General features: G+C 32.8%; 2 protein-coding genes and 1 pseudogene across 2 annotated transcripts in view; 2 read left to right on the top strand and 1 right to left on the bottom strand.

The window, feature by feature from the left end:
* Positions 1-257,142: 257,142 nt before the first annotated feature.
* Positions 257,143-1,054,939, top strand: LOC106639005 (matrix metalloproteinase-14-like). The gene is made up of 9 exons (XM_089589223.1): positions 257,143-257,588; positions 298,125-298,248; positions 358,927-359,034; positions 575,477-575,628; positions 713,570-713,872; positions 713,942-714,104; positions 820,630-820,766; positions 1,001,808-1,002,128; positions 1,054,650-1,054,939. Exons 1-9 carry the CDS (start codon positions 257,454-257,456, stop codon positions 1,054,857-1,054,859), a joined length of 1,653 nt encoding a protein of 550 aa, XP_089445349.1. The 5' UTR covers positions 257,143-257,453; the 3' UTR covers positions 1,054,860-1,054,939.
* On the top strand, positions 516,211-525,851 carry LOC149375274 (uncharacterized; annotated as a pseudogene).
* Positions 1,054,940-1,060,659: 5,720 nt separating the features above from the next.
* LOC149375273 (uncharacterized) overlaps positions 1,060,660-1,062,063 on the bottom strand; it is a 2,853-nt gene continuing 1,449 nt past the window's right edge. The window contains exons 1-2 of the mRNA XM_089589282.1: positions 1,061,406-1,062,063; positions 1,060,660-1,061,363 (exon numbers count right to left, since the gene is read on the bottom strand). The exon at positions 1,061,406-1,062,063 is cut by the window's right edge and continues 1,449 nt beyond it. Of these exons, the coding sequence (XP_089445408.1) occupies positions 1,060,660-1,061,363; positions 1,061,406-1,062,063 (1,362 nt within the window). The remainder of the gene's footprint in view (positions 1,061,364-1,061,405) is intronic.

The following is a 1,062,063-nucleotide window of genomic DNA, read 5'->3' as shown; positions in this document are numbered from 1 at the left end:
CCACCCCTACTTTAGAAAAACGCTTATATTTACAACAGATGCTTCGGAATATGCCATAGAAGGCGTGCTCTCACAAGGAGAAATTGGGAAAGATAAGCCCATTACTTTCATATCCCGCACCTTATCCAAAAATGAAAGCAACTACTGTCCATTTTCCAAAAGAGCCCTAGCTCCAAAATATTGCATAGAGTAATTTATAGTAAACCTGTACGAAAGAAAATTTATATTAGTGACTGATCATCAACCCCTTGTGTGGCTCAATTCAATGAAAGACCCATTCTCCGGAGTCACATGCTGGTGACTTAAGCTCGCTGATTTTCAATTTAATATAATATACAAACCAGGCTTCCAGAGCGTTAACGCAGACGCATTATCTAGAAACTCAATCGACGCTCACATATTTTCACTCACCTGCACAAAAGAAGAGCCGCAACAGCTGCTCAATACCGTATCAAAAGAAACCCAGCGAAACGGCATAACGACACGCCAAAGGGCAGCTAAAATCATCAGCTTCCACTACAAGGAAGCCCTAACAGTTTTAACTCCCTAAAAATGAAAACTCGACAACAATAACAGTAAAGACAATGCACCCGGCTCAGCTGTTTTTAAGCAAGAGTAGGCGGTCTCTTTTATATAAGTAAGGCAAACTGAGTGAAACTCACCAAGCGCCCATCACAAAACTAATAAAAACCAGCAGTAAGACCCTTATAATTTTTTAATTTCTCCGAAGAAGGCGAAGAAATTTTTTTTCAAGCCCTACTCTTATGCGAAGTATTCATTCTAGTAAAACATAAAGAAAACAATACGCAGAATAAGAATAGTAACAATATTAGCTCATCTACCCTAATTGGACAAGCAAATAAAACAATTGTAGGCATGTAACTCTAATGCTTGTTAGTAATTTAGAATTCAATACGTCCAATAGGTATATAAGTAAACGTCGATACACTTTAATCATTGTATCAATAGGCGCATATGTATAGATGGCGGTACTCTTCATACAAGCACTTTCTATGACCATTCATACATGCCCTTTCTCAATATATAAGATATAGAAAATACTTGATAATACAAATCCACATAATTTCTTTTTCAAGAAATTTTCCTTTGGAGAAATAATTAAGAACTAGAAAAAATCATCCCCGGGTGCGGATCGAACACACAACCTCCCGTTTACTAGATAGTTGCTCTGCCACTTGAGCTACCGAGGAGCCGTGCATTCACTCGCACTGTAAGTTTAGATAAGTTCTCGTTCTCAATTCTTAAGCTGTCTTTCACCTAAGCTCGATATTGTAGGCATGTGACTCTAATGCTTGTTGGTAAATTAGAATTTAATACGTCCAATAGGAAAACAAGCAAACGTCGATACACTTTAATCATTGTATCAATAGGCGCATATGTATAGATGGCGGTACTCTTCATACAAGCACTCTCTATTACCATCCATACATTTTTTCTCGTTCTTAATTATTTCTCCAAAGGAAAATTTCTTGAAAAAAAATCATGTAGATTTGTATTATCAAGTATTTTCTATATCTTATATATTAAGAAAGGGCATGTATGGATGGTAATAGAGAGTGCTTGTATGAAGAGTACCGCCATCTATACATATGCCCCTATTGATACAATGATTAAAGTGTATCGACGTTCGCTTGTATACCTATTGAACGTATTAAATTCTAAATAAAACAATTTTTACTAGGGAAAACATCAATATGAGAAAAGACAATTCAGACGTTTTCTACAAACCGGACAGATTTGGACAAGAATTGACTGACACGATTTAGATTTAACTGAAACGTTTTTTACGGGTTCTATGTATGAAAAAAAAGATATGTGTAAGAGGATCTTCTTATTTTTGATATCTTGAAAAATAAGCAAGTTCGAAAATTCGTGAATTTGATGATTTATCGATAATAGCCTATTGTTTAAAAATTTATCACTCTGGTTCTATTTAAGCCAAAAAATTCATTTTTTTTTGTAGGTAGAAGACAAGTTTCAAGAAAAAAGTACTTACAAAACAAATTGTCCAAAAATTCAAATTGTTATTAACAACTCAAATGTTTAAATCGATTTTTAAAAGCGGCGCCACCCATGAATCAACTTTTTACTATTTTTATCGTAATCTGGGTCAAATGTTCTATCTATAACGCTTTTAAAAACAATGGAGAAGTAATTTTTTCTGTAAGAAGAAAATTAATCAATTTAGCACGGTACGTCACATCAACACGTGGGTCACATTTTGTGGCTAATAATCTTGTTTTATACCGTTTATCTTTTAAATACGAGTAATTGTTTGATTTTTTTAATTAAAACACATTCTTTTTTTTCCCATCTTCTTGACTGATAAAATATGTTTTTTAATTAAAAAAATCAAACAATTACTCGTATTTAAAAGATAATAAATTTAAAAGAATAAATTTAAAAGATTGTAAATTTTCCACGTGTTTGGTGAACACTGTTGGTAGCTTTGGCAGCACTGACAGAGACTCAATTTTGAAGAGTAGGGACAGTAGAAGGAAGAAACAGTGAACTACTATTATATAAATCAGCTGTGCAGTAACCGTTTGTCGCTTACGCATTTAGTCTTCGTGCGTCCGCGTGCTTCTTCATAGCTTCTTTCTAACATTTCGAATTTTACTGCTTTCAACAGTTAGCACCATCTTGTTTTTTCTCCGTTAGTGAAAGTGGCCTTTCGTTGTTTGAGTACAGCAAGAAATTAAAGGCAAGTTGTAGATAAAAACATACAACAATGCCTAAAACAGTGTTTAAAAAATTATCATCTATAAACGTTTGTACTAATGTATATTTTAATTCATTTTAAAAAGTTAGTCATCAAAAAAAAGTAAGTCGAATTTGCGAAAAGTAAACTAAAGCTAGCTTCAAACCTTAAATTTCTCAATTACTGCTGAGACACAGCAACAAAGGATTTGCGATTCGTATCGTCTACGTATCAAAAGTATCAAAGAAAAACAAAATGGCGATATTGGAAATTATAAGGTCGAAATGGTATGTATTAGTGTATGAATGTTGAATTTAACTGTATTATAATATTTAAAATTGTTACTGGAATCTAACTTCTACGTACAGCTTCAAACAGTAAAGTATGCTCTTAATTCTTTTAGGCCGTCAACTTCTTCAAGTCGATCAAATCAATTTCTTGAAAAATCATAATGTTTTAACTTAAATGTTAAAATTAAATTACTAAAATTCATTTTATTGTATTTTAATTTAACGGAAATTATTATCCTTCCAGTTTTTTCAATGATATAAATAGAAAGTTTTTATTTAATTAAAAACAACGTCCAATGGTGGTACTGTCAAATTATTTGACAGTACCACCATTGGACGTTGTTTTTAATTATTTACCAACTGTCATTGGACGTTTTATTTGAAGAAAGTTTTTATATTATTTATAGCAGGAAAACAAGGAAGCATTAAGCAGTGAAAAATCTGACAGTAAAAATGGAAGTGGATCTACCTCTGGGGCGACTCAAAAAAATACAGCATTACTTAACGATCGTATTTAATACTGATATAGAGAATTAACTGACTTAGGATCCTCACCGATAAAAAAAAAAAAATTGACGCAAAAAAGGTACTCCAAAGAAAGAAATTAAAAAATTATAGAAGTAATTAAGAAAAAAGTGTTTCACGTGACAGACGATGGATGAACGAGGATGATAACATTACAATGTTAAGAACTTCACAAAAAAGTTTTAATACTTTGCAAGACCAAGTTCCCAAGTTAAAGATTTTAACCATTTTCAGACATTGGTCTTACAACAAAATATTAATTATTTTTTCAACAGCAACTCGTCACATTATATCCGTTGCAAAAACAATTGTTAAAGAAAAAGGTGTTTTAAGTGATCCAAAACCTAAATATTATCTATATTTAGAAGCAGATGTTGTTAGTACTGTAGTCACGTTTAATCAGTCTGATGATTATACTTAACTGATGCCAGGCCAGAAGGATTACGTTTCTGTTAAAGTCACTGAAACGTGAATTTCTACGAAAAAGGACTAATCCTTAATAACTAAAAAAAATTATATGATCGTTTTAAAATTAAACATCCAACAATTAAATGTAGTTTTTTAAAGTTTGCTAGTTTGCGTCCCAAACGTTGCATGTTAGCTGGAGCTTCTGGTACACATTCTGTGTGTGTGTGTGCAATCCATGAAAATGTTCAATTATTAATTGACGGAGCAAATTTAAAATCAATCACTGTTGATTTGCGACAACCTATAAAAAATTACCATGATTGATTGGATCGCATGATTTGTCCTAGTGAATCTACTAATTGCTTTTTAGGAGAATGTGATAACTGTCCTGGCCTAACTTATATTATTGATCAACTCGAACAAACTTTTCAAGACAAAATAATTGAAAATATTACATACAGACAGTGGATTACAACTGAAAGCGCAACTTTACAAACACTTATATCATCTGTTGAAAAATTTTTACAAAACTTAACTAACGGTTTGTCCAAATTATTGACACATTCATTTTTAGTAAATAAACCAAGAGATTTTTTAAATGTCAAAAATTAAATTACTGAAAAATAAACATTTTGTCATTTGTAATTTTTCTAAGAATTATTCTTGTATAATTCAAAATTCTGTACAAGGTATTTACTGAAATAACGATCAAATGACGATACATCCATCTTTTATTTATTACAAAGATGATAAAAGCGAATCACAGCTAGAAAGCTTAGTAAGTATATCTGATTGTTTACGACATAACACAATAGCAGTCCATACTTTTCAAAAACAATTAGTACAATTTATAAAATTAAATTTAAAGGGGGTTAACAAAATAACATATTCTTAGGACGGTGCCAGTGGGCAATACAAAAATAAGAAAAATTTTATTGACCTTTCACACCACAAAAAAGATTTTAAATTATTAGCTGAGTGGCACTTTTTTCCAACTTCACATGGAGAAGGGCCATGTGATGGACTTGGGGGTACTTTCAAAAGACTTGCAGCTAGAGCTAGCCTGCAAAGGGTTAACAACCCTATCCGAACAACGAAAGAGTTATTCGACTGGGCAACAGAAGCATTGCTTAATATAACGTGTTGTTATTCGACAGTTCATGAATACAAATTGGAAGAAAAACAATTGTCCGAAAGTTTCCAAAAAGCTTTAATAATAAAAGGAATTTTTAAATATCATTGTAATAATCCGATTTCTTTACAGCAATTGGAAGCAAAACGGTTTTCATCTTGCGAAAAAAAGGATATTGTAAAAATTTTTAAACAGAAAATGTAAACATTGTTTTACTTTTAAATATTGTACTTATTATTATATTCCAAATATTGTTCTTATTAACTAATGCATTACCCAAATTTTAATAAAAAATTTTTATTTTTAACAATGTTTTTTATTTATTTTTATTTATGTATTATTTCTATTTTTTACCATCTTTTTGGCTCAAATAATATGTTTTTAATTAAAAAAATTAAACAATTATTTGTATTTAAGAGATGAATCGTGTAAAAGAAGAATATTAGCCGTAAAATGTGACCCTCATGTCGATGTGACGTACCGTGCTAAGTAATTTTACTTTCTTCTCCCAGTAAAAATAACTTCTCCATCATTTTTAAAAGCTTTTTCGATAGAAAAATTTGACGCAGATTACGATAATAATAGTAGAAAATTTATTCATAGGTGGCGCTACTGTTAAAAATCGATTTAAACATTTAAATTGTTAATAACAGTTTGAGTTTTTTGACAATTTGTCTTGTAAGTACTTTTTTTTTAAAGCTTGTCTTCTTACCTTCGAAATAAAAAAAAGAGATTTTTAGTTTAATTAGAACTGGAGTTATAAATTTTTTTAAAAATAGGCTAGAATCAATTATTTATCAAAATCACGAATTTTCGATCTTGTTTATTTTTCAAAATATCAAAAATAAAAAAATCCTCTTACACGTATCTTTTTTTTTTCTAATTTCGATATAGAACCAGTAAAAAAAGTTTCAGTTGAATCTAAAATGTGCCGGTCAGATAGGTCTTTGGTTTGTAAAAAAACGTCCCAATTATGTTTACTCTACTGACAACTTTGGCCAACAATTAGATGACGGGCACAAGATATCCGTACAATAAACAAATTACCCCACTTGGAAAAATTGACAATCGGCAAACCTAAATAAATTAAACACAACACTCATTTTCACATAGTTTTACCCATAAGAGGCCAAGACAAAGAAAGAATAACAAACATAACAGTGCTAAATAAGTCACTTTTACAAAAATTACATTGACAGTCAGTATCGCTACAACCGCTCAATTAGAAAATGTCCAGTACAAAAAAATATTACAGATGTTACAGAAACTTATTACACGAACAAAAATAATAATTAACCTGGGAATAGTACAGCATCCATCGCTGCAGGAAAGATATAACATTATTAAGGAAAGGCATAACTCTGCCACAGAAGGTCCTAAAGGTGTAAATAAAACTTACATCAAACTAAAACACAAATATTTTTGGGAGCATCAGAAGAAGGACATCCAATCGTACATACAAACATTTTTCGAATGTCAACTAAAAAAACTAGTACGTGTTAAATCCAAACAAAAATTTATTATCAGCAATACACCTACCAAACCTTTTGCCAAATTCACTCTAGACATAGTGGGTCTATAACCAGTAAGTCAACAAAATAACAAGTATATCCTAACAACGCAGTGCTTATTCTCAAAATACGCTATGGCAGTCTCATTAAAAAATTAAACTGCTGTATGAATGGCAGACGCTTTCATTAGGAAATTCGTTCGTATTTATGGAGCTCCAGCAGCTATACTAATAGATCAAGGCACTAACTTTCTAAGTTAATTAATTAAAAGGGTAGCTCTTCTATTCAAAGTCAAACAATTTAAAACAATAGCGTTCCACCCCTAGTCAAACGATTCCCTTGACAGATCACATCACACCCTTACTGAATATCTTAAAATACTTATTAAAACAGAACAACAGTGAGATAAATGGGTAGAATTAGCGATATTTAATTTCAATACTAATAAACACAAAAGCAATTAGCACGTACCTTCAAAACTAGTTTTTAGAAAAATAGCACGGCTACCTAGTAGCAAACCTCTCGAAGCAGATGATTTATTACCCACATACTTACAATACATGACAGATCTTGTTACTCAACTGATCACCCTACATAAGATCGCTTAAGAAAAATTAATCATGGCTAAAAACAGAGCAAAAAAATAAACGATGAAAAATCAAATTCTAAATTAATTAAAAAAAAAGACAATGTATGGCTTCTACAGGGCCCAAAAGATCATAAATTTAACAATCAGTATTCAGGACCTTACTTAGTGCTTGATACATGGGAAAACGGAAACGTAAAAATCAATATTAACAAAACATACAGCAAAATATTACACAGCAATTGCTTACACCACTCATACGTCTCTTAGAACCCCCCCCCCCCCAAAATACCCATGCACACAAACTTACACACGCATGCGCCATTTGCAGGTAAGTATATAAATGTATCTTTTGCTTGCTAAACGCTTGTGTGTATTGTCGTTGTCATTTTTGTTTGATCTGCCGTAAAGACCACGCTAAGGCATGAGTCAATAATATTAATTACGAAAAACAAATTAAAAATTAGTCATTTTACATATAAAAATAATTCTCTGGCTATTCATCTTATCTTTTACTAAATCGTCAACCAAGCCACAGCAATCATTAAACATGACTGCAACCAATCTTTCCGTGAATCTACAACTTTCTCCCCAGTCAATATAGGAGAATGCGACATTCTTGAACCGGTCATAAATTCGACTAGAGTACACGTGTCACTTATCAAATTAAATGACTGTGCTTTTACATGTACCGTTGATTGCAAAATTAAGCTTAAGAGAACAATACAACATTGTGGCATGTGGTTTCATAATTCATCAATAAAAACGGGAAGATAAAATACCTCAGAGAAATAGTACAAGATAAATGCAATAAAATGCATTTACACAAAAGTATAACTATGGATGATGCCATAATACAAGACATCCTAATAAACATTACGAAGACCTTTTTCGTAAAGTTAGCAGGCTTTGTAGGTGCTCATGGCGCCTGTGAAAATGCAGCATCATATGCAGACGCATACGGGGAATATGAAAAAGTATTCGTACAGAGTAATGCCACTATCACTTTAGAAGAGCGTTAAAATGCTAGATTTTAACAATAATTAAATAAGACTTGAACTGGGAACTTCATGTTTCTTTGTGGACGATCACTGCTTTAACAGCATTTACGGATACGCATTTTAAAACGTAATCCCTATTGACCCATGCAAACGTAATCGCTACATAAATCTGCTAACAGAATACAAAAACAGGGTACTGGAAAGATAAAATGAGTTCAAATCGCTCTATGTACTCGAATCAGACCATGTGTTGTACGCATTCTAACACATGAGCACTTTTAACACATGCTTTTTCACGCTAATTAAAACGGAACGTCCAAAAATATTTTTACTGACTGACCCCGAGAAGCAGGATTTCCCAGCAGAACGAGACGTCGATATTAACAACATAGATATGTTAACATGCCTAAATTCTAAATTTATCTTTATAGAAAAACACTTCAGAAAACAAATAAAGGAACTTTACAGAGACGTACTTTTTTTTTTTTTTTATATCGGGTTAACACGACAGCCTATTGGCCCAATCGCCAGGGCCACCCACTCACCACCTATGTGTGGGGGTGTATTGCCACACCCATTAAATCCTCTCTTTTTAATTGATACCATACAAATCATACCATGGGCACAGTGGAAGTATCTCCGGTGTAACACACCTTGTCAGTTGAGCTGACACTCTCTGCACCGGGAGGAAGTGCATCGGGTCAACTCGCCACTGTGTAGCCTGGGTCCGAAGCATTGGATCCAGGCTAATTAGCATCCCCGGAGAAGCCCCATGTTTCAGGGGCCACTCCTTGCCGGTAAGGCCGGCGATCCCTGCCTGGCATCGGGCCGGCTAATCCCTACCTATTAGGCCCTAACACTGTTTCGCATTCATCCAGGCCCGAAGACCTGTGGAGCAAGGAAAAAACCCTGGAATTACTCTGAAGGAAAATTCCACTAAAAAATCCGCCCCGAAACAGCCGGGGTTACATAGGAACTTTTTTCGGTGAAAACAGTTTTTGAAAAAAATCTGCACTCACCGGGAATTGAACCCACGACCCCTAGAACAGCGTTGTATTAGTAGCAAGCACGCTTACCACTGAGCCAACACCGCTTTTTACAGAGACGCACTATTAAAACGATGCAAATTAGAAAGAAAAGTAATCGAAAACGCACTTAATCATGCCACCATTTTACCAGATAATTTTGCTCATCAACTTATGTCTGGCCCAGGTTACATCTGCTTTTTAGCCCGGGAAGTAGCGCATATTATTGAGTGTGTACAAGTAGAAGTGCCCTTAAAAGAAACTTACGTAAGTTACTAAGAGGTGGCAGTGTTTCGGAATAAAAAACCGTATTTTTTTACACCACACACACGTACTTAAAGCATATGGTACAAAAAAAGGATGCGATACAATACTCCACGTAATGTTTAAGTTTGGATCACGATGGTACAAAATGTTACCACAAGTTACAACTCAAGATGATCTACAGTTAGTAAGACTAGACATCAAATAAACTTGGAAATACTCCATTTCCCTAGACTTAGCAAATAGAGATATTAACTCTTACAACGACATAGAAAAATTAAAAACTTACATCATGTTTTCTTCCTATCGCGCAGTGGTCCTTAATCAAGTAGCAGCAAGTATAACAGGAACGATAAGACTTGCACACTAATTTTCACTTTTACACATCTTTGACGAAAACACTTTACAAACACTCGCGAAAAATACTTGGAATAAAATGTGGCAAAAATTGATTTCTTTCCACGCTTTTTATACTATAATATTAATTTTGTGGACCATTAAATTTATTCTAGACACAATTATTCAAGGTTACGCTCTACGTAGCATTTATGGATGATCAGTTTAAATTCTAGAAGCAATCTCAAATTCACTTATGAACCTGTTGCTACATCTGGCCAGATCGCCGCCCGACAGCAAAACAGTATTCATGGACTCTATTGCAACCACCGCACCTCCAAAAACCGATACACACTTAAACCCCATATTACATGAATCCCGAATTTCATCTTTAGCCATTTATACTTAAAACGCAGAAACATAAATTTAAAAGAAAAAAAAAAAAAAAAAATGAAATAACAAATAAAAAGATCTCTTTATTTAGTCTAAAAACTAAATTTTCTTAACCAGTTAATCGATAACAATGATGCAATCATTTGGACAAAACAACATAGAAATGAATTAACGACTAATTACTTTTGCGAAAATGACCGTGTCTTACAGTTATATATTATAGCAGGTAAAATAGCGCAACACGACTTTCCAGAGATAACACAAACACTCTAATAACACTACGAATAAAAAAGTAGTAATAGCTTGTCTTATAGAAGGGCTTAAAGACTCAATAGGTCGCTACATGTGACCACTGGCGTACTACGCAACTCTCAAAGAGTGCCGCCAATACGCCAAACGAGTTGACAATTACTTACAAGATCCTAAGCACCTAAAAATGCAAAAATACTCAGATATAACTATGTCATACAAAAAATAAAGAAAAAAATAATTTTGTTTTTTCACTTATAATATCTTTGTTATGTTTTCAGATATCAAAAATGTTCTTCAGTTATATTATAATTACAATCATGACAACGACAAGTGCCAAGGTAATACCTGTGTACCATTAATTTTTAACTCAGGAATTGCTTTTAAACAAATACAAGATATGAAGATAAAAAGCGAATTTTGGTCCATAGTGTCTCACATAAGCACTAAACATCTTTAAAAAACTCATTACGACCTCACCGACATTTTAACCAATCTTAACATCACCCTTCTAGAAGAAAACATTCAAAATGAGACCTTGTCTTACACATGGGAAAAATTATCAATCAAAATTTAAGAACTAGATAACCTCAATTCTACATTATATAGATAATTAACATCGTACAGAGTTAGCAATGCCACAACTTATTCCGAAGGTATCAGAATCTTCAAACATATGTATAGCACTTTGTTAAGTTACAGCAAACCATCGCGAAACACAAAAAATGCACCTATTATATATACAATTAAATGCACCAAAAAGAGAAAGCAGCCACAAAGTGACTAAAAAACTAACAAGCCAACCTCACTGAATTTAAAAAGAGCGCCAGCACACCCACTAAGGCACTAGCGCAAGCAGACGTCTTATTACTTTAAACCTATCACATTTTCATCAACTCTAAGAATCTTATAGAAAAAAATTACCAGATTAATGCAACAAAATAAGTTTATGTTTTTCGTTAGACTAATACAGTATTTTAGTTATTCCATAAACACCATTTTTCAACAGGAAATGCCGATCCCAGTCGAAGGAATAAGTACCCAATCTTTTTATAAATACAGTCAACTTCGATTTCAGATAATCGACAGCGAAATCATAATACAATACTGTTTCCACTCGTACAAATGATGACTTTCGAACTATTCAAATGCATATCATGGCCAGTACTTAAAAAACAAATAGCCGCAATAGCACGATCGCAGCTCGCATAGTAGCCACAGCAGATTTTTTAGCGCTAATACATAGTCACCGTAAGTACTATTTTATTAACCAATTAGAACTAAGCAAATGTCTTTTTATCGACGTGTACTTATGCCAATCACTATTACGTGACATAAAACCGAACTCTTGCGAAATAGAAATATTCCGTAATCCTAAAAATATCGATCTCTATAGGTGTAATATACAAGTATTTAATGCCAAGCTGTCTTATATTATTAAAACATTAAACCTGTCTCAGTGGCTCTTTTCAACAGAAAAAAATACAATATCGCCGTTCTCTGCAGAGAAAATAAATATCATCCACCAGAAGTTGGATATGGCATCATAAAAGCAGGCTTCGGATGCACTATAAAAGACGTAGAAAAACGCTTTGCCTTTGAAACGAACGGATACGTAAACAGCAATATAATCATCCCGCTCCTCACTCTTATGATATACGAACCTGAAAAAACTTTAAACTATACTTGTACATATTTGCCAGAACAACAAGTGTACCTTGCAGATAATGCTAAAGCCTGTCGAACGTCGTTATAGCCATGGTGATACTCCTGATGAGCTTAACGCTATTCCTATTGCTCCTCATTATATGTTAAATAATTTTCACAAAGAGAGCTTTCGAAAAGCTAATAAGCAAGCTAGACCAAACCAGCATCAGCTATTAACCTATCGATAGCATTGACCCCGATTTTTGTTGCAACTTCAAAGGCCCGACATACACTTCAGAAAATAATACGAATCCTACAGCCAAAACGACAAAAGAAATTAACGATATCCCCAACTTTTCACCTATACGAGTTGCGCACAGCATAGGATCCCTATATAGTGATGGTAAACGAGTCACAGTCATAGAAGCAGGCACAGGAAAGGCAGTGCACTATTCAAACGTTCGCAAAGATAATCAAATGACTCTATGGCGATAACATCAACACCTCCTGCCGTGATAGCCACCCGAGATTTCAAAGTTCACAAGAAAAATTTCAAGAAAATGGGAGTGGCCAAAATGTACAACCGATACCCTCGTCATCTCATAAAATTTTCCCGAAGCCAAACCATTGGCCCTAAGTTTCCCTGATGTCAAGACCATCTTTTCGCAGATCCAATTAATATAAAAAAAGCAAAGTTTTGCTATGCCTGCTTCTTTTGCACAACATGCAAACAAGGGAATCCCAAACAGTATTTTAACGCAAACACAACATATTTTTCTCATTATTTCTTTGAATCTCTTAAACTTGTAAAACCCATTAGTCCTCAACTCCATTCTCTGTTACTCGTAAAGATAGATTCAATTACGATCGTGACCGAAGGTACGCAGACGTCTGAAATCTTGGTAATAGTTGTGCTAACGATTTTAGCATTCTGGATTTTGACACGAATAGCTGCATCGGGGTACGGTCAAAAAAAAGGACAAAGGCCAAAGCAGTCAACAGGAAGAAGAATCCAACATCTGCGAAAACCAACACTACAAATACACCCACAGATAAATATTGGGGCCAGGAGCTTCTTTGGGCTCTTAAGTACGGTTTAAGATGACTTAACCGCAAGGAAAAAAATTTGCTGATGGAGACATTTGAAAACAGGATTAATTTCATGATGAACGAACTCCTGTGGGAACACGAGTTTTTCAGTAAAGTGGTCCACGATACCAGGTACAGCTTTGCTCTAAGCAAGGCAATGGAACGAGGGTATAAGAGCAAGTTCATGCATTAAAGGATAAACGCGCTATCCAAAAATCTACGAACCGATGCTTACGAGCTTTGTTGTCAGCAAGAAGCAGCTGCGGATGATTGTGGAATAACCTATGCAGGTTTCCTAGAAACAACAAACCTCAGAGGTAAAGACAGCCTTCCAAACTCACCTTACTTTGGCACTTGCCAAGATTGTGGTGACAGATTACCAGTCTAGAGGTCGTGCAGACAGTGTTACCACCGGTACAACACTGACAGACTGAAGGACCTTCAAACCAGGTGCACCTTTGAGGGCACTGTAGAAGACCACTTCAGGGAATTGACGAACCAAAAATATTGTTGTAGCTGTGGAGAACCCCCGAGACTCAGTGCAATTACAATTATTCCCCAAGAGCTAGATGCCGATAATTAAAATAAATGTTTTCTTTTCTTTTTTACACAAAACCAAAACAAACGTAGTTATATATTTATATGACGTTCCATGTAAACTGAAACACTGCTCTAGACATTTTTTATAGCATTAAAAAAAACGGCTAAGGGCTTAAACTTTTTACTTTAACAAGAGCTTTTGAATGCTGTGACGCAGATTACAAAATTTCAAAATGGCGACCCCAAAATGGCCGCTGTTTCTATGGAAATAGTAGAACAAACTATGCAATGGATCTGCAAACACAAATTTGAGAACTAAAATTATGATATCTTGGGCTAAAAATGTTGGTCATAATATGTTGTTTGAAATCCCGCGTGGTGCTTAATTTTTTTTCAAAATGGTTGCTTGGAAATATGCAAAATGGCGCTTTTTTCTGCAATCTTGCGATATTTTGGGCTTGTTTTCGCAGCCAACACAAATTTGGGATCTGAAAATATGCATTCATAGGTGTTTAATGTCAATTATGATACGTTGTTTAAAATGCCGTGTGGTGCTTAATTTTCTCTCAAAATGGTGGCTTGGAAATATGGAAAATAGTGTTCTCTCTGCAATATCGCCATATTTTGGGCTTGTTTTTGCAGCCAACACAAAGTTAAGATCTGAAAATATGCATTTATGGGCATTAAATGTTTTTCATGATATGTTCCTTAAAATGCCGTAAAGTGCTAAATTTTTTTTCAAAATGGCGGCTAGAAAATATGAAAAATGGTGCTTTACTTCTGCAATTTCGAGATATTGTGCGCTTGTTTTTGCAGCCACCACAAATTCAAGATCTGAAAATGTGCATTTATAGGCATAAAATGTTGGTAATAATATGGTGCTTAAAATGCCGTAAAGTACTCAATTTTTTTTTTCAAAATGGCAGCTTAGAAATACGGAAAATGGCGCTCTATTTCTGCAACTTCGAGATATTTTGGGCTTGTTTTTGCAGCTAATCTTACGGTATACTTTATATGCTTCGAAATGTTTTGTTGATACAACAATTGAATCCTAATTAGATACTTTCGTATAACATTTTTTCACAAAATTCAATGTCTCAAGTACATGAATAATATAGTAATGTAAAAAATACTTGATGAGTATACCACATTAAATAGCTGTACAAACTCCTTTAAGGGGATCCAAAAGTAGATTTTAAATTTAAATTTCGCGCCATGGGCCTCTGTCGGTAACTATACAGTTTTCATTTTTTATTGAAACACGGATCTAAAATCAGCAAAACCCAAGATTACATGCCCTAGATATCATTATTATTTATTACTATAAAAAATTTATAGTGAATTCGTGATTGACAACTGGAAAAATTTTTGCACTGAAGAAAAAGAGGTCAGTGCAAATATTTTTCAAGTTGTTGTTCATGTATTAATTTAAAATTTTGTACAGCAATAAATAATGATGGTATCTTAGGCATGTGATCTTGAGTTTTGCTGATTTTGCATCGGTGTTTCAATAAAAAATAATAAACTGTATAGTTACGGACAGAGGCCAACGGCGCGAAATTAAAATTTAAAATCTACTTTTGGATTCCCTTAGAGGAGGCTGTGCAACTGTTAGATGTAGTGCACTAATGAAGTATTTTTTATATTACTATATTATTCACACTGATATTGATATTTATGTATATATGACATTGAATTTTGTAAATAAATGTTAAAACGAAAGTATCCAATTAGGATTCAATTGTTTAATCAACCAAACATTTTAAAACATATAAAGTAAACCGTATAGTTAGCTGAAAAAACAAGCACGAAATATCTCGAAATTGCAGAAGTAAAGCGCCATTTTTCATATTTTCAAGCTGCCATTTTAAAAAGAAATTGAGCACTACGCGGCATTTCAAACAACATATCATGAACAACATTTTAAGCCCAAGAAAGCATAATTTTAGTTCTCAAATTTGTGTTTGCAGATACATTGCATAGTTTGTTCTACTATTTTAATGAAAACAGCGGCCATTTTGAGGTCACCATTTTAAAACATTGTTATCTGCCACATGGCATTCAAAAGCTTTTGTTTAAACAAAAAGTTTAAGCCCTTAGCCGTTTTTTTTCAATACTATAAAAAATGTCTAGAGCAGTGTTTCAGTTGACATGGAACGTTATATATATATATATATATATATATATATATATATATATATATTCATTTATATTTAAAAAAACAACACAAATAAAAAATACACACTCACACAAAAAATAAAAATCATCACACACAAAAAAATCGAAACCAGCACATAAAGTGAAGAAAAAAAAAAAAAAAAAAAAACTAAAAGACCACAAAACAAACAATACAAATAAACAATACATACATAAAAGTCTAAATCATTAGAAAAAAAAAATTAATAAAACAAGAAATAAGAAAAAAGAAGCAAATTAACAGAAACAAACCAGGGGGTAGAAGTGGGTCATGGGACCCACAGTAAGAACGAAGTTCTTTTAACATAAAACGAATATAAAGACACCTAATTTTTTAGGTAACAAGGATGTCGCTAGACCCATAGGAAGAACAAATAAAAAAATTAAAAAATAAATATGCAAATTGAGTTCAGTACTCACGATAGTTAAACTTCTTAAGTACGTTATGCATAAGTACAGTACTCACGAAGTTCAACTATCGTGAGTACAAAATTGAATTTACTTATTTCTTTTTTTATTCGGTTTTAAAGTTTTTGTTTTAATGAACAACTTAAATGCAGTACCTATTTTTACAGAGCTTCGTTCTTCCTATGAGTCTAGCGACCCCCTTGTTACCTGAGAAATCGTGTGTCATTATACTTATCTGACGTTTAAAGAACTCCGTTCTTACCGTGTATATCATGACCCATTTATACCCCTTGGTTTGTTTCTTTTGATTTGTTTCATTTTTTTTTCATTTCTCGCTTTTTTTTTTTTGTTTCATTTTTTCTTTATATCTTGTTTTTTTATTATTTTATACATCTTTCTTATTTTTATTTCCTTTTATACTTAATTTTTTTTTATTCCATTGTATTTATTTATGTCCGTTTTAATTTAATTCCATTTTATTTCTATATTTCATTTTATTATTTTTTTTTTCTTACTTATTTTTTTTGCAATTGTACAGCCAATTATTACAATTTTTGTTTAATTTTTATATAATTACTTAGTGACATTTTACCATTATTTGCTTATCAAATTAAAAATAAGAGCTCTTAAAAACCATTAAAATGATATGTAACTCGAAATGAACGTATATTATGATCTTGCAAAATTTATTTATTATTGATTAAATAATTTACTATATTTACACACTTATGTGACATTGTAACATAATTTGATAGTCAAATTCAAAATAAGCGCCCTTAAAAACTATTGATACGTTCTTTAACACTATTTTATATGTTCATTGTAATAATTTATTTATTCATGAAATAATTTATTTATAACAGTAATTATTAGCATTATTTTAACCCCAAAATAACATCAGGTTTTAAAAAAAATTGGTTGGTATTTTATTAATCAAATGCATAAAATGCATAAAATACTCATATCTAATACGTAATAGCGAGCCTTATTTGATTTTATCTACATAATCATTTTGATGCTAATTAAATCTTTTGTTTTTTTAAATTTATTAGTTAGAAAAATAATTTTTTTTCAGAAGCAATAGACTTCTAGTAAGCGACTTCTGTTTTATGGAAATCTGTCGTTTTTAAAATTTCAGACCCCCAAGCACACGACATCAAGAACTTAGTTTTAAAAAATAATTAAATCAACAATTGATCATTAGTTAAATGTGTTAGCAATGCATGCATATAAAAACTAAAAATAAGTTACGAACCACACAATAAGTACAAAAAACCGCATTTCTACAATCGGCAGCGCTCGTAGCAGAGTGGGTAAGGTACTCAACCTTATATGCAGGAGGTCGAGGGTTCAAATCTCTTTATTGGAAAGTGTTTTTTTTTTTTTTTTGGAGTTGTAAAAGAAAAAAATTTAAAGTCAAACAAAAATTATTGTGGGAAAATGAATTTAAAATTCGTTTAAAAATTAATTGCTTCAGAGTATGACGGGTAATGGTGGGCTAAGGTGTGCAGGAAAGTATTGCGGCACAGTTAGAAGATATAGGGTGGGGTGATAGGAAGTGTGTAGGGGACTGATGGTGAGGGCGACGGGGTAAGGGGGGAAACTTTGAAGGAAGAGACTTCCAGTAAGCCACTTCCGTTTCATGAAATCCGTCGTTCTTAGAATTTCAGCCCCCCGAGTACGCGACGTAAAGAACTTCTTTCTAAAAAAAAAAAAAAAATAAAAAAATAAAATGACATTCACAAAAGAAGAGATACGCAGAATACTACTAACAAAAAAGACATGTATGATGTAGCGCTATTATACTCTCTGACAACGATTCGCACACACATATTAAGAGCGCTAGGATATCAATGTATGCATAATACAGTATGTAGCCCATTTCTCTATTACTTAAACATTCCCCCCTATGTAGTTATATGTACGCCACTTTCAAATCCCACCATCCACACATCGACCCCTAACTTTTTTTTTCTTTAATCCACTTAGCATCGAATTAATGGACCCATGGACTATAATACTAATACTAAGTGCTTGATATTTGTTGGGAAGATAAGCGAAAACCATCTTAAAAAAAAACGAAAAGTTGGGACGACTTTTTCAACTAGACGGGGTTTATGCTTATGGCATTCCAACCCATACGCAGCCAGCCTCACATTCATGCAAGCAGAAATCCAACTATTGCATAAAGGCTGGAAGCGGGAAAAATCTCATTTAAAACAGCTCTCTAAATCTATGGCGTGAGGCAAATGCGTCCATTTGACAACACATGTAAACGATACTCGGATAGCTTTATCGAAGATATGCAGCCTTCAGCATCGTGAAGTAAGAAAATTCGTAGAACACCCCGAATAGGATCGAGCCAAAACCCATGAACGAGAGAAAGCCGGTACAGTCGGTCAGTACAGCTGGTATAATATACGCTGGTCTTTTAGAGCAGTCTCCATCGGGAGGAAAAGATCACGAAAATTATGTAACTCCCCAGCGATGCAAACTTTGTCTACTTGACATTAAACCCTGGAAAGACTGCTGCGCATATACTATGAATCCTTTAGAAGGTAATGAGATGACACTCTTGCGAGATGCCAGTTTGACTGCCCTAACCAAGGACACCGCTGGAACTTATATAATGTTTGCCGTTACTGTGAGTCCAGTTTAAACAAATTTGACTTTAACATCGTAGTCCAGCGATAACCACCTTTCTTTTTTCCTACCATCCCGTCTGCATATAATTATTACTGCCTCTTTACTCCATTAAACTAATATCATCGTAATCTACTGTGAAAATATTTTTAAGAAATCGTACCAACAACAGAACTTAAGTGCAATCCCAATAGCAAAAAAAAATACAATAATAATAATAATAAATAAAAAAATGATAATATAAGAAACACCGCACCTTACTTCTTATGTTATTAGAAAATAAGATCGTTATTTGTATTAATTCACATTGTAGTATGAAATACTAATACGTAGAGACGATGTGTTAAACGAATGTAACCCTCGATTTATTAAAATTACATAAACCATGTATCTGTAAAACGCAAAGTGATTGTACCCACCACGAACTCGCCTGGCGAGTAAAAACTTAGGAAGGACGTTTCACGTCTAGTAACGTCTACCCACTGTCAGTGACAAATACCATATGGTATTCGTCACCTAGCTACCGTACCCATAAATCAATACTTACGCACGCTCGGTCAATCGCATGCTCAGCAGCCATTCCTGCTTCCTAACCTCACCCCTGCCTAATGAAACAATCGGCTTACGCCTGCAGCTACACCTTTTCTCTAAGAATGTGTTAATAAAATTCACCTCCAATTCTTAACTCACCACCGGTCCTACCCCCAACGATCGATCCGATGAAGGGTTTCAATAGAACAGCACCCTGTAAGCTCATCCTCTTTCCTGGAGAATCCGTCGACCAACAAACAAATAGCTGGCTTTAACTACAGCAAGTTATATTATTAATCTCACGACTGTCTAAATTATCCTTATAATATTTGTGATTTAATAAAGCAAGTTTTGCTAATAATTTAATTGAGCTTTTCCTTTCTTATAATATATTACCGGCTTAACCAGCAATTCACTTCACTGGCTAACCCGGGAGACCTGTCAGCTGCTAATGGTACTAGTAAATTACTTTGAATACTTTAACTTCACTCCAAACACTGCTAATTCGCAAATGAATTTACTGTCCACACCCTGCACGCTGGATTTCAATTCTCGTGCGCTAGAGTTACGTCGAAGAGTCACGAGGTAACAATACAAAACGTACCATAAGGCTTCATTAACTTTGAGTTTCGATTCATCTGTCTGAATTTTTGGGCAAGATCAATTATTATCGTGCTATTTGTACTTTATTTGGTTCGTACGTTAAGTATGTTTCGGTGGATTTCAGAGTTTATTAATCAAAACAAAGATACATTTATACCTTTTTCAATGTGCAAGAAAGAGATACCTATGTTTGATGTTGTGTCTCCTCTTACTTGTGCTTAAGCATCAAATATGAAAACAAGCAGTCTATATTTCCTATATGTCTATGGTTAGGGAAACGGCCCCAGAAGATATCAAATATATCAAGCTATCGATTTTTCTCGTTGTATCACTACACATGTAACGCATATTTGTACCCGTAGGTTATTATGGAGATATAGAATTTGCTTCTTATGGGATACTGACAAGCGTGCTCATTAAACATTTTGTTTAAAAATTTTTACAGATGTCTCCCGAGCAAGGAATATCCACCTGAAAGACGTCTTTTGGATTAACGACATCAAAGACGTCTTGCAGGTGGACATTTGCTATCTAGAAAGCATCTAGAAGAAATCATCAAACAAAATGTTAAGTATATTTTAAAATGCGGTTTCTGGGGGCACCCGAAAGGAATGGTTTTGATACGTTTCAAAATGCTGAAGTCAGGCGCCCGTTTTTACATTATCAACTATGTGTAGCATAGCAAATGAACACATATACAGATGGCTGAACAGATCTATATTTGTAAGTACAGACAGTATGAATTTTTCATTCGGAACGTTCTGAATGAAAAATCAGTTGCGCATCCAGCAACGATCGTCAGTACACCATTCGGATCGAGTCCCTTATATTAGGCGATTAAATAATTGGGGTATTATTATCAAAGACAGAAAAACTGAAGGAGGAAGGTTTAAGGCATACGAGCAACAGCTCAAAATCCTTGCTTTGTTATTTGAGACAACCTAGTGCACCACAAAGATCCAGACACTTCAACGATTTGTGCATTTGATCATCGACGAGACAAAGAATTATCTACTTCAGCAGATCAGAATTCTTAACAACTATACTGGGCCCACTGGCTGAGGCACTAAGATTTGTTTGTTACACTAAGGCCAAAATCTTTTTTTTATAAATATAAGATTTGGTTAAGTAAACTACTAAATGCTGGATTGCTACTAAGCGTCTCTCGTTCTAATAAAATAAGATTTCGTTACAAAACTCGATGGTTTATTTATTTTTAGGCTGTTACCAAAAAAATTTATAACAACTACAAATAGCAATGAAAAAAAAATAACGGTCTTAAATTCAAATTTTTGAATGCTGCAGTATTTGTTATTTAATAGCAGTACTGTATTGTGTCACAACAAAATGTATTATATTTTAGCAGACAATTACTACTATAAATAACAAGCATACAATAACGTTCTAAACTTCTTAAGCTTACTACAATGTTATGTTGACAGAGCAGGTGCATTTTGAGTTATGTCAAAGTATATACCCTTTATTTTTAGATACATATTGAAAACTCCATTTGAAAGAACTTTAGTGTAAGATAAAGACTTGTCTTGCTATTGATCTGTGCAATATTTAAAAGTTGTCTAAGTTCAATAGGTTTGTGGTAGGCAGATAACATTTAAAATCTGTAGTATTTAGTGACAGTACAAATAACATTGTCTTGTGCGATAGGCTCGTTTCGACACTTGTCATCATTTTAATTTAATTTGTCAGATACTCAAATGTAGAACTCAGACTTGCAAACTTCTATACTTCTTTCTACTATAATTGAATTTTCTAAAGTTTGAGACAAGTCTAAGAGAACTTTTGCACTTATTTTTGGTCAGTCATTAGATTTTGCATAGGGATATAGTTTGAAGAAATTCAAATTCTTGCTTAACAAAATATTATCAGTCAGTGTCAGTTATAAAAAGCTTTGTGCAACCCTATTAAATATGGGGAATATTGTAAACATAACAGGTATAAATGTAGTAGTGTACTTGTCTATTGCTTTTAACATTGGGGCTTATCTGATACTTTAAATTTAAGCAAGTTTAATAGTTATACATAAATCCTCACGCTTCTTGACCGTGTTTGTTATGTTTACCATCTAATAGGGTTGATTTAATTATTTTTCACCGCATATCCACTGATATTTTTTTGAGAAAAATCATTGATTTTTTTGAAACCATAACCTTGTATTAGAACTATGCATAAACCACCAACAGCTTTAAAACATCTTCTACACTTTTCTCAGACTTGAATAAATTTAAGACTTAGCAGAAAAATATTTTATAGTGGAAAAGTGTATGTTTTGTGTTTGGATTCACCTAATAAATAAAAGCGGGGTGAATTTCTTCTGTCATATGTGGACTTTCTCATTTGCTGGAAGGTAGTTAATACGTTGAAATTGAATTTTACTCCAGACATAAATTAATTATAATTTTGTGAGCAGAGTTCTGACGTTTCTTCTGATGTATATTTTGTGCACATTTTATTGACCTCCATCAGCTTCAAAACTTTAAATAGACTTTTCTCTGACTTCGATTAAAATTTAAACATAAATAAGAAAAAAGTTGTAGTGTGCCAGTATGTTTTATTACAGGTGGACCTACCCAATAAGTGGCATTTGACAGTATATAGAAGTCAAACACAGACTTTCGCATTCTTTTAAGAGTCCTTGGCATAAACTAGAAATAAATTTTGTACAGTGTAAGATTATTTGGTTATAAGAATACTTTAAAAGCGTAAGCAAAATGTTTTGAAAAACGTTTCACAAGAAGACATTCAACCATTTCGTGGTATTATTGTTATGGTATACAAGTATGCAATAGTTATGCATACCTTATATACAATACCCGTAAGTTGCTATGCAGTTACGATTTATTTGCTTATCACAACTAAACGCGCAAAACCATTTGTGTGAGTGCGTGAGTAACTCGACCCAGATAAAAATATGTAGCTGTAAATATAGCTATTACAATCCACTGTTTTTAAAATTGAACATATATCTTCAACTACCTATATTATAGCTATAATCGGGTGTATAAAAAAGGTGTACGTTAACATTTATTTACAGGTATAAATAGATGTATGATACTCCGCCAAAAATGTATAGATATTTATAACTACACCTATGATTTATGACTTTAATTATAGTTTTGAATACCTATAAAATAGCTATAAATATAACTATAAGCGCGTGGTGGCTCAGTCGGCTAGGTCATGGTTTGGCACGCAGGAGACCGCGGTTCGATTCCTGGCCAGTGTGACTTTTTTGGTCAAGTACCTCTGTAAATTTTTATAAGTGCTTTTTCACCACGCAATGCTCCTCGAGGAGGGTTAGGTGCCCTACTCGCAGCAAAATTGCCCAACTAGTACCCTGCCCCCTCCCAGTAATTTGAGGTCTTTCATCCCTCTTCCCTTTCTTCTTCCAAGTCCTAAGTGCCCAGAGTAGTAACCCTTATAGGATCTGGACGTAAAACACTATGATATGTATAAAGTACATATGTAGCTAACAATTTTTTAAAGATTTAACATAAAAGTTGATTTTAAATATTAATTTTCTAAGGTTTATCAGACAGTACTAGTGCTACGACCCGTATGATAACGGTAAAACTGGGGGCCTGAAGTGATTCTGAATCAGTAGAAAAAAAGAACAGCAATCTTAAACAATATTTTAGGTTTCTGAATAATTATTCAAAAATACCTCAGGTCCTCGGTTTTATTGTTATCATACAGATGATAGCACTAGTATTGTCTGATAAACATTTAGAAAATTTGATTTTCAACCAGCTTTTATGTAAGATCCGAGCAAAATTTATAGCTTTATTCCATGACTATAATTATATCTGTAAATGAAAGTTTACGTACACCTCATTCATACACCTAATTAAAGCTTAAATATAAGTAGTTACAGCTGTATCTGCAGCTTTCCGAACAGCTGTTTGTAAAAGCTATATTTACAGCTGTATATTTTTTCTAGGTAAGTCTATACAAAGCCACAACAGATGACTAATTCTTAATCTCCACGCCCAATGTGCCGAATAATTATATGCACCACGTGTTAATCCTATGCACCACCTTGCATTAGTGCTCCTGCGGGTACTAACATGTGTGTGTCAATTGCGTTTCTCACGCACTAGTATCCTAATGTACTATGTCTCAATATGTACGAAACATTATTTGACTTTATTTGTTTGATCAAATATGAAGAAAAAAGAATCATTTGTTGCTAAAGCTTGATAAACTCATACTATTGGCTGGGTGCAAGTCGTTGAACAAGAAGGCTGGTGCCACTGGTTATTTTAATACGCAGTTTTATGGAACGGGGGGCCCAAGTTTGCCAGTGGCGACCACCAAACTGATTTTTACTTCATACAAATTAACATGAGTTTGGGGACCCAAGTAAGGGTACTTCCTCACGAGCAGCTTGTCAAGCTGCTGCATCTGTCTCTTTTTAGCTTTTCATTGCTTATTAGCTCTTTTTTATTTGCATATATGTATATATAAATAATATTTTAATTAAAAGGTGTTATTAATTCTTAATTTTTTTTGTTTTTTAGGTCTCTTGAAAAAGAATAGAAACCAGTTCCAATAGATAACTATCATTTTTAACACATGCAGTGAAATTCTTATTGTACGTAATCAGCTGATTTCTTATTAATATTTTGATAATTTTAATAAATTAAAAATAATGTATTATTGAATCTTATAAACATTAAATATTGACTTATATTTAGTTTGATTATTATTTAATAACTAACAAAGACGAAACCTGAATAATTTTCTTTATGAAATTCTCATTTAAAAGTAGTGCTTACTTAACAGAACTTACTGCCTAGCCACTATAACATTATAGCACAAACTACAGCTAAATATAAGAAACAGTAAAAAAAGCAATATCCATGACTATAACTATGTCCATACAGCCACAGCCACAGTTATAAGCGTAGCCAAACAGCCACAGTCACAGTCATTATCATATTTAAACAGCCACAGCCATTAGCACAGCCATTAGCACAGCCATTAGCACAGCCATTAGCACAGCCATTAGCACAGCCACAGCCATTATTACAGCTTAATAGCCCTTACAGCTTTAACTATTACCAATCAGTTATAAATACAATACAAATATCTAATCTTATAACTATACAACCATTATATAGCCAAAAACTACAGTCCAAAACCCGTATGTATACAAATATTGTATAAATTATAATAGTCATCATTAAAGGTGCGTTGTAGATTGTAATAAGCTTACAAAACAGAGTAATTTATATATACAATAATGTATACAAGTTAAAATAAAGTCATAAAACCAAATTATTTTAATGCATAATATATAGTATATATGACATTTGTTTCTTACATTACCAGTATTTTTATTTTTGTTGTTTACTTAAAAAGTTTTTCTTAAAAATTTTAGTTAACTTTATAAAACTGATAAGTGTTGACAGATTCGCGCTGTCAAATACTGAGAAAAATGAGATCCTCCAAGGGTCTCTTCTTAAAAATACTCATGTTGATGAATTTCACGACATTTTACGTAAGACAACTATCTTTGATTCACGTTCTACATTACTACCTCAGAATGTTCTAGGTAATCCAATTTCTAAAAAAATTACTTCAATTTATCCAAATGCGGAACACTTGCAATTACTGCATAGCTGTGAGGATTTGTGTGTTAACTTTATAGGTCATTGGGTTTGTTGTTACTATGGTACTAAAGCAATATGTATTTACGATTCATTGAATCATAAAAAAAACACAAATGTCATGAAATATTTTAGACAAAATTATTTCCATTTTTTGATAAGGTTAATATTTACAATCCAAAAGTGCAAAATCAAATTAATACCGTTGATTGTGCTGTTTTTGCTATGGCATTTGCTACATCTGTATGTTTTAATAATAACCCAAGTAACGTCGTTTATGATCATCTATTTTTACGAAAACATCTATATAAAATAATGAAAACCAACAGTCTTACTCATTTCCTCATAATTCATGACAAGAGTATACCTAGAAATTATAATATGAATTGCTCTATACCATTGAATAACAACAATAAGTATTTGCCAGTTCAAGATATCGGTGTTGGAGAATTGCCTATAACTTTAATAGTGTATGTGATTATGCAAATGCATCCCTTTGAAGTATAGTACATTGTGTATCTATTAAAGAAAAATTTATATCATTTCCAGAAAAAAATTTTTTAAATAGACAACAAGGTAATGCTGAATTTATAAAACATCTCAGTAGTGAGTCGAAAAACTTACATTCTTCTCTAATAAACGAATTTTTTCTTGTACAAGAATGTTTGTCTAGCAATAATGCTTACATAACAGAGTTTTATCTATATTATTTATTCAATTTTTTAGTACCAGATTCAGTAACACGGTTACCAAAAATACTTTCATGACAAAATATTGTTGATTACAATTAAAAAGAGTGCAAAAATACTGACGTACAATGTAAAAATAACTGCTCAGGTATAATTTAAAAAAAATTAACAATATTAACTGAAGGTTCAATAATACTTTTACAACTACCTTTGCAGAGTACTGTAAATAGTATACCGTTTAAGCGTAATGATTTTGAAATTAGTAGTTTAATCAGCGATACAATTACTGTAAGAAATTTCTCGAATCAGGTCGTGTCTTACAATATAGTTAGTATTATTTTTTACCACGGTAGCAGCAATCAATGTGGTCATTATACAAACATACTGCAAAGTAATGGTAAATGGTATCTAGTAAATGATGAAGTCTAGCTGTTAAATGCACCGTGCACTTTAAGATACGCATGTTTGATATTTATGGATACAATCGATAAAAATATTACAGATGCAATTCCTTTGAATCATAATAAAGTGATAACAAGTCAAATCAATTTAACAGGCAATAATTTGAACCGTGGTAACAAAAGGAAACTTGAAGAAAATCATCAGTTTTCAAATCCTTGTACATTTGTAGGTAATATAGAAATTAGGTATTTTTCAACGAATCATTTAAAAAGTGATAATATGTTGGTTGATACATCACATCTTTCCTTATATCAAACAACCATTCAAAGAAGTAGTACAATAATTAACAATTTTACGAAGGGTAGGACTAGCATGAATGCTGCAGCTATACCGAACAAATAAATTCGCTTATTACAATGAATTCGAAAAAACATTTCAGCATTTAATAATACACATGAAATTAGTGGCTTATCAAACTCAGATAATGTATCGTGTTATACAAATGTTTCTCGTCAGAGTATATTGCATTGTAGAACTATGAAATATAAATTTTTCAAAGATCTTCTGAATGACATTTTACACGACATTTATCGGAAAAATTTTTCAAATAAGAATTTTGATATTAAATCTCTAAGACAGTCTGTTAATCAGCAATACATTATTTGTAGACAACAAGATGCTAATTTATTCTTTATGCCTCTTTGTTGCAAATCAGATACTCTAAGTTCTTAATTAAATTATAAAATGGGTATAATTACCACATATTCCGTCTGCAATAATGGCAACGTTACCAAGCGTTTTCCTAATCTTATATTTGCTCTATCAATTTCAGATTCAATTCAAGAATATTTAATACAATAACTTATAGATTGATAATAAACTTGGGTAATAGTAATCAAGTTTGTTAAGATAAAGCATGCTCTGGTATAATTCAAGAAAATTTTAAATTTATAATGGTAAACTTCATAGTCGTCTTACAGTTACTATTTTGAAAGATTATTAATAAAGACAATGATTTTATAATTATTAATATTAATAATAATACAATAATAAACAATATGTGTTATACAGTCGTTTCCATTACATTACATCGTATCGTTACTCTACAGTCCAGACATTACATTAATATGATAAAAAAATAGTGTATGGTATCGTATTGATGATAAAACTGTTAAGTCATTAAATTCACTAGATTATTTGAAAGATACATGCATCATATTTTCAGAAAATGTCTGTCAGCAAACAGTTGTAATATCTAATACTTTCATTAAACATTTAATCATATATACCTCTTGAAACAATTATAGTATTATTGATGACAATATACAATCGAAAAATATTGTAACATCAGGTACAACAGACGAACAAAGTGATAGAAAAAGTCCTTTTAAAGGAACAAAGATTAACGTAAATAAAAAGTCAATTTTAAAAAAAATTAAAAATCTTACAATTCACGCAAAGCTTTAATTAGAAATCGACAAAGAATATATTACAGTATAAATAGGGGAAAAATCGGGAGGGCACAAGAACAAGTTTATTTGAATAAACATAAATCCTTCCGTGAAAATAATAAGCTTCACGCAACTGTAAAGATCGTCACTGAGTGCAAAAACGAAGTTGCAGTGAAAAAAAAAAACAAAAATATAACTAATTAAACTACAAAAAAATACTAGTTCTCTGTTCTATCATACATAAATATTTATCAAAGGTGTGATAAAACATTTAAATAATTTTTTATTGGTATGATTTTAGAATAGAAGCTACCAGACTAGTTACAACAGCAATACATGCTCGAGATGATTACTATGGCTAGTTAAAACAATCTTTAAGATACCTTCGAAAACTGATTATTGTATCCTTGACTAGATAAGGCGATGAATTAATTAGTGACAAGAGCATAGAATATGCTACTTATGCTTTATGTAGAATATTGAAACATACATTCTGTTCTAGAGCTTATTTCAGTGAATCAGCTTATGATTTTCATTTTAAAAATAATTCATGTCATTAGATCATTATAAACACACAAGGACAATCAACCAATATTTTACCAGTTATTGAAACAAAAACGAAAAACAAGGTATGGCAAAAAACGGTTGTTGCAAAACTACTGATCCAAATATATTTCTAGATTTCAAAAATTTGTTTGGCAATTTAATTGCTGTAAACGTATGCAATGCTTACAATTTCCTAAAAAGTATTGATAACTGTTCAGTTACAATAGATTATGAGAAAAAACTTGGTGACCCTTGGATTTGTTACGTTCAACCGCTATTGTGTTATTCTAAGTTCTTAAAATTAGAAATTTTATCAACTTATTATTCAAAACTAAGAACTGTCATACGACATTTATATAGGGTAAAAGATTCACATGACAAAATTATTGAAGTTGATGAAGCTTTGGAAACTAGTAATGTTACCTCGTTACAAAATATAGCTTCAAATACAAAAAAAAGTTATGACAACTTTTCAACGGAATGATTTTGTATCATTGAATGAAAATGAGTTGAAAGCAAAGTTTGCTTTTGGAATTGAACAATATTTGAAAATAGTCACTGATCCACCTGCAACACCGTGCGCTTCTTTAGGACCACTACTTTGCAAACGCAGTATGACATCTGTTAGTAAATATCATAACTTAGATTAAATTCAAGAATTATTAGGTATAAGATTAACTTTAATAAATAATTGAGATAAGCTAAGAAATTTGTATGAACCAGAAGAATTTAAAAGTGGTTTGATTTGTCACCATTAGATAGACGTATTGAAAAACCAATTTCTCCCATCAATGTGCATACTATATAATTTTTTTGTCAAAGATGCAAGAGATAAAATATAAGTCTTGAACTCTTACGTAAAGGTGTTATTGCAACAAGTAAAATTATTCCAAACTATTGTGAAAATGAAAACAGTAATAAACAAGAACATACCTCATCGAGCTAAATTGGATCAAGTAAAAGGCGGAACTGTTTATTTACTTTTGAAAGAAAGGTTAAAAAAAATTTGTCCAACAACTGATCCCATTATTAATAATCACAAATTATTTATTTTGGTTGAAAGTCATCCGTGAAAGGACAGAGTAATTTGGGAAGATTTAGTTAATATTAGAAAAGTTGAAAAGCATTTAAATGGCTTAAGTGTTGGAATTCGCTTCATTCAGAAATTATTATTCCACCCCATCTAAAAAACTTACAAAAACTTTGTGTTGAATACCAATACACTATGACCATGAATCTGAAGATACAACAGACGATAAAATTTGCAAGAAAGGTGAAAGTTTGCTCAATGAACATAATAAGAAGTTCGCTTTTCTGGCATAAAGATCCTTATCTGATTTTTATTATAAACAGTATTCAATATATCCATTATGTGATAAGACAACTAATGAGCCTGACTCAAAATTGTATTAGATGTTACAAATATATTATAACTCTTTGGATGTCTATAGTAAAGAATAAGACTTAAAGTGTTTTCCAGACCTTTATTATTTTGGAATTAATGATGATTGACAAAGTGGAGGGATTTTGATTCCATAAAATGTCGTTTAACTTTAAAGCATCTAAAATATAGACTAAATATTAAGTATTTATTTTATTTACTATACAATGATGATATTTGACCAATTAAAGCAAGAATTTTTCACGAGTTGAAAAACATTAATCTACGTTTTAAGTATACTGCTGGTCTGTTATTGCAACAATTGGAAAAAAATCAATTAGAGTATAACTTAAATACCATTTCTTCTCGTTTACGAGAAATTGAAGCTTTACGGAGGACACCTCGTAGTAACTTGGAATGTATAATCAATGAAAATGGCCCTGCTACTTTTCCGTAACTCTCAGTTCAGGCGAGTGGAACTGGTCTGACTTAGGTGAATACATTAAAAAAGTTAGTGGTTGGGACAATAATAAATATTCTACATCTAAACTTACAGTGAAAGATCCCGTGTCTACTGCCAGATTTCTTGATAATAAATTTAAAGCTTTTCTAGCTTACCTATGTTCTCCATTAAATCTGATTGGGAAAATTAAACATTATTTCTGGAGATTAGAATATCAAGAAAAAGAAATTTCTCATTATAATTGCATGTTTTAGATCAAAGATGCACCAATTTTTGGAAAAGCATTGGATGAAGAAATACAATATTTTATTCAGAAGAATATTATATCCAAACTATCTGATAAACGCATTTCACCAGAACTGCATTGACGCGTTATGGCATATCAACAACACAAACACAATAGTTATTGCATGCGAAAAAAAGCAGTTGTAAAAGTGTTTACTGTTTGGGATTTCCTCGTGCTGTGATATCTCACTTAATTTTTAAGAAAAGTTTGAACTTTAACTGCTAATCGAAGGAAATCAAGAAACAAAAGCAGATCTTATGTTTTACCAAGAAATTTCAATAAATTATTCACAAATAATTACATGCCCTCTATTTTAATGATTTGTGAAGAAAACATACATGTCCAGTTTATTGGTAAATCATCTTATCTTTCGAATCGAGATAGAAAATGCAATGAAAGATTTTAACGATGGGGCTTTAAATTTAAATATCAATAAGAACAATCTAAAAAACTTTATAACACAATTTAATAAAGATCAATCGAGATTTTTTCAAATAATTACATCCGTTACGCAACGTGATGATGAAATTTCGAGGATTTCCATAAGTGGGCCTGGTGGTACTAAAAACAGTTTTGCAACTGAAGCACTTGTTTTATGGAATAGAATTAATTATAATAAAGAAACATCTGTCAAAGCACCAACTGGGGTAGCTGCTTACAACATTAATAGATTAACTATTCATAGATTATTACAGCTACCATTAGGACATGGATATACGGCCAGGTACAAATAATCTCTGGCAACTTTGAAACAAATAAGAATATGTCAAAGCAATGTTGACCTAACAGTTATTGATGAAGTATCTATGATTTCTGATGTTACACTTATGTATATTCATTTAAGGCTAACAGAAATTTTTAATACATCTGATTGTAAAAATAGTTGGTTTCGAAAAAAACACATTATATTGATTGGTGATTTACTTCAACTTTGACCTGTACATAAAGGATTTGCCTTTTTAAAGGTAAAAAAACAAAAATTTAATTAATATGTAGGTGCTTTAAATACTTTCGATTTCTAAAGCTTATTTAATTATAATGAGTTAATGACAAACATACGAAAAAAGATGATAAACCATAATGCAAATTAAAGTGGTTTTTTTAACGGAAACAGATATCAATATTTTGCAAAAAAAAAAAAAAAAAAAAAAATATAATTAAATGGTCATAGTTGCAATGCAGTTATTAAAAAATTATGCACTTATTTAGAGAGTTCGCTGTCAGATGCCGTATGCCGTAGAACTGGTAAATACTTTTCAGGTACTTGAGTTAGAAAGTCCGTGGTCATAGTCATTCCAATGAATTTATGTGCAATATTTAAAGAAGGGCAATTGTGTCTATATAGTATAGTCATTACACGTTTCTTTACAAGATATTGTAAAACGTAACATCGATTTTTACAAGTTCTCCGAAAAATTTTGTTAATCACGTATTTAACACTAGAGAAATTGATATATTTTAGTATCGATATTTGTTTATTAATGGACATCACTACAATTTTATAAGACGATTTTATGCTTCCTACTTTTACACATGATGATATTATTACGTGAATAGATGCTGGACCCATTGTATACTTTTATTATGTAGAGCAACAGAAATGCCATATTTTTAATGAAAGTGTTGATATCAATTTGAAAATAAACTGACACAGCAAATTAAGTATTGTATAATAAATATATAATATTGTCAAGTTACAGAAATGGTATGCATGAAGATAGACATATATGACAATAAAAAATTTTTATTATTAAAAAAAATATTTAATCTTAAATAATACATCAAGTAGTAGATGATAAACTTAAGAATATAATACATGAAATAACGCATAACTCAATTATTGCCTTACAACGTATCATTACTGCGTACATAATTTTTTATGTTTTACATTTAGTTTATCTTCTATTAGGAAAAGTTTTTTTTTATGACATCATACTATGTACAATAGTAAGTGAAGATCAAAGTGGAATACTATTTTATGATAATAATATACAATGGGGCTAGCAAGTATCCACGTAATAATATTATCGTGTGTAAAAGTAGGAAATATAAAATAGTTAGTAAATTGTAGTGATCTCCATTTATAAACAAACCAAATTCTGTTATCGATAGTAAAATGTGTCAATTTCTCCAGTGTATATCACGCAATTAACACAATTTTTTGGAGAACTTGTAAAAATGGATGTTACGTTGTATAATATCGTGTAAAGAAACATGTAATAACTATAAGATATAGACACAATTGTCCTTCTTTAAATTTTGCACATAAATTCACTGGAATAACTATGGACACAGACTTTCTAACTCAACTACCTGAAAAAGTAGTTACCAGTTTATTAAGAGATTTCAGAACTTTTTTATTTACAATTTTTTTATATTTATAACTGCGTTGTTAAAATAAATGTTGAATACAGCTGTAGAATAAAATAAATAAACGACTAGAATAAAAATTAGTAATGCAATAGTATATTTAGAAAATGAAATTGGGTCAGCAAATTACATACATCAAAATACAAATTAGTTGATAATCTGTTTGTATAATAAATAAATGAGCCATTAGTATGATACCAAAATTACATAATGTAATGAGATAGTTAAAAATAGTTGTAAGCAAACTTGGTGCAGGTAACAATAAAATTTTTCCATAAAAACTGTACTTGCTATGTTTTTACTTTTGCAAGAGTGTTTTTTTGTGGTTTGATAAAACTACTTCTTGAGATTTATTTGCTCAGATATAATGTGCTACATAGTCTATGTTTTTGATCGGAACCAGTGGCATACGTTGTTTTGATTGCAATTTCACAGGCTTAGAAATTTTTTGTCGTTTGAGTTTCGAAGCAATTAATTTGGCCCTATACACAAATGTTTTAATATTGTTGTTCTAAGCCTGCTGTTGTTAACAATTGTTGCACAAAAAGGCCTGTACTAAGTTGGCTCTCGAGTCTCTGCTGAAAGAGGGGAAAATGTGACAGCTTGCGTTGCTTTTTCTGCTTCTGGGCGATACATGCTTTTTTTATTTATCCATCGGAGAAAAAGAAAGAATAAAACTTTTGTAGACTGGCTGAAAAATTTACAAAAAAAACCAGTTTTATTACTAGTTGACAGGCATGCAACTCGTTTTCAATATCTAGGACCTATGCATTCAGCTCAAGAAAGTAGGGTGATGATTCTGTATTGTCCACCACATTGCAGCCATAAAATGCAACCCTTAGATGTCTTGTTTATGAAACAAGTTAGCAGTTATCATTCTCTAGCAGTAAACCGATAGATGCGAGATCATTCATACAGAACTATGGCGTAAAAAGATACTTCTTCTGTCCTTGGAACAGCTTTTCAGAAAATTGCAACCATAGAAATAGCTGTTAATAGTTTTTGGAAAGCTGCAGTTTATCCACTGGATCAAACTATTTTTGAAGATTCAGAGTTTGCAGCATTAAAACATTTGTAATTTAACATTTTAAAATCTTATACTTTTTAATTAAGAATCACCTAACAAAGCTGCAGCAATTACCTTAGGGTCTGCCTTAAAAAGATTAGGAATCTCATCACCTCCATCTGAAGTAATGATAGAACCTAAAGAGTCACTTAAAAATGTTTAAAGTATTTTTTTGACTGGTGAAAACTTAAAATTAACTCCAGAGAAAATATTTATAGTACCTGAAAAAAATCTCTTTGTATTACCTCAAAATCCAAAAATATCTACTGAAGTAACCACGACATCATCAGGACTAAACGAGGTGTCGATGACTACGATAAGGGCTGATAGTGATTCTGAAAAAGAGAAACTCAAAACGGATGTAATAAAAACATTTTCAAACTGCTTGGATATTCTATTCAAAAAATTAAATTTTCATACTAATGATTAAAGTACTATTGGGAATATAACAGATTCGTGGACATTGATTTTCAAAAATTAAATTATTTTAAATTTAATTACATAATTCATTTCTACTTCTCAAGACATTGTAGTTTGGTAATTGCAAAGATATTGACGTATGTACAAAAAAGTGACTGACGATGTTTTCCTTTAATTGTAATTAAACAACTGATAAGCTTCAGCTTCACGATATATCCCAACAACTGATAAAAATGCTTAAGTTTTTTTTTACAATGTATACGCACGTAAGTTCTAAGAATGCGTTAATGCAAATTATTCGAAAAAATGTTATTAGTAATAAAAATCTATAAATTAAACTAAGTGCTTATAACTTCAACTAAATAGAATGCAAATTATAAGTATATACGGACTGATGAAATTTAGAATTATGTACATAATTAATGACCACAAACAAAATAAATAATGTTTTCTATTTGCACTTAAAAGTGATTTGTTTTTGCTAATTAAGAAAAAAATGAAAACCAGTTTTTTCCAATAATTTTCAGTTAAATAAAGTTAAAATATTTGATGTTATTACTCAGCCAGAGTTTTCTTTGTTTTCTCCGTGACTCTTGTTTGTTACTTATACATGAAAAATATACAATGTTTACAGACAATGACACCTAAGCAGCAGATCTCTTAAAAGTGGCTTCCAGTACCTGGGAACTCTTAAATTGTTTTTAACCTCAAGCCCTTTAATCCTTTAATCCTATGTTCTCAGAGCCCTTACCCCATAACCTGGTAATCGCAAAGTTTGTGTGATCATACAACATAGAAAAAATTCATGTATCACTAGAAACAGCATTTATAAACCATAAGGTTACCAGGTTACAGCGTTAAAGGCTTTGAGATTTATTGAGTAATGGAGTTAAAAACTATAGGATTGTATGGTTGTGGGCCTTAAAGCATTGATAACTAAAACATGGGAAATAATAAGTCACTGCAGATCAATATTCTTGTAGAGGCTGGGGCTCTAGGAGAACTTACTATAATTACTTTCAGGTATATCCATCGAATATAATTTACTCACAATCTATTAGTCATAAAAAATTTCTTATGGGCGCAAATTTAAGCTTAGTAAGTAGGCTTTCGTTTGCTGTCTAGCTTTTTTCCGAAATCAGAAATGGTAGACCTGTATGACAGCTACAAGTAGTAAAAATCACTATAAGGCAGCTATTTCACATAATTGAAAATAATTTTGGGCCCCGAAATTTGTAATTCAGGCTAACCTTCATGCACTTTTTAACGCTGATTACAAATCTATTTTTATTTCTTACCTAGTACGTCTAAGATCTTTTCTAACCTCAAAAACTTTAAAATAAAGCAGATTTTCGTAGTTATTCTACGTCAAAAATTAAAAAAAAAATTCGATAAGTCTCTTTCATACGTGCATACAAGTACTTTTTTTTGTCGTTCTAATCACTAATTTTTTTTAACCTCATAAAATTCTGGAACGAATCAGTTACTCTTGGTTTTTACTCGTTTTGAACGTAAAATAATTCAGAAAATATTTTAAAGCCTTACTTAAAACTCAAAGATACTATACCTATCATTTTACTTGTTTCATGATAGGTTTTGTTGCTGTTAGTCCCTAACCTTGAAACACTTATTAACAAATTTTTTTCGTGGCTAACAGTTATTCTCATTATAGAAGAACTTAAGAAAAAAAAATTTATTGATACGTAGCATAAAAATTTATCACTTTTTTAAAATTATGTATAAATACTTTTTAATCGCTTTCTTATAAATATCTTTTTTTACTTAACTAATAATTTTGTTCCTGATCTAACACCTTATCAAGTCCTAATTATATTTAGTATCATTTTTGATGTATAACGTTGTGTCGTCAATAAATCTGTCGCAATAGAATATCTTAACACTGTAAAATTTTTATTTGAGGAAAGCACAAATGCGTATCCTTCTAAAATTTTTGGAACCTGTGGCACCGCTGTAAATCTTTTTTTAAGTTTTCTCGTTGTTCGTTTATGATTCTGTTTAGTATATTGGAAAAATTGTATTCTTTTAAATGTATTTCTTGCCCTGGAAAAAGATCATTATGATTCAAAATTGCCTTGTTGGTTTTAGCTTGCAAGCTAGCTCTTGTCACTTCTTTTTTCAACACAGGTCCAACTCCGTCACAAGATCCTTTTCCATGTGCAGTGGCGGCAAAGTGCCACTCTGCCTTTATCTAAATATCTAACTCATGATTCACAAAGTTCATGATTTGATATTTATTTTTATAGTTATTTTTTGGTTTTTTTGGATTTTTATTTCAGGTATGATTGTTTATTGTGAAAAATAAACTGCACACGTATCATAAGCTGTACATTCAGATAAGAATACAAAACTGCAATGATTTATTTCATGCCCTTGTACAGTACACTGAGTGTTGTTATAATAAAATAGTTGAGCAGCGTCCTGAATAACATAAGCATAATTTTTGGAAAAATCCATCTCCAACATTCCTTCATTTTTTCACAAATTTTGGTTCCAATGTTCAACATATTGTCATTGACTTTTTGCGACAAAATGATGTGGTTATAGTTTTTCCTAGAAGCTAGAAGACAATTCTAAAACATAATTATCTATCGATAAACACGACTTTTTAAGAGTACATCTATTTGTTAACTGCCAAATACTAAAAATAACTTCTTCAATTTCATTTTCCTCTAGTACAAAACTTACACACTCTTCAAATCTTGAAAAGTTGGGACACTTTTTGCAATTGCCTCAATAACACTCACGTGTTGGATTTCTACACAAAACAAACGAAAAACACTCACTGTAGCCATTTAAGGGCTCACGCAATTCTTGTGTACGTGTTGTTAAATTAGAAGCTTTAAATATAGCCTAAAAATTTTACTATACTACGTACACACACTCATTGTGTGTACCTCTTGCTTGTGCCAAACCACCCCAATTAGGCCTTATTTCTGCAAATTGCTAGAACTTGTTGATAGTTCAGGATTTTGGTCCTAAAATTGTCTATACAAAACTTACCTGGTATTATAAACTTCAAATTGCCTCACGAGTTTTCTTGTACTTTTTGGAGTTAGCGTTTGTCCTTGGCTTAGTCGTGTTTGCAATTATCCAGTAAGCTAACAGCGCCAGACTAATGAATACCATAACGTCTGAAGCTGAGCTGACTTTTTCATGGAAGATTGGTGCCATTTTCACAGCTTATATTTCTGGCAGGTAGTTAAGATAAGAATACTAGTTTGAGAGGTTCAAGAATAATGCAAAAAATGTGCTGTATTTGAGCTCAAATATTGTTTCTAATCCCCTTTTTGGAATAAAGTACAAAGGAACCGGGCGTGACTATCTATGCTTTTTTTATTTCAATTGGAGCCGAGAAAAAAAATAGTCTTGAGATTATAAAATTAGGGACCAATTGCTAGGTCACCGTAGGAAATTATTAAGTGTGTATGTTATCAAGTTTATGTTGTCTGATTTTTTGGGATGTTTTCAGCCACTTTGGTAAATCAGATAGCTATTATAACGGGATAAGTTGGTGTTATTATTATCTCACATAATTATCCTCGTAAATATCGTAAATTTGCTTTGCCTTTTGGGCTGCAGGGTTTACAATATTTTCTTGAGTACACGTGGGGCCTTTTAAGTCACAGTGAAAGTTGAGGCCAATGCTACTGATAGGTGTATAGGTAATGCTGGTATGGTTTAGTTTTGTTATTAACTACTCAAAAGCTTTTTAGTGTATACGATATAACATACGATGAGTATTGATAGGGATCGATAGCATTATTCTTATTAGGAGTATTGCTGTGGCTCTAATGATATTCGTTTGGATTTTTAAACTAATTGTAAGATACATATGTTGTTGTAGTGAATACGTACAAGTACAGCTTAAAATTTTTTCAGATTCGTACATTGTAGGAGTAAGAGGCGGGACAATTACATTGCTATTTACGTATCTATTGGTTCCAAAGTCTAACCATTTTTCTGCGTCCTTTATGGTGCATCAAAAATTCACTTTTATGATGACATCCATCGGATAATGGGTGATATTTACTTCCTCTGCAGAGGACTGTTATGTTGGGTCTGTTTTTTTTTAAAAAAAAGGGAATAAAAGGGATTGAACGTTTTAATAATGTAAGATGGCTTAGCGTTAAGAACTCGTTTGTTACGTTTGTAGACATCGACATTTTTAGTGTTACAGAATATTTCTACTTCGCAAAAATTTGGTTTTATGACACGTGGTAGTAACTATCATAATGTCAATAAAAAGACATTGATTAGGTTGTGATTGGATAATGAAATAGTATTTGAGGTCTCCATCTGTTCGTGCTTAATAATCTGCTATGGGTGTTATGCAAGCTGCGATAGTGCTATTACGGCTTTTTTGTTTTTTGAAAGACTGGCCATGATATGCACTTTTATAGTTTGAAATTTATTATTTGTACGAGCAGAAGTACAACCAATATTATGATTTTACTATCAATTACATGAAATTACAGTTAACTGTATTTATATCAAGATTAAGTATTAATTGCATCAACTAGAATTTGCATTTCTTGTCAAGAAATGCTGTTTCTGAAATAACTAAATGACTAAATTAGTCTTACTAAAAATACAAACTTGTGAAGGCATCAGCTTGTGCTCGCATCTTGGTTGGTGTCTTTGTGCTCCTTTTAAACTCAGTGAGGTTGCCTTGAAAGTTCTTTAGTCGCTTTGTGGCTGTCTTTTTGATTAGCTTGTTTTATTGTCTATGTAATTAGTGCATTTTTTGCATTTAGAAATTGTTTGTTGTTTTGTGCTATACATAAGTTTAAAAATTCTGTTACTTCAGAATGTGTTGTTGAGTTGTTAACTTTGTACGGTGTTGATAACCTGTAGAATATAGAATTGAGGCTGCCTGGTTTTTAAATTTTGATCACTTGTTCCTCTATTGTGTAAACAAGGTGTTATTAAAGATATTTTTTCCTTAAAGGGTTTTGTTAAGATTGGTTAATATGTTGGTGAGATCGTAGTGAGTTTCTTTCAGATGCTTAGTGCTGCTGTAAGATACTATGGACCAACATTCGCTTATAATTTTCATATCTTGCATCAGTTCAAAAGCGATTCCTAGGTTACAATTTGGTCAATGTAATTCAGGCTTTACCTCGCACATGTCATAATCTCGATTGTTAACATAATTTAGCTGAAGAACATTTATGATACTAGATAAGAAAATAAAGATATTTTGAGTAAAAGAAGAAGAATCATTTCTCTTTCGGTTTTTTTCTATTACATAGATATATCAAAATATCGCTATCATTTTAAGTTTTGACGATCTCATAAGTGATTATCGACTCGTTTGGCCTGTTAATGGCACTCTTTAAGAGTTGCGTAGGATGAGGGTGTGCACATGTAGCTATCTACTGGGGTTTAAAGCCCTGTTATAGAATAAACTATTGATAGTTTTTTGTGCTCCAGTAGTGTTTGTGTTATTTATATTTTACCAGGTCTAGTACATAATTGTAGTACGCGTCTGCAAATCATTTCAATGAGAGCAACTTAATGTTGACTTATTCTTATGTTGTTTGGTCCAAATAATTGCGTCATTGATATAAATTAAATGGTTCAGGAAATTCCTTCCTTTAACTAAGGTTAAAAATTTATTAATTTTTCATTCCATGTTGAAAAGAAATTTCGTTTTTACACTTGTGTCTTTGTGTCTTATTATGGATGGCTGAAGATAGAACTCAATGTTTGTTTATTACAGGTTATAAGTAGATGTCGATTTTTAGAGGTTCGGTGGCTGTAATAGAGTATATATTTATTATTTCTGTAAGCTGCTTCACTAATATTTCCTAGAAACTGAATGAGTTTGTTGCAGTGGCGTTCTCTTCATTGCTTGAGTTTTTCCTGTTAGTTGGCGATCGGGCCAGATGCAGTAGTAGTTTCATGAGTATATTCCAGATTGCTCCTAAAATATGAATCAACTATCCGTAAATTCTGAGTAGAGCACTTATTTGGATAATTAAGTCTAGGATAAATTAAATGTTTCCAACCATTATTATTATCATGATAAAATTAGCGCTTGCTAAGCTAATGGACGTAAACTTTTGCCTTATATTGTTCCAAGTATTTCCAGCTAGTGTTAGTAAAGTGTTTTCATCGAACATGTGTAAGAGTGACTATTGCCGTGCATGTTTTGTTCTTCCTGTCATACTGGCTTCTAGTTCATTTAATACTGCTATGCATTTGGAAGGAAACTGAATAAAAGTTTTTGATTTTTATGTGTCGTTATATAAATGAATACCACGCTTGCTTAATCAAGGAGACTGGAGTACTTCCAAGTTTGTTTAGAGTCTAGTTTTAGAAGCTGTAGGTCATTTTGGGTTGTAACTTGTGGCAAGATTTTGTATCATTGTGATCCCAAATTAAACATCACGGAAAGTGTGGTATCGCATCTTGTTTTAGTGCCGTATTCTTTAAGTAAGGTAAACACCCCTATTCATGGAACATGCCCCTATAATGAGATCATGAATAAATTTTAGTTATTGCAATCCCAAGTAAACGATATTCTTTTATGCAAAAATTTCAGTGTAAACTACTTATAATTTCCTAAACACTGAATGCCATACAAGTATTGTCAGTGTTATTAGAAGCATGTAAAAAAATTATTTTTAGCAAATGCTCTGACAAGGCGTTGGAATTAGTAGTTTTCATACGAGGTCGCACTCCCTTGGAGCACTTTCTTTTACTATATCGAATGCTCTAAGTCTTCTAATTTTTAGTAAATGTCTTAGAATGTACCCTAGAGGGTGTGAAATGATTTTGTAACTGTTTAGATATTTAACAAAATGTATTTTGTTTGAAAAGTGATAATTTCATAGGTTGGACGTATTTATGAAACGTCGTGACCAACGTCTCATAAATAGGGCAACTCCCTTTGTTGTCATTGTACCTATTTATGAAACGGGATGAATTGTCGGTGCTTGCCAGCAGATCGTATTACTGTTATGTTTTTTCATTCTAGTTAGCAAAAAAAAAACCGTTGTACCCAAAAAAAAATACAAGTGACTGACCAATCTATTTGTTGGTAAGTAATTTTAATTCAGTTTAATCTTAGTTTTTAGTGTTTATCAAATCTCAATCTCAAAAAATGATTCACTGATGTGCTTTTTTTGTTTACAACTGACTTATTTGTAATGTTTTTAGTTGGAACTTATGGATTGAAATTTAACAAAGAATGAAAAAAAATAAAAAGAAAAAAGATGATTTAAGAAAGGTGAACAAGATCAAAGAGCAAATGAAGATAAAAAAACTGTAAGCAAAAAAAAAGTTAACTTAACGCTAAAGTGAAGAGGAAAAGGTATTCTCAAGAAGCTTTACAAAAAGCCTTGAATTAAGTTAAGAAAGGTAAATCAATAAGATAATTTTTAAAGGAATTGAGATTACCCGTAACAACTATATTTAGAAAGAATAGAAATCCTGCACTAATGGCTGTCAAAAGTAGACCACCTCTTGCATTGTCAGCCAGTGATGAGAAAGAGATCACAGAATGGATAGTCTAGAGAGCTCAAATGCGTATGCTGGTGATGAGCTGTGAGAAGCTGTTGAACAATACGTGAAATCAGCAGGTTTAAAAACATCATTTGTAAATGACAAGCCAAGAAGACGCTGGTACGGAGGCTTTCTTCGTTGAAACCCTGGGATTGCTGTACGAACTCTCCAATAGTTAAGCACAGCTAGAAATTCTGTAAGTGAGAGCGATCTCAGAAAGTGGTTCACAGAAGAAGGTAGTTACTTGAATAGTAAAAAATTGCTTGGCATTGAGGGCTCACCAACTTTTAACTGTGATGAAAATTCCGTACAGCTATGCCCCCAACCAAACAAAGTTTTGACAGAGAGGGGAGCTCGTGCTGTTTACAAAGTTGTTGATTGTGGCTAAAAAGAATGTTTGACCGTACTTTTTATGTACAGCACTGTTGGAGTTCCTGCTTCTCTTATGATCATGTACAAGAAGAATTGCCTGTTAAAATTTTAGCATCTCTTCCTAGTGGTTGGGGAGCTGGCATCTCCGATTCTGGATAGTTGATGACATATAGCTTTTATAAATATATTACTAATATTTTCTATCCTTGGTTGTTCAATAAAGAGATTGAGTTTCCAGTTTTTCTTTATTTCGATGGGCATTCTTCCCATATTACTTTGCCTTTGGTCTCTTTTTGCAGAGAGAACGCAATAGAGTTAATCAATTTTACCCTAATTCTACTCACATAACTCAGCCTTTGGATATTGCTTGTATGCGCCATTTCAAAATATATTTCAGGAAAACCATTGCAAATTGGTTCAATAAAAATGATTTGATAAAATTTCTAATGCTGTTAATAGAGTGATCATTTGCAACAGTACAGCATGTTCCAGATTTAAATCTTATTCTAGTATTTTCAAATCTATAGTATTGAAAAACTCTTATAAAGAAAAAGTGGCGTAGCCCTGTTCCAGAACACTTTTATGTTCATCGTATGCGTCTGAATATGATCCTGTGTTTTGACAAGAGCCTTTAGAGCCTACGGAGTGAGCTAACTTTACAAAAAAGATTTTCGTATTATTGATGGGGACGTTCTTTACTATGATGACGTATAGTGTTATGCTTCTTTGTTAATGCTTTCTATTGTGTTTATCTCACAATATTTCTTAGAAGTATTCCATTTTTCTATTCTCAATTGCTACACCATGGCCCCTAATCATATCCAATGATTGATGTAGCTTGCCTGAAAATTTTGGCAAAGATGATCTACCAAAGAATCGTTTTCATATGTAAAATAAGCAATTTTTAGTTTTTTTTCCGTAACTAATATTACTTATTTATGTTTTATCGTAATCTTCTATAACACATCAAATAAAGTGACAACGATAATACACACAAGCGTTAAGCAAGCAAAAGGGTTATACTTGTTTGCAGGTATTGCATGCGTCTTTATGTACATGTAGATCTTTGTTTTTTTTTTCTATTGTTATTACAATGATTTGATTTGTTTATTTATTAAGGTAATATAAGAAATTCACGAGCAGCGTAAGCGGTTGCTGTTAACTATTTCGCTTGGTGTTTCGTAAATATTGATTTTTACGTTACCGTTTTTCCATGTGTTAAGCACTAAGTAAGGTCTTGAATACTGGCAGTTAAATAATTGACTTTTGGGACTCTGTTGGAACCATACACTGTCTCGTATTTCAATTAATTTAGAATTTGACCTTTTGTCGTAAGTTTTTTTTGCTCTGTTTTAAGCCGTTATTAATCTTTCTTGAGCGATCTAATGCAGGTTATTTAGTTGAGTAACTAGATCTGTTATGTATTGTGTGTATGTAGGTAAAAAATCATTTATTTCAAGAGGTTTGCTTCAAAGTTGCCATGCTATTTTTTCAAAAACTAATTTAAAAAGTGTGTGTTGTATGCTTTCGTGTTAATTGGTATTGAAATTGAATGTAGCTTACTCTACCTATTTGTCCCACTGTTGTTATTTTGTAATCAAAATTTTACGGCATTTAGCAAAATTATAACGTGATCTTTTGAGAAAACCGTTTTGTTGGGAGTGTAGGGTTGATGCTCTAAATTGCTTGATTTTGAATCGACTAGTTAGTCTCTTAATAAATTTACTTTGGAAGTTAATGCCTTGGTCTGCCAGTATAACTGCTGCAGATCCATGAATACAAACAAATTTTTCAACAAAAGTGTCTGTTATTGATATAATCGTTGAATTCTATAGTAGTACTACTATGGCGTCTTTTGAAAATAAGCATTGCATTGTTCCAATATACTTTTTTTTTTCGTTGCTGTTAACTGACCCAGTATGTCTAGAGTGAGTTTTGTAAAAAGTTTGGTACGTTTGTCAGTGATAATTAAGTTTTGTTGAGTTTTTACACGCACTTATTTTCTAAGTTACCATTTAACATATTTTGGTATGTATGGTTAGATGTCGTCTTTCTTATTTTCCTAAAACTATTTGTGCTTTAGTTAATTATCAGTTTTATTTACTTCTTCATATCTTCCTATAGTAGAATTATGCATTACTCTATTAATGTTGTACTTTTCTAGTAGAGGTGCATGTTGTATTATTCCCAGACAAATAACTATTTTTGTTTGTGTAAAATGCTTTGGTAATATCTGTAATATCTTTTGGAACTCGATATTTTCTATTTGGTTGTTCTAGTAATGCTAAGTGTTGAGATATTTTCTTCTATTATTATTTTGTTTACGATAATAAGTGACTTATTGAGTGCCGTTGTAGTGTTTGTTTTGCTTTCACAATCCTAATCTTTTATGGGTGAGACTATTTGAAAATTAATGTTGAGTTTCATCAGTTAAGGTGTGCCGACAATTAATTTTCCAAGCAGGGTAATTCATTTACGGTATGGATAATTATCTTGTGCTCTGTCATCTAATGGTTGACCGGGGTTGTTGGTAAAGTAAACGTAATTGTCTTTTCTTATATAGATCTTGTCTGTATAAGAAATGATTGCATTTTTTTGCGTAATTTATGTAGGGGGCTATTCTGTATATTATTTTTTTGTGCACTTCTAGAGAGAATGCTTTGCATAAGGAAAAAAAATGAAAAAAATTTCTTTACTGTAATAAGGGTCATCCTGTTAACTTTCATTAGTTAAATGATAGGTTGTTGGAAGTTTCCGTTGGTTTGCTCATCTCATTTGAAGAAAACCGCCTGCTCTTTTTCATTGCACTTAACATTAGATAAGCTGGGTGCCTGGTATTCATTTTTATTGTTGTTGAGCTTTCGTATTTTCGGAACTAAGGCTAATAGGGCTTTCTTGTAGCAGAAGCTGATGTTTTTACCTGCCCCTTGGCGTGTTGTTATGCCGTATTCCCGGTTTTCTCCTGATATTGTATTTGGCAGCTGCTGACACTCTTCGTTTGTGGAGGTGAGGAAAATTATGTCAACGTCGATTGGATTTCTAGATAACGCATCTGTGTTAACGTTCTAGAAGCCTGGCTTATACATTATATCAAATTGGAAATTAGCAAGTCCAATTGACCAGCATCTTACTTGAGAGCTGAGTCTTTTATTGAATTGAGCCATACAGGGGACCAATGATTGGTCACTAATATGAATTTTCTTCTCTACAAGTGTACTCTAAATTCTTCTATGTAAGATATTAAAGCTAGAGCTTCCTTCGAGAAGGTACAGTAGCTGCTTTTACTTTTGGTTGAGGTGTGGGATATAAAAGTGAAGGGTCTATATTTTCCACTTTCTCCTTGTAAGAGCACTTCTTCTGTAGCGTCGCCTGATGCATCTGTTGTAAGTATAAACATTTTTTGGAAGTCAGGGTTGATTAAAATTGGAGGTAACCATATTTTATCTCTCAAGTTTTTAAATTCTGTTTGAGTTTGTTGGTTCCACGAAAATTTCTAATTCCTTTTTGATAGTGTATTTAGAGGATTGGCTATTTTTGCAAAATTTTTCATAAATCTGTGGAAGAAGCCTTCTAGTTCTAGAAATTTCTGAACGTTTTTTTGATTTTTTTAATAATAAAATTTTTTTCCTGACTAAATCCTTTGGGATTGGGAGTCAGTCTTTTTCTACTATGTGACCAAGATAATTTATTTCTTGTTTCAAAAATTAGCATTTTTTTGGGTGTAAGACTAAATTTTTTCCTCTTTGTTGTTCTAAAAATTTAATGATGATTTTATAGTGTTATTGAATTTTTGGAAGTAAACGCATACATCGGTAAGAAGAGAAACTGCTCCCTTAATATTTAGAATTAAGGCATCTATGACTGCTTTAAATATTAGTGCTCTTGTTTTTCATTTAAAGAGTACCTTTTAAAATAAAAAATCTCTAGATTGCACATAAGGACAGTTTTATGTTGGTCTTTTTTTTTTATTTTGATTTGGTGATAACCGGCTTCCAAATAGACGACTGTAAATTATTTCTATTTGCTAACTTTGTCTGGAATATCTGCTATGTTGGGTACGAGATAACTGTGGTTAGGTATTTTGTCATTGAGTTTTTCAAAGTCCATTACAACTCTCTATCTTTTAAGTCGATCTGGTTGCGGTTTTTATAGCGTGCAAAAAGCAGGCACCATGTAAGCGCTCATGGAAGGCTCTATAACTTTATTGTTAAGTATTTCTTCGATTTGTTTATTTATTTTTTTCCGTAAGGTGGGTGGTTCTCGGAAAGGCTTAATTTTAATGGGGATACTGGTTATTGTTGAGATGTTTTGCTCCATGAGGTCAGTAGTGGGAAAACTTTCACCTTAAGGTTGGCATAATCTACTATTGTTTTTTATGGTTGTTGGTTTATTATGCTCAATATGTTTAAGACGATAAAAATTTAGAATCTTTTGTTCACGCGGGGTTACGTTCGAGTGAGCTAATGTGTTTAAGATTTTTTTATTTTTTATGTTGATAGTACATTTTCCTTTAATTTGTTATGTAAAATTTCTAATGCAATTATCGTCGCGTTTTCTTACTTGTATGATTATTTAGGGATTTGGTTCTTTTCAATATGTTTCTATCTGTTTTCGCAATATTAAGAGTCCTTCTTGGCACTTAGTCTTGAAATATATTTAAGGTAGGTTTGAAAATTGCATGAAATCGTAGTCTTTATTTTCATATATAAGTGATTTTTCTAAGCTTTTGAGACTTATAAAGAGTTAGTCATCCGTGTTACTTCTACCTGTATTAGAATAATGCACATACAGATTATAGTTATTTTTTCTTACTTTAGTGATCTTACAATTATCAACCATTTTGCAAGATTTTTTTTTTAAGCATTGAATTTTGTTGATTTTTGAATATGAATACTTGATTATTGCTACGATTTAAGTTCTAAGTTTTTGTCTCATAATTGTTTGTGTATCAATTTTTTAGATTTAAGATTTTGGAGTTTGTTACAAAAGTTTTTGTATCTTCATGTCAGATTTTGGCGTTTGTAAAATAAATTTTTGTTTCTTGAGTTTTGATCTCGGCATTTGTAACATTAGTTTTTATTTTATAATCTCGGATCTTGGCTTTTGGAATATTATCTTTTTTTTCATGATTACAGATTTTGGATATTTTGAATTATTTGTGATTTTTGTTATTAATTTACTACTGAGTTAAAATTGTGCAAAAATAGTTTTCATTACAATAAATTTGTACTTTATTAAATAAACAAAGTTAGATTTAAACTGCTGCCCCTTCTATTAAGTTGTCTCTTGAAATTATGTTACACCATTGTAAACTGATTTTGATTCTTTAACTAAGTAACTTTTCTTTGTTCTCTTCTTCCATTATTTTTAGTTCTAAGATGTTCTAGCTTTAATTGCACCACTCTAGTGTACAGGCACATTTAGTACCTCTTTGCTGGAATGCATTTAGTCTACAGTTATAGTTTTGATTCTCATTAGATAAGAATAAAGTACTTCCTATATAATAGAAAAATTGATGTGAAATTGTAAGTTGTAAACATGTAATTAACTACTACTATGTTATGTATATTATGTGGTCAATATATAACTACTAATACAAAAGTGCAAAATATCTCGTTTTGTATTAGGAGATATTTTTATGTAGGAAAATCATCCGTTATGATGTGAAGTTCAAAGAAGCAACTATGAAAGCTTTAAAAGATGTGCCCTTGAATCTCAATTTTTCCATCCGTTATGCCTTTGAGGTGCAGAATGGTACCTTGAAAAAGTATGAGATAAAGTGGCATGACGGACTCTTTAATGAGTGATGCCTTTGCACCCATGTTGAGAACAAATGACAAAGGTTAATTAATTTCACTAAATTTAATTGTTATGGAATGTGCATGTGTTCTAATATTTAGTTACATGGTTTTGTTAACTTTTGTCTATTTTGAGAAGATGTTAGTGTTTCATTGCTGATTTTTCCCAAGCTTTCCCTCTGGAAAAAACCTGAGTCACTTATCAATGCCTCTTGTTAAGTTTTATTAATGTAGGCCTTTTTTTACAGTCACTTTTCTAGTGACCTAATTTCTTGCAATAGTTGCATGCTTTTTAATTTTTTTGATTATTATTAATAAAGTTTAAAGTTTTTTGTTATGCGTATTGGTTTAGTGTATAACTGTTAGGTTGATATGATGCAAGATTATTATGTAATGGTTGACACCATGATATGCCTTTTTTTTGGAAACTGTGGTTATTATGGTACACGCGATAGACTTGGAAGATGTTTAGTTGTTGATGGTGTAGCGTTGTATATGGGCATGGGTTAGGGGGGTTCAGCTCTACTAGTATTATGGCAATACTAGTGATTGCTAGCTGAGTGGCCTCATCTCTCACAAGTTTTAAGTTTTTCTGGAGTTTGTTTAAGTTTGTTTGTGCATCTTGACCTTATTTATTTGTTATAATTTTTACTATTTTTTGTAAATGTTCAGGTTCATAACACGCGAAGTCTCTTTCAATTTTTATAGCTTGCAATATGACAGTTTTAAGTTTGTTAGCGTGGCCTGTACGTGCTTTGATTACCAAGTGTAGCCCCCTGAAGAAATATTTAACTTTGTTCTGTTTGACTGTCGTAGAGGGTTACTGTAATTAATTCTTGAGTATTGCCTCTAACTATATTAGAATATGAAATACTGCTTTTTTCTTTGTTTTAGTGCCACTAGTTTGCCTATCATTTGATGCCATTCTTTTGCGGATCCAAAAATGTTAATGAAAAATATTGCTATTTCTACGATTGTGTCAAAGAATTTGTTTTTGGTGGAAAGTTATGCTTTTCCTCAGAGTCGCATTTTTATTAATTTTGCTAAATTTGGTTCATTTATTTTTAGAATTACTTGGTCTGCTTCTCTGAAGCCATCAAAAAAGGTTGAGAGTAAAATGTGTTTGATCCGTTGTGTGTAGGTACCATTTTAAATGCGTCTTTTTAAAAAAGATTGCGAATGGGTGCAAAAGTTTAATTACTTATGTTATACAAGCTTTTTATCGTTCGGAAAAAGGTGCTGGAAGTAGGTTTTTTATAAAAACTAGTGGGATTGTTGTAAGTAAAGTGCTGGAGTTGTGATTTTTGGTGTATCTATAATTTGAGGTATTGTGCCAGTGCTTGAAGTGTTAGTGATTTTGTTTTCAGTTGGTTTCGTTGCATTCTTATCTGGTCGAAACTGAGATTCGTAATTTTTGCTGTAATTTTTGCTGTTCGAAGATTTTTTTGCTGTAAAAGTACGTGTAATTCTGCTAATGTGAGTCGGGAGAATTTCGAGTGCGGTAGCGTTGTGGTTTTGCATTTTAAGTATGTAAAAGGTAGCGCTTTTTTTTAGGACAAGCTCCAAATTCTTTTATCGTGGCTCTTTAACATAACTTTATTTTACGAGTATTTAAAAGTAGTGTGTGGCGCACAGACAGCAAATGTATTTGTGTATAGCAGTGTTGTGATACAATTTGATTGTTAAAAGTAATTTACCAGTAAATTTTAAAACAATGGACAATTTGAGTCGACATCTCTCCTGCGATGACTGGTAGAGTAGATTGCATATTAGGTCGGTAATATAAGACAAGAAATAAAAAGCTCAATTAAATAGTTAGCAAAACTTGTTTTATTTGGTCACAAGTATTATAACAATAATTTTAGTAATTAGATGACATTTAATCACGTAACTCGCTTTTGTTATAATTAGTTACTTATTTATCGGCTGGCTGCTTCCCAAGGAAAGAGAACGAGTCCACACGGCATGATTTCATTTAAATCCTAAATCAAATCAGTAATCAGGGGTCGAATCTGTGGTGAGTCAAGGAGCGGAGAAAAATTTGATTAACATGTTCTTGGAAAAAAGGTGCAGCAGCAGGCCAAGGCCAGCTGTTTAATTTGGTGGGGATAAAATTAGGAAGCGGGAATTGCTGGTAAGCAGGTGACCGATTGATCATGCGTTTATATTTATCTGTGGGGTATCTCTAGGTATATCTAGGCAAGAGACGCCATATGGCATTAGTTATTAACTGAAGGTAGACGTTACTAGACGTGACATAAGAAATCCTATGTCTCTCTGAGAAATACCAAGTAAAATAATTTAAATTAACTGATGATAAATCATAGTTAGTAAACAAACTTATGTTACTTTAAATCTGCTCTGATTTTCTGATCCAGTTAACAACATCTATTTACTACCTTGTATCACTTCATAAAATTTGTTAAGCTTTCGATACTAGATACATAACTGAAGAAGAAACCACCTACACTGAATTGGTCAACAAAATTTCTATTAAGAAGTAAAAGACAGTTTAAGGTAAAGAAATGAATGATCAAACAATAATAAATGAGCAACCTACAAATAGCTTTGCTAATGATTGTGTAAATTTCCTAGTTACAATGAAAACTATTTAAAAGACAATTGAATAAGACCATTAAATAAATATACAGAAGAACATGTACTAATAAATAAATTTGTAATAACGTTTTTTCAAGAAAATTGTTGCCTACCTTTGTAGTACAAACCTACTTGTGATAGTCCAGTATTCTATTGGAGGTGAGAACTGAAACAGTACCTGTTTTAGTATGGTATCAGTTGCAATACTTTCTAAGCAACCACTTGTTAATAAGCACAAGAAGATAATGCAGAAAGTAAATAAATTTAGCGTTATATATCTTAAAGGACTTTTATGCCAACTTGGACATAAAGAGTATAAAGTCACTGCAGACCAGTATTTTCATGCAGACTTAGATTGAAGAAAACCTTATTATAAATGTGTTCAGTTTTATCTATAGAAATGATTAGACTACCCATGGATATATATTGTTGGACGAAATAATTTCTTTATTAAAAGAAATAAGTAAACAAACAACAAAAAGAAATTCCGTCGTACTTTAAACTTTAAACGTACGTTAACTGAAAGCTTGATTTTTCTTACAACAGTCAGTTACAATAAAAATTACATGTGCAATAAATTTTGTTTTATTCAACATCAGTTGTCACTCTTTTCTAGAATAGGTTGTTTAAAAATTCCTATGCATAATGTACAATATTGAAAACTGACAATGGTCATAGCAATTGCCTTTAGGTGCAGGCTTATTTTCTTGCATTTTTAAACCGCATACAATAACAAAATGAGGCTATTTTAACTCATTTGATGTTTGAACCGTCTACACATGCCCTTGAACTTTTCAACAGAAAATACTTGTACATCAATACATCATAATTTCCAGACCTCATAGAATAAGTCTTTTATTCAGTTATAATCTTAAGTTAACGAGTTATTTAATTTATCTTATACATTTATACAAGGCCCAAACCACTAAATTTTAATTAATGTAAGCTTAAACTTTCTAAAATTTTGAATGTAAGCTACTTTAATACAGGCGCTGATATGATTTTTGGATCTGAAGAGAATTATTTCCTATTTTGCATTGACTACAACTTTGCGATATTCCTCAGTGAAGCTAAATATCACATTTTAAGGTATTGACATTGAAAAATTAAAATGATTATTGATGACAGATCTGCTCTTTCGAATTTTTGTCTGACCTGTATTTTCAAACATTTAACTTTGACTAAGGGAGAACGATATTTATCCTTTTATGAAAGTTGTCAATTCAACACTTTTACACTTGTTAGTACCCACATCATTTCGTTTAAATACTGCTTTTTTCAACAAATGGAAGATGTCATTACTAATAACTTTTGTTTTTTAACAAAGACCTTCATTTCAAGATAATTTACGCTTAACAATCAGTAGGGTACTTCAAGAAGGTAAGAAACATTAATTTTGATGTTAAATTCAGGTTCCAATCTCATCACTGTTTTAGAACGATCATGCTATGTTAAATTGATGTGTATTATAATTCATTATTAGCAATGTCTGACAAACACTCTAATATTTTTTCTAGCCCTCTGCAGACAGTTCTTATGACGCCTTCAACAACTATCTTATTAATATCATTTGCTAGCATATTTATTACTCAACAATTAAGTTAAAATACGTTGTAACGTCAGTAAACTAGAATTACTAATAATTCTTTTCCCATTTATTCCTTAAAAATTTTTGGTGTTAATTTGAAAGTATTTTGAGTACGGATTAACATGCAGCTAAAAAGAGGTGAATCACCTGCTAGTTATTCGTACCTGCAGTACCATAATGATTCATGTACACGCACGCTGGTCTATGCTGACTGGAAATAAAAAACAAACAAAATATTTTTCGATGCATAGAAATCAAATAACCGTAGATGCAAAAGCTTAGCTGGAAACAGTTAAACTTAGAGGTAATATTAAATGTTAATATAATTTAAGATTAGGATTCCATAGCATAAGGCACAATATTTAAATAACTTAGAATTAATGCATGTCAATAGGCGGAAATAATAGAGACTGCCAAAATTGTCATGCATAGCCAACAACAACCAGTTCACTCTACACCATTAGTGAACAATAACATAAGGTATTAACTACGGGAAACTTAGTGGAGAAATTTTAGTAATTTTTGAAGAATTATCTGATTTTTACTATTCATATTCGCAGGCTCATGATTTAGCAATTCACCTTTTTGTATTACGTCAACAACCTTATGAACATATTGTAATGGACTGATGGGTAATTTAATTAGATTCTACTACTTTTTTAAGTGCAAAAGAAAACAAAAAAGTCAATCCTTCCCCTTTTTCTGATTCAGAGATGTCTAGAGAGAGAGTCTGCACTCCTGCCTCCGATAGGGGTAACGCAATTTCCAATTCCTTAGGTTACCACAAGTCAACTCCCTCTCCAACGACTAGCAGCAAAAAGCATCTTAACTAAGATTCTACCAAAATTCTGAATCATTTTCACAACTTAATAAACAGTAAAAACTATCTGTAAATGCAATTATGTTAACTCACGATAGGCACATTGTGATTATTTACATCATTGTTCTTACTTTTAAAAATATTATTTCCATTATTATTATGGTTTTTTATTTCCTGGTAACTGCAACAGCTCTTAGGCCTAGTCGCTGGGGCCATTCACTCATCTGCTATGGGTGGGGGTGTGATACCGCATCCATTTACTGATGTCATACCTACTCCATGGGCATAATCCATGCAAATATCTCTGGTGAAACTCCTTACCAGTTAAGCTGCCACTTTCTGCACCAATGATGCATTGGGTCCACTTGTCACTGTATAGCCTTTCCATGGAGAGGACTTTATATTTCAGGACGTCTACTTCACACTATTTGAGCTGGCACTCCCTGCCAAAGCATCCAACCCAGTCTAATTAGTCACCCCAGAAAAGCCCCATGTTCCAGAGATCATTTGTCACCGGTAAGACAGTTGATCTCTGCCTGGTGCATTGGATCCTCTAATCCCTACCTATAGTCCTAACACTGCTTCGCATTCACCCAGGCCTGAAGATCTATCAAGGCAAGGAAAAATTCTGGAATTTTTCGGAAGGATAATTCCATCGAAAACCCTGCCCTGAAACAGTCGGACATACGTAGAAAATTGTTATTATTATTATCAGTTTTATAAATAAGAATAATAATATCATTACTATTATTGTTATTATTACTATTATTATTATAATTATTCTTATTATTATTATAAATAAAAATAATGATAATATTAGTGCTACTATTGTTATTATTATTATTATTATTATTATTGTTATTATTATTATTAGTATAATTCATATGACTATTATGACTACTACCACTAATGTTATAGTTCTAATGGCAACAGCAACCGTTACTGCTGTTTAAGTATTGGTGTTAATTAATGTATCTTAACACACCAATCATTTATTTACCCGAGCATTAGTTAAAATATAAAGCGATTTTCACCTGTTTTTATGCAACAAGTTTAGTTAAATAATCAGACATCGTTTAGCATAGGTAAAATGGATATTATTCTATCCTGTGAATTCCATTCCTGGCCAGTGCAACACTCCCAAACAAGTACCTTCGTGAATTCTCACATATGCTTTTTTACTACACAATGCTCCTTATAAAAGGATGGGCAAAATTCTCGCAGTCAAAATGGCCTACCACTTAGATCCTTTGCTCTCGAAGTGGTCTAAGTGACATTATCACGGTACCAACGAAACCATAACTGTAATTTTGAACAATGTGAAAATGTAACCGGTAATTATAACATGTAATCAATACTGTATATATACCAGTATAATGTAACAATGCACCTTACTGTACCAAGGCTATTTGTTTTCGTTTAAAATTAAGCCTAAAAATAAATACACTGCAAAAGTAGCTATTCATTTTAAAAAGAACCTTTCCATCTCTTGATGCATGTAGGAAAGCAAGCCAGTTATGGGAGGTGCCAACTGCTGAATGATTGAACTAGAGCAGCTGTAGCTAATTAGATTTTTAGCTTTTGTATGTTCTTGAAGATTTTCCCCTGGTAAGTTTTCCTGCGTTGTTCTCGAACCAGCACACTACCGAGGTCTGCTACTTCCTCTAAAAAGGCCCGGATGCTCTGAAACTGCAGACTCTCCGTATTTCTACCCCTCGAACAGTATACTGAGTGGTAAAAGTCCACCTCTGCTACCTCCCAGTCTACCACAAGGTGAGGACACGGTTCTTGTTTTACCTTTAAACGATCGACTGTTTGGCTTCTGCTTCTTGGTCTTCCAAGAGCATGGTTGCAATTTCGGATACGGACACCTTGCGCTGATTCGTCACGTGCATCCATTTTTGGGTTCAAATAAAATTAAGTGTTCAAAGTCTATCACATTTTCAATGTACTTTTTCTTCTCCTCTTTCTTGCATGGGCATAAACTTTGAAATGTACACCATTACTCACTACAGTAGTATGACCCGAGGATCACTGGAAAATAGTAAACTCTAACGTACACACTATTACTCACTACAGTAATGATACCACATGTGGAATACCGCATAACAACAAAATAAATACGGACATCATTACTCGTTACAGTAGTGGTATTATATAGGTATACCTATATAAGACCAAGTATTAAATAATCTGTGGAAGTGTGCATAAAAACTAGAACAAATACCATAACTCGTAGCGGTATTAGTAGATTCTAGACGGGTCATGAGTTAAAATACCATTGGCCTCTCCTACGTAACCTATAGAAATGATACCTTTACTCGTAATTTACTATTTGTTTTTCAATCACGAATACGACACCATTTGGTACGCCACTTCAAGTAAAATCGATAGGCTTAACAAAAACTTAAGGCGCATCACAAGTAAGTGCATCAGAATACTGCACAGTAGTTACTCCACGTCGTGTTGAAACAGTTGTAGCCCCTTGACAAATACTCCATCTCTTTCAAATATTCTATTCTGCAGTCTTGCGTCTCACCTACGCACCCAGTGCAAGTCCTGAGTTATGAAGTGCAAGCTTATACTCGAATTAGTTGTCCCGCCAACGTAACAATGTATAAAAGCATGACATATGATTTTCATGACTAATTGAAAAATAGCAATTAATCTTACGAATTTTTTTCAACCACTGACCTCGCTAGTAGCCCTATTTACTAGAAAGTAGAAAGAATTGTCTGTTTGTTTTTATGGAAATATGTTATTTATTTTAATAAAGTTAACCTTTCTGTCTCTAACCTAGAGAATACGCAACATTTGAAAGAAAAAACTTTTATGCAATCTAAAGCTTATAGTACTAAAAACTTAGTGTACATCGTATACTAATCCATTTTTATTTATTTTCTAACTAAAATTTTCAATGTGATGAACTTATTTTTAGAATTTATCACTTATTTTCAAGTAATTTTTCTTTGATTTGAGACGTTTAAGAAAACTAAATGATATGCGAAAAAAATAATATTTTCGTATAATAGTACAGTATCATTTTTTTTTTTTTTTTTTAAGTATACTGTTCATAGCTATTCCTTAAATTTACTACAATATTTCATATAGAAGTGTTGAAATAATAATTTTACAAATTTTATACATTAATTTATTATTTAACAGATTTGTGCAATAGTGTAACGTACAATTTGATACTTCTGCAAATGAGTTAAAATTAAATTTTTCTATCTGTTTTATATTTGTGAACATTAAAAATTTAATTCCCAACAATACTGTTCATTTTCAAATTATTGTCTTGTTCTATTTAAATACAAAGTGTTTTCTAATTCTTGCATCTGGATATCGTGACGTATAATTGACAGTAGAATTGGAAGGGTTACTTGATAAATCGTGAGCTTTTGAACTTGAAGGGTAAGAATTGGATGACCACTTGAAAGTTAATGAAGTTGTTTACCAGGCTTGTCGTAGTTAATATGTAATGTAGTTGCTTAATAGTGGTGTAGTGTGTACTGATTGTTTCTAACTATGTGTGATGATTCTGGGTTTTTCTATTATTTTCGCTTATTTAATTTTTAGCTATTCTAAAATTCAACTTTATATTACTTAATCCTAACCTATAATTAAGTTTGCATTTAATATTACTCTTCAGATTAACTGTTCTTCGTTAAGCTTTTGCATCTACAGTAGTCAAAAAATATTTTGTTCCTTTTTTTCGTATTTTTGGTCAGCACAGGCCAGCGTTCATGTACATAAATCATTATTATGCTGCAGGTACGAGTAACTTGCAGTAGGTTCACCTCTTTTCAGATCCACGCTGGTCCAATACAACATTCCTAAGAAATGAGAGCTGGTGCCAGGGCTTTTGAGAAGAAAAAAGAATTCTTGGAACAGTTTCCTGAGTATTAACAACTTATTTACCTAGATAACTGTATGATGAATTTCATTTACGTATTAAGATTAGTCGCTACTTATTTATCTATGGTTATTCATTGGTTCAGCATTTGCCCAGAGTGCCTCAAGGTACGGATGAAACGATGAGGGATCCTGTGGTGGGGGAGAAACAGTAATTTAAACCTTTAGCAGGACCAATAATATTATTTGGGTTAGTAACGATTATATATGTCATCGTAAAATAAATTATAATTTTTGTGTATATATGGTGCTGTACCTCCTCCTCCTATCACCCCTCTGCTAAAACTGGTACTTGGGCTTTTGGTTTGGGAAGTGGTTACGTTCTTTTCTGTATGTTTTCTGATACGGAAATTTGGTACTGTATTTTAGCTTCATCTTGCAGTTCCCGGTTTTTATTTATTTGGCGATTTGGTTGATATTGTCCCACAAAAAACAACAGCTTAGTAAGTGTATTTCAGACTGCGCCAAGCATACGTTTTGACCATCCGTTAGTTTAGTACAGTAAATAGCTATTGATCAGTTTTTCTGCTATAGTTTTGATTATGTAGATAATTATATAGATAGCTACAAATCCTGCGCTAGCGTGGCCAAAAGCAGTCAGTTTTCCTCATACACGCTTCCAGGTATTATCAGCTAGTTTCTCCAGTGATGCTTCGTTAAGGAGCCTAAAAATGGAGCTTCGATAATCAATTGCTGGTTGCCCGTGCATATGTCAGACGGTATCATTAAGAAGATATTATTTGATCTCTTAGCCTCTCAAAATCACTGAAGATGTATATGCCACTTTTCGCCAGGTTTGATGGTTCAGCATATTGCCAAGTGGTCTTTGTCATCGGCTTTAAAGCTTTGGGGATCTCTACTTTTGTTAGCATGTCTAATACTTAATATCATCTGCTGTTTATCTTGTACAGTTGAGGGAATATAGGGTTGGATGCGATTTTTGTTCCATACTTCTTGAGTACTCGCATTTTAGGTTTCAAAAACATAGTGGTACCGTTGCTTTTTACTGGTAGCTCAGCGTACCAGTTTTTTTTTTCGCTAGAGTCACTTCGATGGGTATACACGCGATAATTTGACTGGCTTCTTCAGTGACAGTAGCCATGCATCCAGGCCCTTTTATAATGGTATAAGCGAACTGGTCAGGGGAATTATCAGCTAAAATGAGAGCGTTCTTTTATGACGTGCGTTCAAATCTATAGCGCTATACTCTAATATTATGGTGCAACGATTTCACCTGTGATTTGATTGGTCTCTCAGCATACACGAATTGTGAGTTCATGTATACGAAGAGATTCATATTTTTGGAGTTTCCAGATCCTTTAGCGACAAAATTCTGTTCTTTTCGCGTCGCAAAGATGAGGATCTTAGGGTGTTTGGTCCGAATCACGCTGTAACTGCAGATCTGGTGCATCTTTTTCTTTGCTAAAGTGAACGTTGTATCCTCCGATTCAAAAGAGTAGATGACTTCTCCTTGGGGATCGGTAGGATTTTTAGTATGATCAGGCTAGTCCTTTAAAGAAAACGTCGTACATCTAAAAGTTGAAGTTAGTTTGAGGAAGGACATTCCAATAGGTACTACTACCGTCTTGCTCAGTACATTGGCCTGTGATAAATGACCAGCGTGTACCAGAATTCAACATAATTTTATCTTCAAGCAGGTAAACTCTATCATAATACTCTTGGACCTTTACTTGAAGTATGCCTTGTATTGTTACGTTGGTCCAAGAGCAGTAGCGATTTGCATAATAAGCTACTTTGCAACTTCCATCGGACGTAAGTGATCCTGCAAAGTTGACGGGAGTACTAGTAGTTTTGTTAATCCTGACTCCTTGAAGGACGAGCAAATCCATCCTGTATAGCCCTGAGTATCATATTCTCATGCACTTCTCTTGGTTTACCTTGTCAATGAAGTTTGCATCTTCACTATGCACTGCAGAGCTATAAGAATGCATACCACAGTGAAGAACGTGATGTTGAATGGCCACTTTACATTGTACGATGTGCGTCTGCTTATAATGGTTGACTTGTAACAGCTGCATGTAATTCTTCGTAGACTTAACTGTATCCATCGTGATATCACAAGGATCAACTTCTAGAAATTGTAAAGCTATGAAGAATATTAACACGCAGAATAGCTTTATCTTTTTGGCTGTTATCAACGAAGGGTATCGTTACGTGGTATAAGGGTTCATTGGATAAAGAGAGAGAAAGAAAGAAGAGAAGAAAAAGGTGGGAATTTAAAAGACGAGCCTTGCCATGTTCACTAACCCGCGGGCTCAGAGCTTTTGCTATCGGATTTGCTAGGTTTATTTTGCTTAGAGTCTATTTTTAACAGTCATAACCTATTTGCATACACAACTCTATGTTAACTACCTACGAAGATATTTACATTTTGTTGACTTAATATTTCTTAAATCTTATCGGGTCCTGAAAAGTGTTCTCTGAATTTACCCTTTTCGTCCTCTTTTAACAAAAAGACATAGTCGTCTATCTTAAATATTTCTTTATTTACATTTCTATCACAATACTCCTTAGATTTAAGTTTTGAGTTTACTCAATTTGCATATACAACTTTCTTTATACTAAATAGTTTACCATATTTTTAATATAATCGTTATAAGTAGGTAAACGATTCTATTATATCCGTGGCATGGACGATGATAGTCTGGCTAATGTTCCAAGTACGGCTTTATAAGGAGTGTGCTTGGTAGATTTTTGTATACAAGTATTGTTATTAAGGACGCTTAACTCTACCAATTAGTCTTAATTATTGTTGGTATCGGCATATTGCTTGAGAAATTTACCAAGTGTGTAATGCAATCTTTCCAGAGACTCATTGGATTGCAAGTGAAACTCTGTAGTCTTAAGCTTTTTAATTTTAAAGCGCTTAGAGGCTTTTTGTATTAGATTACTTAAAAAGTTTCTCCCCTGGTCCGTGAGAATGACCTTCGGTGCTTTAAAAGTGCAGATAAATCGTTTCTTAAAAGCATCGGTGCTTGTTGCTGAAATAACGTCTGTTAACAGTACTGCTAGGCAAAACTTGGAAAGTTGGTCCTGCATTCTCAGTATTTATTCGTTTTCATTTTTGGTTTTGGGTCACCAGCCAACAATCTTCAGAGCTACTTTAGCACTACTTATTCCTTGAGTTGATTTTATAAGCACTGTTGGATGCACCTTTGAATGTCATCTTTTAGTCCTTCCTAGTAATATTCCTGCCGTATATGCCCTTCCTCTGATAGGGGACCTATGGGCTTCATAAAATATTTTGTCTCCATCATTGTTGTCAGCATATACTAGGATTTTTTAACAATTAATAAACTTAACATTGGTGTCTGAGAACTTGTCCTCCAATAAGTTGATCACAACCGACCAATCAAAGTTGCATATGGTCTGGCTCTTGGCTATACTGACCGCGCTCATGTGTTTTTTAGTCAGTTTTGTCTTAAGCATTTAATATAGCGTTTTAAGTCTGTTTTTAATTATTAAATGCGATTCCTCTCCCTTTTTCGTGAGGCATAGCATGATTTAATACCTCTTGTTAGTCATTTTTCTCATACTGATGCTTCCTAAATCTGTGAGACTAAGTGGGGTTATTTTATAAGCCTGCGAGCACTTTTATTAAGAGGTTTACCAGCTGCACCTGAGAAGCACACCTCATAGTTATGTCAACATTCTAATAGTTCTTTTGTTCCGATGAAATGGCAAGGTTGTAGGCTAACGCTTGGTTTGTGATTTACGTCAGTGTTTCTGTTCTGCAAAAATGTCTTATTTCTGTTGAGTGAGGAATCGTAAGCTTCATTTTTTGACTGAGTTTCATCGCTACATGAAGGATCATTCAAATCAGGCTGCGAAAGAGTTGGGACCTTTTTGGGGCGCCCTCGCTATTTTCACCTCACCTTGCTCTATTGTTTATTGGTCTAAAGTTTTTATTTGCTTGGTAGTGGGTTTTTTAGTGATTGTGATTTTCTTAGGGTGCCCTCTTTTAGGAATTCATCTGCAGACTTCTTCCTTATCGGGTGATATAATTAGTTGATAAAGGTAATTAACTATCACGTGACTGCTATTACCGTCTTGTTAAGCCGCTTGTCACCTAGTTACCGCGTCAACTTGAGTGAGAGGCACTGGGTTCCTTGATAACGCATCTGCAGGTACATTTAACTGACCAGAATGATGGATTGTTTTATGGACCTACTCAGAGAGTATAAACCTCCTCTTTTACACTTTTGTATTAAGACCCGTGGTTTAAAACCATACTAAGGCTTGATGATCTGTTACTTTCATGGATCTGCGGTAATATACATAGGAATGGAAAGTCTGCGCCTAATGAAATATCGCAAGAGCTGCTTTTTCGTTAGTGTCATACTGGAGTTCCGGGCCTCGTAAGACACGCGAAGTGTAGGTGATGAGTCGATCGCTGCTGAGTTTTCCTTCAGAAAGCATACCACCTATAACGTAACCAGACGCATCGCATGTTATTAATGGCTGATTTGAGTCTGGAAATTGCAAAAAGGGGGCAGTGCTCAATTCGTCCTTGAGTCTTTGGAAAGCGTTTTCTTCTTCATTATCTTAATGAAACCTTGAATTGCTTTTAAGAAGCTTGCATAATGGCTTAGGTTTTCTCGCAAAATCTTGAATAAAACATCTCTAATATCTGGCGAATCCTAAAAATTGTCTAACGTTCTTGAGATTTTTTTAAGTAGGGTATGATTTCTCTGCTTTTATTTTCTTGGGGTCAGGGTTTAATCCTTTTTCGCATAACATGTGGCCTAAGTATTCTTCTTCCTTCAGCATTAGTTTTGCATTGGCTAAGTCTCAAATTCCAGTTGGCTTCGCTAAGTTTTTCCATTACTAGGTCGAAGAAACGTTCGTGGTCTTCAAAGGTTTTTAAGTAAATGACTATGTCGTCCATATATACAAATACACCCTTGCTAATTAATCCGTCAAGAGTTCTTGTCATAGCAGCTTGATACTCCACTGCTACAGTATGTGAGCTGAAGGGTATCTGGACAAACTCGTAATGTCCATTGGGAGTCAAGAACGTGGTTTTGTAGGCATCTTCTGGGTGCATCAGAATTTGGTGAAAGCCTGACTTACAATCAATAGCTGTATAATATTTAGAGTCTCCGAGTTGGTCAAATATATCTGTTATCTTGGGAAGTGAGGAATTCATCGGTATAGTTTTTTGTTAAGTGGTCTAAAATCGAGTACTACTCTCCGTTTAGAGGTGCCATCAGTGCCTTTTTTTTGGACGATCCATGAAGCTTTTCCATAACCTGATCGAGATCGTGACACTTTCCAATAGTTCTTGCACTTGACGCTCTACTTTTGCCTTTAATGCGTAGGTTAGCCTATATTCCTTGGTAAGCAACAGTATGTCGTCAATTGTAGGTATGCGATGAGTTGCTATGTTGGTGGCCGTTAGCATGCTTCCTTCAAGATGAAAATTTCAGTAGTGTCGCTACATCAATTATCTAGCTGGGACCATTTCGTCGGCCTCAAGCGATTTGAAATCTTTTAGACTTTCTAGCTGTTCAACCTTGGACTGATGGTTATTGGTATTGCTGTCAGTGGTTTCTTAAAAAAGGTAGATACCGACTTCACTATCATCTACGTTCGGGATATCTAATTCGTCATTCAGTTAGTTTGTTGACTTGAGGAATGTATCTCGTTCTCCAAAGCTGCAAAACTCATTTTCTAGGGTTTTGCAATTAAGTAAGCTGTTAGTTTTTCCACCAGGCGTCGCATCGTCTGTCATTGTTTCACTGTCAGTGGGTTATTGAATTTTTTCGTATCTTACACTAAGGAGGACCCATTTACCTTGTTAAATCAATAGTTCATTACTAAAATTCATCTTAACCTTATTGTGATTAAAGAACTCGACTTTTAAGACTACGTCAAAGGCTAATTTTGGGTCGTTGGGAATCACTTAGAATATAGTTTCTAAAGCTTCTAAGCTGATGATGGTGCCTACGAGTGTTTCCATTCTTTTTGCATTAAAGCCACTAGTTACCCTGTTGTCGTTTGCGTTTATTTGGTACCCTTCAACAGCTTAACTGTTCTCAATTATACTTCCTTCTGAGGCCAGTGTCTATCAGAAGCTGCCTAGTTGGCTTAATTATATTAAAATGCATAAGGTTTTCGAGTGACTCATTGGTGTTAAAGCAATATGTTTCGGATGGGCCTATCAGTGACCTTGAACTTATCAGTGGTGTGACCTTCCTGCTAACATAACTGGCAAATTGTTCAAGATTCGCAATCAGCATCCACATGATTCTTGGATTGGCATAATCGGCAGTATAGGGCGTAGTGCCGTTTTTCTGGTTGTAAATTGACCTTTACCTGGCCTCTTAATGCCTGCCTCGTTTGTGTTGCTTTTTCTACCTTAATGGCTCTTTTAATGAGATTGTAAAGGGTTTCATTGTCTAGTGTGTTTTATTTGACTTTGATTTTTTAGTTGAGTCCATTCTTAAAACACTCTATCCCCCCGTACTATAAGAACATGACGTATGCAGGCTGATCATTCTTCAGGTTTTTTACTTCTAGTATTTGCTGTTATAAATCACATATTCTGTTGGCGTAGTAAGACACTGTTTCTTCAGATTTTTAAAACTCGTTACATCTGACACCAAGGAGTTAATGTATTGCTTTGGTGGGAGCTTAAATAGCCTTGATGTGATTTTTAATTCTACGATGTTTCCGAAGGTTACTATCCTTATGGCAATTGGTGCTTCTCATATTAATTAACATCTAATTAGTTTTGTAAGAACAGCCCCCACAACTCCCCACAACAGCTCCCTCACTGCCCCTTCACATAAAAGCTAAAATTCAACCATACTCAATGTTAATTTGACACTTTTACCTTTTTCCAACCCCCCCCCCCCACAGCCACCAATGATATTTTTCTTGTCTGCCCATGGCCCCCACACTGTTTTTTTGGTAAAGGTAAAAAAAAATTTCCATCTATTTTTCCACACCACCAAGAAGGCAAATAAATGGTCTTTATATATATTAATGATCTAAAGAACAGAATGGTTAACTATATATTAATTTACATAAATAATATACTGTAATATAATTATCATAGATTTGTTTTAATTCATTATTAAGTATAAAGTTCTTGGTGCATTCAACTTTTTGTGTGTTACTATTATTTGAGAGCAACGTAACATTTATTATTTCTTACATGTATATGTATGACATAATACAAATACATATACAAATTAAAACGTTACATTATCATTAAATAATAACTGTGGAAGTATCACCTTATTAAGAGAGGTTGAGTAAATAACCTATTAAATTCAGCAATGTCATAACCGAGAAAAAGCAGAACTCCTAGTCCCCAATTTCAAATTAGAAACATAACTGACAATATTTATAAGTATGATCAATGCTTAAATTATTATATAAATCATAATTGTAATGAATAGTAATTATTTTATAACATGTCCACTAAGCTATAGTATTACAATAAATTTTGTTATAAAAATTATAGATTCTTTATTAAAAAAATTAAAAATTAAATTTTTTCAACAAAAATGTATCATTATAGAAAAAGAATACGATATGTCATGTATTATTGCTCAACAATGCAATATTCATATACATAAAAACTTTTTTTTATTGCCATAAATTTTGTCGATTCATTAAAAACTATTATTTGTCTTTGAAAATTATCAAGTAAAGTCAAATGATAATGTAAAATTTCTTTCGAAACAATTTTTTTTATTTCTGTACTTTTTTTCTATTTCTACTAAAATAAAAAAATGAATTTTTATTTTGACATCTTGATAAAACGACATATATTTCACCATGAGAAAATAAGGGGTTTTATTAAGTACAAAAGTGCATTATGGAAACTTTGATCTTGAAATTTGTTTATTGTCATAGCAAATATCACAACGATTGGAAATTGTTAACGATACAAAATAAAAGGTAATGTTGAGCTGTTTCCTGTGTCTAAGGTTACTGTTGGAATAAGGGCTCTATTGCTTATTTCTTCTCGAGTCATTATTTCTCCTTCTATTTTACACAAAGTTGAAATTAGTCTTACGCGATATAACTTAACACAACATTTTTGGGAAAGTTATTGCTTATGTTTAAGATTGAATTCAAAAAAAAAAATTACCTCATTTTTTGTATTATTGTAACATTTCACCTAAGCAATGGATTATTTACTACTACAGCCGTAGACAATAACAACGATTAGTAATTAAAAACACACTTTACGGACCTTATAGTAAAGATAGTCTATGTCGTACCAGTCATCAAAAACTTTGTAAAAAAAAGTTTTCGAAAATGTTCACTAATCATACTTTTTTTTACAAAAAATTTATACCTAAATTACTAAAGAAGTGACAATAGATATAATATACACATACATAGAATCAAAAATAATAATTAAAAAATTTCAGTTGATAATTCAATGGTCGTACCATAAAATCCATTTTTACTAACGAAACGTAACTACCACATTTATGTTGAGTATTATGCATCTATTTAAAGTATTAGGGAAATTCTTAATTACATTCATGGAAAAGAAGATAAAGCATTACGTAAAATAACAAAAATAGATACGAGTGATAAAAAAGATGGTGTCAAAATTTTTGATGAAATATCAGAGTATGTAGATGGCCACTATTTTAGTCCCATGAAAGCAGAAATTGCAATAGTTCCCTTTGTGTAGACGTAGTTATTCTGTATTTTCTATGTTAGTTCATACTGAAAAGTAACAAAAAGAAGTTCTTGAAGGAGATAACATGTTTAAAGCAACATAAACCTCTGAAACGACATTAACGGCTTGATTCAAATTGAATAACATAAATAGTTCCTCAAAAAAGAATAGATACGTCAATATTTCGGAATATAACTGTTTTGATTTGACAGAAAAAACTTAAGTTAAAAAAAAAGTGAGTTGTAACTTCACAATAGGTTGACTAAGTATAGTGTCACCTAAGGACTTTAAGCAATTTTTTTTTTTTTTTTTTTTTAATTTTAAATTAAATGAGTGAAGCTTAATCTATTTATAATTTGAAAAAAGTTAATGACATATATTACAGTAGAAGCTAAATCTTTTAAAAGTTCGAAAACAGTTGATAACATGCATAACAGAACATTTAGGTATACTGCTGTTGCTTAAGGTTAAGCTCAATATAACTCTGAAATGTATAGAATATTAAAAGACCCTTGTAATCTTATGCTGCCATATTCACTGAGAAAACGTTTTGCATGGATTTTAATATCTAAAGACATTTGTGGTAAGTCTATTTATAATTTATTCTAAAAATTTTTTATTAAAAATTCAAAAGATGATAAATAAGATAATGCTTTATACCATTCGGATGAAATCTTTAAACTTAAATAAATTTGTATTAAAATTATGGATTATCAGAACCAAATAAAACAGTAAAATCTTAAAACATGGAGGACAATAAAACTGTACTTGATTTAGCAACAAATTTCAAGAAGTTATTTGGTAACCTAAATAGTAAGCAAAAAATAATTTCCAATAAAAATATTAATAATGATACGAATACATACTTAATTGATGGTACAGATGGATTGGGAAAAACTCTTTTATACATAACGTTAGTTTTGTTTTTTTTTCTATTTTTTTATTATTTTTTTTTTTATAAAGAGTTTATATCTATTGCTTAAATAGAAATGGCTTTTATTTTATCATCTAAAAAAATAACACGTCATAGAACATTCTAATTACTACTTGATGTCATTGACATTGTAACTTTGTTCTTAGAATACAAAGCTGATTAAAAAAAATTACGAGAAGTAAATGTCATTATTTAGGACGAAACTTTCATGATCCCTTATAAGCTTTAAGAATAGTTTTATAATTAGTGAAACTATAAGGTATTTATTAATATAAAAAAACTGTTAGATCATGAAATTAAAAAGTAATATGCAGTAGACAGATTCAAAATTTCTAGTATCGTTAATGGAGTATTTGCAAATAAAACAATAAAGTCTTTTGAGAACCCACGGAAATGAGAAATTAATGATGTTTCTAAAAAAATGTATAGAGATGGCATAAATAGCTGCCTATACGAAGTAATTCTTACAACTTATAACGAAGTTCCGTACATTTTACATAGTAAAATTTTTAGTTTTATTAAAGGAAAAGAACATACTTATTACAGCATAGATTATGCAAAATAAAAAGGTACTGATCGCACTGATAAAAATATAAACATAAATTTCTTTATAGAAACTGTAAGTAATAAACATAAAGTATTACAGTCGTATGTTTAAAATTTCAAAGTTGATGCTGTTCTTATGTTAATAAGGAACTCAAGTATATTTTATGGATTGTACAATGGCACTAGATAACGTATAACAAAATTATTTAAATATTGACTAGAAGCAGAAATAATAACTTATAATAAATCTGGTGATAAAGTTTTCATTCCGAAAATGGCGGTCAATACCGATTTTTTTCACGCTGGCAAGTGTTCTTCTATTAGCTTGCGAGGGTAAGACTGGTTATCTTGTTTCATTCAGTTTTCTCTGTTTACTGAATTTTGCCAGACCTTGCGGTAATATTCCTCTAACTTTCTCTTGCTAGTCTTGGACATCGCTTGGGAGATTTGCCTGTGCCCGACTTTTCGTAAATTACAAAAATTCACTACAAAAAATAAAATAATGGGTGAGATTTTTATTCCTAAGTTGAGAAAAGGCAGAAAAAAGTAAGATTATTAGCTACTTTGCTCAGTTCCTTAAATAAAAAGCTACGAGTTCCCTAAGGGCGAGGCTTAAGCTCTCAAATGCTCTCTGGCAACTGGTGAGCTCGTTTGTGAGGGTGGTGGCTCCATCCCTAAAACAATATTTAAAGACTCTGGATTACCCGTGAGGTCTCTTAACGGAAGCTAATTGACAATTACCACTGATCTTCATGTGGGTAAGACTGCTTGGGTAGGTCGTTCAAGAATGTTAAGATTATTTAATCTTTTTCAAATAGCTCCTACCTTGTTGCGTTTCTAAACCTTCCCAGATCAATGCCCTGCTTCTGAGAAAAGTGAGTGAAGTTAAAAACGTGAGAAGTTATCTTCGGTTATGTGACTACTTGGTCAAACTTTAACAAGCTGTACCCTAACAGAATGTAAGAACCAGCCTTAAACTATATTTTTCTAATTTTAGGTTGGTAGAACATTTTTTTACATATATATACTAGTGGGGCTCCGTCCCCCTGCGCGCTCCGCGCGCCAACCCCCCCTTTTATTGTGTTATAAGTGTAATATTTTTAAAATAAGGTTTGTGTTTATATTTTTTTAAGCCTTAAAAAATCATAAAATTAATTGTTAGTATGAAAATAATATGTTGAAGTATATTTTACAGAATTTGGAAGACTATGGAATTTTTCAAACATACTCGAGAATAAATTTTCTACGCTGGAAAATTATTACTGGTCTGCTATTAAGGAAATATAAAGAACAAGCTGCTAATTTCAAGTAAAAGTGGTATATTTTGTATAGATAGAGAGATGTGTCCTTGACTTTTTGTTGGTGAGCTTTATTATTTCTTCTAGAGGCTCCCTTTTTTAAATAAGATGTCGATCCTGTATGTGTCAATAAATATTTCTGAGTTCTTTTAACTATGTATGCCACGTGCAAACTCTGCGCACCAACCCCCGTAATTGCAAATTAGATTTACGAAGTATGGAAAAAAACCCAAATTATATTTTTTGTTACTGAAAATTCATATGTGTAATAAATGTATATTGATCATAATTAATTAAATAAATATTAAACAATAACTTTTTATTTTTCCTGATTCATAACAGCTAATTCTATGGGATTAGTAGAACACGATTTTTGAAACGATATAATTTTTGAAGGAGCATGTAACGTTATGCTGCCTTTTTAACTACGAAAATTTTTCGCATAGTTTGTTATGTCTGAAAATTTTTTTAGTGATATAATTAGGAACAAATCCAAAAAATTTTTCATTGAAGATTGTAAAGATGATCAAAATAAGGCTCTTTTACATTTAAACGAAATTTTCAATTCTGAAAATATGTCTTAAAAAGATTTATGTTTACCAGAACCAACAGAAACGACAAAAAAAATTATTGATACTGACAATGATAAAAGAATTTATTTTAAACATAAATTCCATAAAATGTTTTTACAACTCAGACACGATCAACGTTGAATTTTTTAAGAAATAATAAAATTGGAAAAAAATCTTTTTTCATCGATGGTTCTGGTGGATCTGGAAAAACTTTTCCATACAAAACAATAATTTATTATTTTCTATCAATTAAAAAAAAAATTCTTACAATGGCTTGGACAGGTATTGCTTCTATTCTGCTCCCAAAGGAAATAAACACTCACAGAACTTTTAGATTACGTTTAGACTTAAGCACTATAGAAAGTGCATTCTTCAAGTTTGAGCCAGATAAACAAAAATAACGCAATGTTGAAGTAATTATTTGAGATGAAGATTCTATGATACCAAAAAAAGCGTTAGAAATCTTTGATAGGACCGTAAAAGATTTATCTAGTAGTAATAAACCTTTCGGAAGTGAAATAATAATTTTAGGTGGAGACTTTCGTCAAATTCTCTCAGTAGTAAAAAACGGAAGCAAAATGACTATTGTTCAAGAAATCATAAAATTTTTCAATTTTTGGATTTTATTCAATATTTTTTATTTAAAAAATTATATACGTTCGATTGATAAAAAATTTTCTTCATTGCTACTGGATATAGAAGAAGGCAAAATTAAAACTTTTATAATTCCTCAGACATGGAAAACAAATAATGTATGTTCTAAACATTTTTAATAATGATAATAATAAGTAAAGCTACATTAACTTCTCACAATGGATACACTCATTTTTTAAACAAAAAAATTTTAAATAATATGGTAGGAACATTAGTAACGTACTATAGTATTGATAAAGCAACTCACAAAGGAGTAGATAAATCAGACGATAAGATTTGTATTAATTTCCCTACAGAATATTTAAATTGTATTAAAGAAGGTCTTCCTCCACATGAATTGAATTTAAAAATAAACGCTATTGTTATGTTAATACGAAACTTAAACATATCCAAAGGACTTTGTAACGGTACAAGATGACGAATTACAAAATTATTTAAATACAACATCAAAGCTGAAATAATCACAGGTGAAAAAAAAAGGAAAAAAAGTCTTTATTTTAAGAATAACACTACAAACAAACAATTCTTCTTCGCTACCATTCATATTGTACAGAAAACAATTTCCATTTACCTCAGCTTTTCCTATGACTATCAATAAATCTCAAGGTCAAAGTTTTGATGCCTTAGGATTCTACCCTAAAAAACCATTATTTTTTCATGGGCAATTATATGTTGCATTGTCTAGATGTAGAAACCTAAAAAACATTATTATCCAAATTGAATCAGAAAACAAATTTAAAATTAAAAATATTGTTTGGAATAAAATTTTAGAGTAACAAAAACACTATTCTATAGTTAATTACTATTTTTATACTTTCTTGCAAATTTTCTCTTTCATCAAAAAAGCAAATTTTAGTACCATCTAGTACCCAGATTTATGTAATCATAAACAATCCGTTTTTTGTAATATGTTTTTAGATACACCATTATGGATGCAAAATTTTATCAGTGTGACAAATGTAACTCAAGATTTTTAAATCAAGAGTGTCTATCATCTTTGATTTAACACGAAAAAATTCACAAAGAAAAATTTTGTGTATGTGATCTGTGTAGCATTATAATATTAGACAAGAAAAATCATTTGCGTCACACAAAGAAATGCCAAAACACTGAAAAAAATTTTAAGTGTATTAAATTCGAAAAAAGTTTCAAAAGAAATTATCACTTACAGAGAAATTTGAAAAGTCATAAAAAAAACGTTCTTAGAAATACTTGTCAAAATTGTGGAAAAGGTTATGTAAGAGCAGAGCACCTTAAAGGACATTTTAGAGTATGTAATCAAAATTAACATCATCAGTAAGATAATTGTAACAAAATTTTTTGTTATGGTCAAATAAAATTATATGTGAAAATTAGACCACTTGTAACAGTTAATAGATAAGGCTTTACGAATATATTTACATTATATATGGGGAAGCTGGGAGGGAGCTGGGGGGAAGTAGGGAGAGGAGCTGGGGGGAGTGGGTTGGAGTCGGGGGGAGCGGGGAAGAGCTAGCCAAAAAGTAGGATTACTCGAAAAATCCAAGAAAATGAAAGAATAACTACTTTATTTGGGGGGAGCTGAGTGGGAGCGGGGGGGGGGGGGGGGAAGTGGAGGGGGCTAAACCTCGCTTTAACTCTTACGACTATATAATGTAGGAAGATATATATATCTATCGATCATTGAATCATAACGTTATCGTTAATCATGAGGTATGATGGCGCTCTTACTAAGCATCTTAATGATTAATAAAGCATTAGTTGATAACGGATGCACTCACAACCTACTAACATGGGGTACATCCTGGCCACCACAGTTATATTAGTCAGTAAGTGGTCTATGGTACCTGGTATTTCACGCTTGGGTTATTAGTGAATGCTTGGTTAATTCAACCGTTGGCCAATGAGAACCCCATGATATTTAGAGATTGACGATAATGTTGTAAACTAATGCATCGGTAATTAATCTATTAAAATATACACATTACCACCTTTACATAGAAGTAAAACAATTGGTTTGAAAGGCGTTTATGTTTTTTCGTTGAACTTCTCGTTTTGCTCTCCAGTATAAAATGAATGTGTGGATTTGTACAGAGGTATATGACAAATCAAGAGCTGAGTGAGGAGCAAATGAGAACTTCAAAATGTTGGTGAATTATCTTAAGTGACGTTTCGTTTGGCTTAATTTTACTAATTGACGCCAGCTTAATACACCTTAGTGCGAGTGTACCTCTGTATGAAAAGGTTTTATCTTTTAGTTTAAGAAGACTTTCTTCTGCCCAATAATCTAAAAAGGCTTTTTCTTGACTTTAACTCTGAAAAGACTTTCTTGCACTCGTCCAATGGTATTATTGTTAAAAAAATTTCGATGTTTTGTCTGCATTTAATACAAATTATGAGACTTTCTTAATAATCTACAGCCTAAATAAAGTATTATTATGATTATCACCTTAAAAGGTAATTTATTTTTTTTTTATACTGCGGTATTTTGAAAAATATTTTTTCTCAGAATCTTGCTAAATATTTTTAATTACTTATTTATCAAACTGTTATATTCATTATTATCCTTCTGGCAGTCTAAAAATAAATAAAAGTAGCACATCTTATTAAAGATTAGTAATCAATTTTAAAGTTTTTACAGAACTATTTTGTATTGTTTTTATCAAATTTATTTACTTATTGAAATTTCAACATTAAGTAATAGCAGTAGATGGGCACTGATAAATGTACTTTAATTTTAAGTTCTAATTTTGGATTTTTTGTCACAAATTGGATGTTAATAATCTCGTAGGAGTTTGAAAATGCACAAATATGTTAAAATCCTTAAAAGTTATTTTAGTGTCATAAAATTATGGAATGGCCTTGCTAACAAGAAGTATCAAAGTACTAATATTTATTTTGACATATTCAAAAAAAAATGTTTACGACATATATATTTTTTAACAAAACATAAATGAAAGAAATGAAAACGGAATGATAAGTTTAATTTAATTAAAAAAAAAAAATAATAATAATACTACCAAGATGTGGATTTAAACCCTAAAGTGCAAAACAATTCAAGAAGCAGCATAAGTCTTATCCATCTCAGCTATCCGAATGACATACAAACTTTCTCTCGAAGTCACATATGTTCATGGATATCCTCCGAAGCTTGACCTACAGTTCACAGCAGTTAGGATGTGTAAAGTTAATGAATTAGTGGTTAACGCTGTACTGAAAGCCTTAAAAAAAGTTGAATTTATACATTTTTCAAAAACATAAATGGATATTGGAATGTTCAAAGTATGAGAGGATTAAAAAAAATATATTTTAATCAAAAGTCTGTGCATATAATTAATAAGCATTTAGTTCCACAATTTAATTAAATAGAATTTGTAAAAAACATTGAAGACAGAGCGAGATTAATGATACTCGCATTTCTTTTTTTTTTCACTCGGTATTCCATGTGTATCACTACAGTAATAAGTAATGGTGATCGTGTTTGTTTATTATGGACCAGGCCAAAAAAGATTAAAAATGGGATAAGGGGGGATAAGAAAAATTTGTGATATAAGCTCTAACACTTACTTTTATTAAGGTATAGAATAAGAGTACACGGCGAACCAGTGCAAAAGAGGTTAGGGAAATCTGATATAGAATATACCACGCTTGTAGAAGACTAAATGATGGTAGAGGTGGACTCCAACCATTCAGTCAACTGTTCGAGGGTGAAAACAAAATTAACTGATTTTTCTGGGGCCTCTAGGCCTTTTTATAAGGAGTAGCAGCTCTTGGTTACGTGCTGGTTCGATAACAATACAGAAAAGCTTGCTGGGGGACAATCTTGCAAAAATAACAATAGTCGAAAATCCAATGGGCTAGAACTGCTCTAGCTCAGCCATTCAGAAATTAGCAGTTTCCACATTTGGTTCATTCCCCTTTTTGCGCCAAGAGAAGGGAAAGTGATTTACTCGCTAATGCCCTGATTTTCTTTTTTACATTTAAATTTGACAGGATCTTAATAAGTCTTACTATTCACATTAAGACAGAATATTATTATTATTATTTATTAATGCTAAACACTATTTGTTTGGTCAACTGAACTTGTTGTGAAAAGAGCGTTGAAAATCGCTTAACAATTAAATCAATACTTGGACGAAAAAAAGATCGGTGTATTATTATTTATTAATTGATACTACTACTTAAATGCAAAAACGGTGGCCGCTACAATAATAACTTATAATTGTAATACTAGTGGTGGTCGTTATAGTAACCATACTTATAATAATAATAATAATAATAATAATAATAATAATAATAATAATAATAATAATAATAATAATTATCATTATTATTATTATAACTGAGAATAATAATACGAATTGCAGTTGTTAGAATGATGATAAAAGTAATATTATTTTATTCATCGCAAGTCAATATAATTAGATTTACCAGTGGTTTTAAATGTTTTTAATGTTGCAAAAATTATACGTAATTTTGGGAGAGTTTTAGTCAACAATTTGTTTGATGCTCCTCTGGAAAAGAAGTTGTCTCGTGGTTCTGGGGAATCAGAAATTACGTTACCCTTATTAGAGGCAGGCATTTAGACTCTCTCTCTCTCTCTCTCTCTCTCTCTCTTTCTCTCTCTCGACATATCCAAGTCAAGAAAAGGGGAAGGGTTAACTTTCCGTTTTCCTTTACATTTGGAGAAAGTGTTAGCAACTAACTTAATTACAAATGAGACTATTGCAGTATGTTTAGAAAATTATTATAGCGATGCAAAAGGGTTATTTGGTAAATCATGAGCCTGCGAACTTGAACGGTAAAAATCGGGTAATCCCTTGAAAGTTAATAAAGTGGTTCACCAGAGTTGTCGTAGTTAATATGTCATGTAGTTTCTTGCTAGGGGTGTAGTGTGTAGTGGTTGTTTTTTACCCTGTGTGAGTATTCTGGCTTTTACTATTATTTTTGCTTATTTATTTGTATTAATTAGGAGCTATCCTAAAATTAAGCTTAATGTTACTTCATCCTAGCCTAAAATTAAGTTTGCATTTAATATTACCATAAAGTTTAACTAATCTTAGTTAAGCTTTTGCATCTACGGTAGTCAAAAAATGGTTTGTTTTTTATTTTCGGTCAGCATAAGCCAGCGTTTATAAACATGAATCATCATTGTGCTGCAGGTACGAGAAACTTGCAGGTGATCCACTTTTTTGTGATTGACGCTGGTCCTATCACAAAATACTTTAAAAAAAACATTATTTAGAAGTGAGCAGGGAAAAAAAGAATTTTTTGGTAATTTTAGTCTACCAACATTACATGGGAATACTTCACCAACAAAATTATGTCACAATTACGTAACGTTTTAATTTGCATGTGTTATTGTAAAATGTCATGAATAAGAAACAATACGTTATTTCATAAAAATAGTTACATAAAAAGTTACATAAGAAAAGGTCAATGTACTGAAACCCTCATGCTTTCCAGTTTTAGTGTTATTGTTTAAATGATAAAAAGTATTACTGATTAACCTTTAATAAATTAGATCTGTACACATCTTTGTCCTTGGAATTTTTCAACAATATACATAATGGAAGGTCTGCAGACTGTTTGCAGGAAAAAAATTAAGCTTAGTGTACAGGTAAGACGACAAAATAATAAGGTATGGGAGTTTTATTTGAAAAAGCTCTTATCTCTAGCATCCTCTAGGTTAAGCTTGATAAGTTGTCTTAGTTCCAAACTAGCTTGCATCATTGTATATCATGTAAACTTACTTATAAATATTTGAAGAATGATAAATATTCCAGTCACTGTAAGTTACATACATTTTTTAATTTGCAAAGATAATACCAAAACCGTAGCTTTTTACTCAATGCAATACAACAATAAATATTGATCACTGCATATAACATGCATTTTTCTACTAAAAACATCAATGTTGAAATAAGTCGTAGATTATATCTGTAATTCAGTGGTAATTCTACGTTTAATGTGTATTCATTCAGTGTTTATTCAGTGTTAAATCAGTGTAAGTAGTTTATTTTATAATAATACTTTTTTCAACTGACTACTACAGTTAAAATTATAATAAATTTTTTTTTAAGTTTGTAACTTTATTACGGTAAAGTTAATCACAATTCAGCGCTGATGGAACACCTTATCAGCATTGATTAAATATGGAATAAACACAGGAACAACAATATTATTTAAGACTGATTTTAGAGTTGACTCAGCATTGATATTTTTGATAGATTTTCTAATGATAAAAGTGTGCACGTAAATAGAAAGTAACATAATTTTCATGACAATTTAAGTTTAGCTTCTCTATCTGATACTTGTTCTGCCGTACAAGATGCGAATTATGTGAGATATACGTGCCTAATAAAGTTATGTTCTAAGTTACTAAGAAAAGCAATGAGTTTTGTAGTATTGTTTTATAGGAACACTTATATAAATAAAATCAACAAGAACATTGCTACAGTACTTGCTCAAGTGAGGAACAATATAAATTTGCATAGATAGAAACGAATATTGTGATAATTCTTGTTGTGATCGTGTGTTACTCCTTGAGTATTTAAGCACGTTATCACTACCATTAGTCCCACCCATCTTGTACATTAAACAAAGTAGGTATTGTATAGTTACATGTTTATTCAAAATTGGGTTGTGATATTATAGAACCAGATAATTAGAAGTACATTGTGATGTATTAAAATATGAGATTCCAACTAACAACCAAACAGGGGAATTGTATTTCTTAATCAAATCCCATAATGCTTCTTAAAAATTAATTATTATTTTGTATTTAAAAGAAGATCATTCACAAATAACTTGACTTTTGTAATGGCAACAAATGAAGTGCAAGGACAAACTTTAATCAAGTAAATCAAAAAAAGTTTCGACCTTGGTAGCAGTATTATTTTACGCAAAATTATGAAGAAAAGCTGAAAGCAAGTACTTCAAGAAATATCATTAAAACTTAAATGTTATGTCAAAGCACAATCAATAGCTTAAATCAGTCAAGACACCTTCTGTTATAGACGCTTACAGTTTTCATGTTAATCGTATAGCAACGCCAGATATATAGGCTTAACAAAGTTTCATATACAGTTCTATCACTTAATCAAGCCCTTAAAAGAAACATCTCATTTTTTAAGACGTTGTAAATAAGGTTTTAAGTGTACAAATAATGCATGCATACGGTCACCACGTAGAGAGAGAGAGAGAGAAAGAGAGAGAGACAAGTGGAGGCGCAAACCAACGCAAAAAAAAGAACACTCAGTTAAATAACGCGTATGTTGCACTGTGCAAAGAGAGTTTATCTAAATGCTATGAAAATAAAGAAAAAGATCTTCATGTGTATAAGGTTTTGTTATAGAAATAAAGTGTACCTTTAATCTGGTGTTGCTTGTGCTGATTAACGAAGTCAATCCCTGCTTTCTCTCCTCCATACAAGTTACATTTTATAGGTAATATACCTTACTTGCAGTAAAGGATATTGGTGATCGGAGTCAAAAAAGAATGTTGTTGTGGTAAGCACAGTGCATACTTGTGAGGACAATAGTTTGTGTTGTGATGGGTCGTGCCTTGCTCACCTTGCAGTCAGCAGCAAGACACGGCACATATAAAATTATTCTTTATTATGACTTACTATAAGGCTTAGTGGATAAGAGAGATAGCTGACAATCAGTATACATACACGGGTGAGATTAACATTTAAGCATTTATTTGAATCCATTAATAACTCAAAACTTATTATTATTTCTATACAATGTTTACTCTGCCCGACTATCCGACTTGGCCTGACTCTATACAACCTTAGCCCTGCAGGTGCAGGTCTGGCAGTTGATGCTCGGCACAATGCTTGTCTGCGGTAGGGACGGGATAAATAGGAAATAGGCATACCGTTCTTTTGCTACAACAGGGGTCTCTCTGTAGCACTATCCTCGGGCACCGGGAGGTCCAACGAGCAGGGATTGGCACTTGAACCCAGTAGTCCTTGACAACGTGTGTGTGAAGGTCGTTGTGGCAGTCTGGGTAGCCAACAGGTAGCCATTGTTGTGCACCTCCGGTGGCCGCTTGGTACAGCACACAGTCGTATCTAGCACACACATCCGTAGAACTATATAATGCTGCGAAGCCTTTAGATAAAACGTCCTGGTAGGGAGCAGACAAGACAGAGAGTACATTTTTTATCGCTCTGCCGATTCGTGCTCCCTCATACTGTAGCTACATGCCTGTGTATGCGTCGGTGCGTACACACACCCGCTGCTGCACACAGTCAAGGGCTGGCAGTGCTGCCTATAGTAGGGATAAGTGAAGGGATAGGTCAGTACAAAGACCGTGGGTAAGGTAGTGTTGGTGTGCATAGTGCCACCTCTCCTTTTGTTTATTACTACGACATACCTTCCTACCGTGACGTCGGTTTTCCACGTCACAGTGTATAGTGCGATAAGTGATAGAACTTAGATAAGAGTAGGATAATTATGAGACACGAGAAATAGCTTATCGTACATGTTGTATCCATAGTGTGGTGTACGATTGCGTACACACATACTCACACACACACACAAACTCACGTACGCACCTGAAGCCTTATTTACAACATATTTAAAAAATGAAACATTTCTTTTAAGGGCCAGATTAAACGATACAACTGTATATAAAGCTTTGTTAAGCTTATATATCTACCGTTACTACACGATTATAATTAAAATTGTAAGCATGTGTAACAAGAAGGGTCTTGACTAATTTTAGCTGTTAATTGCTCTTTGATACAACATTAAGGTTTCAATGGTATTCCTCAAAGTACTTGTTTCCTGCATTTCTTCCTACTTACACACATTCGCGTGCGCGTGCGCGCACGTGTGTGTGTGTGTATATGAAAAGCTGTATTTTATTTTCGTGATGATACGGATGGCGTCAATGCTTATATGTATAATACCGATGTATATTTTTTTTTTCTCATTATATATGGTCTTTTGGAATAAATGTTCAAAGTCGTAGCTAATAAAAAAAAAAGGCTATTCTTTAACGCAAGACTATAAGTTTAAAAAAAAAAGTCAAGAAAAAAAATCAAGAAAATTTCTTTGAAAGCACAACACATCGTATCAATATAAATCCTGTTATACAGGTGCAGCAGCTTCTTGGTGTTGAAGATATTTTTCAGCAAGCATCTGATGTGTGTATCATGTGCACATACTCCTCTTCCCAAAAGGTTTATTTGTTTGCGGTGCTCTCAGACAAAGCGTGGGAGAGGGTACGTGTTGCATGTACTGGTGTGCGTAAGGAGTACAAGAAATTATTAACGTGATAACTTTAAATTAGAGAAGCGATTTTAAACTGTTAAATGTATTTTGATTTAATTGCCTCATTAATGAAAAAATTTAATTTCCCTGTTTTAACAGATTGAAACAAACGAGTGACAGCCTAAAAAACAAGAGAAAAGACAAGAGGCAAGCCAAGATACTGAGGCAATAGAGGTATAGTGTAATTTAAAAGCAACATTTGATATTAGCAAGAGTAATATAAATAATTTTGTCATAACAAGAAGCTGAGACAGACACTGGGAGAAAAAAAACAGAGGAAGCCAAAAAGTTGAAAAAAGACGCAAAAAAGGATGAAACAAATAATCTGAAGTTCTGAAAAGTAAAAAGAGACAAAAAGGAGAGAAAGAGAGCTACTACCAAAATTTATTAGCCATAGCCAAACAATGGAACGAAGCCTTAATCTAGAGAGCCACACAAGATATATCAACGCTATTGAAATTTAGGTAAAACCCTTACATAACTGTTCTACCATGATTGATAATTTGTGACCACCAGGTATAAAATTTTTTCATAGAAGCTCCTTTAATAATTGAACTTTAAATGATGAAATTAAAAATAAATTAATCAAAACCTTGAGTAGTTTGAAAAATTCAACTGAAATAAACAAGAGAAGTTATGTTCAAAGAAGCTAAAATTTCTATCATAAGCCTAATTTCAACATTTGATATGATGAATTGAAAACAGAATGAAGTTCTAAAGAATTAATCAATGTCAATGATCAAATGATTAAAGAACCTTTGAACATTGATAAAGTTAAAAAAAAAGTAGTAAAAAAACAGTTGCAAGGGAGATAACTTTTAGCCACATTAATGATACTTGTCACAAACTCATAAGAAATATTGCAGAACAGAAACAAATTTTTGAAAAGATGAAAGAAGCAATAAGGATTAAAGGTAACGTGACTCACATGTCAGCCAAAAAAAGACTTTACGAATAACAGATGATCAAAACGAGAGTATAGCATAATTTTGTCACAAGAGTGATAATATAACGAGAGAATAAGAATTTAGTAGTACAGCAATCACTATGACAGACGTGCACAAACGTTTTATACTTCTTTAAGCAGTTATTAATGCAACGCCACAGATAACTGCTAAATAAAATTAAGGAGAAATAAAAGTAAGAGCAATAAGAGACTTTTTTTGACAGTTGAAAGCACAGAAGAGAGTCAATTATGTAATGAGTCAAGAGGGAAGAGCCTATACGGCCACCCTGAAGCAATCACATAGACAAAGGGGGGACACTTTAAATGACCCAAACAACTGATGCAACTGGTGTAGTAAGTTTGGTCATTGGTAATAAAAATGCCACATCAAAGAGGGAAAGAGAAAGTGCTTTACTTGCAACGAGGTCCATAAGCAAGAGTACATTTGTAAAGCTTTGAAGTGTACGAGGTATGAAAAAAACAGATCTATCAATTTTGATGGTTATAAAGGGGATGGTAGAGTAATGTAAGATGATAATAATGTGGTGTATTACCCAGAAAATTCGATTTATACACCAATTGAGACTGGCAAAAGCATCTAGGGTACTAGCCTTCCACCTACCGTGCAGCAGTAACGTGATTTCATAACTGCACAAATAATTACACTGGATGCCTCCACTAGCAAGCCTAGGACAATTGACGCTGTTGATATGAAGACTAAATCTTATGAGTCCCTAGTTGTGCATTAAACCTTAACTTGTCCTGGGACAAATGGTTTCAATTGTTTTAACTGCTTTGGCAAACATGATAAATGTTATTTAAAATTGATTTTTTCAAAGTGTCATAAGAAGTATTATTTATTGATGCATGAAGATTAGTCTGATGCCTATACAAACAAGGATGAAAAATTTAATAATTGTTCTGATAATTCTATTAAAACCAGTCCTAGACATACTATATATCTTTCCGTTGTTGTTTTTTATAGTCTCAATTTTTCTAGGATACGTGGTGTTCTTCTTGCTACTTTTGCAGTTGAGGTTGTGGATTCTCACGGTACAGGCATCAGAGTAAGAGCGTTGGTTGGTCAGGATTCACAGTCTTTGCTTATTTTGAAGTCACTTTGTGACGTGTTATTCTTAGAACAGCGTAGTGCTAACTTGAGACCAGACAGTATATGTCAAAAGGTTCGTGTGATTAAAGCTACAACCTCATTTTGAATCAAAGTTTAAATTGGAAGTTAACGCTCTAGTTGTACGTTGTATAACTACGTATAGGCCTGCGATATGCCAGGACTTATTAAAATTAGATAATATTAATGTTTAAAAATGGCAAATCTGGGATTTTTTGGTTTTGGTTCAATAGATTTGTTTCTCAACACATTGGCTTATGCAGCAATAATAACTAGCTTGATTAAAAAAGACAAAATTGGTTAGCCCATAGCTTCGTCTTCTAAACTAGGTTGGCTTTTGTCAAGCCTGGTCTCGTCATCGTCGTCATCAAGTTTAAAAAATTCCGTAACTTGATATACTACTGGAACCTCTGGTTTATTTAAACTTGTTTCAAAATCTTAGTCTGTTAAAGAGCCTCCCGTTTATATCTATTAAGAGTGAGCTTATACTGTATAGAGAAAAACAAAGAGAACGGGGTAGTTTAAACAACAGTAAAAATAAAGTCAAACGGTGGCACGGGGTGCTAACAAAGTAATGTAAGAGGTAGGGTTACTGGAGAAAAAAGGGGAGCATACGAAAGTAAAATATTACAAGAAGCCTTAGCAGCAGCACAAGGAGGGCTGGCAGCACAACAAAAAAAGATTTAAATAGCAGTTTATGATACTTAAGTTTCCAATAATAAAAATAATATAATGTTTTTAGCAGATTTGAAAGCAACAGAATTTTTTGTAAATGACAGTTTAATTTGAGCGCTAATAAAAATCAATTTGCAGATATTAAAAGAGATGGTAAAGGAGGTTTTTATCTTTAGAGTAAGAATATAAAACTAAATCAACAGAAGCAGTGGTGGTGGAAAATATATCAGCAAATTTAATTTTCTTAAGAAAACTCGCAAACGTAAGGTGAAGTATATGCTTCAACGATAAGGAATTACAAATTTTTGATTAGGTAACAAAAGAGATTCACTTATTGAGACATTATGAGAAATTTTTGAGTGAAAAATTTGTTTACAAAAAATCTGTGCAAAACAAATAGCTTAAACAATGATAGTAGTTCAGAACTACAATCAAATGAAAGAGAGTTAGAACAAAATGTACAAGAGACATAAGAGAACATGGTTTGAAAAATCTAGTACTAAATAGTTCTAGAAAGTGAGAATCAAGAGAAGAGAAACACCAAACTGAATATGAAAAAAAAAAGAATCAAAACATCCTCAAGACCACGCTAACTCGAAAAAGATGATATATTTGTTTATACTGCAAAGATAAATACCAAAGAGACATGCAAAATCAGTACTAAAGAGAGACATATTATGCTAGCGAAAGTGAGTGAAGATCCGAACAGTTACAAACAGGCTATACAAAGCAAAAACAAGAGTCTTTGAAAAAGAACAATAGAAAAAGAGAAACTGTCATTACAAAAAAACAAAGTTTTCGAAGTGGTAAATACACCGTGTGATACTGATATACTGGATTCTAGATGGACATTTTTCAAAAAAATGTCGATAGAGAAAAAATGTATTAACAAAGCTAGACTTGTAATAAGTATATACTAATATATTAACAAATATGAGATTGGAGATATGAATGTTCTAGTATCGAGTCTGCCACTAATAAAATCGTGTCTATCTGTAATAAACAAAGAGAACCCTGAATCTAGACAATTAGATGTAAAAAGTTATAAAAAGCATTGTATGGCTTACCAGTTGATCTCAAGAGGTTATACAAATTTATAGAAGAGATCCTAAAATTAGACTTGCAAAATGATATCAATGATCGAAGCTTATTTACCTAAAGACAAAAGGGCAAAATCGTATTTATTAAATCATACGCAGATATTTCATTAACCACTGGAATCATAATGAGAAAATGGATCAGGTTAAAAATCACTCAAAAAATGCTTTTAAAAAAAGGAGCTGGGGGGACCAGAAAATTTTTTAGGCATGAAAATTAGAAGAGATAAAATTAAGAGAATAATGCTTATCTTACAACAAGAGTATATAGAAAATATGTTGGAAAGATTTAACATTAAAAAGTCTTAATTTACAAGAGACACGTATGGTTACAAGACAAGTAGAAAAGAGAATACTAAAGGAAATACATGATATACAAAAGTAACGAAGACCTAATACTCTGACGACAACACCGTACAAAGAAGCAATAGGTTGTCTTATGTACCTTTTAAGCTCCACGAGATCAGATATTTATTCTGTTTTGTTAATTATCTGGCTGGACAAAATCAGACACTAACAGAAGAAGATTGACAAGGTGTAAAGAAAATCTTTTGTTAGTTAAGAAGAACAAAAGAGTTGGATCTCACTCATACAGCTAAAGAAGAAAAAATGAAAAGCTGGATTTATTCATGCTTCAGAGAATTTAAGGATTCATTTTTTACAGGCTATGTGATAAAACTTTTCGGAAACACAGTCACATGGAGAAGTGAAAATCAGTCCTACCCATATCTGTCAACTTGTCAAGTGGAGTATCTCGCTCTGATTAGAGCCAGTAGCGATATTATAACCATAGACAAGCCTGTTGGAGATATTTAAGGCAGATCTATGTACCCAGTAAAACTGTGGCGTGACAATAAGGCTGCTAGAAAATTTACACAAATGGAAGGTAGCCATAAATTCGAAGATTTTGACAACGAGGTGTGGGAGATGAAAGAGTGACTAAATGAAAGGGAGAAAACTGGTAAAAAACCACATATAGCTCATTCTCATGGGAATTCCATTAAATATTGCGTATCTACAGGTAAGGTAAGAGTTGGGTTTTAACAATAAAAAGTATTGCAGATATTATAATAGAACAATAACCGACCCCTTCTCATATAAAGTTCAAAGTTAAACTTTTTAATGAACAAAGAGAAAAGAGTAAGTGAAAGAGAAGCACAAGAATTTAAATTAATGATATATGTTTGTTCTCTGTACTATTGTGTATACAGACACCAACACTGATAAGTGTGTAAGAGATGTACAAGCAGAGCAGCACAGAGAGAGATAAGGATCAATCGAAAGTCAAAGAGATTTCGTGGTTATCATCTAGCTTTGTCTATACGCTTCAAAGTTAACTACGTTGTCTGTTCATTATGATGTATTTTTTTTTAGTGTATTTATTTAAGTCATTTAGTTCTTCTATAACGCTAGAGCGTGTAATGTTCCTTTGCTAAAAGAACGCATAAGCTTAGTCTGTAAGTACACTAAAGCAAAGGGAGTGTTGTAAATAATGCTTTAGGTGTACAGATGGTGCAAGCGTACGGTCACCGCGTTAAGAGAGAGAGAGAGAGAGAGAGAGAGTCGAGCGGACCCGATGTTAGATGAAGAAAGAGGACATCATCTGGTCATATACCGTATATTATACACTGTACAAAAAAAGTTTAGCTAAGTTATAAGAAAATCAAAAGAACGACTCTTGTGTACACGAGGTTTAATTATTAAAATAAAGTCTAGATATACTCTGGTGTTGTTCCCACTGATTAACTAAGCCAACCACTGCTTTCGATCCCCCATACAAGTAACATTTTACAGAAGATAAGCCGATCATATCAAATATTGCTTGAATTCGTGGCAGATTTCTCATTGAAACTCTATTGGTTGGACTTAATTGAATAAGTTATATAGTTATGCTAAACAATAAATAAGAAGCAAGATAACTTTCACATGAATATTTATATTTTTTTTACTTTACCTTTTTTAAACATTTTGCAAGCCCTTTTACATTGTTGAAGCCAATTAATGTATATAAATAATTAAACAACACGTAATCCAAATATATATAGAAGTTAAGAAGCTTGCTGTAATCGGCCATCATTTTATTAGTCTTATAATTAAAAACACACTTATTCTCATGTACTCCTTAAACATTTGTACGATATTCTTGTACAGACCAATTAGGATCGCCTAACCCACTGACCAACAATTGACTAATAAGAGAATATATATAATTGGAAAACCGATACGATGGCTCAGCAATAGAGTTGCAGTCCCGTCAATCACCAAAGTCAAGCAGCATTTGGCGTGGTTAGTACTTGGATAGATGACCGTTCAAGTCTCGCTATTTTGCCTCTGATGTTTGCTTTGTGGGTTTATTGACTGTTTTCTGTCTCTTCGACATCGTGAGCTAGAGGCGTGTCAAATTTTAACCCTGTTGTCTAAGTCTGCAGCTTCGACACCAAGTCAGAAATAAGGCAGATACATCGGGCTGTTCTGGATCAGATTTTTTCTACGGGAGATGTTCCGTGGTTTTACTGATCCACATGACAATTGTCACGGGAGAATGTGGAGCAGTTGTTAAAGCCCTCCCCACTTCCAATCCCATCCCGATTATTTCCCAACGCTGAATGCTAAGTGTCCTAAGTAGTGCCTCTACAAGAAAGCCAAATGTGAAGCACTGTAATAAAAAAAAGTTTTTATATCAGGGTGGACGTTCGTTTTTTAATTTTTTTTTTCGTTGGACCTAGTGAAAATCAGTTTTTAGTACCTAAAAACAGATGTAAAGTCAATAAGTTTTGTCATCTAAACTCTTTATAACGTGCCTTAAAGCCCCTGAAGCTTCTTATGAGTTTCACTTGTAAAAAATCAGTAAAATTTTTTTACCATATAGAACAAATATAGAAATAGTTCAATCTTTTTACTAAAAGTATGTATTTTCATGTTTTTTTTTTCGTCCTGAATTCGATGGAGTCATTAATTTTGGTTTTTTTTATGCATTCGAAATTATAACAGATAATTGCGATAAAAGCCAACATAATAAAAAAAAAAATAAGGACAAAAGATTTCTTAATAGTGATGGGCTAGGCTTTGACGAGAAGCGTAAGTACCATTATTCAATAGTAGAGTTGAAAACCTGCAATTTTACGTCTAGTTAAAGTTTAAAAATATTTGTAAGCCAGAGTTACGATCGCTTGAGTAACAGTTAATATTGATATAAAAATTATACTTTGATGATCTGACAAAAAGTAGCTTGTACTCAATTTGTAAAACATTTTTTATCCAACTTTTTCTTTACATTTTAGAGTGAGATAAATAATAGAAGATTTTGAAGTTATGAAAAGTAATCATTGATTTCATTTAAAAAAATGTATTGCATTTTACCATTAGAAATAATTTTTCGAGTATAATGTTTTAAAGTCTGAAAAAAAGTTCTATATACATTTTAGTAACTTATTACAGAAGATTTGTTAGAGCTTAGAAACAGATTATAATATACCCCAATTATTAGCGTTGGGTACTATCCTTACTGCTTATTTTTTGTCAATCTTGCATTTCAATCGACATTAATTGGACTTCTTTCTCTACAAAATTGTTTACAACTTTTGAAATTTTAATAACTTTCAAGCCTTAATTGCAATTTCTTTTTTACTCCATTTCGATGCATCTTTAAATAAAAAAGCAAAATCGATGTCAAACCGATTGAACAAGTGTAACGAATCATTACATAAACAGTCACAAATAGTTGACTGAACCATATTTTTCACAGCTTAGTCAATTGCAAGAATGCATTCATCATGTACAAATTAACTTAGGTTTAAATTAAAAGCGTCAATTTTTTCTCGCTTCTCTTCTATTAAGGTACTCGTATTAAAAAATCATAGAGCTACTGACTCTAGTCTTTAGTATCACAGATGCCGAATAAATTTTTGTACAATATAACTAGAAATGTTTTTATCAATAGATTAAAGACAATATAAATTAAAAAAAAAAAAATAGGGACCAGCAGCTTCAGCCACAATTGGCGTTTCAAACCAAGCTTTAAAGTAAGCTCTTAGAATAAATCTACAAACAACTCTGGATTTTATAAACTGATTCTTTGGATTCTCTAAAAATATTATTCAAAACATGAAAAACTTTTAAGCAATAAATAACTTTTGCCGTCCACCCAGTACAAAGTACTGGGCCAGGTGGATTATATAGGTAATTTTTTGATAAATTTCTGTCAAGAAGAACAACCACAAGCTCTAAGAGCTCTTAGTTACTGTTTCTGAATTAATTTTTTCTTAATAGCTTTACACAAAAACTTAAAATCTTTTTTTTTACATCCTGTACAGATTTTTCTACAAAACTATCCAAAATTCCTGTATCATACTCTTTTTTAATAGTGCTTTTTCAAAAATTTGGAACTTTTTAAAATTATCAATATCAGGCTCTGAAGTCTTACCAAATTTTCCTTTAAAAGCACGTATCAAGATGAGCTTGAAAATATGGTGTCGGTGTATTAAATTAAGAAGATCTATATTTTGAAAATGCTACAGTAAAATACAAGCACCATTAAATCAACCAGTGTTACTGGCGGTTTCGTCACAGCATAGAGCTTGAATGTTATTTAGCAGAAGCCAGCCCATAAGAGTTTCGAAAACAGCTTGAGCTTGATTTCTTTCCAAATTTCACTTAAATACTAGTACCTCCAAGAGCTGCTTTTCATCATAACTGGTAATTATGATGGTAAATCTATCCATGCTTTCTGTATGAGTAAGACCTGAGAGTAATATACCACCTCAGTGAATGGTACTTGCTGTATTTGAGAAGAATTGTGGAATTTCTTTTGTAATCTTTTTTTTATCAAATTTTCGATATTTTGTTGAACTACATGGATTGATGCTACTTTATAAGTTATAATTCGAGTGTCAACTTCCAGAGTTTCTGCAGAAGCTATTTAGAAGTGCGTTGCGTCTTGTTAACTTACTTTACGTGTATCTGATACGGTTGCAAGCTTCTCAGTGATAACTAACTCTGTACCTCTCCGTTTCTTTAGAGGTGTGTGTTAAGATGGCTGAGACTCTGAATCTGGTCTCAACAAATTGTCAAGTTTTTGTTTTTTGAAAATAAATAAATACAATTCTTATAATAACATGCTTTAAAAATATAGATAAGTAATATGACTATACAAAGCATTTTAAGAGAAACAAGTTGAAACATCTATTAAGATCATCAACTGCAATGGACTGGAAGTATGGAAGCCTTTTTTAGCTGGTACATATTTTTTTTTTAATGCTTGTAGAATTTTACGGTACACATATTGAACACTAGTTACAGGATATTCCTTTTATCAGTGGTGTTATTAAAACTCTATATTCTGTTTTAGTGGATGATTTCAACCCTGTTCTATTTATAACATCTAATGACAATAATTAAAATGATAGTTAGAAATGAATAATTTATTTATTAATAATTTTTTTTATAAAAGTAGTAATACCATACTACAAATTTACAAAAAACTTAATCTAATGATTCACTGCTACCACTAGTCTAAATTAATTATAAAAATTAAGTTTTAAACTTCATTTCTAATTTGATGATTATAATTTTTAATTAGAAGAAACAATTTCAAATACATCTAAATGATACTTAATTGTATGAGAAAACCATTTAGAATAAACATAAGTTTAAATATTTTATTTTGTCTTAGAAAGAATTCAAGAGTAATTATGTTCATATCACTTTCTACCCTGTTGTTGCGGTCCAATAAAAACCAATAAAATTTTACAATGAGATTTTTCTATGAGTTACTTATCGGTATTTGCACCCGTAAATCTAAATAAAATCCGAAATGGTCAAAAATAGATATTCTATATCATTTATTATAACTAGGACATGATTAAACAAAAATAAATTGACAAATTAATGTCATACCATTTGGATGGTAACATCAAAACGGGGGGATTAGAGTATTTCATATGTAAATTGAAAGAAAAGGTAGTTATTAATTTAAATTAGAATTTTGTAAAAAATACTTAAGTCTCCCCGTTTTGGTGTTGCCATCTGGGTGGTAGGACATAAATTTGTCAATTTATTTTTGATCAATCATGTCCTAGTTATGATAAATGATATAAAAAATCTATTTTTGACCATTTTGGATTTTATTTGGATTTACGGGTGTAAATACCGATAAGAAACTAATAGAAAAATCCCATTGTAAAATCAATAAATTTTTTATCGGTTTTTATTGAACCGCAACAACAGGGTAGTCACTCATAAAACATATTTTAATATACTTTTACGGAAATGAGGTCACTAAAGCTTTAAATAGTCAGGTTTAGGACATCTCTGGTTGTATCATGACTGAAAAAAAAAATTTTCAACAGTTAATGTAACATAACAAAAATTTAAGTGCAAATCTATTCTTAGTTTCCTAATCATTATTTAAGATGAGATCTGGAATATTTTCAAAAATCACTAAATAGGATGTCGATGAGATTATTTTTATCCTGTAAAATTACTTCTAAAAGAAGTATAGTGAATTGACATTCTTTGCTCAGTTTTTTTACGATTATTTTCCAATTACAAAAAAAAAAAAAAATCTCGAATGTTTGATCCTAAAAAAATAATTTGATGTCATTAGCGAAGTAAATTTATCTAATTTTTTGCACTTTTTTATTCAAAGTTATTTAATTTTATCGAAGGCTTAAAAATTACCTGTGAATTTTACTTAAGATGACAACAGTTATTTATTTATTTTAGATAATCATTGATTAAATACAAATACTTTTAGTTAAATGTGAATCAAGTTGTATAAAAAAAAAAATTTGAAAAAATAGTTAATTTGCAAGTTGAATATCCCTTTTTACTATATGGAGACAATAGTTAATCTGTACTTTTTATTTATCAAAGTTTTTTGCACAGTTTTAAAAACATAAGTAGAAATAATGTTAACTGCCTGTTGAAATTAAAAACATAATGTACAATTGTCTTTTCTGTTGTAATAAAAACTGTTTATCAGATTTATCTACACCATAACTGTAAGAGCGTCTGCTCCGGCAATGTGAAACAATTTGTTTAAGCTTGGTTTACATTCTTTTTTTTTTTGTTCATCAGACTTACGTAAACGGTTCTTATAGATATTCTGCCAATTTTCATATTAAGTTTTAATCTTAACAACACATTCCTTAGTTTCTTGAATTGGAATGGGAGCCTCCTTTTAAAAAAATTATACATTCGTTGACTAATAGTCATGCACTTTCGTGTACTTTTTTTTTTAGTCTCCAAATATTATAAAGTGAAACTCCTGGTACTCGTTTTATTGATAGTAAACCATTTTTTACTACTATTTAGTTATATATATATCTTATGTGATTCATTTCCTTTCGTAGATTCTATGCTATGATTAATTCTCTATATTACTCCTGGAAAATAAAAAAAAATCAAAATTTTTAAAACATAACAGATTATCATAAGTTTTAGAGAAATAATATCATACATAGCCGTCGAACCCTTTTTTGTGTAAGCAAAACAGCAGAAAAATAAATTATCCATCAATAATCTTACTAGCATCCTCTTGATTAGTATACAAGCACAGCTACCTAAACCTTCCAGATGGCTTCTTTGCATAAAGTACGAGACTATAGACTATGGTCAAAAATTGAGTGTCAGTAAAATGTCACAACACATATAGATGCTATTACTCAGTTATAGACTTATTTCGTAGTTCACGCATGCTAAAAGCATCTATCCTCCGTTTTGGAGCATTCCTTAATCTGAAATCATACGCACACACACCTAATAGTAACTGTACAACTGTATCGATAATTGATATTCTTGTCTATTGTAAATTTTATCTGTTTTTTTATCTGTAAATTTTACCATTTGATCTCTCCATCACGTGCTGCAAAGACTCTTAAGTTTCTTATTAGATTGACTTGTAAGAAATCACTGAAATTTTGAAGTATACCGAAAAAAAATTTTAAAAATCGAATCTGAATGAAAGTATGTCTTTCAATGTAATTCTTTTGAATTCAAGGGAGTCATTAAAATTGACACACATATATATTTCTTTAGTGTTTATGCACAGTTTACCAGCTATGTATTATTTTTTAATTTTGTAATATCAGTTAACTCAATTATAGTGTCTTTATGTTTTTTAAAGTTTTTGAACGTTTATTTCTTATATTAACTTAATTTTTGTTACTATTAGTTGAATAAAAAGTGTTCTGTTAATTGTGCAATTTTAAATTTTGCTTTAACTTAAACTATGTTATAAAATTAAGTTTATGATAACTTGAGGGTCAGTAAATTAGTATTCAATTGGTAAGAGATAATTTAGAAGTACAAATGAGAATCTTAAAAAAGACATGTTTTGGTTTAAGCAATCAGTTTTTAATTGAATTAAATTCGTACACGTAGTGCTTGCATTCGAACTTTTTTGTCCATAATCCTAAATACTTACTCAAAAAAGACTTCCCTACGTTGGTTGACAGCACCACGGTACAAATTGTATGACATATACCAGAACTTACACGTGCCACGTGCGCTTGTTATGGCGCAGAAAAGAATGCCTTGAATGCTGCTGCTACAAAATATAAAAAAAAATTTTTTTGGACAGACACCTCCAATTAAAATTGTACTGACATCTTTTTTGACAAAAATTTTAGCTGACACTGTCTTTATTCGAAATTTAACTTGATACTATCTTTGGACAAAATCTGACTCTTATGCTTAATTATCGATATAGTTGTACAGTTACTATTAGGTGTGTGTGCGTATGACTTCAGATTAAGGAACGCTCCAAAACTGAGGATAAATGCTTTTAGCGTGCGTGAACTACGAAATAAGTCTATAACTGAGTAATAGCATCTATATGTGTTGTGACATTTTACTGACACTCAATTTTTGACAATAGTCTATAGTCTCGTACTTTATGCGAAGAAGCCATCTGGAAGGTTTGGGTAGCTGTGCTTGTATACTAATCAAGAGGATGCTAGTAAGGGTATCAACGGATAATTTATTTTTCTGCTGTTTTACTTACACAAAAAAGGGTTCGACGGCTATGTATGACATTATTTCTCTAAAACTTATGATAATCTGTTATGTTTTAAAAATTTTAAATTTTTTTTATTTTCCAGGAGTAATATAGAAAATTAATCACAGCATAGAATCTGCGAAAGGAAATGAGTCACATAATATATATATGTAACTAAATAATTGTAAAAAATGGTTTACTGTCAATAAAACAAGTACCAGGAGCTTAACTTTATAATATTCGGAGACTAAAAAAAAAAGTACACGAAAGTGCATGACTATTAGTCAACGAATGTATAATTTTTTTTAAAGGAGGCTCCCATTCCAATTCAAGAAACTAAGGAATGTGCTGCTGAGATTGAAACTTAATATGAAAATTGGCAGAATATCTAAAAGAACCGTTTATGAAAGTCTGATGAACAAAAAAAAAAAAAATGTTAACCAAGCTTAAACAAATTGTTTGACATTGCCGGAGCAGACGCTCTTACAGTTATAATAGATGAATCTGATAAACAGTTTTTATTACAACAGAAAAGACAATTGTACATTATGTTTTGAATTTCAACAGGCAGTTAACATTATTTCTACTTATATTTTTAAAACTGTGCAAAAAACTTTGATGAATAAAAAGTACAGATTAACTATCGTTTTCATATAGTAAAAAGGGATATTCAACTTGCAAATTAACTATTTTTTAAATTTCTTTTTTTATACAACTTGATTCACATTTAACTAAAAGTATTTGTATTTAATCAATGATTATCTAAAATAAATAAATAACTGTTGTCATTTTAAGTTAAATAACCAGGTAATTTTTAATCCTTCGATAAAATTAAATAACTTTGAATGAAAAAGTGCAAAAAATGAGATAAATTTACTTCGCTAATGACATCAAATTATTTTTCCAGGATCAAACATTCTAGATTTTTTTTTTTTTGTAGTTGGAAAATAATCGTAAAAAAACTGAGCAAAGAATGTCAATTCACTATACTTCTTTTAGAAGTAATTTTACAGGATAAAAATAATCTCATCGACATCCTATTTAGTGATTTTAGAAAATATTTTAGATCTCATCTTAAATAATCATTAGGAAACTGAGAATGGATTTACACTTAAATTTTTGTTATGTTACATAAACTGTTAAAAATTCATTTTTTTAGTCACGATACAACCAGAGATGTCCTAAACCTGACTATTTAAAGCTTCAGTGACCTCATTTCCGTAAAATTATATTAAAATATGTGTTATGAGTGACTATAGTCACTTTCTATAGAAAGTGATATGAACATAATTACTCTTGAATTCTTTCCAAGACAAAATAAAGTATTTAAACTTATGTTTATTTGGAATGTTTTTCTTATACAATTGAGTATCATTTAGATGTATTTAAAATTGTTTTTTCTAATTAAAAATTATAATCATCAAATTAGAAATGAAGTTTAAAACTTAATTTTTATAATTAATTTAGACTAGTGGCAGCAGTGAATCATTAAATTAAGTTTTTTGTAAATTTGTAGTATGGTATTACTACTTTTATAAAAAAATTATTAATAAATGAATTATTCATTTCTAACTATTATTTTTATTATTGTCATTAGATGTTATAAATAGAACAGGGTTGAGATCATCCACGAAAACAGAATATAGAGTTTTAATAACACCACTGATAAAAATACCATAAATTTAAATTGTATAAAGGAATATCCTGTAACTAGTGTTCAATATGTGTACCCTTAAAATTCTACAAGCATTAAAAAAAAATATGTACCAGCTAAAAAAGGCTTCCATACTTCCAGTCCATTGCAGTTGATGATCTTAATAGATGTTTAACTTGTTTCTCTCAAAATGCTTTGTATAGTCATATTACTTATCTATATTTTAAAAGCATGTTATTATAAGAATTGTATTTATTTATTTTTAAAAACAAAAACTTGACAATTTGTTGGGTACAGAGTTATTTACCACTGAGAAGCTTGCAACTGTATCAGATACACGTAAAGTAAGTTAACAAGACGCAACGCACTCCTAAATGGCTTCTGCAGAAGCTCTCGAAGTTGACACTCGAATTATAACTTATAAAGTAGCATCAATCCATGTAGTTCAATAAAATATCGTACCCTAGTGAAAACATTAATCATGTTCTGTGGCAATGTGACCTTTACAATGACAATCGTAAGGAATTTGTTAAGAATCTAAGTAGAATCAACATTTTTCTGCCTTGCACGGCAGATATATTATTGTCTTCACCTAACAGCGAAGCGTGTTTTTACATGCATACATTTTTGCTTAAATGTAATCTAAATGTATAAATGCGATATATTTAATTAGTTTTAGACTTATTGAATTGTGTTATCTAATGTACATTTATTATTTTTTTGTAATTATTTAAATCTCATGTAAAGCTGAAATGGGCCTTCAGGCCTCAAATGCTCAATAAAAAAAAAAAAAAAAAAAAAAAATAAAATATCGAAAATTTGATAAAAAAAGATTACAAAAGAAATTCCACAATTCTTCTCAAATACAGCAAGTACCATTCATTGAGGTGGTATATTACTCTCAGGTCTCACTCGTACAGAAAGCATGGATAGATTTACCATCATAATTACGAGTTATGATGAAAAGCAGCTCTTGGAGGTACTAGTATTTAAGTGAAATTTTGAAAGAAATCAAGCTCAAGCTGTTTTCGAAACTCTTATGGGCTGCTAAATAACATTCAAGTTCTATGCTGTGACTAAACCGCCAGTAATACTGGTTGATTTAATGGTGCTTGTATTTTACTATAGCATTTTCAAAATATAGATCTTCTTTATTTAATATACAGACACCATATTTTCAAGCTCATCTTGATACGTGCTTTTAAAGGAAAATTTGGTAAGACTTTAGAGCCTGATATTGATAATTTTAAAAAGTTCCAAATTTTTGACAATGCACTATTAAAAAAGAGTATGATACAGGAATTTTGGATAGTTTTGTAGAAAAATCTGTACAGGATGTCAAAAAAAAGATTTTAAGTTTTTGTATAAAGCTATTAAGAAAAAATTAATTCAGAAACAGTAACTAAGAGCTCTTAGAGCTTGTGGTTGTTTTTTTTGACAGGAATTTATCAAAAAATTACCTATATAATCCACCTAGCCCAGATTAGTGCTTAAATAGCAAAACTAAAATTCGATTTTTCCCTTAAATTTGTGATTCTTTCGTAAAAAAGTATTGTTATATAAGGTCTGTCATATTATAAAAATAAACTTATATATATTTAAAGCGTATTATAACTTTGTAAGATGAATATTGTTTGTAATTTTTCGTAAAAGCTAGAAGTTTTTTTTTTTAACTTTTTTTACATCTCTGCTGTAAGACAAGTAAGGAATATGAAATAATTATTTATTAGTATCTTTTTGTTTGTTTTCTAACATGATTCTTGTTGCTTTCCAGTTCTACATTACTTCATCTTGTACTGAATGAAAACTATTTCATTTTTTGGTATTTCTGAAAAAATATTTCGCAGGACTTGTAGACATTTCTTAAACCAAAGGATTATAGCACGTGATCATCGCTCTTAAATTGTAGTCAATATGTTAGCTGACTGTCATAACTACGAAAGAAGCAGTGTTCGGTGGGGAATGGGGTATTCAAGTATGGAGTTACTTTAGTGTGGCAGACATCATATGAATAGAACTGTACATTTTATGAAACAATACTGTGATAACTCTTTGTGATGTACCACAGGTAGTGCAATAACCGTTTAAATTAGAAAATCTTGTAATTATATGTGGATTTGATAAACGTTTAGTTATCGAATGAATAAGCAGATATAAAAAATTTATTTAATAAATTAGAAATTGTCAAAGGAATGCCATGGCACAATGTACTAATGGGCTGACTAATATTAGATTGTGTTTTTTCACCAAACTTTCTGATTATTTGATAACGACTGTTTACCGTCAACGAGCATTACATTTATAAAGCCCTGGTACTATTACATATATCCTATTGTACTTATTTATTTTATATAGGTTCGTACTATATGCCACTGAATTTAGCTTAGTTAAAAAGTTCCGTTCTTCACGAATCAAAGAATTTGTAAGTGTAAGGTGCAACAAAAATTATGTAATTTGTCTATAGAGCCTCAAGTACATAAACTAATGATACAAAAAAATAATAACTTTGAAAAAACCTTAGAAAAATGAAAGCAAAAGTTATTGAGTTTTGAATTAGAGTAAAAAAAAACTGAAGTAAGTATTATTTAACATATAGAGAAGCAGCTACTAAAATGAACGTCTAAAATGTTTCACAAAAATTATTTAACTAAACAGATAATTTATAGATAGATGTGATTTATAAATAAAACAAGTTAACTGATGATTTGTTTATAAATATTTAAATTGAAAATAGCGACCGAATCACAGTGGTCAAGGAAGTAAGAGGTTTTTTTATACAGTAATAGATTGTGCGGCAGTATAGATACGACTACTAGACTGGCGTACAGAAGCTTCGATTGTAATAAGAAGTGTTTTTTTTTTATTTTAAGAGAACTAGTTAAAGAATAAGATGTAAAATTCAAAGTTAACTTTTAGCACACATGTGTTTCAGTATCAGGGCAAAAGGTGGCGTGAGGTGATGGAGAAAGTAAAAATGTAGAATGAAGAATTTTTCAAGAGAAAATTCTGAAATCTTTGATTTACTTAAGCGTAAAGTCAGCTTATAGCAGTTTAACTGGAGAAATGTTTAGGAGATTGTGGTTATTAATAGCGTAATAAGCATTGTAAATGTAACCTTTACTAAAAATTTAAAAACCAACCTCATAAATGATATATCTGTCATCCACATCTGAATGCTTCATAAAGTCAAAGACTCACTTACAAAAACAGATCAAATGGAAATAGTAATTTATAACATACATCAAGTAAAGATTATCTGACAAGTATTAATAATTTTGTGTACTACTGCTTACAAACAGTCAATTTATTATGCAGCAGACAGAATCGTTTACATTCTATACGCTGCATCGTTGCAGCACTCGTGCTTGGACAGTTGAGTAGAATCTTTACAAATACGGTAGGCGTCAACACAATGAGTAGTTGCATAGCATTGATACAGTCATTGTTAACAAGATTGAATGATAAAAGAATGCAAAAAATCTGTAAATCTTATGTGTAAAACAACAGAATAATATAATGAATTCTGAAAAAAAGTATAATTTCTATCAAAAAACTAATTTACATTCGAAGTAAATAAAGGTTGATTGTATTTATATTATCATAAAAGATATAACTAGGATACATTACATGAAAACAACATTACTTTTTCTGTCTAGCACAGAATCGTAACAAAAAAATAAAGAATGGAGTACAGTGCCAGTTATTTAAGATTTTTACTTATTCATTTCTTAACGTAGTGAAATCTAGTTTTTCTATGCCTTTACTGTACGTACAATATGAAATATCGGTTAATCCAAAATATTACACGATAAAATAAAGGATTTAAAAAGTGCCGTTTTGAATTAATTAAACTTATAACTGTTTTACCAAACAGATATTATTTACAACAAATATTGCAATAAAAATAACTTTATTTTTAATAATGTAAATTTCTTCCAAACAAAGAACTTTTGTATGAAAACAGTTTTGTTTAGAATTAAAAGATCTGTGTTACATAGATTTGGGCCTACTATGTATAAGATGTTGGTGGTACAAGTAAAAAGTTTTAGATCATGTCTCGTTGTTGCAACCTGCAGCCTAGTTGAGGAAGCATATAATGCCACGGCAGTTGCATACACTCAGAAGTTTTACATTTGATTATATATTTTCACATTATATATTTTTTTTTTTTTACTATAGTATTATTAGTTTCAGATATACTTCAAATCCTGCAGTGGTTCTCAATTCATTGTTTAATAAAATAAGCATTATTAACATTCTTAACATTATTAAGTATTATGTTGATTAAAGACTTTCAATATTTGAAGTTCTTGTGTTAATATTATTAGATTCTTATTAAAACACGTAGACTGTGAATGTTGTATTGTTACAAGAACATTTAACTACTTACTATCTGAATTAATTGTTTTAAAAAAAGAAACGGACATGGCTAGGCAAGTTATGCATTCCAGATTTTTAAATTCTGGACAAAATTATTGCTATGTCAAACTTTTTTCACTTGTAAAATATTCACATTTTTTTAAATATAAAAATTTTGGTTCCTATATCATTTGTAACAAAAAAATACTGTTTAATAACATAGTAACATTTTTCACTGATATTTACCTAATCACTTATATAATGTTCTATTTTGTACTAGGATGTTTTTGTTTAACAAACATTTTATACTTAACGTATCGTATAGACACTAATAGAATATTTATAATTTTTTTCCACTTATAAAAACTTGTTGGTTCAAATTGTAAATAACTCCTACTGTGTTACGTTTTTTGTTTTGCAGTTACGATTCTGTGTAGAAAAGAGAAAAGTATTGTAGTTCAAGTGTACACTTCTGAGTATGCATAATCTTTCCCAATAATACGGAAAATATCACACACATCCACACTTTTAGTCTGGATTAAAGTTAAGTTTTTAATGGATAATTAAACATATGTAAATTCTTAAGACATGTCACTTAGTTTTTTTACTATAAATTTATCGTTGTCTATAATTCATAAATCCTATCATTAGTTAGCTAATGATCTTGTATCTCCTGTATCCCTTGGGAAGCTTTTTTCTCTATTACGTAAGTTTTATACCAAAAACTTGAATGAATACGATATCATCCTTATGTTAAGTCACTGAAAGTGAGTTAATGGTAACAATGGCCGTTACTTGACAGTTCTTTTTTGTATGGTAAAAAACACGTTTATTAGTAACAATACATTTGTTTCAGTGTTCAATGATTACACAAGCTGAGTTTTTACATAATCAATAAAAAAAAATTAAATATTCGGGAAAAACTCAAATATTTGCATTAGATTTTTGTGGCTTTAATTTTATAGTAAATATCTGTTTACTGCAGAGCACATTTTTTTATTGAATTATGTGATGCTCTGCTGCAAGAGCTAAGTCTTAGAAATTGAATCTTATTGATTATTGAATTTTTAATTAGAAGGTGAATGGTCATCATATATCTTTTAAATAATCATACGAAGAAGAATATATCGATCTATTTACTAACAACAAGAAAACTGAGTGCTCATAGAATTTAAAGAAATACTATGATCTTCTTAATCAGAAAAAGTTCTCATAATAGTATGACATATACCAGAAAAAATATAATAATATAATCTTGACTAAAACCAAAGCATACCGACTTAAAAGAAAACTAAAAGCAGTTAGTACTAACCAAGCGAAGAGAAGGAGTGGCGTTGGCTCAGTGGTAAGCGTGCTTGCTACTAATACAACGCTGTTCTAGCGGTCGTGGGTTCGATTCCCGGTGAGTGCAGATTTTTTCAAAAACTGTTTTCACCGGAAAAAGTTCCTATGTAACTCTTGGCTGTGTTGGGGCGGGTTTTTCCGTGGAATTTTCCTTCAGAGTAATTCCAGGGTTTTTTCCTTGCTCCACAGGTCTTCGGGCCTGGGTGAATGCGAAACAGTATTAGGTCCTCTAAATAGGTAGGGATTAGCGGGCCCGATGCCAGGCAGGGATCGCCGGCCTTACCGGCGAGGAGTGGCCCCTGAAACATGGGGCTTCTCCGGGGATGCTAATTAGCCTGGATCCAATGCTTCGGACCTAGGCTACACAGTGGCGAGTTGACCCGATGCACTTCCCCCCGGTGCAGAGAGTGTCAGCTCAACTGGCAAGGTGTGTTACACTGGAGATACTTCCACTGTGGCCATGGTATGATTTGTATGGTATCAATTAAAGAGAAGATTTAATGGGTGTGGCAATACACCCCCACACATAGGTGGTGAGTGGGTGGCCCTGGCGATTGGGCCAATACGCTGTCGCGGAAACCCAATATAAAAAAAAAAACAAACTAACCAAGCGAAGAGAGAGCATTGTTAAAATAAAATTTTAGGTTTGGAAAAGAAGGATGCTTAATAGCAGTAAGTTTTTTTGCTTCAGAAAATAACTAGAACGATAGGTAAATAATTTCTACCCGCCACAAATACAGAAGCGATGATTATAGTACTTTTATGTATTCATAAGGATACTTAACTTTGGTGATGACAAAAGACTCAAAAACTAAAAAAGTTAAACAATATTTATTGTACAATATATGTGAATAAATTTCTAATTTTTTTCACTCTTGTGTACTTTTTGTGAAGTCGAGTAGTCTTTTAACTTGTGTACTTCAATGGTTTCATAGATTTATACACGATTAAAACTTAATATTTTGAAAGATATGAATTATAATATTTTAATAAAATGATTAAACAAATAAAAAATGACACAAATAACTATCAAGACATGATCTAAACATCTTAGTGTCAGTATTCCAAATATTTGCGACAATTACTATTGTTTTAATTGGTTCAAAGACATTATTAATAAATGATGTATTAAAATGAAATCTGTCAAACGTTGTAAATAATAAAATTTGCATTATAGCCAAGAACTGTAGTCACTAATAGTGACTCTGTACCTAAAAATAAAGTAGGTACCAACGCAGCACTGACAACAGTCTTGGGTCCCTCGTCCACGTCTGGCTTCTTCTAGAAAAAAAAAGCATGCGCATGAGAGTCCTCTTGTCCTGCTAGGAGAACTAATAACTTAACAGCAGCAGGTGTCTTCCACTATATCTTTACTTTACTATTCAATACCTACACACAGTACTTTATACATTATACACAGTACTTTGTACAATTCTTTTCACTCCATATCTTTCAAAACTGTTAGTACTTAACTTCAAACCACACAAGCCATGAGTTCGCACCTACTTTACCCTGATCGTTCTGAAATAGAAGGGGCTTCTTCTTTATTAAATCGGAGTCGTCGTAACCCGCAACAATATATGCTTACACAGTTCGTCCCTCTCATAATATACCACGTTTTTTTGCTATACCTTCACAAAACTACTGAAAGGTATTCGCTCTCTCCCTCTCTTTTTCTTATTCTCCACGTAACTGTTATAGGTCTCCCCCTCTACTTCGTTCGATGTAGTGGGTTCGATGGCATTCTAAGCTCTCTTAATGGTGGTTCATCTAACGGTTTTCCTCTCTTACACTTTTTTTTATTCCTAGCTTATTCTGTCATCCTCATCCTATGACAATTATTGTTCTAGAATGAAACAGCATACCTACCCACACGCCCATACACACCCACATATACACACACCTCCACACTCGTCACCTGCTCTGTCTCTCTATCTCTCTGACTGTCTTGCTCTAGTTTAACACCTTACACCCCTTCTCAAGAACTGTCTTATACTCTCTCTCTCTCTCTATTTTCTCTCCTCTATGCTCCACAAAACTATTTCTACAAAACTGTAACTCTTGCTGTTCACACAAAAAAGAGCTCTCGCTTGAAGCCATATCCACTGCCGCTGCTGTTATCTACTGATACGTCTCTGTAACCTAGTTTGTCATCTAATAATATCCTCTCCTCCTCCTCACAGCATTGAAAGTACATTTATTACATGTGTTTAACGGCTCAAGAAATAAAAGATAATGATAAAATGATCCTCAACGCAGATAATTGAACTGTTAGATTTTTTATTAACTGAATTAATAATCAATCGCTCTTCAATTTAAAACAGATTAAACAAAAAATTATAATACTTACTTCTCCTATCAACTTATATAAGAGATATAATAGACTGTCTCTCTACTTGTCAACTCTTTGCAGATCTCTGAAGTCTTTATAGTATTAGTGGATCAGACGTGTTTTTCAATTGAAGATCAACTAAATATGCGAAAAAATGGCCCAAATGACTGATGATAATGAAAAATTTATTGTAGACAAAGCAGATAATGTTATAAGAACTTTATAGTTTCCTATAAAAGTGAAATATAATTTTATAAAATATGATTAATGAGATTTTCTTAGTTCAAGCAACGTTTTAACTTTTTAATAAAAAGGTTTAAAATCCTTATTAGGGTTGATTCCTTAGTTAATCTATAATTTATCATCAAATCCATAAAACTGTAAGATCGACTCTTTGTTGCTGCATAGTGAAAACATTATACACATTCACTGTGCTCGTCAATATTTGCGAATTTTTGAATTACTTCCAACGTTGGTGGATAAGGCCTGTTTTTTAATTCAGCTTCAACTTAATACGAGTTTAATGCCTTTAATTACAGCATGTGATGATTAATTTATTGTTGGCATAGTGGATTATATTGTCAAATATTAATACCTATAGAAAAAGATTTCAGCTCCTCAAAACGAAGATTTAAGACCCTTATCAGGTTCAATTTTCAAACCAATCTGCTATTTACCAAAGTATAAAAAAAGGTACGATATACTCTTCATTGCCCCATACTAAGAAGATCAAGAACAGCTGCTGTGCTCGTCGATACTTAATCAATTTTTTTTATATCTCAAACTATATTTCGTTGCGTACAGAACAAAGGTTTAAAGATATTATGAGGTTTGATCTTAAAATGGTTTTGCGATTTATCGCAATATAAAAAAAATAGTAAAATCCTTTCTTTGTTGCCACGTAGTAATGGTATCAAAGACAGCCACTGTACTAGTCATAACTTTTGCGGACCTTTGAATTACTTCCAGTGCTAAATCTCCAGTGGTAGCTGTAAATTTTACTATGTGTAAACAAAGAAAAGATCGTACTATTTCTTGTATACTGTGATAAATTGCAAAGATATTTTAAGATTAAAACAAAGCGGGGCCTTAAATCTTTTCTTTGTAGGAGCTAAAACGTTGTTTAAGAAATCCAAAGTTTTGACAGCATACTTATCTTCATCTATAATAATCTTACATTAATTATGTGCTATGTTTATACAAGATCATCTAAGATGTACTGTTTTTTTTATTGACAGACCATTTTTTTATCGTTGCAAATAAACATAAAAATTTGGTTGTTTGGATGAGCCTAAGGTGTTTATTTCCATTAAAAAATAAATAGTACATGAAAAGATGATATTACATGCTAGTTAGATCAAATTTAAATTTACTACTCTTTCATTTGAAAGAAGGAGATAAAGATCTTTAACTGGAGTTAAATTTCTGAAAAAAAAAATTCGAAAAAATTTTATAAGCATTATATACTTATTTAATAACTATTGCGTTAAACTAAGATTAGAAGGTTTTTTTTGCTGTTATATAAAAAAGACACTTTAAAAATTATGAAATAACACGACTCATAAAACCGATCCATATTATTATAAAAATATTGTAATATGGCTAAAAATATTCTTATTACTAAGTTCACACAGAAAAAGAGTAACATAATAATAAAGAATGAATTGGTTATGATAAAATTTTTTTTTACAGATAGTTTTAATACTAAAAAATTTATAAAAATCTTAAATAAAGATAAAAATCAGCAACTAAAAACCAAATCTAAAAAACTGTAGGAACCACTCAACTAATGCTATATGTTCAATTTTTTTTATTTATTGTGTTTTCCTGTACATTTTTTTTTATTTTTATCGATGATAAATTTTTTTTTGTACAGTAAAATGTCTAACTTTTGTCTAAATGTGCTCATTTATGTTGCGTTACACATTTCAAAAGTATTGTTTGTAGCACTGAGTCAGAATTACGGCACAATCTCACATTAATGTAGTTAGTGTAGCAAATTTTAGTCTTTATGTCTTAACATATCGAAAAAAGCGGATTATTGTGACGTGCGAAAAAATTCCCGTGTTTATTTTGTGGTTGTCATAATGTGTATTTAATATTTTGATTAAATCTATGAAGTTTCAAAACTTATGATAAAATAATTAAATAGTCATTGGCAATAAGTTCTTATAAGCATAGTAATGAAAAATTAATTAATACATATATGCTTTTGATCAAAACAATTTTGTGACCATAACTCAGTCTTACAATTAAAAAAAATTTAATAAACAATCTGAATCCTGTTTAAAATATTTTGTTATTAAATTTTTCTGTTAGAAAATGTTCTATTTCATCTTGGTTGTCTTATGACAATGTAATTAAAAGACACATTTTTCCGTACGGCAAGGACCTTACACAACTACGACCGGACTTCGATTACGACAAGGTACCTATAATATGCTCTTAAACTAAAGAAGTTATTTTTCGTTTTTTTTGTCAGGATATAATAGAGTGAGAAATCACATTCAAGTAGATGTCCTGGTTGATTTAATGAATACATAAATCTTTATTCACTTTAACGCAGCAGTTGTAAGACTGTAAAATATATTTATAAGTGCTTTAGATTTTTTTTATTTATAATATATTACTTATAATAAAAATACAAAGTTCATGATAAATAAAAAAATCGAGACAAACAAGTGTCAAAACTTTAAATTTACTTACCCCCGAATTATTCTTATTATTGCTAGTAACATTATTTTTGAAAAAATTATCAAACAGTGGTAACTCATGGGCGTTGTCATGGTAAGGTAATACAGTTACGGTAAATTTATCGAAAAATTGTTTTTCTTTTTCCATCCAAGCGTTAGCAGGCCTTGTCCATTTACTTAAACTAGAGTTTATTTTCTGTTCTTTTCTTGGTTCACTTGGTAAACCTTGATAAGTAATTAAATATAATAACTTTCGTATAAGTAATGAAAAGAAAAAGTTGCTTACCTATAAGTTTATTTGGTAAAAGAAGAAAACAGTAAATTGATATGCTAAGATTCCAAAATAAGAATCGGAATACCATGCTTTAAGCCAATTTATAGTTAAGTATCTGAAAATAAAACCATTATACAAGTAGAGACTTTAAAAATCAGAAGTCAGGATACCTAATTTATTAAAAAATTAAATCTTAGTGCAATAATAGGGTACGCCATTTACAATTACGATTGCAATTACTTATACTATCATTCAAATAGCTTTTAACTAATTAAATAAACTAAACACAACTTTGTATTTTTTTTTTTTTTTAAGACCAATATGTTAAATGTTGAGTGATGACTTGCGTAACCAAATAAACTTTTTATTTTATACTATTGTATGGCATATTTACTTTTTTTTTAATAATGAAACTTGAAGACACTCAAAAAAGTCATATTTAACGAAAGTCATCACCTAACCAAGCTAACTGTGTACTTCATGGCTCTCGAAAGTGTTAAGTAACAACCGAAGCTAGCCGCTAAGCCTAAGCATCGACTTAGCAAGTATCAGGCACATAGCATGCAAGAGAAATAAGTATGAACTAAAGATCCTTGCTAGGTGCATTTCTTCGCGTGGGCTTTTCGTTAAAAGCCTTTCACCGCTCATCCACAGTAATAATTATTTTTTTAAGTTTTTTTGTCAAAAGTGCCACCAACCAGTTTATTATACCTAGCCTAACAGTATTTGCAGTAGAATCTGAATAAAGATATGTGGAAAAATAAAAATTTATATCGATTTATTACAGAAGTACATGATCTACAAGCCAGGAAAAAATAAGGTACATCGATTTAACATCTTCTTATACTTAAATTTATACACATTGTCTGTCTCTTTCTCTTTCTGATATCTTTATTGAATACCAAGCAATCAAGTAGTTTAACTGTTTTTTGGCCCCACAGTTTATACGAAAGCGAGAGGATATTCTCCACAACCTTCAGTTCGAAACTAGAAGTGTGATTACATAACAGTAATAGTTATTAAACAAAAATGGTAACGGAGTATGGTTAAGTCTCCAACTTTATGTTTATTATATGTTCTCTTAGTACTATTAAAAAAATTAGCATTCGGAGAAGCATGTTAAGTTATGACGTGTATTACCCCATATAGTGTAGTGTGTGCAGACGTGTTTATGCTATGCTTTTGTATATGTGCAATAATTCGTTATAATAAAAATAGAAAGTCAGTAAATGGAAAAATAATAATACAGTTATAAATGAACGATGAATCAACAGGAAAAGTTATCTGTCGTACAAATAAAGAAATGTATAATACGATAACATCGTGTAATAAATAACAGTGGGAAAAAAGTGATCTCTTATACTACACATACAGGAACACAACTTAACATCAGACTTACCAACTAAAGCAGTCTGTCTATTTCTGTCCTGAATCTGCTGGTCAGAACGATTAATTTTCTGAGTCCTGCTTTTATAGCAGATATTCTATACCCAGGATCTGCCTATCAAAGCGATCTTTTTTTAATCCACAAAAACACAATAACACAGTAAATAAATAAGAAAATTTGTAAATAAGTACATAGAGTACAAATAATACATGGCCATGCATTCTAGTACGTAAACAAGTAACAAAAAAAAAACAAAAGAAGTAGCAAAAAACTTTACTTACAAAAACATGTATCTGAGAAAATTTTTGTACAAAAAACTGGATTTTATTATTTACCAATAACGACAATACCATAATCCTCATAAACCAAACACTAACAAAACAAAACCCAACAAACATAAGACTCAAAAAGTATGTATGCTTCAAAGAAATAGTTTTAACAAATCCGAAACCAATGCTAAGAACAAATGCGGTAGTTTTAAAATTTAACTAAATACTAGATTTAATAAATTGGTTGTCTTCGCAAAAAAATTTTTTTTTAAGGCCCTAAAGAATGTATGGACTTAAAGGCATTCACAGCGAACAAGACAATGTTTGCATAGCAACTTAGTTATGTAGCCACGCATGCTGTCATCAAAAATCCCGCACCTCTATCAACACACTCTTTATACATACTCTCTTTCCAGCTTAAAGCAAAGATTACCACACATTCAAGCTTGATTGTACTTCCTCCCTTTAGTTTCTGTACATCACACACAGTATATTTATCGTTTTATTGGCAGTCGTACAGCTATAAAATAAACTGCAATTTTATCATACGTGCATGCGATGAACAAACATTTACACTAAGTATGGGTACATTTAAATTCTTATATGAAAACTATAGTTAAGAAGTTAGTAGCCGAGAAAGATAAGTGAGGAACGATAAAAAAGATATGAATAAATAAAGCACAATGTTACAAAATTTGCAAGTAGGTGCCACAAGTATAAGCATAAGCTGCCAAAATTCCTAAATCCTAAGCATTTATAATATTTAAAAAAAAAAGAATATGCAACAGACGAAACCGTTGCTTTCTTTGAAACTTAGCTACGGAAAGTGCGTCAACGACTGGGCCGATCGGTTGGCAAATATTATGATTATATAAATCTACTGCTAAGCTGTGCTTAAAAAGCTTTGATGGAAAATAAGGGCAACACATACGGCACACACATGATGAAGAACATGGTATGAGACATGTTTATAAAAGGGCTAGCGCCTATAAAGAGCCGGCAGGTAGATGTAACAGAACCTGCTTCTCTAGCTGACGCCTCAATTATGCGTAGAGATAAGAAAGTTTTATAAGAGCTGGTATAATCTCGAATACACGATACAAAGCTCTACCTAGCAGTGGCTTTCAGCTGGTTCTCCCTAATCATCGTTTGGAGGTGAGGCACCAAAGACATAAATTAACCCCTAAACTACATGCTTTAGCGCAACTAATTAACATAGAAACAGAATTGTAACTGTCCACATCGGTACGTGCCTGGGACTTGGCATAGACAACGAGCCTATAAGCATAAGATTGTCCGTCCCAGAAAAAAAAAGTTGCTTTATTACACACATGCTTAATGGCGCTGCCAAGAACCTGATTAAATTAGACTACTTACTACCATATTCACGTAAAGAGACTAGTAAAATTATTAATCTCATCAAAATTATACCCCACCCAGTTCTAGCTAAAGAAACAACATATATAACTGTACAAGAGAAGCTTACAATTTTTCATGTGATCCCTAACTATTTTCCTATAAAAAATAGCAGTCTATTAGTTCGAAACTTTTAAAAAGAATAACAAGCCTTAATATCGTACTATTATGATGCTATAGTATTAGATGATATTGTAAGTAATCGCATTCCTTTTTTAAAACTCTTAAAAAACATAAGGCAATTGAAAAGTGATGGGAAAGAAGAGAAGGCAGTAAGACTTAAGAAACAAGTGCAGGACGATCTAGTTTAAGCTACCATCCTTAAAACTAACGGAAAAACAAAGAGTCTTAGGATTAAAATTGACCAATAAAATACTTATAATAAATACACCGTAGGCTGGTTTGAACATTCAAATATGCTTAAATCCAAAAATGTGGTGATATAAAAGCTGACAAGCATTTTTAAGATAAATTTGACAAATTGACTTTTTCAGACAAAGGTGATAATATTATCAAGCCCACTAACATTAAAACTCATAAAAGTGAAATACACAGTAAAAACAATTAATTAAATAGCCTTAGTACACTCCAAAATTATGCCATCAAACAAAGTAAAAATACTCCTAGTGTAGAACAACATTGCCTTAATGAGAAACAAAGAGACACGTATAAATTCACTTAATATGCTACTAAGGCTCAAAAAACGTCAATCAGTGATAGTTAATTAAATCAATACAAATTTGACTAAAGTCAACGTACCGCAAGTAGATGTAGGACATCATGATATGTATGTAGAAGAAGGGATAATAAAAAACGAAAACAGTCAATGTTGTATTATGGCAATGAACATTAATGAGTATAATGTTTCAATTGAAACAGATCTAAGAGAAACTCGACCCTTTGAATACATTACACCTGAATTTGACCCTAATACTAGTAGCAAGTCTCAGAGGAATTATCAAAACAAACGTCATATAATACGATACCTTAAAGGACTTGTGCGTACCAGTCACTTAAGCCTGGAAAAACGAGACCAAAGTTATCGACTGGTTTCTGAAATCCCAAAAATTTTTTTGTTACCAGCAGATCTTGTATCATCTACTTATCTTGTTCCATATTAAATTCTGACAAAAAATTACATTCCTGTTAACATCAAACAATATTGTCACCTACTGAGACATAGAGAAGTTTTAAAAGAACACGAAGCAAAAAAACTTAACGATGAATTAATTGAGCCTTCGTCATCACCGTACAATTAACCTTTCTAAATTGTTCTAAAAAAATCTAATAGTCATGGAAATCTAAGTTGGACGGTAGTAATTAATTTCTGAAAATTTGTTCAAAAAATTATCGGTGAGGTATATTCATTGACTATTATAGCAGATGATATGTACCAGTTGGAAAGATCTATGTGTTTTTTAAATTTTTGATTTGGCAAGTGGATTCCAACAAATTTATATTGCGAAACATGATAAGTATAAGACAGCATTTACGAAACGTCATGGACATTACCAATACAGACGAATGCCCGAGGGCTTAAAATAACGCACCTGCCCTGTTCCACCAACTAATAGATCTTTTATTAAGAGGCTTATTAAATGTTGAAATGTTAGTGTATTAAGATGATATTGCTTTCATCGCAAAAAGCTAGGTTACTTTTTGACCAGTTGAGATTAGCAAATATCGCTCTTCAACCAGATAAAGTTAGTTTCTTAAAGAAAGAAGTGATATTTCTTGGGCATTTAGTAAGTCAAAGAGTAATAAAACCAGAACTTTAAAACATTCAAGCCATCAGAGGATTTCCCGAACCAAGAACTACAAAAAATATAGGACAACTTTTAGGACAAGCAAAGTACTATAAACGTTTTATTTAAGATTTTATTAAAATAGCAGAGCCACTTTCAGATTTATTGAATAAAGTATAAAAATTTCAATTGATTGAGGTGTTAGAAAAAAACAATTTTTTCAAAACTTCATAAAATAAATTAATAAATAAAATAAATTTGTAAAATAAATTACACGTAATATACTTTTAATATAGAGCATGACTTGATTTTGTACATATTGTCAATATTTCGTTTTCATTCTGAAAATCTCTTCAGGACACTATAAAAAAATGTATAATCAAAACAAGAGTGGTTTAAATGTTACAATAAGCAATAAAGGTTACATGTGCAGCTGACAAAATAACATGTAAAATAGACCAAAGAGCGCTACTTAGTATTTACATAACCTTAAAAATAAATGAACAGCAATCAAGAAAATAAACTATTGCATAATATCAATAAAACAAGAATGCGCATATGAAAATCAAAATTCACTACTTCAAATGTTTAACACTTTTTTTATTTTATGATGACTTACGTATTTTGTTTTATCAGTAACTGAAAAGATTTTTTTTTTCCAATATTGGTACACGATCCAAGAAAGTTGTTTTTAAGTGCAGTTAATTATTTAAATTTCATATTTTAGTTTGCATTACAACTAATGACGTTAACGAATTCTTGAATTGCTCGAAGGTATTCCAAAAAGTAATCTTAAACTTTTTTTTTTAATTATAAACAAAATACTTTTTTATTATCTTTTGTACATTAATAATGATTGATAAATATGTCTGAGACAGTCATGTAGAAAAAATTACTTGTTTCATTGCCAATGAATAAAGACTTTTCTTGTGTTGTCTCAGAAATTTACTAGACATTATTATTATTATTATTATTATTATTATAATTATTATTACGACTATTATTATGATTAATATTATTATTAGAAGTAATCAATTAAAATAATTTCTCGCTCTAAATGGGATGCAAACGAGATAGGATGTGCTACTGTGAGTGATAGGAGTCATGAATTTAAATTTCTGTAAAAATATTATTTACTACACGATATCTATTATTCTATTATTATGTACATAATGTATGCGTCACTGAGAATTGTATTATACTTTTTAATTCGAGTTGTAAAATAATCGCTTAACGAAATAATTATAGTGCTTTTGAAAAACAACTCACCTTACAAATCAGTACTTTAAGTAATAACAGTTACGAAAAATTCGCAGTACTTATTAATTCGTTGTAGTACTTAATCATAAGTTTTAATTATTAAATTTGTCTGAAAGTAGTATTTTCAATGAATTCGTCGAGCACTCGAGAAATTAAAAAAAAAAAAAAAAAATCGCGCGCGTAATGTGGCCACATTTAGTGGGCCGGTCTCCAGCCCAAAAAAACTACTGATAGAACGTGCATTTTTTCATAATAACCTTCAACAGGTATTACCACAAACAAAGCTGTAATGACTTTCTTTTTTGATAATTACTTTTTCATAAAAAGTAATTAAAAAAAATGTTTTTGGTCACTGGTAAAACAAAATACGTAAGTAATCATAAAAAAAAGTGTAAAACATTTAAAGTAGTGTTGTAATCATAAAAAAATAAAAAATTTGCTCCAAGTGAGATTAGAACCCGGAGCCGTAAAACTCAAATTCACCCTCCTGCTCTAGCCATCTGAGCTATTAACGCTTAGGGTATGATGAGACTAAAAGTTACATATGTTTATTGTAAAGTTTCGAAGCTTGAGATTTAATTTAAGTTTCATCGTATTATTGCCGTCAAGCTATGTATTAATGGTGAAAAAATATATATTAACAAATAAAGATATCAGTGCAATGGAGCGTTTGGGTACAGATGTTCAGTATATTGGTAAATAATATTACTTAGTACAAAAAATATTTGAGCGTACTGTGTCATTGTGGTGAATGCCTTAATTTATTATTCAATAATTCCACTTATCGTAAAAGTGAAGAACAATTAAGCGCACCAAATTATTGGGATTAAGGCACTCGTTTATTAATAAAGCATAATAATATGTTAATTGCGTTGAGCTTGTCATTTTTTGAAAAATGAAAAAAAGAATTGCTAATAACCTGACAATTATGTTTTTGTTTATTATAGTTGAACAAATGATCAACTGCATTTAAAAATCTTATCTTTCTTTCAGGGAGGAAAAGCGAGAAAAGTAATACGCGCAGCTCTTTTCCGTATGAGCAGGGTACAACTATAGCTATAGATATATAGCCCATTGTATGCATATACATATAGGTTTAGCTTCTCCTCTCTCCCTCACCAATGCACACATTTAGATTCTCATGTCTCCCTCACTCATCTCCCCTCACCTCTCCCCACGAGCCGAGCCAACAAGCCACCAGCCAATAGAAAACATGTGCACGGTTCCTTTGCTGGCCACGATGGATTGGCACTCAAATCAGTGCCGAAACATCGGCACACTCTTTAACATAGGCACTTTCAATCTCCCTACTCATCTCTGCAAAAATACAATTATTAGAGTTGAACACATAAATGCAAAAGGCTACATGTCTTCCGGCATAGATCAACGAGACCATGTAGATTGGAAAGCAACAGTTACAAGCATGGGATATAAATACATATAAGTGCCGAATGTGTAAGATCTATTTGTTTGTAACCAGAGCAGATAAAGGAGGTGCAACTGTTGTGATCAATAAGTGTGAATATACATGTAAAGTCAATACCATTCTCAATAATAATCTATACAATACGAATTTACACCATAATAATGGGAAGAAGGTCCTTTAACATTTGACAAATTCTATTAAAAATTTTGTAAGTAAATGGAAGGAAAGTGGTGTTTTTGCGGCTTTTGAGTTTCCCGAATCTAATATTGCAGATTTAAATACTTGTAAGTTATCTAAAGCTTATGGTCTTATCAAGGCTCATAAAAAAGACTTTTCTGCTAGACTAATAGTTTCCACTCTTGGCTCACCCATATATCAATTGGATAAGTGGTTTTCGTCCTTTTTCGACAAATTTTTAAATAAATCTATTTACTCCATTAAAAATTTGTTTATAGCAAAGGATAAAATTAAAAGCTTAATAGTCCCAGAGGACTTCTCAATTGTTTCTTTTGATGTAGTGTCCTTATACACTAATCTATCTTTTTCCTTAATAAAAAAGTGTATCTCGCACAAACTTGACAATTTAACTAATATTTTGGGCATCTGCAAAATTAAATTTCTCAATGGCATAGACTTGTTAATCAACTCAAACTATTTTGTTTTTAATAACCAAATTTACTAACAGTCTTGTAGGATTCCGATGGGAGGTTGCAGTTCACCATGAATTGCTGAGATTGTATTGGAGTCTATTGAGAAATCTGTTATCAATAGATCCAAAGATGACATTTTGTTATACATGAGATATGTTAATGATTATTTGTTGGTTTTGAGAACTGATCGCATAAGTAGTACCCTTGATCTTTTTAACAGTTATAATACTTTTGTCCAATTTACACTTGAAACAGAGATAAATAACTCTATTCCCTTTTTAGAATTACTTTTTACTAAAATTCCCAATTTGATATGTAATATTGATTTGTATAAAAAACCTTTAGCTTCTGGTAGACTACTAAACTATTTTTGACATAACCCGGTATCTCAAAAAATAGCTATAATTTTTTCTTTGATTGACAACACCTTTAAATTGTCTGATCTTACTTTTAGATATAAAAACATTCACAATGTCCGAAAACATCTCATAATGAATTTTTACCCTCTCTCTTTCATAAACAAGTATATAAAGGCAAGAATACGTTATCACAATCGACTTAATAAATCTCATTTCCATAATTCTCATCTTATTTCACAACCTAGTAATCTTAATACGACAGTAAGAATACCATATACTAAGGATAAAAAAAATAGTATACTTATGGTACTTCCCTTTTTTCATCCTATGGAACGTCCAATGCGTAAGATACTAGCATGTTTCAACATTAGAGTAATTTTTACTAATACAAATAAATTAACATATATTGTCAAGTTAGAAAAGGACCAAACCAAAATTTTGGATAGGAGTGGTATTGTCTATATGATAAGTTGTGGGTATGGTTCCAAATATATTGATTAGATTAAGTGTACACGAAAGGTATATCAGAAAGAAGGACACTAAGTCAGCTTTGTTTATGCACTCCTCTGAGTGTTCACAGAGCTTTGATTTTAAAGGTATGGTGGCTTTGGATCAGGAGGCTAACAGGTATGAGCAAGAATTTGCTGAAATGTTGTTTATTACTTTACATAAGAACACCATCAATAGACAATTAGAAACCAACAAGTTAAACTATTTCTATAAAAAGTTTTTGTTAGACATGAGACACAAAATTTTTAAAAAACCTTAACTTTAATATGTTTTTACAAAATCTTTACACGTTTCATATGTTTTTATAATGTATAATAGATCTTACACATTCGGCACTCATATATATTCATATCCCATGCTTGTAGTTGTTGCTTTCCAATCTACATGGTCTCGTTGATCTATGCTGGAAGACATGTAGTCTGTAGTCTTTTGCATTTATGTGTTCAACTCTTATAATTGTATTTTCGTATGCGCACTCATGTTTTATTGATATTATGCAATAGTTTGTTTTCTTGATTGCTGTTCATTTATTGTTTAAGTTATGTAAATATTAAGTAGCACTCTTTTGTCGATTTGCCATGTTATTTTGTCAGCTGCACATGTAACCTTTATTGCTTGTTGTAACATTGAAACCATTCTTGTTTTGATTATACATTTTTTTATAGTGTCCTGAAGAGGTTTTCAGAATGAAAACAAAATATTGACAATATGTACAAAATAAAGTCATGCTCTATATCACAAATATATTACGTGTAATTTAATTTATTGATCATGACAAAGGAGCAAAATGTTAGAATTTGATATGATTTTCAAAACTTTTTTGTACTTGCTAGGGTCATAGCTTGTGAGAGCTTAGTAAAGTAGTTTTATATACTAAAAAAAAATTTTTTTATCTTTTATCAATTTTTTTGTCTTTCACTCTCTTGTAGCGGTCTCTAACAAGTTTTTGCATTACTGATAGCTTCAACAACAGTTACACCATTAGCGGTAGTATCCATAGTATTGAATCCAGCAAATGCAATATAAATGTATGGTGAAAATCTTTTGGTTTTCTGCAGAATAGGCATTAGTCAGGATATTAAGTACAATTTTCTTTTTTACCAGTTTTTAAACAGCAACTTGCGCTCACCTAAACAACAAACTAGTTAATTTTTGAGCACAACTACTTAGAACCATAGACTTCGAGGCACTTTGAATCAAACTTTCTAAAGTAATGGCTTTCTTTCATTCTAGTCTACTTTTACTTAATTTACTGAAACTCTTAGTAGGAAATGATCCGATGCTAAATTTGGGCAGCAAATTTTTTCCCTAAACTAGCAACTTTGCATATAAATTTTTGCCACGCCTCTACAGTGAAAACTTTGACAGTAATGTTTTTTGCCTTAAAATTTTCTCGGTTTTAAGAATAGGTTATATTAACTTGCTTGCAAGCCTGATATAATAGGTTGATAACTAGATCTTGTAAGCTTATCTCTCGGCTTATTCAGTGCGTAGTCCATAAGACTAATATTTTAGTACGTTTAGTTCTACATACAGCTTGTTGATAGGTGCGCTTATGGTCTTACAGCCATTACAATGTAAAATAATTTTTAATTTTCAAGTTAAAAATTATCAATCAACCTTAAAATATCAAAGGAGCACTATTCATAGTTTTATATTTAGTCTTTGTCAGCATACAGTCAACACAAGTTCCTAACAGCAGGATATAAAACTTTTTGTAAATAGCTCAAGCTTACTGATACGCAAGGTTAGGAGATACGATAATTAATAAGCTTAAAAGTACAAAGACATATTATCTATAACATAATAATAAGTTGAGTCAGCATATAAAAAACATCAGCCTCATGGAACAAAATGGAAAAATTCTCGCCATGATTGTTGACGAAATCATTAAGCAAGATACGGAAATAAAACACCATGGTGATTCCCTATCCGATTCTATAAAGGTCAATTGTTGTGTTTCATTAAACTGTGGAAAAAAACAACTTGCTTGCCTTAATAACTCACCCCAACAGATTGAAATTCATGAATGCTTATTTATACTTTAAGTTGCTGAATCAGTAAAATTTTGAGTTGCTGTTTTAGCTCACAGATGGTGTAAAGTATTTTTTAGTCTGCGGTCATGAATCAGTTGAATGTCAGGATAAGGCACGCCCCAACTCTATAATGATATTTAATGACATTTCCTGTCGTAAACATGATACTGTGAAAGTTTTATTCTGCATAAAATGTGACAAAAGAAGTGGCTATTTCTATGTTTTTTAATCATATGCTCAAGTTTAAAAGCATTTAGTCAGAGATATCTTCAATTTATTAAATATAGTTTGGAATATAAGGATATATACAGTGATTTGTCGTAATACACAAGAAAAAAAACGTAAATATTTTATCTATAAATATTACTAATGCTCATTAGGTGCGTGTTAGTATATTTTTGATCATTAAGTGGTCAACGTCGACATTTTTAGTAATGAAAAACGCGTTCTTTGGCAAGTTAAAAGAGTAAAAGACTCTGTTAGATGTCAGCACTGATGCCTTACGTCAGTTGGAAACAATTTTAAAAACAGGTTGAGAATACTTTTAGGCCTCTAACTAATTCACTATACAAAACCATCTATGACACGCTAAAGGGAAAAAAACGTGCCACTTAGCTTTAAAATGACGTATTGAGAACCATATTAGCCCTTTAAGCTAAAAATTAATAGTACTGATACATCAATACTCCGATATGTTAATGGTGGTAGTATAGAATGATAAAGAAGATTAGAGAATACTTGTAGAGGCTATAATATTGTTGTTAAAAAAAGGGATGGCGATGATTAAGTGCACGATTGCTACATGAATTCAGTAATAAATTTGCACTTACGAATGTTTTGTAATGAAAAGCTAGAACTAGATTAAATTTCTAAGATAAGAAAAGCAAAAAACGGACAATTTATACTTGTTTACTAGCCCATACCTATTTAAAAAAGTGAAGTAATGTATGTATATATAACAAAAAATTTGTAATATCCAATGACTGATAGATCAACGGAGGTGCTTCTAAGAAAAAAATTCTTATAAAACGCTCTAGACATCATATAATTAGGCTGAATATAGACAAATTCTAAAAGTTTTAAGTGTATACATAAGAAAATTTGATAAAAGTGAGCCAATTTGGCTATATAATAGTGATAAATAATATAATGTTGTAGTCTTAAGCTTCATTGCATATAAGTGAAAAAAGGTGGATCAAAAATTTTACTAAAAGTTTCTAAGCTTAACACGCAAATGGACGACGTTGACTAGTATGAACCTAACAAACTAGTTAGTTGACTTGGTTTAATGGCAGAAAAGCATTTAAAAATTTGTAAGTCCATACACTATGTCATCTATTTACTTTGTTAAAGTTCTAATTCTTGATAAATTATTTTCAAGCCAAGACCATGCTAATTAATGCTTATTTTTGTACCTGACAGTGTATTTTATAGTGTCTTTTGTCGTATAAACTAGTTATGGATTGTCCCTGCTTATTATACATCCTAGGGTTATTTTATATTTAGCGCATAGTAATTAGTTCTTATATAGATTATGTGGCGTTTTTGAGTTCTTAAGATCTACTTTAGGAGTATAATCCATTTAAGTATCGTATTTCACGTTCGTAAAAACCTACTCGATTGATATATTATGTTAACCCAATACAAATTTTTTAAGGTTACAAGTGAGTCCTAATCCACATATGTTAAGAATTGGTGTCATAATAGATACGGTATTACTCATCTTTATTAGGTCGATCGTCTTTGTTTACATATTGGTTATCAGCTTTGTCATAACGATTGCTACATCGAATCATTACTAATTCTATACCACGTTTAGTTTACCTGAGCCTATTAATATCTTCTAATAGCTTAAATTTAATCAGGACATTCTTTAATGTATAAGGTCCATCCTTAAAAATTTATGTTTTTTCAGGCTTAATAACTGCCTTTGTATATTTTAACATTCTATCCCGCGTAAACTGATGTCAAGTACAAAAATAAGCTGAGTTTAATATTTGTATTTAACGACAATAGTCCCAAAAATTTTATAATAATACAAGTAGCAAAACATCTGTCTTTAAATACAAATCAAAATTTTGTTGAAATGTCTTAACTTTTAATGTATTCTATAAATTTATGGCATATTCATATGCTTGGTCAGAAATGTAAATGTTATACAAGCCGATGTAAGAATTATTTTTTAAAATAAATATAGTTTTGTTAAAGCATTTAAATAAAGAATCGTAACTATCAAAATATAAGCATTTTACATAATTTAATGGGTTATATACTATATTTATTATAATAAGTACTATATTTATCATATTGTTTCTAAGATTTAAGCTTATCCAGGTATAAAGATTATTCATCTAGGGAAGGATTCGTGAGTTTACGAAAGTCCATAAAACGATAACTTATGTTGGTCATGTTGGTCTCTTTAACATACTTTATGAAAGATATCTATTATTTTCGATTTGTGGGACAAGTTGCACGTAGCCTGAAAAGCTGATTACATTTCTTTTTTATTAGCAAACGTTTATTACAACTACAATTGCCATGAAAGACTTATCTTATTTTTCTTACATCTTTCTAATTAAAGTTACACTTACTGCTTACAGGACCTTGAAACCTTAATATTTTTTATATATGATAACTTGTCTGGACATAATAAACAGTACCAAGCTGTAATATTTAACTTTTGAATATTTACGTTCTAGTAAAGTGACAATAATCTTGAACATTCTGGTCTTTTGAACTGAAAGACACATGCGCAAGAGCAACGCATTACTTAACTAATTTTGATCTGAAGGCGTTAAATTTGTCATTTTGCATAGATTATCATATGAGTACTTTAACTAAAATGCTAAAGTGTGTGAGCTCTCTACAAATAACATAGCACCTGCTACACGTGCTTTACAAGTTTATGTGTAACTCTTGCATTATAATCAACGGTTTTTAAAACTTTACTCAATTCAATCCAGTGTTAAATGCATTGTACTCCTGAAAAGCATGATCACGCTTACAGATTGCAACAAACGTTAAAAATCTGTTCACAGGGCAATCGGTACACAATTTTGATTAGTAACGTTTTGAAACTAAGATACATTTCAGTTTTATATTATAGTAACTTTTGCACTGTCTAAAAATAATGAAGACAAGGATCTCAAGTAAATAATGAACATTTTAATGGGCAGATTTTGCATACGAGACGAAAAAGATTTTTTTACGTAGTCATAGTAAAATTTATCTAATACATGTACATCAAATGTTAGTTATGGTTATTCTATTTTTCCATTTTTAGCAACATGAAAACATTCAAGTATAAAAGATTTAAAAGTTCATATTTTTCTGAGAAATAACACCAAAAAGGAAAACAATATTGGTATATAATATTACTTTATCTTTTTAAAAAGTATTAACTCGTCTTAAAAGAAAACGTCAGTGTCTTTTTAATTTTCAAACTAGCTTTAGATGTAACTAGACCTTTGAAATCGTTATATTTAAAATCATTTTCATACCAAGTATAGTTTAAGATCCCCTATGCGAGATTCTGCACTGAATGCAATGCTGTTAAAATAAAATAATTAAAGCGTAAATCATTAATATTTATCACATTAATGCAAGACTAATATAAGTTGGCCATTCAATATTGGAACTTTACCTCATAAGATCTCGTTTATTCATGTTCATGACTAAATCTAGTATAGAACGCGTAAAAATATCAGCATTCTAAAGAATTCTATAGCAATGAATTAACACTAGATTTTTGTATATAGTATTATCCTCATTTTTCTAACTTGTTAATATGATTCATGGTTGGTGATTGCCTCATTTTTCAAATACAAAGCAGTAAAAATAATTAACTTTTTTAGTAGATAAGTTTGTTTCGCTTTAATAATTTTAAAGCAACAAAGTAGTTTAGGCTGTCATGTGTCTCTTACATTTATTCAAAAGAAGCTAGTTTATTGGCCAACTCAGCAGAAGGTGGAAAAGAGAGAAGAGCCTACAGTTAATAAAAGTTATCATAGTTATTAGATCTATATACATGCACAAAAGTTATACTGTCTACGGCATCTGTCTGAAATCCGTATATATTTACATTCATACGTTATTTGATTAGCTCTGATTAATTAAAACTTTTTTTATCTTTTGCCTTCTTATCTGAGATTGCCAGCTGAACTGAACATAAGAAGCCTAAGTCATAACAAAACATTTTTAGTAGTGGGATATCGTATCAGTTTTTAAATATTCCCTTCTCTGCTAATCATGTTACAACAGTATGTAAGTACCCTGCAAATTATTCGTTTGAAGAAAAAGTTTAACTACATTTTAATCTGATTTTATTTGTTATAAGTAATAAAACAGTAACAGCTAACTACTTTAAATAATTTAAAAAATGACTAATAAAGTACCGTTCTCTACGGGGCCAGTGAGTTGGAAAGTTCAGCTCAGAGGGTGCTAGAGAGAAAAGTCTCTAACCAATGTGATTTGAAAATTTTAGGTGATAAAGTACACTTGTATACACAGTGCTATGTTTGTAAAAAATAAATGTTAATAAAGTCTCTGTGCAAGCCACAAGCTTTTCCCTAGCATCCATAAATACAGGATCTTAGTCAGTAACGTGATGTCCACTTTCAGCGACATGTTACCTCATACCGGCATGAACTTCTTGCATCTGCACATGTCGCAAAGGTAACTGCTTCTTAAATTTTTTGGCAACTAAATTATATAAATGAAGCTTGAAATCAAACTATAAACTGTGACTCTGATATAAAAGCGCATTGAAATTGTAATGAGCATAGTTATAAGGGGAGAGTGACTCCAAATGAATTTACAACAACGAAAAAATTTTCCAATGTGTAACCAACAATGACTCGAGATTCTATTACAAAAGAAAATTTATAGTAGATGTTAAAGATTATTAGACTATGAAAAATAACTTGAATTTCAAAGAGGTAATAATTTAGGACATAAAATCCAATGTAAAGCTGTAAATAATTTTTTTCACCTACTTACCAATAAGTACTTTTATCAAAGACACGTATATATTAAGTAAAATGGTTGAAAACTAATTTTTATGGAATACTTTAAAGATAAAAAAAATTATCGAATAATAAATTGTAGCATACAATACAATATAGGTAGATCAATGATGCGTCATTATAGCATCAGCAAAATAACCGGATGACACTTGGTAACGTTGCAGAAGAAGCGATTTCTAATCTTTCTTCCATTTTTTCATCGCCCCATGTCTCAGTTTTTGATGAATGAGGAGCAATAATACCAAGTGTCATCCTGTTATTTTTCTGATGCTATAACTACGCATCATTGCTCTAACTAATACATAATTTACATGAATGTTAATGCATATATTACAGGGTTAGAAAAAACTAAGTATCAATCTAGAATTCTGTACAAATAGTGAGGTCTTAAATTCTTATGATCTCAAATATTTTTAGTGGCTATCGTTACACAGATTGCATTATGAATCAACATTTTGTGCTTATTATAAAACACGCGACTATATGATGTCTTAGTGCGCCTGACATGATACGTACGAACTTAAATAATAAATACAAAGTTTAACGATTGAATTTTTTTGATGAATGTTATGGATAGTAAATAAATGTTATTTATTTTGATAAATCACTCGCTATTCTAATTGTAAGCCATTTTTCGTTAATAGAAAAAAATGTAAACTTTGCAGAAAAATATTTTTCATTATTCATTGAACATAAAAATAGAACATTTTTTTTCACTTCAAAGTTTAAATACGAAGATTAAAATATAACGTGATGAATGATTTTTTACCATTGTAACGTCAGCGCGACGATTTATTTGAGTCAAAGCTTTCGCATAACAACTTGGGACTCATACTGGTTGCGTAGGTGGAACGCGGGGCTGAAGGATAATTCAATTTAACGACACGGTAGTTGCAAAGGGCTACGACTGTTTTAACACAATTTAAAGCAACTCCTGTGCAATATCCTGATGCACTTGTTTGCGTTGATCCGTTTTTTTCTGGATGTTTTGGTAGTACCACTACTGCAGCGAGTAATAATGTGCACGTATAAAATTATAATTTCCCAATGATCCATGGGTACCACTACCGTAGCGAGTAATAATGTGCACGTATAAAATTATGATTTCCCAGTGATCCATGGGTACCACTACTGCAGTGAGTAATGGTGTGCGCGTATAAAATTGTTATTTTCTGGTGATTCACAGATACAACTATCGTTTCGAGAAACCACGAGCACGTTAGGAAAGAAAAGAAAAAGGAAATCAAAGTGTTGATTTAACCTTGATCACCTACTTTTGTTTGAACAAGACCTTAATACATAGCGAACCAGCGCAAATTAAAGTAGGAACCGCACTCATGGAGGACTGGGTGACATGCGATAACAAACGTGGACTCTAGCTATCCATTTGACCGTTCGAAGGTGACAGCAAAAAATTGACTCTCTTCGGAGCCTCTAGACCCTTTTTATAAAGAGTAACGGACCTTCACCACGCGCTGGCTCTAAATTGACGCAGGAAATCTTGCCACGGGAAAATCTTGAGGGAGTGATAAGCAGCCTCAAATTCAATAGGCTAGAGCTGTGTTGAAAATTTCCATGCCCAGCTTTTCTCCTGTGCGCATCAATAGAAGGGAAGACGATCCGCTGATTCAAGGTCTTTCTTTCTCCTTTACATCAAGATGCTACAAAATTTTACAATGACTTAATATTAACCTTAAGATAGAATATTATCAATGTTTGCTAATGATAAATGTTATTCGTTCATTCAGTCAAGGTCATCGAAAAAGGAACGGTAGAAGTCATGATACTTAATCATAGTAATAATTGCAAACATAAGAGGAATTAATAATAGTGCTGCGTTTTTTATGAGTTAATATAACTATGTTTATGGATACTTTTGACCGATTATAATGTTGAAAAGAAAAAAAAATTAATCAGAGTTTTGGTAGAATTTTAATATAAATGTTTTTGCAACTGGTCGTTAGAGGGGAAGTTATCACGCATGCCTCTGGAAGTAGCAAGCCCCACTGCTCACATTGAAGATGAGTGTGTGGACTTTCTTACTCCTTGTCTGAGTCAGGGCGAGATTTTCTTGTTTTCTTTTACATTTGATACAAGTGATAAAAACTAAACCATTTTACAAATTAGGCTACGACAGTTGGTTAATAAAATCATCAGTGTAATAAAAGGATTATAGATACGCCGTAGTTAACACTTCTATGGCTGCTACTCGCTACACGTATAGCATGTATCAGTTGTTTTATTTTATACGTAATAACTGTGACATTTATTATTTTCTCTTTTTGATTTTAACCTATGTACATTAATTCAAAATTATTCTAGCACTATGTCTCCGTGCAGCTGCTTCCAGTTAGATTTTTACCATAATTAGTTTTTTCTGAGGTTGTTTTTGTTTGTTTTAGTATGAAATAGTACTATTTTTTATTTTAAAGTAGCATGAGCGAGCAAAAAACTACTAGTTATTGTAGTCTGCCGACGTTACACCATGTAAGTAAGAAAGATATTTACAAAGCATTGAAATCCTTATAAAGTATGCATACCAACTATGGGTCTCAACGTTCTAAGGTTTTATCTACTTTTAATATTAACAAAATATATACGAGTCAATATTGTTTAGTCAAAATATTATCAAAATATGTCTTTTTACATGTATTTTTTATAATTTTTGCATACAAAATATAAAGAAAATTTGTTTTAAACATAATTAAAATAATTCATCAACACATGAATTTTTCTAAAATATTGAACTAATCTCGCTGACAACCATATATGACAATAATTATGTTGACGTTTAAGAATGAGGTTGAAATACACTTATTTAAATACATTAACATTGTCAGCATAGATACGTATCCAGTAATTTAAAGCATTATATCACTATATTTGTACTTTTTTTTATGTATTTATTTTAACAATTAAGCTGACACAGCAAAAATTTATAACTACGCAAGATTTTTTTGTTTTATGAGTCTTATCATCATGAGTTTTATCATTGTTTTTAATAAGAATCCATGGACAGTAGGTATTTAGGATTGGAACAATAATGTTTTAGTCTTAGGACATTTTATTACAGATAATATAGTATTGGTTGCAACACTTTCCTGCTTTGATAGGGACGCAAGGATCAAAAAAGCAGACTGACTCATCAACTTACCTGTGTCTTTGTACTAGCTCATCAAAAACATGGAGACTTTACTGCAGATGCTCACTTTTAATATCTGAGTAATTTGTGTCCGTATATACCTCAAAGCGTCAAAAGGACTATTTCATCTTTAGCGCCAGCATTGATGAATCTATACATGTTTTCCTCATTTCTTACTAAATAGTTTCAGAAGGTATTCAAACAAACGCTATGAAATGATTGGTTTTCATAGTAGTCCTCAAGTTAATGTCAGAAATATGCATACATTTAATAGTATTCCAGTCAAAAAAAGTTAGTACTGGAGATTTACTTGATTAAAAGTGTTAGTCAACCTGCTGCCAACCACCGCCCAACGTTTCTTACCTTCGTTTTCCTGATACAATGAAATCCTTTATCTGGTAACTTGCAATGTAATCATTCTATTAATCTTAAGAGTATTAAAAATATTAGACAACTATCATGTTTGCATAAGGTACAAAGGTACATACAGCAATAAATCTTTTTACAACCATTTTGTACAATTATGAGCCAAGAAAACAAGTCCATACTTTTGCTAAAAAATTGAAGGATAATGTAAACAAAAAACCTCAAAATTATTAGTGCACTTTAAATTTATTGCAAGGATAAGCCTACAGGTGTAATAATGTTCGATAGTCGATCTATTTTTTTATGAAACTCACTGATTAAGAGTACAGTTTGTCACTTACGGATATTCTTCTGAGTATTTTATGGTAATGTGTAGTTTAGATTACTCAAGGAAAAGTTTCTTATAATATTAGTACATATCTGTTTCGGCAAATTTGGTTTTTAAAAGAATCCTGACAATATTTGTGTCAGAAAGAGTCATTTATTTATTCGGGAATGTATATAAGATATATGTTTACCGACAATAGTCACAACAAAATATTTTTCTTTCCTCGTTTTGGTACAATTTGGCTAAAAAAAATAATTTAATCAAGCTCAATAATTTTGACTGATAGACGTATGTTATTTGTAAGTATAGTGGTTCAAAAAGAGATTTTTAATTTAATGTTACTCAAATATACTTTCTTACTTTGAGCTGGAACAGAATCATGTGAACCGGTCTATGGTAAAAACTATTTTGACCCTATAATCATGAGTGATTCGTATGGTTTCGAACTTCATACCACAGAAAAAAAAACAATACTGAAAGTAGAGGAAAATACTCTTTCAGTAGGTGTATGAAAAAGTTATTGGTTTGATCATTTTCCTTACCATGGCTGGAGCATCAACAAGTGAGCGACAAGATAGGTACAAAATATATTAGATCAAATGCTACATCTACTTGCTCTAGGCATGACGATAAAGTTGATGATGAATGTCAGAATTTACTTTTTTTCAAATTATATAAGAAAAAAAGAATATGCTTTCGTAAAGAGTTGCCTTAATCCAGAAAAACAGATGTAAGATCATCAAAAATAATTCATCGAAATTAAAAAATTAATACTTCTCAGAACCAACACACTGCTTATTCATACTTGTGAAAAGTGTCATTTTTTATTTTTTTATTTACTTTGAACTCGTGTCCGTATTGTGATGAATGCTTAATGATATACGATACGTATTCAAAGAAAGATAACAATTGTACACTCTTTACCATGAACCTCGAACGATTAAATAAAGCATCCTTTATGTTGTGATAAATGTACTTGATTACTTTGTTCCAGCGCCAACACATTCATAAAGGTATTGCAACGAATGTTCAATGAAACTCAAAAAATCTTTCAAAAACTATATTATCAATACGCTCTAAACCAAGACATATTATCCTTTATAATAAAAAACATCTCAACATCACTTTCTCGTATAAGTGCTAACTTACGACTGCCACAGATGAAGAGAAAACTTTCTTGTCAGGTAATCCCAACTACACACTGAAAAAAAAATTTACTTGATCCAAGAAGATCCATTGACTTTAATTCCATTTACTATAATCAAGAAATTATTTACTTAATTCAGGAAAATTCTTTTAATTTGGAGTGAGTTTTTTATCTTGTTACAAAATCATAAGGTTACTAAAAAATTGCATAGAAACAAGTAAAATATACCAGAAACAAGAAAATATTTTCTAGAAAGAAAAAAAACTCTTAAATACAGAAAAACTAATTTTCTTGATTCTTAACAACCATGTTGAATCGACATTTACTTAAAATGAGAATTTGATGTACCACATTTTGGTTAATTCTTACTTGATCATAGATTATGAGTTTTTATGGAAAATTTAAATATAAAAATTCTAGATTTAAGTAAATTTCATGGTTAAACAGTTCTAAAAAAATATTTTCCAGGAACAAAAAAAAATTTAACTTATGTAAAGTCATATAGTATGAAGTATATAATTTATACTAAGAGAAAAAAAAAATTTTTTACTTGATTTAAAAAAGTGTGCAACTGTTTGAAATAAAAAAAAATGCACGCAAATCAATAATATATTTCTTTACTTGAAATTAATGCAGGTAAAATATTACTTAATGCTTACGAATTTCATGCTTGAATAGTTCCCAGTAAATATTATCTAGAAACATGAGCGTATCCAACTTGTTCAAGATAATATAATATGGAATTTGCAATGTATACTCAGGGACATAAGAAAAAGTTCACTTTATTAAAGAAAAGTATTTAACTGCTTGGAATATAAGATAGACGCCATACTTTACTATTTAAAACAAGTAAGATACGCTTTTTTTTCTTGATAATATTTACTTTGAACTAGTTGAACATGAAATTTATCAGCAATAAGTGAGATTGTACTTAACACTCGTCTGTATTAGTTTACCAGTTTTAATTCAGAAGCTAGTAAATGTTTTCTTGATGTAAATGAATATTACATTGAATTGCGTGAGTTTTTTTTAAGTACAGTCTGTTAACTATATTATATACGCACAGATTAAAAAATAGGTTTCATTGATTTAGGAAAATGTTTAACTATTTGGAATAAAAAGATAATACTTTCAAACCAATCAAACTTTATCTAATATCAAAGAAATATAAACTAGCTCTAGTTCTAGCTGTAGGAAAATATAATTTCCCAAAAATTTGATTGTGAAAAACTAAAAAAATTGAAAAAAATAAAAACAGAAAATTCATAAAATAAAAAATTTTTTTCTACAAAATCTAAGCATTTAACAAAAAAGTACAAGATGCTTTTTTGCTTAAAATAAACGAAGCACCCCGAAAAACTGTTTTTTACTTAAAGTCGTAATTTATTTGCTTTGATTATGTAAATTGCTTATAACAGTTTCCCTGGAACTATTACGATCCCGCACCCTATACATTAGTGTTAAGAACGTTGAAACACTTAAATTATAATTTTAAAACAATGGCACATGGTGTATATTCAGAGATTTGTGCGGTATGAATAACGCGTCACGAGAATTCGTGAAATTTCATGATTTTCTATCTTTTCTTTTTTTTTGCGAAATCCAAGCAATACAACAAAAATGCTAGATTTACTTTTTGTTGTAAAGTAATAAAGTAATCTAAATGAAATATTTTTTGATAAAAAAAGTTAAAATTTTCCTCTTTTTTTATGTACGTTAGTAACAATTAACTCAGAACTTTTGCAGGCTCGCATCTATAAACATAATCTGTAGAAAGGAAAAATACGTAGAATAAGCTTTAGTGCGGCCGTGGACATATAAGAGGCTACGTATACTTATGTACTGGCAGCTCCACTGTATAACAACTATTTGGTTTTGAAAAATTAGTTTTTTTCTATTTTATAAGAGTTTAAAACTCCCAACTCTATTCACTACCTAACACCTATACTAATCTGATAAGGCATCAAGAAACCTTCATTTTTTCATTGTTTCGTGTTTTATAAAAAAAATATTAGGGTTTTATTAAAAAATGAGACTCAGATAGAGTTTTAATATGTTTTTGAATATTTATGTTAAAAAGGCTCACGTTGAACAATTATTCTTGTCCAGAAAACTATGACATAAGGACTCTGTTTCAATTATTTACCTTAGAAGACGCTTTTTTAAGATTCTTCTGAGTATAACATTAACAGTTTGCTAGTGTCATCATTGACTTGTACCTTGATTTCATTATAAAGTGCCTTTTTTAAGAAATTAAAAAGTTTTTTTTATACCCTGATGACTTACTGCAATATTTCCATTATAATTCTCAGCCGTCATTAAATAATAAAGAATTATTTACCTTACAAATAAGGTCGCACAGTTTTACGATTTACATTGTCGACTAATTTTCAGTTCAAGTGCTTTAGCTTATCTTCATGACCTGTTTGTAGCATCACTTACTGGCAGTTACTCCTGATGAGTAGTATTATGAAAATATATTTTCATAAGAGGTCCTTTATCCATTCTTTATTAATGTTTTTGTATTAATCTTTTGCTATTTACTCTTGTTCAGGAGGTTCAACTTCAATTATTTATGAACACTTTTTTTTGTGAACTCAACTAGGTAAGCCATTATATCTCTTATTGGCTCCTCGCTTATTTTCACAGTCGAAGTTTGGATCTTTGTATGTATGATGCAGCTATTACCGATGAGACAGTGATTTTAGGTGTGACTTAAGTCTCCTAATTTTGAATTCAATACATGAACCTTTATTCAGACAAGATTGAATTTTATTTTAGACCCAAGAATACCATTTAAGAAAGTTTTTATATTTTTTACCATTTAACTATGGCTACAGGTAGAACTACTAGAATTCAAGGTTGTATTTGTATTTGTTTTACAACTGGGGACTTTCAAGACATCTATGATATCACCATGGATCATGTTTTATTTGGATCGCTGAATGTTATAATTCAACATATTCTTCTGTTATCTAGTTACTTCTTACCGTGTACAAAATTTATTAATTTAAGTACTACCAAGCCAATCTTCAGTGTATCTTAAGTGTACATCCTAAAGACTGAATGAGTGAAATTCTGTCATGACTACAGTTTATAATTATTACCATAGGTTTTATTTAACAGAAAATCCTTATAAAATAACTGTCTTTTTACCTATAAAAATTTCTATAAGTTTATTTTTTATCTGGAGTTTTTTTACAACTTAATATTAGAAACCTTTTATATTAAAAAAAAAACTCATAAATTATTACTAAATATAATGTTATCCTGTTTTTTTTTTGAATTCAGACTTACCTAAAATCATTTGTCATCTCAGATAATTTTCCGATTCTTATCAGTAATGTTTTTCTTATTGATCTTTTTAATACTGATCCTCACTATTACATGGGCCTTACATCAGTATAATTAACAATTTATTAGTATACTTCAGTAACTTAAGTAATATAACATCAAGGCTCACACATTTTCTTACTTTAAATGAATTGTAACAGTTACTCATTTTTAATGGTTTTAAATCTTATACTATGTTATTACCATAGCTTATTAAGTAACAATTAATTTAAGCAACTTCTTTTTTCTATCAATAAAAAGCATATTTTGAATATATATTTGCAATACTACGGTAGGGTTTAAACTACTGTTATAATGATTTATAAGTAACTTATAAATTATTTTCATATCTCTTGTGTCCACATATTTTATTACGTCTTAGTTATTTTGCTAAGTATTTCAAGGAATGAGTGAAATTCTAAAAACATTTTAAAATTTGATTTCTTTTTTCTTAAGGGAGTATCCCTCTTATATGTATAATAAAGTCAAGATTCCTATGGTATTTAAAATGTAGGTAAATAACGGCCAGACAAAGCACCAGATAGAATTTCAAGACTTTTCACAGCTTTGGAACGTCAAGGTTAAGATCATATTAGTTCATTAGAAGAATATATACAAGGACTACATTACTGTTCTTTGAATAACCATTTAGTAAATGTAAAATTACTGATAAAGGAAAAAACAAGCAAAAAACAGGGTTCAAACTTATATGTACATGTTAACAACGCATTAAAACCTTTGCCCATACTATAGTTTGCTACAGCCAATCTAGTCAATTGAGGGAATAGTCTCTTAACAAAAGTTACTTTTTAAATAACTCAGTTCAGTTTTTTTACATTAGTACATGGTTGAATTAAATAACATGATCTAAACAGTAATATACATGGTGAATAAGAAAACCTCTAGATAGATGTCTGGCTATCATTTTAACGAGTAAAGCTATATATTGTTATCTCAAAAAGTTACTATTAAAATTTTAGTCCATTTTCAGTGTCATAAGAACTGTTGCATAATGATTGGCTATTATATCTACTAGAATTTATTTGTAAAAAAGCTTAAGATTATTATGAATAGCAAGAAGCTTGTAACAAAGTTATTGCCTACAAAAATTAAAAAGAAAAACAGCTATAATTAAATCATAATATACAAAGTAATTCTTGAAAGTTCTTATGATTCATTTCACTTAAATTTTTTCGTATATTAGTTAAAAGTTTTAAGGCACCTTAAAACGTACTTTTAAAAATCTATTCATAGGATGTTTATATATGTATAACACGAGCGCAAATAGAAAAAAACAGTCAAATATGATGTCTTGAAAAAGAATGATTAAGATATTGATTGAAATTGATGTTGAAGAAACAAAAAATGTAAGTTGTTTAACTTATAAACCTTAAGTTCAAACCGTATCCAAAAAGAACAAATAGAAGTTATTTTGACTACTGATTCATTCGTTAAAAGAGAAAAACTTATCTTAACATTCAAACAATTAAAGCCGTAAAAGAACGTCAAGAAGTATTCAACTATAACAAAGCCGAGATATTTACTCTTATGTACAAGATAAATTATTTTTGAAGTTAACATGGACATTGCAATATATAGTAAGAATTGTAAGTTAAATTAAAGCAAATTGTTTTTTTTTTTTTTTCCTTCATATTAGAAGATTTTCAAAGAAGCTACCATAAAAAAAAAATACTGTTGTTTAGCATAAAAAGGATATGATAAAGTGCAAAATTTATGAAAAGGATATTCATTTTATCACCTACTCAAGGCCAAAACTTTTAATTTAAAGGAAACATTTTTATTCTGATTCATGTAGCTCAATATAAGAAATCTTTGGCCTAAACGTTTTGTACTTCTTTACATTTTTTTTATTTACTTACGTAATACTGTAGAAGATACATTTCTTGTAGTTAGTGGCAAAATAAAATACGAAATCAAGTCTTCCCAAAGAAATCCATGCTTTGTTTTAAAGCAAAAACATAAAATGTCGGTAAATATATAAGATTATTTGATTTTATTAAAGCAGCGAGAATCCAACTTTTATCTTTTTGTATTTTCTTACTAACAATAATATTTATGCTTAGATTAAATGCTTTGTGTTAAAATTTTATTAGGTTCCAAAAAAAACCATATTCTTTTTTTGGCATACACTTTTCTGTACAATATTCACACGTTTTGCGAATAACACAACGGTGGTACTAGAAAAATATTTATGTTTAACACACACACACACACACACACGTGTACAAGAACGCACACATTGACACACATATTATCACACGAACGTGCGCACGTGTGTGAGTGTATAAATATCCTTAATATCTTGGTTTACTTTATTGACTATTAATTTGAAAGTTAAAAGACCTTTTTTTATTTGAATGACATTTATAGGTGAACATTTAAAAGAGAAGATAGACGTTTCAATGCTCAAAGAAAGATACATGACAGACAGGAGGTATTCAAAGTTCTTAAGTTTAAAATTTTACTGAGTACTTTTTGAAAATTAAATTATATATTTAACATTTATTTTGTAAAGTAGTATACGTATTTATTTGCATATTTACACAGTTGACTAAAGTTGTTAATTTACAACAATAGTAAGCATTCAAAAACCTCCCGCGCTTGTGAAAAACATGTGCTTACCATAACTGGATATTATATATACTTAAGAGGCTATAATAAAGTTATGTCTAGTTCTTCTGTAACTTATGTTATCTATGATACTACCTTATCAACTGTACAAGCAACAATTAGAGTTTGCCTTCAAATTAAAGTTTTTTTTCCGCCCAATTTTTTTCTTCACCCGTAATCTCGTCCTTTAGTCACGATATTCACCTTTGGAAGGCACAGTGAATACTGAATAACGTATATTTATGCTTACTCGATGTTACTCATGGTCTCTGCTGATTGTTACAGCAGTAAGGTGGTCATTGCTCCTCCTTCTTCATTACTTAGCAGTTTCTTCGCATTCACAGTCAATTTTGTATTTTCAATCACCTGAAAGATAGTTCCATATAAGTCACTTTTTTAATTCATACTGAATTATTGACTGAAAGTTTTTTTTTAACAACTTTTTTAGAAGGTTTATGAGTAGTCTTATATACTTTAGACGCTTTACCACAAAAATGTAAGCTGATATTATGTTTAGTTTCAATGTAATATGGAAAAAGTACGAAAGTAACAACATTTACCTAAATTACCCAATTTCTAGAAGTAAAAATAGTTTCTTACGATTCTGTGATTAATACATATATCTGCACTATATGTTATCTTAATTGTTTGAAGATACTTTGTTTACATAATTTTCATTTTTCTTCAGACTAACATAGTTATATTTACACAATAGTTAGTAATTTTAACAATGTTAACAAAGATTCTACTGTCATTTTGGTGCAGATTTTTTTGTTTTATTTGTGAACCATATTAAAGGATCAAAACTATGAGCTGCAATGCTGGTAGGATTCCTCTGATTCTTTGTTAATTCTCAGATTTTTTGTTACTCGTGTTTTATGATTTTTTTCGGTTCTTGTGGGCGACAAACAATTTATATGTATTTTGAGATAAGTGCATTAACAACAAAATGTTTAAATATCTAAGAAGTTACAAGATGATAGTAAACATGACTTTTTTGTAGTGTCGTAAAAGAGATGGTTTTGAACTCTTAAAGTACTTGTATGCAAGTGCGGACAAAGTGCAGTTTCAATAATAAAATTTGTTAACTTGAATCTAATAAGTATATCATTTTACCAAAAAATAAGTAATGTCATATGACTTGTTAGACTCAGCTTCTAAGAATAAACAAAGTTAACAAATTTTTCAAACCTAAGAGATGTAAGCTTCACGAATTAAATGATCCAAATTCAGTGATAATTTTAGGTTATAATTTATCTTATTAATAAATAAACGATTTTTTTCTCATTTTTTTAAGCTGTACTAAACGATAAAATTCACTTCAATTTTTAAGAAGTAAGATGCTTATAGAAATTCTAGGTTGTAAAATAGAATTCAACCATAAGAATAACTATCTTAAGCATAAGTTATATTTATAAAACATGTTAGAATTAAATGAATAGATTAAGAGAAAAAAACGAAAAAAAGCCAATTTTAGAGCTCCTGTACATGAAATGGCCACCTTAAAATAAAACATGAAACAGTAACGAAGGTGGAAAAAAGAATGTCCATCGCTTTTTTTGTAAGAAAAAAACTTGAAATTGATTCTGTGAAATCTTTACACAATAATGTTTCTTTGCAAGCTTTTAAAAACAAGAATAAGATTGACATAAAATTATATTTTACCATAAAACGTAGTAATTACAGTTTTTACGAACATATGCTTGTGCATTTACATATGTTTAATGAATACATATGGGAATAATAGTCACATTCTCTCTAAATTAATCTTTTTTTTTGTTAATTATTAACAATCAGTGCAGTAGAAGACATACATATTCGTAAATGTAACTGCATCTGTACTAGAACTAAAGTGTTTAATCGCAATAAATCATAGAGATTTAAATTGATTTTTAAAGAAATTAAGAAATATTTTGATCTTTGTGCAAGGTGTTAGAAAACAATCTGATCATAAAATGTAAGAAGATTTTTGAGATGCAAACACTTTAAAGTCATTAAATAGTATAGAAGTTATTCATAATAACGTAAGACTTATGTAGAAGTGCCACGTTAAAATTTATTATTATGGACGCTCGCACTAAAAAAAGTGTTCCGAAATACTGAAAATCCCAGAAGTAAATGGACATACTAAATAGACCTTAAAGAAAGCACATATGTGGAAGAAAGCTTATGATTAGTCGCATAGACTAGTTTTTAAGTCACGTTCCTAGAAAAAAATACAATTTATTAAGCTTTCAAATAAAAAAATGGAAAAATAAAGAAGAACATTTTTAGTTTATTTAAAACTCACGTTAACCTGAAATAAAAGGTTAGGTAAGCTTAATGTGCTTTGTATCTGTCTAACAAGAAATAATAATGACAAGACTCACAATGAAATCCAGTTACACCTATCATAATTAAAGTTATGACTAAAAAACTAGTAATGTAGTTTAATGGTGTATAATACAGTAAGGTTACTTTTATAACGATACCTCAATAATTCCCAATGTCTTATTAACTACGTTCTATACATTGAATCTAACTTGTTCAAGACTATTAGATTATTAATGAGAATTGAAAACATTGACAGATAATTTAAATTAGTTAAGTTTGTTGCCACAACAAAGAATCAATATTTATAAAGAATAATTAATTAATAATAATTATTTTAGTTAAATTATTTAGAAAAATAAAAAATGTGTTTTCAAATCAATGAAATACTCCAAAGATGATGTAATAAGCAAAAAAGATTCTAGTCTATAACTATTACCCTAAATCTGTACAACAATTTAAGCAATTCTTGAATGAGCTATACATTTTATCAGAGAATAATGAAGTCTCTTTTTATTAGTATCATTACGATATACAAGAACCCTATGATAGATAACTAAGCTTCGTAATACTTTATTTTTATTATCTCAACGAAACTTGTTAATATTTTGAAAACTTCAACTCAATTGTAACTATTCACCAAAAAAAGAGATTCTAGCTGGCCCAATAAGTTGTACAAACTTAATAGTTTTGGAAGTTATTGACATCTCTTGCTGTTATATCTTAGGTTGTATATTATAAAGCTAAATTACCTATTATAATGTACTTTAAAATCATGATAGTACTCACAAGTTCACTATTTTATTTTATGTATTAGAATATGCAACGTATCAGAGTATTACAATAATTCTGATAAGGGTTGAAGGTAGTAGTTGAAAACTTGATCTTTGTTCATCGATCTCATTACCTTTTTAATATTTAATTTGGTATTTCAAATTTCTTTACTCTGTAGAATATTTTAACTTACATAGTTGCTATTGTCTGATATTTTTTGAAAATAAAAATTCTTTAAAGTTGCAACTAGCTTGACTGGTATCAATTAATTTTATTGGGTTTAAAACTTTTTAGTTCGTCACACAATTTCAAACAGGTAACATTCAAAATATTATACATGTCAACTTATAGTAACTATGAAACGATAATTTTTCTGGTTTTGTTAAATACAAAAATTACCTATACATTAGTATGCAATGTACACTTTTGTAAGATATAAAAAGGACTAGCAATTTTGTGGTGAGTATTGTACTTTCGCAATACATCAATGTCTTCGTGAGAAGATTTTTAATAAGAAAATAAATTTTGATCCTCAATCAAAAAGAACTTCTCCGTGACATTATTTCATTATTCATTCGTTAATAAATGATAAAGCTAATGAATACTATTGACCACGTGGTATTTTTCAAATACCAATTAAACTCTGTACCGTGATAAAGTATGACAAAGATATTTCGCATCTACAGAAATCTTGAGATTCCTCGGTTTTTCTAAAAGTTGTTCCTAGTATTATTCTTTGTTCATCCTCAGGCCGTAATCTACAAGTTATTCTAGCTGTATAAAAAATAATTTTATTTCATCCATTTCTATATTTTACCTCTTTAGTTGTGGAAATCAAAATTTTTAAGTACATCTGACTTTTTTATGTACGGTATAGCCGTATTCAGTGACAACGAAATATTTTAAGACCAGACTGCCTGCCAAATCAAGCTACTATTTTTAATTATTTTTTTCCATCAAAAAATTAGTGCTGCATTGACACTGTAATCTTTTGTAAATAACATAATTAATTCTGCATTAATTGCAAGTTCAATTATTGCTGATTTAGCGTTAGATCTATGTTAACTTATTATTAAATTGACAAAATCGTGGTTGTAAGCTCTAAAACAATTTATTGTAATTGCAACTGCAAGGTTGACACAAGAAAATATTGTTTTTAGGTTAATTTCTATTATTGTCCTAAATAAACGTTGATTCAGCATTAATTCAGCAGAAAGCGTAGTTGTTTAGCATGCAAGCATGGTACTGCCAGGCTACTTGGTATATATTCCATCCACATCCCTGACTAAATAAGGTTAGATCTCATCAACACAACTTTTGTTTAGAAAAAGTGAGACAAACTTAGATAATATTAGGCTAAAGTTACCTCTACGGCCGTTGCTGACTACAAAATCGTATTCAGTGACCCTTAAAATCTCTGAGAAAGAACATTCGCTTAATATTTTATAATAAGAAGCAAAACTCTAAGATGAGACGTTTTTTACAGCCATCCTGAGCCCTAGGTGCTTTCGAGGCCATTACCAACTGCATAATTGTGCTCAATGATCCTCTAAGCCCCCGGATGAGTATCGAAGTTACGTTTCTTACACTGGGCTTAGATGAACCTAACATGAAAGAATCAACCTTATGTAAAACCGTTAGAACCCCACGGTGCACATTTTCGATAGGGTGTTGATCCTAGTGTTAATGGAGTTGTGCGTAAGAGAGCTAAGAAGAACGTATTGAGATCAAGTGAGGAGAGCTAGAAAAACAAAGTGAGCAATTGAATGAACGTGTCTGTGATAGCATGTGTATATAAATCTAAGCCACCGTATATGGTACACTGCAGTGTATACGTGTGTATATTCATCTGTATGTATATGGATGACGACGTGTATTACTGTGTATACATATTCACAATGATCTATACGTGTATAAATAACGGTAAGTACTATAGTGTATGAGTGTGTATAGTAATCTCCACGTATATATATATATATATATATATATATATATATATATACAAGTGGGGCTTAAACCCAATGCACGCAACGCACGCCAACCCCTCACTAACAGATTATGTGATAGCTCTAATATTTTCGGAATGTGTTTCGTTTTTTTATGTTACAAAGTCTTAACAAGTGATATTAATAATCGGTTATTAATAATAATGAATGAGTAAGAATAAATTAACTTTTTTTCTCAATTCTTACTTGTAATTTCAATTTATGTAGTTGAAAATGAGACGAGCAGTGTGATTTTTAGTTAATAGTGCTATTGTCACCACTCACTGATTGTCGCTGAGTTCTACTAATGTCCATAAACATACAAAAATAACAAAATTACTCGTGTAGTTATAAATGCAGGCTAAGAATGAGTTCACATTAGCAAAATTGAGCAACAATTGAAAGGTACACAGCACCCCTTACCTAAGTAATTCACTACTTGTAGCGTTTTTATATACCAACAAAACTCATTATGAGAATAAATTACAATGAAATATTAGTATAAAAATTAGCGCTCCACGCGCCAACTCCACACCCGATGGGGATGAAACGCATGCATATTAACCGGCGCCCACGGTGTCAATCGTTCGAAACTAGGGAGAAGAACTTAAAAAAGATTAGAACTTATACTTTCTTAAGTGTTGAAAGATATCTAAAAACGACGTGGATTGGATCGCACTGACATTCCTTTGAGTTTCCAAGCTTTGCCACTGACTAGGGTGCCACACCATTCTTGATCCTAGTACAAACAAAAAGTTTTAACTATTCTGACGAACCTTGCATTTAATGGCTCTGCATTGCCGTGATACTCTGCATGTATACGCTATGGGTTATACAGCATACACATTGACAATATAAAATTGTAAGGTGTTTTAATTTATACTGTTCATTTTTTTACCAAACGTATCTCCGAAAAAATTTATGTGAATTATATTTTCATCAACCTCCTTAGAAAAAGTTTGTTTGGATTTTTAATTAACAATTTTTAATAATACAGTTTCTTACAAAATGTCCAAAAAAAAAATTAAAGTAGTGCAGAAAATTCTGAATTGAAAAAGGAAAAACTGTCCCATTTACTACTACAGAATTTCTAAAATCTAAGTTAAAAATAAGAGATAAATATTAGTAAGGAATCTGTAACATTGGTTATACTTTTATTATTTATAGTTTTTAGGTATTATATTAAAATTTTTTTCCAGTCATTTGTTAGAATAAGAAGTTGTATAGTTTTTATTAATGATGATTTATACCCTTGCAATTTTTGTTTTTTTACAAAATTTTTTTGTGAATTTTTCAGGATTGTTTGTACGAAAGAAAAAATTTAGTAAGGCATGAAAAAGAGCATAGTAATGAAAGATTAATTAACTATACAGAATGTGAATAAGCGTTTATAAGATTGTCACATCCAAACAGATATATATAAGTTTATAAGAATCATGACAAAAAAGTATGTAAAAAGTGTGGAAAGGATTTCAAAATAACAAATGGGTTAAAACGATACATGAAACGTCACAAGATTTAATTAACAAAATTAATTATTTCCTTTAAAGCTTGATTGTGTTTCTCCATCTAATTACACCTTTTTTTTAATTCTGTGTTTTTGTAAATTAAGTTCTTAGTAAACCAAATATTGTTTTTGGAAAAATTAGACATGGATCACAAAAAGATCAGAAAGATCCAAGCGTAAAAGTTGAATAATTTCAAATAAACTGCATCATTTGAAATATATATAGTGAGTCATTTGGAAAAAATAGACGGAAGTGGATCTATGACCTGCGACTCGAAAAACCATAGGAGCGAAGTGTAACTTGGATTCTAAATTACATAAATTTTTGAATACGAAGTGCAAGTTGGGTACTTAATTAATTTTGTAACATTTCAGAGGGTTAAATACTTTACATATGTGTATATATATATATATATATATATATATATATATATATATATATATATATTATTATTATGCGGGAAAAGAAGGTGAAGGGGGAGCAAAGAGGATCCAAGAGGTTGCATGGAAGAGCAGGGGGAAGCTTTCTTGGAGATAATTAGATCGAAAACCACGCAAAAACAAGCATGTAACTGTGTTAATTGAGGGGGAGCTGGGTGGTAACTGAGGGAAAAAGGGAGCAGTGAGGGGAGCTAAGACTTGCTGTCGTTAATACAACTGTGTACAGTCCATTCCGCTAAATAGGGACACCGTTGAAAGGGGTCAACCACTTCATTGGGACAGTTTAAGTAAGTTACAAAGTGAATGTATTCTTTCAATGTAGTTAAACGCCGTTTAAATGGGTTAAAACATCGGTTTTAAGGGACAAAAATTATAAAACTATTTGGTTTGAAGACTTTGTATAATAAGTATTGTTAAATCTGATATTTCCTTCATGTTGATATTTTTATGGATATCTACAATGTAAATAATCAACAATACTGTATGATGTCATTCCGGTTTGAGTTCTAATCAATCCTTATCGTTCAGCATGGTTTTGCTATTCACGTCTCTACACACATAACGTCAACAATCAATAATAAATCAAGTATTCTTAGGTTTTTGTTATTTCGCTGTTGAGTAAGTATCTAGTTTTTATGCCATGACTCAGAAAGACTTGTCTTTAAACGAGAAAATATGTGTTCTTGATAAAATAAAAATTTTCCCTCACGGTGCAAGTCTTCGAGAGTTAGAAAAAACAATTAGTGTATCAAAATCAGTAATAAGATGGTTAAAACAAAGTAAAAATAAGATTTGAAAGCAGTGAAAGCAGCGTAATATAGAAAAAAAAGAGCTACAAACAGAAAAAAAGTGAGAGAAAAAAGATCCTAAAATTGATGAAGCCATGGATTAATGGTCTTCTACAGTTACAGAGCGTGGAGTTTAAATTTCAGGGCCAATGTTACAAGAAAAAGCTGAAGTTTTTGCTGCCAGATATAATCTTAGTGAGTATAAAGCTATGGACGGTTGAGTAAGTCCATGGAAAAATCAACATAGTATAAGATTTAAGCGATTTTATGGTAAAGAAGCAAGTACCAATGAAATCGGAGTGGATGTGTGAATTTCATTAAAGTTGCCAGAAATTCTTGAAAAATTTTCTTCTTAGGACATTTACTATGCAGACGAATCTAGCTTATTCTACAGAGGGACTCAAGGTGGCTCTCTCTGTTACAATTAAAAGAATCTAGTAGGATCAAAAAAAGCCATAAACCGATTTACAATCTTTTGTTGTTGTAGTATGTCAGGCTCCAATAAAAAAAGAGCTTAATTATCAAAAAATCTGCAAAACCTAAATGTTTTAGGAATATTGAAATCAAAAGTTTTCCTGTCACTTATCGAGCCAACGAAAGTGCTTGTATGACAGCAACTATTTTTATATAATGGATAGAAGATTGGGATGAAAAGCTTCAAAATAATTCGAGAAAAATTTTACTGATGGTAGATAATGCTGGACCCTATTCTCAGTTGAATGATTTAAGCACGTGGAAAATGAGGAAACCTTTCTACAAATAATAAAGGTACAATGTGTTTTGATAAAAGTATGACTGAAGATAGCATTTTCGACGAAATTGTTAAAAAAAGTTCGCAAGTAGACGAATCAGATACAAATAATGATGGCGATGAGAAAGATAATTCTCAACTTTGTTTTCGATCGAAAGATCGAATTCGATTCGAAAGAAAATTCATCAAAATTTCGACAAGAGAAGCAGAAAAATGCATAGAAAAATTAAGACTGTCTTTCTTGCGAAATAGCGGTTCTCCAACGAATTCATTTGACGTTTGTGCAGACTATTATAATGAGCAAAGTCTCAAAAATTTAAAAGAAAAAAAAAATTGTTAATTTTTTGTATCTTTTTAGTGATTAAGAGAGTAAAAACTTACATATCTATAAATTAAACTTTTGACACGTATGGATACGAGTCTAAAACCTGACAATATATAACAGAAAAAAGCGTGTTAATTATTATTACACACAAGAGTGTATATTACTATATAAAAAAGTTTACGTAGTTTCCATGGAGTAATTGGAAGAGTCGGATAATAAGGATAAATAAACAACTGTCCAAGGTGTCCCCATTAAGTGGATTTAACTATATATATAAAGCTGTAGAGATTTGCCCTCCCCTGCGTGCTTGGCGAACTAACCCGCTATTAACAGAGTAATAGTAAAGTATCAACAGTAAATCGCTTAGTTAGAGGTTCTTGTCTTGTGACTTATGTATTTCAAGGGTAATCGACCTATTTCAATTTAGTTCAATTTAACTGGTTAAAAAAAACTCATTTAGGGTGATCAAAGCAGATTTAAAATTATACAACTATACTTTTTTGAGCCTTCTACATGCTTCGTGCACTAAATCTTTGTTGCCAGATTATAGTTAAGTTTTAAAACATTAAATTTCATGCACTAACCTCTTCTTAGCTTAAATTTTAGAGCAATACGTGACTGTTAAGAACTGAATATATTCGCTTATTCATGTAAACAATAATTTGGGATTTAAAATGTTAATTCTTTTGGGGAAAGTTATAGCCTATGCTTATACTATAAAATTGCGATAACATGGTTTACCACATGCACATTTTCTTGTTACACTAGATCCAAACAATAAAGTAATTTTACCTGAACATATTAATGAAATTATATAAGTTGAAATCCCTTTAAATAATAAGAAACTTGCAAAAATTGTTTTTAAACGCACGCTGCAGGGTCTTCTCACTAAAAAAAGCCCGTGTTTGAATATATCAAATAACAAATTCATCAAAAAATATCCTAAACCATTTAAAGCATGGAATACAAATACGACTAAATTCATAAAAGTAGTGATAGAGCTTTTATTGAAATGTAAAAATGAAGCAATTCTGATGATAAAATTCTATTCTAAAAAATTCAGGTAAAAAGAAAAAAAGAAATAAAAAATACTGTAATAGGTAAATTCAATACAATACCATCAAAAATCATAAAAAAATACTTTTTAATTTAATATTGAATGATAAAATTAAGCAACTGTATTCCAAGATTTGGAAACATAGAAAGATATGAAATATAAAACAATGGAAGACACTGCAATTGTCATAGGTTTAATCAAATACGATTTCCAGATTGATGATGTTTTCTAAGAAGCTAGTACTGTTATGATTCCTCATCAATTAAAAACATTTTTTGCATGGTTTTTAATATCAGAGAATATACAAGGTAATAAAACTCGGAATAAGTATAAAAACTACTTTTTGAAGATTTCATTCGTAATAAAGAAAATTGTGCTCTTCTGCGCATTAACGAAATTTTTGAACTTAAAAATAAATCATGTAAATCTTTTAATTTACCTGTACTGATTGAAGTTAACCTACAAAACAATGTATGCTCATCTAAATAATAAACATAAGAATATGTTTAAAATTTAATCTAAAGACGTTACTAAGAATTGTTTTATAAATGGTCCTAGAGGATCAGGAAAAATGTTGTTATCCAGACCATTCATTCATTTCTTCATAGTACACAGAAAAAACATTTTGTCAATGGCATGGACTGGCATTTCATCAGTACTACTACCGAAAGGTATGACCGATCATAAATCTTTTTGCATACTTTTGGATTTAAACAATATTGAGATTGCATTTGTTGAATCAAAATTAAAAAAAAAAGTTACTTGAAATCAATTTGATTATTTTGGATGAGGCTTACATGATTCCGAAAGGAGTTTTAAGGATAGTAGATAGAACTTTTCGTGATCTATGCAATACACTTATACATTTCAGAAATGAATTAGTAATTTCTGGAGGAGATCTCTGTCTAACACGTCCTGTTATAGAAAATGGGAATAGAAGTATGGTTGTACCAAAAACTATTTAGTCATTACTTCTTTAGAATTCTTTTTATATTTTATAATTAAATACAAACATTTGCTAAATTTATTCGAAGTTCCTCAAATTTTTTCTAAGAATTGGAGAGGAAAAAATTAAATCACTAGTTATTTCTGAAAAATGGAGAGTCGATGATGTATATTTGAAAATTTTTAGTAAAAATAACTCATCTTCATTAAAAAGTGTTTTCTGACTTTTTATAATTATTGCCCTTTTTTTAATATCAAATTTTTTAATCTTATGAAAGGAAATACGACATATTATTAAAACATAGATCATGCCACGAACAAAGGTGTCAATAAATCAGATAATATTATTGACATAAATTTTTCTATTGAAATATTAAATAGTACTCGTGAAGGTTTGCCACCACATGAACTAAATTAAAAAGTTAGCGTAATAGTTGTGTTAATATGAAATTTGTGTATATAAGACGGTTTTACAACGGCACACAATTCAAGATTAAAAAATTATTTAAGAAAAATATTAAAGCTAAAACTATAACAGAAGAAGAACTTCGAAATAGAGTATTTTTACCCAAAATGACTTTAAATACAGATAATATCTCGTCATTACCTCTCATACTTTACAGAAACCTACTTTCTTTAGGCTTGGCAATTGCTATGACTATTAACAAATCTCAAAGGAAAAATTTCAATAAAGTTGGTATATATTTAAAAAAGCTTGTATTTTCTCATGGACATTTTTACGTATCGTTATTGAGATGCAAAACTAAAAAGGGATGTTTGTACAAATTGTACGTAAAAATAATTTGGAGTTCAAAAATATTGTTCAGGAAGAAATTATAAATTAAGAGAAAGTACACTTCTTCAAAAGACAAAAAAATTAACAAATTGAAATTTACTACATAAATTAAAACAACATTATTAAGGAGTAGCATATGACATGTCAATTTCATTTTCTTACAAGTTTGCTAAAAATCATTCAAGTTAAAATTTGTTCTTCAAAATTTTTTAGCAAAAGTGGCTTATTCTTGCGATTACTTTATATACGTATTAAAAAACAATAATTTCAAAGAATCAAATTTTAAAATTCTATACTGAAAATCTTATTGTATAACAACTAGAATTATGTATAAAATAATAATTTTTACGTACTATACAGTTATTGTTAAGATGTGTACATAAAAAGTAGTAGGTTTAAGACAGACGGGTTTTTATAGGAAAGAAACATTATAAGCAAATGCATAGAAGTATGAATGAACTATTATCTAATTTACTATATCTATTAATTATATTTTCTTTTATTTAAATGCAACATCAGGGAGTTCTGTCTCTTCGTGGTTTTTTAAGGTTTCTGGCAATGACTACCACAGTTTCTATTATTTCTTTACTACTTGAATTTCAATAAATAAGTGTGATCATATTATGTCACGGTTACACGTATTTATTGAAATCTAAATGTAAGAGAGAAATAACACAAACATTAAAAAAGTAAATACGCTTCAGATTTTACGTTCATTAATATTTATATAAGGTAATATCTATATTAGATGCTTTTTGTACTCATTTTTAATAAATGTAAATGGATCTAAATACATTTTAGGCAGTGTGAAAAAATTAAATAACTAAATATAGCTTCAATATCGTTAACCGTAAGTTGTAGGAGTTGCCGCTTGCAATTTTTGGCTACAGCTAGTTTTAGCTCATGTACAGTTGATGTATACAACAGCCTATCGATGTACTGTGAGCTCTTAAGAATCTGTCGAATTATCCCTTACATTGCAAGGGGAGCTGGATCAGTGACAAATAAGGGAGGTTCCAGGGAATGGTGGAGGGGCAGTGGGGGGCCTAAGTAATTGGTGGGAGGCGTGGAGGAGCTTACAAAAAATAAGGAAAACTTTGAATGGACCCAAATAACGATGAAATTAACGGAACTTTACTTTATTTTGTGGAAGGGTTACGGGGTGGTTGCAGAGGAGTCGTAGGGGGGCTCTAAAAGTTGTCTGGAGGGGCTGCAAGGGGCCAGGGGGAGTTTAGTGGGTCTTCGGTAATCATTTTATTGGGTTAAAATATCAATGGAAGTAATAAAGTTTTCTCTTATTCTGCAGGGGGGGGAGGGGTGGGATAGTGTTAGAGGAGTTACTGATATAAAATGGACCTCCAGCACTTTTTTTCGTGCAAGTATTAACAGCTTGTATCACGTTAATAAATAATAAAACTTTTGCACCTATTTGAAAACTTTCTATAAACGTTCCAATTAAAATGAAACCTACTTACAACAGTTTTAACATCTTACATTTAGATTTTTTAGACGGCTGCAGAGAAGCATGGCACGTTTTTAAAAAAAAAAAAAAACTCAGCTAACCTAGCAAAATGTATTAAAATGCAACTTTTAAAAGAAAAATTACTTTAAAATCTTTGACACTAATAAAAAAATAGCAATATTCTTTCAAAACATAAGTCTGCAAAAACATGGCATTAAATTAAGGGTGGAGTAGAAGCTATAAGAAAAAAAAAAAGAAAAAAAGCGTTACATTCATTTCCAATTATGTTGGCATAGACGCATACCTCAAAGGCCTACGGTAGGTAATAAGAACCATGCGAAAAACCTTGAAACAGAGACAAATCAAGCTATAGAAATCAGAATTGAAAGCAGGTTACTGCTAGTATTGCTACAATACTAGGGAAATCAAAACATGACAAACCACGCCCATGTAGAACGTTATACTGTCTATAACTGAACGTCGTCTGAGTCACTCCCCAACACTATTATGCACAGAGTTAACAAAAAAAAGTGTGTCATAAAGTCAACCACAACGTAATAATACTTTATTCTATGTAACAACTTAAAAATTATGTACACAATCCCATACACTTAGCAAGGAACTGACAGTGAGTCAAATGAGTAGAATTGTTAAGGGGTCATTTAAATACTAATCAACACGAAACCACACAACACAAACCTTTTAAATTCGTTTTTAGAAAAATAGCACGGTTAAATTGTAGTAAGCCCTATAAGAAGATAATTTATTACTTATGTTTGAAAAATACATAACTGTTGTAATCACTCATCTAAATATTATGCATGAGATCCCTCAAGAAATTCTACTAGCTTAAAGTTAAAACCTCCCACACAATTGCTTCTTTGTTGAAAGTAAATAAGGACTGCTCGAAATTTAGATGAATAGCAAAACTGTTTTTAAAAATAAAAGTGAGATTACCAATGTTTTGATATTCTTTAAATATTCGTTTCAGGGCAATACATGCGGTAGAATAAGAGGCAATTACGTAGCATAAAAAAAGCAAACAAAACTTTGTTTGATATAATCCATAGTATAGTATAATTGACAAGCTATGATAACAAAGTTTTTTTTCCACTTGTACTTCCCTGAAGAATACTTATAAAGGATGTCAAAATATAAGCTGATTTTTATTAAAAACACCTTGCTTTTTATCCTAATTTAAAGCACTATTTATTTTAAAATTGATAGTGGCTTTTAAGGCAATTATCAGCAGTGTTCAGCAACTGACTCAGCTACGTATCACCTCATTACTCGGTATCTATTATCTCTACTCCTTACTTCACTATATAGATCTGATTTAGAAGTCAAGTCGTAGTTACGTCAAGGATACTTATATCTCACCCTCACTAATACTTTTAGGAGTGAAGATAAGAGGTCAGCATAATAGTTTAGGAGAAAATGCAGAAAGGCTCAGTCCTTGCGAAAAAATAAGTTAAAGTAAAACTTGTGACGTGGCAAAATTTGCTTCACAATTTTTGCACGTCACTGTCAACGCCCCTATTCTGAAACCAATTAGTGTTCTTGATGGGATCCTCGCATAACCGAAATCTTCGTGTGTTTTAGAAACGACCAACTGTAAGCCAGAGAAGGAGGCACACAACTAGACCAGAAATTTAGCGTGCGTACGAGTGAATGTGAGGATGTAAGTGTCCAAGCATCGGCACGTAAGAATGATCCGGAAGGTAAGGTAGGATCCAGATAAACCATTTGCGCACAAGTAAGTGATTGGACGAGGGACGAGGGAACACCGACCCAAGGGTCAGGGAGCAGAGCGCGAGACGGAAAGGGCGGAGGGAAAGGGCAGTAGAGTTTCGACCATCGAGAGAGAGAGAGCTGTCGAGCGCGAAGAGAGTGTCTGCGCCATTTTTGCTGTCTCGTTTTCGTGGACGGTACTCGAGACAAGCATCTCGTTGGCGATTCCTTTTCCTAGGGCGTACGTGGAGATCGGGAAAGGGGTCGAGCTGTACGACGGGAGAACGCGACAAGTGTGTGCAGGAGAGAAAGTGACGGCACCTGTGGTACCGTGAGAGCGAGCGAGAAGAGAGGAGAAATAGGGCTGATCCAAGCCTGCTTGGCCCTGAGCGCTGGTCGCCCCGCCGAGGAGACGTCCTCCTCTGACAACCCTAGCCAAGCCGAGAAGGAGGGAGCTTTACGCAGCCAGGGAGCAGGATCAAGGGACTCCGGAGCATCAACTTCCCGGACTACCATCCGCGACGACACCGCCATCTCGCTCGCCTGCGAGAGACGAGTAACATCACCAAGGTACCGTGAATAGGCTAGCGGGGACTCCACAGGGGGGGGGGAACATCGAGAGTATATAGCGAGGGCGAGAGCCACGAGACTGGGATAGTGAACTCGTCGAGCGCGCCCCGGTCGGGCCTCCACCAAGACGCGGAGACGGGCACGCCGTGCCAGTGAGTGTTTGAGAGAGAGAGAGAGAGAGAGGAAGAAAAGAGCGCATGAGACCAAGAGCGAGTGAGTAGTCGCATAGCCGTGGTGTAAGGGCGGGACAGATCGAGAGCCGGCGTCGGGACGCTGTGAGTGGTAAGGCGTGTTTGTGACCATCTCCGGTCGTGATGGCAATCCACGCCCGGGATCTATAGGTTACGCCAAGTGTGAGTGTGGGGGTGTGTAGGTACGGACAGGCTACCACGCCGAGGGGACCTGATTCCAGACCGAGAGTAGTGGGAGAGGGAAATTGGGTGTAAAGGCGCGTGAGTGTGTGTGCATGTGAGCGGACTAGCGTGGTTCTCTGAGCGCACCACTGGCGTTGTGGTGGCGATCGAGGGCCTGCACCATAGCATCGGGACCAAGAGGAGGTACGTGAAGTGATTGTAGATAGCGGTTGTGGTTATTTTCAATAAATCTGTCAAATAAAGTCAACATCGCCTTAGTGTTCATTTGCCCAGACGCGAATCCTCTTTTGAGACAGGTCCAGTGAAGGGGCGAAGAGGGAGAGTGTTGTCGAGCAGAGACGTACGAGAGATAATAATAACGATATTTTCTCTCTAACATTAGGTCACCTTGGGGAATGTAAAATCTACGTTATAAGCTACAAGCACTTTCTAACGATCATTACTGCACTTGAACATTTTAAGTACGAAAGTGGAAGTCAGAGCCTTACATAGATCTACAATCATTTCTTCTAGAGCTTAGTATATATCATATGGTAAGGAGACTTTTTATAATAGTCGTCTGCTCTAGTTGTATATAATTTAAACAATAAATAGTTAATTTACACTGTAGATCTGTTGTGAAATCTTTCAGGCAAATTGCTGATGTCGAGAATGGTGATTTTTCAAGATAGTTGGAGTTGACCAATCAAATGCTTAAAGCATTAAGAAAGTTTGTTTTAATATTCTGATCAAGGGAGAAAATGCAATTTCGTAAGTTATTAGATAAATCTGTATCAGATGAGAAAATTAAAAGTGAAAAATTCTGGTTAAACATTTCAAAAACAAAGAAAGTATATTTCAGTTTTCAAGCGCAGTACCATAAATTTTTGATTCATCCAATCGTTTCAATTCATGCCCCTCTCCTTAAAGAAATTGGCCTCACATTTGGATAGAGGTAAAATTACAAGCAGTAAATTTCAAAGTTTATATAGTTGAGCAGATAAATTTGTTGCTAAGAAATGGCATGTATCATCCAAACCTTAAATATTTTTAACGTAGAGAGTTGCAAGCTGATTTGTAAGTCACTTCCACAGAACTCTCTTCTAACAATCCATGTTTTTTTACGGCTGATAAGCAAACAAGACTTAAATCTTATATTTAGAAATTATCTCCTGCTTCAAGTTCTTAATTTTTATAACAGGCACTACTGTAACTGCTTAGCTATTAATATGCTCGCCTATAATTATTTAAACTTCTTTCTAGAAAAAATTACAATATAGCATATAACTTTTATAAATATCTGCCCCAATATTGTACAGTCTTTTATGAAACATATTAAACTAAGCATTCAAAATGAGTTTATAGCCACGCTAAGAAACAAGTAAGACATCGGCTATCACCTTTGCTATTACATCTGATTACGTAAATTCTTTTTTCCACATATATTGATACTCATGAGCATTCATACATACCATTGCTTCATATTACGCTTTAAGAATTATTATAATCTATTATAGCTAAGATTTTATGCCAATATTTCTTCTTTAAGTAATCAAAGATAATTGTTCGATAAAATGAGATAAAAAGTAATGTCAATTGTAATAACGATAATACCAAAATTAATAATAACGATGATGACAATAATTATAATTATAATAAGCATGACAATAATAATAATAATAATAAAAACAATACTGATACCGAAAAAAAATAACAAACATAATGTAAATGATAGTGATAGCAAGTCAATCAACAAAATTACGAACGAAATGAATCATCACGAACGTATTAATTGCAGTCAAATTAAAAACAAGTAGAATAATTAAAATGACAATAATAGAAAAGATAACTATAATAACAACAATTATATTGATAAAAATAATGCCACTAACAATACTAATAACGGTAATGATAACAATAACGAAGACAATATAATAATAAACATAATGACAAGGATAATAATGACAATACTAATGCTCATTATAATCATAATTATGATTAGAAGTATTATAACACTAAACATAATGATTACAATAATAATGTAAATATTATCTATAGCGATAATAATGATGATGATAATTATTATGATGTTAATAGTAATATTTATAATAATGATCATGATAATGATGAAAGCTATCTTTAAAGTCATAATAAAAGTAATAATTATTATAATGAATGTAATACTGTCGTAAATAATACTGTTAATGTAAATAAACAAACGATTATAATCATAATTATTGTAACTATAAGAACATAGTAGAGAAAAAAATGTGGATTTTAATCATAATAAAGATATTGATGACAATTATAATGATAACATCTACAATAACAATAGTGGTAATAATAATGATAATACTAGAAATGGTTATAACAAATAAAATAATAACGACTATAAGAACAGTGATACTCATGATAATAATGATGATGATCATAAAAACAATAATTAAAATAGCAATACTAATAATAATAATAACAATGTTGAAGATGATTATGATGTTACATGTGACGATGACAGTAATTAACATGATCATGACAATGATAATGATGAAGAGGATGATAATAATAATGATGATGATTATAAGGTTAATGATAATAGTGGCGATAACAATCAAGATAATTGTGATAATAGAAATCATAACAATAATAATAAAGATGATGATAATTAAAGCGAAAATGATGATTATAGTAATCCTAATGATCTTAATAATAGTAATAATAATAATAATTGTGGTAACTTAAGTAACAATAGTAAAAATTATAATTCTTAAATTAATGATGACCGTTATGATGACAATATGAATGATATTAGTAACAATCATTGAGATAATGTTTACTTAGATAACTATGATATTCTTAATTATAATGATAATGATAAAAACGATGACTTTGATAATAATAATGATGACTATGGACCTGGGGCTGAGGCAGTCCGGCTGAAAAGGCGTTCTCTGAGTGGCATATAGAGGCAAGATTTATGCGGGTATATGGTCTCAAGGTGCTGCAGCGACCGGAACTTATACCCGTGGGTGGTATGAAGAAAATAAAAAAGTTTCCGTAGACCCAAACGATGAGGACAAAACCTTGTAAAAAAATTTAAGCAGTTTTTGAATGAACCCTTAAATAAGTTGTGCTAATGTAAACATCATACCTCTGGCAGTAACTTCTTAGAGCGAATATGCTGCCAGTTACGACCTGATAAAAGCCCGTATGACTGGTGTTGGCCTCACAGATTCTGGGGAAGGCCTTACAGGTGCCTAGCATAGAAGTGCTTTGCTTTTCAACACTTAAAAGTAAGACTCAACTGGAAATTGTCCTATCGGTTGGACTAATAAATCCCAGTACATAGACTTAAATAGCTAGAATTAATATTAGCTAGCACTGGCTAAATCAACATTAGTCACTCACCTACGGAAAACCCTAAGTTAAACAAAAAAAAAGAGAAGAAAGTACAAGTAGGATAACAAAGATCCTAAAAAGTATTGAAAAAGCAAATGACAGACAGCCTACTGTCAGAAAGGACGTCAATAATGTGAGAACCTACCTCGAAGAAATCTGTGGATTTTTAAAGAACCTTGAAGGTCGCTGTCAGAAGGATTTGGAGAATACGTTAAATATAAAGACGGGTGTATCATCTAATGTTATTAGACAGCCTCCAAAACGGAAGTGTAGAGACAATGGTGCTACCGAAGGTTGGAGTGCAACAAAGAAAAGCAAGAGTGCCAACGACGACATTGACGAAGTATGAAAACAAGTCGTAAACAAAAGAGAGAAAGTACTTGCAAACCACAAGGTGCAAGGGACTTTTATAAAAGAGCTAGTTAACAGCACACTGCCTTTAATAAACAAATAAATTAAAATACGACAAAGAAAAACGGAAAGATAAAAAAAAGAAGTGAGGCCATATGCGAGAATCCATATTCAGATGTGCTAGAAGCTTTTGACAACGTGATTAACGTGGGAGACTGTGGTGTGGAAGAGTCTTGAATACGCAGTCCAAAGACTGGTTGCATACTAGTGGAGTTCGTCAAAAGCACCGAAGATATCAAGAAGGTGACGCAGACCATCTCACTGGCTTTTGTAACCACAGAAAAGGTACAATTGAGAATACCTAGAAAGATCCTGGAGGTACTGGATTTAGAAGTAGAAGGAAATAATAAGAAAGTTGTAACAACTCTCTTAGAGTCTGCTTATACCATGGAAGAAAAAACAGATAAAATCAAAGTGGCTATGGTACCGCCAAACTGATGGCAATAGGTAATAGTGCTAGTCAAAATGGAGGAGGCTGGCACTCTGTCACATTAAAGAAAAGGAACAATGTTAGTAGGATGAACCAGCTGCTAAGACACAGAATCATTGTCAAACAGTGCTACAGATGCCTTAAATTCGGGCACACAAAACATGACTTTAGAAGCCTGAATCAATCAGGTTTCTGCTAGAGATGTGGAAAGGACAAACACAGGGCTAAAGACTGCAAGACCAAACAAAAATATGTCTTATACAGTAAATTTGTACATAAAGGAGCAGGTACTAATTATATACCTAGATTTAAAGCATGCAGGCTCATTGGACAGATCCGGAATAGAAGTAAAAACCAGAATTAATGCCAAGAGTTCTCGAAGGAAACATAAACGAAGCAACTGACACCGATGACCTTTTGTCACTAAAATTATGCAAGGAAAAAGGTAGACATAGTGCTCATGAGCAAGTGATATAGAAGCTATAAGCCTCTTAAGTGGCTTAAAGACGTGACAAATATGTCAGCCATCTCAATTTCTAGACACAACAAAATCCAATTAGACGCAAGCAACATCGAAAGGATATTTTTTCTAGTTAAGAAGTAGGGACATAATTTATGCTAGCTTTTACTTCTTACCAAGATCAGGAACAGGAACAAAATTGATAAACTAGAAGATATCATCAAAAATATCATGAAAGGTAACCTTATATTTGCTGGAAATTTTAGTGCAAAAGCAGTAGAATGGGGAATGCCTACAACAAATTCTAAAGGCCGGGCAGTCATAGGCATGGCAGCAAGGCTTAAACTAAACTTTGTAAATGGAGGAACGATCAGGACTTTCCAAAGGCTGGAATTTGGTAAGTCAATACCAGATATCACACTGGCTTTGAAAAGCCTCGCGTCAAGAGTGAAGAAATGGCAGGTGATTAAAGATAGAAATAGTAGCAACCACCAATAAATCGTCTTTAAAAGCACAAAGACAATAGACAGAAGAGATAATACACGAAAGTAGGATGGAATGTAAAGAAGCTGGAGACAGAACAACTACCGAAAAGAGACAGGAATGGCTTTGCTGCTATTCAAAGCAATAAACCAAACTTAAATATGGTAGAAAGAGTGCAAAAGCTTGCTCAGGCAATCGTGCAACTCCTAAAAAACAAATGCAAGGTTTTTATGCCTAGAAAGAAAAGTGGAACCCCAAACCCCTTAGTGGCGGAAGGAACGAACAAATTACTGGACTGAAGCACCAATAGTTCAAATATAGACGTATCAATCAAAGAGCTGGTAATAAATCAGAGGCCAGATAAAGGCACTTGGAGTAGCAGTTTACAAAAAAAATGATGCTCTCTGCTATCAAGAACAGTAAAAAGCAGTGGGGCTAATTCTGTGCCAAGAAGTAAATAAGAACCCTTGGGGCAAAGCATACCAGACAGTGATGGTAAGATTGGAAAGACTGGCACCAACTGTAAACAACGACACAGACTTTATGATGTATAATGTGGTTACGCTAATTTCAACGCATCTAGAACTCAATGATCTTGTAGATTTAGAGCTAATAGAATGTTGAAAGTGGCCGTTGGGGTTGGATGACCTTGAGTAGGAAAGTGTGGTTGTAAGAGATCGAAGTAATTTGAGCCGTCCCTTTAAGTTAAACAACGATGGTGGCACTGCTTCCGAGGTTGCTGGCGTTGTGGCTCCGTTTTATTTATTGGAATCCAGCTCCTCGGAAAGGTGCGGTCATTGAGCAGTGATTCGTAGAGGCCTCAACGAGTTGGTCGCCAGGTTAACCAGTGGGTGTTTGTTTTTGTTTGTTTTGCTTTGTTTTTTTTTTTTTTTTTTTTTTTTTTTTTCACTTCATTTATTATATTACAAATTTACAATATTGCAAGACACCATCTCTCCTACCCTGGCCAGGGTCTCTTGGTCTTGCCTCGGTGGTCTTCTCTATGTCGAGAGATCTTGGGGTCTTGAAGTGGGGGTAATACATGGACTACACTCCGAATGAGTGGCTTGGGAGCCTCCACCACCTCTGGGCTCATAGCAGGAGAGGGTGTACTGGGTGAAGGTGGCCGTCGGGGAACAGAGGTGTTTGGCTTTAAAGGGGTGGTCCGTACCCTCTGAGTGGAATCCCTTCTTATGTCACCGGTGGAAGGTAGGGTTATACCTTTGAAAAAGTCTTCAGGGAATTGGATAGCCACGTTCCGTGTAGCCTTCCTTGGTCGGAATTCTATGGAGGTGACTACTGCATATCCCTGGACGATACAATCGTCTATTTGTTGGCCTGGAGTCAACTATCTCTACTCCTGAGTTACAGGGGGGAGGTCATGAGCACCCAGAACCAAAGATAGGACTTAGGAAAAGGCTTGAGGGAAAAGAAGGTATAGATAAGTGTCGTATATTGGTATAGTGATGCTTAGTGAATGTGTACTTAATCAATTGAGAGGCTTAGGAGGTATGCATTACACTTATTTGCATATCTCGGATCGATACAATCAGTCGTCACACAGCCCGTCTTATATACTTTACGTCGCTTTCTTATTTGCGATTTTTCCTAAAGACTAGTGGTCGTCACTTGGCGAGAGATATGTGGTACTATCCAATACTTAGTTGAAAGTTGGAGCTGCGCGCAAAATTTTAAAATTCAAATTTATGTAGAAACAATCTTATTTAAGAAAAATGATCATTTTAATATACAATAAAAAATAAAATAATGCCCTGGATGGCAACAAACCCCTTCGTTTTAAAGAGTTAATAATTAATTTGAGAAAGCAGTAGTAGAGCTACAGGAGTCGGAGAAGTTATAATATCACTCTCGATATAAATTTTTGCCGTTATTCAGTCACCCATTCTCGATTGACAAAGGTCCGGGGTTTTATGCATACTCACACTCTCACTACTTTCTTTAGTGTCTTTTCATTATATATATATATTTTCACTCCACTTCACTTATATTTTCTCGCTCGCAAGTTGTAACGTTGGTTCGGACCATCAGGACCTCCGGGTGGTGGTACTGAGACGTCACCTAATTCTTCTGAATTGCTTTGAAATGGTCTAGTGGATTATCCGCTTTGCTAGCATTGGTTGTCGTTATCTCCTGATCAGACCTTAAAGAAGACTGTGGGTCGGCAGTGTGCTGAGGAGTTGTCGATGCTGGCAGGTCGAAGTGTGTATTTGGACGTTGGCAGCGATCGATGGCCTCCGTCTGGGCGAGTTTGAGTTGAGAAACGTGAAGTTTCGTGGTAGCTCGACCCGTAGAAATTAGGTAGATATCCCCTGCTATATAAGCCGTGATAGAATAGGAAGCTTTCCATTTTTGCGCGAATCCGGCGCAAAACTGTTCTGGAGCCCTTGAGAGTGGATGGTTACGTATGTACACCAAGGTACCTGGTGGGTAGATAGGACTGGGTTGACCAGTCGGGTAGTGTTGCTTCTGGTACTGCTCTTGATGCTCTGTGGCATCAATGTACCCCTTTTGTAGGAGTTGTTCTGCTAATTAACGGGTTCTCCCTTTTCCTGGTCCAGAGGTATGATGACCCAACAGCAGTTGAGCTGGAGATGCCCCGGTGGCGGCGTTGCGGCGATTTCTTAATTGGAATAATACTCTCGGTAAGTGTACGTCCCATTTATTGTGGGATTACCCATGCAAATGTAGACTAAGGCCCTTCTTAATCTCCTGGTTTCGGCGCTCCGTAGGATTGGCTCGAGGATGATAAATGGGAGTAGTCCAATGTTGAATTTCCCAACGCACACAAGCGTCTTGCCAGTATTGTCCAATGAATTGTCGTCCATTGTCCGTTTGGATGACTCAAGGATATCCCCACTGGCCGAAAACTTCATCCTCCAGGAGCTGGGTAAGCCGGGGTGCCTCCGATGAACCTAAAGGAAAGGCCTTGACCCATCGACTAAAGAGATCCATGACAACCAGTATGAAACGTCGTCCCCTAGAGCTCTTTGGATTGTTTGAATATGGAACCATTAGATCAATGGCTATGATTTCCCATGGATGTTTGGGCTGATGTGGTCGCATGGTACCTGGAGCCGTGATTGCTCTGTTATAGTATGCGCACAGCCTACAGTTCCGGACATATTGATTTCAGCGTTCATCCCAGGCCAATAGTGGTAACCTTTGATACTGCTAGCCGTTTCCTTTATTCCTGGATGTCCCGCGTGGTGAGTGTCGCGGAACTCATAGAGCACTCGGGGTATCATGCTTTGGGGCACATAGACCTTCCAACTTAAGTTCTCCGTTACCATATCAAGTCGTCGACGAGCCCATGACAAGACAAAAACTGGGTATCTGATGGTGAAAGAGTCGGGCTCTCTGCTGCCTGGATGATCTTGTGACCAAGTTCGAGACAATACGAGTCCTGGAACTGTGCATCTTTAATTCTATTCAGTAACGTAGGTGTTTCAACCGCGCAACAGACAGGTACAGTTGGTGTTTCCCGAGAATTTGTTGGAGGCAGTATCTAGTCCACATCGTCTAGGTTATCCGGCTCCTCTTCCACTGGATTTCGTGAGAGGAAGTCCGCTAGCTGGTTTTCTTGACCCATACAGTGTTCGATAATGGGATTGTGCTCCTAGAGTAGGATAGACCATCGCTTCAATTTATCTCAAGTTTCCTTAGCCGTGCATAGCCAAGTGAGGCCCTTGTAACCCGTTCGCAAGGTGAATGGTCGATCCTCCAGAAAGGGTCGATATTTCTTAATAGCCCAAACCATCGCTTAGCACTCTTGCTCATTGCTATGATATTTTGCTTCACATGGATTGAACTTGGCGCTAGTATAACTGATGATACTACGCTGTCCATTGGGTCTGATCTGATATAAGACGGCTTCCATTCCACGAGCGCTAGCGTCCGTCTGCAAGACATATGGCCAACCCTCATGTGATCGGGCCAAATGTATAGGTGTTGAGAGTTCTTTTTTGAGCCGCTCCATGGCTTCTTGAGCTTCTGGTGTCCATTTGTATGGCCGTTATTTGCTAATGAGGTCCGAGAGCGGTGCTGTTATTTCGAAATAACGAGGCACGTACTCCCGGAGCCATCCACTTGTGCCAAGGAAGGACTGCAGCTGTTTTTGAGTTTTTGGTACTAGTAAACTGCATAGCTTCTTGACATGCTCGGGTAAGGCTTTGTTCCCCTCGGTGGTGACTTGATGTCCTAGGTATGTTAACTCCGACACCCCGAAGACACATTTTCCGATGGCTACTGCGAGTCCATGGATTTGCAACCTCTCCAAGACAAGAGCAATATGTCCAAGGTGTTCTTCCTGTGTGTTGGAATAGACGATGATATCGTCCAGGTAGACAAGACAGAACTTCTCCAGGTATCCAGTAAGGACTTTCTGACTCATTAGCCTTTGAAAGGTTCCAGGTGCTCCTTTCAGCCTGAATGGCATAACTCGGAATTGGAAGCAACCACTGGTATGTGTGGAGAAAGCTGTGTATTGCATAGACTTGGGTGCCATCGCTATTTGCCAGTAGCCGCTTTTCAGATCCAACTTTGAGAACCAGATAGCTCCACCTATATTCTTTATGGCGTAATGTATCTGGGGTACCCATTGAGAGGTGTCTTCGGTAGTTGAATTCAGCCGACTATAATCCACACAGAATCGCATGGTGCCATCTTTTTTAGGTGTCAAGACGATAGGGGAGCTATATAATGAGAAGAATGGCTCAATGATGCCACCAGCTAGCATCTCTTGAACTTGCTCCTCGATGAGTTCCCTGCGCTTGTCTGAGCAAGGATATGGTGCTTACCAGAAAGGTTAGTGTGGTCTGATCCGGATCTCGTGTTGTATGGTGCGAGTTTGACGTAACTTTCCCGTCAAAAGTCCAAAGACTTCTGCGTGTCCCTGCAGCAGTTTGAAGAGGCCAGTACGTTCTTCTTCAGTGAATCCATGTTGAACCTGATCTAAGTTTAGAGCTGTTTTCTGATTCTCCCGAGATGGGAGTGACACAAATGGGATAGTTATTTGTTGGCTACTTTCGAAGTATAGCACTCCCCTCGTCAAATCCACAATAGATTTCTCCGCGTACAGTGTTGTTAGACTCAGGACCATTTGATGTCGTAGGTCTGGTGCTACGAGGAAGCTAAATTTGAATGACTTTCCCTGAATCCGTAGGTCAAGACAAACACTGCCGGAGATCGTGAGAGTTGCATTACCACAGGCCAAGTCACACTGTTAAGTATAGGGTGTGATCTTCTCCTGTCCCGAAAGAAGTGAGGGATGTACAAAATTGTCGGTAGATGCTTGGTCGACCAGAGCAGCTATTTCTCGCTGACCCAGTCCAACCATAATTTTTTGTAGTGGTTGGCGGGGCATGCTGGTGACATTTATTGCCAGCGTCCCTCCGGAGCGCTTGTTGCCAGCTCTTCTGACCCTTCAATTTTGTTTCCCGGGATAGTTGAGGCTCGAGCAATTAGAATCGGACAGTCCTTGTGGAGGTGGTAATCAGGACAGAAGTGGCATTTGGAAGGCCAAGGGTTTGGGTTGACTCCCATAGTCACTGAGGCTTGCTTGGCGTCTGTACCAGACTTCTTGCCCCGTGTTTTCGTGAGGTCTTCTTCGTCTTTTTCCAATTAGAATGCCATAGTGAGAAGATGCACGTAGGTCTTAAATGTGTGGCTTCGGAGAAACTGACAAATAAATGGACGAATGAGTTTGACGACCGTGGTGATTATTACTTTTTCCTCGGCTGCAGGGTTGATTCTTTTAAACACAAGGTAGTTTTCCTGCAGAAGTGCTGCTACTGGTTCCTTCTTGGTTTGATGTTTGGAATATAGCTCGGAATGTAGTTCTCCCTGAATCGCTGGACTGTCAAAACGTGCCCGAAGAAGCTCCCCAAATTGTTTGAAGGTGAAAGACAGATATTTATAAACCTGCCACCATATTTCGCCACGAAGCCTCTTTGTTGCTACCAAAGTCTGTTGGGTATCCAGGGTTCGATGAGCCTTAAAATAGAGTTCACATTGGGCAAGAAAGACCTCCGGATCTTTATGTTTGCAAGATCCGTATGTAGGTAGCTCAGGTAACTGCTCCTGAGCCCTTTGTAGAAGTTAAGCTAGTAGCTCCTTGAGGTCAGTGATGTCTGTGGCAGGCATTGTATAGTGTGTTTTTTTCTTGTTTATTTTTTTATTTTCGAGTGCCACTAGGTGCTTCTTCCCACCTAGAAGGAGTTTTGCGTGATGGCGAGTTAGGCGTTTATCAGTCGGCGGTGCTGTTGAAATTGGTGACTCGTGGGCACTCTGCTCACGGGTACCCCCCAGCAGCAGCTGAGAGTTCTTGAAAGAAGGCCCCACGTCAAGCGCCAAATTGTTAAAATTGGCCGTTGGGGTTGGACGACCTTGAGTAGGAAAGTGTGGTTGGAAGAGATCGGGGTCACTCTCGAGTGACTCGAGCCGTCTCTTTAAGTTAAACAACGATAGTGACACTGCTTCCGAGGTTGTTAGAGTCGTGGCCCCGTTTGATTCCTCGGAATAATAATTATATTACAAATGTACAATATTACAAGACACCATCTCTCCTACCCTCGCCAAGGTCTCTTGGTCTTGCCTCGGTGATCTTCTCTATGTCGAGAGGTCTCGGGGTCCTGAAGTGGGGGTAATACTTAGACTACACTCCGGATGAGTGGCTTGAGTGCCTCCATCACCTCTGGGCTCATAGCAGAAGAGGGTGTACTGGGTGAAGGTGGCAGTCAGGGAACAAAGGTGTTTGGCTTCAAAGGGGTGGTCCGTGCCCTCTGAGTAGGATCTCTTCTAGTGTCACCGGTGAAAGGTAGGGTTATACCTTTGAAAAAGTCTTTAGGTAATTGGATAGCCACATCCCGAGTAGCCCTCCTTGGTCGGAATTCTATGGAGGTGACTACTGCATATCCCTGGGTGATACAATTGTCTATCGGTTAGCCTGGGTTCAACTGTCTCCACTCCTGAGTTACAGGGGGGGGGGATCATGAGCACTTACAACCAAAGATAGGACTTAGGAAAAGGCTTAAGGGAAAAGAAGGTATAGACAAGTGTCGTATATAGGTACAGTGATGTTCATTGAATATGTACTTAATCAATTAAGAGGCTTAGGAGGTATGCATTACACTTATTTGCATATCTCGGATCGATGCAATTAGTCATCACACAGTCCGTCTTATATACCTTACGTCGTTTTCTTATTTGCGATTTTTGCTAAAAACTAGTGGTCGCCACTTAGCGAACGATAAGTGGTATTATCAAATACTAAGTTGGAAGTCGGAGCTGCGCGCGAAATTTCAAAATTTAAATTTATGTAGAAACGATTCAATTTAAGTAAAATAATTATTTTAGTATATAATAATTAATAAAATAATGCCCCGGATGGTAACAAGAAGATGTACCTTTATTTATTAAAAAAAAACGAGAGCTAGCATCAGGGTTGCCTCAAGATGAAAAAGCTTCCCGACAAGATGGTTTACCAGCAAAAGTCATCAAGATAGTTGTTGCAAAACACGCACAACTGCTCTTTAATCTATACAATGCATGTTTGTGGGAGGGGTTTTTTCCAACTCACTGTAAAAACGCACAGATGATACTCATTGATAAAGACAAGGGTGAGCAAAACTCTCCGTCCTTACTCAAACCATTATGCATGTTGGATACGTCTAAAAAATTATTTCAAAAGCTGCTGCTGGGAGATAAAGCACCTTTTGCATTAATATAATAACGCTTTTTACCAAATAGATTTAAACAAATTTTTTTTTTCAATAAAGGTAAGAGCATGCGAATCACTGAAGAACGAATCTGAACTGTACATGGTGGTAGGTGACGACATGCGTAAATTAATAAATTTTCATTTTTATTATATTTTATCCTATTATATTTCATTCCTAATTATAAAATTTTAAGACTCTTTACAGAGTCATACTCAACGAGAGTCGTCGCCTAACAAAGCTGACTGTAAACTTCGTGGCTCTTGGAAGTGTCAAGTGACAACCGAAGCGAGCCATTAAGCCTAAACACATGAAGTCAGAAAGTAATGGCCCCATAGCAAGTGAGACGAAGAAGTTTAACTAAAACTTCGTGCAAGGTGCATTTCTTTGCACGGTGTTTTAGTTAGTAGCCCGCTGCCGCTCATCAAGTGCAGACATAATAATTAATTTTTTAAGATTAACCAGACGTTCCGTCTATTTTTTCCTTTTCTGTTTTATTTAATATGTATACTAGTCATTTAAAATAAAGTGATATAAAACTAATTGGAAAAGAAATCTTAATTATTATAAAATAATAAATAACAAATAAATAAATAAAAAAATAAATAATTATAAATCGACGGAAAGAGGAAGTGCAGGCCATCAGAATCAATAATTAGTGGAAATAAAATTAAGTTAATCTGGATATTATGTTGAACACTCTACTTCTTCCTTCCTTTAAATTTCTCTTAAACAAACAAACAGTTGGACTATCTGCTGTCCCGCAACCTGTGAAGGAGCGTGAGACTGTAGTCCACAGTTTTTAGTTTTTGATTTGAAGCTGAAAACAAACCTAAATGACATTAAACATTATTTAACAAAATTGGTAGCAGAGCGTGGTTTATGGTCTCTAGCTATTTGTTTGTTTATTATATATTCTCTTACTCCTATCTTTCTCTTAAGAAACATTAAACACCATTCAATGAACCATGTTAATGGATGACGCGTAATACACCATATAGTACACTGTTCGTGGAATCGTATATGCTGTGCTTTTGCGGATAGCATGGTATATACGAAATTTCGTTATAACTGAAAAAAAAAGAAAAAGTAGAAAAATAAAGTAAAAAAAGAAAATAAAAAATATTATACTACATTAATAAATAAACAGAAAAATAAACAAGAGTTAACGGTCGTTAAAATAACAAAAAAAAAATAATTTATTATTTAATAATGTGTTTTAAATGATAATAGAAAAATAAGAAAATAGTGACCTCTTATACTACACGCTTACAAAACAGGACAAATACACTGTTTCTACCCTGAATCTGCTAACCAGAGCGATTCATCCCTCTTGTCCCGCTGAAATAGTGGACATTTTATACCCAAGATCTGCTAACCAGAGCGGTCTTTCTCTTCCTACCCTGAATCTGCTAACCAGAGCGGTTCATTCCCGTTAGTCCTGCTGAAATAGCGGACACTCTTTATCCTAAATCTGCTACTTAAAGCGGTCTATCAAAATAACAAATACATACACACAGACATATTTGCACGTAATAGTGTAAGAAGAAGAAAAATTTAAAAAAAAAAAACGGAGTAACGATTTAATGTAATTAATGATTTTACTTATATACCCACGATTGTTTATAAAATAATATTTCATGAAACCTCCAACGAATAATTTTGCGAGTAATAAAAAAGGTTAGAGAAGTGGTAGAAAATTGTTTATGCAGGAGCTTGTAAGAGAGAAAAAGGTTCAAAAAAAAAATTAGATTTTATTAATAATCAGTTACGAAATTACTATAACTGTAATACATTAAGCAGTTATTTATCAAAAAACAAAAAAATCGAAAAACAAGTAGTAAGTACGTTTTGGAAAAATAATTTTTATAATTCAGAAATGAATGTTTAGCGGAAATGTGATAATTTTAAAATTCGATTAAATACACAATTTGATGAATTAATTGCTTTCGCGAAAAAAAAATTTCTTAAAGGCACTCAAGAACATATAAGCGCATAGGCAGTAGATCACTTATATACATACGAATATATAAAAAAGTTATCAATACGGTATATAAACCGTGACCGTAAAGCCTATTCTTGCTTAAAGAGGAAAAAGTGTTAAGTTAAGTCGGATACTCTCGTACAGAGAGAGCCCTTCAATATTACACCGCGCACTAGCTGATGCTCGCGTGGCAATTTGTATGTATAGCTACACATGCCACATTAGACATCCCTGCGCCGTATACTCCCTTGCTTAAAGCAGATGATGTCATTTAAGCGTGCTCGATTACACTCTCTCATTTTAGTTTTTGGGCATACACATAGTACACTTATCGTATACCTATAAAAATTAAAGCAAACTTATTGCACTTGCATGCATTAAGCAAACGCTCACATTATTAAACACATACACATCCACACACGAATAAATACACAGATATATATATATATATATATATATATATATATATAAACATACAATTATTTCTTTATTTCTTATGTCTTCTGTGATAAATGTCAAGGATTCGATAGAATATTTTTCCAAAATAAAGAAACAAAACAAAATAGTAGTAAAATTTTTTTTTTGTTAGTATTACACACATAAAGAATTTAAAAAAAAAATTAAAATAAAAAAGGTTTAAAAAAGAAAAAAAAAAAAAAAAAGGAGAAGAAAAAAACCGCAAGTAAGGTATTATACAACTAAAAAAATGGTCAATGGAAACAATGATGCCAATATCACAGTAGCCGAAGCGCTGATGGAGTCTCTCCATGCCAACTTCTCATTTCAGCATGAGATTTAATCTATCCCTATATTCGATGGGAAAAATATTTAACTAAAGAATTATATAAAAGATGTTAGAAATGGAGAAAGCTGGGTCAGAGATGATCAAAAAGATTTATATAAAAGAGCAGTATTGCAAAATCTACGAGGTGCCGCACGCATAAGCGTAAGTGGCCAAGATTTCGATAACCTTGAAGCATTTATAACCCATTTAAAAAAAAGATATGCAACAGGAAAAACCGTTGCATACTATCAAACTCAGCTACAGAAAGGGCGCCAACGACAAGGCCAATCGGTTGGTGAATATTATGATTATGTAAACCTACTGCTAAGCAGTGATGAAAAAGCCTTAATGGAAGATAAAAACAATACATACAACGCACATATGATGACCTCTATAAAATACATGGCGTTAGACATGTTCATAAAAGGACTAGCACCTATGATAAGCCAGAAGGTAGATGCGAAAGAACCTGCTTCTCTAGCCGATGCCTTCGATTACGCGTTGAGATTGGAGAGCCGAATGAGAGTGGGTATAATGCCGGATACGTGATATCAAGGACTACCTCGTAGTGACTTAAGAAATAATTTAAACAACTCATATCAACAGCAGAATAGGTATCTCGATCAGCCTATCTCATCACATCAAATGGCACAAGTTAATGAACAACAGATCGACAATGAGAATAATCATGCTGATAGGCAGTATAATGATTATCAAAATTATAATAGACAATATCAACAACTAAATAATGGGCAGAATTACTGTAAAAATTACCAGAATCAGGAAAGAAATTTGAATTTTAAAAATCAATCAAGAAACTCTTATTATTATCAGAATACTTTCGGACGATATAATAATGAAAATTCTAATGATTGTTACACTCAAAGGAATACTAATTTTAATCCTGGTAATAATCAAGGATACCGAGGCAGAGGTCAGAATAACAATCGGTATTCCCGAAATAAAAATTATAATAGTTATAATCAACAAAGTTTAAATCCCAACTATCAGAATCAGAACTTTCAAAATCAATACCAACCAGGAGGCGACCATTTGCCGCATCATTTAAACTCTCAGGCGGCTCACCCCAATCGTCGTTCGAAGGTGAGCCCCCATAGACAGAATTCAACTCCTACACCGTATGTTTCAGCGCAGGTAATGAAAATAGCAACAGAATTAAAACCGTCCACATTAGTACCTACCAGGGACTTGGCGTAGACGACAAGCCTACAAGCATAAGGTTATCAATCCCAGAAGGGAAAAATCACTTTATAACACTCATGCTCGATAATGGCGCCACCACAAATCTGATTAAATGAGATCAGTTGCACCCATATTCACGAGTAGAGACTAGTAAAATTATTAACCTTACTGGAATCACACCTCACCCAGTTTTAACTAATAGAACAATGTATATGACCATACAAGGAAAACCTACAATTTTTCATGCGATCCCTAACGATTTTCCGATCAAAGATGGCGGTTTATTGGGTCGAAACTTTTGTAAGGAACGACAAGCTACATTATCATATTATAATGATGCTATAGTACTATATGATGACGTTATGAACCCCATCCCTTTTTTAAGAACTCTTGAGGAAATAGAGCAATTGGAAAAAGATCAAAAAGAACAAAAACTATAAAACTCAAAAAACAAGCACAGGAAAATCAAATTTTAGCTACAACCCTTGATACTAACAAAGAGACCGAGTGCCTTAAGGATAAAGTTAACCAACAGAAATTTTATGACAAGTACATCGTAGGCCCACCCGAAAGGTCAAATATACCTAAGTACAAAAAATTTGGAGACATAATAGCTGATAAGATTTTATTCTTAAGATGAGTTTGATAAATTGATTTTATCAGAAAGAGGTGAAAATCTGATGAAGGCCACTGATAATAAAACTGATAAAAGTAAAATATACCGTGAAAATAATAAATTAGTTGACCAACCCCATGCCATTAAACAGAATAAAAATACTCCTAGTGTAGAACATTGCCCTAATGAGGAATAAAAAAACGACAGTAAAGCGACTAAATATACGATTAAGGCTCGAACACGTCAAATAGTAAGAATTAATTTATCTAGTACTAATTTAACTGAAGGATACTTACCGCAAATAGATGTAGGGTGTGATAACATATATTTAAGAAGATAAATAGTAAAAAATGAGAACGGTCAATTTAATATTATGGCAATAAATACTAATAAGGATTATATATATAATAAATATTACGATTGAAATAGACCCAAAAATAATCCTACCTTTCGAATGCATTGCACCTGAATTTGATCCCGATACTAGCAGTAAACATAAAAGACCAATTGTTAAAAATAAACGAGATAGAATAAACGACCTGAAAGAACTCGTGCGCACCGGTCATTTAAACTTCGAAGAACAAGACCAAATATATCAATTGATTTCTGAATTCTCAGAAATCTTCTTGTTACCAGGAGACATTTTACCGTGTACTAACCTCGTCGCACACGAAATCCCGACGGAAAATAACATCCCTATCAACACTAAACAATATCGTCACCCACCAGTACATAGAAAAGTTTTAGAGGAACACGTAGCAAAGAAACTTAACGATGGAATAATTGAACCTTCGTCATCACCGTATAATTCACCCCTTTGGATTGTCCCAAAAAAACCTGATCGCTAGGGAAGCCCAAAATAGAGGGTAGTAATTGATTTCTGAGAACTTGATAAAAAGACCATTGGTGATGCATTTCCATTGCCTAATATCGCAGATATTATGGACCAGTTGGGACGAGCCGTACATTTTTCAGTTTTTGATTTGGCAAGTATATTCCAACAAATTCCCATGGATTAACATGATAAGTATAAACCAGCATTCACGACACCCCATGGACATTACCAATATAAACGAATGCCCAAAGGCCTGAAAAACGCACCTGCCACGTTACAACGACTAATGGATCTCATATTGAGAGGATTATTGAATGTTGAAATGCTAGTGTATTTAGATGATATTATTATTTACGCAAAAGATCTAGTCGATCACGAGCGTAAAGTTAGGTTACTCTTCGATCGGTTAAGATCAGCGAACATGGTACTCCAACCAGATAAAGTTTAATTTTTGCGAAAAGAAGTAATATTTCTTAGGCATATAGTTAGTCAACGAGGGATTGAACCAGACCCTAAAAAGATACAAGCCGTTAGAGAATTTCCCCAACTAAAAACTATGAAAAATATGAGACAATTTTTAGGACTAGCAGGATACTATAGACGCTTTATTAAAGATTTTTCAAAAATAGCTAAACCATCATCAGATTTATTAAAAAAGGGAGGGAAATTTGAATGGACTGAAGTGCAGAAAAAGAGTTTTCAAATACTAAAGGATCACCTATGCCAAGAGCCTGTTTTACAATTCCCCGACTTTAGTTAATCATTTAAGTTAACAACAGATGCATCTGACTATGCAATTGGAGCGGTATTGAGTCAAGAAATAGATGTGTTTGAACATCCTGTCGCTTACCTTTCAAGAACTTTAAATAAAGCCGAAATAAATTATTTCACGACTGAAAAAGAATGTCTAGCCGCACTATATGCAATGCATCACTTTCGTTCGTATTTATTAGGAAATAAATTCGTTCTCGTAGCCGATCATGAGCCTTTGAATTGGATGCATCCAAGAAAAGACCTAGGTCAGCGTTTGATGCGCTGGATGTTTAAATTCACTAATTATGAATACACTTTTAAATACAAACCAGGAAGACTCAATACCAACGCTGATGCATTATCTAGAAACCCAGTAGGACCATTATTTTATGCAGAAAATAATATAAACAAGGGATTACCATTCCTAAGAGTTATGATGATAGGTCGAAAGAAAATAGAGAAAAAGAAGAAAACAGAATTACAAAGTCAGAGAAAAGGAATAGTAAGAGCACCCAAATTAACGACGATCAAACCTAAAGCATTGCCAACAACCTCGAAGGAAATAACAGGAGTAACAAAACCAAGAAGCATAACCAAATCAGTACCAGATGAACCTAAGTTGATCAAGGGTCCTGGACGACCCCTTGGTTAAAAAACAAACAAAGAACGGCCGAAATTAGATCATAGTGTAATTGCTGAAAGAATCCAAACAAAAACATTTCCACAGCCACAGAAATCATCTACATCTCAACCGAATACATTAAGAAATGTCACTAAAAATACATTAAAAGATTCTAGCTCATTAAAAGTGAATTTTTTAGAATCAGTAGTCTCAACATCACACGCTAGCGATACGAATTTGAAAACTACAGAAATAAAACATAATAGTTCTAAAAATGAGGAAATGCCACAATTACCAGTTAGAGGTATAATTAACCTTGGTGCATCATCAAGAACAAGTACGTATGTTCTTCGAAAATGACCCAAGCGATACTGAAGAATCGTCAAGAGAAGATACTCAAATACCAATATATGACCCTAGACGAAGTGGATTACGGCAAGAACTGACTGAAATAGAAATATACTTAAATACGGATACTGATTCAGACTCAGACATGACAAATACTGGAATTTCCGTTACACCAATTTCAATTAGCAAAAGTTCAAATGATGACGTTTTTGAAGACCAACCTTAAACTACGACAAATAATACTGATGAAGTTACTTATAAAGAAGTAGAAGAGTTAACAAAGAGATTTAACCAAAGCCTTCAAGAATGTTTGGACAAGTCTAATAACAATGATGAGCCCAAACAGGCCGATTTTTTATCAGTAACTAGATTTTCTGATGGAGATAAACCGGACCCTGAAATTCAAGACAGATTAACCGAAGTGGACACCTACGATCCTGATAATTTTGATGATTCTGTATTAGATGAAAGGATTGTGGATATATCAAGACGTAAAACAGGTCTTAAACCCCTATTTGATGAAGAAGATATTTCAAAAAAACATAGGACAAGTGGAAAATTATTAATTACCCCACGTATTCAGGAAAATACACCCTTAAGTTCTAGCACACCGACACAAACGAGTACTTTTGCTACTGCAAAAAACAGACGATCTAAAGCGCCGGACTTGCAAGAAATAACAGAAGAAACCCCGGATAACTTTAATGAAAACAACAAATAAATAAACTGCAATGAAAATAAATTAAGGAATCGAACTATTGCACCTGATTTCATGTTACTATCGGACTTATACTCTTTTCAACCCATCAATCGATACAAACAACAGCACGGAAAAGTGTATGTAAGTCTTAGTGATAATAGCAGTAGTACTGATAATTATAAGAACGAAAATGAAGCTAAGCTAGTAAACAATGTCATTAACACCAGATATAGCCTTACATACAAAAGAGACAATATAGTTCATTTTATTAGCAAGGATTGTCAACCAGTCACATCTGTCTCAAGGCTGTCAAGATCGATAGGTGCACTGGACTTTAGCTATTTGAAATTGAAGAAACCAAGAGTTGGCCAAATTTTAACAACACCTTATGGAAAACATAATGTACTATCAATCGTAATTAATGAAACGTCGACTGATTTAGTATCTTCAGAAAGTCTTACAGAAGCTTTTAAGTCGCTTAAAAAAATATTATTAAGACGAAATCTTAAAACCTTTCGAATTTCAAGAAGGGAAGATCTTACAGACAAATTGGAACCTGAATTAATAACAGAAACGTTATTACCAATTTTTGATAAAACACCCATACAAATTACTGTCTGTTTACGGTAAGGTTGATTTTCTGAAAATCCAAGAACGTAATGAAATAATACAAACATTACATGACAGCCCTGTTGGAGCACATAAGGAAATAAACCAAACTTACCGGAAAATAAGAGAACGGTTTTATTGGCCCGGGATGAGAAATGATATTCTTAATTATGTACGTAAATGCAGCAAGTATCAGGAGAAAAAAATTGAACGACTAAAAACAAGAGAACCCTTGGTACTTACTGATACACCTATTGAAGCTTTCAATAAGGTTTCCATCGATACCGTTGGTAAATTAAGAATAACACCAAATGGTAATTGCTATTTGCAGACCATACAGTGTAATTTGACTAAATATATTATATTAATTCCTGTACTAGACTTAAGATCAAGCACTCTTGCCGATGCACTCGTACAAAATGTAATATTAGTTTATGGTGTGCCTAGAGCAATTCTATCAGATAGACATGCTACATTTATGTCTAATTTATTGGAACAACTTATGAGAACCCTCAAAACCAATTATCTAACTACATCAGCATACCACCCTTGAACAAACGGATCACTAGAGCGAAGTCATGCTGCCCTAGCTGACTTTATACAAACTTACCCTAAAACATATGATGACTGGGACAACTTAGCAAAATTTGCAGCTTTCACGTATAACACGAGTGTACATGCAGCAACAAATTTTACGCCATATGAACTAGTATTTGGAAGAGTAGCGAGGTTGCCCTTAAAGATACCTAAAGATTAAAGATTACGAATATACCCACTATATTTACAAGATCTTATTAGGCGACTTCAAGAAATGCAAATTGCGGCAGGAAATCAACAAATAAAGATGAAAGTACAAGCAAAAACAAGATATGATTAAAAAATTAAGGCCTCTAAATGTTAAACCAGGAGATTACGTTTGGGTAATAAAAGAAGTGCGTTCCCATAAATTTGATCGCTTTTATAATGAACCCCTAAAGGTTAGAACAGTTTTAGAGGGAAATAATGTGTTACTTGAAAAAACCAATGGTGAAACCATACGCAAACATACAGATAAATTAAAGCTAGTTCCCCGATAATAATATCTTGTAAGAAACATATTCTACATGTCTTCCAGAGAAAAAACACAACGATGCAGATTATATTGGCCATCTTACTGACAATAGCGTTCGAAGGCCGCGCAGATTTAAACTATGCTAATCATGGAAACTATAGCATAGAACAATTTGAAATGAACCCTGGAATATACTACGAACGAATTGGTACAACAAAAATTAAGAGAGCCGATTGAAAAATTGTGATATGGCTGGATGTTAATAAATTCATATTGGAACAAACACCTTCTCAAGGATTAAACGAAACTTTTCGATATGGTATTGTACAGTTTGGTTATTCTAATTGCACTTGCTATATGGAAATGGACCTTTTAAATTTAAAAATAAAGCGATTGACAAACCTCAAAGCAACACTATTGAACATAATAAATACTGTGAAAATCCATGCAGGAGATAACATTATTCCACCCCCCAGCAAACGAGAAAAAAGACTGATACCTTTTGGAATTATTTGGAGTATTGCTAAAGGACTCTACGGCTAAGTCACAGAAGATGATATTAACGTAATTAACACTAACATTGACTATTTGGATACCAATCAAAAAGAATATATTAAATTGTACGAACAAAATAGCCACATTTTTGCAGCCACATTCAAAGAACTATACAATACCACGAAATGCCATGAGCATATTCTAAAACAAGTTGCTGATATATTGACTTCAGGACAGGATTTTACTCTTGACAGATATCTGATTTATTTGTCAGCATACCTTAGAAGAACTGAGGCTACCCTAGATCACATTGTTCGTTCCCATGAAGATCTGATTGACATCTTGCATGATTTACAAAGAGGTCAAGCACATCCAAAGCTATTTTCTCCAAATATATTTAGAACAGTAGCCCGGGATGTAAAGAACCTTCCGGGAAATCTAGAATTTGTAGCACCAATAGAAAACCTTTATGCTGGCGAAATAAGTACCCTTAGAAAACTAGATGTTGTACATCAAGAAAATAGAACCATGGTAATGCCACTTGTAGATCGAACCCCTTACAATCTTTATAGACTACATTCAGTCATGATACCCCAATCTAGACAAAATGGATCTGCCTAAATAAAACCGTCGTACCCTTACCTAGCAGTAGCAGCAGATCATAATTCGTACTTACGACTAAATGAAGTTACATTTAACCAATGCGATAAGACGGTATATTGTTATGTATGCTCGGCTATGAAATTGCTGAAGGAACCCTATTCTATGAACGAATGTGAAATTCTTATATTATTACGACCTGGACCAGAAGTATTTAAATACTGTGGAATTATCTTTACGCTGAAAACCGAAAGCCAATAGATTTATTTACCAGCTGATAGTTCATGGTTATTCTCGACACCCAATGAAGAACAATTAAACATTATCTGTCCTAATAAAATGGATCAACAAGAAAGAGTTAAAGGTATAGGTCTTCTACGAATGAATGATGGATGTGCGGGAAAAAATCACAGATTAACCTTAACCAGTAAGCATAAGATTATCACTCAAATACAATATATCTATCAGGTAAAAGTGAACTTAAACTTACCAGTACTACATGAACCCTTAAAAGACACTGATGACTTCCATGACGCTATAAAATTGATTTGAGAAGTAAACTTTAATGAACAAGCATGGACAGATTAAAATTTCAATGTTTAAAATATAATAAATCAAATGGAGAAAATACGGACCCGAAAGTTGGAGGAAAAACAAACTTCTCTTTTTTCTTTAATACGAAATGTCATTGAAGCTATTATTATTATGATTATAATAGCAACACTCATCAGCAAAGCAAGAGGCTGTTTCAAGAATATTATGAAACGTAGTGTCTCGGAAAAATTTATAAAACGTATCATCAACCCACTGAAGGCAGAACCCTGAGTAACCATAAAACAAGAACCAAATAAACACGAACCAACTGAACTGTATGTTGAAATTAAAGAAAAACAAAAAATACCTAAATCATCTAAAGCTAGACCTATAATGAAGACACGGAGTTTGATACTCCTACGCCATACACCCCAAAAACTGTAAATGGACTCATAAATCAATAGTAATTTGATACTATTATCCTTCCAGGTAGAACAATGAACCCCGAATATGAAATAACCATAAAGACTAAAGTCAACATAAACCAACCTTTACATGAAGTTATCGAACAATAAGAAAATAAAGGAAATAATAAGGAAATGCACATACTTACGGATTCACATAGTTATGAACATCGAACTATAATCGCCAAATACAATAGTGATTCATTTACTAAAGTAACTGATGAAGCACTAAATACAGGAGTAAAAGTTTAACCACTTTCTCCTTTTAAGATGAAATCCACTATTTGTCAAGCAGAAAAGATCTCTTCACCAACACCATCAAGAAACGACAATGATACACCAAACATTGATCCAAAAAGACTTATATGTCTTCTGCCATGAGATATAGAAGAAAAGAAAAGGGAAAGAGATTTCTTTAATTATTTCTCTCAATTTGACACCTTAGAATATTTTAATGCCGTTAGAGATTGGCGGAAAAGATTATCCCAAGGATATGTAAAATACATGGATCCTAAAAGCGCTATTTTAGCATTGCAGAACGATGAACCCGAATATCGCACGAAATATGCTGGACCAATTAAAAGGAGTACAAAATACAAATGAACCGAAAATTGACTCACCAATTATGTCAACAACAAGTTGAGTTAATGACCTACCACAGACATGTGATTACATGCAGAAGACAACGCTGTACATAAACTACAGAAACGAAGTCAATCCTTACCAAAACCGTTGATCTACGAGAAAAGATCACAAGTAGCAGAAAATGAACCCAATACTTGAACCCTACTATTCAACTAGCCACCTTCTACGTCGAACACACATCACTAAGTTCTAAGATTTAAACTTTAAGCTTTGTAAAATCAATTTTTTTTCTTTCACGTATTCCTTTTTCTTAACTTCACTTTATTTTTTAATTTTATCTGTAGGATTTATATGAAGTACGTTTATTATTAGTAAAACTAAAGAAAAAAAAATATATATGTATGTATATAAATATATGTATATAAATGAATATATATATATGTATATATAAATGTTTATATATATATATAAACATAAATAAATAAATATAATGATTATAAAAATAATTATAACTAGGCTTTAAATTTAAAAGCGCATGTTGTATTCTATTTCAGCTGCATGTTACTCTATTGTCAAAATTTTTTTTCTCTCCTCTTTTGTAATATTAAGCTTTAGCATGTATTAAAACGACCTATTTAATTGTATTTCAAATACGCAAATATTTCGGCATAGCATAATAAGTAATAATCGTATTTATCCATGTATCCCCTACCCATTATCCAATAGTTTCATAAACCTAATTTTATTCTTATATCTGCATTCCATACATCACTTACGAACAATAACGACACGAAATACACTACAAGAACACTTATACATGTACAGTATCAAGTGATGATCCTCACAACATCCATCATATTTACGCTTGCAGAATTACACACACAATGGACAAACAAAACGCTAATATCATAGAAGCAATGGCTGATAGATCCCAGCTTAGCAAACTGCTGCAGGGCGATTATAGTAGGCTAATTCTAAAAAAAATTCTGAAAAACTTCGGGATAGTGAGGTCCATCGAACGGGAGCCCTGTGCTATGGGGTACTCAAGTTACGAAGTGGCATTCCTTTCACCACGGGAGGCAGCGTTAGCAGCTGATAACCTAAATGCAGCGCCAACGCTACAGGAGCTATTCGACTCATTGTCGAATGTATCGGACGAGAGAAATTGGGCAAAGTCAACGGCACCTGTCCCCTTGCCAAATAAAAGACAAGTCAAGGTCCACAATATATCGGAAAATGGACGTTGGTTAAACATAATGACCGAAGAACTAATTGACGAGCGCCAATTGGAAGCATCGCTTAACAAATTTGGTCCGATGTTATCATTAGAAGAACAGCCATGTTCGGCCCCATACACCAGCTACGAGGTCGAATATTATCAACTATGTGATGCAGCAGTTGCTGCAGCAACCTTAAATGATACAACAACCAAAGTAATAGAAGACAAATCATCTTCACATATCATCGAAGCACCAGCTAAGAATGTAGAATCAACGACGGAAGTCAAAACCTTAAAAAAAATCAATGAAGAAGAGCATAGTCCAAGATTACGATTTGTAAGAGTAAATCCTACCGGGACTCAAATAAGCGTCATTATAAAAAAACCTATTAACACAAATTATATTATTGAATTTTTCGAAAACAAATATCCATGAGAAGATATTCATTTTTCAACCAAAAAACAAACACGGGAAGATATTGTTCCCGTTCATATAACGTATGGATCCGCTGAGTGGGCAAAAAACATGCGCCAAATAGTAGTGTATTGCATAACTCAGCAGCCTAAAAATGTAATCACAAAAAACCCAGAAACAGAAAACACGATCAAAGTAAATAACGATCCAAAAGACAATGACTCACTTCCACGAAAAGTAGTATCTAAGGTACCGGCCATTACAAATCCGGATGAATACACCTGGTTGTTAATGACCTTTGGCCCTTTGAGCCATTTAAACTACTACCCATTAGATGTCAAACGCAACGATGGAAGACAGTTATACCTAAGCTTCGCTACATACTGTAACGAAGAATCGACGGAAAGGGCCCTCAAAGGACTCAAAATGTATGGGGCGATATACTCCTAAGAAGACTTGCCAAAAAACCGTAAAATAATAACACATTCATCGTGTGGAACTTTAATATCCAAATGCCACCTTAAGGTGCACAGTCTTCTGTGCAAAACACAAATGAAATTAAAAAAGATCTGCCCATCATGCCAGGAAAATATCAACTTAGTAAAATACGACTGGCACTATAAACTATGCCTTGAGATAGGAGTGTCAGCAAATCTTGATGCAATTAATAGACTAGTAATTAACAACACAAAATCAAGGGCCAAGGAGAAGAAGAAGACGTAACATTCACGAGTCCATTCCTTCCCTTACTCTTAGTCCCGAATAAACAAATGTAATAATTCTGTAAATTAATACTTTATTACATTACTATAAAAATTATTGTAAAATGTTAGTGTTATGTAACTCATAAATGTTTACTTATAAGATGAAAATATATATATATAAAAAAAAAAAAAAAAAAAAAATAAAAATAACCAATAAAATAATACAATAAAATAAATTCTACTGCAAGATGAGCAGACAAATGCACGGTACATGACATTCAAAAGCTAAGCACTGCATAGCACACAAATCTGGTCACAGTGGCTCAAGCCTACAAAATGTTCTTTACAGATGACCTATGTATATTAACGGAAACCTTTTTTAGAACGAAGTTCTTTATGTCGCGTTACTCGGGGGGCTGGAATTTTAAAACCGACAGATTTTTTTTTTTTGAATCGGAAATCTCTTCCTCTCCAGTTTCCCTGCTTGCTCCGTCCCCCTTACCAACTGTTCTCTACACACTTCCCCTCTCCTCACTATATATGTATATCTGTCAACCGTGCTGTGTTACTCTTCTGCACACCTTTACCCACCATTCCCTTTTCACACTCCCAAGCAATTAATTTTCTAACCAATTAAAATTTTATTTTTCCACAATCACTTTGATTTTACTTAGAATTTTTTTCTTTTACAATTCTTAAAAAAAAAAAAAAAAAAAAAAAAAACATTTTCCAATAAAGAGATTTGAACGAACGACCTCTTGCACGTGAGTCCAGTACCTTACCCACTTTGTTACAAGCGCTGCCGACTATAGAAGATCGGTTTCTTGTACTTATCGTGCGGTTCGTAACTATAATATTCCATTTTTACATGCATTCACTAATACTACATTTAATTCATAATAAATTGTGTATTTGTGTTCAAAAAAAAAAAAAATGCATTTGATGCATAAAATACCGACCGATTTTTATTAAACCTGAGGTTTTTTTTGGCATTACAGTTATACTAATAGTTACTGTTATAAATAAATAATTTTATAAATAAATTATTAAAATAAACATATACGATAGAGTTGCACAACGTATCAATGGTTTTTAAGATTTTGAATTCGACTAACTAATTGTGTTACAATGTCACATAATTATATAAATTGAAAAAAAAAAAAAAAGGGAATGAAAAAAAAAGATTAAATAAAAAAATAAGAAAGAAATTAAATAAAGGAAATACAAAAAAATTAAAAAAAATGTAATAAAATGAAATATAAAAAAAAATTAAACAAGAAATGAAAAAAAAAAAATAATAAAACAAGAAATAAAGAAATAAATGAAAAAAAAAGTAATAAAATAAAATATGAAAAAAAAACAAAAAAAAAAAAAAAAAGAAATAAAGAAAAAAAAAAAATAAATTAAAAATAAAACAACAAACCAGGGGGGATAAATGGGTCATGGGACCCACGGTAAGAACGAAGTTCTTTAAACATGAGATGAGTATAGATACAATTTCTCAGGTAACAAGGGGGTCGCCAGACCCACAGGAAGAACGAAGCTCTGTAAACGTAATTACTGCATTCGTGTTGTTTACTAAAACAAACACTTGAAAAACGAATAAAAAAAAAAAAAAAAAAAATAGTTTACTACTCACGATGGTTAAACTTCGTGAGAACGTCGTGCATAAATACATTACTCACGAAGTTCAACCATCGTGAGTAGTAAACTAATTTTTTTTTTTTTTTTTTTTATTCGTTTTTCAAGTGTTTGTTTTAGTAAACAACATGAATGCAGTACTAACGTTTACAGAGCTTCGTTCTTCCTGTGGGTCTGGCGACCCCTTTGTTACCTGAGAAATTGTATCTATACTCATCTCATGTTTAAAGAACTTCGTTCTTACCGTGGGTCCCATGACCCATTTATCCCCCCTGGTTTGTTGTTTTTTTTTTATTTTATTTTTTTTTTTTTTCTTTATTTCTTGTTTTTTTTTTTTTGTTTCTTAAAATGAAGGTGAGAGCATACAGATTACAAGAAAATTAGTCCTAACTGTAGGTAGTGCTGCGAGAATTCGTGAAAAATGGCTGAATTGAAAGAAATTAAAAAAACTTGCGTGATGATTGAAGTGTCAACACTTTTGATGGACTTATTCATACCCAAATAGATAAAAAATCATTCACTTAATTGCTAGTGATCATTACAAGTATTGTCAGTCCATGTAATATTTGTTAATTTAATATGGCAGCCAAGAAGACTAAAAAAGTTTATAAAAAGGAACTTTTTTTTATATATAAAATAACTCTATTTCTACCCAACCAATTCGGACAAATTTTTTTTTTAAATTAAGGTAAGAGCATGCGAATCATTCAAAAAAGGCCAAACTGTAGATGGCACTGCTAGAATTTATGAAAAATGGCTGAATCGACCAAAATTAGAAAAACTTTAATAACAATTGAAGTGTGAAAACTTTGGTCACAGTTATTCTCACCAAAATAAATAAGAAACTATTAACTACATTGCCACGTAGGAATACAATGCCTTGTGAGTCTACATGATATTAGTAAATTCAATATGGCCACCAATGAATGGCAAAAATGTAATTAGAAGATCCTTTTTTTTAATAAGTAAAACAACTCCAGTTCTACCCAACCGATTTCGACAACTTTTTTTTAATAAAGGTAAGAGCATACGGATCACTAAAAAATTAGTTCGAACTGTAGATGGCACTGCTAGAATTCATAAAAATGGCTGATTTGACAAAAATTTACAAATATTGCACAACATTTAAGATTATCCTTTCAATAATGTTATTATCAGTATGTATTATAAATTTCAATAAGTGTCAAAATGTAGCTGCATGCGATCTTTAGATGCGTTTGATATTACTTAACTAATAAGATAGTACAGTAACCTATGCTTTCATGGGCAACTAATTTAAACTTTTATTTAATCTGATACAACGATATCATTAAATAATTGTGTTAATAAAAATAAGATTTATATTAAACTACAATTGTTTACAGAATAATAGTTCTGAGTGAAATGATAATGAATTGACGACTCCGACATGTATACAAAGCTAACTTGTGATGAAGCTAGTATTAATTTTTCAATTCTTTAGTTTTTCATGGAGAAGTAAATAGTTGCTTAAAAAATCCTGAGTAAAACATATAGTCTTGTGAAATAAAACCTAGTCATTATAAAACAGAAGTAACAATGTTTAACTACGGATTTTTATCATACATTACTTTATATTACATACTTCCAAAGATTAACTAACAACAATATTTACCATTATCACTATCATTGTTTTCATAACTATTATTGCCTAATAAATTAAATCTCTCTTCTGTTTCGAAATCATCTGTATTATTAATATTATAAATTTTGTCATCTGTTATATCTTGTTTATCTTCATTGAATATTCCAGCTTCCCTGAAAGAAAATGATTATGCTGTGATAAGTTCTACTGATTATATTAAATATGTTTTGTTTTGTAAGAAAAAAAATTTTGACGATCAAAAATAGCGGTACAAAAAAGTGGATCAAGTACATTCTGTACAAACATAAAGCAAACCATCTTCTTTTTTTTTTATTTAACTGCCTTGTGATTTGAATGAGTGAAACCGATTAACATAAGTAACATAAAGTATCTGTTATGCTTTCAGCCAATAACTAAGATACTTAAAGGGGAAAAATATAAGTAGAGTGATGCAAGCTTTCACAGATATCTTTTGCAATAAGCTGAATACAGAAGCGTAGGATAACTTTTGAAAGTATCTCAAGAAATTTCATTAACGATAACTGTACTATTAACGAAGTAGTTTAAGATTTATTTAAGCATTACAAAATAAAATGTAAGACTGCCCCCCTATTATTTGTTTTTCTATATAATTAATTTAATGTGTGGTGAAATGAATTTGGTTGATATATAGTTATAACTTTGTGTATATTATTACTCTGTCATCGTAATCTGACTTCAAAAAACCATTTAAATAATAAATAAAGAATCTAATTAAAAATTTAACGTAACCGCTTCTCATTAGCAAATTAATATTCATAATGGTAATCGACTAACCCCAGTTTTAGATATTTTTTTGCCTCTTCCAAGAGATCCATACACTTGTGCTGCTGTAGCCACTTTTCTAGGAATATCATCGAAAACTTTGGATCACTCATGTATATAGCTCGCTTAAACATATCTTCTAGCCTGGCTTTTTTCAGACTTTTTGGCGGACGTATTAAATTTACAATCGTTACATAGACTTACGATGCTCTTTATGATTGCGGAGCAATTTAATAAATATTTGTTTATCCATTTGTGTCAGAATCAGTCCGTCAAAAGTGTTTACACTTTAATTATTATGCAAGTATTTGAAATTTTGGTCAATTTTGCCATTTTTGTAAATTCTAGCAGCGTCATCTACAGTTCGGACTAATTTTTCAGTGATTTGTATGCTCTTACCTTTAATAAAAAGAAAAGTTTGTTCAAATTGGTTGGGTAAAAGCAGAGTTATTTTATTCATGGAAAAAAAGTGCTTTATCTCCCACTGTGGGACGTAGATTTCTATCCCAACCAGTTTCTCCCAAATCAAGAGCTTTTACGCTTTTACTTTAGTAAGATGCAAGTACGGCAAACACTACAAGGATGATGTAAAACATTTATTATTTGCCTGTGCCGAGTGTTAAGCCGAACAAAATGATTTGCAAGAAACGTTTTAATCCTAACAACGTAAAAGATACAATGCTACCTAATGAAGAAATATAGACTGCAGTAGAACAATACATACATACACATCTTCATGTAAAAAATGGGGGTAATTTTTTCTGGATAACTGAGAAGATCTGGTGGATAGTCTGTAGTGTACGCATAGGGCTAATGCCCTTGTCTGGGTGTGGAAAGGTGTCCCAGCTGCAGTGATCGTATGATTTGGGGCCACAAAGTGGTTGGTGTGTAGGATTAGAGCTTGCGTGGGTGCTTAAACAGGGTCAGGCTTAGACAAGCTGGTCGCTTTACCATCTTCTTGCCAATGGGTGGCTGTGGCTTAGCGGCTCTATCTTTTGCTGCTTTGCTTCCGTGGCCCCTTTTTTTGTAAGGTCTCAACTCCCATTGTGAGACTGCAAAGCAGTTGGTGTGCAAAATAGGGTTATTTGTGGGTCCTCTAATGCGGAAAGGCTCCTGCGTATCGCTTTGCTCTATTACCTTTCTACCGATGACCTGCAGTGCCTTGGTATCCTTTACTCTTTCTCCGCTGGCTCTTCAGTGAGTGTGCTTCTTGCCCCTTAAGTAGGGGAGTTTGGGTCTGTGCTTTTAGTAAAAAGCAGCTTTTTTTTTTCAGCAAAGGGATGATGATATACATTGCAATAACAAAAATAACAATAAAAGAAATTATAACGATAATTGTAGTATTTATATTAATAAAGATGACGCTAATGTCAACAAAAATTATGATAAACTGTTAAAATTAAGATTATAATAATGGTAATGATTATGCTAAGTATGACGATTAAAATAATAACAATGTTGATAATCATAATAATAACAATAAAAATAAAAATAAAAAAAGTAAAATAAGCATGAAAGTGATAATGATAGTGAGAAAACAACAACTGTACTCACGAGAAAAATAATCACAATAGTGATGATAATGATAAAAATAAAGATTATATAATAATTACAAAACTAATGGTACTTAGAATAATGACAATAATCACAATTATCATATTAATGCTAAAAAAAGTGCTAATCATCAAAACGACAATACTGATAAAAATGACAGTAATAACTATAATGATAAGGATAATAAAAAATATAATGACAATAATGATCAAAAAAATGATGATAAATATATAAATAATAGTTTTTGAAGGGCCACCTAAGTGTAAACTAACTTGCTAACAAATACATTTTTACTACCATTTATGTCTGCAAAACGGAAGGTGCTTTAGACACCAACGAGGAAAAGTTGGAGAAGAGATTAACAACTAGCTTCAAAGCTTTAACTGTTGTAGTTTTTCTCCTGATCAGTCTGGCACAACAATAACAGACCAGAGAAAACTATCCTTAGGTGCAAAGGATATCACGTTTGCTAAGAACTTTAGTCAAGAAAGAGTTTACTTAAAAAGCTCACCGATTATTTTCAGGGTCATCAGACGTCGAAGTACCTTGCTAACAAATACATTACAACCTTATAAGGTTGAAAAAAACATTCAGGGCTCACAAAAGTCGCAACAAGTCAAATTGGAAGGGAGACTTCAAATGCATCTATTGAATAAAGTCTCAGGCGTCAAGAAAATGACGCTGATTTTTAATGAAGATTAAAACAGCATAAAAATCAGCAAAAAAAAAATTTATTAAATGAAAAATAAGATTTTTACTATCACCCTTATAGTTATCTCTTAAATTTTCCAGATTTTTAAATAGGTAAAGTATGTATTTGTATTTTTGTGGCGATAAAAAATGTAAAAATTAATCTTCAGGACTTTGTTGCTGTGGTGATAAAGTTGGGAGATATAAGAAAAAATTATACTTAGTTACATTTTTTTTGTGAGCTCTAAATCCTTACACCTTTAACAAATAGCCTGTTTATAGATTATGGAGAAGAAACTGCAAATCAACGGCATTTAAAGGCCATCGATTATTTTATGGCACAAAGAGTTTACGGTACTTTTCAGCATTATTATATTTTCTTACTTCTTACAGCTTCTTACATGACCAAATAAACTCTTTGGATTCCGAACAAATGTGTTTTTAAAACGAGTGCACGGTACTTTTTAGCATTATTATATTTTCTCACTTTTTACAGCTTCTTACATGACTAAATAAACTCTTTGGATTCCGAACAGATATGTTTTTAAAAAGTTACTATTTGTTCTAAGAAGTGACAGAAATAGATGTGGAATTTTTAACTAAAAACGTTTCACATCACATGTTAACACACTACAGTGCTCCATTACGTGAGTCTTGGGCGAAGCCGTGATGAAAGGGCCGCTAGTTATCAATAAAGATAATAATAATGATTATAATAGTTATTAGAATAGCAATAATGGTAATGATGATGATAATAAGAAAAACAAAAGTGATAATTACAACAATCATAAAAATAATATAAGTTATGGTAAGACTAACAATAATGACAAAAATAATAACAAGGAAAGCCAAATGTATTGAGAAACAAAAATAAAGATTATGGTCATAAGTATGATGTAAATATGAATAATGATTATCATTATGTTAATAATGTTTAAGATGTCTTAAGTACAACAATTATCATAACGAAAATACAAATATTGTTGACATCGTATATATATAACAGTTTTTATGATAATGATAGTCAAACTAATAATGATAACGATGATGAGTGTTTGATAGTCAAAATAATAATGATAACAATAATGAGTGTAGCAATGACAACAAGAATGCCTATAATCGCGGAAAAAAATATCAAATTTTTAATGATAATTAGGAATTATAATTTAAATCATAGTTATAATGATGGTTATCTTCATGATAATATTATAAATGTTTATGCTAATAACTCACATAATTTTAATAAAGATTCGATCAATTTGGTGATTATAGTGATATAAATAACAATTGCTCTAATAGTGTAAGTAATTATTATGACAATAAAAAAAAAATTGTTATAGTTATGTCAATACTCACAAAAATAGTACTTATAAGAAAAAATATTGTTAGTATTTATAATAAGGACAATGAATATTATTACAATTGTTATAACTATAATAACAATAAAACGAAAAAAAAAGTAACAATTTTAAAAAATAACAACGAAAATAATAATAAGGAAAGTAACGATGATAATTATAATCAAAATACGTATAATAATAATCACATTTATAACAATAATGATGGTAAAGACAATAATAATAATAATATTATTAATAATTATTGAAAAAACGGTAAAAATGCTATAAGCAATAACCATAATATCGATACTTATATTTATTATCACAACAATAATAAAAAAAAAAAAACAATACCGATAAAAAAAAACATATTAACTATATTACGAACCAGAATTGTAGTAATATAGCAATAATAATTAGAAAAAGATCAATAATAATGACAATAAACAATAATCACAAAAGTCATAACGATTAGAAAATTTATTGTTAGTGATAATGGTAAAGACAACAATAACAATAATTATGTCAATAATAGTAACAATGAAAAAAATTTGTTATCATTATGTAACATAAATTTAAAAAAAATCAATTTCAATAATACCATAAATAATCATAGTAACAGCAATAGTTATAATACTAATGATAAATATGGTGATGATAATGATGTTGATGATGGCCATGTTAATGATGATAATGATAATGATGATGATGATGATGATGACAATGATGAGGATAATAATAATGATTATTATTAGGAAATAATTTAACTCATTCTAATAGAATTAATGGTTTAAATAAAAGGAAGAATAACAAAACGTAAGCTGTATGATAATTTAAAAAAAAACGTACATAATGTTAATGATACTGATGATAAAGAAAATAATGATGATTATACTGATAATAATAATAATAATTTTAATAGTAATAATAACGATATTGATGAGAATGGTTATAATGATGATAATGCTAGAAAAAATAATGATAATGCCAAGAGTTATAAACATGATGATAATCATTATGAGATTAATGATGATGATAAGGATAAAAATGATAATAATGATAATGCTTATAGTAATTGAGAAAAATTTTGATGATAATAGTGATGATAAAAATAATGATAACCATAATGATGACAATAATTATGACGCAGACAATAATAATGATAATGATCAGGAAAATAATAATAATGATAATAATAATGATAACAATGACAATGATGATGATAATAATGATAATAATAAAAGTTATAGTGATAATGCTGATAGGAAAGTAATAAATAATTGACATAATGACGGAAATAACGATAATGACGATGACAAGAGTGGCAATAATGATGATTATACTAAGAATGATACTAATAAAGATGATGATGATGATGATAATAATAATAATAATAATGATATTAATAATAATAATGATAATGAAAAAAATGTCAATATTAATTATAATAACAATAATTTTGGAAATGATAATAGTTCTTAATTATGATGATTATTATTTTGATAATAAAGTCGATAATGATAATAGTGATGATAATAACAATTATCTTACTAATATATAAAGCAGAAGCGCTAAAACCGTTGTAATCGCTAACCGCCAAAACTACTGAAAACATTTTGTTGAAATTTTGCACACTGATTCATGATACTTCCTAAATGGTTTTAGTATAGTTTTTATCTTGAAAAATTTATTAACAATAGCAATAAATGAGCTAAAAGTTTTGCAAAAATATGCCAGCTTTTCACTTTAGTTCAGTAAAATCCGCTAGGTGGCGTCGACATAAAATCGAAGCTACCTGCAACATAATTAAATAAGTGTGGTTATATAAGGCTGGAGCGTCTCTATAGTGTTGAAGTCAACCTTTGGCAACTTAACGAGCTGTATTGAGAATGCTGATAATAATCTTGCAGCTGGATATCCCGGTTACGGACGACACTCTTCTCTAAGGGGGAAGGGACGTAAGTGTCCATTTACCCTGAATCTCGACGAGTGCTATCAAAAAAAAAAAAAACAATTCCAACCGATGCCATCTCTGCCACAATACCAGGAGACATATCTAGCTAGAGCACAATCTGGTTCAACTTATCAGAGTTGTGAGGGAATAGTCCCACCATTCCACCTGGTGCAGTTAGAAAATTTGTGGCTACAAATGTAAGCAAGGGAAGAAAACAGCTCAGAGCTCTGAGGGGCATGGGCAGCCACAACGGCTACTTTCTTGGGCGTCGCGTCCCCAATGCGCTTACCCATATGTTCCCGTCTAACGATGAGCGGTTGGTTATCCAGGGAACGACCCGAGACGAGATATTCTTTGGTCAGCAGCGTACCTCCCTCTATCACAGTCTCCGTATATCGAGACTCCCAGGGTAAGAATCAAGCAACCGTAGCCAGCTTTTCATCATCGGGAATAAGAATAGCCTGGAAGTTTCACCACTGGCACTTTTTAGCGCCATTATAAGTAGTTACGTTCTCTACTTAACCATCAATTTCATCGGTTCTTTTTAGCATCCACCTAAGGGTAAACTACCTTGCCAACAAAAACATTTTTATTACCATTTCTGAAAGCGATTCATCGACTACAAGACTATATTAACTAAAGACAGGCACTATTAAACCAAGTCAGCCATTCACTAGCAGACGTCACCTGCGGAGTTGTTCTTCGCAAGGCTGGAAAACCCGATGACCGATGACCCTATATTACCCTCTCGACTCTAAGAATTCAACCAGGAATCACTAATCCTCTCTAAAGTCTGCGTTGGTCAAACCTATAACAGCTATGTAGGAAAAAAAACTTGAGCCAACGGGACAGCCTCCACTGGACAAGTATCACTAACCAATCTCCCCATCTAAGATCACCATACTAACTGAATCTGCAAATAAAAAAGGTTTTTTAGATACCAACGTCTTCGACTGTTATACCGGAAGACGTTGGGAAAGAGCACTACAATAAGCCCCAAAGCTTCAGACTTTGTAATTTTTCTCCCAATCAGTCTGTATCTTCAACAGCAAGCCAGAAAAGATCACCCTGAGGTATTCAGGTCACAATTTCTGTTAACTGCAGTCAAGAAAGAGTTAACTTAAGAAGCTCACCGGTATTTCTTAGGGCCATCGGACGTCAAACTACCTTGCCAACAAATATATTAGAACTTAACAAAGTTGACAGAAAACACACTTTAGGGGTCACACAAATTTTAAGCATGCCAAAAGTCGCAAGAGGGTGAATCGGAAGAAAGCTCCAAGTGTTTCTAATAAATAAAATTTTACTTAGGCGACAAGAAACTGACGCAGAAAATTTATTGAGATTGAAACAGCAGCGTCAAAATTAACAACTAAAGAGTCCATTACGTAAAAGATCAGCTTTTCATTGTACCCTAACAGCAATCTCTAAAATCTTTAAAGATCCTACTTCAGATTTTTAAATCAGTAGAAAATGTTTTTGTGTTGTTGTGGCAATAAAAATGTAGGGTTCAAGGTCCAGGACTTTGTTGCTCTGGTAATAAAGTTGTGAGATATTAGAAAAAAAATTCTTTTACTATAAATTTTTTGGGGGTTTAAAATCTTAACAGCTTTAAAAAATAGCCGTTTTTGTGAATTACACATGAGAAACTGTAAATCAACGGCTTCTTACGGCCACCGATTATTTTATGGCATAAAGAACGCACGGTACTTTTCAGCATAATAATTTGTTTTAATTTTTACACCTCATTATTTAACTAAATAAACTATATGGATTCCGAAAAAATATGTTTTTAATAAGAAGATTTTTGTTTTTAGATGTATCAGGAATATGTGTAAAATTTCTAACTAAAAATGTTTCACATTACATGTCAACAAACTACGGTGTTTTATTTAGTAAGTCTCGGGCGAAGCCGAGACGAAGGGCTGTTAGTAATAATAATAATTATAACATTAATAATAATAATAATAATAATAATGATAATAGTAATCATAATGATGATAATAATATTGTTGATTATCAAAGTTATAGTTATGAAGATAATAATAAAGTTGATATAGATGATTATAAAAGTAATAATAATCATGATAATGTCGATAAAAATTTTGATAATATTGACAATAGTGACAAAAATAACAATGATGACGATGATAAAGATGAAAATAATAATGATTATACTGATAATGATACAAGTGATTATAAGAATGATAATTATGATCATAAGAATAATAATTACAAGGATAATAATGTTGACGTTTATGATAATAATAATAAAGATTTTAATAATTTCCAATGATAATGGTAATTTTTATATTGATAATGTCAATGATAATAATAATGGTGATAATGAAAATAATAAGAATAACCATAGTTATGATGATGATTATGATAATCATGGTAATAATTACGATGATAATAATAAAAACAATCGTAATAATAATAATATTGTCGATGATAATGATGATAATGATAATAATGACAATAATGACAATAACAATAACGATGACGATGATGAAAATGACAATTATCATGATAATAACGATGATGATAAAAGTAACAATGATAGTTATGATAATGATGATGATAATGATAATGGTGATAGTAAAAATGATAATGATATTAATAATAATAATAATAATAATAATGATACAGATTTTAATAACTTCCGATAATAATGATGATAATCATAATAATAATGTCAATGATGATAATGATAATTATAATGATGATATTAATGATGATAGTAATGAAAATGATAATAATAACGATAATTAAGATGATGATTATAAAAATAATAATCTTGATGATAATAATAGTGATAATAATGATAATAATTACAATAATAAAGATAAGGAACATAATAATAATAATAGTGACGATGATGATAATGATAATGTAGACGATAATAATAATAATGATGATAAAAATATTAATGATAATAATGATGTTACATATAATAATAACGATAATGATGGTTATAATAACAATAATGATAATGATCATAGTAAAAATGGTGATAATGATGATGATAACAATAATAATAATAATAATGATAGTAATAATATTAATAATAACAAGGATAATGAGATTTTATATTAATTATAAGGTAATTGTAATAATTATAATGATAATAGTAATAATAATAATGATATTGATCATAACAATAACAAAAATAATGATTATAACGATAATAATAATAACAACGATGATGATGAAAATAGTAATGATGATGATGATGAGAAAAGTAATAGTAATAATGCTGAGAGGAATAACTTTTATGGTTATGATTATGAAAATAAGATCAATGATATAGATACGAATGATAATGATGATGATGATAATGATAATAATGATAATTATAATGATTATGAATTTTAATAATAATAATAATAATAAAAATAATGATGATTATAATAATGACAATAATTACGACAAAGACGATGATAATGATGATGATTATGATAAAAATCATAACAATGACGGTGATGATAATGAAATAGATAATGATAATAATAGTCATAATAAAAGTTATACTCAAGATAAAGATAATTTAGTTATTAATGATCATAATAATTACGAAAATCACGATGATGACGATAGTAAAAATGACAATACTGATGATAATACTGATAATAATACTAACGATGATGATGATGATCATGATAATAATATCTCAAATAATGACAATTATAATAATAATGCTGACGATAATAAAAAAAATGTCAATGTTAATAATGTCGATGATAATTTTAACGATGATAATTATTTTTGATGATAGTGATGATTATTTTAATAATAACGTTGATAATATTATAGATAATAATAATGACAATAATGATGATAATGATAATGATTCAATGATGATCATAATAATGATAATAATGTTAATAATATGAGTTAAAGAGATGATATTGATAATAAAGTTGATTATAGTTATAATAATGGTAATAAAAATGATGAAAATGTCGATGATGAAGATAACAATAATTACGATTTTAGTAATTATAATGATAACAACAAAATTTATGATGATAGTGATGATAAAAACACTGATGATAAAAATAAAAACGATGATAATAATAATATTAACGTTGATAGTAAGAATGATAGAGATTTTAATAATTTATAATAATGATGATAATAATTTTGATGATAATTTCAATCGTAATATTGATAAAAATAATAATAATGATGATACGATCGATGATTAAGAAAATAGTAATGATGATTACATTAATGATGATGATGATGATATTGATAATGATGGTGATGATAATGATAATAATGATAACTATGTTGATTATGATTATGACTCTAGTGATTATAATGATAATAACGATGATCATAATTAGAATGACGATGGAAATGACAATAAAAGAGATAATGATGATCAGAATAAGAGTGATAATAATGATAATAATGTTAAACTTGTCAATGATGATAATAATGATAATAATGATTTGCTAGTATATATCGGTGCCCTCCGGTGAATTTGGAAATTCAAAGTGATCAGTGATCCGTTGGGGGCGAAATGTAAGAAAATAAATAAATACAAGTAAAGTGTATTTAAATTTTCTGCGTTGATTTATTGATGCGCAACGTTTCGCTGACAATATGCGTCAGCCTCATCAGGCTACAAAATTAAAATTAAAAACACACAATGAGTGATCTGGAAGGCTCAAACACAAAAATACAATAAATTTATTGTAAATTGTTACCGCAGATACGCGAGAATTCGTAAGTTTGGTTGACTTACTCGTCACCTGTCGTGCTGTCGACTGACAATCAATTACAACCACAAGCCAGCGCTTATATAGGCGGAGCCGCAAAGGTAGACGGTAAAGGGCGATGAACTCGATCGGGACATTTAAACTTTCGTAGTAAAGGAAGGTATGCTCTATTAAAGGAAAGCACATCCTCCTTTCTATTGATGTTGTGTTTATCGAGTTTTATATAAAGCATTTCGGAAATAATTCTTTTTTTATAATTGGATTCTTTGTCAAGGATTTTAAAGTTATCCCAATCGAATTCATGGTCAAAATTGATTTGGTGTGCACAAACAACGGAATCGGAGTTTTTACTTTTCATATGTTCACTGATGCGGACCTCCGCGGACAACAAAGCGAGCGGCGGAGGTCCGCATCAGTGAACATATGAAAAGTAAAAACTCCGATTCCGTTGTTTGTGCACACCAAATCAATTTTGACCATGAATTCGATTGGGATAACTTTAAAATCCTTGACAAAGAATCCAATTATAAAAAAAGAATTATTTCCGAAATGCTTTATATAAAACTCGATAAACACAACATCAATAGAAAGGAGGATGTGCTTTCCTTTAATAGAGCATACCTTCCTTTACTACGAAAGTTTAAATGTCCCGATCGAGTTCATCGCCCTTTACCGTCTACCTTTGCGGCTCCGCCTATATAAGCGCTGGCTTGTGGTTGTAATTGATTGTCAGTCGACAGCACGACAGGTGACGAGTAAGTCAACCAAACTTACGAATTCTCGCGTATCTGCGGTAACAATTTACAATAAATTTATTGTATTTTTGTGTTTGAGCCTTCCAGATCACTCATTGTGTGTTTTTAATTTTAATTTTGTAGCCTGATGAGGCTGACGCATATTGTCAGCGAAACGTTGCGCATCAATAAATCAACGCAGAAAATTTAAATACACTTTACTTGTATTTATTTATTTTCTTACATTTCGCCCCCAACGGATCACTGATCACTTTGAATTTCCGATAATAATGATTGTTTACGAGGAAAGGGGTTTTATGCTGCTCCCAATCCTGTTTAGTCGTGTAGAGGTGAAAGTGGTTTATGGCGGAAAATAAATGTTACGCAAATGTGCTATAAAAATTTATGAAATATATTTACAGTGCTTAAATTATGAAAATGTGCTCAAGTGAAGGCAAGCGGAGAGTAGCTTTCTCTGCCGCTGCGGTGCGCTAACTAACTTACTATGCTCGCAGAGCAATAATTATAGAGACAAAAGTTAAAGTAGAAGCTTCTCGTACATTGATAAATAAAGGTACAAGAGTAAAGGTCAAACGGTCTCTTGGGCATTGCAAATGTACGCGATGCGAAATGCGTATGATCGAAAAATTACTTTAACTTTAATATAAGAATAACGAACGTGACGCAATTTAAATTTAGAAAAGGTTTGTCGGCAAATATTCAGGTACAAAACAGAACAATGATGATGATGATGATGACAATAATGATGATGATAATAATAACAAAATAAATAATAAAATTTTAAGTCATAATTATGAATATAGTTATGATAATAATAATAATACTGGTAATCATAATAGTAACGATGATAATGACAACGATAATAAAGATTAAAATAATAAGGACAATGTTGATAATTATAACAATGATAATAATAATCATTTTGATAGTAATATTTTAATAAATAATGACACTTGAAGAGATAGTAATAGAATTTCTAATAGAAAAGATATTATTAAAAACAATAATGACAATATTAACAATAAAATTAATGATTATGATAGATACTTGGATGATAATGATAATAATCATTATTTTTATTATTATTACTATTATCATAATTATTATGAGTATCATTAATAAAAAGAATAATTAATACTTTGATTATGATGAAAAATAAAACAATAGTGATATAAGTAATGATGATAATAATGATGAAAATGATACTACTTATTATTATAATAACGATAATAATGATAATGACAATAATCGAAATAACAATAATAGTGAATATAATAATGATTTTAGTAACAATAGAAAGAATGATAATAATGATTATGATAATGATGACGATACTTGAAATGATAATGACGTTAGTAATAATTTTGATGATGATAATAATAATGATGATAATATTGATAATAATGATAATGATGATAATGATGATAATGATTATATTAATGATAATCACAACGATTATTATGATGAAAATGATAACGATAATGATAATAATAATGATAACAATGAGGATGATGATAATCAAAATGATGATAATTATGATAATGATAATGATAATAAAGTTGTTAAGAATTTTAATAATAATAATAATAATAATAAGGATGATGATGATGATAAAAATAATAAATATGATAAAAGATAATAATTATAATAATGATAAAATAAGAATAAAAATAATCATAATGACAATTATAATGATAATTATGATGATAATTATAGTAATGATAATATTAATCAGGTTAATAATGATGATAATAATGATAAAAATAATAGTCATTATGATGATGATGATGATGATGATGATAATCATGATAATGATGATAATTATAATATTCATAATAATAGTGATGTTAATGATAATAATTATAATTATAAAGATTTTGTAACTTTTTTAGGACACGAAATAAAAAGTTAGGAAGTCCAACAAGATTCTAAAAAATTAAAGGCTGTTTAAAATTTTTGAAACCAAAATATCAAACGAATGTTAGACAATTTCTAGAACTAGTAAACTATTTGTTTTATCAAGAATTTTTAAGAAATTTTAGAGCCTTTAAAGTCTTTGTTATGAAAAGGAAAGAAATTTAAGTGGATGGATACTTAACAAAAAAGATTTAAAGATTTAGAAAGAATATTATGCAAAGCACGTATGTTAGGTTGCATTTATTTAAATAAACCAAATATATTGACAGCAGACGCATCTTATATAGCTATTAGGGACGTATAAGGCCAAGAATAACCATGAAAAGGCTGCCTAATTGCGTAGATGTCACAAACTTTTAATGGAGCTGAAAGAAATTATCCTACAACGGAAAAAGAATGCTTAGCAGTAAACGAAGCAGTACGATACTTTTGACATTACTTATACGGCAGAAACTGTATGGTTAATGATGATCATGAGCTACTATCTTTGACTGAACCTATCCAAGATCCTATGAGTAGGCTAAACAGATGAAAAGCAAGACTTCAAGGTTATAGCACTACTTATATATACAAACCTGGTATATTTAATACAAACCCAAGCGCCTTATCAAGAAAATCAATAGAATGTAAAGAAGACGAAAGTATGAAGATAATTCTTTGGACGAAGAAATATGATAAAAAGTCTTTTGTTACCTATAAAACCTAAGCAAACTAATACATCCATCAAAATATAAATCATTATAAATAAATTCGTCAAAATTTATTAAAAACCAATCGACATCATTCCAATACGATGAAAAGCATACAGTAAGCACTTAGAGTAAGAAAAAATTAACCTATAAATACGCTATTAAAAGTACCTAGGGGTATGGAAGGTAAACAATGTGAATTAAATGCACATACAATAGCGGAAAGATTGAGAGCGAGACGGAGAAAAGAAACACCAAGAGCTCAAATAAAAGATTCGTTATCTGAACCCAACATCGTGTTTTCTTTACAGCTTAGTAACCAACTGTTCAACGCACCAATACTATAACAAGAACGTTCATTTATACCAAGCTCAATAAATGCATATGCAGAAAACATCGGCAATAGTTATTGCCTGTATATGAGGAACATAGATGGTAATAAAAAATTTTGTAGGTAAGCATTGCATTGTTAAAATGTGCTTATTTCCAGAAGTTCTTTGTGGAAAGAGGCTTAGTGAATCAATAGCGACTTTGTAAATTACTTATGATAGTGTGTCTTGAAATAACATCACTGCTAAAAATAATCAGCGGATTTGTCAGCTGATAAATCAGCTGATTCCTCATGCTAAATCGTCAGCTGATTTTTTGACTACGTGAAAAAATACAAATTCCATCAGTGCAAAAAAATACAAGTCCTGAGAAAAAAATTTTTTTTGGTCATCAAAAAAACTATGCATTCTGGGACTTATACAGTAGAATGAGATAGGTGACGATTGTAAATTAAAAAAATTTTTGATAGCCAAAATTACAAGATCCGTGTGCTAAAAAAGTATCCATCAATGTGACGAAATACAACTCCCAATGGAAATTTTTTTTCTTTTGCCATCATCCAAACAATGCGTTTTAGGACATTCACAGTAAAATGAGATGGGTAAAAATTAAGAGGTTTAAAAAATTTTACCCTGTTACATTCTACTGTAAATGTCCGAAAATTCAGACTTTTAGTGTTCCTAAATCTATTTTTTTTTTCTTGAGAACTCGTATTTTTTGGCACTTAAGAGACTTAAACTTTTCATAGTGCACAAAACTTTTAATTTTTGCTATGGAAAATTTTCAAACCTCTCAATTTTCACCTATTTTATTTGACTGTTAATTTCCCAAAACGCATTATTTTTATGAACAAAAAAAACGTTTCCGTTGGGACTTGTATTTCGTCACACTGATGGGACTTAAGATAATTGTATCCCACGATATTGTCAATACAGCACATTTTACAGTTTGGTATGTAATCCACGCCTCTTATCCTTATGCTAAAACATAACCGTCAGCAGCTTTTTCTGCACTTATTTATTTATTTCTTATCTCACAGACACCCTCGAGATGTTTTATAAAATTAAATAAGATCATTAGCCGTTTTTAAACACACAAAAAAAATATCGTCAAAAGTTTACCATTAGTTTGTGGGATATACGCAATTAAAGCCCAGAAAAATACATTTCTCCGTAAGGATCCATGTTCAAGTATGAAAACAGTGAATATCAAAATTTTGCTTCTGAGGAACCCGAGCCTTACCAAAATTTAACCAAGTTCTTGATAGGCAATTAATTAGCTGTGTGGTGAGTTTTATGATGATCTCATCATTATTTTTGTTTGAGATATAACTACCTTAAATTTTTTTCAGCGCACGAAACTTGTAATTTTACCAAAAATTTTTTAAACTTCTTAATTTTTATCTATCTCATTATACTGTAAGTGTCCCAGAACGCATAGTTTTGATAATGGCAAATAAAAGATTTTCGCCTGCACTTGTTTTTTTTTTGCGATGATGGAAGCTCATTTTTTTTAGCGCACGGAACTTAAAATTTTTGCTATAAAAATTTTTTTAATCTTTTCGTTATTACATGTCTTTAACCCTGTAATTTTTGCTACCGAAAATTTTCCGAATCTCTTAGTTGTTACCTGTCTTATTCTACTGTAAATGTCATAAGATGCATATTTTTGATGTTCTTACATGTTTTTTTTTTTTTTTTTTTTACTTGTATTTTTCGCAGTGACAGGACTCCAACTTTTTTCAGTGAACGAAGCTTGTAATTTGTGCTATCGAAAATTTTCCAAACCTCTTAATTTTCACCTTTCTCATTTTACTGTAGATATCCCCAAAACGTATTGTTTGGATGATGGCATAAGAAAAATTTTTTTCGTCGGAACGTGTATTTTGTCGCACTGATGGGACTTTTTCAGCGAACGAAACTTGTAATTGTGGCTATCGAAAAATTTTAAATACTTTTTTAGGGCACGGAACTTGTAATTTTTGCCATCAAAAAATTTTTAAAACTCACAAGTGTCACCTGTCTCATTTTACTGTATGAGTCCCAGAATTCATAGTTTTGATGATGGCCAAAAAAAAAGTTTCCCCTCAGGACTTGTGTTTTTTCACATTGATGGAACTTGTATTTTTTTGCACACTCAAAAAATCAGCTCATGGTTTGGCATTGGAAATTAGCCGATTAAATGGATTTCTTCACAATGCATGAGCACAACACTTGAGTACATTCAACAACAGGATTTAAACATTTCGAACTTGTCTTTGGTAGACAAGCATGTTCTCTAAATCCACTTCCAGATGAATTCCAAGTAAAAAACCTACAGCTCATATGCTAGTGACTTTGCCTGCTGTTTACGTACAATCCAAGAAATAGCTCGTGATAGACTTAAAATATGAAAACAAAATACAAAATTACGTTATGACAATAAGTCTTATAAAATTAGTATGATAATAATAACGTCATATTAAAATTAGGAAATGAATGAATAATCAACCAACATGTTGACCAAATGAGACGCTGGGACCTATTTCAAAAAAAACTTTACAAATAGTTGGTTTGTTGTTGTAGATTGATCTAATCTATATGTTCACTAAAAACATCACCCATCTGCTTCTGCTAACGCTAACGCCTAGTATTATAAAAAGTGAGAGACAAATACCTGCAAAATCTTACGACAATACGCATTTAGTAAAAAATGTAGGTATATAGGCTGATATGTTACGGTGGCATTTCCCGAGATCAGCTTGCAGAGCCATGTTTTTTAATCGGACCCCGTTGAAATTCTATTTTTAGGGCAAATACCTTTTAAATTAGAGGCAACTAAGAATATTTTGGGCACTTGGAAGGCTATTGGTGGACAAACTTTTTTTTAGATTTTTTACAATTTATATTTTTATTAAGTATTTTTGTATTTAAACTTAATAATAATAGGTTTTTGAATTCATAAAACTCATGTTTTTTTTTGCAGATAATAAGGAGTATTTTTCTTTAATGAATTGTTTGTAAAAGGTTAGTGTTTATAAGGTTACACTGATCTAGTCATTTTAGAATAACTATGTCAATTGTTATTGTAGGTTCTATGTTTCTTACAGAACTGACACAAGATAAATATACTCACAGTAATAACTTCTTATTTCTTATTTACCTTTATAAAAAATGGTACGTGTCTTATTTATCAATACTTTACGATTACGAATTTAAAGTTCTATTTTCTAAATTTCTCTTGTTTCGTTACTAATAAAATTCTATGGCTATCGTATACTCTGGTATTCTCTTTAAAAATTATAACAGTATTCATTAATTTGTAAGTCTAAGTGAATTTTTAAATGGCTTTCTTATGAGTTAATGACTTTGTATTTGAAATGTGGCCTCAGCAAATCAGGATCTTTCTTATTTTGCTGATTTTTTTAAAATCGAGAATATCGTATCTATGAACGATACATTTTGCGGCTTATTTTTCTGCAGTTACTGTTTTCAGTTATAAAGGGCCACAATTTTTTATTTTTTTTGTTACATTGTATCAGGAGCGTACTTGCAATCTTAAATACTCATCGTTCACATACCTTACTGTTTTCGTGCTATTTTTTTTTAATACTGTTACAGTTGTAATATTTTTATTATTTACTCAGTGTTATAAGAGTAGATTATTTTGTATTACTTTTTTTATTATTGGTAGAGTATTAAACTGATAATGCGGAAGCAAACATTGAAGCACAGCTCTATGACGAAAAGACCTCACAAAGTCGTAATAAGAACGGTACTCAATTTGTTCGTAACAATCAATATATTATTTCGAAAAGTAATTGTCTTAATTTATAGCAATTTAGCCTAAAAAAAAGAAGACAGAGTTCAGAGTTATTAAGTCTCTATACCAGAGAGATAGAAAATATTATTTGAACTAGTACATGTATGATAACCGTAGTATTTAAATCGTGAACTAAAATGTTCAAGAAAGACCAATTTTAAGCTTTGTTTAGTAAGACATACGTATTAAGAATTTATATTGTATCAAACTGCTAAAAAAAAAAACTCAAAATAAATTGTGTACGAATAATACACAATTTTCAATACAGAGTTTGGAAATACTACTAGTATCTATCTAGATATTCATTAAACAAAATTTTATGGTAACGCAGATTTTAATGAGAAATTATTGAAAATTTTTCGATCAAATTGGTACAAATACCTAATATCTAAGAATAACAATCAATCATCAACATTAATCATGACTTAAGAATTTTTTTCTCTTTCGAATTTCGTATATTATATATTTCTAAAAATGTCTAAAATTCATCAAAAAAACTAGTTACTTTTAATTTATAATATATGCAGGCTACTGTGAAGCCTACCATTATAACTACATTAAACTTGATAGTAAGCTTTTATATTAATCCCTGCACTCAACGATGTTAACTTCATGCCAGCAGTTTTAAATGTCACCGTCTGCGTAGGAAAAAGACAGTGATCTTAATAACAAGAATCCAGTCCTATATATTTTTCCAAGACTGTGAACTTTATCTGTTGTTTAACAAAAACACAAATTTAAAAAAAATCATCAATTTTTTCTTGGTTAATTACTCATTTAAAATAAATGGTATAATTCTTGCTATTTTAATTAAAAAAAAAAAAAAAAATTGCTTGTATTAAGTCCACGTATTTTGTTTGCGAATGTAAAAATTTTTTCATTGTTTTGTTTTCATTTGTCGACGATGTTATCAAAAGTATTAAATTTTTTAAATTATATTTAATAAAATAAAAATGTTAGACATACAATTAATAGCCGATAATTATACTAATGAACAATGAAATACTGAAAATGTAAAATGTACTAAAAATGCATCGAATTTACGGATAAAAACAAATGGCCCATTTATTTACCATAGATTACCCTTAAGGTACCCAAAGTTATTCGAAAAACTACTTAAATAAAGTTAATGTCAGAAAATCAAACAAAAAGTTAATACTCAGATATTTAACACCATAAGCTAAATAAAGTAATTACATCTCGATTAATGGATGAAGATAACTTTGAGATCGACATTTGTTTTCAATAATTATTAAAGTTTAACTGTGGCTATTTATTAATTGTATCGAAAATTTACCATCATAAATGTTTCTTCATAATTTAAATTATAGATCATACCTTACTGTTACTATAATATTTATATGCCCAAAAGAAAACTTAAAAAATTATGAAAGGAGTGGCGTTGGCTCAGTGGTAATCATGTTTGTTACTGATACAACGAGGTTCTAGGGGTCATGGGTTCGATTACCGGTAAATGCAGATTTTTTCAAAAACTGTTTTCGTCGAGAAAAGTTCCTATGTAACCCTGGCTGTTTTGGGGCGAGTTTTTCCGTGGAAGTATCCTTAAGAGTAATTTTAGGGTTTTTTCCTTGCCCCACAGGTCTTCGGGCCTGGGTGAATGCAAAACAGTGTCAGAACTAATGGTAGGGATTAGCGGATCCGATGCCAGGCGTCGGCGTCGAGCAGGGATTGTCGCCTTAACTGGCAAGGAGTGGACGTCCTGGAATATGAAGTCATCTCCAGGCAAAGGCTATACAGTGGCGGGTAGACCCGATGCACCATTGGTGCAGAGAATGTCAGCTTAACTGGCAAGGTGTTCCACGGAAGATACTCACATTGTGCCCATGGATTCTGGTATAATATCAGTAAAAAAGTGTTGGAAATGGGTGTGGCAATACACCCCCATACATAGGTGGTGAGTGGGTGGCCCCAGTGACTAGGCCAGTAGGCTGTCGTGGTAAGCTGGTACAAAAAAAACTTTAAAAAATTAACGAACTAATCTAATGACAGTACTTAGTTCAGTCGATGACGACTAAAAATAATTTTGGAAATCAAAGAATGAAAAAAAATGACATCAACTAAGAAAGGCAGTTTCAAGGAAATTTTTTGTAACATTCATAACTGTGTATTTAGAATGAAGCTCATTATTAATCTAATACTGTTGATTGTTACAAATAGTTAGTTTATTTAATATTTATACTATTGATTTAAGAGTTTCACGAATAATTTTATTGTTACTTTTATTACAATCATTTGTTAGTTATACAAACATACGTTGTTATAACACCGTTCGTACTTTTGATATTTATTAACTATAAATTTTTCTATGCAACATTTTTATACAAAGATAAGTGGTCAGCTGTAAAGCATAAGAAAATTTTATGGCAAAAGTATTAATAACTGGTGTATTAATTTTACGAATATTTTTTCTTATAAAATTTGTGTGCTCATACACTCCAATCACAGTCACACAATAATGCTCTTAGATATTTCAACTATTCCTTGTTGTATAGCTTATCCCTATCTTATAAAGAATGGAAAAGAGTCTTGAAAATCAGCAACTTTCTTTGATTTTTAACTGTTAATTATCTAGGATTTTTTTATAGGTTTTTGGTTAAATGTAGTCTTAACTTATTTTACTCCCATTATCTTTGCCTATTAAATCTTTTTTTTATAAATTTTACTTTCAGTAGCGACTCTTCAGCCTCTTTTTTATCCTTATGTACAATGTTTCCATCATACTACCTCTCACATATATTATCTCAGTTCAATAGATAACAAGAAGTTCTCATTTGTTATGTTATAGTTTCTGATGACACTTCAGCATTAAGTAACATTTTTTTTCTATTACAATTGTTCATTTTATTTCACATCTTTATTACTAAACTAATTACCTTTTTATCACTACGTTGTTTTTTTTTTTTTTTTTCTTTGTCCAATTTGAGTTCACTCATAATATTTTTAACTTACATTAGCAGAAGTAGATAAATAGCAGAAGTTCACTTAGATTGCCACTCCTGGTAATATAGTACAATTGTTTCGAGTTAATTATGAAAAGTTTTTTTTTCTTACTTAGAAAAAAATTAATGTATTCATCTTAATTTTTTTCAGTTTTTGTAAATAATAAAACAGAGTCCGATGACCAATTCTTGCGCAGTGAATGTAGGCAAACTCTTACTAAAATGTGCAATAGATTAAGGAACCTTTAATACATAATATGAATACTATTTTCATAACTGATTGTTAAAACTAATGAATTAATAAATTAATAATACTCTGAAACATGTCAAAATTTTTGATTGAAAAAATTTATTAAACAACGTTTTATTAATGATTGTTACAAGTGAAATTTTTCATTTTTTTTAAAGGAGTTGTTCGAACAGTCTGGACAATCACTTATCCTCATTGCTCTCCAAGTAGAATTAGGTAGTTTCACTAAATGCTAAAATTAATTAGATAATATGCCTGCATGTGTGAAAGATAAAGATGAAAAATTAAAAAGACCAACATTAAAGCTAATGAAATAATTTTCTAAGTTTTAGGACAGCGCCAGACTAAGCGAGTACTTATGTTACACAAAGATCATAAAACATTTGCAAACCACTGAGGGAGAACATAAAGGTGCACGTTACCTCTGGGCATGCGTTGTGTGTGGAGAAGATGGAAAAATTATCAAGCACGTGAATTACAAGCATTCCAAGAAAGACAATTTTATAAGTTGTTAAGTTTTGACTTAATAGCAGACATAAGAATATACAATGTACAAGATGAACAGCTGTACTATCAGTGCAACGTTTGATCCCTTATGTCCATCACTCTTATCCCTAATCTCTCTCTAATATTATACTGCAAGCCAATTAGCATATCCAAATACATGTGTGCTACTTTATAACATATGCATATGTTAAAAGATGGCAAGAATCATCGAGTGAGAGATGGATGGATGAAACAGTTTAAAGACGCCTTGACATACATATTAAAGCATTGTTACCTGTCATGTTATCCCTTCGCTGTTTATATTTACCATGTTCTGTTCCGACAAAATAGTAGTTGAATGAACTTTATAAAGTCCAATACTATAAGCAGTGTGTATACTGAAAGCTATAATTGGCTCACTATAAAGATGTTATTCGAGGTAAGGTCTGGCATCCTTTTTTATTTTAACACTTACTCTTATAGAAAAGACTCATCAAAATGACAATGGCAGCCACTGTAATTATTTCTGCCGTATAAAAGTGAAAAGAGAATACACTACATGAATAAGGATACTACCATCGATTCTCATAACAAATATAATTTTAATGAACAGATAGCCAGGTATTAGGATAATAATAACAATAAGATAGGTTTTAAACTTTATTATTTTGATATTTTTTACCAACATCCAAGCGAGAACTCACTTAATCTAACAGTAGTTTTTGTAATGTTTACTATTCTGGTCAAGACAGCATTAAGGTCTACAATCAAAATTATCCATTGCTCTATTCACCATTTCTGGTGCAACATTTTTAAACTCATCTCTTATACGGTCTTTTGAATCTTCCACATTGTTGACTGGATGGCTGTAGACAGCATCTTTTATCATGCCCCAAAGGAAGTAATCCAGAGGATTGAAATCAGAAGAGCAGAAAGTCCAAGTTATAGGACCAGGGGATGTACGGTTACAAGGAACAGGACAGGAGTGGTCATTTGGAAAAGATGTAGCACTTATGTCCTGCATAAGATTTAAAAAAATGGAAAAAGACAAAAGAAAAACAGAAAAAGAGCACATAATCAGATAACTATAGTATTAAAATGATGGAAATTGTTAGAAGTTGATATCTTACTGAGTTTTGATAGGTTAAGGTATATTACTGCTCATCAAATGTAACATTATATATTCAATCGTTACAGTGACATGAGAGCTCTGCTTCCATGACACTCATTTATGACAAAATCTAATTTGTTGTAAGTATTGTTAGTTAAGAAAATGATACGCCAATAATTTAAAGCTTCTTATTTCTTTGCGGTTTCGATGCTATGCCCTGTATTGTTAACTCCATAGACATTTACTAATGAACTGATTATTTTAATAATCTCACTGACATCAGGACATAAACGAGAAAAAATGAGTTGCTGTTAGAGAAAAAAGTGCACCATCCAATTATATTGTCTGTATCTTCTATATCTTGGTGCCAGCAAGCCCGTTGGAATGCTGAGTTAGTTATTATATTTCTGCGGTTAATATTGTGGGCTACTGTGGATCAGTAACTGGCATCTTGAGAACTGAGTGAGATATCGATTTTAACTACTTTCAAAATGCTTATTGTCATCGAATTGTCCTAACTGAAAATAATAATTGATTCTTACCTTGTCTACTTTGACGTAACAAAGAGCCCACAAATGAGGTGCATTCGTGACCTTAGTAGTTTAAAGTCAACCGTATAAATCATTGTATTGCAAGGTACTGATTTTAAGTTGAAAAATGACAAATAAAATAATAATAATACTTTAAATTATATGGGTAAACATACGTTTTGGAAATTTAGGAAAAGCAATATTGATTAAATAAGATGAATAAATTAATGAATTACTTTCTTTGCTGATCTAACTGCTAGGAAATATCTCATTAAGGGTGTTAATCATGGATTTAACTGCATGCGCCAGAACCCCGTCATGCTGGTACCAAATTTACTCTCTCACGTCCTGCGGTAAATTTTTCAGCATTCCAGGAAGGTAGTATATTAAGAAATTCGGGTAGCCCGTAGCAGTCAGACAGTCTTCAAGTTGATCGGACCTAATCTATTATTTGTTTTAATAATATAATTATTAGTAACCAAAAAATCCGTAGGAAATTACTTTTTTATGTGAGCACTCATTGTTTGATTAGTTGTGTGAAGTCCTAAATAACATAGTTATGGCCATAGGAACTCACACAAGTATCAACTGTATCTAGTTAAGTCTAAAAGTTTAAAGAAAATTATCAAAACTAAACAAAAGTTATTAAAGAGGAGCTAAAAGCACGGATCATGAAATTGATGTCAACTTATAACTGTGTCCTGTTTCATGTAATATGGGACTTAAATATTTCAAAATAACGGATAATCAAAGTTAGATAGTAGTAATTAGAAGAGTATGACTTCACATTTAAGAGACAAAATCACAAATTATGTCTTATTTCTTGTCATCTTTCTTCAGATCACCATGAAAAACAATGATGAGTATCAGAATAAAGTTAATCGATACATTATCTTTAAGAAAAAGATGACTTAAAAGACGCATTATGAATTACGTAAGCTGTTAATATACTATTCTAAGGGTCCTGTAAATAAAGATGACCTTTTGAATGGAAACGGTAAGGCTAAATTGTTAAGGCTGCATTAGAAAGACAACTTAAAAACAGCGTTATCTATCTTACCGTTATTTAAAAATGTCTTAAACAGAATAAAAATTAACTTTTTCATAAAGAAAGCTAAGAAATTGGTATTAGGGACTACATATCCTTTACAGTATGCTAATGAATAATAAAGATAAAATTAAAGTTAACCGAAAAAAAAGGTTAAAAAATACTGTTAGCCATTTTATTGATAAGATCAATCCATACCTATTATAAATTTGTTTTTGATAGTAATTTATATTGGTAATACTAATTGTTTTTCAATTTTTATTAACTTCATTAATATTGTATTACTAGCGTAATTATAAACATAATTATTTAAGCTATTGCTTTGAATTTCAAAACAACAATTAATAATGACGTATCAAAATAAGAAGTTAAACTATCAGTACTATAAATTTTTTGTTTTTGTTTGTTAGAGTATCTTATCTTTGATCACTCGTAAATTGTTGTTATTTTTTTTTGGATAATAATTTTATTGTTATCATTATTGTTCTTATTTATTTTTCTATCATTGCTACTATAATTTTTGTGATTATCATCATAGGCCCCGGTATGTGTTTGATTGTTACTCAAAAAGACACTAAGAGGACTATTCATATTATTACCAGCATTTTATTATTGCTATTTTTATCACTTTTATTATTACCATGATGTTTATGGATAAAAGACAACTATTAGTATGATAACAATTATTTGTATCATTATTATTATTATTATTATAGTCATCTTACAGATAATTTCCAATATTACGATTATTCTAACAATTGTCATTATTAATTTTTATTTAAGATTAACTGAAATGCTGTCATTATGGTCGTAAATGTCATAAGCGTTGTCTTTAACAAATAGTTTTTATTATTTCTATGTTTTTCTAAATTATTGTAATAATTGTGATGAGCATGATTTTCTTTATGATTACTAGCGTCTGTATTGTTGTTGTTGCTGTCGTCATTGTCACTGTCGTTGCGATTGTAATTGTTGTTATCAAAATTTTCATTATTTATATTCAGTCTTTAACTATCTTTATTTTCGTCTTAAAAATTGTTTCTATATCTATTATTATTAACATCATTGTCACTAACAGTTTTATATGTATTATTAGTATTTTTAAACTATCTTAAGCGTTTTTATTATTTTTATCATTTATATTACTATTTTTATAATTATAATGACTAATTTTTTTATGATTTTAATTACTTTTGTTATTGTTATTATTATTAATTGTTGGAAATGAGAGCGACCGACAGTAGGCCCGGCTTCTGTGTACATTGTGTACATTTGTAGTCTCTGTCGGCTCAACGCTCTGTGCATGTGCGCTTGGTTGACTTGGCGCGCTGCAGGTGTGTGTGTGCGTATTCACGCGGCAAGCTTTGTATACTGTAAGCGCCAGATTATACTCAGCTCTCGTCGAAGAAAGACTTTCTTTATTTACGTTGCCAAACTCTAGCATTCAGAGGTGCATACATCACCTTAAACGCTAGTGTAAATCTTCTGATTAACTCTCACAATACAGTGGACAAAACTCAGTTGTGCAGTGCAGTGCATTTAGGGCTTTGTTTAAGTTGCTCATTACATAATTTGCAGACCAGCTCAAATAGTTAATCTCATCGAACTACCAGTGATTAATAACAGCAAGACTCAGTGAAACTCTTGTGTACTTCCACCGACAGTAACCGTGCATTTTTTAACAGACAGTGGCTTATAGTTAATTAATATTTCAATCAGTTATACTCTATCAGTGCTTTTATTTTCACATTTATTTCGTGTAACTTTTAAACTCTCTTGCGAGCTCAAGGCCAGTGCGTGTTTACATATTGTGTTATTCAACTTGACTCTTTTCTTTCTACATTCTTCGCCTTTATAGATTTTCAATAGTTCATTGCTTTAAGACTATAGACAGTATTTATTTTCTTCTGTATAATTTTGACCTTTACAACTTTTGTGAACATTAACTGTCTTTTCTTGGCCTTTGAGTGACATTAAAAGTTGTTATTTTTATGCTGTTTAATTTTATTGTGTTTCATTGTGTCTTTCCAATGACCTTATCCAAGCCTAGTATGTGCTAACGCATACGCCTTGTACAATTTTGGTCCTTCGAGCCGGATCGGGTTAATTGGGGAGTGATCCGGTGGCAGTGGGCAATGAAAAAGGCCGATGCAGCAGCCGATGCAGCAGCCGCGGCTGCGAGTGACGATGTCACTGCGACTACCATCATCGATGGCCAGCGGGTTTCTGTGACTGACGGCTTGCCGAAGCACGGCACGCACTCGGCGGGAAATGTGATTTCGGCCGGGTTCCTCGCGAAAATCGAGTCACAGAGATCGCGCATAATTGGTCTGAGCCAGTGTGGCAAAGCTGCTGAGGAGGCGACTGCGGAGTGCAGTCACGCTGAGGCCATGCAGCTTAGAGAGGACTGGGTTGCGCTCCATGAGGAGTTCAAGCGTGAGCATGTTCTCATTGAAAATGCGTGCCCGGCGGTGTTGCTCAGAAATGAGTATTTCAGTCAGAGTGCGTCGGGAGCCGCGCAGCAGGCATACTCGAGGTCAATATGATTCATAACCCAGCTGCTCGCAGCCCATCCGGATCCACAGGCAAACTCATCAGCGGCAGCAACTACTGTCAGTCACACTCAACGAGGCAAGCTCCCGGAGATTAAGGTTCCGCAATTCTCTGGCAACTACACAGAATGGGTGAGTTTCCGAGATCTTTTTTCAAGTATTATGGAAGACGAGAGGCTCACTTATTTGGAGCGCCTTTTCTACCTGCGAGCGTTGCTCTTGGGCCAGCCAGCAAAGCTCATCAAGGGACTTCCTCTCACTGCTGAATCCTTCAAGATCGCTTGGCATGCTCTGCTCGAGAGATATGAAAATTAGCGGTTTGTGCTCGCACAGCTGCTGCAGGCCAAGAGCCGCATTACACCGATGCGTGTTGGCAGCATTGGGTCGATGATGGATTTGGCAACGGAGAGTCGAAAGCTCCGCAGGCTTATTTCTGGCCTCGGCTCTGCTCAAGAGGTGCTGGATGCCTTGTTCGTGGATGAGCTGCTCCGAGCGTTGAATCGACCCACCAAAGAGGCGTGGGAAACATCGACACCTGCAAGAGCCAACTTCCCGGCGTGCGAAGCCTTGGAGGAGTTCTTGATCGAGTGGGTCCAAGCCTTGGAGATGGTTGATGCTCAGTCAACCAAGAGACAAGATAACTCATCCACATCTGGTAAGACTCAATTCAAACCGAGCAAAGCTCAGCACGCTCATACAGGTCAAACTCATCCGCTCGGCAACACTCAACCGGGCAGCAACGCTCAGCAGATTCGGGTTGGGAGTTCGGCTCGGTCACAGGATGATAGACCGGCTCCTCCAGTGTTCCCATGCCCGTACTGCAACCAGCAACACTTTATTGCTCGCTGTCCGGCATTCGCGGCCCTCTCCATTAACCAACGATACCGGTTTATGGATGACAAGTCTTTGTGCTTCAACTGCTTGGGCTACCATGCTGCTGCTAAGTGTATAAACACGAAGAGGTGCCAAACCTGTGGTAAGGCTCACCATACCATGATTCACGGCGCTTGGTTAATGCAACCGATCAGCAGGTTGGCGTCTCAGCCGACTCAACATCAAGAATAGGGAATCAGCGCAATCATCAGACACACTTATTGTCGAAACTCCACATCTAGTAATACTCATCCCAGAGTCAACATCAAGTCAAACTCAACAAGGATCACATCGTCCAACCAAATATCTAGTCACTTATCTATTTGGTTGCCAACAGCAGTAGCCCAGGTACATGCTCCAGCTGTACATCATCATTTCAGGCTTCTGATCGATCAAGGTTCAGAATTATCATATATTTTAGAAGATGCTGTGAAGCGTCTGCAGCTGACGCGCACGAAGTCTAACATCTGTATCCTGGGTATTGGAGGCAATGTAGTCAGTAAAGCACTTGGTAAAGTAGAACTCAGATTGTTTTGATTACATTCTGACTCCAGCGTCGATGTGGTGCTCCACGTCTTGCCTAGAATAACATCTCCACTACCATCTTTTCAATGTAAGACAAGATCGTGGCTGCATACGGAGTTTCTGGAGTTAGCTGACCCCCATTTCTATCTGCCACGAGACATAGACTTGCTACTTGGTACTGACTACTATTCAGCTATAATCACCTCAGATCTGCTCAGAGGTTCTTTATCAGAAGCTATCGCTCAACGTACACTGTTTGGTTGGATTTTATCGGGTTGCGTTAACCAGCCTGTTACAAAGATTACTCGTCACACTCACCATATTGTTTCAAAAATAGAAGATAAAATTCAGGAATTACTCATCAACTTCTCGATTTAAGAAGAGATCCCTCCAAAGTCAAGCTCGCAGCGTACACCAGAGAAACAGGAGTGTGAGGAACACTTCGTGCAAACTCACTCTTGGGATAGCACAGGAAGATACGTGGTAAAACTTCCTCTGAAGCAATCTTCATCTTTGCTGGGCAACTCAGTCAACCGTGCTCGTAAATGCTTCGATTACACGGTGGCCAGGCTCAGAACAGACGACAAGTATGACAAGCTCTATACAAATTTCATGAATGAATATTTGAGTCTTGGCCATATGCGACCGGTGCCTGCAGATGAGCTCAACATCAAGCCTCATTTTTATCTGCCTCATCACGGCGTATTCAAGAAAGATGGAGACAACGCCAAAATCAGGGTGGTTTTCAATAGATCAGCCCTCACTTCCTCTGGACATTCACTCAACAGCATAACTCACATGGGACCTAATCTACTGCCCAACATAACAGATATACTTTTCTGGTTACGCACATTCAAATGGCCTTTCTCTGCGGACATCTCCAAGATGTATCGTCAGATCAAGGTTCATCCAGACGATTGGGATCTTCAGCGAATCATCTGGCATAGCAAAACTCACGAGGAAGCTCAATTCCAGCTTACCACAGTGACCTATGGGACGAGGCCTGCTCCATTACTGGCCACACGCTCACTGCTGCAGCTGGTAAAGGATAAAGGGCACCGTTACCCCCAGGCGGCCCGGATTTTCACCAGTGGCAGATTTGTAGTCGAAATTTTTGGTGGAGCGGAGACTCCAGATGAGTTGAACGAGCAGGCCCTCTAACTCAAGGAGCTGTGCATGGCGGGCGGATTGCCCCTGGCTAAGTGGCACTCAAACTGGCCAGGATTCAGTTACTCAAACTCCAGTGAAGAATCAGCACTCTCTCTCGATGGCTGTGATGCTAAAGTACTCGGAATGGTTAGGAAACTCCTTTCAGACAATCTAACCTTTCCGTGCACACTCAAGCCTCTCAGTCAAACTCCGATGAAGAGAACAATTCTTTCAGAAATATCTCAAATCTTCGATCCTCTTGAAATAGTTGCTCCAGTGATTGTTGCAGCCAAACTCATCATTCAGGAATAGTGGCTACTCAAAATTACATGGGATACACCCATACTAGATGCTCTCGCTTAGAGGTGGCTACAAACACGAGGTGATCTAGCCAAACTCTCCGGAGTGACGGTTCCGAGATGGCTTGGAGCACATCCTTCTTCTGCAGTGGACCTCCATGGCTTTGCTGATGCGTCTCAGGATGCTATGGGTGCTGTGATTTACCTGGTGATAAAATCAGACTCAGCCACTTCAAGCTCATTCGTTTGCTCCAAGACGAAAGTATCACCACTGAAGAGGATGTCAATACCAAGGTTGAAGTTGACAGTAGCTTTCATCCTGGCTAAAATCACTAAGTATGTCACCAATCAACTCACACTCAATATCAGCAACATTCATTCACTTATGGACAGATTTGTTAGTCACACTCTATTGGATTTCTCCTCATCCAAATAAGTGGAAGGATTTCGTCAGGAATCGAGTTGCAGCAATTTAGGATCTGGTCCCTGCAGCACATTGGAGACATGTCCCTGGAAAGAAGAATCCTGCTGACTGTGCGTCTAGAGAGATTCTCACTTCACAATTGATTGGCCACAAGAATGTTGGCCTCTGCAGCCGAGTAACGTCGAGGTGGAGGATGAAACAGAGGTGCATCAGGTGTCAGCATTGGTGTCATCAGTCTCGGACTTGGAGTTCCTACTCAGGCTCACTCAGTCCAGCTCCACATTGCACAAACTCTATCGTATCACAGCCACCCTCTGACTTGCTTATGCCAAGTTCAAAGCCTTACTCACACACCAGGAATCATCCGTAGCTGTCACTGAAGAACTCATCACTCAAGCTAAGCTCTTACTCATCAGATTACCTCAACAGGAATGTTTCAAATAGGAAATCAAGATGCTCAAATTAGGTTCTCTCCCAAAGGGCCATCTTTTCCACCGGTTGATGGCATATACTGATGATGCTGGCATACTGCGTGTGGGAGGCAGACTCATTAATGCCAATCTCAGACCTGATGAAGAACATCCTGCCCTACTTCCTCGTCAAGCTCAATTCACCAGTTTGGTTATCGATCAGGCTCATCGACAAACTCTACACGGAGAAACTCAGCTCACTCTTAGAAAAACTCGTCAAGAGTTTTGGATAATCGGTGGAAGGGCCCCTATCCAATCCAGAATCCTCTACTGTGTCAAATATGCCAGGTACCGGGCACAAAGAGCACAACAACTCATGGGACAGTTACCTGAGGCCAGGGTGACTCCCTCCAGACCGTTTGCTCTTACAGGTATCGACTATGCAGGTCCGATACATCTCAAATCTTGGCGCGGCAGAGGGTCAAAAACATACAAGGGTTGAATGTGTGTGTTCGTGTGTTTTTCGACCTCTGCTGTGCATCTCGAAGCAGTGACAGATTACTCTACCAAAGGATTCTTGTCAGCGTATTGGTGATTTGTCTCACGTCGGGGACATCCATTTGAGTTGTATTCTGATTGTGGGACGAACTTCGTTGGTGCAGACAGGGCTCTTCAACAGTTATTTTCAGAAGCAATCAGTCAAAATTCTCATCTATCAGCCATGCTCGCCCAAGATGGAACGTCATGGCCATTCAACCCTCCAGCTGATCCTCACATGGAAGGAAAATGGGAGGCAGTAGTAAAGTCGATGAAACACCATCTCCATCGGACTATGGGAGAGACTCTTTACACGCTTGAAGAGATCATGACGTAACTCACTCAAATTGAAGCAATACTTAACTCTAGACCACTAGCACCACTCACCAATGATCCAGAGGATTTAGACACGCTTACTCCAGGACACTTCTTAGTCGGATCAGCGCTAAACTCACCACCAGAGCCGTGCTTGTTGGATTTACCTCCAGCAAGGCTCACTCGCTGGCAGCTAATCCAAGTTTAAAAACGAAGGTTTTGAAAGCAGTGGTCTACACAGTACTTGCTTAGATTAAACTCAATCTCCAAGTGGCATACTCCAGCTCATGACATCAAGACAGGCTCATTGGTGCTTATAACTCGTGAGACTCTACCACCAGGAAAGTGGCCGCTGGCCAGAGTCGTCGACGTTTACCCAGGGAAGAATGGCCTGGTTAGAGTGGTGACTCTCAAGACCTTAGTGGGCGCGCTCAGGAGACCAATTCACAAGTTCGTGCCACTGCTGGTTTGCGGCTGTTGTCAGCCATTGACTGACGGCGGGCGGAATGTTGAAAATGAGAGCGACCGATAGTAGGCCCGGCTTTTGTGTACATTGTGTACATTTGTAGTCTCTGTCGGCTCAACGCTCTGTGCATGTGTGCTTGGTCGACTTGGCGCGCTGCAGGTGTGTGTGTGCGTATTCACGCGGCAAGCTTTGTATACTGTAAGCGCCAGATTATACTCAGCTCTCGTCGAAGAAAGACTTTCTTTATTTACGTTGCCAAACTCTAGCATTCAGAGGTGCATACATCACCTTAAATGCTAGTGTAAATCTTCTGATTAACTCTCACAATACAGTGGACAAAACTCAGTTGTGCAGTGCAGTGCATTTAGGGCTTTGTTTAAGTTGCTCATTACATAATTTGCAGACCAGCTCAAATAGTTAATCTCATCGAACTACCAGTGATTAATAACAGCAAGACTCAGTAAAACTCTTGTGTACTTCCACCGACAGTAACCGTGCATTTTTTAACAGACAGTGGCTTATAGTTAATCAATATTTCAATCAGTTATACTCTATCAGTGCTTTTATTTTCACATTTATTTCGTGTAACTTTCAAACTTTCTTGCGAGCTCAAGGCCAGTGCGTGTTTACATATTGTGTTATTCAACTTGACTCTTTTCTTTCTACATTCTTCACCTTTATAGATTTTCAATAGTTCATTGCTTTAAGACTATAGACAGTATTTATTTTCTTCTGTATAATTTTGACCTTTACAACTTTCGTGAACATCAACTGTCTTTTCTTGGCCTTTGAGTGACATTAAAAGTTGTTATTTTTATGCTGTTTAATTTAATTGTATTTTATTGTGTCTACCCAATCACCTTATCCAAGCCTAGTATGTGCTAACGCACACGCTTCGTATATTTATAGTTTCATTATTATTTATATATTAAAACCAATTTTATTTTTAATACTCTTATTCTTGCAATTACTGTCCACATTATTTGCACAATTCTTACTAGCTTCCACATAGTGAGCTTCGAAAGAGTGAGGAGACAATGTCCACCATTTAAGGCCTATGGGAAAAAGCGTTAGCTTAGAAACGCTGTATTTACCATGCATATATGTCACAATGTAGATATATCTGTATAGACATTTACATATATACACGTATATGACTAAAGTTTCTAGGAGCCTCAAATGGCGGATGACTTTTTAGCAGCGGTCCCATCGGTGTCTTTCCACTCCCTCGAAGCTTACTACTTCATCATGGTTATTATTGTTTCTTATAGAAACACAGTTTAAATATTATTAGTATGGTTCCTGTCATAATTACTGTCATTACTGTTATTATTCCTGTCCATTTTGTCATTATGATATTTATTGTTTTTTAAATCTTGCTTGATTTTTTTTAAGTCATTATTTTCCATAGATGTACTGTTATAATTAGGGTTATTTTTTATAAATGGTGAGCATTTATAATATTCTTATTATCGTATTTCCTTGGGCTCTTGTTTTTACTGGTCATTTTTTTATACTTATCATTACTTTCAATATTATAACTGTCCTTATCCCTCTTACTGTTCCCAGTAATATTTTAACAAACAGGATTGTCGTGATTGATGTTTTTTTTTCATGTCAACTCTTTTCTTTTGTTATATTTAACCTTTTTTCAAAGATGTGTTGGATGGCTTCTTTGATTTAATTGGGCATGCATTTGTTATAAAATACTGACACAACTGTAAAGTATGCTGTTATATGTAAAAAAAAATATGTTCCAGCAACAAAAATTCTTTATTTAAAATAACTTTGTAGCGTTAATTCGTTAAATTTTTTAAATTTAGTGCACATAGCATTTTATTGGGCAAAGAAGAATTTTTTGTAGTTAAGCACTATTAAGCCTTTGTTTGTCAACAAATCTGGTAATTACACCCAAGAACTCTTGTAAATTTAGATCTACAAAAAAATTAAATTATTTTTGTGGAAAGTTGTTAACTGTCATTAATCTAAGTTTAATAATTATGTCATTGTTTGGAGTTAAAATTAGTTATTATTATTGTTATAATTTTAATGATAATGGGCTTGATATTATTGATAATATAATGAAAAAATTGTGTATGTAAAATAAATGGTGATGGTTGTTAAATCAATAGTTACTAAGACAATTATAATTGTGATACCAATCATGCCAAATATGTCATAAGAATTTTTTAACAATTACAAGAATGATGATACTAATACTGTGAATAAATTTTGAATCATTGATTTTTTAGTATTTATAATGACCACGAGGATTATTGTTTATTTAGTGCTACTATGAATGATACTCAAGAGTTAAGTTAAATGCAGTTCTAAACTACTGACGTTAGCAAGAAAATATGAATTTGTTTTATTTTTTGTTAGATACGCGACAAAAATGGACTTTTTTTTAAATTTATTTTCTGAATGTGGCATTTTTTAGTCACTGTGTTTATCAAGAGACTGCCAGTAGAATTCGTATTTCTTAATGTTAGAAATATTAGTACTTCGGGCTTCCTCGCATATGCTGTGTATGTTGCCTGTATGTATAGCTATATACAGTCGCAGCATCTCACTGTGTTTAGCGCTGCCTCTCTCTCGTTCTCTCTGTCGACCACTCGAGTTGGACAGACGCGCTCTCGCTATCGAAAGCCGACAGCTGTTTGTACTAGTCGATGCCTCTGAATGAAGTAGTATTTTGTATTCCTGCCTATTTTTACTTTCCGTGTGCCTCACCCAAAGCTCTGCCCACCTACGGAATAATCAACAGGTTTTGGGCCCCAGTCAGCTCCCACCTGCGTGAGGCTAACTTTTGAAATAATGCGAATGCGACTAGTGAAAAGTTTGTGTGCACAACAGTTTTTGTTGAGGTATCGTGCCTGGTGTGGGTGGCAATGAATTCTGACAAAAAGACGCCTTTGGACGCTGATAAGGTCCCGGAGGATAGTTAGACCAAAATCAGCCTTGAGTTAGCAGAAAGTACGAGGAGAGCGACGGCAGCGAACAGACCAAGGTGAAGATCTCCGAAAAGGAGCTATTGTCAGGAGACACTAAGCCCCTGGCAAACTTCACCAGCACCACGTCACCTCTATCATTAGAGGCAGGTGTCTGTAGTTGTGACAGGAACTTGACTCCTGCTGAGTGGAATACCCTCACAGGGAAAGTTTCTCAAGGTACGTAATAATTCCCATAAAGTTGCATGGTTTGATTCGAGTGAGACGCGATGCAGGGTATGGGAGTGCGGTGTCTGTGTTTGAGGGAGAAATTTGAGCTCGTTGTTTGTTGAATTTGAGTTTATCATCTGTATTTACTTCCAAGTCAATCCCTGCGAAGAAAAATTGGAATCGAGTTAGTGTTTTATTTGTCAATGTGCCGGTGTTACGCGGGTGACGACCTAAAGCACAGGCTGGGACAAATGAGAGGGAGAGATGGTGGGGGAGCATGGCAAGCATGGTCTGACCTCGCCTTAACTTTCTCTGTAGATGAACACATGGCGCGCTATTGCACGTCTGTGTCCGACTACCTGTGTGTGTGTAAACGTGTGCAAGCCGTAGCTGCGCGTCGCCTAGCCAGTGACTACGTGTGGCGAAACGGAGGGAGAGGGGAGAAGTCGTTGCCATGCTTGCCATCCGTTCCTAAGCTCTATCAATAGAGTATACTGCCTTAAGCACACCAAGTTAAATCTATTAGTTTAAATTTCAATATTTGATATGTACATAATTCCCTGAATTCCGAATCGAATTTAAACCAAATAGCTATAGTGACTTACATTTCCAGATGAAGGTACTTTGAACGCGTTTCTAAAATGGACAAATGCGATTTTTAAGTAGGATAAAACTCATGGAGACGAAATCTTGGGCATAAAATTAAACGGCAACATTATCGTTCTAACTACCAAGACCAGATTCAAATATTAGCTTGGTGCGTATTGGAAATTTAACTCGCTTAACTTGAACTCAATCGACTGGTTGTTAAACTACTCAGAACATAAAATTTATAGAGTTCGCTCTTGATTTTCCGTAATCGATATGGCTCATAGGCGTGCGTGATCTTTGTACGTAGTCACGGGGATGAGAATGCGTGCCTAGCCTTTTGAAACAGTATTAGTTGTCCAATCTGTTGATTGAGGTACTTTCTTTGTCTGACATTTCTTCATGTTTTGAATCGAGTTAAATCGAATTCGAATCGAGTAAATTTTACGAAATTTATTGGAAAAGAAACTGATGTGTCGGACGAGGAACTTTGAGTTTAATCAAATATTGTTGGCATAACTGGTGCCTCCATGCCTGTCAATTTCAACGAAATTGCTAAGCACGAATCCTTTATCACTTTCAATGAGATCCTGCCCAGGCCGTTCGATTATGAAAATTAACGAAAATTTGATGATATATTAAAGAAAAACTCGAGATTCGAGAAAATTGATTCAGAATTCTAAAATTCAAAATCAAATGGTAAAAAGGAGATCTCGAAAAATGAGAGTGCTTAAATTTTAAAGACCAGAATTTTGAGTATTCAGGATATAGGAACTGGACGAGCCAACAAATGTGATTCGAACCGCGTCGTTGAAAGGCAAAATTCGAATTCGACATTTTCAGAAGTTAACACTGATCCACCACCAAACACAGGAGATCCCACAAAAATTTAACGAAGTCCTTGTAATGTCGTCACAAACAAACCTGCTGTTGCTCGATGAATTGAAGGAAACCAAGCAGGATCGCATGAGAGCAGAGAGAAACGCCAGGAACTCTGACAACACAAATCGGCTGTTGGTGACTCCGTCGTCGTCTGCTAGGCCCCGAGCCAACGGTGACCCTCAATGGCTGATGGAGCTGGAAATAACGAGAGCCAAGGAAAATTAATCTTTGCTCAATAAATCCTTGACTGATGATCATATTCGAAGTTTTATCCAATCTGAAATTCGAAACAACACCTCGATAAGACAGCTCCTGCTCGATTAGACTTGATTGAAAAAGATACAATAAAGAGAGATAATAAACACTGTCAGTACAAAATTATATTTCTTTATGATTAATTCGCACCTGAACTTCACTGTATGGGTCTACTGCATGTGATACACCAAAATTTCCAGACTGTGGTAAGATTGGACAAAGGGGTGATCGAAAAACAAAAATTTCGTGTTCACGATATTCTGATCAACTGAATTGATTAAAATTATTATCCGAAAACGGTTTACATAAAAGATCCCGTAGGATTATTAAACAAACTGTAAGAAATCAAGAAGTACGAATCTTGCCTAAACTCCTCTGATATTCGAGGCAAACTTGCAAATTTGAAGTACGACCCTAGAAAACAAAAGGCTTCGGAGCACTGGAACTTATTGGAGGAACTCGTAAAAACCTACGATAGTTTACCAAATACTAATTCACTAGGAGAAAAAGAAGAAAGAGATCTATTCAACTGTCTGTCTCTCATGTGCAAACCGTAGATTTTGTTCATCGATCATTGAATTTATCTGGCCTGTTTTATAAAAGATTTAAGACCTTTCTTCTTAAACAGGAAATTATTCAACAACAAAAGATCGAAACGTCCTCTAGAGCCTTGGCAAATTAGAGCCATATTCAGTCGGCCGGTCGTACTCATTCTATGAGTCGTGGTTGATACTTCAATCCCTGGCACCTGTTCATAACACAGTGTCCATGTAGGCAACACGGTCATATGGGAGCTAACTGTCCGGCCCCAGGAAAAATCTTTTGTTTCTACCACAAAGGACACGGCGACCATGAAGGGAGAAACTACCCCAAGCGAAAGGAGGATGAAAGGTATCGTACCACAAATAAATATGATAAAGGAAAACCTTAACTATCTCGTCATTCGAAGGACTTGCGCAAAAAAAAGGTTAGCTATTTAAACGACAATAATTAAGATTCTAAGCGTAACAGATTCGACAACAGAAAAAAAAGGCCCAAGTTCAACAAAAATCAGGGCAGTAATCAGAAAAATAAAAACAAAACCACTGACAAAGAATGAACTCATGGCTTGCATCGACGGAAATTCAAGTTATTAACAACCCAAATACTTAACTCAAAGGGCTGCTGCTGAACTTACCAAAAATTAAACTAAAATTACCAACAACGAGCATATAAAAGTGGATCTGTTAACCGGTGAATCTTCCACTCCTCACGTAAATAAATCACTGACAATAAAAACAAGTAAAGATTTGAAGGATAACGAGTTAAGTGAAAATCTTTCAGAGGAAAACTTATTTAACTTAAAAATAGGAAACTTTGAACATACAAATTGTGAAAGGAGAATTTGTAATCCTGCGAAACTAAGACTGAAAGTACAGTAATCAACGACTCCTCTGGTGAAATAAATAACAACTGATTCTTCAAAACAACAAGGCCATGATGTGGCACGCTTATTTTGGTCACACGTCAGTAGATTATCTAAAGGCCTTGTAAAAGCATTTTCCTAGTGACAAATCCCTAAATGACGCTGTCTTTGACGATTAAATCTTGGACTGTGAAGTTTGTGAAATATCCAAGGCTACCAAACTACCCATCAAGAATACTCGAACCAGAGCATTGAAACCTTTCTAGATTGTTCATGCTGACACCATAAGTGCTATCAACCCACCATATTATCCGAAGAGATATAGGTTTGTATCTGTATTCCTTGAGAATTATTCAAGACTTGCAATGGTATACCCCATGACGGTGAAAAGCGAAACTGGAAAGTATTTCGAATCATTTGCAAAATCAACTAGAAATATTTTAGGATTTGTCGCGAAAGTGTGCTATTTAAGGTCAGATCAAGGCACTGAATTAACTGGTGTTTACACCCGTGAAGTGCTGGATAGACTAAATGCAGAATTACAACTTGCGTGGTCAGACATACCAGAACATGACGGTGAAGCATAATGGCTTAATCGAACTATCCAAGTTAAGACAATAGGCCTCCCATACGACTCAGGACTTCTGGTAAACATGCGGGATCTCCCTCTAGCAGTATCTGTCTGTGCATATAAGACACCGCACACGTCAAATGGCATGCAGGCTCCGTTAAAGAAAATCGAAAAAAATACAGTTTTGCTATACATCAAATTTTAAATTTAGTTGTGCAGCCTACATGCTTGTGCAAAGGAGAACTTGCTTCAAGTTCGGATACGTTGAGAAATTGGATACACCAGAATTGGAAATATATTGTTGAAGCCTGAAGAAGGAAAATACTATAAGAGAAGAGATGTTCGTTTACATGAAAAGCTGGTATACAATAACTTGTACAAGAAAAATAGTATTTTAAATTGGGAAAATCTATCTGAAACCGTGGACAAACAGAATTTCTTAAAAATATTCGAACATGAAGAAGAAACTTTAAATACCAATTGTGAAAACAACACTACTCAAACTGTAAAAAAGAAACGAGGAAGACCTCGCAAAATTGCAAATTTGACTCATTACCATGTAAATAACTCCAGTTTAACTGAAGTATTAACCAATAGTGACAACAGAAAGAATGTTCATTTTGTTTTTTGCAGAGTAGACGAGAACTTTCTAAACTCTAATATTGAAGTCTTTTGAACCTTGTTGGCAAAATTAGATTCAAATATTGCAATAAACAACAATAATCTGATTTGAATATATCTTTAACAGATAAACTGCTTCATGTATTTATGGCTAAGATCAGTAAAGATTCTTCCACTTCGGAAGCTATGGTTTCCGAAGACAGAAAGTTGTGGAAACAAACTGTTGAAAGTGAGTTCAATTTCATGAAGAAGAATCAAGTTTGGAAAATAGTAGATCATCCTATGAGAATAAAATACAGTAAAAGACCTAATATTATCGACTTTAGATGTGTATGAAAAAAGAAAAAAGATCAGGACGGTAAAGTCAAGTACAAAGCTTAACTAGTGATTAGTGATTCGAGGTTTTAAAGACACAAGCCAATATGATCTGCAAAAAACTTACGCTCTGGTCTCGAGACTTTCCCTTAGTGAGAGCAGTATTTGCTCTCATCAACAAATTTGACTTGGAAACCTGTCAGTTGGATGTCAAAACTGCGTTCCTAAACGGTGAAATTGAAGAGAACACATTATGGAAATCCCTGAAGGCATGAAAATTTCAAGTAACGATCGAAAAACGAAAGTGTGCAAAATACAGCGCTCACTGTAAGGACTGAACATAAGTCCAAAACTCTGGAATGAGCATTTTATACAAGCGGCAGTCAAAATTGGGTTAACTACCCATGCCACTGAATCTTGTCTGTTTACTTGGCGAGAGAAAGGAAAATTCGTTATCTTGCTATTGTATGTGGATGATACGATTATCACAGAAAATGACAATTGTAAATTAAATAAAAATCAAATATCAACTGCAATAATAATTGCAAATGACCAACCTAGGTAAAACTAAAAGCTTCCTAAGAATCTCCATCCATAGAAATTGCCGAGACAAAATCTTGACCTTGTCGCAACCAGACTACATAGATAAATTGTTATCCAGATTCAGATTTGAAAATCTTAACCCTTAAAGATCTCCTATGGTAACAAACCAAGTGCTGATCTAAGAATTAAGAGACATAGAAGAAACTGTGACGTCAAAAGAGCCAGAAAATTTGAAAATAAAACTCAACGTACCATACAGAAAAGCTGTCGGCAGTTTGCTTTATTTAGCTAACGCTACTGGTCCTGACATTGCTTTTGTAGTCAACGTTTAAAGCAGACACCAGCTGAACCCTACGAAACAAGATTGGAAAACGGTCAGAAGAGTTTTTCAGTATTTAATAGGGACAAAGAATCTTGGACTTGCTTATCGAGAAAAAAAAGATAAATTTAAAGCATATACAGACGCTAGTTATGCAGATTGCAAAGGCTCTTCAATAACTAGTGGCTATGTAATTCGATGATTCGGTGATTCGATGGCCTGGAAAATACATAAACAAAGTTGTACGTCTTTATCAACCTGTCAGGCAGAATATGTCTCAATGAGTGAGGTTTTCCAAGAGTTGGTAGCACTGAACAACTCGATTAGATTAATACTTAACTATTCGCTTGTTTCGATGAAATTATGGTGTGATAGTAGTATGGCTATCATCGTCACAAAAACTGGGAGGAGTGGCAAGCTCAGACATATAACTGAAGTGCGTGAGCACTATGTAAAGGAATGTCTCACTAGGTCACTTGTGAAAATAGCTTGGATTAGTTCTGAAGCTAATCGAACAGTTATCATTTGAAGTCCATCGTAACCTGACAAATATATTGTTGAATTTATTCAAAAAATAATTTTCTACTAGTATTATTTATATGTACAACATGACATTTATATATTTTTTGCCTGTGCAGGCTCGCAGACTTGAAAAAACAAAGGGATTAGTCAACAAGGCATTCAAGGGTCCTTTTGTCCTGCCAGAAGCTGTGAATATGCATTTGATGACCAACGTTTAAAAATTTCAGTTTATAAGACTAAATATCTAGTTTTTTAACTCTAAAATCAGTGAGATATGAAGATTTATTAGTTTCAAGATTTTAAAGTCACTTTGATAAAATCTTGCGTAATGTTTAATTGCTGTGATCTAAGTACGTTAGATTGTGATTATATTCGACGCTAATATTTGACTGATTATTTTCAACTGATAAGAATTATTTTGTAAGATAACACATCTTACTGCGAATCATCAAGGAAAAATTTACCCGGGATGTGTTCATTGATATAATGTAATTTTTTATTACTGAAAGTTGTGCTTTTGTAGTAAATTGACATGTACTCATAAGAAGTATTAGTAGTTCAGGCTTCCTCGCACATGCTGTGTATGTTGCCTGTATGTATAGCTATATACAGTCGTAGCGCCTCACTGTGTTTAGCACTGCCTCTCTCTCTCTCTCTCTCTCTCTCTGTAGACCACTTGAACTGGACAGATGCGCTCTCGCTATCGAAAGCCGACAGCTGTTTGTACTACTCGATGCCTCTGAATAAAGTTGTATTTTGTATTCGTACCTATTCTTACTTCGCGTGTGCCTCACCCAAAACTCTGCCCACTTACGTAATAGTCAACACTTAATAAATTTTTTTTAACAGATAAGACAACAGATAAATAGCATTTTAAAAAGAAATACGTGTCATCTTGTTAGTCAGTTTCTTATGAATCCGTTTAAATTGACGTTAAATCAATATTTACGAATAGTCTACAAGGTTACTTAGATGGTAGTTAGGACGTACTGTACTTCTATGATAAGATAAGTAAGAAATTATCCTGTTAAGTCCTATTACTATTTTACTAACTATGTTGTTATGGTTCCCCAGCTAAAAACTTTCATGCAGATTTTGGCAAAGGTTATTCTAACGACTATTGATAAACATGAATTTTTCGTACGTAACAAGTTTAGCATACGTTATAAGCATAATTTATGATTTACACATTTCATGAATTTACTTCAGTTTAGTATGACATAATTGGATTTTATTTGTTCATAATAGGTTTGAAGCTGATTATGCTTCTGCATAAGAATTTGCTTTCTTAAGGGTGAGAATGTATTTAAAATTAAATCTTTCTTACGTTTTTGATTTAAAATGAAGTATAAAAGAACATTTAAATTTTTTTTTTTTAAATAATTAAAAATAAAATAAAAATAAAACAAAGAAACAATTTTTAAGGTTAGGAAAACAAGATTATAATATTACTAATAAATTCGTAAAATATATGATTTAGTAATTCAAATCAAAGACATAAGCATGATCCCATTATTATTTACCAATACAAATTGAAAGAATGTGATATTTTTGTGAGACTATAAAATAGGGTGCAAATTATTCCCTACTGTAACATACACAAAACCTTTAGAATTATAAACTTATTTTTAATAATCGCTTATAATCTTGTTAGAATAACATTAGTTTCTTTCTAGCTTCCTAAGTAAAACGTTATGTGATATTAGTACTGAAGAAATGATAGGACCGTATATTATTGATACAATTATAAGAGTAATGGTAGCCTACTTGTTAGGATTTAGAAATTCAAGACAAACGATTTTATTGTTTAAATATAACAATATACACAAAATGGTTTTTTTTTTTTTTAATTAATATTTAATTTAATTTTTATGGAAAAATGTTACTTCATCACAATTTTCTCTATCTGAGTTAAGAATTATATAATTATAATAAAAAATTCTAAACCAAATAATTTTTTATACACTTTTGTCAATGACAAGATTCAATAAAAGGTCTTAAATTGATTCTTTTTATCTTGTTTTATTTTCTCCTATCCCTGACTAAGGGAACATATTTCTCTTGATCAACGCAACGTGAATCATACTTGTAGTTTACAGGTGAAGGTCAAAAAGTTTGCAAAAATATGTTCTCATGTGTTCGTACTTGTTCGATTGATACTGTCTTACAAAACCAATTGACTTAAAACTATCATGTGAATGGATATATTTTCATAAATTGGGTAAGATTAATTAGAATATTATAATATTAAATAAATTAACAAATTTAAAAACTTTGTTACGTCAATATAATACACAAACCAATAACCCTTATGTCAAATTTTTCGATGGTTTCAAAACAACTTTCTTTAATCATTGCCCATTACAATTCTAACGTCACGCTAACGTCTGTCACATATGCTCACACAGTTTTTCCTTGTCCATATTAATACCCAAAATATAATTGTATCCAGAAGGTTAAGAAAAATAATCTCGTAGTGCTACTTAATAGTATCATTGGTTGTATTAAATGCTAGTGAATATTTTTTAAGTTTTTTCATCACACACAAGTTTTTTTAGTAAATATTATTGAAACATTAAACGTCTATTTAAAATTGCATTAAACAAAACCAAAAAAAATTGCAGATCGTTTAACTGGATCTTTTTTTTTACGTGCTAACCTTAACAAAATCGTTAATATAATGGCTTTGAAATACCATGTTATTTCCAAATAAAAATTTGTACGATATATAGAAATTGCCTAGTTTTTTTCTGCTTAATACGATAACCACCCTTAAGAAAAAAATAACCCTCAGCACGAATAAAAAAGTTGCAAAACAATGAATCGCAATAAAAATTAACTGACGTATTGATAGAATACAATAAAAAACTTTCACCATTGAAAAAATGAGACAACTGAATGAACAGTTATTCATTAACTATCAAAGTACAAAGTTAATGATAAATCAGTAAATATTTATTATTAGATTACAAAGCTACTGTGCTAAGATAATCTAGTTTTAAGAATTATATACAAATTATTTGATTAAAAAAAAAAGTTTATCACGTGAAAAACTGATTTATAAGTCAAATAAAATTTATTAAAAAAACAGTCAGTGAAAATTTATATTAAAAGTAAGTTACAAACCATACCTTACTAAAAAGATAAGTAATTAAGTCTCTTATATTGAGATCGCTCATAGAAAATTAAGTAAGGGCCTCGATCGGTGTAAAGAACATTGTAGGTTCAACTCGTTAAGACAGTCTTTTTTTTGTGAGAGACTGGCATGGACAATATTGTAACGAATGTGAGAATAATGTATCAAGGCAAATTAGTTCTATTATTTTATTTTCTGTCTTTTCTTAGGTCCATATCTCTGAAGCTTACTTCGTAAAGTCCATGTGTATAAAAATTTTGAACAATATTTGTCTTTACTCACTTGTCTATTCAGATACTGTCTTAATGCACAATCTTATTCAATGTACTGTTAAGTGTAGATACGGGCACAGTCTTGTTAAATATAAAGACATCAAAAGTTTTTCAAAGTTTGTCTGTATAGAGCGTTGTGAATAATTTATTTGTATGCTTACATCAATAACTAATATTTTAATTTTAACTCCATTGCAACAGCCTTGCAAAAAAATCAGCTGGTCAATTGTTTTATTACACAGATCTTATAAGATATCTACAAAATTGTGCCTTCACATCTTTATTTCCGTCCTACTTCTTATTTTTCTCTCACTTTTACTAAGAAGGGTGACATTTTGAAATCTAAAATTTTAACTGAGAACTGTTATTTCTGTTAGTTAAGAAATTAAACATAAGTGATTGATTACGAACAAAAACATGCGAAAAACTCTCTAGACGTGTACTTCGTTTGGTAAATACATGACATACTGTAACGCAGTAACAGAGGCAATATTCTAGAATCCAAAAATGTTTTGTTATTATTTATTAAAAATTCATATCTATTTTAATCTTTACAAAAAAAATCAAAATGAATACTTGCATTAGGCATATATTCATGCTAAGAAACTGTAAGATCTCAAAAATAAAGCACACAAATTTATCAAATCCCAAAAAAACGTCTTTTTTTGGCTACAAAAAATCAAGAAAGTCTTCTTTTCAAACAAATTCAGCAGTAAAACCCTAATATTGACTGACGCTGAAGAAACCAAGTTCGAAATTCTGCTAAAAACTAGTAAAGACAATGTTTTTGTATGACCTATTGTACATCCTATTGATAGTTAAACATATCTCTTACTAATAATGTTTTAGGTTTAATTTAATTATTTGGTCTAATCTCCTTCGTAAAAATAGTTTTTAATTAACTAGAAAAGTTGAGAAATTGATAAATTTTAAAAGACACTGAGTTTATTTTACTTAATGTTACTTTAGTATTTACAAATGTTTTACTGATACTTATTCTAAATGTTATAACCACGAAACACTACATGTATATCTAGACTAAAACACCATCACACTTTACGTAAATCTGAATTAAATTTTTTTTTGCAAAACACTGCTTTCACATTTTACAACTGTTCATACTAAAACCTGCTCCAAACTTCTGAAAAATGAGAAATCCTTATTCTATTTGCAAATTTAGTTGGTATTAGAAGTGAATTAATCTTCATACTTATTAACATAAGCGTTGACATACTTTCTCATAACAAATCAATATCGCTATTAAAATACAGGCTAGTTTTAAAAGTTCTTTAGGCCAATTATGCACACAATTCACTTTTAAGTTAACGTTTTAATTTGGAAATCAATAAAAATTTACATTTAACATGGTAATTTATAAAGGCTTTTTCGATGACGTAATAGTTTTTGCGTATAGTTATGTTCTTCAGTAAAAAAATTCACGTCAAAACACTTTTAATATAATAAACTAGCGGCCCCCCGTCTCGGCTTTGTCAGAGACTTACTAAATTTAACACCGTGTGTGTAGACATGTGATGTGAAACGTTTTCAGATAAAAGTTTTACATCTTTTCCTGACACTTCTCAGAACAAAAATCTGCTTGTTAAGAACATATTTGTTCAGAATCCATACTGATTATTGAGTCAAATAACAAGCTACAAAAATTAAAAAAAATATAATTATGCTGAAAAGTACTGTGCGTTTCTTACGCTATAAAATAATCGTTGGCTATAAGGAGCCATTGATTTTCAGTTTTCCCCGTATTATTGACAAAGAGAGCTATTTCAAGGCTGTTGAAATTTGAAACTTTCAAAAAATATATATTAAAAAAATAATTTTTTTCTTTTATCTGACAACTTTATAAAAAGAGCAAAAAAGTCCTGTATTTTTGTCTTTACATTTTTTATTGCCACAAAAATACAAATACATTTTCTACTTATTTAAAAATCTGAAAGACTTAAAAGATTACGGTGAGGGTACAATAAAAAGCTGATCTATCACGAAATGGATTCTCTATTTGGCGATTTTACCTTTTTTTTTTTTATTTAATAATTTAATTTATTATTCATCAATTAAACGCTGCTGTTCCAATATTGATAAATTTTCTGCGTCAGTTTTTTGACGCCTAAAATTGTATTCATTGGATACATTTAAAGTTTTCCTCCCAATTCACCCTCTAGGGACTATTAGCATGTTCACAACTTTTGTGACCCCTAAAAGCTGTTTACTGTCAACTTTGTTGAGTTTTTATATATGTATTGGCAATGTAGTTTGACGTCCGATGACCCTAAAAAAGACCGGTGAGTTTCTTAAGTAAACTCTTTCTTGACTGAAGTTTACAGTAATCATGACTTCTTGGATACCTGAAGGTGATTTTTTCTAGCTTGCTGTTGAAACTCTAGACAGATCGGGAGAAAAATAACAAAATTCAAAGGCTTACAGCTAGCTGTAGAGATCTTTCTCAACGTCTCCTGGTATAACTTCGAAGACGTTGGTATCTATAGCACCTGTTTTTTGGCAGACTCAGTTGTTTTGATAATCTAAGATTGGTTAGTGATGCTTGTTTGTTGGGGACTGTACTGTTTGGTGAACTTTATCATTCTTTCATAGCTGTTAGGTTCATCTAGCGCAGACCTTGCAGAGGATTAGTAATTCCTGGTTGAATGCTTAGAGTCGAGGGAGTGTTATAAGTCGTCGGTGGCCAGGGTTCCCAGCCTTGTGACGAACAACTCCGCTCGTCATGTGTACCAGTGAATGACTGACTTTGTGTCATAGTGGCTAGCTTTACATAGTTTTTTACTTGATGAATAACATTTCCAGAAATTGTAGTAAGAATTTATTTGTTGGCAACGTAGTTTAAACTTAGGTGCCTCTTTAAAGAATCGATGAGATTGATGGTTAAATAGAGAACGTATATACTTATATTGGCCCTGAAAAGGGCCAGTGGTGAAAATTCCAGCTATTCCTTATTATTATCCATCGATGATGAAGAGCTGGCTGCAGGGAGCTCGACTCTTACCCTTGAAGTCTCTGTGTACGGAAACCGTGATGAAGGAAGATACGCCACTGACCAAAGAATATCTCGTCTTTAGGTCGTTCTCCGGGTAAACCACCGCTCATCATTAGTCGGAAAATTTGGCCAAGAGAGTACCTTCTCTATGGGTATGCCGTTGGGACGATCACTGAGAAGGAAGCCGTTGTGACTGCCCATGCTCCTCAGGGCTGTTCTCCTTGGCTTACGTTTGTAGTAAGAAATTCTCTGACGGCACCAGGCTAGATGGTGGAATGGCCACATAATTCTGAAGTGTTGGAGCAGGTTGAGCTCTGGCTGGATATGTCTCCTGGTATTTCGCCAAAGACGTTGTTGGTTCGAATAATTATTTATTTGTATCACTCGTGAATTCTAGATGATCAGGGTGTATTTTTACAAAACTCTGAGCTTATTTGTTGCTACTGTTATTAAATTTTTTAAGATAAAAACTATACTAAAACCACATAGAAGTTGTCAGGAATCAGTATGCAGAATTTGAGCAAAATTGGTTCAGTAGTTTCTGTGGTTAGTGATTACAACGGCTTAAGCAACTTTGCTTTGCTTATAAGTAAGACAAAATGAAAAGAATACAGAAAATTTCATGTAGCCTTTTCTTTTATTTTTTTTAGCGTAGGTAGCTGAATTATAAATAGAGCTACATACGAATGAGTTACTTAAGTACTTTTAATTTGTATCTGTCCTTCCTTCATTATTCGTTTGTCATTTTGTTGCTGTTATAAGTGTGTCCATAATTGATATGCTTATGCATGTACGTTTAAATCACAGTGGCAATTTTAGATTCCATGCCATTAAATTTTTAATTATTTTGTAATTATGCTTTAATTAAAAAAAAAATTTTAGTGCATGTTTACAAAAATTAACACACACGCGCATGCTCATGCGCATGTGATTATGTGTGTTATTTTTAGAGATTTGTTTATAATTAGTACTGATTCTAGAAGTTACAAATATGCATCTTTAGTGTCCAAGACCATAGATAAATAGCTGTACACAACCTTATAATCTGATAAGGTACACTTAAAATTTTAGGAGTCCTTCTGCATCTTTCTTGGTAGAATCTTTATCCACAATATTTTAAGTTATGACTACTGGCGTATCTTTATAACGTTGTGATGCTTTGTGAACATTAAAATATTAGTCATTTACCTGTATGAGTAGAGCAAGGTGGCCTAAAGTGGGTAGGCTCTTTTGTGCCAGTGCAAAGTACTTAGGAAGCAAAGTGTGTGTATGTAGAGGTTACCCAAATATCCTTGAGTTTTTCTTAGTCTCAAACAAGCTTTAGCACAGTGGTTACAGATAGCATTGTTACACTTAATTTTGTTAACATTATTAGTTTGATAAAAAGATGTCAGGTATGTTAATATTGGTTAGTCAACAACGAATGCACTTACTGTATCGTTAATAAATTTCTACTAATTAAGGCCTATTAATGTTCTTCTTTAGCCAAAAGTATTAACATTTTATTTAAATATTCTTGAGGTAGGCATCACTCGCACGAAAACTGTGTGCTTATGCAAAACAAGGAGGGTAGCAGATTGCTGAGCGAAAACATGATCCATTACTTATTTTTAAAGTTTTTTTAGATGGTACGTAAATCTGCGTAAAAAATTAAGTAATTTATGGTACAAATAAAAAATTTGCTTAAAAAAACTGTTTGAAATATTGTTTACTATTTTCAAATATTTTGGTTACTGATTTAATAGTTATTTAGATTTTTATGTCCTTATATTTTTCTAAGTGAATCTCTTGAGCTGTTTTATACTGATTGAATTAGACTACTTATAATAATTAAATAACTGAGCAAGGCATTTATTTTTCATTTTAGTGCTAGCACACTTTGCCTAAGTAGATTAACCACTGAAAGTCAGGGTAAAGCTGTTTTTTTTTTTTTTTTTTTTTTTTTAATTTAAATAATTAATTAATATTTAGGCAGATACAAAAAAATATTGCTTATGTATGTATAAGACCTACGTATAGTCCATTGTAAGAAAGTTATCATTATAACTATATGAATACTGAATTTTCAAAGCTCTAAACTTTCACATACCCACTTTAGGCCTCCTTCCTGTATGTACACATATCTTACAAATGTATAAAGCTAAGTCTTAAAAACCGTTATAATAGCTAACTGCAAAAGCTACTTCACCGATCTTGCTGAATTTTTGCATACTAATTCTTGACACTTCCTCAACCGTTCCAATATGATTTTTATCACCAAAAATTATCAACAATAGCAATTAATAAGCTTAAAATTAAAAAAAAATATACTAGCTCTTTACTTCAGTTCACTAGCAACGACATTTTTCTCTAATGGACTAGCGGCTTATGTTGAGCTCCATTCTGATCCCCCAAGATTAGCACGTGCCTCCATAAAAAGAGGTTCCAATCGCTAACGTCTCCAGCGTTATACCAGGAGATTACAATCTGCTCTAGTTACTTGGGGTTTTACGGCCATCAGAGCAGATTTCGATGCAACAGCAAGTCAGGAAAAACAATACTCCAAGAGCTCTGGCAGCCATAACAATCTCCTCTTCAGTGGTTCTTTCCAATAGCATACTTGTTGGTATATTAAAGTGGTTTTCACTTGATGTTTACTGTGGTGTGCGAGTGTGGGTGCGAGTGAGTGTGTACGCGAGAGAGGCCTGCCTCACTAGATGGTCGGATAGAAAAGTTAGTCTGTATAAAGACCTCGACTTACTCTGTAGTACTGTGTTCAATTACGCTCTGCACGGCTTATATTAGCTAGCCAGTCAAAATATATACCTGTTTTTATATTTCTGTTAATTAATCGAATAAACATTTTTTCTATAAGTTCTTATCTACTTAATTTGGCTTTTATTACCACAACAATAAAAGGTTATGGGCCCAGACCCTCGAAAAGCTAAAAAGTAGACAATCGTGGAAAGTGTCCGAATGAAAATGGCCGAACTCTCAACGCGCTGCGTCGACAAACTCGGCGGCTCCAACTACCAGGGCTGGAAGCTGCAGTTGAAGAATCTGTTTGTCGCAAACAGCATATTCGACGTAGTGGATGGCACAAGAGCAAGACCAACGGACCTGACAACAGTCGACGGCAAGGCCTGGGTCAAGGACGACGCCAAGGCGCAATTGTATATCGCGCCCGCGGTCGACACGAAGCAACAAGGACACCTACCGTCGTGCGATAGTGCTAAACAGATGTGGGATCGACTATGTGCAATCCACGAGCAGAAAACAACAACGGATAAGCTGCTACTCATGCAGCGTTTCCACGAGTACCACATGGAGTCAACGAACTTAATAGCAGCACACATCTCCAAGATCACCAATATGGCACGGCAAGTAATGGATCTAGGCAAAAATCTGCCAGACATTGTGATCGTGGCGAAAATTCTAGCAAGTTTGCCATCAAAGTACAAAAATTTTCGCAGTGCCTGAAATAGTGTAAGTACCTATAAACAAACAGTGGAATACCTCGAGCAAAGACTACTCGAAGAAGAAGAAAATCAAGAAAGCGACGAGTCTCACGATACAGCACTGGCAGCTATGTGAAAGAGTGTCCACAGCGCAAACAGTTGTCCGACAGCAAGCAGACACGGGCAAGTTGAAGTGTTGCGCTGGTTTTAACTTCAAGCCCCGCAGAAGCAGAAAAACAAGCTTTGTTTTCTGCCAGCGAGTTAAGAGGCCTCGAGGCGACAGACCAGCGAGACGCCTGGTTTACCGACAGCGGGTGTTCCATACATATGGTAAGTCGTCGAGAGTGGTTTGCTACTTATAAACTGGAGAGAGACGGAAGAAAAGTCTCACTAGGCGACGACAGTGAGTGTGTGGTAGTCGGAGAAGGCACTGTAAACATCAAGAGATTTGTCAATGGTAAATGGCTGGACGGCTGCATCAAGAAAGTGTTGCACGTTCCAAGCATAAAGAAAAATCTCCTGTCGGTCGGCGTCTGGGCTAAGAAAGGCTATAAAGTGGACTTTCTCGGAAACGAAGTCAAAGTCTGCGATGGATTCGACCTGCTGGAAACTGGATTCCTGCAAGAGAATAATATCTACGAAATGATGATCAAGACAGTCACACACGTCGAGCAGACCGCAAGTGTAACAACGAGTCTCAAATGTTGGCACGAGAAGCTGGGGCACGTTCATGTAAGGGCGTTAAAGATGCTTGTAGACATGGGACTTGTGTCTGACATCAAGCTGAAGGAAGGGACGAATCTCCTTTTCTGCGACGCTTGCCAGCTTGGCAAAGCACATAGGCTACAGTTCAAGAAAAACAAGGAAAGAAGAAGGACCGTGCCTGGAGAGCTGATTTACAGTGACGTCTGTGGTCCAATGTCGGTCGAGTCGCTTGGTGGAGCTCGCTATTTCGTCATGTTCATGGATGATGCCACAAGCTACAGATATGTATACTTTCTACGAAGCAAATCTAATGTATACGAGAGATTTTGAAATGTACGAGCGCGCTATGGCAAACAAGTTTGGCACTTCCATTAAGGCTCTACGGTCTGATCAAGGAAAGGAGTTTGTAAACGAGAATATGCTGGAGTACATGAAGAAACATGCAATAGCATTTGAGCCATCTGCACCGTACACTCCACAGCAAAATGGAAAGGCCGAGCGGAGCAACAGAACCGCAGTCGAATTTGCACGGACAATGCTGCTGGCCTCTGGTCTTCCAAGATTTTTATGGGTGGAGGCCGTCAATACGGCTGCATACTTATTGAATCGTATCACAGTTGTAGAAGATAACAAAAATACCACAGCATATGAGGCTTGGACTGGGAGGAAGCCAGATCTGAGTCACGTCAAGGCATTTGGAGCTCAGGCATATGTGCACATCCCAAAGATCTTCACCATCAAGTTTGAGCCTCGGGCTTAGGCAGTCAGTCTTGTGGGCTTCGACGGAGAATCAACGAACTACAGACTGTACGATGCAGCTGCAAAGAATATAAGTGTCTATAGGAATGTGATCTTTACCAAACAGCTAGGAGTACGAGAAATGGCCGATGGCAAAACTGTCATGCTGCCCGAGTTTACAACACTGGTTGAAGAGCCCAAGTCCAAAGATGTTTCACAGGATCTGCCCAAGGAAGAAGAATTTCCTGGAGAGGTGGCACAATGTACCAACCAGTCTGAAGAAAACAAACAATTGGCCGTGGAGATCAACAAGGACACACCGTCACGTATAGGGTTGAGAGAGCGAAGCTCTTTAAAAGCCTCAGTGAGATACCAGGCAAATATTACTTGTAAGTAATGTAACTTTCAGTGAGTCACTAGCAAGTGAACAGTCGGAGGACTGGCTCAACGCAATACACGAGGAGTTCAAGGCCCATCAGCGCAATGGTACCTGGTCCGTAGCACCCAGGGATCCAGGTCGACCAACTATCAAGTCAAAATGGGTCTTCAAGACAGTCAAGAAGAACGCCAACAAACCAGCTTACAAGGCACGACTATGCGCCAAGGGATTCATGCAGAGGGAAGGCGTCGACTACACCGAGACATTCTCTCCAGTGGTGAGATACGATTCTCTTCGGCTGCTGCTGGCGTTGGCCGCTCAAGAAGATCTGGAGTTGGCGTCATTTGACGTCAAAACAGCGTTCCTCTATAGTGATCTCTCTGAGGATGTGTTTATGGAAGTTCCTGAAGGTGTTTGTGTAAGTGACAAAGGTGAAGAGTCTGTAAGTGATAGTGGTGGTGTGTCAAAGAATGATATGTATGTGTGTGAATTGAACAAAGCGCTGTATGGACTGAAGCAGGCCCCGAGATGCTCGAATTTGCGTTTTAAGCAGTTCTTAAGTAAATTCAATTTTATAGAGTGTAAGTCAGACCAATGTGTATTTATTGGTAAATTCCAAGAAATTCCAGTGTTTTTGGGTCTGTTCGTGGATGATGGTATGTTGTTTAGTCAGTCGTGTGTAGCCATCGATTTTATTATTTTAATGAGTTTGAAGTTACTGTAAGAAGTGCTGATTTTTTTGTAGGTTTGGAGATTAAGTGAAAGAAAGACTTGAAAGAGATTTATTTAACTCAAACTATGTACACTCAGCAAGTTTTAAAGAAATTCAATATGAGCAAGGCAAAGGCATCGTCAGTCCCGTTCAATCCAAACGTTATTTTGTATCCAGTCGAAAACGAGAATGAATGTATTAGTAACGTGCCATATTGAGAGGCAGTGGGATCGCTTATGTATTCGGCGGTCATGACAAGGCCAGACATTGCATTTGCCGTTAACACAGTGAGTAGATTTTTGAGCAGGCATGATCGGTCTCACTGGCAGGCGGTCAAGCGAATTATTGCTTATCTCGTTGGTACCACAGGCTTCGGAATCAGTTTTAAAGGTTGTGAGAATGATGTCTTAAGCGGTTTTTCTGACGCTGATTTCGCAAATGATATTGAAACGAGAAAGTCAGTAACTGGTTTTGTTTTTATGCTGTCAGGTGGGGCGATAACATGGTCTGCACAGAGACAAAAGATTGTGACCTTGAGCACTACAGAGGCGGAGTACGTGGCAGCGGCCACAGCTGCGGTTGAATTAATATGGTTGCGAAATTTGCTAAATGATGTACAGCATCAGTGTGCTCTTCCTACGATACTGTTTGTTGATAATCAAAGTGCAATCAAAATTGTTAAAAATACCAGTGCACATAAAAGGACAAAGCACATTGACGTTTGACATCATTTCTTGCGTGAGAAGCATGAGAGTGGTGAGCTGCAGGTGTGTTATGTTCCTTCAGAGTTGCAGAAGGCGGATTTGTTCACCAAAGCATTGCCTAAGTATAAATTTTAATCTATGTGAGAGCTTATAGGTGTATGCAAGTGTAAATCGATCGAGAAGTTAAGCATCAAGGAAAAGGAGGAAGTGTTGGTATATTAAAGTGGTTTTCACTTGATGTTTACTGTGGTGTGCGAGTGTGGGTGCGAGTGAGTGTGCACGCGAGAGAGGCCTGCCTCACTAGATGGTCGGATAGGAAAGTTAGTCTGTATAAAGACCTCGACTCACTCTGTAGTACTGTGTTCGATTACGCTCTGCACTGTTTATATTAGCTAGCCAGTCAAAATATATACCTGCTTTTATATTTCTGTTACCTAATCGAATAAACACTTTTTCTTTAAGTTCTTATCTACTTAATTTGGCTTTCATTACCACAACAATAAAAATACTCACAGAGGAGGTATTCTTTAGGCCCACTTGCTCCACTAACAATGATTTGTTGGTTATCTGCGGAATGATGTGAAGACAAGATATACTTTGGCCCGTGGTGTACCTTCCTCAAGCACAGTCCACGTACGCTGATACTCGAAGGGTAAGAGTCAAGCTACCAGCAGCCAGCTCTCTTTGATTAAAGATGATAGTAAGGGACAGCTAAAAGTATCACCATTGCCATTTTTGAGGGCCATTATAAGTATTGACGTTCCCTTATTAATCATTAATCACGTTGCTTTTTTTAAGGGCCATCTAACTTAAAACTACTTTGCCCAAAAATATGTTTTGACTAAAAATTTTGGCAACGATTCGTTGACTAAAAGACTACATAAATCAAGCTACTATTAAATCAAATCAGTAATTTTCCAGCAGACGTCACGAGTAGAGTTTCAAGGCTGGGAACGCTGGTCACGGACGACCCTGCATTACCCTCTTGACTGTTAACATTCAACAAAAAATCTCTGATTCTCTCTGAGGTCTGCTCTGGGTTAACCTAACATCTATAAAGAGATAATAAAATTGAGCAAACGGTACAGTCTCCTGTGGATGAGAGTCATGAACCCATCTCCTTACCTTAGATTACTAAAATGACTAAGCTCTGTTAAAACAGAAAGTGCATTGGACACTAGCATCTCTAGTGCAATACCTGGAGACGTTAAGAAAGAGCTCTACAACTAGCTCTTATGCTTCAGACGTTGTAGTTTTTTTCTTTGTTTGTCTGGTGCTGCAACAGCAAGTCAGAGAAGATCAACTCGAGGTATTCAGGCAGTTGTGTTTGCTGAAAATTTCAGTCAAGGAAGAGTTAAGTTCACTAGTCCTTTTTATGGCCATCGACCGTCAAACTACCTAGCCAAAAAATATATTAGAACTTAACAAATCTCACAAAAAATAGCATTTAAGGGTCACAAAAATTTTAACCATTCCTATAGTTGCAAGAGAGAAGACTTCAAATGCTCTAAATATAATCAATTGTAGGCATTAGGAAAGTGACGCAGAACATCCATCGAGATTGAAACAGTAGCATGAAAATTGAGAAATAAAGAGTTTATTACGTGAGAGATCAGCTTTTCATTATAATTTTCTAGCAATTACTTAAATTTTCCAGATTTTTTACTGGAAGTAATAATATGTATTTGCACTTATTGTAGCGACAAAAAAATATGGAGCTCAAGCTCCAGGACTTGTTGCTTTGGTAAGAAAGTTGTAAGACTAGAAAAAAATAATTTTTTTATTACATATTTTTGTCTGTTTTTAATGTTAGGAGCTTAAACCAAAAGCTCTTTCCAATAATTTTAACATAGGAAAGTGCAAATTAACGGCTCTTAAGGGCCAACAACCATTTTATGACGTAAAGAACACACGTCCTTTTTAGCATGACTTTTTAAGCTGCATGAATTTCAAACAAAAGTTTTTTTAGTAAAAAATTTTTTGTTTTAAGAACTGTCAAAAGTACGTCAAATTTTAATCAAAAACATTTTATATAACGTTATAACACACTGTCGTGATCCATTCAAGAAGTCTTGGACGGAGCGAAGATGGGTGGACCGCTAGTATATAAATATATATGTATATGAATATAGGTATATACATTTTTTTTAAGTAATACTCTTTTAGGTGTAATTTGTTTCACATAGTAAACTAACGATTCAAGACTCGTAACCTAAAAAATATATGTAATGGATGTAAATTTGTTATGTTTTTTTCCCCTGACCTTCTCATGCCACACTATACTCTACCCTTTTCACTTACAGTACTACACCTATAAGATCACTTTGCAAAATCTCCTTTTGTCCCGCCATCTGAGCACAGATCGCAAAAAAGTCAATCTATTTTAAAATAGAATTGAATAAAACACTTTTTTAAAGATTTCAACGGGCTATCTTCTATATGCCAGCAAAGTACCCTATCGACTCTGTTACGAGCATTGCTAATGTAAGATACTTTTTACTTTCCATACTGTTATTTGTACCTTTCTTTTATAAGTTATTATATTTAATTGCGTTTTATTCTTTCAAAACTTTATTATTCGTGGAAAAAGTGACTTTAAGGCTTTATTTTCTGGCATGCAACACTATCATGTTCAAAATAAAGGGCTACTGCCAAATTTCATGAATGTAAGACAAACGGTTTCAAAACATCAGAGGTTTTTATTTTGTTCTTTTAGTATCATAAATAAATTGCGTCATTTTAAGTCCGTAATGAACATAACTCTTGTGACCTTCGTGGACCTGCCCTTATGACATAATGTAAGGATATATCTTCCTGTACAATTAAGTTGTTGTTAGGTCCATGCTGACAAGCCACCCCACCCCTTTTCTCACCACCCTACTAACTCATCAACAAAAATCACTGTTCACTTAAGAGTGAATCTATTAGGCTGGCTTCTTGGTGTCAAGCTATCCCTTTAGTGTGGAAAGGACGTATTGTTTCTGATTTAAGGTAGGGACACCTGCGTACGAACAGAAAGAGTAACTGACTTTCGGTGCGCGGGTTTCCCACCCTTACATATAATGACATAGTTAGGCGGAGATGCCCAGCACTAGCACTTCTTTAAAGCTCTCTCTGTTCTGCCAAACATCTTTCCATTAAGTATAATTGCTCGTTTTCTTTTAGCGATAAGTGTCCTCAGCAATCAAAGCGCGTTGCATTGCAGCATTTTTTGACCGAGCGACTCACAAATGGTCGTCTCGGTGAAGACATCGCTAATTCTATTAGATGTAAGTTGTTGTTTCTTTTGAATTGTATCTTTTGACCAGTTTTTCCTGGAATCTCTAATTGTATAAAAAACAAAATGCAGAGTTTCTTTGGTTAATAAACGTTTGTATTAAATAGAAATTCATTCAGCATTTTGACGAGTCTTTTTACTTATTGTCGTTGAGTGCAAAGTTACATCCGTTTTTTGACGTGAATGAATCCTTGACGCAAGGTTTTCAAGAATTTCACGTAGCGGTTTTCTTTCTTACTTCGATCGGCAAAAACAGATTTTTCATCTGGGCTTTTCAATTCAAGGCCTTTGAATTTTCTCGAATCACGAGAAAAGCCCAGCTAACACAAACAATCACGTAACATTTTTTTAATATAATGTAATTAAAAAAAATATTAAAATTAATTAATAGTTGAGATACTTGATGTTTTTCATAAAGCAATACAAAACGTCAGTTTGAAAGCCAGGTTTTTTAATTCCTGTGAGAGATTAATATCAACCTTGTGCGATATTGCAGTGTGTATATTAAAAATTAATAGCTAAACGCATAATCCAGTGGCTCAAGATCAGAAAAGTTAGTGGACACAATGGAGAATAAATACGTTTACCTTATTAAGTTATACTAGCAAAATTGCTTACGTTAGCACAACCACTTGACGCTAATGAAAGTTTAATCACAGCACAAAGCATCAGTAGGTAGCAAAATGTCATATGATAGTCGAGAATTTTTCATTCATTTTAAGTAGTGTAGCTCATTAAAAGGAAGTTTGATAAAACTTTTAACTGCTGTGAGTAAATGACGTAGACTGACCGTAGGAGTAAGCTTAAAAAGCAACACGACGGGATTAAAAAAGTAAAGCTATTGGATATTATAAGAGTTAAGGAGAGCAGTTTGAACTTTAAAGCACAGACTTATACATGAAGTTGTTGAAGCTACGTGCTAACAAAATAACTAGCTAATTTTCAACAAACTCCTACAATTGATCAGTCGTATATAAGTGCAAGCAGATCCATTGGATCAAAAAATAAAGGTCATCATAAAAAATAAAATAAAGTAATAAGACCTTATGCCTCTTTAGTTAATGGAAAACAGTTTGAACAGATAATGCATGTTAACTCAATGAAGAATTTGTTTTAAATAGTTAATGCATAGCATTAATTTAATTTAAGCATCAAGAAAAAACTTATAACTTAAGTTTTATAGTATCGTTTGGATTTCTATGACATACAGTCCCCAAAAATGTGAAAATTATAAACTGCAAAAAGTGGAAAGTCCTATAATTAATGTTCAACGTCAATAATTGTATGCTTTAACAACTTGTTATTTTCTTTAGCATGTTAACAAGGGCTTCAGTAAAAATTTTATTTTCGAATATACAGTATTTTCTTTTAATTTTAAAAAACCACTAGTTTACTTAAAAAGTCTGAATGTAGCTTAGTTTTTCAACTCAGATCGATTTGATCTGAGGTCAGCCATAGTACGTAATAAGAATAACTTACGTCTTCGTCTGTCAAACTTCTAGGTACCCATTTTAGTTTTGGCAACACTGACCAGAAAGTCAAAATCCTTAAGGATCTCAACTACTAACCTCAAATGTAAGATAATAGGTGGAGTTGTCTCATTTTTTATGAGGACTAGATCACCGATTTCAATGGATCTTTTTCGGCTTAACTACTTGGACCTTTACTAAAGAGAAGTCTAATACTCTGACGCCCACATTTTTCAAAACCCTATCCTACTTTGAAAATTAAGTTTCTAACGTCCTAAAAAAAACTCATTTACTGCCGTGTTATCAGGTTCTAAAACAAAATACAAAAGTTTCATAATTGAAAAATGGGCTGGAGTAAAAGGATTAGGATCATCAGAATCGTATGATATACGCACTAGAGATTGGAGCTTAGATAAGCTCCAGTCTCGCACAACAGATTTTAAATTTCCCAATTCATCACCTATGACCCACTTTGAATAATATTTAGTAAAGTTGGCTGCAGACTTCCGAGTCCTGCCAGCATAAAGCGCTGAGGAGAGATTAAAATGACACGCAATACGAGCATCGATCATACTTTATGCTAAGGAAGCCTGAAGTTTTAAGCTGTGGCAAATTTCTCAAAGTTTGCCATGAGCAACGACAAGTTTAGTATCTTGATCGCTGAATAAGTCTGTACAATGACCAGGCCTTGAAATAAACCGGTGGAAGGTAGCTTAAAAGATTTTATAAAAATAATTTTTCACAGGTTCTTAATAGATCGCATAAGTACAAAAACAGATTATTAAGGAAAAGTACACTTTTATTGTGCCCTTGTCTTGATTATTGGTCATTTTTACTGAAAAGAGACCCACCATATCGTCACTACTAGAACTGAATTTACAATAGAAGTTACAGTTTGGTCGATGATTTCAACAATAAAACTTTTAGTACTCCGGATCTATCTCTGACAGTATCTTTGCTCTATAGAACTGCTTGTTTAATAGTTGACTAGTAAAAATAACTCTTGAGGCAATGTCTGCAGGATTTTGTTTGAATGATGTATAACTCCACTTGGAAAACGGAGTATTGTCATGAATGTTAGAGCATCTGTTTTCAACAAAAATTAACCACCTAGAGGGCACCCTACTAAAGCAGTTCCACATGCTTCTGGAATTAGATCAAAGATTAACTTTAATGTCTCTAAATAAAATAGTTTCAACGCAATGCTTAACAGTCGTAGACAGAAGCTCTGCAATACATTACTCTCGTTGAGGTATACTTGGAAGCCTAAGAGGAGCAACTCTTATCTGAGCTCATTAAAGAGTGACATAAACCTTTTTACCGTGGAACATACGCAAATAGACGACTGATGCAAAGGCATTTTTAGATGAGTTGGTGAATCCATAAACTTCAATCAACTGATAATCTGGTTAGTATCGATTTTACCTGGGAACGCTGATTAATTGTAATAAACAGGCTTTATAAAGCCAGTGACCTGAAATAAATATAACAGGCAAGGAAAGATTATCGTTCCATGAGATCAGGATCAATTAGAAGGATTAAAAGAGTATCCTACCAAAAATGATAACGAGGGCTATCCAACGTAAAGGAACGAAAAACCTAGCCAACTTAGCCAAAATATTCAGTTTTGTCCAGATATAAGTAATATTATAAACGTCTACTTAAAATTGAATCTCATTAAGTCAAAGATTTTATTGTAATTTAGAGTAGATATCTTCTCGTTTTTATTTCCATGAATTTAGAAGCAAAGGCTGGTAGCTCAGTAGTAATTTCATTGAATATCTCAGTAGAATTAGACGCATATTTTCAAAGAGGAAACACCCTAAATCTACACAGTTAAATCAACTAACCACTCTTAATCCTAGCATCCTGAATGGTATGCCCACTTAAAAGTCACCAAAGTACAAATCCTCACTGAAAATCTAAGAACCAATAGGATAAGTGTCAGAATAATCTAAAGTCAGTTGCTTGAGGACTTTATTAGCGTAATAAAGAGAGTTAGTCAAACCCTAAGTAACAGTAATCAGAACTTATCTTCTTTAATATGATGATGGAGCCTTACACCACAGTATTGTTTGGTTAATTTTATTTTTAATTTTCCCTTGAATCTGTATAAACATCTCCTCTATGTCAGTGGTCAATACGAAATAGCAGAATTTCTATCTAAGGACAATATCAAACACGTTTTCTAGCAGACTTTTATAAGAGAGGAGTCATGCATTTAAAGAGACACCCGAGTAACATTGAGAAAAATTGTTAAATACAATTCTCAATTTTCCGTTCTTTAAAACTTTATGGTGTGTCAAAATAACGGAGTCCTGCTCTTCCTCAAGAGAAAGCTCCCTCATACTCTCACTGTGGCAATGAAAAGTTGTTTATCATCTAAATATTGTTATGAGGATATTATAAAATTTAAGAAACAAACTATCTCTCTGAAAATGCATTTGATTTGAAGACATCAGTTAGCTTTTATCACTTAACAATTAAGAATAGCCAAAGTTTACGAGTAAACTGGACGGCATTTTATATCGTAATATCCTGTAGAAGTCTCCCAGACCAGTTTAGAGAGTTCTCCAGAACGCCAAATGTTCTTCATAAGATCTTTTGAATGAGCCCTTGAGTACTGGTATTCAGAAATGGGGGAATTCTTTTCTGTTTTCTATGAACAACGGCCCCATACATATCATGAAAACCCTCTCACGCCACAAGGCCAACAGGAAAATAAGGAGGACCTATAGGTGTGAGTGAAGCAAAGTTATTTGGGTTTGGTTGAGGTGTAGGACTAAGTTTATTGGGGTCACCTATCACCACAAAAACGGGATAAAATCTTCTTATGCTTCTTGCACCGAATAAAAACATTTTTCAATTTAATTTGTTAAATCATATTTAAGATAATCATGATCTTTTGGTTAGAAAGTTAACCTATGAGCACTATTATGATTTGTTTTGAATACATCAAACGTTACCTAAAGCTGATTAAACCTTAAAAAAGCCTGACCTGTAGCCATTTTAGCTTGACAGTTTTTGTTTGAGTGAGCAAAGGCATTTTTGACTTTGTGAAACAACTTAAACTGTTCTTTACAAAGTACTACTACATTGATAAATCAACTTTCAATAATTTAAACAAGGAAGAACAGATCACGTATGTTAAAATATCTACTCTGTCTAAAGGTGAATGTTTTTGAATTCAAGCAACTCACTGTAAGTACTAAAATACTTTTTTACGGATACATATATCCATTAGGTAAAAATACTTTTTTGGGGTCAAAAATATTTACTAAACCTTAATAATAAGGCGATGAAAATAATGCAGGTACTCGGTTAGCCAAACCATCGACTGCAAGTCATTTAAGTTGGGGGCACGACGTACAAAGTCTGCAGAGCAGGCAGCAGCAGTGTTGTCGAGAAGCAATTAGAGCTAGTGGCACGATGTGCAAGGCCTGTAGAGCAAATGGCAGTAGCGTTGTAAAGAGACCAGCAGAGCTGTGGCACGATGAACATGGCCTGTAGAGCAGGCAGCACAACATCCATTAGCGCAATATTCTCTGAGACCTGCAGCAACCAGATTAGTGTAAGGCACTCCTTAATGGTGGCCAAAAATAGCAATGATCAAAGACGAATAACAGCATGCACATGCACACTTGCAAAAACAAAGCTATGAGAACTTGAGCTACATACTAATGTAAGTAAAAGTAGGAACACTTAGGTAGAAAGCTTAATCAAGTGGTTTAAACCATGGCTCAAATTTATGTGTTCAAAAGGCCCAGAGAGAAACAATAAAAACACCTGGTTGCTAGTAAGCCATGTGCTGTACTCGTGTAGAAAGGCATACAAGATGGTTTAAGAAAGCCCTTTTTAAAATCAAGCCATGTGCTACAAGAATGATTATACCTACATAGCATACACCATCAAGCTGATTAGATCTACCTCGTTGTCCAATTGGGTTAAAGGTGTCAAGATGGTTGAACTTTCCTTGCCACGTGCTTAACTATAACTTGCTCCACTAAATTTGGCTCGAAATACTGTGAGGAGTTCATGTTTACCTAGCGCTATAGTGGATTGCAGATTAAGAATGAATAGCCAAACGCATGATCCAGTGACTCACAATCAGAGAGTTAGTGGAGAGAAATGAAAAGTTAATACATTTACTTTACTAAGATATACTAGCACAATCACTTATACGAGTACAAATACTGTAAGATACCGCAAATTAGATGATAGCACAAAGTATTAATAAGTTGTATAATGTCTGATAGTTGTCAAGAAAGTTCTTCTTATTTTTATCAGCACAGCTAACAGAAAGATAGTTTTATGAAACTTCCTACTTTCTACCTGTAAGCAAATATAAACATTAAGAAAAGTTCAAAAAAATAAGAAAATAACATTCTAACAGTATAAAAATACTTTTAATATAAGGTATTTCTAGTGTTGTTAAAAAGTAATTTAGTATGAGTTATTAGATTTTGTACCTCAACACGTCTTAAGACTTATCTTTTATTTGATTTTGCACTATAGAAATCTAAATTTAACGATAGATTATTCAAATGGCTGCATTCTGTTGCTAGCTCAAAGTTTAATCTCTTAAGTATCGAATTTTTAGCGGAGGCATTCCCACTTTTGACACAGTACAGTTTACCTACCACCAGACTGTTGTATTAACATTTTAAGTTTTAGCGCTGCAACTGTCTCACATTATGCATGCTGCTGTTTGTTTTGACTCTTAAAGTATGGAATTTGACCTGCAGCAAGTAAGAATCAGTAGTATACAGGCTTAAAGGACTTGAAGCTCTAATATTCCAAATAAATACGAGCTCTTATTAGTTGACATCTTTTTCTTTGTGTGAGTTTCTGACGCAAATGACGGAGCCTAAGATAATCAAACATGAGCTATAACTTTACATAAATGAGTTTCCTACTATAACACTTACAAGATATTTACCTTAGTTTACCTAAATAAATTAATTCTGAACGTAAAAATATGAGAAAAAAGTAGATGCTCACTCCTACATCTACAAGGAATAAATTTAGCTTGATTTTGGTGATTTTCTAAAAAAAAAGAAAAAAATTAATAGTCAGATAACACCTTATCAGTACAACACATAATTGTTTACTTCTTGGCTTAAATACTTGAATAATCTTGCTAAGTAAGGGCTTAGTTCATTTTTCTATTGAATCAATGTCTTAAAAGGTAGTGGGCCAAAAATATAACACTTGGTTGCACTTAAGTTTATACATCTGACAATAGAAATATAGAATAATTAAGATAGCAAGATCTCCTCTCATAATACTAAGAGACTCTAAATAAGCGTGTGTGTTTGGCAATGGCTATGTTTTGTCTCTATAACCAAACAAAGTACATGTACATGTTATCTTATACTAATAGTGTTTATGACGCCTAATATATATTCCACCTTGCATATTTAATACAAATTTACTTATATTCTAAGATGCCATTTTAAATTTATACAACAATCTTAGTTTTAGTATCTTAAACTACTTCACATTTAACATGTTTCTCAATCTTTCGAACTTACTTCTGCCTAGAGCTTTGGTAAAAATATGTGCTTTATTTTTTTTTTTTTTAAATAACTTTTACAATATTGTATTCGTATTACGCATAACTTTCATTTACCTTGAGATGATAAGTTTCAATGTAGTTCGACTTTTAAGTGGACTTTCCAAACCTAGCTATACTTATCGCACCAAAATTATCCTTATACATTCGAATTGGATTATTAAAATCAATATCAAAATAAAGCAAGAAGCCTTTTTAAACTTTGAATTCTTTCACACACTCAGACAACGCTACCAACTTAGTATTTGTCGATGATTTTGTAACACTTTTCTGTTTTCTGGATTTTCAATAAGTGACATTTCCATAGATTCTTATTACATACTCTAGCGTTGGTTTTCTATCAATTATATCACCAGCCCAATTACCATTGACAACTCAATCAATAATATCAGTTTTACTTCTTCATTTGTAAGCTAATTTTTAATCACTTATTAAAAATAAATATTTTCAAATTGTGAAAGATATAAAAAATTTGTTTGATCCTAACGTTTTCGAGATCTTTTTAAATAATTCACACTGAAGCTGATGTCAAGTCTACTTTCCGCACTCACTTACAAAAGTGCTTCAATTGAGTTTGTGAATTTAAAATTATTACACACTGATTGTGCTGCTTCTAATTTTAAATTTTGGTTCACGGAAGTCTCATACAATTTAAAATATTTAATATTATACTTTTTTACTTATGTTTTAATACAGTTTTTCTGATAAACGGTCATTTTTTATTCTAACAGTTATAATTTGTGCTTATACCCTAATAAGTACTTACTCCATCAAATTTTTTTAATTTAAAGCTCTTGCACATCATTCTTTTAGAAAAATTTAATTTTTTTTCTATTTTTACCGCAAATCATAAGTTACCCACAAAAAAAATTAAATATACAGCATTATTTTTGTCATTTAAGATATAAAAGCATTAATAACATTCTCTTCTTTTAAAATTTAAACTTCTTAAATTAGTATTAAAACACTGACACCAAGCTCTTGGACCTTTTCTTAATCCATACAATGCTTTATCTAATTTGTATACCTTATTAGAGCCTTCATTAGAGCCTTGTGGATGTTTTACTTATACTACAGACTTTAATTTTTCATTTAAAAACGCTATTTCTACATTTGCCTGTTCGATAATAAAATGACTTTGACAACAATAAGAAAGTTACAGTTTAAAAGCTTGCATTCTTAAAACTGGTGAATACATATTTTCAATTAAATCATTGTGTTAGTATCCTCTTACTACTAACCTAGCTTTAAAAGCATTCTTAGCGTTTTCAGTATAAACCCACTTTAGAAATAAAGTTTCTTCAAACATTTGGTTTGCTTACAGAAATCCTAGTTTAACTTTTGTTTTGACAATTCATTTCTCTGTTTATCGATTTTTTTAACTTTCAGACTCATTATTATTTATCACATTATAATGAGAAACAGGTGTCTCAGCATTTGTAAGAATTTTATAGATAATGTTATCTTATACACAAAACTTCTATCCCTACATCTATTAGGCTTTTTCTTTTTTTAGTTAACTGTTTTAAATTAAATTTATTATTTAATCATTGTCGTTTGTATTAAAATCGCCATTTTTATTTTTTTTATTCTCTTTGTCAACTTTATTTTTATTGAATCTTATTCTAACAATGTCATTTTCTGTTTTCAAACCAATACAATCTGTGCTATCTTTAACGATATTAACATGTCTATTTACTACTATCTTATTATTTATCAGAACTCTATAACCAATATTTATGTAACCTAACAAAATTTTTTTAACTGCTTTTTTTTAACATTTAAATTTTCTTTTTTCCTTTGGTTATTCTTACATACAATCTACTTTTATAAGTTTAAAAATGATTGATTGTAGATTTTCCCTAAACATAACTTTAAAGGTTTTTTTATTGTGTTTAAGGCTATAAGTAATAATTATTTTTTTTATACAAGTAGTTGTTTTTAAGCTTTTTCTGACTCAAATCGATTACATTCTCCTTGTTTTGTAATGAACATCTAGAAATATCTGTAATATCCCTCTTATATTTTTTTGTCGTTCTATTTACGTTATGTACATAAGTTAAACGCAGTGGAATAAATATCTTTCTTGTTTACAAAATTACTTCTATCCTGATTTATACATTCATTTCCACTTTTAGATATTCATCTTTTTATCTTTTTTTCTGTCTTACTTTTCATTAGATTTACACAGGTAACAAAACAATTCTATACTTAATATTTTGGCTTAACACAATACACTTTAGCTACTTTACTGTAATCACCGATAGAACTCAAAAAATATTTTTTGCCATTTCAACTAGTAGTTTTATAAAGACTATTTAAATTAGTATGTACAATTTCTATAATTTATGCGGCCCTCAATCTGTCATTATTTAACTGTAAAGTATGCATTTTATTTTCCAAACAAATTTCGCATTTTTAGTAATCAGTTTATAATTTTTTATGTGAACCATCAAGCATTGGTTTATAACACATTATTTTCAAATAATTTAAATAACCTTAACCTAGTACCTTATGCAATTTTTCTTTTTCATTTTGTGCAATTTTTCTTTTTTATTAACTTGTTCTATGTAATTAAATTCGACTTAGTGTAAATAATTTTTCTTGTTATATGACAAATATTTTTATTTTTAAATGCCAACGCAATTTAATGCTCAGTTTTATTTAGAATCTTTGGCATGTTCTTTATGAATACAATTTTATTTGTTTTTGTTACTTCATTAAAACTTTTCAAATTTCTATCCTTATCTTTAACCAAAAAAAATTTTTTTAGTACATTTATTTGACTTATGCCTAATATTACTAACTTTCGTTGCTTTTAGAGAATGACCATCACTTTTGTTTAAATGAATAGGTTCTTTTAATTCAATGAATTTTTTTTTTTTGTTTCATTTAATTATTTACGAATATAGGGTATGATCGTTTATTTAGAGAAACATACAAAAAATCCTTGCTTAGTACTCAAGGGATCTCTTCGCTTCAGAAATTCAAACAGTATAGAATAATGGTTCCACATACTTTAATTTTAAGCTTTGTTAAGGATTTAGAACTCTGGTCCTACATAAAACATTGATTGACATCAAAAGTTTGAGGTCAGAAACGTTCAATTTCGATAGTCAGATATCTTTAAAATCTTAACGCTGCAAGGTCCCTGGATAAGGCGCTTAAGTTAAAGACAATCAACATGGATAGTCTTACTGAGGCAACAAAATTCCTACAGACTTTAATTATTCGAATTTAAGAGGCTTCAAATTTTATTAACTTTATTAGTAATTATCAGAGCAATCATTTTTAATATTAATTGAAAAAAATAGACCATCATTTATAACAAGATGTGAGCAACCGCTATTACGTTACCATTAAACCTTACTAGTACAGTTGTTTATTTTAAAACGTGACTCATTCAGTATTTTCCTCAATTCTACATTGAAACTACTGAAGTAAAATTTATTTTCATGCCATCGATTATTTTGTTGCCAACCATTTCTTTAACGACGTTGACTAGAACCTCTACCGGCTCCATGACCTCAGTCTTAGCCTCCACGATGTTGACGCACGAGGCAGTATGTTCATTATGTAGCTTAATTTGTAATTCTTAAGTCACATTTGCTCCAGCCTTTTATTTTTTATTAATGAATACTTTAGACTCATTAGGAAATAAACTAAAATTGTCAAAATGTTTGAACTTTAAATATTTAAATTTGTTTCTCACACAAATTTTCAGTCCAGTAGACTTCTTTATATATATGGGTAATTCTTTTACAAATCTAACGGATTTTGACCTTCACCTCCCTCATTGAGCTGAAAATTTTTTCAAGTTTCTGTAATAAAAAATAAGAGATACGTGTCCGATAAATTTTTTTTCTATCGCCTGTTTTCGATTTAATACGTAATAACAAATTTTATAATAGTTGCTGGAGACTTATTCTAAACAATATATGGCTTCAAATCCTTAAGAGCTACACAATTTTTACCAACTGCACTTTTTTAACGAAAGAGTTGAACTTCAAGAAAAAAAATTGAAAAAAAAAAATTATTAACAAATTAATAATGTTATTAACGTATTAATTGTTTGAATCAATTTTTAACAGTTGCCCCTGAAGTGAATCAAGTTTTTATTATTACCATCGTCTTCTGAGTTAAATTTTACGTAAAAATCATGTTTTTAGAATATGGAGACGTTTTATTTATTATTGTAAAAATACTAACTTATGTAGCACGTAACGGTAAAAAAACTAGTTTTCGTGTATGAAATGATATCTGTACCTCATATCAAAAAATATTAAACGTAAAAAATGTAAATTATTAAAAGATCTACAACTTTTGCATTTACCATTTATCAGTATAACCTCAAAATCTTGTATTATCATGCAAAAAAGCGAGAAATCACCATTTTATTATTTATTAAGGGTAATTTTTTACTTTTAAAACGAAGATAAGCAATAATAAGTAAATAAATTATATTTTATTGAATTTATAAAAAATGTGTTATAAAACACAAAACCAATATTATAATTGTTTAATATTTATTTACAGATGTGATAAAACTTTCATATGCAAGTGAATTTTTTTACAGTTTCATAACAAAATTATGTCACTCGAAAATTGTCACGATATTTTTTTTTCGTTTAAAGAAACCAGCCTCGCTTCTAGTTCTTGACGAGATAGTGGAACCATGCTATGATATTTAAGCGTTCCATTAATCGTTGTTGCTTTTAAAAATCTCTCTGACACTAATTTTCTTTCTTCTTCGTAATCATCATCTGTAGAATAAAGACAAGTAACATTCGGCAGTGATTCTGTGGCCCCATCAAAAAGTTCTCGCAGCGTTCGAATGGGATTATTTATTCTCTGAAGACTTGGTCTGACAGCTAGTGGTTTTACAGTATCGCCTATATCGTTGCATGGCCCCTTTTCATGTGAAATGGGAAAAAAATGCCACCCTGCTGCTATTTTACAGTCTTCAAAGTGATGAGTGAGATTAAAGAAGTTCTTTTTGTTTTTATAGTGTCCACTCGCACTTCAGACATGTATGTTATTTTATTAACACACGGTAAATTTATTGTAATAAATTCAATCAACTGCTTTCGATATATATGAACGGCAATAGTGTCGTGATATAGGCATTTAGAAATGCAAACAAATCTTGAAATTATTAATTCATCCTAGTCATTCCTATAATTAATTAAAAATGGGTGTATGGTTGCCTAATCGTTTTTCCAATGTATACCCTGAACCAAATTTTAAATTATGAAAGCATGATTTTTTGAATAGTTGCAAATGATGATACACTTATTTTCTCTCAGTTTGTTTTTCATCTGATTTAAAAAACCAGTTTGTTTGTTAACCAAAAATAAATAAATCATCAATTTTGGTAAACCTTCCCTTAACTTTTGTAAAAATTCATCTACTGGAGAAATCAGGGTCTGCAATGAGGTTCTCTCAACCGTAACCCATCGTTTGTAGGTAAAAATTTAAATACATTTTTCTTTCATCATTAAAAATTTTCTCCAGTTGCTCACTAACATTCGTCACACCTGGGCACTTTTTACAAGAATTTAACTAACAATCAGTCGTTTTGTTTTGCATACCATACGATCCAAACAATTTTTATAACTGATCAAAGGTGGCTCAAAACCAGAAGTAAGTGATTTAAAATTAGCACCACTTCCTTATAAACTAACATTTTTATGTATAGGACATGCACAAACAGAGTGAGTACCAGAAACACCTGCCAAAATGCAAAATATCGGCTTTAAGCTAACAAACTTTGAGAAACTACGTTTCATAGTTGGATACGTACTAGTAAAAATTCAATACAATTCTTTTAAATTATTTAATACGCGTCTTTTTTTAATAGGTACCGATTCGCCGTCTACTTTTATCGAAACATTATCTGTTTTTCGGGCATATATTGAATGAAGTCGTCAGACTGTTACAAGCTAACAATGGTATCTAGAACATTATCATCTAAAGATGGACTTTGTTTTGGGTTTGGATCCCTAATTAATCCCTTATCTCGAGCAACATTTTTTGCTATGCCTATTATAAGACGAGTTGCGGAAGGAAATGTAACCTTAATTTTTTTATAAGACCACGATCGAAAAATAGTCAAAACTTTAATTTTATTAACGTGGTCGGCCAAAGTGTTGAAACTTTTTTGCAAAGCGCTTTTTATCAAGGACTTGACGTCATCTACTTCAAGATCATCTGGATTATCTCGGCTCAGATTGAACATTTTTTTATTAATTACGGACGATGTTTGTTTTGATTTTTCTTCAAAATACCTTTTCGATGATAGTTTTGTTTTTTGATGGGCTAAAATCCTAAGAAGCTTAATCCTTTCTTTAAAAAATCCACTCATTCTTTTTGCAAAGATGGATTATCTCTCAAAAATCCAGATGTATTGTCACTGCTCCCAACTTTTATATCAGATTCTTCATTTGAAGAATTCTCCTTTTGTAGCTTAAACAAAAAAATTAGACTAAAACATCGACATAAAATTCTATGAGAGGTTAAGTATGTCTGAACTTAATATAATAATCAAAATATTGTACATTCCAATTCAGTTCGATCATTTTTATTCTCTTTTGTGTCTTCTGTTTTTAACTTTGATAACTTTAAGCGGCAAAAAGAACAAATTTTTTATTGTAATGCACCTGACAAAATTGAAAAGTCCAGTTTGAAAAGTTGGTTTTTATTTGCTGTCCTGAAATCAGAAGTGTTTGTTGTAAGATGTTTTAGATTAAAAGGATTAAAACATCGGTCTGATCGATAACTAGTATTTTGCATTCAAAGTGCCTCTTGCCGTGGCATTGTTACAAAGTAAAAATTATTCAACTTTAAATTACAACGAGTGGAAATATGTTTTGGTAGTAGACCAAAATAAACGCACAGCTCATCCAAAAGCCAACGAACGCGTAGTACAAGAAATGTACGCGAGTAGCGTGGGTAATACTTTGAACCATAGATCGTACTGTAGGCAGGCTTTCCCATGAAATTTTAAAATTCACAAAAAGATAAAATTTCGTGGGAAAGCCTGCCTACAGTACCTACAGTAAAAATTTATCAAAAAGATAAAACATCTGTTTTTTATATAAAAACAGACAATTGATAAGACAATTAAGAACAAAAAAGCAGTAAAGAAATTTGAAGAACAAAAAACAGCTTACGTGTTGATGTCATCTCGAGCATTTTTATTATAATTATTTTGTCCAGTGGTTAATATTTTTTTTTTGTCTTTAATGAAAATTCGTTTTTCACTATTTAGAAGATAAGATTGGAAAACAAATCACTTATGATTTAATTTTAATAAAAATTTATATGAAATAAATAATAAAATGGTGATTTCTTGCTTTTTTGTATGATAATACAAAATTTTAAGGTTATACTGATAAATAGTAAATACAAATGTTGTAAATTTTTTAATTATCTACAATTTTTACGTGTTTTTTTGATACGAGGTACAGATATTATTTTATACTTAAAAAACAGTTTTTTAACCACTACGCACTACATAAATTAGTCTCTATATTTTAAAAACATGTTTTTACGTTCAATTTGACGCACAATTCGATGGTTATAATAAAAATTTGATTTATTTCTGAGGCTGTTGTTAAAAATCGATTAAAACAATTTAAAAAATTATATTGTTGATAACCATATTAATTTGCTTATAATTTTTATTTTTAATTTTTTTCCTGTAAGTTTAACTCTTTAGCTACAAAAGTGCAAGTGGTAAAAATTTTGTAGCTCTTAAGGATTCGGAGCCATGTATTGTTTAAAATGAGTCTCTAACCACTGTTATGAAATTTGTCATAACTTATGAAATCGAAAACAGGTGATAAAAAAAACATTTCTCGGACACGTATCTCTCATTTTCAATATAGAAACTGGAAAAAAATTTTCAGCTGAGTCGGAAAGGTGACCATTAATTTTTGCAAAATTAGTGTGGTTTGTTAAAGAATTACTTAAATATTACATTGAATTTCTTATTATTTTATATACCCTCACTTTGTCTCATAACTGTAACTTATCATTTTAATTCTCACTATACGTAAGATTCACTGCCTTTAAATCCTTTTCAATCCACTCTTTTTCTTTATCCATCTTTGTCACGGCCCTCGTTAATACTAAGTCGCTTTTTTTAGTTCTAGAATTATTGCAGTTCTTCTTTTTCAACACTCAAAATATTTTTTATCGAACACCGGAATTTTTACTTTATTCCAAGTTATCGTTATTTCTGTTTTGTTCGAATCTTCTAGAATTCTTTTTACTCTAAGTACTTTTTTGTTATTTTCACGAAAACTTTTTTCAAATTCTGAACTAGTGTTAAATTGATACTATATTTTAATTTCGTAAGTGTTGGATCACCCCTTACACTTGAACTCTAGTAGTTAATTGTTATGAGCCACTAAAGCAAAACGTTAAAATTAAAAAAAAACATTATTAACTACGAACTTGGCTACCATGTTAAAAGTACTTGGAGGCAGTAAATTAGTAATATAACACTTGTGAATACCTAAATTATTATATTTTACAATAGAAATAAATATTAATCAAGATTACAAGATCTTCTGTCTCATTGTACCAAGAGACTCTACGAGAGCGTGCGTGGGCGTTAACGGCTATGTTTTGTTTGCCTTTCGTGTATAATTGTACAAAGTCCATATATATATAAATCATCTTGCACTTATAGTATTTATGATGCATAAAAGACGTCCGTACTCACATATTTAGTTTAAATTTACTAATATTCTAACACTAATAAGTGTGAAAAATGCGTGTCTAGTCTTATTTTTATAATAAAATATCCAATTTAAAAAGAAATTATGCTATAAAGCAACACAATCAAAGTTTTTTTATCGATAACGTACGAAGTAATTACTATTTAAAGACTGCCCTTTAGTCACAAAAAATGGCTGCAAAAGTATTAGAGGCTTGTGTTTCCCTTGAAAATTTACAGTTTTGACGAGCGACACCTTGAAGAAGAATAAAAAGTTTTTAAATTTTTTATGTATTCTTAATGATTGCAACATCAACAAAAGTTACAAGTATTTTTAAGAACAAACAAACATTTTATCTAAGGCTTCAATGGTATTTAAGTTGAGGTACTAGAATACGACAAAATTAATATTTTCTTTTTAATAATGCTGTTAGAAACGCATTCGATTGAATGTGACATTCTGATTCTAACGTTTTGTACTTTACGAAGGTTGAGAAAATTGTAGCAATCTTGTTAGATTCTTTTGTTACGACAAGCTAGTACAGTACTACAGTTTGGAAAATATATAAGTCAGTCCCTCCCAAAGTCAAAACTCTTACAGTACATAATTTGATATGACACAATCGTGGAGATCAGCGCTTGCAAGTGCTGAAAAATTCAGAATTCTTATGAGTCGGAACTTTTTTGTGCGTACATGTTTCTTACCAAACTAAAGAGTGGACACATTTTTGATCTACAACAAATTAACATGGCTTCATATTAAAGAAACTAATTTTAATATATCGAGAAAAATTGTAAGAATTTAAATAACACCTTATAAATCTAGCATCTGACATATTACTTCTCTCTCTAAATTCTGAGTTCATCTTGCCTTATTTAAGCTTAGCAATTTCTTTGAAGTGTTAAGAATATGAAACAACCTCAGTTTTTGGGTTAAATAGCTCTCTGTTTAATACATTATATTATAAAGCTAAGCCACCTAAGCAACTTGATCGATTTAGTAGAAAATTTAACTATCTTTGGAATGCCCTAAAAGTGAGACGCTCCTTAATGATGAAAACTTGGCCATTCGGCCTTTAGCAAATAATGTTTCTTAATTAGTTAAAGAAGTTTTGAGATAGACATCTCCTTAGTTCACGCTGAAATTAGCTTGGACATAAAAAAGTTCGCTGTTGATGGAATAAACCAGATTTATTTAAATACATGGTAACAATCCCAAAAATTATAGCACAATAATAACAATTTTTTGTATTTATCATCGTTCTTAGGCTCAGATATGGCTTTTCCTATACAAGCACAGTGTTTTTGCAGCCATCAGTGCAATCCCAACTCATAACCAGTGTAGGCACGTTTGAATAACACCACTTATTGAATAACAATTTCAATTTCATGGACAAAGCATAAAAGAAACAATTAATCGACCCTTTAAAACAGCACAGGCACAGTGAGACTGAAGTAGTTACCCATCCAAGTACTTATCGCACCAAATGGTGCTTTACTTTGGAGATCGACGAAAACTTAGCTACACCACTGAACCACCGTTACTACTAAAAAAACAATAACAATTTTATTGAGTAACACTCACAATCGCCACAGTTATCCAGACGATGCAGCTTTTTTCATGTATGTTGATGGTAAATATGCATATATTAGTGACCAATTTATATACGGCTATATTTATGGTATAGCCACTCACACTAAATTAATAATAGAAAAAGGTCACATCATCACTTTTGTGGACTAATAATCTTGTTTATTGTATCGTTACTATTTTTATTGATTAAATTTTAAAAAAATCTCTAAAGTTTACTCATCATTTATTATCACTCCTGTAAATGTACTATGAATGTTATGTAGGAAACTTATAGAGATATTATGAAAATGATTAACCTTCAACAAGATGCCAAACGTACATGTAAAGTAAATATAAATAATTCAAAGTATCATATTTTGAATAGTGTTATATCACGGTAGTAACTTGAAAAATTGTTATACAAATATATCACATCATCTAAATTAACTATTTTACGTCATTGATAAATATATTGTCAAAAAATATAAGCTACAAGGTGCTAAAGATCCTGGTATTTTGTTTTTAGAGCCAATTTGAAGTATTTTGAGGGCTTCAATGAAAAAAATGAAAAAAAAAATTCAAACACAAAATTTACGTGAACGAACTAAAAAGCAACTTAAAATAAAGAAATAAAAGTTTTCTTATTTTGTAAGCCATTCTCTTTTATTTTTAGGATAACAGGATGACTTAAGAAGTCTATAAAAAAAAAAAAAAAAAAAAAATCTATAAAACAAACTAACTTCAGTGTTAACCAAAAAAGGATTATAACCATCTTTAATAAATGATAACAAAAAAAATAATCTCCTCATACGATAGTATGTACTACAGAAGTTATTTTAATACTGAAAACAACAATATTCAGAGGCCTTTTCCAAACTAAGTACTATATATCTTATGCTATTTATTTATAAGTCTTTAACAAAATAAAAAATTTTCAAATTGATATGATCACGAAAATAAATCATGTTTGTTGCCTTCAGACATTTTGAAATAAGAAAATAACTATCTTTATTCTAATATGAGTGTGGAAAAAACTTTTACAACAATACAAAATTACAGATTTACAAAATAATAAAATTAATTACTTTATAACATTAAGTTTAATGATATGTTCAAGAGCTTTTATTTATATTTTAAGCAATTACGTGAATTGATAATATTTGCTTATTATGATTTAATTAGGTCATGAGCTTTCACACTTACCATTACATATTATAAATAAGACACTTAAGACTAAAACGCTTCTTATTTATGTATAATATTAAATAGTTCCTTACGTTCTAACTATTTAGGCTATATTTTGTTTTCTCAATAAAAAAAAAACTTCAAATATTAAAGTTTATATAACGAAATTTAATAGAATTCTTTTGAAAAGCCGTAAGAAATTTTTAAAACTTGCTATACACGTCAAAATTAGTGTAACGCTGCCCTGACAAGTTTAACATATTAAATTTTGTAATATCACAAAATAATACTAAATTTTGCTCGGTAAAAAGAAAGTTACCTTATTAAAGAATTAAATTGATTATAAAGTAGATACACGATGGTTTATAAAATTAAATCAATTTATGTTGAACTCATTACTTTGTCAGTCCTTAATTTCGTTTCGTCTATTGTTTTATTTGCTCGGGTTATTTGATAAAGACATTTATTAAATTATTTTCCTAGTTTTAGTAAAAAAAAGTCTTTTAAATGTCAAAAAACTGAACCAAACCTTATACCTAATTTTATTACTTAATAGTTTTTTATTGTAAAATTTTGTTCTGCTTGAAAATTGTCATACAAATTTGTGTTGAATTATTCAATAATTTTTGGACATTAACAGCATCGTCATGTAGCAAGAAACTAGACTTTATTTCTTGATCTTGTTTCTTTTAAAACATTTTATTTCGTTAAATACTTTAGAATAAGAAGCATTTGAAATATTTTACATTTTAGAAAATAGGGGTTTGGAGTAATTGTTGGGATTATGATCAAAATTTCTACTGTTATACGTACCAGCGTATTAGAATACGAGTTTTAAAGTTATAAGTGTTCGTGGATGGATATCCAGAACACATGAAATGCACCTAACCTTATACTTAAGATATAATTTCGATTTTATTTATAGAGTCCTTATTATGATATTGTTTTAGTTAAAAGTCTTATTTGTGTTATTTTTCTTATTAATTTACGAAACTATTGCGATTATAACTATTATTTTTTTCCTTCATGATGTTAAAGTTGTAATTTTTCTGCATATAACAACTTTTTTATGTGAAAACTCTTTTTTTTTCCATTAACTTTGCAATAAAGAACTACTGCTTGTACAACAATTGAATTTGACGAATTTTTAATTTCTGTTACTTAAATTTCTCTCTTAAGTTGTTGAAACACAGAAAACTAAAAAAATGTTTTTCAGATAAATATGGTTATCATTCTACTTTTAATGTGATTTCATGAGTAACATAAGTTAAAATTCTAAAAATTAAAAATTTGCCATGCTTCTGTTTTAACAAAGTTTTTTTGGTTTGTGTAACAACCGATAAGTGTCCAACAGCTGTAAAATACAAAGTTGATATTTTAAAATAAGGTTATTCCTAAAAACTACTATTTTTATAAATGTGATACCTGTTTGTACTTCTTCGTTAAAATAAATAGTTGTACTTTGTAAGCAAAAGTTATAATAAAAATAACACTTACAACAGTAACACTTATAGCATCAATGATGTTAAAAGATATAATAAAATTTATAACAGCTGTTGTAATAATTAAAAAAGCAGTAACAAAAATGATTACAAAAACAAAAACAATATCAACAATTAAAATAATAATAATAGTAATAACATTAACAATAATAATAATAATAATAAAAATTCTAGTACCATTAATCATAATAATATGCTGATCTCTAGTCTTCTATGTCCATGCCAAATCTCATCCTGTTGTATCAGATCTTTCAGTTTTGTATGAATAAAATAGTTGCTAACTTATGGAGTCAAATTAGTTAAGGAAACTGCTTTTTGCTCACAATTTTTCTCAATTATTAATTATCATTTGTATCAAACTGTCATAAGTTAATTTGATTATGTCACTCTAAGAACTCCTTATGACATACTTTTTGTTAAGAAAGTAATAGGATCAGATGAATTAAAATATTTTTGAGTATTATTTATAATAATGTTTCTTAAAGGACAAGAAAATAATTAGTAAGTTTAAAATTTGATGTAAATAAAATTGTTAACACTTATAAAAATTTAAGCTAAGATTTGTGTACGATCGTCCAGGCGTATGTATCTACATACACACACATATCTACAACCAACTGAGTTGGTGACTCTGTGATGGTGGGAGGTTGTACGTGATGTGAATAGTGTTCTGACATCACGTTAAGTAAGAGTGTCTTTAGAAATAAGCGTAAAATTAAATTTTATTTCTTAGTTTGATTTTCAATAAGATATTACAAGAAATAGTTTAAAATCTCATGACAAGTTTAACTTACTAGATCATACATGTTCCTATTCTATTAAAGAGAATTATTTTTAACGTTTCTTTACTTTACATACATAAAAAAGTGAAGACAAGGTAAATAAGGAACAAAATATATAATAGTTGATTTAAATATTCGTCATATAAAGATGATGTTCAGAAACTAGAATGTAATAAGTTAAAAATAAGCATTAAAACAATTATTAATAAGACTATTTAAAATGTTAAGAGTGATTGGGCAGTTCCTAGTTAATTCGTGGTTTTTTTCACACAAACTTTCAGTTTATTTCCATGTATTTATGTTCATAAAAGTGATTGATACAGTTTCATGGAATCTTTCGTCTACTACAGCTATGGTACAGCCGTTACTTTAATAATTACTGTCTTACTGCTCTTGTATTATTCTTAAAAAAATAATTTTTTTCTTATTTAAACTGTTTTAAGTTTATTATCTCCTATCGAATGTTCAATGGATAATATTAACATAACAATATTGAATTTTTTTAAGAATTATGTTTATTTTTTGCTGAAGTTTTATTCAATTTTTCACAAAAAATATGAGGCGTCAAAAATATATTAAATTTTTGAACATATTTATTTTGCATGCTTGTATTACTATGCATGTATATCCGTGAACAAATATATCTATTTGGTTTTTTAGATGTAGTGAGATTTTTATGAATATAGTAAAATCTTATAACAATCACATTGAAGAATATGTACATTTTTGGGCACACTATGACTTTACATATTTAAAGATAAATAAGTAAAATGCAACTACTAAGTTGTATTAACGTGGCTTTAAAAAAATAATTTGGATTCTTAATGTTGTATCAATCTTCGCATTGCATTATTCAATAAGGTAACAATAGTGAGCTTAATATTTAAACATATTTAAAATATTGGTTGTATTGTAAATAATATTAACTCTGAAAAACAATAAAATCATTTTTTTAATATTAACAAATAAGGACTTACAGTTTTGGAATTTAAAATTTTTGAATTTTAAATAAAAGAATTTCTCTAGTTTCTTCAAACATTTTGTATTAAGAATATAACTCTACACGATCCCATTTTTACTTGTATTTTGTACACATCCAGTTATATACTCTTTTCCACACATACGCACACACACATGCACGCATAAATATATTATCTATAGGACTGTATGAACATTGTACTTCAACACTTATAAAAACACACCCATATGTGTAAGATAATGTATATATAAGTAAGATTTTATGTGTTCTAAGCAATTTGAAAACAAACTTTAAGCACGACTGCATAAAAAAATAAAAATTAATTTAAATAATACTCTAAATTTTTCTTAACGTCTCTAAAATTTTTGGTTAATTTTTAGTAATTGCAGCAGAAATATATAAACACACACCTTCAGATTTCTTACATAACGATTTTTTAACCATAAGTTGCAACATTTAACTTTCAACGTTCAAAAATTTATTTCCACAATGAATATGTAATACATATTTTTTCTGAACTTTTGACAAACTCTAGTCTCGGCCAGGTTATTGTTATAAGTATTGCTTGTTAGACACCTTTACTATTAGTAAAATTTATGAGTTTTGAAATAAATTAACAAAGCTCTTTTACACACAAATCTCTGCACTATATTGGTTTTTATTAAGGAATTTACTTAGAAACTACTGATTTGGTCTTAGTCAAAACTTTTGAGTCTTATAATACACTAAGTTTTCATACTGGCCTATTGCAAAAATGTAAATAAAATATTAGCTTGCTATTTTTGCCTTTGAGCTTTCTTCATAGAGAACAAAGGTAGTTACGTCAACATAACATGCAAGACCATATTCTTTTAGGCCAGAAATTTCAATATCATACTTATGTATTTTAGGGTCGAACATTCTATTGTTTTTTTTCTCAATACTTTTTGATGAGTTATTATTACTAACAAAAATAAAAAAAAGGCCAAAAATACAAACGGGGACCTGACGTGTAAGAATTGTATCATTTAAAATGTTGATTCTTTAATCAGAACTACGAAAATTCTTAGTCGTATATAGATTATTATTTTAAAGGTCTGCTTGTAATTTAATCGAAACTTATCTTTTTCTTACTTAAAATTATTTTGTAGTATAGGAATTACTTGTTTTCAGCAATAAAGTTTATCAGTTAGTGATCCAATGGAAAAAATATTGTGCATCTAAAATAAATTTCGTTTACTTTAGAAATGCACTCATTTAATTTTTTTTTATTGTAAATTAACGCTTTTCTGTATCATATGATTATTTGGATAAGCGTACAAGATACTCTGAGATTCGAAAGAAAATTACAAATAAAAAGTCTTCTTATTCTTCCTTACCGTAGTTTAAAGATTTAGACTATATTCTTTGTCAACAAATTTTCTCCAGTTTACTAATGAAAACTTTATTATTTAATTTTTTTAACTCTTTACTGCTTTTTGTTAGTCATGATAATAACAAGTATGCAGACTATCAATTATTTAAATAATTTGTATGGAAATACTTAAGTTATCTGACATAATTCATAGAGTTTAAAAGCCCTTAAACTAGTGTGATGGTTGTTATTACAGTTGGTGATGTACTTTTTACACTCTCTATTCCTTACTTGTGTAAAGTAATTGATCTAAACTTAAAAAGAGCTTGTGTCTTTTGAAACATTCTAACATAAACCAAAAATTTTACGTGAAGTAAAAATAATTTTTTGGTACTATGTGGCGACGTAAATAAAACACCTTAGTTATCACAAATTCAAGTTTTTGTATTCTTAATCAAAACTCACAAATACTAACCCATACAGTTTTCTATTTTCATTCAAATACGTTATTTTAGCAGACAACTAATTATCTAGTTACTTACAAATACACTGATGTTTATCCACACCTATTGTAATAGGTTTTTAACACAGCAAAGTAATCTATTGAAACTTTGTTTTCTTTGTGTTGTTAAGCGTTAAGAACTGAAACATTAAAATATTGAAAGTAGAAGAGCAGACAAAATTATTCTTTCAACAAACTACTTTTTCAATTATTTATTATTTCAATTATTTACGTACAGAAAAAAAAACAGAAATCCAATAGAATTTCAATATTTTTCAGCAAAAATCAGTATTTTTATATGATAACACAAGTTGAGGTTCAATCAAATCAGTCAAGAACATGTGTTTTTCATTTATCAGAAAAATTTGTCAATACAGAAGCAAAATACATATAATACTGGTATTAAATACGTGTGTTATGTAGGTAAAGGCATGATTTACAATTTAATAATTAGTTCTTGCTGTATGTAAAATGAGTTATTATTTTACAATTTTTATTGATATAAACTTGTTAATATAGTTAAAAAATCAACTAATTCGAATGTTTTTATGTGCAATACAACCGAAAAATAAGAACATTGATAAAAGTAACAAGAATTATGTATGATCCCTAGATAGTTACTTACTCCTGACTTTAAGGGTCATTGAATACGCGGACCATGATAACTTAATTCTAACGCTGTAGCAACTAAAAGATGACGCTTCTCAAATTGAATCTTTAACAATGTAGACGTATCATGTTATTAGCAAAAATATGACAAGAACATATTATACCTCAAAATGATATTTATAACAAGTTCCAATCGTAACGGCTTCTTGTAAGAGAGCTATTTAACACATGTTTTTGGTCCATCCTACATACACATAAGTGTGTGTCATGTACATATTTTTAATGACATACTTCAGACATCAAAATCAAAGTCACAACCTTCAGTAGACAAATTTTAAGCCTCATATAGAGGTGATCCTAAGGTATTCTTGGTACAATGAATTGTAAAGAAAAAAAACAACAATAAATGACGAGACAGCCAATTACTGTTTAAGTTTCACTTTTATTATGACACAACTTTGATGACTCAGTTGTAAGCTTTCGTAAGACAAATCTAGAACACTGTGCAAGCGTTATATAGTTAATATAATATATTGCTCTTTTATATTGTATTACAGAATGGTATGTACAACTACTCTTAATCACAACAGTTTCTTGTTGAATAGTTATTTAATAGTTGTTTGTGGTCCATTTTATATGCATACAAATTTGTGCTATGTACGTGTTCTATGTCATTTCTATAAGGCATTCAACCTAGAGTCCTCATGTACAATAGGCTTTGGAATCTTTGACACATTTAACAATTGTAGAAAATAAAAAATTATACGGTGAGTTACTGTTTTAGTCTTAGCTTAGTAATGACAAGGATTTTGTCACTTTATATTTGGTCTCCTTAATTAAAATTTGAAACAATGTACACATACATAACAATGATTTAATTTTTTTCATTCAGTATGCAGCTGATTGAGGTAGGTGTTTTTTTGAATCAAGATCTTTCAGTGGGCAAGTAGTAAGAATCCTTACACTGGTATTATGTGCCTATCATAGTTACATTATCTTAAGATAATAAATTAACAATCTGTTGAAGGTAAAAATGCTTAACAAATACATGAAAAAGTTTGATTTTTTTTAAAGAACCACACTAGGACAAAAGACTCATCGTAAGAATGATTTATGTGAAACAAGATTATCACAGTATTTTTGAAATCATGATGTATATCTATTCAGCAATACAAATTTTCCTTTAGTATAAACGTTAAAGAGCCTTCAAAAATTAGCTCTACTACCTTATTTCTTTTCCCTGTCATTTACCTTACAAAATTTAATAAAGTTTTTTCTTGACAACCGTCAGCAATTTTTTTTTTTTTCTTACTCAAACTCTTAAATATCATTTAGATAAAAACAAACTATTCAAAATAAATAAAAGTTATTAGGAACCAGAGTTATGGCTATATTTACCAATCAATTTATATTCCAATATTTCAATGTCTGTTTGACATCCTACTCAGTGATCTATGCAAACAAGACAATGTACGAAATGGAAGCAACATGATTTATTGAAACATCAGTAAGTTAGAGCAATGAAAATGGCTGTTTATGTTTTAACCGACTAACAGAAAAGTTTTCCAGCTTTTTACTTATCGCTTGTCTTTCATAAATCTATACATTGTCTAGCCTGCAAGTCAAAAAATAAATCGTCACTGTCATACTGTTTTTGAAAAACGTCAACAAATTCTTACTTAAATGAGTAAAAGTAACGCATGTATTATTATTTTAGTTGCTTACAACATGAAAAATCGAGATGCTTACATGGCTTCAGCTTACTCACTTTGGACTTGGTCATGCAGCGCACATTTCTTGCATCGTCAAATTGACATAGTTACTTGAAGAAGATGCTGTCACGAAGACATCAAAGTATTGGATTGTGAATGGTTTTATAAATGTAGCCATACTGTCTCCGGCATCTTTTACTTTATTTAAAATACGATGGCGAGAAAGCTAGTAACAAAAGTTCTTTAATTATGATTATTATCACTTAGTGTTAAATCTGCAACTACTGAAAGTCAAATAAGAACATAATGCTATTATTTTCTGAGTATTTGATGAGTTTTTGTTTGGATTTTTTATTGTACTGCTGTTAATCTAATAGTATAACGGAGCTGGTAAAAGTTACACAGTAAAACGTTCTTAAAAAAGCTTTTGTTATATTGAATCGACATACGTTGTGTAATTGTTTCTAAAACCTGCCTCTACGTATTGATAATTCTTTGTCTTCAATTCATTACACACAGTGCTTATTCAGCAAATTAAATATTTATGGAAGTATCCAGTCGTTAACTAAAAAATATTTATCTTATAGCAATGTGGCTATAAATTAAAATTATTCCTTACCTAACTTATGTATGTCAAAATTTGTAAGAAATAATCACATCTGGAGTGCACAGACAGTTGGAAAATGAAGCTTTAGAAAATCTTATATACGTACTATACCATATGTCTCTTTAAATCGTACTGTATAGTATTTTAAAAAAGGTTACGTTAATGTTGGAAAATGGTTTAAAATAATCTGAGAAAACTACTGCTCGCAAAGATTGGTTTTGTAGTCGTTGCAATTTAAAAAAGTGAAAAAAAACTAAATATATCTTTGTTTACCGTAATAAGAAAGTCTTCCTTAAAAATTTTAAAATATTACTAATAAATTTCATTATATAATAGAGAATTTCAATTAAAAACTGTTAACTTTGTTTTATAAAATTACCAAAGACTAAAATTTTCATTGATTCTAGAAGGACTTTCTAAGATATACACTTTTAAATAGTTAGGCATTCTAGCTCAAAGTCATATAAGAGTTTTGTTATCTATCAATACGTTAAATTGACAATTGGTTACATAAGTTTATGTATTTTTCGGGGAAAGTCAGATATTTTTTCGCCAAACATGGTAATATTGGTTGTTAAGATAAAGAAAATTAAGTGTAACAAGAACTCCTATAGCTCGTAGCTACTTTAACGGGCACTCCCAAGTGCGTAACATGGTTTTTTTTTAAAATTAATATGTAGCTTTTAGCTTGTAAGCTGCGATGAAGGTTAAAAAGTAAGGTATGATGGGTTTTGGACTGTAGTTTAATTAACAAAGTTCGATGTAATGTCTAAATTATACGTGATAAAATCCGTTGTAATAATGTTTATTATAAGTATAATTCTAGAAATACAGAGAAAAAGTTATGCTTTAATATGGCGTTACGTTGATAAATAACCATTTTTTTCATAACAGTATTCAATCACTTAATCGATCACGGACGACAAGTTTACTAGTTGTAGCTAAGTTTAACAACAGTTACTTATTCAACTATGTATCCTAACCATGTCTTAGCTCTCCCAGAAGATGACTACAGGGGCATTAACATAAGGTTGAGACTCTTTTCGTTCTCACAATGCTAGTGCTTACATTCAGCCCATCTCGGAAAAGTTAAAAAATGACAAATCATTTAAAAAACTTACCTTAGTATCTCCGTTAATGAGCTCTTCCTATAAGGTATTAACTCTGCTCGTGTAAATTCTTTTTCATGATGTCAAAGTGCTGCTAGATTTATAATGAGTCATCAATGTTATATTTTTTTGGAATTAAGTTCCTTTTTTCCCGTTGTAAATCTTAAGCTAATGGGCGCTAGAACGGAACAAGTGTAACAAGACTTTTTTCTAACCCCACTATAGTTTAACAGTAGTGTAAAAAGCTGTACACATGGGCACACGCAGATTTCTCCTTCCACGTGCACACGGCAGTATTCGGTGGCCTCCTTCTTTTCAGTCTTCTTTGGTCATGATCGGCTAGTAGCTTCTATCCACACTGTGTACCATCAGTACTACATTTTCAGCAGCTGCTGTAAGTATATTTGCATAGAAATTTTCTTGCCTGACTGCCTGTACAGGAACTGGGCTGACAGATTTGATGGCTGTATAGGGCCTGTCCTGTACGTGAAACTTTCTTGTACCTTGTCCTATATATAAAATACGACATAGAAGTGTATTTTTATTTACCACGCAGGTTATCCACACTATTGCATTAACATTCGTACATCTTTAAATTTTTTTTAATAAAAAACAAAGTGTACATGATTGAGTACAAATTAAAGATAGTGATAAAATTGTAAAATAAGTTGTTACTGTCAATAATTATTATAAACCTTTTTGAAATAATGCCATTTGTACAACAACATTAAAAGTTGTTGCTTCCAGTGATTAATAGTCTTAAAGAGAGAAGCACTTGTTTGTTATTTTCTTTTATTTGTATTTTGATAGTAAATATCAACTGTTTATTTTTTTTAATTGAAAAAGCATTAAAAATAAAGTAAATTTTTATACCTTCGGCGTTTTGGCATTTTTTAATGGCTGGTGTACCCTTGTTAAGAAAAATAAGACTCTCAACATGAGCACCATCACTTCGTTGCTCCCTCGGACCCTGATTTGCCGGTTGTGACGTGGCAAAATTTGCTTCACAATTTTTGCACGTCATGTCGACGCCCCTATTCTGAAACCAATTCGTGTTCTTAATGGGATCCTCGTATAACTTAAATTTTTATGTGTTTTAGAAACGACCAATGGTAAGCAGGAAAAGGAGACACACACACAGACAAGAAAATGTAGCGTGCGTATGAGTGAATGCGATTATGTAAGTGTCGAGGCGTCGGCACGTAAGAGTCATACCGGAAGGTAAAGTAGGGGCCGGATAAACAGTTTGAGCACAAGAAGGTAATCGAATGAGGGACGAGGGGATACCGACATAATGGTCAGGGAGTAGAGCGCAAGAAGGAGAGGGCGAAGGGAAAAAGCCAGTAGAGTTTTGACTGTCGAGAGAGAGAGAGAGAGCTGTCGAGCGTAAAGAGAGTGTCCACGCCATTTTACTTTTCGTTTTGTTTTTTCTCTCCGTGGCTAGTACTCGAGACGAGCATCTCTTCTATTATTCCCTTTTCTCTAGTGTGTACGCGGAGATCAGAAAAGGGGTCGAGCTCCACGACGGGAAAACGCGACGAGAGTGTGTGAAAGAGAGAGAGCGTCGGCACCTGAGGTACCGTGAGAGCAAGCGAGAAAGAGAGGAGAAATAGGGCTGATCCAAGCCTGCTCGGCCCTGAGCGCTGGTCGCCCCGTCAATCAAATGTCCTCCTCTGTGACAACAACCCTAGCCAAGCCGAGAAGGAGGGGGCCCTACGCAGCCGGGGAGGAGGATCAAGGGACTCCGGATCATCAACTTTCCGGACCACCACCCTCGACGACACAGCAGGCTCACTTATCTGTGAGAGTCAAGTAGCATACGTCAAGGTACGGTGAATAGGCTAGAGGGCACACAAAGGGGGGAACATCGACTGTCACTACCAGTGCGAGGGCAAGAGTCGCGAGACTGGGATTGAACGCGTGGTGAGTGTGCCCCACTCGGACCTCCACTGAGACGCAAAGACTGATCCATCGGACAAGTATGTGAGAAAGAGACAAGGACTGAGTGAAAGAGAGAGAGAGAGAGAGAGGAAGGGGAAGAAAAGGGCACGCACGACTGCGAGAGCAAGTGGAGTGGCATAGCACTGGTGCAAGTGCGGGCCGGATCGAGGGCTGGCGCTGGAACATGAAATTATAAGACGTGTTTGCGACCTTCTCTGGCCGTGACGGCAATCCATGCCTAGGTCCTACAGGTTGCACCGAACGTGTGTGTGTATGTACGGACAGTCAACCGCGCCAAGGAGACCTGGTCCCAGAACAAGAGTCGCGCGAGAGAGAAAGTGGGGCTGAGGGTGCGTGAGTGTGTGTGCATAAGCGGACAAGCGTGGCTCTGTCAGCGCACCACTGGCGTCTTGGTTGCGATCAAGGGCTTGCGCCGTGGCATCGGGACCGAAAGGAGTGTATTTGAAGTGATTTTAGATGGTTTTAATTTTTGTTCTAATAAATATCTAAATTAAAATCAACGCAAATCCCCCGAGACAGGTTCAGTGGAGGGCAAGTAGGGAGAGCGTCGTTGAGCAGAGACGTACGAGAGAGAATAATTTTGGTGTCTTCTCTTCAACGGTAAGTCACCTTGCGGGATCAAAATACTCGTTATAAGGTAATTTGGGTTGCAAAATAGCCCTGGGGACAATGGCACTAATCTGACGAAAACTACCGTTATACATCTATAAAATATTAATCTTTCGTTCACTTAATTACCCAAGGTTATTTGGCTCTCAAGTAATTACTAATTATGTTATACATAATAAACATATTTTATTATTAATTTTTTAGTTTGATTATACTAACTTGATATTTTATCCTACTCATTATGGCTGCATACAGCTAGCGTTTTCTAAAAAGCGAGAAAAATTTCGATGTTACAGAGGGTCTAAAGACTCCTCACAGCTGGTTTTTCCTCATTGTTGTGCTTTATCTTCACTGGTATACACTTTAATCCAACAAATGTCATTAATACTAAAAACTTTTATATTCAATTATCCAGTATTTATTTAATTTAAATAAATGTGATATAGAATAAAAAAAATGTAATTGCTTAAGAAGGACCACTTTTACAACTAATCTTATTCATTCTTTTTCCATATTAAATTATGAAAAATTAGGCGAGCTTAAGATGATTAAATGTGATTTTATTTTTATGATAATGTGTTTATTTGACTTCTTTTGCACGTAAACATATAATGGTAAATAATTACTACATTTGACTGAGCTTTTGGCAGAATTGCAAAAGGGCAAAAAAAAAAGAAGGTACGAGCTTCACTACTGCCTACCAACCATCCACTGGCACTGCTCTAAATTGCCCATGTTGGATTGCCTCGTAACTTTACTCTTGTATGCCACTTTATTCATAAGATCAAGTTATACTTAACACTGTGTGTAAGTACTTGAAGATTTCTTTATACTGCAGACAATAAGTTGTGTTGACTATACATAAGAGGCTAAAAGGATAAAACGATAAAAGATTGATACTGAGAAGAAAAAGGCAAAGCAAAGAGGAAGTTAGTAAAAAAGCAAGAATAAGTTGTTTGTCTGTACAATAGTGAGATAAGTGTAAAAAAAGTATGGCAAATAAGAAAATGACGAAATATGACTAAAATTGTATACTAAGACAGTGGAAGTACGTCAAAAGTAAGTGCCGTTCAAAGCACTAAGTAAAAATCAATAAAGCACGAAAAGAAAATGTAATAGAACTAAATGCTTACGTTAAGATATCAATCAAAAAATTATAAGAAGGTAAAAGAGAGCAGAATGGTTTAAAAATAACCTTAGACAAGAAAAATTTGTAAATTATTAAAAACTTTACGCTGAATTAGTTATTTAATCAAAAGATAAATCATAATAATACATACAAGCTTACAATGCTCGTTAAGCTGTAAGCAAGTTTTAAAAAAAAAAGTGAAAAGATAAGAAGTAGTGTAGTTATATTTGATCAGACAAATGCAACGAATAATATACAAAAGTAGTTAAAGCGTTTACGCTACTATCAGTGTTTAGGAAACAGTTAAGATACATAATAAAAATGATTTAGTATCAAAAAAAAGCTAAAAAACAATAAAAATTTGTAATGAAAGGCTTTACGAACTTAAAGGAAAAAAACAACAAGACTTTTAATTCCATAGATAAATAGAAAAATTTTGATGTCAAAAACATGTTATTAAAAAAAAAATTTACTAGTATTGTGATTTTTATGAGCACTTGCTGTAAGTTTGTCTAGTAAAAAAAAACTCCGAAAAGCAGTTGGTAAAAAGGTGTCCAAAGTAGTACGTGTACACTAAAGCAATACGTAAGCAAAAAATAAGCTTACGTGTCATAGATAGGACCAACGTCAGCCATAATGCAAGAGGTTAAAAGTATTTAACTCTAGTCGTTCCCAAGAAATCTTTTACGTTACTTTCTCTGACATGGGACTGTAAGCCAGTAAAGTAAGCAAAAAAAACCATTGTCATAAGATAATTTAAATGTCCTACTTGTCCAGTTATAACAAGTATCACAAAAGCAAGGGCCTATTTACTTTCAAGAAACAAACAAAGTATTGTACAAGAGTTTTATTTGTAGCATAAAACCAAATGAAACAGTAACCAGATGCTAAATCTAAAAAATGTTATTGAACTCATTAAAGTTGTATTCAACGTTCAAATCCCCATATGTATATTTATACTATATCATACGATTTCTTGTGTGGGGCATTCGACACTAATGCCTTTATGACCCTTACAGCCCCATCGCACTTCTTACATTTCCCCAACTATCACCCATTGCCTCTTACTGCCTTCCACAAAGCAAGGTAAAATTCCGTCATTTTCTTACTTATTTTGGCTTAGTAAATTTTTTTCAGACACCACCACCCCCCCCCTAGAGCTCACTAACCCCTCATATACCCCCTAGTATTCACCATAATTTTTGTTGACCCCAATAGCACTCTTTATATTCTAATTAATTTTATTAGCAAAGTATGATGACACATACACTTCAAAAATAAACTAATACGTATATGCATACATGTTTGTTAACATCAGTCACTGGTAACACTGATATATAAATAATATAGTTTTTTTTTTTTATATTATAGTGCTCTACGTCCGGCTCCTATAAAGGGCACTACTGAGGGTACTTAGCACTTGGGAGAGGGACAAGGAAAGGGATGGGAGGCCTTCCATTACTAGGAGGGGGTAGGAGGAAATTAAGCAATTGTGCTGCGAGGAATGCCTAAACCTTCCTCAAGGAGGATTGCGTGGTGAAAAAGCAAATGTGAAAAATTACAGAGGTACTTGCCCGAAAGTCGCACTGGTCAGGAATTGAACCACGGTCTCCCACGTGCCAATCCCCTCAACCTAGCTGACTGAGCCACCGCGCGCTCGATTAAATAATATAGTTAATGAAGGTGGATGGTGGTTGGCCATTCTTACTTATACTACTCGTCATTAAAATACCTTGCTGCCCTTTACCAACCTCATACATACTTAAATGAATACTTTTCAGTTAGTAACTCAAGATATTTTTTAACACCGTACGAGATGCAAGTAGGTGGACTTCGAATATACTAATAACCAATAAATTATTTATTTATTTAGTTGATTTAACTAACAGTAAGACTATAAGAAAGTTTATGTCAGTGTTATTTTATTTTTACATACATATAATCTTTTTTGTGTGCTTAATTTTTTTTAGGAACGTTGGTAAAAATCTATGTAAGAACTTTCAATTTCTTTTTTTTTAACTGTATTACCTGATACTAATACACACATAAATTTAAATAACATTAAGTTACACAATAACACATGCAACGGAACTAATGGCCTATTAAGATGGCTCATTGTTATCAGTCAATATACAGAAATATTCAAGCAAGTCAGATAACATTTAGGGTGATGTTAGATGTAAACATGTTTATTCGTATTGTTAAGCAACGAGTAGCGCTGCCCTGATGGCTGGAAGCTAATCCAATTCTACTGCTAATTATGTAGTTCAAGCTGTAGACGCGTGAATAGAATAAAACCATGAGTTAGATATTTCATAAATAAGTTTATTGGAGTCATTTGATTATGATAGAGAAGAGTCACGTCAATACGTTGGGGAAAAAAATGTCGCTTATGCAAAGCATATCTTTTATTGCATCATCAAATCGGAAACGTCATAACAAATAAATGTGATCTGTTTATGTTTGAAATTGAATGATTTGTTTGGGAAACCACATGAGCTGAAGATTAAAAAAAGCCCTCTAGGCTATGAGAGAAAATAATTACAATATTGTAGCTGTTCTTACCCAACTGGCTTTGGAGAAAGCTGTAAGCATATACATTGTAAGTGTCTTACTACGTTTGTTAAAATACAAAGGTTATAAAATCTAAACAATATCTGTCAATCAAGAACATTATTTTTCGTCATTCCCAACAGTAAAGTTTCTTGTTTACATCCACATAGTAAAACGTAAAGTGACAAATTTACGGCCATTGGATTTATTTACGTCCGTTGAGCGGAGCGCTTCTACGAGGTCCGTACTCTTACATGCACACTGATTATCTTATCTATATATATATGAGATCTATTTCGAACATTGGTATCTATGTATATGTGGTGGCTAAGTGTTGTGTTGTGGTTCTATTGTTTTTTGACGGTCAGACGCATATGCATGTGCGCATTGTCTCTTCACCTTTTTAGTGCCTTCTGCTATTCAGCTTTGTCATTGTGTTGAGTTGATTCACGCCTATATAAACTGCAGCATTAAGCGGTTTCTTATCTTCCCTTACTTATTGTTTATATATGATCTGTTTCTCGTCTCTTGTGTAAGTGTAATCAAAATTTCCACTACGTGTTTATTTTACAAACTTTATTTCAAGTTTAAAGTTACTTGTAGGTAATAGTGAATACGTTTTCATGGTTATTGGACTACTACCTTGAAAGTTTTGTTATGATCGATCGGTCAGTCCAATTACTGGGCACGTTCGATTATTCATCGTTCGTTCGTTTTCTTTTCATTAGGATTTCGGTGTATAGGACCAATGCTTATAAGGAACGTACGGTTTACCAAGCGATTGATTTTTTCCTGCGTTAACCAAATCAACGTATTAAACAAATTTTGCTGTACGAAATGACGAAAAATCATAAATACTATTTCACATGTAATATATCATACAGTATAATCAAATAACATTGATAGTAATTTTCTTCGAAATCGGTATCCTACGAAAAATAATTTAGTTTACTCTTGAATTCTTATCGTAGCCTAGGCAGGAGTTCCAGCTGGCACACTACAAGGAAAGGATTAGAGTTTTTACTAACTCATTTTAAGATAAAAAAAATTAGTGCTTTTGTTTACTAATGTTCGCTGCTAATACTGTTTAAACTACATATTTTGTAGTTTAATTGGTTCAGCTTTTAACCATCAGGGTGGCACTACTTCTCGCTTAACAATGCGCAAAAGAAAATTTTGTAATAACTAACAATTTAAGGAAAGTATAGTGGCATTAGAATTGTCTTAAAGATATTTGTAGAACACCCTAAGGCAGTAGGTTTATTTAATTAACGTATGCTATCCTCATCTTAATTTTATCCAGGGGGAGAAGATTCTTTATGTGAAGTGAATCATTGAGTTTCAGAGAAAAATGGGCCAACAAATGCTTTTTATACTATTGTGGAAGAAATATCAGAGTTAAAAGAAGTCATAAGAATAAGAAGATGCATGAAAACAGTTTTTTTTTTTACCGTGCTACTTCAAAAAAAAACTAACTTCATTGCTTGAATAAATTCCTACTATTAATTAATTTAATATTATTAAAAAATGTATTAAATAATATTTGGTTGTATGGGCTTAGGTGAAAAGCTCTTAAGGCATAGAGCCTCTCTCGTATGTCGACATGTATATTTACCTATAGTATCAGTTTTTTGTAACCACTTACTGACCCTTGCACGATCTTTGTTGTTACGATGTGGGTAGGTATGAGTAGAAAGTTATGAAAGATCCCTTATAGAAGAGTCACGATACCTTTAATACCGTATGAGATAACGTTTTATAAGCATCTGACTGTACATTTATACAAAAAATGAGGGGTACAGTTCTTGCAATCACGATAACCGTTAGTAAACACACGATGTGTTAGGCACAGGCTACTTGCAGAGCTCTGACTCACTGCATCTAATTAAATCATCTGCCTGTAATGTTCCTTCCCTCTCACCTGGTCTTTCTGTTGTATTTACTAAAGCACACAGTCCTGAAGATAGTTTTTGACATTCTTATTTAAGTAAGTCAATTCCTCCTTGTTGCATAACACTCTTATAATGGTCTACTTTTCAAAGTTCTAGGTATTCTTAACGTCAATGGTAACCACGATTATTCTTTACAGTATGGGGACCTTGCTATATCTATTCCATGTACTTCCAGAATCTAAGACAGCGTATAACATATTAATTTATAAACTTCCAAACTGTACTGGTTGTTGGCTAAACTCACAACCCCACGTAAAGAAATTTGAGGATATCTGTCCAATAACTCAACTCACCTTACTTTTCCAGCATATACAGTATCCAAAATAATACTGGAGTTACAGGCAGAACCTTGTTTAAGACGGTCGTCTTATATTACTATACTACTGGTCTGCTAGATGTAGTGAGAAAAGAACTTTGTCGATGCCCTGCATAAATGAAGATTCTATCAGTCTCACAGATACTGAGCCGCTAAATCAGTTAATAACTATGCGGTGGCCCATACTTCAGTCGTCTCTGTTGAACTTAGCTTCCACTTCTTCTGAAATTCTTGAGAATGTACAATTTTCTGGGGCAGCTCTTTCACCACAACTTTATCAAGATCTTATCAGTTGGGTAGTGCAGGATTGAATGTAGTGGCCTGGGCCTGAACTTCTGTAAATCCGAGAATATAAAAAGCTTGTAGAAAAAGTGCCACCATCTATACATATGCATCTCTTGATATTACAATAGAGATTCATCAATATTTGCTTGTATACTTATTGGTCGTATTAAATTTCTGGCTTACCTACAAATATTAGAAATATTGACCTACTATATCGAATTTGTGATGGTACTTTGATGACTTTTTTACCTGCTGGTACAGCTGGAAAAAACTTCTGAACGGTATACTTTTCTTACATTTGTGTAGGCTCCAGTAGTAATACTACACTTAATTCTTTGTGCGTTTCTTTTACGAATAGCTGCAGTAAAACACAAGTAGAACTGAGATGTAGGTAGTGCTTTCTCCAAGAACACTGTCAGTTTAACCTATGAGACAGCCTATAGGATCTTTTGGTCTTCAATTATCTGTGTAACTACAAGTAATTAAGCGATAAAGTGTGTTATTGTTGAGTCTGATATTAATAGGTTTATTGTTGGACTGTAATACATCCTCTAAAAATTACTTTATATTTTAATTTGCACAACCAACTGTTAAAAAAATGACTACTTAATAAACCACATAAAACAAATTACTTAATTGTTACGTTTGTTAAAATTCAGGAACTAATCAAATGTTCAAAGTTCTCCTGGGGCAAGAACGTAATCATGTTTTGGTGATCACTCGATAAGTTAAAAAAACTGACCTTCTGATACAGAGAAATTTCCAGACAAACTCAGTGTTAATGTTGCTTTTGTGATTGCTCTAAGCTAAATGAATTGTACAAGGCTGTAATATTACCTTATATTTCAAGATTTTTTAAGAAAAATTACTACTACTAACGACAACATTTACGAAAATTACAATCTCAACATTTTACATGGATATACTTTATATTGTCAACTTCTAAGTACATTATATAATCGATGAGGGGTCGTAGATCGCCTAAAGGCGTTATTAAGACGCCACCGAGTGTATACCAGGACTATTTTTATCATCGAAATTAACTCTAGCAGTCTTAGGATAACGAGGTACTTTTACTGGTAAATTATTATACATAAGTGTACAAAAATGAGAGATCGTCTACTTTTTAGTATACTTTAATACATCGACATTCGTTCGAGTTCTCTTAGGTAGCTGTCTTCTAAACTTTCTTTATTTTCCAAACCTTTTTTAGCACATAGCTTTAGTAGACACCTAATTCAGTTCTAAGTGGTTGAAGTCTTATACCTCTCCCACGTGTGATAACCTTCATGGTATATATGTCTTAGGCTTACTTGTAGTTGCTTTTCAGCGGACTTACCCTCACTCATAGTCTTAAAACTGGCGAGAATTTACGATAAAAGCAAAACGAGCATCGACGTGTTCGGACAAAAAGGTATATTAATATCAGCCTTTGAGGAAAGGAAATTTCGAGCAGTTGGAGAGACTAAAGAGCCTTTTTTGTAAATTATGGCGATTATGTAAGCCAAACAACGATGGTGGTACTGTACCCGATGTTGTGGGAGGTGTATAGGTGTTATTTTTTCTGAGGTTCAAATTATCCGTAAGAGATGTAAATGGTCATGCAATAATACTCAAAGACTAAGGAGGTCTTACCACTAGAGTAACTGATATTTGTGTATATTTTCACTACTTTATTCGATTTTTTATTATTTTTTTTTTTTTTACAACGTAATTGCATATATACGATTTTTCCATAACATTATTTCCAGGATCATTCAGTACCTTTTTGGTCGAGACTCCTCTGAAATACTGCAGGAAAAACACCTGAACAATACCCTGGATGAGGGGCTTAGGTGCCTCTGAAGGGTCTGGTCTAGTACCTGGATAGGAAAGGGGAGGTTGGCCTTCGTGAAGCGAAAACGCTAGGTTTTATTCAGGAGGTGGTGACACGTTGGGCGGGAACACCTTCAGTCGTTTCTACAGGGTGTCGAGTGTCTGCATCCTAAATGAAGTTTTAAGGTAGGTGTTCCATTCAAAGCTAGCAATAAGTAGTAAAGAGGGACAGTGAATTTGCTATGGCACAACAGATTTTTTGGCACTGCAATCCACCACTCATGCCTGGGAGATGTTGTTACGTACTAGCAGTTGCTATATTACTTGTAGTGTTTCCAGAAAACTAGTGGTCGTCACCAAGTGAGCACTAGACGGTATTTTCAAGCTCAAAGTCTTAACGTTGGGACTACAATTTACGTTTTAAACAAATTTTTATAAAACTATAACTCTCAATAGTTAATACTTACTTTAAAAATATAAATAGTAATAAAAGTTATGTCCAGGAAGTTAACAGGTGATGGTAATGGCCAAGATCTCTTCCTGGTGTTGGATATGGACTTACTAAGAATGTCCAATATGATATTGAATTTTAAAGACTGTGCAGTGTTGCAGCAGCTATCTACCATACTGATGTGGTAAATTTTAAGACTTTTGTGAAAGAATATATATTATTCAGAATGATTGAGATAAAAAGCTAAATAATGACAGTAAAGAGTTTGCTCAAAAAATTGTAAGCTTAAAGAAGAAAATAAATACCATGCAAGAAGTGTTATCTGAGATTCCTAATAATCCTCCAGAGAATAATATTAAACTGGATACAAAACTAATGATTTGAAGATTTAAATCTCATTTGCTTATTAGCCATCAATTAGGATGGATCGTAAAAAGATAGTGGTAGTAAAAGAGCTCCACAATTTAGCTTGTCATTAAAAGTTTGAGACTTAAGGTACGAACGAGAGGTGTCAGTCTTCCCTTGTAGAACTAATAAAATATGCTCGTAAAAACAAAGGTCATAGGTACATGCTAACTAAAATAAATGTATTTTCAAAGTATGCATGGTTCGCATAAAGAGAAATAGAATAATACAGTAGCAGCAAAGTTTGTAATACGAGATGGTGACGTACCAAAAATTTTGTACATTAAATAAAGAAAACAATTTTATAATAAACGCTCTATACGCCTTATGTGACAATATAACATAAAGATCTCTTCAACATGTAGTAATGCCAAAGTATTGATATGTGAACAATTCAATTGTATTTTAAAAAAAGTATAGTCAAAAATCATTCTTTATGAGAATTACAAGTGTCTTAATATCTTACAAGATCTAACTATGGCAATACTCGCAATCGTTCAGCTATTGATATGAAGCTTGCTAATGTCACAGGCTCCAATCAAGCTCAAGTTTCACAAGAATTTACAATTGATGATAAAATTAATAATAAAAAAATGCTAAAAGCGACTGTAGTTATAAATTATTTAAAAGTTAGTAAGAATTAGTTAGTCTCTGGTGGTTTTTACAAAAAAAAAGCTTCTAAAATCTCAATATCTAGACATGTATCTGTATGAAAAAGTCATAAAAAAAGTGGTAATATAATTTATAATAAATTATTAAAATTTGATAAATCACATAGTTAGTTTAATACGTTAGATATTTGAGAAAGGGATAATTAAGAGGGTGCTCTGCCCAGTGCCTCATTCTGTGATGAGCAGCCTATGGTGCACTTTAATCTGCGTTAACTTTTTCTTTTATTAACTTACAAGTTCATAAATTTAAACTTATTGTTACTATCATACACAGTCAATAAACTATATTCTTACTTTTTTCCTTTTCCTCATTGTATGAAGTTTCATCAAATTTTACTGCTTCTGAATATGTCTTAAACAAACATAAGAAATAGCTGCAGATCTATATTATCTCGTATGATATAGACCCATGGTAGCATGTCCTTGGTATATGAGAGTAACGTTTTTTATTTTGTGGATTGAAAGTTTTTTTTTGTACAGATGATACATAGTCTAAAGTAATCATTTTCAAATTTATTTTCACTCTTTTATCTCCTCTCCGTATTAGGACCAACGTAAGGTTTGATCCATAGTTTTTCTTCAAAGCTTGAGACGTTATGAGTTTTCTGTAGTACAAGTCTATGTGTAAGAGCCTGTTCCTAGGCCTTGTAATGAACAACGTTGTACTTATTATTATATAAAGTTGTCACAAGCTTCTTGTGTATTAATCAAGATAAAGTTATATGGTATGGACATAGCGAATAGTAAATAATATTATAACAGATGAAACTTGATGATCCACTCCCAGCAGTAAAGTTGCCTTTCTACACAGAGCTGATAGAATAAATTACTAGAACAGATTATCAACTGATTTCCAATGTAATCTATACTGTTTTTTTACAGCTCTAGCCAAAAATTCGTGGTTCATTAGCCACCAGAAGACAAATAGGTTTACTGGTAAGTATGGTAATAGGTTATGTTTAGGGCAAAAGTAAAGGGCCTGTGTTATCCGCTTACACTTACCACCTGAGAGAAGCGAGAGTTGTTGGTTAGTGGATGTTAACAAGACCCGAATAGCATAAGAAGTCAGTCAGAACAACATTATTTCAATTTAAACTCTTTAAATTTATTTAGGTATGATTTGACATCTTATAAATTTTATCATTCAATAAATATTTTTACATATTAACAGTTTCTCAACATTTATATGCTAATATTATAATTTATTAGACTCCTGGGCATCGGTAGCTGCAATAGTCAAATAATTAGTTTTCATGAAATTCTCCGACACTTACTTAATCGTTTGTCACGTGGGTTTTCTTGGTGTGGGAGTAAATGAAAGCGTGACTTATAGTTAACTTATACTTTATTACCACTACTTGTATTTAAGAGAAACTGCGCTTGTCTTCCAGTCTTGCAGGCCAGGTCCTTTCACTCTTGCACCTCTAGCTTATTTCCTCTTTACTCTCTAGCATTGCTCTTTCTTTCCTTTAATGTTTCTTCTCTTTTCCTCTACCTTTTAAGCCCACGCCAGCGGGGCGCACATACGAATAGCTATATGCTATCGTTCGTTATATGTACGAGGCCGTAACGTTGACGTCTTTGGCAGCGATTTCCTTCTTTACTTGTATAGTTGATATAGAGAAAAGTTTATGTTATATTGTTTGTGATGTATATTACTTTCAGTTAGAGAGAAGGAAGTGGTTTTAAGCGCCATGTCCCTGCTTTTCCTATTGGTTTATTTAGCTGTATCTTATGTGTTCACATGTTTGTTTGTGTTTGTGCACTTCCCTCATACAAAAAAATTTTGTTTTTAAATTCTCTTTGTTACTTATGGTACATAATTTCTTACATATATTTTTCTTATTTTCATTTCTTAGATTCATTTATTATGAGCTATACAATGAATAATAAGAACAAGTTTTTTTACATGGAGTAATAAGTAATCACAGCATACAAGTATAATTGTTTTTCTTATCCTTTTTTTTTTGTTATGTGGTCAAGGATATTAAGGGTAAAAGGCTTACTGCTTTAAGTTCTTCAAAGTATTATAACAAGTGTCTGTCTTGTTGCTAATCCTACTATAAATTCTCAGCATCGCCATAGCAATTCTGATTGTTATTTTTATTACATACAGAATTTTTCACTCTTTTTTTGTATAATTTCTCTTATCATAATTTACCTATATTCTACTTTACATGCTGCTTCAAAAGAATTTAGATAATAAGATTACACTTATTACTTTATTAAGTTTACTAGAAATTCGCAATGTTGCTTACGTTCTGCTTATTTATTCTATAATCGTTATAATAGTACCGATAATTATAACCAGTGTTTTTGTAATTGGTAATCTGACTATAGACGTAATAATTATTAAAGCTATTTTTTTTCTTACTTTTATTATACAAAAAAATTTCTAAATACATATATGTATATAAATATATAAGTAGGGCTAACGCCCCCTGCGCGCTCCGCGCACTAACCCCCCACTAAGAGATTAAGAAGACAAATTAACAACATTACTCGTGTATTTATCAATGCAGGCTGAAAATAAGTTCACAACAGCAGAATACGTGACTTACAAAGGAAACGATAAAACACATGATTACCTTAACATAATTCAATTAACATAAATAATAATGTTCCAATAGTATTTTAAAATAATTTTGAAGAGAGTCTTCCATCACACGAATTAAAATTAAAAATAAATGCTATAGTAGTGTTAATAAGAACTTTAAGTATATTGGACGGTCTCTGGAGAGACACAAGATTAGGAATAACGTAATTATTTAAGTATAATACAAAAGCAGAAATAATCATGGAAGAAGAAAAAGCAAAGTGTATATTCCTAGAATAACATTAAAAACTGTCACCATATTATCATTACCTTTTGTCTGCTATATAGAACAGTTTCCCTTTGTATTAGCATGTTCTATATTTATTAAAAAATCAGAAAAACAGAGCTTTGATTCTTTAGGATTGTATATTACAAATTCTTTATTATCTTACAGACAGTTATACGTTGCTTTATTAAAATGTAAGAATCCAAAAAGAATTTTTATTCAAATTGCATCCAAGAATAAATCAGAAATTAAAAATATTGTTTAGCTAGAAATTTTTCAGTAATTCAAAAATATGTAACTTTGAAGATCGTCACATTAAAAAAGACGTATGTTAGTTCATAAAAAGCATGAAAAACAAATATGTGAAAAATGTGGAAAGGGTTTTAAAAGAACAGATGGGTTAGAATGACACATAAGATGTCAAAACATTAATCTAACAGAATGAATTATTGTTTTAAAGGCCTAATTGTGTTCGTCCATTCAATTATACCTCATTCTGAATTCTGTCTTTTACTTAATAAAGTCCTGAAGTAATCAAAAATCTTATATTTGGGTAAAGTAGACATGGACCAGAAAAAAATTTGAAGCATCAAAACAAAAGTGCAATCAAGTTAAACAAATAATGGTACTTCAGAGACACATAGTAAGTAAGGGGAAACGAATAGACAGAGGGAGACCTATGATCAGTGACTTAAAAAAACCGTAAAAACGAGGTACGACTTAGGTACTAAATTGCGTATATTTTTTAACATTTATGATGGTAAAACATTAGATAAATAAGTATTTTATGAGGGTGGTGGTTGAGGGGGTGGCGGAGGGAGGGGGCCCTGAGGGGGAGCAGGGGGGGGAGCTCACTCAAATATAATTCAATTAAAAATGACTTTAAAACAAGCAAACAACTACGTAAATCGTGGGGGAGCTGAGGGGGGGCAGGGGGGAGCAGGGGGGCTTAGACTTACTTTCGTCAATATAACTATATAATATAGAGAGATATATGATTTTTTTGTAAAGTTTTTTAAAGCCACAGATGTAATTGCTTTAGGGGATCACAGTGTCCAGCAATAACGACAGTAAGCTTACGCTACCTTTAATCTGTCTGATTTTCTTTTCAGACTTCTCTCTGCCTTTAGATTTTTTTTGTTTGTCTGTTCAACCCTGTATATTTTATGCTTACAGGTAATTTTTTGTCATCCTTATAAGTGTTGTATGAATTTTCGTTGACTGTAGCACCTCACTTTCGTTTCGGATATGCCACCTATTAATTATCTTATTTCTATTTTTATAAATATTGCTGGAATTATTGTTATTACAAACATTATTCTGATTTTTATTATTCTTACTACAAGTTTTTTTTTGTCACATTTTTCTTAAAGAATACTACGCACACATCTTGTTTGTTTTATGTTTTGTTTCCATATCGTTCTTATGTTATTCTTATGATTCCTCACTATAACTAGTGTGCACGTATGTCTTTACATTTGTGTTTTTTTGCCCTTAATATAATCGTTTGTTTACCTGCTTCTGTCAATGTATGTTTCTTTGTGGTGCGCACAAAGGCCACGAAAAAAAAAATTTTGTGTACGTACTTTATCAATACTGTTTCTTTAGAAGGACGTGAGTTAACTGTCTAAATGTTTGTAGGTTACGCAGTTATCAGTTTTTTAAAATTTTATTTCTGTCAAATTCGTTGCTTTCTCGCTAGTCGTTAAAAGGCCATGAGAAAAAAGACAGAAAATATACGTACACACATGGACGCATGCACACACATACACACACGTATGTTTATAGAAAGTGACTTATGCGGACGTCCACATAATTCCACTGTTGTCCTTATAATTATCCGTACATAAATATGATTGTCCACATAAGTTATCTCTGCATACATATATATATATATATATATATATATATATATATATATATATGTATATATATATATGTTGTTTCAGTTTTTATCATGGTTATAATTATAAGAACTATTTCTGGCAAATCTATTGTTACTTCCGTTAGAACCTTGGTAGTTTTCGTTGTTATTATTGTTGTTATAATTATCACAGTTATTTTTTCCAAATCTGTTATCGTTATGGTTGTAGCCTTGGCTGTTCTAATTGTCTTTGAATAAGTTTTGCTTATCGAAAAAATTCTCTTTTTTTTTATAGTTATTGTATTCTTTCCGTAGATTTTTCTATATTATTTTCCCTTTTCTGGCATTTCTCACCAACGTGCAGCTCTTGTTCATGATGCGTTCCTTTCGTCTACAGTATGCACAACTTGTGGTCAAATTTTCGTACTTATTTGTTGCAGTCAAACTTTTATAAGTATTGTTTCTGGCCACCGTTTTGTGTTCCCTTTCATCTCAATTTTCTGTCTTTCTGGCATCCACATAGAGTTAGAATATTTCGCACTATTCCATCGAATGGTCAAGTCCACTGCAAAATAAGCAGAGGCCATAGTTTATCGCACTCGGGTTACATTTTAGCGATTTCTTTATATCCGTTGGATTTTACATGTATGCACTTTTCTCTATTTATTCTACCTCTACTTGTGCCATCCTTATGTACGCATTACGCTACGTTAGTATATTGTCGTGTAAGCTAATTTTGCTACCTATTTTCAGTACAATTACTACTGCTTCGTCTAATGTTTGTGGGTTTTGGTAAGTTACTTAATGGTTATTTGGAGCCTGTAGCCAATAAAAAAATTTTATTTTTAACTCTTCTTCTACGTCTTTTTTAGCAACGTTTTTTATGTTGTAGAGTACATTGAGCTAGTATTATATAAGATTATTATTCGGCTTTCTAATGTCTGGATTTAGTCACAATACAACTTCACTAGCTTATTTCTTAGTTGCGACATGATTCTTAGTTTTACTAATAAAGTGGTGGCATTTCCGGTGCAAGTATACATATTTTATGTTTCTGTCAAAATTTAATCTATTATTAAAAACTGTGCCAATAGGAGATTGAACTTGCCAGCCCGACTCCGTAATCTGCTTGCAAGGGTTCTAATTAGAAATTTTTTACACATTGGTCCTACTGTGAAAGCTACCGTTCTGATCATTTGCTTGAACAATGGGAGTTTTACTGGATCGCCATCAAATATAGATATATCTTTGGCGAGATGGCTCAATGTAGCTACGGAGCTTTGTAACCCACGTGTGTGAGTCTTGTGAAATACATATCACGGCGGGTTCTAGGACGTGATTTTCCATATCCTCGTGCCATCGCCAATTTGCCGTAAATGATGCATATCTACGACTTTTCGTGCGTCTGTTCTATTACTAATGTTACGATTTTTAATAAAATTGTCTTCCTTATTTAATGTATTATTGTTTTCAATAAACAGGAGTCGCTTCCAAGTGTTAGATCCAGCCTGTGTTTGTTCGGGGATTCTCGTCATTCTCAAGTCCTTTATCATGCTACTTTTGTAATTTCAGATCAATGGAGCTAATGTACAGTTTTTTTGACGATTGCTCCATGTTGCACTGTCAGAAAAATTTCCCACTGTACTGTGCACACAAGAGCTTCCTGACTTCCTAGATTCATTTTCTGTCCTACTATGTTGGGTGTTAGTTTTTTTATCATCTTCATCATGAACACTTTTTTTTTCTTACTGGCCTTCTGCCACTCTGCCCATAATTTCAAGTCATGTTATAAATCCATTAGTATGACATCGTTGTCTATGTCATTCCGTGTTATTTCGTGTACATATGTGTGCCTTTCGTCTTCTTGTCCTTTTTCCTCAGATATATCGCTTACTTCCATGGTTCTCATTATGTTGACCTCCATCCTTTTTTTATATAGTTAGTCTCGTCACTTCATTAATTTTTTTGTTAGTCATGAGACACTTTTGTTGTTGTGTATTTTTGGTTCACTTAATAGATATGTGCACTCCTAATTAGTGTTAATTAGTAGACGCTTCTTGTTTTTCCTTCCGGTTAACTACTTCTTTTATTTATTATTAGTTACGAAAATTTTGTTTTGTATGAAGTGTTCATTGCTTTTATATCAAGTTTGTTTGGGAATTCAATTAGATATTTCAACCAATGTCCTTGAACTTTTTTATTATATTAACGCATAGGAACTATCTCTCTGGGCTCATATTTCCCTCGAGGGTTATGAGTATAGTATATAAGAACAATGAAAATTTACTTACCAGATTTCTGTCACTATGTTTATTATTATAATAATCATGTGTGTATCCATAAGTTAGCCTATGATCCTTCCGAGAGTTTACCTGCCTTTGTTTTTCCTCGTTGTTTGCAAACATCACCAACGCCTAATACATCAATAAACTTGAACTCTGGGATATGATTAACCCAGTAGAAGTTTCATCATGATAGCACGTGCGTCATTGCACATAGAAAAAAATTATTGGCTTTAAATTACATGGGGTTTTTGTCTTTCATCTCTGAATTATAATTTTCTTTCTCGTACTTGCTGTTTGTCTCAACATAACGATTAAAGATTTGGCTCATAACTCCTCTAAAGCTTTTTTTACCAACAAAAGCATATCTATGTATGTGAGCAGCTCTTATTCAACTTGGGGAAGCTTCAAACTTAAATGCTGCCAAATATGTGGATCAGACGTTTTTAAAGATACCTGCAAAGAGCAAGACATCAGTCTTTCAGCATAGATTAGAGTACTCTGTCCATCTTTCTGCGCATGCTTATAGTCTGCATCAGAAATTATACTATTATTTAACTTGCTGTGAAATTTTATTGCAAATGAAAGCCCTCTCTTGCTTAGTTTCTCTACGAAACTTTTATAGTCGTAAGGGAATACATCCTTTCTTAGAAAAGGTATCTTGTCTGCTCTTCACTATAAACTCGTTGGAATTTATGGCTAGTAATACCACTCTAATCCATTATTATTTTGTTAATTAAGTATTATGTTAATTTTTCCAAGAAGAAGGATACGAATAAGAACGAATCAATAAATTAAAAATTAATGTCACAACTTTTTTTGAGTTTCACGGATGAAATGTACTTCTACTTTTTTTGGACAATAAGGTTGATTTTTTCCTTGAAATCTTCACTTGTGGTCAACTCTTTAATGATTAAATATTAGTCGTAGCCTGTCACATTGTAAAATATTACTATAATAAATTTGGTATTCTGGTAGTTGATTTTGCAACATTTATGAGCAGCACCTCTGAATCTTCCAGTCAGATGACATTGATTTCGTACTTTCTTAAAATTTTTTTATTAAGTCACCGCAAGCATGCGTAGAATTCATTGGTTAAGGACTAACATTTATTGTTTTTAACAGTTCAGTATAATTAACGCATTCTATTTCTATTTTCCCTTACTTGTCTGGTACACCATCAGTTATTTTGTTTTTAGCTAATTGATTGATATATCGACAGTTTGTTTGACCTTAGGCTGTGTGTCATTTTCCTTTGTTAGTTAATTTATCATTGTATAGTTCATTATTGTCATTTTTATAGGCACAGTTAAACTATTCTTTATTTAAACTATTGACAAAAGTTTTAATAAAAAACAAACCATTTTTAAAATCAGCAATCACTGTAAGACAAGTGTTGGATTTCATATATAACCCTAGCGTACTATCAGGAGCTACAGCTTTTTAAATTTTTCTAATCTTTCGTTTCAGATAAGCTTTTTTGTTGTTGTAAACATTGGATCCTCGTTGTATTTCTGTCCCCACTTTCTCTGTTATTTTATCTGCTTGTACCTGTATTACTGCTGTTGTCTCTATATCTCCCTCTCCCAAGCTGTACAATTTAAATTAGGGTACCTTCTTAATGGTTGGATTGGCCTTAATTATATTCTGTTGCAATAGATCTAAGGTGTCCAAATTTATAACACTGTCACTTTAATTTGTACGAAATGTACTAGGTTTATTTTTCATCATTCTTTTGATAGATTGTATTTTTAATTCACCTTCGTACAAATTCCTTGATCATTTGATCTTTGGGTATCAGATCTATATAATCTGTGATAAAGCTATAGCTTACTGGCAATGCTTTCAGCAAACATCTTATTTTTTTAACTTTTGTTGCTTGTCCTACATTAGATTTAAATTTTTGTACTGATCCCTAAAACTGAGCTTAACATTTTTTCTATTTCTTAAAGTTATTAAACTCAATATGCTTTTTTTCCTTGACTAATCATCTGCAACAATGTGAATTTAGTTCTGTACATTTTTCAAAAGTTTAAATAATTTTATTAACCGCTTTGCTTTGTCTTATGTGGCCAACTTCTTAATCCAAAACTGTAATTATGATAATCACTCTGAATTTAAGGCAACCTCTGGTTTTTTTTTTTTTTTTTTATTGCTTATATTATGGTGACATTATCCAGCTAAATTTGTAATCACTGGACCATCATAGAATCTTTCTTGTTATGAGTACTTATTCAATTTCTTTACCAAACATCTAAAAATGTTAGATGACTTTTTCTACATTCAGTTCTTGTTGTACACTTGCCATTCACATATTTTAGCTTTTGTACTTAATTTTTGCCTCTGCTTTTTTAGTGACTCAATAATAGTCTTTGTTCTTGCCTCTTAACGAGACTTTTATCATCTGTGATCGCTTCTACAAATTTTTTAAATTTCTTCATTTTGGACTGGTAGTTTTACCTGGACCATGTATTCGGCTAATTTTTACAGACATTCGAAGCAGAGCGTAAACAATTAAAGAAACAAGACACAACGTTTTGCTACCATGTGATGAAAAAAATTAAACGTAGACTTTAAAGTATCATACTTTATATTCAAAATGGTCTTATTTTTTAATACACATTTATATTTTAACGACTAAAAAGTGACTGCTTACGACAAAACCTACAAATTAGTTGACTCTATCACTTTATGCTACTTGTGGAATTAGTAGTTATAATTTCCGTGAGTTTGTGCGCTTCAAATAAGCTTTAACATTTTACTCACATTGCAACAAGTGTATTTAATAAAGCAAGTGCACATCGTTTGATTCACTTTACTTTATAATTGATAACAAGTAATAATAAGACAGTAAAGAACCTTTTATCATTTGCAGTTTCCTGTCAGTAGATACATTAATTATATATTTATTATATTCAGACCTCTAAGGTTAATAGTTCAGAGATCTTGTTAAAACTTTGATGATATTTACAAAACAGATACTATTTGATTTTTTAAAGACCAGTTAGTTTACTTGTTTTTACTCGTGAAATTTTTAGTTAACTTAATAATATTTCTGATACCATGAAAATCACTATTTTCAAGATGTAGTTTCCATTCGTTTTGGAAGATATACGCGCAGAAAAAAACAACACACATTAAAATTCAAAAACATAAAGTTATATCTTATTCTTACTTAAAATATAGAGGCAGAAATAGCACTTTATTAATCACTATTAATAAAAATAAATTTCTGTCGTTCCTTATTTCAACATCGTACATTTGCCAAACCTTTTACTCTTCTTAAGACAAATTTTCATAAAGTCATCACAGCTTCAACAGCAAGAAAGTGACTAGAAAAACGTACTGTTTTTAAGCTAGCTCGCTACTCTCATACGATATGATAAATAAACTTTTATAGTATACTATTATTGAAGTCTTTCCATAACCCATAAGTAAAGTAGCATTATAAACCGCAATTGTTTTAAAGAACTTGGTAGTTTTGACCATTAACTATAATTATGAATATAATATACAAGCTAGCCTACTCTCATTTAGGTATTTGTCAAATTTTTTACTGTGTTAATAGTGCCAAAAGGTGCGTTGGATTGCTGTTGCAACAAACATCAAAGTATTTAAAAAAATTTACATTACTGTAAAAGTTCTCTGATATAATAAACTTTGTTTTCAAAATGCTTTTGCCTGTGATCGCATCTCTGCTGTTGGATGAGTTTCCGATTATTTTTATTAAGCACCTGTTTTAGTTTCCTATCTTCGTAGCACTTCTGGAGCTAGCCTAGCAAGGACCTCATTAATTTCAAATGATGAAAATCAACTTATCTCAATGCTCATGTATAGTACAGACGCAGCTACGTCCAAGTGTACACTGTACACATACGCATGAGTATTGGTACTCTCCTGTGACTTATAAGAGTCGTGAGTGCTGGTGCGCACATTTTTCTCCCTACTTTACTGCTCGATGACTGCTGTCTTATTGTCATTGTTGCTGCCAGAATTATCATTATCGTAGCAGATATACCTTCTGTATATTGGTGCTTAGGGTAGCTACCTATAAGTGTACACGCATGCTGTCTCCTTATTTGCGTGTCGTTACTCCTCATTTGCTAATTGTCACTGTTACCGTGGGATCGCTCATATCATTCCGCATGTATAGGTGCTGGACACAGTTGCGTACCTGTACGTAAACAAAACAATGATGGAGAAAGAGGCATCAGCAATGACTGATAAGAGACAGTCTGTCGATATGGTGCCAAATTTTCCTGATCCTACTGCTCTTGGCCTTGGAAAAGATAAATTAAAGCTGACATCCTTATTATCATCATCCCACTCCTGATGAGAAATGCAGCAGTGTCAAGAAACAAGTGCTGTTGCATTGCCATCATTAAATGATAAATTTTTTACATCCACTGAAACAAAGGAATACAGACAAATTTAAACATCAAATAATTTGGACTTTTTTAATTTCATCATATTTAATGAATCTTTTTTTAAATGGTATATTATAAATGATTAGTGGGCTGTGAATAAATCTTTATACAAAAATATAATAGGCAGGCACTTAGCGGGTACTTGGGGGTACTTGGCCAGTACTTACCGGGTACTTGCTGGGCATATGGTGTACTCTTGGCAGGCTTGTTTGGAGCTCTTTTAGGATTTTATATGCCTGCTTAGTGCTCGCTTAGTACCCATCAAGTGCCTTTTATGTGCCGGGTGAGAATTCTCAAAGTGCCAGGCAAATACCCGCCAAATGCTAATCAAGTGCCTGGCAAGTACCCACCAGGTATAAGCATTTGGCAGGTACTAGATTACCCTATATACAAAGAAAGGACTGAGCGCAACATAGAATTAAAGTAACCAGCACACCAGCAGTCAAAAAGAAGGAGTTCGTGCCAAAGGGACGAAAAACTTGTAAGTGTCAGTAGAATACATTAACCAGAAACCAAGTAGCATTTTCTATTACAGAACGCAACGAGGCCTTTCAAAGAAAATTAATATTATTGCTGATTGTGGAACACTATTGATAAAAAATAGTGAATTAAAAAGTCACAGTCAAGAATTTGATATTCAGGGTTAGCAGCTGGTATAAGTAAGTGTAGCGACCAAACTGGACAAAAAAGAGAGGAATAGGGAAGAAATTAAGAAAATCTGAGAGCTAACGAAAGCAAATGAAGTATTGAGGGTTATCAAGAACCCTGAAAAAAGTATTTTCGATATGAAGGTCATCGAAGTATTGGAGAAAGTCAATGAAGAACCAAACAAATTAAAGAATAAAGAGGGGAAAGGAGAACCACTACAGAATAAGCATACAACATAGCAGCTCACCAAAGCTCATAATTTGTAGTGACCGTAAATTTTTACTGGATTAAATACGATGTAAGCAGTTGATTTACAAATACTACGGCCACTAGTTCTTTATCGTAGGTGGGATATCATAGTTTTTTTCTTTAAAAGCAATGTAAGGCGTTTGTTTATGGTTCATTTTTTATAATTTTTTCCTTGGCTTTGTGTAGCCCCTTTTGCGTAATCAGAGGCGTCTGTTGTTACTGTAAACGGTTTTTTGAAATCAGGTGCTGCGAGTGCGGGTTCTTCTCATAGTGCGTTAACAAGTTTATTAAACGCGAGATTGTGCTACTCTTTACATTCAAGCTCTGCTTTTTTTCTTCAAAGTTTGAATGATAGCTGCGTAATTTCTACATAATTCTGGATAAATCGCTTATGATATTCAACAAATCTAAGAAATTGTTTTATTCTCTTTGTATCTGTAGGTCTCAATTTATTCCTTGTTGCTTAAATTTTCTTTGGTTTTGTTCTTATTGGCAAACCTATGACAAAATGCTCCCGAACCTTTGCTTCTTTCTTCAGAATTCAGAATTTTTTTGGCTTTATCATTAAGTTGACTTTTGCCAGAGGGTTTAAGAGTCATAAAAAACGCCTTTTATGCTTTTCAAAGTTTTGTGAAAATACCACAACATCATATTAATACACTTTAATTTTGTGTCCTTGCAGATCTCTAAAGGCAAGGATTATTTTGTTCAAGTATGTGATTAGAGAGTTTGTGCATCCCATCGGCATTTTTTTATACTGATAGTGACCGTCAGTCATAGGAATTGTTATATCACGTTTTTTGGCCTCATACATTTTTATCTAAAAAAATTGTGTTTTAAATCTACTATTGTAATACAAAGAGCAGTGGCTAAGTGCTCCAGTGTATCGCATTAAATCGGTAGAGACTAACAACTTTTAACGGTGATTTTGTTGATTTGTTTTTAATCAGTAACTACTTACGATTGCTTTTCTCCGTTTAGCCCTGCATTTTCTGGCACTGTTCACATATTAGAGTTGTACGGCGACTTAAACAATTTGACTTTACCTTACGGTTTGCTCAATCAGCTTTAATTGCTTAATTTTTATCTCTTTTTTTAATGCAGGTGTTTACTTTTACTGTTACAGGCTTATTTGTTGTCGTTTATATGTGATGTTCTTATATTCTCGTAGCCTTTAGCGGTTTATCATCTAGGGCGAATAAAAATGGGTTATGCTCTTTAAGCTTCTCAACGTGTGATTTTTCTCCATCATTACAGTTTGAAGTTTCAATGGGTTGAGTTTTTTTTTTTATCTGTCACTAATTTTTTTCGACACAACGAACTATCAACACGATCAGCCTGCATGAAGTTACAATTTTTTTTGTTTTCTCTGTGACCATCTGTGGCACTATGTGTGACCTCACTGAGTTTTTTATTCTCTTGATTACTTGTCACAAAAAGTCTAATCATTGCCTGTTTATGCTCAGCTTCTTACATAATCTTGTATTCTCATGAATTTATTTTTGGCACAGGTCTTCTTATTGTTTTATCACTTATAATAATGCTGTCTGCAACAACTTCTTCTTTATTATTTATAACTATAAAATTCCTGAATAATACCCCCTTTTTTATTTTTAGGAGGTTAACCCACCCTCCATCTTGACTTTTGTAATCATTTTATACCTACGCGGATATTACTTGTTTTGATCGGGCAAATCTTGAATATCTTATGTTTAATTAAATATATTTAAATTTCACCCATTCCAAAATATTTTTTAAAGCACATGTGTGGCCCTTATATAATTTGGAAATATCTCATTCTACGATGCCTTCCACGTCAATTAGGACATCATTCAGGACTATGCGAAGTTAGCCTATAAGGTTACTTAACGGTATTTCGACGATACCTAGAGTTCTTTGCTCTCCATGTGTTACGACTTTCATTTTTACTTGGTTCCTTCTATTGATAGATATATTAAAGAAAATATTGTCCCTTTCATCAGTTGAAATTTGCACTTCTGTATTAACATTAAATCTCACTTCTTTATTTATCAACTAAGGACTGTTTATAACAACTGATGAAGGTGCCCTACTTATGCACCTGCAACAATAACCCACTTATTTCTAGCTTTTTTACTTGGGTACTAGCTTTATCTGTCTTATCAACAAATGTTCTAGCAGCCCATGCAACGTTTACAGTGTCACTGTCAACATCCACTACTTCTTTCTGTCGTGTATTTATATTTGCGAGTGTTACTTCAGCTGCATTGTTGTTTTTCCTACCATTGAGCGTGCTTACGATTTTGTTGCTTGTTGGGAGATGCTTCATGCTTGGGGAGCGCATCAGGCATTGTTGAATTTTAAATTCTCCGCAAAGGGTTGACTTATCCTTACGTTTTGCGACTCATTTTTCAAGTGCGTGGTGTCGTTTTATTGCTGTTGACCCTGGTTATTATAACCCGTATTATATTAATACTGCCGCTTACAATTATAACCCACATATATACAATTGCTTTTATATCTATTGTTAAAATTTCAGCTCTTCTTCTTTGGCGTAGTATCATTACCTACATAAGCATTTTTTGGCCGCTAGCTGATGTAAGGATTGTTGTAATGGTTATTGTCTTAATAGTTATTATTATAATAGATTTTGTGATTAATAATATAGTTATCAGTAGGGCCTCTGTTTTTACCATGCTTATATTTCTTGTGCTGTCAAAAATAATTGTAATAACTATTGAAATGTCGACCTCTTTTCTGCGTAACATAAGATGAGTTATTGTACGCAGTTTTGTTCTTGTTCTCCTCTCCTCTTCGCACGATTCGTCAGGTGGCTTATCAAGATCAGTTAGTTGTCTGGTTAGTGCATTTTTATACAGCTTTTTGCATTTCCCAGAACTGTGTTTGTAGTGTTTTCTATAATATGAACACCGTACTTTTTTTTCGTCAAACCCATTTATTTTGAGTTTTGTGTCTGCGCTCTCCACTGGTACATCATGGGCTGCTACTCTGATCATCTTTTGCCCCTGTTTCAAGAATAATTTTTCTTCATAGTGAATTTCCCGTATGTTTGCTGTGTTACTTAGCGTAAATTCAGCTCGTCATTCATGTTTAAATCCACCTCAATCGCTTTTTCCAACATTCTAGTTGTAAAACTCGCTACGCTCCAGATATTTGGCACTTTGAGGTGGAAAACAAACTGTTTTTCTACTGGCAGCTTTTTTTAACGCAACTTTTCAATCTTGATATACGTGCAGGTAAGCGTTGTGCGACATCATTATCCTACTATGTAATCGTTGCACCCGTCCACAGTACTGAATAATTGTCTCGTTGCTTTGCTACGTTGCAAGCTTCAGTTGTCCAAGTAGTGTATCAGTGCCTTTTTCTGAATCGTCGTGATAGTGTGAGCAAAAATTCGTCCACTGTATTGAAGCAAGAGTGAAATGCTCGCAAAATTAATCGGTTTCTATACCCTTTAATACATTTACCAACGTTTCTATAAAATTTTTTTATTTTGTGGAGCTACTGCCTATGTCTTCGTCATTACCATCTGTTTTAATAGTAGTAATTGCTTAGGATCCCCATAAAATATTCGTATTCTGCTCGATGTGCTAATAAGATGGTTGAGCACGTTAAAATTAGACCCCTGAGATGATTGTAGCTCATACCTTCGTTGGTGTGAGCGCAGATCAGAATGTGTTCCAGGCTTTTTACCAACATTGTAATAATTAGTTCCCAAGCCTTAAAGTGGGCTTGTTTGCTCATGCTCCTGCTTATCAAAAGGCTTTTTAAATGGATTTAAGGGATTGTCGTAATTTTTATTGGGTAACTTTTGGGTTTAACTATTTTCTGTCATATCTAGACCATATTTGGTATCTTGATTATAGTAGAAAAGCTCGAAAAATCTGTCTCGTACTAAGTTATTTATTTGTTTAAAATTCTAACTTCCTTCTTCAAACTTTCTTTCGTAAATCTTAGACAGGTCCTTGTGGTTCGCGCTCACAGGCCCTCTGGTACCAGTCCATTTTGATCTGGTATTAACAAGCGTGTTTTGTAATATTAATTTCTGTTTGACTTCTGTTGCATTTCTTCTCCTGAAAGTATTTGTTCCCACTTGCTGTTCTGACGCATATCTTGCTCGTTACCTAACGTTAGACTCACTATGCCCTGCCGCTCCAGTTGTTTTGTCACTGTTATTTTTGGTCTGCTAACTGAGAATATTCCCGATGGCTATTAAGTTTTTCAATAACTATTCTTCCATTGGCATAAATTTTAATTCGGCTCTAAAATTTTTTCTTTTTGTAGCTTCATCAACTCTCATTGTATTTTGTAGCAGCTTTTTCTGTTTTTCAAAAATTTTGGCTTTTACAAAACATATGACTTTAAATCATGCTTAAGTATAATCACTATTGTTTTCACCTCCTCTTGGGCAGACATAAAAATTTTGTTTATACTTATTTTCCCACTTATTACTTTCTTTATCAAATTTTCCATGATACGCATATGATTTTTCGTTCTTTCTTTTTGCTCTACTATTTATCGCAAACATGATCGTTCAAGAGTTTATTAAAAAATAAGTCTTATCCCTTTTTACCTTGTTTCTAAGTTACTGTGCTTTGGTCGTACCTTGTCTTGTTGTTACTTAATATGTCTCAATTACATTCCACAAGGTTTAAAATTATGTTGCAAGAAACAATTTAGTTATCATCCTGCCCACAAAATAATACAGAAATCTAACACAACGAAAGGAGAAAACTTTGCAACACGACAAACTAACATCGATTTCTTAATACATACATACACTTAACCCCAGGGACCGTATAAGTGTAATCAATGGTAAATGACAAGTAGTTACCCAGTAGTACAATGACCATCACTGTACCCCATTTTAGTTTATCTTTGCTGCTGCTCGATCAGACCGTCCTTTCCTGATAACGTCAATCCCCTGGTGATTTTCCTTTTTTTTTATTCTTCCTTCGTAAAGGCAAGTTTCTTTCTTTCATGATTATGCTGCAATGATAATGGCAGTCACTTTCTCTTTGTTTAATCCTTTATGTCTCGTAGCACAACACTATGTATTTTTACAAAAAATCGTGAGCGTGATTGCCTGATAGAAAAAGAAGACAAAAAAAAATTTTTATTTATTACACGAAAACCATCCTACATATAATACCAATCTATCACACTAGTCTGTAAATCATGTAAATATTATTGAATTCGTAGAATATGAGATATTAAAGTTTTCTACAAAAGTTTATATGCTGAATAAGATCCTTTGACTGCAATGATCAATACTGACGTGGATTATTATTCACCCCGCTTTAAACCTTTCAACAAAACTGTAAGCACTTCATATAACAAACATACATGCATAAAACGTTAACTCTATATATAACTAAAGACTTATGTAAATAAATCTTTTCCAAAAAGTTTTTGTAGTTTACGGATGAGAAAAGACATTGATGTTATAAATTAATCAATATCCGTAAACAAAAAGTAGAGATACATTAAGGGAAATTTTGATGATTTCAAAATGGTTTCGTTTCTTATGAGACCTACCAAATGCTTTTTCAACAACTTTCTTAAGGTATGAAATAACAGATAGGGACTCATGTCAATGATATGGTAATATTTGCCTTCAGAGCGTAAGAGTGAGCGAGAAAGATAAATTATATTTTTATGGTAACGCAGGAGAAAATTGTACTTGAAAAATCACTTTTCAAGAGATTTTTTGAGGTTAGAAAAACATAAGAGAACTTTTGTAAAGAATAGATTCACGTCAGTATTGAGCAAGTAAAACTGCAACAAAATGGTATATTTCTATAAATTGACGATAACTGGAGTGATCACAAAACTCGAAAATCTCATTTTTTAGAGGTTTTTCGAGGTTAGGGAGGACAAAAATTATCTTTCGTAAAGGAGTAGGTCTATATTAATACTAAGCAAGTGAAGATAGATCAAAAGCTTATGTTTTCATAAATTTTCGATAATATACGTGATCGTAACACTTGAAAATCGTCTTTTTTAGAGATTTTTTGAGGTTAGAAACGACAGAGACACTTTTAGATGATAAAGAGAAATTTATTTGTTTTATCTTGGTACAAATGTGTAGCAAAAATATTTGTAGTTGATTTTTCATTCAGTTATTTACTTACAGTATCGCAAAAAAGAGCTAACGGTGAGGTAGCTCATTTTTGGTGGCCATATTTATCCACCACATTTAAAAAAAAAGACCATTGCTTGAAAGGATCTACAATTTAGTAGCTGTAAAATAAGCCCAAATAAAACTATCAATGCTGCTCCAATTTTAGGACAGCGAGGGTGGCCAAGTTAAGAGAGAACTCCCCAAATATGTAAACACATATGTGTGTGTGTGGGGGGGAGGTGTGTGTATGTGTCATTAGTCGTATCTTGCTTTTTGATATTAATAAAACTTATGCATTCTCCTAGTTATAATGTTGCATTTAATTACTCATGTTGCTGCTCAATAGTAATTGGATGAATGGAATAGTAGGAGGCAAGACAGGAAAGTAGACGAGTTGAATTTGTCTTTTAATTGGCTTCTTGAACGTTGCGCTGTATTTTTGTTTGATGGTTAATGAAGAGAAATATTCTTTTAGGAATATCTGTTGTCTTCTTTCGTTAAAAAAAAATGACAAGTCTAAAGATAGTAATAAATTCTTTAACCGATATAAGTGTCAGTTCTTTTATCTGAATGCTTTCTGTGTCTACTTAAATCTCTCTGCTTCACCTTCGTGCAGAAATATCTTTCTAGTCCACTACGTATTCAAGTCTATTACCAAGTTTAATTTTTGTTTCGGATTTTAAAAGAAAAAATACTTTAAAAAGAGAGGGCCGACAAACTTATAAACATTCATCTAAAAGAAAACTTTACCAGGGTTTTATATTGATCTTATAAGTGCCTTCCCTACCTTACTTTGAAAGTGAGGTATAAAATAAATTTTTTTACATATGTACTTACGTGCTAGTTGATATGCACAACAGTAAAAATTAAACTTTTAAAACCATCTGTCTTCATCTCTCGCCTTTTGTCTCCTTAATCTTGTGATAATCTGCAATTGGTATCCTTTTCTTGTTGGCTTTTGGCCTGTCGTCACCACTGCTTGTAGAATATGAACGGAACTGTTGTCTCTAATCCGATCTTCGGCCTTCCAATTTTTTTATCTTCGTTCTCTTGTCAGACTGCACTATTTGTGCTTTCTGGTGAAATTTTTGAAACGAGTAAAATAAATTTTTAAAAGTTCTGTTTATTACCAGACCCCACACTTAGCCTTAAATCTGTGACGTGAAAGAATTTTGGTAAGGAGGTGCGTCGTGAGAATGACCAATAGCAATGGAAAGAATGCTAATAATTAAAATAATAATAATAATAATAAAAATAATAATAAAAATAGTGATAAAAAGAGTAATCTGCTTGTTCCGTTTTATCATGTGTCTTTTTGAGCAATGAATAGGAGAAGGGTATCTTAATACACAAGATCTTGGTGTGTTTTAGTATTTTTTATTAGCATTTCTGGAAAAGACTTGTTGAAAATTTCTGATAACAAATTAAAAGTAACAGAACTCTGATTACTAGGAAATATCTAATAATGGCTTATATTGAGTGCAAGCCGGGATGACTCTCACAAGCCTAACAGATCTTACACAGACCACATGGACTTGAAGGTTAAGTTGTGGAGTGTTCCTTATAACTGTTAGACTCTACCTTATTAGAACTAAGATACAGCTGTACTAACTTGGACAGTAAGGCAAGTTTTGAACGGTTTTCTTGTAGCCCGACGCTTGAAGAACCTTACAACATTGGTTGTTTCAGACAGAGAGCTATAGAACAGTAAAACAAAGAGGTGTTACAACTTAATTTAGCAGAAGAAAAAGTCAAAAATCTTAATAATGACGTGATTCTAAAGTGATCTTTTACAATTAAACGTATTGCAGACAAAATTAAAACAGATTTGTTGCATATAAGTAGCGCTATAGTAGTATTAAATTTTATTTTGAGAGAAGATTAATTTTCTTAGTATACAAACAAAACTGTCAGATATTTACATCAGTTAATGAAGTACAGGCGAGATTTAGAATTAAAAATCTAAATATCACAACTCTTATATGCACAGTTAAAAAATGCGGTCACTGAAATAAAGAGTGACTGTAAAAGCTGCCCAAAAGGTTTTAAAAACCAGAGTATAGTTAATTTAGAACTAACGAAGTTAAAAGACTGATCTTAATTTCTCATAGAATAAATAAGAATCTCAATTCAAACAGCATACCAAGGACAAAAGTGTTTGTAGAAGTCGCTGAAGGACACTTTCTCGGTGGATCACTTTAGTTGATAACAGTTTATTTTAAATAGAATTTGCTAGATGCAAATAATGCAACAAAATTCTTTCTACATGAGGAATCAGTTACTCTTTAATACAAGGTGATAATGACTTTCAGAAAAGTGACTCTTCAGATCTACGGTTTTTATGGTGCCATCAAAGAAAAATATAAATATAAAAATCTTAATTTTTCAGTATAAAAATTTTAGTAAATTATTTTTTTTTATTTCTATTACAATTCTAAAACTTTTTCGTGATTTACTCATACAATTTTATAATAACCGTTGCTGTCTTAGAGATATTAAAAAATACAATACATGTCATCTACATATCCATACAAATACAAAAAATTGACAATTAACGGAATCGATATAACTTTATTTTCCAAATAACTTATAAAAATCTTGGCGAGTAAAAGGCTAAGTGGTTTACCTATTATCAGCCCCTTCTGAACAATATATAAAACTAAGATGCGATCCCTTATAGCTTCGATCGAAGCAATACTTTAAAGGCTTCTTAAAAATAATTAAAAAAACATTGTTTGTTTTATTTTGTAAGGTTTCATTTCCTATAAACTTTCATACTTAGTTTACCAGTACACTCGAAAAAACAATTTTGATATTACATTCTACCATCTTGTGTCTTTCGTGAACCTTCAAATAATTAATTTCATTCATCAGTTCTGATAAATTCTTAACCCTTTATTTGAAACTACGCTTTGTATTAAATAATATACTGTATATTAATTTCTGTTAAGTTCTACACAATGGCATGTTAATAAGTAAAACTATTCGTCAATTAAAGCAAATTTTTCTTATGTAGTTCTAAGACCAAATATAATTTAGGTGGTAGAGTGTCACAAGACAACTAGTGAATATTATAGACTGTTACCGAACACTGAGCTGTCCTTAAATGTATTTTTTTTTCTTTGATACTTTGTGGTTATGTCTCTTGGTAACACTAGAAACTTATGCGTATTGCAAAACCCTAAAGTATTTAATGTTTAAAATTATTGTTACTAGTTATAATTATTCACTCCTAATCAAGAATAAAGTTTCTCTTGCTTCTTACATACTTCGCTTTCCAGGTACAAAAAAAAAACGTTTAATGTAATGATTAGTTGTAGCGTTATAACACTGTTTGGCAACTCAAAAATATTCGTGAGGAAGAACATATTTTGCTTACAAATGTTAACATCCCTCATTAATAGTTATTTAAACGCTTTTATTCTAAGTAATATGTACACTGGCGTAAAATCAAGTAATTTTTGTAATTATTTCAGAAATACTTATCAAGCTATGGATATCTCCCACAGACAACTGTTGTGAGTGGTGGCATCATTTCCGAACAAGCAATGTATCAAGCTGTGGCAGCATTTCAATCATTTTCTGGTCTTAACGTCACAGGTAGTACTCCAACCATTAAGTATAAGAATCGAGCAGCTTAGAAAAAATGTTTGAATAAAACTTAATGGACAAACAAAAATGAAAAAATTTTCATAAATGATGTTCTGATCTGTTTACACATTTTTTGTATACAAAGGTGCTTATACTTTAATTATAAATTAGGAAAAAAGTTCATTGGTATCGTATGAAATTAGACTTGAAGAACTTCACTATCGTTGAATCAGATTCAGTAACATCGATAAATTTAACCTAATTTTAAATTCAACCTAATTTTAATTTTAAAATTACGTAACTACATTGGCAAACTTCCATACTACATTTCTAACTCCTAGGTATTTTTGCTTAGTAAGTCAGTAAATTTGTTATTTAGCATACTGTTTTATAAAAGTTCATAGGATAAGTTTAAAATTTAACGGTAATAAAAGAAAATTAATTTTTTTTAATTAATAGTCTTAGTTCTAAGAAAAAGGAAACAACAACCTTTGGAGGTTACCTTTTCTAGTCAAAAAATGGACTTAACTACAACTTTAGTACTTATTGAATACAACTTTACTAGCACTTCTTTTTTAAATAAGAATCCCTAACAACCCCTTAGTTAGGCTGAGATAAAAGTTAAATAAATAAACACAGTTAACAAGACATCCTGTTAAATTGTAACATACCTATGCAACTCTAAGAGGTTAATAGCTATAGCATATTTTCTATCTCTTCTGTTGCTGATTATTCTTTGAATACTTTTAACGTTAATGACATTCTTACAATTACAGGATATTGCACGAAAAATATAGACTTCAGTCAGTAAAAAATTATACTGTTCCTATAAAAAAAACAAAAAGTCTACTTTATTATCTGAACTAGCTCTTGCCTTGATTTTCTTACTCTTTAATACATTATACGAAAAAAACTTAAAAAAGGTATATTAACTTTTTTCAAAAATAAGTAAAGTGTTGTTGTGTAGTTACCATCAAGTTAAATCCCCTAGACCTTTCACAATATTTGTTAAATTTTTATAGCTAACTTGAACATCTCTTAACTTATTTTTTAAATACATAAGAACAATAAAGTAAATTCTTTTATTAAATAACCCTACCAATTTGAAAAGTAGAGCTGTCTGGCAAAAAAAAGACAGTTTCAGATTTTTCGGTAAGGTAAGTGTTGCTTACAAACCTTTTTTGTCAGCAGTCTTTGGTTTACAATAAAAAAATGGTTATCAAGAATTCAATTCACTTATACGTGACTTATTTATAGAAATTGGAAGGGAATAAAACAAAACAGTTCTCTAATTAATTTTAAATAAAATTCGTCTATGGTATTTCTAATATTTGTTTAGTTTCAAAATCGGCTAGTTCTAGGTTTTTACATCTAACTTATATGTAATTCGTTACAATTTCCAGAAATATTGCTTTCTAACTTACAACAAGTCTCTTAATTAACAATTACTATTAGAACGATATTACACTCTATCTTTGTGTACATGCTACACTATTAGTAAAACTTTCTGTGAAAGCTCCTTAAGCTTAGTATTTTTTGGTTTTAAGAACACTTTGTGTCTTAACAGTAAGTAAATTCTCATATTCTTAGCACTATTATATAATCTTTAATAGTACGGTTTAGGCTATTTATTTTATACTTAGAGATTTATTATGTCATTCAATTAACTTTGTAATTTTAACTTTAGATATTGTTTTTCTTAGATCTATTTTTTAAGTTCCATATGAAAAACTGTCATACAACTGCCATTTTCACTATTGACTAACTCTGACTAACTTAAAACAATAATGTATATTTACTTTCAAACAATCTGTCACGTTTTTTACTTAATAATCCCATACCAAAAAACAAAAAAAGATTGAGATGTACACTTTTGCATTTTAAGTATTTTGCACACACATACCTGGGTCGTCCGTTTGATTACACAGCTCCACAAGAAGAAAAAAAAAATTGAACTTCTGACCAGACCATGTAAGTCTTATGTTTTTTGGGTCGCAAAATTTGAATCCGAGGTCTATTTTATTTCTGCACCCTATGATTTTTCATAAACTAAAAAAATTAACTTAAAAATCCGGTAATTTCTTCTAAATTTAATCTATTTATTTTTTAATACAAAAACCATGTGTACTTAATGCCTAATCCCCTCGATCAAAGAAAACTCTAACCATATAACACTTTAACCCAAAAACTTCATAACTATGCTACCCTATAACCCCATAGCTACTTAACCCCATGACCCCACCTCCCGAAAAATAAACAAAATATTTTTTTGACTATGCCATGGTATTCTAATGTTTTTTGGGTCGCTGAATTTGAATCCAAGGTCTGTTCTACTCCACCATCTTAGGGTCTTTGTATTTAATATTTAACCTACTCTTAGCCTTACCCAGGAACAATGACGTGGACGTAGTAGGCTTATGTTCCCTTTGGGGTGCTTGATCAGCGTGAGTCCCTTTGCCTCTCACGTCTCGGGGTGCTTGATTAGCGTGAGTCCCCTTGCCTTTCACCTCTCAGGGTGCTTGATTAGCGAGAGTCCCATTGCATCTTACGTTAGTAGAATCACATCAACTTTTTTCTTTATACTGTCTCTTACTATACCCTTGTCTTTTGTCTTTTAAGCTTCTGCGTAATGGTTTTCTCTTGCGCTTGTTTTCGGGAACCTCTACTTCTCGCTTTAAATTCCAGCAGGAATCTGCCAACATATTTTCATCCCATCTTCCTTGATAGAGGCGGTCTATTTCTTTCAAATCCTGGTAGAAGCGTTCACTTTGTTCCTTACTATAGTCACCTCAATTTTCCGGGAACTTATTAAGGTGTGAATTTAAAAAATGCAGCTGTAAATTCATATAACAACCAAAATTACTGAAGTTTTTGACCATTTCATTTACTATTCTCTTGTTATTATCACTTTTATGGGTCCCTAAGAGATTTGTAGCAACATTTTTGAAACTAACCCACGCTAATTTTTCTGTGGCACTCATAATACTTATGAATTCACTGTTACGAAACATTTTGTGGATTTGAAGTCCATCAAAGATTTCTTCATTTAATTTGGCATCTGATACATTTGGAAATTTTCTTTTTAAATATACAAAACAATGTCCATTTTTATCCAAAGCCTTAACAAACTCTTTCATAAGGCCCAGCTTTATATGTAGTGGAGGAAGAAGAATCTTAAATGAATCAACGAGAGGTGCGCTCATGACATTTGCAGATCCAGGATTAAAAGCTGTTCTTCTCGGCCATTCTTTTTTTTAAAACGATTTTTCTATCTCTACTGTCCCGCAAACACAAGTAGCAGAGATATTGAGTAAATCCACTTTGTTGGCCAAGAATCATGGATAACATCTTCAGATCACCACATGTTTGCCACCTGTGCTTGGAGTATTGTAATTTTTCTAAGATAATGCTAATGTTAGAGTATTCCTCTTTCATAACAGTTGAATGGGCTACTGAGACTGCGGCAAATTCGTTCGTGTTATGAAGTAAAACTGCTTTTAGACTTTTCTTGGAAGAATCAATAAATAGTCTTCATTCTTGAACTCTATATACGTTTTCTTTTATTTCATTTATGAATTCATTAAGATCACAACAGTAAAATAATGATGAATCCGCATTATGGGAAAAATATTTTCTAAAATTTTGTTCTCTGTTTTGATATGTTGTCACTTTCATGTGTACTGTAAGATTTCTTTGTTTTAAATCAGAAGCTTAAAACTCCGCAGCTTTTTTTGACAAACCTAAATTTCTGACAAGATTGTTTAATTCAGCTTGTGTATATTTCTGTGTAACTATGTTGTCTTTCTTTTTTTCTTTTATAAAATCATCATCAAAATTACCATCTTCTACTTCTCTTTCTTCTTCTTCGTCCTCTTCGTCTTCGCTGGTGTAATTCATGTTTTCGTCATTATTGTCTTTATATTCTCTATTAACACTATCAGTTGTTAAATCTTTATTTTTAAAAAGTTGTTTCAAGTATTCAGGTTTCAACATGCTACTAACGTTTGGATACACAATTTTACATCGTGTTGATTGGTTGATACCCTCAACGCTTATTTGACAGAAGTAACAATCTTTTTTAGATTTGGGCTTGCTTCATCTTGATAAAACTAAAATAAGTACCTAGTTTGCTTTTGTCCTAATTGGCATGCCAGTGATTACACATCGCGTAACAAGCTGAACAAGTAAAGCTTGGTGTCCCTTTTGTAATATTATCGGATATTTAAGTCTCAAAACATTCCACGTACATGCTTTTTACTTTGTCGTTTATTTTCCTACGATTTTTTTTTACTACAAAATCAGCACAAACATAACATAAAAATGTTTAAATCATTTTTCCATTTAACACCATGAAAGTTTCTTGTAGTTTTACACTCAAAGCTAGCCAATCCACTATCGTTGAGCTGCAGTTGCATGATGACGACGCCTGCGGGCCCGCTTTCCCACCCTGACCAGCCGCCAATACTGGGGTTCTGACTCCCTGCATTGTAACGCACTTTCTCCATGTGCCTGCCATGACGGCGTAGAATCCGTTACCCAGGGACTCTGCCGGATCATGGATTTACTCCGTTGCCCACCGTCACCACGTGGAGATGCCCTGGGCGCATACACATGAAGAGAGTGAGCGAATAATAAAACAATTTACTTTGCATTTAAAAACAAATGCGAACAATTATGCTACGACAATAACATCAGAAGAGCATTGAAATATTTCTGATTCTCTTGAAATTTATTTTTAAAGGTTAGGCAGTTTTGTTGAGACAGTGAGCTGTAGGTGTTATCGAATCAAGGGGTTTGAGGATTGGATGTTTTATTGTTTTTTTGTATTAAACAATCAGATTTTAGCTAGAAAAAGTTATTAGATGTTTAAGTTTATTTTTAAAGTTACAAAAAACGCTAAAGCTATGGAGTTGAACAGACCTCGGATTCAAATTCAGTGACCCAAAAAAGATAAGAATACCATGGCATGGTCAAAAAAATGTTTTGTTCATTTTTCGGGGGGTAGGGTCATGGGGTTAAGTAGTTATGGGGTTATAGGATTGCGTAGTTATAAAGTTTTTGGGTGAAAGTGTTACATGGTAAGAGTTTTCTTTGATCAAGGGGATGAGGGATTAAGTTCACATATTGTTTTTTGAATTAAAAAGTAAATAGATTGAATTTAGAAAAAATTACCAGATTTTTAGGCTAATTTTTTTAAGTTATGAAAAATTCTAGGGTGTTAAAATAAAATAGACCTTGGATTCGAACTCAGCGGCCCAAAAAAACATAAGACTTACATGGTCTGGTCAGAAGTTCAATTTTTTTTTTTGTGGAGCTGTGTTATTAGACATGTTTGTACCTTGGATTTTTTAAATTTAAGTGTACAATTTCAAATTAAGTTTTTACAAAAAATTAGACAGTAAACTCCTCCTAATATGTCATGAATCTTAATCTCATACCAACGGAGGCCAGTTAAAATTAATTAATCCACTCAAATTTGTTTCACGATCATTATTATTTTTTTTTTTGCAAAAGACTTTTGTTGTTAAAGTTTGGTCAATATCTATTTGTGCATAAAATTGTTGTAACTGCTCTAGAAAAACAAATTGTGGAAGCCAAAAATGCTTCAAACTAACCTAAGAACACATTATTTTGAGAGACACAGATTTTTTACTTTAGTCCTCAACTTGTATTGCAAAACGGAAATTGGTATTTTATTTCACATTTTTAAGAACGTTGAAGTTTTTTTTAATATGTATTATTACAAAAAAGCCTAATTTTTTAAAAAATTCAATGAAAAATTGGGCATTCCAATTTTACGTTATATAAAGGTAATTCTTTTAGAAATCGAACACCTGTCTGATCGACACCTCTTCGATTTGGCTGAAACTTTTTTTACGGATTCTATGTCGAAAAAAAAGAGATGCGTGTCACAGGAATTTTGTTTTCTTTGCATATTTTCGATAATAGAAGTGATCGAACATTTGAGAATGGCAAGTTTTTTGGCTCGGAGACTTATTTTCTAAAATTCATAGTTCCGAATCTTTCAGAGCTACAAAATTATCACCAATTGCACTTTTGTAGCTGACGGATTAAACTTTAAGAAAAAAATTTTTTATACAAAAAATACTAACAAATTTAAATTGTTATTAACAATTTAATTGTTAAAACCGATTTTTAACAAACGCCCCCAAAAAGAATCAAGTTTTTAGTAGTTTCATCGCATTCTCTGTCAAATTTTACGTCAAAAACATGTTTTTAAAATATGGCACCATTCCAATTATTGTTGTTAAAATATTAATTTATGTAGCGCGTAACGGCCAAAAAACGGTTTTTTGCTAATAAATTGAAATCTGTTCATCGTATAAAAAAAAGTTAAATGTAAAAGTTGTAGATAATTGACAGATCTACAACTTTTGTGAAAAATTTTTTTTGACATAACCTCAAAATTTCAAATTAAATTGCAAAAAATGTAAAAAATCAGCTTTGTAACACATATTTCTTAGCAATTTGCACAGACAATAATTTATGGGTAATTTATTTTGAATCAAATCTCCTGACATGTTAGAAAACCAATCTTGATTGAAAACAAAATTATTATCTAGCGTTGAAAAAAAATCTATCGAGTGCGTAACTTTGACATGTGGGATTTACTTCATATTTTAAAATTATTTTTGTTTTCGGAACTTCGTTTTTTATCATTCATAATTGTTTCTTGCATGGTTTTTTGGTTTAATATTGGTTTTTAAATTTTAGCATATTTTTAAAATTTCGCGGGGAAGTCCGCCTAAAGTGAGATCCGTAATCCATAGTGATCTACACGCCACACCCGTAGATTCACTAAACTAAAAGTTCGTTGGCTGTCGGATCAGCTTTGCGCTGGTTTTCGTCTGCTGCCAAAGCATTTCCTTTCTCACGTTAAAGTTTAAAGTAATAGAATTCTTTATTCATAAGTGTCCGCTTCGTTTTGTATGTCAGTGTACAAATGTCACGTAAAGAAGCACGATCATTGCAAGGTACTATTATTAGATCTGACCGATGTTTTAATCCCTTTCAATTGAGAGATCGTGCTGCAAGTGCTTCTGAACTGAGAAAAGTGAACGAAAATCAACTCCGAGCGTTAAATTTAAGAATTTCTTCAGAGACATTGGAACAAAAAATTTGTACTTCGTGCCGCGTACGAATTGGAAAGATAAAAAATGCAGAAGAACGAAAGAATGAAAATGAACAATTCGAATTGGTAAGTTTAATGCTTGGCATGTTTTATTGTGTTCAGAGATACCTAACCTTTCGTTTCCATAAATCAGCTGAGTAACCCATTTTTTTCCCACTTCACATGGTAAAGGACCCTGTGACGGGATAGGTGGAACTTTAAAACGACTAGCCTCCAGAGCGAGTCTTCAGAGGATAAACAATCCCATTCGAATGCCACGAGAACTATTCAATTGGGCGACAGAATCACTGCCAAACATTACTTGTCGCTATTCTACAAACGATGAGCACGAAGAAGAAAGAAAATTACTATCAGAACGATTTACAATAGCTAAAACAATAAAGGGAACCCTAAAATATCATTGCATGATTCCAATATCTTGTCAAGAATTAGAAGCTAAGATATTTTCATTGCATGAAAAAAAAAATGTTGTGAAAATTTTCAAGTAAAATATACTATTAAACTATCAAGGAGAGTGCTAATTTTACTATATAAATGTCGTTATTTTAATAAAGTACATATTATATATTAAGAAGTATTACATTATTTTTTATTACGTGATTTTTTTAATTTACTAAAATATTTATTTATCATTGATTATTATTTATCAAAGTCTTTCATGGCAGTGGTGGCTAATACAACAAACAGGGCGATATTACTTGACGCGCTGGATATATTATTTGTTTCAAACGCACTGGATAGATTTTTTTTTCAAAGCTTAATAATAATTTTGTTTTCAATCAAGATAGGTTTTCTAACATGTCAGGAGATTTGATTCAAAATAAATTACACATAAATTATTTTCTATACAAATTGCCAAAAAATAATTATTACAAAGCTGATTTTTTACATTTTTTGCAATTTAATTTGAAATTTTGAGGTTATGTCAAAAAAAATTTCTTACAAAAGTTGTAGATCTGTCAATTATCTACAACTTTTACTTTTAACTTTTTTTTATACGATGAACAGATTTTAATTTATTAACAAAAAATCGTTTTTTTGGCCGTTACGCGCTACATAAATTAATATTTTAACAATAATAATTGGAATGGTACCATATTTTAAAAACATGTTTTTGACGTAAAATTTGACAGAGAATGCGATGAAACTACTAAAAACTTGATTCTTTTTGGGGGCGTTTGTTAAAAATCGGTTTTAACAATTAAATTGTTAATAACAATTTAAATTTGTTAGTATTTTTTGTAAAAAAAATTTTTTTCTTAAAGTTTCATCCGTCAGCTACAAAAGTGCAATTGGTGATAATTTTGTAGCTCTTAAAGATTCGTAACTATGAATTTCAGAAAATAAGTCTCCGAGCCAAAAAACTTGCCATTCTCAAATGTTCGATCACTTCTATTATCAAAAATATGCAAAGAAAACAAAATTCCTCTGACACGTATCTCTTTTTTTTCGACATAGAATCCGTAAAAAAAGTTTCAGCCAAATGAAAGAGGTGCCGACTAATTATCATCAAAATCCGTTCGATTTGTAAAAGAATTACCCTATAATAAACATATTTAATCTGTCAGCAATGTATATATTTGCACCAATCAACAGATTATATGGTTAGGATTATTAATATAATAATAAAAATATGAATATCATGATCTTCTGTTTGCTGAAGAAAAATAAAGCAGGAGAATAACAATGTGTATAACTATAAATTTGTTTGTCTTGAATTAAAGAAATAACTCTTTTATTGAAAATAAGTTTTTATGGTTACTGTTCACGAGGGAAGGGGTTTTATGCTGCTCCCAATCCAGTTCAGTCGTGTGGAGGTGGAAGTGGTTTACGGCGGAAAATGAATGTAACGCAAATGTGCAATAAAAATTTATACAATATATTTACAGTGCTTAAATTAGGAAAATGTGCTCAAGTAAAGGCAAGCGGAGAGAAGCTTTCTCTGCCGCCGCGGCGCGCTAACTAACATACTATGCTCGCAGAGCAATATTTATAGAGACAAAAGTTAAAGTAGAAATTCTAGTACATTGATAAATAAAGGTACAAGAGTAAAGGTAAAACGGTCTCTTGGGCATTGCAAATGTACGCGATGATAAAGGCGTATGATCGGAAAATTACTTCAACTTTAATACAAGAATAACAAACGTGACGCAATTTGAATTTAGAAAAGGTTTGTCGGCAAATATTCAGGTACAAAACTGAACATACCGCCCGCCATACTACGGTTCGGGGTAAACGGAGTATTAACAATTAGCACTGCACTTATGTAAAACAAACTTAGAGTCTGTATTTTAAAAATGTCAATAATTTAATGGACCGGAAAGCGTCCAGCCGAATATGGTGCGCTGGGCTATGGGGTGTCCCAGGTAGTCCGATGCGTAAGCCCTCTTGAAGAACTCGTGGAAGCACATCAGCTCCTAGCAGCAACTCGATTTCCGTCAGATCGGCTCCAAAGTCGTCTGCAAGCTCCAAACCCTGTATATAATTCCAGTCGCCTGGAAGCTTAAAGTTTCCTGACCTGTAGCTGGATATAAGCGAGAGCACTAGAGCTTCGCACGTGAGCTTCCCGTCGCTAACCATGGAGGCGAGAGTTAGGTAAGTTTTTCCATGAACTCGCGGAGTCTTGATGCCACCGATGCCAATGACCTCCATGCTGGCCTCTTCATATTCCTGGCGAAGTTTACTTAGCAGGCTCTTTGCAACAAAGGATCGCTGAGAGCAGTTGTCGAGCATGGTACGAGCGATGAGTGGGCGTCCGTCCGGGCCTTGAATTCGGACAAGCGCAGTAGGCAACAGCGTAGTGTTTGAAGAGTCTGGCGATGCCATCCAATGACAGGATACGCGACTCCCTTTCGTGAGTGTAGCAGGCCATGCAGAAGATGCAAGATGCACTGTAGTGGCAGAATTCTCGTGCAGCAGCGTATGGTGATGCCCGTTGCAAGTTAGGCATCGTTTGCTTGATTTGCAGCTTGCGAGTTTGTGAGCACCAAGGCAATTATAGCACATGTTCTTGGCCTCAACAAACTGTTTGCGTTCATGTGGCGATTTTGCTTTAAAATCGGCACAGCGTAGTATGAAATGCTCACCTTGGCAAAAGCGGCATTTGTCCGTAAAGGCGGCATATGCGTGCGAAGTAAAAGACGCCGTCTTGTCCTTCTTCCGTGTTGCCTTCTCTGTAGAAGATGCGACGATCTCGAGCATCGAGATGCGTTGTTCAATGAAACGCACGAGCGTTTCAAGTGCAGGAGGCTCGTGGGTACTGCTGAGCGATGACTCCCATTCTCGGAAAGTTCGAGCGTCGAGTTTCCGAGCTGTAACAGCGACCACCAAGTCATCCCACTGGTCCGTCGGACGCTTAAGCTGTTTAAGTGCAGCCAAGGCATTTACAGTGCCAATGAGCAATGCCTTGAGTTCGAGCGGCGATTCGTTGCTTACAGCCGGCGCGGCTAGCAAATCGCGAGTTAGCGCGGCAACCAAGCGCCGCTTGTTTGCATAATGATCCTCCAACCTTTTCCATGCAGCCTCGAAGTTGGCGTCGATTACCTGGATCGTCCTCAACAATTCAGCCGCCTCGCCTTGCACATGCGTCTTGAGGTGCTGAAGCTTCTCGACGTTGGAAAGTCGAGAATCGTTGACTATGATCGCAGAGAACAGATCCTTAAACTCGAGCCAGTCGTTGAAATGTCTGGAAAATGTGGGCACAGCAATGGACGGCAGGTTGCGAGAGTTAGCTGGTGGAACAGGAGCTGGTTCTGATGCGGGCGATGCAGGAAGTTTTCCGAGCTGTTCAGCCAAATTAGCTGCCGAATCGAGGTAAGCTTCTTCGGCGATTTCGTCGCTGTTTTCATCGAAATAGCCGATGTCCTTAGTATCGTCTGGAGCAATGTTGAGAATCCTGAGATGAGTGTCCTTGAAGTCATCCCAGTTTATTCGTAGTTGCTGTATACGGCTCTCGATGATTGCACGAGTGAACTTATCCTTGCCGCGCTTCTTGAGGTTTTCGTAAGCATTGCTAATGCTTTTGTACAACTCCTGTTGACGCTTAAGTAAAATTTTGAGTTTCTTGACGTCTGCCATGACGCAGTCGATGTCGCGATGAAGCGCTTGATAATAGGGCTGAGTGTTGGCAGCTAACGACCGCCCGCCTTGGCAAATTCAAGCACGGAGAGCATGCACACACTCTGATTCCTTGAATGACTCACTACTGCAGCTTCGCGAGAGCGCGTTCACCTACACGGCATTAAATGGTCAAGGCAAAATTCAAGGCTTCACTGAGCACTAGCACAAATCCACTCCTGCACTGACCGTCGGTCCCTGGAACCACGCTCTGCTACCAAAAATGTTCACGAGGGAAGGGGTTTTATGCTGCTCCCAATCCAGTTCAGTCGTGTGGAGGTGGAAGTGGTTTACGGCGGAAAATGAATGTAACGCAAATGTGCAATAAAAATTTATACAATATATTTACAGTGCTTAAATTAGGAAAATGTGCTCAAGTAAAGGCAAGCGGAGAGAAGCTTTCTCTGCCGCCGCGGCGCGCTAACTAACATACTATGCTCGCAAAGCAATATTTATAGAGACAAAAGTTAAAGTAGAAATTCTAGTACATTGATAAATAAAGGTACAAGAGTAAAGGTAAAACGGTCTCTTGGGCATTGCAAATGTACGCGATGATAAAGGCGTATAATCGAAAAATAACTTTAATTTTAATACAAGAATAACAAACGTGACGCAATTTGAATTTAGAAAAGGTTTGTCGGCAAATATTCAGGTATAAAACTGAACAGTTACGTTGAAGGTTTATACTATATTCTAAGCGCTTTATTCTGCCCAACATCCTGTCTCATAGACGTTTGCCATGTGATATAAAAAAATATGTCATTTAGCTTCTGTAGCTAAGTCAGAGAGACAAGTACACACATTAACAAAAATTTTCTTACTTCTTAATTGCTGAGAAGCTCTAGCAGACATATAATAGATCTACATAATTCAGATTTATTTTCTTAATATGTAATAAAAAGTTTTTTAAATATATGTACTGCAGTTAAGTGGTGCTCTAAGCAATCGAATATAAGAAGAAGTAACCATGTTTTTTATAATTATTTAAGTAGAAAAAAAGGCTGCAAGAAATAATGATGTCTGCAAATGATCCCAACGAAAAGCTTGAACAGCGTCTTGCACTTTATAAGCATAGTTTCCACTAATTTCAAAAGAAACGCTATGCCCCTTTGCTTTGAACTCTCTTTCGGATGAAATTGAAGTTAAAACTATTTAAATGCAACCCCATTATTTCTCTAATGCACAACGCAAAATTCTAAAAACTGTAATAAAACGTAACCACGAAAACTACTTAACCAATGCCGCTGAAATATTTCATACTGATTTTTGACCCTTTCAAGATGATTTTCTTATACTTTTTTAAGAAAAATTGGTACCAAAAATAATTGAAAAGCTCTTCGAAGATACATTCAAGCCACCTTTAATTAATGTTAGAAAGCCTGATTATAAAATCTTGGAGCAAATTGTCAATTTTCACAGTGGTTCACTACCAGTATATCAAAATTTTCTGGCAGCAGGAACGGAGTTGTTGGTTATGGAGCTAGGTATCATGATTACCGAGGGTACCAACGACACTAATAGTTAACGTAAAAGCCACGTACGTCAAAGTCCACCCCAAACCATTAAGATTTTAAGTGGAACGAAAAAATATTTGTTGTGAACGCTAACGTCCTCTGCATAATATCAGAAAATATCTAGCCAGATCATGATTTTCTTTAACTCTCTAGGGTATTATAGCTGTTCTTGTAACTGACCTGTTGCTATTATGGCACTTTTTGCTACCACAGCAAGCCATGGACTATAACCCTAAAAAGTTCGGACAACAATATTTAAATGAACACTATATGAACATCTTTTAAAGTGGTTTGTTCTAAATACCAACTGAGGAGGTATCATCCAAGCTCATTTTCCTAAATAATGGTAAGCAGTGGGTTACATGGGAAATGAATAGTCTTTTGTAGAACAATCATGGGATCAACAAGGACTTACGTTAACTAAATCACCATTCATCTCATAAGCTCTTTTTAGGGACATCTGACTATGAAATACTTTGCCAACACATATATTCTTACAACTATTTCTGGAAACAATTTATCTACCAAAAAATGATATAAAGCCAGCCACTATTAAATCAAGTCAGTAATTCACGGGTAGACGTTACGAGTGGACTTGTTTTTCACAAGACCGGGTACCTCGGCTGCTGACAACTCTGCTATACCTTCTTTAAATATGAGATTTAACTGTTAGCATTCAACCAGAAATCATTACCACTAATTGATTATTTTACTAAAAGCGCTACAGGTAAAGCTGACAGGCTTCAGTGACACGGGACGTGATATTAACCAGATTAAATAGGGTTAGTACGTAGCACCATATATTGGCAAGCACTAGCTCCTAGATGTGGATGACGTAGTTTTTGACCAAGACATTTTCGATGAGGTTTCATGGACTAAAGCCACCACAGGACAATTTGATAGTCAGTCCTCACGTGGCAATTTTTAATGGAAATTCCAAGCTCTGTAAATGTAAATTCGAGTGCCTAGGTCACGAGCAGCGTGGCTTGAAGTTCGAGACAGGGTATTGTTATCCAAGCTTAATGTAGTGAACCCAAATTGACAGTTAAGATTAGCACAATCTTGGTCTTAGCCAGTGGTATATGGCAGCAAATTAAGTTGATAGATTCAGTAAGCTAATAGAAAATTTTATCTTGCATGGCGCAGCAATTTGCATTGGTAAAAGCGTGGAGCTGTAGTTCAGACCCAGGAAAAAAGCTAATTTAGTGCGAAATAGAGAACCCTTGGGTTACTCAAAGCTTGGCAGGAAAGGCTCACCACCAGTATATCACCACCGATTGGTGGCTGAACACCAATCTTGCCAACAAACCCTCCTCGTGCCAAGTAAACTTGCCACTTTTAAAAAAAAAATTCTCCTGAGTGAGGGAGAGAGATGAGTTGGTCACAAAACTCGCTTATGGCATCAAAGTTCTCAGTGCCAGGAAGAGTATCGTCTACATTGCGGTTGCACATGGCAGCAGCCACAGTCTGGAGCTAATGGTGTCCCTCATCCTTGCAGAACAGCCAGATGACCCATAGCGACAAGTAAGGCGAGAAAAAGACACGAAGGTTGTATGCTGGGGTCTAGGCTTGACAAAATGCGTGGCAAGTCGACGTTTTACGGGTGAATTCAAATCTGGTGAAACATCATTCTGAATGATGAAAGATCGTCAGAAAGGAGGTTTTAATCCTTGGCCTGGTGTGCAGAACATTGTTGAGGCTGCGTCCACTCCAGATCGCGTACAAGACATTGAAAATGACACGTAGCTTTGACTTGTGCGTGGCCAAATACCGTAGTAAGAAATGTAATATACAAAATCAAGTAGTGTGGTGATAAGTGCATGAGGGAGTGGCTTAATGTGGCCTAGCGCGATGTATTCTTCAATTAACCGAGAGTACTCGTCAGCCATTTCCGGATTCCGATAAAGATAAGCTCACAATGACTTCAAAGACGCCAGATCAATCTATATAATATTTGCCAATCAATGGTATCCTGTTTTAAGGGAAGCCGTATGATGTAACAATGATCCTTATCTCGCTGGCGCTCGAAGAATGTCTGCTCACACTCAAGGTTGGCGGGCACCTTATGGAATGCCTGAGAAACTTCCTGTAGCTTGCACCTGCTGATGTGCAGGCACCTGGCTGGTGAGAAACTAGCCAATAACTGTGTTTTGAACCACGATCTCATCTGGGTAACGTTGATGCGTGGTACGGGATTAAACAGCGCCCTTACTGTTGACTGAACAGCATGACAGCTTCTTAGTCCAGAGAGAAGGACGGTGGATGCCGTCATTTTGGCCTTGAGTTAGCATGATACATCTTTTGATAAAACAATGACTTCCAAGCATGGGTCAAGGAGCGCTCTGACAATAACTGAGAGACCTATGCTTCCATTAAGTTGGACAAGAGCAGCCAGGAGCATAGCTTGTCATAGTTGGGTCTTGGAGTTGCTGACACTGACTTCCAAGCTAGTGTGGTCTTCGTGCATGGCCTGCTTTGGTGGGACAGCCTTGTTTTGGTCATCCATGCAATGCTTTCACCCATCGTACAGAAGACTGTGGTCGTAAAGCTTGGCAATGTTGATAGAACTTGCTCTAGTAGCCCAAATAATAAGCACTATGACAGATGAGGGAGACTTATAGGCTTTCTTGAGTTGTGAGAATGCAGAAGCATTGGGCCATGGACGAAGGTACTGTCATTCGTGAGTTAGTGGGTAGAGCATTGCGCACTAGACAAAAAGCTTTAATGGAGAAAAGAGCGTGGTACTAGTGACAAAGGAACGTTGCTAAGATTGCAAAGTTGGCTACGTTGAGCTGCAGCTCTGGGTAATACGCCTCAAGCATTTCCAGCTTATCTTCCCAGGCATAGCTGGTTGATAGATCTAAGCTTATGGTGGCCGTTGAAACAAACATGTAATTTGAGTAGTCCACGGGACGATCTATATTGGTCAGTTGTGGCTCCTTATGGACTAGAGCATTGAACAAATCACGAAAAGACTTAAAATCTTCTCGTTGGCTAGAATACGAAGACAATGGACGACAGTTTTGGTCTACGGCGATGCATGCCAATAGTTATAATAGCTAAGCCATTATCAAACGATTTTGGCTAAAGACTACTGCGATGGTCGTAGATGCGAGACCATGTGGTGATGTAGTGAGTCTCAGCTAAGGCGTATGCATCACTCACACCAGCCGCCATAGTGATCGTAGCTGCTTTCAGCAGGGCCGTATGGTATGCCTGATAGACGTACCAATGCTTGTTGAGAAGCTCGAGTTGGGCTTCAATTAGGCCCAGGCTAAAACGATCATCCTAGATGTCAAGGACCATCTGTGAGAATGGAGCGATGACCTCACTAAGTGCTTACTGCGTCCTTAGCAAATTTTTTGGGTGGTTATCTTCCCTGCAAACGACAAAGAGAGTGTGATGCTCTGTAGCCCACATAAATACAAGTGGCACGCAGTGTGGGTACTCGATGGCCGCGAGAGTAAATAACCTTAGCAACTTACTCTGACAAAACGATGGCATGCAACACGGGCTCAAGGTAACCGTAGCAGCTCTAATCTCTTTAGCAAGTTCTGACACAAGGATTGCCAACGGTGAGAGTTTATGATGACCATGTTAGCCTTGTAGTCTTTTTAGCATACTGTGATGCAATAGTGGAATGCAACATAGGATCATGGCCACTGCGACAGCCTTACCCTGTACAACTGTCTATAGCATGAGACGTAGGCACATGATAGCTAAAGTCACTGACTGGGGACGGCTCTCCTAATTAACTAAAAAATATGGTTTCTAAGAGAAAATAGAAGAATTTGCAAACCTTTTTACTTACGTGGTGATGATCAGCGTCACGCCCAGCTAGTAAGAGGATTACGATGCAACTTGAAAAATCAATGTTTACAGAACGTTTAGACCAACGTTTCCCAATAAACAAAAATGTTGTTAAGGCTATGCAAGACACAACACAACCAATCAATAAGCACAGAGAACAAAAACAAGAGAGCCACATTAAGTTGCAGAGAAGGCTCGTTAAATAAAAGAGAATCAAAAACAAAACACGCAAAAAGCGATCACCATCAAAAAAGTTGGCTCTAGCAGAAGTATAGTATATGCCTGCTTTAAGTACCCATTGAAGCTTGAATACTAATACTTAAACAATAAATTAACTTTTGTAACAAAGTTCAAAGTTATAACTACTACACTTGCAATATATTAGTTCTACAAAGTTGTCCGAAGTTTCTGAATTATTAGATTTGCTTAACATGTTGTACTAGCGAGTAAACCCAGCTATAAGATGGATAATTAATTTAAAACGTTCTGAATAAAAAGTTCATGGCTTACGAAAGTATTGACTTTAAAATATATCCATAAACATAAAAAGCAAAATACAGACTATGCGTACACAGAAGCCTTTTCTTTTATTTCTTTATGCAGAAGTGGCAGCACTGTTAATAAAGCCTTTGATAATTAGTGAACTCACATTATTAGAAAATATATATGATTAACAGCAGCTCCATCTCTAGGGTGCTCTGTACGCAAGCCAACTAATTTTTAAATATTTTTTAAGTACTTCATTTTTTCGTTAGCCATTGGTGTTGAATGAACCTAAAAATCTTGCACTTTTATATTTAAATAAAGTTTTACAATTTTACAGCTTAATATTTAATTTAAAGCATTATACAGAAAATAAAAATTACATCACGATTTTTTAAATAAAACGTAATTGAATAGATGAAATCATTTTCTTTGATGGACGAAAAGATTCAGAAAAAACATGTCTACATTAAACGTTGTTTCATGTTTTTATTACTCGTGGAAAAAAAGTTTTGCCTACGGCATGGCCTGGTAGACCACAAAAATTATTAACAAAGGGAATGACCAGTTACAAAAGATCTTACTTACAATTAGACTTGAACGTTGTAGATGGTTTGTTCTTAGAGTTTAAATTTTAAAAAAAAAACATTGAAAGAGAAAGATTTTATCATATAGAACAAGGCCTCTGTAATCCAAAAAAAAGGTTTTAAAATAATTTTAAAAAATAGTTGAAATAATATTATACAAATATTCGTTTCGTTAACAAATAAATTTTTTGAGGAGGAGATTCTGGACAGATTCGTCCAGTTTTAACAAATAGTAATAAAAGCGTAATTATTCAAAAAAAGTATTGCATTATTAGATCTTTGAATATTGTTTTGTATTCGAAACCGTGATATTAGGATTCGTTTTATTAACAAAACATTCTTTAATTCATCATCATTACCTTTTATTCAGTACACAAAAAATTTTCTTCAATTTTAGCGTTTTTCACAACTATGAATGAAATGTAAGGTCAAACTCTCAATAAGTCTTGATTTTATTTGAGAAAACCACTGTTTTTGCATGATTGAATATACGTCGCGTGATAGTGAAAATTTGCATTTGAATACAACAATTTATTAATTCAATTTAAAAAGTTTTGCTTGTCAAGAAATTTTTGACGTTCACTTATCTGAATTATATTATTATTCAAATATTTATTTGCAACATAATAAGGTAAATTTCAATAAAAATTCTGTACTGCTTAATTTTATTTTAAAAAAAGGAGTGTACTGTGTTACAGGAGCAAAAGTCATTTTTACGTATACTTTTTAGTTTTAGTAAAGATCTTCAATTGAACAAAAACATGTTTTGAATAGTATTAAAACATTTAATTTAATACATAAAAACATTTTATTAAAACATAAAATGTTCTGTATTAAAACAATAAGCAGAACAAGTTTTTAATTAATATAACGTTTTTATTGCATATCAGACCTTTTTTTTAACGTTAGGCGTTATTAGGGTTGGAAACAAAATAGTTATCATTATTATTATGTTTAACATATTTTGATACACAGGAACAGATGATCTCGCCTTTTTTGTGGGAGATAGAGCTAGTGTACCCTACTTAGTCCACAGTTTAGATATTCTAAAAGATTTTTTGTTGTTTTCTTAATAAATCCCGTAATATTATGTAATGCTTTCATATACATTCAATAATGCAACAGTTAAACGTTAGAACATTTTAAAAGAGAAAAAACAGCGCGCTTTATCACTACCTAAAGAGTGTTGTCAAAATGTATTAGCAAACTATGTGGATAAAATAATTATAAATAAATAAAGAAAGAAAAGAAAAGTATCAAAAGAGTATTAGAATAGTTGTTAGTGTCCACGGTATTATGTTATTAATTATTAACTAATAAATTTGTTTTTATTCTTTAAATTCAATCATTTTACATACATTTGACTTTTAAATTTCGCGCACAGCTCTGATTTCAAAATTTTTCGCTTGATAGTACTGCCTACTGCCAACTAGGTGGCAGCTACTTGTTTCTGGTGTGGGGTGCGTGCTAGGAGGTTGGTAGAGCAGTGCTAGATGTATCTCCAGCCTGCCGATAGAAAGCCCCAACTTTGCCGTATTTAAGAACTTTCCAGGAGTTAGAATAAACCAGGACAATGAAATGCTTCTTTATAATTATAATAACAATGACTGGTTCATTTAGTATCAAACAGTAACATGTGACTAGTGGAACGAGCTATAAGTATAGCCTAGAGCAATAGCGCTTGAGAAATGACTGAGCGCAAACTGGACTGCTTAGTAGCGCAGCTCGACAAAGACAATACGAGAGAGACGCGCGGAAAGAAGGGAACGCCCTTGCTCTTACCCGATCAGACAGAGTCTTTATACACCCCCCCCCCCAGCAATGCAGTACGATGTATCATAAAACATGGAGTATTATAAGAATTAAGTTATTAAGGTGGTTTAAAACACATTCTGACTTTGGCCAAAACGCAAAGGCATTGTTACATAAAATGCATAGTGTTTATTTACGATAAAAAATTAAATTCTAGGATGCATCACTTTAAGCTTACAATTACTAACATGTGTAATCTTTGATCATAAAATTACAAGCTAGGTTTACAAAAAAAAAGTCATAAGACGTGGCAATTAACAATATCCCTAAAAAATGCCAGGAAAGGGATGCTTCTTTTGCTACGAATGTCTTCCTTAGTCCTTAAACTTTTGGTACAAACTTTTTTTTACGTCGAGAAGCATTTTAATCTATTAATTAATGTGATTTATTCTCTAAAATCACCTTTTTCATTAGAGGCTAGCATAAATTCTTACATTTTAATAATTTTTTTCTCGAAAAAATGCATGGGAAAAGAAATTTTTTAATTCATGAAGGTTTCTAATGTGTTAACAAATTCTATAAATTTTTTTTAGAGAGTAAACAGAATTTTTAAAAAATGCCCAAACCTCTTTAAAAACACGATACTTACTATTTTGTATGATTTTAACTTTTTAACAAGATAGTGGTTTTTCATTTGAGTAGATGGAAGAGTATTCCGAGTAACATTGTAATTTTTGTAATGGTAGATATTTTATTAATCGATGTTTCTGTATGATAAAAGCTAAAAGTTTTTTTAAAATCTAAAAATAAACTTAATACTTTTAATCATTAGAAATCAAAACACGTTTATTACACTTAAAATTTTTACAAGTATTTCTAGTCCTACCCAAATATCACAAAAAAAACACTTAAAGATATACTATAGAGACTATAAATTATAATAAATTATTGAAGCATGCATAATTTAGAATATTCCTCGGCTTATCTTTTGATTAATAACAAGTACTAAATTTTTACGTCAGCTAAGATTTAGATATCTTTGTTGTACTTTTATTACTCACACATACTTTTTTGTTTCTATATTTCATGTAGAAAATACATTTTTTGTTTTGTTCCTCTAAGTATTTTTGTAATTTATAATACACACATTTTGATAAATTTCAATTAAGACTAATTACAGCTCTGCAGGCTTCTGAAACATGATTAGAGACAACTATTGATGCACATTTTGCAACACTTTCAGATAACATTACATCGATAGTATACGCATCATATTTTAGTTATCATAAGTAACCTATATTTTGATTTTTTGAATTAGATGATCGTACAAATACACATGAGTGTTTAACTATAATTAGAACCAGTCAAAATGCATATCAAGAAAAAGCCAAAGTACTCTACACAGTGCCAAACGTTCACTGCAGTTGTTTTTACAATACTAACAAAAAAATTTTATTACTCTTTAGTTGATGTTAGAATATATATTCATACCTATTGTGTCTATACTTTGTATATATTGCTATACTCTGCCCAAATAAGTACTGCTTCTTTATCTTTATTTGTTTTACTCGTTTTTTCAATTTTATTAATTTTTTATTTTATTATCATTTATTTTCTTTCAGTAAACAATGTATACTTACATATTTGACATTAATTTGTTGGATCTTTGTCCCAAAAATATATGTGTGTAGGAGTGTGTGGGTAGGTTAGTGTGATGGCACTCACCCGCTTACGTATACTTGGGCATGTGTATGTATGTATGTATCGACAGACATTATTGGTAGAGTTAATGTCGGATAATGTTTCACTGCCACATATATGAGACAACCTCGCTTCTGTCAGGGGTCCCAAGACCCCTCACGTTTGGTTCTGTTTGGACATACATTTTTTATTCTATAGTACTTAATACATATAACTTCAGATTCATTGTTGGTTTTTTAAACATAAGTGTATTTTTCTTTATGTTTCTGAAGCATAAATTTAAGTTTCTTATTTTAGGTCGTCCCTGTTATATATTTGTATATCATCTTCAATAGTGTATTACGTGCCTAGGCCAGTAAAGTAAAAAAGTCATAAGATTGCATAAATATTGCCACCTGAAGCAAAGCCAAGGGCAGTAATCAAATGATCTGAGGCTTTTTCACTTAGATTGTCGTAACGCGTGTACAATGTTACAGGTTTGTACTCAAAAAGTGACCTTTTCTGTCTACGTAGTGGACAGAAAGTAGTCACTTTCTGGTTACTATTAGGTAACGTTTTTTGTTATTTCTTGTTTTTGTTCAGTATCAAATTTATTTCACAAACAGTATTTTGGTGATCATCTTTGTAGTGATCCTTTTACATGGTAAGAAAAGTGTAGAAATTTAGTGTTAATTATTTTTCATTTGCTTATTTGCCAAGCAATAACTAAAGTGAAATCACAATATTTGTTGCACCACCTAAGAGTGTTGACAGACTCTTACGTTGGTCAAAAAAACTTCTAAAACGATTTGCAGGCTTGGTGAGTTATCAAAGAGCAGAACTTTTACTTTTAGGGTTTTTGATTGTAATCGTATGCTTTGTGGGTTTTGAATTGTTAAGTCATACTTTATAGTTTATTGATCACAGCCCAGTTTCTCGTTTATTTTTTAGCTCTTTAAATAAACTTAGAGGTTTTCTACATTGTTGTTAAGAAATAATTGAGTTTATTTATCGTCAGTAGGTGCTTACTGAATTATTCGCTGTTGAAAAGGTTTTTAATGATTTCTGATCTTCTGACAAGACTTTGCCACTTAGTACTGCACGACACACGGTAATACTAATGACTACCACAGTAGTTTAAACTTTTTCAGGTTTTTTACCATTTTCTTAGTCATTAATACATTACTATTTGGGTGAGCCAAAATTATGGTGCAGTACAACTATTAGAAAAAGCATGTATATTTTCATTAATTCCAATGTTTGGTATTTTTTCTTGAATTGGCCTACGAACCTCTATTTCTTTCTTTTTTTGACATTTCACTTGATTATTAAATCTAAGTTTTCCTATTTTCATTGTCAATAAATCAAGTAGACTTTTAGTTATATCAACTTTTCCAGCTTAATCTGTTAAACACTTTTGCGTTGGTAGAATGCTTTGTAATTCCTAATAATTCAAATTCTTAAACATTATGCCACCCCTATCTTTAGAACCAATACAAGTACTTTTAGTGCGTTGAATCATATACTTTTATAACCGTTGTCTACGTTCTTGTAGGCACTTGGCACTATGGACTCCTTTTATTAACTTAAGGTCTCTTTAACTAATCTAGAATCTGAAATATTATTACTATTTGTCAGTATCACAGTCACAATTTCACTTAGCCATGGCGTAGCTCACTTTCATTAATATCTACAAGCTCAATAATCACGGAATCACTTGAACTTCCTATAGATTCTCATTGTCCTACAAATTTGTATTATTTCCATAAAATAAATCATAAAACTATTGTACGCACATTTACACTATCAAACATTTTCATTATTTTTTTAGAGTGACTCACGTTATTACAAATATTTTGGTTTCTTCCTACATAACTTGAATTTTAAGCACATATTTTAAGTTAAGTAGATACGGAATGTACTAATAAATACTTATTTTTGCATTAATTCAAATAAGATCGAAGTAAGCATTACTTTTAATCAATTATCTAAACATAAATTCTGATTAATAAAATATTTATTTCAGGTTTTCAATGAATTGTTATACAACATTGTCTGATAATTTAAAATGTCTTTAGATACGTAAGTAATTAGTACAAGTGTTAGAAAAAATAATATTCTGTAATATGTACTTATATTATAATAATCATGTTACTTGTTCACTATTAAAATAAATTTCAGAATTATTAAATTAATACAGCACTTTTAATAGTCTAAGAAATTCTTTCACTCCAGTTTAGATTAGTATTTTATTTGCTTCTAAAGATGCTAGTTGCTTTTTGGCTTACAGTTTTTAATGTAGCTCTTGGCAACCAAATTATAAGACTCATACAATTCTGAAGTGTTGACATTAAAAGTTGTCACATGTTTTAAAAAAAGTTTGCGAAAATCGATAACATTAGAATTAAAAGAAAACAGTCCACATTCCTTGAAACTATAATTTAATAATATTTTATGTCTTAATAATTTGAGAATTTTGTTAAAAAAACGTTAAATTCATACTTGTAAGGTGCAACAAAAATATAGCTTTTATAATATAATCCCAAGATACCAATAATAATATCATGATACAGTTTCTGCCATTATTCATTTGATGGCCTTAAGAAATCAAACGTCCAATGGTTAATGAAATGTGTGGAATCGGATGGCAATACAATCACAATAATTTGTTTCTCAGAATTTAATTTGCTAAAATGTAGTGTCATGTGAGACATGAGCCCATCTAAAAATAACATCACAGGTTTCTTAATCTTTTCAGCCTGATGCCATGGTTAAAGTTTGTTACATTAAAACTTTTAAAAAGCTTTACTGTCATCTAATCTGTCTCTGGAAATTCGAATGAAAACTTTGGTGAAGCCACAACAGCTGCGTTGTCTGGCAACGATAATCCTTTAAATGCAACAACAAAGAACCTCACTAAAGTAATTATAGCTTCTCTTCCATTGCTAATAATAATTCTATACGTATTTGTATATACTTTTAAAACCTGTACATGATATGTTTGAGGATTCAGGAGTAGACCTGCATACCCAAAGTGATAGTAAAAGGATTGTTTCAATTACTTACAAAAACAATTCACCAGTTTCATCGCAATTTTTAATCAGGGAAGCATCCATTTCCCATAAATTTCTTAGAGTTTCGTAATCATGATTTTCTAGAACAAATTCACGTATGGCCAGTTCAGAAACTTCAGCTAAATTCAGAGAAATTTTTTCTGTTATTATTTAGAGAGTTCAGGATGTCTTTTCATAAAACCTTTAAGCCAGTGACGCCCTGGCTTTTTTTTATAAAAGAACTCACTCTTTGCATCTCTTCACATATAACCTTGACACTCCTAAACAGCTGGTTCTTTGTGACTAGAAGACCGCTTTTACAGCTTTTGAATATCCATTCAGCAAACTTTTTTTCTTTTGTGTCTGTTTAAATTATCTTAGGTTCAGGCTTGTCACTTACAAATTTCTTACAAACATTAACAAACGTTTTGTTCTCTAATCTTGTTAGGTGAATTTGGGTGTCTTATAGACTTTTGACCCCTCAGCAAAAGTTTTTCTAGAATAAGTCATTTTCAAAGCAAATTTAAATGTCTCTAGAGAACAACATATTTTTTTTGGCTTTATTTTGGTAAATTTCTTGCCTTTCTTGACTTTTTCCTTTTCTTTATCTTTGTCACGTAGGGTACTGGTAGTCAATTAACGTGTTTACAAATTGTTCGAGTATCAACTGCCACGCGGTCCATTAGCAAAGGGTTCTATTTACGTATATTCACCACAAAAGTAGGTAGTCAATCTGTTAATGAGCGCATTGTACCAAATACTGTAGAAAATATTTATTTACTCAAGAAATACACAAATAATAAAGTTTGAATTGCATTCATATCAATATCTTTTTCAATTGTTAAAATTAAAAAGATATTTTCTTAAGAGAATTCCTTATTATTAGCAAGTTGTTGTCAGTTTTTAAAAATTCACGATCATATGACAGATCCTGATTAAACCAGCGCAGTCCAAGACATATGCACATAGCAGCGCGCTAACTAAAGCAGCGTTGGAGGTCAGTATGTGGTCCACTCAAACTCCAGTAGCACTGGAGGCAGCTCATGTAGATTGCAGTGCACATTAACTTAAACAGCAATTTGAAGCTGCAAACGTAGACAGATTCTAACAATTGTAATTGTAAGATTGCCATAGGTCTAACGTGCCTATTTGCTGCAAGAGGGGCTATATTACCTAAGAAAGAGAGCAACTTACTGGGGAAATAGAGTACGCCAAAATCGCTTGGTGACATCAGCCCACCTTTGCTAGAATTGAAATTGCTTTTCTCTTGAGATCTTTGCTATTGTTCAACAGGAGTAATCAGAGCAGTAGGAAAAAAAATAAAAAAAATATTAAGAATATCCAGAAAGAGCCAACAGTTTTTTCTTGTGTTAATCAAGAGTCATAATGTTAAAATTTAGCCAGTCGTTTGAATTCCTCACTTGACGTCTCCTTCTGTAATGCAAGAGTATAAAAACTCCTTGCATACACAATTATTTTTCTTTCTTACTTTTTAAGGTGGTCTAAGATATCTATAAAGGTTAGAGAGTAAGTTCTGATGCATTTTTTCTCTCTGTGTAAGGAGGCTATGTTAGTTTTGAAAAAAGCTTGATGCAAAAATAATCACAATGGTAGAAGTTAAATTTTTTTGATAACATTCATAAATACATTTTACTTAAGTAACTTTATCACACTGCGTCTAGTCAGTATGTGGCTGCAGATCTTAGAAACAGCCAAAGTATACTACATTACTATCGCATTTGCGATTAGTCATTCAGTAAGTTCCAGATCCACTCTTACTATTTAGCCTTACTAAGACTATTTTGAAAACCCGTATATAGATAGCAGATTAATCGTTTTTGATGAGAATTCTACAAAATTAAAAAATTTCGAAGATTTAAGAGTATTTCATTAAATCTACGTTGATCACAGCTTAGTGAGGTTATTTTATACTTTTGAATTTTTTTTTATTTTTTCTTATTGTATTAAACTTTTTGTGACGAACGGCGTTTAATAGGCTCCTTAATCAATGATAATACAGTTTAAGATAAAGAATTTTCTGAAGGTAATAACTTCAAGGCTTTAACTATGTTTCTGACTGTCTGCTAGCTGCTGTTTTGCTGAATAACCAGCATCAATGCTATATTTAGTTACAACTATTCCTTTGGCTATAGAATTGATTACATTCAAACAAGCAAATAAGGGTATCATAAATAAAGCTTTATCAATTTCAATAAGTAGGGGTAAGATGCTAACAATCGTAACGTACGTCTAACAACCATATTTTTTAACTACCCTACAAAAACTGCAAATAACATCTCAAGCAATTCTTCTTTAGGGATTCATGTCTTACTAGGCAGTTTTTATTACTGCACTTAAAAACTACCTTATTCTTTGTTGAAGCTACTAATCTATCTTTTCCTTTTGTTAATACCCTATTTTTTCTCCTGCTTTAATCCCATGCCTAATTATCGTTTAATCTTGATAGCAGCAGTCACCAGAGCAGCTGCTGGTTTTTCACCAATACTTTAACCTGTCGCTCAAACTCTTTGCTAAGCCTTCTTAGCTAAGATTCTATCTGCTTTGGGTCTGGTTTATAAATTATGTCATTTTTTTGAGTACAATACATTATACTGTTTGACCACTGCGTCTAGTGGATGACTTTCCGAGTTTCCTCTAGCTAGACGCTTAGCAACTACCTAAATCATGATATTAATAATCTGACAAACAAAGGTCTACGAGCAAAGGATTAATAATCTTATAACCAACGCCTTGCTCTCTTTTACGATGTATGATAATAAATGATAATTATTTGCCTTTAGAAGTTGAACCGTGCCAAAGCATTTGACAAACTAAATAACGAAATTACAGTAGCAGTGAGCATTGTATTTTAAAATTAAAAGATTAACTCCAACTCATTCCTTATACAGGATAGACATACAGTATATAGTCCACACGATTATAAGTTCCGAATTTTGACGCTACTACAACACAAGGGAAACATTCGAATCGACATGATAAACTACCTTCTGACAGTACTTCTATATTTTGTGATTTATCTGATTTTGGATCAAACTATAAGCTTTAATCATGTTTAAAATATAGTTTAGTTTTAACATGTTAACTTGTATTTAAGGACATTTATTACACATAGCGTGTTGAATAGAATCTTTCTGACATTTTAAAAGAATATTCTTCATAATGGCACAAGGTCACGTAAGAAATTCAAACCCGTTTTATAACACTGTTTTTTAGATATTAAATATTGATTAAAAATTAATTTAACACGTTACCTTACAGCAAAGTCACATAAAATAAAATTCATAAGAAAATAGCTCAAAGAATTTGTCTTGATTTTTTTCCATTGTGCAATACCGTAGCATTGGTATTATGTTTAATTTTTGGAGGGATCAACAAGTTATTTTTGCAATTAAATAAAAAAACCAGTGTCAGGCGCCTATGTATAGGTAAATAAATGCATGAAAAATAGTTACCGGTCCTACCGCATGCTTGCTTTCTTCTCACTGCACCATCTGCATTTCCCCCTTACTGTAATGAACGTTCTTAAAATCTCTACATTCACCAAAGTACAAGTTTTTCTAAGATTTTTTAGATCATGTGTGAGATACCTACATTTTAGCAAACACGAAAGTATAGTTCCACGAAATTGTGTTTTACCACGTTCTGTAACGATTTGCGATGAAATAACTTATGTAAAACAAAATCATGTAAAGGCTTCTTCTCCGTTGTCAGGAAGAAGAGTGCAGAGTGCTTCTATTTTTATCAGTCAGTTTTTTTGTACTTTCTCATGTTGAAACTTTTATTGCATGAATTTAAAAAAAAAATATAATTGGTTTGTCTATTTTCTTATCAGCTGACATTGTTACAATTAACTACAAATTAATTGAAAAATAACAAGTTATTATTAAAAATAATCTATAAATATAGAAATATGGTATGCATTTTTCAATGATTTAATTAGCAAAATGATGAGCCATACAGTTTGTATCCTTAAAAGGCGTACGTTAGTGTGCAATTTGAATACTTAAATGAAAATAGTTCAGAGTGTACTTATGAAAAAAGCCACGGAAATTGTTAAGTTATGTGAAGCACATCTGACATCCCTGTTAAAACAAGTGTGAAATGAATGAAACTAAAAAAAAAGTGTAAGAGATTTTTGTTTAGTTAATTGGTATAGGTATAAGGACCTTACAATCAAAATTTAATAAAATTTCTTTTTTATTTATTATTAATATTTATTCAGACAACTCTCACGCAAATACTACCTTGACTATCTTGAGGTTCCAATGTAATGTAAGTAAATATAAAGCAAAACAAAGACGTGTAACTAAGCAAAAGGACGCAAATGCAAGAGAGTGAATTGACAGACTAACTGAAGGCGCAGCATGGAGAGAGCAGAAACGTATAAATGTTGTGCTTCAGTGCAGCACCACCCCATCCTAACTCCACACTACCTGCATTTATATAAATTCAGTTACGAGCGCCAAATGCATATCTCATAATGTTACATTAGAACGATTTGGTTTCTTTAAATTTTGCTCAAAGTTAACTATATTACAAAGTTAACTACGTTACTTTCTAGTATATACCTTAGAATAACAGAAATTGCTGCGAAAAAATTCAGTCCAATATAATTGTCTTTCGTATACGTTATCTTTATTGAATGTTTAATAATAAGTTTATTATTAATACATAACAAGTAGATCAAAGAAAGAACTTTTTTCTAATATTTAACTATTTGTTTAATTCAGAGAACACTTAATTATTTCTTCAAGAAATTAGTTAAGAGGACATAAGTGGTTAAGCTAAGATACGTTATTTATAGTGAATTTGTATTTTGTTTTTAATATGAAGCTTCAATAAATTTATTTAATTTACCTGACTAATCAATCAATTTATTTTTAGTACTTTCCACCACTTAGGTATTCATTTTAACAGTAATGTGACGTACAATTTCTTACACATATTCAAAGGTTACACAGCCAACATTAGTCTCTGATTCAAGCATGATGAAATCCTACAAATGTTTTTAAATTTAACTAAAACTATGATTTAGTTCTATTCGTAATTAAAGATTTATGCTAACTGGGCACATAACTTCAAAAAGGGGTTAATATAGTTACACAGTGGTTCTTGATTTTAAAGATAATAGGATGATGATAATTAGGTCTAAAGTAAAATTTAATTCCTCTTCAAATACAAAATAGTTTTAATGACACCACGTGATATTTTTTTAACTTTGTAAATCATTTAGTATTTACAGCGCTTACGAAATAATTTTTTGCCAACTTTTGCACCCTAAACCTATTAAATATTATTTATCTTACACTAGTTTTAACATAAATCTTAGAAGCGCTTTACATAGTCTTACAATTTGTGTGGCTTTGTTTAATAGTGCACTTATAACTTTTCTGTTTTAATTATTTTATTTACACACGTTTGTATGACCTTCAAAAAAAGATAATCTGTATAGTTTATCCCTTCATTAATTCAATCTTTGAAAAACGTCCATATTCTTCTGTATATGTATGGGGCATTCTGTCAATTCGCCCCCTCCCTTCCCCTCCTTCTCCAGCCAAACACAATTCTTAAGATAAATAATAGATCTCAGGCTTTTAATTCTTGCTTTGATAACTACTTTTTGATGCCATACAAAGATTTTTTATGACCTAACTTCTTCCCTCTTTACCTCATAGAAACCACCCCAATCATCGAAAGCAAGTTTACGATAAGCAAGCTAACACTGAAAACAGCAACTTTAGGCACTCATTTTCCCTTAAATAAGTAAATTGACTCCAGAATCCAACCATACTATCTAATTACCCAAGCTTTAATCAACTTAACCTCTAAAAACGACCCCTACAAAACTACAAACAGGCTAAGCCTGGGTAGAGCTAGCTTATTCAATTATTGTTCTTCATATAGTCAAATATAATATCGCAAGAAAGCAAAAGCACCCATTCTTAAATTATTTAACCTTTAACTCTGAGAAACAATTCCTCCTAAACGGCTAGCTACATAATCTTAAGGACCGTGCGTAAAGCAAGTTAACCAGCTCATTTTTCATCAAATAATTAAATCTTACATAACAATCTATGCAAACCACTTATTTACTACTATTTAAATATGGTGTTCAAATTAGTATTAACTAGTTTCTTGTTGATAAAGATTTATGGAAGCGGGTTTAACGAGATAATGAATGCAAGATAAGAAGTTTAAAAATTTTAATAGTGTATTGCATGCTGTTACCATAATTTTAAAATGGACTTTTAAATAAAAAAGAGTAATGCTTACTCTTATTACGGTTAGACTATTAGTTTTTTTATCGTTTTCTGGTCATTTCAGAGTTTTTGGACAAAGCTCTCTTTTGGTGTTGGATTTGTTTCTGTCAAATAAATAAGCAACTAAACTATTTGTAACCAGGCCAGGTAGATTTGCCTGCTTGTGGTTTGCTAGAAAAACTTCAAAAGAACTATTATTAGGTTAATAAGTAGACAAATATTATATAAGATGGTTTTGATGCTTATGAGCTGAGATTTGTTTATTCAAAGCAATGAGTAAATGAGCCAGCTATGCCCAGGGATAGGTGAGATATCCTGCTTTAAATCGGGTTGGGATAGTTTTTAGGGGTTAGGTGTGGGCTAACTAGAAGGTGGGGGTTTGGGCAGCTTGATTAGGGAATAAGTGGTTTAGCTGGCTTGCGATGTTAGATAAAAAACTATAAAGTAAAAAATGAGCTGTTTAATTTTCGTTAAGCACGGCCAGGTCGGTAAACCTGATAGCGATTGAGAATTATTGAACTAGTTGGTATGGCAAGGTTCTGAAACGGAATATAGTTATTTACAAAAAACAAGTTACTAAAATTGATGTTTTCAGTGTTTGCCTGTTAGCTAGCATGAGTTAATAGGGGTTGTTGCTAAGGGTTGAAGGGGTTAGCAGTTTCGTAGATCAAAATCGCCACACGGCATCAAAATTTGTCTAACTAAGAATTTAAAGCCAAAAATCTATTACTTATCTTTAGAACTCAGTTTGGATGGGAAGATTGTATCTGGGTCAGCAGAGAATGTCTTATATATATTGTTATCAGTGACATGCTATTTTTTAAAAATTTTAATTAAATCTCAACAATTTGAACTAGTAAAAAAAATGAATAAAGATGTCATCTCTTTTTCTAAAACCTACGCTACACACATTCTAATATGAGAAAGTTTAAGAAAACTAGACATTAAAAAGCATGATGGTGATTGACGTGTCCTTTGTGGCGAATCCTATAACAATTTATACTTGATTATAAAGTTTAGTAGAAAACTACAATACCTGCGCATAGTTATATTTTACAGCTGTGGAGGCAAGTTGATTGCCATGCTTTCTTCTGACAAGTAATTATGCGATACTTTAAAAGTTCGTTATTTATTTGATATTTATTTAAAACTATGTTGATTTTTTTAGTTTTATTATTATGGGTGCGGTATGCGTGAGGGTAAATCAATGAATTCAGATTATGGCCTTGAGAAAAAGTGTGACAGAAGTAGATTTTGCTTGATTTTTCCCTCTTTTTCTGTCACGTACTTTCGGTTTCCTCTACACCACATAAAGTCACCACCACACCATGCTACACATTTTTGAATTTTTTTTTTAAATTTACTTTTTTTTCTTTAAATTAATTCTTAGAAAAAAAAAGAAAAACAATTTTTAAAGTTTCGAAAGAGATTTGACCCCCAACCTTTCGTTGTCCAACCAAGATTCTTATCCACTCTGCTCTGAGAAGTCCTGACATTCGATTCCTTCATGTTGTGTTGTAGATCGTATCGATACCCCTTCTTCAAACTTTTATCTACTGTCTATAAGATTATTTAGTTTTATTATAAATTAAATTAATAAATAATTCATAAAACAAACTGTTTTTTTTTATGACATGTCTTCTTAGAACACTTAGAAATCAGTACATTTAGGCAGAGCAGCATATCTTTATACTTATAGATATTTATTTCGTTTTAATCAATTATCTGGAAATAGATCAATAATTATACCATTTTTAAATACTTTTTTAAAATTTTCAAAAACTATCAAAAGTTTCTTGCACTGTACAAATACAACTGTTGATTTTAATTGTGTTTTACTATTTAACAATTTTTGCATTTCTGATAAGGACGTTATCTACATGTTTCCCTAAGGAAAAAATTAGAGAAGTGATAGGAGCGCAAATATCCACAGCTGAGCTGGCACTGTTTTCCTTATGTGGATGTATTCATGCTCTTATATGTGGATATATACATGCTCTTACGCATACTTAATCGTCTCTCACTATGTTTATTTAAGAACCAACTTGTAGATCTATTTAGAAAGTTAATAGGTTTATACAAAAGCAATTCTTTGTACAAAAAAATTTGGAAGATTTATGCAGATTGTATAAATGCAATTTTAAGTTGATTTTGTATGAGGTTACATGTTACTTGTAATTTTTTGGAATTGAACATAGAAAAAAGGATGGAGTTAAGAAATTAGAAATTTTTGTTGTATTACTAATTATTATTACAAACTATTAATGTATACAGACAAGAGCTCTGCAATACTTAAAAAACATTATAATATTTGTATACTAGTAAGTGGAGATATTAATGTTAACTTTTCTCCCGAAGCTGCTGTACCATTGACTAAATTTTTAGAATAAAAATTGAACTTATGTATAAATAATAACTTATTGTGGCTACTAAATGTGAAACAGTCATTAATGGCATCCTTGCTTGTCTTTTCAACAAATTCAAATCAATGACTAATATTTTATATGTTTTAGACCACAAGCCCATAGTTACTACTGTTAAGGGCCAAAATAGTGTCAAAAACAATAACCAACTGTAATTATTAATAAGCTTTAAGAAATTTTAACTTGTTTTAGTAAAATAATGTTACAAAGCTAATACCGACAAATTTTATAATTTAAAAAACAAGTTTCTTAATAAAAAATCTCTATAAAGCTTTGGTTTTTCCATGGGTCCCGTACATAGAGGTATAACAATAGAGCACGAAAGCGGTACGTCAGCCTGTGAGTGGCAGTAAGATCAGCGTAAAGAGAGATAGCTGTACCTAAGAGAAGTCGTGTCCTTGTCTAGCTGAGCGCTGTGAATGGTCGACTCTCTCTCCTGCCCTCCCGATCAGGCAAGGTAGAGCAGACGGTCAGAGAGAGATAGAACTCCCCTTATGCAGTCTTTTTTCTCTTAACTGATCACGCGCAAATCTCCCACTTGTGAGCTTTATTCTTATACCTCTATGGTCCCGTAATCCATTGTTTTTTTTTTTTTATTTTCCTTAAAAAAGGCTTATACGCGATTTCATATTCAAATAATTTATTAGAAGGTCTTAGATAAAACACAGAGATAGAGTATAGTACACTACACTGCAACTTTAAGTTGCTTTTTATTAACATGACTACTAACTTATAACATAATTCGATGATCTGTGAGTTCGGGGCCATTGTACAGTCTGTAATTTAAAAAGTTCTTATGTTTCCTCTAAAAAATAGGGCTCCACGGTTCTTCTTTTTAGACAGTTCGAAAACAATGTACGTAAAAGATGCAATACTAGATGGAAAAAAAAAACGTAAATAGTGTTTTTCTTCAGTTTTTTTTTTTAACAAGTTACTTTTCTTGCGTTATGAGTTTTAGGCAAATGGGTGCTGGACCGAAATAGTGTTACAAAACTTTTTTCTAACCCCGCTATAGTAGTGCTTATAGTAGCCCGACGGCTCTTTTTTGTTCAGCCTTCTTCAGTTATACTCGGCCAGTAGCTCTTCCTTCCAACACCAAATACCGTCAGCACTACCTACACATTTGCAGCAGCCACTGTAAGTATGTTCGTATAGCTCAAATCGACATATAATGTATTAGTCTCTTCCCACTTCCCATACCCCGCACTATTGCACAGATCGCACTGACTCTATAAATAGTGGCTGTTTAGTATATTGCCCAAAAACAAAAAATACGATACAATCTTACCTGTTTTAGAAAAGAAAAAATTGGTCATTTTCCTACAGAGGTTCCCCAAGAGTAAAAGAAAAATAGTTTTGTCGCAATCCGAAGTTAATTTTGTGTATTTATTTAAAAATGTATGTTTAGTATCCAACTTTTCAATTAGTTTTTCGCTTTTATCTCCACTTCTATAACTTGTAGAGTAACTCTAGGACCGTCAATTTTTTTTGTCGTCAAATTTTCTACATAATATGCATCTTTGAAAATTTATAATATAGTTACTTAAACTACCTTGTCAATTTAAAAGTAATTGTTAAAAAACATAGATATGACATTGCACGATAAAAAGCTATTTTTAAAATTTAAAGATAATTATTAGTTTCTTTTTAAATAATTTTTCAAGGAGATAGTTAAAAGTATCATTACAATCTTAATTGTTAACGAACAAAAACAATAGTGGAAACACCAAACAAAATTTACTACTGTACTGAAATATAATGCATACCTAAATCACTCATTTACTTGGACAATGCACTCTTAGTAATGCGTTTTTTTATGTTTCTGTAAGTTATCATTATTTATCATACCTATGATAAATGGATTTTATCATTAAATTTTTTTAGTTTTCTTAACTTAATATTTTATCGTAAATATTATAACTGTATACAGTCTGCATCTACAGAAAAGCTAGTAGAATGTTGTCCCCACCGTGGGTCCGTAGACCCCTCATGACTGTTATTTGTTTTTTTTTTTTTTTTTTTTATACGTACATACTGAGCATTAGCTTCAAGCTATGTTGTAAATTCAAATTTATTTTTATGGTTTTGTTTTTTCTTCCTCTTATTCCATGTATATAACTTCAATAAAAAAAAAAAAAAAGAAAGCCATGTGTAGAGTAAATGTCTTTATTTCAATAAAAGTTTGTCGACGTGTCACCCCTCAAGGAGCCCTTTTCAGGATACATCAACTCATACACTATAAATAAAATATTGACAAAACATTCTTTTATGATCTTTATTAAAAAAGACAACTTTAAAATATTGTAATCTTTGACACATATAGCCTCGTCTTCTAAAACTTTGACTTAAAACTACAGTGTATTATTTTTCATACTATTTTAAAAATTTATTTAACAGCTCAAGAGTTTCTTGAATTTATTTTAATAAAGAACGTTTCCATGTATTTGAAGTTTGCAAAAAAAGAATTCTTTAAGCAACTATGAAAGCATCTTATTTTTCTACAAATTTAACAGTATCTACATCATTGTCAGATAATAATATATCAGGGTCTTGCAAAGCTGTATGAACTACAGCTGCCATCGACATCTTCAAAGTTGAATCGTTATTTTTACATGTATTATTATTAAATAATTTCATGTGAAGTAACTTTGACTTAAATAACCTTATACGTTCAAAGTGCTACTGCAAAAGTCAAGTTCCTAAGTTTCCAGTGGATAAGAATAATTTATTATAATCTCATTATTGATATAAATGTATCTGTGGGATCTCATTCAGACAAGTGAATGGCTAATACGATTTGTTTATTCAGATACTTCGTGAGTTTTCTGATTTTCATGAAAAAAGTAACGCTGATAAGCATTTACATCAAACAATTACTATATAAGTGTCTGATTGCTCGGACTTTGATCACAAATTATTTCTTTTATGTTTTTTCCAATTTAAAAAAAAATACTTAGGGCTTTTACGATGATTTTAAACAGCATTTTAGGCGATACGCAGTATTTATTCTCAGCAAACAAAAGCACCTGGTACCAAAAATTTTTTACATCTATACTATCTAAACAGAGATACAAAGTATAAAGAGCTAATATGTCTTTCCTACGTTTATTATCCACATCTAAAAACCTTACACAATATCTTAGACCTTTGAATATTATTCACCTTATTTTGTTGACATTACATCAAATTTAAAAGCACACAAGTATTCCTTTAGTAGTAATGATATAACCTTTTATTTCCATCAAGTGCAAAACTACAAGATTCAAATCCAGGAAGATATTGTACTTAACAACCCACCCTCTGACTTTTTATTAACTTGCTAATTGTACCTTTAAGTCTTACAACTGACTAGCAAGATACAGAATAAAAATACATTATTCTACAGCAATTTTTTTATTACCATTCTACTTGCTCTTTCTACATTTGAAGTGCAACACTAGCAAAGTAGTAGCAGTCTCAGAAACACCCTTTCTTTTTAAAATGTCATATATGGTAAAAATCTTTGTTTAAATTGTGTTTTAAATGGTTTAGTTTCTCGTTGTAATTTTTGTCTTATTGTTTTTATTTTCTTTAAACCTGGGTACAGCACGTCTTATGATGGTAATACTGCTCGACAATAATTTCGAGTAGCAAAGTTTCTGCAATTATAACTGGACTTGACATAAACTTGATTAACTAATTTTATGTGGTATTACAAGTTTCATTATCAGGCTACGATATAATACTGAAAAAATTCAGCAGTATATCTAAGATATTGCTTAAAAATCTGTAGTGCTATACAAGTGGTACCATATGCCTATGGCTGTTCTTAAGCTTTTAGTACATGGATTTGATTCATATACTCACTTCCTGTTACTATTTGAAAAAATCTCTGAAGATGCCTAAAAATTTGGTAACAAAAGATATTGCTTAAAAATCTGTAGTGCTATACAAGTGGTACCATATGCCTATGGCTGTTCTTAAGCTTTTAATACATGGATTTGATTTATATACTCACTCCCTGTTACTATTTGGAAAAATCTCTGAAGATGCCTAGAAATTTGGTAACAAATAATTTAAAGCAGTCGCAGAAAATTTTCCACAAATAATGTTCATGACCAAAGCAATGCCAAAAATTTTTTTTCGATTTTTGGTTACATCAAATCCACACATATCAAGTTGTTGACAATTAAAAGCAAGAAGCTGAAATTGTTATCAAGCAAGGTTGTGTATTTGCTGTTTCGCGGAGATGTGACAGAGAAAAATAGCCTGATAGACTTGCACAGCTATATTTCCAGTTCAGACTTTTCATTAGTAGAAGACACCAATACGTCATTGACTTTATCGTCTACTTAATATTTTATGCCAAGGAGTAACCAATAAGTGGTGAACGGGGTATGTTTTTGTAAATTTGACAGTGTATTTTTAGTGAGTCATCCCAAAAACTCCCTAGTTTATGATTTGTAAGACATTACTCAAATTATCAAGTTTTTACGAGCTTTTTCGAAATCAGCCGCAATCTGCATGTTTCTGCCCTTACGGAACCGCTTACCGAGACGCATCACTACAGACGAGCGCATTATAAGAGTAAAAGGTGTAAATTAGAAAGATTGAAAGGATTTATTTCACATTATCAAACTTTCACGATTTCATAATTAACGAACGAAAGGCTTAAAAAATATCGTAGTTACGGATTTGGAAAGTCTAAACGACGTTTTGGCTGACGTGCTGGTTTCACAAACCTTCATGAACTGGCTATTGGGAAAGAGTTTGATGCCTAATGATACGCTTGGTTGGAATTTTTTTGTTAAGGATGAAGGGTGTACGTGGAGTTGGACCAACCACTGTTTTAGACAATCCAAGATATAACTGCCGCTACACCACCAGATTCTGATCTACAAAATGTTATAGTATGGTGGTTCTTACAGGGCAATATCGTTCCTTGGCATCGGATTTATTATCGACAGTTCTGGTTTCAAAGAATTATTTTTTGAAGTATACGTACCAAACACAGTAATCATAATACTAGAGAGACACCGATACGTTCACACCCTTTGTGCGCACCAACTGGCTTTTGCAGCAATGTCGTGAATCATTGTTTTACGATTTCGTCTCAGTGTCAATCAATTAAATTATTTTAACAGTTAACTCTTTCTTTTTTAAAGTTGTTTTGCAAAAAGTGGCAATCGAATACATAAAAATAACGATTTCTTACGTCTACTAAAGAGGGTCAATAGATTCACGTCACAACTGCGTAGCATAAAACTAATAATAGCCCCACAGCAGCTCTGTAGAATAAATATTACGAAACTGTCACGCTTTTGTTGTCGCATAAAGGCTGACATGACGATAAAGCAGACATTATTGAACGCTATGCATAAGCCTTATCCTTAGTCTACAGAACTTATAAGTATAGCAATAGGTTTAGTTGAAAGCAGTACTGGAAACTGTCAAAAATCTGTACAAATAAATTTAGAATCATAGTGCAGCATAACAGGGAAAAATATGAAAGATGTTAAGTTGAAATAGAAGAACAGACTAGATACACTTGGTGTATCAAACGTCCAAAAAGTCTGCGATATGCTTACTTCTGTGGATCCAAAGATTATCTTCCAGTGACTGTGGCTACTAAAACAAACTGATAGGTAACTAGAAAATAATTTTTCATTTAAATTAGCAACATACGCTATTTGACGAATCAGAAAGGAAAAAAACAGAAAAGTTGAATCTTTTCGAGTACTTTATTTCCATCACAGCATCAGATGTGCCTGATCTAACATAAAACACGATGTATTTAATTGACAGTAGACACTTATTGCACCACATTATTTGGAGAGATACAACTACGTAGAGTACTGCATTATAGTATTCGATAATTATCCTCAAAATGCCGCAGACAAGAGCACGAAGATTTGACATTTAACAAAGTAGCAACATCTGAGAAACAAGCAATTCAGGACGCAAATGTCTTGACAGTACTAATGGCCGTTCATTATTGTGATGTATACAAAATATTCTATTAGTTGGTGAGGATACTGATTCATTCGTTCTGATCTCTCTCTTAGCGCATAAAAAAATATCTACTTTCTAAAAGTAAGAAAAAAGAAAAGACAATAATTTTATTTATCTCACATTGTTAAGCATCCAAAGTTACAAAATCGATTGACATTTCTGTATTGTATGTTAGGCATTTCACGCTGAACGTCTCAGGCCTGCCACGTGAGTACTGAGAATCACTGTTTTTAGCTCAATTTCTTGCCATTTTTTTCTATCCTAAGAAAGTGTAACAAATAGCATTGTGAAAGTATTTTTCAGTTAGTTTTCTGATAGTGCAGTGATAATTTTTCAAAAATATGTTATTGTATTTCAAAAAATACACAAACCATGTTATGTCTTGACAAAAACATATTTTTAGTACGCTAGATGGAATTTAAAGGTTCTTTTACAGTGAAAAAACCTTTTTCCACGGTGTGTTCTCACGAGAAAATTGGGATAAAACGATAGCAATGGATAGACGCTCGGACATTCAAACAGGAGCTAACGGCTGCCATACAGTGGGTTAAAAAGCACTTTTTTGGTTCAAAAGTTTCTGGAGACTACAATGTTGGAGGGATTTAAAGAATTTTTTCTATATTTTAAAGGTGAGATTATTTGTAAGACATCTGTCAAGGCTGATTCTAAATTTTTATTAATTATTAAGGTGAATAACCTAATAGTCGATCAAATACCGTAACCTAAGTCGTAAATTACTCCTTATAAATAAAACTATTTTTGTATTCAATGAAATTTTATTTGCAAAATGTAGCCGAGGTTTTCTAAAGTGTGCAGAAAAAAAAATTATTGTAATATTTAATAAATATTGCAAAACTTTAAATTAAATATAGAGTTAAAGAGACGTAGTAGTAGACCTATTAGTTTCAACCATCTGGTGTAGAGGACCGCCCAAGGAACAAATAGTAGACCTATATAAATCTATTGCAAATTTAAATCGATTTATTATAAGATGTGTGTAATTTTTCATAATAAATCCATACCGTCACCTATAATGTTGAAAAGTAAGGAATAATGTACACCTCAGGGTAATAAAATACATGTTTTATTCTGTTATTTTGGAAGGCAAAGTTACAAGAGAATATATCTATAATGTGTAATATCAGGTTATGATTGGTTATGTAGAAATAAAAACTTAATTGCCTTTCTGCAAGAGAAGTATTTTATAACATAACTCTAAAATACACAACACTGTAGTTTAATAAGTGTAATTATTATAAATGTTACAAACCTGTAAAAGAAGCAACATTTAGAGCTATTTACTTACTCCTACTTTTCTATTATTTAATATTGTTAAAAACGAAAGAACTAAAGTTACAACGTGTTCTTGGAAATTATATTAATGGCAGAACTGACACTCACGACATCTAAGCGTGCGTTAAAAAAATTATTTTATCACGAACTAAATTACGCGGCAGATACAAACATTAAATGAATCACACATGAACTTCATTTACATCTCCCCACCCAGGAGTACAAAACTGTACACAGTTAGTACGGTACTAACACCTTAACTATTTTCTGACACTGGTACAAGTTTTGCACTGTGGAAAAGATTGGACTCTGGCTTTTTGTGTCCTGTATTTATTTTATATATTGAATTCGATAACTTCTATGTTTTGAAAAGGATCTATTTTTAATTCATCAAGTTTTTTTCTATTTTATCTGTTCCCATTTTCAACATACACCAAATCTCCAACTTTGAATTCAAATTGTTTTCTTTTTTTATCAAATTGCTGTTTATCATAATTACGTGATTTCATAATTTTTTCCAATGCCATTTTTCTATCTTTTAATAAATTATTTTCTGTAGCCTTTTCACACTGTTTTAATTCTTTTGGTAAAATATCAACGTTGTTTCTTCTAATAAACATTTTGGGGAATATCCTGTTACTGTATGTTCCGTTTCATTACATTTTTCGGTACATTAATGAGCAATCGTTGTCCAGCTTAATTTTTTATTTTGTTGTTCATTTAGTTTGCATCGAATTTTACCATCTATTGTTTGGTTTAAGCGTTTATTTAAACTATTAGAAAATGGCCCACTTACAGCAGTAAATATTATAGGGATATTTTCGTCTGTTACAAACTTTTTAAAATCCTGAGAATTTATTCCTGGGTATTGACCAGCTAAAATCATTCCAATCTTATTATTGTCTAGTAGTGCCTTACTAACTAGCTTTATAAAATCGGGTGTACTTTGAGTTTTTGACGTCAAAATGTAGGCAAATCTTGAGTAATGGTCCACTAAAAGATGCAAATAAGTTTTAGTTTAACGTTAATCACCAAACCCTCCTATAGTGTCTATTGATGCTATTTTAAATGGGTAAGCAGCTGGTCCTAAGTAAGACATTAAACCAAATTGAAATTTAATTCTTCATTTGTTTTTAAAGTGAAACTTCTTATGGCACGTTGTGAATTTTTTTGAGTGACACGAAATTTCTGAGCCCCCTACCACTCCAGTCGTTCTCTCTCTCTCTCTCTCTGCCTCGTCCCCCTTGCCATCAGAGCAGTGCATATACGCGTAGAGTTGGACGTAGGACGGCCTTTCTGTATGCCTCACTCCCCTTGCTACTACATGCTTAAATTTTTACGTATATATATATACATATATATATATATATATATATATATATATATATATATATATGTGTGTGTGTGTGTGTGTGTGTGTGTACTGAGGTATTATTTGTTATTAAATAACCTCAAATTCGTATGTTAGTTGTACTTTTCTGGCACATGAGTTCTAAATTGTGAAAAAATTATAGTATACCTTGAAAATTAATAGAAATGTCCACAAATTTATTTAAAGTGTTTTTATAACAATATAAATTCATGAAATAAGAAAAATTGTCATATCTCGACGAAGAAGCAAAATAGGCCAAAAATGTCAATTTTTACGGGTATCCTAAAGGGGAAATGAAATATCGAGACGCACAAATAGAGGTGTCATTTGTTGTGATTACATAACCTCAAATTCGTATTCTCGCTCTATCTTTGTGAAATTAGAGTTATAAATTGCGAATAAATCACACTATACTTTAAACATTAATAATACAGATGTGCGCGAAAAAACTTACAGTGTTTTTATGACACCATAACCTCATAAAATGAGAAAAATCGTCATATCTCGACGTAGAAGCAAAATAGGCCAAAAATACCGATTTCTTACGGGTATCTGAAAGGGGAAATAAAATATCGAGACGCAGAAATTAAGGTGTCATTTGTTATGATTACATAACCTCAAATTCGTGTGTGCGGTCTATCTTTATAAAATTGGAGGTATAAATTACGAAAAAATTGCAATATACTTTGAACATTAATGCAGATGTGCGCGAATAAATTAAAAGTGTTTTTATGACAACATAACTTCAAAAATTAGAAAAAACACCATATCTCAAAAGAGAAGCAACATAAGTCGAAAATACCAATTTTCATGGGTTTACTAAAGGGGAAAAAACAATCGAAGCGTACAATTTGGTTTGATGACAACATGACTTTCAGCCATTTCAAATACGAAATTTTTTTTACTTGTTTAATGTTATTGGAAGAAATTTACTTATCTAACTCGTAGCAATAACACATATGATTGCTTCTTATGTAATTTTATGTATACAATTAGTTTAATATTTGATACTTGAAGTTCCACTTCCATCGTGGGTCCCACGAACCATTTCTTTCATACAAGTTTTACAGTTGTTACAGATTTTTTGAGTATAATTATTTAAATTTTTTGCATAATGAAAAGGCATAATTTTTTTTTTTTCATTTGTTGTATTTCCAAATGACAATAACCGTTATGTATTTTCACTATAAACTTTTTGCTAAAGTCTTCAGATAGAAAGATTTCTTTCTTTTTTCCAATTTTCTTATAGTACATTTTTTTTTATGTATGAGACTATTTTTGTCTTGTTTTAAATCTTGGTTATCTTCTTGATCATTTCTTATATCTTCATGTTCAATAAAACTCACAATTTTCAATATATCTTTTTGATTATCTGGTTGCAATACAGGATTTCTGCTCAAACTATCTACTTCTAAATCATTTTTTCCTGGGGAGTATATCACTTTGAAATCAAATTGAGACAAATAATATGCAAGATCTCCAAACTCTTCATCAGTCCTAGCCTTTATGTTCATTTTCTCTAAAGGTTTATGGTCTAAGTAAATTGTAAACTTTTTCCCTATAAGCCAATGTTGCCAATATTTGACTGCCTCTTTTATTGCTAGGCACTCCAGATAGATAGCCTTTTTTTGTTTTTGTGGATCATTCAATTTTTTAGAAAAATATGCACATGGCTTTTCCTCACTATTCTGTTGTAACTGTTTCAATACTGCTCCTACACCTTGTTTACTGGCATCTGTATAAATTCTGATTGGGAGGTCTGGATCAAATATGGTCAAGATTGGTTCCTTGCAAAGTAGTTCTTTTATTGCTTCAAATGATTTTTGACAGCTATCTGACCAATAAAAAGTATGACCTTCTCTTAACAAATTATGTAATGGATCTAATATAATTAAAATATTTGGCACATATTTACCATAAAAATTAGTTTTACCAAGAAATTGTCCTACGTTTTTTCGTGTCTTAGGGATTGGAAACTCTTTTATTGCAATTAATTAATTTTTTTGAGGGGATATAGTGTTATTTTTTATTATATGACCTAAATATTCAACGGAGTCTTGTGCAAAATTACATTTGAAAAATTTTAATTTGAATCCTTCTATTAATATTGCTTTTAACAACGATTTTAAATGTTTAATATGATCTGAAAATGTCTCCAAGAAAACCAATATATCATCTATGTAATTAACAGTGGAGTCAGTAAATTTATGTTTTCGTATGATACTACTCAATATCCTCTGAAATATAGCAGGGGAATTCTTCAGTCCAAAATGTAAACAGGTCCACTGATAGTGTCGTTGTTGGGTAAACAATGCTTTTTTTTCGATCTTCTATTTTTAATTGAATGGACCAAAATGCTGAATTTATATCTAGCGTTGTGAAAAATCTGCATTTTCTTGTTTTTACCATTAAATCTTTAATAAGTCATTAAAAATTTCGATTTTCTTTACATCTTCCGTAATCTCAAAATCCGTACATTCTGCCTTAAAATTATTTATTCACTGTAACATATTGGATGTTTTAGCACTGAATTTATCTAAAACAAATTCTTCTGTTAAGTTAGTTAGGTTTTGAGGTTTAGATACACCTATCTTATTTTGAGCAAAACTATTCAATATTTTAGACAAAGCCTCTTCGGTGATTCCATAAGAAGGACCTAGTTTATGATCTTCTACTATAGATTCTTCCAGTAAATATCCTCTGAATTGCATATTGCCATCCTGATCCATATATGTATCCTTTATCTCCGGTGACGTAGAAATCCATACTTGTCTTTTTTCATGTTTTTTTTGTAATGTTATCTTCACTTTCTGATATGCCTGAGATTAAAATGTTGTCTCATGCAAATTTTCCGGTCGAAACTTCTTCGGAATTGGAAGAATATGTTTGTCATCATTTGTGATTGAGGTTATACAAATTATATTGCTTCTCGGATCTTCAGCAGGCTTCACATTGAATTCAAACTTCAATTTCTCCATAGTTTTAATAGCTATGCAAGTAACGTTTTATAATGTGTAATATAACGTTATTAATGGTTATGTAAAAATAAAAACCTTATTGCGTTTCTGTAAAAGAAGTATTTTATTACATAACTATAAAATACACATCACTGTAGTTCCATGAGTGTAATTATTATAAATGTTACGAACCTGTAAAAGAAGCAACATTTAGAGCTATTTATTTACTCCTACTTTTCTATTAATTAATATTGTTAAAAACGTAAGAACTAAAGTCACAACGGGTTCTTGGAAATTATATTAATGGCAGAACTGACACTCACGACATCTAAGCGTGCGTTAAAAAAATTATTTTATCACGAACTAAATTACGCAGCAAATACAAACAACAAATTAACCATGCATAAACTTCATTTGCATATGTATTATTAAATTTCCTGTTTAATCTTAGTTTTTTCTTGCAAAAGATCCAATTCTAAGGTTCTTCTCGTCAATTCTATTATATTACGTTCCTCTTCTATTAAATCTTGTTCTTGTAAAAGAGGTGATTTGTTTTCGAGATTTTCGGAATTTTTTAAAATATTCGAAATTTCTTTTTTTCTGCAAATAATATTTTTTTTTCAAGCCATCAAATCCTTTATTTTATTTGTGAAATTTTTTGTAATGGTATTCTCTTTTTTACAGATTTTATTTTCTCTTTTTTTTTCTCTTTTTTTTTTAACAAATGATTAGTGCTGCTTCATTATTTTTTCAATCTCTTTATTTTGCAATGCATTTAGAACGTCATTAACCACAGAAACTTGAACCTCATGCTTTCCTTTTTTCTTTTTGTTAAATGTTGTTGATGACAGCGAGCAGACGGTACGGTCCATTGATCTCGCTGACATTGGAAAACTAGCCAAAGAAGATGAGGTAGCGGGTACAGTCGTGATACATATAGGTTAGCCTGCTGTATTTGGCGATAAATTACTAAATAAAAGGTTTGGCAAAATGCCTTTTCCTAATGCGTACCTCCATTATTGTCGATAATATTTGACTGTTTTCTACACTAAAATTTATGTCATGAAGTAATCCGTGTCACTTTGTATCACCGAAGCCCTAATTAATTCTCCATTTATTTCTAAAAAAGTTCTTCCTATACAATCACAGCTGGTTTCCTTCAAGGTGCCGTTAATCTCTTCAATAGTATTGATGATTTCAACATTTTTATGTTCATTAGGAACATGAAAACTTGTATCAAAATCTATGGCATTATCATAAATCGCAGTAGTCGATGGATCAGTCTATCTGATGCTATCATCATGGTTATTACATCTTCTGTTGTGACGTTTAACTAAAACCAAGAATTACACAAAAATTTGTTTTATGGACAATTTTATATAAACTTTTATCAATTTTTACTTTTATAAAAAAAAAAAACTACCACAGTTTTTTTTCAACTTTTTCCAAAATTAGAATAATCCTTTTTGCACAACATCACCTATCCATTGAGTACATTCTTCATTGTTTTTAAAAGACACCAAAATGTCAAGAGATGATAAATTACTCTCCAAAGTTTGAAGTAAGTATTTTTATTTATTTAATAGGACTAAATAGTTTTGAGGCTTGACTAAAACAATTTTCAGTACTGAATTTTTGTCTTTTCTTTTTGTTGAGACAGTCAAAGTTTACAGCTGTTGGGTCAAATGGATGTAGACCAGAGGTATTAAATCCATTTATTACTGTAGAACTAAAACCATTTTTATTGAGAGTCAGTTTCATTATGGGAGCCAACATTTCCTTTTTTAAATTGACAATATCATTCTCAATCCTCCACTTCCTGGCTTCTATTTTATACGTATCTTTCAATGGGTAAAAAAATGCAATATCTAACGACTGAATTAAATTAGTTGCAATGGGATACAGTTTAATTACTTCTATCTCATTGTCTTTACAAAATCGAAGTAAGGGCAAACAAAAATAAGAGAAATTTTTATCTACGTACAATATTACCGGAGAAGTGTAGTAGTTAGTTTTCAAATATTTAAAAAGTACTCCTTTAATAAACTTGTAAAAGCTCTCCACTGTTATACACCCTCATTCATTGTTTCCAATCAACTAATTTCTTGGAATTTACTTGACAATACTTTTCTTTGGTGTGGTCTTGACATCGTAATGAAATAATGAGGGGAGAACCTTTCCAGAAGCACTTGTAGTGAATAACACTGTCAAACAAGCTTTTCAATACTGCCTACAATCTTGTACACTGACCTAGTTTCCTTCTTTGTGATAACAATGTTGTCTGGGAGAGTGAGTAAGAATTACGATTCATCTAAGTTGAACACTCTATCTGGGTCCAAGTTTAGCAGATTTTTTTTTCTAAATAATTGTGTACATTTACGAGCCAGTTCTTTAAACCTTCTGTTGTTACAGAAACCCGTGTTGACGTTAGATTTTGTGCAATACACATACTTAGATGAGAATGACGTGACATAAATGCCGAATACCAATGTTTACCAAGTCGACTGTCTTTGAACGGACTTTCTCTTTTTTCCGAGATCAAAAATTTCTTGACAGCATTTAAGAGACAACCCTTGGTGATTGAGAAACGTTTTTCAACACGATAAAGGATCCATTTTACTAGGTCATCCTCTTCTTTCGTATTTGATACAGTAAGTGGACCTTTCCTGACGCATAGCGGTGTCTTGTTGTTTTTTTTCCTGATAAATGTTGTTTTTAAAATGTTGAGCTGTTTTGCTACTTATCGTAAACTTGTACCACTGCCAACAGCACTCAAAGTATGTGTTAGCTCCTCCACGGTGTATTTACATTCATTTGTTTTGTCTTGTTTTATAGACTTCTTCTTTGACAGCTTTTTGCGTTTGGTCTGCGACAAACCTTCAGTTTTACTCAATTTCAGCTTTTTTTCTTAGCCCTTACAAAAAAAAATAGAAAAGTAAGTCACCCGTGGTAAACAAGTTAAGAAAAGTTTAAATTGAGGTTAGAATACTAACATACTAATGGGCTAGTTGTGAAAGATTTTTATAACAAAAAAACACTTTGAAAATATACAACTAGGCAATTAATATATACTTGTAAAAAATACTATACAATTGTAAAAAAGCAACACATCACTTGTGCATATTACAATAATTACTGCACTGTATTACTTGACACAATCGAGTGTCAGATAAGGCAGGTCTGGTTTATCCGGCATGCAACAATACCATGAAACTGGTATCATAATTAATTTTCAGAGAGATCGACAAACCACTTTTGCAATTTAATAAAAAAAATAGTGTCAGACACCTATATACAGAGATACAAATGCATGTGAAACAGTTACCGGTGCTGCCACATGCTTGTTTCCCCCTCACTGCACCCCTCCAACTGAGAGCTTCTAGTACAGAATTTTATTGCCTCATTGATTTAAATGTTAAAGTTATGTAGTTTTTTCATGCATAATGTTATGTTAGAGATTACATTTAAAACTCAGAGAAGAAATCTAAAGTAAAAATTAAATGTAAGAATTAAAGTTGGAATTTCAACGCATGAAATGTACAAAGATCTTACGTGCACTTTACATAAACTTCACTAAATGTTGACCTTAAAATCTACAAGAAATTTTGGAATAATGTAAAGGCATTGTCAACTATTCTTTGATGTCAAGGTGTACTTAAGCGTATTTTTCAATTTTATCTTAAAGGTGTAGGTATAATTCACTATTATCTAATGTAGTTTATTGGCATGTACAGGAGTATGAGAAACACAATAAGCCTTTTCTATTTTTTTTTATAGTTCTGTGTTAAACCATATAACCAGTGTATTTTCTTAGTCGGCATTAGTTCCCATAGTTATTTCTGTAGTGTACTAGACTCCAGAATCGAACAACGACTACAATTTTTGAAAACATTAGTTCTTCTTTACATCCCTCCACCTTGTATCTACTAAAAGAACAGCACAAAATAATTTAATTGACTTTCAGATAATGTAACTAGATTAAATAAGCAAGCGAATTAGCATACTAATAGATTTATACAACAGAACATTTCTGTTTAAGAATCATATATTCTTTTAATCCAATTTCTTTTTTATTTCTGTTTTTTATTAAATCGTAAAAAGCAAATTAAGGCATAAATTGTCATCACTATCACTATAGTAACATTTTTTCGTAGTTCTCCGTAACATACATGTTTCCTGGGCGTCACGTAACTCTCAGATAAAACTAATTCTAAAATTTGTAATAAGTTTTGAGTAGCAGTTTTTGTGTGATTTTCAGGATATCTTATCTAAAAATCAGGTGGTTCTATATTTCTAATAAAAAAACTCAGCGCAACTTAGTAAGAAATTGATTAAGAATTGGTTATTTTCGTACATGATTTATTACATAATTATTATATTACAAGATTTTCCAAAATATTCTTAATATAAAAAGTATTGTAAATTATGTTTTTTGCAATTGACTGCTGTACCTACAAACTTTAAACTTACTATACATTGGATATTGTGCAGGTATGTTTGAAGAAACAAAGTTCCTAATTCATAATATTGTTTGATTTAACAGATTTTGCTATTTTTGGACAATTGAAGTAAGGCAGAATGAATTTAAGGATGAAAATTAAAAATCAGCCTTGACAGATATTTTACAAATAATCTCAGCTTAAAAATAGACAAAAATCATCTAAATTAGTTTAAAGTTGTTGTCTTAAGGAACTTTTAAACCAAAAAAGTGCTTTTTTACCCACTGTGGGCCACGTCACGCTCCACTAAAGTTATTTATGAATATCACTAATTCAGAAATACTTTTTAAATAAATATTATGTTTTATTCTTTAGTTTAAGATAAGGTTTAAGATTTTGGCTGTTTGGTTTTCTTGTTTTATTTAGAAAAAAGTTAATACTTGGACAGGTATTTTTTCACTTTCAATGTCTTATTATCGATAAGAACCACAGCATATAATTGCAAAGAACCTAATATCAATTTTGCTTTCTGAAATCAAGATTAGAGTTTAATCTTAACTTTTTCATATGCCTCTTTACTCAAAAAAAACTTTTTCTTACTTGCAACTATTCTTTGCCCACTCGTATCAGTCTTCTGCTTTTAAAATTAAGTTATTAAATAAAACTTGAAGACTTGCACCCCACTTCAAGGTGGCTTTAATACCGTCACAGGCTCCTTTTCCATGAACAGTAGCAAAAAAGTGGCATTTACAATTAGTTTTAAATTTTTTTTACCGAAAAGTATGTTTTTAAAATTGCTCTCATTTTCAAACTGTTGGCTGGCCCCATTAGTTATTGAAGAAATTTTTTTTACAACAAACTTGGATTTCAAATAATTGATTATGACTTTTTGTTACTCATAAAAAAAAATTGTATCATCATTGAAGTTACTGAAAATAACAGCAATGCTTGTGTGTTGGATCTTATCTTCTTCTTTCTAACAAGTTACAACTGTAAAAATAGAAGCTTGGTTATTGTTTCGATGGAAAGTTTTGGTTAAATTCTGTATAACAAACGCATAATTTTTCGAAAAATGACAAGGGACACTGAATTCTCTACCTTTAAGAATTTTTTTCAGCTTTTAAATAAAAAGTGATTGTTTTGTAACGAAACAATCATGAGTTTTAAGTTGTTATAGTTTTCCTTCTAGTAAGTCAATGAAATAACGAGAATTCAAAGTTTAAATAACTATGGTACATCTATCTATTTTAATCAGTAAGTCATATTTGACTTCAAAAATGTTATGTTTCGTAAAACATTAAAGATATCATCATAACGTTGACATATTCGAACAATCCAGATATTCTGCTCTTAAGGGGGCTCCTACGACTACTGCTGAGGTCAAAGACAAACAAAAAACCAAGTTTTGTTTTTCAATGAACAAATGGGTCTGAAAATCATTATGATATTTTTTAATAACGTATGAAGTGGGAAAATGATATTTATGTGTGTAGTTTAACTTTGTACGAAAATTTAATTATTGTTTTGACCAGTCTAGTGCATACGAGGGTACAGTGGTACACTACCTGTGTTGGTGTAGTATAGCGATGTTATATATAGGTAAATGGGATATATATGTCGTGTTTGCAAGCCTTTCTGCTATTACTCTACCTCTATAGTGCTTAGTATCTGTAAGTCATTAACATCATTTAATTGATAAACAATGGATGACGGTCCTTTTAATCCACCTAAAAAAAAAGCATACCACGCACATAGAGTCTCAAGAGGATGGAGGAAAGGCAAGTTCATGAAAAAAAAGTTTGTAACAAAATATGAGAAAAAAAAGGCACTCAAGAGGTTATACCAGGTAGTCATTGCAAATATATATTTTCCAGGATGGTTAAAATAATATATAAAAATATTCAGAAGCGTTAAAATATACAAAAAGTTTATATAAATTTAATTGCATACTCCTTATTCGATGAAAATAATGCTAGGTACATACAAATTTCAAGCTATACGAATCTCAACTTTTTGAAAACTCGTGCGATTAGGTGAACAAGTACGTCTGCTACCCACGTGACCTCCTGACCTCCCGGACACTATTTATTTATTTCCATCACAAATATCTCGCTAAAATGGTCCTTTATCCACAATTTTTTATACAGCATATTACAGTGGAAGACTTCATCTACAAAACGTATGTATTCAGTCTGCTGGGACATTTAATTTAAGTTTATAATAAACGAAAACAAATTGTTTTTCACGCTGCCCCATAGGAACACGTGCTCATAGTTACAACTTTGAGCTCGAATTTCTCAAAATTTTGACCCATTCGAAATATAATTTAGACCACCATTAAATTCAGTAGACTTTTGTTTACAAGAAATAGTATATCTCTGTTTGGGGACTTTCGTGAAGGAGCCCCCTTAAGAGACATTTTTCAGTAGAGTTATTGCACTCTACTGCTTTCATATAATCATTGTTGTTTTTAAGAGGCAGTTTTGTACTCTACGTTTAATGTTCCAGATAGTTTTCTTCAAAAATTAGTTTTAAAATTTTATGATATACACTCACGCATACATTATGTGTACCGCTAGTTCCAGCAAAAACGTAGTGTGGTGGTCTTAACTGTAAAAATTTAGTATTATTTTATATAAAAATTATAGAAAAAAATCAGAGATTCTATATTCATGACACGAAGATATATTGAGTAATAAAGTACAAGCATACTTCATAGTTTAATAAATAGTTAAATGTTATAAAACTTTTTGGTATCACTTTCCACAAATTTTTTAGTGAGAGCACACTGTGCCAAAAGACGTTTTAAATGTTAAAAACCCTCAGCTTCCCTTCTAGCCTATCAAAAAAAACATTAAGAGTGCCTTTTTTGAGATATAGCATGTTTTGAATTTTTTTTCCAGTAAAAACGTAATTTGCTTAGAAAACTAACCACACTATCGGATAGCTTACTGAAAAATTCATTAATAATTTCAGTTGCTTATTTGTCTTGCTTGCTGGATATGTCTCATCTTATGATAACTTAATCAAGTAAAGCCGAAAAGAGGCAATCTTACAAATAATAATAATTATAAGGTTTTAAATTCACATCAACAATGTCTTAACAATTATCAGTTTTTCTTAACGTATCTAACTTCTGTGATAGTTGGTTAGTCACTGCTTGCGCGCATGCAGTCGCAATATCTTATAAGGTTTACCGCAACGATTCTAATTCTAGACCAGAGTACTCATGGTGAAGACAATAGTTAGGCTACTGCTCTTAATGTTGGAATCCACTGAAATGGTCTTTTCTTTCTTGCTTCTCTTTGATTCACTTTTTAGGCAAGTGTATAGTGGCCTGGTTTTCTTGAGCTTTTCTCACACAGCTTAGTCACTGAACTAAGTCTTAAATTTGCTTGACATACAGCATCATCACTGAAGTCTTTTGTACGCTTGAAAGACGCACCAGAACTGAATTTCCAACCTTTATAGTTATTTTAGAGCATTTGATACAAGGTTAAAGGTAAATATTGGTGTGGTAAGTTTTTATACTCTTATATTTCAGAAGGACACGCTGGGTTGCGAATTCAATTGACCAATTGAATCTTGACCTTATTATTCTTGATTGACAGTAACTGATTGTTGAAACTGTTGATCTCTTAGATTTCACATTAAGTTCACCTTTCTGTCAAAATTGTGTCCAATATTTCTTGTGGATGGACTCAGTAAAGAATGTTTAAATTAGTAATTATTCACATTTTTTTATGTACTAGTGCGAATAGATGTTGTCAGATGATCACTTTATCAAATTTTACAAGGGTTGCATGGAAAGTTCGAGTTTTGCGATGGCAGCTTGTTCCAAAAAAAGTAAGTTATGTATCACGCAGAAGTAGGTATACAGCTGAATATTTGAAGATAGCTAAGCATTTACTTTTTATAGTATTGGAGCAAAACTCTGTGTTTTGTGGTCATGAAAATTTATTTATTATATTTAATATTTCAGGATACAGTGTAAACAAGAAGCGCTACATTGACATTTGAGATAAAAAGTACAAAATTGCAGGTTATTAGGTTATTTAATTAAAACGAAAGTGATACCATCAAAAATTTAAGGAAACGACAAATAAATTAGAAAAAAAATGCATCATTGTAGGTGCTTTTCTCACCGAGCTATCACTTTTGTAACTTACTTTTCTACAAGTGGCTTAGTGAGTGCAGAAAGACTGTACGAGTGCTACTGCTCATGCGCACTGCTCCACTTAAGCGTCAGTGCGTATCGGCCGTATGGGTGAATGGTCGTGAATAATAGGTAAAAACTTCAAGAAAAAATGTGTAATTGTAACTGATTTAGTCTTAAGTGCGTACGTTAATCAGAATAGCCACTACAGTTAAAAAAATAGAACTCTTGTGTCTTGGCTACTGTTGGTCATAGAATAAATTTTTTTTAATCTATAGAAAAATCAGAGAAATCAAACGCACTTTATTGTGAATCTAAAGCTGCGCATATTACAAGATACGGCCAATACCTGCTGATTCCATTTAGTTGCATTAAAATGTTCGTAAGATGTCATTAACTGCAGTACTCTACAGTTCTAAATTCACAATTTTGCAATTAGATACTATTTTGTTTATGGGCAACTAGACCTGGCCAATTTTGTTAACAGTATGTACATTTATGTTGTATCTAAATTTTGTTAAAAATTAAATTTACGCACATTTATCTATACTTATATTTTTTCCCTTTTTTAACCTTGTAGTATATTTTAAGCTGAAAAAATAGTCATTCAATTTTTTTTTTTAACTGGTCTTTAAGTAAAATCTTCTGCAGAACAACTTTTGTATTTAAACATTTTTTTTTAAAACTCCTGTTTTTCAAGTTATTGCGAGATGCCTGACAAAAGGGTTTTTTGAAGGTATTCTGTAACAATTACTATTATCGTGGTGCTTACTCATTGTAACCTGTTGAACAGCTTATTATATGTTTTATAGTTTCTTACTTGAACTGAGGTTCGTCGTGTTCTATCTAAGAACAGCATTAGAAATCTCTGACCCCCAGGTTACTTGAACGTAACTGTACACCTTACACAGAGCTTGCAGTCACTCTAGTTCTGTTTTTAAGTGATAATGAATTACAATCTGAAACAAAGGTACTGCTTAAATCAATAAGCATTTGTTGATTTGACATAATGAATCAGCTAAGAAAATCAAAATTCAATTTAAATAAGAAGCACAATTATTATTCTTAGAGCTTCATTTTACTTTGGATCACTTATCATGAAAAAAAGTACATCGATCAATTTTTTTAAAATTTTTATTCATACTGGATTCTTGAATTTTGTAGTACTTTTTGTAAAATTAAAAAATAGTTCATATGAATTTGAGTAGGACTTCTGTTTTGAATCGTAATTTATAATTACCAGAAATCAGAGTTTGGGTATATGCTACCTGGGTTGATGATACAAGGTCAGTGAAAAGGGACTCGCCATCTGTATTTTTACTGGTTAATTTTCCTTTAATTTACTGTTTATGTAACGTAAAAAAAATTTATTTATTCCAACGGGGCCTTCAGTTTGGACCGTGATTTAATTTTATCAAAAATTAGAGCTAGGGTGATTGCGAACTGTGTGGTCGTTGTACAATTACGTACAAGATTATTTAGTAATTTTAATTTGTATGTATTTGGCAACGTATTACGTAATAATATTAATTAACGAATTTCGTTTTTGGATCGTTCTAAGCTCCAAGATTATCAATACCTTACAAATCTGTAAAGTGTTTGTTTGAAAATGATTCAAGAGTTATTAATTCTTCATTTGAAATCTCAGTGCATTTATTTTATTGTTGTTTGATTAAAAAAAATTTTCTCATATTTTTTGTAATGTTAGTATAAAAAAAATCAATAATAGATTATTAAAAAAAAGCGATGACGAAAAAATTGGTAATTGTTAATTGCCTTTAGTGGTAATACGAGTGAATATATAAAGTAAGACTAAAACAAACCACTGAACAGTCATGGGACTGCCGACCAAAGTGAAAACTCAAAACTATGAATTAAATTTTTACCAAAGTTCTAAAATGAATCAGTAGCTATCTGAATTATTTACTGTTTTTTAAATGAGTAGTCTAAAATTATGGGATTTATATAATTAAGTGGATCGTGAGACTTTTATTTTCTACTTTGCAAATTTCTTGCACTTCTCCAAATCTAAGATTATTTTCTCCGATACACGCTATGCCTCTATCCGGAAACGTATACATACGTATGATATTCTCAGTGAAGGTTAGACACTCTCACAGCCCATCTAGTGTCTTCACTCAGATTTGTAAGTGAACGAAATTTGTTTCTCTAAAAGCTGAGTGAGCGCTTGGCACTTACTCAGCTAGCTGGATGCCAACATGCCACCGCGTGGCTGAACACTGAACGTACACTGTGCATGGAAATGAAAAGTATCTCTAAGTGTAGGAACGGGTCAAATATCAGGTAAGGTGGGCTGAGAAGTGGGGTCGTGGAGAGCACTACCTTAAGAACCATATAATATATTATGTTGTTGAATTGGTGGTGTATTTCACATATTTTCCTACTGCATCTCCACCACCTCTCCCAAATAAAAATTAAGTTTGTCTTATTTCAACGTTATTTCAACTCAATAAATATTGGATCAAGCACCTTACTGCCCTTACCTTCTCTTCCATGTCCCTTTATCGCTCCTTCCCTGTCTCTTCACACAAATATTCTTGCCACCCCCGCTGCATCCCACGCACCCCTAAAAAATTTTTCTACTGCTTTAATGCACTTTCATTGTCAGGGTATAATGAATAAAGAAAAAAAATAATAGACAAACCTGTAATAAGTATATATACTAAGGATAGTCTTAGTAACAATATAGGGGCGCTTTCTGTGAACAGATTAATTAGTGAAAATGATTTCTTATAATTTCAAGTATTAATTAAATAAAACTCAAAGTTTTAGCTACTCATTTTATAATTTTAAGTCAATGAGCTTACATAAGTGTTAATATTATCTATATGTTATTGGAACTACAGAAAAAATTTTAATTCTTTAACAAAAACATAACTACAGACTTTTTACTTACTACATCAAAATTTGTTAATATTGCAGAAGAAAACTTCTAACACAATGCGTTAAAATGGCATTGTAATAAAGTTTATAAAAGAAATAAAGGTTTGTAAAAGCATGTTAATGATTATAAACTATTATAGTAATATTTTATACATAATTTCTCTCCTTTTCTTAGAATACATATTGAACTATTTCAAACAGAAGATTAAAATTGAATGTGTACGTGTTTATATATTAAAATACTTATTTTAATTTAAACGGAAATGAATTAAGAATAAAGCTGATTCACAATTTAAAACTTATTGTTAAAATATCTCAAGTACATTGCAGGAATTTTTATTAAGCTAAGGTAAATAATTTTATTTCATTTACTTTTGTTATTAACCATTCTTTATTGTTAACCACAGACCAACTGAAGCTAATTCATTTTATAACAACCATATTTAACTTATATCAAAGATAATTATTATTTTTTTCACGTAACAATAATTATAACTCTTAAAATTTATGTTTTTCAATTGGATTTAATTTTTTTAATTTAAGATCTTTGGCCTTCTACCTGAAGGCCTATGTCAAGGATTTTTCTCACCATGGGCTTGAAGTACAACTGCCACTTTGCATCCTCGGGTCATACTTTGCGCCCTTAAAATCACTTTGAGCCCAAGGGCAAAAAAGTTTTTTGCACCCTCCAGGCCCAAAGTACTTTTCTGCTCTAGGACTCAAAGTGACTTACTGGGAGCAAAGTATGCCCACGGGCACAAAATCTCACTTTTCGCCTCCGATAAGAAAAACATTATACGCTACTCAGGTATCAATATACAACAATCGCCCCCTTAGTGCACTCATATTTGTACTTTGTGCCCTAGTGACGTAACGTACCAATAATGCATTAAGGAGTCATTTATGTATATATATCTACAAATGTAAGCGTGCGGTGGCTCAGTTGGCTAGGTCGTGGATTGGTTCTTAGGAGACCGTGGCTCGATTCCCGGCCAGTACTACATTTTTGGCAAGTACTCCGTAATTTTTCTTATGTACTTTTTCACCAAGCAATGATCCTCGTAAAGGAATGAGCGACCTTTACGCAGCCAACATTACCTCAATTAATGGAAGGCCTCCCATCTCTTTTCTTGTTCCTTTACTAAGTGCTAAGTGCCCATAGTAGTGCCCTTATTAAAGGAGCCGGACGTAGAGTACTATCATATAAAAAAGTATATATGTATTAATATATTTACTTGTCTGGCTTCGCCTTCCTGCGTGCTTTGCACGCCAATCCTTTTTTAATGCATTATAACCCTGTACATAGGCTTTTAAGTAGGAGACAAAAAGGTCTTAGATGAAAATATCCTCTTCATGGGCTCTGAAGAACAGAAGATAAAGGGTCTTAAATAAGAAAAACTTTCTTTGAATCCAAGAACATGAATTAAATAACTTTTAATAATAATTACATAGAAAAAATGAATATCTCTAATATAAGTTAAGTGAAAATGTTTTAAAATAAGTAATCTGTAGTTTGTCTGTAGTCAACAATTTGAAACGGCTATCAATAGAAATCAATAATATATTGTTATTATATCTAATAAAAAAGATATTCTAGCATAGTACTTGAAATGTTAGAATTTACATAATTATTTACTAGTATTATCTTTCATTTACATTCTTATTAATGAACATAAATATTCTGCTATACTAATAGGTACACACTGACATTTAATTTTCGTTAAAAATAGTTTAATCTGTGTTCTAAAAAAAGTAAGAAAATTATGTATCAAACGTAACTGTAACAGTTGATTTTCAAGTTAAGTTTCATCGGCAATGGTAATACATTTTATTGTGCTCTAGGTTACAAAAAAATGAGTTACGCCGTAAATATATTTCGCTTTTAAATTTTTATTTACACATCAGCCACCGTATAACTTTACCATATATTTGCTTTTTTATGCAATATACGTAATGTTTTTTTATAATTATATTGCATACACTGCAGTCAAAATTTGTTATTATCTTATTATTTTTATAATCTATCCATTTTTCTGTAATCCAAAAACGTATTAGCAAAATTCACACCTAATTGATCTGACTGGCCTGGAATTATAAAGAAATAGCTGAAATTTTAAATTCTTTTCATCTTATATTCTACATTATAAGAAAACATATTAACCAATTTATCTTATTACAGAAAGCGCCTATGTATTGCTACTATAACTGTCATTAGTATATGTAACTAGTACAGGCTTATTCATCATCCATCCTTTTTATTTATTCTACGTCAATAATAAAGGTGCATGGAAACAGTAGAAAAATTACGACGGGTGGCAGTAAGGAGTAGTGGGGGGCAAGAAATATCGTGTCAAGAGACAGTAAAGGGGTGATTGGAGGCATTGGTGACGTGGTGGGGGCATCTAGGGACCTAATACAATATTTATTGGGTTAAAATAACGTAGGGAGAAGACAAAATTGATTTTTGAGGGGTGGGAGGTCTTTTGGAGGAGGTGCAGGTGGAGGGCAGTGGAGGGGCAGTAGGCGGTTCTGTAAAATGCCCCACACATTTAACTATGTATTATAGGAGTATATGTAGAATTATGTGTGTGGGTGGGTGTGCGTGTGTGTGTAAATATATTGTCTGTCAGAAAGTTCTTATCTGTTTCTGAAGTGGCTAGTTAGTGTGATAAGTCAAACTCATTATGAAGGCTCGTGTTAACAATGAATGCTTTATTAAGGTAGTTGTTTCCTAATTCAAAAGTATCTAAAAAGGTACCAAATTTTTAGCAAAACTTATACAAGCGTTAGGAAATATGTGTAAAAAATTTTAGACTGGTTTACCTCGTCGTTATTGAAATATTCTCGTTAAAAAAATCACTCTTTTAACATTGAAGCAATAGTGCAATCACTACAATAGCCCCATTATTTTAAAAAGTGTAACTTACCGCATATTCATAAATTATTAAAAAACTACTGAACACTACCTTAGATAGTAAAGAAACATATACGTTTTTTTAAAAATTTTTTACTACATAGTTTTATCGTAATAGTAATCAAAAAAGTTGTATTCGTTTAATTTTGAAAGATTACTAAGTAAGTATCGCGTATGGGGCAACGTCACATTGTCACATGAGTACTATTGGATAGATGTATATGTTTATGTACGTATGAGTGTACGTAAAGGCATTAACATTTCTCTCTGGCTTTTTAAATACGGAATGATGTATTAACATAACCCTAATATTGTATATCTATATGTACGATTGACCTCTGTATATCGGGAAACAACTACCTTTATTTTTTTTAGGGTAGTTAGCTCCCTTAGTTGCGTACTAAATGATTTTTTTTTATTCATCAAGAAAAAATGCAAGAAATTGTAAAGAATTATTGGCTTAAAGGCACTTTCGTCAATGGACCTCATTTAAACTTCAGATGCTATATAAGGTGTTGCTTAAAATATCGCTGTCTTTGTATCTACATCATTTGAACAATAGTTATGATATACTTATCGTGGAAGCAATGAATGAAATAAACATAACTGTTTTGTTACTTACTCTGAGAGATTAGTTTGAACTAAATTTATCTACGAGACAAATTACAAGCCAGTTAGCTGGGCACAGACAAATAATATTTAAGACCACAAAGATGTTTTGTTTAAAGCGTATTAAATAGGTCAACAGAGGCAGAGAACTTAAAATACTGCAGTATACTGTAAGTTTTCATTTATCAGGTACTATCTAACAAATATAAGATGTTAGTTTTATTTTATGAACCAGTCAGAATTTTTAAAAAAGTAGAAAAATTGTCAGTTAAGATTTAATACACTTAACTCATCTGGCTAAGTAAAAACTTTTTACAAAGCCTAAGGTTAATAAACACGATTTTTTCCTTGTTATTGAGGGTACATAGAATAAGGAAAAATTAATTTTAAAGGGGTCGCTTGAAAAAAAATTCAATTTTTTTTGGGACGCGTAAAGGCAAATTTGGATTGCATTTCCTCGTATACAAATTTACTACTTTTGGGGTTATATTTATTTTTTTTAGCTTTTATATGTTCATAATAGTATAAAAAATGTAATAACTTTTGTACGTGCAATGAAATAGAGCATTGTTATTGTTTTTATGTTTTATACATTTTTTAAATGTATGTTATGATTTTCAAATAAACTTTTCTAATGTCTGTTGAAATTAAGGTTATTATTATAGCTGCGCTGTAAGTATAAAAAGTATCTCCAATGTCAGAGATTAGAATAAAAGTTATTAATAAATGTGTCTTAAACATAGTTTGTTCATACTTTCACAACTCATACATTTGAAATTAATACTGCTTCGTACACCTAAATTTTTAACTTATATTAATTTAAATGTAAAAAACTATTGTATATAAATGGATAATGTTGTTGTTGAAGTTGCATTACCTTCTAAGCCATTTAAATTGAGTACCGTCTTGAATTATAAAATGTTTTGTAAGCGCTTTTTTTTCTACATCTGTTGAAACACAAATTTTGAACGATCCTTGCAATAAAAACGAAGCAATTTTATAAAAAAGTGTAAAGAGAATTTGAAGTACTAGTTCAATTAAAAATAATATTAACTAATGGCAAATGTAATTTGAACAATGATAGTAATGAAAAAAAGTGATTAAGGTAAAAATATTTGTATAAAGAATATATCTTTGTTAAAAAAGCTTATGCTCTTATTAAATAAAAGTGTATACTTAAGAAACATTTTACTTTTGTAGGTTTAATTAATAACGAAACAGCTTCACTGATGCTGATGCCAAGATGTGGTGTAAAAGATAAATACAATACTGGTTTAGAAAATCGGTTGAAACGATATGCTCTTCAAGGTAAATATAATGTTTGTCTAATAAAAGCTAATTTACATCGTTATTGGTATAAGAAATTGATTTCTAAAAATTTTATACTTCAAGTAGATACATCTATTTAGACCTATGTGATGACCCTCTTATGGACTTTTTAAAACAGAATTAATTTGTTAATATGTGTACAGTGCCTAGGGCCAGTCCCATCCCTACAACACCACGGCACATATTTAACATTTCATTAAATCTTCTTTCTCATTCTTCAACTAATTTTGCTAAAAATTAAAAAAGACAGTTTCAGCTAATTTGTAACTGGCAATCTCCTGCACGTAAGACCAATGACCTTATTGACCCTGTTATGAAAGGTTCCATTACGGTTATTTTTGTTATGGTATAGTTTGTCACTTTATTTTAACTGAAATATCAGGTAACTGTTAAACATTTTTTCTACATTGTTTCAATAAGATCAATGAATATACTATTTATTCTATGAAATAACTTTTTTATTTTTTAAGCAACTATTTGAAGATCCTTATAAAATGGTAGATTAAAGCAGCAGCTTTCTTATGCATTAAAAAATAGTGATTTCTTAATGTTGATTTTTAAGTTTACCAATAAATCAATAATTGCTTGTATGATTTTCTACTTATGATAAAAGTTTTAGTGAATTCTTTTAGCTTTTTTACATTTTTTTGTGATATTTTATTCATAACCTATTTTCACAAGGTTTTTTAAAAATATAAATTAACTTTCTTTTAGTTTCATTCTTTTACAATTTCTTGATTCATCACTAACGTGATTTTTTGACTTAAAGATGTTCATCATAGTAAGTTGAGTAAAAGTTGAGAACGGTAAATAAAACTTATGTATGCAGTAACGCTAGCAATTACTTTTTACATGTAAATATTTTTTCTTTCACGCTTTTACGCATACTCGACCCTTTTTTTCTCGTTTCATAAAAAATAAAAAAACTCATAAATTGATTAAAAATTTCAGTAATCTTTTCTTAAAGTGATGATTCATGCCACAAATATAAGAGGATTACCACAGATTATTTTCTTGTCAATATAATTTTATGTGGTACTTCCATAAGCCTACGTTCTTAACCCAACGTTTTTTTTTGAATGTAACATATTGAAAGGTACCATTCAACGATCTGCATTTCTTTGTAGATGTGTTTGTATGCTATTAAACATATATTCTTAATGTTTAAATAATATTTATCGAAAAAATCTATGTATAATAAACGTCCAGCAACGACATTCACTGGCATATACTTTACTGAAGATAGAGTAGTACAAGAGGGTAGTTTTTTAGCCTTTGGGATCCAAATATTCCCTGGGTATTAGTAATGGACTAGAAATAAGTAAGTGAGCGTATATCACAGATGTGAGCAAGCCACTAGAAATGTTATCAACATGTCTTGCCATGCATTTAATTTAACCTTCTTCTGTGTACTTAATATGTTGTTTATAATTGTTTATTTATTGTATATAAAAGTATCTATCAAAACTACACGCAGTCAACGTACATACAATTATTTATACCAGAACTCCTTCTAAATTGAACTGTATCTAAATCCATTCTACCCAAATCTCATTTTCACAACTTGTTGTGATTTGGTATCTACTATAATATTTATTACTATAGTATTTATACTCATTTAACTCTTTTTTTGTACTTATAGTATTATAACTCATTTGATTTATCAACAAGTAATTTACACTTCTTATTATTAGCATACAATATGTAGAAGTACTTGTTCATTCAAAATTTTGGAAGCTGTCTGTATCCGCTTCATAAGATGCGGAAAGGCTATCATGAAGCTTTAGTCCCTATTCTAATTCAACTTTTTTACTTTATTTTTCTCTACTCCAGTGATCGTTGCACCACCGTTGTAAACAACGTCTTTCCATAAGAGGTATATGTATATCTATATATTGTCTACTATAAGATTCTATAAATTTGTAACTTAATACTTTAGTACTTAGGCACCTACTGTTCAAGACTGCTATCTTCTGAATAGTAAAAAAATTATTTTGAAAACTGCTTGAAATGTGTGGGCAAGACATACTGTTGAAGTTTTAGTTTAAAAGTCTTGTTATAAATGAGAGCAAATCAACGGTTTTGTATTGTTTACCTTTGGAAAATTTGTAACTAAAATGAACTTTTTATATTATTTGTCCTTTACTCACTTCTCTTGCCAGACTGCTCCGCAACTTTTTCCTTCCTCACCACCACAGCTCAGCACACATTCAAATTTTATTTAATTTTATTTTTTTTTCTTTAACCAATTCTAAAGAAAAAAACAAAAAAAAACCAGATGTCTTGGGACCCCAACAGAAGTAAAACATTAAAGAATATGTTATTAAACTTGGTGGTATTTGACTGTCTATACTAATATAAAGCTATTTTCGTCGGATAAATGCCATAGTCTTCAGGGCTATTATGCGGCCCAACAGACCTGCGAAGACCGTACGAACTTATAAACACGTATTTTTATCAATGAATACTATGGGTTAGGAAAGAGCAAGTATTAAATTACGTGTAAATTAGTTTGTTCATTATTATATGAACAACGAGAACAAAAAAGTACAATAATACGTGGTGAAGAGTATTCATACTACCTGTCTACACATAGGTACATGCATGTTTAATAATACGTTTGTATGTATTAGTTTCTGTCTTCTTATCTCTTTTCGGTCACCTGTGTGTAGTTGCGCACGTGTGCAAATTTTGTTGGCGTTTTACTAAAGATTAGTTAAAATGGGGTTCAAAAAAACTCAATTGGAAGATCCCAGGAAAACTTTGCGTTATGATCAAATATTTATATTTGAAATAAATCCTGTTTATAAAGGACAAATTAATAAAAAATAACGAAAAATTAGTACTTATTCTAATATAAACTTGTTATTTTCTACAAGCGCAGAGTATTGAGAAAAGCAACGAAAAAGGCTTACCTGTATGAGTACAAAAAAAAAACAGCGAGTCCGACAGCAGACGATCAATGGCTCTTTCTATATCACTTACTCTTACAGGTACTGTCAAAATGCCTTTTTCATTTTAGAAGGTATTTTTCTCAACATTTTGTGCTTGTCAGAACCAAATTAAAAGTACTTATTGATAGAACATTTTTTACCCCATACGCTAGTATTTTTATATATTCTGTATCTTAAACCGTTACATGATATAAGCAAAACAAACTTTAAAGCACGATTCTTACATTATCAGACTACTTATAAATAATCATAACTATTTTATTCTAAATCAGCTAGCTAAACTACAAATAATATAAAAAACGCTTAATTATCGCTCAATTTTTTAATTCAGAAGTCTCTCAGTTGGTGTCCATAAGTACAGAGAACAGATCAGCAGGCTGCGTATTACAATCGATATGGTCTGTGACAACCAATCCGAAGAATGTGGGTTCGATTCTCGAAGTCAGTAAGGTTTGGGAATTTCATATACACATATATTATCCACAATATATATATATATTGAAACGGTCCACTTTGTGAAGGGTAATTCGTGAAGGAAAGTGGATCGTGGTATAACGGCAGACAGAGGAGCTAAGGAGACCCGCAACCAGAAAGAAACGGACTCAAAAATTAATCTTACTTAATTCTTGGTATTTATTTAAATTTCTAAATTGACAGAAAAAATGGCCTTTAATATCAATCAAATAAAATCATAAGAAATTAAAGAACTAAAATTGATAAACTTACACAATGAATCAATTTTTATCATTCAAAACAAACAAAAAAAAATTGAATTTTATAAATGATTATTTTTGTTTCTGCGAAATCTGACTTAATTACAAAACGAGAATTTTTACAAAATTAAGAGAAATTAAATAACAAAATATCGACGAGATTCTATCATAAAAAAAATTACATCATCGCAGAAGACTCGTTTTTGTAGAATCCCCCTTATATCTCCCCGTCACAAATATTTCACCTTTGTACATCAGATTTGTTTACCTCAAGTCTAGGCGTGAAAACTATGTTATGATAACTCAAAATACGACTCTTCAACGAGAAAGTTTCAAAGTTCGAACAATAATAGTAAGACGCATATGTATAAAATCACTATATATTAGAAGAAAAGCATCGCGAGTAAGATCAAAACGTACCACGGTTGAATACCTCAAATTCTTTATGAATGTAATTTGCAAAAATCAAAAATTAACAATTAACCAAGAGAAAGGCACAGAATTTGAGCACACATACAGTTAATACTACTGTGCAGATCGTTACACGAGAGCGTCGCCGATTTAATTAAAAACTTATAATAAAAAATAAGTAAAAATCCTTAAGGATGACACAAAAAGCGATCAGGAGGTCACCTCTCAGTTGACTAAACAACCGGAGATTTCTACCAACTAACTAAATGATCCCACGAAGTGAGATCAACGCTTGTCATCAAGCTTAAAAGAAAAAAAACCAATCGGATTCTTGCCCAAACACTATAAACACTCCGTTAAAGGAAAACTATGGCTTCCAAGGCAAAGGAAACACGGGAGAATACTCCTTCAAAGTAAATCACGCTCACCGGGAGACTCAACATGCACAAAAAAAAAATCTCCTTCGTATCTGATCGCTGACCTAAGGCCACCACTTGGTTGATCAATTAAGCAATTAGAAATTTCCGCCTTGTTTGGTCTGAACTCATCAACTAGAGTTGGTAAGAAAACGATATCGGAAATCAAAGGGAACACTTACTCCTTATATTGTGCAGCAATCTGTCATAACGTTGGAGTAGCTAAACGATTCCCAGCGATAACTAGACGCTCAACCGGATTCCACAGGTCCTCCTGGTACTGTTGCCAACGTCGTCCCCTCGGAGGCGAGCCGATTTAACTGCCCTTACGAGCTCTCTTTTTCGAACTCCTCTCCAGCGAAACCCTACTCTCGAACTTCGTCAAGCGCCGCCGTCTCGGTGCGCGTCCCTTACAAATCCCATTCTCGCGCAGTCCCATTCTAATTTTACCCCCCAACGCTCTAGTGCACACACACACACAAGGTGCCCCTATATGTGAAGTCTCATCTGCCCCCCCAAATTTTTACAAAAAGAATAAATGGAAAAATTTTCAAATCAACACTGAGTCAACCGGATAATCAAAACAAATAATTAATGATAATAATAACGCCAATTAATACTATCGAGCTCATTGACATAAACCGCTTGCCCATCAGAGAAATGAGCGTAATCATCGCCACTTGAGCTGAACCTTCCAGTTATCTTGCTATGCGGTGAGTCATTCCTCGACCAAAAGTTCGGAATAGAGACGCCTGAACCCGCACTTGATCTTGTGTACATTGTCCTTGGTGGGGTAAACATTGGATGAGAGGCGCTTAATCGAGACTCAAGCGTCTTTACTCTAGATTCCTGGGCTTGGCCTTCGTCACAGCAACCCATAAGGTTGCTTGGTGGTTGCTCTAAAGAAACTTTATGGATAGCGACTCTGGAAGTTGATTCTTCGCTAGCTGACGATGGACGACTGTTAGACTCTTGGCAGTGATGCGTTTTCTGTTGTTTCAGACCACGCCGTTTCTCTCGCCGCAGGGCACGTTGTTCGGCTCGAATTATTTCGTCTGCAATGGATTGAATTCTTTCGAGGATTTAAAGATTTTTTTTGGTTTCTGATCCATTGGGACCTGAACAGAAGAAATCAATTTTGTGAATATTTGACTATAATGGTATTACATCGAACGCAGGAAACAAAAACAACAAAAGCAAAAAAACAAATATAGACGGATAAAGTGGATGGTATTCTAGGAGGAGATAAATGAATCGGTATTCTACTACGGAGATTCCTTATAATTCGAACTCGTCCAAATTCTTCAACCCGCTGATCCAGAGACATGCGTCGTAGTCGCTCTTTTCGACATCTTTCCTGCTCTCTAGTCCGACGTGCATGATACGCATCTCGAAGCGCTGATCGGTCTGTTTGTGTCCCGACTTTATTATAATCCGGCTGATCAGTCTTCATACGAGATGGCCCATGATAGAGTTCGTATAGTCGACGTTCTCGTTCTTCACGCTGTGTTTCACGTCGAGCTGCCTTATACAAAGACCGTCTGACCTTCTTAGCGTGGCGCCTTGCCTCATGTTTCAGAAGGCGTTCGACCGTTTGACTGGCATGCTCCATTCTTCGCTGGATTTGGCTGAATAAAGTCTTCATTTTTTACTTAAGACTGTAGAAAAATGAGGACGAGAACAAAGAACAACGAAGATCGAATTATGAGGGTGAAATTTAGACAGCACGAAAAAAAAATACGATGTAATGATGAAACCAAGCAAAGATTTATAAATCGAATTTTTTTTCATCGATCTCATCCCAGGGCTCATCAAATTTGATCAACAGGACATCATCGTCATGTTCTGGCCTGCCTCCACTGGATTGTTGAGTAGGCTGGTCAATAGCAACCTGCGTTTGGAGTGCGAGGAGCCTCTCCTGGATACGCGTGATCTGCATTTGCATGTGTTTAAGCTTTTTGTAGAGTCTCTGGCGCTTCCTTTGGTTGCCCCCCATTTTTTGTGATAAACGGTCGCAAATTAGTCCCGTGATAAATACCTCTTATCTTTAGAGTAATCGAATCTGTAAGTTCATAAGTGGCATTGTTTATAATCCTTGTGATGACAAACGGACCTTCATACAGAGCTTTAGCTGTTATTTCTGTGTCCGCTACGAAAAAATTGCAAGCTTTGGCAAGGACAAGACTATTCAGATTATAAGCTTGAAGACTGCGACTTTGATTAAATTTATCTGCACGTGCCAACCCTTTTTTTCGAATCTTTTCTTTAGTAAATATAAGTTTTTGATCGTAAGGGATGTTGACGCTCTCCTGTGGGTTAAAATATTTCGCCCAAAAGTGAATCGGTTTCTTCTTCAAATGAATTTCACCCAGAGTGCATTCTATAGTCTCGTGGTATGTTTCGTTCATAATATCCTGAATTATGGGAAAATATTTTACCCACCCACTGTGCTTACCGATAACGAGAGTCTTAAAAAAACGACTGAGCTCTTTTATAACCCGTTCCGCGGTATTGCTTTGGGGGTGCCGAATGGAGGAAAAAACCGGTTTAATCCCGAGTTCGATAAGTCCCATCTCCCATTTTTTTGACATGAATTGCGTTCCTTGATTACTCTGAATGCGTTTAGGCTTGCCATAATTTGGGACGTAATGGTTTTTAAGTCGGCTTAACGTGATGGCTGTCGTAGCTCGCTTGATTGGGTACAATACGACAAATTTAGAAAAAACATCTACAGTAGCTTATATATAACGAAAGCCTCAACAACCCGCTAGCAGCGGTCCATAAAAATCTATCGAAAGGAGATCATTAGGTCCGTCGGGGAAAATTGGACGTGTTTCGAAATTACATGGTCCCGTATACACCTTAACTTTTTGACAACTTTCGCATGATCGAATAATTCTTGCTACATGACGCCTGATATTCGGAGAAACAAAGCTTTTTTGAATCATCTAATAGTATTTTCTAACCCCAATATGCCCGTAAATTTTATGAATTTCATTAATTAGATTTTTCAAGAAATTAGTTGGGATTACCACTTTATCTTTAGACTGCACGAATTTGGATAAGACATAATCTTTCATTAAATAAGACATTATTGTGTCTCCCATAGTGCTCCTATCTTTAATAGTTTTTATCTTTGTATAATTGTCTTGAATTGCACCCAGATTATCAAAATCCTTCAACAGATGTTGATTCAGATTTCTGCTTAAAAGTGTAAAAATGGGTAACTCTTTATTTACATTTCCGTCAGGCAAACAAAAATGGTGGCTCAAAGCATCCACGGCCTTATTATTCGACCCGCTTATATGCATGATTTCAATGTCATAAGTTTGGATTGCCAACATCCACCGTTCAAGGCTTGACACAAAAAAAGATAGGACAAAGCGCGATGATCACTTTTTACAACGACCTTCGTACCCAATATAAACAATCGAAATTTTTGCAAGGCCCACACAATGGCGAGTAGTTCTAATTCTGTCGTAAAATGATTGGATTCTCCCCCTTTTAAAGTACAGCTTGCGATATGAACCACACGCTCATATCCAAAGTCATCTTCTTGACAGAGAAGGGCACCCAGTCCAATGCCGCTAGCATCCGTATACAAAACGAAAGGCTGATTAGGTTTCGGGTGAGCCAACATCATCTGATCAATAAATAATTCTTTAACTTTTGTGATCGCGTGGTTTTGTTCCTCCTCCCAATACCATTTGATACCTGTTCGGAGAAGAGATGCAAAGGCCGGATGGTTTCCGTGAGTTTAACAGAGTATTTTGAACAAAAATTGATCAAGCCCAGAAAGCCCTGCAGCTGTTTTATATAAGCAGGTCGTGGAAATTCACGAATGGCACAGATCTTGTCCAGATCAATCCGCAGCCCGTCTTTTGTCAAAATGTGCCCAAGAAAACCAATTTCCTGACGACAAAGAATAATTTTTCGGAAGCTGATCGTGACTTCTTCCTTATATAAAAGCTGAAAAAGTTTCTCTAAATGTTTGAGATGTTCGGTAAAAGTGTCCGATAAGCAAATCCAATCATCAACGAAATCATGGACATATCCCATGACTTAATTAAGTATTGTTTCGGCTGCACGCGCCAATGCCGCTCCGCTAATCTTTAGTCAAAAAGGAACTCGACAATGTTGATAGGTACGACCGCGATGTAAAAAACCAGTGTATCTTCGCCATTCGCGTTCGAGAGGCACCTGCCAAAAACTCGCGGTTAAATCAATACTTGACATAACTCCAAAGTCTCCGCAACACCAAAACAGATCATCAACGTCCAAGATGAGAGTACACATATAGGGGCATCTTGTGTGAGTGTGTGCACTAGAGCGTTGGGGGGTAAAATTAGAATGGGACCGTGCGAGAATGGGATTTGTGAGGGACGCGCACCGGGGCGGCGGCGCTTGACCAGGTCCAAGAGTAGGGTTTCGCTGGTAAGGAGTTCGAAAAAGAGAGCTCGTAAGGGCAGTTAGATCGGCTCACCTCCGAGGGAACGACGTTGGCAACAGTACCAGGGGGACCTGTGGAATGCAGTCTAGTGTCTAGTTATCGCTGGGAATCGTTTTGCTACTTTAGCATTATTACAGATTGCTGCAAAATAAAAGGAGTAAGTGTTCCCTTGGATTTCCGATATCGTTTTCTTATCAACTTTAGTTAATAAGTTCAGACCACACAAGGTGGAAGTTCCTGGTTACTTAATTAATCAACCAAGTGGTGGCCTTAGGTCAGCGATCGGATACGAAGGAGATTTTATTTTTGTGCATGTTGAGTCTCCTGGTGAGCGTGATTTAGTTTGGAGGAGTTTTCTCCGGTGTTTCCTTTGCCTTGAAAGCCATAGTTTTCCTTTAACGGAGTGTTTATTGTGTTTAGGGAAGAATCTGATTGGTTTTTTTTCTTTTAAGCTTGATGACAAGCGTTGATCTCACTTCGTGGGATCATTTAGTTAGTTGGTAGAAATCTCCGGTTGTTTAGTCAACTGAGAGGTGACCTCCTGATCGCTTTTTGTGTTATCCTTAAGGATTTTTATTTATTTTTTATTATAAGTTTTTGATTAAATCAGCGACGCTCTCGTGTAACGATCCGCACAATAGTAATAACTGTATGTGTGCTCGAATTCTGTGCCTTTTTCTTGATTAATTGTTACTTTTTTGATTTTTGCATATTACATTCATAAATAATTTGAGGTATTCAACCGTGGTACGTTTTGATCTTACTCGCGATGCTTTTCTTCTAATATATAGCGATTTTATACAAATGCGTCTTACTATTATTGTTCGAACTATAAAACTCTCCCGTTGAAGAGTCGTATTTTGAGTTATCATAACATAGTTTTTACGCCTAAACTTGAGATAAACAAATCTGATGTACAAAGGTGAAATATTTGTGACGGGGAGATATAAGGGGGATTCTACAAAAACGAGTCTTCTGCGATGATGTCTTTTTTTTATGATAGAATCTCGTCGATATTTTGTTATTTAATTTTTCTTAATTTTGTAAAAAATCACGTTCTGTAATTAAGTCAGATTTCGCAGAAACAAAAATAATCATATATAAAATTCCTTGTTTTTGGTTGGTTTCCAATGATAAAAAATGATTTATTATGTAAGATAATCGATTTCAGTTCTTTAAATTCTTATGATTTTAGTTGATTAATATTAGAGGCCCTTTTTTCTGTTAATTGAGAAATTTGAATAAATACCAAAAATTAAATAACATTAATTTTTAAGTTCGTTTCTTTTTGGTTGCGTGTCTTCTCAGCTCCTCTGTCTGCCGTTATACCACGATCCACTTTTCTTCACGAATTACCCTTCACAATGTGGACCGTTTTATCTGTTTCCCCTGTTGGGACAGAGGAGTTTGGAAGTTCCCGCAGATAGATACGTGATTAGTAATTCTTAAATATACCGTGATTTTTCTAGTATGACTTTACAGTCACCACCCGCCGGGAATGGCGATCTCAACACAAATGTTTCACCAATGGACAATTTCAATTTTTCCTATCGAAGCTGGGGAGGGCGCGGCGTAAAAACAACACAAAGAAAAATACTAACAAACGTAATCCACCGTTGACGCGCATCCTTTATTCATCGGAGGAAAATGTAGACAAGGCTAGTGGGGGCGCGATTGAACCCGACGGTAGTAACACTGAACAACTTTGGCATACTATTACGGGTCGCACTTGTTTGAGGGAGGAATTAAGTACGAATACGATTTTTCCGCATATTATTAATGCACCCCTAACACAAATTTTGCTTGGGAAAAACTTTCAGCCTCTTGATAACGCACCGTTAAATACACAAGTTCGCATTCACGAATTAGAGGATATGTGTCGCTAATTAACAAGTGTAAATTTTAACCTTGACCGGACGGTAAAAGAGCAGCGGGAAGTGTTAGAACAAATGAGGGAGGAACTTAGACGTAGTCGTCACGAACAGGAAACTCGTTTCGAAGCCCTCGAGAGAGGATCTTAAAACGTGCGACAACCTAACGAAGGGGGATTTCAACCTAGGACAATTCGAGCTTCTGCCGTGGAAGAGAGAGCCATCCCAACTTTAAAATTAGAATTACCTTTGTTTGGGGGAGCACCTTTTGACCACCCAACCCGGTTTATACGAGATCTCACCAATTACGTTGAGGGCATACGTGTTTACCCCAACGAGCTTAGGTATGTTTTGGAACAGGCTTTAAAAGGGTCAGCCCACGATTGGTGGTTGTATATTTCGGGAACGATTAGGGATTTTCTACATTTTATCAACTGTTTTAATGAAAAGTATTGGAGTACAGAGACGCAAAATAAAATACGTAGGGAAATCGAATTTGGCTATTACCAAGCAGAGGGAAACATGTCACGGAGTGAGTACGTCATGTATTTTATATAATAAAGTCAGCCAATGAACTCATGGACCAACTGAGCGGAAAGCTGTAGGCTGATTCGCGTACCACTTCGATGCTCAAGTCCAGCAGTTAATCTTGATGCGTGAGGTTAGCACAATTAGAGAATTGACAAAAATGTTAGATTCACTTGACATGATGGGAGGGTTAAATTCTCCTTACGAGAATGAGTCCCTTTTGCAGATTCGTTTTCAGGCGCGTGATACCTCCACGCCAAGTAGGAATGTACCTAACGTTTTAAATACACAAAATAATCGAACAGACTCCCACCGTTATAATAATAGTAGCTTTAATAATTCAGGTGGTCAATTTTCACGTTCGAACAATCACTCCAGTTTTTCCAGTTCATCCAGGAAGGATTATTCTCACCCTCCTCTACACAGTAATACAGGGGGTGCCCGTTAAAATTGGAGGGCTAGGGCTCAAGTTAATGAGGTTGATGTTGACGTTTAGGAAAACTAGAGGAGGTTGTGAATGATATTGTCCCGACATTCGCAACGCAGTGTGAGGAAAATTGCGGGGATTTTAGTAAAGCTGATCAATCAACAATTTGTTATTCCGTTAGTTCTTTTAACGTGTCCCCAGCAGAGGAATTGCTTGACGAAAGCCATTTCACGAATCATAGCCGCTATAAAAACCGTAAATTTGCTTGTTGTCCAGAAATTCAGGCTATGATCAACGGCATTCCGGTACGGGCATTGGTTGACACTGGTAGCAGAGTGACTTGCATATCGGAAGAGTTTTTCGAGAAGAATAAGGAGGGTTTCGAGGGATGCTCATCATTTCTGACCGTTGGGATGCGAGCTACGGGGTTCGTCAGAGAGCAATCCACGTGTATAAAAAAACAATTACGTTGCCTGACTCAGATCAACGAATCCGAATTCTTTTTCGATTTTTTTGTTATTCCCCGTTTAATGCACGACTGTATTTTCGGTATGGACAGCCAAAAAATCATGGGACTAATGATCGATATCGGGAAGGAAACGATACGTCTTTCCACAGGTGAAAGGGTGATAAGTATTGAATCTGAAGATAATGACACCAACAGTAAGATTGAGGCAGCCGATAAAATTCAATTTACGAATTCGGAACCAGAGAAGGTGTGTCATGTTGGGATTGAGATATTAGATTTATCGGATCTAGAGATTGACGAAAAAGTTAACAGTCTCCAGGAAGCTTCTACCAAGGAGAAAAGTTTATTACGCTCGTTAATCTGTCGATTCAGGCCAATCTTCTGTGAGACACCTGAGTGTTTAAGACGATATGAACATAAGTTAATTTGAAAAGACAATGAGTCTTATTTTCACAAAAATTACCCAGTTCCCATGAATTTACGTGACCAAGTTGACGCTGAAATTGAACGGATGCTTGCTTTAAACATCATTAAAAAATCTAATACTCCATATATAAATCCGTAAAGACCGGTCATTAACGGTAATAAGAACGTAAGGCTTTGCTTGGACGCACGTGAATTAAACATAAGGCTCGAAAATGATCATAAGGGTGCATTGGACGTTGATAATCTGTTTCGGTGTTGCGGAGACTTTGGAGTTATGTCAAGTATTGATTAAACTGCGAGTTTTCGGCAGGTGCCTCTCGAACGCGAATCGCGGAAATACACTGGTTTTTTACATCGCGGTCGTACCTATCAACATTGTCGAGTTCCTTTTGGACTAAAAATGAGCGGAGTGGCATTGGCGCGTGCAGCCGAAACAATACTTAATCAAGTCATGAGATATGTCCATGATTTTGTTTATGATTGGAATTGTTTATCGGACACTTTTACCAAACATCTCAAACATTTAGAGAAACTTTTTCAGCTTTCATATGAGGAAGGAGTCACGGTCAACTTCCGAAAATTTATTTTTTGTCGTCAGGAAATTCGTTTTCTTGGGCACATTTTAACAAAAGACGGGCTGCGGATTGATAAGGACAAGGTCCGTGCCATCCGTAAATTTCCACGACCTGCTAATATAAAACAGCTGCAGGGCTTTCTGGGCTTGATCAATTTTTGAAACGGTCCACTTTGTAAAGGGTAATTCGTGAAGAAAAGTGGATCGTGGCATAACGGCAGACGGAGGAGCTGAGGAGACACGCAACCAAAAAGAAACGAACTCAAGAATTAATCTTATTTAATTCTTGGTATTTATTAAAATTTCTCAATTGACAGAAAAAAGGGCCTCTAATATAAATCAAATAAGATCATAAGAAATTAAAGAACTGAAATCGATTATCTTACACAATAAATCAATTTTTATTATTCAAAACAAACAAAAAAAAAAGAATTTTATAAATGATTATTTTTGTTTCTGCAAAATCTGACTTAATTACAGAACGTGACTTTTTACAAAATTAAGAGAAATTAAATAACAAAATATTGACGAAATTCTATCATAAAAAAAATTACATCATCGCAGAAGACTCGTTTTTGTAGAATCCCCCTTATATCTCCCCGTCACAGATATTTCACCTTTCTACATCAGATTTGTTGACCTCAAGTCTAGGCGTGAAAACTATGCTATGATAACTCAAAATACGACTCTCCAATGGGAGAGTTTTAAAGTTCGAACAATAAGGGTAAGACGCATATGTATGAAATCGCTATATATTAGAAGAAAAGCATCGCGAGTAAGATCAAAACGTACCACGGTTGAATACCTCAAATTTTTTATGAATGTAATATGCAAAAATCAAAAATTAACAATTAACCAAGAGAAAGGCACAGAATTAGAGCACACAGACAGTCAATACGACTGTGCAGATCGTTACACGAGAGCGTCACCGATTTAATCAAAAACTTATAATAAAAAATAAATAAAAATCCTTAAGGATGACACAAAAAGCGGTCAGAAGGTCACCTCTCACTTGACTAAACAACCAGCGATTTCTACCGACTAACTAAATGATCCCACGAAGTGAGATCAACGCTTGTCATCAAGCTTAAAAGAAAAAAAACCAAATGGATTCTTCCCCAAACACAATTAACACTTCGTTAAAGGAAAACTATGGCTTCCAAGGCAAAGAAAACACCGGAGAAAACTTCTTCAAACTAAATCACGCTCACCGAGAGACTCAACATGCACAAAAAAAAAAATCTCCTTCGTATCCGATCGCTGACCTAAGGCCACCACTTGGTTGATCAATTAAGCAACCAGAGATTTCCGCCTTGTTTGGTCTGAACTCATCAACTAGAGTTAATGAGTAAACGATATCGGAAATCAAAGGGAACATCTACTCCTTTCATTGTGCAGCAATCTGTCATAATGTTAAAGTAGCTAAACGATTCCCAGCGATAACTAGACGCTCGACTGGATTATACAGGTCTCCCTGGTACTGTTTTCAACGTTGTCCCCTCGGAGGCGAGCTGATCTAGCTGCCCTGACGAGCTCCCTTTTTTGAACTCCTCTCCAGCGAAACCCTACTCTCGGACTTTGTCAAGCGCCGCCGTCCCGGTGCGCGTCCCTTACAAATTCCATTCTCGCGCAGTCCCATCCTAATTTAACCCCCCAACGCTCTAGTGCACACACACACACAAGGTGCCCCTATATGTGTACGCTCAATACATAATATATATTATATATATATAATGCAGAGTATATACACGTACATTATATGTAATGAATACACGCATCAATGGGTGGGTCATATTTATCCGAAATAATGTTTGCAGATGTATGATTTTACCGAAAAGCAGTTTTTCCGAAAGTTAAATAGCAAATAGTTAATATTGTGTATTATGTTTATGAAGAAACTTTACAGAGCCTATAAATTATATGACGAATCGACAATAAGGAGACTTGTAGTTTACCGACAAAAAAATTCGCCGACAAATAGTGAAATTATGTCGGCATTTTTTTTTTTCGGCAAATTTTATTTCTGGTAATTTTTATGTCGGTTTATTATATTTTATTGGATTCTTTATTTGTTTTGACTGTAAATAGTTGCACCACATTCTGCTTTGCCTCGCATTATCCATGAGATTATTTCCAGGGAAATCAATCAGAATCAGTCAGGTTTTTTATACGTACCATAAATCTATGGTGTGCAAAACTGTTGGCAGATTGTAAAGACATTATTAATGAACAAGATTATCGTTAAAAAATAGACATCAGTGCGTATCAAACATTTTTGCAAACAATTTCAATTTTTTCATAACACATAGTACAAATACATGAAAAAAAGTTACGATTTGTAGGACTACAAATTAGATCATTGTTGTTGGTTAATATTTAGCAAAAGAACTATATTCTTTCCATACTACTTGTACTAAACGAAATTACTAATAAGGTTAATATTATTTATATTTCTTTAATTGTACTATTGCAATCCGCATTTTCAGTGACTTTTACGGGTACTTTCGACCATTTCTGTACAGAAGGTGTTGATGCTCTAAGCTGAGTAGTAAAAAACAATCTTTACCTAATCTTAGAGTGCCCAACTATCATCAATTGAGCCCTGTTTCAACTTTCCTGAACTGTTTTTTCTACCTTCACTCAAGTTTCATAAACTGGCTCTGGCCCTTTCTCTAACCTAATGTGCCTACGAAGTCTAACTCTAGGGTTGAGAAACAACCACAATACTCAAGAATAAATTACAACCATATTCATCTTTTAAAAAGTGAAACTGACCAGGATTGTGACCCCTGACCCCACTAAAAGAGTCGTACCCCAGATTCGTTCCAACCAACCGAGGTATTACCTCTTTCAGTCGCAAGGCCAATACTTTATCTACATTCAATTCAGTAGTTTTTCAGTAAAAATAATGTATTTGCCAAGAAATAATTGGTACATACTGGTGTATGTGCCAGTTATTAAATTTTTTCCCTTTTTTATCATAGTATGTACTATTTTACTTCAACATTTTCAGACAAATTTGTTGTATAAAAACTATTATATGAACCTGTTTGGCAATATATCATTATTAAAAAATCAAAACCAAGAAATCTGAGGATTTTTTATACGTGATAAGGAAAATAATTATGCAAGTAGAAAACAATAGAATTGTATGTAAAACACGTCTTATAATTCATATTTTCTATTTACAGTATATTTTTTTCACAACTGCAAAACAATAATGTACGTATAGCATTTTTAGTTTGGATACGATCTCGGTGACTTCTAATGTTTTGTTTCTCTCATTATCGGGTGGTATATCGTCTAAAGTATTGTAGAATGGATCATCTGAAACAAACTAATAAATAAAGTAGTACGAAACTTTACACATTCTTATGCCATAGTATTTACATTTTGTTAAAATAAATGTAGTTGGTACTAACAATCCAATACATATGACTTATAATGTCCTTGATATTTATTTTCATATTTTTCATGTTAATTTTAATTGTTAATTAATTCAGGAAAGACAAAATATTACAAAATTATATTAAATTTTTATTCAATAAATTCATGAAAGACTTTCCTTGCAACAATTCTACAACATGAGTACCATCGAATCAAGAAAATGTACAAATTATCTTTTATTTCGTGGTAGGCTGTGGGAAGGAATTGTAAAAAGACTACTTAAGTCAGTATATACTGAAGTAATATATCTATTATCTATTACATTAAATTATTATACCTTAAAAAGTAAATTTATTTTATTTAATATATTTTATAAGTAAGGTTTATTTGACTGTACTTTATCACATCCTTGTATATACTAACGATTATATCAAACAATGTTTAATCATTCCTACCCAGAAACCTGTAAATGGTTATACCAAGCTTTGCTTTAGCCCAAGCTTCCGTTAGGATACTGGTCTGTAGCAGCTTAGTATGTTTGCTACACAAGCTTACATTAAAGTGATTGCAGCAAATATGAAGCGTCTGTTCTTTTGTTTTTATCTAACTATGATGAACTTCATGTCATGCAATTGGTGAGCAAATATTTTAATTAATGACAAACAGAACCAAGAATTGTTTTAGCCCAAGCCTTCCATATGATACTGGACTGCCACAAGTTAGTTTTTGCTACATAGATAAGCAATAAATTACGTTTAATATAACGATTGAACACTTATATTTATTTACATATTTTATTTTCCTTTTTTTAGGGGGTAGGGTTGTATTTGATTGTTACCAAAGTTAATTTAAACTTCGTTAAAATAATTTTAGTCTTAAAATATTTTGGAAAAAGCACGATCATTACAGAAACAATAAAATATTTATCATGTCAATATTTAGTTGAATGATACTATATATTTCATATTTCCAAATTACAAGTGTGTATTGGTCTGGAAAATGTTGCTAACATTGAGAGTCCCTGAAAACAGGAAAACTGACGATGTCTGCGTGAAAATTCTAATCAATAACAATTTTTTAGTCAACATTATAATACTCACTTTTAATAATACACGTAATCATAATTTGAATAATAAGATGTAGGACAATACTTCTGGAAGCATATAAAGGTTAATGGCCAAATTTTTGCTCAGGTCCCAATTACCGCCCAACTGGACATTTTGGGAATACAAATATTAAGAATTAGATCACGGATAAGACAAAAATATGTTAGTTTACTTCATAACTTTAAAAATATCATGTTTATTATGTAATTTTATAAGTGTTTTTTTAAATTGTACTACTTAACAAACACAATTTTTATAAAAAGAAACGACAACTTAATGAGCGGTATGTAGGACATTTCGTTTGCTTAGCTAAGTGGTTATTGGGACATTATACAAAAACTACATTACAACAACAAAAATGATACTTTTCTCTTGTGGTCAGTTGCACTCGTCACTATCTAGATGCCATATGAAACAAAATTTATCATTTAAATCTATTGTGTCAATGATACGAAGACAAACAGTTTTAATTAAAAAATTTTAGGAAAAATGTACTATACAGAAATTATGTGTTAAAAGGTTAAGAAGACATTTTAGAGAAAAACTTTCTCAACAAACGCGTTTCTTAATGAGCTCTACAAATTTTCCATTTAACATTTGATGATAAAATTTTCATTTCTGTGATGGATAAAAAAACTCGGTTTTTCGCTGTTGTTGTATCCATTTTGCATTACCGAATGTCTGAATTGCGATCTAAAGCAAAAAGTAAAAAAACAGAAAGTTATATTTTAAAGAGATTTACAACTCTGTCTTTGATCGTGGACGTGTACAATGTATCTAAATAATATCGCGAAAAAACTAGTGTTTTTCTCTAAGTCAAAATTTTTGTTTTCGATGTCATTTTATAACCATCAGCTAAGACATCCAATCCACAACTACATACAAGATCTCGGCCGATTCGGATCATAATTACTTAACTACAAAGAAAAAATTGATAATGTACATAAATCGTATACCACGTAATCAACTGAAATTATCCTCATAATAGGTTCACAATGAGTTTTACATTGAAAATATTCGATTTATAAGTGGTTACACTTTTTGCTCTGACGAACTTACGAGACACTCGCATACATTGGCCGTGTCAAAAAATAACCAGTGTTCATTATTTTACACTTTCGAAAAAACTTTTATCATAATAAGAAATAAAAACTATACAATAACTGGAAACTAAATGTCTCATTTTTTAACTTTTTAATATCAAGCAGATAATATCACCTTGTAGGAGGCATGCTAATATATATACTTAATTCTATAACATAGAGCAGAGCTCTGGGAGGAAATACGATCTTATAAATTGTATGGGATATGGAGGTATTCTGAGGGTAGTACACAGCTAAACAAGTCGTTTAATAGGTTACGATAATTAGAAAAATAATATATTTAAACTAATTAAACACAACGTCCAATGGTGGTACTGTCAAATTTTGTATTTATTAAAAAACAAAACGACGTTTTGGCCGTTTGGACAACGTTCCAGCCCTCATCGGGTACAAAAATCTATGAGTAACAAAATTCTTTACAATACAAATTTCAGAAAAATATAATAAACGCAAATTGAGTTAAATGTATAACGTCGTTTTGTTTCTTAATAAATACAAAATTTGACAGTACCACCATTGGACTTTGATTTCAATTATTTACCAACTGTCATTATACGTCTTATTTGAATAATATATTTTAACTGTCATTTATAGCACGGGCTATGGGAGATATTCTGGGGATGTTGGGGTTTTCATGATTACATGAACATATATCGCCTAGTGTGCATACGATTTTTTTGTCGTATTAAACTTCTTTAACACATGGTAGCTGCCAACCACAGGGTATTTAAATCATATTAACTATTACATCCTACATTACATGATATGTTTGACATAATTTGCTCCCAGATTTCGTATGGAAGGAATAATTTGATTATTTATACAGACGTCTTAAATGCTACGAAAAACTACACTGTTATAAAACATACAAACGCGTTTTCCAAAACCTCTGTAAGTGACGAATGACATGTAATTTATAAGGTTACACATTAACTTTATAGGCAGTACGTAGTCCAATCGTTTCTCTATATACACCTGAACACATTTTTACTAAGTTCTTCTTTAGCCCAAGTCTCCATCAGAAAACTGGTCTGCAGTAACTTAGCCCTTCTTACGTTCAAGTTTTCACGAAAGTTATTTCGACAAAATATGCTAATATACATGTTTTATTCCCAAGTAACCACGGTAAACTTTATGCCAAGCGATCGGTAAGCAAATATTGCAATTAACTACTATGAAGCTAAACCAGAGATCGTTTTAGCCCAAGCCTTCAATAGAATACTGGACTTCCACAAGTCGGTTTGTACTACACGGTAGGCTATAATTTGCTTTAACGAATGCTATTACACATTTAAACATCAGTGCATGATTTACTACATCTTCATATTGGAATTATATCTAATTGTCTTTTAAATAGTCTTAACTGCGGTAGGGTAAAATACACAATTGCATGCATAGTCTGTTCGTGTTGCATAATAGATAATTTTCCTTTTGGAAAGAAACTATTGTACATTAAAGTTAAATGACATGCCCTTTATGTACATCAGTTTTATGGATTTACTTAATTTTTTTGTAAATGATGCTGATCTAGGTCAGGCGAGTTAAAAAAAACATATACCTCGATATATGTTGATTCCTTAGTGATAATTTAGCATTTGATAGTTGATCGAACTAATGTCTTCGGCTTACGCGATTTCTCATCCGTTAAAGAAAGTTTTTTAAACTGTTGTAGTTTATGTACATACATAAGAACTGGTACACAATAAAACACTAACTCATTTCTGAACTATACGATTGATACAACATACAAGCAGTATTGGATTAAAATTGTTTAAAGTAATCAAATACATACACCTATCTAGAGCTTTGCTGCAGCCCTAGCCTCCGTTAGGATACTGGACTACAGCTATTTAGTTCTTCTCATGTAACAGTTCATGCCAAAATAGTTTAAATAAATATGCCACTTCTGTCTGTTTTATTCTAAGTAAAGACATATTAAGTAAATACTAAGCAATTTATACAGAAGAATCTCGTAATAAATTAATATTTTATAGATAAACCGGAACGCATTTTTACTAAGTTCTTCTTTAGCCCAAGTCTCCATCAGAAAACTGGTCTGCAGTAACTTAGCCCTTTTTACGTTCAAGTTTTCACGAAAGTTATTTCGACAAAATATGCTAATATACATGTTTTATTCCCAAGTAACCACGGTAAACTTTATGCCAAGCGATCGGTAAGCAAATATTGCAATTAACTACTATGAAGCTAAACCAGAGATCGTTTTAGCCCAAGCCTTCAATAGAATACTGGACTTCCACAAGTCGGTTTGTACTACACGGTAGGCTATAATTTGCTTTAACGAATGCTATTACACATTTAAACATCAGTGCATGATTTACCTCATCTTCATTATGGAATTATATCTAATTGTCTTTTAAATAGTTTTAACTGCGGTAGGGAAAAATACACAATTGCATGCATAGTCTGTTCGTGTTGCATAATAGATAATCTTCGTTTTGGAAAGTAACTATTGTACATTAAAGTTAAATGACATGCCCTTTATGTACATCAGTTTTATGGATTTACTTAATTTTTTTGTAAATGATGCTGATCTAGGTCAGGCGAGTTAAAAAAAACATATACCTCGATATATGTTGATTCCTTAGTGATAATTTAGCATTTGATAGTTGATCGAACTAACGTCTTCGGCTTACGCGATTTCTCATCCGTTAAAGAAAGTTTTTTAAACTGTTGTAGTTTATGTACATACATAAGAACTGGTACACAATAAAACACTCACTCATTTCTGAACTATACGATTGATACAACATACAAGCAGTATTGGATTAAAATTGTTTAAAGTAATCAAATACATACACCTATCTAGAGCTTTGCTGCAGCCCTAGCCTCCGTTAGGATACTGGACTACAGCTATTTAGTTCTTCTTATGTAACAGTTCATGCCAAAATAGTTTAAATAAATATGCCACTTCTGTCTGTTTTATTCTAAGTAAAGACATATTAAGTAAATACTAAGCAACTTATACAAAAGAATCTCGTAATAAATTAATATTTTATAGATAAACCGGAACACATTTTTACTAAGTTCTTCTTTAGCCCAAGTCTCCATCAGAAAACTGGTCTGCAGTAACTTAGCCCTTCTTACGTTCAAGTTTTCACGAAAGTTATTTCGACAAAATATGCTAATATACAAGTTTTATTCCCAAGTAACCACGGTAAACTTTATGCCAAGCGATCGGTAAGCAAATATTGCAATTAACTACTATGAAGCTAAACCAGAGATCGTTTTAGCCCAAGCCTTCAATAGAATACTGGACTTTCACAAGTTGGTTTGTAAGGTTAAGTGATGTTGTCTGGAAATATTGTATATTTTACATGCATTTGTAATAAATAAGAGTCACTATTGAAAACAAAGAAAACTCTAGCCAAGTACTAACTTAAAAGGTTCATAACTTGATTTGACTTTTAATTATACTAAAACAATTGTATTATTATTTTTTCCTCAGCAAAAGCAATTCGCTGTATAGGACCTTTTAAAAAACATCATCTTCGTACTTCACCGTTATTACTTATGTACCTGATTTTATATTTGATCAGTTTGTAAATACTTTTTATTTTATAAGATATGATTAAATGGTTTTTCGGATGATTATGGCCAATGTATTTTCTCAAATGCCAATAATGAAGTCTGGGTATATATGTATAGGCTTTGGCACGGTGTTTTATTACTACTTGAATGTACATTAATATTAGAATTTACTGTTGCGACTACATTCAATTTAAATTACAATTATTAGCCAGTTAAATTTTTAATAACATTTTTTCGAATACCACAATCTATATTTACGAATGTTTGAAGTGGTTTGATACAGGATGATGTTTACACTGCTATGTAACATTAATGAGTTAAAATATAATGATATAGGTAAATAAATGTCGAAGAAAATAGTTTGGAGCAGTATTAGTTTAAGAAACTTACATGCGTATACAATGTTCAAAGAAATTTAATATTTTCGTAAATTTTTGGGATATAATGTCAGGCTGATCAGTTATTTCATCACCATTTAAGAAGAATATCGCTACTGACTTTTACGTACGTACATAAATATCTTTGGATTTACTAAACCACAATGTGTTTTGTTCTGAAAACACTGAACAATACCAAAAAATTTTCGGGACAAAAGTGATTAAATGTTGACAGTTTAACACGGTTTCTTATAAGAGAACATGGTTAGGCTATGTTTACAGTGGAATTAGGGTATATTATAAATGTGTTGAAACAAAAAAAAGTTTTTATACATATCGTTGTGTGAAATGAAGATGCTAGACAAAAAAAATCAATCCTTGCCAGGCATTTCTCAAAAATATAATTAATTATGGTCGTATCCTTTCGAGTTTGTTGAGTGCAAGAGGAGGTGTGTGATAAAGGGGGTACATCTACGCAGGCCGGGAGGATTTTCCGTTCCTTGCCTTTCTAAATGACACTCCTAAATCTCCTTAATCTACTTACACACACATACATACACACACACACACACACACACACAAACACACGCGCGCGCGCGCTACAAAATAAAAATTAGTTGATAATTTGTAAAGAAGAAATACCGTTGATTAGGGTATTTTCTATAATAGAAATAATAGGTAAGGGTAAATAGCTACTAATCCATCTTCTTCCTATTCCATTAAAAAGCTTAATTTTATTACTATATGCCTGTCAATAGTTGAACACTTACTGGAATGTTACCTATCTACGTTCAGAAGGAAAGTCTTTCAATTGTTGAACAGACTAACATTATACTGGTACAACTTATTTAAAATTGAATGTACTAAAAATTAAAAACAATTAGAAACAAAAATCCTTTTTTTTTCTATCATTTTTAAATATTCTGTAATATTTGTAAATAATAAAAATCATATCCAAATGATGAAATATAATTGTTAAATATTTTGACACATTTCTTAATACTCATGTGAATGAATGTTGCAAAATTTGTGGTCGTTGCTGCTGTGGTCGAAGATAAAGATTACGAAAAAATAATTTTAATGCCAAAACATCTCTTGGAAACGTTTACATCGAATAGTTATAAAAATGTATTTAAGCAACATAAAACAGTCATAAAATTTGAGTTTGCTTATTTACCAAACGAAGCTCTACACTTTTGTTTTATTTTATTCTACTCTGTTTAAGCATATGTGACAATACAACGTAAGTATGTTTTCTTAATAATTAAAACATTCATACTTAGGTCAAAATTACATAATTTACAAGAAATATGCACGTTAATTTATATTTTTATATAATAAACTAAACCCCAACGATCTTACCGATAATTTCACGGAACAAATTTTTTTTTAAATACTTAATATTTGAGTTATTACTATACTTTTATTAGTTATAAAATGTGCCAGCACCAGCCACTTTTTTTTACAAATTTCATTAATTTCGGTAAAGTTTCGTACTAGTAGTAGCTTTTTCATACATTATTAGCATAAAAGATTAACGCACGTCTAATTATAACAAGACAAACTTTTTTATAGATACTTTAGATAACACTAAATAAGTTATTTTTATTATATCTTCAAGTGGCTTGGGTATTGTGTGCCATAACGAGAAAGGGGCCACATATAAATACATTTTTAAAAAGAATTATTCTTTTAAAAATTATTTATCTTACGCTTATCTTCGATTATACGTATTGTAATTACTTGAAATTTTACAATATATTGCTAAAAACGAAATTAGAATTTTTTATCGATATCTGCGCATGTGCAGAAGACCATAGATCACTTTTTTCTCAATTTTTTCAAAATTTTAGTCGTCAAAATATTAATTTCATAATCTTTATACTCTTATACAAAATATTGTGTATTATAAATTTTACTGTTTGAGATACATCTCAAAATATCGGAGAAATAGTCAACTTCTTGACGATTTTCATAAGCCTACGTATTAAATTCGCAATTTTTCAAAGGAAATTTAAAAAAAAAAATTGATGATCTCAGCATATCTTGATTTTAAATGAATTCAGCATATCAACATTATCTCATAAACTTCATTTTCATAAAATTTTTTTGGATATTTTTGAAGTGCCTAAGCCACCTTAAGATTGTTTGTGATTTATACTTCATCGTTCTTTGATAAATTACACTCAAAATTGCAAAATGTGTACGTAAGCCTTTTATGCTAATTATGTACGTATTTATAAAAAACTACTCACCATGGTTTACTTTTCTAAAAAATGTTTCCCGAGTTACTGTGTGCATCCTGTTGAAAGACTTAACTGTTGCTGGTATAAACGACGACGTTTAGCATTTCCTGGCCTCTTCTGTTTCTTTCTCTTTTTCTTTTTTTTTCTTTCACCATCATTTGAATGTGTGACAGCTTGATTTTCTAAACATAAAATTTAGTTCGACTCACTCCACTATTATTGGTATGTATGTATATATATATATATATATATATATATATATATATATATATATATTACATAAAATGTTGCTAAAACATTTCAACTGTACAAAAAAAGGTGCATGTAAAAGAGAATTAAAATAATGTTTAGCAGAGGTTATCATCCAAACTTCTTTTATCACTTGGTTAACATTAAGGCAATGAATGTTAAAAACCAAAGGATGTGCATTATCACATTATGAAAGTTTGTATGTAATTTCATTCTATTATAATTTAGTTTAGGAATATAATATTATAATTGTTTTCTCTATACGTTTGCTGATTAACATGATATAAATTACAAAAGTGACTGAAAACAAGTTTTTTAAACAACTTTTTATACTTTTACATACCTTTACACGTGACTTTGAGGACATTATGATGTGATAAACTATCATCAGACTCATTTGGATCGGACTCAGGCACAATTGTTGATTTCCTCACAATATTCTGCGTTCTCAAAACATATGTATCATCATTGTCTGAATCGGGAACATCAACATTAGATTCTAGAATAAAAATATTCAATTACTTAAAAAAATAGTAAAGCACATTAAATAATTAGTAAAAAATTTCATGACTTTGGTTTTACTATACACTTTCCTTATACACAGGGTATTCAGTACGTCAGAGATAGTTTCTACATTACCAACAGCCTTACCTCAATACAACTTTTCTGATTCATTCTCAATGGATTATGATAAATTTAGGCTTAAATGATTCCTCAAAGTACTAGCTTTGTGTCTTTTCTCATCAATATTTGTAAAATCAGCTTTAAAATTTGTAATAAATAAAAATGTATTTAGAAAAGACTGTTGACAAGGTAGAAACTCCCGATGATATACTGAATGCCTTGAAGGTTGTATAAAATATAGTTTTATTATTATTGTTATATTTACTGCTAATTTACATTAAAGAATGCAGTTATACAATTCATTGTTATTATTTATAAACATTATAATCACCCTGCTATTGCGATCAATTACTCAAATTATAATTCTCTATGAATAAAAATAGCAGTTTTATGACAATTTCATGTATACCAAACCCATTTTATTAAATTAAAAAATGTGCTTGAGACTAAGCGTAGCAACTTTTCACCGATGGATTTGCGAAATTAATTCATAGTTCAATTGGGATCTTACATGAAAAATTCTGTTTTGTCCGTCTTGTATAGTTTTGAAAAATAATGGGCACGTATTTTTTCTTTTTTCTTAAAAATAAAAATCGGAAGAGATATAGTTTATACATAGTACCTTAAAATTATGGTATTTCAAAATTAACAGAAAACACTATACATATGTGACCTTGTAAATCATACATTACACATGGATATTCTACAATTAAGTACGAAAAAAATCAGCCCAAAAACATAAAAAACGGTATAAAACTTTCAGTGATACAGCGTTTTTAAAAAAGTATCAAACGTACACATAACCTCAAGTAATGCAGAAACGGTAACATAAAATTTGCTCAAAATTAAATATTGTCAACATAATATCAAAACCAAGTGTTTCTGAAAGTTTCAAGAAAAAAAATTTATTTTTACTCGAGTTACAGTGAAAAGTAAAAATGACTGTTTTTCTCATATGTCACATACATACGGAGTATATCTATAGCTATGAAGAATAGATAATCTTTATGGGGCTACATCTTTTAGAGTTGTTGATTTAAAAAAAAAAAAAAATACGTGCCGAGTATTTTTCAAAGCTCTACAACACGGACCAAATAGAATTTTTGATGCAAGATCCCAATACTCCGATTAAAACTACTCACCGTCGTCATTACTACCAACTCTACAGTTTATAGCATTACTTTGCTGAGTAACATCCAAGTTTTGGCCTTTCAAATTAGGCGAATCACTTCTGTCAGGTTCATTTTTTTTATTATAATTATCAGTTTTGCCATACATTTTTTCTTTATAATATGTGTTAGCTGCAAAAGATAAAATAAATTTTAAGTTATTTAGCAATAACAACCCAACTATATCAGTTTATTATTATTATAACTGCAGTTAATATTACTTGACGGACAGAATTTTAGTTTTGGATAATTACATGTCATAGTCTTACGGTGATCATAACTGCCGATACGTCCGTACTCCGTCAACATAATATCTTCTAGTACACTGCAGTTGTTGAACTGGGTAAAATTACAAGAAAAGTTTGGACTACAATTGATACTAGAATGATTATAGTTCCAGCTACAATTTCTATTATAATTAATGGTACAGTTGCTTAACTCTTCGTGTTCATCGTTTTGCTTGTCTTCACGAGCATTTTTACTGTGATCTGAAAGAATATATAAAAATGTAATTATATGTCATTAAATGTAAATCCTTTAATTTATTACTATTGTCAAGTATTATTATGATTGATTGTTTTTCAATATTTAAGCGTTACATGTAACACTGTGTTCTTACAGCATAAAAAAAAAAGGAACAGTAATGTAGCAGAATTTATATGGGTTTATGAACAGTTAAAATTTTTTTAAACTATAGCAACATTTTTATGGCTATACTCACGTCCACGTTCAATGAAACAGTTATTAACTGACGTATTATCGGGATGTGGATTAACAAAATTTAGATGAGTTCGATTATATTGTCTCTGAAAACGTCTCTCCTTATTTTCAAAATTTGGTGAGATCCTTGATTCATCTGTTTTGTCATTTATAATACAGAATACATGATATATAAGCTATAATGCATTAACGATTTCTACGGGCAAAAGTGACATAAAGAATAACTAACGACTAACCATTCGAGATTTTCACCGGAGAAAAGTTGAACATATCTTCGTCTGATTCATGTGTATGATCATTAAGATTGTTGATTTTTGGTTTTTTTCCATTATGATCGCTGTTTTCTAGTGGGGCACATGTGTTAGCATTGCTCGCTTCATGATCATCATCACTACCTCCAGGAATACTCAATCGATCAGGAAGTAGTGATTGTAACGTTTTGTTTAGTTCTGTATTTTCTTTGGGAAAAAAAAACCATCTCCCTCGTTAATTTCACCACTCATGTTTGCGTCTTCTTCTGTTCCTTATAAATAAATAAAGAATTATATTTCAGTACCATGTAACAGTAATAGTTATAGTACAATGCCTTAGGAAGGTTCATTGGGTTTCGTAGGAACGTTGCGGGAGATATACAACGTCCATAACATTTTAATACGTAGAAAGTTTATCATATAAGCAACAACAATTGTACTCCATACATAACTGAATATCTATTTATGTTTAACTTGCAAATACCAAATAAAATATTACTTACATGATTTTTAATAAATTAAAAAATAAACATCTTAATTGTTTTCATTATTAAACCATGTAAGTACTTGCACTTTCAGAGAAAAAATAGTTTTTAAAAGTCAACAATTTTTTTGCTCCAGACTCTATATTAATTCAGTTCTCCCAATATTTTACCGAACCCATTGGACCTCCTTGAACCCTAGTAACAGAGACTTACGACTGTTAAATTCGTTGTTGTTGTTTAATGGAGGCATCTGCTCCTCATCATTAGGTGTGCGTTGAGGTTCATCATTACGTGCTAGTAGAGGTGCGTCATTAAGTTCATAATCATTAAGTGCGCTTTGAGATTCATCATCTAGTTCCCCGTCGTTATGAGCGCGTTGAAGTTCATTATCTAGTTGATCATCATTTCGTGCGCATTGAGGTTCATCATCTAATTCAGAGTCATTAGGTGTGCGTCGAGGTTCATCATCTAGTTCTTCATCTGAGCAATTGTTTTCAAGTACCGGAATTTCAGAAATAAGTAAGTCTATATCTTCTATACTAACTAATGGAAGGTCTTCGTCACGGTGGCTTATATCGTTCATTTGCATTAGCAGCGTTCTTAAATTTTCATCGAATTCGGGATCTAAAAATATACTTGTCGAATTTTAGGAATATACAGGCTAATGTATAAACTGGTGGTTAGAGTTAGTGGTTTACTGGGACTAACATATATCTAGTATGAGTATAGAGATAGGTTATGGGACATGACTAAGATTATCACTCTAAATTTGATTGAAATTGACTTGCTTGAGAGACTTCAAATAGGTAGTTAAACGTTATTCAAATTTAATATTAGTTCTACTCCATTATATTCTATTCTAAATGTTTGAATCATTTTCTGTACAAAATTATAATGTAATAATTTTTTATTTTTTTCTTTAATGATGGATATGTGCTTTTCAGAGCCACTTCCTCTAACAGCCAGCTTGAAATCTTACGCAACTACAAATTAAAATTTACCATTGCGGTATTCCAAAATATTACTATTTTGCAATAGAACATTTTCACTGCATGTTATCTGACAATCTAACTGATCTTGTGTATTTGCCATGTTATTTGCCGAACAGTTATTGCAGCTACAATCATCATTTTCTTTCTCGATTCTAGCACATATTTTACCTTTGCAAGGCAATAACAGTTCCAAAATTTCAGAGGCACTTATTTCCTGTCTTGCGTACCGACTCCATACTGACGTAATAATTGTGAGGATTTGTAGTAATATTTTATATGCAATACATAAATTAAATAAATACACACACACACACATATGTATTAATCAATGAATGCACAATACTGTGTACTATAAATTGTTCCAAGGGCTTTTTCAATCCTTCTTTTGGCCCATACTTATATATAATTGTAATAACACTAGCAGTAAACATTGCTTGCTCCTCTTAGGGGCTAAAGAAGGCTTAATTAACATAGCGGAGGATTGAAAAAGCCCTTGAAAGAATCTATAGTAAAGAATATTGTGTATTCATAGAATATCGTTAAGGGGCTTTTTTGCATTAAGGTTTATTTCACGATTGAATCCAATGTCAAAAAGTGAGGTCAAATATTAAACAAAAATTATTCTATAGGGATAAAATCATTTAAAGAAATAGACTGGTAATTTGACATCTGCTCGTAGGTGTGCGAAAATTGTATTAGGCATTTTTATAAAATTTTTTTTTCCCTCTCCTGTTAATGAAATCTTGCGAAACCCCTGTCTGTTCCAATAACTTCGGATTTAGAAAATTATTCTCAAGATTTATGTAGTACATAATGGAATAATAAATACTTGTACGAATTTATAGTAACCACATATAAAACTATTATAGTGACCAAATATAAAACTATTTTGCGATATTATTTTAACAAAAATTACTATGAGACAACTATAACGTCTGTAACCACGAAGTAATAAATCATTATTGATAAAACAAAAATTAAATAAAAATACGTTTATGTTAGTTGTTCACAATTATCAGACAGTGCTATTGTTACAATAAAACATCTTACTGTGGTATCTTCCATTACACTGTATCGTGGTAGTTTTTGTCACAAAAGTGCCATTGCCTTTGGGGCTATTTTGCGGCAGCCGTAATGCAGCTGTGGATGGATGTCACTTTTGTGACGAAAATTACCATTACGTTGTGTGAAATTTGTAACTCCCATTATTCTGATATATGATTTGGCAAAACCTTCTTATAGAATTTATGTACGTCCTCTTCCCATGAGAGAAAAATAGTTCAAGCAGATCTGACTACACTTTTACTCTAACTATCTAAAATAGTTGTTGTAATTCTATTATACGTTGCGTGATTTTAGCAGTGTGAATAATTTTTTCTTTAATATTTTTTGGATAGCAAGAATATCATTTTCAAAATAATTCAATGATGTTCAACAATTTACCATTGATAATTTTTTGTTGCTGGCGTGTTGTGGAATATCTAGGGTTTCTTGAAATTTTTCTTCCATTTCTTAACAGTTTTAGGTCAGTATATACATTATCTGTCAATTTTACTAGTCCACCTAGAATCAAAGTTTTCGTACTGTACCGTTTTTTGAATTCATGGAATTGGAAATAAATTTGTGAACAGTGCGTTAAAGCAACTTACTTATGTTCTTTTATTATATTAAATTATCACTCATGATTTTGTACTTACGCAAGAATGACCAAGGTTTCGAATGAACTGTTAATATATGTACGAGTTCGCTATGGAAAGCCTCAATAGCATTTGTTGTGCGTATTATTAAGCCAAATACTGTAAATCCCTGGGGACTAATCTGTTTAATCCAAAAATCAGTGAAATACTTTAAAAAAATTTTTAGTTTCGATTTGTGCTTTCCTTGCAATTGCTCCAGAAGTTGTGCGTATTCGCTTACCACACACTCGGGTGGTACAAATGCCAATAACAAGAGTTTCTTAACAAATATCTTTGCTTCTTTATTTTTTTGGAGATAACTGCGCAACTTTAAACTATGTAATTTTCTATGGATTGCCTGAATAAAATATATACGGGTATTACTTATACTGTAACTGCTTGAGGCTTCAACGTTATTAATAGTAGTAATAAGATTTCAAGAAAAATTCGCCATTCTATAATTATGTCCTTGTATGGCAAAATTTTTACACCGTGAAACCTTGTGTTAGCTGTTTGAACGCGAACACGAATGGTCGATATGCATGCAAGCACGAAATACAGATTCTCAGCTTGTGCACTGGTATTATCAGTGCACATACGGTCAAACTTCGATGCCTACGCACCTTACACCTCAGTATTCAAACAGCTTGCACAATGTTTCATGCAGGTTTCATGCAGATACATATTCATGCTGAAAATATGTCAAGATAATAGTAAGCACTTGTATTATAGCATAAAATTCAGCTTTAAGTACGCAACTATTACAAAATAGTCTATCTTTTTTGAAAAACCAAAAAGATTATAAAAAAAAGTTGGGCTTATAAATTATATCACATGTAATTGTAGTTTTTGGGATACAAAAAACTTACTCTGTCCAAATGGACGTTGCATCCCACACGACGTGCCAATGGAAAATATTTTTGCGCAGAGTTGCGCAAGGCAGTTTCAAAGTCTGATAAAAAGATCTCAATTTTTTGAGGGTTGATCAAATTGTTTTCAATAACGACCTTAAACAATGCGTCATAAGCATTCTCGGTTTTTCTTACCAACAGAGAATATATCATGGGAAAAGTCTGGTAATCATAAAAAACATATTATATACAATTTTTTGAATACGGAAATATAGCTTCAAATAATAATGACGTTAGAATACAATTTTGATATAATAATTTGTACACGTTATATGTATGTAAAAAAAAAGAATATGCGATTTATGAGGATATTCGTCGTGGGTGGGGTAGCGCCAGCGCCGCGCGTAGCCACTATTGAAATTGCTATAATGCATTTAAACAAAGAAAATTAGCATGGACGAAATAGGCAAGAGATCATTTTTTATTGATTTGAGCAATGTTTTAAGGTATGTTAGTGATGGTACGCGTCCAATTGTTGAAGGAAAACGTATTTGCAATACAAATCATGTTATATTTTATGGTATCACTGGCCAAAGCGACAAGGATATTGACTTTCTTGCGCTCGTACTTCGAACGTCAGCTCTAAATGACAAGCGTCAGCTCCGAAAATGCGCTCCGCATACAACCATGTTTGAGGTTACACGCTTCCCAATTTTACAAGCGATGGTCCACGCATCACGGATACCTTTTTTGGGGGGGAAATAATGCACTGACGCTTCCGCATTGACTTTATACTGTAGCACAGCACACCAGTGACTTAGTATTTTCTTAAAATTATCTTTAATTGTCTTTCACATTAGTAACCACTGTGTTTTGGCTTTGTTTAATTGCGTTATAGCAGTTTCATTGGTGGCTACGCGCGGTGCTTGCGCTACCTTACCCAAGGCGATTAGGTATCTCGACTTAAAAATTTGGCATCCATCATTTTATTCCGTAAATAGTAGTAAGATATATATAGTTAACAACTTTTTTAAATTTCAGTGTAAAAAGTTAAGATTGTCCCCTACATATATAGAATAAGAATGTACTAATCCTGGACTACGTATTTGTATTAAAAAATTAGACCATCTTTAAACTTTCAATCTACAAAAATATTATTTGAAAAATGGCTATACTTTATTTTTAAATTTCTGCATATAGGGCGTAATCGATATCTGATAGTCTTCGAATTTTCCACGTGAATTTCAAAAGTAAAAAATCCGCAGTTACAATATATGTACATTAGTAACGAGTCCATTTAATGATTATTGTAAAAACCCTTTTACTCAGAATCAAAAATATCATTATAACGGCAACTAACAAATAAAAACTTACATGACCACATTTGATTCCCACAATAGTTACTAATTGTTGAAATTTGGTTCCCCTCAGTTCAGGTGTTGTCTGAAAAGTTCCATCAACTAAAACCTTTGTGACAGAATTAAACTCTGTTGCTAAGAGTCGACTGTCATAAAACGCTACGTGTTCTTCATTATCTTCGTCAATAATACTTAAGATCTGTAATTGAGCCTCATCGCCTTGCAAAAGTGTTGTGTTGTCTGGATGTCCTAGCTGTTCCACAAATTTTTTCATGTTTTCAGGATTAGACGGAAAAACATGTTTACGCCATTGAACCATTTTGGATTTTACGTCAAGATACGAAATTTTTGTTTTCACTTCTGGATACCTGTACGAAAATTACTCAACAGTACATGAATATTTGTTTACCTATTACCTCATGAGTAAGAGTATCTGTTTATAGCTAATCGCTGGTTCTACCAATACTCAAGGATGGAAAACTCTAAAGAGTGTTTTAATTACAGAAAGTCATTTTTAGATTGTGTACCAACTTGAATTATTCAACACTTATTTAAGTAGAAAACTTAAATAGCAAAATTAAATAAAGACTACCATCGCAGGATATTCAAATTTATATAAATGTATACTACGATGCTGGTATTATTGAATAAAAAGTTTATTTTATTAACTTAATTTTTTTGAGTTTTAATGGTGGTTATTATTACTATAATAATAGTCACTATTAATTGTTAATGATAGTTATTAGAGTATATTGTTATCGTACAATTTGTATTCAAGGTTAAAACTATAAAAATATCTTTATTTAAAATTGTAATATAATGTAATTAATGCATAAATGTCTGATTTCTCAAAGAAAATGCATAAAAAATTGTATTGCCAAGCCTCCAGATTGTACTTTAATTGAGGTAAGTATTTTAATTGTACGTTTCTTTGTAGTAAAATAATGGTTAATACAATTAGTAGTACATAATATTCAATTTAAACGTAAGAAACAAAATGCAAAGTACTAAAAAAAACTGTTATAAAATTTTCTTGTCGAGTAATCATAAATTTTTCTATTTCTGCCGTAAAATTTGCAACACTTTCTTAATGATTTTCATCATAATTTTTGTTGTAACAGTATTTGAAAATTTTGTAAAACATACATTCACTATTGTTGTTTGTTTGTTATAATGTGTATGTTCGTAAAACTAACATTACGTTTTCGTGGGATGGCAGAATAAATAAGCACATTGAACTGCCACTATTTATAAGTAGAAAAAAGTTGCTGCAGTTTCGCTGGGAAAATTATATTATTAATAATTAATATATCTAACTGGTTTAATTGTACTTACAAAAGTATCGTCGATTCATATAGTTTCTTTAGGTCATAATAATTGTTATGCAACGAATCCTTTAGTGCCTTCTCGAATTCAGCTTTTATGATCTTAAACTTCGAACTGAGGCAGCTCTTAGCATGTTTAGAATTTGGACGAGCTGTCGCCACCCATACACCATGTACCAAATTCTGTTCCCCTTTGGCATAACAATGAGGTGTACTGCAGATCAAGAAACTATCCAAAAAGTTGAGCCATAGAGTGTTTTCAAAGCAACACCCGAGGCAGGAAAATTAATTTTAATCCAATATTTAAATGCACGTTAATTTACAAACGTTGTCATGCATTGAAGACAACATATATTTGTTGTGTCTATGTAATCGTATTCTTATATATCATGAATAAAGAAATAATTCAATAAAACACTAACCGCTTCGTTTTAGAGTAAGTCTTGCTTATTCGAAAAATACGACCATCAATTATACGGTCTCGTTCATCTGTTTTACGTTTTGGACCTTCATAATCTTTTTTTTTCCGAGGACTCATTTTGCTTTTGGAAAATTAGAACTGATAAATTACTGTAAATGGATGTCTGCGTGATAGGGTAGAAAATTAAAATCGTATAAGAACAATTTAAAGCAATAAAATATAAAGCTAATAAACAGTGCGTAGTAAGGATAATTTTAAACAAATAAGCATATTCAAATACTGCTTCACGGTGAAAGTTGTGACGAAAATTGAAGACTAAAATGTATCTTGCAACATTTTTTTTTCTTTCGTTTTGAGGTGGTATAATCTTTCAGATATTCTTATTAGTAATAGCTTACTACTACATACGAATGAATTATTTTCTGGAAGTTAAAGAACAATGAACATTGGTTACAATGTTTTTGTAGGAACAGACTGTTTTTCTAATTGCTGAAAATGTTGAAAAGGGTATTTTGTAGAAGCATGCCTTATCATAGCAGAGATGAGTAGAGAGATTGCTAACGCCAATGCTACGATGCGAGACGACTTTTTGGCACTGATCGGAGCGCCCCGCTGCGGCCAGCCGTCGAACCAGGCGCACATCTTACTACTCGTATCAAACCGCGTGCGCCTACGAAAAGAGGAGTGTATTCGCGTGGAAATGATCATATAGGCTCACGTTTTGGAGACACGTAGAAGGGGTATATACCGAATGTGCCTACGAGGAGAGGAGTAGACATGTCGACAATAGCTATACAGATAAGCGCACAGCCAAAGCAAGCGACGGCACGAGTTTTTCTCTTTTTTGACTTTTGACTGAACCAAGTATATGCTCTATATATACAACTGACTCTTGCTCTCGCTTTTGCTTTAATGTTATCTATCATTGAAATTTTTGTGCCTATAACTTTGGTGATACAGACGTATCACAAATATTACTTGTTATAGCAGTGATAAAGTCACATCAATACTTGTAATATCTAAATTTATCTACAAGCAGAAAAATCATTTTCCAAACATACCTTATTAAGATTGAAGTGTTTGTATTGCTGAAGAATTCTGAAAAGGTGTGGTCAATAATACTAAATTTATAAATAATGAAAAATGATTGTCGAAGCATAGTATGTAAGATCGGTTATTAAAATACACTAAATTGAAGATGAGTACAATATAAAACATTGGTAATGAGCTGTGTATTATGAAATACTGTTATTTTCAGAATTTAAGAATATATATGCAGATAATAAACGAAGTAGATAAAATATAAAAATACGTAAATCGAGTAATAATACTTGTGTAACGAGGGCGCAAGAGTATAAACTGGAGTTGTGTATAGTGGTTGTCTTACGAGGGCATGAACTGCGATTTTGAGCACTGTAGGGCCGAATGTACTTTTCCAAAATGTTCTGAATACTTTAAAATACAGATAATGCCATGAACTGAATGTAACAAAATAATACCCTGCCAATAAAAAAATACCGCAATAACCGATCATGAAAATATAAAGAGCAATACAAAAAGATCCACTTACTTTTCAAAATAAAACCATGATAAAAATAAAGCAATGGTTACTTAACATAATTGAATAAAGGTGTATTGTGTAAAAACTGACTAATTGATAACAATGATTGAGGTACTTAAAATTTCTTAGAGCCTACAGCCAATGAAAAAAATAATAATAAGCCCTGAATTTTATCAAGATCGAGAATTGGATTTCTATGAAATATTTATAATTACGCACGTATGTATGCCCATATACACACGTATCCTTCGTATCGCGAACACCATAAAAAAACATCTCTTGTAACTGATATTTTTTTTATTTCTTATGTGGGTTAATTACCTTAGATTGTATTTTTAAAAGTATATCGTACATTGAACTTATATTGTACACTATAGTAGCTACTGACACTGACTTGTTGTGCACATGCATTTTGTAATAAGAATAATAAATATGTGCAAATTACAATGCTTATTCGGGGAAAAAAATTTTTTAATTTTTAATTTACTACATATAAAACAATAAATATTTAGTTTTTACGAAGTATGTGACATTTTTTTAACCAAAATACTTTCGTTACCGTTTGTCATGTGAAGCAGTATATTGTAGTAGTGCTTCAAAAAAGTTTTTTAATAAATATTTTGGTTTTTGTTTTATAGTTACTTAAGTATGTAAGAGATATTTATGAAATGTTATTGATTTTTAAGCTTTTTTAAAGCAATGGCTTTTCCCAGAAACTATATCATTTCCGTTATAAAAATTGAAAGGAGTATTTTATTAGCAACACACGTTATTACAAATTGTTTATTATTACGTGTTTACACTTTTACAGACATACTAAGTAAAAATAAAAAATAATTGCCCCGACCGATAATTATCAAAGTATACTTTGTATACTTTACACATAATGAGATTTCCGAGGAAGTAATTTGTTACATAATTTTTGTTATTATTATTACTATTATAAAACTAAAACATTGAAGCAAAGGTTGAAAAAAAAAATTTTGTATGGTATTTTAAAGTACTATTTTATTAAATACGTTTTCTATTCTTTGAATACTTAGAGAGTCTTTTGTCATGGGAGTATTGCAAATCCTAACTAAAGTGGCTTATATATATATGTAATACAGTATATTTTTTAAGGGCCTCATAGAGATAGTACAATTTTGAGAATAGACAGAGATCCTAAAAAAAAAGACTATGTGATATTAGGAAGCACCGCAGCTTTGTTTGTGATTGCGATCATTTGTTAGGTCACGTAGCCATATTAATTAGTGAGGGTGTATTCGGTTTTTATCATTCGTTGATCATTTGATAGTAATTCGTCTGTAAATGTACGGTATTAAGTGTACATACCCTACACGTCAGTATACTTTAATATGAAAAAAGATATACTGTACATCGGAGACACTGATCGATCAGCGAACTAACAATACAAATCGAATGCACCCTTAATGAAAGTCCAGCTTCAAGCAATTCCAAAAATACCTCTGTCTCACTCCTTACTCTAAAGATATCGGTTACAAATGCTACATAATCTTTCCTGCCTATAAATGCGTGGTGGTGTAGCTGTCGTACATAAGTATATATACATATGCACACACATACACACGTACACATGTCGCCTGCAACTATTTCTTTTCATGCTTTCTAACAAAATATAACTTGGTGCATGCATATATAATATACTCTCGGCTCGGCACCGGCAGTCTTGACCCTCGGCACTCTCGGCTGACTTGGCCTTGTCTTCTATAGCTTCTATAGTCTGCTTATATATATAGCCAAACAGCTTTTGCTTACTGGCCCGCAGAGCCCGCACATGCAAGTATACCTAAATTTTGCATTTACCATGCATTGAGGTGGTGGTAGCAAGAGCCAGGCCAGCCAGTATGGCCCTTGTCTCGGCGGTGTAACGTGCATCTCTCTCTGGAGTACTGAATAACTTGGAGGTGACTGAACCATAGAGGTATAAGAATAGAGGGGAAAAGTGCTATACTAACCCATTAGCGGCAGCGACAGCATAACTAAGTGAAACGGGGCATCTGTCCTTGTTGCCAAAGCCACGTTATTGGCTACTTCTTCGTTCTGAATCCTACAGTTGATTCAATCTCATGTATGACTCGACCAATAACACAACTGCCAGACAAAGACAGATGCTCCGTTACGTAGTGAATTCTGCTGTCGCATATCACGCCCCCTTTTCTCCTCTATTCTTTTACCTCTATGGACTGAACAATTAGGTGTGATCGATAGAAAATGACGCACGCCATCACGCGAGTGTACTATACTAATGCTGAGAGGTGCGTTAGCTTGGTTGTGTTATGCAACGAAGTAACCAGTGTGTTAGTGTATTTTGTGTGTGCGGAATACAAGCATAAATTGTGTAGGGCCAAACTACTTGTAGCCCCCAGAGGGTATTTATTCTACTTTACAACTTTTTCGATACAACGCTATACCACGAGCTGACGGTTTTTTAACATCATAGTATCATTGATGAAATTGGTTATAGTTTTTACATTGATACGTGTTTATATATATATGGAGTGGCATTTAGTGCTCTTGGCGCGAGAAAAGATGCGAGAGAGAGCATGCGAGCGGAATAATTGTAGCTATGGACAATCATCGAGCAGCTGTAGCTATAAGCTAACTTTGCAGACTTAGGCCGCAAACACATGGAGCAGGAATCGGCGCGGCACGGCAAAATGACGACCAATCAGAGTGAAGCAACGTGTGCAGCCGCGACAAATACTGCGCCGATTCCTCCTCCATGTGTCCGCAGCCTTACGTGCAGCTAGAGAGAGAGAGAGAGACATTCTTTTCCGTGTGGATGCTATCTTTCGCACCTTGTCTCACGCTACGAGCACTGAGTGATATCTTAGCACATGTACGTATGCTCTAATAGTGTACCGTACCCGAACCCTGTAAAAAAACTTAAACTGAAAACATAACTATAAATACGTTGGTTTACATGAGCTGTGCTGGCATCCTACATATATATGAAATACACAAACACGAACAACACACAGGCTATTTTAGTGCGTTACACACTAAGGCTATTTCGCTTTCAAGCAAGAGCAGCACGATAACGTGGTGGCGTGCAATCCCTCCTATAGTCGTTCGGTCGCCTCCTAGTTATTTCATGCACTGGAGGCCTACGCACTTGTCAGCATCACGACGTTCATAATACGCTGCTTTGCACCGCACTGATGGATTTAGCCGGCACGACACAGTAAATATTTTTGGATAAGGGTCAGCGAGCAGAAAGCAAAAAGACATTGCAGAGTGTACACATTCCGATAATGCTATTCACTGATGCTTAGAGCTTGTTTTGAATGTACTTAAAAACTTACCCAGGTACGCAAGCAACAAACACTTAGAGTGAGCTGTACTTAGTTTAGATACTGTGAAAATTATTGATGCACTGTATACATACTATCGTCAGAAGTATTATAGATCTGGTGAAAATGTTGTGCATAAAGTATACGTACAGTAGAAGTCATTTTTTTATAGCACGTGTTCAAGCCGACGCACGACAACCAATACATATGTAAATATACAAAAACTAGAGCGTGCAGATGAGTTGCCGCGTGAGGCTTGCGCCCTTGCCCACCCAAAGCACGTGTAATTTAGCATTCTACTCGTACGTAGTACACTTCAATGTAATCGGTAAAATATCTTTTGTCCTAAATGGGAGGGGCGGGCAACGTTGCTATCATCTACGGAAACAAGTACTTGTATATACTTTTCTTGTATGCCTATAAAGCATAGTAATATACCAAGAAAGACAAAGGGGCAAACTTGGAAGTGTAAAAAAAAATCGCGGCGTTGTGTTTGTTAACGCTTGCATGCACTTGTCACGTACGATATACCTTGGTACTGATTTCGCGACGCACCTCCTTGCCACCTAATCCCACGTTACACACTGTTTTATTTGTATTTTCGAAAATGTTAATGATCACGATCTATCAAAACAAAATAATCACCTCAAAGAGAACAAAATGGTGGACAGGCAAGAAAAAACACAAATGCAAAAATCTTTTTCATTTGTCGCGAGAAAAAAGTGATGTGCACCGACCCATCTCCCTTCGTAATACTATTGTAATCAATAGAAATTTCCGTTTGGATTTGCAATATCAGAGTTTAACTACAAAATAACCGCCAGTACAAAATGTCTGTCAGAAAATGGACATAAAGATTGACACCGTACTGAAAAATCAAGGCAACCGAAAATATGATGGAATACTGAACCTACCCACGCACTGTTTATTGACGCATTCGAACCAAATAAAACGATACATCAAACATTTTAACTCTGTACTTACTTGCAGATAGAAGAGACTACGTAAAGTGTGTGATGTTACTGCAAAAAGCTATGAAGTTATTTGGTGATCTCGCTCATCACGTTGCTTCCGTACCTCGTACTCGCTTTGACACCTTCGGCGCCGTGGATACACGATCACTACTTCGTCCTCTTGAATAGGTAATCCAGAATAAACTCTTAGATACGGTTGCCACGTTGCAAGTTTTGCTACTGCAGCGTACACGTGAGGGTCTCACGTGTGATTATGCCATGCAAATATAGTGGCTCACAATGCGATCTTCCGTTTGCGGGCAAAGATAAGTAGGGAGATTGCCAGTGCCTATGTTAAAGAGTGTGCCGATGTTTCGGCGCTGATTTGAGCGCCAATCCATCGTGGCCAGCAGAGGAACCATGCACACGTTTTCTATTGGCTGGCGGCTTGTGGGCTCGGCTCGCGGGGAGAGGTAAGGAGAGATGAGTGAGGGAGACATGAGAATGCAACTGTGTGCATCGGTGGTGGAGAGAGGAGAAGCTAAACCTATATGTATATGCATACAACGGGCTATATATCTATAGCTATAGTTGTACACTGCTCATACAGAAAAGAGCTGCGCGTAATACTTTTCTCGCTTTTTCTCCCTGAAAGAAAGATAAGCTTCTTAAATGCAGTTGACCATTAGTTCAACTATAAAAACAAAAACATAATTGTCAGGTTATTAACATTTTTTTTTCATTTTTCAAAAAATGACAAGCTCAACGCAATTAGTACATTATTTTGCTTTATTAATAAACGAGCGCCTTTATCCCAATAATCCAGTGCGCTCAATTGCTCTTCACTTTTATGATAAGTGAAATTATTGAATAATAAATAAAGGCATTCACCACAACGACAAGGTACGCTCAAATATTTTTTGAACTAAGTAATATTACTTACTAATATACTGAACACCTTTACCCGAACGCCCCATTGCACTGATATCTTTATTTGTTAATTTATATTTTTTCACCACTAATACATAGCTTAACGGCAATAATACGATAAAGCTTAAATGAAATCTCAGGCTTCGAAACTTTACGATAAACCTGTGTAACCTTTAGTCTCTCTGAATCCTAAGCGTTAATAGCTCAGATGGTTAGTGCAGGAGGGTGTATTTCAGTTTTGCGGCTCCGGGTTCTAATCTCACTTGGAGCAAATTTTTTTTTTTTTTTTTTTTTTTATTACAACATTACTTTAAATGTTTTATACTTTTTTTTTATGATTACTTACGTATTTTGTTTTACCAGTAACTAAAAAGTTTTTTTTTTTCCAATATTGGTACACGACCCAAGAAAATTTTTTTTCCATTTATGGCTAAAAAAATTATTTGACGCATCAAGTAAAAACTTTTCAAGTGCAGTTGATCATTCATTCAACAAAAAAAAAAAAAACATAATAGTCAAGTTATTAAAATTTTTTTTTTCACTTTTCAAAAAATGACAAGCTCAACGCAATTAACATATTATTATGCTTTATTAATGAAAGAGCGCCTTTATCCTAATAATCCAGTGCGCTCAATTGTTCTTCACTTTTATGGTAAGTGAAATTATTAAATAATAAATGAAGGCATTCACCACAACGACAAGGTACGCTCAAATATTTTTTGTACTAAGTAATATTACTTACTAATATACTGAATAGTTTTCCTTTGAACTTTGTAACTGTTAGTAAAGTATTTAAAGATTTAAGCTTAACGGAACGTTCCGAATGATATATTTGTGGCACACCAGAGTCTATATTTATAATTATACCTATATACATGGGTTGAATTATATAAACACCTTCTGTATATAGGTATATTGTGTACATATAGACTCTGGCGTACCACGAAATTTTCATTAGAAATTCTTGAAATGAAAAATTGCCGTTGTACCCGGGTAAGCTCGTTAGTATACCTTCTGGAACGAGTCCTGAATCACAGCTTTGTAAAGAAACATATATAGACAAATAAAATAATTGAATAAATTAACTGGAAAATGTATTGAGTATTTACAGTACACAGGTCCGTATCGTAAATGTTTGATTGACAGTTGACTTGAGATCGAAATTTAATTTTATTTAAAAATTAATTGCAAAGCGTACGTAAATGTTGATAACATAACCTTTTAAAAATGAATGGCATAAGTGTATGCAAAAATAGATAGCACATTACGTATTGAGTTTATAATGGCTGAATTTACAAACCGAGAGTTTTACGTAACAAGGTTCGTAATAAAACCTTTTCGAACAAGTTACGTATATATTTCCACCTGAGAACCCAAAATCAAGCGGCAAAGGTACTATTTTGAGGTTAGAAGGCGGAAAAATTGTTTCAACCTCTATTTTTCCGTGATTCTTTACTAATTAATTCTATATTTATTACATATAACGTGAATTTATATTTTCACCATACTGACGCTTCGCGGAACGAAAACTCCTTCTCCTGGCGCAGGCTTGGTGAAAAATCGTATACGCACCACGTTCGGAGGTTAAGAAATGTCCTAGATTTCACGTTAACCGCCCTCGGCTTCGCCTCAGGTTTTTCGCCTTTGTTCATTCACACGAAATCTGCGACATTCGTAACCTCACTCACTAGGTGCGTAATATACTAATACTGTAGTACATTATGTACGTAGGGATCACCTAAAAGTGGTGAAGCGGCACCACTAGTCGTTTGGAGCCACTATAGCTTGGTTTCGGTGGCTTGGCACTCACGCCTGGGAGCAAATAGCCCCTAGGCCAGCGAGGATTTTGCCCTGTACTACAAAAGAGCAGTGCTACTGATTTTCGCAGTGTGGCATCTCCGATCGGGAGAGTCTTTCCACCAATTCCCTGTCAGTGTACGTACTGTTGTGTCAAATCAGCTAATTTCTGGCTTTGATAGGTAGCTTCTCGCTACATGGTCGTTAGAGGTACGTGATGTGAATTTGGTACAAAAAACGCTGACAGTGCCAAACATTCAACGTTAGTTTAATATCTGTAGTAGTAATATAGGTTTGTTGGTTTCAAAAGAATTGTTACATAGTCAAATACATATATTATGTAGTGATCGAGACACGTATGCCACCTAGTGTTGATTATGCGAAGCGCTACATAATTTTCTCAGGATGTAAGGCTTCTTGGGATCACCTGTACACAATCCATGAATAGGCCTATCGTATATACGAATAGATGATGTTCTTAAGATGGTCAGCTTCAATATGTAATTTTTTTTACGAAAATCTATAAAAAATTTAACGAGTTATATGACAATACGTATCTTTGGCAGCGAGCTCGCAACGGACTCTCTATAAAATCCCGTACATACAGAAAAACTTTGAGATCTTTTTTCTCGAAAACTACAAAGCTAGTTTCTCTACAATTTCTATATGTTATTTGTAATGATAAAATGAATTATTTTTTTTAATTTCATAGAAAATGAAATATCACCATAACCCCCTTGAGTTGTTGGCTGCAGCGCGCGGCACAGCAGTACAACACTACAACAGACGCCCGACGTCTGCTTTAGTGCTGTACCGCGCACTGATGCCAATTTAATCGCTTCATCTATAGTCCACATATTGTAATATCACTGCTATGGTACCAATAAGGCAAAAAATAACTTGTGCCAATTTCACAAAAGTTAAAAAAATATTGTATATGATCCATGGGGATGGGAAGTGTTTTTTCGCAATAGTGTGCGGAAAATAGGTGTTTTTCGCACTATTTTTAGAGTGGAAAATTGATTTTTCCGCATAGTGTGTGGCAAAGGTTTGTCCGCACATTGAAAGAGATTTTGCTACACACCGTAAATCTCGCGGGGAACAAATTAAAATACTGTGTATGTACAACTATCATCACCTGGTCTAAGTTTCAACTCGTGACTGAAATTCCTTCTTAATGACTTTTTTTTGGTGAATTTTTTTTTAAACTATAACATATTAATATTTCAAAACATTTTATTGGGAACCACGACCCCATTCAGTCCGTACAGGGTCCTTAAAAAAGTAACAACAGCATCCCCCCCCCCCAAATTAAAAAAAAAACTAGACTATTGCAGATAGTGCTTATGCAGTACATTGTATACGTCAGAAATAACAAACACTCGCTTTATACTTAATGATTTTCTTCTTATTAATACTCTACTAGAAAAAGTGCTTTGAAGAGTCATACATTTACAATATTATCTATCCATATACTGCAATACTAGCATACCAATATTGCTAAAATGCTGACGTGTTATTTTTTCTCAAAATTTAAGCACGCGCAGCATATTAGAGTCGTGGCATTCATATGCTTCCGCAGTGTGTTCACACGGGCATGAAGAATGTCGTTCGCATCTGGGCACAAATGTACCATCAATCGCAGCCTTCAGGCACGTCAGTTATACTTTGCGCGCATGAAACAAAGTATACTATGTGTCCTACTACTATTTGTGAATATTTTTAATACTTTTTCATTCCTTGGGTACAAGATTTTGCATTATTCATTATATGCCCTAGGAAGAAGAACTAAAATTTCCATCTCTAGTAATAAATAGTATATTACGCACGTACTGGGTTTTCTTCAAGGGTGATAATATGGCTGATTTTAGAATTTCTTAACTTCCGATCGTGATACATACACGATTTCATGACACCTTATGGCTACGAAACGCTACGCTAATAGAAGGAACCACTATTTGATCACAAACAACAAGTATGATATTTAATACCTTCTTAGTATCTTGAGCCGGTTTGAATTTGATGTATACCATGTGTTACAAAAAAATTGAAATTGTTTGCAAAAATGTTTGATACGCACTGATGTCTATTTTTTAACGATTATCTTGTTCATTAATAATGTCTTTACAATCTGCCAACAGTTTTGCACACCATAGATTTATGGTACGTATAAAAAACCTGACTGATTCTGATTGATTTCCCTGGAAATAATCTCATGGATAATGCGAGGCAAAGCAGAATGTGGTGCAACTATTTACAGTCAAAACAAATAAAGAATCCAATAAAATATAATAAACCGACATAAAAATTACCAGAAATAAAATTTGCCGAAAAAAAAAAATGCCGACATAATTTCACTATTTGTCGGCGAATTTTTTTGTCGGTAAACTACAAGTCTCCTTATTGTCGATTCGTCATATAATTTGTAGGCTCTGTAAAGTTTCTTCATAAACATAATACACAATATTAACTATTTGCTATTTAACTTTCGGAAAAATTGCTTTTCGGTAAAATCATACATCTGCAAACATTATTTCGGATAAATATGACCCACCCGCATCAATAATATATGTGAACATATGTAATATATATGCTATGTATACGGTACATACATAATGTTCAGTTATATATGTACACGTACGCTTCTATAGACCAATATAGACGAATAATACACGTACTTTACAAAATAGCTATTTGTACACAACAATAAGTCATAGGTACCATATACGTATGTATAGATGTACAAGTTCCATTGCGTGTATATATATAAAGAGAGAGAGAAAACAAAGCCCTTGTGGTGGGGTAAACAGCAATTTTCGTTGCATATTTCCCCTCACGCAGCTCTTCACTGCTTACCATAAGATGTTTCACAAAAAAAAACAAAGCACTTTTTAACAAGGATCTAAGCCTCCAACCCCTTGCACTTAAGCTAAGTCCCTTATCTACTCTACTGTGAGCAGTCCTGACATAGAGATTCGATAACCTCATGTTATGGTGTTGTTTTTAACTCATTTTTAATTGGAATATTTATTTAGTGGTTATTTATCAATTGGATTCAATTATAAATTGCAATAACGAATATATTGTTTATCAGTATTTATTATTATCAATTACTATACATTATTATTTAATTAATTAATCATATACAAAATTAGCTTTCTTAAACGTAGTAAATCGGAGCAGAGTAGTTTTTCTAAATTATAAGTATTTCTTTACTTATGATTCATTTGTTTAACTTACAATAAGCAATTCAACGTTTGTACAGTTTCCTCATCTTTATTCAAAATTTTCCTTAATTTTTCAATATTTATTTTGTATTCTAGGAATAAATTCGTTAACTCTTTTGCGCTTAATCCCTTTGTGATTTTTTTTATTCGTACCTAAGGTGATTCTTCAACTTGACGACGTTCTTAATAGTAAGTGGGTTAAGGTTTCGAGATGTTAGAAGAGTGTATATTCATGCAACAACGGTGGTAATTATCTTTCTTATACAGATATACTCATATACACGGTCTTACTCATGATTTACCTTTTTTTTGTTATCAAAAAAATAAACTTGTCAATGTATTGGAATATTTGATAGGTTTAACTATTAAAATTAGTTCTCTAAACCAAAAAACTTGTGACATTTCTACACATCATGCAATTGCAATGTTTACGTGATTCTTTCGTAATGTGATACGTAAAATTGAGATTTTTAAAAAAGAAAGATCTTGAAAAACGTATGAAAAAAGTACAGTTAAATCAGCTGCAATTTTTATTGTACTCTTTATGCTATTTTAAATATACGATTATTGTTTCACTATTATTTGTCAAAGAAGCCTGGGTGTGATTAATGTTCTGAAAGAAAAACTAGCAATACTACACTGTTAGAGAAACTGGTACTACACGATAGTTTATTTGAAACTTTTCTGTACAGTTATATTTTTGATATAAAATATATACTAGGAATAGGGGTGTAAAAGTATGTGACAGATATAAGCGTGGCGTTAATAATATAATCAGCGTAGATGGTGGGAAATTCTTTTGAAATAATCAGAAGATTCGACAAAAGTGCATTATCCTATATTTACTAGCCTATGAACTTATAATGTAATACTATGCCGTTATATAGTGTTTATAATTGTTTGTTCATTTAATATTTAAAAATAAAGTACAAACCCACCCATACAATTTAGGTTTACTCATTTTTATGATTGTTGCACCACTTTCATACACTATATCGTTTTAAAGAAGGTAAATTTATATTTATAATTATTTTTGACCACCACAAAATTTCGAAGAAATATAACATCATACTCAAGTATCGAAGCACCCACTGTCTACTAGTTTTTTAAATAAATCCATTTTTTCTTATTTTGGAGATGCAGGCTTAAGTTATTTTCACCTTTTAAACAAATGTCACTCATATAATTCTAAAATAAGTTAACAGATTGTAATCCAACTTTATATATAAAAAAATATTTTCTGTACTACATTCTGAATCAAAAGGCTAAATTTGGGTGGTTAAAAAAGTCAATTTTAGTGTTAAAAAGGTAAAATGTGATAGCTATACTTTCTTGAAAGAAAAAATTCTATTTTTTAACTTTTCCAAAAAAAATCCAATGCATTTATTTGTTTTCAAAATATTAAATTTGTTAATTTAGTCTTTTAAAATGATTAAATTAGTCACTTACGATATAATTAGAACCTAGTAAATAGCTTCATTTTTTTTTAAAGTAAATTACTTTATTTCGTCTTCCAAATAGGAGAAATTTTAGTTTTCCTTTGAAAACCTAATAAACTTTTTGTTTTTTATTTTCAAAAATAAAAATTTTATAAATGGGTCGTTTGACTGAAAATGGCATTTTTTGAGGGCCAGAATAGACCAATACTTAAAACAAGTTTTTAGTTTGTTCTACTAAAAACTTTTTTGAACTATCCATGACTGAAATAAGCTAAGATTCTTTGGGCCCTGCTGAATATGCACCAGAAAATTTTTTAAGATTTTTTTATTTTATTCTTCAAAAACAGTAGGGTTACGGGTTGAAAAAATTATCTTAAGATCATGATTATGATAAAAATTAAACTGTATTCTCACACTTGTTTGATGAACTTATCCCTACTATTGGTTACTATACCATAAAAGTAAATAATAAAACATTGCACAAAGATATGATGTAATTCTTTAAAAAAAGTAGCGTTACGAATTAAAACACTCATCTTAAAACCATATTATAAGTATACCACTGACAGTAAAAATTTAACTATATTCTTACATTTTTAAGATGTACTGAGTCTCTTCTACTATATGCTACACTATTCCAGTCAATAAGTTAACATTCAGTGAAGATACAATGCGTTTGGTATCGGTACGGGATAGCGTTACGAGCTCTCAGCAAAAAAATGAGAGTTACAGGCTCTTATGAAATCGTTAAAAAATCCAGATTCTAATGCACGAAGCACAAATTGAACTTTACCTTTGCACTTATATTTCATAACAAACAGATCTTAGTTTCTATTTTGGGAAGAAAAAATCTTAAAATTTGCGAGCTTGTAGCACTGGCTTATTGAAATAGAAAAATCGACAAAAGTTTCTGCAACATCTTCGATTTTTGTAGAATACAAAATGCCTTATTTTGAATGCCCAAATTCAATTGCATGCTTTTGTGACAGTATTTTCCGTTAAAACGTTAAATCAAAAGATTTCGGTACCGCAACTTTAACCGCAGCCAACTCTCGGATAAAATTGTTTTTGGTTGCCAAGATGTGTGTAAATATTGTTTGCGCTACTAACTAAGAGATCTCATACCGTAGAAAAATTAAAAATTCCTTGTTTTTTTGACCCAACATTTTTAACTTTTACTTCTTGACAACTAATACACAGTTTAAATACAAATTTTGAACAGGAGTTACGGCTGGAAGATTAAAAGCAGCAAAAACAATTGAAAACAAATAACGAGCCCTTAAGTGTATTAAAGAAGATGATCTGTAAAACATCAGTGGTCTATTTTGAATTTGTAACCACTTTATCTAAAAAGCTTAAAGAATGCTTCTTCTATAAGTGAAGGGTAAAACTAGTAGATTCGATCTAAAAACAAATAAATTTAATTTTTGTTCGTCAGGTACCAGCAGTAGGCCTACAGACCTTATTTGCTTTTACTTACAGTATACTTTTCTTTGAATCGTTGACTCAGCGTTATGGTGTTGGGTTTCACCGAGCGATATTTGTGAACTAGTGTATGTCGAGCTGGCGTTGACCTATAATTTGAGTTTATGTCTTATGTCACACTCTAGTTGCATATCTCATTCGTCTCCTTATCTCACTTTCTTGTAAAGGTCTTTGTCATTCGTTGTCTGTTTAATTTTTCCTCAATATTTGATTTATTCATCAAGGTAAAAATTATGTGTTGATTGATTGGAATATTAAATCTTAAAATGTTTTACATATTTTAATTATTAAAAGCTTTTTAAATAAAAAAAATTATTCTAATCAACAACCAAGTTATGTCTTATCTGTTGATTCAATTATTTTAGGGAAGCCAGAAATAGTTAACTTTACAAATAGTACAAATAAAGAAGTTTTAGATTCTCATTTACAACGTTACACAATTAATAATTTTTTTAACTCAACTTACTTGTATAATCGTTAGTTAGCCACTGTTTGTGCGCACGCAGTCGCAAAATCTTACAAGGTTGACCGCAACAATGTTCCTAATCCTACACGAAAGCAGTCGTGGCGATGACATTAATTATGCTTCTGCTTTCAACGTTAGAACCCAAGTCGATGGTCCTGTATTTCTTTCTTGTTTCTCCTTGATTCACTTTTTAGGCAAGTTAACAGTGTCCTGATTTGCTCAAACTTTTTTCATGTAGCTTAGTCACCAAACTAAGTCCTACATTTGCTTGAAATGTATGCGTTTAACACGTAGCTTAATCACTGAACTAAGTCTTACATCCGGTTAAAAGACGCAACAGAACTAACTTTTTAACCTTTGTAGTAATCTTGGAGCACCTAATAAAAGAGGAAAGGCGAATACTATTATGTAAGAGGGGTAATTATATTCTCACATTTAAGGAGGATGCGTCAAGTTGGGGATCTGAAGGGCCAATTAAAGCTTAACTTCATCACTCTTGATTGCCACGAGCACAGTCGTAGTGCAATAATTTTACAGTCATGGATAGTTTAAACTGCTGATCTCTCAGATTTAACATTAAGTGCAAGTTGCTGTCAAAATCGTGTATGATATTTTTTGTGTACATCTGCAGTAAAGAATGTTGCAATTATTGAAAAATTATATTATTTGGTGTAAGATGAGCGTATCATAGAATTGTTTGAGGTGCACGTGTAGTTCGAGTTTTGTGACATTAGATTGATTCAAAAGAAGTTAGTTATAAGTCACGCGATTGGAGAAGCAGGTATTCCGCTCAATGGTTCGAGACCGCTGAGTTTTTGCTTTTTATAATTTATGAATGGAACTCTTTGTTTCGAAATGATAAATATCAAGTATATGACATGGGATGTTACATTGTTCCTGTACTTTAGCACATAAGAGTGAGGAGGTGATCTCACGCAGTGGACACGGCTATGCTGGCAGGTTATGGGCCCAGCACGCTTCCACTGCGCGGGACTGTCTTCTGTTCTCCTTTGCGAGTGGTTTTGTACCAGGGATCTCGTGCTTCCATCTTCTTTGTGTGAGCCTGAAGTGAAAGGCTTTTATTTGTTACAGTAAGCTCCTTTTTTTTCATTCTTTGCTAAACATGAGTGCAAATGAGCAAAGCAAAAATCTCGAGTCCGAGGCTGAGGTTGTGGTCGACAGCCCGACAGACGACGGTGAGGTAGTACCACCAGTGACGGGAGCTGTGGCCGAGGAGGGCCAGGAGGAGCAGGCAGAGCAAAGGCAGGAACGACGGACGACCAAGAGGGAGGAAAGGCCAATGAGAGACGTGGCGTGCCAGGTAAACAGTAAGTCATTTTTCCCTCTGTACCTGCGAGTGGTGGCGGATGTGTTTGTGTGGTCACATGTGGCCTCTGTTGTCCGGGATCTTCCGGGTTAGGACTTACCCCAGGAGAGGAGGTGAGTGGGCGTGGGGACGGTTTGGCAGTGTTGTACCGTGGTTGCTGTCACGGGCGGCCGGGGCGCCCGTTTGGTGATGGGGACGCCTGGCCTCACCCACGTGCTGGGACGCCATCACCGCGGCGCAATCATGGCGATCGGCCCGCTTCCGCTTTCTACAGTCCCGGAGTGCGCGCGCATGTGCTGTGTCCGCATGTGTACGTGCACGTATGGGCAGCCAAGACGCCATCTCATCTCTCCTTAACTTTATCCCGGCGCGCTGGGACGTATGTGTTCTACGTTTTCCTGTGCGTGCTGGGAGAGGGGGGGCAGACTAACCTGGCAACTGGTTGCGCGCGTAATGGTTACATTCATTGTGTGTGCAAAGACGGGGATACACATGTAACGACGGTTTTATTTTAGATGAGGAAGTAATCGACGCATGTATACGACTCTTCCAACTGGGGGCGGACATTAGTGGAGAAAATGTCGTGAGGGACTTATCCGTGAGAATAGACAACAGATTGATTATATATGCAAATAAGAAAGAGTCGACCGCAGCCATCTCAAAGAGTAACTTTGAGCCATCAGAGTTTGACAAAATATCACGTGCGATTAAAAATTCTGGCGGTGTTATATTTCTGTCTGCGAAGACCACTGAAAGTCTGAGAACTCCAAAAGGCATGGATGTGCTTGATTTTTCGCCCGGGTATTTAAAGAGAGCAACATTTTAAACGACGGAATTAACAAGGACTGACTGTTTAAATTACAAAAAGACAGACGATGAGTTTGACGACGAAATGCATTTCGGTAAATACAACGACAGAACAGCAAAAGAGAAATCAGTGAAATCAGATTTTTCAAGACAGTTGAAGATTGTAAAAGACGAAAAGGTTGCTTTTAAAAATGACAGGGAAAAGGACAGACTTGTCACTTAAACACAAGTCACTAAAAACTACTCAAGACAGACGACTGATAAAAATGAATTTTTAGTTACAAGGAGAACAGCTGCAGAGGAAAGGGCGACCCTGCGACGCCAAATAGGTTGGCTGGAGAAACGACAGAGGGCGGAGGATCAGAGTTCACTGAGGACCACGACAGAGACAGCAGATCGGCTGAGGGCTGTAGAAGAGGCAGTGTCGGCTATCTCCAAACTGACTGAAGGACTGGAAAACTTCATGACAGCACAAGGGGTAGGTCAATCAGATGCCTTAAACTCAACGGCTCTATTCTCGTCCAAACAAAACCACGAGCATAGAATTTATCCTCTTTTAGAAAAGGTCTTTAACTCTACATTGCATGACAGAATGACTGATCTTGATCGGAGTGAAAGGTTTCAACTCTAATTATTGAACAAGGACTCACCTTCTCGTTACGATTATAAGCTAACGTCAAAAACGAAGATAGAATTATTTCTTGATAAATTATTTTCAGAGTTAAAAATTAAAATACTGTTGCATGTATTAGATGACACTACTAGATTTCCCACCTTTTTGTCACCCAAAGAATTAGATGATCACAAAGAAAGAGTACGACTTATAATAATTAATCACGTTGATGATTTCTATCACTCAAAGACTGCTCGTTATTCTTACCCCAAAGAACTGTTGAACAAACTGAAAGAAATCCAAAGAAATTAGACTAACTTGTCGTCGAACGAGATCAGACGAAAACTGTACACCTTTCGGTATTTCCCTAATAAAATGACAGGGTCGGACTTCGTTCATAAGTTTGAAGAGTTCCTCAGAAGCTACGAAAATTTACAAGGGAAACAATCCTTGTCCGGAGAAGAGATGCGTGACGCATTTTATAATGCCGTCGTTAACAACGTATCACAGATTAAAACCCTTGACGCCATGTTCGAAGATGCGCAAGGAAAGAGAATGAGCTATGACCACTTAAAATCTTTCTTTTTAAAGACTGAGTCGAGACGACAGACAGCCGGAGCAACAGGAGGAACTCAACGCACGACAACACCCGGTGCTATTGGTGTGACGACTTCGGGCATCACTCCTACAACTGCCCGGTCGACGCAGGGTTAAGGAAGTGCTACTCCTGCAGAAGGCTCCAAAGGAACCTTATGGAGCACAAAAAAACCTCCAGGGGCACCTCATCAAGTGAGAAGAAAAATATTAATTGGGATTTTAAAAGACGGGAAAATAAAGACAGTCGGGGATCGAAGAACTCTACGCCTAAAAGGGGAAAAAGAGAGCATGACAGTGAACAAAATACCCAAAATAAAAGACAGAATAGAGACAATGACAAAGGTCATAAGAATGAAAGTAAAGCTAAAGGACAAAGTCAAAACGCAAATGAAAATGAAAAATAAGGGTGAGACTGTACTTAGCCAAAGCAACGTTACTTCCTCCATGTTTTCAAGGTCTGTCACTGACACAAAGACTGATAATTACAACCTAATTAAATTCATAGCCGACTTAGGAGCAATCGACCACTTAGTCAACTCCAGACTGGTATTTAAGAGCTTAAATTGCAGTAAGATAGGCAAAGTTAAGTGTGCAAATAGTAATCCTTTGGCAGACTTAAAAACGGAGAGAGAAGGTATGGTTGTTGGCAAAAACAATTATAACGACTTAACACTGAATAATGTGATCTGCTCCGAATCTTTGTCAGAGAATTCATTCTTTTTAGAAAAGTTGTAGATTTAGGCCTAGCCATATATCTTGACAATAATTAAATCGATATATTCGATCCAACTTCGAACGAGTCATTTGTCACAGGAGTTTACCAACAGCCACACTGGCTTGTTAAACTGGACATTCATAACATAGATAAAAATAAGACTGACAGAAGGCTAGCATACCTGGTGACGAATGGCTTGGGCAAACCTTGGTACAATACACAAAGCTGAGTGATAATAAAAGACAGCCACCAAGACAGAAACTGTAGTAAAAATGTCGAGCAAAAGAAACCGACTGAAAGTTTATCAATGCCACACCCCATAGACTCTTGATTCGAAAACTCAATCAAAGACCGTAAGCTTTTGAATCCAGATAAAATAAGTGTGGAAAATACATCCATCAATGACAGTTATCAAACCCTCGAGAAAACAAACCCCATAAACAAAGCGATCTTGTGGAATGTTAGGTTAGGGCATGCTTCCCTCGCCTACATTAAAGCTTTTCAGAAAAAATTTCCTGATAACAAGGATTTAAAGAAAGTCACGTTTGATGACAGTGTATCCAGTTGTGACGTATGCTCAATGGCAAAATTCAGCAAACATCCCGCTAAGACAGTAAGAGTGAGAGCTACAGCTCTCCTCCAGATCATTCATTTGGACACCATGGGTCCAATAAGTCCGATTTCACATCTCAAACGCCACAGGTATGTGTCGGTGTTTGTGGACGACTACTCCAGGATGAACATGGCATATCCAATGAAAGCTAAAAGTAATACAGAAATTTGCTTGGAGAACTTTGTTCAAAGTTCCAGAAACATCTTACAGTATGACGCCAAATTCTGATACCTTAGGTCTGACCAAGGCACAGAGTTCACCGGAGGATACATCCGAAAAGTGTTACAAAGACTGGGGGCTGAACTGTAGCTGGCTAGCCTGGATACACCAGAGCATAATGGAACAGCTGAACGTTTCAACCAAACAATTGCAAAGAAAATGAGAGTCTACATGTTTGACTCTGGTCTCCCAGAGAACATGTGGGACTTAGCCCTGAGCGCGGCAGTCTACGCATACAACTGGATACCTCACACATCAAATGAAATGGACATCCCGTTGGCGAAATTTGCACATCATTAAAATCTCAACATCGAGCAGTTGAAACGGTTTGGATGCCTGGGCTATATGAAAATACAAAGGAATACCGGTCCAAAATTGGGCTAGTTAGCTCAGCGAATTGTTCTAGTTCGGTACACTGCCACAGGGTTTGTCCTGATGAAACCAGAAGACGGAAAATTGTGTGAGAGTAATGACGTGAGATTTAATGAACGACCGGTGTACAAGGACATATATTTAAAGAACGATATATTGAATTGGAAATTAGTCACAAAAGAAATTAATAATAATATCTGGCTCCTGAACTTTGACGAAGAAGTAGAAGAGAGTACAAAAACGAAGGGAGAGACCGTTAAACGAAAGAGAGGACAACTGCCGAAGAAATCTGATACAGGAAAGACTGAAGAGACTGCACCAGCAAAACGACAGAAGCCGATACATGACACTAGCTTCAAAGGACTGCAGGTAGCCCATTACCTAAACAACTAAATCAGCTTTGGGCAAGAAAACTTGGACGAAGAAGATTGCTCTGTAAATCAAAATCAGGATGAAGTGTACCATGCATTATTGGCAGAAATCCACAAAGATCCAACCAACTACCAAGAAGCCCTAAAGAGTAAAAGTAGCACAGAATGGTTGAAAGCAATAGATGAAGCGTTGTAAGCAATAAACGACAACAACTTCTGGAAGATTGTGAAGAAACCAATGACTGATGGCAAAGGCAGAAAACCAAATGTAATTGATTCTCGATGGGTTCTAAAAAGAAAAGAAGACAACTTCGGAAACACAAAATACAAGGCCAGGTTAGTCATCCGTGGATTTTAAGACAAAAATCAGTACGTTTTGGTAGAAACCTACGCCCCAGTCTCTCGACTGGCTGTAATCCGAGCCTTGTTGGCGGTTATTCACAAATATGATCTGGAAACACGACAGCTTGATGTAAAGACTGCGTTTCTGAATGATACATTAAATGACAAGATATACATGGAAGTACCAGATGGTATTCCTGGTGCTCAAAAGTTAAGAAAGACCAAAGTTTGCAAATTGGAAAGATCTCTGTACAGACTTAAGATTAGTCCCAAATGTTGGTATGATAGATTCTCAGAGACAGCTGCGAAAATAGGACTACTGGAATACCCAAGTGAGCCTTGCCTATTCATATGGAAATGTGAAGACAAATTCTTGATTTTGATCCTGTATGTGGACGATATGTTAATGGCCAGCAACGATGTTAGAAAACTTACGGAAGTATGTTATAAGCTTAAAGCTGAGTTTGAAATGACCAACCTGGGGGAAGCGAATAACTTCCTGGGACTACAAATTGACCGAGACAGAGCGAATCAAACTATTCAATTAACACAGGAAACATACACAAATTAAATACTGCAGAGATTTGGCTTGGATAAAACACGACAGTGCAATACACCTATGGTGACGAGACAAGTCGTAAACTTACAGTGAAGAGAAAGAGAAGAATCTGGGAACAAAGAAGACAAAAAAACGGACGAACTGGAAGTTTTCCATATCGAGAAGCAGTTGGCAGTTTGCTATATCTGGCAAACACTGTCCGACCCAATATCTCCTATGCAGTGAATGTATTAAGGAGACATCAGATTTATCCTATTGAAGGAGACAGACAAATGGTTAAGAGAGTTTTCCGTTACCTCAATGGTACTAAAAGGAAAGGACTGATATTTAAAGGAAACACAGAAATCATGACTGCTTATTCTGACGCAAGTTTCACGGACTGCAAAGATTCACACACGACAAGTAGATACGTTATAAAACTGTTTGGCGACTCAGTGTCTTGGAGAACACACAAACAAACGTATGTCTCATTGTTGACTTGCCAGGCTGAATACATTGCAATGAGTGAGGCATGTCAAGAACTAATGGCTCTAAGAAACACTTTAACAGCAGTGTTAAACACTACATTTTATCTAATGACTGTATTGTGCTACAATAAAGCGGCCGCAGCAAGCGCTAAGTCTTATGGTGGAACAAAACTCAGACAAATAGCGTCTGTACGAGAACATTATGTGAAGGAGAGCGCTAAATACGGGTTTATAGAAATCAAATGGATCGCCTCTAAAGAACAGATTGCCGACATTATTACCAAAGCTTTTCCAATGGAATTGCATGAGAAATTGACTGCCACACTGCTAAATGACTGAGAACATTATACAACAGTGAATCAAAGTCTATTTTTCAAAACTAACGATTATTGTTTACATCTGTTTCAGGCAACAATCAGTAAAGGGAGCTCCGGAAGACAGTGAGAGGAAGTCCGTCAGCTTACTTTGCAAGACAATCAGTCATAAACAATTTGAGATTGGCGTTCTGTGAAACTGAAGAGAGTGCTGTGTGTAAAGTTTACACAGAGCGCCATCTATATAATTCTAGTAGTACTTAAGTATATGACTGATGCTGCGCATTGATCTACAAGTTAGTTAAATACAAGCTACCAGCCTGTACAGACGACAGATATAAACGACGGTAAGGTTTTTTGTATGTAGAAGACAGCAAGGCTGTGCAACAATAAATTCAGTTTAACCTTATAAATATAACTGACAGTGTGTTTTTTCCTTTTACCTAATTTCCTATACCCCAGCATATAATAGTAAGGAAACGGTCTCGCGCAGTGGACACGGCTATGCGGACAATTTTAAATACATGAAAATTCAGAATTTTTTTGTATTATTAAAATTAAAACTATAACACTTGGCTTATGGTAATTGAAAGAAGATACATTAGTTTGTATTGCACTATTTTGTAAGTATCTTAAAACAAGCAGCAGCATGTCATAGTATGCATCTGGTTTGTTAAGGCTCGGTAGTTGAAGTATTAACGTGTTTACGTAAGTAATAATACGTGTTATACAACAACTAAATATTATTTACAATATTTATTCTTTACTTGTTTAAATGTTTTTTTAAGCACTAAATTCTCTCAATAGCCTTTTTTTTAGTTTATCACTAACTAGACTTTTTATTTTTGATATCACGGTGTAAGAATAAAAAGAGTTTAAAGAAAAGTAAGACTTTCAACTCAAATGTTATTAATTAAAAACAACGTCCAATAGTGATACTGTCATATTTTAAATTTATTTAAAAAAAAAACGACGTTTCGGCCGTTTGGACAACGTCCCGGCCCTTATCAGGTACAAAAATCTATGAGTAACAAAATTTTTTGCAATACAAATTTAAGTAAAATATAATAAACGCAAATTAAGTTACATGTATAACATACCTCTGACTCTTACGAAAGGAATGTAAAATCGTAATGTTGTCAGAGTTTCACGCCAAGTAGCTTAGTACTGTGTTATTTTTTTTGAATAATAATCTCCAAATCTAAAAAACTGACGCTGTTGTTATGGTTACATGTCTCAACAGTGAATTGTAATTCAGGACAATAGCTATTAAAAATGTTTTTGGTATAGTTGATACATTTAGTAGGCACGCATATGAGGATATCATCCACATACCGTACGTATAATGAAACATCAAAACATAACTTATCCAAACATGAAATTTCGAGTAAACGCATTACGAGATCACACATTACTGGACTACAGGGACTGCCCATTGGAGAGCCAAAAACTTGTTTGTAAAATTTTTTGTTAAATTGAAAAAAAAGTTGAATTCAAAACCAATGACACTCGTGCGCAAAATTAATTTAAAGAAACATTGATCTTATTATTCAAGAATTTCCAAAAATGTTTTATTGCATTTGTGATTAAGGTTTCACTAGTATTAGTGAATAAACTAACTACATCGAGACTAATAAGAGTGTAACCAGGTGGAATGATAACTTCTTTTAATTTATTTTTCAACTCATAGCTATTTTTTATGTGTGATTTTGCCAGCGAAATTGGTTTATGTAATCAACCATATTTAAATCACATACATCAATCTTGAATAATGAAATTTCGGACTCTTACACAAAAAATAATTATTTAAGAAATAAAATTCAACTAATACGAAATAAGACTTCAAGTAATGGCTATTAATCTGTTATAATAAATCTATTTATTAATTATTACGAATTGAAGTTGAATAGCATTTTTCGCGAATATCGTTGTAAGTTGGATAGAAAGTTTGATGCCCTTTTGTCACACGAAGAATCCGAGCGCAAACGGGTATACGATACACTTTCAGCTACAAGTGTCAGTGACCCTGGCCCGGTTCGGTGCCCTGAAATTGTCAACAATGAAGGCACAAGTGAAATAAAAGAAAACTGACTATGTAACCTTTCTAATACACCGCTGCCAGATTGTGTATCAAGCATATTAGAATTAGGTGATAAATTTAATTTTGTTTCTAATATTAATAAATCTAATTATTTTCATCTTTTTGAAAATGTTGATCATTCAATTAAATATTCTGGAGAATTTGAGACTGTAAGAAAGGATCTTTTTAACATGATTAATAACAATAAACATAATGTATCTACTCTTCTTTCTTTAAATGATGGAGTTCTCCAAGACAATTTAAAGCGAACACGAGCCTTCCTTGAAAATAATGAACACATTTTAAATACTAAAGCAGTTAAAGGCAATGTCACTGTTGTCATTGGAAAAGAAACTTACATTAACAAAGTAGAAGAATTGTTAAGTGATAATAAATATTATTTACAAATTGAAAAAAATCCTTTATACTAATTAATAAAAGATACTAAGAATTTTGTAAGCAAGTGAGATAAATACGGTGTTTTTGATGAATTTGATGAATTAAGTAAATTTGATAAAGATATTCATCAAAGACTCATCTAAATGCTATGGACTGATAAAAATACACAAAAATGACTTTTCTATCCGTATCATTGTCTTGACATTAAATTCACCCACATATAGTTTTTCTAAATTTCTTTCTGATTTTTTGATTGAGAATATTCCGCTGGCAAATTCACACATAAAAAATAGCTATGAGTTGAAAAATAAATTAAAAGAAGTTATCATTCCACCTGGTTACACTCTTATTAGTCTCGATGTAGTTAGTTTATTCACTAATACTAGTGAAACCTTAATCACAAATGCAATAAAACATTTTTGGAAATTCTTGAATAATAAGATCAATGTTTCTTTAAATTAATTTTGCGCACGAGTGTCATTGGTTTTGAATTCAACTTTTTTTTCAATTTAACAAAAAATTTTACAAACAAGTTTTTGGCTCTCCAATGGGCAGTCCCTGTAGTCCAGTAATGTGTGATCTCGTAATGCGTTTACTCGAAATTTCATGTTTGGATAAGTTATGTTTTGATGTTTCATTATACGTACGGTATGTGGATGATATCCTCATATGCGTGCCTACTAAATGTATCAACTATACCAAAAACATTTTTAATAGCTATTGTCCTGAATTACAATTCACTGTTGAGACATGTAACAATAACAACAGCATCAGTTTTTTAGATTTGAAGATTATTATTCAAAAAAATAACACAGTACTAACTAATTGTAATACTACTACTACTACAGTTATACTACTAAAAAAAATAAAAATACACTATCGACGTGTTTTGTTCTCAGGTTTCTGGTAATATCAATGTTTTTGGAAAAATATGGCTGCTTAAACTAAGAAAGACACAAAACATCTTATGTCTCAAAAAGGATATTTTTAATATTTTCCTTAATAGTCCCAATCAAAAGATGAAGTTTTTTGACGTCGGAAATAATGTTTTTCACAGTGTAATGGAGCAATAGCTTACGAGACATAAAGTGACGAACAAGTGGCATGCAGCACTGCATGGTACACATAGATAAAGGTGCCTTTACATGGACGTTTTGAACTTTGGAGACTGCCAGCCAAATTTTTGGCAGGCGATTTAATTCATACTAACGATAAACTGATACTGATGTGATTTATTTTTAAAAGGAAAATAGTCTCTCAATTTGTTATAAGCCTGCATTGCGTGAGTGAGTTTTAATATACGAAATGAATTTAGCTACAAACGGTGAAAATTTTTTTATGAATGATTAGTCGACAAAAAGAGAGGTTGTAACCAAAAATCTAGTCTGAACGGAAATTACAAATTCTGTTTTTTTAGTTCATGAATCAGTTTTGAATGTTAAAATGCAATTACGTTCTAAGTTTTATTACAAGTAAAGTGTCTATTCTTTTTTTAAAAAAAAATTATATCAGTATCTCTTTAACGTCAGTTTGAATTGAATCTCCCACCTAAGGTTTGACTGGCAGTCTCGAGACTTTAAGACGTCCATATACAGGCACCCTAAGGCAAGTGTTGATATTGCAAACACAACTTGAGTATACATTTTTGTACTTTTGACTTTGTACTTATGTTAGCTAAAAGTTATTTGTGGCTAATATATTCCTACGAAATTTGTGAAATACCGTAAGTATTTTTGACACAAGATGTCATCCATTATTGTTTCGTTAAAATGATTATAACATTTTTTTTTTATAGGTTACGTATAATTTCATTGTTTACACCATGCAAAAAGCATAGACAGTTGATTGTGTGGATCCATTGGGAAAAGAAACACACGTAATAAGGCAAAATCTGAAGTCTTTTCCTGCAGTTTTTCTGTAGGACCTGAGTCTGTATAGCAAACTTCAATGTGGATATTTCTAAAGTTAAAGGAAGAGAGAGGAAGAGAGACACACACACAGATCCACTGCCTGTGGCGCAGTCAGTGCTGGCTAGTACGTGTAGATAGTATCTGTAGATATGTATACGGTAGGGTTAGTTTGCTCGTTTATTCGCTTGATTTACAGATTAACTTTCTATATAAGGCACACCTGAAGAAGTTTTGCTTTAATAAATGTTTAAAAAAAATCATAGTGCGTAATGCCGCTATGATTAAGAGCAGACTCGCTCACACAGTGAAGGTGACACGTGTCAGCATGAAATTGGATGGTTAACATACTTATATATATATATATATATATATATATATATATATATATATATATATATATATATATATATATATATACGGAACTGCAACTCTACCGTATATATATATATATATATATATATATATATATATATATACGGTAGAGTTGCAGTTCCGTCGATCTCCGAGGTTAAGCTGCATTTGGCACGGTTAGTACTTGGATGGGTGACTGCTTGGTCACCACCCGGGTCTCGCCGTTTCGCCTGTGCTCTTGATTCTCAAGGGTCGATTAACTGTTTCTCTGGCGCTTCATTAACGTGATCATAGGTGTGACTGAGTTGGTCCAGATGTTTACATATGTATATGTATATACACATCTGGTGATAACTTAGGTGCACCAGGCGCTAATTAACACTATGCTTGTGTAAAAGAATGACATGTCTGAGCCTACGGGCGATAATGAATAAAAAAAAAATTATACATATATATATATATATATATACATACATATATAGGTGTACCTATACTGCGCAACAGCAGCAAAGTGGTCCGCTTTCTCTCTCTCTCTTTCTCTCCCTCTTACTTTCCTTGCCTTGGCCCTTGACTCATTTCAGCTTGTCCTGCCAGCTCAACTCCTTCTTCTACTTATTTTTGTGTCTTCTTTAACTAGCTCTTATATCTGTTGCACGAAAAATCGTACAAAGAAGTAAAGGATCTTATTCTACTGTAGTTTTTTTCCGTGTTAAGCAGAGCTGCCAGACTCGGCGTATGAAGCGTAGCTTTTAAAAAATGATCAATAACAGATTTAATGAGTAAATTTCTACTACTGACTAAATGAAAGAGAAAATAAAAAAAAACTACAAATTACTAATGTTGTAATTAGGTTAACATAAGGTACAAGGGGTACTATGATTCTTCCATTCTTAGTTTATTTAACCTATATAAATAGGTTAAGTAAAACTAAAAGTGGGAAAATAATGGTACCACTTATACATTTATATCGTACAGCTTACAACCAGTTTAGTGGTAACATAATCTACATAATTACTAACGCTTTAGTAATATAAATTAAATATGTATCAGTAACTTGAAATCACTAACTTCAGCTGTGTAAAACAATAAAATTAAGCATGGTTTTTTTAATTGTTTATATGCTATGTTCTATACAAATGAGAACTTTAATATTCAATGAAAACGAAAACACTTATTTAATTTATAAAATATTATTGTTTTGCAAACTGCAGACGATTAAATATCGCTTACTTAACGTTACAGATGAGTCATTACATTACCACTATTGTTATTGCAAATTTTTATACAGTGTTACTGCACTTGTATTATATAGGTTAAAAATATTTTTCAGTCACCTGCCATCATTTTGTCTTGCTCCCAGTTACCATAGTATCCTTACAGTTTTAGGATAAATTCGTTGGACTATTTGTGACCCAGATCTCAGCTTTGTGAGTTTCTGTCTGGACAATGATGTTGATAATATATTTAAATATATAACTCTGTTATTCAGAATTGATGTTACTTTAGGGAATGAAAGAACTCAATTATAGTTAACATTAGCTCAGAAATAACTAAGTCTCCCTGTTTTATTTGGAACAAGATCTGCATTGTAAATTACCATAAAAGAAGCGTAATATAAGAAATTTGTCCTGAACATAGTACAAAAAATTTATTCTACTGAGATTAATAAAAATGAGATCGCTGAACTGAAAAACAAGTAAGAGAAATACATAATGCAAGCATCAAAAAATATTAGCCAAGTTAGGTATACTTTGCTTAAAAGATGTAGTTTACAACTGTTAGTATGAAATCACGAAAATCCCATCCCGTACACCATAATATCTTGCTAATTGTTGATACAGAATTCCTCAAGTGTTTGTTTGGTGCCAACCATGTTCCTACCAAGTCTTCATCGAGTACAAGAAAATTACCTTACAAACATCAGCTAACAATCACTAATTTCTCACTGTATGGGTACATTTAATACACATATAAATCTCCCTATATTATATCGTTATTTGTGTAAGGCATTCTACATATCACCCCACAGCCATCTTACAGCCAACCCAGAGCCTCCCTCAACCCCTCACAACATCTACCCCACAGCTCCTCCACATATAAGCTAAGATTCGACTGTGTTCACCATTAATTTGACATTTTTACCGTTTTCCTAAGACCCCTCCACTGCAATTTCACAGCCTTCCCTCATCTTTCCCACACCATTTTTCTTGGTTAAGGTAAAAAAAAAGTAATTGTTATCTATTTTCCACACCGCCAAGCAGGTGAATACATGAACTTTATGCATATCGATGATATATAAAACCCATGTTTAATTACGTATAAATATAAATAAATAGTATGTGGTCATATGAGTATCGTAAAATTGTTTTAATACACATACAAATACGTATACAAATCAAAACGTTACATGATCATAAAATAATAGTAAGTGTGAAAATATCGCCTTATTTTAAAAGGTTGAGTAAATAATTTATTAAACTAAGCTACATCATAACCACGAAGAGATAGAACTCCCAGTTCCTCATTTTGAGAAAGAAAAATAAATGAAAATATTTAACAATAATATTAATCTATACATTTGTTGTTATACGAATAATTGTAATAAATAAATATTTTTTTATAACATGTATACTATACTAAGCTATTATACAAAGTGACATGATTAAGTTGGACAGCCTATTGTAAATTAAGTTAGACATACAGACATAATTAATAATTGATACTGGAGTAAATCAAAGGTGCTCTTTCCATTGGCCCATTAAAATATTATTTAAAGCCTTGTTTCGAAAATAAAAAAAATTATTTTCAAGACTATAAACTAAATCAAGAAATGGTCATGTTTATTACGTTTTTAGTCAGATTTTGGGGCAAAATACAATTTAACATTCTTATTTATGTGAATAGACTCTATTTATGTGAAAAAACACGTATGTCATAATTTATCAGTTGCTCGTGGAGCGTTTAGTGCCAAACAACGGCTTATTCCGTTTCTTAAGAGTTGCAATGGATCTCTCATTAGAATAAAATTAATCTTTTTAAAAGATAATATGTTAAATGAGCTCCAAAAAACACTTCGTTAAAAATTGAATTTTATTAACAGCATAGGTAATATTAATACTAGAATTTTTTTAAAGCAATTACAAGATTATTAAATCTTGATTAATTATGATTATATGACAACTCTACAAAAAATTACAATAAATTATATTAAACTCAGTGTTAAATATAGAGAGTATGCGAGTGGACTGGAGAGAATGAATATAATGTAACTCGAGAACTACGATCTGTAATGTGAATATTTATCACGACGAATCTGGAAGGGCTTACAATATCTCGTTCACAGGGCTCCAATGCTCGTGACGAACTAACTCGCGTAGGCACTTACATCATCCATATACCTATACATTTCTTTTGCTGGTAAAGCAGATGTCGCTACTACCAGCTCGTAATGAGAAACAACATTGACACTTCCACCGTTTCTCGACCAGTCAAACTTTAATCTAACATTAACTTGGTTAAGCCTAAATCTTGGCGTAATTTCTCAAACAAACATCGAGGCAGTGGCTTAGTCAAAATATTAGCCCTTAGTTCTTTTGACGATACATAACAAATACTGATTTTTTTTTCTTCTACCCTTTCTCTTATAAAATGATAACGAGTGTCGATGTGCTTAGTTCTACGATGCTGATTTGCATTTTTAGCCAGACTGATAGCACCTTGGTTATCGACATTTAAAGTAATTGCATAATCACATCCACACTCGAGATCTCTCATTAGCTTTCTTAGCCACAAAGCCTCTCTTGCCACAGCGTCAGCAGCGACATACTCTGACTCAACAGTGCTATGAGTAATGAGTTTCTGTTGCCTGGATGCCCAAGTGACAGCAGCAGTAGACTTTAAAAATACATATCTTGTTGTGGAGCGTCTTGTCTCCAAACATGCAGCATAATCAGAGTCAGAGTATCCCACTAATTGACTCACACTAACATTTGACTTGTACTCCAAACCTCAATCATTAGTACCTTTTAAGTAAGCTAATACACACTTGGCCACCTGCCAGTGATTCTTATTAAAATTATTTTGAAATCTGCTCAAAAAACTAACAATGAAAGAAATATCGGGCCTGGATGCCATAGATACGTACATGAGTGCTCCAATTAGCTGTCGATATGGATAACACACCATGCTTTTATTCTGTTCATTCTGTTCATTCAACTTTGCCGTTTGCAAATATACAGTTGAGTCAGCAGGCACATAGATAGGTTTAAAATCAGTCATTCCAAACTTATCAGTAACATGAGTCATGTAGAATTTTTTATTAATAAACAAAATTTTCTTTTTTCTCACACGCTCTGTTTCTAGCCCAACGAAATAACTGACATCACCGACTGTGATATCAAAATTTTCGCTTAACTTACACAAAATAAAACTGAGCACTTCACTGGATTTACATGCCAAGAAACCATCGTCAACAAACAATGCTCAAAATACTTTGTGATTATTACATTTACCTATAAAAATACATTGATCACCTTTACTCTCGACAAAATTAAATTTCTTCAAAAAATTCTTAAATTTAGTGTTCCTACATCTTGGTGCTTGTTTAAGCCCATACAATGACTTACGCAACTTACAAACTACACCACTACTGTCACTCTTTTTACATGCCATGTCACTCACTTTTACACCTTCTGGCACTTCCATATAAATTTCCTCTTGAAGATCGCCGTATAAAAATGCTGACTTGACGTCAAAGGTGACAGCTTCTAGATCTTCCTGAGTCACATGAGCAAGTAGCACTCGTAGGGAGTCATACCTCACAACAGGTGAGAAGGTTTCAGCAAAATCTTGTCCTTCCCTCTGCAAAAAACCTCTGGCACAGAGACGAGGTTTAAACACAAGTGGATCATTCTCACTTCCAGGATTGACCTTGAATACCCACTTGGAGTCTATCGTTGTTATGTTCGGAATTCTGGGTACAAATGTCCAGGTTCCATTTTTCTTATGCTGACTCAGCTCGTACTCGATCACCTTTCGCCAGTTTACTGCATCAGGTCCATTGACTGCCTCCTAGTACGTACAGGGCGGCTGAAAAACAGCAACGTTTACCTTGTATCTGCTTGGCTTGCTCAGCTTAACCCTGTCACGCAGCAGCATGCCAAATGACGGCTTATTAGCTCTCTCATCAGCTGCTGGAGCTTCTTCTTTTTCTTGTTGATCCTCTGGTACATCTGGTTGATTATTTGGTACGTCCTTTACTCGTTGATTGTTCTCCTGAACTGGCGCTGTAATCCCAGGTAACGATAAGTAATTAACATGATCATCAGTCACAGTGCGTATATTCTTTTCTTCATTAAAAGTTACATCTCTGGATACTTGCACTTTTCTTTAAACAGGATCACAAAGCCAATTATTGGAAATTCAAAGTGATAAGTGATCCGTTGAGGGCGAAATGTAAGAAAATAAATAAATACAAGTAAAGTGTATTTAAATTTTCTTGCGTTGATTTATTGATGCGCAACGTTTCGCTGACAATATGCGTCAGCCTCATCAGGCACAGGTACGCGAGAATTCGTAAGTTTGGTTGACTTACTCATCACCTGTCGTGCTGTTGACTGATAATGTCTATGTGCCTGCTGACTCAACTGTATATTTGCAAACGGCAGAGTTGAATGAACAGAATAAACAGAATAAAAGCATGGTGTGTCATCCATGTTGACAGCTCATTGGAGCACTCATGAACGTATCTATGGCATCTAGGCTCGATAATTCTTTCATTGTTAGTTTCTTGAGCAGATTTCAAAATAATTTTAATAAAAATCACTGGCAAGTGGCCAAGCGTGTATTAGCTTACTTAAAAGGTAATAATGATTAAGGTTTAGAGTACAAGTCAAATGTTAGTGTGAGTCAATTAAAGGGATACTCTGACTCTGATTATGCTGCATGTTTGGAGACAAGACGCTCCACAACAAGATATGTATTTTTAAAGTCTAGTGCTGCTGTCACTTGGGCATCCAGGCAACAGAAACTCATTACTCATAGCACTGTTGAGTCAGAGTATGTCGCTGCTGACGCTGTGGCAAGAGAGGCTTTGTGGCTAAGAAAGCTAATGAGAGATCTCGAGTGTGGATGTGAATATGCAATTTCTGTAAATTTCGATAACCAAGGTGCTATCACTCTGGCTAAAAATGCAAATCAGCATCGTAGAACTAAGAACATCGACACTCGTTATCATTTTATAAGAGAAAGGGTAGAAGAAAAAAAAATCAGTATTTGTTATGTATCGTCAAAAGAACTAAGGGCTAATATTTTGACTAAGCCACTGCCTCGATGTTTGTTTGAGAAATTACGCCAAGATTTAGGCTTAACCAAGTTAATGTTGGATTAAAATTTGACTGGTCGAGAAACGGCGAAAGTGTCAATGTTGTTTCTCCCCACCTTGCCGGGCACTTGGCGGGCACTTGCCAGGCAATGCTAGGCACTTGGCTGGCACTTTCCGGGCACTTGGCGGGCACTTGCTGGGCACTTGGCGGGCACTTTTCGGGCACTTGCCGGGCACTTAGCGGGCACTTGCCGAGTACTTGGTGGGCACTAGGTGGGCACTGGCTGGGCACCTGGCAGGCACTTGGCGGGTATTTGCCGGGCAGCTCTAATAATGGATTTTCATGATGAGTAGGTAGTACACTTCTGTAATTTGCCTAGTAAGTGAAGCTTACGCTACATAGCGTGTAAGTGTGTCACTTAAATAACGAGGTCAGCAGAATAAAATCGATTTTGGAAATACTTAAAGATTGTTAGAAAAGAAACCTTTAATTTTCTGCAGCAGTAACGATATTTTTTTGAAGTTCCTGAGTGTCAATGTTGTTTGTCATTACGAACTGGTAGTAGCGACATCTGCTTTACCAGCAAAACAAATGTATAGGTATATGGATGATGTAAGTGCCTACGCTAGTTAGTTCATTACGAGCATTGGAGCCCTATGTATGAGATATTGTAAGCCCTTCCAGATTCATCGTAATAAATATTCACATTACAGATCGTAGTTCCCGAGTTACATTATACTTATTCTCGTAAGTCCACTCGCATACTCTCTATATTTAACAGGTTATGAGCCCAGTTTATTGTAGTGTGAGAGTTTAAATTAGTTAACTGACTTTGTCAGTCGACAGCACGACAGGTGACGAGTAAGTCAACCAAACTTACGAATTCTCGCGTACCTGTGCCTGATGAGGCTGACGCATATTGTCAGCAAAACGTTGCACATCAATTAATCAATGCAAGAAAATTTAAATACACTTTACTTGTATTTATTTATTCTCTTACATTTCGCCCCTAACGGATCACTAATCACTTTGAATTTTCAAATTCACTGGAGGGCACTGATATATACTAACAAATCAAAGCCGATAATTATTTGAGTTTTCCTCGTAACCGACCATCACAACCTTCTTAGCTCTGGAATCCAACTTTTTGGTTAGTTGCTTGGGAACAACCATAAGAGCTTCACAGCCAAAAATTCTAACGTGACTTAAGTTGGGCTTTTTCTTGAAATTCTCTTCATAAGCTGTTTTATTTTTATCTAATGGGCTAACAGACGTTCTGTCAAGCAAGTACACAACAGTACCTACTGCCTCAGCCCAGAGAAAATCTGGCAAATCTCTAGCCTTGAGCATTGTACGAACAGCTTCCATGATTGTGCGATTGTCCCTCTCTGCCTTTCCATTCTGCTGTGGTGGGTATGGTGCAGTACATTCATGCACGATCCCAGATGCTTTGAGATACTCCTTCATCTTACTGCACACGTACTCTTTGCCATTGTCTGAGTGCAAAGTCTTCATCGACGTACCGTGGAGATTCTTCGCAAGCTTTTCCACTTTGATGAACTTTTCAACTACATCTGACTCGTGCTTCATGAAGTAAATATATCTGTACCCCGTAGCATCATCCTTGAACAAAACATAATACCTAGCACCACCAATGAATTCAACTGGCATAAGCCCACACACATCGCTATGAAAGAATTCACCAGGCTTACAAGCACGATCCACCGACTTGTTAAACGTCAGCCTGTGTGACTTACCGTACTGGCAAGGCTCGCAAAAAAATTCGTCTGCTTTTGTTAACTTGATACCGTCGATGAGTCCTCCGGTGACGAATCCCTTGATAGCACGCTGATTCAAATGAGCCAATCTCTCATGCCACAGTTTAAAATCAAGTTCACACATGTTTACCTCCTGTCGATCGGACGCTGCAACCCGGAAAAATAACCTATAAATCGAGTTGCTTTGTTTTACTCCAACAGCCAAAACTTCACCATTCTAAAGTAACTGAACTTCTTCTCCTGTGAAATTTACTGACATTCCTTTTGCAGCACACTGTCCAATCGACAATAAATTCTTTTTCCGTTCCGGTACACATGGCACATTGTCGATTCGAGCCTCAAGCCACTCGCCGTTCAACAATCTGTTAACAAACACGGTACCCTCCCCTGCTACAGCGCATTCACCGTTGTCACCCAGCACTATCGTACCGTCGTTTACACTCGGTAGGTAATCAACTATCCAGTCCTTGCGATGAGTCACATGCGCTAAAGCACCACTTTTGGCAAACCAAACTTCTTCCGTACTGGCTTCTAGAAGTCTTCTTGTTTGCACTGGGGTAGGTTTCCATGAATTTTCTACGGTTCTCTGCTTGTTCTCAGATGCCAAGCCTTCTTCGACAACAAATGCTACGTTCGACTTATTTCCAACAGACGAACGTATTTCCACGACAAACTCCACATTCTGCGAAGAATCTGAGGCTTGTGTTTTTCCTTCCTTATTTTTGCGCTGTGGACACTGCGGTCTGTAGTGGCCTTTTTCATGACAATGATAACACTCGATGTGACTTTTATCCAGCTTCGTACCTGACTTTTTCTCTGTACTTTGTTTACCTGAAGCACCTGGTTTCTTTCGTCCCATCGTGGCTGCCAATGCGACTGTTTCTTTTCCATCCTCTCCTAACAGACTTTTCTCCTCGATGAGCCGTTCCAACAGAAGCTCAACTGTCTGTTTCTCTGAATCGACACTGCTCCATGCTGTACGTAAATTTCTGTACTTGGAGGGCAAACTAGTCAGAATTTTCGACATGATAACTAGATCTGTCAGACTCTCTCCTAAATCAAGCAACTGCATAGCCATATTTTGCACTTTGGAAACATGCTGCGCTACACTATCCGATGCATTCATTTTATACTCATGAAATCTTTGCATCAGAATCAGCTTATTTGTTGCTGACTTGCGCTCATGTATGGCACTCAGCTTGCTCCACATTTCCTTTGAACTGGAACACGCAAGGAGACAATGCAGTTGTTCTGCCTCTATGGATGATAAAATGAGAAACATTGCTTGCGCATCGCCTTTAATCCAAGCCTTGCCTTCGTTAGATGTATTGTCTTCTGGCTTTACTCTACTGCCATTCACAATGTCTAACAGATCGTGCGCGATCAAAAGAGCCTTCAGCTGAAACTTCCAAGCAAGAAGACTCTCTCCATCAAACTTGGTTAAATGCCTCGTGGACAGTTCAGCGGCCATTTTTACTCACTTCACGCACTCCTGGTAATACCACGCAAAAACTAATTTAAACTCTCACACTACAATAAACTGGGCCCATAACCTGTTAAATATAGAGAGTATGCGAGTGGACTGGAGAGAATAAGTATAATGTAACTCGGGAACTACGATCTGTAATGTGAATATTTATTACGACGAATCTGAAAGGGCTTACAATATCTCGTACATAGGGCTCCAATGCTCGTGATGAACTAACTCGCGTAGGCACTTACATCATCCATATACCTATACATTTGTTTTGCTGGTAAAGCAGATGTCGCTACTACCAGCTCGTAATGAGAAACAACATTGACACTCAGGAACTCCAAAAAAAGGTCGTTACTGCTGCAGAAAATTAAAGGTTTCTTTCCTAATAATCTTTAAGTATTTTTAAAATCGATTTTATTCTACTGACCTCGTTATTTCAGTGACACTCTTACACGCTATGTGGCGTTAGCTTCACTTACTAGGCAAATTACAGAAGTGTACTACCTACTCATCATGTAAATCCATTATTAGAGCTGCCTGGCAAATACCCGCCAAGTGCCCGCCAGGTGCCCAGCCAGTGCCCACCTAGTGCCCACCAAGTACTCGGCAAGTGCCCGCTAACTGCCCGGCAAGTCCCCACCAAGTGCTCGGCAAGTCCCCGCCAAGTGCTCGCGAGGTGCCCGGCAAGTGCCTGCCAAGTGCCCGAAAAGTGCCTGCCAAGTGCCCAGCAAGTACCCGCCAAGTGCCCGGAAAGTGCCCGCCAAGTGCCTAGCATTGCCCAGCAAGTGCCCGCCAAGTGCCTAGCAAGTACCCGGCAAGGTGCCGCCAAGTACCCGCCAAGTACCCGCCAAGTACCCACCAAGTGCCCACTCAGTGCTTGACAAGTGCCCACTAAGTGCCCACCAAGTCCCCACCAAGTTCCCGGCAAGTACTTAGTAAGTACCCATCAAGTGCCTGGCAAGTACTTTCCAAGTGACTGTAGGGTACCCGGCAAGTTCCCGTCAAGTGCCCATCAAGTTCCTGGCAAGTACTAGCAAAGTTCCTGTCAAGTACCTGGCAAGTACCCGCTAAGTGCCCAGTAAGTACCCGCCAAGTATCCATTAAGTACTTGCCAATTTTTGATTGGCACCCTTATGGTCATATTAGAAGACTTTTGGAAAATGCTAAGTACTATGCTCGAAAGCATAGTAATTATTTCTGAATATTATTCTTAATTGTTAGTTATATGAAATTAAAAGATGTAACCTAACAAAGATTCACGTAGATTTCACCTTAAAACTACAAAAGTTTTATAGATTTCACGTCGGCTTTGTTAAATATTCGTATTAAGCAATAAGCAGAAAACGCGCCACCTTCATTATCATAACCAAAACGTCAATACTAAAAAGACAAGTAGACAGCATCTTATTATTTGTTAGTAGTAACTGCAGACCAACTCTGATGATAGATGATTTTTCTTTTAATATGTCCATAACATGCCATTTCTATTTTTCGTATGATTATAAATAATGCTGTTGTCAAATGCATATTACCTTATATTTTCTCTTATATTTTACTTAAGTTAATTAGTATCATGAAATTAGACTATAAGCATCATGTTTACAAAGAGAGCAGCAAAAAAATGGAAAATATTAATCAAAACGATTAAAAAAACTTTATAACACGAAAAAAAAAAAAATAAAACACAGGCAGTCGTTGGGACTACAATAATGAGTGGAAACTCCAAATGATAAAAAATAAAAATTTATTGCTAAAATAAAAATGTCTTAACGTAAATGCACTATTGTAGAAAATAGAACATTTTGCAATGCCCGAGAATTGAGGACGCGTAATAATAATTGTACTTAGCAAGTACGACTTTGGTCAGCTCATGAGGTATAGTGTTATTACCTATTACGTGACACTACTTAAGTTATCATGTTTACGGAGTCTTCACACTGTACTACATGAGCACACGCTCCATATTTACACTTATATAATTATGTACATGGTAATGAAACATATTCATTTTTGACGGAAGTTTGGGAGTATCATTTAGAGAGGCAAGGGACGGGGAGTCCCCCTGCCCACGCAGCTGGGCCCCCTTTACGGCGGACCTCCACTTGCACTCTACAAACTTGAAATTATATGATTGTAACTGCTTATATTTTTTAAAAATGCCTAGCAGGGCTTGATTTTTATTGACAATCATCTTTCTTTTGTACTAATGTATCCATGAAAACGTTTTTTTTTCATTTCAACACATTTAGAATTTACCGTTGTTTCAATTAAAAGGCAAACTTAACCTTGCTCTCTCGTAAGAGACCGTGTTAAACTGTCAATATTTTATAATTTTTTTCTCGAAAATTTCCCCTTGTGAAACATCTAAAAAAATTCAAGTGCACTCTTAATATGCTTAAATGTAACATAGATATTTTAACACATCTCCTATTTTGAGATTTTTCCCCAAACCTCTGTAATACCACAAACTTAATACTATTAGTATTTAAAATATTGACATTTTGCATTGAATACTTCGTGTAGTGACATCCATAGATTATTATTTTGCGCGTACGAATACAAAATGAACATCTTGTTCACAAACCAAGTAAGTTTTATTTAGAAAAATTATTAGTAGTTTTTACATTTATGATAAAATTGAGATAAATAATAATGAACTAAATTGAAAATTAATTATAAATTATTCGTCGATCCATCCATAGTATATAATAGTGAAATTGAAACTCCTCATTTGGTGATATATCGAAGACAAAAAGACTGAAAAAAAGTAAATAACATAACAGCACAATTACTATCTAAAACACATCAATAGAACTAATTTTTTTAAAGTTTTTAACATGCGTTGCAGTTCTAAGTGCTGAAGGTTATTGCGTCGTATTTTACATCATTGCTTATAAGCAAAGATATAACCTTCCGCACGCGCTCTCTCTCTCTCTCTATCTCTCTCTCTCCCACTCTCTCTGTCTCTATCTCTCTCTTTTAACAGTTTAAAGCTAACTTTTTCCTTTCCTGGGTAGCTCAGCAACATTTTGCATGCAAATGTGTCAAATTTGCTTTGAATCTTCGGGCTCCCATGACTGCTCGTGGCAGGGTTTTCTGACAACACGCAATGCCTCCAGGTCGACGATGGCGATCTTTGCGGGCTCGTCAGTCAGTCGAAGGCACAGGGGACAAAGTTTGACCTCCTCATCCCAATTTTCCTCATAACAGTAGACTACTGCGTTTGTACTTAACTATAAACAAAAAAAGCACGAACCAAAATATAACTCACTTTATATTTAACTTTGATTTAAAAAAAAAAAAAAATTAACCTTCATGATCGGGAAAAGTAGTGAGTATACTGTTAGATACTGTTCGTCAACTACAACGGCTTCGTGTGTTTTGTAGCATCTCATAGTAACCACTTTACCCAATCATGGAGGTTAATTTTTTGTTTTCTCTTTTTTCTTTTTTACATTAAAGAAAAAATGAAGGAAGTAATTCTTTTGTTCGTGCTGTTTTTGTTCACAGTTAGGTGCGAACGCAATGATCCACTGTTATGAGAAAAATTGGGATGATGAGGCAAAACTTTGTCCCCTGTGCGTCCGAAAGACTGACGAGCTTGCAATGATCGCCATCGTCGACCTGAGACCTGGAGGCACCATTAGCTATATATTGATAAGAGAGAGAGATGTTAAAAATAAAGAGAGAGCAAGAGAGGAAGGTTATATCCATGCTTATAAGCAATGATGTATAATAGAAGGCAATAACCTTCAGCACATTAAACTGCATCTCCTGTTGAGAACTTTGAAAAATTAGTTCTATTTATGTATTGTTTGTAGTAATTGTGCTGGTATTTTCTTTACTTTTTTTCAGACTTTTTGTCTTTGATGCTTCGCCAAATAAGGTGTTTCGATTTTACCATTGATAGATTAATTAATGTTTTTAAATTAATTTTTAATTTTATTTATTGTTTTTCTATTTTATTTTATTATTAATCAACGGCTTCTACAAAAAATCGTACTCCACAAAATATCCAACGAAGAATCATACGCGCAGATATATTCCAGCAAAGAATCGTTCGCGCAGATATATTCCAGCGAAAAATCGTACGCGCAGATATATTCCAGCAAAGAATCGTACAGGCCACTTCTTTCCGACGAAGAATCGTATGCGCACCTATATACTGACGAATAATCGTACAGTCCGCATCTTTTCGACGAAGAATCGTACACATCGCTTCTTTTTGACGAAGAATCGTACGCGCAGATATATTCCAGCAAAGAATCGTACAGACCACTTCTTTCCGACGAACAATCGAACGCGCAGATATATTTTGACGAAGAATCGTACAGGCCACTTCTTTCCGACGAACAATCGTACGCGCAGATATATTTTGACGAAGAATCGTACAGGCCACTACTTTCCGACAATAAATCTTACGTGCACCTATATACTGACGAATAATCGTACAGGCCGCTGCAATAACATTTACATAAAAAATACAATAAGAATAACTATGGTGCCATTATCGTTATTTAGTCATATATTGGTAAAATACTTTAATTATTAGGTAGGGTATTTAAGTTACATTTTTTAAGGTGTTCTTTTTATTATAGGCATGTCATTTTTTTTCCTTCAGTTGCCGTGCTGAATCAAAGTATCTAATGTTAATGCTCGCTTGGTTCTTATACTTTATCAGAGCTCGAGTTTTTTGTTTTCGCTAAAAAATTTTAGATCTTTTTTTTAATTTTGTGCTGTTTAGAAATATTCGGTGCTGTAAAAGTGGAAGTACCGATAATGAATAATATGATTAATTTGGTAAGTAGTAATGTATAATGAAAATGTTATTGTTTACAGTTTTTTGTAATAATGCAACACGTTGCTTTCAGTCCTACATATACTTAGAAAAAATACAAGCTTAATAGTTATAAAATATTATTAATAGAGCTTGAAGAGTGGTTCCACTAAAATTCAATAGCTGAAAAGCAAGTCATAGACACTTGCGTGACATTGCAATCTTATGAGTTTCTGGTGTATTCCTTAACTTAATAATATTTTATTTAACATTACTGCTACTACTTACAAAATAAGCTCTTATAATACAGATGCATAGAAAAAAAATGAGTATAATCGTGATCCTATTAAAAATTCTGTTATTAAGTGTTTCTTCGGGAAAATTATTGTTACGTCATTTTTTTTATAGTCTTCAAGAATCTAGGAATAAGAAATGAATTTAAAAAAAACGATCATTATACATTTAACGATTTCATCAAAAATAAAGATATGTACAACGTAAACATTGCTCACCTAAAAAACCCATATCACAAACGTTTTTGTTGTTTATCTATTTATAAGGCTGTTAATTATTTCATAAAAGCACATAAAAATTATCATCAAGAAAATTAGTCATTTATTTAAAATTTGCTATTGTTGATTGTAAACTGACAATCATTTGTTTAATATCGGAAAATAAGTCCAGATGCTCTTATAAATCTTGTAAGAACGCTCTTATACTAAAAACTTTCACCATACCATTAGAGCTGCTACAGGAAATTAAGGCTTGATGGCACAAGCGCGAATCCCAACAAAAGTCAGTGCGCTTCCTCGTCCCTTTATTTATTTAAAATAAAATAAATAACACAAGAACCAATCCCTACACAACCAAAAGCGCTTACTAGTCCATTTAATTATTTAGAAAAAATATAATGATAAGACGAGCGCCAATCCCCACACAACCCAAAGCAATTACTGGTCCCTTGATATATCAAACATAGTTTAAACAAAACAAGCGCGAATCTCCACACAACCTGTACCGCTTACGGGCTACTTTGTTATAAATTAAATACACAAAATAACACAAGCGCCAATCCCCACACAACCCTGTCCGTTTACTGGCCATTTTGTTTATTAATTGAAAAAATTAAAGAACACAAGTGCCAATCCCCACACAACCCGGAGAGCTTACTGGTCCCTTTATTCATTCAACATAAATTGAATAAAACAAGCGCCAATTTCTACACAAACCTAACTGTTCAATAGACACTTTGTTTATAAATAAAATACATTAAATAAAACAAGCGCCAATCCCCACACAATTCGGAGCGCTTACTGGTCCCTCTATTTATTTAACATAAATTGAATAACTTAAGCGCCACTCCCCACACAACCCAGTCCGTTAACTGGGCACTTTGTTTGTTAATTAAATAAATTAAACAACACAAGCACCAATCCCCACACAACCAAGAGCGCTTACTGGTTTCCCTTTATTTATTTAAGATGAATTTGATAACACAAGCGCCAATTCCCACGCGACCCTAAGCATTTACTGGACACTTTATTTATTAATTAAAAACTTTAACTAACACAAGCGCCAATCCCCACACAACCTGGTCCATTTACTGGATTATTTGTTCATCAATTAAGTAAAGTAAACAATACAAGCACCAATCCTAACAAAAACCAGAGCGCTAACTGGTCCCTTTATTTATTAAAAATAAAACAAATAACACAAGCCCCAATCCCCACACAACCAAGAGCGCTTACTGGTCCATTTAGTTATTTGAAATTAATATAATGATAAGACAAGCGCCAATCCCCAGACAACCCAAAGCAATTACTGGTCCCTTAATATATTAAACATAATTTAAATAAAACGAGCGCAAATCTCCACACAACCTGTACTGCTTACTGGCCACTTTGTTAAAAACTAAATACATAAAATAACACAAGCACCAATCCCCACACAACCCTGTCCGTTTACTGGCCATTTCGTTTATTAAATGAAAAAATTAAGGAACACAAGGGCCAATCCCCACACAACCCAAAGAGCTTACTCTTCCCTTTGTTTATTCAACATAAATTGAATAAAACAAGCGCCAATTTCTACACAACCCTAACCGTTTACTAGACACTTTGGTTATAAATGAAAGACATGAAATAAAACAAGCGCCAATCCCCTTACAATTCAGAGCGCTTACTGGTCCCTCTATTTATTAAACATAAATTAAATGACTTAAGCGCCAATCCCCACACAACCCAGTCTGTTTACTGGGCACTTAGTTTATTAATTAAATAAATTAAACAACACAAGCACCAATCCGCACACCACCAAGAGCGCTTACTGGACTTCCTTTATTTGTTTAACGTGAATTTGATAACACAAGTGCCAATTCCCACGTAACCCTAACCATTTACTGGACACTTTATTTATTAATTAAGAGCTTCAAATAACATAAGCGCCAATCTCCACACAACCTGGTCCGTTTACTAGATTATTTGTTTATCAATTAAGTGAAGTAAACAACACAAGCACCAATCCTAACAAAAACCAGAGCGCTTTCTGGTCCCTTTATTTATTTGACACAAATCAAATAACACAAGCGCCAATCCCCACGCAACCCTGACTACTTACTGGACACTTTTTTTATTAATTGAAAACATTAAAAAACACAAGCACCAATCCCCACACAACCCAGACCATTGACTAGACTTTTCATTTATTAAATAATTAAATTAAATAACAGAAGCGCCAATCCCCACACAACTCAGAGCATGCACTGGTCCATTCATTTATTTAAAATAAATTAAATAAGTTAATCGCCAATCACCACACAACCCAGAGCGCTTACTGGTCCCTTTACTTATTTAACATAAATTGAATAACACAATCGTAAATCTCCACATAACCCGGACTGTTTACTGGCCACTTTGTTTAATAATTAGAAACATTACATAACACAAGCGCCAATCCAAACACAACCCGGACCAATTACTAGACACTTTGTTTATTCATCAAATACATTGAATAACACAAGCGCATATCCCCACGCAACCCAGAGAGCTTACTGGTCTCTTTATTTATTTACTTATTAACGATGAATTAAATAACACAATCGTTAATCTACACACAACCCTGACCGTTGACTAAACACTTTGTTCATTAATGAAATACATAAAATAACACAAGCGCCGATTCCCACACAACTCGAAGTGCTTAGTGATCCCTTCATTTATCTAACGAAAATTAAATAACACAAGTGACAATACCCACACAACCCAGTCCGTTTACTAAAAACTTGGTTGAATAGAAAATTAAATTGAATAACAAATAAGCCAATTCCAGCACAACCTGGAGCATGCACTGGTTTATTTATTTATTGAAAATAAATTAAATAACCCAAGCGCCAATTTTCGCACAACCCTGACCGTTTACTAGACACTTTGTTTATTAATTAAATACATTAAATAACACAAGCGCCAAACCTCACACAACCTGGATTGATTACTAGTCCCTTTATTTATTTAACATAAATCAAATAACACAAGCGCCAATCTTCACACAACCCTGATTGTTTACTAGACACTTTGTTAATTAATTAAATACATTAAATAACACAAGCACCAATCTTCACACAACCCTGAGCGCTTTTTTGTTCCTTAATTTATTTAACATAAATTTGATAACACAAGCGCCAATCTTGACACAACCCTGACCGTTCACTAGACACTTGGTTTATTAATTGAAAACATTAAATGACACAAGCGCTAATCTCTACACAACCCAGACTGTTTACTGAACTTTTCGTTTATTAATTAATTAAATCAAATAACAAAATCGCTTATCCATATTCACAACTCGGAGCATGCACTGGTCCATTTATTTATTTAAAATAAATTAAAAACTTAAGCGCCAATTACCACACAACTCGAAATGCTAAGTGATCCCTTCATTTAATTAACGAAAATTAAATAACACAAGGGCCATTACCCACACAACCCAGTCCGTTTATTGGCCACTTCGTTTATTAATTAAATGAATTAAATAACACTAGCGCCGATTTCAACACAATCCAGACCGTTCACTAGAAACTTCGTTTATTAATAAATTAAATTGAATAACAAAAAAGCCAATTTCAGCACAACCTGTAGCATGCACTGGTTCATACATTTATTTAACATGAATCAAATAACACAAGCGCTTATCTTTCAACAAACCCTGACCATTTACTGGACACTTTGTTAATTAATTAAATACATTAAATAACACAAGCGCCAATCCCGACACAACCCTGAGCGCTTACTAGTTCCTTTTTTTATTTAACATAAATTTGATAACACAAGTGCCAATCTTGACACAACCCTGACCATTAACTAAACACTTTGTTTATTTATTAATTAAATTAAATAACAGAAGCGCTAATCCATATACAGAACTCGGAGCATGCACTGGTCCATTTATTTATTAAAAATTAATAAAAAAACTTAAGCGCCAATCACCACACAACCCAGAGCGCTCACTGGTCCCTCTATTTGTTTAACAAGAATTTAATAACACATGCGGCAATCCCCACGCAACCCTGACCACTTACTGGACACTTTGTTGATTAATTAAAAACATTAAAAAACACAAGCACCAATCCTCACACAACCCAGACCGTTTACTGGACTTTTCGTTTATTAATAAATTAAAATAAATAACAGAAGCGCCAATCTATACACACAACTCGGAGCATGCACTGGTCTATTTATTTATTTAAAATAGATAAAAAAACTTAAGCGCCAATCACCACACAACTCAAAGCGCTTACTGGTCCCTTTACTTATTCAACATAATTTAAATAACACATTTGTAAATCTCGAGATCACCTGGACTATTTGATAACTATTTTGTTTATTAATTAAATACATTTCATGACACAAGTGCCAATTTCCACACATCCCTGTTTTTTTACTGGCCATTTTGTTTATTAATTGTAAAAATAAAAAAACACAAGCGCTAATCCCCACACAACCCAAAGAGCTTACTGGACTCTTTATTTATTTAACATAAATTAAATATAACAAGCGCCAATTTCTACACAACCCTAACCGATTACTTGACACTTCATTTATAAATAAAATACATTAAATAACACAAGCGCCAAACCCTACACAATCTAGAGCGCTTACTAGTCCTTCTATTTATTTAACAAAAATTAAATAACACAAGCGCCACTTCCTACACAACCCAATTTGTTAACTGGGCACTTTGTTTATTAATTAAATAAATAAAACAACACAAGCTCCAATCCCCATATGACCTAGAGCGCTTACTGGTCTCTGTCTATTTATTTAAAATGAATTTGATAACCCAAGCGCCAATTCCCACGCAACCCTAAGCGTTTACTAGACACTTTATTTAATAATTAAAAACATTAAATAACACAAGCGCCAATCCCCACACAACCTGGTCTATTTACTCAATTATTTGTTTATTAATTGAATAAAGTAAACAACACCAGCACTAATCCTAACACAAACTAAAGGACTTACTGGTCCCTTTATTTATTTAACATAAATTGAATTACACAAGCGCCAATCCCCACGAAACCCAAACGGCTTACTAGACACTTTGTTCATCAATTAAAAACATTAAAGAACGCAAGCACAAATTTCCGGACGACCTAGATCATCGACTAGACTTTTTACTTATTAATTAATTAAATTGAATAACGGAAGCGCCAATCACCACACAACTCGGAGCATGCACTGGTCCATTTATTTATTTAAAATAAATTAAATAAGTTAAGCGCCAATAACCACACAACCCACAGCACTTACTGGTCCCTTTACTTATTCAACATAAATTTAATAACACAATAGTAAATCTCCACATAACTTGGACTATTTACTGGCCACTTTGTTTTATAATCAAAACCATTACATAACACAAGCGCTAATTCAAACACAACCTAGAACATTTACTAGACAATTGTTTATTAATTAAATACATCAAATAACATATGCCCCAATCCTCACGCTACCCAGAGAGCTTACTGGTCCCTTTATTTATTTACCATAAATTAATTGACACAATCGTAAATCTCCACACAACCCTGACCGTTGTCTGGACACGATGTTTATTAATTAAATACATTAAATAACACAAGCGCCAATAAACGCACAACCCAGTGCGCTTACTGGTCCCTTTACTTATTTAACATAAATTAAATAACACAATCGTAAATCTCCACATAACCCAGACTGTTAACTGGCCACTTTGTTTATTAATTAAATACATTGAATAACATAAGCGCTAATCCTCACGCTACGCAGAGAGCTTACTGGTTCCTTTATTTATTTACCATAAATTAAATATTACAATTGTAAATCTCCACACAACCCCAACTCCACACCCTAACCGTTGACTGGACACTTTGTTCATAAATTAAAAATATTAAATAACACAAGCACTAATTCTCACACAACCCAGAACGCTTACTGGTCCCTTTTTTTATTTAACATAAAATAAATAACTTAAGCGCCAATTACCACTTAATCTAAGCTCCTACGTGTAGCATACTTATTTTACAATCAATAAAGTTATAACACAAGCGCCAATTCCCACACAATTTAGAGCATGCACTGGTCCATTCATGTATTTAAAATTTATTAAAGAATTTAATTGCCCATCACCACGAAACCCAAAGCATGCACTGCTCCATTCATTTATTTAAAATTAATATAATAACTCAAGTGCCAATCCTCACACAATTCAAAGTGCTTACTGGTCCCTTTACTTATTTAACATAAATTGAATAACACAATTGTAAATCTCCACATAACCCGGACTGTTTATTCACCACTTTGTTTTATAATTAAATACATTACATAACACAAGCGCTTATCCAAACACAACCTAGACTAATTACTAGACACTTTGTTTATTAATTAAATATATCAAAGAACATAAGCGCCAATCCCCACGCTAACCAAAGAATTTACTGGTCCCTTTAATTATTTATTATAAATTAAATAACACAATCGTAAATCTTCACACAACCCTGACCGTTAACTGGACACTTTGTTTATTGATTAAATACATTAAATAACACAAGCACCAATCCCCACACAACCCAGAGCGCTTACTGGTCTTCCTCTATTCATTTAACATGAATTTAATAACACTAGTGCCACCCCCACGCAACCCTAACCGCTTACTCGACACTTCGTTTAAAAATAAAATACATTAAATAACACAAGCGCCAATCCCTACACAATCCGGAGCGCTTACTTGTCCCTCTATTTATTTAACAAAAATTAAATAACACAAGCGCCACTCCCCACACAACCTTAGCCGTTTACTAGGCACTTTGTTCATGAATTAAATAAATAAAACAACACAAGCACCAATATCCACACAACCCAGAGCGCTTACTGGTCTCCCTCTATTTATTTAACATGAATTTGATAACTCAAGCGCCAATTTCCACGCAACCCTGTTCGCTTACTAGACACTTTGTTTATTATTTAAAAACATTAAAGAACACAAGCACCAATCTCCACACACCCCAGACCATCAACTAGACTTTTAGCTTATTAATTAATTAAATGAAACAACAGAAGCGCCAATCCCCACACAACTCGGAGCATGCTTAGGTCCATTTATTTATTTAAAATAAATTAAATAAGTTAAGTGCCAATAACCTCACAACCCAGTGCGCTTACTGGTCCCTTTACTTATTTAACATAATTTAAATAACACAATCGTAAATCTCCACATAACTCAGACTGTTAACTGGCCACTTTGTTTTATAATCAAATACATTACATAACACAAGCGCTTATCTAAACACATCCTAGACCAATTACTGGACACTTTGTTTATTAATTAAATACATTAAATAACATAAGCGCTAATCCTCACGCTACGCAGAGAGCTTACTGGTCCCTTCATTAATTTACCATAAATCAAATATTACAATCGTAAATCTCCACACAACCCTGACCGTTAACTGGACACTTTGTTTATAAATTAAATACATTGAATAACACAATCTCCAATTCCCTCACAACTCGAATCGCTTACTAATATCTTTATTTAATTGACAAAAATTTAATAACGCAAGTGCCAATACCAACACAACCCAGTCCGGGTAATAGCCACTTTGTTTATAAATTAAATACATTAAATAACAGAAGCGCCAATTCCAGCACAACTTGAAGCATGCACTGGTTTATTCATTTCTTTAACATAAATAAGATAATCCAAGCGCCAATTCCCACACAACCCTGACCGTTTACTAGACACTTTGTTTATTAATTAAATACATTACATAATACAAGTGCCAATTCCCTCACAACCAAGAGCATTTACTGGTCTCTTTACTTATTTAACATATTTTAAATAAACCAAGCGCCAAATCCCACAAAACCCTGACCGTTTACTAAACATTCTGTTAATTATGTAAATACATTAAATAACACAACCGCCAATCCCCACACAACCCTGAAAGCTTACTACTTCCATTAGTTATTTGACATAAATTAAATAACACAAGCGCCAATTCCCGAACAACCTTTACCGTTTACTGGACACTTTGTTTATTAATTAAACACATGAAATAACACAAGCACCAATTTCCAAACAACCCGGATTCTTACTCGTCCCTTTAATAATTGAGCATTAATAAAAGAACACAAGCGCCAATCCCTAAACAACCCTGATAGCTTGCTAGTTTCTTTATTAATATAACATAAATTTGATAACACAAGCGCCAATATTTACACAACCCTAACTGTTCACTGGACACTTTGTTTTTTGATTAAATACATTAAATAACACAAGCACTAATTCTCACAGCACCCAGAACGCTTACTGGTCCCTTTTTTTATTTAACATAAAATAAATAACTTAAGCGCCAATCACCACTTAACCTAAGCGCTTACGTGTTGCATACTTATTTTACAATCAATAAAAATATAACACAAGCGCCAATTCCAACACAATTTGAAGCATGCCCTGGTCCATTCATTTATTTAGAATTTATTAAAGAATTTAATTGCCAATTACCACGAAACCCGGAGCATGCACTGCTCCATTCATTTATTTAAAATTAATTTAATAACTCAAGCGCCAATCCTCACACAACCCTAAGTGCTTACTGGTCTCTTTATTTATGTAACATAAATTAAATAACACTGGCGCCAAACCCCACACAACCCAGAGCGCTTACTGGTCCCTTTGATATTTAACATGAATTTAATAACACATTCGTAAATCCCCACACAAACCAGACTGTTTACTGGACACTTCGTTTATGAATAAAAATAATTTAAATTACAAAAGCGCCAATGTCAACACAACTCCGAGCATGCACTGGTTGATTCATCTATTTAAAATAAATTGAATAACTTAAGCACCAATCAACACACAACCTTGAGCGTTTACGTGTCGCATACTTATTTTACAATCAATAAAGTAATAACACAAAGGCTAATCTCCTCACATTTTGGAGCATGCACTTGTCCATTTATTTATTTAAAATTAATTAAAGAATTTAAGAGCTTATAACCACACAATTCGAAGCATGCACTGGTCTATTTATTTATTTAAAATTAAATAAATAACTTAAAAGCCAATCACTACACAACCCAGAGTGCCTACGTTTCGCATACTTATTCTACAATTAGAAAGTAATAACACAAACAACAATCCCCACCCAACGCGAACCGTTTACTAGCCACTTTGTTAATAAATTTAGTACATTACATAACACGCGCTCCAATCCCCACACAACCTGGACCGTTTACTGGTCCCTTTATTTTCTTATGATAAATAAAATAAAACAAGCGCCAATTTACACACAACCTAAAACGTTAACTTGACACTTCGTTTATTAGATAATTAAATTAAAAAACAAAAGCGCCAATCTTCACATAACCCGAAGCATGCACTGGTTTATTTATTTATTCAAAATAAATGTTATAACACAAGCACCAATTTCAACACAACCCTGACCATTTTTTTAACACTTCGTTTATTAATTAAATACATTAAATAACACAAGCGCTAATCCTAACACAAACTGGAGTGCTGACTGGTCCCTTTATTTATTTAACATAAATTGAAGAACACTAGTTCCCATCCCCACACAACCTTGAGCGTTTACGTGTTGCATATTTATTTAACAATTAATAGAGTAATAACACAAGCGCCAATCCCCACACAACCCAGACCGTTTACTGGACACTTTGTTTATTAAAAAATTAAATTCAATAACAGAAGCGCTAATCCTTACACAACCCGGAGCATGCACTAGTTATTTTATTTTTTACAAATAAAATAAACAACTTAAGCGCCAATCACCACACAACCCAAAAATCTAACTGGTTCCTTTATTTATTAACCATAAATCAAATAACACAAGCGCTAATCCCCGCACAACCCAGACTGTTGTTTGGATACTTCGTTTATTAATAAATTAAACTAAATAACACAAGCATTAATTCCTTATCAACCCGGAGCATGCAATGGTTTATTTATTTATTTCAAATAAATTAAATAACTTGAGCGCCAATCATAACACAACACGAGGCGCTTACGTGTTGCATACTTATTTTACAATTAATAAAGTAATAACACATGCGCCGATCCCTACACAACCCAAATTGCTTTCTTGTCCCTTTATTTATTTAACATAAATTAATTAACACTAGCGCCAATCTCAACACGACCCAGAGCACTTACTAGTCACATTATTTATTTACCATAAATTAAATACTACAAGCGCCAATTCTGACACAACCCAGAGCGCTTACAAAACACTTTATTTAATTATAAATTAAATTAAATAACAGAAGGGCCAATCTCTACACAACCAGGAGCATGCACTGGCTTATTTATTTATTTTATATAGATTAAATAACTTAAACGCCAATCATTACACAACCCAGAGTGCTTACTTGTTCCTTCATTTCTTTAACATAAATCAAATAACACTAGCGCCAATCCCCACACAACCCAGACCGTTTACTGGACACTTCGTTTATTGATAAATTAAATCAAATAACAGAAGTGCCAATCCCGACACAACCCGGAGCATGCACTGGTTTATTCATTTATTTCAAATGAATTAAATAACTTAAGCGCCAATCATAACACAACCCGGAGCGCTTACGTGTTGCATACTTATTTTACAATCAATAAAGTCATAACACATGCGCTGATCCTCAACAACCTAGAGCGCTTACTGGTCCCTTCATTTATTTAACACAATTTAAATAACACAAGCGCCAATTCCCACACAACCCTGACCATTTACTGTCAACTATGTTTATTAATCAAATACATTGAATAACACAAGCGCCAATCCCCACACAACTTAAAGAACTTACTGGTCCCTTTATTTATTTAACATTAATAAAATAACACAAGCGTTAATCCCCACACAACCTAGACCATTTACTGGACACTTTAATTATAAATTTAACAAATTGAATAACAAAAGCGCCAATCTCCACACAACTAAAACCGTTAACTTGACACTTCGTTTATTAATAAATGATATTAAATAACAGAAGTGCCAATCCCTACACAACCCCGAGCATGCACTGGTTTATTCATTTTTCTAAATAAATTGAATAACTAAAGCCCTAATTACCACACAACTCAAAATACCTACTGGTTCCTTTATTTATTTAACATGAATCAAATAACACTAGCGCCAATCCCCACACAACCCAGACCGTTTTCTGGACACTTCGTTTAATAATAAATTAAACTAAATAACACAAGCACTAATCCCTACACAACCCGGAGCATGCACTTGTTTATTTATTTATTTTAAATAAATTAAATAACTTAAGCGCTAATAATAACACAACCCAGAGCCCTTACGTGTTGCATACTTTTTTTAAAAATTAACAAAGTAATAACACATGCGTCCATTCCCACACAACCCAGAGCGCTTACTGGTCCCTTTATTCATGTAACATAATTTTAATATCACAAGCGCCAATTCCAACACAATCCTGACCATTCACTGGACGCTTTGTTTATTAATTAAATCCATTTAATAACACAAGCGCCAATCCCCACACAACCTGGAGCGCTTACTGGTTTCATTTATTTATTTAACATGAATTTAATAACACAAGAACCAATTCCCACACGAGTTGGTCCGTTTACTGGCCACTTTGTTTATTAATTAAATAAATTAAATACCACAAGCGCCAATTTCCAAACAACCCAGAGTGCTTACTGGTCTCTTTATTTATTTACCATAAATTAAATAACAGAAGAAACAATCCCCACATAACCCAGAGCATGCACTGGTCTATGCGTTTATTTAAAATAAATTAAATAACACAAGTGCCAATTACCACATAACCCGGAGCACTTACGTGTCGCATACTTATTTTACAATTAAAAAAGTAATGAGGCAAGCGATAATCACTACATAAGTTAGGGCGCTTACTAGTAGTATTAATTATTATGAAAGAGCATTGAATAATAATTAAAGCGCAACTAGTGGTAACCAGTGAGTATTCTGGATAGTCAGGTGATAAGCACTTGCGTTGTTACTTAATGAATTTTATCGATCATTACAGTGACCAGGAAGCACTATGGGTCGTGGAAGATTTGCGCTTGTGTTATTTAGTTTATTTTAAATAAATGAATGGACCAGTAAGCGCTTCTGGTTGTGTGGGGATTGGCGCTTGTCTTATTATTATATTTATTTTTAATAAATAGAAGGACCAGTAAGAGCTCCTGGTTGTGTTAAAATTGGCGCTTGTTTTATCATTATATTAATTGTAAATAAATACATGGACCAGTAAGCGCTTCAAGTTGTGTGTGGATTGGCGCTTGTGTTTTTTAATTTATGTCAAATAAATAAAAGGACCAGTAAGAGCACTGAGTTGTGTGGGGATTAGCGCTTGTGTTATTTAATTTATGGTAATTAAATAAAGGGATTAGTAAGCACTCTGAGTTGTGTGGGGATAAGCGCTTGTATTATTTAATTTATGTTAAATAAATGAAGGGACCAGTAAGTGCTTTGTGTTGTATGGGAATTGGTGCTTGTCTTATCATTATATTTTTATTAAATAAATAAATGGACCAGTAACCGCACTGAGTTGTGTGGGGATTGGTACTTGTGTTATTAAATTGGTTTTAAATCAATGAATGGACCAGTAAACGCCCTGGGTTGTGTGGGGATTGGCACTTGTGTTATTTCATTTATTTCAAATAAGTAAAGGGACGAGTAAGCGCACTTAGTTGTGTGGAGATTGGTGCTTGTATTATTTACTTTATGTTTAATAACTTAAGGGACCAGTAAACGCTTAGGGTTGTGTATGGATTGGCGCTTGTCTTATCATTATATTTATTTTAAATAAACAAAGGGACCAGTAAGCGCTCCTGGTTGTGGGAGGCTTGGCAATTGTGTTATTTAATTTATTTCAAATAAATAAAGAGACCAGGAAGCGCACTAACTTTAGTGGGGATTGGCGCTCGTGTTATCAAGCCTAAATTTACTGTAGCAGCTTCAATGGCAGGTGAAAGTTTTTAGTATAAGAGCGTCCTTACAAGATACATAAGAGCATCTGGACTTATTTCCTGATACTAAACAAATGATTGTCAGTTCACAAGCAACAATAGCAAATCTTACATAAATGACTAATTTTCTTGATAATGATTTTTATGTGCTTTTATGACATAATTAACAGCCTTATAAATAGAAAAACAACAAAAACGTTCGTGATATGGGTTTTTTAGGTAAGCAATTTCTACGTTGTACATATCTTTATTTTTGATGAAAACGTTCAATGTATCATAATTGTTTTTTTTTAATTTATTTTTAATTTGGAGATTTCTGAAAAATATAAAAAAAATGACGTAACAATAATTTTCCCGAAAAAACACCTAACAACAGAATTTTTAATAGGATCACGATTATACTTATTTTTTTACGATGCATCTGTGTTATAAGAGCTAATTATGTAAGTAGTAGCAGAAATGTTAAATAAAATATTATTAAGTTAAGGAATACACCAGAAACTCATAAGACTGCAATATGTCACGCAATTGTCTATGACTTGCTTTTCAGCTATTGAATTTTAGTGGAACCACTTTTCAAGTTTTATTAATAATATTTTGTAACTATTAAGCTTGTATTTTTTCTAAGTATATGTAGGACTAAAAGCAATGTGTTGCATTATTACAAAAAACTGTAAACAATAACATTTTCATTATACATTACTACTTACCAAATTAATCATATTATTCATTATCGGTACTTCCACTTTTACTGCACCGAATATTTCTAAACAGCACAACATAAAAAAAAAGATCTAAAATTTTTTAGCAAAAACAAAAAACTCGAGCTCTGATAAAGTATAAGAACCAAGCGAACATTAACATTAGATACTTCGATTCAGCACGGCAACTGAAGGAAAAAAAATGACATGCCTATAATAAGAAGAACACCTTAAAAAATGTTACTTAAATACCCTACCTAATAATTAAAGTATTTTACCAATATGTGACTAAATAACGATAATGGCACCATAGTTATTCTTATTGTATTTTTTATGTAAATGTTATTGTAACGGCCTGTACGATTATTCGTCAGTATATAGGTGCACGTAAGATTTATTGTCGGAAAGTAGTGGCCTGTACGATTCTTCGTCGAAATATAGCGACACATACGAATTTTCGTCGGAATATATCTGCGCGTACGATTCTTCGTCGGAATATATCTGTGCATACGATTCTTTGTCGGAATATATCTGCGTGTACGATTCTTCGTTGAAATATATCTGCGTGTACGATTCTTCGTCGGAAAATATCTGCGCTTACGATTCTTCGCTGGAATATACCGACGTATACGATTCTTTGTTGAAAGGCTTGGGGAGTACGTTTCTTCGTAGGAACCTCTAGAGTACGATTGTTCGTAGGAACTGTCGTAATGTAAAAAAAAAATTATTGTTTTTTCTAATATAACTTGCATAATATGTCAATAAGACATTAAATCAATATTTGTTCGTGCAAAATAACAATCTATACATGTCACTAGATAAATTATTAAACGCTAAATTTTAATATTCTCAATAATAATAAGATAAAAAGTGCGGTATTAAATAATGAACACGCTCGACATACATATATGAGAAAATCCACAAAAAATATTCTGTTTTTTTCCCCCATTTGAATAAAAAAGTTTTTATTGAGGCACACCCTTAAAACTGGGTTTATTCTTATCATACTACCATGTTCTATAAGAAAAAAATTTTGAACACGAGTTTTCGTAAGGGTTACATTATTTCTTGATTTTTATTTTACATCTATCGATTAGTTTTTAAAGATAAGAATAATCGATAAAAGTACGTCTTATTGCTTTGCTATAACTTTTGTTCTAAAGAAGACATTAAAAGTCTTTGGAAACTGATTTGAATGGCTTGACATAAACTGTAATTAGAGTTCTGTTAAATGACAATCGGGGGCTTTCAGCAAAGGTTACCAACGATTAAAGTGAGACCACAATTTTAAGAACAAAACGTTATTTCGTAAGCCTCTGAGTTTTCCAACATAACTTTTTACAAAAAAATCGTAGAGAATCTTATTGAAGCTTTAATAAAACGGGTTTATATAAACCATAATTCGAGCTCTGAAGGATTTGTACTAAGTGGCTTTCTGCAAAAGTTCTCAGTGATTAAAGTGAGGCTATAATTTTAAGTCTAAAATGTTATTTTACCTTTCTTTTATTTAACTTAAAAAAAATAAATAGATTAAAAATTTCTAAAACATTTAATTAAGAGATGCAAAATAAGCTGCAATTCAGACAAACAAAAAGTCAATGTTTCTTTCCGTAAAAAATATTTTTATTGCTCTCTGAAAATGATATCTTTGAGACTTTTTAAGCATTATACATGAAGCAGTTGGTTTAAATATTGGTTATAATTTTATAATTTGCATTAGTGTGTCAAATAAATTTTTTTTACTTATTCTTTTTGTGGTGGTTTGATTTGCTATATACTATCTATCTATGATATATACTATCTATGATGAAAATATAGTTTAGATACCCAGAGTTTTTATCCATGAGAATATTTTTTTTTCCTCGAAAAAAACTAACCCTTATCGAGTTATTATCAATAGCTTTTGTCTGATCAAGATAACAATCATCATAAATTACAATAATACATTCCCCCTTATTAAAGTCACTTACTGATTGAAATGGCGCATTATTATTAACAAAATCTTTTTCTTTGATTTACGATAATTTGTTGAGAATTGTATATAGTTTAGTATTATAAAATGAATAAGAAGACTTAAATTAATGCTTATGCCATGCCTTTTAATTTAAGCTTTGAAAAAGTTCTCTACGTTCTTTTAGGCAAAGTTATATTGAAAAAGTCAGAGTCCTATAAAATGACATTTTGGGCTTTAAATTATGGCCTCACTTTAATAGTTAGTCACTTTTGCAGAAAGCTACCAATTGTAATTCAACAGGGCTAAAATTAAAAATTATGTTTAACACTTTTATTGAAGCTGTAATAAAGTTCTGTACGTTTTTTTTTTTTCGACAAAGTTATGCTGAAAAAGTCAGAGTCCTATAAAATGACATTTTGGGCTTTAAGTTATGGTCTTTATTTATTCGCTAGTAACTTTTGCAGGTAGCTACCGATTGCAATTCAAAATTTCTAAAGTTAAAGTTTATGATAAATTTATTTATATAAGATGAAATAAAGTTTTCTACGATTTTTTTTGACAAAGTTATGTTGGAAATGTTGAAGGCCTATAAAATAACAGTGTTGGTTTAAAATTATGGCCTCATTTCAATTGCTAGTCACTTTCACAGAAAGCCACCGACTGTAAATCAACAGCACTCAAATTAAAGCTTATGTCAAGACCTTCCAATTAGTAAAACACTTTCAATAGCTTATTTGAAATAAAAGTTATTGTCAAATTAATAAGACGTATCTTTATGGATCATTTTTATATTAAAAAATTAATCGATGAATTAAGAAAAAAAGCTTAAAGTACTATAGCTTTTTCCTTTGATTGGTTTTACACTAGTCAATTTTTTTAGAGTCAAAGCCATTGTGCATGATTAGTAATTGGCTTTTAATTAATGAGTAGATAACTTTGATTCACCATAAATGAGCTGCAGCTGTAACACTACATTATAATGATATTTATAGTAATACAATACCATCAGTAAATTATTTGTTGTAGTGTAATCTCGAGTTTAAGAGCCATTAGAGCTCAAGTGGAGCACAAAGTAGTCATAACATGATGATGATGATGACGACGACGACGACGATGGTCGTTCTTCTGCAACTCCAAGCGACGGTGTTCATACTCTCTTCCCTGGACTCTAAGTACCTGGAAGACGCTAGCTAACGTGGTATTCGTAATCGGCTACCCTAAAAACTCCCCGAAAAACTACCGATATCGGTCGTTTTACTGCAACTCCAGGAGACGGCGTTTATAACCATCTACCCTGGGCTGCAGGTACCTGAGGGACGCTAGCTGATGTGGTATTTGTCATTGGCTACCCTAAAACCCCCCGAGAAACTACCAACATTGGTCGTTTCTCTGCAACTCCAGAAGATGGCCTTCATACTCTCTACCCTGGGCTGCAGGTACCTGGGGGACGGTAGCTGACATAGAATTCGTGATCAGCTACCCTGAAAACTCCCGAGAAACTACCAACATGGGTCGTTTTTCTGCAACAGCAGGAGACGGCGCTTATAACTTTTTACCCTGGGCTGCAGGTAACTTATTTTTACTATATCAATCGAGTTGAATAGTTATTACAAGTTGATTTAAGGGGAACTTGTTAAGTTAGTTGATTTGAATGCCTACACCCTATGCTGTGGCCTTGTAATATTACTAAGCATGTGTACAATACAGCAAAGATATGGCAAACGTGATTGATCGCAAACGTGGTTATGCTACGACTGACTCTACTATGTCATTATGATACGATATGTGGGGCATAATGGATTTTTCAATAAATCAACTGCTAGAGTCTATTTACATGAATAAGAATGTTTAAGTGTATTTTGCCTCAAAAAATTAAAATAACCTCTACATGATTCAGTCAATATTCTTAAATATAATTTTTTTATTTTTGAAACAAGGCTTCTAATTATTTTTTTTTAGTGCCAATGAAAAGAGCACCTTTGATTTACTCTAGAATCAATTATCAATTATGTCTTCATGTCTAACTCAATTTACAGTAGGCTGTCCAACTTAAATATGTCACTTTGTATAGCAATAAATTTTGTTGTGAAAAACACAGATTTCTTATTCTGAAAAGTTGAAGACTAAATATGTTTAACAAAAAAGTATCATCTTAAAAGCAGAATACATAATGTCATGTATTATTGTTCATCTATCAAATATTTATAAATATAATAACTCTTTATTTATTGCCATTAGCCAAATGCCGCAGCGATTGAAAATTGCTTATGATACGAAATAAAAGATAATGTTAAGCTGCATCCTGTGTCTAAAGTTATTCTTGGAATAAAGAAACTATTTCTAATCGTTTTTTTTAGTTTTTATTCCTTCCCCTTACAGTATAGTGTAATAATTCCGTGGTTTGTAAGCGTATTTCATTACACCGTTCATCTGATGTACTTAAATTCCTAAGAAGCATTACTATTGTACCAATTTTTAGATTTAGCTTATGAGGTGGCAATCCTTTACAAGTATCGTTCGACATCTTCACCGGAAAAAGTAAGTTAATATTATCGTTCAATTTATCAACTCCTTTCTAAGTTGCGTTATCCATACTATAATAAGTTTTTAAGTATTAGATTATTTTTAGAGTATTTTATTATTTTAAAAACCAGTGAACTTATGACGTAATGTTAGTATAACAGTAGTCATTAAAAAATTATAAATATTATCAAATATTAAGGAACATAAATTATTTAAACTTAGAAATCGATGCTTAGAAATGTTTAAAATTTTTGTTTCACCTTTTCTAATTTCCAATAAAAGTTTTGAAAACCCTTTATCGTTAAAAAAAATATTGGTTTTGTGTTTTCAAATTTGAAATGAGTTTAATAAAAATAAAGAATCAATAGTTTGTTTGATTTTCGACTACTATTTTCTATCACTAGAAAAATATGACGAAAATCACCTCTCAACATAGTTAATTTGTTTCAACATATGCTTTACTGCTACATAAATTGCTTAACGTTCTGATTTTTATTTCCAATGTTATTTTTAAAATAATTAAAGCCTTATCCTTAATAATTAAATCAACTTCTCATCGTTTTTTTTTCTTTTTTATCAGACTTTAATTCTAAGACGGCACTTCTTAAATTATTAAGATTCAGAGGAAGTCAAAAATGTTCCACGACTTGTCCTATTTGGAAGTAAAATTAATGCTATGCCAGTCCATGCCATTAAAAAATTTCTTTCTATTTTAAAAAATAAAAAAATAAATTTATATTTTATATAAATAAAATTTTTCTGACCCTTCAGGACCATCTATAAAAAAGTATTTTTTTTTGCTTGCAAATAATATTAAAAATTTTTTTTGGTCATTATTCAAACCTTTATGCATCGAGTAAACCATTAATTTACATAAACATATTTCTCTATCAACGTCTTTCTCTTTTTTCTCCATTTTTTTTGGTGTAGGTTAATTAAAGCACTTACATGATTTATATTCTAATTAGAAAATTTGTCTGATATACAAAAGAGCTATATTATCTTGATTGTTGTTATATGTTGTTATTAAATTTAATATAATGAATTAAGTTAATGTGCAGACGTCGGTGTAACGCTACCGTGTCATCAATATACGAGTTTAAAGCACGTAAATCTTGCATAGATCACCTTTTCTAAACACACACACACATACACATACACACACATATGGTTAGAGATAGTGATTTATGCAGACTTTACGTGCTTCTAATATATATATATATCAATAACATGGTAGAATTATGCGGATGTCAGCATAATTCCAAGTTTGTCCTCATAATTACCCTCACATACATGTGATTGTCCGCATGTCACCTCTTTATTAACACGCACATACACACATACACACACACAACATTCTAGTGGGGCTCCAACCTCCTGCGTAAAGTTTGAAAGTTTTTTTCATAAATCTTTGAGTACTTAGAATTCATCTGTATAAATTTATTTCATTTTTTTGAGAATACTGAATAACTGCAAATGATAAAATTAACATATTTTAGTATTTCTTATTATATACGAAAATAAATATTTGAAATTTTCATGCACATATTACATTATTATTTATTAATTTCGAAAAATATTATGAAATTCACTTAAGGTTTCATTTTTCTTCAAAAAACGCTATCGTCAAAATTCTAAAACAAAATTACTATTACATATCACTATATTTATGAATATAAAAATATTTAATTAAATTCTAACGTTCAAAATTTTGTAACTTTCTTGTGATTTGTCTTAACATGCTTATTTAATGGATTCTTCCTAAATAATTGTAGAACACTGATTAGGCACCACAATAATGTGCTTAGTTTTGCATCTTTAAAGACAACAGAGATAGAACAAAAGGAAATGGCTTATACAATATTAATAATCAAGGACAAATTCTTCATGTTGTGCAAAACACATTAAACTCTGATATTAAGGAAAAACAAAAAAAATCACTACAAATATATATATCTTCCCATACTATATAGTCATCTCAGTGGGGTATTCCACACAACCCCCTTCTCACCCCCCCACCACCACCCCCCTTTCACCCCTCACTGCCCCCCCACAAAATAAGGTAAAAACCTGTAATTTTTTCCCTTATTTTGACATATCGCAGTTTTTCCCAAAACCCCCCACAGCCCCCACCACAGACCCCTTGCAGACCCCCCACAGCTCCCCGCGCATTTTTTCGTGACGCCCAACTACCCCCTCACCGTCTGCCACTTCTTCTGGAGACCGTGGATTCCATCGTATTTATTGTATTTCTTGGACCTTGATGTGTATACAGACGAGTACGTGTCGTACATGAATTAGTCTATTATTTTTAATCTGCTTCACTGTTAAATTACTTTGAGACAAAACTGTCTTATCGCCACAATTTATCTCATCGTCAAAATGAATTAAAAGACTTAACTGAATTATAGAGGGTCATTGCGCAAAGCATCATTATTATTATATGTTGAATTATAAAGTTAACTGTTATATTTTAATTCATAAAAGTGATATGTCATGTATATTTTTGTACCGTAAAAATGTTTATTTGTGAAGAATGTTAACTAATAAGAACTTGTTTTGTTTCTTACAATACATTTTTTTCTCATCTATTTTTCCACACCACCAAGAAGGTAAATAGATGGACTTTCGAAATACAAATAATTTATAACCATTTGAGTTATAAAACTCAATACGACCAAACATCAATTCATATCAATTGTCTTTTCATTTATTTGTAAGTATAAAGTTCTTGGTGCATTAAGATTTTTTTTGTTAGCATTTATGATAAATTATAGGTAAAATTTTTATGTGTATGTATTATATTATTTTATACACTAATAAATAATACCCATACAAACAAAAATTTAAATAACATTTAGATTATTATTAATACAAACCATGGAAGTTTCGTATTAAGATGACTTTTTTTATCAACTTATAAAGCCCTATCAAACCATGAAGACTTAGGTCTATTCCTATTCTGTTTTAAATCAATGTTAAAATAAATACAATTTGTACAATTGGTACATCATAATATAGATTTGTGAGATGTATTATTTGGTAACAAATTTTGTCCATAGATATAGGAATATCAAGATCATGTGGTTTTTTTTTTTTTTTTTTATATCGGGTTAATGCGACAGCCTATTGGCCCAGTCGTTGGGGCCACCCACTCACTATTTATGTGTGGGGGTGGATTGCCACACCCATTTACCCCAAATCTTCTCTTTAATTAATACCATACAAATCATACCATGAGCACAGTAGAAGTATTTCCGGTGTAACACACCTTGTCAGTTAAGCTGACACTCTGCACCGCAGGGAAGTGCATCGGGTCAACTCGCCATTATGTAGCCTGGGTCCGAAGCATTGGATCCAGGTTAATTAGCATCCCCGGAGAAGCCCCATGTTTCAGGGGCCACTCCTCGCCGGTAAGGCCAGCGATTCCTGCCTGGCATCGGGCCCGATAATCCCTACCTATTAGGCCCTAACACTGTTTCGCATTCACCCAGGCTCGAAGACCTGTGAAGGAAGGAAAAAACCCTGGAATTACTCAATTACTCTAAAGAAACATGCCACGAAAAAACCCGCCCCGAAACAGCCGGGGTTACATAGGAACTTTTTTCGGTGAAAACAGTTTTTGAAAAAAATCTGCACTCACCGGGAATCGAACCCACGTTTCCTAGAACAGCGTTGTATCAGTAGCAAGCATACTTAGTACTGAGCCAACGCCGCTCTCTCAAAATCATGTTGTTATTATAAGATACATTATTCCTTATAATCAAAAACCTCTCCCCAAACTATATTTTCAATATCTTAAATGTTTTCTCTATCAATTAGTATAGGGATTTTATCTTTATTTTTGCATCCCGATAAAGCCACGTATAATTGACCATGTAAAAATAAAGGTCTTTTAAAGTGTAATCCTACATTATCATAACTTTGACCTTAAGACTTGTTTATAGTCATAGCAAATGCTACAACTAATAGGAATTGTTTTCTACATAAAATAAAGGGTAATGATGAAGTTTTTCCAGTATTTAATGTAATTTTAGGAATAAAAACTTTATTACCAATTTTTTCTGCTGTAACTATTTTGCCTTCTGTGTTATACTTCAACAATTTAGTAATTCGCAACCGCGTACCGTTACATAATCCGTCTGATATACTCAAAGTTCGAATTAACATTACCATTGCACCTATTTTTAATTTAAGTTCATGAGGTAGCAAGCCTTCACGAATATTGTTTAACATTTCTATGGGAAAATTTATATAAATATTATCATCTGATTTATCAATACCTATATAGGTTGCAGTATTGATGCTGTAATAAGTTTTTGTCTCTCCATTTAATTTACTAAAAATTTTGTTGTTTAAAAAAAAGTATATTCATTATATAAAGTTAGTATTACGTTATTACCAAAACAGTTGTTGTAATTGTAAAATATTTTAGTACAGACATCATCTGTTATCCAGGACTTAGGAATGTTAAATGTTTTTAAGTCCCCTTTTCCAATTCTTAACAACAATTTCGAAAATTCTTGATCACTAGATCAAATTTTATTTTTTCATCTTCAAATTTTAAAATACTTTTATAAAAATTATAATTTAATAGTTTCTTCTATTATTGCAGTTCTATTACCGTTTATGATAAGTGGAAGGATTTGTCAAAAATCTCCTGCTTATACTATTAATTTATTACTAAAGAAAAGTTTTGTATTATACAAGTCTCTCAACGTACTATCAACGATTTCTAGAGCTTTTTTTGGAATCATAGAAGCCTCGTCCCATATTATTAAATCAACTTCCCTTGATTTTTTTTTTCAGTTTGGAATTCTAAAAAGACACTTTCAATATTATCTAAGTCTAGAGGTAAACGAAAAGTTCTATGACTGGTCATACCTTTTGGTAGTAATACAGATGCAAGCCTTATCCAAGCCATTGATGAAATATTTTTACCTCTAGAAGTGAAATAATAAATGAGTGTCTTATATAAATAGGTTCTTCCGGATCCTCCAGGACCATCTATGAAATACACTTTTTCTTCTTGTTCACAAATTGTTTTAAAAATTTTTTTTTTATCTTGTTTTAAATTTATGTACATTATATCAAACATACTTTTACTCAAAGACATTTCCTCAATATAGCAATTTTGTATATAGTTGCTAATGGTTGGTGTTAGTAAGCTTAAAGATTCACATGATTTACCTTCTGATAATAAAATTTGATTAATAAGTAGAGGAGCCCAATTATCATTATCATTATCGAAGTCTTCCGTAAAATATTTGTTATACTTTTTCCATATTTTATCTCCTTGAAAGTTTTCTGAAATCCAAAACCAAGCAAAAAAATGTCTTAACTGGTATGAAAACATAATCGTTATTGCTTCGTCAAAAATATTATCAATTTCAGAATCATGTTTAATTAAACCCATTGCAATTGCAGTATCCCTGAAATTTTTATATGTTATTCCATTATGTTTTTTAAAGTCTTCGAATCATGTAGCCTCATGTAATTTCTTTTAAATAAGTTTTTAAAAAAAGTGCTCATGATCTTTTGTAGGTACTATGTTCAATCTACCTATAGCAACATTTTTCACTATAATTTCTTTTTTTTTTCAAATTTAAAGTTTATTATCAAAAATGTAATGTTCTGGAATATTTACATATTTTAGTGTTTCTGCAAAACCATCTATTTTATTTATTTCAAACCAAGCTGTGAGAAGTGTTTAATAACTTTTTATTACGTTTTCGATATTATTTTCTTTGAATATGAGTTTTTGTTAATTTTTAAGATGAACAGCTAGATTAACAACTGTATGACTTCTACGACAAATTAAATATTCTTGAAGTATCCAAGCTGCTTTCATTGGACTAACATATTCAGCATCTATGTTATTACTAATTCCATCTTACATTTCTTTATTTAAATTGTTTGATTTTTCTATTTTTAAGTATGTTCAGTCACTACCTTTATGTATATAGTTATAAATAAATTTTATGATTTGTATTGATGCACAATATTCAACATTTAAATGATATTTATACTTCATTAACAAAAATTTATTGTACGGAACAACCATTAAATTATCAGCATAAGTCTTAGCTTTATTTAGACTTTTGTACATATGTTTTTCAGACATACTATTTCTTCTCATATATTGTGGGTTACCGTTATTCTTAAATATAGTTTTATTTGTAAAAGTTTTTTGATAAATTTTTGTACATTTTCTGTAAGAATTATTATTACATGGACTGTAATCTGTATGTGGGCCATAAAGCATGTGTTAAATCACTAATTTTTTGAGTGTTATATTGTTCGAAGGAATTTCAGCCAAAATAAATTCATCAATTTGTGCAGCTGTTATGATTTTCTCATCATAATGAAATGTTGTTAATAAGTGTGTCATCTAAAATTAATTGTAATTTTGTAATGAATACCTGAACTGTAATATTTAGGATATCATTTGGCATTGTATTTTTTGGAAATTTAGATAATACAAGCTTTATTTCTTTCCATTTAGAATTACATGTCACTCTAATAAACAAGTCTGGTCTACCGCATTTTTTCATAGTAGCCATTGCATCTTGATAAAGTTTTTGTATATATCTTGGACTTATAAAAATCTTACATATGGTTTATCATAAATGCTAACGAAAAAAAAGCTTAACGCAACAAGAACTTTAAACTTACAAATAAATGGAAATACAATTAATGTTAATTGATTTTGGGTCGCATTAAGTTTTATAAATAAAATGTTTATGAATTACTTGCATGTATAAAGTCTATCTATTTACCTTCTGGGTGATGTGAAATAATAGATGAAAATAAAGGATGTTTTAAGGAACAAAACATGTTCTTATAAGTTAACATTCTTCACATATAAACATTTTTACGGTACAAAAATATATATGACATATAATTTTTATGATATATTTAATTTTTTTTTTTTAAAAGACTCTGAGTTAAACATGGATGACTCAATAATCTTGAAACAATATAAATGGTTTCATGTGGTAAAACGGTGCTTAAAATGCCCCACACAGTTAACTATATAATATAACAGATAACTTTATAATTCAACATATAATAATAATGATGCTTTGCGCAATGACCCCCTATAATTCAGTTAAGATTTTTAATTTATCTTGACGATGATGGCGATAAGACAGTTTTGCCTTAAAGTAATTTAACAGTGAAGCAGATTAAAAATGATAGACTGATCCATATACGACACGTTCACGTCTGTATACACATATAGGTCCAAGAAATAGGATAAATGCGATGTGATCCACGGTCTCCAAAAGAAGTGGCGGACAGTGGAGGGTAAAGGGGGACCACAAAAAAATGCGCAGGTGGCTGTATAGGACTGTGGGGAATGTGGGGGGCTGTAAGGGATTTTGGAAAAAACTGCAATATGTCCAAATAAGGAAAAAATGATAAGTTCTTATCTTAATTTGTGGGGGGTGAATAGAGGCGGTGGGAGATCTGTGGGGGGAATGTAGGGGGGTTGTGTCAAGTGTCCCACCGAGATAACTACATAACATAGAAAGATACATAGCTTTCTATATTATATAGTCGTAAGAGTTAAAGTGAAGTCCTGCTCTCCCCCCTCCCCCACATTCCCCCCCCAAAAAAGGTAGTTATTCTTTCATTTTCTGGCATTTTTCGACTGATTCTACTTATTTGCTAGCCCTCCTCCCCCCACCCCTCTCGCTCTCTCCCAGTCTCCCCATATATAATGACTTTTTAAATGTCTTTGTAAGTGATTTCTTCTTTTGAAACATTTTCCGCATTTAATACACTTAAAATTTTTCTCAATGTTTTAACATTCCTGTGTGTGACGCAAATAGTTTTTATTCTTTAATATTATTGTGCTACATAAATCACATACAAATGATTTTTTTTCGTAAACTTTTTCGTGCGACGATAGACACTCTTGATTTAAAAATTTTGAGTTACATTTGTCAAACTGATAATATTTTGCATCCATGATGGTGTATCAGAAAACATAACGCAAAACAGATTGTTAATGATTTCATAAATCTAAATACTATACGGTACTAAAATTTGCTTTATTAATAAAAAAAAAAAAATTTGCAAGAAAGTATAAGATTAGTAATAAATCATGCATTATTTTTTTTGTTACTTTAAAATTTTATTGCAAACAGTATTTTCCATTTCAAATTTGTTTTCTTATTTGATTTGGATAAGATTTTTTTTTTTGGTTTCTACATCTAGACAGTGCAACATATAATGGCCCATGAGAAAATGATGGTTTTCTAAGGTATAATCCTAAGGAATCAAAACTTTGACCTTGAGATTTATTATTAGTCATAGAAATAGCTAAGGTAAATGAAAATTATTTTTTGTACAATATTAATGGTAGCGAAGAAGGATTGTTTGTTTGTGGTGTAATCTTAGAATAAAAAACTTATTTCCTTTTTTTCACCTGTGATTATTTCAGCTTTGATATTGTATCTAAATAATTTTGTAATTCGTAATCTTGTACCGTAGCAAAATCCTTCAGATATGTTAAAGTTCAGTATTTATATAACTATAGCTTTAATATTCACATTCAATTTATGCGGAGAAAGGCCTTCTTTCATACAGTTTAAATATTCTAAAGGGAAATTAATATAAATATCATCGTCTGATTAATGTACTCCTTTGTGATTTGCTTTATCGATACTATAGTACGTTACCAATGTTTCTATTATATGATTAAAATTTTTTTTGTTCAAAAAATAAGTGTATTTACTGAAGATGTTAACATAGCTTTACTCATAAGAGAATCATCATCATTTTTGAAAATTTTAGAACATATATCATTTGTTTTTCATGTCTGAGGAATTCTTAAAATTTTAATTCTGCCTTCTCCTATATCCAGTAGCAATGAAGTAAATTTTCACTGATTTAAAGTATATTATTTTTTAATTAAAAAATATTAAATAAAGGCAAAAAATGTATGGTTTCTTGAACAATAGCAATTTTGCTTCTGTTATTTACTATTGGGAGAATTTGACGAAAGTCTTCACGTAAAATTATTATTTTATTTCCAAATGTTTACTGCTACTAGATAAATTTTTTCAAGTCCTATCACCGATTTCTTATGCTTTATTTGGTATCATAGAAGTTTTATCCTAAAAAATTACTTCTACATTACGTAATTTTTGTTTATCTGGCTTAAACGGGAAAAATGCAATTTTTATAGTACTCAAGTCTTAAGGAAGTCTGAAAGTTCTGTGAGTGATCATGCCTTTTGGAAGTAGAATAGGAGCAATACCTGTCTAAGCCATTGTAAGAATCTTTTTTTCGATGATATGAAATAAGAAATTAATATTCTGAACAGAAACGTTTTTTTAGATCTACCGGGACCATCGATGAAAACGTTTTTTTTCAAATTTTTATATTTTTTAAAAAATTTGATGTTGATCATGACTGAGTTGCGAAAACATTTCATGGAATTCATGTTAAAAGATATTCTTCTATCATTGTCAGTGTCAATATTTTTTTATCGTTTCTGTTGTTTCTAATAAACTGAGATCTTTACAAGACATATTTTAAGAATTAAAAATTTTTCTACATGTATAAAAGCTTCATTTTAATATTTTTTTTTTTCTTTAATGAATTTTTTTTGAAATTCGTAGCTTGTTCTTCATATTTCCTTAAAAGCAGCCCAGTTATTATTTCTCAGCGTAGAACACTTATTCCCCAGTATTTTCAGAAAATGCCATAGTCTCCTAAATTCTGTAAAATATGCTTTAACATATTATGTTTATACTAACAATTAATTTTGTCATTTTTTGAGGCTTTATAAAATGTTAATGCAAACTTTATTTTGAAAAAGTTAGACTTATAACTCAACAAAAGGGGGGGTTGGCGAGGGCAGCTCGCAGAGGGGCGAAGCCCCACTAGTATACATATATTTCTTTAATTTATTGTTGTTTAAGTGGGGCATTCTATACAAACCCACCGCAGCCCCCACACAGACCCCCATAGATTCCTATTCATCCTCGACCAACCCGTAACTGCGCCCCACAAAATAAGATAAAAACCACTTTTCACTTATTGTAACACATCACCATTTTTTCCAAAACCCCTTGAAGCCACACACACTTTTCACCAGCCCACCGCAGCCCCCCCCCCCCGACCCTTCACAGACAGCTCACGTCATCCTTTGTGACCCCCTACCCGCTTCCTCATCGCCCCCTACTCTACTTCTGGGGACACTAACTGGGATCACACAGTCTTTCTTGAACTTTAATGTGTAAACAGACATGAACGTGCCGTATATGGATAAATCTATTATTTTTTAACAGCTTCATAATTAAATTACTTAAAAACAAAATTGTTTCATCAACATGAATTATATCATAGTCAAAAAGAAAATTTAAGTTATGATTGATTAACTGTTGGTCGTTGCGCAAAGTGTTGTTATAATTATATATTTAATTAATAGGTTAACAATTGATTATAAAGTTATTTGTGTGGGGCATTCTTAGCAACGTTTCACCATATAAAACTATTTATATTAGTAGTTAGAAGATTATTTATATATTCATATCTTACTTAAAGTCTTTCAATATAAACACAATTTTATACGTCATACAAATAACATGTCATACACATCCTTGTACTGTAACAATGATGATTTCGAAAGAATGTTAACTAATAAGAACCAGGTTCCTTTTTCAATCAATTTTTTTCTTATACATTTTTCAACATCACTCAGCAATAGATGAAATTCATACATACAAATAATTATTAACCATTTTATATATACAACTAAGAGTACGACTAAGAACCAATTTATATATGTATTGTACTTCAATTTACCAGTGAGTATAAGCTTCTTGGTACACTGAGCTTCCCTTTGTTGACATTTATGATAAACTATGTGTAAATTTTTATTTTTTGCGTATGTGATTTATTATTCTGTATGTAGGTTAATAACACCAATAAATACAAAAATCCACATAATATTTATTTTATCATTAAAACAAACCGTGGAAGTTTCTCATTATAATGACTTATTTAATGAGTCAACTTATTAAGCCCTACTAAGCCACAAAGACAAAGGTCTATTCTTATTCTATTTCCCATCAATGTTTAAATTGGCTTGTCACTCTCGTTATAGCAAATAATTATTATGAAGAATAATGACTCTCTTGGTGATGCTATCAAAATCGTTTATTGCTGTGAACAACGTTTCGGCCCGTACAGTAAACCACGTTACAAGGCCCTTATCAGGTACAACTTTCTAAATAACAATTATAAAAATATAAAAATATAAAACAATAATATTTCGAGTCAACAATACTTTACAAGAAAATTGCACAATAGTGAACACTCACATAGCCACGACAATAGCGACTATAGGTATCACGATGGATAGTAGATCGAAAAATACGCACTTCTTAAGTTCCCATCGTGCTTATATACTATCGGTCAGTGTAAGTGTGTCACTGTACATGAGTATATTTAAGTCACACAACGCTACAGCCACCCCACCCCAGTACAAGTCAACGAACTCTCATATTTAAATTACAGTAAATCTGATGCTCTATGTGTGTTCGGTTACAATATTTTTGTAACATAATTTCAAATTGTGTGTGTCATGCATTCTGTTAATATTAGTTCGGTAACTATGTATGCATAGCATCTCTGAGAAAACTCGCTTGAACCTATTACTTTCAGTGTCAAGAATTTTTACTTCATCAAAATTAAAAGAATGATTTTTTTTAGCAATATGGTCAACCAATGCAGACTTTTCCCTACAATGTTTACAATTATTAATGTGTTCATTTGTTGTGGTTTTCAAGCGCCTGGAGGATTGACCTATGGAGTAACTATCGCAATCATTACATACAATTCTATGTACAGCGTTACATTTATCTGTGTGTTTGGTTCGATCATTGCCTAACCGAATAAATTTCGAGAACTTGTCAATACATTTGAAAATTACGTCAATATTATGTTTATATAGATATCTCGTAATTATAGAGTCAAAGCCTTGGAAGTAAGGTTATATCATGAGACCCCTATTGTTGGAGACCACTTGATTTAAAGGTGTATTTATAGATAATATTGTCAGTCTTTTCTTGATATATTTGTTGATAAAATTTAACGGATATTGATTATTCAATAAAAACTTTTTTGAAATGTCTGAATTTTCCTCATGAAATTTTCTATCCGATAATTTGATACTGTAATCGACTAGGGTATAAACAATGGCTATTTTTTGCGGTAAGGGGTGATGGGAGTTATAATTTGAATAACGTCAAGAGTGGGTTGGTTTTCTGTACTAGTTGGTTATTATGGAACCATCACTTTTAAATATGTGTCTTAAATCTAGAAAACTGATCTCATTATCAACGGAGATCTCAACAGTGAACTGCAAGTGTCTGTCATAATTGTTAAAAACTGTTAATATTTCCTCGATGGAATCATTCGGCACGCAAATCAAGATATCGTTGACATAACGTACATAAAAAGGAACAAAAAAACTCAGTTTTTTGAGGCAATCCTCGTCCAGACATCTCAACGCCAGGTCACACAAGACTGGACTCACGGGACCTTCCATAGCTGATCCAAAAATTTGTTTGTAGAATTTGTTATTAAATTGAAATACGGTAGATTTAAAAATTAAGCTAATGCCTTCACAAAACTCTTGACTAGAAAGATTTATTTGATTTCTTAAACACTTCTAGTTATTCTTTATAGATTTTTAATAATATTTTTACTTGTGTTAGTAAATAAGTTAACAATATCTAAAAGAATTATTGTGTAATGTTGTGGTATTATAAAAGAATTCAATTTATTTTTTATATACAAAACTGTTTTTCGTGTATTAAATTGGTTTTGAAATGTCATCATTTAAAAATTTTATAAAGAATTCTAATAAATTATAAGTAGGAGAATTAACAGCAGAAACTATAATACGTATGAAAGTTTTTGTTTCTTTTTATGTACGTTATGTCGAGGATATCTTGATTTGCGTGCCGAATAATTTCATCGAGGAAACATTAACAGTTTTCAACAATTATGACAGACACTTGCAGTTAACTGTTGAGACCTCCGTTGATAATGAAATCAGTTTTCTAGATTTAAGACTCATATTTAAAAGTGATGGTTCCATAATAACCAACTGGTACAGAAAACCGACCCACTCTGAACGTTATTTAAATTATAACTCCCATTACCCCTTATCGCAAATAATTGCCATTGTTTGTACCCTAGTCGATTGCAGTATCAAATTATCGGATAAAAAGTTTCATAAGGAAAATTTAGACATTTCAAAAAATTTTTTATTAAATAATCAACATCCGTTAAATTTTATCAACAAATATATCAAGAAAAGACTAACAATATTATCTATAAATACACCTTTTAATCAAGTGGTCTCTAACAATAGGGGTCTCATGATATAACCTTACTTCCAAGGCTTTGACTCTATAATTAAGAGATATCTATTTAAAAATAATATTGACGTAATTTTCAAATGTATTGACAAGTTCTCGAAATTTATTCGGTTAGGCAAAGATCGAACCAAACACACAAATAAATGTAACGCTGTATATGGAATTGTATGTAATGATTGCGATAGTTACTACATAGGTCAATCCTCCAGGCACTTGAAAACCACAACAAATGAACACATGAATGATTGTAAGCATCGTAGGGAAAAGTCTGCATTGGTTGACCATATTGCTAAAAAATTCTTGACACTGAAAGTAATAGGTTCAAGCGACTTTTCTCAGAGATGCTATACATACATAGTTACCGAACTAATATCAACAGAATGCGTGACACACAAAATTCGAAATTATGTTACAAAAATATTATAACCGAACACACATAGAGCATCAGATTTACTGTAATTTGAATATGAGAGTTCGTTGACTTGTACTGGGACGGGGTGGCTGTAGCGTTGTGTGACTTAAATATACTCATGTACAGTGACACACTTACACTGACCGATAGTATATAAGCACGATGTGAACTTAAGAAGTGCGTATTTTTCGATCTATTATCTATCATGATACCTATAGTCGCTATTGTCGTGGCTATGTGAGTGTTCACTATTGTGCGATTTTCTTGTAAAGTATTGTTGACTCGAAATATTATTGTTTTATATTTTTATATTTTTATAATTGTTATTTAGAAATTTGTACCTGATAAGGGCCTTGTAACCTGGTTTACTGTACGGGCCGAAACGTTGTTCACAGCAATAAACAATTTTGATAGCATCACCAAGAGAGTCATTATTTCTTCATAATGTTTAAATTGGTCTAATTTATGAACACAACAAACAATAATGAAATGTATTATTAAGAAATAAATTTTATTCATGCACAAAAGCGTCTTAAAATCATGCTGTGGTTTTTTTAACTTCCTAGACACATTGACATCCGGAGTTAATTTCAGCCAAATATCATGTTGTTATAATTAGATAAGTTATAACTTATTATGAAAGAACTTTTTTTAAGCTGTATTTTTAATATCTGAAATGTTTTCTCTATTCATTCGAGCAAGAATCTTATTTTTTTTCTTGCATATTGATAAGGCCACGTACATTCGACTAGAAGACAAAAAAAGTTTTTTAATAACAATCCCACATTATTAGGACTTTGACCATTAGACTTGTTTATAGTCATAGCAAATGCTAAATACGAAATAAAAGGTATTGATGAAGTATTTTCATTATTTAAAATAAATCTTGGAATAAAAACTTTATGACTCATTTTTTTTCCGTAACGATTTCACCTTCTACGATAAACTACAACAATTTGCTCATTCGCAATCGTATACCATAATATCATCCATCTGATATCCTCAAGTTTTGTATTGACCTTACTACTGTACCTTTTTTTCTTTTCAGTTCATTTTAAAAAAGAATATATTATAGATGGTCCTAGGAGATCCAAGACAATCTAATTATACAAGACACTTATTTATAACTTTTTTTCTAGAAGTAAGTATATTTTGTAAATGGCTTGAACAAAAATTGCATCTGTATTACGACCAAAAGGTATGACTAGTTATTGAACTTTTTTTTTACCTCTAGACTTAGATAAAATTTAGAGTTTGTTATTAGATTTTGAGATAAAAAAAAATTAAGGTAAGTTATTACTATAAAATAAGACAAAGGTTGAATGATTCTGAGACGCGCTCTAGAAATTGTTAAAAGAACGTTAAGAGACTTGTGTAATACAAAATTTTGCTAGAGTAGTAAATTTATAGTATTACAACGAGATGTTTGACAAATTTTTCTAGTTGTAATTAAAACAACAATATACAAAGAGGACATTTCATTTATAATAACACTCATTGTGTGAATATCTTAGGTAGTATGCTAGAATTTATTTTTTATTTAATGAAATGAATGTATAATATTCACTTTTTATAAGCCAACTTTGTTGTTTACCCCAAAATAACTATAGCTGACTTATTTATAACAACCATACATTTTTTACAATAAACAGTTCAACTCTGTTTTTGTTATCATTATTATAATTCATACAATTAATTTTTTTCAGTAGAAAAATTTTTCTCTTATTTAAGACCTCTTATCTCCTATCTCAAAGCCTAGGTAAAGAATTAAAATACAATCAGATTGTTGGCGCGTCCAGCGTACAGGGAAGCTTTGCCATACATATACAGCATGATGTGTAACGGTGGCATTTCCCGAGAGCCACTTGTAGAGCGATTTTTTCTGACGTAAACCCCGTTGGAATTAATTTTTTAGGGTAAATAGCTTTCAAATGGAAGCCGATTGAAAATACGCTCCAAATTACCCCTTAATGGTATCGGAAGGCTACAGCGCACCCGTATAAACTCGCGACGCTGCCACATTGTTATTGGAGCTTTGTCGGTAAGCAGTGAGAACTATATCCATGTGCGCACGCAAAAGCGTCAGCTACTGCTGGTTACTTGATGGTTGGATGTAAAAAGGTAATTATTGTCTGCTCCTTATGTTGTCAGTTGTTCATCCACGCAATTACTGTCTTTCTCACTCTCATGTTGGACAAAAACTTCTTAAAATGCTTATACTTAAGTAATGTTACCTCAAATTAAAGTAAAAGACCATATCAGTAGGAATTTTTTCACTCCACACGATAGTATTTTGGCAAAAATAGTTGACCTCTCGGTCAAACATATTGTTGTTATGTATGTGTCTTTCCCAGTAATAAACTCTTTTGTAACTGTTGTTGCAGGAGTCATATGTATAGATTTTTAGAATCTATACAGATCTATAGATTTTATAGATTTCCAGAATTAATTTAGATAAAAATGATTCTTAGATTTGTGCATCAGGATAAGGTTACATATTATTAACTGTAGAAACATAAAGGATTTTTAAATGTTATTCTATAGAATTGAAACATTTGTCCTGTGATCCATTTATTGTTATACATAAAGCCAAAATAAATGGAACTCGTTTTCTATGTAAAATAAACGGTAAACAGGATTGATCCTCAGTATTTAGTGTTTCTAGGTAGAAACACTATTTGTCTTTTGTTTTAACCTGTAAAAATTTCAGCTTTAATGTTTTACATCGACGCGGCAGGCCCACTCGGGCTCGCTCGTTCGTAATGATATATATAGTCATACGCTTGTATGGGGAGTCAGCTCAGGCACACGTGGAAATAGCACTAATGTTTATTGTAAAAAAACAATTTTGCCATTACTTTTCTTAATTTTTGTTTTTTTTAAAGTTGTAGAGAAAGGTTAACACTTCATGTTTACGTAGTGTACCTTCCACTAGTGTTTTATTTTCATTCCTCATCAACGCTCTGAAAATTAAAAAGTTCGCATTTCTTGCATCTTTGGGAATTTTTTGCTCAAAAACTGTGGAGTTTAGGTACATACTTTCCAGTTAGTTTTTTGTTTAGAATGACATAAAGCAACTGAATGAATTCTTTTTTATCGAAAAAATCACTTTTACAATTTTGTTTAAAAAAAGATAGTTTAAAAAAATGTTGAACAGGTTGTTCGGTGGCAACATGAAGTTTCTTAATCCGTGAAATTCAATGAACATACTAATGCAAAAAAATTCCTTTGCCATTGAACTAGCATGACGCTTCTTATATTCTTAAAGCAGTTAGTGTTTTGGCCTAACACTGGAAACTTTGGCGTCTAGAGTGCCTTTTATTCGTGGCACTCAATAGCTTCGAGACTCAGAATAGAATTCAACGCAAGTCACTTGTCCATGATAAAAAAGTGTCATCGGTAGCCGAGATACACAGCTGCTAGACTCGAAACTTAATTTATGATGCAATGCAGGTAAACGCTAATGGTAATTAATAATTTAATTGCGTATATGATAACAACTTACTTCTGTTGCAGATATCTTTAATTTAATTTCAACACCACCTTGCAGATCCTATGAAACTAAAATAAAAAACTAGAGTATTTTTAAGAATTTTAAGCTTATATATATTTATTGTTATCAATTTTTTTTAAGATAAAGACCATAGTCAAACTATTCAGGAAGTAGTAAAATGTGTATCCTTATTTTCAACACGATAAGCTAAGTATAATTTGTGAATAGAGGTAACAAAGGTTTTACGATTTTGCTTCATATACAAGTAAAATAACATATCACCATACTCATTAACCCCTGTATAAGTTTCGTGACTTATACTACTATAAGAGCTCATTTTTCTTGGTAAATAATTAAGAATTTTGTTGTTCGAGGATGAGGCGTATTTATTTTGGTAAGTTGGAATAACATTACGTTCTGAACAATTTACATTTTGTTCAACTATTGTCAAGTACACATCATAAGTCTTACAAATCTCATCAATTTCTAATGATTTTATTTTTCCTTCTCTGATTTTGAACAATACTTATAATGATTCTGGGTCATTACAGCCAATTTTAATACCTTATTTTATTGTATCAATATTTGACGAAAAAAGACGATAATTCAATACTTTTGATTACAGATATACTTCTCATACTCCTTTTCAAAGCTATCAAAACTTGACGGAAATCTCCTCCTAAAATTATTAATTTGTTTTCAAAATGTATGTTGGAATTACATAAATCACGCAAAATGTTATTCATTATTTCTAATGCTTCTTTTAGAATAATTAAAGCCGTATCCTAAACTGTTAAATCTACTTATTTAATTTTTTTTCTTTCCCATTTCGATTCGTAAATTTTATTCAAGTCCAATAGTGAACAAAGAGTTTTGTGATAAGTCATTCCTTTAAAAGGGAATGAACAGGCAATACAAGTTCATCACACGCTTATTACTTATTGATCTGAAGAAATCAGTCTGTTTATTGACGTTTGATTTAGAAGTTTTTTTTCAGAATTTACAGAACCTAAATAAAGATAATGCTATTTCTTTCTTTACATAGTGTTTTAAAAATTGTATTGATCTTTAATTTCATTTAACGTAAATATATTTAAACATTTCCATACAAAATGCAATATTCTTAAGAGTATTATATTACTCTGACATAATATTAACGAAAATTAGGAAACTAAACGTTTCACAAAATTCATCTTTCAACTTGAGAACATAATTTTTGTCTAAAAGAGCACGATTACGCTTGTTATCGATAAAACCTTCAGTGAAAGAGACCTTACAGTTTTTTACCAATTCCATTACCTTGTATATCGTTCAAAATTAAACACCAAGGTTAAGTTTTCAAACCAATATAGTAACATTACAATACTTTTTACTTTAAATATGTCATTTATTCGTAAGATATAATTAATTGGTTTTGTTGCTCAAAGACTATTGCTGGGGTAAGTGGGGAGGGGAGCTAGGGGGAACTAGCAAAAAAGTAGGATTACTCAAAAAATGTAAGAAAATGAAAGAATAACTACCTTATTTGGGGGAGCTAAGGGGGAGCGGGGGGAGTGGGGGGGAAGCAGGGGAGAACAAAAACTCGCTCTAACTTTTACGACCATATTATATATATACATATATACACAGCATGATATGTGATGGTGGAATTTCCCGAGAACCAAGTGTAGAGCAATTTTTTCCGACGCAAGCCCCATTGGAATTAATTTTTAGGGAGATCGGCTTTTAAATGGAAGCCCATTAAGAATAAGTTCCAAACTACCCCTAAATGAGGTTGAAAGGCTATAGCGTTCCCGCATGAAATTGCAAAGTTGCCGCATTATCATTAGAGCTTAGTCGGTAAGCAGTGAAAACTATATCCATGTGTGCATGCAATAGCGTCAGCTACTGCTGGTAACTTGAAGGTTGGATGTAAGGAGGTAAGTATTGTCTGCTCCTTATGTTGTCAGTTGTTTGTCCACACGCTTACTATCCTTCTCACTTTCATGTTGGACAAAAACATCTTTAAATTTTTATATTTATAAGTAATGTTACCTCCAATTAAAGTAAAAGACCATATCAGTGCGGATTTTTCCACTCTACACGATAGTAATTTTGCAAAAATATTCGACCTCTTATACAAAAATATTGTCGTTAGGTATGTCTTGCTTGCGATCCCAGGTATACCATCTGTACACGATTTAAAACAGGTCCTGTCATAAAGTGCAATAATTAAAGTATATTACAGTTGATATTGCTCATGAAAATCATTTAATTATAATCTAAATTAACATGCTTTAACCTAATATGTTTAATAGTGCTTTAATTACTATCTTAGTATTTTATCAAAAATTAAAGAGCATCTATTCGAAAAAATCATAAACCTTGCAATGTTTTGAATAATAATTTGAAAATGTCACGGTAATAGAATAATTGGTTGATGTACATCTTCATTTAGTTAAAACTAAACCATTAAGATAAACTGACATAGTGAAAATAAATAATAGCTTACAACATGCAGTAAACAAATTAAATAAGAAAGCGATAAAACAAATCGAATTAAAAACTCAAATGCTCAAAAAGTACCCACCAAGTACCCGAAAAGTACCCACAAAGTGCCCAGGAAGTAACCACAAAGTGCCTAGAAAGTCTCCGCCAAGTGCCCACCAATCACTCAGGAGATACGCGCCAAGTACTTAGGAAGTACTTGCAAAGTGCTTGGAAAGACTCGGCCAAGTACTCAGAAAGTACCCGCCAATTTTCTGGAAAGCACCCACCCAATGCCCAGTAAGTACCTGCGAAGTGCCCGGAAAGTCCCTGCCAAGTGCCCACCGGGTGGCTGCGGAGTATTTGCGAAGTTCCCGGTAAGTCCCCACCAAGTGCCTGCTAAGTACCCAGAAAGTACACACTAAGTACTTGGGAAGTACCCACAACGTGCTTGGGAAATACCAACCAAGTGCCCGGGAAGTACCCGCTAAGTGCCCTGGAGTTCTCCGCCAAGTACTCGTTAAGTACCCACTAAGTGCGCAGGAAGTACCCACCTAGTGCCTGGGAAGTACACACCAAGTACCTTGAAAGTCCTCGCCGAGTGCCTGCCACGTACCCAGAAGGTACCCGCCATGTACCCAAGAAGTACTCGTTAAGTGCCCGGGATGTACCTGCGAAGTGCCTGGGAACTTCCTGCCAAGTCCTGCTAAGTGACTGGGGAGTATTCGCGAAGTACCTAGGAAGTCCCCGCCAAACGCCTGGCGAGTACCCTGGAAGTACCCACAAAGTGCCCAGGAAGGTTTCTACCAAGTGCCCAGGAAGTACACGCCAAGTGCTGGGGAAGTACCCGCCTAGTACCCGGGAAGTACCCTCCAAGTACTCGGGAAAAATCCGCTAATTACCTGGACAGTACCCAGGAAGTAACCTCGTAGTTCCCGGGAAGTCCCCACCAAGTGCCCGGGAAGTACCCACCAATCATCCGGGATGTACCCGCCAAGTACCCGGGAAGTACCCGTGAAGTGCCCAGGAAGTACGCGCCTAGTTCCCGGGAAGTACCCACTAAGAGCCCAGGAAGTATCAGCCAAGCTCCCAGGAAGTATCCACAAAGTGTCCAGGAAGTCCCTGCCAAGTACTCAGGGAGTACCGACCAAGTGCCCGGCAAGTACCCGCTTATTAACCAGTAGGTACCTGAGAAGTGCCTGGAAAGTCCCCGCCAAGTGCCCACCGAGTGCCTGGGGAGTATTTGCAAAGTTTTTGTTAAGTTCCCACTAAGAGCCCGCCGAGTGAGGGGAAGTACCCACTTAGTACTCGAAGAGTACCCATTAAGTGCCCGGGAAATACCAACCAAGTGCCTCGGAAGTACCCACTAAGTGCCCGGGAATTCTCTGCCAAGTACTAGAAAAGTACCCACCAATTACCAGGTAGTACCCACAAAGCGCCCGGGAAGTACCCGCAAAGAGTCCAGGAAGTCCCCGCAAGTATTTGGGAAGTACCCACCAAGTGCCTGGGAAGTATGCGCCTAGTGCCCAGAAAGTACCTGCAAATTGCCTAGAAAGTCCCCGCCAAGTCTCCCTCACGTACTTGGGAGGTACTTGCCAAGTACCCGCAAAGTCCCTGCCAAGTACCCTCCAAGTACCCAGGAAGTACCAGCCAAGTACCCAGAAAGTACCAGCCAAGTGCCTGGGAAATACCTGCGAAGTGGCCAGGAAGTCCCCACCAAGTACTCGGGAAGTACCCACCAAGTCCCTGGAAAGGACTCGCCAAGTTCCTTGGAAATACCTGCGAAGTGCTTAGAAAGTCCCCGCCAAGTACTCGGAAAGTACCCGCCAAGTCCCCGGAAAGTATCCGTCAAGTACCTGGAAAGTACCAACCAAGTTCCCGGAAAGGACTCGCCAAATACCTGGGAAGTACCTATCCAAGTTCTCCATCTGTTAAAAGGGGTATTTTATATATAAAAAAGTAGTGTGGGTGGTAAGGACAGAGGTTTACATACAGTATCACAACAACAAGGAATAAATACTGTTAAAATATGATTTATTATAAGAATACATAAATAATGGCAACAATGTGAGTTAATCCGTCATTCGGGTAAATCGCTAACAACAATCGACATGAGATGAATTATTAACAAATTTGCCGCGCTGATAAAAAACAAGCGGCATATGACCGGTAACGCACAATATAGTGTGGTAATAAAAATGTACCTACCCGCAAAAGGAAAGAAGAATACGTAGAATGCAAAATATTATAGTCAATACGGCATGGGACTAGTTTCGAGTAAGTCGCATGGCCGAACGCAAAAAAAAATAACTGTAACCGTCGGAGGTGAATTCCAAGAATTTAAGTATAACTGTTCGCGTATGACAACAACTGTCATGATCCGGCGTAAACCAAAGTAATACGTACAAGGTCAGCGCCGCTGCTCTTGAATCAACCAAAAGAAAATGATGAAAAAGTGCGTTAGGACGTATACATGACACCAAAACAAAAAAAAAATTAAACCCAACACCCGCCGCATTTACGTTCTTACTCATGGGAATTCGATCCTTATATAATAACCCGGCACTCTGGCGCATTGGTGCTTTTTATATATTCGTAAACAAACAAAACGAAGATCACTTAAGGTCTTAACAAAAAATTAAATTCTTGGGCGTTTCAGTGATGCAAAAAAAAATAAAATATTATAACGCAATTACAAAGCACAGCGGCCCTTAGAATAAAAAAATCGAGCAGACTAGCTCAATTAAGGAACACACACAAAATAATCGCCAGATCGGAACCACACAGGTGTAGAGACACACAGTTAACGAGCGTGTCGACACAAAAAAAAGACATGGGGCGAGAATCGTATGGAAAAAACGCAGAGAAAAAACAATTGCAAGCCGGTAACTTAAAAAAAGAGAACAACAGACAAGACGTGATACAAAAACCAAGAAAAGCTCCGTCGTTAGAGCTAAGCAGATCGAAGGGCACCACTTGGTTGATTATTAGACAACCATGGGCCAAGGATTACCCCTTCGATCGTGTGAGTGCTGGACTCACCGCCTCGCTCTCCGACGGGTAGCTCCTTCTCACTCCTATCTGATGCTCAGCTTCTGATTTTACTTGGTTCCACTCGGGCGTCCCGTGACTAACTAACTTTTTCCGGCTCCGCCTCGACCTCTTTTCTTTTGCTTCCCCCTTTGCCTCTCTTTTCTTTTCGGCGGTGTACCTGCGGCCAACCTGCGCACTTACAAAATGCGCAATTTCCCCTTTTGAAAAGAAACGAAAAATAGAACAAGAGGTCCCACGTGACTCAGCCCGTGCGTGTACGCACCTCCACCTTGCACTGTACTCAAAAAAGTAGTGGTGCTTTAACTTTGTGCATTATTCTAAATCATCGCCAACCATATAGGAAAACTCACTCACAAGAATAACAGCCTCGTACGGGCCATGACGCCTTTAACATATTCTTAAGGCAGTAACGGATCTCTCAGAAGTAAGTTTTTTCTTTTTAGTATTGTCATTAATATTTAAAAGAGCAGTCATTTTTTTGCTGCTTTTTAAAAAAAAAATAGTGGTCTCATTATAAATGTATGTGCCTAACTAAGTTAGTGTCAGAATAGGAGTTTATACATAGCACCATCTGTACACGTATATATGTACTATGCATACGTAAGCCCCGATGCTGCGCATCAGGCCAGTTCAGTTGATCGCTAGCCTCTAGCCAGTAAAGACTTATTTGTAACAAACAACAGCTTGTAAAGACGGTTTAACGACAGTTTTATCAAAATAATAATAATTCCGATTTCTCTACAAAGTGTTTAGTGCTTTTCCCTTCTTGTTATCCTTCCTGGCTTTTCCCAAATCCTGATAGCCTCGCGCAGTGGACTTAAACGTCAATAGGTTATGGGCCCAGGCACGCTTCCACTGCGCGGGGCTTTTTTTGTGATAAGGGACTTGCGCCGGGATTGACGCGTTTTTTTTTACCATCTAACAACTACTAAAATGAGTGAGAGTAAAGAAAGCAGCGTGCCTCCTGAGATCGGGGTCAAGGTAGAGGTGCCAGCGAATGACGGCGAAACGTTGGCCAACAACAGCAAGGTGGCCCCACCTGGGTTAGAAGGTGCAGAGGAAGGCGTGGAAAAGGCACGAGCTGTGTCACCGCTCGAAGAGGAGACGAGGATGCAAGGACAGGAGGAAAGAGGCAGGCCTATGAAGGACGCAGCATGCCAAGGTAATAGTAAGTCCTGTGTTGTAATTGGGTCAAGGGGCAGTCATTTTTCGTGCTTGAAATTCGTTGCCTTTTGGCTGGGCCTAGCCCCGGAAGAGGAGGTAAGCAAGCGCACGGACAGATTGGTGGCGCTGTTCGTGATTGCTGTCGCGGGCGGCCGAGGCGCCAGGTTGGGACCGGGGACGCCTAGCCACACCTGTGTGCCAGAACGCTGTCACCGGGGCGCAATCATGGCAGTCGGCTCGTTTCTTTCCTTTTTGTAGTCCCGTAGTGCGCGCGCATGTGTTGTGTTCACATTGTGTATGCATGTACGAGCAGCTCATGCGCCATCTTTTCTTCCTTTAATTATATCCCAACGTGCCGGACTGTATGTGTTCTACGGTTTACGTGTGCACGGAAAAGTGGCAGCCCAACCTGCCTGCTGTTCGCGAGCAAAGTGGTCACGTGTGCTGTGTGCGTGAACAACTGTGTCTCGTTATTTACGCATACTTGTACACTTCCATTTGTATCCCTTCTTGGAACTAAACAGGTAAACTTACGTAATGACGGCCTTATTTCAGATGAGGATGTGATCGACGCATGTATACGACTCTTCCAACTCGGTGCGGATATTTGCGGAGAAGATCTGGTAAGAGATTTATCTGTGAGATTAGAAGACGGATTAATTATATTTGCGAATAAGAAAGAATCGATCGCAGCTATCTCAAAGTGTAACTTTGAGCCCTCAGAGTTTGACAAAATATCACGGAAAATTAGAAACTTTGGCGGCGTTGTATCCCTATCTTCAAAAAGGACTAAAAATTTGCAAGTCCCAAAATTTTTGGACGGGCTTGATTTCTTACCCCGGTATTCAAAGAAAGCACTGTTTAAAAAGACTAAACTGCAAAAGACTGAACTTCTGACTGATAAAAGGACGGACGATGAGAGTTTTGACGAAATGCATTTCGGTAATTATCGTGACAGAGTTCCAAAAGAGAAATCAGTGAAATCAGATTTTTCAAGACAGTTGAAGATTGTAAAAGACGAAAAGGTTGCTTTTAAAAATGACAGGGAAAAGGACATACTTGTCACTTAAACACAAGTCACTAATAACTTCTCAAGACAGACAACTGATAAAAATGAATTTCTAGTTACAAGGAGAACGGCTGCAGAGGAAAGGCACGTTATAATTAATCACATTGATGACTTTTACTATCTAAAGACTGCTCATTATTCCGATCCCAAAGAACTGCTAGATAAGTTGAAAGAATTCAACAGAAAAGAGTCAAACCTATCGTCAAATGAAATCAGATGAAAACTGTATACTTTTCGGTATTTCCCCAATAAAATGACAGGGTCCGATTTCGTTGATGAATTTGAAGAGCTTCTCAAAAGCTACGAAAATTTACAGGGAAAATAACCCTTGTCCGAAGAAAAAATACGTGATGCATTATATAATGCCGTCGTTAATAACGTATCGCAGATTGAAACCCTCAACGCTGTGATTAAAGATGCGCAAGGAAAAAGGATGACTTATGACCGATTGAAATCTTTTTTTTTAAAGACAGAGTCAAGACGACAGAGGACTGGAGCTGCTGGGGGAACTGCTCCTGTAACAGCGCTACGGGTGCACCAGCCCAACTCAACCCACGATAATGCCCGGTATTATCGGTGCGATGATTACTGGCACCACCCCTATAACTGCCCGGTTGACGCAGGAATGAGAAAATGCTACTCCTGCGGAAGGCTTCAACGCAACCTCATGGAGCATAAAAAAAATTGCAGGGGTGCCAAATCAGGTGAGAAGAAAAATTTAGATTGGGATTTCAAAAGACGGCAAAACAAAGACGGACAAGGATCAAAAAACTCGACAAATAAAAGGGGAAAAAGGGAGCATGACAGTGAAAATAACATCCAAAATAAAAGACAGAAAAGGGACAGGGACAAAAATAGTAAAAATAAAAGTAAAACAAAAGGACAAAGTGGAAACACAAATGACAAGAAAGGTAAGACTGTTTTTAAACAAAGCGACATTGCCTCTTTGCTGTTTTCAAGTTCTGCAAATAAATTAAAGACCGACAACTACAATCTAGTCAAATTTATCGCTAACTCAGGAGCGACTGACCACTTGGTCAACTCTCGGCTAGTATTTAAGAGCTTAAATTTTAGTAAGACAGGCAAAATTAAGTGTGCGAATAGTAATCCTCTGGCAGACTTAAAAACGGAGGGAGAAGGCACCATCGTCGGTACAAATAATTACCATGATCTGACACTAAATAATGTGATCTGCTCTGAATCCTTGTCGGAAAACTTACTTTCTTTGAGAAAACTTGTGGATTCAGGCCTGGCCATATACCTCGATAATAACAAAATTGATATATTTGACCCGACTTCGAACGAGTCATTTATCACAGGAGTCTATCGACAGCCATACTGGCTTGTTGAGTTAAATGTTCACAATAAAGATAAAAACAAATTTGACAGGAAATTTGCATATCTAGTGACGAATGGCTGTGGTAAACCTCGGTATAATACACGAAGCAAAGCTATAACAAAAGACAGTTAAAAAGACAGAGACTTAAGTAAAAATGTCGAGCAAGAGGAAGCTATTGGAAATCCGTTGGCACTACATCCCATAGGATCTTGCTTTGATAACTCAGTCAATGACTGTAAGCTTCTGAATCCAGATAAAATATGCGTGGACCATACACCCATTAATGACAGCTATAAAACTCTTGAGAAGACAAGCCCCATCGACGAGGCCATCATATGGCACGTGAAATAAAAGCATGCTTCCCTTGCTTATCTAAAGGCATTTCAGAACGAATTTCCGAACTGCGAAGATCTGAAGAAAGTTACATTTAATGACAGTATAGCTAATTGTGATGTATGCTCCAAGGCAAAATTCAACAAACTTCCGGCTAAGACAGTTACAGTGAGATCCACCGCTCCCCTCTAAATTATTCATTTGGATACCATGGTACGGAATTTACTGGTGGCCATATCCAAGAGGTCTTAAAGAAACTGGGGGCCGAACTGCAGTTAGCCAGTCCAGATACACTGGAGCACAACGGGACGGCAGAACTCTTCAACCAAACAATCGCAAAGAAGACAAGAGTCTACATGTTCGACTCCGGTCTCCCAGAGAACATGTGGGACTTGGCTCTGAGTGCAGCAGTTTATGCTTACAACCAAACACCTCACAGGTCAAATGGAATGGAAATCCCGTTGGTAAAATTTGAACCACATAAGGATCTCAATATCAAACAACTGAAATGGTTTGGGTGCTTGGGATACATAATGATTCAAAGAAATTCCAGTCCAAAGTTCAGTCCGTTAGCTCAATGAATTGTTCTAGTAGGATACACTGTCACAGGATTTATCCTAATGAAACCTGAAGACGGAAAATTTTATGAAAGCAAAGATGTGAGATTCAATGAACGACTGGTATACAAAGACAGATACCTGAAAAACGATATAGTGAATTGGGAATTAGTTACAAGGACAGTTGATAACGACAGCTGGCTCCTGGAGTTCGACGAAATGACGGAAGAGAGCACGACCGCCGAAAACATCTCGTTCAGGAAATACGAAAGAGCTCTTATTGGTGAAACGACAGAAGCTAATACATGACACTAGTTTCACAGGACTGCAGGTGCCCCATGATTCAAATAATCAAATCAGCTTTGGACAGGAAAGTTTTAATGAAGAAGACTGCTCTGTGGATCAAAATCAGGATGAAGTATATCATGCATTGTTAGCAGAAATTTGCAAAGATCCAACCAGCTACCAAGATGCTCTGAAGAGCAAAAACAGCACAGAATGGCGGAAAGCTATAGAAAAAGAACTGAAGTCGATGAACGACAACTGTGTTTGGAAAATTGTAAAGAAACCAATGAGTGATAGCAAAGGCAGAAAACCAAACATAATTAAATCCCAGTGGGTTCTGAAAAGGAAAGAAGACAACTCTGGAAAAATAAAATATAAAACCAGGTTAGTGATCCGAGGATTAAAAGACAGAAACCAATATGATCTGTTGGAAACCTATGCTCCAGTCTCAAAACTAGCTGTAATTCGAGTCTTATTGGCAGTCATAAGCAAATATAACTTGGAAACGCGACAGTTTGATGTAAAGACTGCCTTCTTCAATGGTACATTGAATGACGATATATACATGGAAATACCAGATTGTGTTCCGTGTGCCCAAGAGTTAAGAAAAACCAAAGTTTGCAAGTTGGAAAGATCCCTGTATGGTCTCAAAATTAGTCCCAAACGTTGGTATTAGAGGTTTTCAGATACTGATACAAAAATAGGACTCCAGGAACACCCAAGTAAGCCCTGTCTTTTCATATGGAGATGTGAGGACAAATTTTTATTTTTGATTCTGTATATGGATGATATGCTGATGGTGAGCAATGATGTCGATAAACTTACAGAAGTGAGTTATAAGCTTAAAGCCGAATTCAAAATGACAGATCTAGGGAAAACAAATAATTTCCTGGGAATACAAATCGACAGAGACAGAGGAAATCAAACCATTCGTTTAACCCAGGACAAATATACGAACAAAATACTGCAGAGGTTTGGTTTCGACAATGCACGACAGTGCAAAACACCTATGGTGATGAGACAAGTCATAAATCAGCAACGAAAAGACAAAAAAGAATCTGGAAACAAAGAAGAGCAAAGTGTGGATGAGCCAGAAGATTTCCCATATCGGGAAGCAGTCGGCAGTTTGTTGTACTTAGCAAACACTGTTCGACCTGATATATCTTATGCACTGAACGTATTAAGTAGACATCAGATCAATCCCACAGGAGAAGACAGACAAATGGTCAAGAGAGTTTTCCGTCACCTCAATGGTACTAGAAAGGACTGACTTTTAAAAGAAGCACAGAAATTATGACAGGTTATTCGGACGCAAGTTTCGCAGATTGCAAAGATTCGCATACGACAAGTGGATACGTCATAAAATTATTTGGTGACTCTGTATCTTGGAGAACGCATAAAAAAACTTACGTCTCGTTATTAACCTGCCAAGCTGAATATATAGCTATGAGTAAGTCATATTAAGAACTCATGGCTTTAAGAAACACTTTGACAGCTGTGCTAAATATCACACTGTATCCTATGACTGTGTGGTGTGACAATAAAGCAGCTAACGCCAGCGTCAAGTCCTATGAAGGAACTAAACTTAGACACATGTCATCAGTGCGAGAACATTATGTGAAAGAATGTGCTAAATATGAGTTCATAGAAATCAAGTGGATTGCCTCTAAAGAACAGATTGCCAACATTTTTACTAAAACTTTACCGATTGAATTGCATGAAAGAATGACTGCAAAATTACTAAATGACTGTTAGAACTACACGAAAGTGAATTTCGTTTAATCATTAGAATCTAATCCTTATGGTTTGAATTCTGTTTTAGGTAACAACCTTTACTAAGCAGACTTCAAAGATCCGAAGAACTGTGAGATTAAGGCTGACTCATACCTTTTATTTATTCTTTTTATATTACTTATTTCATAACCGTCCAGAGATAGGTGCTCCATTAAACTAAAGGGAGTGTTGGGTTAAGAGTTTATATATAGCGCCATCTGTACACGTATATATGTACTATGCATACGCGAGCCCCGATGCTGCGCATCAGGCCAGTTCAGTTGATTGCTAGCCTCTAGCCAGTAAAGACTTATTTATAACAACAGCTTGTAAAGATGGTATAACGACAGTTTCATCAAAATAATAATAATTCTGATTTCTCTACAAAGTGTTTAGTGCTTTTTCCTTCTTGTTATCTTTCCTGGCTTTTCCCGAGTCCTGAGAGCCTCGCGCATAAAAAAACGTCAATAGTTAGCATAAAAAATTATTCATGTTGGTGGCGCTATTTTTCAGTTTTGCACGGAGAGTATAACACAAGTGCATTGTGTATCATGGGCTGTTATTTTGCAATTGCCGCCAGCAGTTAAGTTGCGTAGTTTGTGTTTACGCCGTCAGGCAACGCTACTGTTAACGTGTTCTGACTGTCAGTGTGTTCCACATGTCAACAAACTTCGATTTACGTGTATACTTTAATGCTATATTGATATTTCGGAGTTTGTTCACATGCTAAGCCTACCAACATTTACAGTTAGTACAGGTTGACACGAGTACCCCCAGATTATGCAGCGTACCATGACCTACGTAAATTAACTGCTGGCAGCATTTGCGGCATACAGCACGGGCTCTAAATTAAATTTTTTTCATGGGTACTGTAAGCGCATGTATGTGACACTTGAAATCAGATCATTCTTAGTAGAGAATTTGTTTTATTTATCCTGGCATACCTGGGAACGCAAGCAAAACATACCTTACAACAATATTTTTGACCGAGAGGTCAACTTTTTTTGCAAAAATGCTGTCGTGTAGAGTAGAAAAATCCCTACTGATATGGTCTCTTACTTTAATTTGAGGTAACATTACTTATACATATAAGAATTTAAAGATGTCTTTGTCCAACATGAGAGTGAGAAAGACAGTAAGCGCGTGAACAAACAACTGACAACATAAAGAGCAGACAATACTTACCTTATTACATCCAACCTTCAAGTTACCAGCAGTAGCTGACGCTCTTGCGTGCGCACATGGATATAGTTTTCACTGCTTACCAACGAAGCTCCAATGACAATGTGGCGACGTTGCGAGTTTATGTGGGCGCGATATAACCTTCCAACCCCATTTAGGGTAAGTTTGGAACGTATTTTCAATCGGCTCCCATTTAAAAGCTATTCGCCCTAAAAAACTAATTTCAACGGGGTTTGCGTCAAAAAATATCGCTTTACACGCGGTTCTCGGGAAATGCCACCGTTACGTATAATGCTATAGATATATATGTATACAAACGAGAAAGCTTTTAGCCAAAAAATGGCAGTGATTTTTTTTCTGTTATATTAAATTTTTTTTTTTCAATTTACTTTATTGAACTGCAATATTTACTACCTGTAGTTCTACCATCATTCCCTACCACACATGGATCTGTTTTTAGTACATCAGAATAAATCACTGGAATGGATTAGTGTATACTTGGATATCTGATATTTGTAAAATACTTGAAAAAAAGTGCTAAAGTATCTTGTTCGTCAGTTTGAGCAAACTGTTCGACCGCTCTAAGTGATTGAAAATATTTGTCGTACCACATGTCATTGTCCTAGATGTTAATGATAAAAAGAAATAAGTTATTATAGCTGTGTCTGATTGTTTTTTTTCAATTTTTCAAATTGAACTTCTTGTAAGTTTTAACTTACAAAAGTTATGTAGTTGATGATACTGAAATTAAATTTTTAAGCTCTTAGCAATAACTAAAAAATATTTTTAACTTAAACGCGAAACTAGAATAAAATACCAGCATCTCATTATATATATGAAGTGTGTTATAGTAACTTATCTTGTCAAATAAAATTTGTGTTTAAACCTGTGGCATTTTTTAGTCCTTGACTGTATAAGTAAATAGACAAAATGTGAGAACTTCAAAGTATTAACAGCTTGCTATGTGGCAATGTTGGTACATAATTTGTGAATGATTTTTCAGATACGTTTGTGTACAACACGATGAAAACATTTTCAAATCTTTTGAGGAGAGGTCTTACGGCATTTCTAAGTTTATAAAGTTTAAATATTGAATTTATCAAAATTCGATGTTTTTTTTTAAATGTAAGTCTTCCCACCTTTTTCATGCCTCTTAAAAAAAAGAAATATGTGCTTACAGTGCCTTGAGCAATGAAGCAGGCAAAACCCAAGCAGGCAATTTAAACAGCATAGCCCTTAGTACTTGTCATTATTTATTGTTTTATTAGCTGTTCTTGGAATCGAATAATATCTTGAATAGTACTTTATATCATTTTTTTTTACTATTTTAGAACGAAGTTCTTTATGTCGCGTTACTCGGGGGCTGGAATTTTAAAACCGACAGATTTTTTTTTTTTTGGAAACGAAAGTAGTTTTACCCAAAGTCTCTGCCTTTCAAGTTTCCCCCCTTACCCCGTTCCCCTCACCTACTGTTCTCTACACACTTCCCCTCTCCCCGCTATATATGTATATCTGTCAACCGTGCCGTGTTACTCTTCTGCACACCTTTACCCACCATTCCCCCTCACGCTCCCAAGCAATTAATTTTCAAACCAATTACAATTTTATTTTCCCACAATAACTTTTATTTCACTTTGAATCTTTTTCTTTTACAATTCTTAAAAAAAAAAAAAAAAAAAAAAAAAAAAAAAAAAAAAAAAAAACATTTTCCAATAAAGAGATTTAAACCATCGACCTCCTGCACGTGAGTCCAGTACCTTACCCACTTTGCCACAAGCGCTGCCGACTATAGAAGATCGGTTTCTTGTACTTATCGTGCGGTTCGTAACTATAACATTCCATTTTTACATGCATTCACTGACACTACATTTAATTCATAATAAATTGTGTATTTGTGTTAAAAAAAAAAAAAAAAATGCATTTGATGCATAAAATACCGACCGATTTTTATTAAACCTGAGGTTTTTTTTGGCATTACAGTATTACTAATAGTTACTGTTATAAATAAATTATTTTATAAATAAATTATTAAAATAAACATATACGATAGAGTTGCACAACGTATCAATGGTTTTTAAGATTTTGAATTCGACTAACTAATTGTGTTACAATGTCAAATAATTATATAAATTGAAAAAAAAAAAAAAAAGGGAATAAAAAAAAAAATAAATATGAAAATAAGAAAGAAATTAAATAAAGGAAATACAAAAAAATTAAAAAAAAATGTAATAAAATGAAATATCAAAAAAAAATAAAACAAGAAATGAAAAAAAAAAAAAATAAAACAACAAATAAAGAAAACAATGAAAAAAAAAGTAATCAAATAAAATATAAAAAAAAAACAGAAAAAAAAACAAGAAATAAAGAAAAAAAAAAAAAATAAAATAAAAAAAAAACAACAAACCAGTGGGGATAAAAAGGTCATGGGACCCACGGTAAGAACGAAGTTCTTTAAACATGAGATGAGTATAGATACAATTTCTCAGGTAACAAGGGGGTCGCCAGACCCACAGGAAGAACGCAGCTCTGTAAACGTTAGTACTGCATTTATGTTGTTTACTAAAACAAACACTTGAAAAACGAATAAAAAAAAAAAAAAAAAAAAAATAGTTTACTACTCACGATGGTTAAACTTCGTGAGAACGTCGTGCATAAATACAGTACTCACGAAGTTCAACCATCGTGAGTAGTAAACTATTTTTTTTATTTTTTATTTTTATTCGTTTTTCAAGTGTTTGAGTCAACAACATGAATGCAGTACTAACGTTTACAGAGCTTCGTTCTTCCTGTGGGTCTGGCGACCCCCTTGTTACCTGAGAAATTGTATCTACACTCATCTCATGTTTAAAGAACTTCGTTCTTACCGTGGGTCCCATGACCCATTTATCCCCCCTGGTTTGTTGTTTTTTTTTCATTTTATTTTTTTTTTTGAGATAACTTGTCATTTTTATTAGCAAGTTTTCAAGAAAAAACGATCAAAGAATCCCAATGCTCTAAGTCACAATTTATACATTTTTCCAGAGACAGCCAACAAAGAGAATTGTACCTTAAAATTTTGTCTCGAGAGAGATCAATTTCTACTTAAAGATTATGAAAATTTTGAGGTTCCTTTGCGCTCTTCAACAATATACATATACGTTGGTGATTAAATTAACGACGTTTTTTGGCCAAAGCTTCATTGCTTGTTGTGCACATAGGTGTGTTAAATAAGATGGGCATTGAATGAAAATGATGCCTGGCACTGCTGTATTCAAGAGTACTTTAAACTCATTTTTTGCACCGACCATTTACACCCATCAAAACATATACATCATCAAGTGATGAGTCATTATTTTGAGAATGTGTCTATTCAAAAATGCGTTGTGACACTGTATCTACTTTTAGACCATCCTTAAAAATAGGTGGTATATCTCACACTTGTTTTTGTACATAGCCAGTCTTGTAATCTGTGTATCTAAGAACCATTACTAAAGCTTTTTTTAATGATCTGTGGATCCATAAAAGCACAAGGTAAAAGAAATTTGTGCTAAATCTGATTCTAAGTTTATCTTGATTCTGTTAGATATAACTTTCACCACTACGTTTCAAGCTTTTATAGATCCAATTTTTACGGAATTCCAGACGTTGTTTTTATCCATATCTTGTAGTGTCTTTAGTAGTTTAGATGGATTTTCAAAGTAATGTTACATTTAATAAGCATTGCGGTAAATTTTCACTTCAGTTTTGCTATTTGTAGATCTTGGATGCATCGTTGTGTCATCATTCAATCTTATGGTGTTGGTCACCAGGACTGGTCCGTTTTTTTATTTTTTTTTTTTTTCTGATGGAGCGAGGAGGAAAAGATCTTTCATAGACATCCCAGCTTATTCAGTGGTAGTGTCAGATTTACCTGGTGTGACTTCTGACTAAGAACTAACCTCCCTGCATGGGACAGGTCCGTGAGGATCACTCTCCTAGAAGATAAAAGGGTGTAAGAGAAGAAAGAAGAAAGAAAATAATGGAGAATTTTGGAGACCAGCTCACTTCCAAGAAGATGAGAGGAGGGGCACTTATGTATTTGGGCGAAGCCCAGTCCGTTTTTGCCCAAAAGCCTTAAATGTTAGGAGCTGCATACGTATTTAAGCGAGTTCCCTCCCAAAATAAAAATGAGCAGATTAAGATGAAACTTAATAAACACATTATTCAATATCGTACAAAACGACTAATAAAGTTTTTGACCGATTCAGAACCTGTGAGATAAGATATGAAAATGTTTTATAAGACATGATTTCATGGGAATCAAAGAAATCGTACCAAACGTTATACTTCCCTATTTTTTAAGGTTAAGTTTTTGAATAACTCAAAAATATGTTTTTCATTGATTGCTCAATAATGTTTGTGTATTTTTTTTAGAACAGCTTAGAACTTTATGAACAATTTCTTATTGATACTGCATACTATTTGATGCAATAGCCGTCGATATTTTTCTTATTTACAAAAATGTGGCAACGTTGCGTTAGGTTGGAATATCTGAGGCCATGATACGTCACAATTATAAATAAGAACGGGACATAAATACGTTAAGCATGATATTTAAAAATCAAAAGCAAGAAACAACACTACTTTGGAGGGCGTATAGGATATATTTTTATAAATTAGTTTTCATACTAATTGAAATACCCTCTCATACGAATGCATACGTACAGGAGACAATATGCATGATGAATCGTGGCGTTTGGTTTGTTTACCTATAAAACAGCTGACGCCCATCCCAATTGCTTGTCTGCTTTACAAGTGCAACGTTGCCGCACTTCTCACATATATAAGGTCTTATATTCTCTGTCATTTTCTAATATCGGTCTTTCTCTCTCTTACTAAGGAAACTTCCTTAATCGATGTTGATAGTCTTTCACCAAGGATTGCACCGAAAATATTACAGAAAACGTGATATGGATCATCTATGATCAAATGCATGCAGCTTAGTGCAGATATTTCAATTGATTGAGACCTTACCTTTCGTAATTGCTCAGTTTTTTGTCCCTGAATAAATTTTTTATCATTATTTTAAAAAAATTTGGACAATAGTATAATGTATGGTTAAGATGCTACTCACATTTTAAAGAAGAACTGCTCTGGATCATGTTTATACGACATCACTGTCAGATATTTACCTACCTGATCATAATATTACTTTAATCATTACATGAAATGTGAAGACAGTAATGTTTAAAACTAAGCGGTACAGAAGTTTGGTAAATAATGTGTTAGCGTCTGATGGAGCAACAGACTTTCTTTAAATTACCTTTTTTTTTCTATACAATATACAATAAAACAGTTACCGTTGCAAGGGGGCACTTTTATCACCTTGAATTTATAATATACGCCTTATATTCTTCTATTTATTATATTTTCCTTATGTACATATATTTCCTTTTATTTTCATTAAAAAATTTTTTAATTTAAAAACACGTACTAACTGAAAACACGAAAATCCAAATTTGAACGCCACGCGCGGGGAATGTGCGTCTAGTACGTTGAGAAAACTCTAGAGCGCGTTTACCTAAGGAAGAGAAAATCTGCTACTAGAAAGGAAACAACGCAGGAATAAAAGGCGCCAGCACGCAATGTAAAGTCAGTCCTCTTCCAGCGAACCTGGGACATGGAGATCCGCTGTAACCCAGACCTGGAACTCTCTCGTGCACTGGTATATAACCACGACAAGCACAAGGTGAGAGTAAGAGACCAAGTACGAAGGCCAAGAGATAAAAAGTAAGCTTGCACGACACTTACAGGTAATACTTCTACTAACCGGTTCCTACTTGGACTTTCGGTGCTCGACCGCTTTAAGCGTAGAGACGACGCGCGACGCATCCCCAAGTAGTCAAGGCACTAGGGTTAGCGATCACGTTCTTAGGTGAAGTTCCTGGGTCGACGACTTAAGCAGTGCTCAAGACACCCAAGGGCCCTGAGAACGACCTAACCCTACGTGACTTGGTAGGATAGGTAGTTACCTAGCATTAACCTTCCGTGGTTGTACTCAAAATTCGTTTTAGTCTAACCCAATGTGTTTAAAAGGAGATATTAAGAAGGGAACATTAAAATTTAAATTATCACTTATGTAAAAATTTCTGTTAAATAAATGCGGATAAATTTTAAGTAAATTTGAAACCATCGTGTAAACCATAAATTTTCTTTCTGCATTATTAAATTAAAGAATAGTGATTACTTGAATATAATTAATACATGTAGGAATTAAAGACACGATTTCCTTAGAATTATATGATTTAATAAATATAAGATGAATAAAAATAAAAATTTGATTGTGCTTATTTAAGTTCATCTTCCCCTTCACGTGTGATTGCGAGTTTCCTTTTTTTAGTTTAAGAACAAAAACTAGAATAATAGCTGTTAGGATATTTATGAAATTGTTTTATATAAACTGAGAATATTGTCTGTACGAAAAAAGCGGAGGAATAAATTTAAAAAGATAAAGACATTAACTTAAGGGAATATTCAGGAAACAATAAAAATCAATAAAGTAATAATCAAAAACAATTGCTGTATATCGTGCAAGAATTAATTAATTATTCAACAGATAAATTTTGGAACTTGATAAAAATTATTTTCAATATTTTATATAATCGGCCATCCGAGCTACTTCGCTCTTTAACACAGGGCAACGAACCCGCCCTCCAACACATAAACACTAACATTGTTTATGTATTGGTACCTAATCTTAGAGTTTCCTCGGTACAGATAATATTCTTAGCCGATTGTCACCACCACTAACTAACCGGGGTTATACTCAAAGAAAGGGAAGTCGTACCATACTTACTGACAAAAATACAGAAAAAAAAATTAGACAACAAAGAAAAGTCAATTATCACTAATCATCGCACTCAGGCCCTAAATGAACTTTTTCATATAATTACAAATCAGTTTTATATGAAAAATAGGAGTTATGAAGCACTCTACTTCACTTTGACATGGTTGTGTTCCTCACTGAATCAATTAGAACATCGGAATGAGCGACAGTTTCCACCTGGACATATTTTTTGAAATTCATTTAAAATGACATGTAAATATCATCCAGTTAAGGTAAATTACAATGTTTTAACGATCCACTCGTTCCAGTGTTTCTATTTCATTAGAAAAATCTGTTTTTTTAAAGAAAGTATGCAGTTTTCGAAAAATATGTAGATTTTTAAAGTTTTGACTACGTTAATTTTTGTTTGTTACTTTATTTTCTCTAATGCTTCATGGTTCATTCAGTAAACTAGTGCTCATACGACACGTCTGTTGTCGAAATAGTAAGTTTCGATACTCACCTTAGTGACATATATTTTTTTTCTCGAACGGTGTTCGATGGATGCAAGAGAGTATTTTTTTATCCCACAACTGTTACGGATGTTGACTGAACGCTTTATTTTAGAGTTCAGTTAAGCTATACTACGAGTTTTTAGTAACGAAGTTGTGGTTGCATCGAACGACCTAGAGCATACATATCAATTATTAACGTATTACATGCTAAAAGGTGCACACCAAGACTTAATTATAAATCACCACCCAAATTTCAGCATTTCCAGCTGATTAATCATCTCAGTGTAAGCAGTCAATAAATAAAAAATACATACAATGTCTACACTCGACAGGCCTTTCAAACATTATATACTGTAGGGGAGAGCTTCATTGCTGAAAAACAGCTTTTTCTGATAGTAAATAATAAGTAACTACAGTGATCTCGCAGAGAAATAGAATATGCATACGCTCCTTTTTTTTTTTTTAATCGGTTTGGAGTTACGTTAAGACATGTATTGTGAGTGCATGTCTTAGATGATGTAGATCATACATCTCGTGAGATTTATTTATATGTACTACAATTGCATAAGGCTTTTTGTTAATTACATGTATCATAATAACGAGTCTGAACCGAGAAACCAGTCAAGTACTCAAAACGGAGTTTAAGATCGTGACCCAAATTACAAGTTTTGAATATCCCTAAATTCGTTAATAAATATAAATCTTTTTTAATGTTCAAATATTTAAGTTACAATTTATTTTTTATTTCAAAAGTTTTATAAGGATATTAGGTTCGATGTCAGTGTGAAAGAATAAATTTTTCACTTGATGCCGCATCCAACAAGAGTCTAGTGCTTGGCATACCATCATGCATCACCAGGTGCGAGAACTACTATTTCGTCGCTACCGTTGCCGCCACGCCACCATAACTATTTTGCGTCTGGAAAAACTTAAAAAGTGGGGCCTGAGATACCGTATAACGTTAACTATAAGTTAATCATCGTTAGATGGCGCTTATACGGTAATAACTATTGACAGTAAACTTCCAATAGTCCCAAAAGATGCTCAAGGCAAAAAAATCTTTTACGTCGACCGTGAACTTAAATTACATTTTAAGTCCTTACAATCTTTTAAAACCATTTTAGTGTGTCATTTTATGGGATCAAATTATTACAGGTTTGCTAATTCTTAAAGGGATATAATGAATTTCAATAAACTGTTATTTATAACTTTGATAGTATTCTTATTTGATTTTTAAAGATTATGTAGATTTAGATAATCCAAGATATAAAAATTGATGCTACAATAATTTCATTCTTCAAACATTACAAAGGACACCTGAGTTTAGAAATGCTGTAGGATCTCATAAGTACATCAAGATGATAAATACGTCATCAAGAGAAGTAGTGCCAGAATTACAAAAATTTTTTGTAGACCTTCGCGTACGTCCAAAAAGACTTGATATTCTACGTTATGAAATAAGTAAAAATTTTTTATTCATTGATTTATCTATTGCTGAGTTTACAAGTAAATAAGAAACTGAGTTGTATACTACAGCAGTAAGTTTTCACGTATCAAAATTTTATCTTCGCCAAAGAGACATAAATAAATTCACTTAGAATAAGAAAGAGTTACCTTAAAAAGAATCAATTAAGCGACGATTAAAAATAATCACAGTATAAATTGCAGGGATTTTGAAATTATTTAACACTTAATTAAAATCTAGATAAAACCTTCTTTAAGATGTTTTGTTTATAGAATTGGCAGTCCAAGTGATTTCGCTTTTTTACACTAGGCAACGAACCCTTGCTTTAAAAAATAATCACAAATATTGATTGTGTGTTGATTTGTGTAGAGTTTTTCCGGCGCAGATGAAATTCTCAGCAATCTTTTCACTACTGTTGAGGTGGTTTGGTTCATGTGAAAATCAAAAACTGGGCTATCAAAGTAAAACTTGGAGAGGTTGTTTATGAATTTATTATATACCTCTCTGCAAAATTTAAGATAGGCTTATGGAATAAAATCACGAGAACGAGACGTAAGAAAATCGTCGTTGCGGACTTGTATAACACGGGCTCTTATGGACGTACACAATTTTTTCATCGTAAGTCATACAATAACTTTTTGTAAAACTGGAACAGAATGATCAAAAACTAGAGTAATAAACTAGAAGTCAATGTATTTGTCATGGTTCATTCAACGTTATAAGATAAAATCGAAAGGTATTAATTGAAACGCAATCATGCATTACCATTTACTATGTTAAAAGCAGGTTAGAGTTGACTGCTAATTTTTTGAGGCTAATCGAAATAATACAAAACAGTTTCTAGAAACTTTTAAAATGGATATTGTGATCTGTGATGTGCAACGTGTACCCTATTTTGTTCAGTAAAGAATACTAAATAAAAAACTTATAAATATTGATAGCTCCAACGAAAATTATGTATTTAGTTGTACATTTGACTTGGTAATTGTGCATAAACCACTTTAACTAGTCGGAGTCACACTCAAAGAAAGGAAGTCTGTACAGTCTTATAATTTTTTAAATCTTTTAAACAGCATTGATCTCAGTTTTAAATAACAACATTGTACCTTAACATACAATTTTGCAGCTACTTAACACCCTGTTGTGATAGTTATAAATCCAAAAGCTGCAAAAAAACTAAGGTTATGAGAATACAGCTGTATTATGGTATGTAAATGTATTATTATAATATTATTTAGTACTTCGATGATTTTCATTCTTATTTAAAAAATAGTAATTCTTTAAGTTGTCAATAATTGACTATACTATTTTAGTCAGATTCTGAGTTTTTTTGTTTACTGCGAAGTTATAACATTAACGCTTCACGTGCTCATCATACTAAATAAGGAAAATGATAATTTTGAAGTACTACTTGAATTTGATTAACATACATAGTTAAAAAAAATCGTGTTAAAATATAATTCCGTTTTAGCCAAAAAAGGACATAAAACCACTAAAGCGCAAAGTACAAATTTTCACGCCCGAAGGGCACAGTTGTTTTACGTTTGTGCTAAAGTCGCATCGAAGATTTTTCTAATTAGGGCAGAATATTGCACTTTTAGCCCATGACGTAAGCACGAAAAGAACTTTTGACTCTTACTTTGCATGTAGGGAAAACGTGTTTTTTGCTGTTTTCGTATCAATTTTGCATTATAGAGCGTCTATATTGCAATCCAGAGCAAAATTTATAAAACATTGATTCATATTCTGACGAGATCTACAAATTTTTTTTTATGGTAAACGTGTCAAATGTATATCAAAAAAGTAAAACTGGCTTTTTTGTTTTAGAGTGCTGCACTAAAAATACCGTCAAAACTTTTCCTTTTTACATTACTTGTCCAAAGTTAACCAATTATTCCTTGGTTTGAAATTTATTTCATAGTGAGAATAGACGATTTTTAAGTGCTTACACTTTTTGCTTTGATGAAATAGCAAGGCACTCTTATACATTCGTTTGCCTAAAAATGTAATAATCCATGGAAAGGGGTTTGAAAATTATTGTGACACCATTGTTTTTGTATGAATGTCACTGTGACACACGTAACTGAATGGTGTCTGCAACGAAAGGCTTAATTTTTGTGCAAATGCCGTACTTCTTAACTTTACACTTGAAACCAAGAGATACGAATTGGAACAAGAGTGAAACTAAATCAAAGGTATGAGAACTTGCCTAATCTAACAAATATTACCTTAATACGCCAAATAAGTATATGTCAAAGTATACTACAGTTTTTTTAAACGTTCTAAGATCAATTTCTTGCGATACAAAATCTGTTTTGCTCTTAAAATAACTAAGTCATCAATAGTAGTGACAATAAAATTGGCAAAACTCTTTTAAAAACCGACACATCAGATCAAACTTTTTTTTCTGATTATTTACAAATCTTGCCGTATTTCAAAGTAGATGAGAGCTGTATTACCTTGAAGTCCTCTTTAATTTTATTGTTACTAGTTTGTAACTGTTAACCTAGGCATAATTTTTATCGTAATCAAATATATATTTTAATGAATACAACTACAATAAAACAAATCTTAGTGATTTTATAAGAAGCAACGTACGCAGTTTAAAGCCCTGATTCAAATATTAGTATTTTATTCCTGAATGACATTAAGTACATATTTAAACGCTTGTATATTTGCAAATCAGATAATAACCCCAAAAACTGATGTAAGATTTGCTTACCATTTAAAGACAAGTTAGTCTATTCCTTAACAGTTAACTGTCAGAGACGGTAAATAATTAAATAATTTCAAATACTTTTCACTTCTTTTTTTATACTGCAATAAAAATTGTTCAGATATTTTAATACTTTATGGAAATACAAAAATCAATTAAATTCAATAACTGTTAATAACATTATATTACAATATGAAATAAACGACGTAAGTACTTATGCATTAAAGCCATCCTTTCTGTATCAGCCATTATTCTGCATTTTTGTATTATAAGTTAGATTCTTTGATATTGGTTTAATGCTTTTTTTATACGTTAGGACGTTTTTTGAGGGATGTACTGCGCCTTTGTTAAAAAAAAAGGTCATTTGAATCACTTTTATTAACCACTAATTGGTTGATAATTTTTTTTAATAACTTTGATCATCCACAACTGTAAGTATACTTAGTGAGTTAGTAAGTAAATAATTTTATTTGGAAAACCGTACCTCAAGTAAAGTAATTTAATCCTTACTAATACTGCAGAGTGTGTCAAAATTATTTTCCTTGTGATATGCACAAATTATTTTTGTTATCTTTTTGTGCCTATAGGCAAGAACGCATACTAGTTTAATCACATCAAATCAGAGCCACTAGGAATATTTTACGACTAGACAGACGGTTAAGTGGCCCTAGTTGATGACACTTACTACGCGAATTTTACTTCTCTTACTATGGGCGCAGTAAGCGTCCAGAGTTAAGTAAAAATAATAAAGAGTAATAAAGAGTAAGAATTTCATCTGCTGCTTTATAGAGAAAAGTATCACCACCGTAAAGTTGTGGAAAAAAGGACTTTTGCTAGGAGGACATACAAGGTAAAAAGATCACCCGAACGTATGTATGCAAGCTCTATCTGCCTCATTGGGAGAAAATCTACTTTTTGACCCTCCAAGATTAAAGTAACTTACGCCCTGTAAGAAACAAAATAATCTCTTACGTCCTCTGTAAGAAAAGAACAATAAATTACAACTTTGACTATCTCTGTAAGCAGTGAGTCTATTCTATGTATTGTTTTTTGTATGTGTAAAACCTTTTTATTTAAAAGTGAATTAATTTTTTTTTTCATTGTTAAACAGTAAAAATTCACAGAAACTATTTTCTCTTATTGTACAGAGTGGGATCACTCAGCATAGATACTACTATGCTAATATCTATGATTTGGAAAAAAAAATTGGTTATGTTTTGATGATCGACCGTAACACCAGTGACATTATTACATTCGTTATAACAAGATTGTTGTTTTGGCATATTAATCTGATTGAAGATAAATTAACGAAATAGCTTTATTATTTATCACGCCTTCAAAATCTTATAAAACAATAATATATACTAATTACACTATGTAGTGGCAGTACTTAAATGGACACAAATTTGACAGTTGAGAATCAATCTGATAATTCTAAGTGTGTTATTTATTTCTATCCTTATATACCATTAGTTTTCAAAGAATCTGTTTATTTACAAATTAAGTAGCACAGTGGTGTTATTCAGTTTTAGATATAATCTTACTAATATATAAAGCAAAGTCGTTAAAACCGTTGTAATCACTAACCGTGAAAGCCACTGAACCGATTTTGCTGAAATTTAGCAGAATGATTCTTGGCAATTCGGAGATGAATTAAGTACAATTTTTATTTTAAAAACCTAATAACAATAGCAATAAATAAGCTCAAAGTTTTGCAAAAATACGCCAGCTTTTTACTTTAGTTCAATAGAATCCACTCAGTGGTGTCGACATTAAATCAAGGCTACCAGTTACAGAATTGAATAAGTATGGTTATAATAGGCCGGAGCGTCTCGGGAACTTCTGCAGTCATCTACCAACAGTTTATCGAGCTGCATCAAAAATGTAGATAATAGTCCTGCAGCTGGGTATCCTGGTTACCTTCGATACTCTTCTCTAATGGGAAAGTGATCTAGATCTACATCCACCCTGAATCTCCAGGATTGACGAGTGTCACCAATATAAAATTACACTAACTGATGACGTCTCCGGTGAAATACCAGGAGACGTATCTAGCCAGAGCACAATTTGCTCCAACACTTCACATTTGTGTGGCCGTACCACCATCCAGCCTGGTGCCGTCAGAAAATTTTTGGCTACAAATGTAAGTCAGGGAAGACAGGCCTGAGGAGCGCAGGCAGCCACAACGGAGTTCTTATCAGTGGTCGTGTCCCCATTGACATACCCACATTCTTCCGAATAATAATAAGTAGTTGGTTATCCGGGAAACGACCTAAAAATCAGATATTCTTTGGTCAGTGGCGTACCTCTCTCCATCACAGTCTCCGTACATAGAAACTTCAAGGGTAAGAGTCAAGCTACCAACAGCCAGCTCTCCATTATCAGGAATAATAATAAGGAATATCTGGAAGTTTGACCACTGGATCTTTTTAGAGCTATTATAAGTATTTACGTTCTCTACGTAACCATCAATCTCATTGGTTAGTTTAAGGCTACTTCAGTTTAAACTACCTTACCAAAAAATACATTTTTACTACCATTTTTAGAAGCATTATTCGTCAACTAAAGGACTATGTAAAGCCGGCCACTATTTAACCAAGTCAGTCATTCACTGGCAGACGTCACGAGCAGAGTTGTTCGTCAGAAGGCTGGGAAGCTCGGTGACCAATAACCCTATATTACCCTCTCGACTTTAAGCATTCTACCAGAAATCACCAATCCTCTCTAAGGTCTGCGCTGGGTGAACCTAACAGCAATGAACGGAAAAAAAAACTTGAGCCAACGGGACAGCTTCTAACGGGCAAGGATGACGAACCAATCTCCCCATCTTAGATCACCAAAACTATTGAGTCTGCAAAAAAAAGGTGTTTTAGACACAACGTCTTCGACGTTATACCAGAAGACGTTAGAAAAGATCTCTACAACCATCTCTAAAGCTTCGGACTTCGTAGTTTTTCTCTGGATCAGTCTGAGGCTTCAACAGGAGGCTAGAGAAGATCACCCTTAGGTATCCAGGCAGTCTTAATTGCTGTAAACTTTAGTCAAGAAAGAGCTTACGTAAAAGGCTCACTGGCCTTTTCTAGGGAAATCAGACGTTTAATTTCCTTGTCAATAAATATATTACAACTTAACAAAGTTGACAGAAAGCGGCCTTTAGAGGTCACGAAAATCGTAAGCATGCCAATGGTCGCAAGAGGGTTAATTAGAAGAAAAAATTTAAATGTATCTAGTAAATACAATATAAGGCTTCAAGGAACTGATGCAAAAAATTTATCGAGATAAGAACAGTAGCGTCTAAATTAACAAATAAAGAGTTGATTATGTGAGGTATCAGCTTTTTATTATACCCTCACAGTAACCTCTTAAATCTTTCGAATATTTAAAGAAGTAGAAAATTTATTTGTATTTTTGTGGCGATAAAAAATGTAGAGATTAGGCTCCACGACTTTGTTGCTTTGGTGATAAAGTTGTCCGCTAAGGGAAAAAAAAATTTTTTTGTTACATATATTAATTGGGAGTTTTTAATCGTTACAGCTTAAAAAATAGTTCTTTTCGTAAATTTTACGAAAGAAACTGCAAATCACTGGCCCCTCATGGCCAATGATTATTTTATGGCATAAGGAACGCACTGTACTTTTTAGCATAGTTATATTTTTTTTAAATTCTTAGAGCTTATTATTTGGCCAAATAAACTGTATGGAATCTCGAACGTTTATGATATTAATAAAAATATATTTTTTGTTCTGAGAAGTATCAGGAATGTAAGTAAAATTTTCCACTGAAAACGTTTCACATTACATATCAACACACTACGGTATTTTATTGAGTAGGTCTCGGGCGAAGCTAAGACGGGGGGCCGCTACTATATATTATAAAAGAATGTATTTACAACATCACGATATTGAGAGTACACTTTTACAAAAATTTAAATTTCTCAAATAAATGGACGCTGCAATAAATCCAATTAAGTAGTTTAGCAATGCTAATAACAATCTTTAACTTTGCTTTATTAATCTCTTAAGCACAAACTGTTTATGTTAACTTACGGGTAGAGTCAAAATTTTTTATTATGATTCTTTTATTTATTACACATTATAGACATGTATACCTATGATGTATCTTAAAATTTATGATGTATCAGAAGTCAGCGATGATTTTTTTTTGTATCATGCACTATGACACTAGGTAATAGTCTGCCTAAAGTAAGAACACAGATTTATCATCAAATACGTGAATAGATTGGTCAAAATATATTTAAAATTATACTGTAATATTTGGATAATGACGATCTTACTTTAAACTTCAAAAAATTCATCATCAAAAATACCTTAACTTTTAAAATAAATCTGTAGTTGCACGTTACTTTCTATCGAAACACTATTTTTAACTCACCCGTAAATTTCTTACGGTCTTTGTTTGGGTGAATAGTACAACTCTATACTAAGGTGAGTGGTAGTGAAGAACGATAATGGCATAAAATTATATTATTAGCGTTTTTTTTTAAGTTTGATTGTAAACCTTAATAAAAGCATAATTTAAAATATTATCTATTTAATAGAGAAGAAAAGTAGCTTTAATTGAAGCTTTGGTTTAGTCAAAAAACGGGTTCTAGAAAGTGAGTTACGGGAGTTTCAATTGCATAATTATTAACGACAGAATATAAATAAATTTTTCCATAAAAAAGGAACCTATCACTTGCTCGAGTGTCTGATCTCCCGAACCACCATTCACCCGGGTAACATTTTGGCTGCTCCTTATAAGTACAACTTAAATGATCTTGCATTGATGAAAAGATTAAACAAAAAATCAATCAATTCAATTCTTATAGTCAAGCGCGTGCAGTATAATGCTTACAGAATCAAGTAGAGGTTATTGAACTGATGTCCACCTACTCACAACAAACCTAAAAAAATACTATTTCTGAAAAAACTTATTCATCACCACGAAACTCACAAGTTATTGGTGGTCGTACCAATACAGTATCGTAAAATATAAAAATACATGATAGTGCTATTTAAAACGATGATAAGTAAAAATTTTTTATACGATTCCATAAATAAAAATTTAAGAAAAGAACCGTTGTTTGTATTGTATTGTGTCATTATTTAATAAATATTAATCATAATTACAACAGTAACGATTAAAGTAGTAATAATAATTATAATAATAATAATAATTATAATAATAATAATCATGACAATAATCATTGTAATAATAATTATAATTATAATAATAATAATAGTTATGATAGTTATAATTACCGTAATAATAATAACAGTAATAATACTAATAAAAATAATGATAATAATGGTCAAAACAGAGTCACCAATAGTATTTACTGAGTATCACAATACAATATCTCACATTTGCTTTTAAATAGAAAACTTTCTTTGTAGCATATGAGTGAAAGAAAAAAGTTTGAACCGCTTTTCTGCTGAAAAAATGATTTTCTACTACTAACTATATTGGCATTTAAAATTTAATCGCCAACTAGCTTACATCTAGTAGAAATCTTCTGAATAGCTAGAGCGCGTGGTTTTTGCTGCTTTGTTCAATTCTCATTACAGTAATGCGCCTTAGGGTTATTGGGGTATAAAATATAATTAACTAGTGGCTCCCCCATCTCAGCTTTACCCGAGACTCACTAAATGAAACATGGAATTTTTTCTTCTAACCTTATAGAACCCCAAACCAATAAAATTTAAAAACATTGGATAGTTAACAGTTATTTGAACGTAAACGTACAGACCAAAAATTTTGACGTATAGTGGGATTGAATTAGGTTTTTGGCAATGGAAATTCAGACGAACTCGATAAACAGTGAGTTGTAGAGAATAAAACATTGCTAATTGATTGTAATAAAATCCAACAAAAAATATTTTTCGCTTCAGGCTTAAAAGAATGGTAAAAATATTAAAAATCAGATTTTAGTGTCGGAAATGTGCAACAAGCCAGAAAATAGTATATATGTATATACTATATAATAGTATATATATATAAGAATATAAGCTTCGGTCAATTCCAATTGGTCTAGTGATTTTTCGCAAAATGCAAATAATCTCGTTTTTTGAGTCAAGATTCGAAACTTAATAACCCTTTGTCGCATAACCATTAGGAGCTAAAATTTGACCAAGTTGTTGCATGAGAAGTCTTCAACAACTACACTTAATGTGACAATCGGATCATTATTTTAATCAATAACAATAGTCAATTTATGCACAGTAACACAGCATTACAGAGCCTTTTAGGGCACAAGTTTTCAAAAAATGGCTGTAAAATATGAGAAAAAACGAAAGGAGTAATGTTGACAAAATTGTTTTAGAACGATTTATACATAGGCTTTTTTATTAACGTTATAATTTTAAAGTAATCCATATGTCTTACTACAGAACAACCCTTAACATAGTGCTAGATATTGTAGCTGTATAAAATTTAAAATTTAAAAAAAAATGCAGCAAATCTTCTTTAAAAGTCACATTGCTATAAGCGTATCATAAATTAAAACATATTTTTCTAATAGTAATCGAATGTGTTCCTAACTTTTTGTTAATGAGCCATTAATCGTTTACCCAATTATAATTTATATAAAAAATTATCTGATATCTGAAATTTATGATTAGTATTATAAATGAAAGAGTGGAAGGCTGTTAACCTTGAATCAGAGGAATTGGACCTGATGATACAAAGATTGAAAGCATTAGAAATAATTGTGAAAAACAGCCACGTATGAGTGATAGTACAAAATTTTTTGTTAGGTGAAAGTAATAATATATAATTTTAAATTAATCGTATCTTTTTTAAAGCAGGATTTTAATCCACCCTACCCCACCATCTCGAAAAGGTTTAACCATTAACGTTGTAAACTTAAGCTGCCTTAAAGAAAATTCTTACCTGAACGATGCAATAATTCATTTTTATCTGAAATACATACATTCAGAACTAATAAGTAACACTGATCGTGATGGGAATAACATTTTTAACACATTTTGTTTTACGAGCCTACGAAAGAACTCACAGCAGCCAAATAAAACAGAAGTTCAATAGAATGATCTCTTACTATTAAAAGATTTACTTGTTTCTCCGACCCATAAAAAGTAAGTGATCTTTATAAGTTTGGGAATTAAAATTTGGACCTACATAATGGCAAAATCGTTCTGCTACTTGACAGTTGACCTAGAATAAGGTGGCTCATCATCTTTGTACTATCAGTTTGTGTAAATTAGACCGTTGAAACTGAAAACATGGAGTAGTAGGCTCAATATGTATACTTATAAATACAAATTCGCTTGATAACGTTTTGAGGTTCACCTTTAGTTTCAGACTTTCAACACGTCGTATATATTTTTTTCACTTGGCAACCTTGGATTTCCATGATTTTATGAGAAAAAAAAATTGTTTAAACAACCTGTTCTTAGTTTTTGCAGCATGTGGTTCAACTTTTAGCTGAAAAAAGCCAATACTTTTGGTGAAAAAATCAAACTGCCTCATTAGACTAACATCAAAACTTCTAATTTTGAATATATATATTTTTTTCGATTTTTATCGGCAACTTACTCTGAATTTTTAACTGTACATCCATTGAGTGATACATGACCATAGATTTTAATTCAGGTGCAACGATTCCTTTTTTACAAGGGTTATGAGCCACCTTAACTTCTTGCAGATCATATAGTAGACTAAACTCTCTATTCTGTTATAAAATATATCTACTTATCAAGTTTGCTTATTACTTCGTGCAATCAATTTAAACAGCTTAAGGAATTTTCGAATATTCTTTTTTTTGTATACGGACTAAAAATTGTTAAGGCATTTCTGTAATTTTTTATAATCATGAATGCAAAGTGAGAAAATCTCGCCCCAAGAGATTTTGTATGCTTGTGCTCAAGGCCTGATCATCGCTTTTTTTCTAAGGGTAAAAGATCATACTTTGTGCCCGTAGGTATACTATGTGTCCTAGGGCGAAAAAGTACGTTGAATCCATGGTATGAAAATATTGTGACTTGTTATAGTAAAATTATTAACTATATGATTTGCAATGGTGACATTCGTAAAAGAAATGGATGAAGTATAAGGAATTAATCTATTTTACAGTTATTACGATTGATATTGATACCCTTATTTTTTCTGGTGGAGCTATACTAACTTTATTAGGTACCAAGTTTCTCAAGTCTTTTGGTAAATGTTTTGCAGTATATACACTATGTTAGTAAAGATGAGGCCTTGTACAGATCTTGCTGAAAACGATAATGGCTACTGCTATGACAGGCAGAGTCTACTCAATAATAACTGACTTGTATTGATGTTACTGAAACTATCTTATTAACTAAAAAAAAAATCTTTTGAGTCTTCCAGAAAGAGTTTCTCCTCACACAGTAGTTTATCGGCTGTTAAGCAGTTTTTTAAGATGATGTTAAAAAAGACTTTAAATTTGCATCAAGGAATTTTACAATGTGCACAAGGATCTAGACTTAAAAGTAAGATAGTTGCAGAAACACGAAAAAAACTCATTCAGAAGACCAAGTCAGTTATTATTGAGTAGTGTTTCTGTTATGGCAATGCGTGTACTATTAAATACGAATTCTTTTTTAAGCTTGGCAAAAAAGAAAGATGTATGTTTATTTAAAAAGCAAATGAATAGTGAGTGTTTAGGTACTTAAGTATAAAGTTATATTTGTATGACATCAGATAATTGACAACTTGAATAAACTTTTTTTAGAACAAAATTTCGTACGAAACTAATAGAATTGTCGTTAAAAGTGGTTTCCCTAAAAGTTAATATGGTCCGGTTTTAATCAATACTTTTAATTTAAAAAACTAAACAATTTAACAATACATTTTGACCAATCATAATAGAAATAATATGCAGGCTGGTTATTGTACACGACTGTGCACTTTCATTAAATTTTCTGATTACTTTAAAATGTTGTCCTACCAACTAAAAGTAATTTAGTAAATTTGTTTTATTAACTCAGAAAGATTAATATCTGTAATCACCTAGCTGGATCATGTGATAAACAGTGCGTTTTACATTCCTAATGATTTAAAAAAAGGAAGTATGATTAGCAGTTTCTTTTAATTATTACTCACGTTCGCATGACATTATTTAAACAAAGCTTATTTTATCAACACTTATAACTGCTTATCTAAGTATAGTTTAAATAGATAATATCTATTTGAAAAATATCATTAACGTGAATAAAAATCATATTCATGCCAACAAAAGTAGTAGTGTGAGCATTCTTGTAGATTATTCTATGGGAAAACCGTGTTTGAATTTAGATGAATAACCTACAATTTTAAAAAAAAAGAAGAACAAGTTCTTCTTGATTAACCTATTTAATGTTTGAACAGATTGAGCGGTGGTTTGTTTTAATACACACAATGAAAAAGGTCAAAAAAGCATGCATAAAAGTGTGTGTAAAAGTACATTCATATGAGGAAAATTATTGCCAGCATTGTTTCATATATTTGGACTCCTTTTATCTCTCTAGGCTTTTGCTTTTTAACTGTGACAATCGTTCTATAGTCAAAAAATCCCATAAATTATAATGGGTAACAAAAGGAAGGAACAAAACCCAATAAAAATCAATTCAAATATATTTCTAGAGTATAATAAGAATTTTGGAAAATTGAGAAAAATAAAATAAAAATTTATATAAACAGCTTTTTGACATGCCATGCGCAAGGACCTTAATTATGAGCCATCTGTTGTGGCTCTAAGGACCTCGATTTACACATGGGACTCACAACTTGTGCTGTGTACTCGTGCAAGTGCGTGTGTACGTCGAGATCTTTGCAAAGCCCCATTAGATGCCTCATAATCACATTCCCCGCTCATGACGTGTCGAAAAGTTGTATACACCACACTTGCTAGAGGTAAGGTGATTGACACACGCGTGTCTTTGTACACTCGCTAGCGCTCGTGTGTAAACTGACACACGTGAGTTAATGGCTTTTCTTGCGCACTAGAATTGTAATGTACTGTTCTAGTTATTTACTTCAAAAGTTACATATTAGTTGAAAATAAATAAAGATTCAGTGACACATAGAAAAGCTGCACTGCTAATAAATACTAATTCCTTAGTTGAACAAAAAATTTATTTTGTTATTTTTTTTACTTTCTTCTTTCACTTTGCGTACGTATCTTTAATAAATAAAACAATTTAAAAGCCATGTATAGAGTAAATAATGTTACTTTTATACAAAATTGTCAACGTTTTGCTTCTCAAAAAGGCCTCTTTAGAATATATTAATAGCCATGCCTGTGTAGGTGCCCTAAATACTCCTTAAAATTAACACTTGACATCCAATTGTAAGTTTTAAGTTATATATAAGTTAAAGTTCAAAAGCAGATTATAAACTGTAAGGAGTGTTTAAGTAGGCTACATGGGAAAGGCTGTTAATATATTCTAAAGAGGCCTTTTTAAGAGGTTCAAAGTCAACAATCTCTTATTTAAATAAAAAAATTCACTTCACAAATCTGTTTTTTAAGGGTTTTATTTATTGAAAACAGATTATTTTAGTAATAAAATTTTTTATTATCTTTAGCAATAATGCCAAGAGAGACTCAAAAATATACTAGCTTTTTCTGAATTTTTAAGATACAAAAACGGTCTCTATTATTCAAAGAACTTGAATTAATAGTTAGAGGCATGGTTGAAACAGCTGAGATTAAATGCGTTCTAAAGCAACACTAATTAGAAAAGTCACTCAAATGGCTTTCACCAGACCGAATAGCTTAGAGAACAGCCGTAAAATGACAAAAAAATGAAGACCTCCTGAAATACACTTACAGTAATCTTATGCCGAGGATTTACATAACATACCTAAATGTTTTAGTTAAGCACAATTGGATAACTAAAACTTTGAAACAACAAACCTAGAATCTAACTTTTGAAAGATGATAAACTAGGTTAAGTCCAACTAAGAGACCATGTCTAATATTAAATCGGTTTGCAGTGAGAGTAACAAATAAGATAATGCCAAAAAGAAGACAAGGAATTATTTTCTGAGGTTGTTAAAAGGTTGAGCTTAGCTGATGTCCTCAAAAAGATAAGGTCAAATTTTAGGCTTAAAAAAGCTGACATGATAGTAAAAATATCCCTTGTATAAAAAAAGTCTTGTTGAAGATAGACAAACTCTAGATAATAATCTAGCAAAGACAGTTAAAGACCTAGAATTAGTGAAAAATGATACGAAAAGCGCTATGCTTAAAACATAGTACATTCATTTAGTCACAAATACAAAAAACTTTAAACTCACGCTGAGGAACATTTGTAGATGATTATCACACAAAAAGAAATTTTAACTGTTTGAAACAAACACAAAGTCACCAAAAAAAGCGCTTATTAAATCAAAAAAGATCGATGTTGGCATTATAAAATATATAAGGAGCCTAATAATATGCTTTACGAGGTGCCAAGCAAAAAGACTCGTTATAATTCTTATATGCTGCAGGTGGCTGTAATATGGACGTCTATCTCGAAATTTAGATAAAGAGGACTAGTCCAAGCTATGTTTTTAATGTGACAGCTGTCATAACTGTAAGAAAGATTATAAAGATGAAGATAAACGTTTCACTTCTAGTATTTGGAAAGACTTCAAGAAAGGCCAAAAACAAATCACCAACCAGTCACAAATAGAGTCTTCGTAAGTGAAAGCAGAACACTAATATCAGCGTCAACCATTCATTCTCTGTTGCCCTAGATAAAAATCTTAACATAGAAGTGAATTCTGAGCCAAGTGTAGTTGAAACTAAATTTTTCAAGATAAATTATTATGTAGTCTGCAATACTTTGAATATTGTAGCAGAAAACAGTTTTCAGCAGATTGTGGATCCTATAGAGAAATTCATACTTTTTTTTGTTATACGTACAGATATTCTTAATTAGTCCAAGTTAAAAGTCAAAAGTAATTATAGTAATACTGATACTAATAATTACCATAAAGAGAATACTAATAATTTGAATAATAACGAGTTAATGGTAGGCATAGGAAGTATTATATTAGGTTATGATAATAATCATTTTATTTATTAATAACACTTCATAACATTACAACGAAAATCATGAAAACTATTATTATAAGAACAATTAAAATAAGAATAATTATTTCTTGTCTCTATAGTATACATGACTTTACGAAGATAATAGTGCTTGCAATTTTTATCGGGTAAGAGACATTAAACTAAGGATCATACCTTCCCGTTATGCATACAAAAAAGTACCATTACAACATGTTTTAAAAAAAATTGATTACACTTTAACTCTATTTGAATAGGTTTACTTATAAGTTATTCTCTGGGGTTAGCCTTGTGCATCATTCCTTGGCAGCTCAGGGGTTTTACTTAAACAGTCAAGCCAGCTAACAAAATCTGGGTCATACTACATAACCATATTTAATACAACGGTTTTTTTGCTTATAAAGGAATGTGTTTAGCCTAATAATGCTGATTTGGATTTTCTAAAAAGGTTTTATGCTAGTGTACCAGCTAGAGATGCCTAAGCCTGGGACTAACTGGAAATATCGTCCAGCTGGCCATCCTCTAACATACTCGTCTTACACTACTACAGACCTTATAACAACTTTTGATTTACAAAGTTTACACACAATACCAAGGCATTCTTTAATAGTGAAATAAAGCGAAAGTGGTGATGCCTGACCAGCCTGCATGAGAGGTAACCTTTATGGTAACAGAAAGGCCGCAACTTTCCACCTATTTCAGTATTTGCCTCAAACAAATAAGGGCATTGTTGTATTTTACTAAAAAGCGTACAAAACAAAATGTCACAAAAACAAACGAAAAAGAGGAGTAATACATGAAAAAATTTTGTGCAAAGGGCATAACAAATCTTAGTAACAAAAACTGTGCCAGCTAAAAAACAGACCTCATTATCATGTTATTACACTAAGAAAGGGGTCAGCCTAAACGGCAAAAAAAATAATCTTGGATAAAAGACACTTGCAAAAAACTTTACGTTCTTGTCACGCCATGAACTTTACGGGCTGCTAAGCAATAGAATTGGAGTTATTCACGTAAGCAATGTCAATTTTTTAAGGATCTTCAAGATAAATTTAAAGTACACCAAGAAAACAAAAGGTAAGTGTTAAGGGAAAAAAAACCTTAAGTATTCAGAGTTTAAACTAATAATGGAAAACATGAATAAAGTGGCAACATTAACGTACACCAAAGCAGCAATGCCTATCCCAAAAGTCGTTTAAAGAGTTCAAAGCCTACTGTATAAGTTCAAAGACAGCCATATGGTTACAAAAAATGGTTATGCAAAACATTTTGGAGCAAGCTGATAACACATTAATAAATAAAAAAATTGTATGACTAGAATAGACGTAATACAGAAATCGTATATAATTACAAGCTAGATAAGTGGAAGAAAAGTCACTCAGATCCAGTATGGTGCGTCTAAAATATTGACAGTTGACTTAAGTTTTCAATTCGAATATAAACATTTATCTCAGTAACGTTTATTTTGACAAATTTAACAGCTCAGTGCAACAACAGTTCGTTGTCATATAAGCTAATTTGAAAAAACTTAACATTACCTTATTATTTGTCATGACAATAAACGTCATTACTGTAAACATCTATAAGTTTATTATAGAATTTCAGTGAATTACAAATGTTTTGGACACTTTCCACACTAAAATATCTAAAGAAGATCTTATATTTACTTATAAGAAATGAAAAAAAGCCAGGAACAACCAAAAGTACACTTCCTCGGTAACAGTAGATGGCAGTAAAAGCAAAAAACCGAAAATTCTAAGAAAAGGAAGAGAGAATTTCCTTTAAGGTCACGAAATAAAAGAGTTTTGCCAAGATTCTAAAAAACGTAGAGTCAGATTTAAAGCCAAATGAAGTTCAATTCTCAGCTAAAGAAGCCATTAAAAAGCATAAAAGAGGATCCTATCCACTGCCAGCTATTTAAGTAACAACACTGAGATGGATCTAGAAGTTTCTAGTAACACTGTATTAAATCTAACTGCTTAATGGATAATGGTAGGCTCTGTTTTCCCAGAATTTTAAAAGGGAGTCAAAAATTCAGTGTAAATATAACTGATAACATACACAAGAATAATAATGTCTTTACTAAATGTAAAAAATTCGTTAAACTTCAACCTTCTTGTATAAGTTTAAGGATATTTCTTAAGCAAAAATATAGAGAATCAAAAACCATCCTGATCAAGCTCGTTATAACCTTTGAAGGCCAACGTGTTAATTAAAAAGGTAAGAATCGCACACTCAATTTAACTGAGATTTGTAAAACTTTAAAGTTGGGTAGGTGAAGCAGAAATTTTTTAGCTTTAAAGAAGTACCCTGACTTTTTTTTAATACAAGACAATAAGGACAGAGAGAACAAGGAACCTAACTTAAGGACTCTTCTTGATTAAGATAATTGTAGTGAACAAAAAAGTGCCAAAAAAAAAGAAAAATTTCTCGTAGAAGTCACAATTGGATAGAACTTGGACAAGGTTACTCAGATGATTCAGTTACACTTTAAGATGAAAGGTTAAAAATAATGTTAAATACGTCAGAACGACAAAACTCGATTATTTTATTTTTAAGATAAGAAAAGTTGTAAATAAGCAAACCTATATGAAAGATTAGTAAGGGCTTGTAACTGAGAAAAATAATAGAAAACTGGTCAGGCTTGAAATGCAGAACGTTAAAAAAGAGAACGATTAAGAAATGCTCAATAAGATTTCTAGATACTCATCGTAGAAAAAATACAGTAACGCTGCTGGGAGCAAAAAAAAAAAAGGAAAAACGGTATTTTAAGTTAATTCTAAAAAAATTGATCCCTGTAAAAAAAAAGTTATCAGCAGCTCAAAAATAGGCCTTACCAACGGGTAAGTAGAAGAACGTTTCAAGAATTTTAAATGTTACAGGAGCTAGCAGCAGCTGGGATGATCCTAAAAATGGGTAAGAGAAGGTCGAATATCTATATTAAGAAGCGAAACCCAATAACATAGCAAGTAGTGGTAACTGCTTCACGTTTAGGTAAGCTTTGAAGCATGTTAAAAATAAGGCACTTGCAAAGCACCAACAGAGTTTTAAAAAACAATAGTAAAATACTAAACAGAACCAAACTGCAGTAAAATACTAAAGTCATCCGGGAGGAGAAGCAACATTCGTTAATGGACCCACTACAAAAATATAATCCAACGATTACAAACATAAGTGGAATGATGAGAAAGACAATACTAAAGTGAAAGGCACCCTTCATTGTCAATATTCTATCATCCTAGCCTACAGTTTGAATTTAGAAGTAAGTCTTAAGACAAAAGTCCGATTAAAAAAATTTTGCAAGTCCACTACGTACTAAGTTTGCACTTCTTCAAACGTAATAGTAAAAAAGAACATTGGTAGAGAAGCTATATGGCTATCGCTAAAAAGAGCTTTTTACTTCCTATAATCTACTACATCTAACAGTACGCTTAATAATTTTGAATTCATTTAAAAGCCATATTTTCATAACTACAACTGATGACTATGAATACTAACAACCGAAGTCAACATGATTTTCAGTAACAAATAACTCTTCATACATCAAAAATAGTAAAAGAATTACAATAATAATAGTTATAATAATAACTGTAATAATAACAATGATGAAAATAATAATTTTTACAAGAATAGAATCAATAATTAATATAAAGATATCGTAATAGTTATCAGAATGTTGAAAATAAGTATAATAATAACGTTCGTGATAATAAGTAAATAAGGGAAGTGACCCCATTAATAAAAAAAGCTTGTAACGCAAACACTAAAAAAAAAAACAACTAGTAACATGATAACGATACAAAAAATTATAATAATGGTAATATTACCATTAATAACGATCACGAAAAAAGTTAACCATGAAAACTATAAGAAAATTTAGTTACATTAAAAAAATTGTAACTATAACAATTGTAATGGAATTCCTTTTAAAAAAAAATATATATTCGAAGAATATTTGATAATGACAATAATTGTCTGGATAACATTAACATGAAAGTAAAAATAACTAAGATACAATTACTGAAAAAAATTCTTGTAACTAGGTTAAGAATAAATACAAAGTTGTTTATTTTTCAGTAAGTTATAATATTCATAATAGTAACAACAATTATAACAGAAGGAATTATAACACTTCTCAAATAAATAATAAAAATGTTGCTATAACAATATTTAAAATAATAATGGAGACAAATATAAAATTCATAGAGATAGCAAATACAAAAGGAATATTGATAAGAGAGTTATAATAGTGCTAGTTCTGATACTTGGTGCTAATGATCATTATCTCAAAGGTAATAAAAATGATAACGTTGTAAAAGCTATTGTAAAAGAGACTCGTCATATTTAGAATGTCCATGATAAAAAATATAAAAATGAAACTAATGAAAACAGAAAATTTATATACAATAATAACAAAAAAAAGCTAATAATAATTAAAATTAAAGAAATAATCGTAAAAATAATAAAAAAAGCCTAATTTCACAATTTATCTTAAATTACGGGTATTTCCACTCGTACCTCAACAGGATGCGGAAAACACAGACAGCTGCTTGCAAGTACTGCGGCTTTGACAAAGATGACGCAGAACATTTGTTCTTTGACTGCATCAAGAGGCAAGCCGAACGAAACTTGCTGTAGGAAAGGATCGGAACTTTCATTCGCGACAAGGTCATAAATAAAATGATTCTCAACGAAGAAAGGTATACTGCAGTAGCCCAATACATACATACAGTTCTCCGGTCGAAAAAAAAGGATGACTTTTTTGATGACTGAGCGGAGGCAGTGCGAGCGTGGATCTGGTGCCATCGTGGGGGCGTGGGGTGGTGTTTTTGCTGCGTCAACTGAAGGGTTCAGGGGGGGTGGTGTACTTCTTTGTACTTTAGTGGCCGAGGTCTCCGACCCTCGGGCTCTGCAGTGGGTGCGCTATTTGCGCCTTTGTTGGGGGTAGCCAGATTTGGGCTCGCACTGGGGAGCATCTGCTTATTATACTGCTCCATCCTTTCAAGTAAACAGAGAAGAGTAGCTTGGATGCATGACGGAAACGAGAAAATATCCCAGAAGACGCGAACGTTACAAGACAAGTTAGTGACGAAACACTGAAGGAAGCCCGAACCAGAGGTTGAGCCTCCGTGGCCCCGGCTTGAAGTGTGAATGTGAGAGCAGATTCCGAGCCGGATGTTTCAGGAGAAAGGTCTTGCCAGTTTAGTGGGTATGGTCATAACGAGTCCCACACAGGGAAGGGTTTGTACACCCTTCTATCGTGCATAAAGGCCTTCTAGACGACCTCGGAAAAAAAAAATTATGGTTTTAAACTGCTGTGATGTTACTAAATATATTTTAAATGGGATTAGTAACCAAACAAGAAATTATAATAATCATAATGATGTTGGTTGGATAGTTATAATATTTATGATTTTTATATGTAAATAATAATGATAATATAGACAGTTATAATGGTTAAGATCACATTGATACTTCTCATTGAATACATAATAATAATAATGATGAGCACAATAGTGATGATACAGAAAAGAAAAGAAAAAATTTAAAGTTTATAATGATTCTTATAATAATGATAAAAAAGACAATACTAAAAATAACGATGATGACTATTATGATAATAATCATAACAATCATTATTAGCATAGTAAAAAATGATGACCATATTAAAATTGATAATGATTATAGTAACAACAGTAATAACGGTGATAATAATGACGGTAATCATAATAATCATGCTAATGATAATGATGCTTATAATAATGATAATGATACTGAGAATGATAATAATAGTGATAATAAAACTAACAATAATGACAATAAGAATGACTTTATTAACAATAGTTATAATAAGGGTACTAATAATGGTATAAGTAAAGATAATAATGAAGACGATAAAAACAAAGATAATAACAATAATAATAATTTAAAATTGTCGATGACGATGATAATGACAACAATAGTGATACTGGTTATAAATGAGATAATATTAAAAATGATAACAACGATGATGATAAAAATAAAAGTGATAATAGTAGTGATGATAAAAATAATAATGTTCCCCGCGCTAAGGCAGTCAGCCTATAGGGTGCATGCTCTCTGGGTGGAGGACGGAGGCAAGCTTTCCGTAGGTGTATGGCTTCGAGGCACTGCAGTGGTTAGAGCTTGTACCCGCAAGTGGTTGCAACGAAATCAAATAGTTCTCGTGGACCAAAACGTCGAAGAGAAAACCTTGTTCAAAAATCTAGGGTTGGTTCCCGAATGAAACCAAACATAGGTGACGCTAATGAAAAAAGCTTACCACAGGCGGTAACCTCTCAGAGAAAATTCGCCACCACTTCCAACCTGGTAAAAGCCCGAGTAACTAGCGTTGGCCTCACAGACTCTGGAAGAGGCCACAAAGGCATCCAGCACGAAAGTGCTATGCTTTCTAACATCCAAAAGCAAATGACAACAAGTGGTTGGTTAAACGATCGGACCAACAAACCACAGGATATAGACCAGAATAGTCAGAATGAACATCAGCTGGTACTGGTTGAATCAACAGTAGTCGCTCACCTACAAAAAACCTTAAACGACACAGAGAAAAAGGAGGAAAAAGTACTAGGTAGGATGACAGACGTCCTACAAAGTACTAAACAAGCAATTGACAGGCAGCCAAACGTCAGCAGCACAGTCAAAGAATGCTGAGATTACCTGGAAGAAATCTGCGGGAGCTTAAAGGACCTCAAAGGCCGCTGCCAGAAGACTGTGGGGTAAATGTTAGTGTTGAGGACATCTCTGCCAGCTCGTGTAATTAGACAGCCTCCAACAAAGAGAGGTAGAGACGATGGCGCTTCCAAAGATTAAAGCGTATCAAAAAAAACAGAATGAGGACGACGACGACGAACTGTGGAGAAAAGTCGTAAGCGAAAAAAAGCAGGCACTTGAAAACCGCAAGGAGCAAGTGGCTGCTAGAAAGAAGCCAAAAAGTAGCACACCAAATCCGAACAAAGGTAAGCGAGAAAATCAAATAAAGAAACGAAGACTGGCAAAGGAAAGAAACGAGGCCATCCTCGGGAAACCAACAGAAGAAATGTCATAGGCGGAAGTATGGGGAGTATTCCGTAACGCGGTCAACCCGAGAGACTGTGGCGCGAAAGTTACCAGAATACGCAGCACAAAGGCTATTTTTATTCTAGTGGAGCTCGCCAAAAGCACCAAAGGCGAGAAAAAGCTGACGCAGGCTATCGGTACCGCAGGAAAGGTAAAATCAAGGAAACCGAGAATTATCTTGGAGGTACTAGACTTTGAGGCAGTCGCTGATAAAGAGGAAGTTTTAGCAGCCATCCAAGAGTCTGCTAAGACCAGAGAAGACCCAAGTTAAATGAAAGTGGCTATGCTACCGCAAAACCAATGGCCGAAAAAAATGGGGCTGGCCGAAATAGATGGGGCTGGCGCTTAGTCCCTTTTGAGGGAAGAAACGATAGCGGTGGGTTGGATCAGGTGCCGACTATGGCACAGGATTATCGTCCAGCAATGCTACAGGTATCTGGAATATGGGTATACAAGATGTGACTGTCGAGGCCTAGACCGATCAAGCCTCTGCTGGGGATGCGAGAAAAATCAACACGGAGCTAACAACTACAAAGCTAAACCACGATGTGTCCTATGCAGTAAATTCGTGCAGAAAGGAGAAAGCACTAATCATGTGCCTGGATCTGGAGCATGCAGGGTCCTTATACAGGTGCTGGACAGAAGGAAAAGAAGCTCGACATAATACCCAGAGTTCTCCAAGAAAACATGAACGGGGCAATTGACGCGAATGCCCTTCTGCCACAAGTATTATGTGAAAGAAGGGTAGACGTAGCGCTCATGAGCAAGCAGTACAGGAACTTCAAGTTGCATGAGTGGCTTAGCAACGCAACACATATTTCGGTCATTTCAGTTCCTAGATCAGACTCAATTGGCCAAGATGAAAGCGAGTCAGAAAGACATTTTGTCTGGTTGAAAAGTAGCGGCATTACGTATGTCAGCTGCTACTTATTACCAAACACTAGTATCGAGGAATGCAGAAGAAAAATAAATCACCTCTAAGATACCATCAGAGATGGCATGAAAGGCGACCTATTGGTCGCTGAAGACTTCAATGCAAAAGCAGTCTAAAGAGAATGCCTGCAACGAACTTTAAGCACCAGGCAGTCCTAGATATGGTGGCAAGGGTAGGACTGGTCAATGTAAACAAAGGGAGGATCACGACTATCTGAAGGCCAGGATTGGGCGAATTAATACCAGACATTACACTAGCTCTGGAAAGCCTTGCGCCAAGAGATGAGAAATGGCAGGTAATCAAGGACAAAAATGGCAGCAATCACCAATATATCGTCTTCGGAATGACCCATACAATAGAAAAAAGAGGCATATCACGCAACACAGGACAGAATTTTGAGAAGCTGGACACAGAATGACTAGCGGAAAAAGTTAAGATGGCATCGCTGCTATCCAAAACGATAAACGAAACCTTAACACAGCAAAAAGGGTACAGGAGCTCACTGAGGCAACCATGCAACTCCTAAGAACCGCATGCAAGGCCTCTATGCCCAGAAAAAGAAGATGGGACGAAAAACGTTAACTTATTGGTGGAACAAAAAAATTGCGAAATTTAGGCATCAATGTCTTAAACGCAGACGCCTCTATCAAAATAAATAAAAAAACAGTGATAATAATGATAATAATAAGGATGACAATAGTAAGAATAATAATATTGACGATAACTTTAACAATGATAAGAATGACAACAGTAAAAATGATTATCATGAAGATGATTATAACGATTATAATAATAATTATGATGATAATAATAAAAAAAAATAATAAAAATATTAATAATAAAAATAATAATGATGTCAGTTTAAATAAGAATCATTATTATTACGACAATGATAATGATGATAATAATAATATTGATAATGATACTTATGATGATGACAATGTCAATGATAATCACAATAATAATTATGATAATAATTATAAAGATGACTGTTATAAATATTATGATAATAATAATAATGGTGATAATGATAATGCCAACCATTCTGATGATGATGACGATGATTGTAATAACGCTCATGATAATAATTATAATAATAATAGTGATAATAATGATTATAACAATTACAATTACAATGATAATGATAGTAATAATAATACAGATGTCATGACGATGATGAGAATGACTATGATGACAATAACTACTATTATAATGATGATAATAAAAATGATACTAATAATGCTGATGATGATAATGGTAATTATAATAACGATTATAATAACGATGATGTAAATGATGATGAGGATGACGATAGTTAAGATGATATAAGGGACAATAATAATGATGATACGGATGATAATGACGATGACAATCATAATGATAATGATAATGATGATGATAATCATAATAATGATGATGATAATGACAATGATAATGACGACGATGATGATGATGATATAGATGACGATGATAAGAATAATTATAATTACGATATCACTAATGATAATAATGATGACTATGATGATAATCATAATAACGATGATCATAACGGTTCTCATATTTCCGATGATGATGGTAATGATAATTTTAATAATAATGATAAAAATTATGATGATGACGGTCTTGATGATGCTAATAATGACAAGTATGACAATGATAATAATAATAATTGTGTTGATCAAGATAATCGTGATAAAGATTGGAGATGATTATAATGTTGACCATGATTAAAATAATCATGGTCATGGTGATGATCATAATAATGATGAATATAATAATAATTTTGATTATAATAATAATAAAAATGAGAATGACAATGATGATGATGATGATAATGATAATAATTAGAAAAATAATGAGAATGACGATGATGATGATGACGATAATGATAATAATTATGATAATAATGACGATAATGATAATGATGATAATATTAGTAGTTATGGTAATAAAAATGACGATGGTCATGACAATATCGATGACTATTATAATAAAGTCGTCAAGGATGACGATGATTAAGATAATGAAAAAGACAATACTTAGAACGATAGTAATAATGACGATTAGGCTGATGATAAAAATGATGATGATTATAACATTATAACAATGACGATAATAATAATGATGACAACAATTATAATATTGACAATAATAATAATGATAAAAATAACGATGAAACTAACAATAAATTGATAAAGGTAATAATAATGATAATAATGACAAACTTATTAATGATGGTAATAATAATAATAATTATGATAAGATTAATGATAATGATAATAATAATGATTATCATGTTAAAAATAATGATAATGATGATGATGATGATAATGATGATAACGATAATAACGATTAAAATGATAATTTTAATAAAAGTTATAATAATCAAAATGGGGATGACATTAATAACGACGGTGTTAAAGACGATAATGATGACGATAATGATAAATATGATGATAATTACAATAATAATAACGATAATTACTATAGTTATAATAAGGACAATTATGATTAAAGTAATATAATGATCAAAAATGATAATGATAATTATAATAATAATGATGATGAAGATATTAATAATGATGATAATGACATAAATGACACTGATAATAAGAATAATGGCGTTGATTAAAATTATTTCAGAAATTATTACGATGGTAATAGTAATAATTATAATGATGGAGACAATAATCATGATAACGACGATAATGAAGATAATAGTAATAATCATTATAATGATAATTACGATAATAATGACAATGATAATGATGACAATAATATTAATGATGATGATGATGATGATCATGACGAATATACTGATGACTACATTGATTTTAATAATACTAATGATAATAATGATAGCAATTATTATAATAACGATGATAATGATGATAATAATGATAATGATGATAATAGTAATGATCATAATGATAATAATGATGATCATGACGCTGTTGATAATGCTGAAAATGCCAACTATAGTTGAAAAAAAAAAATGACAGTGTTGATAATGATGATCAAGATGATGGTGATAATGATAATGATAATAATGTCAATTATAATGACGAATATCATCGTAATAGTGATAAATGTAACAATAATAATAATAATGATAAAGATGTCGATAATAATAATTATAAAAATAGTGAGAATGACAATGATGGTGATGACGATAGTGATAATAATTATAATAATAATAATGATGATGATAATAATAATAACAATAATTACAATAATAAAAATAATAATGATAATAATAATAATGATGATAATGCTAATAACAATGATAATGATAATTAGGAAGATTTTATTAAAGATGACAAGAATGATAATGATGACGATAATAATGATCATACCGACAATGTTGATAATGATAATAATGATGATAAGGACGAAATGGATGACAATGACAGATATAACAATAATAATAATAATGATAGTAATAACAATAATCATGATGGTTAAAATAATAACGATGAACATAATGATTATTATTATAATAAGAATAATAATTATAGTGACAATGACGGTGGTAGTAATTAGGATAATAATAACGATGCTACTGATGATAATGTTGATAATTGTGATGATGATAATGATAATAATAATGTCAATGATGATAATTTTGATAATAATAATGATTATGACGATGATAATAGTAGTAAGTTAAATAATGATGATAAGAATGACGATTATTACAGTCATGACAAGTATGATTATGATTATATATTCAATAATGTTGATAATAGTGACGATAATAATAATGACAACTCAACTGATGACAATGATAATAATGATGGTTATGATGATGATAATGTTGATGATAATATAAATTATAATGATAATAATAATGATAATGACGACTATATTGATCATAAAGATAATGATGATGATGACCACAATGACGATGATAATAGCGGTGATATTGACGATAGTAAAAATGATTATAATAATTACGATAATGATAACGACGGCAATGATGACAATGGTTATGGCAACAATGGTTATGATTATGATGATGATAATGGTGATGATAGTTATGATAATTCTTATTATTATAATAATGATAATAACGATAATATTAGTGAAAACGATGATGAAAATAACGATCACAATCACGATGATGCTGAAGATAATTATGTTGACAACGAATATAGCGATTATAATAATGATATTTATAATGATGATAAAAATGTTAATAATAGTTATAATTATAATAATAATAATTTTATTTGTGATAATCATAATTGTTAAATAACGTTAAATGTCATTTAAGTTTGTTTTTAGCTTTAAATTAAAAACTAAAAACTGTGGACTACAGTCTCACGCTTCTATACAGGCTGCGGGACAGCAGATAGTTTAACTATTTGTTTGTTTAACAAAAATTAAAAGAAAGCAAGAAGTAGAGTGTTGAACATGATATTCAGATTAACTTACCTTTCTTTCCGCTAATTATTATTTCGGATGACCTGTACTTCCTTTTTCCGTCGATTTATAATTATTTATTTTATTATTTATTTATTTGTTATTTATTATTTTATAATAATTTAAATTCCTTCTCCAATTAGTTTTATGTCACTTTATTTTATGTTACTGGTATACATATAAAAATAAACAGAAAAGAAAAAAAAAAGACGGAACGTCTGGTTAATCTTATGAAATCAGTTATGACGTCTGCGCTTGATGAGCGGCAGCGGGCTCCTAACTAAAACGCTGCGCAAAGAAATGCACGTTGCACGAAGTTTTAGTTAAAACTTCTTCGTCTTTCTTGCTATGGGGCCGGTTCTTGCTGACTTCGTGTGTTTAGGCTTCATGGCTCGCTTCGGTTGTCACTTGACACTTCCAAGAGCTATGAAGTACACAATCAGCTTTGTTAGGCGACGACGACTCTTGTTGAGTATGACTCTGTCAAGAGTCGTAAAATTTTATCATTGGAAATGAAATATAACAGGATGAAATAGAATAAAAATAAAAATTTATTAATTATTGCAAGTCGTCACCTAACAGCCTCCCCTCCTTAAAACTATTACCATTCTTAGTGAATATATATTATATTTTATTATTTTATTGGTTTTTTTTTTTTTTTTTTTTTTTTTTTTTTTTTTTTTTTTTGCTATACTTTCATCTAATAAGTAAACATTTACGAGTGACATAACATAAGCATTTTGAAAAATCCTTATAATCCTTATAGTAATGTCATAAAGTATTAATTTACAGAATTATTATATTTATTTATTCAGGACTGAGAGTAAGGGAAGGAATAGACTTGTGAATGTTACGTCTTCTTCTTCTCCTTGGCCCCTGATTTTGTGTTGTTAATTACTAGTCTAGTAAGTGCATCGAGATTTGCTGACACTCCTATCTCAAGGCATAGTTGATAGTGCCAGTCGTATTTCACCAAGTTGATATTTTCCTAGCATGATGGACAGATCTTTTTTAATTTCATTTGTTATTTGCACAGAAGACTGTTTACTTCAAGGTGGCATTTTGATATTAAATTTTCACACGACAAATGTGTTACTATTTCACGGCTTTTTTGCGAGTCTTTTTTGGAGTGATTCGCCCCATACATTTTAAATCCTTTGAGGGCCCTTTTCGTCGATTCTTCGTTACAGTATGTAGCGAAGCTTACGTATAACTGTCTTTCATCGTTGCGTATGACATCTAATGGGTAGTAGTTAAAATAGCTCAAAGGGTGAAAGGTCATTAACAACCGGGTGTATTCATCCGGATTTATAATTATGCAGGTAAAATAGAATACAACATGCACTTTCAAATTTAAAGCCTACTTATTATTATTTTGATAGTTATTATATTTGTTTTTTTATGTCAACATTTATTTATAAACTAGTGGGGCTCCGCCCCCCTGCGCGCTTCGCACGTCAAATCCCCCTTTTATTGTGTTATAAGCGTAATTTGTCCAAAGTAAGGTTTGTATTAATATTTTTTAAAGCTTAAAAAAATGATGACATTAATTGTTAGTATGAAAATAATATGTTGAAGTATATTTTACAAAATTTGGAAGACTTTGGCAGTAAGTTAACAAAAACTCGAATCATAGTTATTGTTACTAAAAATTCATATGTGTAATAAATGTATTTTGATCATAATTAATAACATGAATTTTTAACAATCACTTTTTATTTTCCCTGACTTATGCCCAATTTTTATATATTTAAAACGACAAAGTATTGAAACATTCCAAATATCGTCAAAAATTACAAAATTTAAAACAAAATCAATTTATGATTATAACAATATCGTTAGTTAATTGTTTTTTTCCTTTTCATTTCTTATAACCAAAATTTTGTCCATTGGTAAATTTTTACAACCAAAATTTTGGCACATTAGTATTTTTTTCTTCGTTTACTTCTTCGTCGTAAATTTGTTTTAAAAAGTTACAAAATGTCTAAACGAAAATTTGACAGCGAATTAGACTCTCAAATTGCAACGAAAAAAAAATTCTTTTTTTTACATCTACAGAGAACTTGAAGTCTAAATTTAAAGTTTGAGATAGATCTGTGTAAGAAAATTATAAATTACTACTACTGCTACTTTCTACTATTATTACTATTATTACTACTATTAATACTATTACTACTACTACTATTCTGCTTTTATCATTAATATTTTTTTTTAAATGTTATTTTTCTTACTACTTCTGTTATTAATTCATAAAATGTATTTATATTTTTATCCAAACTCAAAAAAATCAAAAAAACAATTAATAAAGTAAATAATATTTATTTTGTAATAACATAACATTTTATCACAGTTTTTTATTCGCATTGCATTTATGTATATGACGATTATAATTGCTCTTGTTTGAAAAACTCTTTTGAATTCATCAAAATAAGTTAATTTATGATTGTCTAAATGACTTTTTCTAGTGAAGACTTTGTCACATATTTCACATTTATTGTGCCTCTCCTCTGTATGCACCTTCAAATGAGATTTAAGTTGAGAGTTTGTAATGAATCCTTGCTGACAAACAGTGCAAATATATTCTTTCTTATTTTTATGGATCTTTATGTGAACATTCAAGTTACTTTTTTGATTAAATCTTTGGGCACAAAGTTCACACTTAAAATTTTTCACTTTATTGTGAACAAAATAATGTTTGATTAAAAGACTTTTTTTAGAAAAAGTCTTGTCACATGATGCACATTCATAAACTTTAACTAATTTATCACGATTTTGATCCATCTTCAGATTGAACTGTAAAAATTACACAATATAATGCATTTAGTAATAGGTTAATTTTCATAATTATCATCATCATAATCATCATCATCATCATCATCATCATCATCATCATCTTTATCTTTATTACTATCGTATTAACATCAACCTTATATATTAATTACTTATTTAATGGAACAAAAAATTTTACTTACAACAGTCTCGTATATTCAAAGCTTTTAGTAACTCCGCCAAATTACGGTGATTTGAACTTGTTTCCACTCGCGCTGTTACTATTTTAATTCTAATATTATTTAAGGATATCAGTTTAACACATTCACTTATAATAAAAAACTATTTTAAAGACTTTAATTAACACATAGGAGGTTTACGTTTTGTGAGCTTGTATATAACCAAAGAAACTTACATGCTATAGCTAATCGAAACAGTGAGCGATGACCAGGGGAGTCAATCACCTGCGCAAATTACATGCGCTGTGACAATAAAAAAATTTTTTTTGGCTAGTTTTAAGTTTGTGTGTACATATAATGTTTATTAAACATTTTAAATTATGTTAACATTTTTAAATTATTGATTAACGTTTTTCCTTGCAAGATTCTTAATTACTATTGTTACAAAATTGATAAAACCTCTTTTTTAATAGTTTTATTTCATGTAATTTAGCAACAATTAACAGTTTTAAAATGAATACTTCTTCAACAGACATTGAGCAACAACAAATAGAGGGTAAAAAAATATATATTTAATATAGTACAACAATGATAGTATAATTTTAGGAGTTAAAAAAAATGGAGATAAAAAAAAAATTTTATTTATCAGATTATTTACAGTATGAGGAGAAATTTTTAGAGTGTTTGATAAGTCTCGAGACAAAAGACGACGAAGCAGATTAAATCACAAAAAATTTACGAACACTTAATTTAAAATCTAAAACTATTTGGAAAAAAAAACTAAATCAAAAACAAAAGATACCATTAAAAAAGTAATCAAAATTTCTATAAATCAGAATCCAAATTTTAAGTGCAAGGCAAGTTTATTTAATTAATTCATCCAAATATTTAGTTACTACTACTACTACTACTACTACTACTACTTCTACTACTACTACTATTACTACTACTACTACTACTACTACTACTACTACTACTTTTACTACTATTACTACTACTGATTTATTTACAACTTTTTATGTATTTACAGCATTTTAGTTTTTTTTATAGAAGAAATCTTTGAGGCTCAAACATTTCTTAATAGAGAAAAGAATAATGATTTTAGAATTAAAAAAATAATTTAAAATAATAATGAAGGATGCAGAATTCAGTGCAACATGTATGATGAAAATATTAAAGTATTTACAAAAACAATAATATTAAATGAAGTAAGTATGATTATCTCTAGTTGTAAAACAATTTTCATTTCAATTTGAAATAAATATAAAATATATCATTTCTTTCCCACAGAAAGTTCTTATTCGCGATGCAACAATTGTTCAGGCCAAAATATAAACTAAGGGTAATATGCCTTTCGAAATTAATTTACAGGCATATTCAAAAATTACGAGCCTCGGAGAATTTGATTTAAAAAAAAAACAAGAATTTCTAAAATTGATTTCGACGAAATTCCAAATAAGGGAGGACCTATTAGTTAGTTATTATTGCTAAAATATTATTATCTACTTAATTTATGTACAAAGAAAAAACTTTTTTTCAGAAATTATTGGATATGTACACAATGAATCTATTATACGCAATTTGACTAACACCAACGAATATTTCGGATCGATAACTGATACAAAACACAAATTAGAAGTATTATTATCAATAACAATTGATGAAAATGTCCATTTCGGATTTAGATGGGAAATAGAAATCATAGGCGATTAACAAGAAAATGGTAAGAAAATCTACATATTTTTATAATTATATGTAGGTACATATTTCATGTACAAAATGTTAAGATACAATCAAAATGATGCCTACGATTTTTAGGAAATAGTTATTTATTAAAAGTACGAGGTGTTAATCAAATCAAAGTTGTGGACAAGACTCCTTTAAATATCGTAAAAATTTTGTGTGGCTCTGAAATTTTTCTATTACATGTGAAAAACTTTTATTAAGTTATCTACAATTTTTTTTCTATACAAATTTTTTTTTTTTAATTTTCAGGAACAAAATTATGACAATAATATTTTATAAAGAAATGCGCCACAATTCTGTACCTATATATATTTAATATCGATCTGAGATTGATTTACTGATTTAACATGAATGGTTCTTTGTAACTAAAAAAAATAAAAATAATAAAAACTATACTAATAAATGAATATGATTATTGACCATTTCTTGGCGTGGTACACGCAAGCAAGAGCAGGTACACAACGTCGGCAAACATCAGCCTAAAACAAATCAAAATTTCATTTGTGCAGACAAATATCGTAGTTTAACACTTTATAAATGGAAAAGTTCTGAGTTTTTCTATTTTTAAAAAGTAAATAAATCATACATGTCAGTTGGTTCTAGTTTTTTAGGTTACCCTATGACCAGGGGAATCAATTTCCTGTGTAAAATACATACAACTCTCGATCTCATTCAATTTTCTTTTTTTCGTGAATTTTGTTCAATAGTTTCAAGTTATTAGACGAATATATAATATTTTTTATTCATGGGTTAAGTCACCTACATTTTTTTCAGATCTTTTGATGAGATTCAGGTGTTCAAGCAATTTTAAGTACTCGAGTATGGCACTTGCGTGTACATTTTTTCTATCTATCGTCGATGGTATACAAGGTAAATTTCCAAGATATGTTAATGTATTAATATTTTAAAACTCACATACGCATGCAATACACAAATACAATTTTAATATGTTTCCATAAATAATTATGTTGTAAATATTATTTGGAGCCAAGTTAAGCAAATTAAGTGATCTCTCAGCAAAAATATTTGTAATTGAAGCTCTATATCTAAAAATTATTGTTATTTATGATTTTTAAAATATGAATAGATTAATAATCTTAGAAAAAAAGATTAAGTCTTTTATCATTTCAAATAATTTTCTTTTATAATTTATTTTTTCTATAATTTTCATATAATATACGTTTTAATTATACGCAGAGTTTTCTCAGTCGTCGTGGTTCTTCATAGAGGGGATTGTCTGTTGATGAAAACCAAAACATGAAAATAAAATTACTCATTTTCGGAACGTGAATTAACAAGATGAGGAGTTTTATCTCTAAATTTGCAAGTATAAGTACAAAATAAAAAATGTTTAATTCAATTATTCAAATAGAAGGTGATGGAAATTGCTTATTTGGATGTTTCTCTTTTTTTTACATGGTTCACAAAATTTTCACATGCAACTACGCGATGTTATTGTAAATAATGTAATGGAAAAATGGAATAATTATGAATATTTTATAAAGGGAAATGACTATTACCCTAACATTAAAAGTAAAGAAAATTACGCTCAACATATGTCAAAGTCCGGTGTTTACGGAAGTGACATTGAAATAATGAGTTTTGTTGATTATTTCAAGGTATTTGTTGAAGTTAAGATTGAAAATTCTGATAGAGCTTATTCTTTTGGAGACCCTCTAAACGACTTACGACTAATTTTGATTTTCAATGGAAATTATGATTCTGGACATTTCATGATCTATGAATTCGTTAATAACGGAAACTTTAACAAAAAAAATAAAAATAATGATTTAACTTCAAACAGAATTCAAACAAAAATTAAAAATTTAAACACTCAAAATGTATCAGAAGAAAGATTAACAAAAAAATTTAAAATAACAAGAGATGGCAATGGGTTATTTCGATGTTTCTCGTTTTTCTTATATCATTCTGATACTTTTTACCTCAAAGTTCGACATATGATCGTCAAAAACATTATTTATAGATGGGAATATTATAAAGATTTTATTATTGGTCATCCGTATTTTTTTGACATTAAAACCAAAAAAGATTACGAAAAGTACATGAGTCAATTTGGTGTTAAAGGTAGTGAAGTAGAAATACAAAGTCTTGTTTAAATTTATAATATTCGCATCAAAATCTTGTTTAAGAACTCTTATTATTCTTATTTATCGTCATCTGATAATTCAAGTACATTATTTTTAACTTTTTTTTTTAAAGGAAGTTTAGACGACGGATTGTTTTATTTTCTTAATTATAATGATGATAGTATAAGAAAATATGTTAAAATTTGTATTGTCGCAATGCACGATCTAAAAAAAGAAAACTTGTTGATAATAATTTAGAAGGCATTTCTCGCAAAAAATCAAAATTAATATCAGTTTTTGACAACAATTTTAACGAATTATGTTCAATAATTGATTTATCTGATTTCGGAGAAATGAAATTTGAGTGTCCACATTGTTTAGCTATATTTTGGAAAGAAGAACGAAAAAAATTAAATTGTTGTGAGAACGGAAAAATCAGTTTATCTCCATTAAGTCATTACGACAAAAAATTAAAAAATTTTCTGGTTAACGATGACAATTTCAGACACTTAATTCGATATTATAATAATTTGTTTTGTTTTGCTACCTTTAACGCAAACTTTGTTCATGAAAACAAGAAAGCAATTTATAATTTTAAAATCCAGGGTCAAGTTTGTCATATTTCTCCCAATTCTCTATTTCCAGCTGGAAAACAAGAACCATCGTGTACTCAATTTTATATTTACGACAATTTAACAGCTATCGAAAAAAGATTAAATACAAATACAAATTTGGTTGAAGAACATGTAAAAATTTTAACTAATATTATGAATAAAAATCTGTTTTCCAAAAATAACAAACATTTACACCAAATTTCAAATATTCAAAATTTACCAAATTATAAAATGTATTTTATTCGAAAAAATATCAACCAAAAACATTAATATAATAAGCCATTGGTACCAGAATGTTGTGCCATTATTGTTTCTAATTCTGGTACAATCGATAAATTTGATTTATGTGTATATCCAAAGTATTTACCAGAAAACGGTCCATCATACACATAATTGAACAAACTTTCTCATTTCATAGACCCTATGGTATTTCTCTTAATGTATCCTTTAGGAGACTTAGGCTGGAGTACTAATTATAGTAAAAATCTAAGAAACGAATCTGAAACGCTTTCAATTTTACAATATTATTTGTATAGATTGTCGTAGAGACCAAAATCATAAAACTTCAATCCCTTGTTATATGGTGGACAACTAACACAACAATTCTTTTTACATGCATATGCAATGGTCAAAAGTAATAGACTAAACTACTTTAGAAATAATTAAAAGTTCTTAAGAATAGAGTGTTATCAAGGTTTATTAGATCACGTAATAAATAGTGCTAGCAATATTTCAAACAATTTTGAAAATGGTAAAGTTGGTAATCTTTATATTTTACCATCAACATATATAGGGGGTCCAAGAAATATGCAACAACACTATCAAGATGCTATGTCAATTATGAGAAAGCATGGAAAACCAGATTTATTTATAACAGTTACATGTAATCCACAATAAAAAAAATTGAATCAAGTTTTAAAAGAACTCCCAAATAATACAAGGCCAAATGATATTCCAGACATAACAGTAAGGCTATTTCAAACAAAATTACAGTCTATATTAGATGATATTACAAAAAAAGATATCTTTGGTAAGGTTATTGCATATGTTTATACCATTGAATTTCAAAAACGAGGGTTGCCTCATGCACATATTCTTATAACATTACTTTCAAACGATAAATTGATAACACCTGAACAAATAGATAAACATATTTCTGTTGAAAGTCCAAATGATAAAAGCCAACTTCAAAAACTGGTTATAAAACATATGCTTCATGGGCCACACAGTAAAAATACTCCTTGTTATGATAGTAACAAAAAAATTTGCAAAAAGAATTTTCCACAACCTTTTACATTAGTAACAAAATTTAAAAAAAATGGATATCCTGAATACAAGAGAAGAAATAATTGTAATAAAAATCATATTTATATATTAAAACACAGTTATAAAAAAATTCTAGTCAATAATTCAATCGTGAAAATACTTGTTGATGAAATATAATTGTCATATAAATGTTGAATATTAAGCATCCATACGAAGCATTAAATATATTTTCGACTACATACATAAAGAAAGTGATAGAGCTTTTTGTAAGATCCAAAAAGAAAATCAAAATGAAAGTGAAAAAAATAATAACGAGATAGTCGATGAAATATCACAATTTGTAGATGGTTGTTATTAAAGCCCAATGGAGGCAGCATGGAGACTTCAAGAATTTCCTCTCTGTGAAAAAAGTCATTCAGTATTCCATTTACCTGTTCACGTCGAACATAAACAGAGCATTATCTTCGAAGAAGGCAAAATTGAGGAATCACTTAAGAATTAAAAAACCCCTCTAATAGCATGGTTTGAATTGAATAAAATTGATGAAAGTGCAAAATCAATAAAATACGTAAATATTCCTGAATTTTATACATTTAACAATTAAACAAAACAATAGAATAAACGAAAACGTATTAAACAAAATATTACAATCGGCAGATTAAATGTAGTTTCTCCAAAAGATTAGGAAAGATTTTATTTAAAATTGATATTGAATAAAGTATCAGAAAAAACTTCTTTTATAGATTTGAGAACTGTTAATGATATTACTTACAGTACGTATAAAAAAACAGCTAATGCTATGGGATTAGTAGAACACGATTTTCAAAGCGATATAATTTTTGAAAAAGCATATCACGTTCTGCTGCCTCATCAACTACGAAAATTTTTCGCATGTTTTATTATGTCTGAAAATTTTTTTGGTAATATTATTTAGAACAAATACAAAAAATTTTTCATTGGAGATTGTAAAGATAATCGAAATAAAACTCTTTTACGATCAAACGAAATTTTCAATTCTGTAAAAATGTCTTGTAAAGATTCCAGTTTACCAGAACCAACAGAAACGATGAAAAAAATATTGATACTGACAATGATAAAAGAATATTTTGTAAACATCAATTCCATAAAATGTTTTCACAACTCAGTCATGATCAACGTCAAATTTTTCAAGAAATAATAAAACTTAAAAAAAAAATTTTTTTCATCGATGGTCCTGGTAGAAAAACTCTTCTTTACAAAACATTAATTTATCATTTCATATCAATAGAAAAAAAAATTCTTACAACGGCTTGGTCAGGTATTGCTTCTATTCTGCTCCCGAAGGAAATGACTACTTACAGAACTTTCAGACTTCCTTTAGACTTAAGCACTATAGAAAGTGCATTTTTCCAGTTTAAGCCAGATAAACAAAAATTACGCAATGTAGAAGTAATTATTTAGGATGAAGCTTCTACAATACTGAAAAAAGCGTTAGAAATCGTTGATAGGACTTTGAAAGATTTATCTAGTAGTAATAAACCTATCGAAAATAAAATAATAATTTTAGGTGGAGACTTTCGTCAAATTCTCCCAGTGTTAAAAAACGGAAGCAAAATTACTACTGTTCAAGAAACCATAAGATTTTCCAATTTTTGGCCTTTATTTAAAATTTTTTATTTGAAAAATTATATACGTTCGATTGATAAAAAATTTTCTTCATTGCTACTGGATATAGAAGAAGGCAAAATTAAAACTTTTATAATTCCTCAGACATGGAAAGCAAATGATGTATGTTCTAAAATTTTTAATAATGATGATTATTCTTTTATAAGTAAAGCCATATTAACATCTCACAATGAATACACTTATTTTTTAAACAAAAAAATTTTAAATAATATGGTAGAAACATTAGTAACGTACTATAGTATTGATAAAGCAACTCACAAAGGAGTGGATAAATCAGACGATAATATTTATATTAATTTCTCTACAGAGTATTTAGATAGTATTAAAGAAGGTCTTCCTCCACATGAATTGAATTTGAAAATTAACGCTATTGTTATGTTGATACGAAACTTGAACATATCTGAAGGACTTTGCAATGGTGCAAGATTACGAATTACAAAATTAGTTAAATACAACATCGAAGCTGAAATAATTACAGGTAAAAAAAAGGAAATAAAGTCTTTATTTCAAGAATAACACTACAAACACACAATTCTTTTTCCCTACTATTTATATTGTACAGAAAACAATTTCCATTGACCTTAGCTTTCTCTATGACTATCAATAAATCTCAAGGTCAAAGTTTTGATGCCTTAGGATTATACCTTAGAAAACCATTATTTTCTCATGGGCAATTATATGTTGCATTGTCTAGATGTAGAAACCCAAAAAAAATTTTTATCTTAATTGAATCATAAGACAAATTTGAAATTAAAATTATTGTTTGGAATGAAATTTTAGAGTAACAAAGAAACTATTCTGTAGTTCATTGCTATTTTTATACTTTCTTGCAAATTTTCTCTTTCATCAAAAAAGCAAATTTCAGCACCGTCTAGTACCTAGATTTATGTAATCATAAACAATTTGTTTTTTATAATATGTTTTCAGATACACCATCATGAATGCAAAATTTTATCAGTGTGACAAATGTAACTCAAAATTTTCAAATCAAGAGTGTCTATTATTGCACGAAAAAATTCACAAAAAAAAATTTTTTGTACGTGATCTGTGTAGCATTATAATATAAGACAAGAAAAACTATTTGCGTTACACAAAGGAATGCCAGAAAATTAAAAAAAATTTCAAGTGTATTAAATGCGAAAAAAGTTTCAAAAGAAATTATCACTCACAGAGACATTTGAAGAGTCATGAAAAAAACGTTAAAAAAAATATTTGTCAAAATTGTGGAAAAGGTTATGTAAGAGCAAAGCACCTAAAAAGATATTGTACAGTATGATATCAAAATAAACATCGTAAGTAAGATAATTGTAATAAAATTTTTTGTTATGGTCAAATAAAATTATATGTTAAAATTAGACCACTTGTGACAGTTAATATACAAGGCTTTACTAATATATTTACATTATACATGGGGAAAATAGGGGAGAGTTGGGGGAGAGCTGGGTGGGGAGCGGGGTGGAGGTGGGGGGGAGCTAGCAAAAAAGTAGGATTACTCGAAAAATGCAAGAAAATGAAAGAATAACTACCTTATTTGGGGGGGAGGTGGGGGGGAGCAGGGGGAGTGGGGGGGGAGAAAAACCTTGCTCTAACTCTTACGACTATATAATATGGGAAGATTAATATATATATAAATACATTTAAATAATAAAACTTTTTACGATGTAATAATCTTGGATTAATAATTTCTATTTATAGTTTTTTTACTTAATATTAAAGTTATATTAATACTTATAATAGTTATAATAATAATAGTTATAATGATACTAATGATAATAATAATAATAACAATGACAATAATAATAATAAAAATTATTATTACAATAACAATGTTACACATCTACAAATCCAATGAGTGCTTTTTTAACTACGATACAAATCTATTTAAATAAATTATTAAATAATACTTCGGTAATGTATCACAATAAATAGTAGACTACGGTTCTTGGCCGGAAAGTTCGAGTTGATGGCTGCGAGGTTATAATGGCCGAGGCGAAGCTGAGGCTGTCACAAGTCATATGCCATTGTCTCAAACGGTCTAGCCGAGTATCGTATAGTAGTTTTCTCCCTTCCCTAGCCAAAAGTATTTTTTCAATTAATAATACCTGCACAAACAGCATATGCTGACATGTATAGGTATTAAGGATGTATGCGCAACCAATGTGCACTTACGAGCTGACAGCTCGTCGCTTGATTATGCTCGCTGCTGTACTGCCATGCAAGTGTGTGTTGACGCCTGCCAACCCTGCTCCTGCGATGGCCGAGCCGAAGGCAAGGCCTTGCAGGTTGGTGGCGGGCTTCAAAAAGCATATGCACAAGTTAACAAAACAAAAAATGAAATCATAGAAATAAATACAATATCACAAAGAAAATAAAATATAACTATCTAAATTTTATTGAACTACGAAAACAAGTTTTTATTTTTTTATTATTTAACATAAATAATAATTTATTATTTATTAATTACGGAGGATTGACGTTGTACTTTTTGTTACTTTTTTTGATTTTGTCACTGTACGATATCTTCAACTATCTCGTAATTAGTAAACACACAACTCTATAAAATACTGCTGCAGCACTAAACTTAAATTAATTGGTCTCGGCTCGAAAAAAAAGAAAAACGTATCTTGACTGTAAACAAAAGAGACTCTTTCTTGCCAAGCAGACCAACCAGGAGGTACGTACCTTCGGCTAGAAGAGGGAGAAAATTTAATATTTTGTACCGCATAAATAGCAAAAAAGAATGTTCAACACTGTAAGTTGTTGGTATATTGATAAATGAGTTCAGTATAAGCGTTTCTAATCAAGACTTTTTCTTTAATCTTAGTCAGCATTGCCAGAAGCTTTAGCATTTGAGGGGGGAAAAATAATTTAAAGTTTGATATAACGGAAAAGATTGCATACAAATGTAACTTAAAAAAGGCTGACAATAATCAATAGTCACTAGATGGTAACAAAGCTAATACTGTTAGAGCTGAAGGAAAGGCTGGTATTATCAGAAAAAAGTTTTATTGAGGCTAAGACTGTAAAGCTGAGGTGCTCCAACAAGTGTCCTTTTAAATGCCCTAAAATAATTTCAGTTATTTTTAATAAGCCATTAAGACAGAAAAATGTTTACAACTTTACCTTGCCCACATCACATGGAGAAATACCTGTTTGCCACACAATGCTTCTTAACACCTTGGGTATGTTTACACTTGTATTTTAAAATTAATCCATGAACCTAAATTTACTAAAAATTTGTTTTATCTGTCACGTCCCAAGTATTAACAATGCTTACGTGATAGGCAAAAAATATCGTCTGCCTAGTTTTCCTAGTTGAGGCCATTGTATAAAATTAATGTAACTATGAATACTATTACTTTTTTTTCTTAAACTAGCACTTTATTAATGAAAGGTTAACATAGTATAAGAAATTGTTATTTCTTTGATATATTCACAAATAAACTGTGTGGTAATTCATTGTCAGAAGTTTCTTCATATTTCGTAATAAGTTAATGTTGTATTGTTGAAATAATTAACTGTGTACCTTAATTAATGATTTAAATTTTACATATTTCTTATTAAGTAGTAAAGACTGCTATGGAAAAACACTGCTGCGCAAATTTCACAAAAGTGAATGGTAATGAGAGAGAACGCAATAAGAATCATTCTTTTAGTTATCCAGTAGAGATGCTTAATCAAGTCTAACAACACATCGCTTGATTCTTTATCACAGTGTCTCACTACTGAAAGGTGAATTTGCAACGACAGTACCTGGAATCTGGACTCTCAATGATAAAAAATGTGTCGAATGTACGTCTTTTTTTTTAGAAAAGCTTTTGGAAGAATGTAAAAGAGTTAAAAAAAAGAAAGAGAACGCATAGAGGAGGAAAAAAAAGGAGAAGAAAATGAACAAAACGAAGACGTGAAGGATGATTAAGCTAGTGAAGAAGAGACTGAAAACGATTCAAACAGTCGACAGATTTGTTTTAACTCCCGCTGCATTATAAAGTTATCAATAATCGAAAATTGTTGTTTCCTTACATAAATATGGGTTACTATAAGTTTTTTATTAAAAAACTAATCAAGACTTTGGTTTAATTTTTAAAAAACACGTGGAAAAAAATGACAACTATGATTTTTTTTAAATAATGCAAAACTTTTTTTTCCATTTTTGTCTGATAGTTTGTAACCATACAACCTATACTTAGACTTTATTTATTCTTTTCGTTTACTGTCATTATCGTAATAAGAAAGTACTTATTTATCTAATAAAAAATGTTTGAAAGGAACATACATAATATAGTATATCATAAAAACGACTAAGTTAATAACTCAAGTAATTTGGTGTATGTCTGAAACACATTGGTGTATCACTTCACTACTAAATAATTATTAGTTCATTTCTAAAAAAATAGCTAACAACAATGCGAAAAAAAAGTCAAGTTAACGTTATGTTAGTTGTTTAAAAACTTATAAAGAAAAGAGAATCTATGATTTTGCATCATTTCTATGCAATTGCAGCTCCTATTCTTCTCCACGAATTTTTAATTAATCAACCCAATTATGGACTTGATGTTTCCTTTAAAATTAAAAAAAATAACGTTATTTATTGTTTTCACAAGAAAATAATTATTTTTTACATTGTTACTTTTATAAACTAATTTTAATCATAGTTAGTCAGTCAATAAAGTAGGCAACTGTAATGACCTTGCCTTCATGATTTTGAATTTCTCTATCTGACGTTGATTATTTATAAACTATTTTCTCATAAGTGTTTTTAAATAACAAATTAAAAAGTACAGCTTATTAATGCTTATTGTTTGTTAAAAAACTGAAAAAGTAAAAGGTAAATACAATGAAAAACAAACATTCAATGAATATTGCTTGAAAAAGCTGTGCACTCGTTAATTATTAGGGTCTTTTTTTTGTAGGGTTCCTCCTTGTTCTCAGGCTTAGCTTGGATTTTATTATGATTGTTTATTGTTTTTACTATTTTTTTTTGCTCTTGAAGTTCAATTTTATAGAAGTATACTATGTTTATTAAAAAAAATTTCTTAGATACTCATTAAAAAAAGTAATTTTTGAACAGGTGCAAAAATTCCACAGCATACAAGATCACGTCACTGAAAGAGAAAACGCAAAATGGTATAACTTCAAACACTCATCTTCAAATGAAATCTCAGACAAGACAATTGATGCATCGCGATGAAAAAAGCACTTTCGAGGTCAGCACAAAATGCTGTGCAAGCTATGATTTGCAAAAAATCTTAACCACGCCAAAATCTGCGATTCCAATCATGTATTATTTGTCCAAGTTGTTGGTATAGCGTTTTACGATTCTGGAGATAGGCGCTGCAGTAGGGCATGCATTAATATAGATTAACATCATAGCGAGTTGTAGCTCCAATATAATCGTATTCTTTACCTTATCCTTTATTCGGCAGAAGGATAAGAATGGTGTGAATCAATTCTGTTTTTATACGTACAACTGCTCGGGACAAAACCATCATCAAAATGCCTTTTTGATTTACGTGAAGGTCTGCAATAAATTACAAGTATAAGTTATCTATCAGTAAGATTCTTGGCTCTTTTTAAATAGTTGTTCTTATCACAAATGTGCATCTTCCCAGGGTGGTACCCTGAGTCCAAGGACAGTTATAAGTCAATGCTTTAAAGATTGTTACAACTGCCCTGGTTAAATGCACATGAGATGCGAACGCTATAATTCATGGTTAGGCAGAATCTTTTTTTTTTCAAGATAATTTGTTTTTTTTGTAGTCGAGCTCTGCCACCTTATTCCCTATCAGTAGCTTAACCTCTGAACATTTTACAATTTTTCTCGTAAAACATTTTTAATCTTTTTTTTTTTATTTACAGTCGTTTGCAAGCTTCTTGCACTATAAGTCAATCTTAAATTTAATTTACGGTGGCTAATGAACATGTAACCATGAATATCAACGTAAAAAATTCCTACTTAAATTAAAAATTTAATCAGGTTAATTAACAAATTGTTTTGTAAATAATATTAGTACGGAAAAGTGCACAGTTTATAACAAAAGAAGAAAAATGTGGTGTGATGTTATGAAACTTTTTATTACATTGGACTAAAAGTTTGTACCGTATGACTGCAAAAGAAAAATTATTTATTTGTGCCTTTATTTCAATGAAGTTCTTATCCACAGAACACCTTTTTCTGTAGACTAGGAAGGCTTTTACTTTGCGTTCTATTGATGTAGGCCTCGTGGTGCATGAAGGTTAGGCTTTGAGTGCGTCCCTATGTGATTTTTAACCATAATGTGCTGCTGCTAGCTGGTCATTGGACGTGCTGCATTGCTTGGATCTGCCTGCTTGCTAGTGAGTCCAGCTGCGGAATTGGCTGTTAATAGGTACGCTTCTTTAGTGTCAGCTAAAGTACTTCCTGTAGCCAGGCCATCATCAGGAGGTGACGTCCTCTGGCATCGGTGACTGCCGTGCCGTAGTTTTCAAGCACCATCTGGAGGTTTTCTCGTAAATCACTAATTCACGGACCCATATTTTTCTTTACTGGCTGCTGTTGAACTCGTTTTGCTACTCGCTTGTATTTATTTTGATTCCTACACTGTGATACTTATTAGCAATATTGGACTGTAAGCGTTTTAACGCAGTGTTGCCCAGACACAAGAGCTTTTGCTCCTATTTTATTTACTATTAGCAACAAACGCAAATTCTTTTAAAAATGCCAGCTTCCTTTTACATAAGTCATTTTTAATCACAGTTCTATCCGATACAGCCTTACTGAAGTATAGTTGTAAGCGCGTTATTACTGTTATATTTGTACGTTCAAAGGACTCCGCACAGTTTGTTGCATCCGAAAGTGACTATTGTACCCGTATGTAATGATGTGATAGAATGAGAAGCGAGGAATCCATCGACCCAATCTCCTTGTGTGCTAAACACCACGACTCAAATCGGTGCCTTGCTGGTGCCACCACCCTTGATTCGTCATGAGCTAGTGATTCTGGTACGGCACAGGCTGTCGATCGGAATAGTGAGATTGGCAATGGCCCGTCGCGCGTCGGTGGGCACAGCTGTTGTGGAGACCAAAATTCTACTCGGTTAGAAAGACTTTCATGAAAATAGTCGTTTTCTCACGTTGATGACATCTAATCATAGCTGTAAGGCTTATAGTACAGATCGTTTTAATGCGATTGATAAGGGGATAGATTCTATAACGAACCGAACGTCTGAGCAGGACAAGCATATTGAGGAACTCGTGTCCGAGAACGCTGCACTGAGGACCCAGATTAGCAAGCTTGTGTCCCGGACGAATGAGATAAGAGAGGAGGCAAATGCGCATAAGGCCACGGAGAGGGCTAAACCAACGGTCGAGCTCAGGGTGGTGGGCATGCCATGTGAGTCCGGCTGTTTTTTTGCTGACGTTATGCGCTTCTTATTAACTATACTCGACTTACAACATTAATAAGGTGAGAAACTAAACAAAAATGCTATAAAATCTAAGAGCTCTAAGAGTTTCGTGGGGGTGGCTGGACATTTGGTGGCAACTAAGTTTAAGTCCTTCGCGGTTTTGTTCAAATCGACCACTATTCGAGATATTTTTTTGTCTAAAAAAAAGAGTTTCGGTGAAATTAAACTCTTCTTGATTTTCTGACTTAAATACTGATGCTATGATCAAACTATACAAAATGCTGTCACACACTGTGCATAAGCTTTATATGCGAACCAAAGACGTTGCTAGCAAACGGAAATATAAATATTTATTCTGATATCCTAATCTAAGCTAAATTTGCTGGAATGACTCCCTATAAGTTTCTTTTAAAAAATTCCGAATAATAATAGTAGTTTTTGCATATAGTTCTCATTAACTTGAATTTTATTGGAGCATATGTGGACGAGATCAAATACTTTAAGTGAAAAATATAATAATAAATACAAAAGCAAATTTTAATAGCTTCCTTAAAATGGGGTGCACCCACTCTAAAGTCAATTTCATGCACGCAAGGATAGAGGGCTATGTCAGAGATGAAACTTTTTTTCTCAAAAGGGATGGGCTCAAAAAGTTGAAGAAACTAATGAAAAAGAACTCCCTAAGAATTTGAAAGAAATTGAGAAAACAAGATTCTTACATTTAATCTAGTAGTGGATTGTATTATGTGGAAGTCGGTCAAAATAAGAAGTGCTTGAGAAATACGCGTTATGGCAAACGGTTTAGACACATTCGTAAAAAACTACTTTTTCAATAATTTACCTAAAGTCTGTAAGATCCCAAAGAAAAACAATTTTTTTCAAACGTTGTTGCACGTAAACTATGTCGCTACCTCACAATGAATACCATTAAAAGAAAAAAAAAACTTAATTCAATGCTGCATACGAACCTCGTACCCATTGAGTCTGTAAGTAAATATAATAAAGCTCTTACGATGTAAGAGAATATAAATGTATAGAATATTTTGTCATTTAATAGTTACTTATTATGTTATACGAACTTCAAGCGCTTCAACTTTCAATGCCAATTGCATACCAATGTATCTGAACCAGACAAAAAAATTTATCTTTGATTTTTTAAATATTCTTTTGTCTTTGAAGTCCATTCTTACAATAAATGAATGGATTGCTGACATTATTCAAAATTTATTTAGGTAACTATGAGTAAAACTTCTTGCTTGTTTTATGTTTAAATACGCATTACCTTTCGATGATAATGCTAATTTTTTAAATAACTTTGTAAGTTTTATCAGTTTATTTCAGTGTGTACGATACAATAATTTACACAAATAAGGACATTTTACAGTAGTTTTAGTATTTTTCAACATAAAAAATGAGAAATCTCGCGAAAAATTTCTTTAGTATTATAATCCTTTTTTTCACTTTTTAAACATATTAATTGTCTAAATAGTAATAACTATACAGAATTATAATGTTGTTAAATTCATCAACTATTTTTTTCAACGATTTTAAATAATGCATGTATGAAATAAATGTCTAAAGATTTACTTGATAGTACATAACGAATCACACAATAAATATAGAAACGACTGCCTCGTAACAATCAATTTTTAAAGATTAGAATCATTTTTAAAAATTTTTTTCATTTTTATTATAATTATTTAATTTATTATTTGACCATGGGATATGATTTGTTTTCTTTGTAAGCCCATTGTAAGAGATCTGGCTTCATTTTGTATTTTATTGTTTGTACAGATTGTTAACATGTCTCTTTCATTGTATTATTCTACTAGTTAACATAGTCTTATAGGTAGCATCAAATAGACGAATCAATCAGAACTTGGAACTATCTTATGATAAGTAAATACCTGTGATAATAACTTGCTTTCAAAAATTGGAAATGAGATAATATGAGATAAAAAGTCTTATTTTTTAACATAGACATGTAATAAATAGCCCCATTTGATTGTAATATTTCTTAAAAAATTGTTTTATAAAAATCGCAATTGTATGGAAATTTGATCTTGTACTTGATATCTACAACAGTAAAAATGTAATTATTGTACAGCTAGTTCATCGATGACGAAGTTCTTGTGTCATGGTTATAAAATGCAATTTAAAAGCGTATGGACAAAAAGAGATTTACAGATATACATTTGATAAATTGCTTCTTAAAGAAAAAAAGATTGACAATGAGGAAAAATGGGTAGGACATTAGTTTGAAAATCTTTATTTAACTTAAAAAAATTAACTTTTTTAAATAATGACTTGTTAGTAAATGTCAGGTTTTCAAAACTCTACAGAAAAAAAAATTTTGTCAGTGAAAGATTATTGGTAAATACCGTACTTATTACATTAACATCACACCTTGCCTGAAACTGACTCATAACTACCCACTATGTGGGCAGTTATGTGTTGGTCCTGGTCCAGGTAGAAATTCAAATTATATACACACCACGCGTAAAAGTAAATAATGCTAAGACCGCATATTTGTCAATCCTCACGAAATCAGGCCCATTGTTTACTAAGCCGCTATAAGTATATAAATAGTTCTATCACATTTTTTGCAGAAAAGTATTTATAGTCTTCTAAAATATTCTTTGTGCATAAGACTTACTTCTTAATAACTTTAAGTACAGCTATATTTTATCAATGAAATAAAACGCGTAAATACCGAAGTTATATGATATTTTGACATTTAAAATTTAAAATACCCACAATTTTCTTAAAAAGTGATTTGTTAATAAATATTTGTTGTTTTAAACTCAAACAAAAACTTATCTCAATAAAAATAATCTTTTAATAAAAATAAAAGGTAAGAAAAGTTTGATGTGTTAACTTTAAGTATTCAAAAAATTTTTAAGGCTTTTATAAGAAGTCAGTAAATCATACTATTATAGTTATTTAGTCAGCCTTGCAAAAAAAAAGATAAAAATTTTAAAGAAGCTAAGCGCTGTTTTCTTTTTTTCTCGGATATTGTTTGTACAGAATTATACTATTTAGTACTGGTACGTAAGCAAAATTAAAAAGAGTTATTTTCACATTGACATACAAATTTTAGTCATGTATAGTTTATATGCATAACAATAAGCTTAATAATATCAAGTTGATCGATAATACGTGAAGAAATTATAGGGAAAATAATTATTAGAAAAATTATTAGTTTTTCTAAGGTATCTTGTGGAATAATGATAGCCCTTTCACTATAAAAGTGAGAGCACATCACTTTCTCTTCTGCATATGCACACTTACAGTAAGCGTACTTGTACCTAAAAAAAAGTAATTCTCACGTTTAACGTTTTCATCGCCATTTTCTCGAAATGTAAAGAGTCAACCTTCATTAATTTTTTAAAGTTATTCATTATTTACAACTAACAGTCTAAGCACTCATTAAATTTCTAGTCCCACAAATTTTTATTGTGCTACACTTGTTTACTGGATCTAGAGTTCCGTAAGGTTACGTGTTAAAACGACGAATTTGTTCAACAGATTTTTTTGAAAATTTGTGTTGACCTACCTTTTTTTTTTTATTAAAAACTCTAGGATACTTCATTTATAAGTAAGCGTCTGGGATAGTTTGTTAATTTCATCTGAATTTAAGAGCTATCACAGCTGAAATACGTTAAGAGCTATCACAGCTGAAATAAATTAAAACGTAAGAAAATGTAAGGAAACGTTAAGACATGTAAATATCTGCCGTGAAACGCAAGGAAACCCAAGAAAACGTAAGAAACTCTAATATTCTTATGAAACTAAAAAGTTTTCACATTTAAATCCGTTGCGTTCAAATTTTTAATGTTTTTTTGATGATTAACCAGAGACCATTGCACTTGATTATTTTATGGTTAATTTTATTATGCTTTATTACTACTACCAAATTTAATATTTTCATTCTTTGAGCACTTTTTTACTTTTTCGGTTATTAATATGCTTCATTGCGCTTTGTATCATCTAGTAATATTTTATTACTAATCATCAAAGGCTCTTTCAATTATTCACTGTTCTTCACGTTTGATTATTATTTTTTACCACGTCTGGTATTTCTAATGTACGATAACCGTAAAATTTTTTTGTTTTTAAATGGTGAATATATGAATATTTAATTAAGTACTACGAAAACAACAATATAAAAAGTCGTTTATTTTAAAAATACTTGTGGAATTCAAATGTGATCCGAAAGCAGGAAAAATTATTTGTTAATTTAAAAGAGTTGAGTCAATAATTTATTATAATTAACCAACTACAGAATGTGACTCGTACCTTAACACTTTGATTAAAAAATGGTAAAGAAGATTAAAAATAGAAAAATGATCTAATGTATGTTCAAAGGTAAATAGAGAGATAGTAAAAAACTAAAAAATGAACAAGGTTTTATCAATTAAACTGTCTATATCTCCTTTTTATACATTTCATAATTTTTAAGTGGCAATGCACGGTTAGTTATCAAAACAATGTTTAGCTTGAGAAGTAAAATTTCATAAAATACTTTTGAGAAGCAACACCTTAGTTGTATCCTATACTACTTAATGTTATTGCCAAGAAACTATTTATTTGAAGAAGTAGTACAATAAATGGGATTAACTTTTTTTTATTTCTCACTTTTTTAAATGTATTTATGTTTAAGTCCCATGCTTTCACGAAAGAAACATTCCTACGAATCGTTTAATATTTTCTTCTTCCTATGTTTGATGGTTAATATTTCATATTTGAGATATACACTTTTCGGAACAATAGTAGTTGTTTACAATAACGATCTTAATTTTGTAACTCTAATCCTTGTTGGTAGATTAGAAATTCATACGACCAATGGTATACAAGAGAATGTTGATACATATGCATGGACGGTGGCACTTTCAATACAAGCACTCGATATCCACAACCTCCTATTTACTAGACATTTTCTCTACCACTTGAGCTACCAAGGAGATGTACATTTACTCACACCGCAAATTAAGAAAAGTTTTTCATTCTTAATGTTCAGAGCTGTCTTTTATCAAAGCACGATAAGGTAGTTACGTGATTTAAATGCTTGTCGGTAAATTAGAAATTCATACGACTAATGGTTTACAAGCAAATGTTGATACATCTAAATCATTTTATTAAGAGGTGCATATGCATAGATGGCGGCACTTTCAATACAAGCACTCTATATCTTACAAACGTGCCCTTTTTTTCCATATTCCATATACTTAAGACTCTTAATATCAAACTACATTAATATTTCTTCGAGAAAATTTTCTTAAAAAATAAATGAGAATGAGAAAAATATCCTCTCAGAGTGCAGATCGAACACACAACCTCCTGTTTGCTAGACAGTTGCTCTACCACTTGAGCTACCGAGGATCTGTGCATTCACTCCCACCGTAAGTTTAGATAAGTTTCTCATTCTCAATTTTCAGAGCTGTCTTTTACCAAAGCTCGATAAAGTTGTTATGTGACTCTAGTGCTTGTTGGTAAATTAAAAGTTTATACGACCAACGGTATGCAAGCGAATGTTGATATATCTAAATCATTGTACCAAGAGATCTTTACATTTTAATAATAGTAGTGCTGCAGTTCGGTACACCAAACTAGTAGTTAAAGTTATTACAGCAATCAAAAGTCTTCTTTCCACAAATCAATTAAAAATAATTATAATAACAGTATGCAAACCAAGAATAACAGACTTTCCTTAAAAACTAAAAGATAATAATATCAGGCATACAAATACTTTGTTTGATAAAGAAAAAAAAAAAAAAAGAAGTCGTTTCAGAGGTGTGGTAGAATGATAACTGGGAAAGAGACATTCGAATTAAGAAGGCAGAATTACTTTCAATACATTTCAATCCATACAAAGAGGCCCTTCTTGAGTACAAAAGTATTGAAGCTATTACCATGGCTGTGCTTAGAAGGAAAAAGCAAGGGGCGTTTAAAAAATTAACACCTATATTTAATTGATTTAGTAACCCAACGTATATCTCTAACAAAATAAAACTTTTTTAAAACAAGCTATTAAGAAAAGATTTTACTAATGGAAACATTAATTTTGTAAACAATATGGTCCAAAGTATAGATGAGCTTTGTCCCCTTGGGCAAAAATTCAAGTTCCTTGAATGTGCATTTTCAAATAGTAATAATAAATTAGACGATAACTTTAATTATAACGAGTTTATATATACTTCAGGTAACGTTAACACTCATTTAGCCCTGGAAGCTGACAAAATTAGTTTCACTTTCATTACATTTTTTCCAGAGTGAACATTGAGAGTATTACTAGATACATATAATAATCTATATAATTCAGGATAGTTCCCATCGGAATGAAACCAATATTTGTGTGTGTTCATTTCTAAAAGTAATAATAATGCTCACCTCATAAATGTATCTTCTCGTTTTTTTAAATGATCTGAAAAAATCATAAGCTTTAGAATTAATCACTGAATAGAAAATAACAAAATAAAAAATAATTCTCAATACGATTTCAGGAAGAATAGATCCTGCCATGAGAGCCTGGTAATTCTAACCACAGAAATCCAATCACAATTTTATAAAAAAGAGCAACTAATAGGAACTTTTCTGGAGATCAAAGGGGCATATGATAATGTGTTTCCAAAAATTTTAATTCAAAAACTAGTAGATTTAGGTGTATCTAAAAAACTAAGAAACCTTATATACAATATTACTACGAAAAGAGTCATACACTTTATTAATTGCCCAGGTAACATAAACAAGAAAACTCATAAAGACTTGCCGCAAGGGAGCAAACTTTTTTTTTGCCTCCCTACAAACGTATTCTCATGGTATTTAATGAAAATAGACGTAAACGTAACAATAGTAACCATGCAAAAATCAATGGTATACAGATTAATAAATCTAATTCAACAAAATTCTTAGGTATAACTTTTAAAAGAAGACTAAATTAGAAAGCTCATAGAGACTCACAATGTGAATAAACAAGCGTTTTTGTTAAGATCATTAGCTGTTCGAGATAAGTTTGGTGAGGAGCAGATCCCAGTATTTTACTTAATATTTATAAATCTTCAATCAGATCTCGACTAGAATATGCTGGTTTTTTGATGTCTTCAAATAATCTAAAAGATTTCCAAAAGTTTGGAAAAAATACAATACAAATGCATAAGGTTAGCTGTGGGATATAAAATGTCTACTCAATTGAACATTTTAAACGCAGAATCTAAAATTCCATTATTCAAACACAGATGCGAATCACTAAGATACAAATTTATTCTTAAATGTATGTCAATGAAAGATTATCCGCTGATTGGAGATCTAAACTACCTGAAAGAATTAAGTGAACATACTATTTATGAAATGAATTTCAATCCACCAACATTATTAAACATTTATAATGATACTTGGTATTTGGAGGATACTGTATTCCATTCAGAAATCCCACCTTGTTTTTATCAGAATATAGAATCATTTATACTAGTACCTGATGTGGATATCCAATCTTGTGTTAAAGATGAATCTTACAGTTTATCCAATGCAATTTTTGATGCAAAATTTGAACAAGTTATACAAAGTGAAGTATGCATCCCTACTGATGGGTCAAAAATGCCTTAGCTATTACTCTGGCCTTAGAAAAAATTAATAAATCTAAAAAAGAGCTTTACTATATTTTCGGACTCTTACAGTGTGCTGAAGGCCTTAAAATGTAAAAACAATCTCATTAACCAATCCTTTTTTATGCAGAATATTTTGCGTTTACTATACAAAGCATATGATAATGGTAAAAAAATTAGATTAGTATGGATTCCTGCTCATTGTGGTATCCTAGGGAATGAGGAAGCAGACAAAGCTGCCAAAGAAGCTGCTCTGAAGGAAGTATAACTTGATGCACCTTTACCATGTACCGATGTATTTAATAAATTTAAAAAATTATGTGATGTTAAGAACATTGAAGAAGTCAATAACTTAGCACTTAACAGTAAAAAAAGTAATCAATACTTTCAGAAGTTTTTCAATAAAACATTAAGTAAACCTTAGTTCCAAGGATATAACTTGAGCGGAAATTCTATAGTGCATATTAATAGACTAAGGTGTAACCATAACTTGTTAAAATCTAGTCTTATAAAACAAAACACTGTTAAGAATGTGGTCTGTGATTGTGGAGAGGGTGTTGAAAATATTAACCACGTACTATGGCAATATCAGAGAATCAAAACACAATGAAAATTATTTTTCGAAAAATTAAGAGATATGAACATCTCTTACCCGTTAAGCATAAAGGAGTTTCTCACTAATTCAAATATCAATGTAGTCGAAGCAGTTTGAGAATTTATTTCTAAGTCAGACATAAAAATATAGAATAGTATGTTTACACATAGTTGATCTCAAACAAGATAAATAAACTAAAATGACCTTTCACATAAGATTACTAATACTATATAGATCAACAGTTCTGAAAGACAGTAATGTGATATAAGAATGCAAAGTCAATTACAGAGTCATATAATTTTATAAAAACTCCTTGTAAATCTTGCCGCATGGCCATGTACATTTATTTTTTGAGCCAATAAGACATCTTATTTTCAACTAAAAAAAAAACTCTACATCCTCCATACATGCCCTTTTTTTCAATATCCAATATACTTAAGACTCATTATATCAAAGCACATTAATTCTTCTTCAAGAAAATGTACAGCTCCTTGGTAGCTCAAGTGGTAGAGCAACTGTCTAGTAAACAAGAGGTTGTGTGTTTGATCCACACCCGGGGAGGATGTTTTTCTCATTCTTGTTTATTTCTTAAGAAAATTTTCTCAAAGAAGAATTAATGCGGTTTGATATTATGAGTCTCAAGTATATTGCATATTGAAAAAACGGGCATGTATGGAGAATATAGAGTGCTTGTATTGAAAGTGCCGCTATACATGCATGTGCACCTCTTGATAGAATGATTGAGATGTATCAACATTCGCTTGTATACCATGGGTCGTATAAATTTTTAACAATTACCTTATATTCAGTATGAATCACGTTCAAAGGTAATTTTATTCAAAAGTGTAAGAAAATGTATTTAAAAGTTCCTAATTAAAAGAAAATTTAGAAAAGTATAATAAATAGCAAGAAACTGTAAGCTGGTATAAAATGACACAAAATAACGAGATTTCACTGCAGTTGCATTTTCACAAAATTAAACTGCCTTTTTGGAGTCATCATAAAACAAAACTATTCGTAAGGTAATACTGAATTGTAGCAGACTATAATTGAATGAAACAAAACGCACTAAACTATAGATGTGGACCGAAAGTAAACGAAACCTTACTCTGCATTACAGAAATTTACAGTTTCTTGTATTTTCTTTTATTATTTTTTTTACTGCTATGGCCAGAATTCTTTTTTAAAATTGCCTAAGCTACTTTACACATTGGTAATATTTAGTTAGAATACATGTAGCAAGTACGCAATTAAGAAATTGTTAATATTCAAACAATGAGGGTGCGGACAAAAAATTATTTCTTTTATTCTTTATAGCACAACTAAAATAAACATGTATGTGCTGTTTCTTACGTTTTCATTAATTTAAAAAATCTGAGAGCTTTGTTCTTTATAACAAACAATTGCGGAAAATTTTTCAAGAAAAATCATTATAATTTCCTGTTTAGTGCAAGACAATGCAAATTTTTTTATTCTTCTGAACAAGGAGCGCTATTTTTTGTTTCATACATTACCGAGTTCTGTGATACTTTTCGTCAAAACTAAGTAAGATGTTACTCTTTTCGTTATTACCAAGAACACAGTGATTATTTTCGTCGCAACTAACTACGTGATGATTTTTTTGTTATAAGAACCACGTTGTTATTCTTTACGTCAGAACCAAATACGCTGTGATTGCTTTTCTCGTATCTCAAAGCGCTGTGATTGTTTTCGTTGCAACGAAATGTGCTGTAATTGTTTTTATTGTAACGGAGTACGCTGTGACTCTTTTCGTCGTTACCAAAAGTGCTGCAAATATTTTCGTCACGTCCAAGAGCGCTGTGATTTTCTTCGTTATGACTAAGAGTGGTGTACATTTCTCCCTTACGACCAACAGCAATGTAATTCTCTTCGTTGCACCTAAGCACACTGTCATTTTTCTCCTTAAACCTATAACGCTGCAATTTATTCTGTCAGAGCCTATAGTGCTGCAATTTTTTTCGTTTCAATAGAGTAGTGTCATAGTCTTCGAAACACCTCTGAGTTGAGATGGTTTTTGATTGAGGCGTCGATAAAAGATTGTTGAGTAGAAAAAATAACGTGAGTGCTGTCAACTTTTTTAGTTATAATACTAAGACTGATCCTAAAATATATTAGCAGAACAAAAAAGTACCAGCTGCTGATGGCATATGGAAGGTCTTTTTTTTAAAAAACCTTGGAATGATAGAAGCATGGGGGAAAGAGCTGAGGTAAAATGCGTAAGAAAGCAATGCTGATGAAAAAAAGTGTGGGAATGGTTCTTAACAGTCCATAAACGTTCATGAACAGCTCTTAAATGACATAAAAAAAAATTTCTCAGCAAAACTTGTATTAATTGTATAAAAAAGGTTTACGTTAAAAGCGTTAATGTTGTAGCTAAGAACCATAGGATAACAAAAGTTCTGAAAAAAGCCTTAAATCCACGGTGTTAAAAAAAAAAAAAAACAAGATTAGGGCGAAGAAAAAGTTTATTTGTGAGAGTGAACATGTTAGCATAGAGAGTGACAAATGAAATAATGCTAGAAAGAAAACGAGAAATATTTTCCTACGATCCTGAAAGGCAGAGTCTACTAAGGTCTCGTCAAAACTTAAAGTTTAGAATTTAAGCTAGAAAAGGCTTGTATAAGAATAAAAGATGTTTCTTGTACCAAAAAAAAAATTATCTTTAAGTAGAAATAGTAGAATATTGTCAGCCTCTAGTAAACAAACAAGCAAAGACAGTGAGAGATCTCAGATGAGTAAAAAATACCAAAAACAGAGCCATGTTAAAAATATAGTACATTAATTAAATGACAAATACAAGGACTGTTAAACTTACGTTGAGCAAGATTTAATGTATACATATCTTTTGAAATTATTTTAAGAAGGACTAGTTAAAGCTATCTTTCTGATGCGACAGCTGCCATCATCACAAGGAAGATTGCAAGAAGAACGCCTGATGTTTGGCTTCCAACATTAAGAAAGATCCAAAAGGAGGACAAAAACAAATTACCTGAAGGGCACAAATATAGTCTTCGTAAATAGAACTTAAACACCTATGGTATTAGTATCAATTCAAACTCTGTGGCCCTTGCTTGAAATTTTAACGTGAAAGTAAGTTCTCAGCCAAGTATCTTTGAAAATTAGTGTAGCAAAATAAGAAGATATGTAGTCTGCATCACCTTTTACATTATAGCAGAAAACAACATTTAATACAAAAGTGTGTATCCTATACTTAAATTAAGTTTATACTTATGCGTATTGTACGTAAAGTCATTTACGACGAACATATTTGAGGAACAAAATTAAAAAAAATTAGTTTTACTAATAACAACAATCATAACAATGATAACCCCATGAAAATACCTTGAAACAAAATTAAAAGGTTCGGCAAGCTTGGAGTACTAAGTTTATATTTCAAAGGAAATTCCAGAAGCCTTTATTCAGAATACTTTCGCAACATGTATAGTACTGTTCTGAATAAGTCCATTTCTTAAAATAGTTCTAAAATCAATATATAAGAACGGTAAAGTCTTTTTTTCCTTGGTGCAATGCTCATTTTGTGCGTAACATACTAATTAAACTAGCTATTATTGACTTTTCCCTGGTATTGTAAATAAACCTTTTATTGAATAAATTTGAGTATTAATTTATAATTACTATATTATTTATTATTAAAATTAACATTTTAGTATACTTTTGAAATAGCAAGACACTACTGTACTTAGTATAAGGTTTACACGATGTATCAGTCAGAAGTCAATATTACTAAGTTGGAATCTATTAAACTAGACAGTATTATACTTAAAGTGTCTTACAAAATGTTTGTTGTGTAACAAAAAGTAAGAAAAAAAATTGATTTTTTTTCTCCTTATCATACGAAACCTTTTTAAGAATACAAATTTATTAGAAAATTAAATAATCTAAAAACTAACATTTTTCAATGTCCTAAGAATAAGAAAATAACTCTATGGAGCTGAGAGAGGGGCCACTCAAAACGTGGGGGCATGTCATTGCAAGTTACACCCATGATCTATACACGTCATGTGAATACATCCCATTAATAATCCCCTAAATAATATATGCCCCCACGTTTTGAGTGGCCCCTCTCACAGCTCTGCAGGGTTATTCTCTTATTTTTAGGACTTTTAAAAACTTGGATTCTTAGACTTTTTAAATCCATTAATTATTTTATTATTTTTAACTTTGTTGTTTGTCTGTTTGCCGATAATTTGAGTGAAAACGTGCTAGAGATTTTTTTCGATTTGACTGAACACATAAAATAAAATACATAAAAAAACGTTATTCATGCAGAAATTCATTCACTTACAATCTTTTTATCGATCATTTTCACTATGCTGTCATAATATCTATGGATAGAATGTATTAAGTTTTTTGTTCGAGTGCCAGGTTCACCACGTAGAGATATGAGCAGGCACATGGAAAACAGAGGCTTATATATTGCATATAGTACGTAAACACGTGGAAAACACAAAACTAAAACAAACATAAGATAACGACGAATACGTCTCATCCTAATATCCCACTAATATGAGAAAGATGAGAGTTTGTAAGTGTGTATGTCTGTTGCCTCTTCAGATCAAAACGGCTGGAGCGATTTCAATAAAATTTGATATAAGACTATACGCCCTGAACTAACCTGAAAATTTCAGCCTGCTTACTTATCGGGAACTGTCTCAAAAGTCACTTTATACAAATTCTATCAAAATTAGTCCAGCCATTTTTATAGTTGTAAATTGCATTGTCATCGAGTTTGAAGCTACCCTGAAAAATTTAGCCTGCTAGCTTATCGGGAAGTGCCTCAAAATTGAGTTGCAAAAATCCAACCAGAACGACAAACAAACAAACAAACAAGAAAATTGAGTGTATAAAAACGTGAAAAAATACCATTCTTGCCCCAATGTAAGAACAGTAGAAATTTCTTTCAAAATATTAACTTAACCTATGAAGCAAACCTAACTTTTTGTTTTTTATTTCTTAAATACAGACTAAAGTTCTTAAAGCTATGTTCAATTTACTTAAGAATTTATTTTTATTTAACGCTTCTTTTTTTCTACTATTTAAAAAATTAGTTATTAACGTATGATTATTGACTATTTAATTTGCTAAGTTCCGTGTGAACAAGGGTAGCTGTTCATTATTCAGAGTACTGCAGAAAGAAATAAGAGTTTCTTATTTTATATATGTTACCGTATTACAACTAACGTACACGATTTATAGGACGTAGCCGTTTATTGACAATTTGTAAATTAGTTAACTTCTTGGTTTTGTCTTTGAAATACGTTACACGGATGAAAAAAAAAAAAAAAAAATTTAGTTATGTTTTTATTGTTCGACATCTTATTACTTCCTTTGAGCTCTAAATTATGTCACCTGAAGTAGGCTTTATTATTTATGAAAAATGAGAACAATAAGTGGCAGTGCTTATTTTAAATAAAATATTTTATTTTTACATGAAGTTAGCTAATTATCTAGGTAGTTACGAGGATCTTATTGATAGTTAGGTTCTACTGTTTTTTATGTTATTTATAATTTAGAATCTATATTTTGTTTATTATGAAAATGATTTTTTTTTGTGTAGTATTGATTAATGCTTTCATTAGTAATAATGTGACCAGTAATTACACCTTGGGTTATGTGGTTAAAGAAGCTAATGTTATTACTCATTAACTAAATATACAACGAACAATCCAGGGTTACTTGGTTAAATTTCTTTGTTTATAGAGTTACTGGGTTTATTAGTCTTAGATTAGGTTATTTGAATTTAATATTTTTGAATTTATCGCTGGTATCATGACTCGTAATTCACTGCAATCGGGAACACTGGCCGCATTGCAAGTGTACACTATACTACACTACCGGCTATGCTGGTGCTAGCTAACTTGACTGGCGCATCCATAATCCAACTTGAAGACGTCATCCAACGCTATGTTTAAGATAAAAATTGGATATACCCATGATGTGATGGATATATCAGTCCTGCAGTAGGTAGTGTTAGTGGAGTGTAGTGCAGTAACATAGTGAAAATATTACGGAATACTACCCCTGGTCTCTGGTAGGGATTTTGATGGACTGGACATTAGAAATCAACTTCTAACAGCGCCAAATAGACGCGATCAAGTGATCCTAACGTGTTAAACATTTAATTACGAATAAAGTAATATTTAACAACTAATAAGCCTTTAACTACATGACTCGAAGCCCTTACTTCACACTTCATTTAATAATGTAACAATTTTTAATAACAGAAGCACCTTGAACCAGATAATTCAGTGCACCAATATTTTATATTAATAGACAAATGATTAATAACGTAAGCATCCTTCACCAGATAACCCAGTGTACTTACTTGACACTTCATAATAGAGCAATGATTAATAACAAACTAGCTTGTCACTAAATAACTTAGTTTAACGAGATTCTTTACTTTTAGAGTAATTAATAAAAAGAAAAACATCTTTAACACGATATAACTCAGTGTGCTTACAAATAAGCTATTTACCAGATAATAAAGTGTGCCTACTTGCTTTGCTACTTTATTAAGAAATAAAGAATTAACAACAGTATTACCTTCCACCAGATGATCTAACATACTCATTTGTCACTACATTTATTGATATACAAAATACAAGTGATCCGTTCATCAGACCACCCCATGCGCTTACTTGTAATTTTACTCATTATAAAAGCAATAAATAATAATAAATCAGTCTTTCACCAGATATTCCAGCATCCTACATATTTCAATCATTCATAGCTGGAAAACCAAGCGAATTATTGGTATACGAACAACGCCACTAACACCAATATCTACATGTAAATTTACGTAAGGTGGTAGTCTTGGAAAGCCTATAGATAAGAGGCTCTGTAATAAGTTATATTAGGTAGCGGTTTTTATAAGCCTGGACATGAGGCTGCCGTATCCATTGTTTTAAAACTGTATGTACACGCATCAGGCTTCCAGTCTGTATTAGGAAAAATGATGCGGCGTTTCGGGAAGCATTAAAATGAATGAATTCGGATTATTAAATCAACATACCTTATATTTTTTTACAACACGAGCGAAGGAGGAAAATACTCATCGATGTACAATTACTTTTTAAAAATTATTATAAAGAGTGGAATTTAGGGCTATTCAAATGTAAATAATAGTGTAATAATAATACCATACAACTCGTAAAAGGCATCCCCCTAATTGCTTATTCTGTTTGTATTTGCAAGAATGGATAATATTTTAATTGCACAAGTGAGTCACGTACGGTATTGCATATACTATATATACTATACTGCATTAAGTATATATATATACACGTGTGATTGATTTTTATCTACTTTGTACTTATAGTGACAAATTATCGTTTTACAACGCAAACGAGCAAGCAAAGATTGTAGGAGAGCACTTTGATGTTCGTTTAATGATTTTACCTATACATATACCTCAATAACATCCATCTATACTGCGTTCGGCTTCTCCACACAACATTTAGCTCAAAACTGTAGTAATGCTAGTTTTGCAAAATAAAGACATTCCGCTTCTGTGCACTCACACATGAGACTCAAGCGATCCTCCATTCTTCATTTTTTTTAGTTTATCTATGTTCAAGTGGTATTTATGTTTAGTGTTTTATTATTTCAATATTATTTCGATAACTTTTATGCATTATTTTCAGCTGAAATAATATTCGCTTGATAATTTTCTTCGATATTCTAGGGGTTTACGATCAAACCGAAGTAAAAATATTGGTATTTTCATGGAGGAATTATGCTTTATTACAAAAACTAAGCCATTCATGAATTTAGTTATAAGGTAGAAAATTACAATGTTTGTATCAAGTAGTGATCTTATAATGATAAGTTACTTCAACATATAACAGCTACTATACATTGGTTATGATAAATCATGTTATTATTTCAAGTTTGATAATATTTAGTCCACCTTCACCAAAATAAATAAGATTATTTACTGAGAATCCGTTAATCCATTTTCTTGTTTCGATAGTGATTAATTTTGTTCGTCTGTTTAATTTTATTGATGAGTGTTTACAAGTGTTATGAATTTCAAGATGTATAAAATGTGAATCATTATGAAGTGCTGAAGATAAATCTTACTGGAAATCCATTGTAAAAATTATGTAGATTTATGTATTATTAGTTTCTACAGGAACAGAGAAAGTAGAATTTCAAGACTTTCATTGTATTTGATACGTAAATTTGACAACTATTTCAGAATAGTGTCAGAAATTCGTATGACAAATTTGTTGCAAATTCATGAGGTACGCTTCCTGGCTGGTTACTCGTCCAGACCTAGAGAGTTGCCTAAAATAACGTATACCTTCCCATAAAAGATTAGATATTACCAGTGCATCCATATAGATCAAACTACCTTGAAAAGTAATGAACATGTGAAATAAAATAACTTACAATAATTTCAATATAATACAACATACTCGAATATACATGTCAGTCTGTTGAATAACTTGATAAGGGTGAAACACGATGTAGGGTATACAAGTTTATCTGATTATCTTGAAATAAATTTAAAATGTTCCAACTCAATCAAAATTTAGTGGAGTAAAGTACAATACAGCAACGAGTTAGCATAAAAATTTTTTTATAAATTTAGAATACTTGTTTATTTAAAAATTATCCAGCTTACTTTGAAATACTGAACGAATCGATCAAACTATATACTTAACTATTGAAAAGCATCTGTATAAATACAATGAAGTGCACCAAAATGCACAAGTAACAACCTTTGAATAAATAATAACTAAGTGCAATCGGTATAGATGCTTTGAGGTTTTTAATACGTTGTAGATTCAATAAGATATCATCATCTAGGCTTTAGTGCGTATTCTAAATTTTAAATTCGCAACTCAGGAGTAGTATCGTGTTTGAAACGCTAATCAATATCTAATACGAGTGTTTTGTATGATAAAATACGAATATTTTTTTCGGTAGACGCGTGTATGTCACTATTACGATCCACGCCCATCGTTTCATCAGAAAAAACGAATATCAATGTATCACTAAACAATATCAACTAATTACATCGTTAGGTATTTAATCATTAAACGCTACAATTGCTTGGATTATATAAAGACTTATTTAAACCTATGTGTTATCATAAGTCGAGTTTATAACATGCAAACCAATTATATTGCATCAAAGAAGCGCCTGGAAAAAAAGTGATATTGATAGTACAACTTAGTTAACGAAAAGAACCGACAGAAAATGGATATTTTACTTTTGAACTTCGGTGTTATAAAAGAACAACAACTCTTTTGTTCAAGATATTAGTTAATAGAACCAGCTCTACTTGAATGAAAATAACTATCTTAGAGAACTCAAGGCCTTCGTATAAATACCTTATTTATCTACAATTATTATAGCTGCATACTCTTCCGTACCCGTTAGGTAGCACGAGACACCATCGACTTTTTTTTCAAAATGATTTATTAATACTCTTACTGAGAAAGCACCTAATTGATGGCCTTATTCTTTTTTAAAAGGCAAATTATCCAATTTCGTCTTTCAAAAAGTAAAAATTTTAATTTCCTTTTTGTAAACAACGAAACTTTTTGATGTGCACTTTAAAATAGACAAATTTTACGAATTCAGTCTTTTTAAAATATTTGATTATAATTATAACCTTTGAAAAGATGAAAGTTTCTTTTTTTAACTTTGATCTACATACATGTATGCGTATAGAGATGTCCAAAGTCATAATATAATGGAAAATAAAAAATTGAAAAAAACGTAGTTTTCAATAACTTGGGAACTTTTTACTCAAATACTGTGGGGTTTAGGTGGATACATCCCAAAAACGTTTTTGTTTCAAGTATGCCAAAGAATATGAAAGTATCTATTTATGACTGGAAAAATATTGTTACTTATTCGTTTCGAAAAAATTTGTTAAAACAATACCTGACCATATTTTGGTCTGGCAGTACATACTTATTTATAAACAGTAGCACATTTTTTAAATAAGATTGAATCAAAAAATTTCATCCTAATAATTTTTCCTGTTCAATTTTTGATTTGCCCTGGACTAAAACATTGTTTTAAACAAAGCTGTTGTAATATTAGCCTTTGTGTCGAATTCAAACCCACAAAACATAAAATTGGTTCATTAAAATAGACCTTATTGTTTTTAATTCTTTTAGAATTTAAAAAAACACAATTTCATGTTTTAGAAAGATTAAATTTGTTATTGTTGTCTTATTAAACTCATAAATTACGCAAATGAATCTTTTGCGAAGGCTAAACTAATATTTGTTCTTTTGTAAACTATAAACTATAAAATTTTGTCTTTTAAAAAGACCTGATTCTACTGTTTCGTCTTCATTAAGTAGAAATGTTACGATTTAGCCTTTTATAAGCTGAAATCGATTAATTTCGTCTTTCTACCACCCAAATTTAGTCTTTTCGTTTAGAGTGTAATGAGTTGCTCTGGAGACAGTAATCGAATAAATTTTCGTTTTGGTTCGTGTCTTCATATTTTTGTTATCTTTTAGCATCGCTTTAAAGAAGTTTTTCTGTAGTTATTTTGCTTAAAAAATCAAAGCATATCTTTTTTTTGTTAATTCAACTGCTATGTCTAAACTTATCACTACTAATATTTCTGTCTTTACTATTATCTCTGATGTTCTTACGCATACTATCTCTGTAGTTATTTTTATTAGAACTTGTTTCATCGAGAATTCCTCAATACGAGGTTTTCTTGTGGTTGATGTTTGATTTTTTTTATTAGTAATTAGGCGCAAAACAGATGCAAGGAATTGACATTTGTTTTCTATTAAATAAGAAGTCTAATGACAGTTGGTAAGTAATTTAAAACAACGTCTAATGGTGGTACTGTCAAATTTTGTATTAATTAAAAAACAAAACGAAGTTTCAGCTGTTTGGGCAATGTCCTGGCCCTAATCAGGTACAAAAATCTATGAGTAATAAAAAATCCTTTACAATAAAAATTTTATTAAATATACAATAAACGTTCTCTAAGTAAAGCTTGTAACAAACCTCTGCCTATTACGAAAGGGATGTGAGATCGTAATGGAGTCAGAGATTTATGTTTAGTTGTTTTTATACCTTGTACATACATGAATGACATAGTATACGCACATAATACGATCATATAAAAATCGCAAGCAGTTCCTTGTAAGACGCACATAAACAGTTTATGTTTTTTTAAATTAATTAATAAAAAAAGCCCTTAAATCATCTACATCAAGTTAGTCTCCTTTCCTAATTGACTTAATCCGGGCCGTTATCGGTAACCAAAAAGCAGATTAATTATTTTGTAAAAAATGTACACATTTACTTGAAAATATATATTTTATTCTTATAAGTAAATAAAAAACGGATCAATTATATAAACTAATTATAAAAGAAGCAAGTTCTAAGATTACATAATAAAATAAGAATTTATTTTTTTTAATAAGAATAAAAAAATACAACAAAAGCAAAGACCAAAAGTACAAGAGCTGTCTGTCTCATTCATAGTGCTTATCAATGAGATCGCATATATAATTTGGAATTCACAGAACGTTTAAATTTTTTTTTTTTATAATTGATTGGCTTATCAAAATTCCGGAGCAAGACAACCTAAAACTATAGAAAATACTCTAATACAGTGTTTTGGATTTACATTTTGTAAATGAATACTTAGTTAGTGGTAAAATAAACTATTTAAACTATTGCATGAATTGTTATTTAATGGTAGTCATTAGTTTTTTTATGACATTTTACATATATATATATATATATATATATATATATATATATATACTAGTGAAGCTCCGCCCCCATGCGCACTCCACATGCCAACCCCCCCTTTTATTGAGTTATAACTGTAATTTTTTTCATAAGGTTTGTATAACTATTTTTTAAAGCCTTAAAAAATAATAAAATTAATTGTTAGTATGAAAATAACATGTTAAAGTATATTTTACAGAATTCAGAAGACTATGGCATTTTTTAAAAATACTCGGGAATAAATTTTTTGCGCTGAGGAATGATTACTGGTTTGCTTTTAAGAAAATATAAGGAACAAGCTGCTAATTTTAAATAAAATTGGTTAAGTTTATATAGACAGACAGATGGGCACCTAACTTTTTGTTGGTGAGCTTTATTATTTCTTCTAGTGACTCTCTTTTTTGAATGAGCTTTCTATCCTGTATGTGTTAATAGATATTTCTAAGCTCTTCTATCTATATATGCCCCCTGCGCGCTCTGCGCACCAACCCCCGTAATTGCAAATAAGATGTACGAAGTATGAAAAAAAACCCGAATTCTATTAATTATTACTTAAAATTTATATATGTAGAAAATGTATATTGATCATAATTAATTACATGAATTTTTAACAATCACTTTTTATTTTTCCTGACTAATAACAGCTATATCTATGGGATTAGTAGAACACGATTTTTAAAACGATATAATTTTTAAAGAAGCATGTCACGTTCTGCTGCCTCATCAACTACGAAAATTTTTCGCATGTTTTATTATGTCTGAAAATTTTTTTGGTAATATTATTTGGAACAAATACAAAAAATTTTTCATTGGAGATTGTAAAGATGATCGAAATAAAACTCTTTTACGATCAAACAAAATTTTTAATTCTTTAAAAATGTCTTGTAAAGATTCCAGTTTACCAGAACCAACAGAAACGATAAAAAAAAATATTGATACTGACAATGATAAAAGAATATTTTGTAAACATAAATTCCATTAAATGTTTTCACAACTCAGTCATGATTAACGTCAAATTTTTCAAGAAATAATGAAACTAAAAAAAAAAAATTTTTTCATCGATGGTCCTGGTAAAAAAACTTTTCTTTACAAAACATTAATTTATCATTTCATATCAATAGAAAAAAAAATTCTTGCAACGGCTTAATCTGGTATTGCTTCTATTCTGCTCCCAAAGGGAATGACGACTTACAGAACTTTCAGACTTCCTTTAGACTTAAGCACTATAAAAAGTGCATTTTTTCAGTTTAAGCCAGATAAACAAAAATAACGTAATGTAGAAGTCATTATTTAGGATAAAGCTTCAACACTACTGAAAAAAGCGTTAGAAATCGTTGATAGGACTTTCAAAGATTTATCTAGTAGTAATAAACCTTTTGTAAATAAAATAATAATTTTAGGTGGAGACTTTCGTCAAATTCTCTCAGTAGTCAAAAACGGAAGCAAAATTACTATTGTTCAAGAAACCATAAAATTTTCGAATTTTTGGCCTTTATTTTTTATTTTTTATTTAAAAATAATATACGTTTAATTGTCAAAAAATTTTCTTCATTGCTACTGGATACAGGAGAAGGCAAAATTAAAACTTTTATAATTCCTCAGACATGAAAAACAAATGATGTATGTTCTAAAATTTTTAATAATAATGATGATTCTTTTATAAGGAAAGCTACATTAACATCTTACAATGAATACACTAATTTTTTGAACAAAAAAATTTTAAATAATATGGTAGGAACATTAGTAACGTACTATAGTATTGATGAAGCAACTCACAAAGAAGAAGATAAATCAGACGATAATAAAAATTACTTAAATACAACATCAAAGCTGAAGTAATCACAGGTGAAAAAAAGGAAATAAAGTCTTTATTCCAAGAATAACGCTTTAAACAAACAATTCTTCTTCACTACCATTTATTTTGTACAGAAAAAAATTTCCATTTACCTTAGCTTTTTCTATGACTATCAATAAATCTCAAGGTCAAAGTTTTGATGCCTTAGGAGTGTACCTTAGAAAACCACTATTTTCTCATGGGCAATTATATGTTGCGTTGTCTAGATGAAATAACCCAAAAATTTTTAATCCAAATTAAATTAGAAAACAAATTTGAAATTAAAAATATTGTTTGGAATGAAACTTTAGAGTGACAAAAAAACTATTCTATGGTTCATTACTATTTTTATACTTTCTTGCAAATTTTATCTTTCATCAAAAAAGCAAATTTCAGTACTGGCTAGTACCTAAATTTATGTAATCATGAGCAATCCGTTTTTTGTAATTTGTTTTTAGATACACCATTATGGATGCAAAATTTTATCAGTGTGACAAATGTAACTCAAAATTTTCAAATCAAGGGTGTCTTTTATCACACGAAATAATTCACGAAAAAAAATTTTTTGTATGTGATCTGCGTAACATTTTAATATTAGTAAAGAAAAACTATTTGCGTCCCACAAAGGAATGCCAAAACATTGAAAAAAATTTTAAGTGTATTAAATGCGAAAAAAGTTTCAAAAGAAATTATCACTTACAGCGACATTTGAAAAGTTATGAAAAAAACGTTAAAAAAAGTATTTGTCAATGTAAGAGCAGAGCACCTAAAAAGATATTTTACAGTATGTAATCAAAATAAATATCGTAAGTAAGATAATTGTAATAAAATTTTTTGTTATGGTCTAATAAAATTATATGTGAAAATTAGACCACTTGTAACAGTTAATACATAAGGCTTTACGAATATATTTACATTATATATGGGAAAGCTTGGGTGAGTAGGGGGGAGCGGGGAGGAGAAAAACTTTGCTCTAACTCTTATGACTACATAATATAGGAAGATATGTAGATATATATATGTATATATAGCAATTAATCCACGTATTAATTTATAGCAAACTGGTGTAAGATGCCGACTTCGGTCCAAAAGCGCACTGTAGTGCCAAGCCTAAGTTAGGCCATCAGTACATGCAGCTGTCGCGCATCGGGCCGAATGTTTTTGTGCATCAGCCTTACGAGGTTTTTTGTTCGGGTATCTTGTTGTCTATTAATATAATCATTTAAGTATTGTATTCTTAACATTTTGAGAAAAGGCGCTGCGGGGGTTTTTCCTTATGTGCGATAAGGTATGCAGTAAAACCAGGAGCACAATGTGTATGAAGAAAGAAATACAAAATGATTATCATTCGATTTTTAAGTATATTTAAATTTCTTGTCTTATGAAATAGTTACAAGATTTGGTTTCAATGCAATGACTAATTTATCGATATAATGAAAAAAGAAAATAAGAAAACATAACGTAGTTGTTAGGCACTATTTAACTCCAATTAATCATGGATTCAAAATCAACAAAATAATATGTCTTTTCCGTTCGCATGACTCACTCTTTTGTATCTAAAAACTATACAACTTTTTGGATAGACTTGCTGCATAGAGCAGTAACGCTACTTCTCCTGTAACAATGATATAATATTTGATTTACGAAGACGCCTTTTTTTTATACGAGTCTTACACGATATTTACGATTGACGTGGCCTAGTATATCAATAAATTATGATTTTAATTAGTTCAACAACCTACTTCAGACCTTCGTTTTTACTTCGATTTAATAACCATTGAACGCAAAATAATAATTGTAAATAACAAAATTTGGATTCGCCTATACTATCTTTTTCATGAAAGAGTTTTATGTTCTGATAGACAATAATTAAATATTGAACTGAAATTCCTTACACTCTATTCTCTATGGGACTCAATAATCTCTTGGATGTAATATTAAAAAAAAAACATAAAGAGAACAATCGTAGTTTCATCACGGAATAAACGGGATATATCGGCTAGACAACAGTATCGGTAGTATAAAAACAACATAAGAAATAAATCTCAAAACAAAGAGATAGGCTAGTCAGTCAGAAAAGGAATATGAGTACGCCTACAAAGCCACCGCAAGAAATTTATTGCTTCTGCGACGAGGAATTATTGTAATGATAATTCACGGACTTCTTTCAATTGCCTGTTAAATAGTCCCCTTTTACTCACGCAGACCGGGAAGAGAAAACAGGCAGAGGTGAGAGGCTTAGGATGAAGAAGACCTTGTTCCTGGAGAGGACCCAGAGAAGAGATCCAGCGGTAGCTGAGCACCCCTCAACTATTCAAGTTAATTAGGTCTGGTTCATGAGGAACTCTTCCTCTGAATGACACTCACGTCATTTCTTCCTAGCTTCTCTCTGCTTTTTCCTTTCCCTGTGGCAAGCCACCGAAACTAATGTCTGTACTTGGGCATTTTCGCGTTTCCTTGTCCCCGGTCGGGGCCCTACGCGTCTTGTCCCTGCTGCGCTTTTTGTAGTTTTGTTTTGTGTTTAAAATTTTTATTTTATCAAAATTGATGTTATGCGTAAATTTAATGCTATGTTATTATAGTACGGATATATTTTCTTTTTCTCTATGTCTTTTTTCGTTCTGCCATTTTTAATTTTACAGCTCTGGATATTTGACCGACATAACAGCAGTTGCAATTTGCACATGGTATGTGGTAAATGACATTATTTTTATCGAGTCGCTCGGTTACTCCTTTTCCAACTCGAGAAATTAAATTCAATTTATTGTTTAAACTGTATACAAGACTAGTGTGAAGCTTTTTACAATAATATTTAATACGACCGTGCAAGTGGGGAGTATACCGTAATGATAAGATTAGTTTATAATCGTTATCATTCCTACTGCGATTTCCAATTATACTCATATTTTTGAAGGTACTTATTTTTTTGTTTGAAAATTTATCAACAAATTTTTGAGCATAGTTGTAAGCTTGTTAAAATTTATTGATTAATTTTAAAATATCGTCATGGAATTGAGTGTCTGCTCATTTAATGGACAAGTCTACTAATGTGTAAATAATACCCATTTTATGTTGTATTGGATGGTGGAAGAGAAACTTTAAGTATCGGCCTGAATGTGTGAGTTTTTGGTACTAATTAGTAAGTACTGTGTATTTTGTTGGATGATAATTTCCAAATCTAAGAAAATGATGCTCTTGTTATTACATGTCTCTACAGTGAATTGTAATTCTGGAGAATAGCTATTAAAAATATTTTTAGTATAGTTGATATATTTATTATGAGTATTATACAGGTATACATTATTAGTAGGTATACATATGAGGATATTATCCACATACGGTACGTATGGTAAAACATCAAAACATAACTTCTCTAAGCACAAAATTTCAAGCAAACGCATTACAGTATCACACAGCACCAGACTACAGGGACTGTCCATTGGAGAGTTAAAAACTTGTTCATAAAATTTGCCGTTGAAATAAACAAAAAGTTGAATTCAAAATTTAAGATACACCTGTGCAAAATTCATCGAGAGAAACATTTATTTTACCGTTCAAGAATTTCTCAAAATGTTTTATTGCATTTATGATCGAGGCTTTACTAGTACTAGTAAATAAACTCACTACATAGAAACTTATAAGAGTGTAATCAGGTGACATAATAATGTTTTTTGATATATTTTTTAATTTATAACTATTTTTTATGTGTGATTTCGCCAGCGGAGTATTCTTAATCAAAAAATCAGAAAGAAATTTAGAAAAACTATAGGTAGGTGAATTTAGTATCGAGACAGTAGTACGGATAGAAAAGTATTTCTTGTGTATTCTTATCAGTCTGTAGCATTTAGATAAGTTTTTTTTTATGAATATCTTTATCAAACTTATTCGTAGTATCTTTAACTAGTTGCTTTAAATTATTATTTTCTAGTTGTAAATAGTATTTATCATCACTTTATAATTTCCTTACTTTATAAATGTAAGTTTCTTTGTCAATGACAACAGTTACGTTACCATTGTCTACTTTAGTAATTAAAATGTGTTCGTTATCAAAAAAAAAAAAAAAACTTGTTTTTTATATACAAATCGCTTATATACAGCGCAGCTGCACAGTGCGCAAACTTATGTACGACGATCAACGCTATCTTACGCGATACGAATAGATCACGACTTGATTGAAAACACGTATATGGTTCAGGGCCCCACGGTATACAACAAGGTGGTGATCGCTAACGAAACACTCAATAACCTTACCTTTACCTGCTTTTGTATCTAGCTAGGATTTGCAAGCCATCGTGGCATATTATAATCAAGAACGCGAGCATATGGACTTGACAATTTGGTGGGACCCATACGCAAACTGACGTACTGAAGTTCCAAGAGATTCTTACCATATAGTCTTGAGCCCACCGAGTGTTCTTGCTCATAGATCTATAAAGACTCACCCCCTGCTTTTCTTGTATCTGTCTTAGAAGCGCCCTATGAGCTCGTATCCATTATGGACAACTCAATCGACTGTGGTTCGAGCGTGATCTTATCGACCGTATTCAGTAAGTTCTATGGCCTACGCCCTTCGTTATGTCGATCTTTTCATTACATTAGTTTATTAACCAATATATCAAATTACTCGGAGCTTGAACAGAGCTAACTCTGACACACTCCATATTTTGGTTTTCCTTATTTAAATACTTATCCTACTTTCAAAATTCATGATCTTGGCAGAAATAATTAAACCAATGTCTATACTCAGGTAAAAAAACAATGACTAAATATGTGTTGAAATCTGTTGCAAAGATGGATTGTTACAATTCTTTTGAGGTGTAGTTTCCTTCTATGCTGCAGTTCTAAATCATGTCTAGAAAATTATTTGTTCTAAATTTTGAAGTTAACTAGCCAAGCCAAACATAAAGAGACCCTTTTTAAATAAGTGTGTAACTTTTGTCATCAGACAATTTGAAATTGATTTGATCAAACCAGAAACATTGCTTGTCTACTTAATAAGCATCTCTTGACTTATTATCAGATTTTATAACTCTAAATTATAAAATAAAATGAAAAAAAAAACAAAGTTTTTGATTCAAAGCTCTGAAGTGTATTAACCCTCTAGTTTAAAGCTTGTGTTGTTGTTCCTTGCCACAAAAAGTCTGCAGTTACTTTACAAATAAACAATATTATATGCGTGCACCAAAAAATAGGAAGGACTTATTTTAAAGCAAAATGTCTGTTATTGTCTGGCTAGGGTCAGCCCTTGGCATACTGTATCTGCTAACATAAGATTCATACACTTGCATCTTTTTAAATTGTGTTGCCACACTGCGTTTTACCCAGTAGTATGTGAGTAAAGTGAACCCACAAATGCGAATGCAGGGCTTCATAGTGATCTAGCAATCTCCCTTGACGAATGCACTCGTGAGAGATTAATGATTTACTGCTCCTATACTAAGTCATTCACACACTTACGTGTATAAACCTTATTGAAAGAGTGAAAACTATTTTAACGTTATAATCATACAAAAAAAATTGTATACATTCACATACATTTATGCGAATGGATAAAATTGTGTGTCCATGTGTCTGTTTTTACTTATGTGGTAGGCTAATGATATTTTTAACCAGCCTGTACAAGTTGCGTTTAAAAAGTAAGGTGACTTTTTGAATTGCGCGCGCTCTTTAGACTCTAAGTTGAAAAATTTTTTTTATTATGTTGGTACACTAGTCACGATCATATGTTCATAGGTTTGACTATATAGCATGTGTTGTTCTTATGTGAGAGACATAAAGGTTAGACTCGTATTTGTGTACTCGGCGATTTTTTTTTGTTGAAAATAATGGAGCAAAGAGTTTGTATAAAATTTTGTGTAAAAAATGGTATTAAGTGCTCAAAACTCTTGAAAAGTTGACAGTGGCCTATGGTGAGTCAACTATGAGCAAAAAAGATGTTCATAAGTGGTATAAGTTATTCCAAGAGGGCTGAGAGAATGTTAATGATGAACCTCGTTTTGGACGACCCAGCACGTCAAACACCGACGAAAATGTTCAGAAAGTTAAAAAAATGGTGCTGAAAGATCGTCGAATCACGATTAGAGAAATAGCTGATGATCTTGACATATCGTTTGGCTTATGCCTATTAATTTTAACGGATGTTTTTGGTATGAGACGTGTATTTGCAAACACCATGATAATGCACCTGCGCACAAGTCGTTATTAGTTAGTAGTTTTTTGGCCAAAAACAGTACTTCCAATTTGCCCCAGCCACCATATTCACCAGACTTGGCCCCCAGCGACTTTTTCCTCTTCCCAAAATTGAAAAAGCCCATGAAAGGACAAAGATTTGCCACGATTGAGAAGATTAAGGGTACATCGCTGGAGGAGCTCAAAGCAATACCCAAAATATCATTTCAGAAGTGTTTTGACGACTGGAAAAAGCGTTGGCGCAAGTGCATTGTATCTGAGGGGGATTATTTTGAAAGGGATAACATAGTTTTAGATAAATAAATGAATATTTTTTTATAAAAATGAATAGTCACCTTACTCTTTGATCACACCTCGTACATGGCCTCAAGTGAACTTCTCTTAGTAAACCAAAAGATATACTAAAGGTGGATAATCATACGTATATAAGTAACAACGAAATACTTAAAAGCTGGTCACATATATGTAACTCCAATTGTAACACACAAATATAAAAAACGATTTTTCACGCAATTGACTCTAAATAAATATTAATTACTTACACGTGTCCTCGTTTAAAGCCTCTTCCAGCAATACTTGCAAAAGCCCCAAAAGTCAAAGTGTCAGTTGCCCAAAACCTGTCGGAATTGCAAGAATAGATATGACTAGGGTGGCGCTTTCCAGGAAGAATGACGTTACTCTTTATCTTGAGAACACTTATCGATATTTATTCAATACAAAATCAAGAACGCATAAACTTATTGAAAATATGTAAGAGTCTGAGATTAAGAACATCGATAGTTCTTTGAAAACACAAAAGAGCTTACCTTTACTAAATTGACCATTATTAGTTTAGGACCGCAAGGAGCTATTGGCTTTGAAAAGCATAAGGCAGAAGTAAAAGCATAAGCAGTATTGGCTTGTTTATTAATATTTATTAATATAGAATGCCTTGTGCTTTTCTACTATGATTAGCGCCAGACCATTGCACATTTTCTTTCTATTGTTCGGCATACATAAGTTGTTTGCTGTTAAAAGACTTTTTTTGTTGTTTTTTATGCATATTAACGTATACCACTGTAATTACACATGTTTTCTTTGCAGCCATGTGCAGTTTATAAAAGTGCTGAGCTTGTCAAGTGAAAGTGCTGTCGTAGCACCTGTATAGTTATTTTATTTTTTTCTATATATTCTTGTATAATTTATTTTCTTGAATAATCCGTAACCCGTATTTTAATTATTAACAACTATGTCTAGATTTGTATATCTTGAAGAAGGCATTCGTAAAATAGCAAAATATTAATTAATGGTTAGCCTTTTACTGGACAGTAGTGCTTTACTTACCTAGCACTCTTGTCTGACTAATTTAATATTATTAATGAGAAACGAGACAGAATAAATCAGACAGGGTTTAGGATTTCTCTCCTACTCATTTTTGTCGTTTTTACCAAGTATCATAAGTATGTGGTTACAAGAATTAACTTACATGTTTCTGATTTGTTTGGTGCAAATAACACTACACATCGGATTTTAGCATCACATTAAAAGTTTTTAAGGAATACATATAATTTTTAGATACCAGATTTACTTACTTTTACTGCAGTTAGCTTTGATTCTACTTCAACGTTAACTAGCGGCTGCTACCAAACTAAAGTGAAAATCTAGCGTGTATTTAGAAGACTTTGGGATTGTTTATTGCTTTTGTTATTAATATTTTTAAGATGAAAGCTACACTAAAACCATCTAGGAAGTGTCAAGAATTGGTATGCAAAATTTAAGCCAGATTGGTCAAGCATTTTGTGCGGTAACCTATTACAACAGTTTCACCGACTTTACCTTTTATATCAGTAAGATGATAAGCCAGTGCATTTCTGGGCTGCTTCATAGTCATCTGAAATGAAAGCATTAATTATATCTTATTAAATGCCGTATAACACTCAAAGTATCATGTGTCACCTCTTGTTGCCAAAATAAGACACTGATACAGTGTTTAAGCAGTAAGTGGCACTAGTGCGTACAAAACTTTTCATGCTCGCAACATCATAAGCAGTGAAAGAAGGAGACGTATTGTATAAGTAAGCTTGTCCTGTTAAACTGTCGTTTACAAAATATGATACTAGAGATTTAAAAAACTCATTTTTCCATTCTAAAACTTTGAAAATGGAAGATGTGGTCATCTGCAACAATCACAGTTGATTTTTATGGAGAACAATGTGGTTATTAAAGAAAAATATAATGTTATCTTTTGAATGCAAGAATAAATTATTTTGTCTAATATGCTCTGTTGTACATAACTAGATTAAAAAATCAGTTGTTAAACACTATACTTCTAATGAGGATGTGTTAGCTTTAACAAAAATTAAACAAAACTTAATACAATAAAGGTACGGCATATAGCCCGTCGTATTATTGAACAGTTCAAGATTTTTGGATAAAACTAACTTTAACAAGACGTTTTTTAGTTTTGAATTTTCTACGTTTGTTAAAATACTTTGTTTCACTTTATACGTATTTAAAAATCTTGAGATACTAGGATACGTATATGCTAGTCCAATATAAGTTAACTGCTTTTCTACGGCTTAAATCTCATTAATGTCAGCATCTTTAGACAACATACTGACTTAATTAATTTTCTTAAAGTTCATATTCTCTGTACATTAATTTCTTTAAGTATAATTTTCGTTGACATTTTTTAACTTAAAAAAAGTGCATGCTGGCCTGAAGGAGTGGTTTGTAATCACTGTGAATATTACTTTTTGTGCATTCTAAGGCAGCTTTAAAACCAAAGGCTGTAATTTGGCTTAAATACTGCTTAATGGCTTCAAGGTTTTCAACAAAATGTATAAATACGTGTACATTGTGAGCAAGATTTTCTTACCATAGAGAATTTTTAAAGTTTTCACAAATTTTTTTGTATACAACTGCAGTGGCCCACTGGACAGAAATAATAATCTGTACGTAGTAGCATTGCACTAAATAATGTCACCCTAAGACATTGTTGATCGTTAAAAACTACTTCTTACCCATTCTGAGAGATTAATCAGGCATTGAGACAGTTTTAACAATGACATATTTGACAATTTATTTAGACCATCTATTCAAAGGCCAATTTTTTTGTTGGTATTGTTCAAACGATGGCTTGTAAACAGTCATACCTTTAACGAAGACTTCGTTATTATCTAGAGTATTATTTTATTATTTATTAATTATATACATGAGAACTACCTATGAATTCTGACTAATTCACATCGATATAGTTCTTAAACAACGCGCACCATTTAAATTTTGAGCTTTGCGCCTGATACCACCTTCTGCTCACTAAATGGCAACAACTAGTCTCTGATGAGTACCATTGGTATTAAAATGATTATTTATTAGTGTATATCAGGGACTCAATGACTACTAAAACTCATTTATCCTAAATAAAAAGAGCCCACAATAGGCCTAAACTCGTTTCCATTAACAGCAGTTCTCTTTACAATAAAATGCATAGCTAGGCACTAGCTGGCACTAATGCTTAGCCCCAGTTCATTTCTAGGTAAGCACAAGCTTGGCAACCTACATTGGCCCCGCCTGTTTACCTAGGTAGCCTACTTAAAATATCCAATTGGCATATTGACCACAGATGTATTGGCAGCGGAGTCAATAAAAAAGGCATTTTAATTTACAAACAAGATCTTGATGTTTCTACATAATAAGATCTACATTAGAAATTTCCTGTAAGAAAATATTCACAAATATAAGTGAAAACATACAAAAGTAAAAAGGAGTAGCAGTCAACAATACTTGGAATAATTATTCACTTATGTATTTATTTCATCAACAGCCATGAAACATAACTTCAAGAATCCAAAAATGGATGATAGTTTACCACTGCAACATAAGTAACTGAGACTAATTTAGAATTCATGAGGGCAGTTTGACATTTGCATACATTTGAACATTTACCTATATATACTAAAAAAATGAAGAATGGTAGTTTTCCTACGAGTTTGAAAAGTCTTTGTTTGCGAACCGAGAGGTTTGCGGCCCGAGCCGAAGGCGAGGTCTGTAACGCGGGTCGTAAAGGAGACTTTTCAAACTCGTAGGAAAACCACTATTTCCGCCCTCGGGTGGTTTTGGGAGGCTGGTACTTCCTCGGGCAAAAAAGCAGTTTTCCGATACTCGTTCGAAAAGTCTCCTTTACGAACTTCGTTACGGACCTCGCCTTTGGCTCGGGCCGCAAACCTATCGGTTCGCAAACTAAGACTTTTCAAACTCGTAGGAAAACTACTATTAAGAATTTGACATTTACCCTAAAACATTTATTTTTCTTACCATGGGCCCGAAGTGCAACTGCCGCTTTGCGCCCTTGGGTCACACTTTGTGCCCTTGCAATTACTTTGGGCCCACGAGCAGAAAAGTTTTTTCATGCCCTCCGGGCATAAAGTACTTTTCTGCCCTAGGGCCCAAAGTGATTTACCGGGCGCAAAGTGTTCCCACGGGCGCAAGATTGCACTTTGCGCCCTCGGTAAGAAAAATTTTTTTCTTAATATGCGTAAGAAGTTATATTAAAGATAAATTTAAAAAACTATACTATGCTAACTGCTCCTGTCATTGGTTTTGCGTTAATATTGTTATGCTGAGAACACTCAGTTTTTCTACGCTTTTAAGAACTTCTTCAATAGCTGCGATGAATTTAATTCTATTTGCAACTGATTTAAGATTCAACATATCTAAGGAGATCACTCTAGAATTCCTTTGTTATACCCTTCCAGCCTTTAGGCAGCCGTTGAGATGGCCGTTGATAGCTTGTCCTTTTATAAGGAGTTTTTACTAAGCTTCTAGTAGTCTTTATACTGCGTATGAAAGCAGGCATAACGTCATACTCCCATACACTGATTAGTTGTGGAGTTCTTTTAATACTTCTACATAGGTTTTTCATTTTATTAGAATTATAAGAATGACTTTGATTATTTTCTTTATCTTTCACTACTTGTTTACGTCATTTGCTAACTTCTTTTTCTTCTTTTTTGAATGCAGAGTGCCACTGGCAAAATTCTTCATTGTACTAATTAAATTCTGGCTTAGAAGCACCTGCTGTGTGTTTTCTTTTTTCTTCTTTTACAATTAGTTTTTGTAAAACATTAAAGTCATTGTTGTTTCTGCTTTGTTTCTGCCAGCACTTTAGTTTCTGACAACGCAGTTATCTCTACCCTTCTTATTTAGAGACCATCTGGAAACACATTATGCCACTATCTTTGTCATTGTTATAACTATAACTTTTTTCTCCTCTATCAGAATTATGTGATCATTATTTTTATGGTCTCTACTACAATTATAATCAACTTCTTTCTAATTTTTTTTTTAACCTAATTTTTTTATGCTGGGCCGTAAACAGCCGCATGAGAAAAAATGCGTTACCAAAAAAACGTTGCCATCCATCCTGTGGCCCAAGCCCTCTTTTCAATCGTCTCTCTCCCCCCCCCGCTCTATCTCTCTATCTCTCACATGCACGCTGTGCACTTTCTTTCTCTCACGCTGCTACTTAAGGTGGCTCCAGCGCCTAGTGCCGTATCAAAATGGGGAGACTAAGAATTAATCATTATTTTCTTTAAAATATGGTATAAAATTATCGTAGAAACTGTTGTTAGCCATATTCTACATTTTCTGTTACTTTAGTGAGTTAATATAAAAAAACAAAAAAGTTTTATGGTGCCCTAATTGATGAACTGTTACGGTACGCTCCTAAGTTCAAGAGTAGTTATACCTATATATATGTACTCTGCAGAATGCAGACAGCTGAGAGCTGACTTGCACTCGCAACTGTATACTTTGTCTCCGATTATTTAAAGATTTTGTTCGATAACAAGACACTTTTCTCATGTCATCGAAAACTGCGTAATAATATGTACAAGATAGTATATTTCTTACACCTTACGGGTTATTTATATAAGTGCAGCAGTAGGTTGTATATCGCGTAAGCTTGCATTTCCTATCCAACCCGTCTTAAAACTACGATTTTGTAAGCATGATTTCTTACAATTTTCATCGTCAACCTTAATTTTTTTTTATACGAATAGAAAGATGGGAATTCAAAGAATATAATTCAATTTTATTAACCTCGGTTGGGTGATTTATAATTTTAACATTGAGGCCACTGGAGCCACCTTAACAAATTGCATGCCTTGGTCATTACATATATGTTGATATACATACATATATTTAATAATACTTGTATAAAGTATTAAAGATACATAGAACAACAACCTAACTTTTTAAAACAAGAAAAAACAGTATATCTGGAAAGGAAAGCGAAGTTGGCTGAATTCTTACGGGCTTCCTTAAGTGAAACTACATGATCAAGGTGCACAAATATAAAGGGGTTGAACCATGCACAAACATAACCTGAATAATTTTTTTTTAAATATCTTAAAACGAATTAGTAAAAAAAGTTTTTTATCAAGTAGAGCATGTTTGAAACATTAATACGGATGTTGACAAAATCTTCGAAGAATTTTTCAAAATAAAAAATAAAAAAGACATGTATATTTTAAAAGGTAAACCTAAAAGGCCATAAATAATTTCACCGATAGAAAATAATTACTTAGGCGCAAAAATGTAGGTTACACGGATTCACACAAACAATCATAATAATTTTTAAAGTTAGAAGCAATATCTTAAAAGCAAAACGCTGTCCTACAGATTCTAGCTATAAATTATTTTATTTCCTACTCTCTATTGTGTATGATAAAAGAAATTGTTACGTGACCAAAACCTATATTCTTATTATTAGTTTTGAAATCAGTTGAAATTAGTTATAAGCCCGAATAAATTTTAACATTAATTTATAAATCGTTATAGAAAACGAATTAAACGACCAAATTGCAATTTCACAATGAAAAATATCTGTATGTCAACTGTTTTCCTTGATCTCTGTCAGATGGAGTAGATTATTTTGCATTTATGGTAGTTAAAACTAAAAAAAAATTTTATTTGTCGGATACAATAATTCCAAGAATAATACATTGTACATGTATATATGAAGTCATATCAAATGCACAAATAGTATTTTTAAATGAAATGAATTTTTTCCCGTGTAACTGGACAAAAGTACCTGCAGTATAGTGAGAATCCTTTTTTTCGTTCTGTATTACATGACCATCAATTCGTACATGTATTAATACATATATTATAGCAAAGATACAAGTACTTAAAATGCACAAATCACGTGTAACATAAGTAGTATGTATAAGTGTATGTATTGCATGCACGCACATTCTTTAATACGTAAAAATAATAAAACTTTCCTAACTTAATACCAGATTTTTGAAGACTAATTGAACTTAAATGTAATCTAATTGTCACAGCTTCTGTTATACTGAGTTTATTACCATTTTAATTGGAAGTTTCCCTTCTGCCAGGGGTTCCAAGACCCACACCTGTTTTCTATGGTGATTATTACTGTGAGCTGTAATGTTATTATTATTATGGTTATTGTTCTCGTAGTCATTATTATAATTAGTTATATTTTTATAAGTGTATATTGTTTTTCTTAAAGTATTTGGCTTAAACTTGGCCTTAAGTTGAATTTTTCTACGTCAGACAAGTTATTTCATCTTAGATTACATATGTCCAGCCAAAAACAATTTCGTGCGGTATAATTCAATAGTACTAGGATTCAAACTTAAGTAACAAAAACTCATTCGACCCTAACAGAGGGTGTGCACAAAACTATAAAATAGATTGGAAGTTATGCAGCTCATTGAAATCATTTCATTGTTATAAATAATTAATAACGTAATATGTTTATATTATGTCTGCAAATCAGTCTCTTAGATACTAGCATAACGTAGGAATCTGCCTTATGCCATAATTTGAGAAAGGGGATAATGCACACTTATATTACAAGTTTATATTGCGTTTTTTATTAAAATATCCTTATGGTATACAAGATCAGTAAATACTTAGTAGAGTTAGTGAATTCTTACTTATAAAAAAAAAATTTTTGAAGCATTTTATGGATAGTGTCAATAATTGCGTAAGCCGTGATGCTCACCTAAGCATTTTACGACTTCACTTATCATTTTTTATTTACTGTTTCTATATATTGATGAAAAACTGACTTGCGAAAAAAGATGTTTATTGGCTCATTGTACCAATAGTTTTTTTTTTGTGTGACTCTTAATTTTTATTTTATAACGTAATTCTACGTAAGCTTTTGCTTCAAACCATTTGTTTGCAAGAAAGGTGAGTATTTATCTTACAAATCAAATGCTTTTTACAAATTTTTACTTTAAAATATTTTTTTATTGCAGCCTTAAATGTCCCCAACAAATCTAGAACCAAAAAAAAGGTGTAGTATGAAGTGCTAATATAATAATTTCCTAAGTCAAATGTAATGATTTATGATGTATTTTCACTTTTGAATTACAACGATGCTTTAGTAGTATGCACGTTTCCTCTATTATGAGCTCAACTTTTTCTTATTTAATATAGAACAAGTATCTTGTTTAACCACTAAAAGCTGCTCTCTAAAAGCAAAAATACTATTGACTTACTGTATTCTTAAAAGTCACTTTTTTTTAATGAGATATTGAAAAGTAAATTTAATAAAAATGAGCGATAATGACCAAAATTAGTTCTGGATTTAAAAATAAGATTGTTGAATACAGAAGACTATCAAATGAGAATGATAAAGATGTTAAAAATATCAAAGTAGCTTGATCCTTAGAAAATAACTTTTTTTACTGCATAATTAGTTTTAAAACACTAATTTGTGTTCAGCACTAAGACATGACATATTTTTTAATCAACTACAAGAATGTATATTTAAATACAAAATTTATTTTAAGGATCTAGATGGCGTGTAAAAAATCTGACCTACAAAATAAGTCAGTATCCACGATTACTAGAAAAAACATTAGTTGATAAAGAAATAGCAAACGCATTCTCAGTATGGTCTGACTACACAGATTTGTCGTTTACAGCAAGAAAAACTGGTCAGGTAGTATAACCACTATTTTAAACACTATGATGCATAACGCTTTTAAAAATTACTTTTGATCTCTCTTTTTATCAAGAAAAATCTTTATATATTGATAAGCTGCTATCAGTGTTGATAAAATAGAAATTTTATATTTCTTTTGTCATATATATTTAAATACGAAATAAAAATGATTGGTACTGTACAAACCATACCATTTCTTTTAAGTTGAAAACAGCCATTTAATAAATAATAGACCACATATTGATGTAAATTTAAAGTCTTCTTGAAGGAACGGTGAAAAATTTTTATTACGTAGACGCTTGCATGAAAGGCATTTATTAGGAGTTCTTAATAACATTGTTACACAAAGGACGAATCACCAGTACGTGATAAGCTGACATTAGACATAACGTATGAAAGTATACATAGAATATTTTAGAAAATGAGATTTAAAAAAAGTTGTATATATACATGTCGTAATATGCTTACATGTTACGTTTTATGTTTCTTGAACTAAAGTACATCAGACAGACCCCATATCTAATATTTTAAGCAACGTAGACTCAATGTTAGAAATATGTTAGTTATAAAAAAATGACAAGTAAAAGCAATATTAAAAAAATTTTATCTTCTTTTCTTTTAAATACATTTGTACTGAATATAGCTGTCAGGTTAAAAGTCTTAAAAAAATGCCTTGGTAACTAATCACAAAATACTTTCTTCAAGTAAATTATTAAAATTCTTACAATAATGACGTTTAGTTTAAGTATTGTCCTAATAATTATACTGTTGCTTGGATGCTATAAGAATCCATAATTCTACGAAAGATTAGTGAGTAATTACAATTAATTTGCTTCGCACGCTGACCCCACGTTTTCAGTTTTAATTACATTAGTAAGATAAAACAAAAGTATTTTTTTTTACCTGAACCATCTTTTATCAAAAAGTAATAAAGAATTGAATCAAATACATTAACGCATTGAATTTTATGATGTTATATTAAAACATATTAATTTTTCTAATTTTAGCCATACTTTTGACAAATAAACGATCTGTTACTAGCTGATCTTCGTGCACTCTGCAAACCATCACCATCTATAAACAGTTGTTTAAAGTAAATTAAAAATTCTGCATGAAGAGATTCAAACGTCATGTAGTTTGATATACCATTGAGACTTTTCACTTGGTTCACAACCTTTGTTTTGAAAAATCTTATTTATGATAAAATTTATTTTTATTTAGACAAAAACTGATAAATTATAAGAGACACAACTCAAAGTCATTGTACAGTGAAGGTGAGAACCACACAATCATAAAAATAACAGATACCTAAATGAAATTCTAATTGTTTTATCAAGGTAGGTGGTGAGCTAGCCTCTTTCCCTTCGATCATAAAGTTATCTCACAAAAAATTATAAGTTCATTCAGGGACTGTGGAGGGATTGTGGTGGGGGTCAATATTTCATATTTACCCTACGATAAAGTATCTTTACAATACATTTAAAATTTTTGTAGGGTTAGACAATTATTGAATATGCACCAATCTTTAACATATTGCCGTTAAAACAGGAATATTTCAACAGTTTCCAAAAATATAAGTTTTCTTGGGGGAAAGTAACAAAGTTGTAGGGGGCCACTAAACTTACATGTAAAGGCTGTGTAAGAGTAGTTAGGGGCGTGGGGTGGCTTACACAAAGTGTGTTGAGTTGAATTCACAGAGAAACAAAAAGAATTTTCTTTCGCATAGTTAAATGTTAAGGGGTCAACAAATATGCTAGTTTGGCTTTACCCCTTCAGGCTCCGTGTGGCAACTTCCTATTTTTAGTATTAAAGACTGATTCAAAAATGATGTAAGCTCATAATTTTATAATTTTTTTTTCACTAAATCCTTTAATGAAAAGTAACCTGCTTCAAAATCGTGTCAAAAAACAAGACCAATGACCAAAACTAACGATAAAAGTAAGCAAAAACAGACAGATAAATATGTATAACTTACGGTACAATGAGCAAAAAAACGTTAATGCTAAATGCCTTCATATTTTTCTTTGAACGGTTTTTTAGAAGATTTTGAACCAGACTGATAAGCGATGACTCCTATGATTGATATTTAAACATTAATTTATAAATTTGAAATTCTTAAACATATATGTATATCATGTTGCAAACGTATATGTCTTGAATAAATAAATTTATGTCCTAACATATAAATAACTAAAACAACAAAAAGTAAGTTTGCCTGTATTTTTATCAATTCTAAAAGATTTAATATGAACTGTAATGTTGCAAGCTGCAATGTATGCATAAGTCTATTAAACTACGAAAGACGTCAGTAGAGTACAAAAATAGAACAGTTATAGTACAATACGGTAGGATGTCTTTTAATCTTTAAAAAAGTCAATTCAGGATGTAGTGGGGTGGGAAGTAGAGTCTATACAACTTACGAGGAAGCCCTGGGGATGTGTGGATCCGTTTTACCCCCCCCTCCCTTGCCACATTTTCGGGCCCCCTAACATTCAAGTTTTCTCCCCTCTAACCCCCCTCTGCAATCTTTCCAAGTACCCTTATAAGACTTATTAAAAGCAAATTATTTATCATAATTTATGACTATACGATAAAAATGCTGAAAAGTGTGCAGTCAAATTATTATAAGAATGATTAATTAACTTACATACTGCATTTATGTTAATCCAAGGAATTTACATTAGTCTTCATAATTTTTTTACAATTCTTATAAATAATGATACATTTCATACGAAAGTATTATTTGTTACAAATACTCTTGTTTAAATATTGATATATGAATCATGTAAAGTTTCTGCCGAAATTTGTCAATGTCCATCGTTTTGAATGATTGATCGTTAGTATAAAATGTAACAATAAAGTGAGCCTGGCAGGACTCTTTTTCATTATTCAGTTGTGTAACTGTACAAAATAATATATTCCGAAATATTTTGCTTCTTTTCATTATCCGATATGTATTTTAGTTTTGTATGACATAATCTAAAAGTAATATTTGGAAAATCATTAGGAGTGGTACCTTAAAAAAAATTTTTTATAACCCTCTTTATTTTTTTTCATTTTGAGTTATATGTAACAGTAGTAAATCAATCAGATTTTACGAATTTTTGTATTATTGCAATTGCATCCTAGAAATGGCTTTTTTACATACTTAACACCACTAATAAATGTCGAAGGTAACATAAAAATGTTTCCTTATTTATTATTTTAGTAATTTTAAAATTATTGATGCACTTCAGTGTATATGCTCTATGAGATCTTGGCAAAATTTAATCCTTAAAATTTACTGATCATTATGAAAAGAAAACCAAAATCTATATTGGCATCTTGTTTTAAATGTTAGTATTTTTTTGTAGACGGATTTTGCTCCATTGCTTAATTAGTATTTTAATACGTTGCTTTTGTAACGTTGGGTTTTATTTTCAAAATTTGCTTATGACAGTGAGGTCATGATCATATATACAGTGAGAATAATCAGAATAATCATGAGTGTTTTTTATAACGGAATTAGGTGTCATGTGACAAACTTGGCTTTGACTTTGTCAATTATTTTGAAATCTTGTATTAATTATTAAAAGTTTGTTTTCGCTTTCGAGATTAGCACTAAATGATGCGAAAGAAGAAAAATTATCGTATTATCAAATTAGGAATGTAAAATCATCTTTTGTTAAATATGTTTGGACTAATTCATTATCATACAGACTCAAAGAAGGTAGGCTTTTTTTGTACGTATTTGTTTTTCATTTATTGCATTTTTATTTGAATCGGTTTTGTTCGTTGACATAGTTTCGGCTAAACTACTATTTTAAGATCTTATTTTACTATTTAAAACTCAATAAGTTTTTGGTTTCTTTTTAGAGATTAAAACGTTTTTATCATCGTGGAACCTTTTTTTCTATATCATAATAATTTTTTCATAATTCTCTTTAGTTTTGCTCAATTCTGACATTATTATGAAGCTATTGTTCATCTCACTATTATGCCTGCTGTCATCTTTGAAATTATAAGTAAAACTAAGATCTGCATATTTAACTGGTAAAGTAAAAAAAATTTTAACAGAACTTTGCAATCAAAGTTGTGTTCAAAAATTTTATTTTTAATGCATAATTAAAGGATACATTAAATGTTCATGTTTGGTTTATCAGATCTCAGATAGATCCAGTATGCGGATTAACCCGTAGATGCTAAAGTTATGTTATCTTATTCTTCACAATGAATTTTATGCTTAACGTAGTAAATTGTAATACAAACATTTGTGTGTAATATACGTTACATATTAAACAGAAGAATTATATGACTTGTAAAGTCAGATTCAAAATAAACTTTTTCTTTTAATTGAGATGTTCTTTTTTTTTCACAGAATATTCAGTGGTTTGTGCATAAAGTATGTGGAGGGCAAAGCCCCACTAGTATGTATGTATAATATTGTAATCTACTGTGTTACAATTTACTTTATAAATCCATACACATCTAAGTGAAGGTCTATATTGTGTTCAATGATAAATTTAATATTTATGTTTAATTTACTTTTTTGGCAACTAAAATTTAAAATACGTAATAGTTGTCTCGTATTGATATAGATAAATAATGAGTATACATTAAATATATAGATGTATAGTTTTTTATTCGAACAGTTTTTCACAGAAAAATTTTTACATACTTTCTGACTCTAACTGTTAAATAATTATTTCACATTAGACACCTAAAAAAACAAAAAATAATTTTTCATGTTAACATTAAGAATTTCTTAGTACAAACCAACTCTGTAGAAGCATTGTCATAATGATTAATTATTTGTCATAGGCAACGATAAAATAAGCTGTCACCGCTTTTAACATGACAACTATAGTAAATATGTAAATGCTTCTATGCACAAGGTCATAAATGGGATTATTACTTTATACATTACTCTTTTTATAGTATTTTTCCATTAATATTACATATTATTAATTTTTCTATTTTTTACTTATTTTATGCATGTACCTATTGACTGTACCTTAATTCCTGACTAATATTATAATTGCGTAACGTTTAAATTTTAGTTCATGAGGTAAATACGTTAACGATTATTATTTAAAACTTCCAGTGCAAAGTTAATATTAATGTAACTATTTGTATTTATTACTCTTTTTATATGTTGCTTTATATTCACTTAAATAAGGGACGGTTTCTTTTTTAACTTAATTAACAGAAGTATTCTTTAAGAAATATGTGAATTCACTGTTCGTTGTTCAAATTACACTACTCTAATTTTAATTCGATTATTCCCTAAATATTTTACGACATATACTATCTGTTAACTTATTTCTTTGAATGATAAAGATCTTTGCGTTATCATCTCATATTTTTCGTAATTTTTTGAGAAATTTGGCATCATTTAAAAAGAATCCATGACTTAATTTACATATTTTAAGTAATGGCTCTAAAATGAAAAGTTTTATTATTTTGATATCATTCTACTTCTGATACTCTTTTAAAGTCAAGAAGGATTTATTAAAAATTACCTTCTAAATAACACTGTTTTTTTTATAAAATGTTTAGTATCATCGTTTAAGCTTTGTCATGTATTATCAACTATTTCTAAGGCTTTCTTTGAAATGATGGAAGCTGTACTCCACATATTTTTACTAGTTAACAGAATTTTTTTTAAGATTGTCCTGTCAAGAATATAACCTTATTTAATTTTAGAGTTTTAGAGTGATGAAAAAGTTTGTTGACTTGTCACTTCTTTAAGAAGTGATGATAATGCAATACCTGTCAATGTCATAAATAAAACTTTTTTTTGGTTGAAAGAAAGTAAGAAGTTTAAATTTCGTACCCAATTATCTTAACTGTCCCACTTAGACCATCATCGAAAAAAGTTTTTTTTACACTGCCACAATTCTACATCAAGAATTTGTTTTTGAATATCGTTTAACAGGGGATACAAGATACTAAGCGTTCCTATATACGTCATGTTACTTGTCGTTATTTGTTTCTTTAAAATCATGTATGGGTATAGGTAAACTAGAACTTTTATAAGTCTTATTCTCTGACTCAAAAATCAAATTCAATTAACACAGTGCATTATTTCCTTGAATATTTATAAAATCTTCTAAAGAATAATGTGTTTTTTAATTTTTAAAACTTTTAAGTACTTCATTTTAATTTAATATCGATAGCAAAAAAGATTCTAGTTTTAAAGAAATGTAATATCTATTCTACAGATAGTTATAATTTTTTGTACTTGTTATCATCCTCCTAATTTTTTTATTCCGTTGTTCCAAGCCTTATTTTTACTTCTTTTACAGAACAATAAACTTTTTTTCATTCACACCAGTGTTGAGTTCTAATTTTGTTACTTCGTAAATAATTTTTTGGCTACCTTAAAGATAAAGAAGTAGATCAATAACTTAATGCCTTCTATCACTTATTGATAATTATTGTATCTTTTTTAAAAAATTTACTATTCAACTGATTGTCAGAATTAAAAATCAAAGTAGCTCCGTTACGATTACAAGTCATCATTAGTTATCTTTCATTCAATTTTTTGCAATTCATACAGTAATAGAGTAATATTCATGTAGACAGAACTGTCCAGGAGCAAAGGGATTGTTTACAATCGTAAGAGCATTAAGAGAGGGGGCAATAAAAAAATTAGCAAAATTCATAATATAATAAAAATTTGCAGTGGATATTTATCACTTTCACAAAGTCTTATAAGGAAATGTAAGAGGTGAGTGGGGCATCAAGAAAGGGGTTATTTTAATGACTCTTCTCATCACTACATGTATGATAGTACATAGATTTTTATGTGGAAAATTATATATACAGGGAAGTGGGTAACTATGCAGATAAATAAGAAGAAGTTATGTGGACGTCTGCATCATTCAACTATGTTATTAACATACACTTTTTGTTTGGCATTCTGGTTGTTAGGCGTTTGTGTAAAATGGCCAGTATAATATACAAATGTAAGAGTCAGTATACCTTAATGACCTTTAAGCTTTTGAAAAAGAAAATGAAATAATTTAAAATCGGTTAATTTTTCATTAAAATAGGAATAAACTGTGTCATTCAACAATTTATTGCCCGGATAATTTATACGTTTAGTAAATGTATTAAATCCATAAAGTTATTATTTCAATATTTTTTTCTGACACAATGAGACAAATTGATGTGTTCATTTTTGTTCGATGCATATTTGGCGCTCGTAACTGAATTCTAACGCATGCGCAATAGCAAGAAGACGAGACGCCGTGACGCTGCACTTCAGCGTCGAATACCTATAGTTTACTCACTCTCGCGCAGTCAGTCTGTCGATACGCACTCCCTGCTTTTCATATTTCCCTTTTGATTTGATCTTGCTTTATTTCAGTTCAGCTTACGATTGTATCCTTGATTGTTAAGACTAAAGATAGCATACACTGAAGATAGTGAGAATAAACGTGTCCGTGTTTTATAATAAAAATGACAGTGTTGTACATTTTATTGCCCGATCACATACCCACACATCCATACTGCTAACAGGTTATGGGCCCGGAAGTGTAGTGTGGTTGTGTATTCAAGACCTCCGCTAGCCACCATTTTTTTCTCTGTGATCGAGCCCATCTTGCGTTTGCTCGCATTTTTTTTTGCCCTCCGCGTTTTCTTGCATCCCTTTTCTTACAGGCCATCGACGAGGCGGCGTAGAGATTGACACTGGTGAGACCGAGCAGATCTGGGAGGTGACAACTGGCGGGGCGAGAGGGATTGTGAGGGATTTACGAAAGAAAGAAAGTAAGTAGCTGATAATGATGCTTATGATGTCTTTGTCGGTCATTATGTTGACATAATGTGTTTTATTTTTCGATGGTTCGAAACCGAAATTGCATGAGAGTGGTAATAATATATGTTATAGATATGATGGGTATGACAGTGGATGGGATTTGTGAAGCGTTTTATAAAGCTAGTATTCTGTAATTTTCAAGGGTCAAGAGTCGGCACGTGTTTTTCCTCGCGTGAGGCAGGCTTGGATTGGGGTACGAGGATTTTCATTTAGCTGCTACAGCTATAGCTACCGCTGAGGGGGACGCCTTGAAGCGGGGAGAGGGACTTTCGTTTCGGCCATGACTTGCGTTCGGTCAGACCGAGCGTATGTATTCCTTTCAGTAGGCTTGGTAGCTGATGGCGCGCACAGAGCAGCCATCTTAGATAGACTTGTTTACTTTTCCAAGTCCCCGTACAGTGCGGCCTCGATTCTCTTCGTGGATTTTCACGCTCAGACTAGAGGTAAATGCCGACTCAAATTAAAATGCAGAAATTTAAAATTTCTAACTTTGTTGTAATACGCGTCAGCACATCGTAATTACAGGCATACGATTGTGCTCAATAGCATTGGAATTGTGCTGCTATTGTGTATGACTATAGACATGTTACGTTTGCATGTTCAAGTCATCTGATGTATCTCGTCCTATGAGTAGTGTGCATGCATTGAGCTCGTGTGTGCGTGCTTGCTCATGTTTCCCGGTGACACAAATGGGGTTAAAATGGTCACTGGGAAGTAATATATATAACTTGATCTGAGTTATTACAGGAGATATAAGTGACGATTACGATACAGGAGATCAGTTTAACTTAATGGAAAAACGTGGAGATATAATTTACACTATTCCTTAACACAAGCAGCACATTCCAGTTAGAGGTTCTTTAGATAGATTAAAGATAGAAGATTTGAATACAATAAGTCACGTGCAAACAAAATTTAAGATAGACATAAACAAAGGGAACCTTTAACAAGATAGCAAGTTAAAGATTTGAGAGATGGAAAAATAAATTTAATTGATACGTCATCTAAAGATAAGAATAAAAATTTGAGAGATAGAAAAATAAATTTGATTAATACCTCATGTAAAGATAAGAATAAAGATTTGAAAGATTGAAAAATAAATTTGATTGATACGTCATCTAAAGATAAGAATAAAGATTTGAGATAGAAAAATAAATTCGATTGATACCTCATCTAAAGACAAGAATAAAGATTTGAGAGATAGAGAAATAAATTTGATTGATACCTCATCTAAAGACAAGAATGAAGATTTGAGAGATAGTAAAATAAATTTGATTAATACCTCATGTTAAGATAAGAATAAAGATTTGAGAGATAGAAAAACAAGTTTCATCCATACCTTATCAAGGTAGCAAATTAACGATATAAAAATGGAAAGATAGTTTCGATGATACCTCAACTAAAAATAGCAAAGATTTAAAAATAGAAAGATAGCCTTGATGGATACAAGATTATTTTAACAGGAAAGCAAATTAAAGCTTAGCAAAATAGAAACATACATTTAATTAATACAAGATTATTCTAACAAGATATTACATTGAATATTTGAGAAAAAAAAGAAAAAAAAAAAAAAAAAAAAAAAAAAAAAAAAAAAAAAAGAAAAAAGAAAGATAGATTTGACTTTGATTAATAAGCCTGAATAAGTGATAGAAAATAATAAAAAAAAAAAGAAAATGAAAAAAAAAAAAAAGATTTGATTAATACATAAACTATAGATAGCATGTTAAAGATCTGAACGATAGGAAAGATAATTTAAAGAAACAGAAAAATGGCAAGCAGAAATAATGATCTTAAGATAGAATTGACTAAAGGAGCCAGGAGCCCACAAGAAAAATATTTAGGGGATTCAAAAGTTGACTGAAGATAGAGAGCAGACTTTAAATTTAATACTAGATAGATTATCCTTAGATTATTAAAACAGATAATTTTTTTAATCATCCTACGATAATAGTGCAAAAATTAATGATACGAAAAGAAGTGATGAACAGATGAAGGCGTATTAAATATACAACAAAATTCACACTGTTAGATTTGATCCCGCAAAGCAAAGTGATATTAAATTTTGCGAATTCCTCGATAGATTAAGATGGATTTTGAATGGATTTTGATAAATTTCAAACTTGTTAGTAAAACTCAGAGTTTTCTTGAAGATGAGAAAAGAGATGACTTTTACCATAAGATTGTCAATAAAGTACCAGATGTGAAAATTGCAGATTCTAATAGATTGTTTAAAAGCGAGAATGGTTTTTCCTATAAATATTTAAGTAAAGTGTAAAGAAGGTTAAAGTAATATAGAATTGCTTGGATTTAATGCATCGAGTAGTATGTTTGTTGTTGGACCCGAAACTTTGCTCTCTACGCGCACGGAGGAAACCAAAAATATATGAAAGAAAATTGTTTAAATGCGTGAATAAAAATTCCTCCGTGAACTTGAGAGCGAAGGGAGAAAGGTGGATTTCGGGTCGTAATAACAAAGACTTAATGGTCCTAGATAGAGTGATATGCGCCAATATGCTCGCTGGAAACTTGACATCGCTTCGTCAGCTTGTTAGTAGATGCATATGTATCTATTTAGATAACCTTAAGATAGATAAATTTGACCCACGCTCTAACGAGACGTTAATTTCCGATGCCTACAGAGTCTTCATTGGATAGTGGAACTAGTGCAAGAGGGTCAGAGTACAAGCAACAACAAGAAGCGTAAAGAAATTATAGATTGCTTAATAATAGAATGTGTCTTTGCGGCAATGGCTGAGAAGGTTCAGGAAGTCTGTACCAATTATAGTAAGAGCTGACCTATGATCCTAAATAATGGATCTGAAAAAGATTGTTTAGATACCGCTCAACAAAATGAGTTTAAGAAAACCATTGAAGATAAAAAAATCAATGATAGTAAAGAACTAATGATCGGTGAGATTTCAGAGGCTTAAAGTCCCTTTATATAAAGGTATAAAATACTTAAAAGAAATAGCAGAGCCATACTCTGAAACGCAAGATTCGGGCATTTATCGTTAAAATATCTTAAGGATTGCAAAGAAAGTTTTTGGACAATAAAATTTGAATAAGTCTGTGGACGATCACTTCATTGCATTATGCAAGGTGTGTCATATTGCTAAAATTTAAAGATTGCCTTTGAACACTAGAAGAGAGAGGGCATCGAAACAACTCATCCTAAAAGATACAATTTCATGATAGTATACACAGACGACTACTAAATATTGACAATGGCATACCCTGTGAAAGTGAAAAATAAAGCAAGAAATTGTATGGACAAATTTGCGACCAGCGCACGAAATTTACTGGACTTTAATGCAAAGATGTGCTATTACAGAACTGACCAAGGCACAGAGTTTGCAGGAGGTCGAACAGTGGAAATTATCCAGAGATTGGGAGCTGAGTCTCAACTGATCTGTCCAGACAATCTTCAATAGAATGGCGTTTCAGAACGAATCAATCGCACATTGCAGGACAAAGTGTGAACCTACATATATAACTCAAGGTTTAGGGAAAACATGTTGGATCTAACCTTAGGTGCTGCAGTATATACATATAATTACACACTACACCTGTTCAACAAAATAACAGCTCCCTTAGGAAATTTTACCCCCAATTTAAAGATAGAAATAAATCAAATAAGATTTGGTCGTATGACCTTTATTAAGATACAGAGGAACACTGGAACCAAATACAGCCCACAAGGTATACAAGTAGTACTGGTTGGCTATACTACTACCGGCTACATTTTTCTAAGACCAGAGGATGCAAATTTTATGAGGTTCTGGGTGTAAGATTTCATGAAAGACTTGTATTTAGAAATGTCTGGAGAAATGATAAAATAGCAAACTGAAATAATCATAAGACAGACATTAAATAAGATGAATGGTTCTTCAAGTTTAGCAAAGATAGTATAGTAAAGATAGAAGATACTTGGATTATTATTAGAAACGGAGGGAGAACAAGGAGTCAAGATAAAATAAGGACGATCGAGGAAAAATAAAGAGCTTGTTCAAGAAAACTTCAAAGCAATCTATGAAAAATTGGAATCGATGCATACAATCAAGTATGGAAAATTGTAGACAGGCCAACTATGAATGTTGAAGAAAGCAAGCCAAACATTATAGATTCCAGACGAGTCCTAAAGAAGAAGATAGACGAAGATGGGAACCACGACGTTTAAAGTAAGGTTGGTGTGATTTGTGGGTTTAAAGATAGGAATAAGTACGACTTGCAAGAGACTTATGCTTCTGTATCTGGGTTGGCTCTTGTGAGATCGGTAATATCAACTTTTAATAAATTTAACTTAGAAACTTGTCTGCTGGATGTCAAAACAGCATTCATGAATGTTTCAATCAAGAAAGAAAGAAATATAGAATTTCCTGAAGGTATGCTTGACGAAGATTAACTTCAGAAAAATAAAGGATGTAATCTAGAAAACCCTTTATAGACTCAAGATCAGCTTGAAGAAATGGAACGAGTGTTTTCGTATGGTGCTGCACTGAAACTAGTATCACAAACGCACACCAGTAAAACTTGCCTTTACGCATGGAAAGAAAAAGTTAGCCTTATAATCTTGATTCCATATGAAGATGATATCATGATAGCAAGAAATTGGTAAGTAAATCAAAAGAAATTAAGATTGGTCTGCAGTCTGACTTTGAGATATCAGATCCTGGCGAGGTTGGCACTTTCCTAGTTATCACAGTAAAAAGAGATAGAAAACATAATTCAATTTTACTTACGCAAACACCATACTTCGACAAAGTTCTGGAAAGGTTTGGATTTACCGACTCAAAACCACAAAGAACATCAATGTTGACAAATCAAGCCCTGAATCGGCAAAGAAAATAAGACAGAGAAGAATCGGAAGAGACTGGAGAACTAAACAAAACTAAAACTAAAGAAAATGTACCTCACAAAGAAGCAGTTGGAAGCCTGCTGTATCTGGCTAACACAGTCAGACCAGACATCTCGCACTCTGTGAATGTATTAAGCAGACACCAAATCTGCCCAACTGTTGACTAGAAAATGGTCAAACGAGTCCTTCGATATTTACAACACATCAGAACTCTGGGATTAACCTACAGAAGCCGGAAAAATAAGCTGGAAGTCTTTTCAGATGCGAGTTTGGCAGACTGTAAAGGCTCAATTACAACAGGTGGATACTCATAAGATTGTATTGCCATACAGTTGCTTGGAAGATGAGAAAACAGAATTACGTTGCAATCTCAACCTGCGCGGCAGAATACGTGGCGATGAGTGATGCAAGGCAGGAGCTTATAGGATTGGAACACTCAATCAGCTTAATGCTGTCATAAATTCTGTTGCCTGCAGATCTTTGGTGTAATAACAAAGCCGCCGGAGCAAGTGCTAATATAGATGGTGGCAAAAGACTCAGACACATGACCGAGATCAATGCTCACTATGTTAAGGAATGTAAATGCCGAGGAAAAATAATCGTTAAATGGATTCCATTCAAGGAACAACTAGCAGACATTTTTACAAAACCCCTGCCGTTTGAACTGTATGAAAGACTAATGAAAGAAATTTTGAATGTTAATCAGTGTAAATTGCATGATAATTAAACTTGAACTTGATATAGTAAAATTAATAAATTGATAATAGATAGATAATGATAGTAGACATGCCGATTAATGTATTTTTCTGTGTATGTTTTAGCTTTTCGCAATCAACCCCAATGAGTGATCAAGAAGCCGACGTGTTCCACATCTTCAGCTGATTGCTTATTCATTTGAATATGATTCCTCAGTGTTAATATTCCAATATGTCTTTCCTTTTTTTTCATTTTATATTGTTTTGTTAAATTCAGATACGAAAGGGAGGGAGTGTTAGATGTATATTTGGCGCTCGTAACTGAATTCTGACGCATGCGCAATAGCAAGAAGACGAGACGCCGTGACGCTGCACTTCAGCGTCTAATACCTATAGTTTACTCACTCTCGCGCAGTCAGTCAGTCTGTCGATACGCACTTCCTACTTTTCGTATTTTCCTCTTGATTTGATCTTGCTTTATTTCAGTTCAGCTTACGATTGTATCCTTGATTGTAAAGACTAAAGATAGCATACACTGAAGATAGTGAGAATAAACGTGTCCGTGTTTTATAATAAAAACGACAGTGTTGTACATTTTATTGCCCAATCACATACCCACACATCCATACTGCTAACAATTTTAAAAATAAAACAATTATTTTACTGCTTAGTCAAACAACAATTCAACTTAATTTCATACGTTAACACCTTTGATATGCATAAACCTTATATTTGTTTCATGTCTTTGATTTAAAAAAATTTTTTTAGTTTATGAATCTTTTTAAAAAATTTTATTTTTAGAATCAGAACATTTGTTTTTAATATTTTAATTGAAGTAATAAAGTAATATTTACATTGAAGAGTTTTTGTAAATAATGTAAAGGTGAAATTAGATACGATTTATTTTTTTTATGAAAGGTTGTGCATGGTGTAGATTCTAGATAACAATTAGAATTTCATTAAAATATGCAATATACTTTAATAAAGGGTTTGAGGTAGCCTCTTTAACTTTCTGATAGTAAATTGGGCAACAAGCGAAGTCCACAGTTTAATACTCTAAGAGCTGATTAGTTGTACTTTAATTGAGTATTGATACATTATGTCGTTTCTTATATAAAATTGTCAATGCAGTGATTAAGTTCATTGAGACTTGAAGAAAAAAAACCAGTGTTCCATAACACTCTTTTAACAGTAGTATGGAAATGTGCTTACAAATGTTCAGATAAAACAATTGAAACGTTGGTATAAAAATGATAACGTGTTGCAAAAAAGTAAGGGAGAGGTGCTAAAAATAGTTAGATAAAAAAAGAGTTCAGCTGAAATAACAAAAAAAAAATACAAAAATCTCACCTTTTGCAGAGGGTTGCTAATGCAGTGCCGAGGGGGCTCAATTATGGTCCTAACAAACGTAAGGTGTAAGTGAAGGCCGAGGGGTGAAGGAAGCTAATGTTTGACTTAAAACTGTAAGGAGGCCAAGAAAAGTAACCAATATCAAGCCTAAAAAAAATTACATAAGAACTTAAAAAATGTAACCTTATTGAGAGGAGCACTGAGAAACAGTATTAGAAGTTATGTGGTATAATCCTCTTGAATTATTATGTATAGCAAGATATCAATATATGCTAGTCTTTTTCCTTCATTTTAGTTGACGACTGAGTTTCTTTTGAGTGTGCCTTTTAAAGGTTACTAATAACGAACATCTTCTCAAGTACATTAAAGTCAAAATGAAAGTAGTGTTATTTAAATAGCTATTTTAATAGAAATTTACAAAATAAAAATTTTTTAAATTGTTTCAATATCTTTACATTTTAACATTAACTATCTAGAGTGATTTGCTAAATTGATTAACTACCTCCGTTTTGAGTATTTAGTAAGAATAGGAAAAATAATAATATAATTATTATTCCTTTACTCAAACAGAAATTTATGTAAGAATAATAACATTACGAAACGTAAGTATGTGATTTAATAATTGAAAAATTAGGTAAAGACTTCATTACATTTATTAAGGTTACATATGAACAAAAAATAAATTTTGTTTGTCTGATGTCTCTAGATAATCAAGTTAAATACTGTTGTATACAACGTTGATTCACAAATTCGTTTCTAGTTGTAAGAACTTTTGTCTATGATATGGACAGATATTTTTATACTCTGCATTACCAAAAACCTAATAAAAACAACGAAAAAAATACTTAAATTCAGCCTTGGTGAAAGGGAATCTAAAAGGGGCTTCGTAAAATTGTGATAGTAGCTGAGGGGGGCTATGGATGGGGCAAAAAAAATTTATCCTAATAAAAACAACGTTTAAATAAATTTACTAGTAACTAGAGGAAAAGCTTAAAATCGCGGTTCTTTGGAATCGTAAGGGGCACTGAAAGGAGCTACAAAGGGGACCAAAGGTAGGAAAAATGAAAATTCAATCTAAGAAGATGACATGAAAACAAATTCAATTTTACCTTTGGTAAAAGGGGGCTGAGGTGATCTAGAAAGGGTGTTGAAAAGGGTGAATGGATAATGTGGAAAATAACCCTTTTTAATAACTATGAAATATAAAAAGATATATATTTTTTATCCATCTGTTTCTGTAATGTAATTTTGAAGGATCAGTTTAATAATTTTCCTATTCATACTTTTTCTGTTCCACCAACCTTAAACACCCCTTAGCCTCCCTTCAAACAAGGTAGTATTCTACTAATTTTTTATCCTTTTTAAACAGTAACATTTTTATTCTTTTCCTGCAGCAACCCTTTACAATTATAAAAACTAATCTCACTCTCAGCTCTCCTATAAATATGGTGAAATGTTATTGCTTCATACAAGATTTTTGTTAAACTTAGTTTTTGTTTGCCCACTAGCTTATTTCCCTTGGCCACTCCTACAATTTAAAAGAATCCCCGACTTAGCCCCACCTCAAGTTAAGGCAAATGTTTTATTGATTTTAATACTTTTTTTCTTGGGTTGTTGGGGAAAAAGATCAGTAGCAAAACCTGTCCACCCCATAGACAAAAATATTAACCAATAACAAATGAAACAGTGTATTGACTTCTAACATGATGATATTTACCTAGAACATTTTGGGCCTTGAATGTAAAGAAATTGTTTTTTCTTGTTCATGGAGAATTTTGAGAGTTCTAATTTGGTCCTTACTTTTTATATGTAAAATAAAAACATTGAAAAAAATTGTCCAAGGATGTCTTTTAACCTTACATATATTTATGTTTTTGTAAATAAATTAAAATATCCACATTATTTGTTTCCTAATCTCAGGCATATAAAAAAATTGTTTTATTATTATTTATTGCATAAACTATTAAACTGAACCTGCTTGTTAGCTCACTTTGATTCACTCTACAAAGATCATTTTTATATTTTTACTTTTAAAGCCATACTGAAAAAACTAAGTCGTTAACTAAATTGAAAACTTAGGACAAGTACATATTAAAATCTACCTGTATCATAAAATATTTTTAGAGGGTCATACACATAAATCCCAATACTGTTTCTCAGCACTACTGAAAGTAAGATCAAATTCTTTTGAATTTTTCGTTATACTTGTAGGGTTTAATTTTTCCCATCCCTCAACTCCCTTGAAATTTTAAAGGATCACTAATAAACACATAAATCGATCTTATCACGTCAGTAGAAGATGTTAAAATAATAAGGTATTCTGACTTGTGACGTCATTCCAAGATGGCGCAATCACTGTGTTTTTTTCTTCAAATTTTCACCAAATGTGCAAAACTAGCAGTGAAGTTCACGAGGACGTCCCAACTAATGATAATGCGTTTAAAAACTTCAGGTTTTAATAAGCTATCGAATGAACACTAAATTTTTTACATCTTCACTTGGTAAGCAATGCAAAAAATGAATGAAATAATCGCGGGCATAAAGTTGATTAAAAAATATTTTATTTTTTGTGCTCACCATGATCCAGTTACAACGAATTTGAAATATAGTCAATAGCGATTCCCGATGCATTAGAGAAAATTTTTCGTTTATTTGTCAAAAGTGTAGTTTTAATGAAAATCAGTACAGAAAAAAAGTACTGCAATCTAGCAGATTGTACCCATCTACTATTTGTGTATATATACATGGTTGCAAGCTTCCTCGCCTCCGCGATCATAACAAAGTCCCATAACCTCTGACGAACTGTCAAAATTGAAGCAGTGTGTGGCAAAAACATGAATAAAAGTTGTTGTATAAGTGGTTGTCACGATAAATCTGTGAAATGTTGTCTTTTCATAGATAAAGAAATGATTTCATTTCGGTCCTCTGCACTGATACTTTTCTATTTTTTGTTGTCCGGAAAAATCACAGATGGAATACAAAAAAAAGATTTCGCAGATTAATCGTGACAACCACTTATATAACAACTTTTATTCATGTTTTTGCCCCACACTGCTTCAATTTTGACAGCTCGTCAGAGGTTATGGGACTTTGGAAATTCTAAGTGATCAGTGATCCGTTGGGGGCGAAGTGTAAGAAAATAAATAAATACAAGTAAAGTGTATTTAAATTTTCTGCGTTGATTTATTGATGCGCAACGTTTCGCTGACAATATGCGTCAGCCTGATCAGGCGCAGGTACGCGAGAATTCGTAAGTTTGGTTGACTTACTCGTCACCTGTCGTGCTGTCGACTGCACGACAAGTGACGAGTAAGTCAACCAAACTTACGAATTCTCGCGTACCTGCGCCTGATCAGGCATGACGCATATTGTCACTTAGAATTTCCAAATTCACCGGAGGGCACTGATATATACTAGCAAATCGTTATGGGACTTTGTTATGATTGCGGAGGCGAGGAGGCTGGCAACCATATATATGTATACTAGACGGGTACAATTTGCCTGATTGCGGTACTTTTTTTTCTGTACTGATTTTCATTAAAACTACACTTTTGGCAAACAAACGAAAAATTTCTGTTAATGCATTGGGAATCGTTATTGACTATATTTCAAATTCGTTACAACTTGATCATGGTAAGCACAAAAAATGAAAAATTTTTCTAATCAACTTTATGCCCACGATAATTTCATTCATTTTTGCATTGCTTATCAAGTAAAGATGTAAAAAATTTAGTGTTCACTCGATAGCTCATTAAAACCTGAAGTTTTTAAACGCATTATCATTAGTTGGGACGTCCTCGTAAATTTCACAGCTGATTTTGCACATTTGGTGCAAATTTGAAAAAAAACCCAGTGATCGTGCCATCTTGGAATGACGTCACAAGTGAAAATACCTTATATTTTTATGGTTTGAATACATTTATTTTTCATTTGTAATACCAGTGCAATGAAATATTATATAACACACAATTCTATAACTTTGTAATAGAATACGTTCAAAATTCAAATTATTTTACACAACATCTACAATAGCGCCAACATCACCAAGGTATTCGCTACGTGCACAAGCTGAAAAAGCGATCGCAGCAATACCAGTGCTAATATTTGAAACTAAACGATATGTTTGTCTTCTGCTAGCAGACTGCTAAGCATTACTATCATTAGAAAGTTATGTGTTTATACATCGACAACCATTCTAAGGGTTAAATTTTTTAAAAAATTATGAATAGTATGTTCATATTTTACCCAGGCATGTTCATTAAAAAACGCAATAAAATACATTGGATACTGTGTATTTCTTAGAGTTTTTAGCTGGGGCCTGATTCTCTAAGCGTATCGTATGAACGTGTGTAAATACTGTCTGAACACGCCAGTATAGGGCTAACAGAGCTCTCTGATTGGTAAGAGGAGGTCTGTGTTGACTACATTGCAAACTAATAAAACATATCTCGTATCACACAGTACACGGACTTGTGTTGAAGTAACACTCAAGCGCTTATAGTGCTTGTAGTACAAATTTTGTCCTAAGTTATTCACATAGGATTGTACCACTTGAGACATTGTATTAGTTCGTGATATAATACACACAGAACCTTTCGTGTATCTATCGAGCTACTGTGTTCCTGTAGGTATTAAGCACATATCGCGAATATTGCCTTCTGCTGTGCCAGAACAATAGCTCTCGTTTTTCCCTTGGTGGCGCTGCTTCAAAATTGTGCACGTAGCGAATACTGGTTTTCTTATACTGTTACAAAGCATACAAACCTGGCCATGAAAAGTGATAGGCTTACATTTTAAGCACTTGTGGCACCTGTACACAATTTTACTAAATTTCACTGTAACATTAGCAAGAATTTTGACTGACTTAGTTAAACTGTAATTAGCTTCCATTTTTAACACCTCAAATAACCGAACCCTAATCATATCTTATACACTTAATTTGGATACAAATATTTTCGTAGAGTTAAAGTAGGTACCTTTCCTTTTACTATCTGAAAATAATATTCATTGGCACTTTTTTTTGACATTTCGTTAAACTTATCAAAATTCTTATCTTCAAATAAAAATGATAAACACAGGTCAAATAAGTCCATCGAGAAAAAGACTGGTGAAAAAAATTTCTTGTTTTCTCGCTACATTTTTGGTTAGTAGAAACTTTCAAGTCAAATGAATGTTGTGACATTGATCTTTTATTCGTAAAAAAAAAAGTTTCTATTAGTACTCTTATAAGACTTGTTTAAAATCCATCCAACATACAAATAAAATTGTACACACTGTTTTTTTGTGCCATCCTTTTCTTACGCAATTTAATGTTAGGACTTTTATTCATTTGTTATATTGTTATATATTTGGCGAAGGCTGATTAACAGCATAAACATATTATTTTTTTAAGATCGAATACCTTTTATTATTTTAATAATAAGTTTTTTAATGTAATGAACGTGCAATAATAATAAGAATAAATAAGTTTTGTTACAACCTGAACGCTGTATCATATGACGATAGTTCTAACAGTGCACCAATTATTAACAGTTGTTGTCAACAATAATCTGTTCCAACTAAAAATACTTGTGTACTTGACGCTTAGAACTTATAAATGAATTGTAAAATTAAAGCTTAATAAGGTTTTTTAACAAAAACATTCTTCATAAATTCCTTATGTATTGATATGTGTGTGTGTACACCAGAAAGGTAATTCGTTGTTTGCTCCACTTGCCAACCCCCACAAACCAGGATACCTCTATGCTTATGTTAAACTACAGAAATAATCATAAAGTAAGAACGGAAACGACTTAAGCGATTTTGTAGTAATTATAGTATTGCAAATAAGTAAGTACGACTCTGTTAATGACACATAAGTTGTTTATTATTCTAGTTAATTTAAAAAAAAAAAAAGTACAATGTTTTACTATTTATAAGTTTACATGTCCCACGAAGATCATTTTAAATAAAAATGATCAGAGCAATGTGAGGGTATTTTGAGTTGTACGGTCTTCTAAAAAGCTACGTTCTATAAAAATGATAGTCTTAGCTTTGAACTGTCTAGAAATTTAATGTTATTAAACAGAATCTTACGAAAAACATCGCAAGAAAACTTAGTGGTGTGGTTTATTATTTTAATATCATATTAACGACATAGGGTAAAAAAATAGGTTAGTTTAATTGTATACTATAACAACTATATAAGACAGGAATATATGATTATGTACTTTAAAAAATAAAATTTTCCTTAATACAATTAATGCATGACAATTTGATGTACATTAAACACGATTATTTCTTATGTAGTTGATTAGATATGGAGGCAGAAAAATTTTCTTATGTTAAATGGTTAAAATGGTTTTTGTTACGAACCCTGAGAATGATTTTCTTCTTGAGTTTTATAATATTAAACAGTTACAGTTTCTAAATAGCTTTCATTTATCCAAAAATTGACTTCGTGAAAAGATTGGTATGACCTTATTTCTCTCCACTTACATTTGTTATTTGTTATTTGTGCTTTGTGTTCAACTACTACTAAATGAGTTTCTTCTATTGATAAAGTGTGTATTTTTATTTAATATTACAGCATATGTGATAAATATTAAGTTTAATTGAATACTATACTGATCATATTCTTGCAGACATTCTTTTACTTGTATTATTTTACCTAGTTCAAAATAAATTTTTTTCTGTTTTTCTTAGTAATAATATTACATCTCATTTATTTTTGTTATCGTTCATGAAGTCAGAGAATTCCTAACTGCTGTATCGTTTTGTAATATGAATTGACTAGTAAGGTATTTAGTAATTTCTGTTGAGGATTTAAAGTCATTTTTAATTACTATTAGCATTAGATAAGGAGTATTCAACAACGATATTGAAATAATCGTAACATACTGAGCTTCGTGCCCTTTTCCGCAGGAACGTCTTTGAAATAACTTTTTTTACTTTTAGATTTTGAATGTCTATACTATCTCTAGCAGTTTTATTACCAATTATTTTCTTAAATGTATACAAAGATTTAAGTTGTATTTTGTTAGTTTCTTGTTTGCCGTTTTGTTTTAAGAGTAAAAAAAAAAAAAAAAAGTATTAAAATTAATTTTATGAGAACCATTCTTGTATCTATCTTCAATCAACTTAATAAGTATCTTAACTCTTTCCATAATTTAATAATATACATAATTGATAACTCATGATAGTTGTAAGTAATAAGGCAACTTTATTAAAGGCATGTACATAAAATATTTGAAAATTATTTATGTGTTTTGTAAATTGAAATGCTCTTGCAGCGAAAAACATTTAAAGTGTATGCTTAATGTAAGTAAAAAAAACCAGCGGTCAGTGGGTGCATGGGTACCCAAGTAAAAAGTTACATTTCTATAAAATTATATGGCAGATAATATAAATATAAAAAATATACCTTTCATGAAACGTTACTTGGTACAAAGGTAGTGCAATTATCATTGGAATTAGTATACCTACATTAGTTGGGTCTGATTTTAATAATAATTTGAATACTTAACAACTGAACCCTCATAAACAATATATTATGGCACAATACAACATAAACAGTGTGAGGTCTGGCCAGTACAAGACTGTGCACTTTCATCGAATCCTCCGATTGTTTTAAAATAACTTGCTACTGCTTACAATGATAACATCTGTAACATCACGCTCATATTCATCACATATGCCCACACACTTATTTTTAATCGATATTTATTGTTTAAAATATAATTTTATTTAAAAAATCAAAACAAACCATCCTGTAATACCGCTGTTTTCAAAAGCATAGTAGTACATTCCAGTGAATGTCCCTTTAGGATGTTTATCACACATATAGGTTTTTTTTTTATAGATATTATTCAAGCATCAAAAGTACACTAAAGATACCGTAAGAAGTACCCAAAAAAAGGTAGATCGAAAGGTAGATAGAAAGTAAAGATCGTTAAAGTGTACCCTATTTTACATGTTTAATTAAAAAAATTAACAATTTAATCCTTACATATATAACCATACCATAAGTGTAACAAGCATATTCAAAACAGTAGTAACGTTTAAAAACTTTGCATACAAAATGAAAGTAAATAAAGAAAGGCAGTAAAAAAAAGGGAGACCTAGAAAGAGAGAGAGACGGAGATGGAAAACATGTGCTTTAACTGCAAATATATTTTTCAAAAAATATAAATAATAGTGCTCACTTCGTCGGTGGATACATATATAAAACAGTGACCCAATACAAGTGCGCAAGACTGAAATATAAGATAAAACAAAAATTTTCCTTACACATATGTATTTCACAGTTTGTTTTATTAGTTTTTTAAGTTGTATCTTATTTTTGTTCCCTTACATAATTTAATAACTATGCTCTATTGTTTCATATTTCCAGTTATCTCAAGATCTTTAACGGAGATTTATCGACAATCCTAATTTTTTTCTTTAGAAATTTTGTCCTTGAAAATTGAATCAATTAAATTTTTTTTAATGATTGATTATTCATCTTCAAGACTCTCAGGTCTGACCTCAAAGTTCAAACTCTTTGTAGTACTCAGCATACAGAAGTGCGGAATATAACGCTTTAAATACTGATTTTGTATTGTGTTAAGAGAACTAGTAAATAGTGGCTGCTTAGGTTCTCAAGTATAAAGTTATACTTCCATAATATTATGTGGCAGACAATAATATTATAAAATTAAAAATACTTTATAAAAGACAATACTGTGTACGATGATGGTTAAACTCTTGTTGAGATAAGTATATCAACACAAATTGGGTGTGGTTCTTATAAATATTTTAATATTCAACAAAATTAATGGCTAAGAAATATATAACAGCACGATACCATGATTTCAAAACAACTTTCTACTTCTTACGCTGATTACATTTTTAACGTCACACTCATATTTGTCACGTATGCCCACACACTTATTCCAAATTGATATTAAATATACGAAATATAGTTGTATCTACAAAATTAAGAAGAATTATTCTCTAGTACCACTTTCTATAGAAAAGTAGTAAAAGTAAAACATTCATATGAGGAAAGTAATTGCCAGTGTTGCTGCTTATATTTGCACTCCACTACCCGTTCTGAACTTTTCTTCCAGTAACTATATAAAGAACATTCTTAAGTTAAATAATCAACTTTATGATAAAGAAATGGAATTACAATAACATGCTATAAAAATAAGCTTTTTTCATTCATGAAGTACAAAAATCTTTTTTTCTTTTATAAGAATTTTGAAAAATACAAAAAAAAATAAAAAAACATATATGTATTATAAATGCACGTATAATAATTAATAAATAAATATGTGTCAGTTCATAGCAAAGCTGCTCTGCAAAAACATACTTATTTTTAAGTGTACGGGACAAACATCCAACTAAAAATATTAGTCTTATAAGTAAAAAGTTTATTGATTAATGTTCTTTATAATAAAACCCAATAAATTAATAAAAAGTAACTTACAAACTACACGATTACATATAGTTATCAAATTTCCTATGAGGGGACAGCTCATACCAGTGTGCAATTATAAGTGCAAGACTTATGAAAAATGTTTGTTGTTTTTTGAAGAATGGGTTAAGAGAAAAAGAAATAAATTTCAAAATATTTGGCGAGATGGAAAAGCATTGATGTGAAGAGGATCAGCGTGGAATGGCGTGACAAGGGCAGTGGGGTGAAGGGAGAGTAACATGCAAAATCAAGTTCTATTGTCTCCCAAAATCAGAAATCTGGAATCGTTGATTGACTCTCACTTGTAAGGCGCCTATTGATTTGTGTAGAAGTGTGGACAAGTAAGTTTGAGAAAGCAGACGAAGCCTCGGTGACCACGCTCCTATTTTCTTTAGACTTGCACACTATAATTTTTAAATTTCGTGAAAGAATTTTCCTCTGTGCCTAATGTATTTTGGTCTTATTTAGTCTCTCTATTTCTATTCCACAGCCTTACGGACAAATATTCGCTAGAAGTTCGTTAGAACAACGAAAACAATGCATGTGTATCTCAAAATTCTCAAAACAAGACTTTTTAAAGATCAGTTTAATGTTCATATATTTTAAATAGTTGCAAGCCAAGTTCCTCTTGTATATAATTTAGATAGGTGTATTCTTACTGATGAGCAGAGCTAGTAATAGTGTGATATTGGCTACAGCTTATTCATAATTTCACAGGACGTAGTACGTAGTGTAGGGAGTTTTAAATGGCTAGGATGGTAGAGTGCTTGCTTCCTGCTTGGAGGGCAAGACTCCAGTCCTTCACTTCCTCATAGAGAACTAAGAGGTATTTTTTATATGAACTTATCACTAGAATGTCATGAAAGCAGGCAAATGGTGTAATGACTTTTACCGTGACATGCAGATTTGTAAATTATAGTAAAGAACAAAGATGTCGTAGAAGGCAAGGTGGATGGGTTAATAAATGTCATCAGTAAAATATTCCCATAAATAACTAATTAAGAGATAATAGTATATGTATGGCAAATCGAAGTCGTATATGTATGTGTCTACCCACAGCCCTTGAGCAAAGACAGACAAGACGTCACGTTGCTAAGGTAGGAATAATTACTTGGTGAAAATTTTAAGGATGCATAAAAGTTTAAATGTCTAGAATATTTTTACATACTATTATTCTAACCGTGAACTTTGTGTGTCATAAATGTGGGCCATCCCATTCTGTATCTCAACTAAAATTTTGTTATAAATGAATTAATCATCAGCAACAAATTTTATTATTCTTGTAGTAACAGCAGTAAGCTTTTAATTGTATTGTTTTTACAGTATTCGCACACAAGTGACGAACAGAAAAAGGTTGATTTATATAATAAATAAAGATTATTAATAATATATAATGGATAAAATCTGAAGAAAATTGGGTATTCCTATCTTAATAGTAAGATGTGAGTTAGCCTTCAGTTAATAATCCAATTTAAAAAAAAAACCTTGTTTTCTTAGATAACTAAGTATTGCTAAATAATTTTACGGTTTTTCATCATTAATTAGGTACACAATCGGCAACACAATTTTTAACCAACGAAAAAAAAAGAGATAACAGACAGTTTACTGTTACGTAGGATTCTAAAGGTTCGGGGTGCTTAATAACAACGCGGCAGTTAAACTCAATCAATCCCTTTATTGCTATATTCCTTGAGGGAAGGCGCTTTGCGGTCCCGGGTGATTTATCGTGACTATCCTCCTTCTAGTCCCAACGTTCGAGAGCCCTGTGGCCACTTCTGCGAGCCTTTTTATGCTCTTTCTTCCCCCACTTGTGCTTCTTCCTAATACTAATAGTTGAGGCCCATCCCACGTAGTATGTTCCATACATACTGTACGTGACACGTCCAAGGCCGTTTCGTTTTCGCCCTCGACAACGTTCTTTTCTGTACCACCTCGGGAATGATTGTTTAATTAGTGTCTGTATCATGTTGTTCGTGTTGTAATGTATACTAATCATATAAAAAAAAGTTATGAGGTGTTCCTATGAACATCCTCCTTAATCTCTCTTTTACAGGCTTTGATTAGTTTTCCGCAAGTTTATAATTGTGTTATTACATATACTGTTCGTGTTTGCGCTCTTCCCTCTTACATAATAAATTAATAAATATGCCCTTGTGGGTCCTACTTTCATTGATGATTATTTAACTACCATTTATTGCTTATTACCTAATTTAATATTTACTTATTTACTTACATATTTTTTTTTTCTGAGTTGTTTCATACATATTTATTTTCCTCATTATGATTATTGTTTTCCTTCTTTCGTTTTTATTTTACTTACAATTTTTGTTTTGTGTATTTATTTATTTTTTTCTTTCTTTTTTTTTGTGTTATACTATATTCATTCCATTTCACGCAGCGTCTTCCACACAACATGACAAAAATCTTTTTATTTTTTTTATTTTTGTATCATCATTATTACATACGTATTGTTTTTTTTTTTTTTTTTTTTTTTCACTAGACATCGTCAATGCTTAAGTATTAAGGCTCTACTTTTAACTTAGCTAAAGTTTGTTTGTTTCTTATGGTAACTGTTTGTTACTGCCCGTCGGTTGATCTTCTTGTCACCGCTCGCCCCGTTCTTGGATAAGTATTGGCTGTAGTGCTACAGAATCCCCCGGATTTTCATTTTTTACGACGTTGTTTCTGGTTCTTCTTTCTGCAAACATTTTATATAAATTTAGTATAAGTAGGGCCCCCCATTTTAAAATATCGACTGATCCTGCAGCCGCCCCCAACGCTATTTTACCCCTAAAACATGAAATAGTTATCCTTTTTTCTTGTTCTCACTCCCATTTATCGTAAGCTCCTAGGTTCCTAGGTTACCCTTGATTAAGGAAAGAGAGAACAACTACGAGAGAGAGAGAAAAATTTTACCTTCCTTTTTATTTTATTTTTATTTCTTTATTTTTATTTTGTTTTAACGTTCTATGTAAATACAAATGCCCATGCTATACAATTAATTATACATATTTTCCTAATAATCATTAAATGCAATGTAGTATTAGGGCTTGACTGGTTATTACAGTAAGTAGCGAGTGTGGCTCCGTCTTTACATTCAGGGTATATCGTTGCATGTAATATTAATGTTATACTTATGTACATCTATATTTGTTACACTATGTATGTGTATGCTATAAACATAAGGTACATAATAGTCTTATTCCTTAGGAATTTCTTTTTTTTTGCTCAAAATTCTGTTTTCTTTCCCACGTCGCGGGTTAGGTATATGCGTGTGTGTATGTTTACAGCGTTGTTTTCGCCGATTCTTGCGACATTTGTGTATGTATTTGTTTATTGTACCTTTGGAAGGTACCGCGTTGTATTACAGTCTGTCCCTATTTTGGTTGGGATGAGCTTGGAGGAGTAGATGATTTGATGATCGTGCCTTTCCGTAGTGAGCAGTATGTCACGTCGGGACTAATACTTCACTTATTTTCCCTTAATTATACTTTATCTCCTTTCGTGCCCCTTTTTTTTTTTTTTTTTTTTTTCTTTTCATGTGACAGAATTCAAGGAGGAAATGTCAAAGGGATTTTGTTGGGTTTTCCTTTTCTCATTGCTGCTCTCCCGGCTGTGTCCTCACTGATTTTGTCCGGTACTCTTCCTTGTTGTTTCCACACAACGCAAAAAAATTTTACTATGACTGGTGCAAGTGCGACTTTTGATTTTTTCGTGCGGTTGCTCGAGTTTCTAAAGTTTACCAAAAAATTTGTTTTAGTTGGGTACACGGCTCGTTGTTGATCCGTACGCTTATTTCGGCGTACCGAGGCCTCTGTGTGAGCAAGGGTGGTCTCACAACGTGGCCCCTTTGCCCTTGCAGTGGTACCCATATTGTGAAGGTGTTGGAACCTGTGAGGTTCCGTGCCCCTTAGGGGTACCGTTTCTCCTTGTTTTCCAGGACCACGAGGAAGCGGTGGCGTGCACGTTATTCGATGGCCGCGTGCTGAAGAAATACTGTCAAAGTCTTGAGTCCGGAGCGACTTCTCCTATTGTTATCAGGTGTACTTGCCACCGGGCCTTCAAGGTGGTGATAGTCGACGGTCAGTTCAACGCTGCTTCTTATCTTCTCGACAGCCGACCAATAATCCAGGTGCGCTATCAGTTGATTTACTTCTCGCCATAGTTGCCAGTTATATGCTTTTGTAAAGAAAAGTTACCTTAGGTGGACAGTCCAGTGGACGGTCTGTTCGTCGCCAAGGACGTGACCGCCGATCCAGTGTTATCTCATGACGACTGCGTGCGCCCTTTACGGGCGATGTTATTATCCGGGAGTGACCATGGCGGGGGCAGGATAGTCCCTGACGGCGGGCGGAAGAAGGAGGAAGGAAGAGGAAAGAGGAAGATCTGTCCTAGTTCGCGAACTCGTGGCCCACGATAAAAGTGTGATAAAAATTTTTTTTGCAGTAACCCCTCATTATTTCTATTTACCGTTCCTTTATGCTCCTTCCGGCCGTACAAATATGTAACTCAAAAAGGTTTTTTTTTTTTATACATATATATGCCTATATTCTGCGTATTTCTCCTAAGTGTACACTCATGTGATACTTGTATTGACATGGTTTTAACGCTAGTTAGATAGAGCCACACGCACTTTTTACCCACCTCAATCATCGTTCATGTAAAGAGTAACAAAGAAAATAAAAATAGAATATCACTTTATTATACCCGTTATTTATTCATTCCCTCTTATTAATATGATTGTTATTATTATTTTTATATTGCATGTTTCTCTCTTCTCCTTAATTCCTCAGTCTGTGCTAGTTTGAGCGTAATATATTTCCTTTCGTTACATGTCTCCTCCCGTATGCCTGTATTGAATGAATCTTCGCGGCACGTCCGGGGGCCGCGAAAGAAAAGGAGTTCCCGAGAGAAGTGGTATTTATTTTCACGTCTATTTCTACCCCCTATTCGTCTATAATGCTATTATTCGTAAGTAACTATTGGGGTGGGGAGCAAGTTGCCGCTTGGTCCCTTTCACTTTTCTTCTTCTCCTCTTCTTATCATCTCATCTCTCAGACACGGAGATTTCAATACACAAGCTTTTTTTAATTTGTCCACATGTGAGACCCGTATTTCTTCATTTCTCTGTAACTTCACATTATGGTTCCGGTAATCTATGCCGACTATTTCATAAGGGCCCTCGTATTGGTCATTAAATTTTCCTTTAGATGGCTCGTTTAGTACATACACCATCTCACCTTCCATACAAAAATTCGTGTTCAGCACCCTATCATAATAGTACTTTGATCTGTATTTGTTCTGTGTTTGGGTCATTGCTGCCAATGATCGTAGTTGCGCGAGTGTTCCCGTTATTTGCAGCAGTAACTCTGTATATGTTTGACCCACCTCTGGCCTCTTGAAGCTTGACAGGAGTTTTTCCTGTTGACCAAATATAAGCTCGTAGGGTGTGTAGCCTATACTCTCGTGTTCCGATGTATTGTAAGCGAGCATACACAACGGCAATAGTTCGTCTCATTTTCCGGTCTCGCTAATGTAGGCTTTTAAGTTTTCTGTTAAAACGTGGTGAATACGTTTAATTGCCCCGTTGCTCTGAGGATGAAATGCCGTGCTCCCAAGTTTTTTAATTTTGAATAATCGCGTAAACTTGTCCATCGTTTTGTTCATAAAATGCGTTCCTCGGTCTGACAATAATTTTTCTGGCGCTCCAAAGTATGCTAAAAATTTATTCGTTAAGGTTCTTACCGTTTTTTCAGCTGTTGCTCTTTGTACCGGTATTAATACAATAAACTTGGTTAGCCAATCCTGTATTGACAGAATATGTGTATAGCCGTTTGTTAAAGGCTTATTAATTGGTCCGTAATAGTCAATCGAGATTTTTTCAAACGGTCTGCTGGGCGTATCTGTAACGAGCATAGCTTGCTTTGTTTTTACGCGCACTAGTTTCTTAGTCTGACATGATCTGCATCCAAGTATTAATTGCCTTACATCGGCCCTCATGTGCCTCCAATAATAGTCCCTTGCTATCTTATTGTAGGTTTTATTCATTACTTTATGACCCCCGATTGTTGGTTTGTGATACTCCTTAATAACCTTATATCTTTGATTCACTGGTGGTATAACCAAGGTGTCTATGTAAAAGGTCGCTGTGACCTTGAGGTTCTTGAAAATTTCCTCAAATTGTTCCACGAAGTAGATTCATTTGCTCATGTTGAGTATTGCCAAGTCACGTATCACGCCTATAGACTTTATTTTATTTATCATTACTAGTGCCTTAAGTGACGTAATGCATTTATTGATGTCCGATTTTAGCGCCGTATCTTCAAAATGCGATTTTATACACATTTGCATTACCGCAACCTCTCTCACATTTGCTCTCATGACGTCACCAACCATCTTTTTTTCATTATTTAGGGCTATTGGATCTATGTATCCGCGCTCATATAGGGCGTCTATTGTTTTCATATCAGGCACACTTTCTGTAACCGTCGCGAATACTAGGTTATCAAGATAATGAAATGGGTGATCCTTTGCCCAATGCATTCTTTGGAATGGCTGTATGTCTGTTTCTGTTTTTTTTCCCGGTTGCCACGGTGGTTTTTCATGCGGCAACGGTGTCCTGCATACTCTGTACTTTTTTAGTTGTGGGAGGTTTGATAATACTTTTTTTTGAAGGTCTGCTTCCTCTGGTTCGCTTTCCGACCTTAGTCTGGCCTTGTTTAAATCAGCCCCCTCTTCACTCTCATTGTTTAGTAAGTCTGAACTTCTTGCAGAGTCGGGGGGTGGTGGTGGATCAGGTGAGGGCGTGTCCCCATCTTTATAAACGTCCTCATTTATGGAGTCACTTTTATTACGCTCTATTTCTTTAACTCCTTCCTCTTTTTCTTTCCATGATTCGTTTACTTCACTTTTCCAATTTATATTGGCACCCGATTCGTCACTAACCCGCGATTCCCTTTCCACCGGGCTTTGTTTTTCCTCGGTATTCCTGGTTGCGGCAACGAGTGGTCTGAAGTGGTTGTTGAGGAGATGCAAGTGAAGATATTCCTCATTGGCATTAATCGTGAAACTTTCGAGAATTTGACACTTTTTTCCCCTCCTAGTGCCCTGTAGATGTATACAAATGTTCTTCCTGAACTCTTGTGCGAACAACAATATGCAATCATCATTACCATATTCTGTATTGGACTGCAGGATTTTTTCTACCTCCTCCGGGTCAACACATATATTTTTTTACTTCGAATATTGTAGTACATCCTGGAGTTCTCGCGCCGTCAATTGCAAGTCACAGAAAAAAAAAAGAGAGTCGAATAAGCAATTACCTGGTATTTCTACCGGAAGTTCTTCGATAAGTTTTAAATTTTATTCGACTCCATGCAGTTTTGTTCTAAATTCCGTTCGGCTACATTTCCGCCTCCTGTTTTACTTTCAAGCTTATTACCTTCATCGGTATAATCGTCCGTTATCCCTCTTATTCTTTCATTCCACGATGGGTTTTCATTTATCTGTGGTGATTCACACGGGGTATCTTCCTCGCTAAAGAATTTCTCTCTATCCCCTGAGCTCGTTCTCTTCTTCAAGGGCTGTTGAGATATGTTTGTATCATTATCTGTACTTACTGTCGAATCGCTCAGAAGTCGATCGGTGATAGTATCGGATTCCCAAGCATCTATTCTGATTCCCGGCTTGCCTTTAAAGTCTCGGCGCTTAACATCTAGTCTAACTTTCGCTTGGAAGTTATCTATTGAGTCATTAAGTAACGCTCCGATCTTTTTGTTTACTTTCGTCCGATTTTCTGGACTTTCTTTCGTCTGTGTACCCCGTCGTGATTTATTTATTTGCTTCTCGCTTACACTCTCACTAGATGGTCTGCTTTGTACCCCTTCCTTCGGCGTCGGTCGGTCCCTTTCAACCGTATTCGGTATTTTCTGTTGCTGCTTGTTACTTTCTTGGAGCCCACTTTGCGCGTGAGCTTAAGCCCATCGGTCATTCTCCTTCTCTCCTTTATTCACATTTCTGCTGGACATACCTGCACCCGAACTCATCATCTCTATGGTGTCTATAGGGTCGAGCATTCTTTCTCTCTTTCCGATTAAGTCTGTAACCAGGCCTTCCTGTGCCTGCTGGTGTCCCCCGTGCTTATCATTATTCGCATTTATACCTATGATCTCTGTACCTACAGTTTTTTCTTCCTCTTTACCTTCCTCATTTGTTAGGCTAGCTGCGGCTAGTTGGAATCCCCAATGTTTTACCGGCTCGAATTTTCCTTTTAAAGCCACCGGTGAGTCACAGTTCGCTATGATAATCTCCTTCGACACAGTTTCTATTTGCGGTGTTACTGAAAAATTTGGCGGGTACCTATGCAGCGTATCCAATTGTCTTTTGCGATTTTTCCGTTGCATCTTCGGTTGTATTTCTAGTTCTTAATACGGTGTGCTTGTTATTCCCACTCCTTTTTTCAAATTTTCTTCTTTGCATATGTAAGCTAATTTATCCTTCGTTGGACCCTGTGATAGGATTTGTTCTTCGCCATTGTTTAAGGATCCTATTTTAATATTTTTCCCCTTATTCCCTTCTGCGATCCGTACTATCTGTACACGTGGCCTGCCTCTTTTCCCTTGTTTCTTACGTGGTTCTGCTCCTTTACTCTCTATATTTTCACTCGCCACCGGCAACTCTGATTCTGAATCAGCGTCGCTGTGTTCATTGACCGTCAACTCATCTGAGTTATTCGTCTTGCGAGGCTTTTTCCTTTCAACCTTTTTGTTCGACTCGTCTGAATCAGATATCTCTATCTGCCATTTCTTATCCTTTTTTATTATGCTTTTCTCTCTTCTTGTCCGCATTTTGAATATTCGTGTGGGTGGCGCATTTATGTCACCATGACCATCTCTCTCCTGCTCTTCAGCAAGTTCATATAACTCTCGTCACACTAGTTCAGGATTTTTCTCTCCATTCTCTATAATCGGATTTCAGGACAGTGCGTCCGGTGCCTTATTGGCTACTCGTGGTCTATAAACAACGTCAAATTCATAGCCACTTAATTCAGCTGTAAGCCTATTAAATCTTATATCTGGCTCCTTTGATGAGTAAAAATGTTTAAGAGGCTCATGGTCCGTAACCACTGTAAACTTTCTGCCAAATAGATAGGGTCGAAACTGCTCTTTTGCATATACTATTGCGAGCAATTCTTCATCGTACGTAGGGTATCGAATTTCGCTGCCCTTTAGGCATCTAGAGGCATACTCTCACGGATTGTCTTTTCCTACTTCTCCCTGACTCAATATTGCCCCAATGGCATAGTCAGATGCATCCGTTGTCACCACAAATGATTTTTCTAGATCGGGTGCTTTAAGTACAGGCTCGCTGCAAAGTGCATCTACGAGCGTTTTGAATGCTTGTTCATGCTGCTCTTCCCATTGAAACTCTGTACCTTTTTTTAGAAGCTTTGACAGCGGTTAAGCAATTTAAGCGTATCCTTTAATAAATCTCCTATAATATCCAACAAATCCAAGAAATTGTTTGATTTTCTTTGCATTTGTAGGCTTTGGATATTTTCTTGCAGCCTCGATTTTCTTTGGATCCGTTTTTATTTCACCATTCCCTACAATATGGCCTAACACTTTTGCTTCACGTTTTAAAAATTGACACTTCTTTGGCTCAATCGTAAGATTTGCCCTTGACAATCGCTCTAACAATCTTATAAAGCGTTTGCGATGTTCTTTAAGATTTGACGCGAACACCATTATATCGTCTAAATATACCTCTACCTCATGGCCCTGCAGCCCTGCCAGTGCAAGCGTTATTGCTCTTAGAAACGTGTTTGGAGAATCCGTGCAACCCATTGGCATTCTTTTGTACTTGCAATGCCCATCCGGTCCCGAAAACGCTGTTTTATGAGCATCATCTTCATGTATCTCGACTTGAAAAAATCCCTGCTTCAAGTCTACCACTGGAATATAGCATGCTGTCGCCGAATGTTCCAGTATATCGCTCTGGAAGGGAAGTGGATGACAACTGCCCATTGTTATCTCGTTGAGTTGCCTGAAATCCGTTACTACCCGCCAGCGCTTTTCGCCATCTGGTCCTGCGTTTCTAGGTACGATCCACATGTTTGAGCTATACGGTGACTCTAAAGGCTCTATTATACCTTGTTTGAGTAATTTTTTAATTTCAACTTTCATTTGCTCTCTCACAGCTGGCGGATATCTATACCGTTTCGTTACTATCGGTTTATCCGTAGTTGTGTCTATTTTATGTTTTAAAAAATTTGTCGCTTTCAGTTTTTCCCCGTCGAGTCCAAAAACGTACGGGTCAATCTCTATAAGCCCTCGCACATGTTTTTTTCTTCTTCGTTGCACCCCGATATGTCGACTAACTCCATTATTTTGTCAACTCGCTCTTTCCTGCAACTTAGGACGTCTGTTTCAATGTTTTCCTCAAGTATTTGAGTATTCTCGTTGTCACGGCCGTCCTTATTACAACCCACGTTTCCCACGATATTTTTCTTCGAACATGTGTAGCTGGCGTCGTTTCTTATCTCATTGCCTAGTTTTTCATTCTCTTAAGGGTTTCTAGTTTCTCTAAACATCCGTACAAAGGCTCTTTTTGATGCTTCTACGTCATCCTCATTGACGTCCAATGAGTCAGCTTTCTTCGTCGTCTCGCACTCGAAAAGGTCCACCACTGGGACTGGTACATTTATTATTTCATTCAATATATTTAGACATTCGGCATACACCCTACCATTATTGTTCGTTGCGATAAAATTACCGAACAAAATACCCTCTGTAAGCTTTTGTAGTGGGACCCAGCCCACTTTAATTTTCCTGTGCAACTCTTTTATATACGCATACATAACTTGCCTCGTTTTCGGCACAATTTCAAAACTTTCTGATTCTCGTAGCGGAATTTTCCTTCCATTAAACTTAAGTGTGTTGTCTTCGGCATTTATCTGACCGTTATACAACTTAAAAATATCCCATTTTATGGTTCCTTCCACCTCTATGGGAAAGTCATGGGGGACTACGTGTAGGGTACACATGAAGTTTTCTAGGGGTAATCTTATAGATCCCAAAGTTTGGCGAGCTTCGTGCGTTACGCCTTTTATTTTTAATTTTTCCCTACTATTTACCGCTACTCCAATATAGAGACAATTCTCTTTAATTCTTGAAATTTCCGCGCCCGTATCGGGCATGAAATGTTGCAACTTTGTTTATATAAGGGTTTTTTAGAATTACTGTGGGTGGTGTGTATCCTATTTTTGATAAGTTTATTTCCACTGTGCGAGATAGCTGCTGCTCATCTTTTCCTTCAGCTTTAGAATTTTCACGCGTCGTGGCATAAGTCTCAGATACCTTATGCTTGTTATTATCCATACTCTTCTCTAACACTCCTAACTTCTTCTCATAAATTCCTTCATTTATTGCTTTGTCATGCCCAACGACTGGGGATCGTGTCGAACATCCTGCGAGTTTAAATGCCCGGTTTTCGAGCTGTTTACCCTCGCACTTTGACTATTAAGACTATCTCTCCTACAATCATCCCTGCGATTATCCTGATTGGAGTATTGGTTATTTCACCTGTCCCGATAATCGTCCCTCCTGTTGTCATATCTATTATAATTATGACCTACTTTTCTGTCATTGTAACTATTCCCGTCATAATTATTACTGTTATTAATATTGTTATGGTAATTGTTACTATTGTAGTTATATTTTTTTCTCTGGTAGCGATTCCCTTGGTTGTAAGGCCTTTTACCATTATCCCCTTGTTGTCTATCAAAAATCCTATCGTTTCCATACCGACGGTGATAATCATTATATGCCACCTTCCTATCATACCATCCTTCTTCTTCTATTGTTTTTTTTCATGGTTCTTCATCAACCTTAGGATTTTTTATTATTCCTTTTTTTGCATCTTGCCACAATTTTTCACATCCACTAGTAGAATGGGCGCCGTGCTCTCGACAATACGAACAGTACTTTACATCAGCCACACCGTCCCACTCGTCCGTATCTGACTTCCCCACGGGTGCGTCGCTACTGATAAGGCCCACCATGGCGTCATACCATCTCTCAGCGTTATTTGCTCTCAATCTGCTCTTTTGTACTATCATTGAGTGGTGGAGACTTAATTAATTATCTACAGTAATGGCAGCTTCAATAGCCTCCTCTAGCGTTTTTGGTTGGAACCCTGTGACGTTCCAGTTATACGGTTCCTTTAATCGGTACAGAAACTGCCTCACTGCTTCACCGTCTGATCTTTTTTTCGACGCGTCTTTCTCGGCCCACGTCAAGTACGGGTTCGCCTCATGTGCCATCATGATTCCATTGTGTAGTCGCTGGAGTCGCCCGCAATATTCCATAATTAATTCGTTATTCCATTGCGTGACAGTTTTAAGCTCCGCTGCAAGTGTCTCTATTCCTCCTATTTTATTGAATCTTCATGATAGAGCCAACAGAAGCTCGTCAATCGAATTAAATAACGATAATCGCTTGCAGAATTGATCGTCCGCTATGCCTCACAATTTATTTTCCAAAAGTCCTTTAAAATATTTTTCATACTGGGCACGTATTTTTCTATTGCCTATTACTAGAAAAAAATTGCATGGTTTGATGCTGAGGATTATCGCGTATGTTACTTTGTGTCCTTTGAAAAGATTCTGCCTGATTATTTATCGGCAGCTCGGTTGGTCGGTCACATGCAGGGAAAAGGTATTTTGTATTTGTATACACGTCATTATGATTTTCTTCGTATCCAAACCTCAGCCTTATTATGTCCTATTGTTTGATGTATAGTAGTTATAATTTTTATCATTCGAATGCAGAGGTGGCCAATCGCAGAATGGTATAAAAGGTTGTTCACTGTTTGTATTTTCTTGTTCTCTTCGTTTGGTATACTTTTCCTGCCAACTCGTTTTGCCTAGCCCTTCCACGCCTAATTGATCACGTTTCCTGTCCACCCCTATGTTCTCCTTAATCGCATTTTCTTTTAATTCTGATTTTTCTGGTGCAATTTTTAACATCTCTATTTCTGCTGTTTCATTCGTTGGCTCTGCTAATTTTGTATTAGGATTTTTCTTAAATGAAATTTTTGGTTTTATAGTTTTAAATATCTTTAACATAAGAACTTGATTTTTCTTATCCATCTTCTCATAGAGTGCATACGATTCGGGGTCGTGTTCAAGCATAACCGTTATTGTATTTAAATCTTCCTGTGTCATGGAAAAAGTTTCATTTAAACCATCCCTACTGTTATCAATCTCTTCCCCGTAGTCGGACATCATTATTTCTTTTCCCCCTTTTTTTATAATAGAGTGATGTGAGCCTAATTATATTAGCTGATTTCAGTCCACGCAAGAAGAAATAATAGAGAAAAAAGGATTCCTATTTCATTTCCGATTCTGTATTTTTATTTTACTGGCTTCTAAAACGAGCGGAACTAGCCGTATTCGGGTTAAGTATTATTTTTTGTACGTCATTTCCTTAGCTAAACAACTCCTAGGGACAATAAGTATATATATTTGGGAGAATGAAAAGAATTATTACTTACTTTGACAGGAGGCACAAGACGATGAGCGCCAATATACTCCAAGTCATCCTCTTTACAATGGTTCCTTTTGAAACTGGAAGTTGACTCTTGTCCTTTCTTACTCGATAGCAGCTGCAGGTGACTGCGTTGAATTTTCTGCGCCTGTTGTTGCACTGCACTATGTGTGCTTCCCGATTGTTGCCCGAAAATTCCGAAATATCACGTGTGAAAAAAAATTTTATTTCGCGACAAAACCTACCCCACACTTAGCACCAAAACTGTTATGTAGGATTCTAAAGGTTCGGGGTGCTTAATAACAACGCGGCAGTTGAACTCAATCAATCCCTTTATTGCTATATTCCTTGAGGGAAGGCGCTTTGCAGTCCCGGGTGACTTATCGCGACTATCCTCCTTCTAGTCCCAACGTTCAAGAGCCCTGTGGCCACTGCTGCGAGCCTTTTTATGCTCTTTCTTCCCCCACTTGTGCTTCTTCCTAATACTAATAGCTGAGGCCCATCCAACGTAGTATGTTCCATACATACTGTACGTGACATAACACAAAACTTAATTTTTTAATTTTCTAACCATGTCCCACAAATCCAAGACGCAAAAAAAATCAACTAATTAACGTATTCTTTAATAATACAGCTACTTACAAAAAATCATGTAACACAGCTGTAGCAGTATTGACATAATCTGATCGATAAGACAGAAAACTCTAATCATTTCTGGGAGTGCCCTGAAGTACAAGTTGTAAATCTTATTTCTAATTATCTCAAAGATTAAGTAGTAAATAATCATACGTTTATAATTAATTTTTTAAGTACTCGTTGAATAAAAAATTATTTAATAAAAAGAATAATTTAAGTAACTTGTACATCACTTTACGATTTTCTCAAGAATTTTTGTAGTTAATTAGTATTCATTCTAAGAATTACTTAGTCATAAGATTACTGTGATTTGGAATATTTGAGTTTTATTAATACGTAACAAATTTATAATAATAACAGCTTCTGAATTAAATGCCACATTTAAGATTTTTGTGGCGTATAATAACTAATAATTTAATCTACAAACTTTTTTGGAGAGAAAAATTTAATTTATCAAATTAAGAGCTTAAAGAAAAATTCTGGCGAATTGTCTAACAAAGTAATTTAATAAAAGACTTAGAAAAAAGTAGCATTATTGATAAAAATTGTAAGGCTGCGCCTTTAAAGAAAATTTACTTTATTCCCTGAATTTATGAACTATTTGTCCAATTCAACGTCTGTTCACATTTATAGAGTTAAAATGTCTTTATACAAGCAACTTTGAGTAGTAAGTTAGTGGGACCATTGTAGAGCACTGCAGCTATGTTATACAGACTTTGATTCTATTCAGTACGTTATAATATGAGTGACATCTACTGTCATTCAGTTTTTTAAGGTGAACATTTAAAAAATGGTATATTCTCGAAAAGTTATGATATCCTTATAAAACTCACTTTTAACAAAACAATAAGGTTAGGTAAGTCTAATATGTTAAGTTCATATTAATTATGTAAGAAATTTCTGAGGCCTTTAAGCTCTGTAAAAAATAGTATTTTTCCTAAAGAATCTCTAACCTTGAAAAGTTCCAAAATCAAACTGTAAGGACAGTGAAGTTTTTTGTTTTGTTTTTGGTGCAATATACGTTTGTACGGCACTCATAGTACGATGCTGTTTAGTACTGTCACTGTAACAAAATTAAACCAAGTAATATTGACTTTTGACTGGTACTGCATGCAAACCTCATATCAAATTCAGTAATGCTTTGTTATGTCGAAAGTATACGAAAATGATAGCGCAACATACATTTTGTATGATACTCGTAGTATATATAGCACTGTTAAGTACTTTTACGGTAATAATATCAAACTAAGCAATCTTGCACAAAAAAAAATTTTTAGTAAAATTCCCTCTCTTCTAGAGTAACTGTACTGTGCCTGACGAAGTAAATTTACACGAGGCTAGTGTTAATGCTAATTCTTAAGTAAGTTCACTACGATGGTAGTAATTCTGCTACGTCTAGAGTTCTAGAGTTGGAAATAATCCGACCAACCGAGGTGTAGCTATTTTACAACGCCAAGTAGTAAAATACACAACCACTACATTGGATAACAAACTACTTTGTAGTTATGTATTACTTGTATAATTGTTAAATTACTATCAGCGTAGTAAAGTAAAATTCATTATTTCCTATTAAAACTTCATTTTTGCATACTCTGCAGAAGATCGAAAAAATGTCGTTACTGCCGTTTGTGTATTTAAGCTGTTTCTAGTGTCAGTAATGAATGAATTAGCTCGTCACACTAATGTACAATTAAGTTGCAGTTTTATGCAGCAAATATAAATACGGTAAGATTGCAATGTTATCTACAGCCTCCCATTGCATACATTTTGAGGGAAAAGTACAAACATAACAATTTTCTATGGCACAGTAAGCTCATAAGATAGTGCCGTTGATAAAGGTGATTATTATTTTCAGGAGAAAACGTGCAGCATTGAGATGGGATTGATAAATCACACCCTGGCAATCAACTGACTTAAGTACTGTGCCGCTCCAGTTATTAAACGGTATATATTTTTTTACAATTTCCAATTGACAATTTACAATTGTCTAAGATGAATCGTTTATGAATCGTTGATTAGTATGTTTAAATGATAACTAACTCAGTTTGTTTTTTATTTATTACATGGATAAAAATTTTTTTTAAACTAGATGAAAACATTTAAATAACGCAATTGTGTTAATTACTTAAGTTTGTTCAGTTTGTTGTTTCAGAATTCAATGAGCACTCACAGAAAATATGCCATGACCGTAGGAATCGCTTAGTAATTGTAAGATTAATAGCATTCATTTCTTAAAAGATTGAATTATAAAATAAAAATCGACATAAACACTGTGCAAAAGTTTTGATCACGGAATGAATGTTTATACTTTGTACAAGATATTGATTTATTTTTAAATGAGCCCCCTATTTTAATTACCATCACACTAAAAATATAACTTGTTTCAACTATTCCCAGCGTGTTCGTAATTTTTTCTACGAAAGTAGTGTATTTACTACATTAGTGAAAATTTACGCCACCTGGTTAAAAAATTACAAGACTGATAGTATTTTTTCTACCGTTGTCCTCAATATACTGTGGACAGATTTTCTTCTTAAATATTACTACTAACGTAGTAATTGTTCTACTTTGGACGTATTATAGCTCTATCCATAGTTAATTTACAAAACTGATAGTATTTTTTCTACCGCTGTCGTAAATATACTATGGACAGATTTTCTTCTTGATTATTACTATTCACGTAGTAATTTTTCTACTATAGAAGTATTTTAACTACATCCATAGTTTATATACTACTTCTAGCATTGGTCGGATTATTTTCAATGCGTAGCGTAGTAATTTTACTTCAAAATTTCTTACTGTGCATGACTTTGGACTGGTATTTCATACAAATCTTACATCAAATTTATGAATAGTCTGTTATGTCAAAAGTATGTAAAAAATGTTAGGGCAAAAGTCAATATCACTCGCTTTGATTTTGTTAAAGTACGAGTGCTGAACAGTATTATAATACAACCGTCGTAAAAAATGTATGTTGCACCAAAAATGAGAAAAAATAACTTTACCCTTTTTATATTTCACTCATAGAAGTTTCTAAGGCTACAAATTTATAAGGAAAAATAATATTTATGATAGTGTTTAAGGGTCTCAGAAGTTCCTTACGAAATAAATATAAGCTCAACTTATAAAACGTACCTAACCTATTAGTTTTCATAAAATCTATTTTTATGAGGTTGAAGTATAACTTTAAAAGCAAGTGTAAAGCTATAGTAAGCTGCAAACAGTTTGATAAGGAGAACATGGGCACATATCAAACGAAGCTTACTAGGCTACTGAGGATATGACTGTTTTCTGTCATCAGTATGGTACGCTGCTATGGTCAACTGTTACTCAGTCTGCATTCGACTTCTTGTGAGCAAAAGATATTTTAACAAAAGCACTTGGTCTCTGAAGTAAGGCTATACTAATGGTAAATGCTTAGCAAGATAAACAATTTTTCTGGATTCCAGACTTCGAGAGTGCTGTTTATACTTTCTCACTGAGTAGACATGTAAGCTTTTGCTGATTTTAAAGAATTGTTTTTAAATGATGACAATTCAAAAAAAACATTAAGTTCGTTAGTTGGTGGTATCAAGTTTTAAGTTTTCACTATTACTTTATTTTCGTACCGTTTTCAGTTTTCATTAAAACAAAACACTTTTATATTGTTATTGCAGTTCTCGAGAAACAAAAGTTTATGTGAATAAGAACAACAAAAGTCACCAAACTACCACTGCTGCAGTTACTTGCTTGGAGAAAGCTGATGTTAGATAGAATAATGAGTCAGCAGTTAATGTGGAATGTAAGCCAAGGCAAATGGCTGCACAAGTGACCAACGGATGCCACTTTTTTATACGTATGACCAGTTCTAAGACGCCCATGTGTTCACTACCGCATGAAACAAGCCCATTATGCTCATAGGTTATATGGTCACTGCTTGCATGCTAAAGTACGAACAGTATTCCGCTATCGAGCGTATCGATTTAATAACACCTTATTTTAACAGGTGCTCAATGCCCATTGAAAATGAGCTTGTGTCTTCCAGTGACAATAAAATTTCTCTTACCTACTTTAGTTGAGCTGTTAATAAAAGTAAGCCAAGTTACTATAGTCCTAAAATAAAACGCAAAAATAATAAAAACACTCATTATACCTGCCATTGAAATCATCTTATAATACCTGTCATCAGTGATTGTCATCCTGCTTTATTGCCCTTGTCAATATCTGGGAAAAGCGTGTAACTTTAAGTCTCGTTCTCTTCATAAGGGCCTCCCTTACCACTTTTAATATGGTTCTTTTGCTCGTACCATCGCTCATGTAATTCAGACTCGAGACGACAAGCTTTATGTATCACTGACACTTGATAGTAATAGCCAAGTTTTTCAGCTTGTTAAACAGCTGGCAGCTTCTCAGCTTCTCAATGCCTCGAGCTAAGCAGCTCAGCTGACCGATAAATATGGAGCATTTTAAGCAGCAGGTGATGGTGACACTGGGTGGCCAGAAAATCACCTTGTGCCCCAAGCTGACCATACGCCACGCCATTATGTGCTCGCCTAGGTCACTGATGAGCTCGTTTATGAAACGATTGCTTTCAAGCTCATGCGTTTTGATCAACGGTTTGATCAGTTAAACAGGTCACAGACAGCAAACGTTATCTTGCAAGCCCTTACTGCTTTCGTTATTAGCTTGATTTAGTTGTATACGTTTAACGAAGGCTTATCGTACCTAAAACTATTATTACTTTGACAAACAAAATTTTCAGATTAGATGTAAGATAAAGTGATAAAGTTCTCAAAGTACATAATTTATGATCTTGTTTATAAGATTTTGATAGCCGTTGTTTTGCAGCGACATGAGCGAACCGTCTCTTGAGTGCAGAAGTAATATTATTGACGGCTAATTTTAAAAATTTTAAAAGCGCTGTTTATACGTATCCACAAAATGAACATATTCATATTGTTAAGTTTTAAAAATTTATTGGAAAAAGAAGAATATTAAAAATACTTGAGTAGAATTATCCATTAAGATAAAAAAATATAGTATCATTTTTACACCATTAGAGACTTTTTTCATTGTTACAACTTTAGGTAAACATAAGATGCTGTTGCTCACTGAGCTTGCCACATTTGTAGCTGAAGTAGGCCACGCAAAGTTACCCTAGTTTGGCTTTTCTTGATGACAGACTTTAAAGCAGATTTTCGTAAAGAACTGGTGACGACATCTGTCTGTGCTGTGACATGAAAATAATTTTTTTGCGATGACGTCCCTCAGACTACTCTTTGGTAGTGATGTCCATTTCTTGCTGCTGCAGCTGTTGTTATTGTTGCGAAAGTATATCCTTGGTGTCTGTTTATGCCTTATGTAACGTTGTTAATCCCAGATCCTGTGTTACAATATACGTATATTTGGAATAAAGTAAAAGCGTTTTCTATTTACAACGTCGATTACTGGAGCTTGTTTTATTTCCTGTTCATTTATTATTACAGATTTATTAAGTAGTCTATAAATTTTCGTTTGTAATTTGAGTAATCGGTAATGAAATGGTTAATTACAATATTTTTTAATTGTTTTAAAGTTATAAGCTTGTTTTACAAGTAAATTTCTTAATAACGATAACCTTGCAGTTGTTTTTAGTTTCCATTTTTTAAAGTTTCCTTTTTAAATAATAAAATAATAAAAATATTAATCTTTATTAAAATTTAAAACCAGAACTGTACACATACTACAACATACTACAATATATATTCAATTTTGAATGATTAGAAAAATGATTATTACCTTAAATTTCCATTTGTTTTTGATTTTTTCTTCAAAATTATACGTTGTAGTGTTAGTAAAATTTTATAAGCGTTATTAAAAACGTACATATGAAAAAAGAATTTATTACTAAAAAATTATTTCCTATAACCAATAAATTAAATTTTATTGTCGACGTACAAGGCAAACTTATTTTATTTTCAATTATTTTATCAGTGATAAAATTGGAAGCATTTTTCCGGTCTGTGCTATCTCTGAGATATCTCTACGCGGAGCAATCACTTATTAAAGCAGCCATCATTGTAGTCCATATCAAAGTCAATTCTTAAAGGTCATTACAGTGACATAAGAATTTAAAATCCTTCAATTAGGATCTTTGTATCTTAGAATTACTTAATCATGAAATGTCTTAACCTAGAATTGGAATTGTCATAGATCTTTTCCACTTTCTTTTCTCACTGAATTTGCCTGCTTGAAAGGTTGCACCACTTATTGGACATTATCAATCTCCTTAAACTGCAAGAAATCGACATGATGCTAATGCTATCGTTGCTTTCTATGCTCGTACGTAGACGCTTTTTAATTATTTTACTGACAGCTTGATCAATTGGTTTTAAAAAATGACTCAATTTTCGATACCTTGTTTGCGTCTCTAATCACTTGGGCTGACGAAGCGTTAATGCGTGCGAACAAGCGTATCTACCAAATATTACATGTATTGCTTCAACGATAAATAAAAAGCTAAAAGAGACTTATCTTACATCACAAGCAGTCAGGTGAGAGACTCAATTAACTTTACATGCATATTTAATGGTAGAGAGTAACAAAAAAAGTATTTTTTTCTCGAAATATTCTTATTATACTAAATATAAAACGTTACCAAGAATTATTGGATGTTATAAATATGATCTTAAATACTCCACAAAATTTCAAAACTAAAAAAATTTGAAAAAATTTTTACTTAAGCATTAACATGTATAGGCCGTCCCTAATACACGTAACACAATTATCGAGACACTACGGCACTTATGAGAAAACTCGGAAAACTAGATTGATTTGTCCTGGTTTTGAGTGATTCAGAATACAGAAAACAAAAAGAACTTTTCTAGAAAATTTCCTAAAAGAACAACTGCTAATGACATTTCTAACATAGCTATTGATTTGTTCTATAAAAAATTTTAGTCAATTATAGATATTATTAAGAAAAAAATTTTGAAGAAAATTATTACACATTATAGATTATTTAAATTAAACAATAAAAAAATAGCACCACATGATACAGATTAGTTATTGTAAGCTGAAATTATAACTGATCATGAAAAGTTTAAGATCTTAGCTATAAGATACACGCTTTATGAACCATACAAAAGAAACACTCATTGTTACAATCGAAAAAACCAAATTGCAAAACAATTATGTTCAAAAACTTTCTTTAGAAAAGATTGTTATTTCAAACTTAAAAGAAGATACTTTTAAAGTGAAAATAATAAAATTATAAAATTTACATAATAAGAAAAAGAAAAAAACAAAGTTGACACATAAGCCTAGAATGTTTTGCTTCTATTTAATGCTCTTTTGAATAAGTTTTTCATTGTATCAACAAAGGAAGTGAGAATGCTTTTTACAAATGAAAAAAAAAATATTGAAATCTTAAAATGAATAATCAAATAAGTCAGTATCTTGATAGTCTTTATTAAAGTCCCATGGTAGCAGCATGAAAAGTTAAGGAACTTTCTCTCTGTGGTAAAAGTTGTTTGGTATTCAATTTGTCAGTTTATGTAGGAAATTAACAAAAAAAATTTCGGACATAAAAAATAAAAGAAATTTATTTATAGTAATAATATTCTTAGAGGGTATGGATCAGCTGAAAAAAAAAAAAAAAAAATTTCGCAAAATTTTACAAAGAACTTTAACACTTCAGAACAGCACATAGTCAATAATTCAACAAAAAAATAGAAAAACAAATATACAAGAAAAATTGTTTACATTGGTAGAATTAATAACGTTTTTAAAAGAGACCATAAAAAAATTTTTTGAAGTTAATACTTAAAAAAGTTATACCTAAACATCTTTTTCCAACTCAAAAAGTTGTGATAATGTTACTTGTGCTACATTTAAAGAGGTTTGAGAGTATTTTCTAAAGAAATGAGTAGAGGTATCACCCTTTTGCTTGCGTAGCTTGGCCTCTTTTACAGCGCACCTCCTGTTGCACCCAACGAACTCAATATTATACTGTCGTTTTACGTTAGCATTGTTAAAAATGCACTATAACATGACTTAAAACATTTTTGACTTAATTAATAATCAATAAATAATTCTAAGGAACTTTTTTTTAATACCTTTTCATTTTTCTGAGATATTTATCCTCATAAATGTTTAAATGGAGGTTACGTCTCACAGGAGTCTGTGATAATTCCATAATTTTCATTTGTATACTTTCTTGTAAAAATCACCTATAACAAATAATAAAAAGTCATTACAGTCCTGCACATTTTCAACCGTCTAAAAACCTAATATCTTTGTAATCTCTGCATTTTATTATTATTCTTTAACCTCATGACGGAAACAGCTATGACTATGGGATTAGTAGAAAATGATTCACAAACAAACAATATTTTTTAAGAAGCAAGTTATGTGATGTTCTAATTACACTTATTTTTTGCATGGTTAATTACATCTCAAAACTTTTAACGAAATACTATTTCGTTACAGTCTAACAAATTTTTTTGTTAAATATGAAGTTACGTACAAAAGCATATAGCTATGCGTGCGTGCGCCTCTGCTGGCTTGGGCCTGAAAGATAGTGGAATAGAGAATAGAGGTAATAGGAAAGGGAGAGAGAAGGGACAATCAGATCAGCTAGAGACGCGAGAGGATAAGGACGAAGTCCACGAGACCAGAAGACACGCACAACGTCCCTCAAATATAAGTAATTCTAATAAAGCATAAGTAACAACAAGTCACGCTTCTACTTATTCCCACATTGAGAATCCCACGTAACAGCTGGTGTCAAAAGTGGGATTCAGATGAAATTTATTACGGTCGGTCACGTGCGTGGAAATCACTTAGTCTTGCGGAACAAAACAAAAAAAAAAATTTCTAATTATTTTTTTTTCTCGACCTGATTGACGTAATAAATAAAAGAAATAAAACGAATATATTTCTCGTCGCAAAAAAAAAAAGTGTCAAAAGTGCCAGACGCCAAATTTAGCGTGTCAAGTGCCACAATATATGGGAAATTGGAAAAGTAGAGGAGAACAGAAATATAATCGGAAAAATCTTCGATACCGCAAGCATACCAGACAAGGAATAGCTGCATATCAAGCCAGTGGACCAATATACAAGGACACTAAAGGCAGCTACCGTTCACTCAACCCAGGAAAATACAGGCAAAGAGAAGAAGCACGGTACGTCAAGCCCGGACTACAGCCACAGAACACGGGATACAAAGCACAGAAGAAGGGAACAACGAGCGAAAGCAGAAGCTGAGCAACTCCAGGAAGGATCAAAGAAGGGACCCATATGTATGCACGGGATAATTGTCATTGTCAATCTTGATTAAAAGTTTTCAATACCGCTGGTCAGTCGATCGGGTAAAGGACACCGATGGTCTGCCGTGCCGGTTTGGCACGACAGTCTACCGTACGGGCCGTCGATCGACACCCAACGGGTCGCGACGTCCTACTAGGAGAGAAGTGCACGCCGGCGTCGTCGGACATGACGCAGCGACCACGTGCCCCGAACGCGCTAAATACCCGAAAGCACCGCAAGTTCGAGCATCGCGATCACACGCAAGACAACAGCCACTAACGCTGAATCTCTCCATTCGAACTTTCTAAATCGCAATATTCTAAGACCTTAGCGGCAACCCATAATTGCATGCACAAGTATATAAATGATACAAATGAAAAACACCCCATATAAAATTTTTTTGATTAGTTTATAAATACAAGGAGTATCCAACCGAAAAAAAAATGAACAAAAAGACTATTGTTTCGCACTCGATAGAGCGCGCGTATCTATCAGGTTAACACAAAATACACAGAAACGACGGCGTTTTACGATTAGAAAAATATATATACGAACTAGAAAAGCACAAGACGAACTTCAAAAAAAAAAGACTAAAGAGCAACACTATGAGTGACGTAGAGACAAATGATACACTGGGAAGGGAAGTACAGGAAGCTGTGAGGTGCACAGATATACACGAAACAGGACCAATTGAAACAGCTAGAGAAGTAATACAAATTAACCTAGAAGATGATCCGGAATCATGGACAGAGTGGCAGAAGGCCAGCAAAAAATAGAAGCTTTTTATGATGAAAATGTTGAGGAAATTAACACCAAGCATAAAACGCGGACAGTTATCTCATAGACAAGACATAAGCGATAACGAAACTGATGCGCCATCCCACACAGAAACACATAGACCCCCCGTAATTGAAAAATTAACTTCATTTACCGAATGTGAAAATGCGACAACTGACATGAATCGACGAGTCACTAATCTACATAGCGATAAAACACAAGCCAAACACGACACAAATCTACACGACACAAATCTACACGAAATAAGAGAAGCAGTGGCACAAGTGGTGCAACAATATACAAATCGAATACCTACACCCACAAAACCAAAACATCAATTGTCACAACAGACGTACGGAGAAGTTACACGGCGTCAAACACAAATGCGATCCCCAGTAGCTCAAGGCAAGCAAGAAATCATGAACGACGGCATCACCCACAATACAAACCACGACAATAATTATTATAAACAGAACACAGCGGCACCACTTTATTTTGCTGTAGAGGACGAGTTTGATTGGGCAAATAGAAATTACTTTAACGCCCAAGACCGATTTAAAGTACCCCCACATTACACAGGAAATCCTAATTACGAACGCCCAATTCAGAACACACTGTTGTCATTAAGTCACCTATCAGCAAACATACCGATATTTGACGGCGATCCCGTTAAACTACCCCTTTTCGAACAAGTTGTAAGAGTAGTATCATGGACGGTAAGCCTCGTATATGAAAAATTTTTTATAGGCTCACTAGCGAATAAGCTGAAAGAAGCAGCCGCCGAATTTACACCACGCCTGGCACAGTTCTCAACTGTAGATGAATTCTTGGTAGAATTAAAAGATAGATATTGCAGTATTTAAAGCGTTGATACGTTGTTGGCAAAATTAAAAATAGTGAAACAATACAGAGGGGAATTGATAGAGAAATACAGCAGGCGCGTCCAAAAATTATACGATAAAATAACCCTATGCGATTCGGACATGACCCTATCACCCGGGGAGCGACATGCATTAAAGGAGAGCGCTGAAAAAAAAACTATAAGGCAATATACATACGGGATACGATCACCTTACAACTTACAGGAAAACATGCTTTAACTCGAAAACGTTAGGCGAAGCTATAATAGGCGCTCTGAAAATGGAAAGCAACTTAAGCCTACGAGAAATAATGCTGGCACGAATCGAGGCCCAAATATACCGAGCGAGAGCAGAAACAAGAGATACGGACAATTGTGCGAGCAGCCATGAGCAGGCAGAAGTACGCGACACAACAGATAAAAATAAAATAACAAAGGACTATCAATATTGCTCATGTTGCAATGAATACGGGAAGCATGCTACAAAAGTATGTATTAAATTAGTAGCAGACGCAGCAAATAAGAGAATTTAAAACCCAGAGATAAAAGCAAATGATCCACCAGTGCAGGTATCATAAGATGAACAAAACGTAAGGGATAATAGTTGCGCTTACTGCAAACGCAGAGGGCACTATACAAGCGAATGACGCACACTTGTAAGAGACGCAGAGAATGGGAGAATAAATCGGAGCGATGGACGCGAAATAATTCAGCAATGATAACAGAGAAAATACGGGAGGAAATTCTAACTACCGGAATAATTATAATAACCCCCCTAATACGTATAGCCAAAACTATAACAACGATTATAGAAGGAACCCCTATAACAATACAGGGTACAACAGATATAAAAACTACAACAGAAACGCTGATTACTCAAGCAGTAATAATAACAATTACAACAACCAGTACGGTAACTACTACAATTATAGAAGAAATTATTATTATAACAGAAATGATAATAGAGACGAAATTATAATGACAGAGGATCTCCAAATACAACAAATGATGCACCTGATGAAAAAAACATCCACGCGTAGCACGGAACATTTAAACTCGCAGGACGCTCGTCGTGCTCCCCAAGTGCTGAGCGGGTCCCGATAATTAAGAAGGAGATAGAGCATAAAAACGAAACGGAGTCAGCTGAAGGAGAGGAGCAAGCAGAGTCAAATAAAATACGCATCGGAGGTAAAGATAGCGAGACATCACGCAAAAAAAAGTATACGAGAAATGAAACAATTAAAGTATCGCTAAAAACAGAGTCCGAACTGGCTTCTCAAACGGCTGAGAATGCTCACAAAGGAAAAAGAATTAAAACAGAATTTATAACTAGTAGCCCTTTAGCTGATGAAGAAAATATCCATGAAAGCATGAACCTACCTCTCCGCAAGGTAAATGTATCGAGTACTGGAAGCACACCACCATTAGTAATATTAAACAGCAATCAGCTGCAATCTTGTAGCGCAAAATTTTACGCGGATACTGGTGCCGAAGTATCAATTATAAAAGATAAATGTCTCACTAAAAACACGCATATAGAAAGCAGAGAAAAAGTCCTACTAACTGGCGTCACATACGGAGCACGCTGCACGTTAGGGACGACTCAAATACCTCTTAACAGTATAATAATGAATCTGCACGTAGTCCCCAATACCTTTCCGCTAGAAATGGAAGGCATTATTGGCTGGGATGCTTTTAAGTTGTATAATGGCTTCATGAGCGCCAGAGAAAATTATTTAGAATTGAAAGGCATCAGAATCCTATTACTAAAACCAGAATATTTTAAAATCCACGCAAAATCGAGGAAAATAATATTTGCGCGTATAAAAGATGAGAGCGTCCACTTAAAAGTCGGCTGGGTCCCTCTACAAAGATAAAGAAGGAAATCTTATTTGCAAATTTTATAGGAGAACATAAAAACTCAAAAATATATTCGGAAATTATAAACAAAACAGACAAACAAATTGACGTGCCAGTACCAGAAATAAACGTTTTCAAATGTGAAACCAGACAAGGGGCGGAACCATTCAACATCGCTGGGGACGACGCTGAAGGGTTGAATGAAGCCATGATTGGGCTTTTTAACACTAAAAATTCAGACTCAAAGGTGAAAAATAATGAAATAATAGAAGAAAGAAATGCCGTAAGTGGTAAAAATAATGATGATATAAAGATGAACAACATTGAAAATTGCAAAGATATTATGAATTCGGATATAGTGGCTCGAGTAAGCAAAATAATGGAAATTGTCGATACATCTGGCTGCAACATGGAGGAATTGAACCACATCCGGGATCTTATAGAGTACAATCCGTTCGTGTTTGGCCTCGACAGCGAGCCACTAAAGGCTACAAACTTACTTAAACATCGAATAATAACGGCAACAGAGAAGCCAATAGTTACCAAAAAGGTCCGCTATCCAATAGAACTAAAGGAACAGATGCAAGTAGAAATATATAAACTACTGCAGCAACAAATAGTTGAGCCATTGACTTCCCCATATAACTCAAATATGTGGATTGTCCCGAAAAAGGTCGGACCAAACGAAGAAAAACGCTGGAGGGTCGTAACAGATTTCCGGCTATTGAACGAAATAACAGTTGGTACGTGCTACCCACTGCCATTCCAGAATGAAATTTTGGAAAATTTAGCAGCTGCAAAATATATAACCGTGGTGGATCTGAAAAGCGGGTTTTTCCAAGTAGAGATTCACGAGGAGGATGCTCATAAAACTGCGTTCGCAGGACCAAACGGACATTACAGATATAAACGAATGCTATTGGGATGCATAGACTCGCCAAGTACATTCATGCGAGTGATAACACTAGCACTAGGAGGCTTACAAGGACGCAAGATAGAGGTATATATCAATGACATCATGGTATTCGCAGAAAATTTGGAACAACACGAGATAAGATTCAAAAGGATCTTAAAACGGCGAGCCGATTTAAACCTCACAATAGAACCAAGAAAATGCCAATTCCTTAGAAAACAAGCAAAAGTGCTCAGTCATATTGTAGGCAATGGCCAGATCAAAATAAATCCGGAAAAAATTGAAGCAGTAAAAAGTTTTCCTAAACCAACAAATGCGAGGATAATGAAACAATTTCTTGGGTTGGTGGGGTACTATCGACGCTTCATCAAGGATTACGCAAAAATAACCCAACCTCTCTCAAAGCTTACAAGAAAAACAGCCGAATTTAAATGGGAAGAGGAACAAGAACATGCATTTACAAAACTTAAAAACGCTCTGTGCAGTGAGCCAGTGCTGAGGGCTTCAGATATAAACGAACCCTTTATCGTAACAACCGACGCATCCCACAACGCTATCGGAGCAATTTTAAGCCAGGGAGAGATAGGCAAAGATCACCCTAGCGAATATGCATCCAGATGCTTGAAGGGCAGTGAATTACGATAGCCGACATACGACAAGGAATTATTGGCAATAGTGTACGCCAAGGAGCAGTTCAGGCCATATTTGTTCGGTCGTAAATTTACAGTCATAACTGACCATAAACCACTCAAAAATTTTCACACATCAAAAAAACCGGACTTAAAATTCACAAGATTGAAGGCAGAACTCCGTGGATATGAGTTAGATATTGTTTATAGACCTGGACAGAAAAATAAAGCACTGGATGCTCTTTCTCGCAATCCATTTCTCAAAAAAGGGGAAGAAAACCCAGAACTACCACGCCAGGAGCTGTACGAGCTTGCAGAAAAACAGGAAAGGGACAATCACGAAGACATAAATGCACCACCAGCACGAATATGTAAGATGCGTACAAAGAGACAGAGAAATCTAATACGAAAGAACAGGAAAGTAAAAATCTAAACGTCTGACTCAGACGAGCCAGACGAGAAGGCAATTAAGAAGAAGCCCAGAAAACTTAGAGAAAGCGAACAGGTATCAAGTACCCATAACTGCAGTAGTACAGACACAGGATCAGAACGGGAAATGACGGAAAAACTAAAAAATAATGCAGATAAAAACACCCTTACAGCGGTAAACGATGAAGAAAAATTATATCGCAAGGACCAGAGGACAATAAGCTGGCGTAAATGTGCAAAGAAAAAAACATGAAAAGAGGGGTAAAAACGACGATCACACCATTTATCAATAAGGGTGTAACAAAGAAAAGACAACACAGAACCCGTAAACGGCAGTTAGATACTCTACATTGGAAAATTGCAGATTTTTCTAACACCACCGAGCAACTGCACAACTCTAAGAAAATTATTATCGCGCATTGTGATACACCGGCAGCAATGCAGATGAATACCGAGCAAAAAAAACATTGGGGTTACCAACTAGCGCGGAATAGCGAGGCAGCAGAAAGAGCGGAGAATGAGAGAGAGCGGAAAGCTAGGAAAGCAATAGGGGAAACAGCAGCAACAAAAACACCTGACAGAGACAAAGAAAGCGAAGGAAAATCAGAAAATAAAGAAGGGGTACATGACCAGAGAGAGAGTAGAAACAAAGGTAGACAGCAAGTAGATGAGCGGGAGACGGAAATGACCGAACAAAGCTAAATGGCACTGAACGAACACGAGAGCCAACAACCGCCAGATACACAGGTACCCAACAGCAGAAAAGATAAGTATAATAATAACAAAGGTCAAATTACCAATTTAAGGTCAATATTTAATAAACCAACCAATCGATTCCGAGCAAAGGTCTCAATTAACGTAAAAAGGAAAACATCAAAGGAAAAGAGGACATAAGAATCGATGTATGGGAAAGCGATAGCACACCAACCGCAATGAACGAAGAAGAGGATGCAAAGATTCGAGTATCGGGGACCGAATGCGCAGAACCTTACAGACAGATAATAATGATCGATGTCCCTAGAGACGGAAGTTGTCTGTTTCATTGCCTAAAACTTCTATAAGGATTGACAGAATCAACAGACGAGCTCAGAGAAATTCTACGCGGGTCAGAATGGATAAATAAATGTAAGGACCCAAAAGAAACCAAACAAATATTTAATAACAGCCATGAATTCGGTGACAGAGAATATGCTTTCATATTTTCACAAGAATATGAAGCAAACAGATGTATACACCTACAAGTATCACCCGATAAGATAGTATACCAACAATTGATGGGGGGGAAAGACGCAGAATTTAAACACATGCATGTCAGAAACCAACACTATCAAGCCCTCGTTGAAGGAAATAGGGGCGATCACTCACCCAAACATAATAATGAGAATCAAAACGATGATTCTGATACCTAGGAACCTTGAGATAACACAGAAGAAAATTTTTAAGGAGATAGCAACGACCAAGCCGTCAGCAAACAAGATGGAGAGAGCGATGAAGAGGACGCATGGGATACGGAGAGCGAGGAAAAGAGTGAGAGAGACGAAGAAGAAGTGTGGGAGCCCACGGAAAAGCGCATAAGGCCCCCACCTGAACCACCATCCCGATCAGACCCTTAAAGCGACTGTAAGCCATTAACTGAAGAGAATACAACGACGATAGTTATAACAATAATAATAATGTTAATAATAATAATGATAGTAATATAATAATAATATTGACAAAAGCAATACAGAGTATAAGAGTAATGAAGACAGTATACTGATAGAGTATATCGTATAGAAAAACAGGATACACAGAAACGTTCGTGCATAAATATATATAGGAAAAAGCGTCATTTTTTACTTATTCACGCTCTTTGGATGAGCCACGAGAGAAAGCAACAAATTATACGAAGAAAAAATATAAAATAACTAATAACTACGTAACCAGCAAACATTCAGACAGTTAACATGCCCCTTTTCTAAAAGAACAATATTGATAAAATACGAAAAAAAGGAAAAAAAAAAGAAAAAAAAACTTTTTCTCGTTATGACCTTCGGACGCACGCGTAAAATAAAGGCGAAGAAAACTAATTAAGAAAAAAAAGAGTATACTTATGTGTAATTTTTTTGGCTGTACAACCTCCAACTTACAGAAAAATAAGTTGTAGGATAAAAGATAGAGTTATTGTATTTTACAATACTTAAAAAGAACAGGCATTGTCAAAAAAAAAACCAATAAGAAATATTGTTTATAATAAGAATATTATATGTTTATACTCGAAACCATAGAAAAAAATATAGTAAGAACAATAATAAATAGGTAAATAATAATAATTATTATATATCAAAAGAAAAACATTGTTAACAATACAAAAAAAAGATTTAATAACAAAATAATTATAAGTACAATTACGATTAAATGTAACGCACTTCAGAACAGTGTTATTAGTAGATTTTAAAGAACGTGAGACATTTAAAGTTTTAACAAAAAAACAAAAGGATCTTATTTTCAAATCATTTCAATTTTAATTATTAAGAAATACAGCTGCGATTGGAAAATTTTTACCAATTGCGCACTCAGCTATAATCCGTCAAGTACTCTATTCATAGCCAATCCTGATTTTCCTTACCTACTATCAAAATCAACTACTGAAAATTCTGGAGATTCGGTTACATAACAAGACTAAAATAAAACTGAACAAGGGAAATAGTCACACACGTTTAGTATGGAAGCCATGTAAGATAAGATTTCTGCCACTGTATAAGGGATCAAAATCACAATTAAATCCAAAACAGCATTTCACCACGACAGTAACAGTAGCATCTACATGCATAGTCATACAACATAGCAGAGCCTACAGGGGATAGTTCTTAACAAAAAAAAAAAAAAGAAAAAAAACATATTCATACATTCAGATGTACATACATACGTAGTTGCAGTCATCAGTCTCATAAACGAAGCAAGAACATCGTAAGCGGACACCTGTGATAAAAATTCCTAAAAATCTACAGTGGACATAAAACATAAATTGCCAGAACCATGGAGCAACCCTGCTACTAAAACACTACACAATATTATTAGTAAATGCTAGCACTACTATAGCAGAAGAGTTACACGACAAAAAAAAAAAAAAAAAACAGCTCGATTATGACAACGTAATGGGACGTCAAAACCCCTCGTTTTGTCTGACGAGAGTATGTATGCAGTAAAAAAAAAAAGAAAATAAAACCAAACATTTGTGAATCATAGAGAAATGAAAAACATAAAAACCAACAAATTACCACTAAAATACCAACGAATTTTCTATAAATTTTCCTTCCAACAACGTACATGGTTATTATTCAGAGAAAGAAACAAACATGTATTATAGCTGAGAAATATTTTAAAATGAGATCGAACGAAAAGAAAAAAACACATTTTATGTATGATTGAATCGCGTATGCAATCAACGCATCCTTAAGAGTCCACTAATATGCAAAAAAAAAAAAAAAAAAATGTTATATTTAATAAGAAAATTAGTATAAGCATTTTGTACACGAAAAACATAAAAATAAGAATTTAACATAAGGCTAGAAAAATATAATGTGTAAAAGGGGTACAAAACAAATAAGTACCTGATGGCAAAATCTATAAGCATATATTAAATAATAAACAAATTGTTTTTATCCTGTTACGTTGGGTGCAAAGATTCAGCATATTGACTCAGCTTGCCTTCTCTTTCTCATAGCAATAGTCGAATTTAAGTGCCATTCCCGCGGGGGGCCCCACTACTGTCTTGTTATAGAATGTTTTCAGTGAAACCAGCAACAATTTTACAGAAAGGTATCAAGACAAATCTAAGTGGCGTACTAATACAAGGGAAATATTTGTCCAAGTAACTAAAACGAAGAAAAAATTTATTAATAAAAAAATTAATGAACGCAGTAAGATCTTAAACCTCAACATCCTTGACAAAAAAAAAAATTATGAAACTGACAATTACATTAATTTTTATCCAATGCGAGAATAAACTGTTTAATAAGCCTGTATAGTGCAAATGTACATAAATAATAAACAAGAAAACTGTAATTAAGCGATTATATAATATAAGTAACTAAGCGAATTCTAGAATAAATTTTTTGTACAAGGGAAGCGTGCAAACAATAAACAAAAAATGTATACACATAATATACAGCAAATTAAACCAGTAGAGGAAATAGGGATAGAGCGCTTCAAACCACCCTCTTTTCTCTAACCGAAAAATGCTATACAACACAAACAACAGAACACAGACATACACATCAAAAAGAAAATCGCCACCGAGGACGTCGGCGTCGGGGCCTCAGACGTGTTACGTACGATAGCATATAGCTATGCGTGCGTGCGCCTCTGCTGGCTTGGGCCTGAAAGGTAGGGGAATAGAGAAGAGAGTTGATAGGAAAGGGAGAGAGAAGGGACAGGCATATCAGCTAAAAACGGGAGATGGTAAGGACAAAGTCTGCGAGACGAGAAGACACGTACAACTTTCCTTAAATATAAGTAATTCTAATAAAGCATAAGTAACAACAAGTCACGCTTCTATTTATTCCCACACCAAGAATCCCACATAACAATGGTAAGGAACATAAAAATATAGCTCTTATACATTTTAATGAAATTCAATATTCTAACAAGAAATGTTGTGTTAATTTTAGCTTACTAAAACAAATTACACATGCAAATGAAAATTCTGTTAATACCAAAATTGAATGTTAAACACAGAAAAAAAATTTCGTGAAATGTTGTCAAAGTCTAATAACAATCAGAAACTTATTTTTTTAAAAGCTACTATTTTTAAAAACAGAGCTTTTTTGATTCATTATTCTGTTACTGCTGGTAAGAATTTCTTATACATAACGTTAAAAAATAAATTTATTTCAATCAACAAAAGAATTTTGTCTATGTGTTGGACAGGTATAGCTTTTATTTTATCACTGAAAGGAATAACAAGCCACAAAACTTTTAGAGTACCGTAAAATTTCATTATTATTTAAGTATTGTTTAAAAAAACAGAATCTGATGAAAAATAATTACGTAAAGTTGATGTCAGAACTTGAGACAAAGCTTCTATAATTCCAAAAATGCCTAAAAAAATTAAAAACAACCCTAAATCCTACATTAAGAAGAAAAAAAAAAAAAATTTATACAAAAAAGATTTTCCTCATTTATATTGGATATAAGTAATAAAAATAATAATTGTTTTAGCGTACCTGCATAATTAAGAATAAACGAAGTCTTCTAAAAAACTTTAAGCAAAGCAAATACTTCTATAGTAAGTAGTGTAATATCAACGTCCCATAACAGTTACACTTTTTTTTTAAACAATAAGATTTAAGAAGACATAAAGAAGAAGCAACAACTTATTATAGCATAGACCAAGATACGCATAAATGAGTTAGTGAAACAGATAATAATATTGACGACAACAATCTCGTAAAGTCTTGAAATCACATTTAAGATGGACTTTAACCTTACTGCATGTATGAAAAAATTCATGCTATAGTGAAGTTAAAAAGCCCCTTAAGCATTACTAGTGACCTTTGTAATGGTACGAGATCAAAAATCAAAAATAGTTTAAGTACAACATAGAAACAGAAATAACTACTGGTGACAGCAAAGAGTTTAAGTTTTTTCACCAAAATAAACATAAAGGACAAGTAGTACAGCATGACTTTATTTATTTTATAAAAAATTTTTTTTTCCTTTGTGTTCGCTTTTTCGTTGACTATTAACAAATTTCAAGATTAAAGTCTTTATTCTGTCATATTATATTTAAAATAAACCTTTATTTCTTCACAGATAATCAAATTTTGACGCCAGCGTGACGAATTATTTAAGTCGAAGTTTACGCCAATTACTTGGGACTTACACTGGACGCGTAGGTGGGACGCACTAAGTTCTGAAATGATAAAATTAAAGATAGGTTTGTTCTAAATCTAATATTTTTAGATAGGAATAAGATAGAGGTCCATTTTTTTTTTTTTTTTTTCGTAGGTAATCGAATTCTAGTTATAGAAAAAATAAAGTAAAGTCGTACAGATGTCAATCTAACATCAGAAAAAGAGTAAAAGCCATATTTTTGACTTAAACTAATGACACTAGTTAAACCTTTAATATTATTTTTTTAGTATACGACGTAAAAAAAGTTTTAAAGATTATTCCGTGCAAAATATATCATAAAAATCTAATGTCGACACTTTTTCTAAAGTAAAGTTTTTGATTTCATACCTGCCTTTTGAAAGCAATTTTGCGATCGATCTTTCTGCATATTTCCACAATCTGACAAGACTGAAATTGTGCATTTACCCCTGATTCTGATGATAATACAATTAAGAGTATGAATTATTATGGTAAATCCTATATTGCCGCCATAACAAAATGGCTGACTACTTTTTTCTTGATAATACCCTTGTCATGGATATTCAATCAAAGCATTTTACGAGTGGGACTTTTTTTATCGTAATTAAATTAATTGAAGATTGTTCTTATCATTTACTTACTCAATACTTGCTGACATTTTAAGTTAAGAGTCTAACTAGGAAAGCTTGTTACTAGATATTCAGAAAATAAATTAATTTGTTGAGCTTGAAATTTTTCTTCATGTTGTTCAGTTTATAAAAAATATCATAAAAGTTTAATAGAATGTATAAGACAAAAGTTATAGCTTTTACTCATAGACGTTAGAAGCTAATAAGTATTTTTATGATCTGAGTTACCCGTATGTAACTGTATAAATCAAGAATATCTTGTAGGTCTTGAATTTAGAATTTTTCATATGTATGTACGTTTGCATGCATGTATATTTAAAAAAAAATGGTAAATCACCTCATCTCATAAGGTTTGTATCATAAAAGCAGATAAAAAGATTTTCGACGTATATTGCGATTATTTATACAAACTTCTTCGAAATTCAAGGGCCAACAAATTTGCAGTTGATTGCAATGCAAAGAAGCTCTTTTACTTATTGTATTAATTTTAAGTGAATTGCACTTACAATATTTAATTTCTTTTTCATCCAATATGAGTTTAGCACGCAAGTGATTAAAATTAATAATTAACATTTTCTACATTCATTAATTGCTAACTTAATGAATAAATTCATAAATTGTTTACATAGTTATCTCTTACTACAAAGTTTTTTAATTAATATAATGAAACATTCTTTCAACTAAAATATTAATGGTACAGCTTTTCCGGAAATCAAATCAACTTAAGAATATAATTAATTTTTTTAGCACTGCTCACCTTGAGCCCGCACTTAGAACACGCTTTTCCATCACTTAAAGTGCACTTCTTTACACCGTGTAAAAAAGATTTCACTTTATTACAATCGGTCCTTATGCTTTAAATAACGATAATGACACACAAAATCAATTGAAAAACGAATGTATACTATGTAACAGTGTTAAAAAGAGAACTGCAATCGATAAACTCTTTAGAAAAATTCAATGAATTCCAAACAAAGTTGGTAAAAATCGTTTAAATTTTAAGGTTATGCTTACTAGCAATGTTTTTACGAGACACTGATTTGCCTATTTTGGATAGGCTGATTGTATTCTACCACTGATGTGTAGATTTTTACGTCTTGTCTTTATTGTTTTGTCTGCACATAACCCAAAATTCAAATATACTTGAAATTCAATTGGTATTATTTTGTAACTCAATCAAAAAATGATTATTCTAACTTAACAATAGCCTTATTTATTTAACGACATAATCACTTGTAATCGATACATACGTAATGTATGACAGCATTCATCATTCAGATAAGTTTGAAAAAATTTGTGTGTTCCAGATTTATATACAACTGAGCGATTGTCACAAGAGCGTAGCTGTAGTAAATAGCATGGAATTTACGAAAAATTAAGACGATGTCTACACATTATGAGCATGGCGAACCTCAATTACTCGTGCTAAAAAGTTGTGTCCGACATTCGTGACTCAAGTGAAACTTTTTTACACTTCTGAAGTGAGTGCGTGAATTTACTAAGCACCAACTTCAGTCTTGTAAAACAGTGCCACTTGAGTTACATGTATCAGAAATAATTATTTCTATTTTGCAAGACATGTGGAGAGTCTTGATACAAATTCTACAGGAGAAACTGAAAAGCAGATGCGAGATAGACAAGCAGGAAAAATCGCATTCTTGATATGCTTAATAGAGTTGCATGCATGACAGATCTAGTAATTTCTTTGACATATATTTCTAATAAGAAAAAATTTCACAAGCATCACCAGCTTAGTAATAATGATAGATTGTATTTAAAAGAAGGGAGTGTATATAATTATGTATACATAATCCTATCAGCAAAATAAAGATAGATTCATTTAATCAGTTTTAAGAATGATTTTTTATGTTATGATCCATAACTAAATCACGTATTGTCTTGTTGAAAGTACATCGACGTATACATAAACAAGTGTAAAACTTATTTATTCATAAAATAGAATGTATTCAGTTTCTGGAAGAATTATATAACTCCTAATTACGGATAAATATTATGTTTTCAGATAACAAAATAAAAATTACGATTCCGGAGACAGTGAAGATGATAAATTTTAAAATTATTGTCTTTGAACAAACGATGACTACTAAGCGAGGAAAAAAAATATCATCCCTTATAAAACTACGTGACTTGTAAATAATAAATATTTATTTCTAAATAATTTTTCAATTGCTTATAAGTACAACTTAAGAATGGAATGTAAATTGAAGTTATTCATAAACAAGAAGTGTATATTCCATAATTATTCCATATTTGTGTATATTCAATAAAGTTGTACAGTAGATGGTATTACATGAATGTTGGCACTAAATGTTTCATGAATGATTCTCATACATACATACATACACACATACATATTGCAGGTTTCAAATTCAAGACCTAGAGTATCTGTCCCAATTATGGACACTTTAAGAAAATCTTCGAGCTCAACTTTATTTTGTGTCTAACAGTCAATAGAACTTAATCTTGTATACTAACGTATAAGTCGTTTGATTCTTTTTTAAAAACATCAAATTTTTTTTTTCATCATGAAATTTTGTTATTTCTATTTTAATGATGAAACAAGAAAAAAAAATTTTGTCCGTATTACAGACCCCCTTGATGGACTTTGAAACTATCGTGGACTCCCCTACTACGGACCCTGCCCATAATGTAGATCCTCCAATTATGGACCCTATCCAGAATGTGGACCTCCTTATTATGGACCCTGTTTAGAACTTGGACCTCTGTTCTATGAAATCTACTGAATAGGAAAAAGTAAAAAAATATTTGTATATAATTAAATAAACATTTCAGATTTATTTATAAGTACTTCTTACACTTAAAACAAAATATATAACAAGGCACTTTTTGAGATAAGTTTTTAAGAACAAATTTTTATATAAAACTAATTTTGTGATGATTACTATTATTTTTTTTTATTATAATAATCTTATATTTTTTATGACTTTGTTATGGTTGTTAAGTCTTCTTGGTGCGTTTTTAAAGAGGCATTTTTTGTTGTTCTTTCTTTACTTTTAGAATGAAAACAACAGCTCGAAGTTATGAAGTTGAAGGTTATGTGTGCACTTAATAATGACGGAATAAAGGGTCCATAATAGAGACAGAGCCGATAATCATGGCTGTATTGTGGACCCTCTAATAATGTATATAAATATACTTTTTAGGAGTATAATTTATTTTTGTTTTTTTTCTGAAACTATTATTGATATATTAAATAATTTTTTGAGTTCAAATAATACTCTTAATTTTTTATACACCATTCCAAAAATTTAAGTATGTTACGGTTTTCAACAAGACATGATGAAGAAAATAGTCAAAAGTGTTATGTAACTTTTTAATATATTATTTTAATGATATAGTATTATTTAAATGCTATTATTTGTCATTATCATGGTGAATTAAAGAGAAAATAACAGCTTTAAAAATAATTCATTGTGCTATTCAAACACTGGTTTAACTTATATTACCAGAATCTATTATCAGAATCAGGGGTAAATGTACAATTAAAGTCTTGTCAGATTTTGGAACTTGAAAGAAAGATTGATCTCAAAATTGCTTTCGATAGGTAGGTATCAAATCAAAAACTTTACTTTTAAAAAAGTGTCGACATTAGATTTTTATGACATATTTTGCGCGGAATGAGCTTTGAACCTTTTTTAACGTCGTATACTAAAAAAATTTTAACAAAGTTTAACTAGTGTCATTAGTTTAAGCGAGACACATGGCTTTTACAATATTTTTAATCTTAGATTGACATCTGTACGACTTTACTTTATTTTTTCTATATCTACAACTCGATTACCTACGAAAAAAAAAAAAAAAAAAAACAGATCTTTATTTTATTCCTATCTAACGGTATAAGATTTAGAACAAACTTACCTTTGATCTCATCATTTTAGAGTATAGTGGGACGTAGGGCTGAAGAATAGTTAAAATACGTGGTAGGGTACTTGAAAGGGTGCTAAGAATTATTTCAAGTTAAGAAAATGAAGTTGTTATGCCTCACAGTAGTTAATGCACTGTGTCCTGATGCACTTGTTTACGTCGTGTCAAGGGGTTGTCCATATTACCCAGAGCGGCTTACTAAGAGTGTCCCGTTCGCGATCTAGAAGCTATTTATAGTGTCACGAGTAAAGGTATTGTTCTAGAGCCTACGTCAGGGGCGATTTAGTATCGAGCTTGTGACTGATATAGAAGTCTTTAATACTATTAAAGAAAATAGTTTTTGTTCTGGACTTTACGTATGGAATAATCAGTTATTTATTCCCGTGGTTCAGAAGGTATCAGTACCAGAATGAGTAAAGATACAAATACTAGAAGTGATATCTACATTAGAATGAAAGACCAAGAACAATAGTTTAAGCAGCTTTATAATTTTTCGCAGCTTATTTTTACTTTTGTGAGTCAAAACTAAGATACAAGTGGTAAACCATTGGGAAGTGCCTGACATCAAAATTAAACGACACTCTTAGAAAACCGTATAATAGCAGAAAATGACTATAGCTACCCAGTTAACCGTTAAAGGGTAAGAATAAACTGTGTCCTCACCTCGTGGTGGAGTTGTAAGATAGCAGAAGTAGGCTCTAAGTACTCACTCTACTGAGGGGTGACTATAAAGTATCTATTTTTGGGCCTCTGGGCCTTTTTATAGATATTTATGGATCTCGGTCACAAGCTAGCTTTAAAAGGACACAGAAAAGCTTGTCAAGGTAAAATCTTAGATAAATAATAGTAGCCAAAAACCTAATGGGCTATAGCTGCTCTAGATTAGCCTCTCAGAAATTATCACTTTCCATTTGGTTTGCTCTCCTACACATATGCGTCAAGAGAAGGTTAGGTGATTCCCGTACTCCTGCCCTTTTATCCTATTTTACATCCAGCTTTACAAAATTTTTTAGCTTATCAACATTAAAAATAAAATAAAATGTTATAAATAATTACAAATGCTAAGCACTGTTTATTTATTCAATTAAACTTGTTGCAAAAATGATGATAAGAATCTCTTAATATTTTAATTAAATTCACAAGTAAATAAACGGTCAGTGTATAACGATATATCTATTAGCAGTAATTTTTAAACAGGAGTAACGGTGACCATTGCGTCAATAACTTATAACTATGATAGTAGTAGTAGTAGTAGTAGTAGAAGTAGAAGTAGTAGTAGTAGTAGAAGTAGAAGTAGTAGTAGAAGTAGTAGTAGTAGTAGTAGTAGTAGTGGTAGTAGTAGTAGTAATTTTTTTTTTTTTTTTTTTTTTTTTTTTTTGTGGAGGGAGGGTAAATGCATTAAGGCACACCGCAGGAACAGCGGTAGTGTAGGACTCAGTAGATTTTTTTATTAGACCACCCATACCCACTAAAACCCCCCTCATGCCACGTAGCTTTTGATCCACCCCGGAACCGCGTTAGCATTACTTCGGGGTGGAGCCACCAGGGAGACCATCGCGTCTCACAGCGTTAACGAGCTAACTCGCCACCATTTGCTAGAGGTGCTGATGTTCTCGAGTCCTGAAAAGGACTCGGGGTCCCTGAGGACCAGCACCCTGTCTAGCGCTTCATAGTAGGCCGCCTACTCAGCCAGCACCACTATAAGCTTAATGCTTTCCCTTGCTGAAAGGTGAAAAATACCCAGCGCAGCGTGGGTCCACATAAGCCTGTCTTTCCACTCAAAGCCTTTCTGCCTTATCTTGACCCTGCTTGAGCCTTATCCCTGGCCTCTTTCAGAACACTTCTGAATAAAGGGCAGCTTCCGCTGCCTGCTTCGTGCTTGTTGTCCGTTATTAGGCAAAGAAAGCACCGTGCTGGACCTAGGCACTCTTTCTTCTTGTGGTTTGTGCTTCCACACCGGAAGCAAAGCTTGGATCTGTTTTCTTCCTTACAGTTGCCCGAGACGTGTCCATATCCCAGTCATTTGAAACATCTTGTTACTTCGATTCTTCTTCGAATTCGGCAGCTTACAAAGCCAACTCGTAACCTGCCTTCCTTTTCTACTAGTCTGTCAGATGCTTCGTCCACCTTTATTAAAGCCAGCCTCTGTACTCTGGCATTTGGCTTTAAGAAAGCAACTTCTGGCTCCTGGCTCTGATGTCCAAAAGTCCTAGTGAAAGCCTCTCTGACCTCATCTTCCTCTACAATGGCATCCAGGTCTCGGACCTCTAATGTCACTTTTCTGTCGCTCATTTTCACGGTACCCTGTCCGGCTACTGACTTTTGAATTTGCTGTGAGAATGCAGTAGCATTCTCTACACCTTTGGCTTTAATGAGTATGTCTCCTTTTTTTGTAGTGACAACACTTTGGACTGCCACTTTAGCCTTATCGGGGTCAAAGTTCGCCTTCATAGTCTTTAGCACCGTTGCAAAGGTCTGCCCTTCAGCCATCTTCACTATTACTGTTGTTGTGGGGTCCACTTTTTTCTTCTGGCTTGTTTAATCATTTAGAAGAATTTCTTCTTGTTTGCCACTACCTGTCTTCTTTTTCTTTAAAGACATAGTATGCTGGCGTTTCTCAGGGCTGTCCGATGGGCTCCTGTTTCTCTTACTTCGTTCTATTTCCTTTAAGGCAGTGTTCAGGGTTCGTTTCTGTACATGCCGTCGGAAATTATCTCGCCTTTTTCCCTCCACTGCAAAGATTCAAATGACATCTTCCAAGCGTTAATGTACAAATCTTCTTCAGTAAGACAGCGTTCTCTTAGCACCTCTGCCTCTTGAAGATGCTTAAGCGCCGCTTTGAGCTCATTTTTAACAGCGTTCGCTGTGTTGCCGTACTTATCATTAATTAGTTGTAGCGTCTCTGTGATGTCATTCGTTGCTGATTGGACTTTATCAGCAACTTGCTGTCGCTTTACTCCGAGCCTAGTGGCACTTTCTTCTAAAGAGGCAAGCTCTTCCTGGGTCTGGTTGCTGAATACCGACACCTTGCTAACCTCAGTGTCGTTAGTGCCTATACTAGACAGGCTTCCTCGTCGTCCTTTGTCTGTAAAAAAAGGCCATGGAACATTTAGCAGTCCCTGTTGGCCATAAGATACGTCTTTGTGGCCCCCCCCCCCCAGAATCCGTGGGGCCTGCGTCAGTCAACCGGGCTTTCACCGGATCGGAACTGCCGGCAGATTTCCTCAGAGAGGTTACCGCCTGGGGTACTTGTTTTGCATCGACGTTTTTCATTGTGGCATCTTTTTAGTGTCGTACTGACCCGCGAAGGCCAGCACTACCTTTTTTTCTAGAAATAAGTATTTGGAAAGGGTTAAAACCAAGGGCAGCAGCCCTCTCTGTCACCAGAGAAGACCGCTACTTGCTCGGGCCAGCCGGGAGTCACCACTCTCCCTCAGTCCCACCCACGGAGACTGCCCTGGCGTTGAGTAACAAGTGTAAAAATGGTGTTCGTGTGTAATGTATGTATTTGTTGGTACACAACGGTCATCCCAGCGAGACGAGTGGCAGGTGTACAGTCCTGAGACTGCGCCGACGACCCAACAAAACGGGCTGGCGTATGACTAATGTGCCACCATATAGCCTCCTCAGTGGTAGTAAGCCTAGATTAGTCGGCCCACCACGTCTTTTTTGTTTATGAGGCGTACAGCCATATCAGATGTGGTTATCCAGACTTACCCGGGCCTCATTATCCGGCTTTACCCGTCGCCGGGCCCCTAACGCAAGCCCGGAAAAGGACCCGCCACACGCAACCCAGAACAATCCGTAAGTGTCCCTGTGTTTGTTTAGTAAGAGTGTGTGATGCATGTATCTGAGAAGAATGTTTTAACCGCCGCTTACTTCTATACACGATGGGTGCTAGTCTTTGTTGGCCCGCATCAAGCAATGGAGTGCCACCCGCGGAAGCAGCAAAAAGCGGAGAACAAGAAGCACAAGCAGAGCCGGCCCATACATCCACACCCATGGAGGCATGGGGCACTTGTCCCCCGTCCACATCGCCGCAGATACACACGCCAACGCCACACACGCCCCCCGATCCACGCCCCGGACAACCACCACAGAGAGCCACCCCAGCTGCCCATCGTCACCTCTTATTTCAAGAGGATGCCCCTATCCGCCACCCGGGGAAGCGCCCGGTATGGAGAAACTAGCGAAAACCCCACCCGGGAGTAGTAGTAGTAGTAGTAGAAGTAGTAGTAGTAGTTTTTTTTTGTGGAGGGAGGGGAAATGCATTGAGGCACACGACAAGGACAGTGTGATTCGGTAGATTTTTTTCATTAGATCACCCATACCCACTAAACCACTCCATGCCACGTGGCTTTTGATCTATCCCAGAACCGCGTTAGCATTACTTCTGGGTGGAGCCACCAGGAAGACCATCGCGTCTCACAGCATTACCGAGATAACTCGCCACCATTTATTAGAGGTACCAATCCTCTTGATTCCTGAAAAGAAATTGGGGTCCCTGATGACCAGCACCCTGTCTAGCGCTCCATAGTAGGGCGCTGACCTAGCAAGCACCACTATAAGCTTGATTCTTTTCCTTCCTGCTGGTACCCAGAGCAGCGTGGGTCCACATTAGCTTGGCTTTCAACTCAACGCCCCTTTGCCTTATTTTTGTCCTGATTGGGCCTTTCTCCTGGCCTCTTCTAGCGCTCTTCTGAATAAAGGGCAGCCCCCACTGCCTGCTTTGTGCTTGTTGTTCGTCGTCAGACAAAGAAAGCACCGTGCTGGGCCTCGACATTTTTTTTTCTTGTGGTTTGAGCTTCCACACCAGAAGCAAAGCTTGGATCTGTTTTCTTCTTTACAGTTGCCTGAAACGTGTCCATACCCAAGGGTTTTATAACATCTTGTTACTTTAGTTGTTTTTCAGATTCAGCAGCTTACGAAGCCGACTCTTAACCTGCCTTCATCCTCTGCTTGTCTGGCAGTTTCTTTGTGCATCGTCATCAACGCCAGCCTCTATCCACTGGCATTTGATTTTAAGAGGGCTACGTCTGGCTCCTGGCTTCTGAGTCCAAAAGTCCTAGCGAGAGTCTCTTTCACCTCATCTTCCTCTACAATAGCATTCAGGTCTTGGACCACTAGTGTCACTTTTTTATTGCTCATTTTAACAGTACCCTGTCCGCCTACCAACTTTTTAATTTGCTGTGAGAATGCAATAGCTTTCTCTACATCTTTGGCCTAAATAAGTATGTCTCCTATTTTTGTAGTAACAACACTTTTGGACTGCCACATTAGCCTTATCAGGGTCAAAGTTCACCTTTATCGTCTTCAGCATCTTTGCAAAGGTGTGCCCTTCAGCCATCTTCACTACTACTGTTCTTGTCATACTTACTTTTTTCTTCTGGCTTGTTTTGTCATTTAGAAAAATCATTTTTTAATAGCTACTGCCTGTTTTCTTTTTCTCTGAAGACATGGTTTGCTGGCGTTTCTCATGGCTGTCCAATGGGCTCCTGTTTCTTTTACTTCTTTTTTATTCTTTAGGGCAGTGTTCAGGGTTTTTCTGTATATGGCGTCAGAAATTATCTCGACTTTGTTCCCTCTACTTTAGAGATTCAAATGACGCCTTCTAACAATTTGAAAACGCTTCTTCTTTATAAAGAAAGCCTTTTTTTATCACCTCTGACTCTTCAAGGTGTTCAAGTGCAGCTTTGAGCCCATTCCCAGCAGCATTTGCTGTGTTTCCACACTTACCATTGATTGCTTTTCCCAGCTAAAAGTTTGTCATAAGTTCTTATGACAAATAATTTCTTACATTTGTTCTTATGTAAGTTTTCACACAAGTTCTTTAAATAGAACTTATGTCAGAACTTGTACACGATCTTACTTTTGCTTATCAACCAAAAACTCACATGAGATCTTATGTAATTTCTTACGTAAGTTCTTATAAGAGTTCGTGTATCAGTCGTTTAAATGTATTTACTTACTAACCACATACATACACGGTGAATTTTATAAGTCTTTTTTTGTATAAAAACTGTTACAATAGCTATTATTAATTAGTAAATACCAAAGAAAAAAGCATCTCTTACCTGCACTGAGGGGATTTGAACCTGGTCCGAAGAATCTCTAGTCAAGTGTCTTACCCACTTGGTCAAAGTGGGTTTGATACATGAGAAAGAATTGACGTCCTCATAAGATACTTCTAAAATTAATGTTTATTTTCTTATTTGTAGATAAAATTTACCACTTTAATTACCTCATTTATTAATAAACATCTTATAAACTTACGTAAAATATTGTTATGAGTCTGATAATGCTTTTCTCGACAGTGAATCTAGAAATTAATTTCACAACTACTTTTCGTTCACGGATTTTATTTCAACTTTGCTTATACTTTTTATTCTTAGGAAAAAATAAGCTATCTTCAAAAGTATAATAAATTTATTGTAATTGCTACAACAAAGTTGAGAATTAATTTTTTCTCTTCAATACCTTAATGTCGGTAACGGAAACCAGCAGAAAAAATAATTTTTTCTCATTTATACATTACTCAAAACATTATACACATTCTTAAAATATAAGTTCATACGTATGAAAAAAAGTTTTTTTAAAAGTGTTTGATATAAACAAAAAGTGAAAAACGTTTCTCAACTTGTATCAGAGATTGTAAAAAGCAATAACTTAAAAACTTAATAACATCGATGTTAGTATCAGATGTACCTTATGAGGACGTCAATTCATTCTCAAGTATCGAATCCACTCTGGCAAAGTGGGAAAAACACTTGACTAGAGAGTCTCTGGATCAGGTTCAAATCCTCTTAGTGGAGGCTAGAGATGCTTTTTTTTGTATTTACTAATTTATATTAGCTATCCTCACAGCCTTTATGCAGAAAAAATTTTTAAATTCACCATGTATTTATCTAGATAGTAATCAAATACGTTGGAACGACTGATACACAAACTTTCATAAAAAATTACATAAGATCTTACGTAATTTCTTGGTTAATAAGCAAATGCAAGTTTCTGTACAAGTTCTGACACAAATTCTGTTAAAAGAACTTATATGAGAACTTACATAACAACTTACGTAAGTAATTACATAAAAAATTACGCAAGAACTTATGCAAGACCCTATGACAAATTTACAGCTGGGTCAGCGTCTCTGTAGTCTCTTTTGTTGCTGATTTTAAGTTGTCAGTCACTTTTTGTCGCTTTACTCTGAGCTTAGCACCATTTTCTTATAAAAAAGCGAGCTCCTTCTAGGTCTGGTTGCTAAATACTGACACTTTGCTGTCCTCGGTGTCGTTGATGCCTATGCTCGACAGGCTCCCTCTTCGTCCTTTGTCTGTGAGAAAGGGCCATGAAACATTAAGCAGCTCCTGTTGGCCATGAGACACGTCTTTGTGCCCCCCCCCCCCCCAGAATCCGTAGGGCCTGCAACAGTCACCCGGACTTTTACCGGATCGGAACTGCCGGCGAACTTCCTCAGAGAGGTTACCACCTGAGGTACACGTTTTGCATCGATGTTTTTCATGTTGGCATCTTTTTCAATGTTGTACTGACTCACGAAGGCCATCACTTTCCTTTTTTATAAAAATGAATACTTAGAAAGGGTTAAGACCAGCTACTTGCTCGGGCCGGCCGGGAGTCGCCACTCTCCCTTAGTCCCACCCGCGGAGACTGCCCTGGCGTTGGGTAAAAAGTCTAAGAATAATGTTCATGTGTTATGTATGTATATGTTGGTACACTTCAGTCATTCCAGCGAGATGAGCGGCAAGTGTTAAGTTCCACAAACGACGCAGACAACCCAAAAAACGAGCTAGTGTATACAAGGCACTGAGAAGTGCTACCATGTAGCCTTCTTAGTGGTAGTAAGCCTAGATAAGTCAGCTTACTGTGTCTTTTTTGTTTATGAGGCGTACAGCCTTATAAGATGTAGTTACCCAGACTTACCTGGGCCTCATCGTCCGGCTTTATCCGCTGCCAGGCCTCCAATGCAAGCCCGGTAAAGGCCCCACCACTCGCAACCTGGGACAATCCATAAGTATCCCTGTGTTTGTTTTTTAAAAGTGTGATGCATGTATATGAGAAGAATTTTATAACTACCGCTTACTTCTACACACGACGGGTGCTTTTTTTTGTCCCGCATTACGCATTAAGGCGCCACCCATGACGGCAGCAGAAAGCGAAGAACTAGGAGCACAAGCAGGGCTGGCCCATGCATCCACATCGATGAAGACAGAGGGCACAGGTCTCTTGTCCACACCGCTAAAGATACACACACCAACGCCGCACACCGTGCGGCACACGTCTCCCAATCGACGCCCACGACCACCACCATAGAGAGTCATCCCAACTGCCCGTCGTCACCTCATATCTTAAGAGGATGCCACTATCCACCACCCAGGGAAGCACCTGGTATGAAGAAACTAGCAAAGCAGCTATTTCCCCTTTTAATTCTTTGTTTATTGGTTTCTACAGGTTTCTTTCTTTTCTACATTAAAAAGTAATTTGTTTGCTTTTTTCTTCTGGTCAGTACAAGCCAGCGTGCATATGCAAGAATGACCGTTGATAATTGTGCAGCAGCTACAAGCAGTCTTAGTGGTCAGCCTTATTTTGAATCTACGTGGGACCTTGCTCCAAATTCTTCTGAATTAATATGAAAAATTCCCAAGGTATAATCGGAAAAATAATATATTAGTAAATGTTTTCATGACAGTTCACTGACATAACAATATATTACACTTACAAGATAAAAAAATCTAACTTCTAATAATGCTTAAATTGAATCTGAAAATAAAAATGAAGCACAAACATCAAGTAATTTATGAAATTTTACATTGTAACCGTTTAATAAATATCCTCAAAATAATAACGAAAATTAACTTATTTGTAATTAAACAGAATACATTTTTATTGACTTTTCACACTTAAAATAATTAAAATATTTTTTAGACTAGAAAAATGTTTATTAATCTACAATCGTTTTTTTAATACCTTTTATTTATTCTAAGATAATATTTTATATGCAAACTTTGTTTTAAAATAGTGAAATGCAGAAGAAAAGTCTAATTGTCTGTTTTTTATTTGAATATAAATTGTTTTTAAACAGTTTCATGAAAATAAAATAATAATTGATAACTCAAAATCAAAATAAACTAATAAGGAATATTGCAAATGACAAAACTACGTTTCTTCCATTAATTAGAATGCACAACAAAATTAAGATAAAAATATGCAATAAAATTTAGACAGTCATTTGTATTTAGCTTTAAATAAAGAAGAAATTCATTTTGAAAGACTTATTTATTTGTAATGTAAAAAAAACAAGATGTATGGTTCTTAAAATATTCACAGAACATATAAAGACACGAAAAACTATTATACGCTTATCATACTTGTAGAATTATACTCACTTTCAAACTTAATTTCGTCCAATATTAAAAGAAACATGATTAAAAAAAAAAAAAAAAAAAAAAATTAAACGCATACATTTTAATAAAAACTTTCAGAGATCTACACATCTAACAAGATTTTCAAGAATTTACATTTAATGTAGAGTTTAACAAATATGTACGAAATAAAAAAAAGAACGTACAAGTTCAGAAAATTTAGAAAGGCATATAAAAATTCACAAATTATAAGATCTCAATGTACAATTTGAAAAAAGAATAACTTCTTTGTTATAAAATAAATTACTTTTTTATATCATTACATGACATTATTATATCAAATGTTTCTGACATACAACCTTCAGACTTCTTAAAAAAAATATCATAGTCTTTTGTAGAACACTCTAATCGATTAGCACTATCAAATCCAAAAACGTTAACTACCCAAAAAAATGCTTACTTGTTGCCATTCCTTTAAATTTCTGACAACGTAGCCAATAGTGCTTCAAATTAATCTTTCATTAATTTTTTGTGGTTAGGTGAGTGAGAACTGTAAGAGTGGATGAAAGTATATTTAAAAAAAAACATATTACATGTATGGCATTAAAATTATAAAAATTAATTTAAAGTATTACGTAAACTATTGCCTTAAAGTATGGAACACAACTTAGTTTCCTCAAAAATTGATTTTCCTTGCTTCATCTCCTGAGAAGTAAAATCCTGGATTACTTCTTGAGTCAAAACTTTTTCTATAATATTAGTCATATAAGTAAGCAAATTAAAATTGACGTTAATAGTACACCGTTCATATTTTTCCTAAGCCAGTATTTGAATAAATTATATTTATGTATAAGATGATGCAAGAGATCTTAATATGCTATTGTCATCATCGGTTTCAGAAGAAATAAAATTTTCTTTGGTACTTGATGAAAACTCATACTGCTTGTGTTTAGAACTCAATTCACGAAATGTTAAAACATTATTTAATTTACTTGTTGATTGTTTTTAATTAAAAGAACTGTAACTTATTTCAAATTGTTTTGCATATAACATAATTCTGCCTTTACTGTTTAATGAATATATTTCTTTAATTCTGTCATGCATGCTAAAAATTTAAGAAATAAAATATAAAGATAAGAGTAATGCCTCGATGCTTTCTTGATGCTAGGGCATGGTAGCCTTTGTGCGCAGTGAAAGCTGTGAAATTGTAAGTGCTGCGACGACGTCACCAGCTCACGTTGATCTCGTTACCGAGCGTAAATGGAGTTACTCGTGCAGCAATTATATTGAGTCGTAAATCGTAAATTTTCACAGGGCTAGATTCCAGAGCCCATCGACCTTGATTAAATAAACAACAATGCAACAATTAAATTTGTATTGAACAATAAAGATTTATTCAAAGAGTTAACCAAAACTTAATATTTACAAGGGTAGTTCAAAGTTATCATTTGCGAAGAAATGCGCGGAGCGATGACAATGTATAACTCGCTATAATTAATTTGAACTTGATTCGTGAAGAAAATTATAATGACGGCTTACCAAATGCGACGTCGTGCGAGAGAGCGAGAAGTGTTGACGAAAGGTGTTGAGGAATAGCTCTTTTGGCAGCTAAACCGTAACAATGTAGTTTGACGGAAGAAGCCCAAGACGGCGTCTCATTGGTGGTCGAGACGAAGAAAAAACCAAACCGTTGACTCCAAGGAGAAAGCCGTTGTGCTCAGTGCAAGTACAGTCTCCGCGTGAAAAGCGCTCAGCGTCTCTAATGCGCCCGAGCACCGGAAAGTAGAAGGAGAAGCGGGAGGGCCCCAATCACTATTGAGTTTGTAGATATTGAAAATGACTTTATAGTAGTGGGCTCCCTCTAACGCATTAATTAGCGTGTTCGTTATCAGTCTGTCTCGCACGACAAGTTCGCCTCCGATACGCGTCACTTGCAAGTGACCAAAGAGACAATAACTTTCATAAAATATGATTATTTATAAGACACAGTAAGTCTCATTCGTACCATTAAAATCACTGTTCGTTATTGGTTGATCTTCAGTCCACATGGTCTGTGTTGAAGCATTTCTAAAAATTTTGGGAATTTTTACTACATACTCCACAAGCTATTGTATTTTCTTAATGACCTTTTAATTAAACGTTTATAACTGAGTATAAAATTAATTGAAACTAAGTTCCTGTACTTCACACGACTGAAATTTTTGAAACTAATTCGTAAAAATTTACCATTGTTCATCGATTCAGGTGGATCAAGTAAAGTCATCATTTAGTATATTTATCAGCTTTTGGTACTCAATTTGTCTTTATTTTGGTCTAATGTAGGTCTTTTTTAAGAAATATTTTGGTTTTGAATGATACATTCTATTATTTGGCTTTAAATCAATACTCTTTATGGTTGAAAATGAGCTTAAGCTCCTTTAAAAAAGTTTGCAGTTAAAAAAAAAAAAAATAATACAAAGTGAATTATTGGAAAATATAGGAAATCTTTTAATCTGCATTCTTTAATATTTTTTAATATTTGACATCTCGATACAGGCCAACTATCAGGGGACTTAGCACAGCTCAGTTCAAACTGTGTCAAGGACTGTTGATCCTTCACTGAGTAAGGTGGTGCCATATATTTAATGTATGCACCTCCAGTCTTATCTGCCCCAAAATAAATGTTCCAGGAATAACTTGAGGCTCGTTGAGGACTGGATTATCGATGGTTTTAACTACAAAAAACGTTTTCCCAGAATCCATCTGTATGATAAATATTATAATTTCCAACACTTTTAATAATCGTGTAGTGCTTAAAGATACATGTACTTTTACTTTTAAAAAATGTATACATTTGGTAATATCTGACTTCTTGACCTAACCAACAGTGTTTTGCATACTTTTTTACACACTCTTGACACTAGATAATAACTATAGTTCAACTAAGTTGCGTAATAATATTACATCACTACTCAGGTACTTGAGAATACTATTAACTATAAGCCCTCAATTAATGTACTTACAAAAAATAATATTTTTATCTTAAGATTGCGCTTACAAAAAGTAATTTTTTCATCTTAAGGATGCAACCTAGCTCGTCAAATAAATAAGCCATGAAATGTCAAAAACAGACGGGTGATGTGCAGAGTCTAAGTGCAACCACAGAAGAAAACATTCAGAACTTGAAAATTTTTTATGAATTTACAAAAATTGTTTTTTTTTTTTTGACGGAAAACAAAATTATTTATGACAAATAAATTATTTATGATAGGTTTTTACTGCAATAATGAAATCACATTAATTTCAGAAGTGTTATTTGGCAACTAAGCAACTAAAAAATTTTCATAAGCAGCATGATACACGGCACGTTTGTTAATTTTAATTCAACCTGCTTATTGCGACTGCAATCATTGACCCGACAAAGTATTTTAAAATAGTGAATTTATTGGATACGTACAAACAGGTCCAACAATGTCAAGTTAATCTCCAATCACTTCAATATTTTTTAAAGTGTTATTTATTCGTGATATCATTTTTTTTATTTTTATGATTTTTTAAATACTTGTCATTACAATATTGATTGGCTTTTGAGTGCTTGGACCGTATCCTTTAATTGGTATTTTTTTAATAAAAGAAGATTCATTGCCATCATAGGATTTGAAAATCACACATTTATCACACATCTGTGAACTCATTATTTACAATAAAACGAGATATTTTTTATTCAATTTTTTTACAAAGCTGACTCAGAGGCTTAAAACTACTATGCACGTTATCTCTTATTGATCCTAAGAAACTTCCAAATTCGAAGGCAGTTATGTCGCTTAAATAACAGTGAATGTTGCTAACGTCATCAGCCTTATGTTTCAAATTATAAATGCTTCAAACTAGAGATTCTTTTTCATACATCTTATCAAAAGTATTAACAAACGTTTTAAGATGTAAGTCTGCATCAACTGAAAACTTTGTACTAAGTGTTGAACATGACAACATTCTGCATGCTACATGGTACAGTAAGGAATGGTCATACGAATGTTGTGGAAGGATGTTTTTAACACAAATACTGAGCAGTAAGGATGAAAAAACCTGTACTCTGTAGCTTTCCATTTTGAAACATCACCTTAATATGTTGTTTTACGTTGGAACTCGCTAAGAACTTGATTAGATAAGTTTATCAGCCGTTGTGATATTCTTACAAAGTCCTTTCTAAAAAGCTTTCTTTTTTTTGAAGGCATCCAAAGTCCACTCAGTAACTTTGTTGTTACTCCAAGACATCCTACATACATGAAATATAAAACAAAATGATGTATTATGTCAATTTGTTATATTTAAAAATTGTTAATTTATATAGTTAATTTTCATTGTTATATGAAAGGTTAAATTTCATAAAAGTGATATTCTGGATCTTCTTGCATTCTACATGAAGCATTCGTTCTTTTGTGGCAATCTTCTGATAGAAAAAACCACACGTTCTTGTAATATTTGCTCCTCACTGTACAACGTTTACAAGAAGAGTATTTTGTGTGCCCTTTGATACACTTTACAAAGAATGGAGCAGGGCGATCACAAATGATGGTGTCCATCGTTATCTTATTATGTATGTTATCAACAAACACCCCACCATTTGATAACTGCTTTAATTCTTGAATAAAATCAGTAAAGAATCGATAGGCAGACTTACCCATACCAGAGTATACAGCTATGCTAAAAGGCTCATAAGTAGTGTCATTTTCAACATAAATTTTACCTAATATAAAGCAAAACTTCTTAGAATTTAAATTAAAAATTCATAAACCATCTTCATAAAACTGAAAAGAAATTTTCCGATTAGTATGCAAATTTATTTTTATGACTCTTTTTAATTGATCAGCAATCCTGACACAAACAAACTCTGACGAGTCATTTTCATTATGTGGATTAAACTTTACAGTCTTTTTCTTTAACTCATGCTTGATTTTTTATAAAGTTTTTGCTATCACTAAAAGATTTAGGTGAAATATCTTTAAGCCTCGTAACAGCAAATGTATTTTTTAATATAATAGTGAGTCTTAAACTCTGCAGCCTACTAACATAATTATCAAATTAAACTTCACTGAGCTCATAGCTTATTTCAGAGTTAGTAATTATAATTTCCTCATCCACTCCTGATGGTTGAAAAAACAGTGCTTCTTGGCTCTTTGTTTACGAAACGATGTATGTTCATTAATTTTATCGGATCTTTAATTTTTTAATTAAAATAGCATTTAATTAATTCATATCTTTATTGTATTTACTACTGCTCCAAACAAATAGTTTTACATAGAATAGACTATATAAGTACTAGGTTATTTAGAATGCTTAAGCTGTGTTTCTCTGCTAACGTCATCCTCGATAGATAACCTCCTTAGGTCCTAATAAATTAGCGAGGTTATCTCAATAGATTTCTGTTCAGGATGAATCTGAGAATTAAAGACACAGTGCTCAATTATTAAACCCAAATAACTTATTCCCAATAACCCAGTGCACTAAAGACTTATTTGTGCTATTAAGTGTCAAATACGTACTGTACATAGTCCCAAGTAATTTAACTTTAGTAATCAAACACAGTCACTGGTATTTTAACAACATTTAACCTAATAAATGAAATTTCAAGCAGCTAATCCCCAATGACCTAATGTGCTTGCTTGTCTGCACTGGTGTTTCATTAACTAAATTAAAATCCCAAGCAAGTAGTACCAACCAATCCAATGCACTCGCTTGCCAACACTTTTGATAAATTAACTAAAACGAATCCCGACCAGATTAACCCCGATGACCCAATACGCTCGCTTGCCTGGACTCTTAGTTAACTAACTTTAACAAAATCCTGAGTGACTTATTTCTATAATGATATAATGCCCTCAGTTGTTTGCACTTTTGTATAAATAACTAAAACAAAATTTGAAGCAGCTCATCCACAATCATACAATGCACATTTGTCTAGAATGTTGTTTAATTTATATTCAAATGGAATTGCTTGTAGCTTATCTCCAGAGACTCAACATGATATCATCACTGGATGTATTTTTAATCGTGTCATGCTAAATTTTGTATGCAGTGAGTAGACATTTCAATCAATTAATTTCAGTGAATAAAAAAATTCTAAAAGAAAAAATTTATCACAGACTATAAAAAATAATAAACCTATAAAATTATACCAACCTTCTACACCAAAAGCCTCTTCTCCATATATTGAAAAGAAGCAAGTTATCTAAGTTAGAACATTCCATTCTAAATTTAAAATATAATAGAATAATAAACAAAACTATGTGTAAGTGAACAATAGGCTTTGGTGATTAGTTTAAATACATGTCAGTTTTTGTTGCTTTGAACTGTGTAATGTATTAGCTTCATCAATCACGCCTACGTTTGGGACTTGAATATTAGGAGTTTAACACCAAAACAGACTTTTTTAATCTTTTTATTTTGTTTTTTTATTTTATTTGTAGTAGGCAGAATATAATTATTCACTTATTGATGAATTTTTGTTGATAGAACATAAAGATATAGCTTCTATGAATACAAATCTAACTCAAGTAATCCAAAACACTTGGTTCGTACATTTTTGAATAAAGAAATTTGATATGGCTTTAATAGGTGAACAAGCAATATTATTACATTTACTATCGTATACTAATTTGTGCGTACATATAAATGGCAGCCCTTTTATATAATTACTCGTAAAATTATTAACGCTCTTTTTCAATAACAAATATACTAAAGATTTATAATTAAAATAAACAAATTAATTGTTAGGTAACGACTTGCGTAAATTAATAAATTTTTATTTTTATTCTATTTTATCCTGTTATATTTCATTCCCAACGATAAAATTTTAAGAATCTTTACAGAGTCATACTCAACGAGAGTCGTCGCCTAACAAAGCTGACTGTGAACTTCGTGGCTCTTGGAAGTGTCAAGTGACAACTGAAGCGAGCCATGAAGCCTAAACACATAAAGTCAGCAAGTACTGGCCCCATAGCAAGTAAGACAAAGAAGTTTTAACTAAAACTTCGTGCAAGGTGCATTTCTTTGCGCGGCGTTTTAGTTAGTAGCCCGCTCCGCTCATCAAGTGCAGACGTAATAACTAATTTTATTAGATTAACCAGACGTTCCGTCTATTTTATTTTCTTTTCTGTTTAATTTCATATGTATACTAGTAATATAAAATAAAGTGATATAAAACTAATTTGAAAAGGAATTTAAATTATTATAAAATAATAAATAACAAATAAATAATTATAAATCGACGGAAAGAGGAAGTGCAGGTCATCCGAAATAATAATTAGTGGGAAGAAAGGTAAGTTAATCTAGATATTATATTGAACACTCTACTTCTTCCTTCCTTTTAATTTTTCTTAAACAAATAAATAGTTGGACTATCTGCTGTCCCGCAGCCTGTGAAGGAGCGTGAGACTGTAGTCCACATTTTTTTAGTTTTTGATTTAAAGCTGAAAACAAACTTAAATGACATTAAACGTTATTTAACATTAATTATTGCAAAAAATTGTCTTAAGAAATAAGTAAGAATTAGAGAAACATCCTCCCAAGGTGCGCATCGAAAACATGGTCTCCTTTTCACTAGACAGTTGCTCTACCACTTCAGCTATCGAGAAGCCGTACAATTACTTACACCGTAGGTTCAGAAAAGTTCTTATTCTTAATTTTGAAGCTGATCTTTCACCTCAATCCCAATCTTAATAGGTGTATAACATTCATGCTTGTCGATGAGATAAGAACTATATATGGCTCTAATTAACATTCAAATAGTATTGATTTATTACGTATCGTATTAAATGGCGCAAATATATATAAATGTCGGCACTTTGACACAAACAGCTTTAAAATTATCCATGCGTGCCCTTTTTTGATGACAAGTATACTCAAGATTCATAATCAAAAATTCACATATTTTCTATTTTAAAAAATTACTCAAAAAATTAAAATAAGTGAGAAAAATAAATAATCCTGGTATAGACAGAACTCAAAATCGCCTGCTTACTAGACAGTTGCTCTATTACTTAAGCTACGGAGAAGCCGTACAATTACTCGCACTGTGAGTTTAGATGAGTTCTTATTCTTGATTCTTGAGCTGTTTTTTACCTTGAGCTCGATTTTGATAGGTATATGAATCTAATGCTTGCAGTTAAGTAAGAAATAAAATATGGCTCTAATAGGTATAGAGGCAATATTATTACCTTTATCATAGTATCAATTGGTGCACATATATAGATGATAGCACTTTTATCAAAGAGTTTTGTTAGCTATCCCTGTAAATCAAAATTTATACATTTTGTAGTTCAAGAAAATTTCCTAAAAAACAAATACAATTAAGAAAAATATTCTCCCCAGCTGCGAATTAAATACACAACCTCCTGAGTACAAGATAGTTGCTCTATCCCTGAACTTATCGAGGAGCCGTTTATTTATTTATCGAAACCTATGGTGCGAGCAAATGTACAGCTCCTTGGTAGCTTAAGTAGTAAAACAACTGTCTTGTAAACATGAGGTTGTACGTTCGATTCCCACCTAAGTAGATAATTTTTTTTTTTATTGATTTCTTGAAAAGTTCTCTTAAAGCAGTAAATATATAAATTTTGGTCATTAATTTTTAGTGCATTAGGTACCAAAAAACAGCATGTCTTAACAGTTTTAAGAGTTTTGTACATAAATTGCTGCACTAAATATATACGCGCTAATTAATACGATAATAGCTACATCAAATTTTGAACTTATCTACAATCATTAGAAGCAAATACCTATAAAAATCAGTCTTGAGATTAAGAGACAGCTTAATATTTTAGAATACGAACTTATCTAAAGCTACGGTGCTAGTAAATATATGGCTGCTTGTTAGCTCAAGTATTAGAGCAACTGTCGAGTAAACAGGAGAGTAAGTGTTCGATTTTTACCTGGCAAAACCATTTATCTCATTACTATTTATTTCTTAATCAATTTTCTTGAAATAAAAATATGAAAATTTTGATTATGAATCTTTACTATATTTGCTACTAAAAAAAACCATTCAGAGACCGTTTTAAGAGTGCTCACGTAAAAGTGCTACTATTTAAGTATATGTGCTAACTGATGCAATGATAAGCGTTTTAACATTGCTTGTATATCCATCAAAACCGTTTTCAATTTCTAATTTATTTTTGAGCATAAGAATTATAAACCAATTTTTAAATACAGTTAACACTCCATATTTGAACTAATTTACTGCTAGCTACCTCAAACACTTTGTCAAGATATAAATTTAGTTCGTTACATGGACTTTTAAGAGTAATTTATTATTATTATTAGAAACACTAACATTTTTTTTACTTGTACAAGCTTATAAATTATTGTAAGTTAATAAAACTATAAGCTTATATAAGCTATGAGTTACTTGATTTAAGCATTTTAATTTGTAAAATACTTCGTAAGTCATTAATAGTGCATGCTTTGGAATACTGGGCTACATGGTCAAGGTGTAAGTTATTTACTTATGAAAAATAAAGAGTACAAGTAAGTGCATTAGGTTTCTGGGTATACGCTGTTTGAAATTTTGTTCATTTAATTATTAAACAAAAGTGCAAGCGGTAAAGCTTATTGTGTAGCTAGCAAGAAACGACTTTAAATTAAAATTTAATACGTCCAATAGGTATACAAGCGAACGTCGATACACTTCAATCATTGTATCAATAGGCGCATATGTATAGATGGCGGTACTCTTCATACAAGCACTCTCTATTACCATCCATACATGCCCTTTTCTCAATATTTAAGATATAGAAAATACTTGATAATACAAATCCACATAATTTTTTTTTCAAGAAATTTTACTTTGGAGAAATAAAAATCTTATCTCGTTCTTGATTATTTCTTTTTTGAATATCCTTATTTCGTTCTTAAATATTTTTTTTATTACCCTACAGCCTTTCCATACCATTTTTCTTTTCCCCTCACAACCTTTTCTATTAAATATAAATCACTCCTATTTATCATGTATTTAATTATGCTTGGTTTCAAAAATAGTTATTTTTATTTATTTTTTCACACTGCCAAGAAAGCAAATAGATAGACTTTATGTGTATTGATGCGATGTATAATTGATATATAATTATGTAACAATATTTGTAAATAACTAATTAAAAAATATAATGTAATGATTATCAAATTGTTTTAATTTACTGATACTTAAAAAGATCTTGGTACATTAAACTTTTTTGTGTTAGTATTATTTTAAACAATGTAACTTTCATTGCTTCTTAGATGTATGTATATAACAAGATACTATTACAGATTCAAGCTCAAACGTTACATAATTAGTAAATAATAATTACTGTGAAAGTATCACCCATTATAAAATACTGTGAAATGCAATACTGTGAAAGTATCACCCATCATAAAATACTGTGAAATGCAATACTGTGAAAGTATCACCCATCATAAAAAGATTACGTGCGTAATCAATTAAATTCAACAATATAATAACCACAAAAAGAAGAAGCTTCCCGGACACAGTTTAAAATCATAACAATATTTATAACAATGCATACACATTTGTTTTATGTATAATATTAATTTGTCCATTGTTAGAACATATCAATAATTTATGTGTTTATTTATATATATTGTCTTAATTTAAAGAGCCCGTAATTTTATAACTACAATGTAAAATATAAATGACAATGAAATTGACCAGATTTAAAAAAACAGCTGTAATATTGTTCTTGTAACATGCATACCTAGCTATTATATCGTTTAAATTTTGATAGAAAAATTAAGGATTTTTATGCTGAAGAATTTAAAATTAAATTGTTTTGACAAAAAAATATTTAAAAAAAAAGAACATCATGTCATGTATACTTAATAAATGGTGAAATATTGATAAATACAATAACTTTAAGCTTATTGCCATAAATATTGCCGATTTATCTATAGAAATTATCAAGTAAAGTCAATTTTTTAAGTTAATATCTTTTCTGAAACAACATTTTCTATTACTACATTTTCTTTAATTTCTACTTAAATAAATAAAATATCTTGATTATTCCATCTTGATGAGAGCGCATATTATTGATTCTAAGAAAATTAGGTTTTCCTAGATCCAAACCTATAATATAAAAACTTTGACGTTAAGATTTTTTCATTGTCATAGCAAATGCCACAATAATTAAAAGTTGTTTAGCATACGAAATAAAAAGTAGTGATGAGGTCATTTCTGTGATGACAGTTATTTTTGAAATTAAGACTCTACATTCAATTTTTTTTCTTGTTATTATATCTCCTTCTGTATAATACTTTAAGTATTTCGTGATTCGTAAGCGTGTTTCATTACACAGTCCATCTAAGTTTACGAGGTGGTAATCCTTCCCGAATATTGTTCAATATTTTAACCAGGAAATTAGAATACACATTTTCATCTGATTTATTAACTCGTTATAAGTTGCGTTACTTATACTAAAGTGAGTTTCAATTTCTCTAGCTCATTTTTTTAAAATTTGATAATTTAAATAATGGGTGCATGGATAATGTAAGTATAACACTATTCATCGAACAATTATGGATATGACAGAATATTTTGAAATATACATCATTTGATATCTTATTTTTAGTAATCTTTAGAGTTTTAATTTCCCTTTTCTCAATATTCAATAATCATTCTAAAAATCGTTTCTCGTTAGAACAAGTAATAATTTTAAGTTATAAAATTTGAAATGAATTCCATTAAAATAAAAATTCAATAGTAAACTTCATTATAAATTTTTGTTACTGTTTTTTTATTACTTGGAGAATCTGACAAAAATCACTTCTTAAAATAATCAATTGATTTCTAAAATTTTTTTTAGTAGTACATGAATCTTTTAATGTTTTGTCAACTATTCACAATTTTTTTTTTTAAATCATTAAAGCCTCATCCCAAACAATAAAATCAATTTCTCTGTATTTTTCTTTATCTAATTTGAGTTCTGAAAAGGCATCTCCATATAGTTGAAATTTATAGGAAGTCTTAAAGTTCTGTGACTTGTCATCGCCAAGTAAAATTGATGCTATGCCAGTCCCTACCATTGATATACTTTTTTAAGTTTGAAAAATAAAAAAATTTATCAACGTTCTATATAAGGTTTTCCGAAACCTCCCAGATTATCTATGAAAAAAATTTCCTTTTTTCGCAAATAATATGAAATATTTTTTCTGCATTTTCTCATTATAGCCATTGCATATTAATAATGTTCCTGCATATATATTGGACTTCTAATGTATGTGCATGGAAATATAAAAAGATTTTTAACTTTTTCTTTTGTCTCAAACTTTTTTAAAATGTTAGATGCACTATTAACAATTGCATCTAATAAAGCTTAATAACGTTCAATTCTTGAATTTTTTTGGTTATATCTCAAATAAGTTAAACGATTATATTTAAAAACAATGTAAAAAAGATTAAAAAATTGTTGCGTCAGCCGTCCCATATAATAATATAATATATATATATAATAACAATGGATTAAAATATATTTTGTTTAATCTGTAAGACAGTTTGTAGGTATAATACAATTGTAAGTTTTTTAGTTTTATTTAAGTAGTTTTTATAATAACCAATTCTCCATACTAATTCTCCTTAAGAAAAAGAAATAGACCACCATGGAATTGATATAATAACGAAACTTACTTGATAATCAACCAACTTTTGTTATTTAACCCGTATCTAATATTTTGCAATATTTCTAATACTTTACAGTTCCAATAAAATTTATGGTTTTTAATTACATTTTGCTACTCGTAGATCAGCTATCGTTGCGTATTCTTAACAAAATTGTAGTTGCGGTCTTAAATCCCTCTACGGTGATACGCGTATTGTCGTAGAGACTGTACTCGTAGACATTGTCGTAGGTACCGTCAGGTTACCGCATACTTTCTCATAAAAGTTTTTTGCACGTAGAATACCATAGATGCTTTCATAAATGTTACAAATATTTTCAACCACCACAGTGTAAGATAACTGGCAACTTTAAAGAAAGGACTCTCGAAATCAATCATTTATTATTAATAAGTGTTAAAAAAATCACTTTATTCAGGTGCTGGTTCATTATTTAATGATCGACTGTTTTAAAAAAGATTTGAATTTTGACAAATATGTAAAATCTCTCAAACAAAAAAATATACAGTTGTGGAATTTTTTCTTGCAACACGTGTAAAGAATGCGTACCTATAAGTCATCTCCGTTACATACAGCCCATCCATGTATCTAATAAGAAAGCACCGTTGGTAGTACTATGTCTCAAATTTGAAACGTAACTATCTGTATCTACGGTATAGAAGAATATTAGAAATTAATCTAATTTCATCAATGGGTAAGTATTAGTGCAAGTCTTTAAAATTATCGACATTATTTCACCTAGTACGAGATAAGCAAGGCAATCTTCTACTAGTCAGTATTTATGTTAGTTACTCATAAAAAAATTACGTAGTAAATTTATGTGTCGTAAAACAAGTTTTCAATTTTTATGTCGATATTAAACAAGAGTCTGTTTTAACGGGATGTGATCACTGGAATACACAAATATATTTTTTGAGTGTATTCGATAAAACAACTATTAGATATCACGCTTAATAATTAAAAAAATTTTTAGCAAGTTTTCTGTATTACGCACAACTTCCAAGGATTAGATACACAATCTTTATTTGAGTACATTGTTGAAGCACACAGCGAGCAAGTAACATGATTCGTTATTATGAATGGGTCTTAAATTATTTTAATGGAATTTATGAAGACACAATGTAGCAATAATCTAATTTACTTCACATGCCTTTAAATAGTCTACCCACAACGTATGTTCTAACTGGTATTGCAGAGAGTGTTTTCCCACATTTTTTTAACACACCCGACAATGAAGCATTTGCAAGATCTCTACCACAATTAGACGTAAAAACTCCCAATAGTACATTTGCACATAAAAGAAAAAAAATTTTTTCTGAAATGGTAGAACAAACAAGACGCGAACGATTATCTGTATGATTGTTGATGGAAAACCATTAAATAATGCAAGTGAGATGTAAAAATTTTAATGTTAACTTGCAAGGCTTGTCGAAAAATTTTGCAATATTCTGATTTGATCCTTTTATTGAAAGAACGACAAAAGCCTCGATACCTACACATGTCTACAAAAAATATTCAGTAAAAAACCAAATTTGTATTATACCACTAAGAGGTTACTGATTCATGAGAACTCAGGTTAAAGTAGCACTGAAGTGACCATGTTGGATAGAAAAAGTGTGTTCCAGATTAACTCATTGCATATGCTGAACAATACAAATAGAAGCTATTATCAAAAGGTATCGTTATCAATGGCTTTTTCGCTCCATAAATTGGTGTTAAAGTATTGTATAATTTTACTATTGTTTTTAGTATGGTTGTTCACGAAATTTTTAAACAAACAGAAATTTTTGTTTAACAACTAGAGGTACAAAGGGTAAAGGATACAAGATAACCTGTGCCATAAGTGGAAAAATAGGGACGAGCAATTTCAAAATCACCACCTCATAAAAAAGTTGAAATCTCTTATTGATAGAGAAATTAGTTACAAAACGGACCGTCAACATTTTATCTAAAAAATTTAAGGTTGTTGGAGACAAAAGCTTCTTAACCCAAACAGAGTTTAAAAAAAATTATTAGAGACAACAACAAATTATTCTTTGTTGAGACTATAATTACTTACCATGAGCTACCACCACAACATTTATACCATCCTGTGTTACCAGTAAGAGCGCATAAATGTAAGCTTTTCCACTGTGTCGTAGATGTTCTAAAAATTTAACTTAAGAAGATTGTCAACACGAAGATGCAAATAATCATATTTTAAATTAAAAACTTATCTAAAACTTATGGTGCGATTGAATGTACAGCTACTCAGTTGCTCAAGTGGTAGAGCAACTGTCTAGTAAACAGGAGGTTGTGTGTTCGATCCGCTCCCGGGGAGGATATTTTTCTCATTCTTATTTATTTCTTAAGAAAATTTTCTTGAAGAAGAACTAACGTGGTTTGATATTGTGAGTCTTAAGTATATTAAACATTGAAAAAAAGGGCATGTATGGATGATATAGAGTGCTTGTATTGAAAGTGCTGCCATCTATGCATATGCACCTCTTGATACAATAATTTAGATATATCAAAATTCGCTTGTATGCCACGGGTCGCATAAATTTCTTATTTACCGACAAGCATAAAAGTCACTTAACTACATATTTAAAAGGGTACATTGATATCTGACAAAGTTATGATGGCTATTTAAGTAGGCTTCAAAATAAAAATTTTTTTTTGAAATACGGCAGTATAGAATGACATCACTTTGTTAAAAAATTAAAGAAAAAAGTTTATTTATAAATTACATTAACTAGTTTTTTAAGAAAAAAATAAAGGCCTTTGGTTTTTCTTCGAGTGTCTGAAAGATAAAGGCAAGAATACGTATATTAATAAAATATGAGAGGCTGAAGAGTTAGAACTCGATAAAAGTAAAATAAATTCAAAAGCTAAATTAAAATCTGTTGCTAGATTGCATTTAAATTTTTTGTGGGGTAAGTTTATCAAAAGTGAGGATCAAAAAAGAAAATAAAAGTCGGAATAATCGCTAGAAGATTTATGGGTTTTTACACCAGTACGTTTACAGACGTTAACGGTACATTAGCTGTAAATAATCATACGTTATACTTAAACTGCAGCTTTAAAATAAGGCAATATTATAGAGTGCGTTAACTAGTGCAGTTGTAGCTGTACTTGTTGCGGCCTAAGCTTGGCTCAAATTAATTAGCTTCTGACACATATCAGGGCTGCGAGCACTATATTATTATGTCATAATTTAATTCTTTTCAAAGGACTTTTGCATGGTATAATGATGGAGTAAAGAAAGGTGAAAGGCTCAGCCGTCCAAAGTAAAACCATTGTCTTCGATTATATCATTTTTTTTAACAGTCAACACTTCAACAACTAATTAATAAGATGGGTCTGAAACTAAGTAAATAAAACTTTATTGCAACTTGCTCAAAGAACGATCATGATGGTTGTCAAATTGCACTTTTATGAAAACTATAAGAAACAAAAATGGAAAGTTTGTTTTGAAAAGTTTTTTCACTACTTCTAAAAAACTAGATACTAACTTCAAAAAAACAAGTATTGAAAAAGGGTCAACACACTTGTCATCACATTCTTGAAAGCGTTACGGTAGATATTTCATCGTCAATGTCAGCAAGAACGGTAAAATAAATGTTTGGACTTAATTTTTTTCATACGACGTAAGCTATGTTTTGATAAATTTTACATCACAAAATTTTTTTACCTTGAAATTTTAAATTGTCCAAATGGTAGTGACACGAGCCATTAGAAGACTAACTGTAGCTACAAGACTTTCTGGAAAGCCTATTTCCCTATCATGATGTGTATTCAAAGTGATTGACCAAAAAAGCCACCTTGAAGCAAATTCTAGCCGTAAAATTAATCAGTTACAGGGTTGGTGGAAAAGAGTTGTTGATTAACGGTCCAACAAAATGAGCTAATTAGTCATGCAAGCGATCTTTGGGCTCACGTTCTAAAAGCTCTCGTGATCTTGCAAGTGGTGCACAGAGATCCCAGCTACGATTGCTCAGCTTTTCTACAGAGTTTAGTTTGATAGCATAGATACTCACTAGCAAACCCATGGACGTGCTTACTGAGTGAACCTAATGGTTGCAGCACACTGTAAAACTTGTACAGCCTTATCGGCAGTACAACACTGCCGAAACGGCAGTGTTGGCCACAGCGATCAGTGTTAAGCGCCACCCTGCGGCTATCGCAGGAGAGTCCTACAGTTGTGGCAGTACGTACACAGCTAATCCGTTAAGTTGATACTACCGCCGAAACCACTGTACGTACTCCTGCGCATAAGAAATGCATAAATTCTGCACGTTTTATGCAAGGCTTGATGGGTATGCGTATATATCGTATATACACACTTCAGTAGAACGAAGTATGCACACACACACACACACAAGAGCATATTTGCATGAGAGTATGTGTACAACCTTGCGATATAGTTTTGTCTATTATTTTTTAGTATGTTTGAAAAAGGATCATTGAATGAAATAGAAATGAACAGATGAGTGTTAAATATCGAATTGTATAAAAATTGTGAGAATTAAATCGGCGTAAAAAGAAATAATGAGAGGATATTTTTTCTACAGGGTTGAAATATTTTTAAAAAATTGAAGAGCCTTGTTTAGATGTTAAAGCATATTTATTTCTGCCATACATTTTATACAAAAATATCAACAGTTTTGTTTTTTATAAAATATATTTAGTTGAAACAAATAAATTTTCACGTATTTTTTCAGCAACACATGAATGGATATTTGGCAGTTGCATTACATTTATTTATCTGCACGTTTGACATTCTGCTGTACAGTATGCAAAAAAATGTTAATCAAAGTATTTACTTATCAAAGGCCTTACAAGTAAAAATTCATCTTCATTTTTTATGTATATATTAAGAATTTTACCAAAAATTAGTAAGTCATCATTGCCCATTTCGATGACAAACCATATTGGTTTTGTAATGATAATCATTAATGCAACATAATCTGTGATATATATATATATATATATATATATATATATATATATATATATATATATATATATTCCATACGTGATGAATTTGCGAAAAACTTTGTACGAGTGTTCTCATCGATGAGCTCTCTACTGCAAACAATTAAACTACGTGTATTATCATTGTGATTTATTTTTAGATACGCTAATCTCAACTGATTTCTAATACACATAGTTTTAATTAGATTTTTTCTATTACTACTAGTAATTGCCGTTAACTTTAACTACCTATGCATGAATTCAAGGCCATAACCCAATACTCAATAAAGGTCCATTTAGCTTACAAGTTCGAACAATGTGCGTCCAATTATGCAAATTAAATTTTAAATCACCATAAAGTTGTATGTATAAGTAGAAAAATTCTTTGATCATTTCTTCTAATCGACAAATATGACCTTGAATGTGTCTTGGCAAAGTTGCGTAGCTTATAATTTTTTGCAGTAACACATATAAGGACCAGGTGTCATTTTCATTTGGTACTCTATCACCAACGAATTCTTTTTTTTTAAGTTAGGAATGCAAGATATGTTTTCCGTTTGACGTTCTTGAAAACTTTTAATCATACAATTTAGATAGTCTAAAGAAAAAAGGTTCTGCTTATATTAGGTCATCACATGTATTTATCATCGTATTATTAGCTCGCCCCTCAAACATATCATGCATGAAATCAAGAACAATATTTTTATATACATGAAGGCCATCTTCATTATTAAATATGCAAATTTCCCTTATGACTGTCTCTGAAACACTACTTTTTTGTAAATCATCATCATACGATTGTACGGTTTTTTAGCAATTCATTTTTTCCCTTAGTAAATTTTTTAGTATTAGTCATGTTAGCTCTTTCTGTTTGCATGGTCTGCCACTACTAAAAGATTCAGTAAAACTTACATTTTCCGCTAGACCTAAATTATCACCTAATATAAGACTTAATTAAAAATGAACTTGCTTGACCTCATTATTCATATTTGAAGTGAGACCATATATATTCGGTTCGTTTCATTCCTTAATTAATGGACCATGTATCTTTTGGTTACCATAAGTCTTCTTATCATGGAAATAAAACAAACTGACTAAAAAAATGCTATTTACTTTTGATGCAAGATAAAAAGGAAGGCACGGTATTATTGCATAAACACCACCAATTTTATTGACTCCTGCATGAGATCTGAGGGCATTTCCTGCCTCGAAATCATCTTGATAGACAAATAATAGGATAAAAAATTTATCTCCTAAGGATTTACATTTACATTCTCATTTCCATTCACAAACTTGCTTGAATAAAACTACTAATAATATTTTTAATTTTTTTTTAAGTCTTTCATGTTATTATTTATAAGATTCAACATCCCTAGTACCTCTAGAAATATTTCGAAAGACCATTTTAGTGGTACGTATTGAGCACAAATTTCTTGTTTTAAGTCGTAACCAATATTATTATCAATTGGTTGTAATAGTAAATTTTTGTTTTCGTACAAATTAAATCCAAGCTTTTCTGTTTTAAACTTATTTAATATGACTTAAGATAAGCTTATAATACTTTCAAACTTATTACACACACTTTCTCCGTGTACAATAGCTAATTTTTCTTGAAAATAAGTAAAAAAAGTAACGTTAACAAATTTAAGTAAGTAATCGATCAAAGTTTGCCCAATATTTCTTGGTATTAACTTGTTGTCATAAAACGTAATGCTAATAAAATTAATTCATTTTCCAAGTCAATCAGTTTTTTAACACGAGTTTCAACATGGATACCAAATCAAAAATTATGGAAGGGTAATTATGAAATAAATGCAGGATAATAAAAGTATACATACGTTTAATTAATTTGTTAAGAGTGTGTAATAACAAACTTTTATGATTATATGGAATGATTTTTGGAAAGTATACTCATAAATACGCTGATTCATTTATTTTTTTAAATGTTTATCAATAGCATCTATAAAATTAGTTACGCATAAGTAAGGCTTAATTTTTTTTTATCGTTTTGATATACGAGTATGTATCTTTGAAAAAAAAAACCAACTATGCTTACGTTTAAGAGTAAAATCTAATTTAAGGGAAAAAACAATTTTGTTACAGAAGTTTACAGCATCAATTATTTTTTTGCTTTTCATACCATACGACACGTCATGTTACACTATAAAGATTTCTCTGTTGTTTTGTACTAATACATCACCTACGATACCTATGTACGGTCTTATTGTTGTGGAACATTTTTCTTCACACCGCTTCGTTTTGTATTCGTCAAGGTCTGTGACTGTCTGTAAAAAAAATTATTTCTATGATAAATATACCTACCTAATATCAAATATACCTTATTGTAAAACATAGCTACTATAGTAAAACTGAGCACTGGTTCAAAGGGATTCAACTACTTAACTGATTTTTAAAAATATCACCAGTAAAGGATGTATTTAATAAATTACCTTAACTACGCATATAAACAATTTCCCTACATCAATAATGTTCGAACCCAAAATTAATACTATTTCACCAGAACTACTTCTTTTGTTTCGGACGACACTCTCCAGCAAACATGGTAAGTACAAAAAAACAAGGTCTTAATTTGATCCTGGAAAGAACGTAATTTACGAAACTATATTATGTTTTTACACCAATGTAAAATGGAAATGATATGATTAAAAAAGAAAACTTACAGTGAGGAAAAAAATTTAGTGTTAATATTGCGAAAATTTACCTGCATTCAACTTAGATGCACGAATAAATGTAAAATTCTTCTTATTCTCTGCGAGTAAGATTATAGCAGCAGATACTGCTGGCCTGTTTCTTATCAGATTCTTTGATAAAAGTGGATAAATTTGATGAAAATCATTAGCCAACTAAAATAGAAAGTTACCATTTTATTACATCTTGACGTAACGATGAAATTTTATGTGTATAAAAAATTTCATACCAGAATGTTGCCAAACTCTGCATATAAGCACTTATACGTTGACAAATAACTTTTAAAATTCACACATTTATCTCTGATGGAGAAAGTTGTACACCATAACTTAATGACTCTTTCTTGTGGACAATCAAACTCCATTAACCATTGGACAGCATCATTTTCTTGTAAGTGACTAACCATATAAGTGATATTTGTTTCAAGCTGATTACTCTTTGTTATGGTAAGTGGCAGTCTGATTTTTAAGATTTCTAAAGTAACGTCAAGTTTCTTAAAAGATAACAATGAAATTGCAATTGGTTGGGTGGCTACAGAACAAAACTGGTCATTATTGAACATTTGATGAGCGAATCATCGAAAAGCAGTAGCATTGTCGACTTATTTACTAACAGCAGTTGTTTCACAGTCTTAGAGTAATCGTTATCATCCAAAATATACTTTATTAAGGTCAGGTTTAGCCCAACATATGGCTTATCTTTAAATACATCGTCATTCTTAGGAATGAACGAGATTGCGAACAAACACAACATAAATTTAGACGAATGACTCTGGAAAATTCTGGGGTTTTTCAAGAAGCGTATTCAGACTACAGGCCAAAACAGGTCATTATTAACGATTGAATGCCCTAATTCTCTGCAAGTGGGGGTATCATTGACTTATTCACAAAAAGTAGTCATTATAACACTTTCAACGTAATCCGTAACATGCAAAATATATTTTATCATCGTAAGAGCCACTGTGATACATCATTAAGCTCGCACTACATTGTCATACTTAAAAATTTACAAGATCGTGTACCAAAAGAATATCATTCGAGATAAATGCTTCTGGTAAATCCTTGATTTCTACAAGATTAATATTACGATGCTACTTTTACACCATTTAGCTTGCTTCTCTTGTATCTCAAGCAAAATACATTACACAATTTTTGATCTCGAATTTGTATTTTTCTGGTTATTAAGTATCTGTATACTTACGTGGCTAAAAAATAGATAAAAGGATGTGACACAGCCAATCAAGTTTAAATCACAACGTTGTACCAGTATCAAAGTCACAATTTCTATTTAGTCAAAAACACGTTTCTATTTTAAAAAATAGGGCCTTATTTCGCAGAGCCAATACAATGCTTATTAATTATATGTGCAAGCACGTGTTAATAATTGCGAAGAAAAGGTTGCCTTGACTGTGTTGCACAAAAAAACGCTTGTGCAGGTAATCCAACGTTTTCAGAAATCTTGAAGACGCAAAAACTCATTTATCGTTGAAGAAAAACCAAAAATTGTTCAACAAAAAGAAGTTTCTAATTTTCTTTGTCAGGCTTGCTCCTCAAAACAGTGTTGCTGATATTGCACTAAACATGGCCACACAAAAACAATAATTTGTCTGCCTCAAGAAAGGTTAGATGGATTGCAAATCAGATTTTTTATGAATGGTCTAAGATCTGTGCAAATACTGGGGACAACGATAAGTCAGTTCAACGCAAAAATAAATAACATCCTAAGTTAACCGAATAGTAAAAAGTAAAAAAGTATAAGAAATATTAAAAAAATTTTACAACGGTATTTACACTTAAAGGAATTGGACAACACAAGAAAACGACATGCTGACGTGATCACAGTGAGTATCCAGGCATCACAAGATAACGCTTTCTCTGACAACGACATCAACGAGAATGAAAAAAAGCGTAAAGAACTGTGACCTTGTGACGCACGGTTGCACGCTTCTGGTAACTTTGACTGGACCAATGAACATACTGTTAACGTGGGTGGCGTTTGCATACCACAGTGAAAGACGTCCATCTGGAGAGCGATACGCTGAGAGACAGAAAAAAATGCACACCAGTTAGGCGTTATAGGTTTGCAGTGACACTGCGTAAAGCAAACATACCACAAAAGTACACGTATGGTATCAGTTAAGCAGCAAGGTGAAAGAAAAGTGAAATTTATGATGAAAAAATTAGTCCTCTTAATACTTTCATAGACTTGCTGCTGTTTAAGGTTATGTATATGGATACAAATTTTGCAGCCGTTGAACGAAGCAATCAAAGCGCATTGAGTATGGTGATGTAAGTACAAACACCTTAAAGGAAGCATGTTATCAACACAATATTGCCTATGCTACGAAGAAGACGAGCAAACGTCTAAAAACTAATCAGACGTTAGCTAAGTTTACTTTTTCTTCTATAATTGCTGGAGAAACACTGCCAGATAAGTGAACAGTTACTTCATTAACAGCATCCTGCATAAGTATCAAGAAGATACTTATATGAAAAGTTTTTTTCATGCATCATGGAAGCCATTGGATCTAAGTCTAGATAGAGAAAGAACAAAATAAATATAATACGTTGCAAAAACTTAACTACAAAGAGGCGCAAACAACTGCATACGTGGTCAGTATAAGCTCAGCAGTGCTGTGAAAAATAGCACTCTTGAAATTTAACATAATAATTTGGCTAGAAAATCGAGATGCCTGAAATTTATACAGACTCATAAGATACAATTTTTTTAGAAGAATCTATCACGTACGTAACTTTGACGACGTATGGGAAGATAATTTGATGATTTTGAAAGCTTTAAGAGTTCATAATGTTGGCTATACTTGCGTTCTCATTGCTATTGATATCGTTAGTAAATACGCTTGGGCAGAACCTACCAAAGATAAAACATTCAAAAACGTCATGAAAGCACTTATCTTTTATCAAGAAGTGACGATGATATATTAATGTCTCCAAACAGATATAGGTAAAGCGTTTTTGTACTGCGCAATATGCAGTTCATTTTACTAGAGAATAAAATAAAGTACAGACTAGCACGTAGTCCGCAAATGACAGCTACAATAGCTAAACGTTTAATAGAAATTATTAAATCAAAAATATGACAAGAACTTACCCACACAAATAATCATCGCTTTGTAGACGCTCTTTCAAGCTCAATATGGGCATACTATCACATGAAGCATTCATCAACAAAGATGGTATTAGCTGCAGTAACTTTGCACAATGTTGCGCAACCACGTAAAAATGTAAAACAACGTTATGGCAAACATATTTATAAAAATCTAAAGTGCAACGTAAGAGATTTTGTTCCTGCATATAATAACCTTCAGTATATTTTCTCATATATTCAGCTGATGAAGATGTTGACAGTTTTTTAAGCGTGGAAGAGTTAAACAGAGTGTAAAAGTAATTGAACGAGAGCTTCTTCGCAGTTGGAAAATATTGAAAAATCAAGTGAGAGAACACTTCTAAAGAAAACTTCGTCAGCTAAAAGAGGTCTTATAAGATATTTTATTTTTGACTGAAGGGCAATTATTAAAAACATTAAAATTGAAGCATGAAGTTTAAATTGTATTACCTAGCAACAGAAAAATATAGTATCATACTGATAATACTACTACACATTACGTGTCAAGATAACCTCAAAAAATCTGCTTGCAATGTCGATATAGCGTTTATGTAAAAGACATTCAATTACCGTTGACATTTTAGTCCGTGGTAAAAAAGGCAAAAGATAAGTTGCCGTAAATTGGAAACCACGTCTTCACAATAATTTACACTGAGTACGTCCTGGAACTCATGTTTACTATTGCCTTTGCCTCGTTCTAAACACAATTATGGAAGAAATTTCAAAAGAAGTTAGCAGTTTTAATTCTGCGTTGGATCACATGGTTTTTAATTTGGACAAGGTGGTTACGTAGTTGCTTAGTGAGTAAGTTCCAAGACAAAAGTTAATACACGTATGACTCACTATTTTCTAAAAAGTTTTAGAAGATCTTTGGCTTTGAAAGTGCAATTTATCATTTTTTGAAAAATAACAGAACTCAATTCAATTAACCAGCAAATCTTACCAACGATTTGCCGCTTATGCTCATAACTTACAGTAATATCTGCAAACCATATATTGTAAGAAACTTTAATTGCAACTGTTGCTGGCCAAGCCGTCGAATCTTTAAGGTTGCACGTACAGCTGAGTCAAAAACAAAATATTTTTCTCACCTATGTATAGACTATTATTATTGAACTCATGTTACAACATTAAAAACGATGTTAGGGACATATATGGTAGATCAATACAATTCAGATTCAAGACGTTGATGGTAACGATTCACTTCAAACGAGTCAACTGACAATCATGGATTCCTACGAGAACTATTAAATCGAGCAAAGAAACGGAAGAGGAAGTCTGACCACAATTTATGAAGAGAGTGAAGGAGGTGTTGGGCGCATTAAGATTAGGTCCCCTTATCATCAAGGGCACAGAGTTATCAGATTGTTTTTTGCCAGAAGATTTCGATGAATTTGAACACTTATTAAACAAGGTGCCAAAGCTGTTGGCAAAGAAGCTGTTTGTATAGTTTTAAACGTACTGTCTGATGATACCACTAGAAACATACCCGTCAATGGGACGTTCCATGCTTGCATCGTGGAATCTAGTCATACGTTCAAGTAAAAAGCCGAAAAAATATTGACAAACATATGAAAGTGCATTTAAGGTGTCAACGCCGTAAACGTAGAAAGAAAAAGATAAGAAAAATGCGCAAATAAGATAAAAAAAAATAATAACAAAAAAAAAAATTTCAAGTGAACTGCAAAAGATGTTTTTGAAACTTATATTCATAGAAAAAATGGCTTCTTTACACAGTCACTCATGTGACTGCTTAAGGTCTGAGCTTTTTTTGTTTTATACTTCACTGACTTTAACAACTATCAGAAAATTGCACTGGATTTTATATAAGCCAATATCATTGCTTATAAATGATTAACCGACAGAATGTATCGTATTAGATAATGGTGACGAATACGTGTTGATCTTACACACACGATGCATATTCCTTATACCAAGTAAGCTGTCAATAAAGATGAAGAATTAAATGCTCACGTAACTTTAAAAATTAAAAAGGCAGAACAATTAAATAATGTTATGCATTCGTTACTCAACTAAGTCGATGTATTTTTTAATTAGAGGACTTCTTACCAGGTGTATTATCAAGCAACATGTCCGCTCATAGAACGTATTTAAAAACCTTATTAAATTACGGACCTATGAAAAAATGATCCCACTTTAAGAGTACATCATGGTGCAACGACGATACAGTGACAAAGATCGGTGGTGTGTTGAATACCAACGTAGAAATCATTATTCAACGTACATTACTACCAGCAAAGAAACTAGTATATCTAATTAGTCATCTTTATGTCAATGTATGCAATCAGAAGAAATTACTTGTTAATGACGTTGAGATGCAAATGTGATAAGTAAAATCCCATGATATAGTTTGTCTCATAGACACTTTCAATTTCATTTCTGTTTGTATCGAAAAAGTAAGTCTTTAAGACGTGTTAAAATAAGCATATCTATTTGCTGCCCTTCTCTAAAGCTTTGTAAGAGAGCATGGCAAAATATCTACTTACGCAAGTTAAAGTTTATGCTCTCATGAGGTCCAGCAGCATTAATGGCTGAATTTTTGATAAAAAAAGTTTGAACCAGTTACTTCATTGAATCATCACCCGTTTCGTTAAAAATCAGACTTTTTAAGGTGATTACACTATAGACCTATTTTGTTAGTATCATTTAAATATTTCCTTTTTTTCGTACAGGAATGGCATTTAATTTCCTCTGTAACCATTGTGGCTAGTTTTAAAAACTGATAATTTATATGCTTATGCTCATAATACCTTGTTTTGGCTACTGGCATTTACTTTTTTAATAAAGGAACTCACATTGATCATGAATCTTATCCCAATGGTTACTGCCTCTTCACTTTTGGTATAACATCAGATCTATCAGATAACGAATAGTTTCGTTGAAACCTGATTAAACATGGTAGCGTTTAATTAGACGTTTAATTTGCTGATGCTATAGCACCTTTGAAGCGAATTTTTAAACTCTGAATACATTGAATAAAGCACCCACAAAATTAGTGTCAGTTGTAAAAAAAGTGTACAATTTGCACAAAACTACCAGCTGTGGAGTTCTAAATTTGGTATACAAGAACGACTGTTCACCTTTAAAAGCCTTATTAGTGGAAAAATATAATGTGCATGACGCATTGAAGCCCGATTATTGAAAATATCTATGTGCCTTAAGTAGTGTTAACAAATTAAAGTCGTAACCTTGTGAACATCATTTTGACAAAAAAAAACTTTAAAAAACAACAGATATTAACTATAAACAGTCTGTAAATACTGCAAAACCGTTTACGAATCCTTTTATATACTGTGGATATCTTTCTGACTAATCAGATTCCATGGGTATGAAAAAAACCGACAACACTTGTCATAAGCACTAACAATCCTTCAAAGCAAGCTACTTATTAAGTTGCTTAATATGCTGATTACTGAGGTAATAGTTTTAATTTTTATTGCTCGGATGTGTGTGATTAACATTTTTTAGCACTCTGCTTTATTAACTTAAGCACATTAGCAAAGGTCTGCCCTTCGGCCACGTTTACCAATACTTTCGTAGTCACATTTACTCTTTTCTTTTGATCTTTTTTGGCACTCTGTAGAACCTCTTCTTGTTTGCCTCCACCTGTTCTCTTTTTCTTCTAGGACGTAGAACATAGCTTACTGGCGTTTGTCAGGGCTGTCTGATGGGCTTCTGTTCTTTTTAACTTGTTCCATTTTCTTGAGGGCAATACTAAGAATTTTTTTCTGCGCATAATGATGCAAATTATATCTTCTCTGTTCCCTGCATTGCAGAAATTCAAATTACTTCTTCTGCCATTTGGGATGGTTCCTTTCTTTAGCTCAGACAACTCTACTGGTATCCTTGGCTGCTTTTAGTTGTTTGAGGGCAGCTAAAATACTATTTCTTACAACGTTGGCAGTATTTCCATACTTCTCGTTTAGGACTTCGGTCGTTTTTTTTGAGCTCACTTGTTGCAAGCTTAACTAGCTCAATTTCTTTGTTTCGAATTTTTCTCAGCTCTGAACTCCTGTTTTTCATGGTTTTAAGCTCGTCTTGCGTCTAATTACTGAAGACGTGACGTTGCTGTCCTCACTGACGTTGCTGCCAATACTCAAGACACTTAATCGTTGTTTCTTACCTGAAAATGGCCTTGGAACATCCAACAGCTCGTGCTGGCCAGAAATAGCGTCATTGTGCTCCCCCCCCCCTAAAAAATCCGTGGGGCCTTTGACAGTCATGCGGGCTTTCACCAGATCAGAACTGCCGTCGAACTTCCTCTGCGAGGTTACCGCCTGGGGTACAAGTTGTACATCAACGTTTTTTATTTTTTGGCATCTTTTTTGTAACGTACTGACCAAACAAGGGCAGCACTACTCTTTTTTTTTTAAAATAAAGATTGAAAAAGGGTTGAAACCAAGGCCGCAGCCCTCTCTGTTTTCAGAGAAAAATGCTATTGTCTCAGGCTGGCCAGGAGTTGCCACTCTGCATCAGTCACACCCACGGTGACTGCCCTGGCGTTGCGTAAGAAGTGTAAAAGTAGTGATTGTGTGTAATGTATGTATATGTAGGTACACTACAGCCATCTCAGCGAGATAAGCAGCAGGCATACAATTCTACGACCAGCACAGGTAACACACCAATACGAGCTGATGTACATAATGCACTAAAAGTGGCACCATGTAGCCTCCTTAGTGGTAATACGCCTGGATTAGTCAGTTCACCACTCCTTTTTTGCTTATAAGGCATGCAGCCATATTAGTTATGGTTAAACAGACTTACATGGGCCTAGGCTGCAAGTAGTACGGTCTTTGACAAAGTTACGCATACCGAAGGAAAAGTGCATACTGTAAAGGAGGACCCATACCGTGACACGGGGGGTAGCAATAGTAGTTTTTTTTTTTTTTTTTTTTTTTGAGGGAGGGGAAGTGCATTGAGGCACACCGCAAAAACAGTAATACTGTAGGACTTGATATTTTTTTTTATTAGACCACCCATACCAACTTAAACCCCCCCATGCTGCGTGACTTTTGATCTACCCCAAAACTGCGTTAGCATTACTTCAGGGTGGAGCCACCAGAAAGACCATCGCGTCTCACAGCATAAACGAGCTAACTCGCCACCATTTGCTAGATGTGCTGATGCTCTCGAGTCCTGAAAAGAACTCGCGGTCCCTGAGGACCAGCACCTTGTCTAGCGCTTCATAGTAGGCCGCCTACTCAGCCAGCACCACTATAAGCTTAATGCTTTCCCTTGCTGATAGGTAAAAAGTACCAAGCGCAGCGTGGGTCCGCATAAGCCTGTCTTTCAACTCAAGGCCTTTTTGCCTTATTTTAATCCTGCTTTGGCCTTATCCCTGGCCTCTTTTAGGGCTCTTCTAAATAGGGGGTAGCTTCCGTTGCCTACTTCGTGCTTGTTTTTCGTTGTTGGGCAAAGGAAGCACCGTGCTGGGCCTGAACACTCTTTCTTCCGGGGGTTTTAGCTTCAACACTGGAAGCAAAGCTAAGATCTGTTTTCATTCTTACAGTTGCCTGAGACGTGTCCATATCCCAGGAATTTTTAACATCTTGTAACTTTAATTCTTCTTTAAATTCGGCAGCTTACAAAGCCAACTCGTAACCTGCCATCCTTTTCTACTTGTCTAGCATGTTCTTCGTCCACCTTTATTCAAGCCAGCCACTGTCCTCTGGCATTTAGCTTTAAGAGAGCTACTTCTGGCTCCTGGCTTTAATGTCTAAGAAACCTAGTGAAAGCCTGTTTGACCTCATCTTCCTCTACAATGGCATCCAGCTCTCAGACCTCTCATGTCACTTTTCTGTTGCTCATTTTGACAGTACCCTGTCCAATTACTGACTTTTCAATTTGCTGTAAGAATGCAGTAGCATTCACTCTACACCTATATTCGTCTTTACACTTTTGGCCTTAATAAGTATGTCTCCTTTTTTTGTAGTAACAACACTTTAGACTGCCACATAAGCCTTATCGGAGTCAAAGTTAACCTTTATCGTCTCCAGCACTGTTGCAAAGATCTGTCCTTCAGCCATCTTCACTACTACTGTTGTTGTGGCGTCCACTTTTTTCTTCTGGCTTGTTTTGTCATTCAGGAATATTTCTTCTTGTTGGCCACTGCCTGTTTTCTTTTTTATTGAAGACATAGTCTGCTGGCATTTCTTAGGGCTGTTCGATAAGTTCCTACTTCTTTTACTTCGTTCTATTTCTTTTAGAGCAGTATTCAGGGTTTTTCTGTACATGCTGTCAAAAATAATCTTGCCTTTGTTCCCTCCACTGCAGTAATTCAAATGACAACTTCCAAGCGTTGATATACACATCTTTTTTAGATAGACAGCTTTTTCTTAGCACCTCTGCTTCTTGAAGATGCTTAAGCGCGGCTTTGAGCCCATTTTTAACACTGTTCGCTGTGTTGCCGTACTTATCGTTAATTATTTGTAGCCTCTTTATAATGTCTTTCGTTGCTGGTTGGACTTTATCAGCAACTTGCTGTTGTTTTACTCTAAGCATAGCTACACTTTCCTTTAAAAAGGCAAGCTCCGCCCAGGTCTGGTTGCTGAATACTGACACGTTGCTGTCCTCGGTGTCGTTAGTGCCTATACTCAAAAGGCTTCCTCTTTGTCCTTTGTTTGTAAGAAGAGGCCATGGAACATTTAGCAGTTCCTTTTGGCCATGAGACACTTTTTTATGCCCCCCCCCCCCCCACGAATACGTGGGGCCTGCAACAGTCACCCAGGCTTTCACCAGATCGGAACTGCCAGCGGATTCCCCCAGAGAGGTTACCGCCTGGGGTACAAGTTTTGCATCTACGTTTTTCATTTTGGTTTTTTTTTTAATTGTCGTACTGACCCGCGAAGGCCAGCACTACCCTTTTTTCTAGAAATAAGTATTTGGAAAGGGTAAAAATCAGAGCAGCAGCCCTCTCTGTTACCAGAGAGAACCACTACTTGCTTAGGCCGGCCGGGAGTCGCCACTCTCCCTCAGTCCCACCCGCGGAGACTGCCCTGGCGTTGAGTAAGAAGTGTAAGAATGGTGTTCGTGTGTAATGTATGTATTTGTTGGTACACAACGGTCATCCTAGCAACACGAACGGCAGGTGTACAGTCCGTAGACCGCGCAGACAAGCCAACAAAATGGGCTGGCGTAAGGCACTAAGGTGCCATCATATAGCCTCCTCAGTGGTAGTAAGCCTAGATTAGTCAGCCCACCACGTCTTTTTTGTTTATGAGGCATACAGCTATATCAGATGTGGTTACCCAGACTAACCTGGGCCTCATCATCTGGCTTGACCCACTGCCAGGCCTCCAACGCAAGCCCGAAAAAGGACTCGCCACACGCAACCCAGAACAATCCGTAAGTGTCTCTGTGTTTGCTTAGTGAAAGTGTGTGTTGCATGTATCTGAGAAGAATGTTTTAACCGCTGCTTACTTCTATACACGACGGGTGCTAGTTTTTGTTGGCTCGCATCGAGCAATGGAGTGCCATTCACGGCAGCAGCAAAAAGCAAAGAACAAGGAGCACAAGCAGAGCCAGCCCACAATGGACCTTTTTCGAATTTTTTTTCTTCAAATCTAATATGTCATGAACGAAATAAGATATTGACACGATTAAAAATGGAAATTGAAGCTTTTGGGCATAGAAATAAAGGAAAAATATTAAGAAGTTATGAGAATTACATGTTACAGTGTACCGTCTATTTTAAGTTGGTGCTCTGATGGAAAAGTCTTAATATTATGATATTAATTAGCTTGTAAGAATAGCAGACGATACATACAAATATACAAAGCATATAATTTTTCGTATTTTTTGCTGCTATAGTTTAATTTCACCCTTACAGCGTTATATAAATCAAACATAATCTAAAAATTTTAATTTTACTTAAAAAAATTGATTTCTTAGTATTAAAACTTGTGTTTATTGTGTTCATACTAATAGTATAATAAAAAAAGTACTGTTTAGGACTTTCAATATAGTAATCTAGTGCATACATTAGAAATAACTCCAAATTACGCTGTCTTGGAAAAATATAAAAGCCCTTGAAGCCTATTTTTGAAAAGTTCGACTATTCCTTTATTATGATTTTTTTTGTTTAGAATTTTTTGGGGACGCCAATATTTTTTTAGATTTCTACATTAAAAGATCTATTAAGCAGAATTTTTTTTTCGTCTTTATTTTATATTTTAATAGCCAATTATTGTAGAAAAAGTTCTAATCTTATAATATTACGCCATGTTGTTTGATTTTTTTTTTCAATTGTGTATCTGGTAACCTATATTTTTTAAAATATGAAAAAAGGTGATTTTTTTACACTTTTTATCAATATTACTAGTATTACTAGTCTTTATTATTTTTTTTTCTTGAAGTCGCTCTCTGCTTTTTTACATACAATAATGTAAAACCAACCAATTAAATACACAATTTTACTGAAATGCTGCAAATGTCCTAAATTACTTGTACTTCAAGCATATAGTAAAAATTTTCTTAATTGTTCATTCCTTAACAAGTGATTATCTTTCAGCATCATATGTGAGGACACGAATAATATCAGCAATACGGATGAAAGTAATATCGATACAAGTGATGCAGAAGATTCAAGCAAGATTTCTGATTGATTGTACTATTTTCTAAAAGTAGAGCATACTATCTTCTTCTCAATTTATATTATTATTTAAAAAATTGTATTTCATTAATTTTTTACTCACTGATAGGTATACACAATAAAGAAAAATGTTTTGTTTCACTTAAAAATGCACTTTGGTTGTTGTCACAATTTTAAATAACTCAAACAACTCGATTGATATTAACTAAAAAATAGGGATCATAAGTGTCAATACCGAAAAACAAATTTTCTTGATAAACATAAAATTTTTAAGGTTTTATAAGAAGTTGATATTAGTAACGCAACTGGTGTTATAGTAGTCACAAAGTTTAGGTAACATTTCATTTATTCTGTATATATACAGCATCTTTTTCCTCTGAAAGGATAGTAATAATATGCAGCAACACTGTACAATAGATTGTTTTAACTTCAGTTGTATTCTTATGATTAAATCGGGTTTTTTTTATTGTCACGATCAACATTCTTTGTAAAAATTAATTTTGATTGCGAAAGATTTCACAGAATCTGCACAAAACGGCACATTTTATTCTTTAGTGATGGTTTCAAAAACTACAAAACAAATTATTTTTAATTAAACTTATCTTTTCAAGATTACATTTGGGTATTACGTTTCTTGAACATCCTCATTTAAAGTTTGTAACAATCATTGTACAGTATTCAATGAATTGTATTTGTAAATAGCAATTTTGTTACATCGAAGTGAAACTATAGGTAAGAATCAAAACTAAAAGTCGATTTTCTCTTTTTTTTTTTTTTTTGTTTAAGGTTATGTTAATATATTATTTTTCTAAGACAGCGTAATTTAAAGTCACTTTCAATGTATGCACTAGATTACTACAGTGATAGTCTTGAACAGTACTGTTTTCTATGATACTAATGATGAATACAAGTTTTAATACTCAAAAATCAATATTTCGAAGTAAAATTAAAATTTTGAAGTAATGTCGATGTCCTATTTTTCCAAGAAAGCGTGATTTGAAGTCATTTCTAATGTATGCACTAGATTACTGCAGTAAAAATCTTAAAGGGTACTTTTTTCTATGATACTAATGATGAACACAAGTTTTAATACAAAAAAATCGATATTTCGAGTTAAAATTAGAATTTTGAGGTTATGTCGAAGTCTCACATTTCCAAGACAGCGTAATTTAAAGTCATTTCTAATGTATGAACTAGATAACTATATTGAAAGTCTTGAACAGTACTTTTTTTTATTATACTATTAGTATGAACACAAGAAACACAAGTTTTAATACTAAGAAATCGATTTTTTTAAGTGAAATTAAAATTTTTAGGTTATGTTTAATTTATATAACGCTGTGAGAATAAAATTAAGATAGAACAGAAAAAAATACAAAAAAGTATATGCCTTGTATGTTTGTATGTATCGTCTGCTATTCTTACAAGCTAACTAGTATCATAATATTAGGACTTTTCCATCAGAGCACCAAATTTAAATAGACAGTACGCTGTAACATGTAATTCTCATAACTTCCTAATATTTTTCCTTAATTTCTATGCCCAAAAGCTTCAAATTCCATTTTAAATCGTGTCAATATCATATTTCGTTCACGAGATATTAGATTTAAAAAAAAAAAATTCCAAAAAGGTCCACTGTGCGGCCCATGCCTCGACACCAATGGAGACATAGGGCACTAGTCCCCCGTTCACACCGCCATAGAAGAACACGCCAACGCCACACACGCCTCCCAATGCAAGCCTCCAACCACCACCACAGCGAGGAACCCCAGCCGCCCATCGTCACCTCAAATTTTAAGAGGATGCCCCTATCCGCCAGCCTGGGAATTGCCCGGTATGGAAAAACTAGCGATAACCCCATCTGGGAGTAGTAGTAATAGAAGTAGTAGTAGTAGTAGTAGTAGTAGAAGTAGTAGTAGTAGTAGTAGTAGTAGTAGTAGTTTTTTTTTATTTATTTTTTTTTTTTTGTGGAGGGAGGGGAAATGCATTGAGGCACACCGCAGAAACAGCGGTAGTGTGGGACTCGGTAGATTTTTTTTATTAGACCACCCACACCCACTTAAACCCCCCCCATGCCGCGTGGCTTTTGATCCACCCCGGAACCGCGTTAGCATTACTTCGGGGTGGAGCCACCAGGGAGACCATCGCGTCTCACAGCATTACCGAGCTAACTCGCCACCATTTGCTAGAGGTGCTGATGTTCTCGAGTCCTGAAAAGGACTCGGGGTCCCTGAGGACCAGCACCCTGTCTAGCGCTTCATAGTAGGCCGCCTACTCAGCCAGCACTACTATAAGCTTAATGCTTTCCCTTGCTGATAGGTAAAAAGTACCAAGCGCAGCGTGGGTCCACATAAGCCTGTCTTTCCACTGAAGGCCTTTCTGCCTTATTTTGACCCTGCTTGGGCCTTATCCCTGGCCTCTTTCAGAGCTCTTCTGAATAAAGGGCAGCTTCCGCTGCCTGCTTCGTGCTTGTTGTCCGTTGTTGAGCAAAGAAAGCACCGTGCTGGACCTAGGCACTCTTTCTTCCGGTGGTTTGAGCTTCCACATCGGAAGCAAAGCTTGGATCTGTTTTCTTCCTTATAGTTGCCCGAGACGTGTCCATATCCCCGGCATTTAAAACATCTTGTTACTTCGATTCTTTTTCAAGTTCGGCAGCTTACAAAGCTAACTCATAACCTGCCTTCCTTTTCTACTTGTCTGGCAGTTGTTTCGTCCACCTTGATTAAAGCCAGCCTCTGTCCTTTGGCATTTGGCTTTAAGAGAGCAACTTCTAGCTTCTGGCTCTGATGTCCAAAAGTCCTAGCGAAAGCCTCTTTGACCCCATCTTTCTCTACAATGGCATCCAGGTCTCGGACCTCTAATGTCACTTTTCTGTCGCTCATTTTCACAATACCCTGTCCGGCTACCGACTTATTAATTTGCTGTGAGAATGCAGTAGCATTCTCTACACCTTTGGCTTTAATAAGGATGTCTTCTTTTTTTTGTAGTGACAACACTTTGGACTGCCACTTTAGCCTCATCGGGGTCAAAGATCACCTTCATAGTCTTCAGCACCGTTGCAAAGGTCTGCCCTTCAGCCATCTTTACTACTACTGTTGTTGTGGGGTCAACTTTTTTCTTCTGGCTTGTTTTGTCATTCAGAGAAATTTCCTCTTGTTTGCCACTACCTGTCTTCTTTTTCTTTAAAGACATAGTATGCTGGAGTTTTTCAGGGCTGTCCGATGGGCTCCTGTTTCTCTTACTTCGTTCTATTTTCTTTAAGGCAGTGTTCAGGGTTCATTTCTGTACATGCCGACGGAAATTTTCTCGCCTTTTTTCCCTCCACTGCAGGGATTCAAATGACAACTTCCAAGCGTTCATGTACAAATCTTCTTTAGTAAGACAGCGTTCTCTTAGCACCTCTGCCTCTTAAAGATGCTTAAGCGCCGCTTTGAGCCCATTTTTAACAGCGTTCGCTGTGTTGCCGTACTTATCATTAATCAGTTTTAGCGTCTCTGTAATGTCATTCGTTGCTGATTGGACTTTATCAGCAACTTGCTGTCGCTTTACTCCGAGCCTAGTGGCACTTTATTTTAAAGAGGCAAGCTCTTTCTGGGTCTGGTTGCTGAATACTGACACCTTGCTAACCTCGGTGTCGTTAGTGCCTAGACTCGACAGGCTTTCTCGTCGTCCTTTGTCTGAAAAGAAAGGCCATGGAACATTTAGCAGTCCCTGTTGGCCATGAGACACGTCTTTGCGGCCCCTATCCAGAATCCGTGGGGCCTGCATCAGTCACCTGGGCTTTCACCGGATCGGAACTGACGGCGGATTCCCTCAGAGAGGTTACCGCCTGGGGTACCTGTTTTACATCGACGTTTCTCATTTTGGCATCTTTTTAGTTTCGTACTGACCCGCAAAGGCCAGCACTACCCTTTTTTTCCTAGAAATAAGCATTTGTAAAGGGTTAAAACCAGAGCAGCAGCCCTCTTTGTTACCAGAGAGAGCCGCTACTTGCTTGGGCCGGCCGGGAGTCGCCACTCTCCCTCAGTCCCACCCGCGGAGACTGCCCTGGCGTTGAGTAACAAGTGTAAGAAGGGTGTTTGTGTGTAATGTATGTATTTGTTGGTACACAACGGTCATCCCAGCGAGACAAGCGGCAGGCATACAGTCCCGAGACCACGCAGACAACCCAACAAAACGGGCTGGCGTAAGGCACTAAGGTGCCGCCATATAGCCTTCTCAGTGGTAGTAAGCCTACATTAGTCGGCCCACCACGTCTTTTTTGTTCATGAGGCGTACAGCTATATCAGATGTGGTCACCTAGACTTATCCGGGCCTCATCATCCGGCTTTACCTGTGGCTGGGCCCCCAACGCAAGCCCGGAAAAGGACCCGCCACACACAACCCAGAACAATCCGTAAGTGTCCCTGTGTTTGTTTAGTAAGAGTGTGTGATGCATGTATCTGAGAAAAATGTTTCAACCGCCGCTTTCTTCTATACATGACGGGTGCTAGTTTTTGTTGGCCCGCAGCAAGCAATGAAGTGCCACCCACGAAAGCAGCAAAAAGCGAAGAACAAGGAGCACAAGCAGAGCCGGCCCATGCATCAACACCGATGGAGGCATGGGGCACTAGTCCCCCGTCGACATCGCCGCAGATACACACGCCGACGCCACACACGCCCCCCGATCCACGCCCCCGACAACCACCACAGAGAGCCACCCCAGCTGCCCATCGTCACCTCTTATTTCAAGAGGACGCCCCTATCCACCACCCGGGGAAGCGCCCGGTATGGAGAAACTAGCGAAAACCCCACCCGGGAGTAGTAGTAGTAGTAGTAGTAGTAGTAGTAGTAGTAGTAGTCGTAGTAGTAGTAGTAGTAGTAGTAGTAGTAGTAGTAGTAGTAGTAGTAGTAGTAGTAGTTGTAGTAGTAGTAGTTGTAGTAGTAGTAGTAGTAGCAGCAGTAGTAGTAGTAGGAGGAGGAGGAGTAGTATTTGTAGTTTGAGTGCCAGAAAGCTAGCAAATAAGAAAGCTAAGAGTATTTACTGTAATAAAATTTGACAGTAAAAGATTTTTTTCCTCGCATATTTTGAGCTAAGCTTGCTAACTTGCTGTAATCATAAGGGTAATAGTATACTGATAGCCATAATAGTAGAAGTAATAAGAGTTGCGTAATTATGATAATAATTTTCTCACGCTTAATTGTCTTGAACTTTAAAATTATAATATTAATTATCCGTAGAGGTAAACGGAGTTTGAGAGTTTTAACATTTTTATGACTCATTTATGACATGTTCTCAACTCATTAATACAGTTCTTTGAAGTTCAGTAAGTCAAACTTCAATGCCACATTTGTAAAAAAAAGTTGGATATAGGAGTAAGAAAAAAAAAAAAAAGATTAGTCTCGTTACGATACTCATAAAGGCATTTATACTCCTAGTCATGGGATAATATTTCGTAAAGTTTGTACGCGAGTAGAATGAATTATGTTTTGTAATATAACGTTGATTGTTTTGTCAAGTCATTTAATGTTTACAGTTGAAATTATCATTTTTATGTTGAAGAAAAAAAGTACGTTTAAAATATTTATACCTGTGGATTAATTAGTTTTTTCTTTTTTAATGGTTAGTCTAATTTATCATATTTAATTTCATTAGCATTAAAAAACATGTAATAAAATTAAAGCTCTTATCACTCATTCTTGTGATATAGCGAAGTTGAAGATTTATGAAACAAAACACAAAAATTATTTGTTTAAGAGTAAAGCTTTTGGTCTGGTTATCATAGCAAAAGAACATTTATAAACGCATATTTATACATAATCCTGAAATTTTAAGAATTTTTTTAGAATGTGAAAGTCAATTTTGGCAAAACGATTAATTAAAAAGATATAAAACTAATGTGCACGGAAAAGTAAGTATAAAAAAGATTCATCACTATGTACACGTTCTAAAAGAATGCGTTTTTGTGACATTTATTATGAAAGAAACTTTTTTTTTTTCAAATTTAAATACTCGAACAAAAAAAAAAGTAATTTACAAGATAAACCAAAAATAACCATTTGATAGTCAAAAATATTGCAAAATGTAATATGTAAATATAATATGGTAAGGATTCAGATGAAAAAATAAAATGAAAAGAATTGTTTTGTTAAAATTTTTTCAATTTGTCATTTCTTATAATCATATTTACTATAACAAAATAAGCTAACAAAGATAATTAAAAATTGAAAAAAAAACTTTAAAAAAAATTTGTTTACTAAAAGTTACAATCTTTTTATGGAGGTTGGAGCGCAAAACGTAAAAGCAGCCAGAGCTACACTAGTATTTTTATGTACAATTTTTGTTTTGATTGTTCTATAAACATTTTTTCTACACCACAACCCCCACACTTATGTTGACCTTACAGCTTGCTAACAAAACAAAAGAAAAATTTTAATATTTCTTTATGCATTAAGCCCAACAAAAATGTGTAAGCCTTATCACACTTTCACAACACATACGTAGTCTTTCGTCCAAATGAATTGCCCCCTTATAAATCTCTCTATAAAATAAAGTAAAACTTTATTCATTTTTTTGTTATTTATAAAATCTTCGTAATTTTTATTTCTCTCAGACCCCTACTATACTTTATTACTACTTTGGATTTTCATGCCTCCCACACTCTTCATGGTCGCGACCTCACCTATCTTTAAAATAAGAAAAAGTCTATAACATTTCTCCGTAATATTTACCCACTATATAATGAGGAAGACCCCTTTTATTCTTATTTTTTACATACTGTGCAAGTGTTAAGGTGTCACTTTAATAGCTATCTTCCTCACAGTCTGTTAAAAGAAACTTAGAATGTACTGTAATAATCCTAAATCATACGGTCAATGTGTATTACTGACTCCTACAGCCCCCCTACACCCCACACTTAAACGTAAAAATTTTTGTAAGATAACATTATTGTAGAGTTAAAAGGTCTACTTTCCCTTCTTTATTAACAAATTTAAATTTTACTTATGTTGTGTTATTATTGTATTTGTCTACACCTCTATTCTCGTGCTTAATAACTTTGATTTGTGCTTTTCCTATTTTATAAGTTTCTGTTTAAACTATAAATTATTTACTCATAGATACAACTTCTTTTAACAAATAAAATTTATGTAGCAGGATGCAGGTGTGGAAGTGGGAGGTCCGTAAATGAAAGGACAAAGCTTTATAAGCAAAGTGAACGTTTATTCAAAAGAAAACTGACGTAAGTGCGTGCTCACTGCGTGGCGACAGTCGAGAGAGTAACTGGCAGCGAGGCGCAGCGCTCGCTCCGTCGCTCGCTTCGTACTGCGAGTGTACGTACATATACATGCGTAGGTACTGTCGATAACCTTTTAGCCGATAACACGAGAGAAAAATATTACATGTATTGTTTTAACACCCCCTCTGCTTGAGTGTTATCGGTTGTACGCTCAACTACATTTAAATTTTTACACAGATAATTTAATTTTTAATGGCTGAGCGCTTTTGTCATGATGTCGGCATATTGCTCGTTTGTATTGACATATTTAGGAATGATTGTTCCGTCTCGCACTTTTTCACAAATAAAATGATAACGGACGTCGATGTGCTTTGACCTTCTATGAAATTCTTGATTCTTAGTTAACTTAATTGAACTTTGATTGTCCATGTATAATGTAATCGGGTCTACACTTCCACGTCCGATATCGTGTAATAGTTTTTGTAGCCACATGGCCTCTTTTGTTGCTTCGCTAGCTGCAATGAACTCAGCCTCCGTCGTACTTAGACTTACGCTTGTCTGACGCTTTGACGACCATGTTATACATCCACCACCCATCATATATATATAGCCGCTAGTCGAGCGTCGCGTATCGTGGTCGGCGGCATAGTCCGCGTCTGAGTAACCTACGAGTACATCGTTCGTATCGCTTGCGCGGAACAAAATTCCAAAATTTTGTGTGCCCTTGAGATATCTCAAGATACGCTTGACGTATGCCCAATGCGTTTCATTATGATTGTCGAGATATCTGCTCGATACACCGACTGCGTATGCTATGTCCGGCTTTGAGACCATGGCTAAGAACAAAAGTGAGCCGACGACTTCACGGTAGGGGACAGATATCTCGTTTGTTTTGTCAGGGCTCGTCAGTCTGACGTGGGGGTCGGCTGGCGTTCGCATCGGATTGGCATCGAGCATATTGAACTTTGTCAAAATTTTTTGAATATATAATTTTTGATTAATAAAAATTGAGCTTGAATCGCGTGTAATTTCCATACCAACAAAATAGTTTAGAGGACCGGTGGTTATTGCAAATTTAGACTCGAGAATTTCTATCAATCTTTTTAAAACTTTAATGTCCTTTGCGAACATCAAGCCGTCGTCCACGTAGAGGGCAAGGTAGACTTTTACTTTATTAAAAATTCCGATATAAATACATTTGTCAGCACTGCTTTGGACGAAACCTTAGTTTCTTACAACGCCGTCAAATTTCTCGTTCCAGCAGCGCCCCGATTGTTTCAGGCCGTAAATGGCTTTATTCAGTTTCAAGACCAAATTTTCGCCCTTTACATTTAAACCGTCCGGAATTTTCATATACGTAGTTTCTTTCAACTCGCTGTTTAGATAAGCGGTGCTAACATCGAATTGTACAGCTTGTAGTTTTTCGCTCGCGGCTATCGCGAGGAGCACGCGCACAGATTCAAAACGAACAACGGGCGAAAAAATGTCCTGATAATCGATACCGGCTTCCTGCAAAAAACCTTGGGCGCACAATCGAGCTTTGTATCGAGGTGGATTTTCACCGTTTAAATTTTTTATTTTAAACACTCATTTGAAACCTATTGCTTTGCGCCCTTCCGGTAACTCGGTAACTTCCCACGTGTTGTTTTTCTTGTGAGCTTGTAGCTTCTCGGCGATCGCGCGTCGCCAAAGATCGGAATCTCCGCGGTTCAGTGCTTCTTTAAAATTTTTCGGCTCGTCGAAAACGGTAATACAGGCTTCATATTTCTGCGGAGGTCGCCGCTCTTCGCGAGAGCGCAAGTTGTATGGCGCTTGGTTTTGAGGCGCGGGGATCTCGCCGTCGTCCGGTGGGTTCTCCGGCGGATCGTCTTGCGGATCTATTACGTCATCATCCGGTTGTCCCTCGTCGGGCCGCTCCCCGCTGGGATGAGGAGATTCGGGGCGATCCTTATTTTCTTCCTCGGGCTCTTGACTCTTATAGTCGATTGAAAAATCTACGCCGGCATCTCTTGTACCGACGGACAAGCTTTCGTTAAATATAACGTTTTTCGAGACCGTGACGCGGCTAGTTTTAGGATCAAATAGCCTGTAATTTTCGGACTCGTTTTTGTAACCTACAAATAGTGGTTTTCTTGACTTCTCATCAAATTTCTTGCGAAAAATACCCGGTATAAATTCATACGCATCGCAGCCGAATGTGCGTAGATGAGAGACGTTAGGCTTTTTGTTATACCATAGCTCGTAGGGGGTAGCGACAACGGAACAGGCGCCAAGCGTTCGATTGAGAACGTATACCGCGGTGTTGACCGCTTCCGCCCAGAGGCGCGTGGGCAAGCTCCTCGCGGCTAGCATAGTGCGCGCGCTCTCTACAATCGTTCTCATCTCGCGCTCTGCCCGCCCGTTCTGCTCGGGCGTATACGGCGCCGAAGTAACATGCCTAATGCCTCTCGCCGCCAAAAGTTCTTGAACATTGTCATTGATGTATTCAGTGCCGTTATCCGAATGTAATACTTTTATTTCTTTGTCAAAATGATTTTTAGTTAAAATTACGAATTTACGTAACGCTTCAAAAGTATCACTCTTATGCTGCAAGAAATACACGACGCGAAAACCTGTCGCTTCGTCTTTAAATAATAAGAAAAATTTCGAATTGCCGACGGACGCTACCTGCATCGGGCCGCACAAATCGGTATGAATGACCTCGCCGGGGGTATCGCTAACAATTTTCTTATTTTTCTGAAAAAGCAATTTGAATTGTTTACCTAATGGGCAGGCCTCGCAAAAATACTCGTCTTTGTCTCGAACGTTCATACCAGATACAGCGTCATTTTTTAGCATTTTTTCGATTGAGTCGCGGCTTACATGGCCCAGGCGCTCATGCCAAACATTGAGTGGCACTGAAGACACGTAATTAACTTCGTAACGAGATTCGGTTTTCACAAGCGTGCGCGTCAAATTATTATTAAAGCTAAGTCCCTGTGCCATCAAGCTCCCGTCATTCGAAAAAATACGTGCGCAATTTGTGTTGAGAATTACAGAGTAACCATTCGACGTACAAACTTCAGTAGACAATAAATTCTTATTTATAGTGGGCACCAACAATACATTGTTTATCTCACCGTCGAGCCATCTGCCGCCGACTAAGCGTTTCATAAGGACTTTACCGCGCCCCTCTACAGCTTTTCGGGTTCCGTCGCCGAGGTACACAAACTCGTCTCGACTCGGCTGGAATTCCACGAACCAGCTCCACTGGCAAGTAACGTGCCGAGACGCGCCGCTGTCGAGTAGCCAACACTCACTCTCGTCGATTTCGCGAATCCAGCTATGCTCGCTGTCGGGTAAACAAACAATGTTGTGGGAAAAACTCGACGGCTGAGATACTATAAACGCAGCCATGTTCGCGGAAGCAAAGCCTGCATTGCTGTTGCCCGAATTTTTGCCGTCCGGCTTACCGTTATTATTCGACTCTTCATCGGCGTTTTTGTTAGCGTTGTTCGCGCGCTTTCTCGCGTAGCAAAATTTGGCAATGTGCCCCGATTTACTACAAAAATTACAGATGACGTTCTTCCTTGGTTTATTTTCCCCTTTACCTGAAGATCGATGATCGCCGTTGCCTGAAGAAAGAGTCGTCGTTGCTAGCGCGTTCGTGACATCAGCCGTTGTTATACGTGCCTCTTCCCGCAGGAGCCTTTCTCGTAGATTGTCCAGCGTTTGATCGGCCTCTTGCACGCTGTCCCATGCCGAGATGAAAGCATTATACTTCGGTGGAAGAGTGCTCAGAATTTTCGCCATCACCATGATGGTCGGGATCTCCTGGCCAATGTCCTTTAGCTGACTGGCGATGTTCTCCACTTTGGCGATGTGTTGAGATACAGAGTCAGTTGGCGCCATGCGGTACTCGTGGAACTTGGTAGTGAGCGCCAACTTATTCAAAGCGCTTTTTTGCTCATGAATGCTTGACAATTTTCGCCACATTTCATTCGAACTCACGCATGTCACCAAATAGTCAAGTTGCGAATAGTCGACCGACGAAGATAACACAAACATGGCTTTGGCGTCCTTCTTCGTCCAAGCATTCAAGTTGTTGCGATTCGCTTCTGTATTTTCTGGCTTCACTTCTCGACCTTCAACCATATCCAGCAGCTCGTGAGTGGTGAGTATAGCCTTTATCTGAAACTTCCAGAGCTGGAAGTTTTGTCCGTTAAATTTCGGGATGTTTTTCACGTCAGAAATGTCGGCCATCTTGACGCTGATGATAATCTTCCAAAGTAAAATAAACTCACTTAATACACACAGAAATATGCAGCAGGATAACAGTCAGTCATAAAGAAAAAACGCGTCACACGAGCTCTTTTTAACAAAGGATCCCAACAGCACACTGGCTAAAGCCCTGGGCCCATAACCTGTAGCAGGATGCAGGTGTGGAAGTGGGAGGTCCGTAAATAAAAGGACAAAGCTTTATAAGCAAAGTGAACGTTTATTCAAAAGAAAACTGACGTAAGTGCGTGCTCACTGCGTGGCAACAGTCGAGAGAGTAACTGGCAGCGAGGCGCAGCGCTCGCTCCGTCGCTCGCTTCGTACCGCGAGCGTACGTACATATACATGCGTAGGTACTGTCGATAACCTTTTAGCCGATAACACAAGAGAAAAATATTACATGTATTGTTTCAACAGTTTATAATGTGAAAAGCCTTGAGAATATCAAGTCACACGGAAGCGCAACGAGGTAGGTTTGAGAAAGCAGACAGAACCCCAACGACCGCACTACTACTTACTTCAGATTTCCATACTCGAATTTAAAATATTGAGAAGCATTTTTACCGGTATGCTTTGATATATTTTGACTTCATTGAGTGGTTTTAATCCTACTTCACAGCTTTATTATAAAATTTACTTCAGAAAGTCATTACAATCAAGCAGAGCTACCAACAGTGTGATATTGACTGCAAGTATTTCCTATAAAGTCATACGGTATAGATAGCGTGTAGCATTGGGAGTTCTCAGTGGCTCAGAAGGTAGAGCGCTAGCTTTTCACCTGGAGGGCTTAGGTTTGAGACTCTGATCCACAATTTATTTCCAGGAAGCTTTGTAGTGTTTTTTAAATTACCTAATCACTAGGATATTATATAGTTAGGCTACTGGTAAATAGCATTTTACTGAGACATGTACATTTACAGATAATGGTAGAGCACAAAAATGCATCCGAAGGGGGAGGAGCAGGTAAATGACTTTTTTATTGTAAAATCGTCCTATATTATCAATAATTCAAATAATAAAATATATGTGGTACCACGGCAAATTAAAGTCGTATATATGTATGCATGCGTGTTTCCACAGCCATAAAATAAAGACAGGAAAGACATGGCGTTGCTATGGTAGGATATTTACGCATAAAAATGAAAATGTCTTGAATACTTTAACATTCTATCGTTTTAATTCTAAATTTTGTGCGCTTTACACATAAACATCCTAATTTTAGTATCTCAATAGGAATCTGTAATAAATAAATCTGTTATCAGCAATAATTTTTATAATTTTTTATAACAGTGATAAGTTATTACTCGTACTATTTTTACGGTTTTCGTAGATAAATCAAACATCTAATATAGAAAAAGCTTGATTTTTATGATAAATATAAATTATAGACGATAAAAAAAAATTAAAATTATTTACCTAAAAGGAAGATCTTTCTAAGTAACTAGTTAATTAACCAAATTTACCTAAGAAAAACCACTTTTTTATTTTGAAAAAAGCTCTGCTGGTTGACTCTACCGTTCCTCGTAATTAATCAAGCCCACATTTGACAAAATAATGTGGAGATCTAGGAGAAAAATAAGATGGTAAACAATTAAAACATAACCCTATTCTACATTTTCTGTAGCCATGTATCATGAGTCAAAGATGCAATCGAGAAATTTACTTATTTATGTATAATAACGTAAAACAGCTACTTACCAAAAATTTCGCAACAGAACTGTAGTACTGTCAAAGGAACATTAATGATAACAGGAAACTCTTTTCATTTTTCAAACTGCCCTTAATAACAAGCTGTTAGCCTAAGTCTCATTTAATTTAGCGATTGTGGTAGTTAATAGTTTTACACTATTGATAAATTTTTGAATTAGAAATGAAGCAAGAAATTCTTCAATAACAGTAATAATTCAAGTATTTCGTTAAAGGTCATCAAAATAAAAGCTGGTTGAATAAATGGCACATTTGGGATTTTTGATGCATACAATAACTAAAGTATTTTATATAAAAAGAGTTATTTAATTCATGTAACGAGCTTGAAAAAATTGCTAAAATATATATGATGAGGTCATTGAATAAAAAAAAAAAGACAAAACGCATTGTAGGTAAAAATACTAAACAGTATTTTAAAGATAATTTTTGTTGTCTGGTAAATTTATGAAATATTTGTACAAGTTAACCTCTGTACACATTAGTTTATTCAAAACATCTTGATACGAGCTACTTTAAATAGAAATTTAGTGAAACTGTTGTGGATACCCGTATACATGTTATACATACTACGTCTCTATCCAGTACTTTGTAGTATGTGTGATATCTAATGTAATTCAGTTTTTTCATACAAACATTAAAAAGCTAGTATTTTTCTGAAAAGTTATGATATTCCTATACAAATAACTTTTAACAAAACAAAGAAGTTCGATAAGTTTACTGTGTTGTGAAGTTAATATTTTAATGTAAAAAATTTCTAAAGCCCTTACACACTAGCAACAAATATTATTCTTCCTAATGAATCTGTAGCCTTGGATAGTTCTAAAATTAAAACATAAAAACGGTAGATTTTTTTTTGGTGCAACATACATATTGTTTTACACTCATACTATAAGACTGTTTAGTACTTGTACTTTAACAAAATGAAACTAAATAATATTGACTTTTGACTGGTACTTCATGCAAATCTCACATTAAATACAATAATGCAATGCTATGTCGAAAGTATATAAAAAAATTAAGGCATTGTTATAATTAACTTGAAAATGGTTTATATACAGTACCAGTGAGAAGTCATTATGTAATTTGATTTTGTTAAAGTACGTGTACTAAATAGTATTATAATAAGAGTGTAATATAAAATGTATGTTGCGCAAGAAAACACTCTATCGTTTTTTATGCTTGGATTTTAGAACTTTTCAAAGCTACAGATTTATCAGGAACAATAATATTTATTGTCAGTGTATGAAATTGGAGAAACTCCTCACATTAAAATAATAACTTAACAACCCATTAAACTTACCTAACTTTTTTGTGTTCTCAAGAGAAATTATATGGGGTACTTTATAACATTACGTTTAAATTTTTCTACATAATGTTCATGTTCTGGTAGGTCTGTCCACATATTTTCCATCCCCTCTGGTTCCCAATAGCCACTCACACAAAAAATCTTTCTTGTGCTCTCTGTAAACTCAACCAAACCTAAGACTTACAACTTTCTTTTCCAAAGGCCTGGCACTACGCCTTTATGGCTCACCCTCATGCATCTAATGGTTCTATGCACCTTCACATCCCTCTCTCTAAGACATTAGATAAATTTTTTGAATTTTTCTGTTATGTCAAGGATTCCTAAATTAGCAATCTCCTTGACACCTCTATGACCCCTACACAGAATCTTAGAATATTGAAAAAAATTATTGGTCTTTCTCTACTTCCGTGACAAAATAAGAAAAATTCTCTACATTTCTCTATGATTTTTACTAAACAATAAATGTGTAAGATCTCCTCCCCCCATACACAAACCACTCTAAATTTAAGTGTCTCTTACACAGCACCTCCACAAAAAGTCAAAACGTTTTTGTTAAAATACGTATTCCTCAACAGATTAGTACACATGGAGCCATTGGACCCCCACTATCTCTCAAAAAAAATTAGAATGTATTGTATGTATACTAGCAAAACACCACTAGTATACATGTACCACGAGATCCAAAGAATCTTGGAATCTTATTGCCCATTTGCACATGCAGCCTAATAATGCTCAAAATTCTATGGCCTATGTGACCCAATACTATTTAAAAGCCCATTGCACGTAAGATCTTATAGATCTTATAGATCTTAAGATTTTATTGCACATAATATCCTATGATGCTTGGGATCTTATTGCAAATAAAATCAAATACCACTTGGGTTTCTATCAGATATGGAATTAAATAATGCTTGAAGTTTCATTGCCCGTAAGATTATATAGATTTGGAGATCCAAATGCACATGGGATCTAATGATGCTGGAGATCTCCTGGCACATAAGATTAAATATTATACTTTTTTAGTACAAAATACCATGGTTCTTAAGTCAAGACCTAAAATAAAGAGGTTATATTAAATCACCCAACTCTTATTTCAAGATACACTGTCGTCGGGTTACAGCGCATAGTGTGCTTGGTGCCAAAGCTCCCAATTCTAATATATATATATATATATATATATATATATATATATATATATATATATATACATATTAATAGTGACTTATGTGGATATTATTTGGTAAAAAAAGGTTATTATAGGGATAAAATCGTCCTTAAGCAGACGGTCTGCATAACTTTTTTAATGTTATTGGTATATATTCTGAAAGCATGTAGAATCCAAAGAAGTCACTTTACATAAATATTTGTGTGTGAGTTTGTATGTATGTGTGTGTGTGTGTAGTAATAAGAAAGAATCAGTTAACAAAACACATCTCCATCGACCTTGAACCTTCGATACCCTCGATATCTCGTATGCAAAAGTCGTAATTGTATGAACTTTTACCTAATTTTAAACGGGTTACTATTTTGATTAGTCTCCATCACAATCGTTTTCGTGTGTTAGCCCCCAGCCCAGTTTCAGAAAACTCTTCCTCAGCATCCATCAAAGTCTTAAGTCCCTCTCAAAAAGGTGAAACTTTTAGTCGCTTCCTTAATTTTGTTGACTTAAGTAAATTATAAACTATCCCCCGACCCCTTACAACTACACAGCAAGATAACTGAAAACCCTATAAGCCAACATCACAATTTTAAAGAATTTCTGTGAGATATTAGTCATCTCTAAAAGAGGTCAAATAATGTTGGTTATCATCTCACGTTTAGTGAAATTAGGTTTTGCACCCCTCTCCTCTTAGCTATTCCCACAATTTTAAAGAACTTTACCTTAGTATCTTACCTTATTACTTCATCTATATAATAAGATATCACATTTTCACACGTCCCTGGGGTAGTGCTATGGGGTGCAGCTTTTTTATCTTCAATTTTTTCTAAGTCTGTGAATTGCATTACTCAGTATAAATATAACAATCACTATTATTTCTAAATGAAGCTCATGACAAGAGAAGCCATCACAAATATGATTTAGAAATTCAATCGTCAAATTTACGTAAATATCACTTTAAAATCTATGAAGACTCTTGAAAGCAGCATGATGTATGCTGTTATGTGTTTTCATTCTCCTTTTTATATATTTAAGAATTAAGCTGTTAAGAAAGTCAGTATGTTTTTTGTGAAAACTGAGTATAGTGTTATTCGTTAAAAAGAAAATGTCTCTACCAAAAGTATCTGAACAAAATCGAATGTTTTTTATGTATTTGGCTCCTGGAATAATTTAATTCTTCTTTTTTTTATATGTAATATAAATTTAAGAAATTTTTTGTCAGTTAAACAAATTATTTAACAAATAATTTTTTTTTATACAATCTTAGATATATTATTTTTTTTTAAACTAAAAAGTCTGTCTAAAATTATATTCTCAAATCATTAAAATATTACTAAGACATATGTTAGCATCACGTGTATTACGTCATGTTTTTTCATGTATTTCGAAGGCCTTATTGAGAGTTTCATCAGTTTTTTTTTACATTTAGGAAAAAAATTTCTCTATAATAAGGCATAATTTATCACTTTTTTTTTCTTTAATAAATAGATCCTTACATTTTTTCCATAAATTTATGCTTTAAATATCTTCAGACATTAAGAACCAAGCGAAAAGTTTTTTTAATTTGCAAGGCAGTATAACGTTAAATGTTTCTTCAAAAATATAATGAATTTTGAAATCGTGTTTCATCTAACGTGAAGCAATAGCAGCATCTCTAAATGTACTTTAATGCATTTTGTCAACTTTACTTTGCAGTTTAAGAGATTCTGATTCATAGTAGCAATTTCAATGAAGTTTCAGAAAGAAAACGCTTCGAGTTCTTAGGAGACACTATGTTCAATCAACCTATAGTAAAATTCTCTGAAAAGTTTTTCCGTTTGACCTACGTTTTGTTACAAATTTAAACAGTCATATTCGAGAATACTTACGTAGCAAATTCCTTTAGGCAAAATTTTTGGCAGAGTTAAAGACAAAAATTTAGTCACAATCACGGAAAATACTTTGACCGACTTTATGTCTACATAATAATAAGTTAAAGCAACTGTTAAAACGATAATAATTCAATATATTTAACATAATATAACAGTAATGCTTTTTTTCTGCATTATTAGGTACTAACATTGTGAGTAAAGAAAAAAAAGTATTATTAATTGTAAAACCTATGGCTTACTTTGTTTTGTGATATCTTCATTTCTTATAAAGAGTTTTGATAATCTTGTATTAAAAATTGTAACGTTTATGTTACCTTGCAATTCTTCCGTATGTTTTGTTTTAGGATTTTTTGATCAATCTAATTTTCTAAAACCACTTACTCATTTATTCATAGAAGTAGCGTCAATCAAGACAATACACTTGATATTTTAAGCAGAATTATTTGTTTGCGTGTGTATGTGGGCAAACAATATTGCACCTTTACATGCATTTGCACATTTTCTGATGCCCATCAAGTTTAACCTACTGTTAAGGCTTATACATAGTGCCTCTATTATGAATCGTAAAGAGAATTAAACAGACAAACAAGGAAATAGTGAAAAAATGAGATAATCGTTACGTTCTCGATCGGTAGTTGGATTTCATTAGTGTGACGTGCTAGCAAGTACCGAAATGAGAAGGCGTCTTATCTCACTATCGTAGATCCCCTTCCAATAAATTCGTAGAAGACACCATCGTCGAACTAAAATAAACCGTAGACAACTCAAACAGTCGATACACCTATGATGTGTTGTTCAATCCAAAAGGAGTGTTCGAGAACGTGTAACATGCAGCGGTTCTCTGTGCACTGAATGAGAAAAACGATGCTAAGAATATCTACAAGCTTCTAACAAGCTTCTATAAAAGCCAGCAGGTTTAACTGGACTGGTTTGATCAGAAAACTTCAAAGATATTGACATAAGGTTGCACCCAACGATTGACCCTTAGACCGATCTGTTGGAACGTGGCATTTGACTCACTTCTAAAAAGATTGAATAAAGCAGCCAATCCAGAGTTTCTGGCGTACGCTAATGATATTATCATAATTACTCAAGGAGACTTTTGGGCTGAGAATAATAGAAAAAGCCAAGTAGTCGTCGTTTCAAAGTAAAGAGAACTGTCACGTATCTGCGAGTCATGATTAATCAATGTATAACATTCAATTTACTTTGAAAATTCCTGAGAGGCAAGGTTCCACCTTTATTTTAAAAGATACAAAGCCTTGCTAGAAATATATGAGGACTTATATTTGCCTCAAATAAGCGCATTTACTAAGTAGTGTTCGCCCTGATAGTAGCCTATGCTACTGCGGCATGGGTGGATAAATGTAGTGAGCATGATATTCAAATACTAAGTAATGCCCAGTGCACAACTCTGATATTGGCGACTCAAGCATATAAAACCACCTCTATAGACGCTCTATGCATATTAACCGACACCCTGTCGGACAAACAGCTTTTTGCACGTAGAATCGCTCTTTAGAAACTGAGGAAAGGGGAGCTTTACTCTTTTTGCATCCTCAGAAAAAGTGATGAGCAAGACTGTGAGTGAGAGATATATCAGGATTAAGGCCCTAGATATCTGGCAGTGTTACTGCATAGAAGAAAAGTCTCAACAAAAAGACTAGTTACCCACTTGCTCTTTCCAGATGTAAGGGAGAGACTAGAATACAAGTAATTTGACCCCAGTTCAGACAAAATCCAGATTCTGACTGGCCACAGAAATTTCAAAGTGAATCTAAAATTATTCTACTAAGTGGACAGCCAGGCCTGTGAATGTAGAGAGATAGACACCTCACATTACTGACTCTCCAAATTTGAAAGATATATATGAACTTCAAAAGTGTTTCATGCAAAAGATAGGGCTAACTGAGTAGCTGGCTGACGAACAGTTCTTTATGTTCACTTAAGAAGTCTTCAATACCTTTACCTTATTATGCAATTGCATGATAAAAAACAACATCCTTGAAAAAGATCTAAAAATGAAAGTGATAGCAAATACTAAGTTTCGAAAGCCGGGTAGTGAATGGCCAAAAAGCTCAGCCGTCAGGGATTAGCACTCCTTCCCAATACAACTTGCTAGTATGCTGTTCCAGGTAGAAACTTGCAGGCACGCCTTCTCATGGTCCTCGTAAATGTGATGATCGTGGTAACTATCTCCAAGCAGTTGGATTAAGAATGAATGATCAAGAGTCAGAACAGCTGACGATTGCAACTGTAGAATTTGTCCCAGTCACCAAGCGTACTGCTCATGTGTCCCTATGTAATTTAACTTCGGATTTTCATTGGAAATGCACTTGATACGTCTAATGGGCATTAGATTTTTTCCATCTAGACACAAGATAGCTCAAGCTCAGTCGTATGCTAGCACCTTTTTTCAGAGTCTCTGCATTTTTCTTAGCATAGTGCTTTTGTTTCGTACTCATGCTTATTAAACGCGTAGAACAGAGAGAGCCGTGGCAGCCCAAAATGTTAGAGAAAAACCAGTGTTCTTCTACGTATCTATGAATGAACTCTGTGGTGTGCTTGTGATATAGCCGCAGATTAACACAACTAACACTTGCTCTGACATATAACATTTTTAAGGAGGCAAGACTAACATAGTAAGTTGGAAATGTGGCTTGTCTTTTTAATCGTATGCCTATAATAAATGATTCAATCTTATTTTTTGAATGTATTAACGAGATCAAATAAGGACTTGTAGAAAAAAGGAATAGAATCGTTTCGTCCTTGATTACTAACTGGAACTCATCAGTGTGGTGTGCTAGTGATGTAGCCCGAGATGATTTTAAGTTACACTTGCATGGATACGTATTCTCATAAGGAAGATAAGATTAAAATGGTATGTTGAACAAAAGGATTCTCTTTTTTTTTTAAACTTTATTCAATACACTTTACGTTCTATAGTAGAGGCACTAATTTTAAGTATAACATGAAATAGTACATTAGACTTGCTTGGTATGAAAAACAGAGCACGTACACGTATAAATACAATACGATTTTTACACATACACTGATAAATAAATCATCCTGCTTGAACTATAGAGCTTAGTGTATTTATTAGAATCTTTTTTAGAACAATTTTTTTGTTATTTTCTTAGTTGCGTTATAATAAGGCGTTGCAGATAGTGGCTAATGCGCATACCGTGAGAAGCCCCATCTTTCAGGGACCACTCCTTGCCGATAAGGCTGGTAATACCTTCCTGGCGCCTGGTATCAAATTTATAAGTCTCTACCTATAGCCCTAAAAGTATTGCAATCACCAAGGCTCAAAGACCTATGGGACAAGGAAAAATCCCTGAAATCACTCTGAAGGAAAATTTTACCGAAAAAACAACCCTAAAACAGTCAAGGTTGCAAGGAACTTTCTTCGCTGATAACAGTTTTTCAAAAAATCTGCGATCACCAGAAATAAAACCTACGACCCCCAAGAACAGCGTTGTATGCGTAACAAGCACACTAATCACTGAGCTAACTCTACTCCTGTATAAGCAATTAATACTAAAACTAAATATATCTTCTTACTGCTTTTTTTTGTGCAATATATATTCTTAAACAATAGAATACCATGATGGGATGGATACATTAAGATTTTTTTAAAATGTTTTTCTTATTTCATGTATTCAAAGCAATTAAACTGACCCTTAATTTTGGTAAAACAATCAAACAAATTTCATATGTTCTATAATAGTTTCGAAAAACCTTTTTTTAAGAAAAAAAATAATCCATTATAAAATGAGACCACATTTTTTTGATCATCATAATGAAACAACAAAATTACTATAAATAAATTCTTATCAAATCTTCAGAACTAATAATACAGAAAATCTTATCTTGTTGTTTGGCTGATTATATAAAATATTTTTTTTAAATATCACTTAAATTTTTTTACTATTAGTAGAAGATTTCTTCACTTAAAAATATTATTCTATTCATTGAATCTTTTGAACTTCTTTCGGTATGGGTATAATTTAAGATATTTGCATAATTTATCTTCAAGTGTTTTAATTTAGTTAATATATTCGAGAAAAATTATCTCTTCTCTCAACGAAGTCTTTTGGAGTATTTTTTAACATTTACATTGTATTTTATGACTTTTACTTTTCTCCTGATTTAGGAACTACACAAAAAACTTCTTTTTTCAAAATTTCTTTTCTAATTGTTACCCACAACAAAATAATAATAAAAGTTCTAACAAGTAATTATATTTTTAGCTACTAAGAAACATGTTATTATGTGAGAATTTTGTTGACCATATGAAGAAGAAAAAAATAACTTGAACGAACAATTCTTATTGCCTACTAATAAAATTTTATATTAATTTATACTTAAAACTCATATTATTCTAACATGCCTTAGTTAAATACATAAATGTACAACAAATTAATTTAGAATTTTTAAAAAATGAGTAAATCCTTGTCAATTTGGCAAAATTTGCGACAGTAGTTTAAAATTTATAACTAATTAATTTTGAATTTTTTAAAAATTAGTTAATCCTTGTTAATTTGGCAGAAACTGAGACATTAGTTTGTAAAAAATATCGGTGATTATTTAATATTTTTTGATCTTAAGATTCAAATATAGTTCTTAAACTAATTAAATAATTGAATTAATAAATTCGAAGTTTTTAAATCAGTATTTATAGCTTTTAAATAGGTTAATGCGCAAAAACGTTGCTTATTATAGTATGAGTTTGATTATTAAAATTACGTTGTTTGTTTTCCTTTGAGTCACAAAAACATACGTTTAACAGTGCTTGTGTGTTAGTAGTCTGAAGAAAATTTGTGTGGGAAAAGTATACTATACGTACAATTCTACAGAGGTCTCTAATGGTATTAGGCTCAGGTTAACAAATAATTGCTTTATCTTCTTTGTTAGCCAAGTGGGTGCCCAGAAAATTTACTGTGTAAGAAATGTATGTGGGTCTCTCCGCAAAATTACATGTATTTAAAGTTTCTTTCGAAGCAATAAACTGATCGTTCATACGTATGAATACAGAGTCTAAGTCGTCTAACATGCTGTTAATAAGGCGTTGAAAGGATTTACCAGTACACCTCAAATCAAAAGTTATATAAATAACTTAATACAATCTGAGAGGTGTGATTGTTGTGGTCTTTGGGATATTATAAGATGTGACCAATATCTGGTTCAATACTTTTCACTAGTCAATAGAAGAAAATACAGTTGTTTCATACAGATCACTCAAATAGTTCTAGGTTTGTGACGTGGAATATCGATTGATTACCGTATTGGTATTTAAGCGTCTGTAATCCCCACAGATTTCCTGTAAGCTGATTTTTTTCACGCATAACCATAGAACTAGACCATGGGTTGGATGACGATGAGCAGAGGCCTACACTGGCCCAGGCTCTGAACTCGTTTTCTGCTATTTTCAGTTTAGCAGGTGTTAATTTTAGAGCTTTCTTGTAAACAAGTAAACTTGTTGTTATTATGTGGTGTATACTTTTCACAGTTCCAAAGGTAAAGTAGTATTTTGATCTGTAATACTCGAATATTATGTAAGCATGTTTACAATTAGAGAGCTGGGGGGCAAGCATATGTATCTTATACGTCTTGGATATTTTAATTGTACCTACTACATAAATATGGAAAGATCCAAAAATGAAGTGATAACGACGCAAGTCAGATAGTATACTATAATAAATCAAACGGTCTACATCAATAGTTACCTAGGAAATGTTTGACACCATGAAACTCTACCGACAGGGCTTAAATCTAAGTCTAATTTAAGAAGTTTTAACATAGGTATGGATTATTCAGGAGGAATTACCAGAGGAAAAATATTTAAGCAGTGTGAAAATAAGCCGTGACTTGATCATAGACATAACAAATATAAAATAAAATAATCTTGCCACTTGTTTTTTTTGATGCTGTCAAAAATGTGAAGATGTTATAAAACGATTGATCTTTTAGGATACATATTAAAAATACACTTTTAGAAATAATCTATTACGTACTATTACTTTATCGTATGCATGTTTTAAAAAATGGGAGAAAAAGAAGTTGAAGGAAAGGAATTGAATTGGTTTCATTCTTTACTACTAACTTAATTAAACATAATTTTTTTTTTGAAAATAAGCTTTATTAAGATCTTAAAGGCTTTTATAGCTTAATTTAACATACTCAATGAATCTTGCAGACGCTTTGTACATAAGTGCGTAAAGAGCAGGTATCAGCCATGCTTGTTTACTGCTAAGACTACTAGTACAACGTACTGATGAGTTAAGCTTGTGGTCAAGAATGAAACGAGTTTAACTCCTTTCCTATAGTTTTAAGTTTTTTAACTATTTTTTAATATATATGTACGAAAAGGTGATATAGATATGCATGTATAGTGTCTTAAGTGAACCTTGTACGATTTATAAGCTTACAACATTTTTTGATAACTTAAAATAAAATAAGGAACAAAACTGTTTTTTTATGAATTTTTTACATAAGCTGGTTGTAAGTATACCTCAATTTATTGTAACTGTAAGAAACCTGATGATACCAAACCATACTATAAAAACAAACTTTATGTGGAGGGAGTAAAAAAAGCTGTGTGACAAAGGTTAATGGATCCATTTTTTATTGGGACTTATTTTACAATTTGAACAAAGAAAACTAACCTTATTTCGAAGTGAGCCAGTAGGGGGCAGTAGGGGGATCTAATAGCTTTCATACTAAGTTAATACTAAGTTATCCTGCAACCTTACCTAAAGACTTTTTATGTACCTTAAAGAGTTAAATTAAATTCAAACAAATTTTTAAAAGTAATTATTTTTATCTTATTTACAGGTTTTTACAAATTTCTTCTTTTTGAAAATTTCAGAAAGACCAGTATACAGAAGAGTCTGCAGAAATGGCTGCAGCTTTGCCTGCAAGATTTAGCACCATTAACATGCAAAAAAATCTGCAGAATGTTTGCAGAAAATTTTTTTAAAAGTCTGCAAATAAGTCATCAGGTAAGGCTGCAGAGTCATTTTTTATGGATCTGCCTTTAAATCATACAACTTGTTAGTCAAGAACGATACGACCACACACACATATATGTGTGCCAACTATCTAATATTTTATTTTGTAATAAAAGTTGTGTGATTTCGTATGATTACGTTATGTTAAAGCTTCAATCACAAGTTGTGTGATTTTATTTTTTTAAAAGTAACTTGTATTGCATATAAAAACTTTGTTCTACAGTATATTGTCAAAAACATTATATTTATCATGGAGGATAAAATAACATTGCTTCAATATTCCGTAGCATATTCTGTCCATCATCACATGTAGTTATCTGACTAAGCAGTCTGGATGCATGGTATTTGTCAGAGTAAGGGCGCGTTTATATAAAACACGCAATTCATAATACTACTTAAGGTGGCTTAGGCGGTTGGTACCATACGTTGAGTAGGGTGCCATAAGGGCCCCTAAAAAATCAACGCTTTTCGACGGTAAATTTTAGAATAAATATAGTTAATTTGATAAAATTAAAGTACAAGATCAAGAAATTGACAGAAAAGTACCGTAAAATTATAATAGTAAAAACTAGGTGATGCTGTGAGGCAGGCCAGATTAATGTTCTATACTTTTCTTGTGATTTCTCTTAAGTTAAGTCGTTGATCGTATATTTTTAAGAATTAACTAGATTTTATGTGAAAAAATATACAAGAACTTTACTTAATTTTCGAAGCTAATCAAAGATCTCCAAAAATATACTCGATTTTTTGACCACTATCCATAAAAGTAGGCGTTAAATTGGGGAATTTTCAGTAGGGATTTGCGAAAAAACTAAGTCGTTGACCCTAATATTTTCTTATCGTAAATAAATTTGGCATACTTTATTGACATAATTCCAGAGTTTCAGAGGTTTTGATCAAGCCTACGAAAATCGCCCAAGCCACCATAAGCTTACAATTAGAGTGCAAGAGAGGCGCGCGGAAGTAGTGTGGAAGAAACCTCTCTCACTTTCATGAGCTAAGGTAATTCAATATTGCAGATTGTATGCTCCATGTTACCATGGTCTTAGAATTATTTCTAAAACTGGTTTATTGTACTACTACAGTTTTTTAAAAGCGATGATGGTTTATAAAATAAATATATCAAAAACTTGGAATTCTTAAGTAAAAAAATTACTTGAAAACTCATTTTATACCTGATCTGGACAGGATTCATCTATTATGTATGAGACGGAAGAATTAACCCTCAGGTGGTACAACCTATGTCAGAACTCAGTACCAAATTTTCTAACATGAAAAAAGCCAGAGAAAAAAAGGAAGTGGGCTGCCAAGTTGCCCAGTTTCAATTTACATTTGTATGTAAGTCATGTACTTTAATGGCATTGGGATGCACCACAACAACAAGTTTTGTTTACCTACGGTAACTTCAAGGTCACTTCACCTACGGTAAGGTGATTTCAAGCTAACACTTCTAGTGGTTGAGCATAGGTATAAAAATTTCATAACTAATAATACTATAGACTAGTTATTATTATGAAAAAAATTTTAAACTTAAAAACTCAAAAATAACATACATTGCATAAAAAAAAATTCGTTTCGTTGCAAATAAAGATTGAAAACGAAACAATCAAATTATTTAATATTTTTAAAAAACGAGAAGTTTGTAACATGATGACCCTAACAAGATTTCTTTATGAATTCACAACAAATTATCTGACATCTAAAACAAAAAACTTCTAAGTTTAATTGAAAGAATCAATCATACGCATGACAATATAGATTATGCATAAAAGGTTGTGATTACATAAAGGTAGTGATAACATAAATATTAATACAGATGTAAATTTTTTAATTGAAACTCAACAATATACATAAAGGCTTACAACCACATGTTTCAAGTTTGAAAGTACGTGTAATTGTGATGTTAATAAGGAACTTCAGTATTGGTAACAGTTTTGTTATTTCTAGGGCTATTTGTAGCTTTTGCTATATCAGAGAACTTTTTTTCTTTCCATTTTTTGCCTAAACGCACGGTGTGCGAGACTTTCATGCGGGCCCCTTACAAAGCTCCTCTCAGATGACTTGGTCATTCATCCTATTGGGTAATATAAACAGGGTGCAGAGATTGTCTTAAATGCACCCCAGCTGTTAACAACTTTGATAAAAGGATATTTTCCAATAAACTATTTAAGTTGCTATACCGATATTTTTATAACCAACAGTGACTTTACCTGGTGACCTGTCCAGATGTTGGCTTTTTTTTAGAAGCAATCTCGTGGACGTCTAAACATCACCAGAAAAAATTGACTTATTAGTTATAAATATTAGATAAGTAATTTTTCGGCATCATGGGTACTTATTTCAGCAAAATGGCCCAAGGAAAGTATCTCAAGAATTTTAGACAGAATTTGAATCCATGATCCCACGAGTATTTCCAGTTAGAAATGCTAGCATACTAGCCACGAAGCCATTGAAGCTCTAAGAAACTTACGTAAATTGAGTGGTTTGTGCAATGGAACTAGACTTTGCATAATCAAATAAAATATGTAACATTAATATTACATTTAAGAACAATTAATAACTAGAGAAAAGTCAGGCAATATCATTTTCATACCAAGACTTATATCAAATAGGAGTAACAATTTATTTTACTGTTTATATTATGCAACAAACGATTTTTTTTTGTTCTATCTTTTTTTATGATAGTGAATAAATCATATTAGCAAAGTTTTGATATATTACGATTTTACTATAAAAGACTCCTATTTTCCCAACCTCACTTTTATGTTTTCTATTCAAGATGTAATAACAATATATTTATGCAAAATAGTTGTCATGATAAATTCATAAATAAAAACAAGGTATGGGAAAAATCATTTATATTTTAAAATTAAAAAATTTATTTTTTTTTGTTAACCGTCACAAAGATCTCTCATACTAACTAAATGGTTTTATGCACACAATTAAATTAAATTTTTTCTTTCTTTATTTTCACACCATTTTCTTTAGAGTATTTTTTATACAAAGTGTATGCATTACAAATTCTACTTTAGTATAGCTATATCCCTATTTTAACAAATATAAGGAAATTCATCAACACCAATGTGCACTTCAAGAATGAACACGATTATATCATGGTGATAACGTGATTACTAAAATGATAATTTGACTGTGTATTGTCTGTCATTTTTATCATATAATAATAAATAATAATCACTAGTTTGATTCTAAAAACTACCATAAAGAGTATTGCAAGGTGGACTGGAGGAGGGACATGGTTGGCAAAGTAGGGGAGGGAGGAGGATTTGTGACTGAAATTCGTCTCACAACTGTATGATATAAGATATATCTAAGGAATTCTCCGTCAAGCATAACACAAGATAGCTTGTCATGTCTACTTTCAAACGTTATGTACGTTTTTTCAATTTAAAAAATGGTAGATCCAATATGACTCTTGAAAGACGTCAACCTCAACTTAAAAAAATGATATTATTGAGTTCTCATGCCCCTAAAACTTATTTAAAGTGTAATGAGACCTTATTTTTACATATTTGTGGTCACTTAACACAAATTTGACGTTTATTCTAATTTAGAAGGCTTCAGGTCGTCCGTAACCTCAAAAAACTATCATAAAAGCAGTTATTCGCACGTTAGCATTGATAGATTGTAAGAATAATCTTAAAACAGATTGTACTGACGTAATTGAGGTCGCTAAACACAAGTATAATGTTTATTTTCAGTTAGGACTATTCAGGTATTCCCTAACCTTGAAAAACCACTCGAAAAAGCAGTTATTCGCACGTTTGCATCGATAGACCGCAAGAATGATCTCAGAACAGCTACTGCTAACGTAATTTTGATCGCTGAACACGAATCTGACTTTTATTTTCACTTGCCATGTTTCAGGTCATTCCTTACCTCGAAAAACCTCTCAAAGAATAAGTTATTCGCACGTTAGCATTGATAGATCGTACCCCAAGTTATATAAAGTCTTATTTATTCGTAATTTTTTCATCAGAGCCTAAGGTTATGTTTTGGCTAAAGGCCGTTTATCACAGTTAGTGGGGTAAAAGTTTAGAGAGATAAGAAAAAGAGCGCAAATATATGCAGCAATGCTAGTTTGTTTTTCTCGTATATATGTTCTTACATACACACTTTTACACATACTCTACGCCTACCTTGTAGTATTTTTAAAAAAGCTTGGTTGTAAGTCTATTTTGAATTTTAATTGCTACATCCAAAAGTCATATTTCATATTTAAAACACTGTCTGATCTGTACAGACCGTCTCAATAAAATCTCGCGTGATTCTTTTATAATGCTACATGTGAAATTAAGATATTTCAGAAGAAAGCATCTAGGAAAAAATGTTTAAAAAGGTACATTTCAACGATCTGCAATATTTGTTGTGTATTTTTTATGCTATTTCCTCTATACGTTTAATGTTAGAATAGAATCTGTCAAAAAAACCTATGTGCTTCCTGAAAGCACAATAACTGGCATGTAGTACTACTCTATTAAAGAAAGGGCACTACTGGATGGTTTTCCTAAGTCTTTTGAATACAATTATATTGTGGGTATTAAATAGGGACTATTTTTTTAGTGTGTAAGTGTATGTGACAGATGTGAGCGTGGTGAGAAAAATATTATTAACTTAGATAGTAGAAAGTTGTCTTAAAAGCATCGGAAGGTTTAATGAGAGAGCATAGTCTTGTACTGACCAACCTGCATATTGCTTATATTGTACTTTGCTGTAAAATATTTTTCACCATCATTTCAATCATTAAATTTTTTAAATATTTTCTTAAATTATACGTAATCAAGATAGGTATACTTATTCCAGTCCAACGATAAATGCTAATGAAAGGTGTATTTGCATTGATTATTATTTTTATCTGCGGTATGATGCTATAGAAGTAAGACTATATATTTGAGTACCTGAGCACCCACTGTCCATTGATTTTTGTTGGTAGTTATTAGAAGGTTTTATTAAATAGAACGATAAATGCGCAGTAGGTGCAGGCCGAACAGACAGATTGGAATGTCAACAGGTTCTGGTACTTCAATATCGGACTCATGTACCACAAACACTCGACAAATTCGCTGAGGCTGCAGCTATGAATTTATTTAGTTACTGTTCAGAAAAATATCACTTACGAAAGAGTAGCTTGATTGAGTAATATGGGCCTCAGACTGGAAACTTGCAAGATTAATTGACAATGGAGAACAAGGTATTCTAGAATGCAATTTTTGAATGTAAGTTTGTTTTCGATGGAACTAATTATCGAGAGCATAGGGTGTTATGCTTAACGGAGAATGCCATATATATATACATATATATTTATAATAGTAACTCTTTAAAAACAAATTATAATTGTGATTCTTTAACAGATTTAAACCTTAGATAAAATTATGTTACAGTAAAATTTGGTATATTACTTCATTTTTGGCGATTTTTGGGAATTAAAAAAAAACTTTTTTATTATGATATTATTGAGTGCACGTGCAGGGCATTCTGATAATGCTGTTGCATGTAACGTGCTATTTTTGAGCTTTGTACATGAAGAAATAAGCTTTACAGGAACAATTGCAGATACATTTAACTTCAATAATGCCTTGCTTCGTTTTGTTTTCTTCAAAATAAATTATTTTATAGGATATGGTTCAAGCCCTTTCTCTCAGTTCATTAGCTTTTGTAGTCAGTTCTCTGTATACATAAGATAACATGTTACTGTTATTGCATTTTCAATTTAGAGAAAAGAATAAACATAAGCTATGTATACATACGAAGTAATTACGAGCTGTTTTGAAATTTGTAAAATCAATACCAAGACAATCGTAACACTGCTACGTAAACAGACAGTTAATGTAGTGAACAATTTACTTTTGTAGAAGTATTAATTACGAAAGATAAAGATAAAAGAGTAAGGCAGCTTGTATTGTATAATATACAATGACCTGCACTGAAAAAAGGTGTAAAAGCTAGGCGTCATAGTTTATAAATATCAGCAGCGTGACAGTGATAGAAAACTGAAAGTTTCACCTGATTCAAAAATTTTCCATCATGCCTTAAAAAGTTATAACTTTCAAGGCCATATGGTTTCTTGTGTGGAGAAGTAGCATTGTCACATGATTCAGCTATCTAGTTAAAATCCCGTAATCATAAAGCAGTTATATAGTATGTGTCTTTGAAGTTATTGTAAGTGACAGTGCTAAAGGGAAATACGATTTCTTTGACGGGACCCATATTAAAGCAGTACCATACTAACACAATTTTGCATATCTTTTTTTTGGTGTTGTCAATTTACTGTTGTGTAAGATCACATTTATACTAAATCAAAAAAAAAAAAAATCAATTTTTTTTACTTAATAAGTTAGAGAAATTAATAAAGGAACTCGTCTTGTTTTGTACAAAAAATATCTACCTGAATACTGTCAAAAATATTACAAGTATTAGTGTAAGCATCAATATCATGTATTAAAAGCAAAACGAAAAAACAGTGACTAGTGGGTGCTTAGGTACCCAAAAATCAAATGAAACTTTGATAAAATTATATGGCAAACAATATTGGTATAAAAATACCTTTCATGAAACATTCTTCTTTACGAAGGTGGTATCATTATCGTGGGAATACGGATAACTAAGTTAATAGGGTATAGTTGTAGTTATTATTTTAACATTAAATAAACTAACAATTACAAGCAATACATAACAGTGCAACACAAGAAAAATAATATATAGTTTGGCCAGTACAGTACTGTGGGCTTTCATTAAATCTTCCGATGACTTAAAACCAACTTTCTTCTGCCTACGCTAATTACATCTCTAGCGTGCTCTCACATTTGTAAAGTACGCCTCTTCACTTATTCCTAGTCGATATTGAGCATACGAAGTATGATTTTATCCAAAAAACTAAGATAAACCATTCCACTACACCACTGTTTCTAATGGGAAAGTGTAGCAAGCCAGTGAATTTTCCTTCAAGACGTTTATCATACTCACGTTTTTTGCATAGGTTATGTTTGTATAAAATATGTATCCAAAATAGCTTAAAATATATCTTTAAAAATTGCAGATTAATTAACAGTACCCTTTTATATCCGTTTCATTCTTCGAAATTGCAATTAAACATGTAATCTTACGGAAAAACCACGTCAAGTTGCATTTATATAATCAGTAGAAATCTTTTAAGTCTTTTGTTATGAAACATTACTTTAAGATTAACCTTTTCAATTTTTAAAGAGATCTATGAGTTGGTTTTTAAAAAAATTTAAAAAGAGAAAATCAAGTAGGTGTAAAAGCGTGTATGTAAGTACATCCACATGAGAAAAATAACTGCCATCGTTACTGCATATATTTGCGCTCCTGTCACCTCTCTGAACTTTTTCCATAGTAACAATGAGACGAACGTCTGAATGTCAAAAAATCACCTCAATAACAAATGAAAAAATTGTGAAAAAATAAGTCACCATAAAAATTAATCATCGTATTTATAAGGTAAAAAAAGGTTTTTTTGAATTTGGAAAAGATTAAAAAAATAATTGTAAAAAAAATTATTTAATTTTTTTTAAAAGTACCATAATAATAATTCACTAAATATTTAATAACGCATGAAAGAGATATTCTGCTAAAATGTACTAATTTCAGAGTGTTCGAGAAAAATATTTAACTAAAAAAAGGAAAAAGTGGGTAAGGGCCTCAGCTATTGTGCAAGTGATCACCGGTACAAATCTATTTCTGTTACTTATTACCTAAAATTCATAAGATTTAAAATGTGTACTGTCCTGCGGTGGCGTCAGGTGATGTCGTTCGGAGGGGATTGGTGTAGGACGGAACGGTACGTCAAGAATTTGGGTTGGAGGGGAAGTAACGTGCAAAATCCACTCCTGTTACACTTTTTCTCAGGGTCTAACATCTGAAATCGTTGATTTACTCTCACAGATAACGCACCTATAGAAGTGTATTTTTAACGCTCATGTCGTGTCAGTCATAGCTATAGACATTATGAGACCTTATCTTTTCGAAACACTCTAATTCCATTAATAATAACTTAATAAGGGCAATAAACAAGTGTTAACAAATATTGATTAATAAAAAAAAATTTTTTAATAAGCAAGCTTTGGTACACTTGAGTTTTAACTTTTTATAAACTAAGAAAAATGTTAATAAGAACCTTTTGTTTACGAAAGTAATAATGGAAATGGTTCTGAAGAGTGTGGCTTATAAATGTGACACAAAAGCTTTGGTGTACCTGTGTTTCCACTTTTTATAAAATAAAAATAAAATGGAAATAAGAACCTTTTGTTTTAAGAAGTATTAATGAATATGGCTCTGAAGACAATGGCTTATAAATATAACATTGATGATTTTACATGAACACAGTTGAATAGCTTAAATCTTTTTAATTAAAAATCAATAATGTTGTCAGTTTAGTAATACATTCACAAAAGCAGTACAAAAATTATTTTTGTATTTTTATATTGATATCCTTCTTTTCAAAAAATAGTTTGATGTTTTTTAACAGGTTAACTATAAATTTTAAAAAACTTCACATTCTAGGTTCACATAGAAATTCGATTCGAAAGAGGTGAGCATGGTGATGGTGATCCATTCGATGGACCAGGTGGTACTCTTGCGCATGCATACTTTCCTGTTTATGGAGGTGATGCTCATTTTGATGACTCAGAAAACTGGTCAATTAATAGCTTTCGTGGTACGAATCTATTCCAAGTAGCTGCACATGAATTTGGTCACTCTCTTGGTCTGAGCCACAGTGATGTAAGATCTTCTTTAATGGCTCCATTTTATAGAGGTTATAACCCTGATTTTATACTAGACAGTGATGACATAAATGGAATTCAAGTAAATATTTCTAGTTTGGTATCTATGATTTTTGTGAAACACATATCAAGAATAATTTTTCTTCCTTAGGCACTTTATGGATTAAGAAAAGATTACGTTAGTACGGAATCAAGCTTTCATCAACTATCAACAACTGTTTCATATTCTAGTGGAGAAGATTTACTGATTTGTATTGACTCTAGAATTGATACACTTTTTAACTCAGCTGAAGGATATACTTACGTTTTTAAAGGTAAAAGATATGATATTAAACATTCTTTTAATATTATTATTGATGACATGACTAATGTAAAACATGATAAAAAATGATCCTAATCTTTATCGCTAAGAACAAAATCAGTAAACTATTTACCACCGACAAGTGATAAGCCACAGTACTGCAGTACATGCTTTCGTCCTTTGGGTAAATAGGAATAATTATTTGGAAGATAATGTTGTGTAAAGTATTAGTAGAACCCTTAATTGTGTAGGAGTGATAGATTGGTGGATGTATGAAGTTCAAGTCTGATTTTTTTTGAGCATAGGAAGATAATCTACTTATTTTGGTACTGCACACTTGCTAAGTAGACTTAGTTGGTTTTCTCGGATATAAGTTATACAGATGTTTTGATTGAGTGGACTTAGAATAAGCCACTAGTCTTTATTTTTGGCTATTGTAAACTGATTATTCTCTTTCATGATTATCTACTTGTGCAGTGTATTTTGATGCTTTATCTTGCAGCTTGTAACACGGTCTGTGAGGATTAAGACGCTGAGTATGGCTACTTCACAATGAATGGGCTGAACTGAACTTATCGTGCTAAGAATATTACAAACAGATTGTTCTTCTTTATGGTCTTGCAGCAATCCTAGTTTAATTTCGGACACCAATTAGAGAAAAATTCTTACCTATGTGTTTTGCTCCACACTAATACTATTAGCTCCCCTAGGCAATGAGCAAGTTTAATGTGTATTGCGTACTTAGAATATTCATGCCTTTAGTGTAAAATAATAAATGTGGGTATTTTTCTCTCTTTTATAATAAATATTAAGAAGACGGGTTCTTTCTGACTTCTGGTCTGATTTCAGCAGGTATAGGACTCCTAATATTGTAGCCATGGTAGTACTTAATAAAGGAGTAAAATATATAGACAAGTTAAGAATTGTGCATTGTCTCGTAGTCATAGTTTTTAGTATTTTATTAGAGTTTGGAGTGTTAGTGACCTTATTTCAGCTAATTCAGTTGTATTACTGTTGTGTAGAGATTGTAATTTGTAAGTTTTTCTGTTAGTATCAATGAATTTTAATGCTCTTATGCATGGCTTGAGTAAAGATCTTAAGATCTTATTGATAAAAATCTTTGGTTAATACTGTGTTGATGGTGAAAATTTAACCACTAATATTAAAGCTAGAATTCAGGTTATAGGATAAATGTTTATGATAAGGACTTACATAATAATAGCCAGCTACTTGTCTACTGGTCAGTTGCTTCTCCAGAAAAGAAAATATGTCTACATTGCACAATTGTAATTAAGCCATTAATCAAATTATCGATTGTAAGCTTAAACAAGGACAAGTTAGGAAGTAAAGATCAATTTTATTAACATATTCTATGAAAAGGTGTACCTTGCAAGCCTAGGCAACATGTTGCATTTAGAGAAGGTGAAGTTAGGAAGTAAAAATTTTTAGTTAGCAGACAAACGATGCGATAAGCATTTTTATTGATGTGTGGGTGTGGCTACTAAAAGAGTAACACCATATAGTACTTGTGTTGTGGGTACCATATTATACCAAAGATCGATGTACATTACTAGACGTAATTCTGCTAAGTAAATAAACTTACGACAAATAACGACAACAATTTGTTAAAAAATTGTAAAAAATGCCATTATAGATAAAGTTTACAGCATAATCTAATATTTATAACCTTATTTATACAAAATTTGTCAACTGTACCAGTGCAAAGTAATAACGGCAAGTTCTGTTTAAAGCATTTCATGACTATAAATATGTATTCGCAATTTACACGCAAACTACGACAAAACCTTATTTCTATTTCTTTGCTATACAATTCCATTTCTATAGTAACACAAACCACATACAATTTTGTACACAAATTGTTTGCTACCCAAAGCAAAAGAATATCTTTCTGTTAAAAGCAGATCCTTATTTTTCATGATAAAAATATGACCCTTTGATATGTCTAGTACTAAAAGTGCTGCACACAACAAAATCTCTGAGAATCTTCAGTACTTTTTTGTCTGTCTTAAGCAAGTTCCTAATCTGTTGATATCCATACGAAGAGCCTCTATTATAGATCGTACAATGTATGAAAAAGTTAAATTAAAGAATGCAAGGAAAGATATGAAAATCATTATACTGTGTATTACTCGTTACACTAACCAGCGTGACTTGCTAGTCATCTAGCATCATACAAACATTCGCTCTAATACACATTTTTATAATGCTAGCAAGATAAGTATGGTATATTAAAGAATCAGCGTCTTATTAATCAAATTCCAGGAATAGTCGATTCCTTAACTAAAGTTGATGAAACTTCTTTTCGTAATTATGACGTTAAATTAATTAAACTGTATTTCTTTTCCTTGATTATTTAAGCATAGTTACTTTTTGCATATAAGCGTGTGCAGTTCAATTGCTCCCAGATCTGTATACGTATTTTTTTTATGCCAAGCACTTTAAACGTCTGTTAAAATATATATGATGAATTTATTTTACAGCGTAGTATTTACAAAAATCAAAAAGTTATGACATAGTTAATGGATACATGTTTGAATAATTTAATGTCGTACATAATAAGCTTAGGAGATTCAGGAGTTTCGTTTGAATAACTTACTATCTTGCATGGAATTGAAGATAAATGCTGGTTTTTCCACACAGTATATTATTCTTGCCAGCGATGTAATATTAGGTCTTAGTGCAAGTGTTAATCATATAAATCTGGGGTAGATCACTACCAAGCCACTCTAATACGTCCAGCCAGCAATTAAAGATCGTAGGATTCTCGTTTGTGAAGTACGCTTACTTTTACCATAACCCACTGTACTGGACCTTTCGTATATTTTTACGTGTATTCTCAGTAAAAAAAAATATATTAATTTCTTATTTTTATTAAAAATTTCACTAATGAAATGGGTTGTATGAAAAAAAAAAAAAAAAAAGGATTAGCAGAAGAGAAAAAAAATGTTAAAAACACACGCATATAAATAAATATATAAATGTATATAACATTTCATATCTTTAAACCAATAATTGATCAACTAATAATACTTATTTAAATAAGTTCTTAAAAAAATTCAAGTCTTGAAATTACATATATTGCAGTATCAAATTAATTGTGTTGATAAAAAGTTTTTATATAACTTATATAGCATACTTTGTAAGAAATTCTAGGAAAACAATTTTTAAAAAGTTTTTACAGTTAAGAATCAATATAACGTAATTTTTTATACTCAAACTACTTTCGTCTTCCTGTATATGATAATTTAAAAAAACCAAACGATAAATCTATATAAAATGAGTCCCTAATATTTTGTTTCATAAGGTTATGTTTAGTTATGAGATTGTTGAATTTTTACAAATTAATTATTAGGATCTGACCAAATCAGTTTTATTACTACAATAGTCAATATTAATATCTGTTTCGGTTAAAACAAGGTCCTGTCGCACTTATACCCTTCTCTCTCCAGGTTTTTCTGTACGTGTAGGTGTGTGCCGATGGTGGCCTGGCACTAATCGCCCTTGGACGGTATACCTGCTAAGCATGTAGATGACAGAACGTAGTTGAAGAATGAAAAAAAAATTTCAAATATCTTCAAAATTTCCAATAAGAATTATTAAGATCAGTTATCAAAAAGCGGAGATATCTTTAACAAACCGAAATTGAACATTAACGGCTCATAGCAAGCCCATAAGTGAATTGGGGTCTGGAAAAATTTTCAAAAATTTTTTTTTCACAAAACACTGCATACATCAAATTTTTAAGATTTTTTAGGGCCAAGGCAGTTTCATCCCCCTTATTCGGCTTGGTACTTTTCCTTTATACTATAATAGCGAAACACATACGTTTGGAATTAATAAAAAAAAATTTTATATACATAATCAGCCACAGCTCCCTCGTGATTTTTTTTTGCTCACTCTTGTGGTGAAACATAACTAAATTCTAAGAAGTACCAACAGTAGAGTAGCCAACTATATATGTGTGAAATTAGTTTAAAAAAGTCGATTAATATAGGTAGTAGTATGTTTGCTCGGTCCCTCGCGTTGTAAAAAACAGCTAAATCCTACGAAGTACCAACAATAAAGTAGCCTAGAAAGCTTTAAAGGAAGCTTACTGGAGTAGCTAACAACGTATGATTGGAATTAGCTATTTTTTAGGAGGGTCAGCTGAACTATACTTTACTATTATTCCTATACAGCAAAATAGTAGTAGCTTTTTTTTGTAGAAAAAGGGAAAATGCATTGAAACACACGGCAGAGACAGCAGTAGTATAATACTCAGTGGTTCTTTTTATTAGACCACCCATACCCAGTAAAATCACTCCCCCCTTAATGCCGCATAGCTTCAGTTCCACCTCAGAACCGCGTTAGCATTACTTCACGGTAGAGCTACCAGGAATGCCATCGTGTCTCAAGCATTAACAAGCAAGCTCACCACCAATTGCTTGAGGTGCCAATCCTCTTGAGTCCTGAAAAGGACTCGGTATCCCTGAGGACCACCACCCTGTCTGGCGCTTTATAGTAGGCTGCTAACTTAGCCAGTACCACTATATGCCTAATGCTTTTCCTTGCTTATAGGTAAAAGTACTCAGTGCAGTGTTGGTCGATATTAGCGTACCTTCTTACTCAAGGCCTTCTCGCCTTATTTGCATCCTGTTTGCACCTTTTTCTTGGCCTCTTCTAGCATTCTTCTGAATAGAGGGTAGCTGTCACTGCCAGCTTCGTGCTTAGTGTCCGTCGTTGGGTACAGAAAACACCGTGCTGGGCCTGAACACTTTTTCTTCCAGTGGTTGCAGCTTCTACACCAGAAGCAAAGCTTGGACCTATTTTCTTCTTTACATTGTTCTCTGATATTTTGTTTTGAGAGAGCTACTTTAGGCTTCTGGCTATTTAGTCCAAAAGTATTGACAAAAGCCTCTTAAATCTTGTCTTCCTCAACCATAGCTTCTGGGTCTCTTCTCTTTCTGGCTTATTTTGACAGTTCCCTATCTGGCTACCAACTTTTGAAGTTGCTGTAAGAATGCAATCGCATCCTCTACATCTTTGGCTTTTATAAGTATGTCTTCTTTCTTTGTGGTGACAACACTTTTAACTGCGGCATTAGCCTTGTCAGGGTCATAGTTCACCTTCATTGACTTCAGCACATGAGCGAACGTCTGCCCTTTGGCCATCTTTACCTTTTGCATTCTTTTTATATTAGGCTCAGTATCCTCTCTTTTCCGAACAGCAAGCTCATCATGCGTCTGATTGCTGAAGACAGACACTTAACTACCCTCGTTGACGTTACTACCTATGCTGGCAAGGCTTCCTCTTTGTCCTGTATCCGTAGGAACAGGTTTTAAACATTTAAAAGTCCCAGTTGGTTATGAGACACGTTTTTATGCTTCTCTTTCACCCCAGAATCCGTTGAGCCAGCGGCAGTTACCCAGGCTGGCACCGGATCGGAACTGCAGCTGAATTCCCTCAAAGAGGTTACCGCGTGGGGTACAAGTTTAACGTTGACGTTTTTTATTTTTTATTTTTCTTGAGAAAGTGTTGACCAGCAAAAGTAAACACTCTTCTTTTTCTCGGAAATAAGTGTCTGGGAAGAGTTATAACCAGCGCAGCAGCCCACTTTGTTGCCAAAGATAGGCGCTACTTGCTCAGGCCAGCCTGGAGTTGCCACTCTCCCCCAGTTCCGCCCGCGGAGACTGCCCTGGCATTGTGTAGAGAGTGTAGAAATGGTGTATGTGTGTAGTGTATGTATATGTTAGTACACTTCAATCATCCAAGCGAGACAAGCGGTAGGCATACAATCCCACACCAGCCAGAGAAAGATCTCACTACACACAAACCGAATTAACTCGTGAATATACCTTTATTTGTTTAGTTTGTGTGTGATGCATGTGTCTGAGAATAATGTTATAACCACCGCTTACTTCTATGCACCACGGGGTGAAGAGCAGTTAAGATCTGTCAAGGTTAGCACCATACCATGATAGAAGGCTGATTCTTAGTGGCTTGGACCGGGGGTCAGCTCCTACTGGCCCTCTCAGTCATTTAGTTTACATTCACGGATCTAGACAGCTTTCTTCGAGCTCTAGTCCCTACATGCATACACCACTTGTACTCTCATTCATATTTTAAAGTTCTCTCTTTTTTGTTTTTTCTTTTGTTTTCAGAGAAATTCAGTTCCTTACACATTCAAACGAATAATCACCAATTTTTTGAGAGCTTACCCCATTCCAATCCAGGCACCCCCACCAATGACATGATCTTGTAGCCCCTAGAGAGTGGGTAGTAGTAGACTTTTTTTTTGTGGAAGGAGAACAAATGCATTAAGGCCCACCACAGTGACAGTGCTAGGGTGGGACTCAGTGAATTTTTTTTATTAGACCACTCATACCCACTTCAACCCCCCCATAGCACGTGGCTTTAGTTTTACCCTGAAACCGTGTTAGCATTACTTCAGGGTGGAGCCACCAGAGAGATTATCACGTCTCACAGCATTAACGAGCAAGATCGCCACCATTTTCTAGAGGTGCCAATCCTCTCAAGTCCTGAAAACGACTCGGGGCTCCTAAAGACCAGCACCTGTTTTCCAGCGCTTGAACGTGTGACGCTTTCCCTTGCTAATAAGTAAGTAAACTAAGCGCCGTGCGAGTCCACATTTACTCTTTACATACGCATTTGTACTGTTTAGTTATGTCATGCCAAGAAAAAAAAAGCTGCCTATGGGGCAGCCTTGTCGTCCCACGTTGCGGTTCCCTCCTCTTCCTTCTAACGACAGACCACTAACCCGACGGAACCATCTACCGCTTCCCATCTCTCTTCGGTGCGGAACATCTCAGAGATGATGTTTTTGGGAGTGGGGGCCGTGCCGAACTTGTCCACTAGCTGCTGGCACTCACGGTGTCATTTCTCGCATACCAAAAATGTGTCTTTGACGATATCTGTAGTGCGCACATCTGGGGAATGCTTTCACTGCTATACGATGGAGATAGGCATTGAACTGACCATGCCTAGGGAGAAACTGGGTAAAGTAATAGTTCACCTTTCCGTGCCCTGTCCCCACCCATGGTCACAGATCCGGGACCAGCCGGTGCATCCTTGTACCTAGACTCGCATGATCCCGATCCTGTTGCCACGTCATCAACTTTTCATCCCACCTATCACCATGTTTTACGTCGCCAGAGCCCAGGAATTTCCTTCACCACTCCAGCCAAAGCAACACGATGGAAATCGTTTGTGCTATTACTATAACAGCAGTGGAGGAGACCGTGCAGTAGGTGCAAGCGATCCTTAGAGATCCGATGTGCTGCACCAAAGTAAGGTGCTCTCAGACGTTCCGTCTCGCAATCGCATCTACCCATACCTCCACGTTATACAGCAGTATCAAGTTAGAGACCGACACTAGAAGCCGTCTTTTGACCTCTCGCGGGCCCTCAACGTTCGGCATTAACCGTGTGAGCGCTCCCGCAACCTAGGCGGCTTTGCCAGCTACCCTCTTGAAGTGCTCCCAGAAGGTAAGCCGTGAGTCAACCCACACCCCAAGGTAGTGCACAACCAGGCTTGCACCGATTGCCACACTCACAACGCTCAGGTAAAAGTCCCCCCACACCACCTTTGTCAGGTTAGGACAACCATCTCTGTCTTGTCGATCGCTCATTGAAAACCGTAATCTCGCAGCCACTCCAACACTATCACGACCACCCATCGAGTTTCACGCTTGACCTCCTGATCAGTAAAGCCCATCAAATTGACTCCTAGAGGTATGTCAAAGCGCAGAAGTTTATCATAAACTAGGTTCCACGAGTCAGAGCCAAGAGCAGAGGTCCTGGCCCTGACTTATGAAATCTAGTCTATGATAAACTCCTGCACCTTTTTCTTAGTCCGTCCTTCGTGTCGTACCAGAGTGCACGATCCTGGAGATAGCTGTCCAGTATCCTTCTAAAGTAGTCCGGCACATTCTGGCACCTCAAAGCCTTTATTATGTTGGACCATTTTGCCAAGCTAAAGACATTTCTAACGTCGAGAGTGACTAGGACACAGGCACTCCTCGTCTTGTGTGAGGGTTTCCATGCTTCCTTCATTTACTCAAAAACCTTAGCCACAGCCATGACCGTCGAACGTCCCCTTTAAAACTTGTATTGATTGTTGGAGAGACTGGCTTCCCCTCTTAGACGAGTTCGTATTAGCCTCTTGATCATTTTCCCGGAATTATCCAGCATGGACAAAGGTCGGTGCAACGACGGAACCAAGGGGGGTGATTTGCTCTTGTCCAAAAGGACGAGCCTTTGGATCTTCCACCACTCGCTTAACAGTCCGTTGCGCAGAGATGCATTAAACATGTCCAGCTATACGTGTGGTTTTTCTGCAGTTATGACCTTGAGGACTTTAGACGGCACCCAGTGTGGACCTGGAGCTTTGTGGCCCATCGTCTTCAAGTTCACTGACGTCAGTTCATCAAGGGTAAAGAGAGGCACCTCACTTAGACTTATGTCCTCCTGCCTCCTTTTAGGATGCTCTAGAAAGAGACATTAGACCACCCTCCCCAAGAAGAAAGGTTCCATTGGTGCCACTAGGTCCAAGGCCCGCAGTCTTTTTAGCATGATTCGGTAGCCCAGGCCCCATGTATCCTCATCCACCTGAGCAATGAACTCGTACCAGCATCGGTTCTTGCTCACCTTAATCGCCTGCACCATGATACTTTTTGCTTCCCTGTCCACGGCAACAGCCACCTCTGCGTTTTCACGATTTCTGTGTCGCTGTGCAAGACGGCGTAGACACTGCGCCTCCCTGCATAGGTTGGCAGTTTCCGTGATCCACCAGTATCACGAAAGCCGGCCCCACCTGGCCATTCTTTTGGGCATATATTCATCACATCACTCTTTGACACGTCTCATGGTGTCCCCTACGAGAGCCTCAATCTCTGCCGAATAAATGATCTTGGTTATATTGGCAGGAGGGAGCGCGCTTATCATGGCTTTCCGCAACAATTCTCGACTAAGCTTGGACACGTTTCACCCAGCCGTTCGCCTTCGAGGTACTTCTCGCAAGTTTGCACCATGTTCTTCGTTTACCACGAAACTAACATATTGGTGAAAACTAGCCGTGTAGTCCTCCATAACCTGCCATTTAGACACCCGTGCTGCCAATTGTGACGACGCTAGTATAAGGTAAATGATTGTGCCTCAGTTCCCAGATCGCCTGAACGTTGCTAAACTACCAGACTTCATAACGATAAGATCTAGCCTTGTGGCCATCTTTAGCACCACCCGCCCTCTGAAATCGATTCCCAGCTCTCCTTAAGCGATGGTCTTGGAGTTAAAGTTGCTGTCCACGACCACGTCACCAATCTCCCCACACACGCGAACAGCGTCTGTGAGTACGGCAAATCGCCCTCTAAAGACTCCAATCAGAATGTTAGGGAAGATGAAGCAACTTACATAGAATACACTTCCACACCTGATCTGCACAAATCCATCTCCACCCCCAGTGTCAGATACGGAGAACTTGTCACTGCGAATCAGAATGGCCACGCATATAGTCCTGTGGCAGTACCAGTCCCAACCCAGTAACGTACGGGACAGCTCATTAAGAAAGAGCAAGTCCACACCCCGGGCACGGTAAAACTGGTCCAGCAAATCATTCGCAAGCACGGTCCTATCAATGTTAACCCGCAGGATTACCACCATTTCTGCCGAGCTTGCTACTGCAGGCGCCTTAGACACTCGAAACCCGGTATCTACAGCGACATGTCTGGCGTCTGGCTTTGGGACGACGTTCTTGCATAGGAAACAGCTCACTTCTTTTTCAGAGGAGATTCGTGCCACGTGGCTCTCTTCACCACACCTTTAGCTTGCCTCAGCCCTGTCAGGCCCACCACACTGCCTTGCAATGTTACCGAATCTCAGGCACCTGAAGTAGCACTTAACTTTAGGTTTGGGTCGCATCCTGCAGTTGACCTTGCCCAGCCTTGTATGATCCATCTTATCGAGGATTAAAGCCGCCGTTGCGGGTACCTCAACGTTAGCAACCCGATTTCCCCTTTCAGCACCGGCTGATAGCCGTACAGCCATATCAGGGGCTGTTTTGTCACCAAAGCAGTCCCTTAGGGCGACCTCAACGTTTTTTTTTTTCACCATAGGATCGACGTCCCTGATCTTCCAAGTAAGGCCCGGGGATAGGGTTCTAACACCACCAGCGTCTGCCACAATGTCTTTGAGCGCATCCGCGAACGCATTGCTAGGGCTATGCCCTTCTTCATCAGAGCTAGGACCACATCATAATTTTTTCCTTCTTCTGGCTTAACTACAATCGCCTCAGGCCTAGCCCTCTGGCGTCTCTTCTCGGTGAATTCACGGGGTTGACCTTCTTCCTATGTAAGTTTGGTCTCTTCCACCTTTTCTTTTTTTTTTTTTTTTGGACCTTCGTCCATTCCTCTACTCCATCCTTAGTGACAGCAGCACCATCCCTGCATTCAGCTGAAGGCTGGGCCCTTTTTTTAGAACGAAGTTCTTTATGTTGCGTACTGGGGGGGGGGGGGCTGTAATTTAAAAACCAACAGATTTGATGAAACAGAAGTGGCTAACTGGAAGTCACTTCCTCCTAAGTTTTCCCCCTTACCCCATCCCTCTCACCATTAGTTCCCTACACACTTCCCCTCACCCCACCATATATCTTTAAACCGTCCCGCGCTACTCTCCTGCACACCTTTGCTCACCACTCCCCTTTACACTCCCAAGCAATAAATATTTAAACGAATTTTAATTTTATTTTTCCACATTAATTTTTATTTGACTTCGAATTTTTTTCTTTTACAATTCTTAAAAAAAAAAAACAAAACAAAAAAACACTTTTTAATAAAGAGATTCAAACCCTCGACCTTTGCGTATGAGTCGAGTGCTTTACCCACTCTGCTAAGAGCGCTGCTAAAAACATTGTCACCAACTGTCACACTGGTGTTAAAAATATAAAAATGTTAGACTACAAATAGTATTTCTATCCAAACTTTGAAGGCTTAGGATAAAATATTTGAAATATTAATTTAAAAATTTTAAAAAGAATAAAGTAAAGTAATTTGTAAAAATAAGGAGTTTTAAACAGTTATTATTATTTTTTAATAAATCCCTTCGTATTGTTATTTCTAAAATTTCGTTTCTTAATATATAAGAAAGAGAACTGAAATTTATTTCTCTCAAGAAAACTCCATTGAATTATTATTATACTTAGTCCATTAAATATTGAATTTAAGAAGATATTTTTTTGTACGTATTATTATTGATTGAATAAAGACTACAAACAACATTTGAATAAAACATGTTATGTACTACCTTTGTAGGCATACGTTAATATTTTGGTAATAATCTATTTTTTAATTTAAGTGCTTTTGGAGATGTGTTAATCTTAAGACTAGAACAAGAGTCATTATTATTTTTTTAACAATAGACCTGTTAAATTCAATTTTATTGAAAAATAAACACTGTACTTGATAAAATAATTCTGTTGTTGCACTAAAAACTCTTAAAAAAAGGCCCTTCTTCCACGAATAAACTCTGATTAATAAAGTTACTATTTCATTGCTACGAGATAATAAATTTGATGACTTTTGCAATTTTATCATAACTAATAAAATTAATCTGAAAAAATGTATTTTAAATGTGTTGGCTATAACGTAACTTGAAGCTTTCTTAATTTTGGAAAAAAAAATATCTATTAGCTTTTTTAAAGGATACTTATTAAAGATCTTTATAAGTAAAAAAATTAATAGATTGTGCGATGGTAGACCTCAAAGAACACTAATAGTAACTTTTTATAATAAAAGGAATGTAGAAAAAAAAAAAAAAAAATGAAATAAAAAAGGGAATGACAAAAAAAACTTTGAAAAAAAAAAAACCAAATGATATAAGGGAAATGCGAAAAAAAAAAAAAAAAGAATACAATGAAATATAAGAAAATAATGAAATAAAATATAAAAAAAAATAAAGCAAGAAATAAAAAAAAAAAATAACAAGAAATGTAAAAAAAAAAAAAAAAAAAAAAAACTAATAAAATAAAACATGAAAAAACAATGGAATAAAATATTTAAAAAATTTAACAAGAAATGGAAAAAAAAAGTTAAAAAAAGTAATGAAATTAAATATGAAAAAAAAAACAAAAAATTAAAAAAAAAAAAATTAAAATAAACAAACCAAGGGGTAAAAATAGGTCATTGGACACACAGTGAAAACGAAGTTCTTTAAACATGACATGAGTATAAAGATACACAATTTTTCAGGTAACAAGAAGGTCGCCAGACCCATAGAAGAAACGAAGCTCTATAACAATAAGTACTGCATTTATGTAGTTCACTGAAACAAAAACTTAGAAAACGACTAAAAAAAAATAAGAAAATTTAGTTTAGTACTCACAATAGTTAAACTTCGTAAGTACGTCATGCATGAATATAGTACTCACAAAGCTCAACTATCTTAAGTACTAAACTTAATTTTCTTATTTATTTGATTCGTTTTTTACCCACTTAAACCCCCCCATGCTGCGTGACTTTTGATCCACCCCGGAACCGCGTTAGCATTACTTCAGAGTGGAGCCACCAGGGAAACCATCGCGTCTCACAGCATTAACGAGTTAACTCGCCACCATTTGCTAGAGGTGCTGATTCTCTTAAGTCCTAAAAAGTACTCGGGGTCCCTGAGGACCAGCACCTTGTCTAGCGCTTTATAGTAGGCCGTCTACTTAGCCAGCACCACTACAAGCATAATGCTTTCCCTTGCTAATAGGTAAAAAGTACCCAGCGCAGCGTAGGTCCACATAAGCCTGTCTTTCAACTCAGGGCCTTTCTGCCTCATTTTGATCCTGCTTGAGCCCTGGCCTTTTTTAGGGCTCTTCTAAATAGAGGGCAGCTTCCGTTGCCTGCTTCGTGCTTGTTTTTCCGTTGTTGGGCAAAGGAAGCACCGTGCTGGGCCTGGACCCTCTTTCTTCGGGTGGTTTGAGCTTCTACACCAGAAGCAAAGCTTGGATCTGTTTTCGTTCTAACAGTTGCCTGAGACGTGTCCATATTCGAGGCATTCGTAACATCTTGTTACCTTAATTTTTCTTCGTATTCGGCAGCTTACGAAGCCAACTCGTAACCTGCCTTACTCTTCTACTTGTCTGGCAGTTGCTTAGTCCACCTTTACCAACGCCAGCCTCTGTCCTCTGGCATTTGGCTTTAAAAAAGTTACTTCTGGCTCCTGGCTCTTAAGTCCAAAAGTCCTAACAAAAACCTCTTTGACCTTATCTTTCTCTACAATGGCATCCAGGTCTTGGACCTCTAATGTCACTTTTCTGTTGCTCATTTTGACAGTACCCTGTCTGGCTACCGACTTTTTAATTTGCTGTCAGAATGCAGTAGCATTCTCTACACCTTTGGCCTTAATAAATATGTTTCCTTTTTTTGTAGTGACAACACTTTGGACTGCCACGTAAGCCTTATCGGGGTCTAAGCTTACCTTCATCGTCTTTAGCACCGTTACAAAGGTCTGTCCTTTAGCCATCTTCACTACTACTGTTGTTGTGGCGTCCACTTTTTTCTTCTGGCTTGTTTTGTCATTCAGGGGAATTCCTTATTGTTTGCCACTACCTGTTTTCTTTTTCATTGAAGACATAGTCTACTGGCATTTCTCAGGGCTGTCTGATGGGCTTCTGTTTCTCTTACTTTGTTCTATTTCTTTTAGGGTAGTATTCAGGGTTTTTTTCTGTACATGCCATCGAAAATTATCTCGCCTTTGTTCCCTCCACTGCAGGGATTTAAATGACTTTTTCGAAGCGTTGATATACACATCTTCTTCAGTAAGACAGCCTTTTCTTAGCACCTGTGCCTCTTGAAGATGCTTAAGCTCCGCTTTGAGCCCATTTTTAACAGCTGTTGCTGTGTTGCCGTACTTATCGTTAATCATTTGTGGCGTCTCTGTAATGTCTTTCGTTGCTGATTGAACTTTATTGGAGGGGGGGGGATAGTAGCAGTAGTATGAGTAGTAGGAGTAGTAGTAGTAGTAATAGTAGTAGTAGTAGTAGTAGTAGTAGTAGAAGTAGTAGTAGTAGTAGTAGTAGTAGTAGTAGTAGTAGTAGAAGTAGTAGTAGTAGTAGTAGTTGTAGTAGTAGTGGTAGTAGTATGATTCTTTCGTTAACCTATTCCAGGGGTTTTACGTGAATTATGTCTCAATACCATGCAATTTTTTTTTCGTTATTACTACCATCCTATTTTGTAAGTACACGAGACTTTTGTACAAACCCCATTGCAATGATCCCCTCAGACGAGTTTGTCATCCACCCCACTTGGTACTATTTACAGGGGGCAGTGATTGCCTCAAGCACACCCCAGCTATTATCAAGTATAATAAAAAAAAATTATTCCAATCAACTATCTAGCTCGCTGTTCTAACCTTCTTGTAACTGTTGAGTACGGCTTTTCAATACTACTCGTAAGCCAGTGTATGCTTATGTATGTGATTGTATGTGCACGCATCTTACTATACCATTGAGGGCTCGATGTTTTGGCCTTAGGAATGTGCAAAAGAGCATATCTCTTTCTTTTATAATGGTTCCTTACTTTTCAGTAGTACACGTTTGCATACGCATCGATAATTACAGCCTTTTTGTGTTCTATACCTTTTTGATCATTAATTTCAAGCGTGAAAGTTTCAGATGCAAAATTTGTTCGTCGCTCATGGCGTAGAGGACATCGTCGGGGAACAACTGCTGTCCTGCAAAACCGCGCGTCCAAAGATGGCAAAGCTTGGGTCAAAGAAGACGCCAAAGATAAGTTTCTCATGTTGTCGACAATGGAACCCACCCAACTAAACCACGTGCTCGTTTGCACAACAGCCAAAGAGATGTGGGACAGTCTGGTGGTGATACATGAGCAAAAGTCGGTCTCGTATAAGTTGTTAATGATGCAAAGATTTCACAAATATAGGATGTCTCTAACAGATGCCGTTGCTGTTTATGTCGCCAAGGTACAGAACATGGCAAGTCAACCGCAGGACCTTAGAGAAAATGTCTAAGACTTAATGATCAAGGCCAAAATTCTCGCGAGTCTTCCGTTGAAATTGAAGAGCTTTCGCAGTGCCTGAAAGAGCGTGGAGCCTAACAGACAAATGATTGAATATCTATAGGCTCGTCTACTCGAAGAAGAGTCATTGTTGGAAGACAACTTCGAAGAAGCTACAGTGCTAACGGCCACTGTTGGAAAAGGCAGGAAGAGTGGTAACATCATAGATGGTGATCAGAAGAAAGACAGAGGGCTGCGACGCAACAAGGAGCACGTGACATACTACAGCTGCCGAAGGAAAGGCCACTTTGCTAGTGACTGTCCACAGAAAGACAATGACAGTCAAGGCCACAACAAGGAAGAGTCACGAAATTATGCGCTAATAACGACAGAGTCAGAAGAAGATGGCACGAGGCCAAACTCCAAGCCTTCGATGGCAAGCCAGATGAAACAACTGCTGGGAGCAGATACATCCGAAGTTTAGATTACCGACAGTGGTGCGTCAGCACACATGACCCATCACAAGGAGTAGTTCGTCGACTACAAACCTCTGAGAAACAGCAGCACTGTTTCACTTGGAGACAACGGTGAGTGCGTGGTAGTCGAAGAAGGCACGGTAGTTGTCAAGCGGCTCGGCCAAGGTGAGTGGCGCCTCGAGGGTATGCAGAATGTGCTACACGTGCCATGAGTAAGAAAGAACCTTCTTTCAGTCGGCACCTGCACAAGAAAAGGCTTTGAGTTTACCTTCGACGACAACTCTGTTTTGTAGAAGGCGAAGTTTATGTGACTGGTGCGTTGCAAAACAACAACCTGTATAGGATGCTTTTACAAGCCGTTGTGCAAAGCAAGGTTTTGCAAGCTTATTCATTGGTGGCAAGCTTGAGATGTTAGCATAAACGTCTGGGCCATTACAACGCGCGTGCAGTTAAGCAGCTGATAGAGAAAGGACTTGTGACCAGTGCAGAGATCGACAAGTGTGAAGCTTTTTTCTGTGATTCATGCCAGATTGGGAAAGCATACCTCCTGCCTTTCAATCAAGAGAATGAGCGGAGAGCCATGAAACCTGGAGAGCTATTTCACAGCGACGTCTGCGGTCCCATGTTAGTCACATCGCTTGGAGGCGCACGCTTTTTCGTGACCTTCATTGACGTTGCCACAAGATACCGTTACGTGTACTTTCTTAAACACAAATCAGATGTGCTCGACAAGTTCAAAGAATTTAAATGAGCAGTATGCAACAAGTTCAGTCAACCTATGAAAGCCTTTTGCAGCGACAATGGCAGAGAGTTTGCCAACACGAACATTTTCGACTATATAAGAAAGCAAGGGATACAGTTTGAGCCGTCTGCTCCGTATACGCTCGAACAAAATGGCAAGTTCAAGAGGAGCAACCGAACAGTGGTAGTGTGTGCGAGAACGATGCTGCTCATCTCCAATCTTCCTCGCACTTTTTGGCTGGAAGCCGTCAATACAGCTGTTTATTTACTAAACAGAGTAAGTCTCCGAGTACGCCGGAGCGAAAACATCCCATGAAGCTGAGACTGGGCAAACACCTGATCTCAAACATGTAAGAATTTTTAGAGCTAAGGTTTTTGTGCATATTCCAAAAATGTTTAAGAAAAAATTTGACCATCGATCGAATTGAGGAGCCTTCGTTGGATACAAGAAAGACTTGTCAAACTACAAAGTTTACGATCCAATTACTAAGAGAATCACCGTATCAAGTAACGTGACTTTTTTTGGCATATTAGCAACACAAAAAGCAGCTCCTGGCTCAGAAATAGTAGAAGTGCAGCTTCCCTCTGACCAAGCTCATTCGATAACGGAAGGAGAAAGAGAGCTCGTTGCAGACGAAGAACGTCTAGTTGAACCTCTAACTGCAAATGATTCATTAGCACCTATTCTTCAAGCGGGTGAGAAAAGAACTGACTTTCTAGAGAGGCCACAGCTCGAAGCAAGACAGCTAAGAAAACATGCAATAATCAAGAAACCGACCAGGTACCAGGCTAACGTTGCAGAAACTCACATACCCGAGACGTACGAAGAAGCTGTCACTGGACATTAGTCAGCTGAGTGGCTGCAAGCACTTGAAGAGGAGTTGCTGGCTCATAAAAGGAACGCGACTTGGATTTTAGTTTTTTGCGATCCGTCAAGAGCTCCACTTAAATCAAAATGGGTCTTTAAAGTGGCAACGAACGACAACCCGGATACACCAAGGTTCAAAGCACGTCTGTGCGCCAAAGGCTTTCAACAAAAGGAATGCATTGACTTTATAGAAACGTTCTCGCTTGTCGTGTGCTACGACTCCGTGCGCATACTGCTAGCCCAGGTGGCTCTCGAGAACCTTGAGCTGGCCACCTTCAACGTTCACACTGCTTTTCTTTATGGCAATTGTTTGGTTTTTCCGCGCCACACGCCCACGCCTGCGCCACCATCGCAGCGACGGAGCCTGTCGAGACTGTAAAAAAAAGAGTGTAGAGCTCTGCAAGAAGCACCGAGAGAAGCAACAGCGTGTCAAGAGGAAAAGCATCGTGATTTTCTATAATACCTACACCTTTAAGTTTCTTACTATTATTATTGTCTCTTAAGGGTCGAGCGCGACCCTGCTTTGATTGGTGCTTCAGACGGTTTAACCACCTGTATAATACACAAGTAAGTTGTTCAATAAAGTGTGTTCTGAGTTTCAATATAGGCGATCATTGCGCCCACGTGCATCTCATCCTCCCCCCATATCTGGCCAGTAAGCTCAAGCAGATTTTATAAACAGCAATCTCGAAGAGGAAATTCACATGGAGCTGCCCGAAGGATTAGATATCAACTATCAAGAAGCTGACGTCGGAAAAAGAAATTTGGATAAGTGGTATTTTGGAATCTTGAATACTCATCCCATCGAAAAATACCGAGAAAAAATCTCGATATGTTTTGACAATACTTGAACCCACGACCCCTCAAGTGTCTTGGGCTAGGAGGCTATCACGCTAACCACTAAGCCATCGAAGCTCTTATTACTATCTAATATGGTAGAAATCGTCCTAGTATTGTATTTACACTTTTAGTAATTTTTCGACTTTCAAGTTTGATATCTTGAAGTAGTTGAGGTTAGGGTTTTTTTTACTATTTTTTTCTTCACCAGTGACCTTGATTACTTCTAGAAACATCTTTGGTCAGGAGGGGGGGGGATCGTACTCTTGCCAATTTTTACTAGAACAAATTTTAAACATCACGATTTGTAAGCATTACTTAAAAACTTCCAAAATAATATAACTAGAAAAGCCTTTTAATTACACTGTAAAGAGATACGTAAATGTAATATGCTAATTCTTAAGATTCTTGAGAATTTCATCCTGACCAGCTCAAGCTTCCTGATCCTGAATTAATTCACGAGTGAACAAGTATTTCTCTTATACATGCAGAAAGTCAATAGTAGATACAAATAAATGGATGTATCTGTATGTTTACTTTCATAGCCTCCTTAGATTTCACACTGTATGTGTGCGCACATGTGTGCATACAATACATGGACGAGTAAGTTTTATTATTTTAACATTTTAAATAGCAAAACAAATTTGGCATCCAAAACGCGTTAATGCAGATAGCTGAAATCTATTTAATGGATTTTTATAATATATAATAACTTCCAAGTTCTTAAACAACGAGATATATATAGATAAATAATGAAGATAAACTAAAAATAGCGATGTTTATGGATTTTCTGTCGGAAAAAAATAATGCAGCACATGAATAGAAGGTAAGGTATTAAGCTACATCATACTATAACCTTAAACTTCAGTGTTTTTCATGTTTTTTTATAAAATCAAGGTGAAAAAATTTGAGAAAAAATTATACTATATTCGTAAGATTACGTCAAGTGTAGAATTTTCTCTTCGATTTTTTGCCTAAATGTAAAGTTAAATATGATTAATTTCTCATGAAATAACAGACACAAACAGCATTACATGTACTATAGACTTTCTGAATACACAATGATAGGCATGTTTATGTAAATCCACAACTTCTTACTCCTTACGTTTTCTATTCACAAATCCTTGCTCTCTCTATCAATTTATTTGTACTTTGATTATTTTTGAAGCTTTAACTTCTGCAGTATGACATATGCAACACACCCTGCTGTTTATGATACATTTCTTATGGCATGTTTCAAATGATTTGATGTTTTTTTTTTTTTTGTTAGGTTTAATGCATAATAAGAGAAAAAATTATAGAAAAAAAGTAGTGCTCTAAATTAATTGCTGTTTTTGTGCTAGCCTATTAATCTAGTACTGCATACTTTAAAATTATTAAAAAACGTAAGATTAGCAGTTTCTGTGAATATGCTTGTATTTGTACACATAAGCTACTAGATCGAGGGTGACTGTAAAAAAAAGTACGTGGCAGCAGTAGTTACAGTGGCCATGGTCTACATAAGAGCTCACGAGTATGTCTTAAGCTCGGCAATCAAGTGTAAGCAGTGAGAGTTCCAGTGATCTTTGCAAGTTTTCCCAATACAACCAGATCTCAAGAATGACAGTGGCTCAGAAAAATAGAAGAGAATAATAATTTTGAAATTGGTAAGCTTACTGTCATACTTGAACTTGTATTTGACGTTTTTTTTTGCTGACGCAAGTGTTAATCATAACTGACCCAAGAAACTCAATCGCACTTGTCAGAGAAATGCGATTGGTACTGTTGTACTGTTATTTCCCTAAATGTAAAATCATAACATGTAACATCATTGAGCAAGCCTACTGTTTTGCTGTCACTGCAGTCTGCAAGATCATCATTCATTGGTTGACCTCATTTAACCAAAGGCCTATTTTACTCAATCTGACGCTATAAAGTTTCACCATCAAGAGAAAAAATTACTTTTTTTACGTTTGTCACCTATCCTCTAAGGTTTTAGTCTACTTTTGACTTTCACGACTTACGAGTACCTTATACACGTAAGGCACAACGTGTTGGCTGAGATAACTCGGGTGCAGTTTGATAGTATCAATGATATCGAGCCACGCTAAGGAACGAAGTACAACAAAGAAGGTCCACCAAAAGTAGTTCTGGTAATAACAGACAAAGCAGAAACTGCAATATCTTACAGGCCACGAAATTATTTGTGTAGTTTAAGTGATCACTGAAAATTACAGCACGAAACATCAGGGAGCTCTGAAGCAGCAGTAACAACAATCAGTGATAGATGAAAGTTTTTTATTAGTAATATAATTAACATTAAACTCTTGATAAAGTGATAAATTTATCTGAATAGACCGTATCTAAGAGAATAACTATTTTTAATTGTTTTAATAAAAGAAGTAAAAGTTAAACGTTTTATTTAAATCATCTATATTGTTTAAATACTTACTTTTATTTGACTCAAAAAAACAAATAAATAACTCATAAACTAAATCCTGAAAGATCCACTGATAACACTGAAAAAAAAAATAAGTCCGCTCATAAAAAATTGCCATCGCTTGTGTCTCCTTCAAATCTTAGTTTTAATCGAAAAAAAAAAAAAAAATTATTATTTATAAAATAAATTAAATATGAAGAACTAATAAAAAAAAAATTTATAAGTAAGAAGGTCTGAAAATTGTGAATAAAAGTCGTCAGTGGACGACTTTCTTATACAATAGTTTTTTAATGTTTTACAAGGATCAAGTACGACTTATTTAATAATGTGCATAAATCAAGCTTTTTAACACACACTCTTTTATGACGGATACTCGAATTCCTAAAGAGACTTCTTACAAGACGTAGAAAATGGACTCTTAAATAGCCACTTGAAAGCCTATGTGCAATGGCGCAGTTATTTCTAGACTTAAAGGCAAAGCTCGAGAAAGTTTAGTAGGTTTTACTTTCGCATTAATTAAGCAGTTAGAGAAGTATCTACAACAAAAGTTTTCACCAACAAAATTGCATTATTTATACATGGCAGAACTTTTAAATACTGCAACGAAATTTTTATCCTAAAATAATTTCTTTCACAGAAACTACCTTAACAGGCCTTTTGACTACATTGAATGATGATAAATTAAAGACGACATAAAAACCACAACTTAAATAATTAGCACTTTAAACGTTTATTAACAATTTATCTGACTCGTGGAAATGAAGTATAGCGCTTTCAAAACCTAAAAATGTCCACGAAGCTTTAGAAGCTGCTTTACCTACTAAACGCGCTTGCCCACCAGCATACAATCAGGCCATGTACGTTAACAAAGCTATACCCACGACCTTAACTCATACGGCTCCTAAATCTTAAATACAAAATGGTACAGAAGTTCCCACTTTTGTCACTACTAAATTTGACCACCAAAAAAAACACGTTAGTTTTAATGACCCATTAACCCATAGTAGAAATTCTTTTCCACGTACTTATGATAAAAATGATGTCAAGATGACTCAACCCAAATTTTACAAGTATGTTCAAGAAGTTGTACATTCCGCTCTTAGCTACACACCTCAACGACGATTAAGTACTCCACAACCAAGCCATACAACATCACCATTCTAAAATTATTAACGTCATCACTATTACTACCCTCTGAACTTTTAAGAAATTCCATATTTTTAACCACCACCTATTTACCCATCTCACCACCCACACATATTTTATGCCTGTCCTCATACTCAAGTTTTATTTTCACCATCAACAAGCCTTATTTAAATAATACAACTAAAAACAATATTGAAATCATAACCAAGAAAGATACCGAGACTTTTGAATTAACTCTCCAAAAAACGAGAACAAGATGTTACGTTCTGTAAAATTACGTTGCTAAACATTTAGAAAAAAATTGGAAATTTTTATATTAAATTTAGGCACAGGACATAATATCATCGGTGAGAACGCACACATGTATAGAACTGCACAGAAATGAATTGTTATAATACAATTGAATGAAAAGAAGGAGCTCCACAGCAAGTAAGCACTCTTCGTAATGTTATGACAAATTCATTGCATACAGATCTCGAATTTGACGTTATGAGTCCAGAATCGCCAATTAAAATCATATGTATTTTAGGAAATCCACTCTTTACATGAAAAAACGCAAAAATTAATTATGGATTAAATGCATTGATAGTAGCAAGTAGACCAATTAAATCTATACCTTTTCTATGTCGAGATAATAGAATCTACTCTATAGAATTAAAAAAAAAATTAAAAAACCTTTAAGACAGAAAACTTAACGAAATTCCGAATAAGCTTTTGAAAAATTGATTTTTCCATTTCACGATGAAAATTTAATACTCACACCTTCACGCTTGACTATTTATTATAATTTTCAAGAATTTTAAGTAAATATAAACAGAAGTTATAATTTTCTGGCCAGAACAAGATTAGCTTTAAAATTACCGACGAGAAACAAGATCACTGGCCATGTTAATCTTCGTAGAATCACTACCGTACCCGGAGTATATGTAGGTGAGGAATAGTAAATTGCCAAGAAGGTTACTGTTATACAATAGCTAAGAACACAAAAGATGAGCCAACAAAAATAGAAATACCTTCACAAAAACTTGAGCCTTTTGAGGTCATCTGAAGACTTTTTAGACACTGACTTCGGAGAATTCGATTTAAACAATATAGAAGATCGCATTAAAATTGTTATGGATAATCTAAAAAGATCTTATTACTCAAAGTCTAGTCTATCAAAAATTAAAAAAGGAGTAGAAAAATACACTCACTTATTTTACATCCCAGACGACCCGGCTCCTAATACTTCTATTATGACACATAAGATGCCTACGACAGACGACCGTCTAGTATAGGTCAAACAATACCCCTTCCCGTGATTATTACACCAAGACATTATAACTCAAATAGAATAATTATTAGTAGACGGTACCATTATAACATCAAGCAGCCCTTACAATAGTCCTCTCTGGATAGTACCCAGCAAACAAGAACCTGATGGAATTAAAAAATACAGATTAGTAATAGATTACCGTAAATTAAACGAAAAAACCATCCCTGATGCTTATCTACTACTAAACATAACTGAAATACTCGAGAAAATCAGAGGCTAAAATTATTTCTCCATTTTGATCTAGCCAGTAGATTCTATCAAATAGAAGTTGACCCTGCAGATATACATCAAACTACCTTTAGCACACCAGACGGTCATGATGAAAATGTAGGAATGTTTCTTGGACTATGCAATGCACCTGCAACATTTCAACGACTAATGGATATTATTTTATCAGGACTGCAAGGCATTAAGTAATTTATATTTCTTGATGACATAATTGTTGCTCAAAGACTTTAAAAAATCATGCGACGAAAATTACTTATTTATTTAAAAGACTCTAAAAACCAAAGTTTAAATTACAACTTGACAAATATAAATCGTTAATGCCTAAAGTTAATTATTTAGAATACAAAATAAGAAACTACCAAGTTAACCTATATTCAAAAAAATAAGAAGCTGATGAAAAATTTCAAATACTAAAAAATCCAACGAATGTTAGAGAATTTTTTGAGATAAACGAGCTACTATGGTCGTTTTGTTAAAAATTTTGTAAAAATAGATAACCTTTCACATCCTTGTTAAGGACAGAAAAGAAAGTTAAGTGGACAGATACTCAGCAAAAAAGCTTTAAGCAGTTAAGGAGAATATTATGCAAAGTACCTGTATTAACTTGCGTTGACTTTAATAAGCCATTCTTATTAACAACAGACGCCTCTTACACAGCAATTGGAGCCGTATTAAGCTAAGGAGAACCAGGAAAAACCGCTTAATTATTCATAAGCCGAAAACTTCAAATAAGGTGAAAGAAACTACTCTACAGCGGAAAAAGAATGCTTAGCAGTAGTTGTAGCAATCCAATACATTTGACATAACTTATACGGCAGAAAATTAACAGCTTACGAAGATAATAAACCACTATATTGAATTGAGTTCATCAAAGATCCTGTGAGTAGGCTTAGTAGATAAAGAGCAAGACTTTGAGGTTCTAGCTATACTTATAAGTACGAATCTGGTAGACTAAACGCAAACACAGACGCCTTATCAAGGAATCCAAAAGAAAAGAATGAAGACGAGAGGGATCAAGATAATTCTTTGGACGAACAAATATCATTAAAAGCTTGTTGCATGTCAAAAACCAACTAATGTCATTCCAATACCATTGAAAGCATACAATCAGCACCTAGAGTAAGAAAAAATAAGCCTAAAGATACACTATTAAAAGGACCTTAGTGTATGGGAGCTGGACAAGGTGAACTCAATGTACCTACAATAGCAGAAAAATTAAAAGCAAGAGAAGAAAAGAAAAACCAGAAACTCAAATGAAAGACTTGTCATCCAATCCTGACACCGCATCTACTTCAGAGTTTAGTGATCCGCAATCCGACGCGCCAAGACCATCACAAGAGCGATCGTTTATGCTTCGTTTAATAAAAGACCGTGGAAAAGAGATCCCTCAGAATATAAGAAAGAACTCAAAAGATAAGAGTTCATAAATTAATGAAATTGAAGAAATAATCGAAAAAATGTACATTTTTCACCAAGACGAACTAATATTCTAATCAAACCCCTTACTTTTCAAGCCAATGAGGTTAATCAAAAAGCTGTAACATTTTAACAAGATAAAGACTCTACTTTTTCTGACCTAAAAACATTCAATTAAACTACAATAAAATCAAAATTTTAATCTACTTTTAAATTCTCTGTACAAGATCAAGTAAACTATACAAAAAAATTTAAGAGCAGTTATCAGACTCAAGAATTATTACTAACAGTAATACAGATTGTGACAGAAAAAGATTTATTGAAAAATAAAATCAAAACTCATTATGGTAGGACAGTTACAAATTGAAATACCAAGTAACAGAGTTCTTGGAAAAATACAACATTCTCTACCGAACGTCTTAATAGCAGTCACTTAAATTAGGAACAAGTAAATTCACTTTTATCATCACCTCATAACTTCATGTCTCCTACTACAATATAGTAAATAAATGATTCGATGATACCATGAACGAATTTTTTGCAAATGAAAATTCCATGAGAGCAAAATCTCTAATTAAATCACACAGAAATGATCCTACCAAAAATAATTTACAAAGCTCTAATAATGAACTATACAGAAGATTTTTATTACCTATAGAACGAAATTGTAATAAATAAAGAGAGAACTTTTATTAATCAGAAAACATAGGAATAGAACTGGTTACATTACCAAGAAAACTTCCAATCAAGATGTTTTAGTGCAAGCAAGCCATACAGCGTTGTTAGAGCCCATACAGCAAAACTGGAACTTGTTACGTAGCAAAAAAGTAACAAGAAATATGAGTCCTGCTGGAAACCCATCTATCTGCTCGTATTTCTAAGAAAGCTAAACTCACTAATAATTGTATTACACAAAAAATGCAATTAGTTTTATACGAAAAACTATGGTACCTCTCCCTTACAGTAAAAATTTGTTTTGTTACATGTTTTTATGGAATACTAAAAGATAGAAAGAAAAACTTTGTTGAATGTCAATCAAGCTTATTAAGAGGTCATAGAAAAATAGTAAAAACTTAAAGACTTTTGAACAACAATAATTATTGGAAGGAAATGCAAAATAACATTGCCAAATACATACAAAAATCTAAAATTTGCCAGGAAAAAAAATTAGGCCACACAAAAACCAGAGAACCTATCGTCAGTACAGACACACCATTAAAAGTATTTTACAAAATCACAAGAGATACAGTAAGCCTGTTTTACAAAGAACATCTGGAAATAAGCACATTTTAACGATGCAATGCTTACTTACGAAATTTTTTATCATAGGTCCTGTTCCCAATATACAGGCAATAACTATAGCCGATATTTTGTCAAGATATTTTATTCAAACTTTTGACATTCCTAGAATTATTCTCAGTGACTAATAAAAGGTTTCATCAATCAAGTATCGACAAAAGTATCAAAAACTTGTGGATTCTGCTTAGCTCTCACTAGTATATATCACCCACAACTAAAAGGTTCGTTAAAAAAAAGTCACTATGTTAAACGATTTTTCAAATACAAACGCTAAAAACAAGAATGACTGCGATATAATGGCTTTTTTAGTAATGCATGAGCATAATACTCCAGTTTATTTAGCAACAGGTCTTATACCTTCCGAACGTGTCTTTGATAGTCAGGCACATTCTCCAAATCCACTTCCAGACAAATTCCAACTACAAAAATACAGCTTATCTGGTGGTGATCTTGCCTGCTGTTTACGTACAATACAAGAAATAGCTGGGGACAGACTTAAAATATTCTTAAAAAATTCAAAGTCACGCTATAACAATAAGTTAAACCTACAAAACATGGAAGTTGGAATGACAGTCCGTGTGCTTAAAGAACCTGGAAAAGGCAAATTAGATAGATTGTACAACATAATCTTGAAAATTTAAAAAAATTCATAGTAATAATAACGTTGTATTAGAATCAGAAAACAATAGTCACATGATAATGAGACAAGCACTACTAGAACTTGTGGGGTGGATTTCGAAAAAAGTATTTGGATTCATGGATGCGGATGATCGAGATAAAATGAATACGGATACAAATAATCTTTTAACTCCACACAAACAATATGATATTTAAAAGTAAAACAGACTTGAAATGTACTCTCAAAGCGCTTAGTGGCTCAGTTGGCTAGGTCGTGGATTGGCACGCGGGAGACCGTGGTTCGATTCCCGGCCAGTGCGACTTATCGGGCAAGTACCTCTGTGATTTTTCACATGTGCTTTTTCATCACGCAATGCTCCTTGAGGAGGGTTTAGGCGATCTCCTCGCAGCATAATTGCCTAATTTCCCCCTACCCCCCTCCCAGTAATGGGAGGCCTCCCATCTCTGTCCTTGTCTCTATCCCAAGTGCTAAGTGCCCATAGTAGTGCCGTAATTAAAAGGAGCCAGACGTAGAGCACTATTACAAAAAAAGAAAACCTCGAAAAAATATATATAGAACGAGAAAAAAATGGAAGTCATGATGAATAGGTTATAAACAATTTGGAAAGTTCAACTGAAGAAGCATGCTGATTAGAAAATGATGATAGAAAAATTGAGTATAGAATAAAAGTGTCAGAATGGACTTAATCTTTTAAAAAATCCCTATTTTTCATACGAAATTCTAACAAATCGCTTATCAGTGCAGTGCTTAATACATTATACGGACACTCACATCCACTTATGATACAAAATGTTTAACTATAAAACGTTTGCAATAAAATTATTTCATACAAAAAAAAGCATACGCTTTTACAGGAAGATTCAACTGTAGCACTTGAACGTCTGCACGTATTGTCCACAACAAACGCAGTAATAATAGAAGGTAAATTAGCAGTTAAACTTAGTTTCCCACTTATGATAAACTGGGGGCTCAAGTTCGTATCCCATATTAGCCGAATTTTTTTTTTTTTTCTATAACTGTTGATATTTTAGGTTATTATTCTATTAATATATGAACTATAACCGTTGCACAAAATTTTTATATTTATTTTTCTTTAAAAAAACTCACCTGAGATTTCAGATGAGATCTCGGGTGAGATTTTTCAGGAGGGTAATATCTGGACATTAATAAAAATTAGGTAGTGAAAACAAATTTTCATTGTTATCACAAAGAGTCAGAGCCTTTTGATATGTATGCTCTATGTATTCTCTGATGTTATTTTCTATTAATAGCTCAGCAATCTTTTCTTCATTTTTATTATCCTCCCATTTTTAAGATCCTTAAGAATCTTTGACTGTGTAATTTTTTTTTTTAACAGTTCCATTTCATAGTTGCACATATTATATGAGCCCTAGCAGACCGAATGAAACAAGGTTCAGTTATTGGACATTTTCAAATTAATACATTAAGATAGAAACATGAACATTCTTTGTAAGTGCATTTGTTGTAGGTTGAATAGATAGCATAAAATTAGACCATCAAATAGTCTGTTGTAACTTTATCTGGAACTAGAGCCCAAGCAATCATGAATTCGTTTAGAGCAAATTCAAGAGTATTTGTATCATTATTTTTTGCTCAATAGTTGCCAAAGTGGAATAATTTTGCCCAAAGCTTGTGTAACCATGACAAACAAAAATATGTATCCCGTTTTGTCATCAGAAATTATGACACTCTTAACAAATTTTTCTGGTGCATCAATTGATATACACAGCCCATCTTTTATTAGTATTTGTATCATTATTTTTTGCTCAATAGTTGCCAAAGTGGAATAATTTTGCCCAAAGCTTGTGTAACCATGACAAACAAAAATATGTATCCCGTTTTGTCATCAGAAATTATGACACTCTTAACAAATTTTTCTGGTGCATCAATTGATATACACAGCCCATCTTTTTTTCCAACTCTTGCCCCAGCATTAACTGTTCATCGGTCCAATACAAAACCACAAAAGAAAGTCTACGGATCTTACTAATGCTAGCGTGACCATTATTTCTTGAAAACAATCATGACTTAATGACTGCAGTGGGATCTTTCGACTGCAGTGCCTTATCAATTGCCTCCTGTCTTGCTTTTATAAAATTCATAGATGGTTGTACAAAAACTGGTTTAATATCAGAGTAATTTGATTGTTTTTCTTTTTCCTTTCTGTAACAGCTAGACTTATATACTAATTTTTTCCTGCGGCTTTCCTGGCTTGCCCTCTTAGGTTCCTTCTTTTAGAGTGGTGGATGTTTCTGGTGTCAAAGACTTATTTTTATAGATACAGTAAAAGAGTTCTTCAAAAACTGTCTTAAACATTCACCACAAAAATATGTTAAACATTTAGTGCAATAACCATAAAATTAAAAGAAAGGAAGCGTTTTATTAGAAAATAATTTGTTGTTTTTGAAAGCATACTGATAACATAGTCTCAGAGATTTCCCAAATTTTTCTACCATTACATCTGTCGATTTATTACTCAGAGTTGTGAAAGTTCTTTGATCTGCATAAACTACAATAACTTGTTTAAAACCTTCCTACTGTTTTCGATTCAGATGAATTGAAAATTGTAAAGCCTAGCAACAATCAGGATTTAGGTCTTACGTAGTATGTCTAGAAGTGAATTTGGACTCATCGTGCTTATTGTTTACTGATCTATCAGACTTATTTTCAATATCACTGTCATAAGAAATAGTATATTTAAAAGGTTTCTTGATTTTGAAATGATTTTGTAAGTGCAGCAAAACATTTTGTCTGTATTACTGAACAAACAAGTACAGATTGTATCTTTTGATTTTTTGATGCAACAACTCACATGCTTTTTCCCAGACAATTTTATTTTTAACAATTAGTTTTTCTGTTTTCACAAAAACTTGTTAATTTTTTAGAACACAAAATATTTTTTCCGCTCGAACTACAGCTTTTGCAGTCATCTCAACTTACTTTTGTTAAAAAAAACCAGTCTTATTTAAATCATACAAATCGTAATATCTTGTTACTTTTTCAACTTAGTTATTTTTTTTAACAAGAGTAGATATAAATATAAATAAAATTACTACAGTGGCAATAACTGAAATAAATTGTTAAAAAACAGGTACAAAGTGTGTTTATGTGTCTTGCGTGATGTTTACGAGCTTGGGTAACATTGGCTCTTAATTTTCATTAGCTAAGATGTTTGCATATAATTCAAAATAAAAGTGATTTTATAAGGCACCATGACTCAAAAAATTAGATGGTAATTTGATCGAAATAGCAGCATTCTCATGTACCCGAAAATAGATACAGTTCCACTGTTTTAAAAGCATATATATCTATGCGTATACATTTACTAGTGGGGCTTACGCCCCTCTGCGCGCACTGCACGCCATCCCCCCAACGTCTGAATATTTTATAAGAAATAGATTTTTACAATTTTCGTGTATTTATTTTTATTTATTATTAACTTTTTCCGTTACACAGTTAAGTAATTGTTGGAAAATGATATATATTGGAAAATGATAAATTTGACGTCACCACGTCAAATTTTTAGTAAAAATTTGTAATTCCTGATACATTAAGTTATCTTGAAACATTCAAGTTATTATCTAAAATAAAAAAACACGTAAACTTTTTAATAAAATCCAATATTCTATTTATGTTAATTAATGATATTAAACATACATTAAAATAGAGAAATCGAACGAACTAAATGAAGTAATAGCAAATGAAATTAGTAGTTACGTGGATGCTAGATATGTAAGTCCAATGGAAGCAGCTTGGAGACTTCAAGAATATCCAATTTATGGTAGAATTCATACAGTTGTAAATTTAGCTTTTCATCTTGAAAATAAACAAAGACTTATACTTAAAGAAAATAATATCAAAAATGTAATAAAAAATTATCAAACACCCCTTACAGCTTAGTTTAAATTTAATGAGGTAGATGATTTTGCAAAATCACTAAAATATGTTAACATTTCAGAACATTACATTTTTGACAACAAACTTAAAATTAAAAAAAAAAAAAAGTTACAATGAAAAATATTGCTATAGGTAGATTAAACATAGTATCTCCAAAAAAGCATGAACGTTTTCTTTTAAAACTTATTTGAAATAAATTACATGGGGCTACATCGTTTGAAGACGTTAAAAACATAATGGAATAACATATAAAAACCTCAGGGATACTGCAATTGCAATGGGTTTAATAGAACAAGATTCTGAAATTGACAATATTTTTCAAGAAGCCATAACGATTATGTTTCCATACCAGTTAGGACAATTTTTTGCTTGGTTTTTGATTTCAGAAAACATTCAAGGAGATAAAATATGGAATGAATATAAAAAATATTTTACGGAAGACTTCGATAATGATAATAATGATTGTGCTCTTCTACATATTAATTAAATTTTGGTATCAGAAGGTCAATTATGTAAGTCTTTTAGTTTACCGACACCAACCATTAGGAACTATATAGATAATTGCAATATTGAGGAAATATCTTTCAGTAAAAAAATGTTCAATGTTATGTACACAAATTTAAATGAAGATCAAAGAAAAATTTTTAAAACTATTTGTGAACAAGATGAAAAAGTATATTTCATAGATGGTCCTGGTGGATCCGGAAGAACCTACTTATATAAAACACTCATTTATTACTTTATTTCTAGAGGTAAAAATATTTTGTCAATGGCTTTGACAGAAATTACATCTATATTACTACCAAAAGGTATAGCCAGTCATAGAACTTTTCGTTTACCTCTAGACTTAGATAATATTGAAAGTGTATTTTTAGAATTTGAAACTCAAGAAAAAAAAAATTAAGGGAAAATGATTTAATAATATGGGACGAGGCTTCTATGATTCTGAAAAAAGCTTTAGAAATCGTTAATAGAACGTTGAGAGACTTGTGTAATACAAAACTTCGTTTTGGTGATAAATTAATAGTATTAGGAGGAGATTTTCGACAAATCTTTACAGTTGTAAAGGATGGTAATAGAACTATAATAATAAAAGAAAGTATTAAATCACCATTTTTATGGATCTTCTTCAAAATTTTAAGATTGCAAAATAATATCCGTTCTAGTAATAATGAATTTTCAAAATTATTGTTAAAAATTGGAGAAGGAGACATAGATACAGTTAACATTTCTAAATCCTGGATAACAGGTGATGTCTGTGCTAAAATATTTGGTAATTACAGCAAATGCTTTGACAATAACGTGATACTGACTTCACATTATAAATATATTTTTTTTTAAACAACAAGATTTCAAGTAAATTACATGGGGAAACTGAAACTTATTACAGCATCGATACTGCAACATATAAAGGTGTTGATAAATCAGATTAAAATATTTATATAAATTTTCCCGTAGAAATGTTAAACAACATTTATGAAGGCTTGCCACCTCATAAACTTAAATTAAAAATAGGTACAATAGTAATGTTAATTTAAAATTTGAGTATATCAGACGGATTATGTAACGGTACACGATTGCGAATTACTAAATTACTGAAATATAACGTAGAAGGCGAAATAGTAACGGGAGAAAAAATTGGTATCAAAGTTTTCATTCCAAGAATTACATTTAATACGAAAAAAAATTTATCATTACCTTTTATTTTACATAGAAAACAATTTCCATTAGTTGTAGCATTTGCTATGACTATGAATAAGTCTCAAGGTCAAAGTTTTGATAATGTGGGATTTAACTAAAAAAATCCTTAATTTCCTCATGGTCAATTATACGTGGCTTTATTAAGATGCAAAAATAAAAATGGAATTTTTGTTTAAGTCTGTAGAGAAAACTGTTTAGAGATTCAGAACATAGTTTGGAGAGAAATTTTTGAGTATAATAATGTATCAAATATTAATTACATGATTTAATTATTATTTTTTTATGTATAGGTAAAATTTATTAATTAATAATACATATCATCAATGTATATCATGTTCATCTATTGTACCAATTTCAGCATTAATTTAAAACAAAATAAAAACGGACGTAAGTCTTCGTGGTTTCATCAGGCTTTATAAGATGACTCATAAAGTGATCCGAAACTTTCGTTGTTTATATTAATGATACTCTTAATTTAACTCAAGTTTATGTACGTAAACAGAAAAATTGTGTAATAAAGGACTATATAAGTGATGATGATATAATAATTATGTGCACTAATATATGTGTATATATTATTTGGTTTCAAAATATTGTTAACTCCATATTAATTGGTTTTCAAACGTACTTTGTTGTATAAATAATAATGTTTTGCGCAACAACTCCCTATGAATCAATTTATGACTTTAAATTTCTTCTTGACGATAAAATAAATCATGGCAATAAGACAGTTTTGTGCAAAGATAGGTAAAGACGGTATGATCACGGTAAGGTTCCAAAAAAGTGGTGTGGGAAGGCGGTGGGGACCATGAAAAAATTCGTGGGGACAGTGGGAGGACCATAAGGGGTAGATGGGGGAATGTGGGATGTTTCGAGAAAAAATACTATACAATATTTTCATGTGATTTGGTAGGAATTTGGTCATAGACTTTAACACATTTACCGGGCTGGCAAAATGCAACGTTACAAAATGCTAACAAAAAAAGTCAGTTCAACGAAAACTTTATGCTTACAAAGAAACCAAGGGATCCAGTAAATCGAAATACAATTGATTGTATTTAAGTTAAGCTGATTGTAGTATTGTGCAGTAATCTTTAACTATTTAATTAAATATTAAAACATACATTGTCAATATCCCATGAAGCCATACGTGGTTTAACCCCCGGGCTTCAATAAAGACTTATACCATACTTATATACTATTCATATAATATTTTGTGGGGGGTCGGTGGGGGGCGGTTAGGGGCCATGAAAAATGTGTGGTGGGTCAGTGGGGGGCCGTGGGGGTCGGTGGGGGGTTTTGAGAAAAACTACGTTGTGTCAAAATAAGCACGGAAATAACGGATTTTTGCCTTTTTTTGTGGGGAGTTTGGTGGGGGCTCGGTGGGGGGCAAATTGGGCGCGGTGGGAGGTTTTTGTGGAATGCTTCACTGAGTTAACTATATAATATAGGAAGATATATATAAGTTTTTTAATAATACTAACCTACAGATAATTTGCAAAATATTATGCAGCGTACTATTCCTTTAAACAAGACTTATTGTCTCTTTGTACTTAACCTTATTGACAAGGTGTTATACATTTAAATATTGCAACCTAATGCTAATTTTGGGTACGTGCTAGGAGATCAGTACAGCAGTGCCAGATGTACCTGTAACCAGCAGATAGGCAGCCCCAATTCTGTCGTGTTCAGAAGCCCATCAGAAGGTAGAATGAACTAGGCCAATAAAATGCTTCTTTACTAATAAAGAACAATAATGACTGGCTTATTTAGTATTAAACAGTTACATGTGCCTAGTGGCATAAGCTATGAGTATAGCCCGGAGCGATAGCCCTTGAGCAATAAATGAGCGTAGACTGAACTGCGCAGCAGCGCAGCTTGATAAAAACCATATGAGGGGAACACATGGAGAGAGGAAAATGCCCCTGCTCTTGCCCGATGGGACAGAGTCCCCACACACTTCCTACCTAGTAACACAGTACGATTTATTATGAAACATGTAGTATTATAAACATTAAATTGGTAAAGCAGTTTAAAATGCATTTGTACTTTAGCCAAAACACAAAGGCATTGTTGAAAAAATCGCACGGTTTGTATACAATAAAAGATTAAATGCTAGGTCTCAACATCTGAGCTTACAATTACTTACATGTGTAATCTTTGACCACGAAATTACAAGCTAGGTTTACAAAAATATGGTCATAGGACGTGGCATTGTTGAACTTTATAAAACTTGAATACATAATTTACGATCACAAAAGTTATAAGCTGAGTTAACAGTTAAAATACACTTTTGATGACTGCGAGTCTAGTGCACACCTTTTGGTTTCTAATTAACAAAAATATAATGTAATAGTTTGTATTAATCTTATATACTTATGTCACATTAGTAATTTCTGAGTAACAAGAGACTTACTTAGCTAACTAACAGAAAGATCAGGTCTTGGTAAGAAAAATGAAATTTATAATGATTTTTCAAGTTTAAAGGTAATTCTCTCCTTGCATTTGCTTGCAAAAGGGTAAGTTGTCCAAATAGGTATGGGCCGTAGAGGCTGAATTGCGAGTAATGTGAAATCTAGCATAAGAGTAGTAAGATCCTCGGGCATAAAGTGAGCTGGTTTGAGTTGCTCGGAGTTCCCTTGATGTCCGAATGATAATCAAGATCAAAAGTTCATTCTTTGACCTTGTGAGGCCCAAAGTAGGGTCGTTTGAGAAATTTTGTTGCATAAAAGCGACAAAAAACATGAGAGCAAAAGCAAAGATCTTTAAAAAAAAAGGGCCGAGGTTTGTGGCAGTGTTCTACCGGCAAAGGTTCGAGCTCCTTCATGTATTCACGATAGTCTTCGATAAAGATATGTGGATGGGCGAAAAAATCATACATACATATATGTAATGGTGATAGTTATAATAATCATCATCATAATGATGATAATAATAACAAAAATAATGATGATAACTATTGTGAAGATCATGATGATTATAAAAATAACCATAAAAGCAGTAACTGTTATGATCTTCATCATAATAATAAAAATAACAATAATAAGAAAAGAAATAATAAAACTCATGATGATAACAAAAAAATGAAGTGAATATCAATAATGACGGTAAAAATAACGTTGATAATAATAATAATAGTAATAATAATGTTGCTAATAATTGTGATAATTATGATAAAAAAAACAGCGATGATAATGATAATGATAATAATGATAATAACAAAAAAAGTAATCAAAAGTATGCTATAATGAATAACAATAATAAAAATAACATTGGCAATAATGATGACAGAAATAATAATACTAATAATTACGATAATAATAGTTATGACAATGAAAATAATAAGCGTCAAGATACAGCAAAAAATGACTACTATAATTATTATCATGAAGATAAAAAGAATGATGATAATGATAATAATAATGATGATAACGATTATAATAATAATAATAACAATGATGATAAAAACTATAAAAACAAAGATTATAATGATAATAATAATAACTAAAATAATAATAATGAAAGTGAAGATTATTGGAATAATGATTACAATTGCAATATTTATAGTTATACTTATAATAATTTTGATAATAATTATCATGATAATGCTAAAAACTATTGTAATAATAATGATAATAACAATAAGAAATAATAAAAAAAATAACGATAATAATAGTTATAATGATAACGATGATAATAACGTTCAAGATGACGATAAAATTGTCTCAGACGACCATAAGGATAATAATGATAACACGAACGAAAATGAAAAGGATAATAATGACTATGATGATGATGATGATCATAATGATAAAAACAATTCTAATAATAATAATATTAATGATGATAATGATAATAAAGATGATGATTATGATAATAGTAATAGTGATGATAAAAATGGTGATGATGATAATGATGATAATGAAGATAATGATGATGATGATACTGACGATAATTATCATGTATAGAATAATGTTAATAAAAATAATGATAATAGTGTCGATTGTTAATTACAAAGCTGACTGTGTACTTCATGGCTCTTAGAAGTGTCAAGTGACAACCGAAGCGAGCCATGAAGCCTAAACACATAAAGTCAGCAAGTACCGTCCCCATAGCAAGTAAGACAAAGAAGTTTTAACTAAAACTTCGTGCAAGGTGCATTTCTTTGCACGGCGTTCTAGTTTGTAGCCTGGTGCCGCTCATCAAGTACAGACGTAATAACTTATTTTTTTAAGAGTAACCAGACGTTCCTTCCTTTTTTTTTCTTTTCTGTTTCCTTTGATATGTATACTAGTAACATAAAATAAAGTGACATAAAACTTATTGGAAAAGAAATTTAAATTATTATAAAATAATAAATAATAAATAAATAAATATCAAAATAAATAATAATAAATCGATGGAAAGAGGAAGTACAGGTCATCCAAGTTAATAATTACCGGAAATAAAATTAAGTTAATCTGGATATTATGTTTAACACTCTACTTCTTTCTTCCTTTTAATTTCTCTTGAACAAACAAACAGTTGGACTATCCGCTGTCCCTTAGCCTGTGAAGGAGCGTAAGAGTGTAGTCCACAGCTTTCAGATTTTAGTTTAAAGCTGAAAACAAACTTAAATGACAGTAAACGTTATTAAACAAAATTGGTAGCAAATCGTGGTTTATGGTCTCTAGCTATTTGTTTGTTTATTATATATTCTCTTATTACGATTTTTCTCTTAAGAAACACTAAACTTCATTTAATGAAGCACGTTAATGAATGACGTGTAATACCCCATATAGTACACTGTGCGTGGACGCGTATATGATGTGCTTTTGCGGACAGCATGGTATATGCGGTATTTTGTTATAACTGAAAAAAAAAATTAATAAATAAATAAATAGATAGGGTAAGTAAAAAAAAATGAATATAATACTACATTAATTAATAAACAGAAAAATAAAAAAGAGTTAACTGTCGTTAAAATAACAAAAAAAACTAAAATAAGATAATATTGTGTTTTAAATGATAATAGAAAAATAAGAGAATAGTGACCTCTTATACTACACGCTTACAAGACAGAACAAATACACTGTTTTTACCCTGAATCAGCTAACCAGAGCTGTTCATCTCTCTTGTCCTGCTTAAATAGCAGACATTCTACACCTAAGATCTGCTAACCACAGCTGTCTTTCTCTTCCTTCGCTGAATCTGCTAACCAGAGCAGTTCATCCCCATTAGTCCTGCTGAAATAGCGGACACTCTTTACCCTAGATCTGCTACTTCAAGCAGTCTATCAAAATAACAAAAACATACACACAGACATATTTGCACGTAATAGTGTAAGTAGAAAAAGAATTCTTAAAAAACGGAGTAAAGATTTAATATTATTAATGATTTCACTTATATACCCACGATTGTTTATAAAATAAAATTTCATAAAACTGCCAACAAATAATTTTGCAAGTAATAAAAAAGGTAAAAGAAGTGGTAGGAAATTGTTTATGCAGGAACTTATAAGAGAGAAAAACGTTCTAGGAAAAAAAATAGATTTTATAAATAATTAGTTACAAAATTACTATAACTGTGATACATTAAACAGTAATTTATCAAAAAACAAAAAAGTCGAAGAAAAAATAGTAAGTACGTTTGAGAAAAATAATTTTTACAATTCAGAAATAAATGTTCAGCGGAAATGTAATAATTTTAAAATTCAATCAAATACACAATTTTATAAATTAAGTGCTTTTGCGGAAAAAGAGTTTCTTCAAGGCACTCAAGAACCTATAAACGCAGAGGCAGAAGATCACTTATATATATTTTATACGAATATATAAAAAAATTAATTATACGGTATTTAAACCGTGACCGTCGAGCCCATTCTTTCTTAAAGAGGAAAAGGTGTTTTGTTAAGTCGGATACTCTCGTACAGGAAGAGCCCTTTAATATTACACCACGCACTAGCTGATGCTCGCGTAGCAACTTGTATATATAGCTACACATGCCACATAAGAAATCCCTGTGCCGTATACTCCTTTGCTTAAAGCAGATGATATCATATATGCGCGCTCGATTACGCTCTCTCACTTTAGTTTTTGGGCATACACATAGTACACTTATCGTATACCTATAAAAACTAAAGCAAACTTATTGCACTTGGATGCGTTAAGCAAACGCTCACATTAAAGACATAGATATCCACACACAAATAAATATACAGACATATATATGTATATATAATTATGTATATATAAATACATACAATTTTTCTTTATTACTCATGTCTTCTGCATTAAATGTCAAGGATTTAATAGAATATTTTTTCAAAATAAAGAAACAAAACAAAATAGTAGTATGATCTTTTTTTGTTAGTGTTACACACATAAAGAATATAAAAAAAAAAAAAATTAAAAAAGGATCAAAGAAAAATAAAAATAAAAAGAGAAGAAAAAAATCACACGTAAGGTATTTTATAACTAAGAAAATGTTTAATGGAAACGATAATGCCGATATCACAGAAGCCGAAGCGCTGATGGAGTCTCTTAATGCCAACTTCTCATTTCAACATGTGTTTAAATCCATCTTTATATTCAATGGGAAAAATTTTCCACTTAAGGATTATATACAAGATGTTAAAAATGGAGAAAGCTGAGTCAGAGACGATCAAAAAGATTTATATAAAAGAGCAGTATTGCAGAGTCTACGAGAGGCCGCACGCAAAAGCGTAAGTGGCCAAGATTTCGAAAACCTCGAAGCATTTATAACCCAAAAAAAAAAAAAATATGCAACAGAAAAAACCGTCGCTTACTATTAAACTCAGCTACAGAAAGGGCGCCAACAACAAGGCCAATTGGTTGATAAATATTATGATTATGTAAACCTTCTGCTAAGCGTTGCTGAAAAAGCCTTGATGGAAGATAAAGGAAATACCTACAATGCACATATAATAACCCTAATAAAAGACATGGCGTTAGACATGTTCATAAAAGAACTAGTACCTATGATAAGCCAGCAGGTAGATGCGAAAGAATCTGCTTCTCTAGCCGACGCCTTCGATTACGCATTGAGATTGGAGAGCCGAATGAGAGCAGGTATAGTTCCGGATACGTAATATCAAGGACTACCTCGTAGCGACTTTAGAAATAATTTAAACAACTCATATTTACAGCAGAATAGGTATCCCGATCAGCCATTCTCATCACATCAAGTGGCACAAGTTAATAAACAACAGATCGACCATGAGAATAATTACGCTGATAGGCAGTTAAATAATTATCAAAATTATAATTGACAATATCAACAACAAAATAAAGGACAGAACTACTGTAAAAATCATCAGAATTAGGAAAGAAAATGGAATTTTCAGAATCAATCGAGAAAATCTAATTTTTATCAGAATAATTTCGGACGATATGATAACGAAAATCCTTATAATTATTACACTCAAAGGAATGCTAATTTTAATCCTGGTAAAAATCAAGGATACTGAGGCAGAGGTCAGAATTACAATAGGTATCCCCGAAATAATAGTTATAATAGTTATAATCAATAAAGTTTTAATCCTAACTATCAGAATCAGAACTTTTAAAATCAATACCAACTAGGAAGCGACCGTTTGCCGCATCATTTAAACTCTTAGGCGGCTCACCCCAATCGTCATTCAGAGGTGAGCCCCCAAAGACAGAATTCAACCCCTACACCAAATGTTTCAGCGCAGGTAATGAAAATAGCAACAGAATTGAATCCGTCCACATTGGTACCTGCCAGGGACTTGGCGTAGACGACGAGCCTACAAGCATAAGGTTATCAATCCCAGAAGAAAAAAATCACTTTATAACACTCATGCTCGATAATGGCGCTGCCACAAATCTGATTAAATTAGATCAGTTGCACCCATATCCACTAGTAGAGACTAGTGAAGTTATTAAGCTTACTGGAATAACACCTCACCTAGTTTTATCTAAAGGAACAACGTATATGACCATACAAGGAAAACCTACAATTTTTCATGTGATCCCTAACGATTCTCCGATTAAAGATGGCGGTTTATTGTATCGAAACTTTCGTAAGGAACGACGAGCCACATTATCATATTATCATAATGCTATTTAATGAGTTATCATAAGTACTAGATGATGACGTAATGAACCCCATCCCTTTTTTAAGAAATTCTTGAGAAAATATAGCAATTAAAAAGAAATAAAAAAAAAACAAAAAACCATAAAATTTAAAAAACAAGCACGGGAAAATCAAATTTTAGCTACAACCCTTGATACTAACAAAGAGACAGAATGCCTTAAGGATAAAATTAACCAACAGAAATTTTATGACGAATACATCGTAGGCCCACCCAAAAGGTCAAATATACCTTAATACGAAAAATTTGGAGACATAAAAGCTAATTTTTATTTTCGAGATGAGTTTGACAAATTTATCTCATTAGAAAGAGGGAAAAATCTTACGAAGGCCACTGAAAATAAAATTAATAAAAGTGGGATGTACAGTGAAAATAATAAATTAGTCGACCAGCCCCATGCCACTGAACAGAATAAAAATACTCCTAGTGTAGAATATTGCCCTTATGAGGAACAAAAAATACCAGTAAAGCAACTAAATATACGATTAAGGCTCGAACACGTAAAATAAAAAGAATTAATCTAATTAATACCAATTTAACTGGAGGATATTTACCGCAAATAGATGTAGGGTATGATCACATATATTAAGGAGAAGGAATAGTAAAAAATGAGAACGGTCAATGTAATATTATGGCAATGAATACTAATAAGGATGATATTACGATTAAAATAGACATAAGAGAAATCCTACCTTTCGAATTCATTGCACTTAAATTTGATTCCGATACTAGCAGCGAACATGAGAGACCAATTGTTAAAAATAAACAAGATAGAATAAACGACCTAAAAAGACTTGTGCGCACCGGTCATTTAAACTTGGAAGAACGAGACCAAATATGTCAATTAATTTCTGAATTCTCAGAAATTTTCTTGTTACCAGAAGACACTTTACCTTGTATTAACCTTGTTGCACACAAAATCCCGACGGAAAATAACATCTCTATCAACACTGAACAATATCGTCATCCACCAGTACATAGAAAAGTTTTAGAGGAAGACGTAGCAAAAAAACTTAATGATGGAATAATCAAACCTTCGTCATCACCGAATAATTCACCTCTTTGGATTGTCCCTAAAAAACCTGATAGCCATGAAAACCCAAGATGGAGGGTAGTAATCGATTTCCGAGAACTTAATAAAAAGACTATTGTTGATGCATATCCATTGCCTTATATCGCAGATATTATAGACCAGTTGGGAGGAGCCGTATATTTTTCAGTTTTCGATTTGGCAAGTGGATTCCAGCAAATTCCCATGGATGAACATGATAAGTATAAAACAGCATTTACGACACCCCATGGACATTACCAATATAGACGAATGCCCGAAGGCCTGAAAAACGCACCTGCCACGTTCCAACGACTAATGGATCTCATATTGAGAGGCTTATTGAATGTTGAAATGCTAGTGTATTTAGATAATATTACTATTTACGAAAAATATCTAGTAGATCACAAGCGTAAAGTTAGGTTACTTTTCGATCGGTTAAGATCAGCAAATATGGTACTCCAACCAGATAAAGTTAAATTTTTGCGAAAAGAAGTAATATTTCTTGGGCATACAGTGAGTCAACGAGAAATTGAGCCGGACCCTAAAAAGATACAAGCCGTTAGAGAATTTCCCCAACCAAAAACCATGAAAAATATAAGACAATTTTTAGGACTAGCAGGATACTATAGACGCTTTATTTAAGATTTTTTTAAAATAGCTAAACCATTATCAGATTTATTAAAAAAAAAAGAAAAATTGGAATGGACTGAAGTGCAGGAAAAGAGTTTTCAGATACTAAAGGATCACCTATGCCAAGAGCCTATTTTACAATTCCACGACTTTAGTAAATCATTCGAGTTAACAACAGATGCATCTGACTATGCAATTGGAGCAGTATTGAGTCAAGAAAAAGATGGGTTTGACCATCTTGTCGCTTAACTTTCAAGAACTTTAAATAAAGCTGAAATAAATTATTCCACGACTGAAAAGGTATATCTAGCCGCACTATATGCAATGCATTACTTTCGTTCGTATTAATTAGGAAATTAATTTATTCTCGTAACCGATCATGAGCCATTGAATTGGATGCATACAAGAAAACACCTAGGTCATCGTTTGATGCGCTGGATGTTTACACTTTTAAATACAAACCAGAAAGACTCAATACCAACGCTGATGCATTATCTAGAAACCCAGTAGGAGCATTTCTTTATGCAGAAAATAATATAAACAATAGATTACCATTACTAAGAGTTATGATGATGGGTCGAAAGAAAATAGAGAAAAAGAAGATAACAAAAAAGTCAGAGGAAAGGAATAGTAAGAGCATCTAAATTAACGATGCTCAAACCTAAAGCATTGCCAACAACCTCGAAAGAAATAATAGGAGTAACAAAACCAAGAAGCATGACCAAATCAAAACCAGATGTACCTAAGTTGATCAAGGGTCCTGGACGACCCCTTGGTTCAAAAACAAACAAAGAACGGCCGAAATTGGATCATAGTGTGATTGCTCAAAGAACCCGAACAAAAACATTTTCACAGCCACAGAAATCATCTACATCTCAATCGAATATATTAAGAAATGTCACCAAAAATACATTAAAAGATTCTATCTCATTGAAAGTAAAGTTTTTAGAATCAGTAGTCTCAACATCACACGCTAGCGATACGAATTTGAAAACTACAGAAATGAAACATAATAGTTCCAAAAATGAAGAAATGCCACAATTACCAGTTAGAGATATAATTAGCCTTGGTACGTCGTTAAGAACAAGTATGTTTTCCGAAAATGACCCAAGCGATACTAAAGAATCGTTAAGAGAAGATACTCAAATACCAGTATATGACCCTAGACGAAGTGAATTACGGCAAGAACTGACTGAAACAGAAATAGATTTAAATACGAATACTGATTCAGACTCAGACATGACAAATACTGAAATTTCCGTTACACCAATTTCACTTAGTGAAAGTTCAAATGATGACGTTTTTGAAGACCAACCTAAAACTACGACAAATAATACTGATAAAGTTACTTATTAAGAAATAGAAGAGTTAACAAAGAGATTTAACCAAAGCCTTCAAGATTATTTGGACAAGTCTAACAACGATAATGAGCCCGAACAGGCCGATTTTTTATCAGTAACTAGATTTTCTGATGGAGATAAACTGGATCCCAGAATTCAAGACATATTAACCGAAATGGACACCTACGGTCCTAATACTTTTGATTATTTTGTATTAGATAAAAGAATTGCGGATATATCAAGACGTATAACAGGTCTTAAACTCCTATTCGATGAAGAAGAAGTTCTAAGAAAATATAGGACAAGTGGAAAATTATTGATTACCCCACGTATTCAGGAAAATACACCCTCAAGTTCTAGCACACCGACGCAAACAAGTACTTTCGCTACTGCTAAAAACAGACGATCTAAAGCGCCGGACTTGCAATAAATAACAGAAGAAACCCCAGATAACTTAAATGAAAACAACAAATAAATAAACTGCAATGGAAATAAATCAATGATTCGAACTGTTGCACCTGATTCCATGTTACTATCAGACTTATACTCTTTTAAACCCATTAATTGATACAAACAACAGCACGGAAAATTATATGTAAGTCTTAGTGATAGAAGCAGTAGTACCGATAATTACAAGAACGAAAATGGAGCTAAGCTAGTAAACAATGCCATTACCATCAGATATTTCCTTACATACAAAAGAGACAATATAGTTTATTTTATCAGCAGGATTGTCAACCAGTCACATCTGTCTCAAGGCTGCTGAGATCGATAGGTGCGATCGAGTTTAACTACTTAAAATCGAAGAAACCAAGAGTTGGCCAAATTTTGATAACACCTTATGGACGACATTATATACTGTCAATCGTTATAAATTAAATGTCGACTGACTTAGTATTTTAAGAAAGTCTTACAAAAGCTTTTAAATCGCTTAAAAAAAATTGTTGAGACATAATGACAAGGAGGATAATAATTATTAAAAATTATGACAATAATGATGATGATGATTTTAATAATAATGATAATAAAAATTACGATTCTGATGATAATGACGATAATCGAATAAAAAACAATGATGAAAATGACAATAAAAATATAATTGTAAATGATCATAATAACATCAAAAAAAAATTATAATAATAATGATAATAATAATCTATATACTAATGTAAGTGAACATTCTTTGCTACTCAACAACAGTTATGATATAATTAGTTGTAATAATAAAATTAAAGACAGTAATAATCATAATAATAATAAGAATAATGACAAAAATATTTATGATAGTAATAATTATCCAAATAATCAATGCTATTAATAATAAACATAAAAATGGTGATATTGATAAAGATGACGGCAAAAAAAAAAATAAAGATGTGATTGTCTGCGAAGACAGTGTGAATAATAATAATAATAATAATAACATAAATAATGTTATAAATATGACTAATGACAATCATAATGATGGTAATAATCATAATAATGATAATTATGATGACTCTAAAGATAATAAAGATATAAGTAATAATGATGATGATGATAATAATAATAGTAATGATAATAAGATTAATGACGATGTTGATAATAATAATCATAACGATGACGATCATAAAAATAATGGTAGTGGCAGTGACATAGACTATAACGACAATGACGATCATGATGATTGTGTTGATGATGATGATGATACTAATAATCATAATAATATTAATCATGAAGATAATGATGATGATAATAACGATAACGATAATGATAATAATAACAATGACAAGGATTATAATGATGATATTAATAATATTAATAAAAATGATAATGATCATAATAATGATGATAATGATGATAATGATGATGATGATGATGATAATGATGATAATGATGATGATGATGATGATGATGATGATGATAATGATGATCATGATGATCAGGATGATGATGATGATGATGATGATGATGATGATGATGATGATGATGATGATAATGATGATGATAATGATGATGATAATGATGATGATGATAATAATTATGATAATGTTGAGTATGATGTTGATGTCAAATTATTTGTGATGTTGTTAATAATGACGACGACGATGAGTGTAATACTTATTACGATGGGGGTAATGACAATCATAATAATGAGGATAATGATAATGTCGATGATAATAATGATGATTATCATAATAATAATAATGCTGATGATGATGATTATAATAATAATAATAATAATGATGTTAATCATGATGATTTTAATGATGATGATGAGAATAATTATAATAGTTATGATTATGATAATGATAATAATGATAATGATAATGATGACAGTGATGTTGACAATGATGAAAATAATGATAATGATGACAATGATATTTAAAAAGATGATAATAACAAGTGTCATCATGATAATGATCTTTATAATTGCAATAATGACCATAATGATAATGTTCATGATAATGATAATGATAATACAAATAATGACAATTTTAATGATAATAAAAGTAAAATTGGTAATGATAATGGTAATAGTCATAACAATGGCAACAATAATGACAATGTTGATGATACTGCAAGGGGGGCACTTCTATCACCTAGAATTTATAGTATACGCTTTACATTTATATTTATTTTCTTGTAATAAGAAATCCATCCAATAGACAATTTAAGGGTAAATATTTTTTTTAAACATAAAAAATTCCTATGTGAAACACGAAAATTTAAATTGGAACGCTGCGCGCGGAGAATGTGCGTCTAGTACATTAAGAAAACGCTAGAGCGCGTTCACCCAAAAATGGAAGAACCTGCTACTGAAAAGGAAATAACGTTAGCATAAAAGGCACCAGTGCGCAATGAAAAGGGCAGTTCCTCTTCCAGCAAGCCTGGGACGCGTTATATCTGTTGCTCACCCAGACCTAAAACTTTCCCGTGCACCGGTACAATACCGCGACGAGCACGAAGGGAGAGAAAGAGATGAAGTGTGAAGGCCGATAGCTGAAAAGTAAGTGTGTACACCACCAACAAGGTAACACTTTCACTAACCGGTACCTACTTGGACTTTCGGCGCTCGACCGCTTTAAGCGTGGAGATGACGTATTCCCAAGTAGTCGAGGCACTAGGGTTAGCGACCACGTTCTTAGGCGAAGTTCCTGGGTCGACGACTTGAGCAGTGCTCAAGACACCCAAGGGCCCTGAGAACGACCTAACCTTACGTGACTTGGTCGGATAGGTAGTTACCTAACACCAACTCTCCGCGGTTGTAATAAAAATTCGCATTAGTTTAACCTAACGTGTTTAAGCAGAGATATTAAGAAGACAAAATTTGAATTGTCATTTATGTAAAATTCTCTATTGAAAGGGCAGATAAATTTTAAGTAAATCATCGAGTATATTATATATTTTTTTATTATTAACATTGATAATTGCGATTACTCGAATACAATTAATACATGTAAAAATTGAAGATATAATTTCCTTAGAATCATATGATTGAATAGATATAAGATAATTAAAAATAAATTGATTGTACTTATTAAAGCAAACCTTCCCCTCCACGTAAGATTGCGAGTTCCTTTTTATAGTTTAAGATAAAAACTAGAAAAATAGGTGTTAAGATTTGAAATCGTTAAATCAACTAAGAATATTATTTGGACCTCAAAAAGGGACAGGAATAAAATAAAAAAGATATTAGATTAGAAAAATATGAAATAAGTTACAAAAGATATTAAATTATTAAATTAAATGAATTAAGGGAATATTCAGGAGAATTCAATTAAGTAGTAATCAATAAGCAATTGCTGTATAGGGTGCAGGAATTAATTGATTATTCAACAGATAAATTTTGAAACTTAATAATAATTATTTTTTAAGTATTGTATATAACCGGAAATCTGAGCAATTTCGTTCTTTTACACAGGGCAACGAACCTGCCCTCTGACATATAAACACAATCATTGTTTGTGTGTTGGTTCCTAATCTTAGAGTTTCCTCGGTACCGATAATATTCTTAGCCGATTGTTACCACCACCAATTACCCAGGGTTAGACTCAAAGAAAGGAAAGTTGTAATTTTAAGTACAATGTCGATGATGAAAGTAATAGTAATGATTTTGAAGTTGATGATGATAAGGATGATAATAATTATGATAAAAATAATGTTGACAATAACGATGATAATAATAATAATAGTGAAAATAATGATAGTAATGATGGCGATCATAATTGTGATAATAATGACGATGACGATAGTACAAATGATGACGATGACATCGTCCATGACGACAATGACGATGATGACAATATTGTTAAAGGTAAATATAATTATTGTGATGGTGATAATAATAATAATGGTAATAATAATGATAAGATTATAATTATGATAAAGATAATGGAGATGAAAATTATAATGAAAATGATAATAATAATCATAGTGATAATGATAATGTTAGTGAAGGTTATGATGATGACAGCAATAATAACTGTGATAATAATGACGATGGCTATTATAAAAAAAATTACGATGACATCGTCTTTAATGATAATAATAATAATGAAAATATTATCAATGACGATTGTAATGATTGTGATGACGATACCGATAATGATAATAATAACAATGACAAGGATTATAATGATGATATTAATAATATTGATAAAAATGATAATGATCATAATGATGATGATAATGATGATAATGATGATGATGATGATGATGATAATGATGATGATGATGATAATGATGATGATGATGATGATGATGATGATAATGATGATGATGATGATGATGATAGTAATGATGATGATGATTAAGATGATGATGATAATAATGACGATAATAGTAATGATAATAATAAAGGTGAAAATGAAGATAATGATAATACTGATGAAAATTATGATAACGACAATGGCATTGTTTCTAAATTTATCAAATTTTTCTCTACACAATGCTTTCGTCAATGTATCAGCTACATTATTTTTAGTATTTACTTTAACCACATTTATTCCTTTTTGTTCTACAATTCCATGTACAGAATGATAATCAATTTTGATGTGTTTTGAATTTTTCGTAAAGTTACTGCACTTCGCAATTTTTATTACACCTGATTTATGCTCGTAATTTTTAATTGGTTTTTCTAATTCAATTCTAAAAATCTTTGACAATTCTCTTATACATTTTACTTTAGTTACTTATTCTGACAAAGCTACATACTCAGCATAAGTCGATGCTTTTGTAATACATTTTCGTTTCCTTGATTTCTAATAAATTGCATTTTCATACAATCTTATAGCATACCTTGTTGTAGACTTTTTATGTGAACTATCTCCTGCCCAATCAGCATCTACGTAACAATCAATAATTTTAAAATTTTTATTTCTTATTATAACATAATTCAAAATCTTTGGTAGCAAACAAATATTTTAAGATTTTTAGGGCATATTTTAAATGTGTACTTGTGTAGCAATTTTGGAATCTACTCAGATAATTAACCCTTAAGCTTATGTCTAGCCTAGTACCCGAAGTAATGTATAATAAAGTACCTAGCAAGTTTTTCATAATAAATCATAATATCATTAACGTAACTTAGTAAATAAACAGTATCATCTCCTATTTTTTCTAAAACCTGAGCTTGCAAGATTTTTATCCAGACATCTTTTCCAGTCTCTTGAACTTTCACTCAAACCATACATTGATTTTACTAATTTATTAACTCTATCAGTACCATTATTAAAACCTTTCGGTTGTTCTACATACACTTCTGAGATTACAACACCGTACAAAAAGGCTGAATCTACATCCACAATTTCAATTTTTAAACCACTTTGATAACAATAAAATAACAAAAATTTTTTTGTTTGACTACTTGCTACCAGAGCATAAATATCCTCAATTGTATTTGTTTGTTTAAAACCTCTTGCTACAAATCTAGCTTTATATCTACCATTTAACTTTTTTGTATATACCCATCTGGTATCAATAACAACTTTACCTTTTTTCCTCTTAACTAAAAACCATGTTTTACGATCATTTATTTTCTTAAATTCATCATTCATTGCATTTTTTCAATTTTTATTTCTGTCGCAATTAATCACTTCCTCAAATGTCTGAGGTAAATTTACACCAACACGATTTACTAAAATACAATATGTTACAGGATTTGAATACCTATTTACAGGACTTTTCTTTCTTTGCGAACTTCTTTTTACGATCAAATTTTGTTCATTTGCATTTTCTGAATTTTCATTTCTATCATTTTAAGATTTATTATTTACATCTCTTTCATTTACATTATCATTTTTTAACCCCGTATTTTTATTTCGATTGCTAGTCCTACGTTTCTTGATAGAAGACGTAGACCTAGGGGAATCATTTCCTACATGTATAAAGGTTGATTCATCATTTTCATTCATATTATTAATTTTTTTTACTATATACTAATTTATTTTTATTTTCAATAATTTTAACATGCCTAGCATCTACAATGTTACCGCTTACAAGAACTCTATAACTGTTATTATTATACCCAACTAAAATTCCAACTTTTGCTTTGTCATCCCATTTACCTTTTCTCAATACTTCAGGCATTCTAACAAAAACTTTGCTTCCATAAATTTTTACGTGTTTAACATTCGGTTTTTTTCCAAAAAATATTTTATAAGGCGTTTTATTTTCATACGTATTGGCTATTGTACGATTTTTTAAATAAGCAACAGTTTTCATAATCTCTGGCCAATATCAATTATTAATTTTTGCCTCCCTAGCCAAACACTTTCCCATATCTTTCGGGGATCTGTTGTACCTCTCTGCCACTCCATTCAATTTATGGACGTATGGTGGGCATGTAATTATTTATATACCCTATTCTTTTGCAAAATTATAAATTCTTCGATTTAGGTACTCTCTGCCATTGTCACAATTTAATTTCTTTGTACCTTTGTCAAACTGATTTTCTATTAAGTTCACAAATTCAAAGAAACAATCAGCTGTTTTATCTTTACTTTTAATACATTTTTTTTTTCATATATTTTCGTACATTTACTATAATCATCAGTGAAAGTTACAAAATACTTTGCTTCGTTAAAACCAAAAGTTGTATGAGGCCCATTTAAATCTGTATAAATTATTTCTAATATTTCCTTTGCCCTTGTTTGCTTATTTTCGAAATGTACATTAGCCATTTTACTCTGTATACAATTTTCACATTTCATAAATTCTTTTTCAAATTTTTGTGGCAAACCATCAACCAATCTATCATTCACAAGTTTATTTAAATATTTAAAATTAATATGACCAAGCGCTCTATGCCATTTCTTTTAATCAGTTGTTCTAACGTTATTTGTATGAATCGCATTATTATTATTATTATTGTAATCTTCATTTTTGCATATAAGACTTTTCATTTCATACAAACTATCAATTTTTTCAGCTACAGTGGTCAGTTTATTATATTTATTATAAATTTTCGCATAATTACCTGTCGCTACAACTTTATTATTTTCTGTTATTTTAGATAAGCTTAACAAATTTCGTTTCATTCCATTCACAAAAAATACATTTTTTAATTCAACATTCGTTTGATCATAATAAGCGTTAAAAAAAGTGTTAACGCTTCCTACCTTAGGTACTTTTAAAATTTTTCCATTAGGTAATTTTACATCAATACAATTACTCAATTCTTTTACATGACAAAGGTATTGTTGATCATTTACAATATGATCCGTACATCCACTGTCCAACAACCATTCAATCTCATTCTCATTCTTATTTGCACTTTCACTGCACTAATTCACATTCACATGCACTAATTGTGTTGCCCATGACTCGTGCGATGACCTCTGTTGCTGCTCGTTGTTCTCTGCTTGTTGCTGGTATCCATAACTTCTACTGCGACCTCGATTGGTTGAGCCTCTGCCGTAGCCTCTGTACGACCCTCGTTTTCCTCTAGTTGCCCCTTGGTGTTGTTCTTGCTGTTTCTGCCAACAATCCTTTGCATAATGTCCAAGCTTTCCGCACTTGAAACACTGTCCTTTCGATTTCACATTAAACGTGCTAGTATTTGTTTTATTAACAATTTCACTTAAATTTAAACTTTTTTCATAAATTTTTGATCTTACAAGTTCTACTGTTCTTTGTTGTTCTAGTACTAAATCTACAAAGTCTCCAATGTAAGCAAAACTAGTAGGCAACGCTTTTATTATATATTTCATTTTTTCTTCTTCTGACAAAGTGCCACCAGCCTTTTTAAATTTGTTGCATGCCTTTTCAAAATCGATAAAAAATTCTTCCACTGTGTTATAATTTTTTAATTTTATCTGCTCCAACTTATTTCGGTTAATTATTTGCAATGTTGTAGATTTCGTTGAATATAAACTTTCTAATTTGTTCATCATTTGTAACATAGTCGTGCATTCTTTTAAATATTCTCATTGCTTATTTGACACGCAATTTATTAAAATTGCTCTTGCCTTTAAATCAAGTTTTTTACATGCTGCTTCTTCTATTGCTCCTGTTTCGGTTGTCGGTCTTTCTCCTAATGCAGGTTTTTGACACTCTTTATATTCCAACACTGTGAAAAGCCTAAATTTCCACGAACTACAATCTATTCCATCAAAAATTGGAATATGTATATCTTCAATTTCAGCAGATTCCTCCATTTCTTCTTTCAATTTTTTTTCAGTCTTTACTTCAATGATAGCCTTTAAAATTAACACTTTTTCCAATGTTTTAAAAAAAAATTTTCTTACATAATTTCTCGTATCTCTATTAATTTCAAAAACACAGTTTTTACTTTTTTCGCTTAAATCATTATTTTCATCATGTTTAATTAATTTATTCATCCATTATTAATTGTAATCATTTAATTTCACTTTGCATATTACACGTGTTTGACCTCACTAACGTGCTCTGTACTCACTCTACAAGTATCTCATGTACTACTCTTAAATCCGTTTGCGTCACTTGTTTCAATCAACATTTTTCACTTTTTCTTTTTAATTTAGTTATCTTTATTCTCCTTTATTCAATATTTTCCCAATAGTTTTCTAGTCTTAACTCTTTTTCACTAACAAATCACACTCACTTATCAAGCACGTTTTTACATTTTCGGAGCACATGTTTTCCCCCTTAATTGCTTAAAATAACTTTAAAAGTATACTTTCAGCAATAAAGAGAGAACCACCCATTTATTAACCACGCTTTGCTACCATGTTGGGAAACGAGGTTAAAAAACGAAAGTGGTTTTATTATGAAATACGCTTATCAAAAATGAGAAATTCAATGCTTACATATTACGCATGACTTACTAGGTGGAATGCTCTTGAGCAACAAAGACATGCGAGCTATACAGTAGTGCTCTACTATACACAGCACACGCACTCACACACACATGCACCTATACGTACTCATACATAACCCTAAAGGCACGTAATCATAGACAAAGGTGTATTCTCAACAATGATAATGATGTTAATGATTATAATGATGATGATACTGTTGACGATGTTGATGATGATGGTTTTAAGGATGTCGATGACGATTATAATAACAATGACGATAATATTGTTTATGATGGCAATGGTAATGATAATGAGATTAAAAAGACGGATATATTGATAATAACGCAGATCATGACGATGATAATCATGATCATGATGATAATGTTGTTGATGGTGTTGGTAATGGTGATGATCATTATCATGATGATGACGAAGGTGATGATGGGGATAATGAGGACGATGATAAAAGAAATGATAACGTTAATGAGATTGACTATGTTGACGATGACGACGGTGACGATGTCGATGAGAACGATGACAACGAAGACGATTTCATTGTATAGAAAATATCTGTACATTTTTTTATTTGTAATTAATTGACATGTTATTGTTCAATAAAATCAATAGTAAGCGCTCTTGGAGGTAAGGTGATAAGTGCTTGTGTTGTGTATTAACAATTTAATAGTTAATTGAGTGGTTAGCAAGTGCCCTAGGTTATCGGGCAATCTTTGCTTGTTTTTTTTCATTATATGTTCACACGCTTGTTTACGTTAGTGATAGTTTATAGCTTGGCTTAACAAGGAGCCAATAACGAAGCTTCTTGAAGATGTTGGTTTGCTGCAAACTTTTGACTATTGTGGCCAGTGCTTAGCTGGCTTATAAAATTGTCTAGATGGCACTTCTATCTGTTATGTGTATTTTACAGTCTTATATAAACAATTTTTTCACAAATCTTATGACAATTAGTTTTTTCATACATTTATCGTATATTTGAGCGTTCACGGAATTTAATTTATAATTTACTATTTCCTACGTATAGTGGTCTTGGTTTAACAAGTAAACATATGAATGTATCGTGATTCAACTTTTTTTGGGCCTGCTTTCAATTATTTTCTTCAATTTATTGAAAAATCACCGTCATGAAATGCACGTTATTTTTAATATCGATCTCAGTAATTTTAGAAATTACAAAAATTTAGAAAGGGCTTTTGTTAAAAAAAAAAGTTATAATAATTGAAACCGGTAAAAAGTTAGCTACATTGATTTTTATCTTAATACCTACAGATGTCAGTTTGTTTTATTGAAGTATGATTTCTGTGACAGGATTTACAGCTTTCGTAAGGTATAGTTTAACTTTTTGGTAATGGGTAGCTGTATTTCTTTTGGAAATTTTTTTCTTATAATGGTGTGGGAGATAAACAAAAGTACTTGGGTTATCTGGATATTTGTATTTTATGCTATTTAGCAAAGATGGCCGTTAGATTGCGTCTAGCTGCTCTGGTTTGCCATTATAAATATTTGTGGTCTTAGTGTGTTTAAAGTTTGCGTTAACTTAGCTTAGCAGAAGCGATGAAAACGGGTGTAAGCTGCGTATCCCATACAAATGTTATAGCTGTATATATTCAAATATTAGAGATACGATATTTTCCCATTTTTATAATTAATTTAAGTTTAATTTATGCAATATGTTTTTAGTTTTAAGAAACATTCAACACGCAATTAATTGGCATCCAAAAAATTAATGTGCTTTATTAGTTCTCAATTAAAGGGATTTTTAGTTTTGAGTAGTACCTGAAATAATTTTTAATACTAAAGTAAAAGCTAATTGACGCACAGTTGAACTACGAACATATTTAGAATGCGTAAAAGAAGCACAACTTTTTTGCTTAATTCAATCAATAAATTTGCTAATTACGGGAGCCAAGTTTACAGAGGTGTGAAATCTGTCAATTTTAAGTGTACTTTAATTGTTTCACATAGACTTAAATGCAACTAAATAATTCTAAATAAAAATTTCTCAGAAAAATTATGAAGTCAATTTAATAACATAACTTTAAAAAAGATTGTAGTATTGGTACGATATGTAGACAATTTGTGTTATAACTTGTACTATCTTGTCATAGCCAAGTGGTTAAGCATGCTTGTGTCACACGCGGAATCTTGGTGGCGATTTCCTGTACGATTATTTCGATGTATTGTATACGCAGTCTACTTATATATTGAAAATTTTTATTAATTTTCTAGAAGTTTTGATGAATATTGGCTAAGCTTAAGTCAAATATTCCAGCAAAAGTTCAAGCTTAGGATTTCCGCATCGCACATGTCTACCCAACGTTTGGTCAAACGTTGGCCACAGGAACTTTGGCAAATGCTCGGCCAAACGTAAAAATTTTTACGTGAAAAGGTATCATAAATCTGAAATTATATATCTTCATAATAAATGTTCTAACAAAAATAAAATTACGTACTTACAAACTGTTTTGTACTTGCAACATTGCTTTTGACAAGTTTCTCAGTATCAGCTTTGTAAAGTGTCAAGTTCACTACCCTGTCATCATTATTCGTAATAGTAAGGCACAGGCTTAAACATTTTCTTTTCATACTTACTACTAGAATTGTATCCCTAAAAAAACACGATTGTTCTACTAAAAAGTTTTATAATCTAATTTTGATAAGTAAGTCATTTATAATAACATTTTTCATGAGTAGATGCAGCTGTTTTACGTTAAAGTATTCTACTTTGTAGGGTGATATTATGAATGTCATACTGTTTTTTAATTCGTTTTTTGAAAGATATTTAATGTTACATAGTTTTATACACGGTTAAAATACAATAAATTAAACTTTCGCATCCGTTAATGATCTCAAACTTTAGCTTATTACTTCATGTACTTAGTTCAGTATCTTTTACGATAAAGAAAGTCAATGGATAAGCCTATAAATAATCAGGTGTTTTGAAATATAAAAACGTATATGTTTTGGCTTGCTCACTGCAGGTCAGCAAATTTTAATTTTGATACTTATAAGTGATCCACAATAGCTGTTTGTATACTTCAAACATTTCTTACTCAATAAAATTCTTTTGAACCTTTTTCTTATGCCGTGTGTTGTAAGCGTATAGATTGTGTTTTCGTTATTTAATGTTACCTTTATCAAGGTCTTAGATGTACAGAATGGCTTGAATTGTTGTTTTTGATGAAATTAAATCAGTGATTATATCTTTGCAGTCTTACCAAGTCTATGATAGTAAGAATATTATTAAATAATAAATCGTGTTCTGAAAATATTAATCTTAATGCACTCCAGGTTTGGTACTCGCAAAACTGTTTCGAACATTTTATTTGTATATTCTACATTTTTAGGCAACCATTGAACTAAGACTAGATCTCTTAGTTAGAATTTTATGCTCCTTTTTCTCTAAATTAGCTATATTAATTAAACATTTTTATCAGTGGACATTACAGAATTATGCATTGTCAAGCGTAGATAAAAATTCAGATCTTATTATTTATTTAAAGTCTCTAAGACTTGACTATTTGCTTAAAATATTAACATTTGCTATAAATATTTGATAGAAATATTAACACAATAAATGAAAAAACAAAGACACTTGGGTGTTAAGGACCTTCGTAATTAAAATCGTGCACAGACGTCAATTTTTTTTACAACACAAAATTTATTAACTGTTTTGTAAGCTGTGTGTTGTATGTGTCAAAATCACTTCTGTTTAAATTATGTTTTTCTTAATTCAAAAACTAAATAAAACTCAATATCACTGTATGGCTATCAAATTACTGAATAAACATCTAATAACATAAAAGGTCATCATATGCAACTAAAAAAGTGTCTTTCAACATAAGTTATGTTGTATTAAAAATAGCAATACTTATGCACAAATCGATTAGTACTCACGAATCTGCTTTAGATACCTTCCTTTCTACATGCTATTTGATGTAGGGTTTACTTAATAGACCATTAGTTTCTTGAAAGAAATACTACGAATTTTATTTTTTTTAGGTGATACTTATTACCTAAATTTTTTAACATAAAATTTTACAATACCTAACAAAGTCTTGCTTTATTTATAGTGAATACTTAGATTCTGTAACGTTTGACTATGTTACGTACGATATCATACAGCTATCGTATGAAATATAGCTATGCATTCATGCACCCCTTCTGGCCTTGGACCTAAAAGGTAGAATAATAAAGAAGAGAAACGATAGGAAAAACAGTGCGAAGCAAAGAACAGTGAGTTGGGAAGAAAAGCTAGTAACATAAAAATAAGAGGGCTAGGCCCGCAATACTGGTATACATGTGCAACTTTCCTTACAGATTACAAGTATTTATAAAGTACCCAAACTACAAGACGTGTCTTCAGTTATTTACGCATAGAGAAACCTACGTAACAGCTGGTATAAAAAGTAGAATACAGACAAAATCATCGGTGTTTTATCTCGTAGGTACATGGAAAATACTTTATTTTGCGGACCAAAAGCAAAAAAAAAACGCGTGAGGGGTCTCAGGAGCCCTGAAAAAAGTAAAGCTGCTTTAAACGTGTGGTAACAAAACATTTTCTGACATCAATGCTTTTAGTAAAGTGAGCGGACATACTTATATATACTGAACGGCCAGATATTCCCGACCCCTTCTGACTATTTGAGTGACACTGAAGTCATGTACTAAAGTACACGATTTAAGTGTCACTCAACCTGCGAAGGGGGTCAGGAATATATATATATATATATATATATATATATATATATATATATATATATATATACATATATATTTGTGTGTGGGTGTTTTAAATATCCGACAATTTATTAGCAAACACGTCAGGGATAATTATGTTCTAAAATAAAATAAATAATATTGTAAGAAAAGTACAAACGGAATTTAAAAAAAAAGTAATCTACATACATAGTACATGCAGCTGCCAAAGCAGAAATTGTTAGAAGACGATCTGTAGGGCCTACTTAGGCTGCCTCTCTAGCCTACTGAGGTCCTACGATGACAGCGTTAAGGGGCGTTCTGTAGACCATTAATAGGCTGCCTACATTGACGTTATCTTTTCAATTCATAAATATAGATGTATGCATATGAGAATACATTTTTTATTATAATTAAACAAAAGCCATGCTTCATTTTTAACGAATTATATTTAATTTCTTTATACATCAATTTTTTCATAAATAAAGATATTGGTGTAAGCTCAAGAATATCACTCACTGTTGATTGCAAGTTTAGAATACTTGCTTGAATTAACTCTCAAGTATTTTTAAATAATAATTAGGTAATAAATACAATTTACCTACTCCCACTACAACTCACTTTTTTCATACAAAAACATATTGACTCAATGGAATCACCAATAAAGTTGACCTAATGGCAGACAGCTGCATTTCAGTACAAACTGTTTAATTACGGTACAAAAATTTCACAATGTAAGTACGGCTTTCAAATAGTTTTTATCCCATTTTTCTGAAGCAACAACAACTGTTTCTTAAAGTGGTACTTTGAAATGCTTAACTAAATTGACAACAAGTTTAATTTCAACTGATTTTGCCTGTCTCATGTTCATTGAAATATTCCTAAATGATTTAAATAGGACTAAATAAAAGCACTCGTAACTTGTGTACCTATATACTACGTATAATCTAACGCTTTAATTTATACTTCAACTGATGCTGATATAACTATACATACAAATAGTAAGGAAAGATAAAGGTAGATTGTGAAAGCTGCCTAATCAGTTGTTCATACGGGACCCCTGATACCCCTACGTGTGCCCTCAGTAAGGCTGTCTAAGTAGGGCCTCACGAACTAGACAGACATCCAACTTTCATTTCTATTCAGTTGCATGTATAAGAACATATACGTCAGTGTACACGAAGCTGACTAAAGATCCACCTGAGCACAGCCCCTTGAGATGACAAAACTCAACCGCTTCCAACTACAACTGACTTAAAATATAGTAGCAGTGTAGCAGCAGCGACTCTACAGATATATATGTAAATACACGTTCTGCTGCTGTGAAAACTTAGTGAAGTGGGGGAAGCACGTCAACTTGTCGATTTTTCATAGCTTACTCCTGGCCCCAGAGCCAAGTAAAAAGGGCTTTGCTTCAAAAAAAAAAAATCTATCTCTAAATATAACAAGAAAAAAAATGACTTCTCCCAAAGTGCAGAAAAAAGCTGTCAAAAGATCTATTTGCCAAATTTAGTGTGTTAAATGTTATTTTAGCAAACTACAATTACTAACAATGTTTTTTAAAGTCATACTTCTATGGGTGCCTTCTACTCTACAGAGTAAATCATTGATTTCAGATTAGTGACCCAGAGAAAAAGTGTAACGGAAGTGGACTTTCCTTGATTCTCCTCCCTTCACCTCACCCCTCTTGAAGTAGTTCCAGTCCCCTACAAACCTTATCGTACTACACATCATCGTGGCAACACACTACAGCATACATTTTAAATTTTTATTTTTTTAACCAATCCTAAAATAAAAAACAGTTTCCAAAAAGATTCGAACCCCTGACCTCTTGCACAGTAGCAGAGATCCTTATCCACTCTGATATGAGCGGGCTCAAAAATGAAAGATCGATGACTTCATGCATATCTTACAGTTCATAACTAACTTTAAATGTGAACTTTAATTCGCTATGTATTTATGTATTTGGCCTCATTATACATTGAATAAATAAATAATTTTTTTTTTATACATTTTTTTTTTTCAAATTTTGAAATTATTATATATAAGCAGAGCAGCTTTCACATAGATTGAATAATATTTATTGACTTATTATTTATTTGTTACTTTTAAAATAAATTAATGATTGTTCATACAATTTTTTCACATTTTTCCATAATTTTTATCGTTAAAAAAAAGCTTGCCATACTGTATAAACAATAATGAACTTTTATTGCGTCTTTTTTTTCACAGTTTTTGCTTTGTGATTAAGATAAATTTTTTATTTTTAATCACATAGTTAGTGGGAAAAAATTGAGCTCAAAATTCAGAGAGGTAAGAAAAGCACGACCATATGAAGCAACGCTAAAAATTTTTTTTTTTTCAAAGATGACCGTACATACATGCTTTTACACAAACTTGACGCCTTCTTTCATGTGTTATGGAGAAAAAAAAATTATGGATCCATTTACAAATGAAATTGGTTAATTGAAATGTATTCTTTCATACAAACAACAAATTGGCAATTTTATACAGATCTTTTAAATTTAATTTTTAGTGATTCTCTGTAAGGCTACATCTAAGTTATAAGCTTAAAATTGAGCATGTTAAAAAGGACACACTAAAGTGATCTGCCATTATTTTGGGTATTTCTCATAGTATTTTTAGTACACTTTTACTGCTTAAATAATATCTGTCAAAAAACCTAGCAGTGAAAAATGTCCTAAAAAGATATTTACAAGCCACTTTTAATATTGTTTAAATTTTAGTTGACCATAACATATCATTTATAATTGTGCAGTTGTTAGATATAACTGTATGAATTGAGACAACGTCCTACTAACGTAGGTATACTTGTTCTGACGATAATTGCACCACCTTTGTACACAATATCAGTTTATAGGAGGTATATTTAAATTAATGATCATATTATCTGCCATATAATATTATAAGAGTATTAAATCTTACTTGGGTATTATAGCACTCACTGTTCACTGACTTTTTTTCCCATTTATTCCTTTGATAATTTTTCATGTTGATTTAAAAGCATTTTGAGCAAGGACTAACGTGTATCTAAAAAGAGGTGAATCACCTTCAAGTTGACTTGTAGCTACAGCACAATAACCAACTATGATTCGTGTACATGCCCGCTGGCCTATGCTGACCAGAAATAAAAAACAAACGAAATAATTTGTTATGCGAAAAAATAAACTACTTAACTGTTGCTCTCAACAGACACGAAATTTTAAGTGGGAACAATGGCAATAAGATGTAACATTAAATACAAGAATAACTTAGAATTAATTTATATAGTTAAGATACAGACTCATCCATACTACATACGCAGTAAGCAATAATAAATGTAACATATTAAAGTGTTAACGGTAATAAACCTATTAGAGTAACATTATCAACCGTGAAAAAATTATCTGATTATTATTGCATTTTTGCAGAAGTATGACTTACTGTCTAATCCTCTGTTTATCGCACTCACAATTTTATAAGCCTTCTGCAATAGCCTTATTTGTATTCTGGTTACATTTTGTTACTTTTTGAATGTAAAGGAATACAAAAAAGTCATAACCCTTGTCCCTTTTTCTGACTCACAGATGTCGAAAGAGTATGTACCTCCAACACTGGTTACAGAATTTCTGATTCCCAAGGGCACCATGAGCGAACTTTCTCTCCAACAACAAGCAGTAAAAAACATGTTGACCAAAATTCTACCAAAAACTCTGAATTATTTTTGCAACATAATGATCAGTTAAAACTACCCGTCAAACAAACTGTGTTAACTCGTGACAGGCGCCAAATTATTATCTTATTATCCTTGTTATCCTAGCTGTTACAGCTTTTATCTATATAATTTAAATTATTATTATTATTATTATTATTAGTATAATTATTATTATGAGTGTCATTACTTTTTTGTTATGATTAATGGCAGTGTTGTTGTTATTATTATCGATATAATTATTATTATAATAATTATTATTACCACTCATATTGTAATTATAAGTTATTATAGCAATGGCCACCGTTACAACTGCTTAAGTATAAGTGATAACTGATATACCATAGAACACCGTTCTTTATTCATCTGAGCATTAATTAAAATACAAAGCAATTATTACCACTCTCTTTGCAAGAAGTTCAGTTAAATAAACGAACAGTGTTATCAGCGTTAGCAAATAATATTAGTATTTTAACTGAACATAAATATCAAGTTATATTAGGATTGCAAAAAATTTGGATGTAAAATATAAAGGAAGGGCTGGAGCGAGTGAATCACCTTTTTTTCTCTTGACACAAGTACGGTGATGCTAATTCCTAAGCGTTGCAAATAAAACTAGGATCGGTTACTTTATATAACATCTAGAACGACAAATTTACTAGTGATGGTATTAGTAGTTTCTAGATCACAAACGGGATACTTTAAATACGCAACTCTTGGTAACATTGACAAATCTTAGGCAGACCACATGCCAGTGCATAGAGATACTGCTCAACAACTACCTAGGGCCATTGTGACTTGATTTTTTTCTTTTAAAAAAAATTGTACTCTGTTTCAGGATACCGCATCCTCTGATAAAAGTATCTTTTAGAATCACGTCACACCTATGCGCCCAGCGTGAGTCTCGAGCATAGACTCAGGTAAGTGTTCGTGCCAACAAACAGTGGTTCCAACTTTTTTTTATGTTTAAATCCAGCTACAGCCCATATTTCTTCACTGACTTGAACCTTTTTATTTCTACGTTATCTTAAGAAAATTTTTAGCAACTTATTTAGGCCCTTTTTTCATTCTAGTGTTTTTTAACTCATGACTTTTAAATTAAAAAATTTTAAAGTAATTCTTCTGTTCACAAATATAAAGCTAAAAATGTTTGCATGGTTCTTACTTTTAATAATAATCTTTTTTCTTTTGTATATTATTATATTCAATGGTCTTACTTTTTGCCTGAACTTTAATTTTTATCATTTGAGGTTAGGTTATGAGTCTTCCAAAAAAGAAATAGTAAATAGAGGAGAAATTTGTTTTTAGAAACTTAAAAAAGTGTGTCTATGTCGTTTCATCTCCACAAAACCATATTACATAAACAATTTAACAAAAATTTTTGATTTCTTTCTTACACAACTTGAAAATGTAAAAAAAATAACCTTTTTTCTATATAGATACCTAAAGACATACATTTTTATTAATTTCCGTATAATAAAGAATTTCGAATAATTAATTTAAGTCTAAAATCATTTAATTATAAGAGCAAACTGCAGTTTCATAACATTCTAGGTTAAATCGTACAGTATAAAAAATTAAATAAATGGAAAAATCCAGAATAATTTGTTCAACATATCTTCAAGATTATGTAGAGAAAAAGATTTTCAAAATTGGTGTAGGAATATGTTTTGTAGCTGGTTTAAGAAAATAGAAATATTACGAAATGTTTGATTTTATTTAATGACATAACCTACAGTATTTAAAATAATTGTTTCTATAATTAAATGTTAAAAAAACCATATTTGCGTAATTCTGACTATTAGTATACTAATTTTTTTTAATGTTCATAGTAATAAATGTTCTAATTATTTGTATAAGCTTTTATTTTTACTATTAGAGGTTGGGTCATAAATCTTCTAATAAAGAAATAGCACGAAGAGTTGAAAATTCTTTTTGGAAACTTAAAAAAATCGTGTCTGTGTTCTTTTTTATCTACAAAATATCATTTCATGAATAATTTGACTAGAATTCCTGATTCCTTTTTTTAACATAATCACAAAATGTAGGAATAACCTTTTTACTGTATGAGTACCTTAATTATTACATACTCATGACTTTTAGTATGATTGAATAATCCAAATAAGTATTTGAAGTCTTAAATCGGTGAATCATAAGGGCAAACTGCAGTTTATTAACATTCTATGATTTAAATAAAAAAAAAAAAAAAAAAAAAAAAATTGTTGAAAGAGAGCCGAGATGAGTTGTTGAAAATCTTTACAAAATGACGTACAAAAAAAGAGGTTCTTCATAAGTATAGAAATGTTGGCTGTAGCGCATTTTAAGTATAGAAAAAAATACGAAATCTTTGACTAGTTTAAATAACATAACCTACAACATATAAAGCAATTGTTTTTGCTCACACATATTAAGCGACATATGTTCGTATGGTCTTAACTATTGATGATAATTTTTTTTGGTTCTTATATTATTGTATCGAATGGTCTAACTATTTACACAAACTTTAATTTTTACAATTTGAGGGTAGGTTATTAATCTCGATAACGAAATTAAGATAACGAAAAAAAAAGAAACTAAAAATTGGTGGAGAAATGTGGGCTGTAACTAGTCATAAATATAAAAAAAAGTTGAAAGCTTTGTGCACTGAAACGCTAGTTCATGAGCATGTGTAGGAGTTTCTGAGCCTCGTGATCGATACATGTTAGATGGTGATACGTATATTGAGTTAATAGGTAACCATTGCTGAGGTAAGGTGCCTGATGCTAAATATGAAATAATAATCATTATAAATTTAAGTATATTAAACAAGGTATATTTTTAACTGTTCATTCTTTCAGGCTCATTAATTTTCAATAGATTTAAAAAAAAATATTGTTCAGTATTGCTTAGGGTTAATGTTTACATATTGAAATTCTTTTGTTGTTTTCTTGAATTTAATTCAACACTTACCAATTCACAAACAAATTTTGTAAAATACAGATCTTTAAATATGTTAACAAAATAACAGTTTTTTCATACCATTACTTTTAAGGCAAATCCAATGTATGACAAATTTTTTTATTGTATCAGAGTAAAAATGTAACTAAACATAATATGTCTTTTGTTAGTACTAAGAAAATTTTTAACCTTGTATGAGAGTTGTCTGAGCTAGTCGTATGGTGAACGTTTGAAAGCAAGTGCGTACATCACCAAGTTAATTATACTCAATTATAATCTAAATAGACTGGCATTTTGTATGTTACTTTATGTTAAAAGTTTTTACAGATGGCTTGAGTTTTAACAGGAAAAAATTTTAACAGCATTTTTAGTGCAGTGTTCTAAAATACAAGAACCAGTTCTTTAGCGATCACTTTTTTACCATTTAACTAGACGCTAGTGTTCGGAAACAGAATTGTAGATTTTGTTGAAATACAAAATTTTCTACTCTACACTTTATTCAAGATAATAATGCAGACACATTATGAGTCAAAATGTACGCAAAAGCAGAAGAAAAAGTGTTCTTTCTAGTTGCAAAAATAAATTTTAATTTTACAACTAAATCTTACACACAAGAGTGGTAGAACTAATTGAAATAAGACTCTTTGTAGGCTAGGTTTTTTCTAAAGTGCCATCAAAATGATTAAATTGACAAAAAACGTTTTGAAGTGGCCAAAAATCATTTCACACCATCTAATTTGTGAACAGCACCTCTTAAGATAAATTTTCTAGTACGTTATTCTTAAACCCTTAAAAAATACACTGTTTTCTATCGACCAATTTCTTCTTCAGTATTGTTATGAAGACACTTAACATAGAAAAATATTTTTAAATGCCTGAAAATCGTTTATTCGTTTGAATTCACAGTTAGCATATTGATACTCATACTCTGTAAAACATAATGAGGAAATAAAATTAAAATTGACTTTTTTTTTAAAAATACTTTCTACGCTGGCACGTTGTACATTGATCATGCCTTATTTGCAAAATATGGTGACTTACTTTGATAAAGTGTTTTGTTTGTGTACATTCACTTTATGTACTTGACATAAATTATTTTGCAAAAATGTTTTTCCTTACTCTCAATAAATTTTTAAAATTTTAAAAGAAATCGTTATAACTATAAAAATTTTGTTGTTACCACACCACTTTTAAGGCTGATTGATCAGTTTTGTCGTTGACAAGTTATGTCTTAAAAACTTTTTTCTAACAAAAAGTAAAGTAAATTAACGATGAAACTGCTTTGAAAGTAGGTTCTTACGCTATTTCTAATTATAAAGTTTATAGTGCGATAATTTTATAAAATCGTTATTATTATACTAATATTTGAAAATTTATAAAAACATGTCCCATATAGTACACATTAAAAGCCTATTTAAAGTGAAAGTTCTTACATTTGCATAAAATGTGTTATGTGAAAAGCCTCACACGTTTAACTATGTTATATAGGAAGACGTTATGTAACTATACGAAAAAGATCTTGTTTGATCAATTCTATGGTGCTTCCATTACTTGTCCTCTTAGAAAATTAAGGTAAGATTGCTGGTTGGTAAAAAAATTATTCCAATAAGAGTGAAGAACTTTTGCAAAAAATAAAATTTTACTAGATAATTTAACTGTCGTACCGTATCACAAATTTTTATTGATACAATGTACTTGCCATATTAACGTTGAATCCTGTGCGTTTATTCAAAGCAAAAAAAAATATGAATGACTACTCACACAATGGTTATGATACAGCATTCATCAAAATTTAAAAATAAAAAGGCAAGAGAAAACAATGTTTTATGAATTAATAGGTACTTGTTGCTATACATAATGTAGGTCTAAGGAAAAAAGTTGTATTTTTTTTGTTACTTATGACAAAATTATTTTAATTTTTCCATCTTGATACAGCCACTCATAATTATCTGATAGAAAGTGAAAGGTGTGCTACATATGAACCTATATTATCGAAACTTTGACCTCGGGATATGTCTATTGTCATAGCAGTTGCCACAATGATTAGACATTGCTTAAGATACAAAATAAGAAGTAATATAAAGATTTTTTTGTACTTGGAAGTTATTTTTGGAATAAAGATTATATTTAAAATTTTTCTTTTAACTATCATTCCTTTTTTTTTAATCGTATACTATGACGCAGTCCATCTTTTATACCTCAATTTCTATGAATTACCACTATTGTTCGAGTTTTAAAATTTCTTTTATGAAATGGAAATACTTTACAAGTATCGTAAAAACTGTTACTAAAAAATTTATAGAAACATTATTGTGTGATGTCGCACTTTATCTTAAGTCCTTAAGAAAAAAATTAGAATCATCATAGGATCGATGAAATAGAATTGTTTATAAAGTTGTATATATTTCTATATTATACGTTTATATCTGGGGGGCATTTGACTTAACAAATCTTTTTAAAATGTAAAAATTTTGTCGTTCATTAAATCTCAATGTATATTATGCAAAACATGTTTTTATAATATTTTTCATACTCATGTAACAGCAAGTTTGAAAAATCAACGTACAATAAACTTTATGGTTACTTATAGGGTAAGAACTCATTTTCAAAACAATTTTCATCGTTAATAAACTGTATATTTACTTGAAAAGTAGTTTTTAAGCCATTATTTGTAAAAACAAATCTGAGGGTCTTCATAGTAAAACTAAAGAAAAAATTAGTCAATACAAAAAAAAGTATTTTTTAGGGATCTCCGATTTTTGTAATGGAGATTTGTCTCTCTCCAAAAATAAGATGATGGAAAACGAATTTTTAGGTATTTTAAAATGTTTTTTGTGCGTTAAATTATTAATACCGCACCTTAGCAAATAACTTATAATACAAAAAGTTTTCGTTAATAAGCTCTACCACTTTTATATTAAAAATTTTGTGGTGGGGTTAGAATTTTGATAACAGGCAGGTTCTTCTGCTGTTTTTGCATAAATTTATCTTTGTAGCGTTTGCATTATAATCTCGAATAAAGTGTAAAGTAATAAAAGTCATATTTCAACAAAATCAAAACTTCGTCTTCAAACACTAACGTAGAAACAGAATGTTCAGTAAGTTATCGCTGAAAAAGTGGTTCTTGTGTTTCAGAATGCTGCACTCAAGATGCTATTCAAATTTTTTTTTTGATGGAATTTGTTAAAACTCAAGCTCTTAATTAAGACATCGAAATTGAAGTACTGTACTAATATTATTATTTTAGCCTATTAAGATTATAATAACTTGAGTTATTCAAACAATTTGGTCATTCACATCTATACTTTCAGACATATACCATGTGACAAATGAAGACTACTTTTTTTGCGGGTAAAAATTTGTTTAACATTATAAAAAGATAAATTGCACAGGCACACACAAAAAAAATTTTTTTAAGACCCAGAAGGTAGACCCCATGGGTCTTACGTTTTTTGGGTCACTGTAACTTAATATGACCACGAGAAATGATTTTAATTACCCATTTTTTCTCTAACAACCCCATAACACCCACGGAGTGGCCTGGGGGGGGGGGGTTGAAATCTTAACTTTTATGTGAAAATAAGATGTACGTGCAATTCTATGTTTTATGAGACGCTGAGACTGAATATGACCATGAAAAGTGGACAAAACCTTTTTTTTAGTCACTCGCACCCAAGTACCATCCCCTTGTGAAGGTGGAATTTTTAATTTTCACGAAACTTAAAGTATATGGATAACTATTTTTCCTAAGACGCTAAAACCAAATTATATCTATAAGAAATAACAAGTTGTTATTTAAATTTCTCCAAATACTTTCTAAAAATAACCCGAAAAAACCTAGCTTTGTTTATATCTAAGTAATCTCTCGGGGTTCCAAGGAAATACAAGATTCTTATACTTTCAAAGCTCCAACTATGTAAAGTTAATTCATCGTTGATAAAAATTATTCAAAAGTACCACTAGCTTCTATGTTGTAAGCGTCAATAAATCACTAATTGAATGTATTGGCTACTAGATGTATTCATGATTTAGTTCTACTTTTAGCACAATCCAGAAACAACGACGTGGACGTAGTAGATTTTTGTTCCCTTTAGGGTGCTTTTTTAATGTAAGTCTCTTTGCCTCTCACTGTTTGGGCTGCTTAATTACCGTGAGTCTCCTTGCCTCTCTCTATTCAAGGTGTTTGCATTAGTTTCCATTCTTAAATCATTAAACTTCAAAGTACCCAAGTTGCCTACTACTTAAGAAAAAGGAATGCTTGAAAACGACACTAGCGGGCCCACTTTCTCACCTAGATCTGCCACAGATACTGGATTTTCCTTTATCTGCCTTATAATATTTGATGCTACTTTCGCCATAAAGGCATGATTTAAGCCTAAGATATGAGCCAGTTTCCTGCTATTCACCTTCACCACGTAAAGGTGTCTTAGTTGCAAAAGAAGATACCGATTCAATTTAATTCAAAATAAAGAAAAAAAAGAAAATAATCGAAAAGGTAGGAAAAAGCTATCAGAAGAAAAAAATTTCAATATTTAAATATGTCTGAGTTTTAAATAAAAATACAAATTTTAACACCCCCTCACCCCTTGCCCCTCGTGAGGGTGTACGGTGGTGCTGTGACATCCCATATTATATACTCAATATTTAATACTTCGAAGCACAGAGTTTCGTTTTTAAATTATAAAAAGCCAAAGCTCAGCGATATCAAACCACCGGGAAGTATATCTGTTTCTGCAATCACGTGACATACAACTCACTTCTTTTAGAACAATCTACGGTCGCAAAACTCAAACTACGTGCGCAAACTCAAACAATCACATATAACGCTTAGCTTACAACATGAATTTGCACAAATACAACAAATAATGTGATTAATTAACAATTTTCACGTTCCTTACTGCGGATGGACACAAGAAATATCATACATAATCTCAACAGCAGCTTTTACTAAATGTAAAATCCAAGAGATCAGCAGTTTTTACCATCAATTACTGTGAAATTATTGCACCACAACTGTGCTCGTGTCAGTTGAGGGTGATAAGGGTAAGCTCTGATTAGTCTTTCGGATCCCTAACTTAACGTGTCCTCTTCAAACGCAAGAGAATAAAATCTTCTTGTACATAACAATATTTGCCTTTTCTTTTTCATCAAGTGCTTCAAAAAAACTATAAAGGTTGGAGAGTGAGTTCTGTTGCGTCTTTTAAGTCAATGTAAGATTGAGTTCGGTGATTAAGCTACGTGTTAAGAGCATGCATTTCAAGCAAATATGAGACTGAGTTCAGTGACTTAGCTGTGTCAAAAAAGCTCAAGCAAGCCAGGCCATTGTTAACTTTTCTAAAAAGTGAATCAAGGAGAAATAACAAAGAAAGGACCGTCAACTTAGGTTCAGATGTTAAAAGTAGAAGCCTAATCATTGTCATTGCCATGACTGCTTTCATGGAGGAGTAGGAACGCCGTTGTGGTGAACCTCGTAAGATCTTGCAACTGCGTGTGAGCAAGCAGCGGCTAACCACCGACTATAGAAGTAAGTTGAGTTAAAAAAACGATGAATTGTATAACGATATAAATGTGAATGCAAAACGGGATTATTTATACTATTTGTAAAATTAACTATTTCAGGCTTTTTTAAATCTATTAAGTCATAAAATAAGACATAACTAGGTTGTTAATTCAATTACTTTTCGTAATTTAAAAACATTTTTATACCTAAGTTGTATGAACCATTTAAAGTTTAAATAATCTTTATTAATTTGCGCATAAATCTTACCTAACTGGATAAAATAAACATCGAGAAAAAATTAAATAGATACTATAAGACAAGGCCCTTTACAAAAACTTTAAATAAAAAGACGAATGATAGAGGCTACTACCGTATAATACAAGACATAATGTCTAACAGTAAGTGAACGCCAGCTTAGCATACACCACTTTATTCATATCGTTTGGTGAAACTTGACATCACAACGCCGAGTCAATGGTTTGAAAGAGAGTATATAGTAAGTAAAAGCAATTAAGGCCTTTAAGCTAATGGCTGGTTCCTGACGAACGAAAATTTAATTTATTTGTTTGTAAAACATATCTACGAGCTCCACCCTTTAATTATAGAAGTTCAGGCGTAACAAATTATCATCTCTTGTGGGAAATAAAGCCTCTTGTTTAAATAAGAGTATGTTTTAACCAAATCGAAGTTCTTATTTTTTTTTTTTTTTCTAAATTCCTTTATTGTCTTTCTTTACCTGTTTTCAAATAATTTTTTTTACATGATGAATCAGGCACTTTAGGATATAAGCAAGGTAGTAGATGTACAAGAGCACAGTTATTCGAACAATACCATAGGGCAAGGAAAGCCGAAAATAACTTAAATTCCTTGAATTATCACTTGACGTAGCTCTTAATAATTCAGCTTTACGTATAAGTCAAGCTGCCTTACACATACCAATATATTATGAGAATAGTAAACCTCTCAAGAATTTCTTACAAAATGTTAAAAATGAAGTCCCTTAATTTGAATGCTTAAAAGCCTATGTTTTCAAGAACAGTCATTTCTAGGCTAAAGGGTAAAGCAAGAAGTTGCCTGGATGGATTAACAATAAATACATTATTAAACGTACTTATCAACCATTCAAAAGCACACTTTGTTCTTTCTAAAACTAACACTTAATACACCCTTGACATTAATAATTCTTAAATAAAACAGGAAGAAACTGTTCGCGATTTTCACGGGAGAATCTCCCAACTCAGTAATCAAGACGCTAGAGCAGTCAAAATAGAGGCCGTTTCCAACAACATTGCTAAAAACCAACAGCCTAATTTCAAGTTATATCTAGAAATAGTTAGCCATAAAGCATTAATGCAAGGCCTACCCAATGAAATCAAGGCCAACATGATGTCAAACGTACCAAACGTTTTCCGTTGCCGTACAATTAGTCTTAGAAGCAGAAGACGTTGAAAAAATATTATACCCTGATAATAACGCTACCATGTATCATAAAAATTTACATATGTATCTTGCTCAGCAGTTTTATCCTACGGCTCCTAAACGAAATTTATCAGTATACTAACAAAACAGACAAGAAAATTTTGTATATTTTCAGCCCAATCGAAACAATATACAACAAGGTGACCATAACGATCCCAACATGTTTATTCACGATAATACATCTTATAATTACAACCCTTATAACACAAAAACTTTCCCAACTACGTTCAATTCAAACAAAAAAATAATATCACACCTAGCTCTTCAATATTTAAATAACGACTCAAATGATCAATCAGTAAAATTGCTGTAAAAATCAAATGAAACGCAATCTTATCACTTTTTCAATGATTCGTGGGAAAATCATCGAAATTTTGGCCCCACATCTAACACAACACGAAAACCAACTATTAGCCTATTAAAATTGCCCCTTTCACACAAGCTTACTGCAGTGTTTTTTTTAATTTGTCTACTTCTTCCATGGAAAATTACCCCTGCACTTGCAAAAATATTAAGATACCAAACTTTTCCAATAATTAGCATAATTCAAGACACAGTTCTACTCATACAAGCTATTCTTTAACCTAAAAAGGTGCTTTGAACCTAGATGCAGCGGCAAACAAAGATATAAATCAGCGTCCACTGATGAACTAATTTTTGCAATCACCCGAGTGTTCATCGCAAGAAACATTGGCAATGAACCAACAGTAAAGCTTAAAATTTCACATTTAAATGAAAGTAGAGACACTTTTATCATGGCTATAGGAGAAGACGTCAATGCTATTGAAATATTTTCATTATTACTAAATGTTATGATCAATACTAGTACAAAAATTGCTCTTAGTTGATTAACTTCTTAAAATACCATAAAGTTAGGAACAGTGACATGAAACATATTTAATAAAAATTATATTTTTTATGTTTTAACAATAGAAATACTCCTTACTCAGATAGTAATGATCAAAAATTTATTTTTAACTGAAAACGGAACAGGTTTTATCATGACACAAGAGCCTTGATACTTATAAAAAAGACCTACAAGTCCCATTCCATTTATAGTAAGAATTGTAACACTAAGTGACGAAGAATGTAGACTTGAATTGCTTGATACAACAAAAAAATATATAAGTAATAGAAATCGTTTTCAAAAAGTTGTATATATTCTAAGCATTAATAAAAAAAACTCGGAATCCCCTCCAATTTCTTAACATTTTGAACCTACAGGAGAAACGTTTGGCCCAAATAGTGTATATGAAATACCAGCCAGAATAAGAGTTTTCATAGAGATTCCTGTAACGCAAACTAACAGCCAAGGGCAAGCATACTTGCGCTTGATAAAAACTACTTCTGGTATATTTATAAACAAAGCAGCAGTAACTTACGATAGAGGCGGCTGTTTCACGATGGCTATGAACGCTAGAGAAGAGCCAGTAGAAATCGAGATACCTCTACAAAATCTCGTACCTTTTGATCTAGATAATTCAGAAGATCTTTTTGACTTAGATATTAGAAATATTGCCAACATAACAACAGAGAAAAAAATTAAATATTATCTGAAAAAACTTCGAGAAGTGCTGGGTGCTCAATAGGGAGCATGATTCGGTTTCTAAGCCTCACTAGATCCCTGGAGGTGCATATGCCGCTTGTCACCAGGTTTGCCGGTTCTGTATATTGCCAGGTGGTTTTCCTCATCGGCCTCAATTTTTTTGTAGTTCTTACCCCTGTTAAGGTATCTAGTACTTAATACCATCTGCTGTTGATTCTGTATAGTTAAGAAAATATGTGGTCGCATGCGATCTTCGTTCCGTACTTTTTGAGTACCCGTGTATTCAGTGTCAAAAACATTGTGGTACCGTTGGTTTTTACTAGTAATTCTTCATAACAGTTTTTCTTCTTCACTAAGGTCACTTCAATAGGTATACATTCGATAATTCAAATGACCTCTCCAGTGACGGTAGCCACCTAGCCGGGTCCTTTCATGATGGTGTAGGCGAACCGGTCAGATGATCTGTCGGTTATGGTGAGTGCGTTTTCTAATGTCATGCGATCTACTCTACAGCGCTGTTGCTTGACGTCGTGATACAACGATTTTACAGGTGCTCTAACATGTCTTTTAGCATAAATAAATTTTAAGTTTATATACGCAAAAATGTCCACATTTTTGTGATTTTTGGGCCCCCTTGTCAAAAAGGTTTACCCTTTTTGCGTCTCAAAGACGAGAAGCTTTGGGTGTTTGGTCCGAATTACGCTGTAGCCACATATTTGGTCCAATTTGGTTGGAGGGGTCTTCCGTACAATCAGCTAAGCCTTCGAAGAGAACTTCATACATCTCCAAGTTACAGTTGGTTTGAGGGTGTACATTCTAATAGGTGCTGTTCCCATCTTGGTCTGTGCATTGACCTGTACTGAATGAGCAGAGTATACTGGAATTTAGTATAATTTTTTCTCCTAGCAGATGGACTCTAGCATAATACTCTTGGACCTTTACTTGGAGCGTGCCTTGTTCTTTCTCATCGCTCCAGGAGCCATATCTATTTGCATAGTAGACTCCTGTGCAACCCCCATCAGATTTGAGCGAGCCAGAAAAGGTACCTGGGGTGCTGGTAGTTTTGTTAACCCCAACTCCTTGCACAACTAACAGATCTTTTCTGTATAATTCTGAGTTATATATTCTTATGCACTTCTCTCGGTCTATTTCATTAATAAAGTTCGTGTCTCTATTGTGTTCTGTATAACTGTGAGAGTGCATGCCACAATGGCGAATGTGGCGTTGAATTACCAGCCTGCACTGTACGATGTGTGTTTGTACATAATGGTTTATTTGTAGCAGTTGTACGTAGTGCTCCACTGATTTGACCTGGAACTGGTAACATTTACGGTTTGCGCCCCACAGTCGTACCCTTCTAATTCCAGGGCTACCGGAGCCATGAGGGATATAAATACCCAGAGTAGCTTCATAATGCCTTTCTTTTTGGGCTGTTATCAACGAAGACCATGGTTACGTACTATTAAGATTTGTAAGGCAGAAAGAGAGAAATAGAAAAAGAGAGACGAGAATAAGATAGGCTGAGAATTAAAAGGTAAGCCCTGCCATATTTACTAACCCACTGATTCAGAGCTCTCGCTATCGGATTCATGGCATTTATTATTCTCCAAATCTATTTCTGACAGTCGTGATCCATTCGTATGCAGGATTGTTACATTTTGTTCACTTAATATTTCTAAAACCTTACATGTTCCTGAAAGATGGTCTCCAAATTTACCCTTTTTGACCCCCTTTAACAAAAAGACGTAATCGCCTACCTTCAACGTTTTTTTATTTCTATTCTTATCGTTATACTCTTTTGATTTAAGTTTGGAGTTTACTAAATTTGCATGTACTACTTTCTTTATACTAGTTAGCTTAGTTACTAAATTTACAATATAGTCGTTGTATGTAGGTAGGCAGTCTTCTTTCCTCAGTGGCGTAGACGATGGTAGTCTAGCTAATCTTCCAAATACAACTTCGAAAGGAGTGTGCTTGGTGTTTTTTTTTAAACAAGTATTGTAGTTAAGCACAGCCAATTTTACTTCAGATTACTCAGGAAATTTCTCCCCTGATCTGTGAGAATGACCTCAGGCGCTCCAAAAGTGCCAATAAAGTGTTTCATGAATGCGTTGGCAATTGTAGCCAAAGTGTCATTCTTTAATGGCACTGCTAGGCAAAACTTCGAAAGTTGATCTTGCACCATTAGTATATACTCATTTCCATCTTTGGTTTTAGGTAGCCGGCTAACAATGTCTAGGGCTACCTCATCAAACACGTTTCCAGACGTATCAGTTATGAGTACAGGTTTTTTAGTTTTTACCCGTACAAATTTTTTTTGTTAATACTTTAAACACTGATGGATACGTCTTTGGATGTCGTCTTTTAATGCTTCCCAGTAGTACTCCTGCCGTATCAATCCAAGTGTCTTGGACATACCCCGGTGGCCTCCGATAGGGGATTTGTGTGCTTTCTAAAAAACCCGATCCCTATCGTTGTTATCTGCATATGCTAAGGTATTTTTACAAATTATAAATTTGATGTCACTATTCAAGAACTTATCTTTTGATAAATTGACCACTACCGACTTATCCAAGTTGCATAAGGTCTGGCTTTTGGCTATACTAACTGTGCTTGTATGTTTTTCAGCCAATTTGGTCTTAAGTTTTTTGTACAGTGTTTCTAGTCTATTTTTAACTATCAACTATGATTTGTCCTTGTCTTCCATGAGGCAGAGCGTGATCTGATATCTCTTGTTAGTCAATTTTTTTTTGGTGATGCTTCCTAACTCTGAGGGATGAAGTGCGACTATTTTATTAGCTTCAATGAGTCTGCAAACGCCTTCGTCAAGAGGTTTGCCAGATGTGTCCAAAAAGTACACTACATTATCATGTCTATTCTCTGATAGCTCTTTTGTTTTCATGAAACGGCCTTGTTGTGCGCTAACGTTCGGTCCCTGATCAAAGTTGGGGCTTCTGTTTTTCGAAGACGTTTCGTCCCTAGCACATGAGAAATCGTTAGCTTTATCTTCTGACTGGGCGTCATCACTAGATAAAGGATCGCTCAAGTCTGGTTTTAAAAAGGTTGGGACCTTTTTATGACGCCCTCGTTTTTTCTTCACATTTCCTTAGTCCAATGCTTGTTGATCCAAGGCTTTAACCTGTTCAATATTGGGTTCTCCGGCCTTTGCGGTTTTTCTAGGGACTTGGCTGCAGATTTCATTCTTGTCAGGTAGTAAAGGTTACTGAGAGTCTCGTTGAGCCTCTTTTCGTCTAGTCAAAATGTTAACTTGAGTGAAAGGCTGGATTCCTTGATAATGCGTTAGTGGAGAAATGGACCAAGAAAACTGCATGAGAATATACAACTCAAGATTATACAGGAAAGATCTATTAATTGTTCAAGAAGTCAGGGTTAACAAAACTACCAGCAACCCAGGTACCTTTGCTGGCTCACTCAAGTCTGACGGGGGTTGCACAGGAGTCTACTATGTGGATCAATATGGCTCCTGGAGCGATGTGATAAAACAAGGCAAGCTCTAAGTAAAGGTCCAAGAGTATTATGCTAGAGTCCATCTATTGGAAAATAAAATTATACTGAATTCCAGTATACTCTGCTCGTTTAGTACGGGTCAATGCACAGACCAAGATGGGAACAGCACCTATTAGAATGTACTCCCTCAAACTAACTGTAACTTGGAGATGTATGAAGTTCTCTTCGAAGGCTTAGCTGATTGTACGGAAGACCCCTCCAACCAAATTGGACCAAATATGTGGCTACAGCATAATTCGGATCAAACACCCAAAGCTTCTCGTCTTTGAGACGCAAAAAGGGTAAACCTTTTTGACAAGGGGGCCCAAAAATCACAAAAATGTGGACATTTTTGCGTATATTAACTTAAAATTTATTTATGCTAAAAGAAATGTTAGAGCACCTGTAAAATCGTTGTATCACGACGTCAAGCAACAGCACTGTAGAGTAGATCGCATGACATTAGAAAACGCACTCACCATAACCGACAGATCATCTGACCAGTTCACCTACACCATCATGAAAGGACTCGGCTACGTGGCTACCGTCACTAGAGAGTTCATTCAAATTATCGAATGTATACCCATTGAAGTAACCTTAGTGAAGAAGAAAAACTGTTATGCAGAATTACCTGTAAGAACTAACGGTACAACAATGTTTCTGATACCGAAAACGCGGGTACTCAAGTAGTACAGAACGAAGATCGCATGCGACCATATACTTTCTTAACTATACAGAATCAACAGCATATGGTATCAAGTACTAGATACCTTAACAGGGGTGAGAACTCCAAAAAAATTAAAGCTGATGACGAAAATCACCTGGCAATATACAGAACCGTCAATTCTGGCTTATTAAACCTTGAAATGTTTTATATAATTAAGTAATTTAAATGCTTTCGAATTAAAAAAAGTATTTCAATTAACAAACAATTTATGTCTTATCTAATAATTTGATTAATTTAAAAAAGCCAGAAATAGTTAATTTTTTCGATAGTATGAATAATGAAGTTTTGGACTCGCATTTACAATGTTATACAATTCATAGTTGTCTTAACTTAACTTACTACTATGATCGTTAATTAGCCGCTGCTTACGAGCACGCAGTCGAAAGATCTTAGAAGGTCGAGTGCAACGATGTTCCTTATCCTACATGAGAGCACTCGTGGCGATGACAATAATAAGGCTTCTGCTTTTTACGTCAGAATACATGTCAACGGTCTTTTTTTTCTTGTTTCTCGTTAATTCACATTTTAGGCAAGCTTATAGTGGCTCGACCTTTTCTCATACAGCTAAGTCATTGAACTAAGTCTTACATTTGCTTGAAATTCACCCTTGTAACATGTAGCTTAATCACAAAACTAAGTCTTACATGCGCTTAAAAGACACAACAGAATTTACTCTCCAAACTTTTTACTTACCTTTAAGCAGTCGATGGAAGAGAAAAGGCGAGTATTGTTATGTGCTAGGATTTTTGATACTTTAGCGTTTAAGAAGGACGTGTTAAGTTGGAGATCCGAACGACCAATCAGAGCTTAACCTATTTACCCTGAACTGACACGAGCAGAATTGTGATGCAATTGTGATGCAATAATCTCACAGTAATTGATGGTTAAAAATGCCGATCTCTCAGATCTTACATTAAGTACTACTAGCTGTCAAAGTTGTGTGTGATATTTTTTGTGTACATTTGTAGTACAGAATGTTGAAGCTGTTAATTAATCACATTATTCGAAGTACTTGTGGGAATTGATTTTCTAAGATAAGCGTTTTGTAAGATTGTTTGAAGTTAAACTCGTAGTTGTAGTTTGGTGATGGTAACTTGTCTCAAAAGAAGAAGCTTGTATGTCATGCAATGGCAGAATCAGGTATACCGCTCGATGGTGAAAAATCGCTGAGCTTTTGCTTCATATAGTTAAAAATTGGAACTCTGTGTTTTTAAGTAATAAATAGAAAGTGTATGACTTGGTATATCACACGCCCTCTTTAGATAATTGCTGCCCTTGGTAATCATAAAAGCGAAAATAGTCAGCCCCATGTCAAGTTCATAAAATACGAACACAATTATAAATTAAATACATTTGTCTAGTAGTATTAAATATTATCTGAAAAGAATCTGGTCATTAGACTTATGTGCTGGGTGCCTGCCATAAAATCTAAATAGGGCACATACTTCGGCTTGGGGTTTAGCTTGAGAGCATTAGTTCATGCAGAATTTGGCTCGTATCCACTAAGTACGTTAATGCTTCGGGGGCGCTCAGAGCTACACTCATTACTTGGGCGCCGCCGCGCCAGTGGGATTTCCCTGTTTCACGCGTTCGTTATATTCGCGCTTTCTATATTCTAGTATCGTATGCCTACGGTTAGAACAGTAGGTACAAATTTTACAATCTGCAGCGACGTTTCCTTTGTTGCGGCATTGCGTGCAACGTGGTTGGGCGTCAGGTGGTGGCTGGCGCCGTCTGCAGTTGAGAGCTATGTGTCCGGCTAAGTTGCATATTTGGCAGACTTCTTTATTGATAGGATAGTTATTCATCGTATGGACTTGTCCTTTACAAATAGAGCAAGCTACCGGATTTTCATTAATTTTTGTGCATCTCAAGGCGACGTGACCCATGGTGTTACATAACTGGCACGTTACCGGTAGTAGACCAGCTTCTCTCATAATTATTTGCCCTAAGTATTTGAAACACTTGATGGCTGTATGGCCTCGTTTTCCGCATATCTGACAACTAATAAAGGTTTCTTTTGGCTGTTACTCGGAAGGGTATTACTACGAACTGTTGAGGTGGGTGGTTTTCATTTTTCCGCGGTGTGGCCTTTCTGCTTACATAACTGGCAAGTGGTTTGAGCCTCACAGTCAGCATCCGTATGATTATAAGATAGGCATAATCGGCAGTATAAGGCATAGCGCCGTTTCTCCGATTGTGGCGTTACCTTTACTTGGTCCCTTAGTGCTTGCCTTATTTGTAGCGCTTTTTCTACCTTAATGGCCATTTTGATTATATCGTTCAAGCTTTCTGCATCTATAGTGCTTAATTTGACTTCAATTGCTGGGTTAAGTCCATTTTTGAAGCACTTTATTTTATTGCACCAGACTGTAAGGACGCGATGTATGTGGCTGGGACTACTCCCACGTCTTGTAACCTCTTTACCTTTAGTATTTGTTACTGTAAATTGGATATTTTATTGGCGTCGTTAAGTTCTGTTTCTTCTGGTTTTTAAAATTAATTAGCCATCTCACTAAGGAGTTGATGTATCGTTTTGGTGGGGGCGTGGATATTAAACACAACAGAATCCACTCTTCAACCTTTATACTTACCTTTAAGCAGTCGATGGAAGAAAAAAGGCAAGTATTGTTATGTGCTAGGATTTTTTATACTTCAGCGTTTAAGAAGGACGTGTTAAGTTGGGGATCCGAACGACCAATCAGAGCTTAACCTATTTATCCTGAACTGACACGAGCAGAATTGTGATGCAATAATCTCACAGTAATTGATGATTAAAACTGCTGATCTCTCAGATTTTACATTAAGTACAACTAGCTGTCAAAGTTGTGTGTGATATTTTTTGTGTACATTTGTAGTACAGAATGTTAAAGCTGTTAATTAATCACATTATTCGATGTACTTGTGGGAATTGATTTTCTAAGATGAGCGTTTTGTAAGATTGTTTGAAGTTGAACGCGTAGTTGTAGTTTGGTGACGGTGGCTTGTTTCAAAAAAAGAAGCTTGTATGTCATGCGATGGCAGAATCAGTTATACCACTCGATGGTTCAAAATCGCTGAGCTTTTGCTTCTTACATTTCAAAATTGGAACTCTGTGTTTTTAAGTAATAAATAGGAAGTATACGACTTGGTACATCACACGCCCTCTTCAGATAATTGCTGCCCTTGGTAATCATAAGAGCGAAAATAGTCAGCCCCATGTCAAGTACGTAAAATACTAACACAATTATAAATTATATACATTTGTCTCGTAGTATTAAATATTAACTAAAAAGATTCAGACATAAAAATTATGTGATACATTTAAACAATACAGTTTAAAAAATAAATAATTATTTCTTGAAATTTTGTCGTTGCAAGTCTTCTGTGGTAAAGTTATTTTAGGGGATGTTATACTACAGTTATAAATCGTAGAATGGGTTGTCATTCGAAAATGGCAGCTCTTTGGTCACAATTCTTGCTGAGCTCAGTAGAAATGATGTTTGTATTTTACAGTATCGTGATTTTTTTTCCTCATTTCTTAAGGCTTTACTAGTAATACCATCTAACTGGGGCATGAAATAAGTTAGGTATATATCTATTTTTTAGAACGAGTTGTGACAAAGTGTTGCTGAGTGTATTTATAGGAATCATTTAAGAGTTATCGGTTACTTTACTTCTTGATTACTTCTTTAATTAGTAGTGTCATGCAGTAGGCGTAGATGCTTTACATTTTACAATGTATCGCAATGGCAATGATGTTTTATGCAATATATTGCGGGATTTTAATGCGTTATTGATCTCGTTGGATTGCTCGATTGAAATCAAGCGAGAAGAGGTACTGCAGTGTTTTTGTCATGCTTTTATTATATTATTTTTAATCCGACGCAGGATTGTGTTATAACACTATGAGGCTTACTTATATTGATATTTTTTATACTTGAAAAGCTTTTTGCGAGCTATAAGATATTAATTTAACTGTAGATTTTTGTTACAACTTTACAATGCATTAGTCTTAAACAAAATGTTGTTGAAGGTCAGTGGTTAGAAATACATCTTTAAGACGTGAAATCTTCTGTAGATACTTCCGCACGTGCATTTAATTTGTTTAATGCCTACAAGTTGTACCTTGTACAATAAAAAAAGTATAATTTAAACTAGCAGTAAACATTATTTTGTAAAAAAAAAAATTTTGTGAATATATATTTAGATTTTTTTTTTTTTTCTAAGGTTAAAACATTTGGGTATTATTAGTTATAAACTTTGGACGTTACTTACCTTTATTTATTGTGGAAAAAATTTTAGCTTGGAAACCAGTCGTCTAAAATTTTGTTATGCATATTTTAACTACTGAAATCGTTCTCTTACAAAATTATCAAGGTTCGTTCTTACTATTGATCTAATTTCTGACGAGTCATATATTATAAGCCGATGAAAAAATGTAAATTGTTAATGGAGTTTACAATAAAGTTACAACTATTAGATAATTGTATCGACAAACTTTGCTGTTGATTAAAAAAAATTGTACGAAAATAATTTTTTGCATAGTGAATAGCAAGAATCTAAGCCCCTGTGGAAATAATTTGCTATGTCATTTTGTGCCAAACTGTGGCAAAGTGTATTTAATTGTGCCAAACTGGGCCAAAAAGTGCTGTATTGTGCCAAACAATGGCTATTTCAAACATTTGGCACTGCTTGGCAGAGTATGGCAGTTTGGCACATTATGGCACAGTCTGGCATGTTAGGGCACAGTTTGACCTTGTATGCCACAGTATAGTACAGTTTTGTGTGCAGTTATGTAGAGACGCATTGACTGACTGATTCCGGAAATTTAACACCATTTGACTCAAATTTGGCACAATGTGGCACAGTTCGACATCGTACAGCACAGTTTGGCATTGTATGGCACAGTTTATCATTAAAAAAATATTTTTTATCTATTTCAAAAAGTAAATAGTTAAAACTAGTATTAATGATTACAACAGTACTCATAAGACATTTTTTCGTTTATTTTTATGAAGAATATTTATGCAGGTTCTTTTTAACACAAATCACGGTGCTGTCCAATGACGCTTCGTGGTATTGTTAAAATAAAGATTTAAGTTTTTATTTAACTTGAACTACATGGCCTGTACAAGTCGAAATAATTGATAACAGATAAAATAGATTTTTGCTGAAAATTTACACATTTTGTTTATTTATAGACGTTTTACCAACAGTAAGATTATTGCTGATGCCAATACTTAAAAAAAATATTGAAACCTTTTCAGCGTAATCAACTCTCATTCTATAAACGCTTTTAATAAAACCAAATCTGCCATCTACACTTAGTATAATTACTTTTTTATTCCTGAAGTACGATGAAGTTCTATAGCGTACGTCATTAAATATGATCTTGGCAAATTTTTTAATGTCTTTAATATTCTGTTCATCTGTAACGGTTCCCACACATTCATGTTCGATGTTAGAAAATAAAGTTTTTTTCCCGTTACCAATTAACATACAGTCATTAACTTTACTATAATATTCTAAATTATTTCTTTTAAATGTGTTACAAGAGCTTTTTGTAGAATCACGTACAAGTCAAAAGCTTTCTAAGAACAGTAGTTGCTGATATATCAACAGCTTATTAACAATTTGTTGAATAATCATACTTTTTATGATTATACCACACAGTAAATACGTGAATTTTTTTCAATAGAGAAACCATGCCAAACTATGCCATACTGTGTCAAACTGCGGCAAGTTGTGTGGAATTGCCAGAATCAATACTCAACATATTCAATACTTAACATAATCAATCCGCCCATATATAACTGTCCACAAGATTGTGCCTAACTGTGCCAAACTGTATTAAACTGTGCCAAACTGTGCCAAATGTTCAAAATGGCTTAAGCTTGGCACAAATTAGCACAATTCGGTACTGTTTGGCACAATTTGACACAGTTTGTCAAGAAAACCACTTCCACTCATAGTAAAAGAGCTACATTTCACATACTTATATTTTCTGGTCAACGTGTTCGTTTTTTGTTGAATTGCAGTTTTGTAAGGTGATTATAAAGAACAAGTTTTCTTTTTTCAGGCGTATTCGTGCATTTTTTTAGACCAGTCAATAAAATATATAAAAAAAACGATGTTTTGAAGGTGAAGTACCGTTTTAGTTAGTAATAAAAGTGTACTGTTGTTCTGTGTGTACAAAATTTCTGTTCATGAAGATGCTTCCTCCATTTGTTTTTGTTTTAGTTCAGGTTGATGTTATACACTGCAGAAAGAAGGATGAGGAATCTTTTAAGGATTTAATTTTTTGTTGGGGAGGGGTTGAACTAAGCTCTGAGAAGTCGCAGCCCATTTATCTTTGACGGAACAGTTAAGTACGCATCAGGGTGAGTAACTAAAAACGAATAATAGTTAAAAGTTTATGTTGATTGCGGTAATAACAATTTTTTTTTTTTTTTTTTTGATAGAATGTTTTAGCATACCAAGATTTTACCAAAGCAACTTGAGGTGATGTCGAGATATGATGATAGAGGGGTATGAATACACCATTGTGCCGAGTAGTCGAGTGATAATTTCAGATGCAAGGAATGACATTTTTGGTTTACGACATCAATTCCAATAAGAAGAACAAGTAGCTGAAATTGCCATTCTTGGAACGAAGATGGTTCAGGAAATAAAGGTAAAGTATACTTAATAGTTATGTAGTTAGTCACAATTATTTATTGTGTGATTAAATGATGACAATACGAATATATTTATATATAATATATGTATATGTATATATATATATACTTTTTTATGCAGGTTCGAAAGGCAAATGGTCAAGAAAGTTTAGCAAAGAAGCCTATAAACTTCAGCTTAAGGCAGAACTGGTTGAGAATAGACAAGGTCGAGGAGGAGATGCCAACAATTTTTGATCACTATTTACGTGCGCTGAGATCATAGTTGATACATTATACATTTCCAAAAATTGGAATTTCGGCGCATTACGCTACCTTAAGATTTTACATTGGAGAATATTTAGTGTAGCGATGCGATCTGACCAAGGAGCCGCTGAAAAAGAAGCAAAACCAAAAAATATTGAATAAATAGTATTTATAAATATATTTGTGTAAAATAGAAAAAAAGGGTCCCCTTATTTTTTTTAATGAATATTGCGATTATGCATCCATTATCCTTTATTAAACTATCCGTTTTCTTACGACGCATAGTAACTTTAGAAGAAATATAGTGCTCTAATTTGATGTATCATCAGACGCAGACAATTTTTTTTTTTTTTTCAAGAGAACAGCAGGAGTACTGAGTTGCAATGTTTTTCTGCATCGTCAGTTGCTTGTACGCTCAGATGATCACACGTATTGGTACAGTTGCACGTACGTGCCGCTTAATTGCGTCGCACTAATATATTTGTATGTGTATTAGGCCAGTTTAAACGAGAACAGGGAAAGGAATAAGATGTTGAGAGGGATACAAAAAAAAAAGTCATAACAATACAGGTATATAGTAAAACTAGTGTATGCCTTGTGTGGGTAATTCAATATTTTTTTTAGAGAAAAGCTCTGCTCCCCATAAGATGAGCATTAATGGGATCTGAGTTCTTAGAGAAACACGTTCTTCTAAAAAGTATACGTTGCATTGATTGTTTTGTTGAGGTTGCAAAGATTCTGGGCTCTTCAACTGGTTGTCTTATGTTTAGGGATATTGGACAATTTATAGTGTTGGTTCTTTGGTTCCTGATTTTATGTGATCAATTTATACACACTTGATAAATTATAAGTATGACGATTACAATGATTAGGTTTCTTTCGTGTGCTATAGCAAGATATATATTTTCTAGAGATTTTTCCACCTTATGGTTTGCAACTCTTTTAAGTTTTTCTTCGATATCTTGTAGTGGTAGGGCGTCATTTAATTCAGCCCAAATCATAATTATTATTTGTTCTCCATCGTCTGAATCTAGCGTTTTATTTGTAATGCGAAGAAATACATCTTGAGATAATAGTATGGATAAATTTAAAGTTAACACAATTCTGTAGATACAGGTGTAACTGAGTTTCATTAAGTTTTTACTATTTAGGGTGAGATCACGAGAATGTGATGTACACTGATGACTTCATGTTATCTTTAGTGAGTTATAGCCATTTCTAAGTGTATTTGAACTTGGTGCAATATGATTTTTTCGAATTAAATAACATAATCTCACATTTTCTTAGGGTTTCTTATGTGGGTTCTGTAAAGAGGAGAAATTCACAAGTAGCATCGTCAGTTTCTTTTATTATTACATCGGTAGGTTTACATAGTAGTAAACGACCATAGTGTAAGCACTTATTTATGTAGTCTTTTTCAGCTAGAAAATAATTTCCTTCGTAGTGGTTTATAATTAAAAAGTCTTGGGTATAAAACTAACTTAACCTTGTTAGTTTTAGTGTGTATTTTGTATCATAGGTAGTGGATGCATCTTGTAAGTACTATATTTATTGTTTCCGATTAAAGGAAATGTAATTGTAACTGCTAATCGTCCGAAATTCATTACAGCTGTTGTATAAAAAAAGCTATGTAATTTAGAGACGGTAATTCGTGCTTTATCTACTGGTAGAGAATGTTTGTTGCTGCATAAGTAAGTTTCTTTTACTATTTTACTTAATTAATCGGATAATTGTTGAAGGGGATGAAGGTAAGCTTAAGCAAGTAATTTTGATCGCGTTCATTAATTTTTAATAGGATTGCAGTACATAATACAAAAGTTCCTCGAAATGTATAACCCATATGCTGATGGACCGTAAGTTTGTATCAAATGTTTCCTGTTCTGATAAATAAGTAGAATTTATGGCTAGCTCCCACATTCTTTGTGTAAGTTTGAAATTATCGATTTTTATTTGTTTCATTTCTTTGTAAAGCGTTTTTAAATTTAATCGTACGATATGCGCTTGGTTTGCGACCAGAACAAAAATATTTTCTGTTTTTAAGTAGATGTTGTTTAACTTAAAAGTGATTTCTTCTCTATCATTTGCGTCCATTGCTCCAAAAAATTTCTTAGACATCCATCCCGCTAGTTAAAGAGGGGCACCCCTTTTCTTCTTACTATGAAATTCGGGTATTGATGTTCTTAGGTAATTGTTGTAAGTCTGATAGAGGTATTAATTTTTCACATTGGTCCGTATTTAGGCGTTTACGGCAGTAATTGGACAAATCATACATTTGGAAACCTAGTTCTTCGTTATAGTTAGAAATGTTTTTACAATTCAAAAGTACTATTATTGTTCATTGTGTAAGGATACGACAAACTTTATTTTGATATTTGTAATATAATCCTGAATTTTGAGATATTTCTGGATTTTCACAGAAGCTTCTTAAAAAAAAGTAGTAAATTCAATACGCTAAGAGTTCTTTTGTTGTAATAACTTTCATCATCAGTACTTAGTTTAAGTATCATCTTGTAAAGTTATTAGGATGTCTGAAACATAAATAAAGTCTCATTTGTAACAGCGCTTCACTTTATCCAAAAGTTTAATAATTACTTATCTATTTCCTGAGCTAAGTGTTGTGTTATGTTATGATGATTTTTATTTGTATAAAGAATTTAAAAACTTCTGTTGTAATATTTAACTAATTTTCCTTTCCGAGGTTCTCTTATTGCGTAACCTTTCATACCAACTTTTAAGTTCTAGGATTTAGCATATTTATCATACTCTTGCTAACTTTTATGATTACAATTGATGAGTTCATCATGAGCTTTTTCATGTATATCTCTTTATTAATAGAATTATTTACTTAGTTACTTCTGTCTTCGTTGACTAGCCACTGCAGTTGCAAGATCTTACAAGGTTAACTGCAACGGGGTTCTTAATCCTACATGAGAGTACTCGTGGCGATAATAATAATAAATCTTCTGCTTTTAACGTCAGAATACAAGTCAACGGTTTTTTTTCTTGTTTCTCCTTAATTCACGTTTTAGGTAAGCTTACAGTGGCATAGTTTGCTCAACCTTTTCTCACACAGCTTAGTCACCGAACTAAGTCTTACGTTTGCTTGAAATGTACACTTTTAACACGTTGTTTAGTCACCAAACTAAGTATTACATCCGCTCAAAAGACGCAGCAGAATTCACTCTTGAACCTTCATAGTTACTATAGAGCAACTAATAAAAGAGAAAATTAGAATATTATTATGCACAAGGAGTTTTTATACTCTTGCATTCAAGGAGGACGCGTAAAGTTGGGGATCTGACGACAAATTACAGCTTAACCTTATTACCCTTGACTGACACGATCACGGTCGTAGTGCAATAATTTTACAGTGATCGATGGTTAAAACTGCTGATCTCTTGGATTTTACATTAAGTATAAGTTTCTGTCAAAATTGTGTATGATATTTTTTTGTGTAGATCCGCAGTAAGGAATATTGATAATGTTGATTAATCACATTATTTGGTGTATTTGTGCAAATTGATTTTGTAAGATGAGCATTTCGTAAGATTGTTTGTGGTTGCACGCCTAGTCTGAGTCTTGCGACGGGAGCTTGTCTTAAGAAAAGTAAGTTGTGTGTCACGAGATTGCAGAATCAGGTATACCGCTCGGTTGTTTGAGATTATTGAGCTTTTTCTTTTCATAATTTTTAAACAAAACTTTGTTTTTTGAAGTAATGAATATTAAGTATATGATATGCGATGTAACATGGTTGAAAAACAAGTAAGATCATGAAGATCATTAATGCTTTCAAGTTAGCTAAGAAGCAGCTTGAAAAACGTAAGAGACATAATTAAACCATGGAAGCTATTTTTCCCAGTAAGATTATTATATTAATCTAGATAAAAGACTTATGCTCCAGACAGAAAAAAGGTAAAAAAAATTAAGTCAAATAACCTTATGGAGTTCTCATTTACTTGAGTTTATGCTGACAAGATTAAGGAATGATATAAATACCGTACTGCAAACTTCTTTCAGAACAGATGCTGCCTATCACATGGTATCAGCAAGTCGGACAGATTTTAAAATAGTGATATCACCATTAAAGTGGTTCTTCTCCTGTGTGGCTATGTCACAATAACATAAAATTTTTTTTAAAATTATTTAAAAAAATATAATTGTACATTTATAAGCTTTTGAACTTAAAAAGTATCTTAATTTCCTCTCATACCTTTGACATCAAAAAAAAAAAATCAGAAAGTTTTAACCACTAGTATAGTTCATCACTACAGTGTACGGAATGCCAAACTCAATTTAAATCCCGAATATTGTCCTACTGTTGATGTTAAGTTTTATATAAAGTATAATCAGTAAGCATTGCACTATTATATTTCTGTTAATTTTCTAAGTTATAGCAAACATCGTACGCCTTTTGAAACACTTTTTTAATCTCATACATTTCATCTACCTTAAACTTTCAAAAACAGAACAAATATAAAAAAATGCTTTAGTAGATGTAAGGCAAAAATGTTACTATTATAACGTTTTTTCTGTCAGGGCATTAGCGTATTCCTTTGTCTTGTATGACCATATTGTAAAGTATATTTTACTAAGTGGTGATGTTAAGAAACTTATTTTAATCTATATAAAGCTCATGCATTGCTCTGTCTGCATTAGTTCATTCTTAGTGATTATAAATAAAGTTCGAAGCAACAGTTGAAGTAAAGAACTAGAAAATAAATTATGACAGAAGAAGGTGGTGAAAATTGTTAATAGAAATATAATAAAAAATATAATGTTTGAGCAAACAAAATCTGTGCTAAACTCAGAAGATACAGATTGTCAAAATGTTTAAATAAATTTCTTTGTTAAATAAGACGTCAACTATTATATCTTTTCGACCAAGTAGAAGCAATAAAGTTTTTGCATTAAAATCTCATTTTGTCTGTTTTGTATAATTTAAAAAAATAATCAACACGTATCTTTTTTTTTTTTTAATAAAAATTAAAATAAATATAGTACCTTCAAGAAATCTTGTTTTTTAAGTAACAAGAAACATAATACATGTATGACGTTGTAAAATATACGATAAACGTGGTTGTTCTACAATTGCGTACGAAAAAAATTAGGGCTGAGACACAAAAGGTGATTTAAAACTTTTGAGATACACGGTATTAAAAAAAGTATTGAATATACGTATAACCTTAAAAAAGTTAAAACGGTTGCATTTAATTCGCTTAATGTTTCACCTTGTTATCGTAACACTAATATCAAGTATCCCTAAATATTAAAAAAAAAATTATTATTTTAACTCAAGCTATAGTAAAAATTGCAATGAATGTTATTTGCATATAATATTATGACGTTACATACACAAGAAGCTTGCAGCTTAAAAAAAAATCTTTATAGAGCTTTATCTTGTAAAATTTTCAATTTAGAAAAAATGCCAATGTTGATTTGATTTGAAAGACATACAAGAAAGAGCAATTAAAATCTCTTATGCAAAAACCTAATTTGACAACTAATTTTAATAGAAAGTACTAGGAAAAGTACAAAAATAATAGAGAAATTTTGTGCAATGTACAATAGCCAGAACCTTCGAAAGCTCGTGTCTTAAGCTTGGCATCTGTAGGTTTAAGGTTCACGCTAGTTTGCCTTTTTTTCTTTGGGCCTCTAATAGTCTATGTCCCAAAGGATTCTTCAATTGTATGTGTTTCAGTAGAAAAAAAATTAGTTATTTACCTTCAGAACTTTTCCAGAAATACAGCTTCAATAGATTTGTCCAAATTAATTGTCAGATTTACTTATTTATTTAACAATTTATAAAAAAATTTGTTTTTTTATTTATTTTTTTCTTGTATCTTTGCTTTTATTTCTTATAAAAAAATTATTTAACCTCCAATCTCTTGGTCCTAAAATTTTCTATAAAATGAACCATTTTGCACATGCAATATTCATTGTTAAATACAGAATAAGGGTGGAAAAATGCAAAAAAACAATTCTCATAGCAAAACACGTTTGATCGATGTAGAGAGAAAACTATCCTGTCAATTAGAATACAATAGTAAGAAAAAAAATTTATATATGTGTGCATATATATATATATATATATATATATATATATAAATCCAATGTAGCACAAAAAGAAGATGTTTGTAAGATTGTAGAAAATTGATTAATTTTTTGGTTACAAGTTTTCTAGAGTAAAACTTTTAAGTGTTATGACGAATGAAACTGTCAGCTTATCAACATTTCGTTAAGGGCAAAATATTGTACTTTATATCAATTATGATGATTAACAAAATTAACTTTTTCAGATTTCGACGCTTTCTCGCGAAAAATTGTACTTTGCAACTTAAGGAGGTTTAAGAGTATCATTTAAAGTGACAAAGAAGGGGGAGTCCTCTCTGCCAGCACAGCTTGGCTCCCTTTACAGTACACTCCCTCTTGCACTTCACTAACTTAATATTTTCCTTACGTTTAACATTTGCATTGCTTAAAATTCACTATAACATGCCTCTAAACTTTTCTCACCAAATGATTAAATAATAATTGACTTGTAGGCAGATTTTTTTAATACCTTTGCATTTTTCAAAAAGTTTTGTCCATTTAAGCGAGACAAAGAAGTTACTTTCTTTTACAAGAGCCTATGTCGACCACATAATTTTCGTTTGTATAATTCTTTTAAAAATGACCTGTGACAAATATTAAAAAATTAACATAAGCTCTGCATATTTTAGACTATCAAGAAAACTCTTCATTATTATGATCTCTGCGTTTTATTATTACTTCTGAACCTCATTAAGCCATTGCAAATATCTTTGTTAAATTTTTATGTTTTTTTGTAACAAACGGCACAGTATTAACTTAAAAAAAACGAAAATGGAAAACAAATGCTCTAACTTGCTCTGAAGCTAAGATATAAGAAATTGAGATTTTTTGCAAGAAAATCTGTGAAATACCTTCATACTTATCTGCATCATACTGCCAGAGCACTTTATAAGTTATAATGCATGCGATCCCAAAAAACCAGTCAAACTTTTCGGGTTGCTACGACCATCAGCAGCTCTGTACTTTCATGGGTACCCCTCTCTTGCGACTAGGTTATCGACTGGTTAGCGTGTGCATGAGAAAAACATAGGCTGCAGCTGGCGTTTAAGTTTAAATAAAATGTTGTACATCATTCAACAGTTAAAAATATAGAGTTGTAAATTAAACGTGCTTAATTAACAAGCTTATTACACAAATCGATTGTAAAAAGAATATATTTATTGAAATTCCTGTGAACATAACAAATTATGCTAATTTTTGTGGTGATTACATGTTCTGTAGCAATTTCGTAATCTTGGCTCTGATTGAAGAGACATGAGTAGACATGCGTAACTCATCATTCTGGATTCGACTAGCGTTGATCAGTGTTTGTCTTCTGTGATCAGTGACTGTGAATGCATTTAATGGACCACATGTCTTTCGTCAAAGTATTCAAGACGTAATAATTGCAACCATATTTTTAACTTTGGTATAATCCTGCTAATTTAATTATTAAATGTGCTAATCAAATAAATCAAATATTTTTTTTTATCAAAAATGTTGTTTACGTTTATAAATAAATTAAATAATTAATAAAGTAAAATTGTAAACATATCTAGAAAATTTATATATGCATAAATTCTCATGTAATAGTATTGCAGTAACCAAAACAAAGTATAAAAATAATTTTCTTACGTTAAATGTAGTCGCAATTACTGATCACAGAACTTAAACACTGGTTGATGTTAATTGAATCAAAAATGATAACTAACTTATGTCTACTTATGTCTCTTCGAAAAAAACGAAGTTTACGGAAATTGCTACAGCACATATACTTACCAAAATATTTGCACAGTTTATGGAGTACACAAAAATTTGAATACATAAATTTTTTATGAAGTGCAGTTTCTTATGCTTGGCCGTGAACAGCCACAATCTCCTCTCTTACACCCTTATTACCGCTGCATCTCTCTCTCTCTCTTGCATGTAAGCCACTAGTTAATATCCCCTCATGCTGCTACTTTACTTGTATATATATATGCAAGTGGGGCTCAGCCCCCCTGCGCGCTCCGCGCGCCAGCCCCCCCTTTTATTGTGTTATAAGTGTAATTTTTTCAAAGTAAGATTTGTATTAATATTTTTTAAAGCCTTAAATAATGATGAAATTAATTGTTAGTATGAAAATAATATGTTGAAGTATATTTTACAGAATTCGAAAGACTATAGCATTAAGTTAACAAAAACTCGAATTAAACTAATTGTTACTAAAAATTTACATATGTAATAAATGTATATTGATCATAATTAATTACATGAATTTTTAATAATCACTTTTTTTCCCTTAGTTATGCCTAATTTTTATAAATTTAAAATGACAACGTATTAAAAGATTTCAAATATCGTCAAAAATGACAAAATTTAAAACAAAATCAATTTGTAATTCCAACAATATCGTTAGTTGATTGTTTTTATTCTTTTAATTTTTTATAACCAAAATTTTGGCCCATTGGTAAATTTTTACAACCAAAATTTTGGCACATTGGTATTTTTTTCTTCGTTTACTTTTACTTCGTAAATTTGTTTTAAAAAGTTACAAAATGTCTAAACAAAAATTTGACAGCGAATTAGACTCTCAAATTACAACGAAAAAAAAATTCTTCCTTTTACATCTACAGAGAACTTGAAGTCCAAATTTAAAGTTAAAGATAGATCTGTGTAAGAAAATTACAAATTACTACTACTACTACTTTCTACTATAATTACTATTATTCCTACTAATAATACGATTACTACTACTTCTATCCTGCTTTTATCATTAATATTTTTTTTAAATGTTATTTTTTTTACTACTTCTGTTATTAGTTGATGAAATATATTTATATTCTTATCCAAACTCAAAAAAATCGAAAAAACAATTCATAAAGTAAATAATATTTATTTTGTACTGATATAACATTTTATCACAGTTTTTTATTTGCATTGCATTTATGTATAAGACGATAATAATTGCTCTTGTTTGAAAAACTCTTATTACATGTAAAACATACGTACGCTTTCGAATTATCATGAGAGTAGGAATGATTTTTTAAATAATCTTTCCTTTTAAATTATTTTTGACATATATAACATACAAATTTAGATTCATCAAGATGAGTTAATTTATGATTGTCTAAATGACTTTTTTTAGTAAAGACTTAGTCACATATTTCACATATATTGTGCCTATCCTCTGTATGCACCTTCAAATGAGATTTAAGTTGAGAGTTTGTAATGAATCCTTGCTGACAAACAGTGCAAATATATTCTCTCTCATTTTTATGGATCTTCATGTGAAAATTTAAGTTACTTCTTTGATTAAATCTTTGGGCACAAAGTTCACAATTAAAATTTTTCACTTTATTGTGAACAAAATAATGTTTGATTAAAAGACTTATTTTAGAAAAAGTCTTGTCACATGATGCACATTCGTAAACTTTAACTAATTTATTACGGTTTTGATCCATCTTCAGATTGAACTGTAAAAAATACACAATATTATGTATTTAGTAATAGGTTAATTTTTATAATTATCATCATCATAATCATCATCATCATCATCATCATCATTATCTTTATCACTATTGTATTAGCGTCAACCTTATATATTAATTACTTATTTAATGAAACAAAAAATTTTACTTACAACAGTCTCGTATATTCAAAGCTTTTAGTAACTCCACCAAATTACGGTGATTTGAACTTGTTTTCACTCGCACTGATACTATTTTAATTCTAATATTATTTATTAAAGGATATCAGCTTAACACATTCACTTATAATAACAAACTATTTTAAAGACTTTAATTGACATATGGGAGGCTTACGTTTTGTAAGCTTGTATATAACCAAAGAAACTCATACGCTATAGCTAATCAAAACAGTAAGCGATGACTAGGGGAGTCAATCACCTGCGCAAATAACATGCGCTGCGACAGTAAAAAAATTTTTTTTGGCTAGTTTCAAGTTTTTGTGTACAGATAATGTTCATTAAACATTTTATATCATGTTAACATTTTCAAATTATTGATAAACATTTTTTCTTGCAAGATTTTTAATTACTATTGTTACAAATTTGATAAAACCTATTTCTTAATAGTTTTTATTTCACGTAATTTAGCAACAATTAACAGTTTTATAATAAATACCTCTTCAACAGACATTGAGCAACAACAAAAAGAGGGTAAAACATTATATATTTAATATAGTACAACAATGATAGTATAATTTTAGGAGTTAAAAAAAATGAATATAAAAAAAAAATTTTATTTATCAGATTATTTACAGTATGAGGAGAAATTTTTAGAGTGTTTGATAAGTCTCGAGACAAAAGATAACGAAGTAGAATAAATCACAAAAAATTTACGAACACTTGATTTAAAATCAAAAACCATTTAAAAAAAAAAACTAAATCAAAAACTATAAATAACATTAAAAAAGTAATTAAAATTTCTGTAAATCAAAATTTTTCGCATGGTTTATTATGTCTAAAAATTTTTTTGGTAATATTATTTAAAACAAATACAAAAAATTTTTATTAAAGATTGTAAAGATGATCAGAACAAAGCTCTTTTACATTAAAACGAAATTTTTTATTCTGAAAATATGTCTTGTAAGGATTTCAGTTTACCAGAACCAACAGAAACGATAAAAAAAATATTGATACTGACAATGATAAAAGAATATTTTGTAAACATCAATTCCATAAAATGTTTTTACAACTCAGTCATGATCAACGTCAAATTTTTCAAGAAATAATAAAACTTAAAAAAAAAATTTTTTTCATCGATGGTCCTGGTGGATCTGGAAAAAGTTTTCTATACAAAACATTAATTTATTATTTCATATAAATTAAAAAAAAAAATTCTTAAAATGGCTTAAACAGGTATTGCTTCTATTTTGCTCCCAAAGGGAATGACCACTCACAAAACTTTCAGACATCCTTTAGACTTAAGCACTATAGAAAGTGCATTTTTCCAGTTTGAGCCAGATAAACAAAAATTACGTAATGTAGAAGTATTTATTTGGGATGAAGCTTCTATGATACCAAAAAAAGCGTTAGAAATCGTTGATAGAACTTTAAAAGATTTATCTAGTAGTAAAAAACCTTTTGGAAATAAAATAATGATTTTAGGTGAAGACTTTCATCAAGTTCTCCCAGTAGTAAAAAACGGAAGCAAAATAACTATTGTTCAAGGAACCATACAATTTTTCAATTTTTGGCCTTTATTTAATATTTTTCATTTAAAAAATAATATACGTTCGATAAATAAAAAATTTTCTTCATTGCTACTGGATATAGGAGAAGGCAAAATTAAAACTTTTATAATTCCTCAGACATGGAAAACAAATGATGTGTGTTCTAAAATTTTTAATAATGATAATGATTCTTTTATAAGTAAAGCCATATTAACATCTCACAATGAATACACTCATTTTTTGAACAAAAAAATTTTAAATAATATGGTAGGAACATTAGTAACGTACTATAGTATCGATAAAGGAACTCACAAAGGAGTAGATAAATCAGACGATAATATTTATATTAATTTCCCTACAGAGTATTTAAATAGTATTAAAGAAGGTCTTCCTCCACATGAATTGAATTTGAAAATTAACGCTATTGTTATGTTGATACGAAACTTAAACATATCTAAAGGACTTTGCAATGGTACAAGATTACGAATTACAAAATTATTTAAATACAACATCAAAGCTTAAATAATCACAGGTAAAATAAAAGAAAATTAAGTCTTTATTTCAAGAATAACACTACAAACAAACAATTACTCTTAACAACTATTTATATTGTACAGAAAACGATTTCCATTTATCCTTACTTTTCCTATGACTATCAATAAATCTTAAGGTCAAAGTTTTGATGCCTTAGGGTTATACTTAAGAAAACTATTATTTTCTAATGGGCAATTATATGTTGCACTGTCTAAATGTTAAAACTAAAAAAAAATTTGTATCCCAATTGAATCAGTAAACAAATTTGAAATTAAAAATATTGTTTGGAACGAAATTTTAGAGTAACAAACAAACTTTTCTATAGTTTATTACTATTTTCATACTTTCTTGCAAATTTTCTCTTTCATCAAAAAAGCAAATTTCAGTAAAGTCTAGTACCTAGATTTATGTAATTATAAACAATCCATTTTTTGTAATATGTTTTCAGATACACCATCATGGATGCAAAATCTTATCAGTGTCACAAATGTAACTTAAAATTTTCAAATAAAGAGTGTCTATTATCGCACGAAAAAATTCACAAAAAAAAATTTTTTGTATGTTATCTGTGTAGCATTATAATATTAGACAAGAAAAACTATTTGCGTCACACAAAGGAATGCCAAAACATTGAAAAAAATTTCAAGTGTATTAAATGCGAAAAAAGTTTTGAAAGAAATTATCACTTACAGAGACATTTAAAGAGTCGTGAAAAAAACGTTCAAAAAAATATTTGTCAAAATTGTGGAAAAGGTTATGTAAGAGCAGAGGACCTTAAAAGACAATTTAAAGTTTGTAATCAAAATAAACATCGTAAGTAAGATAATCGTAACAAAATTTTTTGTTATGGTCAAATAAAATTATATGTGAAAATTAGACCACTTGTAACAGTTAATATACAAGGCTTTACTAATATATTTACATTATACATGGGGAAAATGGGGGGGAGCTGGGGGGGAGCTAGTGGATAGCCAAGGGGAGCGGGGGGAGCTAGCAAAAAAGTAGGATTACTCGAAAAATGCAAGAAAATGAAAGAATAACTACCTTATTTGGGGGGGGAGCTAGGGGGAGCTGGGGGGGAGCGGGGGATGTGGGGGGAGAGGGGGGAGCAAAACCTTGCTCTAAAACTTACGACTATGTAATTTTTCTTAAATAGCCAGGCAACTATTCGCTCCCCTTCGTGCCCCACTTCAACTCCTGGCGTGAAAGTTTAAAAGTTTTTTCCGTAAATCTTTAATTACTTGAAATTTATCTGTATTACTTTAATGTCATTTTTTTAAGAGTATTGAGAAACAGCAAATGTGGAATTTAATTTACTTTTTTATTTCTTACTATGTACAGAAATGAATATTTTAAATTTTTGCACATATTACAAAATTATTTATAAATTTCAAAAAATTTTATAAAATCTGTTGGTGGTTTCATTTTTCTTAAAAAAACGCTTTCATCAAAATTCTGTAATAAATGAAATAATCATGTATCACCATATTTATTATTATGGTAACATTTAATCGAATTTCAACAATTAAGTTTTACTTACTTTCTTATGATATGTCTTAACATGCCTTTTTAATGAATCCTTTCCAGATTATCTTTTTTGCATTCAATGCAAGTATCTCTATTATGAGTATTATGTGTTTTTATGTGTTTTTTAAAATGTGTATTTCTTTTAAATTCTTTCTGACAAATATGTCATTTTACGCTGTATCCCAAAATTTTGATTTATAAGCTTTGTTTCATAAGTTTTTAAAACTTTCATTACAGCAAAAACATACGAGCAAGAATGACATTAAAGCATTTGTTTATTTCTGTAAAATAACAATATAGAAGTTAGCATTACCTCTATAATTTTTTTTTAACTTAATTTATTACTTCTCTTTGAGTATTATTAAGAATAAAAAATCCAATTATTAATATTTTATCATTTAACTAGTATGCATGACATAATGTATAATTTATTACGATAGTAATTATTGTAAGAAAAATTTAATGACTTACAATATTAAAATACAACAACAATTATTTTATAACACGTATACGAACTATACTATAATAACTAAGCAATAGGTAAGAAACAGTGAGGTTCTTTAAATTGAAATAATATATATAAATATACATATAAAATATTGAAACATCTTAAACATGTATAAATTTATAATATACATGAAACAAATATACATATGTATCGTTCTAAATATTATCAGAATTAACGATTGAGTGCGAAAAGTTCTAACTCTTCGTTGTTATGATAGAGCTAAATTTAATAGGTTATTCACTTAACCTTTTAGATTAGGCAATACTTCCACGATTATTATTATTTAATAATTATGTAACATTGTAGTTTATATAAATGGTTGTATCATGCCATATATGTACGTATATTAATGAATAAATGTTAAATTGTTTTAAAATAGTAGTAACACAAAAAAAATTGAATGCACTGAGAGATTTATACTTATTAATGACTTCCAACAATTTTATAATTATAATATTACGATTTTTAATAAATTATTTCCTTACATTTTTCCATTGTTGAACCTAGATTTTATGTTTCATTTAAATGTTTAAGGTCCATCTTCTTGCATCCTTGGTGGTGTGAAAAAATAAATAAAAATAAGTATTTTGAAAACAAAGTAAAATCGAAATTTATTGTTAATAGGGGTAATTTGTGAATGGGGTGAATGGTGTGGGGAGTCTATGGGGGGACTGTGAGGGGTCTGTGAGGGGACAGGCAAAATTGTATGTGGAGGCTGTGAGGGGGCTGTAAAGGGGCTGTGAAAGGGCTGTGGAGGGTTGAAGAAAAAAGTTATATTAAGTCAAATTAACGAAGAGGACGGTCGAATTTTAGCCTACTTGTAGGGAGGCTGTGGGGGCTGGGTATCTAGGGTGTCTATAGGGGGCTGTGGAGGGTCTGTTGATGACTGTGGGAGATTATGAGAAATGCCTGACACAAACGACTATATAATATAGGGATATATATATAATATACTAGTAGGGCTCCGCCGCCCTAAGCGCTTCATGTGCAAACCCCCCCTTTTATTGTACTATAAGTTGTAATTTTTTTAATTAAGGTTTGTATTAATATTTTTTAAAGCCTTAAAAAATGATGAAATGAATTTTCAATATGAAAATAATATGTTAAAGTATATTTTACAGAATTCGGAAGACTATGGCATTTTTCGAAAAAACTCGGGAATAAATTTTCTACGCTGGGGAATGATTACTGGTCTGCTTTTAAGGAGATATAAAGAGGAAGCTGCGAGTTTTAAATAAAAGTGGTTAAGTTTATGTAGACAGAGATATGTGCCCTTGACTTTTTGTTAGTAAGTTTTATTATTTCTTCTAGTGGCTCCCTTTTTTAAATGAGCTGTCTATCATGTATGTGTCAATAGATATTTCTAAGCTCTTATAACTATATATGCCCCCTGCACGCTCTGCGCACCAACCCCCGTAATTGCAAATTAGATGTACGAAGTATAGAAAAAAACCCAAAGTATATTAATTGTTACTTAAAATTTATGGATGTAATAAATGTACATTGATCATAATGAATAATATAAATTTTTAACAATCACTTTTTATTTCCGCTGACTAACAACAGCTATTTCTATGGATTTAGTAGGGCACGATTTTTAAAACAAAAAAAATTTTTAAAGAAGCATGTAACGTTATGCTGCCATTTCAACGACGTAAACTACTCGCATGGTTTATTATGTTAGAAAATTTTTTTAATAATATTATTTGAAACAAATACAAAAAAATTTTCATTAAAAATTGTAAAGATGATCAAAATAAAGCTCTATTACATTTAAACGAAATTTTCAATTCTAAAAATATGTCTTGTAAAGATTTTAGTTTACTAGAACCAACAGAAACAATAAAAAAATATCAATACCGACAATAATGAACAAATATTTTGTAAACATTAATTCCATAAAATGTTTTCACAACTCAGTCATGATTGACGTCAAATTTTTCAAGAAATAATGAAATTTAAAAAAAAAAAATTTTCTTATAAATGGCCCCGGTGGATCTGGAAAAACTTTTCTATATAAAACGTTAATTTATTTTTTCATATTAATTAAAAAAAAAATTTTCACAATGGCTTGGTCAGGTATTGCTTCTATTCTGCTCCCTAAGGGAATGACCACTCACAAAACTTTCGGACTTCTCTTAGACTTAAGCATTGTAGAAAGTGCATTTTTCCAGTTTGAGCTAGATAAACGGAAATTACGTAATGTAGAAGAAATAATTTAGGATGAAGCTTCTATGATACCGAAAGAAGCGTTAGAAATCGTTAATAGGACCTTAAAAGATTTATCTAGTAGTAGTAAGCCTTTTGGAAGTGAAATAACAATTTTAGGTGGAGACTTTCGTCAAATTCTCCCAGTAGTAAAAAACGGTAGCAAACTTACTATTGTTCAAGAAACCATAAAATTTTCCAATTTTTGGCCTTTATTTATTTTTATTTTTTTTTTAAAGTAATATACTCTCAATTTAACACAATTTAAACATCTCACAATAAATACACTCATTTTTTGGGCAGAAAAATTTCAAATAATATGGAAAAAACGTTAGCAACGTACTATAGTATTAATAAAGCAACTTACAAAGGAGTAGATAAATCAGACGATAATATTTATATTAATTTCTCTACAGAATATTTAAATAGTATTAAAAAAGGTCTTCCTCCACATAAATTGAATTGAAAAATTAACGCTATTGTTATGTTGATACAAAACTTAAACATATCTAAAGAACTTTGCAATGGTACAAGATTACGAATTACGAAATTCTTTAAATACAACATCAAAGCTGAAACAATCACAGGTAAAAAAAAAGAAATAAAGTCTTTATTCCAAGAATAACACTATAAACAAACAATTCTTCTTCGTTACCATTTACATTGGACAGAAAACAATTCTCATTTACCTCAGCTTTTTCTATAACTATCAATAAATCTCAAGGTCAAAGGTTTAATGCCTCAGAATTATACCTTGGAAAACCATTAGTTTCTCATCGGCAGTTGTATGTTGCATTGTCTAGATGTAAAAACCCTAAAAAAATTTTTATTTAAATTGAATCAGAAAACAAATTTGAAATTAAAAATAGTGTTTAGAATAAAATTTTAGAGTAACAAAAAAACTGTTTAATAGTTTATTACTATTTTTGTACTTTTTAGCAATTCTTCTCTTCTATCAAAAAAGCAAATTTCAGTACCGTCTAGTACCCAGATTTATGTTATCATAAACAATCTGTTTTTTGTAATATGTTTTCAGATACACCATCCTTAATGCAAAATTTTATTTGTGTTACAAATGTTACTCAAAATTTTCAAATCCAGAGTGTCTATCATCGCACGAAAAAATTCACAAAAAAAAAATTTTTTGTGTGTGATTTGTGTAGCATTATAATATTAGACAAAAAAAACTATGTGTGTCACACAAAGGAATGTCAAAGCATCGAAAAAATTTTAAGTGTATTAAATGCGAATAAAGTTATAAAAGAAATTATCACTTTTTATTTTAGAGTATGTAATCAATATAAACATCATAAGTAAGATAATTGTAACAAAATTTTTTGTTATGGTCAAATAAAATTATACGTAAAGATAAGACCACTTGTAACAGTAAATATATAAGGCTTTACGAACATATTTAAATTATACATGGGAAAGCTTGAGGAAGTGGGGTGGGGAGCTGTGGAGAGCGTGGGGAGATTGCAAAAAAGTAGGATTACCCAAAAAATGTAAGAAAATGAAAGAATAACTACCTCATTTGTGTTGAAGCTGATGGGGTGCTGCGGGGCGGCGGGGGGGGGGGCAAAATCTCGCTTAACTCTTACAACTATACAATATAGGAATATATACACATATCTATATGTGTGTGTATATATAATTGTACTGACATGAGTGAGTCTCAGCCTCCCGCTTCTCCCTACTCCTCTTTGCTTCTCCTCAGCTCCCCCTCAACTCCTCCTCGATTCATATAGTTACTCACTTATTTTTACGTCATTTTTGATCAAATTATATTTAAGTGACCCCCCCTGCTTCTCCCCGCTCACCCTCACCTCCTTCTTACTCTTTTACCACCTCTCTCTCTCTACATCATCCAAAAAAAAAACTTATTTGTATAATATTTTACCATCTGAAATTTTAAAAATTATATATGTAATTTAGTACCCAAGTTATACCTCGTTCTTAGGGTTTTTCAACTCACTGATCATGGGTCTCCCTTTATCTTTTTTTTCCCCTTACTCACTATATGTCTCTAAAGAACTATTATTTGTTTAACTTGATTAAACTTTCACATTTGGAATCTCTTTCTGGTCCATGTGTACTTCACCTTAATATAAAAATTTTGATTCACTGAGATTTTTATTTACAGAAAAACAAAATTCAGGAGAAGGTTTTATTAAATAGACAAACACAAATAAGCGTTTAAAACAATCATTCATTTTGTTAATTTTATATTGTGTCATTTCGTGTGTCGTTTTAACCCATCTGTTTTTTTGAAACCTTTTTCACATTTCTTACATGTTTTTTTTCCATGGTTTTTATAAATGAATATATGTCTGTTTACATGCGATCTTTAAAGTTACATGTTTTTGAATCAGTGAAAAATTTTTTGCTATACAATATTTTCAATTTCTTATTTATTCTCGGATTTATTTTAAATAAAAATATTCTTTGAATTCTTACATCTTTGTTAAGCAACGTACAATTGTCTATGAGAGAATAAAGGTTTTTTAATATATAATCCTAAGAAATTGAAACTTTGTCCTTGTGATTTGTTGATAAATACAGAAAATGCTAATACAAAGCGAAATTGTTTTCTATAGAAGACAAAAGGTAATGATAATGAGGTGCCAATATTTAATGTTGTTGTATTATCCCTAACATTATCAATATCATTATTTACATCCGTAACATGTTAGCCCAGGATTGTGACTGATATGTGTGATTGTTAAAACTTTACCTAGAATATAAACTTTGCTTCCTTTTTTTTCTTCCAATATTATTTTTTGCTTCTATATTATACTTAAATACATTTGTTATTTTAAATACTGTGCCATTGCAGAGATCGTCTGATATACTAAAATTTCATATTAGTATTACTGTAGCATTTATTTTTAATTCTAATTCGTGTAGTGAAAGACCTTCTCTGATATTATTTGGAAATTCTATTGGCAAATTAATATTTACGTTATCACCTGTTCTATCAACTCCTCTGTGAGTCACGTTTTTTGCTGTAATGAACTCATTCTCAGCCTGCATTGGTTATTACACGAGTAATGTCGTTATTTTGTCTACTCAATCTGTAAGTGGGCGGTTGGTGCGTAGAGCGCGCAGGGGGCGTCAGACCCACTAGTATATATATACACGTGTATTATAGGTATGTATGTTTCTACGCTATGATCAAAACAGTGTGCTTGCTTAAGCTGAGGACAAGGTATGGAGAAAAGAGAAAGAAAGAGAAAAACAATTGACATTTTTAAGAGTTAGATATCCAGGTTTGCCCGGAAATTTGGGTGGATTAGAGCTTCACTGTGATGTTGCATACTGTCTGTATATTAGAACTATCATAGTGCACAATCTCTTAAAAGTATTAAAAAAATCCATAGTATTAATCGTGTTTTTTTTGTATTTATTCTTTTATATGTATACATGTACGTTAAAAAACATGTATGAAGTATTTATTATGTTATATAATACATTGCTAACTTTGAAAATAGGAAAAAAAACTGTATCTTGAAAGAAAAGGGAAATTGTCTCAAAATAACAGTTCTTATGAGTTTTCAAAAGAGCAAATGTATGATCAAGGTGCACAAGTATAGAGGGGTTGGATTATGCTCAAATACAATATCATGTATTTTCTTTTTTGATTGTATCTTCGAAAGAAGAAGTCAAAAAATACATCTAATGGAGTATGGCATGTGTAAACGGATATTGACAAAATTTTCGGAGAACCTTTTGTTCACAACACAACCTATAAAAATAAGAAAAACGGTCATATCTCGAAAGAAAAGCCAGATAGGCCTAAAAAAACTTTACACACAGAAAAAAATTATTAACGTGCACAAATACACGTCAAATGAAAAAAAACATAATAATTCTAAAATTATAAATCATATTCCAAAGGCAAAGTTAAATCGTATATATCCTATGTATCAATTGAATTATTTTTTATTCTCTGTTTTTAAGAACAATTTTCACTTCATCAAAATCTGTAGTCTTATTAATAGTGTTTAGAATAGCAAATATCAGTTATAAGCAGTGAAAAATTTAAATATTAAGTAATAAATAATTATAGAAAACAAGTTAAATGAAAAAACCATCTTTGCAATAGAAAAAAGCTTTATGTTTATTGTTTTACTGAAACTCAAACAGATGGAGTGGATTATTTCACTTTTATGGTAGCCAAAATTAAAAAAAAATGTTATTTGTTTAATACAATGATCCAAAAAAAATAAAATTGTACATACATTATGTCATTTAAATTGCAAAAATAGAAATTTTTAATAAAAGGAATTTTTGTCTCACGTAACTAGACAAAAGTACTTTTTGTGGGTTAGTATGGAGCAAATTCTTGATTCTTTCTATATAACATGACCAATGATTTGTACAAGTAATAAAAGACATATAATAGCAAATAATGATTTACATAAAATGCGTAAATCACGTGATACAAAGTAATATATTGTTGTATGTGTATTCTAGGACCACGTGTGCTCAAATCTATACATAGTAATAGTATAAATTTCACTATTTTTCTATCGGATTCTTAAAGACCTATAAAAATTAGGTGTAATCTGATTTTCTCAATTTTTGTTATACCGAGTTAAATAACATATAAGTTGCAAGTCTCACTTCTACCATAGGTCCCGAGACACCTACTTAATTTTTTTTGTAATTCTTTTTTGTATTTAATTTTATGATTTAGCATATTGAATGTATAATACTATATTTTTTACTGTTTAATGATGTACAGCAACTTATATAAATTTGAATGCCATCCACAGCTTGTGTTTTGCCCATATGCACGGCAACCAGTCGACCACCCAGTACAGATAAGAGTACAAAGCTGCTACTATTTATTGCAACGCAACAATTTCAATTTTTGTTTAGCATCCTTTGAATTAAAATTTATAAATTGCTCTGACAGTATGATGCAGGTAAGATCACAGTAAGCTAGAGCATTCTTTTCTTTCAAATTTGCGTTTTAAAAATATCACAATACCATTTGTTGCAAAAAAAATATGCAGAATGTACAGAGATATTTGCAATTGTTTAAGTTACAATACTCAGTTTTTCAAGAGAAAACGTTAAAACTAAAAAAAATCAATTTTTATAGTTATTAATAAAGTTAAATACAATGTTTTCACAAGAGCCAATTGGTAAAAAACCATTTATAATGCTTGTAATAATGCTCTAAAGTTAAACCCTAGAAAATTAGTTAACGAAAAGTTAGCCATTATTTTAAAATTTTAAGAATAGCTTTTTGTTGTGTAAAAATGGAATGTTTTTTGGTACAAGCATTTTCCTTTTGCATTTTTCTGCCCTTATTGTGTATTTAACAATAAATAATGCGTCTGAAAAAAAGTCTTTTGTACAGAAAATTTTATGACAAAGAGATTGTTGGTAAAAAATTTCATCTAAAAGCAATAGAAGAAACGATACAAGCGAAAATCTAATAAAAAATTGGCATTCTGTAATTAATTGGTAAATAAGTAAATGAAGCCAATGTTTTATTAAGACAAAACTACTTTTCCCGTGTTTCTACTCTGTGATTCGTAAGTAGCAAGGAGTTAAAATTAACCTTATTCTTACAGTAAAACACATAGCTTGGGCCTTCATGCTCTAGCGTGACGAAATAAAATTTGTTTGCCTATTTTGTCACTAAGAAGCACACATAGTGCTGTCAGTTAAAAGTGACATAAATTTAAACAAACTTTAAAGATTCTACATAAGTTCGTATTTACTAAAAAAATTTATAAGCTGTCAAAAAGGTTATTTCTCTAATAAAAATATTGAATATGTTATCAACTAATGGCAAGATTAGTTTTAATTTATAACACTTTTTGTTGGAGACTCCATTTCGAAGTTACTTGAAGATTTCTAAGTGTTTTTCAGATGAATACTAATCATTATTATTAGAAAGACTTGTAATAAATAAAAATGAATGTGCTCAACAACGTATAAATGGTCGTGCGTAACTTATTTTGACTTGATATTTTTAAATTAGCTATTAAGATTGAAAGTATCTGTATTTTAAACTAAAAAATCTATAACATTATACTTATAACTTTATAAATAGTTTTTAACCGTCACAACATTTAATTTTGTATAACACTACAACAGTGTTTAACAAAAAAATTAAAAAAAAAGCTTACGGATTTACAATGACCTTAAATAAATTTGCTGAGAGAAAAACTTTTCTTTTGATTCTGGTACTGAAGATATAAAACTAGGTTTGTGTTTATTTTCGTAACCAAAATTAAGACTACTTCGAGAGCAAGATGTAATTATGTTAATTTTTCCTTGAAATTTTCTAGAAAAGTAAGCTATAGAAATGTATTTAATAACATTGACAAAACCTTCCCTGTATCTTAATTCCATTCTCAAACTAATAAAAAATTTAATAGCATGAAGAGTGTAAATTAAATTTTAAAAAAATACTTGTTGTATTTTAATTAATCTTTTGTTTTTGAAAAAATAAACTTTCTTATTCAAGAATGCGCTCTACGGAAATAAATGTTTGGAACAATACTATCACGAATGACAAGTAAATTCTGCATTTATAATAGCTATGACGTATGCAACTTTAAGAATAAGAGACGTGTTCTAGGCTTAATTTTGTAATTGCTTATGTTAGAATTTTTATCAACAATTAATATTTTATTAAAAATATTTATGTTTGTTACCAGAATATACTAACATTATTATGCGTTACTATAAGACTGATTTCAATTTAATCATACTAAGCTTTAGCTTTAGTTAATTATTATAAAAGAATTACACAAATCACTCTTAGTTTGACCAGAGAACCAGCAACATAATGTACAAATGAATAAGTTTTATCTCAAAATCTTTGTAACTTATGTTAAACTGTATGTATTAGTCTTTTAATAACTATGATAAATTTATTAATAATAACCTTACTGTTAATTTGCATAAGTTTTTTTTATAGACAAATAAATAATAACTTTTACCTACAAAAAATACAAAATAATTGAGCTATTTTAGATAATGTGTTTCTTAAAATATTTTTTTTTTTGTTAAAAATTTTTAATACAAGATTTTCTTGTTTTAATAATTGATTAGGTAATTACTACTGGAAGCTGACTTCTAATGGAATAGAAACAGGATACCCAAGACTTATAAAATCATCATGGAAGGGTTTACCAGGAAATATCGATGCTGCATTTACGTATAAAAACAACAAAACCTATTTTTTTAAGGTATGTGAAACAATATTTATAGTTATGATGAGAATTTAACATGCAATCACTTCAATATTATTTTGAATAATTAGCAAGTAATGGGATCTCGAAATTTTTCTACGGATTACATTTTTTTATGCTATATATACGTGTCTACTAGTAGAGTTTAACTTACCTGTACATGATACTAAACCAATACATAAGAGCTTTGATGGCTCAGTGGTTAGCATGCTAGCTTCCTAACCAAAGAAATTTGAGAAATCGTGGGTTTAAATTTCATCGAAAATTATCCAGATTTTTTCTTGGGCATTTTCGATGAGACGATTACACAGCATGCCAAACCACAACTAACCCAATGTTTACTAACAAATAGAAATTTCTTCTGGTGATATTTGGACCTTCAAGGGCTTCATTTTTTATGTAAAGCCAATACCTGCCCAGCTGATTGGCTAAGTCAATATTCGTTGTAGAAAGATCAGTACAGCGAGTAACATGGTTAAAAAATATTCTTCCATTCAACTGGAGAGAAACTGAAGTCTGCTTGAGATAACTGCTGCGCCCTGTAAATAATAACTACTGGGATGGATGACCAAGTTGCCTGAGGAGAGCTTTCCAAGAAAGACTCGCATACTTGGGGAAAAGGACGGTAATAACAAAACAAAAAAACGAAGGTAGAGATTATGGAAGTAGAAAACGTGAAAAACCCTCCACTTTGTAACTGTTTGTGTCCAAAAAACTACTTTTGGGCTTAAGCATTGTAAAATTTATACAGAAACTGTTTAAAAAAATTTTGTAATTATTAGTTTCTTAAATTATCTGCAAATTTTAATAATTGTAAATTTGGAGTTTTCTTTTGTTGCTCTATGAGCAATGCTTGAAAAAAAGTATAACATGTTTCAATCTAACAGAAGCTAACTTTATCATTAAAAAGATACTTTAACTGAGGAAAAATGTAGGAGGTTTAATAAATGGAAGTTAATGTTTGTAGGACGTTTTATTAATACTTGAAGGGTTTGACCCAAATCGTATGAGCAATATATAACACTCGTACATATCCAAAGTCTTTTTTTCTACATCACAAGAGTGGCTGTAAAAAGTAACGGAAGATATTTTAGAGACTGTGGAGAGTCTTATGGTCCTCTCTTATAAAACAACGACGTCTTTATAACAACGGGCCTCAGTCCCTGGCGAAATCTGCACACACTATCTCTCTTATACAATTAAGTGTTAAGTAAGTAATTGAACTGTTCCTAATAAAGTAATACTTTATGCTATTTAACTTAAATCTTAATTAAATATGTATTTGCTTTTGAAAAATAATGCCTTAATCTCAATTTTATTCATTTATGTGAACAACATCAAAAAATTGTTATCGTATGTGTTATACAATAAAAACAAGAAGTTGGATGCAGCTATTAAGAACACACTTTTATTACCTGCTTAAATAGCTCGTCGAATCCTCGATAGCAAATTTAATCTGTTCCTTATTTTATGAAATAATGCATTTTGACTTATCTGTTTTTCATATCTCACAGTACGTAATACAACTTTTACATGGTGAATTTAATTTTTTGTGTATGATGACTCTGGAATAAATGTTGACTCTGTGAATTTGTTTATTTAAACTTTTTTAAATTGCAAGTTCTCATTACCATTGGGTAGCTATTATTGTTGCAATATAATTTTCCTGGTATAAAATAGCCAGTTTTATTGTGTATTGAAATAATACTTACGATAATAGAATAGCTGGAAAATTTAAATATTGAAGAAGATACATAACAATCAAAATGGTTTAAGATAGCCTTATAATACTCACTATTACTTCTATACAAGACACTCTTTTACTACTATCTACACTTTACATGAGGTAGTTCTCACTGATAGCTGCTGTTTTTAGTAGTAGTCACGTAAACAAAAGTATTAGGAAATATATTTTTGCTAAGTACCTTTTGTAGTCTATGAAATTAAAATTTTTTTAAACGACCTACTATAAAATTTGACTCAGTTAACAGATAAATTTTATTTTAAGATTTAAGAGTGCGTTTTAGATGTATTTTAGTTTCTTTCTATCAATCAGTATATTCGTAAAACTATCTCAAAAATTTAATTATATTATACATATGAACTCTAACAATATTAACTTTTTCTTCGTACATTTAAGAATTTATTACATACATGTTAAACTAAGATCATCTTTCTGATACTTATAAGTACGTATTCTGTTTGCCATTACGGTATCAAGCTTTACAGCGTATTAGAGTAAGGTATTGCCAATCCCAATCAGTCTAGAACACTTTTTTTGTAAACTTATGTTTGAATAGTCCGTTCTAGAATTATTTGATTTCAGACTTTTTGACACAACTTCTGAGTAGTATTGATTGCCATGAAGTATTATTTGGTGTAGACGGACAACTATATAGCCAAGAGTTATTTATTATTAAGAAGTAGATCCATAAGGCTTCAGCTATCGAAAAGTGGCATGCTAATGTTATTGCAAAGTGCAAAATCGTTGGCACTTACTACTATAAGATACATTTGTCAGTGTAAATCTAAGATAATATTACTTAATAAAACACGTTATCGTTTAACTTACATATTAAAACTCGTCACTTTATTTTTAATAATCAACAAATATCACTAGTAAATACGCTATAAAAACATTAATGTTCTCATTAATCAAAGTGATAAGACATTTTTATAATAACAAACTTAAAAGACACCTACGACAACTTGAATAAATAATTAATTTATAGTCGTAGTTATGGATAAAAGGCACTTGGCAAACACTTAGTAAGTACTTGACAGGCACGTAGAAGGAGCCGAACGCTATGTGGCATCCACTTAACAGGTACTTAATGAGTACTTGGAAGACAGTTTACAAGTACTTAAGAAATACTTAAGAGTGACTTTGACAGACACCCAGTGAGTACTTGGTAGGTATAATACTTGGTGGGCAAGGGTAAGTACTTGTAAAGAACCTTATAGGCACTTAACAGACTTTTGGAATGTACTTGGAGGGCATTTGGCATGTACTTAGATAGCACTATATGGGTACCTAATATGTTTTAAGTTAGTACTTGTCAGGCTCCTAGTAGCAAGTCAGTGAGTAATTAGTAAGCATTTAGCAGATACTTGTAAAGTACCTTCCAAGTACTTGGGGGATACTTGGTAAGCACATGGTGGGCACCTTGCGTACGTTAAAGGGATTCTATATTAATAGTGAGCAAAATTACAGGGTACGGAAAGGGCTTATTGTGGGCTCATACTACATTTTAAAAATAAAGAATGCATAACTCCACTTAAATTTTTTTTAAAGTCCATAACATACTCTCCGAAACTGTTTAAAATGTTAGAGATCTCATCTTTAACAAGCTAAGTGAAATCATATTTTTATGACTAAGCTTAGGAAAAACTTCTTATGTTACTCTCCTTTTGTGATATGAAAAAATGCAGTCCTTGTTCCTAACAAAACAGAGACCCTGACTGTTTGTAAGCTTATTTTTTCTTTAATTTCGTTGATACATTTTTTGAATTTTTGTTAATACTGAATCATAAAGTTGTATTTTTGATTCTGAACATCATCGTCCAGATGAAATTTAAAAAATCTAAGATCTTGATCACGATTAGTCCAACGAATTTTGAAAAAGGTAAGTATAATATGGTAATTTGGAGCCAGACGGTATGATAATAGGTGAGTATCAAATTTTTAACCCATCCAAAGTAAGTGTAATGATAATATTTTAATATTTACAATAATAATAGTTGCAACTACTTATTTCTAAAGCTAAGTGACCAATATTTATTAGTCTGCAGTTTGCAAATAAGAAATTAAATATTTATAAATAAAATTATATTAGTGTCTTCATTTCCATGAGATACTAAGACTTTCGTTTATATGTAGCATAGAGTATAACCAGTTTAAAAGCCCAAGCCCAATTTTACTGTGATAGACAGCTGAGCATAGTAATTTTGAATTTATTATTATTAGTATCATTAGAGCGCAAGTAGTTGTATGAATTATATGTTTATACTTAACTACTAAATTGCAATACGACATACATGTGTTGGTTAGACGACGTAAATTATCTATTTAAAATATAAGGTCAGCTGTAAAAGTATAAAGATAATAGTATCCCTAACACCTACCTTAAACTCAATTGATTACCTGTTTTATTCTTTTTGAACAGGATCATATTAATGAGGAGGAGGTCCACATCATGTCAATATCAGATGCGACTTCTTTTTTCTAATCTCGTATCTTACAACATTATTTTTCTGTAGATTTGGTAGACATTTACTTCGATGGAGTCAGTAGAAAAATTTTACTAATTAAATCTGTAGGAGATAACGTTGGAAAGCTATGTTTCTTATGCTAGGTCTAGTGGCTTTTCTTATCAGGGGAAAAAACGGCAGTATAGTAAGATCTCCCATCTCGCTGTCCAATTTCTCGCGCTACAGATATAAGAGCAAGTTAGAGGAGATAAGAAAATAAGTGAGTTTAGGGGGCAAGTTAAAAGGACAAGCCAATGGAGCCAAGAGCCGAGGCAAGGTGAGTAAGGGGAGAGGGAGAGAAAGAAAGCTATTCACTGTGCTGCCGTTGCTCAGTATAGGTATACCGTTGCATTTAAGTATGTTCACAAGCGAATTTCATGCTAAAGTGGGTTACCTGCACTGTGCGTATATACATAAAGTGAGCGTGTACTGTGTGTATAGTCATAGTCAGTGAGTCTAGTGAAAAGCTGAGTGGCATCAGAAGTTAAAAGTCTTCTTTCATTATTAGTTTTTTAAAATGAAGTTCTTTATGTCACGTATTAGGAGAGGGGGGGGGGCTGGAATTTGAGAAACAACAAGTTTGTATGAAATGGAAGTGGCTCACCAAAAGTCTCTTTCTCCTAATTCATTGTATTTCCCCCTTTACCCCGTTCCCTCACCATCAGTCCCCTACATTACTCTCCTTACCCCACAATATATCTTCTAACCGTGCTGCACTACGCTCCACCACACCTTGGCCCACCATTCCCCTTCTCACTCCGAAGCCATTAATTTCTTGACGAATTTTAATTTTATTTTCCCACACTAATTTTTATTTAACTTTAAATTCTTTTCTTCTGCAATTCTAGAAAAGAAAAAAGAAACACTTTCCATCAAAGATGATTGAAACCCTCGACCTCCTCCATACGAGTCGAGTACCTTACCCACTCTGCTACGAGCACTGCCGATTATAGAATTCCGGTTTCTTATACTTATCGTGTAGTTCGTAACTTATTTTTCATTTTCATATGCATTTACTGATAATTCATTGAACTAATGATAAATTATTTATTTGATTATTTATTAAAACGAAGTTCCTTACGTCACGCGCTTGCAGGGCTAGAATTTGAACAACAAAAGATTTTTATAAAACGAAAGTCGCTTACTAGAAGTCTGTTCCTTCTAAATAAAAATTTTTTTTCTAAATAATAAATTTAAAAAAAACAAAAAATTAAATAAACATAAATATGATTATATTGATTAAATCAAATAAGGCACGTTATTACGCATTAAAAATTAGTATTTTATGCATTTAGAAACTCTTATTTTAAATTCAACAAATAAATTATCTTACAATGTCACGTAATTATATAAATAAAGTAATGTATTAAATCAATAAAAATTAAATTATGTAAAATAATTGTATACGTATATTTCAAGTTACGTAATATTTTAATGGTTTTTAAGGACACTTATTCTAAATTCGATGAGAAAATAATGGCAAAACATCATTCAATAAGTATATAGAAGTAAAACAAGAGTTGTACTAATTAGCTGTATAATTGAACAAAATTAAGTAAAACATCGAATAATTTAAAAAAAATTTATATGCAGAAATTAAATGAGAAAAATTTAAACAAGATACAATAATAAACAATTAAAAATAAAGATAAAAAAAGGTTTAAAATCATAATAAAAAAATTCAGTGAAAAAAAAAATTAACAAATATGATATGATAAGAAAAATAATATGAAAAATCATACTAAAAATAAATAAAACATGAAATCAAAAAGAGAGAATAAAGTCAGAAAAGACATAAAAAAATGAAATAAAATGAAAAAAACCTCAAAAAAGATATCAAACAAAAATACATGACACAAAATTTTAAATAATAAAAAAAACGATATTCATAAAAAAAAAAAAAAATTAAAGAAGTAGTAAAATAAAGTATGGTAAAAAATTTCAATAAAATCAAAAAAGACGTTAAAGCATACGATGTAATGAAAAATAAAATAAAATTAAAACAGGTATAAAAAAAAAGATTTAATAGAAAAAAAAATAAAAGAAAAAGAAAAAAAATAAAGGACATTAAAAGAAAAGAAACAAACCAGGGGGTATAAATGGTTCATGGGACCCGCGGTAAAAATGAACTTAAAACTGGTTTGTTTCTTTTAATTTGTATCTTTTTTAAAATTTTCTATATTTATTTTCTTATTTTTTTTATTTTTTTATCTTCATGACGTAACATCAAAAATGCAAAGAATATAAAGTGCTTAACTAGAAAATAAGAAAGTTGAAAAGAGCGACTAGTGTTAAGAGAAACATTTGAACAAGTAAACATCAAATATTGTAAATTATTTTTATTTGTTGCATAACTAGTATAAGTATGAACGTGTACGTAGTTATACTACAAATACCGAGCCTTTTCATAATAGGTGAACGCTTTGACACGAATATGCTTATTAAGGATATTAACAAAGTATCGAGTAACAAACTTATGTATCTTATTTCAATTCTTTCAAGTCTATAAAAATAGTTTTTATGATACCAACACAAACAAAGATCTCTATTATTAATATATTTTAAGCACATGACTTGCAATTTGTTTCTGTTATATCCACATATTTAATAAATTTGTTGTATAAAAATATTTTCTTACATACTCCTATTTCATAAATATAATAAATCAAATAAAATCACGTTCAATGGTGGTACTTTAAAATTTTGTTTTTATTAAAAAACAAAACGACGTTGCGGTCTTTTGAACAATGTCCCAGCCCTTATCAGGTACAAAAATCTATGAGTAACAAAAAAAATTCTTTATAATGCAAATTTTGATAAATACAATAAACGCAAATAAAGTAAAGTGTATAATATAATATACCTTTGACTCTTACCAAGGGGATGTAAAATTGTAATGTAGTCAGAGTTTTCAATTTCGTTGCTTTTATACCCTGTACACACACAAATGACACAATATACGCACACAATATAATCAAATAAGAATCGCAAGCGATTTATTAGTTAGCCAACTTGATGTACATGATTTGAGGGCCCCTTCTATTTATGGTATTAGAAAAACATGATCTGTTTACGTATGTCTCACTAAGATTTAAGAGGATAAAAGCTATATGATCACAACAGAACAAAACTGCACTGACTTACCCGAGCCATTAGCACGAGGAAGCAACGGAAATCAACGTTCTCACCAAACAACAGACAACCAGACAAACTAAAAAGAAGACAACATCATAATGGTAGCGGCACTCTAATTGAAAGTTACGTCAATGGTCAACACTTCGTGGTCCTGGCTCAAAGTATTATTATGAAAACGGATTTTAAGCCAGGTGTTCCAGGAAATAAGTTTTGCTAGTTTAGTGGCTATTCAGTTAATATCGCTAAGAACATCGTAGCAAGAAACAAGTATTTATGGGCAGACTGTAAGTCCCACATGGAAAAATAGTATGCACCTTTTTTTATCGTGCATTGAGGAATTTTGGACAATCTTGGATAAAAAAAAAATTTAATAATAATAATCGTAAAAATATGAGTCATAATAATAATAAAAATAATAATAATTATAATAATAAAAATAATAGTTATGATAATAACAAGAAATAATATAAATAATTATAATAATAATAATTATAATAATAATAATTATAATAATAATAATTATAATAATAATAAATATAACAACATAAATTACAATGACAGTAACCACGGAAATTATAATAGTAGCAACAATAATAATAATATGTCAAATTATTATACATTGACCTCTTTCCATCTTAATTGCGCTATGTATATTTTTTATAGAAACGTTGCGCTTATTTTTAGAGTGAAAATCGCTGGAGTGCGAAAAACTTTGTCAATTAAAAATAACAAAGCAGTAAAAAAAGTTATCCGCTTAGGCCAGGAGTCAAACCTGGGCCTCCTTCTTGCCAGGAAGGTGCGTTAACCGTTTTTAATTGACAAAGTTTTTCGCACTCCACCGATTTTCACTCCAAAAATAAGCGCGACGTTTCTATAAAAAATATACATAGCGCAATTTAGATGTAAAGAGCTCAATGTATAATAATTTGATATAATACTTACCCATCGAGTAATAACATTAATATTAATAATAATTATAGTTCCAATAAGCCTGGGTAATAATAATAAAAGTAACACTAGTAATTTAAATTGTAATAATAAACCATCAAAAAATACTAACAATCTGATCAACAACACAAACACCAATCCATTGAGCAATTTTGATACCAACAAGTCCAATAAGTCTAAAACTAATACGCCAAATAATTTGAGAGGTCATGCGATAATCATAAACCTACAATTAAGGAAATTGTTTTTTTTCTGCTTTGAGTTAAGAAATAGAGCCTATTAACGTAAGAAGTAGCTCCGTTGCTAAGTTCGATGCAGACACAGATGCTACTAAGAATTTGTTGAAGTCGAAAATTCTTTTTAAAACCGTTAAATGTAATTTAAGCACTATTTAATTTTCTAGCTATAACTTAGAAGTGAACTTGGAATCAGAAAGAGTAGCAACGATTGTTAACTCGTGATGCTTACGTTAAAAATACGTGTTTTTTATTTAACAATAATGTTACTGTATATGTCTGAAAAAATTAGTGGTTATCAAATTGTAAAGAAATTGCTTATTTCAATTAAGTAGGATAATAACACGCTTTGAGTTTGTCAGCTCGTCCTAAGTGCAATAACAATAGTAAATTTAACTTATGACGTTTACTTCCTTTATGTGAATAAAGAAATCAACAGAAGTTGATGGTATTTGTTCTTAGCTGAGCAAGATTTTAAAAATGAAACTACAAGTCAAATTAAATAAATAAGATTTTGAGCTTTATTTATAGGATGAAAAAATTAAATGTAGATATAGTAAAATATAAAACTCAAGACTTTGTCTCAAGAAGATCCTTTTTTAAGTTTCTTGAATGCTTAAAACGTTTGTGATTGTCCTTAATAATCATAATCTTTACTCAAAACAAAAACATAGCTTGAGTATGAGATATAGTCTTTAAATTTAAAACTTAGAATTTTTTCAGTTTTTCATTGGAATTGAGTATCGAAATTGGTTTCTTAAGAAAATAGAGTTCCAGTCACACTTTGTAATAATATACAGTCCATAGCTCTTGACCATGGTATTTTGTTTGAGTTGGTTTTTATTTGCTTGTTCGTTAACAACGAGTTACCTTTGTTGACAGTTGCATGCATGAAGCCTCTTATAACCTTTCAAGACATAAGTAAATCTGAAAATTAACATTGAAACACGCCCAAAAAATTGTTTATCCAAAAATCAAAATTTGTAGACAGTAATGATTCTAGCTTACCTTGCATATTATAAAATAATGTTAACTTAGATCTCCACTTCTCTGCTTACCATCCTCCAGACCAGTTAACAAAGATTCATGTTCTTACTTACTTAATCACACAGCAAGGGCATACAAAAATTATGTATAAGGAAATTTTTGCCACCTTGAAAAAAACCCCTTGAATTGCTTACAAATACAGTTCATTTCGAAAAAAAGGGATCTGTTTTGCAAAAGCATCAGCCATGAACATTATTAAGCTAATAATAAAAATTAATAGAAAGTTATTTACATTTTAACATAGAATCTTTTTTCTATTAGTTTAATTAAAAATAGAAGAAAATGAAATGTTTTTTATCGAATGTTTAAGCAATAATAGTCCTGTGACTGTTAAAAAGTTTTTTTCAACGTTACAATCCAAAAAAGTAAGAATTTGTGTATTTTTCAAATGAATTTTCATACAACTATAGTACTTTTATTTGTTATTAAAAATGAAAAAAAAAGCATTTAAATAAAATACGAAACAAAATTAATTTCTCATGCGTGTTGATAACTTTTTACGTTTTCATAAAATAAGTTTTTTAATATAATGCTAATAACAGATAAGCATTTTTTCCAATGAAATAATAACCGTTAAATTCTATAACAAGTACAACTTTCTTTTATTGCCCAGGTATTCTGCTGTAATAAACTATAAATTCTTTTATTCACCCACAGAAAAGTGTACATTTTAATAAATAATCAATAATTATACTTTAATAACTGCAAGTTATTGGTAAGTAATGAATGTCATATGTTTGTGGGCATAACTGCAAAAAGTTGAATAAAGAGATTTTTTATTTGATGATATAATAAATGCAGTAAGGTCTCAGAAATAATTGTCTTACAAGTTTTTTTTAATCCTGATTATTTTAAAAATTATTAAAAAATCTTTAAAAAAGTAAAATTGCTTATAATATTTGTTTAAAGTAGTGTATTGAGATATAAAAACAGTTGTAATTGAAATACGTAGAAAATAACTAACTATCTTTCAAAATTTATAGTGTTCTTTTATATTCAAAATTGACGAAATTATAAGTATTTGTTAAGTTTTAAAAATAAGTAATTGCGTAAAAAGTAGGTACAAACTACAAAAAAAAGTTTTTATACCGTCGAAACTATTCAAATTCCTAACCGAATGCGTTGCAATTTAGTGTCTCACTTCCTTTTTATACCTAAGGCTAGCAAATGAAATTTTCGATTAACAATCAAATGGTAATGTCATCTTCTGAAAACAAACAAAAAGTATTATGTATATTTAAGCTTGCTCATAGTAGATACTTACTTATTAATTTTCAATTGTTTTTTTTTTAATAAAAATCGACGAACACATAAAAACTTATTTTAAAAGCACAAAATATTTTGCTTTTTTGCAATATAATATTGCAAAAAATTAGTTTGTAAATAATCTAAAGGACTTTAGTCAGTAAAAAATTCTACTATGAATGAGTTTACTATTTTTCTTTCAATTAGACGAATAGAGACAAAGTCTGAAGCCTAACTATAAAAAAAAATTCAATTAATTTAGACAATTTGTTTAATAATCATAGAAGACAAAACTTTGGTTGGACAAGATTATTTTTTTTAATAACAAATTTGTATTTGTTACTAAATGAGGCTTTTTTCAAGGTATAATAAATCTTTTAATAACATATTTTAACTAGTGCATTTGGTATCACTAGCTATTCTATAAATTATGCACACGTTACCGGAGTTGATAAGTCTTGAAATGCCTTTTTACATCCTCACTTTTCTTCCAAATCATATAACGTCTATAATTTTTAAGACAAGTAACACTTTTAATTATATCTATCATACTAGAAATGACTTCACACATCGAAAACAACACACCAATTGTATACTTCAATGGCGCTTTAATTCTGGCGTTTGAATCGTTGATCTTATCCCCTAGCAGAGCTTGTGATATTGATATTTTTAAAGACATTCAGCAAAAATTTTTTTACGATTCAAATTTCCTTTATTTATAGAAACTCCTGTGATATTATTTTGTCATAGTTCTAAAAACTGTTACAGAAATCTTAAAATAAAAGAACTCCCTTGCATGTATTTATTAATTTTTTTTGTTTATTTAATATTAAGCTTATAATATACATAGAAATAATTATAAATTTTAGGTTTTTAATGATTTGTTTCTTAAACTAATTAGTAGTAGGACGTTAAAAGAAAACTAAAACTCAATGCATTTAAGGCACAAAGCAGAAGATGTGCCTGTACACTAAAGTGCTAATCTTAAAACTAATAAAAACCGGTAGACAGTGGGTGCTTGAGTACCCAAGTAAAAAGTAATACTTTTATGAAATTATATGGCAAATAACATAATTTTAAATATAAGTTTACCTTGCATAAAACAATATTATGTACAAAGGTGGTAAAATTATCTTTGGAATGAGTATACAGGTATCTACGTTAGATAAATGTGGTTTCAATAAATAAGTAAGTAAGTAAGTATACAGTAAGTAATTTTCTGTTTTAGTTATAATAATCTCTAGTTCAATGTCTATATTATGGTCATCACTTTCATTGTTAATAACTGACCTCTTCACTTGATTAACTATAGTTATAAGTATATTATGATCAATGACTGAGGTTTTTGTCTTATTTTCATATTAAAAATTAAATTTGTATATGAGTTGTAAGTGATTTATAATTTTTTTTTTAATATAAGAATCTAAGTTACTTTATGTATGTATTTTTATATATCGTATAGTTGTCAGAGTTTAGAGCAAGGTTTCGCTACCCTCACTTTCCCCCACCACCCCCTACTACCCCTGCCTCCCCCACAGCTCTCCTGCAGTTCTACCCGAATAAGGAATTTTTTTTTCATTTTCTCGCGTATTTCGAGTAATCTTAAATTTTTGCTAGCTCCCCCCCACTTCCCCATCACCTTCTCACGTTCTCCCACAACTACTTCCCATACTTCCCCCATACTTTCTTCCAACTTTAACATATTATGTATGTCGGCGTAGCGACACTTTATTTGATATTGTACAAGAGGGTTGGTTACAGCGTGAGAGGCGTCGTGAGTGTGAGCGGGATAAGTGTCTGGTCGTCTCGGAGAGCAGTGCTCAAGTGCCCGAGCGCAGAGGCGGCTCCTGGCAAGGCGGAAGCCCGTGAACATGGCGGAAGTGCACGCAGCGCCTCGCTCGGCTGTCGCACTCGGGTGCGAAACCAAACAATCCACCCGCCTCGATCCTGGATCGAAGAACAACGTGCTGCCCGCCAAACCGGGGTCGGTCGGGAAGTCTTCTGGAGGCGGCGGAGCCGCGGGAGGCGCTGACACAGGCAGCAAGACCATCTTAGTGATGGATCGCTTGTACACGCCAGTCACCGTCTTGAGGGTAGCAGCGCGGACAAAGCCGTTGGCTCTTGGGTGGATGCTGATGACACGGCCGACCGGTCATCGGCCGCTGGGCTGCAGAAGTGTAGCGTCGAGGAGGACGACCACATCGCTGACGATGAATTTCCGGCGAGAAGTAGTCCATTTTAATTGCTGTTGGAGTGTGTTGAGGTATTCTCGGCTCCAGCGGGACCAAAACTGGGCGCGGACCCCCCGAACGAGCTCCCAGTGGGCGAGCGCATCCAAGCTCTCCGCAGGGGGGCTGGGCAGAACGATGAAGTTAAGAGGGCCACCGACGAGGAAGTGCCCTGGGGTGAGAATATCGAGGTCTCCAGTGTCTCCAGATAGCGGTGTCATTGGTCGGCTATTTAAGACCATCTTGATGCCAACGAGCACCGTGGAAAATTCCTCGTAGGTGAGATGGCGTGACCCCATTACGCGCTGGAGGTGACTTTTGGTTGACTTGATGGCGGCCTCCCACAAGCCACCGAAGTGAGGAGCACCCGGTGGAATGAACTTCCAAGCAATTCCTTGATCGGCGAGAGAGCCCGCGACCAATCCCCAGTCCAGCTTGGCTGTCAGCAAGGCATCGCGCAGCTTAACATCAGCGCGGTGGAAGCAAGTCGCGTTGTCGCTCCATATCTCGCCGGGCCGACCGCGGCGTCCAGCGAATCGGTGGAGGGCGTCCAAGAAGGACGCAGCTGAGAGATCGCCGACCAGCTCCAGGTGCAGGGCCTTGGTGGCGAGACACACAAAAACAGCGATGTAGCCTTTTGTGGTCCGGACTCCTCGTCCTCTGGCGGAGAGTACATGGAAAGGGCCAGCGTAGTCCAATCCGGTGCAGGGAAAGGCACGAGAAGGGGAGACTCGAGACGATGGCAGTGGGGCCATGAGTTGAGTCGCCGGTCGCGCTCGCAGCTGGATGCAGACGAGGCACCTGTAGAGGTGAGCCTTGATCCGCCGGGGCCCACCGAGGAGCCAAATGCGCTAACAGACGTAGGCACTGGTGACATGGTATCCACCTTGCAGCGCCCGAGAGTGCGCCCAGGCGATGACTATGGAAGCGAGGGAAGAGGCACCGCTGAGGATCGGTGGGTGCCGCTCCTCGTAGGTCAGCGGCGAATGCTTGAGCTGCCTGCCAACGCGCAGAATCCCGTCGTCATCGAGAAAGGCTGCTAACGGTACCAAGGGGTTCGTCTTCCACAGACGTTCGCCCCGTCGAAGACACTGGAGGTCGTCCGAGAATGATCTCTCCTGGCTGAGGCGTACACACGCGAGAAAAGCGTCGTGGAGTTCGGTCGGCGTAAGAGGTTAAGCGACCAAAAGCACGGGGCCCCTGCCCAAGCGGCTCCGGACGAATCGATGAATGCGTATGAGGAAGCTTAGTAGCATGCGTAAGTTGGAGAATTGCTCGAGGTAGCTGGCGTCAAGCTGCCGCACTATGCAGCAGATGGATAAATGCTGGTTCGGTGCGGGGAGCGGGTCTAGGGGCCATGAGTCAACGTCCTCGGCAAGCCAATCGGGGCCCTCCCACCAAGTGCGCTGCGAGCGAAGGCCAGTAATGTCGGCACCTCTGGTCACGAGGTCGGCTGGATTTGACTGGGTCGGCACGTATCGCCAGACGCTCGAAGGCAGGATTTCCTGGATTTGGGCGACATAATTGTCGATCAGCACGTTGTTGGTTGGCCTGTCTGAACGCAGCCAGTGCAGAACGATCTGTGAGTCGCACCATGCGTGACAGCGGTTGACAGGTACGTGTAGCTCGTCGGCAGTGGCCCGCAGGAGCTTGGCGGAAATCAGTGCGGCGCGGAGCTCGAGGCGCGGAATCGTCATGCGCGCGGATGTCTCTGGCGCCGGCTTGAGCGAGCGAATCGGTGAGAGCTTCGTCCGAGCCAGAAGAATGTGGCAGAGCGCCGGCCCAGCCCCGGGCGCGAGGCGAGAGTAGATGATGGCTGCCATCACGCGTCAACTGGCGTCCGAAAAGCCGTGTAGGTGGAGCTCGGAAGAAAGCCCGACTCCAATTCAGCGCGGTAAGGTGAAGGTGGAGATGACCTGGAGCTTGGCGGTAAATTACGCCCATCGGCGAGTCATTGAGATCGGCGCAGGCTCGTCCCAGCTCAGTCTGGCGCGCCAGAGATCCTGCGGCAAGAGCTTGGCATTCAACACGATCGGCGCGAGCCAGCCGCATGGGTCGAACAGACCCGCGAGCGCCGCGAGCATCGTCCGCTTTGTGCTCTGTGGCTGGAGTGGTGGAGGCGTCAACTGAAAGCAGTCCGACGGTGGATTCCACTTGACCCCGAGCTCACTGACAAGGCCTTCAGCGCTGAGCTGCTCCCAGGTCGGACGTAAGCGGACGTCGTCAGGCAGATCGTCCAGCAGCTCGCGGACATTGGCCACCTACTTCGGCAGGGGAAAGCCGCCGACCTTCATGAGCCCGCTCAGCTGGTCACGGAGGCGCCGAGCCGCGGTGACGTTGTCGGCCTCGGAGAGAAAGTCATCGGCGTAGCGGTCACACAGGGCGGCTGACGCAGCTTCGGGCCAGTTGTGGCCTTCGTCCTGGCATAGCTGTTGGAGGGTACGAAGCGACAGGTAAGGCGAGCACGATTCGCCGTAAGTCACAGTGAGCAGCTGGTAGTGGGTTGGAGGCTGGCTGGGATCGGCAGCCCAGACAATCTGCTGCAGGTCGACGTCACGGTAGTCGATCCAAGTCTGCCGGAACATCATGCCTCGCATCATGCGGATGTCGCTGCAGAAGGCGATGCGGTGCCGCCGCCAGCGCATGAGCACCGATGGGAGCGCGGCTTGGAGTCTGTAGTTGACGGGCCCAGCTGTAGCTGCAAGCTCAGTGCTGGTGAGCGGGCACCTGTGGCTCATCGCGAGATAGTCAGCCATAAATCGACTATACTCCACAGCCATGTCAGGGCTTCGACGAAGCCGGCGAGGCCCTCGCAGTCAGCCCACTGCCGGATTGCCTGCGGGTGCAATGGGGTGGAGGGGGATACCAGGCCGAGCCTGGGCAAACACAGCGCTGTCAGCGCGACCGGTGGTGCGGGCCCTGGAAGCTCGAGGCGGAATGGGCCCGGACTCTGGACCGCACGGCGGACTCGCCACCGACGCCGGAGATGCTGGCTTCGATGGTTTCTAGTCGTGCGCCGACCAGGCGCGCGAGAGTCACAGAGATGACGGTGACTTCGGAGCACGCATAGATCAGCGCTCGGGCCAGAACTCGACGACCAGGAGGACCGCTCAGATGGACGAGGGCGGTCGAAAGCACGGCTAGTCACGCTTGAGGTGACGCGTCAGTTGAGTGCTCTCCCGATGAAGAGGTGGGCGGGTCCGTGCGGGGCTGCTTTGATGATGTAGAGCCGTCGGGCTGCCCCGAGCGGCGGCGACGGGCACCGTCGTGCAGTGAGCTGTGATGCTGCTCTCGGCAATATTGGCAAGCCGACCGGGAGGGGCAGTACTGTACAGCGTGCCCGGGTTGGAGGCAATTGAAGTATAGCCGTGCCTGGTAGACGAGCTCCCTCCGTGCGCGTACATCAAGCCCCTGGAACTGCGCACAACGCCCGGGATAATGGCTTTCGTGGCACGCTGGGCACGACGGCGGATCATTGCTCGTGGCGAGGGCGTGGTAATTGCGTCCTGATGTCGAGGAGTTTGAGCGTAAGGCTATCCCGCTAAAGGGACGTGCGGGCTGCGAGGCTTCGACAGAGCTGGTGGCGTGTTAACGGCGCCGAAGAAAGTCGGTCAAGGTGGCGAATGTGGCGACGTCAACCTCGGAGCCGGAAACGGTACTCTCCAACAGTTGGAGCTCCTCCTCCCATGCACGCCTAGTCGCTGGATCCATGCCAGTCATTCCACACGAGACAAACCAATCGTCCCAGCCGGCTACGGGACGACCTAAAGCGCGAAGCTGGTCACGATGTTTTTCCAGGGTGTCCAAGAGGCTCTGCAACCCGCGGGTGGACTTGTCTCTGAGTGGCTTGATGTTCCGCAGGGCTGTGACATGGTCGTGGACGAGAAGGCGCGCTTCAAGCAGAGCCCATGCCGTAGAGTAATTGGCCTCGGCTACCTGGACCGTATCGAGGGCCGTCTTAGCGTCTCCCTAAGCAAGCGACTTCAAATAGAACAGGCACTGGACGTTGGTGAGTTGGCAGTCCTCGTGGATCAGCGCTCGGAAGAGATCACGGAAGCTCTCCCAGTCTTCTCGTCTCCCGGAGAAGTTCAGAATGCTAATTCTCGACAAGCGAGGCCCACGGCCCGAAGCCGGGTTCCCTGGGCCCGGAAATGGCCCGGGAGGGACAGGTGCCGGCGCCAAGGAGTCTCTCGCGTCGTAGAGTTAAGACCGTGCGTCGAGGTAGTGCGCTTCCATGTCAGTGTACAGCTGGACCAACCGAGACGCCTTTTCCGGTGGCGGAACTTTGATGAGCTTGAGATGGTTGGCTTGAAAATCGCCCCAATATCCGCTGAGCAACTCCAACCTCGCTTCTACCATGCCCGAGCTCCAGCGGGCTGGCTCCATCTCATGAATGGTGCGGGCCAGGTGACCAACAACCTCGGCGAGAGCCGACTAAGCACCGAACAGCGCGGTCCAGCCTTTATCCATTCTGAAACATTAGTATTTGACGCTTGAGCGGAATATGCCACCGAGCCACAGCTGGCGGTGTTAAGGGGGTTGACAATTCGAGTCGAATCGGCAGGTACCGCGCTTGAGCGGACAAGATGGCCGCCACGGCCGACAAGGAGGCCGTCGGCGGATCATTGCAACAATGGTGGCTTGATGAAGCCGGGCCACGTCTATACCACTCGTTAACTTTGGCCGTCAGCGACACAGCCTGCTTGCCGCCATGGCTGGGCCAAATGACTGGACTGCGAGCTTTGTCAGCCGCGGCAGTCCCTTACAACATTTCACGCGTGCAGGGCGACACGGCTTCGACATTGCCGTGGCCGAACGACTGGTGCCGGGCCGCGGGCACTATGGTAACCGCGGCGGCCATGTTTGCGCTTTGTTTGTCACTTATACTTACATTGCTTTAAATGATGTGGAACCACCGGCTGTCCTCTGGGCTGCTGGTCGCTGGTTATCTCCGCGAAATCCGGCTCTCAAAGGACCAATGTTGGCGTAGTGACACTTTATTTGAGATTGTACAAGAGGGTTGATTACAGCGTGAGAGGCGTCGTGAGTGTGAGCGGGACAAGCGTCTGGTCGTCTCGGAGAGCAGTGCTTAAGTGCCCGAACGCAGAGGCGGCTCCCGGCTAGGCGGAAGCCCGTGAGCATGGTGGAAGTGCACGCAGCGCCTCACTCGGCTGTCGCGCTCGGGCGCGAAACCGAACAATTTAATATAATGAGTATGTATAATACTGCAGTAAATTAATTTCTAAAGCTTTATATACATAATCGTTTACAAACAGTTATATTTTTACATACAATTTTATTTAACTATATCAACAATTTTCGTTACAATTTCACTTACTAATGATGTTTATTTTAATTACATGCCTTAAAAGGCCTTTTAAGGTTCTCTGCTCTCAAATAACTTTTCCCACGGTTTTGACACATACTTTTTTTAAGTTTTTTTTTTAAAAGTTTTCAAATGTCTCTGTAAGTGATAATTTCTTTTAAAACATTTTCCGAATTTATACACTTAAAATTTTTTTCACGTTTTGGTATAATTTCTTGTGACGCAAATAGTTTGTTTCCTTAGTATGATAATGTTACATAAATCACATACAAAAAACTTTTTTTTGTGAATTTTTTCGTGTGATAATAGACTATCATGATTTGAAAATTTCAATTTACATTTGTCGAATTGATAAATTTTTGCATCAATGATAAAGAATCTTAAAATACATTACATACAATGGATTGTAAATGATTTTATAAATCTGGGTACTAGAAGGTACTATAGTTTGCTTTTTTCATAAAAAAAAAAAAATTGCAAGAAAGTATGAAAATAGTCATGAGTAAAAAAATGTAAGGGTAAATCTTTATTTAAAAATTTTAGAACATGTATCATTTCTTATCCATGTTTGAGAAATTCTAGAAGTCTTAATTTTGCCTTCTTCTATATTTTGTAGCAATAAAGAGAATTTTTTATCAATTCAACGTATATTATTTTTTATGTAAGAAACATAAAGCGAAGGCCAAAAGTTGGAGAATTTTCTGATTTTGGAAGCAATAGCAATGTTGCGTCCGTTTTTTACTACTGATAGAATTTGATGAAAGTCTCTACCTAAAATTTCTTGAATAGTAAGATGTTCATAATGACTTAATTGTAAAAACGTTTCATCGAGTTTATGTTTACAAAATATTCTTTCATTGTTGTCAGTATCAAATTTTTTTTATCATTTTTGTTCTGGTTCTGGTAAACTGAAATCTTAACAAGACATATTTTATAAATTGAAAATTTTGTTTTCATGTAAAAGATTTTTATTTTTATTATCTAGAATCTTTAATGTTAAATTTTTTGTATTTAATCCAAATAATATTGCCAAAAAGATTTTCAGATGTAATTAACCATGTGAAAAATTTCCTTAGTTAAAAAGGCAGCATAACGTTATATGCTTCTTGAAAAAATTCATCAGCTTAAAAATCGTGTTCTACTAATCATATAGGAATAGCTTTTTCCTTAGAAGTGTTGTAAGTAATGTCATTAACAGTTCTTCATTCTATGAAAGAAATTTTTTCTGCTACTTTGTTTAATAGCTCTAAGCTTACCAAAAATAAAATTAAGGGCACACCCCTCTTTTCACATAAACTTTACTACTTTTATTTTAAATGAGCAGCCTGTTTTTTATATTTATTAAAAAACAGCCCAGTATTAATTCCCCAGCATAGAACATCTATTCCTAAGTATTTTAAAAAAATGCCATAGTCCTCTGAATTCTGTCTAATCTACTTGAACATATATTTTTTTTCCTACTAACAATTAATTGTAATACTTTTTAAGGCTTTCTAAAATATTAATGCATACCTTATTTCAAAAAATTAGAGTTATACTGCAACTGGGGGAAGGGGTTTGCGCGCGGAGTGCGCAGGGGGTCAAGGCTCCACCAATATATACATATATAATCTGTTCACGTTTCTTCTTCTTTATGATTTTTTTTTAGTCCTGTTATGCACTTGACTTCTGGTATGAAGCATTTGTTCGTGGATTTTTAATTGATACTTTATAGATATGTCGTATTTTTTCAGTACATTTGTATTAATATCACGTATGAGTATAGGTTGATTTTTCTGCAGCTGTTCATTGAAAAAACTTATTGAGGTCTAGAAGAAAATCTGTGTCTTTATAGTCGAAACACCTATACATAAACCCGTTACTTAAATCATCTGTCAACCAATCCACGATGAAACCGTCAGAGTTTTTGGTTTACAATGCCCTTGGGTTTTAATTTTATGCTTATTATTCTTTTTAATATGCATGGTAAGACCATTCACCTTGTTTTTGTTGCTCTTATTTGTCGAATAGTCAAATTCTTTTATGTCAAGGAATCCTGTACTAGGTTTCTACTAAGCTTCAAGCCATATAAGAACATCTGGCTGTTGGGCAAAATGTAGTTAGATGTGCTTGAAGGTTGAGCTTATTGGAGTTCATGCTTCTTAAATTTGTGACAAATATTAGCAAGCCTTTGCATTTACCTGCTTTTGCGTATTTAGAGATATTATCACAAATCATTTGCTTTCTCATAATTTCATTATCATCAAAAACTTTTTATTTTTTCATTTTTGTAAATTGTACACCAGGTTTAAATGAAAGATTGGTTCTTTCAATTACTTAAATAAGCAGTCCCCCAAAAAAAAAAATTTTGTTATTTAACTTATCTTATGCCTTTAATCAATTTTGAGACCATATTTTGTATAAAGTTATTGCACTTACTGGTCTCATAATCACCAGCTTAATTTTCACAGTTTGGAGCACAATGACATTTATTAATATCAAAAAAATATCTACGATATTTGTAGCGTTTCATTTAATTATACTCATCAAAGGTTTAACATCTTTGACACCCATTATGATTATGTCAGTTACTTATAAGAGTTGAATATTTACTGCTTCCAATATATCATTTGTGAATCCACGTGCATTAAATTAAAAAATCTAATCATCTCTAACATCATTGCTCCTAGGGTTTCATGAGAGTGAGGACAAGACAATATTTAGACAACTATTGTATTGTTCTTTATTATTGTCATGGTCTCATCACATTAAGTCTTCTATAGTATTGATCTTATCTTGAGATCTTGCCATTCAATTGTGGAATCGTTGATACCATAGATATTTGTTACAAAGCAACAGGAAGGTGACTAAATTTGATATTTATGAAAAAACTTATAGATAAAAGTTATATTGAAGTAGTACTGATATTATTTAGAAAAGTTTTTGTACTAAGTTTATATCTTGTACATATATACATGAAAATGTTGACGAATTTTAAAAAATTTTGTATTTTATTTAAGATTTTATGTTTAACCTAGATAACTTTAATGAAAATAAGGATTAAATAAGTAAGCTCAAGAACTATTGAAAAACCAAGATTGTTAAGGAAATTATTCTTAGCATTATCTTGAAATTTCATGCTGTACCTTGTCTCGATTTTGTCTTAAAATTTGAGACAATGCAAGACATTATCAAGATCACTTTTAAGATCTCGTGAAGCCCTAATCGCTCCATGTATTATTTATTTCACGTAGTTTTTTTTGCAATTTGTTTTTATTTAAATCAAACATACTCACTCCTAGGATCTTGAGCATTGCATTTCCAAACCTCTTTAGTTAACTTTTGAATGTTTTATGTTAGACAACTCTTTTGTTAGTGTTTCAATTATGTATCTCACTCTTTGATACTATTTTTTTAATACTTACTTTTTCTTATTATCTAACTTTGACATTTTTTCCTTGTAGTTTAGATTGTACTTTCTTTAATATTTTATATGCTTCGTTTCAATCATCACTCCGTCTCTTTTTTTCTGTGGTTTCATCTTCAGGCCTTATAAATGTTTAGTTTTAAGTACTATTATAGATATCATGAGACGTTTCTACTACCTGTTGATATGTACCTTTCAATTTTATAAGCTTAATATATTTTTGTCATAGTCATTTTTTCTTTTAAGCTCTATATTTAATTTCTTTAGTAAAAAGTAACTTTGCTGTAGTCTGTCAATTTTATTTAGACGTCGTAATCTTCATCCTTATTATTGTGATACTTTTGTTTATTTTGCAAACTATGTTATGCGCTTCCTTATCTAACTTAGCAAGTCTTGTCAGTTTATAAGTAATACTCTTATTACATCCTTACAACACAAATACGTTTTTGACGCCTTTTACTCTTTTCTTTTCCGCACAAGTTATGCCATAAATGGAACTGCACAAGAAGCATACACACACTCCTAATTGAAGTTTTCCTTTACAACAAGTCCAAGACTTCGGAGTCAACAGAAGACCTAACTCTACATTCACTACCGTCTTGTTTCAATATAAATACTATACTTCTATTTATTCTTCAAAACATCACAATTTTACCATCCCCATTTACTTGAGAGAGTTTTTTATTAACTTTTAACTGTGGTTCATACAATTTTTTTAACTCACCCTTTAAAATCCTGCTGACAGCGTAAAAAAAACCTTACATAAGTGACTCTGTATTTTGTATTAAGTGTTTTATATTTTTAGCTGTATCTGTACAAAGTTCTACTTAATTACTCTCTGAATTTTCTATGAAACCACACGCCTTTTGAAGAGTACATACATGCCGTGCTTATAGTATTGTTAATTTAAAGAGCTATATACCTTGCTTGTTTGAATATACAAACTAATGTATAAACACTGGTCTCCTCTGTGCACTGTTCGTGCCAATATCCCAATTTGATTAAACGAACAAGCATGTAAACAAACTTTATTTATCTTGTATTTATAAAAATCAAAGTATTATAGAAAGTGTTGTGTAAATGTACTTAATTAAGTAGGGACTAATTTATTTTGAGCTGATTCAGAGGCTGTGCTCTTTGCAGCATATATTTGACAAAAGTTCTTACATACAAACAAACGGCTTAGAGCATACAATAATGCATTTAGCTGCTTGTGATTTTCAGACATATTTAAAGACACAGCAGGAGGGAAACTTGTTTCTCTCTCTAGCCTGATATCGCATAAAGCCACATGGTTTGAGATCTTTGCTTACATTTAAGAACTTTTGTAAAATATCTGAAATAAAGGCAGCAGCCTCTGCGTTAGCTTAGAGCAATTACGTATACCACAAAGAATATACACGATTGTGGCGATTTATAGTACTTTTTAAACGCATATAGAAACGCCACAGCCTATGTCAGACGAAAAAAAAAGATATAAATGACAATAGAGATAAACTGAGAAAATCAATAAAAACTAAGTGTCTTAACACATCAATGATAATTTTTGTATTGGGCCACGGAAAAACCTGCTTTTTATGAAAATATTGCATGATCATTCTATTTACTATAAAAGAAAAACCATTATCCGATGGGAACTATGAAAATCTGTACTTACCTTTCTAACTAGTCGCAATTTCCTCGTAAAAACAGGGTAAGTGCAAAGATACAGCTTAGCCCTTGGGGCTTATCCTTTTTTTAGTTAGGAATCTAAAGTGGTGTTCATCGACTTTACAACGTGAAAAAGGGTGAGTACATTTACGCCGTCTGCCTAGCGCGATTTTCCCTTTTTTTTTTTAAGCTGACGAAAATTATTAGCAATTTTGTCAATTTTTAATCAATTACAACTACATCACGGTATAAGATATAAAATTTAGAGATTTACTATTAAACACAAAATTGTCTGACGAATTGATTAGTATGAATTACTTATTTTCGCCAAAAATGTCACGAAAACCTTTTTCCGTTAGACGGCAGAACTTAATGCGGGACTGATTTTACTATTTGCGACAAAGCATTATTATAATAAAAAGGCTTGAGACATTAAGAATTGCTCAATACGAAAAATTCCTAATACTTACCAAATATTTAGCAATAAATAGAAAACTTAAAAAAGTCATCTTCAGGCCTTTTCATAAAATTTTTGAATTAGAAACCAAGGTACGATCGATTGATAAAATATTTTCATCATTACTGTTGAAATTAAAAAGAAAATAACAGTACGCAAGCAAGCTAGAAAAAATAAAGCAAAGTGTGTAAACACTTTGTTTTTTCTCCTTCTCCATGTGCTGCTTGCCTTAACGAATGGATACTAAATAGTTTGTTTTTGTTAAGAAAAAATTTTAAGAAATTTACATGAGTTACTCTGAGTTTTTTACTAGTCCCATATAAAAGAATGAGTTAAAACGAAATAATACAAAAATTCTTATAATTTAACCACAGCATTAGAATTAAAAACTAAAAATTACGAGAAAAAGGAAGACAAAATACTATAACCGATGTTTATAATGCATACATTCCTAAGTTAGCACGGCAACAATTTTAATTTAATTTGTAAGTAAAAATCATTTTTTTTAACAGTTATTCGGGCAAAATTTTAAAAAGATGACTAAAAAAAATTTACAATACGTATTAGTTTGAAATCCTAATCTTTTAAATATCCTTAAGGATATACAGTAACAAGTTGTTGTATGATTTTTTTTTATCATATGTTACACTTAATTGACCATATCATGGCCAATTATCTACGTTGGCTATTGCTTTTAATCTCTAAGACGTTCTAAAGCTACGTGGTATGAATCGCTGTCTTACTTTGATGACTAGAATAATGTGCTCTTACTAAACAATTATTTTAATGAGTGTGCTTTGTGTACCGTAAAAGATAGCTTTTAGTTTTTTCAACTGGTTTCGCCTGTGTGGAAGACATATAGAAAACGAGAGTTTATCTTTGCGATAGTGAAAGGGTTTAAACATTAAAAATAAATCATGAACTCTATGCACTAGAATTAAATTAATGAGCTTGGCTTCATCACTTTTTTGCGTGTAGATTCTTTTGAGGTTTATAGCAAATATTATGAAATCATACTTAAGGTCATTTTATGTAATATCACTCTTAAGCTATTAAATTCCGTGCACTTTTAGGGTCTGATAGTTATTATACCCTTTTGTATTCACCGGTTAATCATGAAAGCTCAGAGGTTAACTAATTATTGAATGTTTAACAGCGTTCCCTTGCAATAAAATAACTAAAAAAATTTTTGGTATCATGTGTCTATTAGCATTATAAAAGCCAAGGATACTGCTTTTAAAATCCATGACGTTTTAATAAATATCTATAAATTGTGAATATTAAGGTTGTAACTTTTTTTTCTCTTTGTCTTTTCTATTTGACAAGCAATGTCTTTACTTGCTCACTTTGCTCCTACTTATAATGCTACATTGGTTACACTAAGAGAATAATAAAATACAAACAGTATTAATAACTTTTTATCATTAATGCTAGTAACGTCTTCCCATTCAATAATAAAGTGAAAATCTTTCTTTTGTTTAACATTATAAAGAGCACATATAGATTTTTACGATCCATTACAATGTGTACAAATAGTCACTGACCTTGATAGTTCTAATAGTGGATTATCTGTCGTATCCATTGTTAAAAAACTAAATCTTTTAAGTCACTTTTGTTTTTACTCCCCTATTACAAAAATCTTAGTGGCACCTTTAAGATTTCTATGCAGGATATTTCCTATTTTTGTGTAGTCAATATTTCCTGAATCCCAGGTTAATCCAAGATAGTAAAGTTTCAGATGCAAATTTTGATGTTCATACTATTATGGTAATTTACACCAGGCAAAAGGTGGTTTAAAAAGCAATGTTTGTATTCTGTTGTAGTAAGTGTTCAAAAATATGAAAATATAATCCTCTTGGCACATAGAGATTGCTGGATTTTTGGAAGTCTTGCAAATCCAGCACATACTTATTTTTTTTTTTTTTTCACTTTAGCTGTTATCTTATATGTTATTACAATTATCTTGAGCTGTCTTCTAGTTTTTTTGTAACCTTCAGGTACAAAAGTGGTTCTTTTAGTGTTTTAATATTTTTTCGTAAAATATTTTAAACAAGATTTTTTCATTCTATGACTATCAACTCTAGTTAAAAATTTTTTATGCTTAACTTTGGTAGTAAGCTTGCTTGTGGTAGATTTATGTGAAATCTTAATAAATAAAAACTTTTTAAAGAAAATTAATTTGTATAGGATCTTGCAAAACTCTTACTCCCTCTATTTCTCAGCATGTCCCTTCTTAAATTTTTTTCACTCTTCTTGCTGTTGTTTATATTCTTTTCCTTCTCTGCTCTAACTACTCTGACTTTTTTCGATGAAGATTAAAAAATAAATAATGTTATCAAGCCCATCTATCAGCTTTTTCCAAACAATTCTCTTTACACGAGTTTTTTTATATCCCCAGTTATAAAATTGTACTAGGCAAGGTACGATCATGTAATATTAATCTGTAAGCTGATGTATAAACTGTGTCATTTTAATGTGATTCAAATTCTAGTCGCACATCTAGTGAAGACACTTTCTGACTTATTTTGCTTGTCTTAATCAATTAAGATTAAAGGTATTTGGCTTACATAGTAGTATTTACTAAACGAATGCACGCGATCTTCACCATGATATGAGTTTTAAAAACTATCACGCATATCATTAAGCAATGTATATTGATTATGGGTTATATAAAGTTGGAGATCACCATAAAAAACATTGAAAATTTTAAAAAAGTTTAACATTTCCTATATTCCAATAATTAAACATACGAGCGCTGAGACTTCTCATTTTTCTACGGTTTTTGTTCAGAAGGCTAAAATGACATAAGCAGCTTTCCAACTGACAAGATGTCCTCACAGTCATAGCTCATAAGTAGGTAAACTAAGCGGGTTCAAGCACAAGCTGTGCTCCGACTTGTATGGATCCACGCACAACTTTCCCTCCCATGCCTGTGCTCGTACCACGCAAAATATGAGCACTGGCTGTGCCCGTAGCAGTCATGGCTGCCGCATCTGTATCGTATTCACCCTTGTGTTTGTCCTGTTCTTGTACCCGTAGTGCCCATGGCCAACCTAACAAACTTAGAAATGTAGTCATAACATTGAAGGAAGATGAACTGAAAGAAATTAATATGGATGAAGAAGGTCATGTTATTTTTAATAAATGTTATCTTGAGGCGATTCAAACTGACCACCCCACTGCACTACGAAATTCCACAGAAACTCCATCACATCGAAAACATCTTCATTCTATCTCCAAAAACATGATATTTGGAAAATTTAATAAAATGAATTTTAATGCTGAAGCTTGGTTAAAACTTTTCGTAAATGAATATAGAAGGCTTGAGATTAAAGAGCACAGATACTTAGAAATCTTAAAATTATTTGTTGAAGGCCCAGTTTTAGAATAGTTTTTAATTTTTTTAAAAACGAACTCATTGTCTCATGCTTGGGAGTTCTGGAATAATTCATTCGTAGACACGTTCGGTCAAAAATCGTGGTCTGAAGTCTCATATGCCTATACTTTTAAATATTCAAATGGATTTAGTTTAAAAAAAAAGAAACATACTCATAGATGTAGACTCAAACCTAATTATTAATTCCCAAATAAACTTATTAGTGATTGCGCTACCAAATTTTGTCAAGTCTCGGTTGGATAAGAAAAGCGTATGTAGCATGAATGATCTCATGTCAACACTCAGACAAATAGAACCGTTGAGACTCAAGTAAAACAATATTTCTAGTGAAAGGAATAAAGATAAATACAAAATCAAAAACAAACATACTTCGTGCTCATACTGCGAGAGTTTAGGCTTCCCAAATAGATTTCACCCTGAGCTAATGTGCGGCATGAAAATGGCTCACCAGAAATCAAATAAAAATGACAAAATTAAAGAAGCTAATAACATAGAAATTTAAGATGCTATGGGATATTTAAACTAAGCAAAAAACAAATAGTGTCCCCTCTTATCCAATTGAAAATTTTTCTAGATGATAAAATAGCCATTGGTTTATATGACTTGGGAGCAAGTATATCTCTAATTAGTTGTAATTTTTGGAAAAAACGAGATCTCAATAAAAATATAAGTGAGGACAAAAATTTAGAGACGATTTCAAGAACCTCAAAAGCCGAAGGTATGATTACATTACCAGTAACAATATTTAACATAACAAAACAATGTAGATCTTCTATAATAAAAACAAGTTCGTTCAAAGAAGATGTATTGTTAGGCTTAGATTGCATAAAAAAATTAGAACTTCGTCTAAACTAAAATCTAAAAATATAGCAAAAACACAATTCAAATAAGAAGCAAGATAATAAAAATTATAAAATTAATAATACGGTAAAAAATACTATTATCTCTGAGAATAGTAAACTAAAAAAAATTTTAATTAAACACAAAAAAACCTTCATAGAAAAAAAATTTGACGTTGGTGCCGTAAGGAATTACGAAGCAACTATTAAACTATTAGAGAATAAATATGTGGCAAAAAAACCATAGAAATATTCAATTAAAGATAGAGTAGACATAGAAAGCCAAATTAAAAAGCAGTTAAAGTTAGGGTTACTAGAGGAATCATGTAGTCCATATCCTGAACCGGTAACATTAGTGTTTAAAAAAAAAAGAAAAAAAAGATCCCACTTATGCATCGACTATAGAGAGTCAAATATAATAGTAGTCCCAGAAAGACAACCTTTTCCTAGAATTTATGACTCAACGTTACGAACTAGAGATTCTTAATACTTCGCGTAGTTAGGCGTAAATTACGCGTTTTGGTCGATCCCATTACGCAACAAAGACAAGTTTAAAACAGCGTTCGTAACTCATTATAAGCATTGGCAATGGTATTGTTTACCATTCGGTTTACGATCTGTGACGGCAATTTTTCAAAGAATTTCATCCAGTATACTGAGGAAAAATAGTCTGGACTCCTTTGCAGTAAACTACATCGATGACATTTTAGTTTATTCAAAAACATATAGTCAACATATAAAACACATTGAATTAACGCTAGAAGCTTTACATAAAGAGGTATTTAAATCAAATCTACCAAAATGTGTGTTCACACAAGAAAAAAACATATTTAGGCCATGAAATATAAAATGATTATGTAAAACCCTTAAATGATAACGGAATCACCATTAAGAATTTACCAATACAGAAAATACAAAAACACGTTAGGCAATTCTTAGAAAAAGTAAATTTTTATTAAAAGTTTATTCTTAGATCAACTACAATAGTGAAACCATTTTATAACTTCTTAAGAAAAAGCGTGGAGTTTCAATGGTCGGAAATTTAACAAAAAAATTTTAAAGAAATAAAAACATTTTTGTGTTCAGAACTAATTTTAGCAATTTTCTATAGAACTATTTTAATTTATATATACACTGATGCTTTTTTACAGAGAGTTGAGGCGATATTAAAACAACGCCAAAAAAATAAATAAATAAACTCAGTTCTGTACTTTTCACAAAAATTAACAGAGCCACAAAAGGCAAAAAGAGCAATTTATATTGAGTGTGTTTCTATAAAAAAAGCTTTGTTGTATTGGCAATATCATTGAATAGGACAAAAATTTACTGTTGTTACCATCTGGGGCATTATTTAATTAATTATTGTATAGTAAAATGATCATTTTTCTTAATAGATCGTTTCTACATAAATTTGGATTTTGAAATTCCGCGCACAACTCTGACTTGCAACTTCGTACTAGATAGTACCACCTATCGCTCGCCAGATGGCGACCACTAGTTTTTAGCGAAAATCGCAAGTAAGAAATCGACGTAAAGTATATAAGACGGACTGTGTGACGACTGATTAGGATCGATCCGAGATTTGCAAATACGTGTAATGCATATCTCTTAAGCCACTCAATTGACTTAAAGCAGTGGTAGATCAAGAACATATTAAATAAATATCACTGTACTAATATAAGACTCGTGTCTATATTTTCTTTTCCCTCGAACCTTCCCTAGTCCTATCTTTGGATCTGGGTGCTCATGACCTTGCCAACTTCAACTCAGGAGTGGAGACAGTTGATCCCAGCCCAACAGATAGATGACTGTATCACTATAAAACCAAGTACCTTTGCCCCCCGACGGACACCTCCACCTACTACAACCTCTCCAGCTACGAGCCCAGAGGTGATGGAGGCTTCAAAGCCGCTCATCCGGAGTATAGTCCAGGTATTAACCCCATTTTGAGATCCCGAGACCTCTCGACATCGAGAAGATCACCGAGGCGAGTCCAAGAGACCCCGGTGAGGGTAGGAGAGATGGTGTCTCGTAACAATGTAGTAAATAAATGAATAAATACAAAAAAGAAAAAAAAAAAAAACTAGACACACACTAGTCAACCTGGCGACCAACTCGTCAAGGCCTCTACAAATTACCAACCAATCACCGCACCTCACCAATGAGTTGGATTCCAATGAATTAAGCGGAGCCACAACACCAACAACATCGGAAGCAGTGCCACCATCGTTGTTCGACTTAAAAGGACGGCTCGAGTCACTCGAGAGTGACTCTGATCTCTTTCAACCGTACTTCCCTACTCAAAGTCGCCCAACCCCAATAGACACTTTTAACACTGTTTTTACAGATCACAAGCTATTAGAAAATTTTAATAGAAAATATTGTAATGTCCAAGATTTAAGACAAATTTAAAGTTATGTGTCTTACTTTGATTTTGATGTGAAATATTACCCAGGAAATAATAATTTACCAGCCGATTGCTTATCACGTAATTCTGTATTATAAAACATCACCAAAGAGCATGAAACATCAAAATAAAAATAGTAAATTTTCTGAGGTTAGATGAAATAGTCAACAATCAAAAATAATTGAAATTAGACAGTAAATATAAAATAAAGAATAATGTAGTCTATAAAGTGTGGAATAATAGAAAAAAAATTCTGTTGTTAACTAAAGAATTTTTAACTGAATTAATCAAAAATATACGTAACAAACTTAGGACATATAAAAAAAAACAGTTGACATTAACAATTACTTATCAATTCCATTTAAAAAATATGCATAAGCACATAAAAATAATAAGTCAATCCTATGAAACTTGTATGAAAAAATAAAACTAGAACAAGAAACTTCAAAGCTCGAAATAGTTTCATTAGATACTATAGGAGGTTTTACAGGTAATTAAAGTCCAAATAGGTATCTGCACCTTTTAATTGATTATTTCTCAAGATACGCTTACATCCTGACATTAAAAACGCAGGTTGCAAAAGATTTTATAAAAAAATTACAACAAACAATAAATAAGGAGAAAATACAAACACTCTTCGTGGATCAATACGCAAGAATCAATTCAAAAAAATTCAAACAATATTTAAAAACCAGAAAGATAAGCTTAGTTTTCACCGCAGTGGATTGGGCTTTCTATAATGGACTAAATAAAAGAACTAATTAGACGCTGATCAATAGAATAAGATGTTAGATATTTAAAAACAAAAATCGTCAGTGGTCAACCATAGCAGAAGAATGTGTAGATGAATACAACAATACAATTTACAGCTTAACAGATTTTACGCCAAATTACTTACTAACAGGAAGAGTAAGATAAATTTTACCAATTGAAATTACGTCTGATAACGAAGATAACTTGATGAAAAATAGATTAGTAGCATATTAAACAGAGAAAGGAAGATAAATTTTACCAATTGAAATTACGTCTAATAATGAAGATAACTTGATGAAAAATAGATTAGTAGCATATCAAAATTCAAAAAAAGTACATAATCACAATAAAATTTCTTACGATAAAAATAAGTTCGTTATCAAGTACAACGTAGGAGATTTAGTAAATATGCAAAGTAGACATAAGTTAAATAGAAACAAATGAGATCCAATTAGAACTAACCCGTACAAGATAAAAGAAGAAGTATCAAACTTAATATACATAATAGATAGTGGATTTTAAAAGATTGAATCAAATTTTTCCATGATAATAAACTAATTCCCCATCACATCCTACGCTCTTTTGTCATGGGGGGGAGGATGTAAGTTTGACGCCTTATCAAACTTAGTCACCTAGACACGCACACTACTACTTAATTGTGCGTACTTAACCGTCATTGAGAAAACATACATTGGAAACATGGTGTGGGCACACGGTCGAGGACAGTCCCTTGTGGATCGTCTTGCTTCGTAGTGATTGAGTGCTTCAAGTTGTGAATATTATTATAAAATACCGACCATTGTGTTGTTTCAGGCACGGTGTTGAAATTTATATTAAAAATATGCTTACACTAATCGTAAGCATTGTGTTACTGTATAATTAAAAATCACAGTTATTTTCCTCCTGCAACAACACTTGTTGGATTATTTTTCCAACCTTTCTTCAATTTAGCTAAACCTCTGATTTCGAGGCTTATGTATGTTTGGAAGATGGTTGCATATAAGTACATTTGGATAAGCAAGCGCTTTGAAATTCTTTTTTCTTCAATTTTAAATAAGCACTCGTTTAGAAAAAATTTTTAGTTCATTGTAATAAGTTTTAAAGTAAAACATTTTTCTCTCACTTGGATTTGAACCTCAGTTTTAAGGGAAATAGTTTGGTACGCTACCAGAGAGTTGGATGGTACCTATACTAATACAGATGTGACTTAAAAATATCTTAAACGTAATTCTGTTTATGCCTATGAGGTGATCTAATAAAATATTTTACGTTGTTTTAGCAGCACGGTTGATAAAAGCCCCGACCAAACGTTTTTGTCCGTAAGCTACAACTATCAAATCTGACATCTCCCAAAAAAGCATAGCTAAATATTTTAGTTCGTTTATTGACTGCTAGATGGCGTCAGTAAAGTAAGAAAATATTTAATGGAATAATTAGAAAGCAACGTTTACATCCATTACATGGAGTGAAACGAATCTAGGATAAACTTTTTGTACAGTGTCACGTTATCCCGTGTACAGTTCCCCGTGTACGCCCTATTATGATAAGGGTAAACAGTAGCCAGTTTTATTTTATTGGTCAGAGGATAGCCCAAATCTGTAATATCGTTAACTTTTAATTTAAATGCCACCAACCATTGTTTCCTAAATGATCCAAACACTTTCCTTGCATTGTGTAAGTGCTCTCGCAGAATTGTTTCTATAGTATTGTACGGGAAAATTTTCTGACCCCCACGATATACCATGAAAACAGCGTTCCAACCAAAACTTTTCTCTTCTTTACTTTTCTGAGAGTTGTTGCCATAAAAATAGCTTTTTGAAGAGAAATACTATAGACTTACTATTAGAATGCAGTGGTTATACATCTAATTCCTTGAGAACTAAATCGTTGACAGGCTGTTGCATATCTTTGCATATCAACAATGTCATCCATAAATTGATTATATTTTGGATGCATCTATCTTATTTCGGAATAGTTTTCTCCTCAACGAGTCAGCATTTTTAATTACTTTTTCCAGGTTTTTTTTTCTTCTACTCAGTTCACTTAACATACCTATCAACGAAGTTTTTACACTTTTTATATTTTCTATTGTACTCTTTTTTCTCTGGGCTCTGATCTTGTCCCATGAGAGTTGATAGATAAATAATGTTAGCAGAGTTACCCATCAGCCTTTATTGCTTTACCCCCACCAGCATAATATGTTATCCGTTCTTTACAGTCACTTATAACCTTCACGTTAAGGAAATGATAATGTATTTGTTAAAAAATTTTCTGTTAAATTCTTCAACCAAGATTTTTTCTCATTCTTGGTAGAAAGATTTTGATACTTTACATTGCTTGTGGACTCACTAACGTTAGGCTTGTGAGACACGTCTTGGAAAATCAAATTTTGAAATAATTTGCACCTTTTTTCTCTTCTTTGATTTGTTTCCACCCATTTCTCTGCGTGTCTTTTCTCAAATTTTTCCCCGCTCTATTTGTAGTCGTTTATCATATTCTTTGCTCTTCCGACCTTTTTCCATGTTGGTCGAAAGACAAATGATGTAAGCAGAGCTATGTATAAGCTTTTATAGCTTCACATCAGTTTCTTGACATCTCCACTCATTGAACTGTATTGAACAATACGATAATGTAGAATTTAGCGATATGCGGATGTATTGGTGGAAAAATCAGCGTGAGATTCAAATTCTAAACGCGCATATACTGGAGCATTTTTTAATGACTTATTTTGCTTGGAGTAATCCATCACAATCAAAGGCACTAGATTTATAAAATTATATGAGTCATTAGGTGCGGGATACTTACTATAAAATGAATTCTGAAAATGAACAAACTTGTAACACAATAGTCCAAACATATTGTTCGTCATATTAAGATTGAGATCACCATAAGGATAATACTGTGAATTTAAATAGAGTCTCAGATTTCTTATGTAACAGTAATCAAACTTACTAGCACTAGCAGCTTCCTGATTCTTTTGGTTAGTTTGGAAGGCCAATAAAACATAACATGGCTTTTCCAGTTGATTAAACGTTTTGACCGTCCAGATATTCTTTAATGTGTTGGGCAACAGTGAATATTCGTAGAGCTTCCAAGTTTGGAAATTTATAGATATAAGCTTATCTTCCTATAAATAATTAAGGACATAAATTTTATAAGAATTCAACATTCTTACATGAAGCATATGCCATTCGAGTCTTAATATTTCTATCTTGAACTCTTCCCAGACTCATACTGCGTTAGTTTCACCAGTTTCAGTGGCTAATGCTCCTGTGTGTGATTGAATGACTGCATTCAAATGAGTTCTTGATCTGGTAAGTGTGAGTTTAAGTTTCTTGTTAACAACAATCTTGGGATAGTCTTAAGCAAAACCCAATATTATAATCAGAGGAATGACGACATTAAAGTAGCCAAAAGTGTAGTACGGGAAGAACGGAAGCTCTTACACATCAATTTGTCTTTTTGCAAATAATGAACTTGTTTCTAGCTTCAGGTAGCGCTAGTGTGCACAGGTAAAATTTCCATAGGAGTATACCGATAAGTAAATTGAAATCCATGTAATACATAGGTATACTCCTGTGAAAATCTTACCTGGGCACAATAGCATCACCTGATGCTTAAAACAAACTCATTGAGCAGACGAATTTCATGAGAATCTGACATAACTACGTAGGGCATAAGCCAAGGTTATCCTCATCATAGAAATTGACTATTACTGTATTGCTGATTCAGAGAAACGTGGGCCAATGGCAGGCAAAAAATTTCTTGTAAAAATTTCACGGAAATGTAGAAATTTTAAAATTTTTGCATACAATATGGCGTCATTTTCTGTGAAAGCTCGGTATAGCAGTTTTACATAGGAAATTACTAAAAAATCTCTTCTGCCTTTTCAAAGTCTTAGATGTAGACCTGAGCCTTTTCTATATGGTTTTAAAAAGAGCTCCTTTTAAAGTAAGAGCCTTTAATAGGTAGTACTCAAGGCATTATAATAATTTTAAACTGAAATTTCTTTAGAAGCACCTTACGTATGAATTTAACCCGTAAAATAAGCTAGCGAGTGAGTGAAAGCTGCCTTGCACATATGCATTTATATATATTATCTCTACGTATACCAGCACTGACTGCACCACAGGCAGGGGATCTGTTTGTCTGTCTGCCTTCCTCTTTCTCCCTCCCTCTCGCATGCGCACAATAGTGCACCGCAGTTACTCTATCTATATATATATATATATATATGATATAGCTTCTTTCTATCTCTATATATATGCATAAAATAGACAATCAATCGATCTAAAAAATTACCAGCACAAGCAAATGGAATAATAGGCAAGTGATCACCGGTCCGACTATCAACCGCGGCCAACTCTGCTTAACTTTCCAGATCGACGAGACTGCAACCCTACCGCTAAGCCACCACGTCGGTAGAAGGTATACCAACTGCTGCATGGTAAAAATCGTAACGTGGCTGTAATACGGGCTACACTGGGCCTCTGTTACACCTAAGGTACTGTCAGGTTAATAATATCTGACACAAAACATGGCTTGATCTCTTCGAATTTTTAGAAAAACAAAGTAAGAATCGTTCTTTTTTTTAATTTACTTTATTCTATGTATACACGTATGTATAAAAAGGTACGTAAAATATTTAATACGTATACTACGAGAGCTTATCTTTTAAAAACGAGAAAAAACGCTGTATCTGGAAAAAGAAGAAAAATTGGCTAAAAATAACAATTTTTACGGAACTCCTAAAAGGGATCGCCATAACCAAGGTGCAAAAATAGAGAAAGGTTAGACTATGAACAGACATAACCTTAAGTTTTTAATTTTTTGATTGTATCTTGAAAAGAGCAAGTTATACACGTGTTTTAATTTAGTATGGCAAGTTTGAAAAGTTACTATGAACGTTGATTAAATTTTCAAAAATTTTTGTTTTAACATAACCTCCCATAATTAGAAAAACAGTCGTATCGTTAAAAGAAAGCCAGATAGGCCATGAATAATTTCACGTATAGAAAATAATTATTGAGGTGCGAACATATGTCAAACGGAGTCACACAAATAATTCTAATAATTATAAAAACAATAAGTCATATCTTAAAAGCAAAGCTACCCCCTTTATATGCTACCTTTAAATCAATTTTTTTTGTTCTCTGTAATTTATTAGAAAAAAAGTTGTCACATGACTTAAACCTATATTTTTTTCATTAATTTGAAGATCAGTAGAGATTAGTTAAGTATGGGTGAATTTTAATATTTAATTATTAGTGATTATAGAAAACAAATGAAAAAAAAGTTACAATTCTACAATGGACAATAGCAATATGTCTATTGTTTTTGACAATTTTAATAAGATTGTTGTAATGTCATAATAAATGCACGGGTCTTTACTTTTAAATAAAAGGAATTCTTGCTCCACATAATAAAACAAAAGTACCTTCTTTTGGCTTAGTATAGTAAAGCCTTCGGTTTTATGCTGCATTACATGACCAACAATTCGTACATGTATTACATCTTTAATAGAATACATGAAAGTTCTGGGAATGTGCGAATTATAACATAAGTAGTTTATTGAGGTATGTGTATTTTATGCGTGCGCTTGCTTGAGCACGTAGTAATATCAAAATTTTCATTATTTTTATACGGGGTTCTTAACGATCTATTAAAATTTGGCGTACTTTAGCTTTCTTTGATTTTATTGTAACGATTATAATACAATTTGGGTTAGAAGTTTCACTTCTGCGAGGGATTCCGAGATCCACTCCAGGTTATTGCCACCAATTTTTTTCACAGCTCCCTGCGCTCGCTTTAATGCTGAACTAGTTACTTTCTAAACACAACTATTTGGAACCATAGACGTCGAGGAATTTTAAATTTAGCTTGTTTAAGTGTTTTTTTTTTATCTTATTTTTACTCACATTATTAGTGCTTATCCTACGAAACGATCCCATGTCAAGCTTGCATTTTTATTTCGTGGTGTTGGTGATTGTCAAAGCACCAGCTTTCTCCCTAAACGAGTGTCTTTGACTTAAAATTTGAGTTGGAAAATATAGGCTTATTTCAATAGACACAAAAAGAGATGGGGATGATAGTAGATACAAAAGAGCTTTTGACTCTTTTGACTAAATATTACTTATGAGCGTTAAGTGTGTCTTACAAGAGATGGCAGAAAAGTGTGTGTAACTGATTTTTCTGAAACTCGGCATATAAGTAGAGTATGAAAAAATATTAGACAGGGATTTTTTACCTGCCCATATGCAGTTTCAACGATTGAATCCCACCCTTAAAGACCATCCCTGAAAATGGCTTTTTCCACATAACTCGCCCCTATCTTTATATTTTTTGATTAAACAAGATGAAAGTTGTGTCTTTCGAAAGAAGTTATAAAATAGTGATGATTTGAACAACAAGGCTTGCGTTCCCTATTTTTAAGGGTTAAAATTTCATATTTTCAGTAACAGTTTGTAATAAAATTTGTGAAGGAAGTCAAAAATGATGAAAAAATGTTGTTAATACGTAAAATAAAGAGATAAAGTAAATTTGTTTCGGCATTCTTATAAATGCCACCCCCATTGTAGATTTACCATCCCTATTACAGAATTGAGCTTTTTTTACAAATTTTTATTACAAACTGTTACTAAAAATTTAAATTTTTAAACCTCAACAAATAGCCCTTAATGTTCAAATTACAATGATTTGATAATCTTTTTCAAAAAAATTTACTTTCATTTCATTTTAACAAAAAATATGGAGATGGCGGCAAGTTATGTGGAAAAAGCCATATTCAGGCATGATCTTGGAGGGTGGGTTTCACCCCTTTAAACTGCATATGAGCAGCAAAAAAAAGATACGCGTCAAATATTTTTTCATACTCTACTCGTATGCCAAGTTACAAGAGAATTGGTTACACATGCGGAGTCTGCCCTCCCTTGCTAGTTGACAATCAAGCGGACAGCATGGATCCCTTTAAGGCAGAGAAAATTTCGAATAACACATTACGAAGACTTCGAAGCCTATTACTAATCCACTTCATAAAATCATCTATGATAAAAAGAATAAAAAAACACCTTCGACCAAGCTTTGAATCTCTGTCTCGACAGCCTTTTAATAAGAATATTGACATATTAATGCTTCTGTCAACAAATAGTAATAGTAATGTGTGACATGGTAGCTAAGACTATCACGTCACTTTATACCTATATTTTTTGGCAAGTCATCAGCGGCTATCGAGCTCTGTAATAGTATAAATTTGTCTTTATATATCGCCTTCTGTCACATTTTTTCTCATGTGTTTTCGGTGCTTTGGACTACGAGCCAAAGAGAAAGGAAGGAGCAAAGGTCAGGAGAAAAGTTAAGTATGTATTAGGGGTAGTTGAATGAGTATGTGCGTAAGAGAGAAAAGGGGAGATGGATGAGCTCGTGACGCGTTGAAGAAAAATTGAGGGCTTAATCGTCGCGTCGAGAAGTGAGTTCTCGAAACCTTTAACGATTTACCTGTTTTTGGAGCGTTGGAGGTAGTGAGATGCAAAGAGAGGGACGTGCGCCCCTATGCAGACTTACTGCATAGCGCAGTCAGTATAGTGTGAGGCATCAGAGAGAGTAGAGCATAGAGATCCGAGTCAAGAATCACAGTGAAGGTGACAGGTGATATATAAGAAAATAAAGAGAGAGAGAGAGATAGAGAGAGAGAGAGAGAAAGAGACATAGATCCAAGGAGAGAGAGTATCTAGCTGAACGAGAGGACAACTGCCATGCCGTAAAGGGAATCACCCGAAGCTAGTGGTGTGGCCAAGCCACCGCGAGACTAAGAAAAGCTCCAGGTAGCACAGCGTAATCGTAAGGATATTATAAAGGTACTGGGGATAGTATACTAGAGTCAGGTGCAGTGACGGAAGTATCCGGGTAATTTAAGTAAACGAGTGTGGGGACATGCAGGGATAGGATGAATGTTAGAGACGCTTGGGTTAGTGACGCGTGCAAGGACGGTGACCATTACGAGGTGTGCATGACATGATGTGTATAAGAATATGTGAGTGCATTTGAGATAGATGTGGGCCTCTGACAGCCGAACCAAGGAGAAGTTTGACAGCAAGGACAACCGGAACCTATATATCGAGTGGCATGTTGACCTTGAAAGCACCATGTATTAATGCTCATATTTATAGTGAAAGGAGAAAGAAAGCATGTTATATTAAAGAATGTGTAGGGGACGAGTAAATAGCTTCAGCGCACTATTAAAAGTTAGAAGAATGATACTGTTTATTAGTAATTAGTGCCCCATTTTCTCCTTTCTAATTTTCTTTTAGGAGTGTTTGGCGTTCCCAAGCCGGAAACCTGTGGTAAACCTTCCAAAGGAAAAGTATCCAGTGGGTAGTGACAAGGTAAGCAAAGTAACAGAATAGATTTTGTGAGAGGATACGGGACGGCTATTTATTAGCTGACAAATCCTTGTCACAAATGATGAAAACGATACTTCTTTGTTGAATGACACTATTTTAGATAATGATACCATTCTTGAAAAAATTTGTGATGATGAAATGATTATAAGTTATTATGAATATGATTCAGCGCATCATATCGATAAAAATTTACCCACGGATCCATACTTACAAATACTAGATGAAAATAGGCTAGAACAGGATTTAATACGAGTGATAAAAATATTTAATGTCCACAACTTTATTTTCATCTTTTACTTTACCATATTTAGCGGTGAGCACTGTATTCAATTTGAAGACTTTATGTTCGTTGAGAATATGTTTTTATCATTTAATGAATTATTGTCGAGCATTTTCCATAAATATGAGAACATATAAATTCCTGAAATTCACGATTAAAGAAGTTTTTAATTGATTTTTGAAAGCACTTTTAATAATCTCCCAATTAACTGATTCATATTTAAAGGATATTGTGGATTTAAAGTGATTGTACTATCTGGTGTCACTGTTAAGATTCCTGCTCCTTGTATTACTTTATAGCAATCACTTTTTACTAGCTGAGAGTGTCTTAGAAAATCAGGTTTATCCTTGGATGATTTGACCACTTCTATTATTTCTAATCAATCGTAAGGTCGTTGCATCAGAGTTTTAATCAGAGTCACAGTAGCTTAAAATTTATGTTTATCTGATACTGTTAAATTTTGAAGTTTGCAAAAATATCAGCATTTTAAAGATCTGAGCAGCAATGTAATTTATTTATTTGTTGATGTTTGTCATATCACTCTTACTTTTTATAATTTTTGGTTATGTTATATCTATGGTTATTGCTTTATATGTAAATACTTAGCAGGAAACATGATTCCCTTTTTTTAGTAGAAAAATCTACTTCTCTTTAACAATTCTAAAAAAATTGAGCGGTTCATGCTACCACGTGAGTTTTATGTTAAGCAAACTTAGCAGACGGCGTAAAAGAAATAGTCCAGTCAATGAGAGTTAATATAGTCACTAAGTATATACAACTATATATACTTAGTTACGATAAATATTAATATTGTAAGTTAGTACAACTATATAGATGTAAAGTATAAATTCCATCCACTGCTTATATCTTTTTAGATTTTTTTTATATTATAGTGCTCTACCGTTTTTTCTGAGCACTCGACACTTTTGGGGACTGGAATTGCTGAGGATGGTAACAGTGTTGGAAATTTGATTCCGCATTTTCCAGGATAATCAGTCTTATGGGTGGGGTAACCACTCAAAAAAGTCCCATCCCGCAATTGCCAGTGTATTGCCTAAGTTACGAACAAATGACTGTATAGTCTTTAGACATAAGGCTTGAACTACTGCACACATTCCACTCACGTTGTTGTAACTATAAAGAGATAATCAATCGATCTAAAAATTTGCCAGCGCAAGCAAACGAAAAAATAGTCGAGTGATCACCTATCCAACTGCCAACCGTGGCCAACTCAGCTTAACCTTTCAGATCGACGAGACTGCAACTCTAACGATGTGCCACTATGTCGGTCACTGCTTATGTCTACTATCCTATACTATGTATGGTAAACTCTCAGTAACTGGAGGCTCTCCTTTTTTGATGAGCTTGTCTGCTCCATAAGTCATTACATTAAATGTATTAATAGTGGAAAATGTGTATAGTGCTAAGTTTAAAATATAACTTTTTTTGCTTACCTTTTATGCACACTATGTGATGACTTGGCAAGTTATTCATCAAAGCACTGTATTTTAAGTTTAAATTGCTTAAATAAACTCACAACTAAATAATATCAGTCAGTAACGTGGTGGCTGCCATAAATAACATGTTACCCCATGTGAATACCTGAAATCTGCACATGTTGTTAAAAAAAGTGCTTCTTAAGTACTTTTGTGCCCAAATAGATACTGTATATGTAGCTCTAAGTGAGAAATTTAGTAATGACTCTGATATTAGAGTACAGTTACGTTGTTATTAGCATTAAGGTACGAGAAGAGACTTAATTGATTGTCCTGCACCAAGAAAAAAAGATTTTTTAATGTGTTATTAGAAAATGACTGCAGACACTAGTGACAAGAAAAAATTTCTAGTTGATCTTTAAGGTTATTTGATTGACAAAAATATCTTCATTTTTAAAGAAGTAGCCATATTGGACATGAAAAGTGACACGAATCATTAGTATTTCTTTTGAAACTCCTTATCCATAGATACTTATGTTAAAGACAAATATGTATCAAGTTTTATGGTTAAGGACTAATTTAAATGGAATATATGGAGTTTGACAAAAATGTCTTATGATAAAGTGCAGCATACAATGCAATCAGTCATCAACATGAGTGATGAGGTATATGGTAAGGAATTAGAAAAAACTAAGTGGTTGGCTAAATATTTTCCTAAATAATAAGTTTTCAGGCTGGAAAACAAAATCAATAAGCTAATCAAATTGGTTCTCGGCTTTATCCGTGATCTCAAAGATTTTGGGTGCCCACTGATGAACTCTTTGTATAATAGATCAATATTTTGTGCTTATCATGAAGCACGCAACTATGAGCTGGCCCAGTGCACCTTACGTAACACTTGTGCAATTAAAAAAATGGATACAAAATACAAAGTAAGGTAATAAACAAGTCAAAGTTTATATTTGAGATGAATGTTCTAAGCAACAGATAAATGTTATTTATGCTTATAAATTGCTAACTACTTGAATTCAAGTGCATTTTTAGTTTAAAAAAAAAAGTATTGAATTATTTGAAAAAAATGTTGTCTCATTTTTATTGAACGTACTAGTAAAGCATATTTTGCTGTTTTCCATTTAATTTACAAAATTAAAATCATATAGTCAACCTTTAAAATATGAGTCAATAACTTTGACTACGAAAGTAACAAAGATATTTATACATTTTTTTATCTTAACAAAGTATTTATACCAAATGAGGGCCCTAAATGGTCTTAAACTTGATTTCCTTTAAGTAGTAACAAAGTATTTATGCGTCAATATTTTTAAGCCAAAATACTTTATAAATACTTCTTTACTAACAAAATTTTTCCCAAACATGTACAATATGTATTTTTAAATATACTAAACATAGTTTTAATACAAGAAGTTATTAGAAAAGTTTCTTAAACATAACTGATAGAATATTAAAATAATACAATAAGAACTTTGATCACAATACATAACGATAATAGAAATAATAATAACAACGTTGATTTCTAGAATGACAATAAATTTATTTAAAAACTTTAATGCACAGAGTGCATCACTACTTATACAAACCATTATAATAACACTTTTTTCTTCCTTTTTATTTTATAATTCTAATGCTTAAGCTGAAAAAATGAACACATATCCTTGGTTTTTTTTCTTCTTACGAGTCAAATTATTATTTGTTTCATTATCGATTTTAATAAAATTAATTGCCATTATTATAATAAATAATCATCGTCATCATTACAACCACTAATATTAATTATGGTATCGATTGGCCCACTGCATCTGTCTGATAAACTACCTGCTGGAACTAGAGATTTACGATGAGTGCCACTATTCCTATCTTTATACCTATAGACAACCATGATAATTTTTTTAAAGAAATTAAGCTAATGACTTAATCTGATAAACTTGTATAAAAATAGTAAAAATACTACTAGATCCACTAACCAAAATAGAGGAGTCAATTTAACTCGCATCGTTCTCATCACTATCAAAATCACCATAATTTTGTTTATTTATCTCATTTTCTATTGTCACCATTTTCTACACTAACCCTTCTATCAATTTAAATCCCTTTTTTCATAAAGTAAATTATTCCATGTGAAATACTTATATTTCAATAGTAGAGAGACATTTAGGAAACTGCCAACTAAAACACTAGGTTCTCAATTATTTCCCCTGTTTCAATTTCTATCCTTATTATCGTTATGATCATCTTTATCTTCATTATCGTCATTCTTAAAATATCATGAATACTATTTAAAATATTGGAGACATTGTTGTAAACGTTATCATTCATGACATCCAGTAAGAATGTCTCTACTTTCTTAAAAAATACAGTATTTTTTAGTATAATTTTATGACTTCTTTTAACATAGCTTAACTTAGAAGAGCATCTGCTTAGTTAAAATGAACTTATTTTTATTAAAAACTGATCTATAGATAGGTTTCTCATAGGCAGCACTTACTTATAACAATATGAGTCTGTTTTTCATAGAAAACTTATTTACAGCTAGACTACTCTTCTTTCATGCTTACTTGCCTGAAGAGAAATTTATGTTCTTTGTGAACTTATCTTTATCGAAGCTACTAAACACTTGCTTGCCCAAACGGAGATTCATTCTCCACAAAAATATCTTTATAGTTTAGCTGCTTATCGCTACTGTTTAGTTGCCTATAAGATATATTTATTTTTCAAAAAAAGAAAAAATTTTTAGGCTATTCACCGTTGGCATTTCTTCTACTAAACAGTAAACTTTTTTCCATATAAACTGATTGATAGTCAACCTACTTACCACTTACACTTGCTCAACCAAAAACAAGCTTATTTAAAAAAAAAATTTTATTTATATTTAGGCTACTTATAACCTGGACTTGCTCACATAAAAATTAACAAATTTTGTAGTGGAAAGTAGTCATTCATTAAGCTACTCATCACCAGTGCTCTCTTGCCTAAACATTAACTCATTTTTATAAAAACAAATGTTTAGTTTTTGTCGCTACTGTTTAGCTGCCTATAAGATATATTTATTTTTCAAAAAATAAAATATCGTTAGGCTACTCACCGTTGGCACTTTTTCTACTAAACAGTTAATTTTTTTTCATATAAATTGAGTGATAGTCAACCTTCTTACCAGTCACACTTGCTCAGCCAAAAATAAGCTTATTTAAAAAAAATTTTTTATTTATATTTAGGCTACTTATCACCTGGACTTGCTCACATAAAAATTCAGAAATTTTGAAGTGGAAAGTAATCATTGAGTAAGCTACTCATCACCAGTGCTTTCTTGCCTAAACATTTATTTAGTTTTATAAAAACAAATGTGTAGTTAAAATTTTGTGGCTAGCGCTTGCTGACAAAAAAAACCATTTTTTATGAATATTAATCTATAATAAAACTACTTATTCTAAGCTCTTGCACTGCAAAAAGTACATTAATATTTACTATAAAAGTATCTATGGTTCATTTTTATCCCCTTTTATTTGTTTGCTTGAATATCAAGTTATTTTCTATAAAATCTAACGCAACGTTAAGCTACTAGTTGCCAGTACTTGCTTGACTGCAAATAAATATGTTTTTTATAAAAATTAAGTTTATATAAGAGATTCTTATCACTAGTGATTGCTTACTTTAAAACTAATTTGATTTTTGTACAAAACTGACGTGTATTAAAGTTAGTTTTTAATAGCGCTTGCTTGATCATAGAAATTATTTTTCTAACAGAAACTAATTTACGGTTGGGCTACTTATCGCTAGAACTTATTTGCTCGAATTTTAATTTATTAAAAAAAAAAACAAAAAAAATTTATTATTTAAATACTTATTCCTCGTGCTTGCTTGTCTTAAATAAATTTTATTTTTTATTTTAACAAATATTTACTAATAAGACTTATTGTATGAACTTGCTCGTCCAAAAATTAATTAATTTTTCAAAAAAAAATAACACATAAATGTGCTACTTATCGCAACTGCTTCCTCACCTATTTAAATATTCATTCCCTATGAAAACAAATACACTGTTAAACTTGTCATCGCCAGAAATTTCTTGAACATTAATGCAGTTTCTACAAAAAAGTAATATACATTTGGCTTCCTTGTTACCACTGGTTGTCTGTCCAATAATTAATAAGGCTATTGTACAAAACTAAAGTGTAGTGAAATCTTTTTTTACCAGTGCTTTCTCGACTACAAAATAATTTATTTTATATAAGAAAAACTTATGTACAGTTGAGCTACTTACAGCCAGCACTAGCGTGCCCAAGATCTAGTTTATTTTCTGTGTAACACTCATTCATTATTAAGATACTCACCATCAGCACTTGTTCGCTAAAGAATTCATTCACGTTTATATTATTACCCATGAAAAGAAGACATTTAAGCTGCTTATTTAAATTATTTATGCTTTTGCATAAGTAGAAAGTATGTGATACAGGTAAGTTAAAGAAGAACTAGACACTTTCGTCATAACTGCAGCATAAAAATTACAGCTTTTTAAAAAGGGCTTCCTAATATTAAACATAAACTATTTCTACAATTACCTATATTATAACATTTTTTATTTTACTACCACTTACTACTTCTACTATTGCTGTATCTGCAACTAGTAATAAAACTGTATTTGCTGCCACGTAAGCAGAAAAGAAGTTACCCTTGTAAGATACAAAAAAATTGACATTTCAATGTACAATCGCATGACGAGTAGCACAACTCTTCGTATGTTTATTAATAAAGTACCCAACGAAAACTTACAACTATTACGATCGCTAACGCTTAATAATAAGTTTTATTGTATGAAAACCTTTTTGTATTAAAAATACTTCATTTTAAAGATTGTATTCTAGTTAAAAAATGTTTATTCTAGATCCTTAAAAAATTTTATTAAAAATTTAATACATAATTGTTCAAACAGTTATTAATGTCATAACAACAACTTTTTGTAACAGTCGTTTTAAGTAAATCACCACGAAATTTATGTGATTGAATGTTTTTAAGCTGGCACCTATAATATAATCACAGAACTACCAGGATGTTTATGTTGTAGTCATTTAGTACTGTACAAAAAAATGATAAATAGTTTAAGATCTACTTTTATCCCTGATGCTCTAGAATATCAATTTAAATAGCATATGCTTACTTGTAAATATTTTTTAAGGACGTTCAATATTTACAACAGTTAATATAATAGTTTTTATTTAAAAGACTTGGATATAAGAATAGTTGTCTTGTAGACTTAAAACATATAAACCAAAGTACTTTTTAAATTTTGCCAGTAGATGCATCACATGTGATGACAAATTGTGGTGCACATTACCACATGGCACATATGCTGGCCCCACGGATTCTGGGAGGGGGAGCCACAAAGACGCGTCTCAGGGCCATCAGAGACTGTTAAACGTTCTATGGCCTGTTTTTACAGATGCAAAACAAAGAGTTAGCCTTTCTGGCACAGAAAGTAACTTTAGCAAGGGTAGTAACGTGTCTGTCTTCAGCAACCAGACGCAAGATGAGCTCAAATTTCTGGAAAGAGAGGATGCTGAGCTAAAATCGAAGAAAATGCAAGAGATTGAGCAAGTTGAATTTGCAACTAGAGAGATTAAAAAGACACGTAAGGCAATTAATTTAAAATTTGAGAACACAGCAAACGCCATGAAAAATGGTCTAAAAGCTGCGCTTAAACACTTGAAAGCAGCTGAGGTAACTAGAAAAAGCATCCTTTTAAAGAAAGGAAATGTGAAGAAAAGTTATGAAGAGTGTTTCAAACCTCTGCAATACAGAAAACATAGAAGAGATAATTTCTGATGGCATGTTCAGAAAAGAACCCTGAACACTACCCTTAAAGAAATAAAACGGGTTAAAAAAGCAGGAGTTCATCAGACTGTCCCAAAAAACGACAACAAACTATGTCTTCTAAGAAAAAGAAAACAGGCAGAGGCCAACAAGAAGAGGTTCTCATGAACAACAAAAAAGACCACAACAAGAGAGTAGACCTGATGACGACAGTACTTGTAAAGACAGCTGAAGGGCAGATTTTTGTTAACGTGCTGAAGATAATGAAGGCGATTTTTGGCCCTGACAAGGCCAATGCCGCAGTTAAAAGTGTTGTTACCACAAGGAAAGGAGACATATTTATAAAAGCCAAAAATGTAGAGGATACAATTGCATTCTTACAACAAATTGAAAAGTTGGTAGCTGGACAGGGAACTGTCAAAATAAGCACGAAAAAAGTAATACTATAGATCCAAGACCTGGACGCTATTGTCAAGGCAGATGAGGTTAAAGAGGCTTTTGTCAAGATTTTTTAACTAGATAGCTAGGGTCATAGTGTAGCTATCTTAAGACCAAACATTAAAGGACAGAGGCTGGCGTTAATAACGGTAGACAAAGCAACTGTTAGACAAGCAGAAAATGAAGGCAGGCTAAGAGTTGGCTTTGTAAGCTGCCAAGTCTGACGAAGAATCGAAGTAACTAGACGGTACCAATACCTGGGATATGGACATGTCTCAGGCAACTGTAAAGATAAAGTAGGTTCAAGCTTTGCTTCCGGTGTGGAAGCTGTAACCATCGTAAGAAAGAGTGTTCAGGCCCAGCACGGTGTTTTGTCTGTCCAACGACGTACAACAAGCACGAAGCTGGCAGTGAGAGCTGCCCACTGCTTAGAAAAGCACTACAAGAGGTGAAAAAAAGGCTCAAGCTAGAAGCAAATAGGGTGGGAAGGCCTTGAGTAGAAGGGTAGGCTAATGTGGATCCACGCTGCTCTGAGTATTCGTACCTATCAGCAAGAGAAAGCATCAAGCTTATAGTGGTGCTTGCTAAGTTAGCAGCCTACTATGAATTGCTAGACAGGGTGCTGGTCCTCAGAAATCCTGAGTCCTTTTAAACACTTATACAGAATCAGGCCAAAAACGTTCACGAGGCCGTACCCACGAACTTTTTTTCTACAACTCCTGACTCTTCAATACTTAATGACTTTAATATTCCTGTTTCTGTGTTTCCTAAATTAAATCACCAAAAAAAAAAAAAAAAAAGAATACTTCAGTTTTTAAGAGTTATTAATCTACAATAATAGCTCTTTACCTTATACTTACGATAAAACTGGTATCAAGATAACTCATTTAAAATTCGAGAAGTTTGGCCAAGAAATAGTACATCCCGCACTTAGCTACGCATCTCAAAGTTAATCAAGCATTCTGCCTTCAAGTCATACACTTCTTTCACCTTGTAATAATTAACCTAATCACTATTTCTACCCTTCAGGCTTCCAGGAATTTCCATATTGTCAACCACCAAATTTTTATCCTCCTTACTGCCCACAAATGTATCATCTGTATCCGCATACTCAAGGCTATTGTTACCATTAACAAGCTTTATTTTAATACAACGACCAAAAACAACATCGAAATTAGAGTAAAAAACGAAACCGTATCTTACGTCCCAACTCCTTAAAAAATAAGAACGAGACTCGCCATTTGGACGCAACTGCAAGTTTCAACCTAATAATGCGTCCAAAATAAGTAATGACAGTAAAATTTACAGAGCTTTTTGAGCAAGAACAATAAGAAATTTGAGCAAGAACAATAAGAAATTTTCCAGCAGTTCAGTCAAGTTGCGAAACATTTTAGAAAAATTTGAAAGTTTTTTTATTAGATTCAGGAGTAAATTTCATTAGTTGTAATGCGTTAAAAAACCACACGAAAATCAATTGTTATACTAAAATTAAGCTAAGTAAGTAAGTAATACGTACGCAGCAAATATCCACTCTAGTTACCGTAACGGCAAGTTAACCTACACCTTTTTTGATACCAAGATACTAAAATCAACTCTATAGAAATAGTTAAAAAACAAGAAAAGCCGTTGAGACTGAAAACCAAACAAAATTTGGACACAACTTTTGAAAAACTCATTTTTTCCTTTTCACGACAAATATCAAACACTGACACTCCAACGCGATACTATTTAATACTATTTTTGAAAAATTAAAGCAGATGAAAACAGAAGTTACAATTTACCAATCAGAACAGGAGCAGCTATTAATTGACCGACTATAAACAAGATCTCTAGCCATGCTTCGTAGAATAACTACTGAACCCAGAGTCTATAAAGGCAATGTGATAGTAGATTAAAAAAAAGGTCACTGTTATACAAAAGCTATAAACACACGAGATGAGCTGATGAAAGTCAAAATCCCTGCCCAAGAACTTGAGCGTTTTGATGTCATGAAATTTAAATACTTTTGCGACACTGACTTCGAAAAAAATGATTTAAACGACATAAAAAAAAGCATTAAATTTAAAACAGATAAGGTAAAAAAATCTTATTGCTCAAAAGCTAGTATATTTAAAATAACAAAAATTGTAAAAATAACGCTTACTTATTTTATATTCTAGGCAACCTGGCTCCTTGTACTTTCACTATGACACAAAAAATACCTACGACGGACGACCGTCCTGTATATGTCAAACAATACCACTACCCCTTATCGTTACACTAAGAAATTAAAATTTAAATAGAGAAGTTATTGTTAGACGGTACACTTATAAAATAAAACATCTCTTTCAGTAGTCCTTTCTGGTTAGTACTCCAGTAACAAAGATGATGTCATAAAAAAGTTAAGATAAGTAATAGACTACCATAAACTGAACGAAAAAAATATTTCTAATGCTTAAACACTACCAGACACAACTAAAATGTAAAAAAAAAATTAGAGGCTCAAATTACTTTTTCGTTGTTAATCTAGCCAGTGGATTTTATTCAATTGAAGTTGACCCTGCATATCGACATAAATCTGCTAATGGCATACCTATCAGCCTTTATGGATATGTAGGAATGCCGTTTGGACTATACGATGTGCTTGTAAGATTTCAACTATTTATAGACATAATTTTGTAAGAACTCTGAAACATTAGGCTATTTACATTTTTTGATGACGTTCTTATACGCTTAGGAACTTTACACGATTATGTGACAAAAATTACTCATTTATTTGAAACACTTTTAAAATCGAATTAAATGTTACAACTTGACAAACGTACATCATTAATGCCCGAAGTCGTTTATATAGGACATACGAGTAGGATAGGTAGTTACAGAGATAAACTAGATTAAAAAAAAATAAAAGCTGCTAAAAAATTTCTGAACCCAAAGAATCAAACAATTATTAGTCAATTTTCAGATTAGCAAACTAATAACGTTCTTTTGTTCAAAATTTTGCAAAAACTGCAAAACCTTTAACGTCTTTATTAAGCAAAGAAAAAAAAAAATTAAAGTGGAAACTTACCAAAGAAGCTTTAAAGACTAAAAGAGAATATTATGTTAAGCAGGTGTGTTAGCTTGCTTCGATTTAAATAAGCCAGAGCTTAAATAAAAAGGTCATTATGTAAACTGAAACTCGTGATTTATTACTGAGAATGATCCACAGTGAATTTCGTAAACAGTTTCAACATCAACTGTACCAAATGCAACAACTAAGACATCAGCGCTTTTACCATTGTTTGCGGTATGGTTGTTGTACCACGTTTATGCTTGTGTAAATTGAGAGTAATAGGGTTAAGTTCTGATTGGTCGTCCAGATCCCCAACTTGACGTGTCTTTTTTGGATGCAAGAGTATAAGAACTCCTTGCACATACCAATAATTGCCTCTTCTTTTTCATTAGGTGCTCCAAAGTAACTATAACGGTTGGAGAGTAAGTTCTGTTGCGTCTTCTAAGCGGATGTAAGACTTAGTTCAGTGATTAAGCTACGTGTTTGAAGAATGCATTTTAAGCAAATGTAAGACTTAGTTCAGTGACTAAGCTGTGTGCGGAAAGCTTGAGCAAATCAGGCCACTGTAAACTTGCCTAAAAAGTAAATCAAGAAGAAACAAGGAAGAAAGGACTGTTGACTTGGGTTTCGACGTTAAAAGCCGCAGCCTAATTATTTTCATCACCAGGAGTACTCTCGTGTAGGATTAAGATCAACGTTGCGGTCAACTTTGTTAGATCTTGCGACTGCATGCGTGCAAGCAGTGGTTAACCAACGATCATAGAAGTAAGTTAAGTGAAGAAAAATAAAAACTTGTTAAAATATTGTAAGCACGAATCTGAACCTTCATAATTTATATTATTTTCAAAATTAATTATTTTCGGCATTATTGAATTATGAAATAATTAGATAAGACATAACTTGGTTGTTGATTATATTTCTTTTTTTAACTAAAATACTCCAATTACTAAATTATGTAATGCATTCTAAAAATCAAAATTTTAATTGATAGAAAAATAAATTTTAGATTGATAAATAAAATTACGTACCAAGAAAAAATTAAATACATTATAAATGATAAAAACCTTACAAGGACGTAACACAAAGAGACGAATAAAATACGCTACGACCATATTACATCAGATAAATTCATACAGTAGGTCAATGCCAGCTCAGCGTACGATATACCAATACCTCTCTACACATACCATTTATTGAAACCTAACACCACAACGCTGAGTCAACAATTTAAAAGAAAAGCACACTGTGAGTAAGAGCAAAAAAGGCCTTTGGGCCGATGGCTGGTTCCTGACGAATAAAAACTAAATTTATTTGTTTGTAGAACAAAACTACGACCTCCACTCTTCACTTTGAAGTTTGGACGTAACAAATGCATCGATGATACAATAAATAAATTTATTGCAAACAGAAATCCCGTCAGAGCAAGATCTCTGATGCAACTTCACGAAAACGGTCATATTAAAAATAAGTTACAAAACTCTAGTGATGAACTATACAGAAGAACTTTATTTTCTATTAAACAAAATAGTAGTAAAAAAAAGACGACAGCTTATTTGAATCAGAAACCATAGATAACAAAACTGACGACATTACTAACAAAACTTTTAATCAAAACATAATATTTCAAGCAAACTATACAACAGCGTTAGAACCTATCCAACAAAGTGGAAACTTGGCTCGTAGCAAAAAAGAAACAAGAAATATAATCCTTATTGAATATCCATTTTATAAAACTTCTAAAGCCAATAAATAATTATTTTTAAGTACTTGTAAAAATTTAACTTACACCAAGTATAATTACGTACAAATTACTTCTAAGACTGTAGATTTTAATTAATAAAAAGCAATGAACTAGTATAAGATACACGAGTTATATCAAAAAGAAGACTATAAAATGTCTATCCACAATTAGGAGATGTTATCACTACGATAAACCAAAATTGCTGCATACATTCACAAGTCGTGAGCAGAAACTTTACTGACGAAATAAAACCTATTATTAAACGTTTTTTAAGGAAATGTGAGCTCACCGATGATTAATTTTCCTAGGGCAGAAATGTTATTTGTTTTATACGAAGAATTACGTAACTTTTTCCTTACAGTCAAAATTTGTTTTGGTGCACGTTTTTATCCAACCCTAAAAGACAGAAAGAAGAAATTAATTGAATGTTAAACTAGCTGAGACATATACATAATTATAGAGGAATAGTAAAACTCATAAACAAATAAGAAAAAAATATTATAGGAAAGAAATGCGCAACGATATTACCAAATACATGCAAATAAGTAAAATTTTACAAGTACAAAAATTAGTCCGCCCAAAACTACAGAACCTATAGTAATGATGGACAAATCATCAGAAGTATTTTACAAAGTCGCAACAGATACAGTAGGCCGTTTTCCAAAAAAAACTTTGAAAAAAGCACATTTTAACAATGCAATCCTTACGTTTAAAATTTTTTATTGCAGTTCCAGCTCCACATATACAGGCAATAACTAAGGATGATGTGTTGTCAACATATTTTATTTTAACTTTTGACATTTCTAAAATTATTTTTAGTAACGGCCTGAAAAGTTTTGTAATACAAGTATTGACAGAAGCATAAAAAGTTTATGAATTCTGTTTAGCTCTCACTAGTGAATAATATCTAGAATCAAATGGTTCAGAAGAAAGAAGTCGTGCTATTTTATAGGGTTTTTGCGAACTAACGCTAAAAACAAAAATGACTGGGATAAAATGGTTTTCTTTGCAAAGCTCATGCTAACATTACTTCAGTTTATTTAGCAACAGGCTTTACACCTTATGAACTTATCGGTGTTAGACAGGTGCGTTCTCCTAACCCACTTTTAAACAAATCGCAATTCAAAACGTACAGCTTCAATGCTTGTGACCTTGCTGACTTCTTACGTTTAATCTAAGAAATAGCTTGTTATAGACTCAAAATATTGACTTGAAATACCAAATCACGTTATGATAATAAGTCAAAACCACAAAACTTGGTTGTTGAAATGACAGTCTGCGTACTTAAAGAACTCCAAGATAGATTTTATAATGAAATTCTTAAAATTAAAGGATTATATAGTAACAATAACTTTACATGAGAATCAGACAGTTAAAAAATGATTAAAATTCATATTGACAAAGTAAAACGCTGCTACTTCCAGGCACGTTACATTTACGTCAGATTTTCATAGTATTAAAGATTAAACTTAACTTTACCATAATCAACTAGATACTATGTTCACACAATTTACTTAAGTACTTGAAAATAATAAATGCCATAATTTAATTTCCAGATGCACGTTAAATATTATGATTTGTAAAATAAATTTAACATACAAAGATTAAGAACTTATTTATGCAACTGAATTACAAATTTATAGTATAAAAACAAACTTTAACAATAATGAGACGAGCATTACTAGAATTCGTGGGATGAATTTCAAGAAAATTACTTGGATGAATGGATGTGGATGGTCAAGATGAGATACATATGGATATGACTAATTGTTACAACTCAACAAAAATAATGTTATATTTAAAAACAAAACACTTTTATTGGACACTTAAATCTAAAAAAAAACAGGTAAAATTAAAGAAAGTAAAAGATATCATGCAAAAGTAATAAAAAAATTTAAAATTTTAACTGAAGAAGCATACTGATTGGATAATAATAATAATAGAATAATTGAATACGAAATTAAAGCTTTAGAATTGACTAACTCTTCTGGAAAATTACTTTTTTTCTATACATTTTATCATAGAACGCCTGATAGTGCAGCGAAACCACGTCACGAGAACATCTACATCTGCCAGTGATACAAAATAAACAATTGTCAAAAACTTGTAGTAAGATTAATTTATACAAAAAAGGGTATACACTAGCAGAAAATCATTCAACAGAAGCACTAAAACGCCTGCATGCGTTGTCCAAATCAAACGCAGTAGTAATAGAAGGTAGACTAGCAGTTTAACCCAGTTTTTCGCTGATAGGTAAAGGAAGATTTAGTAATGATGTTATACACTCGATTCCAGTTCCAAAAAATTATCATTTAGATTTTAAAGTATATTTTAGCATTGAGAACCAACATATTACCCTGATCATAAGCAATAATCTCTGAAATTATATTCTTACGAACGAAAATTTTTTCAATTACTGCATTCAAGACAACAAGGTCTTATATTGCGAACCAGATATGCTTAAGATCATATTAATGATTTTCGCAACTTCTTTTTATTTATAAACCGATTGAGAGCAACCTTAGAGGCTTGTCAAATAGCATCATAATAATCAACAGAAACAGAAACTCACTGGATAAGACTAAAAACCACTGAACAATGGTTATACTCCGAAAAAAATACTACTTCTTTCCAAGTATTTCGCGAAAATAACTCTTTTATCCCACAATTAATTGTCCATGCTTCTGGTTTGACCTGGTATGAAGTAATAACACTGGAATTGATAGAGACCTACTGCTATAAATCAGATTTTTTCTTAAGTTTAGCCAACTTTTCAAACCTTTCTGATATTAAAACAATCGAAATCGGCATTGATAACTTTAGTTTTGACCTACGAAAAAAAAAATAACCGAAAAATATAAATAGAAAGAATGAAATGATGCAAGAGCGCTAACTAAAATAAAGAAAAGCTTAAAAAATATCGCCATGAAAAAACCACTAAATTATTATAATACAGCAATAATTTTTGGAAGCCTTGTAGTAAATTTTATTGTTCTCATACTCAATGCTTTTATTTTATAAACATGCATTACAAATATAATAAAAAAATTAACAAATTAACAACGATTTGCTCAATTAAGTAAATAAATTCAGCCTCAAATTTTTAAACTGCAACATAATACTTCTAACAAAGTACAAAAAACTGTGAATAATTTAGCATCACCACTTTCTGACAAAAAAACAGATAACTACTTGCCGGTACAAAGTCTCTATTAATTCATTAAATATCTGATCCAGAACTTTATATAAACAGTCTTGTTAAAAGTATTCTATTACATTTTATATCTACATCAATTTCTGTAAAAAAAAGGAGAGTTTAACCAAATTTAAATTTTTTCTACGATAACCAATAAGCAAATAACACTTTTGTCACTAGCCTACAAAAATACTGATGTAATAAAACCTTACCTTTGTTTTATCTAAGTAAAAAATGTAACGCAGCAGAAAAGTTAATACTATGAAACAAAAAAAAAAAGAGCCAGCGTGTAGGACTTGGAGTCCCCCAGTAACAACGAAGTTCTCGTATGCATGTAGAAACCACATGTATACTGTAAAATACAAGATTCGGAAATATATGTAAGTTCAACATGTACTTTTTTCACGGGTTACGGCGGTGTACTTATGTCTCCCCTGTTAATTTGTCATGTATAAAAGGCTCGAAAACTCTTAAAAAGTATTTTTAAGATTGCGAATAGGCAAAAATTAATAAATATATACATATTTGTAATAATCTTGCAAATATGCTATTATTTTTCAATAAATTGTCTACCTTGATTTCAAAGAGAAACATTGGAAACACTAGAATTTGAGGTTATGTCTTCACATAACTCAACACCCCTTTTTTTTGTGTGGCGATATTCTCATACCCTTAGGAAACCTCTACAACTTGTGATTTTTGCTCTATCTTACTTCCTTCTAAAGATATGGCGTATTTTGTAATATTTGGAGGTAAAACAATGTTATAAAAACCCGTATACTTAATCCTGGCTATCTGCATTGATCTAACATTTATGCAATCATTATTCGCTTATGTATTTTATTAAAATAATGATATTAACTATTGTACATAATATTAATAATAACTTCTATATCTTATACACACGCGGGGAGGCAAACATCTACACAGTCGTACTGTAAAAGTTAATAGTACACACACACGCGCACTTATTATACACGTACACATTGCACACTTTCATGAATTTTTATCAACGATTCTGTGAACAAATTACAGTCACATACATACGTACATTATGTATTGTACATAACGTTGACACTAAACACAGTAACACATTATGACATGGCAATAAGAATATGCATAACACTACACTTGGCATGTGCGTGAACACTTGCTCTCTCTATCTTTTTTATAGATTTTAATATTCAAATTGCTACTAATATCCCACTGGCTATGTGATTGTGGCGCCTGATCGTAGATGGGTGTGAAAGAGGTAATTCGTTACGTTAGCCAAAAAAGTGCTCTCATTTATTTGAATAACATTCAGTTGCAAAAAGTTTTTCTGCATCTTATTCATAATTGAATTCTTTTTTATATGTTTCTTTTTTTTTTTAGCCAGAAAAAATAAGAGTGCACGCTTTTTCCTTACGGTTTCTGGCTCATGTATCCCTGCGTGACTCTCTCTCTCTCTCTCTCTCTCTCTCTCTCTCTTTATCTCTCTCTTTCTCTCCCTCTTGGTGTTGCCACTGCTGCTTTATATCCTCCCTCCCAAACGTGCACGCTTTTTTCTTACACTTCCAAGCTAATACGTCCCCACTCCCGATCGTTCTTTTATACAGGAAATACACAGGAAATATATATTCCATCATAACCGGTATGTAAGGCATACAAAGGTTTTAAATTAGCTGACTGATTCTTTAAAAATCTTGCGTAGGAATTAATTAGGCCTAAAAAAAATGCTAACTCTTTATTATTGCTTGGCTGGGAAGCCCTTACCATTCCATTTATCTTTGATGCAGATTTATGCAGTCCATTTTTGTCAATGATAAAACCTAAAACTTCAATTTGGTTCTGCATAAACTTACATGTATCTAAGTTCAATCGGAGGTTACAATCATGTAAGCGCTCGGACACTGTTTCGAGATTTTTTAAGTGTTCTTCTTTAGTAAGCCTAGTGACATAAATATTATCAAGATACGCGATTACACCGGGTGTGCCTCGTTAACATTTATCCACCTTTTGTTGTATGTCAGCCAGCGCGGCTGAGACGCCTTCTGGTATTTTGGTATAGCTGTATAGACCTTTATGTGTGATTATAGTAAATAGGTTTGCACAAATTTTGTCAACGGGAAATTGTATGTATTGGTGACGCATGTCGAACTCAGAAAATGAGATTCCACCTTGTAGCACTGCGAAAATTTCATTGATAGTGTAAAGTGGGTATTTGTTTACTATTATCCAAGGATTAAACGTGAGTTTAAAGTCACCACAGATACGTAAATTTTCATTTCCATTTAAAACTGGGACGAGTGGTGTTGCCCCATCGCTCACTTTTATTCCTTGCAAATGTTTCAAGTCTACAATTTGGTCAATCCCATTTTTAATGAGTGGTTTCATTGCATATGCTACGTGTCTACATTTCATTGTTACTGCACGTGCGTTTTCTTTTCAATGTAAAAAAATTTTGCTTTTATTGTAAGGTCTTGAAGGATCACTAAAAAGTCGCTTTAATTTTTGTATAATATAATCGTTTACGTTTTCAATGTCAATCATGTTTAACTTCTTGTTTTCATCGGATAAGAGAAGAGGCCATAACCCAAACTCTTTGAGCCACGTACGTCCTATTAAAGGCGGTGCTGAGCCAGGCAACACGAAACAATGTAAAACGCGTGTTTTATTTTTATCCTTGAATTTCAGATCGGCTAGTTTACCAATAACTGTTAGATTGTGGCCATCGTATGCTTTTAATGTACATGGCGTTTGTAATATTGTAGTATTGTTCAAATTATCATCGTAAAACTTTTTTGAAAAAACAGTCGTGTACGTTCCTGTGTCTGTTTAAATCTTAATTTGCTTCTCGTTTATAATAAGGTCTAAAAACATCGGCGCGGCGTTATTTTTAAAAGTTTAACATGATTACATTCTACAATATTATTGTTGGCTTTGTTGTGGTGAGATTGGTCATACATGGTTTCATTGACATTAGTTATACTCATCTTTATTTAAAAAAAGTCAGATGGATGCTTCAACTCCAGTTGAGAGTCCTTTGGCTCAGTGATCTCGGCTGTTAAATGCACGGGCCTATGTGGCTGTCTTGTTTCAGCCACTTTCTTTTTGCATACTCTTTCTAGGTGCCTTTTTTTCTTGCAGTAGTTACAATCATAGCTGCGATAGAAACAGCTATTAGCGTCGTGATTCTATTTACCGCACCTATAGCATGCTAAGATATTGTCGTGGCGCTGCTTCGTACTTCTGCTCCATGATTGTTGTTTTGGTTGTCCCAAACGCCCTTGATTTCTGCTTTGAATAGCGTATAGTTCTTCTTTTAAACTTTTTTTATCGAGCACGTTGCCTGATGTCTCGGCATTTATTACGGCTTTTTCACGCGTCACTGCGATATTTTGAGCTTTTTCAAAAAATAAGTTTTTATTTTCAAACAGTTTGACTCGTGTTTCTTTGTCTTTTGTGCCACATACAAGTTGATCACAGAGCGCAGTGTCTAATTTTTCATAATTGCAATTTAGAGAAAGCTTTTTAAGTCTATCGATGAATTTAGGTGTTGATCACTGCGCTTCTTATTTAGCTGCATAAAAATAACATCGCTCCATTGCTTATGATGGTTTTGGAGCAAGGTGGTCTGACATCGCTTTAATGAATGCGTCGTAAGTCGAGGCAATTACTTCAGTTGGAGCTATAAGTTGTTTAAGCAGTGAGTAAGCGTTATTATCTACATGGGTAACTAAATTTGCAACTCTCACTTTTTCTTCTTGAATGTCTTTTGTCAATAAAAAACATTTTAATGTTGCCGTAAAAACTTCCCAATCGCCATCCTCTAAATCGACAAAAAATTTTTCGCGAAACATACAGCTATCCAAATTTCTTCCCATGTCAATAGATTGGCTTTCAGCTATTGTTGTTGAGTTAAGCGTATGATTAGTCGATTCTGCTGCGACGACTTTTTCTTTGCTGAAAACACTGGTTGCCGGGCTAATTCCAACGTTTGCGGCGTTTTGCACACACTTGATATTTTTTCTTAATCGTTTCCTAAGATTGTTATATTGTTTACTTTCACATTGTGTGTGCAACATCAGTAACATTGTACTGATGTAAATAGAAGATTTAGTTTATGAGATTTGAAATCTCGCGCTTTAGGATATTCTCTTACCTATAAGGGCCAATCATAAACGTGCGCGCGTCTATTAATACACCAATAGACTCTGTTTGTACTTACCTTTGTCCAGCAGCTTGCTGCTGCTGCGGTTATCGTTAGTCAGCCTCAAACGCCCTTTTCGGTAAGTCGCTTTGCGCTCGTGTTATAATTTTCACGTGTATCGTTTTATGTAAGATTATTATTACGAAAACGATTCACACAATTTAGATTGACACGTAATTACTCAGTTTGACTCAAAATATTAGTCTGCCTTTTTTTTTATCTTGCATGTAAGTCAGTATTACGACTTGTTTAATCAGAATTAAATAGAGAGATTATTTTTATAATAAACGGCTAAAGTGTTTAAAAGTGTGTTGTGCATTATTACAGTGTCCTTTAATTACATCCTTTATCACGCTCCCCCAAATCTGGCGTGCGATACTAAAAATATATACAGTCCACTAACTTACTAAGTTCGATTTCGAACATGGTCCTTCGAACCGGATGTGGGGAGGTGAAATATAGGTGTAGGACATTTTCCTTTTGTGTAAGACACGTGGTCGTTTTATCGGCCATCTTGGCTTCTCTTTACGTTCTCGGGCGACGAGGCTGACGCGGTCAACGCGCCGGCGCGTAGTCCGTACGCACACACATACACACATATAGCCATATTTCTTTCTCTCTTTTCTTTGTTCGCTTGTTGTCGGGTGCGAGCGAGTCCATTGTTTATATAGGGGACTCACTGCTGCTCGTGCTTTGGTCGTCATCAGCGTGTGCTGCTGCCTGCCTCTGCAGGCTATTGTGACAACACCGCTGCTGCTGCTAGCACCACGGGTCCTTTCATCTTCAGCGTGTGCTGCTGCCTGTCTCTGCAGGCTATTGTGACAACACCGCTGCTGCTGCTGGGTCCACGGGTCCTTTCGTCGTCAGCGTGTGCTGCTGCCTGCCTCTGCAGGCTATTGTGACAACACCGCTGCTACTGCTCGTGCTTTGGTCATCGTCAGCGTGTGCTGCTGCCTGCCTCTGCAGGCTATTGTGCCAACACCGCTGCTGCTGCTGCTGGTTTCACGGGTCCTTTCGTCGTCAGCGTGTGCTGCTGCCTGCCTCTGCAGGCTATTGTGACAACACCGCTGCTACTGCTAGTGCTTTGGTCGTCATCAGCGTGTGCTGCTGCCTGCCTCTGCAGGCTATTGAGACAACACCGCTGCTGCTGCTGGCTCCACGGGTCCTTTCGTCGTCAGCGTGTGCTGCTGCCTGTTTCGGCAGGCTATTAAGTCGGCACCGCTGCTGTCAAGTCCTGCAGGTCTTTTAAAGTCAACATAACTACGAATACTTGGTCCTGTTTACACGGAAATTGTAAAATTGTAAAATGATATATTTTTGGTTTGTAACATCAGTTCCTTATAGTTTTTCGTTTTTTTTTGTTTACCGATTGACTTGAATATATTTTTGCGAACTTAATATTATGTAAGCACTTGTAAAAATTAGGAAAACTACCGTCGTTTAGCGTTATTGTTGAATTAGTTAGCTTGTGTCTGACTTAAATTTGGCTACGGTGCGTGGTTTGTGTTTATTTATTGAATATTTAATAATTGAATTAAAATTAACCTTATCAAAATGGATAACCTTTATAAGGTACAAGTTAAACTGCTTAACAAAATTAAAGGTTCCTTCACAAACTTTAAGAAACTTGGCCAGGTGAAAATGACCAAGGGTCAGGCTGACTCTAGGCTTCAACAACTCAGAGATACTTTTGAACGGTTTAAATCCACTCATGATAACATTATGGATATAAAACCTTTACCCACAACTCATGATTATTTTAAAAATGAGTGCTTTGAAGTGGGAGAGGATACTTTTTATTCAGTTTAGGGTGATTTTAACGATTTTTTTAATTCGCTTAATGATCATTCGAATCCAACAGGCACATTACCTCCTACTAATGCCAATGGTAGTTCGTTTCAGAGTTTATTTTCTTTACCTCCAATAGACTTGCCATCCTTTGATGGTGATTTTGCTAACTGGAAGAATTTTCGCGATGTTCATAGGGCTATAGTCCATAGGAAGCAAGAATTACCAGCTATTATTAAATATCAACATCTTAGGGCGCATCTAAAGGGTGAAGCTTTAGACCTCATTAACAATATACCCTTGTCTGAAGAGAGTTATATACAGGCCTGGGATACCATAACCCGGTATTATGACAATAAACGTCGTCTTATTAATACGTATACAACTACTATTCTCAGTTGTCAAGCTATGAGAGGCAGTTCTTGCTCTGAAATGAAGCGCATATCTAAGGAGATGATAAGTTCTGTTGATTCCTTGATATCTTTAGAGTGAGCAGTAGGAGATGCTGACATATTTATCGCTCTTGTAGTTAGTAGATTTGATTTTCAAACGGACAAGGATTGGCAAAAAATGTTAGGTAGTAGCAGTAATCCTCCTTCTTTAGGTCAACTACGAGACTTCATTTCGGCACAAATCATTACAATGGAATCGTTTCCTTGTAAACCTGTAAATAAGATTGTGAATATTCGCGCAACTACTCCGTTTAAAAATATGGGATCTTCTAGTAGTAAGCCTATATCTGGTGTTATTGCACATCAGACAGTTGTTTCAGATTCTATTGTTTGCCAATTTTGTAATCAAAAACATTATCTTGTCTCTTGTGATTCATTTAAATTACAGGAGTGGAGCAATAAGTGGAAATTTCTGAAGTCCCATCGTCCTCGTGTTAATTGTTTTGGTCCTCACCTTAATCGAGAGTGCTCTGGTAATAGTAAGTGTTCACACTGCAACCAAAAGCATCACACCATTATGCACAGAGGGGATAAGTCCAGCTCTACATCTGTCTCTGCTAAAAATAAGCAAACAAAATCTGTAAATAACTTGACAAACTCCTTTACTGTACAATACCAAGCTCAGATTTCTTCAGAGTCTAGTGTGAATGTACAGTCATGTAGTAGTAATAAAATCGTCTCACCCAAGGTGCTTTTAACTACTTTTCGTATTTTCGTGTATGCCACTGATGGATCTCTCATATTGGTACAAGCTCTTATTGATCAGTGCTCACAGAGTTGTCTTATTACTAAATTTCTCTGTGATATGCTGCATTTGAAACCAAGATCAGTAAGTACGACTCTGTCAGGAGTGGGTGGACTGACTTCCATGGACGCTAGTAAATCTGTTGCTTTCAAATTTAGGCCTCATTTTGAGTCTGGTTTTGAGCACTCTGTTGATGCGTTAGTCGTGCCAAAAATTTTATCTTACGAACCACCACTAGGTAGTCGTTTGGCAAATTTAGATTATGGGAAGGATGTAATTCTAGCAGATCCAGAACTTTACAGTTTAGATAAAATTGATATTTTGTTAGATGCATCCGTCCATGCAATTATTATCGGTCAGGAAGTTCGCAAATTAGCCCCTGATCACCCAATTGTCTCTGCTTCGCAAATTGGTTGGTTGTTATCTGGTCAGATGCCCTTTGGTTCAGGATCCAACTTGTCACAAAAATCATTAGTTATAGTTAATGTTGAGGAAACTCAGCTTAATAAGTTAGTTCAGCGGTTTTGGATTATTGAGGAACCTCTCAAGCCTCGAAAAATTTTGAGTAAAGACGAGATAGCCTGTAATGAGATTTTCATCAATTCACATTCTCGAGATTCTACTGGCAGGTACGTTGTACGGCTTCCTTTTAAAGTTAATCCCAAAACTCTTCCTGAACTACAAAGACAATCGTACTAATCAGCGTTGGCAGTTTTTCACCATTTAGAACGAAGGTTTGTGAGAGATAAGTCTCTACATGATGCTTATTTAGCATTTATATCTGATTATATATCTTTGGGCCATATGAAGGAATTACCGGTTGACAAATTAGCAGCTTGTTATCTACCTCATCATGGAGTCTTTAAAAACAACAAGTTGCGAGTAGTTTTTAATGGATCAGCTTCTTGTAATTCTAGTTCCTTGCTCAATGCCATTTTACACTCTGGAGAGAATTTGTTGCTTAGCTTATTTGATATTATTATCAGATGGAGATTTCACCAATTCATCTTTACTACTGACATTGAGAAAATGTTCCGACAAGTTTTGGTAGCTCCTGAAGATCATGAGTTTCAGGCCATTTTATGGAGACCTAATGCATCTGTACCTATTCGATTTTACGTCTTAAACACTGTTACATATGGTTTGACAAGTTCACCTTACTTGACCACACGTGTTTTAAGACAACTTGCCAAGGATTACACTGAATCTCATCCTATAGCTGCTCAAGTTCTTTGTGAAGACTTCTATGTGGATGATTGTTTGTCTGGTAGCCATACGTTAGAAGATGCTAAGATTAAATGTCAGCAACTAACTGAATTGTGTAAATTAAGTCAATTCCCACTGAGAAAATGGTCAGCCAATTCATCTGAGTTGATAGCTGAGTTATCAGTAAGCCACTTATCTAGTAAGCCAAAGATCCTAAGTGATGATGAACCAATTGTTTCTGTTTTAGGCTTGTATTGGAATCCTAGTAGTGACGAGTTTCAATTTTGCGTTACAGTAAACGTTGACACACCCATTCGCTGGACCAAACGTACTTTATTAGCGCAGTTGTCAAAATTTTTTGACCCTTTAGGATGGTTGGCTCCAACGATAATTTTTGCTAAAATACTATTTCAATCTCATTGGTTGTTGCAAGTGTCTTGGGATGATTCTCTGTCACCTGATTTAGTTAAAACCTGGACTCATTGGTTAAATGAAACACCTTTGTTGAACGAAGTTCGAATACCTAGATGGAATCATTTTTCGCTAGACTGTGAATCTCTCGAACTTCATGGTTTTGCCGACGCTTCTAAAAACGCCTATGCAGCGGCTGTTTATTTACGCGTTGTACGCGAGGGTGAGATTTTTGTACATCTTTAATTAGCCAAAACGAAAGTAGCTCCGATGAAAGCGCTAAGTATTCCAAGACTAGAGCTATGTGCTGCAGAATTGTTATCCACAGTAGTTAGTCATTTCGTTGATATTAATTCATTGAAAGAAATACCAGTTCACATGTGGTCCGATTCTAGGAATGTACTATATTGGCTCAATGGACTTCCTTCCAAATGGCCAGTTTTCATAGCTAATAGGTGTTCAAAGATTCATGAATTGACTCCATATGCTAAGTGGCATTATATCTCGTCAAAGCAAAATCCAGCTGATGTAGCTTCTAGAGGCATTCTTCCGGGCCAATTGCTGAATTAAATATTATGGTTTCAGGGCCCTAAGATTCTTCATGAATTGCACCCTAATTATCCAGAGTTTGGAGTAGAAATGATTGCCCCAACCTCTATAAATGTAAATAGTTCAATGCCTCCTGTAAATAGTTTTGTAAATAGTTCTGAGTCCTTTTATATGACTCTAATAACTCGTTGTTCCAAGTCGGAACGGTTGCTAAGAGTAACAGCATATTGCCTTCGTTTTACATACCGTTGTTTACATAAAGTTAAACAAAAGAATTCATATTTACCTATAGCTGGAGATCTTAAGCCCCCTTTACAGGCTAGTTTGCAGTTTATAGACTTGTATTCTTTTATTGAAGTTGACTCGATTCACCTTTCAACATCAGAAATTGATTGTGCTAGACTGTGTCTAGTTTATCAGCATCAACACAAGATTGTAGTTTAGAAGATAGCTAACCACTACTTCGATCTAGCCGTTTGCTTAATCTTACGCCGTTTATAAACCGCGGATCGATAAGAGTTGGGGGTAGATTGAGTAGAGCCCTACTTGATGATGATGCCAAACATCCTTTGATACTCACAGATAGAGATCAGTTGACATTTATGCTTATTGACTATTATCACCGATTAACTTTACATGGTGGAGTGCAGTTGACGATTATTACACTCCGTCAAACGTACTGGATTGTAAGTGGTAGACGGATTGTAAGAGCTGAGCTTACTCGTTGCATCACTTGTAAGAGATACAAGTCTAAACCACAAACTCAGTTAATGGGAGAATTGCCTTGTTCTCGTGTTACTCAGAGTTCTCCTTTTCAGAAATCAGGGATCGATTATGCTGGCCCCTTTCCAATACGCTTGTCAAAACACAAGGGTAAAGGATCTTTCAAGGGTTACATTGCAGTTTTCATCTGCATGTCAACTCGTGCCGTACATCTTGAAGTTGTGGAGGATTATACATAGGAGGCATTTATAGCTGCCTTTCACAGATTTACTTCTAGACGTGGCCACTGCACTGATTTATTCAGTGATCATGGCACGAATTTCATTGGTGCTGATACTGAGTTAAAAAGAATGTTGGTAGAACGTAGTCGTGACCCTAATTTTTCCTATGAATTATGTATCTCAGGTACACAGTGGCACTTCATTCCTGCTTCTGCTCCACATTTTGAGGGTTTATGGGAATCAGCAGTCAGATCCGCTGAACATCATTTGAAGCGTGTAGTCGGCGATCAGATTTTGACAGTAGTTGAATTTTCTACTTTATTGTGTAGAATAGAGGCATGCCTCAACTCTCGGCCCTTGGCTCGCCTTAATGATGATTCCTCTGAGCTTGATCCTCTTACTCCTGCTCATTTTTTGATCATGAGGTCTTCATTTCTTGTGCCAGAGCCCGATATGTCTACTGAAAAGGTATCGCCACTTAAACGCTGGAGGCTAGTGACACAATCTCTCCAAGTCTTCTGGAAAAGGTGGTCACTCGAATACCTTTCTACTTTACGAAGTCGTTGCAAGTGGTTGAATCCTCAACGCTTGGTTAAGCCTGGTGATCTCGTGCTCATAAAAAACGAGTCTTCTCCACCTGGTAAATGGCCTTTAGGCATGGTTGTTGAAGTCTATAAGGATGCCAAGTCTCTCGTCAGAGTCGCCAAGATTAGAACCATTTCATCTAGTTTTGTAAGGCCAATACACAAACTAATATTATTGCGTACCGTATCTGAGCTTGAGTCAGGACACAATAATGATAAGTCTTATTTAGATCAATTTATTTTCTTTAATTTCTAATTATGATTATTAAATCTCATATCTAAAAGTTACAAGCCTTGCGAAAATATATGTAAAATTATCAGTAATTTGTTTATTATATTTTACTTTATTTTTCGAATTATTTGCTATTGTATGTGGAAAGCGTTCCACTGCTTTAAACACATGGTACTTAATTGTATGTTATTCCATCCGCCTGTCCATCAACCTTGGGGCTATGTAAAACATCAGTATTACTGATTGTTACCGACTGAATTTCATTATATTAAAAAAAAAAACTTTGTTATTGATATACATTCGTTACACTTCTGTATATCAACCTTGGGACTATGTGCAACATCAGTAACATTGTACTGATGTAAATAGAAGATTTAGTTTATGAGATTTGAAATCTTGCGCTTTAGGATATTCTCTTACTTATAAGGGCCAATCATAAGCGTGCGCGCGTCTATTAATACACCAATAGACTCTGTTTGTACTTACCTTTGTCCAGCAGCTTGCTGCTGCTGCGGTTATCGTTAGTCAGCCTCAAACGCCCTTTTCGGTAAGTCGCTTTGCGCTCGTGTTATAATTTTCACGTGTATCGTTTTATGTAAGATTATTATAACGAAAATGATTCACACAATTTAGATTAATACGTAATTACTCAGTTTGACTCAAAATATTACTCTGCCTTTTTTTTATCTTGCATGTAAGCAAGTATTACGACTTGTTTAATTAGAATTAAATAGAGAGATTATTTTTATAATAAACGGCTAAAGTGTTTAAAAGTGTGTTGTGCATTATTACAGTGTCCTTTAATTACATCCTTTATCACGCTCCCCCAAATCCGGCGAGCGATACAAAAAATATGTACAGTCCACTAACTTACTGAGTTCGATTTCAAACATTGTGGTATACCGCAACGCTTTACCTCATCGATTGCTTCGTTTTCATTAAAACTTTGAATCCAACCAGTCGTTGCATTTTTATTGGACATGGGTCGGACTATATTTTTAAGTTTACCTTATTTCATTTCGACTTAGCTGCACTATTTGCAGACGTTTATCCTTTCGTATGTAAGGAGCGTTTTGACTTACATTGAGCACGTGCTTCCAATTACAATTCTCGTCGCCAGTTGTTATGTATTAATAAGTAAGGTGAACGCAACTTAAATATTATACTTATAAGTAAATAACCTTATTGTAGATGAGGTATAGTATTTGTGTACAGAGATTACTAGTGCATCGAAGCACTAAGCGTGTATTCGGCGTGGTAGCCAGCACGTTACTGACTCGTGGAATGCGGCTACGTAATAATATGTACAGTAGTGCTCGAGCCGTAAGTTACAATACATCACAATATTTATAAAAGAAAAAATAGAAAAACATTTTACGTCATTACTACCTATTGCACAAATTTTTATTAAACAACTTTATACCTACAAGTTTTATTGACTCACGTTATTTCTCGACTAATCTATAGTTGTTAAGAGTAACAATGTAAGGAGGAGGGCGTTACATGCTAAGTTGATACGGACAATTCATATTTTCTGTAAAAACGCAATTCATCTGTTAAATTAATACAAGATGAGTTGTGTATATATACTATCTCTTTATACAAGTAGAGCTCATACGTCACTTATATGCGCGTGTGCGTATTAGCTTGAAGGTAAATGTTTCATAATAGGCTGACATACAATACGGCCAGCCTTATTGTGAGAATGCATGTATGTATCGAAATTAGACGTTACATGTTTAAATGCATAAATTATATTGTACGTGTAAATTAATAGTTGTCTTGCGCATTGACTATCCATATACAGTAATGTATACCAATTTAAAAATTGTAATTAGCATATTATTACAGTTTATTCAAAACAACTTGAAAGAGCTCCAAACGGATTAATTGCTTAATTTGTAAATTTATTCGCCACACTTAAGCTTGTATTGGTTTTTTTTAAACTGTTCATACGATCTTTCATCATCGCTGATCCAAAAGACTCAATCGCACATGTTAGAAAAATGCGATTGGTACTGTTGGATTATTCTTTCCTACTACATAAAATCATAACATGAAAATATCACCATGCAAACCTACTGTTTTGCTGTCAACGCAGTATGTAAGAACATCGCTCATTTGTCAACCTAATTTAATCAAAGGCCTTTTTAACCTGCTCTGACACAACGACGCATCATTGAGAGAAAAACCTTTTTTCAAGGTCACCTATCCTCTAAAGTTTAAGTCTACTCTTGGCTCCCGTGACTCACGAGTACTTCATACACATGGGGCATAACGTGGTGGCTAAGGCAATTTAGGTTCATGCGGAAAATATTGATAGTGAGGCATTTCACGTCAACTGTCCTAGCGCGATCCGCGAGCACCTAAACATGTACTTTTGAACTCGCGATTGCGGTATTATAAATAACTGAGAAAATTTAACGAAAACATAGAATCGACGGGTTTTTTTCTCAGCTTTTTGGTAATACAATCGGTTTTTTTTTTAATGACGATTTAACCTAGAAAAAACACAAAATGAGTTATATCTCAAAAACGGCATTTTTAACATTTTTTTAACCATCACCAATTGAAAGAGCAGCATTTTTTACGTCAGTATGGCGATTTCCAGAGAGTACTTATTTTATTTTAGCGAGATATTAAATGACAAAGTTGGGTGCAACGACACAGTGGCAGCGGCTGCTTGACTCGTGCAATGGTATATATATATATATATATATATATATATACATATATCGCCAAGAGAACTCGGTTAGGTTGTGCTGTTTTGATTCGACGTTTTGATGAATGGCTGGATCGCATACTTTTCTTGTTAAGTGTATTTGTAAATAAAGTTGTTTTCATTGACACATAAGTTAAAAGGAATCGACAGATTGATAGTTTATCTTGAATGGAGCAGTCTTTGAGCTGTGTATTATATTTATTACTTGTTTTTGAGATTTCATCAACTAGTTACCAAATACGTTATTATGCACAGAGAAGATGAAATGTGAGCTAATGATTTTACTTGCCAAGCGTTACTTTGCTGCAACGATTATGAAGGATATTTTTTAGATAGTTTATAATATTTCAACTCGATTTTTTTTACGTGGGTAAGGCCTACCTTAGGGTAAAATTAAAGTACGTCGTCGTGTCTACTGAATTAAAAAATCGTATGCTTCTTGCTTGCTTTGACAATGGCTTTCTTGTCTCAGTGCTGTAATCCCTTGGGGTTGTCCAATGACAGCAGTATATTAAGGAATTTGTTAATCTTCCCAACTGATTTTCGAGAGACATACCCTGCTGTTTTTAATGGATCAAAGACTTGTACAAAGTGCAGAATTCAAATTTACAAATTGAAATCTCAAAATTCTGATTCCAGTTCCAAGAAAAAAAGCAAAAATAGAAGCAACTTGCGATGAAAGCTATCATAAAGCTGGTGTCACAGTCATTGATCAAATCAAAGAAAAGTTTGCTCTTTCAAGTAGTAGAGATGAAAGAATTTTGTTACTTACTCTGTCTCCGAAATTTTGAAGCCGTAATTACATGATGAGAGAATTTAACTGTACAGAACGAGAAGCAAGGCAAGCTAAAACTTAATCGTCTGAAAACGGCATATTAACAGCTCCCAAAAAAAACCGATGCTAAGTACTTTCTATCGAAATGGAAAATTTAGTTAAAAATTTTTATGTACGTGATGATGTGAGTTGCCTTATGCCTGGCTTTGAGAATTTTATTTTGGTAAAACAAGAAGATGGTAAAAGGATTCAACAAAAAAAGATTATTACTTGGCAATTTAAATGATTTATTTCTACAGTTTACAAAAGAACACGAAAAACTGGTTTCAAACTGATCGGTGTAATATAGCATTACAAACGCTAAATGCTCACAAATTCACTGCTCTACTCTGTGAAAAGCTAATAAAGTTGAAAACCCATGATTATTCCTCGAAAAAACAATCACAGTATTTTCAAAACCTCAGAAGTAATTTGGAAGATGGTCAATTTATTGTGTGTTGTGATTTCGTGGAGAACTACACGTTCGTCGTGCAAAACTCGACCCAATCGTCTCATAGGAACAACAATTAAGCAACAGTTTTTACGATAGTTATTTATCATAAAGAAGGAGATGAAGTAAAACATAAAAGTGTTGCCATTATTTCCGATAATTTATCACATGTTACCATAGCCGTGTATGAGTATCAAAAAATTATTGTCAATTTTTAAAAAAAGAACTTTAATCTAAAAAAAATTTTTATTTCGCCGATGGAGCTGCCCAACATTTTAAGAACAAAAGTAATTTTCAAAATCTTTTACACCATGGAACAGATTTTAGTATAGCAGCTGAACGGCATTTCTTTGCCACTGCACATGGCAAAGGTGCTTGTAATGGCATTGAAGCAAACTTAAAACGAGGCGCGAAAAGAGCAAGTTTGCAATTGACGTCGGAAAAGCACATTACCTCTGCTGAAGCTTTATACGATTGGGCAAAAAGTCACTGCAAAGAAACTGAAATTTTTTTTAAAGTGAAATCAGATTATGAAGCAATTCCATTATTTTTAAAAAGTAGGTTTGAAAAATGCAAAGCTATCCCAGTGACATTAAATTATTACGCAATCATTCCCATTGATAACTAATATTTTATGCTTAAAAATACATATTTAGCCACAAAACACCAAAATTTTTCTATATTAAAAAAAGAAAATTTTAAAGTGACGAGTACTGCGAAGAAAAAATATATATTACCGCAGAAAAAAACTAAGTGACTACTATAAACATTATGTGAGAGTAGTTATTTACGTAACAAGTCTGGGAAAGACAATTTCCCGCTCGAGTTATGATTGACTTGCTCGAGTGCCCGGAGTTTACGGGAACGAGTGCCAGTGGAGCACACGAGTGCGTAGCATGAGTGTGATGGCATGGCACGAGTTACCGTCACCGGCCACGAGTGTGAGTCTATCACATGAGTGCGGGTAATCGTCCCGCATGAGTTGCGTACAAGTTTTTTCGCAATAAGTATGCGAGAAATAGGTGTTTTCCGCACTGATATTAGTGTGGAAAATCGATTTCTCCACATGGAGTGCGGAAAAGGTGTGTGGAAAAGGTTTTTGTTGCATACCTTTTCCGTATACTAAGTGTTATTGAGTGGTGTAAATAATTAATTGCAATGAAATTATGAACGATGTAAATAGTTTATTTTATCTCTCTGTCAGTTTTAGATTGATAAATACATTTTTAATACTTTTGTTTTGTTAAATTCGATTTTGGTTTATTCTTTTTTAATAGCAACTCATTAAAATAACATAATTATTAATGTAATTATTTATTTTGCTGCGTATTATAAGTTGAATCATAACAGCGCAACGTAATCATGTTCACTTGGCGCTATATATAGCATACAATCGCGCGAGTCGAGCAGCCGCTGCTGCTGTGTCGTTGTGCCCAACTTTATCATTTAATATCTCGCTAAAATGAAAAAAAGACTTTCTGGAAATCGCCATACCGACGTAAAAATCCTGTTCTTTCGATTGGCGATGGTTAAAAAAATGTTAAAAATACCGTTTTTGAGATATAACACATTTTGTATTTTTTCTAGGTCAAATCTTCATTTTTCAAAAAAACCGATTGCATTACCGAAAAGCTGAGGAAAAAACACGTCGATCCAATGTTTTTATTATTTTCTCTCAGTTGTTTATAACATCGCAGTCGCGAGTTAAATTGTACATGTTTTGGTGCTCGCGGATCGCGCTAGGACAGTTGACGTAAAATGCCTTGTATTGAACTACGCTAAGGAGCAAGGTACAACAAAAAAGGCTCGTTAAAAGTAGTTCCAATAATAGCAGAGATAGCAGAAACCACAACACCTTTGCGCGGTCACACCGTGGGGCCTTACTAGCCATTAATTCATTCGTGTAGTTTTAGGAATCACTGAGAATTACTGCCCAAAGCAGTAGGGAATTCCAAAGCAGCAGGAACAGCAATCAGTGATGGATGTAACTCGTTTATCAATATTATAATTAATATTAATCCTTGGAAATTCAAAGTGATCAGTGATTCGTTGGGGGCGAGATGTAAGAAAATAAATAAATACAAGTAAAGTGTATTTAAATTTTCTTGCGTTGATTTTAGTCGACAGCACAACAGGTGACGAGTAAGTCAACCAAACTTACGAATTCTCGCGTACCTGCGCCTGATGAGGCTGACGCATATTGTCAGCGAAACGTTGCGCATTAATAAATCAACGCAAGAAAATTTAAATACACTTTACTTGTATTTATTTATTTTCTTACATTTCGCCCCCAACGGATCACTGATTTCCAAATTCACCGGAGGGCACTGATATACACTAACAAATCAATATCAATCCTTGTTGAAATAATCTGAGTGAAAAGTATTTCAAAGAATAACTTTTCAAAATTGTTTTAAAAAACGAATACATTAATTAAAATTGTTTATCTAACCTAAATGAAGAATTTTTACTTAACTAAAAGAAACAAATAAAGCTTACGAGCTGAACTCTAATAGACTTATAAATAACACTTTAATAAAACGGTTAAATTAATACCATAAACAAGTCTGGTCACAGCAACATTACTCCTTGTGTATACACCTAAGAAATTCGAAATTGTAAGAATCTGTGCGTATTTTATAATATTCTGATTGGTGAGCGTTCAAATGAGTTGTTTTACATTGAATTTTTTTTTAACTCATGCCCTTGTTTCAAGTAGAGGCCCAACGCTTTTATAAAATTTAAAAAACGATTATTACCGAACAAGTTAGCTTTCATTTTTTCATTACCATTTTTCATAACCGTTTTATTACTAACGCTTGCTTTGTAAGTAGAAGCACCTGTTGTGCTTAGGCCTACGAATGTAAGGATGTGATAGGGGAGAAACCACTAATCTTTGGAGATAAAGGTAGTATACAAAGTGTTATAACATTTTTTTTAAGAGTTTCGAGCCTCTTTGAAAGCCAAATTTACAACTTTGCGATCACATTTACTGTAAACCATAGAGTTTTTAGCACTTTAAATTAATTTTTTAAAAGTAATTATCTTTTCAACTGTTTTCTTCAAAATTTTTAAAAATTATTTTAAGATAAGCCTATTCCAAGTTTTAAAATTGCTTGTATTACTCCTATTACAGCAAAAGTAGCCTTTTAACGAATATTGGAATATTTCGAATTAAATCGCCAACATGCACTCTTTGTAAGAATTTTGTTTGCCACTTTAATAGCCGTTATTTCTTTATGATTAAGATAGTCTGCTATATCATGCTGCTCATAAGCTTTTTCAGTGAATTGATACCTGGAACTTTGCGAGAGAGTTTTTTAAACAACTTAGTTCAAGGTCTACAGTATTAATAACCTGGTATGGGTAGTTTTCGAGTAAACTGTTGATAAAGAAATTAATTACTCCATGACCTTATTTTGGAAACTATTATTACTGTTCGAGAGATCGATCGCAAAGAATGATAAAACTTGAAAAACACTTTTCTTTTTACTTAAATAAGCAGTCGTACGTAAGTCATTGCGTAGACAACACGAGTTTTATTAAAAAAAAAAAAAAAATCTTGCTGTTGAAAATTTGAACACTCTTTTTGTTCCGTAGAAACACGCTTTTCTCTTGACTCACCCTCTCTTTTTCTCTTTTTTCTTTTTTTGTTTTGCACGTTAAATGCTCAGCTAGACTCTCGCAGAGCTCTGGACTCTGATGCCTGCTGACTGTCTGCCAGGGCAAAGGCCAAAAGCTCTTCTCGGCCTGCTGACGGGCGTGCGAGCGTGTTCAAGCTCGCGACTCAGTCAGTGATTAGTCACAACTAGTCCAAGACATTTATACGTTTTGTTATTTTACAGTTGTCTAGCTCTCTTACTTGTTCTTGCGACCAACGCACCGAGTCCTTTGTACAGCGTGCTACTTGCACCAGCAGTCCAGAAATGTGTTTGAAATAGCGTGCTGACAGCAGTAAAAGTTTAATCACTGTATTTTGCTACTCACGAGTACACAATTTCCATCGATTAGGATCTACCTATGCATTAAGTCTTCTTCCCTCTATTTACTTACACTTACAAATACAAATTAAAATTGGACTCTTCTTCGCTGCAGTAGAATTTCTTGATTGTGACTTATTTTAATGAAAAGAGTTTCTTATGCCACGATGGCTTGCTCCCTGGATATCAGTGTTTAATTGTGCCTATCCCAAATTTTGTTTCAGTGCAATAGTATGTAACGTAAGGTAGGGTAAAATTGCCTCTCAATTGGGGGTTTTTTTTTTTTTTTTGTGGATTCAAAATTAACGAATAGTATTGTGTTGAAGTGTATGATTAAAAAAGGCAACGTCACTACATTACACTTGTTAAATAATAGAAAAAATAAAACAGTCCGGAGATCTACTTCCTGGCAGTATGAGGGCTGTTTTTTGTGACCGTTTAAACTGAGAAAAGACAAACAGCTTACTAAGTTTAATAACTCATTCTAATGGATTAAGATTTAAAAGTATACATATATATTTACTTAAAATGACTGAATCAGCCAAAATACAAGTTTTTCATAGAGCTGTCGGAATCTCATGAGGATATTCAATTTTTTTCTATTTAGTAAGCATAGAATCGTTATAATGCCAGACAAATCACTTCTTAACTCTATTATGATTTTTGACGATATAGTGCGTAAAAAGCAAGACTATTTTAAATTTATGTTGCCTTGATTTCAAGCCCGATAAAAAATGTAATTACTTTCGGACGAAAAAAAGTGTCAGCAAAAGGTCCAATAGAAGTGGTAAAAATGGTCGAATGAGGTTTTTCACTTCTATTGGAAAAGCTGTAATTTGGCCTGAAAAACGTTGTGTATAAAAAAGATGTCCAATGCCTAGAAGAACAAAATGAGCCCTAGTAAACCCAAATCGGCCTTACTGTTTTTTTGCAAATTGCCAAAAAGTGCCAATTTTATTATGTTTTTCGGTATTTTATAGCTGAAGTTCTAATGAATATTTAGACTTGAAATATTAATAGAAAATAGATTTTATAATTCCTAACAAACCAACACTATTTCAAGACGGTCAGATGTAAACTTTTTGCAAATCGACAAATAAACTAAAAAAAGGTTCTTCTGAAAGATGGCTCTAAAAAAGTTGTTAAACTACGTAGAACCATTTTTGAAAAGGGTTTCTTCTAATGAGATGTTAAATAAGATATTAAGAACTACTAAATTTTTTATGTATCCTGTAAAACAAAACAAAACAAAATTAGTTAAATAAGTTATAAATGAAGTATCTCTTGCAGCTGGAGAGAATGAGAACTAAACGAAAAAAAAACACTTACAGTGTAAAATTAAATGCAATATTTTACTTTAATGGAAATGTGTCACTTGTATCAAATTTAAATAATGAAAAATTATATCTCATAGTTTTAATACGGTTATAAAAAAAATGTTAATTATGAGATACAACTTTAATATACTCCAAAATGAAGCTTAAAAAACTTTCTTCTGACAAATCTGCCTACTCTTATTTTCTCTTGCGATTACTTTCCTGTTTTTGTACACTTTTTGACTTAACAACTAAAACTGTAATCGCTTTAGAATATAGGTTGACGATTTCAATCTAACTAATTTGCAGAGGTTGCATTATTTCTTATTATAAGGAGCCCCCCACTTGGAGCCATTTTTTTAAAATTAGCTAATCTATATTTTTTTTATGGTTTATCATTTTTTAAGGATTTTTACAAGTTTTCTTCTGTTCCTCCCATATTTTAGTTCTCCATACTTTATTCGATTGCATTGCTTCCCAGATAATAATGAGTCATTTATTTGGACTACCTCTCTATGAGTTTTAATTTCTACTTTATTTTTGTTGTGCTCATGTAAACATTGAACTTGTTGCAACACGTTTCCTTCATTTGTTTTTAACAAGTTTTTTGGATTATTCCGTACTTAAATACTTCCTTTTTGACAAAAAATTTTTTGGCAATTCTTTCTCTTATCACCCTCTCCTTGTTCGCATCCACTATTTTATAATGTACTCAAGGTATTTGTAGAAGAAAGAGAAAGTATATCGCTCATCATCGTGGGAGCAAAGCTATTTTATTTTTCTTCACAGTACAAACACTATTATGACGAGATCTAGTACATAGTTTCTCTTATTTAATATTCCTATTTACATCATGCAGTCAGTCAATATTATCTTTAAATACAATAGTAGCTTTCACAACGTTAAATTTGACTCCCGTTGCTTTTTTGTCACATTTTTAAAGGACACTATACATTTTGCTTCTTAGACCATTACATTTTGATACAATATTTTCATTGCACTTATCTTTACTGAATCGAAAAATATTTTAATTTCTGAAGAAATCATGAATTAATTATTTTCTGGACATTCTTATGTGTCAAATTAATTTTCGTCTGCTTTCATCATTATGTAAATATCATGATTTGTAACTGTATGTATTAAACTATCTAAGTCTGTGTATAAAAGTTTGCTGTCATTTTGTAGTTTGGGAAGGATATTGTTATAGTGGAAGTGATATAGATGTGTCTTAAAAATTCAGAACAAAATTGTATATCTGTATGAAAATCGTGAAAGCTCTGTAAAGGCTCTAAATATACATCTAGAATATAACAGTTAGCACTATTTGCTAATTTTATTTTATTATGCAGTAAGTGTTCTATATTTTCCCTCAATTAAAACTACCGTACCGCAGAAGTTAAGTCATAGTCCAACCTAACAAACTGCTGAGGTCAAAGTATATAACAATCTTTTTATCCTGATCATTTTTATAACTTTTCGTGTTGCAATTATTTGCGTTTAAATATCTGGTAATGCATAGTAAAATTCCAACGCGTTATACTATTTTCAACAAGAATCAATATGTCAATGTTTATAACGAATTTTTGTGAAATCTATTAGAAAAGAGTTGTCCATTTTCTTATGTGTTAAAAAATTTATTTATTTTTAGCTATAATTATACTGACGTTTGTTTTTTTAACATTGCATTCCTTGTACATCCAGGTGTAGCAAGATAGTGCACTGGATTTAATTTAAGTACCTTGAGACAACTATTTCTAAAGTGTTTTAATACCTTTCTTAAAAGAAGCACTGTGACATTATATACCTAATATTTCATTCTTCAAAATACAGAGTTTCATTTTAAAGTATGAAAAACAAAAGCTCAGCAATCTCCAAACATTAAGTGGTACACCTACCGCTGCTATCACGTGACATATAACTTACTTCCATTAAAACAAGCTATCATCGTAAAACTCAAACTACGCATACAACCTTCAACAATTTTATAAAGCACTTTTATCTTACAAAATCAATTCGCAGTGGTATATCCAAGAATGTGAATAATCAACAATTTGAACATCCTTTACTACGTATGTCTACAAGAAATGTTATACACATTCACCACAGCAACTTGTACTTAATGTGAAATCCGAGTGATTAGCAGTCTTAACTATCAATTACTGTCTGCTTCAGTGCAAGAGTATAAGAACTCCTTGAACACAACAATATTCGCCTTTCATCTTTTATCAAGTGCTTCAAAGTAACAATAAAGGTTAGAGAGTAAGTTACGTTGCGTCTTTCAAGCGGAAGTAAGACATAGTTCGTTCATTAAGCTACTAATTAAAAGCTTGCATTTAAAATAAGTGTAAAACTTAGTTCGGTGACTAAGCTGTATCAGAAAAGCTCGCGCAAACTAGGCCACTGCACTGGAAATAAAATTGTGCATCCTCCACCACAGCACGTGCAAAAATCACACAAAATACCCTAATACTTTTTATCTCAGTCACGTGTGCAGCAGTCGCACAAGTCAGGGGAGCTCACATTCCAGATTTGTACGTCAGTGGCACTCACATCTTAAGGTGTCTGCTACTCAGGCCTTCTATGCATCAGATGCTTCTTGTCTCTTGTGTGCAGTGTAATCAGAGCGTGAACCTTGTAAAAAACTTTTTTTTTATGCATAAACGTGCCACAAAGAAGTTACCATGGAAACTTTGCGTCAAATTGTTGACATTCTTATGTCTCCAAGAATATGTAAGAAAAATTTAAAAGATTTGATGATTTTAGTTGAAAAAAAAAATAAAATGTACATTGAAAATGTTGGTTTATTAAAGCCAAAATTTCATTTTTTGACACATTATACGCAAAATTTTTAATATCAATATTTAATATAATTAATAACAAAGTACTAGTCAAGACGCAAGCAGACGTAGAATAACAAACTGATCGGTGAATATATATAGATGTATTTATTTATACATGTATATAAACAATTGAATTTTTATTTATCTAGGCTGACCAATCAATTATCTGTTAAATTGTGCGTTACACCACGCATCATATTTTTATACGTAAGCGTGTTTTAAATTTATACCGATTTTTCTTAATGCATATATTGTTAAGTAGCTTTCTTGAAATACCCCATGACTAGCGTTGCTGCTGCACCATGCAGTTTGCTCAACACGTACACCATACGACTTGTGCAGCTGCTGCCCAAGTCTCGCGCAACAACAGCACTAGTCTTGGGCCGCTTCTGCTTTAGTGTGGGCGAGGTAATAACTGTCCTACCTCTAGTTGAGCAGGTACACTATTTTTTTTTCAGTGTGTAAACTCATTTAAATAATCAATTAAGGAGAAGCAAGAAAAAAATGACCATCGACTTGGGTTCCGACGTTAAAAGCAGCAGTCTAATAACAGTCATCACCACAAGTCCTTTTGTGTAGGATTAAAATCATTGTTGTGGTCAACCTTGTAAGATCTTGCGACTGCATACGTACAAGCAGTGGCTTACCAGTAATCATATAAAAGTTAGTTAAATTAACAAAAACTATGAATTATTTAAATATTTCGTCAGTGGCTCTCATGATAGCCGATAATTATTATAAAGAAATAATGACTCTCTTGGTGATGCTATCAAAATCGTTTATTGCTGTGAACAACGTTTCGGCCCGTACAGTAAACCACGTTACAAGGCCCTCATCAGGTACAACTGTCTAAATAATAATTATAAAAATATAAAAATATGAAACAATAATATTTCAAGTCAACAATACTTTACAAGAAAATCGCACAATAATGCACTGTACGGGCCGAAACGTTGTTCACAGCAATAAACGATTTTGATAGCATCACCAAGAGAGTCATTATTTCTTCATAATAATTATCTGCTATCACGAGAGCCACTGACGAAATAATTTGACGTTTGGTTGAAAATTCACGTCTTTGGATATATCAACAACTGTTGTCCTTGATAACTTGAGGAAGCCGCACGATGAGTGACACCAGCGCAACCCTTCCCCGCCTTGTCTCAACGATGCAATCACGAATGGATCTCAAGGTATCTGTCATTTCATACCAGATTAAGCATTAATTTGGAGGTGACAACCATACACTCTTTTTAAAGTTTTATAAGGTACACAGATGTTTATAAATAGCTAGACTACATTGTAAGTTTTTAGTTAAATGTAGATATTACAATTTGTTACCTAAATATTTTCAAAATGGATTACCGTCTTTTGAAATCTTGCATTTAAGAGTAGATACGCAAATCATAAAAATAAAGAAATTAATGCTCGATTCCGTAAATCGATCCTCAATATTTAAATACTTGATTCCAACACACATAAAAGATTTTTAGTAAACTCAATATCAATAATTAAAAAAACATTAATACATAAGAATATCGATCATAACATCATATAACAATTTGAAAACTTTGTATTTGTCAAACTAAAAATTGAATTGCAAGCTTTAGAACGAAAACTTGAAAAGAAATGGAAAAATTCATTTGACATAAAGTATAACAGTTTTAAAAGTCCTTCTTCGGACACACGCGTTGACGATACGTCTGAGGGTCAACAATTGTTTAGCCAAACTGTGTCTCCCACTCCTGTAGCCAACAACAACAATGATTCAAAGTGGCTGTACAATCTTTTTAATATTACTATACCAGAGAAAGTCCATAATATTTTGAAAAGGGCAGAAATTTTTAATTTTACGACTAATATTAATACACACTCAAAGTTTGAATTTTTTAAATTATTAGAAACAAGCTTAGATTTCGTACCTATTGTTACTGATAAAATTAGAACGAATTTGTTAAAAGTGTTAGAAAAATTTCTGAAATATACAAAAGCACAGAAATTTCATAATAAAAAAATAATAAATGATATTAACAAAACTGCTTTATTTTTAAAACACATCAAAGAATTATCAGTAACTAAAGTAGACAAAGGTAATGCCACTGTTGTTCTAGACAGGAGTGAATATATTCATAGTGTAGAAGAATAGCTAAATAATGATAAATATTATACAGAGTTATCAAAAAATTCATTGAATGAACTTATTAAATCTGTAACTACTTTTGTAAAGCGTTGGTGCGACTTGGGAATTTTTTAAGATTGCGAGTTCAACATACGATCGTCCGAAATAAGCAAAAATGATTGATTGAAGTGTTATGGTTTAGTTAAGGTACACAAGGCTGGAAATCCCGTACGTTTCTGCTGTTGATTCTCCTACTTATAATTTATCAAAATTCTTTACAAAATTTTTAAATGATAACGTTCCAAAACCGAATTCATACATAAAAAACAGTTTTCATGTAAAAGAAAAATTGAATTCTTTTATAATACCACAACATTACACGATAATTAGTTGAGATGTTGTTAGCTCCTTTACCAACACAAGTAAAAATATTATTTTAAAATCTATAAAAAATAACTGGAAGTATTTGAGAAATGAAATAAATCTTTCTGGTCAAGAGTTTTGTGAAGGTGTTAGCTTGATTTTCAATTCTACCGTATTTCAATTTAATAATAAATTCTACAAACAAATTTTTGGTTTAGCTATGGGAAGTCCAGTGAGTCCAGTCTTGTGTGACCTGGCGTTGAGATGTCTGGAGGAGGATTGCCTCAAAAAATTAAGTTTTTTGTTCCCTTTTCTGTACGTTATGTCGACGATATCTTGATTTGTGTGCCAAATAATTCCATTGAGGAAGCATTAACAGTTTTTAACCATCATGACAGACACTTTTAGTTCACTGTTGAGACCCCTGTTGATAATGATATCAGTTCTCTAGATTTAAGACTCACATTTAAAAGTAATGGTTCCATAAAAACCAACTGGTACAGAAAACTGACCCACTCTGGACGTTATTTTAATTATAACTCTCATCACCCCTTATCGCAAAAAATAGCCATTGTTTATACCCTAGTCGATTATAGTATCAAATTATCGGATAGCAGATTTTATAAGGAAAATTTAGACAAATCAAAAAAAATTTATTGAATAATCAATATCGATTAAATTTTATTAACAAATATATCAAAAAAAGACTGACAATATTGTCTATAAATACACCTTTAAATCAAGTGGTCTCTAACCATAGGGGTCTCATGATATTACCCTACTTCCAAGGCTTTGACGCTATAATTAAGAGATATCTATATAAAAATAATATAAACGTAACGTAATTTTTAAATGTATTGACAAGTTCTCGAAATTTATTCGGTTAGGCAAAGATCGAACCAAACACACAGATAGATGTAACGCTGTATATAGAATTGTATAGAGCAACAGATTTACTGTAATTTAAATATGCGAGTTCGTTGACTTATACTGGGGTAGGGTGGCTGTAGCGTTGTGTGACTTAAATATACTTATGTACAGTGACACACTTACACTGACTGATAGTATATAAGCACGATCAAAGCTTAAGAAGTGCGTATTTTTCGATCTACCATCTATCGTGATACCTATAGTCGCTATTGTCGTGGGTATGTGAGTGTTTATTATTGTGCGATTTTCTTGTAAAGTATTGTTGACTTGAAATATTATTGTTTCATATTTTTATATTTTTATGATTGTTATTTAGAAAGTTGTACCTGATGAGGGCCTTGTAACGTGGCTTACTTTACGGGCCGAAACGTTGTTCACAGCAATAAACGATTTTGATAGCATCACCAAGAGAGTCATTATTCCTTCATAATTATTTAAACATTGTAAACGATAGCCAAAAATTTTATAATTTATACTTTTTTATAAGATCACTTATTTACTTTTATTAACAACTAAGTACAAACCAATGTGAAAAATTAATTTCTTTTTTTCACTTGAAACAATGACTTAAAACATTAACTTATTGCAGTTCAAAATATAAAAATTTTTCTCAGCAACCATTAAAGTCTTCGGCTTATCAATAACCAAATCTTGTAGTATAAAGGAAAGGGGCACCCCTCTTGCTCTCGTGGAATGGACATCTAAGAAAATTTTTGGAACAATGGAAGCAAACGGTAGAGAAGAAACGGTTTTGGAATGAAATAATTTTCATTAAAAAAAGAAGAATGTTTTCGTTTTTGTCTTAAACCAAACGCATATCGTACTATCAAACTTAAAAATGCTTCACAAGGAAATATAAGGAACACATATCAAAAATTTGAAACTTACACAACAGATACCAAAACTAACTAAAAATACCACGTATTCATTAGAACAGGAAAAAATTGATACAATCTCACGATTAATTATCAAATGGGTTATAAATTTACAAAAATTTTTTTATTATATACTACAATTCTATATAAAATAATTGAACGCAATCATTACTACTACCGAAGGTCATTTCTACCCCCTTCTACTTTTATCAGAACAACTGAGTGAAATAGTAAAAAAAACTGACTCACTCTGTAGGAAAAATTTTCTATCAATAGATAAAGCTCGAATCATCGTCGCTTAATTACACAGCTTTTCTTGTACAACAGCTGTTATGAATGATGGATGATTAGCAGTAACAATTACATTTCTCTTAAAAAGAAACAACAAGTAAAGCACTTACAGAATGCATCGACTACCCATGCCACAAAATATTTATTAAAACTTGCAAAGTGACGTTCGTATCAAGCCGGAAACAGACGTTCTTATTATCAACCACCACTAAGAAAATTATATTCTAGCTAATAAAGACTACATAAATAAATGTATATACTATGGGCAATGACTACGATGGAAACGTACTCATGCAATAATGGAAGAAAATAACGATGCTGCTACTGAATTTCTTCTTTTTACGAAACCAACCGAAGAGGCCCTTAAAACGTCAAAAATGGTATGACATAATTCAGAAAAGTTCTGTTGGACCAAGTGATTATACACTTAGGAATGGCTACATTTTACTAGAGATCCTCGCACACTTCCTCTACCTTGTGATTATGATTATCATCAAGAATTGACACTCAAGGGCACAGGAATTCTAGCATTCACTGGGCAGTGTACAGCACATTTTCGTGATATTATGCTATATGGCAAAAACTTAATAAAACTTATTCACACCTACATATAGAAACCTGAGTCAATTCTACATCTGTCAATACTATCTCAAGATGTTGTTCCTTGTATTACGAAAAACACGTTTGATTTGAAGGAAGAAGAGCAAGTAATCATCACAAAATGAGCTGAACTAATTACGATGCCATAAGGCACGAGCGTCATTCCTATCAAACTCAGCAAAAATCGAGACCATTAAGCTGACATTATCAAATTGCACACTGTCCTTTAAGCAATCAGCTAAGGGGGGTGTGGGAAGTTCTATGTCACATACATGATATTAATTACTTTGGAAAACAGAGTTTCATTTTTAAATTATGAAAAACAAAAGCTCTGCGATTTCTAAATAGAAAGTGATACACCTGATGCTGCCATCACGTGACAAATAACTAACTTTCATGAAAACAAGCTACCGTTGCAAAACTCGAAATACCAGTGCAACCTCCAACAATCTTATAAGGCGCTCATCTTACATTATCAATTCGCAAAGGTGTATCAAAAAATGTGAATAATCAATAATTTTAATATCTTTTACTACGTATGTCCACAAGAAATGTTGTACACAATTTTTACAGCAACTTGTACTTAATGTAAAATTTGGGAGATTAGCAGTTTTAACCTTCAACTGCGCGCAAGCAGTGACTCACCAGTGATCATAAAAGTAAGTTAAGTTAAGAAAAACTATAAATTGTATAAACTTTGTAAGATCTCATCTGAAACCTTATAATTTATATTATTTGTAAAATTAAGTATTTTCAGGTTTTTTTTTAATTCATTAAATTATTAGATAAAACATAACTTGGTTTTTAATTAAATTAACTTTTTCAATTAAAAAACATTATAATTAATTATTCATAGCAAAAATTGCAAGATTTAAAATTCCAATTATTTGGCACATAAATCTGACTTTGATGAATAAATTGAATATCAAGGAACATTTAAATAGACAACGTATGACAACGACTTTTACGAAGACATGAGATGAAAAGCCAAATAAGATACGTTACTATTGCATTAAATACGATATAAATTTAAACAGTAGGTCAACGTCAGCTGTCGTTTGACTCATTAACACTACTGCACACACATCATTTGGTGAAACCGAACACCACTACGCCGAGTCAACGTTTTAAAAAACAGTTTACTGTAAGTAAAACTTATAACGCTGCTTGGTTGATAGCTGGTTCCTGACGAACAAAGATTAAATTTATTTTTTTGAAGAACGAATCTACAAGTTTTTCCCTTTACTTGTACAAGTTTGGACAGAACATCACACCCGTTGTAAAGCATGAATCAGAAAATCGTCTAAGATTTTCAATATAAAAATTGTTTTACATGGTTTCTGCATGAACTCAATGTTCACACTTAAGTATGAGTAATATAATTGACTGTAAAAGTTAACTTTTAATGAATGTGTTTTTTCTTGTACTTTTTCAAATACTGTTACATTATTATATAAAAATTAACGTTTTTTTTAGCACTTTGATTTAATCAATAGAGTTTAAATTATTGAAGCTTAAAACGTTCTTCAAAATCTCATGGTATTTTAGTTATGACGAAGTTTATCGAGAGAAGCTGGCAGAAATTAAAACGAGTCAATAAAACGCTTGTTAATACTTGTCTCCTTGACATAATGTATTTGGTGGAAGAAATATAGTAATCTTATAGTTGTGGGATGATTTGTACTCGTTCCAGAAAACTAGTAACAAATTTTTGTATACATAAATGTGCAACAGAATCGCTAAGATTGTAAAAAACTGTAGGAATTAATCGAGAGTTCTTAACTGCTTTGCCACATAAATGATATCTGTCTGCAGCAAAGAAGTCAAAATTTACACTAGTTAGTAACCTAATTGGTACTGCATATTTATAAATGCCCCGTAACTCTAAAGTAAGATCATACCTTTTGTTACGAACCAAGTAGCTGGATCTTGATTACTTTTATGTACTTATCTATAGCATATGTAACGTGGTCATCTGTCGCTAAAAATATATATTTCGTGTACAATCCTACACTAAGCGTTTTATGATAACGTATGATAAGTATAATATCACTTTGTATGGGCCGTACTACACATTCTTAGTCTACACAGAAATCTTATCAGATTTTTGTTCTTATGATTTTTAAATCTTACAATGTTATTGTTATAGTTTGGTAATGTTACTTTACACTTCTCTACTTTGACACATGCCACCGTATGGACTTTTAATTTTTCATAAATTGTAAAATAATAAAGGCAGCGATCACGAATACATACTTTATGCTGGTGTTGGGTTAAAGAGCTGCAAAGAAGCTTAGATAGATCTTGAATTTATGCATAGTAACATTTTTTATTATTATAATTAACACTCTCTCAACTTTTTTTTTCTTTTTTCTACTTCTTCTTCTTCCTCACCTTTTTCATCTTCTTTCTCGGCATCATCCAATATATCAATGTATTTTTTCACACTGACTCGCTACTGTCTGTTATTCTTCACTTTACTATGCCTATTAGTATGGATAAAATGATTTTCTATGAGGAGTATATTCACATGTTTCTTTATTTTTTCAGCTGTTAAATAAAAAGGTAATGTTTTGAAAATTTTTCTTCTTCTTCAAAAAATATATATTACCTAAGATATTATTTTGTTTTTTTAACTTAGATCTGTGTTTTATTAAGACTGAGTAGGTAATGCTACTGAAATTGTATTTAATTTCATGTTGTTTTTGACTAGATACGACTTTTTAGTTATTGCACGTATGGTGTAAAGCAAACGAAATTGCTTATTTGAAGCACTGTTGATCTGTATTTTTAACATTTGTACAAACTTACTTTCCAACGATATAATATGTAAGAGCCTTTATTTATTGCATTGTATTTATTAATATTTACTATTAAATTTATGAAAAGTGCAGTGCTCAACCATAGTCTCTCTGCTCAAACTTTCGAACATCAGCTAAAATAGGATTTTGTACATTTCATTCAAATCATTCATGCTAGTTTTTTGAATGGAAAATGCACTCGTATTTAGAACTACAAAATTTTATTTTAACCGTCTAATCATAACTACAGTAAATTCAGCTGCAAGTACAGTATTAACTTTTAGAACATGAATTTAGAATTTAGAATTTTTTGCACATTTGAAACAAATCCTTGTTTCGCAGAATTTGAAAATTTCACATTATCCAAATGTTGACCATAAGCAATCACAGTGGTCTGTTTACACTTTTTAAATGCACTATTGAATGCTTTCCACGACACTCTTCGCATCATCTTCGGTAAATGTTAAAGCAATTCCTAATCCTTGCACTTGTACTTTCTTACGAAATGTTGGTGAAAACTTTATAATAGACATTCAACACGCATTAACTTTTGTTTGACGTGTGATGATAACTTTATGAATTCTTTGTAGTCTGAAATACTTCAAAGCAAATTACTAGTAATGTTATCTCACGTTTACAAACATCGATTTTCTAGTTGTAATACAACACAAAAATTACATTGTTCCACGAAATTGGCTTGTGAAAACTGAGCTTATGATGCTAATAGTGAGCGCTAATACACCTAACTGATAGCATGCTCTGATTGCAGCGTTTTCAATACAGCAGTTAACTTTGTAAAATACTGTAAGAGAGAAATAACGAGCAGTCACATAGTAAAACTACCATGAACAATATAGAAAAAAAATTGTGCATTGGCATAAGGTACTAACTCTTCTGAATTATGTACGTGTCATTTTTTCTCTTTTAGAGGTTCAATGCCGCAAATTCTATATAAAGATGTTGTATGTTTATAAAATATGCATATACACACAGCACATACAACTATTTATAAAACCAAATTTAAAGGCATAAAAAATAAGTTAACACTTTTTTACGAATGTTACTTGGGAAAAAGGTGGTTTCATATTGCATATACGGCAGTGTTGGGGGTAAGTTTTTGTTGAAACCTTAGAGTCCAGTTTATTTACATGCGTTAAATACCCCCTCCACTAACGGAACATCCTATTAACCATATTCAAATCATGTATGCATTACATTTTTGAATACACACCAAGCAGGCCAGATCAAAAGGACATATTTCCTTTATCTCAGAGACCCTTGACGCTGGCCATACATTACGAGAGCTTGTGACACGTAGAATAACTATATCACAGTGTATGATACCAAAATAGTAAGTATTTGTGTAAATTTTTTTTTTTATTGCTACACAGCCTCAATCTGAAACAAGATAAAGTTGTTATAATATGTCAGATGTCGTTCCACCCACTATTTCTAGAGAGTTCTTGTACTTGCGTGATTGAAAAATCATAAATTTAAATATTTGCGTGACAGACAAATAAAAAGTTGTTCTAAATATTTTTTATCGTTGCAGAGACTTTACCTGTAGTGAAGTGTAGTTTTTAAAGTGTGTAGTGTTTCACCTACTATCTCTGGCAAGATTTTATATTTGCGTGATAGCGAAAAAAAAATTTTTTTTCATTTGTTTTTAATTGCTTCAGAGCTGCTTGATTTAACACTATGAAATCTAGTACCCACAACGATTAATGACGTTGAGAGGTTCCAACCTTCCTCGCCATCTCCAACCAACAGTGGCCTGTTTTGTTGTATTTCACTAAACTTATCACTGGCTTAGTCAGACGAAAATGCTGTTTACAAACCATAGCTATTAATACTCTTATTAGCATCCCCAACTCCCTCTTATTAGCTATGTTGTTAAGAACAAACGTAAAATATCTAAGGAAAAACTAAACAAGATTCGTTGTAAATTTTATTATAAGAATATCGATTAGGTAATGTATATTAAGTTTGTAAAACAAATTTTGTAAGTTAATTTACTTACATATGTTTAAAGTTTAACTACGTTTAATAAATCTTAAAAGTTTATACATTATCTTTGTATTTAGTAACCTGCTTATAACCTTTGCTCATTACGTGCTAACAAGAATTTAATTTAGAAGAAAAAGGAAAGTAGCTTATTTATAAACTTAAAAAAAAAACATAAGTAAGTTGCACTTCTTAACAGATTAATATAATTAACCAATCCATGCCAATCAGATAGTAAATCAATTGACCTATTAAGGACTAGCACATTACAGACCATAATTGATATCTATATTTTACAACAAATGGTTTGTACATATGCAAATTTTTCTACGCTAAGCTACCTTGTTATTTTTACAATAATTTAAGACTGTGCGGGTACAAATCTCATTTTATGTTTGTACATATAGGCTCACGTGAATACGCAAAAGGCTTCGACAGGAGTAACGTACAAGCATGTGTATTTTGTGTGTTAGTGTGTATGTGAGCATACGAGCATATGCATGAGAGCTCAAACTATGCAGATATGCATGCTTACATATTAATTCATCGTTATCTGAGAGCACAGAATTCTATAAAGCTGCTACAGTATCCCTGTCTTCCTACATCAATCCTCCTTTTATCATCGTTCAACAGTACCAGATATTAGCACATATACATCAGGTATCGGACCCATGGAAGTTTTTTCGATTTTCTCTTTCAGGAGTAAAAGAGAACACTCTTTAATATCTGTCAAATAACACAAGGGAGAAAAAGAGAGACCACTCTGAAAGCAAGTGGGAGACAATGCTTGAACCCCGTGTACTAGCACGTAAGCATAGCTCGTCTTATAGCACAGGGCTCTTCCTCCACGTTTGACATAGTACCACACTATTTCTACCTCTTTACTGGGAGTTAAAGAGAGATGACATATGTACCCTTGTCTAATAGCACAAATAAAAAGAGAGAGCACTCCGGAAGATATTTATATGCATACATAACACTCGAACCCCATCTAATAGCTCGTCTTATAGTACCCCCTCCACCACCAACGCAGTATAGTACTACCCCATCGTTACTCTAGTAGGTAGCAAGGGGCCACCCAGAACTGCCATAGCCTATCTACTTATGCTATTCAAGCAGTTTAGCCAACATATTGCAGCTGATGGAAGTTGGATACAGTTGCTTCTATATGTATATAAATGTATATATATATAATATATACATGTTTATATTCTATACACATAAGCAGAGAAATCGTTGTGTCTGCTACGGTTGTTTTGCTTTTATTGTTTAAGGTTAATGTAACTATTAATATTATTGAGTTAGTAAATATCATACTTTAATGACAAATACATGTACAGCTGACAGTATTACTAATTGGACAGCTGTTGTCAGAGAATATGTGAGATACTTGAAGGTTAAATGCAAGCTTTTAATGAAAGTTAGTGAGTAATTTACATTGTGTCTTAGAAAGTATTTTTGTGGAAAACAATAGGCTTGTTATTCTACTGTAAAAATAAGTGACATAAAATGTGGTAGAAAATTGGGCTTACAACGACATCAATATTGACTGTACGTTTTTTAACTGATAACAAAAAAAAATTGTAAATATGACTGAAAAATTTATATAATTTTTTAAGCAAATAACTTATCAATCACCCGTAAACAGTCAGTTTTAATGGTCAAAACTGTTTAATTTTTTCACAAATTTTTTGCGTTTCCTTTACTCCCCTTAGTACTCATTGATACTTAAAAATCTATTAAACTTATTGATGGCATCCTAATTTCAAAGTTTCAAATGATGCTGTTAACATGAGTGTGTATCTGTCTATTTTAGAAATAAGTGACTAAGTAATACAATTATAGTATTAAGGCGTAAGTATATCCAACTTCCTACGTTATAGTAATTCATAATTTAAAAAAAAATTGATCGATCTTATACAATGTATATAATTATATTTGAGAGTATGCATTTGTGATGACAACAGCAGAAAAAAGAAAGTCACCGTAGTTGCAGAAGAAGTTTTAATAGCCATGGTCACATTATGCAACTTACATAAAACTAACAATGAACTTTGTATAAAGAGAATATTTTATGCCACTTGTGTATTTTATTTAGTTCTGAGTAAAGCTGTAATCGCATGCTAAATATGAGTTTGAGGCACCAATTATAAAGACTGCTCGATATCTAATCTAATTGTTAATCTCTACTAAAAATGTTAATCAATCTTCTTCTCAATCGTAATTTAAGTTTCAATTGTGGTACAAGACTCCACATGTATCAACTAAGTTTGTACGTAAACAAGAAGTTTCAGTATTATAAAAATATTACGACTGGCAATCAGTGGACACATTGTATGAAATTTGATGTGCTTTTGAGATCTTTAGTTAAAAGTCTCAAGTTCTTTAGCTTACTGATACTCCTCGACCTAGTTTACTTGTACCGTTGATTATTTGGACTAAGATGAAACTAATGTTACTGACACTTTTGGTCTTACACAACTTGCTAATATAGTTTGAGTTGTAATTCGACCAAACGCATTAAAAACCAAAATTTACCCTCAAAAGTCAACAAAAAATACATAAATTAAGGAATGTAACGCAACTGGCTTGAGATTTCTAGTAGTTTAGAAAAATACAGCACTTTATTCGTGTTTCAAAAATTTTGAAATATGAAATTCGTTACTCAAAGTTTTTCTGTTAACAACGGTGTATGAACTTTTTTTTTTAAATCCATTGTAGCTCTTACCAGATCCCTGCATCGCCTTAGTCCAAGAGCTAAGACCTGAAGGTGGTAGAAAATCCGCACCATTTGCTACTTTTGCAGAAATTAAAAAACTGTGTGGTGAGTGCAAATCCGAAATATTTTCGTCATATTTTATTTTGTTGAGAGTTTTCTTGGTATTTTAGAAGTGTGATGTTACCAGTACTACATACCAAAAACCTAGTCCAATAGGTAAAAAAAACTTTTTCATTAGAAAGACTTTAAACGCGCATATAATAACTTTTTATTCACCATCGATTGGGCCCGATTGCAGCAGGTAGAAGGTTTTTGCGTTTTGAAGTTTTTGTATTTCAATGTAACTTGTCGGCAAGACTAAAGTATAAAAACACTTTGGATTTTCACAAATAAAAAGGTTTTTTAACTTTTATAAGATCGTGTCACGTACAGTAGGGCACATATTTCGTGGGATAAGCCTTAGCTATTAGTAGAAAGTAGACGAACAAGTAAGGGGGAAATCAGCATAAAAAGGCCCAATGCAGTAGCCGCAAGGCTTCCAAACGCGGGGACTACAGAAAGGGTGGTCACAATAAGTAACTCGGGACCACCAAGCGCCTTCTGTTGAGGAAATTAAGCACACACAGTGCAGTGCAACAACAGGCATATAAAGACTAAGTCAATCTCCTGTATCAACTGGCGAGTAAGGAATAACAAGTGTCAACAAGCATTCTCAAAAGGACTCGTCATAAAGAGGATGACTGATGTTATATTGACGCTCATTATTTCGTCTCTCACGTCAAAGTAATTAACAATTCTTTTTGTCTTCCCAATTATGTATTCTAATTGTTTCTCAGAGTTGTTTTGCAATTGAAGTGACGTACGAGAAAATAAAGTAATAAATAAACTAAATACGGCTAGATCAACTTGTTTAAGTAGCCAACAAACTAAAAATACAAAGTTGGAAATAAAAAAGGAATTCTTTATATCTCTTTTTTAGTTCTTTGTACGTAGACTAATATTTACTAATAGAATTTAACTCATATCACTTTAACAATAATAGAAAAATGAGAATAATGATAATAATAATGTGCGACCACAAGAAAGAAATAGACAACGCAAAGTCTGGTTTTAACAATACATTTTTTATGGAACTGGAAGCTTTAGATACAACAACGGTTGTGCTTGAATTCAACCCCCAATTTTGTTTAGGGCTTGCATCAACAATAAAACACTACTTAGCTTTTCTTGATTAAAAGTTTTTTACTTATGTACTTGTCAATATTAAGTCTCATCATAGAGACCTTTTAAAGACTGTTAACTCGTTGATGTATATATATTAGCTTATTATACATAAGATATTAAATAAAACAAGAGTAAAGATACAGTACGTATACTACCTCTTACTTTTCATGCAAAAATCTCATGTGCTATATACAAACAGTTTTATTTTATACACAAAGCATCTTAAAAATAAAGGAAAAAACCTTTTTTTATTATGAACTGTAGGTAGACTGTTCGCACTGACGGTCAAACAGGCAATGAGACTACAAGGTACGTGGTCTTCATGTCCCTGTATACATAAGTGATCAAGTTTGATTATCTAGGTATAAGTGAAACTGTAAATAAGCATGCAAGCGTGAATATAGTTGCAAAAAGTATATGAGAACACACTAAAACATTTTGGTTAGTTTCAATTTGAAGAACATTTGTTTGGTTGCTTCTTTTTAAACTAAGATATGGTATATTTGTACGTATTAGATGATTTATCTAAATCAGTTTTTCTATTGATGTTATCACCAAAGGAAAAAGTGTTTAACATTTCTATGATTTCTCTTTTTAATTAATTTTGTTTAGTTTCTATTACATTGATATTTTTGTTATTTATGTTAGAATAAAAGTATAAACTATGGTTACATTCTCTTACATGAAGAAAAAAAATAGATTTCTCACATTTATTTGTATATAGTCTCTGATAATCTTTTACTCTGGTCATAAGTTTTTGTGAACTTTGGCCTATATAGATGTTTTTACGTTTTGGACATTTAATTAAGTATATGACGTGCGTTTTTTGTTCTGTATCTGAGGTATTTTTTTCTAATCTCATAATTTAAGATAATTTGTTGTTAGTTTTATTTATTACACTAAAACTTTTGGATTTCAAGAAATTATTGCATTCAGAAGCAACAATTGGATGGTGAGGTATAATTATAAGCGGTTTTTTGGTTCCTAAATAAAATTTTGTTAATTCCTATTACTAAAACAGTATTTTTAAAATTTATTTTATTATTATTGTTGTAAAAAAATCTACTGGATCAGAGTTTTCAGAAAAAACACGCTGCATGTACAGAATGTTCGTAGTTCTGAATTAACTATCATAAACTTAAAAACTCTGTCAATTATATTTATAACAATGCCCTTTGTCACCGACATCGGATGGTGTGCTTGGCAACTTGTTACACGATTAGTACAGCTAGGTTTTTTGTACCAATTAAGAGAACAACTTTTGTGGTCTTATCTAATGATTAACTTGTCTAAAAAGGGTACACAGCCATCAACTTCATTCTCCACTGAAAATTGTATAAAACTTTAACTACTAGTAACTGTCAAATACTGTTATAGTAATAAAAATTAACAAACCTTTATTTAGGAATCCAAAAACCCACTCATAATTATACCTTACCATCTAATTGTTGCCTCTAAATGCGATAATTTTTCGAAATTTAAAAGTTTTAGTGCAATAAACAGGATTAACAATGAATTATTTTTGATTCCATGATTGGGAGAACATACTTTAAGAACAGGACAGAAAACACACGTCGTATACTCAATTCAATGTCAAAAATGTAACAAAATCCATACAGGCTAAAATTCACGAAAACTTACGACCAGAGTAAAAGAGCACGAGAGACTATACAAAAATAAATCTGAAAAATCTGTCTTTTTTTCTTCGTGCGAGCAAATATAACCATTGTTACTATTTTTATATTAACATAAATAACAGAAATATCAAAATAATAGGTACTGAAAAACCCAATTACAAAGAGAAATCATATAAATTTTAAACACTTTTTACTTTGACTATAACATTAATAGAAAAAATAATTTAGATAAATTATCTTATATATACAAATATACTATATTTTGGTTTAAGAAAAAATCACCAAATAATTGTTCTATATGTCAAAACTAGCTAAAATGTATAAATCTGTGCTTATATATTTCTACCAACTATTTCCATACTTATATATGTACACAAAGTTCCACAAATAGCTAGATAATCAAACTTGACCGCTAACGTATACATGCACACAAAGACCGTGTACCTTGTAATGCCATTGCCTGTTTCTCCGTCAGTGTGAGCAGTGTACCTACAGTTTATAATTAAAAAATTGCTTTCTTTTATAAACAAGACGCTTTGTGTTTAAAATAAAACTATTAGAACGAAGTTCTTTATGTCGCGTTACTTGGGGGGCTGGAATTTTAAAACCGACAGATTTTTTTTTTTTTGAATCAGAAATCTCTTCCTCTCAAGTTTTTCCCCTCACCCCGTCCCCCCTCACCAAGTGTTCTCTACACACTTCCCCTCTCCTAACTATATATGTACATTTGTCAACCGTGCCGTGTTACTCTTCTGCATACCTTTACCCACCATTCCACCTCACACTCCCAAGCAATTAATTTTTTAACAAATTATAATTTTATTTCCCCACAGTAATTTTTCTTTCACTTTGAATTTTTTTTTCTTTTACAATTCTAAAAAAAAAAAAAAAAAAAAAAAAAAAAACATTTTCCAATAAAGAGATTAGAACCCTCGACCTCCTGCATATGAGTCCAGTACCTTACCTACTCTGCTACGAGCGCTGCCGGCTTTGAAAACTCGGTTTCTTGTACTTGTCGTGCGGTTCGTAACTATAATATTCCATTTTTATATGCATTCACTGATACAACATTTAATTCATGATAAATTGTGCATTTGTGTTAAAAAAAAAAAAAAAAAAAAAAAAAAAAAAAAAAAAAAAATTAATTAGCATAAATATGGTTATATAGATTAAACATAATAAGGCGCGTTATTACGCATTCAACATTTGTATTTTATGCATTTGATGCATAAAATACCGACCGGTTTTTATTAAACCTGAGGTTTTTGTTGGCATTACAGTAATGCTAATAATTACTGTTATAAATAAATTATTAAATAAATAAATTATTAAAATAAACATATACGATAGAGTTGCACAACGTATCAATGGTTTTTAAGATTTTGAATTCGACTAACTAATTGTGTTACAATGTCACATATTTATATAAATTAAAAAAAAAAAAAAAAAAGGAAATGAAAAAAAAAGATTAAATGTGAAAATAAGAAAAAAATTAAATAAAGGAAATACAAAAAAATAAAAAAAAATATAACAAAATGAAATATGAAAAAAAATAAAACAAGAAATGGAAAAACAAAAATAAATCAAGAAATAAAGAAAAAAATTTAAAAAAATGTAATAAAATAAAAAATGAAAAAAAAAAAACAAGAAATACAAAAAAAAATAAAACAAGAAATAAAGAAAAAAAAAATAAAATAAAAAAAAAAAACAACAAACCAGGGGGGATAAATGGGTCATGGGACCCACGGTAAGAACGAAGTTCTTTAAACATGAGATGAGTATAGACACAATTTCTCAGGTAACAAGGGGGTCGCCAGATCCACAGGAATTACGAAGCTCTGTAAACGTTAGTACTGCATTCATGTTGTTTACTAAAACAAACACTTAAAAAACGAATAAAAAAAAATAAAAAAATAAAATAGTTTACTACTTACGATGGTTGAACTTCGTGAGAACGTCGTGCATAAATACAGTACTCGTTTTTTGTTCTGTATCTGAGGTATTTGTTTCTAATCTCATAATTTAAGATAATTTGTTGTTAGTTTTATTTATTACACTAAAACTTTTGGATTTCAAGAAATTATTGCATTCAGAAGCAACAATTGGATGGTGAGGTATAATTATAAGCGGTTTTTTGGTTCCTTAATAAAATTTTGTTAATTCCTATTACTAAAACAGTATTTTTAAAATTTATTTTATTATTATTGTTGTAAAAAAATCTACTGGATCAGAGTTTTCAGAAAAAACACGCTGCATGTACAGAATGTTCGTAGTTCTGAATTAACTATCATAAACTTAAAAACTCTGTCAATTATATTTATAACAATGCCCTTTGTCACCGACATCGGATGGTGTGCTTGGCAACTTGTTACACGATTAGTACAGCTAGGTTTTTTGTACCAATTAAGAGAACAACTTTTGTGGTCTTATCTAATGATTAACTTGTCTAAAAAGGGTACACAGCCATCAACTTCATTCTCCACTGAAAATTGTATAAAACTTTAACTACTAGTAACTGTCAAATACTGTTATAGTAATAAAAATTAACAAACCTTTATTTAGGAATCCAAAAACCCACTCATAATAACTTCGTGAGAACGTCGTGCATAAATACAGTACTCACGAAGTTCAACCATCGTGAGTAGTAAGCTATTTTATTTTTTTATTTTTTTTTTATTCGTTTTTCAAGTGTTTTTTTTAGTAAACAACATGAATGCAGTACTAACGTTTACAGAGCTTCGTTCTTCCTGTGGATCTGGCGACCCCCTTGTTACCTAAGAAATTGTGTCTATACTCATCTCATGTTTAAAGAACTTCGTTCTTACCGTGGGTCCCATGACCCATTTATCCCCCCTGGTTTGTTGTTTTTTTTTTTTATTTTATTTTTTTTTTTTTTATTTCTTGTTTTATTTTTTTTTGTATTTCTTGTTTTTGGTCTATAGTGAGGTTCTTGCGTAAAAAGTAAGAGGTAGTATACGTACTGTATCGTTACTCTTATTTCGTTTTATATTATATGCCCAATAAGCAAATAAATATGTCAATATGCTTACAGGCTTAGAAAGGTCTCCATGACGAGACGAAATATTGACAAGTACATAAATAAAAAATCTTTTCTCAAGAAAAACTAAGTAATGTTTCATTGTTGATGTAAGCCCTCAACATTGTGCAAGGTATAAGAAAATGAGCAAGTGGAAGTTCCGAGGGAGTTGCTTTTCCCAATCAACTCTGAGTTGTTTGCACTCTGAGAAAAAAACAACGAGTTTAATCAAATTCTTATGCTTAGGGTATTAAAAGATAAGAAAACTGTTACTTTATTTTAAGAAAAATCTTACTACAAAATTAGCAGAGGTAACTAATAAGGCAGCAGAAATAGAGATGTTTAAATTTTGACAAGAAAATTTAGAATTACAGAATTATGTTATTAAAGAAAAAAAATAGTTGACAGAAAACGTGATTTAGAAAATATGGAAATGCTAGGCAGAAGGTGTTGGCGGAAAAAGTACACAAAAAGCCTAGAACAAGAAAATACGAACGTTGAACAACCTTTTGTCCTCTTCTGCGACTGGTCACCTTTATATTTAAATGGCAAAAACTATAATAACCGTACATCAAACAATAGCACAAATAGGCTAAGGCTTGGGTATAAAGAGAATCATCACAACATGTCTACAAATACATAATACTTTTTTTCTTTGTTTGACCGACTAACCGAGCTAGCGATAGATAAACAGTCAGAATTTTTTAGAGGATACAAGGTAACATATGGGACAACCTTTAGCATCAACCTACGTTATTTTCTCCTAGAAGAAGGCAGCAAACAGGTATACCGTTGGCTGTAGGCTTGAATTTTAATATATTAAGCTTCCTTAACAACGCAGTAAATGTTATATCTATATTTCACGGAAACCCCACACGTTTTTTGTTGTTTGAACAAATGACTAAATAATAAAGTTAATCGTGCCCTATCGATACAAAAAGTATTGTATCATAATTTTCAGGAAGCAGGTCAAAAGAGTTAGCAGCAGACCAGTTTCGCACACGTTTATCTTTGTTTAATTCTATGGACAAATTATTGTCGGCCCGTTCCAGAAGATTTGACATTATAAGAGAAATCGACAATTTTTTGTCTCCACTTAAAAAAATAACGCAGGGGTATAATCAATTAGTTATTAATTATTGTGAACGCGTCCAACAGCTTTATAGTAGCATTACGATGTCTCATGAGGCAAGCTACTATATGTCACGGTCCGAGAAAGATGTGGCAAAAACTAAGTCAGATAAAGAGGTGTTAGGACGGCTTCAGTACTCTCTAAAGCTAAAACGTAGTAATCTGTACGCCAGAAATATTAGAAAAAGCTATCAAAGCCGATATAACTATAGACAACGTAATGAGTCTGCGCAGAGAAACAGTAGGCAATCAGGAAAGAAAGTAAAATGGAAGTGACCTTAGAAGACAACGAAACATGATACTACACCTTGTCAAAAGTGAATTACCTGTAGATTAGCAGCAGATATTTTGCACGGTAAACATAAATTTGTATAAGATAGAATTTATACCACCCACAGTAATATTAGGAAGCAGTTATAAAAACGAAAGTGCGACATTTTGTGCTAATAAAGGTGCAGAAATTTCAATAATCAAAGAAAATTGGCGTCATTTTGGAGTAGCATTAAAAATTAGAGAAAAATAAAAAGTAAAATGTGTATCACATGGAGTTTGCCAAACTTTGGAATCTATGAGAAAACTTCTCGAAAACATTATGTGTACCCTACATGTTTGCTGTCGTAACTTTTCGATGATGACAGAATGGATATTTCTAAGTTGCATGATAGCCAAATATATGCCAAAATCAATACACTTAATATAAGTGGAGTTGAAATTTTGTTACTAGAATCAGAAGGTTTTGAGATTGAGCTAAAAATAAGGCAAGTTTTGTACGAGCATATAAAAAAGCTGCACAAAAAAATTAAAGTGGGCTGGGTCCTGTTACAGAAACTTGAAGAGGGCAGTTTGTGAGATAATCTTATGGCAACGAATAATAATGGTACATATCAAAGAAAATTATAATAGCGAACTCTGACTTACCAGTAGCATTAAATAAAAGACTTGGAACAGAAGAACCTTGGGAATTTAATAAGTTGAAGCTAGTCTCGCAAACGAGAAAATTGAAGATGAGGCAAAAACTGGCAGTACAGATATCATAGAAGTAAATGCAAATAATTATAGGCACTGGGGTCACCGGAGAGCTCGGGCAGGTCTGGTTGCAGACTTGATCGAAAAAAAAAAAAGAATTCTTGACCCTGTAGATAACCTCAAAAGGGTGAGTGTGGAGGCAGGTATGCCAAGTGTGGATGAGAATAAAAGAGTGGAGAATTACCGATGGGCCTGCTCACGTGCAAAGTATGCTCTAAGAGAGCGAGCTCAGGGGATAAAGATAGCTGCATTATCAAAAAAAGTACACTGCGTGGGTCATTACAGATTAATAAGAATCCGTTGGAAAATGAGAGTACTATTAAAGAGAGAATGAGCAATTACACTGATAAAATTCATCAGGTTTAAGTAAAACAGAAGGTGAAATTATAACTAAGAGTAGTTCAGACGTAGAATAGAATTACTAGTTCCTAATTAAATATCAAGATTCAAGAATTAATGTAAGGACTTAAAGTGGCCCTAAATGGACTGGTGGTGATACCTCCAGTCACTCCCTATTATTATTCTTAATGATAGAGAGCTGGCTATAAGTAGCTTGACTTTAACTTTCGGAGATGGATACGCCACTGGCCAAATAATAGTTCATCTTTGCGTCATTCCCCGAATAACCAACTGCTTTTTATTGATCTGAAAAGTGGACGTTAAGAAAAACTTCTTAAGGAATATGCTCTTGGAACGAACCACCAAAGAGCAGGCCGATGAAACTTGAAGGTGATATGGCATTATCAATTTCTTTAAGGTCGTTTTCCCTGGCATGCCGGTGTAGCTAAGGGTGCTCTTGTAGCACCTGGTCGGTTACAAAAACAGTTACCAAATCCTGACGTGTTAGAGTAGAAAATTTCCTGGCTGGCCACTTAGAACTTATATTCTTCAAAACATTTGGTGGACCACAGTTCCGCGTGGAATTTAAGGTGAGCTGTTTGTCCATTGAAAAAGAGTATTTCCAGAAGCGCGGACACCCAGCTGCATGACAGACATCTTTTTTTTCATGAACTGCTGATGAATAACAATGGTAATCGATACTTTGCTCAGGGATATTATAACCAGATCGAGTTACTTTGGTTGTAGATGGCCTCAAATTTACTTTGATACCACCTATCAGATCCTCCGAAACTAAAGTGAAATCTAGTGTATTTATGCAGAACTTTTGAGCTTGTTCACTGCTATCGTTGTCTATTATTTTAAAATCAAAACTGTACGAAAATTGTCAAGAAAGTGTCAAAAATCAGTTTGCAAGATAAAAACAAGATTGATTAAGTAGTTTTTACGATCAGCAACTACAAGCATTTTCGCAATTTTGCTTTTCAAGTTTGGAAGGAAAGTATAGTGATTAATAATTTTTGTTAATTATATTTTAATTTAAATGCGAGTATAATGTTTTTGGTAAGCTGAGCATTTTTCTGTTGTATTGGTTATGTAGAGTATATAACAAAACAAAGTATAAATTTTTAACTCCACATTTATTTTTACGTGACATAATACTAATTCACATAAGAATTTAGATTGCACTCAGTTATACAATAATAGAAAACCCATTAAAGTATTGCATCAGCAAGAAGGCTCGTTGTTCTTAGTTAACTAAGAAATCCAGTCAAGTAACTCAACTAATATTTTTAGTGCTGTTAAATAAAAGCATGTTTATGAGAAATTTTTCAAATTATTTACATGTCATGAAAAATACAATGAAATTGAATTGAACTACTCTCTTAAGGGTTAGAATTAAAAATATGTATAATCAATAAAGAAGCAGATAGTTTATTTTAAAACTGCACGATAATCTCTATAGGAATTTTATTAAGAAAAATATTCTTCATTTTAGGTGTATCATAATATGTAGGAGGACAGTATTATTTATCAAAAAATGTTTCTTACACACTCACAGGAGAAATATTAGGATCTGAATAAGTTATAAAAATGGATTATAAATATATATATATATATATATATATATATATATATATATATATATATATATATATATAAGTAGTTGGGTATTATTTTAAATATTCTGAGCAAAAACTTCGTAATAGTGCACAAATACATTTTCTATGTTCAAATTTCTTTGTATATATTTGTTATCGCTGAAGAAAGCGTAGAAAAATAAGAAATCAAGGGTGTTGTCATGTAAAGTACGCAGAGAGATGGAGCCTCACTTGTATTTATAATGGTTACAAGATAAGGGTGGTCCTCGAACTTGGCGAAGAGGGGGGTATAAAAAGAAATAAGCTTTATTTAAATGAAGGTAAAATCAAAAAAATTTTTTTTTTTGGCAGGGTATTGAGAAAACAAAAACGTGTGGGGGTGTAGAATGCTTTACTAAAAGTATCATTTAATACAAAAAAAGTTGTATAATTAACAAAAGTATGAAAGTAGTTTTACTGGTGACTCACAATGACATCTGCGTTGACTCTTAGCAGAGATAAGGGTTTTTTGATATATTTATCTGACTGTAGAATAGAAGTTATTGAAATTTCGAAAAATAGATAAAATTAAACAGTACCATGCAAGAAGATGAATAAAACATGTGTTAACATACGTTATTTCTTTTAACACATAGTATTTAACTTTAAATTATTTCATGAAATAACACATATTTGAAAATTGCACAAAGTTACACGTACAGTAAAATGTACCTAAAAATACACCAACATCTTCGGACGGATGGGTACACAGAAAAATTGTACAAATGCTTAGATCTTACATTATACCTGTGAACTGGGATACACATGTACAACTGATACTACTTAATTTTTGGCATTTTATATTTTCTTATTTTATTCTATGACGTCAAATTCTTAATGCACTAATACAAATAGGATGCCTCCTAGCTCATTACTCTTGATTCAAGTCATTCTGGTCAAGTTTTACAAAAAACACGTTTTAATTGTGGTATTTTAAAAGTCTATCCAAAGTTTTGCAACGAGGTGTATTAAAGCTTTATTCACAACCTTATTAAGCTTTGCAATGACAGCTTAGTTTTTGTTTTCAGATTAATTATCTTAAGTTATACCGTTAGCTGTAAACACTTATAGCTATTGATTGTTGATAGAGTGAAATTTTTTGCGAAAACATCATTTTTACAGTTTAAAACGCCAAAACGCAACTAAATCAGCAACTTACGTCATAAAAGTACTTCAAAAAAGCTTGAGTTTATAAAATAATTTTGGTTATCAATGCTTTTTTTTCAATAGTCTTTTACAGAGGTTTATTGTTTTGATGACCATGTCCTTATTGATTTACTAAAAAATAATAAACGTGTAAAAAAGTGGAATAGGATAATGGAACCTATTAATAAACTTGAAGAGTTCAAGTCAAATAAAAGTAAGTAATTACCGTAGATATTTACAAAATTACTGTAAATAAGTTAATATGAAACAAATCCATTATTTTACTTCTTAATAACTAACCAGGCTCATTCATTGCCACAGTTACTGTTACTCTGATATAATAAAAGGTATAAGACTTAAACCCAAATTAATTTTGTGCAACAGCTACTTTATGTATGTACTTGTAGAATGTTACATATAACATAACATATTACATAAGCGATATATAACTTAACTTATTCATATATAAATAACAAAAATAATCTGATTTCAAACAAAATATCGGATTTCAAACTAAATAGCTCTCATAAGACTTGAGTAAGGAAGAAGCTTCTTAAACTGACAGATTAACTAGGTACTTGGTAAGCACTATTAAATAGTGAAAGCCATCTTATAATGGCTGAATTCAAGTTTTTTAAATACTTTTTCACTTTTTGCATTTCTTAGAACTGTTAAAAAACTTTTTGGAATCTGACGTAGCCAAGTATGGGAATGCGTAAGAAATTGAAAGCAAACTCTTTTTATTATGAAAGTCAAAAAAGGAAGCCAACTTTCATAGAGAACTTTAATTTTGAATACAATAAAATATAATTCTTTAAGCTCGTCATAATGATAGCATGTTTAATGCCTTATATGTTCTTTAACTAAAGAAAATTCAAAATTTTGTAAGAAATATCTTAAACTCCAGACAATTTACTTTGCATTGAATTTTATTAAACTAAATAAATAAACAACGACTATTTAAGGAAATTTAAATGAAAAAACTTGGAATCTTGGAGCATGGCTATTTATTTCATATATTAGTTGGACAATGTGATCCAATATTTCGGAGTCATCCTGACTCCCTCTTCAGGGAACTGTACAATTTACAATATTTATAATATAAAAAAAACACATTATGACAAATTACATTAAATGAAAATATAAATCACCTATGCAGATGCGAACATGAAAATGCCAAACGCAGCATGACTGATAAGGACTAGTCAGTCATAACCATGGCAATGGAGAACTAATAATAAAATAAACTTAATATTATAAATTTCACCAGTCAAAATGTATATACAAATAAGTTGTCTACAATATAAGTCACATCCTGACTCAGCACATGTAACTGAAAGATATTAAATGTAGTAATCTGGTGTTAAGGTCTTGTCACCACATAAGGGTGCACCCACGGTCGATGTATGTACAAGGAAACAACGACTAACAGAAACGTGGACATCAAGTGGCACACCTATCAGGCAACAAAATAGTTTTTCTTTTAAAAATAATTGTTCTATTAATGAAGAATTGTCCAACGTTTTTCTCACAAAAAAAAGAATACTTAACATTGAAATTAAAGACTCTCATAGATACATTTACGTTCTTAAACATAGAATATTATCTTGCAAACAAAAAATAGTGAGACGATTTAGTAATGAATTCTTTAATGCTCTAAGTTATTTCTTATATAAAAACCAATATTATAAGCGGTTGTCTCTCCGCCATAGATTAGAATGTAAATTTTTACAGTTGACTTCCTTCTCTGACAATAAAAAATATGGAAAAAATCGATGTCTTGCCAAATGTAATAATCCAATGAAAGAATATGTAGAGAAATTCAATATTTTTAATAATTTATATAACAAAAACGATGAACATAGTTTAGATAGATGCGTTAAAAACCTATCAAATGTAACACTTCCGGACTCAGTTCTTTTTATTTTAAAACTTGGACCACAATTTAATTTTGTTAGTGACCTAAATGTCAATATGATTTTCAACCTCCTTAAGCCACTGGAGGCTGTCTTAGCTGTTAATAAACAAATAGAAGTTGATACCAGTAAAAAGATTAGACAAACCTATCTTCAAGTAATTAAGAAAAATATTTTTAATTCTAAGAAAATTAGTTATTTTGACAAAACCATAAATAATCATTTGAATGAGACAAAAATGTTCTTAAAAGAACATAGAGAAATTTTGGTTACCAGGGCCGACAAGGGTGGCACCACCGTTGTTATTAATAAAACAGACTATATTAACAAGGTTGAGAGGGCACTCGGTAACAGTTTGTATTACCATCGGTTCGATAGTCAAAAAAGAGCTAACCATCTCACTCGTATTATCAATTCTACAAAAAAACTGGTCGATGTATGGGATAATAGGGGTGTCTTTGATACCGTTGAGATTGACCAGCCGGATGTCAATCACCTGAGTGGTTGTAACTTGGCCAAAGCGTATGGCCTTATTAAGGTACACAAGCCTGGGCTCCCCGTAAGAATCATTGTTTCCGCTACTGGTTCTCCAACCTATACACTCGACAAACGGTTTTCGAAATTTTTCAATAAATTTTGCAAAAGATCACCCAGTTCCTTAAAAAATTCGTATGATCTAAAATCAACGCTGAGGGATCTCATTGTTCCACATAACTATCTATTGGTCTCTTTTGATGTGGTTTCCCTTTACTCAAACCTCCCCTTCTCTCTCATCAAAAAAAGTGTTGAGGAGAAGATTGGGTGTACTCTCGACAGCATGCATTTAGACAGAAAAGAATTTCTTGATGGTTTAGACTTCCTAATCAACTCCAACTATTTTATTTTCAACAATCATACGTACAAACAGACATGTGGTACTCCCATGGGTGGATGTACATCACCTTGGATTGCAGAAATTGTTTTGGAGTCCCTGGAGAAATCCGTGTTGCCGAGATGTAGAGATTCTTGCTTGATGTATAGGAGATACGTGGATGACTGTCTCTTGATCATCCGATCGGATAGTGTTGACACTGTTTTGGGAATTTTTAATGATTTTAACCCTTTCATACAGTTCACGGTTGAACGTGAAGACAACGGCGTCATTCCGTTTCTTGACGTCACCATCACTCGTATCGCAGATTCCGTTTGTGAAATAGATTTATATAGTAAGCCTTCATCTTCCGGTAGACTTTTAAACTTTTTCTCTCACAACCCAGTGTCACAAAAAATCGCAATAGTCTTTTCATTAATTGACAAATGTTTCAAACTAGCAGATCCGAAGTTTAGGTCGCAGAACATTAATCGAGCGAGACGAGCTCTTACCATGAATGGTTACCCTACATATTTCATAGAAAAATACATTAAAGCCAGAATAAGTATTATCAATAGATTTAATAAAAACAAAAACCACATTAATTCACTCACCAATTGTGAGATGTCGCCACCAGTCACGGAAAGTAGTTCTAGACTCTCATTCATTATTTTACCCTTTTATCCTCGTCTCGAAAAGACTCTCCGCTCATTTTTTTCCAAACACAAATTAAAAACTATTTTCCAAAACTCTAATAAATTTACGAACATAGTCCGACTAGGTAAAGATCAGACTCCAAAATTGCAAAGAAGTGGCATTGTTTACAGGATAGAGTGCGAGTGCGGATTGTTCTATGTAGGCCAAAGTAAGCGCAGGTTGGCCACACGTATTGACGAACATAAGAGAATGGTTTACAAGTGTGATAAAAATTCTGTCATTGCCGCGCATTGTTCTGAGTTCAGCCATACTTTCAAGTTCGATGAAGTCAAAATTTTGGACCAAGAAAACAACAAATTTAAAAGGGAATTTTCGGAGATGTTATATATTTCGTACTTCAACCGTACTGTTAATAGAAAACTAGATACCAATAAACTACATGATCATTACAAGTCCTTTTTATATGAACTTAGAGACAGGATGCATAGGTGGCGTTGCTCTTGACGAGTGTTGCCTGATAGGTGTGCCACTTGATGTCCACGTTTCTGTTAGTCGTTGTTTCCTTGTACATACATCGACCGTGGGTGCACCCTTATGTGGTGACAAGACCTTAACACCATATTACTACATTTAATATCTTTCAGTTACATGTGCTGAGTCAGGATGTGACTTATATTGTAGACAACTTATTTGTATATACATTTTGACTGGTGAAATTTATAATATTAGGTTTATTTTATTATTAGTTCTCCATTGCCATGGTTATGACTGACTAGTCCTTATCAGTCATGCTGCGTTTGGCATTTTTATGTTCGCATCTGCATAGGTGATTTATATTTTCATCTAATGTAATTTGTCATAATGTGTTTTTTTATATTATAAATATTGTAAATTGTACAGTTCCCTGAAAAGGGAGTCAGGATGACTCAGAAATATTGGATCACATTGTCCAACTCATATATGAAATAAATAGCCATGCTCCAAGATTCCAAGTTTTTTCATTTAAATTTCCTTAATCATGGCAAAGGAGCAAGAAGACAGTAGTTTTATTATCAAAACGACTATTTAAGTTTCATCATCAAAATATGTAATAGCAGCTCAAAAACTGTTGTAAGTGCCATATCGTTAAACTGTTGACTACTTAACATCAAAAACTGTGAGTTTTGTGTCAAAAGTTGTGAGTTTTGATTTTTTTGGAAGTTGCAAGGGCTCAAAACATTATTTACCAAACATGAGCGATTGTTCTTGTAGGCTTGCCTTTTTACGCTTATTTTCACTACAATTTAAAATTTTTCGCAGGGTTCATGCATAAAAAGTATTGAATCCATTGCGAACGAAATAGTTAACTTAAGTTTAGCTGAGAAGGAGTCTCATCTTAGAACAACAGAACTAATCTTTGGCTAATTTTTAGTCATTGCTTTTTAGAAGTTTCTTTTGTTTCTCCTTTATTGTTTTAGATTTTTAAGCTATCAATTCTAGTAAATATGTTTTATTGGTTATAATTGTAGCTTTGCCTTGACGTCCAGATTCTTTTTTCATCGTATTAGGTGTACAGAATACAGAAATTTATGGTACTGAAGGCTCCTGGGCCATTACTGAAGGTGCTTCTGAACTTACGTCAGTACATTGACTAGATGCAGCTACCATCTCTTCTGTATTACTAATATTAGAAGTACAGGTAGATTCTGGACTAACAAGATTATTTAAAATACTACTTAAACTATTCACAAGTACTTGTACTTGTTGTAGTTGTTCCACGGGTTCTTCTACAGATTTTACCAAACCATTACTCGTAGCTTGTAGAGCAACAGCAGATTCAGCTAATGGCTTAAAATTAAAGTTTTGTGTGGATGAAGGTGGTCTTCGAATTTTTTCAATTACTTGATGGCATACTTGAACTTCTAGTAAATTTTCTGTAAAATAGATTGAAAAAATTTTTTTCACTTATTATCACACATTCCTTAAAAATATAACATATATGAAATCGTCAAAGAAACCTCTCTTAGTGTCTAATACCTAAATATAATTACTATATTTTAGTATTTTTTTTTAATTTTTTTTTTTTTATACAAATAAGCTCTATATACTCATTTAAATATTTCAGTTAGTTTTTATTTATATAATCTCATTTTTGTTGAGATAATTAAGTGGCCCAGTCAACCTGCCCATCCCACAGTGCCCTACTCTCCCCTACACAAAAAAAAGGAAACAGGACTTAAAGTCGTCCTATAATCAGTTGGAGTCTCAAAATAATATACTGTCATTATATTTATAAGCTAGCAGCATAATTATTTTTCATGTCATTTATAAGCATAGGCTGTACATATGGTACACACGATATACAATCACTCTATCACTGCTATTTCAAAGCCGTGGAGTGGTTTTTTTCCATTTCAAGCATAGCTTGAAGGAAACAGACCTTATGACAAATTTTTTGACTGCTATAGTACCTATACATATACATCAACTTATGAGTATGCCTGCATGCTTGACAGTGCAGTGCACATTGCACGCTATTAATAGTGTTCTTCTTCCCACTGAAGTGTGTTTCTTTCTATAAAAATTATTTTCGTAACTAGTAAATCGGTTATTACACTTGCTTTATTATTGATAAGCTGCTTTGAACCGTGAGTCGATGTAGTTTATGGACACAATCTTTCATAGTGCTATATTGTGCTGTATCACATAACCTTTACTTTCTCCTCTTGCAGAGTGATGCAAGAATATGGTTTTGTAACTTTTTCTACTTTTATGGCCTCATACGTTCCTACTTTTTATTAATTTTTTTTTTTTTAATTATATTCGAAAGATTCATACATAGAGATCTATACGCTCACTATTATACGGCAACAGAGTCTTGATAATCTCTTTTAAGTGTATATTTAACAACTTTTTGGATAAAATGCATGACACAAATGTAGTAAACAAAAGACCTCATTTTTCAGGTATATTTAAAAGTATGTTTTTTTTGTACATGTGTGTAAATACGATTTAAACAGCGCATAGTTAGATAAACGAGTAAAAAAAAAAATAACACACACACGCGTGTGTAAATTTATTCGTTTATTTGTTTATTTAGATATTTCAACACAATTGTAGATTTTCTATAATCGTTTATCTATTTGCTGTTGCAAAAAATGTATATATGCATGTATATATTTATATATACCATGCATTCATGAGCATCTAGCCACGCCATCTAACTAAACTCGTTTGTAGCATAGATCTTTCACAAGTTGGCACGGGGAAAAACCACACCAAGCATGCGTGCATGAGCGTCTAGTGTAGGAAGGTAAAATTCTAAGATTTAACACTAGTATTGATTAAACTTGATGGGTGTCATCTTTTTTCTCAATAAAGTGTAATACAGAACCATGCTTTGCTTATCACGTTAATTACTGCTGTTTTCCTTTTTCCGTGTACAGCGGCCCCTTTGTTTTGCTTCACCCAAAACTTATAAATGGAACACCGCCATGTGTTGATGTGTAAAGTGAAGCGTTTTATTTAAATAATTAAACATCTTTACCTCACACTTATCAGAACGAAATTTTTTTTATTACCGACATTTATGTTTATAATTTATGCAGTTTATTGAGTCAAATAATAAGCTGTAAGAAATGAAAAAAATACAATTATGCTGGAAAACGTCGTGCGTTCTTCAAGCCATAAAATATTTATTGGCCCTAAAGGATTATTGATTTGCACTTTGTTGCTTTATAATAATTAAAACGGGCTTTTCATAAACACTGTTAAGATTTAAAAACTAAAGAAGAGTACTTAAAAAGTTGTTTTTCCCAATTTAATTACTTTGTTACCAGAGTAACAAAGTCGTCAAGCTATATTTTTCTATTTTTTACTGCTACAGTAAATACAAATACATATTATTTTACCTCTAAAAAAATCTAGAAGATTTATCCACTGCTGTAAGAGTTACTATGAAAAGCTGATCTCTTATGAAATGGATTCCTTTTGTGTCCATTTCGACGCTGCTATTTAAGTCCAAATAAATGTTCTGTATCAGTTTTTTGATGCCTTAAGTTTTATACGTTTAAAGCATTTGAAGTTTTTCCCCTTGCAAATATAGGCACGCTTAAAACTTTTGTAATCCCTTAAGGCTCTTTTTGGCAATTTTCATGAGTCTTAATATATTTATTGGCAAGATAGTTTAACGATCTAAGGCTCTAAAAAAGACCAGTAAGCGAAACTCTTTTTTGACTAAAATTTTAAGAGAACGTGACTGGCTGGAAACATCAGGGTGATTTTCTCTGGCCTGCTATTATAGCACCAGGCTAATTAAGAGGAAAACTACAACGTCCACATCGTTAGAGATAGTTTTAAATTCAATGATATTGATGGTTAATTAGGAAAAGTTATTATTGCCCTACATAGGACTAGTAACGATACTTCAAGCCATTTCGTATGATTACTCTCAATAATAGAGAGCCAGGTGAGAGTATCTTGACTCCTCTCCTCAGAGTATCTACGTACTCAGATCACGCTGGAGAAAGGTACACCGTTCTTCTTAACCGTAACTTCTTAAAGGCTATTTTCCCTAGCTTGCCGATGTACCACAATCTGATCTCGTGGCCCCACATCGATTGGATAAACAGCCACGAAATTTCCAATTGCTAGAGCAGACTGTGCTGCAGCTAGACGTCTCCTAGTTTCATGCCAGAGACGTTAGCGTTCACAACATCCATTTATTAGTGGCACTCGTTAATCCTGGAAGTCGGTAGCCAGGATAACCACCTGCACCATTTCCAGCTTTATATTTCAAGCACTATCAGTGAAGGTATGTCATTTTCAACAAGTTACTTGGGTATATTATAATCAGAATTGCTGAATTATATTGCAGGTGGCTCTAATGTTACCTCTACGATACCTAGCGGATTCTAAGAAACTAAAGTGAAAAACTAGTACGTTTTCGGAAATTTTTAAGCTAACTTATTGCAGTTGTTGTTAATTTTTTTCAGACACAAACTATACTAAAACTATTTAGGAGGTGTCAAAAATGGATAGGCAAAATTTTTGCAAGATCGGTTAAGTAGTTCTTGCAGTTAGCGATTAGAGTAGTTTTTGCAACTTTGCTTTGTATATCAGTTATAGTCAGCTTTACTTATTTTCAAGCCTAGAGAATGTCCTGGGTCTCTGATAAGTACTTGTCCTTTTAACCTACTATAAATGAAAATTTACTTTCATCCACTTATCCTTCCTTTTCCAAGTAGCAGGTTTTTTAGATAACATTTTATTGACAACGTACGTAAAATATCTTAGTTATCACAAGCCTATATTTGTATTTTTTTAATAAAATGATCGTACAAATACAAATGAGTGTTTCACTATAGTTACGACCACTTGAAATGAAGATCAAGAAAGAGACAAAGAACTTTAAACAGTACCAAACATACTCTGTAGTTATTTTTGCAATACTTACACGAAAATTACATTATTAGTCACTTTATGTTTAAGTACGTATTAATATTAATTATGTCTATACTTAGTATATACTGCTATTCTTGGCCTGAATAAATAATATCTTCTTACCTACGTTTATTTTACTCATTTTTTCCATTTTAGTAATTTTTTATTTCATTATTACTATTAATTTTCTTTCAGCAAACAATGTATACTTACATATTTGACTACAAATTATCGGATATTTATCCCAGAACTATGTGTGTGTATAAGTGTGTCGGTGCGGGCGTATATCTTGGCATGCATATGTATGTGTGTATTTGAAGACAATATTGGTACAATTGTTGTCAGATAATATTTTTCTGCCACATATATAAGTCAGCTTCGCTTCTGTCAGGAATCCCAAGACTCTTTACAGTCGGTTTTGTAATAACCATAACACTGTCAATTTCAGCGTGTAACAAAGTTCCAGATATGAATTTATAGTGATAAATGGTTATTTGTAAAAAAGTATTGCATTGTAAGTATAAAAAGTACATTCATTTTTTAAGGACCAAAATAAATTTTGTACGTACATGCAAAGGTTGGTGATTGCATATTTCTTTAAAACTGTTGCGTAGGATTTTATAGTCTTGGGGTGTGCACGAAGTGAATAGTTGAGGAACTTGTATCAACGTCTTTATTTATGCAAAAACAAAAGAAGAGTGCGTTGTGTATGTACGACTTTTGTCCTTGCCAGTTCCAGCCAGAGAGCCAACTTCCTTTAGCATCCTATCCCCCTCTTCTACTACAATCATCTGTAGTGAAGCCCTAAAAAGAGGGGGCACACGTACGTGTAGCTATATTATCGTACGTGACACCTCCGAGGCCATGCTATCGTTCTTGATGGTGATTTCCTTATTAATTTGTATGTTTATGTTAGAGTAATGTTCGTGTTATGTTGTTTGTGTTGTATGTGACATTTCTAGGGTAGGAGTTAAAAGGTGGAGAGAAAAAAAAAATCCTGTACTTCTTCTTCCTTTACACCAATTTGCTAAATTATTTTTTTTGTGTAAACATTTATTGTTTTGTTCACGCTCTTCTCCCTTTATAATATAGTGCATTGATGCAAAATTTTTATTCATAAATTCCGAGAGTGTAATAATCTTGAAGTTATTTCTACTAGTTATTAACTAATTATTTAATCCCACCGTAAGTTATTGATGTTAAATTCTTATTCTAATGTTCTTATTAGGGTTATTGTTACAACTAGCTGTGCTACGAGCCTACTAGATATTTTTTCATAAACAAGCCTATGAGATATTTTTTTATAAAGCGTTTTTTATTCGTAAATATAGTAACTTAATTATAATAAGCGAACGTAATTAAGATTTATGCATGCATACATAATTTATTTTAATTTTTTTTCCTCTTCTAATGGGCGAAGACATTGCATATCATAAGCTGCCAGAGGTGCACCTCTGACCGCTACGCGTACTTGGTTTTGCGACGCGACTGGTCTTTCTATGGTCTGTAGCTTTATTATTTGCACTGTCACTGCACCTACTGCTCCTCCTCTACTTCCAGAACTGCTTATTCTACCTGTAAGCATTCTAGCAAAATTCAGTATTTAGGGGCCCCCCATTTTTAAAAATTTGAACTATCCTGAAGCTGCTCCTGATATTTCCACCGCTATCCACGCATAATCTTTCCAGTCTGAACACTCTTTCTTTTATCAACACTACCTCATATTTGTATGCTTGGTGATACCCGCCACCGTAACGTTTTCATATTTTGTATATCCTTCTCTATTCCCGCGGGTGCATTTTTGTTCTTGAAATCTTCCAAGAATCACAGTAGAGAGAGAGAGAGAGAGAGAGAGAGAAAGAGGGGGGGGAGAGGAAAGAGAGTGGTTGGCCGTATGGCTATCATAGAGATATTATAAATAAAGTAGGCAAGCCGCAGACTGTCCCGTGAGTGAACGCGTTGACACGAAAGAAAAGGATGCAAGATTGAGCTACCCGTCTGACTCTGTCTTTCGTCGCTGTTGATTGGCTGTGGATATTTTGTATACATATGTATATAAACAAGCATTATACATTACAGCTGAGTCCAAAGGAGGGAGTCGTAGCAGAAAACTATTAGCAACGCGAATTATTTGTACTATTGTATAAAATTTGTATTATTTTGTATATTATATTATTTGTTGGAACAGCCGATAAGTTATGACGTAAATTATTTACGACGTTTGTATGTGTGTTGTTAAAAATGACTTTAACGTGCGTCTTGTGCAAGACTCAACATAACCCATTAGATCATACTCGAAGTTTTCATAAGTAAGTGAATAGTATTATTATGTAAATACACAAAAAGTAATATTAAAATTATGATTATAATTATTTGATACATTAATATTAATGTGCCCAACTGTTTCACAGGTTCCCTCAGAGGCAAGATATCAAAGACAAATGGATAGAAATTGTTGGAATAACGTCTGTGAAAAGTACGTGGGCTATATGTAGTAATCACTTTTAGGAAAGTGTTTTTCATCTAACTGATGGGTATACGTCACGAAGAAGACTCTTAGCAGATGCAGTACCCATCGCCAGAGCAGACAAGCTGATATCAGACGATACTCAAGGGGCAAGCAATGTCAATCCTTCTGTAACTGACTCAACACTTTCACGTAAAAGTACCCTCTTAGCAAATATCCCACCCATTGCCAGAGTAGAGAAGCAAGTTTCAGACGATACTCAAGGGGCAAGCAATGTCAATCCTTCTGTAACTGATTCAATACTTTCACGTAAAAGTACCCTCTTAGCAAATATCCCACCAATTGCCAGAGCAGAGAAGCCAGTTTCAGATGATACTCAAGGTGCAAGCAATGTACCTGACTTAACACTTTCATGTGAAAGTACCAGTGTATTAAAAAGTATGGAAAATAGGGCAGATACAGAATCCACAGAAAGTGAGTCTTGTGATGATGTAAGGGATAATCAGCAATGTACTAGATTGAAAAAAGGAAAAAAAAAAAAGAAGAAATTTGAAAAGGTTCGAACAAAGCAGTAATGAAATAATATGAAAAAATATTAAATATTTGTTTTTTTCAGAAAATCAAGTACAGAGGATAGTTACCAATCCTGCAAAAAAATTCGGTTCATGGATGGATTTCAAAGTACAAATTTTTCCAGAGAAGATGTTGTCTCTGATGATGCGTGGAGTCGATTTTTAAAGTTTCAAGCACATAAAAATAAACAAATAAAAGCCTCTGTTCAAAAACGTTACAGAGATAAGAAGAAGATAAGAATGTTTGAAAAATCCTTAAAAAATGCCCGTATTAAACAAGATTCAGCTGTTACTAAATACCTACAGGTTAATTTTTAATTTATTATATTTTACACTCATATATATATAACCTTTTTTTCAATTGAGAATTTAATGGATTTACAACGTGTAGGAAAATCATATCACAAGCTATCTTTTTGATGTAACTATGCTAAGAGTAGATGAACTTTCTATGAACTTTATTTTTTAATGATTTATAATATTTTTTTTTTTTTTAATTTATTGGGATTTATACAGATTTTTATTATAATTTATACATTGACTTGCACTCCATACGTGTAATCAATTTATACATGTATCAATTGCTTTCTACACATATTTATATGAAATCATGTGTACTTACACTTTGAAATTCTTATTCATTTTATTTTTATCTGTTTTGACTATAATGATATTTTTTACCTTTTTTTTGTACGTTAATGTTATTTTGACAGTATTTACAAATTGTGCAAAAAAAAAGCTTACGAAAAAGTATTCAACAAAAGTTTTTTTACACAAACTTATTGAACTACTCTAAATAAAGAATACATATTAATTTTTACTTTTAATCACGTTCATTGTTCTTAACCAAGGTGAGAAAATATTGTAAAGTTATTGTTTCTTCTCAGACTTACTCTTCTTGACAGCGTAAAAATAATAATTTTTGTAACAGTAACGTTGCTAATCTTAATGTAATAATAAGAATAATACTAATAATAATAATATTAATAATAAGAATAATATTCATAATTATAATAATAATAATCGTGAATATATTGATAATATTAATAATAATAGTAATAAAAAGATAATATTAATAATAATAACTGTTATAAAATCGTAGTATAGTGAATAATAATAAGAATAACAATCTGTAACTAAAATAAACACAAAAAAATAATAATTAACTGTATAAAATTTTATTCCTGTATACTCTGATACTTTTTCAAAAAAAAAAATTAATGTAATTCTAATAAGCAAAACAAAATGTGTATTATTAATTTACCATTTCATTTTTTTTTTAAATTTATTTCCATTAACATTATACCTCTCAATATTAGCTTATCAAGTGATTTTTCTTTGTAATTATTATCAATAAAAAAACATGTATTCATTATGTTTTAATAATTAATTTTTTTTTTTAACCACAAATTTATAGGGCTTGCCTGAACACATAAAGCAGCTTATTATTAGAATGAAAGACAGAAGTGTAACAGAAACGTTTCCTTCAGAATTAAAAACATTTGCACAAACTCTGCACTTTTATTCTCCAGCTGCTTACGAGATAGTACGACGATCTGTTTTAAAATGCTTACCATGCATTGAAACTTTGCACAGATGGAATAGTTCTACAAATTTCAAACCAGGAATATGTCACGAAGTTGTAGCTTACGTTTCTCAGCTTGTTCAATAAGAGGCAACAGCAGGTCATACCTTAATTTTCAACGTTACATTTGATGAAATTTATATTAAAAAACACGTATATTATTACAATAAATCACACGAGTGGAAAGGTCTAGCTGAATTAGGTAATCAAATAGATCAAGTTGATTCTGAAGGGCAAGCACAAAAAGCCACCAAAGCTTTAGTATTCATGTTAGTGAACATTAATGGAAGTTTTAAAACACCTATAGCGTATTACTTATGTCATTCTTTGTTAGGTGACCATAAAGCTTTACTGTTAAAAAATTTATTAATTACACTGCACGAAAAAAATGTAGATGTTGTGAGTGTAACGTTTGATGGTGACGAGTTAAACTAAAAATCGTGTAAGTTTCTCGGTGCTAATTTTCAATACACCGACCACGAAAATTTTAAGCCATGTTTTTTACATCCCGTATCAAATAACCCAGTCTATGTTTTTTTTTTATGCTTGCCATATGTTGAAGTGAGTGCGAAATTACATGGCAGCAAAAGGACCAGTTTACAACGACACACAAGCAATACGTTGGAATTATATTGTTTCATTGAATGAAAAGCAGTACGTTGAACAAATGCATTGTGCATGTAAAATACGCAACAGACATGTTAATTCCAAAAATGAAAAAATGAAGGTCTTCCTAGCGGCGCAAGTTTTAAGCTCTAGTACGTCAATAGCTTTGCGTTTTTCAGAATTCGAAGTACGAGATCCCAATTTTAAAGATGCATCTGCAACGTCTGAATTTTGTTTAATAATAAACGATATTTTTGATATCTTGAACATAAAGAGTAGATTTAGTAAAGTACCAGGGTAAAACGCAATAACCGAAATGAACGTAAGTGGATTGAACAAAAAAATAAAAAATTTCATTGATTATATTTCTAAATTATCTGTTGATGTACCAGTAACGACAAAAAAGCAAAGTAAAAAAAATAGCAATGCGTCGGATTCAAATACAAAAATGATTGTACGTAAATGTGTTCTTCTAACTCCTGCAACAAAAACTGGTTTTCTCGGACTAATCATTTGTTTAACTAATCTTTACTCATTGTGTAAAACTGTAATAGAAGATAAAATTTCTTCATATTTCTTATCGTATAAACTATCACAAGATCATGTGGAAATGCTTTTTGCTATTATTCGACGAATGAATGGATTTACTATCAACCCAACAACCGTTCAATTTCAATCTGCCATTAAAAAACTATTGTTGAATAACATGGACGTTATGATTTCTCGTAATGCTAATTGTTTGCCCCAAAATAAAAGTTCAACGGCATCTAATTTTTCTTATAAAGGCTGTGTCGAAAAAATAAAAGAAAATAAGCATGATATTTGTAATAATAATAATGAATTGAAGTCGATAAATAAATCACATGTTAAAAAAGCCACGAGTAACATAAAAGAAAACAAAATTACACTTTCTCATGTTGAAAAATATTTACACTTCAACTCTAGTATAATAGAACATGATTATGCCAAAGAAGATACATGGGTTAAGTCTGAGTATTAAGAGCATGTAATGAAACATACTGCTGGAGCTGTTGTATTTTCAATAACAAAAAAAATAAATTGTCAACATTGTTTGCATTTGTTGAATAAAGATGTTTTATCAAAATCGAAATTGACTGATTTGAAAAATCGTGGTTCATTGAAATATGCTTCCGATTATGTTAATTACGTTTGTCGACTAACCGAAAAAATTATAAGACAAAACAAAAATTTATTATTATCTTTAATTATTAATTTTAAGCTGGTGACTAAAACACTAAAAATCATTCCAATGCACAAATTGGATGATAAAAATCATTTTTTTTTATTATGATCACCAAACTGCATGTGAGCATTGACAAAAACTAATTCATCTTATTGTACAAAACTACATTGATAAACGCTTAAAACACGAATCGGATAAGTTGGGGGACATTAAGTAGAGAGTAAGAATGTTATACAATAAGCTCACTATTTTCAAAGGTGAATAAAAGATGTTAGATTTGTTATTGTACAAGTTTTTACATTATAACATTTTTTCATTGAAAAACATTATAAAAAAAATTTGTAATTTACTGCTAATTTAATGCATGTAACAAAATGTTTTTTTACAGAATCTTCCTTCAAATGTAATAATTTATTTATTTTAAACTTAAGTACACTATTATTATTAAAGATTATTAAAGATAAAGTTATTATACATACATTTTTTTAATAAATCATACAAAATTCCTAGTTTCATTATACGTACAACTTTTTTTACTCTTATTTTAACTACAGTTTACAATTTTATAATTTTTTTTTTTTTGACAGGACAGTTTACAAAATATTTTTCAAAAGTAAAAAAAATGTAACAAAATTAGTTTGTTATTCTTAAACATAAAGTAATGTATGTATGTTCATTTTTTTTTGTATTGTGTTCTGACCTCAACCGAGATATGGACTATATATATATTGTCCTTATTAAAAACAAATTACTCTCTTACATATTGTTTTGTACTTCATATAAAAAAAAACAGAAAAAAATCATGAGTACTTAATAGATTAATAGTTGCATTGCAGTAATTTTATCTAAATATATATTACAATTTTTAAATTGATGATTAAATTATGTAATTAGAAAGAAAAAAAAAAAAAAATCAGCGAAGATTCGAAGCCACCATCTTCGCGCACTCAAAACGATTAGTCCTCTCAGCTATCGAGTATACTCTCAGCATTTGTGTGAATGGCATATTTATTTAAGTTGTGCCCCCAGGGGGAGAGGTTTAGGTTAAGCTTGGGTGGGAAGCTCTCCCTCTACTCCTTGTCCGTTGGAGTTCGAGCCCCTACTCTGGCTCAACGCGCGTCTCCCGCATATCTATGTATACGTTTGCGCAGCAGCCAATCAGCATAAGCCCAAGAGAAAAACAGACGGGTATCTCAGTCTTGCATCTCTTTCTATCATGGCAACGTGTTTCTGGGCTGCTTGTCTACTCTATTTATAATATCTCTATAATGGCTATGCATCATTCTCGTTAAAGTCCTATATACGCTTTTTTTTGTTCTATATCTACATCTATGCACATATATGTACATGAAAGGTGATTTACTCGAATATGACGCAACCCAATGCATTGTACCATTCAACTACCATATGCTTTTTTCAGTTGCAAGTGTGGCACTCTCTTTACAGACATCTATTTCTTCATACGCTATACAGTATACATACAACTATTTCTCGCTATTCTACTGCGACTACACTTTCTTGTTACCGCATGCTTGATATTTTCTTACTTCATCGCTATTATATCGTCAATTTAGTTACTTTTCTTGATTTTTTTTTTTATATTTCTCATTCTCCTTGGTAATTCAGTATATTTAATTGTTATCATACTCCAACAGAGGTGAATCTGGAAAGATTGTCAATCTTGTGTCAGAGTCTAGTATATAGTCTATCAAGTATATAAGTCTGTCCAATTTTCTGTTCGTAAAATTTCTCGGCTCCCTTCCTTCCATTCCTGTGTGTCATGTATGGAAAGGGAATTATGATGGAGACTTATAGATTTCGATAATCAGACGGCGCTGGTACCCATTCACTGTAATTATCGTTTTTACTTTCTTCTCCCCCTTTTCGCTAGCTTGTGTTGCCGCTTTTTGTCGACTCGTACGCTTTATTTTGCGTACAGTAGCCACTATGGTTGCCCGGGTGGGTGACAACTTATCCACCTTTATTTTTTTTTTATTTTTGCTTTTTTTTTGCATTATCCAGGTGGTTTGCCACTACCGTAATATCTCTGGGACTTTGGTGTCTCCCACGCCCTGAGGTGCTAGGTGGGTTTATTTCACCAGAAATTGTTGGTGTTCTCTTCAGCAGCATTGCTGATTATTTCTTTAACGCCACCTTTGCGTTCAGGTTATCTATTGCGTTGATTTTTTTTGTGGATTTTAATGCGTTGCTTGCTTTGTATTCTCTCAGATACGAGCGTCAGTTGAGAGAGCTTACTGCGCAGTCTGTGGGCCTCTGTCGGGTAACAAAAATTGCTTTCTATTACTCCAGGTCCATACCGGAAGGATCTTTGAGGAATTTCTAGGGGTAGTGAGGTGTTTTTAGGTTATTTTTAAGGAAGGAAGAAGTGATCCTTAAACGCCGCAAATGTGACTGCTCTACAAGATCACAGTGTCTAGCAACAACAATAATTTTGCGTTATCTAAAATCTAATCGATATCCTTTTCGGACTTTTTCCAGACTTTCGATTTCATTCTTATACGTGTTATTTAATCTTAAGTGACTGTAGCGCCTCGCTTTTGTGTTATTGTATTTCTATTATTGTGATTATTCTTACTATAAATTTTATACTATATTGCCATGTGCGCATCTTGTATGCTTTATGTATTGTTTCTATATCCTCAAATGTTATTGTTATAATTTCTCACCTTTACCAATGTGCATGTATGTGTTTCCATTTTTTCTCGATCCCAACGTTATTGTTAATTTACCTGCGTTCGTTATATTTTTTTTTCTTGGCGCATCTGGAGACCGCAAAATTTTTAGAAAATTAAAGTTTTTGTTCGTATTGTATCAATATTATTTTTTTTAGAAGGAAGTGGGTTATTGTGAGAATGTCTGTTGGTTACGCAGTTATTAGTTGTCTTATGATTCCTTTTTGTATAATTTGTTGTTCACTCTTGGTTCGAGGGCCGCAAATTAATAAAAACTAACGCTTTTTCTTATATATATTTATACACGTACTTTTCAGTATATCCTGTCTTTCTATACCATACCATATTGGTACACTAGCTTTACTATTTTAATATTCTACACTGCTTCTGTGTTTATTATCATTATTAATATTACTATCATTATTATTATTAACAGTATTAATATTGTTAGAACTATCGTCGTTCTACTTCCTTCAGTCAATGGCTTACAGTCGTTTTAAGGGTCTAGTGGGGGTGGTAGTTTAGGGGGGGGGGTCTTGTGCGCTTTTCGTTGTGTAAATCACTTTTTAATTTGGAGTAAGGATTTTGTACTGGGAGCATATAATAGGCGTCTTTGTCGGTACCTTATATGTGTAAGTGGCCGATTCCTTCTTTGGCTGTTGCAATATAGTGCGTTTAGATATGATTTCCCCGATTTTATTTTTTTTTAGTTCTTGCGAAAATATATGTATACATTTCCCATTTTCATATTCTATACCCAATTTTAGTATATTTTTTATCTTTTCGGTTCTCTACTTTTTTGCAGATATTCTAAGTTATTTAATAATATTCTCAGCTCGTCAGTTCAGAGGTTAAGTTTAAATAAAAATATAATGCTATAAAATAGTCCTGGCTTTTTAAAAAGTATTTTATAAGGTCAAGAGCATTTGTTCGTTTCTCTTCGTGTATTATCGTAAGATACTCTAGCCACTTATGTGTCAGCGCATTTGTATCTGATAGTAAGTTGGGCTTCTTTACTGTTTGATCCCCCGGTTCTTCAAACTGGACTCGTTTATCAATTTCACGCAATGTTTGATCTGTTTTTTCCATTCACTCTAGTAAAGCTTTTTCCTCAGGTATTTTTTTGTTGGGCTCCCGCACGTCCATCCCTATTCCCGGCTTTCCCTTTACATTTCACGTCCTTACGTCAATCATAACTTGCGCTCGCAACTTGTCTGATCTTCCCTCTAACAAATCGTATGTATTCAGTTCCTTAGTTGCCTCTGCTATGGAAGCAAAGTTTGTTTCTGCGCTTTCTGGGGGCTTTGCTGACCTACATTCTTCTTATTACATGTTTTGTGCCGTTGTACTTTTTAACTTTTGTGGCGTATCACAATTAGCTCTTACTATTTCTTTCGGAGGGCTCACATAATTGCTTTTTTCCTTGCACCCTTTCATTACGTTCATAAAAACCGTCAGTGAGCAGCTCATTCGCTGTATACTCGTACTATAGTCGCTCTTCTTCACTCTCCTCTTCCTTCGACCTCTCTTGTGCTTGATTGGCTCTCTCCAACGCTTTGACACCTCTGCTTTCGAAAACACCTTTCCCAAAGATCTCGATGCTCCCTGCTACCTCGTTTGCTTCCGTTAACTTTCAGGTGCCTTACCCTCTCCTCGCCTCTTCGGCCGCCAAGCTTGCTTGTATCAGCTGCCAGCCCTAATCATCAAGTCCCGTACTGTGATTTCCTGATTCATTTCTCATGATTACTGGTGTTTCGAAATTTGCAACAAAAACGTCTTTTGACGGACTTTCGTTGCGTTCCCTAATAGAAAACGGTGCTTGCTCACGAGTTTTCCACCCCTTTGGTACGACCTCATTTTTTTCCATCGCGAGTGCACTTGTTGAATTAACTTCATGTTGCATTTGGTTCTCCCCTCGTAAGTAGGCTAATCTATCATTTGCTGGCCCCTGTAAAATAATTTCATCCATTGCCTCCGTGTCTGTTTCTGTTTTTAAATTGCTAACTATAATATTCTTTCTTGGGCAACATCTTTTTCTCACTGTTTTCTTTATTTTTCTGCACAATTTTTCATTAAATCCTACTTTTTCCTCAAATTCGGAATCCCCCTCACCATCAGCTTGACCATCTATTTTCGTTTCATATTTATTTCCTTTCCGTTTATCAAAATTTTGTTTTTTCTTTTGTACTTTTTTATCTGAATCCTCTGAATCGTGGTAAATAATTCTTACTTTTTAAGTATTTTCCTTAATACGCTGTTTACGGATAGATCGTATTCTAAAAATGTGCGTCAGAGGCCCATCACTATCGGCTAGTCTTTCTTTTTCCTGTTTATTTGCCAGCTGATGCAGTTCTTGGCATAGCCTCTCAGTGTCTATATCTCTATCTCCTATTACTGGATTTCGAGAGAGTGCGTCAGGTACTTTGTTTGAAATGCCTGGCCAATATATTGCTACGTCAAACTCGTAACCTCATAGTTCTACTTTTAGACTATTAAATCTCATGTCGGGCTTCTTTGACGTATAATAATGTTTTAGTGGTTCATGATCTGTGACTACTGTAAATTTTTACCCAAACGAGTATAGCCAAAACTGTTCTTTTGTGAACAAGATCGCCAACAGTTCCTTATCATACGTCAGGTAGCGTGATTCGCTCCCTTGTAGGTATAGTAAAGCATCTTTACACGGCCTATCTTTTCCTAGTTTTCCTTAGCTTCATATTGCCCCTATGACGTAATCTGACGCGTCCGTTGTAACTATAAAGGGCTTCTCCAGATAAAGTGCAATGAGTACCAGCTCACTACATAATGCGTCAACTAGTGTTTTAAGAGCTTGTTCCTGCTGCTCTTCCCATTTGAACTTTACTTCTTTTCTCAAGAGTATAGAGAGTGGCTGAGAAATTTTAGCATAATTTTCGATAAATTGTCTATAATATCTGACAAATCCAAGAAATTGTTTGATTTCTTTTGCATTTGTAGGTCTCCGGTATTTCTTCACTGCTTCGATTTTTTTTTTTATCTGTTTTTATTTTTCCTTATCCTATTACGTGTCCCAGTACTTTTGCCTCACGTTTTAAAAATGGGCATTTTTTCAGCTCAATTGTTAAATTTGCTTCCAAACGCCGCTTTAAAAGTCTAATAAAACGCCTCCCTTGCTCTTCGAGGTTCGGAGCAATCACGATGACGTCATCCAAATACACTTCAATCTCATGCCCATGTAGACCTACCAAAGCGAGTGACATCGCTCTTAAAAATGTATTGGGTACGTCCATACATTTTATTAGCATTATTTTATACTGATAATGCCCGTCTGACCCCGAGAATGCCGTTTTATGTGCGTCATTCTCGTAAATTTCTATTTGGAAAAATGCCTGTTTTAAATCGACTACTGTTATGTATTGAGCCAACGCTGGATGCTCGCTTTATCGCTTTAGAATGGCAAAGGATGGCAGCTGCTACAGTAATTTCGTTGAGCTGCCTAAGATAAGATCAGTTACCACGCACCAACACTTCTCTCTATACGGCCCCACATGCTTGGGTACAATCCACATATTAGAATTGTACGGCGATTTCGAAGGCTCGACGATTCCTTGCTCGAGCAATTTCTTTATCTCTTTTTTCACATGTTCCCTTAGCGCTGGTAGGTGCCTATAGCACTTCGCCGTCACGGGCTTTTCCGTCGTAGTTATCATGCGGTGTTTCAATATATGAGTTGCTTTCAGTGGTTCTCTATCTAGGCCAAATACAAATGGATTATACTCTGTGAGTTTCCGGACGTGCGATTTTTCGTCCTCGTTGCAGCTTGAAACATTAATAAGCTGCATTATCTGCATTATCGATTGTCGCTACTTTTCGTTCATCCGACAAACTATGTAAATTGTCAGTGTTCTTGAAATCACCATTTTTCCCGCTGCTTGTACGATTTTTTGTAACGCAACATTTCACTTTGTTCATTTTTCTTCTTTCTTGGCCATTTTCCTTAAAAAATCTTATCATTGCCTCATTAATGCCCTAAGCGTCATCCCCTTCGATGCTAAGTGGATCAGCCTCTCGCATCACCTCGCATTCTAATAACTGAATTTCCTGTACAGATATGTTTATTGTTACATTCAGTATTTTTACACACTTAGCATAAACTTTATTACTATTATTTGTGGTTATAAAATTTTCGAATAAAACTCTCTCTCTTATTCTTTAAAAAGAAACACACTCTACTTTTATTTTTTTGTTATTTATCCTGACGCGGGCTATATTACTTGCCTGGACCTAGCAAGAATCTTAAGCATCTCTGGCTTGCTTTAATTAATTTTCGTTCCTCCTAATTCACAAATATTTTCTGCCGCACTTATGCGACCTTGATATAATTTAAAAATGTCCCATCTCATTTTACCTTCCCCATGTATCGAGAAGTCGCCTGAGACCACATGCAACTTACACATAAGGCCATTAAGTGGTATTTCAACTAGACCTAAAGTGCTACGCTCTCTATGCGTAATGCCCACAATTCTAACTTGGTTCTTCACGTCAAAGAATGAATTTAAAAGAATGCTGTCTTTCTTTATACCGGAAATTTCAGCTCCTGTATCTGCGTTTTCCCACCTCTGAATTGAGTGCTTGTCATAAATACCGAAAGGGGTGTCCTACCTGCTAGAAATATATTTAGTTTTGCTTCACACTTTGCCATTTCTCTGCTGCCGAGTGTCTTTATTATTTTCTTATCTTCTGGGGAAGGCCCGTCACTTGGGGAGTGCATGAAGCATCCTGGAAGTTTAAATCCTCCACGCGTGACCCGTCTATTCTCGTATTTTTTCCATGATAATATCGAGTATTTTGGTCTCCTCGCTGATTGTAGAGGTTATAACCATTGCCCATAGTCCCGTAATTATTGTAATTATTTTTCCGTCACTGCTTATAATTGTTTTTATTGGGCCTGTTATTATTATAACTGTTTTCTCGTTGCTGATTATGATTATCAGAATTGTTATTATTTGGCCCGTAATTATTATAATTGTTATCCCGTCGTCGATGTAATTGTTATTATCATTATTTCCTCGTGCATAACTATTCTTCTTATTTTGATAATTGAAATTTCTATACTCTTTGATTGGCCAATTATTATCCCTATTATAATTCCGCTAAGGGCGACTATAATTGCCATTAAAGTTTCTATTATTATTATTATAAGTATGATAGTTGGATGTGTAGTTATTATGTTTGTTATGGTAACTTCTAGGATTGGAGTTATTGTACTCCACATTAGGTGCTTGATCATCGTACGCAGGTCTTGCTTCATTTTTTTTCCTTTATCTCTGTTAGTCTTTTGGATGGTTCTGTTTTGGGCCTATTGGGGTCTTTTATTCTTCTGTTTTTTGCATCTCTCTATAGCTTTTTGTACCCGCTTATAGAGTGCAGACAGTGCTCCTGACAATATAAGCACCACTTAACATTCCAGTTGCCATCCCGATCGTCCACATCACTATTTCCCTTCAGCGTATTGCTGATTATCATTCCTATTCTTGGGTTTCTCTTACTAAAACAACTTTCCCTTGTTACATTTGAGCTGAAATTTCCGGATACGACAGAATTTCATCCTCTTTAACACTCGTTACGTAACTTGGCGCCTCATCGAAGTTTTCCATCATAGATTTTTATTATTCTTTTATTGTTTTTCTTTATTTCCTGCCTGTATAGAAGCGCTAAATAACTTAAAAGTAAATTTCTGTACGATTTTTTGCGTTCCTATTTCACGACGATAAACCCGCTTTACTTTAACATTTATCATGTGTCTAATTTATTTTTTTAATTCTTTATTATTTTCTTACTTTGAACCTAATCAATTTTTCTTTCACGATCTAAAATCTTTCTGACACCCAATAAATTACTCTAGGGCCGCACTACCGATATTATGAAGAGGTCAATGAACGCAAAATGAATATAACAACAAAAATAAATTTATAACACACTAAAATTTTTAACAGAACCCTAGAGATAGTTAGATATATTTATTTATTTATAAATCTCAGTTACTTACCATATGTTCCTGCCTAGAACGATGACAACCAAGACCCTTAACATTCTTGTTTGCTCGATTTCTTTGGTAGTCCCGGGTATTCTCTGTCTTGGTCCTCGATTTGAAGCTGCTTTTTTTCATACTTCAGCAACTCTTTGTTTCTCGAATTCCTCTCACAGCAGTTTCTCATTCACTTCGTGGCACGACACTATGTGTGTTTCCCAAAAATCGCGAGAGTCGATACTTTACCGTTAACAAAAACCAAAAAAAAATTTTATTTTTATTTAATCGTGATGACCATTCCACTTCTGACACCAAAACTGTTGCGTAGGATTTTATGGTCTTGGGATGCGCACGAAGTAAATAGTCGAGAAACTAGTATTATTATCTGTCTTTATTTATGCAAAAACGAGAGAAGAGCGCTTCGCGTGTGTATGACCTTCGTCCTTGCCGGTTCCAGCCAGAGAGCCAGCTCCCTTCAGCATTCTATCTGCTTGAGCCTCCACTCTCTCCCACTACAGTTGTCTGTAGTAAGGGCCCCAAAAACAGGGAGTGCACGTACGTATAGCTATGATATAGTACGTGACTTAAGTAAATTACTGTAAAAAAAATAAATAAATAACTTTAAAATTCTAGAGGTTCATTAGGACTGTATGAAGAAAGTTTTAACTAGCATCTAATCAGTTTCCGTTATTTCTCTTAACTCTAACCTGACCATTGAGTCCAGGCAGACTCTAGCAGAATGCATTTGTATTATTCATTAAAGCTGTTAACTTTTTTTAGATGCAATTAATAATTAAGTGTTCAGAAATAGTTCCTGAAAATAAAGTTACTGGGCAATAACAGATCGTTTGACATTGCTTACAAAAATTTTACCAACACATGAGCTTTTTAAAGAATTAAAAGAAGTGTTGCTGCTTTTCAAACCACATAACTTTATCACAAGATAATAGTCCAAGTTATTAAATACAAAAAATATTATTTGAATGATACAGGAATACTTGTATCATAAGAAAGTTGAAAATTAAAAACTCTTTGTACAGGAAGCTTTACAAGGGTTTTATTCTGATAAAACTCAATGTAAGGTTTTCTTTGTAGCTTATTTTTACAAGAAAAATTTATATTTAAAACATCAAAGCTTAATATGTTTGTCAGATAGTATTTGACATAATACAAAAGCAGTATATACAATACAACGAATGATGCACATTAAAAAATGAGTTTACGCACAAAGGGTCATATACTATAAATGAAAACAAAATACGTAAGTTCAAAAGGAGGATTGATAGGGTCTCCAGTGCTTTAAAGATTAAAAAAAAATCATTCATTTACAGTAGTCAAGACCAATATGTTACAATTCAAAAAACACCCAAGAGCCATTGGTAGCACGAAACTTATTTTATTATCTTTCTTGTATAAATATTATTTGTCAAATTGTATAACAATAAAATTTTTAGCACAAATTTCTTGTTTTCTGTTACTGCTTTTAACAAAAAAAAAACAAGGAAAAAAAAAACTTGTAGTACTATTTTTCAAAGCGGTAGAAAAAAAGATCGCACAAATGAAAAATATGGTCACAATAATTTATACATTAAGGCATAGTAAAAATTTTTTTTTCAAAGCTGATCAAAAATATCAAAGAATTTAATTTTTTTACTACAAAATTGATAATCGTTAAAATCAATATAATCGTTTGATTTTAAGAGCTATCTTCTCTGCATTTGGTGACCATATTGGTACCACCATATTAGATTCATAAATTTTGCCACTTGACATTAAAAACGAGAGATTTTAATTTTAGTTTTGACTACCTATTCACCTTTATTTATTCTTTTTATTCTTGCGTAGCATGGGGTCTTGTGTAGGAAAAGAATGCTTAATATATATTTGTATATTTGTGTATATGTTAATATAAATTTGTATCGAAAAGCAACAAAATTAGACCAGTTGTTATTTAGCTATTTTTTATCTATTATGATACTTTTATTATAAACTTTTTGTTGAATGTTAGCGATATTTATATATTTTAACAAACAAATTTTGTGAAAATTTGTAACTAGACTTATAGCTGTCAATCTCATGTCTTTGTAATGTCAAAATGTAGTGGTCGTTCGTAATAGAGAAAGTTATGTATTGATAAGTCATAACCAAATTAGTTCAGAAATCATGCAGATGTTATTTTCTTTTTTAAAAATATTTATGTAATTGGGCTGTACATGTAATATCCATGCTCACAACAATCCTACACTCGCAACAATCTTACTTTTACTGAAAAGTAGTTCTATGTGGTGTAATATATGATAAATTCAAGTGCCTTTAAGGCCTGTAGAAGGTAAAATTTACAAATTTTAAGCACATAAATCTTCTAGTTTCAAACAGTCAGTGAAGTGTAATTTTGATGAAAAACAGTTAGTTTATTGCAGGTATAGATTAAATAAAAAAAATTAATCAATGGAGTGTGCAAAACCTGCAGAGAGGTGTGTACATAATCTTTTCGCTCTTGCTAATGGATTAGAATAAACATACAAGGATATAAAATACTGAATCCAACTAATAAAGAAACGTTGAACCTTACAGTAGCTAAGTCACGTTATATTTGCGAAAAAGTGTTTACAAAAGAAGTGGGAGTCTCAATGTATATAAACATGATTATTTTAATTTTCTGAATGAAAGGAAAAGCTAATTGTGTACAAGAAGAGGGATAAGAAGATTGCATACGGCGGGAACAGCTATGAGAGAAGGGGCCGTTGAATTTGACCGGTGCCAAGGTTTTGAGTATGGGATGAGAGGAGGTTCAGTTTTTTGTTTGACGAACTGGTAAGCAGGTCAACTGCCAGGCTTAGCTAGGAAAAGAGGGTTAGTTTCTACCTTGGCCGAAACACGAGCTTTTCAGGAGGATTAATCTAAAGCATCCAATTGCTTAATCATCAATTGGAGAGTGATTTCACCTCTGCCTTAGTCTCAGATGGAAAGAGATTTATCAAACGAGGCCAGACATTCGTTGCTAATTTGCAGCCGTCAATTTTACTCTCGTGTGTATAATTTTTTAGTAATTTTTTTTTAATTTTCCTGCCGTTAAGTTGTGAATTCTGCCAGTGTTTTCCGTTTCCTCTACAAGTGTGTCATAGCTGTGAGGTAGTCGTGCAGACTCCTGGACACATATCTGTGTAAAGTTTGTACTTTTTTTCGTTATGTCTTCATTTATATTTTCTCTTTTTTGTTAATTTAGGAAATTAAATACTAGAGCAAAAAACTCATTGGAGGCACAAGTTTTGTTATTTTGTATCAGGGTCACGAAATCGCATACAAAAATAAATAAAATAAAAGACAATTATATTCATTAATTAAACTGTGCCTGTTAAAACTAATATGTAAACATGTAATGCAATGCTGCTATTGATAATCGAGTTTGTTTGTAGTTAGAAAAACGTTCAATTTACACATGTATTTACAACATGTATACATACCGTGCGTCAGGCCATTACGATGAATTCTTTGTCTTTGCCTTAGATATAATTATTGTATTACGAGTCAAGTAGTTGATTGTGTTACATAAATTCAGTATTCTCTTGATGAGTCACTTCAGAAAGATAGACCCAAGTTCTAAAGCCTCCTTCTGATTCCCCTACAAGACTTGGCACTAACTTAGCCTATCATCTATTATATGGGGTGGCTTATTTATTAGTATTTTGTTCTTATTGAGATAACGTTTGTTTGTTATATTAAGCTGCTATATGTGAATTTTTTCTCATTAATATACCTTTTAAAATTAATTCAGTTAACCTTATATTTATTTTCTTTTCGCATCCCTTTTTTCCAACCTTTTCATCAAGTACTATGCAGGCACAGTAAGTTGCTAAAGAAAAAAAGTAATGGATGATTATCATTTAACCAGTAAGCTTGGGAAAGCTGCTCATAAGGGATGTTATATTAATGTAAGAAATTCGAAAGATACACCAATTGTAGCTCATAATCCAACAGGTCATGAAATACGATTTCATATTGAAAAAAATTGCTGCAGCTTCATCCTTTAAGGAGTGAGTAAAACTTTTAGCAGAAAATAAGAAAAATACATGTCTTTTACAAAGCATATTCAGAGCTTATTTCAACACCAGATGAGCTAGACAGTACATTATATCTTTTTAGTAAGAGCCAAAGGCTTAAGCTTTCTTTCCCTTTTTCAAGAGATTAATACTTAGTTTCAGACAAATTTAACCTTTTATTTTGTCATACTATAAGCTATATACAAGTTAGAGTTACATCATTTTTCTTATTCTAGAAAATGGTCTTAGCTGCGTTTAACTACATCACTTAGAACAGTATAGTAATAAGTTTTAGTGAGTAGATTCAAAAGCTGTATTTAATGGTGTAAGTTTGTAAGAATAAAAAAAGATAGCGAGAGAGAGAGAGAGGGAGAGAAAATATACATGTAAATGAAAATAAACGGTTATTTTGAACAGAAGAGGGCGTTAATTAAGGGTCTCTTCACTTTCACTTTAATTATTCTTTACTATTGAAAATCAGATCAAATCATCCAACTTTAATTAGAATTTTCTGATTTTAACCATTTAATCTAACTTTCGAGTTTTTAAGAACTTTATCCACAAGATCGACATCAGAATACCTTATCTTTCAAAGCTTTGGTTCATAAAAGCGCCTGGACACTAGTAAACCTTAGTAATCTTTTAAAAAGTAAGCATTCAGATTTATCTTAAACACTTAAGTTATTGTAAAAATCTCCGTAAATCTATTTTATATACAATTTTTTTACAACTTTTATGACGTTGCTTGTACGCACTTTATGATAACCTTCACGTTTCAGATTTTTTTTTCATGCTTATCTTGAAAATAAATTTAAAAAAAAATGAGCTTCTTTAAAAAATCTAATATTCATGACTTTAACAGTTATTGTTCCAGTCTACATGTACAAACATTTTGAAATTGAAGTACGAAAATTTTAATTTTGTTTACGGCAGTTGCGCCTCAATAATTATCTCATTACACCGTCACGTAAGTGGCATGTATGGATTATACATACGTAAGCTTGGGGTCACTTTTTTCTTTTGGCCAATCGAAGACGATCAATAAAAAAACAGAGCTGTAGAGGAAGTGACACCAAGGTCTACGTTTGGTTATCTTGGTATAGAAAAATGCTGCTTTGAAGAGAGATCCAGCTGTGAGTCTATTAAAAAAAATGCTGTGGTATTTCTATAGTGCTTAGTATAATTATTGATAAAATAAGAATGGTGCTTAATAATCCCACTAGGTGATGAGACGTAAGTTATTTCATAATCTGAAACTGAAATAGATCTGTTCTCCAAGAAAAGACCTGAAGGAAACTATTCTTTTCTTGAAAGTAAACAGAAATAAATTTAATATGTAAGTTAAAAAACCTTAAATTTTCGTTATTGCGCTGTTTCATTACATAGCGTTAAGATAAGTGAGTTTTTAGTTTATTGTTAGAAAAAAAATAAAATTGTATGTCAGAAAATATTATCATGAATAGAAAAAAAACTTTTTTTAAAGCAACATAATTTACAAAAGTGGCTGATTTATCGCTAAAATATTTATACCTGCAGTAATTAGATGTAATTTAAATAAATGTTGTCAATTTCAATAAATAAATGATTACAAACTAAACATTCTGGCACAATATAATATCATCAGTATGGGGGCTGGACAGTACGAGACTGTGGGCTTTCACTAAACATTTCGATGATTTTAAAACAACTCTTTACAGCCTATGCTGATTACATATCTAACGTTACACCCACATCTGTGACATGCGCTCACACAATTCTTCCTTATCGACAATACCAAAAAGATAATTGTATCTTAAAGGTAAAATAAAACGGTCCTGTAGAACGGATTTCTTTAAAAAAGTTGTATAACATTTTTAAAACAACAATGATGAATTTAAAAAAATCATAATTTAACATGTAAGCTTATAAAAAAATTTCGTAAAATTACATTTGTAAGATTAATAATTTCCTGTAAATTTTCTTTTGTATAAAACATCACTTTTAGATATACATTTTAATTTTTTAAATAGATCCGCAAGTCACTTTTTTTATTGAACACAAGAAAAAAGAAGTTGAGTATGTGTAAGAGCATGTACGTTAGTATATCTACAAGAGATGGATAGTTGCCAGTGTTGTAGCATATATTTGTGCTCCTCTCACCCCTCCACGATTTTTCAACGTTAACTATGATAAATGTCTCTAAGTTAGGAAATTACCCTAATCATAAATAAAGGCATTGTTAAAGAATGAAACGCAATAAACGAGGTGTGGGTCTTGGGTCTCCTGTCAAAAGAAAAACAACTATCTTCAATGTCATTAAACTCGGTACAACATAAACTAAGAAAATTGGAGTACACCTAACTTCGATAGGTCTTTAAAAATTAGATATTTATTGAGGAAATTTTTTCAAATTATTACGTATTGGATCACGTGCGTGCATTAAATACATATACTTTAATATACCACTTATGTTATACGTGGTTCGTGCATTTTAAGTAGTTCCATGTTTTCTATAATGTATTATGTATTAATACATGTATAAGTTGTTTATCATGTTGTGCAGAACGAAACTAAAGCTTTCACCATAGTGCCCCGAAAAAAGGTACTTTTGTCTTGTTACGCGTGATAAAAATTCCTTTAATTTAAAATTACTATTTGTGTATTTGATATGGCATCCCATATATACAGTCAATCCTTGTTGGAATCTTTGTATCTGACAAATAAAGTTTTCATTTTAATTTTGGCTACCATAATAGTAATATAATCAACTTTATCTGTTTAGAATTAATGGTAGCAATGGAAATAAAGCTTTTTTCCATTATGAAGTGGTTATTTTTTATTTGATTTGTTATCTATAATTGCTATAATAGGTAAAAAGAATATAGGTCTTGGTCTCGTGACAATTATTTTTATAATACATGATAGAAAATAGAAAGTAAATCGAGTTATAGGTAGAGTATAAGGTAAGATATGTAAAACGTAGCTTTGCCTTTGAGATATGACTCAATATTTCTTAAACTATTACGATTAATTGTATGAATTCATGTAACATATGTTTTTGCACTTCAATAATTATTTACTACACGTGGAATTCTTCTTAACCTACCTGGGATTTCACAATTCAAAGATTTTTGTAACATCCATAATTATGTCCCAAACATGCAAAACTAAATATAAACTTTCTTATAACTCGTTCTTTTTCAGATACAGTCAAAAAATGTTAATATTGAGGTTACGTTTGTGCATAATCATACCTCTTTTTATTTGTGCTCGTGGTTCGTGTAGTTTTTCTTAAGAAAATTCGTAAAAATGGTTACTTTGGGTCTATCTTCAGTTTTTTTAAGATACAACTGGGTTTTTAATTCTGAAAGGTTATGTGGTGATGAAAATTTTTCAAAGATTCTGTAAATGTCCATATCAGTTCATAATTCACGGCATAGAAACAAAAAATTTTGTTTTCCTGTTCTTTTTAAGATACAGTCAAAGAACTAAATAATTAAGGTTATTTTTGTGCATAGTCCAACTTTTCTATATTTCTGTACCTCTATTATATAGCTTCTCTTTAGAAAGTGCGTGAAAATTGTTTGCAGCCAATTTTGCTTACCTTTTAAGATGTAGCATTTTTTTTCGTTTTAAAATATTTAGTTGTCGTATTATATATATTTAAGACTTTATGCACGTTTTTTTCGTATATGTGTACATATTAAAGAATAAATACAAAAGAAGAACGAGTATTCCCGTGTTTTTTTGAAGATTTTAAAGAGATCAAGCAACGTTTTGGAACAGTTATTGTGAACGTGATAGTACCTTTATTGTAACAAAGGCCCAACTTAGCACGTATGACAGCCAAGTTACGATTCTTAATATGCAGCAGTAGTATAGAGTACTATAGAAAAAGGCTATATTATATACATATGTAGAGCATAACTGCGGTGCCCAAATGTGCACATGCAAAAAGGAGGGAAAGAGAGGAAGAGAGACAGATCAACAGATTGACTGTGCCGCAGTCAGCACTGGCTAGTACCTACGTATATATATATAATACATGATTCGTGCAGGGTTCGCTCGCTCACTCACTTGCTTGTTTCACGGGTGAACTCCCCATATAAGGCATGCCTGAAGAAGTTTTACTTCAAAAAATCAATTAATGTATTTATAAAATGCACAAAAAAAGTTTTCAAAGGTTTTGAGAATAATGAAAAAATGATACAAAAACAACTATTTTCTCATTGCAAAAGTGATGAATTAATAAAAACTTAATAAATATTTCTTTATTCATAGAAAAATGCTTGGCTAAAGTATACTAACTTTTTTGTTTAAAAAAAAAGTTTTTGAACTGAAAAACTAGTATTTTAACTAAACAACTTATTTAGTATACTAACTTTTTTGTTTAAAAAAAAAGTTTTTGAACTAAAAAACGAGTATTTTACCTAAACAACTTATTTAGTTATTACAAATAACACTTTTATAAGTTGTCATTGAGTTTCTTATATCGGAAACACGCCTAGTAAAGTACGTTGAGGTCTTGGTTCGTATGCTAGAGATTGATTGAAGAATAAGAAATTAAATTTGAATTAAGTGCTGTGATGGTGTGGCGTCATACGGTGCAGTGTGTTGTACAGAAGATTGGTATGGGATAGTATAGCGATAGAGAAGAGGTGTAGGAGGATTGACATAAAAAAACTACTTGGATCATGTATTTTCTCAAAGTCAGAATTCTAAAATCTGTGAGTAACCCTTTCGTATAGTGAGCTTATTGAAATGTAACTTTAAAAATTGTTGACTACATCGATATCTCATCATCAAGCCAATGACCATGCATCACTGGATCATAAAGAAGCCATCCCAGCCATTTGTCACATTCTAATGCGCTACTAAGCATCTCCAGCCAACGACAACGAAGAGGTAATACCTTCCAGCGATGTCGTTGCTTTATTTTTACGTTATGCTCTCGTGCACTGCGCAACACCTTCGTGCAGTTAAGCGCCTTTGGCCAAGTACGACAAGATTTTTTAACCAGTTGCTGCGTTCCCATGCGTCACCCTGCTGATGCATGTAATAAAGTGCCTGTACTCGCAAGGGTGAGGTTGCTGTAGCTGGCCATATCATCACCCCAGCCGAACACTGCATTTCCGTTTACTGCTCAGCTCCTATGGGTAACCAAGTTACTCTGACTCACAACAGTGACAAGATTGCACAAGCCAATCGCCACAGCCCTTTTCACCGTTGCACTCATGTACATAATCAAATTCCTCGAGCAGACATCACTCCTAATAAAAAACAAAAAATTATCCATAAACAGTAAAGATAATTAAAGCTCTCAAATACGTGTTTGTTAAAATTTAAAGTTTTTTATAAGAAAAACGTCAGCTAAATTGCTTAGTTCTTATTCAGGAGATCCACTTGCATAAAATCGTTTCCATCAGTCCCTTAATGAAAAGACTGCATTAAAAGATTGTTCTTGAGTCAAAAATGTTATGCGTATGTCAAAAGCTTTAGAAAGTAAATTTAAAGGTAGTATAAGAAGTCTACTTATTGTGAAAAATGGTTTAAAAAAAAAAGTATGACTCTGGAAATAAGATTCTACAATTAAGAAATGATTTAAGAAAATATTATAAGTGAAATTCGATTAAAAAAACGCTGCGGTTATTGTCGAATCTCTTAATAATTAATTTAGCCATTTGTATAGTGTGGAGTGGGTAAAAAGCCTCTTTCAAGAATCTCCTAATTTCATGACTCATAACAACAAAAAGTTTTTTCATCAACAACCACGTAATAAACTGGACCAAGAAAAACAGCTGAGTTTGTTCATCAGGAGACTTAAATAAGTAATAATACACTAGTAATTTCTTCTTAAACCCCAAAAGTTAAAATTTCTATAATAGCTTCAAACCTTTGTTGCAAATGAAAGCCTATTTTAACAACAGTAGATCTAAGCAATAACTAAGTGTATTGTGTGGATACATAGTCGATCCAACATGGATGATTTGGTCCAAAGTCGTAAAAAAATAATCAATAGAAATATAAGAGGCTTACTACAGTTAATACTATATTACGTTCAAAGCCAAATAACTAAAATAATTATCAGTAAAAATAAAATAAAGTGAAACAGATGAGAACAAACTTATAAAGTTTTCCAACAAATAAAGACAAAATTGAACCAACTAGATAGACAAATTTAGTCAATTACAATAATTAATTTTGTTATTAATTTATTTCTGAAACAAGAGAAAAAAAAAAGGACAATAATAATTAACAGTCAATTAATGGAACAAATTTAGTAGAATAAAAAACCTAGATTTCTTAAGACAAATTTAAGTGAGTACAATTGACAAACAAAATCAAACAAATTACAATATCAATAGGCAAAACTGTAATAAGCGCGTGAAATGTATCAGTGTCGATGTGTGAGGCTGAGTGGGAGGACCTGGAGGTGACGACTCCCTGTAAGGAAATTCAAGGTGAGTAGTGAAGGAGTGAACTATTCTGCGAACCAGCTGGCCGTGCACGGTTGCACGAGTCATCATTAAGCAGGTGAAAGTAGGCTGACGCTCGGAAGATTAAATCAATTACTACTTGTAGTACGTCAGTAATAAAGGTTGTTACGAGTTGTGTATTTCAGTGAGGACCCCGATTCCGGGGAGAGAAACGGGGTAAATTGAACAAGACAAGATGTGCTGATAGTGGTGTAACGATTTGTATTGAGTAAAGTGTATTAGACGTGTGGTAGGTATGATATGTAGTGATGGTTGAGTGTGAATGGGTAGAAAGAATCTGAAACATGGATGATACTGGATGAGGACACGGAGATAAGAGGCTGATATTAATAATAATAGTTCGTAAAACGATTGATATATGGATGATAGGATGTTCGTGGATGTGAGGTCAATAAAGTTAAAATTTATGCGAGGGTAAGCAAAAGGAAGACAGATGTCCATTAAGCTAGGTGCTATTGTGACAGGCATAGACGTACAGGGGTGAAAAAAATAAGTGCAGCATGATTGTGATAAAGGTGATTTCAAGAAGAGGGGGGTTGAATTGAGAAAGAAAAAGTAGCACGAGCAAGATGTGAAAGGGTTGGGATGATGGCAAGGACGAGCAAGAGATTCATGGATGAGCAATGAATTAAATAATAAAAATGAGAAATATAGAGTCACAAGGAGTAATTTATAAGAAATATGAGAACGTAAAAAGGGCAAATCATGAAATGATTAGGTAAAGACCGTGTGATCATGATCAATTTAATGGAAAAAGATAAAGGTAAAATTAAAAAAATATAGAAAGAAAAGGATTTGGCGTCTTGACGACGATGTCCGCAGCGAAGATCTCCTGCAGATGATACAATCTGTAAGCGATAAACTTCAAGCACTAAGCGAGAGATATTACGATGCTTCTAATTTGGCGTGTTAAGCTACAGAGCGTGAAAATAATCAACAAACTATCAAGTAATAAAGCTCTGCCCCACGCACTACCATGCCGACGAGATATTAGCCAATCAGTGACAGGTGCAGGCACGCGCAAGGTTTCAGGAGAAAGTAAGGTGCGTACAACTCTGAAAGTTGGAATGAGGTTCTGCTCCAATTTCGTGTCTCGACGAAACAAAGTGGAATTGTTTAAAAAAAGAGAATTTATTCTGTTTGTATAGGATTTTTAAAAATTTTACGATGAATGATTGTTCGGACTTAAAAAAAGCTTCAATAAATTTACGACGGAAAATAGTTAGAAGTAATAACTTGTGCTTTCACTGCCTTGGTCACAATTGTTCTTGTACCTTCTGCAACTTAAAATATTGTGCTTTATGTTATTACAGTCACTACAAACTCCTTTACGTGCATAATCTTGCGGGAGACAAACAACATTTAAACATAAATAGGAAAATAACTTATTTAAATTCAAACCTATACTTTTTGTAACAGGCTGTCTGGTAAGCCAGAATGTACATAACATAGAAATTATGTAATTGTGCAGTTGTAATTGTATACTGAAACAATAATGAACTGTGCATTGAGCTAAAATTTGGGAATTGTGCGAATTATTTAAGCCACCCAACTGAAGCTACTGATAATGGTGCTTAGAAAGCTCTACTCTTCAAAACACCGTAGTACGTTTATCTGATACTACAATAAATGGTGAAATGAGATCTACATATTCAATTTTCTGTGGTATATTTTCTTATATTACACACTACCCTGGCCAGACAGGTAATGAAGAGGCTGTTGTGGTTCCAGTTCTCCCCGCTTACCAGTAGTTACTTTTTTGTGTTGCTTGGATAGAGAGTGAATCTCTAGAGCAGTGTGAACCCATACTATTTTCTAGGTAATGAAGCTAGTAAGCCAGTGGATATTCAGTACAGTACATACTTAATTGGTCTAGGGGCATTGGCAAATTATTGCACAAAAAAGGTAACAAGAGATATTTGAATATAACGTTCTGAGTAATCCTAGAAAGTTTATTACAACGGGTTGGAGACTTAGCAAATCTGGCTATCTTCACATTTTTACTCAGGTCTCTCGTAATACGTTTTGAGAGCAGTAAGAATCTAACTTAGTACCTACAAAAAATAGATTGAAAAATAAAAGCTAATGGAAATAATTTTTTTTTTTCATTTTTTAGCTGCTGAAAATTAAAAAATGCCTATTTATTTTGTTAAAAGATGCTCGATGTGACTTTGTTAAAATTCTACGGGAGTTTAGCTGAGTCTGTTTAGAGCAGCTCTAAAAATGATGATCAGGCAAGATATTATCAACTTGATAACAGTATGTGAAATGTAAAACTTTTTTAATGACAAACTCGTTATTGTAAATATTTTGCTTAACTAACTGTTTTTTGGCGATTTTTCTGTCAACGCCTGCTCATATGGTATATAAAAATATTATAAATTAATCTAATCTTGATGATGGTTAAGTATTAATGCAAGTAATTAAATTAATCGAAAAAGTATGACTTGATATGGACTCAGTTATTTTGGCCAAGTCACTGTATAAATCGGTTGAAGACAAGAAAAGTATAGAATGGCACTATTTAGATGGCAGACAGCCACTTAATCGACTCAGCAATTCTCACTTTAAGGCAGTTAAAAAGCTGAAGAGATACGAATTTTTAAGGTAAATTTCAGGGATTGTCTTAAGCCATCAAAAACTTAGACCACAAAAGATTAAATTAGTACACAGCAAAAAGTACATGTTGAAAACTTTTTTGGATCTGTTTAAAATGCCTCAATAGTTGCATTCAAAGAAAATAAGTCTCTAATAAGAAAATAAGTTACCATGTATGCTGATATCAATCACAGCGTCAATTCGTGACCATTTACATACGTAACTTGTGACTTGAGGCGAGAAATCATTAACTTTGAATTACTTTCTGTTGAGATTATTCTCTTAACTAATTTAAATGAGCAATGGTAAGAGTTGAGATTTATGCTTAAGAAAATAATTCATAGAGACTCAAAATTTTATTGAAAAATGTTAATTAATGCCTGTGAAAATATAGCGTCAAGAAGAAAATCTATTAAAAATGAATGACGTAGTACTTATTCCAAATAATAACATTCCTTGAAATAAATGAAAAAAAAAAAATTTGACTGGGTAAGAACTTTCTGGAGGTGATCAATATGTACATGGATTCTTAAATTAAAACATGATATTTTAATTTTATCGAAGATCGTTTCACCGCAATGGTAATTTAATAAGACATTCGCGTATGCTACATGCACGTCTCATGCACAGGGGAGTTGAGGAGTACTGTTTTCTCTCTACCAAGATAATTTTTGAAAGAAGAGAAGTGCGGGGGAAGTATACATCTTAGACTCTTGGACGTTTTACCATTAAAGCTGTTGTTGTAATGTTAGGGACAGCCATGAGTCTGTTATTTTTCGATCAAGTAAAATATTTTTCTCGTTTTCATTTATTTCTCAAGATAATTTCTGAAAAAAGAGAAAATGTAAATTCATATTTTCAATTTTTAGTTATTTGATATTGAGAAAAGGCATATAAGGATGCTTTTTATAGTGTTTATATAAAAGAACTACCATATACATAAACATATGCCTATTGATATGATGATAGGTGTACAGAAATTTTTTGTATACCTTTTCTTTTTTTTTTTTTTTTTTTTAATAAATACCTAAATAAATACCTACATGCGTCGTAAATTAATTTTTAGAGGCTTCATCGTAAGTAAGTACATATATCCTTGGTACAGTAAGGCACATTGTTGCGTTATATTTGTTACATATTATAAGCAAATGGGTTACACGTTACATTATTGGTTATATTTTCACATTTATACAGTTGTAGTTCCGTTGGTACGTTAATAATGTCACAGAGACCACCCCAAGAGCGAATAATAATAAAAATAATCTATGTGGTAGGCATCGATACAGTTGTACTTCGTTGGAACATTGATAATGTCACATAGACCATCTTGAGAGGGAAGAATCTATGTGGTAGGCAGTTTTTGCTGCGAGAAGGTCGCCCATCCCTTCATGAGGAGCATTGCGTGGTGAAGAAGCACATGTAAGAAATTACAGAGGTCTTACTCAGAAGAGTCACACTGGTCGGAAAACAAACCCGCAGTCCCCCGCGTGTCGTCCCACAAACCAGCCGACCGAGCTACCGCGCGCTCAAATCTTGTATACCTATTAGAGCCTTATTAAATTTCTTTTATCTACAAGCATAAGAAACATGGAAAACAGCTAAAAAATTTAGAACAAGAATTTATTTTAACCAACGGTACGAGTGAATGTACGGCTTTTTGGTAGGTAAAGTGGTAGAGGTACTATCTAGTAAACAGATAGTTGCGTGTTTGATCCTCACCCAGGGAAGATATTTTTCTTATTCTTCTTGATTTCGTAAGAAAATTTCTTAAAAAATAGGAAGGTTATTTTGTATTATTGATGTTTAGAATATTTGACATCAAGAAAGAGTATGTATGGATGATTTTAAAAGTCTTCATATATTATTGATTCCATCTATATACATACACATATGTATGCCTATTAATACTTTTTTTAATTTTGTAGTAAGGGAATTTTGTAGTAAGATTTTAATAATTCTCTCATTTTATCCCTGTTAAAATAAAACATGAAAACTAAAGTCTTATTTGTTAAAACTGTTGAAAAATTAATGGAGATAATAGTTGAAAAGTTAGTAGCTAACAAGTTAGAATGTTATATTTTTTACGGGTACAGGATTAACAATAACAATCCCTGGTAAAAGCCAACTTGCATATTACCATTTTGTTGTATTTAGCATGAAAAAGATTCGAAGCATTTAGTTACCTGTCATTTTTTGCGAGTCCACTGGTAACGATAAAGCTTATGATAAACCATATGCATCTGCAACTTGTAATACAAGTGATAAAATCCGTACATTAATTCAACGTCCGGATCTATATCTATTGCCATTACGAAATTCTCTTAATATATTTGAGAGGTTAGTAAAATCAGGTGGAAAAGCAGCAACAGCAAGTCCTTCAGGAGGTTGACTACCTCAAGCAATTGATAGTTCGTTTTTAACAAATGTTTGTGCAGAGCTTAAAAAATAGATTAAAACTACTTATGAAAACTTTCAACAACTCTGGGTGCTTATGAACTGAGGAATTATTAAAACAAATGTTTTTGATTTCTTATGCATTCTTATGGGAGATTGTCAGAAGTGATTCTGATAATCAAAAATTGTAATACAAATAACAGTCAGTATAAAAAAATTAAGTCAACAGTAAATTACTATCTACCTACTAATTATGTAAAACAATGACGTGAACAAAGTGTTTGTAGAAAAAGCTTTCAATCAATATTCTACAGTAAGAGTAAAACTTAATATTAAATAATGGAACATGCGCACGTACTTCTAACCTTAAAGAAGCTTAAAGTTGGACCTCTCTCTCTCTTGCACTCCCCCACAGTAGTCAACTATCTTCATTAGCTTATAATGTCATCTGCTATCTATTTAAACAATCAGATAAAAGATAAATACAATACATATAAATAAATGTGATATTCTGGCTACACCGATCCTCATACAAAATTGGCTGACGCTTAGTCCAGATCAAAATTTGATGACTACCAATGCTGGTTGACTTGGAATTTCGAATGGAACAACTCAAACTAATAGTACTAGGTAGTTTAATATCTTAATTTTTCTCAGCATAATTTACAGTTTTGCTAAAGACTATTTCAAAATTTTTGTTAACGTGTAACAGAAGCTCGTACTTAAGACTTAAAAAACTAATTTATGTGATCACATAAAGGCTAATAACGATGCGACTGCAGGACGTGTCTGAAAAGAATTTAAGAGACAAAAATCAAAACTTGCTTTATGTAGTGATGACAGATTCTAACAAATTAGTTTGCTTAATTTTTTACAAAAAGATCAGTTCGTTTTAATGAGTTTCTTAATTTGAGAGCTCTATGCACATCTACTCTTGTCCAAAAAGTTAAAAAAGTTTTGGACCGTAAAAAAGTACATTGAGATGGAAGAACCATGCTGTTAGATTTCAACTTTTCAGAAAAACTGTAAGAATTGAAGAGCAGTTAATGCTAGTATGATTAATCATTGCAGTATTAAGAATAAAAACTCTATTTAAATTTGGAACATTATTGTAATGGTAATTTCAGCTTCAGTATAGCAAAAAGTCAATTTGCATTGTTGTATCATAAGTCCACTAATTTTTAAAATTTGTATTGTGGTGAAAATCATGCCCCACTGTTAAGAGAAGTCCATTCTCTATCCTACATGTCTCTTATGTCACCGATTGCTTCAAACAAAATGATTCATTCAAAAATTCTCTAGTTAATGTTCATGTGAAATTAGAACCACATGATAATTTTTCCGTTAACACATTAGCCTATTGCCCGATTTTGCACGATCGTATTTTTTATTATAGTCCAATGAGCAAATACGTACAAAAAATTATGTATAGTAGTGGTAGGGGTTGATGTTAGTAGCAAAAGTAAAACTGTAAAGGATTATGTCTCGCTCTTCTAACATCATTCGTCTTTTAACCACCGTAAAAAAAAGTAAAAGCAGCAGCAGCTTAGCAGGGTCTGCGATTGGGGTACGAAGGTAATAGAAGTATTCGACAACACATAAAAATGGCACCAACGATACTTGTAGCAAGTTAAGCAGCGAAGCTGCTATGTGCCAATAGGGACAGCACCTATATGATATTCATAATGAGACGACGCAAGCAGCAGTACAAAAACAGTTGTACACTTGATGGCACCACGACAATGACAGTAATAGTATCTTTGACTGAAGCAGCAGCAAATGAGATTGACATTGATGATCCCCAAGAGCGGTGTAAACGTCAACATAATATATGTAATAAAAAGTGGTGGTAGTAGGGTACCAGGTGAGAGGTAGTAGAAATTTTCAACTCATACTACACAGTAACGTGAACAGTAAAGCGTGAAGGTTGTAAAAGGTAGAAGTGGCTAATTAAGCCCTATGGAACTTTTCACTCACTGAGTAAATAGCTCCTTCGAGTTTAAAGTCCTATAGCTTACCTACTTTTGATACTGACTGATGTGAACCGTATTGCAGGAATCACGTGGTTATTGTTTATTAGCTCAAGATAGTGACTTGGATACGGTTAGTGAATGATATAGCTCTTTGTGCATTGAAGAGTATGCAAAGTATCAGTAATCAAAAGCAGTGGCATTGTGCTTACAGCTAGATTTTCGTAAGGTTGTAAATAATAATAAGCTTGATCATCCCTCTTATCATAAATAAACTAGGCATCAGTAGGTAGTAGGCATCGTAATATGTGTAAAGGAGGTCATCTTATCTTGCAGCAAAGTATAAAAATTGTGAGCACGAGTTTGGCAGTGAATACTAGACTTATTGTGATTATAGCTTTGTGGCTTTTTGAATTTTGCTTGACCTTCTTCGTCTTTATAATTTTAAGGATGAATCTTAGCATCAGAATGTGTTGTCTTATGGAGGTCCTTAACTAAGCAAATATATGCGAACCATTTTTTGGACTGATTGACAACTCCCATTCGCAAAACGACTATATTTAGAACTTTTAAATGGTCAGCGCCACTATCAAATTATTCCAATGTTTTGTGGAGCGTTAGAGTTGCTTGAGCTCTGCAAGCTCATCTATCGTGCCATAAGGTAATGCCATGAGCTCTAAAGAAGACTCTGGCATGATAGTAGGTAAATAAGTCAGATTTCGCGTAAGAGTAGGAACAATACGCTGCTTGTTTATGTAGTATGTATTACATATTTTATCAATATTTTTACCAGTGTACGGTATACGAATTTTTCATGTAGGATAGATATTTGAAGTAGCTTAATAATGGTTGATGTGTTTTTGTTTTTTTAAAATGATTTTTATATTTTCTTTAATCAGTTGAAAATAATATTTGTAATCTTTTAAAAGATATGTTATTTGTACAAAACTTACACTTTAATATCTCTTACTTGAAAGTAAAATTGCTCTATTTATTAAATTAAATACTATATTTCTTTTGTAACTAATAAGACGATCGAAGTAATAATTTAAAACACGTCCTAAGCAAGTCGGTTTTTCTAACTAGTCAAAAATTAATTATCTCAAATTGTAGTGTATTTGTCAATTGTAGGTTACCATAATATGAATTAAAATTATTGAATATTAAGTTAAAACGGTTTTTATAGTCAGAAATTGTAATATTAATAAAGTCACAACAATTAAAGACTGAGTTTATGTTGCAATTATTGTTCAAATTAGAAAGATAGTTTTCTTTTAGGTCATCCATTACAAGATGAGCGAAAAGAAAGGGGTCCATTGGTGTGTCAAGAATTCTTTAGAAAAATTTACTGCTTAACGCAAGATAGGTGTTATTAAATAAAAATTCTGAGCACTGTAGAATTTCGTCAATACGGCCTCGACATTAATTAATTATACTAAATGCACGCCAGTCGCTGTCCCGCAATATTAAGTCTAAAAGAATGTTAGTAAATGTAAAACCTATATTAAAGAAATTTTAGAGTGATTGGGAGAAGTTGTAAGTCTTATAATTTGTTTTTTAATCCAAATCTATTGTTAATATGCAATTGTGATCGGTCAACCGAATTTTTAAGTTAACTGTGAATTGGTTTTGCCAGAAAAAATGTGGGACCGTTGACTAGAGATACAATAGGATGAAGGGGATATAGACCTTGTTTATCTTTGGCAGACCACTACATTAAGCTAAAGTAGTATCCATGAGAGATAAAGCATTAGGAAGGTAAGATTTAGAAAAGAAGCCATTATGAGTTAACTTATTAAAAATTGGCAAGGTTCTTTTTTGTAGTAAAAATGAAAAACTTATTTTGGATAATTATGTACAAAGATGTGTCAGACAAAAATTGATACTGTTTTGTAGAACAAGCACTTTTATTAAGGTAGACAATTACATTACCCTTATTAGCAGAAATTAGCAAAAAAGCTGGACTTATACGCAAAAAATTTTGTGCAATTTTTAACTCTTCTGCTCCTTTATTATCCTTACCAGAACTAACTGATTTGTATTGGACTACATAAAATAAATTATAACAGACTTTTCTGCGAATAACATTTTTCTCTCGTTCATTGAATTTCAGATGTGACAGATCGACCTCAAAATTTCTTAAGACACGTAATAAATCACTTTTCTAAAAACTTAAGGGTACATTCTTCTTCGGTCCAAATGACACAATTTCTGAGCATTTTTTAACAGATGACTAGATTTTTCGGATTATATATTAAGCTGTTTTCATACGCTACCGTGTTCTTGGAATCTAAAATGTTTTTAAATTTCTTATGTAAAAAACAATTTAGCTCTTTATAGACAGTAGTTTGTTTTTCTTGCACGAATTCATTATAACCTTGGCAAGTGTGATACTTGAGATCTAAACAGGTGATATAAAATTTAAAACGGATATAAGAATTTTGTAAGAAGCTAATGTGTGTGTTGGTATGACTGATTTTAAAATTCAACATTTTTTCGAGAACTGCTATATTTATTTGTTAAAATCAACTGGTATCAATCAACAATAAAATATAATGTTTTTGCACTTGTCGGAAAAGTGTTTGATGTGATTCTCAAAAGTTGATGCCCCTTAGCGTCTGACCCTATCTCAAGTCAAAGGTCCTACATATTTTCTGGCTGGACCTTTTCACAATGAACTTAAAAATTCAATTGATTTATCAAATTCACACAGTAACAACAGGTTAAGATTAATAAATGAATCAAAATATTTAGAACCCCTCTCAATCACATATTGATTTCTTAAATATCAGCTCTCCGTTTACAAATATCCATTCAGACTTAGTATTGAATGGCATCGACTAGTGCGCATTAAGTATAATGAAGAAATGTTGAGGCTGTATTGACGAAATCCTATAGTGCACAAAATTTTTAACAATTATATTCTATGTTATGTTCAACAATCAATTTGTCTAACAAGTTTTAGGCTTACCATTGGAATCATCTACTTCTCGCTGATCTTGTGATGGATGATCTGAAATAAGACTGTCTCTCTAATGCAAGCAATAATTATCACATGAACCAATACCATCTATCAAAAATCCCTAATTTTTGTTACATCAATAATAATTTACCTTTTATTTAAAAAGCTTTTAGTGACTGAATATGAGACAATTTTAATCCATATTATGCTACCAACGATTTACACATAAAACTGAAATAGCCTATGTAATATCGGTAAACTGCCGTTAATACATCTACTAATAATGTTTTTTCCCCTATTCCTTCAAAATTTTCTATGTTAATTTGAAAGCATTGGGAGCAAGGACCAACGAGCATCTGGAAAAAAGTGAATTACTTGCAAATTGTAGTATTAACTACTTAAATAACTTAGAACTAATAAATATAGCTTAGGATTGAAATACATAATATTTTATACCGGAATATATCAGAATTAATACATATACTTAAGAAAGAGACTCATACATACTACACCGGTAGAAAACAACAACAATATGCTACCAACAGAGGTATGAACTACGGTTAATCTAGAAGAGCAGCTTATTATTTTCGAAAAAATTATCCCATTTCTACCGCTAATGTTCGGTGGAGCATGACTTACACACTAACCCTTTTTCATTGCATTACACAATTTAATAAGTTATCTTAAATATTATTTGGATTCTGGATATATTTTATCACTTCTTTAAATGTCAAGGAACACGTGAAAGTTATAGCCATTTTTTTTTTCCTGACTCAGGGATGTCAAAAGAATTCGTACCTCAGCCTCCAATGCGAGTATCAAAATTTTGGATTCCCCAGGGCACCACGAGCCTACTTCCTCTTCAACGACTAGCAGTTAAAAACATGTTAACCAAAGCTAATGCTTACTGTTATTCAATACTATTAGTACTGTATTTTAATATTAACATTAAGTAAAAATATAATTTTATAAAATTTCGATGTAAGATAGAAAAAAAAGGTAAGAGTAAGTGAATCACCTTACCTTTTCTTGACGCATGTAGGAGAGCAAGTCGAATGGATGGTGCCAATTTCTGAGTGGCTAAACAAGAGCAGGTGTAGCCCATTATATACTTGCCTCTTATTATTTTTCCGAAATTATCCCCTGGCAAGTCTTTCTGCATCCCTTTGAAACTAGCACTTAACCTAGAGGCCCTAAATACATACATACGATAAACGAGGTAAGGACACAGTCTTGGTTTTTGTTTTAACCCTTGAATGGTCAACTAGGTAGCTCGAGCCCACCTCTGCTATCATTTAGTCTTCTACGAGCTCAGTTCCAATTCCGATTCCAGACGTCTTGCGCTGATTTATCACCCGTAAAATTGTTCCTTTTCCAAAAGTAGATAAAATTAAGTGTTAAAACTGTATAGAATTTCTTGATTTTCTTTTTTGTTTCCTTCTTAGCGTAAGCATAGAGTCAAACGTGCATACCATTACTTGTAATAGTATTGGTACCCTTGAACCCTAGAAAATAAATAATCAATTAAATTACGCGTAAAATGTAAAATGAACACCGTAACTTGTGACAATATGAGAAAATTTTAGGCCAGTTGAGAATTAAACCACAGTTTTTCCTCTTACGTTATGTCTAGAACGACACCTTTACTTGTAACGATGCTGGTAGTTTCTAAACCACGAACAAGATATTTTTAATACCCTGCTCTGGGTTATATTGTCAACTCTTAGGAGTTCCATACATAAGTGCATCGGGATAAAGCACAAGAACCTCTTCGAGTCATTGCAACTTAATTTTCTTCGCTTCAATACATTCGAACTCCCTTTTTTAATACTCTTCGACGTAATTTAATTATCTTCTAACCTGGTGTCTAACCTACACGCTTTGTGTGAGTTCCGAATTGTCAAGCGCAAGCTTAGACTCGAACAATCCGTCACGCCAACGTTACAGCATTAAACTAAGTTTCTTAAATTTGACCATTATCAGAAATTCAAAATAATTTACTTTTGACAGATTCGAAAAACCTTTTTTTTTTCGAAACGTATTTTAAATATTATTTTGTACCCTCGTATTACTAATAATAAAAATAAAGTACTTAATTCAATGAATAGAAGAATCTTACTTTCTAGCAAGGGATATCACAGTGAAGCGTTGTTAAAATGAGAAACTTTTCAAAAAGTAACAATTATATTTTGCCATTAATTAATAATAAAATACATTAAAAAGACAGAAAAACATTGATCGTTGTTAAAACACTTTAAGTGTCCATCCAACAAGCAAAATTGGTAAACTGTATGCTGGAAGCAATTTTAGTAAAATGTCTAATATATTGAGAACTAATAATATTTCCACATACCCTCTTATAAAAGGCGCAGTAGGCAAAATTGCCGTTTTTTATGTCGAAATAAAAAAGCGGCCTCTGTGATAGGCTGATCAAGATAACTTTTCTGTAGCTTAGAGCTCAAACACCCCAGAATATAAGAATAGTGGTCTGAAGTGGGGAAAAAAATTTGTTGGTTAAAAATTGACCCTAAAAGCACCCCTAATCACTGTATCTTTATATTTTTGTAATCGTTCAATCAAACAAACACACATTTTTTACAAAAAACTATTCACTGACAGATTTTTTAGGTCGCTGATAACAAATATGACGTCAGAAATTCGAAATTAAAAATGGCGGATCCAATATAGTGGCCGAAAACGTCAAAACGCTTTCAAAATTTGAAAAAATGTGGCCATAGGAATTTCTTAGCTTGCTTAATACAGACATGGTGTCAAAATGAGAAGATTTAAAATGGCGTATCCAATATGGTGGCTGAAAAAGTCAAAATGCTTTGAAAATTTAGGAAAACTTGGCTATAGGGGTTTCTTAGGTCGTTTAACATGAATCTAGTATTTGAAGTACACAATTCAAAATGGTGGATCCAATATGGTGGCCAGCAATCTAATAAATGTCAAAAACTAACAAGTTCTCGGCAATAGCAGCTTTTTAGGTTGCTGAACACGCATCTAGAATTGGAATCGTATTATAAATCGTATTCTAAATTTATAATAGTTGATTCAATAAGGCGTCCAAAAAAATTGACACCTGCTCAAAATCAACAGAATATTAGCCCTGGTGGTTTGTACGCTGAATACGAATCGGAAATAATGTTTACATTTAAAATGGCAGATACTATATGTTGGTTAAAAAAAACGCTCAAGTGTTAAAAATCTGTCGATAAAAATTTTTGAGGTCACTGAACACGAATCTGGGGTTTGAATGTTTAACGAAAAAATACAGGATTTTATATAATTATCAACATATTAATCAAAATTCATGTAGAGTCCATTACATGATGAAACAATATAGACCAATTTCGAAAAGAATCATAGCAATTATTGTTGCTCGATGCTTGTAAGCCTAAGACTAGATTGATACATTATTAAAGAATAACATTGTTTACCAGGAAAATATTTTATACTATTAAATAAGAAGAATTACTTACCTATGTATTTGTATTTTGACAAATACTGCTTGTAAGAACTGGATTACGAATGAGATACGCACCTCTATAAGTTTAGAATTTAAAAGCATAGATATGTAGCAAATTTGTATCAAAAACTTGTAACATCTTTACTTAAATATTCTAACTTTATATATATTCACATAAGATTCAAAAATTGTGATTTTAAGCAATAAGACCTAATTATTCACAGTTACGTCATAATATACATTTCTTACAAAGTTAGATTTAGCTCTTTGGCTTCAATGGATAGTATTTTCTTCCTTTAACTTTATAACAGTCACATGTTTAGATTAATGTTAATAGACTGATTTTCATTTATTTAATTTCCTCGTAGTCATTCTCAGCTTCTGCCAACTCGTCTTCTGTCTCATGGTAATTGGAATTCTCTCCACAGCCAAATAATATTGCCATATTAAGTGATGGATGTGATGAAGTTAAATAAATAACTTGTTAGCTCAAAACGTTTTATTTTGGAATATTTTCTTACAATTTCTGAATTTTTCATTAAGATAAATACAGTTAATTTTATGACAGATTTTAAAAACAAAACTATAAGTTAGTATGGGTGTTAAAATAACATAAACTTGACAGCAAGTAAGTACATGGACATCTTTAATTTTTGATGAATGACTTGAAGTAATTTTAGAGTCGCTTTTTTTAAAGGATTTTGCAAGCTTACAATAAAGCAAGGTTTTTTTTTCTCATAGTAACAGTTTTTTTAGATTTTCGATCACTTTCTGATATGCATACATTTTATTTTGATCGCATGATAGTAGCTATATATCTCATTCGAATTTGAAAATTCTTTTTTATTTTTGAAATTTTACATATGGTTGGACTCAGATATTTTGAACTACATATACATAAACTATACATTATTAAAAAAACTTGAGTTCCCACAAAAAATTTTTCTGCTTTCGTCAACAGCTATTTACTTTACAAAGTCGACTGTCTGTACTACGACTAATAACTCTGTTAAGATTCTTAAAAGCTACTTTTAGGCACAACTGTTCCACGAAAGTGCCTTATATACTTAGTAATCTCAGGTGAGATCTCAGGTGATTTCTCATTTCAAAATCTCACCCGAGAAATTTTTTTGAATGTAGTTGTTTTTCCTGCACTTTTTAGTATGTTTTAGCAAAAGTGTCGTATTTTGGACTTAAACAATTTGTTGTCTAATTGTGAAAAATTTACGAAGTCAAAAAATGTAGAAAATGTTCTAATTTTGAAATTTATTTATCATCCTTAAAAAGGCTGAAAAATTCCGAAAAAACACGAATCTTACAAAAATATCTCAGGAGAGACTTTGACATGATAAATCATCTGATATCTCACCTGATAATACTAGGTGGGGTCGTCAGAAAAAAAAGTGATACTATGCCTACATCCTTTTATTTTTGGTGTGGGAAGAACTTTATACATGATATAGGGGGGATCCGAATGATACCCATCGGGTGCGATAAACATAAAATAAGCTCTCATAAATGCATTAATCTTAAAAGGGTAACAGCCAGTCCCCCATTTTAAAATTCCTGACTGATATCCTAGATATGTGTTTGGTAACCACATGGACACAAAATGACAGATTTCAAAATATATATTTTTTTTCACTATGATACAGTATCTAACGTTGTCAATGTCATTCCTGTAATGTTAAGTTTGTGATCAGTGACAGAAGAATCCCTTGTCTTTACGCTTTTCACCGTTATGTTGGCTCAGCTGATTCAAATATAGTAATTCTAATGCTAAATTTGTGTTGTAGAATCCACAAAAATCTGTAAGGCTAGATCTTCTTACTTTTTGACAAGTTTAAACTGTTTTGGCTGCCACATTGGATCCACCATTTTGAACTTTGTAATTATGATGCAGTTCTGATACCAAATTCGTGTTCAGCAACCTAAGAAGCCACCAAAGCTGATATTCTGTTGGTTTTGAACAGGTGTTAACTTTTCAGGACACCATATTGAATCCACCATTTTAAATTTTGTAATTATCATACAATCCTTATGCCAGATGCGTGTTCAGTGACCTAAAAAACTCCTATAGCTGAGAACTCGCTCGTTTTTAACAAGTATCAGTTTGCTGACTGCCATATTAGATCCGCCATTTTTAATTATGTAATTTTGGTACCAGATTCGTTAAGCAACCTAAAAACCCCTATGGGTACATTTTTTAAAATTTATAAAGCGTTTTGACATTTTCGGTCACCATATTGGATCCATCATTCCTAATTGTAAAATTCTGACGTCATATTCGTTATCAGCGACCAAAAAAATCTGTAGGATTATAGTTTTTTGTAAAAAATGCGTGTTTGTCTGCTTGAATGATTTTGACATTATAAAGATGTAGTGATTAGGGGTACGTTTAGAGGTAGTTTTTGACCTCTAAATTTTTTTTCTACTTCGCACTACTTTTTCTATATTCTGGGGTGTTTGAGCTTCAAGCTCCAAAAAAAATCATCTTGATTAGCCTATCACAGTGGCTGATATTTTATTTCGACACGAAAAACGGCATTTTTGCCTACTGTGCGGTGTCATTCGTTTGAGAAAAGACAAATTGGACTATCCAAAAAAGACTAATTTTGTCTACAAATCCTACGGTAAAATCTGTTTGGTATCTGATGTAAGTGAGATCTTAACAGATTGAAGAACATGAAACCCTCCTTTTATAGTTTATGCATGTCAAATCACATACAACAATGTTTTCCATTGTAAAAATACTCGAGACAGAAGCTAAGTATATCAAACGAGACATTTCTAAATTGCTTTATATAGATTCAAACTACTACAACATCAACAAGAAAGAAGACGTGCTATTTTTTAAAAAGTCATACTTTTTGTTACAACAGAAGATTAAATAATCTGAAGGGTAATACCCTGGAATGTATTTTGCCTTGCTACATAAGCGCTGCAAAGTCTCGTCATGTAACGAAGTCTTTCGTTCAGCTACTGAAAAGTAAGTCATAACTTTATTGTCTTCTGCAGCTTAGAAGATTCGTAAGTTGTTACTACAGTAACCTCCTTTAATTTATCTAGTTCACTTATATTATAACAAACACAAATAATTGATACCTTATTCTTGAATGCGTATTTATATAATGTTATTGGCCTTAAAAAGCAACTCTAAGCTGAGTTCCTTTCTTACTAAAGTTCTTAGCAAATCAACTCACTAAATACCTCATGGTTGTCTTCTCTGGCATGCTGATTTAAGATGAAACTGCTCTGAAGGAGAACCAGGATGGTCTGGCACATTTAACTCGTTGCAGCGCTCTTTCTCAACATCTCTAAGTGTTACGCTGGAGACGATAGCGTTAACAGTACCTTCGGTTTTCATAAAACTTAGTCGATTTGGCTCAAAATTAGAAACTGTAAATAGCCTCGAAATTTGAAAGGCTTCGATTGATTAGCGGTTAGCGTGCAAGTCTCCTAGCTGGAAGTGTTTAAGTGTCGTGGGTTCAAATCTCGTTAAAAATTATCAAGATTATTTTCTTGAGCTTTTTCGAAGGGGTGAGTACCCAGAATGCAGGAAAATAGCATTTATCTCGTTTTAAAAGAAAGTAGACTATTTTTCTTGTAATTTCTGGACCTGCAGGGGCCCTCTTTATCGAAGAAATGTAATTAACTGGATAACTTATCGGGTAAAGTCACTGTAGATTATGAAAATGTCGTTACGACGAGTTATAGATAGTTCATGCAAAAATAGCTTTCTATTAAACTTCAAAATAGCAAATTGGCTTATGCCACTTACTATTTTATAACTGCCCCGTTTGCTTACATTTGTTTGACCTTTATATCTTTACTACAAGGCTTACCAAACGCAAACCACAGAGAGGATCAGCGATTCCTCATATGTACAAAGGGTCGTTGGTTGCCAAAACTTCTAGCTTTGCAACAAAAAACTTCACGCTTGACTTCTACCAGTGAATGACTAGCTTAGTTTTGAAGGTGCCTGCTTGTAATAAAAAAAAATGTGTCTCTGCGTTTAACGTACAAAGTGTTAAGGCACTAAAGGGTTTACATGGGTGTTGGGATGATGTAACAGAATTTCTTATTCATATTCGTTTAGAATACTCACCCAAAAAACATCTAGAGGTTGTGCAAACGTAAAGCTAACAGAAACATTTACAGAAGCATGAGAACTAGAAATTTTTTTTAAAAAGCCTGTTTTTTGCCGTTCTTTATATATTTCTTCTTTCAAAAGCTTTAAGGTTGAATTAAAAGAAAAAGACCATATTTTTTTATCTTATTTTCTAAAACAAATCTGAGTTTAAATTTTCTAAATTTGCATTCTTTCATAGAAAAATATATTAAAACTGCGAAAAAACATATCGCTACTCTAAAGCTATGCCAAACTTAGCAAATAAATGCTTCCAATGAAATTATAAGATTAAAAAAATTAGGTGTTGGTCTCGAAACTTCTGGTAAAAGTAAAACTCTTAACTAAAATATTATTTAACTTGGTACAACAGAAACTGAAGAAATTGGATTACACCTACTTTCAATAGGTCTTTAAGAATCCGATATCAGAATAGTAATAATGTTATTATATTTACGTGTTTGAACACTTGCGTGCACAAAATACTACGAACTTCTTAAGGTATCATTGAACTCATAAAAAAGTAAGACAAAACTAAAGCACAAATCATCAGAAAAGTTCAGACACCTATTAGATTCCTTATAAGTTTACAATACACTAACTGACGACTCAAGCGACACTGCCAAAATATATGACAGGGGTGCTTATATTCACTTCAATAATTTCTAAAAACCAAATAATTACTGTGCTACCCATCCACAGGTGACACAAGATGCTCAATCACTACTTCATATTAAGCATGGTTACTAGGGCTAAAATAAGACACAGTTTACGTAAGTGCCTAAGTTATGTGTGGTTGAGTTATGGAAAAGATAGTAAGTGCTACTGCTGACCTATAGATGCAAGTGAGTGTTATAATTAATTGCTTTACTGATTATTAAAGGTGCTGCGAAGTGCTTTGGATGTTATAATGCTCAAAAAATTGAAAAAAAAGCTATGAAGATCAATCCAAGGTCACTCAAGATTACAGTTTGTATCCAGTATTGATTTTTTATTAAATAATTAAAGCAAGATTTTCTACCTGAATTGATAACAGCCACTTGTTTTACGAATTTTTTGTTTTTGTAATTTTTAAAATGGCTAGTGTCCCTTGATCATTTAGTAATAGGAGCTTGTGTTGTTATCTTTTTTTTGAGTAACTAACAAAGTCGCTAACAAACACCTTGAGTTAACTGGTGATAACAACTTATGTTTCTAATCAAGGTCTTCTGAATTAACAAAGTAACTAGTAAGTATCCTAGGTAATCTGGCAACTTGTGCTAGGAAATATATCTCCCCGAGTGCGTATCAAATGCTCAATCTTCTGTTTACTAGACAGTTGCTTTACTAATGGAGCTACTAAGGAGCCATATATTTACTCGCACCATAGCGTAGGTTTGGATAAGTTCTCGTTCTTAATTTAAGCTATTTTTACTTCCAGATCAATTTTTAATCAGTACATTATAGAATGATTTAAATACTCAAAGAAAAGTAAGAAATTAAACATTATTTTCCGATGCATACAAGCAGTATTTATACATTTATCATCGCATTGGCACAAATGTAAATGATAGTACTTTTATGCCAGTATTCTCAAGACTATTCGTGTCCTCTTCTCGATAATAAATGTAAGTTCTTACTTATCTACGGGTATTTGAATTGTTTCATAATTTACCTATTAAAAATTGAACTGGAGGTAAAGACAGGTAAAATTAAGAACGAGAACTTATTCATATCTACGATGCAAGTAAATGTACGGCTTCTTAGTACTGTAAGTGGTAGAGCAACTGTCAAGTAAACAAGAGGTTGTGCGTTTGATCCCCACTCAAGGAGAATATTTTTCTAGTTATTACTTAACATCTAGTTAATTTTTCTCCCTATAAGATCAATGAAGCCCAAATAATTTATCTATTACTTGGTTAATGTTGCTTATAATATTATCATTATACAAGTAATTTGATTCTTTATTTTGAAGGTTTTGCAACCTTTAATTGTCTTATTAATTTATCAATTTATAAATCAAACGTTATTTTAAGATCTTTCTTTTAAATACAACCTCAGAAGATTTAGCAGTAATAAAAATCTGTAAGACTTACATACATCTTAAGAAAACTGAGCGATGAGGAACCAAGACACTGATATTATCAGTGACTATTTATTAGAGGGTGGATATTTTAACCACTGCAAAAGAACCAGATTTTCTGTCCCATCAGTTCTATTAAACTGATGAGAATTATGGAAAATAAAAAGCAAAGTAATAGTTGGTAAAGTTTAAAATATTTGTCAAACATTTTGTAAAGTGCTGCAATACTTACAGTGATAACATCAGACTATAGCTTTAAAAATTTTGAACTAAGGTTTTTGATCTTATTATATACGTTATTGTATTGCTAATGTTAAATATTTTTTCCATCTGTAGTAAAGTTATTATAAGATAAAATTCCAATTCCATATTAAAACTGACAATCATCTATAAAAATGTAGGCCTAGTTAAATGAGCAAACTATAAGGTTGTCTTAATTATTTTTTGTTTTTTATCTATTCAACATTATTTAAGTTCCACAACAAGAAAAAATGTATACAACAACTAATTGTTTTCAGCAATCTCAAGATTTTCTTTCGATACTCTGATCATCTCAATGATAGTCTTTCACTCATTAACTTTGCGATAGTATTTTTCTTAGCATAAGATTTTGCTTCAATAAATTCTAAAATAAATATATATCTATATATGTATATATCTTCCTATATTATATAGTCGTAAGAGTTAGAGCGAGGTTTTGCTCCCCCCCGCTCACCCTAGCTCACCCCCCAAATAAGGTAGTTATTCTTTCATTTTCTTGAATTTTTCGAGTTATCCTACTTTTTTTCTAGCTCCCCCCCGCTCCCCCCCCCTGCTCCCCGCTTCCCTCCAGCTCTCCCCAGCTTCCCCATGAATAAAGTGAATAAATTTGTAAAGCCTTATATATTAACTGTTAAGAATGGTCTAATTTTCACTTATAACTTTATTTGACCATAACAAAAAATTTTGTTATAGTTATCTTACTTACGATGTTTATTTCAATAACATACTCTAAAATGTCTATTAAGGTGCTCTGCTTTAACATAACCTTTCCCACAATTTTGACAAATACTTTTTTGAACGTTTTTTTCATGACTTTTCAAATTTCTCTGTAAGTGATAATTTCTTTTAAACTTTTTTCGCATTTAATACACTTAAAATTTTTTTCAATGTTTTGGCATTCCTTTGTGTGACGCACGTGGTTTTTCTTTTCTAACATTATCAAATGCTACACAGATCACATACAAAAATTTTTTTTTTGTGAATTTTTTCGTGCGATGATAGACACTCTTGATTTAAAAATTTTGAGTTACATTTGTCACACTGATAAAATCTTGCATCCATGATGGTGCATCTGAAAATATATTACAAAAAACGGATTGTTTATGATTACATAAATTTAGGTACTAGACGGTACTGAAATTTGCTTTTTTAATGAAAGATAAAATTTGCAAGAAAGTATGAAAATAGTAATAAACTATAGAAAAGTTTTTTTGTTACTCTAAAATTTTATTCCAAACAATATTTTTAATTTTAAATTTGTTTACTGATTCAATTGGGATACAAATTTTTTTTTGGTTTTAACATCTAGACAGTGCAACATATAATTGCCCATTAGAAAATAATAGTTTTCTTGAGTATAACCCTAAGGCATCAAAACTTTGACCTTAAGATTTATTGATAGTCATAGGAAAAGTTAGGATAAATGGAAATCGTTTTCTGTACAATATAAATAGTTGTGAAGAATAATTGTTTGTTTGTAGTGTTATTTTTTGAATAAAGAATTTATTTCCATTTTTTATACCTGTGATTATTTCAGCTTCGATGTTGTATTTGAATAATTTTGTAATTCGTAATCTTGTACCATTGCAAAGTCCTTCAGATGAGTTTTGTATTAACATAAAAATAGCGTTAATTTTCAAATTTAATTCATGTGGAGGAAGACCTTTTTTTAAACTATTTAAATATTCTGTAAGAAAATTAATATAAATAGTATCGTCTGACTTATCTACTCCTTTGTGAGTTGCTTCATCAATACTATAGTACGTTACTAATGTTCCTACCATATTATTTAAAACTTTTTTGTTTAAAAAATGAGTGTATTCCTTTTGAGATGTTATATAGCTTTACTTATGAAAGAATTATTATTATTATTAAAAATTTTAGAACATATATTATTTGTTTTTCATGTCTGAGGAATTCTAAGAGTTTTCATTTTGCCTTCTCCCATATTCAGTAGCAATGAAGAAAATTTTGTATCAATCGAGCATATATTGTTTTTTAAATAGAAAATGTTGAATAAAAGCCAAAAATTAAAAAATTTTATGGTTTCTTAAATAATAGTAATTTTCTCTCTGTTTTTTACTACTAGGAGAATTTGACGAAAGTCTTAACCTTAAATTATTATCTTATTTCCAAAAGGCTTATTACTACTAAATAAATCTTTTAAAGTCCTATCAACGACTTTTTACGCTATTTTCGGTATTATAGAAGCATTTTCTTCATCCCAAATTGTTACTTCTACATTACGTAATTTTTGTTTATCTGGCTCAAACTGGAAGAATGCACTTTTTATGGTGCTTAAGTCTAAAGGAAGTCTGAAAGTTCTGTGAGTCGTCATTTCCCTTAGAAGCAGAATAGAAGCAGTACCTGTCCAAGCCATTGTAAGAATTCTTTTTTCAATTGATATGAAATAATAAATTAATTTTATGTATAGAAAAGTTCTTTCAGATCCACCAGGACCATCAATGAAACAAATTTTTTTATTTTATTTTATAATTCTCACACTAAAATTGCTCAGCGCAGAGCAAAAACAGCTGTGCTTCAAAGTCGCACATGACAATTTAGAAGTGGTCATCCTTTGCTTATAAAGGTTTATACTGGTAATAAGTCATAGGTTAATGGTTATGATCCTTAAACAATACAACAGTCTTCTCAGTTAAAACACTTTAGATTGCCAAGACCACAAAAGCACGTCAAAGTTGAAGCAACAGGTCAGACAATTAATAAATAATTTTACGTTGAAGTGTAAAAACGTTCACGTAAAGCAATGAGAAGGAAGTATCCGAATTTTTGGTCAAGTTGTAACTGGTTCTTTTATCACAATAATTCACCAACGCATTTATCAAATCTTGTGGAACAGTTTTGGACTCAACATAGTATCGCATTACTGCGACAACCTCCATACAGTTCTGACATAGCCTACTGTGACTTTTAGTAGTTTCTGGAACTGAAAAAAACCACTCTAAGGATAGCGATTTGATGATAAAATGACGGTCGAGAATAATGTGACGAGAGAACTCAAGGCCAACCCTATAAGTAAGTTCCAGCACTGTTACGAGAAGTAGAAGCATCGCTACAAACATGTTGTTTAATTAAATGGGGATTACTTTAAAGGATGCCATGCACCAGATGATGAAGAATAACACCAGCGTAAAGTTAAAGAAGTAAGCCTGATACTTTTCGATGAAATCTCGTATGTTTTCTGACATCGGCCCTTTATAATTGGTAAAAATAATGATGTTTGAAGAAATTTTTTTGAAGGTAACGGTTTCTAATGATTATTAAAATTTTGTTTTTTTAATCACTGATAATATCTTGAACTGCCGAGAATTTCTTATTTCTTTCGTAGAAAATACAGTAAGTTTTTCAGAAAAGGGTGTGAGATTGGTTGAATGGCAATTCCAGGAAGTTGCAACGTTAAAATGGGTAGTTTTATTTAAAAGATTATTGTAGTATGAACATCTGTAACTCTTGTTTTGTTTCAAGTGGTGGTGTTCTAATAATTCTAGAGTCTTCTAAGTTTTAATCAAGTTTTAAGGTATTGAATGTGAAATGGGGTAGAATTGTTACAATGGATCTGAGTTTGGGTTTTAAATTTATTTGAAGGAATTTACTGATTGTGAAAATGTTATGGGTAGGCATTTCAAGAGTCTGTAGCGAAGAATAGATTTTTTTGTTTTTTTTTAGGGGGAGAGCCAAACAGCGTATTAAGGGTGTTCTGTTATTTTTTTCGGTAGTCTGGGGTTCTTTTGGTAGGATTTTAAGGGTTCTGAAAATGTTTATAAATGTAGGAGTTTTGTTATAAAAAAAAGGGTTAGACAAGGTGGTGGTGGTTAGTTTATAAATAAAAGTGGACGCATCATCAAAAGGAGGAATTAAGAAGCGGATTTAGGTTCTCGGATTAAAACAACGGTGTTATTTAGATACAAGGCCCTATTGGTTAACCCACTTACCAATTGGTTAACCTGCTCTGGTTGGACCTGAAACATTTCTTTTAACCTCTTGTTCTCTTTCTCCATTTTGGGTGTTACAATGAGCCACTGTGTATCTTGCGGCCCCTGGTGCCTGAAACATTTCTACCATCTCTTTGAATCTTTTTTTTTTTTAATTATTCTTTCTGCGTTTTTTTTCACGTATGAAGGTTTATTTACTCATATATTTATACATTTAAGATGAATGTTTGTATTAAACTACAGATAATGCAGACAACACATTTTACCTTTACTTTATGCTACTTCTATTTGATTGCAAGGCAATTGATATTCTCAATCGTAATATCATTGTCAATGTTGCTATAATCATCGTCTATTTTAACGTTTGCTACTTACGGTACGGGGTAGTTGATCTAGTGCAACATAATGATTGGCACTTGTGTTGGGGTAGGGTTTATTCGGGATAAGTAAACCTGTAACAACAATATCTGTAAGTGTTGTTCATCTCAGTTTATTATAAGGTTGAGACATAACCGTTGCCTTCTTGATTTTATTCTGCGTTAAATAAGGATAGAATTTAGTACCACAAAACATCCCCCTTGTTTAGTTTTTATTATTTGTTGAGATAAAAGTAGCACTAATTATGGTATAAGAGCCTTTATAAAGTTTTAGGAATTTTTCAGTGACTTGACTTCCTGAAAGAAATACAAGGTATGCTTTAATGTGTTATTTAATTCATAGGTTTTGAGTGTCCTCAAAGTTGAGTGTTTCTCGTTCCCTTTTTGCTTCTTCTTTTTCTCTGATAAGTGTTCAAGGTAACTTTGTTAGTACATGAGATTTGTATCTTATGTGTGTATCAAAGTGTGATCCAGTTATATGTAAGTTGGTTTTCTTACATGCATCCCTAGTTCATGATATTTTCGTTACAAACTTTTTGAATTTTCAATACGCAAAATCGTTTTTAAATGTTTTGATACATTTAATAACTCCGATAAACTACCTTTCATTTATTTTTTCCTTCTTGGTACAAGATAGCCTCAAGAGTGATTAACCACGCATTTGCGTATTACGTAAAGGACTTGTTTTAATTTGGGTGGCCTTAAAGGAATTGTTGTACAGCAATTTTTTATACGGTTAAAGGGCTACAAATGTCAGTCTTCTAATTTTCAATTTTTATCTTTTTAGATATATTCTAGCAGTAGTGCTATTCCTTTCCAAATACTATGTAAAAATTTAGCACAAAATATGACTAACCTTTCGGAGTCTTTTTACTTTGTTGGTTTTTTTGGGAATCGAAAAGCTTTTTCTTTTGTCTGTTGTTTATAGGTCAGGTTTAATGCGCTTTAAACACAATGTGTGTCTTTCAAATTCTTTTTTCCTAACAAAATTTAACTTTATTTAAATATATTAGTATAGTAACTCTTAAAATGTTTTAAAAGATGATCTTTAGCTGTTTTTCGAGCTGATAAAATGCCTTCAACACGTTTAAGTAATCAAAAAATTCAATTATAAATGTTCAATACCATTAAGTACGAAACAAGATGACCTTGCCAAAGCAGTATTACCTGATTTAAATCCAAATAAGACTTAAAAATGTTATGTTCTCTTTCAATGTAAGAATGCTATATACTTCCATGATTCTTTATGCAGAGGTGTCCACCCAAAACTTTCCATCTAATCTGTGCTGGTTCTGATCTCGATGTTACCTCATTTTTTTAATACTTCATACATGTCCTTAGCTCCATCATGATTGCTTAGTAATCGTTTATCTAACTTTTGTGCATCGAAACGTATACGTACCAAACCGTAAGACCTTAAAACTATCGCACATAAGTTTACATATGCGCTGTCAAAACATCATATTTTATTAGACTTAATTATTTTTTGATTGTGTTATCGACTTTTTTCGAAGCTTAGTACTTATAGGATACGAATACAAAAAGTAGGGTTTGCCGTTAGTAACTTTTAAATTATAGGTCAATGATTTGAATTGTCCCAGTTCTTTATGAAACATGTGTCTACAATGTTTTATCGAGCAATCGATCTAATGTTTTCGAATATTTCTAGCGCTTTTGAGGTTTTGTAATTTTTCAGATATTCGACTATCAGATATTTGTACATTTGTGACTTAAACTTCATCTGAACTATTTTTATTATGCCAGATCTTTTCATGCATGTGTTTGAATTGTATAACTTCGTACATGTATGAATAAAGAAACATAATTTCGTGTTTATCTAAGTAAATATTTACTTTAATTTACAAAAAATCAGTCTGAGTATACGATCCCAAATAAGTTTCCATCATACGATGTAATTAATTTAAGGATCAATAGAAGAATAGGAAATTTTTTTCCATGTATGACTATATTTTTTATAAATGTATTTAGATGTATAAGTGAATTCACTTCCCGCATCCATCAATGCCTCTAATTTCATTATTGTAATATTCATTCCTTAAGTGGCTCACAGATTTTAAGAATAAGCTTCTTTTTGTAGTGTACGTCTTAAATTTTGTAGCACTGTATTTATTTCTGGACTTACTAAAAACTCATTTTTGTGTTAATTTTTTGGTAAATAGTTTATTTTAAAATGCAAAGGTTTGTGACGGTACCATATTTCTTCTGATTAGTCACTTTCTTCTTAAACTGGCTTCCAAATGGAAGCACGGCTAGATTTATCATGGGTATCAAACACTCTTGGGCTTTAATTGGTAACTATCCTTGTATATTGTAACTCTCTAAAACTATTTCTAAATTTTTGTTTATATACTGTAATGTAGTAGTGCATAAAGACTGTTAAGGAGCTATTCAATGTACCAACTTCATCCATACAATGTAATAGTTTCACGAGGTCAACGATTTTGCTGATAGCCCAAAGAATTATGGATTGTTGTATTATTTTATAGAAATCCAAATTTCTTAATAGATTCTTCCGTGGTTATCATTCTGTCAACACTTTTATAGCTGCATAGACTAAGAACATTTTCACTATGGCTCATGTTATTTCTGGCATCACATACATTCTACTCAAAGGCCTGATAAACCTTAGCTTGTACGGTCACATTCTAATATTTGTGTAAAAAAAAACATTTGAATCGTTAATGAAATGTATTTATTCTTTAACGTGCTTAAATTGATTAAGAGCTAGCCCCTGTAATGTCTGTTATAATATTAGTTTAAGTGTATTTATTGTACGTTCTAAATGTACGTTCTAAGGACTTTCAAGAACTTTATGGGTCTGTCACTTTCTGCTGTGCTGAAAACTGGCAAATGTTTCTTGGATTGGACAACTTTTTTTTCTTGCTAAGTATTAATTTTTTGTGCTATTAAAGATGTTACTTTCTGCTTGTATTGAGAAATAACAGAAAATGTCTGGTTATGTTCTTGTTCTGAATTCACGATTGTTTGCTTTTGCACCATGACTATTAAACAAAGTTTAAAGAATATCTGTGTTGTCTTTATAATATAAAGTGTTGACTGGTCTAATTCTAAGTATAAATTATTCAGTATTATTAGTTGTCTAATAACTTTAGCTAAGTGTTATGTATACGCAACGTGCATTCAATTTTGTGTTTCTGTGAAATGTTCAGTATCTGTATTTTATAAAACAAATGTATGCGTAAGCCTATTTATTTACTTTTTAAGTGTGTTATTATGAAATATTTATCGTTTAAGTCTATCGATTATTTGTTTATTATTGCTGCCATTAATGCTGTCTGTTAAGTGGTGACATCTCAGCTATCAGTTGGTTTTGAGTTCGTATATCGTCAAAAAATTTTTTTACTTGACTATGGTGTAATCCACTTAAGAAGGTTTTATCATGAAATGTACAAGAACAAGTCTGCACTTTTTGAGCTTGTTTAACACAGCCTCTTGTGGTCGAAGGCCTAGAGTAAACTTTTGATGATCAATGAAACTACTAAAATGGAATGTACAAGCAAAAAAAATATATGTACCGTAACCATGACATTCTCATTTTTAATAAACCAGGGGACTTTATAGGCGTTGGTGGTAAAAAAGTTAATAAAATAGCTAAAATACTGTTTTGGCCTGCAGTTACGTTCTGTGAGTGCAGTGACAAACACTAACGGTCTAGGGAGTGCCCACAATAAAAAGAATTTAAATTTTTTGAATAACCTAAGGAAATTTTAAATGATTTTTCAATTGAATCCATTTGTTGGGTAATAACACAGTAAATTACAGCAGTCGTTAATATTACATTATTTGACAGCTGACTGTATAAATACATAGTATACTTTATATAATAGCCGGTGGATTCAGTTGAAAATTAAACAAACTTTATTACCATCACACTACTAGCATAAAAAAAAGCTTTTGTCTAGTGACATCGCATCAATTGTCACTGAATTGACTACCACAGTAGGTGATGGAGTCTTCTTAAGTAGTTCATTTAATAAAAAAATTCCACATATGTTATTCATATTTTTACAGTACATTTGTATCGCAACCTAATATTCGTTGTTACTGTTTCTAATATACATGGATCCGTTATCTAACTGCTTGATAACAAGGGCAGGGGTGTGTGGTTGACTTATTAAACCCTTTTGGCTTTGGCATCTACAACATAGTGAAGGGTTTAACTGAATAATCTTATAAAAATTTATATTATCTACTTATTTAAATATTTCGTCTTATGACTGCGAGTCCCGCCAGAAGAACCATTTTGGGACTTATCTTTCTTTCACGGTGATTCTAGTAGATTTGGCAGTATTCAAAATATGTAAGATTTATTTGTATCCTAAAAAAACAAACAGATAAGAAGCCTCCACATAGCTAGTTTTTATAACTAGATGTTAGAGATTAAGCTCTCTACCCAGCGCAAAAGAGCAAGGTTGCTCGTATTGCCACAATATGATCCTAGTCTGTGAAATTTGTCCATAAATAAAACGTCTCCCGTTGCAATTGACCAATTAAGACTCATTGTGAAGCTTGTAGGGTTAACTGTACCCCGCACCTTCAAAATTCTGTTTACGGCATTAATAAACGATTTCATCGTTTGAAAAACATGACAACCTAACTCTCATAATATTAAAAATATATAATCCCATAACTTTTTGTATTCAACGCCCTTTTCAACTGCGAAAAACAATAAAAAGCTATTGTTTTTTATAAAGCCTGAACTGCTTTTCCTCTCAATGTGATATATATATATATATATATATATATATATATATATATATTGCTATATCCCGTGGTACAGACATATTTCCAATATGGTCAGATTTTCAAAATTTAAAATGTCTGATGTAAGGCAGCAGACACAAGTTTTAAAATTCTTTAAAAAATATAACCACTGTTTATTAGAGGGCTTTAAGGGTACTGAATACGAATCTAACGTTTTGATTAAAAATTGTAACAATTTTGATTAAATATCTACTAATTCATGTTTATAATCAAAAACAACTGTTTTTGAATATTGTATTTTTAATAAATAAAGATAGTGTATATGGATTAGTGAGTATGTAAAATGAATATCTCTTGTAAGTATAATCAGTTATGGACCAGCTAATTTTATCGTTGTTTTACCAAGAATTTTCACATTAGTTATAATACAAAGTCTGACAAAGATATAGTTATTGTATATCAGTTTCATTATGTATGTTAATTGTGTATGTACATTTCTAATAAGCAACTAGTTTAAACATCAAATATACTTTTACATTATGTAAACAGATTAAGATTATTCTACACTTTTAGCTATCATAACTTAAATTTAAAATTAACAAGCTCAATGTAATTAGTGTAATTATTGCGTATTATAAATATCTATGCCTTATAAGAAATAGATAAATATTGAATCCTAAATTATTTAAAACAAACGATTTCATAGTATTTTAAAAATTCCATTTTAAAATGTTTTTGTAGTAAAATCGATCTAAGACTAGTTTTGTAATAGATCTTTAAAGTAAGAGATTATGAACAGATTGCGTTAGAATAATAATGATAAATTAGCTATACATCTTTAATCACACGTTGTACTTATTGCAGCTGTAGCCCTTAGCGATTGTCGTATTTAAAGCCTGCATCCGAATATACAATTAGTAACCTCATTAACTGCTTTTATCTACATATAATGGTAGTAGGTTATGATACTGATTTTAAAAGCCCATACTATCATCCATTAAAGAAAGTCTTGACGTAACATTGCTTTATTTGGAGCTTCTTCCAATGTACAACTGTTTTTTGGGAACAGAAAATAACAAAAAAATTGTTGGTACGATTTTAACGCATTGTAATTAAAATTGTTGAATTTGTGATAAATTTTAATAGGTTACACAAATAATAGCTATAAACATCTTTCGTACTCTTTTTTTGTATAGTGGCTGTTCACCATCCTATTAAAAGTATTTTATGTATGATCTTTATTTTTTTGTCTGAATTATTTGATGAACAGCAGAAATTACAGAGATTATTTGTATTGTCATTGGAACTAGATTTACTACAACTTTTGTTATTTGTGTTTAATTCACATTCATCTGATTTACTAACTTCAAAACCAAGCAATGCTGGAATAAATCGAATACATATTTGTGTATCCGTTACACTTTGCTTTGATAATGCAGCAAATATATTGAGCTTTTAAGATAACAACTTTATATCTCTAGAAAAAATTAAGTACATGAGACAGGATAAGTTATCTATTAAATACAATTATATTGATAAAGTAAACGTTGAAGCCATTAATTTTTATATTTTACAATGAATAGTTTGTGACTTTGATCCCCATTAAGAACATACTATACTTTTTTTTATCAGTCTAAAAAATTTTTTTCTCTCAATATTACATGACTTGTATTATTTTATGTGAAATAAAGGGTGCATTTTTGGACCAAACGATTGGACAGTGACCAGTATTTGAGGTTTACTTGCTTAGTGTAAATGAATTCCGGGGCTGTTGCCACTACTAATTTCATTTTGTACAACTGTATTCGTAGTCTTTAGCATCTTCTGAAAAAAAGATTAGGGCAGTGGAAACATCTGCGAAACATTATTCCCGTGTGATAATATCTTGTAAAGGCTAGGACTCTTACGTAATTTAGTTGATAGTACAACGTACACAGTTTTTAACAAAATGGTTCGAATTTCTCAAAATTTTTTTTTTTTTCATTTACATACAAACGTTACTGTTGCAATATACAATAGTAAATCAGAGTAAATATTTCATAATGTGACAATTTTTACAGGATTTGCAAAACATTTTCTGGCCACATTAATTGTGTTCGTTATGCCATACCTTGCAATACTTGGTCTATTCAAACAAAAAAGTTCTTGTAGAATTTTTTTGTATTTTCTTGTTTTGCGCTTTGTAATTGACTAAATAAAAATGCGATTGGACATACGATTCATGCAAAGTCTCTGAATATGTTACACATATAAATGCAATACGTATAGGTCGATTTAAAATCCATTCTAAATATTTTCCTGTACAGTGGACACAGTTTATATAGTGCATGACCAGAGAATACAAAATAAGCACCAAATAGGATTCAAAAATCTATAGCTTAACTTAATAATGTTAACTCCTTGTTATAAGCAGAAGAAATCTGAAGATACCTAGCACATATGTTAGTTTGAAAATTCACGTGAAATTTTTTTTTTTACTATAAATATCTACACGATGTTTGTTCAACTAAATCCACGTGGAATCTTTTAAAATTTTTGAGGACTCAAATTTCCATGAGAAAATCTATCTAAAAACTATTAAGAGGATTTGGTGCCTGAATTCAATGTCTAACTAAAATAAGTTGCTTTAACAAATAATTTTTAATAAACAAATATCTGACAATGAGCTTTCGAAAGCTGAAATCCAAGAGTAGTTAAGTTTTCTGGGCTCTGTTTTAATATGCGACCTAAGTAACTGTTCATTCTTAGCTGAACTAAAAAACAAATCATGTCCCCTTCTGATCGATGGAAGGTGGGAAAATAGTTGCTCCTCATTGGTGAGAGTTTTGACGTTTGATCGAAATATCTATGGCTCCTAAGCCCTCCCCAAGCTTTGAATTCTATTAAATGTTAAGATAAAAAGCAATGTGATCAAATAAACTGTCTTCAATGAGTCAAATAAGCATGAAACAAAAATGCGTAAATTAATTTGCCATTACAGTGTATCATGTAGTTAAAATAAAATATTTAAGATTATAGTACTTTAAAAATTTACTGAAGAAAACGCAAAAGTTCTCTCTTCAGCCACTATAGTGCTTTACGGTGCGCTAGTAGTCACATCAAGACACGTGTCAAAATTAATATTCAAATTTCACATTCATAATATGGACACACAATGAAACTAACATAGAATTACTTAACTAACGTCAGATTTCATATGATTATTAATGTAAGAATTCTTAACAAACCAAAATGAACTGTTATTTTTAATTTTGGAACTCTATTAGCAAATTTTGAGTCAAAATCTTTTCAACGGATACAAAACTTTTCAATGTGTTCCCAATACTTAGTTTGTCTTGTCAATACTTAAATTGCTATCTTGTTGTTGAAATAGAGATGGTATGATTACACTTAAATAACTATACAACCCCCTATAACCAATTGTGTAGTGATTTGAATTTTCTGTAAAATTGTATCAGCCATCTTAAATCTGTCACTTAAAACTTTAAAAATCTGACGTCGGATTTGGATTCACTGGCTTTAAGGACCTCTAGTGAATAGTATTTTAAAACTATTTAATCATATAAAAGATTTCTGTCTGCCATCTTAGATGAGCCATTTTAAATTTTGGAAATCTGGAAGTTTATTTGTATTCAGTTCCCTTGAATACCTCTTCCTAAAAAAATTTTTAGAACGAAGTTCTTTATGTCGCGTTACTCGGGGGGCTGGAATTTTAAAACCGACAGATTTTTTTTTTTTGAATCGAAAGTGGTTTACTTTTCCTCTCAAGTTTCCCCCCCCCTTACCCCGTCCCCCTCACCGACTATTCTCTATACACTTCCCCTCTCCCCACTATATATGTATATCGGCCAACCGTCCGTGTTACTCTTCCACACACCTTTGCCCACCATTCTCCCTCACACTCCCAATTTTATTTTCTCACAATAATTTTTATTTCACTTTGAATTTCTTTCTTGTACAATTCTAAAAAAAAAAAAAAAAAAAAAAAAACATTTTCCAATAAAGAGATTTGAACCCTCGACCTTTTGCATGTGAGTCCAGTATCTTACCCGCTCTGCTACGAGCGCTGCCGTTTGTAGAAAATTGATTTCTTGTACTTATAATATGGTTCGTAACTGAAATATTCCATTTTTACATGCATTCACTGATAATTCATTCGAATCATGATAAATTATATTTGTATTTGTTTTCTAAATACTTGATTAAAAAAAAAAAAAAAAAAAAAAAAAAAAAAAAAAAAAAAAAAAAACAAAACATGTGGAATAGAGTTGAAGAATGTATCAATGGTTTTTAGAGGCGCTTGTTTCGAATTCGATAAACAAATTATGTTACATTATCACATAATTATATAAATAAAGTAATTCAAAGTAAATCAATTATAAATGAATTATGTAAGATCATTATATAAATATAATTCGAGTTTCATATCATTTTAATGGTTTTTAAGGGTACTTATTTTGAATTTGATAAACAAATAATGGCACAATGTCATTGAGTAATTATATGAAAATAAAATAAAAATTGCATTAATAAGCTATAAAATCGCAAAAAAATAAGTGGAAAAAAAAATTTAAAAAAAAATTAATGAAATGAAATATGAAAATAAAATGAAATAAAATTACAAAAGACATGAATAAATACAACGGAATAAAAAAAAATAAAATAAAAAAGGGAATGAAAAAAAAAGATTAAATATGAAAATAAAAATAAAAAAAGGAATTAAATAAAGGAAATACAAAAAAATAAAAAAAATGTAATAAAATGAAATATCAAAAAAAAATAAAACAAGAAATAAAAAAAAAAAATTAAAACAAGAAACAAAAAAAAATAATACAAGAAATTAAAAACAAAACCAGGGGGTATAAATGGGTCATGGGACCCACGGTAAGAACGAAGTTCTTTAAACATGACATGAGTATAAAAACACAATTTCTCAGGTAACAAGGGGGTCGCCAGACCCGTAGAAAGAACGAAGCTCTATAAACGTTAGTACTGCATTCATGTAGTTCACTAAACAAAAACTTAAAAAACGAATTAAAGAAAAAAATTAAAAAAATAGTTCAGTACTCACGATGGTTAAACTTCGTGAGTACTGTATTTATGCACGCCGTTCTCACGAAGTTCAACCATCGTGAGTACTGAACTATTTTTTTAATTTTTTTCTTTAATTCGTTTTTTAAGTTTTTGTTTAGTGAACTACATGAATGCAGTACTAACGTTTATAGAGCTTCGTTCTTTCTACGGGTCTGGCGACCCCCTTGTTACCTGAGAAATTGTGTTTTTATACTCATGTCATGTTTAAAGAACTTCGTTCTTACCGTGGGTCCCATGACCCATTTATACCCCCTGGTTTTGTTTTTAATTTCTTGTATTATTTTTTTTTGTTTCTTGTTTTAATTTTTTTTTTTTATTTCTTGTTTTATTTTTTTTTGATATTTCATTTTATTACATTTTTTTTATTTTTTTGTATTTCCTTTATTTAATTCCTTTTTTTATTTTTATTTTTTTTAATAAGCAAATTTTTTTAATTTTACAATTTTTTTATAAGTTTCGAGTTGTAATACTTTACCTACTATTTTTAATCCTAATATAACTTTCATATAATGGTATAAAAGTTATGATTTTTTACTTCATAAACTATTAATTTTGAATTTAAACATTTTTAGCCAAAAGCAAAATAACTACCAGATAAACCAAATTTTTTGTTCACTAAAATTAAAATTTATAAAGAAACTTACAAAAAAGTTAAAACTGGTCTCTACCTTCTTCATGTGGAGAGGAATATTTCGTCAAAGAAGCAGACTCAAAAATTATCATAACTATATTTTTTTCTTGGACCTATTTAATGTAATTATATTCTTATTTGACATGCCCCTATGTCAGGTGGTGCCGTGAAGTAAGAAAAATTGTCCCTCGCTAAGATTGCCAGAATGCATGCAAATGAATCAATGATTTGATTGTATATCTTATGTTAGTGTACATTAATACATTTTTTTTGTATTGTCATGTGAACTACAAGATTGGAAAGAATAAAAACATGGGTTGCGATCGTAATAACACAGCATTTATACGTGCATATACATGCTTGCACTTGTGTGGAGCTTGAGAAACACAAGTAGTGCTTACATTTATCTATTTCTCACAACACAGTGCTCAATAAACGTAAATACTAATGACAGGTTGTGTTAACTTTAATACATTTATATTACGTTTCCATGGATTAACTGTATCCTTTAAGCTTTACGCAAGTGTAAGCATGTATAATGCACTTATATATGCTATGTTATCACGGTCGCAATCTATATTTTTATTTTTTCCAATCTTGTAGTCCAATAATACACATGACAACACCAAACAAAATTTATTACTGTACACTAACATAATACACACTGAAATCACTGATTTATTGGGTCAATCTACTCTTAATAACCTTTTTTTAATTTATTAAAAAACTCTCCTATAAAGCTCCATGCATTCTGGTAGTCTTAGTGAGGGAAAATTTCTCTCACTCGCCACCGCCACCTGACATAGGCGCATAGCAAATAGAAAAAAAGTTGAGAACTTAATCACTTTTTCAGTCCCTTATATTCATTTTGATTGTTGGCACAGTTCTACACCAACGAATACTTTTATCAATTACATTTAAAAAAATGTTGAAAAGTCCTAATAAAATTTAAAACTTGTGCTTAGGTATCAAAACTTAGTTTTGATTTTTATTTTATTTTTCCCTCACAAACTATGAACAATTTCGTGTACAAGACAAAACATTTATTAATTTTTCCGCTACTAAATCTTCTGCTACAAACTCTATACCTATCATTAAAAGTCTCGTGTAGTAAGGACAGTTTTGAAGCTCTATGAGTGCTTTGAGCACTTCTCAAGTGATTAACCCAGGAAATTCACCTGAGAAACGCTGACGCCACTTCTAGCATCTCAACTACTTCTGGATACGCCATCACGATGCTATAAGCAATCATTTATCAAAGATTTGAGAGTAGACACCGGTTAGTATTATTAACACACGGTAGATATAAGCTTTCTGATGTTTATGGTATCGGCCGTCGTAATATATCCTTGTTTTCTTAGAGTCTATGAATCAAAGTGTATACGAGTGTACGAGAGTTTCGGGTCTAGGTAGGCAGAGGGTTTCCACATATCAATTACACTGGAGAAAGATTTGCTTTATTGCTTGTCAGGGCTTGTTATTGCTACTTTGCAAATAATTTTTCGCCATCATCTGCACTATCTCTGTGTGCATTGAACGATTATACATATTTACTATTTATTGTTGCGTGTAGACTATCAAGCTTTCTTTGCTTGATTAATAAATTATAGGTTTTATTGAGATTTTTAATTATTTTTATTTGTTATTATTAAAAAAAAAAAAATTTTTTAAAGACATTCAATTAGTAGAATAGGATATTTTATAGAAAATATCCCCTTTCAGATAAAATCCATTAAGCGTATAGAATTATGTGCTACAAGATGTTCAATGTACACAACTGTATTTTTTAATGACTTGGAATTCACTTATTTCGTTATAGTATGTTCGAATTCGCCGCTTAGAGCCCAGTTACTCTGGCCACAGTTATACTTAACGCAGTTGAGTGCTAGTTTTCTTATTTGCTCGCTAGATTTCTCAATTACTCGTTTGCTTATTTCTTTGAGAGGCTACCTCTCGTACAAAGTATACGTTAACGTGCATTCCTTCTGGCACATGCACGAATTATCTATTCGCTACATAAATATGTCTTTTACTCATTAATAAATCAATTTCCATAACAAAAATTTATGACTTAGCCTAATCAGTTTTTAGTTTAAACACCAGATTTTGTTAAGATTTTTAAGACAACAATTTATTCAAACAGGTTTTTTGTATTAATAAATTGATACGTTATTTATTTGTTTTTAGTTGGACAAAATTATAACTGTCTATGTACTAACATTTTTTTCTTACCATTTCAAAATCAAGTCGCACAATATTAAAAAATTTTTTGTCATTCTTGAGGTATGCAAACAAAGTTCTAAAAGAAAATCATATCATTTTACTTGCGTGCTATCCTTTTTATATGCTTTTACTTCTGTAGTAGTAAAGTTTTTTGATTCACTGTCATATGATACTACCCTATTAAAGTTAAAACGGTATTGCAGAATGTTTCTTCTCAGTCTTTTTGTTTATACATATTAAGGATGTTATGTACGCATTAACGAAAGCGAGAGTATACATCAGCATGTATGATTGGTGTAAGGGTGACGTTAATTTGGAGAATAATTGCACCATATTTAAAACTTTGCAGTAAATTGAGGTTATTTAAGACATCGTACTGTAGAAAATGTATCTACATTCTCATATTGTCTGCTACAGAAGTATATCTTTATACTTGTGTACCAAAGCACATAGTAAATTTTGGTTTTAACTTCGAAATACATTTAACTGAGGACTGAGAGAGAAGACTAGTAAGCAGTTATGGAATTTCGTTTATCACACCAGTCTACTTTTATCATATTGCCAAAAAGCAAGCATCATTGATACTAACCCAATATTGGAAAATTTTTACAAAACCAGCTTGCCACTTATTTTAAGATCAACGATTTTTTTACGTAAATCATTAGTCTTAAACGGTTAATAATGATTTGGCAATGGATAAAATCCACTGATAAAATGGCCGTTCACTACATGACATCAACGCTCTTATCAGAAGCTTACTTTCACGATACATTTATTTATTGATTTAAGGGCACACAAAGCTGTACGCTTGATTAAAAAAAGTTAATAAATAACATTCAAAATACAATTTTAAAAGCATACGTATTCTAATGAGTCATTATTGAAAGTAATGAAGTTTAAATATTGACATAATAAATTAATTACATTACACAAACAGGTGTTAATTTTTTTTATATATCATTTGTGTTAAACATAGTTTTTTACTTGCTTTCAATCAACTAGGATACTTCTCAAAATGGAATTAAAACAAAGTTTCCCTAAATCATTTAGTAATAATCATGATGTTTATGGATTTTATATACATAGATCCTCGTATTACTAAATTTTTTTTGTGCGTTTAAAAGTGAATCAAAAATAATTTCTACAATCGAAGTGCTCTTGTATGTGCTCAAAGAAATTTTTAAAATCATTTATTAAAAAATGTTTATTTATGAAAGATAAAATCTACAAGAAATTACAAGAAACTGTTTGTTACAATATAATGGGTATCGCTAGCTCGTATGAAAAAACACTTAGCTTTTTTTGGTTTATCATTTTACATAATTATATTATTTAAATAGCATACTTTTCCTACAACATAAACATAAAAATGCTCATTAAAAGCTATTTCATTGTTGACTTTAACATCAGAATAGTGATTATAATTGTACACTATTATCTTACAAATCTTTCCCAAAGTTTTGTGAACCAACATGTTGAGTACAAGAAAAGAGTCTATTTTAAAAAAGTGCCATCTATATCTACGTGATTGTAACATAAAGTCCCTTCCACATTACTAAAGTAGCAGTTCATCGGTATTGCGTAACTTTTTTTATTAAATTTTCTAAATTTGATATTGTTTTCAATGTCATGATTATAAAATGCTTAGCTCATTGAAGGAACTTGTTTTGTAGCGGTTGTTTGCGTTTGCTGCCACTTACTTCAATTTTACGATGATGACCTTCAGACCTCGTGTACCATAGATGTGAAGATGATTTTTTTTTCTAATTTAAAATCTACTTTTGATGCACAATTTAAAGTTTACTTTGTAGCACAAAAAGCTATTTGAATAAAATAGTTAGGTATAACAATGTATTAAAGGTTTCTACGTGTTTTCAATATAATGGAAAACTATTACATTGTAATAAAACGTATTTTATAATTTCTTAATAGGTCTTATCTTTGTTAAATAAAAGTTTTTTATTAAACGATTAAATATTTGTTTAAACACGTACAAGAACACTTTAATTATAGGAATCATTTTTTAATGGCTTTTACACGCACAAAAAAAAGTTTTAGTTACATAAGAATTTATGTATGAAATTTATGAATCTCATAATTATTAAAAAATAAATTAAAAAAAATTAGTTATCATTTAATTTCGAGATATATTCTAGATAATTAAAGGCACGTAAAAAAATATTTTTTACACCAATGATATGCGAAAAAAATGCACACTTGTTTGTGTCATTTACTTCATTTCCTATTAAAATATTTCAATTTTTATAATTTTAACTACAACTAATTGTAGCATGCATGATTTTAAAATTGTTTTCGCAAATTTTTTCCTAACTTTATTTGATCGAGCGGACAGCTTTGTTTGCCCTTAAAAAATTTAAATGATTTACTTATGCTTACAAAACATGTTATTTATATCTTGCATATTTACCTTTTAGATTTAAACAAAGTTAGTATACGTATTTATGAATAATAATTAACAGATTTATAGAAATAGATAATTGTATTTTGCTAAAACTGTTCAACGAAAACTGTGGTGTCTGCTCATCCAAGGCTTTCATAGTGCTGCTTTTCTGTCTAGCGTGAACTGCTCACCTAAGCCGGAAGAACAATCGATCCAATGACTTGGCTGAGCCACCAAAGAGATTTTGGGTGAGCGTGACTTTCAATTTTTTCCTAGTGTAGTAAGCATGGAAAAAGCCCTTAAAAATGCGTCATTTAGTTCCACAATGCTTTATCTTCAAATGAAGTACCTTAGAGTATTTGAACATCATCAGATAATGCCCACCTCCGTAATACATCTGCCAGAGCATCTTAACAATATTAGCTGTAAAAGCAATTTTGTGCAAGCGCTAGTGAGTTAAAACTATCTAGATATTAATTTGTTATATTAAAGTTGTGTATTGAAAGTCAATTTACGAATAATGTGTTAAAGGATGTATAAAACACGACTCTGATTTTCCCATTAGGGTTACGGGGCTTAGACATTCTGTGATAGGGGTAGTCTTTTTCTATTAGCAGTATAGATTTAACAATATGACTAAATTTTTCACATGCACTTATAAAATCTTGATGTTTTGAAAAATTACTACTATTACTTTTGAAGGGATCCCATGTTTAAAAATTACTTTTAAGCATACATTTACTGTAGTTGCATTTTCCGCCTTCTTACCTCAAAATAGTACCTTCACCGCTTGATTTTCGGTTCTCAGGCGGAAAAGTAGTATACGGAACTCGTTCAAAAATGATTCTTTACAAACCTCGTTACAGCCCTCGCCTTCGGCTCGTAAGTTCGTTAATCAAAGCCTTTGCAAACTCGTACGCAATATACTATTTCATCACACCCTGACGGGAAGTTTGCATCCCCGTCCTGATTTCAGGCTGGGTAGTTGTGCATTCCTGACCAGGACAGGAATTTTTTTGTAGCACACTAACCTACTGTGCAGCTCTCTCCTGATTACTTTCTTATGTCAGTCGTCAGCTACTTATTTGTATACAGCTATAGTCGACAATGTACTACACTCGGCTGACAAAAACCAAGACACCCGGATCATAACCTCAATACTGATGCCATACGAATATAAGGATTGCAGAGTGTAAGATTAATGATTTTAGCTAGTGAGTAGTGTTATTCTTAACATTTAAAAATAACTAAGTACTCAGTCTCTATACATCTGAGTACTGAAAGTGATTGTGGAAGTGTATGTGAATGAAGTTTGTATATTATTTCCAAGTAAATTTTTCATGTAAGAAAACAGCCGTCACAGGAGCATACCATACTAATATGACTTCCATAGTGCCAGTATAACAGATTTTAATATGAATTTTGTGTGCAATTGAATTTTATACATAATTGAATGACTTCTACGAGAGTAGCTGCTGCATACAGTACCACAGTCGCTATACATTGTTTTCTATCTCACTTACTCTTTAGTTCCCTAGAGTCCCTAGATCAACAAGAGCATGAGCGTTCACATTGAACGACGGAACGACTGTGTATTGATTTTATATTAAATCAAGCAACAAATAACTTTTTTTGGGTCGTGAACTTCCTGCCGAGTGTAAAAAAAATCGTATACGTCACTTGGCAGGAAAATAGCAAATCACCGTCCGCGTATTTGCCCAATTTACCCGAGGTGAAGCCGAGGGTAGCAATATACACGTGGAGGGGAATGCACTACTTTCCTGCCTCATGACGTAATACACTACTTTGCAGAAACAGAATTTTAAGAAGTTAATATAAAAACAACTGCTGAACTAAGAATTTGTTTGAAGGTCATAAAGATGAGAAGTATTTGCAGAGCTGTTTGTGATACAGCAGTTCCTTACAGTTTTATCTAAGGGTAGATTAAAATTAATTAAAAGTATTTATCACAAAATTGCAAAGGTGAAATTGTAACAGACAGAACCTAGCTAAGTAAAGTCTACGTATCAGCAAATACTTCATACGATGAAGCTAGAGACTAGTTGGTATCTACAGTTGAGGCCAACTTAATTGGTCTTTCGTGACATTTTACCTGATTCTTGAATATTTAGTTTAAAGAGAGCTTACAACCAAGCTACTTAAAATTTTAGTGCCATGCTATGTTACTATGCTAGTTTTCTTAGCAACTCAATATTAGGGTGGCAGAACAAAAAAAGGTTAGAAAAGAAATAGTCCTTTGTAACAACACGATATTAAGCTCAAGAAAAACGTACAGTAGCACCCTTTATTAAGCAATAAAGGGTGAACAAAAAAGTAAACACTTTGACGGAGATACATGTAAGTGTTTTTTATTCTAGTACTACTTGGAAGTCAGCTTTTTCTTTTTTTTATCAATTGTTTCCATAAGCAGTGGTTTAAGAGCAAAATCTTTGATACATAAGTTGTTTATGTGATTATTTTGCACAAGGATTGTGTGCTCAAAACGAGAAAAACTTTTTCATAGTCAAAACAAGCAAGAAGGCTAAGAACTGTAAATAAATTAAAATTCATGGGAATACATGTTGTGACATTAAAAAATAAAAAAAAAATTAGAAATTTTACACAAATTAGCATACTTTTACTTCAAAAAGTAATGAACAATAAACATTAATACGAGGTGGTTTTTTTAAGCCTTAAATATAGACAAAAAATCCAGTGCAAATAATAACGCTAACTATTGTTACATGAATGAAAGAAAAAGGTTTCTATTGGAGCCGTAGAAGCAAAGGTATCCCTTAAGTTTTTTATGCACTGTGGACACTATATGTGAATTTTGAAGCACAACATCAAAACGCTTTGCTAAAGCATTTTTTGTGCTATTGCATATGTGTAACTCGCGGTGGCTGCAGCTGCTAAAGTACTGTTCACATGCTATTGTTCACTAACCCAATTAGTCGTTACGTGCAAAAGGGTTGACCAAATTGATATCAAAAAATGTTTATGGTACAATAAACATTTGGTAGAAAGATCGTGCAAGTCGAAAAAAGACAATTTAGATATACTGCCAAGATTGCATAAGTACTTAAAGTATGGTATTTTAGCTTTCATTCGTCCTATAGTAGAAACTTGGTTTTCTTAAATTTACTAAAAAAGTTTCATCATTTGCACTACGTTTCTTTTGCCTTTGTTGTAAATTTAATATTTAACACAAAATCAAGATTTTTAATTATTAATTTTACAATAGGCCACTACTTTGACATTAAAAAGTTAGACCTGTTGTCCAGAAGGAAACATTCAAACTTTCATTACATGTCTGATTTTCATTGAATTTTGAATGTTGTAACACGTATATTCACTTCTTTCGTTTTTTTTCTTCGTTTTTTGGCTTTTCAGTTTTTTTTTTAATTTTTTTTTTCTTAAACTAATACTTAGCAAGATACTTAATAAAAACTCAAAAAACTGATATCCAAGTATATTTTGCAACAAAAAAAACAATGACGTGTATCTTTGTTAAAGTAGACAAATAACGATATTATTCTACGTATTTAACTTTAAGTTTTGAGCTTAGTATACTATTGTTATGAAAGACTATCACCCTCTAACGTTCTTATGCTTTGGCTACTAAGGCAAACTTTCTAACTGTCGCATTCGGGCAACGATGCCATACATTTAGGCTCCCGTCTATTTGTTTTCCTTAACCTATTTTTCACGGTTTTGAGAACCTTATTTTTCTCTGCCAAAAGATGAAAGTAACACAGGTAGCAAAGTCTGTACACAACATAAGTAAGTCATTATGTAAACCACTTGTATGGATCCACTTGATTACTGTTGGTTTTAAGTCATGAGTGTTATATTTCTAAACATTACTTTTTATTTCAAGACAGTCAGGGAGATCACCTAATTGTCATTGTATTTTACAAATAACTTTAAATGAATAAGGTTCTGATTTTTTCTTGATTTGTAGATTTTTTTTTTGTAGTAACAAGAAGTTAGTGAAGCATAAGAAATAATGTTAGCAAATTTTATTGTTGTTAGTAGTTAAATTAATAGTTAAAAAGCAAAAAACTATCTTTTTCTTTATCGGTCATTATGTTTCTAAGGAATAAATAAAATGCTTTAAAGGCCCTTATAAAGTGCCTGTAATAATTTTCAGTTCGGCCAAAATTGTGAAGTTGTTTGTAAAAAATGAAGTAAGACCTGAGAGTCAAATAATCTGAGGAATTTGTTATTATGTATTCAGAGAACTCATTTTTTCCTGACTATCACTTTATGTATCTAAAAATAGTCAAGGTAATTGTTGTCTCGACTTACGAGAAATGCGGTATACAGACATAAAGCTTAGATAGTAAGATTAGCCTGTATTCTTATTAAGTATTATAATTAAATATTAAGTATGGTTCTATAAAAATATGAGCTTGGTTTGAAAAAAACTTTAAATTAAAATACTTCGTTTCTATCCTTATCAATGATTTGATTTTTACTGAACAGGGAACTAAGTACTGGCGGTTTATTGGCAAAAAGCTTGATGGAGAGTATCCTAAGGATATAAGTGAAGGATTTACTGGAATACCAGACAATTTAGATGCTGCAACTGTCTGGACAGGCAATGGTAAAATTTACTTTTACAAGGGAACAAAGTTTTGGAAATTCGATCCATTGTTAAGACCACCAGTAAAAAATACTTATCCTAAGCTTATTTCAAATTGGGAAGGTGTGCCTGACAATATTGATGCGTCTCTCTCTTACCATGGCTACACCTATTTTTTTAAAGATGAGTCTTACTACCGATTCAATGATAAAACGTTTTCTGTAAGTATATGTACATTTTTATACATTTAACACCATTTGTATAGAATAAACTTAATTTAAGCTTATGAAATATTACTAAATAGCTTTTTTCATACAACATTTTCTTATACTAAGCACTCTTTTATACCAAAAGAATACGGTAACTAATATATTTGCTGCACTCCCATTGTTATAAATAATTTTAATAATACTAAAACTTTTATAATAATATTTAAAAAAAAATTCTTACTTTATTATAAAAGCTTTATCTTCTAACAAATAAGTTGCTTTTTTTTAACAAAGAAAAAGTTTTTTTAGGTTTTTTAACATGTTTTTATTTAATTCCACTGTTTTTCAGTAACTTTACTTGTTTGTCTTTCAAATAAAAAGTACCTACGTTTATGGATTATAAGAATAAGGTTACATTCAAAGTAATTCCTTTATCTCATCATCCAACTTATAAATTTATTACTCATGAAACTGGCTTTCAACTCAAATATTCAATTTAAAAACTAGTGAGCTACATCTTAGGTATTAATCAGCATAAATCCGTGCCAATCGATTCTATCATAGTGTTTTGGGAGAAAATAGAAAGGTGAGGGACAGGTTTGTAAAGTGGACTAAGCAGAAAAACAAATAACAGTACGAAAGGAGTCATGAAAATAGTGATTCATCAGAAAAGAAAACAACTAGTATAGAAGAAATATGATAGTGAAAAGGAGTCATCTGAAAGTTCTAAGCACTGATGATTAATTAATTACATAGTAAATATGCAAAGCTTTACATAGCCTGTCGACGATTTAGCTTTTATGTCATTACCTATACAACTTTTCTGTTCTGACTATGATCCTATGGTATTATTCTTCGTTAAAGAACCATTTCCAGGGCAATGACTCTCAGACGAATAAAAAAAAAACTTATGGTTGGAATGCTGTTTTAATGGTATACCGTGGAACTCAAGAGATTCCATGTGCAAAACTTTTTGAATAATTCTTGAAGAATACCTACATAGTGCAAGAAAAATTGCATGTGCTAAGCTCATTAACAAATAAATATTTAAAAGGATTCTTGTTCAAACTTCATGATATGACTGATTTAGGCTATTCTCCAGATCATAAAATAAGATTAGCCACTGTGTCTGCATTACCATCGGGCGTACAAGGCAAACTGTGTGCATAATAATGTCAGACTGTACAAAAAGTTTCTCCTAGACTTGCCTGCGTCTACGGAATTGATACAAACAATATTTATAAAACTAAAAAAAAGGATTTAATTTTTTAAAATTCTTATGTTGTATGAATAATTTTAATTATTGTTCTCGTTTTCTTATAAATCGAACTTTTTTAAATATAATTGTAAGAATAAGTTTTGTTGTTTTTTAAACCTTGACACCAAAAAAAAGTTAGTTCAGCCGCAGAACTGCTGTGTGCCAACAGAAAACAGCATGCATGCGCTGTTTGCTGCCACTGCACAGTAATGTGCACAGTAAAAAGTGGAGGTGGTAGAGTGTTGGATAAAAGGTTCTAGGGACACTCCTTGCGTTTTTATTTGCACGGTAAATAGTGAAGGTAGTAGAATAATATGATATTCAACTCACTGGCACTTTTTCTTGAACCTCGGCTAAACTGAGTTTAAAAAAAGTTAGTAGATAGAAGGTGTAGTAGGAGTGTGGCTGCCAGGCCGAAGACTCCCTATACAGATTCGGATTCTTACAATAATAAAATCCTTACAGCATACCCACTCACATTTCACTGTTTTCCTTTGTTGATAAGTATAAAAAAGAGGTTGGCCAAAATTTTTCTTACTTAGCGCAAAGTATAACCTTGTTCTACTTGATTGGTCTTTTCCATAAGTTGGAAGAAACGATATGAAAATTTTTACAGCGTACAGTTATAGATCAAGTAGTTAATACCATTGGGATGTACAGAAAAATCTTAAATTTAAATTACTTCTACCTAAGACGTACTTAAAAGAAATGCATTAGTTTTTCACACCATAAAAGATATTATATATATAGAATTTTTTGTCCACATGGCCACCCCCTCTGTCCAAAAATTGAAGCAACGTAGAAAATGTTGCTTAGGCTCCTTTTAAAAGCTACTTAATTATAGATTTTTTCAAGCAGTGGTCCTTTTAAAAAAATCATAATGGTAGATAAATACGGTCACTAAAAATAAACTAACTCACCATAAGAGATTGGTTTTTGCGCTACTTTACTTAAAAAACTGAGTAAGAAATTAACTACTAATTCTTTTGCTACGTTGTTATCCCTTGTTAATACAATAACATTTTCATTTTTCATCTAAACATGCTTTCGTCATCTCTTACCTCAAAAAACCTCTAAAAAGGCAAGTTTTGAGTATTATGATAACGTTAGTTATCTAATATTCATGAAAAAATTAAATTTTAGTTAACTTTTTTATAACCATTACTCATATAGACCTACTACTTTACGAAAATTAATTTCTATTTTTCCTTACCTTGAAAAATGTCTGAAAAATTCGGTTTTTAGGTGTTTCGATCACTTAAATTGTTGTAAATTTATAGGAAACACCATTTAGATGCAGTTTCACTTGCTTAATACTGACATACTGCTTTTCTTTACAAAAGTTCTCGTATATTCTCCATAACTTTCACTAAAATCCTGATGAGTGGTTTTTTAAGCATGATTTTCTCCTGTATTGCCGTAAAATATAGCATTTCATCAATCTCGTTCGCTCTTACTCTCTTAAAAAACATAAAATAATATTATCCACCGGAGTCTGATATTTTTTTTTCAAAGAGATCATACATAGAATTTCGATAAATTTTATAAAACTTGTACCATGATCCGTTTCCACCTATTCTGTACTGAATGAGCACAACTTCGTATGATTAATTTTGCGGTATGTTTCTTACTTTAAAAATCCTCCTCATAATGCTGATTTGAAATTTATCAGTAACCAGCCAGCTGCTTGTAAAATAATTTACAACTTTACCTCGATAAGTATAGTTGAAACTTTAATACATATTAAAACATAATTTAAAGATACTTTGTTAAGAATTGTTTATTATTGGTGAGGACTTTTATTGTTAAATTCTTAAACAGCACATCAAAAAACCTGAGAATAGCGATTTTTAGCGTGATCAATATTGACGTTATTAAGACTGAAGAAGCATGTTACGGTCATTTGCGGTAATTACAAACGCAAAATATATAGGTGTAAGTCCTAGTTTTTAGCTTGGTTAATGGCAGACAGTGTTCGAAGGTACATCTCAGTACTTACTAATAACAAGATTTAAATTCGCTATGCAAGTGTGGTAATAGTTGTCGTATGTGGCTGTTGGAATAGTGAAATTTATTTTTTAATACAATTTTATCGGTGATATTAGTTTTTTGAACTCCTCATGAATAGTAAAATATTATTTGTTGCTTCAAACTTTTTTCACAATATTTTTAAAGTATAAGTAAAATCTTATTTAGCCAACAAATATGTACCTAAGCCGACTCCATGCTACTCATTTAATTTTTTGTTTTTTTTTCTATATTGATAACTGCACACATACATACCTTAGTAGATTGTTGCATGGCTACAATATTAACTATGTAACTGCATACATCAGCGACATTTAATTTGCTTTGACGATATTTCTAACAATATTATTAGTTGATTCTTTACAAATAGTTTGTAATCACTGTATTTATCTTTGTTTTAAAGTAACACTTATGTACAGCTTTATAGTAGTAATTTTGTGATAATGGAGTATCTAGTAAAGCAAATGTTGAATTGATTAAAAACTTATCATTATATCTTACAAAGTTTGCAACTTTAGGTGCATAAATCCTTACGTGGTCAATGGTTTGCCAAATCAGAAAGGGTCAAATCTCAGAAAAATATCAAAGTCACTTCTACGAAAATAATGACATTGTCTAAAAAATGAAATAATTTTAAATGCTTGCAGATTAAAGCCTGTTGATAGGAGTATGTTCACCGATAGTAATTGTGAGAACACTAATAGTATGGAAACTGATAAATCTACGAAGTGTAATGATAATGACTCAATTTTAACTGTAGTCCCACTTTCATGGAGTATTAGAAAAGTATCGGAAGAGTTAGACCTTTTGACACATGCAGCAAAGAGAGCGGAATATTTATAATTGTCAAAAGTGTTGGCTGATGTCATGGCAAAGGCTGGTAAAAATTTACCAGGAGACATCCAATTAAAATGAGTTAATTTTTATAATGATGACATAGTAAGCAGACTTATACCAGGGGTTCAGGATGTGCCTTTAATAACAGTGTATGGTACATGATTAAGTGTGCAAAAAAGGCTCTTATTGTTTGATTTAAGTGAATAACATACTATTTTAAAAGAGCTACACTGATATTGGTATTAGATTCTGTACTTTCCGAAAAGTACGGGCACAAAATCGTTTATCGGCTGGACCAAGAGAAACATACCCTCAGTTTGTGTGTTGTACTAAACATGAAATCTGTTAAGTAGTATGAGATGATATAAAGATCCGTACAAAAGATGTATTTTATGATTAGCGTGACTGTTTCAAGTGGCATGCCTTCAAAACACTGTTTTTAGATTGTTACCTTAAACAGTGTTCAAAATTTTCTGATACATTGGCTCTTTCAACATTATGAATACAAATTATGGACAGCAAGTCTAGTGATAAAGTACAGTAGAGCATTGAGATTAGAACTCATAGGTCTACGTTACAAACTGTAACAGCTGCAACATCAGACTCTATAAGTCCTTTGGCAGAAAGCTTAAGTTATAAAAATATGTTTTTTATAGCAAAACATTAATAAGAATTTATATTGACAAAAAAACAGGAATGAAGAAATGGAGAAGTTTTTGTTGAAATAAATTTTTTTGAAAATCTGTCTTACGAAGTTCAAAAGAGAAGTTTTTGTCAAAATAAATTTTTTTAAAAATTTTTCTTACGAAGTTCAAAAGAGAAGTTTTTGTCGAGATAAATTTTTTTTAAAATTTTTCTTACGAAGTTCAAAACGCTTTCAAAGCTTTTTTTCGGGTGAAGAACAGCGTACAGTCTTCTCGGTTATTGACTATTACTAAGCCAAGTTAGAACTTATACAAAACAGCTGTATTTTTTTATCTGATGGTTGAAACTATGATACGTCTGCAGTGTTTACCATTTATAAATAATTAGTTCCAAAAATCATGAGAAATAAAAAAATTATCAAGAAATTTATAAATGTAACTGATGAAACTACGCAGCATTACAAAAATTAATATGTAATATCTAACCTTTGCAATTATAAGTAAAATTTGGAAACTGTTGCAAAGTAGCATTTCTTTGCAACAGCACATGGCAAAAGTGAATCTGGCGTTTTAGAAGTTATATTTTAGTGAGAGGCTTATCGGGCAAGTTTTCTGGCAAAAGCTTCCAAAGCAACATTGTCAGTACAGTCGCTGTATAGCTGGGCAAAAGACATTTCAGAAATATGAAAATACTGTTTTTCACTAAGTTTAATCACGGTGAATCAACAAGGCACAAGGTTTTATAAGGGATGGACTTCATCCCAAAATAACTATAGATTCTCTAGTGCGTGTATATTAAACTGCTGGGAATTCATAATAAGTTTTGATACTTAAAAAGATAAGATTCTTTTTGTATTAGATAATGTTTTTCAATTTATTACATAAGCCTATAAATTATGTAAATATGATTGGACTCGTAGATTATGATACAGTCAAATTATTTTGGTTATCTGCAAAACTTTATACGCCTCATAAGATCCTTTGGCTGTAAAGATAAATACTGGCGTGCATTATTACTGATTCAGCTTAAAAACCTTACTATAAAACTGGAAGCACGTTACGTAACAAATATACCTGCATAAAATGTATTTTACATATAATTAAAGACTTATGATAGTAAATCTTTTCTAAAATGTTTTTATAGCTTAAAAATGACAAAAAATAGTTATGTTTTAGATAAATTAATATCTACAAGCAAAAAGTACAAGTGTATTAACAAAATTTGTTTTCATCACACGCTGATAGGAAGCTTGAATTCCCGTTCTGATTTCAATCTGGGAAGTTATGTATTCCTGACCACGATGGAAATCTTTTTGTTGCATACTAACATACTGCACAGCTCTTTTCTAGTGATCTCATTATGTTAGTCGTTTACTACTCATGTGTACATAGCTATAGTCAACAATGTACTATACTCAGCTGCCGAAAACCAAAAGACTCGGATCATAACCTCAATACTTATGCAGTGTGGATGGAGGTTGCATAGGGTAACATTAATGATTTTAGCTAGTGAGTACTGATATACTTAAACATTTAAAATAATGATGTACTCAGTCTCTATACGTCTGAATACTCAAAGTGCTTCTATCAGTATGTAAATGAAGCTTATGTATTTGATGATACTCCAATATGTTTGTTTTGTTTCTAAGTAGAATTTTTACGTTAGTGAACGACCGTCATAGGACTATAACATACTTGTATAATTTCTATTGTACCAGTATACTAGATTTTTACATAAATTTTGTGTAATTGAATTTTATATGCTATTAAATTTCATATAGTACGAGAGTCCGTATACATTGTTTTTTATCTTACTTGCTCTTTATTTTGCCAGACTGCCTCTGTCAGCAAACGCATAAGCATTCATAATAAACGGTGGATCAACTGTGTGCTTATTTAATATGGAATTAAGCAACAAATAACTTTTTTTGGATCGCAAACTTCCCACCAGGTATGAAGAAAAATTAGCATCTGCGTATTGACCGCCCTCAGCTTCGGCTTGGGTGGCAATATACACGTGACCAGGAATATACTTATTCCTTGCCTCATGACGTTATATACAATTAAATTCCAAGATAGTTTAGATTTTTATCACAGCTATTAAATAATTTTCCACCATCTTTCTTGAGATAAGAAATGGCAGGTAAAGAGTCTGGTCAATAATATGGTAATATTTGCCCTAATGAAGTGAGAGCGAGCAATTATGGTAAACACCCATATTTTTACAGTAACGTGGGAGAAAATTCTACTTGAAAATTAACTCTTACAAAAATTTTTTAAGGTGAGGGAGAACATAAAAGAACTTTCTTACATAAAATATTTATGTTGGTGTTAAGCAAGTAAAATTGTTTTGAAATGGTATTTTTTTATAAATTCACAATACTTGAGTGTTCGACACACTTAAAACTCACATTTTTTGGAGATTTTCCATGGTAAGGAAGGACAGAAATTAGTGTTTGTAAAGTATGAGGTCTACTTAAGTAATTAACGAGTAAAAAAATATCAAAATCTTATCTTTTTTATTAATTTTGGATAATGTAAGTGATAGTAGCATTCGAAAATTGGTTTTTCTAAGGGTTTTCCGAGATTAGAAACGACAAAAAGACTTTAGTATAAAAAATAAATATTGGTCCGTGTTAACTGGTGTAGATATGTACCAAAGAGATTGTAGTTTTTTTTTTAATTAGTTTTTTACGTACAATTTCGCAAAAAAACATCCTTTAACGGTAAGGTAGTTTAACTTTGGCAGCCATATTTATCCGCCATTACGATTTTTTTTAAATGTCACTGCTTGAAACAATTTATTGAGAGTTCTTACTTGAAATTATCTTTGTTACAATGCCTCAAGTACTTTTTATACTCCTATTTACTTTACACAATAGGGGCATTCTCAGTCGGATGATAATTTATTGCTTAAATTTATCATGAAAAATGTTTCGCTAGAGAATGTTTTACTTCCATGTAACTGTAAGAATACATGTAAAACTAAGGTATGCCATTGAAGAATAATAATTTTAATTAAATTGCTGTGTACAGTTTCAGTTTGAATTTTTGTGAAAATAGACATGTTACACAAGTAAAAGAAAGATTAATTTCAATAAAGCGTATCGTTTGTCATCTCCTTTTATATTTTTAAATAAATAATTACACAAAATGCAAGAAATTAGTTAGAAAGGTAATTGAAAATCTGATTTTTTTTAACCTCATTATCTCATTTTCTGCAACTAAATTTATGATAGCCGACTTATTAAGGTTATTTAGGTGTTGGATGAATTTTCGACATAAATTTGGTCTTAACACAATAAGTATAGAAAAATAAAGTTCTTACTATTTAAATACAAGCGCTTGTACAGTTTGTGTACTTTTCGTTAGTAAAAAAGAGATAAAGCATGGGAGCCACAACAATCAGCTGCTGACCACTACACGCACACATATTATTGACAGTTCAGAATCAAGGGGTCATAATAAAATAATAGGAAATAATGCTTTGGGACGTTGTGAACAAATGTTTGAAAAATATTAAAGAACTTTGATAATAGTTAAACTTTTAGTCTTTATGTTGTTTTACATAATTAAAAATAAACCTTATTGCACTTTCTTAAGTCTGCAATACTTAATATACATGAGAATTTTAAATTTGGAAAAAAGGTGTAGGAGATTTTTCTTGTCCAAAGTTTGAAAAATCTCAAAAATATTTTTACAGGTGAAAATAAACAAATTTTAATTTTTGTTGGAAAAAAATTTTCAAAACAATTTTTTACCAACTTTAAGACCTACTTACATTGACAGTGGTTTTTAGGGAATCATTACAAAGATGATCGTGCAACAAAAATTGATCCAAACATTTTTCACGATAAGTCTTAGATTACGATCTGGACGAATTTTTAGTGCAAACGAATGCCTATGGGTGGCACTGACTCTTCGACCACTTTCTTAAGAGCCATGACTTTAGCAGTAATAGGTCTACAGGAACAAGACATAAAGGTGTGTTGAGATGATATTGTACTATTTATATTGAATTTCAAAAAAATTGAAACGGTTCAAAAAAGTCGCATAACGCTTGTATTAAGCAAATTTTACAACTAAGCCAAAAACACACCAATGTCTCAAGAGCGAAAGTTACATTTTAGAACGTATCGAAGAATGCGGCATAGATTCGTACTTTAAATGCTTGTAAGCGCACTTTGTTGTGAGCTCATACTTCAAGCATCCAACCTAGAAAAACTATTAATAGTGACCATTGGACGCATCAGACTATGCTACAGAAGTGATTTTGAGTTTAGTGGTAACAGGGAAAAACAATTCACACCAGTACACCTTAAAACTCTTATCGGGCTGCAAGCTTTGCTACTTTACATATGATAAATAATTATGGGCAATAGCGTTCGCAAATAAACAGTTTCAACTTTACGCATTCGGTTAAAATTATACAGTGGTCACGGACCAAAGAAAAAACATTATTAAAAGAAAGTTTAGGTAGAAATAATAGATCTAGGTACAAATAGACAATTTGACGGTGAAGTTGGCTCTAAGCCTGAGGAATAGTCAATACCAAAGCCGCTATGAAGCACAAGAAAATCACACAAAAAATAGAGGTCAACCACCAAGAAACGTTGTTAGAAATTACCCAAAGAAAACATTTATAGAAGGAGAAACTAAAGAAGAAGACGAATGAGTGTCCCGAAAACAAAGAAGTGATAATGAAACATACACAGACAAAAAGAAGTCATAAATTAAAAAGCGAAGAACACGCCACTTTTTAAGCGATACACTGCAAAGGAAATGCGTCACAAAACTAGTAAAGAGCAACTTAATACATTGCATAGGAACCTTGTAAGTTTTTGAGCAATGCCAAGAATAGAAAGTATGATAAATGAAATTGTCTCAGCCAGTTGTGGCTCACAGAAAAGCAATTCAGATACCAGCTAGCTGAAGCAAGTACAACAAACAAAGGAACAAGCAAAGAAATAAGTAATAAGAACAAAATTAGGGACAAAATTGCACTAGACTCTTTAGCTATAATTTTTAACCTTGGCACCAGAAATGGCCCTCAGGTAAAAAAATAACCACAATTTAACAAATGCTGTAGGGGAAGTAAATAAAGTCATCAGAGTATCGAGAAACACGATAACAAGAGAAAAAAACAAAGTTATTAAGAAGCTCAAGAATCAAATATGATCTAAGAAAGTACTAAACAGCAGCTAACTATTTCTAGTACGGTCAAATTAAGTTCACCAACACCGAAGACAAAGATGCAGAGTGGACCACCACGTATGAAAATATAGTACATGTAAGAAATAAGCTCGTCACTACTGTATATATACATATATGTAAGTAAAAGAGACTTTTACTTACATATATGTATATTAATGTATATTAATGTATATGTAAATATAATGTGTATGAACTTTTACTTACATATATGTAAGTAAAAGAGAGTGCAAAAAAGGGCCAAAATAAGCAAAAAGATCAGTAAAAAGTAGACTTGACGATTTGATAGACACGTTCCAAGGAGAAGTTAGACTACTTATCAAGTACTAAAGTTTTGAACAAAAGCTAAGCGTCAAAACTTATTCATGAGAATCTCATACCATCAAGAATACACCAACTAGCAATCCACTGGATAGAACAAAAAATAATAGAGAAATACATAAAAAGCCATCTAAAAAGTTATTATGTTAGGAAGATTGACATAACCTTTGAAGCAAAAAAAAATACCTTGTGCCTGATTCTGAAAAGTAACGAAACTTCTCTATAAAAGAAAATATTACAAACGGAAATAAAATCGACGAAGACAGTTGTAAGAACCTTAAATATACTACTAAAGGTAAGAACGTAGCTGTACTCAACCATAGATGAATTTGCGTCGAACCAAATGAAATCCCAAAACTTATTGAGAAGCTACCGGTAAAAATGCCAGATAACAGTCAGTTTAATTATACCATTTTTTGCTGCATCTTACAATTTATAACGCACATGATTTGATAAGTACTATAACATTAAAAATAGGAATACCGTAGTTTTGACACTAAGAAAAAGGGTACAATTCTGCCTTTTTTTAAGACCAGTAACGGTAACAACATATTCATATCTGTATAAATGTTTTAGAATAACATTTCTTACAATCAACAAGGCACCAAAAACGGAACAAACGTGTAAAATTTTCTGAATCTGTTATAATAAAAGATAAATATGAATATGTATGCTAGCTCTTTTTTGTTAGGCACTTTCAAGCACTTTTTTTTGTATGGATGCCAAGAACAATGAAAGAAAAGACACAATCAGATTGAAAATAATGACACATTAAAAAGAGAAAAAAGGTGAAAATATAACAGCCTTTTGCTAAAGAAGTGAGTGGAAATAAGATTGTGTAATACAACGAGAAAAATTTTATTAAAAAACCCATTTACGAGGGTGAGAGTATGTCTCCGCATAATCTGCCACTATTATCTGATCTTTAGAGAGTCACTATGCCAATCTTTATTAGAAATTAGTATAGGTCAAAGTGTACTAAGACACCCTGCTCCCCACAACAATAGTATCAAGAAAAAACGTAATAATGTTATTAAATGTGTGAAGATCTGATGCAGGCGTAACACTAAAAGATACTGTAACAATATTATAAATTAAAACAAAAATAGTTATAGTTAGTAAAATAAGAATAACAGTACTAATACTAATAACAACAATAATAGTAAGAAAAGTGATAATTTTGGTAATGATACTAATAATACTAATAGTCAAAATTAATAGTTACTATTATTATGACAAAATTGTTCATCAGAATAACAGTAATATCATAATAACTGCAATATATAATCCTATAATAACGATGCCTACATAACTATACTAGCACCCTCTTCCCCATCTCTTTTTTCTAAAAACATATTTATGGGAAATCTGTTAAATTTTTTCAGTCAAATGATAAGCTGTATAAAGTAAAAAAAAAATAGAATGATGCTGGAAATCACCATGCGTTCCTTACTATTTAAAATAGTTGTTGGTCCTGAACGGGGATTATTGACTTGCACTTCATCAAGTTATAATACATGGAAAGAAATATTTTTTAAAACGGTCAATATTTAAATCTGTCTAAAGGTACAGAAGTATAAATTTTTTTTTTAATTTCAAAACTTTATTACCAGAGCAACAAAGTGCTAGAGTCGAATCTCTCCGTTTTTAAGCACCACAATAAAAATGCATTTTATTTTATCTGCTTAAGAAGCTGAAATGTTAAAGTTGTAACTGTTAGGGTTAAAATAAAATGCTGATTTCTCACTTAGTGGATTCTCTATTTGTTAATTTTGACTCTACTGTTTCAGTTTTGATGAATGCTCTGCATCAGTCTCTTGACTACTAAAACTGTACACACTAAGAGCATTTGAAGTTTTCTTTCCAATTCTCCCACTTGTGACTTACGGCATAGTTATAACCTTTGTGAGCTCTAAAGGCTGTTTTCGTCGCTTTTTTTAAGATTTAAAATATTTTTTAGCATGATGGTTTAAAATTCGATGGCTCTAATAAGGAACGGTGAGCTAAAAAATTTTTCAACTGAAATTTTCAGCATGCATGGCAGAAGTTAAGCTACGGCGTTTCTGACTTAAACCACGTCGATTGCCCATTGGGTACATGAGATTTTTTTTTTTTTCTTTTTTAATTGAAGAAAGTGTGAAAGTATTTCTTATACTTTTCCTGCTCGCACTGCTTGCGTTGACAAATATGGAGTGCATACTGGCAACGGGATGCATTTAATTTTTTTTTGTTTAGAAAAATGAATAAAAGTGTTCAAACATTTCTTTCTAGCTTCCTGTACACATTCCAGTTTTTTTTTTTTTTTTTTTTTTTTTTTTTTTTTTTTTTTTTTTTATCAGGAAATTATGTTTTTCTTTGCATTCCGTTAGAATTATGGCCACTCTTATTTGATAAGCCATTCAACAAATAGTCTGTCAGAGCCAGTAATCAGAGTATCTAAAGACCGGGTCATTAGTATAGCATACTAGCAGTTGGCAAATATTTTCTTTTAAAAATGAGCTTTAAGACATACAATAAAATAATTTTTTGAAATACAGACTATAATTGAAAAATAAAATAGAGAGCAGAAAAAAACCAGACCATGTTCATGATGCACACCTTTTATACTTAGTGTAGCAGTTGTTTTATTTTAATTAATGAGTTTACATATTTTTCCTAACAATGAATTAGAAAAAATTTTAAAAAAGTGATTTGAATATAAATTAGCAAAATGTATCATTTTCCGGAATTTATTTTATAACTGTTCTTAAGAATACACAGAAAAAAAATTTTTTTACTTTCTTTCATCATATGTTACATGTAATCGATCACGTCGTGATCAGTCATCCACGTTGGCTGTTGCTTTTGACGTGTAAGGCATTCGTATGCTTCGTAAAATGAATCGCTGTCTTAAATAATGTGCTCCTTATCAATCATTGTCTTAATAAGTGCGCTTTATATGAGGCACATATTAGCTTTTTCTGTTCCAAATAGTTTTGCTTACATGAAAGACATACGGAAAAAAAGACTCTATATTTGAGATGGTTGAAGGATTGACGTATTTAAGGCAAATCATTAATTTTTTTTTTTAGAAAAACATACTTTGCTTTGCACGTAAGTCAGAATGGTAGCCGTTTCTTTTTGACACGCTATGCAGTAAACAGTTTCTCTAAGAAAAAAATTCTAAGAAACTCACCCGAATCATGACGAGTTTTTCACTAGCTCAGTATAAAAAGCTGACTTAAAACAATATAATAGAACAGTTTTGTTAAATTCTAATCAAGTATTAAAATAAAAATTAAAAATTAAAAAGGAGAGCAGAAAATACAACAAACAATATTTATGATGCATATATTCTACAGTCAGTGCGGCAACATTTTTTATCCAACTTATAAGTTTATACATATTTTCTAACAGTTAATAAAAAAAAGTTTTAATAAGGTTATTTACATAAAAAATAACAATACGTATTTGTTTAAAAAATGTATTTTATAACTGTTCTTAAGAATATACAGTAAAAAATTTGATTTTCAGTTCTTTTATCGTATGTTACACTCTATTAACCATGTCATGATCACTCATCTACATAGGCTCTTGCTTCTGACGTCTAAGGCCTTTGTACACTGCATAATATGAATCGCTGTCTGGCTTTGATAACTTTAACGATGTGCTTCGTATAAGTGCCCTGTTTGTAAGGTTAAAAATACCTTTTTTTCCAAATGATTTTTGCTGTGTGCAAGATATACGAGAAAAGAGTGTTCATCCTCTAGATGGTTGAAGTGTTAACATATTTGAGAAAAATTATGAATTTTACACCCTAAAATTAACAAACTTGTCTTCATCAGTTTCTTGTGGACAGATTATTTTGAGGTTCATAGCAATAGTTATGAGATATTACTTTAAGTCCATGAATGTAATATCACCTCAAATCTTTTAACTCTGAATGTTTCTAGCGTCTGATAGTTATCACACTTTTTTGTAGCCAGCAATAAATTATTTAAACTGCTAAGTGACTTAACTATTAAGTGTCTTACAAAGTTCCCTTACAATAAGACCTCCAAAAACTCTTTCGGTATGCAGTATCTATCAGCATTATGAAAGTTAAGGATACTGATGATAAGATCCATGACTCGTTTTGATGAATATCTATGAATAGTACATGTTAAGGTTGAAAATTTTTCTGTGTACCTTCTCTATTTAATAAGCAACGTTGCTTCTGATACTTATGCTACATTGGTGAAACTGAGAGAATAAAAATATACAAACAGTCTTTCTAACTTCACTTCATTACAGCTAGTGACATCTTTCCATTCAATTTTGTAGTAGAATTTTTTTATTCGTCTAACATTATGAACAGCACATATAGATTTGTGAGATCCATTATAATGTTTACAAATGGTTACCAACCTTGAAAGTTTAAATGATGGATAGTCTGACATATTAGTTATTTAAAAATAAAATCTTCCAAGCCACTTGTGTTTCAACTCTCCTATGACCGAAATTTTAGTAGCTTCTTTAATGTATTCACGCAGGATATTTTTCATTTCTGTGTACCCAATATTACCTAAATCCTAGGCTAATCTGTGATGGTCAAGTTTAAGATGTAAGTTTTCATATTTATACTTGTATCATAAATCACGTCAGACAAAAGGTGGTTTAAAAAGAAATATTTGAGCTCTACTGTCATAAGTATTTAGGGGAAAAAAAGGTTTTTGTATTACATAATTTATGCCAGGATTTTCGAAGCCTTTTATATACACAACATACTCCATTTTAATTTTTTTCATGTTAGCTGTAGGATTATCTTGAACTGTATTTTAGTTTCTTGTAACTTTCACGTTCAGGAGCCGTTCTTTTCTTGGTTAAATACTTCTTCGTATAATTTCTTAACTGAGATTTCTCTTTTCTATCACTATCATCTTTAGTTAAAAGTTTTTGATATTGAACAGCAGTCGTAAACTTTCTTATAGTTGGCTAATGCGACATTCCGATAAAAGAAAATTTTTTAAAGAAAATAAATTTTTCCATAAGATTGTTTTATTATTTTTCTCTGTTCTAACTACTCTGATTTTTTTCTGTAACGATCGATGGACAAATAATGTTACTAAAGCTATGTATCGGTCATTTTTGGCCAACTCCCCCACTTTACATGAGTTCTTTTTGTATCGCCATAAGTAGGATTGTACTGAACAATAAAATCGTGTAATATTAAGCACTAAGGCTATGTACTAGCTAAAAACCTGTCATGTGATTCAAATTCTTGTTACACATCTACTGGAGCATTTTCAATAATTCGTTTTGCTTGCAGCAAATAATGACGATTAACGGGATTTGGTTGAAAGAGATGTGTTTATTTTATAAAGTAGAGATCTTCATACACTTTCCAAGTCTAAAAACTCATAGATATACGCTTATGTTTTTGCAGATAATTAAATATACGAATCTTATGTGTATTCAACATTACGGTATAGGATGTTATTTGTTTAACCTTGAATATTACAACTTTTTACAAGTTGGTACTGCATTAGAGTTGTCAGCATTAACTAAATTTTGTAGCACTGCATTTCAATAGGTTCTTGGTTTCGTCCGTATCAACTGATATTTAACATTACCAGTGTGCGTGCGTGTGTGTGCCTGTGTTTCATTTCCATAATGTGGATAATTCCACTCCAATCCTTCCGTTAGCACGGATCTGGAGTTATCGAAAGCGATTCTCGTAACCTGATGGAGGCCCACGTACTGTGCAGTGTGCTCTCTTGACTGACGCTAGTATCTGGGAGAAAAAAAAAATAGCAACGCATTAAAATCCAAAAAATAAAAAAAAAAATAAAAAAATAAAAAAATGGGTCATGAGACCAACGGTAAGAACGGAGCTCTTTAAAAATGACATGAGTATAAAAAGACAATTTTTCAGGTAACAAGGGGGTCACCAGACCCGTAGGAAGAACGAAGCTCTTTTAACGTTAGTACTGCATTCATGTAGTTTACTAAAACAAAAACTTGAAAAACGAATAGAAAAAAAAAACAACAGCTTAGTACTCACGATGGTTGAACTTCGTGAGAACGTCGTGCATTAATACAGTACTAGATAGAGATAAGTACAAGAAACCGAATTTTTATAGCTGGCAGCGCTCTTAGCAGAGTGGGTAAGGTACTAGACTCATATGCGGGAGGTCGAGGGTTCAAATCCTCTGAAGTGGTAAGTGTTTTTTTTTTCTTTTTTTTTTTTTTTTAAAGAATTGTAAAAGAAAAAAATTTTTAACTTGAAGAAAAATAATTTTGAGAAAATGAAATTAAAATTTGTATAAAAATTCATTACTTGGGAGTGTGAGGGGGAATGGTGGGCAAAGGTGTGCAGAAGAGTAACACGTCACGTTTGGCAGATATACATATATAGTGTGGGGAGGGGAAGTGTGTAGAGAACAGTAGGTAAGGGGGACGGAGTAAGGGGGGAAACTTGAGAGGAAGAGAATTCGGGTGGACCACTTCCGTTTCAAAAAATCTGTTGGTTTTAAAACTCCAGCCCCCCGAGTACGCAACATAAAGAACTTCGTTCTAAGAATAAAACCGAACGTAGCGGATTACCTGAACACTAGGGTGGCATTAGAGACATAACTAGCTACGTTGCTGAAAACAGCACTTACAGCTCCTGCTGAAGCGAGCTAACCATGCACCTCAGTGCGTGAGACACACCAAAGACTCAAGAAAATTACGGTGTTAGCAAACCACCAGGATAATGTTGCAATGAAAAAAAAAAAATAATAAAAAAAGTGGCAAAAATGATAAAAACAAAGTAGAAATTATTAATAATTGCAATGGACAGGGGCCAACGCCGTCAAATCTTCGAAATCGATAAGGCGCTATCATAATTCCATTTCCATGCATGACATACCAGAAGGAAAGGGAGGGCGCGAGAGAATTTTTTAAACAGAGTATTAGACTATACTTGTAAAAAAATGTATTTATGATGCATACTTATTGAATTACTGAAGAGAATGAAAAAATAGCATAGAAAAAAAAAATCAGAAGAAAAAGAACAAATAAAAAAAATAACACCAATACAGTGAAAAAAATGAGCATGCGGGAATAACGAAGCGTAGCCACAGTAGGATTGTAAGAAATAGATATATGTATACTGTATAGAATATGCAGCAGTATAAGAAAGGAAATAGACATTTGTAAAAAGAGTGCCATAGTGGCAGCTGAAAATGAGTACACGATTATTGAACGGCATAATGCATTAGGTTCCATTATATTCTAGTAAACCATCTTTCAGGTACATATATATGCATTAGCGTAGATATAGGAAAAAAGAAACATCCGTAATACGTTAATAAAGACGACGTCAAGTCATACGGCCAACCACTCTCCTTCTTCGCTTCTCACTCTCTTTACTGCGGTTCTTAAAAGATTTAAAAAACAAAAATTTACCCACGTGAATAAAATAAGTTGTACGAAATAATACATCACGGGGGCACGTATTTCCAAACATATGAATATGAGGTATCATAAATAAAAGGAGAGCTGTCAGACTACAAGTATAACGTGTGGATGGTGACGAAAATATTATTAGTAGCAGCTGCAGGATCGTTCGGGTTTTTAAAAACAAGGGGGTCACTTTTACTATGTGTTTTAAATTGGTTACAGGTAATGGTTGGCGCAACATACGAAAAACGGAAACAAAAATAACATTGATGAACAACCTTACCCTGCGGCTTAGGGACTAACTTAAATTATTTGTAACTGTAGAGAAGGAACATACTAAAAAAGGGAAAAGACAGCTATAATAATAATAAATACCTACAGAATTAAAAATAACAACCACAGTAGTAATAAGGGTTGAAGTTATAATAATGGAAGAACAAAATTAAGTTGAAGCAGTACGTCCACAACCAGCGCATCCTTGACAACAATCATTAAACACTCATCAGTAATGATTGCTATGATTGTTACTAGAACAATAAAATAAACACGCAGAAAGTGAGCGAAATTAAAAATTTTTTTGTAATTTTAAAATAATATTAAGTGTATTCTCATTACCGAAATATTTTTGAGGCAAAATGAATCGTAAAGTACAAGTAGTACTTATGATAATCGAAAAAAAATGAAAAATTTTGTATGTAATGAAAATAACGATGAGAATAACTGAAGCAACGATGAAATTAATAAAAGGATTAGTAATCAGACCGACAACAGTAACAATATTATAAACGGGTTGAAGCAGTTGGCCCTTGACCCACGACATTCTTGACAAACAATAATAATAACACAACTAGAAACAAGTTAAGCAGTGACACGAGAGTGGAAGGACTGGGCTCACGAGATTAAGACACATGCGCAACTTTCTTCGAGTGTAAGTAATTTAAATAAAGCATAAGTAAAAGACAAGTCAGCCTGTTATTTATTCCACGTAACAAGTCCTCACTTATCAAGGAATCCGTCTTTCCATCTTACGTTATATTTTCCAAGATACCTTACTGCGCGTAAAAGGCATAACAAACGGAGAAATTAAAACTCAAAGGTATATTATTCTCAGATTTTATGAATGCTTCCTCAATTTTGACATCAAAACAAATAATTTTTCTATAGAAACACATATCATTATAGAAAATAAGAAATTTTGTACTTATCAGGAACAAATTAATCATAATATCATAATAAAAAATTTTTTTAAATATAAAATTCCGTAATACGTATTCAAACCAGAATAAATACTAGAAAGCATTCTTAAAACTAGCGAAAAAACTCAGTCACATAAACAAATACTCCATACATCTTTTTTTGCGTTAAAAAAACAAATCATTCTTACTCAGAAACCTCTAAAAACTGCAGAATTCAAACTCAATAAAAAATAAGAAAGAATACTTCCAAATCATAAAGAATCTCTGAAATCCGAGATCATAGAACAAAAAGTTATATTACAAAAGCTAAAATCTGACATCATACAATAAAAAATAGTATGACAAACACCAAAATCCAAAGTCACGAGACAAAAAGTTAATCTTTAAACGCTGAGATCAAAAATCATGAAACAAAAATTGTTGAACGAACGCCGAAATCCAAAATCAAGATAATAAAACTTCTTTAACAGACTTCAAAATTCAAAAAATCAGAGTACAAACGACCATGACACAAACATTCAAAACCTTAAACTAAACAATGATAAAGTATCTGTATTTAAAAATCAAAAAAATTAGAACCCAGAAAAATATTGCGAAACCACCAATAATTTTTAAAACACTCATGGTAGGAAAAATAACTACTCTTTATCTCAAAAACCATTTCAATTTCTGTAGACGCAAGATTATAACACTAATAAAAGTGAGACAGAAAATAAACTTCTTCAAAGCCTTAAAACCTCAGAAAAATCACTTATTCACGAGAAAAAAGACAATGACGACAACCCTTAATATTAAAACCATTGTAAGAAAAATTTTACTTCTAAGTAATAAGGAAGGCTTCAAATCTTGCAGAAACCGATGGAACTATATTCAAAAGAACAAAATCCTCAGAAAATGATACAATCAAAAAAACGCACCAACACTTGCATCAAAAACAATAAATCACAAATAAAAGAAAAGTATGTATAGTATAAGCCAATAAATAAAAAAAAATCAGACACATTATTAAAGTTTGAAATTTCTTACGTTATGAACAATAAAACATTAAGAACTGACAACCATATAAAACAAAAATAGTAGATTCTGCGAACAATTAGAATTAAGCCTTTCTGGCAAGCTTCCATCTTACAAGAAAAAATAAACAGACAAACCATCCATGAGCGCTCATGCACTGCTAGTTTTCTACATGGCCAGATTAGTATGACGAAATAAGCAAAACAGCATAGTTATTTATGGAAAATAGCTAATAATGTAAAAAAATCTAGATGACAGTTAAGTGGTTTTAGAATGGATCTTAAAAGTTTGAGGCTCTAAATTGTGTCAGCTAACGGCCCTAAAAAATGGTAAAAGAGACCAAAAATATTTTTTTTGCATTTAAAAAAAAAACTGAAGGTTCAGACAAAAATATTATACTGTTAAAAAAAAAACCACAATAACAAGACCAATAAAATAAGCTCCCGTGAAATGGAATCGGTGCCAGCCGAATTCGCAAAAAAGTGCTACAAAGGACCAAAGGACCATTTTAAAAAAATCTATAACTCGCGTTACTTTTAATATTAAGACTTAAAAATTACATACAAGGTATATTTTGTGTCCTACAATATTAATATTAAATTTCAAGAAGATCAATTGTAAACTTTTTGTGAACCACTGCAAGAAGAAAAAAATAGTTTCTCCGCAAAAAAGTTTGACGTGGCTTTTTTGTCAACTCATTTTTATTTTTTGAACGGAATTGTACTAGTAGAGTTACTCTGCAACCTACTAAACCGTAAATCCATTTGAGATTCTTGAAGTACGTGAAAAATTAATGTTAAGAACCGGCTATTTTTCGTGGATGTGGCGGCGTGGCAAGCTCCTGCCATAGGTTATACTCTCTCTCTGCATCAAAACTCCGGAGTTTGCGAGCGACTTGCCACGGGCCACCGCATTCACACAAAATAGCCTGTTTTAGACATAAATTTTTTGCGTACTTCCGGAATGTCAAACAGATCGACGTTTTGGTAGTTAGTAGAGTAATTCTCTTTAAGTACAATGCCGTTCGAAAAATGGCAACATATTGGAAAACCAGCCACCTTTAACTTTTTTGAGAAGTAACCTTTTTTTGCTTATTGCAGCGATTTGCAAAAAGTCTACAACTAATTATCTTAAAATATAGTGTGGATGTTGAGGGACACAAGATTTACCTTGTATTTTATCTTAAAGTCTTAATATTTACAGAAACGCAATATATATTTATATATATATAAGTTACTTCACTGGAGCTTATTCTCATCGTTTCAAAATTGCGCCTTTTGTACAAATGAAACTTTTTTGTCCGGCTCTCTAGTTTTCTTTCTAGACACGAAATAACATTTTTGGCCTTTGTTACCATTCTTTTTGGGCTCCTTAGGTGACACAATTTAAAGTCTGAAACTATTGAGATTTGTTTTAAAACCACTTAAATATTACCTAGATATTGCCAGTAGTAATAGATTTATTGCCAATGTATCATTATAAGTTTTATAGTGCTTACTTAAAAAAGTCTTTGAGAAGTTAGTACTAAAACTAGACTAATCCAGCATCAGCGATACACCTATCCATAGTATTGACACCGATCTTCACTGTGCTTTCCAAGGCCCAATACTTACTTCAGAGAACAACGCAATCCTGTCAGTCAAACAGACTACTGAGAAGAGAAACTATATGAGAAGCTCACAGCATAGAATCCATGTACAGTGACAGAAAATAAGTCACAGTTATAAAAGCATGTACAAGAAAGGTAGTGCAATACTGAAACGTTTGCAAAGACAATTTAATAACTCTTCAACGATAACATTAACGTCTTCCACTGTGATGCCCACCCAAAATTGACAAAGAAGTCCCAAGAAAGTGGGAGAGGTTGAAAGCACATCTGATACTCTCATTATCTTATTAAATTTTCAGCAGTCAAGCTACTGGTCAAAAAATTTCCCGAAGCCAAGACGATTTTTCTCACAGCTGAAATGCAAGTAAAAAGAGCTTAGTTGATAACGCCAATTTATGAGATTTTTTTTCTTTACAGCACATGTAATGAAATGTCATAAAGATAGTTATAAGAAAGCAATTAAGAAATAAACAAAAAAACCAACAGAAAAATAACACAAACAAACGAAAATTACTACACATAAAGACAACTTAACAGACTGAACAAAAAAAAAGACATCAGGCAAACGCAGAAAAAAAAAACCAAACGTGGGTCTTGGGACTCTTGGCAGAAATAAATCCTTCAATTTAAATGTTATTTAACTCCGTATAACACGTGATTTGCACATTCTATGTACTTCAATGTTTGCTATGCTATATAAATGATTACACGTACGAATTGTTGGTCATGTATTGCAATACAAAATATAAATTTTCACCATGCTGCCAAGAAAAAAGGTACTTTGGTCTAGTTACATGGGACAACAATATTTATTACTTACATTACTTATCATGCGTTTGATACGACATCATTTATTATAAACAATTAATGAAATATTTTTTGATTTTGGATATTTTAAGAGTAAAACAATTCACTCTATTAAATGAAGATTTAAAAAAACAATAGACATATTGATTTTTTGGATTCTAAGGTTATAGTTTTTCATTTCATTCGTTTTTTATGATTATTGATAATTTTACATCTGTAATTATCCGTGCTAATGACTTATTTAAACTAATATAAAAAGTAATAATAAATATATAGGTAATTTTCACGGGACAATTATTTTTATAATATACAATAGAGAAAAAGAAATGAATTAATTTATAGCTAGGATGTGTCGGATGTAGCTTTGCGTTTAAGATATGACTTATTATCTTTAGAGTTATAACAATTGTTTTTATAAATCTGTGTAACATTTATTCTTGCACCTCCAACTCGCTGAAATTTCTGCACGGACCAGGACATGCATTTAGTGAGCTTCAATGACGTGAGTAGCAGAACGCAGAATAATAGCTGATTGGCTGTCACAACCCATAAGATTAACACAGGATTTCGCTAATTGTTTTTGATTAAGTACATGTATACATATATACGCCTTGTGAATTTTGTACCAAAGGGCGGTGTTTCTGCCACTCACTACCTTGAACCTTACAACATGCAAAACGTATACATGTTTACAATATACATACATTTTCTTTGCCTCTAGTACAGGTACAGCTTCCAAGCTTACTTGGATGGCAAGAAAATGAGTCACCTGCTGTAAATCCGGGTCCCTTATTCATGTGAGATTATTGTCTTTAAAATGTTTACACCATAAAATGGTCGGTCCATGAGTGCAATGGTGCCTGAATGGTGCAAGCAAAAGATAACATATTTTGAAAGAAGAAGATCGTACCAAAGTGGCAAAAGAAGGGAGATCATAAAAAAGTAAAAAGCCATAGGGGAATCTCGTCCACTCTCAACGGCGTAAAATTAAGAGCACGGCAAGGCTCTCGGGTATACCCTTTGCGTCTCCAGACTCCTTTCTCAAGAAATTTGTATAAATCTGAGCAGGTGCGATGCACCACACACCATCTTAGTATTTTAAAATCAGTTAGACATCCAGGATTATCACAAAAGTAATTGGAACTGGTTATTTTCTAAGGATCAAAGTCCTACAGAAAAAGCTTTGACAAATGTAGTTTTTGCAAATCTTAACCTCAGCATCCTATAAATTTTATAACTGAGCAGTCAATACTGCTCCGTAGCAATCCTATGAATTTTACAACTGAGCAGTCAATACTGCTTCGTAGCAATCACAGCTCCCGGACTCTTATTTTATGTTGTAAGCTGTTATTTTAAATTCAATAATGACAGAGAGTTGCATTTTGACCACGTTGGTGGAGTGCTTCGAAAGCTTAAGGGTAAGTCAGTGATAATACGTGCTGACACTAACGTTGAGTCATTGCTCTGAAGCCCAAGGGGTACAAATGAGCATGGCGAGGCTTTTGAAAGATCTATGGCCAGCTACAAACTTGCGATACACAACGTGGCCACTGATCCACCTACGTAGGAAGCAGAAAGACGTAAGTCATGGGTTAGCGTCACTCTGTTAAGTCTGGACATTAGTTACAGGGTCTCAAAGTGGCACATACAGGATGCGTAGAGAACTGGTGATTAAAAATCATTATCCTACTAAATAAAAGCACCCATTCCAACTGAGGCCGCACCACCCACGAATACTAGATTAAATCTGGTAAAAGTGGAGTCAGAGAGGTTTGAAACCTAATTCTTGAGACTAGCTGTTGAGAGACTTGGGGACTAAGATTTAGATAACAATGAAAACATTGAAGCTAACATACACGGTTAACAACGTCATGGTAGAGGCTTAAAAGAAAGCTATTCCCAGATAAGGGTATTGGAGAAGTTGAATCTTTAGTAGAATAATGAGCTGTCGATAGCTAAGAATAAAGTGAACAATATTCGCAGGTTGTTCAAGTTAACCCATGATCCTGTCACAGCTGGCAAGTACAATGTCCTGATGAAATACTACAAGTGAAAAATACGCAAGTGTGAGAGTGAAAGCTGGAAGTTATCCGTAACAAATCTTGACAATGAGGATATTTTTCGAAGGTTGTACAAGCATATAGCTACTAAAAGTCACCCCCGAACAGCTTTTAAAGCGCTATGTACGGAAGACAGCCAGACTCTGTCAACGATGGATACAGCCAGTACATTACACACACGTAAAGGATAACAATGAATCATACGACTATGAAACACTTAGTCGTGAGAGATGAGGTAAGTGTATTGCTGGAAACCGATAATATCCCAACCTTCTCCTCTCAAAAGCTCAGACTTGCCACTTGGAGCATGATGAATAGTAACACCCCAGGGGATGACAAGATAGTAGTGAAGATCATGAAAAGATCTGCTAACTTACTTCCTCAAAAGTTTCTGGATCTAATGAACGCCTGTCTGGAGAGAGGGTACTTTCCCCAGATGTAAAAAAAAGGAGCACTCATGATCTTGTTAAAAAGCTTTGATAAGGGCCTTGCAGATTTCAGTTCATATCACTTTATAAATCTTGTCCCTGTGACCAGCAAGCTCCTGGAAAATTTTGTAGTCACAAGACTTAACAGTTAAGTACTAAGGCCAGGGGACATCTTATCCCACCAGCTTATCTTTACTCCAAGGATATCAACAGAAGACACATTGTTGAATTGAAAAAGATCGTAAATGACTCAAAAAGTCGATGCACTTTCGGCATTCTGTTTGACATCAAGAGAGCGTTTGACAACGTGCAACACGCAGCAGTTCTTTATGTTTGAAGGGAGCGAGACTTTCCTAGGAATTCTTAGAAGCTCTTAAAGAGCTTTTTAAAAAACTGGTAGATTGAACTCAACTTATTAGACCAGAAAGCTTCAAACATTGTAACCAAGGCATGTCCTCAAGGCTCAGTCCTTGGACCAATTTGTTAAAATCTGGCATTTGACGCGCTTCTTAAAAAATTGACTAACTCAGCCAGAGTAGACATTCTGGCATGCGCTAATAATCCTACTACCGTGGTAAAAGGAGACTCTTGGGATGATATTAAAAGAAAAAGCCACTGAGTCGTTGATGAGATAATTGAGAGTAGCGAAAGCATGAAACTCGAGATCTCAGAGAAAAAGACTGAAGGCATCTTCCTCAATACAAATAAGATAGAAAAAACTTGTCGGAGTGAAAAATCTAGACCAAACAGATCCCGGGAATTGTGGAAAAAGAAGGCAAGTCCTCTACTAAGGATACCTATTATTGAAATAAGGGACAAGAGTTTAAAAGTAAAGAAAACTGTCCGGTATCTAAGTGTCATGATTGATTAAGGAATGAGGCTCGGTTCACACTGTAAATACCTTTAAGACATGGTGACATCACTATTATATTACGAACAAAGCCTTGTCAGAAAGATGTGGGGACTCAAGTTTGCCACAAATATGTGCACTCACCAAGCAGTGTTTGATCCAACAGTAGCCTATGCTACTGCAAGATGAGCAGACAAATGCACGGTACATGACATTCAAAAGCTAAGCACTGCATAGCACACAAATCTGGTCACAGTGGCTCAAGCCTACAAAATGTTCTTTACAGATGACCTATGTATATTAACGGAAACCTTTTTTAGAACGAAGTTCTTAATGTCGCGTTACTCGGGGGGCTGAAATTTTAAAACCGACAGATTTTTTCTTTTGAATCAGAAATCTCTTCCTCTCCAGTTTCCCTCCTTGCTCCGTCCCCCTTACCAACTGTTCTCTACACACTTCCCCTCTCCTCACTATATATGTATATCTGTCAACCGTGCTGTGTTACTCTTCTGCACACCTTTACCCACCATTCCCTTTTCACACTCCCAAGCAATTAATTTTCTAACCAATTAAAATTTTATTTTTCCACAATAACTTTGATTTTACTTAAAATTTTTTTCTTTTACAATTCTTAAAAAAAAAAAAAAAAAAAAAAAAAAAACATTTTCCAATAAAGAGATTTGAACCTTCGACCTCCTGCATGTGAGTTCAGCACCTTACCCACTCTGCTACGAGCGCTGCCGACTTTACAAAGTCGGTTTCTTGTACTTGTCATGCGGTTTGTAACTCTAATATTCCATTTTTATATGCATTCACTGATACTACATTTAATTCATGATGAATTGTGTATTTGTGTTCAAAAAAAAAAAAAATGCATTTGATGCATACAATACCGACCGATTTTTATTAAACCTGAGGTTTTTTTTTGGCATTACAGTAATACTAATAATTACTGTTATAAATAAATTATTTTATAAACAAATTATTAAAATAAACATATACGATAGAGTTGCACAACGTATCAATGGTTTTTAAGATTTTGAATTCGACTAACTAATTGTGTTACAATGTCACATAATTATATAAATTGAAAAAAAAAAAAAAAAAAAGGGAATGAAAAAAAAAGATTAAATATGAAAATAAGAAAGGAATTAAATAATGAAAATACAAAAAAATTTAAAAAAAATGTAATAAAATGAAATATGAAAAAAAAAAAAACAAGAAATGAAAAAAAAAAAAAAAAAATAAAACAAGAAATAAAGAAAAAAATGAAAAAAAATGTAATAAAATAAAATATGAAAAAAAAAATAAAAAATAAATTAAGAAATGAAGAAAAAAAAAAATAAAGTAAAATAAAAAAAAAAAAACAACAAACCAGGGGGGATAAATGGGTCATGGGACCCACGGTAAGAACGAAGTTCTTTAAACATGAGACGAGTATGGACACAATTTCTCAGGTAACAAGGGGGTCGCCTGACCCGTAGAAAGAACGAAGCTCTATAAACGTTAGTACCGCATTCATGTAGTTCACTAAACAAAAACTTAAAAAAAAAATAAAAAAAAAATAAAATAAAAAAACAGGTTAGTACTCACGATGGTTGAACTTTGTGAGTACTGTATTTATGCACGACGTCCTCACGAAGTTCAACCATCGTGAGTACTGAACTATTTTTTTAATTTTTTTTTTTTATTCGTTTTTCAAGTTTTTGTTTAGTGAACTACATGAATGCAGTACTAACGTTTAAAGAGCTTCGTTCTTTCTACGGGTCTGGCGACCCCCTTGTTACCTGAGAAATTGTGTCTATACTCATCTCATGTTTAAAGAACTTCGTTCTTACCGTGGGTCCCATGACCCATTTATCCCCCCTGGTTTGTTGTTTTTTTTTTTATTTTATTTATTTATTTTTTTTTTATTTCTTTATTTATTTTTTATTTTTTTTTCATATTTTATTTTGTTACATTTTTTTTCATTTTTTTCTGTATTTCTTGTTTTATTTTTTTTTAATTGACCTGCTTCTTGTAAGCAGACTCGCTCTTTACAAACTGAGGAAAGGGGAACCCATCTCCTTCCAAATCCTTACAAACATGACAAATGAGACTGTAAACAAGAAAATGGTCATAGAAAAGGCCCTTGATATCTGGCAGCGTAGATGGTATACTTCAAAGAAAGAACTAGTCATGCACTTGCTCTTTCTAGACGTGAGAGAGAGACTCCTTTATAGGTAGCTCAAGCCTTAAGCATCCAGATTATGTCTATTCATGGAAATTTTAAAGCAAACCTTAAGCAGTTAAATTAAGTAGAGAGCCAGATCTGTGAATGTAGAGGGGTCACATATCGAGTTATCGACTCTCCCCATGTCAAAGCACGTATGAACTTTGAAAGCATTTCATGCATGTAACAAGGCTGACTGAGTGGCTTGATAACAAGCAGTTCTCTGTATCCACCCAAGAAGTTTCCAGCGCCTTTACTTTGCTGTGCAATAGCATAGTGAAGTAATCATCTTTACTAGAGGATTAAGACAAAGGTGGTAGCAAGTACAAAAACGTTAAAAGATATCGTAACACGATAGGAAACAAAGTTGTAGAATTAAAAATTTTTTTTTTTTAAATTAAAACTATTGTTGATGCGTGATTTTAGTATGGTTACTAAATTTTTGATTCACTGTACACTGTTTTTGCCAGAAATTATATGGAACTGCTGTCTAGAGATATTGTAGGACGCAAAGGGGCATCGATCGTGTGAATCGTCTGTAGGGCACGATATTAAAACGTAGTCGTAACTACAGTAGTCGTATTCATAAGAAGCAAAGCATTGGGATAATGAGTGCTGAAAAGAAAGCCATCATAATTTAGGACATAAAAAATGGATAAGATTTTCTTTCCTTTAGAGAAATTACGGCATTTTTAGAATAACTTTGTAGGTTGATGTTGGCTGCAGAACAAATAGTTACATTAGGGCATGTAGTTACATCGACAGAAATGAATAAAATGTCTGGATTTTGACGTAAAAAACTGTTTATAGTTTTTAATGTCTCTGTTAACTTATATTTATAGTAATAAGAGAAGTAGTTTTGCAGGCTGTAGAACAGTATACAGATTTTTTTTTTTATATTATAGTGCTTTACATCCGGCTCCTATAAAGAGCACAACACAGGGCACTTAGCACTTTGGAGAAGGAAGCAAAGAGGGATGGGAGGCCTCCCATTACTGTGAGTGGGGTAGGGCAAAATTAGGCAATTATTGCTGCGAGAAGGTCGCCCTAAACCCTCCTCGAGGAGCATTGCGTGGTGAAATAGCACATGTAAGAAATCACAGAGGTACTTGCCCGAAAATGTCATACTGGCCAGGAATCGAACTACGGTCTCCCGCGTGCCAATCCACGACCTAGCCGACTGAGCCACCGCGCGCTCATAACAGTATAAAGATAAATCAACATGCTTTTTTAACAGTAAAGACTCCAATTCATACAACAATTCATAAAAAAGATACACTGCGTCAAGCACAAACGAAAATCTCAGCAATTTAATGTGAACATACAATAAGCAACGATAGAATTATTTAGAATATAAATTATTACAAAAATGGTAACAAGATAAAGAATAAAAAAGTACTGTCACGGCACCACATTGTTCGAAAGAATTTAAGTCAGAGTAAATAAATAAAAATTTATTAAACACTTTAAATCATCATACATTACCCCCGTATTAAATAGAAAATTTTTATTGTAAACGTTCAGTGAAGAATACGCTGTCATCGTTGAGTCTTTCGGCAATAAGCAAGCTAGCATTTAATGGAAATTCATGACAGTTGTCTGAATTTTAACGAATGGTAATAATAGTATTATAGATTGTAGGCTCTGTAAACAGACAATTCTTAACAGATTTACTAGCGAAGAAATTGAAAGATAAGCAATTGAATTTATATGACGCTTAAATCAGTTCTTATTAGTAAACAAATTATTAGTCAATCTAAAAAATAGATAAAGCAGTATAAGTAGTGACGATACATTATAAGCAAAAATATAGGTGGCAAAGAAATACAAGGGTAAGTTAGTAGAGTATCTAGTTAATCTAGTAACATTATTGAAGCTATAGTAGTAGGTTAAAAAAATCAAAGTGATGTCAGTCTACACAAAATACTTCGAAAAAATCTAGGCAAGAGATACAGGTGATCACATGTGCCGCCACAAGTACAAAGTAGTACATATTATGGCAAAGATAAATCAAAAAGCAGACAATCGGTAATTTTAATAATACTGCAATAAATACAAGAAAAGCACTACTAAATTATGTATAAAACTAATAGCAGATGCAACAAATATAAATTTCGATACCCACATACGAATAAGCAGAACAAAGTAAACAAGATAAAATAAATGAAAATAATGAATACTCCGTTAACTATGTACGCGAAAAAAACGATACAAGCAAGTATTGCAGACTAATGAGAGACGCAGACAATAAAAAAAGGCATGACAGGCATGGGCAACACTACAATGATAACAAAAATTAAAAAAAAGGTCATTTTAACTAATAGAATAACTACAATTATTATTATTCATACCCTTGTGATACTATTCACCTAATCTACAAAAATTATAATAGACTGACTTTCTATATGGACAACAATGCTGGTTACAACGAGTGTATTTATAGCTAAAGAAATGCTAAATACACAAGAAATGTCTGCACCATTTACACCGACCAAAATTATAGCTACGATAGTAATAGAAATAACTGTACCATTTATAAAAATTATTAAATGGACCACAGGTGTTATCATGGAGGATCCTTTAATGTAACAAATAGTGCGACCGATGAAAAAATATAAAATCAAACTAAGAAGCATTTAACATCTCAGGACGCTGTTGTACTTCTTAAGCAATAAGCTAATTTTTAAAATAAAAATGTACTGGAGAAAACGAAAGAGAAAGAGGCTACCAGGAGCAAGAAAAAGCAAACTGAGTCAAATTAACTATGCATTGATGGTGAATTTACCAAAAGATTAGTTTTAAAAAAAAGTACATGAGAAAAAAAATAACAAAAATTAAAATACTATTCAAAGCACACCCCAAGCAGGCTTCTGAAATAGCTGAAACTTTACATAAGGAAAAAATGTTCAAATCGTAATTTGTATCTAGTAGCCCCTTAGTTGATTAAAAAGCAATAATATGGTAGAAAATAAAGTAATAAAAAGAAGTTGATTACATACTATTGTACATACGATTATAAAAGAACACAAAAAAAACATCAAAATGAACAAAAAAGTTGGGGCAGTACTGAACTATTCAATATATTATTTTTAAGCAAAAGTTATACAATATGGTGAAAGCTAACATTTTACAAGAAAAGCTAGTTATTACAACAGATGTATAGAAATAAGATACATAAGCAGTTCTCTAATGAACAATCCAATTCACAATATGAAGATGACGTTACAAATAAAAAAAATATTGTACATTCAATGAAGCAAAAGGAAAAACAATTTCTCAAAGCTAACAACGTTCAGACGTATCTAATACTAATGATTTAAAAAAAAAAGTAAAGCTTAAGTATAAATGTGAACGAGAGATTTTTCTACCTGCAACCTTATAAAAAACTGCGTAAAATCGAGCAAAACCTTGGAACTAACTGATAGCCCGTTAATAGAAGTACCAAGAAATTTTAAGTTCAAGTGTCTTGCTTTTTCGTGAAAATCAAAATTAGCTTTGTTAGCACTCTGTTATCCACTACAAAACATTAAGTAAAAAAGTTTGTGAGTTGGTCACAAGAAAATAGATATAACTTGGCAGTCCTTGGGCCTGATCCCGACTCTTCAATATCAAGAAAATCGTTGTGAGAACTCAATTTTCACTAGAAGACAACGAAAACCACGAAACGTCTGGAACTGGCAGTACTGTATGTTCTTGCGTGCCAAAGCTGTACGCTATTCGAAAGTAGATTTAAATATCACAACTACATTGGAATTTCGTAGTTTTTTGCAGTTATCAGTATAGGGCAGTCACGGGGGTGCGCGGACAAGCGGTGGCGCTCCAGCCCGACATCGTCGTCCGCGACGAGGCCGCCCACCGGGTCACCATCGTTGACGTGTGTGTCCTCTTCAAAAACAGGAGGGAGGCCCTTGATCAAGCTTGCCGGAAAAAGCTAAACAAATATCAGCCGATTGTGGACGAGCTCACCGAGTAGGGCTACCACGTTGAGGTGGAGGCCTTTATCGTCGGTGCGCTTGGTGCGTGGGGTGGCTGCAACGAGAGGGTCCTCGGTCTACTGAAAATCGGCAGATGGTACGCCGGAATGATGAGACGTTTTATGGTGAGTAATACGGTGCGGTGGTCGAGAGACATATATATTGAGCACATGTCCGGTGCGCGCCAGTACGTGCGAACGAGGGCGTGACGGTGATTGTGTATAGGTGCACTATTAGCAACAAGAGCGGAGGCCGGAGCTCGATGCCATTATGTTTACATAATAAACTTCTAAATAGCCTGCTGCTTTAAAATAGCAATCAAAGCCACATGCGATAAACTATTTGTCTTGACAGTTAATTTGTGTGTCAAGTGTGATAAGTGAGTCCAGCAAAGAATGGCAATAGTGTAATGTGCTGTGATATATTTATTAAAACTCAATTTGTTTAGGGTTGTATTGCTTGTCTAAGACATAATTGTATTTTCAAAAAAATAATGAGAGTGTAAATTCTTTGACCATTCCTTATTTTTATTTTATAATAATAAATACAAAGAAATTACAGTAGTACAAAGTAATTTACAATTTTTTTCGTACAAGATATTGAATATTTTTCAGTTACTAACAAGTTTGTAACGTAGGAATTTATGGCTCAGTAAAAAAATACTGACGTTTTTTATGAATCATAATTATACGTATGTATCGTGGTGAGGGCGTAAATTATAAAATTAATGATTTAAAAAAATGACAAATTTTGTAGATTATAAGAATGAACGAACAATTTTCCTACATGGAACTTGTCGCTAGCAAAACCTCTCCTGATGACTGTTCATGCTGTAATAAAGGCACTTTTTAGCTGGAGTGCGAGCTCGGTATATATCAGTCTTAGCAACAAACAGATACGTGGCGTGCTAGCAATTGAACGGGAGGAGTAAAATGTTTCCATGGCAGCGATGTCAACGCTCGTCGACGATTGATCACGCGATCACCCTCAGTAACAAGTCACATAGCGCACGCCCTTAAGGCAGTCCTTAAGACATTTTAAACTAATAAAAACCTCAAAAAAAAAAAGGAAGCGCATACAAGCTCTACATGTGAAAGAAATTTTGACGTATTACTGGACTTTGTCCTCGTCTTGCTTCTTTTTCGCGAATTGAAATGTCAAAGCTCGTTGCTAGAAGAATGATTTTGTAGTATGTTTCTTCTGACTCGAAGGCTGAACTCATATTCATTGTTTCGATCTGGGCCATATATTATAGGTTTCTTATTGACTCGTAGAGCTGGTGGCATATTCACTCTGAAATACCAATATGCTGAGTATTAATTCAAGCCATATTACAATCAGAAACTATAAATAAACAAAAATTTATTACCCTTTGAAACTTAGAAAGTTGTAAAATACAGCGGCTGCTGTAATAGTTTTGCAAACAAATCTAGGTTTGTAATGTAGGACTCTTTCATCGTTAATCCAGTGACAGACTTGTGTCCATATTCCAACCATTAAGCTAACAACACATCTGACGCCTATCACAGTGGTATAATAAGCTTCAAGGGATAGCATTAATTACTGGTAACAGTTAAATTGTCGAGCAAGTGTACCCATTTTCCGCTACGATATTGAAAGTGAAAAAAATTGGATAAGTAAATGTAATATTAGTAGAATTTTGCACCTTACCAAAAAAAACATATTCTCCCTCGTTATTCACAATATCCTGGTTGTCTCATGGGTTATACGTAACAGTTGACACACTGGAGAACCACCAACTGAATGTATCGTGGGTTGACCCACAGGTTATTCGTAGTCTTAAAATGTTGTAATTGCAGTCAACGACCTGCGAATAAAAAAATAGTAGAAAGGGCACCATCATAAAAACTTTATCAATTGTCATTGTTAATATTAGTTCATACTAACTGTATATTATTAATATAATTAAAGTAGTGCTTAACATACACCTCCTAATTGAGAGAAGGTGTAATTATTTAAATTTAAGTGCCTTCCAAAGCTCGGAGAACTCCCAGAAACCTGATTTTCTCTCTGAAGCCGTAAATAAGAGAAAGACCCTTACGAAATACTATACAAATCAGGAATTTTACTATACAACTTTTTTTATAGCATAGGCTCAGAAAGTAAGAAAAAAAAAACGTAGTGCCCCGCTTATGGATGACGCTTCACATACAGTACATTTTTAATTTAATACTCGTACAATAATTACTGTTCACACGATATGCAATGCACATGTACTAATTTTAATCTCTTACCAACTTTCTAGTGCCTGTCTTTCAGCTGCGTTCCTGCGAAACACTATGAAACGATTATATAATCTGTTGATGGCTGTGACAACCCAATGCAGACAACGACTGAAACTCGATTGTGACAGCACATGCAAATAATCTTGTGCGATATTGTTCTGATTAGCCCTCAACGCCAAAAAACGTATGTTACTAAGCACTTGTAAAGAAACGCTACATGTCACATTAAAACACAAAAAATTACTGTCATAAATAAATATTTATTCATGAGTGCGGTTAGTATGTGATATTATAAATAGTAGTTTCACTTACGAATCACACTGAGAAACTCCTGCAACCTAATATTTAGTACATCTTGCGAAAGATTATGGTTTTTGTATAACGTTCATACATAATAGATATAAAAATTAATAGTACCGGGTATTTATGTTAGGAAACTGTTGTACTGACCAACGGTGTAGCACTGGGATATTTCGAAATTCCGATGCTAAATAATGTCTGGCACTCTAGTAAATTATTTGTACACAATTTTTCGTATAAAATGCTCTAATAATAGTTAATATTAACACTTTACAATACTTAATATATAATTAACTTATTTGCTATGCGTACATAGATCGATTATTTATAGCTTTTTCAACTTTGACTGTAAAATCAGAGAAATCCTGGCAAATTCAGAATTTTATTCCAATTTAAATATCTTAAAACAACATAATCTCTTTACTAAAATAAAAAGCAATTATACTTTATGTCCTTAAGCTTCCGCATGAAATTTAAATCAGTAGTATGAATAGTGTAATCTGTTAAATATCTTTTTTTTTTACTTTTACGAACATACGAGTCTGATGGTCGGTGTATGGGGTCACTCACAAAACCGAATAAAAGTTACAAAATTTTTATGTCAACAAAAACATTTATATCGCTTAATTTTTCTAAGTAATACTCCCATTGCCTAATCATAATATTCCTACCATTTGTAACGATTGTTCCAAAGTATAGTTATTAAAATGATTAGTATATTTTGAGCTTCATCAGGGTATTCTAATCCGTAACACATATGGCTTTGAGCCTCTGCTCCGAAAGTCCAACTCCTTACTTATTGTTCACTTGATTATGAAACAAGTAGTCTAACTTCTTACTTATCGGTGGCTTAAATATGGTACAAGGTTTATCTAAGACGCAAATATTAAAGTTGAAAATTCGTAAAAATCTTGACTTTCGCAATACAGGCTACCAGGAAGAAAAAAGTAATTGCTACTTAGTATGTATGTTTTCCCTCTGGCACTCACGCAGGTCTTGTGACGGCGTTTGGGCGTGAAACTCTTCATTCCCCCTTTCCCACTCTTTCCAATACACAGTACCCGAGTTGAGTCAAGAGTTTCAATTACAAAAACATTATTAAGCAAGTAAAAAAAATGTTTCAATAGAACTTCCTGTGCAATTCATGTAGAGATTAGTTTTGGCGTTAGAGTGTAAGCTGATACTTAAACGAGTGAGTGTAGAAATGTATTAAAAGTATTATGCAAATACTGTCAGACAAATGCACACACGATCTACAGTGGTCGCACATAGTGTTCGTACAATGGAATGTGTGCATGCATGCATATACTCCTTATTAAATAAAAGATGGATATTGTGAAAAAATTATAATTAAGGAAATTATAATTATTTACATAAAATCATAGTCATGGAGCTAGACACCATGTCAGAAAATGTGACGGAGACCATTCGTAAAATACAGAGGGGTCGGTGGTACGTAGACAAACAACAAGTTCTTTTGAATTTTTTGTCTACGAGAAAGGATTTGGCTGCCAACCGAGTGAAATCCATCCGTTGCAGAGAGGACACAAAATACTTGTGGAAACAAGTTGCCAATGACGTGAGTGCTGTTGGTTGTAGCAAAACAGCTCAGCAGCTTAAAGCTGTAAGTTTTTTTTTAAAAACAATGATTTGGCTATAAATTTTTTGTGAAAGCGTTACTTTCCGTTTCTTTGTCTTTTACAGCAATTCGAATACTTAAAAAGGAAGCATGAGTTGCTAGCTGCTTTTCGAAAAAAATCCAACACTAGAACTGGCAATGTGACAGACGGTAAGGATAATATTTAAGACAACATCCACAAAATAGTTATTGCCATCATCAGTACGGTGCTAATCTTAAAAATATTTAAACTTGAAAAGACCAACGCGTACCAAAAATTATTGACGTATATGTTTTGCTGTTAAAATTGGAGTACATTATTTATTGGTACAATATATAAGACTTGGAATTCATGCCCTAAACGTACAATTATACATATATATAAATACACCTTTACAGCACGATCTACATTCACGAATTCTGTAATAGCAAATTAAGCAGTACTATAATCAGCACAAACAGTAACCAACAACTTGAACAATAATGCCCAATTACAAAAAACACTGTACGAAAAAAATTTCCGTTACTTGATTTAAATTTACAAGACACTGCAAAAAAAACCAAGACGAGGACAAAGTCCAGTAATACGTCAAAATTTCTTTTACATGTAAAACTCATACGCACTTCCTTTTGTTTTTCTGTGGTTTTAATGAGATTTTAATGTCTTTAAGACTGCCGTAAGAGCGTGCATTATGTAACTTGTTACTTAGGACGATCACGTGGTCAATCATCAACCAGCGTTCACATCACTGCCGTGCAAACATCTTATTCCTCCCGTTGAATTGCTTGCACGCCACGTAGCTGTTTGTTGCTAAGACTGATGTTTACTGAGTTTGCAATCCAAGTTGATAGTGCCTTAATGGCGGCATTAACATTTATCAGGAGAGTTTCTGCTAGTGACAAGTTCCACATTAGCAAATTAAACATTTATTTCTTTAATCTTAATAATTTGTCAATTTTTTAAATTATTCATTTTGTAACTAACGCCCTCACCACGATACATGCGTGTAATTGTGATGCATGAAAAACGTCAGTATTTTTTCTTTGAGTCATAAATTAATACGTTACAAACTAGTTACTATTTGCGAAATATTACATATTTTGTACGAAAAAAAAAAACCTTCATAACTTTGTGTTACTGTAAAAAAACGTCAGTATGTTTTCATTAGGTCTTACATTTATTCCTTACTGACTATAGTAACCAATTGCGCCATCTATTTTGTACGAAAAAAAAATTGAACATTGCTTTGTACTGCTGTAATTTCTTTGTATTTATTATTATAAAATAAAAATATAGAATGGTCAAAGAATTTATATATATTCTTTTTTTAATAAACATAATTACACCCAAGACTAGCTATTTCAGCTTATACTGACAACTGCAATAAACAACGAAGTGTCAGTATAGTTCTGATATTTAAATCTACTTTTGAATAGCGTGCAGCTTTGGCACGCTAGGATAAACAGTACTGCCAATTTCAGACTTTTTGTGGTTTTCGTTGTTTTTTGCTAATTATAAAGTTCTCACACTGATTTGCGAAATACCGAAGAGTCGGAAGTCAGACCGCTGCACAGAATAGGGCAATAAAAACTGCGTATGTTTACTTATACAAGCGTTCAGAAAAAACATATGGCTACAGCTGCAAATGAGCAGAGAGAAGAACAATTTAAAACGTGTAAGACATTTTCTGTTAACAATAAATAAAATATACTAACACATTTACATCTAATAATTACTCTTTGAAACAATTTATTATTATCAACAAGTAGTGATAAGCAAAACAAGGATAAGGATGTGAACAAGATACTGACAAAGAAAAAAAAAAGCACATGAACACAGAAATACAAGTAGACGGATACATACAAAACAGAGAAGACAATTATTAGTTACAGAACATAAAATTACAAGAATAGTGAGCAAAGATAGACAAATCACTATGTAGGATCAATTCAACGTAATGAGGAAAACAGCATACAGAAAGAAATACATTCAAACTTAGACTTGTCTGGTTTTAACGCTCCTCCATTACTAATAAAATAATAAAAAAAAGGTTAGTGTTGAAAAAAATAACAATTTCGAGTAAAAAATAATTGATTACAGTCATAAAACAAATTTATTCACTCTTTCTTATTATTATAATTATTATTATTTTTATGCTTAGGCTCCAAAAAAGAATGCAAGAAAACTAGTTTCGAGAAAAAAAATACAACAAATTTTCCACATTTAAAAGGATGAACGGCTGTACAATACGTAACATACCAGCGAATAACTCATTCGACAAATAATAAAATTATTATCTCTTGCAAGCTGTAAGAAAATGCATTGTTAAAAGTAATAAACGATATTTCTGAAGTGATACTTATATGGGCACCTTATGTGTCAGAGTAAATAAATAATAATAGATGTTACATCTCGAGAAACAGTGGGTCAGAAGAAGTTTTGGCGTATCACTTTCTTTTCACTTCACCTCCGTTGCTGCACGGTCCTGCGCCAGTCCCCTCTGCACCAAATAAAGCCACACTACAACACCAGACTTTCTTAATGTTATGAATTTTCTTTTTTTTTCTGTTACTTATTCATAAAAATGAAAAAATAAAACAGTTTCCAGATGGATTGAAGCGTCTTCCCTCCTACACACTAGCTGAGGCCGTTACCTACTCTGCTACGAGTGGAGATTTTCGACGTAAGAAATTTTACTACTGTAGGTTATTTTGTGATTTGTAAATTATTTTTAAAGTTCACTTTTATGTACTGTATGGTTATTATTTGATTTAGTTAGAAACAAAATACGTAAATAATATATTTAATAAGCTATTATTTTAGTTAAGTGTGTTTTTAAGAACTTAAACATTTATATATCTTAGCAAAAGAGCTTTTAAATGTAAAAAAAAGTATTGATTTAGATAATATATATTTGTTATTAAAAAAATTAAGTAATAAACGAGTATCCAATTTTTTAATATTTTTCCGAAATTTATAAGAATAAAAAAAGTTATCGATGTCGTATTGTATTACAATAATTGATTTTTCTGAATAATTTTGTACAATTATTTATTTGCAGTTAACGTGATTTTCTAACTTGAGAACGTTCATTACATAGTTAGCAAGGACAAAGTTTGGAGTCGTAAGAGGAGTGCAAATGTACGCAGCAACGCTGTCAATTATTTTTCTCACATAGACGTACTTACATACCCTCCGCACGCTTGAAATTCGGTTTTTAAATATATTTGCAAAGTGATTTGTATATTTATGTAAAAGTTTTCTTCGTTTATTTTGAAGTAACCTTTTATGTCACAAAAATTGCAAGTTTTTAAAAGATAATATAAATGCAATGTCACGTAATTGTTTCCTTAGAGATACATGTTATATTGTAATTTTTTAAAATTTAACAAAAAAAAATAAGTACAGTTAGGTGATCTGTAATTTTTTTTAAAAACTTTTTACGCTTTTTTTAATATATAGTTAATAATAACTGTCCAAAAAATCTATGTGCAATGAACGTCCTGAAGAGCCATTAACTGGCATATACTACTTGCTATTAAAAAAAGCAATACTACAGGATTATTTGCCTTTATTTTTGAGATACAATTATATTTTGGGTATTAAATATGAAGTAGAAATTAGTGTTTCAGTGAATGTGACAGTCGTGAGCGTGACGTTTGAGATGTAGTTAGCGTAGGTGATAGAAAGTTATTTTTAAATCATCGGAAGATTTAATGTAAGCACGCAGTCTTGTACTGGCCAGCTTACATATTATTTATATTATTTTGTGCCGTAATATGTTGTTTTTAATTCTTTATTTAATAAATAATAAAATACCAAATAAAAATACGCCCAATTGCTGTTGGTTAACTCATTCCAACGATAATTGCTGTTCACTAACTTTTTCAATGATAACAAAATTATACTTCACGCTTAGAAAAAAAAAAAAAAGAAAAAGTTTATTAGTGCGTTTCCATGAAAATAAAAAAAAAATGAATTACAAAAAAACCTTAACAACAAAAAGGAAAAGATAATTAATAATGCAAGCAAAAAATTGGATAACACCAATATGTTTTGGTCTTTCCTTTACAAACCAAACACTTTTTGACCAACACATCTCTGACTCGGCTAAAATTTTTTTTATGAACTCTACTTTAAAAAAAAGCCACAAGTTTGAGATTTTTTTTTTACTTATTTAAGATAATACAAGCAATCAAAAATTTGACAAAAGCGAGCTTTTTGGCTTGGAAACTTTTCAAAAGTTGACTACTCGGGATAGACTGGATCTGAAAATTTGATTTTTTTTCTATTTTATAAGTAAAAACGTATTATGTTCGTTGGGTCGTATCCACACTTCTACTGGTGTTAAGATTTTTTTTTAAAACAACTATTTATTTGAAACCCTCACGCTTTTCTTTTATATTCGTTAATAGTATTGCAAATTAGATGTTATTTCAAAAATAAACTGTTTTGTGTGGTTAAGTTAGTTGGGCTTACAAATAAATTAGAGTTTTTTTTTTACGCTGCTTACGAGGTCAATAATTGAAATACGTATAGTTTGTATAAAATCAATGAACTATAGTTATGTAATTGTAAAAACCATACAAACTTTGACTTATTAACATGATAAACCTCAACAAACCATTATATGGAGCCTTATTGAAACACGAATAATTTTTTTTAATACGCTTCTTCCAGTTAACAAAATGGTTAGGAAAAAAGTACAAATTGTATAATATTTTTATACATCCTACTTTACCTACTTGTATGTTATCTAAGTACTTGTAAAAAAGTCATTCTAATAATTATATTACAGAAAATTTTCGAAATTCAGTAGAAATCTTGATATCCACTTACAGTTTTATTATAAATCTTTCTTTGAACTATATTTAGTGCATCCAAATTATTTTTTTTATCTATTAAAACAAACATGAAACTCTTAACTTCATAACTCTATATAAATTTGACCATGCAAAAAAAAGTTTTTTAAAAGTCTTTACCAAGATTATTGAAATTTTGAACTCAAGATTTAATAATATTCACAACAAAAGCTAAAACTAAGGAGAATTGAATTTCAAACAAATGGCAGTAGTAAGGTGTTTTCTGCAACAAAAGTTATTTTGGAAATAAGCACTTTAATTCTTATTCTTTCTTGGTTTATATAATAACTGTTTATATTGTATTTTTACAATTAAGATGTATGCAATTGCGTACTTGTCCCTAAACCTCCTTATTTATTAAAGATTCTTAGTAATATTATTAAACTAAAAGTTTTTATATTCAGTTTAAGAGATAGTAAGCTTTTACAGTTATTATTAAGCGTTTTTGAAGTAAAATTCGTTTAAATTTCGTCTTATAGCTTATTAACCCCTTTGCAATCTGCATATAAATATCATTTGCTTGTAAATAATTATCATCATCGGATATTTTTGAATAATCTGTATGTATTAAATAATAGTTAATGTTTTCGGTGAAATAATTTTTTTCTGAAATCCAGGGCTATCCCTTAAATCATAGCTTTTCCACATATGGCGTGAAAAGTCATTTTTTAACGAAGTATAACTTTATGTTCATGCAATTGAATTGTTTTTTACAAAATAAAATCTTTATTTTAATAATATTTTAAATTAGAAGAGTTAAGAAATTTGCTTTCTGATTCTTAAATATTGTTACGGTGTAAAACGAGTAAATTATCTTTATTAGAATCAGAATTCTATGGAAAAAATTTTGTACGTTTATTTCAAAATTAGTCGCTTGAAATGTTGTCTGAAATTTAAGACAAAGAAAAAATTGTCTTCGGTGATATAGTTGTATCCTATCTCTACAGATTGTGACGTAGAAAGCCACTGATTGAGAACTATTTACAAAAAAAAAGCAAGTAAAGTCAATTCGTATAAAACTGAAAAAAATATATGCAATTAAAAACTTAAGGCCTCTAGAAATGGTATCTTATTAGTTTCAACGCACACAGTTACTAGTCATAAAAATGTTTCTGATTACAATTTGGCAGCTTCACCAATCTGGCAACTGCTGGCTTGAATGTCGGTGTGGCTGTTTGTACTATGACCACCTGGACTAAGCCATCATTCCCTGGATATGTCTTGATGATTTTTCCTAGGGCCAATGATTAAGTGGAGTATTTTCTTCATTTAAGAGAACAATGTCACCAACTAGCAAGTTGGGCTAAGGCTTCAGCCACTTGTTTCGGAGCTGCACGTAGTGTAGCACCTCTTTTCTCCATCTAGCCCGGAGGGAGTTTTAAAGATTAGTGAGTAGCCTCCATCGGTTCATATTGCCTGAAGGAGCAGAGTTCTTGGAGTCAACTTTGGGGTAAGCCAATAACGATGTGCCTACTAGAAAATACGCAGAAGCCAACGCGACAGCTGACACAGCGTCAGAACTGAGTGGACAAAGTGGCCATGAATTTAAATACGCCTCGATTTTGGCGCATGAGGTCGAAATTTCTTTAAAGATCCGCGTTGATTTGCCGATCACCCTCTTAAAATGTTGCCTAAAGGATTCGATGGCTGATTCCCAGACACCACAAAAATGTGGTACTTTCAGTGGTATAAACGCTCATTGGATTCCTCTCAACACCAGCTGACTTTTGCATTTCTCAACAAATGACGACGACTCTCTGAACTGCTTGTTGAGTTCTGTGGCAGCTGCTTGGAAGTTAAGGCGTTGTCTGAAATCAGAGTAAAGCAAGTACCCCTGCGTGCACAGAAGCAAATGAAGGCTGCTAATAAGACGTTAACTATCAGACCTGATACCACCTCGATGTGTATGGCTTCGACTACCACACAAATGAAGGAAAGGACGTTACTTTCAGTAGTCTCTGCACCATAGTCTTTGGAGAACAAAATCAGAAAAGGGCTGGCTTAGTCAATCAAGCCCGGTTACTGTGAATGGTCAAGTTGGGGTAAGATAATACGCCGGAAGTTGACCCATTTGTTGAATTCTGCCCTTAGCAATGTGCCGTGTGCAGGGAACACACTGTTAAAATACTACGGTGATAACTCTTGTGCATCGAGTGATCCAAAACGTTGAGTGAAGCGAGTGAAGAACAGATTGCATATGTTGAGATTCTCCTTAAATGGTTAGACAACGAGTCTCTTAAGCCAGTCTTTTAGTGAGCAGACAGCCTCCAGGAAGAGTGATTGGATGCTTCTCTCCATAAGTTAGAATTGCGTATTCAAGGCTCCCTTCAACTCGGACTAGACCTTGGTCGCAGATGAAAGGGTGCAGACGTTTCAAACCACTTCATTTGCTCAGATCCATACCTTCGAGCAAAAGCCGTTTGTCCTTGGCAAAATAATAGATCTGTACTGCTCTACAATAGAGAATCTTGGCAGCATTGAGCTTTTCTACAGTTGGTGGTGACTTCGACAGCCCCGAGGTTTTTCAGCATTGATTTGCCAACGTTAAATATAAGCAACTTTTCTTAAAATTTTTAAAAGGTTAGTCGTTCTTTTGAGTGTAAGAACTTGACTGGATTGAATGCTTTGTGGGCATCGGCCAAATCGTCAGCAAAAAGGGCATGAACTTCATGCTCTCCAACTCGAGTGCATGGCCAGAGAGATTCATGTGTGGTGAGCCATTCTAGACCATTTTACCAAAGTTTAAAGGCTAAGAGTTGCGAAGCAAATAGTCTTCGGGTCACACAGTCTGCTGGGTTGTAGACCAATCTTCAGTGCCTCCAACAGCTGTCCAGAATTGAGGATATAATTTCGCTCGTCCTGTTTGCAATGAAGGTTGGGCACTTGGATGGCTTACCATTTAGTCATTCCAAGATAATTTGTAAGTCAGTCCATAAGTTGACTAACTTGGGTGGGTGTCATAGACTTTCCAACAGCTGAGTGGCAAGCATGGTGCGCAGTAAGCCTTCACAGAGCACTAGCCTTGGAAATGTAACCACTTTTAGTTGTGCCACATTCGTCTTGGCCATAAGTAGATTTGTTTCTTGGGAGTAGTGCGTAAACGCATGTTACGTACATCTGCTTGCAAGCATCAGCAAATCTGTAAAAATGACACTTATCCGTAGTAGTTAAACTAATCCAACCTGGACTTGAGGAATCGGCATCGTTTTTAAGGTCGACTCTAAGCTTGAGTCATCATTCGAGCAGAAACCCAGGCAGAAAATCGTCCAAATTCAACTTCTGAAGCCAAACCTCTTCAAACATTATCTTAGTAACAACTATTACTGGGCCAAGAAATCCTAAAAGATTGAACAGCTTTGCGACTTCAGATATCATCGTGCGTTTTATAGATTCAATTAAGTGTAAAAAGGTTGATGTAGAAAAATGAAGCTGATTAGTTTTTGTATTTTAAAAAGACCAAGAGTTTGTATCACCTTATTATATTTTACCTCAACGTCCAACGCGTCATGAGGCTGTCTTTCATCAAAAACGTGATGTTAGTTGGCTACCCATTTACTTTATTTTATTTCCACAGATGCAAGTAGCGCGATAAGCTGACTCCTGATCTCCCGTGCACCCTCTAGGTCGTCCAAGCTAGCGAAAATGTCATCGACATAGAGTTAATGCTAAAAATTGGCAGGAGCTTCTGGTTATATCTTCTTCCCTCTAGTGCAAATTGTTTCATAACCCACTGTGATAGAAACGGCACAAAAGCGGTCCCATACGTTACTGTTGTAGTTCTAAATTTCTGGATTGGCTATAAGTTGTCTGATCGCCAAAGGATGCCCTGACACATAAAGTCGTCAGGATAAACCTTGATCTGTTGAAACATTTGGACTACGTCCACGGTTAATCCATGTTTAAAAAAACTCTATTGTGTTAAGACAGCCGAAATTTCAGTTTGCAGTTTGGAGCGAGTTAAAAGGGCGTCGTTCAATGATACACCAATGAAATCTCTCTACGACGCGTTGAACATGACGTGAGCTTTCTTAGAATCATCCTGCTTGAAGACAGTACATGACATGATAAGGCATAACATAACTATTTCGCAGTCTGGCACCCGACAATACTAATTCCGGATGACCTGATGCAAGATAGTTGAGCATGAAAACTTCTTAGGCGTCTGAAGGCCCCTTATTTTGCTCCAACCGTTTCTCTAAATACAGAAGAGAGGCGCGGACAATTTCCTGAGAACCATTGAAGCTGGGAGTATACAAAATGAAAAACGCACTACAAACCTCCCTTTTTTATCGCAAAAATAAGAGTAAACGAAGAGCTGTTTACAAAATTTTTTGTCTGAAGACAGGATCTTATGGTAGGGAAGCTCTTCTATCTTCTGAAATTTTGTGAAGAGACTTGTGACGGAAAGCTTTTCAAACGTGTAAAAGGCCTGGATAAAACCATTTATCTTAGACTAAGTTTTTTAATGAGCTTGACCAGTAAGCAACCACCCAAGAGATTATTTTTGGGCGACAGGACTACCACCAGGTGCGACCATGAGATTCTCTCTTCTTATGCTTCGCACCTAAAACACAATCAATCTTTTCAGGTTTTGAAAACTAAGGATCAGCCAATCGAATTCCTTAAATGTGGGACCAAAAATAAACCGCTAATTTTCTTGAAGGTATGGGTCTCCTTAATTCATCTAGGACTACAGCCGTGACGTTTAAGCTAAACTGTAAATCGACTTTGGACCTTTCGATCAGGTACAGCTCAGATTGTGACTTTGACGTGACCACACCACCAAGTTCAAAAATCGACATAGCCACCCTTGTGAGATCCAAGTATAGTTGTTGAGCAGCTCTTTTTTAAAAGAGCGATTGCTGGGAGACTGGATAAATTAAGGTAAGAACGGGAATTGAGTTTTCATTGAGGTCAGCCAGCATCACTTGAACAGTAGCTAGTGAAACTATCCTCTCCACAGCCATTGATTGAGCTACGGTTGAAGAGGTCGTGGCAGAGTACAACATCGTAGCATGCTGTGTGGAGCCAGTTTGCTCAGCTTTAAGCGTGCAATCAGTCACTGGTTTTGATGAAGAACCGAGTTTTGTGATGTTGGAGCCTGAGTCTTCTGGATTAATTAACGTGTTGTGTTTGCCCTGACAGACGAAGCACCGCTTGGCTTAAGGTCATTTATCAGCAGAATAAGAAGCTCAAAGGCAGTTTAAGCAGAGTTTCTCGTTTTTCCAGTACTGTAGCCTTTGTTGAAGCGACATATCTTTGAATTTCTTACACCCAAAGAGCATATGGGTACCATTGCTCAAAGGGCAACAGGGAATTATCTTGTTAGTTGTAGAACCAATCGCTTGAGCTGAAGGGGCCATGGTGTATTTTTTACCGCCCAGCTGGTAACCTGAACGATCGTCAGATTTCTCTGATGTTGTATACGATTGCTCCAAGCTTTGGATCCTACGTTTAAGGAATTCAGTCAAATCGTTTTATGATAAGAAAACTGGTTCTTCTTCTTGAAAAACCTCTCAGGTTTTACGAGAAGTTGGAAATCACTTTTAAGTAATACAGTATCCAACGAAAGAAGTAGCCTAAGCGAGCTTAGACTCTAAATCAATTAAAGTCCTCACTGTTTTCTCGACCTGATCTATGAGATCGTTTAGGTCTTGCAAGTTTTGTGCACAAATTTCGGAAAGCTAAAGTAACTTTTTCATATTTTTTTGTATTATTAAAATGCCTGAGTCTTATGTTGTGATACCAATGGGTAAGTCTTTTCCAAGCATTAGTATAATTTGCGTCTGTGATCTATAATCCTTTCGACCTGTGCACGGCCTTTTCCTCGACTAAGGAAAGCAGGTATTATAGTTTAACGACATTGAAAATATTAGTTTTATTGTAAACGAGTGAAGTTAAACATTGTTAGAAAGATTCCTACTTTTCGTCATTACTAAAAAATGTAGGCAACGAGAGTGCAAGAAGTAAGACTTGATTAGTCACTGTAACAGCGTGCGCAGGATCATTAGTGAGCCAGTGGGTGCCAGAAAATCTCAAATTTGTTTGCCAATAGCAGACTTTGCTTAAGTATTATTAAACTCCGTTATTAAATGATGATCCGATTTGAAATAGTCGTCTTTTGCTGAAGTAATCTTTTCTAGTTGGTCATGAAGTCTGAGAAACTCGGTCCAGTATTGCTCAAGCATATCTAAACGGATTTTGAAAAGTTCTAGAGTTTGTCTATCAATACCTACTTTAGTAGTAGAGTTTTCTAAAAAGTTTGTATGTTAGTACAAAGCTTAACCTGCTTTTTAAAAATTTTTTCTATTTAAAAAATCTATTGTAGGTACACTCTGTAAAGATAAGAAATAATACGCAATTACAAGCCTAAATGCTCAAAAGTTTCAAAATAATATTCTAAGACCAAAATACTGATAGTGTTTTTAAGTAATTATTTATAACAGTTTAATATTCCTCAGTTTTAATGTAAGTGCTTGCTATTTTTGAAATTACTTTTCATATTTACTGATTCTTCCTCTTTCATTCTTTATTAAAAACTCTTTAACGCTGATTTTTTAACTCTAACCATAATAACACTAACCATATTAACTTAATGTAAAATAGATTTATTATTAGTTATAAAATTTAGGTTGTTTGTTTTATTACTTCTAAGATTTTGATGTTGTACTTACTTACCATCTTATTTTTTGGCACCTATCATTTACCCTGAGGCCTATACCATGAAGCATATACCATGACAATCTAATCTTATAACATTAGTATTAGAGCTACACCCCTTTACACTCTACGCACGAATACACTCTTAATAAATTGTAATAACAATGTATTGCGATTCAAAATTTTTCCACATACAACATGTTCTATATAACAAATTTCTATTAGTCTCTATAAAATTTTTGTTATACGGAGATAAGAAAATAGATTTTGAGTTTACTTTTCTTTATAAACTATATGTACATATTTTTGATTTTTTGCTAACAAAAAACAAAATTACTAAAATTCAACTATACTTTTCTTAAAATACAAATAATAATAAATTTTTCTGGTTAACACTATATGCCTAATAGCACCATTATTACTCATTAAATTACTTAACTTACGTTAAAAAATATATTGTTATTAAGAGTATGATTTCCTATTTGTTTTATTGCAGATCTAAATGTTATTTTTATTAATGTATGAGTTAGTATTATGATATTCAAAACGTATCAAAAAACTTTAATTTCTCACATTGCTTACCACTTATCATAACAAAAATAGCTTAACATACTATAAATTTTACACCTTGACGTACATTAAAATGAAGTTAATATTAACTAATCTATGGTTATACTCTCACTTATGTTAATATAATAACTGTTCATTGTTTGGATGCACAAAGTCCATCTATGTACCTTGTAAAAAGTGTAAATAAAAGTTTTAAAATATCTTTTTAAAAGTACAGTGTAAAGTATATGTTAAGTCAATGGAGAATTGACTGAATAAGAAATAGTACTAGTAGCAGTAACAGAAAAAAGATTTAAAGATTAATTTCTTTTCATTCTCTTTTTATCTTACTGTGTGTACTCACTGCATATTCATTCGTGTACACATCGTAAATAACAAATTTGTAAAAATCTTTAAAAGTGCCCCTGATTGATAAGGCATGCTGGATAAGTCATGAACATCATACAAGAATACTGAAAAAAAATGTTTTTATTAGTTAAGATTTTCTAATAAATGTACATGCATACAAAATAATTATATGTAAAAGATATATCAAACTGTCTTTTTATCTATCAAACTTTTACGTTACATTACAAATGCTTTTACGTTACATTACAAATAAAAGTACTTAAAAATATTTGACTCAAGTTGTCTAACTGTTTTGTGCATATAAAAATGAACTTTTTTGGACTCCATACATTAATTTAAATATAATGATTACGTTAATTTAACTGATACAACATCTTCAAGGTCCCACCATGTTATCACTATAGTTATTCAAGCAATATGCACTACCGTATATATATATATACTGGTGGGGCTGCGTTCTCTGTGTGCTTCTCGCGCCAAACCCCATATTTTAAATCAGTAAAATACTTAATTTATTTAGTTTACTTTTTAAGGTTGAAGAAATAAATAAACAAGTAGTGTAAATTAAGTAAATATTTTTTTATAATTTTTCAAGACAACTTTTTGTTTTGATTTTAATCGCAGAAGATTTTTATGGACATGAAATTTGGAAAACAATTTTTATTATTTTATTGATAATATAGTGTTTCTAAAAAAAGGTCTAATGGGCTTTTTTACTTTACTTCTACATTCTTATACAGTATTATAATTAGGCCTCATATTAGGTATAGATAAAAATATTTAAAGAAGTTACACAAGTCCAAGAACTCTATACTTTACTATACTTTTTAATTCATTCTTCTAGCCGTTACAAATCTCTCTGATCACAAATCACAATTTTTTAAATTGAATGTGATCAGACAGAAAAAATTTTTTTTTCATTGATGGCCCAGCAAGCTTATGAAAAGCATTTCTATATGAAATGTCAACGAATTATTTCATTTCCCTTAAAAAAAAAAGTTTATCTATAGAATGAACTGGTATAGCATGAATACTGCTTGCAAAAGTAATGACCAGTCATAGAACATTTTGTTCACCACTAGAATAAAACTATGTAGAAAGTTTATTTTTATTATTTGAATAAAAAAAAAGGAATTGAAATAAATAGATTTAATTATATGAGACAAGGCTTCTATGATCACTAAGAAGCTGTAAAAATAGTTTAAAGAAGACAAAAAAAGTTAAATTATTTCAAGTACCATAAATAGAACCAACCGATGATTGTTCTGATATTTTTGGGAAAGACATTAACTTTTTAATAACTAGCGTCGTACTAACTTCTCATAACAATTATACTAACTTTTTAAATAATAAGAATCTAAATTATGTATGAGGAAAAATAAAAAAATATAACGGCATGGATTATGCAATTCACAAGTGTTGACAAATTTAATAATAATATTCATATAAATTTTTTAATTGATTATAAATAATATTTGTCATGGCTTACCAACTTATGAGGTTAATTTAAAAATTGAAACAGTTCTTTTATGAATACGCAGTTTAAGTATAGTTAATGAATTATGTAACAGTACAAGATTACGAATAACGAAATTACTTTAATATAAAATCAAGGCAAAAATTATAACTACAGAAAAAATTGGGAAAAGAGTATTTATAAACAAGAACTATGTTTACAGAGAATTTATCATCATTGTGTTTTATTTCGTACAAAAAAAAACATCCTTCAAAAGTAGGAATTGTTGTTTGGAAAGAGATTTTTGATGTAAACTAATTGAAAAAAAGGAAAAAAAAATTTAATTTCTTTACATTAGCAAAAGTAAAAAATTGTCGAAAATGTTTTTGCACAGTTTATTTAAAATATTAATTAAATTTTTAAATAAGATTTCCAATGACAGTTGGTAGATAATTAAAAACAACGTCCAATGGTGGTCCTCTCATATTTTGTACTTATTAAAAAACAAAACGACGTTTTGGCCGTTTTAACGATGTCCCGACCCTCATCAGGTACAAAAATCTATGAGTAACAAAAATTCTTTTCTATACAAATTTTGGTAAAATACTATAAACACCAATTAAGTTAGCTGTACAACATACCTTTGATTCTTACAAAAAAAATGTAAGACCGTAAAATAGTTAGAGTTTCAAGCTTGGGTAAGTACTTTTTATACCCTTTTATACCCTTTTATACCCTTTTATACCCTTTTATACCCTTCACATACGCAAGTGACATAGTAAAAGCACGTTATACAGTCAAATAAAAATCGCAAGCAGTTTCTTGTGAGATGTACGTAAACAGCTCATGTTTTCCTAATACCATTGATAAAAGGGGTCCTTAAATAATGTATATCAAGTCAGTCCCCTTTTTTAATTGACTTAACGATAAACTTATAACAACTATTTAATTTCTCTGTACTTTTTTGTCTATTAACATTATTATTAAAGTAATGTTTATTAAACGTTTCAGAAAAACTGCGATTTTTGTAAATTTTTCCTATGTCTAAAATTTTTATTTTATCAAAATTAGAGGTATGTTCTAATTCAATGCTATTTTGTGATTGTATGGATGCATACTCTTCTTTCTTTATCTTTTGTTTGTATTCTGCCATTCTTAATTTTACAGCTCTCGATGTTTGACTGACATACTAGCAGTGGAAATTTTTACATGGTGTGTGGTAAACGACACTATTTTTATCGAGTGGCTCTGTTACATACTTTCCGAGTGAAAAAATTAAATTCAATTTATTGTTTAAACTGTATACAAAACCAATATGAAGCTTCAAACAGTAATATTTAATAGAAATGTGCAAGCGGGTAATATATGGAAAAAGACAAAATAAAAATTTATCGGACAAAACAAGGTTTAAGCAGACTGCATGGAAATGTGCAAACAAATTATACAGCTATTAAAATTACTGTATTCAAATGAAAAAAAATAACGTGGAGCTAAGGAGTGGTAAAAATAGGCTGTTTGGAAATTGTTATAGTGCCAAGAGTTTTTTTCAAAAAGTGTAAAGAGAGCTGAGCATTGGGGTGAAAAAATGTAACCAATATTGCAACCCAATGGAAATTACGTAAGAATTGTTAAAATTTAACCTCATTTGAATAGTGGGCTAAGAGGGGTCTGAGAATGAGAGCTTTTATATATGGATGTGCTCATTTTCTTAAAATCTGTATACCAACTTTATATAATAATTGTGCTTAAGTCAACGTGCAATATTTTTCAACGTAGTAAAATAGCTTAATAAATTTAAAATAAGGACCATATGCTAAAGTATATGTGTATGTGCAATAGGATCCACGAACGTTAGTGTGCTTTTCTAAAAATTATATTGCTAAAAAGAAAAGGTAATAAGTTGTTGTTATTTGGTTTATTGCTTTGTGAGGAGATTTAAAAGACTATAAAAGTGGTTTGGGATCTGGACAAAAAATATGCTATGACAAAATATTAGAGAACAGAACGGAATTGTACTTTTTCGAAGGTGAGTAGGATCTCGGAAAAAATCGTGTGAAAGGCCTTACGCAAAAAATACTATTGTAAAGGAAGACGTATGTTTTAGATACATTAACGAGGGACTTGATTTTTCAGAGAGCGTAACATAAGAAATCAAATAGGAAAGTGTTAGTGGTTTTTTAATATCTATCATATAGTAAAAAAGTCATTTTTAGCCGTATGTTTTGTAAAAAAAAGTATTTAAAAGCAAAAAGTTATTAAAATTTTATAAGACTACATTTATAACGTAGCCAGATACCACATTGTGATCTTTAATAAGAAAGAGTTTATTATACTTGTCTATTTAGTGTAGTATATTATTCATCTGGAAGCCATTCGATATTAAAGTTAAGAACTTTCTTACTAAAGTAAAGTTCTAAGTAGTAGAGTTAAGTTCTTTCCAACTTGAATAAGGTATTTATTATGAAGAATAGAACATTTTTTTCACAATCTTATAAGATATTTCATTCGTATTAATTTATACAATCCTGCAGAAAATATTTAAAATAATATAAGTTGTTTTTTTTAAGCACAATAAAAGATTATTACTTGTACATAAATTTAATTTTTGTCCTCTTCTAGGTGGATTCAGCAAACCCTGCGTTTCCACGGCCTATTGGATATTGGTGGTTTGGTTGCCGATCGACAAGTAAAAGTAATTTTAACATTAAATGGGTACATAGCAAGGCTCAGAACTTATCTTACTCATTTGTGAATGACTTAAATAATTTGGATAATAATATGAACAAGCTTCCAACAGGTGTTACCAAAGATAATAATAATAATACGTGAATCGATACAGCAACATAAAAATTTCAACATTGTTGAAAAAATGTCTTATTTAGTAATTTTTTTATTTTTGCTTAACACGAATAAATTATGTTCATTAATCTATATTAATTTTACCTTTCATAAGGATTAGTGGCTAAAAATACTTTTTTCACCATCCTTTTACCTATTTATACATGGGGAGTTAAAGGATGAGATCTTGATTTATCTTACATATGGCTTTATCCTCTTGCATTTCTACGTTTGAAGATTTAATTGACAACTTTTTTTTGTAAGGTACAAAAAAAAATTGTTTAATTACATGATTAAATATTTCATTTGCAATAAAAACTATTAAATTAAAAAAAAAGTTTTTTTTCCAGAATTGCATTCAGTTTTTTTACACTTGCATACATTAAGAGTCATATAACAAAGATTATTTAAAACACAAACGAAAGCTTAAAAACTCCCTATTTAAATTCTCGTTCTTAAAATGTATCTCACCCCTCACCATTGGAATGTTACTTAAGGATACATCCCAATTGATATGAATGAAAAAAAATTGACTTTTTTTGGTAAATAAATACATTACGATCATTTTAGAATCATGAGATACTTACATAGTTAACAACTACAATAGCCAGTGTAGTTATTGCTCTGCTGTTCAATAAAAAATACATTCAAAGGTAGCAGAGAAGACCAATAAAAATACTTTTTTGTAGCATTTTACCTTACTTTTTTAAGATTGATTTTTTAAGATAGAACTATTTCACAACACACATACTTAGTTATAACTTAACACAGAGACATAATATTTACTTTAAATGCTTACTCCGTAATCGGAACTCATATCTATATGAAGGTGCGTCCACTGACAGTGGGTTATCTTGTGCACGATAGACTTTTTTCGTGAAAGAACGCTATGCTTAATTCGCTAGTAATTGCTGGAAGATAGCTAAAAAAACTATTTAAAAAAAAAAACAACTAGTAGAGTTTAATCAGCTTTTTCCAAAGCTGTTGGACTAATTTTTTTTGTTTTCAAAATCTGTTTTTTGTGAAAAAAATGAGTCAAAAACATAGAGCATTCTTTGGAATTTGCAATGGTTTGAAAGAATAAAACTTTTAGCATTAAAAAAAGCAATTCTTAACATGAGCTTTACAAACATTGATAGTGAAAGCGCTAAAATTGCCTGAGTAACAAGCAAATGAAAACGTTGGCTTTAACAAGTCGCAGAGCATTAGAGCACCAATATATAACAGACTCAAACACAACATCATGTCGCCAAGTGGTAGTACGGCGTGGAAGATAACTGCATACCTCATGGCTATGCAATTTGCTCATGTCAACATCTTAATTTACTTGTAACTTACGCATCTTTTGCATTCCCGCCCTAAAAAATTTATGGAGCTAATGTGTTAGCATTGTGTATTTAATTGCTTCTAATTTTATTTTTCTGGAACCATGGCAAATTTCAGAAAAATATTTTGAACATCTGACTTATTTAACTTCACAAAAATAAGGTTCTTAGAAGAAGAAAAAAACCACCTTCGATAAGAGAAGATCAAAATCTTTCAATGTGTTCTTTTAATTATTGTTTTATATTTACTTTTGGTCATGACAAGCGAGTAAAATACAGCATAATGTGGTAGAAAAAGCCCTATTATGGATTTCTATGTAAGATTTTTCGTCAAATTTTTTGATTTATCTTTATAACATAACAACTAACTTATATTAAGAAATCTTTTAATACGCATGGATTCATAAAGATTATGTATAATAATAGTTAAATCTTTTTGTTCCAAATTTCAAATATATATGCTGCTTAGACTTTGTTAATTTTATAGGACTAAAGAAAAACTGAAATTACTTAAGGTGGCTTGGATGGTTGATATCATATCTAGGGTAGAGTGCGATAAGGGCCCCTAAAAATTAACGCTTTTTGACGGTTAATTTCCCAATAAATATAGGTATTTCGATATAACCAAAGTACAAGATTAAGAAAAAGAAAGAAAGCCAGAAAAGTACCGTAAAATTATAATTGTGAAAATTGGGAGATGTTGCGAGGCAAGCGAGATGAATATATCATATTTTTTTTCTAACTGTCCCTTAAATTAAGTCGTTGTTTATATATATATAAGAATTCAATAAGCCCTTTGAAAAAAAAATACACAAGAACTATTTTAAATTTTTCAAATTAATCAAAGATTTCCGAAGATATAGTTGATTTTGTGACCACTATCTATAAGAGTAGGTGTTAAACTGGTGAATTTTCAGTAGTGATTTGTAAAAAACTTAAATTTTTGCGAAAAGTTTAAGTCATACTTTATATTCATAATTAAAAAATATTAAAGGTTTTCATCAAGCTAATAAAAATCACCCAAGCCACCTTAATGTTAAGAAAGAAAGCGAAATACACCCTTCCCGAGTGTGGATCAAACGTGTAACCTTCCGTTTATGAGACAGCTGCTCCACTACTTGAGCCATCGAGGAGCCACTCACCCACTTGTTCCGTAGGTTTGGATAAGCACCTGTCTCGGATTTGAAATGATCTCGGATTTTTTTACCTCAAGTTCGAGTTTTGATAGGTGTATTAAAAATGATTCCACTGCTTCATGAATATAAAACTGATTACATTGGGCTTGCATCAATTTTAAATATTTTGAGGAATTGGATCTTGCTAAGGGTTTCAAAGAAAGCTTCGTCAAAGCAGTATGAATAGCAAAACGTATTATTGCGTAAAATTTGTTATTTAATTATGTAGTGATGCGATAAAGATTTTTCTAAAACATTGGTACACGATAAATTTTTTTTGCTTCCTCGGAAAATACAATAGAAATTAATCACATATGTAATTATATATTACTAACAAGCCCCTCTCTAGGCTCGGATGTTAGAAGTTAAGCGTGTGCTTAAAGTACTTAGATTATTAGTAAAGCTTTTAAAGTATTGCTGATCCTCTTCACTTGTTTACATTTGTGGTATACGAAACCGTAATGTAGGCTTTAAGAATGCAAAAAGTCTTTCTAAAACTTTTCCTGAAGGTTTTGATATAAAAGCAAAAATAATTTTTAATCTTGCATAGTAAGAAATTATGAGCATCAATGAGAAATTATCCTGGCTTACTGAGGATATTTAGAAAATTGGCTGGAGTCACTACCTCACTAATTACATTACTTTGATAAGCTTCTGTTATTCATTAGTTAAACAACCATTCTTACATCTTGGAACAATGAAAAAGAAATTAAGGGTATTGTTGTATAAAATGTAACTGTTCTGAAAAAGTAATGTATTTTATGATTTAAAATTTTAGCTAAACTTTTACATCATAATAAAAACGTTGGTCTTTTAATAACTTGGTTAGCATTTTTTTTTAAATAGAAGTTTTGTCATTACTAGTAAACATAATTTACAAATTTAACCAATATCAAGAAAATTTGATTTAACATATAAATGTTAAAATAATTTTAAAAGGATCAGTATTTATTTTATTGTTGTTAAAGTACTGTTTAGACTTTTATTTAGTTAACATAATACTTTTTTAAGATAATATTGTTTTGTACGGGAGGTACATAAAAATTTTTTTATGATGACAAGATGTAACTTTTTCTTTCTAGTCACATTGGACTAGTATAAATTGAAGCTCGATGGATTCTTAAAAGTTCCAACTTAACGGATTTTCTTGCTTCGTTACATTAAATGAACGATAAAATAATTCATTCATAATGAATTAATAAAGTGGAGTAGGCAGTGAAGTAAGAACTGTCAGATATATACTGCAACGCCTTTACTAATTATATAACAATGGACCTGCTCGCTTTCTACCTAATTAAGGAAAGTCCGTATAAGCAAGTGTGTCATTAAAACAATGCTGATATTTTTTTTATAATAACAGATTTAATTTTTTGAGGTTTCTACTGCAAGTATAAATTAGTAATGTAGTCTTTCACCAGTTGATGCTTAAGATACTATAACACCAGGAGCTGTCCGTAAGGCCTGGTATAAAAGATGTCTTTGAAATTCCATGTCACCTTCACTATCCCCAACTTCTTGATTCAGAGCCAGATCTCCTTGGTGCTCCAACTTTCTTACACTCTGATTTTACCGTCAGAAAATATTTCTGCTTCCAAACTATAGAAAAAAAATAAATAACAAGAAGCACAACAGTAGAAAGTTGTCAAGCTCAGTCATCTCAGTCAAAATGATCCAGGGTGTTGTCTAACCTTAACAGATTTACATCTACTAGCTTATTGGTGCAAAAAGAGATTGTTTTAGAGCTTGTTACTTATTTGTTTTAATTAAATCAATTAAATTTTTACCTTAGGAAATACTCGTAATCTCTCGAATTAGTTCACCCTATACGTCACATTCTTGAAAAATTTCTAGTCACTCGTTTTAGACACTTGAATCTAACTTTCGAGCATAATAGTCACTATTTATCACGCTATAAAGTGCGTTGAGATTTGAAATCTACCAAAACTTTTTTGCACAACTTTTGATCGAAAGTAAAAGGTGAGGTTCTAAAATTAAAGAATATTTTAATTAAATTCTACAATTGTTTTAGTAAGTTTAACATGTCATATGATTATGATTATTATTTTGATAATATATTATTTTCTTAAGGAGAACTATTAGGAAAATATTCTTTTATTTCTTTATTTAACGCAATGCTCGTTATTGTTTAACTTTGTAAAAATAAATCGGATCTATAAGCTCCTTTTTACCAACTACAACGAGTACTTTCTAAATAAGTTTAAAATAAATGCATAACTTTATACAGACGAATGTCTCATACCACCGAGTGTACTTTTTTCATGTTTTTAGGAATCCTGAACCAATTGAATTTTTGATAAAAAAAGCTTTTTTGTTACAACGTTACAAAATTCTTGATCGTTATGGAAGTCTTTCTCTTACCTGTATTTAATTTGTAGCAACAAAAAAATATTTTACTTAATTAAATCTATAATCTAGTCAAAACTTGTCAACACTATCCTCCCCTCCCCCCATCGTGACCTTGCCCTAGATTTACTGAGGGAAGCCCCTTCTTGTGCTGACATGTAACGTCAAACGTTTTTGGCTTAATATTTTGCATTAGTTCTTCACACTTCCCAAAATTGAACACCTTGAACTTAAATTTTTTTTTAGCCCATGCAGTTTTGAAAAAATAATTAGCTGTAAGAAAGTAAAAAGAGACTATATTGTTGCTTTAAAGTGCAGTGTATTTTTTACGCCCTAAAATAGTTGTTGGTCCAAAAAAGGCATTAATTTACACTTTTTTACGTAAAAACATATGACGAAGGCAATTTATTTGGTCAGCGTTATAATAGAAAATGGATCCATCACTTAAAAGATTATTGAATCGTCTTTTTTGATACTGCTGTTATTACTGAATTAAATATTCTTCATAAGTTCTTTGATGCCTAGGATTGTAAACATAAAAGCATTTAAAGTTTTCTTATCTATTGGCCCTTTTGCAACTTCAAGCATTGTTAAAAACGTTTGTAAGGCTGAATGTTTTTACTGCTTTATTTGTTTCGCAGGGGATTACAAAATGCTTTCAACGCTTTAAATAAAAGAAAGGCACAAAGGATAGTCGCTTCGGCGTGTAATCGTCGTCTTCTTCTTCTCTCCTTCTCTAGCGTGGCGTGCGACTGTCCTCGCTGAGCCCTCGTACACGAGTGAGTGCCACCTGCCGAGCGCGGTGACGCACGAGGTGGGAGGCCGGAAGAGAGCGCAGCGACCGACGTTGCATGGCAGGGCGCGGGTCCCCGCTTGGTCGGTAAGAAAACCTGAACATCCCGCCCGCCTCGATCCAAGAGCGAGATCCTAGTCACCGCCCGCCGAAGTGGGGGGAGTCCCTCGATCGTCCGTCTCAGGGAGGCTAGAGTCCGCAGATGCCACAGGGAGACGCACAAGCTTGACAATGGGCCGCACGTATTCGCCGGTGACTGTCTTGACGGCAGCAGCACGGACTAGTCCATCGGATCCAGGGTGTATGCGGGTGATACGGCCCAGAGGCCAGCGTCCGCTGGACTGTAGCAGCGTAGGGTCAAGAAGAACCACCAGGTCCTCCACCGCGAAGTTCCGACGGACAGCGCTCCATTTCGGCCTCTGTTGGAGAGTATTTAGATACTCACGGCCCCAGCGCGTCCCGAATTGGGCGCGAACGGCCTTGACGAGCTCCCAGTGCGTAAGCGGATCCAAATTCTCTGCAGCGGGGGTAGCTTCGATGATGGAATCGACGGGAGCCCCGATGAGGAAATGTCCAGGCGTGAGCACTTCGAGGTCAGAGAGATCGCCAGACAAGGGCGTCAACGGGCGGCTATTCAACACGGCCTCAATTCCAACGAGAACCGTAGATAACTCTTCATACGTTAGATGACGAGAGCCGAGCACACGGCGTAGATGGCTCTTGGTTGACTTGACCGCGGCCTCCCAGAGTCCTCCAAAATGTGGCGCACCGGGAGGAATGAACTGCCAGGAAACCCCCTGGGAGGCAAGAGTCCCGGCGACTAGGTCCCAGTTAAATTCTGCGCCCTGCAACGCCTCGCGGAGCTCCAAATCAGCTCAACGGAAGCAGGTGGCGTTGTCACTCAAAAGCTCGGATGGTTGGCCTTGACGACCGGTGAAACGGGTGAGAGCACCCAAGAAGGTGGCCGCGGAAAGGTCGCCGACAAGCTCCAGATGCACGGCTTTGGTGATCATGCCCACGAAGACAGCGATGTAGCCCTTTGTAGTCCGGATCCCCCGTCCCTTCGATGTAAGCACGGAGAAGGGCCCGGCGTAATCGACTCCGGTGCGACCAAAAGCGCGAGACGGCGTGACGCGAGACGCGGGCAGCGGAGCCATCAACTGGCTTGAAGAGCGCGCCTGTAACCAGGCACAGATGACGCACCCTCTAATGTGAGCCTTGATTCTGCGTGGCCCACCGAGAATCCAGGCACGCCTGGAGACGTATGCGCTGGTAACGTGATATCCACCGTGGAGGGCGCGTGCGTGAGCCCAAGAGACCACGAGTCGAGCGAGTGGCGATGTTCCACTGAGGATGGGAGGGTGCTTCTCTTCGTAAGACAGCGATGAGTGATCGAGCCGCCCGCCAACACGCAGAACTCCGTCGGCATCGAGGAAGGCGGCAAGAGAGGTCAAAGGGCTCCGTTTCGGAAGATGTTCACGCTTCCGCAGGAGTGCCAACTCATCCCCAAACGTCATCGATTGACTCAACCGAACGCA

The sequence above is a fragment of the Copidosoma floridanum genome, unplaced genomic scaffold (assembly GCF_036245765.1).
Source record: "Copidosoma floridanum isolate Cflo_tuat_1 unplaced genomic scaffold, Cflo_Japanese_pri ptg000008l, whole genome shotgun sequence".
NCBI classification, from domain to species: domain Eukaryota; kingdom Metazoa; phylum Arthropoda; class Insecta; order Hymenoptera; family Encyrtidae; genus Copidosoma; species Copidosoma floridanum.
The sequence above is the reverse complement of the archived record's forward strand: the minus strand, read 5'-3'. Positions and strand labels throughout refer to the sequence as shown.

Excerpts from the sequence above, each read along its gene's own strand:
- LOC106639005 (XM_089589223.1), top strand. The coding sequence starts at position 257,454 with ATGTTAAGAGTGATTGGGCAGTTCCTAGTTAATTCGTGGTTTTTTTCA. Across the intron at positions 257,589-298,124 it reads TTTCGTCTACTACAGCTATG|AAATACTTATCAAGCTATGG; the intron begins GTACAGCCGTTA and ends TAATTATTTCAG. Across the intron at positions 713,873-713,941 it reads ATGACATAAATGGAATTCAA|GCACTTTATGGATTAAGAAA; the intron begins GTAAATATTTCT and ends TTTCTTCCTTAG.